This window comes from Scyliorhinus torazame, chromosome 6 (genome assembly GCF_047496885.1).
Source record: "Scyliorhinus torazame isolate Kashiwa2021f chromosome 6, sScyTor2.1, whole genome shotgun sequence".
NCBI classification, from domain to species: Eukaryota; Metazoa; Chordata; class Chondrichthyes; order Carcharhiniformes; family Scyliorhinidae; genus Scyliorhinus; species Scyliorhinus torazame.
This window is the reverse complement of record NC_092712.1, coordinates 241,891,302-243,044,734: the sequence shown is the minus strand read 5'-3', so window position 1 is coordinate 243,044,734 and position 1,153,433 is coordinate 241,891,302. Positions and strand designations below refer to the sequence as shown.

The window sequence follows — 1,153,433 nt, the reverse complement described above, 5'->3', positions numbered from 1 at the left end:
TGGGGAGCTGGATGAGGTGATGATGGGGAGCTGGATGAAATGTTGATGGGGTGTTGGATGTGGTGTTGATGGGGAGCAGGATGAGATGATGACCGGGAGCTGGACGAGGAGCTGATGGGGAGTGGATGAGGTGTTGATGGGGAGTGGATGAGGTGTTGATGGGGGCTTGATGAGGTTCTGATGGGGAGCTGGTTGAGGTGGTGATGGGGAGCTGGGTGAGGTGCTGATGGGGTGCTGGGTGATGTGCTGATGGGGACCTGGATGAGGTGATGATGGGGAGCTGGATGAGGTGATGATGGGGAGTTGGATGAGGTGTTGATGGGGAGCTGGATTAGATGTTGATGGGGAGCTGGATGAGGTGTTGATGGGGAGCTGGATGAGGTGATGATGGGGAGTTGGATGAGGTGTTGATGGGGATTTGGATGAGGTGTTGATGGGGGGCTGGATGAGGTGTTGATGGGGAGTGGATGAGGTGTTGATGGGGAGCTGGATGAGGTGTTGATGGGGAGTTGGATGAGGTGTTGATGGGGGGCTGGATGAGGTTTTGATGGGGAGTGGACGAGGTGTTGATGGGGAGCTGGATGAGGTGCTGTTGGGGAGCTGGATGAGGTGCTGATGGGGAGCTGGATGAGGTGCTGATGCCGAGCTGGATGAGGTGTTGATGGGGAGTTGGATGAGGTGTTGATGGGGAGCTGGATGTGGTGTTGATGGGGAGCTGGATGAGGAGATGATGGGGAGCTGGATGAGGTGATGATGGGGAGCTGGATGAGAAGCTGATGGGGAGCTGGATGAGGTGCTGATGCCGAGCTGGATGAGGTGTTGATGGGGAGCTGGATGAGGTGTTGATGGGGAGCTGGATGTGGTGTTGATGGGGAGCTGGATGAGGAGATGATGGGGAGCTGGATGAGGAGATGATGGGGAGCTGGATGAGGTGATGATGGGGAGCTGGATGAGAAGCTGATGGGGACCTGGATGAGGTGCTGATGGGGCGCTGGATGAGGAGTTGATGGGGAGCTGGATGAGGTGATCATGGGGAGCTGGATGAGATGTTGATGGGGTGTTGGATGTGGTGTTAATGGGGAGCAGGATGAGGGGCTGATGGGGAGCTGGATGAGATGATGACCGGGAGCTGGATGAGCTGCTGATGGGGAGCTGGATAAGATGTTGACGGGGAGTGGGGTGAGATGATGATCGGGAGCTGGACGAGGAGCTGATGGGGAGCTGGATGAGTTGCTGAAGGGGATCTGGATGAGATGCTGAAGGGGAGCTGGATGAGGTATTGATGGGGAGCTGGATGAGATGCTGATGGGGAGCTGGTGCGGGATTGATGGAGAACTGGATGAGGTGCTGATGGGGAGCTGGATGAGCTATTGATGGGGAGCTGGATGAGGTGCTGATGTGGACCTGGATGAGATGATGATGGGGAGCTGGTTGAGATGTTGACGGGGAGCTGGATTAGATGCTGATGGGGTGGTTGAAGAGATGCTGATGGGGTGGTTGAAGAGATGCTGGTGGGGAGCTCGATTAGATGTTGCTGGGGAGATTGACGAGATGTTGATAGGGAGCTGGATGAGGTGCTGACGGGGAGCTGGATGAGGAGCTGGATGAGAATCTGTTGGGCAGCTGCATGAGGTGCTTATGGGGAGCTGGATGAGGTGCTGATGTGGAGCTGGATGAGGTGATGATCGGGAGCTGGGTGTGGTGCTGAAGGGGAGCTGGATGAGGTGATGATCGAGAGCTGGATGAGGTGTTGATGGGGAGCTGGATGAGGTGCTGATGGGGAGCTGGATGAGGTGATGATCGGGAGCTGGACGAGGAGCTGATGGGGAGTGCATGAGGTGCTGATGGGGAGCTGGATGAGGTGCTGATGGGAGCTGGATGAGGTGATGATGGGGAGTCGGATGACGTGTTGATGGGGAGCTGGATGAGATGTTGATGGGGAGTTGGATGAGGTGTTGATGGGGAGCTGGATGAGGTGATGATGGGGAGTTGGATGAGGTGTTGATGGGGAGTGGATGAGGTGTTGATGGGGAGCTGGATGAGGTGCTGATTGGGAGCTGGATGAGGTGCTGATGGGAAGCTGGTTGAGGTGCTTGTGGGGAGCTGGATGAGGTGCTGATGGGGAGCTGGATGAGGAGTTGATGGAGAGCTGGTTGAGGTGTTGATGGGTAGCTGGGTGAGGTGATGATGGGGAGCTGGATGAGGTGATGATCGGGAGCTGGACGAGGAGCTGATGGGGAGTGGATGAGGTGCTGATGGGGAGCTGGATGAGGTGCTGATGGGGAGTTCGATGAGGTGTTGATGGGGAGCTGGATGAGGTGTTGATGGGGAGTTGGATGAGGTGATGATGGGGAGTTGGATGAGGTGTTGATGGGGAGCTGGATGAGATGATGATCGGGAGCTGGTCGAGGAGCTGATGGGGAGCTGGATGAGATGATGATCGGGAGCTGGACGAGGAGCTGATGGGGAGTGGATGAGGTGTTGATGGGGAGTGGATGAGGTGCTGATGGGGAACTGGATGAGGTGATGGGGAGCTGGATGAGGTGCTGATGGGGAGCTGGATGAGGTACTGACGGGGAGCTGGATGAGGAGTTGATGGGGAGCTGGTTGAGGTGTTGATGGGGAGCCGGGTGAGGTGATGATGGGGAGTGGATGAGGTGTTGATGGGGAGCTGGATGAGGTGCTGATGGGGAGCTGGATGAGAAGCTGATGGGGAGCTGGTTGAAGTGCTGATGGGGAGCTGTTTGATGTGTTGACGGGGATCTGGATTTGATGCTGATGGGGAGGTTGAAGAGATGCTGATGGGGGCTGGATGAGGTGCTGATGGGGGCTGGATGACGAGTTGATGGGGAGCTGGATGAGGTGTTGATGGGGAACTGGATAAGGTGCTGATGGGGAGCTGGATGAGATGCTGATGGGGAGCTGGATGAGATGCTGATGGGGAGCTGGATGAGGTGTTAATGGGGAGCTGGATGAGGTGATGATGGGGAGTTGGATGAGGTGTTGATGGGGAGCTGGATGAGATGATGATCAGGAGCTGGACGAGGAGCTGATGGGGAGTGGATTAGGTGTTGATGGGGAGTGGATGAGGTGTTGATGGGGAGCTGGATGAGGTGCTGATTGGGAGCTGGATGAGGTGCTGATGGGGAGCTGGTTGAGGTGTTGATGAGGTGCTGATGGGGAGCTGGATGAGGTGATGGGGAGCTGGATGATTTGATGATGGGGAGCTGGATGAGAAGCTGATGGGGAGCTGGATGAGGTGCTGACCGGGAGCTGGATGAGCTGCTGATGGGGAGCTGGATAAGATGTTGACAGGGAGTGGGGTGAGATGATGATCGGGGGCTGGACGAGGAGCTGATGGGGAGCTGGATGAGTTGCTGAAGGGGATCTGGATGAGATGCTGAAGGGGAGCTGGATGAGGTATTGATGGGGAGCTGGATGAGATGCTGATGGGGAGCTGGTGCGGGATTGATGGAGAACTGGATGAGGTGCTGATGGGGAGCTGGATGAGGTATTGATGGGGAGCTGGATGAGGTGCTGATGTGGACATGGATGAGATGATGATGGGGAGCTGGTTGAGATGTTGACGGGGAGCTGGATTAGATGCTGATGGGGTGGTTGAAGAGATGCTGATGGGGTGGTTGAAGAGATGCTGGTGGGGAGCTCGATTAGATGTTGCTGGGGAGATTGACGAGATGTTGATGGGGAGCTGGATGAGGTGCTGACGGGGAGCTGGATGAGATGCTGATGAGGAGCTGGATGAGAATCTGTTGGGCAGCTGCATGAGGTGCTTATGGGGAGCTGGATGAGGTGCTGATGTGGAGCTGGATGAGGTGATGATCGGGAGCTGGGTGAGGTGCTGAAGGGGAGCTGGATGAGGTGATGATCGAGAGCTGGATGAGGTGTTGATGGGGAGCTGGATGAGGTGCTGATGGGGAGCTGGATGAGGTGATGATCGGGAGCTGGACGAGGAGCTGATGGGGAGTGCATGAGGTGCTGATGGGGAGCTGGATGAGGTGCTGATGGGAGCTGGATGAGGTGATGATGGGGAGTCGGATGACGTGTTGATGGGGAGCTGGATGAGATGTTGATGGGGAGTTGGATGAGGTGTTGATGGGGAACTGGTTGAGGTGATGATGGGGAGTTGGATGAGGTGTTGATGGGGAGCTGGATGAGATGATGATCAGGAGCTGGACGAGGAGCTGATGGGGAGTGGATGAGGTGTTGATGGGGAGTGGATGAGGTGTTGATGGGGAGCTGGATGAGGTGCTGATTGGGAGCTGGATGAGGTGCTGATGGGAAGCTGGTTGAGGTGCTAGTGGGGAACTGGATGAGGTGTTGATGAGGTGCTGATGGGGAGCTGGATGAGGTGATGGGGAGCTGGATGAGGTGATGATGGGGAGCTGGATGAGAAGCTGATGGGGAGCTGGATGAGGTGCTGATGGGGAGCTGGATGAGGAGTTGATGGGGAGCTGGTTGAGGTGTTGATGGGTAGCTGGGTGAGGTGATGATGGGGAGCTGGATGAGGTGATGATCGGGAGCTGGACGAGGAGCTGATGGGGAGTGGATGAGGTGCTGATGGGGAGCTGGATGAGGTGCTGATGGGGAGTTGGATGAGGTGTTGATGGGGAGCTGGATGAGGTGTTGATGGGGAGTTGGATGAGGTGATGATGGGGAGTTGGATGAGGTGTTGATGGGGAGCTGAATGAGATGATGATCGGGAGCTGGTCGAGGAGCTGATGGGGAGCTGGATGAGATGATGATCGGGAGCTGGACGAGGAGCTGATGGGGAGTGGATGAGGTGTTGATGGGGAGTGGATGAGGTGCTGATGGGGAACTGGATGAGGTGATGGGGAGCTGGATGAGGTGCTGATGGGGAGCTGGATGAGGTACTGACGGGGAGCTGGATGAGGAGTTGATGGGGAGCTGGTTGAGGTGTTGATGGGGAGCCGGGTGAGGTGATGATGGGGTGCTGGATGATGTGCTGATGGGGACCTGGATGAGGTGATGATGGGGAGCTGGATGAGGTGATGATGGGGAGTTGGATGAGGTATTGATGGGGAGCTGGATTAGATGTTGATGGGGAGCTGGATGAGGTGTTGATGGGGAGCTGGATGAGGTGATGATGGGGAGTTGGATGAGGTGTTGATGGGGATTTGGATGAGGTGTTGATGGGGGGCTGGATGAGGTGTTGATGGGGAGTGGATGAGGTGTTGATGGGGAGCTGGATGAGGTGTTGATGGGGAGTTGGATGAGGTGTTGATGGGGGGCTGGATGAGGTTTTGATGGGGAGTGGACGAGGTGTTGATGGGGAGCTGGATGAGGTGCTGTTGGGGAGCTGGATGAGGTGCTGATGGGGAGCTGGATGAGGTGCTGATGCCGAGCTGGATGAGGTGTTGATGGGGAGCTGGATGAGGTGTTGATGGGGAGCTGGATGTGGTGTTGATGGGGAGCTGGATGAGGAGATGATGGGGAGCTGGATGAGGAGATGATGGGGAGCTGGATGAGGTGATGATGGGGAGCTGGATGAGAAACTGATGGGGACCTGGATGAGGTGCTGATGGGGCGCTGGATGAGGAGTTGATGGGGAGCTGGATGAGGTGATCATGGGGAGCTGGATGAGATGTTGATGGGGTGTTGGATGTGGTGTTAATGGGGAGCAGGATGAGGGGCTGATGGGGAGCTGGATAAGATGATGACCGGGAGCTGGATGAGCTGCTGATGGGGAGCTGGATAAGATGTTGACGGGGAGTGGGGTGAGATGATGATCGGGAGCTGGACGAGGAGCTGATGGGGAGCTGGATGAGTTGCTGAAGGGGATCTGGATGAGATGCTGAAGGGGAGCTGGATGAGGTATTGATGGGGAGCTGGATGAGATGCTGATGGGGAGCTGGTGCGGGATTGATGGAGAACTGGATGAGGTGCTGATGGGGAGCTGGATGAGCTATTGATGGGGAGCTGGATGAGGTGCTGATGTGGACCTGGATGAGATGATGATGGGGAGCTGGTGCGGGATTGATGGAGAACTGGATGAGGTGCTGATGGGGAGCTGGATGAGGTATTGATGGGGAGCTGGATGAGGTGCTGATGTGGACATCGATGAGATGTTGATGGGGAGCTGGTTGAGATGTTGACGGGGAGCTGGATTAGATGCTGATGGGGTGGTTGAAGAGATGCTGATGGGGTGGTTGAAGAGATGCTGGTGGGGAGCTCGATTAGATGTTGCTGGGGAGATTGACGAGATGTTGATAGGGAGCTGGATGAGGTGCTGACGGGGAGCTGGATGAGATGCTGATGAGGAGCTGGATGAGAATCTGTTGGGCAGCTGCATGAGGTGCTTATGGGGAGCTGGATGAGGTGCTGATGTGGAGCTGGATGAGGTGATGATCGGGAGCTGGGTGTGGTGCTGAAGGGGAGCTGGATGAGGTGATGATCGAGAGCTGGATGAGGTGTTGATGGGGAGCTGGATGAGGTGCTGATGGGGAGCTGGATGAGGTGATGATCGGGAGCTGGACGAGGAGCTGATGGGGAGTGCATGAGGTGCTGATGGGGAGCTGGATGAGGTGCTGATGGGAGCTGGATGAGGTGATGATGGGGAGCTGGATGAGGTGATGATGGGGAGTTGGATGAGGTGTTGATGGGGAGCTGGATCAGATGATGATCAGGAGCTGGACGAGGAGCTGATGGGGAGTGGATGAGGTGTTGATGGGGAGTGGATGAGGTGTTGATGGGGAGCTGGATGAGGTGCTGATTGGGAGCTGGATGAGGTGCTGATGGGAAGCTGGTTGAGGTGCTGGTGGGGAGCTGGATGAGGTGCTGATGGGGAGCTGGATGAGGAGTTGATGGGGAGCTGGTTGAGGTGTTGATGGGTAGCTGGGTGAGGTGATGATGGGGAGCTGGATGAGGTGATGATCGGGAGCTGGACGAGGAGCTGATGGGGAGTGGATGAGGTGCTGATGGGGAGCTGGATGAGGTGCTGATGGGGAGTTCGATGAGGTGTTGATGGGGAGCTGGATGAGGTGTTGATGGGGAGTTGGATGAGGTGATGATGGGGAGTTGGATGAGGTGTTGATGGGGAGCTGGATGAGATGATGATCGGGAGCTGGTCGAGGAGCTGATGGGGAGCTGGATGAGATGATGATCGGGAGCTGGACGAGGAGCTGATGGGGAGTGGATGAGGTGTTGATGGGGAGTGGATGAGGTGCTGATGGGGAACTGGATGAGGTGATGGGGAGCTGGGTGAGGTGCTGATGGGGAGCTGGATGAGGTACTGACGGGGAGCTGGATGAGGAGTTGATGGGGAGCTAGTTGAGGTGTTGATGGGGAGCCGGGTGAGGTGATGATGGGGAGTGGATGAGGTGTTGATGGGGAGCTGGATGAGGTGCTGATGGGGAGCTGGATGAGAAGCTGATGGGGAGCTGGTTGAAGTGCTGATGGGGAGCTGTTTGATGTGTTGACGGGGATCTGGATTCGATGCTGATGGGGAGGTTGAAGAGATGCTGATGGGGGCTGGATGAGGTGCTGATGGGGGCTGGATGACGAGTTGATGGGGAGCTGGATGAGGTGTTGATGGGGAACTGGATAAGGTGCTGATGGGGAGCTGGATGAGATGCTGATGGGGAGCTGGATGAGATGCTGATGGGGAGCTGGATGAGGTGTTGATGGGGAGCTGGATGAGGTGATGATGGGGAGTTGGATGAGGTGTTGATGGGGAGCTGGATGAGATGATGATCAGGAGCTGGACGAGGAGCTGATGGGGAGTGGATTAGGTGTTGATGGGGAGTGGATGAGGTGTTGATGGGGAGCTGGATGAGGTGCTGATTGGGAGCTGGATGAGGTGCTGATGGGGAGCTGGTTGAGGTGTTGATGAGGTGCTGATGGGGAGCTGGATGAGGTGATGGGGAGCTGGATGATTTGATGATGGGGAGCTGGATGAGAAGCTGATGGGGAGCTGGATGAGGTGCTGACCGGGAGCTGGATGAGCTGCTGATGGGGAGCTGGATAAGATGTTGACAGGGAGTGGGGTGAGATGATGATCGGGGGCTGGACGAGGAGCTGATGGGGAGCTGGATGAGTTGCTGAAGGGGATCTGGATGAGATGCTGAAGGGGAGCTGGATGAGGTATTGATGGGGAGCTGGATGAGATGCTGATGGGGAGCTGGTGCGGGATTGATGGAGAACTGGATGAGGTGCTGATGGGGAGCTGGATGAGGTATTGATGGGGAGCTGGATGAGGTGCTGATGTGGACATGGATGAGATGATGATGGGGAGCTGGTTGAGATGTTGACGGGGAGCTGGATTAGATGCTGATGGGGTGGTTGAAGAGATGCTGATGGGGTGGTTGAAGAGATGCTGGTGGGGAGCTCGATTAGATGTTGCTGGGGAGATTGACGAGATGTTGATGGGGAGCTGGATGAGGTGCTGACGGGGAGCTGGATGAGATGCTGATGAGGAGCTGGATGAGAATCTGTTGGGCAGCTGCATGAGGTGCTTATGGGGAGCAGGATGAGGTGATGATGGGGAGCTGGATGAGGTGATGATCGGGAGCTGGGTGAGGTGCTGAAGGGGAGCTGGATGAGGTGATGATCGAGAGCTGGATGAGGTGTTGATGGGGAGCTGGATGAGGTGCTGATGGGGAGCTGGATGAGGTGATGATCGGGAGCTGGACGAGGAGCTGATGGGGAGTGCATGAGGTGCTGATGGGGAGCTGGATGAGGTGCTGATGGGAGCTGGATGAGGTGATGATGGGGAGTCGGATGACGTGTTGATGGGGAGCTGGATGAGATGTTGATGGGGAGTTGGATGAGGTGTTGATGGGGAGCTGGTTGAGGTGATGATGGGGAGTTGGATGAGGTGTTGATGGGGAGCTGGATGAGATGATGATCAGGAGCTGGACGAGGAGCTGATGGGGAGTGGATGAGGTGTTGATGGGGAGTGGATGAGGTGTTGATGGGGAGCTGGATGAGGTGCTGATTGGGAGCTGGATGAGGTGCTGATGGGAAGCTGGTTGAGGTGCTAGTGGGGAACTAGATGAGGTGTTGATGAGGTGCTGATGGGGAGCTGGATGAGGTGATGGGGAGCTGGATGAGGTGATGATGGGGAGCTGGATGAGAAGCTGATGGGGAGCTGGATGAGGTGCTGATGGGGAGCTGGATGAGTGGTTGATGGGGAGCTGGTTGAGGTGTTGATGGGTAGCTGGGTGAGGTGATGATGGGGAGCTGGATGAGGTGATGATCGGGAGCTGGACGAGGAGCTGATGGGGAGTGGATGAGGTGCTGATGGGGAGCTGGATGAGGTGCTGATGGGGAGTTGGATGAGGTGTTGATGGGGAGCTGGATGAGGTGTTGATGGGGAGTTGGATGAGGTGATGATGGGGAGTTGGATGAGGTGTTGATGGGGAGCTGAATGAGATGATGATCGGGAGCTGGTCGAGGAGCTGATGGGGAGCTGGATGAGATGATGATCGGGAGCTGGACGAGGAGCTGATGGGGAGTGGATGAGGTGTTGATGGGGAGTGGATGAGGTGCTGATGGGGAACTGGATGAGCTGATGGGGAGCTGGATGAGGTGCTGATGGGGAGCTGGATGAGGTACTGACGGGGAGCTGGATGAGGAGTTGATGGGGAGCTGGTTGAGGTGTTGATGGGGAGCCGGGTGAGGTGATGATGGGGAGTGGATGAGGTGTTGATGGGGAGCTGGATGAGGTGCTGATGGGGAGCTGGATGAGAAGCTGATGGGGAGCTGGTTGAAGTGCTGATGGGGAGCTGTTTGAGGTGTTGACGGGGATCTGGATTCGATACTGATGGGGAGGTTGAAGAGATGCTGATGGGGGCTGGATGAGGTGCTGATGGGGGCTGGATGACGAGTTGATGGGGAGCTGGATGAGATGCTGATGGGGAGCTGGATGAGATGCTGATGGGGAGCTGGATGAGGTGTTGATGGGCAGCTGGATGACGTGATGATGGGGAGTTGGATGAGGTGTTGATGGGGAGCTGGTTGAGATGATGATCAGGAGCTGGACGAGGAGCTGATGGGGAGTGGATTAGGTGTTGATGGGGAGTGGATGAGGTGTTGATGGGGAGCTGGATGAGGTGCTGATTGGGAGCTGGATGAGGTGCTGATGGTGAGCTGGATGAGGTGATGATGGGGAGCTGGATGAGAAGCTGATGGGGAGCTGGATGAGGTGCTGATGGGGAGCTGGATGAGGAGTTGATGGGGAGCTGGTTGAGGTGTTGATGGGTAGCTGGGTGAGCTGATGATGGGGAGCTGGATGAGGTGATGTTCGGGAGCTGGACGAGGAGCTGATGGGGAGTGGATGAGGTGTTGATGGGGAGCTGGATGAGGTGCTGATGGGGAGTTGGATGAGGTGTTGATGGGGAGCTGGATGAGGTGTTGATGGGGAGTTGGATGAGGTGATGATGGGGAGTTGGATGAGGTGTTGATGGGGAGCTGGATGAGATGATGATCGGGAGCTGGTCGAGGAGCTGATGGGGAGTGGATGAGGTGTTGATGGGGAGTGGATGAGGTGCTGATGGGGAACTGGATGAGGTGATGGGGAGCTGGATGAGGTGCTGATGGGGAGCTGGATGAGGTACTGATGGGGAACTGGATGAGGTGATGGGGAGCTGGATGAGGAGGTGATGGGGAGATGGTTGAGGTCTTGATGGGGAGCCGGGTGAGGTGATGATGGGGAGTGGATGAGGTGTTGATGGGAAGCTGGATGAGGTGCTGATGGGGAGCTGGATGAGAAGCTGATGGGGAGCTGGTTGAAGTGCTGATGGGGAGCTGTTTGAGGTGTTGACGGGGATCTGGATTCGATGCTGATGGGGAGGTTGAAGAGATGCTGATGGGGGCTGGATGAGGTGCTGATGGGGGCTGGATGACGAGTTGATGGGGAGCTGGATGAGGTGTTGATGGGGAACTGGATAAGGTGCTGATGGGGAGCTGGATGAGATGCTGATGGGGAGCTGGATGAGATGCTGATGGGGAGCTGGATGAGATGCTGATGGGGAGCTGGATGAGATGCTGATGGCGAACTGGATAAGGTTCTGATGGGGAGCTGGATGAGATGCTGATGGGGAGCTGGATGAGATGCTGATGGGGAGCTGGATGAGCTGTTGATGGGGAGCTGGATGAGGAGTTGATGGGGAGCTGGTTGAGGTGTTGATGGGGAGCAGGATGAGGTGATGATGGGGAGCTGGATGAGGTGATGATGGGGAGCTGGATGAGATGCTGATGGGGAACTGGATAAGGTGCTGATGGGGAGCTGGATGAGATGCTGATGGGGAGCTGGACGAGGAGCTGATGGGGAGTGGATGAGGTGTTGATGGGGTGTGGATGAGGTGTTGATGGGGGCTTGATGTGGTGCTGAGGGGGAGCTGGTTGAGGTGTTGATGGGGAGCTGGATGAGGTGATGATGGGGAGCTGGATGAGATGTTGATGGGGAGTTGGATGAGGTGTTGATGGGGAGCAGGATGAGGTGCTGATGGGGAGCTGGATGTGATGATGATCGGGAGCTGGACGAGGAGCTGATGGGGAGTGGATGAGGTGTTGATGGGGAGCTGGATGAGATGTTGACGGGGAGCTGGATGAGATGCTGTTGGGGAGCTGGATGAACTGCTGATGGGGAGCTGGATAAGATGTTGACGGGGAGTGGGGTGAGATGATGATCGGGAGCTGGACGAGGGGCTGATGGGGAGCTGGATGAGTTGCTGAAGGGGATCTGGATGAGATGCTGAAGGGGGGCTGGATGAGGTATTGATGGGGATCTGGATGAGATGCTGATGGGGAGTTGGATGAGGTGTTGATGGGGAGCTGGATGAGGTGTTGATGGGGAGTTGGATGAGGTGATGATGGGGAGTTGGATGAGGTGTTGATGGGGAGCTGAATGAGATGATTATCGGGAGCTGGTCGAGGAGCTGATGGGGAGCTGGATGAGATGATGATCGGGAGCTGGACGAGGAGCTGATGGGGAGTGGATGAGGTGTTGATGGGGAGTGGATGAGGTGCTGATGGGGAACTGGATGAGGTGATGGGGAGCTGGATGAGGTGCTGATGGGGAGCTGGATGAGGTACTGACGGGGAGCTGGATGAGGAGTTGATGGGGAGCTGGTTGAGGTGTTGATGGGGAGCCGGGTGAGGTGATGATGGGGAGTGGATGAGGTGTTGATGGGGAGCTGGATGAGGTGCTGATGGGGAGCTGGATGAGAAGCTGATGGGGAGCTGGTTGAAGTGCTGATGGGGAGCTGTTTGAGGTGTTGACGGGGATCAGGATTCGATACTGATGGGGAGGTTGAAGAGATGCTGATGGAGGCTGGATGAGGTGCTGATGGGGGCTGGATGACGAGTTGATGGGGAGCTGGATGAGATGCTGATGGGGAGCTGGATGAGATGCTGATGGGGAGCTGGATGAGGTGTTGATGGGCAGCTGGATGACGTGATGATGGGGAGTTGGATGAGGTGTTGATGGGGAGCTGGATGAGATGATGATCAGGAGCTGGACGAGGAGCTGATGGGGAGTGGATTAGGTGTTGATGGGGAGTGGATGAGGTGTTGATGGGGAGCTGGATGAGGTGCTGATTGGGAGCTGGATGAGGTGCTGATGGTGAGCTGGATGAGGTGATGATGGGGAGCTGGATGAGAAGCTGATGGGGAGCTGGATGAGGTGCTGATGGGGAGCTGGATGAGGAGTTGATGGGGAGCTGGTTGAGGTGTTGATGGGTAGCTGGGTGAGGTGATGATGGGGAGCTGGATGAGGTGATGATCGGGAGCTGGACGAGGAGCTGATGGGGAGTGGATGCGGTGTTGATGGGGAGCTGGATGAGGTGCTGATGGGGAGTTGGATGAGGTGTTGATGGGGAGCTGGATGAGGTGTTGATGGGGAGTTGGATGAGGTGATGATGGGGAGTTGGATGAGGTGTTGATGGGGAGCTGGATGAGATGATGATCGGGAGCTGGTCGAGGAGCTGATGGGGAGTGGATGAGGTGTTGATGGGGAGTGGATGAGGTGCTGATGGGGAACTGGATGAGGTGATGGGGAGCTGGATGAGGTGCTGATGGGGAGCTGGATGAGGTACTGATGGGGAACTGGATGAGGTGATGGGGAGCTGGATGAGGAGTTGATGGGGAGCTGGTTGAGGTCTTGATGGGGAGCCGGGTGAGGTGATGATGGGGAGTGGATGAGGTGTTGATGGGGAGCTGGATGAGGTGCTGATGGGGAGCTGGATGAGAAGCTGATGGGGAGTTTGTTGAAGTGCTGATGGGGAGCTGTTTGAGGTGTTGACGGGGATCTGGATTCGATGCTGATGGGGAGGTTGAAGAGATGCTGATGGGGGCTGGATGAGGTGCTGATGGGGGCTGGATGACGAGTTGATGGGGAGCTGGATGAGGTGTTGATGGGGAACTGGATAAGGTGCTGATGGGGAGCTGGATGAGATGCTGATGGGGAGCTGGATGAGATGCTGATGGGGAGCTGGATGAGATGCTGATGGGGAGCTGGATGAGATGCTGATGGGGAACTGGATAAGGCGCTGATGGGGAGCTGGATGAGATGCTGATGGGGAGCTGGATGAGATGCTGATGGGGTGCTGGATGAGATGCTGATAGGGAGCTGGATGAGATGCTGATGGGGAACTGGATAAGGTGCTGATGGGGAGCTGGATGAGCTGTTGATGGGGAGCTGGATGAGGAGTTGATGGGGAGCTGGTTGAGGTGTTGATGGGGAGCAGGATGAGGTGATGATGGGGAGCTGGATGAGGTGATGATGGGGAGCTGGATGAGATGCTGATGGGGAACTGGATAAGGTGCTGATGGGGAGCTGGATGAGATGCTGATGGGGAGCTGGACGAGGAGCTGATGGGGAGTGGATGAGGTGTTGATGGGGTGTGGATGAGGTGTTGATGGGGAGCAGGATGAGGTGCTGATGGGGAGCTGGATGTGATGATGATCGGGAGCTGGACGAGGAGCTGATGGGGAGTGGATGAGGTGTTGATGGGGAGCTGGATGAGATGTTGACGGGGAGCTGGATGAGATGCTGTTGGGGAGCTGGATGAACTGCTGATGGGGAGCTGGATAAGATGTTGACGGGGAGTGGGGTGAGATGATGATCGGGAGCTGGACGAGGGGCTGATGGGGAGCTGGATGAGTTGCTGAAGGGGATCTGGATGAGATGCTGAAGGGGGGCTGGATGAGGTATTGATGGGGATCTGGATGAGATGCTGATGGGGAGCTGGTGCGGGATTGATGGAGAACTGGATGAGGTGCTGATGGGGAGCTGGATGAGGTATTGATGGGGAGCTGGATGAGGTGCTGATGTGGACCTGGATGAGATGATGATGGGGAGCTGGTTGAGATGTTGACGGGGAGCTGGATTAGATGCTGATGGGGTGGTTGAAGAGATGCTGATGGGGTGGTTGAAGAGATGCTGATGGGGAGTTCGATTCGATGTTGCTGGGGAGATTGACGAGATGTTGATGGGAAGCTGGATGAGGTGCTGATGGGGAGCTGGATGAGGTGCTGATGTGGAGCTGGATGAGGTGATGATCGGGAGCTGGATGAGGTGCTGATGGGGAGCTGGATGAGGTGATGATCGGGAGCTGGATTAGGTGCTGATGGCGAGCTGGATGAGGTGTTGATGGGGAGCAGGATGAGGTGATGATGGGGAGCTGGATGAGCTGATGATCGGGAGCTGGACGAGGAGCTGATGGGGAGTGGATGAGATGTTGATGGGGTGTGGATGAGGTGTTGATGGGGGCTTGATGTGGTGCTGAGGGGGAGCTGGTTGAGGTGTTGATGGGGAGCTGGATGAGGTGATGACGGGGAGCTGGATGAGATGTTGATGGGGAGTTGGATGGGGTGTTGATGCGGAGCTGGATGAGCAGCTGGTGGGGAGGTCTATGAGCTGCTGATGGGGATCTATATGATGTATTGAGGGGGAGCTGGATGAGATGCTGTTTGGAGCTGGATGTGCTGTTGATGGGGACCTGGATGAGATGTTGACGGGGAGCTGGATGAGATGTCGATGGGGCGCTGGATGAGATGTTGAAGGGGAGCTGGATGAGATGCTGTTGGGGAGCTGGATGAGCTGCTGATGGGGAGCTGGATAAGATGTTGACGGGAGTGGGGTGAGATGATGATCGGGAGCTGGACGAGGAGCTGATGGGGAGCTGGATGAGTTGCTGAAGGGGAGCTGGATGAGGTATTGATGGGGAGCTGGATGAGTTGCTGAAGGTGAGCTGGATGAGGTATTGATGGAGAACTGGATGAGGTGCTGATGGGGAGCTGGATGAGATGCTGAAGGGGAGCTGGATGAGGTATTGATGGGGAGCTGGTGCGGGATTGATGGAGAACTGGATGAGGTGCTGATGGGGAGCTGGATGAGGTATTGATGGGGAGCTGGATGAGGTGCTGATGTGGACCTGGATGAGATGATGATGGGGAGCTGGTTGAGATATTGACGGGGAGCTGGATTAGATGCTGATGGGGTGGTTGAAGAGATGCTGATGGGGTGGTTGAAGAGATGCTGGTGGGGAGATCGATTAGATGTTGCTGGGGAGATTGACGAGATGTTGATGGGGAGCTGGATGAGGTGCCGACGGGGAGCTGGATGAGATGCTGATGAGGAGCTGGATGAGAATCTGTTGGGCAGCTGCATGAGGTGCTTATGGGGAGCTGGATGAGGTGCTGATGTGGAGCTGGATAAGGTGATGATCGGGAGCTGGGTGAGGTGCTGATGGGGAGCTGGATGAGGTGATGATCGGGAGCTGGATGAGGTGTTGATGGGGAGCTGGATGAGGTACTGACGGGGAGCTGGATGAGGAGTTGATGGGGACCTGGATGAGGTGATGATGGGGAGCTGGATGAGGTGATGATGGGGAGTTGGATGAGGTATTGATGGGGAGCTGGATTAGATGTTGATGGGGAGCTGGATGAGGTGTTGATGGGGAGCTGGATGAGGTGATGATGGGGAGTTGGATGAGGTGTTGATGGGGATTTGGATGAGGTGCTGATGGGGAGCTGGATGAGGTACTGACGGGGAGCTGGATGAGGAGTTGATGGGGAGCTGGTTGAGGTGTTGATGGGGAGCCGGGTGAGGTGATGATGGGGTGCTGGATGATGTGCTGATGGGGACCTGGATGAGGTGATGATGGGGAGCTGGATGAGGTGATGATGGGGAGTTGGATGAGGTATTGATGGGGAGCTGGATTAGATGTTGATGGGGAGCTGGATGAGGTGTTGATGGGGAGCTGGATGAGGTGATGATGGGGAGTTGGATGAGGTGTTGATGGGGATTTGGATGAGGTGTTGATGGGGGGCTGGATGAGGTGTTGATGGGGAGTGGATGAGGTGTTGATGGGGAGCTGGATGAGGTGTTGATGGGGAGTTGGATGAGGTGTTGATGGGGGGCTGGATGAGGTTTTGATGGGGAGTGGACGAGGTGTTGATGGGGAGCTGGATGAGGTGCTGTTGGGGAGCTGGATGAGGTGCTGATGGGGAGCTGGATGAGGTGCTGATGCCGAGCTGGATGAGGTGTTGATGGGGAGCTGGATGAGGTGTTGATGGGGAGCTGGATGTGGTGTTGATGGGGAGCTGGATGAGGAGATGATGGGGAGCTGGATGAGGAGATGATGGGGAGCTGGATGAGGTGATGATGGGGAGCTGGATGAGAAGCTGATGGGGACCTGGATGAGGTGCTGATGGGGCGCTGGATGAGGAGTTGATGGGGAGCTGGATGAGGTGATCATGGGGAGCTGGATGAGATGTTGATGGGGAGCTGGATTAGATGTTGATGGGGAGCTGGATGAGGTGTTGATGGGGAGCTGGATGAGGTGATGATGGGGAGTTGGATGAGGTGTTGATGGGGATTTGGATGAGGTGTTGATGGGGGGCTGGATGAGGTGTTGATGGGGAGTGGATGAGGTGTTGATGGGGAGCTGGATGAGGTGTTGATGGGGAGTTGGATGAGGTGTTGATGGGGAGTGGATGAGGTGTTGATGGGGAGCTGGATGAGATGCTGATGGGGAACTGGATAAGGTGCTGATGGGGAGCTGGATGAGATGCTGATGGGGAGCTGGACGAGGAGCTGATGGGGAGTGGATGAGGTGTTGATGGGGTGTGGATGAGGTGTTGATGGGGAGCAGGATGAGGTGCTGATGGGGAGCTGGATGTGATGATGATCGGGAGCTGGACGAGGAGCTGATGGGGAGTGGATGAGGTGTTGATGGGGAGCTGGATGAGATGTTGACGGGGAGCTGGATGAGATGCTGTTGGGGAGCTGGATGAACTGCTGATGGGGAGCTGGATAAGATGTTGACGGGGAGTGGGGTGAGATGATGATCGGGAGCTGGACGAGGGGCTGATGGGGAGCTGGATGAGTTGCTGAAGGGGATCTGGATGAGATGCTGAAGGGGGGCTGGATGAGGTATTGATGGGGATCTGGATGAGATGCTGATGGGGAGCTGGTGCGGGATTGATGGAGAACTGGATGAGGTGCTGATGGGGAGCTGGATGAGGTATTGATGGGGAGCTGGATGAGGTGCTGATGTGGACCTGGATGAGATGATGATGGGGAGCTGGTTGAGATGTTGACGGGGAGCTGGATTAGATGCTGATGGGGTGGTTGAAGAGATGCTGATGGGGTGGTTGAAGAGATGCTGATGGGGAGTTCGATTCGATGTTGCTGGGGAGATTGACGAGATGTTGATGGGAAGCTGGATGAGGTGCTGATGGGGAGCTGGATGAGGTGCTGATGTGGAGCTGGATGAGGTGATGATCGGGAGCTGGATGAGGTGCTGATGGGGAGCTGGATGAGGTGATGATCGGGAGCTGGATTAGGTGCTGATGGCGAGCTGGATGAGGTGTTGATGGGGAGCAGGATGAGGTGATGATGGGGAGCTGGATGAGCTGATGATCGGGAGCTGGACGAGGAGCTGATGGGGAGTGGATGAGATGTTGATGGGGTGTGGATGAGGTGTTGATGGGGGCTTGATGTGGTGCTGAGGGGGAGCTGGTTGAGGTGTTGATGGGGAGCTGGATGAGGTGATGACGGGGAGCTGGATGAGATGTTGATGGGGAGTTGGATGGGGTGTTGATGCGGAGCTGGATGAGCAGCTGGTGGGGAGGTCTATGAGCTGCTGATGGGGATCTATATGATGTATTGAGGGGGAGCTGGATGAGATGCTGTTTGGAGCTGGATGTGCTGTTGATGGGGACCTGGATGAGATGTTGACGGGGAGCTGGATGAGATGTCGATGGGGCGCTGGATGAGATGTTGAAGGGGAGCTGGATGAGATGCTGTTGGGGAGCTGGATGAGCTGCTGATGGGGAGCTGGATAAGATGTTGACGGGAGTGGGGTGAGATGATGATCGGGAGCTGGACGAGGAGCTGATGGGGAGCTGGATGAGTTGCTGAAGGGGAGCTGGATGAGGTATTGATGGGGAGCTGGATGAGTTGCTGAAGGTGAGCTGGATGAGGTATTGATGGAGAACTGGATGAGGTGCTGATGGGGAGCTGGATGAGATGCTGAAGGGGAGCTGGATGAGGTATTGATGGGGAGCTGGTGCGGGATTGATGGAGAACTGGATGAGGTGCTGATGGGGAGCTGGATGAGGTATTGATGGGGAGCTGGATGAGGTGCTGATGTGGACCTGGATGAGATGATGATGGGGAGCTGGTTGAGATATTGACGGGGAGCTGGATTAGATGCTGATGGGGTGGTTGAAGAGATGCTGATGGGGTGGTTGAAGAGATGCTGGTGGGGAGATCGATTAGATGTTGCTGGGGAGATTGACGAGATGTTGATGGGGAGCTGGATGAGGTGCTTATGGGGAGCTGGATGAGGTGCTGATGTGGAGCTGGATAAGGTGATGATCGGGAGCTGGGTGAGGTGCTGATGGGGAGCTGGATGAGGTGATGATCGGGAGCTGGATGAGGTGTTGATGGGGAGCTGGATGAGGTACTGACGGGGAGCTGGATGAGGAGTTGATGGGGACCTGGATGAGGTGATGATGGGGAGCTGGATGAGGTGATGATGGGGAGTTGGATGAGGTATTGATGGGGAGCTGGATTAGATGTTGATGGGGAGCTGGATGAGGTGTTGATGGGGAGCTGGATGAGGTGATGATGGGGAGTTGGATGAGGTGTTGATGGGGATTTGGATGAGGTGCTGATGGGGAGCTGGATGAGGTACTGACGGGGAGCTGGATGAGGAGTTGATGGGGAGCTGGTTGAGGTGTTGATGGGGAGCCGGGTGAGGTGATGATGGGGTGCTGGATGATGTGCTGATGGGGACCTGGATGAGGTGATGATGGGGAGCTGGATGAGGTGATGATGGGGAGTTGGATGAGGTATTGATGGGGAGCTGGATTAGATGTTGATGGGGAGCTGGATGAGGTGTTGATGGGGAGCTGGATGAGGTGATGATGGGGAGTTGGATGAGGTGTTGATGGGGATTTGGATGAGGTGTTGATGGGGGGCTGGATGAGGTGTTGATGGGGAGTGGATGAGGTGTTGATGGGGAGCTGGATGAGGTGTTGATGGGGAGTTGGATGAGGTGTTGATGGGGGGCTGGATGAGGTTTTGATGGGGAGTGGACGAGGTGTTGATGGGGAGCTGGATGAGGTGCTGTTGGGGAGCTGGATGAGGTGCTGATGGGGAGCTGGATGAGGTGCTGATGCCGAGCTGGATGAGGTGTTGATGGGGAGCTGGATGAGGTGTTGATGGGGAGCTGGATGTGGTGTTGATGGGGAGCTGGATGAGGAGATGATGGGGAGCTGGATGAGGAGATGATGGGGAGCTGGATGAGGTGATGATGGGGAGCTGGATGAGAAGCTGATGGGGACCTGGATGAGGTGCTGATGGGGCGCTGGATGAGGAGTTGATGGGGAGCTGGATGAGGTGATCATGGGGAGCTGGATGAGATGTTGATGGGGTGTTGGATGTGGTGTTAATGGGGAGCAGGATGAGGGGCTGATGGGGAGCTGGATGAGATGATGACCGGGAGCTGGATGAGCTGCTGATGGGGAGCTGGATAAGATGTTGACGGGGAGTGGGGTGAGATGATGATCGGGAGCTGGACGAGGAGCTGATGGGGAGCTGGATGAGTTGCTGAAGGGGATCTGGATGAGATGCTGAAGGGGAGCTGGATGAGGTATTGATGGGGAGCTGGATGAGATGCTGATGGGGAGCTGGTGCGGGATTGATGGAGAACTGGATGAGGTGCTGATGGGGAGCTGGATGAGCTATTGATGGGGAGCTGGATGAGGTGCTGATGTGGACCTGGATGAGATGATGATGGGGAGCTGGTTGAGATGTTGACGGGGAGCTGGATTAGATGCTGATGGGGTGGTTGAAGAGATGCTGATGGGGTGGTTGAAGAGATGCTGGTGGGGAGCTCGATTAGATGTTGCTGGGGAGATTGACGAGATGTTGATAGGGAGCTGGATGAGGTGCTGACGGGGAGCTGGATGAGATGCTGATGAGGAGCTGGATGAGAATCTGTTGGGCAGCTGCATGAGGTGCTTATGGGGAGCTGGATGAGGTGCTGATGTGGAGCTGGATGAGGTGATGATCGGGAGCTGGGTGTGGTGCTGAAGGGGAGCTGGATGAGGTGATGATCGAGAGCTGGATGAGGTGTTGATGGGGAGCTGGATGAGGTGCTGATGGGGAGCTGGATGAGGTGATGATCGGGAGCTGGACGAGGAGCTGATGGGGAGTGCATGAGGTGCTGATGGGGAGCTGGATGAGGTGCTGATGGGAGCTGGATGAGGTGATGATGGGGAGTCGGATGACGTGTTGATGGGGAGCTGGATGAGATGTTGATGGGGAGTTGGATGAGGTGTTGATGGGGAGCTGGATGAGGTGATGATGGGGAGTTGGATGAGGTGTTGATGGGGAGCTGGATCAGATGATGATCAGGAGCTGGACGAGGAGCTGATGGGGAGTGGATGAGGTGTTGATGGGGAGTGGATGAGGTGTTGATGGGGAGCTGGATGAGGTGCTGATTGGGAGCTGGATGAGGTGCTGATGGGAAGCTGGTTGAGGTGCTGGTGGGGAGCTGGATGAGGTGCTGATGGGGAGCTGGATGAGGAGTTGATGGGGAGCTGGTTGAGGTGTTGATGGGTAGCTGGGTGAGGTGATGATGGGGAGCTGGATGAGGTGATGATCGGGAGCTGGACGAGGAGCTGATGGGGAGTGGATGAGGTGCTGATGGGGAGCTGGATGAGGTGCTGATGGGGAGTTCGATGAGGTGTTGATGGGGAGCTGGATGAGGTGTTGATGGGGAGTTGGATGAGGTGATGATGGGGAGTTGGATGAGGTGTTGATGGGGAGCTGGATGAGATGATGATCGGGAGCTGGTCGAGGAGCTGATGGGGAGCTGGATGAGATGATGATCGGGAGCTGGACGAGGAGCTGATGGGGAGTGGATGAGGTGTTGATGGGGAGTGGATGAGGTGCTGATGGGGAACTGGATGAGGTGATGGGGAGCTGGGTGAGGTGCTGATGGGGAGCTGGATGAGGTACTGACGGGGAGCTGGATGAGGAGTTGATGGGGAGCTAGTTGAGGTGTTGATGGGGAGCCGGGTGAGGTGATGATGGGGAGTGGATGAGGTGTTGATGGGGAGCTGGATGAGGTGCTGATGGGGAGCTGGATGAGAAGCTGATGGGGAGCTGGTTGAAGTGCTGATGGGGAGCTGTTTGATGTGTTGACGGGGATCTGGATTCGATGCTGATGGGGAGGTTGAAGAGATGCTGATGGGGGCTGGATGAGGTGCTGATGGGGGCTGGATGACGAGTTGATGGGGAGCTGGATGAGGTGTTGATGGGGAACTGGATAAGGTGCTGATGGGGAGCTGGATGAGATGCTGATGGGGAGCTGGATGAGATGCTGATGGGGAGCTGGATGAGGTGTTGATGGGGAGCTGGATGAGGTGATGATGGGGAGTTGGATGAGGTGTTGATGGGGAGCTGGATGAGATGATGATCAGGAGCTGGACGAGGAGCTGATGGGGAGTGGATTAGGTGTTGATGGGGAGTGGATGAGGTGTTGATGGGGAGCTGGATGAGGTGCTGATTGGGAGCTGGATGAGGTGCTGATGGGGAGCTGGTTGAGGTGTTGATGAGGTGCTGATGGGGAGCTGGATGAGGTGATGGGGAGCTGGATGATTTGATGATGGGGAGCTGGATGAGAAGCTGATGGGGAGCTGGATGAGGTGCTGACCGGGAGCTGGATGAGCTGCTGATGGGGAGCTGGATAAGATGTTGACAGGGAGTGGGGTGAGATGATGATCGGGGGCTGGACGAGGAGCTGATGGGGAGCTGGATGAGTTGCTGAAGGGGATCTGGATGAGATGCTGAAGGGGAGCTGGATGAGGTATTGATGGGGAGCTGGATGAGATGCTGATGGGGAGCTGGTGCGGGATTGATGGAGAACTGGATGAGGTGCTGATGGGGAGCTGGATGAGGTATTGATGGGGAGCTGGATGAGGTGCTGATGTGGACATGGATGAGATGATGATGGGGAGCTGGTTGAGATGTTGACGGGGAGCTGGATTAGATGCTGATGGGGTGGTTGAAGAGATGCTGATGGGGTGGTTGAAGAGATGCTGGTGGGGAGCTCGATTAGATGTTGCTGGGGAGATTGACGAGATGTTGATGGGGAGCTGGATGAGGTGCTGACGGGGAGCTGGATGAGATGCTGATGAGGAGCTGGATGAGAATCTGTTGGGCAGCTGCATGAGGTGCTTATGGGGAGCAGGATGAGGTGATGATGGGGAGCTGGATGAGGTGATGATCGGGAGCTGGGTGAGGTGCTGAAGGGGAGCTGGATGAGGTGATGATCGAGAGCTGGATGAGGTGTTGATGGGGAGCTGGATGAGGTGCTGATGGGGAGCTGGATGAGGTGATGATCGGGAGCTGGACGAGGAGCTGATGGGGAGTGCATGAGGTGCTGATGGGGAGCTGGATGAGGTGCTGATGGGAGCTGGATGAGGTGATGATGGGGAGTCGGATGACGTGTTGATGGGGAGCTGGATGAGATGTTGATGGGGAGTTGGATGAGGTGTTGATGGGGAGCTGGTTGAGGTGATGATGGGGAGTTGGATGAGGTGTTGATGGGGAGCTGGATGAGATGATGATCAGGAGCTGGACGAGGAGCTGATGGGGAGTGGATGAGGTGTTGATGGGGAGTGGATGAGGTGTTGATGGGGAGCTGGATGAGGTGCTGATTCGGAGCTGGATGAGGTGCTGATGGGAAGCTGGTTGAGGTGCTAGTGGTGAACTAGATGAGGTGTTGATGAGGTGCTGATGGGGAGCTGGATGAGGTGATGGGGAGCTGGATGAGGTGATGATGGGGAGCTGGATGAGAAGCTGATGGGGAGCTGGATGAGGTGCTGATGGGGAGCTGGATGAGTGGTTGATGGGGAGCTGGTTGAGGTGTTGATGGGTAGCTGGGTGAGGTGATGATGGGGAGCTGGATGAGGTGATGATCGGGAGCTGGACGAGGAGCTGATGGGGAGTGGATGAGGTGCTGATGGGGAGCTGGATGAGGTGCTGATGGGGAGTTGGATGAGGTGTTGATGGGGAGCTGGATGAGGTGTTGATGGGGAGTTGGATGAGGTGATGATGGGGAGTTGGATGAGGTGTTGATGGGGAGCTGAATGAGATGATGATCGGGAGCTGGTCGAGGAGCTGATGGGGAGCTGGATGAGATGATGATCGAGAGCTGGACGAGGAGCTGATGGGGAGTGGATGAGGTGTTGATGGGGAGTGGATGAGGTGCTGATGGGGAACTGGATGAGCTGATGGGGAGCTGGATGAGGTGCTGATGGGGAGCTGGATGAGGTACTGACGGGGAGCTGGATGAGGAGTTGATGGGGAGCTGGTTGAGGTGTTGATGGGGAGCCGGGTGAGGTGATGATGGGGAGTGGATGAGGTGTTGATGGGGAGCTGGATGAGGTGCTGATGGGGAGCTGGATGAGAAGCTGATGGGGAGCTGGTTGAAGTGCTGATGGGGAGCTGTCTGAGGTGTTGACGGGGATCTGGATTCGATACTGATGGGGAGGTTGAAGAGATGCTGATGGGGGCTGGATGAGGTGCTGATGGGGGCTGGATGACGAGTTGATGGGGAGCTGGATGAGATGCTGATGGGGAGCTGGATGAGATGCTGATGGGGAGCTGGATGAGGTGTTGATGGGCAGCTGGATGACGTGATGATGGGGAGTTGGATGAGGTGTTGATGGGGAGCTGGTTGAGATGATGATCAGGAGCTGGACGAGGAGCTGATGGGGAGTGGATTAGGTGTTGATGGGGAGTGGATGAGGTGTTGATGGGGAGCTGGATGAGGTGCTGATTGGGAGCTGGATGAGGTGCTGATGGTGAGCTGGATGAGGTGATGATGGGGAGCTGGATGAGAAGCTGATGGGGAGCTGGATGAGGTGCTGATGGGGAGCTGGATGAGGAGTTGATGGGGAGCTGGTTGAGGTGTTGATGGGTAGCTGGGTGAGCTGATGATGGGGAGCTGGATGAGGTGATGATCGGGAGCTGGACGAGGAGCTGATGGGGAGTGGATGAGGTGTTGATGGGGAGCTGGATGAGGTGCTGATGGGGAGTTGGATGAGGTGTTGATGGGGAGCTGGATGAGGTGTTGATGGGGAGTTGGATGAGGTGATGATGGGGAGTTGGATGAGGTGTTGATGGGGAGCTGGATGAGATGATGATCGGGAGCTGGTCGAGGAGCTGATGGGGAGTGGATGAGGTGTTGATGGGGAGTGGATGAGGTGCTGATGGGGAACTGGATGAGGTGATGGGGAGCTGGATGAGGTGCTGATGGGGAGCTGGATGAGGTACTGATGGGGAACTGGATGAGGTGATGGGGAGCTGGATGAGGAGGTGATGGGGAGATGGTTGAGGTCTTGATGGGGAGCCGGGTGAGGTGATGATGGGGAGTGGATGAGGTGTTGATGGGGAGCTGGATGAGGTGCTGATGGGGAGCTGGATGAGAAGCTGATGGGGAGCTGGTTGAAGTGCTGATGGGGAGCTGTTTGAGGTGTTGACGGGGATCTGGATTCGATGCTGATGGGGAGGTTGAAGAGATGCTGATGGGGGCTGGATGAGGTGCTGATGGGGGCTGGATGACGAGTTGATGGGGAGCTGGATGAGGTGTTGATGGGGAACTGGATAAGGTGCTGATGGGGAGCTGGATGAGATGCTGATGGGGAGCTGGATGAGATGCTGATGGGGAGCTGGATGAGATGCTGATGGGGAGCTGGATGAGATGCTGATGGCGAACTGGATAAGGTTCTGATGGGGAGCTGGATGAGATGCTGATGGGGAGCTGGATGAGATGCTGATGGGGAGCTGGATGAGCTGTTGATGGGGAGCTGGATGAGGAGTTGATGGGGAGCTGGTTGAGGTGTTGATGGGGAGCAGGATGAGGTGATGATGGGGAGCTGGATGAGGTGATGATGGGGAGCTGGATGAGATGCTGATGGGGAACTGGATAAGGTGCTGATGGGGAGCTGGATGAGATGCTGATGGGGAGCTGGACGAGGAGCTGATGGGGAGTGGATGAGGTGTTGATGGGGTGTGGATGAGGTGTTGATGGGGGCTTGATGTGGTGCTGAGGGGGAGCTGGTTGAGGTGTTGATGGGGAGCTGGATGAGGTGATGATGGGGAGCTGGATGAGATGTTGATGGGGAGTTGGATGAGGTGTTGATGGGGAGCAGGATGAGGTGCTGATGGGGAGCTGGATGTGATGATGATCGGGAGCTGGACGAGGAGCTGATGGGGAGTGGATGAGGTGTTGATGGGGAGCTGGATGAGATGTTGACGGGGAGCTGGATGAGATGCTGTTGGGGAGCTGGATGAACTGCTGATGGGGAGCTGGATAAGATGTTGACGGGGAGTGGGGTGAGATGATGATCGGGAGCTGGACGAGGGGCTGATGGGGAGCTGGATGAGTTGCTGAAGGGGATCTGGATGAGATGCTGAAGGGGGGCTGGATGAGGTATTGATGGGGATCTGGATGAGATGCTGATGGGGAGTTGGATGAGGTGTTGATGGGGAGCTGGATGAGGTGTTGATGGGGAGTTGGATGAGGTGATGATGGGGAGTTGGATGAGGTGTTGATGGGGAGCTGAATGAGATGATTATCGGGAGCTGGTCGAGGAGCTGATGGGGAGCTGGATGAGATGATGATCGGGAGCTGGACGAGGAGCTGATGGGGAGTGGATGAGGTGTTGATGGGGAGTGGATGAGGTGCTGATGGGGAACTGGATGAGGTGATGGGGAGCTGGATGAGGTGCTGATGGGGAGCTGGATGAGGTACTGACGGGGAGCTGGATGAGGAGTTGATGGGGAGCTGGTTGAGGTGTTGATGGGGAGCCGGGTGAGGTGATGATGGGGAGTGGATGAGGTGTTGATGGGGAGCTGGATGAGGTGCTGATGGGGAGCTGGGTGAGAAGCTGATGGGGAGCTGGTTGAAGTGCTGATGGGGAGCTGTTTGAGGTGTTGACGGGGATCAGGATTCGATACTGATGGGGAGGTTGAAGAGATGCTGATGGAGGCTGGATGAGGTGCTGATGGGGGCTGGATGACGAGTTGATGGGGAGCTGGATGAGATGCTGATGGGGAGCTGGATGAGATGCTGATGGGGAGCTGGATGAGGTGTTGATGGGCAGCTGGATGACGTGATGATGGGGAGTTGGATGAGGTGTTGATGGGGAGCTGGATGAGATGATGATCAGGAGCTGGACGAGGAGCTGATGGGGAGTGGATTAGGTGTTGATGGGGAGTGGATGAGGTGTTGATGGGGAGCTGGATGAGGTGCTGATTGGGAGCTGGATGAGGTGCTGATGGTGAGCTGGATGAGGTGATGATGGGGAGCTGGATGAGAAGCTGATGGGGAGCTGGATGAGGTGCTGATGGGGAGCTGGATGAGGAGTTGATGGGGAGCTGGTTGAGGTGTTGATGGGTAGCTGGGTGAGGTGATGATGGGGAGCTGGATGAGGTGATGATCGGGAGCTGGACGAGGAGCTGATGGGGAGTGGATGCGGTGTTGATGGGGAGCTGGATGAGGTGCTGATGGGGAGTTGGATGAGGTGTTGATGGGGAGCTGGATGAGGTGTTGATGGGGAGTTGGATGAGGTGATGATGGGGAGTTGGATGAGGTGATGATGGGGAGTTGGATGAGGTGTTGATGGGGAGCTGGATGAGATGATGATCGGGAGCTGGTCGAGGAGCTGATGGGGAGTGGATGAGGTGTTGATGGGGAGTGGATGAGGTGCTGATGGGGAACTGGATGAGGTGATGGGGAGCTGGATGAGGTGCTGATGGGGAGCTGGATGAGGTACTGATGGGGAACTGGATGAGGTGATGGGGAGCTGGATGAGGAGTTGATGGGGAGCTGGTTGAGGTCTTGATGGGGAGCCGGGTGAGGTGATGATGGGGAGTGGATGAGGTGTTGATGGGGAGCTGGATGAGGTGCTGATGGGGAGCTGGATGAGAAGCTGATGGGGAGTTTGTTGAAGTGCTGATGGGGAGCTGTTTGAGGTGTTGACGGGGATCTGGATTCGATGCTGATGGGGAGGTTGAAGAGATGCTGATGGGGGCTGGATGAGGTGCTGATGGGGGCTGGATGACGAGTTGATGGGGAGCTGGATGAGGTGTTGATGGGGAACTGGATAAGGTGCTGATGGGGAGCTGGATGAGATGCTGATGGGGAGCTGGATGAGATGCTGATGGGGAGCTGGATGAGATGCTGATGGGGAGCTGGATGAGATGCTGATGGGGAACTGGATAAGGCGCTGATGGGGAGCTGGATGAGATGCTGATGGGGAGCTGGATGAGATGCTGATGGGGTGCTGGATGAGATGCTGATGGGGAGCTGGATGAGATGCTGATGGGGAACTGGATAAGGTGCTGATGGGGAGCTGGATGAGCTGTTGATGGGGAGCTGGATGAGGAGTTGATGGGGAGCTGGTTGAGGTGTTGATGGGGAGCAGGATGAGGTGATGATGGGGAGCTGGATGAGGTGATGATGGGGAGCTGGATGAGATGCTGATGGGGAACTGGATAAGGTGCTGATGGGGAGCTGGATGAGATGCTGATGGGGAGCTGGACGAGGAGCTGATGGGGAGTGGATGAGGTGTTGATGGGGTGTGGATGAGGTGTTGATGGGGAGCAGGATGAGGTGCTGATGGGGAGCTGGATGTGATGATGATCGGGAGCTGGACGAGGAGCTGATGGGGAGTGGATGAGGTGTTGATGGGGAGCTGGATGAGATGTTGACGGGGAGCTGGATGAGATGCTGTTGGGGAGCTGGATGAACTGCTGATGGGGAGCTGGATAAGATGTTGACGGGGAGTGGGGTGAGATGATGATCGGGAGCTGGACGAGGGGCTGATGGGGAGCTGGATGAGTTGCTGAAGGGGATCTGGATGAGATGCTGAAGGGGGGCTGGATGAGGTATTGATGGGGATCTGGATGAGATGCTGATGGGGAGCTGGTGCGGGATTGATGGAGAACTGGATGAGGTGCTGATGGGGAGCTGGATGAGGTATTGATGGGGAGCTGGATGAGGTGCTGATGTGGACCTGGATGAGATGATGATGGGGAGCTGGTTGAGATGTTGACGGGGAGCTGGATTAGATGCTGATGGGGTGGTTGAAGAGATGCTGATGGGGTGGTTGAAGAGATGCTGATGGGGAGTTCGATTCGATGTTGCTGGGGAGATTGACGAGATGTTGATGGGAAGCTGGATGAGGTGCTGATGGGGAGCTGGATGAGGTGCTGATGTGGAGCTGGATGAGGTGATGATCGGGAGCTGGATGAGGTGCTGATGGGGAGCTGGATGAGGTGATGATCGGGAGCTGGATTAGGTGCTGATGGCGAGCTGGATGAGGTGTTGATGGGGAGCAGGATGAGGTGATGATGGGGAGCTGGATGAGCTGATGATCGGGAGCTGGACGAGGAGCTGATGGGGAGTGGATGAGATGTTGATGGGGTGTGGATGAGGTGTTGATGGGGGCTTGATGTGGTGCTGAGGGGGAGCTGGTTGAGGTGTTGATGGGGAGCTGGATGAGGTGATGACGGGGAGCTGGATGAGATGTTGATGGGGAGTTGGATGGGGTGTTGATGCGGAGCTGGATGAGCAGCTGGTGGGGAGGTCTATGAGCTGCTGATGGGGATCTATATGATGTATTGAGGGGGAGCTGGATGAGATGCTGTTTGGAGCTGGATGTGCTGTTGATGGGGACCTGGATGAGATGTTGACGGGGAGCTGGATGAGATGTCGATGGGGCGCTGGATGAGATGTCGATGGGGAGCTGGATGAGATGCTGTTGGGGAGCTGGATGAGCTGCTGATGGGGAGCTGGATAAGATGTTGACGGGAGTGGGGTGAGATGATGATCGGGAGCTGGACGAGGAGCTGATGGGGAGCTGGATGAGTTGCTGAAGGGGAGCTGGATGAGGTATTGATGGGGAGCTGGATGAGTTGCTGAAGGGGAGCTGGATGAGGTATTGATGGAGAACTGGATGAGGTGCTGATGGGGAGCTGGATGAGATGCTGAAGGGGAGCTGGATGAGGTATTGATGGGGAGCTGGTGCGGGATTGATGGAGAACTGGATGAGGTGCTGATGGGGAGCTGGATGAGGTATTGATGGGGAGCTGGATGAGGTGCTGATGTGGACCTGGATGAGATGATGATGGGGAGCTGGTTGAGATATTGACGGGGAGCTGGATTAGATGCTGATGGGGTGGTTGAAGAGATGCTGATGGGGTGGTTGAAGAGATGCTGGTGGGGAGATCGATTAGATGTTGCTGGGGAGATTGACGAGATGTTGATGGGGAGCTGGATGAGGTGCCGACGGGGAGCTGGATGAGATGCTGATGAGGAGCTGGATGAGAATCTGTTGGGCAGCTGCATGAGGTGCTTATGGGGAGCTGGATGAGGTGCTGATGTGGAGCTGGATAAGGTGATGATCGGGAGCTGGGTGAGGTGCTGATGGGGAGCTGGATGAGGTGATGATCGGGAGCTGGATGAGGTGTTGATGGGGAGCTGGATGAGGTGCTGATGGGGAGCTGGATGAGGTGATGATCGGGAGCTGGACGAGGAGCTGATGGGGAGTGGATGAGGTGCTGATGGGTAGCTGGATGAGGTGCTGATGGGGAGCTGGATGAGGTGATGATGGGGAGCTGGATGAGGTGATGATGGGGAGTTGGATGACGTGTTGATGGGGAGCTGGATGAGATGTTGATGGGGAGTTGGATGAGGTGTTGATGGGGAGCTGGATGAGATGATGATCAGGACCTGGACGAGGAGCTGATGGGGAGTGGATGAGGTGTTGATGGGGAGTGGATGAGGTGCTGATTGGGAGCTGGATGAGGTGCTGATGGGGAGCTGGTTGAGGTGCTGGTGGGGAACTGGATGAGGTGTTGATGAGGTGCTGATGGGGAGCTGGATGAGATGATGGGGAGCTGGATGAGGTGATGATGGGGAGCTGGATGAGAAGCTGATGGGGAGCTGGATGAGGTGCTGATGGGGAGCTGGATGAGGAGTTGATGGGGAGCTGGTTGAGGTGTTGATGGGGAGCTGGGTGAGGTGATGATGGGGAGCTGGATGAGGTGATGATCGGGAGCTGGACGAGGAGCTGATGGGGAGTGGATGAGGTGCTGATGGGGAGCTGGATGAGGTGCTGATGGGGAGTGGGATGAGGTGTTGATGGGAAGTTGGATGAGGTGTTGATGGGGAGCTGGATGAGGTGATGATGGGGAGTTGGATGAGGTGTTGATGGGGAGCTGGATGAGATGATGATCGGGAGCTGGACGAGGAGCTGATGGGGAGTGGATGAGGTGCTGATGGGGAACTGGATGAGGTGTTGATGGGGAGCTGGATGAGGTGCTGATGGGGAGCTGGATGAGGTGCTGATGGGGAGCTGGACGAGGAGCTGATGGGGAGTGGATGAGGTGCTGATGGGGAGCTGGATGAGGTGCTGATGGGGAGCTGGATGAGGTGATGATGGGGAGCTGGATGAGGTGATGATCGGGAGCTTTACGAGGAGCTGATGGGGAGTGGATGAGGTGCTGATGGGGAGCTGGATGAGGTGCTGATGGGGAGCTGGATGAGGTGATGATGGGGAGCTGGATGAGGTGATGATGGGGAGTTGGATGACGTGTTGATGGGGAGCTGGATGAGATGTTGATGGGGAGCTGGATGAGGTGATGATGGGGAGTTGGATGAGGTGTTGATGATGAGCTGGATGAGATGATGATCGGGAGCTGGACGAGGAGCTGATGGGGAGTGGATGAGGTGTTGATGGGGAGTGGATGAGGTGTCGATGGGGAGCTGGATGAGGTGCTGATTGGGAGCTGGATGAGGTGCTGATGGGGAGCTGGTTGAGGTGCTGCTGGGGAACTGGATGAGAAGCTGATGGGGAGTTGGATGAGGTGCTGATGGGGAGCTGGATGAGGAGTTGATGGGGAGCTGGTTGAGGTGTTGATGGGGAGCTGGATGAGGTGATGATGGGGAGCTGGATGAGGTGATGATGGGGAGTTGGATGATGTGTTGATGGGGAGTTGGATGATACGTTGATGGGGAGTTGGATGAGGTGTTGATGGGGAGCTGGATGAGGTGATGATGGGGAGTTGGATGAGGTGTTGATGGGGAGCTGGATGAGATGATGATCGGGAGCTGGACGAGGAGCTGATGGGGAGTGGATGAGGTGTTGATGGGGAGTGGATGAGGTGTTGATGGGGAGCTGGATGAGGTGCTGATTGGGAGCTGAATGAGGTGCTGATGGGGAGCTGGTTGAGGTGCTGATGGGGAGCTGGATGAGATGATGATCGGGAGCTGGATGAGGTGTTGATGGGGAGTTGGATGAGGTGTTGATGGGGAGCTGGATGAGGTGTTGATGGGGAGTTGGATGAGGTGTTGATGGGGAGCTGGGTGAGGTGATGATGGGGAGTTGGATGAGGTGTTGATGGGGAGCTGGATGAGATGATGATCGGGAACTGGACGAGGAGCTGATGGGGAGTGGATGAGGTCTTGATGGGGAGTGGATGAGGTGTTGATGGGGAGCTGGATGAGGTGCTGATGGGGAGCTGGATGAGGTGCTGATGGGGAGCTGGTTGAGGTGCTGATGGGAAACTGGATGAGGTGATGGGGAGCTGGATGAGGTGATGATGGGGAGCTGGATGAGAAGCTGATGGGGAGCTGGATGAGATGTTGATGGGGAGCAGGATGAGGTGATGATGGGGAGCTGGATGAGCTGATGATCGGGAGCTGGACGAGGAGCTGATGGGGAGTGGATGAGATGTTGATGGGGTGTGGATGAGGTGTTATTGGGGGCTTGATGTGGTGCTGAGGGGGAGCTGGTTGAGGTGTTGATGGGGAGCTGGATGAGGTGATGACGGGGAGCTGGATGAGATGTTGATGGGGAGTTGGATGGGGTGTTGATGCGGAGCTGGATGAGCAGCTGGTGGGGAGGTCTATGAGCTGCTGATGGGGATCTATATGATGTATTGAGGGGGAGCTGGATGAGATGCTGTTTGGAGCTGGATGTGCTGTTGATGGGGACCTGGATGAGATGTTGACGGGGAGCTGGATGAGATGTCGATGGGGCGCTGGATGAGATGTTGAAGGGGAGCTGGATGAGATGCTGTTGGGGAGCTGGATGAGCTGCTGATGGGGAGCTGGATAAGATGTTGACGGGAGTGGGGTGAGATGATGATCGGGAGCTGGACGAGGAGCTGATGGGGAGCTGGATGAGTTGCTGAAGGGGAGCTGGATGAGGTATTGATGGGGAGCTGGATGAGATGCTGATGGGGAGCTGGTGCGGGATTGATGGAGAACTGGATGAGGTGCTGATGGGGAGCTGGATGAGATGCTGAAGGGGAGCTGGATGAGGTATTGATGGGGAGCTGGTGCGGGATTGATGGAGAACTGGATGAGGTGCTGATGGGGAGCTGGATGAGGTATTGATGGGGAGCTGGATGAGGTGCTGATGTGGACCTGGATGAGATGATGATGGGGAGCTGGTTGAGATATTGACGGGGAGCTGGATTAGATGCTGATGGGGTGGTTGAAGAGATGCTGATGGGGTGGTTGAAGAGATGCTGGTGGGGAGATCGATTAGATGTTGCTGGGGAGATTGACGAGATGTTGATGGGGAGCTGGATGAGGTGCCGACGGGGAGCTGGATGAGATGCTGATGAGGAGCTGGATGAGAATCTGTTGGGCAGCTGCATGAGGTGCTTATGGGGAGCTGGATGAGGTGCTGATGTGGAGCTGGATAAGGTGATGATCGGGAGCTGGGTGAGGTGCTGATGGGGAGCTGGATGAGGTGATGATCGGGAGCTGGATGAGGTGTTGATGGGGAGCTGGATGAGGTGCTGATGGGGAGCTGGATGAGGTGATGATCGGGAGCTGGACGAGGAGCTGATGGGGAGTGGATGAGGTGCTGATGGGTAGCTGGATGAGGTGCTGATGGGGAGCTGGATGAGGTGATGATGGGGAGCTGGATGAGGTGATGATGGGGAGTTGGATGACGTGTTGATGGGGAGCTGGATGAGATGTTGATGGGGAGTTGGATGAGGTGTTGATGGGGAGCTGGATGAGATGATGATCAGGACCTGGACGAGGAGCTGATGGGGAGTGGATGAGGTGTTGATGGGGAGTGGATGAGGTGCTGATTGGGAGCTGGATGAGGTGCTGATGGGGAGCTGGTTGAGGTGCTGGTGGGGAACTGGATGAGGTGTTGATGAGGTGCTGATGGGGAGCTGGATGAGATGATGGGGAGCTGGATGAGGTGATGATGGGGAGCTGGATGAGAAGCTGATGGGGAGCTGGATGAGGTGCTGATGGGGAGCTGGATGAGGAGTTGATGGGGAGCTGGTTGAGGTGTTGATGGGGAGCTGGGTGAGGTGATGATGGGGAGCTGGATGAGGTGATGATCGGGAGCTGGACGAGGAGCTGATGGGGAGTGGATGAGGTGCTGATGGGGAGCTGGATGAGGTGCTGATGGGGAGTTGGATGAGGTGTTGATGGGAAGTTGGATGAGGTGTTGATGGGGAGCTGGATGAGGTGATGATGGGGAGTTGGATGAGGTGTTGATGGGGAGCTGGATGAGATGATGATCGGGAGCTGGACGAGGAGCTGATGGGGAGTGGATGAGGTGCTGATGGGGAACTGGATGAGGTGTTGATGGGGAGCTGGATGAGGTGCTGATGGGGAGCTGGATGAGGTGATGATCGGGAGCTGGACGAGGAGCTGATGGGGAGTGGATGAGGTGCTGATGGGGAGCTGGATGAGGTGCTGATGGGGAGCTGGATGAGGTGATGATGGGGAGCTGGATGAGGTGATGATGGGGAGTTGGATGACGTGTTGATGGGGAGCTGGATGAGATGTTGATGGGGAGCTGGATGAGGTGATGATGGGGAGTTGGATGAGGTGTTGATGATGAGCTGGATGAGATGATGATCGGGAGCTGGACGAGGAGCTGATGGGGAGTGGATGAGGTGTTGATGGGGAGTGGATGAGGTGTCGATGGGGAGCTGGATGAGGTGCTGATTGGGAGCTGGATGAGGTGCTGATGGGGAGCTGGTTGAGGTGCTGCTGGGGAACTGGATGAGAAGCTGATGGGGAGTTGGATGAGGTGCTGATGGGGAGCTGGATGAGGAGTTGATGGGGAGCTGGTTGAGGTGTTGATGGGGAGCTGGATGAGGTGATGATGGGGAGCTGGATGAGGTGATGATGGGGAGTTGGATGATGTGTTGATGGGGAGTTGGATGATATGTTGATGGGGAGTTGGATGAGGTGTTGATGGGGAGCTGGATGAGGTGATGATGGGGAGTTGGATGAGGTGTTGATGGGGAGCTGGATGAGATGATGATCGGGAGCTGGACGAGGAGCTGATGGGGAGTGGATGAGGTGTTGATGGGGAGTGGATGAGGTGTTGATGGGGAGCTGGATGAGGTGCTGATTGGGAGCTGAATGAGGTGCTGATGGGGAGCTGGTTTAGGTGCTGATGGGGAGCTGGATGAGATGATGATCGGGAGCTGGATGAGGTGTTGATGGGGAGTTGGATGAGGTGTTGATGGGGAGCTGGATGAGGTGTTGATGGGGAGTTGGATGAGGTGTTGATGGGGAGCTGGATGAGGTGATGATGGGGAGTTGGATGAGGTGTTGATGGGGAGCTGGATGAGATGATGATCGGGAGCTGGACGAGGAGCTGATGGGGAGTGGATGAGGTCTTGATGGGGAGTGGATGAGGTGTTGATGGGGAGCTGGATGAGGTGCTGATGGGGAGCTGGATGAGGTGCTGATGGGGAGCTGGTTGAGGTGCTGATGGGAAACTGGATGAGGTGATGGGGAGCTGGATGAGGTGATGATGGGGAGCTGGATGAGAAGCTGATGGGGAGCTGGATGAGATGTTGATGGGGAGCAGGATGAGGTGATGATGGGGAGCTGGATGAGCTGATGATCGGGAGCTGGACGAGGAGCTGATGGGGAATGGATGAGATGTTGATGGGGTGTGGATGAGGTGTTGATGGGGGCTTGATGTGGTGCTGAGGGGGAGCTGGTTGAGGTGTTGATGGGGAGCTGGATGAGGTGATGATGGGGAGCTGGATGAGATGTTGATGGGGAGTTGGATGGGGTGTTGATGGGGAGCTGGATGAGCAGCTGGTGGGGAGGTCTATGAGCTGCTGATGGGGATCTATATGATGTATTGAGGGGGAGCTGGATGAGATGCTGTTTGGAGCTGGATGTGCTGTTGATGGGGACCTGGATGAGATGTTGACTGGGAGCTGGATGAGATGTCGATGGGGCGCTGGATGAGATGTTGAAGGGGAGCTGGATGAGATGCTGTTGGGGAGCTGGATGAGCTGCTGATGGGGAGCTGGATAAGATGTTGACGGGAGTGGGGTGAGATGATGATCGGGAGCTGGACGAGGAGCTGATGGGGAGCTGGATGAGTTGCTGAAGGGGAGCTGGATGAGGTATTGATGGGGAGCTGGATGAGATGCTGATGGGGAGCTGGTGCGGGATTGATGGAGAACTGGATGAGGTGCTGATGGGGAGCTGGATGAGATGCTGAATGGGAGCTGGATGAGGTATTGATGGGGAGCTGGATGAGATGCTGATGGGGAGCTGGTGCGGGATTGATGGAGAACTGGATGAGGTGCTGATGGGGAGCTGGATGAGGTATTGATGGGGAGCTGGATGAGGTGCAGATGTGGACCTGGATGAGATGATGATGGGGAGCTGGTTGAGATGTTGACGGGGAGCTGGATTAGATGCTGATGGGGTGGTTGAAGAGATGCTGATGGGGTGGTTGAAGAGATGCTGGTGGGGAGATCGATTAGATGTTGCTGGGGAGATTGACGAGATGTTGATGGGGAGCTGGATGAGGTGCCGACGGGGAGCTGGATGAGATGCTGATGAGGAGCTGGATGAGAATCTGTTGGGCAGCTGCATGAGGTGCTTATGGGGAGCTGGATGAGGTGCTGATGTGGAGCTGGATAAGGTGATGATCGGGAGCTGGGTGAGGTGCTGATGGGGAGCTGGATGAGGTGATGATCGGGAGCTGGATGAGGTGTTGATGGGGAGCTGGATGAGGTGCTGATGGGGAGCTGGATGAGGTGATGATCGGGAGCTGGACGAGGAGCTGATGGGGAGTGGATGAGGTGCTGATGGGTAGCTGGATGAGGTGCTGATGGGGAGCTGGATGAGGTGATGATGGGAAGCTGGATGAGGTGATGATGGGGAGTTGGATGACGTGTTGATGGGGAGCTGGATGAGATGTTGATGGGGAGTTGGATGAGGTGTTGATGGGGAGCTGGATGAGATGATGATCAGGACCTGGACGAGGAGCTGATGGGGAGTGGATGAGGTGTTGATGGGGAGTGGATGAGGTGCTGATTGGGAGCTGGATGAGGTGCTGATGGGGAGCTGGTTGAGGGGCTGGTGGGGAACTGGATGAGGTGTTGATGAGGTGCTGATGGGGAGCTGGATGAGATGATGGGGAGCTGGATGAGGTGATGATGGGGAGCTGGATGAGAAGCTGATGGGGAGCTGGATGAGGTGCTGATGGGGAGCTGGATGAGGAGTTGATGGGGAGCTGGTTGAGGTGTTGATGGGGAGCTGGGTGAGGTGATGATGGGGAGCTGGATGAGGTGATGATCGGGAGCTGGACGAGGAGCTGATGGGGAGTGGATGAGGTGCTGATGGGGAGCTGGATGAGGTGCTGATGGGGAGTTGGATGAGGTGTTGATGGGAAGTTGGATGAGGTGTTGATGGGGAGCTGGATGAGGTGATGATGGGGAGTTGGATGAGGTGTTGATGGGGAGCTGGATGAGATGATGATCGGGAGCTGGACGAGGAGCTGATGGGGAGTGGATGAGGTGCTGATGGGGAACTGGATGAGGTGATGGGGAGCTGGATGAGGTGATGATGGGGTGCTGGATGAGAAGCTGATGGGGAGCTGGATGAGGTACTGATGGGGAGCTGGATGAGGAGTTGATGGGGAGCTGGTTGAGGTGTTGATGGGGAGCCGGGTGAGGTGATGATGGGGAGTGGATGAGGTGTTGATGGGGAGCTGGATGAGGTGCTGATGGGGAGCTGGATGAGAAGCTGATGGGGAGCTGGTTGAAGTGCTGATGGGGAGCTGGTTGAGGTGTTGACGGGGATCTGGATTAGATGCTGATGGGGAGGTGAAGAGATGCTGATGGGGGCTGGATGAGGTGCTGATGGGGGCTGGATGAGGTGCTGATGGGGAGCTGGATGAGGAGTTGATGGGGAGCTGGATGAGATGTTGATGGGGAGCTGGATGAGATGCTGATGGGGAGCTGGATGAGATGCTGATGGGGAACTGGATAAGGTGCTGATGGGGAGCTGGATGAGATGCTGATGGGGAGCTGGATGAGATGCTGATGGGGTGCTGGATGAGATGTAGATGGGGTGCTGGATGAGATGCTGATGGGGTGCTGGATGAGATGCTGATGGGGAGCTGGATGAGATGCTGATGGGGAGCTGGATGAGATGCTGATGGGGAGCTGGATGAGATGATGATCGGGAGCTGGACGAGGAGCTGATGGGGAGTGGATGAGGTGTTGATGGGGAGTGGATGAGGTGTTGATGGGGAGCTGGATGAGGTGCTGATTGGGAGCTGGATGAGGTGCTGATGGGGAGCTGGTTGAGGTGCTAGTGGGGAACTGGATGAGAAGCTGATGGGAAGCTGGATGAGGTGCTGATTGGGAGCTGGATGAGGTGCTGATGGGGAGCTGGTTGAGGTGTTGATGGGGAGCTGGATGAGGTGATGATGGGGAGCTGGATGAGGTGATGATGGGGAGTTGGATGACGTGTTGATGGGGAGCTGGATGATATGTTGATGGGGAGTTGGATGAGGTGTTGATGGGGAGCTGGATGAGGTGATGATGGGGAGTTGGATGAGGTGTTGATGGGGAGCTGGATGAGATGATGATCGGGAGCTTGACGAGGAGCTGATGGGGAGTGGATGAGGTGTTGATGGGGAGTGGATGAGGTGTTGATGGGGAGCTGGATGAGGTGCTGATTGGGAGCTGGATGAGGTGCTGATGGGGAGCTGGTTGAGGTGCTGATGGGGAACTGGTTGAGGTGATGGGGAGCTGGATGAGGTGATGATGGGGAGCTGGATGAGGTGATGATGGGGAGTTGGATGAGGTGTTGATGGGGAGCTGGATGAGATGATGATCGGGAGCTGGACGAGGTGCTGATGGGGAGCTGGATGAGGTGATGATCGGGAGCTGGATGAGGTGTTGATGGGGAGCTGGATGAGGTGCTGATGGGGAGCTGGATGAGGTGATGATCGGGAGCTGGACGAGGAGCTGATGGAGAGTGGATGAGGTGCTGATGGGTAGCTGGATGAGGTGCTGATGGGGAGCTGGATGAGGTGATGATGGGGAGCTGGATGAGGTGATGATGGGGAGTTGGATGACGTGTTGATGGGGAGCTGGATGAGATGTTGATGGGGAGTTGGATGAGGTGTTGATGGGGAGCTGGATGAGATGATGATCAGGACCTGGACGAGGAGCTGATGGGGAGTGGATGAGGTGTTGATGGGGAGTGGATGAGGTGCTGATTGGGAGCTGGATGAGGTGCTGATGGGGAGCTGGTTGAGGGGCTGGTGGGGAACTGGATGAGGTGTTGATGAGGTGCTGATGGGGCAGCTGGATGAGATGATGGGGAGCTGGATGAGGTGATGATGGGGAGCTGAATGAGAAGCTGATGGGGAGCTGGATGAGGTGCTGATGGGGAGCTGGATGAGGAGTGATGGGGAGCTGGTTGAGGTGTTGATGGGGAGCTGGGTGAGGTGATGATGGGGAGCTGGATGAGGTGATGATCGGGAGCTGGACGAGGAGCTGATGGGGAGTGGATGAGGTGCTGATGGGGTGCTGGATGAGGTGCTGATGGGGAGTTGGATGAGGTGTTGATGGGAAGTTGGATGAGGTGTTGATGGGGAGTGGATGAGGTGCTGATGGGGAACTGGATGAGGTGATGGGGAGCTGGATGAGGTGCTGATGGGGAGTTGGATGAGGTGTTGATGGGAAGTTGGATGAGGTGTTGATGGGGAGCTGGATGTGGTGATGATGGGGAGTTGGATGAGGAGCTGATGGGGAGTGGATGAGGTGCTGATGGGGAACTGGATGAGGTGATGGGGAGCTGGATGAGGTGATGATGGGGTGCTGGATGAAAAGCTGATGGGGAGCTGGATGAGGTACTGATGGGGAGCTGGATGAGGAGTTGATGGGGAGCTGGTTGAGGTGTTGATGGGGAGCCGGGTGAGGTGATGATGGGGAGTGGATGAGGTGTTGATGGGGAGCTGGATGAGGTGCTGATGGGGAGCTGGATGAGAAGCTGATGGGGAGCTGGTTGAAGTGCTGATGGGGAGCTGGTTGAGGTGTTGACGGGGATCTGGATTAGATGCTGATGGGGAGGTGAAGAGATGCTGATGGGGGCTGGATGAGGTGCTGATGGGGGCTGGATGAGGTGCTGATGGGGAGCTGGATGAGGTGTTGATGGGGAGATGGATGAGATGTTGATGGGGAGCTGGATGAGATGCTGATGGGGAGCTGGATGAGATGCTGATGGGGAACTGGATAAGGTGCTGATGGGGAGCTGGATGAGATGCTGATGGGGAGCTGGATGAGATGCTGATGGGGAGCTGGATGAGATGCTGATGGGGTGCTGGATGAGATGTAGATGGGGTGCTGGATGAGATGCTGATGGGGTGCTGGATGAGATGCTGATGGGGAGCTGGATGAGATGCTGATGGGGAGCTGGATGAGATGATGATCGGGAGCTGGACGAGGAGCTGATGGGGAGTGGATGAGGTGTTGATGGGGAGTGGATGAGGTGTTGATGGGGAGCTGGATGAGGTGCTGATTGGGAGCTGGATGAGGTGCTGATGGGGAGCTGGTTGAGGTGCTAGTGGGGAACTGGATGAGAAGCTGATGGGAAGCTGGATGAGGTGCTGATTGGGAGCTGGATGAGGTGCTGATGGGGAGCTGGTTGAGGTGTTGATGGGGAGCTGGATGAGGTGATGATGGGGAGCTGGATGAGGTGATGATGGGGAGTTGGATGACGTGTTGATGGGGAGCTGGATGATATGTTGATGGGGAGTTGGATGAGGTGTTGATGGGGAGCTGGATGAGGTGATGATGGGGAGTTGGATGAGGTGTTGATGGGGAGCTGGATGAGATGATGATCGGGAGCTTGACGAGGAGCTGATGGGGAGTGGATGAGGTGTTGATGGCGAGTGGATGAGGTGTTGATGGGGAGCTGGATGAGGTGCTGATTGGGAGCTGGATGAGGTGCTGATGGGGAGCTGGTTGAGGTGCTGATGGGGAACTGGTTGAGGTGATGGGGAGCTGGATGAGGTGATGATGGGGAGCTGGATGAGGTGATGATGGGGAGTTGGATGAGGTGTTGATGGGGAGCTGGATGAGATGATGATCGGGAGCTGGACGAGGAGCTGATGGGGAGTGGATGAGGTGTTGATGGGGAGTGGATGAGGTGTTTATGGGGAGCTGGATGAGGTGCTGATGGGGAGCTGGATGAGGTGCTGATGGGGAGCTGGTTGAGGTGCTGATGGGAAACTGGATGAGGTGATGGGGAGCTGGATGAGGTGATGATGGGGAGCTGGATGAGAAGCTGATGGGGAGCTGGATGAGATGTTGATGGGGAGCAGGATGAGGTGATGATGGGGAGCTGGATGAGCGGATGACCGGGAGCTGGACGAGGAGCTGATGGGGAGTGGATGAGATGTTGATGGGCTGTGGATGAGGTGTTGATGGGGGCTTGATGTGGTGCTGAGGGGGAGCTGGTTGAGGTGTTGATGGGGAGCTGGATGAGGTGATGATGGGGAGCTGGATGAGATGTTGATGGGGAGTTGGATGGGGTGTTGATGGGGAGCTGGATGAGCAGCTGGTGGGGAGCTCGATGAGCTGCTGATGGGGAGCTATATGATGTATTGAGGGGTTGCTGGATGAGATGCTGTTTGGAGCTGGATGTGCTGTTGATGGGGACCTGGATGAGATGTTGACGGGGAGCTGGATGAGATGTCGATGGGGAGCTGGATGAGATGTTGAAGGGGAGCTGGATGAGATGCTGTTGGGGAGCTGGATGAGCTGCTGATGGGGAGCTGGATAAGATGTTGGCGGGAGTGGGGTGAGATGATGATCGGGAGCTGGACGAGGAGCTGATGGGGAGCTGGATGAGTTGCTGAAGGGGATCTGGATGAGATGCTGAAGGGGAGCTGGATGAGGTACTGATGGGGAGCTGGATGAGGAGTTGATGGGGAGCTGGTTGAGGTGTTGATGGGGAGCTGGGTGAGGTGATGATGGGGAGCTGGATGAGGTGATGATCGGGAGCTGGACGAGGAGCTGATGGGGAGTGGATGAGGTGCTGATGGGGAGCTGGATGAGGTGCTGATGGGGAGTTGGATGAGGTGTTGATGGGAAGTTGGATGAGGTGTTGAATGGGAGCTGGATGAGGTGATGATGGGGAGGTGGATGAGGTGTTGATGGGGAGCTGGATGAGATGATGATCGGGAGCTGGACGAGGAGCTGATGGGGAGTGGATGAGGTGCTGATGGGGAACTGGATGAGGTGATGGGGAGCTGGATGAGGTGATGATGGGGTGCTGGATGAGAAGCTGATGGGGAGCTGGATGAGGTACTGATGGGGAGCTGGATGAGGAGTTGATGGGGAGCTGGTTGAGGTGTTGATGGGGAGCCGGGTGAGGTGATGATGGGGAGTGGATGAGGTGTTGATGGGGAGCTGGATGAGGTGCTGATGGGGAGCTGGATGAGAAGCTGATGGGGAGCTGGTTGAAGCGCTGATGGGGAGCTGGTTGAGGTGTTGACGGGGATCTGGATTAGATGCTGATGGGGAGGTGAAGAGATGCTGATGGGGGCTGGATGAGGTGCTGATGGGGGCTGGATGAGGTGCTGATGGGGAGCTGGATGAGGTGTTGATGGGGAGCTGGATGAGATGTTGATGGGGAGCTGGATGAGATGCTGATGGGGAGCTGGATGAGATGCTGATGGGGAACTGGATAAGGTGCTGATGGGGAGCTGGATGAGATGCTGATGGGGAGCTGGATGAGATGCTGATGGGGTGCTGGATGAGATGTAGATGGGGAGCTGGATGAGATGCTGATGGGGAGCTGGATGAGATGATGATCGGGAGCTGGACGAGGAGCTGATGGGGAGTGGATGAGGTGTTGATGGGGAGTGGATGAGGTGTTGATGGGGAGCTGGATGAGGTGCTGATTGGGAGCTGGATGAGGTGCTGATGGGGAGCTGGTTGAGGTGCTAGTGGGGAACTGGATGAGAAGCTGATGGGAAGCTGGATGAGGTGCTGATTGGGAGCTGGATGAGGTGCTGATGGGGAGCTGGTTGAGGTGTTGATGGGGAGCTGGATGAGGTGATGATGGGGAGCTGGATGAGGTGATGATGGGGAGTTGGATGACGTGTTGATGGGGAGCTGGATGATATGTTGATGGGGAGTTGGATGAGGTGTTGATGGGGAGCTGGATGAGGTGATGATGGGGAGTTGGATGAGGTGTTGATGGGGAGCTGGATGAGATGATGATCGGGAGCTTGACGAGGAGCTGATGGGGAGTGGATGAGGTGTTGATGGGGAGTGGATGAGGTGTTGATGGGGAGCTGGATGAGGTGCTGTTTGGGAGCTGGATGAGGTGCTGATGGGGAGCTGGTTGAGGTGCTGATGGGGAACTGGTTGAGGTGATGGGGAGCTGGATGAGGTGATGATGGGGAGCTGGATGAGGTGATGATGGGGAGTTGGATGAGGTGTTGATGGGGAGCTGGATGAGATGATGATCGGGAGCTGGACGAGGTGCTGATGGGGAGCTGGATGAGGTGATGATCGGGAGCTGGATGAGGTGTTGATGGGGAGCTGGATGAGGTGCTGATGGGGAGCTGGATGAGGTGATGATCGGGAGCTGGACGAGGAGCTGATGGAGAGTGGATGAGGTGCTGATGGGTAGCTGGATGAGGTGCTGATGGGGAGCTGGATGAGGTGATGATGGGGAGCTGGATGAGGTGATGATGGGGAGTTGGATGACGTGTTGATGGGGAGCTGGATGAGATGTTGATGGGGAGTTGGATGAGGTGTTGATGGGGAGCTGGATGAGATGATTATCAGGACCTGGACGAGGAGCTGATGGGGAGTGGATGAGGTGCTGATTGGGAGCTGGATGAGGTGCTGATGGGGAGCTGGTTGAGGGGCTGGTGGGGAACTGGATGAGGTGTTGATGAGGTGCTGATGGGGCAGCTGGATGAGATGATGGGGAGCTGGATGAGGTGATGATGGGGAGCTGGATGAGAAGCTGATGGGGAGCTGGATGAGGTGCTGATGGGGAGCTGGATGAGGAGTGATGGGGAGCTGGTTGAGGTGTTGATGGGGAGCTGGGTGAGGTGATGATGGGGAGCTGGATGAGGTGATGATCGGGAGCTGGACGAGGAGCTGATGGGGAGTGGATGAGGTGCTGATGGGGAGCTGGATGAGGTGCTGATGGGGAGTTGGATGAGGTGTTGATGGGAAGTTGGATGAGGTGTTGATGGGGAGCTGGATGTGGTGATGATGGGGAGTTGGATGAGGAGCTGATGGGGAGTGGATGAGGTGCTGATGGGGAACTGGATGAGGTGATGGGGAGCTGGATGAGGTGATGATGGGGTGCTGGATGAGAAGCTGATGGGGAGCTGGATGAGGTACTGATGGGGAGCTGGATGAGGAGTTAATGGGGAGCTGGTTGAGGTGTTGATGGGGAGCCGGGTGAGGTGATGATGGGGAGTGGATGAGGTGTTGATGGGGAGCTGGATGAGGTGCTGATGGGGAGCTGGATGAGAAGCTGATGGGGAGCTGGTTGAAGTGCTGATGGGGAGCTGGTTGAGGTGTTGACGGAGATCTGGATTAGATGCTGATGGGGAGGTGAAGAGATGCTGATGGGGGCTGGATGAGGTGCTGATGGGGGCTGGATGAGGTGCTGATGGGGAGCTGGATGAGGTGTTGATGGGGAGCTGGATGAGGTGTTGATGGGGAGCTGGATGAGATGTTGATGGGGAGCTGGATGAGATGCTGATGGGGAGCTGGATGAGATGCTGATGGGGAACTGGATAAGGTGCTGATGGGGAGCTGGATGAGATGCTGATGGGGAGCTGGATGAGATGCTGATGGGGAGCTGGATGAGATGCTGATGGGGAGCTGGATGAGATGCTGATGGGGTGCTGGATGAGATGTAGATGGGGAGCTGGATGAGATGCTGATGGGGAGCTGGATGAGATGATGATCGGGAGCTGGATGAGGAGCTGATGGGGAGTGGATGAGGTGTTGATGGGGAGTGGATGAGGTGTTGATGGGGAGCTGGATGAGGTGCTGATTGGGAGCTGGATGAGGTGCTGATGGGGAGCTGGTTGAGGTGCTAGTGGGGAACTGGATGAGAAGCTGATGGGAAGCTGGATGAGGTGCTGATTGGGAGCTGGATGAGGTGCTGATGGGGAGCTGGTTGAGGTGTTGATGGGGAGCTGGATGAGGTGATGATGGGGAGCTGGATGAGGTGATGATGGGGAGTTGGATGACGTGTTGATGGGGAGCTGGATGATATGTTGATGGGGAGTTGGATGAGGTGTTGATGGGGAGCTGGATGAGGTGATGATGGGGAGTTGGATGAGGTGTTGATGGGGAGCTGGATGAGATGATGATCGGGAGCTTGACGAGGAGCTGATGGGGAGTGGATGAGGTGTTGATGGGGAGTGGATGAGGTGTTGATGGGGAGCTGGATGAGGTGCTGATTGGGAGCTGGATGAGGTGCTGATGGGGAGCTGGTAGACGTGCTGATGGGGAACTGGTTGAGGTGATGGGGAGCTGGATGAGGTGATGATGGGGAGCTGGATGAGGTGATGATGGGGAGTTGGATGAGGTGTTGATGGGGAGCTGGATGAGATGATGATCGGGAGCTGGACGAGGAGCTGATGGGGTGTGGATGAGGTCTTGATGGGGAGTGGATGAGGTGTTTATGGGGAGCTGGATGAGGTGCTGATGGGGAGCTGGATGAGGTGCTGATGGGGAGCTGGTTGAGGTGCTGATGGGAAACTGGATGAGGTGATGGGGAGCTGGATGAGGTGATGATGGGGAGCTGGATGAGAAGCTGATGGGGAGCTGGATGAGATGTTGATGGGGAGCAGGATGAGGTAATGATGGGGAGCTGGATGAGCGGATGACCGGGAGCTGGACGAGGAGCTGATGGGGAGTGGATGAGATGTTGATGGGCTGTGGATGAGGTGTTGATGGGGGCTTGATGTGGTGCTGAGGGGGAGCTGGTTGAGGTGTTGATGGGGAGCTGGATGAGGTGATGATGGGGAGCTGGATGAGATGTTGATGGGGAGTTGGATGGGGTGTTGATGGGGAGCTGGATGAGCAGCTGGTGGGGAGCTCGATGAGCTGCTGATGGGGAGCTATATGATGTATTGAGGGGTTGCTGGATGAGATGCTGTTTGGAGCTGGATGTGCTGTTGATGGGGACCTGGATGAGATGTTGACGGGGAGCTGGATGAGATGTCGGTGGGGAGCTGGATGAGATGTTGAAGGGGAGCTGGATGAGATGCTGTTGGGGAGCTGGATGAGCTGCTGATGGGGAGCTGGATAAGATGTTGGCGGGAGTGGGGTGAGATGATGATCGGGAGCTGGACGAGGAGCTGATGGGGAGCTGGATGAGTTGCTGAAGGGGATCTGGATGAGATGCTGAAGGGGAGCTGGATGAGGTACTGATGGGGAGCTGGATGAGGAGTTGATGGGGAGCTGGTTGAGGTGTTGATGGGGAGCTGGGTGAGGTGATGATGGGGAGCTGGATGAGGTGATGATCGGGAGCTGGACGAGGAGCTGATGGGGAGTGGATGAGGTGCTGATGGGGAGCTGGATGAGGTGCTGATGGGGAGTTGGATGAGGTGTTGATGGGAAGTTGGATGAGGTGTTGATGGGGAGCTGGATGAGGTGATGATGGGGAGTTGGATGAGGTGTTGATGGGGAGCTGGATGAGATGATGATCGGGAGCTGGACGAGGAGCTGATGGGGAGTGGATGAGGTGCTGATGGGGAACTGGATGAGGTGATGGGGAGCTGGATGAGGTGATGATGGGGTGCTGGATGAGAAGCTGATGGGGAGCTGGATGAGGTACTGATGGGGAGCTGGATGAGGAGTTGATGGGGAGCTGGTTGAGGTGTTGATGGGGAGCCGGGTGAGGTGATGATGGGGAGTGGATGAGGTGTTGATGGGGAGCTGGATGAGGTGCTGATGGGGAGCTGGATGAGAAGCTGATGGGGAGCTGGTTGAAGCGCTGATGGGGAGCTGGTTGAGGTGTTGACGGGGATCTGGATTAGATGCTGATGGGGAGGTGAAGAGATGCTGATGGGGGCTGGATGAGGTGCTGATGGGGGCTGGATGAGGTGCTGATGGGGAGCTGGATGAGGTGTTGATGGGGAGCTGGATGAGATGTTGATGGGGAGCTGGATGAGATGCTGATGGGGAGCTGGATGAGATGCTGATGGGGAACTGGATAAGGTGCTGATGGGGAGCTGGATGAGATGCTGATGGGGAGCTGGATGAGATGCTGATGGGGTGCTGGATGAGATGTAGATGGGGAGCTGGATGAGATGCTGATGGGGAGCTGGATGAGATGATGATCGGGAGCTGGACGTGGAGCTGATGGGGAGTGGATGAGGTGTTGATGGGGAGTGGATGAGGTGTTGATGGGGAGCTGGATGAGGTGCTGATTGGGAGCTGGATGAGGTGCTGATGGGGAGCTGGTTGAGGTGCTAGTGGGGAACTGGATGAGAAGCTGATGGGAAGCTGGATGAGGTGCTGATTGGGAGCTGGATGAGGTGCTGATGGGGAGCTGGTTGAGGTGTTGATGGGGAGCTGGATGAGGTGATGATGGGGAGCTGGATGAGGTGATGATGGGGAGTTGGATGACGTGTTGATGGGGAGCTGGATGATATGTTGATGGGGAGTTGGATGAGGTGTTGATGGGGAGCTGGATGAGGTGATGATGGGGAGTTGGATGAGGTGTTGATGGGGAGCTGGATGAGATGATGATCGGGAGCTTGACGAGGAGCTGATGGGGAGTGGATGAGGTGTTGATGCGGAGTGGATGAGGTGTTGATGGGGAGCTGGATGAGGTGCTGTTTGGGAGCTGGATGAGGTGCTGATGGGGAGCTGGTTGAGGTGCTGATGGGGAACTGGTTGAGGTGATGGGGAGCTGGATGAGGTGATGATGGGGAGCTGGATGAGGTGATGATGGGGAGTTGGAAGAGGTGTTGATGGGGAGCTGGATGAGATGATGATCGGGAGCTGGACGAGGTGCTGATGGGGAGCTGGATGAGGTGATGATCGGGAGCTGGATGAGGTGTTGATGGGGAGCTGGATGAGGTGCTGATGGGGAGCTGGATGAGGTGATGATCGGGAGCTGGACGAGGAGCTGATGGAGAGTGGATGAGGTGCTGATGGGTAGCTGGATGAGGTGCTGATGGGGAGCTGGATGAGGTGATGATGGGGAGCTGGATGAGGTGATGATGGGGAGTTGGATGACGTGTTGATGGGGAGCTGGATGAGATGTTGATGGGGAGTTGGATGAGGTGTTGATGGGGAGCTGGATGAGATGATTATCAGGACCTGGACGAGGAGCTGATGGGGAGTGGATGAGGTGCTGATTGGGAGCTGGATGAGGTGCTGATGGGGAGCTGGTTGAGGGGCTGGTGGGGAACTGGATGAGGTGTTGATGAGGTGCTGATGGGGCAGCTGGATGAGATGATGGGGAGCTGGATGAGGTGATGATGGGGAGCTGGATGAGAAGCTGATGGGGAGCTGGATGAGGTGCTGATGGGGAGCTGGATGAGGAGTGATGGGGAGCTGGTTGAGGTGTTGATGGGGAGCTGGGTGAGGTGATGATGGGGAGCTGGATGAGGTGATGATCGGGAGCTGGACGAGGAGCTGATGGGGAGTGGATGAGGTGCTGATGGGGAGCTGGATGAGGTGCTGATGGGGAGTTGGATGAGGTGTTGATGGGAAGTTGGATGAGGTGTTGATGGGGAGCTGGATGTGGTGATGATGGGGAGTTGGATGAGGAGCTGATGGGGAGTGGATGAGGTGCTGATGGGGAACTGGATGAGGTGATGGGGAGCTGGATGAGGTGATGATGGGGTGCTGGATGAGAAGCTGATGGGGAGCTGGATGAGGTACTGATGGGGAGCTGGATGAGGAGTTGATGGGGAGCTGGTTGAGGTGTTGATGGGGAGCCGGGTGAGGTGATGATGGGGAGTGGATGAGGTGTTGATGGGGAGCTGGATGAGGTGCTGATGGGGAGCTGGATGAGAAGCTGATGGGGAGCTGGTTGAAGTGCTGATGGGGAGCTGGTTGAGGTGTTGACGGGGATCTGGATTAGATGCTGATGGGGAGGTGAAGAGATGCTGATGGGGGCTGGATGAGGTGCTGATGGGGGCTGGATGAGGTGCTGATGGGGAGCTGGATGAGGTGTTGATGGGGAGCTGGATGAGATATTGATGGGGAGCTGGATGAGATGCTGATGGGGAGCTGGATGAGATGCTGATGGGGAGCTGGATGAGATGCTGATGGGGAGCTGGATGAGATGCTGATGGGGAGCTGGATGAGATGCTGATGGGGTGCTGAATGAGATGGAGATGGGGTGCTGGATGAGATGCTGATGGGGTGCTGGATGAGATGCTGATGGGGAGCTGGATGAGATGCTGATGGGGAGCTGGATGAGATGCTGATGGGGAGCTGGATGAGATGATGATCGGGAGCTGGACGAGGAGCTGATGGGGAGTGGATGAGGTGTTGATGGGGAGTGGATGAGGTGTTGATGGGGAGCTGGATGAAGTGCTGATTGGGAGCTGGATGAGGTGCTGATGGGGAGCTGGTTGAGGTGCTAGTGGGGAACTGGATGAGAAGCTGATGGGAAGCTGGATGAGGTGCTGATTGGGAGCTGGATGAGGTGCTGATGGGGAGCTGGTTGAGGTGTTGATGGGGAGCTGGATGAGGTGATGATGGGGAGCTGGATGAGGTGATGATGGGGAGCTGGATGAGGTGCTGATTGGGAGCTGGATGAGGTGATGATGGGGAGCTGGATGAGGTGATGATGGGGAGCTGGATGAGGTGATGATGGGGAGTTGGATGAGGTGTTGATGGGGAGCTGGATGAGATGATGATCGGGAGCTAGACGAGGAGCTGATGGGGAGTGGATGAGGTGCTGATGGGGAGCTGGATGAGGTGCTGATGGGGAGCTGGTTGAGGTGCTGATGGGAAACTGGATGAGGTGATGGGGAGCTGGATGAGGTGATGATGGGGAGCTGGATGAGAAGCTGATGGGGAGCTGGATGAGATGTTGATGGGGAGCAGGATGAGGTGATGATGGGGAGCTGGATGAGCGGATGACCGGGAGCTGGACGAGGAGCTGATGGGGAGTGGATGAGATGTTGATGGGCTGTGGATGAGGTGTTGATGGGGGCTTGATGTGGTGCTGAGGGGGAGCTGGTTGAGGTGTTGATGGGGAGCTGGATGAGGTGATGATGGGGAGCTGGATGAGATGTTGATGGGGAGTTGGATGGGGTGTTGATGGGGAGCTGGATGAGCAGCTGGTGGGGAGCTCGATGAGCTGCTGATGGGGAGCTATATGATGTATTGAGGGGTTGCTGGATGAGATGCTGTTTGGAGCTGGATGTGCTGTTGATGGGGACCTGGATGAGATGTTGACGGGGAGCTGGATGAGATGTCGATGGGGAGCTGGATGAGATGTTGAAGGGGAGCTGGATGAGATGCTGTTGGGGAGCTGGATGAGCTGCTGATGGGGAGCTGGATAAGATGTTGGCGGGAGTGGGGTGAGATGATGATCGGGAGCTGGACGAGGAGCTGATGGGGAGCTGGATGAGTTGCTGAAGGGGATCTGGATGAGATGCTGAAGGGGAGCTGGATGAGGTATTGATGGGGAGCTGGATGAGATGCTGATGGGGAGCTGGTGCGGGATTGATGGAGAACTGGATGAGGTGCTGATGGGGAGCTGGATGAGGTATAGATGGGGAGCTGGATGAGGTGCTGATGTGGACCTGGATGAGATGATGATGGGGAGCTGGTTGAGATGTTGACGGGGAGCTGGATTAGATGCTGATGGGGTGGTTGAAGAGATGCTGATGGGGTGGTTGAAGAGATGCTGGTGGGGAGGTCGATTAGATGTTGCTGGGGAGATTGACGAGATGTTGATGGGGAGCTGGATGAGGTGCCGACGGGGAGCTGGATGAGATGCTGATGAGGAGCCGGATGAGAATCTGTTGGGCAGCTGCATGAGGTGCTTATGGGGAGCTGGATGAGGTGCTGATGTGGAGCTGGATGAGGTGATGATCGGGAGCTGGGTGAGGTGCTGATCGGGAGCTGGATGAGGTGATGATCGGGAGCTGGATGAGGTGTTGATGGGGAGCTGGATGAGGTGCTGATTGGGAGCTGGATGAGGTGATGATCGGGAGCTGGACGAGGAGCTGATGGGGAGTGGCTGAGGTGCTGATGGGGAGCTGGATGAGGTGCTGATGGGGAGCTGGATGAGGTGCTGATGGGGAGCTGGATGAGGTGATGATGGGGAGCTGGATGAGGTGATGATGGGGAGCTGGATAAGATGTTGACGGGAGTGGGGTGAGATGATGATCGGGAGCTGGACGAGGAGCTGATGGGCAGCTGGATGAGTTGCTGAAGGGGATCTGGATGAGATGCTGAAGGGGAGCTGGATGAGGTATTGATGGGGAGCTGGATGAGATGCTGATGGGGAGCTGGTGCGGGATTGATGGAGAACTGGATGAGGTGCTGATGGGGAGCTGGATGAGGTATTGATGGGGAGCTGGATGAGGTGCTGATGTGGACCTGGATGAGATGATGATGGGGAGCTGGTTGAGATGTTGACGGGGAGCTGGATTAGATGCTGATGGGGTGGTTGAAGAGATGCTGATGGGGTGGTTGAAGAGATGCTGGTGGGGAGATCGATTAGATGTTGCTGGGGAGATTGACGAGATGTTGATGGGGAGCTGGATGAGGTGCCGACGGGGAGCTGGATGAGATGCTGATGAGGAGCTGGATGAGAATCTGTTGGGCAGCTGCATGAGGTGCTTATGGGGAGCTGGATGAGGTGCTGATGTGGAGCTGGATGAGGTGATGATCGGGAGCTGGGTGAGGTGCTGATGGGGAGCTGGATGAGGTGATGATCGGGAGCTGGATGAGGTGTTGATGGGGAGCTGGATGAGGTGCTGATGGGGAGCTGGATGAGGTGATGATCGGGAGCTGGACGAGGAGCTGATGGGGAGTGGATGAGGTGCTGATGGGGAGCTGGATGAGGTGCTGATGGGGAGCTGGATGAGGTGCTGATGGGGAGCTGGATGAGGTGATGATGGGGAGCTGGATGAGGTGATGATGGGGAGTTGGATGACGTGTTGATGGGGAGCTGGATGAGATGTTGATGGGGAGTTGGATGAGGTGTTGATGGGGAGCTGGATGAGGTGATGATGGGGAGTTGGATGAGGTGTTGATGGGGAGCTGGATGAGATGATCAGGAGCTGGACGAGGAGCTGATGGGGAGTGGATGAGGTGTTGATGGGGAGCTGGATGAGGTGATGATGGGGAGTTGGATGAGGTGTTGATGGGGAGCTGGATGAGATGATGATCGGGAGCTGGACGAGGAGCTGATGGGGACTTGATGAAATGTTGATGGGGAGTGGATGAGGTGCTGATGGGGAACTGGATGAGGTGATGGGGAGCTGAATGAGGTGATGATGGGGAGCTGGATGAGAAGCTGATGGGGAGCTGGATGAGGTACTGATGGGGAGCTGGATGAGGAGTTGATGGGGAGCTGGTTGAGGTGTTGATGGGGAGCCGGGTGAGGTGATGATGGGGAGTGGATGAGGTGTTGATGGGGAGCTGGATGAGGGGCTGATGGGGAGCTGGATGAGAAGCTGATGGGGAGCTGGTTGAAGTGCTGATGGGGAGCTGGTTGAGGTGTTGACGGGGATCTGGATTAGATGCTGATGGGGAGGTTGAAGAGATGCTGATGGGGAGCCGGGTGAGGTGATGATGGGGAGTGGATGAGGTGTTGATGGGGAGCTGGATGAGGGGCTGATGGGGAGCTGGATGAGAAGTTGATGGGGAGCTGGTTGAAGTGCTGATGGGGAGCTGGTTGAGGTGTTGACGGGGATCTGGATTCGATGCTGATGGGGAGGTTGAAGAGATGCTGATGGGGGCTGGATGAGGTGCTGATGGGGGCTGGATGACGAGTTGATGGGGAGCTGGATGAGGTGTTGATGGGGAGCTGGATGAGATGCTGATGGGGAGCTGGATGAGATGCTGATGGGGAGCTGAATGAGATGCTGATGGGGAGCTGGATGAGATGCTGATGGGGAGCTGGATGAGATGCTGATGGGGAGCTGGATGAGATGCTGATGGGGAGCTGGATGAGATGCTGATGGGGAGCTGGATGAGATGTTGATGGGGAGCTGGATGAGATGTTGATGGGGAGCTGGATGAGATGCTGATGGGGAGCTGGATGAGATGCTGATGGGGTGCTGGATGAGATGCTGATGGGGAGCTGGATGAGATGCTGATGGGGAGCTGGATGAGATGCTGCTCTGTCACTGAAACATAAACATTCTGAGTCTGCATTTTTTTTCGGTCGCAGTGTTGTGACCTCATTTCCGGGAGATGGGCAGTTTCCGGTTGCGGTGTCCGGACGAGGAGCCTGTCTGGGTGAGTTGGTAGGCCGCGGGCGGACGGGTGCGTGTTATTGTGGCGGCACTGATGCCCCGGAATGTGCTGACAGTGGGGAGGTCGAAAAGATGCAAAGATAAGGCCGACCCCCCCCCCCCAAGACAGGCGCCGTCTCTCTCTCTCCCCCCCAAATAAAACAGCCACTCGCTCTTCCCTCCTCCCAGATAGGATCTGCACGCACACCCCCCTCGTCCGGACCGGACCATCATCGCCCCCCCCCCCCACCCCAAACAGCCCCTAAGACCCATCACACAACCCTAGATACGACCTGTCACACTCGCACCACCCCCCTCCCCAGACAGCACCCGTCATAGCCCCCCCCAAAACAGCCCCCCCCAAAACAGCCCCCCAAGGCCCATCACCACCGCCCCCCAGATAGAACCCATCACAGCCCAACCCCAAACAGCCACTCTTCCCCCAACCAACAAACCAATCCCCCCACCCCCATAGGACCTTTCTCACGCACCCACTCCGCCATAGCCCCCCCCCCCCCCCCCCCCCCGGGCAGGACCCATCACACCCAACTCCCCCCACATAGAACCTGTCACAAGCACCGCCCACCCCACCGATAGGATTTGTCAGACAACCCCCACCCCCAAACAGCCACTCCCCCACCCCCCAGATAGGACCTGTCACACACACACCACCCCCCCCCCAAATTAGGATCCGTCAACCCTCCCCCAAACAGCTACCCTCTTTCTCCCCCCCCCTCCCCCCAAGATAGGACCTGTCACATACACATGCACACACACACACCCAACAGATAGATCTTACAAAAATGAAAGTGGAGCTGGTTGGGGAGGAAAAAGGAATGTCTTTGATAGGGTGGAGGGCAGGAGACATTGAATGCCAAAAGGTTACATATGTGAAGCCACAGCAAGTTATGAAATGAAAATCGCTTATTGTCACAAGTAGGCTTCAAATGAAGTTACTGTGAAAAGCCCCTAGTCGCCACATTCCGGCGCCTGTTCGGGGAGGCTGGTCCAGGAATTGAACCGTGCTGCTGGCCTGCCTTGGTCTGCTTTCAAAGCCAGTGATTTAACCTTGTGCTAAACCAGCCCCTGCGACTTATAATGCGACAGGTAAGGAAACAAGGTGAGTCTTCAATGGCAGGATCCTAATTCTCCACCTCAAATGCCAGATGAAAGAAACCATAGAGAATGTGAGAAAAACTAAACCAACAACCATGGGGGCAGCGATTATGTTCTAAAATGATTAAATTTCATGTTGTTTCCAGAAGACATGGGGTGGGTTTAGCACAGCGGGCTAAATAGCTGGCTTGCAATGCAGAACGATGCCAGCAGCGCGGGTTCAATTCCCGTACCAGCCGCCCCGAACAGACACCGGGATGTGGCGACTAGGGGCTTTTCACAGTAACTTCACTGAAGCCTATTTGTGACAATAAGTGATTATTATTAAGACTGTACCGATAGCTGCTGTACCTTGAACTTGCCAGAGCTTCATTGCAATACGGTAGGGGCCAAGGACAGATCAGATTGGGTGCAAAGTTGATAATTAAAATGACAGGGAACTGAGACATGCTTGCAGACTGAATGGAGGTGTTCTGCATCTCGCAGTGCAGAGGAGACTATGTCATTACAGTCAAATACAATTTACTAAATTGGAAGAAGAACATGTAAATCACAAGGAGTACTTGGGACCTTGGACACTGAGAAGATAGTGATAAATAAGGCAGGTGTTGCATCTCCTGTGCCTTTATGGAAAGGTGCTTTAGCAAAGGGAAAAGTACTGGGGGTGACTGAGGAATGGCAAGGCTGTCTTAGAGGATATGGCCCCTTCAGAATGCTGCATGAGGAGGGAATATGAGTTTGGTGGTGGCATATTCGGGGATGGTCCATTGAATACGGAGACTGGTTGGGGGGGGGGGGGGAGATGATCACCCTAGCATGCTTCTGAGAGGGATGGAATGATGTCAGAACAGAAGTTCGGGAAATGGGTCGGACATGATTGAGTGCCCCGTCAACCGTGGTGGGGGGGAATTCTTGGTTGAGGAAGAAAGGAAGACCAGAAGCAGAAGATTGCATCATCTGAACAAACACAACTGAGACAGAGGTTGGGAGAATGAGATAGATCCTTACAGGGAGTAGAGTTTGAGGAAGTGTAGTCGAGGTTCTTGTGGGATTCAGTAGACCCATAAGGAATATTTGTCAATAGTCTATTCCCAGAAATTGAGACAGAAAAGTTGAGGAAGAGAAGAGTCATGAAGGTGAGGTGAGGGTAGAATTTGGAAGTTCAGGGTGAAAACATAAAACACCACCAAAACAATTATCCATGTAGAGGTGAGGGAGGTGCCTGAATAGGACTGGAAGAAAGAATTTTACACATTCTACGAAAAGGCAGGTGTAATGTGCTCATGCAAATGTCTGTAGTATTCATTTTATTTGGCGGAAGTGAGTGGAATGGAAGAAGTTGTTCAGGGATGACCAGCTCAACTGGCAGAGGAGGGAGGGTGGTGTGGATGAGAACTGGTTGGATCTCCATTCAAAGAAGCAAGAGAGCTGAGTGTGCTGGTGTAGGATGGAGATGCAGAGGGTTTGGATGCCCATGGTGAAAAGTAAACTGAGGAGTGTGCAAGGCTGTTGTAGAGGGTATGGTCCCTTCGGAATGCTGAAAGTCAGGAAATTGGAAACTGTTAAAGGTGTTGGAAGAGTCATAGCTGTAGGCGGGAAGAGGCTAGACAGGGTAGAAGTTGAGATGTCTGAAACTGCAGTCCTGTTGGTGGACTTTGGGAAGGAGGTAAAAGCAGGTAGTTTTGGACTGGAAGACTGAGGTTGGAGATTGTGGAGGGCAGATCTCCAGAGATGAGGGCAGTGATACTCCTGGAAACGATGGCTTGATGTTTGGTGTGGTATGAGGGAAAGTACGAGAAAGTGTCAGAGAGATTGACCTCGAGGTTGGTGCTCCAGACACAAGTGCAACCCTTGTCAGCAGATTTGATGATATTCCCGCCATCAATCCTCGAGAGCACCTGTGCATGGGTGAAAAAAATGAGTACTCCCAATCCCTCGGGCGCAGAAATCTCCACGGGTCAACCCCCAACTCTCTTATAAACGCCTTTGCACCCATCCCCATAACGGGGACATCGAGCGCGGCTGGGACCTGTCCACCCTCAGTTCCAGCGCTGTATTCCAACCCCCTCCCATTCCCCAAATCAACTCATTGGTATCCAGCTTCGAAATGGCAGCCTGTGTTTTCTTTATGAACCCCGCATTACCCCAAATTGGGGTCTTATACGCTAACAAACACCATCAACCTCCCTCTTGCACATCCGTTACAATCACGTACCTACCCCCCTGATTTGCCACCAACTTCTCCATCTGGAACCTCACTCGCTTGCCCACCAGAATCGCCACCCCCGAGCCCTGCTATCAAATCCTAAATGAACCACCTGGCTCACCCATCCCTTCCTAAGCCTCATCTGGTCCTTCACCCTCAGATGGGTCACTTGCAGCATCACCACACCAGCTTTCGAACTCTTCAAGTGCGGGAAAACCCTCACCCTCTTCGTCGGTCCCCCCAACCCTTGCACATTACCATTCTGACCAGGGGCCTCTCACCCTCCCCTGCCCTTCTATCCGCCATCACTACTACCTCAGGCCCCACCAACCCGGCAGGACCACCCCATCCTTTCGTCACTGCCAACCCCCATCTCCCAACCACTTCCTCTTGCAAACCAGTATCAATCTCCTCCAACCCCCTCCCCTCGATTCACACCTCCCAGGCGCATCGAAACTTGCCCAACCAGGCTCCAACGACCATGGCCTCTCCCCCACCACACTCCAATTCACTAGCTGACCTTCATTTGCTAGCACGATGTCCCCTACCAGAGCCCCATCCTCCTCCCAACATATACTTAATAACCCAGGTGTGGCATGTGCCTATGGCACTGAGGACCTGGGTTCGAATCCCGGCCGTGGTTACTGCCTGTGTGGAGTTTATACATTCTCCCCGTGACTGTGTGGGTTTCAACTTCACAACCCAAAGATGTGCAGATGAGGTGGATTTGCGACGCTAAATTGCCCCTTAATTGGAAAAGAAATAATTGGGTACTTTAAATTTATTTTTAAAAATTAACCCGAAGCCCCATGCCTGAGAACAGTTACACCTGGTAACTGTGGAAGCAGACTATGACCGCCCTTTGTGACTCATTTGTTTTCGGCTTTGGCCAGAGCGACCAATGGCCCCTGTCCAACCCCTAGAGGGAGGGCTCTCCATCCCCTCAGACAAGTCCACGATCCTCAAATTCTGTCTCCTTGACCTGTTTTCCAGGTCCTTCACTTTGGCTCTTAACCCTTTATTGACCTCCGCCACTCTCCGCAACTCCTCACCCACCGAGATGAACAAGTCGCTATGCTTCGACAAAGCCTCCTCCACCCACTTCATCTTCTCTCCATGCTCCGTGCACTCCATCTTCGTCTTCGGCAATGCCACCTTTATCAGGGCAAGTGTCTCCTCCACCCACTCTTTGAGCGAGGCCATCATCTCCTTCTGATGCACCTCTAAATGCTTGGCGAACAGCCTTTCAATCTCCCCCAAAACTACCTTGGTCAGAGTTTCAACTATAATGGGAGCTGCCCCACCTGACGAACCAGCACGTGTCATCATCCCTCCTGTTGGACTCACAACAGCACTCGCCGGTGGACTTTCGCTCGGCCCATTTCTTCCTTGACCTTTCTTCTGGAACTTCGCATTCCATCGATTACTTAGAACGTCTCTCACCAGCTCATCTAAAAAGTACCCCTGAGACGGGGCATAAAGATCAGAAAATCAAAGACTCTAGTAGGAGCCACCCAACGTAAGACTTCCACCTACATGTCGCCATCAGAAGTCCGTCAAGCTAATTCTCAAGTCTGGTCAGAATTTCTGATGCAAGCCTTGATTTAGTAGTAGCACTCGTGCCTTTGACGCATGATGTGTTCAAACCCCACTCCAGAGGCTTGAGCAGACATTGAGGGAGTGCTGCACTGATAGAAGCGCCATCTTTCAGATAAGACACTAAACATGGCACCATTATCCCTCTCGCTGTAACTCCTGATATTGGAAGATGGCCAGTCTGTACGTAAGCAGAACGCCAATGACATAATTCTGCTGCACCCAGCCTGCCAGCACACCTCTGCACATGCATGAAAAGCTTTTATATCTGTATGGACACACTGCCGACAATGAATATGTTTGGAAGTTTAGGTTTCGCCTGAAGAATAATAAAGCTATCTATTCCCTTAATATTTCCAAATTCCATTGTTGGGCCAGTCGAACTCAGTAACAAGGGAATGCCCTGCCATACTGTACACATCTCTGGCTCATGTATCACATTGTTGAGTCTCTCAGAGAGGATAAGCCTCGTCTCCTATGGTTACAACTCAGCCCGAAGGAGACCCTGCTTACACAGATGTTGGATTAAATCACAAGAACTTAAGTCAAGCAACAATGACACCGAGGGGTTTGCAAATTGTCCAGCTGATCAAGAATCATTAAACTACTTTGTGTGAAACACCCTTTATTTAATGACAGGACTTCAAACCTTTTATTAAATTTTGTGCTTAAATTGTACTTCCTAGTTTAAAAAGGGGGTTGGCTTTGATTGTTGCCTAAATGGAAGAAACCACAACTGATTATTTGAGTGGCGTCATTTTTGGTCCTGACCACTGCCGATACCGTCGCTCACTATAATGTATGGGAGCAACAGAATCACCCGACCTTGACAGCAAATGCAGCCTCCTCGGGTGGGTCTAAAACATTACATGTCATTTAAAAAAGCCAGTGATGTCTTCCAATGTCCTAATCAATATTTATCCCTCAGCCACCATCACGAGGACAGGTCGCAATGTTATAGCTCCTGATGTCCTCTGAAATGACTGATTCTGTCAAGTCTATTTAATTTTAATGATTGGAAAAGAGCCATATGGTCTAGTCTTTCTTCAAGACCAAGGCTATCTTTAGGATAGACATGTTACCTTCCAGTATTTCCCACATTTCACCTGTGTAAGTGTGTACATTATCATAGTTGTTACCTCTTATGAATTGCTTGGTTTGCTTGAAAATAATGAGTAAAATCTGAGCAACTGTTTCTTGCTTCTCTATTTCGATATGAGATTTAAGTCAGTTGACAGCGGTCTTATTTCAGAATTTGCTCTCAGATCATCTTTTCCCTCTTCTTGGATGATGAAGATGCAGAGGGCTGCCCTAACAGAGGGGTAGGGAAAGACCATTAGACCAGGTAAATCTCCTTTTTTGGCTGATCTAGGTTTCAGCTTGTTGGCTTCTCAATCATGTGGAGCAGGTTCTAGGGGCTGAATTTCCTACTCCTCCTCCCAGGGGGGGCGGGGTAAATTGGAACTGTATCTTCCCCCTTTCTACCTGTCCATAAACAGAAAGGTGTTTTTTAATTCTGATTTCCCCCTTCATAAATGGTGGCATATTTTCCTTAAATTTGGCATGTTCCAATCCTCTAATAATGAATTGCACAGCAAATCTGAGGTAAGATGAAAAAAAAGGGTTTGTTTATTTTTACACATACACTTTAGAGCCCTTTTATACTCTCACAATAAATGGGAGATAAGGGGAAAGGAAGGGGGTTCAGGGCACAAACCACAATAACAGACATCAGAAGTCAACAGGAATGTCCCTTCCAAGAGAGGTTGACTGATTGTAGAAGGCTCCATATTTCCAGGCCGAGACTTCCACATCGGGAGAATGTATGTAGAGTAAGTTAGTTTGGAGGCATGGATTTTCAATTTCAGCAGTTGGGACGTTTGATGAGAGCCAAAGTTCTTTCTGTTGCCAGCGATTTGATGGTAAACAGCACAGGCTGTTGCCTGCAGTTCTGTTCACATTGGAGGTCAGATGGGAACTGCTGGAATCTGGTTCCACTGACGATATTACAGTGCAGCTTGGGGGAGATCATGTGATGCACCACTTCAATGTTGGAGACTGGATGTCTATTCTCAAAGCTGGAATCCAGGTAAAAGCAAATTACTGCGATGCTGGAATCTGAAACAAAAACAGAAACCACTGGGCAATCTCAGGTCTGACAGCATCTGTGGAGAGAGAACAGAGCTAATGTTTCAAGTCTAGATGCTTCTTTGTCAAAGCTAGAGAGAACTGGAAATAGGATCAGATTTATAGTGTGGGAGGAGCGAGGAGCAGTGGGGCTCGATAGAGGGCCAGTGATGGATGGAGATTGACAAAGATGTCATGGACAGAAAGACAAAGGGAATGTAAATGGTGATGATCAAGGCTAAGAAGGGTGCTGATAGTGGCACATTAACAGATCAGGATTAACACAATGTGCCAAAGGACAATGAGGAACAGGGAACAGATGGCCCGGGTGGGATGGGAGGAGGAGGGACAATGGTGAGGGGAAAACAGATTGATGGAAAAAATATGAATTGATTAAAATAAAAATGGGGTGAAGGCAGAGGAGCGAGTTCACAGTTTGAAGTTGTTGAACTCAATGTCAAGTCCGGAAGGCTGTAATGTGCCGAATCGGAAGATGAGGTGCTGTTCCTCTAGTTTGCGCTGGGTTTTACTGGAGCATTGCAGCAGGCCAAGGACAGACATGTGGATATGAGAGCAGGATGGTGAGTTGCAATGGCAAGTGACAGGAAGGTCTGGGTTTTGCTTGCGGATGGACAAAAGCAGCCACCAGTCTGCATTTGGAGCAGCAAATGCAACAGTCCAGATTGTAGGACGTGCACACGAAGCACTGCCTCACCTGAAAAGAATGTTTAGGGCCTTGGATGGTGAGTAGGGAGGAGGTAAAGGGGCAGGTGTTACACCTGCGATTGCGTGGGAAGAAGGTGTGATGGAGGAGTGAACATGGGTATCCATGGTTTAGCACAGTGGACTAAACAGCTGGCTTGTAATGCAGAACAAGGCCAGCAGCAGGGTTCAATTCCCGTACCGGCCTCCCCGAACAGGCGCCGGAATGTGGCGACAAGGGGCTTTTCACAGTAACTTTATTGAAGCCTACTTGTGACAATAAGCGATTATTATTATTAACCTGGGGGGAACAGTTTCCTGCAGAATGCTGTTAGGTAGTATGGGGAAGCTGTTTTTGGTAATGGTATCATGCTGGAGTTGGCGGAACTGACGGAGGGGGATTCTTTGAATGCGGAGGCTGGTGGGGTGAAAGGTGAGGATAAGGGAGACTCTATCCTGTTTCTGGGAGGGAGGGGAAAGGGTGAGAGCAGCGGTGTGGGAGATGGGAAAGACATGGTTGAGAGCCCTGTTGATCATAGTGGGTGGGAGACCATTAAGGAAGAATGAAGACCATGGCAGCAGCACTGTTTTGGAAAGTGGCATCAGAACAGATAAAATGGAGGCGAAGAAACGGGGCAGCACGGTAGCCTTGTGGATAACACAATTGCTTCACAGCTCCAGGGTCCCAGGTTCGATTCCAGCTTGGGTCACTGTCTGTGCGGAGTCTGCACATCCTCCCCGTGTGTGCGTGGGTTTCCTCCGGGTGCTCCGGTTTCCTCCCACAGTCCAAAGATGTGCAGGTTAGGTGGATTGGCCATGCTAAATTGCCCTTAGTGTCCAAAATTGCCCTTAGTGTTGGTTGGGTTATGGGGATAGGGTGGCGGTGTTGGCCTTGGGTAGGGTGCTCTTTCCAAGAGCCGGTGCAGACTCGATGGGCCGAATGGCCTCCTTCTGCACTGTAAATTCTATGAAATTTAGATTCTATGAAACTGGGGGTATGGGATGGAGTCCTGAAAGGATGTGGTTTGTGAAGTGCTGTGTGAGTCGATGGGCTTGTAATGGACAGAATATCCCCAGAAATGGAGATAGGTCAAGGAAGTGAAGGGAAGTGTTGAGTATGGAACATGTAAGCCATGGGGTACGGGCCTCTGGCACAGAGTCTGTCCCTGTTGCTCAGAAGGGAAGGGGGGAGAGGAGCAGAGCATTAGTAATTGGGGACTCGATAGTCAGGGGCACAGATAGGAGATTTTGTGGGAGCGAGAGAGACTCACGTTTGGTATGTTGCCTCCCAGGTGCAAGGGTACGTGATGTCTCGGATCGTGTTTTCCGGGTCCTTAGGGGGGAGGGGGAGCAGCCCCAAGTCGTGGTCCACATTGGCACTAACGACATAGGTAGGAAAGCGAACAAGGATGTCAGGCAGGCTTTCAGGGAGCTAGGATGGAAGCTCAGAACGAGAACAAACAGAGTTGTTATCTCTGGGTTGTTGCCCGTGCCACGTGATAATGAGATGAGGAATAGGGAGAGAGAGCAATTAAACACGTGGCTACAGGGATGGTGCAGGCGGGAGGGATTCAGATTTCTGGATAACTGGGGCTCTTTCTGGGGAAGGTGGGACCTCTACAGACAGGATGGTCTACATCTGAACCTGAGGGGCACAAATATCCTGGGGGGGAGATTTGTTAGTGATCTTTGGGGGGGTTTAAACTAATGCAGCAGGGGCATGGGAACCCGGATTGTAGTTTTAGGGTATGAGAGATTGAGAGTATAGAGGTCAGGAGCACAGATTTGACTTTGCAGGAGGGGGCCAGTGTTCAGGTAGGTGGTTTGAAGTGTGTCTACTTCAATGCCAGGAGTATACAAAATAAGGTAGGGGAACTGGCAGCATGGGTTGGTACCTGGGACTTCGATGTTGTGGCCATTTCGGAGACATGGATAGAGCAGGGACAGGAATGGTTGTTGCAGGTTCCGGGGTTTAGGTGTTTTAGTAAGCTCAGAGAAGGAGGCAAAAGAAGGGGAGGTGTGGCGCTGCTAGTCAAGAACAGTATTACTGTGCCGGAGAGGATGCTAGATGGGGACTCTTCTTCCAAGGTAGTATGGGCTGAGGTTAGAAACCGGAAAGGAGAGGTCACCCTGTTGGGAGTTTTCTATAGGCCTCCAAATAGTTCTAGGGATGTAGAGGAAAGTATGGCGAAGAAGATTCTGGATAAGAGCGAAAGTAACAGGGTAGTTATTATGGGAGACTTTAACTTTCCAAATATTGACTGGAAAAGATATAGTTCGAGTACATTAGATGGGTCGTTTTTTGTACAATGTGTACAGGAGGGTTTCCTGACACAATATGTTGACAGGCCACATTGGATTTGGTTTTGGGTAATGAACCAGGCCAGGTGTTAGATTTGGAGGTAGGTGAGCACTTTGGGGACAGTGGCCACAATTCGGTGACGTTTACGTTAGTGATGGAAAGGGATACGTATACCCCGCAGGGCAAGAGTTCTAGCTGGGGGAAGGGCAATTATGATGCCATTAGACATGGCTTGGGGGGGGTAGGTTGGAGAAGTAGGCTGCAAGTGTTGGACACACTGGATATGTGGAGCTTGTTCAAGGAACAGCTACTGCGTGTTCTTGATAAGTACGTACCGGTCAGGCAGGGAGGAAGGCGTCGAGCGAGGGAACCATGGTTTACCAAAGAAGTGGAATCTCTTGATAAGAGGAAGAAGGAGGCCTATGTGAAGATGAGGTGTGAAGTTTCAGTTGGGGCGCTTGATAGTTACAAGGTAGCGTGGAAGGATCTAAAGAGAGAGCTACGACGAGCAAGGAGGGGACATGAGAAGTATTTGGCAGGAAGGATCAAGGAAAACCCAAAAGCTTTCTATAGGTATGTCAGGAATAAAAGAATGACTAGGGTAAGAGTAGGGCCAGTCAAGGACCGGGATGGGAAGTTGTGTGTGGAGTCTAAAGAGATAGGCGAGATACTAAATGAATATTTTTCGTCATTCACTCAGGAAAAAGGGAATGTTGTGGAGGAGAATGCCGAGACCCAGGCTAATAGAATAGATGGCATTGAGGTACGTAGGGAAGAGGTGTTGGCAATTCTGGACAGGCTGAAAATAGATAAGTCCCCGGGGCCTGATGGGATTTCTCCTAGGATTCTCTGGGAAGCCAGGGAAGAGATTGCTGAGCCTTTGGCTTTGATTTTTATGTCATCATTGGCTACAGGAATAGTGCCAGAGGACTGGAGGATAGCAAATGTGGTTCCTTTGTTCAAGAAGGGGAGTAGAGACAACCCCGGCAACTATAGACCGGTGAACCTCACGTCTGTTGTGGGTAATGTCTTGGAGGGGATTATAAGAGACAAGATTTATAATCATCTAGATAGGAATAATATGATTAGGGATAGTCAGCATGGCTTTGTGAAGGGTAGGTCATGCCTCACAAACCTTATCGAGTTCTTTGAGAAGGTGACTGAACAGGTAGACGAGGGTAGAGCTGTTGATGTGTATATGGATTTCAGTAAAGCGTTTGATAAGGTTCCCCACGGTAGGCTATTGCAGAAAATACGGAGGCTGGGGATTGAGGGTGATTTAGAGATGTGGATCAGAAATTGGCTAGCTGAAAGAAGACAGAGGGTGGTGGTTGATGGGAAATGTTCAGAATGGAGTTCAGTTACAAGTGGCGTACCACACGGATCTGTTCTGGGGCCGTTGCGGTTTGTCATTTTTATAGATGACCTAGAGGAGGGCGCAGAAGGGTGGGTGAGTAAATTTGCAGACGACACTAAAGTCGGTGGTGTTGTCGACAGTGCGGAAGGATGTTGCAGGTTACAGAGGGACATAGATAAGCTGCAGAGTTGGGCTGAGAGGTGGCAAATGGAGTTTAATGTAGAGAAGTGTGAGGTGAGTCACTTTGGAAGGAATGACAGGAATGCGGAATATTTGGCTAATGGTAAAATTCTTGGAAGTGTGGATGAGCAGAGGGATCTCGGTGTCCATGTGCATAGATCCTTGAAAGTTGCCACCCAGGGTTGTGAAGAAGGCCTATGGAGTGTTGGCCTTTATTGGTAGAGGGATTGAGTTCCGGAGTCATGAGGTCATGTTGCAGCTGTACAAAACTCTGGTACGGCCGCATTTGGAGTATTGCGTACAGTTCTGGTCACCTCATTATAGGAAGGACGTGGAAGCTTTGGAACGGGTGCAGAGGAGATTTACCAGGATGTTGCCTGGTATGGAGGGAAAATCTTATGAGGAAAGGCTGATGGACTTGAGGTTGTTTTCGTTAGAAGAAGGTTAAGAGGAGACTTAATAGAGGCATACAAACTGATCAGGGGGTTAGATAGGGTGGACAGTGAGAGCCTTCTCCCGCGGATGGAAATGGCTAGCACGAGGGGACGTAGCCTTAACCTGAGGGGTAATAGATATAGGACAGAGGTCAGAGGTAGGTTCTTTACGCAAAGAGTGGTGAGGCCGTGGAATGCCCTACCTGCAACAGTCGTGAACTCGCCAACATTGAGGGCATTTAAAACTTTATTGGATAAGCATATGGATGATAATGGCATAGTGTAGGTTAGATGGCTTTTGTTTTTTTGACTTCCCATGTCGGTGCAACATCGTGGGCCGAAGGGCCTGTACTGCGCTGTATCGTTCTATGTTCTATGTGAAAGTGATAGTGGAGTGGAAATTGAAAGTAAAATTAATAAAGCTTTCCAGCTCCAGGTGGAAACTGGCATTGATGTACTGATAGAGTTGTGGGGTGGGGCCGGCGTAGGACTGGAACAGGGAATGTTCAACATACCCATAAAGAGACAGGCAAAACTGGAACCAATCTAGGTTTTTAATTCTTCTCTTCTCGGACACATCTGGTTTCGGGTTGGCAAACAAGCTCTCTCATCAATACCATTGTGTTAGAACTGCTATTGCTTCGGTCAGTCGTACTATTAGGAGAGATTGAAGACCTGCGAAACCTTGCCTTTGTTCAAAGTAGGCTATAGCAGATTCATTGTCCACGTGGCCATTGTTACTTTTAACTGCGGCAAGGCAGGTGACCAGCTGGAGACATTTTGTCAGCTCAGCAATTGTCAATTTTGAAAACCACAGGAAAAAATGACTTTATAAAGCAGTCCAACAGATGAATGAATATATTTTCCTTTCACAATTTGACTGTACAACAGAGCAACTGTTCTCACTCATGAAAGGAATGGGTAACAGAGAGCGCAGATTTAAAGTAATTGGCAAAGGAGCAACGGTGACATGAGGAAACACATTAGTTAGGATCTGGAATGCACTGCCTGAACATGTGGTGGAGACAGCCAATTTTTGGATAAAATTGAATCGTAATCTGAAAAGATAAAATTTGCAGAGCTATAGGAAAAAGGCAGGGGAGTAGCACTCGATGAATTGTTCCTTCAGAGAGCCAGCATCAACACAATTGGCTGAATGACCTTATAGTCTATGATTTAATTTTTTTTGTGTTCTTCATTTATTCTCTTCAGTAATTAATGGAATGTAAGCCGTGAAGCTAGACTGTTCCGGGGAGTATTTGCAGCTCCATTACAGCTTTTGCAATCCATAACATTTTATTAACTTGCGTGACACAATGTTTAGCATTGCTGCCACACAGTGCCAGGGACCTGAGTTCAATTTCGACCTTGGGTGACTGTGGAGTTTGCATTTTCTCCCGTGCCTGCGTGGGTGTCCTCTGGATGCTCCGGTTTCTTCCCACAGTCCAAATATGTGCAGGTTAGGTAGATTGGCATGCTAAATTGCCCCTTAGTGTCTAAAGATGTGCAGGTTAGGTGGGGTTACGGGGATTGGGTGGTGGTGTGGGCTTAGGTCGGGTGCTCTTTCAGAGGATTGGTGCGGACTCGGTGGGCCGAATGGCCTCCTGCATTGAAGGAATTCTAGAGGTTGATTTCAGCAGGTGTTTTCAAAGGGCTTCTGTTGACTGTGCATAATTCATATGTAATAGCACTTCACAGCATGTTCTGAATAGCCTTTCAATCTCTATTATTTATCTTCATTCTTTAATTAAAGTCAGATGTTCTGAGAGGTTAATAAAATCTTCCAACCCCAATATGATTTATTCAACACTGCTGCCCAGTTTAGTAGATATTGGTGAGTTAGCCGATCTAAGCATGGCAGATCTGTTTGGATATTTATTTGGCTCTCTTTCTATATACTTTTAGCATGTTACATTTCCCACAAACGTGTTTTACAGTCCATTGTATTGCAGTAGACTGGATGATATTTCAAAGCTTCTGCGGCTTTCAGTAAGAAGCATTGGCCGCTACAGCAATTTATTTTTGAGACGAAATATGGCTGAAGATCCACAGAGAAACTTCCGTTCTCATTATTATGAAAAGGTTGGATTTCGTGGTGTTGAAGAGAAGAAATCCCTCGAGATTCTGCTGAAGGATGATCCATTAGGTAAACCTAAAACATATTCAATATACAGCTAATTTGGGTAATAAACAGAAAGTTCATCTGAGATTGCTGTCGGTGAAATATGTTGATTCTCCAAAGCCTGGTCCAATGAGTGATCAAACATAAATTTGACTTCTGAAGAATGGGGAAAGAATTTATGTACTTTTTTTATTTCCTGACCGATAAAAACATTTAAAATAATTTTGCGTTATTACAGTTTTTTATAAAGGCTCGTTCATTTGTTAAATAATTAACATAACAGCAAATTAATACTAGGTCCCCTCAGAACATCAAGATGCTGATTTTAGTTTCACTGAAGTGCTACGAGAGGGAGGATTCTGCTAGCATGTGGGAAAGTTGAGCATCCCTGATTTTAATTGCTCCACTATTGGGTGACCAATCCTTGTGCTCCCTAGATCCTAAGTCTGCTTCCAATTCTAAAGAGATCACGTCGTTTGGATTGCCTCAAGTTGACAGCATCTTGCACAAACTTGCGTAAATGTCTCTGTGGTTATACACCAGCTGCATATTAAAGGAGTGGAAAACCTTGGAGTTGACAAAGTACTCCTGGTTGTTTTGGAATGCTTGCATTGCCACACATATGCAGTCGATGATGCCTTGTACCAAGAACATGCTAGCTGAGTACCTCATTTTGACTTGTATAATCTGTAGCAATGTCGACATAAGCAGTTATCAGTCACATGTTTTATGCATTTGTGGACAGGAGCTAGAAGTTCCTGCAAACGTTTGTGGTGGAGCCCAGTGGTTGAAAATATTGATGGTGATAGTGACTGACCGTGATGGGTCAACACTAAGGCCAGCCGATTTTCTTCCAGGAAACTGCAGATGTCTGTCACCACCTGACATGGCATCTTGAGATCTGTCAAGGCTGTTGCTTCATGGATAGGATCGCCTGCATGCTGCAGCACTCTGTTGGTCCCCTCTCCTCTGTGCAGCTACAGGTCTGTGTGTAGCAGGTTTCTGCATTTCCTGATCCTGCTACTTGTCGAGAGACGGAGCGGAGATTTAAAAAGAACGGGTGCTGAGAATCAGAGTGGAGATGGAAAAAGAGCAAGAGCTGAGAGTCAGAGTGGAGATTTAAAAAGAGCGGGAGCTGAGAGTCAGAACAGAGATTTAAAAAGAGCGGGAGCTGAGAATCGAAGCGGAGATTTAAAAAGAGCGGGTGCTGAGAATCAGGGTGGAGATGTCAAAAGAGGGGCAGCTGAGAGTCAGAACGGAGATTTAAAACGAGCGGGAGCTGAGAATCAGAGAAGAGATTTAAAAAGAGCGGGAGCTGAGAGTCAGAGCGGAGATTTAAAAAGAACGGGTGCTGAGAATTAGCACAGACTTAAGAAGAGTGGGAGCTGAGAGTCAGCAGAGATTTAAAAAGAGCGGGAGCTGAGAGTCAGAGCGGAGATTTAAAAAGAGCAGGAGCTGAGAGTCAGCAGAGATTTAAAAAGAGCGGGAGATGAGAGTCAGCGGAGATTTAAAAAGCGGGAGCTGAGAGTCAGAGCGGAGATTTAAAAAGAGGAGGAGCTGAGTGGGACCCTCTAAGCAGAGGGCTGAGTTTGAAAAGCAATCCAGGAGTGACATCATAGGAAAATGTTAAGTAACTGGTATTTTGCGTGACCTAATCTAAGTTGCTTTCAGATTAAAAGTAAAAACAGAAATATTTTTACAAATTTGAAAGACTAAAAGTAGCTAGAAATTTAAAAAAAACAAAAATCTATTTAAATAAAATAGAGATGTTGGGCCAGGTGATGTGTTGCTCCTGCATGATGTGGGAGATGGTGGATCCATTGTGGTTTTCAGTGACCACATCTGTAGTAAGTGTTGGTTGCTTGAGGATCTCTGGCTCAGAGGTGATGAGCTGGATTCTGAGCTTCAGACGCTGCGCCATCTGGGAGGGGGAGAGGTACCTGGGCACTATATTCCTGGAGGCAGTCACACTCCTTAGACTAACTAACTTGAATTCGACCAGTGGTCAAGGACAGGATGGTATGGCTGCGTGTGAGACAGGTCGAGGGATCCAGAAGGTTGTAGGAGCCTCAGCCCTTCACGTTGTCCAACAGGTTCGAGGTTCTTTCTCCCTGTGTGGACAGGAACAGGGACTGCAGGGAGGATGAGCAAATTTTTAAAAAGTAAATTTAGACTACCCAATTATTTTTTTTTCCAATTAAGGGGCAATTTAACGTGGCCAATCCACCTATCCTGCACATCATTGGGTTGTGGGGACGAAACCTACGCAGACACGGGGAGAATGTGCAAAACTCCACATGGACAGTGACCCGGGGGTGGGATTGAACCTGGATGCTCAGCGCCGTGAGGCAGCAGTGCTAACCACTGCACCACCGTGCTGCCCTAGGATGAGCACTGTGGTTCAGGGAGTCATTCATGGGGGGGGGGCACAGAAAAGAAATGTAACCGTAATTGGGGATAGTATAGTTAGGGGCATAGACACGCTTCTCTGTGGCCAGGATCAAAAGTCCTGAAGGTTGTGTTTCCTGCCTGGAGCTCGGGTTCAGGATATCTCATCTGTGCTGCATAGGAAATTGGAGTGGGGGGGTAAAGATCCAGTTGTCGTGGTCCACATAGGTACCAACAACATAGGTAAAACAAGAATAGAGGTTCTGCTGAAGGAATATAAAATCCCTACAGTGCAGAATTTGATTTGATTTTATTTATTGTCAAATGTATTAGTATACAGTAAAAAGTATTGTTTCTTGCACGCTATGCAGACAACACATAGCGTACACATGGTAGGAAGGAGAGACTGCAGAATGTAATGTTACAGTCATAGATAGGGGGCGCGATTCTCCGCTCCCGCGCCGGTTTGGAGAATCGCCTGGCGCGCCATTTTTCCCTGCGACGCCGGTCCGACGCCCTCCCGCGATGCACCCAAGCGGCAGGAACGGCCCCGTCGAGTTCTGCACAGCGCAGGCCGGAGAATCGCCCGGGACACCTAAAATGGTGATTCTCCGCTACACCCGCTGTTCTCCTGCCCGATGGGCCGAGCGGCCTGCCCAAAAAGACGGCTTCCCACCGGCGCCATCCACACCTGGTCGCTGTCGGCGGGAACAGCGAGGGAACGCTGGGGGGGGGGCGGCCTGTGGGGGGGGGGGCGAGGGGGGTTCTTTCACCGGGGTTGCACTCAAAAGAGGTCTGGCCCGCGATCGGTGCCCACCGATCGGCGGGCCGGTCTCTCTGAAGGACCTCCTATCCTCCGCGCCCCGCAAGATCCATCCGACATCGTCTTGCGGGGCGGCCTCGGGGAGGACGGCAACCACGCATGTGTGGGTTGGTGCCAGCTGGCGCTGGCCAACCCGCGCATGCGCAGGTGACACCAGTTAGGCGGCTGATGACGCGGCGCCGCTTTTATGCGGCACCAATGCCCGGCGCGCGCTGATGACGCTGCTTTAGCGACCCCCCCCCCCCCACCGAGTTTCTCGCAGCCCCGTTCCTAGCCCATTTTTGGGCCCTGAATCGGTCGATATCGGGGCCGTTTCGTGCCGTCGTGAACCTCAACGGCGTGGGCACTTAGTCGCGGGAGTGGAGAATCGCACCCATGGTGTATAGAAAATATAAACTTAATATGAATTAGGTCCATTCAAAAGTCTGATGGTAGCGGGGACGAAGCTGTTCTTGAGTCAGTTGGTACGTGACCTTAAACTTTTGTATCTTTCCTAACGGAAGAAGGTGAAAGAGAGTATGTCCGGGGTGCGTGGGGTCGTTAATTATGCTGGCTGCCTTTCAGAGGCAGCGGGAATTGTAGACAGAGTCAATGGATCTGTCACACGCTGGCTTGCGTGCTGGATTGGGCTACATTCACGATCTTTTGTAGTTTCCTGTGGTCTTGGGCAGAACAGGATCCATACCAAGCTGTGATAGAACCAGAAAGAATGCTTTCTATGGTGCATCTGTAAAAGTTGGCGAGAGTCATAGCTGACATGCCAATGCCTGAGCCACAAGCTAATTCGCACAGGGTGAATAAGATTAAAGAGATAAATGCGTGACTCCAAGGTTGGTGTGGGAGAAATGGGTTTGAATTCATGGGACACTGGCACCAGTACTGGGGAAGGAGGGAGCTTCAACTGAAACAAGTTGGGACCAGAGTCCTGGTGAATCTGATAACTAGGGCTGTAGATAGAGCTTTAAATTAAATATTGAGGGAAGGTTCAGTAGTATGGAAAATTAGAAAATCAAAGTTAAAGGAGAAGGTGAGTGTGCAGGTTAATGATGAGGACTTTAAACAAGTTAAAGCCTCAGGAGAGGTTTCCAGAACAGGTAATAGAGCAGGGTGAGGGTAGGGTACAGAAAGCAGCAGGACTCCAACTTTAGGCACAGCAAAAAGGGGGGCAACTATGAGAAGGGGAGCAAACAATGCAGGACTGAGGGTATTGTACCTAAATGCGCGCAGTATACAGAACAAGGTAAATGAGCTGTTGTGAACATTGACATTGGCCAGTACGATGTGGGCATCAGAGACATGGCTGCAAGGGGATCAGGGCTGGGATCTAAATGTACAAGGATATGTGTCCTATCGAAAGGACAAGCAAATGGGGGGGTGGGGGGGGGATGCATTGTTAGTAATAAATGAACTTAAATCGACAGCAAGAAGTAATTTAGGGTCGGAAGGCATAGAATCAGTGTGAGTAGAGTTGAAGAATTGCAACGGTAAAACGGCCCTGATGGGAGTTATGTACAGGCCCCCAAGCAGTAGTCAGGATGTGGGCCAGAAAATAAATCAGGAAATAGAAAAGGCATAGAGGAAAGGCAATATTACAATAATTATGGGGAGGTTCAATATGAGGAAGTTCGACAAAGGACATGGCGGCACGGTAACACAGTGGTTAGCACAGTTGATTCACAGGGCCAGCGTGCCAGGTTCGATTCCCGGCTTGTGCGGAGTCTGCACATTCTCCCCGTGTCTGCGTGGGTTTCCTCCGGCTTCCTCTCACAAGTCCCGAAAGACGTACTGTTGGGTGAATTGGACATTCTGAATTCTTCCTCAATGTACCCAAACAGGCACCAGAGTGTGGCGACTAGGGGATTTTTGCAGTAACTTCATTGCAGTGTTAATGTAAGCCTAGTTGTGACAATAATAAAGATTATCTATTTAGATTTTCAGATGCCTTTGACAAGGTGCCCTACAGGAGGCTGCAAAAAAGATAAGAGCCCATGGCATTAGGGGCAAGGTACTGACATGGATAGAGGATTGGCTGACTGGCAGAAGGCAGAGAGTGGGGATAAAGGGGTCCTTTTCAGGATGGCAGCCAGTGACTAATGGTGTTCCGCAGGGGTCAGTGTTTGGACCACAACTTTTCACAATATACATTAAGGAACTGAGGGCATTGTTCTAAATTTTCAGATGATGATGTAGAGGGACAGGTTGTTCTCAAGAAGCAGAAATGCTGCAGAAGGACCTGGATAGGCTAGGAGAGTGGACAAAGACGTGGCAGATGGACTACAATGTAGAAAGGTATGAGGTTATGCACTTTGGTGGGAAGAATAGAGACATAGACTATTTTTTAAATGGGAAAAGGCTTTGCAAATTCACGATTCTCTTAAGGTTAACATGCAGGTTCAGTTGGCAGTTGGGAAAGCAAATGCAATGTTAGCATTCATGTCGAGAGGGCTAGAATACAAGAGCAGGGATGTACTGTCGAGGCTGTACAAGACTCTGGTCAGACCCCATTTGGCATATTGTGAGCAGTTCTGGGCCCTGTAACTAAGGAAGGATGTGCTGGTCTTGAAGAGGGTCCTGAGGAGGTTCATAAGAATAATCCCAGGAACGAAGGACTTGTCATACAAGGAGCGGTTGAGGATTCTGGGTTTCGAAGGATGAGGGGGGATTTCATTGAAACTGACAGAATACTGAGAGGCATAGGTAGAGTGAACGTGGAGAGGATGTGTCCACTAGTAGGAGAAACTAGAAACCGAGGGCACAGCCTCAGACTGAAGGGCCCATCCTTTAAAACAGAGATGAGGTGGAATTTCTTCAGCCAAAGGGTGGTGAATATGTGGAACTCATTGCCCAAGGAGGTCAAGTCACTGAGTGTCTTTAAGGCAGAGGTAGGTAGGTTCTTGATTAATAAGAGAATATGAGGTAATGCGGATGAAAAACATATCAGCCATGATTGAATGGCGGAGCCGGCTCGATGGACCGAGTGACTTAATTCTGTTCCTATGTCTTATGGTCTTTCTTTGAGGTCAAATCTAAGACAAGATATGCAGAATCCAACCTGATTCCCCAGCAGGTATTGAAACAACTGAGTATGAGCATCTTTGTCTGAAATTCTTTGAGACTTCTCGATTCTTGCTGAGTATTTTCACCAGCAAGATTCAGGAAGCTGGGGAAACCTATGGATCCTGATATTAAAATGAAAACAGCTCTAATTTAGTGATTAGCTTCTTGTGATAGCTAACATTCTGCAATTGAATGTGGAAGTCAGGATGGGCTATCTTCCTGGCACATAGAATCATGGAAGCAGTGCAGCAGGAGGCCAGCCGCCCCATCGAGTCTGCACCAACCTCTGAAAGAGCATCCTACCCAGGCCCCCGACTTATCCCCACAAGCCCGTAATCCCACCTAACCCGCACATCTTTGGACTGTGGGAGGAAACCCCCGCAGACACGGGGAGAATGTGCAAAATCCACAGAGACGTATCACCCAAGGTCAGAATTAAACCCGAACCCTGGCACTCCTCCACACTGAAATTCATCCCCAACAGTTAGCCACATTGAAACAAGACTAGCATACAGGCCAGTCCAAAGTGTTACTTGAGTTTCACAATTTGTCATGGTGATTGATCCATGTCTTATTTGTCTATTAATATGACTGCTGTAGTGCTATTCTCAAATTAAAACTGGTGGTAAAATGGCCTTATTTGTTACAATTGTTGAATTCATAGTATACTTGGAGCCTGTAGCACAGATTTTCTAGTCGTATTCTTTTTGGGAAATTCTTTTTTTTCACAATTCTGGTGATATTCTGTGTTTTTGTTGAGAGAATGAATAACCGCTTTAAACACATCAATTCTATTAAAGACAAAATATGATCGGTTATTTAAAAAAATTTTTTTTTTTGCAGATGTTGAGAAGCTCTGCACATTTGCTCAACGCTATCCTCTTCCCTCCATGTATCGCCTCCTTGTGTGGAAAGTATTGCTTGGTATGTATAAATTACCCTATAATTAAGCTTTTCAGTGCAAACCATGTCTATTGTGGATTGAAACCAAACCAGGAAGGCCCTTGCATATACACTGAATCTAGTTCTAGTATTTATAAGCTAACAGTAATTATTCCTTCTCGCCTCTTGTGCAGTTTCATTAAAGTTTCAAATATGTAACAATATGACCTTGCTGCAAAATTGTAAGCTATTTCATGCTCTTTGCAAACCAGCACATGAAACCAGATCATTACCTCGCACTTGAGTGGCACAAATGTTATTTGCTGCATATCAAATATGTAGCAAGCATGGATATTGTCTGGATCTTGCTGTATATGAACTTGGACTGCTTTAGGATCGGAGTTGTGAATAGCACTGAACATTGTGCAATCACCCTTGAACATTCCCCCCCACTTCTGACCTTATAATGGAGATGAAGCAGCTGAAGGTGGTTGGTCCAACGACAGACACTACCCTGAGGAACTCCTGTCATGATAGCCTCTGACTGAGATGTTTGACCTCCAACAACCACAACCGTCTTCCTTTGCGCTGGGTATGACTCCAAACAGCAGAGGTTTTCTCACTGATTTCTGTAGACTTCAATTTTTCTAGTACTGCTTCATGCCATACTCAGTCACAAGTTGCCTTAATGTCAAAGATAATCACTCTCCTCTCACCTATTGAGTTCAGTACTTCTGTCCATGTTTGCATCAAGGCTGCAATGAGATCAGGAGCTGAGTGGCCTTGACGGAACCCAAACAGTGTCAGTGAACAGATTATTGCTGTGCCAGTCAAGGGAGAAATGCTGGCAGGAACACTGGGAAAACTTCCCTTTCCATCCGAGGGGGGAGATAACATGATCCAAGGCAATGCTGCATCCAGTGCAGCACTCCCTCAGAACTGTAGTTCTTACATTAAGTAGGGCTTGAACCAACACGTTCCTGGCTGAGATGAAAGTGTTACCACTTAGCCAAAGCCAGCAAGTAACATTCATTGCTCAGCAACACCTCCCACTTTGATGGTGAGCAAATGAATGTGCAGTACATGTATTTATATTATGATAATGCTAGTCTCTATAGAGTTTTAAATATGAGATAAAATAAATCTGAATAAGATAATGTTAAGCAAGTTGCCTGGCAAACTTGACTCAGCTGTGGATCTTGGTGATTGAGATTTTTAAAAATTAGATCCTGTAATTCTCTAATTTCTTTAAAGGTATTCTTCCTCCTCACTATGAATCACACTCTACTGTGGCGACATTCAGAAAGGAGCAGTACCAGGATTTGTTGCAAGCATTGCAAGTTATTCGGTTTGTACAAGATTCCACCCCACAGGTTTGGGTTTATCTCCGAATGTACCAGTTGGAGTCTGGAACACTGCCACGTCGTCCATCTCATTCATTGGTCAGTCATGTTCAGCATTTTCTGTTTTTATTAGATCCTTGGCATTTGATTTACTAAACACCTAATACTTTTGGTTGTGATCACTTTGTTTTACAGAGCAGTACAATTTGTTTTGATTTGTTATTGAAGGATGTTCAAGTATAATGGTTAATGGCACTGAACTAGTAACCCAGAATTTGAGAGTTCAGATATCATCTGCAAGTTTTAAAATTGGATTCAGTAAAATCAGCTAGCTTTTGGACAAGCAATAGAAAAATGATACAAAAATTGCAGATATTTGTTGAACCTCCAACTTATTCACTAATGCCCTTTAGTGGAGGAAGTCTGCCATCACTACCTTGTCTACCTTATGTGATTGTTATGTCTCTTAGTGCTCTGTGAAGTGGCCCAACAAACATTATATGAGACGTTTCTACAAAGTAGAGTCCACTAACATCAGGCCAGCTGGGAAAGGTGTTATAAATGTACTTTCGCCAACTTCACCAACATCGTGATACTAAATCCACAAAATAAACTGGCTAATATTGTGATATCCTGATGTTATGGGTGACATGGTAGCACGGTGGTTAGCACAGTTGCTTCACAGCTCCAGGGTCCCAGGTTCGATTCCCACCTTGGGTCACTGTCTGTGCGGAGTCTGCACATTTTCCCCGTGTCTGTGTGGGTTTTCTCCCACAGTCCAAAGATGTGCAGGTTAGATGGATTAGCCATGCTAAATTGCCCTTAGTGTCCAAAAAGGTTAGGTGGGGTTACGGGGATAGGGTGGAGGTGTCAGCTTAGGTAGGGTTCTCTTTCCAGGGGCCGGTGCAGACTCGATGGGCCGAGTGGCCTCCTTCTGCACTGTAGATTCTATGATTCTTCTCCTGTCATCCTAGATTGCTAAAAATGTTACAAGTAAATTTCTTCACCTCAGGAACCAGAGGATGTGGTATTTATTGCGATAGCAGAAGCAATGGAAGAGATGGTGGAAAATGATGTTGATGCCTACTGGCTAGTCAAATGCTTTGTGAACCAATTCAATAATAAGTATGGTGATTCCGTGCCTCACTTGGTAAGTAACGTGGAAAACAATGTAATTGTTGAGGTGTCTGGCAGGGATTGACAAGAATGCAATAAAATGAGCAGCAGTGATTACAAATGATTATTAAGACTTTATCTTATGAGCATCCTCATACCGTTGCTTCTAATCCAGTCTAATACTATAAGGAGAATGTCACGGTATTGTCTGTTGGTGAACACTGTTTTGTTGTCTGAATAACTGAGCACCTGCTTAGAGTTTAGATGAATGAGAGATTATACTATTGAAACGGGCAGCACGGTAGCGTTGTGGGTAGCACAATTGCTTCACAGCTCCAGGGTCCCAGGTTCGATTCCGGCTTGGGTCACTGTGCGGAGTCTGCACATCCTCCCCGTGTGTGCGTGGGTTTCCTCCGGGTGCTCCGGTTTCCTCCCACAGTCCAAAGATGTGCAGGTTAGGTGGATTGGCCATGATAAATTGCCCTTAGTGTCCAAAATTGCCCTTAGTGTTGGGTGGGGTTACTGGGTTATGGGGATAGGGTGGCGGTGTTGACCTTGGGTAGGGTGCTCTTTCCAAGAGCCGGTGCAGACTCGATGGGCCGAATGGCCTCCTTCTGCACTGTAAATTCTATGAAACAAAGAAGATTCTGAGGGGACTTGTTACAATTCCAGACCAGACCCCTACAGTGGCTAGGAAACTATACCGAAACCCCAATATTTTAATTTATTTTGTAAGATGGTACAGAAAGAATACTTTGATCCAGGGGTGTTTGCACGAAAAAATAGGGATTTGGTATTTTTAAAAGAAAACTTTATTAACTTAAACTCACACCTGGAAATAGATTACAATTACCCCTTAAAAAATAGTACGAAATACCCTTAATTACTATCTCTATTCCCAATTAAACAACAAGAAAGGGGAAAAAAATACAGCTCTCCATCCATCCAGCATTCCAATGGCACAGAGTAATACTTGCTTTCCAGAACAGATTTGGGTCCTGTTGGAACCCCTTCAAAACACTGTTTCAACTGGTTAGTTTCAGCTTCCCCCCCACCCCCCCCCTGTCCTTGGACAAGTCTGCACTGTTTTAAATACTATTAATCTTTTTGAACTATCCTACTGTGAGAGTAAAATACCTTACTTGTGGACTCCTAGAACTATCAAATTCCTTGCCACTTTTGCTTTTCCAATCTTTCTCCTGCTTCCCTGTACAACCGAGCAAGCCAAGGATGTTGCTGTGGCTGCTTACCCAGAGGAACCATCACTTTCATCATTATTCAGAACGGAATGCTAGTTACAGAGTGAGATGAACTTTTGGGAACTATGGTTGTCTTTGACTGCCTGGTCTCTGTCTGCACATCCTTATGCTGCAGAATGACTACATTTATAAACATGCTGTGCACAAAACTCTCCACTTCATAGATGTACCACAGTAACTTCAGCTGCCATTCCTACTTTGAAGTCAAGAGTTCAAGCTGATGCAACTGACAACACATTCTGCACATCCAGGGAAGTGTTCTGGAGTTTCTGCATACAACAAACCACATACTCCACATATCTGAGCAGCCCCATCATGACTCCATAATAAAATAAAAAACAGAAGACTAAAATTACTAAAGACTCATCAGCTCCTCATCAACTGCATCTCTTGTGCCGAGATCATTTTGTTTTACAGAGTGATCAACTGAATTGGTGTTACTCAACTATAGTACTATTATCTAAAAACCTTAGTTTTTTATTTTCTGAATAGTTTAAAATCCTTTAATGTTCCTACCCTTGCTATTTCATTTTAACTCGCATAGGTTTGTTAATTAAAAAATGATTGTAAATTTATCAAATTGGTCGTAGTTGTATTCTACTTAATTGATCTAGTCTTGCTTTAAAGTCGTACAAACCAATAAGTAGGAGCAGGATGAGGCTATTCGGCACCTCAAGCCTGCTTTGCCATTCCATAAGATCATGGCAGATATGATTATGGCCTCATCGTTCTTACCCCTCTCTCCTTTGACTCCCTTGTCAATCAAGAATCTATCTAACTCAGCCTTTAACATATTCAATGACCCTGTCTCCACTACTCTCTTGTGAAGAGAGTTCCACAAATTTGCAATCCCCTGAGAGAAATAATTTTGCCTTGTCTCCATCTTAAATGGGCGGCTTCTTATTTATCAACTATGTCCTCCAGTCCTGTTCTCGCCCACAAGGGAAAACATCCTCTTAGAATCTAACCTGTTGAGTCCTCTTGGGATTTTAAATGTTTCAACAAGATCGTCGCCCATTCTCCTAAACTCCAGTGGATACAGACCCAGTCCTTCCAACGTTTCCTCATAGGATAACCTCCTCATCCCAGGAATCAGTCGAGTGAACCTTTATCGCTTGCCTCCTCAATAAACTAACTCCTGACACCACCGTCCTTCCAAATTGCCACCCCTGTCTTCAATCTTTCTAATCTCTCAAGTCCTTGACAATATTTTTTCTCCCATGTTTTTGCCCAACTTTCCTAGAACTTCATGTTTGAATCCCTCCAAACAGGTTTTGACCTCTGCCACAGTACCAAGACAGCTCTTCTCGGTCACAAATTACATTCAGTGTGACTGACAAAAGTAAACTATCACTCCTCATCCTTTTCAAATAGTCTGCAGCCTTTGTCACAGATGACTACACCATCCTACTGCAGCACTTTTCCACTATCATCCAGCTGGGTGGTTGTGCTGGTCCCTGGTCCCATTCGTATCTGTCTAGTCATAGCCAGAGTATCACTTGCAATGGCTTATCTAGCTGCTCCAAAACCGTAACTTTTCGTGTTCTCGAAAGAGCTGTCCTTCACCCCTCTTATTTCCCATCAAGTCTTTGGTGGCATCATCTCAAAGTGCGGTGTTAGTTTCCACATGTATACTGGCGAGACCAAGCTCTAACTCACTTCTACCTCATTCGATTACTGCTTATCCAACATCTGATATTGGATGAACAAAAATTTCCTTCAATTAAATATTCAAAAACTGAAGTTATTGCTTTTGGTTAGTTTCATACTTTGTTACCTGGCTGGCGAATTCACCCCTTTCCCTTGCGGTAGTCTGAGACTAAACGGGTCTATTCACGACCTTGGTGTCATGTTACCCTCAATGAGCTCCTCAGCAAGAATTTGTTCTATCATTTAGACTGCCTATTCCACCTTCAGAACATTTCCTGACTTCACTTGCCTCAGCTCATCTGCTGAAACCATTATTCTTACCTTTGTACCCTCAAAGTTTGACTTTCCCAATACACCTTGACTGGTCCCCCACATTCTATCCTCTAAACTTGCCCTCCAAAACTTTTCTGCCCATGTCTTAACCCTCAGCAAGCCTTGTTCAGCTATTATTCTTGCGCTTGCTGAATTACATTGGTTCCTAATCAAGCAACATTGTGCTTTTAAAATCCCATCCTTGTTCTCAAATTTCCCCATGGACTTGCCCCCCCCCCCCCCCTCCCCCTCCCCTTTATCGGTAATCTCTATCTCCCAAATCCTCTGCGATATCTACACTCCTCAAATTCAGCCACCGAGGCACTGAAGTTCTGAAATTCTCATTTGCTGCCCAACCCGCTCTGTGTGCTGTCTTGCTTTTTCCTTTAACCTATCTCACTAACCAAGCATTTGATCTGACCTATTGTCTCCTTCGATAATTCAGTGTTAAATTTATAATGCTCCTGTGAAGCATCTTGGGACATTTTATTACCTTAAGGTGCTCTGCAAATATAAGTTGACATTGCCATTAATTAGATTTTAAGAGGCCCACATTGCTTCTGACCATCCTTTTTTCTAATAGTGAAGCAGCAGTGCTTAACTCTCTTATCTATTTAGTTGTCACAGTTGTCTTTTTGTCAAAGAGCCAGGGACTCGGGTTTCATTCCCAGCTTGTGTCACTGTCTGTGCGGAGTCTGCCCGTTCTCCCAGTGTCTGCGTGGGTTTCCTCCGGTGCTCCGATTTCCTCCCACAAGTCCTGAAAAATGTGCTTGTTAGGTGAATTGGATATTCTGAATTCTCCCTCAGTGTACCCGAACAGGCGCCAGAATGTGGCAACTAGGGGATTTTCGCAGTAACTTCATTGCAGTGTTAATTACTTGTGTCAATAATAAAGATTATTATTATTATAACGCTATTTCTCTCCCGAGATGCTGAGTTTATCCAGCATTTTCTGTTTTTATTTACTAGAATCATAGAAGTTTACAGCATGGAAACAGGCCCTTCGGCCCAACCAGTCCATGCCGCCCAGCTTTTACCATTAAGCTAGTCCCAGTTGCCCGCACTTGGCCCATAACCCTCTATACCCATCTTACCCATGTAACTATCTAAATGCTTTATAGAATAATAATACTGTGTATTATATTTTAAAAACTCCTTCCCCTTTGCAAACTCCTTCCCCTTTGCACTGAACTCTCACTTGCAAACTCTTGAGCTTTGCACTTTGGTAACAATGGCCTCTATTCCACGATAACTCTGTGCAGTAGCAAATGCTGTTTACTTATATAGAGCTTATGACTTGCAGCCAAGTTAAAGCCGCTAATTCAGCATCCTACTCTGCAATTAACATCTATTCAGTTGGATACTTTCAGTTGTTGGCTGTTGAAAGGAAGTTTCTGTTAATGAGTAGCTTAACTAGTGTGCAGTTTACAGTTTTTAAAACTCTCAATCAAATTCTAGAATATTAAACTGAATAGTAAGAAATCTTACAACACCAGGTTAAAGTCCCAACAGGTTTATTTGGAATCACTAGCTTTCGGAGCGCAGCTCCTTCGTCAGGTGAGTGAAGAGATAGGTTACACAAAGACAGCATATAAAGGCAAAGTCAATGATACAAGATGAATGCCAGCTTGTGTAATACATATATATATATATATTAGAGTATATATTAATGAATAGAACTTAAACATGAAGCATGATTGTAAACTTTGCAGATGTCGCAAAAAATGACTGAAGAGGAAAGCTGTTGACTCCAGAATGATATCAATGGTCTGGCTCAGTGGACGGCAAAGTGGCAAATGGAATTCAATTCAGGCAAAGGTTTTGCTTTTGGGGAGGGCAAATAAAGCAAGGGACTACTCAATAAACTGAAGGATATTGAGAGGGGTAGAGGAAGTGAGAGACCTTTGGGTGTCTGCCCACAGGTCCCTGAAGGTGGCAGGGCAGCTGGTGAAGAAAACACATGGAATGTTTTATTTTCTTGGACGAGGTACTGAATACAAAAGAAGGGATGTAATGCTGGAGCTGTCTAAATTGGTGTTTCGGCTACAGCTGGAATTTTGTGTACAGTTCTGACCGTCCAGGAAGGGAAGGACACTTTCTCGGAAGCGGGTACAGAGACTGTTGCCAGGGCTTGAAAATTACAGCTATGAGGAAAGATTGGATAGGCTAGGGGTTTTCCTTCTTAGAACAGAGGAGCTAAGGGGTGAGCTAATTGAGTTGTACAAAATTGAAGGGTCTAGATAGGGTAGTCCGTTTCCCCGAGCTGACCGGTCAATTAGCAGATTTACGATGATTGGTAGAAGGATTAGAGGGAACATGAAAAATGTTTTCACCCAGAAGGTCATGGATGTTTGGAAATCGCTGCCCAAATTGATGTTTGAGGCTGGAACGCTCATTTTAAACGCACCTGGATCTGCACCTGAACTGCTGTGACATGCAAGCTACGGACCAGGCTGCTGGAAAGTGGGATTAAAATGACCAGCTAGTCTGTGTTTTCTCTGTTTTGGCTGGCATGGTCAAGATGGCAGAATGGCCTCTTTCTGTGCTGTACCTTATCGATGGTTCTGAATGCTCCATCGTGTGCTGGATTTCTGACTTTAATACCCTCTTTGCTGACAACTTGGTTCCATATTAGAATGAGCTGAATTCATTACATACTGCTATGAAAGTAACATTTTGAATACAAGTATATTGAGTAATGGCTCGTTGGAGATTCCTTTGATTATCTGCAATTTGCTCACTTCACTCTTTCATAGAGGAAATGGTTTACATATGAGGGGAAACTTTGTTCTTATTTTAAATGGTGTTTTGAAGAGAAATAATAAATTGAACAATGTTCCGAGTGTATTCTCCTTTAACCATACCATGAAATGATTAATAATTGAGAATTTGTATTTATCTTTAATCAATGGATCAGCCAAAGAGCCTTGAACATTACCTGAATCTGGAAGACAGCAAACTCCTCATCCACCTCAAGACAAGCTTGGCCATGAGTAAGCTCCCCTATGACTTGTGGTTCATGCATTGTTTTGCAGGCTGTTTGCCTGAAACCAGCGTTCAAAGGTAGGTATCCTGTTAATGTATCATAATTTATAATAAAATGAATATTGCCGTAAATAAGTGGGTTTCTCTTTAGAACAAAAGAACAAAGAAATGTACAGCACAGGAACAGGCCCTTCGGCCCTCCAAGCCCGTGCCGACCATGCTGCCCGACTAAACTACAATCTTCTACACTTCCTGGGTCCGTATCCCTCTATTCCCATCCTATTCATGTATTTGTCAAGATGCCCCTTAAATGTCACTATCGTCCCTGCTTCCACCACCACCTCCGGTAGCGAGTTCCAAGCACCCACTACCCTCTGCGTAAAAAACTTGCCTCATACATCTACTCTAAACCTTGCCCCTCTCACCTTAAACCTATGCCCCCTAGTAATTGACCCCTCTACCCCGGGGAAAAGCCTCTGACTATCCACTCTGTCTATGCCCCTCATAATTTTGTAGACCTCTATCAGGTCGCCCCTCAACCTCCTTCGTTCCAGTGAGAACAAACCGAGTTTATTCACCGCTCCTCATAGCTAATGCCCTCCATACCAGGCAACATTCTGGTAAATCTCTTCTGCACCCTCTCTAAAGCCTCCACATCTTTCTGGTAGTGTGGCGACCAGAATTGAACACTATACTCCAAGTGTGGCCTAACTAAGGTTCTATAACATGAGAAGATCCATGTGTTGCCTGTTGTCCCATTTGGAAGCAAATGGACGTATTAGTGAGAGGCAGCATGGTTTTGTGAAGGGGAGGTCGTGTCTCACTAACTTGATAGAGTTTTTCGAGGAGGTCACTAAGATGATTGATGCAGGTAGGGCAGTGGATGTTGTCCATATGGACTTCAGTAAGGCCTTTGACAAGGTCCCTCATGGTAGACTAGTACAAAAGGTGAAGTCACACGGGATCAGGGGTGAACTGGCAAGGTGGATACAGAACTGGCTAGGCCATAGAAGGCAGAGGGTAGCAATGGAGGGATGCTTTTCTAATTGGAGGGCTGTGACCAGTGGTGTTCCACAGGGATCAGTGCTGGGACCTTTGCTCTTTGTAGTATATATAAATGATTTGGAGGAAAATGTAACTGGTCTGATTAGTAAGTTTGCAGACGACACAAAGGTTGGTGGAATTGCGGATAGCGATGAGGACTGTCTGAGGATACAGCAGGATTTAGATTGTCTGGAGACTTGGGCGGAGAGATGGCAGATGGAGTTTAATCCGGACAAATGTGAGGTAATGCATTTTGGAAGGGCTAATGCAGGTAGGGAATATACAGTGAATGGTAGAACCCTCAAGAGTATTGAAAGTCAAAGAGATCTAGGAGTACAGGTCCACAGGTCATTGAAAGGGGCAACACAGGTGGAGAAGGTAGTCAAGAAGGCATACGGCATGCTTGCCTTCATTGGCCGGGGCATTGAGTATAAGAATTGGCAAGTCATGTTGCAGCTGTATAGAACCTTAGTTAGGCCACACTTGGAGTATAGTGTTCAATTCTGGTCGCCACACTACCAGAAGGATGTGGAGGCTTTAGAGAGGGTGCAGAAGAGATTTACCAGAATGTTGCCTGGTATGGAGGGCATAAGCTATGAGGAGCGATTGAATAAACTCGGTTTGTTCTCACTGGAACGAAGGAGGTTGAGGGGCGACCTGATAGAGGTATACAAAATTATGAGGGGCATAGACAGAGTGGATAGTCAGAGGCTTTTCCCCAGGGTAGAGGGGTCAATTACTAGGGGGCATAGGTTTAAGGTGAGAGGGGCAAGGTTTAGAGTAGATGTACGAGGCAAGTTTTTTACGCAGAGGGTAGTGGGTGCCTGGAACTCACTACCGGAGGAGGTAGTGGAAGCAGGGACGATAGGGACATTTAAGGGACATCTTGACAAATATATGAATAGGATGGGAATAGAAGGATACGGACCCAGGAAGTGTAGAAGATTGTAGTTTAGTCGGGCAGTATGGTCGGCACGGGCTTGGAGGGCCGAAGGGCCTGTTCCTGTGCTGTACATTTCTTTGTTTGTTCTTGTCATCCTATTCCTGAAAGATAGTATTCATAAACCAAGAAATTACTTTTTGACGTGCAACCACTGCTGTCAAGTGAAGTAGCCAGTTTTCACATAGCAAGATCCTGTAAGTAACCATACCAGTCGGTTCTTGTTGGTGACAATTATTGATCAGGGTCTCTGTTTTTAAAAGTTTTGTACAATCTTTTAATGCCTGCCTGAACTGACAGTGGGATCTATTTAATGTCTTAGTTGAAAGAAGGCATCTCTGACAATCCACCAGTCTTTTATAAACTATTTTGAAGTTGAGGTTAGGTGTCAAGTTTTGGAGTGTGGCATGTTCCTATAAACTCCTGGGTCAATTTTGGGTGATATATGTCCTTGGTAGTGAACTCAATTACATATCCATCAGTATGTGGTGTGAAACTCACTATTAGAACATAGAACATATCGTGCAGAAGGAGGTCATTCGGCACTGACCCACTTCAGCCCTCACTTCCACCCGATCCCTGTAACCCAATTACCCCTCCTAACCTTTTTGGATACTAAGGGCAATTTAGCATGGCTAATCCACCTAACCTGCACGTCTTTAGACTGTGGGAGGAAACCGGTGCACCCGGAGGAAACCCACGCAGACACAGGGAGAACGTGCAGACTCCGCACAGACTGTGACCCAAGCCGGGAATCGAACCTGGGACCCTTTCGCTGTGAAGCCACAGTGCTAACCACTGTGTATTGTCTTGTGAAAACTTGCTGGAATGGCTGAATGAAGTCAGGCAGGCAGAACCTGGGCTGACAAATGAAGAGTAAAAGAAAAAAAAAATTGTTATTGGAAAAGGAAAGGGTTGCTGCTTTTGTTCTTATGACATGGACTGTGCTGGTAACACTGAATGTAGTCCTTATGTGGGAGTCCTAAGACTGGTGAACTGCCTTCTGAATCACTACAATCCTGGAGCTGATGGTGCTTTCATGAAGTGTTCCAGGGTAATGAAAGCAAAATACTTCTGATGCTGGAAACCCAAAATTAAAACAGCAGATGCTAGAAAAACACGGCAGGTCTGGCAGCATCTGTGGAGAGAGAAACAGAGTTAACGTTTTGAGTCTGTATGACTTTTTAAATAAATTTAGAGGACGATGACTTACGAGAGAGACGAGAAGTGATGAAGTCGATTCAGGCTTTATTAAGCGAGACTTGTCCCAGCAGTTCAGCAACAGAATGAAGCGGCGGGGAGAAGCTCGGGTTCTTATACTCTGCCTTCAGGGCGGAGCCAGGAGTCAGCAGCCAACCAGGACCCGGGATCTGTCAGCCAATAGCATCACGGCTTCACAGTCCCACATGACCCCTAATACATACCACCACAAGTACCCAATTCATTGTTTCCAATTAAGGGGCAATTTAGCGTGGCTAATCCACCTAGCCTGCACATCTTGGGTTGTGGGGGCGAAACCCACGCAACCACGGGGAGAATGTGCAAACTCCACACCGACAGTGAGCCAGAGCCGGGATCGAACCTGGGACCTCGGCGCCGTGAGGCAGCAGTGCTAACCACTGTGCTGCCCCCTATTTTGATTCTGAGAACACACTGAAGGAGTGCCATTGTTATTTCCAAGTCAAGATAGAGTGTGATTAGAGGAGACTGGATGGTTGACGGTCATAAAACATAAACATGGAAACATAGAAAATACAGCACAGAACAGGCCCTTCGACTCACGATGTTGTGCCGAACTTTTGTCTGAGATTAAGAACAAATTAATCTACACCCATCATTCTACCGTAATCCATGTACCTATCCAATAGCCGCTTGAAGGTCCCTAATGTTTCTGACTCAACTACTTCCACAGGCAGTGCATTCCATGCCCCCACTACTCTGGGTAAAGAAGCTACCTCTGACATCCCCCCTATATCTTTCACCATTCACCTTAAATTTATATCCCCTTGTAATGGTTTGTTCTACCCGGGAAAAAAGTCTCTGACTGTCTATTCTATCTATTCCCCTGATCATCATCTAAACCTCTATCAAGTCTCCCCTCATCCTTCTCCGTTCTAATGAGAAAAGGCCTAGCACCCTCAACCTTTCCTCATAAGACACACTCTCCATTCCAGGCAACATCCTGGTAAATCTCCTTTGCACCTTTTCCAAAGCTTCCTAAAATGAGGCGAGCAGAACTGCACACAGTACTCCAAATGTGGCCTTACCAAGATTTTGTACAGCTGCATCATCACCTCACGGCTCTTAAATTCAATCCCTCTGCTAATGAACGCTAGCACACCATAGGCCTTCTTCACAGCTCTATCCACTTGAGTGGCAACTTTCAAAGATCTATGAACATAGACTCCAAGATCTCTCTGCTCCTCCACATTGCCAAGAACCCTACCGTTAACCTTGTATTCCGCATTCATATTTGTCCTTCCAAAATGGACAACCTCACACTTTTCAGGGTTAAACTCCATCTGCCACTTCTCAGCCCAGCTCTGCATCCTATCCATGTCTCTTTGCAACTGACAACAGCCCTCCTCACTATCCACAACTCCACCAATTTTCGTATCATCTGCAAATTTACTGACCCACCCTTCATCTCCCTCATCCAAATCATTAATGAAAATCACAAACAGCAGAGGACCCAGAACTGATCCCTGCGGTATGCCACTGTAACTGGGCTCCAGGCTGAATATTTGGCATCCACCACCACTCTCTGACTTCAATAAGACTTGTGAGGCAAGACCTACCCCTCACAAATCCGTGCTGACTATACCTAATCAAGCAGTGTCTTTCCAGATGCTCAGAAATCCTATCCCTCAGTACCCTTTCCATTACTTTGCCTACCACCGAAGTAAGACTAACTGGTCTGTAATTCCCAGGGTTATCCCTGTTCCCTTTTTTGAACAGGGGCATGACATTCACCACTCTCCAATCCCCTGGTACCACCCCTGTTGACAGTGAGGACGAAAAGATCATTGCCAACTGCTCTGCAATTTCATCTCTTGCTTGGATATATCCCGTCAGGCCCGGGGGACTTGTCTATCCTCAAGTTTTTCAAAATTCCCAACACATCTTCCTTCCTAACAAGTATCTCCTCGAGCTTGCCAGTCTGTTTCGCACTGTCCTCTCCGACAATATGGCCCCTCTCATTCGTAAATACTGAAGAAAAGTACTCGTTCAAGACCTCTCCTATCTCTTCAGACTCAATACACAATCTCCCACTACTGTCCTTGATCGGACCTACCCTCATTCCAGTCATTCTCATATTTCTCACATATGTGTAAAAGGCCTTGGGGTTTTCCTTGATCCTACCCGTCAAATATTTTTCATGCCCTCTCTTAGCTCTCCTCATCCCTTTCTTTAGTTCCCTCCTGGCTATCTTGTATCCCTCCGGCGCCCTGTCTGAACCTTGTTTACTCAGCCTTACATAAGTCTCTTTCTTCCTCTTAACAAGACATTCAACCTCTCTTGTCAACCATGGTTCCCTCACTCAACCATCTCTTCCCTGCCTGACAGGGACATACATATCAAGGACACATAGTATCTGTTCCTTGAACAAGTTCCACATTTCAATTGTGTCCTTCCCTGACAGCCTATATTCCCAACTTATGCACTTCAGTTCTTGTCTGACAGCATCGTATTTACCCTTCCTCCAATTGTAAACCTTGCCCTGTTGCACGCACCTATCCCTCTCCATTACTAAAGTGAAAGTCACAGAATTGTGGTCACTATCTCCAAAATGCTCCCCCACTAACATGGTCTTTCCATGATACTTTATAAAAATGTATTCATGGGATGTGAGCTTCACTACTCAGGCCAACATTTATTGTCCATGCCCACTTGCCCATGAGAAGGTGGCGGTTGAAGTCCATGGGGTGTAGATACACCCACATTTCGGCGGGGGGCTGGGGGGGGAGCTCCAGTATTTTGGCCGAGCAATAGTGAAGGAAAGGCGATAATTTTCCAAGTTAGGATGGTGAGTAGCTTGGAGGGGAGCTTCCAGATCGTGGTGTCCCCTTGTGTCTGCTGCCCTTGCCCTTCTAGATGGTAGCAGTTGTGGGTTTGGCAAGTTCTGCCTCAGGAGCCTTGGTGAGTTCCTGCAGTCCATCTTGTAGATCATAGACATGGCTATTCTGCATCGGTGGTGAAGGAATTGAATGTTTGTGCAAGGGGTGTCAATCAAGCAGGCTGTTTTGTTCTGGAAAGTGTCAAGCTTGTTGAGTGTTAGAACATAGAACGATACAGCGCAGTACAGGCCCTTCGGCCCACGATGTTGCACCGAAACAAAAGCCATCTAACCTACACTATGCCATTATCATCCATATGTTTATCCAATAAACTTTTAAATGCCCTCAATGTTGGCGAGTTCACTACTGTAGCCGGTAGGGCATTCCACGGCCTCACTACTCTTTGCGTAAAGAACCTACCTCTGACCTCTGTCCTATATCTATTACCCCTCAGTTTAAAGCTATGTCCCCTCGTGCCAGCCATTTCCATCCGCGGGAGAAGGCTCTCGCTGTCCACCCTATCCAACCCCCTGATCATTTTGTATGCCTCTATTAAGTCTCCTCTTAACCTTCTTCTCTCCAACGAAAACAACCTCAAGTCCATCAGCCTTTCCTCATAAGATTTTCCCTCCATACCAGGCAACAACCTGGTAAATCTCCTCTGCACCCGCTCCAAAGCCTCCACGTCCTTCCTATAATGCGGTGACCAGAACTGTACGCAATACTCCAAATGTGGCCGTACCAGAGTTCTGTACAGCTGCAACATATCCTCCTGACTCCGGAACTCAATCCCTCTACCAATAAAGGCCAACACTCCATAGGCCTTCTTCACAACCCTATCAACCTGGTTGGCAACTTTCAGGGATCTAGGTACATGGACACCTAGATCCCTCTGCTCATCCACACTTCCAAGAACTTTACCATTAGCCAAATATTCCGCATTCCTGTTATTCCTTCCAAAGTGAATCACCTCACACTTCTCTACATTAAACTCCATTTGCCACCTCTCAGCCCAGCTCTGCAGCTTATCTATATCCCTCTGTAACCTGCTACATCCTTCCACACTATCGACAACACCACCGACTTTAGTATCGTCTGCAAATTTACTCACCCACCCTTCTGCGCCTTCCTCTAGGTCATTGATAAAAATGACAAACAGCAACGGCCCCAGAACAGATCCTTGTGGTACTCCACTTGTAACTGAACTCCATTCTGAACATTTCCCATCAACCACCACCCTCTGTCTTCTTTCAGCTAGCCAATTTCTGATCCACATCTCTAAATCACCCTCAATCCCCAGCCTCCGTATTTTCTGCAATAACCTTATCAAACGCTTTGCTGAAATCCATATACACCACATCAACTGCTCTACCCTCGTCTACCTGTTCAGTCACCTTCTCAAAGAACTCGATAAGGTTTGTGAGGCATGACCTACCCTTCACAAAGCCATGCTGACTATCCCTAATCATATTATTCCTATCTAGATGATTATAAATCTTGTCTCTTATAATCCCCTCCAAGACTTTACCCACAACAGACTTGAGGCTCACCGGTCTATAGTTGCCGGGGTTGTCTCTACTCCCCTTCTTGAACACAGGAACCACATTTGCTATCCTCCAGTCCTCTGGCACTACTCCTGTAGCCGATGATGACATAAAAATCAAAGCCAAAGGTCCAGCAATCTCTTCCCTGGCCTCCCAGAGAATCCTAGGATAAATCCCATCAGGACCCGGGGACTTATCTATTTTCAGCCTGTCCAGAATTGCCAACACCTCTTCCCTACGTACCTCAATGCCATCTATTCTATTAGCCTGGGTCTCAGAATTCTCCTCCACAACATTCTCTTTTTCCTGAGTGAATACTGACGAAAAATATTCATTTAGTATCTCGCCTATCTCTTCAGACTCCACACACAACTTCCCATCCCTGTCCTTGACTGGTCCTACTCTTTCCCTAGTCATTCGCTTATTCCTGACATACCTGTAGAAAGCTTTTGGGTTTTCCTTGATCCTACCTGCCAAATACTTCTCATGTCCCCTCCTTGCTCGTCTTAGCTCTCTCTTTAGATCCTTCCTCGCTACCTTGTAACTATCCATCGCCCCAACTGAAACTTCACACCTCATCTTCACATAGGCCTCCTTCTTCCTCTTAACAAGAGATTCCACTTCTTTGGTAAACCACAGTTCCCTCGCTCGACGCCTTCCTCCCTGCCTGACCGGTACATACTTATCAAGAACACGCAGTAGCTGATCCTTGAACAAGCTCCACATATCCAGTGTGCCCAACACTTGCAGCCTACTTCTCCACCTTATCCCCCCCCAAGTCACGTCTAATGGCATCATAATTGCCCTTCCCCCAGCTATAACTCTTGCCCTGCAGTGTATACTTATCCCTTTCCATCATTAATGTAAACGTCACCGAATTGTGGTCACTGTCCCCAAAGTGCTCTCCTACCTCCAAATCCAACACCTGGCCTGGTTCATTACCCAAAACCAAATCCAACGTGGCCTCGCCTCTTGTTGGCCTGTCAACATATTGTGTCAGGAAACCCTTCTGCACACACTGTACAAAAAACGACCCATCTAATGTACTCGAACTATATCTTTTCCAGTCAATATTTGGAAAGTTAAAGTCTCCCATAATAACTACCCTGTTACTTTCGCTCTTATCCAGGATCATCCTCGCCATCCTTTCCTCTACATCCCTAGAACTATTTGGAGGCCTATAGAAGACTACCAACAGGGTGACCTCTCCTTTCATGTTTCTAACCTCAGCCCATACTACCTCGGAAGATGAGTCCCCATCTAGCATCCTCTCCGCCACCGTAATACTGCTCTTGACTAGCAGCGCCACACCTCCCCCTCTTTTGCCTCCTCTGAGCTTACTAAAACACCTAAACCCCGGAACCTGCAACATCCATTCCTGTCCCTGCTCTATCCATGTCTCCGAAATGGCCACAACATCGAAGTCCCAGGTACCAACCCATGCTGCCAGTTCCCCTACCTTATTTCGTATACTCCTGGCATTGAAGTAGACACACTTCAAACCACCTACCTGAACACTGGCCCCCTCCTGCGACGTCAAATCTGTGCTCCTGACCTCTATACTCTCATTCTCCCTTACCCTAAAACTACAATCCAGGTTCCCATGCCCCTGCTGCATTAGTTTAAACCCCCCCAAAGATCACTAACAAATCTCCCCCCCCCCCAGGATATTTGTGCCCCTCAGGTTCAGATGTAGACCATCCTGTCTGTAGAGGTCCTACCTTCCCCAGAAAGAGCCCCAGTTATCCAGAAATCTGAATCCCTCCCGCCTGCACCATCCCTGTAGCCACGTGTTTAATTGCTCTCTCTCCCTATTCCTCATCTCACTATCACGTGGCACGGGCAACAACCCAGAGATAACAACTCTGTTTGTTCTAGTTCTGAGCTTCCATCCTAGCTCCCTGAAAGCCTGCCTGACATCCTTGTCCCCTTTCCTACCTATGTCGTTAGTGCCAATGTGGACCACGACTTGGGGCTGCTCCCCCTCCCCCTAAGGACCCGGAAAACACGATCCGAGACATCACGCACCCTTGCACCTGGGAGGCAACATACCAAACGTGAGTCTCTCACGCTCCCACAAAATCTCCTATCTGTGCCCCTGACTATCGAGTCCGCAATTACTAATGCTCTGCTCCTCTCCCCCCTTCCCTTCTGAGCAACAGGGACAGACTCCGTGCCAGAGGCCCGTACCCCATGGCTTACCCCTGGTAAGTCGTCCCCCCCGCAAGTATCCAAAGCGGTATACTTGTTTCTCAGGGGAACGACCACAGGGGATCCCTGCACTGACTGCTTCTTCCCAGTCCCTCTTACAGTTACCCATCTATCTCCAATCTTTGGTGTAACTAATTCCCTGAAGCTGCTATCTATGACCCCCTCTGCCTCCCGAATGATCCGAAGTTCTTCCAACTCCAGCTCCAGTTCCCTAACTCGGTCTTGGAGGGGCTGGAGATGGCAGCACTTCCTGCAGGTAAAATCAGCAGGGACACTAACGGCATCCCTCCCCTCAAACATCCTGCAGGAGGAACATTGCACTCCCTTCCCTGCCATCCCTCTAACTTTCTACCAAGATCTGGCTAACAACTAAATTACATTTTTTTTAAAATAATAATAATAAAATATGGTACTTACCTCAGACCAATGGGTTTTATTATTAGGTTAGAGGAGGAGGGCGGGTGGGAGACACTACATGTGTAGTGTCTCGGGTTTCCTCTCCACCAGAATTTATTGGTGAGGGTCTTCCCAGAAGTCCGCGGGTCGAACTTCCTGTTCCCGCCTTAAACACTAAAAAAAATTTTTAAAACAGCAAAGAGGGACCGAAAACGGGACCAGGTAAGTGTTTACCGCTGAAATTGACTAGCCTGCCCTGTGAAGGTCTCCCAGAAATCACTAACGCACCACTCCCGCTGAAATCGACTGGCCTGCTCCTGCAAAGACAAGTGTTTTTAAAGGAGAAACTTACCTCCCAGAAATCACTTGCGCACTGCTCCCGCTGAAATTGACTAACCTGCTCCGCTCCCGCTGAAATCGACTGGCCTGCTCCTGCAAAGACAAGTGTTTTTAAAGGAGAAACTTACCTCCCAGAAATCACTTGCGCACTGCTCCCGCTGAAATTGACTAACCTGCTCCGCTCCCGCTGAAATCGACTGGCCTGCTCCTGCAAAGACAAGTGTTTTTAAAGGAGAAACTTACCTCCCAGAAATCACTTGCGCACTGCACCCGCTGAAATTGACTAACCTGCTCCGCTCCCGCTGAAATCGACTCAACTGTTGTTGGAGAGTTGAGCTGGATACTTTGGGAGAAAGCTGATTGAAATCCTCCATCCAGCATTCAGAACCAAAAGTGAAACTAAAATGAAACCTCGTGGCTCAGAGAAACATTCCAGAATCTTCAGCCAGAAATGTTTAGTGGATGATTAATCTCGGCCTCCTTGTGGTTCCCAGCATCACAGTTGCCAGTCTTCAGCCAATTTGACTCACTCCACGTAATATCAAGAAACGGTTGAAGCCACTGGATACTGAAAAGGCTATGGGCCCTGACAATGTTCCGGCAATTATACTGAAGACTTGCATTCCAGAATTTGCCATGCCCCTAGCCAAGCTCTTCGAGTACAGCTTCAACATTGGCATTTATCCGGCAATGTGGAAAATTGCTCAGATGTGTCCTGTACACAAAAGCAGGACAAATCAAACCCGACCAATTGAAGAAATGAAGGGGTTATCAATAGTGCTATTAAGTGGCACTTAATTAGCAATAACCAGCTCACTGACGCTCAGTATGGATTCCGCCAGGGTCACTCAGCTCCTGTTTTATGTTCTATAGTGTAGATGGGCTTTAGAGTGGTTTCACAGGTCGGCGCAACATCGAGGCCGAAGGGCCTGTACTGCGCTGTAATGTTCTATGACCTTATTTCAGCTTGGTTCAAACATGGAGAAAAGAGCTGGACTGGTGAGGTGAGGGTGACTACCCTTGACATTAAGACAGCATTGGAATGGGTGTTGCATCAAGCAGTCCTAACAAAACTAGAGTCAGTGGGAATCAATGGAAACTCTCCGCTGGTTGGAGTCACACCTAACACAAAGGAGTATGATTGTGGTTGTTGGAGGTCATTCATCTCGGCTCCAAGACATGATTATAGGAGTTCTTCAGGATAGGTTACTCGATCCACCCATCTTCAGTTCCTTCATCAATGACCTTCCTTCCATCATTTTTAAAAAATATATTTTTATTCTCCTTTTTCACATTTTCTCCCAAATTTACACCCACCAACAATAAACAATAGTCAGTAACGAATGTAATGTCAATCCACATATCAATAACAACGATCCCATCCTCTCACCAAACCCCAAACATTCGCCCGCATGTTCACATAAACAAATGACAAAAAGGAACCAGGAATCACCCATCGTCACCATTAACACACACAGCCCCCCTCCCCCCAATCCTCCCACCTACCCGCCCCAACTAATGTTCGATGTTATCCAGTTCTTGAAAGTGCATAATGAATAATGCCCATGAATTGTAGAACCCCTCCATCCTTCCCCTCAGTTCAAACTTAACCTTCTCAAGAGTCAAGAATTCCAACAGGACCCCCGCCACGCCAGGGCACAAGGTGGAGAGGAACAGAGGGACTTTGGTGTGCATGTACACCAGTCTCTTAAGGTAGCAGAGCAGGCGGATACAGTGGTTAAGAAGGCATATGGTATGCTTGCCTTATTAACTGAGGCATAGAGTTCAAGAGCAGTGTAATACGCTGGTTAGGCCACAGCTCAGAGTGTTGTGTGCAGTTCTGAAACCCACTTTATAGGAGGGATGTGATGGACTTGAAAGCGTGCAGAGAAGATTTACCAGGATGTTGCCTGGGCTGGGGAGTTTCGGCTATGAAGAGAGTTTGGATAGATGGGCTGTTTTCCTTGGAGCAGAGGAGACTGAGGGGGTATGTGATTGAGATGTATAAAATTATGAGGAACATAGTTAGAATAGACAGGAAGAAACTTTTCCCCTTGGTAGAGGGATCAATGACCAGGGGGTGTAGAATTAAGGTAAGGAGCTGGAGATTTAGAGGGGATGTGGGGGGAAAGCTTTTCACCCAGAAGATGGTGGGAGTTTGGAATTCACTTCCTCAGAAGGTGGTAGAGGCAGAAACCATTATAATATTTAAATATGTACTTGCAATGCCAAGGCAAACAAGGCTATGGGCCAAGTGCTCGAAAATTGGATAGAACAAAGAACAAAGAAAGGTACAGCGCAGGAACAGGCCCTTCAGCCCTCCAAGCCTGTGCCGACCATGATGCCCGAACTTAAAAAAAACTTTCTGCCCTTACTCGGTCCGTATACCTCTATTTCCTGCCTATTCATGTATCCATCCATATGCCTCTTAAATGCTGTTAATGTGTCTGCTTCCACCACATCCTCTGGCATCACGTTCCAGGTACCCACCACTCTCCTCGTGAAAACCTTACCCCGCACATCTCCCTTAAACTTTCCTCCTCTCACTTTGAACCTGTGCTCCCTTGTAATTGACACTTCCACCCTTGAAAAAAGTCTCTGACTGTCCACCCTGTCTATGCCTCTCATAATTTTGCAGACTTCTATCAGATCTGCCCTCAGCCTCCGTCTTTCCAGTGAAAACAATCCTAGTCTAATCAACCTCTCGTCATAGCCAACACCTCGAGACCAGGCAACATCCTGGTGAACCTTCTTTGCACTCTCTTCAAAGCTTCCACGTCCTGACAATGTGGTGACCAGAACTACATGCAATGCCCCAAATACGGCCGAACCAAGGTTTTATATAGCTGCAACATGATTTCCCAATTCCTGTATTCAATGCCCCGGTTGATGAAGGCAAGCATGCCATATGCCTTCTTAATCACCTTGGCCACCTGTGTGGCCACTTTTAGGGAACTGTGGATCTACACACCCAGATCACTCTGTGTGTTAATGTTCCTAAGTGTTTTGCCATTTACAGTATAATTCGTACCTAGATTTGATCCTCCAAAATTAAACTCCATCTGCCGTTTCTGTGCCCGAGTCTCCAATCCTTTTGAATCCTCGGACAATCTTTGTCACTATCAGCAACTCCACGAATCTTCGTGTCATCCTCAAACTTACTAATCAGACCATCCACATTTTCCTCCAGACCATTATATATTCTACAAACAACAGAGGTCCTAGCATTGATCCCTGCGGAAAACCACTAGCTACAGATCTCCATTCAGAAAAACACCCTTCCACCCCTCCTCTCTGTCTTCTGTAACCTAGCCAATTCTATAACCAAGCCAGATTAAAATGGCTAGATGGTTGTTTTTAACTGATGCAGACGGGATAGGCTGAAGGGCCTTTTCTGTGCTGTAGACCTCTATTACTCTAACCTCTCTTGACCAGAAAATGAAAAAGTGTGAAGCCTCATTTCTTCAACCCGTGAGTTGTTGCTGACAATATAAATATCAAATTTTAAAATGTGAAAGAAAAATATGTCTTCTGTCTCTCTTAATTCCCTCACTCTGAATCCAATCTATCCTTTCCTCTCTCTTTCTGCATCTGATTTGACATTGAATTTATCCACTCAATCATCCTCTTAGTCCTTTGTTTCTTTCTCAATCCTTACCATTCTTTGTGTCTGTTCTGCTTCAGAAATGGGTATTATGAATTCCTTTGCACAATCTGAAGATGAGCATAAAACCTTTCCTGTATCCTGGCCTGCTTTCCTGCCACAATCAACAGTACCAAAGATAGATTAACAGGTTAATTGCTATTTGTGAGTCATTGTATACAGTGCCACCTTGCATAATAATAATACTTCAAAAGTAATCATTTGTAAGTATGCTATGAGGCATTTCATTCGAGAAGGCACTATCAGTTCAAATATGGTTTATTTTGTCTGTGAAACCACACTTCTAGCATGATGATTTTTGATTTTCAGAGTTTGGGACAAAATCATAAGTGGATCCTGCAAAATCCTGGTCTTTGTAGCGTTGGAGATTTTATTAACTTTTAAAATGAAATTGATGGCGATGAATAAAGCAGAGAATATTGCCCAGTTCCTGCAAAATGTAAGTGTCACTCATCACAATGCTGCATTGTTGTGTTGGTAAAATTTCCCAAGTAAATTGCCTCCGTAGTCAACAAAAGTTGAATAATAACACACAATACCTCATCGAGTTTGAATGTTGCAAAGCGCTTTACATAATGGTGAGTTGTTCTACTGCATTTCTGGTGATGTTTCAGATTGTGCAATGTGGATTTTCAAAATGAGTTTTGCTATCGATTACTGTAACTGATTTTTGAGTACTTATCATAGAACATAGAACAATACAGAGCAGTACAGGCCCTTCGGCCCACGATGTTGCACCGAAACAAAAGCCATCTAACCTATACTATGCCATTATCATCCATATGTTTATCCAATAAACTTTTAAATGCCCTTAATGTTGGCGAGTTCACTACTGTAGCAGGTAGGGCATTCCACGGCCTCACTACTCTTTGCGTAAAGAACCTACCTCTGACCTCAGTCCTATATCTATTACCCCTCAGTTTAAAGTTATGTCCCCTCGTGCCAGCCATATCCATCCGCGGGAGAAGGCTCTCACTGTCCACCCTATCTAACCCCCTGATCATTTTGTATGCCTCTATTAAGTCTCCTCTTAACCACCTTCTCTCCAACGAAAACAACCTCAAGTCCATCAGCCTTTCCTCATAAGATTTTCCCTCCATACCAGGCAACATCCTGGTAAATCTCCTCTGCACCTGCTCCAAAGCCTCCACGTCCTTCCTATAATGCGGTGACCAGAACTGTACGCAATACTCCAAATGCGGCCGTACCAGAGTTCTGTACAGCTGCAACATGACCTCCCGACTCCGGAACTCAATCCCTCTACCAATAAAGGCCAACACTCCATAGGCCTTCTTCACAACCCTATCAACCTGGGTGGCAACTTTCAGGGATCTATGTACATGGACACCTAGATCCCTCTGCTCATCCACACTTTCAAGAACTTTACCATTAGCCAAATATTCCGCATTCCTGTTATTCCTTCCAAAGTGAATCACCTCACACTTCTCTACATTAAACTCCATTTGCCACCTCTCAGCCCAGCTCTGCAGCTTATCTATATCCCTCTGTAACCTGCTACATCCTTCCACACTATCGACAACACCACCGACTTTAGTATCGTCTGCAAATTTACTCACCCACCCTTCTGCGCCTTCCTCTAGGTCATTGATAAAAATGACAAACAGCAACGGCCCCAGAACAGATCCTTGTGGTACTCCACTTGTGACTGTACTCCATTCTGAACATTTCCCATCAACCACCACCCTCTGTCTTCTTTCAGCTAGCCAATTTCTGATCCACATCTCTAAATCACCCTCAATCCCCAGCCTCCGTATTTTTTGCAATAGCCTACCGTGAGGAACCTTATCAAACGCTTTGCTGAAATCCATATACACCACATCAACTGCTCTACCCTCGTCTACCTGTTCAGTCACCTTCTCAAAGAACTCGATAAGGTTTGTGAGGCATGACCTACCCTTCACAAAGCCATGCTGACTATCCCTGATCATATTATTCCTATCTAGATGATTATAAATCTCGTCTCTTATAATCCCCTCCAAGACTTTACCCACTACAGACGTGAGGCTCACCGGTCTATAGTTGCCGGGGTTGTCTCTGCTCCCCTTTTTGAACAAAGGGACCACATTTGCTATCCTCCAGTTCTCTGGCACTATTCCTGTAGCCAATGATGACATAAAAATCAAAGCCAATGGTCCAGCAATCTCTTCCCTGGCCTCCCAGAGAATCCTAGGATAAATCCCATCAGGTCCCGGGGACTTATCTATTTTCAGCCTGTCCAGAATTGCCAACACCTCTTCCCTACGTACCTCAATGCCATCTAATCTATTTACCTGGGTCTCAGCATTCTCCTCCACAACATTATCTTTTTCCTGAGTGAATACTGACGAAAAATATTCATTTAGTATCTCGCCTATCTCTTCAGACTCTACACACAACTTCCCATCCCTGTCCTTGACTGGTCCTACTCTTTCCCTAGTCATTCGCTTATTCCTGACATACCGATAGAAAGCTTTTGGGTTTTCCTTGATCCTTCCTGCCAAATACTTCTCATGTCCCCTCCTTGCTCGTCTTAGCTCTCTCTTTAGATCCTTCCTCGCTACCTTGTAACTATCCATCGCCCCAACTGAAACTTCACACCTCATCTTCACATAGGCCTCCTTCTTCCTCTTAACAAGAGATTCCACTTCTTTGGTAAACCACGGTTCCCTCGCTCGGCACCTTCCTCCCTGTCTGACCGGTACATACTTATCAAGAACACGCAGTAGCTGATCCTTGAACAAGCTCCACTTATCCAGTGTGTCCAACACTTGCAGCCTACTTCTCCACCTTATCCACCCCAAGTCACGTCTAATGGCATCATAATTTCCCTTCCCCCAGCTATAACTCTTGCCCTGTGGTGTATACTTATCCCTTTCCATCCTTAACGTAAACGTCACCGAATTGTGGTCACTGTCCCCAAAGTGCTCACCTACCTCCAAATCCAACACCTGGCCTGGTTCATTACCCAAAACCAAATCCAATGTGGCCTCGCCTCTTGTTGGCCTGTCAACATATTGTGTCAGGTAACCCTCCTGCACACACTGTACAAAAAACGACCCATCTAATGTACTCGAACTATATCTTTTCCAGTCAATATTTGGAAAGTTAAAGTCTCCCATAATAACACCCCTGTTACTTTCGCTCTTATCCAGGATCATCCTCGCCATCCTTTCCTCTACATCCCTAGAACTATTTGGAGGCCTATAGAAGACTCCCAACAGTGTGACCTCTCCTTTCATGTTTCTAACCTCAGCCCATACTACCTCGGAAGACGAGTCCCCATCTACCATCCTCTCCGCCACCGTAATACTGCTCTTGAATTGCAGCGCCACACCTCCCCCTCTTTTGCCTCCTTCTCTGAGCTTACTAAAACACCTAAACCCCGGAACCTGCAACATCCATTCCTGTCCCTGCTCTATCCATGTCTCCGAAATGGCCACAACATCGAAGTCCCAGGTACCAACCCATGCTGCCAGTTCCCCTACCTTATTTCGTATACTCCTGGCATTGAAGTAGACACACTTCAAACCACCTACCTGAGCACTGGCCCCCTCCTGCGACGTTAAATCTGAGCTCCTGACCTCTATACTCTCATTCTCCCTTACCCTAAAACTACAATCCAGGTTCCCATGCCCCTGCTGCATTTGTTTAAACCCCCCCAAAGAGCACTAACAAATCTCCCCCCCAGGATATTTGTGCCCCGCAGGTTCAGATGTAGACCATCCTGTCTGTAGAGGTCCCACCTTCCCCAGAAAGAGCCCCAGTTATCCAGAAATCTGAATCCCTCCCGCCTGCACCATCCCTGTTTAATTGCTCTCTCTCCCTATTCCTCATCTCACTATCACGTGGCACGGGCAACAACCCAGAGATAACAACTCTGTTTGTTCTAGTTGTGAGCTTCCATCCTACCTCCCTGAAAGCCTGCCTGACATCCTTATCCCCTTTCCTACCTATGTCGTTAGTGCCAATGTGGACCACGACTTGGGGCTGCTCCCCCTCCCCCTTAAGGACCCGGAAAACACGACCCGAGACATCACGTACCCTAGCACCTGGGAGGCAACATACCAAACGTGAGTCTCTCACGCTCCCACAAAATCTCCTATCTGTGCCCCTGACTATAGAGTCCCCAATTACTAATGCTCTGCTCCTCTCCCCCCTTCCCTTCTGAGCAACAGGGACAGACTCCGTGCCAGAGGCCCGTACCCCATGGCTTACCCCTGGTAAGTCCCCCCCCCCCCCCACAAGTATCCAAAGCGGTATACTTGTTTCTCAGGGGAACGACCGCAGGGGATCCCTGCACTGACTGTTTTTTCCCAGTCCCTCTTACAGTTACCCATCCATCTCCAATCTTTGGTGTAACTAATTCCCTGAAGCTGCTATCTATGACCCCCTCTGCCTCCCGAATGATCCGAAGTTCTTCCAACTCCAGCTCCAGTTCCGTAACTCGGTCTTGGAGGAGCTGGAGATGGCAGCACTTCCTGCAGGTAAAATCAGCAGGGACACTAACGGCATCCCTCACCTCAAACATCCTGCAGGAGGAACATTGCACTCCCTTCCCTGCCATTCCACTAACTTTCTACCAAGATCTGACCAACAACTAATTTAAATTTTTTTATATAAAAAAAAATAAAAAAATATTAATAACAATAATAAAATATGGTACTTACCTCACACCAATGGGTTTTATTATTAGGTTAGAGGAGGAGGGCGGGTGGGAAACACTACACGTGTAGTGTCTCGGGTTTCCTCGCCACCAGAATTTATTGGTGAGGGTCTTCACAGAAGTCCGCGGGTCGACTTCCTGTTCCCACCTTAAACACTAGAATTTTTAAAAAAAAATTTAAAGGAGAAAGGAGAAACTTACCTCCCAGAAATCACTTCCGCACTGCCCCCGCTGAAATGGACTAACCTGCTCCGCTCCTGCTGAAATCGACTTGGCCTGCAAGGTAAGTAAGTTAATCAGTACTTACCTCACCACAGGCAGCGACCTTTTAAACGGTCCCCTCTGCCTCGCAGCCCCCGCGCTTTTTCAAATTCCCGCGCTGTTTCTAAGGTCCCAGCTCTCACTCCCGAACTCAACAGCTGACCTGCAAGGTAAGTAAGTTAATCTGTACTTACCTCACCACAGGCAGCGACCTTTTAAACGGTCCCCTCTGCCTCGCAGCCCCCGCGCTTTTTCAAATTCCCATGCTGATTCTAAGGTCCCAGCTCTCACTCCCGAACTCAACAGCTGACCTGCAAGGTAAGTAAGTTAATCTGTACTACAGCATTGTTGTTTCCCCGCCAACATCAGTCCCTCAGTTCTGGTCCAGTTTCTCTTTTTGAATGAAGGTCCATGCTTCTTCCGACGTTTCAAAATAGTAATGTCTATCCTGGTGCGTGACCCATAATCGCGCCGGCTGCAACATCCCGAACTTCACTTCTTATGCAGCACCTCCTTGGCTCGATTGAAACTCGCCCTCCTTCTCGCCACCTCCGCACTCCAATCCTGATACACTCGTATCACCGCATTCTCCCCATCTGCTACTTCGTACCTCCTTGGCCCATCTCAGAACAACCTCTCTGTCATTGAAGCAGTGAAATCGCACGATCATCACCCTAGGTGGTTCTCCAGCCTTTGGTCTCCTCGCAGGGACCCGGTGGGCCCCTTCCACTTCCAAGGGGCCCCGAGGGGGCCTCAGCTCCCATTAGCGAGCGTAGCATCGTGCTCGCATAAGCCCCGCCGTCAGCTCCTTCCACTCGGGGAGACCCAGGATCCGGAGGTTCTTTCATAGAATCTACAGTGCAGAAGGAGGCCATTCGGCCCATCGAGTCTGCACCGGCTCTTGGAAAGAGCACACTACCCAAGGTCAACACCTCCACCCTATCCCCATAACCCAACAACCCCCCCCCCCCCAACACTAAGGGAAATTTTGGACACTAAAGGCAATTTATCATGGCCAATCCACCTAACCTGCACATCTTTGGATTGTGGGAGGAAACCGGAGCACCCGGAGGAAACCCACGCACACACTGGGAGGATGTGCAGACTCTGCACAGACAGTGACCCAAGCCGGAATCGAACCTGGGACCCTGGAGCTGTGAAGCAATTGTGCTATCCACAATGCTACCGTGCTGCCCTTTCTCCTTGATCTATTTTCCAGGACTTCAATTCAATTCTTTCAATGCACTTCTTATGGAGCGCCTCGTGCGTCTGCATTTTGACCGCTAGGCCCAGGATCTCGTCCTCGTTGTCCGTTACCATCTGCTCCACCACACGGAGCTCTATCTCCTGGGCCTTTTGTGTCTCTTTAAGCCCCTCGATTGCCTGTAGCATCGGGGCCAGCACCTCCTTTTTTAGCAGCTCCACACACCGTCTTAAAAATTCATCCTGGTCCGGTCCCCATGTTGCCTGGGCTCCCTCCGAAGCCAACTTGCTCCTTTCTTTCCTCTGCCGCTGCCCTCGAGGATTCTCCGAGATCTGGCCGCCGCCGATCTTTTTCTTTCCCACTGGGGGGGACTCCCTGTTGCTTCACCCCACACGGTTTCGTCAAAAAAAAAAAAATTCCCGTTGGGGCTCTTAAAGAGCCCGAAGGTCCGTCTAAGCTGGAGCCGCCGAAACGTGCGGCTTAGCTGGTCATCGCCGCAACCGGAAGTCCATGTCCTTACTCTTATGTTCAGGATGATTTGTCCCCAAATATCTTTGAAGTTTAGGAGTTACCATGGAAATGTTGGATAATAGGTGTGGTTCAGAGGAATCTTGGACTCCAGTGCACATTAATCCAAGGGGCATATAGCCTGTCATACCTGCTTATTTCCTGCCATCACGTCAGTTCTCGTGGGCAGTGAGCAGTACATCCCTAATTGTTCTGCAGTGATTGCTTGAAGTGGTCCATCTTCTTCACTTATTTTCCACTTCTTTGAGCCGCCCTCCTTCATCCACTGAACTATTGCTGAGTAGCATGCCTAGATAAAATAATCTTTATTATTGTCACAAGTAGGCTTACATTAACACCGCAATGAAGTTACTGTGAAAAGCCCCCAGTTGCCACACCAACGCCTGTTCGGGTACAGAGAGGGAGAATTCAGAATGTCTAATTCACCTAACAGCTCGTCTTTCGGGACTTGTGGGAGGAAACCCACGCAGACACGGGGAGAATGTGCAGACTCCACACAGACAGTGACCCAAGCGGGAATCGAACCAGGGACCCTGGTGCTGTGAAGCAACAATGCTAACCACAGTGCTACCCTGCCGCCCGCAGCAATGAGTGATAAACTACTATCTCACACAGTTAAGTACTCCGAGCCTGTGACCTCTGGAATTTGAAAGAGGCAAACACATCACAAATGGCCCCCTAACATTAACCCGTGGCTAAGCCAGCCTTCCATGGCCACTTAACCCCAGGAAGTAGTGCCCACTTTAGAAAACATTTCACTTCTGCCAGCAGGTAGAGAAAACATGAAAGAGTATTTGAGCCTGCTCTGATGTCACTGCCGCTCTTCACGCTGCTAATCACTGCTCAGGTTGCTGGTTTGATGCCCAATAATAAGCAGGATTCTTTGAAGTGTGGAGGAACAGAGGGATCTTGGGGTCCACGTACATAGATTCCTCAATTTGCCACTCAGGTTGATAGGGTTGTTAAGAAGGCGTATGGTGAGTTGGCTTTCATTAACAGGGGGATTGAGTTTAAGAGCCGCGAGGTTTTGCTGCAGCTTTATAAAACACTAGTTAGACCACACTTGGAATATTGTGTCCAGTTCTGGTCGCCTCATTATAGGAAAGATGTGGATGCTTTGGAGAGGGTGCAGAGGAGATTTACCAGAATGCTGCCTGGACTGGAGGGCATGTCTTATGAAGAAAGGTTGAGGGAAGAAGGAAGAGAGGTGATTTAATAGTGGTGTACAAGGTGATGAGAGGCATGATAGAGTGGATAGCCAGAGACGTTTCCCCAGGGTGGAAATGGCTGTCACGAGGGGATATATTTTTAAGGTTATTGGAGGAAGGTGTAGGGGAGATATCAGAGGTTGGTTCTTTACACAGAGAGTGGTGGGTGTGTGAAAGCGCGGCCAGCAGAGGTGGTGGAGTCAGAGTCATTAGGGACATTTAAGCGACTCTTAGACAGGCACATGGACAGCAAGCAGTAAATTGAAGGGGTGTAGGTTAGGTTGATCTGGGATTAGGATAAATGGCCGGCACAACATCGTGAGTCGAAGGACCTGTACTGTGTTGTACTGTTCTATGTTCTAACAGTGGAACTGAAAAAGTCAAATAGGCAAATCGGAACCTGGCCCCTCTCAGCCTTGGTGAATTGCTGCAATGGTGTAGATGGTGTACACTGTTGCCATTGTGGGCCAGTGGTGGAGGTGGTGTCAACTGTCGCAGCTACATTCATCCAGGCAAGGGGACAGCATTTCCCGAAAAACGTGCTTGTTAGGTGAATTGGGCATTCTGAATTCTCTCTGTGTACCTGAACAGGCGCCGGAGTGAGGCGACTAGGGGATTTTCACAGTACCTACATTGCAGTGTTAATATAAACTTATTTGTGACAATAATTAAGATTATTATTATTATTTCATCATATTCCTGACTTATGCCTTGTAGATGGTGGACAGGCTTTGGGGAGTCAGGAAGTTAGTTACGTGTCACAGGATTCCTAGACCTGCTCCTGTAACCACAGTATTTATATAGTTAGTCAATGTCTGGCCAATGGTAAGCCCCCCCCCCCCCCCCCCCCCAGGGTGTGATATTGGGGTATTCGGTGGTTGTGATGCCATTGAATGTTGATGGGCGATAGATGGTTAGATCCTCTTTTGTTGCCTAGCACTTGTGTGGCGTGAATGTTACTTACTTACCACTTGTCAGTCCAAACCTGGATATTTTCTGGGTCTTGCTGCATTTTGACATGGATTGCTTTGGTATCCGAGGAGTCGCAAACGGTGCTGAGCATTGTGCAGTTATCAGGAAACATCCCACTTCTGACGATGGAAGGAAGGGCATAAACTAAGATGACTGACAGGGACTTCCGGTGGCAGCCATAGAGGAGTAGGTCGCACATTTGAAAGCTCCCACCTGTGACGAACCTTTGCACCTTTTTCCCCTGGTTTTTTTTGGATTTTATGGGATAAATCGGTGAAGAGTGAGACAATGAGGAGAAATCCCCCTCTGGTGTATTCCCCTCTGGAGAATTGGACCAGAAGTGGCCGTGTGAGAAGACAAAGTCCTAAAAGGAAGACGCGAGCAGAGCCGCGGGAAAGCATGGCTGAGAGCAAGGGCCGCGGGGAGACGGCACAGTGGTCGACGGGGCAGCTGGTGGAGTTTTTCGAAGATTGCTTCGCCAAGCTGAGGAAGGACACGCTGGACCAGATTAAGGCTTTGATTTATCAAGTTGTGCAGAATCAAGAGACCCATGGAAGAGCGATCCAGGAGATGGAGAAAAAGGTGTCCGAGCACGAGGAATACATAACCATGCTGGAGACCAAGGTGGAGACGATGAACGATCGCCAGAAAAGAATGCAGGAGAAGCTGGAGGACCTGGAGAACAGGTCCAGGAGGCAGAATCTTAAAATTGTCAGCCTCCCTGGAGGCAGTGCGGGATCGGATGCGAGGGCTTATGTAACGGACATGTTGGAGAAGTTGATGGGGGCTGAGGCGTTCCCTCGGCCCCTGGAAGTGGATAGAGCGCACAGAGCCCTCGCGAAGAAGCCCCGAGCGAACGAGCCGCCGAGGGCGATGGTGGTACGCTTTCACCGATTCAGAATTTACAGAATTTACAGTGCAGAAGGAGGCCATTCGGCCCATCGAGTCTGCACCGGCTCTTGGAAAGAGCACCCTACCCAAGGTCCACACCTCCACCCTATCCCCATAACCCAGTAACCCCACCCTACACTAAGGGCAATTTTGGACACTATGGGCAATTTATCATGGCCAATCCACCTAACCTGCACATCTTTGGACTGTGGGAGGAAACCGGAGCACCCGGAGGAAACCCACGCACACACGGGGAGGATGTGCAGACTCCGCACAGACAGTGACCCAAGCCGGAATCGAACCTGGGACCCTGGAGCTGTGAAGCATTTGTGCTAACCACCATGCTACCGTGCTGCCCCACGATTCCTTGGCAAGGAACACATTCTGCGGTGGGCCAAGAAGGAACGGAGCAGCAAGTGGGAGAATTGTGAGCTGCGCATTTATCAGGACCTGGGTGCGGATTTGGCCAAGAGGCAAGCTGGGTTTCTTCGGGCAAAAACAGCCCTCTTTAAGAAGGGGTGAAGTTCGGGATGTTGTACTCAGCCTGTCTGTGGGTCACACATGAGGAACGGGACTTCTACTTCGAAACACCAGACGAAGTATGGACTTTTATTAAAGAAAAAAGGCTGGCGGCGAACTAAAAGACACGGAAGCCTTGGAAAGTACTGTGGTGGCGATTTGTTGTGCTGGGCTGTATAAGTAGTGTTATGTGTAATAAGGGGCTGTTTTGATGGCTAAAGTTAACTTTGTCTTGCAGGGAGCTGGTTAGAGGGGGGTGGTCTTTGGGGCTGGTTCTGTTTTTGTGTGGGTTTTCTTTCTCAAGTGGCTGTTTCTTCACTGTTTTTTCTGATGTTTGTTTACTGGGGAATGTGATGCTTTTAACATGTTTGTCCAAGTGGGGGGAGAAGGGAGAGAACAATGGGGAGATGGACTGTTTGGTGCCATGGGGCGCTATCAAGTCAGCATGGCTCAGCTGACCCACGGAAGCACACTGGGGGGCGAACAGGTGTTAAGTTGGAGGTTGACTTGGGGGATTGCTGTTGCTAGCGGGGGGGAGAGCTGCTTTGCTGACAGGGAAGGAACTGTTACTAGGGGACAAAGGGGAGGTCGGGAACTGTGAATGCCCGAGGGGGGGCGGGAGAAGGCAGACTGACCTAAAAAGTGTGATGGCTAGTCGGCAGGGTTGGTTGGGGGGGGGTGGGGGGGGGTGCCCAACCAGGTTGATTACATGGAACGTCAGAGGGTTGAATGGGTCAAGAGGGCTCGCGTGTTTGCGCATTTGAGGGGGCTGAAGGCAGACATGGCAATGCTACAAGAGACACCTAAAGGTTATAGACCAGACGAGATTGAGAAGGAGTGGGTTGGCCAAGAATTCCACTCTGGGCTGGGCTCAAAAACCAGGGGGTAGCTTCATCAATAAACTAGTGGCATTCGAGGCAGGGAGAATTGTGTCAGACAAGGGGGTTAAGTACATAATGGTGAGTGGGAAGCTGGAGGGGGTGCGGGTGGTACTCTTAAACATATATGCTCCGAATTGGGACAATGTGGAATTTATGAGGCAGGTGTTAGGTAAGATCCCAGACTTAGAGCCACATAACCTGATTATGGGAGGAGACTTTAACACAGCCATTGATCCGGAATTGGATCGGTCAAAATCCAGGACAGGGAGGAGGCCGGACGCGACAAAGGAATTGAAGGGGTTTATGGAACAGATGGGGGGAATAGACCCATGGAGGTTTGCACGGAGTTTTCTTTTTTCTCACATGTCCACAAGGTATACTCTCGCATTGACATTTTTGATCTGAGCAGGGCGCTAATACCGGGGGTGGTGGATACTGAGTACTCGGCAATCGCAGTGTCGGATCATGCCCCACATTGGGTGGATCTACGGGGTAGTGTGGAGAGAGGACAACCCCCGCTGTGGAGACTGGATGTGGGGTTGCTCGCGGACGAAGCGATCTGTCGGCGGGTTAACAAGTCCACCCAGGCGAGTCGGATGCTGGCGCATCAGCTAAGTAAGAGTGAGGCGGCGAGGGAGATTGGAGGAATCCGGAATATGGGGGGGGGGGGGAAATACGGTGCAGAGTGCGGTTAAAATAAATGAGGTATTTAGAGATTTCTATGGGGATCTGTACAAGTCAGAGCCCCCGGAGGGGGAGAGGGGATGCGGCGGTTCTTAGATCAACTGAGGTTCCCGAGGGTGGAAGAAGAGCTGGTTAAGGGATTGGGGAGCATGCAGGCGGGCAAGGCCCCGGGACCGGATGGGTTCCCGGTTGAATTTTATAGGAAGTATGTGGATCTGTTGGGCCCATTGCTGGTGAGAACCTTCAATGAGGCGAGGGAGGAAGGTACTCTGCCCCTGACAATGTCTTGGGCGCTGAACTCGCTGATTCTCAAGCGGAATTAGGACCCACTGCAGTGCGGTTCGTATAGGCCGATCTCGCTCCTTAATGTAGATGCCAAGTTGCTGGCGAAGGTCCTCACTACGAGGATTGAGGATTGTGTCCCGGGAGTGATACACGAGGACCAGACGGGGTTCGTGAAGGGCAGGCAGTTAAACGCGAATGTGCGGAGGATCCTGAACGTGATTATGATGCCCTCGGTGGGAGGGGAAGCGAAGGGGTGGCGGCTATGGACGCGGAGAAGGCCTTTGATCGGGTGGAGTGGGAGTACTTATGGGAAGTGCTTAGCAGGTTTGGGTTCGGGAAAGGGTTCATAGGGTGGGTCAGGTTGTTATACAGGACCCCGGTGGCGAGCGTGTCTACGAACCGGCGGAGATCGGAATATTTCAGATTGTACCGGGGCCGAGACAGGGGTGTCCCCTTTGCTGTTCGCGCTGGCAATTGAGCCGCTGGCCATGGCATTAAAGGAGTCTAGGAACTGGTTGGTTGGTCCGTGGAGGGATCACCGGGTGTTGTATGCTGATGACCTGTTGTTATATATTGCAGATCCAGTGGAGGGGATGGCGGAGGTCATGCGGATCCTTAGGGAGTTTGGGGACTTCTCGGGCTACAAGCTCAACGTGGGGAAGAGTGAGCTCTTTGTAGTGCAGGAAAGGGGGCCAGGAAAGGGGGCTAGAGGAGCTGCCATTGAAGAGGGCGGTGAGGAGCTTTCGGTACCTGGGTATCCAGGTAGCTAGGAGCTGGGTGCCCTGCATAAACTTAATTTGACATGGTTGGTGGACCAGATAGAGGAAGACTTTAGGATATGGGTTGTGTTGCTACTTTCCCTGGCGGGTAGGGTGCAGTCGGTCAAGATGACGGTCCTCCCGAGGTTCTGGTTCGTGTTCCAGTGCCTGCCCATCCTAATCCCCAAGGCTTTTTTCAAGCGGGTAAGCAGGAGTATTATGGGGTTTGTATGGGCGAGCAAGACCCCGAGGGTGAGGAGGGTGTTTCTGGAGCGCAGTCGGGACAGGGGCGGGCTGGCGCTGCCGAATCTGTGTGGTTATCATTGGGCAGCGAATGTGGCGATGATTCGTAAATGGGTAATGGAGGGAGAGGGGGAGGCGTGGAAGAGGCTAGAGGCGGCGTCTTGTGTGGGTACTAGCTTGGGGGCACTGGTGATGGCACCGTTGCCGCTACCGCCGATGCAGTACACCACGAGCCCAGTGGTGGCGGCGACATTGAAGATCTGGGGGCAGTGGAGGCGACATAGGGGTGAGGTGGGGGCCTCAATTTGGTCCCCGATACGGGATTATCATAGATTATCATAGAATTTACAGTGCAGAAGGAGGCCATTCGGCCCATCGAGTCTGCACCGGCTCTTGGAACGAGCACCCTACCCAAGGTCAACACCTCCACCCTATCCCCACAACCCAGCAACCCCACATAACACTAAGGGCAATTTTGGACACCAATGGCAATTTATCACAGCCAATCCACCTAACCTGCACATCTTTGGACTGTGGGAGGAAACCGGAGCACCCGGAGGAAACCCACGCACACACAGGGAGGACGTGCAGACTCCGCACAGACAGTGACCCAAGCCAGAATCGAACCTGGGACCCTGGAGCTGTGAAGCAATTGTGCTATCCACAATGCTACAGATAATCATAGGTTTGTGCCGGGCAGGATGGATGGGGGGTTCCTAAGTTGTCTTCGGGCAGGAATTAAAGGAATGGGGGACCTGTTCATAGATGGGACTTTTGCTAGCCTGGAGGAGAAATTTGGGTTGCCTCCCGGAAACGCTTTTAGATATATGCAAGTGAGGACGTTTGTGAGACGGCAGGTGAGGGAATTTCCGCTACTACCAGCACGAAAGATTCAGGACAGGGTGATTTCGGGTGTATGTGTTGGAGAAGGCAAGGTCTCGGCGATTTATCAGGAGCTGCAGGAAGTGGAGGAGGCCTCGGTGGAGGAGTTGAAGGGCAAGTGGGAGGAGGAGCTCGGGGAGGAGCTGGATGAGGGTCTGTGGGCTGATGCCCTGGGCAGGGTTAATTCCTCCTCCTCATGCGCCAGGCTCCGTCTAATACAGTTCAAAGTAGTACGTAGGGTGCATATGACAGGGGCGACGATGAGTAGGTTTTTTGGGGTGGAGGACAGATGTGTGAGATGTTCGGGGAGCCCAGCGAATCTCGCCCATATGTTCTGGACTTGCCCAGCGCTGGAGGGGTTCTGGGGGGGCTTTACAAGGGCTATGTCCAAAGTTGTGAACACCCGGGTCAAGCCGAGCTGGGGGCTGGCACTATTTGTGGTATCAGACGAGCCAGGAGTGCAGGAGCCGAAAACGGCTGGAGTTCTGGCCTTTGCGTCCCTGGTAGCCCGGCGGAGGATGGCAGGGTTCATTAAGTTGGAGAGGATAAAGTTTGCCTTGCGGGGTTCCGTGCAGGGGTTCTCCAGGCGGTGGCAACTGTTCCTAGACTTTCTCGCGGAACGCTAGGTGGAGGTCGAAACAGCAGCAACCCGGGGGGGGGGGGGGGGGCGGTTTGGTTTATGTTTTTGTTAAAAGGGGTCGTTTTCCCCACTTCTGTATTTATTGGTTAAATGGGGTTAATGTATCCTTGTTTGGTTTCCTATGTACAATTTTGTTTTTCTTTCTTTCTGGAGTGTTTTGTTGAAAATTTTGAATAAACATGTTTTTTTTTAAAAACATAGTCCATCCAGAACTACCTGGAAACAAATGATACAGGGGAGGTATCTGCTGCGACGGTTTGGGAAGCTTTGAAGGCAGTGGTCAGAGGGGAATTAATCTCGATACAAGCCCACAGAGAAAAGGCAGAATGGGCTGAGAGGGATAGGTTAGTGGAGGAGGTGGACAGGAAATACTCGGAGGCCCCGGACGCAGGCCTACTGAGGGAGCGGCGGAGGTTATAGGCGGAGTGTGGGCTGTTGACTACAGGGAAAGCAGTGGAACAGTTGAGGAAGGCAAGGGGGGCGATTTATGAGTACGGGGAAAAGGCAAGCAGAATGTTAGCGCACCAGCTCAGGAAAAGAGGCGGCCAGGGAGATAGGTAAAGTAAAGAGTAGAGGCGGGAATACTGTACTGGACCCAGCAGGGGTGAACGAGGTGTTCAAGGACTTTTACAGTAAATTATATGAGTCGGAACCCCCAGCTGGGGTGGAGGGGATGAGACAGTTTTTGTATCAGTTGAGGTTTCCGAGGGTAGATGAGGATCTGGTGGAAGGGCTGGGATCCCCAATTGAGATTGAGGAAATAATCGAGGGGCTGCAGGGCATGCAGTCGGGCAAGGCCCCGGGGCCTGACGGCTACCTGGTGGAATTCTATAAGAGGTTTTCAGAGATATTGAGCCCACTGTTGCTGAGGGCATTTAATGAAGCAAGAGAGAAGTCTGTCCACCCCCCAACAATGTCGCAGACCTCGATTTCATTGATCCTGAAACGGGAGAAGGATCCGGAGCAATGCGGGTCATACAGGCCAATTTCTCTACTGAAGAAAAACTGCTGGCTAAGATACTGGCCACGAGGATAGAGGACTGTGTCCCGGGTGTGATAGGGGAAGACCAGACGGAAATTGTAAAGGGCAGGCAACTCGAGGCCAATGTTTGAAGGCTTTTAAATGTGATTATGATGCCCTCAGAAGGAGAGTAGGTGGAGGTGGTGATAGCGATGGATGCGGAGAAAGCTTTTGATCGGGTGGAGTGGAATTACCTGTGGGAGGTGCTGGGAAGGTTTGGGTTTGGTGAGGGCTTTATTGACTGGGTTAGGTTGCTCTATCAGGCACCAGTAGCGAGTGTGCGTACAAATCGGCTGAGGCCAGGGTACTTTAAACTTCACCGAGGGACGATGCAAGGGTGCCCCCACTTCCCGTTACTGTTTTCTCTGGCCATAGAGCCATTGGCCATGGCGTTAAGAGCCTCTAGGAACTGGAAAGGGCTGGTTCGGCGGGGGGGGGGGGAGCACCGGGTCTCTCTTTACGCAGGTGACCTGCTCTTATTTATTTCAGCCCCGTTGGAGGGGATGGGGGAAGTAACGCGAATCCTGGGGGAATTTGGCAAGTATTCGGGGTATAAATTGAACATAGGGAAAAACGAGATGTTCGCGATCCAGGCAAGAGGACAGGAGAAGAGACTGGGAGAGCCGCCGCTTAGAATGGTAGGAAAGAGATTTCAGTATCTGGGAATCCAGTGGCCGGGAATGGGAGGCACTGCACAAGTTAAACCTATCCCGGTTGGTAGAACAAATGCAAGGGAACTTTAAGAGATGGGACATGCTCCCGCTGTCACTGGCGGCGAGGGTACAGACTGTGAAAATGACGGTCCTCTCCAGATTTCTGTTTGTCTTTCAGTGCCTCCCCTTCTTCATCCCAAAGGCCTTTTTCAAGCGGGTGAATAAGGTTATTTCGGGCTTCGTGTAAAACCCCGCGAGTGAAGAAAGTGTTGCTGGAGCGCAGTCGGGGGGGAGGGTGGGTTAGCGCTGCCGAACTTCTGCAACTACTATTGGGCGGCTAATATAGCCATGATTAGGAAGTGGGCCGTGAGGGGGGGGGGCGTCGGTGTGGGAGCGGATGGAGGCGGCATCATGCAAAGACACAACTTTGGGAGCACTGATAGCGGCACCTCTTCCGTTCTCGCTGGCCCGATACTCCACAAGTCCGGTGGTGGTGGCGGCTCTGAGAATCTGGGGGCAACGGAGGAGATATAAGAGAGTAGAGGGAGCATCGGTTTTTACCCCGATTTATAATAATCATCGGTTTGTACCGGATAGGCTGGATGGTTGGTTCCGGAGGCGGCAAAGGGCAGGAATTGGAAGGGGGATCTATTTATCGACGGGAGCTTCCCCAGCTTGAAAGACTTGGAGGATAAATTTAAATTGCCAGCAGGGAATGGGTGCGAGACTTCCTGAGAAAGCAGGTTCCGGCCTTTCCGCTGCTGCCGCCACGCGGGATACAGGATAGAGTAGTCTCCAGTACCTGGGTGGGAGAGGGGAAGGTATCGGATATTTACCAGGAGCTTTCGGAGGCGGAGGAAACTCCGGTGGACGACCTTAAGGGCAAGTGGGAGGACAAGCTAGGAGGAGAGATAGAGGGTGGTCTGTGGGCGGATGCCCTAAGCAGGGTTAATACATCCTCATCATGTGCCAGGCTTAGCCTGATACAATTTAAGCTAGTCCACATGACAGTGTCTAGGATGAGCAAGTTTTTCGGGGTAGAGGACAGGTGTGCAAGCCCAGCAAATCATGTTCACATGTTTTGGGCATGCCCGAAGCTTAGAGGGTTCTGGCAGGGTTTTGCTAAGGCAATGTCCACGGTACTAAAAACACGGGTGGTGCCGAGTCCGGAGGTAGCGATCTTTGAAGTGTCGGAAGAGCCGGGGGTTCAGGGGGTGAAAGAGGCTGACGTCTTGGCCTTTGCCTCCCTGGTAGCCCGGAGACGGATCTTGTTCATGTGGAGGGACTCAAAGTCCCCGAGTGTAGAGACCTGGGTTAGTGACATGGCTGGGTTTCTCAGTCTCGAGAAGATAGAGTTCGCCTTAAGAGGGTCAATGGTTGGGTTGATGAACAGCCGTTCTTCGACTTTCTCGGGGAAAATTAAAATGTCAGCAGAAGCAGAATTCCAAAGCGGGGGTGGGGGGGGAGAAAAAGAGGGCCGGACTGTTGTTTTATGGTTGGGGTGTGTGAAGATTGTGATGGGGCGGAAATGTTTATAATACCATGTTTATGTCATTGTTATTATTATAAAAACTTTCAAATACCTCAATAAAAATTTTTTTTTTTTAAACTAAGATGACTGACCTCCAATAACCACAACCATAGAACATAGAACATTACAGCGCAGTACAGGCCCTTCGGCCCTCGATGTTGCGCCGACCTGTGAAACCACTCTAAAACCCATCTACACTATTCCCTTATCGTCCATATGTCTATCCAATGACCATTTGAATTCCCTTAGTGTTGGCGAGTCCACTGTTGCAGGCAGGGCATTCCACGCCCTTACTACTCGCGGAGTAAAGAACCTACCTCTGACATCTGTCCTATATCTATCTCCCCTCAATTTAAAGCTATGACCCCTTGTGCTAGACATCACCATCCAAGGTAAAAGGCTCTCACTGTCCACCCTATCTAATCCTCTGATCATCTTGTATGCCTCAATTAAGTCACCTCTTAACCTTGTTCTCCCTAATGAAAACAGCCTCAAGTCCCTCAGCCTTCCCTCATATGATCTTCCCTCCATACCAGGCAACATTCAGGTAAATCTCCTCTGCACCCTTTCCAATGTTTCCACATCCTTCCTATAATGCGGCGACCAGAATTGCACGCAATACTCCAATTGCGGCCGCACCAGAGTTTTGTACAGCTGCAACATGACCTCATGGCTCCGAAACTCAATCCCTCTACCAATAAAAGCTAACACACCGTACGCCTTCTTAACAACCCTCTCAACCTGGGTGGCAACTTTCAGGGATCTATGTACATGGACACCGAGATCTCTCTGCTCATCCACATTACCAAGAATCTTACCATTAGCCCAGTACTCTGTCTTCCTGTTATTCCTTCCAAAATGAATCACCTCACACTTTTCTGCATTAAACTCCCATTTTCCACCTCTCAGCCCAGCTCTGCAGCTTATCTATGTCCCTCTGTAACTTGTAACATCCTTCCGCACTGTCCACAACTCCACCGACTTTAGTGTCATCTGCAAATTTACCCATCCATCCTTCTACGCCGTCCTCCAGGTCATTTATAAAAATGACAAACAGCAGTGGCCCCAAAACAGATCCTTGTGGTACACCACTAGTAACTGGACTCCAGGTTGAACATTTCCCATCATCCACCACCCTTTGTCTTCTTCCAGCTAGCCAATTTCTGATCCAAATTTCTAAATCACCCTGAATCCCATGCCTCCGGATTTTCTGCAGTAGCCTACCGTGGGGACCTTATCAAACGCTTTACTGAAATCCATATACACCACATCAACTGCTTTACCCTCATCCACCTGTTTGATCACCTTCTCAAAGAACTCAATAAGGTTTGTGAGACACGACCTACCCTTCACAAAACCGTGTTGATTATCTCTAATCAAATTATTCCTTTAGTGATGATTATACATCCTATCTCTTATAAACCTTTCCAAGACTTTGCCCACAACAGAAGTAAGGCTCACTGGTCTATAGTTACCGGGGTTGTCTCTACTCCCCTTCTTGAACAAGGGGACAACATTTGCTATCCTCCAGTCTTCTGGCACTATTCCTGTAGACAAAGATGACTTAACGATCAAAGCCAAAGGCTCAGCAATCTCCTCCCCAGCTTCCCAGAGAATCCTAGGATAAATCCCGTCCGGCCCAGGGGACTTATCTATTTTCACACTTTCCTACCATCTTCCTTTGTACTATCTTCTCCATGCATCCTCTCTACTGATTCCCACTGACTCCAGTTTTGCTAGGGCACCTTGATGCCATACTCAAGTCAAATGCTGTCTTGATGTCAAAGGCAGTCACTCTCAGCTCACCTTTGGGGTTCAGCTCTTCTGTTCATGCTTTAGCCAAAGCTATAATGCGGTCAGGAGCTGAGTGACCCTGGCAGAACCCAAACTGAGCGTCAGTGAGCAGGGTGTTGCTGAGCAAGTGCCACTTGAAAGTACTGTTAATGACCTCTTACATCATTTTGCTGATGATGGGGAGTAGACTGATGGGATAGTATTCGGCCAGGTTGGATTTGTCCTGCTTTCTGTGAACAGGCAATACTACATTGCCGGACAGATGGCACTGAAAGAGCTGTGCTTAGAACAGCTTGGCTAAGATCTCTGGAGCACAAATCTTTAGTGCTATTGCCGGAATATTATCCGAGCCCAAAGCCTTTGCAGTATCTAGTGCCTTCAGCTGTTTCTTGCTAACTGGTATGTGTGGTGCTGGGACCTCAGAAGGACGCTGAATTGGACTATCTAAAGATTGTTACAAATGCTTCATTCTTATTTTTGACGCTGATGTGCTGGTCTCCTCTATCATTAAGGATGAGGATATTTGTGGAGACTTCTCCTCCATATTCAGCCCCATCACTCTACTTCCATCAGCAAAGTGATGTAAAGTGTCCTCGACAGCACTATCGACAGCCGAATGCTATGCCGGGCAAAGCCTCCTTTGCAGCTGGCGGTTTCCTCACTGCTTTTTCTGTCCATTGTGCCACGCTACCTATTTTGGGGAAATTTCCATCCAATAGCTACAAAGATAAGTTGGAGCCTGGGAATTCTACGACAAGTGGCTCACCACCTGACTCCCAGAAGTCTGACCACCATCTATCTACATAACACAAGTGAGTGTGATGGAATACCTTCTACCCACCTGGATGAGTGCAGCTGCAGAAACACATCAAGTCGCTTGACACCATCCAGGACAAAGCAGCACACGCGATCGGCATCCCATCCACCACCTTAATCGTTCACTCCCTCCACTATTGATGCACAGTGGCAGTAGTGTATATCATCTATAAGGTACAGTGCTACCAAGGCTCCTTTGATAGCACCTTCAAAACCCACGATCTGTACCATCTGGAAGGACAAGTGAAGCAGATGGATAGGAATACCACCAGCGGCGAGTCATGCACTATCCTGAATTGGAAATACATTGCTGTTCACTTACTGTCACTGGGTCAAAATCTTGGAACCCTCTTTGGGTGTACCTGCACCATATAGACTGCAGCGGTACAAAAAGGCCACTACCTTGAGGACAATTCGAGATGGGCAATAAATGCTGGCCTAATTAGCAATCCCAATCATCCATGAATGAATTAGAAAAATGTGTGCTTTTTGTTTTTTTTAAATCATTGAAGTCTGTGCTAAACTAATGTGGCAGGGGGATGGGAACCCACCAGGTCGGAGAATCGCCGGGGGCTGGCATGAATCCCGCCCCCGCCGTGCCCCGAATTCTCCGCCACCAGAGATTCGGTGGGGGCAGGATTCGCGCCGCGCCAGTCGGCGGGTCCACCCCCGCGATTCTCCAGTCCGCGATGGGCCGAAGTCCCGTCGCTGTCAACCCACGCCAGCCGGCGTGGATTGAACCACCTTTCGAACGGCGGGACAAGGTGGCGCGGGCGGGCTCCGGGGTCTTGGTTTGGGGGGGGGGGGGCGCGGGGCGATCTGGCCCCGGGGGTGCCCCCACGGTGGCCTGGCCCGCGATCTGGGCCCACCGATCCGCGGGCGGGCCTGTGCCGTGGGGGCACTCTTTTCCTTCTGCCTTCGCCATGGTCTTCACTGTGGCGGAGGGGGAAGAGACCACTGCGCATGCGCGGGGCTGCTGTGAGCGGCCGCTGACGCTCCCGCGCATGCGTCGTACGGCAAAGTCATTTCCGCGCCAGCTGGCGGGGCGCCAAAGGCCTTTCCCGCCAGGCAGCGGGGCAGATATCATTCCGGCGCAGGCCTAGCCGTCCCCTCAAGATGCGGAGAATTCCGCACCTTTGGGGCGGCGCGATGCCGGACTGATTCGCGCAGGTTTTAGACGCGGTCGGCGGACTTCACGCCAATTGCGGACAATCCCGCCCCAGATTAGGAAGTTTCCCGCCCCAGATTAGGAAGTTAGAGGTCAGTAAAGAGACAGCAACTAAAGCCAGTAAGGTACTAGATAATAAATTCAATGTGACTAAGGGGAAGAATAGACAGGGAAGAGATGATGAACGCAAAGGGGCAGGTGGTCTGAGGTGCATTTGTTTCAATGCGAGAAGTGTAGCAGGTAAGGCAGATGAATTTAGGGCTTGGATTAGTACCTGGGAATATGATGTTTTGGTATTACTGAGAATTGGTTGAGGGAAGGGCAAGACTGGCAACTAAATATCCCAGGGTATGGATGCTTCAGGAGGGATAGAGAGGGAGGTAAAAGGAGTTGCATTACTGGTCAGAGATGATATCACAGCTGTGATTAAGGAGGGCAAGCTCGAGGATTCGAGCACTGAGGCAATATGGGTAGAGCTAAGAAATAGGAAGGGTGCAGTAACATTGTTGGGACTTTACTACAGGCCTCCCAAAAGCGAGCGTGAAGTAGAGATACAAATATGTAGACAGATTATAGAAAAATGTAGGATCAATAGGGTGGCCGTGATGGGAGATTTTAACTTCCCCAACATTGAATGGGACTCGTGTAGTGTTGGAGGCGTAGATGGAGCAGAATTTGTAAGGAGCATCCAGGAGAGATTTTTAGAGCAGTATGTAAATAGGCTAACTCGGGAAGGGGCCATACTGGACCTGGTATTGGGGAATGATCCTGGGCAGGTGGTTGAAGTTTCAGTCGGTGATTACTTTGGGAATAGCAATCACAATTCTGTAAGTTTTAGAATACTCATAGGCAAAGACGAGAGTGGTCCTAAAGGAAGAGTGCTAAATTGGGAAAAGGCCAAGTATAACAAAATTCGGCAGGAGCTAGGGAATGTGGATTGGGAGCAGCTCTTTTAAGGGTAAATCCACATTTGAAATGTGGGAGTCTTTTAAGGAAAGGTTAATTAGAGTGCAGGACAGACATGTCCCTTTGAAAATGAGGGATAGAAATGGCAAGATTAGGGAACCACGGATGACGGGTGGAATTGTGAGACTAGCTAAGATGAAAAAGGAAGCATACAGAAGATCTAGGCGACTTAAAACTGATGAAGCTTTGGAGGAATATCGGGAAAGTAGGACAAATCTCAAACTCGCAATAAAGAGGGCTAAAAGGGGTCATGAAATATCTTTGGCTGACAGGGTTAAGGAAAATCCCAAAGCAAGAGGGTAACTAGAGAAAGGATTGGCCCACTCAAAGACAAAAGAGGGAATTTAAACGTGGAGTCAGAGGAAATGGGTGAGATTCTTAATGAGTACTTTGCATCGGTATTCACCAAGGAGAGGGACATGACGGATGCTTGAGGCTAAGGATGGATGTTTAAATACTCTAGGTCAAGTCGGCATAAGGAAGGGGAAGTTTTGGGTATTCTATAAGGCATTAAGGTGGACAAGTCCCCAGGTCCGGATGGGATCTATCCCAGGTTACTGAGGGAAGCGAGGGACGAAATAGCTGGGGCCTTAACAGATATCTTTGCAGCATCCTTGAGCACGGGTGAGGTCTCAGACGGAGGACTGGAGAATTGCTAATGTTGACCCTCTGTTTAAGAAGGGTAGCCGGGATAATCCAGGGAATTATAGACCTGTGACCTTGACATCAGTGGTTGGCAAACTGTTGGAGAAGATACTGAGGGGTAGGATCTATTCACATTTGGAAGAAAATAGACTTATCAGTGATAGGCAGCATGGTTTTGTGCAGGGAAGGTCATGTCTTACAAACCTAATAGAATTCTTTGTGGAAGTGACTAAGTTAATTGATATGGGAAGGGCTGTAGATGTCATATATATTGACTTCAGTAAAGTGTTTGATAAAGTTTCCCATGGCAGGTTGATGGAAAAAGTGAAGTCATATGGGGTTCAGGGTGTACTAGCTAGATGGATAAAGAACTGGCTGGGCAACAGGAGACAGAGTAGTGGTGGAAGGGAGTGTCTCAAAATGGAGAAAGGTGACTAGTGATGTTCCACAGGGATCCGTGCTCGGACCACTGTTGTTTGTGATATACATAAATGATCTGGACGAAGGTATAGGTGGTCTGATTAGCAAGTTTGGTGGATTACTAAGATTGGTGGAGTTGCAGATAGCGAGGAGGACTGTCAGAGAATACAGCAAAATATAGATAGATTGGAGAGTTGGGCAGAGAAATGGCAGATGGAGTTCAATCCAGGCAAATGCGAGGTGATGCATTTTGGAAGATCTAATTCAAGAGCGGACTATACGGCCAATGGAAGGGTCCTGGGGAAAATTGATGTACAGAGAGATCTGGGAGTTCAGGTCCATTGTACCCTGAAGGTGGCAACGCAGGTCGATAGAGTGGTCAAGAAGGCATGCTTGCCTTCATCGGACGGGGTATTGAGTACAAGAGTCGGCAGGTCATGTTACAGTTGTATAGGACTTTGGTTAGGCCACATTTGGAATACTGCGTGCAGTTCTGGTCGCCACATTACCAGAAGGATGTGGATGCTTTAGAGAGGGTGCAGAGGAGGTTCACCAGGATCTTGCCTGGTATGGAGGGTGCTAGCTATGAAGAAAGGTTGAGTAGATTAGGATTGTTTTCGTTGGAAAGACGGAGGTTAAGGGGGGACCTGATTGAGGTCTATAAAATTATGAGAGGTATGGACAGGGTGGATAGCAACAAGCTTTTTCCAAGAGTGGGGGTGTCAATTACAAGGGGTCACGATTTCAAGGTGAGAGGGGGAAATAAGGGAGATGTGCGTGGGAAGTTTTGTACGCAGAGGGTGGTGGGTGCCTGGAACGCTTTGCCAGCAGAGGTGGTAGAGGTGGGCACGATAGCATCATTTAAGATGCATCTAGACAGATATATGAATGGGCGGGGAACAGAGAGAAGTAGACCCTTGGAAAATAGGTGACAGGTTTAGATAAAGGAATTGGATCAGCGCAGGCTGGGAGGGCCGCAGTGCCTGTTCCTGTGCTGTAATTTTCTTTGTTCTTTGTGCTGTTGTAATATCAAAGAAATAATTGGAAATTACTGAGCTAATTAATATTGTTTTGTTGCCTCATTATGACATTGCATTATTTGTCTGTTCCTTTAGATTCCACAGGAAAATACAGATGCCATCATCAGCAAGGCCATTGACTTATGGCACAAGCATGTTGGAACGCCTGTGCACTCTGTGTAATTAAAAATTGAATGAAATTGATGTACTGATGAATGTCTTCTATTTAATAATTTATTAAATAATTTTGCACAAAATTTGAGTATTTTATTTTCAGTGAACTGGGCAATGCTTTGGCAAAAGCAAAATACTGCAGATGTTGGACATCTGAAATAAAAGCACAAATTGCTTAAAATACCAAGCAGATTTTGCAGTATCTGTGGAGAGTGAAACAAGACGGCACGGTGACACAGTGGTTACACTGCTGCCTCACAGCGCCAAGGACCCGGGTTGAATTTCAGCCTTGGCTGACTGGCTGTGTGAGGTTTGCACGTTCTCCCTGTGTCTGCGTAGGTTTCCTCCCACAGTCCAAAGATGTGCAGGTTGGTGAATTGACCATGCTAAATTGCCCCTTTGTCTCCAGGGATGTGCAGGTTAGGTGGGTTACAGGAGTGTGCCAAGGATAGGGTGCTCTTTCAGAGGGTCGATGCAGACTCGATTGGCCGAATGGCCTCCTGCACTGTATGGATTCTGTGGATTTTTAGCACCTCCAGCAAACCACCTCCTTCTGCACTGTAGGAATTCTGTTCTATCGAAACAAGAGTTACAGGGCTTGAGGTGAGGGATGCCGTTAGTGTCCCTGCTGATTTTACCTGCAGGAAGTGCTGCCATCTCCAGCTCCTCCAAGACCGAGTTAGGGAGCTGGAGCTGGAGTTGGAAGAACTTCGGATCATTCGGGAGGCAGAGGGGGTCATAGATAGCAGCTTCAGGGAATTAGTTACACCAAAGATTGGAGATAGATGGGTAACTGTAAGAGGGACTGGGGAAAAGCAGTCAGTGCAGGGATCCCCTGCGGTCGTTCCCCTGAGAAACAAGTATACCGCTTTGGATACTTGTGGGGGGGACGACTTACCAGGGGTAAGCCATGGGGAACGGACGTCTGGCACGGAGTCTGTCCCTGTTGCTCAGACATCAACAGAGCAGGGACAGGAATGGATGTTGCAGGTTCCGGGGTTTAGGTGTTTTAGTAAGCTCAGAGAAGGAGGCAAAAGAGGGGGAGGTGTGGCGCTGCTAGTCAAGAGCAGTATTACGGTGGCGGAGAGGATGCTAGATGGGGAATCATCTTCCGAGGTAGTATGGGCTGAGGTTAGAAACATGAAAGGAGAGGTCACACTGTTGGGAGTCTTCTATAGGCCTCCAAATAGTTCTAGGGATGTAGAGGAAAGGATGGCGAGGATGATCCTGGATAAGAGCGAAAGTAACAGGGTAGTTATTATGGGAGACTTTAACTTTCCAAATATTGACTGGAAAAGATATAGTTTGAGTACATTAGATGGGTCGTTTTTTGTACAGTGTGTGCAGGAAGGTTTCCTGACACAATATGTTGACAGGCCAACAAGAGGCGAGGCCACGTTGGATTTGGTTTTGGGTAATGAACCAGGCCAGGTGTTGGATTTGGAGGTAGGAGAGCACTTTGGGGACAGTGACCACAATTCGGTGACGTTTACGTTAAGGATGATACACCGCAGTGCAAGAGTTATAGCTGGGGGAAGGGCAATTATGATGCCATTAGACGTGACTTGGGGGGGATAAGGTGGAGAAGTAGGCTGCAAGTGTTGGGCACACTGGATAAGTGGAGCTTGTTCAAGGATCAGCTACTGCGTGTTCTTGATAAGTATGTACCGGTCAGGCAGGGAGGAAGGCGTCGAGCGAGGGAACCGTGGTTTACCAAAGAAGTGGAATCTCTTGTTAAGAGGAAGAAGGAGGCCTATGTGAAGATGAGGTGTGACGTTTCAGTTGGGGCGATGGATAGTTACAAGGTAGCGAGGAAGGATCTAAAGAGAGAGCTAAGACGAGCAAGGAGAGGACATGAGAAGTATTTGGCAGGTAGGATCAAGGAAAACCCAAAAGCTTTCTATAGGTATGTCAGGAATAAGCGAATGACTAGGGAAAGAGTAGGACCAGTCAAGGACAGGGATGGGAAGTTGTGTGTGGAGTCTGAAGAGATAGGCGAGACACTAAATGAATATTTTTCGTCAGTATTCACTCAGGAAAAAGATGATGTTGTGGAGGAGAATGCTGAGACCCAGGCGAATAGAATAGATGGCATTGAGGTACGTAGGGAAGAGGTGTTGGCAATTCTGGGCAGGCTGAAAATAGATAAGTCCCCGGGTCCTGATGGGATTTATCCTAGGATTCTCTGGGAGGCCAGGGAAGAGATTGCTGGACCTTTGGCTTTGATTTTTATGTCATCATTGACTACAGGAATAGTGCCAGAGGACTGGAGGATAGCAAATGTGGTCCCTTTGTTCAAAAAGGGGAGCAGAGACAACCCCGGCAACTATAGACCGGTGAGCCTCACGTCTGTAGTGGGTAAAGTCTTGGAGGGGATTATAAGAGACAAGATTTATAATCATCTAGATAGGAATAATATGATCAGGGATAGTCAGCATGGCTTTGTGAAGGGTAGGTCATGCCTCACAAACCTTATCGAGTTCTTTGAGAAGGTGACTGAACAGGTAGATGAGGGTAGAGCAGTTGATGTGGTGTATATGGATTTCAGCAAAGCGTTTGCTAAGGTTCCCCATGGTAGGCTATTGCAGAAAATACGGAGGCTGGGGATTGAGGGTGATTTAGAGATGTGGATCAGAAATTGGCTAGCTGAAAGAAGACAGAGGGTGGTGGTTGTTGGGAAATGTTCAGAATGGAGTTCAGTTACAAGTGGAGTACCACAAGGATCTGTTCTGGGGCTGTTGCTGTTTGTCATTTTTATCAATGACCTAGAGGAGGGCGCAGAAGGGTGGGTGAGTAAATTTGCAGACGATACTAAAGTCGGTGGTGTTGTCGATAGTGTGGAAGGATGTAGCAGGTTACAGAGGGATATAGATAAGCTGCAGAGCTGGGCTGAGAGGTGGCAAATGGAGTTTAATGTAGAGAAGTGTGAGGTGATTCACTTTGGAAGGAATAATAGGAATGCGGAATATTTGGCTAATGGTAAAGTTCTTGGAAGTGTGGATGAGCAGAGGGATCTAGGTGTCCATGTACATAGATCCCTGAAAGTTGCCACCCAGGTTGATAGGGTTGTGAAGAAGGCCTATGGAGTGTTGGCCTTTATTGGTAGAGGGATTGAGTTCCGGAGTCAGGAGGTCATGTTGCAGCTGTACAGAACTCTGGTACGGCTGCATTTGGAGTATTGCGTACAGTTCTGGTCACCGCATTATAGGAAGGACGTGGAGGCTTTGGAGCGGGTGCAGAGGAGATTTACCAGGATGTTGCCTGGTATGGAGAGAAAATCTTATGAGGAAAGGCTGATGGACTTGAGGTTGTTTTCGTTGGAGAGAAGAAGGTTAAGAGGAGACTTAATAGGGGCATACAAAATGATCATGGGGTTGGATAGGGTGGACAGTGAGAGCCTTCTCCCGCGGATGGAAATGGCTGGCACGAGGGGACATAGCTTTAAACTGAGGGGTAATAGATATAGGACAGAGGTCAGAGGTAGGTTCTTTACGCAAAGAGTAGTGAGGCCGTGGAATGCCCTACCTGCTACAGTAGTGAACTCGCCAACATTGAGGGCATTTAAAAGTTTACTGGATAAACATATGGATGATAATGGCATAGTGTAGGTTAGATGGCTTTTGTTTCGGTGCAACATCGTGGGCCGAAGGGCCTGTACTGCGCTGTATCGTTCTATGTTCTATAAGGCTGAATTTCTGTTCCATGGAAGTGACATTTGAGGTGGTGGACCACATAATGGTGGGGGAAAATAGGGGTGAGCTGCGTGAGGGAAGTTCTCCAATGCCTCCATGGGCATTACCTGGTCTGCTGGCCACTTAGGGGCCAATTTGCCTTGGTAGTTTACTGCTGGAGTGGTCCTTGTCAAATATTAAGCCTGGCAGGCTATTGCAGGGTGCTATTGGAACCAGGTTGCTCAATGACCAAAGATGAAGCCGCATGGATGGAAAGGCTGCAAATGTGCTCAAAATCAATCCTGCAGAGGGGTTTCCCCTTCACCCCTATGCAGATACATTATCACTGGTGGCTGAGACCAGATTAACCAGGTTCAATTCACAACCATATTTTCAAAACCGTGTATAATTTGCATTGCATAATTCAGAAATTGCACCTCGATGAAACATGCAGCGGAAACTGCATCTGTTCGATTTGACCTGTCTGATTATGCTAAGTATTTGTTGAATGGACAATTTTCCAGACTTCCAGAAGTTCAGAGATGGTGCCAGAGGGCTGAAGGATTGCAAATGTTACACCCCTGTTCAAACAAGAGTTTAAAGAAAAGCTCAAGACTGCAAGTCGATCTGTTTAAATTTGGTGGTGGAGAAAAAAGTCTAGAAACAATAATTGAGGACAAAATTAATAGTCTGACTTAAATAATCAGTAACATTAATTATGATTCATGCCGAATGTCCTAGACACCACCTCTATCATCATCCCTTGGTACAGATGCACCAGAGATGGCGACGCAGTGGTATACAGTCAGGAGGGAGTTCCCCTGGAAGCCCTCAGGACCCCATGAAGTCTCAGTATCAGGCCAAACATTGGCAAGGAAACCTGGTTACCACCGACCATCCTCTCTCAGCTGATGAATCAGTACTCCAAGTTGCACACCATGTGCAGGAAGCACTTGACGGTGACGAGGGCACTGAATGTCCTCTGGGTGGGGCACTTCAATGTTCAGCACCAAGAATGGCTGCGTGAAACCACAACTGCATGTGTTGGCCTAGCCCTAAAGGACGTAGCTGCTAGTTAGGGTCCACGGCAGCAGGTGAGGGAACCAAGACGTAAAAAAACCTACTGATCTCATCCTCACCAATCTACCTATCACAGATGCATCTGTCCATGACAGTATTGGTTGGAATGGCCACCCGTGTCCTTGTGGGGACACATTTGAGGACATCCCCCATTGTGTTGTGTGGCACGATTACCATGCTAAATGGCATCGATTTCAACCTGTTCTACCAATTCAAAACTGGCACCCATGACATGCTGTGGGCCATCACAGTAAAACAGACAGGGAGGAGTTTGAAGCAGGTCAGGATCGCTGAAGCTGGGCAACACGGTGGCATAGTGGTTAGCACTGCTGCCTCACGGCGCCAAGGTCTCAGGTTCAATCACGGCCCTGGGTCGCTGTCCATGTGGAATTTGCACATTCTCCCCGTGTTTGCGTGGGTTTCACCCCCGCAACCCAAAGATGCAGGGGTAGTGGATTCGCCATGCTAAATTGTCCCTTAATTGGAAAAATGAATTGGGTACTCTAAATTTATTTTTAAAAATGGTTAATGAAGCTGACCGGGAGGAGTTTGAAGCAGGTTGGGATCACTGTGAAGAAGATTGTGAAGCACTGTGAATTCATAAATATATGAATAAGGTGGGAATGGAAGGATACGGACTCCGTAAGTGCAGACGGTTTTAGTTTAGGCAGGTACCATGGTCAGCGCAGTCTTGGAGGGGTGAAGGGCCTGTTCCTGTGCTGTATTGTTCTTTGTTCGTTGTTCTTAGACCGTGAGGAGTGTGAAGCAGGCCAGGATCACTGAAACAGACCGGGAGGATTGTGAAACGGGGCGGGATCACTGTGAAGCAGACCGGGAGGAATGTGAAACGGGTCAGGATCACTTAAGCAGATTGGGAAGAATGTGAAGCAGGTCATGATCACAGGTCAGTATCACTGCTCATGAGGCAGGTCAGGATCACTGTGATGCAGGCTGGGAGGAGTGCGAAGAAGGTCAGGATCACTGCGAAGCGGGCCAGGAGTGTGAAGCAGATCATAATCACAAAAGTGAGAATATAAAGAACAGTGACACCACATGAATCATGACTGAGTTTGTTGACAAATTTGTATTTTAGCTTTGTTTCCCTTTCTCCAAAATTAGGGAGTCGGTCTAAGGAACTGGATAAATAAATAATTCATTTTTTTTAAAAAGAGTTCAGTAAAATATTTCAATTAACCAGCCTAAAAGTAAGTAAAGTCACTATAGTCCCAGATGACCATGGGCTGCTTTCCCTTTGAGGGGGAGAACTGACCGGCGATGATTCAACATGAGGACCACTACCCCTCAGACAAACTGCAAGGTTGACAAGGTGGGCCTTCATGTATAGCCTCAGCCGGCACAGGAATTGAACCCAACCCTTTATGGCCTCACATATGCATCATCTGTCCAGCCAACTGAGCATAGGAATACACAATGAATGGAAGAAAGCTAGTAACTACAGAGGGACCTTGTGGTGCATGTCATAGATCCTTGAAGGTAGCAAGACAGGTAGGTAAGGTGGTTAAGAAGGCATATGGGACACTTGCCTTTATTAGCCGAGACATAGACTATAAGAGCAAGGACGTTATGAAGGAGTTGTATAAAATACTCATTAGGCCATAGCTAGAGGACTGTTGCAGTTCTGGATGCCATATTATAGGATAGATATGATTGCATTAGAGAAGGTGCAGAAGAGATTCACCAGGATGTTGCCTGGGTTGGTGCATTTCAGCTATGAAGAGAGGCTGGTGGCGGCCATGGATTGCTAGTTCTGCTTTCACCCGCCAGTGGAAACAACCTGCCCGCATCTATCCTATCTATTCCCTTCATAATCTTATCTGTTTCTATAAGATCCCCCCTCATCCTTCTAAATTGCAACGAGTACAGGCCCAGTCTACTCAACCTCTCCTCGTAATCCAACCCCTTCAGCTCTGGGATTAACCTAGTGAATCTCCTCTGCACACCCTCCAGTGCCAGTACGTCCTTTCTCAAGTAAGGAGACCAAAACTGAACACAATACTCCAGGTGTGGCCTCACTAACACCTTATACAATTGCAGTAGAACCTCCCTAGTCTTAAACTCCATCCCTCTAGCAATGAAGGACAAAATTCCATTTGCCTTCTTAATCACCTGTTGCACCTGAAAACCAACTTTTTGCGACTCATGCACTAGCACGCCCAGGTCTCTCTGCACAGCAGCATGTTTTAATATTTTATCATTTAAATAATAATCCCTTTTGCTGTTATTCCTACCAAAATGGATAACCTCACATTTGTCAACATTGTATTCCATCTGTCAGACCCTAGCCCATTCACTTAGCCTATCCAAATCCCTCTGCAGACTTCCAGTATCCTCTGCACTTTTTGCTTTATCACGTATCTTAGTGTTGTCTGCAAACTTGGACACATTGCCCTTGGTCCCCAACTCCAAATCATCTATGTAAATTGTGAACAGTTGTGGGCCCAACACTGATCCCTGAGGGACACCACTAGCTACTGATTGCCAACCAGAGAAACACCCATTAATCCCCACTCTTTGCTTTCTATTAATTAACCAATCCTCTATCCATGCTACTACTTTCCCCTTAATGCCATGCATCTTTATCTTATGCAACAACCTTTTGTGTGGCACCTTGTCAAAGGCTTTCTGGAAATCCAGATATACCACATCCATTGGCTCCCCGTTATCTACCGCACTGTTAATGTCCTCAAACAATTCCACTAAATTAGTTAGGCACAACCTGCCCTTTATGAACCCATGCTGCGTCTGCCCAATGGGACAATTTCCATCCAGATGCCTCGCTATTTCTTCCTTGATGATAGATTCCAGCATCTTCCCTACTACCGAAGTTAAGCTCACTGGCCTATAATTACCCGCTGGTGTGCCAGCATCAGGCTCGCCTTCTCCCCATACTCATACGTCGCCCCCTGCACTTTCCTCCACTGTGCCTCTGCCTTCCCTGTGGTCAACAGGTCGAATTCCGTCTGGAGACTTCGCCTCTCCCTAAGTAATCCCTCTTCAGGTGCCTCTGCATATCTCCTGTCCACCCTTAAAATCTCCCCACTAACCTCTCCCTTTCCGTGCCCTCTCTCTTCTCCCGATGAGCCCTGATGGAGATGAACTCTCCCCGACCACCGACTTCAGCGCCTCCCATACTACCCCCACCTGCACCTCCCCGTTGTCGTTGGCCTCCAAGTACCTTTCAATGCACCCCCTCACCCTCCCGCACACCGCCTCATCTGCCAGCAGTCCCACATCCAACCGCCACAACGGGCGTTGGTCCCTCTCCTCTCCCAACTCCAGTTCCACCCAGTGCGGGGCGTGATCTGAAATGGCTATGGCCGAATACTCCGTTCCCTCCACTTTCGGGATCAGCGCCCTGCCCAGAACAAAAAAATCTATCCGGGAGTAGGCTTTGTGCACGTGGGAGAAAAAAGAAAATTCCCTGGCCTGCGGCCTGGCAAACCTCCACGGATCCACTCCCCCCATCTGGTCCATAAACCCCCTAAGCACCTTGGCCGCAGCCGGCCTCTTTCCGGTCCTAGATCTGGAGCGATCCAGTGCTGGGTCCAACGCAGTGTTGAAATCCCCACCCATTATCAAGCTTCCTACCTCCAGGTCCGGAATGCGCCCCAACATATGCTTCATGAATCCAGCATCGTCCCAGTTCGGGGCGTATACATTTACCAATACCACGTCTGCCTTCAGTCCCTTTAAGTGCGCGAACACTTGGGCCCTCTTTACCGGCCCATTCAGGCCCCTCACATTCCACGTTGTCAGCCGGATTGCCCCCCCCCCTCTCCCCCCCCCCCCCCCCGGTCGACTAGCCATCACCTTTTCTAGGCCGGTCCCGTGCCCGCGCCGCCCTCACCCTCCAGTCCTCCAGACTGGGGACCCCCGCCCCGACCACCTCTTCTGTGTCCACTTCCCCCTCGGTCAGTGCAGCAGCAACCCTAATCCCCCCCCCCCCCCCACCCCGCTAGACCCGAGTCTAGCTCTTTTGCTCCCCCCATAACACTCCCGTAAGTCAGCTGACTCCTGCTGACCCCGGCTTCCCCCGCCATCCCATTGACCCCCCCCCCCCCGTGTGGGAATCTCCCCTCCCCAACAATCCGTGTGCGCTCCTCCACTCCCCCCCCCCGCCGTCCTTCGCTAGCGCGGGAAAAAGCCGCGCCTTCCTGAGCCTGCCCCGCCCCCTCTGGCGCAGCTCCTGTCGTGGCCTTATCTCATTTCCCCCATCCCCGAGCCTCCCCTCCCTCCAGCACCGGCGCCCACCTTCTCGCAAAGTCTTCTCACCCGATCCCTTTCCCCATCCCCATCCATCTCCCAACCCGTGGAACTTTCCTGCGCGTGATTAAAACCCGGTGTACAACAAACATCCAACATCCCCCCCATCTTGTTTTTCTTCCCTCGCTGCCCTCCAACGCCGCTTTTTTAGCCGTTCCACTTCTTGACCGTTCCATATACAGTGGAGGGGGACCTTCCTCTCACCTTCCTACACGGGACCTCTTTGAAAAATTCCCGTTGGGGATCCTCCGGAGAGCCCGAAAGTCCGTAATCGCGGGAGCTGCCGAAACGTGCGGCTTAGCTCCGCATCGCCGCAACCGGAAGTCTAGTATTGTGCAGTCATCAGCGAACATTTTCATTCTGATCTGATGATGGAAAGAAGGCTGTCGAAGCATCTGAAGGGGGTTGAGCTGAGGCCACTACCCGTGATGTCTTGGAGCTGAGATGACTGACCTCCAACCACCACAACCATCTTCCTTTGTGTCAGGTATAACTTCAAACAATAGAGAGATCTGTTCTGAGTACACAGATGCATTTAATGCCCTTCCCTGTTTGGTTTCCCAAGGTTATGATGGTAGATCATCTCCTTGCACTGCTGCAGTCATTTTGCAATAATGCCTTCACATTGCATTAGGTAAGGAATTCCAGGATATAAATTCAGTAATGATGAAGCTATATGTCGAAGTCAGGATGTTGTTTGATCCAGTGGACCCTGAGGTGATTTGTATTTCTGATATTGGGCTGGATTTAGTGGGGGCACGTGATGTGATTGTGGGAACGGTTGCATTTTTGCAAGATCTAGCTCTGCTCATCTTTTAATCCTTTACTTAATCCTTGTGCGCATGTCATGCTTGGTGATATGATCCTGATTGGAGTTTTGTGATGAGGATATTGTAAAGAATCTCGTGCGATTGAGGTGATTGGAGTTGGCTGGGGTGGGGCCCAGCTTGCAGTGGCATTGCTGCTGATGAGCGGGCCTGCACCTCAGCAGTTCAGTTGACATTGGCATGATGACCGCCTCCGAGAATGTTGTCCTGGATGATGATCTCGGCTCCGAGTTGCAGGTTTTTGGTGCTGACTGTGATGGAGGCACAGGAGAGAATCCGTGCATTTGATCTAGCATTTGCCTGGTAAGGGCCTGTCTTCGGTTCGTTGAGATCCTGTTACATGGTAGGTCGCATTTTCTGATGGATTCAGGAAGTGCCCGTGTGTCCGGTTTCTGGCAGGCAGTCAGAGGTGAGTTCCTGTCCGGGTGTGGCTATGCCGAGGTAGGTCGCACGTTCGGCAGCTCCCGCCAGGAACGGACTTTTGGGCTCTCCAGAGGGGCCCCAACGGCAATTGTTCGACGGCTTCCAGTGTGGGAAGTGTCATGATATTCAAACACACATCACAACACACACATCATGATAGACAGACCAACAGACCAATTAGCACACATAACACGACAACCAATCACAGACAAGAGCAGACACAGTATAAGACAAGAAACACGACACCTCCTGGTCAGTCCATCGGGAGACAGGACAAGGCCAGGACCTCATTAACAAGACGCTCACACTATCACCACGTGCTGAGTACCAAGTCAGATGTGTAAATAACTAGTTGGAATAAAACTGCGTTGTACCAATCGCAACCGTGTTGGTTCGTCTGTACCTCAAGAGCACCCAACACCACATGGTACCAGTGAGTGAATCGATACTTACCGGCAAATCTGCCATCCTGAGCCATGGACACCCACAACAAACCGCAGCCGTTGCAAGTCGCTGGGAACCTGGGCACCAATTGGAAGCTCTTCAAGCAGCGATTCGAACTGTTCATGCAAGCCAACGGAAAACAGGGCGCCTCGGACGAAACAAAGATTGCCATGCTCCTCACTACCGCAGGTCAGCACCCCATCGATGTATACAACTCCTTGGTGTTCACAGAAGGCGAGAACAAATCTAAATATGACACGGTCCTCCTCAAGCTCGACCAGCACTTCAACGTTGAGGTCAATGAAAGCTTGGAGAGGTTTATCTTTCAGCAGCGCCTGCAAGGTAAGGATGAGCTCTTTCAGTCCTTCCTCACGCACCTCCGCATACTCGCGCAGTCCTGTGGTTACGGCACCACCTCAGAGTCCATGATCCGGGACCAGATCGTTCTTGGCGTTGCCTCCAGGGGCCTACGCCAGCAGCTTCTAAAAATTAAAGGCCTGACCTTAGCATCTGCAGTTGAAGCCTGTGTCCTGCATGAGAATGCGACTAGCCGCTATGCCCAATTTCAGGCGACCGAATCGGCACGGAGGGGGTCCCAAGCGATCGAATCGGCAAGCCAGGCCGCCCACGAGGCCGAACGCATCCAGGCAATCGAGTTTCTCCCGGCCCGCTGCCCGGACGAGGGCGGCCGTTTCGCGCGCTTTTTGAGGCCTCTCGCGTTTGTGCGCGCCAAAACCTACGGCAACACTGAGGGGACGTGCTGCGCAGGCGCGCCTGACGCAAGACAGAACTGCGCATGCGCAGTGGCGTAACGAACGCCATGACGTCATGCCGTGCGGCAACTGTGGAGCTGGACATTTCAAAGGGCAATGTTCTGCAAAAACCCGACAATGCCTACGCTGTGGCAAGATGGGCCACTAAGCTGCCTACTGTCGAGCGGCTCAACCTGTGGATCTTCCACATCTCCGACAACCTCGCAGACACGTGCGGACCATTCAGCCTCCACATCACGACATCCAAACCGACGACACAGATGACCAAGACGCCTTCCGGGTTGCGGTCATTGATGTGAACCGGGTCAACACCATCAATCGGGCCGATGAATGGAGTGCCACCCTGACGGTCAACCGATCGCCGATCACTTTCCGCCTGGACACTGGCGCCTCCGGCAACCTCATAGCATGGTCAGCATTCTATGCCATGAAGGTCAGACCACCAATCCAGCTATCCCGGTGCAAGATGGTCGACAACAACGGGAACGTTATCCTGGCCATGGGATCCTGCCAGCTCCAGGTGACACACAAAACACACACGGCCACACTCTCGTTCGAGATAGTTGGCTCATCGAAGGACTCCCTGCTGGGCGCACAGGCATGTAAGGCTCTCCACCTTGTGCAATGAATTCTCTCTCTCTCTCCAGACGGCACGTCTGACTTCCCGGATGCAGAGTTCAACGCACAGCTCCAATCGCTCCTCGCCCACAACCAGGAGGCATTCGAAGACATGGGAACACTGCCATACACCTACCGAATTCGCCTAAAACCGGACGCCATTCCGGTCGTTCACGCACCTCGCAGGGTTCCTGCGCCACTTAAAGACCGCCTCAAGCTGCAGCTGCAGGATCTCCAGGACCAAGAGGTCCTATCCAGAGTCACGGAGCCCACGCCATGGGTCAGCTCCATGGTGTGTGTCAAGAAACCCTCTGGCGAGCTCCGCATCTGTATAGACCCCAAAGACCTCAATAATAACATTATGCGGGAACATTATCCCATACCCAAACAGGAGGAGATCACTAGTGAAATGGCCCAAGCGAAGATATTCACGAAACTGGATGCTTCTAAAGGATTTTGGCAGATCCAACTGGACCCGTCCAGCCGAAAGCTATGTACCTTCAACACCCCTTTCGGCAGATTCCGCTACAACCGGATGCCATTTGGCATCATCTCGGCATCCGAGGTCTTCCACAGAATCATGGAGCAGATGATGGAACGCATCGAAGGGGTGCGCGTATATGTGGACGATGTCATCATCTGGTCCACCACACCGCAGGAGCACATACATCGTCTCCAACGCGTTTTTGCCCACATACGGGAAAACGGCCTGCGCCTCAACCGAGCCAAGTGCGCCTTTGGCCAGACCGAATTGAAGTTCCTAGGGGACCATATCTCCCGGTCAGGGGTCCGTCCGGATGCAGACAAGGTGAGCGCCATCACAGCCATGCCAGAGCCGGCCGACAAGAAGGCTGTCCTACGCTTCCTTGGCATGGTCAACTTCCTAGGGAAATTCATTCCCAACCTTGCCTCCCACACAACAACTCTGCGCCACCTCGTCAAAAAATCTACAGAGTTCCAGTGGCAACACACACACCAGCTGGAATGGGAGGAGCTCAAACGCAAACTCACCACGGCACCAGTGTTGCCGTTCTTCGACACGTCTCGTCCCACCAAAATCTCAACTGATGCCAGCCAATCCGGCATTGGAGCAGTGCTCCTGCAGAGGGATGACACGTTGTCATGGGCCCCGGTTGCCTATGCGTCGCGGGTCATGACCCCCACGGAGCAGCGCTACGCGCAAATCGAAAAAGAATGCCTGAGCTTGCTAACCGGTTGAGACAAGTTCCACGATTACGTCTATGGTCTTCCGCGGTTCACGGTCGAAACTGACCACCGCCCCCTGGTCAGCATAATAAACAAGGACCTGAACGAGATGACCCCTCGCCTCCAGCGCATCCTACTTAAACTCAGGAGGTACGACTTCCAACTGGTCTACACTCCAGGGAAGGACCTCATCGTGACGGATGCCCTATCCAGAGCAGTGAGCACGCCGCCAGATGCGGAGGGGTTCGTATGTCAGGTCGAGGCACAGGTGGCCTTGACAGCGGCAAATCTGCCGGCTGACGACTCCAGTCTGTCCCGCATCCGCCGAGAGGCAGCAGCCGACCCCCTTTTACAGCGAGTGATGCGCCACATGACAGAAGGATGGCTCAAAGGGCAATGCCCGCAGTTCTATAATGTACGAGACGACCTAGCCATCATTGATGGGATCCTTCTGAAGCTGGACCGCATTGTGATTCCGCATAGTATGCGCCAGCTGGTTCTCGGTCAAATACACGAAGGCCACTTGGGGGTCGAGAAGTGCAGACGGAGGGCCCGAGAGACGGTATACTGGCCGGGCATCAGTGACGATATTGCCAACATGGTGATCAACTGTACAACCTGCCAAAGGTTTTAGCCGGCGCAACCTCCTGAGACGCTTCTGCCCCATGAGCTGGTGACGTCCCCCTGGGCGAAGGTGGGTGTCGACCTATTTCACGCGCTTGGCATGGACTAAGTTATCATAGTGGACCACTTCTCCAATTACCCAGAAGTCATACGCCTGCACGATCTGACGTCGTCTGCTGTCATCAGGGCCTGCAAAGATACCTTTGCTCGCCACGCCATTCCGATGACTGTCATGTCGGACAATGGACCCTGTTTTTCCAGCCAGGAATGGTCGTCCTTTGCGGCCTCGTATGGCTTCACACACGTGACGTCCAGCCCTCTGCATCCCCAGTCCAATGGAAAGGCGGAGAAGGGCGTTCACATTGCCAAGCGGCTCCTCTGCAAGGCTGCTGCTGCCGGGTCGGACTTCTACGTCGCCCTGCTGGCCTATCGCTCGGCCCCACTAGCCACGGGTCTCTCGCCAGCACAGCTGCTGATGGGTCGCGCCATCAGAACCACTGTGCCTTCCATCCTGGCACCAACAATAGACCATGCTCCGGTACTGCATAGGATGCAACTCCAGCGCGATCGCCAGAAGAGATCGTACGACACAAGGACAACTGATCGTCCCTTCCTGGCCCCTGGAGACAACGTCCGCATTCACCTACCAGACAGTGGCTGGTCAGCACCTGCCGAAGTTCTCCGACGCGTGGCTCCCCGCTCGTTCCTGGTACGCATGCCAGATGGATCCGTGCGTAGGCGCAATCGCCGAGCCCTTCGCCTACTTCCACGCTCGCAACGGAACCATACACAGACGCCGTGTCCTCCACTGGTTCCTGATAGCGACTTCGTGGAGCTGCCGTTTACCATGCCCCTTCTGTCGCCGCCCGTGGCCAGGCTCGCACCTCAGCCGGTGGTTCTCGACCCACCCTTGAGGCGGTCAACCCGAATTCATCGCCCACCTACTAGACTGGACTTATGAGACTGTTCACACGTCAAATTTTAGCAACTACTGTATTGTAACATGTCACTGTTTTATCGTTCCAGGCCTCGTTTGATCGGTCCAAATTTCAACGTTCTTCTTCTTTTGTTATGGTACAACCTCGTTAGCATGTCACACCTGACATCGCCCCTTGTATATAGTTACGCCACATGTACATGCTGTAAATATCACGCACACACACCTTTAGCTGCACTCAGGACACATTTATATTTATAACCACGTAGGCACATAATCTTGTAAAAAAAGGGGGGATGTCATGATATTCAAACACGCATCACAACACCCACATCATGCTAGACAGACCAACAGACCAATTAGCACACATAACACGACAGCCAATCACAGACAAGAGCAGACACAGTATAAGACAAGAAACACGACACCTCCTGGTCAGTCCATTGGGAGACAGGACAAGGCCAGGACCTCATTAACAAGACACTCACACAGTCACCACGTGCTGAGTACCAAGTCAGATGTGTAAATAACTAGTTGGAATAAAACTGCGTTGTACCAATCGCAACCGTGTTGGTTCGTCTGTACCTCAGAGCACCCAACACCACAGGAAGATGACAGCAAGGTCCCCCTGACATTATATGGATTGGACCAGGCGTGGAGCGGTTAAAAAAGTGATCTTGGGGCAGCAAAAAGTGCGAGGGAGGAAAAGCAAGATGGCGGCGGGTGGAGACCAAGCAGCGTGGGCGCAGTGGTCGCAGGAGCAGCAGGAGTTTCTTCAACGCTGCTTTGAGGAGCTGAAGACAGAAATGCTGGTGCCAATGAATGCGGCGATTGAGAAGCTTGTGGAGACCCAGAAGGCCCAAGGGGCGGCGATCCATGAGGTGCGGCAAAAAGCTTCGGAGAACGAGGATGAGATCTTGGGCCTGGCGGTGAAGGTGGAGGCACACAAGGCGCTGCATAAGAGGTGGGCGGAAAGATTCGAGGACTTGGAGAATAGGTCGAGGAGGAAGAATCTTCGGATTCTGGGTCTCCCTGAAGGAGTGGAGGGGCCCGATGCCGGGGCATATATGAGCACGATGATCAATTCGCTGATGGGCACGGGAGCTTTCCCGAGGCCCCTGGAGCTGGATGGGGCTCATCAGGTCCTGACAAGGAGACCCAAAGCCAACGAGCCGCCAAGGGCTGTAGTGGTGAGGTTCCACCGCTTTATGGACAGAGAGTGAGTCCTGAGATGGGCCAAAAAAGAGCGGAGCAGCAGGTGGGAGAACACGGAGATCCGAATTTACCAGGACTGGAGTGCAGAGGTGGCTAAGAAGAGGGCTGGTTTTAACCGGGCTAAGGCGGTGCTCCATCGGAAGGGGGTGAAGTTCGGGATGCTGCAGCCAGCGCGATTGTGGGTCACGTTCCAAGATCGGCACCACTATTTTGAAACGCCCGATGAGGCATGGAACTTTATACAGACTGAAAAGTTGGACTCAAATTGAGGGTTGGTCGTGGGGGGATGTTTACTGTGTTTATTGCAATTGGGGAATGTTCTCTGGGTTTGAGTGCTGGGTGGGGATGGGTGAATGGATTTGATGTGGGGGCTGTGGGAGAGTGTGGGCGTCGGTGTTGGAGGGGCAGGGCCCCACGGAGGAAGAGGGGGGGGGGTGGAGGCCCGGGGATGGGGAGTTGGGGTAAGACCACAAACAGGAGCTGCACCAGAGGGGGCGGGTCCGGCTCAGGAAAGCGCGGGCTTTTTCCCGCGTTAAGGGAAGGATGGGGGTGGGGCTGGGGGGGGGGGGGGGGCGGTGCTGGAGAGGAGCGCACACTGACTGCCAAGGGATGGGGGTATTCTCACACTGGAGGATCGATGGAATGGCGGGAGGCACCGGGGTCAGCAGGAGTCATCTGACTTACGGGAGTGTCATGGCTAGATGTGGATCTAGCGGGGGGAGAGGGAGGGGGGAACAGGGTTGCTGTTGCATTGGCCAAAAGGGAGCTGGAAGTAGGAGAGGTAGACGGGGCGGGGGTCCGCTGCCTGGGAGACTGGAGGGTGCGGGAGGCACAGGCAGGTGGCTGGCCTAGAAAAGGAGATGGCTAGTCGGCGGGGGGCCGGGGGGGGGGGGGGGGGGGGGGGGGGGGGAGTAGCCTCCCAATCCGGCTGATAACTTGGAATGTGAAGGGCCTGAACGGGCCGGTCAAGAGGGCCCGGGTGTTCGCGCACTTAAAGGGACTGAAGGCAGACGTGGTTATGCTCCAGGAGACACATCTGAAGGTGGCAGATCAGGTTAGGCTGAGAAAGGGATGGGTAGGGCAGGTCTTTCATTCAGGGCTGGATGCGAAGAACAGAGGGGTTGCAATACTGGTGGGGAAGCGGGTGTCGTTTGAGGCAATGAATATTGTAGTGGATAATGGAGGTTGATACGTGATGATGAGGGGTAGGTTGCAGGGGGTGCAGGTGGTACTGGTGAACGTATATGCCCCGAATTGGGATGATGCCAGATTTATGAAACGCATGCTTGGTCGGATTCCGTATCTGGAGGTAGGAAGCTTGATAATGGGGGGGGGACTTCAACACGGTGCTGGACCCAGCACTGGACCGCTATAGGTCGAGGACGGGTAAGAGGCCGGCTGCGGCCAAGGTGCTCGGGGTTTATGGACCAGATGGGGGGAGTGGATCCATGGAGGTTTGTCAGGCCGCAGGCCAGGGAATTTTCCTTCTTTTCCCACGTCCATAGAGCCTACTCCCAGATAGATTTTTTCATTTTGAGTAGGGCGCTAATCCCGAAACGCCCCGCATTGGAGTTGGGGGAGGAGAGGGACCAGCGCCCGCTGTGGCGCCTTGATGTGGGACTATTGGCAGATGAGGGGGTGTGCGGGCGGGTGCGGGGGTGCATTGAAAGATATTTGGAGGCCAACGACAACGGGGAGGTGCAGATGGGGGTAGTCTGGGAGGCGCTGAAGGCGGTGGTCAGGGGAGAGCTAATCTCCATTAGGGTCCACAGGGAGAAGAGAGAGGGGAGAAAGAGGTTGGTGGGGGAGATTTTACGGGTGGACAGGAGTTATGCATAGGCCCCCGAGGAGGGGCTACTCAGGGAGCGATGGAACCTCCAGACGGAGTTTGACCTGTTGACCACAGGGAAAGCAGAGGCACAGTGGAGGAAAGCGCAGGGGGCGACGTATGAGTATGGGGAGAAGACGAGTCGGATGCTGGCACACCAGCTTCGTAAGAGGGAGGCAGCGAGGGAGATTCGTGGAGTTCAGGTTAGAGGGGGGAATACGGTGCGGAGTGCAGTAATAATAAACAAAGTATTTAGGGACTTCTATGGGGATCTGTAGAGGTCTAGGCCCCAGCCGGGGGAGGAGGGGATGCGACGATTCTTAGATCAGCTGGGGTTCCCGAGGGTGGAGGAGGAGGAGGTGGCTGGTTTGGGGGCGCCGATTGGGCTGGAGGAGCTGGTTAAAGGATTGGGGAGCATGCAGGTGGGGAAGGCCCCAGGACCGGATGGGTTCCCAGTTGAATTCTATAGGAAATAAGTGGACCTGCTAGGCCTGTTGCTAGTGAGGACTTTCAATAAGGTGAGGGAGGGGGGGACCTTGCCCCCGACAATGTCTAGGGCGCTGATTTCTTTGATCCTGAAGCGGGATAAGGATCCACTGCAATGTGGGTCGTATAGACCGATCTCGCTCCTCAATGTTGACGCTAAGTTGCTGGCGAAGGTGCTGGCTACGATAATTGAGGACTGTGTCCCGGGGGTGATTCATGAGGACCAGACGGGATTTGTGAAGGGTAGGCAATTAAATACAAATGTGCGGAGGCTCCTCAATGTGATTATGATGGAGGGGGAAGCGGAGGTAGTGGCAGCTATGGACGCGGAGAAGGCCTTTGACCGGGTGGAGTGGGAGTATCTTTGGGAAGCGTTGCGGAGGTTTGGGTTCGGGGAGGGGTTCATCAGCTGGGTCAGGCTGCTATATAGAGCCCCGGTGGCGAGTGTGGTTATGAATCGGCGGAGGTCGGAGTATTTCGGCTGTACCGGGGGACGAGGCAGGTGTGCCCCCTGTCCCCCTTGTTGTTTGCACTGGCAATTGAGCCTCTGGCCATGGCACTAAGGGAGTCCAGGAAATGGAGGGGACTGGTCCGGGGGGGGAGAGGAACACCGGGTGTCGTTGTATGCTGACGACCTGTTGCTGTATGTGGCAGATCCAGTGGAGGGGATGGTGGCGGTCTTGCCAAACTAAGGGAGTTTGGGAACTTTTCGGGTATAAACTCAACGTAGGGAAGAGTGAGCTCTTTGTGGTGCATTCAGGGGACCAGAGAAGGGGGATAGACGAGCTACCGCTGAAGAGAGCGCAAAGGAGATTTTGGTACCTGAGGATCGGGGTAGCGAGGAGTTGGGGGGGCCCTGCACAAGCTCAATTTGACGCGGTTGGTGGAGCAGATGGAGGAGGATTTGAAAAGATGGGATATGCTGCCACTCTCACTAGCGGGTAGGGTGCAGTCGGTCAAAATGATGGTTCTCCCGAGGTTTCTCTTTGTGTTCCAGTGCCTTCCCATTATGATCCCCAAGGCCTTTTTCAAACGGGTAAGTAGGAGCATCATGGGTTTTGTGTGGGCGAATAAGACCCCAAGGGTGAAGTGAGTGTTTCTGGAGCGTAGCAGCGACAGGGGGGGGCTGGCGCTGCCGAATTTGTGCGACTATTATTGGGCAGCCAATGTGGCGATGATCCGTAAGTGGGTAATGGAGGGAGAGGGGGCGGCGTGGAAGAGGCTAGCGATGGCATCCTGTGTGGGCACGAGCCTGAGGGCGCTGGCGACGGCACCGCTGCCGCTCTCGCCAACAAGATACACCACGAGTCCGGTGGTGGCGGCGACGTTGAATATCTGGGGGCAGTGGAGAAGACACAGGGGCGAGGTGGGAGCCTCGGTTTGGTCCCCGATTCGGGAGAATCATCGGTTCATCCCGGGAAGGATGGATGGGGGGTTTCGGAGCTGGCATCGGGCAGGGATTAGAAGAATGGGGGACCTGATCATCGATGGGACGTTTGCGACCCTAGGGGCGCTGGAGGAGAAGTTTGGGTTACCCCTGGGAAACACTTTCAGGTACATGCAAGTGAGGGCGTTTGTGAGGCGGCAGGTGAGGGAATTCCTGCTGCTCCCGGCACAGGGGATTCAGGACAGGGTGATTTTGGGTGTATGGGTTGGAGAAGACAAAGTTTTGGCAATTTACCAGGAGCTGAAGGAAGAGGAGGAGGCCTCGGTGGAGGAGTTAAAGGGCAAGTGGGAGGAGGAGCTGGGGGAGGAGATAGATGAGGGTCTGTGGGCTGATGCCCTGAGTAGGGTTAATTCTTCCTCCTCTTGCGCCAGGCTCAGCCTAATACAGTTCAAAGTTACTCACAGAGTGCATATGACAGGGGCGAGGTTGATTAGGTTCTTTGGGGTGGAGGACAGATGTGGGAAGTGCTCGGGAAGCCCGGCAAATCACGTCCATATGTTCTGGTCGTGCCCGGCACTGGATGGGTTTTGGAGGGGTTTTGCGAGGACTATGTCCAAGGTGGTGAAAGCCCGGGTCAAGCCGAGCTGATGGTTGGCATTATTGGGGATAACGGACGAGCCGGGAGTGCAGGAGGCGAAAGAGGCCGGTATTCTGGCCTTTGCGTCCCTGGTAGCCCGGCGGAGGATTTTGCTATTATGGAAAGATACAAAGCCCCCTAGTGTGGAAGCTGGATCAATGACATGGCAGGGTTCATCTAGCTGGAGAGGATAAAGTTTGCCTTGCGAGGGTCTGTGCAAGGGTTCCTCAGGCGGTGGCAACCGTTCCTAGACTATCTCGCGGAGCGTTAGGAGGAGGTCAGCAGCAGCAACAGCCCGGGGGCGGGGGGGGGGGTTCTTTTGGGGGGGCGTTTGGGGTGGGTGGGGGGGCTTCCCTATTTGTGTTTTTAAATGTCATGTGGGGGGTTTTGTATATGGGGAAATCCAATGTATAATTTTTGTATAATTTTTGATTGTTGGGTTCTTGTTTATTTCATTTTGTTGGGGGGGGGGTTTGTTGAAAATCTGTTGAAAAATTTTGAATAAATATATATTTTTTAAAAAAGAGGTGAGTTCCTGACTGAGTTTGACAATTGGCTGCTATGCTTTAGTAATCCTGATTTGGAGGCTGGGCATATCAGTTTTGACGGAGCACAATGTATGTGGTCTTCAAGGCCTGTGGTCGGCTTGGCCTCCTGACTGCTGGCTTTATATCCTGTTAAGTGAAGGTGCTTTGCTTGTTGAAATCCTGAGAAGTGTTCAATGATCCTTTCATGATGTTGGCCTTTTCAAGCAACATGGATGGTGTTATTATCTTGTGTTATTCCCTTATGATGGTGCTGCTTATCATTTAGAATCATAGAATTTGATGACTTCCGGGTGCGGCGTGACCAGCGAAGTCGCACGTTTCGGCACCTCCCGTTTTAATGGACTTTTGGGCTCTTATCGGGAGCCCCAACGGCAATTTTTGAAGGCTAAACCCACTGTGAGGCGACATAGAAGGGAGTCCCCCCCCGGATGTGAATGGACAGAAGAGATAATAGTGCCAGATTGCGGAGGATCCTCTGGAGCAGCGGCAAAGAAGGGAAGAGAGAAGCAAGATGGCGGTGGAGGGAGGCCAGTTGGTATGGGGCCTGAACAGCAGGAGTTCCTCCGGCGATGTGTGGAGGAACTCAAGAAGGAGGTGCTGGCGCCGATGCTGCAGGCGAAGGAGGCGCAGAAGACCCAAGAGATGGAGCTCCGTGGAGTGAAGGCAAAAGCTGCCGAAAATGAGGACGAGATACAGGGCTTGGTGGTGAAGGCGGGAGACGCACGAGGCACTGCATAAGAGGTGTATGGAGAGACTGGAAGCCCTGGAAAATAGCTCAAGGAGGAAGAACTTAAGAATCTTGGTCTTCCCGACGGGGCAGATGGAGCCGACGTTGGGGCGTATGTGAGCATGATACGGGAGGCAGAGGGGGTCATAGATAGCAGCTTCAGGGAATTAGTTACACCAAAGATTGGAGATAGATGGGTAACTGTAAGAGGGGACTGGGAAGAAGCAGTCAGTGCAGGGATCCCCTGCGGTCGTTCCCCTGAGAAACAAGTATACCGCTTTGGATACTTGTGGGGGGGGGGACTTACCAGGGGTAAGCCATGGGGTACGGGCCTCTGGCATGGAGTCTGTCCCTGTTGCTCAGAAGGGAAGGGGGAGAGGAGCAGAGCATTAGCAATTGGGGACTCGATAGTCAGGGGCACAGATAGGAGATTTTGTGGGAGCGTGAGAGACTCACGTTTGGTATGTTGCCTCCCAGGTGCAAGGGTACGTGATGTCTCGGATCGTGTTTTCCGGGTCCTTAGGGGGGAGGGGGAGCAGCCCCAAGTCGTGGTCCACATTGGCACCAACGACATAGGTAGGAAAGGGGACAAGGATGTCAGGCAGGCTTTCAGGGAGCTAGGATGGAAGCTCAGAACTAGAACAAACAGAGTTGTTATCTCTGGGTTGTTGCCCGTGCCACGTGATAGTGAGATGAGGAATAGGGAGAGAGAGCAATTAAACACGTGGCTACAGGGATGGTGCAGGCAGGAGGATTCAGATTTCTGGATAACTGGGGCTCTTTCTGGGGAAGGTGGGACCTCTACAGACAGCATGGTCTACATCTGAACCTGAGGGGCACAAATATCCTGGGGGGGGAGATTTGTTAGTGCTCTTTGGGGGGGTTTAAACTAATGCAGCAGGGGCATGGGAACCTGGATTGTAGATTTAGGGTAAGGGAGAATGAGAGTATAGAGGTCAGGAGCACAGATTTGATGTCGCAGGAGGGGGCCAGTGTTCAGGTAGGTGGTTTGAAGTGTGTCTACTTCAATGCCAGGAGTATACGAAATAAGTAAGGGAACTGGCAGCATGGGTTGATACCTGGGACTTCGATGTTGTGGCCATTTCGGAGACATGGATAGAGCAGGGACAGGAATGGATGTTGCAGGTTCCGGGGTTTAGGTGTTTTAGTAAGCTCAGAGAAGGAGGCAAAAGAGGGGGAGGTGTGGCGCTGCAGGGAGGAAGGCGTCGAGCGAGGGAACCGTGGTTTACCAAGAAAGTGGAATCTCTTGTTAAGAGGAAGAAGGAGGCCTATGTGAAGATGAGGTGTGAAGTTTCAGTTGGGGCGATGGATAGTTACAAGGTAGCGAGGAATGATCTAAAGAGAGAGCTAAGACGAGGACATGAGAAGTATTTGGCAGGAAGGATCAAGGAAAACCCAAAAGCTTTCTATAGGTATGTCAGGAATTAGCGAATGACTAGGGAAAGAGTAGGACCAGTCAAGGACAGGGATGGGAAATTGTGTGTGGAGTCTGAAGAGATAGGCGAGATACTAAATGAATATTTTTCGTCAGTATTCACTCAGGAAAAAGATAATGTTGTGGGGGAGAATGCTGAGCCCCAGGCTAATAGAATAGATGGCATTGAGGTACGTAGGGAAGAGGTGTTGGCAATTCTGGAGAGGCTGAAAATAGATAAGTCCCCGGGACCTGATGGGATTTATCCTAGGATTCTCTGGGAGGCCAGGGAAGAGATTGCTGGACCTTTGGCTTTGATTTTTATGTCATCATTGGCTACAGGAATAGTGCCAGAGGACTGGAGGACAGCAAATGTGGTCCCTTTGTTCAAAAAGGGGAGCAGAGACAACCCCGGCAACTATAGACCGGTGAGCCTCACGTCTGTAGTGGGTAAAGTCTTGGAGGGGATTATAAGAGACAAGATTTATAATCATCTAGATAGGAATAATATGATCAGGGATAGTCAGCATGGTTTTGTGAAGGGTAGGTCATGCCTCACAAACCTTATTGAGTTCTTTGAGAAGGTGACTGAACAGGTAGATGAGGGTAGAGCAGTTGATGTGGTGTATATGGATTTCAGTAAAGCGTTTGATAAGGTTCCCACGGTAGGCTATTGCAGAAAATACGGAGGCTGGGGATTGAGGGTGATTTAGAGATGTGGATCAGAAATTGGCTAGCTGAAAAGAAGACAGAGGGTGGTGGTTGATGGGAAATGTTCAGAATGGAGTACAGTCACAAGTGGAGTACCACAAGGATCTGTTCTGGGGCCGTTTGCTGTTTGTCATTTTTATCAATGACCTAGAGGAAGGCGCAGAAGGGTGGGTGAGTAAATTTGCAGACGATACGAAAGTCGGTGGTGTTGTTGATAGTGTGGAAGGATGTAGCAGGTTACAGAGGGATATAGATAAGCTGCAGAGCTGGGCTGAGAGGTGGCAAATGGAGTTTAATGTAGAGAAGTGTGAGGTGAGTCACTTTGGAAGGAATAACAGGAATGCGGAATATTTGGCTAATGGTAAAGTTCTTGAAAGTGTGGATGAGCAGAGGGATCTAGGTGTCCATGTACACAGATCCCTGAAAGTTGCCACCCAGGTTGATAGGGTTGTGAAGAAGGCCTATGGAGTGTTGGCCTTTATTGGTAGAGGGATTGAGTTCCGGAGTCGGGAGGTCATGTTGCAGCTGTACAGAACTCTGGTACGGCCGCATTTGGAGTATTGCGTACAGTTCCGGTCACCGCATTATAGGAAGGACGTGGAGGCTTTGGAGCGGGTGCAGAGGAGATTTACCAGGATGTTGCCTGGTATGGAGGGAAATCTTATGAGGAAAGGCTGATGGACTTGAGGTTGTTTTCGTTGGAGAGAAGAAGGTTAAGAGGAGACTTAATAGAGGCATACAAAATGATCAGGGGGTTGAATAGGGTGGACAGTGAGAGCCTTCTCCCGCGGATGGAAATGGCTGGCACGAGGGGGACATAACTTTAAACTGAGGGGTAATAGATATAGGACAGAGGTCAGAGGTAGGTTCTTTACGCAAAGAGTAGTGAGGCCGTGGAATGCCCTACCTGCTACAGTAGTGAACTCGCCAACATTGAGGGCATTTAAAAGTTTATTGGATAAACATATGGATGATAATGGCATAGTGTAGGTTAGATGGCTTTTGTTTCGGTGCAACATCGTGGGCCGAAGGGCCTGTACTGCGCTGTATTGTTCTATGTTCTATGTTCTATGCTAGTCAAGAGCAGTATTACGGTGGCGGAGAGGATGCTAGATGGGGACTCATCTTCCGAGGTAGTATGGGTTGAGGTTAGAAACATGAAAGGAGAGGTCACCCTGTTGGGAATCTTCTATAGGCCTCCAAATAGTTCTAGGGATGTAGAGGAAAGGATGGCGAGGATGATCCTGGATAAGAGCGAAAGTAACAGGGTAGTTATTATGGGAGACTTTAACTTTCCAAATATTGACTGGAAAAGATATAGTTTGAGTACATTAGATGGGTCGTTTTTTTGTATAGTGTGTGCAGGAGGGTTTCCTGGCACAATAATGTTGACAGGCCAACAAGAGGCGAGGCCACGTTGGATTTGGTTTTGGGTAATGAACCAGGCCAGGTGTTGGATTTGGAGGTAGGAGAGCACTTTGGGGGACAGTGACCACAATTCGGTGACGTTTACGTTAATGATGGAAAGGGATAAGTATACACCGCAGGGCAAGAGTTATAGCTGGGGGAAGGGCAATTTATGATGCCATTAGACGTGACTTGGGGGGGATAAGGTGGAGAAGTAGGCTGCAAGTGTTGGGCACACTGGATAAGTGGGGGCTTGTTCAAGGATCAGCTACTGCGTGTTCTTGATAAGTATGTACCGGTCAGGCAGGGAGGAAGGCGGCTGAGCGAGGGAACCGTGGTTTACCCAAAGAAGTGGAATCTCTTGTTAAGAGGAAGAAGGAGGCCTATGTGAAGATGAGGTGTGAAGTTTCAGTTGGGGCGATGGATAGTTACAAGGTAGCGAGGAAGGATCTAAAGAGAGAGGTAAGACGAGCAAGGAGGGGACATGAGAAGTATTTGGCAGGTAGGATCAAGGAAAACCCAAAAGCTTTCTATAGGTATGTCAGGAATAAGCGAATGACGAGGGGAAAGAGTAGGACCAGTCAAGGACAGGGATGGGAAGTTGTGTGTGGAGTCTAAAGAGATAGGCGAGATACTAAATGAATATTTTTCGTCAGTATTCACTCAGGAAAAAGATAATGTTGTGGAGGAGAATGCTGAGACCCAGGCTAATAGAATAGATGGCATTGAGGTACGTAGGGAAGAGGTGTTGGCAATTCTGGACAGGCTGAAAATAGATAAGTCCCCGGGGTCCTGGTGGGATTTATCCTAGGATTCTCTGGGGAGGCCAGGGGAAGAGATTGCTGGACCTTTGGCTTTGATTTTTATGTTATCATTGGCTACAGGAATAGTGCCAGAGGACTGGAGGATAGCAAATGTGGTCCCTTTGTTCAAAAAGGGGAGCAGAGGACAACTCCGGCAACTATAGACCGGTTGAGCCTCACGGTCTGTAGTGGGTAAAGTCTGGGAGGGGATTATAAAAGACAAGGGGGCAAAATTCTCCGTTATCGGCGGAAAACTCCGCCGATCGGCGCAAAAAACGGCGCAAAATCCCACTTGCGTCACGTCATAAAAATGGGCCGATAGTCTGCGGCCCGAAATGGGCTAGCAGCGACGTAACGGGATCCGCGCTTGCGCAGTGGTTCACGCCGTGCAGCGTCATACGCGCTTGCACGGCGTGACGGCTCATAAGGCCGCGCAGCTCCCCCCCACCCCGACCGGAACAGCCGACCCGCAACACCCGACTTAATGGCTGGCCGTCGCTCAGCCCCGAGGTTCGAGTCACGCGATGTGGAGGCGCTCCTGGACGCGGTGGAGCAGAGGAGGGGACGCCCTGTATCCCGGGCACGGCCGCAGAGTTGCCCCACGCCACAGCCGGCGTCTGTGGAGGGAGGGTGGCAGAGGGCCGTCACCGCTGTGGCCCTAACACCACGGACAGGCACCCAGTGCCACAAGAAGGTGAACGACCTCGTCAGAGCAGGCAGGGTGAGCGTCCCCCATATCCCCCATATCCCCTCTCCCCCAAATCCCCCCCCTCCCCCATATCCCCCCTCCCCATATCCCCCCCCTCCCCCATATCCCCCATATCCCACCCTCCCCCCCATATCCCCCCCCCCCCATATCCCCCCCTCCCCCATATCCCCCCATATCCCCCCTCCCCCATATCCCCCATATCCCCCCTCCCCCATATCCCCCCCATCCCCCATATCCCCCCCTCCCCCATATCCCCCATATCCCCCCCTCCCCCATATCCCCCCCTCCCCATATCCCCCCATATCCCCCCCTCCCCATATCCCCCATATTCCCCCCCTCCCCCATATCCCCCCTCCCTCCCCCCATATCCCCCCCTCCCCCCATATCCCCCCCCTCCCCCATATCCCCCATATCCCCATATCCCCCCCCCCTCCCCCATATCCCCCATATCCCCAAGTGAAATCCAGCCCTAACCTTAACCTCTGCAATGCACGCGCAACCGATGGCGTGCATTCATATACCTGCCTAACACTGTTGCCTTTTACCTAACACTGTTGCCTTTTACCCCTGCCACCACCCCCCCCCCCCCCAGGAGAAGCGCGCACACAACAATAGGGAGCATGTGAGGACTGGAGGAGGGCCCGCTGATGAGAGGCCACTGACCGTACACGAGGAAAGGGCCCTGGAACTGGCTGGCGGACCTGAGGACCGGGAGGTTGCTGATGCAGAGGTCGGGGCCCCACGAGCAATGTGAGCCACCAACAGCCCGTCCCCATATCCCCCTCCCCTATATCCCCCTCTCCCGTATCACCTGATCACTGCCTGATGTCTAACCATGCATGCTTCATTGTGTATCGCAGGACCAAACGTCCAGGCACCCATCCCCGCAGATGCAGTCCGCCCGCAGGATGCCCCTCGGAGACCACGGGAGACGGAGAGACCCGCACCCTCCAGCATGCGACGCCCGCAGGATGCCCCTCGGAGACCACGGGAGACGGAGAGACCCGAACCCTCCAGCATGCGACGCCCGCAGGATGCCCCTCGGAGACCACGGGAGACGGAGAGACCCGAACCCTCCAGCATGCGACGCCCGCAGGATGCCCCTCGCACACCACGGGAGACGGAGAGACCTGGAGCAACAGGGAGACGACACCCCCGTCACGTGCGGGAGCGACCACCCAGCGATGAGGGGGGCAGCCACAGGCCCCCGTTACATCCGAGCCAGGACACCACTACCCAGGACACCACTACCCGGGACACCACTACCCGGGACACCACTACCCGGGACACCCCTACCCGGGACAGCACTACCCGGGACAGCACTACCCGGGACAGCACTACCCGGGACAGCACTACCCGGGACAGCACTACCCGGGTCAGCACTACCCGGGACAGCACTACCCGGGACACCCCTACCCGGGAAGACGAAATACCGACAGTGACTCAGAGTGGATGGGTGGAGACGAACCCCACCCCAAAGTGCCATGGACTCAGAGTGGGACGAAGAGCATGACACAACGCCACTGCTGTCACCAACACCCTCCACCATCGCAGAAACACTCACCTCGGTTGGGCACTTTAGTGATGAGGCGTCTGGTACACTCACTGGTGCGCACAACACAGCCGTCCCGGTACAGCAGGTGGAGGTAGGAGCAGCAGAGGGACCGGGCGGTCGGAGGGCAGCCCAGGCCAAGCGAACATCTGCCGCCCAGATGGATCCCGGGTTCCTGCAGTTACCACACCCACACATAGATCCGATGCAACCACCGACACGGAGACGAGCGAATAGGGTGACGGGTGGCTTGCGGCGGCTGCGGTCGCAGGTGGAGGAGTCCACCCGCGTCCAGGAGCTGGGAGTGGTCCCGGTCATGCGTGCCACCCAGGCTGACACCGCACGGGTGGCGTCCGCGGTGGAGGCAATGGGTGCGACGGTGTCAGACATGGGGAACGGTTTGCGAGGCCTGGGGCCCTTCCGTGCAGGCGGCGTCTGTGGCCCAGGAAATGGCTGCCCTCTCACAGGAGGCCATGAGCCAGTGCCAGCGCCAGATGGCAGAGGCGCTCAACGCCATAGCCCAGTCTCAGCAGGCCATGGCCCAGTCTCAGCAGGCCATCGCTGAGGGCATCGGCGCCAGTGGCCATGTGCGAGCTGGCGTCGCACTGTCGCAGACAGGGTTCGACAACCCCCTGGGCTCCATGGCTGCAAACCTGCAGACCCCTGTCGATACCAGCACGGGCCTCCAGGACTGGCAGCGCCAGATGTCGGGGGCGCGTCGGATGGCCAGTCCGTTCGCATCCCCCACCCATGTAGAGGCCTGGGGGCCATCGGGCACCCCGAGGGAGGAGGAGGTGGTGTGGTCCGTCCCGGCTCCCTCTGTAGGGGAGGTCCCGGTACACCGCGACACCTCGGACTCCCCCCCTTCCGTCCCAGGTGCATCGGGTGGGCAACGGGCAGGACAGGCTGGCAGCTCGCCATCCCAGTCGCCCGGGCCGCAGCCTGGCCCATCTAGGCCAGGACGCCCCAGGAAACGGCCGCCAAAGGATCCAGTGTCAGAGGGCAGGAATCACAGGAGTCCACCTCCAGTTCTGCTGTACCGTCTGGGGAACCACGTAGACGTAGTCAAAGGGCCCGTAAGGCCAAACAATTAGACACTGAGTAAGTTGGCACGGGTGCAGGGCACAGATGAGTTTTAGGCGCTAGGGCACGTGCATGAACTCCTTTGGTTATTAAAGTCAATGTTACACCTACCGAAGCTGCCTTTGTGCTCTGTCCAAAGTGTGCGGGGGTGTCATGTACGTTGAGCGCAAGTGTGTGTGTGAGGGGTGGTCTTACCTCAGCCCCAGGTGAGTCTGCCCCCTTCCCCCTGGGCCGCCATCAACATCCCCGGGCAGAGGACGGGACCGTGCGCTGCAGTGTCACAGCCGCATGCAGGGATGGTCCGGGTGGATGGTGGTACTGTGGCCATGGGTCAGACATAGTCCAACGATGTAGAGCTAGGAGCTCATCGGAGGCGGGTTGTCATCATTCTCCATGGCCTGCGATAGACACGCGTCCACCCGCAACTGGGTGAGCCCGGCCCGTTGTGCCGCCGGTGGATCGGCAATTGGGAGTGGGGGGGTGGTGTGCATGCGGGTGGGGTGTGTGGGGTTGGGGAGGGGGGTGAGGGTGCTGGGTGGGTGGATGGGTGGGGGGTGTGGGTGGTCGGCTGTTGTCATGGTGTGCGGTCTGTGGCCATACTACCCGATTCCCACGCCCATCTAGTCAGTGAAGCGGGCGTCTATCAGTCTGTCCCGTGCCCGCTGGGCCAGCCGGTAACGGTGGACAGCCACCCGTCTGTGTCTACCCCGTCTGCCCTGACCATTGCCCCCATCCCCCTCATCTGGGGAGGACTGGGCCTCTTCCTGCTGCTCCTCCACTCCGCCCTCCTCTGCCTGCGGCACATCGCCCCTCTGCTGGGCTATGTTGTGCAGGACGCAGCACACCACAATGATGCGGCCGACCCTATCTGACCGATACTGGAGGGCGCCCCCAGAGAGGTCCAGGCACCTGAAACGCATCTTCAGCACGCCAAAGCACCTCTCGATCACTCCCCTTGTCGCTACATGGGCATCATTGTAGCGGTTCTCCGCCTCATTGCGTGGCCTCCGTATAGGCGTCATCAGCCACGATCGCAATGGGTAGCCCCTGTCGCCCAGCAACCAGCCCCTCAGCCGGGGATGGCGTCCCTCGTACATGCCGGGGATGGATGACCGCGACAACACGAATGAGTCGTGTACACTGCCTGGGTGACGGGCGCAGACGTGCAGGATCATCATGCGGTGGTCGCAGACCACCTGTACGTTCATCGAATAGGTCCCCTTCCTATTAGTGAACACGGCCCTGTTATCTGCAGGTGGCCGCACGGCGACGTGCATCCCATCGATCGCGCCCTGGACCATGGGGAACCCGGCAACGGCAGAGAAGCCCACGGCCCGGGCATCTTGGCTGGCCCGGTCCACGGGGAAGCGGATGTAGCGGTGCGCCATGGCATAAAGGGCATCTGTCACTGCCCGGATGCACCGATGCACCGATGTCTGCGATATGCCGGACAGGTCCCCACTCGGTGCCTGGAATGACCCCGTTGCATAAAAGTTCAGGGCCACCGTAACCTTGACGGACACGGGGAGAGGGTGTCCCCCGCCAGTGCCACGCGGTGACAGGTGTGCCAGCAGGTGGCAGATGTGTGCCACGGTTTCCCGGCTCATCCGGAGTCTCCTCCTGCATTCCCGGTCCGTGAGGTCCTGGTATGACTGCCGGGGCCGGTACACACGGGGCCCTCGGGTGCCTCCGTTGCCGTGGGGCCGCGACGTCCTCCTCCCCCTCCTCGTCCTGTCGGTCAGGTGTCCCTCCAGCCTGGGCGGCTGCCGCCTGCCCCTCTGCGGCAGCCTGCGCCGCCTCTCTGGCACGCTCCTCCTCCTCCTCCTCCTCCTCATCCAGGGCAACATAGACATGAGCGGCTGCCACCACGGCGGCCAACATCGCTGGATGGTCTGAAAACATGACGGCCTGGTGGGGGGGAGGGGAACGACGACATGTCATCATTGCCCATATCCCCTCCTCCCCCCAGCCAGGTGGCATGGACCGCATGGGTCCAACTGTTGGAGGCTGGCACCTGGCCAGGTGGACCAACTCATTTGCCCTCCCATCACCCACCCCGGCACGGACCCCCTCCCCAACCCCCAACCTCCACCCCGGCACGGACCCCCTCCCCAACCCCCAACCTCCACCCCAGCACGGACCCCCCCCAACCTCCACCCCGGCACGGACCCCCTCCACAACCTCCACCCCAGCACGGACTCCCCCCCAACCTCCACCCCGGCACGGACCCCCTCCCCAACCCCCAACCTCCACCCCGGCACGGACCCCCCCCCCAACCTCCATCCCGGCACGGACCCCCTCCCCAACCCCCAACCTCCACCCCGGCACGGACCCCCCCCCAACCTCCACCCCAGCACGGACCCCCCCCCCCCAACCTCCACCCCGGCACGGACCCCCTCCCCAACCCCCAACCTCCACCCCAGCACGGACCCCCCCCCAACCTCCACCCCAGCACGAACCCCCCCCCCAACCTCCACCCCGGCACGGACCCCCTCCCCAACCCCCAACCTCCACCCCGGCACGGACCCCCTCCCCAACCCCCAACCTCCACCCCAGCACGGACCCCCCCCCAACCTCCAGCCCGGCACGGACCCCCTCCACAACCCCCAACCTCCACCCCGGCACGGACCCCCTCCCCAACCTCCACCCCGGCACGGACCCCCTCCCCAACCTCCACCCCGGCACGGACCCCCTCCCCAACCTCCACCCCGGCACGGACCCCCTCCCCAACCCCCAACCTCCACCCCAGCACGGACCCCCCCCCCCAACCTCCACCCCGGCACGGACCCCCTCCACAACCCCCAACCTCCACCCCGGCACGGACCCCCTCCCGGCACTCCCCCGGAGCCCAGCCTACTCTAACCACCCCCCCCCCCCCCCCCCCGCCGCACACACACACAAGCCGAGACACACCTCTCCTCAGGCAATCAGACTGCGGCCACGCCATTTCCTGCCCAGAGCCAACCCCCCAGGCCGTCACTCACCTCCTCGCTGGTCGGCGTGAGCCTGGAGCACCGGGTCACGCCGATGAAAAGGAGGTTTGATTCACGTCGACGTGAACGGTCATCACGTCGACGGGACTTCGGCCCATCCGGAAGGGAGAATATCGGCAGGCCGAAAATCGGCTGCCTTGCGCAGACCCGTGACATTCTCCGCGGCAGCGGCGCCATTAACGCCCCGCCGACTTTTCTCCCTTCGGAGACTTCGGCGGGGGCGGGGGCGGGATTCACGGCGGCCACGGCCATTCTCCGACCCGGCGGGGGTCGGAGAATGACGCCCCTGATTTATAATCATCTAGATAGGAATAATATGATCAGGGATAGTCAGCATGGCTTTGTGAAGGGTAGGTCATGCCTCACAAACCTTATCGAGTTCTTTGAGAAGGTGACTGAACAGGTAGACGAGGGTAGAGCAGTTGATGTGGTGTATATGGATTTGAGCAAAGCGTTTGATAAGGTTCCCCACGGTAGGCTATTGCAGAAAATACGGAGGCTGGGGATTGAGGGTGATTTAGAGATGTGGATCAGAAATTGGCTAGCTGAAAGAAGACAGAGGGTGGTGGTTGATGGGAAATGTTCAGAATGGAGTACAGTCACAAGTGGAGTACCACAAGGATCTGTTCTGGGGCCGTTGCTGTTTGTCATTTTTATCAATGACCTAGAGGAAGGCGCAGAAGGGTGGGTGAGTAAATTTGCAGACGATACTAAAGTCGGTGGTGTTGTCGATAGTGTGGAAGGATGTAGCAGGTTACAGAGGGATATAGATAAGCTGCAGAGCTGGGCTGAGAGGTGGCAAATGGAGTTTAATGTAGAGAAGTGTGAGGTGATTCACTTTGGAAGGAATAACAGGAATGTGGAATATTTGGCTAATGGTAAAGTTCTTGGAAGTGTGGATGAGCAGAGGGATCTAGGTGTCCATGTACATAGATCCCTGAAAGTTGCCACCCAGGTTGATCGGGTTGTGAAGAAGGCCTATGGAGTGTTGGCCTTTATTGGTAGAGGGATTGAGTTCCGGAGTCAGGAGGTCATGTTGCAGCTGTACAGAACTCTGGTACGGCCGCATTTGGAGTATTGCGTACAGTTCTGGTCACCTCATTATAGGAAGGACGTGGAAGCTTTGGAACGGGTGCAGAGGAGATTTACCAGGATGTTGCCTGGTATGGAGGGAAAATCTTATGAGGAAAGGCTGATGGACTTGAGGTTGTTTTCGTTAGAAGAAGGTTAAGAGGAGACTTAATAGAGGCATACAAAATGATCAGGGGGTTGGATAGGGTGGACAGTGAGAGCCTTCTCCTGCGGATGGAAATGGCTGGCACGAGGGGACATAGCTTTAAACTGACGGGTAATAGATATAGGACAGAGGTCAGAGGTAGGTTCTTTACGCAAAGAGTAGTGAGGCCGTGGAATGCCCTACCTGCTACAGTAGTGAACTCGCCAACATTGAGGGCATTTAAAAGTTTATTGGATAAACATATGGATGATAATGGCATAGTGTAGGTTAGATGGCTTTTGTTTCGGTGCAACATCGTGGGCCAAAGGGCCTGCACTGCGCTGTATCGTTCTATGTTCTATGCTCCATACCTTAATGGGAGCTGAGGCCCCGACGGGCCCCCTGGAAGTGGAGGGAGCGTATCGAGTCCTCGTGAGAAGACCAAAGGCAGGAGAAATACCTCGAGCAATAGTGGTGAGGTTCCACTGCTACAAGGACAGGGAGATGGTTCTGAGATGGGCGAAAAAGACACGGAGCAGCAGGTGGGAGAACGCGATGATCCGCGTGTATCAGGACTGGAGTGCGGAGGTGGCGAGAAGGAGGGCGAGTTTCAATCGGGCCAAGGCGGTGCTCCACACGAGGAAAGTGAAGTTCGGAATGTTGCAGCCGTCAAGACTGTGGGTTACATACCAGGGTAAACACCACTACTTCGAGACGGCAGAAGAGGAGTGGACATTTATTGAAGAGGAGAAGTTGGACTAGATTGGAGAAAGAGTGTTTGAAATGAAGTAGTGAGGTGGTGGTAAGGGACTGTGAATCAGATGGGGGAAAATTTTCTTTCCCCTCAAAGGGGGGGGGACACGAAGAAATGTGGGCGCCGGTGGGGAAGGGGAGGGGGAAGGAGAGAGGGAGCTGCGCCATCAGGGGCTGGGCCGAGAGGGAAGCGCGGGCTTTGTTCCCGCGCTATGGAAATTGTGGCGGGCGCAGGAAGGAGGGGGCCTCACATAATGGGAGGCTAAGGATAAACGGGGGAAGCCGAGGTCAGCCAGAGTTTGCTGACTTCCGGAAGCAATATGGGGGGAGCAACTAAGCTAGAGAGGGATCTAGCGGGGGGGGGGGGGGGTTATCTGGGTTGCTGCTGCTAAGGGGAAGGGGAGCTGTTACGGGATGGGATGGTCGGGACGGGAGGGCGCCGTCGGAGGGATAAGCGGGTGCGTGGGAACCGGGTGAGGAGCTGGTCTAGAAAAGGGTGTGGCTAGTCGACGAGGGCGGGTGATAAAGAGCCCCCCAACCCGGTTGATCACGTGGAACGTGAGAGGGTTGAACGGGCCAATTAAGAGGGCAAGGGTACTTGCGCACCTAAAGAAGCTAAAGGCAGACGTGGTTATGCTTCAGGAGACGCACCTGAAACTGGCGGATCAGGTCAGATTAAGAAAAGGATGGGTGGGACAGGTATTCCATTCGGGCTTGGATGCGAAAAATAGAGGGGTGGCAATACTGGTGGGGAAACGGGTATTGTTTGAGGCGAAGACCATAGTGGCGGACAGTGGGGGTAGATATGTGATGGTGAGTGGCAGATTGCAAGGTGAGGCGGTGGTGCTGGTGAATGTATATGCCCCGAACTGGGATGACGTGAACTTTATGAAGCGTATGTTGGGGCGCATCCCGGACCTAGAGATGGGAAAGTTGGTAATGGGGGGGGGACTTCAATACGGTGCTGGACCCAGGGCTGGACCGGTCCAGATCTAGGACCGGGAGGAGGCCGGCAGCGGCCAAGGTGCTTAAGGGCTTTATGGAGCAGATGGGAGGAGTGGATCCCTGGAGATTTACTAGGCAAGGAGTAAAGAGTTTTCCTTCTTCTCCCATGTCCACAAAGTGTACTCCCGGATAGACTTCTTTGTCCTGGGAAGGGCGCTGATCCCGAAGGTGGCAGGAACGGAGTATTCGGCTATAGCCATTTCAGATCATGCCCCGCATTGGGTAGATCTGGAAGTAGGAGAGGAAAAGGAACAGCGCCCACTCTAGAGATTAGATATGAGACTGTTAGCAGACGAAGGGGTATGTGTAAGGGTGAGGGGATGTATTGAAAGGTACCTAGAGATTAATGATGACGGAGAGGTCCAGGTGGGAGTGGTATGGGAGGCGCTGAAGGCGGTGGTTAGAGGGAAGCTGATCTCCATAAGATCCCATAAGGGGAAACAAGAGGGTAAAGAAAGGGAGAGATTGTTGAGGGAGATTTTGAGGGTGGATAGGCAATATGCGGAGGTTCCAGATGAAGGGCTATACAGGGAAAGACGGAGATTGCACACGGACTTTGACTTGTTGACCACGGGTAAGGCGGAGACACAATGGAGGAAGGCACAGGGAGTGCAGTATGAATATGGAGAGAAGGCGAGCCGGCTGCTGGCCCAACAACTTAGGAAGAGGGGGGCGGCGAGAGAGATCGGAGGGGTTAGAGACGAGGAGGGAAAGATGGAACGGGGAGCGGAGAGGGTGAACGGGGTGTTTAAGGTATTTTACGAGAGGCTATATATGGCTCAACCCCCGGAAGGGAAAGAGGGAATGATGCATTTCCTAGACCAGTAGGAGTTCCCGAAGGTTGAGGAACAGGAGATGACAGGACTAGGAGCGCAGATTGAGGTGGAGGAGGTGGTAAAAGGAATTGGGAACATGCAGGCAGGGAAGGCCCCGGGACCGGATGGGTTCCCGGTGGAGTTCTATAGGAAATACGTGGACCTGCTGGCCCCACTTCTGACGAGAACCTTTAATGAGGCTAGGGAAAGGGGGACACTACCCCCGACGATGTCGGAGGCGACGATATCGCTGATCCTGAAAAGAGACAAAGACCCGCTGCAGTGCGGGTCATACAGGCCTATCTCCCTCTTGAACGTAGATGCCAAGCTTTTGGCCAAGGTGATGTCGACGAGGATAGAGGACTGTGTCCCTGGGGTGGTGCATGATGATCAAACGGGGTTTGTTAAAGGGAGGCAATTGAATGCTAATATACGGAGGCTGCTGGGGGTGATGATGATGCCCCCACCGGAGGGGGAGGCGGAGATAGTGGTGGCGATGGATGCAGAGAAAGCATTTGATAGAGTGGAGTGGGGCTACCTGTGGGAAGTACTGAGGAGATTTGGATTTGGAGAGGGGTTCATTAGATGGGTTCAGCTCCTGTACAGGGCCCCGGTGGCAAGTGTGATTACAAATAGGCAACAATCTGACCACTTCCGACTATATAGGGGTACAAGACAGGGATGTCCCCTGTCCCCGTTACTGTTTGCGTTGGCAATTGAGCCACTGGCCATAGCGCTGAGGGGCTCTAGGAAGTGGAGAGCATCGGGTGTCATTATACGCGGATGATTTGTTGTTGTATGTCGCGGACCCAGTGGAGGGGATGCCTGAGATAATGCAGACACTCAGGGAGTTTGGAGAATTTTCAGGATATAAATTGAATATGGGGAAGAGTGAACTGTTTGTGATGCACCCCGGGGAACAGGGCAGGGGAATAGACGATTTACCGTTGAGGAGGGTAACAAGGGATTTCCGGTATTTAGGGATCCAGGTGGCCAGGAACTGGGGAACCTTGCATAAGCTTAACTTGGCACGGCTGGTAGAGCAGATGGAAGAGGACTTTAGGAGGTGGGACATGGTTAAAATGGTGGTCCTTCTGAGGTTTCTTTTTGTGTTCCAGTGCCTCCCTGTACTGATTACAAAGGCCTTTTTTAAGAAGGTGGACAAGAGTATTATGAGCTTTGTGGGGGCTGGAAAGACCCCAAGAGTAAAGAGGGGGTTCCTGCAGCGCAGTAGGGACAGAGGGGATCTGGCACTGCCAAGTCTAAGTGATTATTATTGGGCCGCCAACGTGTCAATGATATGTAAGTGGATGAGGGAAGGGGAAGGAGCGGCGTGGAAAAGACTGGAGATGGCGTCCTGTAGGGGAACTAGTCTAAAAGCACTGGCGACGGTGCCGTTACCGTTCTCCCCGAAAAAATACACCACAAACCCAGTGGTGGTGGCAACTCTGAAAATTTGGGGGCAATGGAGACGACATAAGGGAGTGACGGGTGCCTCAGTGTGGTCCCCGATAAGGAACAATCATAGGTTCGTCCCGGGAAGGATAGATGGGGGATTTAAATCTTGGCAGCGAGCAGGAATTGCGAAATTGAAGGACTTCTTAGACGGGACGTTCGCGAGTCTGGGAACACTGACAGAAAAATATGGGTTGCCACCTGGGAATGCATTTCGCTATATGCAAGTGAGGGCATTTGTGAGGCAACAGGTGAGGGAATTTCCGCAGCTCCCGGCGCAAGAGATCCAGGACAGAGTGATTTCGGGGGCATGGGTGGGTGATGGTCGGGTGTCAGATATATATAGGGAAATGAGAGACGAGGGGGAGACGATGGTAGAGGAGCTGAAGGGAAAATGGGAGGAGGAGCTGGGGGAAGAGATTGAGTAGGGGCTGTGGGCAGATGCCCTAAGTAGGGTAAACTCTTCGTCCTCATGTGCCAGGCTCAGACTGATACAATTCAAGGTTCTACACAGGGCACATATGACTGGAACAAGGCTGAGTAGATTTTTTGGAGTGGAGGATAGGTGCGGGAGATGCGCGGGAAGCCCGGCGAACCACACCCACATGTTTTGGTCATGTCCGGTATTGCATGGGTTCTGGGTGGGTGTGGCAAAAGTGATTTCAAAGGTGGTGGGGGTCCGGGTCGAACCAGGCTGGGGGTTGGCTATATTTGGGGTTGCAGATGAGCCGGGAGTGCAGGAGGCGAGAGAGGCCGATGTTTTGGCCTTTGCGTCCCTAGTAGCCCGGCGAAGGATTCTACTTATGTGGAAAGAAGCTATACCCCCGGGCGTGGAGGCCTGGATAAACGACATGGCAGGGTTCTTAAAATTGGAACGGATAAAGTACGCACTAAGGGGTTCGGCTCAGGGGTTCACCAGGCAGTGGCAACCATTCCTCGACTATCTCGCAGAGCGATAAGGGTAAATAGGAAAGGTAGCAGCGGGGTGGGGGGCTCATTTGGGTCCTCAGGGGTTTTATGTGTGTGTTTATATATTAGTTATTTATATTAGATGTTACAAAGTTACTTTTTTAGTTACTATTTCTGTTGTTTCTTATTTTGTTGTTGGCAGTTGCCGTTAATTAGTATATTTTTTTTTTTAAACGATCAATGTATATATTATTACAAAGTTGTAAAATGGGAAAATTTTGTTTGATCGAAAAACTTTAATAAAATATATTTTTTTAAAAAAAGAATCATAGAATTTATAGTGCAGAAGGAGGCCATTCAGCCTATCGAGTCTGCACGGACCATTCAAAAGAGCAATCTCCCTATGTCCACTCCCCCGTTCACCCTGCCCGTAAATTCTCCGTAACCCCATGACCCAATCCCTGGACACTAAGGGCAATTTAGCATGACCAATCCGCCTAACCAGCACATCTTTGGACTGTGGGAGGAAACCGGAGCACCCGGAGGAAACCCACGCAGACATGGGGAGAACGTGCAAACTCAACACACAGTCACCCGCGGCCGGAATTGAACCCGGATCCCTGGCGCTGTGAGGTGGCAGTGCTAACCACTGTGCCACCGTGTCGTTGTTGTGGTTTCTGCTGGTAAAGTGGGCAAGATGTGAGTACGAGAGTGAAGGTTACCTGTTATCCTGATGGAGCAAAAATCATCTTTAGTTGATTATGTGACAAGTGGTCTGTGCACAATTTTGCTCCTTTTTTTTATAGGCAGTCATCCTTATGGTTCTGAGAAGGGAGCGCATTTTGGATGCCCCTTATCTCATTCATAGTGAAGATGAGTGGAACCACAGCAGAGTGATGGGTGGATGGTTGATGTGGAGTTGGGGGGTAGGGTTAGTTCAGTCCTCACTGAGGTTGAGGATAGTTCCCCAGTTAGAGCTACCTGTATTGGATTTTTCTTCAGCTGTTTGTTTTTTTGATTTGCAGAATCTGTGCCTATCTCCGTTGATGACCTAGGCAGAGTATATATCCTGGGAAGGACTGAGTTCCTTCTGACTTTTCCTTGAACAAAGAACAATACAGCACAGGAACAGACCTTTCGGCCCTCGAAGCCTGTACTGGTCATGACACCAACCTTTGTCAAAACCCTCAGCCAGTGCAATAGTTATAGGGGATTCAATTGTAAGGGGAATAGACAGGCATTTCTGTGGCTGCAAACGAGACTCCAGGATGGCATATTACCTCCCTAGTGCTAGGGTCAAGGATGTCTTGGAGCGGGTACAGGACATTCTGGAGGGGGAGGGTGAACAACCAGTGGTCATGGTACACATCGGTACAAACGACAAAGGTAAAAAAAAAGGGATGAGGTCCTAAAAGCAGAATACAGGGAGCTAGGAAGGAAGTTAAGAAATCGGACCTCAAAGGTAGTGATCTCAGGATTGCTACCTATGCCACGGGCTAGTCAGAGTAGAAATATATTTGATGAATACGTGGCTGGAGAGATGGTGTCAGGGTGTGGGTTTCGGATTCCTGGGGCATTGGGACCGGTTCTGGGGGAGGTGGGACCTGGACGGGTTACACCTGGGCAGGACTGGAACTGATGTCCGAGGGGGGCTATTTGCTAGAGTGGTTGGGGAGGGTTTAAACTAATATGCCAGGGGGATGGGAACCTATGCAAGGAGTCAGAGAAAGAGGGAGCAAGGACAAAAGAAAAAGGTAGAAAAGTGGACAAGAAAAGTGATCGGTGGAGAAACCAAGGGCAAAATTCAAACAGGGCAATAGAGAAAAGCATAACAATGTGAAAAAAACAGACTTAAAGGCTCTGTGCCTTGATGTACGGAGCATTTGCAATAAAGTGGATGAACAGTGCGGAAGGATGTTGCAGGTTACAGAGGGACATAGATAAGTTGCAGAGCTGGGCTGAGAGGTGGCAAATGGAGTTTAATGTAGAGAAGTGTGAGATGATTCACTTTGGAAGGAATAACAGGAATGCGGAATATTTGGCTAATGGTAACATTCTTGGAAGTGTGGATGAGCAGAGGGATCTCGGTGTCCATGTACATAGATCCCTGAAAGTTGCCACCCAGGTTATCATAGATTATCATAGAATTTACAGTGCAGAACGAGGCCATTCGGCCCACGAGTCTGCACCGGCTCTTGGAAAGAGCACCCTACCCGAATATTTATTATATTATTATTTTTTATAAAAATTTAATTTAGTTGTTAGCCAGATCTTGGTAGAAAGTTAGAGGAATGGCAGGGAAGGGAGTGCAATGTTCCTCCTGCAGGATGTTTGAGGTGAGGGATGCCGTTAGTGTCCCTGCTGATTTTACCTGCAGGAAGTGCTGCCATCTCCAGCTCCTCCAAGACCGAGTTAGGGAACTGGAGCTGGAGTTGGAAGAACTTCGGATCATTCGGGAGGCAGAAGGGGTCATAGGGGTCATTGAATATAGGAGTTGGGACGTCTTGTTGAAGTTGTACAAGACATTGGTACGGCCACACTTGGAATACTGTGTGCAGTTCTGGTCACCCTATTATAGAAAGGATATTATTAAACTAGAAAGAGTGCAGAAAAGATTTACTAGGATGTTGCCGGGACTTGATGGTTTGAGTTATAAGGAGAGGCTGGATAGACTGGGACTTTTTTCCCTGGAGCGTAGGAGGCTTAGGGGTGATCTTATAGAGGTCTATAAAATAATGAGGGACATAGATAAGGTAGATAGTCAACATCTTTTCCCAAAGGTAGGGGAGTCTAAAACTAGAGGGCATAGGTTTAAGGTGAGAGGGGAGAGATTCAGAAGGGCCCAGAGGGGCAATTTCTTCACTCAGAGGGTAGTGAGTGTCTGGAATGGGCTGCCAGAGGTAGTAGTAGAAGCGGGTACAATTGTGTCTTTCAAAAAGCATTTAGATGGTTACATGGGTAAGATGGGTATAGAGGGTTATGGGCCAAGTGCGGGCAACTGGGACTAGCTTAATGGTAAAAAACTGGGCGGCATGCACTGGTTGGGCCGAAGGGCCTGTTTCCATGCTGTAAACTTCTATGATTCTATGATTCTATGATAGCAGCTTCAGGGGATTAGTTACACCAAAGATTGGAGATAGATGGGTAACTGTAAGAGGGACTGGGAAAAAGCAGTCAGTGCAGGGATCCCCTGCGGCCGTTCCCCTGAGTAACAAGTATACCGCTTTGGATACTTGTGGGGGGGGGGGACTTACCAGGGGTAAGCCATGGGGTACGGGCCTCTGGCACGGAGTCTGTCCCTGTTGCTCAGAAGGGAAGGGGGGAGAGGAGCAGAGCATTAGTAATTGGGGACTCGATAGTCAGGGGCACAGATAGGAGATTTTGTGGGAGCGAGAGAGACTCACGTTTGGTATGTTGCCTCCCAGGTGCAAGGGTACATGATGTCTCGGATCGTGTTTTCCGGGTCCTTAGGCGGGAGGGGGAGCAGCCCCAAGTCGTGGTCCACATTGGCACTAACGACATAGGTAGGAAAGGGGACAAGGATGTCAGGCAGGCTTTCAGGGAGCTAGGATGGAAGCTCAGAACTAGAACAAACAGAGTTGTTATCTCTGGGTTGTTGCCCGTGCCACGTGATAGTGAGATGAGGAATAGGGAGAGAGAGCATTTAAACACGTGGCTACAGGGATGGTGCAGGCGGGAGGGATTCAGATTTTTTGATAACTGGGGCTCTTTCTGGGGAAGGTGGGACCTCTACAGACAGGATGGTCTACATCTGAACCTGAGGGGCACAAATATCCTGGGGGGGAGATTTGTTAGTGCTCTTTGGGGGGGTTTAAACTAATGCAGCAGGGGCATGGGAACCTGGATTGTAGTTTTAGGGTAAGGGAGAATGAGAGTATAGAGGTCAGGAGCACAGATTTGACGTCGCAGGAGGGGGCCAGTGTTCAGGTAGGTGGTTTGAAGTGTGTCTACTTCAATGCCAGGAGTATACGAAACAAGGTAGGGGAACTGGCAGCATGGGTTGGTACCTGGGACTTTGATGTTGTGGCCATTTCGGAGACATGGATAGAGCAGGGACAGGAATGGATGTTGCAGGTTCCGGGGTTTAGGTGTTTTAGTAAGCTCAGAGAAGGAGGCAAAAGAGGGGGAGGTGTGGCGCTGCTAGTCAAGAGCAGTATTACGGTGGCGGAGAGGATGCTAGATGGGGACTCTTCTTCCGAGGTAGTATGGGCTGAAGTTAGAAACAGGAAAGGAGAGGTCACCCTGTTGGGAGTTTTTTATAGGCCTCCTAATAGTTCTAGGGATGTAGAGGAAAGGATGGCGAAGATGATTCTGGATATGAGCGAAAGTAACAGGGTAGTTATTATGGGAGACTTTAACTTTCCAAATATTGACTGGAAAAGATGTAGTTCGAGTACAATAGATGGGTCGTTTTTTGTACAGTGTGTGCAGGAGGGTTTCCTGAAACAATATGTTGACAGGCCAACAAGAGGCGAGGCCACGTTGGATTTGGTTTTGGGTAATGAACCAGGCCAGGTGTTGGATTTGGAGGTAGGAGAGCACTTTGGGGACAGTGACCACAATTCGGTGACGTTTACGTTAATGATGGAAAGGGATAAGTATACACCGCAGGGCAAGAGTTATAGCTGGGGGAAGGGCAATTATGATGCCATTAGACGTGACTTGGGGGGGATAAGGTGGAGAAGTAGGCTGCAAGTGTTGGGCACACTGGATAAGTGGGGCTTGTTCAGGGATCAGCTACTGCGTGTTCTTGATAAGTATGTACCGGTCAGACAGGGAGGAAGGCGTCGAGCGAGGGAACCGTGGTTTACCAAGGAAGTGGAATCTCTTGTTAAGAGGAAGAAGGAGGCCTATGTGAAGATGAAGTGTGAAGTTTCGGTTGGGGCGATGGATAGTTACAAGGTAGCGAGGAAGGATCTAAAGAGAGAGCTAAGACGAGCAAGGAGGGGACATGAGAAGTATTTGGCAGGAAGGATCAAGGAAAACCCAAAAGCTTTCTATAGGTATGTCAGGAATAAGCAAATGACTAGGGAAAGAGTAGGACCAGTCAAGGACAGGGATGGGAAATTGTGTGTGGAGTCTGAAGAGATAGGCGAGATACTAAATGAATATTTTTCGTCAGTATTCACTCAGGAAAAAGATAATGTTGTGGAGGAGAATGCTGAGCCCCAGGCTAATAGAATAGATGGCATTGAGGTACGTAGGGAAGAGGTGTTGGCAATTCTGGATAGGCTGAAAATAGATAAGTCCCCGGGACCTGATGGGATTTATCCTAGGATTCTCTGGGAGGCCAGGGAAGAGATTGCTGGACCTTTGGCTTTGATTTTTATGTCATCATTGGCTACAGGAATAGTGTCAGAGGACTGGAGGACAGCAAATGTGGTCCCTTTGTTCAAAAAGGGGAGCAGAGACAACCCCGGCAACTATAGACCGGTGAGCCTCACGTCTGTAGTGGGTAAAGTCTTGGAGGTGATTATAAGAGACAAGATTTATAATCATCTAGATAGGAATAATATGATCAGGGATAGTCAGCATGGCTTTGTGAAGGGTAGGTCATGCCTCACACACCTTATTGAGTTCTTTGAGAAGGTGACTGAACAGGTAGACGAGGGTAGAGCAGTTGATGTGGTGTATATGGATTTCAGCAAAGCGTTTGATAAGGTTCCCCACGGTAGGCTATTGCAAAAAATACGGAGGCTGGGGATTGAGGGTGATTTAGAGATGTGGATCAGAAATTGGCTAGCTGAAAGAAGACAGAGGGTGGTGGTTGATGGGAAATGTTCAGAATGGAGTACAGTCACAAGTGGAGTACCACAAGGATCTGTTCTGGGGCCGTTGCTGTTTGTCATTTTTATCAATGACCTAGAGGAAGGCGCAGAAGGGTGGGTGAGTAAATTTGAAGATGATACTAAAGTCGGTGGTGTTGTCGATAGTGTGGAAGGATGTAGCAGGTTACAGAGGGATATAGATAAGCTGCAGAGCTGGGCTGAGAGGTGGCAAATGGAGTTTAATGTAGAGAAGTGTGAGGTGATTCACTTTGGAAGGAATAACAGGAATGCGGAATATTTGGCTAATGGTAAAGTTCTTGAAAGTGTGGATGAGCAGAGGGATCTAGGTGTCCATGTACATAGATCCCTGAAAGTTGCCACCCAGGTTGATAGGGTTGTGAAGAAGGCCTATGGAGTGTTGGCCTTTATTGGTAGAGGGATTGAGTTCCGGAGTCATGAGGTCATGTTGCAGCTGTACAAAACTCTGGTGCGGCCGCATTTGGAATATTGCGTGCAATTCTGGTCACCTCATTAAAGGAAGGACGTGGAAGCTGTGGAACGGGTGCAGAGGAGATTTACCAGGATGTTGCCTGGTATGGAGGGAAATGGCTAGCACGAGGGGACATTAAACTTATGCATATGGATGATAATGGCATTGTTTGGCTTTTGTTTTTTGACGTCCCATGTTGGTGCAACATCGTGGGCCGAAGGGCCTGTACTGCGTTGTATCGTTCTATGTTCTATGTTCTAAGCCGACAATGGGGAACCTTATCAAACGCCTTACTAAAATCCATGTATACAACATCAACTGCTCTACCTTCATCTACACACTTAGTTACCTCCTCTAAGAATTCAATCAAATTTGTGAGGCAAGACTTATCCTTCACGAATCAGTGTTGACTATCCCGGATTAAGCTGTATCTTTCCAAATGGTCATAAATCCTATCCTTCAGGACCTTTTCCATTAACTTACTGACCACCGAAGTAAGACTAACCGGCCTATAATTACCAGGGTCATTCCTATTCCCTTTCTTGAACAGAGGAACAACATTTGCCACTCTCTAGTCCTCTGGCACTATCCCTGTGGACAGTGAGGACCCAAAGATCAAAGCCAAAGGCTCTGCAATCTCATCCCTTGCCTTCAAAAGAATCCTTGGATATATCCCATCTGGCCCAGGGGACTTGTTGACCCTAAGGCTTTTCAAAATTGCTAATACATCCTTCCTCAGAACATCTACCTCCTCCAGCCTACCCGCCTGTATCACACTCTCATCCTCAAAAAGATGGTCCCTCTCCTTGGTGAACACTGATGAAAAGTATTCATTCAACGCCTCTCCTATTTCTTCTGACTCCATGCACAAGTTCCCACTACTGTCCTTGACCGACCCTAACCTCACCCTGGTCATTCTTTTATTTCTCACATAAGAGTAAAAAGCCTTGGGGTGTTCCTTGATCCGACCCGCAAAGGGCCCCTCCTAGCTCTCCTGAGCCCTTTTTTAAGCTTATTCCTTGCTACCTTGGAACCCTCAAGCGACCCAACTGAACCTTGTTTTCTCATCCTTACATACGCTTCCTTTTTCCTCTTGACACGACATTCAACCTCTTTTGTGAACCATGGTTCCCTCACACAGCCATTTCCTCCCTGCCTGACAGGGACATACCTAGCAAGGACACACAGTATTTGTTCCTTGAACAAGCGCCACTTTTCATTTGTGCCTTTCCCTGACAGTTTCTGTTCCCATCTTATGCTCCCTAATTCTTGCCTAATCGCATCATAATTACCCCTCCCCCAATTATAAGCCTTGCCCTGTCATATGGCCCTATTCCTCTCCATTGCAATAGTGAAAGGCACCAAATTGTGGTCACTGTCTCCAAAGTGCTCTCCCACAAACAAATCTAACACTTGGCCCGGTTCATTACCCAGTGCCAAATCCAATGTGGCCCCACCTCTTGTCGGCCTATCCACATGTTGTGTCAGGAAACCCTCCTGCACACACTGTACAAAAACTGCCCCATCTGAACTGTTCGACCTATAGAGGTTCCAATCAATATTTGGAAAGTTAAAGTCACCCATGACAACTACCCTGAGACCTCCATATCTATCCATAATCTGTTGTGCAATTTCTTCCTCCACATCTATTTACTATTTGGGGGCCTATAGAAAACTCCTAACAACGTGACCGTTCCTTTCCTATTTCAAACTTCGGCCCATATTACCTCAGTAGGCAGATCCCCTTCGAACTGCCTTTCTGCAGCCGTTAAACTATCCTTGATTAACAATGCTACTCCTTCCCCTCTTTTACCCCCTTCCCTACTCTTACTGAAACATCTATACCCCGGAACTTCCAAAAGCCATTCCTGTCCCTGTTCTAACCATGTCTCCGTAATGGCCACAACATCGTAGTCCCAAGTACCAATCCACGCTCCAAGTTCGCCTACCTTATTCTGGATGCTCCTTGCATTGAAGTAGACACACTTCAACCCACCTTCCTGCCTGCCGGTACACTCCTGCGACCTTGATACCCTCCTCAGTACCTCACTACTCTCGACACTGGCTTCTGGACTACAGCTCGTTTTCCCATCCCCCTGACAAATTAGTTTAAACCCCCCCAAGAGCCGTAGCAAATTTCCCTCCCAGGATATTGGTGCCCCTCTGGTTCAGGTTCAAACCGTCCTGTCTGTACAGGTCCCACCTTCCCCAGAATGTGCTCCAATTATCCACGGAACTTAAACCCTCCCTCCTACACCATCCCTGCAGCCACGTGTTTATCTGCACTCTCTCCCTGTTCCTCAACTCGCTAGCACGTGGCACCGGCAACAAACCAGAGATGACAACATGGTTTGTCCTGGCTCTCAGCTTCCACCCTAGCTCCCTGAATTCCTATTTTAAATCCCCGTCCCTTCTCTTACCTATGTCATTGGTACCGATGTGTACCACGACTTGTGGCTGTTCACCCTCCCCCTTAAGGATTCAGAAAAATCCAAAATGGACTTCCAGTATCTTCTGCTACATGTGTATAGCATTTGTTGGCATGCATCATACGCCCAACCCCCACAGCCCCTCTCTCCACCCCCCCCCCCCCCCCTCCCACAACCCCCTTGGCAAGTACTGGGGCAGCAGCTCCGGTCGCTTGAGCTCCATGCTTGTAAATTGAAATGCCTACCCACATCCTCAGAGTAGCCATTGCGTCAGGTTCGCCTTTTTGAAAAGGAGTACTACACAATGTCCATATGACTTCCCATTGGGGAATCGGGTAATTCCCGAGGGTTGCTGCATTCAACTTCAACCTTGTTAATAAGATTCAAATGAATGCAAATTAGGGTTAATGATATTCTCGCCATTTTGGGGCATGATCCGGAATCAGGACTAAATAGGGTATATGCAGGATGTTCCCGATGTTGGGTGTGTCCAGAACCAGGGGTCACAGCCTGAGGATACAGGATAAACCACTTATGATAGAGATGAGTAGACATTTCGTCACCCAGAGAGTGGTGAGCCTGTGGAATTCATTACCACAGGAAGCAGCAGAGGCCAAAACATTGTGGGCGGAGAATCGTTTTTGACGCCGAAATCATGGCGGGCACCAGGTTCACACCAAATCACAATTGTCCAGTGCCTCAACAGTGATGTCAATGCGTCCCACTCCGTACGTACAGTGAATGCCGTTGGCTTAGCATTAGCAGGTCTGACCTGGTATTCTCTGGGGCCTCCACGATGCTCCGGCTCCGTTTGGGGAAATTCCCGACAGCGAGGTTCACTTGCGATTTTAAAAATCGGGAAACAGGCACCATGCTGATGAGGGAGACAGAGGAGGTAGGACATGCAGAGGCACGACCGTGGGCTGCCAGTCCTGACACTGACCAGGCTGGCTGCGGGTGGCAGTTTACCAGGGGACGGGCCATGGGGCTGGAGACCAGGCATGGATTGCCATTGCAGCGGCCCCCAAGGCCCTCAACTTGTTGTGCACCACACTGACCACCTATCTTGGCCCGTGGTCCTGCAGAGTGACACCAGGCATATGGGCACTCCCGACCCCACCCTCCGCTATACCATCCCTTCCCCCTCTAACCGGCCGCCACCCGCCGGCGGTGCATCACGCTACTCACCCAAGGGCAATTCTAGGACTTTACCCACAACAGTAGCTGCAGAGTGTACATTATACAAAAGCTGCAGAGTGTACAATATACAGCAGCTGCAGAGTGTATATTATACCGTAGCTGCAGAGTGTACAATATACAGCAGCTGCAGAGTGTATATTATACAACAGCTGCAGAGTGTACAATATACGGCATCTGCAGAGTGTACATTATACCGTAGCTGCAGAGTGTAAAATATACAGCAGCTGCTGAGTGTACAATATACAGCAGCTGCAGAGTGTACATTATACCGTAGCTGCAGAATGTACATTATACAGTAGCTGCAGGGTGTACAGTATGCAGTAGTTGCAGGGTGTACAATATACAGTAGCTGCAGAGTGTACAATATACAGTAGCTGCAGAGTGTACAATATACAGTAGCTCCAGAGTGTACAATATACAGGAGCTGCAGAGTGTACGTTATACCGTAGCTGCAGAATGTACATTATACAGTAGCTCCAGAGTGTACAATATACAGCAGCTCCAGTGTGTACAATATACAGCAGCTGCAGAGTGTACAATATACAGCATCTGCTGAGTGTACATTATACCGTAGCTGCAGAATGTACATTATACAGTAGCTGCAGGGTGTACAGTATGCAGTAGTTGCAGGGTGTACAATATACAGTAGCTGCAGAGTGTACAATATACAGTAGCTGCAGAGTGTACAATATACAGTAGCTCCAGAGTGTACAATATACAGGAGCTGCAGAGTGTACGTTATACCGTAGCTGCAGAATGTACATTATACAGTAGCTCCAGAGTGTACAATATACAGCAGCTCCAGTGTGTACAATATACAGCAGCTGCAGAGTGTACAATATACAGCATCTGCTGAGTGTACATTATACCGTAGCTGCAGAATGTACATTATACAGTAGCTGCAGGGTGTACAGTATGCAGTAGTTGCAGGGTGTACAATATACAGTAGCTGCAGAGTGTACAATATACAGTAGCTGCAGAGTGTACAATATACAGTAGCTCCAGAGTGTACAATATACAGGAGCTGCAGAGTGTACGTTATACCGTAGCTGCAGAATGTACAGTATACAGTAGCTCCAGAGTGTACAATATACAGCAGCTCCAGTGTGTACAATATACAGCAGCTGCAGAGTGTACATTATACCGTAGCTGCAGAATGCACATTATACAGTAGCTCCAGAGTGTACAATATACAGCAGCTCCAGAGTGTACAATATACAGCAGCTGCAGTGTACATTATACCGTAGCTGCAGAATGTACTTTATACAGTAGCTGCAGGGTGTACAGTATGCAGTAGCTGCAGAGTGTACAATATACAGGAGCTGCAGGGTGTACATTATACATTAGTTGCAGAGTGTACATAGATACACAGAAGATAGGAGCAGGAGGGGGCCTCTTGGCCCTTTGAGCCTGCTCCGCCATTCATCACGATCATGGCTGATCATCCAAATCACTAGCCTAATCCTGCTTTCTCCCTTTAACCTTTGATCTCATTCTACCCTAGTGCTTTATCTAGCCGCCTCTTGAATATATTCAATGTTTTAGCATCAACTACTTCCTGTGGTAATGAATTCCACAGGTTCACCACTCTTTGGGTGAAGAAATGTCTCATCATCTCTGTCCGAAATGGTTTACCCTAAATCCTTAGACTGTGACCACTGGTCTGGACACATCCACCATCGGGAACATCTTCCCTGCATCTGCCCTGTCTTGTCCTGTTAGAATTTTATAAGTCTTTATGAGATCCCCCTTCATTTTTCTGAACTCCAGTGAGAGCAAACCTAACTGAGTCAATCTCTCCTCGTATGACAGTCCCACCATCCCTGGAATCAGTCTGGTAAACCTTCGCTGCACTCCCTCGAGAGCAAGAACATCCTTCCTCAGAAAAGGAGACCAAAACTGCACACAATATTTTAGGTGTGGCCTCATCAAGGCCCTGTATAATTGCAGCAACATATCCCTGCTTCTGTTCTCAAAAACCTCTCGCAATGATGGCCAACATACCATTAGCCTTCTTTACCGCCTGCTGCACCTGCATGCTTACCTTCAGCGACTGGTGCACAAGGACACCCAGGTCCCGGTGCACACTCCCCTCCCACTATTAACAACCATTCAGGTAGAAATCTGCCTTCCTGTTTTTGCTTCCAAAGTGAATAACCTCACACTTATCCAAATTATACTGCATCTGCCATTGATTTGCCCACTCATGCAACCTTCCAGATCATGCTGTAGGATCCATGCATCCTCGTCACTGTTCACCCTCCCACCTAACTTGGTATCATCTGCAAACTTTGAGATGTTACATTTTGTTCCCTCATCCAAATCATTAATATATATTGTGAATAGCTGGGGTCCCAGCACCGATCCCTGTGGTACCCCACTAGTTACAGCCTGCCAATTTGAAAAGGACTGATTAATCCCTACTCTTTGTTTCCTCTCTGCCAACCAGTTTTATTCACCTCAATACACTTCCTCCAATCCCACGCGTTTTAATTTTGCACAATAATCTCTTATGCGGGACTTTGTCAAACACCTTCTGAAAGTCCAAATATACCACATCGACTGGCTCCCCCTTGTCAACTGTACTGGTTACATCTTCAAAGAATGCCAACAGATTTGTCAAGCATGATTTCCCCTTCATAAATCCATGCTGACTGACTGACCCTGCCACTGCTTCCTAAATGTTCTGCTATAAAGTTCTTGATAATGGATTCAAGAATTCTCCCCACTACCGATGTTAGGCTTACTGGTCTATAATTCCCTGCTTTCTTTCTACCTCCCTTTTTGAATATTGGAGTGACATTAGCTACCCTCCAATCTGCAGAGATTGTTCCAGAGTCTATAGAATTGCAGAAGATGCAATCCACTATTTCCAGAGCCACCTCCTTGGTTGCACTCTGGGATGCAGATTCTCAGGCCCTGGGATTTATCCGCCTTCAATACCAACAATTTTCCCAGCACCATTTCTCTACTAATGTTGATCTTCCTCAGTTCTTCCCTCTCACTAAACCTTTAATTCTCCAACATTTCTGGTATCTGATTTGTGCCCTCTTTTGTGAAGACAGAACCAAAGTATGTATTCAATTGCTCAGCCATTTATTTGTCCCTTATTATGCATTCCCCTGTTTATGTCTGTAGGGGGCCTACATTTCTCTTCACCAATCTCTTTCTCTTCACATATCTATGGAAACTCTTAGTGTCAGTCTTTATGTTCCCTGCAAGCTTCCTTTCGTACTGTACTTTCGCCCTCTTAATCAATCCCTTTGTCCTTCTTTGCTGAATTCTAAACTGCTCCCAATCCTTAGACCTATTACTTTTCTTGGCCAATCTGTGTGCTTCTTGTACAAGATTTACTGCAGCCAAAGCACCATTGACAACATCTTTCAAACCCTCTCCTTCCAACCTGGACGGACAAGTTCAGCAGACACACGGGAACACTGCTGTTTGCACACTGCCTCCAAATCTCACATCATCTTGTTACGACACCCTGGGAAAGCGCGCAGTTAGTTCCAGCTCCCTTCAGCCCAGGGTGGCAACATTAGTGAATTAATAAGTAATTCTGAAAACTTGTTGAGATTTTGGCCCGAGACTGCTCCAATGAGATGCAGACATCAGGGGCACGATTCTCCGACCCCCCCCCGCCGGGTCGGAGAATCGTCGGGGGCTGGCGTGATTCTCGCCCCCGCCGTGTCCCGAATTCTCCGCTACCAGAGAATCGGCGGGGGTGGGAATCGCGCCGCGCTGGTCGGCAGGCTCCCCCCCGGCGATTCTCCGGCCCGCGATGGGCCAAAGTCCCGCCGCTGTCAACCCTCGCCAGCCGGCGTGGATTGAACCACCTACCTTACCGGTGGGAGCAGACGGCGCGGGCGGGCTCCGGGGTCCTGGGGGGGGCATGGGGCGATCTGGCCCCAGAGGGTGCCCCCACGGTGGCCTGGCCCGCGATCAGGGCCCACCGATCGGCGGGCGGGCCTGTGCCATGGGGGCACTCTTTTTCTTCCGCCTTCGCCATGGTCTTCACTATGACGGAGGCGGAAGAGACCCCCTCCACTGTGCATGTGCGGGGATGACATGAGCAGCCTCTGACGCTCCCGAGCATGCGTCTTCCGGCGAAGTCCTTTCGGCGCCGGCTGGCGTGGCACGAAAGGCCTTTCCCGCCAGCCGGCGGGGCGGAAATCACTCCGGCGCGGGCCTAGCCCCTCAAGGTGAGGGCTTGGACCCTAAAGGTGCGGAGAATTCCACACCTTTGGGGCGGCGTGACGCCGGAGTGGTTCCCGCCACTCCATTATGCCGGATTCCCCCGCCCCGCCGGGTAGGGGAGAATCCCGGCCCAGATTTATAAGTAAAAATGTTAGCAAACTGTTTATTAATAACAAGTGGAAAAGATGAATATATGAAGAAATAACAGAAGAATTGTCTAACAATCTGTCTTATCCCAAAACCCTGTCCCACCATCCACCCAGACACACACAAAGACAGATACACAGGGCAGAAATGGGGGGCGGGGGGAAGGTTTAATATGAAAAATGGGATTAATAGGTATGAGATTGTCGCCAGCGATCTCCATAAGACCATAAGACATAGGATCAGAATTAGGCCACTCGGCCCATCGAGTCTGCTCCTCCATTCAATCATGGCTGATATGTTTCTCATCCCCAACCTCCTGCCTTCTCCTCATAATCCCTGATCCTCTTATTAATCCAGAACTATCTATCTCTGTCTTAAAGACACTCAGGGAATTGGCCTCCACAGCCTTCTGCGGCAAAGAGTTCCACAGATTCACCAATCTCTGGCTGTTTTAATGAATCGTCCCTTTAGTCTGAGATAGTATCCTCAGGTTCTAGTTTTTCCTACAAGTGGAAACATCCTCTCCACATCCACTCTATCCAGGCCTTGCAGTATCCTGTAAGTTTCAATAAGATCCCTCTCCTCCTTCTAAACTCCAACGACTACAGACCCAGAGTCATAGAATCATAGAATCATAGAAGTTTACAGCATGGAAACAGGCCCTTCGGCCCAACCAGTCCATGCCGCCCAGTTTTTTACCATTAAGCTAGTCCCAGTTGCCCGCACTTGGCCCATAACCCTCTATACCCATCTTACCCATGTAACCATCTAAATGCTTTTTGAAAGACACAATTGTACCCGCTTCTACTACTACCTCTGGCAGCCCATTCCAGACACTCACTACCCTCTGAGTGAAGAAATTGCCCCTCTGGGCCCTTCTGAATCTCTCCCCTCTCACCTTAAACCTATGCCCTCTAGTTTTAGACTCCCCTACCTTTGGGAAAAGATGTTGACTATCTACCTTATCTATGCCCCTCATTATTTTATAGACCTCTATAAGATCACCCCTAAGCCTCCTACGCTCCAGGGAAAAAAGTCCCAGTCTATCCAGCCTCTCCTTATAACTCAAACCATCAAGTCCCGGCAACATCCTAGTAAATCTTTTCTGCACTCTTTCTAGTTTAATAATATCCTTTCTATAATAGGGTGACCAGAACTGCACACAGTATTCCAAGTGTGGCCGTACCAATGTCTTGTACAACTTCAACAAGACGTCCCAACTCCTATATTCAATGTTCTGACCAATGAAACCAAGCATGCCGAATGCCTTCTTCACCACCCTGTCCACCTGCGACTCCACCTTCAAGGAGCTATGAACCTGTACTCCTAGATCTCTTTGTTCTATAACTCTCCCCAACGCCATACCATTAACTGAGTAGGTCCTGGCCTGATTCGATCTGCCAAAATGCATCACCTCACATTTATCTAAATTAAACTCCATCTGCCATTCGTCGGCCCACTGGCCTAATTGATCAAGATCCCGTTGCAATCCTAGATAACCTTCTTCACTATCCACTGTGCCACCAATCTTGGTGTCATCTGCAAACTTACTAACCATGCCTCCTAAATTCTCATCCAAATCATTAATATAAATCACAAATAACAGTGGACCCAGCACCGATCCCTGAGGCACACCACTGGTCACATGCCTCCAGTTTGAAAAACAACCCTCTACAACCACCCTCTGCCTTCTGTCGTCCAGCCAATTTTGAATCCAATTGGCAACCTCACCCTGGATCCCGTGAGCTTTAACCTTCTGCAACAACCTACCATGCGGTACCTTGTCAAAGGCTTTGCTAAAGTCCATGTAGACAACGTCTACTGCACTACCCTCATCTACCTTCTTGGTCACTCCCTCAAAAAACTCAATCAAATTTGTGAGACATGATTTTCCACGCACAAAGCCATGCTGACTGCCCCGAATCAGTCCTTGCCTTTCTAAATGCTTGTAGATCCTGTCTCTCAGAATACCTTCTAGCAACTTACCTACTACAGACGTTAGGCTCACCGGTCTGTAGTTCCCAGGCTTTTCCCTGCTGCCCTTCTTAAACAAGGGCACAACATTCGCCACTCTCCAATCTTCAGGCACCTCACCTGTGGCTGCCGATGATTCAAATATCTCGGTTAGGGGACCCGCAATTTCCTCCCTAGCCTCCCACAACATCCTGGGATACATTTCATCAGGTCCCGGGGATTTATCTACCTTGATGCGCTTTAAGACTTCCAGCACCTCCTCCTCTGTAATATGCACACTTCTCAAGACATCACTATTTATTTCCCTTAGTTTCCTAACATCCATGCCTTTCTCCACCGTGAATACCGATGAGAAATATTCATTCAGGATCTCACCCAACTCTTGTGGCTCTGCACATAGATGCCCTTGTTGATCCTTAAGAGGCCCTACTCTGTCCCTAGTTACTCTTTTCCCCTCAACCGTCCTCAAAAGATAAGCTCTTCATTCCAGGGATCATTCTTGAGAACCTCCTCTGGACCCTTTCCAAGGCCAGCATATGTTTCCTTAGATATGGGGGGCAAAAACTGCTCACAATGCTTCAAATGGGGTCTGACCAGAGCCTTATACAGCCTCAGAAGTACATCCCTGGTCTTGTATTCTAGCCCTCTCGACATGAATGCTAACATTGCATTTGCCTTCCCAACTGCCTACTGAACCTGCACGTTAACCTGAAGAGAATCGTGAGCAAGGACTCCCACATCGCTTTGTGCTTCTGATTTCCTGAGCATTTCCCCATTTAAAGAATAGTCTATGCCTCCATTCCTTCATCCAAAGTGCATAACCTCACACTTTTCCACATTGTATTCTATCTGCCACTTCATTGCCCACTCTCCTAGCCTGTCCAAATCCTTCTGCAGCCCACCTGCTTCCTCAATACTACCTGTCCCTCTACAGATCTTTGTATCATCTGCAAACTGACCAACAGTACCTTCAGTTCCTTCCTCCAGATCATTAATGTATATTGTGAAAAGTTGCGGTCCCAGCACAGACCCCTGAGGTACACCACTAGTCACCGGCTGCCATCCTGAAAAAGACCCCTTTATTCCCACTCTCTGCCTTCTGCCAGTCAGCCAATCCTCTATCCATGCCAGGATCTTACCCTTAACACCGTGGGCTCTTAACTTATTTAACAGCCTCCTATGTGGCACCTAATACTGAATCCAACCAGAACCTGCAGGCTGTAGAGTGCTCTCTCAACAGTGCGAGAGAGGGAGAGAGAGTTTTATAACGGACTCATGCCTGGATCTCTTCACAGAGGCACACACAAACATGGAACTCTTCAGAAGATCCTTACGGAACTTTCTGACTGACTTCACGAATCACAGGCCCCAACAGGAGCTGGCTACAAATTGTTCATTTCCCGCCTTGCTGTTTGCCAAATCTATCCAATTGACCTCACCAGTTCAACCACAAAAGCTAAAGGGGAAGTCTTGGCACGATCCATCATGATAGGGGGCTCCAACTCTGCCTAAAATCTGTAGTTTAAACAGAAATCCCAGATGGTGCAGCAATGTTGTAACAGCTAACCAGAAGACTGTAGATCAAAGCAGGCAGTAGGGCAGGATAAAAAGGGGAACACAGGACAGACAAAAGGTTTTACATCAGTATATTAACAATTTGACTTAGAATTACAATGCATATCCTTAATTGTAACTGGATCAAAATCATGTACCCTCTTCCTACCAGCACAGATGATTTACCCACACAACATGAATTGAAGTGGTTCATGAAGGAAATAACTGCTAGGCAATACATGCTGGGCTAGCTAGAGATGCAAATACCCCAGGATAAATTAAAAAGATGTAGGGCATGATCCAATGGCCATGCTGCACCCGAAAAGCAGCTCGCTGTGGTGCAGCGTGGCCAATAAAACCGGGAGATTCCGCTCCTGGGATCGACATGTCTCGCAACGCGTCATGATATCCATTGCGATTTCACGAGACATTGCGATGTAAATTCCACACATTGTGGGCGGGATCATCTTTTGGCAAATATGCACATTAGAGCGAGACAACTGGTCTCACTCTAATGCTCAGATTCCTGAGGTACCTTATCCTTTGGGATTTATCCCCTTCACCTCAGAGACCTTGAGTGAATGTCATTCAGCACTAGTCCCCACAAACAGAACGGCACTTGTAGAGGTCTCCCAGGGGGTCGGAGGCCACCAGCTACATGCCCTTTGGGCAGGGTGGTGCCCTGGCATTGCTAGTGCCATCTGGGCACCCTGTCAGTGCCTGCCTGACACTCTAGCAGTGCCAGGCTGGCATTGTTTACACGTGCGATCGGGCTGGGGGTGCCCTGTGTGGGTGTTTGGTGGAGTGCGGGCCGGGGCCCTCCCATAGTGCATTTGGGCTGGGGAGGGTCGGAGGTTGCTTCGGGGGCCTCAGAAATCGGAACCTCATTTAAAGATGGCATCCTGATCTCTCGCTAACTGTCCCGGTGAGTGGAGCTTCCCAGTGTACAAAACAGGGTCATGTGCGGCCTTGGCCGCACGTTCCCCGCTGAGGCCTGGGAGACTACTAATTAAAAGCAATTTGCAGATGTGGTTGACTGAGTTGTGGTCCCTGAAGCCAAATTTGATAAAATTACTGGCTCGATTCAACTCATTTGGAACTATGTTCCACTGCGAGCGGAGGGAAACACGTGGCGAAATGCGCTTGCTATAGGACCTGGTTCCCAATTAGTGAATCGAGCCCGTAATATTATCAAATTTGGCTTCAGGGTCCACAGTTCAGTAAACCACATGTGCAAATTGCTTTTAAGTAGTAATCTGCTTTCAGATGCTCATTTGGTATGGATGAATCATAGAATCATAGAAGTTTACAGCATGGAAACAGGCCCTTCGGCCCAACCAGTCCATGCCGCCCAGTTTTTACCATTAAGCTAGTCCCAGTTGCCCGCACTTGGCCCATAACCCTCTATACCCATCTTACCCATGTAACTATCTAAATGCTTTTTAAAAGACACAATTGTACCCGCCTCTACTACTACCACTGGCAGCACATTCCAGACACTCACTACCCTCTGAGTGAAGAAATTGCCCCTCTGGGCCCTTCTGAATAATCTCTCCCCTCTCACCTTAAACCTATGCCCTCTAGTTTTAGACTCCCCTACCTTTGGGAAAAGATGTTGACTATCTACCTTATCTATGCCCCTCATTATTTTATAGACCTCTATAAGATCACCCCTAAGCCTCCTACGCTTCAGGGGAAAAAGTCCCAGTCTATCCAGCCTCTCCTTATAACTCGAACCATCAAGTCCCGGTAACATCCTAGTAAATCTTTTCTGCACTCTTTCTAGTTTAATAATATCCTTTCTATAATAGGGTGACCAGAACTGCACACAGTATTCCAAGTGTGGCCGTACCAATGTCTTGTACAACTTCAACAAGACGTCCCAACTCCTGTATTCAATGTTCTGACCAATGAAACCAAGCATGCTGAATGCCTTCTTTACCACGCTGTCCACCTGCGACTCCACCTTCAAGGAGCTATGAACCTGTACTCCTAGATCTCTTTGTTCTATAGCTCTCCCCAACGCCATACCATTAACTGAGTATCTGGCCTGGCCTGATTCGATCTGCCAAAATGCATCACCTCACATTTATCTAAATTAAACTCCATCTGCCATTCGTCGGCCCACTGGCCTAATTGATCAAGATCCCGTTGCAATCCTAGATAACCTTCTTCATTATCCACTGTGCCACCAATCTTGGTGTCATCTGCAAACTTACTAACCATGCCTCCTAAATTCTCATCCAAATCATTAATATAAATCACAAATAACAGTGGACCCAGCACCGATCCCTGAGGCACACCACTGGTCACAGGCCTCCAGTTTGAAAAACAACCCTCTACAACCACCCTCTGTCTTCTGTCGTCAGCCAATTTTGAATCCAATTGGCAACCTCACCCTGGATCCCGTGAGCTTTAACCTTCTGCAACAACCTACCATGCGGTACCTTGTCAAAGGCTTTGCTAAAGTCCATGTAGACAACGTCTACTGCACTGCCCTCATCTACCTTCTTGGTCACCCCCTCAAAAAACTCAATCAAATTTGTGAGACATGATTTTCCACGCACAAAGCCATGCTGACTGCCCCGAATCAGTCCTTGCCTCTCTAAATGCTTGTAGATCCTGTCTCTCAGAATACCTTCTAGCAACTTACCTACTACAGACGTTAGGCTCACCGGTCTGTAGTTCCCAGGCTTTTCCCTGCTGCCCTTCTTAAACAAGGGCACAACATTCGCTACTCTCCATTCTTCAGGCACCTCACCTGTGGCTGCCGATGATTCAAATATCTCTGTTAGGGGACCCGCAATTTCCTGCCTAGCCTCCCACAACATCCTGGGATACATTTCATCAGGTCCCGGGGATTTATCTACCTTGATGCGCTTTAAGACTTCCAGCACCTCCTCCTCTATAATATGCACACTTCTCAAGACATCACTATTTATTTCCCTTAGTTTCCTAACATCCATGCCTTTCTCCACCGTGAATACCGATGAGAAATATTCATTCAGGATCTCACCCAACTCTTGTGGCTCTGCACATAGATGTCCTTGTTGATCCTTAAGAGGCCCTACTCTGTCCCTAGTTACTCTTTTTCCCTTCATGTATCTGTAGAAGCTCTTTGGATTCTCCTTTGCATTATTTGCCAAAGCAATTTCATGTCCCCTTTTTGCCCTCCTGATTTCCCTCTTAACTCTATTTCGACAATCTCTATACTCTTCAAGGGATCCACTTGATCCCAGTTGTTTATGTACGTCATATGCCTCCTTCTTCTTTTTGACCAGAGTCTCAATATCGCGAGTCATCCAGGGTTCCCTACTTCTACCAGCCTTACCCTTCACTCTAAAGGGAATGTGCTTACCCTGAACCCTGGTTAACACATTTTTAAAAGCCTCCCATTTACCAGCCATCCCTTTGCCTGCCAACAGTCTCCCCCAATCTACCTCTGAAAGTTCCTGTCTGATACCATCAAAATTGGCCTTGCCCCTATTAAGAATTTTAACTCTTGGGCCAGACCTATCATTCTCCATAGCTATCTTAAAACTAATGGAGTATGGTCACTTGTCCCAAAGTGATCCCTCACTAACACTTCTGTCACTTGCCCTTCCTTATTTCCCAAGACGAGGTCAAGTTTTGCCCCCTCTCTAGTCGGTCCATCCACATACTGAATGAGAAATTCCTCCTGAATACACTCAACAAATTTCCCTCCATCCAAGCCCCTAATGCTATGGCTGTCCCAGTCAATGTTGGGAAAGTTAAAGTCCCCTACTATTACCACCCTATTGCAGCTATCTGTAATCTCCTTACATATTTGCTCCTCAATTTCCCGCTGACTATTTGGGGGCCTGTAGTACAGTCCTATCAAGGTGATCTCTCCCTTCTTATTTTTCAGTTCCACCCATATAGACTCAGTGGGCGAACCCTCGGATATATCCCCTCTAAGTACTGCCGTGATGTTCTCCCTAATCAAAAACGCCACTCCCCCTCCTCTCTTACCTCCTGTTCTATCCTTTCTATAGCATCTGTACCCTGGAACATTGCGCTGCCAGTCCATGCCTTAGTGAAAATTAATATTAACTGTATATTGCCTGACTGTGATCAGGGTTATATGGTACCCCCAACATAAATTTTATTAAAACTTAGTGAGAATGACGGCAAACTAAAAGAAATATTGATATTGCACTTTTGACAACCTCAGACTTCCCAAAGTGCTTTCTAGTCAATAACACTAGTGTAAAGTAGAAAAGGTCACGTAGCAGGTTCCCGTAAACAACAGTGCAATATTGACCAATCTGATTTAGTGATGTTGGGAGAGGAATAAATATGACATCTCGGATAACCCTCATACAAAATAGTGCCATAGGATTTTTATGTCCACTTGAGAGAGCAGACAAGGCCTCAATGTAATATCTCACCCACAGGACTAATGCAGTGTACCCTCAGTATAGCACTGGACTGTCAGCCTTTACCTTTGTGCTCATGACTCAAGAATAGGGCTCAAACTCAGATTAATACTAAGACTGACTCACAGGCATCTTTTTTTAATTTATACTGTCAGGTGTCATATTTTACAATTTCCAAAGAAAATAGTTTAGACCATTTTAAATTTGATGCTGATTCCCTCAGCATTGACTATAACTTTAAACTGAGCAGGATTTTTTTTTACTTTGTAAAGATCTCCATATCAACCGCCAAGAGTTTAAAATAAACATTCTAATTTCTGTCACTATCGTACCTAAATGAAAAACCAACATTCCCTTGAAATTTGGCCAGAGGTTGAATTTTTATCAATGTATCTTGTTTATGGCAAGGATTTCCCGGTGTTTGAGCAGCTCCTGATTGAACACCATTTCCTATTTGTAATAACAACAGGAAGACATTTGCAGTGATAATATCTATTTTTAAATCATGTATTTATGTGGTTTTAGTTGAGAGTTTAATTCTGAAAGGACTGGATATTTGTTATCTTGCACCGATCAAAAATGTCTGGCAAGTGTTTGTTTTCCTTTTCCTGTTGACTTAAATTGACTGATAGACTTTGTTTGCCAAGAGTCCCACAGAAGCTATCCTCTCGACCCTACCCTTGTGACATATTCCCATCGTCGTATGAGCTATTGCAGTTCATACATTCTTTGCATAGCTTCAATATCTGTAACATGTGTCAAGGATTCAAAAGAAAATCCATGTCAAAAATAAGCCCAATATCTGATTTTCCTCTTCTCAATGATTTACACCATTTATTCTAGGTACTCGGTCTCACAAATTTGCTGACTGCAGAAAGAATGTTCTGCTGATTATCCCCTCAAAACAGTTCTTTACTGCCAGTCCTGACACGGTTCTCCCAAGTAGTCACCATTCCCTTTTGAAATGCTTTTAATTTCCTTCTTATTCGTAGGGAGACACCAAGATAATATTTATTTCATGAAGAAAGTTGAACAACTTCTGTTGATCTCGCCAAATGCAACCTCTTCCCGTGTATTAAACCCCACATCCTATCCCTCCCGCAAAATGCCCAGTGCATCTTTCCGTTAAAATTGGGTCTTAGTTTTCTGGTTATTTGCTAAAAATAATCACAACAGTTTACTATTTGTTCAGTATTCTATGATGCGTTTCACTGAAGGGGCTATAAAGGAGGGAATTACAGCAGTAGGAGAGGTAATAGGTTATTACAACAGCTGAGTTAAGACAGGAGGTACTAGACAAGTGAACCAAAGTTAAAGAGGACACTCAGATCTGGATGGATTCCACCTGCAAATAAGGCAATATTGCAAGTTGGATATGATACCAAATTTGGAGGTGTAACTAATAACTACGCCAAAACATAGAAAGATATAACCAGGCTTGCTGAATGGTTTGATAAATGGCAAAGTTAATTCAATATAGTCAAGAGGGATGTTTCATTTGATTGGAGGCCACTTATTTCTTGGAAGATATGGAACTAAATGGGGCAGAGGAGCAAAGAGATCTGGGAAAATTGCTACCACTTGTGGGCGAGTCAAAAAAAAGGGAGCATATATAAAAGATAGCCTCTAACAGATCAGATAATGAAGACCATAAGGTAGAATTAGGAACAGGAGTAGGCCATTCAGCCTTTCAAACCTGCTCTGTCATTTAAAAGATTATGGCTGATATAACACTTTTCCACACTAAAGTCCACCTTTCCTGCCTTATCTCCATAACCCTCGATTAGTCAACTGATTAAAAATCTACCGATCTCAGCCTTGAAAATGTTCAAGAACTCGGTCTCCACAGCTTTCCGGGGTAAAGAACTCCAAACATTCACCACTCTTTGAGAGAAGAAATTCTTTCTCAAATCAGTCTCAAATCAGTTTCCCTTTAATCTGCAACTATGCCCTCTGGTCCTTCACTCTCCCATGAGTGGAAACATCCTCCCAACATTTGAAATTAGGACCGATTTCCTAACATAGAGATTAGTGAAAATGTGGAACTCACTGCCACATGGAGTGGTTGAAGCAGAAAGTATTGGTGCAATAACAGGGAGACTGTTACAGAGTTGAGAGAGAAGGGATTAGAAGGAGATGTGGACACAATGGGAAGAGGTCATTGGGGTGGAAGTTCTCAAGGGTAATTAAGGATGGGCAATAAATGCTGGCCGACAATGAAGCCTACACCCATGAACAAATAACCAAAATGTAATAAAAATGTTCATTATGCTATCATACTCCACACAGCCCAACACATATTAGATCCAAACAGCTCCTTCCCAAATTTTAATAATTTTGCTTCAGTGGGAGCTCCACTGATGCCCACTATAACCTATCCTACTGCCATCAAAAATGAATACACAGAAACATTTGCTTCCTCTGCTCCCTTCTAAAAGTGGTATCAATCAGCATTAATTGAATGAATGGAAAATAAGAATAAACATTGGCATAGACTAACTGGGCTGAATGTCCTATTTCTGTGCTGTAGATTCTGTTTGTATAATTCCATAAAATTAATGCTGTAGTGACAGTATCTTTACGTGTATGGAGCTAGATTGAGCATGCTCAATTGTTACATTGTCAGCTGGACAGTATAAGTAAGCTCTCTTCAAGTACGTTGCTATGGTTACAGTTTTTTCTTGAATTTTAAAAGAAACATTTTAAATGTTTATTTAAGACAGCCTTGACCTCTCCTTGGAGGGATTTGGCTACTGTATTACAAATTCCCTGAACTGCATAAACAGCAAATGTACAGTAAACATAGTTCCACAAAAATATTTTTCAGATAACTAGTCCATACAGTACCAATTAATGCTGATTGATACCACTTTTAGAAGGAAGCAGAGGAAGCAAATGTTTCTGTGTATTCGTTTTTGATGGCAGTAGGATAGGTTATAGTGGGCATCAGTGGAGCTCCCACTGAAGCAAAATTATTAAAATTTGGGAAGGAGCTGTTTGGATCTAATATGTGCTGTGCTGTGTGGAGTATGATATCATAATGGACATTTTTACAAAATGTTGTTTATTTGTTCATGGGATGTGGACATCGCTGGCTAGCCCAGAATCTATTGCCCATCCCTAATTTCTCTTGAGAAGGTGGTGGTGAGGCAGAGCCTTGAACCGCTGTAGTCCATGTGGTGTAGGTACACCCACTGTGCTGTTAGGAAGGGAATTCAGGATTTTCATCCAGTGATAGTGAAGGAACGGCGATATATTTCCAAGTCAGGATGGTGAGGGCCTGGAGGGGAACTTCCAGGTGGTGTGGTTTCCTTGTGTCTTTTGGCAGTTAGATAGCAAACTGATTCATGCCTGGCATGAATCTCAATTTCAGCCTTTCCCGCTATTTAACCGGAGCACCCAGATCCACATCGTGTAAAACTTGGTGGTTAAATCGGGCCCACAATGTTAAAATGAACTTGAGGGTACATGTGTATCAATTATTGACTGTTATTGGGCAGTTTGAGAAAGTAGTTAATAAGACACATGGAATCCTTGGCTTTGTAAATAGAAGCATTGAGTATGGAAACAAGGAAGTTACAATGAACCTTTAAAAAACACTGGCCAGAATTCTCGACCATCGGGATTCTCTGTTCCCGCCGGCAACACTCCCCCGCCCATGGGTTTCCTGGCAGCGTGTAGTGGCGACAATGGGAAATCCTATTGACAAGCGGCAGGGACAGAGAACCCCGCCACCAGCAAATGGTGAGCCGTCGAGAATCACGTGGCTGGGGGACCGGAGAATCCAGCCCACTGGTTTGGCCTCAACTGGAGAATTGTGTCCCCTTCTGGGCACTAACTTTACACATGATGTGACGGCATCAGGGGTTGCAGAAAAGGTTTGTAAGAGTAGTTCTCGGGATGATGGACTTCAGTTAGACGGCTAGATTGGAGAAGTCGGGCTGTTCTCCTCAGAAAAGAGAAAGTTGACACCCAATTTGATAGAGTTATTCAAATTCATGAGGAGTTTGGACAGAGTAGATCGGGAGGAATTGTCCTCATTGGTGGACGACTTGAGAACCATTTTTCCAGAATACAGATGTTGATAGTGATTCTACATTTTTCTATCTACACCATCTGAAAAAATGATTTTTGTTTTTTTAATTTTCCCTATTACCATCACCTTTTGCCTTGCACTATAGCCCTTTTGTCACTTAATCTCTCCTGCCTTCCGCCCTATAACAAATCTTAACTTTCTACCTTTGACTCGGGCCTTTTTGTGTATCTGTACCTGCTTAGAATCTCTTGCATGTTCTTTCTGGTTTCGCACATTGGGCTAAACAGCTGGCTTCTAACGCAGAACAAGGCCAGCAGCGCGGGTTCAATTCCCGTAGCGGCCTCCCCGAACAGGCGCCGGAATGTGGCGACTAGGGGCTTTTCACAGTAACTTAATTGATGCCTACTTGTAACAATAAGTGATTATTATTATTATTCTGTTCTGGCAAAGGTTCATCAACCTGAAACATTAACATTAACTCTGATTTAATGGCCACATTGTGCTTAAGCGAGACCGCAACGACATTGTTAAAAAGCAGGAGAGGCCTAAAGCGTGAACTGCACCAGGCGCCGACCTGTTTGAGATCTAATCGGCTCACTCCCCTTGCTGAAATCAGGATTGTGCCGTAGCGTGGCGAGAAACCAATAATCACCACTTCAACCCAATCTCCTTACAATTAACGGGAGTCACCCGCCCAGCCCCCCGTAATCTAATGGCCTCCCCAGTCAGTGGTCACAGTGGTGCCGATTGGTACTCCTTTTTAAAAACATGAAACTGGCGGAGGAGCTGCTGCGAGGACTCGAGGAGGTGAGTATTCACTCACAGGCAAAGAGCCGGGGGGCCTGGGGTTTGATGACTCAGTGCTCAGATGGAGTGGGGGAGCATCCGGGGGGGCCAGCCTCGGTTGTGGTGGGCCGCCATGGAGGGTGGGAGGGGTAGGGGGAGGTCCGTCTATAGTCTTGGCTGGATCTAATCGCCCGTGGGTCCGCCTGCCACCCCTGGATCGTGTGTACCTGTTCCGGGGGCAACACTCACCCCATCCATTTGCCCCCCCGACCACCCAAACTCCCAGTCACCGTGAAGGCACCTCGCCGCATGGCTGAAGGCTAGTGCTAATACGGAATTGGCAATCGTAGTTAACTGAGCAACTCACATGGGTAGGCGTACCATGTAGCATGCAGGGGTTAGCACCTAGCATCATGAGCAGAATTACTGCCCAGACACGGTGCCTGAACACTGCAGGAAGCAACACTACGGATGCAGCGGCCAACATCCAAACATCCAGGAGCTGGGCCCCTGCATCGAGGACATTACATCGACCGGTGGGTGGATGAGTACACCGGGAGGGGACCAGCACCCGGTCCAGTTAACATTATGTGCAAGCGTTTAGGGTACAGGGTGTGGAGTCCTGTGAGCAGGGGCCCAACTGTGGCCGGGGGTTCGTGGGCAGGTATGCCAGGGGTGGGGGGAGCAATGGGAGGCTGGAGGGTCCCAGGGTGAAAGACATTGGTCATTGTCAGTCTATCAGGCTCTCCCAATTCTTTACAGATATTGAATGGCATGGATGATATTTTGGACCCGCAGAACTTTCCCTAGTGGTGCTGCTGGAAGCCAGGCGACCAGACACCAGAGAAGTTGGCGGCAGCAGTGTTGAGCGAGGCTTGAGGTGGCAGCCCATGTGCTGGGCACCGCTCCACTCCCTGAGGACCCGGATGCCCATCAGGCCAGAGAGGGACCCAGAGGGGGAGGCCTGTGAGGGCCCATGGTGTACAGATGTCGCTGCTCTTAAGAACAGATGATGGACATCATGTGCCGCAGGAGGCTCCACCTCAAGAAAGGGACAGTGTGGCGCCTCTGCCATGTCCTTGCGGACGTGGCACCACGTGGAGGAGGAGGAGGATACTGGTTCCGGTGGCCGTCAAGATCGCCACAACCCTGAACTTCTCCACCTCAGAAAAATTCCAGAGCTCGAGCGAGGACTTGTGCGGCATCTGAAATGAAATGAAAATCGCTTATTGTCACAAGTAGGCTTCAAGTGAAGTTATTGTGAAAAGCTCCTAGTCACCACATTCCGCCGCCTGTTCGGGGAGGCTGGTATGGGAATTGAACCGTGCTGCTGGCCTGCCTTGGTCTGCTTTAAAAGCCAGCGATTTAGCCCAGTGAGTGCTAAACCAGCCCCTTGTATCTCACAAGCTACAGCCCACAAGTGCATTCATGAAGTCACAGACGCCCTGTTTGCCTGGACAGCAAACTATATAAACTTTGACATAGACCAAGCCCAACAGGATGCCCAGGCAGAAGGATTCTTCGCCATCAACAGGATGCCCCAGGTCCAGGGGGTAATAGAAAGCACACATTTTGCCTTGCGCTTGCCGAGTCATCTGGGATTGCCCTACATCAACAAGAAGGGGTTCCACTCAAAGAACAAAGATCAATGAACATTACAACACAGGAACAGGCCCTTCGGCCCTCCAAGCCTGTACCGGTCATGATACCATCCTTGGCCAAAACCCTCAGCACTTCATTGTGCCGTATCCCTCTATACCCATCCTATCCATGTGTTTGTCAAGATGCCTTTTTAACACCGTTAATGTACCTGCTTCCACAACCTCCCCTGGCAACACATTCCATGCACTCAGCACCCTCTGCGTAAAAAACCTGCCTCGCACATCTCCTCTAAACTTTGCCCCGTGGACCTTAAACCTATGCCCCCTGGTGACTGACCCCTCCACCCTGGGAAAGAGTTCCTGCCCATCCACTCTATCCATGCCCCTCATAATCTTGTAGACCTCTATCAGGTCAGCTCTCAACCTCCGTCTTTCTAATGAAAACAGTCCGAGTCTATTCAGCCTCTCCACAGCCTCTCCTCTGCATCCTCTCCAAAGCCTGCACATCCTTCTGGTAGTGTGCCGATCAGAATTGTGCGCAATACTCCAAGTGCAGCCGTACCAAGGTTCTATACAACTGTAGCATGACTTGCCAGTTTTTATACTCTCAATGCCCCGTCCAATGAAGGCAAGCATTCCGTAAGCTTTCTTGACTACCTTGTCCACTTGTGTGGCCACCTTCAAAGACCTGTGAACCTGCATGCACTGATCTCTCTGACTTTCTATATTCCTAAGAGTTTTGCCATTTACAAAATATTTCCCCTCTATGTTACACCTACCAAAATGCATGACCTCACATTTGTCTGGATTAAACTCCATTTGCCATTTCTCTGCCCAAGTCTCCAACCTATCTATGTCCTGCTGCATCTTCCGACCATCTTTAACACTATCTGCCACTCCACCAACCTTGGTGTCATCCGTGAACTTACTAACCAGACCAGCTACATTTTCCTCCAAATAGTTTATGTATACCACAAATAAGAGAGGCCCAAGCACCGATCCCTGTCACATTTCCATTCAGAATAATACACTTCTACTGCTACCCTTTGCCTCTGTGACCGAGCCAGTTCTGTATCCACCTGACCACCTCACCACTGATTTGTACCAGTCTGCCTTGTCAAAGGCCTTACTGAAGTCCATGAAAACCACATCCACCGCCCCCCCCCCCCCCCCTCATCAATCATCTTTGTCACCTCCTCAAAAAACTTGATCAAGTTAGTGAGGCACGACCTCCCATTCACAAAGCCATGCTGTCTATCACTTATGAGTCCATTTGTTTCCAAATGGGTATAAATCCTGTCCCTGAGGATTCTCTCCAATAATTTACCTGCTACCGATGTACGGCTCACCTGCCTATAGTTTCCAGGATTATCAATGCTACCTTTTTTAAACAGCGTTACCACATTAGCTATTCTCCAGTCCTCTGGGATCTCACCTGTAGCCAATGAGGATACAAAGATGTCAGTCAAGGCCCCAGCAATTTCCTCCCTTGTTTCCCTCAGTATTCTGGGATAAATCCCATCCGGCCCAGCAGACTTATCTACCTTAATATCTTTTAAAAGACCCGGGGCTGGATTCTCCAATAATGGGGCTATGACCCACGGCAGCATAAAAACGCTGGCGTTTCACTCTGGACTTTCCTTCAGAAAGTCTTGGGCGATTCACTCACATGCGGTGGGCTAGCAGGAGTGCTCCTCACTGCTCTGGCTGCTGATACGGGGCCCCGCACTTCCGGTTGGGGGTCCGCGCATGCGCACGGCGGCGGCCTGCAGCAGCCGCGCCCGTGGGACATGGTGGACTCGGACGGCGGAGCCGCACCAAAAATGTACACCACTCCCCCCCCCCCCCCCTCGGAGATCGCATGCTCCCGCGGGTCCGCGTCGCCCGATTGCTCCCCAGGCATGCATGAGGCCCCCGCCGGTGATCAAACCCCCCGCCCCCACAAGGGCAGCCACGCACTGAGTCCGCAGCCGCCAGCCATCGTTCCCGACGCCCGATAGGTGGTTAGAACCATGCCATCGGGAATTCGGCCAGTCTCAGCGGAGAATCATGGGGGGGGGGCTTCTGTCAATGGTCCCCACCGAGGATGAGGACAAGGACAAGGATCACTGCATCCCCCCTCACCATCCTCCCCTCTCACCCCACCCCATCCGCGCATTGCCCACCCTCCCAGGGTCTGCGTAACATGACTCCAGGGTGATGGGACTGTGTCGGTACTGTCAGCAGGTCACTGTCGATGGCAGGGGTGTGATGATCACCTGCATGTGGTGTGCCTGGGGAATTTGGGAGTGTTGGGTGCGGGGCGGCAGGTGTTTCAGACCCTCATGTCTGGGGCGATGGGGCATGGGATTAGTGCTTAGCCCACATCGCAGACAAAAGTGCCAGTGGCATCCAACTGGTCGAGGTGCAGATATTTTAATGGGTTTCACAGAGTGTGCACCACTGCCCCATTCTCCAGATGGTGCCGCCCCCTTCCCCATCCCTCCCACCCCCACCCATCTCCCAAACGCACCTCTCCCACCTCTCCCCCAAATGCACACTCCTCCCCCCCTTACCCACGTCTTACTCACTTTCTCCCTCCCTTCCCAGTGCCCTCTCAGTGATCCATGACATGCTCTACCGCTGCATCTAGGTGTATCCTAGATTCACCTAGGGTGTGTCAGGTGTGGAGGCAGCCAGCTGCCTATCGCATCCCATGTCTTCAATGCCCTTGGCAGCCATCCTCTAGGGTCTCTAAGGCAGGCATTGTCAAACTCGTGGGCGCGACCAGCGGGTGTCGGGAGGGTCGCTGAGCCGTCCGTCTTGGCGCTCCCGATCGCGCAAATCTGCGCACAACAGCCGCAGCAGCCGGCTGTTAATAACGCCGGCTGTAAGCGGCCTTCAAAATGGCCGCGAACATGTAAAGAAAATGCGGCCGCACTGCACAAGCATGCCAGATCATCGGCGCGCATGCACACAGCTATGCGCATGTGCGCCGATGATCGGACACGCATGCGCAATGCGGCCGCTTTTTTTTTAAACAGTCGCAGCTTTTTGTTTTACAAGTTCGGGGAGATTTTTTTTCATTTATTTTATTCATTTTATTTTTATTTACAAGTTCGGGGGGGGTTTATTTGATAAAATTTTACAGGAAAAAATGCAGAACTTTGAGCAGATGGAGACTCCATACTTTCCGACAACGGAAGGCTTCACCTTCATCCAACAGGTTCTATTGGAGGAGCGTGTACGAGGGCCAAAGGGACACAAAACCATTTCCTCCATTTTTGTCAGCAGAAAACAAGGCAAGAGAAAATGGTGGGTCGGCCGGCGTGGGTCGTGAAGGTTGGCCTGTTGGTAAAAATGGGTCCCCGGAAAAAAAGTTTGAAGAACACTGCTCTAAGGCCTGAGGGCCCTGGCGCACTTGCCAATAGCTCATGTCCTGCTGTGCCGCACTGTACCAGGTGTTGACTGCGAGATGCTGCGTTGTCAAAGGGTGGAACTTGGGAGAGCTGGTGGCCGCCGTCGCCACACCGTGTTATAGGTCTTAGTTGGCATCCAGCCAACTTCCCGGTCGGTGCCCATAGGGCACTGGGTTCCACCTCGGGAAGGAGGGGCTGCTGGTTCGAGTGCGGGCTGACCCTGCGTCATCTAACTCTGCTCGCCCTAGTGGCTCCCTAATGTCTGTAGCATTGTGTCAACGCCTTCAGCGATGCTCCTCGGTAACTTGGACATGTTCTGCAGTGCCTCAGCAAACCCACCTGCGACTGGGAAAAGCTCTGAAGCGCATCGGTGATTCCAATCTGAGACTGGGCATGTCCCACAGCGCCTCATCATGGTCCACCTGGTAATGTGCCACGTCCCCCACAAGTCGAACATTCTACAGAGGTCATCAATCATGACCGTAACTGACTGAGCGCAACTTGGACACCTGCTGACTTTGAGTACCAGGCTCCCCACTGTGGTCGCCACCCTAGCAGTGCTGGCCTTGGTGCCACACATTACCATCCCCATCTCCTGTTGTGGACCTGTTGGAGGGTCACTGACATCGCCCTCTGAATATCACGGCCACACCCTGTCATCTGAATCAGCTCTGGGTAAACCTGCTCAAGAGGCTCAGCATCTGACTGGGACCCAGCTGGCTCCTGGGATCCAGCAGACCTCCAACTGCTGTCTCACCTGGGCGTTCCTGCCTCCACCTGATGTGCATCTGCAACTGTGTGGTGCTCATCAGAATGTGCTCCAGAAGCCTGTCCAGTACTGTTGCCCGCCGATGTGTGTGTCTCTCCGCTGATGTAGGATGGGGATGACATCTGTGCCACGACTATAATGGTTGCATCCTCAGAGCTCTCCTCCAAGGTAGTCTCCTGAGAGGCAGGGGGAGCCATCCCTGATGGGCCAGAGCCGTCGGCTGCAGGTCCTGCTGGAGAATGGATATATGGTGTGGGATTCTCTCAGCCCACGCCGGGCCGGAGAATGGTTGGGCCGGGCATGAATCGCCCGACGCGTCTGGTTTTCCGGTGAGCGCCCCGGCGATTCTGTGCCCCATGGATGGGCCGATCGGCCGCAAAAAAAATCGGAGTCCCGCCGGCGCCGCCACATGTGGTCTTACCCGGCGGGACCTTGGCGTGCATCCTTTCGGGGGCAACCTGGTGTGGGGGGGCCTGCCGATCGGTGGGCCGGCCTCTCGGACTGGGGGCCTCTTTTGCTCCGCGCCAGACCCTGTAGCTACGCCATGTTGCGTCGGGGCCGGCGCGGACAAGGAAGCCACCGCGCATGTGCGTAACCGTGCCGGTCGCAGTGTGCATGTACGTATTCGCGCCGGTTGCAGCGCGCATGCGCAGACCCGCGCCGCCCATTTAACGGCGGTATCGGCAGCTGGAGAGGCGTGGGTCGCTCCAGTGCCGTGCTGGCCTCCTGTAGGGCTCGGAATAGCTGATCCTAGGGGCCTGTTGATGCCGTCGTAAAACGCGACGGCGTTTACGACGGCGTCAACACTTAGCCTCAGGATCAAAAAATCCCGCCCATGGTCACTCTGTGTGTGGCATTAACAACTCATGTTTGATAGTTCATCTGGGTGGAGGCAGATGGACCCTTACCTCTGCACCGTGCGTTGATCTCCACGTTGGTGACCGATCTGTCCGCGGCCACCCCTTTAACCTTAAGGCCCGTTCCTTGTATGGGTGAGGACTCTGATGTCTGGCACCCCGCCGCCCATCTGGGCCCTCTCCCATCGGTTGTGGGCCATCTTCTCCTGTGGGGACACAGAGGGGGGTTACCCCGCGAGGGGGGCAGGGCTTGGGGGTTGTGGGCAGGGGCTTGGGGGGAGGGGGGGGGGAGTATGGGGGTAGGAGTATGGGGGGTGAGTATGTGGGCGGAGGCGGGGGGGGGGTTCAGGGTCCAGTTCAAACTCACCTGAGCAGCTTGGTGGAGGACGTTGCTCTTCTTGCAACATTGGGTGCCGGTCCTGCTGGTCACACACCCCAAGCTGACATCCGCTGCCACTTCCTTTGTTTAAGAGGGGTAGCAAGGATAATCCAGGAAATTACAGGCCAGTGAGCCTTATGTCAGTGATAGAGAAATTATTTTAAGAGGCTTCTTCGAGCTAGGATTTACTCCCATTTGGAAGCAAGTGGATGTATTGACGAGAGGCGTCATGGTTTTCTAAGGGGAGGTCATGGCTGGGATTCTCTGAGCCCGCGCCGGGTCGGAGAATTGGCGGTGACGCTGAAAATTCCCGCCACGCCGCTCCGACGCCGGGACTTGATTCTCCGGCGACCGGTTGGCACGCCGCCGGTCAGGGGCCGTTTCCCCAAGGTCGACCTACCAAATTCCCGTCGAGTTCCACCGGCATGGTTCCAACCTGGTAGCACCCGGCGGGAGCTCGGACCCGCGGCCGCAGTGGCCGTGCTGGTGGGGGCACGGGAGGGATCAGACTCGGGGGGGGCCTGCACGACGGCCAGGACCGCGATCAGGGCTACCGATCGGCGGGTGCGTGCGTGATCTGGAAGGGGCCAACCTTCTTCAGCGCAGGCCCGCTGTGTCGCTACGCCATGTTGCGTGGCGCAGGTGCGGAAACAGCCACCACACGCATGTGCGGACCCACGCCTCAGTGCAGGGCTGCGTATCACCGCCGGAGCAGTGCGCAGCACTCCGCCGCCGTGCTGGCCCCCTGAGGTCCACTGAATCACTGGGCCAAGAGGCCCGTTGACGCCGACGTGAAACACTCCGGTGTTTACGCCGGCGGCAACACTTGGCCGGGATTTTGGAGAATCCCTGCCCATGTCTCTCCAGCTTGAACAAGCTTTTTGAGGAAGGAGAAAGATGATTGATGAAGGTGGGGCAGTGGATGTTATCCACATGGACTTCAGTAAAGCCTTTGATGAGGCCCCTCAAGGCAGACTGGTACAAAAAGGTGAAGTTACATGGGATAAGAGGTGAGTGGCAAGATGGACACAGAACTGGCTTGGTCATAGAAGGTAGCAGTGGAAGGATGCTTTTCTGAATGGAGGGCAGTGACTAATGGTGGTTCCGCAGGGATCAATGCTGCACCTTTGCTGATGTAGTACATTTAATTGATTTGGAGAAAAATATAACTGGTCAGATTTGTAATTTTGCAGACGACACTAATTTTGGTGGAATTGTGGACAATGATGAGGAGTGTCAGAGGATACAGCAGGATATCGATCAGTTGGGTACTTGGGTGGAGAGATGGCAGATGGAGTTTAATCGGGACAAATATGAGGCAATGATTTTGGAAGGTCGAATACAGGTGGGAACTATACAGTAAATGGCAGAAATCTAATCGGTATTGACAGGCGTACTTCCGGTGGCGGCCATGAGGGAGTAGGTCACAAATTTGGTGGCTCCCGCTCGTGGTGGACTTTTTGGACCTATTCCCCCGTCTTTTTTTGGAATTTTGTTGAGGGGCCGGTGGTGGATGAGACTGTGAGGAGGAATCCCACCCAGTACATGGAGACACGGTACAGAAGTGGATGTAAGGGAAGGAAGAACCGAATCGAGCAGACACGTGCAGATTCTGCAGCAAAGGAAAGCATGGCAGATCTGCAGAGTACTGGCTCGGTGGCCCAATGGACACCGGACCAGCTGGTGGAGTTTATTCGGGAGAGTTTTGCCAAGCAAAAAAAGGAATACCTGGACCCGATCAAGGAGTCGATCACTCGGGTGGAGCAGAGACTGGAAGCCCAAGATCGGGAGTTCCAGAAGGTGGAGGAAATGGTGGCTGAGCATGAGGATCACCTAACTGCGATGGAGGTGCAGGTGGGGCTGATGAATGAGCAACAGAAAAGGCTGCAAGACAAGGTGGAGGACCTAGAGAATAGGTCCCGCCGGCAGAACTTGACGATCATTGGCCTCCCTGAGGGATGTGAGGGAACGGACGCAAGGGCTTATGTGGCGAATATGCTCGAGAAGTTAATGGGCGAGGGGTCGTTTTCTAGACCCCTGGAAGTGGACAGAGCATGCAGAACACTTGCGAGGTTGACGCGGGCGAATGAGCCACCGAGGGCGATGGTGATACGAATGCACAGATTCCTGGATAAGGAGCAGATTTTGCGTTGGGCCAAGCAGACATGAAGCACATCACCTCCATACTCCCTGATTCACTGCAATTCGCATACCGCCGCAACCGGTCCACAGCAGACTCCATTTCCCTATCCCTACACTCATCTCGACAGCAGCTTGACAACTAGGACTCCTACGTCAGACTCCTATTTATTGACTGGATCCTCGACTTTCTGACCCACAGACCACAATCAGTAAGAATGAACAATAACACCTCCTCCACAATAGTCCTCAATACCGGGGCCCCACAAGGCTGTGTACTTAGCCCCCTCCTCTACTCCCTGTACACACACGACTGCGTGGCAAAATTTGGTTCCAACACCATATACAAGTTTGCTCACGATACGACCATAGTGGGCCGGATCTCAAATAACGACGAGTCAGAATACAGGAGGGAGATAGAGAACCTAGTGGAGTGGTGCAGCGTCAGCAATCTCTCCCTCAATGCCAGCAAAACTAAAGAGCTGGTAATTGACTTCAGGAAGCAAAGTACTGTACACACACCTGTCAGCATCAACGGGGCCGAGGTGGAGATGGTTAGCAGTTTCAAATTCCTAGGGGTGCACATCATCAACAATCTGACCTGGTCCACCCACGTCGACGCTACCACCAAGAAAGCACAACAGCACTATATACTTCCTCAGGAAACTAAGGAAACTCGGCATGTCCCCATTAACTCTTACCAACTTTTACAGATGCACCATAGAAAGCATCCTATCTGGCTATCACAGCCTGGAATGGCAACTGCTCGGCCCAGGACCGCAAGAAATTTCAGAGAGTCGTGAACACCGCCCAGTCCATCACACGAACCTGCCTCCCATCCATTGACTCCATCTACACCTCCCGCTGCCTGGGGAAAGCGGGCAGCATAATAAAAGACCCCTCCCACCCGGCTTACTCACTCTTGCAACTTCTTCCATCGGGCAGGAGATACAAAAGTCTGAGAACACGCACGAACAGGCTCAAAAACAGCTTCTTCCCCGCTGTGACCAGACTCCTAAATCATAGAATTTGCAGTGCAGAAGGAGGCCATTCGGCCCATCGAGTCTTGCCTGGCTCTTGGAAAGAGCACCCCACCCAAGCCCACACCTCCATCCTATCCCCACAACCCAATAACCCAACCCAACACTAAGGGCAATTTTGGACACTAAGGGCAATTTAGCATGGCCAATCCACCTAACCTGCACATCTTTGGACTGTAGGAGGAAACCGGAGCACCCGGAGGAAACCCACGCACACACGGAGAGAACGTGCAGACTCCGCACAGTGACCCAAGCCGGGAATCGAACCTGGGATCTGGAGCTGTGAAGCAATTGTGCTAACCACTATGCTACCGTGCTGCCCTGCATGTCCCTCTTGTGGACTGACCTCATTAACACTACACCCCTGTCTGCTTCATCCGATGCTGGTGCTTATGTAGTTAGTTACATTGTGTATCTTGTGTTGCCCTATTATGTATTTTCTTTTATTCCCATTTCTTCCCATGTACTTAATGATCTGTTGAGCTGCTCGTAGAAAAATACTTCTCACTGTACCTCGGTACACACGACAATAAACAAATCCAATCCAGACACGGAGTTGTAAGTGGGATAATAACATTCTGCGCCTCTACCAAGATCTGGGTGCGGAGCTGGCCAAGAGAAGAGCGAGTTTCAACTGAGTGAAATCGATCCTTTTCAAGAGGAAGGTGAAGTTTGGTCTACTTTATCCAGCTCGTTTATGGGTCACCTATTTTACTTCGAGTCGCCGGATGAAGCAATAGACTTTGTGAAAAGCCTAGATAGAGACTGAGGTGACTGATCTTTCTGTATGGATTCTACTAAAATTGTTCTTACTTTTGCATTACATGAGAAATGCCTTTTGTAATGTTATTTTTGGGCTGTTGCTAAGTTTTGTGAGTTAACTTTATACTGGTGGGGGAAGGGTGGGTGAATCTTTGATTTTTTTGGGGGGATGTGTTTGGGTGGAAACGTGCTTTTCGAATGGGTATGTCCGAGCGGGGGAAGGGGGAGGGAACAACAGGAGGTAAGATGTCTGGTGCCATGGGGGGGGGGGGGGGGGAGAGAGAGTCACCAAGACAGCTGGGCGGAAGCGCAGTGGGGGGTGAGCAGATGTTTTGTTTGTTGAAGGGGGTTGCATTTATTGTGCTGTTAAGGGGGGGGGGGGGGTGTAGCCACTTAAAATGGCTAACTCCCAATTTAAAATAGAGAATGGCAAAGGCTGATGAGAACGTCAGCCAACAGGACAAAAACGAAAAGCTGCAGGTTGACTGTGTATTTACCTCTGGAAAGGCCAGACAAGATCGATACCAGCAACCATCAGCATAACAAAACACCAGCTATCTGCATACTAATGAGCAATCCCCGGGAACAATGAGCAACATTTAGAGACACAAAGCAAAACCAGACTCTTCGGCGCCAGCAGAATCCTGCACAAAAGGAGGTGAACGACCACCTCAAGACCGCCCATCGATCAGGGAACCGCTCCAGCATTGGAGAAAATCGAACCAAGTGATTGGGACAAAGTCCAATCACTTGGAACCAGGTACAGGTTCCGCCCCAAAAGGACTATAAGAATTGAGCCCCAAGTTCAAATCGCTCTCTTCCACCTCTTCTCCACCGCTTCTCCAGCTCTTCACTCTTCATCAGCTGGTCGAAACTGTAAGTCTTACTTCAACGCTCGCTACGAGATAGGCGCTCCTAGCTATCAATCTGTACCAACTTCGAATCCCACAGGCTCAGAACCCGAACGAAAGGCAATTTGTTTCCCTGACTGGGTGGGCCAGGTCCAAGTTAAGTATAGGCCTGTTAGTTGTAGAAGTAGCTTAAACGTAGAATTTGTGCATGAGTAGTGATTACTGTGTATAATAAATGTGCTTTGATTTAAATCTTACTAATCGGTGTATTGGATTATTGATCATTACTCGGACTTGAACCACGTGGCGGTATCATAAAGATACCTGGCGACTCAAGAGCAAGGGTGATAAAACAGAGCAATTAAACCAAGGAGAAAATTAGCAACAGGTGGTTGGGGAGAAATTGCTCTGCTGACAGGGGAGGGGTGGTTGCTTGGAGATAAATGGGAGGTCGGGGACGGAGGCTACCTGTGGGTGGGCCGGAGGCAGCGCGCGGCACGAGCTGGAGGTTGGCCTAGGAAGGGGGATGGTTGATTGGCGGGGGGAGGGTGAGAAGCCTCCCGATCAGGCTGATCACATGGAATGTCAGAGAGCTCAATGGGCTGGTTAAGAGGGCTCAGGTGTTCGCACATCTGGGGGGATTGAAGGCAGATGTGGTAATGCTACAGGACTGAGCAAGGGGTGGGTCGGGCAGGTATTTCACTCGGGGTTGGACTCTAAGAGTAGAGGGGTCGCAATCCTGATTAATAAGCGAGTGTCATTTGAGGCAGGGAGAATAGTTGCGGATGTAGGGCGTAGATATATCACGGTTAGCGGGAAGCTGGAACGGTTGCCGGTGCTGCTTGTGAATGTTTACACACCAAACTGGGATGATGTGGAGTTTGTAAGATGGATGTTAGGGAAGATCCCGGATCTGGATTCACATAAGCTGATCATGGGGGGGGGGGGGAGCTTCAATACGGTCATTGACCCAGGGCTGGACCGGTCGAGTTCAAGGACAGGCAGGGTGCCGGCAATGGCTAAGGAACTAAAGGGCTTCATGGAGCAGGTGGGTGGGGCAGACCCATGGAGGTTTGGATGGCCAAGAGCGAAGGAGTTCTCCTTCTCACATGTACATAAAGTATACTCCCGGATCCACTTTTTTATTTTGAACAGGGCTTTATTGGCGGGGTAGTTGACACCGAGTATTCGGCGATTGCTGTGTCACACCATGCCTCACATTGGGTGGACCTACAGGTGAGCAAGGAGGGTGGCCAGCACCCGCAATGGAGATTGGATGTGGGACTGTTAGCGGACGAGGGGGTTTGCGGGCGGGTGAGGGTATCCATCCAGAACTACCTGGAGATTAACGGTCTCAGCAGCAATGGTTTGGGACACACTAAGGCAGTGGTCAGAGGGGAGCTAATTTCGATTCCAACAGGAGGTATGCGGAGGCCCCGGAGATAAGATTACTGAAGGAATGACGGAGGCTGCAGGTAAAATTTGGCTTGTTATCTACGGGGAAGGCGGTGGAGCAGTTGAGGAATGCGAGGGGGGGGCGATATATGAGCATGGAGAGAAGGCCAGTAGAATGTTTGCACACCAGCTCAGGAAAAGGGAGGGAGCTGGGGAGAGTGTAGGACAGAGGAGGGAACAGAATCTTGGACCCAGCAGGGGTTAACAGGGTGTTTAAGGAGTTCTACAGCAAGCTATACGAGTCAGAACCACCAGCGGGAGTGGAAGGAATGAGGCAATTTCTGGGAGGGCTGGAGTTCCCGAAGATGGACGAAGGGTTGGTAGAAGGGCTAGGAGCCCCGATAGGGATTGCACAAATAGCAGGTGGACTGGAGACCATGTAGTCAGGCAAGGCGCTGGGACCAGATGGTTACTCAGTGGAGTTTTATTTTTATTTTTAAAATTTTGTTTTTTACAAATTTAGAGTACCCAAATCATTTTTTCCAATTAAGGGGAAATTTAGTGTGGCCAATCCACCTAGCCTGCACATCTTTGGGTTGTGGGGGCGAAACCCACGCAAACACGGGGAGGATGTGCAAACACCACACGGCCAGTGACCCAGAAGTGGGATTGAACCTGGGACCTCGGCACCATGAGGCTGCTGGGTTAACCCACTGCGCCACCGTGCTGCCCTCCCAGTGGAGTTTTATAAAATGTTCTCTGAGATGCTGGGCCCACTGTTGGTGAGGACGTTTAACGAGGCAAGGCAGCGCGGTGTTCATCCCCCGACAATGTCACAGGTGTCGATCTCACTGATCCTGAAGCGGGAGAAGGACCCTGAGCTATGCGGGTCTTACAGGCCGATCTCCCTGTTGAATGTTGATGCCAAACTGTTGGCGAAAATCTTGTCCTCAAGGATAGAAGACTGTCCCGGGGGTGATAGGGGAAGATCAGACGGGGTTCGTTAAGGGTAAGCAGCTAAGGCCAACGTTAGAAGGCTCTTGAATGTAATCATGACGCCCCCAGAGGGAAAGGAGGTGGAGGTAGTGGTTGCAATGGACACGGAGAAGGCCTTTGACCGGGTGGAATGGAACTATCTGTGGGAGGTGTTGGGGCGGTTTGGGTTTGGTTGGGGCTTAGTCGACTAGGTCAGGCTGCTGTACCAGGCTCTAGAGGCGATTGTTCAAACAAACAGGCTGACGTCGGGCTATTTCAGACTGCACTGGGAGACTAGGCAGGGATGCCCCCTCTCTCCGTTGCTGTTCGCTCTGGACATTGAGCCACTGGCTATGGCGCTCAGAGTTTCCAGGGGCTGGAAGGGGCTGGTGGGGTGGACACAGGGTCTCGTTATACGCCGATGACCTGCTCCTGTATGTTTCCGACCCGTTAGAGGGGATGGGAGAGATCATGTGGATTTTAGGGGAATTTGGCCGTTTTTCATAGTACAACTTGAACATGGGGAAAAGCGAGATGTTTGCGATCCAGGCAAGGGGGCAGGAGAGGAGACTGGGAGAGCTGCAGTTTAGAGTGGTGGGAGGAAGCTTCCGTTATTTAGGGATCCAGGTGGCATGAGACTGGGGGCTGTTACATAAACTAAACTTGACCCGGTTAGTGGAACAAATGAAAGAGGACTTCCGAAGGTGGGATATGCTCCCGTTATCACTGGCAGGGAGGGTACAGATAGTGAAAATGATGGCCCTCCCGAGATTCCTGTTTGTTTTTCAGTGCCACCCCATCTTTATCCCAAAGGCCTTTTTCAAGCGGGTAAATAAGGTGATCTCCGGTTTTGTTCGGGCGGGTAAAACCCTGCGAGTGAAGAAAGTGATGCTGGAGCGTGGCCGGAGGGAGGGTAGGCTGGCGCTGCCGAACTTTAGCAACTATTGCTGGGTGGCAAATATAACCATGATTAGGAAGTGGGTAGTGGGGGAAGGGTCGGTGTGGGAGCGAATAGAGGCAGCATCTTGTAAGGACACAAATTTAGGGGCATTGATCACAGCACCTCTGCCGTTCTTGCTGGCCCGGTACTCCTCAAGCCCGGTGGTAGTGGCAGCCCTGGGAGTCTGGGGACAGTGGAGGAAACATGTGAGAGCGGAGGCAGCATCGGTTTGGGCTCCAATATGCAGCAACCACGGTTTGCCCCAGGGAGACGAGATGGAGGGTTTTGGGGATGGCAGAGAGCAGGGACCGGGAGGATGGGAGATTTAGTTATAGATGGGAGCTTTCCCAGCCTGAGGGAGTTAGAGGAGAAGTTTGAGTTGACTGGAGGGAATGGGCTTAGACATCTGCAAATTCGGGACTTTTTGCAAAGGCAGGTTCCAACCTTCCCACTCCTACCGCCACGTGGGATACAAGATAGGGTAATTTCCAGAGTATGGGTGAGAGAGGGGAAGGTCTCAGATATCTTTAAAGGACTCATGGAGTCAGAGGAAACGCAGACAGAGGATCTAAAGCACAAATGGGAGGAGGAGTTAGGGATAAAGATAGAGGCAAGTCTCTGGGCGGATGCGTTAAGCAGGGTCAACACATCCACATCATGCACCAGGCTCAGCCTGATACAATTTAAGGTCGTTCACCGGGCACACATGACGGTGGCCTGGATGAGCAAGTTCTTTGGGATAGAAGACAGACGTGCAAGGTGCACGGGAGGGCCAGCGAACCATGTCCACATGTTTTGGGCATGTTCGAAGTTTAGGAGATTATGGAAGGGTTTGCAGACGTCATGTCCATGGTATTAAAAACAAGGGTGGCACCGAGTCCAGAAGTGGCGATTTTCGGAGTGTTGGAGGACCCGGGAGTCCAGGGGCCGACAGAGGCCGACATCTTGGCCTTTGCCTCTCTGGTAGCCTGGAGACGGATACTGTTAGCATGGAGGTAACCGAAGCCCCCGAAATCAGAGACCTGGGTCAATGACATGGCTGGCTTTCTCAGTCTTGAGAAAATCAAGTTTGCCCTAAGAGGGTCAATGCTAGGGTTCGCCCGAAGGTGGCAGCCTTTTGTCGACTTCTTCAGAGAAAATTAACTGTTAGCAGAAGGAGGGGGAGGGGGGGTGGTTAGTCTAGATGTCTGTTTTCAGAAGGTGGGACCTGTAAGGGAGGTAGAAGATCGTTGCACTATGTTTAGAGTTGTTTGTATATGGTTTACTGTTACTGTTATCAAATCACAAATGCCTTAATAAACTATTTTACAAAAAAAAAGATTATTGACAGGCAGAGGGATCTGGGTGTACAGGTCCACAGGTCACCGAAAGTGGCAACGCAGGTGGAGAAGGTAGTCAAGAAGGCATACGGAATGCTTGCCTTCATCAGCTGGGACACTGAGTGTAAAAATTGGCGAGTCATGCTGCAGCTGTGTAGAACCTTAGTTAGGTGACAGTTGGAATATAGGGGGCGATTCTCCGATATGGAGGCCAAGTGCTACGGCGCGAACAGGTCCCGGGCACAACCTACTCTGGCCCCTACAGGGGGCCAGCACGGCGCTGGAGCGGTTCACGCCGCTTCAGCGTCCTTACGCGGCGCCAAATGGGCACCGCGCCAACCTGTGCATGTGCAGTTGGGGCAGAAAAATTCTGTGCATGCGCAGTTGGGCCGTGCCATCCTGCGCATGCGCGGGGAACGTCTTATGCACACTGGCCCCTCACCAACATGGCGCCTGTGTTCTGGGGCCGCGCGTGGAAGGAGGTAGGCCCGTGGGGTGGAGAGGCCAGCCTGCCGATCGTTGGGCCCCGATCGTGGGCCAGACCCCATCGGAGGCCACCCCGGTGAAGGAGCCCCCCTCCCTCCCCCACAGGCCGCCCCCCCAACGTTCCCGCAGAGTTCCTACCGGCAGCGACCAGAGATGAACGGCACTGACGGGAACCTGTCATGTCGTAGCGGCCGCTCGACCCATCCGGGCCAGAGAATCGCCGCTCGCCGGTTCTCCGACTTTGGATTTCGGCGGCAGCGGTGCGCAAGGGCCTTCTGTGAGGTACGTTTTTACTTTAAAAACCCTTACCTTTGCAGGAGCAGCACTTTGGATTTCGGCGGGAGCGGTGCGCAAGGGTCTTCTGCGAGGTACGTTTTTACTTTAAAAACCCTTACCTTTGCAGGGGCAGATCTTTGGATTTCGGTGGGAGCGGTGCGCAGGGGCCTTCTGGGAGCTAAGTTTTTACTTTAAAAACCCTCACCTTTGCAGGAGCAGCACTTTGGATTTCTGCGGGAGCGGTGCGCAAGGGCCTTTTGTGAGGTACGTTTTTACTTTAAAAACACTTACCTGGTCCCGTTTCTGTTCTTTTCTGTTTTTTTTAATATAAGGCGGGAACCGGAAGTTCAACCCGCGGACTTCTGGGAAGGCCCCCCCCCCCAACCAATAAATTCTGGTGGAGAGGAAACCCGAGACACTACACGTGTAGTGTCTCCCACCCACCCTCCTCCTCTAACTTAATAATAAGACCCATTGGTGTGAGGTAAGTGCCGTATTATTATTATATTTTTAATATATTTTTTAAATTTATTTATTTATTAACCAGATCTTGGTTGGAGGTTAGAGGGATGGCAGGGAAGGTAGTGCAATGTTCCTCCTGCAGGAAGTTTGAGGTGAGGGATGCCGTTAGTGTCCCTGGTGATTTTACCTGCAGGAAGTGCAGCCATCTCCAGCTCCTCCAAGACTGAGTTAGGGAATTGGAGCTGGAGTTAGATCATTCGGGAGGCAGAGGGGGTCATAGATAGCAGCTTCAGGGAATTAGTTACACCAAAGATTGGAGATAGATGGGTAACTGTAAGAGGGACTGGGAAGAAGCAGTCAGTGCAGGGATCCCCTGCGGTCGTTCCCCTGAGTAACGAGTACACCGCTTTGGATACTTGTGGGGGGGGGGGACTTACCAGGGGTAAGCCATGGGGTACGGTCCTCTGGCACGGAGTCTGTCCCTGTTGCTCAGAAGGGAAGGGGGGAGAGGAGCAGAGCAATAGTAATTGGGGACTCGATAGTCAGGGGCACAGATAGGAGATTTTGTGGGAGCGAGAGAGACTCACGTTTGGTATGTTGCCTCCCAGGTGCAAGGGTACGTGATGTCTCGGATCGTGTTTTCCGGGTCCTTAAGGGGGAGGGGGAGCAGCCCCAAGTCGTGGTCCACATTGGCACTAACGGCATAGGTAGGAAAGGGGACAAGGATGTCAGGCAGGCTTTCAGGGAGCTAGGATGGAAGCTCAGAACGAGAACAAACAGAGTTGTTATCTCTGGGTTGTTGCCCGTGCCACGTGATAATGAGATGAGGAATAGGGAGAGAGAGCAATTAAACACGTGGCTACAGGGATGGTGCAGGCGGGAGGGATTCAGATTTCTGGATAACTGGGGCTCTTTCTGGGGAAGGTGGGACCTCTACAGACAGGATGGTCTACATCTGAACCTGAGGGGCACCAATATCCTGGGGGGGGAGATTTGTTAGTGCTCTTTGGGGGGGTTTAAACTAATACAGCAGGGGCATGGGAACCTGGATCGTAGTTTTAGGGTACGAGAGATTGAGAGTATAGAGGTCAGGAGCACAGAATTGACTTCGCAGGAGGGGGCCAGTGTTCAGGTAGGTGGTTTGAAGTGTGTCTACTTCAATGCCAGGAGTATACAAAATAAGGTAGGGGAACTGGCAGCATGGGTTGGTACCTGGGACTTCGATGTTGTGGCCATTTCGGAGACATGGATAGAGCAGGGTCAGGAATGGTTGTTGCAGGTTCCGGGGTTTAGGTGTTTCAGTAAGCTCAGAGAAGCAGGCAAAAGAGGGGGAGGTGTGGCGCTGCTAGTCAAAAACAGTATTACGGTGGCGGAGAGGATGCTAGATGGGGACTCTTCTTCCGAGGTAGTATGGGCTGAGGTTAGAAACAGGAAAGGAGAGGTCACCCTGTTGGGAGTTTTCTATCGGCCTCCAAATAGTTCTAGGGATGTAGAGGAAAGGATGGCGAAGTTGATTCTGGATAGGAGCGAAAGTAACAGGGTAGTTATTATGGGAGACTTTAACTTTCCAAATATTGACTGGAAAATATATAGTTCGAGTACATTAGATGGGTCGTTTTTTGTACAATGTGTGCAGGAGGGTTTCCTGACACAATATGTTGACAGGCCCACAAGAGGAGAGGCCACATTGGATTTGGTTTTGGGTAATGAACCAGGCCAGGTGTTAGATTTGGAGGTAGGTGAGCACTTTGGGGACAGTGACCACAATTCGGTGACGTTTACGTTAGTGATGGAAAGGGATAAGTATACCCCGCAGGGCAAGAGTTATAGCTGGGGGAAGGGCAATTATGATGCCATTAGACATGACTTGGGGGGGATAGGTTGGAGAAGTAGGCTGCAAGTGTTGGGCACACTGGATATGTGGAGCTGGTTTAAGGAACAGCTACTGAGGGTTCTTGATAAGTACGTACCGGTCAGGCAGGGAGGAAGGCGTCAAGCGAGGGAACCGTGGTTTACCAAAGAAGTGGAATCTCTTGTTAAGAGGAAGAAGGAGGCCTATGTGAAGATGAGGAGTGAAGTTTCAGTTGGGGCGCTTGATAGTTACAAGGTAGCGAGGAAGGATCTAAAGAGAGAGCTAAGACGAGCAAGGAGGGGACATGAGAAGTATTTGGCAGGTAGGATCAAGGAAAACCCAAAAGCTTTCTATAGGTATGTCAGGAATAAAAGAATGACTAGGGTAAGAGTAGGGCCAGTCAAGGACAGGGATGGGAAGTGGTGTGTGGAGTCTGAAGAGATAGGCGAGATACTAAACAAATATTTTTCATCAGTATTCACTCAGGAAAAAGATAATGTTGTGGAGGAGAATGCTGAGACCCAGGCTATTAGAATAGATGGCATTGAGGTACGTAGGGAAGAGGTGTTGGCAATTCTGGACAGGCTGAAAATAGATAAGTCCCCGGGGCCTGATGGGATTTATCCTAGGATTCTCTGGGAAGCCAGGGAAGAGATTGCTGGGCCTTTGGCTTTGATTTTTATGTCATCATTGGCTACAGGGATAGTGCCAGAGGACTGGAGGATAGCAAATGTGGTCCCTTTGTTCAAGAAGGGGAGTAGAGACAACCCCGGCAACTAAAGACCGGTGAGCCTCACGTCTGTTGTGGGTAAAGTCTTGGAGGGGATTATAAGAGACAAGATTTATAATCATCTAGATAGGAATAATATGATTAGGGATGGTCAGCATGGCTTTGTGAAGGGTACGTCATGCCTCACAAACCTTATCGAGTTCTTTGAGAAGGTGACTGAACAGGTAGACGAGGGTAGAGCAGTTGATGTGGTGTATATGGATTTCAGTAAAGCGTTTGATAAGGTTCCCCACGGTAGGCTATTGCAGAAAATACAGAGGCTGGGGATTGAGGGTGATTTAGAGATGTGGATCAGAAATTGGCTAGCTGAAAGAAGACAGAGGGTGGTGGTTGATGGGAAATGTTCAGAATGGAGTTCAGTTACAAGTGACGTACCACAAGGATCTGTTCTGGGGCCGTTTCTGTTTGTCATTTTTATCAATGACCTAGAGGAGGGCGCAGAAGGGTGGGTGAGTAAATTTGCAGACGACACTAAAGTTGGTGGTGTTGTCGACAGTGCGGAAGGATGTAGCAGGTTACAGAGGGACATAGATAAGCTGCAGAGCTGGGCTGAGAGGTGGCAAATGGAGTTTAATGTAGAGAAGTGTGAGGTGATTCACTTTGGAAGGAATAACAGGAATGTGGAATATTTGGCTCATGGTAAAGTTCTTGGAAGTGTGGATGAGCAGAGGGATCTAGGTGTCCATGTACATAGATCCCTGAAAGTTGCCACCCAGGTTGATAGGGTTGTGAAGAAGGCCTATGGTGTGTTGGCCTTTATTGGTAGAGGGATTGAGTTCCGGAGTCATGAGGTCATGTTGCAGCTGTACAAAACTCTGGTACGGCCGCATTTGGAGTATTGCGTACAGTTCTGGTCACCGCATTATAGGAAGGACGTGGAAGCTTTGGAGCGGGTGCAGGGGAGATTTACCAGGATGTTGCCTGGTATGGAGGGAAAATCTTATGAGGAAAGGCTGATGGACTTGAGGTTGTTTTCGTTAGAGAGAAGAAGGTTAAGAGGAGACTTAATAGAGGCATACAAAATGATCAGGGGGTTAGATAGGGTGGACAGTGAGAGCCTTCTCCCGCGGATGGGAATGGCTAGCACGAGGGGACTTAGCCTTAACCTGAGGGGTAATAGATATAGGACAGAGGTCAGAGGTAGGTTCTTTACGCAAAGAGTGGTGAGGCCGTGGAATGCCCTACCTGCAACAGTAGTGAACTCGCCAACATTGAGGGCATTTAAAAGTTTATTGGATAAGCATATGGATGATAATGGCATAGTGTAGGTTTTTGTTTTTTGACTTCCCATGTCGGTGCAACATTGTGGGCCGAAGGGCCTGTACTGCGCTGTATTGTTCTATGTTCTATGTTCTATGTTCCGAGCGGCCCGGTGCGAATCGAGCACCGCTGGTTTCCGGGGGGTGGGAGAATCGCGTGCGGGAGTCGGGGCGGCATGGCGCAATTCGCACGGCGCCCCAGCGATTCTCCCACCTGGCGTGGGGGGGGGGGTGAATAGCGCCCATAATATTCATTTCTAGGCGCCACACTCCCAGAAGAATGTGGAGACTTTGCAGAGTGTATAGAAGAGGTTTACCAGGGTGTTGCCTGGCATGGAGGGCATTAGCTATGAGGTGAGGTTGGATAAACTCGGTTTGTTTTCATTGGAATGATGCAGGTTGAGAGGTGACCTGATAGAGGTCTACAAAATTATGAGGGGCATGGACAGAGTGGATAGTCAGAGGCTTTTTCCCAGGGTGGAACAGTTAATTACAAGGGGACATAGGTTTAAGGTGCGAAGGGCAAAGTTTATAGGAGAAATGCGAGAGGTTTTTACAGCAGTAGGTGCCTGGAACTCGCTGCTTTGGGAGGTGGTGGAAGCAGGCACGATAATGACATTTAAGGGTACACACCCAATCTGAACAAATATATAAACAGGATCGGGAATAGAGGAATACAGACTTCGGAAGTGTAGACGGTTTTGGATACATGGGCAGCATGGTGGCGCAGGTTTGGAGGGCCGAAGGGCCTGTTCCTTTGCTGTACATTTCTTTGTCCTTTGTTCCTCCAGGGCAGTGGTGGCTGCCCTGTGGCTGACCCTCTTGGACTTTTGGGGGAACAGGGCATCCCGTTTGACCTCCATCATGTCCAACAGTCGTCCCAGACCAAAGCGTGGGTCTTGTCTCCTTGGCTGCATGTCTGTGAGTGGAGTGGGGTTGGCTGTGCAGGAGCGGTTTAAGTGCTACTTGTGGTGATATACATCACTGTTAGTACACAAAGGGTTAATGTACATACACTGCACCTAGCTAGACACTAGAGGGAACACCAGAGACATGACACACACGCAGTCAACCAATAGGTCAGTAAGATAGGACACGACCAACGGACAGTCACGATACACACAAGGGTGACACTACCACAGGAGGGCATTACACCAACCCATATATAAGGACACTACACACATGCTCAGTCTCTTTCCAGTGGAGACTCTCAGTGAGCACAGACACATGATTGACTGAACATCACTCCCACCGCGTGGATTGTAGCAGACTGGTGAGTCAGTCTGAGTAGCTATAGGAGGATTAACAGTAGCGTCGAATCCAAGTAGGAGAATTGTTAATAGTTTAATAAACGTGGTAAAGCTATCTCCAAGTCTGAACCTTCATTTGTCAGAGTACACATCAAGGAAGCAGCTTATGCGACGACAAGAGCATAACGAAACATGGTTCTAGGAGTGAACTGTTAAATCCATACAGTTTCAACTCAGTGAACGGTGACAACCAACAACAACAGCCAGGCAAGATGGTGTTCGAGATTCCGGTCCCACAGCAGCTCCAGTACCAAGGCAATCTCAGTGAAAACTGGCGTTGGTTCCGGCAGAGATTCGAGATCTACCTGGTAGCGTCCGCCCTAGATGGCGTGGCGGATGCAGAGAAAATAAAGCTTCTACTTACAATCACGGGTCCAGAAGCAGCTGAAATCGTCCAGACCTTCAAATACTTAAAGGGGCAAAACAAGAGCGGTTTCCAGGCAGTCCTGGACAAATTCCAAGAATTCTGCGAGGAACATACAAGAAGAAAAGGTAAAAGAGGTGCCAAAACTCACCGCGACGTAGGCTTGCATCAACGAACGGCAGTTTTGAATTGCAGCCATCTTGGAAACGGTGCTGCACATGCGCAGTTGCGCGAAGAGCGCACAGAACAGGAAAGTCTGTTTGCGCATGCGCGAGAAACCGCGCATGCTCAATTGAAAAGAAGGTCCTAAGTAAAGGAACAGCGATATGCACATGCGCAATCGCTTTTTACGCGCTACGTCACACGCGTCATGATGTCAGAGTTTCCGGACCACACCCATTTAAAGGAGAAATGTCCCAAAGCACAAAAAAAAATGTAAAGCCTCAAAACCAGATACTTTCACCTAGAACGACAGCACAATGCCTGAAATTCAACCAGTAGCTGAAAGTAACATCCGCGGAACCCTGCAACAAGCAGTTAGCACCATCCAAAGAGATGATACAGACCATGAAGTCTATGACTCAGACCTTGAATTCTTCTTTGGACATCGCAAGCCCAATGCCAGCTCCGACACAAAACGTGATGATATGGTCTTGGAAGGCAGCGACTCAGACAAAGCTTTCACCTTGGGAGGCTACCCCAGTACCAAATCCGAACCGCAACTAGACGTGTTGCACATTGACGACCCCGACGACGAGTTCTTCGGATTTGAGGATCTTCAGCCCAGCAGATACACCATCCCGACTCGTGACTGCAGGATTATGCTGCGGCCTGACACCAAGAAACAGAGCGGTACAAGCCCACAGAGAGCGGCCTGCTGCCCCACAGAGAGTGGTCCACGCACCACGAGGAGTCCCCGACTCCACACAGAGAGTGGTCCACACACCACAAAGGGTCCAAGCCTCCATAGCGAGCTCGTGGACAGACTCCATGATAGAAGCAACGCAAGACTCCACAGCGCAGTCCTTGCATGAACAAGAAGTGACTCGAGTGACACAAGCCTCCACAGCGAGCTCATGGACAGACTCCACGATAGAAGCAATGCAAGACTCCAGAGCACAGTCCTTGCATGAACAAGAAGTGATGACAGTTTCCACAGAGAGCAATGCACTATTCCACACAAGGAACGCTACAAGACTCCACAGAGGGAGTGACACAAGCCTCCACAGCGAGCTTGTGGACAGCCTCCACGATAGAAGCAATGCAAGACTCCAAAGCGCAGTCCTTGCATGAACAAAACCATGAGGGTCTGGCAACCTCCTTTGAGCAACCAGCAGCAGTCAATGCAAGTCTGCCACACTCAAGTGAACAACAAAAAGACTATGACAGTCTACCATGCTCCAGTGAACAAGAAGAAGACTCAGACAGTCTACCCAACTCAAGTGAATGACAAGAAGACACTGAGGATCTACCCACTGTATTTGAGACAAGTGACGACGACATTCATAGAACATAGAACATAGAAAATACAGCACAGAACAGGCCCTTCGGCCCACGATGTTGTGCCGAACCTTTGTCCTAGATTAATCATAGATTATCATTGAATTTACAGTGCAGAAGGAGGCCATTCGGCCCTTTGAGTCTGCACCAGCTCTTGGAAAGAGCACCCTACCCAAACTCAACACCTCCACCCAACACCAAGAGCAATTTGGACATTAAGGGCAATTTATCATTTGCCAATTCACCTAACCCGCACATCTTTGGACTGTGGGAGGAAACCGGAGCACCCGGAGGAAACCCACGCAGACACGGGGAGGACGTGCAGACTCTGCACTGACAGTGACCCAAGCCGGAATCGAACCTGGGACCCTGGAGCTGTGAAGCAATTGTGCTATCCACAATGCTACCGTGCTGCCCTTGAGAACAAATAAATCTACCCTATATCATTTTACCGTAATCCATGTACCTATCCAATAGCTGCTTGAAGGTCCCTAATGTTTCCGACTCAACTACTTCCAAAGGCAGTGCATTCCATGCCCCCACTACTCTCTGGGTAAAGAACCTACCTCTGATATCCCTCCTATATCTTCCACCTTTCACCTTAAATTTATGTCCCCTTGTAATGGTTTGTTCCACCCGGGGAAAAAGTCTCTGACTGTCTACTCTATCTATTCCCCTGATCATCTTATAAACCTCTATCAAGTCGCCCCTCATCCTTCTCCGTTCTAATGAGAAAAGGCCTAGCACCCTCAACCTTTCCTCGTAAGACCTACTCTCCATTCCAGGCAACATCCTGGTAAATCTTCTTTGCACCTTTTCCAAAGCTTCCACATCCTTCCTAAAATGAGGCGACCAAAACTGTACACAATACTCCAAATGTTGCCTTACCAAAGTTTTGTACAGCTGCATCATCACCTCACGGCTCTTAAATTCAATCCCTCTGTTAATGAACGCGAGCACACCATAGGCCTTCTTCACAGCTCTATCCACTTGAGTGGCAACTTTCAAAGATGTATGAACATAGACCCCAAGATCTCTCTGCTCCTCCACATTGCCAAGAACTCTACCGTTAACCCTGTATTCCGCATTCATATTTGTCCTTCCAAAATGGACAACCTCACACTTTTCAGGGTTAAACTCCATCTGCCACTTCTCAGCCCAGCTCTGCATCCTATCTATGTCTCTTTGCAGCCGACAACAGCCCACCTTACTATCCACAACTCCACCAATCTTCGTATCGTCTGCAAATTTACTGACCCACCCTTCAACTCCCTCATCCAAGTCATTAATGAAAATCACAAACAGCAGAGGACCCAGAACTGATCCCTGCGGTACGCCACTGGTAACTGGGATCCAGGCTGAATATTTGCCATCCACCACCACTCTCTGACTTCTATCGGTTAGCCAGTTCGTTGTCCAACTGGCCAAATTTCCCACTATCCATACCAGATGTGCGACGTGACAGACCTCAGCTAGAATGTACAGAGGCACTCGACAATCACAATGAGACTACTGGTGACTCCGGTGGCACAACGTTACTTCAAACCTCATTCGCTCGAGCCTATCCATGAGCAAATGCATTCCTGAATGTTTTGACTCCAGACGGGGAGCATCAAGAAATTTGGTTAGCGCAATTGCTTCACAGCTCCAGGGTCCCAGGTTCGATTCCCGGCTGGGTCACTGTCTGTGCGGAGTCTACACATTCTCCCCGTGTCTGCGTGGGTTTCCTCCGGGTGCTCCGGTTTCCTCCCACAGTCCAAAGATGTGCAGGTTAGGTGGATTGGCCATGCTAAATTGTCCTTAGTGTCCACAATTGCCCTTAGTGTTGGTTGAGTGGGGTTACTGGGTTATGGGTATAGGGTGGTGTGGGCTTGGGTAGGGTGCTCATTCTAAGAGCTGGTGCAGACTCGATGAGCCAATGGCCTCCTTCTGCACTGTAAATTCTATGGTAAATCTCAGCTGACTCAAGTGAACCTGCAGTGACTCCGGACGGGGTACATCAAGAAACAAAAGCTGAATCAGGTGAACCAGAAAGGGCTCCAGACGGGGAGCATTGACAAACCAAAACTGACTCAGGTGAAACAGACCAGACTCCAGACGGGGAGCACCCACAAGCCAAAGCTGATTCAAGTAAGCCAGACATGACTCCAGACGGGGAGCGCCGCAAACTCAGTGACGGCACGCTCAAGGAGACGGCAGATGCCACAAAGCATGCTGACACGAGTAACTGTGTGAAGGACTCGTATTATCCACAGAGTGTGGTCCTTGAGCGCAGCAAACATGACAACAAAACCAACCACCTCAAAAACAACATCAAAGACAATAAGAAGCGTACCAGAGGCAACAACGTCGACAACAAGCACGACAAAGACAACAACAATGGAACTACGACTGGTACGACATGGTACAACTCTGCCCATGAGGACACGGTTACTGCTCAGCTCAGTACAATGACATGCCATGGCAGGACGATGCATCTTACCAATTCACATTTGCTGCACCACCAACAGGCAACCTGGCTTTCAGGACAGATGCATCAAGAATTACCACCACAATCATCGAAAGAAAAATAAAAAGAGTCCAAATCCGACAACGAAGTGATTTGGCCACTTCTTGGTTCCTTCAGCACAGGGACACTGATGGCGTTTACAATGCAATGCCACCATCAACATCCCCCACTCTCCAACCAAATAAGAAAGCCACTGGGCCATAATAATTAATGAACTTTGGACTCATGCATATGATTTGGACTTATGGTTTAATGATCACTGTTATCATAACTTGTACAGAGTATCACTCATCTACCTAATTTGTTCAATTTTCTTTAACACTGTACAGAAAATATGTAACTCGAAAAAAGGGGGAATGTGGTGATATACATCACTAAGTACACAAAGGGTTAATGTACATACACTACACCTAGCTAGACACTAAAGGGAACACCAGAGACATGACACACAGGCAAAAGAACAAAGAACAAAGAAATGTACAGCACAGGAACAGGCTCTTCGGCCCTCCAAGCCCGTGCCGACCATGCTGCCCGACTAAACTACAATCTCCTACACTTCCTGGGACCGTATCCCTCCATTCCCATCCTATTCATGTATTTGTCAAGATGCCCCTTAAATGTCACTATTGTCCCTGCTTCCGCCACCTCCTCCGGTAGCGAGTTCCAGGCACCCACTACCCTCTGCGTAAAAAACTTGCCTCATACATCTACTCTAAACCTTGCCCCTCTCACCTTAAACCTATGCCCCCTAGTAATTGACCCCAGGGAAAAGCCTCTGACTATCCACTCTGTCTATGCCCCTCATAATTTTGTATACCTCTATCAGGTCTCCCCTCAACCTCCTTCGTTCCAGTGAGAACAAACCGAGTTTATTCAACCGCTCCTCATAGCTAATGCCCTCCATACCAGGCAACATTCTGGTAAATCTCTTCTGCACCCTCTCTAAAGCCTCCACATCCTCCTGGTAGTGTGGCGACCAGAATTGAACACTATACTCCAAGTGTGGCCTAACTAAGGTTCTATACAGCTGCAACATGACTTGCCAATTCTTATACTCAATGCCCCGGCCAATGAAGGAAAGCATGCCGTATGCCTTCTTGACTACCTTCTCCACCTGTGTTGCCCCTTTCAGTGACCTGTGGACCTGTACTCCTAGATCTCTTTGACTTTCAATACTCCTGAGGGTTCTACCATTCACTGTATATTCCCTACCTGCATTAGACCTTCCAAAATGCATTACCTCACATTTGTCCGGATTAAACTCCATCTGCCATCTCTCCACCCAAGTCTCCAAACAATCTAAATCCTGCTGTATCCTCGGACAGTCCTCATCGCTATCCGCAATTCCACCAACCTTTGTGTCGTCTGCAAACTTACTAATCAGACCAGTTAAATTTTCCTCCAAATCATTTATATATACTACAAACAGCAAAGGTCCAAGCACTGATCCCTGTGGAACACCACTGGTCACAGCCCTCCAATTAGAAAAGCATCCTTCCATTGCTACTCTCTGCCTTCTATCTGCCTTAGGGCAGCACAGTAGCATTGTGGATAGCATAATTGCTTCACAGCTCCAGGGTCCCAGGTTCGATTCCGGCTTGGGTCACTGTCTGTGTGGAGTCTGCACATCCTCCCCGTGTGTGCGTGGGTTTCCTCCGGGTGCTCCGGTTTCCTCCCACAGTCCAAAGATGTGCAGTTTAGGTGGATTGGCCATGGTAAATTGTCCTTTGTGTCCAAAATTGCCCTTAGTGTTGGGTGGGCTTACTGGGTTATGGGGATAGGGTGGAGGTGTTGACCTTGGGTAGGGTGCTCTTTCCAAGAGCTGGTGCAGACTCGATGGGCCGAATGGCCTCCTTCTGCACTGTAAATGCTATGATTATATGATTCTATGACCTAGCCAGTTCTGTATCCACCTTGCCAGCTCACCCCTGATCCCGTGTGACTTCACCTTTTGTACTAGTCTACTGTTTAAAAACCTCCTTACCTTGCAGGTCAGCTGGGAGCGGGAGAGAGAGAGAGCCGGGACATTGAAAACAGCGCGGGAGATTTAAAAAGCGCGGGAGCTGCGAGTCAGAGCGGAGAGTTTAAAAGTTCGCGGCCTGGGAGAGATAAGTACTGTTTAAAAACCTCCTTACCTTGCAGGTCAGCTGTTAGTTTCGGGAGATCAGTTTCGGGAGCAGGCCTATTGGCTGACTGTAAATCAGGAAGGATACAAAAGGTGTGGCTGAAGTGCCTTTAGAAAAGGAGTGCTGGAAGCAAACAGAGTGTATCTGAGTTTGGGTAAGGCTGAGTTCGGGTAAGAGGTGAGTGAGGGCTGTGTTTTTTGGAGTTTGGTGTTTGGGGTTGAGTTTCCAAAAAAAAACAACAATTAATTAAGTAAATTAATTAACTAGTTAAGGGAATTTGGTGCTCATCTTAAGGAGGTGCAGAGAAACAGACCTGTGAGGGAGTCTCGGGAGCAATTACATCACAGCCAGCAGGTAAGTGATTGGCTTGTGACTGGGAAGTGATTTTTCTCTCTTTGACTTTCTCTTAGCTGTGTAGTGTAGTTCAAATTTAACTTCAGGTTTAAGTCATGGCAGGAGAGCTCAGACCCGTGTCATGCTCCTCTTGTGAGATGTGGCAAGTCAGGGACCCTTCTGGTGTCCCTGACTCCTTGATCTGCAAGAAGTGTGTCCAACTGCAGATCCTGTTAGACTGCTTGACGGCTCTGGAGCTGCGGATGGATTCACTTTGGAGCATCCGCGATGCTGAGGAAGTTGTGGATAGCACATTCAGTGAGTTGGTCACACCGCAGATTAAAATTACTGAGGCAGATAGGGAATGGGTGACCAACAGACAGAGGAAGAGTAGGAAGGCAGTGCAGGGATCCCCTGCGGTCATCTCCCTCCAAAACAGATTTACCGTTTTGGAAACTGTTGGGGGAGATGGCTCACCAGGGGAAGGTGGCAGCAGCCAGGTTCATGGCACCGTGGCTGGCTCTGCTGCACAGAAGGGCGGGAAAAAGAGTGGCAGAGCTATAGTGATAGGGGATTCAATTGTAAGGGGAATAGACAGGCATTTCTGCGGACGCAAACGAGAATCCAGGTTGGTATGTTGCCTCCCTGGTGCAAGGGTCAAGGATGTCTCGGAGCGGCTGCAGGGCATTCTGGAGGGGGAGGGTGAACAGCCAGCTGTCATGGTGCATATAGGCACCAACGATATAGGTAGAAAACGGGATGAGGTCCTACAAGCTGAATTTAGGGAGTTAGGAGTTAAACTAAAAAGTAGGACCTCAAAGGTGCTAATCTCAGGATTGCTACCAGTGCCACGTGATAGTCAGAGTAGGAATGACAGGATAACTAGGATGAATACGTGGCTTGAGAGATGGTGCAAGAGGGAGGGTTTCAAATTCCTGGGACATTGGGACCAGTTCTGGGGGAGGTGGGACCTGTACAAATCGGACGGTCTGCATCTGGGTGGGACTGGAACCAATGTTCCCGGAGGTGTGTTTGCGAGTGCAGTTGGGGAGGGTTTAAACTAATGTGGCAGGGGGATGGGAACCGATGTAGGAAGTCAGTGGGGACGGAAACAAAAGGCAGGAAGGGAGAGTGTGTAAAGCATGACCAGAGAAAGCAGGGCAGAGAGCAAGGAAAGTCTACATTAAACTGCATTTATTTCAATGCAAGGGGCCTGACGGGCAAAGCGGATGAACTCAGGGCATGGATGGGCACATGGGACTGGGATATTATAGCTATGACTGAAACATGGCTAAGGGAGGGGCAGGACTGACAGCTCAATGTTCCAGGGTACAGATGCTATAGAAAGGATAGAACAGGAGGTAAGAGAGGAGGGGGAGTGGCGTTTTTGATTAGGGAGAACATCACGGCAGTACTTAGAGGGGATATATCCGAGGGTTCGCCCACTGAGTCTATATGGGTGGAACTGAAAAATAAGAAGGGAGAGATCACCTTGATAGGACTGTACTACAGGCCCCCAAATAGTCAGCGGGAAATTGAGGAGCAAATATGTAAGGAGATTACAGATAGCTGCAATAGGGTGGTAATAGTAGGGGACTTTAACTTTCCCAACATTGACTGGGACAGCCATAGCATTAGGGGCTTGGATGGAGGGAAATTTGTTGAGTGTATTCAGGAGGAATTTCTCATTCAGTATGTGGATGGACCGACTAGAGAGGGGGCAAAACTTGACCTCGTCTTGGGAAATAAGGAAGGGCAAGTGACAGAAGTGTTAGTGAGGGATCACTTTGGGACAAGTGACCATACTCCATTAGTTTTAAGATAGCTTTGGAGAATGATAGGTCTGGCCCAAGAGTTAAAATTCTTAATTGGGGCAAGGCCAATTTTGATGGTATCAGACAGGAACTTTCAGATTGGGGGAGACTGTTGGCAGGCAAAGGGATGGCTGGTAAATGGGAGGCTTTTAAAAATGTGTTAACCAGGGTTCAGGGTAAGCACATTCCCTTTAGAGTGAAGGGCAAGCTGGTAGAAGTAGGGAACCCTGGATGACTCGAGATATTGAGACTCTGGTCAAAAAGAAGAAGGAGGCATATGACGTACATAAACAACTGGGATCAAGTGGATCCCTTGAAGAGTATAGAGATTGTTGAAATAGAGTTAAGAGGGAAATCAGGAGGGCAAAAAGGGGACATGAAATTGCTTTGGCAAATAATGCAAAGGAGAATCCAAAGAGCTTCCACAGATACATAAAGGGAAAAAGAATAACTAGGGACAGAGTATGGCCTCTTAAGGATCAACAAGGACATCTATGTGCAGAGCCCCAAGAGTTGGGTGAGATCCTGAATGAATATTTCTCATCGGTATTCACGGTGGAGAAAGGCATGGATGTTAGGAAACTAAGGGAAATAAATAGTGATGTCTTGAGAAGTGTGCATATTACAGAGGAGGAGGTGCTGGAAGTCTTAAAGCGCATCAAGGTAGATAAATCCCCGGGACCTGATGAAATGTATCCCAGGATGTTGTGGGAGGCTAGGCAGGAAATTGCGGGTCCCCTAACAGAGATATTTGAATCATCGGCAGCCACAGGTGAGGTGCCTGAAGATTGGAGAGTGGCGAATGTTGTGCCCTTGTTTAAGAAGGGCAGCAGTAAAAGCCTGGGAACTACAGACCGGTGAGCCTAATGTCTGTAGTAGGTAAGTTGCTAAAAGGTATTCTGAGAGACAGGATCTACAAGCATTTAGAGAGGCAAGGACTGATTCGGGGCAGTCAGCATGGCTTTGTGCGTGGAAAATCATGTCTCACAAATTTGATTGAGTTTTTTGAGGGGGTGACCAAGAAGGTAGATGAGGGCAGTGCAGTAGACGTTGTCTACATGGACTTTAGCAAAGCCTTTGACAAGGTACCGCATGGTAGGTTGTTGCAGAAGGTTAAAGCTCACGGGATCCAGGGTGAGGTTGCCAATTGGATTCAAAATTGGCTGGACGACAGAAGGCAGAGGGTGGTTGTAGAGGGTTGTTTTTCAAACTGGAGGCCTGTGACCAGTGGTGTGCCTCAGGGATCGGTGCTGGGTCCACTGTTATTTGTGATTTATATTAATGATTTGGATGAGAATTTAGGAGGCATGGTTAGTAAGTTTGCAGATGACACCAAGATTGGTGGCACAGTGGATAGTGAAGAAGGTTATCTAGGATTGCAACGGGATCTTGATCAATTAGGCCAGTGGGCCGACGAATGGCAGATGGAATTTAATTTAGATAAATGTGAGGTGATGCATTTTGGCAGATCGAATCAGGCCAGGACCTACTCAGTTAATGGTATGGCGTTGGGGAGAATTATAGAGCAAAGAGATCTAGGGGTACAGGTTCATAGCTCCTTGAAGGTGGAGTCGCAGGTGGACAGGGTGGTGAAGAAGGCATTCGGCATGCTTGGTTTCATTGGTCAGAACATTGAATACAGGAGTTGGGACGTCTTGTTGAAGTTGTACAAGACATTGGTACGGCCACACTTGGAATACTGTGTGCAGTTCTGGTCACCCTATTATAGAAAGGATATTATTAAACTAGAAAGAGTGCAGAAAAGATTTACTAGGATGTTACCGGGACTTGATGGTTCGAGTTATAAGGAGAGGCTGGATAGACTGGGACTTTTTTCCCTGGAGCGTAGGAGGCTTAGGGGTGATCTTATAGAGGTCTATAAAATAATGAGGGGCATAGATAAGGTAGATAGTCAACATCTTTTCCCAAAGGTAGGGGAGTCTAAAACTAGAGGGCATAGGTTTAAGGTGAGAGGGGAGAGATTATTCAGAAGGGCCCAGAGGGGCAATTTCTTCACTCAGAGGGTAGTGAGTGTCTGGAATGTGCTGCCAGTGGTAGTAGTAGAGGCGGGTACAATTGTGTCTTTTAAAAAGCATTTAGATAGTTACATGGGTAAGATGGGTATAGAGAGTTATGGGCCAAGTGCGGGCAACTGGGACTAGCTTAATGGTAAAAACTGGGCGGCATGGACTGGTTGGGCCGAAGGGCCTGTTTCCATGCTGTAAACTTCTATGATTCTATGATTCTACCATGAGGGACCTTGTCAAAGGCCTTACTGAAGTTCATATAGAAACATCCACTGCCCTACCTGCATCAATCATCTTAGTGACCTCCTCGAAAAACTCTATCAAGTTAGTGAGACACGACCTCCCCTTCACAAAACCATGCTGCCTCTCACTAATTTGTCCATTTGCTTCCAAATGGGAGTAGATCCTGTCTCGAAGAATTCTCTCCAGTAATTTACCTACCACTGAAGTAAGGCTCACCGGCCTGTAGTTCCCTGGATTATCCTTGCTACCCTTCTTAAATAGAGGAACAACATTGGCTATTCTCCAGTCCTCTGGGACATCACCTGAAGACAGTGAGGATCCCAAGATTTCTGTCAAGGCCTCAGCAATTTCCTCTCCAGCCTCCTTCAGTATTCTGGGGCAGATCCCATCAGGCCCTGGGGACTTATCTACCTTAATATTTTTTAAGACACCCAACACCTCGTCTTTTTGGATCTCAATGTGACCCAGGCTATCTACACACCCTTCTCCAGACTCAACATCTACCAATTTCTTCTCTTTGGTGAATACTGATGCAAAGTATTCATTTAGTACCTCGCCCATTTCCTCTGGCTCCACACATAGATTCCCTTGCCTATCCTTCAGTGGGCCAACCCTTTCCCTGGCTACCCTCTTGCTTTTTATGTACGTGTAAAAAGACTTGGGATTTTCCTTAACCCTATTTGCCAATGACTTTTCGTGACCCGTTCTAGCCCTCCTGACTCCTTGCTTAAGTTCCTTCCTACTTTCCTTATATTCCACACAGGCTTCGTCTGTTCCCAGCCTTTTAGCCCTGACAAATGCCTCCTTTTTCTTTTTGACGAGGCCTACAATATCTCTCGTTATCCAAGGTTTCTGAAAATTGCCGTATTTATCCTTCTTCCTCACAGGAACATGCCGGTCCTGAATTCCTTTCAACTGCCACTTGAAAGCCTCCCACATGTCAGATGTTGATTTGCCCTCAAACATCCGCCCCCAATCTATGTTCTTCAGTTCCCGCCTAATATTGTTATAATTAGCCTTCCCCCAATTTAGCACATTCATCCTAGGTCCACTCTTATCCTTGTCCACCAGCACTTTAAAACTTACTGAATTGTGGTCACTGTTCCCGAAATTCTCTAAGTGAGTCCCAGTCACTCCCCCCTGAAACATTTAAATCCTGGAACGTTTGTTTAGCTGCCAATCCTGCCCTTCACTCAACCAGGTCTCTGTCATGGCAACAACATCATCGTTCGAAGTACTAATCCAAGCTCTAAGTTCATCTGCCTTACCCGTGCATTAAAACATATGCACTTCAGGCCACCAGACCCGCTGTGTTCAGCAACTTCTCCCTGTCTGCTCTGCCTCAGAGCCCTACTGTCCCTATTCCCTAGGTCTCCCTCAATGCTCTCACCTTCTGACCTATTGCTCCCATGCCCACCCTCCTGCCATACTGGTTTAAACCCTCCCGTGTGACACTAGCAAACCTCGCGGCCAGGATATTTATGCCACTCCAGTTTAGATGCAACCCGTCCTTCTTATATAGGTCACACCTGCCCCGGAAGAGCTCCCAGTGGTCCAGTTAACGGAAACCCTCCCTCCTACACCAGCTGTTTAGCCACGTGTTTAGCTGCTCTATCTTCCTATTTCTAGCCTCACTGGCATGTGGCACAGGGAGTAATCCCGAGATTACAACCCTAGAGGTCCTGTCTTTTAACTTTCTGCCTAGCTCCCTGAACTCCTGCTGCAGGACCTCATGCCCCTTCCTGCCTATGTCGTTGGTACCAATATGTACAGCGACCTCTGCCTGTTTGCCCTCCCCCTTCAGGATGCCCTCTACCCGTTCGGAGACATTCTGGACCCTGGCACCAGGGAGGCAACATACCATCCTGGAGTCTCTTTCACGTCCACAGAAGCGCCTATCTGTGCCCCTGACTATAGAGTCCCCTATTACTATTGCTCTTCTGCGCTTTGACCCTCCCTTCTGAACATCAGAGCCAGCCGTGGTGTCACTGCTCTGGCAGCTGCTGTTTTCCCCTGATAGGCTATCGCCCCCGACAGTATCCAAAGGGGTATATCTGTTCGAGAGGGGGACAACCACAGGGGATTCCTGCACTGACTGCCTGCCCTTTCTGGTGGTCACCAGAAAAGTTTTAAAATTAAAAGTTTTAAAAAAAAATTTATATATATTTTTTTTTAAAGTTACTGTTAACTATCTGTTTCCTAGCACTAGATTTCTAATATAAATGCGAAAGCTAAATATAGTACTCTCCGATCTCTGGCTTAGACATCCCTCTAAATTATAATTAAGTAATTATGTTTAATTAGTTACCAATGCTTAATTTTTTTAATTTAGTGTAGATTCCCAACCAACCACTCAGGTCACAGCTTTTCTGTTTCCCCCCGACACACACAATTTGAAAAAGGTATAAATGTAAAAATGAGTAAAAATCACTTACTTACCTTCTGAGGGTCTTAGATGTTCTCAGGTTCTCTCCCTGGCAGAGACTGCTCCTCCTCCTCCGAACGGCTCCCGAAACTAGGCTGCGATCTTTTAAAATCTCCGCTCTGACTCGCAGTTCCCGCGCTTTTTAAGTCAACTAACAGGTCAGTAAGATAGGACACGACCAATGGGCAGCCACGATACACACAGAGGTGACACTACCACAGGAGGGCATTACGCCAACCCATATAAAAGGACACATCACACATGCTCAGTCTCTTTCCAGTGGAGACTCAGTAAGTACAGACACAGGATTGATTTAACATCACTGCCACCACGTGAATTGTAGCAGACTGGTTAGTCAGTCTGAGTAGCCATAGAAGGATTAACAGTAGCGTTGAAGCCAATAGGGGAATTGTTAATAGTTTAATAAACGTGTTAAAGCTATCTCCAAGTCTGAACCTTCCTTTGTCAGAGTGCACATCAAGGAAGCAGCTTATACTACGACAAGAGCATAACAAAACACTACTGTCACTTGTTAGCGGTGTGCTGGTGAGCGTGATCCGGGTGAATCAGCTGGCGAACCATGATTTGTGGCATGAATCACATGGGGCTATGTCAAGTAGGCCAATTAATGTTTTATAGCAGTGCTGTCCTCGCTGGGCTAGGCATCGGGAAGCTCGCGGCATTTCCCACTCGCTCCCACACCTAGAAGCTTTTTCATTAAAGCTCTGATTCTCTCTCCACAGATACGGGCAGATCTGCTGAGTATTTCCAGTATTTTATGGGCAGAAGTTTACGAAGATGTGTGGGTACACACCCAATCCGAACTTGATTGAAATTGCAGAAGAATAGGTCAGGTATGCATCCAGACGTCATTGCGCCCTCACACAGTGTTACGGTCAGCAGGCGCATATGGAAGTTGGAAGTACACATACCAACAATTAAACAGGCAATTAAACCCATTCACAAGCCAATGGTGAGGAATTTTCCAGTGCCTGTGCAATTGTGCATTCAACACATGGGCAACAAGGATAGGCAGCCATCATCTTTTTCATTCCAGGGTGGGATAAAAGGGGAATAATGGCAGGGGGAGCAGTTAATAATAATATAATAATCTTTATGGATGCGCTCATTCAGGCACGATGTTTTCTTAAGTCAAAATTATTAATTAACATCTTACTAATGGGCACATGCTGTCACAGCAAAGATAAGTGTGGTAACATTTAACTGTGTGCTCCTTCAGACTACACGTATTTTCAGGCAGTCCCTATAGATTATCAAGTTACATGTACAACTTCAAACCGGCAGAGGGCTCAGTTATAGCTCAGTCTTGAAAATAAGCTAAAGCGCTTTTATGATGGTTTAAAACTCAGCTCGGCCTCCTTACCTTTTTGATTTTTCTCTTCCACAGTTTGTGTTTGTTTGTGAGTTTTTTTGAAAATAGGCGAAGCTACAGTTTAATTTGTCTTGATTTAACTCAGTCAATACAGCACGCCTTCTGAGCCGAGTGTTTTCCGTGGAGCACTGGGAGTGTGGTTGGCTTTGTTTGCCAGACAGCCTGACTCAATTAGCAATAAACCATGTGTTGGAATAAAATAAGCACTATTAAAAAAATGTACAAAGTGTACTTTGTTTTGAAGCAGAACCTTTGCCTCAATTGCCCAGAGTATTTTTAGCATTTTCAAAAATAGTTCAGGACAAAACTACAGATAGCCTTTTCAGCAATTTTGTTGTCACTTTTACTTGGCTCTGCTCAAATTACTTTGCATTCTACATATGCATTCTCAATGCAAACTACTTTATTTTGATCTTTTGAGAGAAAAAGAAGGAAGATATGTAAGACATAGATCAGAAGTTAAAGGTAGACAGGTATCTCTTCCCCTTTACATAAATACAACATGACCTATAGATCAAGAAGTGCTTACTTAAGCATCACCATGGCACAAGGAGTGGAAATAGGATAGGAAAGGCAGAAATCAGCTCCAGAGAAAGGCAAGCACAGTAAGACATGAATGTTTTCAAAAATAAACATTTCCATCACCCAATTCCTAATGGTGTAAGTCTACATAGAAATTAACTCTGATGCCTATGGATTCATAGTATTCACCAGTAAGTCCTAACAAAACCTATTCTCCTGTTCCACAAATATCTCCCAACACTATCTTTCTCCTTATGATCCAACACGATCACTCTCCTTGTTTTTAGCACATTACCTCTGTCGCTGTTTCCTTAGAGATGAAATTTTATGGTGCTTGGCTGATATAATGTCTTTGGAGCCTTCAAGCTGGAAGATGGGACTTGCATCAGGGTATTTGCTATCACAGAATCAGCATCTGGAAGAGATATATAGTAGCAAGAAGGTGCCAAGCCCAAATCTGAGCACTCTCATGTAAAGATATTGGAGAAGGCCTATAAGCAGTCCCATATTTTCCTTGAGCAGCAATCTGCAACTACACCTTACAGTTAACTTGTTCTGGGTGCAGTGTAAAATGTGCTACTAGTCATTGAGCAAAGATGTCAAATCAGGCCATGGGAAAAGGGACTATGACAGGTTAAATGGATGGCAGCAATATGGCAGGTGGGTAAATGTATACTTGCACTTGCAAAAAATAGGAATGATGTGGAGATGCCGGCGTTGGACTGGGGTGAGCACAGTACGAAGTCTTACAACACCAGGTTAAAGTCCAACAGGTTTGTTTCGGTGTCACTAGCTTTCGGAGCGCTGCTCCTTCCTCAGGTGAATGAAGAGGTCTGTTCCAGAAACACATATATAGACAAATTCAAAGATGCCAAACAATGCTTGGAATGCGATTAAATCTTTACAGATCCAGAGATGGGGTAACCCCAGGTTAAAGAGGTGTGAATTGTACCAAGCCAGGACAGTTGGTAGGATTTCGCAGGCCAGATGGTGGGGGATGAATGTAATGCGACATGAATCCCAGGTCCCGGTTGAGGCCGCACTCATGTGTGCGGAACTTGGCTATAAGTTTCAAGTCGGCGATTCTGCGTTGTCGCGGGTCCTGAAGGCCGCCTTGGAGAACACTTACCCGGAGATCAGAGGCTGAATGCCCTTGACTGCTGCAGTGTTCCCCGACTGGAAGGGAACATTCCTGCCTGGTGATTGTTGCGCGATGTCCGTTCATTCGTTGTCGCAGCGTCTGCATGGTCTCGCCAATGTACCATGCTTCGGGACATCCTTTCCTGCAGCGTATGAGGTAGACAACGTTGGCCAAGTCGCACGAGTATGTACCGCGTACCTGGTGGGTGGTGTTCTCACGTGTAATAGTGGTATCCATGTCGATGATCTGGCACGTCTTGCAGAGATTGCCATGACAGGGTTGTGTGGTGTCGAGGTCACTGTTCTGAAGACTGGGTAGTTTGCTGCAAACAATGGTTCGTTTGAGGTTGCGCGGTTGTTTGAAGGCAAGTAGTGGGGGTGTGGGGATGACCTTGGCAAGATGTTCATCGTCATCAATGACGTCTTGAAGGCTGTGAAGAAGATGACGTAGTTTCTCCGCTCCGGGGAAGTACTGGACGACGAAGGGTATTCTGTCGGATGTGTCCCATGTTTGTCTTCTGAGGAGGTCGGTCCGGTTTTTCGCTGTGGCGCGTTGGAACTGTCGATCGATGAGTCGAGTGCCATATCCCGTTCGTACGAGGGCATCTTTCAACGTCTGTAGATGTCTGTTACGCTCCTCCTCGTCTGAGCAGATCTTGTGTATACGGAGCGCTTGTCCATAGGGGATGGCTTCTTTAATGTGTTTAGGGTGGAAGCTGGAGAAGTGGAGCATCATGAGGTTATCCGTGGGTTTGCGGTAAAGCGAAGTGCTGAGGTGACCGTCCTTGATGGAGACAAGTGTGTCCAAGAATGCAACTGATTTTGGAGAGTAGTCCATGGTGAGTCTGATGGTTGGATGGAACTTATTAATGTCATTGTGTAGTCGTTTCAGTGATTCTTCGCCGTGGGTCCAAAGGAAAAAAATGTCATCGATGTATCTGGTGTATAACATCGGTTGAAGGTCCTGTGCGGTGAGTAGGTCCTGTTCAAACTTGTGCATGAAGATGTTGGCGTATTGGAGTGCGAATTTGGTCCCCATGGCTGTTCCGTGCGTCTGGATGAAGAACTTGTTGTCGAAGGTGAAGACATAAGTGTCATATCGGGCGTGATTTCACGGGTGCTCCCTGACGGCCGAGTCGGAGAGACTGCAGCTCATATTTAACGGCACTTAGTGCTGGAAATGATTCCCCACGAGCTTTACAGAAGAACTGGCTCTCCCGCCAGCTGATTCACTGGAACCGCGCCCGGCAGCTCCCCATTAACAATGGGGAGCAGCTCATGAAGGTTCCCTCCGAGCACACTCCAGTCAGCATGCAGCCATGCCATTACGTAAGACCTGCTCCACGCTTCGGGGACCTGACAGGCCAGGCTGCTGGACGCCATGGAGGCGAGATGGGACAGCGTGTTCCCCTGAGAGGGTTGGAGGACCAACAACAGGGCCGCCAATGCTGCCTGGGAGGCTGTGGCAGCGGCCGTCAGTTCGGGTTGCATGACGAGGAGGACCACTGTACAATGTCGGAAGAAGACCAATGACCTCCACCAGTCCACAAGGGTAAGTTAAGACCAGCCCCTTGGCATCAGTCCTGCCAACTACCCCCCTGACCTCTGCCACCCCTTAACAAGTCAGCAGTTGGCTCCGCACTCCCATCTCACACCACATCACCGCGCTTCTGCTCATCATACCCTGGCACCCACCGTCACAACCTCTCGATGCCCAGGAGTGGTGCCCACACATGCCATCGCAATAGACCCCTTCCCAATGCATCAAGCGTGCGGCTCACAATGCCCCCTCTCTGTCCCCGCAGTAGAAGTTGGCAGGAAAAGGCCCTAACAGCGGCGGTGTTCCGAACATCAGAGTCCTCATCCCTATGAGGAATGTGCCCTGGAGATTGCGAGGTTGTCCAAGGACAGAGCAGTCACTGACAGCGAGGGTGACCTGCGCCGCAGAGGTGAGGATCCATTGTCCCGTCATCCAGATGACCTGTCTCAATGAGTTGCCCATGTCAGACAAAATGATCCTTCCCTCTCACTGACCATATGTCCCCTCTCCCACAGGATCTCCAACTGATGGGGTCGGGTCATCCGGGGTCAGCCCCCCTCCCCCCAGGGTCACCCCCCCCTCCCCCTCCCCCACATCGCCCAAGAGAACGCCTTCGAAGAGAGTTGCGAGGAGACCCTAACCATTGAGACATCACAGCTGTCACACCCACCCTCCACCAGTGCAGTGCAGAGACACACACCTCGGTGGGCGACATAAGTGGTCAGGCTTTCGGGGCACAATCTGGTGAGCAGCACACAGTTGCTGATGCAGATCAGGTAGAGGCTGGAACATCCAAGGGAATCAGCAGTCGGAGGTCTGCTGGATCCCTGGACTCAGCTGAGACACAGTCAGATGCCGAGCCTATGGGTAAGGTTATCCCAAAGCTGATGCAGAACTTAGGGCACGGCCGTGACATTCAAGAAGGGACGGCAATGACACTCTGGCAAGTGCATAGCCAATTGAAGGAATCCCAAAGACTACAAGCACAGGAGATGGTGACGACAATATGTGGAAAGTCACACTGACAGTGTGACTTTGGGCAGCACGGTAGCACAAGTGATTAGCACTGTGGCTTCACAGCGCCAGGGTCCCAGGTTCGATTCCCTGCTGGGTCACTGTCTGTGCCGATTCTGCACGTTCTCCCCGTGTCTGCGTGGGTTTATCCGGGTGCTCCGGTTTCCTCCCACAGTCCAAAGACATGCAGATTAGGTGGATTGGCCATGATAAATTGCACTTAGAGACCAAAAACGGTCAGGAGGGGTTATTGGGTTATGGGGTGGAAGTGAGGGCTTAAGTGGGGTGGTGCAGACCCGATGGGCCGAATGGCCTCCTTCTGCACTGTATGTTCTATATTCAATGTTTTATCTCCACCTCGGCACCATTGATACAGACAGGGGTATGTATGATACTTTGCTTCCTGAAGTCAATGACCAGTTCCTTAATTTTGCTGACCTTGAGGGATAGATTGTTGTCGTTGCACCACACCACTAGATTCTTTCTCTCACCCCTGTACTCTGACTCATCATTGTTCGAGATCTGACCCACTACAGTCGTGTGTTGGAGCCAAAGGTTGCCACACAGTTGTATGTGAATAGGGAGTATAGTAGGGGGCAAAGTACGCAGCCTTGCAGGGCCCCAGTATTGAGGACTATTGTGGAGGAGATGTTGTTGTTTTTGTCATGTGAGAGTACCCTTTAAGAAATGGGTGTTTAAGAAATGTACCTTTAAGAAGTGTTTAGCTGCTCATGTTACTGGAGTGATGTCAGAGTGTGGGTGGAGCTGAGCTCAACTTCTGCTTTTTAGTTTCAGTGTGAGAAAGAGCTTGGGTGTGTCTTGTGTTTTTTCAGTGAGCTGCACTGCTGTTGATCTCTGCCATCCAAAGACTATCTATGGATCATTTGGAGAACTCAGAATTGTAAAAGGTCTCAATATTGAATGTAAACCTAATGTGCTCCTGTTTAAAGGTTTGTTAAGTCTTTTGGGTGTAAAAGGACAGCATACAGGTTACTTAGTGTTGTATTCTTTGGAGGGTGTATTTTATTTACTGGTTGCTCAGATAGTTAAAAAGGTTAACTTGAGTTCATAGAATAAACATTGTTTTGTTTTTAAAAACCACTGGTCCATTTTCTGCTATACCACACCTGTAGAGTGAGCCGTGTGCTCCCCATATAACAATCTATTAAAAGATGTGGGTCAGGTGAACTCCATGATACACTTTGGGTTTCTCTAAACCCTGGCCCATAACAATTGGGGGCTTGAGGGGGATAAAAGTATATCTATTGGATTGGCTTAGTAAACCTAAAGATAGTGAGGGGTGAGCATATTCTGTTTGCTTTACAGGTGTGGTATTTTAGTTTAAGTGGGGTGTGCGTTGTGGACAATGGCTCTTTCAGAGGCTCAGAAGTTTTAGGGGATGGAGACGGTCGCATGCAGTACCTTACGGACAGAGATTAAAAACAGACTTTTAGATTTGGCAAAAATATTGCAGTTAACATTGCCTGGCAAAATGAGAAAAGATGAGGGTGAACAGCCAGCTGTCGTGGTGCATATAGGCACCAACGATATAGGTAAAAAACGGGATGAGGTCCTACAAGCTGAAGTTAGGGAGTTAGGAGTTAAACTAAAAAGTAGGACCTCAAAGGTAGTAATCTCAGGATTGCTACCAGTGCCACGTGATAGTCAGAGTAGGAATGAGAGGATAGCTAGGATGAATACGTGGCTTGAGAGATGGTGCAAGAGGGAGGGTTTCAAATTCCTGGGACATTGGAACCGGTTCTGGGGGAGGTGGGACCTGTACAAATCGGACGGTCTGCATCTGAGTGGGTCCGGAACCAATGTTCTCGGGGGGGGTGTTTGCTAGTGCAGTTGGGGAGGGTTTAAACTAATGTGGCAGGGGGATGGGAACCGATGTAGGAAGTCAGTGGGGACGGAAACAAAAGGCAGGAAGGGAGAGTGTGTAAAGCATGACCAGAGAAAGCAGGGCAGAGAGCAAGGAAAGTCTACATTAAACTGCAGTCATTTCAATGCAAGGGGCCTGACGGGCAAAGCGGATGAACTCAGGGCATGGATGGGCACATGGGACTGGGATATTATAGCTATGACTGAAACATGGCTAAGGGAGGGGCAGGACTGGCAGCTCAATGTTCCGGGGTACAGATGCTATAGAAAGGATAGAACAGGAGGTAAGAGAGGAGGGGGAGTGGCGTTTTTGATTAGGGAGAACATCACGGCAGTACTTAGAGGGGATATATCCGAGGGTTCGCCCATTGAGTCTATATGGGTGGAAATGAAAAATAAGAAGGGAGCGATCACCTTGATAGGACTGTACTACAGGCCCCCAAATAGTCAGCAGGAAATTGAGGAGCAAATATGTAAGGAGAATACAGATAGCTGCAAGAAAAATAGGGTGGTAATAGTAGGGGACTTTAACTTTCCCAACATTGACTGGGACAGCCATAGCATTAGGGGCTTGGATGGAGGGAAATTTGTTGAGTGTCTTCAGGAGGAATTTCTCATTCAGTATGTGGATGGACCGACTAGAGAGGGGGCAAAACTTGACCTCGTCTTGGGAAATAAGGAAGGGCAAGTGACAGAAGTGTTAGTGAGGGATCACTTTGGGACAAGTGACCATAACTCCATTAGTTTTAAGATAGCTATGGAGAATGATAGGTCTGGCCCAAGAGTTAAAATTCTTAATTGGGGCAAGGCCAATTTTGATGGTATCAGACAGGAACTTTCAGAGGTAGATTGGGGGAGACTGTTGGCAGGCAAAGGGATGGCTGTTAAATGGGAGGCTTTTAAAAATGTGTTAACCAGGGTTCAGGGAAAGCACATTCCCTTTAGAGTGAAGGGCAAGGCTGGTAGAAGTAGGGAACCCTGGATGACTCAAGATATTGAGACTCTGGTCAAAAAGAAGGAGGCATATGAGGTACATAAACAACTGGGATCAAGTGGATCCCTTGAAGAGTATAGAGATTGTCGAAATAGAGTTAAGAGGGAAATCAGGAGGGCAAAAAGGGGACATGAAATTGCTTTGGCAAATAATGCAAAGGAGAATCCAAAGAGCTTCTACAGATACATAAAGGGAAAAAGAGTAACTAGGGACAGAGTAGGGCCTCTTAAGGATCAACAAGGACATCTATGTGCAGAGCCACAAGAGTTGGGTGAGATCCTGAATGAATATTTCTCATCGGTATTCACGGTGGAGAAAGGCATGGATGTTAGGAAACTAAGGGAAATAAATAGCAATGTCTTGAGAAGTGTGCATATTACAGAGGAGGAGGTGCTGGAAGTCTTAAAGCGCATCAAGGTAGATAAATCCCCGGGACCTGATGAAATGTATCCCAGGATGTTGTGGGAGGCTAGGGAGGAAATTGCGGGTCCCCTAACAGAGATATTTGAATCATCGGCAGCCACAGGTGAGGTGCCTGAAGATTGGAGAGTAGCGAATGTTGTGCCCTTGTTTAAGAAGGGCAGCAGGGAAAAGCCTGGGAACTACAGACCGGTGAGCCTAACGTCTGTAGTAGGTAAGTTGCTAAAAGGTATTCTGAGAGACAGGATGTACAAGCATTTAGAGAGGCAAGAACTGATTCGGGGCAGTCAGCATGGCTTTGTGCGTGGAAAATCATGTCTCTCAAATTTGATTGAGTCTTTTGAGGGGGTGACCAAGAAGGTAGATGAGGGCAGTGCAGTAGACGTTGTCTACATGGACTTTAGCAAAGCCTTTGACAAGGTACCGCATGGTAGGTTGTTGCAGAAGGTTAAAGCTCACGGGATCCAAGGTGAGGTTGCCAATTGGATTCAAAATTGGCTGGACGACAGAAGACAGAGAGGGTGGTTGTAGAGGGTAGTTTTTCAAACTGGAGGCCTGTGACCAGTGGTGTGCCTCAGGGATCGGTGCTGGGTCCACTGTTATTTGTGATTTATATTAATGATTTGGATGAAAATTTAGGAGGCATGGTTAGTAAGTTTGCAGATGACACCAAGATTGGTGGCACAGTGGATAGTGAAGAAGGTTATCTAGGATTGCAACGGGATCTTGATCAATTAGGCCAGTGAGCCGACGAATGGCAGATGGAGTTTAATTTAGATAAATGTGAGGTGATGCATTTTGGCAGATGGAATCAGGCCAGGACCTACTCAGTTAATGGTATGGCGTTGGGGAGAGTTATAGAACAAAGAGATCTAGGAGTACAGGTTCATAGCTCCTTGAAGGTGGAGTCGCAGGTGGACAGGGTGGTGAAGAAGGCATTCGGCATGCTTGGTTTCATTGGTCAGAACATTGAATACAGGAGTTGGGACGTCTTGTTGAAGTTGTACAAGACATTGGTACGGCCACACTTGGAATACTGTGTGCAGTTCTGGTCACCCTATTATAGAAAGGATATTATTAAACTAGAAAGAGTGCAGAAAAGAATTACTAGGATGTCACCGGGACTTGATGGTTTGAGTTATAAGGAGAGGCTGGATAGACTGGGACTTTTTTCCCTGGAGCGTAGGAGGCTTAGGGGTGATCTTATAGAGGTCTATAAAATAATGAGGGGCATAGATAAGGTAGATAGTCAACATCTTTTCCCAAAGGTAGGGGAGTCTAAAACTAGAGGGCATAGGTTTAAGGTGAGAGGGGAGAGATTCAGAAGGGCCCAGAGGGGCAATTTCTTCACTCAGAGGGTAGTGAGTGTCTGGAATGTGCTGCCAGAGGTAGTAGTAGAGGCGGGTACAATTGTGTCTTTTAAAAAGCATTTAGATAGTTACATGGGTAAGATGGGTATAGAGGGTTATGGGCCAAGTGCGGGCAACTGGGACTAGCTTAATGGTAAAAACTGGGTGGCATGGACTGGTTGGGCCGAAGGGCCTGTTTCCATGCTGTAAACGTCTATGATTCTATGAGGTAATTATGGCGGTGGCTAAGCATTTAAAGTTGCCTGTGATACAGTGTGACTCATTGGAAATGGCAAAGATCCAGTTGCAGATTAAGCAACTTGAACATGAAAAAGAATTAAAGCAGCTTGAATATGAAATGAGAGAAGAAAGAAACAAAGAAAGAATAGCCCTAGCACAACAAAAAGAAAGAGATAGAGAGGAAAGGGAAAAAGAGAGAGAGTTTGAATTTCAGAAAATGGCTATGAAACATAATAGTCAGTTAAAATTGGCAGGCATAAAGGGAAACGTAGAGTTGGATGATAGTGATGAGGATAGTGCGAAAGAGCATCAAAGTCGAAGGCTTGGTGGGGATCAATTTAAATATGTCCAAGCATTGCCACGGTTTGACGAGAAGGAAGTGGAAGCCTTTTTCATTTCATTTGAGAAGGTAGCTAAACAAATGAAATGGCCACAGGACATGTGGGTATTACTGATTCAAACAAAGCTGGTAGGTAGAGCTAGTGAAGGGTTTGCGTCACTACCGGAGGAGGTATCTGAGACGTATGAGGAGGTGAAAAAACCCATCTTAGATGCATATGAACGAGTGCATGAAGCCTACAGACAAAAGTTTAGAAATTTAAGGAAATAATTTGGTCAAACATACATGGAGTTTGAAAGGCTCAAACAGAGTAATTTTGATAGGTGGATAAGGGCTTTGAAAATAGACCAAACGTATGAAGCTCTCAGAGAAATTATAATTTTGGAGGACTTTAAAAATTCAATTCCTGATGCCGTGAGAACTCATGTGGAAGAACAGAGGGTTAAAACTGCGAGGATAGCAGCAAAAATGGCAGATGATTATGAATTAGTTCATAAATCAAAGCTTGGTTTCCGACATCAGTTTCAGCTTTTAAGGGATAGAAACTGGGAACAAAAGAAATACTCAGATTAAAAAAGAGGTGGGTGGAAAAGAATTGAAAAGTTTCAAATGTTTTCACTGTAATAAACTAGGCCATGTAAAGTCACAGTGTTCGTGGTTGAAGAAAACCACTGGGAAGGCTGATGTGGTAAAAAGTGGGGTTTGTTAGAGTGGCAGCAGCAGCAGCCAGAGCAGTGGCACCACGGCTGGCTCTGATGTTCAGAAGGGATGGTCAAAGCGCAGAAGAGCAATAGTAATAGGGGACTCTATAGTCAGGGGCACAGATAGGCGCTTCTGTGGACGTGAAAGAGACTCCCGGATGGTATGTTGCCTCCCTGGTGCCAGGATCCAGGATGTCTCCGAACGGGTAGAGGGCATCCTGAAGGGGGAGGGCAAACAGGCAGAGGTCGTTGTACATATTGGTACTAACGACATAGGCAGGAAGGGGCATGAGGTCCTGCAGCAGGAGTTCAGGGAGCGAGGCAGAAAGTTAAAAGACAGGACCTCTAGGGGTGTAATCTCAGGATTACTCCCTGTGCCACGTGCCAGTGAGGCTAGAAATAGGAAGATAGAGCAGCTAAACAGCTGGTGTAGGAGGGAGGGTTTCCGTTATCTGGACCACTGGGAGCTCTTCCGGGGCAGGTGTGACCTGAGGACGGGTTGCATCTAAACCGGAGAGGCATAAATATCCTGGCTGCGAGGTTTGCTAGTGTCACACGGGAGGGTTTAAACTAGTATGGCAGGGGGGTGGGCACGGGAGCAATAGGTCAGAAGGTGAGAGCATTGAGGGAGAACTAGGGAATAGGGACAGTGGGGCTCTGAGGCAGAGCAGACAGGGAGAAGTTGCTGAACACAGCGGGTCTGGTGGCCTGAAGTGCGTATGTTTTAATGCAAGAAGTATTACGGGTAAGGCAGATGAACTTAGAGCTTGGATTAGTACTTAGAACTATGATGTTATTGCCATTACAGAGACCTGGTTGAGGGAAGGGCAGGATTGGCAGCTAAACGTTCCAGGATTTAGATGTTTCAGGCGGGATAGAGGGGGATGTAAAAGGGGTGGCGGAATTGCGCTACTGGTTCGGGAGAATATCACAGCTGTACTACGCGAGGACACCTCAGAGAGAAGTGAGGCTATATGGGTAGAGATCAGGAATACGAAGGGTGCAGTCACAATGCTGGGGGTTTACTACAGGCCTCCCAACAGCCAGCGGGAGATAGAGGAACAGCTAGGTAGACAGATTTTGGAAATGAGTAAAAACAACAGGGTTGTGGTGATGGGAGACTTCAACTTCCCCAATATTGACTGGGACTCACTTAGTGCCAGGGGCTTAGACGGGGCAGAGTTTGTAAGGAGCATCCAGGAGGGCTTCTTGAAACAATATGTAGACAGTCCAACTAGGGAAGGTGCGGTACTGGACCTGGTATTGGGGAATGAGCCCGGCCAGGTGGTAGAAGTTTCAGTAGGGGAGAATTTCGGGAACAGTGACCACAATTCAGTAAGTTTTAAAGTGCTGGTGGACAAGGATAAGAGTGGTCACAGGATGAATGTGCTAAATTAGATAAGGGAACCATGGATGACGGATGGAATTGTGAGACTAGCTAAGATGAAAAAGGAAGCATACATAAGATCTAGGCGACTTAAATCTGATGAAGCTTTGGAGGAATAGAACATAGAACATAGAACAATACAGCACAGGACAGGCCCTTCGGCCCACGATGTTGCACCGAAACAAAAGCCATCTAACCTACACTATGCCATTATCATCCATATGTTTATCCAATAAACTTTTAAATGCCCTCAATGTTGGCGAGTTCACTACTGCAGCAGGTAGGGCATTCCACGGCCTCACTACTCTTTGCGTAAAGAACCTACCTCTGACCTCTGTCCTATATCTATTACCCCTCAGTTTAAAGTTATGTCCCCTCGTGCCAGCCATTTCTATCCGCGGGAGAAGGCTCTCACTGTCCACCCTATCCAACCCCCTGATCATTTTGTATGCCTTTATTAAGTCTCCTCTTAACCTTCTTCTCTCCAACGAAAACAACCTCAAGACGAGGGGGGGGGGGGTGAATGGCCCCCCAATCCAGCTGATCACGTGGAATGTGAGAGGCTTAAACGGGCCGATTAAGAGGGCACGGGTGTTTGCACACTGAAAGAGACTGAATATCGGGAAAATAGGACAAATCTCAAACGTGCAATAAAGACGGCTAAAAGGGGTCATGAAATATCTTTGGCTAACAGGGCAAGCACCACTACTTCAAGACGGCGGATGAGGCATGGACATTCATCCAAGAAGAGAAACTGGACTAGATTTGAGAGTTTGATGTTTGGAGAGAAGCAGCGAGGTGGTGGTACAGGAATGTAAAGTGGGGAAAGGGGAAAGGGGAGGGCTATTGTACAGCAATGTTGGACGGGGAATTTCTCTCCCCCCGATGGGGGGGGACACGAAGAAATGTGGGCACCGGTGGAAAAAGGGACAGGGAAGGGGAATGAGGGAACTGTACCATAGGGGGCGGGGCCTAGAGGAAAGCGCGGGTATTTTCCCGTGCTATGGAAATTATAGCGGGAAAACGGGCGCAGGAAGGAAGGGAGCCCCACGCGCAGGGAGGACAAAGAGTGTACGGGGGAAGCCGAGGTCAGCCAGAGGTAGCTGACTTCCGGAAGCAATATGGGGGGAGTAACCAAGCTAGAGGGGGATCTAGCAGGGAGGAGGGAGGGGGGGGGATTAACTGGGTTGCTGCTGCTGAGTGCAAGGGGAGCTGGTAAGAGATGAGGTGATCGGGGCGGGAAGGCGCTGCCTGGGGGACAGACGGGTGCGCGGGACCTGGACGGGGAGATGGCCTAAAAAAGGGGATGGCTAGTCGACGAGGGGGGGGGGGTGAATGGCCCCCCAATCCAGCTGATCACGTGGAATGTGAGAGGCTTAAACGGGCCGATTAAGAGGGCACGGGTGTTTGCGCACTTAAAGAGACTGAAGGCGGACGTAGTCATGCTCCAGGAGACGCACCTGAAGGTGGCGGATCAGGTTAGACTAAGAAAAGGATGGGTGGGACAGGTATTCCACTCAGGGTTGGACGCGAAAAACAGAGGGATGGCAATATTGGTGGGGAAACGTGTATCATTCGAGGCTAAGAATATAGTGGTGGACAGTGGGGGCAGATATGTGATGGCGAGTGGCAGACTGCAGGGAGAGGCGGTTGTGCTGGTGAATGTATATGCCCCGAACTGGGATGACACGGGATTCATGAAGCGAATGCTGGGACGTATCCCGGACCTTGAGGTGGGAAATTTGGTAATGGGGGGGGGATTTTAACACAGTGCTGTATCCAGGGCTAGACCGGTCCAGATCCAGGACCGGGAGAAGGCCGGCAGCGGCCAAGGTGCTTCAGGGATTTATGGAACAAATGGGGGGAGTGGATCCATGGAGATTCGCCAGGCCGATGGCTAAAGAGTTCTCTTTCTTCTCCCACGTCCATAAAGTATACTCCCGGATAGACTTTTTCATTTTGGGAAGGGCACTGATTCCGAAAGGGGGTGTATTGAGCGATACCTGGAGGTCAACGACGATGGGGAGGTTCAGGTGGGGGTAGTATGGGAAGCGCTGAAGGCGGTGGTTAGAGGAGAGCTGATCTCCATCAGAGCCCACAAGGGGAAACAAGAGGGCAAAGAAAGAGAGATTAGTGGGGGAAATTTTGAGGGTGGATAAAAAATATGCGGAGGCCCCAGACGAAGGGCTATACAGAGAAAGACGAAGACTACAGACGGAGTTTGACCTGCTGACCACGGGAAAGGCAGAGGCACAGTGGAGGAAGGCACAGGGGATGCAATATGAGTATGGGGAAAAGGCGAGCCGGCAGTTGGCCCACCAACTTCGGAAGAGGATGGCGGCGAGAGAGATCAGGGGAGTTAGGGACGAAACGGGAAATATGGAGCAGCGAGCAGGGAAAGTGAACGAGGTGTTCAAGACCTTTTATGAGAGGCTATATAAGTCCCAACCCCCAGGGGGAAAAGAAGGAATGTTACACTTTCTGGACCAGCTAAGGTTCCCGAAGGTGAAGGGGCAGGAGGTGGCAGGTCTGGGGGCACCAATCAAGGTGGATGAGGTGATTAAAGGACTGGGAAACATGCAGGCAGGGAAGGCCCCGGGACCAGACGAGTTTCTGGTGGAATTCTACAGGAAGTATATGGATCTGTTGGCCCCGCTCTTGGCGAGAACCTTTAATGAGGCTAAGGAAAGGGGGATGCTACCCCCGACAATGTCGGAGGCGACGATATCGCTAATCCTGAAACGAGACAAAGACCCGCTGCAATGCGGGCCATACAGGCCTATCTCACTCCTAAATGTAGATGCCAAACTGCTGGCAAAAGTGATGGCGACAAGGATAGAGGATTGCGTCCCAGGGGTGGTGCATGATGATCAGACAGGGTTTGTAAAGGGGAGACAACTGAATGTTAATGTACGAAGGTTGCTGGGGGTGATGATGACGCCCCCACCGGAGGGGGAGGCAGAGATAGTGGCGGCGATGGATGCAGAGAAGGCATTCGATAGGGTGGAGTGGGACTATCTGTGGGAGGTGCTGAAGAGGTTTGGGTTCGGTGAAGGGTTTATTAGATGGGTCAGACTCTTATATGGGGCCCCAGTGGCAAGCGTAGTCACAAACCGGCAAAGATCGGGGTATTTTCGGCTACATAGGGGTACAAGACAAGGGTGTCCACTGTCCCCGTTACTGTTCACGTTGGCAATTGAACCACTGGCCATAGCGCTGAGGGATTCTAAGAAGTGGAGGGGGGTGCTTAGAGGGGGAGAGGAGCACCGAGTGTCACTCTACGCAGATGATCTACTGCTATACGTTGCGGACCCGGTAGAGGGGATGCCAGAAGTAATGCAGATACTTAGGGAGTTTGGAGAGTTCTCGGGATACAAACTAAATATGGGGAAGAGCAAGCTTTTTGTAATGCACCCCGGGGAACAGGGAAGGGGAATAGATGCTCTACCGCTCAGGAGAGTGGAAAGGAACTTCCGATACCTGGGGATCCAGGTGGCCAGGAACTGGGGAACCTGCATAGACTTAACCTGACGCGACTGGTGGAGCAGATGGAGGAGGGCTTTAAGAGGTGGGATATGGTGCCGCTGTCACTGGCGGGCAGAGTGCAGGCAGTTAAAATGGTGGTTCTCCCGAGGTTTCTTTTCGTGTTTCAGTGCCTCCCCATTCTGATCACAAAGGCCTTTTTTTAAAAAAATAGACAGGAGCATTACGAGCTTTGTGTGGGCAGGAAAGACCCAGAGAGTAAAGAGGGGGTTCCTGCAGCGCAGTAGGGACAGAGGGGGACTGGCGCTGCCGAGTTTGAGCGACTACTATTGGGCCGCCAATGTGTCGATGGTCTGTCAGTAGATGAGGGAGAAAGAGGGAGCAGCATGGAAGAAGCTGGAGATGGCGTCCTGTACGGGAACGAGCCTAAAAGCGCTGGTGACGGCGCCGCTGCCATTCTTCCCGAAAAGGTACACCACAAACCCAGTGGTGGTGGCAACCTTGAGGATCTGGGGGCAGTGGAGGCGACACAGGGGAGTGACGGGTGCCTCGGTGTGGTCCCCGATAAGGAATAACCACAGGTTTGTCCCAGGGAGGATGGATGGGGGGGTTCCAGTGTTGGCAACGAGCAGGAATTAGGAAGCTGAGAGACCTGTTTATAGACGGCACGTTTGCAAGTCTGGGAGCGCTAGAAGAAAAATATAAGTTGCCCCCGGGGAACGCCTTCCGGTATATGCAAGTGAGGGCATTTGCGAGGCAACAGGTGAGGGAATTTCCGCAGCTCCCGACGCAGGGGATCCAAGATAGAGTGATTTCGGGGGCATGGGTTGGAGAGGGCAAAGTGTCCGAAATATACCGGGGGACGAGGGGGAGGCGATGATAGAGGAGCTGAAGGGAAAATGGGAAGAAGAGCTGGGGGAAGAGATCGAGGAAGGGCTATGGATGGATGCCCTAAGTAGGGTAAATTCGTCGTCCTCGTGTGCCAGGCTCAGCCTGATTCAATTTAAGGTCCTACATAGAGCACATATGACGGGAGCAAGACTGAGCAGGTTTTTCGGGGTGGAGGACAGGTGTGGGAGGTGCTCGGGAAGCTCGGCGAACCACACACACATGTTCTGGTTGTGTCCGGCACTGCATGAGTTCTGGGGGGGCGTGGCAAGTGTAATCTCAAATGTGGTGAAGGTCCGGGTCAAGCCAGGCTGGAGGTTAGCTATATTTGGGGTTGCAGAAGAGCCGGGAGTGCAGGAGGCGAAAGAGGCCGATATTTTGGCCTTTGCGTCCCTAGTAGCCCGGCGTAGGATTCTACTCATGTGGAAGGAAGCAAAACCCCCAGACGTGGAGGCCTGGATAAATACATTGGCAGGGTTCATAAGATTGGAACGAATCAAATTTGCGTTGAGAGGATCGGCTCAGGGGTTCTCCAGGCAGTGGCAACCGTTCCTTGACTATCTCGCGGAACGATAAGGAAAAGATAGAAATGACAGCAGCAGCAACCCAGGGGGGAGGGGGGGGGGGGGGAGAGGGGGAGGGGGGGAGCACTATTCTGTGTTTTTGCTATTTGTTTTTCTTTTTAGTTTTTGTTGTTAGTTCACTATATTATTTTAATAATGTTATTCACCAGTTAATGTATAATCCCTTGTGGAGTTGTAAAAACGGAAAAATGTTTGTTTGAAAAATTTTAATAAAATATATATATTTTTAAAAAGGCATTAAGGTGGACAAGTCCCCAGGTCCGGATGGGATCTATCGCAGGTTACCGAGGGAAGTGTAGCCACCTAAATTGGCCAACTCCCGATTTAAAAGGGCGAACGGCAAAGGCTCATGGGAAAGTCAGCCAACACAGGAAGAAACCAGCAGGTGCAGGTTTGCTGTGTATTTAACTCTGCAAAAGCCCAGACAGCATCGATACTAGCGACCATCAGCATAACAATGTAGCAGCCACCTACATACTGATGAGCAATCCCCGGGAACAATAGCAACATTTGGGACACTCAAAACTAAGCCAGACTCCCTGGCGCCAGCAGGAGCCAACACAAAAGAGGTTAACGGACACCTCATGACCGCCCATCTATCAGGGAACCGCTCCAGTATTGGAGAAATCAAACCAAGCAATTGGAACGAAGTCCAATCACCTAGAACCAGGTACAGGGTCTGCCCCGAAAGGCGGGAAGCCCCTGGGGACTATAAGAGTTAAGCCCCAAGTTCAACTCGCTCGCTTCGTCCTGCCCGGGTCACCCAGCAACGCGAACCAACCGTGACCGGTGCAGTGACCACCAAAAGAAGTAAGTCTTAATTCAATGCTCGCTACGAGATAGGCGCTCCTAGCTACCAATCGTACCAACTTCAAATCCCACAGACTCAGAGCCCGATTGAAAGGCCATTTGTTCCCCTGACATGGTGGGCCAGTCGGAAGTTAAGTATAGGCCTGTTAGTTGTAGAAGTAGCTTAGACGTAGAATTTGTGCATGAGTAGCGATTACTGTGTATAATAAATGTGCTTTGATTTGAATCTTACTAATCGGTGTATTGAGTTATTGATCATTACTTGGACTTGAACCTCATGGCAGTATCATAAAGATATCTGGCGACTCGAGAGCAAAGGTAATAAAACAGAGCAATTTTAGCAACATTATTTGGCGACTCCGCCGGGACCCGATCTAGAAGTGGCATAACCACTCCGGCACAACCCAGAATTTGAATTAGAGATCCAATTGGGAACAGAAAACCACAAGCGTTCAAGCAGTTCTGATCAATACTCATAATTCGGAAGTGTGTGTATGCATGCGTAACTAACAGGGCGATAAGGTAAAACTGATAGATTTTTTGTTGCGACAAAAATGTCGGCAGTTTGTATTTCGGAAAGTCGCGAAACCGTACCCGTATTTACAGCACCGCCTTAATACCCCTGTTCCAAATTTGAAGAGCAGCATTCGGATAGGAAAGATGGCAATGCAGGCAACGAGGAATTTGCGGTCACAGCGACCAGCAGCAGTAGAGTGGGACAATGTCCCATTTGGGAGGAAGAAATCAGGGAATATCTCAAAGGGAAAGGATGGCCCCTTTGGAGTGAATTCTGTGACAATGAGGAATCAGGCCCCGGGAGTATAGGACATACTTGGTGGGAGAACCTGAGCAAGATCCACAAGAAGAGCTTAGGAAAAGCTCGCAAGCCGATGGCAATCGTGTCCTGCTTGGCACAGTTGCGAGGCACAGAGAAGGTCGTTAGGACGCTCCGGAAAGAAGTAGAAGGCATACATCGAATGAGTAAGGTCGATGTAAGCGAGGTAGAAAGAGAGAACTTAAGAGTTAAGGAGGAAGTTGGCAGCAAAAGACGGAGAGAGCACACCAGTCTTGTCTGGCGCACTTAAGCAGCTTCCAGTCCCAGTATGAAAAGGCCTATCAGGACACGCAACGTGCAGTCCTGGTACGTGAAGAAACAGAGAAGCAGGTCGAAGCATTGCAGAGGCAGTGTGGTGACCTGAAGGCAGCCTTACGAGCACTCCATGCGGCCACCACAGAGCAAAGACAAAGCTCGCTAGACCACGCAAAGTGCCGGAAGCAAATTGCAGAGCTGCTTTCGGTTCAGAAAGGATTCCAGGAAAGCTTTGGAGCAAAATTAGATGAGGAAGACGGCCCTGATTGGGAAGAATTAAATGAAACAGCGCAGAGATATGTTCAGGGATCATGTGCAGAGGGAAAGCCACAAAAGAGAAAAGCACCCCAAACCCCACAGAGCAGATAGTTCAGGCTCCAATGAACCCTGTAACCATCCGCCGCACAGCCATATTGGACGATACGGAATTTTTGTATACTACCCCCTTAACAGTGATGCAATTACGGGACTCGTGCGATAAAATCAAACCGTTCCTCCCCACCTCAGACCCCCACCATTTCTTTGCCAGAGGAAAGCAGCAGGCGACCATGTATGGCCTGGATGAGCGAGAGCATGTAAAGCTCACGGTTTTGAGTCTGGACCCTTCAGTCGTAGCAGCCCTTCCCGACCCACAGAATGTAGGAGGAGGCACCCTTGCAGAGATGCATACCGTGGTCCTAGATGCCATCGGGTATAACCGGGGTGACCTAGTAGATGGCCTCAACAAATGCAGGCAAAAGAAAACCGAGCACACCACAGCGTTTGCTGGACGCCTGTGGATCCATAGCACATAGAACATACAGTGCAGAAGGAGGCCATTCGGCCCACCGACCCACTTAAACCCTCCTTCTGCACTGTATGTTCTATGTGCTATGTTCTATGACATAGAGCATGCCAGAAAAGATGGTGGGGGACCCCTCGGGGCGGGGGCCGGGGGGGGCTGGCCAGGCCAGGCCAGGGTACTGGGCCGGGGGGGGGGGGTAGCATCTGCGGGGCCTACAGTCCATCCTCCAATATTGTGCAAATCCATAAGAAGGGCAACTGCAACTGCTGCCTGTATGTCCTACCAAAAACTTCCAGGGCAGACACCCCCCCCCCCCCTCCCCCCCCGGTACTGGGGTAGCAGCGATCAGGGAACGGCTCCAGTATTGGAGAAATCGATCCAAGTGATCGGAACGTAGTCCAATCACTTGGAACCAGATAAGGGGTCCGCCCCGAACGGCGTGAAGCCCCTGGGGACTATAAAATAGAGTCCCCAAGTTCAATTCGGTCTTCTTGGCAGGGTCACTCAGCAGCGCGAACCAACCCTTGACAGTGACCTGCCTAGCTGCCGCAACAACCAAGTAAGTCTCCAGTCAACGCACGCTACGAGATAGGCGCTCCTAGCTACCAGTCCATACCAGCTTTTGAATCCTGTAGGCTCAGAATCGAACGAAAGGCCATTTGTTCCCCTGACCTGGTGGGCCAGTTCCGAAGCTAAGTATAGGCCTTTTAGTGATAGAGATAGTCTAGTAAGTAGCGTTTTATGCATGAGTAGTGATTGACTGTGCATAATAAATGTGTTTTGATTTGAATCTTACTAATTGGTGTGTCGAGTTATTGATCAGTACTTGAACTTGAACCTCGTGGCGGTATCATGAAGATACCTGGCGACTCTAGAGCAAAGGTTATAGAAACAGAGCAAATTAAGTAAAGACACAACGGGCAACGAATTAAGAGCGAACCAAAATTAGCAACAGGTTAAACCGCAAACCGATTCGTGCCCAGCACTAATCCCAATTTCAGCCTGTCATGCGATTTATCCAGCGTGCCCAGATCTGGGCTGGGCACAATGCAGCCATTAAATCGCAGCCTAAGTGTTGCTGCCGGGACTCAATTGCATGCGCTTCGCATTCCCATTTGGGGCACTATTTGGGAATCGAGTCAGGACATGCAAATAGGCCAGCACTTTGCCCTTGTGAATTTAGAGAATTCCCATTCCTGCCGTCGTCTCAATCACTCGAGCTGAAATTGGCGCTGAAGAATGGGCGGCACAGTGGTTAGCACTGTTGCTTCACAGCGCTAGGGTCCCAGGTTCGATTCCCGGCATGGGCCGCTGTCTGTGTGGCATCTGCACATTCTCCCCGTGTCTGCGTGGGTTTCCTCCCACAAGTCCGGTAAGACGTGCTGTTAGGTGAATTGGACATTCTGAATTCTCCCTCTGTGTACCTGAACAGGCTGGAATGTGGCGTCTAGGGGATTTTGACAGTAACTTCATTGCAGTTTTAATGTAAGCCTAATTATGACAATAACGATTATTATTATTATTAAGAGCCTTACAAGCTGGAGCTGTTTATAAGCACTCCACTCCTCACATGCTCACATTCCAGCCAAGAAGATGACACGAAGGAAACATGTCCCCAGGTTCTCGGAGTCAGAGCTCGAACAAATGCTGGACTCTGGGGGGGGGGGGGGGGGGGGGGAGGAGGGGGGGGGGGGGGGAGGAGAGGAGGGATACCCTCTTCACCAGGGTTGGCAGGAGACTCAAGCCCGCCATTGTTAACCTCCTGGGAGGAGGTGGCAGAGAGGTTGAATGCTGCCAGCCTCACCAGGAAGACTGAGACCCGGTGCGGGAAGATGATTGACCTCCTTAGTGCAGCCCGGGTGAGTCACCACCTCTGTGCCCCTGGCATCACCCCTGTCCCTCACTCCTCACATCACACCCTATTCTCCTAGAGGCCAACCAAAACCCACCTGCTTGTATCTCCCTTACATCTCACCCTGCACCAAATCCCAACACTTGTATTGTCCTCTTTAGCGAGGTGTCTTGCACAAACATTCCACCAGCTACAGACCGCCATAGAACTCAGCTCCATGCATCTCATCATGATCTTTACGTTTCCCCCTAGGACAAGGCAGCCCATAATCAAAGGGAGCACCTGAAAATCAGCATGGGCATCCTAGACCAACGGAGCAGATGACGATGGAGTTAGCAAGCAAGTTGGTAGAAAGGTCAGTCTCGAAAGCGGAGATCGGCAAGTGGCAACCAAGTGATCGTCCCATGCAAAATTATGTCCCTATAACAAGTGAGTCACCCCTCTCCCATAGACCACTCCTTCCCAAGGTCTCCCCATGTCTTTGGTCTTGCAGGATTACAAACAGATAAGGGAGGGCTGTCTGGGGTCACTGCCCCCCAGCACCAATCCAGGGAAGACACCGACTTCTCATCACTGCTGTCGCCTGCACTATCCATCATCACAGAGACTATCACCTCGGTAGGGCATTTTAGTAAAGAGGCTCCTAGATCACCTTCTAGTGCGCACTTCACACATGCTGCTGCACATCAGGTGGAGGTAGGGACTCACGAGGGAGCAGGTGTCCGATCCTAGGAAACAGCTGTATTCGGGACAGGTATAATCGCAACACTGGTAGAGATACAGGCTCAGTGTCACGATTGACAGGAGGGGCTTTCAGCAACATTTAAGCACCTGGAGAAGTCCAGCTACCTTCAGGCACAGTATATGGTGCCGACAATGCATGGTACCCAGGCCAACACTGAATGGGTGACATCCACAGAGGAAGGCTTGGAGCAAGAAGACAGAGCCATGGGTAAAGACTTCCAAGGCATGGGGCACATTGTGCAGTCGATGGCTGATGCGCAGGAGAGGGACGCTCAGTCACAGGCAGATATGTACCGGGCCCCCATGGACATTGTGATCAGACTCCAGAGCTTGGCCCAGTCACTAAGTGCCATGGCGTTGGGCATTGAGAGCATTGGCCGGGTGCGGACTGATCTTGACCAGTCACAGCGGGGGCATCGAGAGCATTGGCCCCCCCTGAGGGAGGATGAAGTGAAACGGCTCATGCCAGTGCCTCCAGCTGGAAAAGATACTGGGGTGGCTTTAGAACACAGACATTTAGAAAGTTACACACCACTTACGTTTGTATGAGTGTAGCACATAGGTGATAGTTAGGGATCAGGGCACAACAAGTTAGACAGACACCAGTGAACACTTTTCCACATTCTGACTTGCCTCTATCCTCTGTTAGGGGAGAATTTCACTTAGTGAAAGGTGTTAGGGATGAGCCAGGTGTAGAAGGTGTGCATGGTGGAGGGTGTGGGACATTGGAGGTTGGGTGGGGGGGGGGGGGGGTGGAGGTTGCAATGGACCAGGATCCCCATGACACTTGAATGCCCCACCTGTGTTCACCCTCAGTGAGAGGAGGCAGGGAACGGAGTCAGACGTGAGAGGCCACGTTGTTTACCAGTGACGACCCAGAATCGCTCACCATCTCAAGAAAACCCCTTTCCCCCCACTTAAAGGATATATGGGTCCATCATCTACAATGGCCAGCAGTCATGCAGGGTCACCCGAGCGGACAGTGGAAGGTGATCCTAAAGGCATAGAACATAGGACATTACAGCGCAGTACAGGCCCTTCGGCCCTCGATGTTGCGCCGACCTGTGAAACCACTCTAAAGCCCATCTACACTATTCCCTTATTGTCCATATGTCTATCCAATGACCATTTGAATGCCCTTAGTGTTGGCGAGTCCACTACTGTTGCAGGCAGGGCATTCCACGCCCTTACTACTCTCTGAGTAAAGAACCTACCTCTGACATCTGTCTTCTATCTATCTCTCCTCAATTTAAAGCTATGCCCCCTCGTGCTAGACATCACCATCCGAGGAAAAAGGCTCTCACTGTCCACCCTGTCCAATCCTCTGATCATCTTGTATGCCTCAATTAAGTCACCTCTTAACCTTCTTCTCTCTAATGAAAACAGCCTCAAGTCCCTCAGCCTTTCCTCATAAGATCTTCCCTCCATACCAGGCAACATTCTGGTAAATCTCCTCTGCACCCTTTCCAATGCTTCCACATCCTTCCTATAATGCGGCGACCAGAATTGCACGCAATACTCCAAATGCGGCCGCACCAGAGTTTTGTACAGCTGCAACATGACCTCATGGCTCCGAAACTCAATCCCTCTACCAATAAAAGCTAACACACCGTACGTCTTCTTAACAACACTCTCAACCTGGGTGGCAACTTTCAGGGATCTATGTACATGGACACCGAGATCTCTCTGCTCATCCACACTGCCAAGAATTTTACCATTAGCCCACTACTCTGTCTTCCTGATATTCCTTCCAAAATGAATCACCTCACACTTTTCTGCATTAAACTCCATTTGCCACCTCTCAGCCCAGCGCTGCAGCTTATCTATGTCCCTCTGTAACTTGTAACATTCTTCCGCACTGACCACAACTCCACCGACTTTAGTGTCATCTGCAAATTTACTAACCCATCCTTCTATGCCCTCCTCCAGGTCATTTATAAAAATGACAAACAGCAGTGGCCCCAAAACAGATCCTTGTGGTACACCGCTAGTAACTGAACTCCAGTCTGAACATTTCCCATCAACCACCACCCTTTGTCTTCTTCCAGCTAGCCAATTTCTGATCCAAACTGCTAAATCACCCTGAATCCCATGCCTCCGGATTTTCTGCAGTAGCCTACCGTGGGGAACCTTAGCAAACGCTTTACTGAAATCCATATACACCATATCAACTGCTTTACCCTCATCCACCTGTTTGGTCACTACAAATGTGAGGTAATGCATTTACAAATGTGAGGTAATGCATTTTGGAAGGTCTAATGTAGGTAGGGAATATACAGTGAATGGTAGAACCCTCAAGAGTATTGAAAGTCAAAGAGATCTAGGAGTACAGGTCCACAGGTCATTGAAAGGGGCAACACAGGTGGAGAAGGTAGTCAAGAAGGCATACGGCATGCTTGCCTTCATTGGCCGGGGCATTGAGTATAAGAATTGGCAAGTCATGTTGCAGCTGTATAGAACCTTAGTTAGGCCACACTTGGAGTATAGTGTTCAATTCTGGTCGCCACACTATCAGAAGGATGTGGAGGCTTTAGAGAGGGTGCAGAAGAGATTTACCAGAATGTTGCCTGGTATGGAGGGCATTAGCTATGAGGAGCGATTGAATAAACTTGGTTTGTTCTCACTGGAACGAAGGAGGTCGAGGGGAGACCTGATAGAGGTATATAAAATTATGAGGGGCATAGACAGAGTGGATAGTCAGAGGCTTTTCCCCAGGGTAGAGGGGTCAATTACTAGGGGACATAGGTTTAAGGTGAGAGGGGCAAGGTTTAGAGTAGATGTGCGAGGCAAGTTTTTTACGCAAAGGGTAGTGGGTGCCTGGAACTCGCTACCGGAGGAGGTAGTGGAAGCAGGGAAGATAGGGACATTTAAGGGGCATCTTGACAAATATATGAATAGGATGGGAATAGAAGGATACGGACCCAGGAAGTGTAGAAGATTGTAGTTTAGTGGGGCAGCATGGTCGGCACGGGCTTGGAGGGCCGAAGAGCCTGTTCCTGTGCTGTACATTTCTTTGTTCTTTGTTCTCAAAGAACTCAATAAGGTTTGTGAGGTACGACCTACCCTTCACAAAACCGTGTTGACTATCTCCAATCAAATTATTCCTTTCCAGATAATTATACATCCTATCTCTTATAAACCTTTCCAAGATTTTGCCCACAACAGAAGTAAGGCTCACTGGTCTATAGTTACCGGGGTTGTCTCTACTCCCCTTCTTGAACAAGGGGACAACATTTGCTATCCTCCAGTCTTCTGGCACTATTCCTGTAGACAAAGATGACTTAAAGATCAAAGCCAAAGGCTCAGCAATCTGCTCCCTAGCTTCCCAGAGAATCCTAGGATAAATCCCATCCGGCCCAGGGGATCTATCTATTTTCACACTTTCCAGAATTGCTCACACCTCCTCCTTATGAACCTCAAGCCCTTCTAGCCTAGTAGCCTGAATCTCAGTATTCTCCGCGACAACATTGTCTTTTTCCTGTGTGAATACTGACGAAAAATATTCATTTAGCACCTCTCCTATCTCCTCGGACTCCACGCACAACTTCCCACTACTGTCCTTGACTGGCCCTACTCTTACCCTCGTCATTCGTTTATTCCTGACATATCTATAGAAAGCTTTCGGGTTATCCTTGATCCTACCTGCCAAAGACTTCTCATGCCTCCTCCTGGCTCTTCTTAGCTCTCTCTTTAGGTCCTTCCTAGCTAACTTGTAACTCTTGAGCGCCCTAACTGAACCTTCATGTCTCATCTTTACATAAGCCTCCTTCTTCCTCTTGACAAGTGTTTCAACTGCTTTAGTAAACCACGGTTCCCTTGCTCGACCACTTCCTCCCTGCCTGACAGGTACATACTTATCATAGAATCATAGAAGTTTACAGCATGGAAACAGGCCCTTCGGCCCAACCAGTCCATGCCGCCCAGTTTTTACCATTAAGCTAGTCCCAGTTGCCCGCACTTGGCCCATAACCCTCCATACCCATCTTACCCATGTAACTATCTAAATGTTTTTTAAAAGACACAATTGTACCCGCCTCTACTACTACCTCTGGCAGCCCATTCCAGACACTCACTACCCTCTGAGTGAAGAAATTGCCCCTCTGGGCCCTTCTGAATCTCTCCCCTCTCACCTTAAACCTATGCCCTCTAGTTTTAGACTCCCCTACCTTTGGGAAAAGATGTTGACTATCTACCTTATCTATGCCCCTCATTATTTTATAGACCTCTATAAGATCACCCCTAAGCCTCCTACGCTCCAAGGAAAAAAGTCCCAGTCTATCCAGCCTCTCCTTATAACTCAAACCATCAAGTCCCGGCAACATCCTAGTAAATCTTTTCTGCACTCTTTCCAGTTTAATAATATCCTTCCTATAATAGGGTGACCAGAACTGCACACAGTATTCCAAGTGTGGCCGTACCAATGTCTTGTACAACTTCAACAAGACGTCCCAACTCCTGTATTCAATGTTCTGACCAATGAAACCAAGCATGCCGAATGCCTTCTTCACCACCCTGTCCACCTGCGACTCCACCTTCAAGGAGCTATGAACCTGTACTCCTAGATCTCTTTGTTCTATAACTCTCCCCAACGCCATACCATTAACTGAGTAGGTCCTGGCCTGATTCCATCTGCCAAAATGCATCACCTCACATTTATCTAAATTAAACTCCATCTGCCATTCGTCGGCTCACTGGCCTAATTGATCAAGATCCCGTTGCAATCCTAGATAACCTTCTTCACTATCCACTGTGCCACCAATCTTGGTGTCATCTGCAAACTTACTAACCATGCCTCCTAAATTTTCATCCAAATCATTAATATAAATCACAAATAACAGTGGACCCAGCACCGATCCCTGAGGCACACCACTGGTCACAGGCCTCCAGTTTGAAAAACAACCCTCTACAACCACCCTCTGCCTTCTGTCGTCCAGCCAATTTTGAATCCAATTGGCAACCTCACCCTGGATCCAGTGAGCTTTAACCTTCTGCAAAAACCTACCATGCGGTACCTTGTCAAAGGCTTTGCTAAAGTCCATGTAGACAACGTCTACTGCACTGCCCTCATCTACCTTCTTGGTCACCCCCTCAAAAAACTCAATCAAATTTGTGAAACATGATTTTCCACGCACAAAGCCATGCTGACTGCCCCGAATCCGTCCTTGCCTCTCTAAATGCTTGTAGATCCTGTCTCTCAGAATACCTTCTAGCAACTTACCTACTACAGACGTTAGGCTCACCGGTCTGTAGTTCCCAGGCTTTTCCCTGCTGCCCTTCTTAAACAAGGGCACAACATTCGCCACTCACCAATCTTCAGGCACCTCACCTGTGGCTGCCGATGATTCAAATATCTCTGTTAGGGGACCCGCAATTTCCTCCCTAGCCTCCCACAAAACCCTGGGATACATTTCATCAGGTCCCGGGGATTTATCTACCTTGATGCGCTTTAAGACTTCCAGCACCTCCTCCTCTGTAATATGCACACTTCTCAAGACATCACTATTTATTTCCCTTAGTTTCCTAACATCCATGCCTTTCTCCACCGTGAATACCGATGAGAAATATTCATTCAGGATCTCACCCAACTCTTGTGGCTCTGCACATAGATGCTCTTGTTGATCCTTAAGAGGCCCTACTCTGTCCCTAGTTACTCTTTTCCCCTTTATGTATTTGTAGAATCTCTTTGGATTCTCCCTTGCATTATTTGCCAAAGCAATTTCATGTCCCCTTTTTGCCCTCCTGATTTCCCTCTTAACTCTATTTCGACAATCTGTATACTCTTCAAGGGATCAATCTATATACTTATCAAGGACACTCAGTAGCCGTTCCTTGAACAAGCTCCACATTTCCATTGTGCCCATCCCCTGCAGTTTTCCTCTCCATCCGATGCATCCTAAGTCTTGCCTTATCGCATCATAATTGCCTTTCCCCCAGATATAACTCTTGCCCTGAGGTATATACCTATCCCTTTCCATCACTAAAGTAAACTTAATCGAATTGTGGTCACTATCACCAAAGTGCTCACCTACCTCCAAATCTAACACCTGTCCTGGTTCATTACCCAGTACCAAATCCAATATGGCCTCACCTCTCGATGGCCTATTTACATACTGTGTCAGGAAACCCTCCTGCACACATTGGACAAAAACAGACCCATCTAAAGTACTCAAACTGTAGCATTTCCAGTCAATATTTGAAAAGTTAAAGTTCCCCATAACAACTACCCTGTTGCTTTCGCTCCTACACAGAATCATCTTTGCAATCCTTTCCTTTACATCTCTGGAACTTTTCAGAGGCCTATAGAAAACCCCTAACAGGGTGACCTCTCCTTTTTTGTTTCTAACCTCAACCCACACTACCTCAGTAGACGGGTCCTCATCAAACATCCTTTCTGCCACCCTAATACTGTCCTTGACTAACAATGCCACCCCTCCCCCTCTTTTACCACTTTCCCTGAGCTTACTGAAATATCTAAACCCCGGCACCTGCAACAACCATTCCTGTCCCTGCTCTATCCATGTCTCCGAAATGGCCATAACATCGAAGTCCCATGTACCAACCCATGCCGCAAGTTCACTCACCTTATTCCGGATGCTCCTGGCATTGAAGAAGACACACTTTAAACCAGCTTCCTGCCTGCCGGTACACTCCTGCAACTTTGAAACCTTACTCATGACCTCACTACTCTCAACCTCCTGTATACTGGAGCTACAATTCAGGTTCCCAAGCCCCTGCTGAACTAGTTTAAACCCTCCCGAAGAGCATTCGCAAATTTCCCCCCCAGGATATTGGTACCCCTCTGGTCCAGGTGTAGACCATCCCGTTTGTAGAGGCCCCACCAACCCTAGAATGAGCCCTAATTATCCAGAAATCTGAAACCCTCCCTCCTGCACCATCCCTGTAGCCACGTGTTCAACTCCTTTCTCTCCCTATTCCTCGTCTCGCTATCACATGGCACGGGTAACAACCCAGAGATAATAACTCTGTTTGTCCTAGATCTAAGTTTCCACCCTAGCTCCCTGAATTCCTGTCTTCCATCCCTATCCCTTTTCCTACCTATGTTGTTGGTACCTATGTGGACCACGACTTGGGGCTGCTCCCCTTTCCCCTTAAGGATTCCGAAAACACGATCTGAGACATCACGCACCCTGGCACCTGGGAGGCAACCGTGAGTCTCTCTCGTTCCCACAGAATCTCCTATCTATCCCCCTAACTATGGAGTCTCCAATGACTAATGCTCTACTTCTCTCCCCCCTTCCCACCAGAGGCTCATCTGATAGCAACTTGACATCATCCTCCACACCGGATGATACTGCCAACCCAGGGCCAATATCCTGGGGTGATGCTACTAGGACCCTCGGAGGGGGAAGGGAGAGCTGGGGTTGTGGGACGGAGTGAAGGGAGTGGGGCAGGGAAGTTGGAGTGAAGGGAGGAAGGACAGGGAAGGTGGAGTGAAGGGAGGAGGGAATAAGAATAAGAGGTGATCTTAATGAAACAAAAGATACTGAAGGGACTTGATTGGGCGGATGCCAGGAGAATGCTTTGTGGAAGGGATTAAAACTAGGGACCAAAAGCCCCTCGTGAACAATGCCGAGAAACATATGGCTAATCAAGCGACTCGTGTTGAATAAGTGGCCTGAACAGGGAACGCACAACCGAGGCTGCACGTAACCCCAGTTTGTACAGTGGGGAGCTCCACTCTCCGGAACTCCCCGTTGTAGCGAAAGATCGGGATGCCATTTTTAAAAGGTGTCCTGATCTCCGAGGCCCCCAAAGCGATCCCTGACCTACCCCCAAAGTTGAATCCCAAAGCCTCCTGTACCTCGGGAACCTGCACATTACAGTGAGGCATTGCGAGCTGTATAGATCCCGGCAGCCGGATTTCCTGGCTTTGTAGCGGCCATGCTGCACCACAGCAAGCTGCTTCTCCGGTACAGCGTGGCCGTTGGATTGCGCCCTAGGGTTCAGAATTTATAAATAAGAGCAATTTCTCTTGAGACAGAGATTATGAGAAATCTTTTTCTCCCAAAAGGTCATTGTTGTGTGGAATTATCTTCCCCAGAAAGTGGTGAAGGCTAGCGGCGGGCTTCTCCAATCCCGCGGCAGAGTGTCCACACCCTCGTAAATGCCGTTGCATTTTACGAAGGCGTGAACGGGCCACACCCACGACTAATTCTGGCCCCTCCAGGGGGCCAGCACGGCGCTGGAGCGGTTCGCGCCGCTCCAGCTACAGATCCTGGCGCGAACTGTGCGCCGCGGGATCCGCGCATGCGCAGTTGCGCTGGCGCCAACGAGGACATGCGCAGTGGCACCGGTGCCAACGTGCACATGCGCAGTGGCCTCCTTCAAAGCGCGACCCCGACGCAACATGGCGCAGGACTACAGGGGCCGGCGCGTAGGAAAGGAGGCCGCCAGCCACAGAGGCCGGCCCACTGATTGGTGGGCCCCAATCGCAGGCCAGGTCACATCGGAGGCCCCCCAGGGTCGGACCCCCCCTGCCCCCCCAACGGCTGCCACCCGACCCTTACACGCCGAGGTCCCGCCGGCCCAGAGGAGGTTAGAATGGTGCCTGCGGGGCTTGGCTCTTTTCTTACGGCCACTTGGCCCATCCGGCCAGAGAATCGGTGTGCCGGCCACGTAGAGCAGCCCAAGTCCGGCGCCGCGCAAACCACGGAGGCGCCAATGGCACCGATTCTCTGCTCTGCGGAGAATCACGTACCGGCGGCATGCCACGATTCGTGCGGCCCGCCGGCGATTCTCCGACCCGGCGTGGGGTCGGAGAATCCTGCCCTAGGTCTTTGAATTAAAGTTAGACAGATTTTGTTAGGCAGGGGAGTAAAGGGTTATGGGAGGACAGATAGGAAAATGGAGCTGAGACCACAGCCAGATCAGCTGTGATCTTATTGAATGGTGGAGCAGACTTGAAGGGCCAAATGGCCTATTCCTGCTCCTATATTCTTATGTTACAATGTAGGATATGATGAGAAATGATAGGGTGACTTAACATATTGAAAGTTTTCGGTAGATCGGGGGAGCCAGTATGGATTTATATGGGTTGGTCATTTCTGACGAATTAGATTGAATATTTTGATGAAGTGACCAAAGTAGTGGGCAGTAAAATGTCTCTGGTAGCTATTTATATGACCTCCTCGAAGGCATCTGATGCTGTCTCTTACAAGAAAGTGATAATTAAAGTTGAAGTTCATGGAATTTAAAGCAAAATATTGACTTGATTTGGAAATTTATTGAATGGCAAGAGACAACAGGTAGGGATAATGAGCAGGTATTCTAATTGACAGAATGTGATGAGTACTATTCCGCAATGATTTCTGTTTTGGGGCCTCAGCTATTCAGCATACTTATTATCGAGTTAGATAATGGAATGGAAAACCACACATAAAAACAATACTGACAGCATGAAGTGTTGTAAGCCATGTGCCCGGAAGCATAAAACTGCAAAGATGTTGACAGATTGAGTGAATGGGAAAAACTGGCAAATGGATTTTGGTGTTGGCAAATGTGAGGTCATATACTTTAGGCCTAAAACATGTCGAGTTGGGTGCTTTCTAAATTGTGTAAAATTACTAACAGTGGTGGTCCAAAGAGACTTGGTTACCCGTGCATATAGATCATTAAAATGTCATAAACAGGTACACAATATATATTCAAAATGAATGTGAAACACTGACCTTTACTTCTGAAAGATTGAAAAACAAGAGGTCATGCTTCAACCAAGGGGCAGCACGGTAGCCTTGAGGATAGCACAATTGCTTCACAGCTCCAGGGTCCCAGGTTCGATTCCGGCTTGGGTCACTGTCTGTGCGGAGTCTGCACGTCCTCCCCGTGTGTGCGTGGGTTTCCTCCGGGTGCTCCGGTTTCCTCCCACAGTCCAAAGGGGTGTTAGGTGGATTGCCCATGATAAATTGCCCTTAGTGTCCAAAATTGCCCTTAGTGTTGGGTGGGGTTACTGGGTTATGGGGATAGGGTGGAGGTGTTGACTTTGGGTAGGGTGCTCTTTCCAAGAGCCGGTGCAGACTCGATGGGCCGAATGGCCTCCTTCTGCACTGTAAATTCTATGATAATCTATGAAACCCTGGTTAGGTCACACCTGAATACTGTAAGTGGGTTTGGTCACCACACCTTCGGAAGGATATATTGGCCTTGGACCAAGTGTGGTGTAGATTTGCCACAATGGCAAATGGTCTGCAGGAGTAAATTATGAGGACAGATTACAGAAACTAGGGTTAAAAAAGTTATGGGATTATTTATAATCATTGTATGATTACAGCACAGAAGGAGGAGGATTCGGCCCTTCTTGTCCATGCAAGTTCTCTGAAAGCAACTCAGCTTGTCCCATTCTCCTGTTCTTTCTTTGTAACCCTCAAATCTTTTTTCTTCAGATAATCATTCAGTGCCCTTTTGAAAGCCTCAATTGAATCTGTCTCCACCACACTCTCATGTCACCTTATGCCATTCTTTTATAAAATTCATTCATGGGATGTGATTGGGCCAGCATTTATTGCCCATCCCTAATTGCCTTTGAACTGAATGGCTGGCTTGCTAGGTCATTTAAGAATCAACATTGCCATGGATCTGGCAAGAACAGATAAGAATGACAGTTTTCCTTCCTGAAAGGATATTACTGGAACCAAATGGAATTTTATGACAGTGACTTCGCGGTCATCATTGAACTTTTGATTCCAGCTTTTTATTGATTTCAAATGTCACTATCTGCCATGGTGGGATTCAAACCCAGGTCCCCAGAGCATTACCGTGAATCTCTGGAATACTCGGTCAGTGACAATACCATTACACCACTGCCTTGCTCTGGTTCTAATCATTTCCGCCAATGGGAAGAGTTTTTCCCTATCTACTCTGTCCAGACCCCTGATGATTTCGAATTACTTTATTAATAATAATAATAATAATAATGTTTATTAGTGTCACAAGTAGGCTTACATTAACACTGCAATGAAGTTACTGTGAAAATCCCCGAGTCGCCATACTCCGGTACACTGAGGGAGAATTCAGAATGTCCACATTTCCTAACAGCACATCTAGCACAAGATAAAAAGGTAGGTTAGGTGTGTGATGTTACTTTTCACAAGAGGGTCATCAACATGTACAAAATATTATGGAGCATGTGGCACATCGATTGCCTAAAGTTCTTAAGAAAATAATTTAGAAAGTTACTAACAGAGGAGTATATTTCTCTCTCTCTCTCAAGTGATTGCATGACCAAGGAAATAGGCCAAACATATTGGTCTGCCTTCTCTTATCCAAGGGGTACAGCACCAGCTTCTGCAGCTTTTCTACACAACTGAAGTCCCTCATCCTTAGACTGACACTAGTTTATTTTTCTGAACCCTCTCTTAATGTTTTCACATCATTCCAAAAGTGTGGTGCCCAGAAGCAGGCAGTATACTCTAGTTGAGACCACATCGTGTTTTATAAAGATTCATCATGACCTTTGATAACGCTCCTTTGCCGTTCTCGCCGACCCGTTACTCCACAAGTCCGGCGGTGGTGGCGCCACTGCGGATCTGGGGACAGTGGAGGAGGTACAAGAAGGTGGAGGGAGCATCGGTCTGGTCCCCGATATGCAACAACCACAGGTTTGTCCCGGGTAGGATGGATGGTGGGTTCCAGAGCTGGCAGAGGGCAGGCATCAGAAGGATGGGAGATCTGTTCATAGACGGAAGCTTTCCCAGTTTGAAGGCGCTAGAGGACAGATTTAATCTGCCGCCAGGAAACGCCTTTAGATATCTGCAAGTACGAGCCTTCCTGAAAAAACAGGTAGTGGCCTTTCTGACATTGCCACCACTGAGGGTACAGGACAGGATGGTCTCTGGTACCTGGGTGGGGGAGGGGAAGGTGTCAGATATCTACCAGGAGCTACAGGAGGCGGAGGAAAGCCCGGTGGAGGAGCTCAAGGGCAAGTGGGAGGAGGAGCTAAGTGAGGAGTTGGAAGCGGGTCTGTGGGCAGAGGTCCTGGGCAGGGTTAATTCCTCCTCATCATGTGTGTGGTATTATAGGTATTACGGTACCTGATAGGCTAAAGCACCATTGGTGGAAACTGTATGCTTTCTATTGGTTAGAATGTATGATAGCTCCGTCCTGCTAGGCGGGGTATAAGAACCCGTGCCGCCCCAGCAGCCTTCATTCTGTACCGGAGCTGCTGGGGGAAACATCTAGCTTATTAAAGCCTTTAGTTGGACTACAACCTCGCTTTAGTGGTCATTGATCGTACATCAATGTGCAAGGCTCAGTCTAATTCAATTTAAGGTGGTCCACCGGGCACACATGACAGCAGCGAGACTGAGCAAGTTTTTTTGGGTAGAAGACAGTTGTATTAGGTGCAAGGGCAGCCCTGCAAACCAAGTCCACATGTTTTGGGCATGCCCGGAGCTTAGAGAGTTCTGGCAAGGGTTCGGGAGGGCAATGTCCAAGTGCTTAACACACGGGTGGTGCCGAGTCCAGAGATAGCGGTCTTTGGAGTGTCAGAAGACCCGGGAGTTCAAGGGGCGAAAGAGGCCGACATCTTGGCCTTTGCCTCCCTAGTAGCCCGGAGACGGATTTTATTGATGTGGAGAGACTGAAAGCCCCCGAGTGTAGAGACTTGGGTTAACGCCATAGCTGGGTTTCTCAGCCTCGAGAAAATAAAGTTTGCCTTAAGAGGGTCTACGCTAGGGTTCTCTCGGAGGTGCCAGCCGTTCGTCGACTTTCTTGGGGAAAATTAAAATGTCAGCAGCAGCAGCAATCCGTGGGGGTGGGGGGTGGGGTGAGTGCTTCATTGGGATGGTGTGGGAAGACTGAGTTGTGTGGGGTAATGTCTATTTAATTGTTATTGTATATTCTCTTTTTGCACTATGTTAATGTTCACTCTAGTTTGTTTTGTTATTATTGTTACTACTGTTTTATTATGAAAAATTCTGCAAAACCTTAATAAAAATACTTTAAAAAAAAGATTCATCATGACATCCTCCTTTATCGATTTTAAGCCTCTGTTTATAAAATTCAAGATCCCAGGTACCTTCTTAATCACTTTGTTATCCGGTAATTTAACGATTTGTGCATATGCACATCACAGTACCAGTAGGTCAGTGGACCCATAAGGGAACAAGTTTGGAGACCTTACAATGTTACAGTCTCCAGTTCTCATGATATAGATGTTACTCCCTTTCTGCCACTGCAGACAGTAGTTGTAAGATTTAATTGGAGACAAACATGGCCGTCCTTCCATTTGACTTCTCACAGCTCCCTTTTCCAAATATCATGGTTGTTTTCGGTTGATGAACCAAATACTGGTTTATTGTCTTATGACAGTCATCCTGAAGCGGTTAATGCAATTACTTTGTGTGTTTCAGAAAGACCCATTCAATTCAGGAATGTATTTTGGATGCTCTAAGGATATGCTTAGGTAATATGACTTTGTTTGCACTGAGTGCTGAATTTGGTGCATTTGAGTGCTATAGAAAGAGTTTGGTGACCGAGGGAGTTAGGTGAGGAGGGAGTAAGGTGCTCCTTTCATTTTGTTTCCGACATTTCCGCAAAGAGTGCGAAGAGAGCCAGGAGTTTACAGGAAGTGTAGCTGACTGGGAGCAGAGTCGGAGGGCGGAGATCTAGTTAGTCCACAGGGCAGCTATATTCTGTAAGGTAAGAGGGGATGGAGGCTAGGCCAGTTACATGCTCCTCCTGTAGGATGTGGGTGGTGAGGGATACCACCGGTGTCCCCGCTGACTATACCTGCGGGAAGTGCACCCGACTTCAGCTCCTCAAAGACCGTGTTAGGGAACTGGAGCTGAAGCTGGATGAACTTCGGATCATCCGGGAGGCAGAGGGGGTGATTGAGAAGAGTTACAGGGAGGTAACCACACCCAAGGTACAGGACAAGAATAGCTGGGTTACAGTCAGGGGAAAAAAACAAACAGGCAGACAGTGCAGGGATCCCTCGTGGCCGTTCCCCTTCAAAACAAGTATACCGTTTTGGATGCTGTTGGGGGGGATGATCTACCGGGGGAAGGCCCTAGCGGTCAGGTCTCTGGCACGGAGTCTGGCTCTGGGGCTCAGAAGGGAAGGGGGAGAATAGAAAAGCAATAGTTGTAGGAGATTCAATGGTTAGGGGAATAGATAGGAGATTCTGTGGTCGCGAGCGAGACTCCCGGAAGGTATGTTGCCTCCCAGGTGCCAGGGCCAGGGATGTCTCGGATTGTGTCTTCAGGATCCTTAAGGGGGAGGGTGAGCAGCCAGAAGTCGTGGTGCACATTGGTACCAACGACATAGGTAGGAAAAGGGGTGTGGAGGTAATAAACAAGTTTAGGGAGTTAGGCTGGAAGTTGAAAGCCAGGACAGACAGAGTTGTCATCTCTGGTTTGTTGCCGGTGCCACATGATAGCGAGGCTAGGAATAGGGAGAGAGTGCAGCTGAACACGTGGCTGCAGGAATGGTGTAGGAGGGAGGGCTTCAGGTATTTGGATAATTGGAGCGCATTCTGGGGAAGGTGGGACCTGTACAAGCAGGACGGGTTGCATCTGAACCCAGAGGGGCACCAATATCCTGGGAGGGAGGTTTTCTAGTACTCTTCGGGAGGGTTTAAACTAATTTGGCAGGGGAATGGGAACCGGATTTGTGGTCCAGCAACTAAGGTAGCCGATATTCAGGACGCCAAAGCATGTAATGAGGCAGTGGGGAAGGGAACACTGACAAAGGAGAGTATTTGCAGGCACGGAGATGGGTTGAAGTGTGTATACTTCAACGCAAGAAGCATCAGGAATAAGGTGGGTGAACTTAAGGCATGGATCGGTACTTGGGACTACGATGCGGTGGCCATCACGGAAACTTGGATAGAAGAGGGGCAGAAATGGTTGTTGGAGGTCCCTGGTTATAGATGTTTCAATAAGATTAGGGAGGGTGGTAAAAGAGGTGGGGGGGGGGTGGCATTATTAATTAGAGATCATATAACAGTTGCAGAAAGGCAGTTCGAGGAGTATCACCCTATTGAGGTAGTATGGGTTGAAGTCGAAATAGGAAAGGAGCAGTCACCTTGTTAGGAGTTTTCTATAGGCCCCCCAATAGTAACAGAGATGTGGAGGAACAGATTGGGAAACAGATTTTGGAAAGGTGCAGAAGTCATAGGGTAGTAGTCATGGGCGACTTTAACTTCCCAAATATTGAGTGGAAACTCTTTAGATCAAATAGTTTGGATGGGGTGGTGTTTGTGCAGTGTGTCCAAGAAGCTTTTCTAACACAGTACGTAGATTGTCCGACCAGAGGAGGGGCAATATTGGATTTAGTACTGGGTAATGAACCAGGGCATGTGATAGATTTGTTAGTGGGGGAGCATTTTGGAGATAGTGACCACAATTCTGTGACTTTCACTTTAGTAATGGAGAGGGATAGGTACGTGCAACAGGGCAAGGTTTACAATTGGGGGAAGGGTAAATACGATGTTGTCAGACAAGAATTGAAGTGCATAAGTTGGGAACATAGGCTGGCAGGGAAGGACACAAGTGAAATGTGGAACTTGTTCAAGGAACAGGTGCTACATGTCCTTGATATGTATGTCCCTGTCAGGCAGGGAAGAGATGGTCGAGTGAGGGAACCATGGTTGACAAGAGAGGTTGAATGTCTTGTTAAGAGGAAAAAGGTGACTTATGTAAGGCTGAGGAAACAAGGTTCAGACAGGGCATTGGAGGGATAAAAGATAGCCAGGAGGGAACTGAAGAAAGGGATTAGGAGAGCTAAGAGAGGGCATGAACAATCTTTGGCGGGTAGGATCAAGGAAAACCCCAAGGCCTTTTACACATATGTGAGAAATATGAGAATGACTAGAGCGAGGGTAGGTCCGATCAAGGACAGTAGCGGGAGATTGTGTATTGAGTCTGAAGAGATAGGAGAGGTCTTGAATGAGTACTTTTCTTCTGTATTTACAAATGAGAGGGGCGATATTGTTGGAGAGGACAGTGTGAAACAGATTGGTAAGCTCGAGGAAATACTTGTTAGGAAGGAAGATGTGTTGGGCATTTTGAAAAACTTGAGGATAGACAAGTCCCCCGGGCCTGACGGGATATATCCAAGGATTCTATGGGAAGCAAGAGATGAAATTGCAGAGCCGTTGGCAATGATCTTTTCGTCCTCACTGTCAACAGGGGTGGTACCAGGGGATTGGAGAGTGGCGAATGTTGTGCCCCTGTTCAAAAAAGGAACTAGGGATAACCCTGGGAATTACAGGCCAGTTAGTCTTACTTCGGTGGTAGGCAAAGTAATGGAAAGGGTACTGAAGGATAGGATTTCTGAGCATCTGGAAAGACACTGCTTGATTAGGGATAGTCAGCACGGATTTGTGAGGGGTAGGTCTTGCCTTACAAATCTTATTGAATTCTTTGAGGAGGTGACCAAGCATGTGGATGAAGGTAAAGCAGTGGATGTAGTGTACATGGATTTTAGTAAGGCATTTGATAAAGTTCCCCATGGTAGGCTTATGCAGAAAGTAAGGAGGCATGGGATAGTGGGAAATTTGGCCAGTTGGATAACGAACTGGCTAACCGATAGAAGTCAGAGCGTGGTGGTGGATGGCAAATATTCAGCCTGGATCCCAGTTACCAGTGGCGTACCGCAGGGATCAGTTCTGGGTCATCTGCTGTTTGTGATTATCATTAATGACTTGGATGAGGGAGTTGAAGGGTGGGTCAGTAAATTTGCAGACGATACGAAGATTGGTGGAGTTGTGGATAGTAAGGAGGGCTGTTGTCGGCTGCAAAGAGACATAGATAGGATGCAGAGCTGGGCTGAGAAGTGGCAGATGGAGTTTAACCCTGAAAAGTGTGAGGTTGTCCATTTTGGAAGGACAAATATGAATGCGGAATATAGGGTTAACGGTAGAGTTCTTGGCAATGTGGAGGAGCAGAGAGATCTTGGGGTCTATGTTCATACATCTTTGAAAGTTGCCACTCAAGTGGATAGAGCTGTGAAGAAGGCCTATGGTGTGCTCGCGTTCATTAACAGAGGGATTGAATTTAAGAGCCGTGAGGTGATGATGCAGCTGTACAAAACTTTGGTAAGGCCACATTTGGAGTACTGTGTACAGTTCTGGTCGCCTCATTTTAGGAAGGATGTGGAAGCTCTGGAAAAGGTGCAAAGAAGATTTACCAGGATGTTGCCTGGAATGGAGAGTAGGTCTTACGAGGAAAGGTTGAGGGTGCTAGGCCTTTTCTCATTAGAGCGGAGAAGGATGAGGGGCGACTTGATAGAGGTTTATAAGATGATCAGGGGAATAGATAGAGTAGACAGTCAGAGACTTTTTCCCTGGGTAGAACACACCATTACAAGGGGACATAAATTTAAGGTGAAAGGTGGAAGATATAGGAGGGATATCAGAGGTAGGTTCTTTACCCAGAGAGTAGTGGGGGCATGGAATGTACTGCCTGTGGAAGTAGTTGAGTCGGAAACATTAGGGACCTTCAAGCAGCTATTGGATAGGGACATGGATTACGGTAAAATGATATAGTGTAGATTTATTTGTTCTTAAGGGCAGCACGATAGCATTGTGGATAGCACAATTGCTTCACAGCTCCATGGTCCCAGGTTCGATTCCGGCTTGGGTCATTGTCTGTGCGGAGTCTGCACGTCCTCCCCGTGTCTGCGTGGGTTTCCTCCGGGTGCTCCGGTTTCCTCCCACAGTCCAAAGATGTGCGGGTTAGGTGAATTGGCCAATGATAAATTGCCCTTAATGTCCAAATTGCCCTTGATGTTGGGTGGAGGTGTTGAGTTTGGGTAGGGTGCTCTTTCCAAGAGCCAGTGCAGACTCAAAGGGCCGAATGGCCTCCTTCTGCACTGTAAATTCAATGATAATCTATGATTAATCTAGGACAAAGGTTCGGCACAACATCGTGGGCCGAAGGGCCTGTTCTGTGCTGTATTTTCTATGTTCTATGTTAATATATCTTAGTCTGGAATGTATATTTCTGTCATTGCAAGGCGACAACTCAGGTTTTAAGCCAGGTCATGACTTTCAGTAAGAAGCCTTACTTCATCAGATGAGCTACGCTCTGAAAGCAAGTGATTCCAAATAAAGCTGTTGGACTTTAACCTGGTTTTGTCAGACCTCTTACTTACCCACTCCAGTCCAATGCTGGCATCTCCACATCATGACTTTCAGTGGCCACCTTTTGCAGTCCATTAAAAAAAAAAGTCAGTTACAAAATATTCCGCATTGAGTGGTCATATGTTGAAACATATTAACTGGGCATGACATCTATCAACTCTTTCTGTTACCTCATCACTGTTGCTTCACAGCGCCAGGGTCTCAGGTTCGATTCCCGGTTTGGGCCACTGTCTGTGCAGAGTCTGCACATTCCTCCCCGAGTCCCCGTGGATTTCCTCCGGGTGCTCCGGTTTCCTCCCACAAGTCCCGAAAGACATGCTTGTTAGGTAATTTGGATATTCTGAATTCTTCCTTACTGTACCCGAACAGGCACCGTAGGGGATTTTTTGCAGTAACTTCACAAGCCTACTTGTGACAATAATAGTAAAGATTATTAGATTTAAAAACTCGATCAAGTCAATCACAATTTTTCCTGAACAAATCCATGTTGGCGTTCCTTAATTAATCCACATTTGTCCAAATGACTGCCTTCATCAAGAGAACCCTCTATAATATGCAAAATGGTTCACACCAGAATAACGTGGAATTTAAATATGCAAAAATAATCAGAATTTCCTTTCTCATTTCTCTTTAAATAAAATCTTGAATGACTGATCTTGCAATGACTGTCGCTATATAGTTAACTTAATGTGTTGTGTTATTTTAAACTGAACACAACTTCTGTGCCTCTATTTATAGATTACCGCTTACTTTGCAGTGGCTGTTAGACTATACAGCAGCATTTTCATGATCTGGTAAAACCTTGAAGTTTTAAAAATGGTCCTTTCGAGGCACGCTAATGTGCTTTATATTTAAATTTCTGAAGTGATGAGGAACCAACTTCCTTATATGGTTTAATGACGGGGAGAAGGGGCAGGGCTGGAGGAATAGGGTGGAGCTTTATTAGTCACTAGGGAGTGTAAGTCTATTGGGTTAGGTCAGAGGAGCAATACTGAACAGAGAAAAGTGCGTGTGTAGGACAAAGTTGATAAGTTTTATTAGAAGTTAAACTTTTTAATTCTGAAGAAGTTTGTGCTCCCTCCCCTTAATTTTAAGAGCACCGTACATTAAATAAACAGCCATGAACGTGTGCCTGTTTGAGAATCTCCTCGATTTAAGGAAACACTAAAACAAAGGATTCAGTGTGAATGTATGTTGATCTAAAGGCTGGTGGTAACGTGGAGTAACTCTGAAACCTGAGAAGTGGAATACCTCCTTTATTCATTGAACACATTATTAACCCATGGTTAGCCTGTTTTTTTTATTGGCATTAAACTTTTACAGGCTGGATTACAATTAAACAATGGACTACTACTTTGCGGAGGTGAGTAATACTATTTTTCTATGCTCATCTGTTTGATTAGTTTGACTACTTTTAGCTCTGCTTCTGTGATATGAAGGGAGTGGTAAGCAGCAACTGATTACGACCCCTGTAATACCGAAGAATGCGTGTCTTTAATGTTAACCAGGACATGGCTAGATTCCTGGCTTCTCACTGAGAGGTCTGGCATTTCCTTTCAAGAGCGACGGGCTTCCTGCGGGAGACACGGCACTTTTTCCAGATACAATGGTGATCTGGACAGAACAAGTCAGAGCTGTTACACGGAAATGTTGTGATAATCCTCCGCATCTAGTTGAAAACTTGCACTCAACTTTGCTTGAATAAGTTAGTTTAGGATTCTGGGCGATTTTAAATCTGTATTCCAAGTGCAGGTTAGTTGTACCTTTTGCTAAGTGGAATAATGAGCACACTGGCTGATTCCAGGTAACCATGTGCTTTTGTCCAGTGGTGGTGTTCCTGTATTTACAAACTAAAAATGGTCGCGGTTCTGTGGGTCACAGCTGCTTGTAGTCTCATTATTAGAAAACTCGTTGTTATGCAGTTGTTGTCGATGTAAAATAATGGTGTGGTCTCCATATGAGTTTTTATACTCACATGAATAATTGGTTTGTGTGCAGAAATTTGGGATGTTGGGTGAAAATAATTAGGAAGGTACAATATTTGGTGTGTGTATCTATAATATATAGGTACTACAAATATCCAAAGTAAAACTCTGGATGACCGTATTGAATTATTTTGTTATCCCCATTGACTAATTGCATTTAAAATTGGCTAAAACAAATGTTTGATATTGCAAACAGCTTTAAGATAGTCAAAAACAAAGATTGATGTAGTTACAATACGTGCCAAAGTATAACGTGAGTTTTAGTCCTTTCTGTCCCTCCGAATGCATTTTGAACTTTTAGTAGCTCTTTTGAACCTTTTATTAAGCACCGTGTTGATCAGGAAAATTTATGCTAATGATTTGACAGCACACTGAATCTATGCAGACAGGAGAATGGTGTTGGCTGGAGACAGACTGAAACTTGTTGCACCAGAACTGGCAAGGCTTTAATTTCCTGCTCCTGAACACATTAATCAGTCTCTCCCTTCTGTGTGTTAATAAGATCATTGACGGTGGTTTACTGAAACATTTGTTTGATCAGATGTTTTGAAATACATAAACTTTTCATAGCTATCCCTTTATAAACTGCTTTTGCTGTGCTAATTGTATTCAATTAGTTATTTTTAAAGTCCGAGATTTCATGGACCCCATATGGGTGGTGAGATGTAGAAACAGTCAGAATTTTGAACAGAATTAATCTCAATAACCCAAAAGTGCAATATCATTTAAAATCTCATTAGTGTTTACATTTATCCAGATCTTTCTATTCCTAGTTAAACATGTTCTGGTCACCACATTATAGGAAGGACGTGGAGGCTTTGGAATGGGTGCAGAGGAGATTTACCAGGATGTTGCCTGGTATGGAGGGAAAATCTTATGAGGAAAGGCTGATGGACTTGAGGTTGTTTTCGTTGGAGAGAAGAAGGTTAAGAGGAGACTTAATAGAGGCATACAAAATGATCAGGGGGTTAGATAGGGTGGACAGTGAGAGCCTTCTCCCGTGGATGGAAATGGCTGGCACGAGGGGACATAGCTTTAAACTGAGGGGTAATAGATATAGGACAGAGGTAGGTTCTTTACACAAAGAGTGGTGAGGCCGTGGAATGCCCTACCTGCAACAGTAGTGAACTCTCCAACATTGAGGGCATTTAAAAGTTTATTGGATAAGCATATGGATGATAATGGCATAGTGTAGGTTAGATGGCTTTTGTTTCGGTGCAACATCGTGGGCCGAAGGGGCTGTACTGCGCTGTATCGTTCTATGTTCTATGGGAGGGTTCAACTTTTACTGTGGACTTTAATCTTTAGAATATAATATTTAAAAAATTAATACAATTCAGATATTGCAATTACTCACTGCTTGTCTGCAGTTTCAATATAAAAAGGTAATTATGCTGACAATTAAATTGATATGAGTCACATTGTACAATAAAATGTTCATCAAATCACATTGCTTTTGCTTATTTATTGCATTAAAAGTTGATCAAGTTATTCTGCTTCCAAGTTTGCTATCACTTTCATGTTTGCTGTTGGCTGGGTTAAATCGCCAAGAGGCAGCATCATTATGGAGTCATGCCCTGATGAATACCCAAGTGGTAAGTTAAGAAGACCATCCCATAGTATTAGACTTGTATAACTCCAATGCAGTACCCAATTTAGAGAAAGAAATCTTCAGACAATTTGTTGCAACTGCTGAGTAATTTATATGTTTGGTGTATTTGAATGCTTTGAGGAGGTTGGCAATTCAACCCATGCTCTTTAAACATTAAAACCAGACAGGGGAGGAGCTCGGCACATATGGTGAATGCACTTTTATAGACTCTGACAGCTGGCAGTAAACTGCAGGCAAAAATAAAATGATGTTGGGGTGTTAGTGCAATTATTTTTAAAACAATCTCTCTCCTGTTCAACCAGAAAGCTATCCTTTTGGAATAGTTGTAATCACTACTTTTATTAATATTGGAATAGAAAAATCCTATTTTCAGAAACATTTTGGAGAAGATTTTTAACAGAAAATAAATGTTGACCTGCAGTTTGCATTTTTTTCTTTGATAATTGATTCTAATTTTTATATCTTTTATTTGCTAAGTGAAACCTGTACAATTGGACAGACTTGTCTTTATTTGCAGGTTGCTATGGCATTAATCAATGGCTAACAACAGTAAACTTCACAGCCTACTTCTGCTGATGACCTGTATATTTGTCAGCCAGCCATCTGCTGTTTGGTAAATCCCATGTAATCAAGTAATTGCATTCTTCACACATTTGTATACTCATTGAACCCAGTGCCATATCAATGCTTGAATGAGATATCTGAAAGCTGATTTTGCAAAATGTATTTGAAAAATGTACAATCAAATCATTAAAATTTGAAAAGGGCAGCATGGTAGCATTGTGGATAGCACAATTGCTTCACAGCTCCAGGGTCCAAGGTTCGATTCCGGCTTGGGTCACTGTCTGTGCGGAGTCTGCACATCCTCCACGTGTGTGCGTGGGTTTCCTCTGGGTGCTCCGGTTTCCTCCCACAGTCCAAAGATTTAAAGGTTAGGTGGATTGGCCATGATAAATTGCCCTTAGTGTCCAAAATTGCCCTTAGTGTTGGGTGGGGTTACTGGGTTATGGGGATAGGGTGGAGGTGTTGACCTTGGGTAGGGTGCTCTTCCCAAGAGCCGGTGCAGACTAGATGGGCCGGATGGCCTTCTGCACTGTAAATTGTATGTAAATTCTATGTAAATCCAAGATTTTCAGTCACCAGCACTAGTTCCACAATTTTCTTTGAGTGGCTTGGTTCCTTCAACACATGACTTCTTTAAATGTGTTTCTTCAAGGGGACAAGGGAACATTAGTGAAGGGATAAAATATGGTGATGATCTCTTGTTATATTTCATTCTGCTCCAAATTGTAAGTTTAAACTAATATTGTAAAAGAATTTAAGGTCAATATATCATGCTGTAACAGGTTAATAGGATTTCATTCCCATCTGGAGTATTTTTCACTTGTAATCCTTTTAATAATCATATGATCCTTTAGGAGCTATGTTTGATTACCTAATTTACAATGTGGGAAAATATGGCCCTTTCAGGTGGAACTTCAAATTTGGCATGATTGCAGAAAAATGCTAAATATATTACTACAGTAATATAAAATATTGTTTCTTGCCATGGCCTCTTTTATGTTTGATTAATAGTAAACTTTGCTCTCAGCTGGAGCTTTATTTCTCCAAATATTTATTTACTGCCAAGTTCCAGAAAACTACTTATGAGTAGATCTGTCAATCTATAAGTTAAGGATATGGAAATGATGGCTCTAGTTTCAATGGAAGTGGTATAGTTTGGTTTCCTCTATTGTTTTGGGCATTTAGTTGCGAACATCCTTGGTTCAGATTGGGGCATTTAGTTGCAAACATCCTTGGTTCAGAGTTGTACTAAAAGGTTCCTTGGATTCGATTTGAGAGAATATCTGCAATTTGCTCTCCATTTCTTATGATTAATTTTAGGGTTGGCAGTCTTACTTTTTGAAATTGTATTTCTTGGAAATTGTAATATTGGAAGATAATTTCCTTTTTATAAATTATGCTATTCTGTTTTCTCTCATTTTGCTTTCATGTATATTCTGGATTCTCCAGTTTTGCTTTGCCTATTACTGATATATTTTGTTCTCGTGCTCTTTCTTGGAAGTGGGACAAATAACATTTCCTAACACAGCCAGTGATTGCAAAAAAAAGGTTATCTAAACAAAGTATTTATCTTTATCGCAATTGTAACAGAATTTTGTATCTATGGCAAGGTCATAGATCTGAAACAGTAACTCTGTTTCCTCTCTCCATAAATGAGTGTTTCCAGCATTTTCAGTTTTATTTGTATGTATCGATTGTAATAAAATGAAGGTAAAATAAAACAGCACATGGAACGAAACTGGAATTAAACTACTCCAAATAAATTAGGCACCAAATCCCACAGAAATAGCTAGATATAAAACTGTAAATAAGCCAGGATAAGGCTGGAAGAACCAGATACAGAAGCTTGGCACACAACATTCTTTGGATGACCAACATCCAAGCTTTTCCCAATGGTGAGTCTGCTGTTACAGTGTGAGAACTGAAGCAAAACACTAAAACAAGGATTGGCTAAATAATTCTGAAATAAAGCTAAGTGATTTGTCATCCTCTGGTTTCCCCCATTCTGCATAATTATAAGAATGATGTATCAAATGAATGACTGGCTGTTGAATGGTGCTCTGCAGTCATATCCAGAAAATGAGCATCAGTGTCTATGCATTTTTCCTCTAAAAATTACTGCCTGCCTTGGCAAGATTGCAGGGAATATTACCCAATGATTATGAAATGAGTAAGTTGTGAACTATTTGACATCAGTTTTAAGCAGTATTTCGTTCAACTGTAATAATAAAATTAGTGACTTGAAATAAGAATGTTTTATCCAAGACTTGAATACTACTGAGATTATGCAAACATTTGATTTTATTATACTGCCTCTCTGATCAATGCTGGTATCATTTTGTTGCAGCATTAAGCACGTTACCTCCTCCTGCAGTACTTATTGTTCAAATATGCTTTCATATGACTGACCAAAGGACCACCAGGACTGATGGCCTGCCTTGATTCTTCTCCATTCCAGCTACCAGCAGGAGCAGAAAGTGTCCTGAGCCCAATATCAAGTCAGAGTCCAAGGAAGCACCATTCCTTTGTATCGTTTCCTTGTAAATGATAGTATCTGGCTCTGTATTATTTCTGAATTTGTGGTATTTTGCCAGTATTGCACTTTATATTAAATATTATGAAGACTGAAACCAATGGTTTTGGTCCCCACTCCAAACTTGGCTCCTGAGCTACTGGACACGATTGAACTAAATGGGAATAAAGTCCCATAGTGAGTGCGTTTAGCCGTGTGCTTCCCAGCACTCAGCACTTGCAGTGCTGAAAAACCCGCTATCTAATTTCACTCTGGTTAGATAGGTGAGTCTCAGTGGGGAACACGCGGCCAAGGCTGCACAGAGCCACATTGTCTGCACTGAGGAGCTCCGCTCGCCGAACCCCTCAGTGTAGCAAAAGATCGGGACTCCATTTTTAGATAGTCTCGTGAGATCGCGGTGTCTCCCAGTTTCTACCAGTCACTTTGCGGCGCGCTGCATCTCTGGCACAGCGTGGCCGTTCGATCGCGCCCACTAACTCCATCTCTCTCCCACTGAGATTAAACCAGTCAGTTTGCCATATTGGTGCCTCATTTGACCCCAAGAAGAGCTTCCAATTACATGTTTATTGCCATGACTAAGCCCAGCTATTTTGAGTTCTATAATGTCAGCCAACTTTGCTCCTTTCTCAGTTCATCTGTTGCTGAAGCCATCACACAGGAGGGAGACAGGAAACTACAGATCAGTTAGTGTAATAGCCACCATAGGAAAAATGCATCAGGAAAATATAATACATCATTGAGGAGTTTAGAAAATCTTAATGCAATCAGGTAGAGTCAACATAGCTTTGTGAAAGTGAAATCCTATTTGACTAATTCATTGCTTCCAATGTGATGAAGCGGAACCTGCGGATGTGCTGTATCAATTCCCAAAGGCATCTCACAGGGTGCCACATCAAAGATTACCGCATAAAATAGGAACTCGTGATGCAGGCAAAACATGGTAGCATGGTTCGAGAATTAGTTAACTAACAGGAAACAGTGGGGGATAAATGGAACACTCTTTCAGGTTGGTAAACTAACTAGTCGTATGCTGCAAGGATTAATACTGAGATTTCAACTATTTAGCATCTATGTCTATGGTTTGGAATGAAGGGATTGAATATCTGGTGGCTAAATTTGCTGATGACACAAAAATAGGTCAGAAAGTAAATTGTGAAAGAGGATATGAGTCTGCAAAGGGATATAGATAGATTAAATAAGTGGTCATAAATTTGGCACATGGAATATAATGTGGCAAAATGTGAACTTGTTCACATTGGGAAGAATAGACAAACAGTACACTGTTTCAATCGAGAGAGATTGCCGAACTCTTGTGGTATGGAGGGATCTGGATGTCCTGGTACATGAATCACAAAATGTTAGTATGTAGCTACAGCAAGTGATTAGAAAGTCAAATAGAATGTTGTAATTTATTGCAAGAGGAATGGAATATAAAAGTAACTTTTTTTATTACAGTTGTACAGAGCTCTGGTAAGACAATCTCCTGGGTGACTGTGTCCAGTTTTAGTCTCCTTATTTAAGATAGGATTATAATTGTGTTAGCTGCAGTTCAGAGAAGGTTCGCTCAACTGATTTCTGGAATGAAAGTGTCATCTTTTATGAGGAAAGTTTGAACAGGTTGGGCCTGTATTCATTAGTGTTTGGAAGAATGAGAGGTGATAATTTAAATATATAAAATCCTGAGGAGACTTGACTGAGTAGACTATAGAGTGGATATCTCCCCTATGGGAAAGACTAGAACTAGAGGGCACAGGGATCTTACACTTGAGACACAGATGAGGAGAACTATTTTCCTCTAATGGTTGTTGATCTGTGGAATTCTTTTCCCCAAGGAGCAGTGGAGGCTGGCTCATATAATTTATTCAAGGTTGAGTCAGATAGCTGAGTCAGAATTCTTCATTGACGAGGGAGTCAAAAGGTTATAGTTGGTAGACAAGTAAGTAGAGTTGAGGGCACAATTCGATCAGCTATGATCTTAATAAATGGCAGTGCAAGCTTGAAGGGCTGAATGGTCTACTGCTGCTTCTAAATTTGTTTGTTAAGCAACATTGATTAAACAGTATTTCAGTTAGCACTTCTCAATCTACTATTCCTGATAGGTGTTACGCCTCACGAGATCTTGTAAGATGTCGCGCTCGTTTAACTGCTGACCTAACAATGCTGATTCCGGATCTAACCAGCACCCAGGATCTACCAGCCTCACACGGAGACGCCAGCTGGAAGCCGTTTAGCACTGGTCTCTAGAAACTGGGACCAGGTGGAATGGCCGTGGGGGGTGAGGGGTTGTCTCCCAGGCAATCGGGGACTCTCGGGGGGAGGGGGGGGGGGCGGTCTGAGGCTCTCCCAGGCAACTGGCGAGCGCTGGGAATAGTGGTACCCTCACAGTGCCCTGCCTGTTTGAATTCGGGTGCAGGGGGCTCGTGGACCCTCAATGGGTGAGTTGGGGGTTCCGAGTATCATGTCAGGGGGGGGTTGGTGGTGGTCAAGAGATCGGGGCACCATTTGTGATCTCTTCCTGCATTGACGCGTTCTGTCAGTGCAGGAAATGTGATTGAGTGCAGCCTCAGCAGGGCGTTCCCAGCTGAGGCTTGAAAAACAAAAAGTGTATGCTGTTTGAGGTACCCTCAATAATGACGCTGAGAGTGTAAACGGTAAAGAAGGCTTTAATAGACTAAGAACTATGCTAGAGCTGAGACATGTGCTAACTGCTGCACAGCCCACAAGGCAGCCCCTTATATAGGGCTCACAGATGGGCAGAGCCAGAGGCGGAGTCCCCAGGGTTCCAAGCCCGGTCTTAAAGGGGACATCACCTTACATGATGACAAGGCAGTAACCGTTCTTCACATTCACCCCCTGCGTAAAAAAGAATCCGGCGGGGGTGAAGTGCCATCATAGGTCCATCCGTCTTGGTGGCCGGATCGTCCTCATCGACCTCCTCAGTTCGGGCGGTGGTGCGGCGGGCACGGGCGTCCCGGTTGAGGATACATCCGGGAGCACAGCGGTCAGAGCTTCAGTCCGGGTCGGGGCTGGGGAACTAGGCAGGGCCGGGGCGCGCGGTAGGTGTGTTGTAGGGGGCGCCGGGTCCTGCAGGGGAGCGGCGCGGGAAGGGGCGTCTGTAGTGGGGGATCCAGCGGGTGCCAGATCCCGGAGGGAAACCGTATCTTGCCTGCCGTCGGGGTACAGAACGTAGGCGTGGAGCAGTGGGACCTTTTCAACCAGGGGGTCCGTTTTATGGCTCCTTGTGTACCTCCGGAGAAGAACAGGTCCCGGAGCCATCAGCCAAGGTGGAAGTGAGACCCCGGAGGTAGACTTCCTGGGGAAGTCAATCAATCGGTTGTGAGGGGTCTCATTCGTGGCCGTGCAGAGGAGTGACCTAATGGAGTGTAGGGCATCGGGTAGGACCTCCTGCCAGCAGGTAGCTGGGAGACTTCTCGACCGCAGGGCCAGAAGGACAGCCTTCCACACTGTCACGTTCTCCCTCTCCACTTGCCCGTTTCCCCGCGGGTTATAACTGGTCGTTCTGCTCGAGGCGATGCCTTTGCTGAGCAGATACTGACGCAGTTCGTCGCTCATGAACGATGTACCCCGGTCGCTGTGGATATAAGCGGGGAAACCGAACAGAGTGAAGATGCTGTGCAGTGCCTTAATCACGGTGGCTGAGGTCATGTCGGGGCAGGGAATGGCGAATTGGAAACTGGAGAACTCATCGATAACGGTGAGGAAATAGGCATAACGATTGGTGGACGGGAGGGGCCCCTTGAAGTCCACGCTCAGTCGCTCAAAGGGACCCAAGGCCTTCACGAGCCGAACCTTGTCTGGCCGGTAGAAGTGCGGTTTGCACTCTGCACAGATCTGGCAGGCCCTGACCATGGCCTTGACCTCCTTGGTTGAGTAAGGTAGGTTGCAGAACTGGATAAAATGGACGAGCCGGGTAACCCCTGGGGGGCAGAGGTCATTGTGGATGGCATGCAGGCAGTCGTCCTGCACGTTGGCACATGTGCTGCGGGACAGGGCATCTGGGGGCTCGTTGAGCTCCCCTGGACGATACTTGATATCGTACGTGTAGGTGGAGAGTTCGATCCTCCACCTCACAATTTTATCATTTTTTATTTTGCCCCGTTGTGTGTTATTGAACATATAGGCGACTGACCGTGTGTCGGTGACGAGGGTAAACCTCCTACCGGCGAGGTAGTGTCTCCAGCGCCGCACAGCTTCCACAATGGCTTGTGCCTCCTTTTCGACTGCAGAATGTCGAACCTCGGAGGCGGTGAGGGTTCGGGAGAAGAACGCTACTGGTCTGCCTGCCTGATTGAGGGTAGCAGCCAGGGTGATGTCTGATGCATCGCTCTCTACCTGGAAAGGAATGGTTTTGTCCACTGCGTGCATAGCGGCCTTGATGATGTTAGCCTTGATGCGGTTGAAGGCCAATTGAGCCTCAGCCGAGAGGGGAAAAATGGTGGCCGAACTTTGTCCGTATACTTGGGGACCCACTGGGCGTAATAGGAGAAAAGCCCCAAGCACAGTTTGAGGGCCTTGAGGCTGCGGGGGAAGAGTGAGTTCCTTAGGGGCGCATGCGGTCGGGGTGGAGACACTACCTCGCCGGTAGGAGGTTTACCCTCGTCACCGACCAACGGTCAGTCGCCTATATGTTCGATAACACGCAACGGGGCAAAATAAAAAATGATAAAATTTTGAGGTGGAGGATCGAACTCTCCACCTACACGTACGATGTCAAGTATCGTCCAGGGGAGCTCAACGAGCCCCCAGAAGACCCCGTCTTCCACGACATAGCCGAGGATGGCTAGCCAGGTGGTCTGGAAAACGCATTTTTCCTCGTTTATAGGTCAGGTTAAGGCCTCGGGCGGTCTGGAGGAACTTTTTGAGGTTAGCGTCACGGTCCTGCTGGTCATGGCCGCAGATGGTGACGTTGTCCAAGTACGGGTATGTAGCCCGCAAACCGTACTGGTCCACCATTTGGTCCATCGCCCTTTGAAAGACGGAGACCCCATTTGTGACACTGAAGGGGACACTGAAGAAGTGGAAGAGCCGGCCGGCTGCTTCGAAGGCAGTATAGGGGCGGTCTTTTGGTCGGATGGGGAGCTGGTGGTAGGCGGATTTGAGGTCAACTGTGGAAAAGACTCGGTATTGGGCGATCCGATTTACCATTTCCGATGCGAGTCATCAAGCTGCGTAAATCGGTTTATGGTCTGGCTATAATCCACGACCATCCGTTTCTTCTCCCCGGACCGGACTACCACCACTTGCGTTCTCCAAGGGCTGTTGCTAGCCTCGATGACCCCCTCTCCCAGTAAACGCTGGATCTCTGACTTGATAAAAGTCATATCTTGGGCACTGTAGCGCCGGCTCCTGGTGGCGACTGGGAGTGAGGTTCGCGAATAGCGAGGGGGGTGCAACTTTCAGTGTCGCAAAGCAGCATACCGTGAGGGGGGCAAGGGTCCACCGAACTTCAGTTTCAGGCTTCGGTGGCTGCACTGGAAATCCAGTCCGAGCCGCAGGGGGGCACAGAGGTGAGGGAGGATATAAAATTTGAAACGGGTGTATTTGGCGCCCTGGATCGAGAGATCCGCAATACAGTACCCCTTGATTTGTACCGAGTGGGACCCAAATGCGAGGGCTATGGTTTGGGATGTGGGATGGGTGCGTAGGGAGCAGCGCCTTACCGTTTCAGGATGGATAAAGCTCTTGGTGCTCCTGGAGTCGAAGAGGCATGCAGTGTCGCGCCCGTTGACCTGGACCTGCATCAGAGTTCTGCAGGTGTTTTGGCCGAGTTTGGTCGAGGGTGATCGCACCCACGGGTGCGGGTAGTCCACGTCCTCAGCTGAGTCGGACTCGTAAAATGGCCGCCGCCGTCGGTCGCGCGTGTCGGGTCGAAGATGGCCGCCGACAAGATGGCCGCTCCCATGATTTGCACGAGGCTGATGATGCGTCAGAAGAGGACGTGTCGGGTCGGTGCGCAGCAGCATTGCAAGGCCTGCGGGCCTGAGAGCCTGATTTTCGGGCCGGCTGTTCTTTGTTTTTCTGGCCCCTGGGTCTGGCCAGGTAGACCCTCGCAAGAGAGTCAGACCCAGTCGCTGCAGATCGCGGAGCGGGCTGGGCAGCGTGGGCGTGTATGCTGGCCCTGTCCGCAGAAGTAGCACGGTGTGCCCCCATGGTGAGCGGGTCCCCGAGTGGCGCAGGCCTGTAATACGGCTGAGTCGGATGAAGTCCGGGGGGGCTCGCAGAGTCCACTGGGTACGTACCCAAGTAATGTCGGGCCACCTCCAGCGAGGAGGCGAGCGTTGGCGTGTCCTGGAGGTCTTTTGCCCCGTTTTCGAGTAGTCGCTGCCGGATGTAGGTCGAGCAGATGCCGGACACGAAAGCGTCTCTGATGTGCAGGTTCATATGGACTTCCCCTGTCACATCCTGATGGTCACAGTCCCTGGCAAGCGCGGTGAGTTTCTCAACTAATTTGTCTAGCGATTGCCCCGAGCGCTGCCGGCAGGAAGAGAGCAGATGCCTGGCATGTACCTCGTTGATGGGTTTGACAAACGGCTTGCTGAGTAACTCGACCGCCTCTTCATAAGTCGTCGCCTTTTCGAGCGTGGCGGAGATTCTGTGACTCACCCGGGCGTGGAGTAGGCTCAGCTTGCATGGCCCCAGGATGGAAATCTCTGCCGAGTCCAGGTAGGCCTCGAAGCACCGCAGCCAGTATTTAAAAATGTCCTTTGCCTCCAGTGTCTGTGCTTCCAGATTGAGCTTCTTTGGTTTTAGGCCTGCGTCCATCCTGATCTAGTTTAGTCTATTAAATTGAGGTACCCTCAATAATGACGCTGAGAGTGTAAACGGTAAAGAAGGCTTGAATAGACTAAGAACTATGCTAGAGCTGAGACATGTGCTAACTGCTGCACAGCCCACAAGGCAGCCCCCTTATATATGGCTCACAGATGGGCGGAGCCAGAGGCGGAGTCCCCAGGGTTCCTAGCCCGGTCTTAAAGGGGACATCACCTTACATGATGACAAGGCAGTAACCGTTCATCACACCATCAGATCGCAGTGCTGGGAACAACCCTGTGAATTCTGCCCAGAACGGACTCAGTTTTTGTTTACACTAGATGACGCCCACAGTATTTACCCGGAGCCCATCCAAAGTGATTCCTAGCTTCCGAGAGCTTGCCTCCTTTTCCGAATCCCAGAATTGACTTTTCATAGAATTTACAGTGCAGAAGGAGGCCATTCGGCCCATCGAGTCTGCACCGGCTCTTGGAAAGAGCACCCCACCCAAGGTCAACACCTCCACCCTATCCCCACAACCCTACCCAACACTAAGGGCAATTTTGGACACTAAGGGCAATTTATCACGGCCAATCCACCTAACCTGCACATCTTTGGACTGTGGGAGGAAACCGGAGCACCCGGAGGAAACCCCCACACACACACTGGGAGGATGTGCAGACTCCGCACAGACAGTGACCCAAGCCGGAATCGAACCTGGGACCCTGGAGCTGTGAAGCGATTGTGCTATCCACAATGCTACCGTTTGCCATGACATCCAAATTGGGAGATTCTTTCCTCTGGCCAAGCTAGGTGAATTTTGCAGTCTCATTTAAATCAGCACAAACTCAGCCTCTTCGATCTGATTGTGAGTTCCCACCCACATTCTGCATGGTGAACCAGAGAGACTTGCTGCTTCTCTTGGTGCCTCATCCTGCAGACTGATCTTGACTTGGACTTTGAATCCCTACGGTGCAGAAGGAGACTATTCGGCTCATCAAGTCTGCACCAGTTGGGGTGGCGCAGTGGATAGCACAGCTGCCTCACGGTGCCAAGGTCCCAGGTTCAGTAAATAGTTTTGAAAATGAGTTTATAATGGGCGCGATTCTCGGGAAAATATCTGGGTAGGGAGCGGGAATTGCTGTGACCTTCCCGGCGCTCGGCCCAGTGAGGCCGGCCATGCAATTCAACGTTTTATGCTCCACTTAACGAGACCTCGGGGGTTTCTCGTCACAAATAAAGGCTCACCAGCTGATTTGCCGGGACCGCGCTCGCCAGTCCCCCGCTAATAAGGCCGAGCAGCACTTCAGCTGCACTTGCTCAGCCAGCTCACAATAATGCCGGCGAGGAGACCAGCCCCAAGATTCTGGGACGCTGACCTCTGGAGGCTCCGAGACACAGTGGCGGCCAGGGGAGATGTCCTGTTTCCCCTGAGGGTCCAGGAGAGTCAGCCACAGGGCAGCCTGTGCTGCCTGGGATGAGATGGCAGCAATGTCAGCTCAGGGAGTATGACCAGGAGCACCACCACCACCACTGTGAACCACGTGTGGCTAATGCCGCCAACAATGCATGGCACCGAGGCCACACTGCAACAGTGGTGACCACAGTGGAAAGCCTAGTGCACAACGTCGGCATCATTAGTGAAGGTGTCCAAGGCATCGTGCAGGTGGTGTCAGCCATGGCTGAGGATGTCTGCAGAATGGCTGCTTTGCTGGAGGATATCGACCAGGCTGACATTGATAAGGTTCTGTTGGGCGTGTCCCGCAGAGGCGCTGCGAAGCTTGTCAGGGTAGCAGGTGGGCATTGCTGAGGCACTGCAGAGCATGGCCCACTCACTCAGGAGCATCGCCGAGGGCATAGACATGATGGTGCAGACAATGGGGAATCGCCAGGTCTGGCAAAGCCAGATGGAGGTTCAGCCGGGGCTTGAACCAGCTGCCCCTCCATCCCAAGATGAACCTCTGGGCCCTACGGGCACCAACCGGAAGGAGGGTACACTTGAGTGCCAACCCGGGCCCATCCCATGGAGTGGTGACAGTGGCCAACAGCTCCCCCGAATTCCACCTCTCTGATGAGGCTGTGTCTCAAAGTCAGCACACCGGACAGGGTGGCATGGCTGTGCCGCCGGCAAGTGCGACGGGGTCCTCCGGCCTCAGTACCCCCAGAGGACGCCCACCAGGAGCATCTAAGGCAAAGGGTCTGGCTTGCACCTCGGATGTGCATCCTGGGGAAACACCTAGATGTTGTGGTAGAGCTAGGAGGGTTAAGCACAATGAGGACACCAGGGGTGGGGTGAGGGGGGGGAACTGGAGAGTGGTGAAACACATTAAACACCTTTTTTGCACAACCAGTATGACGCCTCTAATACTTTCTTCTGCAGTGTGGGCTGACGTCCGAACCCTTTGCACATCTCTGCAGGCATCCACCCACGCTCCGGCCGTCGACATGTCCCCGGAACTGTGTCCCATCCCCTGGGTGTTCGGATGTTTGCTGTTGCATGTTTTGTGTTACCTCCCGCACAGTGTCCAGTCATCAAGGTGTGATTGGGATGCTGGGCAATGACTCCCACATACCACATGGCCTGCCCACGCCTGGGAACCACTTGGGATGCGTGAAGTGCTCACTTCACCATGATTGCCAATTCCCTCTCGGTAATAGCCTTCAGCCGCAAGGCCAGAGGCCTCGGCAGTTGGTGGGGGTTGTGGGTGGTCGTTGGGGCAGACAGGCAAGACAGGGGTTGCCCCTGGAACGGGTAAACGATCCAGTGGTTGGCATGGTGCCGTGAGCAGTTGCTTGCTGGTTGGCCCACCCGTGCAGAGGGCTCCCCAGCCAAGGGTCCATCACGCCCCTTACTTGCTGGGGTGGGCGCTGAATGACAGGAGGCCATTGGATGTGGGGTGACTCCCATTAATTGTATGGAAATGGGGCTTGCATGGTGATAACACTACGGTGAGATTCCGATTTCGCCTCTGGGAACGGGCCGGTTGCATCGCAAACTGTTGGCACCTGGCGCGGCTCTCGTTTTTGGCCCCTCCCGCTATTCACCAGCCTTGTTTCGCTTGAGCCGGAGAATCGCGCCCAATATGTAATTTTATTATTCTTGGGGGTGCAAAAGAGATTCACTAGGTTGGTTCCGGAGTCAAGAGGATTGGCTTATGAGGAGAGACTGAGTAAACTGGGACGATATTCATTGGAATTTAGAAGAATGAGGGGGGGGATCTTATAGAAACATAAAATTATGAAGGGAATAGTTAAGATGGCAGGGACATTGTTTCCACTGGCGGTGAAACTAGAACACGGGGGCATAGCCTTAAAATAAGAGGGAGCAGATTTAGGACTGAGTTTGAGGAGGAACCTTTTCACCCAAAGAGTTATAAATCTGTGGAATTCCCTGCCCAGTAAAGCAGTTGAGGTTACCTCATTGAATGTTTTTAAGGAAAAGATAGATTTTTGAACAGTAAAGGAATTGAGAGTTATGGTGAGTGGGGCTGAGTCCACAAAAGATCAGCCATGATCTTATTGAATCTTATTCGTGGAGCCAGTTGGCCTATTCCTGCTCCTAGTTCTTATGTTCTTATCCATTCATAAAAAGCGGGATCACTGGCACGGGCAGCACTTATTGTCCATTTCTAATGGCGCCGTTTTCTCCAATGGCACCAATGAAGAAACATCTGTCATGATAGGGAAAGAATTTGCAGGATTTTGATCCAGCAATAAAGAAGGAATGGTGCTATATTTCTGACTTGAAGATGGTGGTGTACCCAAGTGCTTGCTGCCGTTGACCTTCTGCGTGATGCAGTTATGGGTTTGCAAGCTGTTGATAAAGAAGCCTTGGGGAGTATCTTGCAGATGATGCACAGTGCTGCCACTGCACATTGGTAGTGGAGGAGGTGAATGTTTAAGTGGCGGATGGGGTGCCAATTGCACAAGTTGCTTAGTCCTGGATGGTGTTGACCTGCTGGAGCTGAACTCATCTAGGCAAGTGGAAAGTACTTAATTGAACCCTGCCTTGTGTTTTGTTGGTGGTGTTAAGACTTTGGGGAGCTAGCAAGTGAGTCACTCTCCACAGAAAACCCAGACTCTTGCTCTTGTAGCCAGATTATTTGCATAGCTAGTCCAGTTAGCTTTCTGGCCGGGGTGTTGATGGTGAGGGCTCTGATAATATGAATATCGAATCGTTGAATGTCAAGGGAGGAATTTGACCACTTCCAACAAAGGAAAGTATTTGCCTGGTACTTGTTGCCATGTGGAAATTGCTGGTATGGCCAGCATTTCCTACCATCCCTAATTGTCCTTGGGAAGATGGTGTCCAGCCATCCTGTTGAATACAACTGCGTGGTTTCAGAACGTAGTTAAAAGTCCACCACAGTGCTGTGGTCTGAGAGTTGCATATAGGCCAAATTAGGAAAGGATGGCAGAGTTCTTTCAATAATCAACATGAGTGAATTAAATGGTTTATCTGGCATTTTCATCATTTCCAGCTTTTTTTATTCTAGATACATCTTATTTTTAAAAAATTTGCATTTGTATAGCATTTTTCATGATCACCAAATGACTTGTTTTACAACCAGTGAAGTACTTTTGATATGTAGTTACTGTTGAAATGCAACAGCCAATTTCCACACAATAAACTCCCACTAAAATACCTGTGATAATGATCAGATAACCTGCTTTTCCAATGTTTTGATTAAGATACCAAGAATAACCCCTCTGCACTTCTTTAACATAGTGGCATGGGTATTTTATGTCTATCTTGGTTTAACATTGGTTTATCCAAAAGGCAACACTCCCTCAGTACTCCACTGTGGCTGTCGGCTTTGATTTGCATTCAGGTTCTTGATTGGGATTTGAACCCAGAAAGTTTTGACTCCGACAAGAGTACTACCAACTGAGCCATGACTGATAAATTTCCCAGTTGCCATGATGGAACGCATGTCTTTAGATTATCAGTATACTATATTAGCCCTGCTACAGTGCCCCATGAAAATATGTTGATTTTCCCCAAATAGTTTCATCAGGTGACTCTGATGATGCCCACAAGATTAACTGAATCTCAAGCAGCATATAAATAACCATTTATTATTATTATTATTATTAATAATAAAATGTCACCTATATCACAGTTCCTTCACTGTTGCTGGATCAAAATCCTGGAACTCTTTCCCGAACAGCACAGTGGGTTCACCTACTCCACATGCACTATAGCGGTACTAGAAGGCAGCTCACCACCACCTTCTCGAGGTCAATGGTCGGCATGGTAGCACAATGATTAGCAATGTGACTTCACAGAGTTAGAGACCTGGTTCGATTCCCGACTTGGGTCACTGTCTGTGCGGAGTCTGCATGTCCTCCCTGTGTCTGCGTGGAGTTCCTCTGGGTGCTCTGGTTTCCTCCCACAAGTCCTGAAAGAAGTGCTTGTCAGGTGAATTGGACATTCTGAATTCTCCCTCCATGTACCCGAACAGGCGCCATAGTGTGGCAACTAGGGGATTTTCGCAGTAACTTCATTGAAGTACTAATGTAAGCCTACTTGTGACACTAATAAAGGTTGTTATTATTAATTATTCATTGCAATGGGCCATAAATGTTGGCTGAGCCAGCAAAGCCCACATCCCCTGTATGAATTAAAAAAAATCTAAAATTCAGATTATTGCCTTAAACTTGATACCAGCTAAGTTTCAAGATTGTCATTTAATGTTTTTTTAAAATAATGCAGCTCTGCATATAAAGCATGATGAATTATAATTCCAGTATACTAATGAAATTTTGTCTATGCACTGAATTACAACTATTTTGTAGCTTCCCCCATCATTTGGACTATTCTGTTCCACTTGTATGATTTCACCAAGGTGCTTTAACTTAATGGCAACCAACAATTTTGGACCAGGATCTGTATTTAGTAGCTTATTGGGTGTCATTATAATGAAGGCTTTATTTCATAGAATTTACAGTGCAGAAGGAGGCCATTCGGCCCATCAAGTCTGCACTGGCTCTTGGAAAGAGCACCCGACCCAAGGTCAACACCTCCACCCTATCCCCATAACCCAGTAACCCCACCCAACACTAAGGGCAATTTATCATGGCCAGTCCACTTAACCAGCACACCTTTGGACTGTGGGAGGAAACCGGAGCACCCGGAGGAAACCCACGCACACACTGGGAGGATGTGCAGACTCCGCACAGACAGTGACCCAAGCCGGAATCGAACCTGGGACCCTGGAGCTGTGAAGCAATTATGCTATCCACAATGCTACCGTGCTACATATAAAGATTCATTTTTCCATTTTGATGACCATTGCAGTGTGGAATTATAGTCTGGCTGTGACTATGAAAGCCTTTGTCTTGCTTGGTAGCCTTAAGAAATACTAAATAATTAGCAATCAGCTTTTAAAAGTTATATTTAATAGTTCATAGTATTATTTTATTAAAAAAAATACTTGTTGTTTGATGGAGTAAATTGGAAATTGTGCTGTCTGCAAATAAAGCTGAATAAATATTTGAAACATTTTCAGGAGATGAGATGTTTTTGAGAAGTGTGAACATTTGAAAACTAAAGAAAAATCGCTAATGATATGAACTAGTATTACTTCAGTATGTGTGTGGTGAGATTTCTTCATAACTATTGTCACAAAAGTATGTGTCCTTATATTCCCAACATGTTCTTTCAAGTTATATGAATGATCTTATTTTCAGTAATCCATCATAACACCGGTGTATACAATTGCACTGTCTTAGCAAAAAATCTTTTGACTCTTCACACAATTATAACAGTGACATTTATTGTTCACTTTTTCTTCTGAAGACAACTGTTTATTGATGCGACCTGGCAGTTTATTGATAGACATCTATGTTTAGTTCGCAGGCCATTCGCAGCATATAAACATCTTAATAAGAGTCTGAATTGAACTTTTTTTCCTATGCAACAAAGCAAGCCTCTAATTCCATACTGAAAAGGCCATCAATATGGGAAAATAAATCTATCCTGTAGCCATTGGGTGTTTTTTAAGTGTCAGTTGGTAATACTCTCACCTTTTGAGACAGACGGTTGTGGGGTCAGGTCTCACTCAAAGGCTTGAGCACAAAATCAAACCGTCATTCCACTGCAGTAATGAGGGAGTATGCAAGAGCTAACAGCAATGACGTTAAAGTGAGATGTTGTCTGTTGTCCTCCATGCTTTTGTTTAATTCAAAAATAGATGCAATGCCTGGTTTCTTTTACTTGCAGAGGATAGGCCATTGAGCATGAATATATATGTAGCATCTAACAAGTGTAAATTACGAGCCTGACCAATGATTATACTAACAAACAATTTAAGACTGTTAGCACACTTTGGATTGTTCAGCAATTTCAAACCAGCAAAGAAAGGATGCGATCCACCAGATATTGAGACATACGGCCTACGTACCTGACATCAAGGCAACACTTAAATTCATATACAACATGACTCATTTGTATGGTAGGCATAACTTCTTTTTGGCTTGACGGCAGTTTCCTGTGAGTAGAAGATACCACCTGTGATGCTCCTATATAGTAGCAGTCGCTCAAGCTTTTGAGAAACCTTATCCTTCTAGGGTAATTTGATATAGACTGGGCACCTTTTTAGGCCATGAGTGTGTGCTGCAAAGTGATATCAGGGTAGTCATTATCCTACAGGATAGCTTTGAATCTTATTTTGGAGTCAGGTTTATACGATGGGTAAATGGTTCAGGCACTAATTACAACTGTTGCTTGAAACAACTGCTCCCACTGGTCTTTACATATAAATAGTACATTCTGATTTTACAATTGGTGATATTTTCTGTCCATTGTCTTTATCTACCCACACACAAAAACCTAAAGCCCTAATTATCCATTTTCTTTAAAATTCTTTGTATGTTGAGCACAAACTAACAGAGAGGTTTTTGATTTCTGGCGGGTTTTATTGGGAGTTTCCCACCAGCTCTGCCAGCATGTTCCCCACCATCATCTCACTGCACAGTCATTTTTCTGGGCCCTCGGGAGTTTCTCACTGATTTAGCTTACACTTAGAATTATTTTCATCACTGGGGAGCTGAACTTATTGGCCAGACCGACACCTCGGAGATTGGGTTGCCATTTTGAAAGGGTGCTCCGATCTCTTACATGTGCTTGTGGGTCCCCCACTCCCCTCACTATGGGCAATGCCATCCCCTACACATACGGGCATTACCCCCCCCCCCCCCCCCCCCCCCCCCCAAATTATGACACCCAGCTATGTGATCAAAGAAGAAAGAAAAGTACAGCACAGGAACAGGCCCTTCGGCCCTCCAAGCCTGCCATAGAACGTAGAACATACAGTGCAGAAGCAGGCCATTCAGCCCATCGAGTCTGCACCGACCCACTCAAGCCCTCACTGCCTCCCTATCCCCGTAACCCAATAACCCCTCCTAACCATTTTGGAGTAAGGGCAATTTATCATGGCCAATCCACCTAACCTGCACATCTTTGGACTGTGGGAGGAAACCCACGCAAACACTGGGAGAACGTGCAGACTCCTCACAGACAGTGACCCAGCGGGGAATTGAACCTGGGACCCTGGCGCTGTGAAGCCACAGTGCTATCCACTTGTGCTACCATGCTGCCTGTCTAACCTAAAAATCTTCTACACTTCCTGGGTCCGTATCCCTCTATTCCCATCCTATTCATGTATTTGTCAATATGCCCTTTAAATATCACCTATCGTCCCTGCTTCCACCACCTCCTCCGGCAGCGAGTTCCAGGCACCCACTACCCTCTTGTGTAAAAAAATCTTGCCTCGTACATCTCCTCTAAACCTTGCCCCTCGCACCTTAAACCTATATCCCCTAGTAATTGTCCCCTCTATCCTGGGAAAAAGCCTCTGACTATCCACTCTGTCTATGCCCCTCATAATTTTGTCGACCTTGATGTACCATCAATTGACGACAGACGAGGAGTCGGGAGAAAAACTGTGGCTTTAATCAGCTTAAAGACACCTGCTGGCAGTCGGTCCCAGAATGAGGGCAGGGCTGGAGGTTGGCCACCTTTATACATGAGCCCCACGGGAGGAGCCATAGGCAGAGCCACAGGCGGAGCCAGCAGGGACAAGCCCAGGCATGTAACAATATAGCAGTACAGTACAATACAGTGGTTAACCACATTCACCCCCTGTTTTTATAAAAAAAAAAAAAGAGTCCGGCGGTGGTGAACTGGACGAGTTGAGTTATAGATCGAGTCTGTCAGGGGCTTTGACTTTCCGCTGTGACCACCTCGGTGCCGGCTGTGGTGTGGATATTGGTGTTGGATGAGGTGTTGAGGCCTGCGTGTCCAGGAGCGTGTCGTCTTCTGCGTCTCTTAGTAGATGTGTAACAATGGGGGGAGACGGTGTAGGGTCAGGGGTAGTGGTGATGGTCACTGGGGAACCTGCGGGTGCCAAATCCCTAAGGGAGACTGTGTCCTCCCGCCCGTCATGGTGTGCCACGTAGGCATATTGGGGGTTAGCATGGAGGGGAAGGACCTTTTCAACCAGTGGATCCGACTTATGGCTCTTCGCAAGCTTCCGGAGGAGGACGGTCCCTGGGACCGTCAGCCAGAATGGGAGCGAGACCCCTGAGGTGGACTTCCTGGGGAATACAAACATCCTCTCTTGAGTGGTCACATTGGTGGCGGTACACAAGAGCGACCAGATGGAGTGGAGTGCATCGGGAAGGACCTCCTGCCAGCGGGAGACAGGGAGACTTCTAGACCGTAGGGCAAGAAGGACGGCCTTCCAGACCATCACGTTCTCCCTCTCCCCTGTCCGTTTCCCCGGGGGTTGAACCTGGTAGTCCTGCTTGAGGCGATGCCCTTGCTAAGCAGGAACTGACGCAGCTCATCACTCATGAAAGAGGAGCCCCGATTACTACGGATATAGGTGGGGAAACCGAACAAGGTGAAGAGGCCGTGCAGGGCCTTGATGACTGTGGCAGAGGTCATGTCAGGGCATGGTATGGCGAAAGGGAAACGCGAGTACTCATCAATGACGTTGAGGAAGTACACATTACGGTCAGTGGAGGGGAGGGGCCCTTTGAATTCGACACTGAGGTGTTCGAAGGGGCGGGAGGCCTTTACCAGGTATGCTCTGTCTGACCGATAGAAGCATGGTTTGCACTCCGCGCAGACCTGACAGTCCCTGGTCATGGTCCTGACCTCCTCGATGGAGTAAGGCAGGTTGCGGGCCTTGATGAAGTGGAAGAACCGGGTGACCCCTGGGTGACAGAGGTCATTGTGGAGGGCCCGAAGTCGGTCTACTTTTGCGCTGGCACATGTACCACGGGATAGGGCATCTGGGGGCTCTTTGAGCTTCCCATGTCGATACAAGATATCATAATTATAGGTGGAGAGTTCGATCCTCCACCTTAGGACCTTGTCATTCTTGATCTTGCCCCGCTGTGTGTTATTGAACATGAAGGCAACTGACCGTTGGTCAGTGAGGAGAGCGAATCGCCTACCGGCCAGGTAATGCCTCCAATGTCGCACAGTTTCCACAATGGCTTGGGCTTCCTTTTCGACGGAGGAGTGTCGAATTTCGGAGCCCTGGAGGGTACTGGAGAAGAAACCCATGGACCTAACCGCCTGGTTGAGGGTAGCGGCCCGGGCAAAGTCGGACGCGTCACTCTCCACCTGGAACGGGATGGACTCGTTTTAGCAATGTCTGCTTTGATGCAGTTGAAGGCCAGACGGGTCTCATCCGTCAGGGGGAAAAAGGGTGGATTTAATGAGTGGGCGGGCCTTGTCTGCATAATTGGGGACCCACTGGGCATAGTAGGAGGAGAACCCCAGGCATCTCTTCAGGGCCTTGGGGCAGTGGGGGAGGGTTGGGCCCTAGCACTCTGTTTTCCACAACGTAGCCAAGGATGGCTAGGTGGGTTGTGCGGAAAACGCATTTCTCCTTATTGTATGTGAGGTTAAGGAGCTTGGCAATGTGTAGGAAGTTTTGGAGGTTGTCGTCATGGTCCTGCTGGTCATAGCCGCAGATGGTGACATTATCCAGATACGGAAACGTGGCCCGCAGCCCGTACTGGTCAACCATTCGGTCCATCTCCCATTGGAAGACCGAGACCCCATTGGTGACGCCGAAGGGGACCCTGAGGAAGTGGTAGTGGCGGCCATCTGCCTCGAAGGCAGTGTATTGGCAGTCCTCTGGGCGGATGGGGAGCTGGTGGTACGCGGACTTCAAGTCGATGGTGGAGAAGACCCGGTACTGCGCAATCTGATTGACCATGTCAGATATGCGGGGAAGAGGGTACGCATCGAGTTGCATGTACTGGTTGATGGTCCGACTGTAGACGATGACCATCTGGTGCTTCTCCCCAGTTTTGACGACCACCACTTGGGCTCCCCAGGGGCTAGTACTGGCCTCTATGATCCCTTCCCGCAGGAGTCACTGGACCTCCGACCTGATAAAGGCCTTGTCCTGAGCACTGTATCGTCTGCTCCCAATGGCGACGGGTGTACAGTCCGGGGTGAGGTTGGCGAAGAGCGGGGGTGGGGCGACTCAAGGGTCACGAGGCTACATACGGTGAGGGGGCACTGGAAGTCAAGACCTAGTAGCTCAGCAGCGCAGAGTTGTTGGAGGACATAGAGTTTGAACCCTTTGAACTCAATGCCCTGTACTGTAAGGGTTGCAACACAGTATCCACGGAATGAGATTCGGAAGCCAGGGAGATTTTCTGGGTCACGGGTAAGATTGGGAGGGAGCAGCGCCGTACCGTATCTGGGTGAATAAAACTCTGTGCTCCCGGAGTCGAACAGACAGGTCGTCTTGTGACCGTTGATCCGGATTGGCATCATGGATTTGGCGAGGTGAGGCGGTCGAGACTGGTCGAGGGTGATGGAGGCAATCTTCGGAAGGTGGGCGGGCCGATTGGATGAGCAGGGGTTCCGGGAGGCGGCGGGGCGAATCAAAGATGGCGGCCCCCATGGGTCGCACGTGGCGGGTGGCGTCGAAGATGGTGGCCTCCACGGGTCGCACGTGGCGGGTGGTGTTGAAGAAGGCGGTCCCCACAAGTTACACGCAGCGCTGCTGGGCTTACAAACAGGTCGGGCCTGGCAGACTTTAGAGAAGTGGCTCTTCTTACCGCACCCGTTGCAGATCGCACTCCTCGCTGGGCAATGTTGCCTGGGGTGCTTACCCTGGCCACAGAAGCATTTTGGGCCTCCGGGATTGACAGTCTTGCGGCGCCCCAGGGTCGGGTGATGGCGGTGCCCACCCGTCCACGAGGGTGCCGCGTGGTCGGAGGTGTAGGCATCCAAGTTGCGGAAGGCCACTTCTAATGAGTCCGAAATCCGTACTGTTTCTTGGAGGTCGAGTGTGCCCCCTTTTTAACAGGCGCTGGCGGATGTAATTCGATTTTGTGCCTACGACATAGGCATCCCGGATCAGCAACTCCGTGTGCTCGGCAACCGATACCGCCTTACAACTGCTGTTCCGGCAGAGTACCCGCAATGCGCGCAGAAATTCGGCTTGCGATTCACCGGGGCGCTGTCGCCTTGTGGCAAGGAGATGCCTAGCATACACCTCGTTGACTCCCTTAACATACTGTCCTTTCAACAGCGCTATCGCATCCTTGTACGAGTCAGCGTCCCTGATGATAAGGAATACTTGTGGCTCACCCGTAAGTTGAGGATTCGCAGCTTGTGGGTGACGGCTACCGCGGAGGACTCGACATTCGATTCGAAGCAGCGTAGCCAGTGTTTAAACATAATAGTGGCGTTGGCTGCTTGGGGGTCCAGCTCCAGGCGATCAGGTTTTAGCGATGGATCTATCTAAAAATTTTAAGCTGATTAAATTGATGTACCATCAATTGACGACAGACGAGGAGTCGGGAGAAAAACTGTGGCTTTAATCAGTTTAAAGACACCTGCTGGCAGCTAGTCCCAGAATGAGGGCGGGGCTGGAGGTTGGCCACCTTTATACATGAGCCCTAGGGGAGGAGCCACAGGCGAAGCCAGCAGGGACAAGCCCAGGCATGTAGCAATACAACAGTACAATACAGTGGTTTACTACAGACCTCTATAAGGTCACCCCTCCACCTCTGTCGTTCCAGTGAGAACAAACCGAGTTTATTCAACCGCTCCTCATAGCTAATGCCCTCCATACCAGGCAACATTCTGGTAAATCTCGTACTGGTAGTATGGCGACCAGAATTGAACACTATACTCCAAGTGTGGCCTAACTAAGGTTCTATACAGCTGCAACATGACTTGCCAATTCTTATACTCAATGCCCCGGCCAATGAAGGCAAGCATGCCGTATGCCTTCTTGACTACCTTCTCCATCTGTGTTGCCCCTTTCAGTGACCTGGTGGACCTGTACACCTAGATCTCTCTGACTCTCAATACTCTTGAAGGTTCTACCATTCACTGTATAACTGATGGTTGAGGGCCCCCTTTCTCAGACCTTCCCCCCGCCCCGCCCCCCCCCCTCCCCCCACCCTTCATAACCCTCTCCTTTCATGTGCATGTCCCCCCTCCGGACCTGACACTTGGCAGTGCCACCTAGGCACCCTAGCAGTGCTCTTGCTTTGCAGTACCACCTGGGCACCTTTACAGTGCCAGGGTGGATGTGCCAAGGTGCCAACTGGGCAGTGACAAAAGTGCCCGTGTTGCAGGAGGGCACCCTGCACTGTCCCTGACCACCCTAGGGTCTCCGATGGCCTGGGCGACCCCCCCCCCCCCCCCACTCTCCAAGGCGTCATTCCACCTGGTCCATGTTGTGTGGATCAGTACTGACTGAACAGCGGCTGGCTGGGGACTGTAGGGAGGCTGTTGGATGCCAGGAGCTGGATAGATCCCGGCTGAGTGCGTCATAACAGGTTTAAAACTTATTTAGGCGTGCACGGTTTGGTCATGCCATTTGTGGGTGGGATCCTAATCGCCCTGCCTCATGAGGTCCGAGTAGATCTCGCGGGGCTGCCGGGAAGTCTGCTGGAGGCTTCTCCCAGAATCTACCGGTCATGTTGCGAGGTGGGCTGGCTGGATGGATACAGAACTGGCTTTGTTATAGAAGACAGAGTAGCGGTGGAAGGGTGTTTTTCTGAATGGAGATCTGTAGCTAGTGGTGTTCTGCAGGGATCAGTGCTGGGGCCTCTGTTGTTATATAAGGCAGCACGGTAGCATAGTGGGTAGCACAATTGCTTCACAGCTCCAGGGTCCCAGGTTCGATTCCTGGCTTGGGTCACTGTCTGTGCGGAGTCTGCACGTCCTCCCCGTGTGTGCGTGGGTTTCCTCCGGGTGCTCCGGTTTCCTCCCACAGTCCAAAGATGTGCAGGTTAGGTGGATTGGCCATGTTAAAATTGTCCTTAATGTCCAAAATTGCCCTTAGTGTTGGGTGTGATTACTGGGTTAAGGGGTTATGGGGATAGGGTGGAGGTGTGGGCTTCGGTAGGGTGCTCTTTCCAAGAGTCGGTGCAGACTCGATGGGCTGAATGGCCTCCTTCTGCACTGTAAATTCTATGAAATAATGGTCTGGAGGAAAATCTGGGTGGTCTGATTTGTAAAGTTTCTGGATGACAAGAAGATTGGTGGAGTTGCTGATAGTGCCGAGGAAATGAAATGAAAATCGCTTATTGTCACAAGTAGGCTTCAAATTAAGTTACTGTGAAAAGCCCCTAGTCGCCACATTCCGACGCCTGTTCGGGGAGGCTGGTACGGGAATTGTCAGAGGTTGCAACAGGATATAGATAGATTGGAGACTTGGGCACGGAAGTGGCATCCGGATAAATGCGAGGTGAGAGGTGGGTGCCCTGAACACGCTGTCAGAGGGTGTGGTGGAAGCAGGTACATTAGCAACAAGGGGCATCTGGATGGATACATAAATAGGGAGCAAATAGAGGGATACGGACGAGTAAGGGCAGAAGGTTTTTTTTTTAGTGAGAGCATCATGATCGGCATAGGTTTTTGAGGGCCGAAGGGAAAGTTCCTGTGCTGTACTTTGCTTTGTTCTTTGTCGTGCTCCCATTCTGACGCAGTGCGGCTGGTAGATCACGCATCACTTTAGTTTAACGTTTTTCAATTTTTAAGTTCTCTGTTCCTTTCTGATCTTTGATTATTTTGCTCCACTCTGCTTTCCAGCCATTTCTTTTTTTTAATATAAATTTAGAGTACCCAATTATTTTTTTCCAATTAAGGTGCAATTTAGCGTGGCCAATCCACCTACCCTTCACATCTTTGGTTTGTGGAGGTGAGACCCACGCCGACACAGGGAGAATATGCAAACTCCACCCGAACATTTGCACAATGACCCAGGACCAGGATCGAACCCAGATCCTCGGCGCCGTGAGGCAGCAGTGCTAACCACTGTGCCACCATGCCGGCAAGCCCCTGCTCTCCAGCCATTTCTCTTGCTGCTTTTGAATTTTCATTTTCCTGATTCCTCATGCCACCGCTCTTTAAAGCCCTGAATACTGCCCTAGCTATTGAACTCATTACTGAGACATAAAAATACTTTAAAAACTAAACGGTCTTCCTCTTGAGAGACTTCAGCTCCTCTTTATTTGAGGATACATGTTCTGATTTACACAAACAGCTGTCCCAAATCAGACTCTCCAAACTGTTCATCTCCCAGTTGCTCAATCTCCTCCCATGACAGTGTCCCATGGGATTCCTGAGGCTGCAACCCAGTGTTTAATTACTGGCACAAACTGGGCTTTCCAGTCATTCCGAGCAAAACTCCACAGCCCACCGGCTTTCCTTTTTCCCCCCCAAGTGCCAGCCTCATTGAGCTAACGCTGCTCCTTTGGGATTCTCTGAGCCCCAGCTCCCTGAGCAGCACTGATCTAATGGAAGCTTTTCAGGTGCTTGGAGCCGACCTACTTCATCTGCTCCTGACCCATTGACAACAACTGTTGCTTGGACAGATCTGTCCTGTTAACATTTCCCAACTATGTGCTGCCCTCTGAGGCTGGCTTGAATGCATTCAACTAGGAACATTCTGTACCTTAAAATATTACAATCTCCATCAATGGTACAAAGTTACCATGGCTTCACCTCTAAAACATAAACAAAGAAAACCCCAAAAATAAAGATTTCATCACAGTGGCCACTCCTACCAAGATTGACATTGACAGATGCATCTGCAACAGGTGATTGGTGAGGGTGCGGCCAAGTAGGTTCTTCCCTCTTGTTGGTTGCCTCATCACCTTCCCCAGATTCAGTCTAGCAGGACTTTGCCAGCTCAGTCAGTAAAGGTGTTGCTGAGCAACCCTTGGTGATGGACATTGAAGTCCCTCACCCAGTGTATATTCTGTGCCCTTACCAACCACCCTCTGTGCTTCTTCCAATTGGTGTTCAAGATGGAGGAGTATTGATTCATCAACTTGAGGGGTGGGGGGCTTGAGGCGGAAGGTGGTAATCAAGAGGGTTCCTTGCCATGTTTGACCTCCTTCATGGGATTGGAGTCAATATTAGCGATGCCCAGGGCAACTCCCGCCACGTACTGCCACCTCTGGTAGGTCTGTCCTGCCTTTGGGACAAGGCATACTCTGGGATGGTGATGGTAGTGCCTGGGATTTTGTAGGATAAATTAGTGTGTATCACTGTCAGGTTGTTGAATGATGTGTCTGTGGGACAGCTCTTCTGATTTTTGCAGGGTCTACAGCCTGGTTGTGCTTTTGTTGTTTCCAGTGTCTAGGATGATGCAGGATGGTCAGTCTGGTTTAATTCCTTTTTGACTTTGTAGCAGTTTAGTACAAGGATCGCTAGACCATTTCAGAGAGAAATTAAGAGTCAACAACATTGCTGTTGGTCTGGAAGCAATGACAGCTGATTTCCTTCCCGAAAGGACAATAGTGAACCAGATGGGCTTTTACGACAGTGATGTTTTCATAGTTGTCATTATTGGGATGGGCCTTCAATTCCCTACTCGTTACTTAATTGAATTTAAATCCCACCAGCTGTGTTGGTGGGATTTGAACCCTTGTCCCCAGAACCTGGGCCTCATCCAGCCCAGTGACATTACCACTCTCTCACCGCTTCCCTGTTGGATAATGGAAAGGGGAAGGTTCCTCCTGCACAATACCTCGGGTCCCCTAAGCTGCTCAATTTGTCTCTTCCCTCCCTTAACATTAAGCTTAACTAGCTAACCCATGGGTTGTGACTGCTTCCAGGGTCAGTGTCCAGGTAACTCTTCTCTCTCCCCAATTCCCTGACACACTGCAGTATCTGCATCATCAACTCCAGCTCAGCAACTCGGAGTTGAATTTCCTCCAGATGTAGACTGCAGCTGTCTGAGATCATGGCATACAAACACCACCTGTACTGACATCGCTATTTAATCTTGCTTATTTATTGAAGTTTAAAATTAGAAACACTAAAGACTCCAGTTCATGTTCTTTTATTCTGCACTGTTCCATGTTTCAAATCACCTTTTTGCTTCTTAACTTTTCATTAGTGTTTATTGGAACTGTTTAAGTTTGATATCCCTCTCCTAGATCTGATTAATAGAACAAAGAACAATACAGCAGAGGAACAGGCCCTTCGGTCCTCCAACCCTGTACCGGTCATGATACCACCCTTGGCCAATACCTTCAGCACTTCCTAGTGCCATATCCCTCTATACCCAGCCTATCCATGTATTTGTCAAGATGCCTTTTTAAAAAAATAAACTTAGAATACCCAATTCATTTTTTTTTCCTATTAAGGGGCAATTTAGCATAGCCAATCCACCTACCCTGCACATCTTTGGGTTGTGGGGGTGAAACCCACGCAAACACTGGGAGAATGTGCAAACTCCACACGGACAGTGACCCAGAGCCGGGATCGAACCTGGGACCTCAGTGCTGTGAGGCAGCAGGGCTAACCCACTGCGCTACTGTGCTGCCCTGTCAAGATGCCTTTTGAATGCCGTTAATGTATCTGCTTCCATAACCTCCCCTGGCAACGTGTTCCAGGCACTCGGCACTCTGTGTATTAAAAAAAAAACCTGCCTCACACATCTCCTCCAAACTTTGCCCCCTGGTGACTGACCCCTCCAGCCTGGGAAAGAGTGCCTGCCCAGCCACTCTATCCATGCCACACATAATCTTTTAGACTCTTGCAGACTCTAAGGTGCGAAATTGGCAGAAGGCTAACTACAACCAGATTAGACAGGATTTGGAGGCTGTTGTTTGGGAGAGGCTGTTTGAGGGTAAATCCACATTTGGCATGTGGGAGTCTTTTACAGAGCAGTTGATGGGAGTGCAGGAAAGGCATGTGCTGGTAAAAAGGAAGGTCAGGAAAGGTTGGATTCAGGACCCATGGATGGCCAGCGAATCTTGTCAAAAAGAAAAAAGATGCATACGAGAGGTAGACGCAACTAAAAATAGATGAAGCACTTGAGGAATACAAGGAAAGGAGAAAAGAGCTCAAGCCGAGAGTTAGGAGGGCAAAAAGGGGTCACGCAATGTCCTTGGCAGACAGAATTAAGGAAAATCCCAAGGCATTTTATGTTTATTAGGAACAAGAGGGTAACTAGAGAAAGAGTTGGTCCACTCCAGGACAAAGGAGGGCAATTATGCGTGGAATCAAAGGAAGTAGGTGAGATCCTTAATGAGTATTTTGCATCAGTATTCACAAAGGAGAGGGACACGTTGATTGGTGGTGTCTCAGAGGGATGTGTAAACACTTTAGAACAGGTCATTATTACGCGGGAGGAAGTGTTGGGAGTGTTAAGAAGCATTAAGGTAGACAAATCCCCAGGGCCAGATGGCATCTATCCCAGATTACTGAGGGAGACAAAAGATGAAATCTTTGTGTCCTCGTTGGCCACAGTTGAGATCCCAGAGAATTGGAGGATAGCCAATGTTGCACCGTTATTTAAGAAGGGTTGCAAGGATAACCCGGGTAACTATAGGCCAATGAGCTTGACGTCGGTGATGGTGAAATTGTTGGAAAAGATTCTCAGAGGTAGGATCTATGCACATTTGGAAGTGAATGGTCTTATTAGTGACCATCCCTGGTTTTGTTCAAGGGAAGTCATGTCTCACTAATTTAATTGAGTTTTTTAAAGCGGTGACAAAAATGATTGACGAGGGAAGGGCTGTTGAAGTTGCCCACATGGACTTTAGTAAAGCATTTGATAAGGTCCCTCATAAATCCCATGGGGTCAGGGGTGAACTAGCTGGATGGATTCAGAACTGGCACGGCCATGAAGATCGAGGGTAGCAGTGGAAGTTTGTTTTTCTGAATGAAGGTCTGTAACTAGTGGTGTTCCGCAGGGATCTCTGGACCTCTGCTCTTTGTGATATATATAAATGACTTGGAAGAAAACGTAGCGGGTCTGATTAGCAAGTCTGCGGATGATATTAAGATTGCAGGAGTTGCGGATAGTGATGCAGATTGTCAGAGAATACAACAGGAAATAGGCTGCCAAATTGGGCAGAGAAATGGCAGACGGAATTTAATCTGGACAAATGCGAGGTGATGCATTTTGATAGATCCAATTCAGGTGGGAGCTATAAAATAAATGGCAGACCCATCAGGAGTCTAGAGGCACAAAGAGATCTGGGTGTGAAGGTCCACAGATCCTTGAAGGTGGCAGCACAGGACGTCCGGTTGCGGCTATGCGGAGCTAAGTCGCACGTTCGGCAGCTCCTGCCAGAAACTGACTTTTGGGCTCTTTTTAGGGCCCCCAGCGGCATTTGTTCGACGGTTCCTAGTGTGGGAAGGTGATAGTAACATTTCCCCGGCACTGTATGGATTGGACCAGGAGTGGAGCGGTGAAAAAAGTAGTTTTGGAGCAGCGAAAAATGCGAGGGAGGAAAATCAAGATGGCGGCGGGTGGAGACCAGGCAGCATGGGCGCAGTGGTCACAGGAACAGCAGGAGTTTCTCCAGCGCTGCTTCACGGAATTGATGGCAGAGCTGTTGGAGCCGATGAAGACTTCGATAGACGAGCTGCTCGAGGCCCAAGAGGCGGCGATCCGGGAAGGGCGGCAAAAGGCCTCGGAGAATGAGGACAAGATCTTGGGCCTGGCGGTGAAGGTAGAGGTGCATGAGGCGATGCATAAGAAATGGCAGGAGAAGTCGGAGGACATGGAGAACCGGTCGAGGAGGAAGAACCTGCGAATTCTGGGTCTCCCGGAGGGAGTGGAGGGGTCTGATGTTGGAGCATACATGGTCACGATGCTGAACACGTTGATGGGCGCGGGGGCCTTCCCGGGGCCCCTGGAGCTGGAGGAGGCCCAAACTCAACGAGCCGCCGTGGGCGGTGCTGGTGCGGTTCCACCGCTTCGTGGACAGGGAATGTGTCCTAAGGTGGGCAAAGAAGGAGTGGAGCAGCAGGTGGGAGAATGCAGAGGTCCGGATATACCAGGACTGGAGCACGGAGGTGGCCAAGAAGAGGGCCGGGTACAATCGGGCTAAGGCGGCTCTGCATCGGAAGGGGGTGAAATTTGGAATTTTGTAGCCGGCGCGACTGTGGGTCACTTTCAAGGACCGCCACCACTACTTCGAGGTGCCGGAGGAGGGGTGGACCTTTATCCAAGCCGAAAGATTGGACTCGGATTGAGGGTCGGTTGCGAGGGGATGTCGAGAGGGGATTGATGTGATTGTTGTGTTTTGGGGGGATGTTCTGTTCTGTTTGGTACTGTTTTCTTTTTGGGTGCTGGTGGAGTAGGGTGAAATGGTTCGTAGTGGGGGTTTGGTGAGAGTGTGGGCATCGGTGTTTGGAAGAGGGGGCCCCATTGGGGGAGAGGGGAGGCCCGAGGTGGGGGAGCTGGGATCAGGCCGCGAAAGGGAGCTGCGCCTGAGGGGGCGGGGCCGGCTTGGTGGAAAGCGTGGGTTTTTCCTCCCGCGCTAGGGAAGGAAGAGGATGGGGTCAGGGGGGAGGGGTGGTGCTGGAGAGGAGCGCCCGCTGATGGACAGGAGGAGGGGGGGGGGGAGAAAGATTCTCACACTGGGGGGTTGATGGAGCGGCCGGGGCCAGCAGGAGTCCGCTGACTTATGGGAGTGCTATGGGGGGAGCAACGCAGCTAGGGGGTGACCTAGCTTTGGGGGGGGGGGGGGGGGAGAAGAGAGGGGAACTGGGTTGCTGCTTCATTGGCCAAAGGGGAGCTGGAGCCTGAAGAGAGAGTCGGGCGGCGGTCTACAGCTGGGGGAAACGGAGAGTGCGGGCATGCGGCTGGCCTAGAGAGGGAGATGGCTAATCGGCCCGGGGGGTGAAGGAAAGGAAGGGAAAGGAAAGTCCCCTGATCCGACTAATAACTTGGAATGTGAGAGGCCTGAACGGGCCGGTCAAGAGGGCCCGTGTGTTCGCGCATCTGAAGGGACTGAAGGCAGATGTGGCCATGCTCCAGGAGACTCATTTGAGGGTAGTAGACCAGGTTAGGCTGAGAAAGGGGTGGGTAGGGCAGGTTTTCCACTCTGGGTTGGACGCAAAGAATCGAGGGGTGGCGATTTTGGTGGGGAAGCGGTTGTCGTTTGAGGCGCTGAGCATCGTGGCAGACAATGGAGGTAGGTACGTGATGGTGAGCGGTAAGCTGCAGGGGGTCCTGGTGACTGTGTATGTCCCGAATTGGGACGATGCCGGATTTATGCGGCGCATGTTGGGCTGGATTCCGGACCTGGAGGCAGGGAGCTTGATAATGGGGGGGGGGGGGGACTTCATCACGGTACTGGATCCAGCATTGGACTGCTCTAGATTTAGGACGGGTAAGAGGCCGGCGGCCGCCAAGGTGTTGAGGGGATTTATGGACCAGATGGGAGGAGTGGACCCATGGAGGTTTGTTAGGCCGGGGGCCAGGAAATTCTCTTTCATTTCCCGCGTCCATAAAGCCTACTCCCGGATTGACTTCTTTGTTTTGAGCAGGGCGCTGATCCCGAGGCTGGAGGACACCGAGTATTCGGCCATAGCCATCTCAGACCATGCCCTGCACTGGGTGGAGCTGAGCTAGGAGAGGAGAGGGACCAGCGCTGCTGTGGCGCCTGGAGGTGGGTGTGCTGGCGGATGAGGTGGTGAGCGGGCGGATCCGCGGGTGCATTGAAAGATACCTAGAGGTGAACGATAATGGGGAGGTGCAGGTAGGGGTGGTCTGGGAGGCGCTGAAGGCGGTGATTAGGGGAGAGCTAATCTCCACTAGGGCCCACAAGGAGGGGAAGGAGAGGAGAGAGAGGGAGAGGTTGGTGGGGGAGATTTTAAGGGTAGATAGGAGGTGTGCAGAGGTCCCCGAGGAGGGACTACTCTAGGAGCGACGAAGCCTCCAGGCCGGGTTCGACCTGTTGACCACCAAGAAGGCAGAGGTGCAGTGGAGGAAGGCGCAAGGGGTGATGTATGAATACGGGGAGAAGGCTAACCGGATGCTGGCACACCAGCTTCGGAGTCGGGTGGCGACGAGGGAGATTGGGGGAGTTGGGGATAATGGGGGGAACATGGTGTGGAGTGCGGTGGGAATAAATGGGGTATTTCGAGACTTCTATGAGGGGCTGTATAGGTCTGAGCCCCCGACGGAGGAGGGGGGGATGCGCATTTTCGGGACCGGCTGAGGTTCTCGAGGGTAGAGGAGGGGCAGGTGGCAGGGCTTGGGGCACCGGTAGGGCTGGAGGAACTGACTAAGAGGCTGGGGAGTATGCAGGCGGGGAAGACACCGGGGCCAGATGGATTCCCGGTGGAATTTTACAGGAAGTATATGGACCTGTTGGGCCCACTACTAGTGAGGACTTTCAATGAGGTGAGGGAGGGGGGGGACCCTACCCCCGACGATGTCCAGGGCACTGATCTCGCTGATCTTGAAGCGGGACAAGGACCCTTTACAGTGTGGGTCGTATAGGCCAATCGCGCTCCTCAACGTGCTTGCAAAGCTGTTAGCGAAGGTGTTGGCTACCAGAATTGAGGACTGTGTTCCGGGTGTGATCCACGAGGACCAGACGGGTTTCGTGAAGGGAAGGCAGCTAAACACCAATGTGTGGAGGCTCCTAAATGTAATCATGATGCCTGCAGTGGAGGGGGAAGCGGTGATAGTGGCAGCTATGGATGCGGAGAAGGCCTTCGATAGGGTGGAGTGGGGGTACCTCTGGGAAGTGTTGAGGAGGTTCGGGTTCGGGAGGGGTTCGTTAGTTGGGTTAGGTTACTATCCGAAGCCCCGGTGGCGAGTGTGGCCACAAATCAGAGGAGGTCGGAATACTTTCGGCTGTACCGGGGGACGAGGCAGGGGTGCCCCCTATGCCCCCTGCTATTTGCGTTGGCAATTGAACCTTTGGCGATGGCTTTGAGGGAGTCCAGGTACTGGCGGGGGCTGGTGCGGGGGGTGGGGGGGGGGGGGGGGGAGGAACACCGGGTATCGCTGTATGCAGATGACCTGTATGTGGCGGACCCCGTGGGGGGAATGCCGGAGGTGATGCGGATCCTCGGAATTTGGAGACTTTTCCGGGTCTTTGCTCAACATGGGGAAGAGTGAGCTATTCGTGATACACCCAGGGGACCAGGGAAGGGGGATAGACGAGCTTCCACTGAAGAGGGCGGAAAGGAGTTTCTGGTACCTAGGGATCCAGGTGGCCAGGGGCTGGGGGGCCCTACACAAGCTCAACTTGACGAGGCTGGTGGAGGAGGAGTTTAAAAGGTGGGATATGCTGCCACACTCCATTGCGGGTAAGGTACAGTCGGTGAGGATGACGGTGCTCCCGAGGTTCCTTTTTATATTCCAGTGCCTCCCCATCCTGACCCCCAAGGCTTTTTTTAAGCGGGTCAGCAGGAGCATCATAGGGTTTGTATGGGCGAAAACGACTCCGAGGGTGAGAAGGGTGTTTCTGGAACGGAGTAGGGACAGAGGAGGGTTAGCGTTACCTTATCTGTGTGGGTATCACTGGGCTGCCAATGTGGCGATGATACGCAAGTGGGTAATGGAGTGGGAGGGGGCAGCATGGAAGAGGCTGGAGATGGTGTCCTGTGTGGGCACGAGCCTGAGAGCGCTGGTGACGGCATCGCTGCCGCTCCTGCCGACAAGGCACACCACGAGTCCAGTGGTGGTGGCGACCCTCAAAATTTGGGGGCAGTGGAGACGCCACAGGGTGGAGGCAGAGGCTTCGGTGTGGTCCCCGATCCGAGAGAACCATCGGTTTGTCCCGGGGAGAATGGATGGGGGGTTCCTGAGCTGGTACAGGTACAGAAGGATGGGGGACCTATTTATAGATGGGACGTTTGCAAGCCTTGGGGCGTTGGAGGAAACATTCGGGCTCGCCCCTGGAAATGCCTTCAGGTACATGCAGGTAAGGGCGTTTGTAAGATTGCAGGTGAGGGAATTTCCGCTGCTGCCAGCATGTAGGATCCAGGATAGGGTGCTCTCAGGTGTGTGGGTTGGAGAAGGCACGGTCTCGGCGATCTACCAGGAGATGCAGGAGGAGGAGGCTTTGGTGGAGGAGCTGAAAGGTAAATGGGAGGAGGAGCTGGGGGAGGAGCTAGATGAGGGTACGTGGGCGGAAGCCCTGGGTAGGGTTAATTCTTCCTCCTCTTGCGCCGGGCTTAGCCTGATACAATTTAAGGTTCTGCACAGGGCGCATATGACTGGGGCAAGGCTGAGTCGGTTTTTTGGAGTGGAGGACAGGTGTGTGAGGTGTTCGGGGAGCCCAGCGAATCATGCCCACATGTTCTGGGCGTGCCCAGCGCTGGATGGGTTCTGGAGGGGCTTTGCAAGGGCGGTGTCTAAGGTGGTAAACATCCGGGTTAAGCCGAGTTGCGGGCTCGCTCTATTTGGGGTGTCAGACGAGCCGGGAGTGCAGGAGGCGAAAGAGGCCGGTATTCTGGCCTTTGCATCCCTGGTAGCCCGGCGAAGGATTCTGCTACATTGGAAGGATGCGAGGCCCCCAAGCGTGGAAGCCTGGATCAGCAACATGGCAGGGTTCATTAAATTTGAGAGGGTAAAATTTGCCTTAAGAGGATCTGTGCAAGGGATCTTCAGGTGGTGGCAACCATTCCTAGACTTTCTAGTGGAGCGTTAGGAGGTGGTCAGCAGCAACCCAGGGGGGGGTACTTTGTGTTTACTCCTGTGTTTATTATCGTTTAGTGGGGGGCTTGTATATTGGGGGAATACGTGACATAGCTATAAGATGTTTATTTATGTGCTCTTTGTTTTTTCTTATTTCTGTTGAAAATATGTAAACATTTTTAATAAAAATATTTTTTTTTTTAAAAGAAGGTGGCAGCACAGGTGAAATGGTGGTAAAGGAAGCATATGGCATGCTTCCCTTCATAGGACGGGGTATTGAGTATAAAAGCTCGAAAATGATGTTACAGTTATATAGAACGTGTCCAATTATGGTCACCGCATTACCAGAAGGACGTGGAAGCTTTGGAGAGAGTACAGAAAAGGTTTACCAAGATGTTGCCTGGTATGGAGGGTGATAGCTGTGAGGAGGGATTGAATAAACTGGGATTGTTCTCCCTGGAGTGACAGAGGCTGAGGGGCAACCTGACAGAAGTTTTAAATTATTAGGGGTATAGATAGGGTGAACAGTTGGAGGCTTTTTCCCAGGGCGGAAATGACAATTACAAGGGGGCACAAGTTCAAAGTGAAAGGTTCAGTGGAGATGAGCGGGGACGTTTTTTCACACAGAGGGTGGTGGTGGCCTGGAATGCACTGCCAAGTGAGGTGGTTGAGGCAGATATGTTAGTGAACGTTAAGACTTATCTGGATATGCACATGAACAAATTGGGTATAGAAGGATACAGCCGGTTGGTCTAGATAGGACACGTGATCGGCACAGGCTTTGAGGGCTGAAGGGCCTGTTCCTGTGCTGTATTGTTCTTTTTTCTTGTTCTATCAGGTCACCCCTCAACATCCGTCATTCTAATGTAAACAGTCCGAGTCTATTCAGCCTCTCCGCGTAGCTAACGCCTTCCAGATCAGGCAACATCCTGATAAACCTCCTCTGCACCGTCTCCAAAGCCTCCACATGCTTCTAGTAGGGTGGCGACCAGAATTGGCACAATATTCCATGTACGGCCGAACCAAGGTTCTAGACAACTGTAGCATGACGTGCCAGTTTTTATACTCTATGCCCCGTCCAATGAAGGCAAGCATTCCGCATGCTTTCTTGACTACCTTGTCCACTTGTGTTGCCACTTTCAAATATCTGTGAGCCTGCATGCCCATGTCTCTCTGACTTTCTATATTCCAAAGCGTTTTGCCATTTACGGTATATTACCCCTCTCTGTTAGACCTACCAAAATGCATTACGTCACATTTGTGCAGGATGTTTGAGGTGAGGGATGCCGTTAGTGTCCCTGCTGATTTTACCTGCAGGAAGTGCTGCCATCTCCAGCTCCTCCAAGACCGAGTTAGGGAACTGGAGCTGGAGTTGGAAGAACTTCGGATCATTCGGGAGGCAGAGGGGGTCATAGATAGCAGCTTCAGGGAATTAGTTACACCAAAGATTGGAGATAGATGGGTAACTGTAAGAGGGACTGGGAAGAAGCAGTCAGTGCAGGGATCCCCTGCGGTCGTTCCCCTGAGAAACAAGTATACCGCTTTGGATACTTGTGGGGGGGGGGGACTTACCAGGGGTAAGCCATGGGGTACGGGCCTCTGGCACGGAGTCTGTCCCTGTTGCTCAGAAGGGAAGGGGGGAGAGGAGCAGAGCATTAGTAATTGGGGAGTCGATAGTCAGGGGCACAGATGGGAGATTTTGTGGGAGCGTGAGAGAATCCCGTTTGGTATGTTGCCTCCCAGGTGCAAGGGTACGTGATGTCTCGGATCGTGTTTTCCAGGTCCTTAAGGGGGAGGGGGAGCAGCCCCAAGTCGTGGTCCACATTGGCGCTAACGACATAGGTAGGAAAGGGGACAAGGATGTCAGGCAGGCTTTCAGGGAGCTCGGATGGAAGCTCAGAACTAGAACAAACAGAGTTGTTATCTCTGGGTTGTTGCCCGTGCCACGTGATAATGAGATGAGGAATAGGGAGAGAGAGCAATTAAACACGTGGCTACAGGGATGGTGCAGGCGGGAGGGATTCAGATTTCTGGATAACTGGGGCTCTTTCTGGGGAAGGTGGGACCTCTACAGACAGGATGGTCTACATCTGAACCTGCGGGGCACAAATATCCTGGGGGGGAGATTTGTTAGTGCTCTTTGGGGGGGTTTAAACTAATGCAGCAGGGGCATGGGAACCTGGATTGTAGTTTTAGGGTACGGGAGAATGAGAGTATAGAGGTCAGGAGCACAGATTTGATGCGCAGGAGGGGGCCAGTGTTCAGGTAGGTGGTTTGAAGTGTGTCTACTTCAATGCCAGGAGTATACGAAATAAGGTAGGGGAACTGGCAGCATGGGTTGGTACCTGGGACTTCGATGTTGTGGCCATTTCGGAGACATGGATAGAGCAGGGACAGGAATGGATGTTGCAGGTTCCGGGGTTTAGGTGTTTTAGTAAGCTCGGAGAAGGAGGCAAAAGAGGGGGAGGTGTGGCGCTGCTAGTCAAGAGCAGTATTACGGTGGCGGAGAGGATGCTAGATGGGGACTCCGCTTCCGAGGTAGTATGGGCTGAGGTTAGAAACCGGAAAGGAGAGGTCACCCTGTTGGGAGTTTTCTATAGGCCTCCAAATAGTTCTAGGGATGTAGAGGAAAGGATGGCGAGGATGATCCTGGATAAGAGCGAAAGTAACAGGGTAGTTATTATGGGAGACTTTAACTTTCCAAATATTGACTGGAAAAGATATAGTTCGAGTACATTAAATGGGTCGTTTTGTGTACAGTGTGTGCAGGAGGGTTTCCTGACACAATATGTTGACAGGTCAACAAGAGGCGAGGCCACGTTGGATTTGGTTTTGGGTAATGAACCTGGCCAGTTGTTGGATTTGGAGGTAGGAGAGCACTTTGGGGACAGTGACCACAATTCGGTGACGTTTACGTTAGTGATGGAAAGGGATAAGTATACACCGCAGGGCAAGAGTTATAGCTGGGGGAAGGGCAATTATGATTCCATTAGACGTGACTTGGGGGGGATAGGTTGGAGAAGTAGGCTGCAAGTGTTGGGCACACTGGATAAGTGGAGCTTGTTCAAGGATCAGCTACTGCGTGTTCTTGATAAGTACGTACCGGTCAGGCAGGGAGGAAGGCGTAGAGCGAGGGAACCGTGGTTTGCCAAAGAAGTGGAATCTCTTGTTAAGAGGAAGGAGGCGGCCTATGTGAAGATGAGGTGTGAAGTTTCAGTTGGGGCGATGGATAGTTACAAGGTAGCGAGGAAGGATCTAAAGAGAGAGCTAAGACGAGCAAGGAGGGGACATGAGAAGTATTTGGCAGGAAGGATCAAGGAAAACCCAAAAGCTTTCTATAGGTATGTCAGGAATAAGCGAATGACTAGGGTAAGAGTAGGACCAGTCAAGGACAGGGATGGGAACTTGTGTGTGGAGTCTGAAGAGATATGCGAGATACTAAATGAATATTTTTTGTCAGTATTCACTCAGGAAAAAGATAATGTTGTGGAGGAGAATGCTGAGACCCAGGCTATTAGAATAGATGGCATTGAGGTACGTAGGGAAGAGGTGTTGGCAATTCTGGACAGGCTGAAAATAGATAAGTCCCCGGGACCTGATGGGATTTATCCTAGGATTCTCTGGGAGGCCAGGGAAGAGATTGCTGCACCTTTGGCTTTGATTTTTATGTCATCATTGGCTACAGGAATAGTGCCAGAGGACTGGAGGATAGCAAATGTGGTCCCTTTGTTCAAAAAGGGGAGCAGAGACAACCCCGGCAACTATAGACTGGTGAGGCTCACGTCTGTAGTGGGTAAAGTCTTGGAGGGGATTATAAGAGACAAGATTTATAATCATCTAGATAGGAATAATATGATCAGGGATAGTCAGCATGGCTTTGTGAAGGGTAGGTCATGCCTCACAAACCTTATCGAGTTCTTTGAGAAGGTGACTGAACAGGTAGACGAGGGTAGAGCAGTTGATGTGGTGTATATGGATTTCAGTAAAGCGTTTGATAAGGTTCCCCACGGTAGGCTATTGCAGAAAATACGGAGGCTGGGGATTGAGGGTGATTTAGAGATGTGGATCAGAAATTGGCTAGCTGAAAGAAGACAGAGGGTGGTGGTTGATGGGAAATGTTCAGGATGGAGTTCAGTTACAAGTGGGGTACCACAAGGATCTGTTCTGGGGCCGTTGCTGTTTGTCATTTTTATCAATGACCTAGAGGAAGGCGCAGAAGGGTGGGTGAGTAAATTTGCAGACGACACTAAAGTCGGTGGTGTTGTCGACAGTGAGGAAGGATGTAGCAGGTTACAGAGGGACATAGATAAGCTGCAGAGCTGGGCTGAGAGGTGGCAAATGGAGTTTAATGTAGCGAAGTGTGAGGTGATTCACTTTGGAAGGAATAACAGGAATGCGGAATATTTGGCTAATGGTAAAGTTCTTGGAAGTGTGGATGAGCAGAATCCCTCTGCTCATCCACACTTCCAAGAACTTTACCATTAGCCAAATATTCCGCATGTACACCTATGTACATAGGTGTCCATGTACATCGATCCCTGAAAGTTGCCACCCAGCTTGATAGGGTTGTGAAGAAGCCTATGGAGTGTTGGCCTTTATTGGTAGAGGGATTGAGTTCCGGAGTCAGGAGGTCATGTTGCAGCTGTACAGAACTCTGGTACGGCCGCATTTGGAGTATTGCGTACGGTTCTGGTCACCGCATTATAGGAAGGACGTGGAGGCTTTGGAGCGGGTGCAGAGGAGATTTACCAGGATGTTGCCTGGTATGGAGGGAAAATCTTATGAGGAAAGGCTGATGGACTTGAGGTTGTTTTCGTTGGAGAGAAGAAGGTTAAGAGGAGACTTAATAGAGGCATACAAAATGATCAGGGGGTTAGATAGGGTGGACAGTGAGAGCCTTCTCCCGCGGATGGAAATGGCTGGCACGAGGGGACATAGCTTTAAACTGAGGGGTAATAGATATAGGACAGAGGTCAGAGGTAGGTTCTTTACGCAAAGAGTAGTGAGGCCGTGGAATGCCCTACCTGCAACAGTAGTGAACTCGCCAACATTGAGGGCATTTAAAAGTTTATTGGATAAACATATGCATGATAATGGCATAGTGTAGGTTAGATGGCTTTTGTTTCGGTGCAACATCGTGGGCCAAAGGGCCTGTACTGCGCTGTATCGTTCTATGTTCTATGTTCTATTTGTCTGGATTAACCTCCATTTGCCATTTCTCTGCTCAAGTTTTCAATTCATCTAATTCTATAAAAATTATACCCTTGATTTAGTTCTAAAATAAAATCATTTAGTTGTGTCTTTGGCTCCACCACTCTGATGTCACTTTTTCAGATTTAGATTGTTTTTATATCCTTCCTTGTGCTGCAGTGGATGCTGCTCGCAGCCCTTGTGATTTATGGCCTTGAATATTTTAGAATATGTTGCAGCTGTGTGTGCTACCTACAAATTAGACTGGCAGGGAACGGCTTCTCTCTTACTTGTTTTTCTTCAAACATTTGCTTCTTTTCTTCAAACATTTGCAATATCTTATGAATTGCAAAAGTATGCTTATTTTAAGACATGAGCAATAGTGCTTTTTGAGAAAACCACTCAACAGTGGTAACAGGCTAGCCACATGCAGGTCACATTTTCAGCAGTATAGCCAGGAGCTACCCTTAATGCTAAAATGTGAAACTGAAGTTGATACCTCACTCTGTCTTTTTAAGTTGATTTAAATAACTTTTTAAAATTTTAATTAAGTAACTTTTTAATTTCAATTAAATAACTAATGAATTTGTTGTCTGATCAAGCAAGATAAATACTCCGGGATAAAGCTAATTAAATAGTATACAGGAGATTGGCTATAATCCAACACAAAAACATCTTTCTAAAGTTTAATTTCAAAAGTTTAATTTAAAGGAATAAATCATGGCAGGACAGCTCCAAGGCATGGTCTGCTCCTCTTGCTCCATGTGGCAGGCTGGGGACAGTTCCAGTCCCTAGGGTCAGCATGTGTGCAGGAAGTTTCTCCGGTTACAGCTCCTGGAAGCTCGGGTTTCAGAGCTGGAGCGGCGGCTGGAGACACTGTGGAGCATCCGCGAGTTGGAGAGCATCGTGGATAGCACGTATAGAGAGGTGGTCAGACCGCCGGCTCAGACTCCGCAGGCAGGAAGGGAATGGGTGACCACCAGACAGAGCAAGAGAGCAAGGCAGGTAGTGGAATCTCCTGTGGCCATTCCCCTGCAGAACAGATATACCGCTTTGGATACTGTTGAGGGGAATGGCCTCTCAGGGGAAAATAGCAACAGCCAAACTCGTGGCACCACGGTTGGTTCTGCTGCAGAGGGGAGGGGTGATAAGTGTGACAGTGCAATAGTTATAGGGGATTCAATTGTAAGGGGAATAGACAGACGTTTCTGTGGCCACAAACGAGACTCCAGGATGGTATGTTGCCTCCCTGGTGCTCTGGTCAAGGATGTCTCGGAGCGGGTACAGGACATTCTGGAGGGGGAGGGTGAACAGCCAGTGGTCGTGGTACACATCGGTACAAACGACATAGGTAAAAAAAGGGATGAGGTCCTAAAAGCAGAATACAGGGAGCTAGGAAGGAAGTTAAGAAATCAGACCTCGAAGGTAGTGATCTCACGATTACTACCGGTGCCACGTGCTAGTCAGAGTAGAAATGACAAGATATATAGGATGAATACGTGACTGAAGGGATGGGGTCGGGGAGGGTTTCAGATTCCTGGGGCATTGGGACCAGTTCTGGGGAGGTGGGACCTGTACAAACTGGACGGGTTACACCTGGGCAGGATTGGAACTGATGTCCTAGGGGAGCTAGAGCGGTTGGGGAATGTTTAAACTAATGTGGCAGGGGGATGGGAACCAATGCAGGAAGTTGGAAGGGAGTAAAACAGGGACAGAAACAAAAGGCAGTAAGGGGGAATGTGTAAGGCAGAGAAGCCATAGTCAAAAATCAATAAGGGCGACAGTACAAGGTACAGTGACTTGAGGAGAGCTCAGTTAATTGGCCCAGTAATACTAAAAGGAATAAAACGGGAAGTAAAAACATAAATGTAAAGCGACGCGGCAGGTTATTACATGAAGATATGGGTTCAACGACAAAGAAAATTAGGAGAAAAGTTAAGAGGAAGAATAACTGAGGAGAGGTTACTGATCAAGGCGTTAAGATTCAAAACCGAGGTATAAAAAGTGTACTTTACCTGAATGCTCGTAGTATTCGGAATAAGATAAATGAATTGATGGCGCAAATCATCGTGAATGACTGTGATTTAGTGGCCATTACTGAAACATGGTTAAAGGATGGTCACGACTGGGAGTTAAATATCCAAGGGTATCAAACTATACGGAAGGACAGAGTGGATGGTGAGGGAGGTGGTGTAGCTCTGTTATTTAAGGATGACATCCAGGCAATAGTAAGGGATGACATCGGTGCTATGGAGGATAAGGTTGAATCCATTTGGGTGGAAATCAGGAATAGTAAGGAGGAGTCTATAGGCCACAAAATAGCAACATTATGGTGGGGCAGGCAATAAGCAAAGAAATAACGGATGCATGTAGAAATGGTACAGCAGTTATCATGGGGGATTTTAATCTACATGTCGATTGGTTTAACCAGGTCGGTCAAGGCAGCCTTGAAGAGAAGTTTATAGAATGTATCCGCGATAATTTCCTAGAACAGTATGTAATGGAACCTACGAGGGAACAAGCGGTCCCAGATCTGGTCCTGTGTAATGAGACGGGATTGATTCAGGATCTCATAGTTAGGGATCCTCTCGGAAGGAGCGATCACAATATGGTGGAATTTAAAATACAGATGGAGGGTGAGAAGGTAAAATCAAACACTAGTGTTTTGTGCTTCAACAAAGGAGATTACAATGGGACGAGAGAAGAGCTAGCTAAGGTAGACTGGGAGCAAAGACTTTACGGTGAAACAGTTGAAGAACAGTGGAGAACCTCCCAAGCGATTTTTCACAGTGCTCAGCAAAGGTTTATACCAACATAAAGGAAGGACATTAGAAAGAGGGAATATCGACCGTGGATATCTAAGGAAATAAGGGAGAGTGTCAAATTGAAGGCAAAAGCATAGAAAGTGGCAAAGATCAGTGGGAGACTAGAGGACTGGGAAATCTTTAGGGGGCAACAGAAAGCTACTAAAAAAGCTATAAAGAAGAGTAAGATAAATTATGAGAGTAAACTTGCTCAGAATATAAAAACAGATAGTAAAAGTTTCTACAAATACATAAAACAAAAAAGAGTGGCTAAGGTAAATATTGGCCCTTTAGAGGATGAGAAGGGAGATTTAATAATGGGAGATGAGGAAATGGCTGAGGAACTGAACAGGTTTTTTGGGTCTGTCTTCACAGGGGAAGACACAAATAACATGCCAGTGCCTGATGGAAATGAGGCTATGACAGGTGAGGACCTTGAGAGGATTGTTATCACTAAGGAGGTAGTGATGGGCAAGCTAATGGGGCTAAAGATAGACAAGTCTCCTGTCCCTGATGGAATGCATCCCAGAGTCCTAAAAGAGATGGCTAGGGAAATTGCAAATGCACTCGTGATAATTTACCAAATTTCACTAGACTCTGGGGTGGTCCCAGCGGATTGGAAATTAGCAAACGTGACACCACTGTTTTTAAAAAAAGGAGCTACGCAGAAAGCGGGTAATTATTGGCCAGTTAGCTTAACTTCGGTCGTAGGGAAGATGCTGGAATCTATCATCAAGGAAGAAATAACGAGGCATCTGGATGGAAATTGTCCCATTGGACAGACGCAGCATGGGTTCATAAAGGGCAGGGCGTACCTAACTAATTTAGTGGAATTTATTGAGGACATTACCAGTGCGGTAGATAATGGGGAGCCAATGGATGTGGTATATCTGGATTTCCAGAAAGCCTTTGACAAGGTGCCACACAAGGTTGCTGCATAAAATAAAGATGCATGGCATTAAGGGGAAAGTAGTAGCATGGATAGAGGATTGGTTAATTAATAGAAAGCAAAGAGTGGGGATTAATGGGTGTTTCTCTGGTTGGCAATCAGTAGCTAGTGGTGTCCCTCAGGGATCAGTGTTGGGCCCACAATTATTCACAATATACATAGATGATTTGGAGATTTTGGACCAAGTGCAATGTGTCCAAGTTTGCAGATGACACTAAGATAAGTGGTAAAGCAAAAAGTGCAGAGGATACTGGAAGTCTGCAGAGGGATTTGGATAGGCTAAGTGAATGGGCTAGGGTCTGGCAGATGGAATACAATGTTGACAAATGTGAGGTTATCCATTTTGGTAGGAATAACAGCAAAAGGGAGGTTGACTTCCGGTTGCGGCTATGCCTAGGTAGATCGCACGTTCGGCAGCTCCCGCTGGGAACGGACCTTTGGGCTCTTCAGAGGGGCCCCAATGGCAATTGTTCAACGGCTTCCAGTGTGGGAAGGTGACAGCAAGGTTCCCCCGACACTATATGGATTGGACCAGGAGTGGAGCGGTTTAAAAAAGTGATCCTGGTGCAGCAGAAAGTGCGAGGGAGGAAAAGCAAAATGGCGGCGGATGGCGACCAAGCGGCGTGGTCGCAGGAGCAGCAGGATTTTCTTAAACGCTGCTTTGACGAGCTGAGGGCAGAAATGCTGGCGCCAATGAAGGCGGCGATTGAGAAGCTTGTGGAGACCCAGAAGTCCCAAGGGGCGGCGATCCGGGAGGTGCGGCAAAAAGCTTCTGAGAACGAGGATGAGATCTTGGGCCTGGCGGTGAAGGTGGAGGCGCACAAGGCGCTGCACAAGAGGTGGGTGGAAAAATTTGAGGACCTGGAGAATGGGTCGAGGAGGAAGAATCTTCGGATTCTGGGTCTCCCTTAAGGAGTGGAGGGGCCCGATGCCGGGGCATATATGAGCACGATGCTCAATTCGCTGATGGGCACGGGAGCTTTCCCGAGGCCCCTGGAGCTGGATGGGGCTCATCGGGTCCTGGCAAGGAGACCCAAAGCCAACGAGCTGCCAAGGGCTGTAGTGGTGAGGTCCCACCGCTTTATGGACAGAGAGTGAGTCCTGAGATGGGCCAAAAAAGAGCGGAGCAGCAGGTGGGAGAACACGGAGATCCGAATTTACCAGGACTGGAGTGCGGAGGGGCTAAGAAGAGGGCTGGTTTTAACCGGGCTAAGGCGGTGCTCCATCAGAAGGGGATGAAGTTCGGGATGCTGCAGCCAGCGTGACTGTGGGTCACGTTCCAAGATCGGCACCACTATATGCCTGATGAGGCATGGAACTTTATCCAGACTGAAAAGTTGGACTCAAACTAAGGGTTTGTCGTGGGGGGATGTTTACTGCGTTTGGGGAATATTCTTTTTGTTTTGGTGATGGGTGGGGATGGGTGAATGGATTTGATGTGGGGGCTGTGGGAGAGTGTGGGCGTCGGTGTTGGAGGGGCAGGGCCCCGCGGAGCAAAAGGGGGGGGTGGAGGCCCGGGGATGGGGAGTTGGGGTAAGGCCACAAAAAGGAGCTGCGCCAGAGGGGGCGGCTCAGGAAAGCGCGTTGTCCCGCGTTAGGGAAGGATGGCGGCGGGGCTGTGGGGGAAGGGCGGTGCTGGAGAGGAGCGCACACTGACTGCCAAGGGCTGGGGGAATTATCACACTGGGGGGATCGATGGAATGGCGGGAGAGGCTGGGGTCAGCAGGAGTCAGCTGACTTACGGGTGTGTCATGGGGGGAGCAAAATGGCTATATGAGGATCTAGCGGGTGGGGGGGGGAACTGGGTTGCTGCTGCATTGGCCAAAGGGGAGCTGGAAGTAGGAGAGGTAGTCGGGGCGGGAGTCCGCCGCCTGGGGGACTGGAGGGTGCGGGAGGCGAGGGCACGTGGCTGGCCTAGAAAAGGAGATGGCTAGTCGGCGGGGGGGGCGAGTAGCCCCCCGATCCGGCTGATAACTTGGAATGTGAGGGGCCTGAACGGGTCGGTCAAATAGGCCCGGGTGTTGGCGCACTTAAAGGGACTGAAGGCAGACGTGGTTATGCTCCAGGAGACACATCTGAAGGTGGCAGATCAGGTTAGGCTGAGAAAGGGATGGGTAGGGCAGGTCTTTCATTCAGGGCTAGATGCGAAGAACAGAGGGGTTGCAATTCTGGTGGGGAAGCGGGTGTCGTTCGAGGCACTGAATATCGTAGCGGATAATGGAGGTCGATACGTGATGGTGAGTGGTAGGTTGCAGGGGGTGCGGGTGGTACTGGTGAACGTATATGCCCCGAATTCGGATGATGCCGGATTTATGAAACGCATGCTGGGTCGGACTCCGGATCTGGAGGTATGAAGCTTGATAATGGGGGGGGGGGATTTCAACACGGTGCTGGACCCAGCACTGGACCGTTCTGGGTCCAGGAAGGGTAAGAGGCCGGCTGCGGCCAAGGTGCTTAGGGGGTTTATGGACCAGATGGGGGGAGTGGATCCATGGAGGTTTGCCTGGCCGCTGGCCAGGGAATTTTCCTTCTTTTCCCACGTCCATAGAGCCTACTCCCGGATAGATTTTTTTCATTTTGAGTAGGGCGCTAATCCCGAAAGTGGAGGGAACGGAATATTCGGCCATTGCCATCTTGGACCACGCCCCGCATTGGGTGGAGCTGGAGTTGGGGGAGGAGAGGGACCAGCGCCCGCTGTGGCGCCTCGATGAGGGAATATGCGGGCGGGTGCGGGGATGTATTGAAAGATACTTGGGAGGCCAACGACAACGGGGAGATGCAGTTGGGGGTAGTCTGGGAGGCGTTGAAGGCGGTGGTCAGGGGAGAGCTAATCTCCATTAGGGCCCACAGGGAGAAGAGAGAGAGGAGGGAGAGGTTGGTGGGGGAGATTTTAAGGGTGAACAGAAGTTGTGCAGAGGCCCCCGAGGAGGGGCTCCTTAGTGAGCGACGGAACCTCCAGACGGAATTCGACCTGTTGACCACTGGGAAAGCAGAGGCACAGTGGAGGAAAGTGCAGGGGGCGGCGTATGAGTATGGGGAGAAGGCGCGTCGGATGCTGGCACACCAGCTTCGTAAGAGGGAGGCAGCGAGGGAGATTGGTGGAGTTAAGGGTAGAGGGGGGAATACGGTGCGGAGTGCGGTGGGACTAAAGGTATTTAGGGACTTCTATGGGGGTCTGAGCCCCCAGCGGGGGAGGAAGAGATGCGACGATTCCTAGATCAGCTGAGGTTCCCGAGGGTGGAGGAGGAAGAGGTGGCTGGTTTGGGGGTGCCGAATGGGCTGGAGGAGCTGGTTAAAGGATTGGGGAGCATGCAGGCGGGGATGGCCCCGGGGCTGGATGTGTTCCCGGTTGAATTTTATAGGAAATACGTGGACCTGCTGGGCCCGTTGCTAGTGAGGACTTTTAATAAGGCGAGGGAGGGGGGATCTTGCCCCCGACCATGTCCAGGGCACTGATTTCTTTGATCTTGAAGCGGGACAAGGATCCATTGCAATGTGGGTCGTATAGACCAATCTCGCTCATCAATGTTGACGCTAAGTTGCTGGCGAAGGTGCTGGCTACGAGAATTGAGGACTGTGTCCTGGGGGTGATTCATGAGGACCAGACGGGATATGTGAAGGGTAGGCAGCTAAATACAAATGTGTGGAGGCTCCTCAATGTGATTGTGATGCCCTCGGTGGAAGGGAAAGCGAAGGTAGTGGCAGCTATGGACGCGGAGAAGGCCTTTGATCGGGTGGAGTGGGGGTATCTTTGGGAAGTGTTGCGGAGGTTCGGGGAGGGGTTCATCAGTTAGGTCAGGCTGTTATATAGAGCCCCAGTGGCGAGTGTGGCTTCGAACCAGCGGAGGTCGGAGTACTTTCTGCTGTACCGGGGAACTGGCAATTGAGCCGCTGGCCATGGCACTGAGGGAGTCCAGGAAATGGAGGGGATTGGTCCGGGGGGGAGAGGAACACCGGGTGTCGTTGTATGCCGATGACCTGTTGTTGTATGTTGCGGATCCAGTGGAGGGGATGGCGGAGGTCATGCGGATCCTTGGGGAGTTTGGGGACTTTTCGGGGTATAAACTCAATGTAGGGAAGAGCGAGCTCTTTGTGGTGCATTCAGGGGACCGGGGAAAGGGGATAGACGAGCTACCGCTGAAGGGGGCGGAAAGGAGCTTTCGGTACCTAGGGATCCAAGTAGCTAGGAGTTGGGGGGCACTGCAGAAGCTCAATTTGATGCGGTTAGTGGAGCAGATGGAGGAGGATTTTAAAAGATGGGATATGCTGCCACTCTCACTAGCGGGTAGGGTGCAGTCAGTCAAAATGCAGTCCTCCCGAGGTTTCTCTTTGTGTTTCAGTGCCTTCCCATTTTGATCCCCAAGGCCTTTTTCAAACGGGTAAGCCAGAGCATCATGGGATTTGTGTGGGCGAATAAGACCCCGAGGGTGAAGAGTGTTTCTGGAGCGTAGCAGGGACAGGGAGGGCTGGCGCTGCCAAATTTGTGTGGCTATTATTGGGCAGCCAATGTGGCAATGATCCGTAAGTGGGTAATGGAGGGAGAGGGGGTGGCGTGGAAGAGGCTAGAGATGGCGTTCTGTGTGGGCACGAGCCTGAGGGCACTGGTGACGGCACCGCTGCCAGTCTCGTCGACAAGCTACACCACGAGTCCGGGGTGGCGGCGACGCTGAAGATTTGGGGGCAGTGGAGGCAACACAGGGACCAGGTGGGAGCCTCGGTTTGGTCCCCGATTAGGGAGAACCATCGGTTCATTCCGGGAAGGATGGATGGGGGGTTTCGGAGCTGGCATCGGGCAGGGATTAGAAGAATGGTGGAACCTGTTCATCGATGGGCTGTTTGCGAGCCTAGGGACGCTGGAGGAGAAGTTTGGGCTACCCCCAGGAAACGCTTTCAGGTACATGCAAGTGAGGGCGTTTGTGAGGCGGTAGGTGAGGGAATTCCCGCTGCTTCCGGCACGTGGGATTCAGGACAGGATGATTTCGGGTGTATGTGTTGGAGAAGGCAAGGTTTCGGCGATTTATCAGGAGCTGAAGGAAGAGGAGTGGGCCTCGGTGGAGGAGTTAAAGGGCAAGTGGGAGGAGGAGCTTGGGGAGGAGATAGATGAGGGTCTGTGGGCTGATTCCCTGAGTAGAGTTAATTCTTCCTCCTCTTGCGACAGGCTCAGCCTAATACAGTTCATAAGTTACTCACAGAGCGCATATGACAGGGGCGAGGTTGAGTAGGTTCTTTGGGATGGAGGACAGATGTGGGAGGTGCCCGGGGAGCCGAGCAAATCATGTCCATATGTTCTGGTCGTGCCCGGCGCTGGATGGGTTTTGGAGGGGTTATGCGAGGACTATGTCCAAGGTGGTGAATGCCCGGGTCAAGCCGAGCTGGGATTAGCATTATTTGGGGTATTGGACGAGCCGGGAGTGCAGGAGGCGAAAGAGGCCGGTATTCTGGCCTTTGCGTCCCTGGTAGCCCGGCGGAGGATTTTGCTACTATGGAAAGATGCGAAGCCCCCTAGTGTGGAAGCTTGGATCAATGAAATGGCAGGGTTCATCAAGCTAGAGAGGATAAAGTTTGCCTTGTGAGGGTCTGTGCAAGGGTTCCTCAGGCGGTGGCAACCCTTCCTAGACTATCTCGTGGAGCGTTAGGAGGAGGTCAGTAGCAGCAGCAGCCCAAGGGAGGGGGGGGGGGGTTCTTTTGGGGTGGCGTTTGGGTGAAGGTGTTTTTTTCCCCCCTATTTGTGTTTTTAAATGTTATATGGGGGGGGGGTTATTGTATAGGGGGGAAATCCAATATATAATTTCGGCTTGTTGTGTTCTTGTTTCTTTCTTCTTGTTGCGGGGGGCGGGGGGTTTTGTTGAAAATTTGTTGAAAAATTTGAATAAATATATATATTTTTTAAAAGACTAGGGGGGTTATGCTGCAATTGTATAAAGTGTTAGTGAGGCCACACCTGGAGTATTGTGTTCAGTATTGGTTTCCTGACTGAGAAAGGACGAACTGGCGCTGGAGGGTGTGCAGAGGAGATCCACTAGGTTAATCCCAGACCTAAAGGGGTTGGATTACGAGGAGAGGTTGAGTAGACTGGGACTGTACTCGTTGGAATTTCGAAATATGCGGAGGGATCTTATAGAAACATATAAAATTATGAAGGGAATAGATAGGATAGATATGGGCAGGTTGTTTCCACTGGCAGGTGAAAGCAGAATTACGGGACATAGCCTCAAAGTAAGGGGAAGTAGATTTAGGACTGAGTTTAGGAGGAATTTCTTCACCCAAAGGGTTGTGAATCTATGGAACTCCTTGCCCAGTGAAGCAGATGAGGCTCCTTCATTAAATGTTTTTAAGATAAAGGTAGATAGTTTTTTGAAGAATAAAAGGATTAAGGGTTATTGTGTTCGGGCCGGAAGGTGGAGCTGAGTCTACAAAAGATCAGCCATGATCTCATTGAATGGCGGAGCAGGCTCGAGGGGCCAGATGGCCTACTCCTGCTCCTAGTTCTTATGTTGTTCATCCACCCAGAGAGAAGAGAATATTATAGACTGGATCTAAGTGAAGGGAATCATCATGTGATATATTAACTTGTGGAAAAGGTCAAAAATTGCCATTTTGTATTAATGTTCAAACTTTAAATTTTTTAGAATAGCGTTTTTCAAACTCGGGCGTGTATCAGGAGGGTCATAGAGTGATCGATCGCGGCATTCCCAATCGTGGGAAGAAGTGTCCAATGGCCGCGAATGGCTTTTAAGGATGCCAGCCATGGGCATCCCTGATTGGCTGTGGTGTTCAAGGGGGCAAGGCAGCATGAGGCTGGGCTGTGCTGGTCACTGCGTGGTGGGGCGGGGACGTAGTGAGTGGCAGCCAGGTGGGCGTGCGATGCTATTGATGGAGGCTCCCACTTTGAACTCCACTCTGGTGCTTGTACTCTACCTGCTGCTCGGCTCCAGAAAGTGAGTCTCTGGATTTACAAATGAAAAATAAGGAGATGGAAGATGAATTAAACTAGTATTTTAACTCCTCCGCCTTTTCTCTGTAACCCCATAACCCCATCTAATCTTTGGACACTACGGGCAATTGATCATGATCAATCCACCTAACCATATCTTGGACTGTGGGAGGAAACCGGAGCACCCGGAGGAAACCAACGCAGACACGAGGAGAACATACAAACTTCACACGGTCAGCCGAGGCTGGATTGAGCCCGGGGTCCCTGTCGCTTGAGGCAGCAGTGCTAACCACTGTGCCACCTGGTTCATCAACAGTCACACACTCCTTTACCTTTCCCTATCACTGACCATTACGTTGTCTGCTTTTCCACAGTGAAAAATGATGCGGAGTCCTTGCGGTTTATATTCCCTCTGTTGTCATCCAACGGCAGTGATTGTCTTGCTTTGCTAATTTGAGGCTTCAATGTAAACAACAATCTTTGTGCAACTTTGACATGCAACAATACAGTCATGAGATTCCACTTTTCATCCCAAATTACATTCATAAAACATCCTTTATGAACAGATTCATCAGCTATCCACTTCAGTTGGCTAAAATCCCTTCATTAAAGGGTTGAAAACAGGGGTAAAAAGCACCAATTTGTTTGCCCCTCAAGGACAATTGAAATATCTCTGACAACTCTGATATCCCAGATGGCAGCTTTGAATACAATATTGACCCTTTGAATCACAGAATTGTTACAGCCAGAAGGAGGCCATTTGGTCCATTGTATCTATGCTGGTTTGCTGAGTGAACAATTTACCCCGTGCCCCTCCCCAGGGTCCTGCACACTCTTCATTATAAATATGTACAATTCCCTCATGATTGCCTCAGCTGAACTCGCTTCCACCACACTCTCAGGCAGCACATCCCAGGTCTGAACCACTCACTCCATTGAAAGGTTTTCTCCCTGTGTCTTTATGGGTTTCCTCTGGGTTGTCCGGTTTCCTCCCACTGTGCAGGTTAGGTAGATTGGCCTTGCTAGATTGCCCCTTAGTGTCCAAAAGATTAGGTGGTGTTACGGGGATGGGTGGAGGCGTAGGTTTAAGTAGGATGCTCTTTCCAAGAGCCGGTGCAGACGCGATAGACCGAATGGCCTCCTTCTGCACTGTAAATTCTATGTGTCTCAATTGCTACTTTTGCAAATGATCTTAAACCTGTGTCTTCTCATTATCGTTGCACCCATGGGAGCATTTGTTTCCCTATACACCTTGTCTGAAATCCATGATTTTGAATACGTCTATCCGATCTCCTCTCAACATTCTCTTCACTGAGGAAAACAGTCCTAACTTCTCCAATATATTTGCATAACTGAAATTCCTCATCCTTGGAACCAATTTTGTGAATCTTTTCTGCATTCTTTCAAATGCCTTCACATTTTTGGGATGCACCAGTGTGATACCCAGATCTGGATGGAGGCTGAGGCTGAACCAATCTTTCATACAAATTTAGCATAATCTCCTTGTTCTTGTATGCTATTAATAAAACCTAGGATACGGATTGCTTTATTAACCACACTGTGGTAGTCACCACTGTTTGTATAATATGTGTATTAGAGGTAATACGGTAAGGCTCCAGTACTACAGGTACGGGGGTAGATCCCTGCCTGTTGGCTCCGCCCAGTAGGCAGAGTATAAATGTGTGTGCTCACCGAGCTGCTGCCATTTCGGTAGCAGCTGCAGGAGGAAACACATCTCTGCTTAATAAAGCCTCGATTACTCTACACTCGTCTCGTCGTAATTGATAGTGCATTATACACTCTCAACCTAGAACATAGAACATAGAACATAGAACAATACAGCGCAGTACAGGCCCTTCGGCCCACGATGTTGCACCGAAACAAAAGCCATCTAACCTACACTATGCCATTATCATGCATATGTTTATCCAATAAACTTTTTAAATGCCCTCAATGTTGGCGAGTTCACTACTGTAGCAGGTAGGGCATTCCACGGCCTCACTACTCTTTGCGTAAAGAACCTACCTCTGACCTCTGTCCTATATCTATTACCCCTCAGTTTAAAGTTATGTCCCCTCGTGCCAGCCATTTCCATCCGCGGGAGAAGGCTCTCACTGTCCACCCTATCTAACCCCCTGATCATTTTGTATGCCTCTATTAAGTCTCCTCTTAACCTTCTTCTCTCCAACGAAAACAACCTCAAGTCCATCAGCCTTTCCTCATAAGATTTTCCCTCCATACCAGGCAACATCCTGGTAAATCTCCTCTGCACCCGCTCCAAAGCCTCCACGTCCTTCCTATAATGCGGTGACCAGAACTGTACGCAATACTCCAAATGCGGCCGTACCAGAGTTCTGTACAGCTGCAACATGACCTCCCGACTCCGGAACTCAATCCCTCTACCAATAAAGGCCAACACTCCATAGGCCTTCTTCACAACCCTATCAACCTGGGTGGCAACTTTCAGGGATCTATGTACTTGGACACCTAGATCCCTCTGCTCATCCACACTTTCAAGAACTTTACCATTAGCCAAATATTCCGCATTCCTGTTATTCCTTCCAAAGTGAATCACTTCACACTTCGCTACATTAAACTCCATTTGCCACCTCTCAGCCCAGCTCTGCAGCTTATCTATATCCCTCTGTAACATGCTACATCCTTCCACACGATCGACAACACCACCGACTTTAGTATCGTCTGCAAATTTACTCACCCACCCTTCTGCGCCTTCCTCTAGGTCATTGATAAAAATGACAAACAGCAACGGCCCCAGAACAGATCCTTGTGGTACTCCACTTGTGACTGTACTCCATTCTGAACATTTCCCATCAACCACCACCCTCTGTCTTCTTTCAGCTAGCCAATTTCTGATCCACATCTCTAAATCACCCTCAATCCCCAGCCTCCGTTTTTTCTGCAATAGTCTACCGTGGGGAACTTTATCAAACGATTTGCTGAAATCCATATACACCACATCAACTGCTCTACCCTCATCTACCTGTTCAGTCACCTTCTCAAAGAACTCAATAAGGTTTGTGAGGCATGACCTACCCTTCACACAGCCATGCTGACTATCCCTGATCATATTATTCCTATCTAGATGATTATAAATCTTGTCTCTTATAATCCCCTCCAAGACTACCCACTACAGACGTGAGGCTCACCGGTCTATAGTTGCCGGGGTTGTCTCTGCTCCCCTTTTTGAACAAAGGGACCACATTTGCTGTCCTCCAGTCCTCTGGCACTATTCCTGTAGCCAATGATGACATAAAAATCAAAGCCAAAGGTCCAGCAATCTCTTCCCTGGCCTCCCAGAGAATCCTAGGATAAATCCCATCAGGTCCCGGGGACTTATCTATTTTCAGCCTGTCCAGAATTGCCAACACCTCTTCCCTACGTACCTCAATGCCATCTATTCTATTAGCCTGGGGCTCAGCATTCTCCTCACAACATTATCTTTTTCCTGAGTGAATACTGATGAAAAATATTCATTTAGTATCTCGCCTATCTCTTCAGACTCCACACATAATTTCCCATCCCTGTCCTTGACTGGACCTACTCTTTCCCTAGTCATTCGCTTATTCCTGACATACCTATAGAAAGCTTTTGGGTTTTCCTTGATCCTTCCTGCCAAATACTTCTCATGTCCCCTCCTTGCTCGTCTTAGCTCTCTCTTTAGATCCTTCCTCGCTACCTTGTAACTATCCATCGCCCCAACTGAAACTTCACACCTCATCTTCACATAGGCCTCCTTCTTCCTCTTAACAAGAGATTCCACTTCCTTGGTAAACCACGGTTTCCTCGCTCGCCGCCTTCCTCCCTGCCTGACCGGTACATACTTATCAAGAACACGCAGTAGCTGATCCTTTAACAAGCCCCACTTATCCAGTGTGCCCAACACTTGCAGCCTTCTTCTCCACCTTATCCCCCCCAAGTCACGTCTAATGGCATCATAATTGCCCTTCCCCCAGCTATAACTCTTGCCCTGCGGTGTATACTTATCCCTTTCCATCATTAACGTAAACGTCACCGAATTGTGGTCACTGTCCCCAAAGTGCTCTCCTACCTCCAAATCCAACACCTGGCCTGGTTCATTACCCAAAACCAAATCCAACGTGGCCTCGCCTCTTGTTGGCCTGTCAACATATTGTTTCAGGAAACCCTCCTGCACACACTGTACAAAAAACGACCCATCTATTGTACTCAAACTATATCTTTTCCAGTCAATATTTGGAAAGTTAAAGTCTCCCATAATAACTACCCTGTTACTTTCGCTCTTATCCAGAATCATCTTCGCCATCCTTTCCTCTACATCCCTAGAACTATTAGGAGGCCTATAAAAAAACTCCCAACAGGGTGACCTCTCCTATCCTGTTTCTAACTTCAGCCCATACTACCTCGGAAGAAGAGTCCCCATCTAGCATCCTCTCCGCCACCGTAATACTGCTCTTGACTAGCAGCGCCACACCTCCCCCTCTTTTGCCTCCTTCTCTGAGCTTACTAAAACACCTAAACCCCGGAACCTGCAACATCCATTCCTGTCCCTGCTCTATCCATGTCTCCGAAATGGCCACAACATCGAAGTCCCAGGTACCAACCCATGCTGCCAGTTCCCCTACCTTGTTTCGTAAACTCCTGGCATTGAAGTAGACACACTTCAAACCACCTACCTGAACACTGGCCCCCTCCTGCGACGTCAAATCTGTGCTCCTGACCTCTATACTCTCGTTCTCCCTTACCCTACTCTCATTCTCCCTTACCCTAACTCTCATTCTCCCTTACCCTATTTCTCATTCTCCCTTACCCTCATCATACAGGGACTCATTGGGGCCCTATCAATGAGCGCAATGCCTGCATCTCTGCAGAGGCAGCATAGGTGGACCTGTACAACAGATGAAAGAACCTCCAAACTCTCACCAACCTCCTCAACTCTGGGCGGCCTTTCCTGTCCTGCCACTTTCAATTATTTATGTTTGCATCTTCCCTGCTGCTGCATCCACTTTGGGATTGTACCCCTTATTTTTCTTTGTTGTGTCCCCATGCTCTTCCCATCAAAATGAATCATTTCACAATTCTCTGCGTTGAATTTCATCTAATTTCTGCTCATTCCACCAATTTGTCTGTCCTTTTGAAGTTCTGCACCAGTCTCCTCACAGTTCCATGTTTCCAAGTTTTCCATCTTATGCAAATTTTGAAATTGTGCCCTGTACACCAAGGTAAGAGAGCACTAATGTATGTCAGGGAGAGCAAGGGTCCCAACACCGACCCTGGGGAACTCTACCAGGCACCTTGCGCCAGTCAGAAAACATCCAGTTACCACTGCTCTGTTTTCTATGACTCAGTTAATTACATATCCACGTCCCTACTGTCCCTTTTATTTCATCAGCTATAATTGTGCTGAGTCTCAGCTTTTCATTTAAATTAGACCTAATTAAACCCTGACTTGAGGCTGGAGGCATGAACGCTGGTGGAGTAAAGATGTTGCCTTGGGGGAGAGGCAGGCTGATCACCTCTCTACGGCAGTGAGAGTGTGGTGCTTTGCCTCATCATACAGGGACTCATTGGGGCCCTATCAATGAGCGCAATGCCTGCATCTCTGCAGAGGCAGCATAGGTGGACCTGTACAACAGATGAAAGAACCTCCAAACTCTCACCAACCTCCTCAACTCTGGGCTGCCTTTCCGGTGGGCTTACATGGGCCGGATGCAGCAAGTGTCACTGCCAGCCACCATTGTGCTACTTGCACAAATTGTGCGTATGCAGCTCCTTGTGTACTTCATGGATATTGCTGATCAAGTTCTGAACAGGCTAGTCCAGGCTGTAGAGTACATCAAGGGTACCTTTGCAGGAGCATATGCTGCTCATACGTACACTCCAGGTTATGCCACATGTGGCTCTCCACAAGGTTGCCCAATTTCTCATGGAAGAAGTTCATATGATTAAGCCCCTGAGACATGCTGAAGTTCATCACGGATTCCTCTACTCACAGTGTAGGAGCTTATAATGCCGTGGAACTCCATTGACGTGCACAGTTCTGCTGATGCCCCAAATTGTGACTCCGAAGCACTTGCTGGTTGCCTAGTGGAGTCTCCTCATAACTACCCTCTTTGCTGAAGGGGACTGTGCACAGATGTTCCTGACTGAGACACCACCTCGTAAACTCTAGTGCTGTGCTCTTCACCCAGTGCCACCGACTCTAAACGTGCGCACGAAGCCTCCGAAATGCCAGAATCTGCATTGGCAGAGTGTGGGCTAGTCTGAGGAGACATTCGTCCCTGGAGATCTGTTGCTCCTCCTCCTGCTAGTCAAGGGAAGACTTGGATTGGGGGAATGGGCAAAAGCCACTGGGATTGGGGTGAGACGCAGCAGGACGTAACGAGAGTAAGCCTGGGACATCAAGAGCACTGGACAAGGATGGCTCACATCGATGTGACCCTGTACACGGCATGATGTGAAACGACACATGGCTCAGGACCAGTGCCTTCAGCGACATCTCCTATATGCACCCGTGTTTGCTACCTCCTGCCATGCTCTTTTAGTGATACTTGGGACGGCTTTTTAAATCTTTTTATTGTCACAAGTAGGCTTACATCAACACTGTAATGAAGTTACTGTGAAAAGCCACTAGACGCCACATTCCGATGCCTGTTCCTGTCCGTATGGCACATCTGCTGTTACCTTCTAAACCAGGAGCTCCAGATCCTGGTCACAAGTTCTGGGAGCGACTCTTCCTGGCTATCAGCCGAGACTCTCTATGTGACATGGGAATGAACAAAGTACATGTACTCCATTATGGAGTCATTGAGGTTTACAGCATGGAAATAGGCCCTTCGGCCAAACATGTCCATGCCGCCCATTTTTACCACTAAGCTAGCCCCAATTGCCCGCATTTGGCCCATATCCCTCTATACCCATCTTTCCCATATAGCTGTCTAAATGCTGTTCAAAAGACAAAATTGTACCCGCCTCTGGCAGCTCGTTCCAGACACTCACCACCCTGGTGTGTAAAACATTAGCTGGCTCAGTTTCCAGGCTGGGCAAGGACTATCCAGTTGAGCACTGACTTACCTTGCTGGGGTTGTAGTGTGGTGACTGAATGGCTGCAACGTAGTTGTTTTGCATGCCAATATAGCATGGTCAGATACCGAGCACCCTTGTTCCTGCTCAACCCCTGCCCTGAGTGTGTGGGTCTGAGGGGAATAAGATTGTGCTTCTTGTATGTGGGTGATTGCATCCAAGATGTGAGGGATAGGGGTGAGCCAAAAGGTTAAGGGACTGAAAGCAGCATCTAGAGATCAACACCTGATCTCACTTAACGCAGAGCGTCAAAAGGTGTTGGAGCTGCAGCTGCCAGAGAGCAGCCATTTGCATGACATAGTCTTGTAAGGCTGTTCCATGATTGAGTACCAGGATTAAGTATATGCTGTGGCACATCCGAATAAGGAGTTCAGGTTGCCGAAAAGGAATTATAGTTCTAAGGAAAACTATGGCCCGTATTCCTAGTTCTTACTCATGTAACATGTCAGTAGTCTCCTCGGAAGAAACAGGTGGGGAGACACATCTTCCTTGCTTTCGCCAGCAGCAGTGGAGTCTGAGGCAGGACGTTATAAAGGCCCCTGGGATGCGATTTGTCTATGTCTGCATCTGGGCTTGTTTCTGCTTGCATCCAGCCAATCTCCTTCCTGACCCCACATCCTAGGAGCAATAATATAGTGGACGGGGCCTCTTAACGAAAATAGGTTCCTGTCTGGAGGAAACTATCAAAGACCTTTAGAGAATGCAGATGAATCATATTTCCTGTTTGCATTCGCAAGGCATTCAGACTGGGATGGGGAAACAGCATTAGGGAAATTTCCTAATATCCTGCTTCCCATTTCCTTGACAAACATCCGGCCATCAGCCTTTTTATTTTGTTTCTTTGCCGGTGATCGATTTCACTACCTTCATTTGTCGGTCACTATCAAAATACCATGGGTGGGATTCTCCCATTGACTGATGCCGGATTGGGCGGAGAATTGGTTCCGACACCAAAATCACAGCGGGCGCTGATTTCATGCCAAATTTCAATTCTCCATCGCATTGACAGCGGAGTCGATGCATTCCAGAACGCACATACAGTAAACGCTGTTGGCATACCATTAGTGGGCCCGACCCATTATTCTCCAGGGCCTCTGCAATTCTCCGCCTCCAGGGCCGAATTCCCGACAGTGAGGTTCACTTTTGCTTTTAAGAATTGTGAAACAGGCACCATAGCTGCTGAGGGAGAGAGCGGGGGCACTGAAAGTGTCCACCATCGCCATAGTTTTCTGACAGTTGCGCTGCTGGCCGGGGGCTTCTGCAAGGGCCGTGGGGGTCTAACGGGATGGGGGGGGGGGGGGTGGCGAGGAGGTGGACTGCGGGGTTTGAGTAGAGGGGCATGGAACACCATTGCCACAGCCTGCAAGGCAGCCATGCAGCTGAGCACATCTCTAACTGCCCACTGTGAACTTAGGGCCATGGTTCGTATGGGTGTCCCACCAGGCCACTCCCCTGGTGCCCTCTGGTTCCAGCAGACACATAAGCCGTATGGGCAGGCTGCAGTGTAACCAATGCCATCTAGTTGGCTGGGATGGTGTGTGAGGAGTGAAATGTGTATATGGGACTGCAGCTTGTCAGCCTCCTGAGTGTCAATCGCAAATCCGACACCATTTCTCATTGGAATCGATTGTGTTCCACTGGCGCTGGTGCTAGCCCCTCAACAATCGCTGAATCGGGGGCAGCACGGTGACACAGTGGTTAGCATTGCTGTCTCATGGCGCCGAGGTCCCAGGTTCGATTTCAGCCCTGGGTCACTGTCCGTGTGGAGTTTGCACATTCTCCCAGTGTTTGCGTGGGTTTCGTCCCCACAACCCAAAGCTGTGCAGGGTAGGTGGATTGGCCCCACTAAATTGCCCCTTAATTGGAAAAAATGAATTGGGATTGTCTAAATTTATAAAAATATCCAATCGCTGAATCTGTCCAAGTGTGGTGCCATTGTTGCTGTCAGAGAAGTCCACGAATCCTGCGCCAGCGTCAACAATTCATCTCCGGAACGGAGAATCCAGCCACGTAACTTTGTAGGGTTGACGAGCTTTTTTCTTAATATTTCACAATAGATGCTGTTGGGTTCTAGTTTAATGCCAAGGGCCATGCTATTCCACATATTGGACTACTATGGGATAATGTACATGAGGAATGTAATCAGTCAATTGCATTGCAGTTCCTTTGAAACCTCTCTTGCAAAATTGTGGTTTATGGTTTTTGAATTGCATATGGGTACCGCCCCTGTTTTCAGTTGTGGTTATCATGTGGCAATGGGCGTAGTTTAGGTTAGAGTTGTGACAAAATTACTTTGCTTATGGTTAGTGTTGCTGCTTGCACTGCAGAGAATCAAACTGAAGGTAAATTCAGTACTGACTGGAGTTAGTATTTATGCTGAGTTCTTGACTCTTGATCTTTCCCCTCAACATTTGGCCTCCATTTTTGTATGTAATATGATAACAGAACAATGTGTTAATCCTACCATTCTCTGCAAAAGAACCTATGGATGTAAATTCACTTTTGCCACCAGGAAGCAGTCAGTTAGTTACTCTGGTCTCTTGAATGAAAACACTGTTCTAAATAGCACTGGCATACAGGCTAAAAGTTTCCAAGTTTGGTTACCAGTTTATGTTGAGTTAGCCACTATTACAATGCATGCTTTGTTTTAAAAAAAACTTTTATGAATTTACTGGCCGGAACCCATTGATTGGATTGTAAAAAGACCTGAAGCAACATTCCAGTGGCATGAAACCACAGCTTTGAGATGGATGAATATGTCCATTACTGTACTCTATAAATTCCAAAGCAGTTAAGTGAAGCCAGCCTCTCTGGAAGAGCCCATCAGAGATCTTAGGTGACTGCAAATGAACCACATCTATTGGGATTGGCAGGACATCCAGACTGAAACGGGGAAACTAGCATTGAATGTCGTCACTTCGGGCAAACAACTTTAGCTGAGAGGGCAATTAATAACCTTAATCTAATCAAGTTACAACTGGAATGCAGCTACAACTAGTCATGGCCACATTTGGGTCACTGCTCGGTTGGAGGGAGAGGATCACATGACAGGTCAACTAACTCTTCAGACCAGAGAGAAAAGCAGAAAAGACACCTCTGTGCGGTTCTCAATCTTTCTCCAGCCACCCACCTTGCAAGTTTAAATCCAATCTTCTGTTTGACTGTACATGTGATGCACACAAAGATTTTGAATAACTTAACCCAGCACCTGCTGTCTCAGAAGAACAAAGGAACTGTTCATCTGCATCTTTAAACCGCTGAAAACAGGAGGACTGCCACGCCTTGCCTCGATCCACCAGAGTCAGCAAACTATAAAAACTGTATCACTTTAATCTTTATTGGACTTCAAAATATCACTTAATCTCTCCTCCCACTCTCACTTATTGGTGTTTGTGTGTGTGTATGTATGTATGTATGTATGTGTGTTGGAGCGTTTTGATTCTTAGACCGAGTTAAGTACAATAAATATTATTCTCCTTTACAGTCACAGCTGTAAACAGTTAAACATTCACTGATCAATGAAGTATATCCTTAAAGAAAGCTGTTATAGTCACAGGGAGAAGCGAAAGAGGGGAGCAATTCCATCTCTCTTCACATGATCACACACTACTCCATAGCTCAGTTAGAGCATTACAGCTGGCCTCCGAGGTTTTAACTATGAAGGGGAAAATACAAGTTTCTGTTCCTGCTCACAGAACTTCACATCTTTAAGATGTCCCAAAGTACTTCCCAATTTATTAAATACTTATGAAATACATTGCTTGTTTCGACATAAAATTATAGAATTTACAGTGCTGAAGGAAGCCATTTGGCCCAGCGAGTGTGTACTGGCCCTTGGAAAGAGCATCCTACTTAAGCCCACACCTCCACCCGATCCCTGTAACCCAAATACAGTTTGGAACCAGTTTATGCAGAAACCCAGTTCACAGGCCTTCCCCATTCACCAGAAAGATAGAGAATGGGAACCGGTGGAGAATGGAGAGGCCCCCAGGCAGCAGAACTAACCCCATCAGTCACATGTGAACTGATGCCTTAGCAATTGGTGCCCCTGATGCGTCAGCACACAGACCAGGGAGAGGCCTAGGTGGGCCAGCACGAGGAAAACATGACTTTGAAATCTGTTGCATTGTCGCAAAAATCCAACTGTTTGACCAGTGAGAAGGGGACCTGCAACCTGGTCTGGATTAACAGAAGACTGGTCTCTGTGGGACGAGAGAGAAAGAGAAAGCAGGACAAAAGAGATTTCGTATACTTCAAATCAGCTTGAATCTTGCCAAAGCCTCACAGACTCTTGACTTCATTACCTTTGAAGGAAGAGGGTAGCAGCAGTAAGCAAACATCATCACCTCCGAGTGCTCCTCCAAGTCGCACACTATCCTGACCTGCCTGACATCCAGCAGTGGGTGAACAGAAACCTCCTCCATCCAAACATTGGGAAAACTGAAGCCATTGTGTTCTAGAATTCTACAAATTCCATCGCCACCCTCTCCCTCTCCCTGGCTAAGGCTGAACTAGACTATTTACAACCTCCATGCCAGGTTGTACACCCCAGCTAAGCTTCCGACCACATCTCCACTTCAACACCAAGATCACCTTATTTCAACCTCAGTAGTAAAAACAGAAGATGATAGAAATACTCAGCAGCTCAGGCAGCATCTTACGAGAGAAAGAGAGTTAATGTTTCAGGTTCTGATAGCCCTTCATCAGGACGGAGGAAATATGGAAATGTAATAGGTGTGGAGGCAGTGAAATGCTGGGGGGAAGGAAGAACAAATAGGAATGATCCACCTCATAGAATTTACATTAAGCCCATTGAGTCTGCACTGGCTCTTGGAAAGAGCACCCTACCTCCACCCTAGCCCCGTAACCCAGTAGACCCACCTAACCTTTTTGGACATTTAGCATGGCCAATCCACCTCGCCTGTATATCTTTGGACTGTTGGAGGAAATCGGAACACCTGGAGGAGACCCACGTAGACACGGGGAGAAAGTCTCCACACAGACAGTCACCTGAGGTCGAAATTAAACCCGGGTCCCTGGCAGGAATTAAACCCAGGTCCCTGGCACAGAGGCAGCAGTGCTAACCACAGTGCTACCCCAAACTTCATAAGGTTTCAGTAAAGGTACTGATTTCCATTATTTTCTTGTGTGGTTTAGTATGTTTGTTTGTCCCAAGAATCATCTTAATTCTTCCTTTTGTTCTTGGAAAAGTGAAAGCTGGCAAAAAATTTGACAAACGGGTACAGGGAGCACAATTAATACCAGTCAGTTTCTCCTGATGCAGGTTGCACACAAATGTTGTGCTGTCTGCCCATTGAACTGATTGTAACGTGCAGTCAGCAAGCCAACAGCTGGGCTGGGGTAGGGAGGTCTTTCCTGCCACTGATGTTCAGCTGTGTGAGGATAAGAGTTGGTGCTGTGTTCAGGTTAAAAATAGCAATGCTAGCATCAAAGCAGTATTACTCCCTGATGTCAGAATTACCTTCTCTGCATACTTTCGCACATGTTGCCTGCACTTACATTAATGCCTTCACCAGGACTTCCGGTGACGGCCATGGAGGAGTAGGTCGCACATTTGATAGCTCCCGCCTATAACGGACATTTGGACCTTTTTCCACCGTTTTTTTCGGATTTTATGGGATAAATCAGTGAAGAGTGAGACAGTGAGGAGAAATCCTCCTCTGGTGTATGGAGAATTGGACCAGAAGTGGCCGTGAGAAGACAAAGTCCTATAAGAAAGTCGCGAGCAGAGCTGGAAATGCGAAAAGCATGGCAGAGAGCAAGGGCCGCAGGGAGACGGCACAGTGATCGACGAGCAACTGGTGAAGTTTTTCGAGGATTGCTTCGCCAAGCTGAAGAAGGACACGGTGGACCCGATTAAGGCTTCGATTGATCAAGTGGTTCAAAATCAGGAAACCCATGGAAGAGCGATCCAGGAGGTGGAACAAAAGTTGTCTGAGCATGAGGAGTATATAACTGTGCTGGAAAGCAAGGTGGGGATGATGAAATGCCGCCAGAAAAGAATGCAGGAGGACCTGGAGAATAAGTCCAGGAGGCAGAATCTCAGAATTGTTGGCCTCCCTGAAGGCAGTGAGGGATCGGATGCGAGGGCCTATGTGACGGACATTTTGGAGAAGTTGATGGGGGCTGGGGCGTTCCCTCGGCCCCTGGAATTGGACAGAGCGCACAGAGCCCCTGCGAGGAAGCCCAGAGCGAATGAGCCACCGAGGGCCATGGTGGTACGTTTTCACAGTTTCATGGACAAGGAACACGTTTTGCGATGGGCCAAGAAAGAACGGAGCAGCAAGTGAAAGAACTGTGAGTTGCGCATCTATCAGGACCTGGGAGTGGATTTGGCCAAGAGGCGAGCTGGGTTCAATCAAGCAAAATCGACCCTCTTTAAGAAGGGGGTGAAGTTTGGGATGTTGTACCCAGCCGATCTGTGGGTTACACATGAAGAACGGGACTTTTACTTTGAAACGCCAGACAAAGTATGGACCTTTATTAAAGAAATAAAGCTGAAGGCGAATTAAAAGACACTTAAGCCTTGGAGAAGTACTGTGGCAGCGATTTGTGGTGCTGGATTGTATGAATTTAAGTAGCTCGATGTGAAATAATGGGCTGTGTGGATGGTTTAAGGTTGCTCTGTCTTGCAGGGACCTTGTTTGAGGGGGGATGGGCAGGCAGGCAATCATTAGCAGTGCAGCTGTGTAAATAGAACTGCCAGTGTGGTACTGGCTAGGGAGGGAACCAATAGTGAACTGCTGGTACTATCCATATATTGTTGTAAATAAAGTTACTTTTTGTTTGACAAACTTGTGCTGGATTCTTCGTGGCCCTCACAAAAGTTAGGTTAAAGAATTTAAATATCCAAAGTAAGGCTTTATTTCATACCATTTCAAACTGGGAAGGCAGTTGGCACAATAAATATTTTTTCCATTCCTTTGGACGAGTGGAATGAATGTATTACATGGTTGTGGCAATTTCTAGCCTCATTTTATTTGTTTGCTGAGACTGAGTTGCATCCAAACCTCCTGAATTATTCGCTTACTGACTTTTTTTCTCACCCAGTATCCGGGCCACCTCTGTGTTTACTGTAGCTTTGGCAAAGTCCTCATCCTTGGTAAACAGCAGTGCAACATACTCATTTATTCCCTTAGCCATGCCTTCCATCTCCACTAGTAGATCTCCACTTTCCTCCCTAACTGCAATGCAGAACAATGCCAGCAGCGCGGGTTCGATTCCCGTACCGGCCTCCCCGAACAGGCGCCGGAATGTGGCGATTAGGAGCTTTTCACAGTAACTTCATTGAAGCCTACTTGTGCTATTATGATTATTATTATTAATCTGCTCCTCCTTTTACTGTTAACATGTTTGTAAAAGATCTTTGCAATCATTTTAATTTTATTTTACAAATAGTTACCCAGAAAAAATTGGAATTAAAATCTCTGGGTAACTATTATAATGTCCCAGACTGACCCCACCCTCCCCTCCCTTCAGGAGAAATCCACATGGATAAATGGGCACGGGTCTGGCAATCCAATGCTGATTGCTACACCAAGGAAGTTCCGGCTCATTGTACAGCCTCTTTTCCTGTATTAGTTCAGTTATTTTCTCCTCTGTACTTTTTTATGTTCTGCCTGAATTTTTACTCAGCTGCTACTCGTTATACACCCCGTTTTCTACTGCATCGAACGTCTTTGTCATCCAGAGCCTTCAAGCTGTCAGCTGTTTTTTATATTACCTCATTGCAGGCTGTCACTGATCTGTGTCCTTATCTACCCTCCCATTTGCCTTGAACTTGCCTGTGGGCAATTAACAGCAAGGCAGTTGGCCTATTTTGGAACTAGGTAAAGTCAACGCATCGCAATTGATAAAATGAGGCCCGTAGCCCAAATTCTGTTGTAACCTCATTGCCAATAGAAAGGCCATGAGCAGTGAGTTCTCAAATTGTGGTCTGAGGACTATTGCTGGTTTAGGAGGGTGTCCAGGTGATTGACAGGCTAGTCTAAAATGCAGGTCATTGACAGGACTACTGGCAAGGCCAGAACAAGACATCACGCAACCAGACCCGGTTCCACATGCAGCCTGTTATAAGCACGAACAACAAGATTGTTATTCTATAAGTAAGATTATATTAATGTTACAATAAATAACTAAGGTCAAATTCGGAGAAGTTGAAAACAAAGAGGAGTAACTGGCTAAACTTGAAGGCTGGTATGAGACTGAAGTACTCCAGCTTGGATCCAGGCATCACCTCAATGGTATCTCTTGAAATGGCATTATTCCCATTCATTCTGCCTAGTTTTTTTCCAGTGGAGAGTGAAGTGGGTAAATTAGGGCTGCTAGGTGGTCTGCAGAGTCTTTTGCCTGGCCAAAGGTGGTGTGTGGAGAAAATATTTGAGAATACTGATGAAGAGGAGGCCAGACTAATGGAGAAGGTGTACAAAATATGAAGCAATACGATGAATGCAATACAGCAGCATCCAAAAATAAGTATGGTCGGATGAAGGCTGGAGGAGGCCATTGAAATGGGGAACAAATCACTGGGAAGGAAAAATTGTAAAAAAAAAAAAAGAAATCTTGTCTATTGGTTTGTTCTTTGGGTCATAGATTATCATAGAATTTACAGTGCAGAAGGAGGCCATTCAGCCCATCGAGTCTGCACCAGCTCTTTGAAAGAGCACCCTACCCAAGGTCAACACCTCTATCCTATCCCCATAACCCAGTAACCCCACCCAACACTAAGGGCAATTTATCATGGCCAATCCACCTACCTGCACATCTTTGGACTGTGGGAGGAAACCGGAGCACCCAGAGGAAACCCACGCACACACTGAGAGGATGTGCAGACTCCGGACACAGACAGTGACCCAAGCTGGAATTGAACCTGGGACCCTGGAGCTGTGAAGCAATTGTGCTATCCACAATGCTACCGTGCTGCCCTGTCATTCAGTGCATCTGGATCTTTTGGTTTGTGGTCTTCCCAGGGAAAAACCAAGAATATGATTTGAACAGGAAACCCGACGTACACTTGAGGGATATAAACTTGCGGCACTAGCAGAATAGAACAAGGGGAGGGATTGACTAGATTGCTCTACAGAGAGCGGGCATGGTCTTGATGGGCCAACTGGCTCTATAGATTTGAAATTGGTCTCGTTGGCAAAATTGTATAGCAATGGAAAATTGAAGCTGTTTGCTGATTTGCAGTTGCCAGATTTGCATTCCTGACGAAAACACATTTCACTTTGAAGGACGTCAGCTTGGCTTGAATTATTCTGGTTTGCTTGTTATGCATCTCTTTAGCTAGCTGCACCATAATATGGTGACCTAGATTGGGTGGGGTAGGGTGTTCTCAGATACTCAAACTGTTCTGTTATGATATTTCAAGTGGGAAAACAATATGATTGTGACTCTGTTTATCCTTGTTCAGTTAATGTTTGTGTTTGGAATTACAACATTGTCACGTTGCTTTATTTTACCTGTATTTCATTCAAACATTAATTGGAAGCAGCAATACAAATTGTGTACAAAGCTTTTTGCTTCTTCGTGTATTGCAATCAGTGTGTGTTCTGTATTTCATCTTTCACTGGCTGTGGTGGCTGGCAAAAGCTCAAGTTAACTTGTAGCTGCCATTCCCTGTTGAGATATTCAGTAGCCCAGCATCTGGACTTTGATCCATCCTGGACACTTATAATTTGTATCGGGAAATTTTATTTGAATCTGTTTTACAAAAGTACCTCATAATTTTACAGCTTTTTGCTTGCAGCCAACATTCTGCTTTTCCTGGCCTAGAAGAGTTTCTAACAACATTCTAAAAATAAAATATCCCTTGGACAGTCCCGTGAATCCTGACAGCTTTTGGTGGCCACTTTGCAGTTCTCCTGATCCTGGGAGTTAACATTATGTTCTGGCTCTGATGCTGTCCTCATGCCACAACTTCTACATCTTAAGTAGGTCCCTGCTGAACTGGCCCCCATTTGGAATTCAGGCTGATCAGCTAAATGCTTTTAATGTCAGCTGCAACAGTCCTTTGTCAAATTGAGTTTAGGCAGTCTCTGCCCAGTTCCTGGTGAGAATGGTATCCTAGCACAAAAAGGAAATGATTGATCAGACAATGGAGTGAATTCTAACTCTAGTTCATGCAGTAGTAAATGCAATTGCCGACTGGCAAAGATAGGTAGGGTGAAGGTGTGCTTCTTGCAAGGTGCATGAAAATCCATGGAGTCATTTGCTCCTAAAAGAACAGCTTCAGCTGTTCAGCTTTCCCAACGTAACTGTACAGCTATACATAGCTGCTTAGCCAGGCAATTCATTATCCCATTTCCTATAGGAACATAGGAAATACGAGCAGGTGTAGATCATTCAGTCCTTTTGAGTCTGCTCTGCCATTCTAATTTGATCTCACCTACTTTAATGCCATTTCCCATACTATAACTTGGTATTTTATTTAATTTGCATCTCCAGTTGTCAAAATATTGTTGTGACTTATTCCAATCCATCACACTCATCCTTTCATTCCATTCATTATTGAAGTGCGTGTCCCTTTTTTTAATGGAGGTGTACTTTTGCTACCAACAGTTATACCTTCACAAAAGAGATAAGAATGAAGATGCCATTTTTGTCCCACCTTCTCTAATTCATCCATAAATAATTTATAGTTACTCCATCACAACTTTCAACTATTTCTTGAAATGATTTCAATATTTTTTTTGTCCCCAGTACCTCCCCATGCATTGGTCCCTCTGTATTTGTGTGAAAAAGAACTTTTGACATTGTCTCACAATTTTTATTTTACTATTTAAAATCTCCTGGTCCACTCTCCTGGCCCATGTACGTGAAATTGTTGACCATCATGTATATCTCAATATAAAATCCCAGCTCTTTCACCTCCTTTCAAAGCCGAGAAGCCCTACCTCTCTCAACATTTCTTCATAACCCAATGCAAAGAATCGGCCTCGATTTCTTTGAACGCCTTCAGAATGTTAAATGTTTGTGACTAAAACTGCACACCCGTGTTTAATCTGTGTTCTGATCAGCACATTGCACAATTTGTGCCTCCTTCCTCGAGTTTACATTACACTGTTTTGGCTATAAAGTTTAACACTCTTCTTATTTTGCTTTTTTATTTTAGCATGTTTATCGAACTCTTATTTATATCCATTTAATCTTTGCTATTCTAGAACCATTCATGGAGTTGCATAGAAATTCTAACACTGAAATGGGTTGTTTGGTCTAAAGTGCACATGTTGATGTTTATCTTCCACGTGAGTGGTAGAACATAGAACATAACAGCGCAGTACAGGCCCTTCGGCCCACGATGTTGCACCGAAACAAAAGCCATCTAACCTACACTATGCCATTATCATCCATATGTTTATCCAATAAACTTTTAAATGCCCTCAATGTTGGCGAGTTCACTACTGTAGCAGGTAGGGCATTCCACGGCCTCACTACTCTTTGCGTAAAGAGCCTACCTCTGACCTCTGTCCTATATCTATTACCCCTCAGTTTAAAGCTATGTCCCCTCATGCCAGCCATTTCCATCCGCGGGAGAAGGCTCTCACTGTCCACCCTATCCAACCCCCTGATCATTTTGTATGCCTCTATTAAGTCTCCTCTTAACATTCTTCTCTCCAACGAAAACAACCTCAAGTCCATCAGCCTTTCCTCATAAGATTTTCCAAAGCCTCCACGTCCTTCCGATAATGCGGTGACCAGAACTGTACGCAATACTCCAAATGAGGCCGTACCAGAGTTTTGTACAGCTGCAACATGACCTTATGACTCAAACTCAATCCCTCTACCAATAAAGGCCAACACTCCATAGGCCTTCTTCACAACCCTATCAACCTGGATGGCAACTTTCAGGGATCTATGTACATGGACACCTAGATCCCTCTGCTCATCCACACTTTCAAGAACTTTACCATTAGCCAAATATTCCGCATTCCTGTTATTCCTTCCAAAGTGAATCACCTCACACTTCTCTACATTAAACTCCATTTGCCACCTCTCAGCCCAGCTCTGCAGCTTATCTATATCCCTCTGTAACCTGCTACATCCTTCCATCATAATATTATGGATCTAGCTGGTCCCCATATCCCTTTATTCCACTTTCTTTCAATCACTTAGGAAATAAGAACATGAAAACTAGGAGCGGGACTAGATAATTCAACCTCTGGAGCGTGCTTCACCATTCCATATGATCATGGCTGAGCTCATCTCCACCTTCCTGCCTGCTCCACTTAACCCTTCATCCTTCTATTCATTAAAAACCTATCTATCTCCTCTATTAATTTGTTTGGTGTTCTGGGGTCCACTGCATTCTGGGGAGGCTCTGAGGACATTGGAGCCCCTGGGTGCTCGGGGACATGGCACTGTCAACCTGCCAGGTTGGTGGTGCCAAGGGGTGCTGCTAGATTGGCACTACCAGGGGTAATGATTGGTTGGCACTGAGAGGTGGGGCCTGAAACGGGGCGGGGGGGGGGGGGTGCATGATGTGAGGGGGCATTTAGTGACCCCATAACGGGTGTTGCTCACCTGGGGGTGGAATGGTCAATGGTGCTGCCGTTTGTGGGGAGGAGAGGGGTGCGGGGTGGCTGATGCTGGAGAGAAGGGATGGGGAGTCTGAACGGAGATACGCTGGGAGAGCTCCGATACCAAGGATCCGGGGGGGGGGGGTTAATGCCAGCGGGGAACCCCGCTGTAATCCTGCTTCCGGTCTGTAAAACAACAGCATCGCTCCATTAAGGCAATTTTGTGTCATGTTGCTACTTTTGTTCCATGAGCTCTAACTTGTCTCACCAACATAATATATCAAATGTCTTTTGGAAGTCCATTTTCGCCACAGAAACATATTATCCTCACCAACTCTGTTACCTCATCATTGGGCTCGAGCATGTAAGTTAAATACAATTTGCCCATAACAAATTCACACTGGCTTTCCTTAAACCACATTTGCTTAAATCATTATTAATTTTGTCCTGAATTATCACTTCTAAAAATTCCTCCCTACTAAAGATAAACTCACCTGGCCTATAGTCGCTAAGGCTTTCCTTTACACCCTTGTTCAAAGGAAGTGATGTAAGGTTTGCAATTCTCCAGTCCTCCGGCCATTACCCTTGTACCTAAGGAGGATTCAAAAATGATGGTCAGTGCCTCTGTAATTTCTGCCCTTCTCCCAGTATCCTTGGACAAATGTAATCAGATCTTGGTGAATTATTAATTTTTAAGTACAATCATTCTATCAATACCACTCCCGTCTCAATTTTCAAACCCATCGGGTGAAATTCTCCCAACGAGCTAATCTGGCGAGGACCAAAAAGTCAGAAACCTACAGGTGTAAGATTCCATTGCAATTCTCCCAGTGGTGACATAAATGGTATTTGCATTAACTTGGATCTCATGAATGCTCATTAAAACAGCTGCCCTCCGACATCGCGTCAGGCCTTTCAATCTTGCATCACGCCAGCAGGAGGTTATGTTGGCCCCAAACCCGATTGCCAATGAGTGGCATGCACATGGCAGTGCTCAGTTTGTCAGGGACTACGGGGTGAGTGTACCAACTTTCTGCCATATTGCTGTGCTACTTCTGATGTGCTGTACTCCATCTCTGTGCCCCACTAGTCTTCATAGACAGCACCACGCTGAACCAATGGGATCTCCTGTGTCACCAACTCACATCAGTACTGCACCTGGGATTGTGGAGTACAGGGGTGTCCTTGCTAAAGTACAAAAAGTGTTTATTGTGACCTATGCTGCCATCGCGAGATAGGCCCAAAGTTCAACTGGGGTGGAGTGTAAGGTGCCCCTCATGTGTGGCCTAATGAACACAAGGTGGGGCAATGAGGAATTAGGGCTGTGCGGGGTTGGGGTAAGGGTGACGGTACACAATGGCATACAGAGGTGCAAGGAGGTGGATGAAGACGCTAAAAATGGAAGACCGAGGGGAGGGACATACCACATCATTTACTGGAAGGGGATGCACGAAGACTCCAGATGCTGTGGGTAGAGGTCCAAGAGGGGAATGGATGTAGGTGATTGGCTCGGAGAGTGGGTGATTGAATCGAGGAACAAACTTCTTCATGAGGCTGCTATTTTTTTTTTTCTCTGGGTTCCGAACATCCTGCACAGTCTGGTGGAGACAGGTGGATTGGAGAGTTGGAGGGGAACTTGCAGGTGCATAATTTGGAATAGTATGTGCAGTTCTGGTCACCTCACTCTGGGAAGGATGTGGAAGCATTAGAAAGGGTGCAAAGGAGATTTACCAGGGTGCTGCCTGGTTTGGAGGGTAGGTCTAATGAGAAAAGGTTGAGGGAGCTAGGGCTTTTCTCTTTGGAGCGGAGGAGGATGAGAAGCAACTGAATAGAGGTTTATAAGATGCCGAAGGGGATAGATAGAGTGGACGTTCAGAGACTATTTCCTCGGGTGGATGTAACTGTTACAAGGGGGTATAACTATAAAGTTTAGGGTGGGAGATATAGGAGGGATGTCCGAGGTAGGTTCTTTACTCCGAGAGTGGTTAGGGTGTGGAATGGACTGCCTGCTGTGATAGTGGAGTTGGACACTTTAGGAACTTTCAAGCGGTTATTGGATAGGCACATGGAGCACAGCAGAATGACAGGAAGTGGGATAGCTTGATCTTGGTTTCGGACAAAGCTTGGCACAACATCGAGGGCCGAAGGGCCTATTCTGTGCTGTACTGTTCTATGTTCTAATTAACGAACTTCCAAGTGCAGAACCTGGTGCAGGCTCCTGCCATTCTGGTTGGTGGACCAGACAATGCCGGATCACTTGCACTGCATTTATTCACAAAATGGGACAATGCCGCCCATCAATTGTCTTTATCACATTGTCTTGGGCATATCAGCTTCCTTGTTAAAGACTGATTTACTACATCAGCTATGCCCCCTGTCGCCAAATGCAAATCCACTATTAGGTCCATAATCAGCCTCATTTCTCTGTTTACCAACTTTTTACTATTTATGTCATGTTCTGTGTGCTCTGCCTGAAGGCAGGACTTTGGCTCATTGACTACTGGTGCTTCAGCCTGACCTGTTCCCTTGGTAAGTTTTGTCAGTGGAGTCACTCTCAGGCAGGGCAAGGAGGCAGGTAAGTTGTCAACCACAGCCAGAATGGGAAATCAGAGGGAGACCGCCCTCCCACCCAGGCTTTGCCTTCTTCCAAACCCTTCCATCAGGCAGAAGATACAGAAGTCTGAAGTCCTGCACATCCATACATAGGAACAGCTTCCCCACAGTTACTATACTCCTCAACGACTCCCCCTCGGACTGATTTGTTCCCTGCAAGAACACTATTCATGACGCCTTATGCTGCTCTTGCTCATGTATTTGCTTTGTTTGGCCCCTTTTTCCGCACTGTAACCAATCACTGTTTGTCGATGTACCATTTGTCAACGTACTCTGTTGATTATTCTTTTTTTGTCTACTATGTACGTACTGTGTATGTTCCCTTGGTTGCAGAAAAATACTTTTCACTGTATTCCGGTACAATACAATTATGAGAGGTATGGACAGGGTGGACAGCAATAAGCTTTTTCCAAGAGTGGGGGTGTCAATTACAAGGGGTCACGATTTCAAGGTGAGGGGGAAAGTTTAAGAGAGATGTGCGTGGAAGGTTTTTTACGCAGAGGGTGGTGGGTGCCTGGAATGCCTTGCCAGCGGAGGTGGTAAAGGCGGGCACGACAGCATCATTTAAGATGCATCAAGACAGATATATGAACGGGCGGGGAACAGAGGGAAGTAGATCCTTGGAAAATAGAAGACAGGTTTAGATAAAGGATCTGGATCGGTGTGGGCTGGGAGGGCCGAAGGGCCTGTTCCTGTGCTGTAATTTTCTTTGTTCTTTCTTTGTTCTAATCAACCAAATCAATTGAACACGTGCTTTTGGAACCATTTTGAACCACTCATTTTTTTTTGAATAATATTTATTGTCTCAAGTAGGCTTACAATGTAGTTACTGTGAAAAGCCCCTAGTCGCCACATTCCTGTGCCTGTTCGGGTACTAGCCAACTATTTAGCCAACTGAGCTAACAAGCCCCTGTTACTATTTATGTCTACAGAAGAACATAGAACATAGAACATTACAGCGCAGCACAGGTCCTTCAGCCCTCGATATTGCGCCAACCTGTGAAACCAATCTAAAGTCCATCTACACTATTCCCTTATCATCAATATGTTTATCCAATGACCATTAAATGCCCTTAGTGTTGGCGAGTCCACGACTGTTGCAGGCAGGGCATTCCACGCCCTTACTACTCTGAGTCTTTACCTACCTCTGACATCTGTCCTATATCTATCTCCCCTCAATTTAAAGCTGTGTCCCCTCGTGCTAGCCATCACCATCTGAGGAAAAAGGCTTTCACTGTCCACCCTATCTAATCCTCTGATCATCTTGTATGCCTCAATTAAGTCACCTCTTAACCTTCTTCTCTCTAACGAAAACAGCCTCAAGTCCCTCAGCTTTTCCTCATAAGATCTTCCCTCCATACCTGGCAACATCCTGGTAAATCTCCTCTGCACCCTTTCCAATGCTTCCACATACTTCCTATAATATGACGACCAGAACTGCACGCAATACTCCAAATGTGGCCACACCAGAGTTTTGTACAGCTGTAACATGACCTCATGGCTCCGAAACTCAATCCCTCTACCAATAAAAGCTAACACACCGTACGCCTTCTTAACAACCCTATCAACCTGGGTGGCAACTTTCAGGGATCTATGTACATGGACACAGAGATCTCTCTGCTCATCCACACCACCAAAAATCTTACCATTAACCCAGTACTCTGTATTCCTGTTACTCCTTCCAAAATGAATCACCTCACACTTCTCTGCATTAAACTCCATTTGCCACCTCTCGGCACAGCCCTGCAGCTTATCTATGTCCCTCTGTAACCTGCAACATCCTTCCGCACTGTCCACAGCTCCACCGACTTTAGTGTCATCTGCAAATTTACTCACCCATCCTTCTACGCCCTCCTCAAGGTCATTTATAAAAATGACAAACCGCAGTGGCCCCAAAACAGACCCTTGTGGTACACTGAACTCCAGTCTGAACATTTCCCATCAACCACCATCCTCTATCTTCTTATAGCTAGCCAATTTCTGATCCAAACCGCTAAATCACCCTCAATCCCATACCTCCGTATTTTCTGCAGTAGCCTATCGTAGGGAACCTTATCAAACACTTTACTAAAATCCATATACACCACATCAACTGCTTTACCCTCGTCCACCTGTTTGGTCACTTTCTCAACGAACTCAGTAAGGTTTGTGAGGCATGACCTACCCTTCACAAACCGTGTTGACGATCCCTCATCAAATGATTCCTTTCTAGATGATTACAAATCCTATCTCTTATTCTTTCCAAGACTTTGCCCACAACAGAAGTAAGGCTCACTGGTCTCTAGTTACCGGGGTTGTCTCCACGCCCCTTCTTGAACAAGGAGACAACATTTGCTATCCTCCAGTCTTCTGGCATTATTCCTGTAGACAATGACGACATAAAGATAAAAGCCAAAGGCTCTGCAATCTCCTCCCTAGCTTCCCAGAGAATCCTAGGATAAATCCCATCCGGCCCAGGGGACTTATCTATTTTCACATGTTCCAGAATTGCTAACACCTCCTCCTTATGAACCTCAATCCCGTCTAGTCTAGTAGCCTGTATCTCAGTATTCTCCTCAACAACATTGTCTTTTTCCTGAGTGAATACTGACGAAAAATATTCATTGAGCGCCTCTCCTATCTCCTCGGCCTCCACGCACAACTTCCCACTACTGTCCTTGACTGGCCCTACTCTTACCCTAGTCATTTTGTTACTCCTGACATACCTATAGAAAGCTTTAGCGTTTTCCTTGATCCTACCTGCCAAAGACTTCTCATGTTCCCTCCTGGCTCTTCATAGCTCTCTCTTTAGGTCCTTCCTGGCTAACTTGTAACTCTGAAGCGCCCTAACTGAACCTTCACGTCTCATCTTTACATAAGCCTCCTTCCTCTTGACAAGTGATTCAACTACTTTAGTAAACCACGGTTCCCCCACTCGACCACTTCCTCCCTGCCTGACGTACATACTTATCAAGAACATGCAGTAGCTGTTCCTTGAACAAGCTCCACATTTCATTTGGTGCCCATTCCCTGCAGTTTCATTAGAAACCACTTTTATGTTTGCTGCCAGTCCTTTCTCATACATTCTCTTTGCTTCTTTAATTTGTTTATTCAATTCCCCTTTGAATTTTTATGTTGAGCCGGAGTCTAAATTGCATTATCTACCTGATATATGCATTTGGATTCTCCGCCGGCAGGATGCTTCGTTTTGCCGGCAGCCCGGGGGTTTCCTGACGGCATGGGGCTGCCACAAAATGAGAAACCCCATTGACCAACCGGCGTAATGGAGCATCCCGCCGGTGTGCTGAACCAGAAATGTGGCGCGTGGCCGGACAGAGAATCCAGCCCCTGTTATTTGCACCATTTTTCTTCCTCATCTTACATTTTTACATTCTATGGGGCTCTGGAAGTCTTCTATAGACATATAAATAGTAACAGGAGCCGATCAGCTCAGTTGGCTAGATGATTGTTTGCATAACTTTTCTCCTCTAGGAACTGTACCTGAACTATCTCCTCTTTTAAGGGTAGCCCATTGTTCAAAGAGTTTTTTTTCTTTGATTCCCCTTTACCTAGACTAGATCCGTTCTCACTCCATTGAAGTGTGTCCTTTGCCAATTAATTATTCTTGCTCTGGACCATAACCAACCTAAACCTGGTGGTACAATGATCACTGTCCCCAAAATGTGCCCCAACTGAACCTTGATACATCTGTCTCCACTCATTCCTAAGAAGCAGATCCACCAAGCCTCCTTTCTCATTGAACTGGAAATGCACTTGTGTAAAAATAAAATTCTTCTGGACACTCCAGGAATTATTGCCCTTCAAATGTCCTAGTTAGAATAATTGAAGTCCCTCATGATACCTACTCTCTAATTTTTTTACTTGCCTGTAATTTCCTCGAAAATTTGTTCCTCTGCATCTTTCTCACTAGTTGGCAGCCTGTAGAATACACCACACAATGTAATGGCACTTTTTACTGTTTCTGAGCTCTAATGAAATAGATTGTCCTTGATCCCTCTGGGACCTCTTCTCCGGAACAGTAATGCTCTCCTTAATCAATATTGACATGGTTCCTCTTTACAATTCTTTCCTACCTTTCCTGAATACCCTATATTTAGGAATACTTAATAGCAGTTATGTGCTTTGTGACTCTTGATTTCCATTATTATCACAACATCATATTTCCATGTGTCTACCTGAACCTGAAGCTCACTGTCCTTATTTATCACACTCCATGCATTCACGGTAATCTCACTTTGGAACCTTATTACATTTCCTGACACTCTGAACTCCTCTTATACTTTCCTCCTTTCTTATTTTAGTGTTTTTTAGTTCTCCCAATTTTCCGCACCTTAGTATTCCTCTCTTTACATCTTTGCTCCTTCCAACTTAGCTGAAACCCTCTCCAATAGAAGCAGAAAACCACCGTATAAGGAAATTGGACCCAATTCGACACAGGTGCAACCCTTCTGACCTGGAAAGGTCCCATCTCCCCCTGGACTGGAAGAAAGGCCTAGGAATCTAATCTTGGACCATCTCTTCAACCATGCATTTATCTGCTTTATGCTGCTATTTCAATAGTCACTTGTATGGGGCACCATACATGTCTTGTATGTAATCCAGACAGTACTGCCTCCGAGATCCTGCTTGCTGGTTGCCTCTACCCCGTTGAGTGCAGGATCATATTCTATTTATCTATGTTTTGGTACAGATGTGGACCATGACTGCCAGCTGTTCACCCTCTCTCCCTCCTTTCCTACAGTTCTCTGTAGCTTCTCAGTAACACCCTTGACACAGGCAACAGACCATCCTGAATTGTTGTCTGCAGCCACAGAAATGCCTGCCTAGTTCCCTAATAAATCAAATCTCTATGACTATTGCTTTTCCAACCTTCCTTGTGGCCCCTGAACAACTGAGCCAGCATGCTGTAATAGACATGGTCCCAGCTGCACATACTGAATACTAGTTTGGAGCGTGAGATGCATTCAGGGGGCTCCTGCACTATTTGCCTATTCCTTTCTGACTGCCTGGTGGTCATCCATTCCCCCTCTCCCTGCGTATTCTTAAGCTGTGGGGTGACCATATCGATCAACATGCTATCCACATAGATCTCCACCTCACAAATGAGCCACTGTGATTCCTTCTGCACTTTGAGCTATGAAACTAGGAGTTTGCGTTACTACAGTAGATGACTCTTCCTGCACATATGTTTATCCATCACACGAGAAGTGACTTGGAGTTCCCGCGTGGAACAGGATGTGCAGGTCTGAGCTGCCCTGCAGTGGCTCTATTTTTTTAGACCATAAAACGTAGTAAATTAGCTCACCAATCAGCTGCTAATCATCTACTGATGTCACTTTATAGGAAGGTTAACTGTAGAGGGGGGGGGGGGGGGGGGGGGGGCAGGAAGACACCCGACCAGGCTGATTACATGGAATGTCAGAGGGTTGAATGGGCCGGTCAAAAGGGCTCCCGTGTTTGCGCATTTGAGGGGGCTGAAGGCAGACGTGGCAATGCCACAAGAGACACACCTAAAGGTTACAGACCAGACGAGATTGAGAAAGTGGTGGGTTAGCCAAGTGTTCCACTCAGGGCTGGATTCAAAGAGCAGGGAGGGTAGCGATCTTCATCAATAAACTAGTGGCATTTGAGGCAGGGGGAATCGTGTCAGACAAGGGGGGTAGGTACATAATGGTGAGTGAGAAGCTGGAGGGGGTGCGGGTGGTGCTCGTGAACATATATGCTCTGAAGTGGGACGATGTGGAATTTGAGGAGGTTGTTCGGTACGATCCCAGACATAGAGTCACATAACCTGATTATGGGAGGAGATTTTAATACAGTCATTGATCCTGAATTGGACCAGTCAAAATCCAGGACAGGGAGGAGGCCGGCTGCGGCAAAGGAATTGAAGGGGTTTATGGAACAGATGGGGGGAATAGACCAATAGAGATTTGCATGGCCAAGGGCGAAGGAATTTTCTTTTTTTTCACATGTCCACAAGGTATACTCTCGCATCGACTTTTTTAATCTGAGCAGGGCGCTAATACCTGGTGGTGGATACTGAGTACTCGACAATCGCAGTGTCGGATCTTGCCCCACATTGGGTGGATCTACGGGTTAGTGTGGAGAGAGGACAACCCCGGCTGTGGAGACTGGATGTGGGGTTGCTAGCGGACAAAGCGATCTGTGGGCGGGTGAACAAGTCCATTCAGAACTACCTGGAAACAAATGATACGGGGGAGGTCTCTGCAGCGACGGTTTGGGAAGCTTTGAAGGCTGTGGGAAGAGGGGAATTAATCTCGATACGGGCCCACAAAGAAAAGGCAGAACGGGCTGAGAGTAACAGGTTATTGGAGGAGATACTGCAGGTGGACAGGAGATACTTGGAGCCCCGGACGCGGGGCTACTGAGGGAGCGGCGGAGGTTACAGGTTGGGCTGTTGACCACAGGGAAAGCAGTGGAACAGTTGAGGAAGGTAAAGGGGGCGATTTAGGAGTACGGAGAAAAGGCAAGCAGAATGTTGGCGCACCAGCTCAGGAAAAGAGAAGCGGCCAGGGAGATAGGTAAAGTAAAGCGTAGAGGCGAAATGCTGTCCTGGACCCAGCGGGGGTGAACGAGGTGTTTAAGGACTTTTATCGTAAATTATATGAGTCGGAACCCCCGGCTGGGGTTGAGGGGATGAGGCAGTTTTTGGATCTGAGGGTAGATGAGGATCTGGTGGAAGGGCTGGCAGCCCGAATTGACATAATAATCGAGGGGCTGGAGGGCATGGAGTTGGGCACGGCCCCGGGGCCTGACAGCTACCCAGTGGAATTCTATGAGAAGTTTTCAGAGATATTGAGCCCACTGCTGGTGAGGACATTTAATGAAGCAAGATAGAAGGGAGTCCGTCCCCCCCCCCCCCCCCCCCCCCCAAAACAATGTTGCAGGCCTCAATTTCATTGATCCTGAAACGGGAGAAGGATCCGGAGCAATGCGGGTCAGACGGGCCGATTTCTCGACTGAATGTGGAAGCCAAACTGCTGGCTAAGATACTGGCCACAAGGATAGAGGACTGTGTCACGCGGGTGATAGGGAAAGACCAGATGGGATTTGTAAAGGACAGGCAACTCGAGGCCAAATGTTCAAAGGCTTTTTTTTGTGAGGGCCACGAACAATCCAGCACGAGTTTTAAGGATACAAAGAAATAACATTTATTTACAATAACATATATATACAACAGCAGCAACATCCCTTGCTGCTCACTCCTTCCTGGCTGGTTCCAAACTGGCCAGCTTTATTTATGCAGGGAGTCTGCTAATGATTTCTCCGTCCCCCTCATTGGGGAAGCTCATACTCCCACAGGATTGTGGGATTGTTATTAGTCCCCAGCCAATGGTAAGCAGGCAGGTTATAACATCCCTCCCCTCCAAAGTCCAAGGAATCAACCAAAGACCCTGGCGAAGGAGGGCGTCAGACTCGTTTTGCCACAGGCCAGACACCATTTGAACGAGGCGCTGGATCGGGCGGCGTGTAACGAGACTGAGACCGGCGCTTCCGTGATGAATGGCGTAATGGTTGTACATCCACGGCCCGTGGGCTCCCCCTCTGAGGCGTCCTGTGTCTCCATCTCGGAGTGATAGTCTGCTGCCTCCGTCATCACGGCGTCTCTATCTCTATGTGGTTCTGCGCAGGCTTTGAGTGAGGCACGAGAGGAAGATTGTGAGGAATACTTTCCATTGTGTCTGGTCTCTGTGGCTGTAGAAATGAGCTCTGGGGGCGGGGAATCTTTGGAAGGGATAGTCTTCTGGACCGAATGTGGTCTACGTGTTTGTGCTGTAGACGACCCTGGGCTTGCATCTGGTATGAGATAGGGCCCATTTGGCGAAAGATTACGCCAGGGACCCATGCGGCACCACCAGCAAAATTCCGAACGAACACTGGGTAACCGGGCGCAAACTGCCGAATCGGCCAATGCCGAGAAAAACCATGTCCCTGCCGTTCTTGTGTGCGGCGTACTTTTGCGCCAATGTCCGGGGAAACCATGCTATGGTGGGTGCGAAGTCTCCGGCCCATTAGGAGTTCTGCGGGAGCTACCCCAGTCACCGCATGGGGGGTGGTCCTATACGAAAACAAAAAATGAGCCAGTCTCGTGTCCATTGACCCGGAAGACTGCTTCTTTAGGCCTCGTTTGAATGTCTGCACTGTGCGCTCCGCCAACCCATTTGAAGCCGGGTGGTAAGGGGCAGTGCGGATATGGCGTATGCCGTTCACCTTCATGAACCTCACAAACTCCTCACTTGTGAATGGAGTGCCATTGTCCGTGACCAGCACCTCGGGGAGGCCATGCGTACTGAAAGACAAACACATCTTCTCAATTGTTGCGCATGACGTTGTGCCTACCATCTTGTGCACCTCTAGCCATTTAGACTGGGCATCGATTAATAGAAGGAACATGGATCCTTGAAAAGGGCCGGCGAAATCCGCATGCAAGCGCGCCCAAGGCCGCCCTGGCCATTCCCGGTGATGTAGGGGCGCGGCCGGCGGAAGCTTCTGATGCTCCTGGCAAATGGAGCAGTTTTGGGCCACCTCCTCAATGTCGGTGTCGAGGCCTGGCCACCAGACATAACTCGGGGCCAACATTTTAATTTTGGGCACATCTGGATGCCCATTGTGCAAGTCTCTTAGTATCAGCTCCTGTCCTTTTTCCGGGGCAATCACACGCGTCCCCCACAAGAGGATGCCGTCTTCCACGCTGAATTCTGACAGCTTGGAGGAAAATGCCCGCAACTCGCCTGGGAGCGGTCTATGCTGCCCACCATACAGGACTATGTGCCGAACCTTTGACAGGACTGGCTCCGTCTGGGTCCACTCACGGATCTATGATGCCGTGACAGGCAAGGTGTCCATAAAATCTAGGGTTGCATCCACCTCACCGGTCGTGGGGGTCGACATGGGGCCGGTCGATAAAAGCAATCGGCTCAGTGCATCGGCATTCGCTATCTGGGTTCCTGGTTTGTGCACCAGAGAATACTCTTATGCGGCGAGCAACAAAGCCCAGCGCTGGATCCGTGCGGAAGCAATGGGCGGTATTGGCTTATCCTCTGAATATTCCCAGCAGAGGCTTATGATCAGTCACGATAGTGAAGTGGAGGCCATACATGTACTGGTGGAAACGTTTCACCGCAAAGACCACTGCCAGGCCCCCCTCCTCGATCTGAGTGTACTTTTTTTCCGCTGCAGTTAATGTGCGGGAGGCGAAAACTATCGGCCGCTCGGCCCCGTTCTCCATCTTGTGGGACAGGACGGCCCCAATACCATACGGGGATGCATCACATGTGACGAGCAAAAGCTTTCCAGGATCATAGTGGGTTAGTAACCCAGACGACGACAATTGTTGTTTTACCCGCCAGAAAGCGGTTTCTTGCGGCTGCACCCCAAACCCAGGTGTGGTTCTTCTTTAGCAGAAGATGCAACGGGGCCAGCGTAGTTGCCAGATTGGGGAGGAACTCCCCGTAATAGTTTACGAGGCCGAGAAAAGAACGAAGATGCAAAGTGTCAGTTGGGGCGGGAGCCTGTTGAATCGCACGCACCTTCTCTGCAATGGGGTGCAAACCTTCGCAGTCCACCCGATAACCCAGATAGACTACTTCCTTCACCTGAAAGACGCACTTTGTGCGACGTAAACTGACTCCAGCCTCCATAAAGCGTCTAAGGACAGCCTCCAGATTTTCCAAATGTCCCTGTGATTAAAACATCATCTAAATAGACAGCGACACGCGGTAAACCTCTCAAAATGCCCTCCATAAAACGTTGAAAAATAGCGCAGGCAGAGGATACTCCAAAGGGCAAACATGTATATTCATACAGGCCCCGGTGTGTATTAATCGTTACATATGGACGGGAGGCAGGGTCCAGCTCCAACTGTAGGTAGGCCTGACTCATGGCTAATTTTGTGAATGAGAATGAGAGTCCACCTGCAAGCTTCGCGTAGAGAGCCTCTATGCGATGCATTGGACATCGGTCAAGTCGGGAAGCCGTATTCACTAAGTTTATAGTTGCCGCACGAGCGAACTGTGGCATCTGGCTTCATTACAGGTGCAATTGGTGCTGCCCAGTCAGCGAAACAGATATGCCTGATAATACCCAAAGTCTCCAAACGAGTGTGCTCCCCTTCTACCTTCTCGAGCAAGGCGTAAGGCACCAGGCGCGCCCGGAAATTGCACGGCGTGGTTCCTGGTTCGACTTGGATACGGGCTATGGCCCCTTTTATTTTCCCCAAACCGGGCTGGAATACATCTGGGTATTGTCCGAGCACCTCCGTCAACCCTCCAGAAACTGTTTGGAGGATATGCTGCCACTTTAACCGCAAATAGCGCAACCAGTCCCAACAGGCTGGGCCCATGGCCGCATACAACGATAAGTGGGAAAGGCCCCTCCTGGTGTCCATAAACTACAGGGATCATCGTAGTTCCTGCAACGTCCAATGGTTCCCCCGTGTAGGTGGCCAACCTGGCCTGTGTGCCGGTTAATGTAAGGGTCTGTATACCCTGCTTGATGTGGTCGAATGTCCTCTGGGCGATCACGGAGATCGCTGCGCCAGTGTCCAACTCTATCTCAAGCGGATGACCATTTACCCGTACTGTCACCTTAATGGGGGCCACACGGGGAGCTGCCACACAATGCAGCTGCAGGCAGTCGTCCTCTGTCTCCACGTCCTCTGGAGTAGTCGCCGCAGGTTCATCCAAATGGAAGGTACGGCCCCTGGGCTGGTCCCAGTTTCGGTCGGAACGACGGCAACTCTGGCGCCCCCAGGACCAAGGCAAACACCTCCATTCCCTGTAGCTCCCACACTCCTCGTTCTGCACTCTCTCAGGACAATACTATTTGAATAGCCTGTTGAAAAGTCAATGTTGGCTCAGCTAACAACTTTCTCTGGGTGGGCGCATTGTTAATACCGCAAACCAAACGGTTGCGTAACATTTCTGACAAGGTCTCACTATAGTCACAGTACTCCGCAATCCTGCGTAGCCTGGATAGAAAATCGGCAAGGGATTCTCCTGGGGTCCTCTCAGCGGTGTTAAATCGGTAACGTTGGACTATCATGGACGGGGTTGGGTTAAAATGTTGCCCCACTAAGTTCACAAGTTCATCAAACGTTTTGGTGTCCGGCGCAGCTGGGTACGTAAGGCTCCTAATCACCCCAAACTTATGCGGGCTGCAGGCGGTGAGCAATATGACCACCTGGCGCTCGTTTTCGGTGATGTTGTTTGCCCGGAAATAGTCACGCATCCGTTGTGCGTACTGGTTCCAGCTTTCCAGCGCAGCATCAAAAACATCCAAACATCCGTACAGAGACATGGTGTAATAGAAAACAACTTCCAACCTGTATCCAACAAAAATCCAGGGAGGTGGCTTCAGCAGTGTAGACAGCTAGTCACTTTAAACCTCGTCGCCAGTTTTGTGAGGGCCACGAAGAATCTAGCATGAGTTTTAAGGATACAAAGAAATAACATTTATTTACAATAACATATATGTACAACAGCAACTTCCCTTGCTGCTCACTCCTTCCTGGCTGGTTCCAAACTGGCCAGCTAATGATTTCTCCGTCCCCCTCATTGGGGAAGCTCATACTCTCACAGGATTGTGGGATTGTTATGAGTCCCCAGCCAATGGTAAGTAGGCAGGTTATAAAAGCTTTTGAATGTTACTATGATGCCCTCTGAAAGAGTGGATGTGGTGGTAGCGATGGATGTGGAGAAGGCTTTTGATCAGGTGAAGTGGAATTACCTGTGGGAGGCGCTGGGAAGGTTTGGGTTTGGTGAGGGCTTTATTGACTGGGTTCGGTTGCTCTATCAGGCACCAGTAGCGAGTGTGCGTACGAACTGGCTGAGGTCGGGGTATTTTAAACTACAACGAGGGACGAGGCAAGGGTGCCCCCTCTCCCTGTTGCTGTTTGCTCTGGCCATAGAGCCATTGGCCATGGCGTTAAAAGCCTCTAGGAACTGGAAAGGGCTGGTTCGGTGGGGAGGGAGGGGGGGAGAGGGAGGGGGGAGGAGGACGGGGGGGAGAGGGAGGGGGGAGGGGGAGGTCTCGCTTTACGCAGATGACCTTGGTTGGGTGGGGTTACTGGGTTATGGGGATAGGGTGGGGGTGTGGGCTTGGGTAGGGTACTCTTTCCAAGAGCCGGTGCAGACTCGATGGGCCGAATGGCCTCCTTCTGTACTGTAAATCCTATGATTCTATGACCTACTCTTGTATATTTCAGACCCATTAAGGGGATGGGGGAAGTAATCCTGGGGGAATTTGGCAATTTTTCAGGGCATAAATTGAACATGGGGAAAAGTGAGATGTTCGCGATCCAGGCAAGAGGACCAGTTGCCAGAGAGAGAGAGCTGCCGCTTAGAATGGTAGGGAAGAGCTTTCGGTATCTGGGAATCCAGGTGGCGCAGGAATGGGAGGCACTGCACAAGTTAAACCTATCCCGGCTGGTAGAACAACTGGAAGGGGACTTTTAAGAGCTGGGACATGCTCCCGCTATCACTGGCGGGAGGGTACAGACCGTGAAAATGACGTTCTTCCCCAGATTTCTGTTTGTCTTACAGTGCCTCCCCAACTTCATCCCAAAGGCCTTTTTCAAGCAGGTGAATAAGATTATTTTGTGCTTTGTGTGGGCGGGTAAAACCCCGCAAGTGAAGAAAGTGTTGCTGGAGCGCAGTCGGGGAGAGGGTGGGTTGGCGCTGCTGAACTTCTGCAATTACTACTGGGCGGCTAATATAGCCATGATTAGGTAGTGGGGGAGGGGTCGGCATGGGAGCGGATGGAGGCGGCGTCATGCAAAGAAACCAGTTTGGGAGCACTGATAATGGCACCTCTTACGTTCTCGTCGGCCCGATACTGCACATGTCTGGTGGTGGTGGCGGCATTGAGAATCTGGGGGCAATGGAGGAGATAAAGGAGAGTGGAGGGAGCATCGGTTTAGACCCGGATTTATAAAAATCTTCGGTTTGTACCGGGTAGGCTGGATGGTGGGTTCTGGAGATAGATAGATGGCAAAGGGCAGGAATTAGAAGGATGGGGGTTCTATTTATAGATGGGAGCTTTCCCAGCTTTAAAGCCTTGGAGGATAAATTTGAATTGCCAGCAGGGAATGGATTTAGGTATTTGCAGGTGTGAGACTTCCTGAGAAAGCAGGTTCCGGCCTTTCCGCTGCTGCAGCCACGGGGGATATAGGACAGAGTAATCTCCAGTACCTGGGTAGGAGAGGGGAAGAAGGTATTGGATATTTACCAGGAGCTTTCGGAGGCGGAGGAAACTTCGGTGGGGAGCTTAAGGGCAAGTGGGAGGATGAGCTCGGAGGAAAGATAGAGGCGGGGCTATGGGTGGATGCCCTAAGCAGGGTTAATACATCCTCACCATGTGCCAGGCTTAGCCTGATGCAATTTAAGGTAGTCCACCAGGCACACATGACAGCGGCTAGGATGAGTAAGCTCTTTGGGTTTGAGGATATGTGTGCGAGGTGCGCGGGAAGCCCAGCAAATCATGTCCACATGTTTTGGACATGCCCGAAGCATGCACTTTTGGCAGGATTTTGCTGAGGCAATGTCCACAGTACTAAAAACAAGGATGGTGCCGAGTCCGGAGGTAGCGATCTTTGGAGTGTCGGAAGAGCCGGGCGTTCGGGGTGCGAAAGAGGCCGACGTCTTGGCCTTTGCCCCCCTGGTAGCTCGGAGACGGATCTTGTTAACGTGGCGGGTCACGAAGCCCCTAAGTGTAGAGACCTGGGTTAGTGACATGGCTGGGTTTCTCAGTCTCGAGAAGATAAAGTTCGCCTTAAGAGGATCAATGGTCGGGTTCCCCCGGAGGTGACAGCCGTTCGTCGACTTTCTCTGGGAAAATTAAGACAGTGAGGCTAGAACTAGGAAGATAGAGCAGCTAAACACGTGGCTAAACAGCTGGTGTAGGAGGGAGGGTTTCAGTTATCTGGACCACTGGGAGCTCTTCCGGGGCAGGTGTGACCTATACAAGAAGGACGGGTTGCATCTAAACTGGAGAGTCATAAATATCTCGGCCGCGGGGTTTGCTAGTGTCACATGGGAGGGTTTAAACTAGTATGGCAGGGGGTGGGTACCGGAGCAATAGGGCAGAAGGTGAAAAAATTGAGGGGGAACTAGGGAATAGGGCCAGCATAGCTCTGAGGAAGAGCAGACAGGGAGATGTCGCTGAAAACAGCGGGACTGGTGGCCTGAAGTACATATGTTTTAATGCAAGAAGGCAGATGTACTTATTACTTGGATTAGTACTTGAAACTATGATGTTGTTGCCATTACAGAGACCTGGTTGAGGGAAGGACAGGATTGGCAGCTAAACATTCCAGGATTTAGATGTTCCAGGCGGGATAGAGGGGATGTAAAAGGGGTGGAGGAGTTGAGCTACTGGTGAGGGAGAATATCACAGCTGTACTGTGGGAGGACACCTCAGAGGGCAGCAAAGCTATATGGGTAGAGATCAGGAATAAGAAAGGTGCTGTCACAATGTTGGGGGTTTACTAGAGGCCTCCCAACAGCCAGCGGGAGATAGAGGAGCAGATAGATAGACAGATTTTGGAAAGCAGTAAAAGCAACAGGGTTGTTGTGATGGGAGACTTTAACTTCCCCAATATTGACTGGGACTCGGTGCTAGAGGCTTGGACGGGGCAGAGTTTGTAAGGAGCATCCAGGTGAGAGCATTGAGGGAGAACTAGGGAATAGGGACAGTGTGGCTCTGAGGCAGAGCAGACATGGAGAAGTTGCTGAACACAGCGGGTCTGGTGGCCTGAAGTGCACATGTTTTAATGCACGAAGTATTACGGGTAAGGCAGATGAACTTAGAGCTTGGATTAGTACTTGGAACTATGATGTTGTTGTCATTACAGAGACCTGGTTGAGGGAAGGGCAGGCTTGGCAGCTAAACGTTCCAGCATTTAGATGTTTCAGGCGGGATAGAGGGGGATGTAAAAGGGGAGGCGGAGTTGCGCTACTGGTTCAGGAGAATATCACAGCTGTACTGCGGGAGGACACCTCAGAGGGCAGTGAGGCTATATGGGTAGAGATCAGGAATAAGAAGGGTGCAGTCACAATGTTGGGGGTTTACTACAGGCCTCCCAACAGCCAGCGGGAGATAGAGGAGCAGATAGGTAGACAGATTTTGGAAAAGAGTAAAAACAACAGGGTTGTGGTGATGGGAGAATTCAACTTCCCCAATATTGACTGGGACTCACTTAGTGCCAGGGGCTTAGACGGGGCGGAGTTTGTAAGGAGCATCCAGGAGGGCTTCTTAAAACAATATGTAGACAGTCCAACTAGGGAAGGGGCGGTACTGGACCTGATATTGGGGAATGAGCCCGGCCAGGTGGTAGATGTTTCAGTAGGGGAGCATTTCGGTAACAGTGACCACAATTCAGTAAGTTTTAAAGTACTGGTGGACAAGGATAAGAGTGGTCCTAGGATGAATGTGCTAAATTGGGGGAAGGCTAATTATAACAATATTAGGCGGGAACTGAAGAACATAGATTGGGGGCGGATGTTTGAGGGCAAATCAACATCTGACATGTGGGAGGCTTTCAAGTGGCAGTTGAAAGGAATTCAGGACCGGCATGTTCCTGTGAGGAAGAAGGATAAATACGGCAATTTTCGGGAACCTTGGATGACGAGAGATATTGTAGGCCTCGTCAAAAAGAAAAAGGAGGCATTTGTCAGGGCTAAAAGGCTGGGAACAGACGAAGCCTGCGTGGAATATCAGGAAAGTAGGAAGGAACTTAAGCAAGGAGTCAGGAGGGCTAGAAGGGGTCACGAAAAGTCATTGGCAAATAGGGTTAAGGAAAATCCCAAGGCTTTTTACACGTACATAAAAAGCAAGAGGGTAGCCAGGGAAAGGGTTGGCCCACTGAAGGATAGGGGAGGGAATCTATGTACGGAGACAGAGGAAATGGGTGAGGTATTAAATGAATACTTTCCATCAGTATTCACCAAAGAGAAGGAATTGGTGAATGTTGAGTCTGGAGAAGGGCGTGTAGACACCCTGGGTCCGATTGAGATCCAAAAAGAAGAGGTGTTGGGCGTCTTAAAAAATATTAAGGCGAGTCCCCAGGGCCTGATGGGATCGGCCCCAGAATACTGAAGGAGGCAAGAGAGGAAATTGCTAAGGCCTTGATAGAAATCTTGGGATCCTCACTGTCTTCAGGTGATGTCCAGGAGGACTGGAGAATAGCCAATGTTGTTCCTTTGTTCAGGAAGTGTAGCAAGAATAATCCAGGGAACAACAGGCAGGTGAGCCTTACGTCTGTGGTAGGGAAATTACTGGAGAGAATTCTTCGAGCCAGGGTCTACTCCCATTTGGAAGCAAGTGGACCTATTCGCAAGAGGCAACACGGTTTTGTGAAGGGGAGAGGTCGTGTCTCACTAACTTAAGAGTTTTTCGAGGAGGTCACAAAGATGATTGATGCAGGTAGGGCAGTGCATGTTGTCTATATGGACTTCAGTAAGGCTTTTGACAAGGTCCCTCGTGGCAGTCTGGTACAAAAGGTGAAGTCACGCGGGAGCTGGCAGGATGGATACAGAACTGGCTAGGTCATAGAAGGCAGAGTGTAGCAATGGAAGGGTGCTTTACTGATTGGAGGGCTGTGACTAGTGGTGTTCCGCAGGGATCAGTGCTGGGACCTTTGCTGTTCGTAGTATATATAAATGATCTGGAGTAAAATGTAACTTGTCTGATTAGTAAGTTTGTGGACGACACAAAGGTTGGTGGAATTGCGGATAGCGATGAGGACTGTCAGAGGATACAGCAGGATTTAGATCGTTTGGAGACTTGGGCGGAGAGATGGCAGATGGAGTTTAGTCTGGACAAATGAGAGGTAATGCATTTTGGAAAGTCTAATACAGGTAGGGAATATACAGTGAATGGTAGAACCCTCAATAGTATTGACAGTCAGGGAGATCTAGGTGTACAGGTCCACAGGTCACTGAAAGGGGCAACACAGGTAGAGAAGGTAGTCAAGAAGGCATACCGCATGCTTGCCTTCATTGGCCGGGGCATTGATTAGAAAAATATAGGCCACACTTGGAGTATAGTGTTCAATTCTGGTCGCCACACTACCAGAAGGATGTGGAGACTTAGGAGAGGGTGCAGAAGAGATTCACCAGGATGTTCCCTGGTATGGAGGGCATTAGCTATGAGGAGAGGTTGAATAAACTCGATTTGTTCTCACTGGAACGATGGAGGTTGAGGGGCGACCTGATGGAGGTCTACAAAATTATGAGGGGCATAGACAGAGTGGATAGTCAGAGAATTTTTGCCAGGGTAGAGGGGTCAATTACTAGGGGGCATAGGTTTATGGTGCGAAAGGCAAGGTTTAGAGGAGATTTATGAGGCAAGTTTCTTACACAGAGGGGTACCTGGAACTCGCTACCGGAGGAGGTGGTGGAAGCAGGGACGATAGTGACATTTAAGGGGCATCTTGACAAATACATGAATAGGATGGGAATAGAGGGATACGGACCCTGGAAGTGTAGAAGATTTTAGTTTAGATGGGCAGCATGGTCGGCGAAGGCTTGGACCTGTTCCTGTGCTGTACTTTTCTTTGTTCTTTGACCTAGCCATATAAACACTGTGGCTAGAGGCTAGGAAGCCTGCAGTGAGTAACTCACATCCTGACTATTCAAAGCCTGTTCCCCATCTACAAGCCTCAAGTCAGGAGTGTGATGGAATACCCGTCCTTTGCTCCAATAACACCCTAGAAGCTTTCCGCCATCCAGGACAAAGCAACTTGCTTGATTGGCATCCTTCCCATAAACATTCACTCCTTCCACCACCGATGCACAGTGGATTGCAAATGCATTGCAGGAACTCACCAAGGTTCCACGTAGGCAGCATCTACCGAACCCACAACCACTGAGGACAATGGAAGCAAATACATGCGAACACCACCACCTGGATGTTTCCCCCCCCCCCCCCCCCCCCCCCCCCCCCAAGTCACTCACCATCCTGACTTCCTTCACGGCTGCTGTCAGAGTACTGGAACTCCCTCATTAACAGCACTGTGGGTGTGCAGTTGTTCAACAAGGCAGCTCACCACCACGTCCTTCTCGAGAGCAGTTGGGGATGGGCAATGAATACTGGCCCAGCCAGCAAAGCCCACATCCCTTGAATGAATTTTAAAAAAGAGTACCACAGCCAAATGCAGGAATGAAACAGTCTTCAGTCGAAGAGATGCATTCTCAAGCCATTTAACGATTCCTGGAGTTATGTCCTTGCTTAGCTGGAGGCAGAGGAACCATTGGAACAGGTTTTACCTCAGCTGGCGAAATTAAGGAACTCCATCTGGAGACGGTCATTTGAAGCTGTTTTGTTAAATAGGGATATGGGAACTCATTGGAAGCTGGGAACAGTGGACTGTTTATTATAAGGACTGTAATTATGTGCAGAGTGCGGTTAAGTATAAAAGGATGATGATTCGCTCAGTAGTTTGAAGTATAAGTTGCTTACAAAAAGAGTTCAATGTTCAGTCAAAAGCCTTTGCATGTCGTTCTTTCAGCGAGTAACTGGAAACTTGAATCTCTTTTTAAAAGTGATCAATCTCTACAGAGACTGTAACATGTAGCATTGAATAATGTTCCTTTATTTTCCCAGGTATCAGCTTTTACTGGGCTCTCAGCAATGGTTTCTATTGGCTCGGTCGTATAGTTTAGTACGAGTTTGGCTGTCTTGTTGACCTTGGGTGTCTCATTTAGATCATAGTATGCTTGGCTTGTCCTGCACTAACGCTGCTGATCCCAGCCCCATGTTGAACCTGTGTTAAACTCAAGAGACTAACCCTAAATTACGTTTGTTCCCAATGCACCTGCCTTCCACTTAGATGAACAGTTCTGAAATATATTGGTATAGAATTTCTGCCTTGGGAGCAGTAGGCAACTTGGGTACACATTGCTGCTGTCGTAAATTGAAGGTGATATTCAAGTTTCTGCTAAATCAAGAATTTGCATAATCTCAAATGACACATCTGTGAATAATACATCGAGTCCCAGGCGGCATAATGTCACAGTAATTAGCACTGCTGCCTCACAGATGCAGGGTCCCGAGTTCAATTCCGGCCTTGGGTGAGTGTGTGGAGTTTGCACTTTCTCCCCGTGTTTGCATGGGTTTCCTCCGGGTGCTCCGGTTTCCTCCCAAGTCTAAAGATGTGCAGGTTAGGTGGATCGCCTATGTTAAAATTGCCCTTAGTGTCCAAAAGGTTAGGAGGGGTTACCGGGTTATGGGGATGGGGTGGAGACGTGGAGTTAAGTGGGGTGCTTTTTCCAATGGCTGGTGCAGACTCGATGGGCCAAATGTCCTTCTGCACTGTAAATTCTATGATTCTATCCCTAATTGCCCTTGAACTGAGTGGCTTGCTTGGCTTAGTTCCACAGTTAGTGTCCTAGGCCCAAACATCTTCAACTGCTTGATCAATTATCTTCCTTCCATCATAAGGTCACAATTGGGGATGTTTGTGGATGACTGCACAACGTTCATTCACGACTCCTCAGCTAATGAGGAGTCCATGCCCAAATGCAGCAAGAACTGAGCAATATCCAGGCTTGGGCTGACAAGTGGCAAGTTACATTCACTCCACACAAGGAGCAATGACCATCTGCTACAAGAGAAGATCTAACCACCGCCCCATGACATTCCATCGCTGAATCCCCACAATCAACATCCTGGGGGTTACCATTGACCAGGAACTGAACTGGACTGGCCATATTAATACTGTGGCTACCAGGGCAGATCAAAGGCTAGGAATCCTATGGTGAGTCACTCATCTCCTGACCCCCCCCCCTCCCCCCTCCCCCAAAGCCTGTCCCCCACCTGCAAGGGACAAGTCAGGAGTGTAATGGAATATTCTCCACTTACCTGGATGAATTCAGCTCCAACAACACTCAAGAAGCTCAACACCATCCAGGACAAAGATGACCGTTTCATTGCTTCCCCTTGCACAAACATTCAAACCCTCTACCACCGATGAACAGTGGTAGCTGTACGCACCATCTATGATGCATTGCAGTAACGCACCAAGATCCCTCAGACAGCACCTTCCAAACCCATGACCACTACCATCTAGAAGGGCAAGAGCAGCAGGTATCTGGGAACCCCACCAGCTGGAGGTTCCTCTCCAACTCACTCACCACCCTGACTTGGAAATATATTGCCGCTCCATCAATTGTCACTGGGGCAACATCCTGGAACTCCCTCCCTAACAGCACAAGGGACCTCAAGGACTGCAGCTGTTCAAGAAGGCAACTGACCACGACTTTCTGAAGGGCAACTATGGATAGTCAATGTTGGCCTCACCAGCGGCGTCCATGTCCTGTAAATGAATTTGTAAACAATATTTCAGAGGGAGGCAGTTAAGAGTCAACTGCATCGCTCTTGCGTCACATTTAGGCCAGACCAGGTAAGGACGGCAGATTTTCTTCCCTGAAGGATATTAGTGAACTAGGTGGGGTTTTACGACAATTCGCAATGGTTTCATGGTCATCATTATACTTTTCATTCCAGATTTTTATTGAATTCAAATTTCACCATCTACCATTGAAGATGTTGAATGTTTTTCACATTAAATGTGCTACACAAACGTACGTTATTGTCGAATTAGACTAGAAAAGCCAATGCAACCTCACAATGTTTTTACAGTGCAACAGGAGGACATTCAGCCCATCAAGTCTCTGCTGGATCTCAGAGTGCATGCTACCTAGTCTCACATCCCTGCCGTAGCCCTGTAACCTTGCACATTATTTTCCGTTAGTAATCCAATTCCCTTTTGAATATTTTGATTGAACCTGCCTCGCTCATCCTCTCAGGAAGTTCGTTCCAGACTCCAACCAACTGTTGGGCGAAAACATTTTTCCTCACATCACCATAAGACATAGGAGAGGAAGTAAGGCCACTTGGCCCATCGATTCCACTCCACCATTCAATCATGACTGATTTCACTTTAAGTCCTTGCCAATTATTTTGAATCTGTGCTGTCTAAGTCTTGATGCTCACTTGAGTGAGAACGGTTCTTATGATTTACCCTGTCCATACCACTCACTAAGAAGTCGTGGTGTTGCTCTGTTTCTCTGGTTATGAATATGGTGGTCAATATGGTCGCCTTCCTTAATCCTAATTATGTTTACTTTAGAGTCGCCATGTATCTTTCGATACCGCCACAAGGTTCAAACCCGAATACTGATCAAAGAGCCAATACACCAGTTAGTTAGTTCAAAGTCAATACTATTTATTTACACACACAGTAATATCTACTCGTGCACAAAGTATTACAAACTAAACTATCTCTAACGCTAACACCTATACTTAGCTTCAGGTGCCCACTCAGTCAGAGGAACAATAGCCGTTGTTCGGATCTGAGGTTGCTGGGTTTGAAGTGGTAAGGAGAATAGCTAAGGTCGTCCGCCTGGTAGCGAGCGTTGACCTTGGACATACTTGCTTCTGGTGCAGCTGGTGGACGGGTCTCTCCGCTTTGAGAGCCAAATCCAAGAGAGCGATTCTCTCGTGGGGGTTCCTTTTTATACCCGGAGGGGCTTTGCGTGCTTTTAGGCGGGCCTTAAACTTGGCCCCAATTAATTGGGCCGCTTCTCGATCACTGGTATTGATCTTGACCAATAAAGAGGTGGGTGCCCTGATGGCTGGGCGTGTCTTTGGTGGCCATTGGCCTGGCTTTGTTGGTGCTTTTGATTTGGGGAACTGGCGCCGGGATGTCTGGAGCAGTATCGGTTGCTTGAGTGTCTTTCCTTTGTTCCCGGAGATGGGCCATCAATATGTTAATTAACCGATAGTTTCAGCTCAGTCTGGGAGCTGTCTTTCCAATATGCATACAGGCTCCTGTGCCTGCTTGCTTTCCTAACATTGTCCACAGTTCCCTACAGTCTTTGCGAGCGTCCATTTTGTATTCTGGAAGTGGCCATCCCAGATGGCTAGAGTAGAACACCAGGTAAAGTCCAACAGGTTTGTTTCAAATCACTAGCTTTCGGAGCGCAGCTCCTTCCTCAGGATTCACCTGAGGAAGGAGCTGCGCTCCAAAAGTTAGTGATTCAAAACAAACCTATTGGGCTATAATCTGGTGTTATAAGACTTCTTACTGTGCCCACCCCAGTCCAGGATCTCCACGTCATGGATACCACTCAAGATCTTGACTATCTCTATCAAGACTCCTCTCAGCCTTGTTTTCTCTGAGGATAACATCCCAACCTCTCCAATCTATCCTCACAGCTACAGTTCTTCATCTCTGGAATCATTCTGTGTACTCTCTGCAATGTTTTCACATTCTTCCTGAATCATGGCACCCAGAACTGGATGCCATACTCCAGATGAGTATGTATCTTATAAAAGTTCTCAAGACCCCATATGATCTTTTGATTGCTTTTTTACCCTTATTTTCATACCCCCCACCTCACCCTTTGTCTTTGGTCCCTCCATATCTCTATAATCTCCTCCAGGACTACAACCCCCTGAAATACCTGCTTCCCTCCAATTCAGGCCTCGTGAGCACCGTTGTGCCTTCAGTTGCTGAGGCACTCTGCTCTAAGAATCCCCCGCAGCTCTCCGCCTCGTGAGACACTCCTTAAAGCTCTTTTTAAAAAGTATATATATATATTTATTAAAGTTTTTTTAACAACACAATTTTTTCCCCTTACAAACAATAACCCCCCCCCCCCCCCCCCCCCCGTAACAAAGTAACACAAAATCACACTGAGCCAGATACATACATGGCAAAAATTGTATATTTACATAGCTTTATACACTGGCTCTCACCCGCAGCTTTATACACTGGCTCTCACCCGCACGTGCCAGTTTCCCCCACCCCCACCCTCCCATGTTATCTCCTGCTCTTCCATCCCCTCAAACAATCTCTCGTCCATCCCCCCCCCCCAGGGTTGCTGCTGCTGCTGACCGACCTTCCTCTAATGCTCCGCGAGGTAGTCTAGGAACGGTTGCCACCGCTTGTAGAACCCCTGCGCAGACCCTCTCAAGGCAAACTTAATCCTCTCCAGCTTTATGAACCCAGCCATGTCGTTTATCCAGGCCTCCAGGCTAGGGGGCTTCGCCTCCTTCCACAATAGCAAGATCCTTCGCCGGGCTACTAGGGACGCAAAGGCCAGAATTCCGGCCTCTTTCGCCTCCTGCACTCCCGGCTCGTCCACTACTCCAAATATTGCTAGCCCCCAGCTTGGCTTGACCCGGACTTTCACCACCTGAGATATTGCTCCCGCCACTCCTCTCCAGAACCCCTCCAGTGCCAGGCATGACCAAAATATATGGACATGGTTCGCCGGACTCCCTGAACACCTTCCACATCTGTCCTCTACCCCAAAGAACCTACTCAACCTCGCCCCCGTCAAGTGCGCTCTGTGAACCACCTTAAATTGTATCAGGCTGAGCCTGGCACATGAGGAGGAGGAATTAACCCTACCCAGGGCATCAGCCCACAAACCTTCCTAGATCTCCTCCCCCAACTCCTCCTCCCATTTACCCTTTAACTCTTCTGCTAGCGCTTCCCCCTCTTCTTTCATCTCTTGGTGTATTGCCGAAACCTTGCCCTCCCCGACCCATACACCCGAGATCACCCTGTCTTGAATTTCCTGTGCCGGGAGTAACGGGAATTCCCTGACCTGTCGCCTCACAAAAGCCCTCACCTGCATATATCTAAATGCATTTCCCGGGGGTAACTCAAACTTCTCCTCCAGTGCCCCTAGGATTGCAAATGTCCCGTCAATGAACAGGTCCCCCATTCTTCTAATCCCCGCCCGATGCCAGCCCTGGAACCCCCCGTCCATCTTCCCCGGGACAAACCGGTGGTTACCCCTGATCGGGGACCACACCGATGCTCCCATTGCACCCCTATGCCGTCTCCACTGACCCCAGATTCTTAGCGTTGCCGCCACCACCGGGCTCGTGGTATACTTTGTCGGCGAGAGCGGCAGCGGTGCCGTACCCCGGGCTCGTTCCTTTACAGGATGCCATCTCCATCCTCTTCCATGCCGCCCCCTCTCCCTCCATAACCCACTTGCGGAACATCGCCACATTTGCTGCCCAGTAGTAGCTCCCTAGGTTTGGCAGAGCTAACCCTCCTCGGTCCCTATTGCATTCCAGGAACCCTCTCCTTACCCTCGGGGTCTTGTTTGCCCACACAAACTCCATAATACTCCTACCTACTCTCTTGAAAAAGCCCTTGGTGATCACGATGGGAAGGCACTGAAACACAAACAAAAACCTCGGAAGGACCACCATTTTGACCGACTGCACTCTACCCGCCAACGAGAGTGCCAACATGTCCCATCTTTTGAAGTCCACCTCCATTTGGTCCACCAACCTCGTCAGATTCAGTTTATGTAGGGCCCCCCAACTCCTGGCTATCTGGATCCCCAGATACCGAATGCTCCCCACCGCCCTCCTCAGCGGTAGGTCCCCTATCCCTCTTTCTTGGTCCCCTGCCTGTAATACAAAAAGCTCACTCTTCCCTACATTGAGCTTATAGCCTGAGAACTCCCCAAACTCCCTCAGAGTCTGCATGACCTCCACCATCCCCTCCATTGGGTCCGCCACGTACAGCAGCAGGTCATCCGCGTATAGTGACACCCGATGCTCTTCTCTCCCACGGACCACCCCCCTCCATTTATGAGACTCCCTAAGTGATATGGCCAAGGTTCCATCGCCAATGCAAACAACAGGGGAGACAGGGGGCACCCCTGCCTCGTTCCTCGGTACAGCCGAAAGTACTCCGACCTCCGCCGGTTCGTCACCACACTCGCCACCGGGGCGCCGTAAAGGAGCTTAACCCAGCTAATAAACCCTCCCCCGAACCCAAACCTACGCAACGCCTCCCAGAGGTACTCCCACTCTACTTGGTCAAAGGCCTTTTCCGCGTTCATATCTGCCACTATCTCCGCCTCTCCCTCCTCTGATGTCATCATTATCACGTTTAAGAGCCGCCGCACATTAGTATTTAATTGCCTGCCCTTTACGAATCCCGTCTGGTCCTCATGAATCACCCCCGGGACACAGTCCTCAATCCTCGTGGCCAGCACTTTTGCCAATAAATTAGCGTCCACATTGAGGAGCGAAATCGGCCTGTACGATCCACATTGCAGTGGGTCCTTGTCTCGCTTTAGAATCAAGGAAATTGTCGCCTCCGACATTGTCGGGGGCAGGGTCCCCTCCTCTCTTGCCTCGTTAAAGGTCCTCACTAGTAGCGGGGCCAACTGGTCCACATACTTTCTATAGAACTCCACCGGGAACCCGTCCGGCCCCGGGGCCTTCCCCGCCTGCACACTCCCCAAACCCTTACTCAGCTCCTCCAACCCGATTGGTGCCCCCAAACCAGCCGCCTCTTGCTCCTCCACCCTCGGGAACCTCAGTTGGTCTAGGAATCGTCTCATCCCCTCTCTCCACCCCCCCCCCCCCCCCCCCCCCCCCCCCCCTCACTGGGGGCTGGGATCTGTACAGCTCTTCATAGAAGGCCTTGAATACCTTGTTTATTTTTGTTGCACTCTGAACCGTGGCTCCCCTTCCATCTTTGATTCCCCCTATTTCCCTCGCTGCCATCCTCTTACGGAGCTGGTGTGCCAGCATCCGACTGGCCTTTTCCCCGTACTCGTAGGTCGCCCCCTGCGCCTTCCTCCACTGTGCCTCCACCTTCCCCGTGGTCAACAGGTCAAACTCCGTCTGGAGCCGTCGCCTTTCCCCAAGTAATCTTTCCGCCGGGGCCTCTGCGTATCTCCTGTCCACTCGCAAAATCTCCCCCACTAACCTTTCCCTTTCCATGCCCTCTGTCTTCTCCCTATGAGCCCTGATGGAGATTGGCTCTCCCCTGATCACCGCCTTCAACGCCTCCCATACCACCCCCACTCGCACCTCCCCGTTGTCGTTGGCCTCCAAGTACCTTTCGATACACCCCCTCAACCTCCCACACACCACCTCATCTGCCAGCAGTCCCACGTCCAGCCGCCACAGCGGGCGTTGGTCCCTCTCCTCTCCCAGCTCCAGTTCCACCCAGTGCGGGGCATGGTCCGAAACGGCTATGGCCGAATACTCCGTCCCCTCCACCCTCGGGATGAGCGCCCTGCCCAGAACAAAGAAATCTACCCGGGAGTAGGCCTTGTGCACGTGGGAAAAGAAAGAAAATTCCCTGGCCTGCGGTCTTGCAAACCTCCGTGGGTCCACTCCCCCCATCTGATCCATAAACCCCCTGAGCACCTTGGCCGCCGCTGGCCTCTTTCCCGTCCTTGATCTGGAACGTTCCAGTGCTGGGTCCAGCACTGTATTGAAGTCCCCTCCCATTATCAGTCCTCCTACCTCCAGGTCCGGAATGCGCCCCAACATGCGCTTCATGAATCCAGCATCATCCCAGTTCGGGGCGTATACATTTACCAACACCACCCACGTCCCTTGCAACCTACCACTCACCATCACATATTTCCCTCCATTATCCACTATGATAGTCTTGGCCTCAAATGACACATGCTTTCCCGCCAGAATTGCCCCCCCCCCCCCCCCCCCCCCCCCCCCCCCCCCCCCCCCCCCCCCAGCCGACTAGCCATCTCCTTTTCTGGGCCAATCCCGTGTCCGCGTCTCCCTCACCCTCCAGTCCCCCAGCCAGGGGACCTCCATCCCGACCACCTCTTCTGTGTCCCATCCCCTTTCGGCCAGTGCAGCAGCGACCCATCCCCCCCCTAGATCCCTGTCTAGCTTTTTTGCTCCCCCCATATCACTCCCGTAAGTCAGCTGACACCTGCTGACCCCGGCTTCCCCCGCCATCCCTTTGACCCCCCCCCCCCCCCGTGTGGGAGTCTCCCAATCAATATACGTTCCTTCGTTCCCCTTCCCACCTTTCTTCCCGCGCGCGGGAAAAGAACCCCGCGCTTTCCAAAGCCTGCCCCGCCCCCTCTGGCGCAGCTCCTATCGCGGCCTTGTCTCTCGCTCCCAGCCCATATAACATTTCCTGCGCGTGATTGACAACCATCATACTTCAACCCTCAAACACCCCTCACCCTCACAAACCCTCAATTAGAGTCCAACTTTTCAGTTGGTATAAAGGTCCACGCCTCTTTGGGCGTTTCGAAGTAGTGGTGTTGGCCATTATGTGTAACCCACAGTCGCACTGGCTGCAACATTCCAAATTTCACTCCTTTCCGATGCAGCACCGCTTTGGCCCGGTTGAAACCCGCTCTCCGCTTACCGACCTCCGTGCTCCAGTCCGGGTATATTCTGATCTCTGCATTGTCCCGCTTGCTGCTCCGCTCCTTCTTGGCCCATTTCAGGACCCTCTCTCTGTCCGTAAACCGGTGAAATCTCACCACCATCGCCCTTGGCGGCTCATTTGCCTTGGGCTTTCTCGCCAGCACCCGGTACGCCCCTTCCAGCTCCAGCAACCTCGGGGGGCCTCCGCGCCCATCAGCGCCCCGATCATTGTGCCCGCATATGCCGCGGCATCGGCCCCCTCCACTCCTTCTGGGAGACCCAGGATCCTCAGATTATTTCTCCTCGACCTGTTCTCCAGGTCTTCGAGTCTTCCCGCCCACGTCTTGTGTAGCGCCTCGTGCCGTTCCACTCTCACCGCCAGGCCCAAGAGCTCGTCCTCATTCTCACTCACTTTTTCCTGGATCTCCTGGATCTTCACCTCGTGGGCTTTCTGGGTTGCCCCAAGTCCTTCAATTATTGCCAACATAGGCGCCACCATCTCCTTACGCAGCTCCTCGAAGCAGCGCTTGGTAAATTCCTGCATCTCCTCTTTGTCCCCGGCCGCCGCTATTTTGCTTATTTTCCCTCTCTTCTCCCGCTGCTCCAATGCCACTTTTTTGGCCGTTTCGCTGTGAGTCCGGTCCATACAAGTTAGTAGGGGACCTCTCTCCTCTCTTCCCCACGGGTTGGCTGTAAAAAAAGTTCTGTTGGGGCTCCTCTAGCGAGCCCGAAAGTCCGTGTTCGCGGGAGCTGCCGAATCGTGCGGCTTAGCTCCGCATAGCCGCAACCGGAAGTCCCGTGTGGGCTCTTTACATTTTTTTTTGCTGTTGATTTAAAGGGGCTCAGAGGCATATTTTGTTTGGTAATACTCCTGTGAAGTGCAATGTTTTGGGAAGTTGTGTTACGTTCAAGGCACTATATGAATAAAGTTGTTGTATTGACTAAAATTTACAAGAAAAGCTGTTTTAAAGATACATTGCACATTCAATAAACTAGTGTATTTTTGGCCTGCACACCACTTTAATGAGTAATTTTTAAAAGTCACAACAATATTGAATTTGTGTAATTTCTCTTTGCAATGCTGTTACAAAAACATACTCTCAAATCTTTGATAAATGTAATAATTTTCTTTGCTGTTACCTGTTCTAGACTTGGCATAACAAGAGTCACTTTTTTCCCATGATAATTGATCGTTTTAGTATTTGGGAGTTCAAACATGTGATCAGGTTGGCTTCAGTTTAAACCACACAATTACTTCAAGAAGCAGACAGAGGCAGTACTTTGCACTGATGTAATGAGCACATGCTTCTGATTTCCCAAGTATGTGACTTGGAAATTCTCATGATTACTGACCCCTTTCAGCTTAGTTTAGTACCATAGCAATACGAATTAGGCATCAAACTGCTTTACGTTTTTTGTTTCCACTGAGTGCTGAATTTGGGTGCATTTGAGAGCTATAGTGAGCGTTTGGTGACTGAGGGAGTTAGGTGAGGAGGGAGCAAGTTGCTCCTTTCATTTCATTTCCTCAAAGATCGAGAAGGGAGCCGGGAGTTTACAGAGTGTGCAGCTGACTGGGAGCAGAGTCTGAGGGCGGAGTTCTGGTTGGTCCACAGGGCAGCTATCTTCTGTAAGGTAAGAGGGGATGGAGGCTCGGGTAGTTGCATGCTCCTCCTGTAGGATGTGGGTGGTGAGGGCTACCACCGGTGTCCCCGCTGACTACACCTGCGGGAAGTGCACCCAACTCCAGCTCCTCAGAGACTATGTTAGGGAACTGGAGCTGGATGAACTTCGGATCATCCGGGAGGCAGAGGGGGTGATAGAGAAGAGTTACAGGGTGGTAGCCACACCCAAGGTACAGGATAAGAGTAGCTGGGTTACAGTCAGGGGAAGGAAAATGAACGGGCAGACAGTGCAGGGATCCCTCGTGGCCGTTCCCCTTCAAAACAAGTATACCGTTTTGGATGCTGTTGCGGGGGGGAAGACGTCTCTGGCACTGAGTCTGGCTCTGTGGCTCAGAAGGGAACGGGGAGAATAGAAAAGCAATAGTGATGGGAGACTCCATGGTTAGGGGAATGAATAGGAGATTCTGTGGTCGCGAGCAAGACTCCCGGAAGGTATGTTGCCCCCCGGGCGCCAGAGCCAGGGATGTCTCTGATCGAGTCTACAGGATTCTTTTTTTTTTTTTTTTTTAAATAATTTTATTCAAAATTTTTCACAGATTATCACAACAGAAAAATAGACCCCCCCCACCCCTTTACACAAATAATAAAACAACAAGAACAAAAGTGCATAAATAAACCAATAAACGTTAAACACTAAACAATAGTGCATCCCCTACTAACTCTTCCCCCACCCCCCCTCCCGCCTGGGTTGCTGCTGCTGCTGACCATCTCCTAACGCTCCGCCAGGAAGTCTAGGAACGGCTGCCACCGCCTGAAGAACCCTTGCACAGATCCCCTTAAGGCAAATTTCACCTTTTCCAATTTAATAAACCCTGCCATGTCGTTAATCCAGGATTCCACGCTTAGGGGCCTCGCATTCTTCCACTGAAGCAGAATCCTTCGCCGGGCTACCAGGGATGCAAAGGCCAGAATACCGGTCTCTTTCGCCTCCTTCACTCCCGGCTCGTCCGACACCCCAAATATTGCGAGCCCCCAGCTAGGCCTAACCCTGGAATTCACTACCCTTGACACCGTCCTCGCTATGCCCCTCCAGAACTCCTCCAACGCTGGACAAGCCCAGAACATGTGGGTGTGGTTTGCTGGGCTCCCCGAACACCTCTCACATCTGTCCTCACTCCCAAAAAACTGGCTTAGCCTTGCCCCGGTCACGTGCAGCACTTTAAATTGTATCAGGCTGAGCCTCGCGCAAGAGGAGGAAGTGTTTACCCTTCCCAGGGCCTTCACCCACATACCCTCGTCGATCTCCTCCCCAGCTCCTCCTCCCACTTTTAGAACATAGAACATAGAACAATACAGCGCAGTACAGGCCCTTCGGCCCACGATGTTGCACCGAAACAAAAGCCATCTAACCTACACTATACCATTATCATCCATATGTTTATCCAATAAACTTTTAAATGCCCTCAATGTTGGCGAGTTCACTACTGTAGCAGGTAGGGCATTCCACGGCCTCACTACTCTTTGCGTAAAGAACCTACCCCTGACCTCTGTCCTATATCTATTACCCCTCAGTTTATGGCTATGTCCCCTCGTGCTAGCCATTTCCATCCGCGGGAGAAGGCTCTCACTGTCCACCCTATCTAACCCTCTGATCATTTTGTATGCCTCTATTAAGTCTCCTCTTAACCTTCTTCTCTCTAACGAAAACAACCTCAAGCCCATCAGCCTTTCCTCATAAGATTTTCCCTCCATACCAGGCAACATCCTGGTAAATCTCCTCTGCACCCGTTCCAAAGCCTCCACGTCCTTCCTATAATGCGGTGACCAGAACTGTACGCAATACTCCAAATGCGGCCGTACCAGAGTTCTGTACAGCTGCAACATGACCGCCTGACTCCGGAACTCAATCCCTCTACCAATAAAGGCCAACACTCCATAGGCCTTCTTCACCACCCTATCAACCTGGGTGGCAACTTTCAGGGATCTATGTACATGGACACCTAGATCCCTCTGCTCATCCACACTTTCAAGAACTTTTCCATTAGCCAAATATTCTACATTCCTGTTTTTCCTTCCAAAGTGAATCACCTCACACTTCTCTACATTAAACTCCATTTGCCACCTCTCAGCCCAGCACTGCAGCTTATCTATATCCCTCTGTAACCTGCTACTTCCTTCCACACTATCGACAACACCACCGACTTTAGTATCGTCTGCAAATTTACTCACCCACCCTTCTGCGCCTTCCTCTAGGTCATTGATAAAAATGACAAACAGCAACGGCCCCAGAACAGATCCTTGTGGTACTCCACTTGTGACAGAACTCCATTCTGAACATTTCCCATCAACCACCACCCTCTGTCTTCTTTCAGCTAGCCAATTTCTGATCCACATCTCTAAATCACCCTCAATCCCCAGCCTCCGTATTTTCAGCAATAGCCTACCGTGGGGAACCTTATCAAATGCTTTGCTGAAATCCATATACACCACATCATGATCTACCCTTCACAAAGCCATGCTGACTATCCCTGATCATATTATTCCTATCTAGATGATTATAAATCTTGTCTCTTATAATCCCCTCCAAGACTTTACCCACTACAGACGTGAGGCTCGCCGGTCTATAGTTGCCGGGGTTGTCTCTGCTCCCCTTTTTGAACAAAGGGGACCACATTTGCTATCCTCCAGTCCTCTGGCACTATTCCTGTATCCAATGATGACATAAAAATCAAAGCCAATGGTCCAGCAATCTCTTCCCTGGCCTCCCAGGGAATCCTAGGATAAATCCCATCAGGTCCCGGGGACTTATCTATTTTCAGCCTGTCCAGAATTGCCAACACCTCTTCCCTACGTACCTCAATGCCATCTAATCTATTTACCTGGAGCTCAGCATTCTCCTCCACAACATTATCTTTTTCCTGAGTGAATACTGACGACAAATATTCATTTAGTATCTCGCCTATCTCTTCAGACTCTACACACAACTTCCCATCCCTGTCCTTGACTGGTCCTACTCTGTCCCTAGTCATTCGCTTATTCCTGACATACCTATAGAAAGCTTTTGGGTTTTCCTTGATCCTTCCTGCCAAATACTTCTCATGTCCCCTCCTTGCTCGTCTTAGCTCTCTCTTTAGATCCTTCCTCGCTACCTTGTAACTATCCATCGCCCCAACTGAAACTTCACACCTCATCTTCACATAGGCCTCCTTCTTCCTCTTAACAAGAGATTCCACTTCTTTGGTAAACCACGGTTTCCTCGCTCGGCACCTTCCTCCCTGCCTGACCGGTACATACTTATCAAGAACACGCAGTAGCTGATCCTTGAACAAGCTCCACTTATCCAGTGTGTCCAACACTTGCAGCCTACTTCTCCACCTTATCCCCCCCAAGTCACGTCTAATGGCATCATAATTTCCCTTACCCCAGCTATAACTCTTGCCCTGCGGTGTATACTTATCCCTTTCCATCCTTAACGTAAACGTCACCGAATTGTGGTCACTGTCCCCAAAGTGCTCACCTACCTCCAAATCCAACACCTGGCCTGGTTCATTACCCAAAACCAAATCCAATGTGGCCTCGCCTCTTGTTGGCCGTCAACAAACTGTGTCAGGAAACCCTCCTGCACACACTGTACAAAAAACGACCCATCTAATGTACTCGAACTATATCTTTTCCAGTCAATATTTGGAAAGTTAAAGTCTCCCATAATAACTACCCTATTACTTTCGCTCTTATCCAGGATCATCCTCGCCATCCTTTCCTCTACATCCCTAGAACTATTTGGAGGCCTATAGAAAACTCCCAACAGGGTGACCTCTCCTTTCCTGTTTCTAACCTCAGCCCATACTACCTCGGAAGATGAGTCCCCATCTAGCATCCTCTCCGCCACCGTAATACTGCTCTTGACTAGCAGCGCCACACCTCCCCCTCTTTTGCCTCCTTCTCTGAGCTTACTAAAACACCTAAACCCCGGAACCTGCAACATCCATTCCTGTCCCTGCTCTATCCATGTCTCCGAAATGGCCACAACATCGAAGTCCCAGGTACCAACCCATGCTGCCAGTTCCCCTACCTTATTTCGTATACTCCTGGCATTGAAGTAGACACACTTCAAACCACCTACCTGAACACTGGCCCCCTCCTGCGACATCAAATCTGAGCTCCTGACCTCTATACTCCCATTCTCCCTTACCCTAAAACTACAATCCAGGTTCCCATGCCCCTGCTGCATTAGTTTAAACCCCCCCAAAGAGCACTAACAAATCTCCCCCCCAGGATATTTGTGCCCCGCAGGTTCAGATGTAGACCATCCTGTCTGTAGAGGTCCCACCTTCCCCAGAAAGAGCCCCAGTTATCCAGAAATCTGAATCCCTCCCGCCTGCACCATCCCTGCACCACTCCTCCGCCGAGGCCTCCTCCTCCTCCTCCTCCTGCATCACCTAATAAGTTGCCGAGATTCTACCGTCTCCAACCCACACCCCCGAAAGCACCTTGTCCTGGATCCTGCACGCCGGCAGCAGCGGAAACTCCACCACCTGTCGCCTAACCTTACCTGCATATATCTGAAAGCATTTCCAGGGAGAAGCACAAATTTCTCCTCCAGCTTCCCAAGGCTCGCAAACTTCCCGTCTATGAACAGGTCCCCCATCCTCCTAATACCTGCCCTGTGCCAACTCAGGAACCCCCAATCTATTTTCCCCGGGACAAACCAATGGTTCTCCCGTATCGGGGACCACACCGAAGCCCCCACCTCCCCCTGTGGCGTCTCCATTGCCCCCAGGTTTTGAGGGTCGCCACTACCACCGGGCTCGTGGTGTACCTCGTCGAGGAAGCGGCAGCGGTGCCGTCACCAGTGCCCCCAGGCTCGTGCCCACACAAGACGCCATCTCCAGCCTCTTCCACGTCACCCCCTCCCCGTCCATTACCCACTTACATATCATCACCACGTTGGCAGCCCAATAGTACCCACATACGTTTGGCAACACTAACCCCCCTCGTCCCTGCCCCTGCCCCTCGGGGTCTTCTTCGCCCATACAAACTCCATAGTACTCCTGTTAACCCGCTTAAAGAAAACCTTAGAGATCAGGATGGGGAGGCACTGAAACAAAAACAAAAACCTCGGGAGCACCGGCATTTTAACCGACTGCACCCTACCCGCCAGGGAGAGCAGCAGCATATCCCATCTTTTGAACTCCTCCTCCATTTGCTCCACCAGCCTCGTTAAGTTGAGCTTCTGCAGGGCCCCCCTGCTCCTAGCCACCTGAACCCCCAGGTGTCTAAAACTTCTTTCTGCCCTTTTTAGCGGAAGCTCACCAATCCCCCTTTCCTGGTCTCCCGGGTGCACCACGAACAGCTCGCTCTTCCCCATGTTGAGCTTATACCCGGAGAAATGTCTACAGGATTCTTAAGGGGGAGGGGGAGCAACCACAAGTCGTGGTGCACAAAGGCACCAACAACCTAGCTAAGTAAAGGGATGAGGATCTAAAAAGTGATTTGAGGGAGTTAGGTTGGAAGCTAAAGAGCAGGACAAGCAGAGTAGTGATCTCAGGATTGCTACCGGTGCCACGTGCAAGTGAGACACGGAACAGGGAGCGAGTGCAGCTGAACACTTGGGCTACAGGGCTGGTGTAGGAGGGAAGGCTTCAGATATGTGGATCATTGGGATATCTTCTGGGGAAGGTGGGACCTGTACATGAAGGACGGATTGCACCTAAACTGGAGGGGCACCAATATCCTGGGTGGGAGGTTTGCTAGAGCTCTTCAGGAGGGTTTAAACTAGTTTGGCGGGGGGATGGGAACCAGAGCTATAGATCAGAGGATAGGATAGCTGTTGACTAGGCAGAAATAGTATGCAGCGAGTCTGAGGAAGGATAGATAGTTGATGGGGCAAAGTTGCACTCAGTGGAATGGGTTAAAGTGTGTCTGTTTCAATGCAAAGAGTGTCAGGAATAAGAACAGAAGAACTAGGAGCAGGAGTAGGCCATCTGGCCCCTCGAGCCTGCTCCGCCATTCAATGAGATCATGGCTGATCTTTTGTGGACTCAGCTCCACTTTCCGGCCTGAACACCACAACCCTTAATCCCTTTATTCTTCAAAAAACTATCTATCTTTATCTTAAAAACGTTTAATGAAGGAGCCTCTACTGCTTCACTGGGCAAGGAATTCCATAGATTCACAACCCTTTGGGTAAAGAAGTTCCTCCTAAACTCAGTCCTAAATCTACTTCCCCTTATTTTGAGGCTATGCCCCCAAGTTCTGCTTTCACCCGCCAGTGGAAACAATCTGCCCGCATCTATCCTATCTATTCCCTTCATAATCTTATATGTTTCTATAAGACCCCCCCTCATCCTTCTAAATTCCAACGAGTACAGTCTCAGTCTACTCAAACTCTTCTCGTAATCCAACCCCTTCAGCTCTGGGATCAACCTCGTGAATCTCCTCTGCACACCCTCCAGCGCCAGTACGTCATTTCTCAAGTAAGGAGACGAAAACTGAACACAATACTCCATGTGGGCGTCACTAACACCTTATACAATTGCAGCATAACCTCCATGGTCTTAAACTGCATCCCTCTAGCAATGAAGGACAACATTCCATTTGCCTTCTTAATCACCTGTTGCAGTTGTAAACCAACTTTTTGCGACTCATGCACTAGCACACCCAGGTCTCTCTGCACAGCAGCATGTTTTAATATTTTATCATTTAAATAATAATCCCTTTTGCTGTTATTCCTACCAAAATGGATAGCCTCACATTTGTCAACATTGTATTCCATCTGCCAGACCCTAGCCCATTCATTTAACCTATCCAAATCCCTCTGCAGACTTCCAGTATCCTCTGCACTTTTTGCTTTACTACTCATCTTAGTGTCGTCTGCAAACTTGGACACAGCCCTTGGTCCCCAACTCCAAATCATCTATGTAAATTGTGAACAATTGTGGGCCCAACACTGATCCCTGAGGGACACCACTAGCTACTGATTGCCAACCAGAGAAACACCCATTAATCCCCACTCTTTGCTTTCTATTAATTAATCAATCCTCTATCCATGCTACTACTTTACCCTTAATGCCATGCATCTCTATCTTATGCAGCAACCTTTTGCGTGGCACCTTGTCAAAGGCTTTCTGGATTAGGGTTAGGGCTAGGGAGATAAGGGAGATGAACTTAGAGCATGGATCAGTACTTGGAACTACGATGTTGTGGCCATTATGGAGACATAGATTTCACAGGGGCAGGAATGGTTGTTAGATGTTCCGGGGTTAGATGTTTTCAGAAGAATAGGGAGGGAGGTAAAAGAGGATGGGGAGTGGCACTGTTAATTAGGGAGTGCACCACAGCTGCAGAAAAGGAAGTACCTAAGGAAGGTTTGTCTACTGAGTCAGTATGGGTGGAAGTCAGAATCAAGAAACGAGCAGTCACTTTATTGGGAGTTTTCTATAGACCCTCCAATAGCAGCAGAGAGATAGAGGAACAGATTTGGCGGCAGATCTTGGAAAGGTTCAGAAGTAAGAGAATTGTTGTCATGGGTGACTTCAGGTTCCCTAATATTGACTGGAACCTCCTTGTGCAAATGGTTTGGATGGAGCGTTATGTCAGGTGTGTACAGGAAGGATTCCTGACTCAATATATACATAGGCCGACTAGGGGGGAGGCCATATTGAACTTGGTGCTCGGCAACAAACCAGGCCAGGTGTCAGATGTCTCGATGGGAGAGCATTTTGGTGACAGTGACCACAACTCCTTGACCTTTACCATACAGTATGGGAAGGTATTTAATTGGGGGAGTGGAAATTATACTGCTATTAGACAGGAGCTGAGAAGCATACAGTGGGAACAATTGTTCTTGGGGAAATGCACAACAGTAATGTGGGGGTTGGTTAAGGAGCACTTGCTGCGAATGCTGAATAGTTTTGTCCCACTGAGACAAGGAAGGAATGGTAAGGTAAAGGAGTCTTGGATGACAACAGAAGTGGAGTTTCTAGTCAAGAGGAAGAAGGAAGCTTACGTAAGGTTGAGGAAGCAAGGATCTGACTCGGCTCTAGAGGGTTACAAGGTAACCAGGAAGGAATTCAAAACTGGAGTTAGGAGAGCTAGAAGGGGGCATGAAAAAGCTCTGGCAGAAAGGATTAGGGAAAACCCCAAGGCATTCTACACTTATGTGAGAAATAAAAGGATGATCAGAGTGAAGTAGGGCCTATCCGGGATAGTGGAGGGAACTTGTGCCTATAGTCTGAGGAGATGGGGGAGGCCCTAAATCAATACTTTGCTTCAGGATTCACTAGAGAGAGGGACCTTGTTGCTTATGAGAACAGTGTGAACCAGGTTCATAGACTCAAACAGGTTGATATTAAGAAGGAGGATGTGCTGGAAATTTTGAAAAGCATCAGCATAGATAAGTCCCTTGGGCCTGACGGGATTTACCCAAGGTTACTACCGGAAGCTAGGGAGGCGATTGCTGCGCCGTTGCCGATGATCTTTGCGTCCTCACTCTCCACTGGAGTAGTACCGGATGATTGGAGGGAGGAGACTGTTGTTCCCCTGTTCAAGAAAGGGAATAGGGAAATCCCTGGGAATTACAGACCCATCATTCTTACGTCTGTGGTGAGCAAAATATTGGATAGGATTCATGATTATTTAGAAAAACATAGTTTGATTAAAGATAGTCTGCATGGCTTTGTGAGGGGCAGGTCATGCCTCACAAGCCTCATTGAATTCTTTGAGGATGTGACGGGACACTTTGATGAAGGTCGGGCAGTGGATGTGGTGTACATGGATTTCAGTAAGGCATTTGATAAGGTTCCCCATGGTAGGCTCATTCAGAAAGTTAGGGGGCATGGGATACAGGGAAATTTGGCTGTCTGGATACAGAATTGGCTGGCCGAAAGAAGACAGCAAGTGATAGTGGATGGAAAGTATTCCGCCTGGAGGTCAGTGACCAGTGCTGTCCCGCAAGGATCTGTTCTGGGACCTCTGCTCTTTGTGGTTTTTATAAATGACTTGGATGAGGAAGTGGAAGGGTGGGTTAGTAAGTTTGCCAATGACACGAATGTTGGGGGAGTTGTAGATAGTGTTGAGGGTTGTTGCAGGTTACAACAGGAGATTGACAGGTTGCAGAGCTGGGCTGAGAAGTGGCAGATGGAGTTCAACCTAGATAAATGTGAAGTGATTCATTTTGGAAGGTCGAATTTGAATGCTGAATGCAGGGTTAAAGGCAGGATTCTTGGAAGTGTGGAGGAACAGAAGGATCTTGGATTTGACGTAAATAGATCCCTCAAAGTTGCCACCCAGGTTGATAAGGCTTTCATTAACAGGGGGATTGAGTTTAAGAGCTGCGAGGTTTTGCTGCAGCTTTATAAAACTCTAGTTAGACCACACTTGGAATATTGTGTCCCGTTCTGGTTGCCTCATTATAGGAACTATGTGGGTGCGTTGGAGAGGGTACAGAGGAGATTTACCAGGATGCTGCCTGGACTGGAGGGCATGTCTTATGAAGAAAGGTTGAGGGAGCTAGGGCTTTTCTCACTGGAGCGAAGAAGGCAGAGAGGTGACTTGATAGAGGTGTACAAGGTGATGAGAGCCATGGATAGAGTGGAGAGTCAGAGACTTTTCCCCAGGGTGGAAATGGCTGTCACGAGGGGACATAATTTTAAGGTGATTGGAGGAAGGTATAGGGGAGATGTCAGAGGTAGGTTCTTTACACAGAGAGTGGTGGGTGTGTGGAATGCACTGGCAGCTGAGGTGGTGGAGTCAGAGTCATTAGGGACATTTAAGCGACTCTTGGACAGCAGTAAATTGAAGGGTTGATCTTAGATTAGGATAAATGGTCGGCACAACATTGTGGGCTGAAGGGCCTGTACTGTTCTATGTTCTATGACATGTATTCAAGCATAAGGTTTTTTTTCCTTCAGCTCTTTTTTCTCTGAAAATCATCTTTGAATTCAGTAGAAAGATCTGATGGCATAGGATAATGAATTCAGAACCAATGGCAATAAAGGTTTATTTACAAAGGATACTGTATAGGAAACTGATACATTGTCTAACTGGCAGTTGGGTGTTTGTTTTCAAAATGTGCCCTTCAAAGTCTTATAAGCAAAGATATGCAAAAGATCAGGTTGTTTAAAAAGATATGACCGGGTGCTCAAGAGTCATGTACTTTCAAACATCAGTAGCCATTGGCTGTGAACAGCATTGCAGATTTACACTTCAAACTGTTTCCTCCAGCTAGTAAAGCTGATCAATGATTCATGACAGCTGCAGAAATGACCTTTGGACCAAAGGCTCTGTTTCCAAACTGTTAATTAGCTGCGACACATTCCAAACTATCCTGTGTTAATGAACAACTTTGTAATTGGAGAGCATGGGGGAAGCATACTTGTTTTGATGCTGGCCAGGATTAAAGGTTAGAGGTTACTGTACCACACTTGAGTGAACATGAATGAACATGTGTTTATATCATGTATAGTTTGTGCCAAACACCCTAAACTATGCGTGGGGAAAACAGTGGACTAATTTTGTAGCTTGCTATCAGGAGGAAAACTTAGGGGAAAGCATGTAAACCCCAATTTACATCACCCACAACACAACATTACAAAAAGCTCATATAACTTTCATACTAACTGGATCTTTTAAAGCAAATTGGCACAAAGGAATGGAAATATGGAGGCTTCTCCTCTCCTTCCACCACCACAAACCTGTAACTGGTGCATATTGTCAGCTGTGGTTCAGTGTCCTTGCCTCTGTGTCAGCATCTTGTGAATTGAAGACATTCTCCAGAGACTTGGGTACAGAATTCCAGGTTGATGCTAGAGTGCAGTACTTCCCTGTCTGAGGTGCCACCTTTTGCATGAGATGTAAGGCAGGGCTCCATCTGCCCCTCAGCTGGATGTGAAAGATACTATGGTACTACCTATGGGAGTTAGTGTGCATATAAACTGTCCTTTGGGACATCCTGAGGTCCTGAAAGGCACTATATAAATGCCAGTCTTTTTTAAAATTAGTAGCAATGGGACTCCAATGTTTCTGTAAACTGTAGGCTTTTATTTCTGACTTTTCTTGGCTTTTGTGATGGAAAAATTTTGTTTTAGAAAAATTAACATGTTCTGTCCAAGTGTAATAGAGAACAAAGAACAATACAGCACAGGAACAGGCGCTTTGGCCCTCCGGCCCTCCAAGCCTGTACCGGTTATACCACCCTTTGCTGAAACCCCCAGCACTTCCTTGTGCCGTATCCTTCTATACCCATCCTATCCATGTATTTGTCAAAATGCCTTTTGAACGCCATTAATGTATCTGTTCCAGTCACTCACCGCCCTCTGTGTAAAAAAAAAAAAAAAAAAAAAAAAAACCTGCCTCGCACGTCTCCTCTAAACTTTGCCCCCACGGAAAAGACATTGATAACAAAGCCTGCAATTTGATAAAGCTTTTGTACTGGCACTTGAATCACCAATAGTGGTAGCCTTTTCCTGTTATCTTAATGATCGAAATGTTTAATTTTAAAAATAAAAATGGTTAAGATAAATCTGACAAAGCCAGTGGCCGGAATTTGAGACACTGGTTGTTGTGATAACTTATAAAGAGCTGAAGAAAAACAGGTGTATTTTGGTATTTACTAACATCTTTCACTGTATTTATGTCAATATATTCTATTTGCGTAGTGAAAACAAAATAGACTGGTGGCGTTTTTGTTTAAATGCTTGTGTAGGATACTACAGCTTTATCCACACTGAGCATTGAGTCTACTGAAATTGTTCAAAGTACAATTTGATAAGGTTAGCACCACATTGATAAAACTAGGACTAATCAGCAACAATAATCCGAAACCCTTGCACGGTAGGACCGGAGCAATAGGAATATTTCAGCATTATGTCAAATTGTTATTATAATCCAATATGCTTTTGATGGTGATCAGAATTTCATCCTTTTGCTGGTTGCCAAGTTCTAACATTGGCAGTTTGCTCACAGCTCAATTTATAATGAAAGTGATTAATCGGAATTCATCTGAAGTTATCTGAACTTTTTATAATTTTGTGTTGTGGATTATGCATTGTATACCTTTTGTAGTGTGAATGTTTCTACTATTTAATTTCACTTCTATTGCCTTTTGAAAGACGTTTTAGAAAATGATTGAAGTGCTTCCAGTTAACCCATTTCTGTTTCAGTCATGGTTCAGTTGGTAACATCTGAATAAGAAGGTCCTGGATTCAAGCTTCACTCCCAAGACTTGGGTGCAGCAATTAAGGCTGTAGCTGTGTCAGTGCTGCCTGTCAGGGGTGTAGTCTTTTGGTTGAGATGTTAAACCTGAGCCCTGTCTGCTCTCAAGAGGACGTCAAAGATCATGGGATCTTTGACAGTATTTCAAAGACTTGGCCTTTCCTGGCTTTGCCCGCCCCCTCAGGAGAAAGTGGCAGCATTGGAGAGACTGGGGTTGTTTTCCTTGGAGCAGAGGAGACTGAGTGGGGGCATGATTGAGATGTATAAAATTATGAGGGGCAAAGCTAGGCGGCACGGTGGCATAGTTAGCACTGCTGCCTCACAGCAACAGGGCCCCGGGTTCAATTCCGACCATGGGTGACTGGCTGTGTGGAGTTGGTGCGTTCCCCCCACATGTGTGCATGGGTTTCCTCCGGGTGCTCCGGTTTCCTCCCACAGTCCAAAGATGGGCGGGTTAGGTAGATTGGCCATGATAATTTTCCCAATAGTGGCAGGGATGTACAGGTTAGGTTATGGGGTGTCCAGGGATGTGCAGGTTTGGTGATGGGGTGTCCAGGGATGTGCAGGTTTGGTGATGGGGTGTCCAGGGATGTGCAGGTTTGGTTATGGGGTGTCCAGGGATGTGCAGGTTTGGTTATGGGGTGTCCAGGGATAGGGTGAAGTGGACATGGGTAAAGTGCCCTTTTGATGCGTTGGTGTAGTTTTGATTGGCTGAATGGCCTCCTTCTGTACTGTAGGGATTTTATGATTCTATGAGATAGAGTAGACAGGAAGAAACATTTCCCCTTGGTGCGGGGATCAATGACCAAGAGGCATAGATTTAAAGTAAGTGGCGGGAGGTTTCTGGGGATGCGAGAAAAACATTTTTCAGCCAGAGGGTGGTGGGGGTTTGGAACTTACTGCCTGAAAGGGTTGTGGAGGCAGAGACCCTCATGACACTTGAGAAGTATTTAGATGTGCACTTGCAATGCCAAGGCATACAAAGCTATGGACGAAGTGCTGGGAAATGGATTAGAATACTTAGGTGGTTGTTTTTTTATTGGTGTAGACGCGATGGGCTGAAGGGCATTTCTGTGTTTTCGGACTCTATAACAGAGACAGGGGTCCTCTGCGCTTGCTGCCCCCCCCCAGAAAGAGGTTAGAAGCAGCCATAAGGACTGCCGAGTGCTGAAATGGGCTGTTCACAAATCCCTGGGACTTTATCCCAGTTGTAATGATTTTTTTCTTCTTTGTTCTTTCATGGGATGTGGACATCACTGGTATGGCAAGCATTTGTTCCCCTTCCCTAATTGCCCTTGAGCTAAGTGGATTGCTTGGCCATTTCAAAGGGCAACCACAATGCTAATGGTCTGGAGTCGCATATAGGACAGACCATGCTAGGACAGCAGATTTCCTTCCCTAAAGGACATTGATGGTTTCATGATCATCATTACTAAGACTAGCTTAAAATTCCATATTTATTAATTTAATTAAAAATTCTACCAACTGTCATAGTGGGTTTGAATCCATGTCCGCAGAGGATTATCCTGGCCTCTGAATTGTTAGTCCAGTGATATTAGTAGAGCAACCGCCTCCCTCAAGTAATGACTGCAATTAAGACAGCCCTCTAGCTCTCATTCCTCATGCCCGTTCAACCTAGACATACACTCCATGCCCATCATGATGCAGCTGGTTCAAGAAATGAATGGATGTCTGGGTTCTCAGCCAATCCTCATTATGTATTCTCGGTTGAGAGCCTAGACCTCCATTCGTCTGTTCGTAGAATCATAGAATCCCTACAGTGCAAGAGGAGGTCATTTGGCCCATCGAGTCTGCACTGACCCTCTGGAAAAAGCACCCTTCCTAGGTACGTACCCCCACCCTACCCTTGTAATCCCACCTAAACGTTTGGACATCTAAAGAGCAATTTAGCATGACCAATCCACCTAACCTGCACATTTTTGGACAGTGGGAGGAAACTGGAGAACCCGGTGGAAACCCACGCAGACACGAGGAGAATATACAAACTCCATACAGTCACCCAAGGTTGGAATCAAACCCAGGTCCCTGGTGCTGTGAGGCAGCAGTGCTAACCACTATGCCACTCTGCTGACCTTTTTGAAATGGGTGCACCCACAGGAAAGCATTGCTTGATTGGCAGTTCCTGTTCTGTGATCTATCCTGTCAATTTCACAATGTTTATTTACACAAGATAGAGGCTTCAAGTGCCTGCAATTCTGGTTGTAGTAAAAGAAGATTTTTGAAGAAAGTAAAAATGTTTTGAACACTTGACATTTTTCCAAAGCTCCTTCTCACACCCTATTGTTACTAGAGGTTCATTTTGTTCTGGGTGAATGGGCATGTAAGTGTCATAGCTTGGCTTGGAGGGTATAGGGGTGGGAGAGTATAGCTTGGTATTGAGGGTTTGTGGTACCATGGGAGGGTGCTGCAGACTATGGTTCACGGCCCCTCTGAGGTGCTGTGAGCCACAAGTCCTCCAAAAGCTGGACCCAGGCCCACCTTGATGAAAATTGCGGGAGACCAGGACATGCCTATCCCAGCTATGGAGCCTACCAGGTTAGGAGTTCACTGTGTGTGCTCATAATTCAATCATCACTGTTGTGAAAAGTGGGGACTCCAGGAATGGGGTAAGAAATCCCAGAATCTGGTCCTGGCCACCATTTTGCCACCTCCAGGGAGTTATCCCAACTCCATGTAAATCCAGTCATTATCTTGTCATTGACACATGCTTTCATGGGAGTTTGCTGTACCCAAAATATCTGCTATGTTTCCTATGTCATAAAAGTGACTATACTTCAAAAGAACTTCATTGTTTATGGCGGGCTTTGGAACCTCTTGTGAAAAGTGCTGTGCAAGTCTCTGCTTTTTCTTTTATTTGTTGACAGCTTTTTCAGAACAGGAATATAATGAACAATGAATGGTAGGTCGTGTCTGACTAATTTGGTAGAATTTTTTGAGGACGTTACCAGTGCAGTAGATAACGGGGAGCCAATGGATGTGGTATATCTGGATTTCCAGAAAGCTTTTGACAAGGTGCCACACAAAAGGTTGCTGCATAAACTAAAGTTGCATGGCATTGAGGGTAAAGTGGTAGCATGGGTAGAGGATTGGGTAACTAACAGAAAGCAAAGAGTGGGGATAAATGGGTGTTTCTCTGGTTGGAAACCTGTAACTAGTGGGGTCCCTCAAGGATCCGTGTTGGGCCTGCAGTTGTTCACAATTTACATAGCCGATTTGGAGTTGGGGACCAAGTGCAATGTGTCAAAGTTTGCAGACGACACTAAGATGAGTGGTAAAGCAAAAAGTGCAGAGGATACCGGAAGTCTGCAGAAGGATTTGGATAGGTTAGGTGAATGGGCTAGGGTCTGGCAGATGGAATTCAATGTTGCCAAGTGTGAGGCTATCCATTTTGGGAGGAATAACAGCAGAATGGATTATTATTTAAACGGTAAGATGTTAAAACATGCCGCTGTGCAGAGGGACCTGGGTGTGCTGGTGTACGAGTCGCAAAAAGTTGGTGTGCAGGTGCAACAGGTGATTAAGAAGGCGAATCGAGTTTTGTCTTTCATTGCTAGAGGGATGGAGTTCAAGACTAGGGAGGTTTTGCTGCAATTGTATAAGGTGTTGGTGAGGCCACATCTGGAGTATTGTGTTCAGTTTTGGTCGCCTTACCTGAGAAAGGATATATTGGCACTGGAGGGAGTGCAGAGGAGATTCACTAGGTTGATCCCAGAGTTGAGGGGATTAGATTATGACGAGAGGTTGAGTAGACTGGGACTGTACTCATTGGAGTTTAGAAGGATGCGGGGGGATCTTATTGAAACATATAAAATTATGAAGGGAATAGATAGGATAGATGCGGGCAGGTTGTTTCCACTGGTCGGGGACAGCAGAACCAGGGGGCATAGCCTCAAAATAAGGGGAAGTAGATTTAGGACTGAGTTTAGGAGGAACTTCTTCACCCAAAGGGTTGTGAATCTCTGGAATTCCTTGCCCAGCGAAGCAGTTGAGGCTCCTTCTTTAAACGTTTTTAAGAAAAAGATAGATACCTTTCTAAAGAATAAAGGGATTCGGGGATATGGTGTATGGGCCGGAGAGTGGAGCTGAGTCCACAAAGATCAGCCATGATCTCATTGAATGGCGGAGCAGGCTCGAGGGGCTAGATGGCCTACTCCTGTTCCTTGTTCTTATGTTCTTATGCAGTTCCAATTCAATTTTGCTCCCAGGAGTTCGAAATACAGATATCAGAACCTAAATCATTTTCTAATGGCACTGTTTTCCTCTTTTTCTCATTCATTAGTCTAAGCCTACTTGTATCAATAAAGATTATTAAGATTACTAAATAGGCATACTTTTTAGCCTGGACACTAGTGCTTGTGATCACCTTGAGCTCGAAGTGGCCACACGCTCAATTCCCGCAGCAATAGCTGAATTGTGGTCAGAAATGGATGTGTTGTAACTGACTTTTCTCAAATGGGGATCAGGGACGATGGTGAGAAATTGAGGTAGGTTTACAGCATAAATTAATCTGTCTTGTTAACGTGGCTCAATGAGATGCTCCACCCCAAACCCCATCCATTTACCATGACAGGAGACTAGTGTATATTACAATATTTAGTTTATATTACAATATTTAGTTTATGCTACTGATGATTTAACTCAAAATATCCTAATTGTAAATGTATCTGGAACAAATGCAGGCTTTTTTATCCTTAGATTTATTTTTCCTCTCCCTTGCTGTAGGGAACACTGGTCTGGTTACGAGAAAATGAACAACACCTTCCAAGTACCGTTTCAAGCTGTGGAGGCGGAGTGATCAACTTCATTACAAACTATGGTCAGGTGAGTGAAACTGGGCAAAGGTTTGACCTGGCTCTCTGAATCTTCAAAATATTAATAATGTAAATTTACCTCTCCTCGGCCATGGTTCTATCTGCCACTCGCTTTCACTGGGCATGAATGTCACGGCTGTGACCAGGGTCCAGATTATATCATCAGATTACAAACCTATCAATATTAATGAGGTCCTGAACACACATTTAAATTGGTGTTGGGCGAGAACACATTGGGAATGCAAATGGAAATATCTGCCATGACCCCAATGTGTTGTGGTCCGTCACCATTTTAATGTCCACTGCATTCCCACTAGGCAAGGAGTGTTAAATTTGGGCCTAGATTGCTGAAACTCTCCCTTCTTCTTTTAGTTTTGTGGTTAATGATCAGCAGTGTATATGTGATGATTTTAGCAGAATATCATACTGGACTGAGAACCTAAAAAGACAAATAAGATAATTGTCATAATATGCACATCATGAGGTAAAAGCAGGCAGTGACAGACACCCAGGTGAGCCAATCAACATACAGAACAGAACACGACCAATCACCAGACAGAACACCAGAGGGAGGCTTCCAACTATAAAACACACGGGGCATCAGCACTCCGCCTCTTTCCACTGGTGACAACTGTAGTGACAGGGTGTACAAATCATTCAACACCTTCTACACGTAGATCAGAGCTAGCCTGGTCTAGATAGTTAATGTTAGTTTACTTAGAGTAGTAGAGAGTCAACCCATAGGCAGCTGTGTGCTTCGATACTGAAGTTCAATAAATTTTATTGACCCAACACCTACGTTTGGTGTATGCTTAATTATTTAACTGCATCGTGTTGCAGTCCATGTTACCCCAGGGTGAATAACACAACAATAATGTGTCTGAAGGAACCTTTCTTCATGTTTCCCATCACATGTTGTCCCTCTGGATGTATTGAATAATAAAAACAGCTGATTGATAACTTGATGAGGCAGGGTCTTACCTCATCAAGCAGTCTCATTCGGGAGGGCAAAAGCAAATGACTGCAGAAAGTGGAAATCTGAGCGAAAAATAAAAGCTGCTGGTAATACTCATTAGATCAGGCAGTATATGTGGAGAGAAACCGAATTAATGTTTCAGGTCAAGGTGACCTTTTGTTCTTTGAGGGATTAGATGTCCATGGTGAAGAGGAAACAATGCTGATAACCATTGAAGTGTAGAGTCATGATGTTGAGAGGAAGAACTGAACAAGGGAAAATGTTAAAAATCGACGTAGGAAGAATTAAGTTCAGTGGTGCAAGAATAGACTGACAGTGCGTCAATCAGAACAGTCCCTTTGTGAATTCTGGGAAGGAGGTAGATGTGGGCAGGACAGAGTTGGGAAACTTGAGGTCGGAAGCTGTGGAGGGAAGATCTCCAGAGGAGCTGAGGTCAGTGGCAGACCTGGATACGATAGCTTGATGTTTAGTAGTGGGGTCATAGTCCAGGGGGAGGTAAGAGGAAGTATCAGAGACACTTGACTGAAAGGTCATCTCGACCTGAAACCACAGCTGTCTGACCTGATATTTGCAGCATTTTTTATTTTTGTCTCATTTTGTAGGGAGCTGAGAAATCCGTGCTGAATATAGAGATTTCCCTGAACTTAAATTGGTATTGAAATTGCTAATATGTTGTTAGTTGAAAGGGATTTCTAACCTTGTCCGCTAAGCGTTTTGGATTAATTTTATTTGATAGTTTACATACCGAGCCTGAATTCTCCTTTACGCCTGTTCGTGGGATCAGCTGAAAAAGACATTCAGCTCTGTGTTAGGTGTGACTGCTTGGCTCATAAACACCAAAAGCTAATTATTAATAGCCGTAATTTAGCTGTGACTGGCAACCAAACCCTGTGTTTTCTGAATGTCACGATTCTGCATTAGACTGTGCTTTCACTTTGGGTGAAACATGTATCTATCTCTCACGTCTGTAACAAATACCTATCTCTATTTTCTCAGTGTATTCAAAACAAACTTTAGAGATGAATGGTTAGAGGCAACAGCTTTACCTTTGCTGTGCCTTTGTGTAATGGCTTCAATACAAAATTGTATCTATAAAAGTCTAAGCAACAAAGAATGAATCTCTGGCAGAATTGAGTGTGGAAATGTGCATACAAGTGAGTGAGAGATTAGATGGTGCTTGTTAAATTTACACTATTTATGTTAATAAAAAATTAACATTGATGTCCTTGTCCAGCAATCATGAAGAGAATACTAATTGTATTTTCCCTTTGCAAAAATGTCAGCTGAGTGAAGTGGATGAAACTGCCCCAATGGCCTCCAGCAGTATCACTATGATCCATACGAGCTCTCTGACGTGTCTCAGTCTTCACCCTGATAATTATGCTTTTCAACCTACTTTGCCTTTCTTAACTTGTAACATTTTACTGCTTCATTCCACCCTTCTTTGAACAGCACAAAACAGCTCTTCTAGTCTTCACAGCCTGAATAAATTGAAACAGAGCCTTCTCACAAGGAAGCCAGAAAAGGAAAAGCAGCTACATCAAGAACTGCAGGCAAACAAACCAGTAACTCCAATTACAATGAAAGCAGGAACAATAATAGAAATGAAAAACAAGCAATGGAATAGTGACAAATGCAAACCCAAAACAGCGTGAGGAAACATAATAAAGAACAAAATCACAACACTTTGAACAGAGAAAAGTACAGCACAGGAATAGGCCCTCCAAGCCTGCGCCGACCATCCGTCTAACTTAAAACCTTCCACACATCCGGGATCTGTATCCCTCTATCCCCATCCTGTTCATGTATTTGTCAAGACGCCCCTTAAATGTCACTATCGTCCCTGCTTCCTCCACCTCCTCCGGCAGCGAGTTCCAGGCACCCACTACCCTCTGTGTAAAAAAAAAAAAAAAAAAAAAAAAAACTTGCTTCGCACATCCTCCTAAACATTGCCCCTCGCACTTCAAACCTATGTTACCTAGTAATTGATTCTTCCAACCTGGGACAAAAACTTCTGACTATCCACTCTGTCTATGCCCTCATAATTTTGTACACTTCTATCAGGTCGCGCCTCAACCTCTCTCGTTCCAGTGAGAACAAACCGATTTTATTCAATCTCTCCTCCTAGCTAATGCACTCCATACCAGGCAACATCCTGGTAAACCTCTTCTGTACCCTCTCCTCAAGTCCATCAGCCTTTCCTCATCAGATTTTCCCTCCATACCAGGCAACATCCTGGTAAATCTCCTCTGCACCCTCTCCAAAGCCTCCACGTCCTTCCGATAATGCGGTGACCAGAACTGTACGCAATACTCCAAATGAGGCCGTACCTCTGCCTCAGCGTCCCCTCTTTTGGCGCTTTCCCCTTGGAAAGCGCGCAAAATGGCCGCCCTAATCTGGGCTGTGGGCCGGGAGGTACTCGGTCGTCTGGACCCACTCCGCGGGGGGGGGGGGGTGGTGGGGGGGTGGTGTGGGGGTGTGGGGGGGGGGGGGTGGGGGGGGGGTGGGGGGGGGGGGGGCCCCGTGCTGCGCTGTTTTGGCCGCCTGGATATGGGAGTACCGGCTGGTCACGTTTTCATGGAGGACACAGGTCTCGATTGCAGTCGCCAGGGTGAGTTGTTTCACTTTAAGGAGCTGCTGGCGTAGGGTGTCTGACACAACCCCAAAAACTATCTGATCCCTTATCATGGAGTCGGAGGTGGGCCCGTAGCCGCAGGATTGCGCAAGGATGCGGAGGTGTGTTAGGTATGATTGAAAAGGTTTGTCCTTACCCTGCAGGCGCTGCTGAAATAGGTACCGTTCGAAGCACTCATTTACTTCCACGCTGAAGTGATCATCGAACTTGAGCAGCACCGTTTTGTATTTTGTTCTGTCCTCTCCTTCCGCGAATGCCAGGGAGTTAAAGATGTGGATGGTGTGTTGCCCTGCCGTGGAGAGGAGAAGGGCTATCTTCCTGGTGTCCGATGCATTCTCCCCGAATGTGGCCTCGAGGAATAGCTGGAAGCGCTGTTTGAAAATCTTCCAGTTTACACCTAGATTACCAGTGATTCGGAGCGGCTGCGGCGGGCTGATGCTTTCCATGGATCAGGATGGCGGATTGCTGAAATGGTGCAGGTAGGTCTCACAGTCGCTGGTCTGCGTCCACTCGTGGTATCATGCCGTGTTGGGTGTCCTGATACACAAATGAGCCAACATGGCTGCAGATGGTACAACTTGATTTTATTATGTTTACCAACAGATGCAACTAACTATAGACTTGGGTACGTTCGCTACCAGCTAACTTATGGACCTAGCCCTATCACTAATGTTGGTGAGGCACTCAGCACATGGTCTATGTCTGAGTGTCACGCTGCAAGCTCTGTGTCCCGAGCTGTCTCCCACCAGAACGAGCGGGAACTCTCGTGTTCCCCCTTTTATAGTGCGTGTGCTCTTACTAGTGATTGGCTGCGATGTTGTGTGTGTGCTGGTTGGTCCAAATGCCTGTCCATCAGTGTGTGTGTGATTGCACCATGATATGCTGATCTGGATATAGTGGTCAATCATCTCGGCTCCAGGATATCACTGAGTTCCTCAGGACAGTTGTCCTAGGCCCAACCATCTTCAGCTGCTTCATCAATGACCTCCCTTCCATCATAACATCAGAAGTTCGCTGATATTTTCACAATGTTCAGTACCATTCGCGACTCAGATACTGAAGCAGTCCACGTGCAAATGCAACAAGACCTGGACAATATCCAGGCTTGGGCTGACAAGTGGAGAATAACATTTGTACCACACAATTGCTAGGGAATGGCCATTTCCAGCAAGCGAGAATCTAACCATTGTCCCTTGCCATTCAGTGGCATTACCATTGCTGAATCGCCAACTATAGCATCCAGCGTCGACCAAGCTGGTTTCCGCAAGGACCGCAGCACAGGGGAGCAGGTACAGTGTTGTACTCCAACTCGGTAGCAGAATGCTGCGCCCCTGTTTGGTCAAGGTCATTGCACCCCGTACACACCACATCCATCCGAATACCACCAAGCACACCACACGCACTTGACATCCATCTGAATGCCACCACGCATGTCATTACTGGAATACTACAATCAACACCACTCTGTCCTGGCATATATCACTCCTCCACACATCTGCCGACTTGTAACAACCACCTGCCACTTCATGTTGATCTATTCTTCCATCAAGAAGGCCGATCTAAAAAAACGCTCCCACACAGGACTTCGACACAAATTCCACCTGGACAAATCCATGGGAATCATTGGACATGACAAACGAGTGCTCCAACACAACCCAACAGCTGCCTGATTTTAAACTTTTAAGGAAAGAGTGGTCCACCCTTGACAGGTTCAGGACGGGCCACGGCTCCAGCTTGGCCAAGTTCCACAGATGACGCATTAGTGCCAGCCCCCTCTGTTTCCTCTCTCTCACAGGCACAATGCATCACCTCATCGAAGAATGTCCAATCCACAGATTCAGTGTAGGTCTATCCACACTCAACACAGCAGCAACGGAAGAACCTGCTCGGCTTAGGGACTTTGCTAAATAAAATTTAAAAATAACATCCTGTGGGTTAACATTGACCAGAAACTGAACTGGACTAGCTATAGAAATACTGTGGTTACAGGATTAAGTAAAAGACTAGGAACCCTGTGGCAAGTAATTCACTTCCTGACTCCCCAAGGCCTGTCCACAATCTACAAGGAGAAGTGGCTGAAGTCCTATCTAGCTCAAAGGAATTTGGCTGTGAATGTTGAAGGTCAATCATTTCCCTGTTAGGGCATTGCTGCAGGAGTTCCTCAGGATGTGCTCGACCCAAACATCTTCAACTGCTTTGTGGATCTTTGTTTATTATTGCACAAGGTTCAGCACCAGTTGCGATTCCCCAGACACTGAAGCAGCCGGAGTCCATATGCAGCAAGACCTGGCCAACATTTCCGCTAGAGCTGATAAGTGGCAAGCAACATTTGTGCTCCCAAGTGCCAGACAATGATAGAGAGTATCTAACCATCTCCTTGGCATTCAATGACATTATGATCGCTGTATCTTCCACGATCAACGTAATTGACCAGAAACTGAACTGGACCAACCATATGTGGAAATAATGGCAGATAAAGGCTGGGCATCCTGTGGTGAGTAATTCATCTCCTGATTCCACAAAGCCTGTCCACCATCTACAAGGCACAAATCAGGAGTGTGATGGATATTCTCCACTTGTCTGGATGAGTGCAGCTCCAACAACACTCGAAGCTCTGCGGCATCCTGGACAAAAGCAGCCCATTTGACGACACCCCATCCACCACTTCAAACATTCACTCCCTCCACCACCAACGCACAGTTGCAACAATGCCACCTGAAATACCGTAGTATACAAGGCTTTAGACAAGTGCTGGAAAATAGGATTAGAATAGATAGGTGCCTGATACCCAGCGCAGGCACAATGTACTGAAGGGCCCCTTTCTGTGCTGTAGGACTCTATGACTCAAATGAGTTCCATCTACAAATGCACTACAGCAACTCAACAAGGCTCCTCCAACAGCAACTTCCAAACCCATGATCTCTGCCACCTGAGAGATGAGTAAAGCACATGCATGGGAACACTGTCACCTGGACGTTCTCCTCCAAGTCTCTCACCATCCTGACTTGGAAATATATTGCTTTTCCTTCACTTTTCAAAATTCATGGAACTGCACTATGGGTGTACCAATCCGCAGGGACTGCAGCGGTTCAAGAAGGCTGCTCACCACCATCTTCTCAATAAATGCTGGCCTAGCCAACCATGTCAACATTCCATGAAATAATTTTTTTTCAAAAACAGACAGTCGCTAATAAATCCTTTTAAGCATTCAGGCGAAACCTTTTTATTCTGTTGGTCAGAATGTGAAACTTGCTACCATGTACTGCAAATTACACGTCGTTACCATAAAATCCGTCCCGGGGGGGGCCTCCGAGGGGGTCTGGCCCACGATTGGGGCCCACTGATCGGCAGGCCGGCTTCTTCACCCCCCCCCCCCCCCCCCAGGGTCTAGTTTGTTGTGCGTCCAGCCCCAGAGCCCCCGCGCCATGTTGCGTTGGGGCCGGAGTGTTCAGTAAGACCACTGCGCATGCGCGGGTTGGCGCTGCCCCCAGTGCGCGCCAGGAAGTAAGGCTGGACCAGCGTGAACCACTCCAGCGCCGTGCTGGCCCACTGTGGGGGACAGAATCGCTACTGCCCGCGCCCGTTTCGCACCATCGTGAAATGCGACGGCGTTCACGACGGCGAGGACACTCTGTCCCGCGATCGGAGAATCACGCCTGTTGTTCTTTCAACTCCTAACTATTCAGTGCAACAAAACTGCCACTCTTGCCTCGTCTCCAGACCACTGCCATGTTGTTGACACAAAACTGTTCTCTTTGGTGGCCTAGCAATCCAATCAGTTGTATCTAACTGCTTCAAAAGCATCTCGTATGAATAAAACAGGATGGACTACTTGGGCACCAGGTCTGACAAAGGTAAACCCAACCTAGTCGACCCTGCAAGGTCCTTCTCAATATCGGGGAACTTAAGCCAAACTTGGAAGAGCTATTCTGGAGAGTAGTCCAGCTATCGGGTGGGGTTTTCCAGCCACCCTCACCATTAGGAGAACATGGTCCTGTCAGAAGTCAATAGAATTTTGATGGGGCTGCCGAACCTCCCATGGCAGATCCCACCATGATCAGCTGGAAAATCCTGGCCATAGTAACTGAACCATAATGCTTAGCCAAGGTCCCAGACTCCTCTATCATCACCCACATCACTGAGCAGAGCAAGGGTATGGAATGTTTTCTGAATTGGGGAATATCAGTCTTGATCATTGACATTGGTGTGGCATCGCCACAATTGACCAAATTGATCGCATGTTGAAGGACATATTTGTCACAGTGGGCTGGTGACAGGCAGTGAGAGAACCAAAATGAGGGTTATTGCCTCATAAAGCTATGTATGCGTTTGTGAAGAGAAAAATGTTGGTGAAGACAAATGTAGGTCCTTTACAGTCCGACATTGGGGAAATTATAATGGAAAATAAAGAAATAGTTGACCAACTAAATACGTTCTTTGGTTCTGTCTTCACAAAGGATAACACAAATAATGTACCAGAAATGTTGGGGATTAAGTGGGAGGAGGAGTTGGTGAGGAAAGTAGGTTGAACTCAATCTCAATCTCAGATTAAAGGGATGATCCTTTAACACTGAGATGAGGAGGAATTTCTTCAGCCAGAGGGTAGTGAACCTGTGGAACACTTTGCCGTAGAAGGCTGTGGAGGCCAAATCACTGAGTATCTTTAAGGCAGAGATAGATAGGTTCTTATCAGGGGTTATGGGGAGAAGGCAGGAGAATGGGGATGAGAAAAATATCAGCCATGATTGAATGGGGGAGCAGACTGGATGGGCTGAGTGGCCTAATTCTGCTTCTATGTCTTATGGTCCTCCTGCTCGAGGATGAGTTTGATTCAGTTCAAGGTGATGCGCAGGGTGGACATGACTTGGTCGAGGATGAGTGGGTTCTTCCAGGGGGTGACCGATGGGTGTGAGAAATGTAGGTGGGGCTGGTGAATCACACTTGCATGTTCTGGGGCTGCGAGAAACTGGAGAGCTTTTGGAAGGCCATGGTTGAGATATTATCCAGGATAGTGAGGTGGACGTAGGCTATGCTGGCGATCTTTGGGGTCTCAGAGGAGCCGGAGCTGCTGAAGGGGAAGGGGGCCGATGTCATGGTCTTCGCCTCTCTGATTGCCTGGCAAAAAGGATCCTGTTGAATTTGAGGTTGGATACGCCGCCGAGGGTGGCGGCCTGGCTGGGGAACCTGTACGACTTTCTCCGGCTGGAAAAGATCAAGTTCAAGTTGAGGGGGTCAGAAGAGGGTTTTGAGGTGCGGTGGAGGCCATTCATGATGTTATTTGAGGAGTTGTTCGTTGGGCGGGTGGAGGGATTAAAAGAGAAAAAACTACAAACTGTTGACTCTGCGTTGATGGACTATGTATTCTGTTGATGTGGTGTATGTTTGGAAGCAACAGTGGGTAGCTCCAGAGTCCCAGGTTCGATTCCCAGCTTGGGTCGCTGTCTGTGTGGAGTCTGCACATTCTCCCTGTGTCTGCGTGGGTTTCCTCCGGGTGCTCCGATTTCCCCTCTCGACTCCCGAAAAACGTGCTGTTGGATAATTTAGACATTCTGAATTCTCCCTCTGTGTATCCGAACAGGTGCCGGAATGTGGCGACTAGGGGCTTTTCACAGTAACTTCATTGCGTGTTAATGTAAGCCTACTTGTGACAATAAAGATTATTACTATTACAGAATGAAGGGTTGCTAATTTTTATTTCAAAAAGGAGGTAGAGAGAACACTGGGAATTTTAATCAAGTCAGTCTGACGTTGGTAGTGGGGAAAATGCTAGAGTCCATTATAAAATATGTAATAGCAGACACCATGGGAGGATTGGACAAATTCATCATGGATTTACGAAAGGGAAATCATGCTTGAAAAATTTCCTGGAATTCTTTGAGGATGTAACTAGTAGAGTTGATGAGGGGAGCCAGTGGATGTGGCTTATTTGGACCTTTAGAAGGCTTTCGCCAAAGTCCCATAAAGGAGATATAGTATGTAAAATTAAAACAAATGGGATTGGGATAGTGCATTGAGATGGATAGAAAACTGGTTGGCACACAGGAAATGAAGAGTAGGATTAAACGGGTCTTTTTCCAAATGACAGGCAGTGACTAGTGGGGTACCACAGGGATCGGTGCTAGCACCCGAGGTATTAACAATATATATATATTGATGATTTAGATGAGGGAACAAAATGTTTTAGCTCCAAATTTGCAGATGAGACAAAGCTGGGAAGGAGGGTGAGTTGTCAGGAGAATGCAGAGGTGTTTCAATGTGATTTTGCCAAGTTGAATGAGCATGGCAGATGCAGAATAATGTTGATAAATATGAGGTTAACCACTTTCGTAGCAAAAACAGGAAGATCGATTAGTATTTGAATGACTATAAATTAAGGGGAAGGGAATATACAACAGTCGCTGCATGGAGGTGCAGCAGGCAGTAAAGAAGGCCTTCGACGTTGGCCTTCACAGCGAGAGGATCGGAGTACAGGAGCAGGGATATCTTACTGCAATTATACAGATCCTTGATGAGAACACACCTGGAATATTGTGTGCACTTTTGGTCTCCTTAACTGAGGAAGGTAGTTCTTGCTATAGAGGGAGTGCAGCAAGAAATTTCCCAGATTGATTCTTGTGATGACGGGACTGACACATGAGGAAAAATTGAGTCAGTTAGGATTATATTCATTACCTCTCCCTGAGTTCCACACCTACTTCCTCATTCTCTTGGGTGAAGACAGATGTGAAGTATTTGTTCATCACCCGACCAATGTCCTCCGGCTCCACCCACAGATTGCCCTTTTGGTCCCTAATGGGTCCTACTCTTCCCCTGGTTATCCTCTTCCCAATAATACACTCATAGAATATCTTGGGATTTTCCCTACTTTTACCAGCCAGAGCTTTCTCATATCCCCTCTTTTTGCTCTCTTTAATTGCTTTCTTAAGCTCCATCCTGCACTTTCTGTACTCCACAAATGCCTTTGCTGATTTGCTCCCCTTATACTTGCTAAAAGGTTCTCTTTTCCTTCTCATCGTATCCTGAATGTCTCTGGTCATCCATGGTTCTCTGGGCTTGTTACTCCTTCCTATTACCCTGGAGGAACATATTAGGCCTGTAACATCCCCATTTCCTTTCTGAATGCTCCCCACTGCTCTTCTGTAGATTGACTCACAAGTAACTCTCTTTCCAGTCTAACTTGGCCAGATCCTGCCTTATTTCACTAAAATCACCTACCCCCCCCCAAATTCAAAACCTTTTTTTGCAACTTGTCTATTTCTTTGTCCATAACAAGCTTAAATTGCACCATGTTGTGGTCACTATCACCGAAATGCTCCGCCATCAACACATCAACCAACTGTCCGGCTTCATTCCACAGAATTAGGTCCAGCAATGCACTGTCCCTTGTTGGAACCTCTACACATTGAGCTAAAAGTTTCTTCTGTATACATTTTACTCCATCTAAGCCCTTAACATTATGACTGTCCCGCTTAATGTTGGGAAAGTCGAAATCGCCTAATATAATTACCCTGTTATTATTTTTACACACCTCCGCAAATTGTGCACATATTTGCTCCTCTATTTCCTGCAGACTATCTGGCGGTCTATAATAAACACCTAGCAATGTGGCTGCCCCTTTTTTATTCCTAAATTCTACCCACAAAGCTTCATTTGTTGACCCCTCCCAAGATATATTACCGTACTGCAGTAACCTGACTCCTGTGGGCGACATGGTAACACGGTGTTTAGCACTGTTGCTTCACAGCTCCAGGGTCCCAGGTTCGATTCGTGCTTGGGTCACTGTCTGTGCGGAGTCTGCATGTTTTTCCCATGTCTGCGTGGGTTTCCTCCGGGTGCTCCGGTTTCCTCCCACAAGTCCCGAAAGACGTGCTGTTAGCTGAATTGGATATTCTGAATTCTCCCTCAGTGTACATGAGGGACATTTGTGGGCAGCACGGTAGCATTGTGGATAGCACAATTGCTTCACAGCTCCAGGGTCCCAGGTTCGATTCCGGCTTGGGTCACTGTCTGTGCGGAGTCTGCACATCCTCCCCGTGTGTGCGTGGGTTTCCTCCGGGTGCTCCGGTTTCCTCCCACAGTCCAAAGATGTGCAGGTTAGGTGGATTGGCCATGATAAATTGCCCTTAGTGTCCAAAATTGCCCTTAGTGTTGAGTGGGGTTACTGGGTTGTGGGGATAGGGTGGGGGTGTTGACCTTGGGTAGGGTGCTCTTTCTAAGAGCCGGTGCAGACTCGATGGGCCGAATGGCCTCCTTCTGCACTGTAAATTCTATGACATGAACGGGCGCCGGAGTGTGCCGACTAGGGGATTTTCACAGTAACTTTGTTGCCGTGTTAATGTAAGCCTGCTTGTGACAATAATAAAGATTATTATAATGCAATGCCTCCTCCTCTTTTACCTCTCCTCTGTCTTGGGTGAAGATTCCATACCTGGAAATGTTAAGCTGCCAATTCACCCCCGCCACCCCTCCCAACCACGTCTCTGATGGGCACTATATCACAACTCTTATGTGTTAATCCTCGGCCTTAACACATCCGTTTTACCTGTAATACTCATTCAGGTACCTCCAGATAAGGAATTTTGTACGGGTGGCCTTCCCAACATTTCACAATGCACTGCGGGCGTTTCTGTTGAAAAGGCGCTGGCGGGGTCGGAAGAGGATATCTGGTATTTATGGGAGAATTGTGTCTTGAAGACCCTGACTTGAAGGATGGAGTGAAGGTGAAGTGGGAGAGGTAGCTGTGGCCTATAGTGGATGATGAGGTGTGGAGTGAAGCCCAGTGCAGGATGAGCTCCACATCATCTTGTGTGCGGTTTGGTCAAATCCAGTTAAAAGTGGAGCACAGGGCCTGCTGGCCCACCTGACCAAAATTCGTTTGAGTTTTTTTCTGGAGGCAGAAGACGGGTGCGAGCTGTGTTCTGGTGGGCCAGCTAATTACAGAATCATAGAATTTACAGCGCAGAAAGAGGCCATTCAGCCCATTGAGTCTGCACCGGCCCTTGGAAAGAGCACCCCATTAAGCCCACACCTCCACCCTATCCCCGTAACCCCACCTACCACTTTTTTTGAACACATGGGTAATTTAGCATAGCCAATCCACCTAACCTGCACAACTTTGGACTGTAGGAGGAAACCGGAGCACCTGGAGGAAACCCACGCAGGCACGGGGAGAAAGTGCAGACTGAGTTGGATGATCGGCCATGATCATTATGAATGGCAGAGCAGGCTCAAAGGGCCAAATGGCCTAATTTTCTGTTTCTAACATAACCTCGTTATCATCAATCTACCAGATGGAGCGGGTTTATAGTATGCAGGTGCGTTTGTCCATGCTGTGTTGGTAAGGATGACTACCACACAGTCCTTGTGGAGACGAGGTGTTGCTGATTTTGCCTTAGTTTAATTGCTCTGTTTTATCACCTTTGCTCTTGAGTCGCCAGGTATCTTTATGATACCGCCACGTGGTTCAAGTCCGAGTAATGATCAATAATCCAATACCGATTAGTAAGGTTTAAATCAAAGCACATTTATTGTACACCGTAATCGCTACTCCTTTACAAATTCTACGTCTAAGCTACTTCTACAGCTAACAGGCCTATACTTAACTTGGAACTGGCCCACCAGGTCAGGGAAACAAATGGCCTTTCGTTCGGGTTCTGAGCCTGCGGGATTCGAAGTTGGTACAGGTTGGTAGCTAGGAGCTATCTCGTAATGAGCGTTGAAGTAAGACTTACAGGTTCGATCGGCTGCTGAAGAGTGACGAGAGCTGGAAGAGAGAGCGCCTTGAACTTGGGGCTCAATTCTTATAGTCCCCAGGGGCTTCCTGCCTTTCGGGGCGGACCCTGTACCTGGTCCCAAGTGATTGGACTTTGTCCCAATCACTTGGTTCGATTTCTCCAATGCTGGAGCGGTTCCCTGATCAATGGGCGGTCTTGAGGTGGTCGTTCACCTCCTTTTGTGTAGGCTTCTGCTGGCGCCGAAGAGTCTGGTTTGGCTTTGTGTGTCTAAATGTTGTTGATTGTTCCCGGGGATTGCTCATTAGTATGCAGATGGCTGGTGTTTTGTTATGCTGATGGTTGCTGGTATCGATCTTGTCTGGCCTTTCCAGAGGTAAATACACAGCCAACCTGCAGCTGCTAGTTTGTGTCTTGTTGGCTGACTTTCCCATCAGCCTTTGCCGTTCGCCATTTTGAATCGGGAGTTGGCCATTTTAAGTGGCTACAGAGTGCCTAGATTTTTGCCGTGTCGTAGCGACTCCATACATTATCCAAAATGTTGCCGGGATCCCAACTACAGAAATTCCGCCCCCATTCCCAACAGATCCCATTATTGCCAGTAATGGGGCAAAACGGGCAGCATGGTAGCACAGTGGTTATCACAGTTGCTTCGCAGCTCCAGGCTCCCAAGTTTGATTCCCGGCTTGGTTCACTGTCTGTGCGGAGTCTGCACGTTTTCCTTATGTCTGCGTGGGTTTCCTCCGGGTGCTCCGGTTTCCTCCCACAGTCCAAAGATGTGCGGGTTAGGTGGATTGGCCATGATTAATTGTCCTTGGTGTCCAAAAAGGTTAGGTGGGGTTACTGGGTTATGGGGATAGGGTGGAGGCGAGGGGTTTAGTAGGGTGCTCTTTCCAAGGGCCAGTGCAGATGCTATGGGTCAAATGGCCTCCTTCTGGACTGTAAATTTTACAAAAACAATTCTATGTAAGAAGCACATGGAGAGAAACAAAACCCAGCATGGGGCCATTTGATCTGTGCTGGGTTAATCCAGATCTCTTTTTCACTGGTGTAAAGATCTTGGACGGGATTCTCCTGTCCGCAAGCTGTGTTTTCCAGCGCAGCCCGCCCCTGCCAGCAGCAGGATTTTCCATTCCCGCAGCCGGCCAATGGGTTTTTCCATTGTGGCCAACCCACGCCATCAGGAAACCCATGGGCGTGGGTGTGCTGCTGGCGGACAGGATGATCCTGCCGATGGAGAATTATGTTGCTTAGCTTGCAGGATGTAACTTATGATTTTTTTTTTTTTAGATTAGACATAAATACTTATAAAAGGCAGATAAGATCTGTGGAACTGCAAAGTAATTTAAGTCCTTGTTCATTAAATGTTGGGGGGAAAAACAGCCTGCTTGTGACTAAGTTTTAAACAAATGTTTCCTTTAGTTTAAACAGCTGTTGTTGACATAACCTAAAGGGCTATCATTATAGTATTATTGCTGCTTGACTGCTTCCACAATCTGTCGTTGTCATATTGGGGGCTGTAAGTTCATAGTTTGATTGACAACACAAATGGTTATTAGAGGATTAGCTGTTGGGGGGGGGGGGGAGCGTTAATAAAAAATAGATTTTTAAAATCAGGGAATATGTACGTGAGGGGGTTTAAATGTATTGAATGGGTTCTGATCAGTGAGAGTGTCCTTTTTGTGTGTAGCGAAGTCTGTAATAGTTATAGAAAACTTTATTTTTTCTTAGCACGACTCGAGGTTTTTCCATGGTGGATGCTGGGTGAATTGGCATGGAGGCTGTAAGGGCAAAGGGTAGTGGTTGAGAGGCATGAGTTGGTACTAAGTTGGCATAGGGGAAGGGCAGCATGTGGCGCAGTGGATAGCACTGGGACTGCGGCGCTGAGGACCCGGGTTTGGATCCCGGACCTGGGTCACTGTCTGTGTGGAGTTTCTCCCCATGTTTGCATGGGTTTCACCCCCACGACCCAAAGGTGTGCAGGTTAGGTGGATTGACCACGCTAAGTTGCCTCTTAATTGGAAAAAAATATAGAATTGGGTACTATGAATTTTTAAAAAAAGTTGGCATAGGGGCTATATTGAGCCATGGAAGATGGGAGGGGCATGGTGAGTAGGCATGGAAGGGGCCATTGGTGGTAGGTGGGGGGCATGTGTTGGCACGTGTTCGATGGGGTGTGAGGGGGTGTGAGTGGTGAGGGCTAGAGGTACTAATAATGAATAAAACAATTGGTATGTAGTCCCAGGGAACCAAGGCACCCCTTTTAACCAGCCCTCCTCAGCATTCGGCAGCCTCTGTGCCCGCCTGGAAATGTATCCGGGGCAGGCCCCCAACATACCACTCCCGACCAAAGGTTCCGCATTGGCAAGCATGCAGAGCTGGTACATTTCCCGACTTTTATACCTTGGGAGCGTAAATCCAGAACAAATTGTCCTTCACATTGAGGATAAAAGCAAATTGCTGCCGATGCTGGAAATCTGAAATAAAAACAGAAAATGCTGGATAAACACAACAGCATCTGTGGAGAGAGAAGTAGCATTAACGTTTCAAGGTGCTTCTCTCCCCACAGGTGCTGCCTGACCTGCTGAGCATATTTCACATTGAGGATGCCCTCTTTGGTCTGTCAGCAACCGCAGGATTGTGTTTCGTCAGGATCTGTAACCACATGTTTGGTATCGCCCTCATTCTGTGAACCAGTGGATGTAACTACAGCAGCTGCATGGTTCAAGAAGGTTCCTTGGGGAAGTTGGGAATGGACAATAAATAATACCCTAGCCAGCAACACCCATGTCCCATGATGAGGAATTTTAAAAATCAGTGAGCAGTGTAGAAGAGAATGCCAGGAACAGCACCAAGTCCATTGAAAAATGAGGTGGCAACCTTATGAAGCTAAAATACAGGATTACATGCCAAACAGTGGAATCAGCATACCAAAGGCAGAAGTTTAAGCGGTCCACAACCACGGGATCAGATAAAAGCTCTGCACTGCTGCCACATGTAGTTGGGAATGGTGATGGATAATTAACACCTAATGAAGCAGCCTCTACGAAAATCCCATCCTCAGTAATGGTAGAGCCCAGAGCATCAATCCAAAAGGATGAAGTATTTACAATTATTTTCAGCTAAAAGTGCCGAGGCAGATGTTGGTTTTCAGCCATTTGGAGTCACTCCACCTGATATCAGGAATCAGCTGGACTTGCCAGATGTGGAAATGCTGTAGGCCCCAATAACATTCGGGTAACAATATTGAAGATAGGTGCTCCAGAACACATTGTGACAATAGCCTACACATGATGGGCAGATTGGCCTCATTCTGTGCTGTTACTTTCTGTGATTTTATCATTTCCAGAATAGTACAAAGAAATTATCCTTTCATCCGATTCCTTTGGTGTCAGATGTTTGACATAGAAACATAGAACATTACAGCGCAGTACAGGCCCTTCAGCCCTCTATGTTGCGCCGACTGTGAAACCACTCTACAGCCCATTTACACTATTTCCTAATCGTCCATATGTCTATCCAATGACCATTTGAATAACCTTAGTGTTGGCGAGTCCACTACTGTTGCAGGCAGGGCATTCCACACCCGTACTACTCTCTGAGTAAAGAACCTACCTCTGACGTCTGTCTTATATCTATCTCCCCTCAATTTAATGCTATGTCCCCTCGTGCTAGACATCACCATCCGAGGAAAAAGGCTCTCACTGTTCACCCTATCCAATCCTCTGATCATCTTGTATGCCTCAATTAAGTCACCTCTTAACCTTCTTCTCTCTTAACGAAAACAGCCTCAAGTCCCTTAGCCTTTCCTCATAAGATCTTCCCTCCATACCAGGCAACGTTCTGGTAAATCTTCTGCACCCTTTCTAATGCTTCCACATCCTTCCTATAATGCGGTGACCAGAATTGCACGCAATACTCCAAATGCGGCCGCACCAGAGAGATGGTACAGCTGCAACATGACCTCATGGCTCCGAAACTCAATCCCTCTACCAATAAAAGCTAACACACCGTACGCCTTCTTAACAATCCTCTCCACCTGAGTGGCAACTTTCAGGGATCTATGTACATGGGCACCGAGATCTCTCTGCTCATCCACACTGACAAGAATCTTACCATTAGCCCAGTACTCTGTATTCCTGTTATTCCTTCCAAAATGAATCACCTCACACTTTTCTGCATTAAACTCCATTTGCCACCTCTCAGCCCAGCGCTGTCCCTCTGTAACTTGTACCAACTCCACCGACTTTAGTGTCATCTGCAAATTTACTCACCCATCCTCACCCACCACACCCTCCTCCAGGTCATTTATAAAAATGACAAACAGCAGTGGCCCCAAAACAGATCCTTGTGGTACACCACTAGTAACTGGACTCCAGTCTGAACACTTCCCATCAACCACCACCCTTTGTCTTCTTCCAGCTAGCCAATTTCTGATCCAAACTGCTAAATCTCCCTGAATCCCACGATTCTGTATTTTCTGCAGTAGCCTACTGTGGGGAACCTTATCAAACGCTTTACTGAAATCCATATACACCACATCAACTGCTTTACCCTCATCCACCTGTTTGGTCACCTTCTCAAAGAACTCAATAAGGTTTGTGAGGCGCGACCCACCCTTCACGAAACCGTGTTGACTATGTCTAATCAAATTATTCCTTTACAGATGATTACACACCCTATCTCTTATAAACCTTTCCAAGATTTTTCCCACAACAGAAGTAAGGCTCACTGGTCTATAGTTACCGGGGTTGTCTCTACTCCCCCTCTTGAACAAGGGGACAACATTTGCTATCCTCCAGTCTTCTGGCACTATTCTTGTTGACAAAGATGACTTAAAGATCAAAGCCAAAGGCTCAGCAATCTTCCCAAAGAATCCTAGGACAAATCCCATCCGGCCCAGGGGACTTATCTGTTTTCACCCTTTCCAGAATTGTTAACACCTCCTCCTTATGAACCTCAAGCCCTTTTAGTCTAGGAGCCTGAATCTCCGTATTCTCCTCGTCAACATTGTCTTTTTCCTGTGTGAATACTGACGAAAAATATTCATTTAGCACCTCTCCTATCTCCTCGGACTCCAAGCACAACTTCCCACTACTGTCCTTGATTGGCCCTACTCTTACCCGAGTCATTCTTTTATTCCTGATATATCTATCGAAAGCTTTAGGGTTATCCTTGATCCTACCTGTCAAAGACTTCTCATGTCCCCTCCTGGCTCTTCTTAGCTCTCTCTTTAGGTCCTTCCTAGCTAACTTGTAACTCTCGAGCGCCCTTACTGAACCTTCATGTCTCATCTTTACATAAGCCTCCTTCCTCTTGACAAGTGTTTTGACTGCCTTCGTAAACCACGGTTCCCTTGCTCGACCATTTCCTCCCTGTCTGTAATGACATTTCAGTGATCTTCTATATTGAACAAAGTGTGCGAATGAAGTATACACATGCAGGAACAGGACAACACCGTGACTTGTATCACGTAAATTATTCTACGTGTAATGGCTTGCAGCTGACGAGTAGTTTAACTTCCTATCCTATCAAATTGTCAGAACTAAACTTGAGCATCTAATTGGGCATTTTGAATCTTAACAAGAACAAGTTTGCTACCTGTTTATTATCTAGAAAAATGATTCCCAAAATATTTCACACAGGTTTAATAATGCACGTTAAAACATGATAGTGATTTGATTATCTGTTATTGACGCCAACAGTCAACTCTCAATCTTGAAAGAATTTCAAAACACGTTTTTTCCTGAATACGCAAGCCAGTTTTAGAACAAAGAACAATACAGCACAGGGACAGGCTCTTCGGCCCTCCAAGCCTGCGCCGACCATGGTACCGGCTTAAACTAAAACCACATGCACTTACGGAGCCCATATCCTTCCATTCCCACCCTATTAATATTTGTCTAGATGCCCCTTAAATGCCGCTATTGTACCTGCTCCCACCACCTCGTTCTTAGATTTCTAAATAAGGATGTAAATAACGGGATTATCGAGTGAATCAAATGTGCAACAATCGCCAGGCAGGAATGTTCCCTTCCAGTCGGGGAACATGACGGCCTCAACCGGGAGCTTGGATTCATGTCGCATTACATTCTTCTCCCACCATCTGGCCTGGGCCTGCGAAATTCTACCAACTGTCCTGGCTTGAGACAATTCACACCTCTTTTAACCTAGGGTTACCCCTATCTCTGGATTTGTAATTACCTGCAAATGCTTGCATTCAAAGCATTGTCTTGCATCTTTGACTTTGTCTATTTCTGGAACATACCTCTTCATTCACCTGAGGGAAGGAGCAGTGCTCCGAAAGCTAGTGATTTGAAATAAACCTGTTGGATTTTAACCTGGTGTTGTAAGACCTCTTACTGTTGCTCACCCCAGTCCAACGCCGGCATCTCCACATCATGGCTACCATTTACAGATTTAATTTCTGGTGAGTCTGTCTGAATCTTCATTCACATTAGTACCTAGAACAACTCCACTAGTTGCAACAGAGATAATAGTGTAGCTGCTCTTTTACAATGGAGCATCTCAGTTAATAGAAAACTAATACTTAACAGATGACTTGAAAAACGCAGAAGCATCTCAGACACTGTAGACAATGCTGTTCAGTGGCTACAGTAAAGTAATACAGTATATTAAATGGACTGGTTTAGCTCAGTTGGCTGGACCGCTGGTTTCAAGTCCCATACCAGTTGAGGTCACTCATGAAGGCCTTGCCTTCTCTACCTTGGCCCTTGCCTGAGGTGTGGTGATCCTCAGATTAAGCCACCGCCAGTCAGCTCTTCCCCTCAAAGAGGAAATCGGCCTATGGTCATCTGAGACTGTGGCAACTTTACTTTTTTACTTCACAGTAAAAGTGTTATTCACTACCAGAATTGGGACAGTTTGTGACTGTAAATAGGAAATCAGAAGCACAAAGGGATTTGATAGTCCTTGCTGGTTTAGTCGGCAATTAGGAAGGCAAATGCAATCTTAGCATTCATGTCAAGAGGGCTAGAATACAAGAGCAGGGATGTACTTCTGAGGTTGTATAAGGCTCTGGTCAGACCCCATTTGGGGTATTGTGAGCAGTTTTGGGGTCCATATCTAAGGATTATCTGGCTTTCAAAAGGGTCCAGAGGAGGTTCACAAGAATGACCCCTGGAATGAAGAGCTTGTTGTATGAGGAACGGTTGAGGACTCTGGATTCTGTACTTAAGAGTTCAGAAAGATGAGGGGGATCTTATTGAAACTTCCAGGATGCTGCGAGGCCTGGATAGAGTGGACATGGAGAGGATGTTTCCACTTGTAGGAAAAACTAGAACTAGAGGGCACAGTCTCAGACTGAATGGATGATCCTTTAAAACAGAGATGAGGAGGAATTTCTTCAGCCAGAGGGTGGTGAATCTGTGGAGCTCTTTGCCACAGAAGGCTGTGGAGGCCAAATCACTGAGTTTCTTTAAGACAGAGATAGATAGGTTCTTGATTAATAAGAGGATCAGGGGTTTTGGTGAAAAGGCAGGAGAGAAATAGCAGCCATACATAGAAGATAGGAGCAGGAGGAGGCCTTATGGCCCTTCGAGGCTGCTCCGCCATTCATCACGATCATGGCTGATCATGCAACTCAATAGCCTAACTGTGCTTTCTGCTCATAGCCTTTGGTCCCATTCTCCCCAAGTGCCATATCCAACTGCCTCTTGAATATATTCAAAGTTTTAGGATGGTTTAGCCATGATTGAATGCCGGAGCAGACTCGATGGGCCGAGTGGCCTAATTATGCTCCTAAGTCTTATGGTCTAAATAAATGTCAAATGTGAGTAACATTGTGAGATGTAGGCATAACTTATTTTGTATGGCATATTGTCTGTACATTATATTTATGTGGAAATATCTTGCTTATTTACGGGCAGAGGCATGAAAATAGTGTTAATGTCACAAGACTAGTTATCCAAAGGCCCAGGCCTGTGAGGACAAATGCTGTGGGGACATGGGGTTTGAATCTCATCACAGCAGCTGGTGGAATTTAAATTCAATTGATCAATCTGGAATTAAAAAGATAATGTCAGTAATAGTGACTGTCATAAAAACCCATCTAGTTCACTATTGTCCTTCAGGGAAGAAAAGTTGCTGTCCTGCATTTGACTCCAGACGCACAACAATGTGGCTGATTCTTACATGCCCTCTGAAATGGTCTAGCAAACCACTCTGTAATATAATACTGCAAAGTCTAAAGGAGTGAAACTAGACAGACCACCCAGCATCAACCTAGGCACCGGAAGTGACAACGCAAGCCCAGCCCTGTTGATGTAAAATCCTTCTTTCCTGTAAGCTTGTGCTAAAAGTTGGAGCTGTCTCACAGACTAGACGAGCATCAGACTGACTATTCATACTCATGGAATCATACCGAAAAATATCCCAGACACCACCATCACCAACCCTGGGTATGCCTTATCCCATTGACAGGACGGAATCACAAGAGGTGGTGGCACAATGGTATACACTTGAGAGGAAGTTGTCAACATAACTGGACACCATACAATTTCATGGCATCCGGTGAAACATGGACAAGGCAATCCGTTGCTGGTTACCACCTACTAATTACATGAATAAAAGAGCTGAACTCTGGAGGTGAGATGAGTGACTGCCCTTGACATCAAAGCAATATTTGACCAAGTATGGTGTCATGACATGCAGATAATGATATACAGACAGGCAGCTAATGAACACCGAGAACAGGGAATGACCAATGAGCAGGCAAGACACTCTGGTGGTATCTCACAAAAAAAGGCACTCTGCCTCTTTCCACTGATGAACATCTACAGAGTGAGTCCTGCAACTTTGGTGATATTGCTGACTCCATGATCAGAGACCACTCTGATCCTCAGAGAGCAGCTACTGAAAATCAAGCATATGACTCTGCCAGTCGCGATTGAAACATGCACAGTGCATGAGTATGCCAAAAATCGCTAAGCCCAGTACAAATTGGCTGAAAATGAGAAACTTGCCTCCCACGAGGCAGAGATTGTGCAGGCCATCGCCCGGATGCAGCGCCTCAGCATTGATGAAAGCGGCCATTTTGCGCGCTTTCCCCGGGGCCCCACACATGCGCGATGCGAACGGGATAACGAAGCGGCCGACACCCACACTACGCAGGTGCAGAAGTCTGCCGACTGCACTGGGCATGTGCGACGACGCGCGGAGTGTCAGGACGCCGACATCATGACGTGCTCGAACTGCGGCAATGCCCACTTAAAGAAACACTGCCCTGCAAGACGCAGGCGATGTTTAAACTACGGGAAGCCTGGACACTATGCAGCCTTGTGCAGGTCTGCACTACCAGTCGGGCCAGCACTCCCAATTCCGACGACGGCGCGTTCAGAGTTTGCAACAACGATAACAGGCTTCTGATCCTGGCAGCACAGTGGATCCAGAGGAAGAATGCCTGGACTCTGCCTACTGTGTGGGCATCATCACCAAATGTGAATATGCCACACCCAACTCATCACAAATTTAATCCATTCTCGCTGTGGATTCTGTGGACGAATGGCGTGCGGTGATGCAGGTCAACCACTGCTCCATCCAGTTTAAGCTGGACACAGGTGCTTCCTCTCATAAGCAGATTTCCAACGCATCAAGAAGCCCCCCAAGGTCCTTCCAGCAGCCTGCAGGCTCATGGACTACAACGGAAATGCCATCACGGCACTGGGATCCTGCCATCTACTTGTCTCCAACCGGAGCACCCATGCACGATTACGTTTTGAAATTGTCAAGCCAGACAGGGCATCCCTACTTGGCGCGCATGCCTGCAAGCAGCTGAACCTCGGGCAGCGGGTTTACACAACAACATCCTCCAATGTGGATCTTCAGGTCGGCATTGACGACATCCTCGCTCAGTATCCGAATGTGTTCGACGGGATGGGCATACAGCCATATCGATATTACGGTGTATATTACGCAGTATTACGGTGGCGGAGAGAATGCTAGATGGGGACTCTTCTTCCGAGGTAGTATGGGCTGAAGTTAGAAACAGGAAAGGAGAGGTCACCCTGTTGGGAGTTTTTTATAGGCCTCCTAATAGTTCTAGGGATGTAGAGGAAAGGATGGCGAGGATGATCCTGGATAAGAGCGAAAGTAATAGGGTAGTTATTATGGGAGACTTTAACTTTCCAAATATTGACTGGAAAAGATATAGTTCGAGTACATTAGATGGGTCGTTTTTTGTACAGTGTGTGCAGGAGGGTTTCCTGACACAGTTTGTTGACAGGCCAACAAGAGGCGAGGCCACGTTGGATTTGGTTTTGGGTAATGAACCAGGCCAGGTGTTGGATTTGGAGGTAGGAGAGCACTTTGGGGACAGTGACCACAATTCGGTGACGTTTACGTTAATGATGGAAAGGGATAAGTATACACCGCAGGGCAAGAGTTATAGCTGGGGGAAGGGCAATTATGATGCCATTAGACGTGACTTGGGGGGGATAAGGTGGAGAAGTAGGCTGCAAGTGTTGGGCACACTGGATAAGTGGGGCTTGTTCAAGGATCAGCTACTGCGTGTTCTTGATAAGTATGTACCGGTCAGACAGGGAGGAAGGCGTCGAGCGAGGGAACCGTGGTTTACCAAGGAAGTGGAATCTCTTGTTAAGAGGAAGAAGGAGGCCTATGTGAAGATGAAGTGTGAAGTTTCGGTTGGGGCGATGGATAGTTACAAGGTAGCGAGGAAGGATCTAAAGAGAGAGCTAAGACGAGCAAGGAGGGGACATGAGATGTATTTGGCAGGAAGGATCAAGGAAAACCCAAAAGCTTTCTATAGGTATGTCAGGAATAAGCGAATGACTAGGGAAAGAGTAGGACCAGTCAAGGACAGGGATGGGAAATTGTGTGTGGAGTCTGAAGAGATAGGCGAGATACTAAATGAATATTTTTCGTCAGTATTCACTCAGGAAAAAGATAATGTTGTGGAGGAGAATGCTGAGCCCCAGGCTAATAGAATAGATGGCATTGAGGTACGTAGGGAAGAGGTGTTGGCAATTCTGGACAGGCTGAAAATAGATAAGTCCCCGGGACCTGATGGGATTTATCCTAGGATTCTCTGGGAGGCCAGGGAAGAGATTGCTGGACCTTTGGCTTTGATTTTTATGTCATCATTGGCTACAGGAATAGTGCCAGAGGACTGGAGGACAGCAAATGTGGTCCCTTTGTTCAAAAAGGGGAGCAGAGACAACCCTGGCAACTATAGACCGGTGAGCCTCACGTCTGTAGTGGGTAAAGTCTTGGAGGGGATTATAAGAGACAAGATTTATAATCATCTAGATAGGAATAATATGATCAGGGATAGTCAGCATGGCTTTGTGAAGGGTAGGTCATGCCTCACAAACCTTATTGAGTTCTTTGAGAAGGTGACTGAACAGGTAGACGAGGGTAGAGCAGTTGATGTGGTGTATATGGATTTCAGCAAAGCGTTTGATAAGGTTCCCCACGGTAGGCTATTGCAAAAAATACGGAGGCTGGGGATTGAGGGTGATTTAGAGATGTGGATCAGAAATTGGCTAGCTGAAAGAAGACAGAGGGTGGTGGTTGATGGGAAATGTTCAGAATGGAGTAGTCACAAGTGGAGTACCACAAGGATCTGTTCTGGGGCCGTTGCTGTTTGTCATTTTTATCAATGACCTAGAGGAAGGCGCAGAAGGGTGGGTGAGTAAATTTGCAGACGATACTAAAGTCGGTGGTGTTGTCGATAGTGTGGAAGGATGTAGCAGGTTACAGAGGGATATAGATAAGATGCAGAGCTGGGCTGAGAGGTGGCAAATGGAGTTTAATGTAGAGAAGTGTGAGGTGATTCACTTTGGAAGGAATAACAGGAATGCGGAATATTTGGCTAATGGTAAAGTTCTTGAAAGTGTGGATGAGCAGAGGGATCTAGGTGTCCATGTACATAGATCCCTGAAAGTTGCCACCCAGGTTGATAGGGTTGTGAAGAAGGCCTATGGAGTGTTGGCCTTTATTGGTAGAGGGATTGAGTTCCGGAGTCGGGAGGTCATGTTGCAGCTGTACAGAACTCTGGTACGGCCGCATTTGGAGTATTGCGTACAGTTCTGGTCACCGCATTATAGGAAGGACGTGGAGGCTTTGGAGCGGGTGCAGAGGAGATTTACCAGGATGTTGCCTGGTATGGAGGGAAAATCTTATGAGGAAAGGCTGATGGACTTGAGGTTGTTTTCGTTGGAGAGAAGAAGGTTAAGAGGAGACTTAATAGAGGCATACAAAATGATCAGGGGGTTGGATAGGGTGGACAGTGAGAGCCTTCTCCCACGGATGGATATGGCTGGCACGAGGGGACATAACTTTAAACTGAGGGGTAATAGATATAGGACAGAGGTCAGAGGTAGGTTCTTTACGCAAAGAGTAGTGAGGCCGTGGAATGCCCTACCTGCTACAGTAGTGAACTCGCCAACATTGAGGGTATTTAAAAGTTTATTGGATAAACATATGGATGATAATGGCATAGTGTAGGTTAGATGGCTTTTGTTTCGGTGCAACATCGTGGGCCGAAGGGCCTGTACTGCGCTGTATTGTTCTATGTTCTATGATACAAGATTCTGCTACGACCTATGTCAAGCCAGTGGTCCACGCACCACGCCGGGTCCCGGCTCCGCTGAGGGAGCGCCTGAAGGCACAGTTCAAGGATCTTCAGCAACAGTGCATCATTTACAAGGTAACCGAACCGACTGACTGGGTCAGCTCGATGGTATATGTGTTAGAAAGCCTTCGGGAGACTTGCGCATCTGCATTGATCCCAAGGATCTCAATAAGAATATAATGCGTGAACACTACCCCATCCCGAAGCGGGACGAACTCACCAGTGAGATGGCACACGCACATTTTTCACCAAGTTAGATGCGTCACATGGATTTTGGCAAATCCAGATAGATGAGTCCAGCGGAAGTCTCTGCTCCTTCAACACACTGTTTGGCAGATACTGCTATAATCGCATGCCATTTGGCACTGTCTCGGCATCGGAGATCTTCCATCGCATCATGGAGCAGATGATGGAGGGCATTGGTGTGTACGTGGATGACATCATCATATGGTCCACGACCCCTGAAGAGCATGTGTCCCGTCTCCAGCAGGTATTCCGCCGTGTCCATGCCAATGGCCTGAAGCTGAACAGGTCCAAATGTTGCTTTGACATGTCGACACTCAAGTTCCTAGGTGACCAGATCTCTCAGCAGGGCGTGCGCCCGGACACAGACAAGGCCAGGGCCATTGAAGCCATGAAGGTCCCTGAAGACAAGAAGGCGGTGTTGCGCTTCCTGGGCATGGTCAATTTTCAGGGCAAGTTCATCCCAAGCTTGGTCTCCCACACCACGGCCCTACGAAAAAGTCCATTACCTTTTGAGTGGAAGGCAGCACATCAGGCAGAGTGGTGGAGCTGAAAGCCAAGCTCACCACTGCACCTGTCTTGACATTATTCGACACAGACAGGGAGACAAAGATCTCAACAGATGCGAGCCAGGATGGCATCGGTGCGGTGCTGCTTCAACGCGATGACACTTCATCCTAGGCCCCGGTAGCCTATGCATCGATGGTCATGACGCCCACCGAAACAAAGTATGCGCAAATCGAGAAGGAATGCCTGGCCCTTCTCACTGGCATTCTCAAGTTTCACGACTATGTCTACGGTCTGCCGACATTCACAGTCGAGACGGTTCACAAGCTCCTGGTCCACATTATCCACAAGGAGCTTAATGACATGATGCCTCGGTTGCAGCGCATCCTCCTCAAACTCAGAATGTACGAGTTTGACTTGGGGCGCGATTCTCCCAGCCCCGGGCTGGAGACTCACCGCAACCCCGCCACGCCGGCGCACGATTCTCCGAGGTGCGGAGATTCGGCGCCATTTGCGCCGGCGCGTTTGGCGCGCCGCCGGTCGCGTGCCGCTGTCCGTGGCGGGGCCGCCGATTCTCCGGCTCAGGTGGGCCGAGCGGCGCATGGAAAAAGCAGAGTCCTGCCGGCGCCGTTCATCCCTGGTCGCTGCCGGCGGGGTACTCTGCGCGAAGGGGCAGCCTGGGGGGGGTGGTGGCCTCCGTCTCCAGGGGGGAGCCTCCGGTCGGGTCTGGCCCGTGATCAGGGCCCACCAATCGGTGCGCCGGCCTCTTCTCTCCCCCGCCCCGGTCTACTTTGTTACGCGGCTGGCCCCTGAACCCCCACGCCATGTTGCGTCGGGGCCGGCACGATGAAGTCCCCCACGCATGCGGGGGACAGAATCTGTAGTCCGCACCCATTTCGCTCCATTGTGAATCGCGACGGCGGGAACACTTAGTCTCCATTTCGGAGAATCGCGCCCTCGGTGTACACACCTGGCAAGGAGCTCATCATCGCTGATGCATTGTCCCGCTCCATCACCTTGCCTAGTGAACCGCTGGAAATCATCCGGCAGATTGAATCACAGGTGAAACTGTGTGCTAGCACCCTCACGGCGTCTGATGAGAAGGGAAGATTCTGGAATCTATCATCAAGGAAGAAATAGCGAGGCATCGGGATGGAAATTGTACCATTGGGCAGATGCAGCATGGGTTCATAAAGGGCAGGTCGTGCCTAACTAATTTAGTGGAATTTTTTGGGGACATTTCCAGTGCGGTAGATAACGGGGAGCCAATGGATGTGGTATATCTGGATTTCCAGAAAGCCTTTGACAAGGTGCCACACAAGGTTGCTGCATAAAATAAAGATGCATGGCATTAAGGGGAAAGTAGTAGCATGGATAGAGGATTGGTTAATTAATAGAAAGCAAAGAGTGGGGATTAATGGGTGTTTCTCTGGTTGGCAATCAGTAGCTAGTGGTGTCCCTCGGGGATCAGTGTTGGGCCCACAATTGTTTACAATTTACATAGATGATTTGGAGTTGGGGACCAAGGGCAATGTGTCCAAGTTTGCAGACGACACTAAGATGAGTGGTAAAGCAAAAAGTGCAGAAGATACTGGAAGTCTGCAGAGGGATTTGGATAGGCTAAGTGAATGGGCTAGGGTTAGGGTTAGATGGAATACAATGTTGACAAATGTGAGGTTATCCATTTTGGTAGGAATAACAGCAAAGGGGATTTATTATTTAAATGATAAAATATTAAAACATGCTGCTGTGCAGAAAGACCTGGGTGTGCTAGTGCATGAGTCGCAAAAAGTTGATTTACAGGTGCAACAGGTGATTAAGAAGGAATTTTGTCCTTCATTGCGAGAGGGATGGAGTTTAAGACTAGGGAGGTTATGCTGAATCATAGAATCATAGAAGTTTACAGCATAGAAACAGGCCCTTCGGCCCAACCAGTCCATGCCGCCCAGTTTTTACCATTAAGCTAGTCCCAGTTGCCCGCACTTGGCCCATAACCCTCTATACCCATCTTACCCATGTAACTATCTAAATGCTTTTTAAAAGACACAATTGTACCCGCCTCTACTACTACCTCTGGCAGCCCATTCCAGACACTCACTACCCTCTGAGTGAAGAAATTGCCCCTCTGGGCCCTTCTGAATCTCTCCCCTCTCACCTTAAACCTATGCCCTCTAGTTTTAGACTCCCCTACCTTTGGGAAAAGATGTTGACTATCTACCTTATCTATGTCCCTCATTATTTTATAGACCTCTATAAGATCACCCCTAAGCCTCCTACGCTCCAGGGAAAAAAGTCCCAGTCTATCCAGCCTCTCCTTATAACTCAAACCATCAAGTCCCGGCAACATCCTAGTAAATCTTTTCTGCACTCTTTCTAGTTTAATAATATCCTTTCTATAATAGGGTGACCAGAACTGCACACAGTATTCCAAGTGTGGCCGTACCAATGTCTTGTACAACTTCAACAAGACGTCCCAACTCCTGTATTCAATGTTTTGACCAATGAAACCAAGCATGCAGAATGCCTTCTTCACCACCCTGTCCACCTGCGACTCCACCTTCAAGGAGCACCTGTACTCCTAGATCTCTTTGTTCTATAACTCTCCCCAACGCCATACCATTAACTGAGTAGGTACTGGCCTGATTCGATCTGCCAAAATGCATCACCTCACATTTATCTAAATTAAACTACCATCTGCCATTCGTCGGCCCACTGGCCTAATTGATCAAGATCCCGTTGCAATCCTAGATAACCTTCTTCACTATCCACTGTGCCACCAATCTTGGTGTCATCTGCAAACTTACTAACCATGCCTCCTAAATTCTCATCCAAATCATTAATATAAATCACAAATAACAGTGGACCCAGCACCGATCCCTGAGGCACACCACTGGTCACAGGCCTCCAGTTTGAAAAACAACCCTCTACAACCACCCTCTGCCTTCTGTCGTCCAGCCAATTTTGAATCCAATTGGCAACCTCACCCTGGATCCCGTGAGCTTTAACCTTCTGCAACAAGCTACCATGCGGTACCTTGTCAAAGGCTTTGCTAAAGTCCATGTAGACAACGTCTACTGCACTGTCCTCATCTACCTTCTTGGTCACCCCCTCAAAAAACTCAATCAAATTTGTGAGACATGATTTTCCACGCACAAAGCCATGCTGACTGCCCCGAATCAGTCCTTGCCTCTCTAAATGCTTGTAGATCCTGTCTCTCAGAATACCTTCTAGCAACTTACCTACTACAGACGTTAGGCTCACCGGTCTGTAGTTCCCAGGCTTTTCCCTGCTGCCCTTCTTAAACAAGGGCACAACATTCGCCACTCTCCAATCTTCAGGCACCTCACCTGTGGCTGCCGATGATTCAAATATCTCTGTTAGGGGACCCGCAATTTCCTCCCTAGCCTCCCACAACATCCTGGGATATATTTCATCAGGTCCCGGGGATTTATCTACCTTGATGCGCTTTAAGACTTCCAGCACCTCCTCCTCTGTAATATGCACACTTCTCAAGACATCACTATTTATTTCCCTTAGTTTCCTAACATCCATGCCTTTCTCCACCGTGAATACCGATGAGAAATATTCATTCAGGATCTCACCCAACTCTTGTGGCTCTGCACATAGATGTCCTTGTTGATCCTTAAGAGGCCCTACTCTGTCCCTAGTTACTCTTTTCCCCTTTATGTATCTGTAGAATCTCTTTGGATTCTCCCTTGCATTATTTGCCAAAGCAATTTCATGTCCCCTTTTTGCCCTCCTGGTTTCCCTCTTAACTCTATTTCGACAATCTCTATACTCTTCAAGGGATCCACTTGATCCCAGTTGCTTATGTATGTCATATGCCGCCTCCTTCTTTTTGACCAGAGTCTCAATATCTCGGGTCATCCAGGGTTCCCTACTTCTACCAGCCTTGCCCTTCACTCTAAAGGGAATGTGCTTACCCTGCACCCTGGTTAACACATTTTTAAAAGCCTCCCATTTACCAGTCGTCCCTTTGCCTGCCAACAGTCTCCCCCAATCTACCTCTGCAAGTTCCTGTCTGATACCATCAAAATTGGCCATGCCCCAATTAAGAATTTTAACTCTTGGGCCAGACCTATCATTCTCCATAGCTATCTTAAAACTAATGGAGTTATGGTCACTTGTCCCAAAGTGATCCCTCACTAGCACTTCCTTATTTCCCAAGACGAGGTCAAGTTTTGCCCCCTCTCTAGTCGGTCCATCCACATACTGAATGAGAAATTCCTCCTGAATACACTCAACAAATTTCCCTCCATCCAAGCCCCTAATGCTATGGCTGTCCCAGTCAATGTTGGGAAAGTTAAAGTCCCCTACTACTACCACCCTATTATTCTTGCAGCTATCTGTAATCTCCTGACATATTTGCTCCTCAATTTCCCGCTGACTATTTGGGGGCCTGTAGTACAGTCCTACCAAGGTGATCTCTCCCTTCTTATTTTTCAGTTCCACCCATATAGACTCAGTGGGCGAACCCTCGGATATATCCCCTCTAAGTACTGCCGTGATGTTCTCCCTAATCAAAAACGCCACTCCCCCTCCTCTCTTACCTCCTGTTCTATCCTTTCTATAGCATCTGTACCCCGGAACATTGAGCTGCCAGTCCTGCCCCTCCCTTAGCCATGTTTCAGTCATAGCTATAATATCCCAGTCCCATGTGCCCGTCCATGCCCTGAGTTCATCCGCTTTGCCCGTCAGGCCCCTTGCATTGAAATAAATGCAGTTTAATGTAGACCTTCCTGCAATTGTATAAGGTGTTAGTGAGGCCACACCTGGAGTATTGTATTCAGTTTTGGTCTCCTTACCTGAGAAAGGACGTATTGGCGCTGGAGGGTGTGCAGAGGAGATTCACTAGGTTAATCCCAGAGCTGAAGGGATTGGATTACGAGGAGAGGTTGAGTAGACTGGGACTGTACTCGTTGGAATTTAGAAGGATGAGGGGGGATCTTATAGAAACATATAAAATTATGAAAGGAAAAAATAGGATAGATGCGGGCAGGTTGTTTCCACTGGTGGGTGAAAGCAGAACTAAACAGGACTGAGTTTAGGAGGAACTTCTTTACCCAAAGGGTTGTGAATCTATGGAATTCCTTGCCCAGTGAAGCAGTAGAGGCTCATTCATTAAATGTTTTTAAGATAAAGATAGATAGTTTTTTGAAGAATAAAGGGATTAAGGGTTATGGTGTTCGGGCCGGAAAGTGGAGCTGACTCCACAGAAGATCAGCCATGATCTCATTGAATGGTGGAGCAGGCTCGAGGGGTCAGATGGCCTACTCCTGCTCCTAGTTCTTATGTTCTTATGTATCCGTGAGGAGACAGCCAAAGACTCCCTCTTGCAGCGTGTCATGCACCACCTCGCCAATGGCTGGCAGAAAGGGCAGTGCCCTCAATTTTACAATGTAAAGGACGACCTGACGGTGATTGATGGTATCCTCCTCAAGCTGGACCGGATTGTCATTCCGCTCAGTCTCCAGAGCTTGGTGCTCCGCCAAATCCATGAGGGTCACCTGGGCGTCGAGAAGTGCAGACGCAGAGCCAGGCGGGCTGTCCACTGGCCCAATGTAAGCCAGGACATCTCGAACATGGTCCTTAACTGTGCGACCTGTCAACGCTTCCAGCCAGCGCAGAGCAAGGAGACGCTCCAGCAGCATGAAATCAAGACCTCCCCATGGTCTCAAGGTTGGCATTGACCTCTTTCCTGTGAATGGTCGTGTTGATTATTGACTATTTCTCCAACTACCCTGAAGTCGTGAAGCTCTCAGACCTCACATCTCGGACCGTTATCAAGGCCTGTAAGAAGACGTTCTCCAGGCATGGTATCCCACTCACTGTCATGAGTGACAATGGCCCCCCGGGAAATGCCTTTAGATATATGCAGGTGAGGGCTTTTGTGAGGCGACAGGTGAGGGAATTCCCGTTGCTCCCGGCACAAGAAGTTCAAGATAGGGTGATCTCGGGTGTATGGGTCGGGGAGGGCAAGGTGTCGGAAATACACCAGGAGTTGAATGAAGAGGGGGAAGCGCTGGTAGAAGAGTTGACGGGTAAATGGGAGGAGGAGCTGGGGGAGGAGATCGAGGAAGGTCTGAGGGCTGATGCCCTAGGTAGGGTTAATTCCTCCTCCTCGTGTGCCAGGCTCAGCCTGATACAATTTAAGGTGGTCCACAGAGCGCACTTGATGGGGGCGAGGTTGAGTAGGTTCTTTGGGGTAGAGGACAGATGTGGAAGGTGCTCAGGGAGCCCGGCGAACCATGTCCATATGTTTTGGTCATGCCCGGCACTGGAGGGGTTCTGGAGAGGAGAGGCGGGAGCAATATCTCAGGTGGCGAAAGTCCGGGTCAAGCCAAGCTGGGGGCTAGCAATATTTGGAGTAGTGGACAAACCGGGAGTGCAGAAGGCGAAGGAGGCCGGCATTCTGGCCTTTGCGTCCCTAGTAGCCCGGCGAAGGATCTTGCTAATGTGGAAGGAGGCGAAGCCCCCCAGCCTGGAGGCCTGGATAAATGATATGGCTGGGTTCATAAAGTTGGAGAGGATTAAGTTTGCCTTGAGAGGGTCTGCGCAGGGGTTCTACAGGCGGTGGCAACCGTTCCTAGACTATCTCGAAGAGCGTTAGAGGAAGGTCGGTCAGCAGCAGCAACCTTGGGGGGGGGGGGGGGGGGACCTGCGGGGGGTGGTGGGGGGGACCTCCGGGGGGGGGGGGGGGGGGGGGAGGGGGGAACGGACTGCCTGGGAGGGTGGATGAGCAAGAGATAACATGAAGGGTTGGGGAAGCTGGCACGTACGGGTGAGGGCCAGTGTACAAAGCTGTGTAAATACATCATTTTGCCATGTATATATCTTGCTCTGCGCGATTTCTCGTTTTTTTTTTATTTTTGTTACGATGGGGGTGGGGGGGGGGGGGGGGGTTATTGTTTGTAAGGGAGAAAAATAGTGTTAAAAAACTTCAATAAATATATATTTTTTAAAAAATGAGTGACAATGGCCCGTGCTTCAACAGCCACGAGTGGTCGATGTTTGCCAAGTCATACCATTTCAACCATGTCACTTCCAGCCCACACTATCCGCAGTCCAATGGGAAGGTTGAAAAAGGGGTGCACATTGTGGAACAGCTCATCTGCAAGGCCGCGGATTCTGCTTCTGACATCTACCTCGCGCTGCTTGCGTACAGGGCGACCTCGCTGTCCACTGGCATGTCGCCGGCTCAACTCCTGATGAACAGGGACACTTCCAACCATACACTTGCCCAACCTGGATCACCTCCCGGTGCTGCAGAAGGTGCAGCAGCTCTGAAACCAACAAAAGCAGGGCTATGATGCTCATGCCAACGATTTTCCCATGTTATCCCCGTCAGGATCAAGATACCGGATGGTGGCTGGTCTGCTCCAGCTGTCGTTGTTCGACAGGCTGCGTCCCGCTCGTATGTTGTACGTATGGCTGATGGTTCTGTTGTGTGACGAAACAGACTGGGCATTGCACAAAATTGCCTTCCCTCACCGCTTTCTTCCCCGTTTCCGTCCGTTGTTTTGCCACCTCCTGATACCTCGAACTACGAGGCCACCAGTCAGGCTTCCATCCTGCCTATCAAGGCGTCGTTGTCCCCACCACCTTCTCTCCAGCGGTCGACAAGGATCAGACACAAGCCCCCAGAGACTGGACTTATGAACATTTGTTTTGTTTGCTATGTTCTGTTTTCTCACATTAGACAGCTGTCTTCACATGTAAATATGTTCACTTATGCCATCGCTTGTAAATATGTTACTATATGCCACCACATGTAAGTACGTTCCCATATGCCAACAAAACATTTAAAAAAAGAGATGTCATGATATGCAGACATGCAGATAATGATATACAGGCAGGCAGCTAATGAACACGGAGAACAGGACATGACCAATTAGCAGGCAGGACACTCAGGGGTGGTATCTCACTATAAAAGGCACGAGGCACTCGCACTCTACCTCTTTCCACTGATGAACATCTACAGAGTGAGTCAGGGTGTATTTACAGTATCACACCTCCAGCACGTGGCTAAGAGCTAGTCTGGTCAAGTCAGACAGAGTAACCACACTTAGGTTAGCAGAGAGTCAAACTCATAGATAACTGTGCTACTGGTTCAAAAAATCAGATTGAATGAACTCCAAGGTCTGGAGTATCTTTTGGTTAAAGCTGCATCCAGTTGCAGCCTGTGTTATCCCAGAGTACATAACACATCACATGGTAACAAGGAGCCCCAGCAAAACTGAAGTCACTGCGAATCGGGGGGAAACTGTCCACTGGTTGGAGACATACCCAACATTAAGGAACATGACTGACCTCCAGCAACCACAACCGTCTCATTCGTGGGACATTACTCCATGAACTCCAAAGAGAAATAGGCCCAACCATCTTTAGCTACTCCTCAATGACTCTCCCTCGATCATAAGATCAGGTGGGGATGATTGCTGATGACTGCACAATGTTCAAAACTATTTGCGACAACTCAAATACTGAAGCAGTCAGTATCCAAATGCAGCAAGACCTAGACACTATTCAGGCTTGTGCTGACAAGTGGCAAGTAACATTTGGACCACAGTAGTGCCAGGATGAACTGGATTAGCCATATAAATATTATGGCTATAGAAACAGGAATGTGGAGTGTATCTCATCCCCTGACTCCACAAACACTGTCCACAATCTAGAAGGCACAAGTCTTCTGATGGAATACTCCCCACTTGCCTGGATGAGTGCAGCTCCAACAACTCGAAGCTTGACACCATCCAAGACAAAGCAGCCCACTTAATTGGCATCTTATCCTCCACCTTAAACGTTCACTCCCTCTACCACTGACCCGCAGTTGCATCTACAAGATGTACTGCAGCAAATCAAAAGACTCCTTCAACAGCATCTTCCAAATCCGTGACCTTTACCACCTAGAAGGCAAAGGCAGCAGAACACTACCACCTGCAAATTCCCCTGCAAACAACACTGGATCCTGCCTTGGAACCATATCGCCGTTCCCTCACTGTCCCGAGGTCAAAAACCTTGAACTTCCTTCCTAGCAACACTTCCCAACTAGCCACATGGACTGCAGCGGTTCAAGAAGGCAGCTCGCCGCCACCATTCTCGAGGGCAATTAGGGAGGGATGGGCAATAATTGCTGGCCTAGCCAACAACGCTCACATCTCATGAATTAATTTTTAAAAATTGAACATCTCGTACAGCTATGAAGAAAGACATTTCGATGAACAGTGTAATCGCGTGGTTACTTTTATCAACAACAACAATTTCCAAGCTACCAAGTATCTGTGTCAAATGTTTTGGTTATTTTAAACTTTAGCTTTAATGCAAGCAATGGTGTAAGTGTTTGAGGAAGGAAGTCTTCTGTTTAATGTGGTTTGTAAATACTGTCCCTTCAGAGTGATATTGGAAATATCTCTGCATTTCTTGGTGTTCTCCGACAAAATGGCAAATCAAATTAAAAGGCCAATGTTATCAATATTCATAGAATAAAATCAAATTAAAAGTCCAATGTTATCAATATTCATAGAATAGTTATGGAACAGAAGAAGACAATTCGGCCAGTCCTGTCCATGCCAGATCTCTGAAAGAACTCATCTAGTCTCACTTGTCGCCTTTTCTCAGCCCTGCAAATCTTCCTCCTTCAGACAATTATCCAATTCCTTTTTTGAGGACCTTGACCAAATCTGCTTCCTCACACTTGAGCAGTCCATTCCAGATCCCAACCCCTCACTCCTTTTTAAAAAAAAAATGTTTTTCTTCATTTCTCTGTTGCTTTTTTAAAATTAGTTATCTTCAGTCAGAGTGTCCTGGCTCTGGTTTCTCCCCATGTCTCAGTCCAATCTGCTCATAATTTTGAATAACTCTATCAAATCTCCTCTTAATCTTCTCTACTCCAAGCAGAACCACTCCAGTTTCTGTAACACATCACACAACTGATGTTCCTCATGCCTGTAACCATTCTCGTGACTGCATTGTCTCTGATGCCTTCACAGCCTCACTTGTCAATAATAATGGGTGAGTAATATCTTTGAGTGGGGGAGGACAGCAGCAGCCCCTGATCCGCAAAAAGCAAACTCTAAATATTTACCCCCCTCTTACACCCCCTCCCCAACCTTTGAAGTAAGCCAGTAAAAGGTCAGGTTGTCAGCTCTTGCCTGGCTGCCCATACCAGGCATTTTGTGGCATGGGCAGGGTACAGAATATGGATCTTTGATTATCTATTTAAATATGTCTACGGGCAGTCGATTCTGGTGCCTGGCCACCCACCCTATCATGGGGGTGTGCTTGGGGGTAGGTGGGAAAGTGATGGGATCCACCTTATTTTATTCCCACCCCCGCCAGAAACGCATGCAGCAGGACTCATTAAATGCAAAATGCAGCCCAATGTTTCTACCTGAAACTGGGACCAGGCAGGCGTGCTGTTCATGAGTAAACTGCAACAAGCTATATCATGACAGAATGTGTCAGGTGACCGAATGGTCCAAGTATTGTTTTTATTCTTCTTTCTTACTGTTACCTGAAAGGCTTGAATTATCCCCGATTCAGGCAAAGGGTTGTTTTGTCATTAATCCAGCCTAAAGTGCATAATAAAGCATGCGACATCTGTTGAGCATTAGCTTGACAATGAAGTTGGAGCAGATGTTTCCTATGTCTGTATAGTGACCAACTGTTGCTGTTTCAAACACTGTTGTATTCATTGGCCTTGGCTTTTTTGGGTCTCAAACATTTGACCTGTAAGAACAGAAACAATTTGATGAGTTCTGGCTTTGAGGATGAACAACTATTGACCATCATTTTTTCTGTTTATTTCCATCATTTGTAATTCTCTTGAATCCAAATTATTTTGTACTAAGAAGTATGAATGTGGTGAGAATGTTGGTGAATTATGTCGGCATGTATATTTCAGCTAATTTCAAACTGACTAAACATTACTAATGATTAATTATTATTTTACGACTAAAATTCAGTGATACTTGTCAAACAGTTGTAGTAACTTGTGGTCCTTTTGAATACACCTTGTGCTTGCTTTTTAATTCTTTGATCAGAATGTATGTCAAATAATATGGACATGGAATTTAGCAACATCAGTAAAATTCTAGTTCTGATGCTATTCACTCATACCAAATGAGTTTGAAACTCTTTCAATAAAAAGCTGTAGAATCCCTACAGTGCAGAAGGCAGTCATTCGGCCCATTAAGTCTCCACCAACCCTCTGAAAGAGCACCCGACCTAGGCCCAATCCACCACCCTATCCCCATAACCCCATCTAGGGGCAATTTAGCATAGCCAATCCACCTAATCTGCACATTTTGGGACTGTAGGTGGAAACCGGAGCACCCGGAGGAAACTCATGCAGAGACCGGAAGAATGTGCAAAGTCTGCACAGTGACCCAAGCCAGGAATTGAACTCTGGTCCCTGGCACCTGTGATGCAGCAGTGCTAACCACTGTGCCACTGTACCACCTCCATGTATTTGGAGACATACTAATTTAAATTTGCCCTTTTCAGCTGGGCTTCTTGTGCACAACTGAACGCCTGATTTATTCATTAATTATTCATTTACTTCTGTTATCATAGAGTCATAGACGTTTACAGCATGAAAACAAGCCCTTTGGCCCAACTTGTCCTGCCGCCCAGTTTTTACCACTAAGCTAGTCCCCATTGCCTACATTTAGCCCATATCCCTCTATACCCAGCTTTCCCATATAACTAGCAATGCTTTTTAAAAGACAAAATTGTACGCGCCTCTACTACTGTCTCTGGCAGCTCGTTCCAGACACTCACTACTCTATGTGAAATAATTGCCCCTCTGGATCCTTTTGTATCTCTCCCCTCTCACCTTAAACCTATGCCCTCTAGTTTTAGACTCTCCCACCTTTGAGAAAGATGTTGACCATCTCCCTTATCTAGGCTCCTCATTATTTTAAAGACCTCTCTGAGACCACCCACGCTCCAGAGAAAAAAGTCCCAGTCTGTCCAACCTCTCCTTATAACTCAAACCATCAAGTCCCGGTAACATCCGAGTAAATCTTTTGTGCACTCTTTCTAGTTTAATAATATCCTTTCTAAAATAGAGTGACCAGAACTGTACACAGTATTCCAAGTGTGGCCTTACTAATGACTTGTATAACTTCAGCAAGACATCCCAACTCCTGTATTCAGTGTTCTGACCAATGAATCCAAGTATGCCAAATACTTTCTTCACCACTTGTGCCTCCACTTTCAGGGAGCTATGAAACTGTACTCCTAGATCTCTTTGTGCTATACTCTTCTACAACTATTCTTAGGCACAGAAACATCTATGTCATATACACACCCATTGAGGTCAATGTGGGTAAGATACTGACCTCTTCTGAATCATTTTGGCATGGTTTGCTGCTCCTGCAGCACTACTCTCATCTTTTCAATACTGCTGATGAGCTGTGCACAAAACAGTACAGCCAAGCAACGTGGCTGCCTGACCCCCGTAAAAGCAAGTGGTGCCAAATGATTTACTCTAATAATAGAAATGGGCTCCCAAGTCCTTTGCAAAGTCATCTGCAAGGAAGGTGCTGGACTCCTCCAAGCTGCAACATTGACCGCAGACTTGTCAATGCATCAAACATTTTGGTTTGCACATCCATCAATCCTCTGCAGCAGAACACATATGCAATCTTGCCCTCTGGTAAGCTGGAACCTGTGCTACCCTTCCCCAGTCCTGGCTGCAGGTTGATTGTTTCAAGTGTCTTACCATGTGCAGCTCCTGTCCTTAAATGAATGTTTAAAGGACCTTTTAAGAAAAAAAAAAATGATCTTGGGATATGAGCATTACTAGCAAGGCCATATTCATTGTCTTTCGCAATTGCCTTGAAGAATATTGTGGTGAGCTGCTGTCTTGAACTGCTATAGGTTAAGTAGGTACACCCACAGTGCTGTTAGGAAGGGAGTTCCAGAAATTTGGCACAGTGATGGTGAAGGAGAGAAGCTGTAGTTCCAAATCAGGATGGTGTGTGGCTTGGAGGAAAACTTGCCAGTCACTGGTGTTGCCATGTGACTGGTGCTTTGTTAGGGGTCGTGGGTTTGGAAGATGCTGACGAAGGAACCAGAGGTGAGTTGTATTCGCTGCCCTCCAATCTGTAGGAATCATTCCAGAGTCTAAAGAATTTTTAGGGCCACTTCCTTAAGTACTCTGGGATGAAGATTATCAGATCCTGGAGATTTATCCGCCTTCAAACTTATTAATTTCCCCAAACCATTTTTTTTACTAATACGAACTTCCCATAGCGCCTCACTGAAACTTGTGTTTCTCAAAACGCCCGGTACATTCTTCATGTCTTCCTTTGTGAAGCCAGCAGCAAAGTACAAATTTAGTTCTCAGCCATTTCTTTGCTCCCCATTATGAATTCCCCTGTTTCTGAATGTAAGGGGCCTGCATTATTTTTTATCAATCTTTTTCTCTTTACATATACAGAAACTTTTACAGTCAGTTTTTCTGTTCCCGCTAGCTTACTTTCATATTGCATTTTCACCAACTTAGTCAATCCCTTGGTCTGCTTTTGCTGAATTTTAAAATGTTCCCAGTCCTCTGGTCAATTGTTTTATCTTGCTAATTTGAATGCCTCTTAATTGAATCTAATACTATCTCTAATTTCCCGAGAAGCCATGGTTTGGCCACAGTTCCCTTTCTACTCTTAACGCCATTCACCCATTCATTCCTTGAATGCCTGCCATTGCCTGTCCACTGTTGTTCCTTTCAGTAATGCTTCCCAGTCTGTCATCATAGAATCCCTACAGTGCAGAAGGAGGCCATTCAGCCCATCGAGTCTCCACCAGCCTTTGCTCGGCTAGAGCCCCCTACCTAGGCCCAATCACCCGCTTCTATCCCCAGTAACCTTTGAGAAAAATAAGAATGGTCAACTCACCTAACCTGCATATCTTTGGATTGTGGGAGGAAACCAGTACCCAGAGGAAACCCACACAGACACTGGGAGAAAGTGCAAACTCCACATAGACAGTCAACCGAGATCGGAATTGAACCTGGGTCCCTGGCAGTAGTGCTAACCACTGTGCCACCATGCCGCCCATAGCCAAGCTCATGCCTCATGCCATCATAGTTGCCTTTACTGAGGTTCAGGACCCTGGTCACAGAATCAGCTACCTCACTATTCACCTTGATAAAGAATTCTACCATATTATGGTCACTCATCCCCAAGGGTTCTCTCGCAACTAGATTGCCAACTAATCTTTTTTCAATGCAGAACACCCAGTCCGAGATGGCCTGTTCCCTTGTCGGTTCCTAACGTATAACCATCCCGTACACACTGCAGAAATTCCTCCTGTATTGTACTGTGCCTAATTTAACTCGCCAATCTATATGCAGACTAAAGTCCCCCATAATCACAGACGTTCCTTTATTGAATGCATCTCTGATTTCCTGCCAATGCTATTCCCAACATTACCACTGCAGTTTGGTGGTCTGGACACCAACCCTATGAATGTTTTTTTCCCTTTGATGCTTACTTGACCCAGACAGGTTCCACATCATCTTTACTAATATCTTTCCCCATTATTGTATTATGATATCACTCCTGGAACGAATTGATCTTTCTTGCACCGCCTTAAAAACTTAAAATGTTATGGTTCTGGTCCAATCTCTTAGTTCCAGTTGGGAGCTAACCAGGCGTCTGTAAAAGCAGCAACACTCCTAATATTAAATGGATTTTTGAGCAAAAGAACTAGCATCACCTCTTGTTACGAACCCTTACAGAAGTTGTACTGCATCCATTTCTCCTACACTTCAGGGTATGAGCTACCCAGGTGACTAGGGGGCGGAGCTTCCTCCCAATTGGGGTGACATGTCCAAAAGATGAACTCTGACCTGGAAGCAGATCGAGGACGGTGACCCTGCAGGGAGTGGAGAGGAGTGATTACTGTATCTAGTGTGAGAATAAAAAGAGTTGTATCCTGTCACTCTGGCCTCTTGTGGGGTCTTTGCCTCCATCTACAACATAAGTATTTGTTGAATAACAACCTTTTAATTACAGTAAATGTATACATACAAGAAGTAGAAGACCTATCCATTTGTTTTGTATGTTTGTACCTATTTCGCAAAAACAAACCTTTGATGGTTTAATTCTTCAATGTCCTGTTTCTCAGGGCTTCTGTCAATGCTCTTAGGCGGTCAAAGGGTTCAGTGGCTGGAAAGGCTTGGGAAACTCTGCTCTAAAATTTCTTGTGACTGAATTCTCCTCGTAATATCCCTCTCTTTGACAAGATGCCCATTTTTGGCCTGATTGCACGCTTGTACCATGACATGAGACATTCTTATATGTTGTATAAATACAAATTGTTGTTTTTCCAGTGAGTACCTCTTGCTGAAAGCTGCATACGTATGGATGGCATACAAAGACAGGATATGACTCAGCTGTTACATAATCAGTGGTCAAATTCTCCACTGTTAGTGCTTACGTTTCTAGAGGACGTAGACAGGCTGGTGGAAAGGGCAAACCCAGGCAGCTGAATTTAATGCTGAGAGTGTGAAGTTACATATTCTGGTAGGAGGAATGCAGAGAGGCAATATAAGCTGAAAGGTACAATTCCAAAGGGGGTTCAGAAGCTGAGGGGTCAAGTGGCCCATGTGCAGAAATAATTGTGGCAGGGCAGGTTGAGAAAGCTGTTAATAACGCATATGGGATTTTGAGCTTTATAAATAGAGGCATCAAGTATAAAAGTAAGGGAATTGTGATAAACCTGTCTAAAAACTAGTTTGGCCTCAACTGCAATATTGTGTCGTGTTCAGGAAGGATGTGAAAATATTAAAGATTGTACAGAAAAGATTAATGAGAACGTTTCCAGGATGAGAAATATGTTTTGTGGCTAGATTGGAGAATCTGGGGCTGTTCTCATGAGAGAAGACGATTTGACAGAGGTATTCAAAATCATGAGGTGTTTGTACAGAGGAGATAGGGAGAAGCTGTTCCCATGAGCAGAAGGGTGGACAACCAGAGGATACCAATTTAAGATGAAGGTTAAAGTAAGGAATGGTAACCTGAGGAAATGTGTTTTTACCCAGTGAGTGGTTAGGATTTCCCACTGGTGTGGGGACATAGCCCCATTTTCAGAGAATCCTGCCCATGATTCCTGGCTTTAACATCCACAATCACCTTTTTCAACTCCTTGTGTGTGTCTGGAATACCTCCTGCATCCCTGTGGTTAGAAGATATTTTGTCTCCTTTACATCTCGTCCATCAGGAACCTGCATTGCAGTGTCCAAAAACCATGGAGCACCCTAATAGTCCATATTTCTGACTTTTAGTAATTATTTGTCGAACAACTTCCAGCATCCTGCTCTCACCACAGTGCATCTCCCTTTAACAGGTGCGGGTTGAAGTAATGGAGATGAACTCTGACTACCTGCTGAGGCTTGCAGCAATCAACAGCACAGTTGATGCTTGGTGCATGCAGAAATCATGCTCATCAGCATGCAGCAAAAGTTGGCATGCGGCCTGTATCACGCTGAACAGATATCACAGTTAATCATGCATCATGATCTGTGCCCCAATTGTTTGAGGGCTATCTAATTTAAATCCCATGATATTTTAGAAATGAAAGCAGGCAGTGGAGGGTTTGAAACTCAAATTTGTGTCAAACCGGGTAATAAAGTACCTCACTGTCCGGTTGAGCCTGAGCAAGTAATGAGGAAGGTGATAGGAGCAGGACTAAAAACTCTGGAACTCTGCTCATCGTCTACCACAGTTTGAAGGGATCAGTGAAATCCCCAGCAAAACAACACAAACTACATTTTTAAAAAACTGGGCATTTCACAATTTTGTGGTTTTTTTTTAACCAGTTACGATACATACTGGGAGAACTCCACAGAATTTGCAGGCTGGAATTTCACTGAATAGGATGGTTTTGGCTTTGAAATTTTGAGCATCAGTGATTTCAGTAAGCAAAGGTAAAATAAGACAAGCCAGAAAACAACTCCAGGGGAGGTGAGGTGGAAGAGTCATCTCCACTTTAGAAGCTGCTCCAAGCTGTTGATCATTAAATCGTTCATTACTGGCCTAGACATGTACTTTGACTAATACTGTTTTTTTTAAACTGGATGTCAGACAGGCATGACATCTAGGTGTGTGAAAGAAGATTACTGTTTAGTTCAGTGTCACATAGTAGATGAGTAACTCATCAAATAAGGTTTTTACCAGCTGTCATGACTGCGCACCATAACACTGGATAAATAGAGGATAGGTTTCTCTTGATGATGGAGAATATCTAAAGGCATTCCCGCAGGAAGTATGGGGAGTAAAACTGTCACTTTTAGTTTCTAATGTAGTTGGATTTTGAGTTATTTTCTTAGCTGTTTAGCTCGGAAGGTGTTTGAGAGTTCATTTCTATCGGGTTAGTAATTTGAATCTTTGCTACGAGAAATGTATACTTTCGGATGTTTCTCAGATCTATTGGGCTGTATACTCCGGCCGCCAGCAGCTGAGTTCCTGATGTAGCGAAGAATCCAGTGTCAGGGAAAAAATGTTTCCGATGATCAATCCCCCGCTGGCGACTGCATTGAGGTTCACTCTCCGCGTCCCTGGAAGAATGAAAATAGGCCAAAATGACCCTTTTCTATCCTATTAATGGGCTGGGCACCGGATTCTCCATGCCTCCATGATTCTCCACCTCTCTGAGCTGGGATTCAGGCGGGCATGGACTCCTACAAGTATTTCCCAGCGTGACTCTGATGCAGTCGACCTCCTGTGGGCGAAAGGGTATTTAAATATTCCCGTAACAGCCTCCCCGAACAGGCGCCGGAATGTGGCGACTAGGGGCTTTTCACAATAACTTCATTTGAAGCCTACTTGTGACAATAAGCGATTTTCATTTCATTTCATTCAAATATTTAGGGTAGATGTTCCCCAAATCCATCAGAGGGCCCCCTTCTCCCCCACAATACAAACCATGTGCACCCTGCATCCTCTCCGACCAGAGATCCCAATCCTGCTTTGAGCCTTACAGCAACGTTTATAAACATTTTTAAAAAATCTTTAGAGTACCCAATTCATTTTTTTCAATTAAGGGGCAATTTAGCGAAGAAAAAAAGTAAGCACGCCATTTATAGGTCCAGGCAGCAGGTGACCGAGGGGGTTGTCCGGCCAGACAGTCTGCCCCTCTTCCGTGGCTACATTCGCGGCTGAGTGTCCCTGGAAAGGGAGCATGCGGTGTCCTCGGACACCATCGAAGCCTTCCATGCCTGGTGGGCGCCCCAGGGGTTGGGGTGCTTTATTGAGCCCTTTAATTGCACTCTTATTTGATGTTTTAAGTTTCCATTGATATTTGTTATGTTCGGGCAGTGCCCCTAACAGGAGTGGCCCTTTTTTGCTTTGTCCCTCAGTTTGATTCCTTTCTTCTGTTTTGTTGGTGGATCTCAAAAGAGTGGCCAATCCACCGACCCTGCACAGCTTTGGACTCTGGGGGTGAAACCCACGCAAACACTGGGAGAATGTGCAAACTCCACACGGACAGTGACCCAGAGCTGGGACCGAACCTGGACCTCGGTGTCGTGAGGCAGCAGTGCTAACCACTGCACCACTGTGCTGCCCTATTTATAAACATTTAGAAGTGTTTTCACTTCCTCTTTTTTCCAGCAGAAAGCACTTAACCTGCTTTTGATGTGGTCAGAGGCTTTCAATAATAGCTAGATGTTTATAAACATTGTAGTTAGGTTCGCTGGTCATTGATTCCTCCACAAAGGGGAAACGTTTCTTTAGTCTTCTCTGCTCAAGGCCAACAACCTCGGTCTCGCTTCATAACTAAAACTCTCCAGCCCAGGCAACATCTGCACCCTTTCAAGTCTGTCACATCTTTCCTACAATGTGGATTCCAGAACTGCAGACAATACTCTAGCTGTAGCATAACCAGGGTTTTATATAGTTCCAAAATAACTTTCCTGCTATTAAACTCTATGCTTCAGCTAATAAAGGCTAGTATATAACATGCCTTCTTAACCACTGTATCCACCTGCCCTCTTACCTTAAGGGACCGGTGTACATGCACACCAAGTTCCCTCTAATCCTCGGTGCTGCCCAGGGTGCTGCCATTTATCATGTATTCCCTTGCATTGTTTGTCCTGCTCAAGTGCCTCACCTCACACTTATCTGGATTGAATTCCATTTTCTACTGATCAGTCCATCTCATCTGACCAGCCGGTCAATATCCTTCTGTAATCTAAGGCTATCCTCCTCATTATTTACCACTCCACAAATTTTCAGATCATCCGCGAACTTTCTGATCAACCCTCCTACATTCATGTCTAAATCATTTATATAATCCACAAACAGCAAGGGCCCAACACTGATAAACTCGCATCGTTTTCACTGGAACGATGGAGGTTGAGGAATGACCTGATAGAAGTGTACAAAATTATGAGTGGATAGTTGGATGCTTTTTCCCAGGGTGGAAAAGTCTATTACCAGGGGTCATACGTTGAAGGTGCGAGGGAGAAAGTTTAGAGGAGATGTGCAAGGCAAGTTTTTTTTTTTTTTTTTTTTTTGTTTTACATAGAGGGTGGTGAATCCCTGAACGTGCTGCCAGAGGAGGTGGTGGAAGCAGGTATAACAGCGATGTTAACAAATACATGAATAGGATGGGAATAGAGGGATACGGATCCCGGAAGTGCAGAAGGATTTAGTTTAGACATGATTAGGCATCATGATTGGCGCTGGCTTGGAGGGCCGAGGGGCCTGTTCCTGTGCTGTACTGTTTCTTTGTATCTTTGATCCCTGCGGCACCCCACTGGTCAGAGGCTTCAGGTCATAAAAACACCACTCGACCATCACCCTCTGCTTCCTCCCTCAGCCAATTCTGGATCCAATTTGCCAAATTTCCCTGAATCCCACGGGCTCTTACCTTTGCTATCAATCTCCCATGTGGGATCTTATCAAAAGCCTTGCTGAAGTCCAAGTAGACTACATCAAATGCATTGCTCTCACCTGGTCACCTCTTCAAAAAAATTCAATCAAGTTGGTCAGACATGACCTCCGCTTAACAAAGCCATGCTAACTGTTCTTGATTAATCCCAATCTCTCCAAATGCAGATTAATTCCGTCCCTCCAAATTGTTTCTGGTAGTTTTTCCACCACTTGAGGTTAGACTGACTGGCCAGTAGTTTCCTGGATTATCCCTTCTTGAATAATGGTACCACATTGGCTATCCTCCAATCCTCCGGCACCTCTCCTGTTACAGATTTACCTAAACGTATCTGCTCCCAGTCCATTCTGGCCAAACCATTTCCGATCTTACTAAAATCAGCCTTCTCCAGTTTAGAAATGTGATCTCAGGCCATCCTTGTTCTTTTCCATAACAATCTTGAATTTAACGGAGTTATGATCACTATCTGCAAAATGTTCCCCCACTGATGCTTCAACCACTTGCCCAGCTTTGTTACCTAAAATTAACTCCAGGACTGCCCCCTCTCTTCTACTTCCTGGCTTAAAAAGTTCTCCAAAGTGCATTTTAAGAATTTCGCTCCCTGTAAACCTTTCACATTATGAAATTGAAACCCCCCACTATCACTCCCCTATTACTTTTACACTTCTCCGAAATTTGCCTACATAGAACATAGAACATAGAACGATACAGCGCAGTACAGGCCCTTCGGCCCACGATGTTGCACCGACATGGGAAGTCAAAAAACAAAAGCCATCTAACCTACACTATGCCATTATCATCCATATGCTTATCCAATAAACTTTTAAATGCCCTCAATGTTGGCGAGTTCACTACTGTTGCAGGTAGGGCATTCCATGGCCTCACCACTCTTTGCGTAAAGAACCTACCTCTGACCTCTGTCCTATATCTATTACCCCTCAGTTTAAGGCTATGTCCCCTCGTGCTAGCCATTTCCATCCGCGGGAGAAGGCTCTCACTGTCCACCCTATCTAACCCCCAGATCATTTTGTATGCCTCTATTAAGTCTCTTAACCTTCTTCTCTCCAACAAAAACAACCTCAAGTCCATCCGCCTTTCCTCATAAGATTTTCCCTCCATACCAGGCAACATCCTGGTAAATCTCCTCTGCACCCGCTCCAAAGCTTCCACGTCCTTCCTATGATGCGGTGACCAGAACTATACGCAATACTCCAAATGCGGCCGTACCAGAGTTTTGTACAGCTGCAACATGACCTCATGACTCCGGAACTCAATCCCTCTACCAATAAAGGCCAACACTCCATAGGCCTTCTTCACAACCCTATCAACCTGGGTGGCAACTTTCAGGGATCTATGTATATGGACACCTAGATCCCTCTGCTCATCCACACTTCCAAGAACTTTACCATTAGCCAAATATTCCGCATTCCTGTTATTCCTTCCAAAGTGAATCACCTCACACTTCTCTACATTAAACTCCATTTGCCACCTCTCAGCCCAGCTCTGCATCTTATCTATATCCCTCTGTAACCTGCTACATCCTTCTGCACTGTTGACAACACCACCGACTTTAGTGTCGTCTGCAAATTTACTCACCCACCCTTCTGCGCCCTCCTCTAGGTCATTGATAAAAATGACAAACAGCAACGGCCCCAGAACCGATCCTTGTGGTACGCCACTTGTAACTGAACTCCATTCTGAACATTTCACATCAACCACCACCCTCTGTCTTCTTTCAGCTAGCCAATTTCTGATCCACATCCCTAAATCACCCTCAATCCCCAGCCTCCGTATTTTCTGCAATAGCCTGCCGTGGGGAACCTTATCAAACGCTTTACTGAAATCCATATACACCACATCAACTGCTCTACCCTCGTCTACCTGTTCAGTCAACTTCTCAAAGAACTCGATAAGGTTTGTGAGGCATGACCTACCCTTCACAAAGCCATGCTGACTATCCCTAATCATATTATTCCTATCTAGATGATTATGAATCTTGTCTCTTATAATCCCCTCCAAGACTTTACCCACAACAGACGTGAGGCTCACCGGTCTATAGTTGCCGGGGTTGTCTCTATCCCCCATCTTGAACAAAGGGACCACATTTGCTATCCTCCAGTCCTCTGGCACTATTCCTGTAGCCAATGATGACATAAAAATCAAAGCCAAAGGCTCAGCAATCTCTTCCCTGGCTTCCCAGAGAATCCTAGGATAAATCCCATCAGGCCCTGGGGATTTATCTATTTCAGCCTGTCCAGAATTGCCAACACCTCTTCCCTACGTACCTCAATGCCATCTATTCTAATAGCCTGGGTCTCAGCATTCTCCTCCACAACATTCTCTTTTTCCTGAGTGAATACTGACGAAAAATATTCATTTAGTATCTCGCCTATCTTATCATAGATCATAGTCTTATCATAGAATTTACAGTGGACTTCCGGGTGCGGCGATGACCAGCTGAGTCGCACGTTTCGGCAGCTCCCTGTGAAACGGACTTTTGGGCTCTTGATAGGAGCCCCAACGGCAATTTTGACGGCTAAAAACACTGTGCGGTAAACCAGAAGGGAATCCCCCCTGGATACGGATGGAAAAAGGAGGAGAGAGTGGCCAGATTGTAGTGGATCCTTTAGAACAGCGGCAAGGAAGGCAAGCAAAAACCAAGATGGCGTCGGAAGGTGGCAGTTTAACATGGGGCCCTGAACAACAAGAGTTCTTGAAATGCTGTGTGGAAGAGATCAAAAAGGAAATGAAGAAAGAGCTGTTGGCCCCAATACTACAGGCGATCGAAGGGCTAAAGGAGGAACAAAAGACCCAGGAGCGGGAGCTTCGGGTCGTGAAGGCAAAGGCAGCCGAGAATGAGGACGATATACAGGGCCTGGTGGTGAAGACGGAGACGCAGGAGGCACATCAGAAACGATGTGTGGAAAGGTTGGAGGCACTTGAAAACAACGCAAGGAGGAACAACCTGAGGATTCTTGGTCTTCCTGAAGGTGTGGAGGGAGCGGACGTCGGGGCATATGTGAGCACGATGCTGCACTCGTTAATGGGAGCGGAGGCCCCGGCGGGTCCGTTGGAGGTGGAGGGAGCATACCGAGTGATGGCGCGAGGACCGAGAGCAGGAGAAATTCCCAGAGCCATAGTGGTGAGATTCCTCCGTTTTAAGGATAGAGAAATGGTCCTTAGATGGGCGAAGAAAACTCGGAGCAGTAAATGGGAGAACGCGGTGATCCGCGTTTATCAAGACTGGAGTGCGGAGGTGGCGAGAAGGAGGGCGAGCTTTAATCGGGCCAAGGCGGTGCTTCATAAAAGAAGATAAAATTTGGAATGCTGCAACCGGCAAGACTGTGGGTCACATATCGAGGGAGGCACCACTACTTTGAGACGGCGGATGAAGCGTGGACTTTTATTGTGGAAGGAAAACTGGAATGAGCGGGTTATTAAAAAGAACGTTCGAACAAAGTGGTGGGGCGAATGTGGGGGGCAAAGAGGGGTTTTATGTACTAATCCTGCGATGTGGTAACTTTTCTCTCTCCCACAGGTGGTGATGGGGGGAGGAGGGGAGGTGGAGGAGATGGGGCGTTGGCCATTGGGGGCGGGGCAAAGGGAGAAGCGCGGGCTTGGTTCCCGCGCTATGATAATCATGGCGGGAATAGAGAAGCAGGAAGGAGGGTGCGTCGCACGGTGCGAGCCGAGGTCACGGGGGGAAGCCGAGGTCAGCCAGAGTTTGCTGACTTCTGGGAGCAACATGGGGGGAGTAATTACACTAGCGGGGGATCTAGCGGGGTGGGTGGGAGGGGGGAATTACTGGGTTGCTGCTGCTGGGGAGAGGGGGGAGCTTGTATGGGAGGGGATGGGCGGGAGGGCACCGCCTGGGGGAGATACAGCTGCGTGGGAACCGGGTGAGGAGCTGGAAAAAGGTGATGGCTAATCGACAAGGGGGGGGGGGGGGGGTAGGAAGCCTCCCAACTCGGCTGATCACGTGGAACATGAGAGGGCTGAACGGGCCGATAAAGAGGGCACGGGTACTCGCACACCTTAACCACATCTGCCTTAAGTTTCTTATGTTACAGGAAACGCACCTGAAACTGATAGACCAAGTTAGGCTACGCAAAGGATGGGTGGGGCAGGTGTTCCATTCGGGGCTAGATGCGAAAAACAGGGGGGTGGCTATATTAGTGGGGAAGCGGGTAATGTTCGAGGCAAAGACTATAGTGGCGGATAACGGGGGCAGATACGTGATGGTGAGTGGCAAACTACAGGGGGAGACGGTGGTTTTGGTAAACGTATATGCCCCGAACTGGGATGATGCCAATTTTATGAGGCGGATGCTAGGACGCATTCCGGACCTAGAGATGGGAAAGCTGATAATGGGGGGAGATTTTAATACGGTGTTGATAGGTCGAAGTCCAGGACTGGAAGGAGGCCGGCAGCAGCCAAGGTACTTAAAGATTTCATGGAGCAGATGGGAGGTGTAGACCCGTGGAGATTTAGCAGACCTAGGAGTAAGGAGTTCTTGTTTTTCTCCTATGTCCATAAAGTCTACTCGCGAATAGACTTTTTTGTGCTGGGTAGGGCATTGATCCCGAAGGTGAGGGGAACGGAGTATACGGCTATAGCCATTTCGGATCACGCTCCACACTGGGTGGACTTGGAGATAGGGGAGGAAACAGGAGGGCGTCCACCCTGGAGAATGGACATGGGACTAATGGCAGATGAGGGGGTGTGTCTAAGGGTGAGGGGGTGCATTGAAAAGTACTTGGAACTCAATGATAATGGGGAGGTCCAGGTGAGAGTGGTCTGGGAGGCGTTGAAGGCGGTGGTTAGAGGGGAGCTGATATCAAAAAGCGGTTGCTGCAAGAACTTTTGAGGGTGGACAGACAATATGCGGAAGCACCTGAGGAGGGACTGTACAGGGAAAGGCAAAGGCTACATGTAGAATTTGACTTGCTGACTACAGGCACTGCAGAGGCACAATGGAGGAAGGCACAGGGTGTACAGTACGAATATGGGGAGAAGGCGAGCAGGTTGCTGGCACACCAATTGAGGAAAAGGGGAGCAGCGAGGGAAATAGGGAGAGTGAGGGATGAGGAAGGAGAGATGGAGCGGTGAGCGGAGAGAGTGAATGGAGTGTTCAAGACATTTTATAAAAAATTATATGAAGCTCAACCCCCGGATGGGAGGGAGAGAATGATGGGCTTCTTGGATCGGCTGGAATTTCCCAAGGTGGAAGAGCAGGAAAGGGTGGGACTGGGAGCACAGATCGAGGTAGAAGAAGTGGTGAAAGGAATTAGGAGCATGCAGGCGGGAAAGGCCCCGGGACCGGATGGATTCCCAGTCGAATTCTATAGAAAATATGTGGACTTGCTCGCCCCGGTACTGACGAGGACCTTTAATGAGGCAAAGGAAAGGGGACAACTGCCCCCGACTATGTCTGAAGCAACGATATCGCTTCTCTTAAAGAAGGAAAAGGACCCGCTACAATGCGGGTCCTATAGACCTATTTCCCTCCTAAATGTAGATGCCAAGGTCCTGGCCAAGGTAATGGCAATGAGAATAGAGGAATGTGTCCCGGGGGTGGTCCACGAGGACCAAACTGGGTTTGTGAAGGGGAGACAGCTGAACACGAATATACGGAGGTTGTTAGGGGTAATGATGATGGCCCCACCAGAGGGAGAAACTGAGATAGTAGTGGCGATGGATGCCGAGAAAGCATTTGATAGAGTGGAGTGGGATTATTTGTGGGAGGTGATGAGAAGATTTGGTTTTGGAGAGGGGTATGTTAGATGGGTGCAGCTGTTGTATAGGGCCCCAGTGGCGAGCGTGGTCACGAATGGACGGGGATCGGCATATTTTCGGCTCCATAGAGGGACAAGGCAGGGATGCCCTCTGTCCCCATTATTGTTTGCACTGGCGATTGAGCCCCTGGCGATAGCGTTGAGGGGTTCCAAGAAGTGGAGGGGAGTACTTAGGGGAGGAGAAGAGCACCGGGTATCTTTGTATGCGGACGATTTGCTACTATACGTGGTGGACCCGGCGGAGGGGATGCCAGAAATAATGCGGATACTTGGGGAGTTTGGGGATTTTTCAGGGTATAAATTGAACATGGGGAAAAGTGAGTTGTTTGTGGTGCATCCAGGGGAGCAGAGTAGAGAAATAGAGGACCTACCGTTGAGGAAGGTAACAAGGGACTTTCGTTACCTGGGGATCCAGATAGCTAAGAATTGGGGCACATTGCATAGGTTAAATTTAACGCGGTTGGTGGAACAGATGGAGGAGGATTTCAAGAGATGGGATATGGTATCCCTGTCAATGGCGGGGAGGGTGCAGGCGGTTAAGATGGTGGTCCTCCCGAGATTCCTCTTTGTGTTTCAGTGCCTCCCGGTGGTGATCACAAAGGCTTTTTTTAAAAGGATTGAAAAGAGCATCATGGGTTTTGTGTGGGCCGGGAAGACCCCGAGAGTGAGGAAGGGATTCTTACAGCGTAGCAGGGATAGGGTGGGGCTGGCACTACCGAGCCTAAGTGAGTATTATTGGGCCGCTAATATTTCAATGGTGAGTAAGTGGATGGGAGAGGAGGAGGGAGCGGCGTGGAAGAGATTAGAGAGGGCGTCCTGTAGGGGGACTAGCCTACAGGCTATGGGTGACAGCCCCATTGCCGTTCTCACCGAGGAACTACACCACAAGCCCGGTGGTGGTGGCTACACTGAAGATTTGGGGACAGTGGAGACGGCATAGGGGAAAGACTGGAGCCTTGGGGGGGTCCCCGATAAGAAACAACCATAGGTTTGCCCCGGGGGGAATGGATGGGGGATATGGAATGTGGCAAAGAGCAGGAATAATGCAACTGAAAGATCTGTTTGTGGATGGGAAGTTCGCGAGTCTGGGAGCGCTGACCGAGAAATATGGGTTGCCCCAAGGGAATGCATTCAGGTATATGCAACTGAGGGCTTTTGCGAGGCAACAGGTGAGGGAATTCCCGCAGCTCCCGACACAAGAGGTGCAGGACAGAGTGATCTCAAAGACATGGGTGGGGGATGGTAAGGTGTCAGATATATATAGGGAAATGAGGGATGAAGGGGAGACTATGGTAGATGAACTAAAAGGGAAATGGGAAGAAGAGCTGGGGGAGGAGATCGAGGAGGGGCTGTGGGCAGATGCCCTAAGCAGGGTAAACTCGTCGTCCTCGTGTGCCAGGCTAAGCCTGATTCAGTTTAAGGTATTACACAGGGCACATATGACTGGAGCACGGCTCAGTAAATTTTTTTGGGTGGAGGATAGGTGTGCGAGGTGCTCGAGAAGCCCAGCGAATCATACCCATATGTTTTGGTCATGCCCGGCACTACAGGGGTTTTGGATGGGGGTGACAAAGGTGCTTTCAAAAGTAGTAGGAGTCCGGGTCGAACCAAGCTGGGGGTTGGCTATATTTGGGGTTGCACAAGAGCCGGGAGTGCAGGAGGCGAGAGAGGCCGATGTTTTGGCCTTTGCGTCCCTAGTAGCCCGGCGCAGGATATTGCTAATGTGGAAAGAAGCCAAGCCCCCGGGGGTGGAGACCTGGATAAATGACATGGCGGGGTTTATAAAGCTAGAGCGGATTAAGTTCGTCCTAAGGGGGTCGGCTCAAGGGTTCACCAGGCGGTGGCAACCGTTCGTCGAATACCTCGCAGAAAGATAGACGGAATGGGAAAAAGAAGGCAGCAGCAGCAGCCCAGGATCGGGGGGGGGGGGGGGGGGAGGAGGAACCAGAAGGACTCTCAGGGTTGTTAATATATACTGTATAGTATGTATAGGTCGTTGCTACAGATAATTATATATTGGACTGTTAAATTATATTTTTGGAGAGTGTTACTTGTGACAAGGCAGTTGCCAATTAGGGCTAGTTTTCATTTTTGTTATTTTTTATTTATTCATTTTTTTTATTTTTTATTTTTGTTTATAAAATAGGTCATTGTTATTTGTGTTGTTATAATATTGTGTAAAGGATGCACAATGTACTGTGTTGGTTGACCAAAAATTTTCAATAAAATATTTAATAAAAAAAAAAAGAATTTACAGTGCAGAAAGAGGCCATTCGGCCCATCGAGTCTACACCGGCTCTTGGAAAGAGCACCCCACCCAAGGTCAACACCTCCACCCTATCCCCACAACCCTACCCAACACTAAGGGCAATTTTGGACACTAAGGGCAATTTATCACGGCCAATCCACCTAACCTGCACATCTTTGGACTGTGGGAGGAAACCGGAGCACCCGGAGGAAACCCACGCACGCACTGGGAGGATGTGCAGACTCCGCACAGACAGTGACCCAGCAGGGAATCGAACCTGGGACCCTGGAGCTGTGAAGCAATTGTGCTATCCACTACGCTACCGTGCTGCCCCTATCTCTTCAGACTCCACACACAACTTCCCATCCCTGTCCTTGACTGGCCCTACTCTTACCCTAGTCATTCTTTTATTCCTGACATACCTATAGAAAGCTTTTGGGTTTTCCTTGATCCTACCTGCCAAATACTTCTCATGTCCCCTCCTTGCTCGTCTTAGCTCTCTCTTTAGATCCTTCCTCGCTACCTTGTAACTATCCATCGCCCCAACTGAAACTTCACACCTCATCTTCACATAGGCCTCCTTCTTCCTCTTAACAAGAGATTCCACTTCTTTGGTAAACCACGGTTCCCTCGCTCGACGCCTTCCTCCCTGCCTGACCGGTACGTACTTATCAAGAACACATAGATGCTCTTCTATTTCTCGCGGACTATTAGGGGGCCTATAGATCACTCCCAGCAATGTAATTGCTTCTGTTGGATTTTTAAGTTCTACCCACATGGCATCCGTTGAAGAGCCTTCTAAAATGATGTCCCTCCTTACTGCTATAATTGATTCTCTGATCAAAATTGCGACATCCCCTCCTCTTTTTCCTCCTTCCCTATCTCACCTGAAAATCCTGTATCCTGGGATATTGAGCTGCTAATCCTGCCCCTCTCTCAACCATGTCTCAGTGACAGCAATGAGATCATAACCCATGTTTTAATTTGTGCCCTCGACTCATCTGCCTTGTTCGTCAGACTCCTCACATTAAAATAAATACCATCCAGTCTTGCCAAACTGCCTTGTGACTTAACTGGTCTAGACATTCTATGCCTTCCTGACTCACTTGATGTCTCTTCTAACATTTTGGCTGTGCATGTATCCCTGCTGAACCTTCTCTCAGGATCCCAGCCTCCTGACAAGTTAGTTAAACACTCCCCAATAGCACTAGAAAACCTCCCTGCAAGGTAGCAGAGTCCATTCAAATGTTAAGGGAAATCAAAATAATCAATTCGGACATACGGCTACCTGGACGCTATCAATTACTGGCTACTAAAAACTATTTCTCTTTAAAATGAATAGAAGCCTTGCTGATCAAAGGATCTTATGGGATTTAAAGCCTTGTGATTTGGTTTCGGTTTTCTATGATGTCATAGCTGCTGCTTTCTAGACATCTATCTAAGGCACAGGTGAGTGAGAAGCAGTTATTTTTTTCACTGTTCCTGCTCTTTAGCTTACAGGCAGGGGTGGTTAACTGATTGGGGGAGGGTTTGTCTGATGTGGGGGTGGGGAGGGGGGTCACCCTCATGCATGCGTTCTGTAGTGGGAGCGGTTTGTAAGGGGGTGACCTAGGAATTCCCGTGGTGGGAATGCCCCTACTTGTAGGACGGAGGGGAATGGATTTGAGTTGTGGGGAGAGGGGAGTGGGACCAGCCACCGAACCCCGCTATTGGGACCCACGCTCAAAATGGCGGCCCAATAGCGGGGTTCATGGCGGAAACCCTTGCGATTCCCGCCATGCAGAAATTTGCATGGAAAGGGACAGTGAATCGTTCTGGGCGCCGCTACCAGTGCGAGCGCAAAACAGAAGTGGTTCAGCTCCGGTGGGAGAAAATAGTGTCCCGAATGGAGAATCCTGATTAAATGGCAGATTAAATAGTTAACACATCTTGTGTTCTTCATACACTAGATCAATTTGAATTAATTGGATTACTGAATGATATTTGCACATGTAATGTTCGAATTGCTTCCATTCACTGAGCATAGCAGGAGGCCTAACTGAAGTGGAACGGTTCTACTTTCTGATGTGGCACTTTTGGGCATTAACTTGACAAGTCAATTCTCCAGACAACTTGGGTAGGGAGTGACTTGACTTGTGAAGAGAATTAGACACTTCAGATACAAGAAAGGGTGGAAGGACGTAGAGGATGTGACCTATAGAGTCCATTCTGTGCGGGATTAACAGGGTCGATCGCAGCCCTTTGGTTTTTTTTAGTGACCTGGAATTTAGGGGCTGGTTTAGCTCACTGGGCTAAATCGCTGGCTTTTAAAGCAGACCAAGGCAGGCCAGCAGCACGGTTCAATTCCCATACCAGCCTCCCCGAACAGGCGCCGGAATGTGACGACTAGGGGCTTTTCACAGTAACTTCATTGAAGTCTACTCGTGACAATAAGCGATTTTCATTCATTTCATAATACGGAGATGTGTGAGCTGAAGCAGTTTGGCACTGTGGATAAGGACAGGCAATATCATCTGACAGAGTTCCAAAAAGTGGGAAAAGACAGAGGAACCTGGAAGTGCATGTGCACAGATCTTTTAGCAGGACAGATTGAGAGAATAATTAGCAAAGCATATGGGGCTTGAGAGCCTCATCCCACCATTGCTATTCAACTAGCATCTGGCAGAGACAGCAATACGTTGGCGACCCTCCAGGTAAACTCTGGTGGATATGTCTGCTGTGGGGAAGGGTTGCATCTGCTTGGCAGCCTGTGCTGGAGACATGGGTCATCATTAGTGAAGGCCCCCACCTGTCTTCCCACGCTGGGACTTCCCTGTCTGGCCCTGGTGACCCCACCACACTTACTTTTATTCCTGGGGGGTTCTATCACTGATCCTCTGCCTAGGCTGCATTGCTGTACCGGCAGTGGCTATTGCTTCATTGATGTTGTTGTTAAAGGGGATCTGTTGGCCTCTGATTAGCCAGGCTTGAGATCAGGCTATTTGCCCTGAAGATGACGAATGCCCCTCTCAGACCATTTTAAATGTCCAATTCACACTAAATTGGATCAGAAGAGTGCAGAAAGGCTGTTGGTGCGGTTATCACGGGCTCTGCAGCCATTGGCTGGGCCCACCACCACCACATTACATTCTGTCCCATGATTTTTACTAATAGACCTATTTTGCAAGTGCTCAAAATGTCAATAATGTGTGTCCAGCTATTGAATATATTTGTACGTATCCAAATTGGGAAGAGGCTGTGTTAACAGGTGAACATGGCAGCTCTTCCAGGTCATCGCAATCAAGCAGTCATGTGCTGATGGGTTAATGGAAATGTTTTAAAAATAAATTTAGAGTACCCAATTATTTTTTTCCAATTGAGGGGCAATTTAGAGGTCTCCCCGGTGTGTGACCCTCTCTCCCAGAAACGGGATCACTCCAGGTTCTTTTCCTAGATGTTACACCCAGTCCACGAAAGAAAAGAGGAAGTCCCAGTAGCTGCTGCTGTCCCCTGAGCAGGGTACTTCGGGGTCAGAGGGGACCCTGTGGGGCCTGTTCCACCCAGTACAATTTAGCACCTCGGGCTTGTTCAGTTTCTCAGGGGAGGGGTCAGCGATGTCGGCGCAACATCGAGGGCCGAAGGGCCTGTACTGTGCTGTAATGTTCTATGTTCGATGATCCCCTGCTTGTTAGGTTTGCTCCGCTGTCTTCGGGCACCTCTGCCACCATCTCGGACCTGTTTCCGGAGTTGTTTTCGGGGCCTTCCGGTGACCAAGTGGCGAAGGCAGAGCAGACATCCGCACTACCACTTCCCGCTGGCCCGGGACCCCAGGTGGAGCCTGAGGCGATCTCGCCTGTCGATGATCCCGGTAGTGGGATCAAGGCAAGCCCTGGGTTGCCCGCCACACTCAGTGTGGTGGAGGATTCGGGCCCAGAGGGCGACTGTCCGAAGGCTGTCAGCCGTCCAGTGTCAGGAGCGGAGGGTGCTCATCAGGCTCTCTGCAGTGGAGTGCAGGGCTCACTCGTGCCTGACACTGTGTCACCCCCTCTGGGGGACTCCCGGAATCTGGCACATCATAATTGAAGGCTCTTTTGTTTTTCTGCCGCCGTAGATTGTTCAGGCAGTGTCCGATTTGGCGCCCCCCCCCCCTCCTTTCCCTTCTGTTGGTACAGAGGCGAGGGTATCTGGTCTCTCCAGCGCGATGTTTAGTGCGTGTACTGTTTTTTTTTTAGTACATAGAACATAGAACATAGAAAATACAGCACAGAACAGGCCCTTCGGCCCACGATGTTGTGCCGAACCTTTGTCCTAGATTAATCATAGATTATCATTGAATTTACAGTGCAGAAGGAGGCCATTCGGCCCTTTGAATCTGCACCAGCTCTTGGAAAGAGCACCCTACCCAAACTCAACACCTCCACCCAACACCAAGGGCAATTTGGACATTAAGGGCAATTTATCATTGGCCAATTCACCTAACCCGCACATCTTTGGACTGTGGGAGGAAACCGGAGCACCCGGAGGAAACCCACGCAGACACGGGGAGGACGTGCAGACTCCGCACAGACAATGACCCAAGCCGGAATCGAACCTGGGACCATGGATCTGTGAAGCAATTGTGCTATCCACAATGCTACCGTGCTGCCCTTAAGAACAAATAAATCTACACTATATCATTTTCCCGTAATCCATGTACCTATCCAACAGCTGCTTGAAGGTCCCTAATGTTTCCGACTCAACTACTTCCACAGGCAGTGCATTCCATGCCCCCACTACTCTCTGGGTAAAGAACCTACCTCTGATATCCCTCCTATATCTTCCACCTTTCACCTTAAATTTATGTCCCCTTGTAATGGTTTGTTCCACCCGGGGAAAAAGTCTCTGACTGTCTACTCTATCTATTCCCCTGATCATCTTATAAACCTCTATCAAGTCGCCCCTCATCCTTCTCCGCTCTAATGAGAAAAGGCCTAGCACCCTCAACCTTTCCTCGTAAGACCTACTCTCCATTCCAGGCAACATCCTGGTAAATCTTCTTTGCACCTTTTCCAAAGCTTCCACATCCTTCCTAAAATGAGGCGACCAGAACTGTACACAGTACTCCAAATGTGGCCTTTCCAAAGTTTTGTACAGCTGCATCATTACCTCATGGCTCTTAAATTCAATCCCTCTGTTAATGAACGCGAGCACACCATAGGCCTTCTTCACAGCTCTATCCACTTGAGTGGCAACTTTCAAAGATGTATGAACATAGACCCCAAGGTCTCTCTGCTCCTCCACAATGCCAAGAACTCTACCGTTAACCCTGTATTCCGCATTCATATTTGTCCTTCCAAAATGGACAACCTCACACTTTTCAGGGTTAAACTCCATCTGCCACTTCTCAGCCCAGCTCTGCATCCTATCTATGTCTCTTTGCTGCCGACAACAGCCCTCCTTACTATCCACAACTCCACCAATCTTCGTATCGTCTGCAAATTTACTGACCCACCCTTCAACTCCCTCATCCAAGTCATTAATGAAAATCACAAACAGCAGAGGACCCAGAACAGCGGTACACCACTGGTAACTGGGATCCAGGCTGAATATTTGCCATCCACCACCACTCTCTGACTTCTATCGGTTAGCCAGTACAACTGTGTTGTGAACTGTTTTAATAATCAGAGTATCCTAACCCCCCCTCCCCATACGTTGGTACTGAGGGGAGGGTACCCTGTTTCTCCAACACAAAATTAGTGTTTGTCCCATTTGGCCTTGTATATATTTTTTACTGTTTTAATAAAAAGATATGGAAACCCACACAGACACAGGGAGAATGTGCAAACTCCACACAGACCAGTGTGGCCAGGATCGAACCCGAGTCCTCAGCGCCGTGGCAGTGTTTGCGTGTGTTTCGCCCCCACAACCCAAAAAATGTGCAGGCTAGGTGGATTGACCACGTTAAATTGCCCCTTAATTGGAAAAAAAAATGAATTGGGCACTCTAAATAAAAAAAAAAAGAATGTCTTTCTCGGATCATGCGATTTGCTGCGGACTGATACATTAATAATAATCTTTATTGTCACAAGTGGGCGTAACAGTCAATGAAGTTACTGTGAAAATCCCCTAGTTGCCACATTCCGGTACCTGTTCGGGTACACCGAGGGAGAATTCAAAATGTCTAATTCACCTAACTAGTATGTATTTCGGGACTTGTGGGAGGAAACCCACGCAGACATGGGGAGAACGTGCAGACTCCGCACAGGCAGTGACCCAAGCCAGCAATCGAACCTGGGTCACTGGTGCTGTGAAGCCACTGTGCTAACCACTGTGCTACCGTGCCGCTCTTTATTCGTTTGATGCCCAGATGCAGTGATGTGATGTGATGTGAGTGATGTGGCGTTCTGGATACTTGCGTAAGTGAATAAAGTTCCTAAATCATCTGCTTAATTATAGCCAGATACTCACCTGAATAGAGTTCCTGTTCGTGCGCTGACGTCTCTGCTATCCCCCAAGGATCTGTGATACCTACTTCCACCTTCATAACATTGTCCAACTCCACTCCTGCCTCGGCTCATCTGCTGCTGAAAACCTTCATCCATGCCTTTTTTCACTCTAGACTTGAACATTCCAATGATCTTTGAACTGGCCTCCAACATTCCACTCTCCATAAACTTGAGGTCATCCAAACTCTGTTTATCCTTATACTAAGTCTTGATTACCTATTAGCTCATGGAGCTGCATTGGTTCCTGATTAAACAATGTCTCAATTATAAAATTCTTACCCCTCTCTAACTTTAATCTCTTCCAGCTCCATAACCCTCCCACATGATCTCACACCTCACATCTCACACCTCTAATTCTGGCCTCTAATTCATCGCCAATTTTAATTGCTGCACCATTGATCGATGGCTGTGCCTTCAGCTACCAAAACTATTCCTTACCAAACCTCTCCACATTTCTTCCCTCCTTTAATATGTTCCTTAAAGTCTACTTTTGACCAAGCTTTTGATCATCTCTAATTTCTTCTCCTGTAATTGGTGCGTTCTCTGAAAGAAGGTTAAGAGGTGACTTAATTGAGGCATACAAGATGATTAGAGGATTGGATAGGGTGGACAGTGAGAGTCTTTTTCCTCGGATGGTGATGTCTAGCACGAGGGGGCACAGCTTTAAATTGAGGGGAGATAGATATGAGACAGATGTCAGAGGTAGGTTCTTTACTCAGATAGTAGTAAGGGCGTGGAATGCCCTGCCTGCAACAGTAGTGGACTCACCAACACTAAGGGCATTCAAATGGTCATTGGATAGACATATGGACGATAAGGGAATAGTGTAGATGTCCTTTAGAGTGGTTTCACAGGTCGGCGCAACATCGAGGGCCGAAGGGCCTGTACTGCGCTGTAATGTTCTATGTACTGTTGACAGTACACATTCTCAGAACTCAATAACGTTAGTGTTGTACATTCTCTGAACTTGCGAGGCGTTAGCAGTGTGCGTCCATTAAATTTTGTACTGTGCAGCCTTGGAACTCTGAGTCAGAACTGGGTGTTCACTGAACCAGGGCATATTATAGAGTTATTAACATCACAGATGAGGGCCATTCAGCCCATTGACCCCATGCTGGCTCTCTGTAGGAGCAATCCAATCAGTCCATCCCCTTACTAAATCCCCACATTTTGAACTCCTCAGCCGGGATTCACTGAAATCCCAGCCAAGTATTGACTCGCGCAGGTTTTGACCCCGGTGTCAACGGGCCTCCAGGCCCAGGCATTCACCCCTTCCTATGGGGCTAGTACGGCACCGGAGTACTGCGCTCTCAAAAGCTGGCGCGCCACGGCCGGTGCAGGTCCTCGTATTCGCGTGGGTTGCCGTCTCTGCGCAGGCCCTGGGCAATATGGTGGAGCCCTACAGGGGCCCGGCACGGAGTGTCAAAGCCCCCCCCCCTGGAATTAGCCGGCCCACCGATTGGTAGGCCCAGATCGTGGGCCTGGCCACCGTGGATCCCCCCCCCCCCCCCCCCCCCCCCCGAGTCGGATCCTCCTGCTCCCCCACCAGGACGGCTCCCATAGCCAGACTCCGAGGTCCCGCTGGGTAGGACCATGCGTAACCCACGCCGGCGGGACTTGGCGGGCACTCGACCCGTCAAGCGTGGAGAATCGCCAGGGGGGCGCTTTCAATGGCCCCCGACCTGCGCGGCAGCGACCCCGCAGGCACGATTTGCGGCGATTCTCCGGTTGCTGGAGAATCGCCCCCCCCCCCCCCCCCCCCCCCCCCCCCTGGCGATTTTCCGACCCGGCACGGGATCGGAGAATCCCGGCCCTGGTGTTTTGTCTTGTGCAGTCGCTGAACATGATAATTAGTATCTGATCTTTGAACTTGATCGTGTTAATGCTGTGTATTCTCTGAATTCAATATTATTAACACTACTTTCTCGGCATCCTGTTATAGAACAGAGAACAGTACAGCACAGAGCAGGCCCTTCGGCCCTTGATGTTGTGCCGAGCCTTGTCCAAAACCAAGATCAAGCTATCCCACTCCCTGTCATTCTGGTGTGCTCCATGTGCCTATCCAATAACCGCATAGAACATAGACTGCAAGTTTTGCTACTGTGCTTTCTCTCTACTCTTGAATCTTAGTGCTGTTCAGTATCTGAACTTTCAAGTATCAGCATATGTATTCTATGAACTCTAATGCACCAAGATCTCTTAACTCAAAAGCGGTCTATAGTCTGTAACATCAATATGAACGTATTTCATGAAATCAGAGAGTCTGCATTGTCCATTCTCTAAATTTTTGCGTATCAGTACTGTGCATTTTCTGAATTTGCAACTGTTAATGCTTTGCGTTCTATAAAATCTGGTGTGTTAGTGCTTTGCTTTCTCTGCACTCAAATGTTTGGGCTATGCCTTGTCTAAACTCTCACCTGATTACATTTTGTGGAGATCTGGCAGGATTATTTCTAATATTCTCTACGATCGCCTTATGATTCTTCATTATTTTATTAAATATGATAAAATCAAACAGAAATGCAAACATTCTTCTTTTAGAATTTGATGAGAATCAGTTGAAGAAAAGGTTGAACATTTACTGCTTAAACCCGAGGTGGAGAAATTATCCCAGATTTAACAAAATGCTGAAGAATGATTTTGGTGCTTCTGTGTCAATAAACTCTCTTGTGGCTGCTACATATACTGATAAGTAACACAAAGCTTAATTAATCTTCAAAGAATGTACCACATTCACAGCATCAAAACCGTTGACAAAGAATCCTCCAGACTCGAAACGTTAGCTCCCTTTTCTCTCCACAGATGCTTAGATTCATAGATTCATAGAATTTACAGTGCAGAAGAAGGCCATTCGGCCCATCGAGTCTGCACCGGCTCTTGGAAAGAGCACCCTTCCCAAGGTCCGCTCCTCCACCCTATCCTCATAACCCAGCAACCCCACCCAACACTATGGGCAATTTTGGACACTAAGGGCAATTTAGCATGGTCAATCCACCTAACCTGCACATCTTTGGACTGTGGGAGGAAACCGGAGCACCCGGAGGAAACCCACGCGCACACGGGGAGAACGTGCAGACTCCGCACAGACAGTGACCCAAGTCGGAATCGAACCTGGGACCCTGGAGCTGTGAAGCAATTGTGCTATCCACAATGCTACCGCGCTGCCCTTAGCTGTCAGACCTGCTGAGATTGTCCAGTATTTTCTGTTTTTTTCCGAATACCATTTACAGCTTTTTCAAAGGCCCCTAACTTTCCTAAATGATGCATAAGTATTCTCACTGATTTTATGTACAGAATATACTTTATTGTGTTTTATTAAAGGGCGGTTGAGCTGATCTAGTGACCTCTTGTGATCCGAATTGAAATGCCATACCTTTATGCCTTTAGCTTGTTTATTGCTTTAATCGCACCAAATGTGGACTGAGGTAATAAAAGCCATCTAATTCCTAAAGCTTTTTAGGAAATCAGCCGTCCTTATCCAGTCTGACCTAAATGTGACTCCAGACCAATGCAGTCGACTCTTAACTGTCCTCTGAAATGGCCTAGCGAACCACTCGATTGTATTGAAGAAAGGTGGCTTTATCAGCATGTTTGGGGCAATCAGGGATTTGTAATAAATGGTGGCCTTTCCAGCAACACTCAGCCCATGAATGAATTTAAAAGTACACAAATGGACGGAGATGAGATACAGATTATCCATAAAATCACTGAATTGGGTTACAAACTCGGGTGCTCAGAACAATAATCAAGAAACACAAAAAATAAGAGCCATTTGGCCCTTTGAGCCGGCACCGCCATTCATTATGATCATGGTTCATCATCCAAATCGGTAACAAGCTCCCGCTTTCCCACAGACCCTTTGATCCTTTAGCCCATGAGCTACATCTAACTCCTTCTTGAAAACGTACAGGACGGGATTCTCCGTCCCGCCGCACCCATTTTCTGGTGTGGCACGCCCCCCCACCGGCAGCGGGACTCCCGTCCTGGCAGCCGGCCAATGGGGTTTCCCTTTGTGGGCACCCCCCACGCTGTCGGGAAATCCGTGGGTGTGGGTGCGCTGCCGGCAAAACGGAGGATCCCGCTGACGGAGAATCCATCCCACAATGTTTTGTCCTCGACTACTTTCTGTGGCTGTGAATGCCACAGGATCAGCACTCACTGGGTCTCCCCCCCCCCCCCCCACTCTTAAGTTCCAGCGAATATAGTCCTAACTGACTCAATCTATCCTAATACGTCGGTCCCGCCATCCCAGGAATCAGTCTGGTAAACCTTTGCTGGCCTTGATTGGATGGTGGAACCATAAGTGGCAAATTAGGAGACTGCCTAAATTGCTGAGCAACTGGTGAGTGCAAGCTCAGAACTTGCTTTTTACCCCAAGGTCAGGGTCGTGACTCTCCTTGTAAAATTCAACCCTTGAGTCACAACTAAACCAATCTTTCATTAGGCCAAATGCAACCTTCTTTATTAGCGGCCAGAATTTACTGTGGTATACTGTGTTGATATTTAAAAATACTTCCTCTCTTCCTCTCCCAGCCCCAATTGTTAAAAACTGTGATTATAGTTTGATTTGTTTTAATCTGACAGGAACATATTCTTTTTGTCTGGGTTTATCTTGGTTCCTCCCGTGGCTTTGTTTTTAATTTACTGTAGGATCTAGTCACAATATATATGAGCCACCACATTTCTAATATCATCCTGCTAGGAAGGAGATACGTCAACAAAACAAATGCACTTGGGACTGTTAACATTGGGGGAAAACTAGTGGCTCATCGTTGGATGAAGTGCCAATTTGGGAGAACAGGATAATCTTTGAGAATAAACAGCGGTGAATTAAATGGCTGTTAATGTAATGATTTATACTAGTGATGATTCAGTGAAATCAGTCTTGTGGTATCGTGCTCATTTCCTGATCAATGTTTGCACTGGCTGCAATACTGATCATTAGTTGAAGCTTATTAATCCAGTATAATTATTGAAAACTGGGGAGGGTGAACTATATTCTGAAGTACTCCATTTTATTTCTAATGTAGTCTTCTGCCCATGTAACATGAATGTTGTAGCTAGACTAAAATTTCTGTTGTGACTGAACATTGTTAGTGGGTTTGAAGAAGAAGGAAAATTTATATAATATAGAATAATATATTATAATATAGAAAAATTGGATACCAGGCCAAAGAAGTAGATATTTAATGGAATCCAATGTGGGAAAATGTGTGATTGTTCATTTTGGAAGACCGAATGAGAAGGCGGATTATTATTTAAAAGGCGAGGGACTGCAGAAAGCTGTAACACTAAGGGACTGGGGGACCCTTGTTCATGTTACCCAGAAAGCTAGCATACAGGGTCAGAAGGTAATAGGGAAGGCAAATGGAAAATGGCAAAAAAAAAAAGTATTTTATTTCAAGGGGGCTGGGGCATAAAAGTAGAAAGGTGTTGCTGCAACTCGACAAGGTACTAGTGAGGCCCACATTTAGAATACAGTGTACAGTTTGACTTCCCTTATTTGATAAAAGATATATTATCATTGGAGGCAGTACAGAGGAGGTTTACTAGGAAGATCCCGGGTATGGAGGGACTGCCATGAAGCAAATTGGGTCTATACTCCTTGGAATTCAGAAAAATGAGAAGTAACCCCTTTTAGGGGGTTAGACAGGGTAAATGTTGGGGTGATTGGTTCTACTCTTACGAGTCTGTAGGGCCAGAGGGAATAGTCGCAGAATAAGTGGGTGCTCATTTAAGACTGATTTGAGGAAGAATTTCTTCTCTCCGTGAATTCTCCTTGGAATTCTTTGCCCCAGGAAGTTGTGGAGGTTGCGTCCTTGAACATTTTTCAACTGTAGGTGTTTAATCAGTCGGAGAATTGAGGGTTATGGAGATAAGACAGGAAAGTGGACTTAGTGAGTGTTATATCAGCCATAGAATCCCTACAGTGCAGAAGGAGGCCATTTGGCCCATCAAGTCTGCATCGACCCTCTGAAAGAGCACTCTAATGAGACCTAATCCCCTGCCCTAACCCCGCAACCCCACCTGGCCAATCCACCTACCCTGCACATCTTGGACTGTGGGAGGAAACTCACGCAGACATGGGGAGAAAGTGCAACTCCACACAGACAGTCACCCAAGATCGGAATCGAACTCCGTTCCCTTGTGCTGTGAGGCAGCTGTGCAAACCACTGTGCCACCGTGCCGATATTATTAAGTGGTCTTGTTAGGACAGGGAAGCAAAAACAGGCCCTGATATTAACACACATATAGGTTGGGATGCTGGTGGGGAATTATTGAATTGTTCTAATTATTTTTGCAAAGACAGTGGATTTCATGTTCAACCACTTCATTCCAAGGCCAGAGTCTTACTGACTGACGGTGTTGTGGTCACTTAAGTTGAATAATTGAATATAATTATCAAGCATTTTTTGGCATATCTGTCTGCAGCTTTTAATGCAACCACCTCATTAATCTGGGTTTGGCAACAATTGCATGGCAGTGAACATGGTGACGAGCTGCATAATGGAATCTCAACTCTGGTGTTCAAAGAGCCAAACCAGAGATGGAATTTACAGGAGCTTGGAATTGGAAGCAGCTGTGGAAGCTTGCCCTGTAAAGAAGCAGGATGATTAAAGGCTGCACCTCACTTCAACAATTCCTGGCTTGTTGTGTTTCTGGGGCTGTGAAGGGCTGGAGAAGGATACTCTTCCCCAGCAAAACAAGGAAGAAATCTGCTGATGATGCAAAGAAGGTGTGGCTGGAATTGACCAAGAGGTCAGCAGCAAAGGAATTGTGCCACACTTTTGAATTCAGTGTTAAGCGGCAATTTAACATGGCCAATCCACCTAACCTGCACATCTTTGGGTTGTGGGGGTGAAACCCACGCAAACATGGGGAGAATGTGCAAACTCCATACGGACAGTGACCCAGGGCCGGGTTCGAACCTGGGTCCTCAGCGCCGTAGGCAGCAGTGACAAACACTGTGCCACCATGCCGCCCATTCCAGCTGATGTTGTAACTGGACAGGAGGATCCTAGAATGGAACCCTGGCTCAAAAGACCATAGCTTTTGTTATTCGTTAATAAAACATGGAGGAACAGAGTCACAGGACCGCTTTACAATGAAACGTGTACCTTATCAAGTAGGCCTAAGTTTATAGTTTAGAGCCCAGTTCATTGGACTGATATCTCTTGGAACTTGAAAAAATATCTTATTGGAGTAGATGAAGAGCAGTATAGGCATCACAGTAAATGCTTTCTCACCATTGCAGAGGGCATAATAATCTCTTTAAAAATTGTATTTGTGCAGTGAAATTGTCGTTGTATGTTCATATTGGGCATTTTAAGCTATGCTGGCCCTCTAAATTAAGCCAAACATATCTACCTTCTAAGGTATAAGGCACATTAGATCCTCAACATTGTTTTTGTGGTAGTTTAAAAGATCTTTGGCTGGATTCACCATTTTCTGACACCGGAAGGATGAAGAACCCAGCATTGGGTAAAAAAAAAAGGCACCGATTCCATTCAGTGCTCCGCGGAGTCCCCCGCTGGTGACGGGATTTAGGTTCACGCCAGTGGGAGGATGCAAATGGATCATTTGACAAGGTCCCTCATGGATCATTAAGACCCATTTGCATCCTAGTAACGGGCTTGGCCCGTGTGATTCTCTGGGCCGGAACCACATGGGGGAGAATTGGTGCAGGTTTTAACAAATGTGGCCATGACACAGTGGATCTCCTGGTGGGCCAAGGGTGTCACTCCCAAAGACCATCGGAGGTCCGCCCCCCACACACACACAATCACAAGACCTGCCCAGGGCCTCCCATTTAGAGAGACCTGTAATTAGAGAGACCCGTAATTAGAGAGACCCCCACCAGAAACCCCCATAAGAGATCCCTGCCTGCAAACTAGAAAGCAGTCCAGACTGAGGCACTGAAATAAAATCACTGCTTGAATACTCACCTGGGCAGTACACCTGATGGATCAGGCAGAGGAAACAGCACCTGACAATTCCTGGAAAGAGAAAACTTGTCAGCTGGGTTTCAACTCCCTCAGATCTCTGATCTGCAAGTCTTTCATTCATTTCTTTCTGAAATTGCTTTTGCTAGACTGTGATTGACAGCTTCCACAAACATCTCGCTGTCTGCATGGTTTCATTCATCTCCCATCAGCTTGAGTGTATTTGAAGTAGCTGTGGTGATAGACATCACTAAGTACACAAAGGGTTAATGTAAATACACTACACCTAGCTAGACACTAAAGGGAACACCAGAGACATGACACACAGACAGTCAACCAATAGGTCAGTAAGATAGGGCACGACCAATGGGCATTCACGATACACACACAGGTGACACTACCACAAGGGGGCATTACACCAACCCACATATAAGGACACTGCACACATGATCTTCCTCTTTCCAGTGGAGACTCTCAGTGAGCACAAACACAGGGTTGATTGAAACACATCACTCGTACCACGTAGATTGTAGCAGACTGGTTAGTCAGTCTGAGTAGCTACAGCAGGGTTAACAGCAGCGTCGAATCCAAGTAGGAGAATTGTTAATAGTTTAATAAACGTGTTGAAGCTATTTCCAAGTCTGAACCTTCCTTTATCAGAGTGCACATCAAGGAAGCAGCTTATGCTACGTCAAGAGCATAACAAAAGATGGTACCAGTGAGTAACTGTTAAATCCATATAGTTTTAACTCAACGAACAGTGACAACCAGCAACGAAAGCCAGGCAAGATGATGTTCGGGATTCCGATTCCACAGCAGCTCCAGTACCAAGGCAATCTCAGTGAAAACTGGCGTTGGTTCCGGCAGAGATTTGAGATCTACCTGGTAGCGTCCGACCTAGATGGCGTGGCGGATGCAAAAAAAAATAAAGCTTCTACTTAACATCGTGGGTCCAGAAGCAGCTGAAATCGTTCAGACCTTCAAATACTTAAGGGGCAAAACAAGAGCGGTTTCCAGGCAGTCCTGGACAAATTCCAAGAATTCTGCGAGGAACATACAAGAAGAAAAGGTAAAAGAGGCGCCAAAACTTACCGCGAGGTAGGCTGGCAGCAACGAACGGCAGTTTTGAATTGCAGCCATCTTGGGAAATGTGCTGCACATGCGCAGTTGCGCGAAGAGCGCACAGAACAGGAAAGTCTGTTTGCGCATGCGCGAGAAACCGCGCATGCGCAATTGAAAAGAAGGCCAAGTAAAGGAACAGCAATATGTGCATGCGCAATTGCTTCCTACGCTCTGCGTCATGACGTCAGAGGCCCGGGACCACGCCCACATAAAGGGGAAATGTCCCAAAACATGAAAAAAAAATTTAAAGCCTCAAAACCAGATTCTTTCACCTGGAACGACAGCACAATGCCTGAAATTCGACCAGTAGCTGAACGTACCCTCCGCAGAACCCTGCAACAAGCAGTTAGCACCGCCCAAAGAGATGATACTGTCCTTGAAGACTACACCTCAGATCTTAAATTCTTCTTTGGACATCACGAGCCCAATGCCAGCTCCGACACAAAACGTGATAATATGGTCTTGGGAGACAACGACTCAGACAAACCTTTCACTTTGGGAGGCTACCCCAGTACCAAATCCGAACCGCAACTAGACGTGTTGCACTATGACGACCCCGACGACGAGTTCTTCGGATTTGAGGATATTAGCCCAGCAGATATGACATCCCGACTCGTGAGTGCAAGATTATGCTGCGGCCTGACGCCAAGAGACAGAGAGCGGTGCAAGCCCACAGAGAGCGGCCTGCTGCCACTCAGACAGTGGTCCACGCACCGCGAAGGGTCCCTACTCCACACAGAGTTGGCCATGCACTGCGAAGGGTCCCAGCCTCCACACAGAAAGTGATGAAAGACTCCACAGCGAGCTCGTGGACAAACTCCACGATAGAAGCAACGCAAGACTCCACAGCGCAGTCCTTGCATGAACAAGAAGTGACTCGAATGACACAAGCCTCCACAGCGAGCTCATGGACAGGCTCCACGATAGAAGCAACGCAAGACTCCACAGCGCAGTCCTTGCATGAACAAGAAGTGATGACAGTTTCCACAGAGAGACCAATGCACGATTCCACACAAGAAACGCTGCAAGACTCACAGAGGGAGTGACACAAGTCTCCACAGCGAGCTTGTGGACAGCCTCCATGATAGAAGCAGTGCAAGACTCCAAAGCGCAGTCCTTGCATGAACAAGACCATGAGGGTCTAGCAACCTCCTCTGAGCAACCAGCAGCAAACAATGCAAGTCTGCCACGCTCAAGTGAACAACAGAAAGGCTATGACAGTCTGCCACGCTCAAGTATATAGCAAGCAGACTATGACAGTCTACCACGCTCCAGTGAACAAGAAGAAGACTCTGACAGTCTACCTGACAGTCTACCACGCTCAAGTGTACAGCAAGCAGACTATGACAGTCCACCCAGATTATTTGAGCCACCTGAAGAAGACTCTGACAGTCTAGCCGGCTCAAGTGAACGACAAGAACACACTGAGGCTCTACCCACTGTATGTGCGACAAGTGACGACGGCATCCCACTTCCCATACCAGATGTGCAACGTGACAGACCTCAGCAAGTGTGTACAGAGGCACTCGACAAGCACAGTGAGACTACTGGTGACTCCGGTGACACCATGTTACTTCAAACCTCATCCGCTCGAGCCTCTCCAAAAGCAAATGCATTCTGATGTTTTGACTCCGGACGGGGATCATCACGAAACTTCAGAAGATTCAAGTGAACCTGAAAAGACTCCGGACGTGGAGCATCAAGAAACCTCCGAAGATGCCAGTGAACCTGAAATGACTCTGGATGGGGAGCATCGACAAGCCAAAACTGACTCGGGTCAACCAGACCAGATTCCAGACGGGGAGCACCCACAAGCCAAAGCTGATTCAAGTAAGCCGGACATGACTCCAGACGGGGAGTGCCACAAACTCAGTGACGGCACGCTCAAGGAGACAGCAGATGCTACAAAGCACGCCAACACGAGTAACTGTGTGAAGGACTCGTATTATCCACAGAGTGTGGTCCTTGAACGCAGCAAACACGGCAACAAAACCAACCCAACAACAACATCAAAGACAATAGCAAGAAGCGTACCAAAGGCAACAGCGTCGACAACAAGCACGACAAAAACAACACCAATGGAACTATGACTGGTACGACATGGTACAACTCTGCCCATAAGGGACACTGTTACTGCTCAGCTCAGTACAATGACATACCATGGCAGGACGATGCATCTTACCACTTCACGTTTGCTGCACTACCAACAGGCAACCTGGCTTTCAGGACGGTTGCCATCGAGAATTACCACCACAAGCATCGAAAGAAAAAAAAAGAGTCCAAATCAAACAATGAAGTGATGTAACCACTTCTTGGTTCCTTCAGCACAGGGACACTGATGGCGTTTACTATGCAATGCCACCATCAACATCACCAACCCACCATCCAAACAAGAAAGCCACTCAACCATAATAATTAGTGAACTTTGGACTCATGTATATGATTTGGGCTTCTTGTTTAATGATCACTGTTATCACAACGAGTACAGCGTATCACTCATCTACCTAGTTTGTTCAATTTTCTTTAACACTGTACAGAAAATATGTAACATGAAAAAAGGGGGGATGTGGTGATATACATCACTAAGTACACAAAGGGTTAATGTACATACACTACACCTAGCTAGACACTAAAGGGAACACCAGAGACATGACATACAGACAGTCAACCTATAGGCCAGTAAGATAGGGCACGACCAATGGGCATTCATGATACACACAGAGGTGACACTACCACAAGGGGGCATTACACCAACCCACATATAAGGACACTGCACACATGATCTTCCTCTTTCCAGTGGAGACTCTCGGTGAGCACAGACACAAGGTTGATTGAAACACATCACTCGTACCACGTAGATTGTAGCAGACTGGTTAGTCAGTCTGAGTAGCTATAGCAGGATTAACAGTAGCGTCGAATCGAAGTAGGAGAATTGTTAATAGTTTAATAAACGTGTTGAAGCTATCTCCAAGTCTGAACCTTCCTTTGTCAGAGTGCACATCAAGGAAGCAGCTTATGCTACGTCAAGAGCATAACAAAAGAGTAGCCAGCTGTGAAATTAGCCAGTCAAGTGGGCAGCACAGTAGCACAGTTGCTTCACAGCTCAATGGTCCCAGGTTTGATTCCTGCTTGGGTCACTGTCTGTGCGGAGTCTGCACGTTCTCCCCTTGTCTGCGTGGGTTTCCACCGGTGCTCTGGTTTCCACCCACAGTCCAAAGATGTGCAGGTTAGGTGGATTGGCCATGCTAAATTGCCCTTGGTGTCCAAAAAGGTTAGGTGGGGTTACTGGGTTATGGAGATCGGTTGGAAGTGTGCGCTTAAATGGGGTGCTCTTTCTAAGGGCTGGTGCAGACTCGATGGGCTGAATGGCCTCCTTCTGCACTGTAAATTCTATGATAACCTCTATAACCTTTAAGTGCCCTCACTTATTTTTCTCTGCAGAAAGCACTTAACTGTCCTTGACGTTGTCCAGGAGCTGTCCATAAGATGTTTATAAACATTGCATTAGTTGGGGGAGGGGGAGTGGGGTCACCCTCGCACTGTGGGGTGGGGAGGGGGGGCAGACCCAGCTGTCGGTCCTCATTATTAGATTGCCCATTCAAAATAGCGGCCCCAGCCCTTGTTTGCTCCATTTAGAAATGCACTTTCCATATACCTGATAGAAGATTCTGTTGCCATCCTAATGAACCAAACTAGTTTGCTGTCATTTTGATGTATGATTTTTTTTTTTTTAATTGACCAAAGAGTTCTTGATGCAGCCTGTAAAAGTCTAGCTTGTTATGATGCAATGTAGATGAAGGATGCTCTTCAGATAAGGTTTTTTTAAATTAAGAAAATAATGTACATTAATTGCAAGGTGAAGTACATGGATATAGAGGACAGGTGCTACATCCCAATTTCAAATATTCTACAATTGTACCTGTTTAATGTTGTACTGCCCGGTTTCAAATTTGAGTAAAAAAGGTAACAAAAACACTGGCTGGGGATTCCCGGCCCCACTGCGGGGGGTTTTGCAGAGGCAGGTTGCCATTGAACAAAGAATAAACAAAGAACAAAGAAATGTACAGCACAGGAACAGGCCCTTCGGCCCTCCAAGCCCGTGCCGACCATGCTGCCCGACTAAACTACAATCTTCTACACTTCCTGGGTCCGTATCCCTCTATTCCCATCCTATTCATGTATTTGTCAAGATGCCCCTTAAATGTCACTATCGTCCCTGCTTCCACCACCTCCTCCGGTAGCGAGTTCCAGGCACCCAGTACCCTCTGCGTAAAAAACTTGCCTCGTACATCTACTCTAAACCTTGCCCCTCTCACCTTAACCCTATGCCCCCTAGTAATTGACCACCCAATTGGTTGGCGGGTTTCCTGATGGCATAGCGAGTGAGCAGCGCAAAAGGCCATAGACATCTGCGATACCCGAGATCCCACCGCCGACTAATGGCGTATCACCTTTGCTGCTGGAAAACCCACCCAGGGATGTTGGGAAATCTCGGCCACTGTCTGTGCAACCTAATGTTATGGTAAGTGTTCCTCACTTTGGAACTTTGCAAAAGTTTTCTTCTGTGAAATATCTAATTGCAGTGCAAGTGCAACTTTTGCATCTACAAGGTTAAATTGTGGCGGTATGTCAATGTTAGGCATTTTGTGAAATGATAGTCATCTGAATTTAGTCAAGATTATCTAATTTACAATGTATAAAATCATAACCTAATTACAATGGTGTAATGTTAAGCTTTTCACAAGTACGCAGGCTACTTCTTTGGTCTTTAATCTCTCAGAATGCAGTAACCCCACACGTTTTCTTTACCTATGCCCCGGCTCTTGGCAATATTTGGGTAAAATCCATAAAAGGCGCTAAGTTATTTCTTCAATTGTAATTCAGTTGATCTCTATATTAGCAGAAGACTTGTCAAAACAGCACCTTACCAAGTCAGGACTTTATGCACAGTGGCACGCCCTGCAGAGGGAATCTGCAAGTTGTCACTTGATTTTCACAGTAACTTCATTGAAGCCCACTTGTGACAATAAACGATTATTATTATTGTTGATGATTCCATTTTTAAAATTTCCTCAAACTGTCCAAATTCCAAGAATCAATAAACCTTTCCTTTGTAAAATCCTAGAATATTTGACAAATATTATATTTTTGATAATCTTTGTTCTGTGAGTTTAAAAATGGCAGTGAAATTAATGAACATTATTACTGTCTACATGGACTGTTCACTGCCAGGAAGGTAATTCACTGAATCCTCCGAAAACGACATAAGATGGCTGATCATTTGCTGACAGAAATGTATAAAATTGAAATAGGACCCCCTTGTGAATCAAAAAAGAGAATTCCAAAGACGACAGGCCCAGAAAGAAACTAATTCTCCTCCTCTCCGTGTTAATAGGAGGTTGCTTATTTTTAAACTGTGTCCCCTAGTTCTCGATTCCCCAAGAGGAGAGAGTTGATCCTATAACCCTCCCCACCCAGAATTTTTGTTTCAGTAAGATCGCTTCTCATTTTTCTAAATTCCAGGAACGACAGACCCAATGTGTGCAACCTTTCCTCATAAAACCTTCATCCCAGGTATCAGCCCAGTCAGCCTTTTCTCAACTACTTCCAATGCAAGAGGCATTATCATAGAACATACAGTGCAGAAGGAGGCCATTCGGCCCTTCGAGTCTGCACCTACCCACTTCAGCCCTCACTTCCACCCTATCCTTGTAACCCAACAACCCCATCTAAACTTTTTGGTCACGAAGGGAAATTTAACATGGCCAATCCACTAACCTGTACGTCTTTGGACTGTGGGAGTATCCGGAGGAAACCCACGCAGACACGGGGAGAACGTGCAGACTCCGCACAGACAGTGACTCAGCAGGGAATCGAACCTGGAACCCTGGCGCTGTGAAGCCACAGTGCTAACCACTTGTGCTACCATGCTGCCCAATCAGCGGAAGACAGCATGGTTTTGTGAAGGGGAGGTTATATCTCACTACCTTGATTGGGTTTTTTGAGTAAGTGATGAAGATGATTGAAGATAGGGCAGTGGATGTTTTCTACATGGACTTCAGTCAGGTCTTTGATAAGGTCCTTCAAGACAGATGGGTACAGAAGGTGAAGTTACATGGGATCAGAGATGAGCTGGGTGCAGAACGGCTTCAGTCATCGAAGACAGAGGGTGACACTGGAAGGATCCTTTTCTGAATAGAGAGCTGTGACTAGTGGTGTACCACAGGAATCAGTGCTGGGACCATTGTTGTTTGCAGTATATATAAATGATTTGGAGGAAAATATAACTGGTCTGATTAGTAAGTTTGCAGATGACACAAAGCTTGGTGGAGTTGCAGATAGTGACTAGGATTGTCAGAGGGTACAGCAGGATATAGATCATTTGGAGACTTGGGCGGAGAAATTGCAGATGAAGTTTAATCCAGACAAATGTGAGATCATGCATTTTGGAAGGTCTAATACAGGTGGGAAGTATACAGTAAATGGCAGAACCTTTAGCAGCATTGACGGGCAGAGAGATCCGGGCGTACAGGTACAAGGGTCACTGAAAGTGGTAAGCAGGTGGAGAAGGTAGTCAAGAAGACATACAGCATGCTTGCCTTATCAGTCGGAGCAGCAAGTCATGCTACAGTTGTTTAGAACCTTAGTTAGGCCACACTAGGAATATTGCGTACAATTCTGGCCACCACACTACCAGAAGGATGTGGAGGCTCTGGAGAGGGTGCAGAAGAGGTTTACCAGATGTTGCCTGGTATGGAGAGCATTACCTACGAGGAGGGGTTGGATAAACTCTGATTGTTTTCACTGGAATTAATAGAGCCTGAGAGGAGACCTGATGGAAGTTTGCAAAATTATAAGTGCCATGGACAGAGTGGATAGTCAAAAGCTTTTTCCCAGGGTGGAAAAGTCAATTACTTGGGGACATGGGCTTAAAGTGCGAGGAGCAAAGTTTAGAGGAGATGAGTGAGGGAAGTTTTTTTACAGAGGGTGCTGAGCGCCTGAAACCCTCTGCCGGGGGAGCTGGTAGGAGCAGTTACGAGAGCAACATTTTTGAGGCATCTTGACACATACATGAATAGGATGGGAATAGATGGATATGGACCCTGGAAGTGCAGAAGTTTTTAGTTTAGGCAGGCATCATGATTGGCACAGGCTAGAGGGTCGAAGGGCCTGTTTCAGTGTTGGCCTGTTATTTGTTCTTTGTTCAAATCTATAATATCCCTCCAGCAAGTAGACCAAAACTGCATACAATTCTATTTGTGCGGTTCACCAGTGCCCGATATAGTTTTAGCAAAGACTTCCCTGCTTCTATATACCCTTTGCAATAAAGGTCAACATTCCATTTGGCTTTTTGACCTCTGCTTGATTTACAAGTAAGTCCAGATGAGACGGGAAAGTGGAGTTGAGACCGCAGTAAGATTAGCCATGATCTTGCAATGATAGAGCAAGTTCGAGGGACCGAATGGCCTGCACCTCTTAATTCTGCGGTCTTTGTGCCTGTCTCATTACTTGCTGTGCGTGATGCGTGATTCATGTATCAGGATACATAGATCTCTCTGTACCACTCCGTTTAAATAATACTGCTTTTATATTCTTCCTGCCAAAGTGGACAACAACACGTTATACTCCATCTGACAAATATTTGCCCAATCTTTTAACCTATCTACATCTGTTTGCAAACCCTTTGCATCCTCCTTGAAACTTGCTTTCTACTTTTTTTTGTATTGTCAGAAAATTTGAGTATCAGAATTTGGTCCCTTCATCTAAGTCTAGGTAAGTCTGTGTACAACCTTGGTTCTGTTTTAGTTTGATAAGTTTGAACAGTTAATACATATCAAACCTATTTTTCCATTTAATCATGTCAAAATATTAGAGAATAATGATGTATCTGGGTTGGAATATTAATCTGCAGGAGCAGGTTGGGGTGAAGAGCACAATGCACGGTAGCTACTCCAAACCTCTGACTTCCACAGTTCACTATATCCCAGGCAACATGTGAACAAGCCAGTTGGGAGAGTTGGGTGTTAATGTACCATCAATGACGACAGATGAGAGTCGGAAGAGTAAGCTGTGACTTTAATCAGCTAAAAGACACCTGCTGGCAGCCGGTCCCAGAATGAGGGCAGGGCTGGAGGTTAGCTACCTTTATACTTGAGCCTGAGGGGCGGAGCCAGCAGGGACAAACCCAGACATGTAAAAAATAGTAAGAACAGTAAGTACAATAAGTAAGAACAGTATGTACAATACAATACAGTGGTTCACCGTATTCACCCCCGTTTTTAAAAAAAAAAAAAGAGTCCGGCGGGGGTGAAGTGGACGGGCTGAATTAGAGATCGAGTCTGTCGGGGGCTTTGACCTTCCGCAGTGATCGCCCCAGTCCCGGCTGTGGTAAGGACACTGGTGTCGGATGAAGTGTTGAGGCCTGCGTATCCAGGAGCGTGTCGTCTTCCGGATAAGTAGCAACGGAGGGAGACGGTGTAGAGTCGTGAGTAGCAACGGAGGGAGACGGTGTCGAGTCGGGGGTAGCGGTGATGGTCGCTGGGGAACCTGCGGGTGCCAAGTCCCGAAGGGAGACTGTGTCCTCCTGCCCGCCATGGTGTGCCACGTAGGCATATTGGGGGTTAGCATTGAGGAGAAGGACCTGTTCGACCAGGGGATCGGACTTGTGACTCCTCGCATGCTTCCGGAGGAGGACGGGCCCTGGAACCGTCAGCCAGGATGGGAGCGAGACCCCTGAGGTGGACTTCCTGGGGAAGACAAACATCCTCTCATGAGGGGTCACATTGGTGACTGTACACAGGAGCGACTGGATGGAATGGAGCGCATCAGGAAGGACATCCTGCCAGCGGGAGACGGGGAGACTTTGTTCTCCCTCTCCATCTGTCCAACCGGGGGTTGTAGCTGGTTGTCCTGCTTGAGGCGATGCCCTTGCTAAGTAGGAACTGACTCAGCTCATCACTCATGAAGGAGGAACCCCGATCGCTATGGATATAAGTGGAGAAACCAAACAAGGTGAAGAGGCCGTGCAGGGTCTTGATGACTGTGGCAGAGGTCATGTCAGGACATGGGATGGCGAAAGGGAAATGTGAGTACTCATCAATGATGTTGAGATTAGTCGAGGGTGATGGAGGCAAACTTTGGAAGGTGGGTGGGCTGATCGAGGGTAGCGGAGGCCAGCGTATGATCTGGTGAGCAGGGGTTCCGGGAGGCGGCGGCGTGATTCCAAGATGGCGGCCCCCATGGGTCACACGTGGCGGGTGGGGTTGAAGATGGCTGCCCCCACGGGTCGCACGTGGCGGGTGGCGTCGAAGATGGCGGCCCGCACGGGTCGCACGTGGCGGATGACGAGGTAGAGGGGGGCGGTCCCCGCGGGCTACACGCAGCGCTGCTGGGTTTAGCTGGGTTGGGCCTGGCAGACTTTAGAGAAGTGGCCCTTCTTTCCGCACCCGTTGCAGATCGCGCTCCTCGCTGGGCAGCGTTGTCTGGGGTGTTTACCCTTGCCACAGAAGTAACATTTCTTGCACAGGCTTGCGGCGCCCCTGGGTCGGGTGATGGCGGCGCCCACAACGTCCACTTGCCTTGTGGTCGGAGGTGTAGGCATCCATTTTATTGTTGGCCACTTCCAACGAGTCCGAGAGTTGTTCTGTGTCTTGGAGGTCGAGTGTGCCCCCTTCTAGTAGGCCCTGGCGGATGTAATTAGATTTTATGCCTGCGATATAGGAGTCCCGGATCAGCAATTCGGTGTGCTTGACAGCCGATACTGCCTTACAACTGCTGTTCCGGCCGAGTACCCGCAAGGCTTACGATTCTCTGGAGCACTGTCGCCTCGTGGCAAGGAGATGTCTAGCGTACACCTCGTTGACTTCCTTAACATACTGCCCCTTCAACAGCGTTATCGCATCCTCGAACGAGGTAGCATCTCTGATAAGAAGGAAAACTTGCGGGCTCACCTGGGAGTTGAGGACTCGCTGCTTGTGGGCCTCCGCGACGGCGGCGGCAGAGGAATCAATGAAAGATTCGAAACAGCTTAGCCAGTGTTCAAACGTGGCAGTGGCATCGGCTGCTTTGGGGGGTCCAGCTCCAGGCGACCAGGCTCGAGTGATGGATTCATCTCAAAATTTTAGCTGATTAAATTGATGTACCATCAATTACGACAGACGAGAGTCGGAAGAGTAAACCGTGGCTTTAATCAGCTAAAAGACCTGCTGGCAGCCGGTCCCAGAATGAGGGCAGGGCTGGAGGCTAGCTACCTTTATACTTGAGCCCAAGGGGCGGAGCCAGCAGGGACAAACTCAGACACGTAACAAAGTAAGTACCATAAGTAAGAACAGTATGTACAATATAATACAGTGGTTCACCGCAGGTGTCAGTTTTGTTCTTTTGGAACTTAACTGAGTGCACAGGTTTCACGGGCTTCGCAAAGCTTACCAGTGAGAAGGGAGTCCGAATACAGCAGTAAGTGAGGGCACTGAAGTCATTCAGGCAAATTATGATGTTGAATTGTTTTCTTGCCTGATTGTGTGAAAAGTAACTGCTGAGGAGTTCCGAAAAGTAACCGAAGAGTTACTTTCACAACTTTGGAGGTTTGTATCACTTTGGAGCTCTGATTTTTGAGATTAGATGTCTCTTTGTACTGCTTTGCTTTGGACCTCAAATGATGACCAGCAGCATGAACAACATTAGCAGGTGTAGCAGGAAAAGATCCAGCAGCAGAGGAGCAGCAGCCTCCCTCTCACAAATCCACTGCTCCACAGGAGAGAGGAAATCAGCAGAGAGTTGCAGCTCACAGCCGGCCATCCCCACATACAGGTGTACAGGCAGAGGATATTGCAGATTCCTGGAAGAAGACCAGTTCCCCAGTGGTCATGCTCCACCAATGGTCATCAAAATCACCATTGCCGACTTCCGGTGGCAGCTATGAAGTCGCACATTTGGTGGCTCCCGCTCTGGGCGGACTTTTGGACCTTTTCCCCTGATTTTCACCCGGACTTGAATTGTAAATTGAATTGTAAAACTGATAACAGAGGCAATTGTGTACTGAATTCCCACATCAGTGCATGGAGAGAAGGACTAGAAGTGCTCGTAAAGGCAGAAACAGAAAGACCGAGAAGGCTTGGGCTGAAGCTGCAGTGGGAAAAAGCATGGCGGAGGACCGGACCTCTGGCTTGTCGACCCAGCGGTCAACGGAGCAGCTGATGCAAGTTATTCAGGAAGGCTTTGCCAAGCAAAAACGGGACTGCTTGGACCCGATAAAAGAGTCAATTGAGTGGCTGGAGCTTAGATTGGATGCCCAAGATTGGGCGATCCAGAAGGTAGAGAAGGCGCTGGCTGAGCAGGAGAAACACCAAACTGCGGTGGAGTTGGAGGTGGAGATGCTAAGCGACCAGCAGAAGAAACTCCTGGAGAAGGTGGAGGACCTAGAGAATAGGTCCCACTGGCAGAACATGAGAGTCGTTGGGCTCCCGGAGGGGTCCGAAGGAGCGGACGCTGGGGCATACATCGCTGGCATGTTTGAGAAGCTGCTGGGGGATGGGGCATTCTCCAAGCCCTTGGGAGCTGGAAAGGGCTCACAGAGCACTCGCGAGGAAGCCGCAAATGGGATACCCCCGAGGGCAATGGTGGTGAGATTCCGCAGGTACTTGGATAAGGAGCACATTCTACAGTGGGCCAAGCAGACACGGAGCTGTAAGTGGGACATCAATTTCCTGCTGGTCTACCAAGACCTGAGTGTGGAGGTGGCCAGGAGAAGAGCAGACTTCAACCTGATTAGGTCGATCCTTTTTAAGAAAAAGGTGAAGCTCGGACTGTTGTATCCGGCCCGTCTCTGTGTCACGCACGAGGAACAGCACTTTTATTTTGAGTCGCCTGAGGAATCGCTGGACTTCGTGAAAAGGAAAGGACTGGTGGTGGACTGAGAACTTTTGAACTTTGCTGCAATATTCTTGTTTTTGTTTTTTTGTTTTTCTGTTCTTTAAAAAAAAAAAAAAGTTTCTCGTTTTTCGTTTTGTGGAAGATATTTGTGATGCCTTTTGCATTGATTTGGGACCAGCGGTAGAGCTGAGTGAGTTAAGGTTTTGATTTGCACTGTTGGGGGTTAGAGGTGTGCTTGTTTAGATCTTGGTGTTTTTCTGTCAGGCAAATGTGTGGGGATTGTTTGATGTTGGAGTATGTTTGTATGAGCGATGGGGAGGGAACAATAGGTGGGAGACTATCCGTTGCCAGGAATGGGGGCCACCAAGCTGGCTGGGCAGGCTAGCTCACGGAAGCTTAGTGGGGGGTGTGCATATGTTCGGTTTATTAAAGGGGTTGGGTTACAGAGTGTTGTTACGGTCATGCTCGAAAACGGGCAGGGTGCCAGCAATGGCAAAGGGACTAAAAGGTTCATGGAGCAGATGGAGGGGGGGGTGGATCCATAGAGATTTGGGCAGCCAAGGGTGAAGGCGTTCTCCTTCTACTCGCGCGTGCACAAAGTGTACTCTCGGATTGATTTCTTTATTTTGAGCAAGGCCTTACTGGTAGGGGTGGTGGACACTGGGTACTCGGCGATCACAATCTCAGACCATGCTCCGCACTGGGTTGACCTACAGGTTAGTAGAGACAGTAACCAGCGCCCGCAATGGAGGTTAGATATGCGACCTTTGGCTGATGAAGGAGTGTGCCGGCGGTTGAGGAAATGTATTCCGAACTACCTGCAGGCCAGTGACACGGGGGAAATTTCAGTAGCGGTGATCTGGGAGGCATTGAAGGCGGTGGTCAGAGGGGAGCTGATCTCGATACGGGCCCATAAGGAGAAGGTGGACAGGGCAGAGACGGACCGGCTGGTAAAGGAGATACGACAGATCGATAGGAGGTATGCGGAGACCCCAGAGGCAGTGCTTTTAAGGGAACGGCAGAGGCTACAGGCGGAGTTCGGCTTGTTAACCACAGGGAGGGCGGTGGAGCAGCTGAGAAAGGCGAGGGGGGTGATCTATGAACATGGGGAGAAGGCCAGCAGAATGCTTGCACAGCAGCTTAGAAAGAGGGAGGCAGCCAGGGAGATAGGGAAAGTAAATGACGGAGATGTGAACCTGGTTGGAGATTCAGCAGGGGTGAATAAGGCGTTTAGGGATTTCTACAGTAGGCTGTTACAGGTCGGAACCCCTACGGGGCCGGAGGGGATGCAGCATTTCTTGGAGGGGCTGAATTTCCCAAAAGCTGGATGGGGAGCTGGTAGAACGGCTGGGGGCCCCGATCAGGTTGGAAGGGATAGTGGAGGGTCTGAAGGCCATGCAGTCGGGTATAGCCCCGGGGCCGTACGGGTACCTAGTGGAGTTTTATAAAACGTACTCTGGGATATTGGGGCCGATGTTGATGAGGGTGTTCAATGAGGCAAGGGAAAGAGGGGTGCTGCCCCCGACGATGTCACAGGCCACGATTTCGCTGATTCTGAAGCGGGACAAGAACCCGGAGCTGTGTGGGTCCTACAGGCCGATATGCCTGTTGAATGTGGATGTTAAATTGCTGGCCAGAATTTTATCCTCCAGGATTGAGGATTGTGTTCTGGATGTTATTGGGGAGGACTAGACGGGGTTTGTTAAGGGTAGGCAGCTGATGGCCAATGTAAGAAGGTTGTTAAACGTGATCATGATGCCCGCAGAAGGTAGGGAGGTGGAGGTAGTGATTGCAATGGCTGCAGAAAAAGCTTTTGATCGGGTAGAATGGGATTATCTGTGGGAGGTACTGGGACGGTTCGGATTTGGACGGGGCTTTATTTACTGGGTCAGGTTACTGTACCATGGTCCTGTGGCGGACGAATAGGACAACATCAGACTATTTTAGACTACACTGGGGGATGAGACAGGGATGCCCCCTCTCCCCAGTGTTGTTCGCTCTAGCCATAGAACCGTTGGCAATTGCTCGGAGAGCCTCAAGGGGCTGGTCCGGGGGGAGGTGGGGGGAGGAGGGGGGGAGCGGTGGAGCATAGAGTCTCGCTCTAGGCAGACAACCTGCTACTGTATGTATCGGACCCAATAGAGGGGATGGAAGAAATCATGAGGATTCTAGGGGAATTTGGCCGGATTACGGGGTATAAGCTAAATATGGACAAAAGTGAGATGTTTGCGGTCCAGGCGAGGGGACAGGAGAGGCGATTGGGGGAGCTGACGTTTAGATTAGTAGGGGGAAGCTTTAGGTAACTAGGCATTCAAGTGGCGCGGGAATGGTACCGGCTGCATAAATTAAATCTGGCCTGATTAATAGATTTTCGGAGATGGGACGCGTTTCCGTTGTCACTGGCTGGAGGGTGCAGGTGGTGAAGATGACGGTCCTCCCGAGATTCCTGTTTTGTATTTCAGTGTCTCCCAATCTTTACTCCGCGGTCCTTTTTTAAACTTGTCAATAAAGTGATCGCTGGCTTCGTTTGGGCGGGCAAGACCCCGCGAGTAAGTAAGGTAATGCTTGAGCGGAGTCAGGAAGAGGGCGGGCTGGCGCTGCCAAATTCTAGTAACTATTACTGGGCGGCGAATATAGCCACGATCAGGACGTGGGTGGGTGGGGACGGGTCGGTATGGGAGCGTATTGAGGCGGCTTCATACAAGGGCACCAGTTTGGGGGCGTTGATAACTGCGCCTCTGCCGTTCCCGCCGGCACGGAACACCACCAGCCCTGTGGTGGTGGCGGCCTTGAGAGTCTGGGGGCAATGGAGGAGACATGTGGGTTGGTTCCCAATCTGTAATAATCGCCGGTTTGCCCTGGGAAGTATGGATGGGGGGGTTCCGGATATGTTAGACAGCAGGGATTGAGAGGATGGGGGATATGTTTATGGAGGGGAGCTTTCCGAGTATGAGGGCGCTGGAGGAGAAGTTTGGGTTGGCGAGGGAAAATGAATTCAGGACTTCCTACGTAAACAGGTGTCAACTTTCCCGCTCCTACCGCTAAGGGCCCTGGAGACGCGGGGATTTTCACAGTAACTTCATTGCAATGTTAATGTAAGCCTACTTGTGACACAAATAAAGATTATTATTATAGACTATTCCTCCTATTTCTAACTTTTGTATGCTCACGCCCTGTGACAGCAGACCCTTCAAATCTCTTTGTGCTTGAAGCAGGCTACCAGCTGACAGCTTAGAGACTAGGGATACTTATTTAAGTCATGGCTGATGACACCCATGAAGAGCCCAACCAATAGGGGCCAGGCATGATGTGAGGAAAGCCATATGTCAGCCTGGGTGTCATTGAGCACACACCAGCACTTCAGCTTTCTGTACACATCTGGAGGCACCTTTGCAAACAGAGCACTTGGGGTGTGCAGAATATTCATGGTGTGCTTTTTGCATATCAGTGAAGTTTGGAAGGAGCAAGGCAGAGTCTCTTCAGGCAATTACAATGAAGAGGAGGTGAAGTGTGATGCGGCCAAAGCACCACAAACAGTCCACGTTGTTGCCCAGTATGCTCGTATTTTGCAAAGTTCAATTAGGTTCCACTGGTATTCCCATGTGACAGATACACTCTTTAATCTTGACAAAAAATGAATGGCCCTGTTCCACAGCTCACCCACAACATTGCATCAATTCTTCTCTCACTGTTGGAAGTGAAAAGGACACAAACAAAAATGGGTGACAAAGAATCAAAAAATATTTGTGGCTCCAAAGTTAAATAGAAACTCAGTATTTTTTCATACCTCTGTGCAATGACAAATTTAAAATGTTCCTCATCCCAGCACTTCCCTATAGTGGAATTTCAGTGGCCTCAGCTGAAATAGAGCGAATCTCTCTGGCAGCTGAAATGCTCTTCGTTGATGTTCTGTTGGTTTTTAAAGCCTGTGAGGGCCCTGCTGGGGAATACAGCTGGGGAGGACTGGGGTGGCACAGTAGCACAGTCATTAGCACAGTTGCTTCACAGATCCAGGGTCCCAGGTTTGATTCCTGGCTTCGGTCGCTGTCTGTACGGAGTCTGCACGTTCTCCTCGTGTCTGCATGGGTTTCCTCCGGGTGCTCCGGTTTCCTCCCATGGTCCAAAGATATGCAGGTTAGGTGGATTGGCCATGATAAATTGTCCTTCGTGTCCAAAAAGGTTAGGTGGGGTTACTGGGTTACAGGGATAGGGTGGAAGTGAGGGCTTAGTTAGGGTGCCCTTTCCAAGGGCCGGTGCAGACCCGATAGGCCAAATGGCCTCCTTCTACACTGTAAATTCTATGTCTACGCTGCCTGTATCATTGAAACATCGAGATGTGGCACAGCATGTGGTTTACGGAATAATGTGGGGACAAGAGAAGGAAAGGATGGTGCAATCAGTGAGAAGTAAAAATACTTTGAACCAACCGGGGCAGGTGTGACCTATATAAGAAGGACGGGTTGCATCTAAACTGGAGAGGCATAAATATCCTGGCCGGGTGGTTTGCTAGTGTCACACGGGAGGGTTTAAACTAGTACGGCAGGGGGATGGGCACGGGAGCAATAGGTCAGAAGGTGAGAGCATTGAGGGAGAACTAGGGAATAGGGACAGTGGGGCTCTGAGGCAGAGCAGACGGAGAAGTTGCTGAACACAGCGGGTCTGGTGGCCTGAAGTGCATATGTTTTAATGCAAGACGTATTACGGGTAAGGCAGATGAACTTAGAGCTTCGATTAGTACTTGGAACTATGATGTTGTTGCCATGACAGAGACCTGGTTGAGGGAAGGGCAGGATTGGCAGCTAAACGTTCCAGGATTTAGATGTTTCAGGCGGGATAGAGGGGGATGTAAAAGGGGTGGTGGAGTTGAGCTACTGGCTAGGGAGAATATCACAGCTGTACTGCGGGAGGACACCTCAGAGGGCAGTGAGGCTGTATGGGTAGAGATCAGGAATAAGAAGGGTGCAGTCACAATGTTGGGGGTTTACTACAGGCCTCCCAACAGCCAGCGGGAGATAGAGGAGCAGATAGGTAGACAGATTTTGGAAAAGAGTAAAAACAACAGGGTTGTGGTGATGGGAGACTTCAACTTCCCCAATATTGACTGGGACTCACTTAGTGCCAGGGGCTTAGACGGGGCGGAGTTTGTAAGGAGCATCCAGGAGGGCATCTTAAAACAATATGTGGACAGTCCAACTCGGGAAGGGGTGGTACTGGACCTGGTATTGGGGAATGAGCCCAGCCAGGTGGTAGATGTTCAGTAGGGGAGCATTTCGGGAACAGTGACCACTATTCAGTAAGTTTTAAAGTGCTGGTGGACAAGGATAAGAGTGGTCCTAGGATGAATGTGCTAAATTGGGGGAAGGCTAATTGGGGCAGCACGGTAGCATTGTGGATAGCACAATTGCTTCACAGCTCCAGGGTCCCAAGTTCGATTCCGGCTTGGGTCGCTGTCTGTGCGGAGTCTGTACATCCTCCCCGTGTGTGCGTGGGTTTCCACCAGGTGCTCCGGTTTCCTCCCACAGTCCAAAGATGTGCAGGTTAGGTGGATTGGCCATGATAAATTGCCCTTAGAGTCCAAAATTGCCCATAGTGTTCGGTGGGGTTACTGGGTTATGGGGATGGGGTGGAGGTGTTGACCTTGGGTAGGGTGCTCTTTCCAAGAGCCGGTGAAGACTCGCTGGGCCGAATGGCCTCCTTCTGCACTGTAAATTCTATGATAATCTATGATAACAATATTAGGCGGGAACTGAAGAACATAGATTGGGGGCGGATGTTTGAGGGCAAATCAACATCTGACATGTGGGAGGCTTTCAAGTGTCAGTTGAAAGGAATTCAGGACCGGCATGTTCCTGTGAGGAAGAAGGATAAATACGGCAATTTTCGGGAACCTTGGATGACGAGAGATATTGTAGGCCTCGTCAAAAAGAAAAAGGAGGCATTTGTCAGGGCTAAAAGGCTGGGAACAGACGAAGCCTGTGTGGAATATAAGGAAAGTAGGAAGGAACTTAAGCAAGGAGTCAGGAGGGCTAGAAGGGGTCACGAAAAGTCATTGGCAAATAGGGTTAAGGAAAATCCCAAGGCTTTTTACACGTACATAAAAAGCAAGAGGGTAGCCACGGAAAGGGTTGGCCCACTGAAGGATAGGCAAGGGAATCTATGTGTGAAGCCAGAGGAAATGGGCGAGGTACTAAATGAATACTTTGCATCAGTATTCACCAAAGAGAAGAAATTAGTTGATGTTGAGTCTGGAGAAGGGTGTGTAGATAGCCTGGGTCACATTGAGATCCAAAAAGACGAGGTGTTGGGTGTCTTAAAAAATATTAAGGTAGATAAGTCCCCAGGGCCTGATGGGATCTACCCCAGAATACTGAAGGAGGCTGGAGAGGAAATTGCTGAGGCCTTGACAGAAATCTTTGGATCCTCACTGTCTTCGGGTGATGTCCCGGAGGACTGGAGAATCCTCGGTTTAAGAAGGGTAGCAAGGATAATCCAGGGAACTACAGGCCGGTCCTCTACTCCCATTTGGAAGCAAATGGACGTATTAGTGAGAGGCAGCATGGTTTTGTGAAGGGGAGGTCGTGACTCACTAACTTGATAGAGTTTTTCGAGGAGGTCACTAAGATGATTGGTGCAGGTAGGGCAGTGGATGTTGTCTATATGGACTTCAGTAAGGCCTTTGACAAGGTCCCTCATGGTAGACTAGTACAAAAGGTGAAGTCACACAGGATCAGGGGTGAGTTGGCAAGGTGGATACAGAACTGGCTAGGTCATAGAAGGCAGAGAGTAGCAATGGAATGATGCTTTTCTAATTGGAGAGCTGTGACCAGTGGTGTTCCACAGGGATCAGTGCTGGGACCTTTGCTGTTTGTAGTATATATAAATGATTTGGAGGAAAATGTAACTGGTCTGATTAGTAAGTTTGCAGACGACACAAAGGTTGGTGGAATTGCGGATAGCGATGAGGACTGTCAGAGGATACAGCAGGATTTAGATTGTTTGGCGACTTGGGCGGAGAGATGGCAGATGGAGTTTAATCCGGACAAATGTGAGGTAATGCATTTTGGAAGGTCTAATGCAGGTAGGGAATATACAGTGAATGGTAGAACCCTCAAGAGTATTGAAAGTCAAAGAGATCTAGGAGTACAGGTCCACAGGTCACTGAAAGGGGCAACACAGGTGGAGAAGGTAGTCAAGAAGGCATACGGCATGCTTGCCTTCATTGGCCGGGGCATTGAGTATAAGAATTGGCAAGTCATGTTGCAGCTGTATAGAACCTTAGTTAAGCCACACTTGGAGTATAGTGTTCAATTCTGGTCGCCACACTACCAGAAGGATGTGGAGGCTTTAGAGAGGGTGCAGAAGAGATTTACCAGAATGTTGCCTGGTATGGAGGGCATTAGCTATGAGGAGCGGTTGAATCAACTCGGTTTGTTCTCACTGGAACGAAGGAGGTTGAGGGGCGACCTGATAGAGGTCTACAAAATTATGAGGGGCATAGACAGAGTGGATAGTCAGAGGCTTTTCCCTGGGGTAGAGGGGTCAATTACTAGGGGGCATAGGTTTAAGGTGAGAGGGGCAAGGTTTAGAGTAGATGTACGAGGCAAGTTTTTTACGCAGAGGGTAGTGGGTGCCTGGAACTCGCTACCGGAGGAGGTGGTGGAAGCAGGGACGATAGTGACATTTAAGGGGCATCTTGACAAATATATGAATAGGATGGGAATAGAAGGATACGGACCCAGGAAGTGTAGAAGATTGTAGTTTAGTCGGGCAGCATGGTCGGCACGGGCTTGGAGGGCCGAAGGGCCTGTTCCTGTGCTGTACATTTCTTTGTTCTTTGTTCAAGTTCCATTACCATAGAGTCATAGAGTTTTACAGCACAAAAAGAGACCCTTCAGCCCTTCGTGTCTGTGCTGGGCATCAAATACCTAACTAGTCTAATCCCATTTTCCTGCACTTAGTCCGAAGCCTTGCATTCTATGGCATATCAAATGCTCATCTAAATGGCCATTTACAACAAGGAACAGGGAAGGTTGCAAAGCAGAGTGGGAAAAATGGACAATGCGACATTCAAGTATGCTCAGAGCCTGAATGTAGATTTGCGAGTGAGGAATCCAGACGGCATCGAAACCCCAACCGATTAGCATTTTGATGGCCCATCTCCGCCAGTCAAAGGACTGATACTTGAGCGACCAATACAATCCCTGCCACTCCCTGTACTCAGGAAGCATAAACAACAGGGTCAATGACCACCTGGGACACGGCCAGCCATCAAGGCACCCGCCCCTTTATTGGTTCGAATCGAACACAGTGATCAGGAATCACCCAATTAGTGGGGTCCAAACTGAAGGACTGCCCATAAGAGCGCGAAACTCCCCAAGGATAAAAAGAGAGTCCACCATGTGTTCAGCCTCTCTTGGACCTGGCGCACCGGCAACGTCCACTTCCAAGTGCAGCACCACCAGAAGCAAGTTCAAGTTCAACACCCGCTACCAGACAGATGAGCCGAGCTGAGCAGCAGTTACTTCTACAGGCCCAGTAGATCCAGATTCGAACAAAGGCCACTGTTCCTCTGACCTAAGCCGGGTGCCTGAAGTTAAGTACAGGTTGTCATAGTCGATAGGTGTAGTTTAACTAGTAGTGTTTATGTTGCATGATTAATTGTGTCTGTAAATAAAGTACCCTTGACCTTGAACTAACTAACTGGTGTTTGGCTCTTTGATCGATAGCCGGTTGAACCTTGTGGTGGTATCATTTGATACCTGGCGACTCTGAGCAATATAATAATGATATCTAAAGAAAGGAGGGCAACCTCACTGACTGCCATATTTACAGTAGGTAAAAAAAAAGGCAACACTTCTTAACCATTGTAAGGGTTCCCTCCGCTACCACCTTCCCAGGGAATGAGTTCCAGATTCCCACCACACCCGGGTAAAAATGTTTTTCCCCAAATCCTCTTTAAACCTCCTGCCCTTATCATAAATATATGTCCCCTGGCTATTGGCCCCTCTACTCAGGGGAAAAGTCTCTTCCTATCTACCCTATCTATGTTCCTCATAATGTACATCTCAATCAGGTCCCTCCCCTGCCTTCTCTGCTCTAAGAAGAACCCGAGCCTAGCCAGCCTCTTCTCATAGCTGAAACGCTCCAGCCCAGGCAACATCCTGGTGGATCTCCTCTGCACCGTTTGTAGTGCAATCACATCCTTGCTTTTGTGTGGCAACCGGAACTGCACACTGGATTCTAGCTGTAGTCTTCTAAGCATTTTATACAGTTCCATCATAACCTTCTGCTCTTATATTCTGTGCCTCAGCTAATAAAGGCAAGTATCCCATACGCCATTTTAAAAAAAATTACTTTATCATAGTTACAAAGCCAGAACTCAAGAGTGTGGACAGGGGCAAACCCTTAATCCAGCTCCTTGCCTGCTCCAAAAACCAATTCCAATTGAATCCAATTCATGGTCTCCACAAGAGAGACATACCAGATCCAGGCATTACACCTGACCTCACACTCATCTTAGCCAAAAGGCCGAGAAGCGATCCGTGTGCCATCATAACCACCTTATCTACCTGTTCTCCTGCCTTCAGGGATTTTTGGACATGCACCCCAAATCCCTCTTGTCCTCTGTACTTTCTAGTATCCGGCAGTCCATTGTAGATTATTTTGTTTTGTTAGTCCTCCCAAAATTCATCACCTCACACTTTTGTTAAATTTCATTTGCTTCTGATCTGCTTATCTGACCAGCCCATCTATGTCATCCGATAATTAAGGCTTTACTCCTTGCTATTTACCACACCATCATCTGCAAACTTGCTAATCATCTAATCATGCCCCCCCCCCCCAATACACGTTTCAATCTAGGATCAATAATGTACAATACAAACAGCAGGGGACCCAGCACTGATCCCTATGGCACACCACTGGACACAGGCTTCCTGTCATAACTTTCAATCATCCCCTCCTCCCTGCCACCAAGCCAATTTTGGATCCATTTTGCCAAATTGATGTGGATCCCATGGGCTCTTGCCTTCTTGATCAGTCTCCCATGCGGGACCTTGTCAAAAACCTTACTGAAGTCCATGTAGACTACATCAACTGCACTGCCCTCATCTACACACCTAGTTACCTCCTCAAAGTTCAATAAAATTTGTGGGACACGATCTCCCCTGACAACGCCGTACTGACTATCCTTGATTAATCCTTGTCTCTCCAAGTGGTGAATAATTCTGTACCTTGGAATGTTTTCCAATAATTTCCCTACCACTGATGTCAGACTCACGGGCCTGTAATTACCTGTTTTTTTCCAGACTTCCCTTCTTGAATGTCCCATGACGTGTTAACCATTGTTGAAGGCCTACAATTGTTTAGTTGTTACATGCCATGCAGGTGGCCACTCTTTCCACAGACAAAGATATAATTGCAGAGTCCTGTAGCATCATGCCACTTGTGCTTCAGACCATCTCCTCCAGTCTCTCTGCAGTTGTGCACTGTGTGGATGGAATGCCTATCAGTTCATCCCATGTTCATTTCTGATGCTCCGCTTTATATGATGACCTCTGATGTTCGATATCTGTATCCAAACAGGCCGAGGTTGGAACTTGCGACATACTGTCTCCGTCTCCACCAGCTGCTCTTACTGATTGGTGATTGTGAAAGCCTAACTACCTTGTTTACCAGTCCCACTGAAATATGAGTATCTAAGCTGGTTGACTGCTGGCATTTCTTTATTTATTCTTTCATGGGATGTTGGTGTACTGGTAAGACCAGCTTTTATTGCCCATCCCCAATTGTCCTTGAATTGCCTGGTTTGCTAAGAGAGCAGCTAAGAATCAACCATATTGCTGTGGATAGGAGTCAAATGTAGGCTAGACCAATGGCAGATTTCCTTCCCTGAGGGGCATCAGTGAACCACATAAGTTTTTACAACAATCAGTTTCACTATTACTGAGATTAACTTTATATTCCTGATTTATTAATTTAAGTTAAATTCCACTAGCTGCTCTGGTGGGATCTGAACCCATGTCCCCAAACCAGTAGCCTGGGCCTCCTGGATTACTGGCCCAGCGTCATTACCACAATGCCACCATATCCCTATCCCCATTTGCTGCCATCAATAGCGAGTGTTGTATGAGCTGTAGCAGTCTGATATTTAGTTGTGGCATCAAGTAGAGGGGGAGGGGGGGTTCTCATCTCTAATGTGCCATCTCCGCTACAGCTTGCGAGTTATCTGGAAAGTCACCTCCAATTCTGGAGTTTGCACATTCTCCCTGTGTCTGCGTGGGTCTCACCCCCACAAACCAAAGATGTGCATTGGCCACACTAAATTGTCCCTTAAGATATTTTGTTCTTTTGACAATGAAACAAATGTGCACAGTAACACAGCCGTACTGTGGAAAATTGTGTTTTGTATTAGAGTTCTGGCTTAATATGGCATAAAATAAACATGGTACTGAGATTATAAGATGATAGTGAGTAACATTATATTTAAAAGAAACTAATAAGTTAGAGTTTTCAATTCGGCTACGCTCCCAAAGAGGCTTTAGGTATTTTTCAGGGACGGTAATGCTCCTATGAAACGTATATCTACTGCAGAGCAAAGCAAACCGCTACAGAAATGTCAAATAGTAAATAAAAACAGATGGACCACCCGGGATTGGCCTTGGCACCGGAAATGACTGGTGAAGCCAGTCCCGTCGAGCATGAAAAGTCCTCCTTACAAATATCAGGCAGTCTGTGATTTGGAGAGCTGTCCCAGAGATTAGACAAGCAACAACTCTACATTGTCTGTAAGGTATGATAATATGACGTGACTGTGTCCCGAACTCCTCCATCATCAGACCCACCAGATAGTACATAGAACATTACAGCGCAGTACAGGCCCTTCGGCCCTCGATGTTGCGCCGACCTGTGAAACATCTACACTATTCCCTTATCGTCCATATGTCTATCCAATGACCATTTGAATGCCCTTTAGTGTTGGTGAGTCCACTACTGTTGCAGGCAGGGCATTCCACGCCCTTACTACTATCTGAGTAAAGAACCTACCTCTGACATCTGTCTCATATCTATCTCCCCTCAATTTAAAGCTGTGCCCCCTCGTGCTAGACATCACCATCCGAGGAAAAAGACTCTCACTGTCCACCCTATCCAATCCTCTAATCATCTTGTATGCCTCAATTAAGTCACCTCTTAACCTTCTTTCAGAGAACGCACCAATTACAGGAGAAGAAATTAGAGATGATCAAAAGCTTGGTCAAAAGCAGACTTTAAGGAACATATTAAAGGAGGGAAGAAATGTGGAGAGGTTTGGTAAGGAATAGTTTTGGTAGCTGAAGGCACAGCCATCGATCAATGGTGCAGCAATTAAAATTGGCGATGAATTAGAGGCCAGAATTAGAGGTGTGAGATGTGAGGTGTGAGATCATGTGGAGGGTTATGGAGCTGGAAGAGATTAAAGTTAGAGAGGGGTAAGAATTTTATAATTGAGACATTGTTTAATCAGGAACCAATGCAGCTCCATGAGCTAATAGGTAATCAAGACTTAGTATAAGGATAAACAGAGTTTGGATGACCTCAAGTTTATGGAGAGTGGAATGTTGGAGGCCAGTTCAAAGATCATTGGAATGTTCAAGTCTAGAGTGAAAAAAGGCATGGATGAAGGTTTTCAGCAGCAGATGAGCCGAGGCAGGAGTGGAGTTGGACAATGTTATGAAGGTGGAAGTAGGTATCACAGATCCTTGGGGGATAGCAGAGATGTCAGCGCACGAACAGGAACTCTATTCAGGTGAGTATCTGGCTATAATTAAGCAGATGATTTAGAAACTTTATTCACTTACGCAAGTATCCAGAACGCCACATCACTCACTACTGCATCTGGGCATCAAACGAATAAAGAGCGGCACGGTAGCACAGTGGTTAGCACAGTGGCTTCACAGCACCAGTGACCCAGGTTCGATTGCTGGCTTGGGTCACTGCCTGTGCGGAGTCTGCACGTTCTCCCCATGTCTGCGTGGGTTTCCTCCGGGTGCTCCGGTTTCCTCCCACAAGTCCCGAAAGACATACTAGTTAGGTGAATTAGACATTTTGAATTCTCCCTCGGTGTACCCGAACAGGTACCGGAATGTGGCAACTAGGGGATTTTCACAGTAACTTCATTGACTGTTACGCCCACTTGTGACAATAAAGATTATTATTAATGTATCAGTCCGCAGCAAATCGCATGATCCAAGAAAGACATTCATTTTTTTTTTAATTTAGAGTGCCCAATTCATTTTTTTTTCCAATTAAGGGGCAATTTAACGTGGTCAATCCACCTAGCCTGCACATTTTTTGGGTTGTGGGGGCGAAACACACGCAAACACTGCCACGGCGCTGAGGACTCGGGTTCGATCCTGGCCCCGGGTCACTGTCTGTGTGGAGTTTGCACATTCTCCCTGTGTCTGTGTGGGTTTCCATATCTTTTTATTGTGGTGGCACTTTGGCATACATTTAGGAGGAAATTGTGTTGGGAATATCCAACATTGACTCCAAACCCCCATAGTCTCAGGACAAATATGGGCTGGGAAACCTCCTGCTGATTGTCACCTATTGCTGGGACAAGGCATACCAAATGATGGTGATGGAAGTGTCTGGACCATGTGCTGTAAAATGTAAGCAGCACTTGGGGGAGAGTGTGCGAGGAGATTGAAAACAATACAGAATGTGAAGGGAGAAATCTTGAGTGCTGGTTTGGAGCTCCTAAGGTGACATCCGGATTCAAAAGTGACACTGGGCAGCTGATTGGGTGAGTACGGTCAGGTAAGTATTTACTAATATTATTGCTTATAGTTTGTGAGGTCTTTATTTGTGGATTCGATATTCTGTATTGCCAGGGACAAAGGCCCTAGAGTAATTGATATTATTTGAATTTAAGTATCTTCCAAAAGGGGATGGCACCGTGGCAGATAAGTCATAAGTATGTTTGTAAATCGTGGTTTCGTCACCTTTCCCATATTATTTTTGCCCCAGACAGGAATGACACTGGATAGCCAATGGCAAACATTCAAAGAGTGCATGAGTGAACTGCAACAATTGTTCATTCTGGTCTGGGGCAAAAATAAAATGGGAAAGGTGGCCAAACCATGGCTTACAAGGGAAATTAGATGGAATACTAGTGCCAAGGAAGTGGCATGTAAATTGGCCAGGAAGAACAGCAGACCTGGAACTCTTGCCGTGCTCAAGCGAGAGCACAACGCGGCCGGAGAATCCCAGGAGAGCCCACCCGCATGCCTCCCGACAGCCTCTGCGCCTTGAGATTCACCGAAGTCCCATGAGATGTCGGAGTTGGAACTCCGCCCCAAATGGACGTGACCAAATGGCGCTACCTGAAATAGGTTTTAAACCTACTAATGACCTACCTGCATGGAATACACCGACCTCCCTTGATTCTCCGGCCTCCGCAGGGAGGCTGCAGCCAGGCACTGATCAGTGCTGGTCCCCCCAACGTGGACCAGGTAGGACGGCACCCGGGAGTTCTCCCTGGGTAGTCAGGGTAACTCCCTGGCCCTCTCCCTGGAATGCAGGCACCTTGGCACTGCCTAGCTCAATGCTTGGCACTGCTGCCCTTGCACTGCCAACGTGCCCGAATGACACTGCCAAGCTGGCAGGAGCACTGCGTGGCTGCCAGGGTAGCAGTGCAAGGGTGCCCAAGTGCCGGTGGGAAACTCCCCAGGGCCCCCCAAAAAAGACTAAGTGTCCTTTGACTAGCAGTGGGGAGCTGAAACTCCCTGAAAATCCCACCACAAGTTAACTTGAGGTTTTTTGGGAGAATTGTGTCCCTGGGGCTTGGGAACAGTTTAGAATTCGGCAAAAGAGGACAAAGGGATTGATTAAGAAAGGAAAAATGAAGTACCCGGATAAACTTGAGGGGAACATAAAAACCAGCTCTAAGTATGTGAAGAGAAAAAGATTGGTGAAGAGAAAAAGATTGGTGAAGATAAATGTAGGTAACCTACTGTCAGAAACGGGGGAATTTAAAATGGGAACAAAGAAACGGCTGACCAACTAAATACACACTTTAGTTCTGTCTTCACAAAGGAGGACACAGAAATGTTGGGAACGCAGGGTTTAGTGAGAGGGAGGAACTGAAGGAAATCAATATTAGTTGGGAAATGGTATTGGGGAAATTGAGATTCAAGGCGAATCAGTCTCCAGGGCCTGATAATCCATATCCCAGAGTACTGAAGGAAGTGGACCTAGAAATAATGGATGCATGGGTCATCATCTTCCAAGATTCTATAAATTCTAGAACAGTTCCTACAGATTGGAGGGTAGCTAATGTAATCCTAATATTTAAAAAGGCAGGTGGAGAGAAAAAGGGAAATTATAGACCAGTCAGCCTGATATAAGTAGTGGGGAAAATGCTCGAGTCCATTATAAAAGTTTTAATATCAGAGCACTTGGAAAACAATGGAAGGATTGGTCAGTGTCAGCATGGATTTACGATCTGGAAATCCTGTTTGACAAATCTACTGCCATTCTTTGAAGATATAAGTAGTAGACTTGATGAGGGGAGCCAGTGGATGTAGTTTATTTGGAATTTCAGAAGGATTTCCACAAGAGATTAATGTGTAAAATTAAAGCGTATGAGATTGGGGTTAATGTATTGAGATGGATAGGAAACGGGTTGGCAGACAGGAAACAAAACGTAGGAATGAACTTGTCTTTTTCCAAATGACAGGCAGTGACTAGTGGCATACCGCAGGGGTAAATGTTAGGACCCCAGCTATTCACAATACATATGAATGATTTAGATGAGGGAACTAAATTTAATATATTGAGATTTGCAGATGATACAAAACTGGGTGGGAGGGTGAGTTGTGAGGAGGATGCAGAGATGTTTCAGTGTTATTTGGACAAGTTGTGACTGAGCAAATGCGTGGCAGATGCAGTATAATGTGGATACATGTAAAGTTATACACTTTGGTAGCAAAAACAAGAAGGCAGATTATTATCTGAGAGGCTATAGATTGTGGAATGTGCAATGAGACCTGGGTGTGCTTGTACACCAGTCGCTGAAAGTAAACATGCAGGTGCAGCGGGCTGGGAAGGTGGCAGATGATGCATTGGTCTTCATAGCTCCATAGCGAAATAATTTGAGTACAGGAGCAGGCATGTCTTGCTGCAATTATGCAGGGCCTTGCTGAGACTACAGCTGGAATAATATGTGCAATTTGGCTCATGTGATCTGAGGAAGGATGCTTTTGCTTAGAGTGCAGCAAAGGTTTATCAGACTGATTCTAGGGATGGGCGGAGTGATGTATGAGGCGACATTTGAGTCGGTTAGGATTATATTCGATGGAGTTTAGAAGAATGAGGGGGGAATCTCGTAGAAAGCTATAAAATTCTAACAGGACTAGACAGGGTGGATCCAGGAAGGATGTTCCCGATGGCTGGGGGAGTCCAGAACCAGGGGTCACAGTCTGAGGATATGGGGTAGATCATTTGGACTGAGATGAGGGCAGCATGGTAGCACAAGTGATTAGCACTGTGGCTTCATAGCGCCAGGGTCCCAGGTTCGATTCCTTGCTGGGAATCTGCACGTTCTTCCCGTGTCTGCGTGGGTTTCCTCCGGGTGCTCCGGTTTTCTTCCACAGTCCAAAGATGTGCGGGTTAGGTGGATTGGCCATGATAAATTGCCCTTAGTGACCAAAAAAGATTAGGAGGGGTTACTGGGTTACGGGAATAGGGGGGAAGTGGGGGTTTAAGTGGGTCGGTGCAGACTCGATGGGCTGAATGGCCTCCTTCTGCACTGCATGTTCTATCTATCTATCTATCTATCTATCAGGAGGTCTGCATTTTCTCCCCATGTCTGCATGGGTTTCCTCCGGGGTGCTCCAGTTTCCTCCCACAAGTCCCGAAAGACGTGCTTGTTAGGTGAATTGGACATTCTGAATTCTCCCTCAGTGTACCTGAACAGGCGCCGGAATGTGGCGACCAGGGGATTTTCACAGTAACTTCATTGCAATGTTAATGTAAGCCTACTTGTGACACTAATAAAGATTATTATTATAATTTCTTCACCCAGACAGTGGTGAACCTGTGGAGTTTGCAACCACAGAAAGAGTTGAGGTCAAAATATTGTACGTTTTGAAGAAGAAGTTAGATATAGCTCATGGGGCTCAAGGCATCAAAGTATATGGGATGGAGGGAGGCAGGGAAGTGGGAAAATGTTACTGAGTTGGATGGGATGATCATCCATTGTCATAATGAGTGGTGGGGCAAGCTAAAGGGCTTAGATTCAGAATTGAGCTAGCAACTCAATACTGAGCATCCATGAAGCACTATGGACCGTTGTCAGCAGCAGCAGAATTGTAATCAGCCACAATCCGTAATTGCATGGCCCAGCATGTTGTTGTTAGGACACGCTGGGCAAGTGTGCGCAGTCAATTCCAGCTCTACTGATCCTGGAGTCACAACGTAAGTGAATGAACCAATGATTCTTATAAAAATTTCCAAAGTCTTTGGCCCTTGGCTGCCCAATAATTAAAGTCACCAGGTTTGTAAATGAAATCAAATTACTGTATATTTATAACTAGAACTACAATGAAATATGCAGCAAACACAGCTATTATCAACTCTTAACTCCCCACCTTATCTTGCCCCCACTATATAACAGTAGTGTGGTAATAGTAGGGGGTTTTAACTATTCCATATTAACTGGGGTAGTTTTAGTGTAAAGTGGGATTAAGCTGGGTGGCTGTTTTTTTGACTGACACTGATACAATGGGCCAAATGGCCTCTATCTGTGCTGTAAACGTTCTGTGATTCTATAATCCCATCGTCCTGCACATTGATTATGATATAGATGTGATCACTCTCCCCTTCTGATTTCTCAGAGTGAGCAAAAAAGTTGTTTCTAAAGCTCCTTGAACCCTGCAGAGTTGTCAGTCAATTCTGATTTGTATTGTTTTCTCTGATGTTGGAACCTAAATCACCAGACTGTTAATTAGGTAAGCCTTTTGTTAGATATAGTAATGAACAGGGCCTGGTCAGTTAGGTATCGTAAATAAACCATTAATCACAATGATATGAAAGGCTTAAAATTCTACACAAATAATCCCAGTTGTTTCTTAATCAGTTATCCAATTTTTATAATAACTGCCTGGATTCCTTGGTTTTGATGTTAAAATGATGTCAAGGCCTTGGGAAAGTGCAGAGAGGATTTTCCCCAGCATTATTCCAAGGATGAGGGATTTAAAGTTGAAAGGAGCGACTGAAGAAGCTGAGCTTGTTTAGGGATGACTAAATAGAGGTGTTTGAAATTGAGAGGTGTGTATAGACAATATCATAGAATCATAGAAACCCTGTAGTACAGGAGGCCATTTTGCCCATTGGGTCTGCATCCACCCTCTGAAAGAGCACCCTACATACGCCCTATCCCTGTAACCCTACCTAACCTGTGGACACTAATAGGCAATTTAGCATGGCCAATCCACCTTGAGTGGCTGCAGCTGCTCTGTTGCTCAGTTTGCTGCTGATTCCAGTGCTGGTGGCTGCTGAATTGCCTGGATGAAGGAGAAAGGAGAGAGGGAGGATGACATTTGTTGCTGCCTGGTTTATCTGAAGCTCACCGGATGTTACAGGGATCTGCAAGAGAGGGGAAGCATTCACAGGCGAAGGTTTGGCCTGGAGTGGATAGAGTTCCAGACTGGGACTGCATTGAAACACTGCCTGCCTGCATTTCCAAAGCCTGCAGCAGAAGGAGAGGAGGAGGGGCCGGGACTGTTTGCTGCCTGGTCCATCTACAGGGCCCTTGGAGCTGGGACTGTTTGCAGTTTTCTGCCTGTTTCATCTACAGAGCCCCAAGGGCCTGAGGCCTCCCAGCAAACAGGAGGTTGCTGCAACACTTGAAAGGGGACGAAGAGGAGAAGAAGGTGGTGCAGCTGGACTTTATTTAGTTTTCATCTGCTGATTACGCTGAGATGGGATAATATCCGTGGACTGTTTTGCTGAGCTGAAGACCCTGTCCCTCATACAGCCACCCGCTGCTGGATCGAAGACCTTTTGGGGGACCAGCCCGCAAGACTTTCCTCGTCACCGGCCTGTCCATTTGTGCCTTACCTTCCTGCTCCTCCCTACTCTTTCCTCCATTGTACTTGGGGGGCACCGTGGTCCATCCCCCTGTGCCCACCCTCCTATGCTTTCTCCCCCCTCCTCCCCTTCAGTTACTCTCTCCCTCCCCTTTCTCCACTATCGTCCACCACTGACCGGGATGGCAACAACGCCGCCTGCGCCAGTGGTGGGGTCCTCTATACGGGAGTAGTGGCCTCCACTCTCCACACTTTTCCTGGGGTTAGGTCACCATTCGCCTCATGACCCAAAAACGTGGGGTGAAGTGTTATGCCCACCCCACCATGTCAATCGTGGCCTGCGCCTGTGCCGTGGCCGAGGCCGTTGGTCCTTCGGCCATAGTTGCAACCTCAAAGGTGTATAGCAAAGCTGTCTTCCTTTTGAGAGCCGAGTGGGTGGTCCACCATGCCCTGGAAAAAGGGCTCACAGTGGGCGGGATCTACCCGGCGGTGGACCTGCTGGAGGTCATGAGAGTTATCCTCCCTAATGTCCTGCCTTTTATTCCCACGGAGCTCCTCCTCACCCATCTCCATCAACTGGGGGAGGTACGGTCTGGGGTGGTACCACTCCCGCTCGGCCTCAAAGACCCCACCCTCAAGCATATTTTCTCCATCCGCCGCCAGGTCTTTGTTTGCCTGGCCCGGGAGGAGGTCCTGGAAGGGGCTTTTGAGATCCCTTTTGGGGACAACACCTACCGCATATTCTGGTCAGCGGGTGGCGTGTGGTGCCACGCCTGAAAGAAGGTGGGGCATATTAGAAACAATTGCCCCACCTCTAAGGCTGCCGTGGATGGTGTTGCCGCCCCCTCAACTTCCACTTGCCTTGCAGCTAACCGGCATGGGAGGAGCCATGCCGGTGCCCACTGACCCCTCGGCTGCTGGCTTGGCGGTGAGGGGGCACCTGCGTGGCCGGAAGGCTATGCGCAGGACCAACAGGGCGATTCGCCAGCGGTCAGGTTTGGATCCCGGGACCCCGGGAGGAGCCTGAGGAGATCCCGCCTGTCTATGATCCCGGTGGCGGGATCAAAGCAGCCCCCGAGTTGGTGACGCCCGCCGCACTCGGTGTGGTGGAGGATTCAGGCCCGGAGGGTGACTGTCCGAAGGCTGTCAGCCGCCCAGTGTCTGGAGCAGAGGGTGCACATGAGGCTCTCTGCAGTGGGGTGCAGGGCTCACTCGTGCCTGACACTGTGTCGCCCCTCACCCCCTCTGGGGGACTCCCGGAATCTGGCACATCATAATTGAAGGTTCTTTTGTTTTTTGCCTCCGTAGATAGTTCAGGCAGTGTCCTATTTCCCCCCCCCCCCCCCCCCCCCCCACAACCTCCCCGCCAACACCCTGACTCCGTCCGTCCCCACCAAACTCCTTTCCCCTCTCTCCCCACCACCCCTTCCCTTCTGTTGGTACAGAGGTGAGGGTATCTGGTCTCTCCAGCGCATAGTTTAGTGCTTGTACCGGTTTTTTTTTTTGTTCAACTTGTGTTGTGAACTGTTTTAATAATCCGAGTATCCTAACCCCCCCTCCCCATACATTGGTACTGAGAGGAGGGTACCCTGTTTCTCCAACATAAAATTAGTGTTTGTACCATTTGGTCTTGTATATATTTTTTTACTGTTTTAATAAAAAGATATAGCCAATCCACCTAACCTGCACATCTTTGGATTGTGGGTGGAAACCGGAGCACCCGGAGGAAACCCACGCAGGGGAGAACGTGCAAACTCCGCACAGTCACCCAAGGTCGGAATTGAACCTGGGTCCCTGGTGCTGTGAGGCAGCAGTGCTAACCACCATGCCAGTGTGCAGCCCCTAGAAGAAACTATCTCCACTTTAAGGAGGCTTGATACCAAAGGACACAGATTCAAGATAATTGATTTCAGATCCAAAGGGCAAAGGAGAATTCTTTACACTGCGTGGTATGAACTGGAATAGATTACCAGAACCAGTGAAGGAAACTCATTCAATAGTAACTTTCAAAATAACATAACTGGAAAAGAAAAACGTGCACACCCTGGGGACTATGGCAAGCAATTGGACTAATTAGGTCATTCTTTTCATGAGCTGGCACAGGCACACGAGGTCAAATTGCCTCCTTCTGTTCAGCAAGATTCCAGATTTGAGAACAAAATACTGCCTGGCCTCGGAATTAATCCGTATCAGCTGAATCTAATTTTCTGGCAATTTCATAACTACCTTTTTTTAATAAAACAAGTCTCATAGAGGGATTTTAAACAATTGTACTGTGTATTTACCAAACAAACGAGATTAATTAGCCTGGGAATAGCCTTATCACCCTTTCACTTTGCACACATCCAAGCAATAGTAGTTTCTTTCCTTTGACAAGTGGACTTTCTATATCAGTATTTCTATAGTTGTCTGAAGGAAATGTGGAAATGCCACTATTCTCAGCCTGCATTCATTTGTGTTGTGGGTCCACCTGGCAGCACTGTCACCCTGGCAAATTCGGTGGTGTGAATACCTCTGAAATGGCATTGAGCCCAAGGGTTTCTTCCAGGCTGGCAGAATTATCACAATCACTACCTACAAATTTGGTACACTTTGGAATACAGCCTCAATTTGACACAAAGAAACTTGAGGGCACAATTCAACGGGAAAAAAATCTGTCCTTTGCTGGCTGCGTTTAGCAGGAGGTTTTTCAGCGGGGGGCTGCAAAGCACCAGAAAATACCCCACTATTCAACGTCACTCTGTTGTTTTTTTGGCCAGGGGGAATTTCTCTCCACTGAGGCCGCACTTGAGTCACTGCTGGCTCACTTTAAAAAATATATATATTTTATGAGGGTATTTGCAAGTTTTTATTATAATAACAATAACAGCGACATCAACATGGTACAATAAACATTTCCACCCCTATCCCAATCTTCACACACTCCAACCATAAAACAACAGTCCGGCCCTCTTTCCCCACGCCCCCCCCCTTTGGAATTCTGCCTCTGCTGACATTTCAATTTTCCCCTCCAGGTGAACCCGACCATTGACCCTCTTAAGGCAAACTTTATCTTCTCGAGACTGAGAAACCCAGCCATGTCACTAACCCAGATCTCTACACTCGGGGGGGCTTCGAGTCCCTCCACATTAACAAGATCCGTCTCCGGGCTACCAGGGAGGCAAAGGCCAAGACGTCGGCCTCTTTCACCCCCTGCACTCCCGGCTCTTCCGACACTCCAAAGATCGCCACCTCCGGACTCGGCACCACACGTGTTTTGAGTACAGTGGACATTGCCTTAGCGAAACCCTGCCAAAACCCTCTAAGCTTCGGGCATGCCCAAAACATGTGGACATGATTTGCCAGGCTTCCCGCACACCTGTCCTCTACCCCAAAAACTTGCTCATCTAGGCCACCATCATGTGTGCCCGGTGGACTACCTTGAATTGTATCAGGCTAAGCCAGGCACATGATGAGGATGTATTAACCCTACTTAGTGCATCCACCCACAGACCCGCCTCTATCTCTCCTCCTAGCCCGTCCTCCCACTTGCCCTTAAGCTCCTCTACCGGAGTTTCCTCCACCTCCAAATGTTCCTGGTAAATATCTGATACCTTCCCCTTCCCACCCAGGTACTGGAAACTACTCTATCCTGTATCCCTCGTGGCGGCAGAAAGGGAAGGCCGGAACCTGCTTTCTGAAGAAGTCTCGCACCTGCAAATACCTAAACCCATTCCCTGATGGCAATTCAAATTTATCCTCCCAAGGCTTTCAAGCTGGGGAAGCTCCTGTCTATAAATAGATCCCCCATCCTCCTAATTCTTGCCCTTTGCCATCTCCGGAACCCACCATCCAGCCTTCCCGGTACAAACCGATGGTTATTATAAATCGGGGTCCACACCGATGCTCCCTCCACTCTTTTATGTCTCCTCCATTGCCCCAGATTCTCAGATCCGCCACCACCACCGGACCTGTGGAGTATTGGGCCGGCAAGAACGGGAGAGGTGCGAAATCAGTGCTCCCAAACTTGGGTCTTTACGTGACGCCGCTTCCACTCCGCACACCGATCCCTCCCCCACTACCCACTTCCTAATCATGGCTATATTAGCCGCCCAGTAGTAATTACAAAAGTTCAGCAGCGCCAACCCCCCCTCCTCCCCCGACTGCACTCCAGCAACACTTTCTTCACTCGCGGGGTTTTACCCGCCCACACAAAGCCCGGAATAACCTTATTCACCCGCTTGGAAAAGGCCTTGGGGATGAAGATGGGGAGGCACTGAAAGACAAACAGCAATCTGGGGAGGACTGTCATTTTCACAGTCTGTACCCTCCCAGCCAGTGATAGTGGGAGCATGTCCCATCTCTTAAAATCCTCTTTCATTCGTTCTACGAGCCGGGATAGGTTTAACTTGTGCAATGCCTCCCATTCCCGGGCCATCTGGATTCCCAGATACCGAAAGCTCCTTCCTACCATTCTAAACGGCAGCTCTCCCAGTCTCTTCTCCTGTCCTCTTGCCTAGATCGCGAACATCTCGCTTTTCCCCATGTTCAATTTATACCCCGAAAAATTATCAAATTACCCGAGGATCCACATAACTTCCTCATCCCCTCCCATGGGTCTGAAATATACAAGAGCAGGTCATCTGCGTAAAGCGAGACCCGATGCTCCACCCCCCCGAACTAGCCCTTTCCAATTCCTGGAGGCTCTTAATGCCATGGCCCAATGGCTCTATGGCCAGAGCAAAACAGTAACGGGGAGAGGAAGCACTCTTGCCTCGTCCCTCGGTGTGGTTTAAAATACCCCGACCTCAGCCGGTTCATATGCACACTCGCTGCTGGTGCCTGATAGAGCAACCGCACCCAGTCAATGAAGCCCTCACCAAGCCCAAACCTTCCCAGCGCCTCCCACAGGTAATCCCACTCCACCCAATCAAAAGCCTTCTCCGCATCCATCGCTACCACCACCTCCATCTCCCCTCCTTCTAAGGGCGTCATAATAACATTTAAAAGCCTTCGAACATTGTCCTTGAGTGGCCTGCCCTATACAAATCCCGTCTGATCTTCCCCCTCTCACTCCCGGGACACAATCCTCTATCCTCGTGGCCAATATCTTAACCAGCAGATTGGCATCCATATTCAGTAGTGAAATTGGCCTGTCTGACCCATATTGCTCCGGATTCTTCTCCCGTTTCAGGATCAATGAAATTGAGGCCTGCGACATTGTTGGGGGGAGGACTGCCTTCTCTCTTGCTTCATTAAATGTCCTCACCAGTAGTGGGCTCAATATCTCTGAAAACTTCTTATAGAATTCCACCTGGTAGCTGCCTGATCCCGGGGCCTTGCCCGACTGCATGCCCTCCAGCCCCTCAATTATTTCCTCAATCTCAACTTCCACCAGATCCTCATCCACCCTCGGGAACCTCAACTGACCCAAAAACTGCCTCATCCCCTCCACCCCAACTGAGAGTTCCGACTCATATAATTTGCTGTAAAAGTCCTTAAACACCTCATTCACCCCCACTGGGTCCAGGACCGTAGTCCCACCCCTACTCTTTACTCTCCCTATCTCCCTGGCCACCTCCTTTTTTCTGAGTTGGTGCGCTAACATTCTGCTTGCCTTTTCCCTGTACTCATAAATTCCTCAGCTGTTCCACCGCTTTCCCTGTAGTCAACAGCCCAAACCCCGCCTGTACCCTCCGCCGCTCTCTCAGTAGCCCCGTGTCTGGGGCCTCCGAGTACATCCTGTCCACCTGGAGTATCTCCTCAACTAATCTATCGCTCTCAGCCCGTTCCGCCTTTTCTCTGTGGGCCCGTATCGAGATTAATTACTCTCTTACTACTACCTTCAAAGCTTCCCAAACCATTGCTGCAGAGACCTCCTCCGTATCATTTGTTTCCAGGTAGTTCTGGGCTTCGTCTGCTAACAACCCCACATCCAGCCTCCATAGCAGGCGTTGTCCTCTCTCCAAACTAACCCGTAGATCCACCCAACGTGGGGCATGATCCGACACTGCGATTGCCGAGTACTCCGTATCCACCACCCGCCCAGCTCAGAACAAAAAAGTCGATGCGAGAGTATACCTTGTGGACATGTGAGAAAAAAGAAAACCACATCGCCCTTGGCCGTGCAAACCTCCATGGGTCGACTCCCCCCACAAACCCCTTTAGTTCCTTTGCTGCAGCTGGCATCCTCCCTGTCCTGGATTTTGACTGGTCCAATTCCGGATCAATGACTGTATTAAAATCTCCCCCCATGCTCAAGTTATGCGGTTCTAAGTCTGGGATCTTACCTAACACCCGCCTCAGAACATAAGAACATAAGAACTAGGAGCAGGAGTAGGCCATCTGGCCCCTCGAGCCTGCTCCAACATTCAGTGAGATCATGACTGATCTTTTGTGGACTCAGCTCCACTTTCCGGCCCGAACACCATAACCCTTAATCCCTTTATTCTTCAAAAAACTATCTATCTTTATCTTAAAAACATTTAATGAAGGAGCCTCTACTGCTTCACTGGGCAAGGAATTCCATAGATTCACAACCCTTTGGGTGAAGAAGTTCCTCCTAAACTCAGTCCTAAATCTACTTCCCCTTATTTTGAGGCTATGCCCCCTAGTTCTGCTTTCACCCGCCAGTAGAAACAACCTGCCCGCATCAATCCTATCTATTCCCTTCATAATCTTATATGTTTCTATAAGACCCCCCCTCATCCTTCTAAATTCCAACGAGTACAGTCCCAGTCTACTCAACCTCTCCTCGTAATCCAACCCCTTCAGCTCTGGGATTAACCTAGTGAATCTCCTCTGCACACCCTCCAGTGCCAGTACGTCCTTTCTCAAGTAAGGAGACCAAAACTGAACACAATACTCCAGGTGTGGCCTCACTAACACCTTATACAATTGCAGCAGAACCTCCCTAGTCTTAAACTCCATCCCTCTAGCAATGAAGGACAAAATTCCATTTACCTTCTTAATCACCTGTTGCACCTGAAAACCAACTTTCTGCGACTCATGCACTAGCACACCCAGGTCTCTCTGCACAGCAGCATGTTTTAATATTTTATCATTTAAATAATAATCCCTTTTGCTGTTATTCCTACCAAAATGGATAACCTCACATTTGTCAACATTGTATTCCATCTGCCAGACCCTAGCCCATTCACTTAGCCTATCCAAATCCCTCTGCAGACTTCCAGTATCCTCTGCACTTTTTGCTTTACCACTTATCTTAGTGTCGTCTGCAAACTTGGACACATTGCCCTTGGTCCCCAACTCCAAATCATCTATGTAAATTGTGAACAGTTGTGGGCCCAACACTGATCCCTGAGGGACACCACTAGCTACTGATTGCCAACCAGAGAAACACCCATTAATCCCCACTCTTTGCTTTCTATTAATTAACCAATCCTCTATCCATGCTACTACTTTCCCCTTAAGGCCATGCATCTTTATCTTATGCAACAACCTTTTGTGTGGCACCTTGTCAAAGGCTTTCTGGAAATCCAGATATACCACATCCATTGGCTCCCCGTTATCTACCGCACTGTTAATGTCCTCAAAAAATTCCACTAAATTAGTTAGGCACGACCTGCCCTTTATGAACCCATGCTGCGTCTGTCCAATGGGACAATTTCCATCCAGATGCCTCGCTATTTCTTCCTTGATGATAGATTCCAGCATCTTCCCTACTACCGAAGTTAAGCTCACTAGCCTATAATTACCCGCTTTCTGCCTACCTCCTTTTTTAAACAGTGGTGTCACGTTTGCTAATTTCCAATCCGCCGGGACCACCCCAGAGTCTAGTGAATTTTGGTAAATTATCACTAGTGCATTTGCAATTTCCCTAGCCATCTCTTTTAGCACTCTGGGATGCATTCCATCAGGGCCAGGAGACTTGTCTACCTTTAGCCCCATTAGCTTGCCCATCACTACCTCCTTGGTGATATCAATCCTCTCAAGGTCCTCACCTGTCATAGCCTCATTTCCATCAGTCACTGGCATGTTATTTGTGTCTTCCACTGTGAAGACCGACCCAAAAAACCTGTTCAGTTCCTCAGCCATTTCCTCATCTCCCATTATTAAATCTCCCTTCTCATCCTCTAAAGGACCAATATTTACCTTAGCCACTCTTTTTTGTTTTATGTATTTGTAGAAACTTTTACTATCTGTTTTTATATTCTGAGCAAGTTTAATCTCATAATCTATCTTACTCTTCTTTATAGCTTTTTTAGTAGCTTTCTGTTGCCCCCTAAAGATTTCCCAGTCCTCTAGTCTCCCACTGATCTTTGCTACTTTGTATGTTTTTTCCTTCAATTTGATACTCTCCCTTATTTCCTTAGATATCCATGGTCGATTTTCCCTCTTTTTACCGTCCTTCCTTTTTGTTGGTATAAACCTTTGCTGGGCACTGTGAAAAATCACTTGGAAGTTTCTCCACTGTTCCTCAACTGTTTCACCATAAAGTCTTTGCTCCCAGTCTACCTTAGCTAGTTCTCCTCTCATCCCATTGTAATCTCCTTTGTTTAAGCACAAAACACTAGTGCACCCTCCATCTGTATTTTAAATTCCACCATATTGTGATCGCTCCTTCCGAGAGGATCCCTAACTATGAGATCCTGAATCAATCCTGTCTCATTACACAGGACCAGATCTAGGACCGCTTGTTCCTCGTAGGTTCCATTACATATTGTTCGAGGAAACTATCGCGGATACATTCTATAAACTCCTCCTCAAGGCTGCCTTGACCGACCTGGTTAAACCAATCAACATGTAGATTAAAATCCCCCATGATAACTGCTGTACCGTTTCTACATGCATCTGTTATTTCTTTGTTTATTGCCTGCCCCACCATAATGTTACTATTTGGTGGCCTATAGATTACTCCTATCAGTGACTTTTTCGCCTTACTATTCCTGATTTCCACCCAAATGGATTCAACCTTATCCTCCATAGCACCGATGTCATCCCTTACTGTTGCCCGGATGTCATCCTTAATTAACAGAGCTACACCACCTCCCTTACCACCCACTCTGTCCTTCCGAAAAGTTTGATCCCCTTGGATATTTAACTCCCAGTCGTCACCATCCTGTTTCAGTAATGGCCACTAAATCATAGTCATAAATTCCACATCGTCCCAATTTGGAGCATATATGTTCACGAGTGCCACCCGCACCCCCTCCAGCTTCCCACTCACCATTATGTACCTACACGACCATATGTCTGACACGATTCTCCCTGACTTGAATGTCGCTCATTTATTGATCAAGATCGCTACCCCCCTGGTCTTTGAGTCCAGCCCGGAGTGGAATACTTGGCCAACCCACCCCTTCCTCAATCTAGTCTGGTCTATAGCCTTTAGGTGTGTCTCTTGTAACATTGCCACGTCAGCTTTCTTGACCGGCCCATTCAACCCTCTAACATTCCATGTAATCAGTCTGGTCGGGGAGCAGTGTTTTTTCACTGATTTTTCTGATGTTTGTTTACTGGGGAATGTGATGCTTTGAATATGTTTGTCCAAGTGAGGAGAGAGGGGAGAGAACAATGGGAGGGGAGCTATCAAGTCAGCTTAGTCAGCTGACTCACAGAAGCACAGCGGGGGGCGAGCAGATGTTAAGCTGGAGCTTGAGATGGGAGGTGGGGTTTCTAGTGCTGTTACCAGGGGTGGGGGGGCGGTGGTGTGGGGGGGGGGGGGTGGGGTGGGGGGAGGAGAGGAGAGCTGCTTTGCTGACAGGAGAGGAACTGTTACTCGTGGACAAATGGGAGGTCGGGGGCGGCGAATGCCCGAGGGGGGGCTCGAGGAGGCCGGGGGCGCGTGCTGGAGGCTGGCCTAAAAAGGGTGATGGCTATTCGGCGGGGGGGGAGTTGAAACAACCGTCACAGAAAAAACAACCACAGAAACCACCCCGCCTCCAACCAGCTCCCTGCAAGACAAAGTTAACTTTAGCCATCGAAACAGCACATTATTGCACATAACACTACTTATTCAAACCAGCACAAAAGTGATTTGCAACAAATCGCCACTACAATACTCTCCAAGGATTCAGTGTCTTTAGTTCACCTCCGGTCTTTTTTCCTTGATGAAAGTCCATCCATCATCTGGTGTTTTGAAGTAAAAACCCGTTCCTTATATGTGACCCACAGATGGGCTGGGTACAACATCCTGAACTTCACCCCCTTCTTAAAGAGGGCCGTTTTTGCCCGATTAAACCCAGCCCAATCCGCGCCCAGGTCTTGATAAATGCGCAGCTCACAATTCTCCTACTTGCTGCTCCATTCTTTCTTGGCCCACCGCAGAACCTGTTTGTCCACGAATCGGTGTAAACATACCATCATCGCCTTCGGCGGCTCGTTCGCTCGGGGCTTCTTCGCGAGGGCTCTGTGCGCTCTATCCACTTCCAGGAGCCGAGGGAACGCCTCAGCCCCCATCAACCTTTCCAGCATGTTCGTCACATAGGCCCTCTCATCCGATCCCTCACTGCCTTCAGGGAGGCCGACAATTCTCAGATTCTGCCTCCTGGACCTGTTCTCCAGGTCCTCCAGCTTCTCCTGCATTCTTTTCTGGAGGTCATTCATCATCTCCACCTTGCTTTCCAGCACGGTATGTATTCCTTGTGCTCGGACACCTTTTTCTGCACCTCCGTGGGTTTCTTGATTCTGCACCACCTGATCAATCGAAGCCTTGATCGGGTCCAGCATGTCCTTCTTAAGCTTGGCGAAGCAATCTTCCAAAAACTTCACCAGCTGCTCCGTCGAACTGTGCCATCTCCCCGCGGTCCTTGCTCTCCGCCATGCTTTCCCGCGTTTCCAGCTCTGCTCGCGTCTTCCTTATAGGACTTTGTCTTCTCAAATGGCCACTTCTGGTCCAATTCTCCATACACTGGAGGGGGATTTCTCCTCATTGTCTCACTCTTCACTGATTTATCCAATAAATCTGGGAAAAAATGGGAGAAAAAGGTCCAAAATTCCTCACAGGCAGGAGCTATCAAATGTGCGACCTACTCCTTCATGGCAGGCACCGGAAGTCCTCCTGCTGGCTCATTTGTGAGGACGTGTGCTCTTTCCAAGGGCCGGTGCAGACTCAATGGGCTGGATAGCCTCCTTCTGCACTAAATTCTATGAAAAAAAATTCTATGATTCTATGACTCACAGATTGGGGCGCCATTTTGCCTGGCTGCCTCGATCGTTCTGCCTACCTTTCAGCTGCCATCCCCTGGTGCCCAGATGTCAGAAGGAATGCCAAGGTGCCATTCTGCACTGTCGCCGACCACCTGGATGCCTTTAGTGGCCTGGGAGATCCCCTCGGGTGCCATTAAGACTGGTCCACTTTGTGGAAACCAATACCAAATGGCATCCTGGCGAGGTCTCCCAGGTGTGGCCGTTAGGTTTCTGGTGCTGGGAGAATCCCACGAATGCATATGGCTCATTTTAATATGCAGGTCTGGATCACGCCCAGTGAATCCAGATCGTGATGTTTCATTAAATCCTGCGAGGCATTCCGAGTATCGTAAATGTCGCGAGAGGCCTTTGCGAGATTCAATGACCTCATCCCGTCGCCAAATCGGGCACGACGAGGCTGCTAACTCGCACCTTGAAACCTATTCTCAAAACATTTCGACTGCATTATAAATACAGGATTACTTCTCTTAATTTACAGTTTCGCAATAATATTCATTGAATTCTTCCGTTGCCAGTAACTAATCTGGTTTCTGTCGACCTTTGTCATTTTGTTTTGTCTTTAGACTACTCCCTGTGTCAGTTCAGCAGGGTAGAAGTGCTTTTTTATTTCCGACAAATTGGGCAATGCTTTGATTTTGTTTTTTCTAGCCAGTGCATTAGTTCATTGAACACAGTCTTATTGTACTGGTAGACCTGAGATTGCCCTCGGGCACAGAGGATGGCACATGATCTTTGCCCTCAGCAGTGTCACACTATTTTGTGTTTTAATTAGTTTAATGAAGAAGTCACCAGACAACTGGTTACTGGGAAGTCTTGAAAATCATATTTTAGCAGTGGTGGTTTTGAAATGTTTATACATGTTGCTGTAATGAGGATGTTAACATTGCATATTCTACTTCTAGTTACTTGAAGCAGTTACTTCTCAATTTTACTGTTACAAAAATTAAACCCCATCCTGAATTATCCCAGACAAACTTTGTCCCAAAATTCCAACAATGATTATTGCATGTGAAATGTCCAGGTATGAATGTCCCCTTGTAGTAATTCCTCACTCTCCTCTAGAAGATGCTGTGGTCCTTGGTCAATGTCTCCCCACTCAATCAGTTCACAATAGGGCATTGAACACTGGAAGACTGAAATCCATTCCCAACCTGAGCAATAGTGCCCAAAGGTGTGCAACCCCTACTTACTGGTTCTAAAAGATAATTACAATGACAATTAATCAGCATTTGTTTCCAGTGCTTGTAGTGATATCACTTTAAAAATAAATATTGGGTGCGATTTAACGGAAATGAAATAGAGTCCCATTTTGAGCGCGACTAGCCGGGTGTTTCCCAGCACTGGCAGCGCTGAGAACAACCCCGCTATTAAACGAGGATATCCAACCAAGGACACTATTGCTCAGTCCTCTCTTAGTCCCATTTCCTACAATAACGAGCTCCTATCGCCAGTGCTGGAAAAAAAATCAAGGTGCCATTTTTCAATGACATCCCAATGCCTTGAACCCCTCATCGCGACCTCCAGACCCCACAACTCCAATACAAGGGGTCATCGAGCCTCCCACCTCAAAAGGGCAGACACCCCCAGGCCCGATCCCTGGCACAGGCAAAATTCCAACCAGGCACCTTGGCACTGCCAACTTTGAACCTTGGCAGTGTCCCTGTCAGGTGTAGTGATGGCACCCAGGTAGAACTACCAGGATGCCCAGATGGAGTGCCAGGCTGGCAGTGTTAAGGTGCCCATATGACAGCAGTGCCAGGGTACCATTCCGCCCAGAGGCTGACCATCCAGGAACCTCCGATCACCTTGGGGACCCCCCTGAAAATGCCATTCCGCCGGACCCACGTTTTTGGAGACCAGTGCTAAATGGTGCCCGCCCGGGGTCTCCGAGGCGAGGGGTTTCAATCCTGGACACTTGGTAGATCTGGCTGTAAACGTTACTTTTTTTTTTTTAAATTTCCAATTAAGGGGCAATTTATCATGGTCAATCCACCTACCCTACACATCTTTTGGGTTGTGGGGGTGAGCCCCATGCAGACACGGGGAGAATGTGCAAACTCCACACGGACAGTGGCGCAGGGCTGGGATCGAACCCAGTTGCTCGACGCCATAAGACAGCTAATAACTGTTGGAATCTGGGGGGCTGGATTTTATGGTTTCCTCCCTACCCTTAAGCTGTCCACAATTATATAGGGGCGGGCTAGCTTAGGCCTCACGCTAGTGAGGCCATTAAGTGGTGGGAGAGTTCAGGAGCAGGAGGGGGAGCTAGGCAGAACAATTTGCTTGGACCCTGGCAGGAAGGTGTGAGATGGAGAAGTTGCGCTCTCAATGGCCCCCTTTCCATAACCGGCACCTTCCACTATGACGCGCCCCCCCCCCCCCCATGTCGCCAGGTCTGACTTCCAAGGTTGCTTTGTCGCCCTGGGCTTTGCCTCCCTCCCACCGCCGCACTTACCTGGTTCTGGGCTCCAGAATTAGGTTTTGGGGACTGCTGGTAATCCCAATCCTGGCCACCATTGTTACTGGCGATGCTAGGACTATGAAGCTGTGGGCTAAGCAGATTGGCTGGCAGCTCTTTGAGGTAGGACTTCCATCTGAGGGAGGGGAAACCCCACCACCTGAAAAATCCCATTGAAGGTCTTTAATATCCGCTTGAACTATGTGCAAGCAAAGAGTGGTGGCTGGGGGGAACAAATCCTGGCCTTGTCGGTGATGCAAACATCCCATGAAAGATAAAAAGATGGCACCTGCACAAAAGGCAGCACTCCGCATTGGACTGTTGGCCTAGACTTGTGTTCAGTTCTTCATGTTTCTTCATGGGGCAGTGCGGTGGCACAGATGTTAGCACTGCTGCTTCACTGTGTCAGGACCCGGGTTCAATTCCGGCCTTGGGTGACTATACGCTTTTTGCTATGTCTATGTGGGTTTCCTCCGGGCGTTCCGGTTTCCTCCCACAGTCCAAATATGTGCAGGTTAGGTGCATTGGCCATGCTAAAGTTGCGCCTTAGTGTCCAGGGATGGGCAGGTGGAAACCAGAATGTTAACTTAGAAGGTATAATAACTGAATATAAGAATTGGCAAGTCATGTTGCAGCTGTATAGAACCTTAGTTAGGCCACACTTGGAGTATAGTGTTCAATTCTGGTCGCCACACTACCAGAAGGATGTGGAGGCTTTAGAGAGAGTGCAGAAGAGATTTACCAGAATGTTGCCTGGTATGGAGGGCATTAGCTATGAAGAGCGGTTGAATAAACTCGGTTTGTTCTCACTGGAACGAAGGAGGTTGAGGGGCGACCTGATAGAGGTCTACAAAATTATGAGGGGCATAGACAGAGTGGATAGTCGGAGGCTTTTCCCCGGGGTAGAGGGGTCAAGGTTTAGAGTAGATGTACGAGGCAAGTTTTTTTACACAGAGGGTAGTGTGTGCCTGGAACTCGCTACCGGAGGAGGTGGTGGAAGCAGGGACGATAGTGACGTTTAAGGGGCATCTTGACAAATACATGAATAGAATGGTAATAGAGGGATACGGACCCAGGAAATGTAGAAGATTGTAGTTTAGTCGGGCAGCATGGTCGGCTGAAGGGCCTGTTCCTGTGCTGTACATTTCTTTGTTCTTTGAAAGGGAAATAGAGAACCAAAGTAAGAGAACAACATCACCCTCGGGCAGACCAAGAAAGGTGATGTGAGAAGGGAGGTGGTCAATGCAGTATTGAGGGTGTTGTACCTAAATGCGCGGAGTATACAGGACAAGGTAAGTTAACTTGTTGCGCACATTGAAATTGGTCAGTATGATGTTGTGGGCATCACAGAGACGTGGCTGCAAGGGGATCAGGGCTGGGATCTAAATATCCAAGAATTTGTGTCCTATTGAAAGGACAGGAATGGGCAAAGGGGGCGGGGTTGCATTGTTAGTTAAATCGATAGCAAGGAGCGATATAGGATCAGAAGGCACAGAATCTCTGCGGGTAGAGTTGAGGAATTGCAAAGGTAAAAAGGCCCTGATGTTATGTACAGGCCCCCTAGCAGTAGTCAGGATATGGGGCAGAAAATAAATCAGGAGATAGAAAAGGCATGTAAAAAAGGCAATATTACAATAATCATGGAGGACTTCAATATGCAGATGGACTGGGAAAATCAGGTTGGTATTCGATCCCAAGAAAAGGGAATTTGTGGAATGTCTAAGAGATGGTTTTTTGAATCCGCTTGCGACAGAACCTACTAGTGAACAGAGAATTCTGGATTTGGTGATGTGTCATGAGGCAGACTTGATTAGGGATCTTAAGGTGAAGGAAATCATAATATGACTGAATTTACCCTGCAGTTTGAGGGGGAGAAGCTGCAATCAGACATAATGGTATTGCAATTAAATAAGGGTAACCAGAAAGACATGAGGGAGGAGCTGGCCAGAGTTGATTGGAAAAGGAGACTAGCTGAGAAGACAGTGGAACAGCAATGGCAGGAGTTTTGGGGGGTTATTCGGGAGGCACAATAGAAATTCATCCCAAGGAGGAGGAAACAAGCTCAGGGGAGGACAAGGGCATCCATGGCTGATGAGGGAAGTCAAGGACAGCATAAAAGAAAAAGAAAAAGCATACAAAGTGGTGAGGATTAGTGGGTAGCCAGAGGATTGGGAAGCCTTTAAAAGCGAGCAGAGAACAACTAAAAGTGCTTTACTCCGGCATCGGCGCCCGTTCTGGGACCCCATCCTGCGGCCCACAGGAGGCTAGGACGGCGCTGGAGCGGCCTCCGCTGCCCCAGCTGCCGATCCCGGCCTGAACCTGGCGCTGCGGGCTCTGCGCATGCGCAGTGGCCTTCTTCCCCGCGGCGGCCCAGACGCCAAATGGCGCAGGGCTACAGGAGCCAGCGCGGAGGAAAGGAGGCCGGGGGGCAGAGAGGCCGGCCCGCCAATCGGTGGGCTCCGATCGCGGGCCAGGCCACTACGGAGGCGCCCCCCCTCCCCCCCACAGGCCGCACCTGGAGCCTTCACGCCGAGATCCCGCCGACTCAGAGGATGTTAGAATGGCGCCGGCGGGACTCCGTTTTTTGTTGACGGCCGCTCAGCCCATCCGGCTCAGGAAATCAGCGTGTTGGCCCATGCCAGAGTGTCGCCACATACCCTGACCGGCGCCGCATTGTGGAGAATTGTGTCCGGGCGTCGTGGCGCGGTGGCACCGCGCCGATTCTCCGACCCAGCAAGAGGGGGAGGGGGGAGGGGGGGGGTGGTTTGGAGAATTCCGCCCAATTGTAATGATCGTGGTTAAACAAACTTGAGTGTTTCTATTTCTCAGTGAAGAGGAGGTAGAAAATCCCTTAGGAACAAATTGTTTGCCCCACAGAGGTCACACTTTAATCTTCACAGATGATTTGACAGTTACTGGAAGGGAAAGCAAAGGCTTTGAATTGGTTCATTTAATTGTGCAGTGAAGTGAGTGGATTAGGGCCTGCACTGTGTTTATTTGCCAATTTTTCCTAGAGATTTGTAGTGAGGAAGCCACCGACAATCAGGCATATTTAATTATAAATATGAAAAAAGTCTAGACTAAATATATATGAACTGCAGATTTTAAAGAAACATAAATTATGTACAGATTGCTCTACTCAATTGTGTGAATTTGAAACGTGGATTGTATCCATGGAGTAAGCACAGTGGCATGTATTCACTTCACTGTTGTCTCCTTTAAAAATATACAAATTAGTAATCGGTTAAAATGTAGCTTCAGGAACGTGTTTCAACTTTCTGACACGCACCTTGCATATGTTCTAATATTGTCAAGGTGTCGTGTAGCACCGAATTGTTGCTTCACAGCTCCAGGGTCCCAGCTTCCCGCTTCAGTCACTGTCTGTGCGGAGTCGGTACGTTCTCCCCGTGTCTGCATGGGTTTCTTTCGGGTGCTCCGATTTCCTCCCACAGTCCAAAGATGTGCAGGTTCGGTGGATTGGCCATGATAAATTGCGTTTAGTGTCCAAAAAGGTTAGGTGGGGTTACTGGGTTACGGGGATAGGGTGGAAGCATGGGCTTAAGTAGGTGGCTCTTTCCCTGGGCTGCTGCAGACTCGATGGGCCAAATGGCCTCCTTCTGCACTGTAGGGATTCTATGATACGCCATTCGAGGTTCCGATCAATCCACAGTGCAGCACTACCAGTTCCTATTTTTGGGAAATCTTTTTTTTTCAGAAAAGTAATACAGGAAAAATTCAAAAGGGTTGCTGGCAAAGACCTAACATGAGTTACTCATTAGAAACCATTGATTAGAAGCAGTCAAATTTTGAAATTTAAATTAGTTACAGCAAACCTGCTATTTTGCATTCTGAATGTCATTCTCTGTGACAGGCCAAGGCATCATTCACTACTCCGTCTGGAACATTTGCCGGAGCTCCAATTGGGGGAAAAAAATCATTTTGCAAGGGTTTTAAAAAAACACTTTTTGATTTGTAAGTAATAATAATGACCACCTTTGTTTAAATGCTAAATTTGTCATTTGTTGAACAAGGGTACCTGTGGAGATAAATATGTTTAACTGTGCAAAAGAACAGCCACAGAGAGTTGCTTTTCAAGCAAATTGGGTTTGAATCCGGGCACCTGAGGTACACACATTATCTTAACAGTTTAATTATGCAGTTACTTCTGGACGCGATCTACCAGCTGCATCCCAGGTGTGGCGTAGCCGATAGATGCTGGGAGAGCCTTTTGTGAGATCTAACCAGACTTGTGAGGCGCAATGATCTGTGTCGCACGCAGTGTCGCAAGGCCCACTTAACTGGACTGCTTCCGGTTCTAACCGGCTCCCAGCATCTAATGATCTCCTCAGGGAGTCCCATGCTGGGCGCCGGCGAGTATTGGTCCGCATTTGCGTGGACCAGGTGGAACAGCACCTGGGGGTCTCCTAAGCGATTGGAGGCTCCTGGATGGCCAGGAACAGGGCAGGGTAGTAGGCTGGCTCTCCCCCTGGCACCTGGGCATCTTGACACAGCCAGGTGGGCACCTTGGCACAATTACCCTGGCACTGCTAACATGCCCAGGTGGCACTGCCAAGAGTCAGTGCCATGCCCATGAAAGGAGGGATGAGGGGGCTATAAAGGGTGGGGTGGGTGTGAAGGATGGGTATGAAGAGGCCTCAGGAAGGTTGGGTGGTTGAAGAGTGGGGTCCTGGAAGGGGGGGAGCCCAAAAGGGGGCGTGGAAAGGCCTGAATAGGGTGGGCCCTCAACGACCCCATCTTGGGGTGTCCTCACTTGGGGATGTGGAGCAATGCCCATGTGCGTGGGGGTGACATTGCCTGTGGATGGGGGTGTGTGGGGGTGACGATGCCAGTGGATGGGCGCTGTGAGGGACCACGAAGCTCACTTAGCGATCAGGGCACCTTTTAAAAATGGTGGCCTGATCTCTTGAGCCGGTCTAGCCAGAGAGTTCAGATCCCCAGTGATGAAAATAATTCTAAGAGTGGTCTAGCCTGGGGTGAAACTCCCCGAGCCTCAAAAAAGAGACTAAGTGTGGTTAGATAGCAGCAGGGAACTCGCCAACAGCAGGGGGGGGGGGGGGCTCCCAGCCGAATCTCACATGGATGTCACTTTCATGGATATAGTGTGAAGTCACCAATGGCACACCACTTTTTCTTAAACCACAACCATTTTTATTATAATAACCTTTATTGTCACAAGTAGGCTTACATTAACACTGCAATGAAGTTACTGTGAAAAGCCCTCAGCACAAGTAATTATCTTGAAATTGTCCATTTCAGTGTGGTCACTGCGCTGTGGACACTATTACCCAATATTATCCTTCCTTTTCTACGCTAGGTATTTCTGTTTTTATTTTATTCGTTCAAATATATTAGTTGTCAGCTTAGGCTGCAATCATCATATTTTGTTCATTCCTGAATTACATCAGTGTTATATTACCTCATGACCTTACAACATTTTGATAAGGCACAGTCCCCTGTTGGGGGCATTATATATGTCTTTGGGTGGGATTTACCGGCTGGTCACGCTGGCGGGAAATTCCGGTCTCACATCTGGGCACAGGTTTCCCGGCGACGAGCCGTGCAGTCGACTGGAAATCCCGTTGGGCGGGCTACCACCGCCACCGGAAAACATGCGATGGGGTGGTCGGTAAATCCCACCCTCTCCCCAACGAGTTTAGACACATGCAATTCTTGGTACAGCATTCTCAAAAAAGCACCTTTTGTCAGAAATTGTGGACACTGAAATCTGAAAAAAAAAACTGCTGAGGTAGGAAAGAGCAGATTAATTAATTACTGCGGATGCTGGAACCTGAAAACAAAAGAGAAAATGCTGGATAATCTCAGCAGGTCTGACAGGATCTGTAGGGAGAGAAAAGAGCTAACGTTTCGAATCCAGATGAACCTTTGTGAAAGCTCACAAAGTTCTCTCCCACAGATGCTGCCAGATCTGCTGAGATTTTCCAGCATTTTCTCAGATTAATTAATGTCTTATGTGTGAGCCTTCTGAAGGGGCCACATCTGAAAGGTTAACTTACCTGCATGTCTTCTCCACAGATATTCAAAGTGTCATTTTGTTGTTGCCATTCTGAATGAATTGCTGTATGTTTAGAGCTTTCTGTTTTCCTGTTAACGTTTATTCAATGAATCATACACACTTCACACAACATAACTCAAGTGGAAAAGTTTAATATCTGTTTTCAATCTATTCATGAGCGAGGTGGCTTGGCATTTGCAGTTTTGTGTTTGATTTTATTTTATTATGTCTTAATATGTTAGCATAATAGGACGGCACAATGGCACTGCTGCCTTGCCACGCCGAGGACCTGGGTTTCAGAATTTACAGTGTAGAAGGAGGCCATTCAGCCCATTAAGTCTGCACCGGCACTTGGAAAGAGCGCCCCACGCCTCCACCCTATCCCCTTTATCCCAGTAACCCCACCTAACCATTTTGGATACTAAGGGCAATTTTTAGCATGGCCAATCCACGTAACCTGCACATCTTTGGACTGTGGGAGGAAGCTGGAGCACCCGGAGAAAACCCACGCACATACGGGGAGAATGTACAGACTCCACACAGACAGTGACCCAAGCTGGGAATCAAACCTGGAACCCTGGAGCTGTGAAGCAACTGTGTTAACCACTATGCTACAGTGCTGCCCATCCCTGCCCCCGGGCCACAGTCTGTGTGGAGTTTGTACATTCTCCCCGTGTCTGCGTGGGTTTCACCCCAACAACCCAAAGATGGATTGGCCACATTAAATTGCCCCTTGGGAAAAAAAAATTTAAACTGAAAAAGAATTGTTGGTGTAACAGTGATGTAAAGCGGGTTCATTCGGAGTAAAGAGGGTTCATTAGGAGATGGATCTAAAATTGAAAGGAATGCAGACAGACAAATGTTTATACCGAGTGTTATTTGCTGAGGTAGACAAATATCCCCACCTCCCTTCCATCTATTCTACTGGCAGCTCAAAAAGGTGTTGTTTCTGAATAAACAAATATAAACTTGGGTTTTTTGGTAGCTGGAATAAACTTGGTAACGCAATCTGTGCTTTGAAGGGCCACTGGTTAATGTCACTCAATATCTCACACCAGTGAACAGTGTTTGTGTGGTGGAGATTCGACCCACTGTCATGTGAAAATTGCATAGAAATCCCCTTTGCCAGTGCAGGATTTGTATGTTATAAGTAGGCCTCTGTCTGAAGTTGGTGGGCAGCTGTGCTGAAATAAAAACAAAATACTGGAAAATTGGGCGTACTCTGCAGAGAATGGAAGGTAGAATTAATGGTTTTGGTAAGAGGTTATTACTCCAAACCACGTACAGGCTGGATGGGAATCACATCAAAGAGCAGAACTTCAAGGTGAAAGCAGAAGGTTATTTGCCCTGAAATGTGAAACCCCCTGCTTTCCTCTCTACACCATTGCTGTCTAACCTGCTGAGTGTTCCCAGCATTTGTTTTTATTTGATTTCCAGCATTTTGTGTAATTCCCGGCCTCCTGCAGCCAGCAGACATGGTGTGCGAGCAAACAGCTGGTAAAATCAGACTGCTCAGGTTTTTGGAGCCTTGTTTCTACCTGAAAGCAGAAATTAAAATCTTGCCTTCATGTAACTATTATCTAGTACCATTTACTGTGTAAATGAGCTCTCATGTTTTCTTACATTTATTAAAGGCGCAGCACAAATAATTTGCTCAAAACCTATGTCTAACTTTCCCCAGTTTTGATGGAATGTCACAGACATGAAACTTTGGGTCGGATTTTCTGTTTGAAGTTGGGACCTTGACATTCGGATTAGATGCAGATCCAGATCCCACATCGATTTCAGGAGAAGTACCTGGGTTTTGTAGGATTGAACAGTTAGTGGCTTGCTATCCAATTAAGGTTGTAGTTTGGGTTCTCAAACTTGGAGAGATAATAGGACCCTCTTAGATCTTTTAAAATATTTGAAATTCACAATGGTCATAGGTGCCGGACCACCATTGTAGAGGGGGAGCTTTCATGATAACATCTGGAAGACCTAGCATTAATACGCTACCAACTACTCGTGGGAGGTCAGTTGTTCCATGCCCAATCTGTCTTCTGGTAAATGGCTGGGAATTGGGACCATGGTGGGAATCAGCTAGGCGGCTGGTGTTGGGAAATTCCGTGTCTGCTCATCTCCATTCCAGTTGCATATTGCCACTAAAACCCTGCCACTAACTGCATTTTACTCTCCACATTTGCTACCTGACCTGTTGAATACTTCCTATATTTTCAGTTTTTATTTCCGATTTCTAGCATCCACAGTATTTTGGTTTTGTAGTAGTGTTTAATTCACTCCCATTTCCTTTCCGGGAATGCTCACCTTCAAGTTCTGCTTTTCTTTCTGATGGACTTGCATTTGTTTTCTTTGCTTTGTTCGCTTTTCTTCCTTTACATCTCCCTTTTTCTGCTTGACCAGATACCCCAGTCTTTTTTCAACCTCCACCCTTACATTTGCTCTGTTGCACTTCTAACTTTTCTCAGTTATGACAGATGAACATACAAGCAAGTTACAGGAGTCAAGCCTTTTCTGCCATTTATTAGGATAATGGCTGATTTGATAGCTATCACCCCCTTGCTTACCAAGAATCTATCCACCTCTGCTTTGAAAATATTCAGACTCTGCTTCCACTGCCTTTTCAGGAAGAGAGTTCCAAAAACCCTTGACCTTCTGAGAGAAAAAAATCTCCTCCACCTCCGTTTTAAATGGGTGGCCCCATTTTTAAACAGTGACCTCTAGTTCTGGATCCTCCCACAAGAGGAAACATCCTCGGGCAGCACGGTAGCACAAGTGATTAGCACTGTGGTTTCATAGCGCCAGGGTCCCAGGTTCGATTCCCTGCTGGGTCACTCTCTGTGCGGAGTCTGCACGTTCTCCCCGTGTCTGCGTGGATTTCCTCCGGGTGGTCCGGTTTCCTCCCACAGTCCAAAGGCGTGCAGGTTAGGTGGATTGGCCATGGTAAATTGCCCTTAGTGTACAAGAAATGTTAGGAGGGGTTATTGGGTTACGTGGATAGGGTGGAAGTGAGGGCTTAAGTGGGTCGGTGCAGATTCGATGGGCCGAATGGCCTCCTTCTGCACTGTATGTTCTTACATCCTTAAATAAATTGACCAGTAATGTACAGTACTCCATATGTGGTCTCACGAGTGCAGTAAAGTGCCTGATCAAAAGTTTTTAAAAAAATATAAACATTTTATGGTTTTATAACAGTAACAGAAGAAACTGTACATACAAATAGAAACATAGTGCAAACGCCGTCTTCCTCTCTCACAGGTCCCACGTTTTCTAGCCTCCTACTCTACATTAAACTACCCCCTCCCCCTTCCCTAAAGAAGTCGACGAACGGCTTCCACCTCCGAACGAGCCCTAGCATTGACCCTCAGGGCGAACTTGATTTTCTCCAAACAGAGAAAGCTAGCCTTTTCAGATAGCCACGTCTCCGACTTCGGGGGTTTGAGTCCCTCCAAACTAATAATATCCGTCTCCGGGCTACCAGGGAAGCGAAGGCCAGAACGTCTGCCTCTTTCTCCTCCTGGATTCCCGGGTCTTCCGACACTTTGAAAATCGCCACCTCTGGACTCGGTGTCACCCTTGTTTTCAACACTTTGGACATGACATCCGCAAACCCCTGCCAGAATCCTCTGAGCTTCGGGCATGTCCAGAACATATGGACATGGTTCGCTGGTCCTCCCGCACACCTATCTTCCACCCCCAAGAACCTGCTCATCCGGGCCACTGTCATGTGAGCCCGGTGAATGACCTTAAACTGTATCAGGCTGAGCCTGGGACATGTTATGGACGAATTGACTCTGCTCAACGCAGCCGCCCAGAGAGCATCCCCTAACTCCCCACCGAACTCCTCTTTCCATTTGTGTTTCAGCTCCTCGGTCTGTGTCTCCTCCGACCCCATAAGCTCCTTATAAATGCCCGAAAACCCTCCCTTCTCTCACCCACACTCTGGAGACTACCCTGTTGTGTATCCCCCTTGGTGGCAGGAGCGGGGGAAGTTGAGACCTGCCTGCGTAGGAAGTCTCGTGCCTGCAGGTACCTAAATTCATTCCTTCTCATCAGTTCAAATTTCACCTCCAGTTCCCTCAAGCTGGGAAAGCTCCCTTCTATAAACATATCGCCCATCCTCTCGATTCCTGCTCTCTGCCACCTCTGGAACACTTCATCTAGCATCCCCGGGGCAAACCGGTGATTATTGCAAATTGGGGGCCAGACTGATGCTCCCTCTGCTCCCACATGTCTCCTCCATTGCCCCCAGACACTCAGGGCCGCGGCAACCACGGGGCTGGTACAGTTACCCCCCCCCCCCCCCCCCCCCCCCCCCCCCCACACCTCCACCCCACCACCACCATCCACTTCCTAATCATGGCTATATTCGCCGCCCCAGTAATAATTACTAACGTTCAGGAGTGCCAGCCGGCTCCCCCGGCTGCGCTCCAACATCCCATTTTTAACTCGCGGGGTCTTACCCGCTCAAACAAAGCCCGAGATCGCCTTGTTGACCCGTTTAAAAAAGGACCGAGGAATAAAGATGGGGAGACACTGAAACACAAACAGGAATCTCGGGAGAACCGTCATTTTCACTGTCTGTACCCTCCCGACCAGTGACAACGGGAGCACGTCCCACCTCCGAAAATCCTCCTTCATTTGGTCTACTAGTCGGGCCAGATTGAGCTTGTGCAGCCGTTCCCATTCCTGTGCCACCTGGATGCCTAGGTACCAAAAGCTTCCCCCTACCACTCTAAATGGCAGCTCCCCTAATCGCCTCTCCTGCCCCCTTGCCTGGATCGCGAACATCTCGCTTTTCCCATGTTCAATTTATAACCCGAAAGCCGGCCAGAATCCCCATAATTTCTTCCATCCCTTCCAATGCGTCCGACACATAGGAGCAGATCGTCCGTGTATAGCGAGACTCTGTATTCCTCCCCTCCCCGGACCAGTCCCTTCCAGCCCTTTGAGGCTCTCAACGCAATTGGCAGCGGTTCTATGGCCAGTGCGAACAATAGCGGGGAGAAGGGGCATCGCTGCCTCGTTCCCCCGGTGCAGCCTAAAATAGCCCGATGTCAGCCTGTTCGTCCGAACACTCGCCACGGGCGCCTGATACAGCAGCCTGACCCATTCAATGAAGCCCCGTCCAAATCCAAACCGCCCCAATACCTCCCACAGATAATCCCATTCCACTCGGTCAAATGCCTTCTCTGTGTCCATTGCGACCACTACCTCTACGTCGGTAGAGGTAGAGGTAGTGGTAGAGGTACCCTCTACGAGGGTAGTGGGTGCCTGGAACTCACTACCGGAGGAGGTAGTGGAGGCAGGGACGATAGGGACATTTAAGGGGCATCTTGACAAATATATGAATAGGATGGGAATAGAAGGATACGGACCCAGGAAGTGTAGAAGATTGTAGTTTAGTCGGGCAGTATGGTCGGCACGGGCTTGGAGGGCCGAAGGGCCTGTTCCTGTGCTGTACATTTCTTTGTTCTTTGTTCTTTGTTCTTTGTCCCTACCCTTTAGGGGCATTATGATAACATTCAACAGCCTTCTTACGTTGGCCGCCAACTGCCCCCTCTTAACAAATCCCGTCTGGTCCTCCCCAATCGTGTCTGGGACGCAGTCCTCAATCCTTGAGGATGAGATCTTAGCCAACAATTTGGCATCTACATTTAGTAGGGAGATCGGTCTGTAGGACCGCATAACTCCGGGTCCTTATCCCGCTTCAGGATCAATGAGCTAATGGCCTGTGACATCATCGGGGGAAGCCCCCCTGTCTCCCTTGCCTCATCAAATGTCCACATCAGCAGTGGCCCCAGCATCCCAGAGAACTTTTTGTAAAACTCCACTGGGTACCCATCCGGTCCCGGGATTTACCCGACTGCATGGCCTTCAGCCCATCTGCTATCTCTTCCAACCGGATCGGGGCCCCCAGCCCTTCTACCAAGTCTTCATCCACCTTTGGGAACTTCAGCCCCCCTAAGAATTGCCTCATCCCCTCCGGCCCAGCTGGAGGTTCCGACTCATACAGCCTGCTGTAGAATTCCTCAAACGCCTTATTAACCGCTGCTGAATCTCCGAACCGGTTCCCATCTCTGTCCCTTACTTTCCCAATCTCCCTGACCGCCTCCCGCTTTCTAAGCTGCTGCGCAAGCATTCTACTGGCCTTCTCTCCATATTCCTAGATCGCCCCCCTCGCCTTCCTCAGCTGTTCTACTGCCTTCCATGTAGTTAACAAGCCAAACTCTGCCTGTAGTTCCCTTAGAAGCCCTACCTCTGGGGTCTCTGCATACTTCCTGTTGACCTGTAGTATTTCCTTTATCAGTCGGTCCGTCTCTGCCCTGTCTGCCTTCTCCCTGTGGGCCTGGATCAAGATCAGCTCCCCTCTAACCACCGCCTCCCAGACCACTGCAGCCGAAACTTCCCCCGTGTCATTGACTTCCAGATCGTTCTGGAAGTCAGCTGCCCACACACCACCTCATCAGCTAAAAGTCCCACGTCTAGCTTCCAGTGTGGGCGCTGGCTACTCTCCTTGCTCACCTGTAGGTCAACCCAGTTCGGGGCATGATCCGAGATCGTGATCGCTGAGTACTCAGTGTCCACTACCCCCGTCAGTAAAGCCCTGTTCAGGATAAAAAAGTCAATCCGGGAGTACACTTTATGCACATGTGAGTAGAAGGAGAACTCCTTCACTCTCGGCCGCCCAAATCTCCATGGCCCCCCCCCCCCCCATCTGCTCTATAAACCCCTTTAGCTCCATTGCTGGCACCCTGCCTGTCCTTGAGCTAGATCGGTCTAGCCCTGGGTTAATGACTCTGTTGATGTCCAGCTTATGCGAATCCAGGTCCGGGATTTTCCCCAACATCTTCCTTATGAACTCCACATCAACCCAATTCGGCATGTACACATTCATGAGTACCAGCAGCAGCCCCTCCAGCTTTCCACTGACCATTATGTACCGACCCCCCACGTCCGCAACTATTCTTCCCGCTTTGAATGACACTCGCTTATTAATCAGGATCGTGACCCCTCCAGTCTTAGAGTCCAGCCGCGAGTGAAAAACCTGTCCGACTCATCCCTTCCTTAATCTAATCTGATCAGTTACTCTAAGGTGTGTCTCCTGCAACGTTGCCACGTCCGCCTTCAGTCCCCTCAAATGCACGAACAGGCCCATTTAGCCCTCATGTTCAATGTGATCAGCCTGGTTGTGGGGCTTCTCGCCCCCTCCCCCTCCACCAATCAGCCATCCCTTTTCCTGGGCCAGTCTCCAGCCCGCGTGCCACGCATCCGCAGGCCCGCCCCCAGGCAGCCTCCGTCCCCGACCTCCCTATTGTCCCACAGCAAAAGTCCCTCCCCGTCAGCAGAACATTCCCCCCCCCCCCCCAGTAACAGCACTATACACACAGCCCCCTCCAACAAGCATACCATCTGCTCACCCCCCACTGCGTTTCCATGAGCTAGCCTGCCCAGCTAGCTTGGTGGCCCCCGTCCATGGCGCCAGATGTTTTCCCACCTATTGCTCCCCAACCCCCGCTCGGACACACATATGCAAACGTAAACAATTCCAACCCAATTGCCCAAAAGAAACGCGCAAAGAATATCAAAAAGATCAAACATCTAACATTCACACCTCCATCCCCCATCAGTGCAAATGCACATTTTAACACAAGCAGCTTGTCCGCAGACCCCAGCTCAATACAAAAGGCATTACAAGTGACATCCAAAGACGACAAACTTTTCCTTTTTTAAAAAAAATAACTGGAGAGAAGCGAACAAAAAAACACACAAGTACTGCAGCAAAGTTTAGTCCAAACACCTCAGTCCGATACCAGCCCTTTCCTTCTCGCGAAGTCCATCGCTTCCTCAGGCGACTCGAAGTAGAAATGTTGCTCTTCGTGCATAACCCAAAGATGGGCCGGGTACAGTAGTCCAAACTTTACCTTCTTCTTAAAAAGGGTTGATTTTATTTGGATGAACCCTGCTCTTCTCCTGGCCACGTCCGCTCAGAACCTGATATATACGCAGGACGCTGTTCTCCCATTTGCAGCTCCGCGTTTGCCTGGCCCACTGTAGAATGCACTCATTGTCCAGGTACCTGTGGAATCTCACCACCATTGCTCTCAGGGGGTCACCCACACGCAGCTTGCTCGCTAGCGCTCTGTCCACCTCCAAGGCTCGGGAGAACGTCCCCTCCCACAGTAGCTTTTCAAACATAGCCGCTATGTATGCCGCTGCCTCTGTTCCTTTGGATCCCTTCTTGAGACCCGCGATTCTCAGGTTCTGCCGGTTGGACCTGTTCTCTCTCGATCCTCCACCTTCTCCTGGAGCCTTTTCTATTAGTTTCACAACATTCCCACCTCCAACTCCACTGCAGCTTGGTGCTCCTCCTGCTCAGTCAATGTCTTCTCCACTTTCTGGATCGCCTGATCTTGAGCTTCCAGTCTGAGTTCCAGTCGTGCAATCGACTCCTTAATTGGGTCCAAGCATTCCTATTTCTGCTTGGCGAAGCCCTCCTGTATAAACTGCTCCATCGACCGCTGGGTCATCAAGGCAGAACTTATGTCCTCCGCCATGCTTTCTCCCGCTGCAGCCTCAGCCCAAGCCTTCTCCGTTCGCCTATTTCTTCCTTTGCGAGCACTCCTGGTCCGCTTCTCCATGCACTGATGTAGAATTCCTCTTCACAATTGCGTCCAACATCAATTTTCCACTTCAGATCCGACAAAAAATCGGGGAAAAAGGTCCAAAGTTCCGACCCGATCGGGAGCCACCAAATGTGCGACCTACTCCTTCATAGCCGCCACTGGAAGTCGCCTGATCAAAAATTAAGATACTGTTCCACGAACTTACCAGAGAATCCCTATAGTGCAGAAGGAGGCCATTTGGCCCATCGAGTCAGCACTGGCCTTCTGAAAGAGTATTCCACCCAAGCCCACTTCCCTGCCCTATTCCTATAACCCTTTAACCTAACCTACCAAATCCCTGGACACTAAGGGGCAAATTAGCATGACCGATCCACCTAACCTGCACATCTTTGGACTGAGGGAGGAAATCAGAGCACCCGGAGAAAACCAACGCAGACACTGGGAGAAAGTGCAAACTCCACACAGTCACCCAAGGCCAGAATTGAACCTGGGAGCCTGGCACTGTGAGGCAACAGTGCTAACCACTGTGCCACCGTGCTGCCCACAAATGTTGAAATTCATTGGAATAGTATAGAAGGCTGAAGTCCGAGTGGGAGTGGAGTGGCAAATTAAAATGACTGGTTGTTGGAAGATTTGGGCAATGCTTGTCAACTTAGTGCACTATAGTCACCCAATCTGTGATTTGTCTCCCCAGCATCGTGAAAACTTCATTATATAGTACTACTTTCAATTTTGTGTAGAAGTAAATCGCTATTTGATCTGGAAAGATTGTTTGGGGCTTTGGACGGTGAGAAGATAAATGTAACAACCCCCTTCTAGAGCAAGATATAACAGCAAGTGGTGTAACTGACATTCAGGACCTGCCAAAAATAATGTTTATGATGTTTGGAAACTGCAAATGATATTTAATATGCTAATATTTTTAAATGCACCTCCTATATGTTTCACAGTGCTTATAAGCCCATTTTACATTTACCTTTTGTTTTTGTGCTGGTTTCTAAACGATAAAATACCCGTGGTTGTGAACCAAAATCTCAGGGGCAGCAGAGGCAAGTGTTGATGTATTGTTGGAACATTGGGCCGGAATTCTGTGGAGCCGTGGAGATTCCGTAGACCTTGTGATGAATGTAGAAGTATCAGATTTATTCTATTTTAGGTATTTGATGCAGTAAGGGTTAAGCGCCTGGATTATTATGTGACTGCTGCAGTAAAATAAATCCTAGTTTGAAAGGCAACTAGGTTTTGTAGCCAGAGGTGCAATTAAAGCATCATAAAAAGTTTGGTCGGGGGAGGGGGGGGAGGTCGGGGAGGGGGGTGGTCGGGAGGGGGGGTGGAGGTCGGGGAGGGGGATGGTCGGGGGGGAAGGGGGCTGGAGGTCGGGGGGAAGGGGGCTGGAGGTCGGGGGAAGGGGGCTGGAGGTCGGGGGGAAGGGGGCTGGAGGTCGGGGGGAAGGGGGCTGGAGGTCGGGGGGAAGGGGGCTGGAGGTCGGGGGGAAGGGGGCTGGAGGTTGGGGGGGAAGGGGGCTGGAGGTCGGGGGGAAGGGGGCTGGAGGTCGGGGGGAAGGGGGCTGGAGGTCGGGGGAAGGGGGCTGGAGGTCGGGGGGAAGGGGGCTGGAGGTCGGGGGGAAGGGGGCTGGAGGTCGGGGGGGAAGGGGGCTGGAGGTCGGGGGGGAGGGGGGCTGGAGGTCGGGGGCGGGGGGCTGGAGGTCGGGGGAGGGGGGCTGGAGGTTGGGAGGCTGGAGGTCGGGGAGGGGGGGTGGAGGTCGGGTGGATGGAGGTCGGGGTCGGGGTGGGGGGTGGAGGTCAAAGTTGCGAGAAGCACTCTGGGGCCCTGCAAGCCCTGCAGGTTGGAGAATCACTCTGGACTTTCTTAAAGAAAGTTTAGAGTGAAATGCCAGCATTTAGACACTGGTGTGGGGACATAGCCCCATTTTTGGAGAATCCAGCCCAATATCTCCAAATTTGCAGATGACACAAAGTTGGGTGGAAGGATGAGCTGTGAGGAGGATGCAGAGATCCTTCATAGTGATTTTGACAAGTTGCGTCAGTGGGCAAATGCATGGAAGATGCAGTAAAATGTGGATAAATGTGAGGTTATCCACTTTGGTAGCAAAAACAGGAAAGCAGATTATTGTCTGAATGGCTGAACGGGTAGCATGGTGGCACAGTGGTCGCTCCAGGGTCCCAGGTTCAATTCCGGCCTCGTGTGACTGTGTGGACTTTGCATTTTCTCCCCGTGTCTGTGTGGGTTTCCTCCGGGTGCTCCGGTTTCCTCCCACAGTCCAAAGACGTGCAGAATAGATGGATTGGCCAAGATAAATTGGCCTTAATGACCAAAAAGGTTAGGAGGGGTTATTGGGTTACGGGGATAGGGTGGAAGTGAGGGCTTAAGTGGGTTGGTGCAGACTCGATGGGCTGAATGGCCTCCTGCACTGTATGTTCTATGTCCTCATACACTAGTCACTCAGGCAGGCAAGTGGTAACGAAGGCAAATAGTATGTTGGCCTTCATAGCGAGAGGATTCAAGTACAGGAGCAGGGATGTCTGACTACAATTATACAGGGCCTTGGTGAGACCACACCTGGAATAGTGTGTGTATTTTTGGTCTCCTTATCGGAGGAAAGATGTTTTGCTCTGGAGGGAGAGCAACGAAGGTTGACCAGACTGATTCCTGGGGCGGCGGGAGTGACGTATGAGGAGATTTTGAGTCGGTTAGGGTTATATTCGCTGGAGTTCAGAAGAATGAAGGCGACCTCATAGAAACCTAGAAACTTCTAACTGGACCACAGAGGGTAGATGCATGAAGGAGTTCCCGCTGGTGGGTGTGTCCAGAACCAGGGGTCACAGTCGAAGAGTATGGGGTGAACCATTTAGGACTGAGATTAGGAGAAATTTCTTCACCGAGAGAGTGGTGAGCCTGCACTATCACAGAAAGCAGTTGAGTATGTTTTCAAGAAGGAGTTAGATATAGCTCATGGGACTAAAGAGATCAAAAGACATGGAGGAAAGTCGAAACAGGTATCTGAGTTGGATGATCAGCCATGATCATATTGAATGGTGGAACAGGCTCGAAGGGCCAAATGGGCCTACTCCTCTATTTTATGTTTCTATAACTTATTTAGTGTTGCATACCAAGGCTTGAAATTCCTTAGATGTATGACCCTAACAATTCTATCGGGATAGTGCCTTCCAGTAGCTTTGACTATTGTCTCATGTCACGAAGTGCACATCATGGGTGCCCACTTGCATCCAAAGGCAATAAGAAGTGGAAGAATTCTCCTTCTCCTAGTTCTTTAATAGGAACTTTCAAGACTTGAGATCAAATGGCTTTTGTTTGGTTATGGATATTTAGGAGCCTGGAGCGTGCCAGGACAATCTGAGAGACTGAATGGCCTATTCTTGCTCCTGTGTTTCTCCAAGTACTAAATAGAAATTTGGCCTCCTCTGCGGAAGGTCCAAACACAAAGCTGATTTTCCACCGCTGAGACCAATACACTTCTTGGCATGCCAGATACCAAGCAACTGACAAGCTACTGAGATACCTGGGGAACAGGAAACCCCAGATAAACTAGTCTAGGCTTTGCTCTCTCTGACACCATAGACCTTGTAAAGGTTTGGTGAATTTTTTGCCATTACAAAATCCACTTAAGACAGTCTATTTTGCTCCAACCGATTTGTAAAACAAAATTACTTTTTTCTTCCAATTAAGGAGCAATTTAGTGTGGCCAATTGACCTACCCTACACATCTTTGGGTTGTGGGGGTGAGACCCATGCAGACGTGGGGAGAATGTGCCAACTCCACACGGTTAGTGATCCAGGGCTGGGATCGACCTCTGGTCCTCGGCGCTATGAGGCAGTAGCGCTAACCACTGCACTACCGTGCCGCCCTGCTCAAAGCGATTTTGATCTTGCTGAGTAAATTAACCAAGCTACGATCTATGGACATGAAAGTGCAATTTCAATTCTCAAAGCATCATTTCAAATGATGGAGAGGGCGGCACAATACTTCAAACTCATTAAAAATTACGTTAAATAAGTAATGTGAGATTAGGGGCGGCATGGTAGCTGAGTGGTGAGCACTGTTGCTTCACAGCACCAGGGTCCCAGGTTTTATTCCCGACTTGGGTCACTGTCTGTGCGGAGTCTGCACGTTCTCCCTGTGTCTGCGTGGGTTTCCTCCCACGAGGCCCGAAAGATGTGCTTGTTAGGTGAATTGGACTATCTGAATTCTCTCTCTGTGTACCTGAACAGGCGCTGGAATGTGGCGACTAGGGGATTTTCACAGTAACTTCATTGCAGTGTTAATGAAAGTCTACTTGTGACAATAAAGATTATTATTATTGCAGTTTCATTTAAAAATGACAAAAGCATCGAATGTTGAATGTAATTATGTACCCACCATGTTCACCCTTTTGATTTGTTTACATGTTAATTTTGTTTCTCTTTTTATTGAACAGGTGTACACTTACAAACTAAATGCTTTAACCAGGGAAAAAGTGCTGGCCATGCATCCGAGTAGTATTGAGGGCGTTGAGGATATGGCAACTTTGACAGATTTGCATGAAGGGGCAATCATGCATAATGTACACATGCGATATAACCAGGACAATATCTACGTAAGTTCAAAACAGCTGAGTGATGAGGAAATGTAATGATTGCTCTGCAGCATTGATGATAAAAGTTTTTGATTAATTATGTCAAACATTTAACGATCGACATGACATGTGTATGATGGGAATGAAATGAAGAAACTGGGTGGGGTAGGTTGTCTTGACCGCTCCTGGAAAACCATTCCACCTGAACAAGCTGGCTTGTTCCAAAATTGTTTGTCAAGTTAATACTTCAAAGAATTGTACTGTTTAAAAATTAAAAGAACTTGCATTTACCTAGTGCTTTTTCACAACCTCTGGAAATTAGTTTGTTATTTACAGCACAGAAAGAGGCCATTCAGCCCATTGTGTCTGCACCAGCTCCCAAATGAGCAACATAGCTAGTCCCATCCCCATCCCTATCCCCGTAGTTCTCTAAATTGATCACTTTCAAATATATATCCAGCTCTCTTTTGGAACCTCTCTCCCAGGCAACACATTCCAAACCCCAACAACTCTCTGAGTAAAGAAGTTTCTCCTCATCTAACTCCTTGCTCGCATGATGGCCATCTTGAAATTGTGACCCCTAGTCACTGACATACCAACTAGTGGAAACAGAACAATCTTCTTCACCCTGTCCAAATGTACAGAGTTTTGAACACCTCAATAACACCTTCATAATCTTCTCTGCTCCAAGGAGAACAAGCCCAATTTCTCCATTCTTTCCTTGTCTCTAAATGCCACATTCCTGGTATCATTCTAGTAAATCTCCTCTGCACTCTTTCCAGGGCTTTAACATCCTTCCTTAAATAAGGTTCCCAGAACTGAATACAATACTCCAAATGTAGTCTGAGTGTCAAAGTACTTTATTGGTTGTGAAATACTTTCGATCTGTAGTCATATAGGACATGTAATGGTGGCACAGTGGTTAGCACTGCTACCTCACAGCGCCAGGGACTCTGGTTCTGTTCCAGCCATCTGGTGACTGTCTGTGTGGAGTTTGCATATTCTCCCTGTATCTGTATGAGTTTCTTCCGGGTGCTTCAGTTTCCCCCCCATAGTCCAAAGATGTGCAGGTTAGGTTGATTGGCCTTGATCAATGTGCTGGGTTGCGGGGATAGAGCGAGCGAGTGGACCTAGGTGGAGTTCTCTTTTGGAGGTTTGGTGTGGACCTAATGGGCTGAATAGCCTCTTTCTGCACTGTAGGAATTCTATGGACAAGTGGCAGCAAGCTCCCCTGAGCAGCAATATGTCTGGAATGCATTGCCTGGGAGGGTGGTAGAGGTGGGTTACCTCACATCCTTTAGAAATTAGCACTTGGTACGTCATATCATTCAAGGCTATGGGCCAAGTGTCGCCAAATGTGTTTAGGGAGGCAGGTCATGTATCTTTTGTGTGTCAGTGCAGACTCAATGGTCCAACGGGCCTCTTCTGCACTGTATCATTCTGTGATTCTGTAAACCCCGAAGTCTCTCCCCATTTAGATAATAAGTTGCCTTTCCATTTTTCCGATCATAATAGATGACCTCACACTTGTCCACATTAAATTCAATCTGCCACATTTTGGCCCACTCACCTAACTTCTCTATATCGATTCGTGAGGTTCTTATTTCCTCATTGCAACTCACTGTCCCAAATCGGGAAAGATAAGATAGAAGCAGGGAGGTTGTTTTCACTGGCGGCTGAAACTAGAACTAGGGGCATAGCCTCAAAATAAAGGGGAGCAGATTTAGGACTGAGTTGAGGAGGAAATTCTTCACCCAAAGGGTTGTGAATCTCTGGAATTCCCTGCCCAGTGAAGCAGTTGAGGCTACCTTGTTGAATGTTTTTAACGCAAAGCTGGATAGATGTTTGAACAGTAAAGGAATTAAGGGAGTGAGCGGGTGGGTAAGTAGAGCTGAGTCCACAAAAGATCAGCCATGATCTTATTGAATGGCGGAGCAGGCTTGCGGGGCCAGATGGCCCACTCCTGCTCCTGGTTCTTATGTTCTATTTTAGTGTTATCTGCAAATTTGGCTATAGAACCTTGTATCCTTGTATCCAAGCCATTGATATAGATTTTAAATAGTTGGGGCCCAAGAACTGAACCCTGTGGCACCCCACTAGTTACATCTTGCCACGATTTTGGCTTCATGACCGATTTTCCCCCAATCGCCTTTTTGGTGTCGGCCGACGGAGAATCCCGTCCCAGGATAAGGATTTTTAAGTTGGTTATTGAGGGTTGACCAATTTAGTTGTGCAATAACCAGGACTACCGACAAGTAAAACCAAGTGCACAGCACGATGCACGCCTTTTGAATAAACACAAGTTTATGGTGGATGGGGAGAGACCGAGGCCATGGAGTTAGTTGCATTTAGAAATGATGAAAGCAAACTGACTGGAGTGAAGCGGAATGAGGTTACCTCTTTTTGGGAGCCTTACTTCTTCTGTTTGTTTGCTCCCTGATCACGTATCCATGCTTCATTTTCACTGTACACTGTGTCTCTGGAAAGTTAAATGATTTTTCAGCAATGTTATAATTAAAGTATGAATAAACCATAAACATTTTACATGGTTTCATTGTTACTAACTTTACATACTTAATTACAATGTAGTCATATCTGTCCCCATAATTTGAAACAGTGTGATCATTATCTTGTTACCCTTACTTTCAATATGTTTCCTTGAACATTTATAACACTTTAGTACTTTTCCAATCAAATTAGAGTGAGTTGCATTCAAAGAACACCAGACTAGTGACTAACTGCATTTTAACGCAGGAAATACAATATATCACAATGTTCTTTAAGTATCTGGTGACAGCCCTGTTTTCACAATTTTTGATTTTGATTAGCTAAATGGCAGGCGGACATGGAAAGGTTCTGAGAAATCCATGCGGGTAGAGTTTCTGCTTGCCTGATATTCTGTGCAGAAATTTCCTGTAGAGGGCCCCCCCCCCCCCCCCCCCCCCCCAATTCTTGGGCAAGTCCAGATACTTTGGGTGCATATTCGTAAGAGCCAAGGCTTGGGGATCTCGATTGTTATGTGAGTGCTGTTGAAGTTTAACCAGCTTGCTGCTGATTGTCAGTCCAGGCTTACTCAACCGTGTAAAGTCACTGGTTTGCAGAATGTTCTGGAATTAAGCAGAGAAAATGTAAGTGGAAAGTTTGCCCTTCCAAATATTAGTGGGTAAGGTGGCTGGCCAGTAGTGCGGACCAGCTTGTCTCGAGCATTGGATTTACCAGTTTGCCACAGAGAGTTGACGCGATTCAAGTTTTGTATATTTCGAGTCATCTTGGCTCTATCTTGCTTACCCATTCGTTGGTTATTGAAAGCTGACAAGTTGAAGGTTCAGTCATCATCACGTGGTGTATTAGAGTGAAAGCAGGTACGTCATGAATGGCATGGTGATCAGCACAATTCATCAGATCAGTTAGAAAAGGATAAAATAAATTCAACTTGGGCAAAATTAATCTGGCCAATAGCACTTTAATAGGGCCAAGCCTGTCTGGCTTTGGAAGGGTAGAAGTTGATCGGGATTTACATTGCTTTTTAAAAAAATATATATTTTATTCAAGATTTTTGGCCAAACATAACAGTACGTAGTGTTTCTTTTACACAACAATAAAGCAATATAAATAACAGTGGCCAGTTTTAAACAAATAAATAAATAATATATAAACAAAAACAAAATCAAAACTGAATGGCAACTGCCTTGTCCAAAATAAATACTCTCCAAAAATACAATCCAACAATCCAATATACAATTACCTATAACAAATACCTATACATATTATACATATACAATAACATCTCTGGGAGTCCGTCCGATTCCTCCTCCTCCTCCTCCTCCCCCCCCCCCCCCGGTTGCTGCTGTTGTCTACTTCTTTTCCATTCCCTCTATCTTTCTGTGAGGTAATCGACGAACGGTTGCCACCGCCTGGTGAACCCCTGAGCCGAACCCCTTAACACGAACTTAATCCGTTCTAACTTTATAAACCCTGCCATGTCATTTATCCAGGTCTTCACACCCGGGGGTTTGGCTTCCTTCCACATTAACAATATCCTGCGCTGGGCTACTAGGGACGCAAAGGCCAACACGTCAGCCTCTCTCGCCTCCTGCACTCCCGGCTCTTCTGCAACCCCAAATATAGCCAACCCCCAGCTTGGTTCGACCCGGACCCCCACCACCTTCGAAAGCACCTTTGCCACCCCCACCCAGAACCCCTGTAGTGCCGGGCATGACCAGAACATGTGGGTGTGATTCGCTGGGCTTCTCGAGCATCTCGCACACCTATCCTGTACTCCCAAAAATTTACAAAGCCGTGCTCCAGTCATATGCGCCCTGTGTAACACCTTAAATTGTATCAGGCTTAGCCTGGCACACGAGGACGATGAGTTTACCCTACGTAGGGCATCAGCCCACAGCCCCTCCTCAATCTCCTCCCCCAGTTCTTCCCATTTCCCTTTCAGCTCATCTACCATGATCTCCCCCTCGTCCCTCATTTCCCTGTATATGTCCGACACCTTACCATCCCCCACCCATGTCTCTGAGATCACTCTATCCTGCACCTCCTGCGTTGGGAGCTGCGGGAATTCCCTCACCTGTTGCCTCGCAAAAGCCCTCAATTGCATGTACCGAAATGCATTCCCTTGGGGCAACCCATATTTTTCCGTCAGCGCTCCCAGACTCGCAAACGTCCCATCTACAAACAGATCTCTCAGTTGTACTACCCCAGCTCTTTGCCGTCCCATCTACAAACAGATCTCTCAGTTGTACTACCCCAGCTCTTTGCCATGCTCCAAATCCCCCATCCATTCTCCCCGGAACGAACCTATGATTGTTTCTTATTGGGGACCGCACCGAAGCTCCCGTCCTTCCCCTATGCCGTCTCCACTGCCCCCAAATTTTCAATGTAGCCACCACCACCGGGCTTGTGTATTTCTTTGGTGAGAACGGCAACGGTGCCATCACCATTGCTTGTAGGCTAGTCCCCCTGCAGGACGCCCTCTCCAATCTCTTCCACGCCGCTCCCTCCCCTTCTCCCATCCACTTACACACCATTGAAACATTGGTGGCCCAGTAGTACTCACTTAGGCTCGGTAGTGCCAGCCCCCCCCCTGTCCCGACTACGCTGCAAGAATCCCCTCCTCACTCTCGGGGTCTTCCCAATCCACACACAACTCATAATACTCTTCCCGATTCTTTTGAAAAAAGCCTTCGTGATCACCACCGTGAGGCACAGAAACACAAAAAGGAATCTCGGGAGGACCACCATTTTAACCGCCTGCACTCTACCTGCCCATGACAGGGACACCATGTCCCATCTCTTAAAGTCCTCCTCCATCTGTTCCACCAACCGCGTTAAATTACCCCAATTCTTGGCTATCTGGATCCCCAAGTACCGGAAGCCCCTTGTTACCTTCCTCAACGGTACATCCTCTATCTCTCTGCTCTGCTCCCCTGGATGCACCACAAACAACTCACTTTTCCCCATGTTCAGTTTATACCCTGAAAAATCCCCAAACTCCCCAAGTATCCGCATTATCTCTGGCATCCCCTCCGCCGGGTCCGCCACATATAGCAACAAATCATCCGCATACAGAGATACCCGGTGTTCTCCCCCCCTGAGTACTCCCCTCCACTTCCTGGAACCCCTCAATGCTATGGCCAGGGGTTCAATCGCCAGTGCAAACAATAACGGGGACAGAGGACATCCCTGCCTCGTTCCTCTATGGAGCCGAAAATAGTCAGACCGCCTCCATTCGTGACCACGCTCGCCATCGGGGCCCTATACAGCAACTGTACCCACCTGATATACCCATCCCCAAAACCAAATCTCCTCAGCACCTCCCACAAATAATCCCACTCCACTCTATCAAATGCTTTCTTGGCATCCATCGCCACCACTATCTCCGCTTCCCCCTCTGGTGGGGGCATCATCATTACCCCTAGCAGCCTCCGTATATTTGTATTCAGCTGTCTCCCTTTCACAAACCCAGTTTGGTCCTCCTGAACCACCCCCGGGACACAATCCTCTATCCTCTTTGCCATTACCTTGGCCAAAATCTTAGCGTCCACATTCAGGAGGGAAATAGGCCTATAGGACCCGCATTGCAGCGGGTCTTTTTCCTTCTTTAGGAGGAGCGATATCGTTGCCTCTGGCATAGTCGGGGGCAGCTGCCCCCTTTCCCTCGCCTCATTAAAGGTTCTCATCAGTAGCGGGGCCAGCAAGTCCATATATTTCCTATAGAATTCAACTGGGAATCCGTCTGGTCCCGGGGCCTTCCCCGCCTGCATGCTCCCAATCCCTTTCACCACTTCCTCCGTCTCAATCAGTGCTTCCAGTCCCACCCTCTCCTGCTCCTCCACCTTAGGAAATTCCAGCTGATCCAGAAAGCACATCATTCTCTCCTTCCCATCCGGGGTCTGAGCTTCATATAATCTTTCGTAAAATGCCTTGAACACTCCATTCACTCTCTCCGCTCCCCGCTCCATCTCTCCCTCCTCATCTCTCCCTCCTCATCTCTCACACCCCCCGTCTCCCTTGCTGCTCCCTTTTTCCTCAGTTGGTGGGCCAGCAACCTGCTCGCCTTCTCCCCGTATTCGTACTGTACACCCTGTGCCTTCCTCCATTGTGCCTCTGCATTACCCGTAGTCAACAAGTCAAATTATACATGTAGCCTTTGCCTTTCCCTGTACAGTCCCTCCTCCGGTGCCTCCGCATATTGTCTGTCCACCCTCAGAAGTTCTTTCAACAACCGCTCCCTTTCCCTACCCTCCTGCTTTCCTTTATGTGCCCTAATAGATATCAACTCCCCTCTAACCACTGCCTTCAGCGCCTCCCAGACCACTCCCATCTGTACCTCCCCATTATCATTGAGTTCCAAGTACCTTTCAATACACCCCGTCACCCTTAAACACACACCCTCATCTGCCAATAATCCCATGTCCATTCTCCAGGGTGGACGCTGTTGTTTTTCTTCCCCTATCTCCAGGTCCACCCAATGTGGAGCATGATCCGAAATGGCTATAGCCGTGTACTCCGTCCCCGTCACCTTTGGGATCAGTGCCCTTCCCAAAACAAAAAAATCTATTCGTGAATAAACTTTGTGGACATAGGAGAAAAACGAAAACTCCTTACTCCTAGGTCTACTAAATCTCCAGGGGTCTACTCCTCCCATCTGCTCCATAAAGTCCTTAAGCACCCTAGCTGCAGCCGGCCTCCTTCCGGTCCTGGACCTCGATCTGTCCAGCTCTGGGTCCAGCACCGTATTAAAATCTCCACCCATTACCAACTTCCCCACTTCTAGGTCCGGGATTCGTCCTAACATACGCCTCATAAAGTTGGCATCATCCCAGTTCGGGGCATACACGTCCACTAATACCACCGCCTCCCCTTGCAATTTGCCACTCACCATCACGTATCTGCCCCCACTATCCGCCACTATAGTCTTTGCCTCAAACATTACCCGCTTCCCCACTAGTATGGCCACCCCCCTGTTTTTTGCATCTAGCCCCGAATGAAACACCTGCCCCACCCATCCTTTGCGTAGTCTGACCTGGTCTATCAGCTTCAGATGCGTCTCCTGAAGCATAACCACATCTGCCTTAAGTTTCTTTAGGTGTGCGAGTACCCGTGCCCTCTTAATCGGCCCGTTCAGCCCTCTCTCATTCCACGTGATCAACCGGGTTGGGGGCTCTTTACCCCCCCCCCCCCCGATGACTAGCCATCTCCTTTTTCAATCCAGCTCCTCACCCGGTTCCCACGTAGCCGTATCTCCCCCAAGCGGCGCCCCCCCGCCCCGACCACCCCCCCCATACCAGCTCCCCCTTCTCCCCAGCAGCAGCAACCCAGTTAACCCCCCCCCAGATCCCAAACTAGCGTAATTGCACCCCACATGTTGCTCCCAGAAGTCAGCAAACTCTGGCCGACCTCGGCTCACACTGTGCGAGGCCCCCTCCTTCCTGCTTCCCTGTTCCCGCCGTGATTACCATAGCGCAGGAACACTTCCCTTTTGGCCCCGCCCCCAATGGCCGGCGCCCTCAGCTCCTCATCCTCCCTCCCCCCCCTCCCCCACGACATGGGGAAGAGAGAAAAGTTACAGGGTCGCAGGATTAACAACTTGGGAAGTCATCTCTTCCCTCTTTTTCCCCCCCTTCATCCCACATATTCACCCCCCCACTTTGTCCCAAACGTTCTTTTTATGGCCTGCTCACTCCAGTTTCTCCTCGACATTAAATGTCCACGCCTCATCTGCCGTTTCGAAGTAGTGGTGTTTCCCTTGATGTGTGACCCACAGTCTTGCCGGTTGCAGCATTCCAAATTTAATCTTACGTTTGTGCAGCACCGCCTTGGCCCGATTAAAGCTTGCCCTCCTTTTCGCCACCTCCGCACTCCAATCTTGATATACGCGGATCACCGCGTTCTCCCACCTACTGCTCCGAGTTTTCTTTGCCCATCTGAGGACCATCTCTCTGTCCTTATATCGGAGAAATCTCACCACTATGGCTCGAGGAATTTCTCCAGCCCTCGGTCTTCGCGCCATAACTCGATAGGCTCCCTCCACCTCCAGCGGACCCGTCGGGGCCTCCGATCCCATTAACGAGTGCAGCATCGTGCTCACATATGCCCCGACGTCCGCCCCTTCTACAACTTCGGGAAGACCAAGAATCCTTAAATTCTTCCTCCTCGCATTATTCTCCAGCACCTCCAGCCTTTCCACACACCTTTTGTGTTGTGCCTCGTGCATCTCCGTTTTCACCACCAGGCCCTGTATGTCGTCCTCATTCTCAGCAGCCTTTGCCTTCACGACCCGAAGCTCCTGTTCCTGGGTCTTCTTCCACGCAACGCCGCAGGAACTCTTGTTGGTCAGGACCCCATATTAAACTGCCTCCTTCCGACGCCATCTTGCTTTGTGCCTGCCTTCCTGGCCGCTGCTCTAGAGGATCCACCGCAATCCGGCCACTTTCCTTTCTTTTTTCCATCTGTGTCCAGGGGGGATTCCCTTCTGGATTACCGCACAGTGTTTTTTACTGTTAAAATTGCCGTTGGGGCTCCTATCAAGAGCCCAAAAGTCCGTTCCACCGGGAGCTGCCGAAACGTGCGACCTAGCTGGTCATCGCCGCACCCGGAAGTCCGGGGGGATTTACATTGCTGACTGCCCTGCAGCAATGCCAGCTTTTTGGTGATAAATGTCTTTATTCGTGACCCATTTTAAATGGACTTGGCAAATAAAGCTGATTGGGTTGAAGTTAACATGCCACTTACAGCAGTGTTCAGCATTTTAAATCCAAATCCATCATCTGAGAAATATTGGCAGTTAGTACAGATTCTTAAACTTGTCTTCTTCACTGGATCTGTCCAATTTTATAACCCTGAGGAGCCTGGTGTTGTAGAAATAACGAGTGTTCAGTAGCAGACAGTCATGTCGTAGCTGGGGTATCAAGAGCACCGCCCGCTGCCTTGCAGAAAAGGCTAATGCAAACTTGTGCTTGGCAGCCAGTCAGCATTCGGGAATGCTCAATGGGGAGAGGAAGTTGTTGACAATTCACAAGAGGTAGGTTCATAGCCTTACAGCGTGGTACTAATTACAGCCATCTGCCTGGCGTCTAATCAAGCAAGTAAGCTTTCAAATCATCTAGCTTTTTGTACTAGTGTCTAACCAAGGCCTCAAAATCAGATGTTTGCGGTAGCAATCCTGGAAAAAGTTTTCAAAATCTTTCATACACTGAGGAATTCTGATCCATGATCTAATTGGGGAATTTGGCAGAACTCTGATTTTAAATGTAAAATGACTTGTTCAACAGCTGTGTTTCAAAATCTCCCATTTTAATAGACAATTATAAAATATTCTTAACCGTAAAATACATATTTTTAGCAACATTATAACCATGCTTCCTAAACTATTTTTCAATGTGATCCCATTTTAACATTGAAAATTCATGTGACCCCAGGTGCCAACAAAAATAAAACCACAAAAAGCAGGATAGTAACATTTAATACATAATTATAAAACATTCACTAATCATTGGTCAACATAAATAAATGATAGAAATTTTAAAATCTGTTTAAAATTTTTATTATTTTATGTACTCACCAGTCCATCACTTCACCTGAGCCGCCAGATTATGGATGTTGGCCAGAAAGAGCGGTTACTATTCACATTTGTATTTTCATTCACCATTACTTCCTTCCAGCAACATCACACCAAGGTTCCCTAAAGGCCATCTTGACTTTATTGATTTTAATGTGAGATTAATCTAATAGTTTTAAAATTTCCTGCTGATCTTCAAATGACACAAAATATTTTTATCCCAGATGCTGCAATTGCACAGTGGATTTGGCTACACACGTGTCTTTAAAATAAAATGGATTTAATTGACAAGATAAATAAATGCTCCCTTCCACACATGGAGAGTGGAATGCTTTTAAACAGGCATAGAAACATAACATGTAACTATTAAAACTCGGTGAGGATTCTCTCCTCACCCACCCCCCAACACGTGCACATTGTAATCATTCCCTCTCCTCCCTCACAAAATGTAATCAGCCCTCGTTTTCTCTCTTTTCCCCCCCTCCCAAACCTCCTACCATACACATCAACCAGCTAATGGTGGCCAGTGGGGTGGTGCAGCAGCTCTGACAGCCGAGTCCAAGCTGATGTACCACTGCAGCACTCCAGGTGACATTTTTAAATGTGTTGAAGAAGAAGAAAGAAATCCCCAAAACCAAGAGATGAGCAGGGCAAAGTTGGACATAGCTGGACTCAATGTGGGGGTCCAGACCTGGAGGAGGCAAGGGCCTTGCGACCCCAGTAGCTATTTCTGGTGTTGTGACCCCCTGTTTATGAACATTAGAAATATAGTAACATGGGAACAAAGGTAGGCCACTTAGCCCCTTGAGCTGTTGTACCATTCAGTGATATCACAGCTGATCTATAACCTATTGCCATATATTTAGTGGACAACTTGTTAACGTTTGTTACTTTCCAGGACAAATTCCTGTTCATGAATGACTTGGGGATAGAAATTGGAATATGAAACTTCAATTTTTGGGCCTAAAATGTTGAATATAAGAGCCCAATGCCTGTTAAAGATTTTTATTTCCCTGACCTGTTTTTGTATTCTTCAGAGGCCCCCAGCCAAAGCCAAGTGTTTAACAATTATTTTCCTAAAATGTCTTCCCCTCGAGTGTCACCCAATTCTACATTGGGTTTCAATGGCTCACTGAACTCCCATTCTGGTATTTACTTGAGGGCCACTGCAATGAATCTGTTGACAAAATGGGGGTGGATGCAAATGCCTGAAATCCACCCTGAGTTTGGGCCTGAAAGTGGGCACAAAATAATTTATGCCAGTTTGAAGTTTAGCATTAAAGCCATTGCTTCAACCACGACATTGGTGTGAAGTGGATCCACACTAAAAGGGTCTGAAGCAGCAGCAAGAACACATTGGCATTGTGTCCTTTCTATGACATCCATGTGATGAAGTTCCATGTGATGTCAGACCCAATTCAAACTCTCTGGAAGATTTCGGGCCAGTCCAGGAGTGGCTGACCCTCACTCAGATTTGCGTTCTTCCACCCATTTTAACAGGCCTGGCATGGAAATATAGGTAGGCTAAAAGACTTGCCTTGCCTTGGTTCCCATTCATTCATAAATATATTTGCCTGGTTTTTGGATATGCAATGAATGTTGTGCTGTATCGGGAAGGCCTCAAATGTATGTCAATGAATTTCAGGAGTATGTTGAAAAATGGAATGTATTTCCCCCATCCCCCTCATTCACCATCTACTACAAAAATGATGGAGGGTGGGAAACAGAAGTGGGATTTCGGGCCATGCCACGAGTCAACCATTTTATTTGCCATTCCGCTCCATCCCATTTGAGATGTGGGAAATGATGACCCTGTTATCAAAATTGTCCATATATATTTCTCACTTTATAGTGCATTAAGTAGTTAATTAAACAATGTCCTTCACCTTTGGTCCTGACAATAAAATTTGCATGTTGTTAACAAATGGGACATAAGATTTTAACATCTTCTCTGAGATAGATTGGGGTGAAGTTGACTTGGGCAGCAGTGCAAAATTGATTTGTAGCAAATCGACAGTTGGTTTTTCACCATGGTACTTTTTATTTTCTCCCGATTTGGAAAATATTGCCAACATTTCCAATTTCATAGTGGTAGTGAGATTATGATATGGGCCAGCAAAAAGATTTTGATTTATTGTTCTGTGCAATTCCGACAAAAGTATATCTGATGTGGTGAAGAATCGGCTAAATCGGCCCATTTAGCATTGTTGCAGTGGAGCAAATTCACTCCCATCATGTCTGATTCCTTGAATACTGCCTTGAATCGTTGGCCCAGATTATATACTAAAGATCTGGAGTAGCAATTGAATGCAACAATAATGTGACTTGGTGAAAGAGTCCCAAGACAGATACGTGTTATATAACCCTCTTGACTCATTAACAGTCGTCAGTACTTCATTCTTGTACGCTAGCTCAAAAATGCTACTTGTAGGTGCAACTCAAATTTGGAAGGCCAAAATAATTGTTCGTCTGGATATATTTTCATATTTTAAACTGTGCACAACATAAATGTCCGTCCACAGTTCTGCTTTTCCTAGATTCAAGCAACAATACAGGATCCCAATTTCGGCACTGATCCACAAATATACCTGGACAATTTTGTTTTGTTTGATTCAGGGACAAAAACAATATTAAATCACTTCAAAAAGATTATGGCCGGAATTCTCCTGCTGTTTACGATTCACTTTTCCCGCTGCTAGCACAGCCCCGCCCGAGAGTTTCCCAGTGGCGTGTGGTGATTCAATGGGAAATCCCATTGACATGAGGCGGGAAGATAGAATCCCGCCGCCAGCGAACGGCACGCCACTGAGAAACTCGTGGCTGGGGAAGCAGAGAATCCAGCCCTACACTTATCAGCAAAATCTTTAGTAAGGTTAGATCGAACCATGGCTTTTGAAAGTTTGCTCTTTGGGTTAGGTGACTGTTCAGGTAAGAAAATATAGTGATGAATAGAATGTTACCAAAGTTTTCTTGGGTAGGTGCTCAGAATTGTATCTAGTTGTTAATTATATTTCTTAAATGAGAATCTATCATAACTAATAAAAATGCCACCTAGAAACTTGACATTAATGCCCACTGATGCTTTGAAATTAAACATTTGACTACCTAGAGCAGGTAGACTGTGCTTTTGAAAATGTTTAACTCTGGCGACTTCTGCTAAAAGATAATTCAATTTGAATAGCTTTGCGGCCAACTGTCAAACTCCAACTTCTAATGCTTTATATAACTTGTACCCACTCAACTTGCATCCTCTTGTGGAAGTAATAAAAATAGCAGCAGTGAGGACTATCATGGATCTAGTTAGCTGTAATTTGCTTTCCTTTGTTGCACTGAGTATCCCATTCTTCTTTCTGGCTTTGTATTGTAAAGTTCACAGCAATTCTGTTTTTTCTGTTTCTAATTCAACAAGCATTTAATTATAATTTTTAAAGAGTCAGTTTTGAGGTACAAAGTTAATCTCTGTTATCTTTTCTAAGTCTTTGCATTATTCAACATTATTCTCCTGCTGCCACTATGGGCACAGTGTTATTTATAAAATCATGTCACAATGTGACTGCTTATATATCATATGAACAATAATGGACAGGAAAAGTCTCGCTGGTCCATCCAGCCATTTCCACACAAATCCGTGTGTAATGATATATAAACCGTCCACCCCATCATATGATCTCATGGGAGGGCCAGGTCAGTTTGAGGAAAACCATCAAATTTCACTCCAGCCCCCATTGGCGATCAAAACTGGGTCTAGAAGATCATGATTCCTCTCAATGCTTTGCAGTATCTATCTATTTTAGATCATGATTCCTCTCAATGCTTTGCAGTATCTATCTATTTTAAGAGACAACCTTCTTCCAAGCCAGAAATGGATCCAACTCCTGCTTGAAAGAATTCAGTAAATTGGTGTCCAGCACAGAAGCTGACAGAGGTCTATTATTCTCTTGGGAAAAAGAACATTTAGATATGACTTTATACAGCTTGAAATTGTGATCTTTAGTCCTTGCTAGCCTATTTATTTGGGACAAACTATAAACTCAAAACAATTTATTCCCTTCATCATCATATAAACCTCGATCACATCTGTAAAGTGCAGAGTTCTGGCTATTTCATCCTGTCTTGGTAACTAAGCTGTTTTGAACTGAAATTAGTCTGTTGCATATGAACATAAAAACATACAAACAGGCCCTTCAGCCCCTCAAGCCATTTAATAAGATTGCGGCTGATCTGATAGTGCTGTCAAATCTGCATCCCATTTACCTCGATAAACTATCGCCCCCTTGCTCAGAAATACTCTCTCCATCTCTGTCTTAAAATTGTTCAAAGACTCTGGGCGCGATTCTCCACTCCCGCGCCGTCGTGAACACCGTCGAGGTTCACGACGGCACGAAACGGCCCCGATCCCGACCGATTCAGGGCCCGAAAATGGGCTAGGATCGGGGCCGAGAGAACCTCGGGGGGGGGGGGGGGGGGGGGGGGGGCGCCTGTCACGAAGGCCGCGCGACGCCCAAATGACGCTGCGCTGCGTCGTAAATTGCACGATCCGCGCACAGAGGACCCGGAGGAGAACAGAGGAGATGGCTGAGCCCTGAAGAGCCGCACCGAGGTTCCGGGACACGGACCTGGACATCCTGGTGGAGCGGAGAAGGGGTACCCTCTGCCCAAGACGTGGGCATCGCCAGCCATCCAGCGCGGTGAGGCGCGGCTGGCGGGAGGTGGGCACCGCAGTCAGTGCTGTGGGGCAGACCCCCCGGACGGGGGAGCAGTGCCGCAAGAAGCTGCACGACCTCACCCGGGCTGCCAGGGTAAGTGCCATGAGGGTCCCCCCCCTCCCCCGGTTGGGAGTGTTGGGGGGGACTGGGGCATCAGGGGCGATGTTGGGTGTGTTTGGGGGGGGGGGGTCACGGTGCCCAACTATCTACTCGACCCACATGAGCCCCGGGACCACCCCTGGAGCGAAGCCATGGCGTGCTGTCTCCTGAACCAGCAACAATGTTGTCTATATCTGCATGCCCTGATGATACCCGCCTAATGGTGATGCTTTATCCAACTCCCCCCCCCCCCCCCCCCCCCCCCCCCAGGACAAGACAGCGCACAACCAGTGGGAGCGCATGAGAACCGGAGGGGGTTCTCCTGTCCTGCACCCCCTAACCGTTCACGAGCAGAGGGCCCTGGACCTCGCTGGGGGATCCGCCACCCGGGAGGTCGCGCCATGCCAGGTCGGAGGCGCAGAAGCAAGTGAGAGAACCCTGCATGTCCTCCACCCCCAACCCGTCATCGCCCCCCTCACACTCTGGCCACTGCACCCCCGATCCCACCCCCCCTCACACTCTGGCCACTGCAGCCCCGAACCCATCCCCCCTCACACTGTGCACCCACCACCACCATACACCCGGGCCACTGTGTCTAACGAACCCCGAATCTTTTATGTTCCCCAGGGCCATCCGCCGAACCTTCAGGGACGTCTCGCCCAGGAAGCAGCGCAAAGCCGCCCACCGCAACTGCACCCAGGGACGCACGGCAGAGGTTGGCAGTCGGTCGGACAGGAGGGCGAACACGGACCTGGACATCCTGGTGGAGCGGAGAAGGGGTACCCTCTGCCCAAGACGTGGGCATCGCCCACGGTCTGGGACACAGGACCGGAACGCTGAGACCACCGGGACAGACATTAGTCAGGGGCACAGGGTGACAGTCATGCCGAAGCCCACATCACGGCCACACACCCGCTGGATCGAACTCAAGACGACATGGCCCGCATGGAGCTTGCGCCGGGCCATGAGGGGGACCAGTACACACCAGACTTCTGGGCGGATGATGACCTCGAGCTTGCGGCACTGCTGTCTCCCACACCGTTCACCATCGCAGAGACACTCACCTCGGTTGGGCATATAAGTGATGAGTCTCCCGGGTCACTGTCTGGTGCGCAACCCACAGCCGAGCCGGTACAGCAGGTGGAGTTTGGAGCAACCGAGGGGCTGGACGGTCGGAGGGCAGCCCAGGCCCAGCAACCATCTGCCACCCAGACGGTTCCCGGGTTCGTGGATGTAATTGACCCACCCGGACAACCGATGCGTGTGGACATCCAGGGACAGTGAAAACAGCGTGAGAGGAGAGAAAGCCGGGACAGTGAAAACAGCGCGAGAGGAGAGACAGCTAGGACAGTGAAAACAGCGCGAGAGGAGAGAAAGCCGGGAGATTTAAAAAGCGCGGGAGATTTTAAAAGCGCGGGAGGAAAGAGAGCCGGGACATTGAAAACAGCGCGAGAGGAGAGAGCCGGGAGATTTGAAAAGCGCGGGAGCTGCGAGTTAGAGCGGAGATTTTAAAAGATCGCGGCCTAGTTTCGGGAGCCGTTCGGAGGAGGAGGAGCAGTCTCTGTCAGGGAGAGAACCTGAGAACATCTCAGACACTCAGAAGGTAAGTAAGTGATTTTTACTCATTTTTACTTTTATACCTTTTTCAAATTGTGTGTGTTGGGGGGAAACCAAAAATCTGTGACCTGAGTGGCTGGTTGGGAATCCACACTAAATTTAAAAAATTAAGCATTGGTAACTAATTAAATATAATTACTCCAATTATAATTTAGAGGGTATCTAAGCCAGAGATCGGAGAGTACTATATTTAGCTTTCGCATTTATATTCGAAATCTAGTGCGAGGAAACAGATAGTTAACAGTAACTTTTTTTTTTTAAAAATGTAATTTAAAAAAAAAAAAAAAACTTTTAATTTTAATTAATTGACGCAATGTCAGTTAGAGGGGTGCAGTGCTCTGACTGTGAGATGTGGCAGGTCCGGGAGGCTTCCAGCGTGGCTTCATCTGCAGAAAGTGCACCCAACTGGAGCTCCTCACAGACCGCATGGTTCGGTTGGAGCAGCAATTGGATGCACTTAGGAGCATGCAGGTGGCGGAAAGCGTCATAGATCGCAGTTATATAAATGTGGTCACACCCAAGGTGCAGGCAGAGAAATGGGTGACCACCAGAAAGGGCAGGCAGTCAGTGCAGGAATCCCCTGTGGTTGACCCCTCTCGAACAGGTATACCCCTTTGGATACTGTTGGGGGGGATAGCCTATCAGGGGAAAACAGCAGCAGCCAGAGCAGTGGCACCACGGCTGGCTCTGATGTTCAGAAGGGAGGGTCAAAGCGCAGAAGAGCAATAGTAATAGGGGACTCTATAGTCAGGGGCACAGATAGGCGCTTCTGTGGACGTGAAAGAGACTCCAGGCTGGTATGTTGCCTCCCTGGTGCCAGGGTCCAGGATGTCTCCGAAAGGGTAGAGGGCATCCTGAAGTGGGAGGGCAAACAGGCAGAGGTCGTTGTACATATTGGTACTAACGACATAGGCAGGAAGGGGCATGAGGTCCTGCAGCAGGAGTTCAGGGAGCTAGGCAGAAAGTTAAAAGACAGGGCCTCTATGGTTGCAATCTCGGGATTACTCCCTGTGCCACGTGCCAGTGAGGCTAGAAATAGGAAGATAGAGCAGCTAAACACGTGGCTAAACAGCTGGTGTAGGAGGGAGGGTTTCCGTTATCTGGACCACTGGGAGCTCTTCCGGGGCAGGTGTGACCTATATAAGAAGGACGGGTTGCATCTAAACTGGAGAGGCACAAATATGCTGGCCGCGAGGTTTGCTAGTGTCACACGGTTTAAACTAGTATGGCAGGGGGGTGGGCACGGGAGCAATAGGTCAGAAGGTGAGAGCATTGATGGAGAACTAGGGAATAGGGACAGTGGGGCTCTGAGGCAGAGCAGACAGGGAGAAGTTGCTGAACACAGCGGGTCTGGTGGCCTGAAGTTCATATGTTTTAATGCAAGAAGTATTACGGGTAAGGCAGATGAACTTAGAGCTTGGATTAGTACTTGGAACTATGATGTTGTTGCCATTACAGAGACCTGGTTGAGGGAAGGGCAGGATTGGCAGCTAAACGTTCCAGGATTTAGATGTTTCAGGCGGGATAGAGGGGGATGTAAAAGGGGTGGCGGAGTTGCGCTACTGGTTAGGGAGAATATCACAGCTGTACTGCGGGAGGACACCTCAGAGGGCAGTGAGGCTATATGGGTAGAGATCAGGAATAAGAAGGATGCAGTCACAATGTTGGGTGTTTACTACAGGCCTCCCAACAGCCAACGGGAGATAGAGGAGCAGATAGGTAGACTGATTTTGGAAAAGAGTAAAAACAACAGCGTTGTGGTGATGGGAGACTTCAACTTCCCCAATATTGACTGGGACTCACTTAGTGCCAGGGGCTTAGACGGGGCGGAGTTTGTAAGGAGCATCCAGGAGGGCTTCTTAAAATAATATGTGGACAGTCCAACTAGGGAAGGAGCAGTACTGGACCTGGTATTGAGGAATGAGCCTGGCCAGGTGGTAGATGTTTCAGTAGGGGAGCATTTCGGGAACAGTGATCACAATTCAGTAAGTTTTAAAGTGCTGGTGGACAAGGATAAGAGTGGTCCTAGGATGAATGTGCTAAATTGGGGGAAGGCTAATTATAACAAGATTAGGCGGGAACTGAAGAACATAGATTGGGGGCGGATGTTTGAGGGCAAATCAACATCTGACATGTGGGAGGCTTTCAAGTGTCAGTTGAAAGGAATTCAGGACCGGCATGTTCCTGTGAGGCAGAAGGATAAATACGGCAATTTTCGGGAACCTTGGATAACGAGAGATATTGTAGGCCTCGTCAAAAAGAAAAAGGAGGCATTTGTCAGGGCTAAAAGGCTGGGAACAGCCGAAGCCTGTGTGGAATATAAGGAAAGTAGGAAGGAACTTAAGCAAGGAGTCAGGAGGGCTAGAAGGGGTCACGAAAAGTCATTGGCAAATAGGGTTAAGGAAAATCCCAAGGCTTTTTACACGTACATAAAAAGCAAGAGTGTAGCCAGGGAAAGGGTTGGCCCACTGAAGGATAGGCAAGGGAATCTGTGTGGAGCCAGAGGAAATGGGCGAGGTACTAAATGAATACTTTGCATCAGTATTCACCAAAGAGAAGAAATTGGTTGATGTTGAGTCTGAAGGATGTGTAGATAGCCTGGGTCACATTGAGATCCAAAAAGACGAGGTGTTGGGTGTCTTAAAAAATATTACGGTAGATAAGTCCCCAGGGCCTGATGGGATCTACCCCAGAATACTAAAGGAGGCTGGAGAGGAAATTGCTGAGGACTTGACAGAAATCTTTGGATCCTCACTGTCTTCAGGTGATGTCCCGGAGGACTGGAGAATAGCCAATGTTGTTCCCCTGTTTAAGGAGGGTAGCAAGGATAATCCAGGGAACTACAGGCCGGTGAGCCTTACTTCAGTGGTAGGGAAATTACTGGAGAGAATTCTTCGAGACAGGATCTACTCCCATTTGGAAGCAAATGGACGTATTAGTGAGAGGCAGCATGGTTTTGTGAAGGGGAGGTCGTGTCTCACTAACTTGATAGAGTTTTTCGAGGAGGTCACTAAGATGATTGATGCAGGTAGGGCAGTGGATGTTGTCTATATGGACTTCAGTAAGGCCTTTGACAAGGTCCCTCATGGTAGACTAGTACAAAAGGTGAAGTCACACGGGATCAGGGGTGAGCTGGCAAGGTGGATACAGAACTGGCTAGGTCATAGAAGGCAGAGAGTAGCAATGGAAGGATGCTTTTCTAATTGGAGGGCTGTGACCAGTGGTGTTCCACAGGGATCAGTGCTGGGACCTTTGCTGTTTGTAGTATATATAAATGATTTGGAGGAAAATGTAACTGCTCTGATTAGTAAGTTTGCAGACGACACAAAGGTTGGTGGAATTGCAGATAGCGATGAGGACTGTCAGAGGATACAGCAGGATTTAGATTGTTTGGAGACGTGGGCGGAGAGATGGCAGATGGAGTTTAATCCGAACAAATGTGAGGTAATGCATTTTGGAAGGTCTAATGCAGGTAGGGAATATACAGTGAATGGTAGAACCCTCAAGAGTATTGAAAGTCAAAGAGATCTAGGAGTACAGGTCCACAGGTCATTGAAAGGGGCAACACAGGTGGAGAAGGTAGTCAAGAAGGCATACGGCATGCTTGCCTTCATTGGCCGGGGCATTGAGTATAAGAATTGGCAAGTCATGTTGCAGCTGTATAGAACCTTAGTTAGGCCACACTTGGAGTATAGTGTTCAATTCTGGTCGCCACACTACCAGAAGGATGTGGAGGCTTCAGAGAGGGTGCAGAAGAGATTTACCAGAATGTTGCCTGGTATGGAGGGCATTAGCTATGAGGAGCGGTTGAATAAACTCTGTTTGTTCTCACTGGAACGAAGGAGGTTGAGGGGAGACCTGATAGAGGTCTACAAAATTATGAGGGGCATAGACAGAGTGGATAGTCAGAGGCTTTTCCCCAGGGTAGAGGGGTCAATTACTAGGGGGCATAGGTTTAAGGTGAGAGGGGCAAGGTTTAGAGTAGATGTACGAGGCAAGTTTTTTACACCGAGGGTAGTGGGTGCCTGGAACTCGCTACCGGAGGAGGTGGTGGAAGCAGGGACGATAGTGACATTTAAGGGGCATCTTGACAAATACATGAATAGGATGGGAATAGAGGGATACGGACCCAGAAAGTGTAGAAGTTTGTAGTTTAGTCGGGCAGCATGGTCGGCATGGGCTTGGAGGGCTTCACGTGCACACGTCATCCATGGCCCAGGAGCGGGCTGCCCTCTCACAGGCAGCCATCTCACAGAGTCAACACGACATTACCGCCGCTCTCCGGGCCCTGGCTGAGTCTCACCATGCCATGGCCCGGTCCCAGCAAGCGATGGCACTGTCCCAGCAGTCGGTTGCGGAGAGCATTGACCGCCTGGCGCATGTGATGGATGGCGTCGCGCACTCGCAGGTCCAGATCGCACAGACCTTGGCAGGAATGTGGCACTCCCGTCTCGGCGAACATTCGGACCGTGGTCGATACCGCTGCAGGCCTCCAGGACTGGCAGCGCCAGCTGTCGGGGTTGCGACGGGGCATGTCTCCGAGCGCATCTCCGTCCCACAGTGAGGCCCGGCGGCCACCGGGCACCCCGAGGGAGGAGGAGGTTCTGGGGCCCGTCCTGATAGCTCCATCAAGGGACGTCCCGGTACACTCGGCCTCCCCCCGCTCCGTCCCTGCCGCATCTGGTGGGGAGCGGGCAGGTCAGGGTGGCACCACGCCATCCAGCACGCCCGCAGAGCAGCCTGGCCCATCGAAGCCGGGCCGCCCCAGGAAACGTGTGCCGACGGGGAGCCATGTCGAAGGGCGTGATTCACAGCAGTCCACCTCCACTCCTGCTGTACCATCTGGGAACACACCTAGACGTAGTGGTAGGCAAAGTCGTCAGGCACCTAAGAAGTTGGCACAGTCTAGTTGTAGTGGGTAGGGCACCTATGTTTACTACACGGATAAAAGCACTGTTAAATTTGACTTGTAAGACTGTGTGCTGTGTCCGGTGCCTGGGGGCTCGTGAGGGTGCCCGATTGGTGTAGTGGTATACGAGCCGTTCAAGGTCTGTTCCGGATGTGCTGACCCTCCCCCCCCCCCCCCCCCCCCCCCCCCCCCCCCCCCCCCCCTCCCATAATCGGACACCGTTGTCCTCGGTACACCGACGCCAGCCACCCCACGGGCATGTGGTGAAATATCCATCATGAAGGCTGTGACCACCGGAGTGCATGGTTCAGCCATAGCCATGAGTCAGACCTCGGCTTGCGAATCTGAGCACACAGCTCATCGCAGAGCGGGCTGTCATCATTCAACATGGCACTTATCACATCTGCTTACCCAATCATCAATCCCATAGTGCCGCAGTGGTGAGGTGATGTGGAATTGTTGCCGTGAACGCGGGGCGGGGAGGGAAGAGGTGAGGTGGTGGGCGCTGTGTGGTGCCCGTGTACAGGAGTGACGGTGCAAGTGGCAGTGTTCAGGGAATCCCACCTCCACAGTGCGTGAACTGTGCGGCCACCAACGCATCGCGTGCCCGCTGTCCGCGGCGGTGCCGTCGCGCAGCCTCCTGGGTGTAACGAGCAGCCGGGCAGTGTCTGCGTCCTGCCCCCCATCCCCCCACCCTGATGGGCCCCATCATCCTCATCCTCCTCTTCCCCATCCCCCTCGTTTGCGTTGGATCCGGTGCCGTCGGGTCCTCCCTCCGGCTCCTCCACCAGGTCATCTCCCCTCTGCATGGCAATGTTGTGCAGCGCACAGCAGATCACAACCATGCGACCGACCCTGTTGGGTTGGTACTGCAGGGCCCCTCTGATCCCCTAGGGAGGTTATGCTGCAATTGTATAAGGTGTTAGTGAGGCCACACCTGGAGTATTGTGTTCAGTTTTGGTCTCCTTACTTGAGAAAGGACGTACTGGCACTGGAGGGTGTGCAGAGGAGATTCACTAGGTTAATCCCAGAGCTGAAGGGGTTGGATTACGAGGAGAGGTTGAGTAGACTGGGACTGTACTCGTTGGAATTTAGAAGGATGAGGGGGGATCTTATAGAAACATATAAGATTATGAAGGGAATAGACAGGATAGATGCGGGCAGGTTGTTTCCACTGGCGGGTAAAAGCAGAACTAGGGGGCATAGCCTCAAAATAAGGGGAAGTAGATTTAGGACTGAGTTTAGGAGGAACTTCTTCACCCAAAGGGTTGTGAATCTATGGAATTCCTTGCCCAGTGAAGCAGTAGAGGCTCCTTCATTAAATGTTTTTAAGATAAAGATAGATAGTTTTTTGAAGAATTGAGGGATTAAGGGTTATGGTGTTCGGGCCGGAAAGTGGAGCTGAGTCCACAAAAGATCAGCCATGATCTCATTGAATGGTGGAGCAGGCTCGAGGGGCCAGATGGCCTACTCCTGCTCCTAGTTCTTATGTTCTAGTTCTTATGATCAGTCCAGGCATCTGAAGCGCATCTTCAGCAGCCCGAAGCACCGCTCCACTACACCCCTGGTTGCTGCATGTGCCTCGTTGTATAGGCTTTCCGCGTTGGTGTGAGGCCTCCATATTGGCGTCAGCAGCCATGACCTCAATGGATAGCCCTTGTCGCCCAGCAACCAGCCCCTCAGCCGGGGGGGGCATCCATCGAACATTGCGAAGATGAACGACTGTGCCAGAATGTAGGCGTCCTGCACACTGCCGGGGTACTTTGATCTTCATGTGGGGGTCGCACACCACCTGAATGTTCATGGAGTATGCGCCCTTTCTTTTCATGAACACTTCCCTGCTGTCTGCAGGCAGGCGCATGGGGACGTGCACACCATCGATGACACCCTGGACCATCGGTATCCCGGCCACCTTGGCGAATCCACGTGCCCGTGCTTCCTGCTGTGCTCGATCCTCGGGGAATTGAATGTACCTGTCTGCGATGGCGTACAAGGCGTCGGTGACGGCCCTGATGCACCTGTGGACCTATCCTGGATAGGTCCCCGCTCGGCGCCTGGAAGGAACCGGTCGCATAGAAGTTTAGGGCCACTGTCACCTTGACGGAGACTGGTATCGCGTGTCCTCCTCCCATTCCACGTGGTGCGAGGTGCGTCACGAGGTCGCATATATGTGCGACCGTCTCCCTGCTAAACCGTTGTCTCCTCCTGCATGTGATGTCTGTAAGGGCCTCGAACGACATTCTGTCACGGTACACCCTCGGCCTTGCTGGACGCCTGTGGCGCCCTGGCACCACCATCAGTGGATCCTCCTGCTCCTCCTCCTCCTCCTGCTCCCCCCAAGCACTTCCTCTGCATTCCTCGCCGTCTGGCGGTCAATGTTCCCCTCGGCATCCCCCTGTACATTCGGCTCCTGAGCGCCTGCGGCCTGCGCGGTGATGACGGGCCACTCCGCGGCCATCCCCTCTGCTGCAACCGCTGCATCTGCAGCCACTGTGGGCCGTCCGACTCTACGCTGCTGGATGGCAAACTCCAGAGCTACGGCTCCAACCACGGCAGTGAACATCGCTGTCTGGTTGGCATACATGGTGACCTGCAGGAGGGTGGTGGGGGGCAGAGAAATGACATGTTACACTGAGGTTCTTCCACACCTCGCCAGCCGGGTTGCATGGGATCCCTGTGTGCCCCGGTGGCCTGGTCGCGCTGCAGACACGCAGCCAGCCTAACACCTGGTCACTGTCTGCGCCCAACGGTCAGTTCACACCGTACTGCTCACCAGTGTGCCACTCTCCTGTGCCCATCAGCCACACGCACCCTGCGGCCGTGTCCTCGTCATCGTCCTGCCATATCAGGGCGGCTGACCTGTGGCATCCGCGGATGGACAATACCATCCACACTCTCCCTCACCCCCCCCCTCCCACCTGCACGCCGCTCCCTCATCCCCCCCCCTCCCACCTGCACGCTCACCCCCCCCCTCCCACCTGCACGCTCACCCCCCCCCTCCCACGTGCATGCTCTCCCACCCCCCCCCCCGTCTCCCACCTGCACCCTCCCCCACCCCCCCCCCCCACCCCCCCACCCCCCCCCCCCCCCACCCCTGCACACACTCCCGCACCCCCCCTTTGGCCGCAGCCTTCTCGGGTAAGCCGACCAGGCACTCCATGCACTGCGCAACAGTCTGCTCACCTCCTCCCAGCTCAGCGTCAGCCAGCACGACTGGCTGACGACTTTAAAAAGCAGGTGTGAATGACGATGCCGTGAACTGGGGTCACGCCGTCGGGACTTCGGCCCATTCGGGCCTGAGAATAGCAGGGTTGCCGGAGAATCACCGTTTTGGGTGTCTCAGGCGATTCTCCGGCCTGCGGCCCGCGAAACTCGACCAGGCCGTTCCCGCCGCTTGGGAATCCAGGCCGCGGGAGGGCGTCGGACCGGCGTCACGGGAAATTTTGGCGGCCCAAGTGATTCTTCCAACCGGCGCGGGAGTGGAGAATCGCGCCCCATGCTTCCACCACTTTTTCAAGAAGAGAGTTCCAGAGGCTCATTACTCTTTGAGAGTAAAATATTCACCTAATCTCTGTTTTAAATGGGTGACCCCTTATTTTTAAACATTGAACCCTAGTTCTAGATTTCTTTCCATAGCCTGCATATAACCCACCATATGAAGAAACCAAAGTTGGACACAGGATTCCAAATGAAGTTTGGTCAAGGTCTTTTACAGGGTTAACCTGGTATGCATCGTCTTACCAATTGTCTTGTGAATGCACCTCAAAACACTGCTTTCATTGCTTTCAGTTCGTGACATTTTAGCGGTCTCTGCACTTGAACATCCAGACCGTTTTCATTCACCATTTTTTACATGCTTTTCCCTAAAAGGTGTATAAATTTTGAATTTGCCTTGCCACATACATAACACCTGAACCATTTCAAATCAAGAGTCATTTACCAGTCCCGAGCCCAATCCTCAAGATTCACTTGAAATAGTAGGGCATTGTGCTGACACTCCAGTGATGTTAATATGACCTATTTCAACACTTGCATCTAAAACCAATTCCTGTGGTCTCCAAACCGATCCAAATTCATTTATACATACTTTCTGCCTATACCTTACCAATCTGTCCTCTGTCCAGCTCCGTATATTATAGCTAATACCAGATCTTGTACCACACCAAAACCTTTTTGGAATGTTTACAGTGTCCCTCACACAGTCAGCTTTTCTTGACATATAATCCAGCACTTGATGCAAAACAAATCTCATGTCATGCCAAAGGCAGCAAAGTTGGGAATCCCCATTTTCAAAAAAAAGGCGCCCTGACCTTGATTTCATAAAATGAACCCCCCCAACCCACATAGGTCATAGGGAGCCCACCCCCATACCTGATGGAGCTCCCTTGAAAAGGCCCAATGGCCATGCCAAAATGCAAAGGTACTGCTCGGGCAAGACCTATGTGCCCCCCCCCCCTCTGCAGGTTCCCTTTGCCTGGTTCACATTTTTAGAGACATGATATCATTGGCAAGGGGAGAGTTCCTAATGTGGCAGGACCAGACAGTGGGGCAGCTCACTAATTATATTCAAATGTATTTAAATGAGGTTCCTGAGCTTCCAGGTGGATGGGAACCTCATTACATCTGTGAGGGGCGGGGGATCAGAAAATGAGACCTCACTGGCGAGGTTTTCGCTTTCCAGCTCTTGTGGAATTTTGCGCCCGTGTCACCATTTTGCAGGGGCAAACCCCCCCCCCCCCCCCCGCCTCATTATCCTTTTTAGCATGTTCGGTGTCCCTATATTCCGTTGAGATCTTTCTGTTTGCTGATGTCAAACTAATGGGCCTATAATATACCAGATCCATCTTGTCACCTTTTTAAAAGATGGGGACACATTAGCCTCCTTCCACTATCTGGGATCCAGAATAGAGTAAGTTATTCAAAGTAAAGGTGGCTTTGCACAACATCACCCTGAGGATTCTTGGGTGGATATCATTCCTGTCTTGCTGTTCTATCCGCTTTCAGGTTCTAAATTTTATCGGAAACAATATATTGATCGATGTTAATGTTAGCTTTACTATTATAATCATCCTAACCATCGAGCGTTGCCTTTCAGGGTGGATGGTTTTGTGTATATAACAGAAGATAACCAGTTCTGCTTTTTGATTCATTTCTAGACCTACATTGGCTCCATCTTGGTGTCGGTGAATCCCTACAAACCAATTTCTGGACTTTATGATAAAGCCACTATGGAGCAATACAGCAATTATCATTTGGGAGAAGCAGCACCTCACATTTTTGCCATTGCAAATGAGTGTTATCGCTGCCTTTGGAAACGTAACGACAATCAATGTGTCCTCATAAGGTAAAATGCCACTATTTCAATGGAGTTGTCTTTTGCGTGGAGGTTCAATTTTTGGTTAAAAAGACTTGGTTAAATCCATCCCATTTGGATTCATATAAAGGCTTGACCTCTGCCTGGTTGTGTACCCATAAAGCCTTTGACATAGACACTTTTTTAATAGTACCATTGTATGAAATATAAATCTAATCAGCAGCAAATTGGAAACTTGACTTACAATGATATGGAAAATCATTTATTTTACGGCTGAATCAAATGAGCAAACATTTGGTTAAATTGGAGAGATGAAAGGATATCCAGGAATGATTTCAAGGAAGTATTCTTGTTGAGGAATTTAAATGGCATTGTTACAACACAAGCAAAGTTTGAATTGTTACCAGCAGTGATCAAAATCTCATTATTAGATTAATATTTCTAATGTGTGTATTTTGTTTTGCTTCTCAAAAAGCATTAGGTGTTGGTGCAGATGTTGACTTTGCTTCAAATCATGATATATGATGACATCTGTCCAAGGAAATTAATATATCTGCTACGTTGCAAGAAATAACCTGCCGTTAGCTTCCAAAAAATAGAAAGATTTACATTCGTATTACTCCTTATACTATCACAAGATGTCCTAAAACGGCGTGGTAGCACAGTGGTTAGCACTGTTGCTTCACTGCGGCAGGGCCCCGGGTTCGATTCTCGCTTGAGTCATTGTCTGTGCGGAGGCTGCACGTTCTCCCCATGTCTGCGTGGGTTTCCTCTGGGTGTTCCGGCTTCCCCCCATTAGTCCCGAAAGACGTGCTTGTTAGGGTGAATTGGACATTCTGAATTCTCCCTCTGTGTACCTGAACAGGTGCCGGAATGTGGCGACTAGGGAATTTTTACAGTGGTTTCATTGCAGTGTTCATGTAGAACATAGAACATAGAACGATACAGCGCAGTACAGGCCCTTCGGCCCACGATGTTGCACCGAAACAAAAGCCATCTAACCTACACTATGCCATTATCATCCATATGTTTATCCAATAAACTTTTAAATGCCCTCAATGTTGGCGAGTTCACTAATGTAGCAGGTAGCGCATTCCACGGCCTCACTACTCTTTGCGTAAAGAACCTACCTCTGACCTCTGTCCTATATCTATCACCCCTCAGTTTAAAGTTATGTCCCCTCGTGCCAGCCATTTCCATCCGCGGGAGAAGGCTCTCACTGTCCACCCTATCTAACCCCCTGATCATTTTGTATGCCTCTATTAAGTCTCCTCTTAACCTTCTTCTCTCCAACGAAAACAACCTCAAGTCCATCAGCCTTTCCTCATAAGATTTTCTCTCCATACCAGGCAACATCCTGGTAAATCTCCTCTGCACCCGCTCCAAAGCCTCCACGTCCTTCCTATAATACGGTGACCAGAACTGTACGCAATACTCCAAATGCGGCCGTACCAGAGTTCTGTACAGTTGCAACATGACCTCCTGACTCCGGAACTCAATCCCTCTACCAATAAAGGCCAACACTCCATAGGCCTTCTTCACAACCCTATCAACCTGGGTGGCAACTTTCAGGGATCTATGTACATGGACATCTAGATCGCTCTGCTCATCCACACTTCCAAGAACTTTACCATTAGCCAAATATTCCGCATTCCTGTTATTCCTTCCAAAGTGAATCACCTCACACTTCTCTACATTAAACTCCATTTGCCACCTCTCAGCCCAGCTCTGCAGCTTATCTATATCCCTCTGTAACCTGCTACATCCTTCCACACTATCGACAACGCCACCGACTTTAGTATCGTCTGCAAATTTACTCACCCACCCTTCTGCGCCTTCCTCTAGGTCATTGATAAAAATGACAAACAGCAACGGCCCCAGAACAGATCCTTGTGGTACTCCACTTGTAACTGAACTCCATTCTGAACATTTCTCATCAACCTCCACCCTCTGTCTTTCAGCGAGCCAATTTCTGATCCATATCTCTAAATCACCCTTCATCCCCAGCCTCCGTATTTTCTGCAATAGCCTACCGTGGGGAACCTTATCAAACGCTTTGCTGAAATCCATATACACCACATCAACTGCTCTACCCTCGTCTACCTGTTCAGTCACCTTCTCAAAGAACTCAATAAGGTTTGTGAGGCATGACCTACCCTTCACAAAGCCATGCTGACTATCCCTGATCATATTATTCCTATCTAGATGATTATAAATCTTGTCTCTTATAATCCCCTCCAAGACTTTACCCACTACAGACGTGAGGCTCACCGGTCTATAGTTGCCGGGGTTGTCTCTGCTCCCCTTTTTGAACAAAGGGACCACATTTGCTATCCTCCAGTCCTCTAGCACTATTCCTGTAGCCAATGATGACATAAAAATCAAAGCCAAAGGTCCAGCAATCACTTCCCTGGCCTCCCAGAGAATCCTAAGATAAATCCCATCAGGACCCGGGGACTTATCTATTTTCAGTCTGTCCAGAATTGCCAACACCTCTTCCCTACGTACCTCAATGCCATCGATTCTATTAGCCTGGGTCTCCGCATTCTCCTCCACAACATTATCTTTTTCCTGAGTGAATACTGACGAAAAATATTCATTTAGTATCTCGCCTATCTCTTCAGACTCCACAGACAACTTCCCATCCCTGTCCTTGACTGGTCCTACTCTTTCCCTAGTCATTCGCTTAGTCCTGACATACCTATAGAAAGCTTTTGGGTTTTCCTTGATCCTACCTGCCAAATACTTCTCATGTCCCCTCCTTGCTCGTCTTAGCTCTCTCTTTAGATCCTTCCTCGCTACCTTGTAACTATCCATCGCCCCAACTGAAACTTCACACCTCATCTTCACATAGGCCTCCTTCTTCCTCTTAACAAGAGATTCCACTTCTTTGGTAAACCACGGTTCCCTCGCTCAACGCCTTCCTCCCTGCCTGACCGGTACATACTTATCAAGAACACGCAGTAGCTGATCCTTGAACAAGCCCCACTTATCCAGTGTGCCCAACACTTGCAGCCTACTTCTCCACCTTATCCCCCCCAAGTCACGTCTAATGGCATCATAATTGCCCTTCCCCCAGCTATAACTCTTGCCCTGCGGTGTATACTTATCCCTTTCCATCATTAACGTAAACGTCACCGAATTGTGGTCACTGTCCCCAAAGTGCTCTCCTACCTCCAAATCCAACACCTGGCCTGGTTCATTACCCAAAACCAAATCCAACGTGGCCTCGCCTCTTGTTGGCCTGTCAACATATTGTGTCAGGAAACCCTCCTGCACACACTGTACAAAAAACGACCCATCTAATATACTCGAACTATATCTTTTCCAGTCAATATTTGGAAAGTTAAAGTCTCCCATAATAACTACCCTGTTACTTTCGCTCTTATCCAGGATCATCCTCGCCATCCTTTCCTCTACATCCCTAGAACTATTTGGAGGCCTATAGAAGACTCCCAACAGTGTGACCTCTCCTTTCATGTTTCTAACCTCAGCCCATACTACCTCGGAAGATGAGTCCCCATCTAGCATCCTCTCCGCCACCGTAATACTGCTCTTGACTCGCAGCGCCACACCTCCCCCTCTTTTGCCTCCTTCTCTGAGCTTACTAAAACACCTAAACCCGGAACCTGCAACATCCATTCCTGTCCCTGCTCTATCCATGTCTCCGAAATGGCCACAACATCGAAGTCCCAGGTACCAACCCATGCTGCCAGTTCCCCTACCTTATTTCGTATACTCCTGGCATTGAAGTAGACACACTTCAAACCACCTACCTGAACACTGGTCCCCTCCTGCGATGTCAAATCTGTGCTCCTGACCTCTGTACTCTCATTCTCCCTTACCCTAAAACTACAATCCAGGTTCCCATGCCCCTGCTACATTAGTTTAAACCCCCCCCAAAGAGCACTAACAAATCTCCCCCCCCAGGATATTTGTGCTCCTCAGGTTCAGATGTAGACCATCCTGTCTGTAGAGGTCCCACCTTCCCCAGAAAGAGCCCCAGTTATCCAGAAATCTGAATCCCTCCCGCCTGCACCATCCCTGTAGCCATGTGTTTAATTGCTCTCTCTCCCTATTCCTCATCTCACTATCACGTGGCACGGGCAACAACCCAGAGATAACAACTCTGTTTGTTCTAGTTCTGAGCTTCCATCCTAGCTCCCTGAAAGCCTGCCTGACATACTTATCCCCTTTCCTACCTAGGTCGTTAGTGCCAATGTGGACCACGACTTGGGGCTGCTCCCCCCTCCCCCTAAGGACCCGGAAAACACGATCCGAGACATCACGTACCCTTGCACCTGGGAGACAACATACCAAACGTGTGTCTCTCACGCTCCCACAAAATCTCCTATATGTGCCCCTGACTATCGAGTCCCCAATTACTAATGCTCTGCTCCTCTCCCCCCCCCCCCCCCCCCCTTCCCTTCTGAGCAACAGGGACAGACTCCGTGCCAGAGGCCCATACCCCATGGCTTACCCCTGGTAAGTCCCCCCCCCCCCCACAAGTATCCAAAGCGGTATACTTGTTACTCAGGGGAACGGCCGCAGGGGATCCCTGCACTGACTGCTTCTTCCCTGTCCCTCTTACAGTTACTCATGTATCTCCAATCTTTGGTGTAACTAATTCCCTGAAGCTGCTATCTATGACCCCCTCTGCCTCCCGAATGATCCGAAGTTCTTCCAACTCCAGCTCCAGTTCCCTAACTCGGTCTTGGAGGAGCTGGAGATGGCAGCACTTCCTGCAGGTAAAATCAGCAGGGACACTAACGGCATCCCTCACCTCAAACATCCTGCAGGAGGAACATTGCACTCCCTTCCCTGCCATCCCTCTAACTTTCTACCAAGATCTGGCTAACAACTAAATTAAATTTTTTAAAAAATAATAATAATAACAAAATATGGTACTTACCTCACACCAGTGGGTTTTATTATTAGGTTAGAGGAGGAGGGCGGGTGGGGGACACTGCACGTGTAGTGTCTCGGGTTTCCTCTCCACCAGAATTTATTGGTGAGGGTCTTCCCAGAAGTCCGCGGGTCGAACTTGGAAGTCTACTTGTGACAATAATAATTATTATTCTTATTATTGAAGCTCCATTGAATTGTAGTCACTGTTGTAATGTGGAAAACAAGCACCCAATTTGTGCAGATCAAGTTCTGAAAACCAGCATGTGATAATGACTGGACAAGGCAGTATTTGACCATGTGTGGTATTAAGGAGCCCAGACCAAATTGAAGATGGTGGGCAGGATTTTCCAGCATTTCCTGCCAGCGGGAGATACTGGTTCTGCTGAAGGTGAACCACGTGGTGGGTTCTGGTTCTGCTGAAGGTGAACCACGTGGTGGGTTCTGGTTCTGCTGAAGGTGAACCACGTGGTGGGTTCTGGTTCTGCTGAAGGTGAACCACGTGGTGGGGTCTGGTTCTGCTGAAGGTGAACCACGTGGTGGGTTCTGTTTCTGGTTCTGCTGAAGGTGAACCACGTGGTGGGTTCTGGTTCTGCTGAAGGTGAACCACGTGGTGGGTTCTGGTTCTGCTGAAGGTGAACCACGTGGTGGGGTCTGGTTCTGCTGAAGGTGAACCATGTGGTGGGGTCTGGTTCTGCTGAAGGTGAAACACGTGGTGGGGTCTGGTTCTGCTGAAGGTGAACCACGTGGTGGGTTCTGGTTCTGCTGAAGGTGAACCACGTGGTGGGGTCTGGTTCTGCTGAAGGTGAACCACGTGGTGGGGTCTGGTTCTGCTGAAGGTGAACCATGTGGTGGGGTCTGGTTCTGCTGAAGGTGAACCACGTGGTGGGGTCTGGTTCTGCTGAAGGTGAACCATGTGGTGGGGTCTGGTTCTGCTGAAGGTGAAACACGTGGTGGGGTCTGGTTCTGCTGAAGGTGAACCACGTGGTGGGTTCATTTGCAGTGGGGTGGGCGAGTCATACAAAACGGTGTTGACTTCTGCCAAAAGATCCCACCAGCAGCCAATGGTGAGCTACTTCCACTGACACCGCCAGAAAACATGTCGCAGCGGCATCTTAAAATCCCACTGGTGGTAAACAGAGGGAGAGCTCATCACTGGCTATAGACAAGCTATAGTAAAGAAAGATGGTTGTCATTAGCTGAATCCCAGAAGTTCTTCAGTGTCATCTGCTACGGATACTTAAGCAAATACAGATACTGTGCAGAGTCTGCACATTCTCCCCGTGTCTGCGTGGGTTTCCTCCGGGTGCTCTGGTTTCCTCCCACAATCCAAAGACGTGCAGGTTAGGTGGATTGGCCATGATAAATTGCCCTTCGTGACCAAAAAGGTTAGGAGGGGTTATTGGGTTACGGGGATAGGGTGGAAGTGAGGGCTGAAGTGAGAGCTTAAGTGGGTTGGTGCAGACCCGATGGGCCGAATGGCCTCCTGCACTATGTTCTATGTTCAAATGCGGTACTGGAAAGATGTTGAGGTTCGTTTTTTGGAAGGATAAAATCAAATGCTGTGAAAACCATCTAGCCTATCTTGGTAATCTTGACTTCTGAAAATGTAAGCCAACACTACTCTCGCCAACACTAAGGGCATTCAAATGGTCATTGGATAGACATATGAACGAAGGGCCTGTACTGCACTGTTATGTTCTATGTATGTATTGCTAAATGAGTTTCAGGTAGTTATGTAAATTCCAAGGATGAAACCGACTCATTAAAGATCAACCTCTGAACTTCGATGTGGCATCAGGTAATTGTATTACATCGGTGTTTAGATTTAAGCTAGTGTTATTGGTCGCCGATTTAAGCTAGTGCTATTGGTCGCCATGAGGTCCTCCCAAGGTCATCAGACCATGAATCATCAAAATCATAGAATTATCAAAATTTACAGTACTGAAGGAGGACATTTGGCCCATTATGTCTATGTTGGCCGACTAGTAGTCATACAGCCTATTCCTGCTTTCCAGCTCTGGTTTCAAATAAGTTACAGCACTTCAAAAACCAAAGAACAAAGAAAATTACAGCACAGGAACAGGCCCTTCGGCCCTCCCAGCCTGCGCCGATCCAGATCCTTTATCTAAACCTGTCGCCTATTTTCCAAGAATCTACTTCCCTTTGTTCCCCGCCCGTTCATATATCTGTCTAGATGCATCTTAAATGATGCTATTGTGCCCGTCTCCGCTGGCAAAGCGTTCCAGGCACCCACCACCCTCTGCGTAAAAAACTTTCCACGCACATCTCCCTTAAACTTTCCCCCCTCACCTTGAAATCGTGACCACTTGTAATTGACACCCCCACTCTTGGAAAAAGCTTGTTGCTATCCACCCTGTCCATACCTCTCATAATTTTGTAGACCTCAATCAGGTCCCCCCTCAACCTCCGTCTTTCCAACGAAAACAATCCTAATCTACTCAACCTTCATAGCTAGCATCCTCCATACCAGGCAACATCCTGGTGAACCTCCTCTGCACCCTCTCTAAAGCATCCACATCCTTCTGGTAATGTGGCGACCAGAACTGCACGCAGTATTCCAAATGTGGCCTAATCAAAGCCCTATACAACTGTAACATGACCTGCCGACTCTTGTACTCAATACCCCGTCCGATGAAGGCAACCATGCTGTATGCCTTGTTGACCACTCTATCGACCTGTGTTGCCACCTTCAGGGTACAATGGACCTGAACTCCGAGATCTCTCTGTACATCAATTTTCCCCAGGACTCTTCCATTGACCGTACAGTCCGCTCTTGAATTATATCTTCCAAAATGCATCACCTCGCATTTGCCTGGATTGAACTCCATCTGCCATTTCTCTGCCCAACTCTCCAATCTATTTATATTTTGCTGTATTCTCTGACAGTCCTCCTCGCTATCTGCAACTCCACCAATCTTAGTATCATCTGCAAACTTGCTAATCAGACCACCTATACCTTCGTCCAGATCATTTATGGATATCACAAACAACAGTGGTCCGAGCACGGATCCCTGTGGAACACCACTAGTCACCTTTCTCCATTTTGAGTCACTCCCTTCCACCACTACTCTCTGTCTCCTGTTGCCCAGCCAGTTCTTTATCCATCTAGCTAGTACACCCTGAACCCCATACGACTTAATTTTTTCCATCAACCTGCCATGGGAAACTTTATCAAACGTCTTACTGAAGTCCATGTATACGACATCTACAGCCCTTCCCTCATCAATTAACGTTGTCACTTCCTCAAAGAATTCTATTAGGTTTGTAAGACATGACCTTCCCTGCACAAAACCATGCTGCCTATCACTGATCAGTCTATCTTCTTCCAAATGTGAATAGATCCTATCCCTCAGTATCTTCTCCAACAGTTTGCCTACCACTGACATCAAGCTCACAGGTCTATAATTCCCTGGATTATCCCTGCTACCCTTCTTAAACAAAGGGATAACATTAGCAATTCTCCAGTCCTCCGGGACCTCACCCGTGCTCAAGGATGCTGCAAAGATTTCTGTTAAGGCCCCAGCTATTTCTTCCCTCGCTTCCCTCAGTAACCTGGGTTAGATCCCATCCGGACCTGGGGACTTGCCCACCTTAATGCCTTTTAGAATACCCAAAACTTCCCCCTTCCTTATGCCGACTTGACCTAGAGTATTTAAACATCCATCCTTAGTCTCAACATCCGTCATGTCCTTCTCCTTGGTGAATACCGATGCAAAGTACTCATTAAGAATCTCACCCATTTCCTCTGACTCCACGCATAAATTCCCTCTTTTGTCTGAGTGGGCCAATCCTTTCTCTAGTTACCCTCTTGCTCCTTGTATACGAATAAAAGGCTTTGGGATTTTCCTTAACCCTGTTAGCCAAACATATTTCATGACCCCTTTTAGCCTCCTTTATTGCGCGTTTGAGATTTGTCCTACTTTCCCGATATTCCTCCAAAGCTTCATCAGATTTAAGTCGCCTAGATCTTATGTATGCTTCCTTTTTCATCTTAGCTAGTCTCACAATTCCACCCGACATCCATGGTTCCCTAATCTTACCATTTCTATCCCTCATTTTCACAGGGACATGTCTGTCCTGCACTCTTACCAACCTTTCCTGAAAAGACTCCCACATTTCAAATGTGGATTTACCCTTAAAGAGCTGCTCCCAATCCACATTCCCTAGCTCCTGCCAAATTTTATTATACTTGGCCTTTCCCCAATTTAGCACTCTTTCTTTAGGACCACTCTCGTCTTTGTCCATGAGTATTCTAAAACTTACGGAATTGTGATCGCTATTCCCAAAGTAATCACCGACTGAAACTTTAACCACCTGGCCGGGATCATTCCCCAATACCAGGTCCAGTATGGCCCCTTCCTGAGTTGGACTATTTACATACTGCCCTAAAAAACTCTCCTGGATGCTCCTTACAAATTCTGCTCCATCTACGCCTCCAACACTACACGAGTCCCATTCAATGTTGGGGAAGTTAAAATCTCCCATCACAACCACCCTATTGCTACTACATTTTTCTATAATCTGTCTACATATTTGTACCTCTACTTCACGCTCGCTTTTGGGAGGCCTGTAGTAAAGTCCCAACAATGTTAGTGCACCCTTCCTATTTCTTAGCTCTACCCATATTGCCTCAGTGCTCGAATCCTCCATCATGCCCTCCTTAATCATAGTTGTGATATCATCTCTGACCAGTAATGCAACTCCTGCACCCCTTTTACCTCCCTCTCTATCCCTCCTGAAGCATCTATACCCTGGGATATTTAGTTGCCAGTCTTGCCCTTCCCTCAACCAAGTCTCCGTAATACCAATAACATCATATTCCCAGGTACTAATCCAAGCCCTAAGTTCATCTGCCTTACCTGCTACACTTCTCGCATTGAAACAAATGCACCTCAGACCACCTGTCCCTTTGCGTTCTTCATCTCTTCCCTGTCTACTCTTCCCCTTAGTCACATTGAGTTTATTATCTTGTACCTTACTGGCTTCAGTTGCTGCCTCTTTACTGACCTCTATCTTCCTAATCTGCTTCCCATCCCCCTGCCACATTAGTTTAAAACCTCCCCAACAGTGTTAGCAAAAGCACCCCCTAGCCAAGCACTTCTTAAATTTTAGGAGGGTTTTTACCTCTATTGCCATTTCATGCAGTGCGTCCCAGATCTCTAACCACCCTTTGGGTGAAAATAAAATTCCCCACGAATCCCCTCTTAAACCCACCAACCTCTTAGGTTGAATCCGTGACTCCTGGTCATGGGACTCTTCAATCACTCTACCGTGACTCTTCATAACATTGTACATTTCAATTTGGTCTTCCCTACACTTCCTCTATATCTAACCTAACCAATCTTTCCTTACAACTAAAATTCTACAGTTCAGATGCCATCCTTCTACATCTCCTCCATGCTCTCCAGTACAATTACATTTTCCTATCGTACAGTGATCAGAACTCTCAACAAAGAGGGAGAGAAGCATTTTAGGGTGCATGATAATCTTTGCTTTTCTGCCTTAGTTTACTGTACATTAGAATATGGGATTAGTATTTGCAATAGTTCATTACACCCTAAAACTGAAAATCCTGACAAAGTGATGATTGCTATGATTTCTTCAATAGTGAGTGGTTTTACTCATTGGACAGCATTGCCATTGAATTGGTTTGCAATATGTTTTACTTAAACAGCAATTTAATTTTCTAGCATATTATTTTTATAGTTGCTTTGATTGGAACAAACCATATGATATTTAGCGTCACTTTTCTGAGGGAAAGGTGCAGTTAATGAGAATATGTCAATTAATGAGAATACATCAAAGTTTGGCAAGTGCATAACTAAGTGAATTTTCTTCAATAGCTCGAGTAATATGATAAAATAAAGAAAGCATTATAGCATGAGAGGACCTAGAGGGTAGCTTTCAACTTCTAAAAGTTGTTATCAGAGAATCAAGCTAATGTATGCATGGGAATTTGGCAATTCATCTATAATTCCAATTTCAACAGTACTTACTAAGTAAAGCTGACATTGTCGGAGTACCTTAAAGTCAAACACTTAAATTGGACAAAATAATTGGAATAGTTATTTGTTTTTGCTGTTCAGATGGGTAAACAATACATGTTGTTTTCCATTTTTGCCTCTCTCCATGTATAAAAAAGATAAGAAGTTTTCATATTTATTTCAAGATGGAGTCTTGATAAATTCAGGTCTGGATCCAAATCCAGTTATAGGGTTTTTCTGCTCTGATATCCATCATTTCTAATGATGGGTTATTGCAAGACAGTCTGTTCAGATTGGAGTGCATTACTTACCTGTCATGTTAATATTGCTTCCTGGTTTGCCCAAGTAGGGTGTCGTTGTTAATGTCATTGGGAGCTATAAGATGGCCAGCAGCTGTCCATTTTATATCCATTCCATTTTCCTGGAATTTGCTTTTGCCATGGCACTAAACATTCCACTAAATATTTTTAAGTATGGCTTACAAGCAGATTTCTAAACAGCTCCTAGCTGATTGAGGAATTTTGCTAAGGTAAACATTAGAATGAAATTAAAATACTGTATAGAAATTAGGGACGTATGGATATTCAATTCCACAACTAAAATGGGTAGAGCTCAAGTTACACGAGTTGTTTATGTTGAAATGTTATGAGTTGCATTCCACACCCCACTCCTCCATAAGAAACTTTATGGGCGGGATTCTCCCGCAATCGACGGGGCGGGCCGTACCGGCGCCAAAGAGTGGCATGAATCACTTCGGCGTCGGGCCACCTGGAAGGTGCGGAATCCTCTGCACTTCCGGGTGCTAGGCTGGCGTTGGAGTGGTTGGCGCCATGCCAAACCGGTGCCAAAGGGCCTTCGCTGGCCGGCGCGAATTGGCGCATGCACAGGAGTGCCAGCATGTTCTGGTGCATGCGCAGAACTGCTGCCGTGATTCCTGTGCATACGCAGGGGGTTTCTTCTCGCGCCGGCCATCGTGGAGCCTTCCACACGCCGGCGCGGAGGGAAAGAGTGCCCCCACGGCAAAGGCCCGCCCACAGATCGTTGGGCCCCGATCGTGGGCAAGGCCACCATGCCCCCCCCCCCCCCCCTCCCCCGGGGCCGGATCCCTCCCGAGGACTCCGCAAGCCACCCTCAAAGCCAGGTCCCGCCGTCTAATCCACGCCGGCAGGACTGGCTGAAAACGGGCGGCCGCACGGCCCATCGGGGCTTGGAGAATCGCCGGGGGCGCCACTGCCAACGGCCCCCGATCGGCGCGACGTGATCCCCGCCCCTGCCCAAAAACCGGCGCCGGAGAATTTGCCAGCCAGCGGCGGGGCGGGATTCATGCCGCCCCCACCGGCGATTCTCCGACCCGGTTTCCTGGTCCTGATCTTGTAAAATGAATATGAAGTCACGGCTGTGCCTCTGATAGTTTTTAGCGGGATCAAATCACATGTACTGAGTAACTAAGAGGAAAAAAGAATGGGGAGGATGAAACATCATGAATGATTAGAACAAAAGAACGAAAAAAAGTACAGCACAGGAACAGGCCCTTTGGCCCTCCAAGCCTGTGCCGACCATGCTGCCCGTCTAAACTAAAATCTTCTACACTTCCTGGGTCTATATCTCTCTATTCCCATCCTATTCATGTATATGTCAAGGTGCCCCTTAAACATCACTATCGTCCCTGCTTCCACCACCTCCTCCGGTAGCGAGTTCCAGGCACCCACTACCCTTTGTGCAAAAAACTTGCCTCGTACATCTCCTCTAAACCTTGCCCCTCACACCTTAAATCTATGCCCACTAGTAATTGACCCTTCTACCCTGGGAAAAAGCCTTTGACTATCCACTCTGTCTATGCCCCTCATAATTTTGTCGACCTCGATCAGGTCATCCTTCAACCTCCGTCGTTCCAGTGAGAACAAACCGAGTTTATTCAGCCACTCCTCATAGCTAATGCCCTCCATACCAGGCAACATCCTGGTAAATCTCTTCTGCTCCCTCTCTAAAGCTTCCACATCCTTGTGGTAGTGTGACGACCAGAATTGAGCACTATACTCCAAGTGTGGCCTAACTAAGGTTCTATACAGCTGCAACATGACTTGCCAATTCTTATACTCAGTGCCCCGGCCAATGAAGGCAAGCATGCTGTATGCCTTCTTGACTACCTTCTCCACCTGTGTTGCCTCTTTCAGTGACCTGTGGACCGGAACACCTAGATCTCTCTGGCTTTCAATACTCTTGAGGGTTCTTGAGGGTTCTTGAGGGTTCTACTATTACCTGTATATTCCCTACCTGCATTTGACCTTCCAAAATGCATTACCTCACATTTGTTCGGTTAACTCCATCTGCCATCTCTCCGCCCAAGTCTCCAAACGTAAATCCTGTTGTATCCTCTTGACAGTCCTAATCGCTATCCGCAATTCCACCAACTTTTGTGTCGTCTGCAAACTTACTAATCAGACCAGTTACATTTTCCTCCAAATCATTCATATATACCTCGAACAGCAAAGGTCCCAGCACTGATCCCTGCGGATTAGATTGGGCCAGTAAGACCATTGATGGAAGACAGTTGTTAGCAATTATCTGGTGTGCTTGGACTGCCCTCTGTTAGATAAACAAATACAATATCTGACACTGCACATTTTTCAATCACCTTCTAGTTAGAACGTGCATTTTTAGTATGTTTAAAATTGATATAGAACATAGAACGATACAGTGCAGTACAGGCCCTTCGGCCCACGATGTTGCACCGACATGGGAAGTCAAAAAAACAAAAGCCATCTAACCTACACTATGCCATTATCATCCATATGCTTATCCAATAAACTTTTAAATGCCCTCAATGTTGGCGAGTTCACTACTGTTGCAGGTAGGGCCTCACCACTCTTTGCGTAAAGAACCTACCTCTGACCTCTGTCCTATATCTATTACCCCTCAGTTTAAGGCTATGTCCCCTCGTGCTAGCCATTTCCATCCGCGGGAAAAGGCTCTCACTGTCCACCCTATCTAACCCCCTGATCATTTTGTATGCCTTTATTAAGTCTCCTCTTAACCTTCTTCTCTCTAACGAAAACAACCTCAAGTCCATCAGCCTTTCCTCATAAGATTTTCCCTCCATACCAGGCAACATCCTGGTAAATCTCCTCTGCACCCGTTCCAAAGCTTCCACGTCCTTCCTATAATGAGGTGACCAGAACTGTACGTAATACTCCAAATGCGGCCGTACCAGAGTTTTGTACAGCTGCAACATGACCTCATGACTCTGGAACTCAATCCCTCTACCAATAAAGGCCAACACTCCATAGGCCTTCTTCACAACCCTATCAACCTGGGTGGCAAATTTCAGGGATCTATGTACATGGACACCTAGATCCCTCTGCTCATCCACACTTCCAAGAACTTCACCATTAGCCAAATATTCCGCATTCCTGTTATTCCTTCCAAAGTGAATCACCTCACACTTCTCTACATTAAACTCCATTTGCCACCTCTTAGCCCAGCTCTGCAGCTTATCTATATCCCTCTGTAACCTGCTACATCCTTCCGCACTGTCGACAACACCACCGACTTTAGTGTCGTCTGAACATTTACTCACCCACCCTCCTGCGCCCTCCTCTAGGTCGTTGATAAAAATGACAAACAGCAACGGCCCCAGAACAGATCCTTGTGGTATGCCACTTGTAACTGAACTCCATTCTGAACATTTCCCATCAACCACCACCCTCTGTCTTCTTTCAGCTAGCCAATTTCTGATCCACATCTCTAAATCACCCTCGATCCCCAGCCTCCGTATTTTCTGCAATAGCCTACCATGGGGAACCTTATCAAACGCTTTACTGAAATCCATATACACCACATCAACTGCTCTACCCTCGTCTACCTGTTCAGTCACCTTCCCAAAGAACTCGATAAGGTTTGTGAGGCATGACCTACCCTTCACAAAGCCATGCTGACTATCCCTAATCATATTATTCCTATCTAGATGATTATGAATCTTGTCTCTTATAATCCCCTCCAAGACTTTACCCACAACAGACGTGAGGCTCACCGGTCTATAGTTGCCGGGGTTGTCTCTACTCCCCTTCTTGAACAAAGGAACCACATTTGCTATCCTCCAGTCCTCTGGCACTATTCCTGTAGCCAATGATGGCATAAAAATCAAAGCCAAAGGCTCAGCAATCTCTTCCCTGGCTTCCCAGAGAATCCTAGGATAAATCCCATCGGGCCTCGGGGACTTATCTATTTTCAGCCTGTCCAGAATTGCCAACACCTCTTCCCTACGTACCTCAATGCCATCTATTCTAATAGCCTGGGTCTCAGCATTCTCCTCCACAACATTCTCTTTTTCCTGAGTGAATACTGAAGAAAAATATTCATTTAGTATCTCGCCTATCTCTTCAGACTCCACACACAACTTCCCATCCCTGTCCTTGACTGGCCCTACTCTTACACTAGTCATTCTTTTATTCCTGACGTACCTATAGAAAGGTTTTGGGCTTTCCTTGATCCTACCTGCCAAATACTTCTCATGTCCCCTCCTTGCTCGTCTTAGCTCTCTCTTTAGATCCTTCCTCGCTACCTTGTAACTATCAAACGCCCCAACTGAAACTTCACACCTCATCTTCACAAAGGCCTCCTTCTTCCTCTTAACAAGAGATTCCACTTCTTTGGTAAACCACGGTTCCCTCGCTCGACGCCTTCCTCCCTGCCTGACCGGTACGTACTTATCAAGAACATGCAGTCGCTGTTCCTTGAACAAGCTCCACATATCCAGTGTGCCCAACACTTGCAGCCTACTTCTCCAACCTACCCCTCCCAAGTCATGTCTAATGGCATCATAATTGCCCTTCCCCCAGCTATAACTCTTGCCCTGCGGGGTATACTTATCCCTTTCCATCACTAACGTAAACGTCACCGAATTGTGGTCACTGTCCCCAAAGTGCTCACCTACCTCCAAATCTAACAGCTGGCCTGGTTCGTTACCCAAAACCAAATCCAATGTGGCCTCGCCTCTTGTTGGCCTGTTAACATATTGTGTCAGGAAACCCTCCCGCACACATTGTACAAAAAACGACCCATCTAATGTACTCAAACTATATCTTTTCCAGTCAATATTTGGAAAGTTAAAGTCTCCCATAATAACTACCCTGTTACTTTTGCTCTTATCCAGAATCATCTTCGCCATCCTTTCCTCGACATCCCTAGAACTGTTTGGAGGCCTATAGAAAACTCCCAACAGGGTGACCTCTCCTTTCCTGTTTCTAACCTCAGCCCATACTCCCTCGAAAGAAGAGTCCCCATCTAGCATCCTCTCCGCCACCGTAATACTGTTCTTGACTAGCAGCGCCACACCTCCCCTTCTTTTGCCTCCTTCTCTGAGCTTACTAAAACACCTAAACCCCGGAACCTGCAACAACTATTCCTGTCCCTGCTCTATCCATGTCTCCGAAATGGCCACAACATCGAAGTCCCAGGTACCAACCCATGCTGCCAGTTCCCCTACCTTATTTCGTATACTCCTGGCATTGAAGTAGACACACTTCAAATCACCTACCTGAACACTGGCCCCCTCCTGCGAAGTCAAATCTGTGCTCCTGACCTTTATACTCTCAATCTCCCGTACCCTAAAACTACAATCCAGGTTCCCATGCCCCTGCTACATTAGTTTAAACCCCCCCAAAGAGCACTAAGAAATCTCCCCCCCCCAGGATATTGGTGCCCCTCAGGTTCAGATGTAGACCATCCTGTCTGTAGAGGTCCCACCTTCCCCAGAAAGAGCCCCAGTTATCCAGAAATCTAAATCCCTCCCGCCTGCACCAGTCCTGTAGCCACGTGTTTAATTGCTCTCTCTCCCTATTCCTCATCTCATTATCATGTGGCACGGGCAAGAACCCAGAGATAACAACTCTGTTTGTTCTAGTTCTGAGCTTCCATCCTAGCTCCCTGAAAGCCTGCCTGACATCCTTGTCCCCTTTCCTACCTGTCATTAGTCCCCCTCCCCCTTAAGGACCCGGAAAACACGATCCGAGACATCACGTACCCTTGCACCTGGGAGGCAACATACCAAACGTGAGTCTCTCTCGCTCCCACAAAATCTCCGATCTGTGCCCCTGACTATCGAGTCCCCAATTACTAATGCTCTGCTCCTCTCCCCCCTTCCCTTCTGAGCAACAGGGACAGACTCCGTGCCAGAGGCCCGTACCCCATGGCTTACCCCTGGTAAGTTCTCTCCCCCCCCCCCCCCCCCCACAAGTATCTAAAGCGGTATACTTGCTACTCAGGGGAACGACCACAGGGGGTCCCTGCACTGACTGCTTCTTCCCAGTCCCTCTTACAGTTACCCATCTATCTCCAATTTTTGGTGTAACTAATTCCCTGAAGCTGCTATCTATGACCCCCTCTGCCTCCCGAATGATCCGAAGTTCATCCAACTCCAGCTCCAGTTCCCTAACTGGGTCTTGGAGGAGCTGGGGATGGCTGCACTTCCTGCAGGTAAAATCAGCAGGGACACTAACGGCATCCCTCACCTCAAACATCCTGCAGGAGGAACATTGCACTCCCTTCCCTGCCATCCCTCTAACTTCCAACCAAGATCTGATTATATGTCAAGAAAAGCTGACTGTGTGAGGGACACTGTAAACATTCCAAAAAGGTTTTGGTGTGGTACAAGATGTGGTATTAGCTATAATATACGTAGCTGGACAGAGGACAGATTGGTAAGATACAGGCAGAAAGTATGTATAAATGAATTTGGATCGGTTTGGAGACCACAGCAGGCTTTCCCCAAGGTTCACAAACTGACTTCCCTGGTGGCGTTCCCACAGCCTTCAAGAACCCACCCCACCTTGGGGAAATGCCAAAGGACGTGAAACATGAATTTTCAGCAGATATTTAAATTGTGAACCAACCATCACTTTAAATGCATGTTGCGAGCTGCCACCTGTCCGTAGTCAGGAAAAATATTGTGTGGCAGGAATGGCCAAACAACTTTGAAAGTGCAGCCCTGCATGCCATTTCGACCTCCCGATGACGGTTTGCTCAGCACTGGGAGAGGAGAATCTGGTCCCTTTTGTGTGAAAATAGCAGTTAGCTTTCATTGACAAAAGTTTGTCTTACATTTTGTATCCTTGAGAAAAATTTAAATTTCTGCAATTATCAGGAAGTAATAGAAAATGTACCTTTGAACAGAATGTTGGATTTATTAAATTATTTGATTTTACAGTCATTGTTTTCCAAGAATAAGAGAGCATTCTTTTAAAGGCTTATTTCCCCCATTTTAATAATATCATCTCTCTGTTAAATGCAGTGTGGGTTTGACTGGGAAGCAAAGAAAAGCAAACTGGTTCAAGACATTCCTAACTGGATATATTTTTGTTATAAATTGGATGTGAAATGATCACTTATTTTGGGCACCCTTAGTGCATCGTGGAAACATAGCACAGCAAGGAAATGGCTAATGAGAAACAGATTTGTGCTCTCTGCACTGAGTTAAAAGGGTTTGCTCTCAACCTGGTAATGAGCATTATAAATAAAGGTTAAGACAGACTAATGCTAATGAAGGTGCAAGTGAAAGAATCACAAGTTATTAAGGATTGTAATCATAGAATCATAGAAGTTTACAGCATGGAAACAGGCTCTTCGGCCCAACCAGACCATGCCGCCCAGTTTTTACCATTAAGCTAGTCCCAGTTGCCCGCACTTGGCCCATAACCCTCTATACCCATCTTACCCATGTAACTATCTAAATGCTTTTTAAAAGACACAATTGTACCCGCCTCTACTACTACCTCTGGCAGCCCATTCCAGACACTCACTACCCTCTGAGTGAAGAAATTGCCCCTCTGGGCCCTTCTGAAACTCTCCCCTCTCATCTTAAACCTATGCCCTCTAGTTTTAGACTCCCCTACCTTTGGGAAAAATGTAGTGCTTTAGTCTAAAGATAGACATTCTCTGGTCTTGCAAGCCAAACATACTAAGTGGTTGAAGTTATTAATATGTTGCAGTGTTTTTTCCAATTTATTAAAGGAAAGGGTGATTCAGATTGTCGGAGAGAGATGAATAACAAGGTTTTGAGCCATAAATGTACTTTGGACAGCGGGGGATTATAGAAATGACAAATGAGCAACATTCCAACATTGCAAATGGTTATTGACTATGAAGACTGTCTATTGTTAGACAAATGCATTCAGATCATGACTGTTCTTGGCATGTTTATAGCAAAATGACAATCCTAACTTGAAATTAAATGGTTATTTTCACAAAAATATAATTCAGTGTATTAAAGATATGTCTCATGAATGTTACAAGAACTACAACATACTGGACTGTTGAACTTTATATACAATCTTTCTCTCTGGCAGTTTAAAGTGTGAATGTGTTGGCAATTAAAATGTGATTCATTTTTACACTGATATGTTGGCTTCTGATCCCTACAAATATCCAATTTAGAATTTGTCTCTTCATTTTCCTGAACCCCAGACAATATGAGCCTAATTTACTCAGCCTCTCCTCATAGGACAACATCATCCAAGAGACCAATTAAGTGATCCTTTGCTGAACTGCATCCAGTCACAGCATATCCTTTCAGAAATGCGGAAACCAAACCTGCCCAGTACACTGGATGCGGCCTCACAAAAACCCTACACAACTGTAGCAAAACTTCTGTAATCCAATTCCCTTGTAATAAAGGCCAACATGCAATTTGCCTTATTTATTGCTTGCTGCGTATTAACTTTCCACATTCCTTGTATGAACACATCTAAGTCTCTTGAATGTCAGCACTTACAAGGTTCTCATCTTTCTTTAAAAATAAATTCTGCTATTTTATTCTTGCAACCAAAGTGTATAACTTCACACTTCCCCATATTTTACCATCTTGTTTTCCACTCACTTAACCTGTCCATCTCCCTTTGCAACCTTTCTGTGTCCTCACCACAGCTTACCTTTCCATTTAGCTTGGAATCATCAGCAAACTTCGATAGATTACTCTCTCTCTCTCTCTCCAACTAAATCATTGATATACATTGTAAATAGCTGAGGCCCTGGCACTGTTCTTTGTGGCACTGCACTATTCACTGCCTGTCAACGTAAAAAAAAGCCCTGTTTTTTGCTTATTTTTTGTTTTCTAGCCATTAACCAATCCTTGATTTGTGCTCATATATTACCCCCAACTCCATGAATCCTTATCTTACCTATTAACCTGTTGTGCGGCACCTTATCAAATGCCTTTTGGAAATCAAGGTATGCTACATCTACTGGTTCCCGTTTATCTACACTATTAGTTACATCCAAAAGCTAATAAATTTGTCAAACAAGATTTCCTCATAATAAAACCATCTTGACTTAGACCATAAGACATAGGAGCGGAAGTAAGGCCATTCGGCCCATCGAGTCCACTCCACCATTCAATCATGGCTGATTTCAACTCCATTTACCCGCTCTCTCTCCATAGCCCTTAATTCCTCGAGAAATCAAGAATTTATCAACTTATGTCTTAAAGACACTCAACGTCCCGGCCTCCACCGCCCTCTGTGGCAATGAATTCAACAGACCCACCACTCTTTGGCTGAAGAAATTTCTCCTCATCTCTGTTCTAAAGTGACTCCCTTTTATTCTAAGGCTGTGCCCCCGGGTCCTAGTCTCCCCACCTAATGGAAACAACTTCCCTACATCCACCCTATCTAAGCCATTCATTATCTTGTAAGTTTCTATTAGATCTCCCCTCAACATCATAAACACCAATGAATATAATCCCAGGATCCTCAGACGTTCATCGTATGTTAGGCCTACCACTCCTGGGATCATCCGTGTGAATCTCCGCTGGACCCGCTCCAGTGCCAGTATGTCCTTCCTGAGGTGTGGGGCCCAAAATTGCTCACAGTATTTAAATGGGGCCTAACTAATGCTTTATAAAGCTTCAGAAGTACATCCCTGCTTTTATATTCCAAGCCTCTTGAGATGAATGACAACATTGCATTTGCTTTCTTAATTACGGACTCAACCTGCAAGTTTACCTTTAGAGAATCCTGGACTAGGACTCCCAAGTCCCTTTGCACTTCAGCATTATGAATTTTGTCACCGTTTAGAAAATAGTCCATGCCTCTATTCTTTTTTCCAAAGTGCAAGACCTCGCACTTGCCCACGTTGAATTTCATCAGCCATTTCTTGGACCACTCTCCTAAACTGTCTAAATCTTTCTGCAGCCTCCCCACCTCCTCAATACTACCTGCCCCTCCACCTATCTTTGTATCATTGGCAAACTTAGCCAGAATGCCCCCAGTCCCGTCATCTAGATCGTTAATATATAAAGAGAACAGCTGTAGCCCCAACACTGAACCTTGCGGGACACCACTCGTCACCGGTTGCCATTCCGAAAAAGAACCTTTTATCCCAACTCTCTGCCTTCTGCCTGACAGCCAATCGTCAATCCATGTTAGTACCTTGTCTCGAATACCATGGGCCCTTATTTTACTCAGCAGTCTCCCGTGAGGCACCTTATCAAAGGCCTTTTGGAAGTCAAGATAGATAACATCCATTGGCTCTCCTTGGTCTAACCTATTTGTTATCTCTTCAAAGAACTCGAACAGGTTTGTCAGGCACGACCTCCCCTTACTAAATCCATGCTGACTTGTCCTAATCCGACCCTGCACTTCCAAGAATTTAGAAATCTCATCCTTAACAATGGATTCTAGAATCTTGCCAACAACCGAGGTTAGGCTAATTGGCCTATAATTTTCCATCTTTTTCCTTGTTCCCTTCTTGAACAGGGGGGTTACAACAGCGATTTTCCAATCCTCTGGGACTTTCCCTGACTCCAGTGACTTTTGAAAGATCATAACTAACGCCGCCACTATTTCTTCAGCGATCTCCTTTAGAACTCTAGGATGTAGCCCATCTGGGCCTGGAGATTTATCAATTTTTAGACCTTTTAGTTTCTCTAGCACTTTCTCCTTTGTGATGGCTACCATATTCAACTCTGCCCCCTGACTCTCCGGAATTGTTGGGATATTACTCATGTCTTCTACTGTGAAGACTGACGCAAAGTACTTATTTAGTTCCTCAGCTATTTCCTTGTCTCCCATCACAAAATTACCAGCGTCATTTTGGAGCGGCCCAATGTCAACTTTTGCCTCCCGTTTGTTTTTAATGTATTTAAAGAAACTTTTACTATCATTCCTAATGTTACTGGCTAGCCTACCTTCATATTTGATCCACTCTTTCCTTATTTCTCTCTTTGTTATCCTCTGTTTGTTTTTGTAGCCTTCCCAATCTTCTGACTTCCCACTACTCTTTGCCACATTATAGGCTTTCCCTTTTGCTTTGATGCATTCCCTAACTTCCTTTGTCAGCCATGGCTGCCTAATCCCCCCTCTGATAACCTTTCTTTTCTTTGGGATGAACCTCTGTACTGTGTCCTCAATTACTCCCAGAAACTCCTGCCATTGCTGTTCTACTGTCTTTCCCACTAGGCTCTGCTCCCAGTCGATTTTCGTCAGTTCCTCCCTCATGCCCCTGTAGTTACCTTTATTTAACTGTAACACCTTTACATCTGATTCTACCTTCTTTCTTTCAAATTGGAGATTGAATTCTACCATATTATGATCACTGCCTCCTAAGTGCTCCCTTATTTTAAGATCTTTAATCAAGTCTGGCTCATTACATAACATAGCATTTAAAAGTTTATTGGATAAGCATATGGATAATAATGGCATAGTGTAGGTTAGATGGCTTTTGTTTCGGTGCAACATCGTGGGGCGAAGGGCCTGTACTGCGCTGTATCGTTCTATGTTCTATTTAACACTAAGTCCAGAATGGCCTGTTTCCTCGTGGGCTCCATCACAAGCTGAATTCCCTTTCCTTGGGTCCACTAGCAGCATTATTTACCCAGTCCACCTGCATATTGAAGTCCCCCATGATCACTGTGACCTTGCCTTTCTGACATGCACTTTCTATTTCGTGGTGCATTTTGTGCCCCCGGTCCTGACCACTGTTAGGAGGCCTGTACATAACTCCCATTATGTTTTTTTTGCCTTTGTGGTTCCTCAACTCTACCCACACAGACTCCACATCATCTGACCCTATGTCGTTTAGTGCTATTGATTTAATTTCATTCCTAATTAACAAGGCAACCCCGCCCCCTCTGCCCACCTCTCTGTCTTTTCGATAGGTTATGAATCCCTGGATGTTTAAATACCAGTCCTGAACCCCCTGCAACCATGTCTCTGTGATGCCTACCACATCATACCTGCCAGTCACAATCTGGGCCACAAGCTCATCTACCTTGTTCCGTACACTGCGCGCATTTAAATATAGCACCTTTAATTCTCTATTGACCGTCCCTTTTTGTTTTCTTAGTGTGGTGGACCTTGGTTTACTGAGCCTTTCCATACACTGTCATATTTTGTGGGATGGGGACTATCGTAACCACTCTTGAGTTTTGTCTGTTCGTGTTTTTTGTATTCCTAAGCAGCTACGCTCCCCATTGATTACTTCACCTCTTGGTTCCCTGACTCCCCCCCCCCCCCCCCCCCCCCCCCCCCCCCCCCCCCCCCCCCCCCCCCAATCTCTAGTTTAAAGTCCTATTGACCACCCTATTTACTCTTTTCGCCAGAACACTGGTCCCAGCTCGGTTCAGGTGGAGACCATCCCAACGGTATAGGTCCCCCCTGTCCCAAAACTGATGCCAGTGTCCCATGAAAAGGAACCCCTCATTCCCACACCACTCTTTCAGCCACGTGTTAACTTCCCTTATTCTTGCCTCCCTATGCCAATTTGCACGTGGCTCGGGCAGTAATCCGGAGATTATGACCATTGAGTACCTGTTTTTTAATTTGAATCCTAGCTCTTTATAATCTCTAAACAGGTCCTCTTGCCTAGACTTGCCTATGTTGTTGGTACCGACATGGACCACAACAACTGGATCCTCCCCCTCCCTCTCCAGTATCCTTTCAAGCCGGTCAGAGATGTCGCGCACCCTAGCACCGGGCAGGCAACATACCATGCGGGACTCTTTATCTTGCTCACAAAGGATACTATCTATCCCCTGATAATAGAATCCCCTACAACTACAACTTGCCTATTTACTCCCTCCCCTTGAATGGCCTGCTGAACTATGGTGCCTTGGTCAGCTGACTCATCCTTCCTGCAGCCCTGTTCGCCATCCACACAGGGAGCAAGTGCCTCATACCTGTTGGACAGAGTCAAGGGCTGAGGCTCCTGAGTTCCTGACTGCTGGTTCCCTTTACCTGCCTGACTTGCAGTCACACCCTGCTGTCCCTGGCCACTGGCAGGATTTAAACTACTTACTCTGACAGGTGTGACTGCCTCCTGAAACACAGTGTCCAGGTAAGTCTCCCCCTCCCGGATGTGCCTCAGTGTTTGAAGCTCAGGCTCCAGCTCATCAACTCTGAGCTGGAGCTCTTCGAGCAGCCAACACTTACTGCAGATGTGGTCGCTGCAGCTCGCAATGGGATCTGCCAGCTCCCACATCAAGCAGCTCAAGCACATCACCTGACCAGCCATCACTAATTAATTAATTAGTTTAATTTAAGTTTATGGTGGGGGCAGCTTCAGCCAATCAGACACTAATCTACACTGCACTTTTAACTGAAAAACAGCACAATTAGATGAACCACTTACCTTTCCTGGTTACCTCACTGCACCAAACTACCAAATTCTCACTGTCTGTATCTCTCTCACTCAGGATGTGTCTCCTTGACCTGCGCAATGCTAATAATATAATATAATAATGCTAATAATAATAATATAATATGGCACTTACCTCACACCAATGGATCTTATTATTAGGTTAGAGGAGGAGGGTGGGTGGGAGACACTACACGTGTAGTGTCTCTGGTTACCTCTCCACCAGAATTTATTGGTTGGGGGGGGAGCCTTCCCAGAGGTCGAACTTCTGGTTCCCGCCTTATATTTAAAAAAAAAACAGAAAAGAAAAACAGAAACGGGACCAGGTAAGTGTTTTTAAAGTAGAAACGTACCTCCCAGAAATCCCTTGCGCACCGCTCCCGCCGAAATCCAAAGGCCTGCTCCTGTAAAGGTAAGTTGATATAATCATGTCCTGTGTTTCTAATGTCATTGTAAAGACTTCCTCAATAATAGATTCAAGCTTTTTCCCAACAACTGATGTTAGGCTAAACTGGTCTATCGTTCACTTTTCTCTCTCCATCCTTTCTTAAAGCGATGTAGCATTTGCCAACTTCCAATTTTGGACACCATTCCCAATCAAAGGAATTTTGGAAAATCATAGCCAGCATGTCCACTATCCCTGCAGCTATATCTTTTGGAACCCTAGGGCATATACCTGGGCCACTTGTTTTCTTTTTAAAAAAAAATATATTTTATTGACATTTTTCAAACAGAGATTTTCCATTTTTACAACATAATAAAGAAATATGCATTAAACGTTATTTAAATAATATATTAAACAAACAACAAATGAAAAAAGAGATAAACAAAAAGCAAATTTCAACAACTGGCAAAAAACAAAAACACAGGATAATACCCCCCCCCCCTCCCCCCCGGGTTGCTGCTGCTGTCCTTTCTGTTTTTCCATTATCGTTCCGCGAGATAGTCAAGGAACGGTTGCCACCTCCTGGTGAACCCCTGAGCCGATCCTCTTAACGCATATTTTATTCGCTCCAGTCTTATGAACCCTGCCATGTCGTTTATCCAGGCCTCCAAGCCCGGGGGCTTCGCTTCTTTCCACATAAGTAGAATCCTACGCCGGGCTACTAGGGACGCAAAGGCCAGAACGTTGGCCTCTTTCGCCTCCTGCACTCCCGGTTCTTCTGCAACCTCAAATATAGCTAACCCCCAGTTTGGTTTGACCCGGACCCCCACCACCTTTGAGACCACTCTTGCCACACCCTCCCAGAACCCATGCAGTGCCGGACACGACCAGAACATGTGGTTGTGGTTCACCGAGCTTCCCGAGCACCTCCCACACCTATCCTCCACCCCAAAAAACCTGCTCAGTCTTGCTCCCGTCATATGCGCCCTGTGTAGAACCTTAAATTGAATCAGGCTAAGCCTGGCACATGAGGAGGAGGAATTTACCCTGCTTAGGGCATCTGCCCACAGCCCCTCCTCAATCTCTTCCCCCAGCTCCTCTTCCCATTTTCCCTTCAGCTCCTCTACCATCGTCTCCCCCTCGTCTCTCATCTCCCTGTATATTTCCGACACTTTACCTTCTCCGACCCATGCCCCCGAAATCACTCTATCCTGGATCCCTTGCGTCGGGAGTTGCGGAAATTCCCTCACCTGTTGCCTCGTAAATGCCCTCACTTGCATGTATTGGAAAGCATTCCCTGGTGGCAACTTATATTTTTCTTCCAGAACTCGCAAACGTCCCGTCCACAAACAGGTCCTTCAGCTTCCTAATTCCTGCTCGCTGCCAACATTGAAATCCTCCCCGGGACGAACCTGTGGTTATTCCTTATCGGGGACCACACCGAGGCACCGGTCACTCCCCTGTGTCGTCTCCACTGCCCCCAGATCTTCAAGGTCGCCACCACCACTGGGTTTGTGGTGTCCCTTTTCGGGGAGAACGGCAGCGGCGCCGTCGCCAGCGCTTTCAGGCTTGTTCCCTTACAGGACGCCATCTCCAGCCTTTTCCACGCCGCACCTTCCTCTTCCCTCATCCACTTACGGACCATCGACACATTGGCGGCCCAATAGTAGTCACTCAGACTCGGCAGTGCCAATCCCCCTCTGTCCCTACTGCGCTGCAAGAACCCCCTCTTTACCCTCGGGGTCTTTCCCGCCCATACAAAGCTCGTAATGCTCCTATCTATTTTTTAAAAAAAGGCCTCAGTAATCAGGATTGGGAGGCACTGAAACACGAAAAGAAACCTCGGGAGGACCACCATCTTGACCGCCTGTACTCTGCCCGCCAATGACAGGGGCACCATATCCCACCTCTTAAAGTTCTCCTCCATCTGCTCTACCAGTCGCGTCAGGTTAAGTTTGTGTAGGGTTCCCCAGTTCCTGGCCACCTGAATCCCCAGGTATCGAAAATTCCCTGTCACTCTCCTCAGCGGCAAAGCATCTATCCCCCTGCCCTGTTCCCCGAGGTGCATCACAAAAAGTTCGCTCTTTCCCATATTTAATTTATATCCCGAGAACTCTCCAAACTCCCCGAGTATCTGCATTACCTCTGGCATCCCCTCTACTGGGTCCGCCACATATAACAGTAAATCGTCTGCATATAGTGACACTCGATGTTCCTCTCCCCCTCGAAGCACCCCCCTCCACTTAGAGTCCATCAGCGCTATGGCCAATGGCTCAATTGCCAACGCGAACAGTAACGGGGACAGGGGGCACCCCTGTCTTGTACCCCTATGTAATCGGAAGTCTATATTTGCCTATTTGTAACAACGCTTGCCACCGGGGCCCCGTATAGGAGTCTAACCCATCTAAAGAACCCCTCCCCGAACCCAAATCTCTCCAGCACCTCCCACAAATAGTCCCACTCCACTCTATCGAATGCCTTCTCTGCATCCATCGCCACCACAATCTCTGCCTCCCCCTCCGGTGGGGGCATCATCATCACCCCCAGAAACCTTCGTATATTGCCGTTCAAGTGTCTCCCTTTAACAAACCCTGTCTGGTCGTCATGTACCACCCCTGGGACGCACTCCTCTATCCTTGTCGCCAACACTTTGGCCAGCAGTTTGGCGTCTACGTTTAGGAGGGAGATGGGCCTGTATGACCCGCACTGCAGCGGGTCTTTGTCTCGTTTCAGAATTAACGATATCGTCACCTCCGACATTGTCGGGGGCAGTGTCCCCCTTTCCTTAGCCTCATTGAAGGTTATCGCCAGAAGCGGGGCCAGCAGGTCCCTATACTTCCTGTAAAATTCCACCGGGAACCCATCTGGTCCCGGGGCCTTCCCTGCTTGCATATTCCCAATTCCTTTGATCACCTCCTCCACCTCAATCTGCGCCCCAAGACCTGCCACCTCCTGCTCCTCCACCCTCGGGAACTCCAGCTGGTCCAAAAAGTGTATCATTCCCTCTTTCCCCTCCGGGGGTTGGGACTTATACAGCCTCTCATAAAATGTCTTGAACACCTCGTTCACTTTCCCTGCTCTCTGCTCCATCTTTCTCGTTTCGTCCCTAACTCCTCTGATCTCTCTCGCCGCCCCCCTCTTTCGAAGTTGTTGGGCCAGCAGCCGGCTCGCCTTTTCCCCATATTCATATTGTATTCCCTGTGCCTTCCTCCACTGCGTCTCCACCTTTCCCGTGGTCAGCAGGTCAAACTCCGTCTGTAGTCTTCGTCTTTCCCTGTATAGCCCTTCATCTGGGGCCTCCGCATACTGCCTATCCACCCTCAGAATTTCCCCAACCAATCTCTCTCTTTCTTTACCCTCTTGTTTCCCCTTGTGGGCTCTAATGGAAATCAGCTCTCCTCTAACCACCGCCTTCAGCGCTTCCCATACTCTCCCCACCTGGACCTCCCCACCATCATTGACCTCCAGGTATCTTTCGATGCATCCCCTCACCCTTCCGCATGCCCCCTCCTCCGCCAGTAGTCCCATGTCTAATCTCCAAAGTGGGCGCTGCTCCTTTTCCTCTCCTAGATCCAGATCCACCCAATGTGGGGCGTGATCTGAAACGGCTATAGCCGAGTACTCCGTTCCTGCCACTTTCGGGATCAGCGCCCTTCCCAAGACAAAAAGTCTATCCGGGAGTATACTTTATGGACGTGGGAGAAGAAGGAAAACTCTTTCCCCATCGGACTAGCAAATCTCCACGGATCTACCCCTCCCATCTGCTCCATAAATCCCTTAAGCACCTTGGCCGCTGCCGGCCTTCTCCCGGTCCTGGATCTGGACCGGTCCAGCACTGTGTTAAAATCCCCCCCAATTACCAAGCTTCCCGCCTCCAGGTCCGGGATACATCCCAGCATTCGCTTCATGAATCCCGTGTCATCCCAGTTCGGGGCATATACGTTCACCAGCACCACCGCCTCACCTTGCAATCTGCCACTCGCCATCACGTACCTGCCCCCACTATCCACCACTATGGTCTTAGCCTCGAACGATACCCATTTCCCCACCAGTATTGCCACCCCTCTGTTTTTCGCATCTAACCCTGAGTGGAATACCTGTCCCACCCATCCTTTCCTCAGTCTAACCTGATCCGCCAATTTCAGGTGCGTCTCCTGGAGCATAACCACGTCCGCCTTCAGTCTCTAAGTGCGCTAACACCTTTGCCCTCTTAATCGGCCCATTTAAACCTCTCACATTCCACGTAATCAGCCGGGTTGGGGGGCCATTTACCCCCCCCCCCCCTCATCGACTAGCCATCCCCTTTTTTAAGCCAGCTCCTCACCCAGGTCCCACACACCCGTCTGTCCCCCAGACGGCGCCCTCCCGCCCCGATCACCTCGTTTCCCCCCCCCCGCTAGATTCCCCTCTAGCTTGATTGCTCCCCCCATATTGCTTCCGGGAGTCAGCTAACTCTGGCTGACCTCGGCTTCCCCCGTTTATCCTTTGACCTCCCTGTGTGTGAGGCCCCCTTTCCTTCCTGCGCCCTTTTTCCCGCCTCAATTTCCATAGTGCGGGAAAAAAAAGCGCTTCCCTCTCGGCCCCGCCCCTAATGGCGCAGTTCCCTCATTCCCCTTCCCTGTCCCCTTTTCCACCGGCGCCCACATTTCTTCGTGTCCCCCCCCTCAGGGGGAGGGGGAGTAAAAATTCCCCATCCAACATTCTTACCTATTAGCCCTCCCCTCTCCCCACTTTACATTTCTGTGCCACCACCTCGCTACCTCTCTCCAGACATCAATTTCTCAAGTCAAGTCCAATTTCTCTTCCTGAATGAATGTCCATGCCTCCTCCGCCGTCTCGAAGTAGTGGTGTTTGCCCTGGTGTGTGACCCACAATCTTGCTGGCTTCAGCACCCCAAATTTGACTTTCTTCCTATGGAGCACCGATTGAAGCTCGCCCTCCTTCTCGCCACCTCCGCACTCTAATCTTGATATACTCGTATCACCGCGTTCTCCCACTTGCTGCTCCGTGTCCTCTTAGCCCAACTCAGGACCATCTCCCTGTCCCTGTAGCGATGGAACCTCACCACTATTGCTCGTGGTGTTTCCCCTGCCTTTGGTCTTCTCACGAGGACCCGGTACGCTCCCTCCACTTCCAGGGGGCCCGTTGGGGCCTCAGCTCCCATTAGAGTATGGAGCATCGTACTCACATACGCCCCAGCATCAGCCCCCTCTGTCCCTTCAGGGAGACCTAAAATCCTTAGATTCTTCCTCCTCGAGCTGTTCTCTAGGGCTTCCAGCCTTTCTATGCACCTCTTATGTAGTGCCTCGTGCGTCTCCGTTTTTACCACCAGGCCCTGTATCTCGTCTTTGTTCTCTGCTGCCTTTGCCTTCACTCCACGGAGTTCCATCGCCTGGACCTTTTGTGTTTCCTTCAATCCCTCGATTGCCAGTAACATCGGCGCCAGCACCTCTTTCTTGAGCTCCTCCACGCATCGTCGGAGGAACTCCTGCTGTTCCGACCCCCATAACATCTGGGCTCCCTCGGCCGCCATCTTGCTTCTCCCTTCTCTTCCCTGCCGCTGCTCCAGAGGATCCTCCGCAATCTGGACACTGCTGTCACTCCTTTCCATCCACACCCGGGGGGACTTCTTCCTTTGTCACCTCACACTGGGTTTGGCCGTAAAAAATTTCCGTTGGGGCTCCCAATAAGAGCCCAAAAGTCCGTTGAAACGGGAGGTGCCGAAACGTGCGGCTTAGCTGGTCATCGCTGCAACCGGAAGTCGGCCACTTGTTTTCTTGATGTGTGCAGTAATAAATTGCATTAAATATCAAATTTAACAATATAGATTCTGTAGATGTGTATTTCTGAGTTCTCCTAATTTTCCATCATTAATTTGGTGGAAGAACCATGGTTAATCTGGTTTCTCTGGACCTTCTGAAGACCTTTCACCAAAGTTATGCTGAATCTTACTTCTGTATATAAAGTAGTTTTTACATTGATATCTGTTAAGTAATAGCATTTGACCTTTTTTCTTCCTGGATCAGGGAGACAGTTTTAATAGGCTTAAGGTTTGGAGTACAACAATGACCAAAAAAGACACATGTTGATAAAGCTTTTTGTCTTGCACTCCTCAGGACAATTCACAAGAGTCAAGTGTAAAGGAAACCAAGTTATACCAACTTGATGGATACAGAACTGGCTAAGTCATAGAAGGCAGAGAGTAGCAATGGAAGGGTGCTTTTCTAATTGGAGGGCTGTGACTAGTGGTGTTCCGCAGGGATCAGTGCTGGGACCTTTGCTGTTCGTAGTATATGTAAATGATTTGGAGGAAAATGTAACTGGTCTGATTAGTAAGTTTTTAGACTACACAAAGGTTGGTGGAATTGCGGATAGCGATGAGGACTATCAAGAGGATACAGCAGGATTTAGATTGTTTGGAGACTTGGGCGGAGAGATGGCAGATGGAGTTTAATCTGGACAAATGTGAGGTAATGCATTTTGGAAGGTCTAATGCAGGTAGAGAATATACAGAAAGTGGTAGAACCCTCAAGAGTATTGAAAGTCAGAGAGACCTAGGTGTACATGTCGACAGGTCACTGAAAGGGGCAACACAGGTGGAGAAGTAGTCAAGAAGGCATACGGCATGCTTGCCTTCATTGGCCGGGGCATTGAGTATAAGGATTGGCAAGTCATGTTGCAGCTGTATAGAACCTTCGTTAGGCCACACTTGTTCAATTCTGGTCGCCACACTACCAGAAGGATGTGGAGGCTTTAGAGAGGGTGCAGAAGAGATTTGCCAGGATGTTGCCGAGTATGGAGGGCATTGGCGGTTGAATAAACTCTGTTTGTTCTCACTGGAACGACGGAGGTTGAGGGGTGACCTGATAGAGGTCTACAAAATTATGAGGGGCATAGGCAGAGTGGATAGTCAGAGGCTTTTTCCCAGGGTAGAGGGGTCAATTACTAGGGGCATAGGTTTAAGGTGCGAGAGGCAAGGTTTAGTGTAGATGTACGAGGCAAGTTTTTTTAGACAGAGGGTAGTGGGTGCCTGGAACTCGCTGCCGGAGGAGGTGGTGGAAGCAGGGACAATAGTGACATTTAAGGGGCATCTTGACAAATACATGAATAGGATGGGAATAAAGGGATACGGATCCAGGAAGTGTAGAAGATTTTAGTTGAGACGGCCGAAGGGCCTGTTCCTGTGCTGTACTTCTCTTTGTTCTTTGTTCTTGCATGAGGAGAGTGCTGGCAAGTGGACTCTGATTGGTAGAGATGTTGCCATGGAGAATGCACCAGTTAACTGATGACTGACGGTTAACTGCCAAGCTCTGTTTAAATTAAAAGTAGGCAGGACTTCTGGTGGCAGCTTTTCCAGAGACACTTTTTGCTGGTCCCTCAGCCTCAGAATCTCCACATCTGCCACCGTTTGAAAGTCAGCCTGCTCCTCCACTGACTTCTCCAATTGCTGGAGCTGCCGGAGTAGGTCGCACGTTTGGTGGCTCCCGTTTCGGTCGGACTTTTGGACCTATTCCCCCGACTTTTTTGCGCTTTTGAGCGCGGAACTGGAAAGCAATAGTACTCAGGCACAGGACCCATGCAGAATTGTATGGACCTAAGAAGCCGGAGAGACCATAAACAGCAGAACAAGTGGTCGAGTAAGGGCACAGTGGAGGCTGTGAGAGGGACCAGCATGGCAGGTGTGCAGAGCAAGGCGGCGACAGCCCAGCCCACAATGGAGCAGCTGCTGCAGACGATGCAGGAGGGCTTTTTGGCTCTGAAGCGTGACAACTTGGAGCCGCTAAAGAAGTCGATTGACCAGATGGAAAAAAGGCTGGATGATCATGCTGAGAAGCTCCAGCAGTTGGAGAAGTCAGTGGAGGAGCAGGCTGACTTTCAAACGGTGGCAGATGTGGAGATTCTGAGGTTGAGGGACCAGCAAAAAGTGTCTCTGGAAAGGCTGGAGGACCTGGACAACAGATCTCGTCGGCAGAACGTGAGAATCGTGGGCCTCCCGGAGGGGGCAGAGGGGCTGGATGCTGCCGCGTTTGTGGAGGGTATGTTTCAGAAGTTGCTGGGGAACGAGGTGTTCCAACGCCCGCCAGTGGTGGACAGGGCACACAGAGTGCAGGTGAGGCAGCCGTGACAAGGGGGTCCCCCACGAGCGATGGTGGTATGCTTTCACAGGTGCCTGGACAAGAAACGGGTGCTGCAATGGGCAAAGAGCACACAAAGCTGTACTTGGGACATTACCACCCTGCGTGTTTACCAAGATTTGAGCGCTGAGGTGGCCAGGAGGAGGGGAGGCTACAGGCAGATGAAGGAGATACTGTATAAAAACACGGTGAAATTCAGGCTGTTTTTTTCGGCACGTCTGTGGGTAATGTATGAGGGTCAACACCACTATTTCGAGGAACCCGAAGAGGCGATGGACTTCGTTAAGAAACAAGGGCTGGCCCTGAGCTGAGGACGTTTGGACTCATGTCAGAACTTTTAAGTATATGTCGTGTCTCTCCCGTTTTGAAAATTGCCTGCATGTTGGGGTCCGCTTTTGTTCTTTTTTTCCACCTTTTTAGGGTGTTGGAAGGTGGTAGAGATGCGTTTTTTTTTTTTTTTTGCGTGGTTTACCTGAATGTTTCCTTTTTGTGTTCTTTGATTAGTTGGAGTTTGGCTGGGGGGAAAATAATAAAGAAAACAGTTAAGAGTTGGGTTAAGATGGATGCTTCAGGGGAACTTTGTGCAATCTTTTTCTGTGTCTGTATGGGAAGGACTGAGAGTGCCTGTTATTTCTTATCTCTTTTTTTTCTTGTTTAACTTGAATTGTGTTATGTGGGGGTTGTTTATGACTTGTGCAGAGTGTTTGCTTAAGTAGGGCTGATCTGTGGAAGTGGTATGGATGGGTCGGGGGACGGGCGACTGGGAACAATGGGTGGGAGATGCACTGGCGCCGAGGCTGGGAGCCCCAGGCTAGCTGAGTGGGGCTAGTCAATGGAACCGGAGGTGGGGAGTGTGCATATAGTTAGATTAGAGCAGGGTTAGGTGATAGGATGGTGTTGCTAGGGGGGGAGGGGGGGGGGGGGGGAGTTGTTCTGCTAACGGGGATGGAAACTGGACATGTCAACAGAGAGGAGATCATATTTTGTTGTTTTATTAAAACTACTAGATATGTGCAGAAATATTAAATGTGAAGAAGCAAAGAGATTTTTTATTTGGTTATAGATTGGATTGGATTGGATTGGATTTGTTTATTGTCACGTGTACCGAGGTACAGTGAAAAGTATTTTTCTGCGAGCAGTTCAACAGATCATTAAGTACATGAGAAGAAAAGGAAATAAAAGAAAATACATAATCGGGCAACACAACATATACAATGTAACTACAAAAGCACTGGCATCGGATGAAGCATACAGGGTGTAGTGATCATAGGTGGAGCCGGGCCAGATGAAGTGCGACACATGACTGGGGGGCTGGCCAAGGAAAGGGGATGGCTGATCGGCAAAGTTCAGCCATCCCTCCCAGCCAAGCTGATCACCGGAATGTTAGAGGGTTAAACGGGCCAGTGAAGAGGGCGCGTGTGTTTGCACATCTGTGGGTTCTGAAGGTGGACATAGCCGTGCTGCAGGAGACGCACCTGAAAGTGGCAGACCAGATTAGGTTAAGGAAGGGCTGGGTCAGCCAGGTCTTTCATTCGGGGCTTGATTATAAGACGAGAGGGGCTGCGATCCTGATTAATAAATGGGTACAATTTGAGGCGGAGGGCACAGTCGTGGATGGGGGTGGCAGGTTTGTTATGGTGAGGGGTAAGCTCGAAGGGGTGAGAGTAGTCCTGGTTAGTGTGTATGCCCCTAATTGGGACGATGTGGATTTTATTAGGACGATGCTGGGGAAGATCCCCGACTTGGACTCGCGTAAGCTGATCATGGGTGGGGACTTTAAGACAGTCCTGGACCCGAGCCTGGACCGGTCATGTTCAAGAACGGGCAGGTTGCCAGCGATGGCAAAGGAACTGAGAGGGTTCATGGAGCAAACGGGGGGAGCAGGTCCGGTGAGATTTAGCCGGCCGACGGCGCGGGAGTTTTCGACTACTCCCACATCCATAAGGTGTATTCCCACTACTTTGTTGTGAGTAGGGCCCTGATGGCCGGAATGGTGGGGGCAGGATATTTGGCAATTGCCATATCGGACCATGCTCCGCACTGGGTAGACTTGCTTAGAAAGGTAAAAGGCGTGATTTATGAGCATGGGGAGAAGGCTAGTAGAATGCTTGTGTAACAACTAAGGAAGAGGGAAGCGGCTAGGGACATAGGGAGGGTAGTGGATGGGGAGGGGAATCTAGTGGGTGACCCGACAGGGCTGAACAAGGTCTTTAGGGACTTTTATAGGAAACTGTACACTTCGGAACCCCCCCGGAGGACCGGGGGGGGGGGGGGGGATTCCTGGATGGACTGACCGTCCCAAGAGTGGGGAGGGGGTTGGTGGACGGATTGGGGGCCCTAGTCAGGATCGCAGAGGTATTGGGAGGCCTGAAGGTCATGCAATCGGGTAAAGCCCCGGGGCCGGACAGGTATCCGGTGGAGCTTTACAAAGAATTTGCCGGGATAGTGGGGCCAGTGCTGGTCAGGGTTTTTAACGAGGCAAGAGACGGACTGAGTTTACCCCCGACGATGTCGCAGGCCACCATCTCGCCTATTCTGAAACAGGATAAGGACCCGGAGGCTTGTGGGTCATACAGGCCGATCTTTTTGATCAATGTGGACGCTAATTTACTGGCCAAGATCTTGGTGACTAGAATTGAGGACTGTGTACCGGGTATAATTGGGGAGGACCAAACCGGGTTTGTAAAGGGAAGCAACTGGTGGCCAGCCTAAGAAGGCTGCTTAACGTAATTATGATGCCCCCGGAGAGTAGGGAGGTAGAGATAGTGGTAGCCATGGATGCTGAAAGGCGTTTGACCGGGTCAAGTGGGATTATCTGTGGGAGGTACTAGGACGGTTCGGGTTCATTGACTGGGTTAGGCTATTATATCGGGCCCCGGAGGCGAGTGTAAGGATGAACAGGACAACATCAGACTATTTTAGACTGCACCGTGGGACAAGACAGGGCTGCCCTCTCTCCCCACTGCTGTTTGCGCTGGCTATAGAGCCACTGGAAATTGCACTGAGAGCTTCTAGGGGCTGGTCCGGGGGGGGCGGGGCAGTGGAACATAGAGTCTCGTTATGCGTGGATGATCTGCTGTTGTATGTATCGGACCCAATGCTGGGGATGGACGGTATCATGGCAACCTTGAGGGAATTTGGCCGGTTCTCCGGATACAAACTGAACATGGCTAAGAGCGAGTTGTTTGTAATTCAGGCGAAGGGGCAGGAGAGCAGGCTGAAGTGGTTGCCGTTCAGGCTAGTGGGGGAGAGTTTCCGATATTTGGGGATTCAGGTGGCACGGAACTGGGGCAAGTTGCATAAGCTCAACTTGTCCCGACTGGTGGAACGAGTGAGGGAGGAGGTCCGGAGGTGGGATGCGCTCCCGCTGTCATTGGCGGGGAGGGTGCAGACTGTTAAGATGACGATTCTCCCGCGGTTCTTGTTTATTTTTCAGTGTCTCCCCATCTTTATCCTGCGGTCCTTTCTTTAAGAGGCTGAATAAAATTATTCTGGGATTTGTATGGGTGGGGAAGTCCCCGCGGGTGAAGAGGGTGATGCTTGAAAGGAACAGAGGAGAAGGGGGGCTGGCGTTGCCGAACTTCAGCAACTATTACTGGGCGGCCAACATAGCGATGACGAGGAAATGGATGGTGGGTGTGGGGTCGGTTTGGGAGCGGATGGAGGCTGCTTCATGCAGGGGCATAGCTTAGCAGCCCTGGTCACGGCGCCTCTGCCGCTTCCGCCGGCACGGTACTCCACCAGCCCGATAGTGGTGGCGGCTCTTCGGATCTGGGGCCAGTGGAGGAGGCATGTAGGGGAGGTAAGAGCATCGGTGTGGACCCCAATCTGCGGCAACCACCGATTTTCCCTGGGGAACATGGACGGGGGGTATCAACTGTGGAGGAGGGCAGGGATTGTGAGGGTGGGGGGATCTGTTCCTGGAAGGGAGCTTTCCGAGCATGAGGGCGCTGGAGGAGAAGTTTGGGCTGGTGAGGGGGAACGAATTTAGATACTTAAAGGTGCGGGATTTTGTACGCAGACTGGTGCCGTCCTTCCCACGTCTCCCGCTGAAGGGGAGGCAGGACAGGGTAGTTTCTAGGGGAGAGGTGGGAGAGGGTAGGGTCTCCGACGTCTACAAGGAACTAATGGGAGTTGAGGATATGCAGACCAAGGACCTGAAGCTTAAGTGTGAAGACTGCGAACCCAACTGATAATCTTAAATTAGCTGGCAACATAATTCTTAACATACTCTGGATAGCTTTGTTCAGCAAAAGCTGTCCAATCTCAGAATCACATGTTAGGCACTGTGTTATGAGCTTTGCAAACTCAAGCTGAGTCAAATGACTAGCTTTACCTGTTGCTCAAACATTTGAGATACCTTGCTGTTCCAGGGTAGTCTGAGGGTAAACTAGGCGCTGTTTGTGGGTTTATGTGATATACCGCGTGCAATAATCTGATCATGTTAGCCATTGTATGGCAGGGTGGCTTTGATGCACCCTATTGGAGCATCCAGCTCACATAGGCCCTTTTTACGATGTTGCCGACAAGGCAATGAGCAAATTTCTCAAGTTGCTGTGAACGCTTTCGATATTAGGAATGTTAGATTTTGACTTCAGTGTTGTATAGTGCTCCACCGAGTGCTGAGATAACATGAACACACTCAACATAATTGCTGGACAGCATGCGAGGATAAAGATTTACTTTTGGAATGAGTTTATTAAAGTATGCAGGAAATATAACTTGTACATATTTTCATCTTTTACAGGCTTATTTTATCCCACATTTTAGTGAAAATAAGATAACCTATTCTCATTATTTTAAATGAGCCAACAGTATTAGAGGGTTTGTTGATTTTCTATTTAGCATTGTGTATCATCTATATTGGTGAATGATCACTCCGTCTGAGGCAGTGTGAAAGGAGGTGCTCCAGAAACAGGAGCACTACCACTTTTCTTCTCTGTCTCTGGGAATGGACGTTGATGGTGGGAGATGGGGGGGGAGGCTTATAATCTAGTTGCAGACATTCTTGCCCACACCCCTCCTGTGGACATATCCCCAGCATTAGGGAAAGGTATGTGGTTGAGCATCATAGCAACACTAGTGACCTCTTAACCCATCTTCAAATCTGAACATTACATGTTTTAGTGTCAAAACTGTGCAGATTTGTTCCAGAATATAAACTTAGCAGATTGGCTCAACAGGATCTGGAGATGGTTCTGCATGTTTTAGGACTGACTCATGAGGATGCTTACTGCCTCATGCAAATGGGCTGCACTTGTTTTGTGCAAATTTAAACAATCTCCCATCCATTTACTGGCCATCAACATGGAAATTAAAGTAAACTATTGCGGATGCTGGAAATCGTGGATGTCAGTGGGGCAACAGTGGTGACTGTCCCAATATAAATTTTTCAATGAATACATTCCAGCCCAGAGGTGAGCAGCCAACAATTAACACCACAGCCTATAGTCCATTTTTCCTATTTTGCTGCTGTTATTGTTCAAGTATGTTATTTTACACTAGATGGCAGTAAAGCAACAAGTGCTGCTTTAATTCTCCTGATGTTAACATCACCTAAGATGCTATTTTTGTTTTGAACGCGAGAAACTTGAAAATGAAAAATTCTCTTACTTGACGAATTATTTATGTTGCTATGTAAATAAACTGAAATAATCAGATCTTTTTCGTTCATGGGATGTGGGCATTACTGGCTGGGCCAGCATTTGTTGCCCAGCCCTGATTATCCTTGAACTGAGTGGCTTGCTAGCCTACTTCAGAGCTCATTTAAAAGTCAACCGCATTGCTGTGGACTTGGAGTCACATGTAGGCCAGATAAGGATGGCAGATTTCCTTCCCTAAAGGATATTAGTTTTTCATGACAATGGTTTCATGATCACCATTAGACATTTAATTCCAGATTGTTATTGAATTCAAATGTCACCATCTGCCATGGTGGGATTCGAACCCAGATCCCCAGAGCATTGCCCCTAGGGCTCTGGATTACTAGTCTAGTGAAAATACCACTGCGCCACCACCTCCCCTACAAAGTGTATTTTAACCAGTACCAAATAATATGCATTCGGGAGTGTTTTTAATTTATCACTTCGGATTTCTCCAATCACTCTGGCTCAAATAGTCTCTGAGGACGTGATCTAACTTTGAAAGGTAAATGGTGAAATTCTCCATCTCGCGATGTTGCAAACGCGAACTGGGAACGGGCGGAGAATTGGGTGTCAGGCCAAGATTGAGGTCCTGCCAATTCATGCACCATGCTCCGGACCCTCGCTGGTGTCGATTATGAAGTTTAGGGGAAAGTAGAAGCATGGATAGAGGATTGGTTAATTAATAGAAAGCAAAGAGTGGGGATTAATGGGTGTTTCTCTGGTTGGCAATCAGTAGCTAGTGGTGTCCCTCAGGGATCAGTGTTGGGCCCACAACTGTTCACAATTTACATAGATGATTTGGAGTTAGACCATAAGACCATAAGACATAGGAGCGGAAGTAAGGCCATTCGGCCCATCGAGTCCACTCCACCATTCAATCATGGCTGATTTCAACTCCATTTACCCGCTCTCTCTCCATAGCCTTTAATTCCTCGAGAAATCAAGAATTTATCATTTCTGTCTTAAAGACACTCAACGTCCTGGCCTCCACCGCCCTCTTTGGCAATGAATTCCACAGACCCACCACTCTCTGGCTGAAGAAATTTCTCCTCATCTCTGTTCTAAAGTGACTCCCTTTTCTTCTCAGGCTGTGCCCCCGGGTACTCGTCTCCCCTGCTAATGGAAACAACTTCCCGACATCCACCCTATCTAAGCCATTCATTATCTTGTAAGTTTCTATTAGATCTCCCCTCAACCTCCTAAACTCCAATGAATATAATCCCAGGATCCTCAGACGTTCATCGTATGTTAGGCCTACCACTCCTGGGATCATCCGTGTGAATCTCCGCTGGACCCGCTCCAGTGCCAGTATGTCCTTCCTGAGGTGTGGGGCCCAAAATTGCTCACAGTATTCTAAATGGGGCCTAACTAATGCTTTATAAAGCTTCAGAAGTACATCCCTGCTTTTATACTCCAAGCCTCTTGAGATGAATGACAACATTGCATTTGCTTTCTTAATTACGGACTCAACCTGCAAGTTTACCTTTAGAGAATCCTGGACTAGGACTCCCAAGTCCCTTTGCACTTCAGCATTATGAATTTTGTCACCGTTTAGAAAATAGTCCATGCCTCTATTCTTTTTTCCAAAGTGCACGACCTCGCACTTGCCCACGTTGAATTTCATCAGCCGTTTCTTGGACCACTCCTAAACTGTCTAAATCTTTCTGCAGCCTCCCCACCTCCTCCATACTACCTGCCCCTCCACCTATCTTTGTATCATCGGCAAACTTAGCCAGAATGCCCCCAGTCCCGTCATCTAGATCGTTAATATATAAAGAGAACAGCTGTGGCCCCAACACTGAACCCTGCGGGACACCACTTGTCACCGGTTGCCATTCCGAAAAAGAACCTTTTATCCCAACTCTCTGCCTTCTGCCTGACAGCCAATCGTCAATCCATGTTAGTACCTTGCCTCGAATACCATGGGCCCTTATTTTACTCAGCAGTCTCCCGTGAGGCACCTTATCAAAGGCCTTTTGGAAGTCAAGATAGATAACATCCATTGGCTCTCCTTGGTCTAACCTATTTGTTATCTCTTCAAAGAACTCGAACAGGTTTGTCAGGCACGACCTCCCCTTACTAAATCCATGCTGACTTGTCCTAATCCGACCCGGCACTTCCAAGAATTTAGAAATCTCATCCTTAACAATGGATTCTAGAATCTTTCCACCAACCGAGGTTAGGCTAATTGGCCTATAATTTTCCATCTTTTTCCTTGTTCCCTTCTTGAACAGGGGGGTTACTTGTACTTGCAAAGTACTTATATAGTTCCTCAGCTATTTCCTTGTCTCCCATCACAAAATTACCAGCGTCGTTTTAAAGCGGCCCAATGTCAACTTTTGCCTCCTGTTTGTTTTTAATGTATTTAAAGAAACTTTTACTATCATTCCTAATGTTACTGGCTAGCCTACCTTCATATTTGATCCTCTCTTTCCTTATTTCTCTCTTTGTTATCCTCTGTTTGTTTTTGTAGCCTTCCCAATCTTCTGACTTCCCACTACTCTTTGCCACATTATAGGCTTTCTCTTTTACTTTGATGCATTCCCTAACTTCCTTTGTCAGCCATGGCTGCCTAATCCCCCCTCTGATAACCTTTCTTTTCTTTGGGATGAACCTCTGTACTGTGTCCTCAATTACTCCCAGAAACTCCTGCTATTGCTGTTTTACTGTCTTTCCCGCTAGGCTCTGCTCCCAGTCGATTTTCATCAGTTCCTCCCTCATGCCCCTGTAGTTTCCTTTATTTAACTGTAACACCTTTACATCTGATTCTACCTTCTTTCAAATTGGAGATTGAATTCTACCATATTATGATCACTGCCTCCTAAGTGCTCCCTTACTTTAAGATCTTTAATCAAGTCTGGCTCATTACATAACACTAAGTCCAGAATGGCCTGTTCCCTTGTGGGCTCCATCACAAGCTGTTCCAAAAAGCCCTCCTGTAAACATTCAATGAATTCCCTTTCCTTGGGTCCACTGGCAGCATTATTTGCCCAGTCCACCTGCATATTGAAGTCCCCCATGATCACTGTGACCTTGCCTTTCTGACATGCACTTTCTATTTCGTGGTGCATTTTGTGCCCCCGGTCCTGGCCACTGTTAGGAGGCCTGTACATAACTCCCATTATGTTTTTTTTGCCTTTGTGGTTCCTCAACTCCACCCACACAGACTCCACATCATCTGACCCTATGTCATTTAGTGCTATTGATTTAATTTCATTCCTAATTAGCAAGGCAACCCCGCCCCCTCTGCCCACCTCTCTGTCTTTTCGATAGGTTGTCAATCCCTGGATGTTTAAATGCCAGTCCTGAACCCCCTGCAACCATGTCTCTGTGATGCCTACCACATCATACCTGCCAGTCACAATCTGGGCCACAAGCTTATCGACCTTGTTCCATACACTGCGCGCATTTAAATATAGCACCTTTAATTCTCTATTGACCGTCCCTTTTTGTTTTCTTAGTGTGGTGGACCTTGGTTTACTGAGCCTTTCCATACACTGTGTCATATTTTGTGGGATGGGGACTATCGTAACCTCTCCTGAGTTTTGTCTTTTCGTGCTTTTTTGTATTCCTAAGCAGCTACGCTTCCCACTGATTACTTCACCTCTTGGTTCCCTGACTTTCCCTTCCCCCCCAATCTTTAGTTTAAAGTCCTATTGACCACCCTATTTATTCTTTTCGCCAGAACACTGGTCCCAGCTCGGTTCAGGTGGAGACCATCCCAACGGTATAGGTCCCCCCTGTCCCAAAACTGATGCCTGTGTCCCATGAAAATGAACCCCTCTTTCCCACACCACTCTTTCAACCACGTGTTAACTTCCCTGATTCTTGCCTCCCTATGCCAATTTGCACGTGGCTCGGGCAGTAATCGGGAGATTATGACCCGTGAGGACCTGTTTTTTAATTTGAATCCTAGCTCTTTGTTGGGGACAAAGGGCAATGTGTCAAAGTTTGCAGACGACACTAAGATAAGTGGTAAAGCAAAAAGTGCAGAGGATACTGGAAGTCTGCAGAGGGATTTGGATAGGCTAAGTGAATGGGCTAGGGTCTGGCAGATGGAATACAATGTTGACAAATGTGAGGTTATCCATTTTGGTAGGAATAACCGCAAAAGGGATTATTATTTAAGTGATAAAATATTAAAACATGCTGCTGTGCAGAGTCCTGGGTGTGCGAGTGCATGAGTCCCAAAAAGTTGGTTTACAGGTGCAACAGGTGACTAAGAAGGCAAATGGAATTTTGTCCTTCATTGCTAGAGGGATGGAGTTTAAGACTAGGGAGGTTCTGCTGCAATTGTATAAGGTGTTAGTGAGGCCACACCTGGAGTATTGTGTTCAGTTTTGGTCTCCTTACTTGAGAAAGGACGTACTGGCACTGGAGGGTGTGCAGAGGAGATTCACAAGGTTAATCCCAGGGCTGAAGGGGTTGGATTACGAGGAGAGGTTGAGTAGACTGGGACTGTACTCGTTGGAATTTAGAAGAATGAGGGGGGATCTTCTAGAAACATATAAGATTATGAAAGGAATAGATAGGATAGATGCGGGCAGGTTGTTTCCACTGGCGGGTGAAAGCAGAACTAGGGGGCATAGCCTCAAAATAAGGGGAAGTAGATTTAGGACTGAGTTTAGGAGGAACTTCTTCACCCAAAGGGTTGTGAATCTATGGAACTCCTTGCCCAGTGAAGCAGTAGAGGCTCATTCATTAAATGTTTTTAAGATAAAGATAGTTTTTTGAAGAATAAAGGGATTAAGGGTTATGGTGTTCGGGCCGGAAAGTGGAGCTGAGTCCACAAAAGATCAGCCATGATCTCATTGAATGGTGGAGTAGGCTCGAGGGGCCAGATGGCCTACTCCTGCTCCTAGTTCTTATGTTCTTTTGTTTGTATCTATGCCAGTGGTGGCACAGAAAAGCAGCATTTACATGTGATTAGTGGGTTGGACTCCGTATGCTCCGTTCCTCTCAGGCGGGAGTCACGTGGGTGAAATGAAAAATGAAAATCGCTTATTGTCACAAGTAGGCTTCAATAAAGTTACTGTGAAAAGCACCTTGTCGCAACATTCCGGCGCCTGTTCGGGGAGGAATTGAACCGTGCCGCTGGCCTTCCTTGGCCTGCTTTAAAAGCTAGCTATTTAGCCCAGTGTGCTAAACCAGCCCCCCTAAACCAGGGTGTGAATTACTAGAAGTATTTACAAACGTGGACAGGATGCCATGGCTGTGGAGGGAGAGCAGGAGGCTAAGAAAACACTGAAAAACTCTTGAAAACTGTTGGACTTGCTGGGGGTGACTGTCCGGGCCAGGGGCAGTAATGGGGAGTGATTTGGTGCCAAGTCTGTGGACCTGGGGTGTCCCCTTCGGGATCGGGTGGCCTGGCTCAGATTGCCATTGCTGCAGTCTGTCTTTTGCATGCACCCCTTTGGTTCTACTTGCAGGCTCCTGTCTGCTCACGCAGCTGGGTGCTGTCTGTGTCCTTTAAATGCTCAGAAGGCCTCTGCTCAACTGGGAGCCCACCCAGGTCACCCCTCTGGGCACCCTCACACTCCAGCTGTATCATCAAGGGCCAAACTCAAACAGCGGCCCAGCAGTTGATGGCACTCCTCAGGAGTGCTGCCCCACTGCAGAGGAAGCAGGAGATCAGCAGAGCTCACCCAAACCAGGAGGACACCTGCACCGCAGCTTTTGGAGCCCTCCCTGGTTCTCTGGCCCTCTCAGGGCAGGTGCCTCACCATTTGACCCCCACCCCTCTGGATCACCAGCTGTCTCTTCCTGGTGAGACTGGCAGCACTCACTGCCTCTGCCTCTATCTCCAGGCAGTGTTCAGGAGGGCAAGCATGAATCTGTTGCTCACGCTGGGGAAGAGGATGTCCCTCTGCTCCTCACTGGCATGGACCTCCAGGGGCAGGTCTTCTCTGAACCATCTTGATGGCTGCAGTGAGTGTGTGCTAAGTGGAGCGCTTAAATAGCAGCTCCAGCTGCTAGGATCTTTGGCTCTAACTCCAGTCCCAGCAGTTTGAACGCCCACTCGGCCGGGAATTTCTTCGAATTTGCGCTAGCAGCGTGCTGGGCCATTAGCATGTTCTGAATTGCTCCAGAAATAGCGCCCCCAACGTGAAAGCGAACCGCACGCAATTCAGTCCCAAAACTTTGGCCGGAATTCTACAGCCGTTGTGATTCACCTTTCCCGCCAACAGCACACATTTCACAGAATCACAGCATAATACACTGCACTGTAAATTCTATAAAGAGGCACTTTGGCCCATCGAATCTGCACCAACGCATGAAAAATACCTGACCTGCCTCCCTAATCAGATTTTCCAGTACCTGGCCCATAGCCTTAAATGTTGTAACGTGCCAAGTGATCATCCAGGTACTTTTTAAAGGATGTGAGGCATCCTGCCTCTACCACCCTCCCAGGCAGTGCCCGCCAGACAGTCACCAGCCTCTGGGTAAAAGAGTTTTTCCTCAAATCCCCCCTAAATGACCTGCCCCTCATCTTAAAACTTGTGTCCCCTGCTTGTGGGTTTCCTGGTGGGAAGGGTGGTTTCACAGGGCAATCCCATTGACAATCAGCAGGAAGATGGGATCCCGCCACCAGCGAACGCCGCGTGGCCGAGAAACACGCGGCTGGCGGACCAGAGAATCCCGCTCATAGTTTCCCGAAAGGTGAATTCTGCCCAAAAGTTATAGTTGGACTGAAATTGTCATTTCACTGTTTAAGCATTTAAATTTTACACCATCGTTCCCATTGTGTTTTACTGAAGCTGCAGCAGCAGCAAGGAAGCCTCTAAAACGTGCCTCCGATATTGAGCAGTGGTATTTTGTTGTTTTATTAAAACTACTAGATATGTGCAGAAATATTAAATGTGAAGAAGCAAAGAGATTTTTTATTTGGTTATAGATTGGATTGGATTGGATTGGATTTGTTTATTGTCACGTGTACCGAGGTACAGTGAAAAGTATTTTTCTGCGAGCAGTTCAACAGATCATTAAGTACATGAGAAGAAAAGGAAATAAAAGAAAATACATAATCGGGCAACACAACATATACAATGTAACTACAAAAGCACTGGCATCGGATGAAGCATACAGGGTGTAGTGTTAATGAAATCAGTCCATAAGAGGGTCATTTCGGAGTCTGGTGACAGAGGGGAAGAAGCTGTTTTTGAGTCTGTTCATGCGTGTTCTCAGACTTCTGTATCTCCTGCCCGATGGAAGAAGTTGGAAGAGTGAGTAAGCCGGGTGGGAGGGATCTTTGATTATACTGCCCGCTTTCCCCAGGCAGCGGGAGGTGTAGATGGAGTCAATGGATGGGAGGCAGGTTTGTGTGATGGACTGGGCGGTGTTCACGACTCTCTGAAGTTTCTTGCGGTCCTGGGCCGAGCAGTTGCCATACCAGGCTGTGATGCAGCCCAATAGGATGCTTTCTATGGTGCATCTGTAAAAGTTGGTAAGAGTCAATGTGGACATGCCGAATTTCCTTAGTTTCCTGAGGAAGTATAGGCGCTGTTGTGCTTTCTTGGTGGTAGCGTCGACGTGGGTGGACCAGGACAGATTTTTGGAGATGTGCACCCCTAGGAATTTGAAACTCTAACCATCTCCACCTCGACCCCGTTGATGCTGACAGGGGTGTGTTCAGTACTTTGCTTCCTGAAGTCAATTACCAGCTCTTTAGTTTTGCTGGCATTGAGGGAAAGATTGTTGTCGCTACACCACTCCACTAGGTTCTCTATCTCCCTCCTGTATTCGGACTCATCGTTATTCGAGATCCGGCCCACTATGGTCGTATCGTCAACAAACTTGTAGATGGAGTTGGAACCAAGTTTTGCCACGCAGTCGTGTGTGTACCGGGAGTAGAGTAGGGGGCTAAGTACGCAGCCTTGCCGGGCGCCGGTGTTGAGGACTATTGTGGAGGAGGTGGTGTTGTTCATTCTTACTGATTGTGGTCTGTTGGTCAGAAAATCGAGGATCCAGTTGCAGAGTGGGGAGCCAAGTCCTAGGTTTTGGAGCTTTGATATGAGCTTGGCTGGGATTATGGTGTTGAAGGCGGAGCTGTAGTCAATAAATTGTGTTTGGTCCAAGGCTTTTTCTTACAGGGATATAGAAAGTTTATTTTTTGAGTAGCTGACAAATAGTTTTGTGCACACAAAAGCAATCATAAACTGCTTTCTGATCAGGGGTCTTTGTTCTGCAACAACTTGAAGCTTGCAAACACAACAAACTAAAGTTCAGAAAATGCAGGGTTTGTTTTGTGGATTGAGGTGATGCATGCAGTTTAGGGTTGGCTAACTGAATTAAATGGAGCATTTTTGAAATAACGTCAGCTTCCAAATTCCAGTCTGTTCTTTTTCCTGAGTGTGATGAGCAGCATATCCTCCATGAGCATCATATTACCCTAAAATGAAGTAAATGCAAAGTAAATGGATAGTCAGAGGCTTTTCCCCAGGGTAGAGGGGTCAATTATTAGGGGGTTTAAGGTGAGAGGGGCAAGGTTTAGAGTAGATGTACGAGGCAATTTTTTTACGCAGAGGGTAGTGGGTGCCTAGAACTCGCTACCGGAGGAGGTGGTGGAAGCAGGGACGATAGTGACATTTAAGGGGCATCTTGACAAATACATGAATAGGATGGGAATAGAGGGATACGGTCCCAGGAAGTGTAGAAGATTGTAGTTTAGTCGGGCAGCATGGTCGGCACGGGCTTGGAGGGCCGAAGGGCCTGTTCCTGTGCTGTACATTTAGAACATAGAACATAGAACAATACAGCGCAGTACAGGCCCTTCGGCCCACGATGTTGCACCGAAACAAAAGCCATCTAACCTACACTATGACATTATCATCCATATGTTTATCCAATAAACTTTTAAATGCCCTCAATATTGGCGAGTTCACTACTGTAGCAGGTAGGGCATTCCACGGCCTCACTACTCTTTGCGGAAAGAACCTACCTCTGACCTCTGTCCTATATCTATTACCCCTCAGTTTAAAGCTATGTCCCCTCGTGCCAGCCATTTCCATCCGCGGGAGAAGGCTCTCACTGTCCACCCTATCTAACCCCCTGATCATTTTGTATGCCTCTATTAAGTCTCCTCTTAACCACCTTCTCTCCAACGAAAACAACCTCAAGTCCATCAGCCTTTCCTCATAAGATTTTCCCTCCATACCAGGCAACATCCTGGTAAATCTCCTCTGCACCCGCTCCAAAGCCTCCACGTCCTTCCTATAATGCGGTGACCAGAACTGTACGCAATACTCCAAATGCGGCCGAACCAGAGTTCTGTACAGCTGCAACATGACCTCCCGATTCCCGAACTCAATCCCTCTACCAATAAAGGCCAACACTCCATAGACCCTCTTCACAACCCTATCAACCTGGGTGGCAACTTTCAGGGATCTATGTACATGGACACCGAGATCCCTCTGCTCATCCACACTTTCAAGAACTTTACCATTAGCCAAATATTCCGCATTCCTGTTATTCCTTCCAAAGTGAATCACCTCACACTTCTCTACATTAAACTCCATTTGCCACCTCTCAGCCCAGCTCTGCAGCTTATCTATATCCCTCTGTAACCTGCTACATCCTTCCACACTATTGACAACACCACCGACTTTAGTATCGTCTGCAAATTTACTCACCCACCCTTCTGCGCCTTCCTCTAGGTCATTGATAAAAATGACAAACAGCAACGGCCCCAGAACAGATCCTTGTGGTACTCCACTTGTGACTGTACTCCATTCTGAACATTTCCCATCAACCACCACCCTCTGTCTTCTTTCAGCTAGCCAATTTCTGATCCACATCTCTAAATCACCCTCAATCCCCAGCCTCCGTATTTTCTGCAATAGCCTACCGTGGGGAACCTTATCAAACGCTTTGCTGAAGTCCATATACACCACATCAACTGCTCTACCCTCATCTACCTGTTCAGTCACCTTCTCAAAGAACTCGATAAGGTTTGTGAGGCATGACCTACCCTTCACAAAGCCATGCTGACTATCCCTGATCATATTATTCCGATCTAGATGATTATAAATCTTGCCTCTTATAATCCCCTCCAAGACTTTACCCACTACAGACGTGAGGCTCACCGGTCTATAGTTGCCGGGGTTGTCTCTGCTCCCCTTTTTGAACAAAGGGACCACATTCGCTGTCCTCCAGTCCTCTGGCACTATTCCTGTAGCCAATGATGACATAAAAAGCAAAGCCAAATGTCCAGCAATCTCTTCCCTGGCCTCCCAGAGAATCCTAGGATAAATCCCATCAGCTCCCGGGGACTTATCTATTTTCAGCCTGTCCAGAATTGCCAACACCTCTTCCCTACGCACCTCAATGCCATCTATTCTATTAGCCTGCGGCTCAGCATTCTCCTCCACAACATTATCTTTTTCCTGAGTGAATACTGACGAAAAATATTCATTTAGTATCTCGCCTATCTCTTCAGACTCCACACACAATTTCCCATCCCTGTCCTTGACTGGTCCTACTCTTTCCCTAGTCATTCGCTTATTCCTGACATACCTATAGAAAGCTTTTGGGTTTTCCTTGATCCTTCCTGCCAAATACTTCTCATGTCCCCTCCTTGCTCGTCTTAGCTCTCTCTTTAGATCCTTCCTCGCTACCTTGTAACTATCCATCGCCCCAACTGAAACTTCACACCTCATCTTCACATAGGCCTCCTTCTTCCTCTTAACAAGAGATTCCACTTCCTTGGTAAACCACGGTTCCCTCGCTCGACGCCTTCCTCCCTGCCTGACGGTACATACTTATCAAGAACACGCAGTAGCTGATCCTTGAACAAGCCCCACTTATCCAGTGTGCCCAACACTTGCAGCCTACTTCTCCACCTTATCCCCTCCAAGTCACGTCTAATGGCATCATAATTGCCCTTCCCCCAGCTATAACTCTTGCCCTGCGGTGTATACTTATCCCTTTCCATCATTAACGTAAACGTCACCGAATTGTGGTCACTGTCCCCAAAGTGCTCTCCTACCTCCAAATCCAACACCTGGCCTGGTTCATTACCCAAAACCAAATCCAACGTGGCCTCGCCTCTTGTTGGCCTGTCAACATATTGTTTCAGGAAACCCTCCTGCACACACTGTACAAAAAAACGACCCATCTATTGTACTCGAACTATATCTTTTCCAGTCAATATTTGGAAAGTTAAAGTCTCCCATAATAACTACCCTGTTACTTTCGCTCTTAACCAGAATCATCTTCGCCATCCTTTCCCCTACATCCCTAGAACTATTAGGAGGCCTATAAAAAAAACTCCCAACAGGGTGTCCTCCCCTTTCCTGTTTCTAACTTCAGCCCACACTACCTCGGAAGAAGAGTCCCCATCTAGCATCCTCTCTGCCACCGTAATACTGCTCTTGACTAGCAGCGCCACACCTCCCCCTCTTTTGCCTCCTTCTCTGAGCTTACTGAAACACCTAAACCCCGGAACCTGCAACATCCATTCCTGTCCCTGCTCTATCCATGTCTCCGAAATGGCCACAACATCGAAGTCCCAGGTACCAACCCATGCTGCCAGTTCCCCTACCTTGTTTCGTATACTCCTGGCATTGAAGTAGACACACTTCAAACCACTTACCTGAACACTGGCCCCCTCCTGCAACGTCAAATCTGTGCTCCTGACCTCTATACTCTCATTCTCCCTTACCCTAAAACTACAATCCAGGTTCCCATGCCCCTGCTGCATTAGTTTAAACCCCCCCAAAGAGCACTAACAAATCTCCCCCCCAGGATATTTGTGCCCCTCAGGTTCAGATGTAGACCATCCTGTCTGTAGAGGTCCCACCTTCCCCAGAAAGAGCCCCAGTTATCCAGAAATCTGAATCCCTCCCGCCTGCACCATCCCTTTGTTTGTTCTTTGTTCTTTGTTTGTTCTTCCGAAATTCCTTGGAGCTGCATGCCATTGTGATTCAACTGGGCCAGGATGAAGAATGTGAAGGCTGCTTGTTCAACATCCAATACTGAATAGGTAGAAATTTCTTCCAGTTAAACATTGAGAAGATGAAAGCAATTGGTCCAGATTTCCCATTCCAATGCAGACGACACAAAGGTTGGTGGAATTGCGGATAGCGATGAGGACTGTCAGAGGATACAGCAGGATTTAGATTGTTTGGCGACTTGGGCGGAGAGATGGCAGATGGAGTTTAATCCGGACAAATGTGAGGTGATGCATTTTGGAAGGTCTAATGCAGGTAGGGAATATACAGTGAATGGTAGAACCCTCAAGAGTATTGAAAGTCAAAGAGATCTAGGAGTACAGGTCCACAGGTCACTGAAAGGGGCAACACAGGTGGAGAAGGTAGTCAAGAAGGCACACGGCATGCTTGCCTTCATTGGCCGGGGCATTGAGTATAAGAATTGGCAAGTCATGTTGCAGCTGTATAGAACCTTAGTGAGGCCATACTTGGAGTATAGTGTTCAATTCTGGTCACCACACTACCAGAAGGATGTGGAGGCTTTAGTGAGGGAGCAGAAGAGATTTACCAGAATGTTGCCTGGTATGGAGGGCATTAGCTATGAGGAGCGGTTGAATAAACTCGGTTTGTTCTCACTGGAACGAAGGAGGTTGAGGGGCAACCTGATAGAGGTCTACAAAATTATGAGGGGCATAGACAGAGTGGATAGTCAGAGGCTTTTCCCCGGGGTAGAGGGATCAATTACTAGGGGGCATAGGTTTAAGGTGAGAGGGGCAAGGTTTAGAGTAGATGTACGAGGCAGGTTTTTTACGCAGAGGGTAGTGGGTGCCTGGAACACTCAACCGGAGGAGGTGGTGGAAGAAGGGACGATAGTGACATTTAAGGGGCATCTTGACAAATACATGAATAGGATGGGAATAGAGGGATACGGACCCAGGAAGTGTAGAAGATTGTAGTTTAGTCGGGCAGCATGGTCGGCACGGGCTTGGAGGGCCGAAGGGCCTGTTCCTGTGCTGTAAATTTCTTTGTTCTTTGTTCAATGTGTGGTAAACCCATGTCAGGCAGAGGGAAAAAGGGACAGGGAAACTAGAATTCCCAAAATTGTCACTGGATTCCCACTGGTCATTAATTTATTTAGTGTGGGATAGGTGGCGGGTTGCAACGCACACCGATGAAAACTGACTTTGGGACTTGGGAAAGATTCAGCGAGATGAGTGAAACCCATGTGAACCACATCATGTTACTGGGTTCACAAAACTTGCTCTGGAGTCAGGAACATTTGGACAGATAAGTTAAAAGTTGTTGTCAATTTTGCATATAATTTAATGGTGCGTGCAAAGTTAAGTATGGTTTTACTAGTGATTAGTGACCAGTCTTTGTTTAGAAAAGGTAAATGACCATTAAATTGAGCAGCATTGTGAAAGTATTCAGATCATTTTGAGTAAATTATACATCGGATAAAGTCCTATTCTCTATTCAGCAGCACTGAGGTTTGTTCAGGTTTTAATGTATCATTTGGGACCTGTGCTTTAATCCTTACATTGATTCATAGTCCTCTATTAAGCCTTTGAAGCAATGGAACAGGTGATCATCAGTTCATGCTATTTCAAAAAGCATTAAGGTCTTCAGCGCAGATATGCCAGGCTGTTCCATTGCTTCAAAGATTTTAATGTATTCAGCTCTGGAGCTATTATTGGCACAGCTGTTGCCGGAAACCAATTCTGAATGTTTTACTGTGTTCCAAAACCCACTAATGAAGTGGAATTTAATGCCCTGCCCTGAGACAGGTTTCAAGGCAGAGGGAGTCTTTGATCGGGTGGGAGAGTGCCAATTGGGGACCCTGCCACATTTCTTCTATTCTCTGTTCTTGGACAACCTTCCCACCCTTCCCAGCCTACCACCAATTAAGACCCTTAATACTCTTCTTTTTTTTTTTTATAAAAAAAAATTTTTTTTAAGAGTACACAATTATTTCTTTTTTCCAATTAAGGAGCAATTTAGCATGGCCAATCCACCTAACCTGCACATCTTTGGGTTGTGGGGGTGAGACCCACGCAGACAAGTGTAGAATGTGCAAACTCCACACGGACAGTGACCCAGAGCAGGGATTTGAACCCGGGTTCTCAGCGTTGTAGGCATCAGTGCTAACCACTGCGCCACGTGCAGCCCCTATTAATACTCTTTTAAGGGCCTCATCCTATTGCTGCTTTTATTCAACCAATGGCGGGAGAGCAGACCTTCTATGGTTGGGAGCTCAAAACGTGAAACCCTGTTGAGTTTGCTTGTGGGTATTCTTGGCAGAGAAGGGGATCCCTCCTTGTAAGCAATTGGTGCCTGATTGATGGACCTGACATCAGAAATGTGGGGATGCTGGTAGCCCTTGCTGCTAACCCCCACTTCTCCCTCTCCTGTGACTTTCACCCCACCCTCACTCACCTGTGGCCGGGCACTGCCTGCAATTGATAGCAAGGACTCCACCAGTCCCAATCCCTCCCACCCCATTTCTCCCAATATCAACATCACTGCCCATCCCAGGCCCTCCACCAGTCCCAATCCCTCCTACCCTATTTCTCCCAACCCCAGCCCTTGCCGCATGTTCACCATACCCTCTGACCTTCCCCTCTCTGAGACTGAGTGTGCTGTTCTCAGCAAAGGACTCCGCTTTGTACCTTTACATCCGCACCTCAATGAATTCCGGGCTCGACATGATGTTGAACTCTTCTTTCGCCGCCTTCGTCTCCGTGCCCACTTCTTTGGGCAAGAATCCTCTCCCCGTTCCACTGATCCTTTCATGTGCCTCCAAGTGGACCCACCCCGCCGGGAGGCCTGCCCTTGATCTTTTCATTGAGAACTGTCGACGGGACGTTGGCCCTCTTAATTTTTCTGCCCCCCTCACCCATTCCAACCTCTCTCCTTCTGAACATTCTGCTCTTCACTCCGTCAAGTCTGACCTCGACTTGTCATCAAACCTGCCGACAAAGGGGGTACTGTTGTCATCTGGCGCAAAGACCTCTACCTCGCAGAGGCTGAGCGCCAACTCTCAGATACTCCCCCTGCACCATGACCAGACCACTGAACATCAAGCCATTATCTCCTCTTCCGGCCTGATCATCGCATTCAACAACTTCAGATGATCAGCGCGACCCCACCTCGACCCATTTGTTTTCATTTCATTTTAACTGTCTTTTACCATTTCTTTCTTTCTTAATATATATTTAATTCCCCTCCCAATCTTATCCACCTTTCCTTCACCTGTCTCCTCTTTGCTTCCCCCTTACCCTCCCCCCACATCTACAGTTCATACTCTGACGTTAGTTTCCCTGCTGTTTGGCCTTTCACATCTTTTGTCCTCTCTGGGGACTGCATTAGCACTCTTTCCCCTTGGTTTCTGTGGCCATTAGCATCTGGTTTCCCTGGGTTTCTGTGGCTATGACTCATCTTTCATTCTCACTCCACAGTATAAATATTTCCCACTTTCTCTGTCTGTTAGCTTTGACAAAGAGTCATCGGACTCGAAACGTTAGCTCTTTTCTCTCCCGACAGATGCTGCCAGACTTGCTGAGATTTTCCAGCGTTTTCTCTTTCGCTGCAATTGATAGCTGTCAGCTTCTGATTGATGGAGGGCAGGATTTCTACCCCTGGTGTCCTTGGAAGATCTAGTTAGTGCCTGATTGCTTCTTAATATGGCAGACTTTCCCCAAAGGAGATGATGCAATGATCTTGCAATCATAAAGAGAGCACTGTTACCTGGATTAAGTACCACCCATGAATTGAGCTTAATAGTTGTTGGTGATACAGCTGTGAGCATTATTTTGTTTAACAGTTTTATCTGCAGTTAATAATGTTTTAGAATGGGCATTTGTTTATTTTCACAATTTCATGAGCATCTCAAAGACTTCCCAACGTGATTATAGAGTTAAAGAGTTCTGCCCATAGTGGATACTGGATGAATGGGTATGGAAGTTATGAAGGGAGCATTTGGGGTATCTGCAGAGGCATGTGGGAGGGTAGAGGGGTGATGACTAGGGTGCGAAATACTAATGTACAGAACATATCTCAATGGATGGAGGTGGGTCTTCTAACTTGTCCACCATCGCATCCACACAGATCTGTTCCTGCCTCAGGCTTGCTTCCAGAGGCAGCGGCTCCAATTCTAGTCTGCCTCTGCCATCCCATCAGGAAGATGGCATGGGCAGGCTCAGTCAGACAGAAGGCAGGATTGTGTAATGGCCCAATTCGTTCGCAATTCTCCCCGCCTTCCCTCCACCCGACTACTGTCTGAGACTGAATCAGACTTGCTGTGTGCTTGAGCTTGAAATTACCTTATGACCACTCATTCTATCTACTTTGCAACACTGGCAAACTCTGCCCTCTCTCAGCTCTTTTGTTAAAATCCTGCTTTATCTCTAGACTTGACTATTCCAATGCTTTCTTTGCTCACCTACCTACTTTAAACTTGGGGTCACTTTGACCTCTGCTGCCTGTGCCCTTTCTTATCTCAAGTACTTTTCATTCACCATCGCTATGCTCATTAACCTACATTGGCTCCTGCCTTAGCAGTGGCTCGTTTTCGAACTAGCATCCACGTTTTCAAATTCCTCCATGACCTTTTCCCTCCCTATCTCTAACTTTCTGCTGATATCTTTTAGAAAATATTTTATTGAAGCATTTGTAATTTTCACAATTTAACATGTTGACATTTCTAAAGCAACCGCGAGGGTCGACGCTCAGAATACCCCCTAAAAGAACAACAAACATTAAACCACGTCCCCCACTTCTCCCTCCCAATTACCCGTATACTGAGCCCCCTGTCCTTATTTAGCATTACCATGCCTCCTGTTTTCTTTCCCTTTCCCCCCTTACTGCTGACGTTCAATCTTTGAACTGCTACCAACTCTGGGCGAATCCCTGTATTGATCACAATGCTGATATCTACACTGGTCTCTAGAACATCCCTAATATTATTTGCCCCATCCTAGATGGCCACTTCATTGACTGTCAGGGCTCTAATCTGAAATTTCTTCCCTAAACCTCCCACTTTCCCTTTTTTCCTTGTAAGATACTATTGGATTTCTGGCCTAACACCTCGAATACCTTTCAATGTGGCACAGTGCCAAATTGTACTTTATATAATGCTCTATTGGGATGTTATATTACAGTAAAGATGCTACATAAATATTAGTTGTTGAAGAAACGGATGTTGGGATTGCATGTTTCTTGACCAGAAGCGTAATTGGACCAGCCATATAAATACTGTCTAGAATTGAAATTGAAATATGGTAATGGATACCGACATCCCAGCAAATCTTTATTTTATTCTCTCGCAGGGTGTGGGTGTCACTGGACAGGACTCCATTTGTTACCCATTCTTAATTGCCCTTGAGAAGGTGCTGGTGAGTTGCCTTCCTGAACTGTTGCAGTGCATGTAGGTACATCCACAATGCTGTTAAGGAGAGAGTTTCAGTTTTTTTGACCCAGCGTCAGTGAAGGAACCGAGATATATTTCCAAGTCCGAATCGTGTGTAGCTCAAGCGGGCTACTTTGTGCTGGATGGTGTCAAACTTCTTGAGTCTTGTTGGAGTTGCACTCATCCAGGCAAGTGGGGAATATTTCATCTCGCTCCTGACTTGTGCCTTGTAGATGGCAGACAGTCTTTGGGGAGTCAGGAAGTGAGTTACTTGCCTCTGATCTGCTCTTGTAGCTACAGTATTTATGTGGCTGGTCCAATGAAGTTTCTGGTCAATGATAATTATAACCCCCAAGATGTTGTATGTGTGGAATTCAACAGTCGCAATGTGATAGGGGATAATTCCAATGACAGTGGGAGTGAAGTAGGCCGAACATATTACAGAGTGACAGTTTATTGGGCATTATTGTCACATTGTCATTGTTTTATGTTAACTTTAATATTGTTCTCCTCTCAGTGGAGAAAGTGGTGCTGGAAAAACAGAAAGCACAAAACTCATCCTGAAGTATATATCCGCAATGAGCCAACATTCCCTTGATCCAACAGCAAAGGAAAACATCTCCAATGTTGAACAGGCTATTTTGGAAAGCAGGTAAAATGTTAATTATTGAAATGGTATTGGTTTGTACATGCAAACTAAATTTAATCAAGAGTTTGGACAGTACCTTAGCAAATCCTAATGTTGTGCTTTGCCTTTGGCCTTTTCTTCAGCCAGGTGGAACAATTTGTCCAGAAACAGAGATTTCTCATGTCATTGGCCCTGGCACTGCTGGTGCCCAGATCGCATTGCCTGGATGTCAGCCTGGCACTGCATGAATGTCAGCTGGCATGGGCACTACCAGGGTGCTAGGTTGGCACTGCCGAGGTGCTAAGCTAGCATTTTTTTGCATCAGGCCGACCCCCGTTTGGGGGCTGTGCCGGGGACCGTGCTTTTGGGCTGGGGGGGTCGGTCGGGGATTACTTTGGGGGGGGGGGGCAGCCTTATTTTTAAATGGGGTCCTGATTGCTCGCAACACTGAGGAGTTCCGGCGAGCAGAGCTCCCCACTGTACAAAACAGGGCTACGTGTGGTCTCACCTGAGCTTTCCCCGCTGAGGCCCCTTGTATACACTGTGAGTCGCGTTGTATTGTCATCTATTTCGTGGCGCTGGGAAACTCGCGGCTAAATGTGCTCGCTATGGGACTTTGTTCCCATTTAGTTGAATCGAGCCCATTTAGCTGAATTGAGCCTGAAGCATGGACAAAATACTGGTGTGGATCTCACCGAAAAAGCCAGCAAGAAACACCCAAAATGACACTTAGAAATGTTTCCCTTCAATTGCACCTAGATTTCACCAGTCGTTTGAAATGATTACATTTCGCATTCACAGTTTACTGATTTGTGCTAATCGGTGCATAGACACTCTTGACTTCATGTACTTCAGATATTTTAAGTTTGGGATTTTTTTTGTTTATTTTTTGTAAATGTTTTATTAAGACATATATGATTTTTAACAGCAATTTTCAAGAAGAAAAATACCCCAAAAGAACAGATAACACCCACCCAGCCAAAATGCCGTACATACACAGTTCCCCAGTCCTCCTTTCTCACTAACTATTGCCCACCTCAACCAGCCCCCCATTCGTCCCTCTTTCCCCTTTACCCACCCCCTTCTATCTGCTGACATTTTCAGCTTAATTTTCCCCAAACAAGTTCCCCAAACGGCTGCCAACTCCGGACGAACCCTAGCATCGATCCTCTCAGGGCGAACTTGATCTTCTCAAGCCTCAGAAACCCGGCCATGTCACTGACCCATACCCCCGATTTGGGGGATTCTGAGTCCCTCCACGCTAATAAGATCCATCTCCGGGCTACCAGGGAGGTAAAGGCCAACATATCAGTCTCTCTTGCCCCCTGGACTCCCGGGTCTTCCAACACGCCAAAAATCGCCACCTCTGGACTCGGAACCACCCGTACCTTTAATACTCTGGACATGACATCGGCAAATTCTTGCCAGACTCCCCTAAGCTTCGGACATGCCCAAAATATGTGGACATGATTTCCGGGACCTCCCGCACACCGGCCACACCTATCCTTCATCCCTTCAAAGAACCTGCTCATAGGGCCACAGTCATAAGCCCCCTGTGAACCACCTTGAATTGTATCAGGCTAAGCCTGGCACACGACGAGGACGCATTAACTCTACTCAGGACATCTTCCCACAGTTCCACCTCTAATTCCTTGCCCAACTCTTCCTCCTATTTTCGCTTGACCTCCCTATCAGGGTTCCCTCCCATTCCATGAGTTCTTTATAAATTTCTGAGACCTTCCCCTCCCCCACTCCCGTTTTCGACACTACCTTATCCTGTATCCCCTGGGGTGGTAGGTACAGATAGGTCGAATCCTGCCTCAGTGCAAAGTCCCTCGCCTGCAGGTAGCGGAACCCATTCCCACCTGGCAGCTCAAACACCTCCTCCAAGCACGGAACACTGCCGTCAATAAACAGGTCCCCAAACCGCTCGATCCCAGCTCGCTGCCACCTCCAAAACCCCCCATCCAGTGCAAACCGGTGGCTGCCACAATAGATGTCCATACCGACGCCCCCTCCACTCCCATGTGTTTTTGTTTTGTTTTGTTTTTATTCTAAAAGGATAGGATTAAAAGCAAACAATTATTCTGTGTATCATTGTTTTATGTAGCATCAGTCAGAATTTTCATTCGACTGAATTCAAATCTGTCTTTGAATCAACAGCCCCATCATGGAAGCATTTGGTAATGCGAAGACCATCTACAACAACAACTCCAGTCGATTTGGGAAGTTCATTCAGCTGAACTTCTGTCAAAAAGGCAATATTCAGGGAGGCAAAATCATAGATTGTATCCTTTAATTTAAATGGCTTTGAAAGACTTCCACAAAATGTTTTAATGACATGCCCACTTTTGAGGTCAAATGACTGTTTATTTTGTGAAAACACTTAGAAAATATAAGAACAATGAAAAAGTGTAGAACTGCCAAAATAAAATGTGGCCCATTCCAAGAAGATTGAGAATCCAGCTTGTGTTTATATGAGATGGTGTCTGTCTGAAGGGATTGTTTTCCTAAATGTTTCTGAAATGCTATTAATCTTAGTTTTTTCATATTTAATTTAATAAAATTCAATTTTTGAGCTTGTACAATAAAAGAGCTGCACTGTAAATTATTTTCTTTGACAGATGTCTTCAAATAAAGATTTATTAGAAAAGGTAAAGACAATTCATGATTGAAGCACATGACCGTCATCATTGCTTTACTTGCAGTTTTAATTTTCCTAGTTTAAAAAAAATGTTAATCTTTTGCTCCATGGTCAAGATTCAGAAATTGAAATGTTTCTTTTATTCTTTTGTAGAATCGTGTAGTCAGGCAGAATCCAGGAGAGAGGAATTATCACATTTTTTATGCGTTGCTGGCTGGTACAGATAAAGAGCAGAAAGGTGGGCGATGAACCAACTCTTTGTAAACAGAGTTTAAAGGGAGGTGTAATCAGTCATTAAAGTGATACGGAAGCTTTTGTACACGATGCCTTCCTCCAGCTTGTCTTAACCACTGTGACACAGTTGATTACCACTGATACCTGTGCAGTTGCAAAACTAATGTGTTGGCATGGATAGAGTTTTGATTTTGACCATTTCTCAGCTTTTCTATAGGGAACAAGGATGGAAGATGAAATAATGGCGTCAATTCCCCAGTTTTGCACTCTCAGTTAGGAGCCATATTTGAAGGGTGTGAACATCAGCAAATTGACACTGTGGTGTTATAGCTCTTTCTTCAATTGCACTCTTTCAAATATCGCTGGCAACATGAAATAAACAGATTGTTGAGCATAAACCAAGTTTTCAAATTGCTTTGGCCTGTTTTCTTCATGGAATGGTTTTGCTTCTTTCAGATAAAGTGTGTTCTTTTTGAGTTTTATAAAAAGTGAAAAAAGCTAGATGAAAGATGCTTAACGGAAGTCGTTTTCCTGAGAGACAAAATATAAACACTTCATAACATGCCAAAAGCTCCTTGTATCCATTGTGTTGGGAGGTTTTTTGGTCCTGACTGTAGGAGTTTTTATGTGGAAATAAGCAAAGGCAGTCAAGCTTTTAAACAGGGTTTGTGAAAGATTTAGGTAAACTTATGGTGCGAATCTCCAGCCACGTTGTGCTCTTGCTTGAGCGCAACACGACCAGAGAATGCCAGGAAAGTCCTCCAGCAAGTCCTCCATCAGGGCAAAACAGCAGCAGCCAGAGCAGTGGCACCATGGCTGGCTCTGATGTTCAGAAGGGAGGGTCAAAGCGCAGAAGAGCAATAGTAATAGGGGACTCTATAGTCAGGGGCACAGATAGGCGCTTCTGTGGACGTGAAAGAGACTCCAGGATGGTATGTTGCCTCCCTGGTGCCAGGGTCCAGGATGTCTCCGAACGGGTAGAGGACATCCTGAAGGGGGAGGGCAAACAGGCAGAGGTCGTTGTACATATTGGTACTAACGACATAGGCAGGAAGGGGCATGAGGTCCTGCAGCAGGAGTCCAGGGAGCTAGGCAGAAAGTTAAAAGACAGGACCTCTAGGGTTGTAATCTCGGGATTACTCCCTGTGCCACATGCCAGTGAGGCTAGAAATAGGAAGATAGAGCAGCTAAACACGTGGCTAAACAGCTGGTGTAGGAGGGAGGGTTTCCGTTATCTGGACCACTGGGGAGCTCTTCCGGGGCAGGTGTGACCTATATAAGAAGGACGGGTTGCATCTAAACTGGAGAGGCATAAATATCCTGGCCGTGAAGTTTGCTAGTGTCACACAGGAGGGTTTAAACTAATATGGCAGGGGGGTGGGCATGGGAGCAATAGGTCAGAAGGCGAGAGCTTTGAGGGAGAACTAGGGAATAGGGACAGTGGGGCTCTGAGGCAGAGCAGACAGGGAGAAGTTGCTGAACACAGCGGGTCTGGTGGCCTGAAGTGCATATGTTTTAATGCAAGAAGTATTACGGGTAAGGCAGATGAACTTAGAGCTTGGATTAGTACTTGGAACTATGATGTTGTTGCCATTACAGAGACCTGGTTGAGGGAAGGGCAGGATTGGCAGCTAAACGTTCCAGGATTTAGATGTTTCAGGCGGGATAGAGGGGGATGTAAAAGGGGTGGCGGAGTTTCGCTACTGGTTAGGGAGAATATCACAGCTGTACTGCGGGAGGACACCTCAGAGGGCAGTGAGGCTATATGGGTAGAGATCAGGAATAAGAAGGGTGCAGTCACAATGTTGGGGGTTTACTACAGGCCTCCCAACAGCCAGCGGGAGATAGAGGAGCAGATAGGTAGACAGATTTTGGAAAAGAGTAAAAACAACAGGGCTGTGGTGATGGGAGACTTCAACTTCCCCAATATTGACTGGGACTCACTTAGTGCCAGGGGCTTAGACGGGGCGGAGTTTGTAAGGAGCATCCAGGAGGGCTTCTTAAAACAATATGTGGACAGTCCAACTAGGGAAGGGGCGGTACTGGACCTGGTATTGGGGAATGAGCCTGGCCAGGTGGTAGATGTTTCAGTAGGGGAGCATTTCGGGAACAGTGACCACAATTCAGTAAGTTTTAAAGTGCTGGTGGACAAGGATAAGAGTGGTCCTAGGATGAATGTGCTAAATTGGGGGAAGGCTAATTATAACAATATTAGGCGGGAACTGAAGAACCTAGATTGGGGGCGGATGTTTGAGGGCAAATCAACATCTGACATGTGGGAGGCTTTCAAGTGTCAGTTGACAGGAATTCAGGACCGGCATGTTCCTGTGAGGAAGAAGGATAAATACGGCAATTTTCGGGAACCTTGGATAACGAGAGATATTGTAGGCCTCGTCAAAAAGAAAAAGGAGGCATTTGTCAGGGCTAAAAGGCTGGGAACAGATGAAGCCTGTGTGGAATATAAGGAAAGAGGGCTAGAAAGGGTCACGAAAAGTCATTGGCAAATAGGGTTAAGGAAAGTCCCAAGGCTTTTTACACGTACATAAAAAGCAAGAGGGTAGCCAGGTAAAGGGTTGGCCCACTGAAGGATAGGCAAGGGAATCTATGTGTGGAGCCAGAGGAAATGGGCGAGGTACTAAATGAATACTTTGCATCAGTATTCACCAAAGAGAAGAAATTGGTAGATGTTGAGTCTGGAGAAGGGTGTTTAGATAGCCTGGGTCACATTGAGATCCAAAAAGACGAGGTGTTGGGTGTCTTAAAAAATATTAAGGTAGATATGTCCCCAGGGCCTGATGGGATCTACCCCAGAATACTGAAGGAGGCTGGAGAGGAAATTGCTGAGGCCTTGACAGAAATCTTTGGATCCTCACTGTCTTCAGGTGATGCCCCGGAGGACTGGAGAATAGCCAATGTTGTTCCTCTGTTTAAGAGTAGCAAGGATAATCCCGGGAACTACAGGCCGGTGAGCCTTACTTCAGTGGTAGGGAAATTACTGGAGAGAATTCTTCGAGACAGGATCTACTCCCATTTGGAAGCAAATGTACGTATTAGTGAGAGGCAGCATGGTTTTGTGAAGGGGAGGTCGTGTCTCACTAACTTGATAGAGTTTTTCGAGGAGGTCACTAAGATGATTGATGCAGGTAGGGCAGTGGATGTTGTCTATATGGACTTCAGTAAGGCCTTTGACAAGGTCCCTCATGGTAGACTAGTACAAAAGGTGAAGTCACACGGGATCAGGGGTGAGCTGGCAAGGTGGATTCAGAACTGCCTAGGTCATAGAAGGCAGAGAGTAGCAATGGAAGGATGCTTTTCTAATTGGAGGTCTGTGACCAGTGGTGTTCCACAGGGATCAGTTCTGGGACCTTTGCTGTTTGTAGTATATATAAATGGTTTGGAGGAAAATGTAACTGGTCTGATTAGTAAGTTTGCAGACGATGCAAAGGTTGGTGGAATTGCGGATAGCGATGAGGACTGTCAGAGGATACAGCAGGATTTAGATTGTTTGGAGACTTGGGCGGAGAGATGGCAGATGGAGTTTAATCCGGACAAATGTGAGGTAATGCATTTTGGAAGGTCTAATGCAGGTAGGGTATATACAGTGAATGGTAGAACCCTCAAGAATATTGAAAGTCAAAGAGATCTAGGAGTACAGGTCCACAGGTCATTGAAAGGGGCAACACAGGTGGAGAAGGTAGTCAAGAAGGCATACGACATGCTTGCCTTCATTGGCCGGGGCATTGAGTATAAGAATTGGCAAGTCATGTTGCAGCTGTATAGAACCTTAGTTAGGCCACACTTGGAGTATAGTGTTCAATTCTGGTCGCCACACTACCAGAAGGATGTGGAGGCTTTAGAGAGGGTGCAGAAGAGATTTACCAGAATGTTGCCTGGTATGGAGGGCATTAGCTATGAGGAGCGGTTGAATAAACTCGGTTTGTTCTCACTGGAACGAAGGAGGTTGAGGGGAGACCTGATAGAGGTCTACAAAATTATGAGGGGCATAGACAGAGTGGATAGTCAGAGGCTTTTCCCCAGGGTAGAGGGGTCAATTACTAGGGGGCATAGGTTTAAGGTGAGAGGGGCAAGGTTTAGAGTAGATGTACGAGGCAAGTTTTTTACGCAGAGGGTAGTGGGTGCCTGGAACTCGCTACCGGAGGAGGTGGTGGAAGCAGGGACGATAGTGACATTTAAGGGGCATCTTGACAAATACATGAATAGGATGGGAATAGAGGGATACGGACCCAGGAAGTGTAGAAGATTGTAGTTTAGTGGGGCAGCATGGTCGGCACGGGCTTGGAGGGCCGAAGGGCCTGTTCCCGGGCTGTACATTTCTTTGTTCTTTGTTTAAGCCTCCCTCTAGGCTCCGCGACACCCGGGATTCTCCGACGCCCATGAGACGTCCGAGTCCGAACCCCATCCCAAATGGGAGGGACCGAATGACACTCGTGGAAGTATGTCGTCAATCTACTTACGATCTACCTGTGCAGGATCCAGCGGCCTCCCTCGATTTTTCGGCCTCCCCAGAGAGGCTGCTGTCGAGCGCTAATCAGCACTGGTCCACACAAACGTGGATGAGGTGGAATGGCACCTGGGGGTTCTCCATGGCCACCGGAGATCCCAGGGTGGTCAGGTTAAGTTCAGGGTGCCCCCCTGGCCCTTCCCCTGGAACGTGGGCACCTTGGCACTGCCCAGCTGGCACCTTGGCATTGACACTGCCAATGTGCCTAGAAGGCATTGCTAAGCCAGCAGGAGCACTGCCTGGTTGCCAGGGTGACCATGCAAGGGTTATTGAGTGCCAGGCTGGCACTACTAAGGGTAAATCTTAAAGAAACCCCTGGCATCCATGCAAAGCATAGCTAAACACAAAAACACAGACGCTGCTGTCATATACTGGTCCCCCCATGGCGGGGCATATGGTTCCGATCCTCACTGATAGTTCACGCATTGACAGACTTGTGCTTCTGAAAGTTTGGATTAATACAAACATAGGAGCAGAAATGGGCCAATAAGCCCCTGGCGCCTGCTCCGCCATTCAATAAGGTCATGGCTGATTTGTTTGTATTTTGCATTCCACATTCCTATCTACCCCCAATAACCTTTGATCCCTTTACCTAACAAGAATCTACCTCTACTTTAAAAACATTCGGTGACCCAGCCTCTACTGCCATCTGAGACAGAGTTCCAAAATCACACAACCCTCTGAGGAATAAAAACACAACCTGGATTAGAATTTTATGACCCCCCAGGGCAGGTTAGCAGATGGATGGGGATAAAATTGGGCATCACGGCAGAGGGACCATGGACATTGTCTGCCTGCCCCCCTGCAATTTTACCAGCTAATTTGAGGTCCTGAAATAGTCGCTTCAGGGCCCAGTCCTTTCTTCGCTGCCATGGATTTCCACAGATTCGTCCAGCTCACCAATACCACAGATCCCAGTAGAGTATGACGTGCAGGATCAAAAGCCCAATTTGTAAACATTTCCTCTGACAAATTATATAACCGCTCTGGGAAACTGTAATTAAGGTGAACAGATAAAGACATTTCTTTACAGTTGGGAGCAGAATTTTAAACCATCTTGTTGAAGTTAGTAAGCTGTCCCCCTGTTGTGGAGACTTATGGAACATTTTATTGTAACTATATTGGTGCAGACATAATGGGCGAAGTGGTCTCTTTCTGCACTCTTGCAATTCTGCGGTTGAGTTGTTTGATTTGAGATGCCTGATCATGATTGTGGTTGTACATTCACTTTATTGTGAAATAAAATGTCAGACGTTGTTTATTCTGTCCAGGAGACCATTGGTTCATGACCCAGTTCCAGACTTGAGCACGTAATCCATGCTGGTATATCAATGCAGTAACGGCAGAATACTGAACTGTCAAATCTGCCATCCTTCAGACCAAGGCCCCATCTGCCCCCTCAGGTGGAAATAAAATATTCTGTGGAACCATTCAAAGAACATAACATAAGAGCTAGGAGCAGGAGTACGCCATCTGGCCCCTCGAGCCTGCTCCACCATTCAATGAGATCATGCCTGATCTTTTGTGGACTCAGCTCCACTTTCCGGCCCGAACACCATAACCCTTAATCCCTTTATTCTTCAAAAAACTATCTATCTTTATCTTAAAAACATTTAATGAAGGAGCCTCAACTGCTTCACTTGGCACGGAATTCCATAGATTCACAACCCTTTGGGTGAAGAAGTTCCTCCTAAGCTCTGTCCTAAATCTTCTTCCCCTTATTTTGAGACTATGCCCCCTAGTTCTGCTTTCACCCGCCAGTGGAAACAACGTGCCCGCATCTATCCTATCTATTCCCTTCATAATTTTATATGTTTCTATAAGATTCCCCCCCGCATCCTTCTAAATTCCAATGAGTACAGTCCCAGTCTTCTCAACCTCTCCTCGTAATCCAACGCCTTCAGCTCTGGGATTAACCTAGTGAATCTCCTCTGCACACCCTCCTGTGCCAGTACGTCCTTTCTCGGGTAAGGAGACCAAAACTGAACACAATACTCCAGGTGTGGCCTCACTAACACCTTATACAATTGCAGCATAACCTCACTAGTCTTAAACTCCATCCCTCTAGCAATGGAGGACAAAATTCCATTTGCCTTCTTAATCGCCTGTTGCACCTGTAAACCAACTTTTTGCGACTCATGCACTAGCACACCCAGGTCTCTCTGCACAGCAGCATGTTTTAATATTTTATCATTTAAAGAATAATCCCTTTTGCTGTTATTCCTACCAAAATGGATAATCTCACATTTGTCAACATTGTATTCCATCTGCCAAAGGAGAGTTACCTGAACTGCCCAGGCCTATGTTTATTCCTCAGCCAACATCACCAGAAATAAATTAGTTGATCATTTATCACACTGCTGTTGTGGGATCTGCTATGCACGGATTGCCTGCATTGCAGCTGTGACTACACCTCCAATGTACAACTTCGACTGTGAAGCACTTTGTGGCATTCTGAGGTCACGAAAGGCACAATATAAATGTTTCATAAATTTTAGGGTTTTTTTTCTAGCTCTTGCTCTCTTTTCAGCAACATAGCAACAGAGTCATTAGGATGGCATGGTGGCGCAGTGGTTAGCACTGCTTCATCACAGCGCCAGGTACCCAGGTTCAATTCTGGCCTCAGGTGACTGTCTGGAGTTTTCACTTTCTCCCCGTGTCTATGTGGGTTTCTTCTGGGTGCTCCAGCTTCCTCCCACAGTCCAAAGATGTGCAGGTTAGGTGGATTGGACATGATAAATTGCCCCTTAGTGTCCAGGGATGTACAAGTTAGGTTGATTGGCCATGATCAATGTGTAGGGATTCTATGGATTCTCAGTTATAAAAACATTAGAGCCTGTTTCACATTCAATAAAATCATGGTTGACATATGACCTATACTAGCCTCTACTCCATACCCCAGGGCCTGATCGAAAGGTCTCGTCACACCCGAATCGGTGACGTGACGATGCTGTTAAATCCACCGAAAGGCCTAACGAGATCTCTCGAGACATCGCAGTTTGCCTCATGTCTGTGTCGGAGTATTCCGAGGCGCGTGTGGGAAGACCTCGCTGTGATGCCATTTAGCACTGGTTCCCACAAATGGTGGAGCAGGCATAATGCCACTTGTTTTGGGGGGGGGGGGGTCTCAGGCAATTGGCGGCCCCCGGGTAATCGGGCTCGGAGCAGGGTGACACCCTGGCACTACAGGTGCCACCTGGGCATCTTGGCACTGCCACAGTGCCAGGCTGTTAATTTGTCATTTGTGCTCAACTGCTGATTAGCCCTTATACGACATTTAGTTTTTCTTTTCATTTCACACCAATTAGTTCACTGATACTTGAAGCAGGGATGTTTCTTTAATTTTCCAGTAATATCGGAGGCCATTTGAACTTGCATGCTGTGGTAGTTGGTATTAGAGGTATTACGGTACCCTGTAATGCTGTAAGACCATTGGTGAAGGAGGTACTGTTTTCATTGGTTTAGCCTGCCTGCTGGTTCCGCCCAGTAAGGCGGAGTATAAGAGCCCGTATCTCCCCAGCAGCTGCCCTCTGTACCTGCGCTGCTGGGGGAAACATCTAGTGTAATAAAGCCTTCAATTGTCTCCAATCTCGCTTCTGGAGTTATTGATCGAGCACCAATTCATTACACTAGATTTTAAAGAATGGAGCTCCGAATCAAGCCGGTGTGTTTACAACTCAGCCCCCACGTGGCAAACTCAGCAGCAATCTTCAAGCACTGGCTGGCATGTTTCAATGGAAATCTCAGGACGGCTACAATTACAGAAAATTACAGGACCAGAAAATGCAAGTTCTGCACTCGAGGGTGAGCCCAGAGATCTACACTCTCATTGAGGATGTGGACGATTTCAAGGCCGCAATGAATCTACTGAAAAGACACTATATTCGCCCTGTAAACCAGGTCTACGCCCGACATCTACTAACGACGAGGCGACAAATCCCTGGGGAATCGCTGAAGGAGTTCTACCGTGCGCTCCTGGTGTTGGGGAGGAACTGTAACTGCCCGCAAGATTCGGCCAGCGACCACACAGAACATTTGATCCGGGACGATTGCTGGAGAAAGAGACACTAGGCCTCAAGGAGGCATGGGCCCTTGCTAGCTCCCTAGATGTGGCCTCCCGAAACGCCCGCGCTTACGTCCCCGACCGCGTGGCAGCCCCTTGGGCAGCGTGGAACCCCCCCCGCGACTGACTCCGATGCATCCCCCCACAAGCCTGTGCTGCGAGACTGCCAGGCAACCCCAGGGGCCCCTGCTGCTATTTTGCAGGCAAGCCAAGCACCCCCGACAGCGCTGTCCAGCCCGCTCATCCCTCTGCAAAGGATGCGGCAAAAAGGGCCACTTTGTGGAGGTATGCCAGGCCCGGGCGGTCGCTGCGGTCTCCGGAGGCGAACCAGGACCGCCACCACAACCCTCTCCACGGGCCACATGTGGCCAGTGGGAGCCGCCATCTTCCTCCTTCAGGGCCACGTGTGGCCTCCGGGCGCCGCCATCTTGTCTCTCGGACACCACGTGTGATGGATGGGCGCCGCCACCTTGAGCACCCCCAGCCATGTGCGACAAGTGGGCGCCGCCATCTTGGCTGGACTCTCAGGACCCCGACTCGGATAACCACACACCGCCCGAGGAGAACATCCAACTTCTGCCAGAACTAGGCTCGGTGACCCTGGACCAGTCTCGGCCCCGAACACTCTCGACTGCAACGACGACCATGCTCATCAATGGGCATGAAACATCCTGCCTGATCGACTCTGGGAGCACGGAGAGCTTCATACGACCCAACATGGTAAGGAGCTGTTCTCTCCCCGTTCACCCAGTTAACCAAAAAATCTCCCTGGCCTCCAGGTCTCATTCAGTGGAGATCAAGGGGTTCTGCATAGCAAACCTCAGGGTCCAGGGAAGGGAGTCCTTCCCCAACTCTGCGCTGCCACACTCCTGGGGTTAGATTTTCAATGCAACCTACAAAGCTTAACCTTTAAATTCGGCGACCCCCCCTCACTGTCTGCAGCCTCGCGACCCTCAAGGTTGATCCGCCTTCCCTGTTTGCGAACCTCACCCCGGTGCAAATCCGTCGCCACCAGGAGCAGATGGCACAGTGCCCAGGATCGGACCTTTTTTAGGTCGGAGGTCCAGCGATTACTGAGGGAAGGTGTCATTGAGGCTAGCAACAGTCCCTGGAGAGCTCAAGTAGTGGTTGTAAAGACCGGGGAGAATCATAGGATGGTCATCGATTATAGCCAGACCATCAACAGGTATACGCAGCTTGACGTGTACCCTCTACCCCGCCTATCTGATCTGGTCAACAGGATCGCACATTTTCCGCGGTGGATCTAAAGTCTGCCTACCACTAGCTCCCCATCCACCCTAGTGACCGCAAATACGCTGCTTTCGAAGCAGATGGGCGGCTCTACCACTTCCTAAGGGTTCCCTTCGGTGTCACTAATGGAGTCTCAGTCTTCCAACGAGAGATGGACCGAATAGTTGACCGGTATGGTTTGCGGGCCATGTTTCCGTACCTCGATAATGTCACCATCTGCGGCCACGACCAGCAGGACCACGATACCAACCTCCGAAAATTCCTCCATACCGCAAAAATCCTTAATCTCACATATAACAAGGATAAATGCGTGTTCAGCACCGACCGTGAAGCCATCCTCGGCTACGTAGTGCATGATGGAGTTATAGGCCCAGACCCTGAACGCATGCACCCCCTCATGGAATTCCCCCTCCCTCACAGCTCCAAGGCCCTGAAACGCTGCCTGGGATTTTTCTCTTATGCCCAGTGCGTCCCCAACTATGCGGACAAGGCCCGCCCGCTAATCCAATCCACTGTTGTTCCCCTGTCGACAGAGGCCCGCCAGGCCTTCAGCCGCCTCAAAGCGGACATCGCAAAGGCCACGATGCACGCCATCGACGAGTCCCTCCCCTTCCAAGTCTAGAGCGACGCGTCCGACGTAGCTCTGGCGGCCACCCTCAACCAAGCGGGCAGACCCGTGGCCGCCTCTCACACACCCTCCATGCTTCAGAAATCCGCCCAGGCCATAGCAGAAGCTGTGCGGCATTGGAGGCATTACCTGGCTGGCAGGAGATTCACTCTCCTCGCTGACCAATTGTCGGTGGCCTTCATGTGCGACAATGCACAGCGGGGCAAGATAAAAAAACGACAAGATCTTACGGTGGAGGATCGAACTCTCCACCTACAACTATGAGATCTTATATCGTCCCGGGAAGCTAAACGAGCCTCCTGATGCCCTATCCCGCGGCACATGTGCCAAAGCACAAGTGGACCGCCTCCACGAGGACCTCTGCCACCCGGGGTTCACTCGATTCTTCCATTTCATTAAAACCCGCAACCAGCCCTACTCCATTGAGGAGGTCAGGACAGCCACCAGGAACTGCCAAATCTGCACGGAGTGCAAGCCGCACTTCTACAGGCCAGAGAAAGCGCACCTGATAAAGGCTTCCCGTTCCTTTGAACACCTCAGTATGGACTTCAAAGGGCCCCTCCCCTCCACCGACCGCAACACGTGCTTCCTGAACGTGATTGTCGAGTACTCCCGGTTCCCATTCGCCATTCCCTGCCCCGACATGACCACAGCCACCGTCATAAAAGCCCTCCACAGTATCTTTACGCTGTTCGGTTTCCCCGCCTACATACACATCGATAGGGGGTCTTTCTTTATGAGCGACGAACTGCGTCAATTCCTGCTCAGCAAGGGCATTGCCTCGAGCAGGACGACCAGTCACAACCCCCAGGGAAACTGACCGGTAGAGAGGGAGATTGGAACAGTCTGGAAGACCATCCTACTGTCCCTACAGTCCAGGAATCTCCCAGTCTCCCGCTGGCAGGAGGTCCTCCCGGATGCCCTTCACTCCATCCGGTCACTGCTGTGTACCACGAACAACCAAACACCTCACGAACGTCTCCTTGTCTTTCCTAGGAAGTCTTTCTCCGAGACCTCGGTCCCAACCTGGCTGGCAGCTCCTGGACCGATACTGCTCCGCAAACACGTGCAGGCGCACAAGTCGGACCCATTGGTCGAGAGGGTCCATCTCCTCCACGCTAACCCTCAGTACGCCTACGTGGCGTACTGAGGGTTAGCCCACTGGATCCCCACACACACCCCCACCACCAATCCCACCCTTCCACCGGCGCACCCTACAGCCGCCCCCTTCCCAGGTGGATCGGTCCTCCCACCGGTCCCGTCTAGGGCTGATGAAGAAGCCGGAGGCACGCTCACGGAGCCACAGATGCCCGAGCCGGCGCCTGCATCACCACCGAAGCTACGACGATCGCAGAGGATGACCAGGGCCCCCGATCGACTCATTGCTTCATTCTGAACTGTAAATAAATTTTGTAAATAGTTGCGATGTAACGTGGCAAAACCACTGTGCTGATGTATACCGGGTACCTCCATAACCTTAACTTCGACCACTGTGTAATGCGAGACCACCACCCCCGCCGGACTCTTTTATTTTAACAGGGGGTGAATGTGATAGTGGGTATTAGAGGTATTATGGTACCCTGTAATGCTGTAAGACCATTGGTGTAGGAGGTACTGTTTTCATTGGTTAAGCTTGCCTGCTGGTTCCGCCGAGTAAGGCGGAGTATAAGAGCCCGTGTCTCCCCAGCAGCTGCCTTCTGTACTTGCGCTGCTGGGGGAAACATCTAGTGTAATAAAGCCTTCAATTGCCTCCAGTCTCGCTTCTGGAGTTATTGATTGAGCATCACATGCAAAATATTATAGTTATGGAGAACACTACTAAATCACAAATTGAAAGATGATTTTAATGCTTTGCAAATAAAGAAATCCTCGGTACCATCCGGAAATAAATACATTCAAATTTTTCATTCTGCAGAGATGTGTTATTTATCCGAAGCAGAGAATTACTATTACTTGAGACAGTCTGGTTGTATTGCGGATAGTACAATTGATGACCAACAGACCTTTCAGGAAGTCATGGTAAGATGTTGAAGATTCTTGGTGGAACACTGTACATTTCTTGATGACCATTCTTGGTTAGTTTACTGCAGAGTAATAAAAGTTCAATTTATTACCACAGCAGTTTTAAAAAAAATTCTTTCATTGGATGGCAGCATCAGTGGAAAGCCTGGAATTAGTTGCCCATTCCTCCGTGCTCTTGAGAAGGTGATGATGAGCAGCCTTCTTGGAGTGCTGCAGTTCATCTAGCTTCGGTACACCCATAGTGAGAGGAAGGGAAATTATCGTTGGAGTTCCAAACTGTATTTTTATCCGACTACCCTCTCAGCAAGTTTTTGTGTTGTTCCCTTAAGGCTGAGTGTCATTCAAGTTTATTGTTGTGCACCTATGGTCTGTGTTTTTCAATAGTAGCTGAGGTTGTTTTTAAGAATTTAAAGACTAACCTTTATTATTTTTTGCCACACCTGCTTAATCAGTGTTCCAATACAGTACAGGCAATTCATTTTTCTCAGTTTTAAAAGATTTATTGCATGATGAGATTTTTTTTTTTTAAAGTACACTTGTCCTAAATCTTTTTTTATTAGTTTTTGACATTGTTTGCTTTCAAGCATAGTTGTGATTCTGAAGCATGAGGCTCGTGCAACCGTAGAAGATGGGCATGAATGTTGATTCACACTATAACATAGCCCTTTCTCTTTTACTATTCTCTTCATTTTTAATGAAGCTGAATGTTAAACATGTGATTTTTTTTCTTTTTATGGAGATCCAATACATCAAATATTCAACTCCAACCGATTGACCTTTCATCAACCTAGTTCTGAATCCTAGAAATACATACAATAAGGGGCGCAACAGCTGGTCCAACATTTACTGTGCAAACCTCCCTTTCCAATTTTGACCCCGTGCAGATGCTCCACCATGACTTTCAGCTTGATCAGTTGGCTCTATAGGACCACAAAGTTGCTATGGCGCAGAAGGAAGCCATTTGGCCCATTGTGTCTGCAGTGGCTCTCCAAATGAGCATCATAACTTTGTGTCATTCCCCTGCATTTTCCCTGTAGCCATCCACACATTGTTTCTATTTAAGTGATCATCTAATGTCCTCTTGAATGCCTCGATTGAACCTGCCTCCACCATATTAACAGGCAGTGCACTGGTTACCACAAATCCAGATCCGAACAACTCATTCTGTGTTTTTTCTGACATTATTTGCTTCTTTTGCCAATCACTCTAAATCTGTGCCCTCTTGTTCTTGATCCTTTCACAAAGGGGAATGATTTCTCCTTACCTACACTGTTCAGCAGCATCATGATTTTGAACACCTCTATCAAACCTCCTCTGAGTCTCTCCAAGGAGAACAGTCCCAACCTCTCCAATCTATCCTCATAGCTGGAGTTTCTCATCCCGGAACCATTCTTGTAAACTTCTTCTGCACTCTCTCCAATCCATTCTTCTGATATTGTGATGCCCAAAACTGTACACAATACTCCAGGGCATAACCTTCTTGCTCTTGTAATTCGTACCTTTATTAATGAAGCCGCGAATACTGTGTGCGTTGTTAACTGCTCTCTCCACCTCTCCTGCCATTTTCAATGATCTATGTATATAGATACACCCAGGTCCCTCTGCTCCTGCACCCCTATAAGAATTTTATCACTTATTTTATGTTGATGCTCCATGTTCCTCCTACCAAAATTTATCACTTCGCACTTCTCTGCATTGTACTTCATCTGTCATCTATATGCCCACTCCACCAACTTGTCTATATCATTTTGAAGTTCTACGCTGTCTTCTTCACAGTTTACATTACTTGCAAGTTTTGTGTCATCCAGAAACTTTGAAATTGTCCTTCTAGCTGATAGTGAGCACCTAGTGAATGACCTCAAGCACAGACCTCATTTCTATCTGTGTAAAAAGACAAAATCTATGGCACCACCAGAATGGCGATTAGAGCATCTTCAGACATCATTGTTGCATGGTCACATGTTAGATATGTCACCTCTTGGATCATCTATCTAGAAAACCTGACCACATCCAACTGTTTTCAACACAACTACTCTACTCACAAGACCATGCCATGTTTTGGTCATTTATGTGAATGCTTTTACAACATCAGTCCTAAAATTGAAGATTGTGGGAACATTGAAGAAGATAGTTCAGAAAGGTTTGAAATGGTCTGATCATCTGCCCTGGAGAGAGCGAATTATGGTGAGGCAAGTGATGGGAGTGCCAGGAAGAAGGAGAAAAGCAAGGCCTAAGACCAGATGAAAAGATGCAGTGGCAAGAGATTTACAGCAGCAGTGTTGGAAGAAGAATGGGCAGGTGGCAGTGGTTAGCACTGCTGCCTCACAGGGCCAGGGACCTGGGTTCAATTCCAACCTTGGGTGACTGTGGAGTTTGCACTTTCTCTGCGCGGGTTTCCCCCAGGTGCTCCGGTTTCCTCCCACAGTCCATAGAAGTGCAGGTTAGGTGGATTGGCAATGGTAAATTGCCCCGTAGTTTCCAAAGATGTGCAGGTTAGGTGGGGTTACAGGGATAGGGAGGGGGAGTGGGCCTAGGTATGGTGCTCTTTTAGCAGGTGCAGTCTCAATATACCGAATGGCGGCCTCCTGCATTGTTGGGATTCTATAGGAGACAGAGAAGAGTGATTAACAAGCATGTTGGTGATCCCAAGTAAAATGGGCAAAGCTGAAAGAAGAGAGAGTGCGAAGAAATTGAGTAATTAACATACAAAGACGATCATATAATTTCTTATCATTTCATTTTTTGTCCTTGTAATAAATTAATTTGTGGTACAGAATCACATGTCTGCGACTACATGAATACCACATAGTGAGGTAGATTAGACAATATTTAGGATGTAATTATGAAACTGCTGTGTAAAATATACATATTTGCTAACGCTGAATTGTTTAAACGCAATTTGTTTGATTTGCATATTTATTTTAATGACTTGTGACTGCGCCACATTCCAGACTGCCATGAGAGTCATGAAGTTTAGTACTGAAGAGACTCTCGACGTACTGAAGCTACTCGCTGGTGTCTTACATCTCGGCAATGTTGAATTTGTAGTTGCTGGAGGGGCGCAGGTTTCATCAAAAATTGGTAAGAGAAAAAGGAAATGTCAGCTGTGCTGATGGTGTGTCACAAATGTTTCAGAAACATAGATCATCTATATTGTGAAAAAGCTTGTGCAGTGAATTTTGTATTACAATTTAAAGAGTTTGGAAGAGTCTGTAGAAATATTCTGAAATACAATACTTCATTCATGCAGTGTCATTTATGGCTGAACAGGCGGATTACTTTTAATAAAGAGTATAATATTGAATATATAAAATATAACATTGTTACAATACACTTACTACTTTATGGGAAGATGGTGCGGTAGCGGTATTGTCACAATAGCGGTACTGGACTCACAATCCAGAGACCCAAGGTCTGTAGTCCCAGGTTCAAATCCCACCATGGTAGATGGTGAAATTTCAATTCAATAAAAATCTGGAATTAAAAGTAGAATGATGACCATGAAACCATCGCTGATTGTCGTAAAAACCCATCCGGTTCACTAATATCCTTCAGGGAAAGATATCTGTTGTCCTTACCTGGTCTGGCCTACACAGCGATGCGGTTGACTCTTAACTGCCTCCCTCTGAAATGGCCTAGCAAGCCACTCCATTCAAGGACAATTAGGGATGAGCAACAAATGCTGGCCCAGCCAGCGATGCCCACACTCCAAGAAGGAATAGAAACAATACATCACATACAATATTTAATATATTTTAATATATAATGTTTAATATATTATATTATATAATATATTATATATTATATGCTCATTCTTCCAGCGGAACAGGCAGAGAGGGGAGCGATTTTCTGGTAAGGAGAGCTGAAGGTAAGCTGAATTTTTGGTTTTAACTTATTTTTTCGGAGTTGTTTTTCTTTCAGAGCATCAGGAAACCGGAAGTCGTCCGTAGGGAGATCTGGGAAGGTTTGTAGTACCTGTATATAAGTTGGGCGGTTCCTAAACCCGAGACACTACACTTGTAGTGTCCTCCAGCCTTCCGCCTCCTCTAACCTAAGGGGTTGAGTGAATATCAGGTAAGCTCTTTCTTTCTTTTTCTTGTTTTATCCGCAAGTTATCTAGAGGGGATGGCAGGGACGGCAGTGCAATGTTCCTCCTGCAGAATGTTTGAGGTGAGGTACACTGTCAGTGTCCCTGCTGATTTCACCTGTGGGAAGTGCACCCATCTCCAGCTCCTCAAAAACCGCGTTAAGGAACTGGAGCTGGAGTTGGATGAACTTCGGATCATTCGGGAGGCAGAGGTGGTCATAGATAGAAGCTTCAGGGATGTAGTTACTCCGAAGAATGAAGATAGATGGGTGACGGTGAGAGGGGCTGGGAGGAAGCAGTCAGTACAGGGATCCCCTGTGGTCGTTCCCCTTAGTAACAAGTATGCCGCTTTGGATACTGGTGGGGGGGGGGGGAGGAACGTACCAGGGGTAAGCCATAGGGTACAGGTCTCTGGCACAGAGTGTCCCTGTTGCTCAGAAGGGAAGGGGGCAGAGAAGTAGAGCATTAGTCATTGGGGACTCCATAGTTAGGGGGACAGATAGGAGATTCTGTGGGAACGAGAGTGACTCGCGTTGGTGTGTTGCCTCCCAGGTGCCAGAGTCCATGATGTCTCGGATCGTGTTTCCGGATCCTTAAGGAGGAGGGGGAGCAACCCCAAGTCGTGGTCCACATAGGCACCAATGACATAGGTAGGAAAAGGGATGGGGATGTAAGGCAGGTATTCAGGGAGCTAGGGTGGAAACTTAGATCTAGGACAAACAGAGTTATTATCTCTGGGTTGTTACCCGTGCCACGTGATAGCGAGACGAGGAATAGGGAGAGAGCGGAGTTGAACACGTGGCTACAGGGATGGTGCAGGAGGGAGGGATTCAGATACCTGGATAATTGGGGCTCATTCTGGGGTAGGTGGGACCTCTACAAATGGGATGATCTACACCCGAACCAGAGGGGTACCAATATCCTGGGGGGGGGGAAATTTGCTAATGCTCTTCGGGAGGGTTTAAACTAATTCAGCAAGGGGATGGGAACCTCAATTGTAGTTCCAGTGTACAGGAGGTTGAGAGTAGTGAGGTCATAAGTAAGGTTTCAAGGTTGCAGGAGTGTACCAGCAGGCAGGAAGGTGGTTTGAAGTGTGTCTACTTCAACGCCAGAAGTATCCGGAATAAGGTGGGTGAACTTGCAGCATGGGTTGGTACCTGGGACTTCGATGTTGTGGCCATTTCGGAGTCATGGATAGAGCAGGGACAGGAATGGTTGTTGCAGGTTCCGGGGTTTCGATGTTTCAGTAAGCTCGGGTAAGGTGGTAAAAGAGGGGGCGGGGTGTGGCATTGTTAGTCAAGGACAGTATTACGGTGGCAGAAAGGACGTTTGATGAGGACTCCTCTGCTGAGTTAGTATGGGCTGAGTTTAGAAACCGGAAAGGAGAAGTGACCCTGATGGGAGTTTGCTATAGTCCTCCGAAAAGTTCCAGAGATGTAGAGGAAAGGATTGCAAAGATGATTCTGGGCAGGAGCGAAAGTAACAGGGTAGTTGTTATGGGGGACTTTACGGGCAGCACGGTAGCATTGTGGATGGCACAATTGCTTCACAGCTTCAGGGTCCCAGGTACGATTCCGGCTTGGGTCACTGTCTGTGCGGAGTCTGCACATCCTCCCCGTGTGTGCGTGGGTTTCCTCCGGGTCCTCCGGTTTCCTCCCACAGTCCAAAGATGTGCAGGTTAGGTGGATTGGCCATGATAAATTGCTCTTATTGTCCAAAATTGCCCTTAGTGTTGGGTGGGGTTACTGGGTTATGGGGATAGGGTGGAGGTATTGACCTTGGGTAGGGTGCTCTTTCCAAGAGCCGGTGCAGACTCGATGGGCCGACTGGCCTCCTTCTGCACTGTAAATTCTATGATAATCTATGATAACTTTCCAAATATTGACTGGAAACACTATAGTTCGAGGACTCTGAAAACAGCGCGAGAGGTGAGTGAGCCAGGACTCTGAAAACAGCGCGGGAGCTAAGGGAGCCGGGACAGTGAAAACAGCGCGGGAGCTGAGTGAGCCGGGACTCTGAAAACAGCGCGGGAGCTGAGTGAGCCGGGACAGTGGAAACAGCGCGAGAGCTGAGTGAGCCGGGACAGTGAAAACAGCGCGGGAGCTGAGTGAGCCGGGACAGTGAAAACAGCGCGGGAAGTGAGGGAGCTGGGACATTGAAAACAGCGCGGGAGCTGAGGGAGCCGGGACTCTGAAAACAGCGCGGGAGCTGAGTGAGCCGGGACTCTGAAAACAGCGCGGGAGCTGAGTGAGCCGGGACTCTGAAAACAGCGCAGGTGCTGAGGGAGCCGGGACTCTGAAAACAGCGCGGGAGCTGAGGGAGCCGGGACTTTGAAAACAGCGCGAGAGGTGAGTGAGCCGGGACATTGAAAACAGCGCGGGTGCTGAGGGAGCCGGGACTCTGAAAACAGCGCGGGAGCTGAGGGAGCCGGGACTTTGAAAACAGCGCGAGAGGTGAGTGAGCCGGGACATTGAAAACAGCGCGGGAGCTGAGGGAGCCGGGACTCTGAAAACAGCGCGGGAGCTGAGGGAGCCAGGACTCTGAAAACAGCGCGGGAGCTGAGGGAGCCAGGACTTTGAAAACAGCGCGGGAGCTGAGGGAGCCAGGACTTTGAAAACAGCGCGGGAGCTGAGGGAGCCGGGACTCTGAAAACAGCGCGGGAGCTGAGGGAGCCAGGACTCTGAAAACAGCGCGGGAGCTGAAGGAGCCAGGACTTTGAAAACAGCGCCGGAGCTGAGGGAGCCGGGACTCTGAAAACAGCGCGGGAGCTGAGGGAGCCAGGACTTTGAAAACAGCGCGGGTGCTGAGGGAGCCGGGGCAGCGCGGGAGCTGCGAGTCGGAGCGGAGATTTTAAAAGATCGCGGCCTAGTTTCGGGAGCCGTTCGGAGGAGGAGGAACAGTCTCTGTCGGGGAGAGAACCTGAGAACATCTAAGACACTCAGAGGGTAAGAAGGTAAGTAAGTGATTTTTACTCATTTTTACTTTTATACCTTTTTCAAATTGTGTGTGTCGGGGGGAAACTGAAGTGACATCACCGAAAAGCTGTGGCCTGAGTGGCTGGTTGGGAATCTACACTAAATTAAAAAAAATTAAGCATTGGTAACCAATTAAACATAATTACTTAACTATACTTGAGAGGGATATCTAAGCCAGAAATCGGAGAGTACTATATTTAGCTTTCGTATTTCTATTAGAAATCTAGTGCTAGGAAACAGATAGTTAACAGTAACTTTGAATTAAAAAAAATATATATATATTTTTTTAAATTTAAATTTAAATTTTAATTAATTGACGCAATGTCAGTTAGAGGGGTGCAGTGCTCTGACTGTGAGATGTGGCAGGTCCGGGAGGCTTCCAGCGTCCCGGATGGCTTCATCTGCAGAAAGTGCACCCAACTGGAGCTCCTCACAGACCGCATGGTTCGGTTGGAGCAGCAATTGGATGCACTTAGGAGCATGCAGGTGGCGGAAAGCGTCATAGATCGCAGTTATGTAAATGTGGTCACACCCAAGGTGCAGGCAGAGAAATGGGTGACCACCAGAAAGGGCAGGCAGTCAGTGCAGGAATCCACTGTGGTTGCCCCCCTCTCGAACAGGTATACCCCTTTGGATACTGTCGGGGGGGATAGCCTATCAGGGGAAAACAGCAGCAGCCAGAGCAGTGACACCAGGGCTGGCTCTGATGTTCAGAAGGGAGGGTCAAAGCGCAGAAGAGTAATAGTAATAGGGGACTCTATAGTCAGGGGCACAGATAGGCGTTTCTGTGGACGTGAAAGAGACTCCAGGATGGTATGTTGCCTCCTGGTGCCAGGGTCCAGGACGTCTCCGAACGGGTAGAGGGCATCCTGAAGGGGGAGGGCAAACAGGCAGAGGTTGTTGTACATATTGGTACGAACGACATAGGCAGGAAGGGGCATGAGGTCCTGCAGCAGGAGTTCAGGGAGCTAGGCAGAAAGTTAAAAGACAGTACCTCGAGGGTTGTAATCTCGGGATTACTCCCTGTGCCACGTGCCAGTGAGGCTAGAAATAGGAAGTTAGAGCAGCTAAACACGTGGCTAAACAGCTGGTGTAGGAGGGAGGGTTTCCGTTATCTGGACCACTGGGAGCTCTTCCGGGGCAGGTGTGACCTGTGTAAGAAGGACGGGTTGCATCTAAACCGGAGAGGCATAAATATCCTGGCCGCGAGGTTTGCTAGTGTCACACCGGAGGGTTTAAACTAGTATGGCAGGGGGGTGGGCACGGGAGCAGTAGGTCAGAAGGTGAGAGCATTGAGGGAGAACTAGGGAATAGGGACAGTGTGGCTCTGAGGCAGAGCAGACAGGGAGAAGTTGCTGAACACAGCGGGTCTGGTGGCCTGAAGTGCATATGTTTTAATGCAAGAAGTATTACGGGTAAGGCAGATGAACTTAGAGCTTGGATTAGTACTTGGAACTATGATGTTGTTGCCATTACAGAGACCTGGTTGAGGGAAGGGCAGGATTGGCAGCTAAACGTTCCAGGATTTAGATGTTTCAGGCGGGATAGAGGGGGATGTAAAAGGGGAGGCGGAGTTGCGCTACTGGTTCGGGAGAATATCACAGCTGTACTGTGGGAGGACACCTCAGAGGGCAGTGAGGCTATATGGGTAGAGATCGGGAATAAGAAGGGTGCAGTCACAATGTTGGGGGTTTACTACAGGCCTCCCAACAGCCAGCGGGAGATAGAGGAGCAGATAGGTAGACAGATTTTGGAAAAGAGTAAAAACAACAGGGTTGTGGTGATGGGAGACTTCAACTTCCCCAATATTGACTGGGACTCACTTCGTGCCAGGGGCTTAGACGGGGTGGAGTTTGTAAGGAGCATCCAGGAGGGCTTCTTAAAACAATATGTGGACAGTCCAACTAGGGAAGTGGCGGTACTGGACCTGGTATTGGGGAATGAGCCCGGCCAGGTGGTAGATGTTTCAGTAGGGGAGCATTTCGGTAACAGTGACCACAATTCAGTAAGTTTTCAAGTACTGGTGGACAAGGATAAGAGTGGTCCTAGGATGAATGTGCTAAATTGGGGGAAGGCTAATTATAACAATATTGGGCGGGAACTTAAGAACATAGATTGGGGGCGGATGTTTGAGGGCAAATCAACATCTGACATGTGGGAGGCTTTTAAGTGGCAGTTGAAAGGAATTCAGGACCGGCATGTTCCTGTGAGGAAGAAGGATAAATACGGCAATTTTCGGGAACCTTGGATGACGAGAGAATTTGTAGGCCTCGTCAAAAAGAAAAAGGAGGCATTTGTCAGGGCTAAAAGGCTGCGAACAGTCTAAGCCTGCGTGGAATATAAGGAAAGTAGGAAGGAACTTAAGCAAGCAGTCAGGAGGGCTAGAAGGGGTCACGAAAAGTCATTGGCAAATAGGGTTAAGGAAAATCCCAAGGCTTTTTACACGTACATTAAAAGCAAGAGGGTAGCCAGGGAAAGGGTTGGCCCACTGAAGGATAGGCAAGGGAATCTATGTGTGGAGCCAGAGGAAATGGGCGAGGTACTAAATGAATACTTTGCATCAGTATTCACCAAAGAGAACAAATTGGTAGATGTTGAGTCTGGAAAAGGGTGTGTAGATAGCCTGGGTCACATTGAGATCCAAAAAGACGAGGTGTTGGGTGTCTTAAAAAATATTAAGGTAGATAAGTCCCCAGGGCCTGATGGGATCTACCCCAGAATACTGAAGGAGGCTGGAGAGGAAATTGCTGAGGCCTTGACAGAAATCTTTGGATCCTCACTGTCTTCAGGGGATGTCCCAGAGGACTGGAGAATAGCCAATGTTGTTCCTCTGTTTAAGAAGGGTAGCAAGGATAATCCCGGGAACTACAGGCCGGTGAGCCTTACTTCGGTGGTAGGGAAATTACTGGAGAGAATTCTTCGAGACAGGATCTACTCCCATTTGGAAGCAAATGGACGTATTAGTGAGAGGCAGCACGGTTTTGTGAAGGGAAGGTCGTGTCTCTAGTGACACTTGATCGAGTTTTTCGAGGAGGTCACTAAGATGATTGATGCAGGTAGGGCAGTGGATGTGGTCTATATGGACTTCAGTAAGGCCTTTGACAAGGTCCCTCATGGTAGACTAGTACAAAAGGTGAAGTCACACGGGATCAGGGGTGAGCTGGCAAGGTGGATTCAGAACTGCCTAGGTCATAGAAGGCAGAGAGTAGCAATGGAAGGATGCTTTTCTAATTGGAGGTCTGTGACCAGTGGTGTTCCACAGGGATCAGTGCTGGGACCTTTGCTCTTTGCAGTATATATAAATGATTTGGATGAAAATGTAACTGGTCTGATTAGTAAGTTTGCAGACGACACAAATGTTGGTGGAATTGCGGATAGCGATGAGGACTGTCGGAGGATACAGCAGGATTTAGATTGTTTGGAGACTTGGGCGGAGAGATGGCAGATGGAGTTTAATCCGGACAAATGTGAGGTAATGCATTTTGGAAGGTCTAATGCAGGTAGGAATATACAGTGAATGGTAGAACCCTCAAGAGTATTGAAAGTCAAAGAGATCTAGGAGTACAGGTCCACAGGTCATTGAAAGGGGCAACACGGGTGGAGAAGGTAGTCAAGAAGGCATACGACATGCTTGCCTTCATTGGCCGGGGCATTGAGTATAAGAATTGGCAAGTCATGTTGCAGCTGTATAGAATCTTAGTTAGGCCACACTTGGAGTATAGTGTTCAATTCTGGTCACCACACTACCAGAAGGATGTGGAGGCTTTAGAGAGGGTGCAGAAGAGATTTACCAGAATGTTGCCTGGTATGGAGGGCATTAGCTATGAGGAGCGGTTGAATAAACTCGGTTTGTTCTCACTGGAACGAAGGAGGTTGAGGGGAGACCTGATAGAGGTATACAAAATTATGAGGGGCATAGACAGAGTGGATAGTCAGAGGCTTTTCCCCAGGGTAGAGGGGTCAATTACTAGGGGGCATAGGTTTAAGGTGAGAGGGGCAAGGTTTAGAGTAGATGTACGAGGCAAGTTTTTTACGCAGAGGGTAGTGGGTGCCTGGAACTCACTACCGGAGGAGGTGGTGGAAGCAGGGACGATAGTGACATTTAAGGGGCATCTTGACAAATACATGAATAGGATGGGAATAGAGGGATACGGACGCAGGAAGTGTAGAAGATTGTAGTTTAGTCGCGCAGCATGGTCGGCACGGGCTTGGAGGGCCGAAGGGCCTGTTCCTGTGCTGTACATTTCTTTGTACTTTAAATGGGTCAGTTTTTGTCCCATGTGTGCAAGAGGGTTTCCTGACACACTATGTAGATAGGCCAACAATAGAGCCGGTGCAGACTCAAAGGGCCGAATGGCCTCCTTCTGCACTGTAAATTCAATGATAATCTATGATTAATCTAGGACAAAGGTTCGGCACAACATCGTGGGCCGAAGGGCCTCTTCTGTGCTGTATTTTCTATGTTCTATGTTTAACAAGAGGTGAGGCCACATTGGATTTGGTACTGGGTAATGAACCAGACCAGGTGTTAGATCTGGAGGTAGGTGAGCACTTTGGTGATAGTGACCACAATTTGGTTACATTTACTTTAGCGATGGAAAAGGATAGGTATATACCGCAGGGCAAGAGTTATTTCTGGGGGAAAGGCAATTATGATGCGATTAGGCAAGACTTAGGATGCATAGGATGAGGAAGGAAACTGCAGGGGATGGGCAAAATTGAAATGTGGAGCTTGTTCAAGGAACAGCTACTGCGTGTCCTTGATAACTATGTACCTGTCAGGCAGCGAGGGAAGCGTGGTTTGCTAAAGTAGTTGAATCACTTGTCAAGAGGAAGAAGGAGGCTTATGTAAAGATAAGATGTGAAGGTTCAGTTAGGGCGCTTGAGAGTTACAAGTTAGCCAGGAAGGACCTAAAGGGGGAGCTAAGAAGAGCCAGGAAGGGACATGAGAAGTCTTTGGCAGGTAGGATCAAGGAAAACCCTAAAGCTTTCTATAGGTATGTCAGGAATAAAAGAATGACTAGGACAGTAGTGGGAAGTTGTGCGTGGAGTGTGAGGAGATAGGAGAGGTGCGAAATGAATATTTTTCGTCAGTATTCACACAGGAAAAAGACAATGTTGTTGAGGAGAATACTGAGATACAGGCTACTAGACTAGACGGGATTGAGGTTCATAAGGAGGAGGTGTTAGCAATTCTGGAAAGTGTGAAAATAAATAAGTCCCCTGGGCTGGATGGGATTTATCCTAGGATTCTCTGGGAAGCTAGGGAGGAGATTGCTGAGCCTTTTGCTTTGATCTTTATGTCATCATTGTCTACAGGAATAGTGCCAGAAGATGGAGGATAGCAAATGTTGTCCCCTTGTTCAAGAAGGGGAGTGGAGTCAACCCCGGTAGCTATAGACCAGTGAGCCTTACTTCTGTTGTGGGCAAAGTCTTGGAAAGGATTATAAGAGATAGGATTTATCATCATCTAGAAAGGAATAATTTGGTTAGGGATAGTCAACACGGTTTTGTGAAGGGTAGGTCGTGCCTCACAAACCTTATCGAGTTCTTTGAGAAGGTGACCAAACAGGTGGATGAGGGTAAAGCAGTTGATGTGGTGTATATGGATTTCAGTAAAGCATTTGATTAGGTTCCCCATGGTAGGCTATTGCAGAAAATACAGAGGCATGGGATTGAGGGTGATTTAGCGATTTGGATCAGAAATTGGCTAGCTGGAAGAAGACAGAGGGTGGTGGTTGATGGGAAATGTTCAGCCTGGAGTTCAGTTACTAGTGGTGTACCACAAGGATCTGTTTTGGGGCCACTGCTGTTTGTCATTTTTATAAATGACCTGGAGGAGGGCGTTGAAGGATGGGTGAGTAAATTTGCGGATGACACTAAAGTCGGTGGAGTTGTGGACAGTGCAGAAGGATGTTGCAGGTTACAGAGGGACATGGATAAGCTGCAGAGCTTATGAGAGATGGCAAATGGAGTTTAATGCAGAAAAGTGTGAGGTGATTCATTTTGGAAGGATTAACAGGAATACAGAGTACTGGGCTAATGGTAAGATTCTTGGAAGTGTGGATGAGCAGAGAGATCTCGGTGTCCATGTGCATAGATTCCTGAAAGTTGCCACCCAGGTTGAGAGGGTTGTCAAGAAGGCATACGGTGTGTTAGGTTTTATTGGTAAAGGGATTGAGTTTCGGAGCCATGAGGTCATGTTGCAGCTGTACAAACCTTTGGTGCGGCCGCATTTGGAGTATTGCGTGCAGTTCTGGTCGCCGCATTATAGGAAGGATGTGGAAGTATTGGAAAGAGTGCAGAGGAGATTTACCAGGATGTTGCCTGGTATGGAGGGAAGATCTTATGAGGAAAGGCTGAGGGACCTGAGGCTGTTTTCGTTAGAGAGAAGAAGGTTAAGAGGTTAGAGAGAAGAAGGTTAATTGGGGCATACAAGATGATCAGGGGATTGGATAGGGTGGACAGTGAGTGCCTTTTTCCTAAGATGGTGATGTCTAGCACGAGGGGACATAGCTTTAAATTGAGGGGAGATAGATATAGAACAGATGTCAGAGGTAGGTTCTTTACTCAGAGAGTAGTAAGGGCGTGGAATGCCCTGCCTGCAACAGTAGTGGACTCGCCAACGTTAAGGGCATTTAAATGGTCATTGGATAAACATATGGATGATAATGGAATAGTGTAGATGGGCTTTAAATTGGTTTCACAGGTCAGCGTAACATCGAGGGCCGAAGTGCCTGTACTGCGCTGTAATGTTCTATGTAAATTTAATATATAACCCAAATGTTTCTGAACAAGATAATTGTGACAGTGTTTAACTGTATATTCTAATTGATTATAGATGAGGCAAAATAAATGACCTTAAAACCTGGCAAACTAAGAAATGCATAAAAACAATTAATTGAACTTGGTTTCCTTTCAGCATTGGAGAGCGCAGCAGAGTTGCTTGGGCTGGATACCATGCAGCTCACAGAAGTGCTGACGCACCGGTCGATGATTCTCAGGGGTGAGGAGATCAGCACACCACTCACAGTAGAGCAGGTAAGAATACAAAAGGCCTTGATGTCATAATGGATTAACTAAATCGATCAATCCGTAAAACCTTGTTACAAATTTGCCCTTGACCAGTGTTATGCCACATTTTAGCAGATAACCAATCAGCAGTAACCAAGGAAGTAAAGCAGACACAACAAGCAGAAACACAAAAATAAAAACAAAATACTGCGGATGCTGGAAATCTGAAATAAAAACAGAAAATGCTGCCAAGGCTCAGCAGGCCTGACAGCATCTGTGGAGAGAAAATCCCTTAATAGTACAAAAAACACGGGTACATTTTGGATGTTATTTAATGGGATCTGTAAATGAAGAAAAGGTGGCAGGCACAGCGACTTAATTGATGAAAGCCCAAAATCTAATTTTTTCCAATGTTGGGTTGAATTTGTGAAATAAATTGGACGCTGTGTCAGAGGTGGAAGCAGCCAATGATGATGGGAATCTCTTTACTAAACATTTTCACTTCACAGATTCTCATTAATTGAGAGGCACACCAAATTTAAGTCCTACCTTGAGCCACTGGCGCACTGGAAACTCTTACCGTCTGTTTCCCTATGGCCTAAAGGTGGCGTGCACCAGGTATGGTTGTTCAATCTTTGGATATGAGATGAGGTTTTGTCTTTGTCTAACTCAGGGGAGGGCACAAGGGAAGGTGGAGATCCAGTAGCAGCAAGTATGAGGGAGGTGGAGAGTGTGGCGCTTGAGTCCTCAAATTGTGCAGCGATTGGGCTGACAAGAGGGTGAGGCTGGTGCTCGGGTCCTCCAGTGACAGTATAGCATGGCAAGGACAGGTTTGGGCATGGGAGGGAAAATAGGTGGCCCCAGGAAACCAGGCTGCTCAGAAACCTTTACTTTGCAGGGAATTCAGGTTGTTGTGTGCGATGGGATAAGTTCTGAATGGGAGGGTCATGCATTCACTTTGGTCAACTGCAACTGCTCCAAAAATGAAGGCCTTGTCAATGGAGCTGCTCTTCTTCGAGGTCTTTTTGCAATCTCAGGTAATGGAGGAGAGGATTCGCTAGAGGAGGATCGTAATTGCACACACAGGCCACAAGATTATGTGCTGGTACCGGCTAAAGGGGAGGGAGGTCAGAGACTATCTTACTCATAGAAGAACATTGGTGTATCAGCAGATGTTCAGAGTGCGCACTCACTACCACCAGATAGTTGCGAGGCAATGTCAGAGATTGGTAACTGCCAGGAGCCAGTTATGACTTGCTACGCGCCCCACAATAAGACCTGCAGCCCTGTGTCTTTGGAGGGAACTCTCTACCAGTTGTCTTCCAGGTAATTGTGACCTGTGGCTCATTTCTGGGCTCCATGGAGGATATGTCACAATCATAGTTCGACATTCTTCACCTCACACCACCGATAGCAGAGTTGCCGCTGAGGCGGAGAATTCAGTGGTTGTGAAAAAAATGGGATCAAAGCCCTTTTCCGATGCTCCAGCTCCCCGCTCGCATCAAGGCTAAGGTTCATGCCATTTAGCGGGCGGGATGTCATATTTTCCGGGCCCTCATGATTCTGGACCTCTGGGCCGGGAATCACGTGGGCGAGAATCACCACGGGTCTTGACAAGCATGGCCCTGACATGGTGTATCTTGCAGTGGGCCTATGGGGTCAAGACCTATTTGCATCTTCCAGCTGGCGTGGGGCTCGAACCTCAATCCTGCTGCCATTGGGGGGCTGGAGCAATGAAAACGGGTCGGCGGTGATCCTGTTTTCTTCACTAACATGGGGTTCCCCGCCTCACCAGGAAGTCCACTATATCTACTACTTCAAAAATTCACATTGAGGTTTCCAATTAGCCACATGTGATTAGTAGTTAACATATTAAACACACGTTAGCGCAGTGGTTGGTACTTCTGCCTCACCCTGCTGAGGACCAGGGTTTAATCCCGGCCCCGGGCCTCTATCCGCGTGGAGTTTGCATATTCTCCCCATGTCTGCGTGGGTTTCACCCCGACAACCCAAAGATGTGCTGAATTGGCCACGCTAAATTGTCCCTTAATTAGAATTAGCAGTTTGCAGATTTTTTTCCTTGTAAACATGGACATAATAGATTTCATACAAAGAGTATTTTCCTGATTAAATATAGACAAGGTCAATTATTTAGTTGGCTGATGAGGAGAGAAAATTAATCAGGTGGAGTGCACTTTCCTTTTTAAAAATAAACACTTTCAAACTCTATAAATGCTACCATTATTGAGACAAGTTTTCAAACACAGTTTTCACCAGATGTATCAGTGATATCTTTTGGCAATCCAGCAGTACGGAGTCATCCTGAAGCTTTCAGTTTGCCATCTGCTAATATTCACTTCAAAACTGAAAGACATTTGTTATCTGTGCAAGATCTGTCTCTTCAAATATCTTTAGTTTATTGTTAGATAATTGCTTCCCGGCTGGGTCACTGTCTGTGCGGAGTCTGCACGTTCTCCCTGTGTCTGCGTGGGTTTCCTCCGGGTTCTCCGGTTTCTTCCCATTGTCCAAAGATGTGCGGGTTAGGTGGATTGGCCATGCTAAATTGCCCTTATTGTCGAAAAAATGTTAAGTGGGGGTTACTGGGTTAAGGGGATGGACTAGATATGTGGGCTTCAGTGGGGTGCTCTTTGTGGGGACTGGTGCAGACTCGATGGGCCAAATTTCCTCCTTCTGCACTATAAATTCTATGATTCTATCCTTTGATGAATAGAATAAATTAATGATTGCTCGAAAAAAGTTATTAATTTGGTAAAGAGGAAGGGAGATGTAGAGCGCGATTCAGTGGCCTCATTGCACTTGAATGAGAGCACGATGAAGCCGGTAAATAGCGGGAGAGGCCTAACCAAGAACCATGCCGGGCACCAAATCATTCACGATGCAACCAACCCGCTTCCATAGGCAAAATCAGGATCCCGCTGTAGCATGCAGAGAAACCAAGACCTATTTCCATAAAATTAACGGGAGCCACTCCATATCCAACAGCCTCCTGTGATCCAGCCGTCTCCCCAGCCGGTGCTAATTAGGCTCTTTTTAAAAAAATGTGAACCTGGTGGATGGGCTGCAAACCTGTTGGACCTGGTGTTGTAAGACCTCTTACTGTACCCAGTCCAATGCCGGCATCTCCACCTCCTGAAAGTGAGCAGGAAGTATGTCAGGTACTGTGGTGTCATGGGCGATGTGCATGACATAGCTCAGTAGCTGACAATCTGTGGAAGCAGTCTGATGTGGGTGTGAAGCTTGCAGCAGTGCTGTGTCCGTGAGGGTGACGTGAAGCTATGAATGCGAAGTACGAGTCATGATTGATCCGGGTTGTTGGTAGATGAGTAATGGGAATGTGGTGCACTGGGCAGTGTGGGAGACCAGTAGTGTGGTTGGTGACATCTGAAGATGCATTCACTAATTTTGAAATATTTTTTGTCATTGTACCTCAAGACTGTACTGCTCGCATTGATCTACATGGCTGTTTGTTTGGTCAGCCTATTTGCAAATGGAGGGTCCTTCCTGCTCTTGTTGATTGCTGCTTTGGAGAACCTTGGAACACATTCTGTGCCACGTTGTTCCATTCCTGCGTATTTCAATGTCAAACTGACTTTGACAAACTGAATTACTTCCAGAACCTGCTTCAGCCAAAGTTCACGGGGGCGATGCTCCAATATGGAGCCCACGTGTTCACACCGTCGTGAACGTCGTCGCGTTTCACGATGGCACGAACTGGGCCCGGGTACGACAGAGCACGGCACTGGAGCAGTTAACGCCGCTCCAGCCCCCTTTCGCGGCGACAAATGGGCGCCGCGCCAACCTGCGCATGCGCGGGGGACTTTTTAGGGCGCCGACCCCAACTCAACATGGTGTCGGTGTTCAGGGGCCGGCCACGCAGGAAAGTAGGCCCGGGGGGGGAAAGAGACCGGCTCGCCGATTGGTGAGCCCCGATCGTGGGCCAGACCCCATCAGAGGCTCCCCCGGTCAAGGAGCCCCTCTCCCCGGGACTCTGTCGTATCGGCGCAGCCGCTCATCCGGGCCGGAGAATCGGCGGCCCGCGGCCCGCGGCCGGCGCGCGCCAAACACGCCGGCGCAAATGGCGGTAAATCTCCACACCTCGGAGAATCGCGCACCAGCGTCGGGGCGCGGTTGCGGCGATTCTCCGGCCCGGTGCGGGGCTCGGAGAATCGCCCCCCACTTTTATTTTGAGGAGTTCTTTATGTACTGTCAACCAACTGGATCTTCTGCTACCCTTCTGATTTGCAGCTGCTGGTCAGCAGCAGGCTTAGTGATTGCTGCACAATGTAATCATTTAAATTAATAGTCAGCATGAAGTTTGCCTGTGGACCTGCACTGGGAGCAATGGATGCAGGTTAATGGTGCCCAATTATGGCTGCATCCTTTTATCACATTTAATTTGTGCTCTAGAATGCAGTAAAATGGAATGTAAATGATATTGCCTTCTCCACAGGCAGTAGATTCCAGAGATTCAATGGCCATGGCACTTTACTCCCAATGTTTTGCATGGATCATTAGAAAAATCAACAATAGAATAAAAGGAAAGGAGGACTTCAAATCTGCGGGTGTCCTTGATATATTTGGATTTGAAAACTTTGAGGTACAGTGAATAAAAGTTTATATTTATTCACAACACTCACGAGAATTATTTCTTCACTTTCTCTTATTCTTTTCCTTTATCTTTTTCTATCTGGCTTGCTTTCATGCTCACTGTCATTCACTCTTTCTCTACTTCTCTGTGTTTTCTCTTTATTTCTTATTAATTTGTATTTGATGACTGCACATTTGTCAATAGGTAAACCGGTTTGAGCAATTCAATATCAATTATGCAAATGAAAAACTTCAGGAATATTTCAACAAGCACATATTTTCTTTGGAACAGCTGGAATACAACAGGTAAACAACATATTATTCGCACTTTGAAGATAAATAATTATAGTTGAACTGCAACTCTAGGCTGGATTTACTTTTACTCTGAAAACACCTCAGTGTGAGGCTGTGTCCTGATGGATACCCGTTGGAATTTAATGTGTTCAATTGTCTCCCCAGGTGAACTTCTATTTTTGCATTAATGCAAACTAAAAATACACACTAAAAATCAATGTAGCAATGACAGTATTGTTTCAGAATATTATTAGTTTGTAGAAAAGTTAGACTCCGCAATGTATTCTATTATTCCACCCACCATTTTAATCACTTATATCAGGCTTCATTTTTGTCTTAATTTTTTCATTGCTCTGATGTACCCTGAACCTTTTTTTTAAATTAAAAAAAATTTGGAACCGAGCCACCTAATAATTTGGAGAGAATTGCTCAAAAATTGGCTAATGGAGAATGACACTGGCAATGTAAGTTGTAAGAGTTCAGCAGCTAATAGTGTCTTTTAATAATCTTGCAGCATTGTTAGTAACTTAAGGCTTGCAGTTATAATCAGCCCTATAAAAAAATCAGAAACCTTGTATGTTTGGATGTATTTCATTGATCAAGATTTATCTTTCATTAGAGACGGATTGGTCTGGGAAGACATTGATTGGATGGACAATGGGGAATGTTTAGATCTCATCGAAAAGGTACCTTCTTTATTTTATTGACCTCACTGCAATAGAGTCGATAGATACAAGAACAACTTCAGTGAGTCCAGTATCCTGTAGAGGAACCACACTAGGTGGGAGTTTGAGTTGGAAATTGAACTGTAAATTAATTAAAATGGTTCAAAAAGTGTTTGGACTTGGAATTATGCACAATGCAGATGGCTAATTCATTACAGATACTGTAGTTATGAGAGGCTGTATGCTGGGAGCACAGAATCATTAAACTTATCCCAACAACCTGATGTTCCAATCATCTCGGAAGGCACCATTCCCTTATTCTATAACTTGTGGGCTGTCTAACAAGCCTTGGCTATAAGGTGTCATGTGTCATCAAAGCACTCATTAATAGTCAATTATTCAAAACATTTTGATTTAACCACACTGAAAAAATGTTACTTCACTATCTCCTAGTTGGATTGTAAAGTCCTGTCCTGATCTGTTGCTGCTAGTGACGTTCTAATTTGTTATAAACCACATGCATCATTGGGAGATCAGCAGTACGGAACACAGGTGAACGTGTGTGAGACGAAGAAATCAGAGTAGATCTCAGGTTTCTGCAAATATCTAAGCATCCTCCAGTGACTAATCAGAGCCAGCTTGACTGAGGACAGTTCTAGTTTCACTCTGTAGTTAAGTTCTGCATCGGAAGCTTAAAGTTTGTGATGCTGAATTATATTAAGAGTATATCAGCGATACTTCTGCTCTTTGATATTTACAAGGATGTACATTTCTTCTCATGAAAGGCACTATATAAATGCAAATCTGTCTTTCTTCAGCAAAGGCTATAAAGTCTTACCACTGTGTGTCCAATGTGCATGGCTCATGCACCAAGGGAAATGACAGGCATGCGACCCACCATTTTCTGCCCATTCAATTTAGTAGTGGGAAAATCTTGGGTTGTTGAAAATTGTATGCACTCCTGGCTACAGAGGCTTCACACGTGTATGCACACTTGCAACTCTGGCCTCTCTTTCTTCTGAGTTGATAAAATTCAGATGGATAAACAGGTAAAATTGGAAAAAGAGCTCAAATTTTGGAACATATAGAGAATCTGAACTTCACCAGTGTCACATTTTCCAAATGAAGTCTTCACATCTGGCAAAGGAGGTCCTCCTTCAGAGAGGACGGCCCGACGATCGGTGGGCACCGATCGCGGGCCACCCCACATTTGAGGTACCCTCCCGGTGCAGGATCCCCCCAGCGTTCGCACGCTGTTCCCGACGGCAGCGACCAGGTGTGGACGGCGCCGGGGGGGAACCCACCATTTTGGCCTGGCTGCTCGGCCCATCTGGGCCTGAGAATAGCGGGGGGGCCTGAGAATAGCGGGGGTGCCGGAGAATCGCCATTTTGGGTGTCTCCGGCGATTCTCCGGCCTGCGGCCCGCGGAACTCGACCGGGCCATTCCCGCCAGTTGGGAGAATCGCGGGAGGGCATCGGACCGGTGTCCCGGGAAATTTTGGTGGCCCAGGCGGTTCTCCCAACCAGCGCGGGAGTGGAGAATCTCGCCCAGGGGGTTGGGTGGATGGGAGTTGAAAAATGTTAAAATCTCAAGCCTGTCCAGGAGGCAGGTTATTGAAAGTTTTCGAAGGAGACTACTTGCCTTCACTTCAAGATATTTTTAACTCGTGGGGGTTCTGGATTTATGGCAGTTAAACAAGACAGGAAGGGCTGAGTCCAGAAGGAAAGGACGTTGAACCGCACTGTTTCTGGGCAAGAGGAACAGGCGTGCTATCCCAGATCTCTAATCATGCCCCTTTAGAGACCTCTGTAACTCCTAAATACTCTACCCTCCTGTCCACGTCTGGCTCAGCCATCACCTTCGCTCCCCGCCCCAATCTACAACTCTCCCATATCTTTCAATCTATCTGCTGTCAGACCGAAGACCTGTTGAGAACATTTATAAGTGTCCTGTAGTTCTTTTCAGCAGGGCCTCCAGGAAAACGGGCCTTTTGGGCTTCCCACCCAGAATCCTCCTGCATAGACCCACCTGCACCACATCGGGCCTTCATGGCCCAAAACAAATATCAAGGGCACACATTTTGCTTCTTTCCTGATACTAACACATTGATTTTATGTTGTTGTTTACTGTTAAATAAGGAATTAGGAAGCGTTTGGAGCAATGCAGGTTAAGAAGCACCTAAAATATAAGCGCTACAGCAGCACCACTGGCAAGAGTTAGCATTTACAAGCTGAAGGGCGGGATTTACCGACCAATCTGCTGCGTGTTTTTGGTGGTGGGGGCGGCCCGCCATCGGGGTTTCCTGACCCTGCCGTTGTCAGCAGGAGTTCCCGGTGATTGCACCCTCCATCGTTGGGAAACCCGTGTGTGGGACCGGAATATCCTGCCGGCATGAACAGCCGGTAGATCGTGCTTGACAAGTTCACTGAGGCAGTTTCCTTCACATGAAGGCTCTGCCTTCTCAACCCTGCCCGTTGCCTGAGGTGTGGTTGATCCTCAGGTTAAACCACCATCAGTCAGCTCTCCCCCTCAAAGGGAAAGCAGCCTATGGTCACCTGGGACTATGGCGACTTTACCTTTACATGTGAATTGATGCACTACTAAATGTGACAAGAAATGTAGTGTTGCAGTCATGTATGCAGCCATAAATTCTAGTAATGCACTAAAGAGATTATGACCTTTTAATGGATTCATTCGCCATAACATGTTCAAAGTTTCAAACTTTATTGTCATCATGGTCTATATGGTCCGAAGGACCTGTAATGCTATGAATTCGTAATCTGTAAACCGATAAAGGCCGTTCATTTAATTACACCATATTTGTTCCAACTGAACATATATTACAAGTTATGTACATGAGCAGCATCGAACTGTTTGATCTATTGACAGTTTGGAAATGCAACTGAAGATTTTATTCTGTTTATTCAAAAAATAGCAATTTTAGTTTAGACTTTATTTTGGTCTTCTGATTGATTAACTGGGGGAGAGAAAAATGTAGCTGTGAGTTTGCCAAAATAGTCCGATGACTTTTTTGTTTAGAATTCCAAACGTATCTGTTTTTCATCACATAGGACTTGTTATGTGTAAAGCTTAAATTACTACTGAAGCTTAATGTAATTCTTTTTTCTGTAGAAAATGGGTATTCTAGCCCTGATCAACGAGGAGAGTCATTTTCCAAAGGGCACGGATAGCACCTTGCTGGCAAAATTGCACAGTCAGCATTCGGTAGGTGTTATGCTGAAAAATATATATCAATTAAGTTAATTGATGACCATTTGTGTTCACTAATGTTGTGGTTTGTTAGAATCCGTCAATTACATTGCATAGGATCCAAATTGCACCTTGCTACTATTAGTTCTGAGTGGGGCTTACCTGATTGGGGAATGGCAAGCATTGGCAGAATTTTGTGAGCAAGGATGGGGAAATTTGGATGGTTGGTGCCATGTAATTTATTCAGTTCTGATTTTGATTAAAACTGCCAGTAGACATGCATCACTAATGCAACTGGTGGCCTTCAGCAGGCCTGCTGATATTTCTGATGTTTGGGTGGAAGACCTAGCATTAAGGCCATAAAAAACAGGCATAAATCACAAAGCAGCTTAAAGTTTCAATTTATAATGCATTACTTTACTAATCCTTTCGATGCAATATCATTTTGTCTCACACATAATTCGTGTTCCCTTTTACTGCCTGTGCTCTATATTTTTGTATTAACTAATTCCAGCAGCAAGGTTTTTGTGAGTTTTAACATAAAGAAGATTATATATTATTTCATACTTAACCCTGGGTTGACTCATCCCCCCCAAAAATGTCTCACACAAATATTAGATGAAGGTCAATCAATATGATTACAACTTATAATTATCTCAGAAAATGTAATGGCAGGCCTGTAGTTTCTGAGATGACGTTTATGCTTCAGTTGAAGTGAAGGTCTTGTAAAGCAGTGGATTCTCAGTAAGCTGCGTAGCTTAGCTGCTTGTAGTTGAATTTACAGAAGGCTAGTTCTCAGGTGAACTCAAAGTTGGAACAGGTTCGGGGAGGTATTTAAGATCTCTCATTTTCAGGATATTGATATTTATTAGCTTGGTTGCTTGGATGACTTGCAGCTAAATTAATATGTTGCTAATGAAAGACTCTGCAAGAACTTTTTGCTAGATTTCTAAGGCAGACAATGCAATGGCTTCCTCATGTGGTTTCCATAAGTTCAAAGTCATTTTCCAAATAAGGTGGGTGATTATACATCCTGTGTTGTGAATTTCACATCTTGGGAGGAGGCAGTCAAAGTGTTTTTCTACCTGACAAAACCCATTCAATTTGAAATTACTCTTTTGAATTAGTTTTAGGATAAGGCATTGAGTCTTGTTCCTTCTTGAGACAGATAAGTGGTTACAATGCACAAGAACTGTTCGGTGATCCATGGGCTGCAGTACGATTCCGGACCAGACCTCAACCCAGTTGCTAGGATACCGGACAGAAACCCTGGTTGGGCCCCATGTTCTGCCCAGCCTGCCCTACTCTGCAACGTCTTCGTTGGACGAGGTATGCCTATGCCATAATATCGCCGCTCTGCTGCGCAATGTTGTGGAGGATGCAGCAGGCCAGCACGATATGGGAGAGCCTCCAGAGCGGTCCAGGCGCCTGAATCATGCCTTCAGCATGCAAATGTACCACTCAATTATGCCTTTTGGCGCTGGATGGGCATCCGGAGCCCCAGACTGCGTACGTCTGAGGCCTCCAAATAGGCGTTGTCAGCCACGACCGCCTAAGAGCCAACCCTTCAACCGGGGGGAGCACCTTGAATGTGTCGGGCATTGTCGAGTGTGCCAGGACAAAGGTGCTGTGCACGTTGCCTGGATAGCAGGCATGGACAGCACAATGTACATCCAGTTATCACAGCTGCACATTGAAGGAGTGGAATCCCTTCCGATTGATGAAGGGCACTCACTCATGCAGCGGTGCCATAGGCATGCCCCCTGGACCTGGGGCATGCCAGCGATGGCAGCAAATCCTGCTGCTTAGGCAAGCTGGTGGGCTCGGTCTACACCGAAGGCAATGTATTGTGCCACCTGCCCATAACGGGTTATCCGTTGTGGCGGAGTGCATCTTTGCACGGAGGTCTGGGACATCCCAGAGAGGTCCCCACTCGGCGCATGGAAGGGCCCTGTGGCATAGATGTTCTGGGTGACTGTCACCTTTACGGCCACCAGGAACGAATGTCCTCCCCCATTCCCCCGTGGTTCCAGATGCACCATGATCTGGCACAGAGGTCGCATGGGCTCCCAGCTCAGCCGCAGTCAGCGGTGGCACGCCCAGTCCAGCAGGTCTTGGCACGACAAGCGCTGCCGGTATAGACGGGACCTGATGCGACGCCTTCTTCCCACTTCCTCGGCCTGTTGGGCAGCCGGCTCTCCATCCTTACCAACTGGCTCCTGCTCCTCTGGGGCAGATTTCTCTTCTGCAGGGTTCTCCCGAAGCAGCTCTTTCTTGTGCAGCCTCAGTGCAACCGGCAGAACTATGGCGGCTAGGTAGATGCCAACCACACCCGGCTGTACTCCGAACTTAATTTTGTACAGGGGGTAAAGGGCAGACATGTTAGCATGCTGAGTATCCTCGTGTCCAACCAGGTCCGATGGGCTACAGGGTGGCCCTGGCCTGCACGGCGGCCTCCGCCCCCACATTTCCCCTCCCGCCCCCCCCCGAACCTATTCCTTAAGCAACACACTCCTGCCCCAACTGGTGCCCGTCATTGGTGGGTCTTCTGCCCCTCAACCTGTCTCTGCCAGCGTTATGCTCCGCGGCTCCTGTCTGGTTCTGCAGTGTGCCATGGGTCCTGGGTGTAACGCATGAATTGTGCCTACCTGTCTGGGGGCAGGATGGATGGTCGCAGGTGCACAGTGGGCAGGTGGGGCTTTGTGACGGCTGGTGGTCCTGCAGGGTGGGCTGGCTGATGGTGCCACTGGTGGGGCATCCGCCCTGGGGGGGTGATGTGCCAGGGAGGATAGCAGGGCTGGGGTACATGCGTCCATTGTTCAGGGTGTGCTCTGCTCCCTCCCTTCTGCTGTCCCACACTCCTGCAGTGGGACAGCATCTCGGGTTGGTGTATCAAAGGGTGCCAGAACCTGGTGAGCCACTGGGTGCGCTGGTCCACGCACATCACGTTTGGTGGGTTGGCTGGGGTCTTGAGGTTCCTGAGGGGTGTTCTGGAGAAGCAGTGACGCGCACACGGCGGTGGACAGGGTGGGCAGTCAGTGCAGTGCAGCCAGGTGGCAGTGGTTGCCGGGTAAAGGGGGGACACCTGAACACAAGGCCCATCTCCTGGTCGCTTCCCGGTACTTCCTCTGGCCCTGGCAGTTGCCCCCCAGCCAGCAGCAAAACTGTCAGCCCACTGTTGCACCTTTGGAAACTTTTCTTATCTCCTCTGTCTCACCGTCAGTAGCCATGGCTTCGACGTCAGTTCTGCCTGGCGGAGGCGGAACATCGCGGGAGGTTGGAGACGACTGGGTCGGGCCCATTAATGATATGCTAACGGTTGATACTGTATAATTTGCATGCCAGCAAGCATTCATGCTGCTATTGATGCGGCAGAGGGTGGCCATTCGCTGGGCACCCGGCAAGGAGCTCGATTTTTGGTTAATGCACTAATCTTCGCCCAACCGCGATTCCGGCGTCGCTGGATGGAGAATCCTATCCATGGTATAGTAAAACAACCTTTATTACTAATGTAGTTTTACTACTTTAACATCATAAAGATAAATAGTTTTTAATTACCAGTTAACCAGTGCTTAACAACACAATGAAACAGTTCTTAGCACTATCTTTATCTCCCCTCAAACAAAACCATTCTCAAGTCACAATACACTTTTAAATACAGTTAGCAGACTCAGGAATGCTTGAGAAAGTGATATCCTTCAGGAACCAGCTGCAGATTCTTGCCTGGCTCAACTTATTGTTTAAACGGCCAGGCTTTGAAATTGCTCTTACCTTTTTAACAGGAAATACTTTAACTCACTGTCATGAAATCAGCTCCTTCTGGCCTGTCCCCAGCCAAATCTCTAACTGAACTGTTTTGAAAAAAACTGCTAGTCTGTCCACAGACCGATTTAACTTCACTGTATTGAGAGCAGTTGCTTCTCTGGATGCATTCCAATCTGAACCTAAACTTTTAAACTGCAGAAGCTGCTTCAGCCCTAGCTTCTCCCATTAACTACATCATCTTACTAAAACTAAACACTCTGGACTGGATTCTCCGCCTCGCGCCACCAGTGGAAGAGTTCCTGATGTGGCAGAGAATACAGCATTGGGGAGAAAATGGGATCAGCAGTAGGCACCGACTCGTTTCCAATGCTCCGGTCCCCCGCTGGACTCTGGATCGAGGTTCATGCCCCGCACCAGTTACCAGGCTGGGCAACATAATCTCTGGGCCCGCGGGATTCTCCAGTCCTCTGGGCTGGGAATCACATGAGAGTGAATTACTGCTGGTATGACAAGCATGTATTTGACACTGTGGGCCAAGGGGGTAACACTTTAAGGGAGCTGCCTGCAGAGCGAAATTGGAAGGCCCCCTAATTAAAGACCCCCCACAGACACCCCCTAAATAAAGAGATCCCCCACAGAGACACTTGTAATGTAGAGATTTCCCCCTCCCCCGAGACCTTCTAAATAAAGAGATCCCCAAAATAAAAAGACTCCCCCCCCCCCCCCCGCAAGAGACCCCCTACCGTGGGCAACATGGTAGCACAGTGGGTAGCACTGTTGCTTCACAGCTCCAGGGTCCCAGGTTCGATTCCTGGCTTGGGCCACTGTCTGTGTGGAGCCAGCACCTTCTCCCCGTGTCTGCGTGGGTTTCTGCCCATAAGCCCCGAAAGACGTGCTGTCAGGTGAATTGGACATTCTGAATTCTCCTTCTGTGTATCCGAACAGGCGCCGGAACGTGACGACTAGGGGCATTTCACAGTAACTTCATTGCAGTGTTAATGTAAGCCTACTTGTGACAATAAAGATCACTACTAAATAAGGAGACCCCAGAAGAGAGACACCTGTCTGGAAGCTAAAGAGCAGTCCAGAAAGAGGAAGTGAAAAATGTCACTGCTTTGAAACTCAGCTGGGCAATACACCTGACAGCACATACTCAGGAAGCACCACCTGTCAATTCCTGGAAAGAGGAAACCAGTCAGCTAGATTTAAACCCCCTATGATCTGCAAGCCATTCTTTCATTTCTTTGATATTGATTTTACAAGGCTGTGATTGACAGCTTCCACACACACACAGCTGGCTACATTGTTCCATTCATCTCCCTTCATTGTTGAATGACTTTGAAATGGTCAGCTAGAAACTAACAGCACGTAACTCTATTTGAAATGGTCAATCAAAGCTGTCAATCAAAGATGTTTATAAACATTGTGGTTAGTTTCTCAACTTGGGAATCTCCCTAGGGAATCCCTTGTAATCCTCGGCGTGCAGAAATTTGTATGGCTAAGGATTGGGAATCACTTGAGAGTGCAAATTAAGTGCATTTCATCTCCGGCTGGAGAACATAGTCTCCCAAATGGAGAAACTTGCCCAATGTCTCCAATTATCTACTCCCCAAGGAACCCTCTTAATATGAACAAAAGTCCACTAGCCTACACTTTTACGATGCTTTAATTGCACACTGTCTCCAGAAAGCCCAGCTGTTTTTCAAACAGGATTTTTGAAAACACTACTGCAGCAGTCATACACACACTATCTCAGGCTTTTAACCCCTAATGCAACAAATACATATAATACAATATACCTGAAATTCCTACATTCATCACAGCAGCCATCACTCTGCAACCTTTTGTGGTCAGTTTAAAATATAAAAGTTAGTTATAGTTCAGAATATACTGGATCATGACACTTAATAAAGTTTTAATGTATTGAATTGTATTGGTAATTTAAATCACATTAGATTTTGTTTTGCAGGTTTGGTTGCATTACACTAAATTTTTTCAATGTTTCGGTGCAACTTCAAGATTGCAGTTCCTCTCATTTTTAAGTCTCTCCTCGCCCCAACACTTAACCATGTCAGTCTTGACCTGGACCATGGAAATCCAACAGAGATTGATGATTGTAAATAGGGAGGTGTCCATTTTTTTTTACCATAGAATTGCTGCAATGCGGAAAAAGGCCATTCGGCCCATCGAGTCTATACCGATCCTTTGAAAGAGCACTCTATCCCCACTCCCCTGCCCTTTCCCCATAACCCCATAAACCTGCACATTTTTGGGCACAAAGGGCAATTTATCATGACCAATCCATCTTCCCTGTACATCTTTGGACTGTGGGAGGAAATCAGAGCATTCGGAGGAAACCCATGCAGACATGGGGAGAACGTGCAAACTCCACACAGTCACCCAAGACCAGAATTGAACCCGGGTCCCTGGTGCTGTGAGGCAGCAGTGCTAACCATTGTGCCGCCTCTTGAGCTCTGTCTTCTGATTAAAGAATTAATCAAGCGCTTGGTTCCTTTTTGTTTCATCCGTTGGTTTATCAAAGTGCACATAAAAAAAACATGCTCTTGTTTTTAAACGTTCACAGTAATATTGTTTGAACTATCTTTGTCACCTTTCTGAATGTGGTTTGTAGAGTACAGTTCCATCACAGCAGGTAAATGGCATGAAATAAGCAGATTCTAACTGTACAATATTTGTTGCTTTTGATTTGATGTGGTCAAATTGTATTTGTTGTCCTGTGCCACGAGAAACAAGTTATTTAAAACTCTTTGTTCACAAACATATGATTGTAGTCCTATATTTAGCTTGGGATAGGAATGAACCATAAGGAATAAGCAAATTGTTAACAGAATAGTTCTGATCAATCCACAGTGTTTTAATTTGTCACTGTTCCAACAATGAGAGCAACTTGTATAGTACCTGTAACGTAATCAAATGTCCCAAGGTGCTTCATGGTAGCATTATAAAACTAAATATGACATGAGCTTCAGAAGGAGAAATTACATCAGATCAAAAGATTGGTCAATGAAGTAGATTTTAAAGTATGTCTTTGTGGTGAATGTATTATACCAATAATCCACCACTGTATCAGTACCATGCTTTGCCTTTGTATTTGCATCTATGCTATGTTGCTGCCCTTGTGGGCTCCACCTATGGGCCATTGAATGGCATCATCCATAGTGGAACATGTTGGGACAAGTATGGGCTCCGCCCATGGCTCCTCCCCTTGGGGGGGGGGGGGGGTAAAGAGCAGTCGACCTGTAGATGGCGCACAGTATTGTTTCAGTCGCAGGCAGGCACTGTTCTAAGTTGATTAAAGCCACGGTTCACCTGTACACTTGTCTCGAGTGAATTGATGGTTGCATCAATTTAATCAACTTAAACGCAACAATGGAATCGGCCCTCAAGCCTGACCGACTGGAACTCGATCCGCAGGGCGCAGAGGCGAAAGATATTTTTTGCACTGGCTTCGATGCTTCAAGGCTTATCTCGCAGCCGCCTCCACGCCTTCCGTCACTGACGAACAGAAGCTGAGCCTCCTCCACACACGGGTGAGCCATCGAACCTCTGTTCAACTCGACGAAGGCTCCTCCTATACGGATGCCCTCGCGAAGCTCAAACGCCTCTATGTACGGCCCGTGAACGAGGTCTACGCGCGACACATCCTCACCACTCGCTGCCAGCGTCCCGGGGAGTCGCTAGATGACTACCTACGCGACCTCAAAGCCCTCGCACGCAACTGCAATTACCAAGCCGTTACGGCCACTCAGTATATGGAACTCGCCATCCGCGACGTCTACGTGGCGGGAGTCCGGTCTAGCTACGTGCGACAGTGCCGACTCGAAAAGGGGGCCTGGGCCTGGATGAAACGGTAAAGTTAGCCGCCTCTCTGGAAGTAGGCCGTCATCTGCTACGATGCTCGACGCGTACGATCAACATGGGCAGCCATCGCGGAGCCGCCCCAGCACCTCCGACCACGCCGACTACCCGTAACTCAGCACGGCCACCCTGGACCAGTCGCGACCCAAGCACCTCCAGAGCTCCATGATGACCGTCCAGGTAAATGGGCACGAGACACCTTGCCTCTTTGACTCCGGGAGCACAGAGAGCTTCATTCACCCGGACTTGGTAAGATGCTGCTCGCTCCCAATTTTCCCGGCGCACCAAACTGTCTCCCTCGCCTCTGGGTCGCACCCGGTGCAAATCCAAGGGTACACTACCGCAACCCTAGCAATACAGGGCGCCGAGTACGAAAATGTTAAATTATATGTGCTCCCAGACCTCTGCGCTCCTCTCCTATTGGGACTAGATTTCCAATGCAACCTTAAGAGCCTAACCCTGAAGTTCGGGGAGCCCCTGCCCCCACTCACCATATGCAACCTCGCGACCCTAAAAGTCGACCCTCCCTCACTCTTCGCGAACCAGTCGCCACCAGAAACAGGCGGTATAGTATACAGGACAGGACTTTTATCAGGTCCGAGGTCCTGAATCTCTTGCGGGAGGGAGTCATTGAGACCAGCAATAGCCCCTGGAGAGCTCAGGTGGTGGTCATCAAGACCGGGGAAAAGTTCCGGATGGTTGTTGATTACAGCCAAACCATAAACCGGTACACTGAACTCGATGTGTACCCCCTTCCCCGGATTGCAGACATGGTAAACCAGATCGCACACTATCGGGTGTTCTCCACAGTGGATCTGAAGTCTGCATACCACCAGCTCCCAATCCGCCCAGAGGACCGCCACTACACGGCTTTTAAGGCAGACGGCCGCCTTTTCCACTTCCTCTGGGTCCCCTTTGGCATTACGAATGGGGTTTTGGTGTTCCAAAGAACAATGGACCGAATGGTGGACCAGTACGGGCTGCGGGCTACATTTCCGTACTTGGGACAATGTCACCATCTGCGGCCATGGTCAGCAGGACCACGACGCCAACCTCCAGTGATTTCTCCAAACCGCTCAAACCCTCAATCTCACCTACAACAAGGAGAAATGCGATTTCCGCACAACCAGACTAGCCATCCTTGGCTACGTCATGGAGAACGGGGTCCTAGAACCCGACCCTGACCATATGCGCCCCCTCCTGCAACTCCCCCTCCCTCACTGCCCCAAGGCCCTGAAGAGGTGCCTCGGGTTCTTCTCATATTATGCCCAGCGGGTCCCCAACTATGCGGACAAAGCCCGCCCACTAATCAAGGCCACCATCTTTCCACTGGCAACTGAGGCCCGCCAGGCCTTCAGCTGCGTCAAGGGGGACATCGCCAAAGCCGCGATGCATGCGGTGGACGAGTCCGTTCCCTTCCAGGTGGAGAGCAACGCATCAGAGGTTGCTCTCGCCGCTACCCTCAATCAAGCAGGCAGACCGGTAGCGTTTGTTTCGCGCACCCTCACCACCTCTGAAATTCGACACTCCTCGGTCGAAAAAGAAGCCCAAGCCATCGTGGAAGCCGTACGGCACTGGATGCACTACCTCGCTGGTAGGAGGTTCACCCTTGTCACCGACCAACGATCGGTAGCCTTCATGTTCGACAATACGCAGCGGGGCAAAATCAAGAACGATAAGATCTTGAGGTGGAGGATCGAACTCTCCACCTACAACTATGATATAGTATATCGTTCTGGGAAGCTCAACAAGCCCCCTAATGCCCTGCCCCGCAGCACATGCGCCAGCGCGCAAGATGACCGACTACGGGGTATCCACGATGACCTCTGCCACCCGGGTGTCACCCGGCTTATCCACTATATCAAGGCCCGCAACCTGCCCTACTCCACCGAGGAGGTCAGAGCCATGACCAGGGACTGCCAAATCTGCGCGGAGTGCAAGCCGCACTTCTATCGACCAAATAAGGCCTACCTGGTAAAGGCATCCTGGCCCTTTTAGCGCCTCAGTATCGATTTCAAAGAGCCCCTCCCCTCCAGTAACCGCAATACATATTTCCTCAATATTATTGATCAGTTTTCCCGCTTCCCCTTTGCAATCCCTTGCTCCGATATGACCACGTCCACCGTCATTAAAGCCCTACATAGTGTCTTCACCCTGTTTGGTTTCCCCAATTATGTCCACAGTTACCGGGGCTCGTCGTTCATGAGCGACGAACTGCGTCAGTACCTGCTCGGTAAGGGCATCGCCTCGAGCAGGGCTCTCAGTTATAACCTGAGGGGAAACGGGCAGGTGGAGAGGGAGAACGCGACGGTCTGGAAGACCGTCCTACTGACCCCGTGGTCCAGGAATCTCCCAGTTTCTCACTGGCAGGAGGTCCTCCCCGATGCGCTCCACTCTATTAGGTCCCTACTTTGCAAGGCAACAAGCGAGACCCCTCATGACCGCCTATTTGTTTTCCCTAGGAGATCCACCTCAGGGGCCTCGCTTCCACCCTGGCTGAAGACACCGGGGCCAGTCCTACTCAGAAACCACGTCAAGAGCCATAAGGCCGATCCTCTGGTAGAGAGGGTCCAGCCCCCTAGTACGCTTAAATCGAACACCCTGATGGCCGACAGGATACGGTCTCCCTCCAGGACCTGGCGCCTGCCAGTTCCACCACCGCCACCCCTCCACTATATCCCGCCCGCCATACCCCCTTCACCGGTCCACAGGAATGAAGCTCCAGAAGAGACACTCCCGGAGTCCACGTCTGTGCCCACCAGCACCCCCACTACCGATGCCAGTACGGATGAGCTCGCCACCCGGGCCAGCAGCAACGCAGAGCTTTATGTTCAGTGATCACGGCGCATGGATCAACCCGTCACCCCTGCCGGACTTCATATTTTTTAACAGGGAGTGAAAGTGGTGAATGTATTATACCAATAATCCACCACTGTGTCAGTACCATGTTTGCCTTTTATTTGCATCTATTGCTCTTTTTTATCACCTTTGCTCTTGAGTCGCCAGGTACCTTTATGATACCGCCACGTGGTTCAAGTCTGAGTAATAATCAATAATCCAATACACCGATTAGTAAGATTTAAATCAAAGCACATTTATTATACACAGTAATCACTACTCATGCATACATTCTACGTCTAAGCTACTTCTACAACTAACAGGCCTATACTTAACTTGGAACTGGCCCACCAGGTCAGGGAAATAAATGGCCTTTCGTTCGGGTTCTGAGCCTGCGGGATTCAAAGTTGGTACAGATTGATAGCTAGGAGCGCCTATCTCGTAGCGAGCGTTGAAGTAAGACTTAGAGGTTCGATCGGCTGCTGAAGAGTGACGAGAGCTGGAATAGCTGGAAGCAAGCCGAAGAAGAAGAGCGAAGAGAGCGACTTGAACATGGGGCTCAATTTTTATAGTCCCCAGGGGCTTCCCGCCTTTCGGGGCGGACCTTGTACCTGGTCCCAAGTGATTGGGCTTTTTCCCAATCACTTGGTTCGATTTTCTCCAATGCTGGAGCAGTTCCCTGATCGATGGGCGGTCTTGAGGTGGTCGTTCACCTCCTTTTGTGTAGGCTTCTGCTGGCGCCGAAGAGTCTGGTTTGGCTTTGTGTGTCTAAATGTTGCTGATTGTTCCCGGGGATTGCTCATTAGTATGCAGATGGTTGTTATTTGGTTATGCTGATGGTTGATGGTATCGATCTTGTCTGGCCTATCCAGAGGTAAATACACAGCCAACCTGCAGCTGCTCGTTTGTGTCGTGTTGGCTGACTTTCCCATCAGCCTTTGCCGTTCGCCATTTTGAATCGGGAGTTGGCCATTTTAAGTGGCTACATACCAATAATCCACCACTTTATCAGTACCATGCTTTGCCTTTGTATTTGCATCTGTGCTATGTTGTTGCACCTGTGGGCTCCACCTTTGGGCCATTGTATGGCATCATCCATAGGGGAACATGTTGGGACATGTATGGGCTCCGTCCATGGCTCCTCCCCTTGAGGGGGGTATAAAGAGCAGTCGACCTGTAGGCGGCGCACAATATTGTGTCACTCGCTGGTAGGCACTGTTCTAAGTTGATTAAAGCCACTGTTCACCTTTACTCTTGTCTCGAGTGAATTGATGGTCGCATCAGTCTTTAAGAAGGAAAGCAAGCGGGAGAGCCAAAGAGGTGTGGGGGTGGAATTTCACAGCTTTGGGGCCTAGGTAACTCTAGGCGTGGCCACCAATGGTGGAGTAATTAAAATCAAGGATACTAAAGGAGATGGAAGTATTTGAGTGTGAACACCTTGGAAGATTTGTGGGGTTGGAGAAGATTACAGAGATGGGGAGAGGCAAGACCATGGAGGGATCTGAAAATGAGAACGAGAATATTAAGATCAATATGTCGCTTGAGCTGCAGCCAATGTTGATCACCAAGTTCACAGTTGAACATTGAAAGTAAGGATACAGGCAGGAGAGTTTACCTCAAATGTATGGAGGGTCGGAAATGGGAGTGCAGCCAGGAGTGCATTGGAATAATCACATCTGCAGATAACAAAGGCATGAATGAGGGTGTCAGTAGTAGATCAGCTGGGGTGGGATGAAATTCGAAGATGTTAATAGGGTGGCATGATAGCACAGTGGTTAGCACTGTTGCTTCACAGTGCCAGGGACCCGGGTTCGAGCTTGGGTTACTGTGTGTGGAGTCTGCGCGTTCTCCCCGTGTATGCGTGGGTCTCCTTTGGCTGCTCCAGTTTCCTCAAGTCCCGAAAGACGTGCTGTTAGGTGAATTTGACGTTCTGAATTCTCCCTCTGTGTACCCGAACAGGCGCCGGAATATGGCTTCTAGGGGATTTTCACAGTAACTTCATTGCCCTTGTGACACGAGTGAAGATTATTATTAATGCAAGTGGAAAAAAATGGGCTTGGTGATGGTGGAGATATGTGGTCAGCAGCACATCTCTGGGTCAAAAACAACCCCAAGATTGCAAACAGCCTGCTTTAGTCTCGGAGGTTGTGAAAGAAAGAAATGGGAGCACCTTGAGGAGTGAGGAGCAAAGACATTGATTCTACTCTTCCAATGATTAATTGGAACATTGAATTCCATTTGTAACTGAACCTGTATTGCATTTTTTCCTAGAACAATCCCTTCTATGTGAAGCCCAGAGTCAATGACCATTATTTTGGAGTGAAACACTATGCTGGAGAGGTATTTATGCTGTATTTCATCTAATTTCATTTTTAATTACCTTCAATAGCATTTTACTGTGACTATTAGTAATTACCTGAGGGAAACATTCTTTACAGTTTTGTTTCGTTATCCTTTCTCTTCTTCATTATAAACAGACTGTTCTTTTCCATCCTAAGGTTTTATATCATGTAAAGGGAATTCTAGAGAAGAACAGAGACACATTCAGACATGATGTATTGAACCTGTTGCGTGAAAGCAGGTATTAACTTTGAATCAAATGTATTTTATAGTTACTTTGGGGTAGAGGGAGGATGAGATGAGAATAAGCTCAACCCTGTCACGGATTTTGTTTGGGTGTAGTGGTTGGGTAGGGATAATGTTGTGTGGAGTGGAATAATTAACAGTAAAATAAACTATAGCAGGGATTTTGTTTGGGTGCAGTGGTGAGGTAGGGATAGTGTTGTGTGGAGAGGAATAATTAACAGTAAAGTAAACCAAATCAGGGATTTTGTTCCTTCATGAGTGCATTAATGGGCATTATTTTCATTGCAGCCAGATTCTAAAATAGTTTTAACCTTTTGAGTTAAGGAAACCACAGTGAAACAGTCTGCTGATGAACAGTCTCATTTCTATTCACTATTTCATTGTAGCAGAGGAGGCCTTCGACCTGTGAAGTCTGTTCCGGCTCTCTGCAAGAGAAATCCAGCAAGCTTTCCTCTACCCTGTAGTCTAGTAATTGTTTCCATTTCCAATCCTCATGAAAGCTTCATAGTTATTGGAAATCTTTGTCCATCAGCCTTTCAGGCAATGCATTCCAGATTGTAACCATTCAGTACATACAGGGTATTTTTCCACATTGTCTTTGGTTTGTTTGCCAGTTTGGGATTTTGGTGCTGGGGGAAGCAGGCCTATGGCTGTACTTTGGGTTAGTAGCAGACCAGCTGCACGGGTGTAGCAAAATGGAGTAGACAGGTTACGGACAGGGTGTTCTATACACACTTGGACAGTGTAGAGGGTGGTCACTTTCTGGCATTGTGGGAGCATAAGAGAAGGGATTAAGGCTTCCAGGTGTAATAGGGAGTGCAAGGAAAGCAGTAACTGTGACTCAGATTTTGGGTCTCGTGGCAATGAGGATCAACATCCTGAGCAGGAGAGGTAGAGGAGAGGGAAAGGGGCAAGAAGACAAAGGAGGACATCGCTAGCTGGACATGTCAGAATCAGTGCTTCAGGAAATTATACCAACCCAGGCAGATGGCGACTGAGATGCCTTCATTGTGGAAGACCTCATACCTGACAGTGCTGCTTGCCATTCCCTGCCAGTATATGTCAACGGTCATTCACTGTGGCCTTGGAATGAGCCAAAGGAGAAGAAATTCAAGATCTTGGTGCCACCAAGATCTTAAATTTCTTCGCAAAGGGATGTCCCTGAATGCATTCATGATGTCCTTGAATCCCTGTTCCAGAGACCTGGGAAGTACGTTCAATTCCAGACTCACAGGCACAAAAGGCAGTATTTTCACCACTATCACTGGATTTCTGCAGGTGCAGGACATTATCAGTTATGCCTCTATGACTATTCAGGCAATGAGTGAACTGCCAATTAAATTCATGAACAGGAAGGAAATCTACTCCCTCAGATGGTTTGCTGCTATAACATGTGCTTCCTGCATATGTGTTCTCAATTTCCTGATAGCCGCTGTGACCCTTTCAATGTCAGGCAGTCCAGGATTCAGCAGCATTTTGTTCCCACTGCAAACTCTGTGGATGATTGATCCTTTGAAGATGGTTACTGACCCCTTTATGTGACCCCATGATAGAGTCATAAGAGTGCTGCAACAGAAGCCAGCTGATCAGGAGGACCACCATCGAGCAGGACACTTGGCTTCTGAAGATCTGGTTCTGGTGCCTGGATCGGTCTGGGGATGCCTCGCATTATGCTTCTGTAAAGGCCCCCCACATTGTGGTGGTCTGGTGGGTTCACCATATCATGGCCTATCAGAGAGATGTGTACCTTGAGAAAAGTGAGGCCCTGGAATGAGACAGCTCATCAGATGAAGAGGAGGAGCAGCATGTGGGAAGGGGTTAGAGGAGGGAGAGGAGGAACACCGAGGTGCCTCAGCTGCACAGGGAGGTGGCACAATAATAAGGACTTTGTCAGGTTAGCATAAATTCCAGTGCAGGCTAATACCTCCTCTGTGATATCTTAGTCAAAATTATTTATATTTGGAACTGCTTCCATTAGATTCCAACATACCATGAACAAATAGTGAAACAATTTAGAAACCATGTGACAACCAACTGGAGCTGATTTCCATTCAGAACAGGGTTATTGTGGCTGTGATCATCCGATCCAATCAATTGAAGTATATGTATTCCTCATCATTGGCATTGATTTATTTTCATGATTTCAGACTGGATTTCATCTATGACTTATTTGAGCATGCATCTAGCCAGAACAATGAAGACACACTTAAATCTGGATCCAAACATCGGAAGCCAACTGTAAGCTCACAGTTCAAGGTCAGCATTATCCCTTTCAGTGTTTGAATTGCTGGATTTTTTAACATAATACATAATGTTATAGCTGCTATTTAGTCATTCTTCTGAATCATTGGATATTAATAGTGCCAGCCTGTCAAAATGCCATTTAACCCTTGAGGTGAGCTGCGGATATTCGGAATGACCTCGTCGCGCCTGCCTCGGTGACGTGATGAGGCCATTAAATCTCACGAGAGCTCTCTTGCGAGATTTGCGACACTCTGAATGTCTCTCGAGATCTAACGGGATCTCCTGAGACATCACGATCTGGATCTCGCCCTCGCTGAGACTTCGTCTGTGAGGTCGTCAAGCAATCTTTAACTATTGTGGATTGCTATAATGGACAGTACGAAGTCTTACAACACTAGGTTAAAGTCCAACAGGTTTGTTTCGATGTCACTAGCTTTCGGAGCGCTGCTCCTTCCTCAGGTGAATGAAGAGGTCTGTTCCAGAAACATATATATAGACAAATTCAAAGATGCCAAACAATGCTTGGAATGCGACCATTAGCAGGTGATTAAATCGTTACAGATCCAGAGATGGGGTAACCCCAGGTTAAAGAGGTGTGAATTGTGTCAAGCCAGGACAGTTGGTAGGATTTTGCAGGCCAGATGGCGGGGGATGAATGTAATGCGACATGAAGCCCAGGTCCCGGTTGAGTCCGCACTCATGTGTGCGGAACTTGGCTATAAGTTTCTGCTCGGCGATTCTGCGTTGTCGCGCGTCCTGAAGGCCGCCTTGGAGAACGTTTACCCGGAGATCAGAGGCTGAATGCCCTTGACTGCTGAGGTGTTCCCCGACTGGAAGGGAACATTCCTGCCTGGTGATTGTCGCGCGATGTCCGTTCATTCTATAATGGAGCAACTGCAAAAACTTTCAGGACTGAGCCCTGTCCCTGGTTATATACTGAAGGTCACTTTAACTCCCTTTGGCTATGAGTAGCGTCTAGCTTCACAGCTGAAGGCTATTGCTGATGAAGAATTTGCGTTGTTAGTTGTGAGAGCACTTCACAGCTGCAGGTTGTGTTTGCTGCTTGCTCCTGCTGGTGGCTGCAGATGCCTGGAGGCTGCTGTTGCTGTTTCCTTCCTTTTCTACAGCAGGAAGGAAGGACAATTATTTCTCAGATACCTGGGTCCTGGCGTCAGAACCATAGCAGCCAACAATAAAACACACGAGCTGGGCTTCAGCACTGGAGATATCCTCGCGATCAAGTGGTAAGTGTGGATCAAAGCATCTGAGCACAGTCTCCCGAATGTTCCCGGCAGGGGTTTAGTGTCTGGAGCCTCCTGATGTGGCCGAGGATGAGTGCGCAGAGCAAGGTTTGCCAGCACAACTGGCTTGCTGTAGAGGGGCGGAACATGTAAGGGTGGGTGAGCCTGGGGTATTTGAGGGCCCTGGGGTCTATCTCCTTCTCCAATTCATTACAGATATAACAATATGGCTGGTGTGTTAGTCCCGGTGAGACTGTCAAAGAACAAAGAAAAGTACAGCACAGGAACAGGCCCTTTGGCCCTCCAAGCCTGCGCTGACCATGCTGCCCGTCTAAACTAAAATCTTCTACACTTCTGGGGTCCGTATCCCTCTATTCCCATCCTATTCACGTATTTGTCAAGATGCCCCTTAAACATCACTATCGACCCCGCTTCCACCACCTCCTCCGGCAACGAGTTCCAGGCCCCCACTGATGCACAATCAATTACACAAAGAGGAGAGTGACATTTAAGGGGCATCTTGACAAATACAGCAGCATGGTCGGCACGGGCTTAGAGGGCCGAAGGGCCTGTTCCTGTGCTGTACATTTCTTTGTTCTTTGTTTGAGAGTTGAATGCAACTGAGGCTTTATTACACTAAGATGTGTGGCCTGCAGCAGCTGGCAAAATGGCTGCTGTATGGGGAGCACATTTATTTATACTCCGTCTACTGGGCAGAGCCAGCAGGCAGGGACCTACCCCCGTACCTGTAGTACAGGGCCTTACCACAAATCACCTAATATATACATCACTGGTGACTACCACATTCACCCCCTGTTAAAATTGAGTCCGGCGGGGCTGGTGGAGAACTATATACAAGTACATGTTTTAACTACAGAGAAAAAATGGAGTCCCGATCAAGTTACAGGTTCAGTCGGTCCAGAGCTTTGATCTGGGAGTGCCGCAGTGGTGCTGGCGGTTCCGGTGTCGGTCTGGTCCTCGGTGACTCTGGGAGCGTGCCGAAATCCTCGTCATCCTCGGGCGTGGGCAGGGGGAGGACGGATTGTCCTGGGGCGGCGGCTGCGGTGGGATGCGCCGGGGAAGGGGGTTGGCGCTGGGTCGGAGGGGTGTGTGTGTGTGGAACCAGCTGGTGCCAGGTCCATGAGGGAGACAGTATCTTGGCGGCCGTCGGGGTACACTCTGAAGGCGTACTGCGTGTTGGCGTGGAGTAGCTGTACCCTTTTAACCAAAGGGTCCGCCTTGTGGAGTCGTACATGCTTACAGAGGAGTACGGGTCCTGGAGCTGCAAGCCAAGTCGGGAGCGACACCCGGAGGTGGACTTCCTGGGGAAGGCAAAGAGACGTTCATGGGGTGTGTCATTAGTCGCAGTGTATAGGAGCGACTGAATGGTGTGCAGTGCGTCGGGGAGGACCTCCTGCCAGCGGGTGGCCGGGAGATTTCTGGACCGCAGGGCCAGCTGGACGGCCCTCCAGACCGTTCCATTCTCCCTCTTCACCTGCCCATTTCCCCAGGGGTTATAGCTGGTCGTCCTGCTCGAGGCGATACCCTTGTTGAGCAGGAACTGACGCAGCTCATCGCTCATGAATGAGGATCCCCTGTCGCTGTGGACGTAGGCGGGGAACCCGAACAGAGCGAAGATGGTGTTGAGGGCTTTGATGATGGTGGCAGACGTCACATCAGGGCATGGGATGGCGAAGGGGAATCTGGAGTACTTATCGACCACACTGAGGAAGTACGTGTTACCGTCGGTGGAGGGGAGAGGCCCTTTGAAGTCCACACTGAGGCGTTCAAAGGGGCGGGAGGCCTTCATCAGGCGCGCATGGTCTGGCTGGTAGAAGTGCGGTTTGCACTCCGCACAGACCTGGCAGTCTCTGGTGATTGCCCTGACTTCCTCAACGGAGTAGGGCCGATTGCGGGCCTTGATGAAGTGGTTCAAACGTGTGACTCCCGAGTGACAAAGGTTGTCATGCAGAGTCCCGAGTCGGTCCACCTGTGCGCTGGCACATGTACCTTAGGATAGGGCATCGGGGAGCTCGTTGAGCTTACCGGGGCGATACAAAATCTCGTAGTTGTAGGTGGAGAGCTCGATCCTCCACCAAGATTTTATCGTTTTTGATCTTGCCCCGCTGTGTGTTGTTAAACATGAAAGCTGCCAACCGTTGGTCAGTGAGGAGAGTGAATCTCCTGCCGGCCAGGTGCCTCCAATGCCGCACAGCTTCAACGATGGCTTGGGCCTCGGAGGAGTGCCGAATTTCGGAGGCATGAAGGGTTCGTGAAAAGAATGCCACGGGCCTGCCTGCCTGGTTGAGGGTGGCGGCCAGAGCGACGTCTGATGAATCGCTCTCGACTTGGAAGGGGAGCGTCTCGTCGACTGCGTGCATCACGGCCTTGGCAATGTCGGCCTTAATACGGTTGAAGGCCTGGTGAGCCTCGGCCGTTAGGGGAAAAAGAGTGAATTGGATGAGTGGGCGGGCCTTGTCCGCATAATTTGGGACCCCACTGGGCATAGTAAGAAAAGAACCCCAGGCAACGTTTGAGGGCCTTGGGGCAGTGGGGGAGGGGGAGTTCCATGACGGGGCGCATGCGATTAGGATCGGGACCCAGAACGTAGCCGAGGATGGCTAAGCGGTTCCTGCTGAACACACACTTCTCCTTGTTGTAAGTGATGTTGAGGAGAGTGGCGGTGTGGAGAAATTTGGCACGGTTGGCGTCATGGTTCTGTTGATCGTGGCTGCAGATGGTGACATTGTCAAGGTACGGGAAAGTGGCCTGCAGCCCATACCGGTTACATTCGGTCCATTTCCCACTGGAAAACCGAGACGCCGTTGGTGACGCCGAAAGGAACCCTGAGAAAGTGGTGGGGAGCTGGTGGTAGGCGGACTTAAGGTCCACAGTTGAGAAGACCCGGTACTGTGCAATCTGATTGACCATATCAGATATGCGAGGGAGGGGGTACGCGTACAGGTGCGTGTACCTATTGATGGTTCGGCTGTAGTCCACGACCATTCTGTGTTTCTCCCCAGTTGTCACCACTAACACTTGGGCTCTCCAGGGGCTGTTGCTGGCACCGATGATGCCTTCCCGAAGCAGTCGCTGGACTTCGGACCTGATGAAGGTCCTGTCCTGGGCGCTGTACCGTCTGCTCCTGGTGGCGACGGGTTTGCAATCTGGGGTTAAGTTTGCAAATAGGGAAGGTGGGTCGACCTTTAGGGTTACGTGGCTGCACACAGTAAGGGGTGGTAGGGGCCTGCCGAATTTCAAAGTTAGGCTCTCCAGGCCGAGTAGTAAGGCAGCGCAGAGGTTGGCGAGGGTGCAGAGGCGGAAGCCGGTAAAGTCTGGACAGTGAGAGTGGCTATGCAGTATCCCCGGGCACACCGCCGCAAAGTGCCCCTTCTTGCCGCAGGCCTTGCAAAGGGCGCTCCGGGCCGGGCAGCGTTGTCGGGTGTTTTGGCTGCCCACAGAAGTAACATTTGGGGCCCCCGGGGTTGGTTGGCTGCTGCGCGGTACAGGCGTGGGATTGGCTGAGTGGGGTCCCCGATGGGGCGGCCGTCTGCTGAGTCCACAATGCGTAGGAGGGGTGGGTCGCGCGGCTGGGGGTGTAGGCCTGGATGTTGCGCGAGGCGACCGTCAGCGAGAGCGCAAGCGTTTTGGTTGCCGCGAGGTTGAGCGAGTAGCCCCTTCTAAAAGGCGTTGGCGGATGTAATCTGACTCTATCCCCATAACAGAAGCGTCCCTCATAAGCAAGTTCGAGTGTTCAGTGGCCGTGACAGCCTGACAGTCACAGTCTCTGACTAGGAGAATTAGAGCACGCAAGAAGTCTTCTACTGATTCACCAGGGAGTTGACTGCGCATGGAGAGGATGTGTCTGGCGTAAAGCGAGCGTAGTTTTCTTTCAGTAGCGCCATGGCTTCATCGTAGTTCGGCGCATCCTGGAGAAGCGGAAAGACGCTGGAGCGCAACCGTGTGTAGAGGATCTGAATCTTCTGAGCTTCCGGAATTGGATCTGGTGCAGACCTGATGTAAGCTTCGAAACAGGCTAGCCAATGTTCAAAGTCCTTTTTGGCGTTGCCTGATTGCGGATCCAGCTGCAGGCGATCTGGCTTGATGCAGAGGTCCATCTTCTGAAAACTTTAGTGTAATAAATTGATGCACGATCAATTACACAAAGACGAGAGTTGAATGCAACTGAGGCTTTATTACACTAAGATGCCACGTGCCAGTGAGGCTAGAAATAGGAAGATAGAGCAGACAAACACGTAGCTAAACAGCTGGTGTAGGAGGGAGGGTTCCTGTTATCTGGACCACTGGGAGCTCTTCCGGGGCAGGTGTGACCTGGATAAGATGGACGGGTTGCATCTAAACCGGAGAGGCATAAATATCCTGGCCGCGAGGTTTGCTAGTGTCACACTGGAGGGTTTAAACTAGTATGGCAGGGGGGTGGGCACGGGAGCAATAGGTCAGAAGGTGAGAGCATTGAGGGAGAACTAGGGAATAGGGACAGTGTGGCTCTGAGGCAGAGCAGACTGGGAGAAGTTGCTGAACACAGCGGGTCTGGTGGCCTGAAGTGCATATGTTTTAATGCAAGGAGCATTACGGGTAAGGCAGATGAACTTAGAGCTTGGATTACTACTTGGAACTATGATGTTGTTGCCATTACAGAGACCTGGTTGAGGGAAGGGCAGGATTGGCAGCTAAACGTTCCAGGATTTAGATGTTTCAGGCGGGATAGAGGGGGATGTAAAAGGGGAGGCGGAGTTGCGCTACTTGTTCGGGAGAGTATCACGGCTATACAGCGAGAGGACACCTCAGAGGGCAGTGAGGCTATATGGGTAGAGATCAGGAATAAGAAGGGTGCAGTCACAATGTTGGGGGTATACTACAGGCCTCCCAACAGCCAGCAGGAGATAGAAGAGCAGATAGGTAGACAGATTTTGGAAAAGAGTAAAAACAACAGGGTTGTGGTGATGGGAGACTTCAACTTCCCCAATATTGACTGGGACTCACTTAGTGCCAGGGGCTTAGACAGGGCAGAGTTTGTAAGGAGCATCCAGGAGGGCTTCTTAAAACAATATGTAAACAGTCCAACTAGGGAAGGGGCGGTACTGGACCTGGTATTGGGGAATGAGCCCGGCCAGGTGGTAGATGTTTCAGTAGGGGAGCATTTCGGTAACAGTGACCACAATTCAGTAAGTTTTGAAGTACTGGTGGACAAGGATAAGAGTGGTCCGAGGATGAATGTGCTAAATTGGGGGAAGGCTAATTATAACAATATTAGGCGGGAACTGAAGAACATAGATTGGGGGCGGATGTTTGAGGGCAAATCAACATCTGACATGTGGGAGGCTTTCAAGTGTCAGTTGAAAGGAATACAGGACCGGCATGTTCCTGTGAGGAAGAAAGATAAATACGGCAATTTTCGGGAACCTTGGATGACGAGTGATATTTTAGGCCTCGTCAAAAAGAAAAAGGAGGCATTTGTCAGGGCTAAAAGGCTGGGAACAGACGAAGCCTGTGTGGCATATAAGGAAAGTAGGAAGGAACTTAAGCAAGGAGTCAGGAGGGCTAGAAGGGGTCATGAAAAGTCATTGGCAAATAGGGTTAAGGAAAATCCCAAGGCTTTTTACACGTACATAAAAAGCAAGAGGGTAGCCAGGGAAAGGGTTGGTCCACTGAAGGATAGGCAAGGGAATCTATGTGTGGAGCCAGAGGAAATGGGCGAGGTACTAAATGAATACTTTGCATCAGTATTCACCAAAGAGAAGGAATTGGTAGATGTTGAGTCTGGTGAAGGGGGTGTAGATAGCCCCCTTCCAGAATCATTGTGATCCAAAAAGACGAGGTGTTGGATGTCTTAACAAATATTAAGGTAGATAAGTCCCCAGGGCCGGATGGGATCTACCCCAGAATACTGAAGGAGGCTGGAGAGGAAATTGCTGAGGCCTTGACAGAAATCTTTGGATCCTCGCTGTCTTCAGGGGATGTCCCGGAGGACTGGAGAATAGCCAATGTTGTTCCTCTGTTTAAGAAGGGTGGCAGGGATAATCCCGGGAACTACAGGCCGGTGAGCCTTACTTCAGTGGTAGGGAAATTACTGGAGAGAATTCTTCGAGACAGGATCGACTCCCATTTGGAAGCAAATGGACGTATTAGTGAGAGGCAGCACGGTTTTGTGAAGGGGAGGTCGCGTCTCACTAACTTGATAGAGTTTTTCGAGGAGGTCACTAAGATGATTGATGCAGGTAGGGCAGTAGATGTTGTCTATATGGACTTCAGTAAGGCCTTTGACAAGGTCCCTCATGGTAGACTAGTACAAAAGGTGAAGTCACACGGGATCAGGGGTGAACTGGCAAGGTGGATACAGAACTGGCTAGGCCATAGAAGGCAGAGGGTAGCAATGGAGGGATGCTTTTCTAATTGGAGGGCTGTGACCAGTGGTGTTCCACAGGGATCAGTGCTGGGACCTTTGCTCTTTGTAGTATATATAAATGATTTGGAGGAAAATGTAACTGGTCTGATTAATAAGTTTGCAGACGACACAAAGGTTGGTGGAATTGCGGATAGCGATGAGGACTGTCTGAGGATACAGCAGGATTTAGATTGTCTGGAGACTTGGGCGGAGAGATGGCAGATGGAGTTTAACCTGGACAAATGTGAGGTAATGCATTTTGGAAGGGCTAATGCAGGTAGGGAATATACAGTGAATGGTAGAACCCTCAAGAGTATTGAAAGTCAAAGAGATCGAGGAGTACAGGTCCACAGATCACTGAAAGGGGCTACACAGGTGGAGAAGGTAGTCAAGAAGGCATACGGCATGCTTGCCTTCATTGGCCGGGGCATTGAGTATAAGAATTGGCAAGTCATGTTGCAGCTGTATAGAACCTTAGTTAGGCCACACTTGGAGTATAGTGTTCAATTCTGGTCGCCACACTACCAGAAGGATGTGGAGGCTTTAGAGAGGGTGCAGAAGAGATTTACCAGAATGTTGCCTGGTATGGAGGGCATAAGCTATGAGGAGCGATTGAATAAACTCGGTTTGTTCTCACTGGAACGAAGGAGGTTGAGGGGCGACCTGATAGAGGTATACAAAATTATGAGGGGCATAGACAGAGTGGACAGTCAGAGGCTTTTCCCCAGGGTAGAGGGGTCAATTACTAGGGGACATAGGTTTAAGGTGAGAGGGGCAAAGTTTAGAGTAGATGTACGAGGCAAGTTTTTTACGCAGAGGGTAGTGGGTGCCTGGAACTCACTACCGGAGGAGGTAGTGGAAGCAGGGACGATAGTGACATTTAAGGGGCATCTTGACAAATATATGAATAGGATGGGAATAGAAGGATACGGACCCAGGAAGTGTAGAAGATTGTAGTTTAGTCGGGCAGTATGGTCGGCACGGGCTTGGAGGGCCGAAGGGCCTGTTCCTGTGCTGTACATTTCTTTGTTCTTTGTTCTTATGTGTGGCCTCCTACAGCAGCTGGCTAAATGGCTGCTGTATGGGGAGCACACATATTTATACTCTGCCTACTGGGCGGAGCCAGCAGGCAGGGAACTACCCCTGTACCTGTAGTACAGGGCCTTACCACAAATCACCTAATATATACATCAGTCTTGACTACCGCACCCACTACCCTCTGTGTAAAAGAACTTACCTCGTACATATGCTCTAAACCTTGCTCCTCGCACCCTAAACCTATGCCCCATAGTAATTGACCCCTCTACCCTGGGAAAAAGTCTCTGACTATCTGCTCTGTCTGTACCCCTCATAATTTTGTAGACCTCTATCAGGTCGGCCCTCAAACTCCTTCATTCCACTGAGGACAAACCAAGTTTATTCAACCCCTCCTCATAGCTAATGCCCTCCATACCAGGCAACATTCTTGTAAATCTCTTCTGCACCCTCTCTAAAGCCTCCACATCCTTCTGGTAGTGTGGCAACCAGATTAAGTGTGGCCTAATTAAGGTTCTATATAGCTGCAACATGACTAGCCAATTTTTATACTCAATGCCCCGGCCTTCTTGACTACCTTCTCCACCTGTGTTGCCCCTTTCAGTGACCTGTGGACCTGTACTCCTAGATCTCTTTGACTTTCAATACTCTTGAGGGTTCGACAATTCACTGTATATTCCCTACCTGCATTAGACCTTCCAAAATTCCTGACCTCACATTTGTCCAGATTAAACTCCATCTGCCATCTCTCCGTCCAAGTCTCCAGACGATCTAAATCCTGCTGTATCCTCTGACAGCTCTCATCGCTATCCGCAATTCCACCAACCTTTGTGACATTCGCAAACTTACTGATCAGACCAGTTACATTTTCCTCCAAATCTTTTATATGTACTATGAACAGCAATGTACACTGTCCTTGCGGTGCTGGTGGCAGGCCAGGCGGCCAGACGCCAGAGAAGGCCGCTGTAGCGCCAATGCAGGCTGGAGGTGGCACCCCACATGCAGGGGGATGCCACACACACTGAAGATACAGCCACCCATCAGATCGAGGAGGAACCCAGACGGTGAGAAGGAGGACACCTGGTCCCGGTGGCTTGAAGGTCACCTGAACATTTATGCAACCGGTTCATTCCCGGGCTCGAGCAGGGATTTGTGCGACATTTTGCAAGCTACAGCCCACAAATGCATCTTTGAGGTCACAGATGCCCTGCTATCTAGGCAGTAGATTATATTAACTTTGACCTGGACCAACCCCACCCGGATGCCCGGAAAGCAGGATTTTCCTCTATCGATGAATGCCCCAGGTCCAGGGGGTAATTGATGGCAGCGGGGCATCAGGGAGTGCCCTTCATTAACAGGCAGGGGTAGCACCCCGTGAATGTTCAACTCGTGTGTGACCACCACCTCCGGATCATGCACCTGTGTACACGCACCCAGGGCACATGTGTGACAGCGACACGCTGGGACACTCTGAGACCCCTGGCATCTTCAAGGACCACTCCAGGATGACGGGTTTGCTCTTGAGGGATAAGGGGTACTGACTTAGGTCCTGGCTGATGATACTAGTGCAGAGGCCCGGGACCAAGGTGGACACCTAGAACATAGAACATTACAGCGCAGTACAGGCCCTTCAGCCCTCGATGTTGCACTGACCTGTGAAACCACTCTAAAGCCCATCTACACTATTCCATTATCATCCATATGTTTATCCAATGACCATTTGAATGCCCTTAGTGTTGGCGAGTCCACTACTGTTGCAGGCAGGGCATTCCACGCCCTTACTACTCTCTGAGTAAAGAACCTACCTCTGACATCTGTTCTATATCTATCTCCCCTCAATTTAAATCTATGTCCCCTCGTGCTAGACATCACCATCCGAGGAAAAAGGCTCTCACTGTCCACCCTATCCAATCCTCTGATCATCTTGTATACCTCGATGAAGTCACCTCTTAACCTTCTTCTCTCTAACGAAAACAGCCTCAAGTCCCTCAGCCTTTCCTCATAAGATCTTCCCTCCATACCAGGCAACATTCTGGTAAATCTCCTCTGCACCCTTTCCAATGCTTCCACATCCTTCCTATAATGCGGCGACCAGAATTGCACGCAATACTCCAAATGCGGCCGCACCAGAGCTTTGTACAGCTGCAACATGACCTCATGGCTCCGAAACTCAATCTCTCTACCAATAAAAGCTAACACACCGGACGCCTTGTTAACAACCCTCACAACCTGGGTGCCAACTTTCAGGGATCTATGTACATGGACACTGAGATCTCTCTGCTCATCCACACTGCCAAGAATCTTACCATTAGCCCAGTACTCTGTCTTCCTGTTATTCCTTCTAAAATGAATCACCTCACATTTTTCTGCATTAAACTCCATTTGCCACCTCTCAGCCCAGCGCTGCAGCTTATCTATGTCCCTCTGTAACTTGTAACATCCTTCCGCACTGTCCACAACTCCACCGACTTTAGTGTCATCTGCAAATTTACTCACCCATCCTTCTATGCCCTCCTCCAGGTCATTTATAAAAATGACAAACCACAGTGGCCCCAAAACAGATCCTTGTGGTACACCACTAGTAACTGGACTCCAGTCTGAACATTTCCCATCAATCACCACTCTTTGTCTTCTTCCAGCTAGCCAATTTCTGATCCAAACTGCTAAATCACCCTGAATCCCATGCCTCCGTATTTTCTGCGTTAGCCTACTTATCAAATGCTTTACTGAAATCCATATACACCACATCAACTGCTTTACCCTCATCCATCTGTTTGGTCATCTTCTCAAAGAACTCAATAAGGTTTGTGAGGCACGACCTACCCTTCACAAAACCGTGTTGACTATCTCTAATCAAATTATTCCTTTCCAGATGATTATACATCCTATCTCTTATAAACCTTTCCAAGATTTTGCCCACAACAGAAGTAAGGCTCACTGGTCTATAGTTACCGGGGTTGTCTCTACTTCCCTCCTTGAACAGGGGGACAACATTTACTCTCCTCCAGTCTTCTGGCACTATTCCTATAGACAAAGATGACTTAAAGATCAAAGCCAAAGGCACAGCAATCTCCTCCCTTGCTTCCCAGAGAATCCTAGGATTAATCCCATCCGGCCCAGGGGACTTATCTATTTTCACACTTTCCAGAATTGCTAACTCCTCTTCCTTATGAACCTCAAGCCCTTCTAATCTAGTAGCCTGAATCTCAGTATTCTCCTCGACAACACTCTCTTTTTCCTGTGTGAATATTCCTGACGAAAAATATTCATTCAGCACCTCTCCTATCTCCTCGGACTGCACGCACAACTTCCCATTACTGTCCTTGACTGGCCCTACTCATACCCTAGTCATTCTTTTATTCCTGACACATCTATAGAAAGCTTTAGGGTTATCCTTGATCCTACCTGCCAAAGACTTCTCATGTCCCCTCCTGGCTCTTCTTAGCTCTCTCTTTAGGTCCTTCCTAGCTAACTTGTAACTCTCGAGCGCCCTAACTGAACCTTCATGTCTCATCTTTACATAAGCCTCCTTCTTCCTCTTGTAAAGTGTTTCGACTGCTTTAGTAAACCACAGTTCCCTTGCTCGACCACGTCCTCCCTGCCTGACAGGTACATACTTATCAAGGACATGCAGTGGCTGTTCCTTGAACAAGCTCCACATTTCCATTGTGCCCATCCCCTGCAGTTTTCCTCTCCATCCGATGCATCCTAAGTCTTGCCTCATCGCATCATAATTGCCTTTCCCCCAGATATAACTCTTGCCCTGCGGTATATACCTATCCCTTTCCATCACTAAAGTAAACGTAATCGAATTGTTGTCACTATCACCAAAGTGCTCACCTACCTCCAAATCTAACACCTATCCTGGTTCATTACCCAGTACCAAATCCAAAATGGCCTCGCCTCTCGTTGGCCTATCTACATACTGTGACAGGAAACCCTCCTGCACACATTGGACAAAAACGTGCCCATCTAAAGTACTCGAACTATAGCTTTTCCAGTCAATATTTGGAAAGTTAAAGTCCCCCATAACAACTACCCTGTTGCTTTCGCTCCTATCCAGAATCATCTTTGCAATCCTTTCCTCTACATCTCTGGAACTTTTCGGAGGCCTATAGAAAACCCCTAACAGGGTGATCTCTCGTTTCCTGTTTCTAACCTCAGCCCATACTACCTCAGACGAGTCCTCATCAAACGTCCTTTCTGCCATCGTAATACTGTCCTTGACGAACAATGCCACCCCTCCCCCTCTTTTACCACCTTCCCTGAGCTTACTGAAATATCTAAACCCCGGCACCTGCAACAACCATTCCTGTCCCTGTCTCCGAAATGGCCACAACATCGAAGTCCCAGGTACCAACCCATGCCGCAAGTTCACCCACCTTATTCCAGATGCTCCTGGCATTGAAGAAGACACACTTTAAACCACCTTCCTGCCTGCCGGTACACTCCTGCAACTTTGAACTTACTCAAGACCTCACTACTCTCAACCTCCTGTATATTGGAGCTACAATTCAGGTTCCCAAGCCCCTGCTGAACTAGTTTAACCCTCCCGAAGAGCATTCGCAAATTTCCCCCCCAGGATATTGGTACCCCTCTTGTCCAGGTGTAGACCATCCCGTTTGTAGAGGTCCCACCGACCCCAGAATGAGCACCAATTATCCAGTAATCTGAAACCCTCCCTCCTGTAGCCACATGTTCAACTCCTCTCTCTCCCTATTCCTTGTCTCGCTAGCACGTGGAAGGGTAACAATCCAGAGATAATAACTCTGTCCTAGATCTAAGTTTCCATCCTAGCTCCCTGAATTCCTGCCTTACATCCCTATCACTTTTCCTACCTATGTCGTTGGTACCTATGTGGACCACGACTTGGGGCTGCTACCCCTCCCCCTCACCTGCTATAACAAGGCCCATGTTGCCACCCGTGTTGTCATTGGTGCATCGGACTACTTAAAATTTGGTTCCGATGCCTGAACCGCTGTGGTGGTGTGTCGTACACCCCCACCAAAGGGGGTCTCCCTTTGTGGTGGTCTGCTGTGCCCTCCACGACCTGGCACAGCAGTGGGAGGACATGCTTGAGGAGGCGGGATATGAGGCCTCGTCAGATGAGGAGGAGCTGGACCAGGAGGGAATGGTAGACGCACCCGGGGACCCGCAGGTGGAGCTAGAAGATGGAAGATGGGTGGCAGCGAGGGTCCAGCATGCCCAAAAGACCAGGGTTACCCTCACCCTTACCAACCTCTCCTAGGTTGAGACTTCGTCTGTCAGCTGACCACCCTCCCCCGCCGTATCCCCTCTCCCCCCCAGTCACCTTCTTCCTCTCCATCTCCCCCCTGCCCCGTCCAACTACCCAGTTCCACCCTTCCAGGGTCTGTATAACATCAGCCCAGGGTGATGGGCACTGTTTGCGGGTCAATATCCAAGGCAGGACAGTGATGATAACTCGCTATGAGGTTAGCTCTGGTGCTCCTCAGTTTGTGCCAAAGTCTGACTCCTGTCTTTCTGCTGACAGCGCGCTCACCCATCCTCTGAAAAGGGTCTGCATCAGGGGAGTTTGATCTTGGACCACTGCTCCCATGGGGGAATGGGGGAGCGGAGGGCGACGGGGGGTAGGGGTGCAAACAGGTCCGCTGTGAAGATTAATGTGACAGAGGCTGCACATGTATCAGGTGTGACATGTGAAATGGACATTTCCACTTCCCCTAGTTTGACATAGTGACCCCCCCCCCCCCTGCCTCCCGCCACACCTCCCGGTGCCTCCCAGTGCCAACTCCGTGATCCTGTCTCCTGCTCTTTCCTTGTCTAGTTCTATGTCTATGCATGTCCCCAGGGTGCAGTTCAGAGGTGGAGATAGCCTGCTGCTTTCCATTCCCTATGGCCTTTTAAGGCACTTGGGAGACATCCTCTAGAGGGCCTGGAGCCAGAGGGCCCCACCCCACTTGTTGGTGTGACTGGCACCGTCATGAGATCCAGCTGAGTCCTGGGATCCAGTAGACCTCCGACTGCTGACTTCCTTGGATGTTCATGTCTTCACCTGATGTGCATCAGCAACTGCGTGGTGCTCACCTAATGGTGTCCCAGAAGCCTGCCCACTAATGTCGTCCACCAAGGTGTGTGTATCTGTGCTGGTGGAAAGTGAGGTGATAGCTGTGGTGCCTCGATGGTGGTCTCTTTTGGAGCTCTCCTCAGAGGTGATCTCTAGGGAGTCCGGATGGCCCGGCCCGATCAGATGGAGATCCTGTGAGACAATGGACATGTGGTCAGTTCGAGGGAAGAATAATTTTGTCTGACATGAACAACTCACTTGAGACCGGTCATCTGGGTGAAGGGACAGTTGATCCTCACCACAGGCCAACCATGCTGTTGGTGACTGGTCTCTCCTCGGACAACCCCACGATTTCTATGGCCTGTTCCTCATGTGGTGAGAACTCTGATCTCTGGCACCCTCAGTCTTAGCCCTTTCCCACTTATTATGGGCCATCTTCTCCTGTGGGGACAAAAAGAGGGCATTGTGAACCGCATGCTTGATGGATCAGGGGGGTCTATAGCAGGCAGCATGTGTGGGCACCGCAGCTGGACATAAAGGGATTGTGCTGGTGAATGCCTGAAGATTGGATGCGGGGAGGATGTAGATGTCAGCCAGTGATTTGTGGGGTTTGGGAATTTGAGGGCTGGCAGGTGGAACTGATGGCAGGAGAGATGTGGTAACTTACCCTTGCAGCTCGGTGGAGGTCGTTGGTCTTCTTCTGACACTTGACGCTGGTCCTCCTGGTCATACTGCCCGCACTGACAGCCCCCCCACCCCCCAGGTGGCATTGGTGGCACTGCTGCTGGTCTTCCAACCCCTGAGGGGAACAGGATGCCCCATTCTTCATTCAGTGAGTCGAGAAGCATATCCAGGTTGACATTCCCAAAGCGTGGAGCAGGTTTGCATGCTGCCATGCTAATGTGTTGACTGGGAGTGAGTGGAGGGGGAGCATTTAAAAGCAGCTCCCCGTGTTAGTGGCGAGATGCCGAGACGCGAGTCCGACGATTCATACGGGGAGGGAGCCAGTAATGGGGAGAAGCTCATAAGGGCTAATTTCCTGTGTTAAGTGCTGTTAGATACAGCCACAATCCCGGCAATGTGGCCGTTGAGAAACATTCAGTCAATCATACCCTTAGAAATGTTTTCGTTAAATCACGCCCTTGATCTGAATCCAGTGAGAATCTCTAAATTTACAGGTCAGAATTTGATGACTTAGAAAGCTGCTTCAACCTGAGACCTGAACAGGTAAAACCTGTCAGAAACTGCAGCCAGAGCAATAGTGTCCCCCCAGGGCTCACTAGGAAATTTTGGGTCTTCCTTCCATGTTATCCCACCTCACCAACCTGTCTTCTGTCCCAAAGTATTTAACCTGTGCCAGGAAACGCCCAGCCTCAGTTTTATTGGTCGGGCAACTTCTTCCTGACGATCTGCAACCCATTTGCATCAAGAAGTCGGCAAGCAAAATGTCTTTCAATTGACTGAACTTCCCACTTACCATTCCCAGCTGGGCAAGCCACGCATTTTACTGTGTTCCTGCCTGTGAATTAGAATCAAGGTCACAGTGCAGTATTTTGGAGGGAATAAATTTTAATACAAATGCACAGTACTTAAAGGTGTTTGCAGCACCCTTTTCCAAGGAAACGCATAGCAGAGTTTAAGGTTTCTTTCATGATCAGCTTTGTGAAATCTGCAAGTCATAATTAGTTTCTGTTTCAATTTTTTTCAGAACTCTCTTCATTCATTAATGGCAACACTAAGCATGTCAAATCCATTCTTTGTCCGCTGCATCAAACCCAATATCCAGAAGGTAAGCTTCAATTGAATGTGATCCCAACCAGTATATGAGAGCCCCGAGTTAGCACATGTATTATAACTTCTAATAGGTTCCTTGAAACATTTAACACACTAGTCCTCCCTTAGAACTAGAGTTTTCATCGCCCTTACCATTATTTAATTGATTTTTTAAAAATGTTTTTATTGGCTTTTCAGTTTTATATACATTGCATTTTGTGTTTGTTATTGTACAGTACATAAGATTTTCTTCTATTTACAATTTGTCACTGTCTGTCTCGGTGCGCTGTCCTCCTCCCCCCCCTTCCCCCAACACCCCTTGAATACCCTCCCTGCTCATTTGTGGGGGGAGGGGGTGCCCCCCTCTACTTCGATTCTTCCCCTCTTCCCCCTTCTTTCTTGTGAGTTTCCGCAGCGCCACTTTGTGCCCTTATCAATATTGAATAAATGAATTTGAATCAGCTAGTCTATAGTGAAGAGACTGGCTTCCCTTGGCATCAAAGTGTCGCTATAAAATTTAAGTCAATGGAATTCCTGGGGGAAAGCTCTCCACTGGTTGGAGTCATCACTTGCAAAAGGTAGATGTTTTGTGGTTGATGCAGGCCAATCATTTCAACCCAGGACATCACTGTTGCAGAGTTCCTCAGGATGTTCACTGATATTTGCACTGTGTACTGTACCATTTGCAAGTCTTCAGATAATGAAGCAGTCCATTCCCCCATGCAGCAAGACTTAGGCAGATGTGGCGAGATACATTCACGCACACAAGTGCCTAGACAATAACCATCTCCCAACAAGTGAGAATCTAACCACCTCTCCTTGACATTTACCATATTACTGAATCCCTAACTATCAACATACCATTGACCAGACATGTAACTGGATCAGCCACATAATTACTGAAATTACAAGCAAAGGTCAGAGGCTGGGATTATTGCCGAGAGTAACTCACCTCCTGACTCAGAACCTGTCCACTGCCTACAAAGCACAAGTCAGGACCATAAGACCATAAGACATAGGAACAGAATTAGGCCACTTGGCCCATTGAGTCTACTCCGCCATTCAATCATGGCTGATATTTTCTCACCCCATTCTCCTGCCTTCTCCCCATAACCCCTGATCCCCTTATTAATCAAGAATCTATCTATCTCTGTCTTAAAGACACTCAGTGAATTGGCCTCCACACCTTCTGCGGCAAAGGAGTGTCATGGAATACTCCCACTTGCTTGGCTGAGTGCAGCTCCAACAATACTCGAGATGCTCGACACCATCCAGGACAAAGCAACTGTTTGATCTACAAGTCATCTATTCACTGGTGCACAGTAGCAGCAGTGGCTGGGAGTTTCAGGTCCCCAGCAATGTGTTTTCCACCAGTGGGATCTTCTCATCCCGCCAAAGTCCATGGCCATTTACGCTGCTCGCCAGCCACGCCACCAGGGAACCCACCTCGGGGGGCCTAGAAGATCCTATCGGCGAGAAAGGCCGGAAAATTCTCGTCAGTTTGTTTCACCTACAAGATTCAATACTGTAACTTGCTAAGGCTCCTTCAATAGCATCTTCTAAACTGATAATCTCTACCTCCCAGAAGAACAAGGGCAACATATGCATGGAACTGCAACATCTGCATGTTTCGCACGAAACCACAAACTAGCTGATTTGGAATTTTATTGTTATTCCTTTGATGTCTCTGGGTGAATATTCTAGAATTCCCTTCCTAACACCACTCTGGACAGACTGCAGTGGTTCCAGAAGACAGCACACCATCGCTTTCTGTCAGGCAATTGGAATGGGTCATAAATGCTGGCCTAATCAGTGGCGCTGATGTTTCATGCAAGTATATTAGCCTATGCTTCAGAGCATTATATTTTGTGAGCTTTATATTTAAAAAAAATATATATATTTTATTGAAAATTTTTGGTCAACCATCACAGTACATTGTGTATCCTTCACACAATAATATAACAGTATAAATAACAATGACCTGTTTTATAAACAAAGAATAAATAATATAAAACAAAAACGAAAACTAAAACTAAATGGCAACTGCCTTGTCTCAGATAAACACTCTCCAAAAATATGATTTAACAGTCCAATATACAATTATTGATAGCAACGACCTATACATATTATACATATATATATATATTAATAACCCTGAGACTCCTTCTGGTTCCTCCCCCACCCCCCTTCTTCTTTTCTATTCCCTCTATCTTTCTGTGAGGTATTCGACGAACGGTTGCCACCGCCTGGTGAACCCTTGAGCCGATCCCCTTAGGACGAACTTAATCCGTTCCAGCTTTATAAACCCTGCCATGTCATTTATCCAGGTCTCCACCCCCGGGGGCTTGGCTTCCTTCCACATCAACAGTATCCTGCGCCGGGCTACTAGGGATGCAAAGGCCAAAACATCGGCCTCTCTCGCCTCCTGCACTCCCGGCTCTTGTGCAACCCCAAATATAGCCAACCCCCAGCTTGGTTCGACCTGGACCCCAACTACTTTCGAAAGCACCTTTGTCACCCCCACCCAGAACCCCTGTAGTGCCGGACATGACCAGAACATGTGGGTGTGATTCGCTGGGCTTCTCGAGCATCTCGCACACCTATCCTCTACCCCCAAAAATTTACTGAGCCGTGCTCCAGTCATATGCGCCCTGTGTAACACTTTAAATTGAATCAGGCTTAGCCTGGCACACGAGGACGATGAGTTTACCCTACTTAGGGCATCCGCCCACAGCACCTCCTCAATCTCCTCCCCAGCTCTTCTTCCCATTTCCCTTTCAGCTCATCTACCATAATCTCCCCCTCGTCCCTCATTTCCCTATATATATCTGACACCTTACCGTCCCCCACCCATGTCTTTGAGATTACTCTGTCCTGCACCTCATGCGTCGGGAGCTGCGGGAATTCCCTCACCTGCTGCCTCGCAAAAGCCCTCAGTTGCATATATCGGAATGCATTCCCTTGGGGCAACCCATATTTCTCGGTCAGCGCTCCCAGACTTGCGAACTTCCCATCTACAAACAGATCTTGCAGTTGCGTTACTCCTGCTCTTTGCCATATTCCAAATCCCCCATCCATTCTCCCCGGGGCAAACCTGTGGTTATTTCTTATCGGGGACCCCACCAAGGCTCCCGTCTTTCCCCTATGCCGTCTCCACTGTCCCCAAATTTTCAAAGTCGCCACCACCACCGGGCTTGTGGTGTATTTCTTCGGTGAGAACGTCAATGGGGCCGTCACCATAGCTTGTAGGCTAGTCCCCCGACAGGACGCCCTCTCCAATCTCTTCCACGCCGCTCCCTCCTCTTCTCCCATCCACTTACTCACCATTGAGATATTGGCGGCCCAGTAGTACTCACTTAGGCTCGGTAGTGCCAGCCCCCCCCTATCCCTACTACGCTGTAAGAATCCCTTCCTCACTCTCGGGGTCTTCCCGGCCCACACAAAACACATGATACTCTTTTCGATCCTTTTGAAAAAAGCCTTCGTGATCACCACCGGGAGGCACTGAAACACAAAGAGGAATCTCGGGAGGACTACCATTTTAACCGCCTGCACCCTCCCTGCCAGTGACAGGGATACCATGTCCCATCTCTTGAAGTCCTCCTCCATTTGTTCCACCAATCGCGTTAAATTTAACCTATGCAATGTACCCCAATTCTTAGCTATCTGGATCCCCAAGTAACGAAAGTCCCTTGTTACCTTCCTCAGCGGAAAGTCCTCTATTTCTCTGCTCTGCCCCCCTGGATGCACCACAAACAACTCACTTTTCCCCATGTTCAGTTTATATCCTGAGAATTCTCCAAACTCCCGAAGTGTCCGCATTATCTCTGGCATCCCCTCCGCCGGGTCCGCTACATATAACAAATCATCCGCATACAGAGATACCCGGTGTTCTTCTCCTCCTCTAAGTATTCCCCTCCACTTCTTGGAACCCCTCAATGCTATTGCCAGGGGCTCAATCGCCAGTGCAAACAGTAATGGGGACAGAGGGCATCCCTGCCTTGTCCCTCTATGGAGCCGAAAGTATGCAGATCCCCGTCCATTCGTGACCACACTCGCCACTGGGGCCCTATACAACAGCTGCACCCATCCAACATACTCATCTCCAAAACCAAATCTCCTCAGCACCTCCCACAAATAATCCCACTCCACTCTATCAAATGCTTTCTCGGCATCCATCTATCTCCGCTTCCCCCTCTGGTGGGGGCATCATCATTACCCCTAGCAGCCTCCGTATATTCGTATTCAGCTGTCTCCCCTTCACAAACCCGGTTTGGTCCTCATGGACCACCCTCGGGGCACAATCCTCTATCCTCATTGCCATTACCTTGGCCAGAATCTTAGCGTCTACATTTAGGAGGGAAATAGGTCTATAGGACCCGCATTGCAGCGGGTCCTTTTCCTTCTTTAGGAGAAGCGATATCGTTGCCTCAGACATAGTCGGGGGCAGCTGTCCCCTTTCCTTTGCCTCATTAAAGGTCCTCATCAGTAGCGGGGCGAGCAAGTCCACATATTTCCTGTAAAATTCAACTGGGAATCCATCCGGTCCCGGAGCCTTCCCCGCCTGCATGCTCCTAATTCCTTTCACTACTTCCTCTATGTCAATCTGTGCTCCCAGTCCCACCCTTTCCTGCTCCTCCACCTTGGGAAATTCCAGCCGGTCCATAAAGCCCATCATTCTCTCCCTCCCATCCGGGGGTTGAGCTTCGTATAATTTTTTATAAAATGTCTTGAACACTCCATTCACTCTCTCCGCTCCCCGCTCCATCTCTCCTTCCTCATCCCTCACTCCCCCTATTTCCCTCGCTGCTCCCCTCTTCCTCAATTGGTGGGCCAGCAACCTGCTCACCTTCTCCCCATATTCGTACTGTACACCCTGTGCCTTCCTCCACTGTGCCTCTGCAGTACCCGTTGTCAGCAAGTCAAATTCTACGTGTAGCCTTTGCCTTTCCCTGTACAGTCCCTCCTCAGGTGCCTCCGCATATTGCCTGTCCACCCTCAGAAGTTCTTGCAGCAACCGCTCCCGTTCCCTACTCTCCTGCTTTCCTTTATGTGCCCTTATTGATATCAGCTCCCCTCTAACCACTGCTTTCAGCGCCTCCCAGACCACTCCCACCTGGACCTCCCCATTATCATTGAGTTCCAAGTACTTTTCAATGCACCCCCTCACCCTTAGACACACCCCCTCATCTGCCATTAGTCCCATGTCCATTCTCCAGGGTGGGCGCCCTTCTGTTTCCTCCCCTATCTCCAAGTCCACCCAATGTGGAGCGTGATCCGAAATGGCTATAGCCGTATACTCCGTTCCCCTCACCTTCGGGATCAACGCCCTTCCCAAAACAAAAAAGTCTATTCGCGAATAGACTTTGTGGACATAGGAGAAAAACGAAAACTCCTTACTCCTGGGTCTGCTAAATCTCCACGGGTCTACTCCTCCCATCTGCTCCATAAAATCTTTAAGCACCTTGGCTGCTGCCGGCCTCCTTCCAGTCCTGGACCTCGACCTGTCCAGCCCTGGTTCCAACACCGTATTGAAATCTCCCCCCATTACCAACTTTCCCACCTCTAGGTCCGGGATGCGTCCTAGCATACGCCTCATAAAATTGGCATCATCCCAGTTCGGGGCATATACGTTTACCAAAACCACCGTCTCCCCCTGTAGTTTGCCACTCACCATCACGTATCTGCCCCCGCTATCCGCCACTATAGTCTTTGCCTCAAACATTACCCGCTTCCCCACTAATATAGCCACCCCCCTGTTTTTCGCATCTAGTCCCGAATGGAACACCTGCCCCACCCAACCTTTGCGTAGTCTCACCTGGTCTATCAGTTTCAAGTGCGTTTCCTGTAACATTACCACGTCTGCCTTAAGTTTCTTAAGGTGTGCGAGTACCTGTGCCCTCTTTATCGGCCCGTTCAGCCCTCTCACATTCCACGTGATCAGCCGGGTTGGGGGGCTTTTCTCTCCCCCCCCCCCCATTGTCGATTAGCCATCCCCTTTTTCCAGCTCCTCACCCGGTTCCACGCAGCTGTGTCCCCCTCAGGCGTTGCCCCCCCGCCCATCCCACCCCATACCAGCTCCCCCCTCTCCCCAGCAGCAGCAGCCCAATAATTCCCCCCCCCCCCCCCCCCGCTAAATCCCCCACTAGCGTAGTTACACCCCCCATGTTGCTCCCAGAAGTCAGCAAACTCTGGCCCACCTCGGCTTCCCCCCGTGACCTCGGCTCGCACCGTGCAACGCCCCCTCCTTCCTGCTTCCCTATTCCCCCCATGATTAAGCCCGCGCTTCCCCCTTGGCCCCGCCCCCAATGGCCAACACCCCATCTCTTCCACCTCCTTTCCTCCCCCCACCACCTGTGGAAGAGAGAAAAGTTACTACATCGCAGGATTAACAACATAAAACTCCTCTTTTTGCCCCCCATACTCGCCCCACCACTTTGTTTCAAACTTTCTTTTTTTAATAACCCGCTCATTCCAATTTTTCTTCCACGATAAAAGTCCACGCCTCATCCGCCGTCTCAAAGTAGTGGTGCCTCCCTTGATATGTGACCCACAGTCTTGCCGGCTGCAGCATTCCGAATTTTATCATCTTTTTGTGAAGCACCGCCTTGGCCCGATTAAAGCTCGCCCTCCTTCTCGCCACCTCCGCACTCCAGTCTTGGTATATGCGGATCACCACGTTCTCCCACTTACTGCTCCGAGTTTTCTTTGTCCATCTGAGGACCATCTCGCTGTCCTTAAAACGGAGGAATCTCACCACTATGGCTCTAGGAATTTCTCCTGCTCTCGGTCCTCGTGCCATCACTCGGTATGCTCCCTCCACCTCCAGCGGACCCGCCGGGGCCTCCGCTTCCATCAACGAGTGCAGCATCGTGCTCACATATGCCCGACGTCCGCTCCCTCTGCACCTTCAGGAAGACCAAGAATCCTTAGGTTGTTCCTCCTCGCGTTGTTCTCCAGCGCCTCCAGCCTTTCCACACATCGTTTATGGTGTGCCTCGTGCATCTCCGTCTTCACCACCAGGCCCTGTATGTCGTCCTCATTCTCGGCAGCCTTTGCCTTCACGACCCGAAGCTCACGCTCCTGGGTCTTTTGCTCTTCCTTTAGCCCTTCGATCGCCTGTAATATCGGGGCCAACAGCTCCTTCTTCAATTCCTTTTTGAGTTCTTCCATGCAGCGTTTCAAAAACTCATGTTGTTCAGGGCCCCATATTAAACTGCCACCTTCCGACGCCATCTTGGTTTTTGCTTGCCTTCCTTGCCGCTGCTCTAAAGGATCCACTGCAATCCGGCCACCTTCCTCTCCTTTTTTTAATCCGTATCCAGGGGGGATTCAATTCTGGTTCACCGCACAGTACTTTTAGCCATTAAAATTGCCGTTGGGGCTCTTATTAAGAGCCCAAAAGTCCGTTCCACCGGGAGCTGCCGAAACGTGCGACTCAGCTGGTCATCGCCGCACCCGGAAGTCGTGAGCTTTATATTTTTAACATCTCCTGAGAAACTTTACTGGTTAATTGCATGTTACAACTTTATGAAAGTTGTCTACTTGGTATCACTTCATTTTGTTGGCCAGTTGCATTTTAATACCCAAGGAAAACCCAAAAGCTTTCTATAGGTATGTCAGGAATAAGCAAATGACTAGGGAAAGAGTAGGACCAGTCAAGGACAGGGATGGGAAGTTGTGTGTGGAGTCTGAAGAGATAGGAGAGATACTAAATGAATATTTTTCGTCAGTATTCACTCAGGAAAAAGATAATGTTGTGGAGGAGAATGCTGAGACCCAGGCTATTAGAATAGATGGCATTGAGGTACGTAGGGAAGAGGTGTTGGCAATTCTGGACAGGCTGAAAATAGATAAGTCCCCGGGGCCTGATGGGATTTATCCTAGGATTCTCTGGGAGGCCAGGGAAGAGATTGCTGGACCTTTGGCTTTGATTTTTATGTCATCATTGGCTACAGGAATAGTGCCAGAGGACTGGAGGATAGCAAATGTGGTCCCTTTGTTCAAAAAGGGGAGCAGAGACAACCCCGGCAACTATAGACCGGTGAGCCTCACGTCTGTAGTGGGTAAAGTCTTGGAGGGGATTATAAGAGACAAGATTTATAATCATCTAGATAGGAATAATATGATCAGGGATAGTCAGCATGGCTTTGTGAAGGGTAGGTCATGCCTCACAAACCTTATTGAGTTCTTTGAGAAGGTGACTGAACAGGTAGACGAGGGTAGAGCAGTTGATGTGGTGTATATGGATTTCAGTAAAGCATTTGATAAGGTTCCCCACGGTAGGCTATTGCAGAAAATATGGAGGCTGGGGATTGAGGGAGATTTAGAGATGTGGATCAGAAATTGGCTAGCTGAAAGAGGACAGAGGGTGGTGGTTGATGGGAAATGTTCAGAATGGAGTTCAGTTACAAGTGGCGTACCACAAGGATCTGTTCTGGGGCCGTTGCTATTTGTCATTTTTATCAATGACCTAGAGGAAGGCGCAAAAGGGTGGGTGAGTAAATTTGCAGACGATACTAAAGTCGGTGGTGTTGTCGACAGTGTGGAAGGATGTAGCAGGTTACAGAGGGTTATAGATAAGCTGCAGAGCTGGGCTGAGAGGTGGCAAATGGAGTTTAATGTAGGGAAGTGTGAGGTGATTCACTTTGGAAAGAATAACAGGAATGCGGAATATTTGGCTAATGGTAAAGTTCTTGGAAGTGTGGATGAGCAGAGGGATCTAGGTGTCCATGTACATAGATCCCTGAAAGTTGCCACCCAGGTTGATAGGGTTGTGAAGAAGGCCTATGGAGTGTTGGCCTTTATTGGTAGAGGGATTGAGTTCCGGAGTCAGGAGGTCATGTTGCAGCTGTACAGAACTCTGGTACGGCCACATTTGGAGTATTGCGTACAGTTCTGGTCACCGCATTATAGGAAGGACGTGGAGGCTTTGGAGCGGGTGCAGAGGAGATTTACCAGGATGTTGCCTGGTATGGAGGGAAAATCTTATGAGGAAAGGCTGATGGACTTGAGGTTGTTTTCGTTGGAGAGAGGAAGGTTAAGAGGAGACTTAATAGAGGCTTACAAAATTATCAGGGGGTTAGATAGGGTGGACAGTGAGAGCCTTCTCCCGCGGATGGAAATGGCTGGCACGAGGGGACATAGCTTTAAACTGAGGGGTAATAGATATAGGACAGAGGTCAGAGGTAGGTTCTTTACGCAAAGAGTAGTGAGGCCGTGGAATGCCCTACCTGCAACAGTAGTGAATTCGCCAACATTGAGGGCATTTAAAAGTTTATTGGATAAACATGGATGATAATGGCATAGTGTAGGTTAGATGGCTTTTGTTTCGGTGCAACATCGTGGGCCGAAGGGCCTGTACTGCGCTGTATCGTTCTATGTCTATGTTCTATGATCTTTTCTTCCAGATTGAATGTTAACTGTAATTTAATCAAATATTTGTATCCAATTAAAGAAAATAGTTAGAAAATGTGCATAAATATCTGCATTGTCACAGCTGTATAAAAATTAACAGAATAATTTCAGGCAAAATTCCTGCACTGTAAATTGCAGATCAGAAATTCGATTAACGATTAAAGTATTAATCCTTTCTTCGAACTTGACAGGCTTTGCATAGTCAGCACTTATCTCAAGTTTCCAGTATCTGTGATTTTCTTTCGAATAATTCCCCAAAATCAATAATTTGAAAAACATCAAATCAATAGGCCTGTGCTTCGGGCATTTCCCTTTATTGATAGTTATTTATCCACATAATCATATGAGTATAAAAGTTTTCCACACAAAACAGCAAACAAACAGGTTGGCTTTGAGGACATTTTCTTGTGGTGTCAGACCATAGAAAGTTAATTGGACCCAAATATGCTGAACTGTTTGGGGATGAATTGGCACCAACTACACTACGTCACTCAAACTCTTTCCCTCACTATCTCAAATATACAAAGAACATTCTGCAAAAATGTTTACTTCGATCTCTGCTCAACAGGCGCCATCTGAACCCAGTGAGACTCTATAAACATAAGAAATAGAACAAGAACAGGTTTTACCATTCATTGATTCTGCATCAGCATTCAATAAAATCATTCTGAACTTCTACCTCAACTCTGAGTTCTCAGCCTATCCCTTTGATAGGAACAAGTATAGCCCACTTACCCTTGAGCCCGTTTGGTCATTCACTGAGATCATGCCTGATTTGCAACCCAACACCACAGAGCTAGCTTTTTGATTGAAAAACTCAATCAGTCTCATTCATTAAAATAATCAATGACTGCGAGTCCACAATATTCAGGGGCAAGAGAATTCCAAAGATTCACAACACTCATTTCTGCATCTCAATCCTGAATTACCGACCCCTCATCCTAACTCTGATTCCAAGTTCTAGACTCTATACCCAGGTCGAAACAACCTTGCAACATTACCCCGCTAATCCCTCAAAGATGTTTATACGTTTCAATTAGATCACATTTTATTCTTCTAAACTCCAAGAAATTTAGGCATAACCTACTCAAACTCTACTCGCAGGGCATCCCTCACATGCCAAGAAGTAGTCTAGTGAACCATTAATGCATTGCTTCCAAGGACAAGTGCATCCTTCCTTAAATAAGGAGACCAAAATAACATCTTTCACAAGGCATGGTCCCAACAAAGTCATATAAAAGTGAGGCAAAACGTTCTTACTCTTGAACTTCAATCGCCTTGCACTAAACATTATTATACCATCTCTCCCCACCCTCCATGCCCCCTCATATTTCCCATGCCCCCTCCAAGCTAATTTTTCCAGTATCGACTATGGACAGAACATATGAGCCCTATATAACAATGGAAAGTCTTTGAGATGCTAATGGGACAGTCAGAGTAAATTAAGTCATTCAAAAACACTAATACCATTTGCTGCTCATAACACTGTCAATAAAAACATGACTCCTGCTGAACTAAATCCACTGTGGGGACTTGGAGTTCAGCCAATCATTCATAATGGGATTTCAACAAAACACAAACTTTATTGTATATTGAACCAAACTAAACAAAGCAAATATGACTCGGTTCTCACAATCATTCAGAGTTTACCGAATGTTTTTAAATTAATCAAGCTCAAAAATCTCTCTCTGGATTGGCATTACGGCAAGGATTGCAGATAATACATCTCTGGTTCTTGTAGCTGTTTTATAGCTCTACCTCTTTTATTCTGACTTTATTAAACAAATGTGCCAATTCTTGAGGTTCTAACAATGTCTAAAGCCTAGCATTTTAATTACGTTACCGTAACAACTTTACTCTTCCCCAAACTGAAAATTACCTCTAAAATGTTAATTTGAACTATAAAATAGATACTTGCAATAAGTGAACAAATGGCTATCTGTTCCACTGCTTCAAGATGCTGACCAGATGACCGGACTAAATACATTAAAGTCTTTTGTAGAAGTGGTATAAAGAATGGTCATCGACTTTACTTCTTCAAAAACTGAACAGATGGCTGCACTGCGAAGCAATGAAAAGATAAAAGCACAGGGTCCAAATGACACATCTCAATACTGTTGAATGCAGAATGAGCACTTTATCCAGTGAATTATAAACTATAATGCACTTTCACAATGTTGGTGAATTTGATATTCACTTACTGTTTAAGAATAAATCCCTATCATCAGTCATTGTATTAAAAGCATAATTAAATTATCATACAACATTGAATTCTGAAATATGAAGTTATCAACAACTTTTAAACTTACCTGTCAAAATGTTCCTGACCCAGAAAAGGCTTCCACCATGGTTCACGATTTCTCCAAGTTTAAATGGCTCATACTGGCTTCAGAAATGCATGCACTCTCCTCTTCCTCCCCACCCCCGCTCTTCTCTCTCTCTCTCTCTCTCTCTCTCTCACTCTTCCCCCCCCCCCCCCCCCAATAAATACACACACTGAAAATTTCCAACTCCATGAAATACAGCATTGAGCTAGGCAGCAACATGGATGGTCACGACCCATTGGAATGGAAAGCTATTAATGGTGACCATGAAATTACCGATCGTAGCAACATGAAGCAACAAAGAACAATACAGCACAGGAACAGGCCCTTTGGCCCTCCAAGCCTATGCCTATCATGTGCCTATCTAGACCAACCACCTGCCTATCCAGATAAGTCTTAAAGGTCGCTAACGTATCTGCCTCAACCACCTTACTTGGCAGTGCATTCCAGGCCACCACCACCCTCTGTGTAAAAAAACTTCCCCCGCACCTCTCCACTGAACCTTTCCCCCCTCACTGTGAACTTGTGCCCCCTTATAATTGTCACTTCCGCCCTGGGAAAAAGCCTCCAACTGTTCACTCTATCTATACCCATAATAATTTCCCATAATAATTCTCTCGGGAGAACAATCCCAGTTTATTAAATCTCACTTCATAGCTAATACCCTCCATACCAGGCAACATCCTGGTAAACCTTTTATCTATAAAATTATATTTTTAAAACTCTCAACTTGTCCTGCAAACTTGAATGATTTTGCACATATACATACAGGTCCCTCTACTCCTGCCCCTCCCTTGTCCATGGAATCTCTTCCAGCTGCATGACCCTCCCAGCTGTCTGCATGTATGCAAGTATGGTCTTTTGAGTATCCCTGATGCCCATTCATTGGTGGCTGTTCCTCCAGATGCCTCACCCCAAAGCTCTGAGATTCATTCCATACGTCTCTCTGCCTCTATCTCTCTTTCACCTCCTTTAAGACACCACTCTTTAACCAAGCTTTTGGTCACTTGACCCCATATTTCTAAATTAAGCTCAGTGTGCTTTATTGTTTTATTGTGCTGAAGCTCCTTCTGTTGTTTCATTATATTGAATGGCCAGATGGATAGAAGTTGTTTTTTATTGAATACCTGTATTTAGAATATTAGATACAGTCCTGGTCACCACAATAGAAAAACATTTTATTGTAATATTACAGTAGAGAAGGAGGCCCTTCAGCCCGTCGAGTCTGCACCGACCCTCCGAAAGAGCACCATACCTAGGCCCACGCCTGTACCCTATCCCCATAACCCAGTCATCCCACATAACGTCATAGTCTTATGATAAGATATAGCAAGTTTAAACCGAGTTGAGGAGAAACCACTTCTCCCAAAGGGTTGTGAATCTGTGAAATTCGCTACCCAGAGTGGGTTCTAGGACAGTGAGTAAATTTAAGGAGGCGTTAGACAGATTTTTAATTGGTAATGGGTTGAAGGGTTATAGAGAACGGGCAGGACGGTGGCGGTAAATCCAGGATGAGAGTAGCCATGATCGAATGGTGGAGCCACTGGGCCCATTGAACTAATTCTACTTCTATATCTCATGAACATATGAACCTCTTGGGCACGAAGGGGCAGTTGAGCATGGCCAATCCACCTATCTACACATCTTTGGACTATGGAAGGAAACTGGAGCACCCAGAGGAAACCTATGCAGACACGGGGAAAACGTGCAAACTCCACACAGGCAGTCACCCAAGGCCAGATTCACCCCCGGTTTCTGATGCTGTCAGGCAGTAGTGCTACCCCCTGTACTACTGTGCTGCCCCAATTATATTGCAGCTACTGAAAAAATAAAAAGGACCAGAATGATCATGGGGAAGCCAGACCAAGATTGAGGAGTAATTATGTAAATGAGGCATGTTTTCATTTGAAAGTTGAAATATGATTGCTGTTCTTGGGTTTCCAAATTGACTAGATAATATAGAACATGATAAAGCAGTTTTGTCTTGTAAAGCAATTTCATCTTGTCAAGCGCAGTAAAACCAGAGGACACTGACTATGCTTGATGGGATATTGAATTTGAAATAATTTGCAGACGCATTGGGTCAGGTTTTCAATGTGGGCATGGGAACCCAAAACCCTGGTGCATTTCCGTGGCCGAAGCAGTGTCACTTGCACAACAAACATTTTGAATGTACATGGCTTAATTGGCCAGATGGTAGATTCAGTACTCAATTAGAGGCACAAGACTCCCTCTAAGTGGTGGATGGTGCCTTCTGATGACAGCAGAAAAGGCATGTGGCAGCCATGTTGGGGACTATAACTGTCCTGTGGATTTGAGCAGGCAGCTGCCCAGAAGTGAAAGGAGGAGGGCAGTGGCTTTGAATGACAAGTGTTCCAGCCCCACTTGAGCTGGCATCACACCATTGAAATTAACAAATAATTCTTGGAAAATAACCGAAGTCTTTGGTCTTTGGCTGCCCAATAACTACAGTCACCAGGTTTGTAAATTTAAACACATTTTTTTATTGGTTAATTATTATTCTAATTCCTAACCCCACCCCTCTTTAACTCTCCCAACTATATAAATATATATATATATACACACACACAGATAAACAAATACAGAGGGGAAAAGAAGGGTGTAAATTTAATGATGAAAATAAAAGGATGAGAAGTGTTTTTGTTTCAGATGGTCGTCTTCCAGTACACCTTTCTTCAGTCTAGGCTTTCAATTCAAGGTTTTTGCTTTCAGTCTGTAATGGTTTTCACTATCCAGGTCTCAAGAACATCTCTGCAAGTTCAGAAATCAGCAGTAGGCAGCATTTCTGGAGAAAGAGAGATAGGCAGACACTCTCAGTTTCTTCTCTGAGCGTCCAGAGTCCGACTGTCACTTTCTGTGTCCTCTGAAAACCATCCCACTCGGATAGGACCCAATCACCACCTGTTGCTGGGCAGAATATGGCCTTTGGCCAATTCATTGGCCGCCAGCAAGCCAATCGAACCGAATCTCTCCGATCTCTCGGGTGCCAAAAAGCCTGAGTTCTGCTGTTCAAAGCTAGCACAGCGTCCTACTTTGCAACTTTTGAGTTCCTCTCTTCCTCTGCTCGACTTAAAGGTACATATCCATTAAATATCCATAGATAAAAATAATAACCATAAATTAAAAGTAATGGGAAATAAGGGAATCAACAGGAAGGCCCCTTACATATGGTAGTGCCAGTGCTTGTGCTGCCACTAATTGTCTCCCAGATTTGTTGAACAAGGCTCCTGCAGAGAAAGTTGGGCCCCGCAGCCACCCCCATTAGTGGTGCACTGTCTTGCATAAGACCAGTTGGGATTGCCTGAAATATTTAAATTTCTATGCTCCACATTGGTCTTTTAACAAACTCCCTGAGGAGCTTAAGGAGCTGTTAATTGGTGTTGGGCATGTTTCTCTTTGAAAATCTGAAACTGCCCTGGAGGCTTTGGGATCCCGAGTCAACATAGAGGACCACAATTTTGAAAGGTCATCCGCTGCTGTCGCCCCACTCTGCCAGCTATTGAAAAAAATGATCCATTATTTCAGTAAATGAGTCAATAAAACAGGCTCCCGAGAGATGGAAGCACATAGCAATGATAGTCGTTCACATGAAAATTCAATAGAATTGTTTCAGAAAATAATATTTTTATATAATTATGACCCTTGGGGGGGAACCATAAACCAAAAGAACCAAATTTACCCCTTTTGAAGAAATTATTGAACAAAATTTCATTTTTAGTGACTTAATTTGGCACAAATCAGTATCAGTCGGTGGAATCTTACCAGAATTTGGCAAAATGTCAGGCTCAGACAGAAAACTAGCATCTAACTCTGCAGCTGCATAGACCAGTTTTCTCAAGGAATCCTGAACCTCTTTGCCAGACTGCTCCTCCACCCCCGACAATCCTCGTTGGCAAACAACCCCCCACACTCATCAACCCCACGGGACTCATGGCAGTGCCAACCAGGCAGCCTGCCTGAGTATAAGCCTCTTCCCCACTTTCCCATGGGCTATACTTACCTATGCGCCCCTCAGGGATCCCCTCGACTGCCTCACGCCTGGCCAGATCTGTTGTAAACCTCGTCGACGTTAATATTTAGTGAGGGGTGACCATTTGGCAGGGGGGCTTCTAATAGCGTGGAAATATATTAACGTATTAAAACGAGGTTCCCTTTGTGACATTGCCAGCGCAGGGCTAGAAAAATCGGGAAAATGTAATCTCTCCGGCGAAAATCGTGGGCGAGATTCTCCGACCACCCACCGGGTCGGAGAATCGCCGGGGGCTGGCGTGAATCCTGCCCTCGCCGGTTGCCGAATTCTCCACCACCGGATATTCGGTGGGGCGGGAATCGCGGCGCGCCGGTTGGCGGGCCACCCCCCCGCGATTCTCCGGCCAGGATGGGCCGAAGTCCTGCCGCTAAAATGCCTGTCCCGCCGGCGTAGATTGAACCACCTACCTTACCGGCGGTGCGGGCGGGCTCCGGGGTCCTGGGGGGGGCGCGGGGTGATCTGGCCCCGGGGGGGTGCCCCCACGGTGGCCGGGCCCGCGATCGGGGCCCACCGATCCGCGGGCGGGCCTGTGCCGTGGGGGCACTCTTTCCCTTCCGCCTTCGCCATGGCCTCCACCATAGATTATCATAGAATTTACAGTGCAGAAGGAGGCCATTCGGCCCATCGAGTCTGCACCGGCTCTTGGAAAGAGCACCCTACCCAAGGTCAAAAACTCCGCCCTATCCCCATAACCCAGTAACCCCATCCAACACTAAGGGCAATTTTGGACACTAAGGGCAATTTATCATGGCCAATCCACCTAACCCGCACATCTTTGGACTGTGGGAGGAAACCGGAGCACCCGGAGGAAACCCACGCACACACTGGGAGGATGTGCAGACTCCGCACAGACAGTGACCCAAGCCGGAATCGAACCTGGGACCCTGGAGCTGTGAAGCAATTGTGCTATCCACAAGGCTACTGTGCTGCCATGGCGGAGGCGGAAGAGACTCTCTCCACTGCGCATGCGCGGGAATGCTGTCAGCGGTTGCTCCCGCTCCCGCGCATGCGCCGCCCGGAGATGTCATTTCCGCGCCAGCTGGCGGGGCACCAAAGGCCTTTTCCGCCAGCTGGCGGGGTGGAAATTCGTCCGGCGCCGGCCTAGTCCCTTATCGTTGGGGCTCGGCCCCCAAAGATGCCGAGCATTCCGCACCTTTGGGGCGGCACGATGCCCGACTGATTTGCGCCATTCGGCCCATCGAGTCTGCACCGGCTCTTGGAAAGAGCACCCTACCCAAGGTCAACACCTCCACCCAACACTAAGGGCAATTTTGGACACGAAGGGCAATTTATCATGGCCAATCCACCTAACCTGCACATCTTTGGACTGTGGGAGGAAACCGGAGCACCTGGAGGAAACCCACGCACACACGGGGAGGATGTGCAGACTCCGCACAGACAGTGACCCAAGCCGGAATCGAACCTGGGACCCTGGAGCTGTGAAGCAATTGTGCTATCCACAAGGCTACTGTGCTGCCATGGCGGAGGCGGAAGAGACTCTCTCCACTGCGCATGCGCGGGAATGCTGTCAGCGGTTGCTCCCGCTCCCGCGCATGCGCCACCCGGAGATGTCATTTCCGTGCCAGCTGGCGGGGCACCAAAGGCCTTTTCCGCCAGCTGGCGGGGTGGAAATTCGTCCGGCGCCGGCCTAGTCCCTTATGGTTGGGGCTCGGCCCCCAAAGATGCCGAGCATTCCGCACCTTTGGGGCGGCACGATGCCCGACTGATTTGCGCCATTCGGCCCATCGAGTCTGCACCGGCTCTTGGAAAGAGCACCCTACCCAAGGTCAAAAACTCCGCCCTATCCCCATAACCCAGTAACCCCATCCAACACTAAGGGCAATTTTGGACACTAAGGGCAATTTATCATGGCCAATCCACCTAACCCGCACATCTTTGGACTGTGGGAGGAAACCGGAGCACCCGGAGGAAACCCACGCACACACTGGGAGTTGGCGGACTGCCAGTTGGCGGACATCACGCTGGTTCCGGAGAATTTCGCCCCATATTTCCCAATTCCTGTGATATTTTCCACCTGTGCTGCCAATCCCGCAGATGCAAGTGCGAGCTCAAGATTGCAGACAATGTAATTTGAACATTAATTATATAAGCAAAGACAGTCAGTATGGACAATACATTACAAATTGAACAGCACATACAACAACCATAGATCTTGTGAATATTTTAGACAGTACATGCTGTTTTTATGGCATCAATTTCAGCTTCACAGTTCTTCCAAGCTCCAATCTTCCTCGGGCAGAATTTCAGTCAATTTCCTTCAAGTACTTAGCCAATTCTTTGCAATCATTAGGTTCCATCTGTTCAATCTTCCACACAATGGCACACTTATTTGCAGCACCTTCTGTAGCAGTTCTATGCATATTTTCTGGGCACTCAAAATGCTAGCTTGCTGACTCGGCTTGTGAACCACCCCTTGTTTCCAGCCCTTCCCTTTCCCCTCTGTCTCTCCACCACACAGCCACTGTGACGTAACCTCTTTCCTATTAGAACATAGAACATAGAAAAATACAGCACAGAACAGGCCCTGCGGCCCACAATGTTGTGCCGAACCTTTGTCCTAGATTAATCATAGATTATCATCGAATTTACAGTGCAGAAGGAGGCCATTCGGCCCATTGAGTCTGCACCGACTCTTGGAAAGAGCACCCTACCGAAGGTCAACACCTCCACCCTATCCCCATAACCCAGTAACCCCATCCAACACTAAGGGCAATTTTGGACACTAAGGGCAATTTATCAGGGCCAATCCACCTCACCTGCACATCTTTGGACTGTGGGAGGAAACCGGAGCACCCGGAGGAAACCCACGCACACACGGGGAGGATGTGCAGACTCCACACAGACCGTGACCCAAGCCGGAATTGAACCTGGGACCCTGAAGCTGTGAAGCAATTGTGCTATCCACGATGCTACCGTGCTGCCCTTAAGAACAAATCAATCTACACTACATCATTCTACCGTAATCCATGTACCCATCCAATAGCTGCTTGAAGGTCCCTAATGTTTCTGACTCAACTCCTTCCACAGGCAGTGTATTCATGCCCCCACTACTCTCTGGGTAAAGAACCTACCACTGACATCCCCCCTATATCTTCCACCATTCACCTTAAATTTATGTCCCCTTGTAATGGTTTGTTCCACCCGGGGAAAAAATCTCTGACTGTCTACTCTATCTATTCCCCTGATCATCTTATAAACCTCTATCAAGTCGCCCCTCATCCTTCTCCGTTCTAATGAGAAAAGGCCTAGCACCCTCAACCTTTCCTCGTAAGACCTACTCTCCATTCCAGGCAACATCCTGGTAAATCTTCTTTGCACCATTTCCAAAGCTTCCACATCCTTCCTAAAATGAGGCGACCAGAACTGTACCCAGTACTCCAAATGTGGCCTTACCAAAGATTTGTACAGCTGCATCATCACCTCACGGCTCTTAAATTCAATCCCTCTGTTAATGAACGTTAGCACACCATAGGCCTTCTTCACAGCTCTATCCACTTGAGTGGCAACTTTCAAAGATGTATGAACATAGACCCCAAGATCTCTCTGCTCCTCCACATTGCCAAGAACTCTACCGTTAACCCTGTATTCCGCATTCATATCTGTCCTTCCAAAATGGACAACCTCACACTTTTTAGGGTTAAACTCCATCTGCCACTTCTCAGCCCAGCTCTGCATCCTATCTATGTCTCTTTGCAGCCGACAACAGCCCTCCTCACTATCCACAACTCCACCAATCTTCGTATCGTCTGCAAATTTACTGACCCACCCTTCAACTCCCTCATCCAAGTCATTAATGAAAATCACAAACAGCAGAGGACCCAGAACTGATCCCTGCAGCACACCACTGGTAACTGGGATCCAGGCTGAATATTTGCCATCCACCACCACTCTCTGACTTCTATCGGTTAGCCAGTTCGTTATCCAACTGGCCAAATTTCCCACTATCCCATGCCTCCTTACTTTCTGCAGAAGTCTACCATGGGGAACCTTATCAAATGCCTTACTAAAATCCATGTACACTACATCCACTGCTTTACCTTCATCCACATGCTTGGTCACCTCCTCAAAGAATTCAATAAGACTTGTAAGGCAAGACTTACTCCTCACAAATCCGTGCTGACTATTCCTAATCAAGCAGTATCTTTCCAGATGCTCAGAAATCCTATCCTTCAGTACCCTTTCCATTACTTTGCCTACCACCGAAGTAAGACTAACTGGCCTGTAATTCCCAGGATTATCCCTAGTCCCTTTTTTGAACAGGGGCACGACATTCGCCACTCTCCAATCCCCTGGTACCACCCCTGTTGACCGTGAGGACGAAAAGATCATTGCCAACGGCTCTGCAATTTCATCTCTTGCTTCCCATAGAATCCTTGGATATATCCCGTCAGGCCCGGGGGACTTGTCTATCCTCAGGTTTTTCAAAATGCCCAACACATCTTCCTTCCTAACAAGTATTTCCTCGAGCTTACCAGTCTGTTTCACACTGTCCTCTCCAACAATATGGCCCCTCTCATTTGTAAATACAGAAGAAAAGTACTCGTTCAAGACCTCCTATCTCTTCAGACTCAATACACAATCTCCCGCTACTGTCCTTGATCGGACCTACCCTCGCTCTAGTCATTCTCATATTTCTCACATGTGTAAAAGGCTTTGGGGTTTTCCTTGATCCTACCCGCCAAAGATTGTTCATGCCCTCTCTTAGCTCTCCTAATCCCTTCCTTCAGTTCCCTCCTGGCTATCTTGTATCCCTCCAGCGCCCTGTCTGAACCTTGTTTCCTCAGCCTTACACAAGTCTCCTTTTTCCTCTTAACAAGACATTCAACCTCTCTTGTCAACCATGGTTCCCTCACTCGACCATCTCTTCCCTGCCTGACAGGGACATACATATCAAGGACACGTAGTACCTGTTCCTTGAGCAAGTTCCACATTTCACTTGTGTCCTTCCCTGACAGCCTATGTTCCCAACTTATGCACTTCAATTCTTGTCTGACAACATCGTATTTACCCTTCCCCCAATTGTAAACCTTGCCCTGTTGCACGCACCTATCCCTCTCCATTACTAAAGTGAAAGTCACAGAATTGTGGTCACTATCTCCAAAATGCTCCCCCACTAACAAATCTATCACTTGCCCTGGTTCATTACCAAGTACCAAATCCAATATTGCCTCCCCTCTGGTCGGACAATCTACATACTGTGTTAGAAAAGCTTCCTGGACACACTGCACAAACACCACCCCATCCAAACTATTTGATCTAAAGAGTTTCCACTCAATGTTTAGGAAGTTAAAGTCACCCATGACTACGACCCTGGGACTTCTGCACCTTTCCAAAATCTGATTCCCAATCTGTTCCTCCACATCTCTGCTACTATTGGGGGGCCTATAGAAAACTCCTAACAAGGTGACTGCTTCTTTCCTATTTCTGACTTCAACCCATACTACCTCAGTAGGCAGATACTCCTCGAACTGCCTTTCTGCAGCTGTTATACTATCTCTAATTAACAATGCCACCTCCCCCCCCCCTCTTTTACTACCCTCCCTAATCTTATTGAAACATCTATAACCAGGGACCTCCAACAACCATTTCTGCCCCTCTTCTATCCAGGTATCCGTGATGGCCACCACATCGTAGTCCCAAGTACCGATCCATGCCTTAAGTTCACCCACCTTATTCCTGATGCTTCTTGCGTTGAAGTATACACACTTCAACCCCTCTCCGTGCCTGCAAGTACTCTCCTTTGTCAGTGTTCCCTTCCCCACTGCCTCACTACACGCTTTGGCGTCCTGAATATCGGCTAGCTTAGTTGCTGGACTACAAATCCGGTTCCCATTCCCCAGCCAAATTAGTTTAAACCCTCCCGAAGAGTACTAGAAAACCTCCCTCCCAGGATATTGGTGCCCCTCTGGTTCAGATGCAACCCGTCCTGCTTGTACAGGTCCCACCTTCCCCAGAATGCGCTCCAATTATCCAAATACCTGAAGCCCTCCCTCCTACACCATTCCTGCAGCCACATGTTCAGCTGCACTCTCTCCGTATTCCTAGCCTCGCTATCACGTGGCACCGGCAACAAACCAGAGATGACAACTCTGTCTGTCCTGGCTTTTAACTTCCAGCCTAACTCCCTAAACTCAGTTATTACCTCCACACCCCTTTTCCTACCTATGTCGTTGGTACCAATGTGCACCACGACCTCTGGCTGCTCCCCCTCCCCCTTAAGGATCCTGAAGACACGGTCCGAGACATCCCTGGCCCTGGCACCCGGGAGGCAACATACCTTCCGGGAGTCTCGCTCGCGACCACAGAATCTCCTATCTATTCCCCTAACCATTGAATCTCCTACAACTATTGCTTTTCTATTCTCCCCCCTTCCCTTCTGAGCCCCAGAGCCAGACACAGTGCCAGAGACCTGGCCGCTAGGGCCTTCCCCCGGTAGGTCATCCCCCCCAACAGCATCCAAAATGGTATACTTGTTTTGAAGGGGAACGGCCACGCGGGATCCCTGCACTGTTTGCCTGTTTGTTTTCTTTCCCCTAACTGTAACCCAGCTACTCTTGTCCTGTACCTTGGGTGTGGTTACCTCCCTGTAACTCTTCTCTATCACCCCCTCTGCCTCCCGGATGATCCGGAGTTCATCCAGCTTCAGCTCCAGTTCCCTAACACGGTCTTTGAGGAGCTGGAGTTGGGTGCACTTCGCGCAGGTATAGTCCGCGGGGACACCGGTGGTATCCCTCACCACCCACATCCTACAGGAGGAGCATGCAACTGGCCTAGCCTCCATCCCCTCTTACCTTACAGAATATAGCTGCCCTGTGGACCAACTGGACCTCCGCCCTCCGACTCTGCTCCCAGTCAGCTGTATTCTCTGTAAACTCCTGGCTCCCTTCTCGCTCTTTGCGGAAATGTAGGAAACAAAATGAAAGGCGCGTCTTACTCCCTCCTCACCTAACTCCCTCAGTCACCAAACTCTCACTATAGCACTCAAATTCACCAAATTCAGCACTCCCTCAGTCACCAAACTCTCAATGTAGTACTCAAATGCACCAAATTCAGCACTCCGTGCAAACACAGTCTGCACTGTAGGGGATCACTTTTATACTGTGAATCTAGCCTCTGAAAACTGGCCTAATCCAATTAACTAATTAACAAGCTCCAGCTGCAAGTACCTACAAGTAGAAACTTTGTTTAAAGCTGATTGAAAATTCACCTTCTTCTAAACTAAACAGCAACTTTTAAGTTAATTAACTAAATAAAAGAAAGACTATACTTCAGATAAAAATGAAGCCTTATACTCCCTCGGTCACCAAACTCTCACTATAGCACTCAAATGCACTAAATTCGGCACTCAGTGCAATATTAACATATTGGTATTGCTTCCACGTGAAGAGGTACGAGGCCACACAGACCAATATTTTTTACTATCTAAAAATTATGATTCATCCTTTTTAATTGATACAAACTCTTAAAATTCCTTTGCAAACATTTCTAAAAAAAAAAAGTTCCAAATTCCCAAAACGTTTTAAAGGAATTGGAAATTCTCACCACTGTTACTCCATCTGCGTCAATATGCTAGGGAAGAACAGGTGACTTTCGGTCTATGGTTCTCCATGCTTTCCACTATTGGAGTTTTTCTTCACCACCTATCTGGGTGGGTTGTAAACTAATTGATAATGATTGCCTAGTCATAACGCCATTGTTCCATTGTTATTCTATCTTGCAGCGATCAAAATAATTGAAAGTGAATGAGATGAACCTTTGAATTGCTAGATATACGCAACACCAATGGTCCTAGGGCAGCACGGCAGCATAGTGGTTAGCACAGTTGCTTCACAGCTCCAGGGTCCCAGGTTCGATTCCCGGCTTGGGTCACCGTCTGTGTGGAGTCTGCACGTTCTCCCTGTGTGTGCGTGGGTTTCCTCCAGGTGCTCCGGTTTCCTCCCACAGTCCAAAGGTGTGCAGGTTAGATGGATTGGCCATGATAAATTGCCCTTATTGTCCAAAACGGTTAGGTGGGGTTACTGGGTTACGGGGATAAAGGGGATAGGGTGGAGGCATGGGGCTTAAGAAGGGTGCTCTTTCCAAGGGCCGGTGCAGACTCAATGGGCTGAACGGCCTCTTTCTGCACCGTAAATTCTATGATTCCAGTCTAAAGTACTTTATTTTCTTCGCAGACATTTTCCTGAAAATATTATGATGTGGAATACAATGCACCATTGAATTCATAGAAACTTGAGACAATATTCTAAAAGTACCTTCAATTTGACATCACTCCGTGCAGATTTAGAGCATTATAAATGAATCATGTTTTGTCCTTCCTCCCCATGAGATAAACTGGTCTTCTTTTCCTTCTCATATTCTTTAAGTCACACACTAATATTTGGTCGTCCTCGGCTTAAGCTATATTGCATTTCCAGTCACCTTCCAGGAAATGATTTATTATCTCGTTGCTGCTTATGGAGTATGGAAATTAACCAACAGTTACACTGGGGTCGTAGTCACTGGTGCCATCCAGAGCTGACCCATTAATGATGGCAGGTTCAGTTGGAGGACATGAAATTTGCATGGACCAAATGGGCACAAGTGTCACCGCAGGCACATCTTTCTGTCCCGTATAGTCAGGAACCTGCATCATTTGGGATGGATTGATGCCCATGCTGAGTACCCTCTTTGCCCCTTGAGTAAGGGGGCTGATCGGTTTTAGAAAAAAATCTTCAGGGACCCAGGATAACGCTTTGGCCTGGAATCCATTAGTGGAGCGAACATTTGCCCATCTGAAATTTAGTACGAGCAATTAAGAAACTGTTGGAAATGGCAGAACCCCAAACAATGGGATTTCTCACCGCAGCATGGTAGCACAGTGGTTAACACAGTGGCTTCACAGCGCCAGGATCCCAGGTTCGATTCCCGGCTTGGGTTACTGTCTGTGCGGAGTCTGCACGTTCTCCCCGTGTCTGCGTGGGTTTCCTCCGGGTGCTTCGGCTCCCTCCCTCAGTATAAAGATGTGCAGGTAGGTGGATTGGCCATGCTAAATTGCCCTTATTGTCCAAAAAAAAAGATTAGGTGGGGTTACTGGATCACGGGGATAGAGTGGAGGCATGGGCTTGGGTGGGGTGCTCTTTCCAAGGGCCGGTGGAGACTCAATGGGCCGCATGGCCTCCTTCTGCACTGTAAGTTCTATGATTCTATCATTCTGGCAATGAGTCAGTGAGTGATAGAACATAGAACATAGAACAATACAGCGCAGTACAGGCCCTTCGGCCCATGATGTTGCACCGAAACAAAAGCCATCTAACCTACACTATGCCATTATCATCCATATGTTTATCCAATAAACTTTTAAATGCCCTCATGATCCCACCACCTCCTCCCGTTCTGCCTCCCGAGGAATTTCTACCCCAGCGTATTAATTTCAGGATTTTGTTGTGTCATTCTCTGGTATTGAAATTGATACAAAGAACAATGTATTTTTTTACAAAACATTTTATTGAGGTATTTCTTTGGCGTTGTAACAGCAGCAATATAAACAATGTACATAAAAATATTAACATAGTGCAAATACCGCCTCCCTCTCCCACAGGTCCCACCATTACTTAACCCCCAAATTTACACTAGCCTAACCCCCCCCCCCCCTTATGCTGATGATTAATTCTCTGCGAAGAAGGCAATGACTGGTTGCCACTTCCGGGCGAACCCTAACAGTGACCCTCTCAAGGCGAACTTAATTTTCTCCAGGCAGAGAAAGCCAGCCATGTCCGATAGCCAGGTCTCTGATTTCGGGGGCTTCGAGTCCCTCCATGCTAGTAATATCCGCCTCCGGGCTACCAGGCAAGCAAAGGCCAGAACATCTGTCTCTTTCTCCTCCTGGATTCCCAGATCCTCCGATACCCTGAAAATCGCCACCGCTGGACTCAATGCCACCCTTATATTTAATACCTTGGACATGAAGTCAGCAAACCCCTGCCAAAATCCCCTCAGCTTTGGACATGCCCAGAACATGTGGACATGGTTCGCTGGTCCTCCCGTACATTTTGCGCACTTATCTTCCACCCCTAAGAATCTGCTCATCCGGGCCACTATCATGTGAGCTTGGTGCACGACCTTAAATTGGATCAGGCTGAGCCTGGCACATGTTGCGGTCGCGTTGACTCTACTCAACGCGTCCGCCTAAAGGCTCTCCTCTATCTCTCCCTCCAGCTCCTCCTCCCACTTTTGCTTCAGCTCCTCGGCCTGCGTCTCCTCCGATCCCATAAGCTCCTTATATATGTCGGAAACGCTTCCCTCTCCTATCCATCCTCTAGAAACCACCCTATCCTGAATCCCCCTTAGTGGCAGGGGTGGGAAGGTTGGCACCTGTCTACGCAAAAAGTCCCGCGCCTGCAGATATCAAAATTTGTTTCCCCCCCCGCCAGTGTAAACTTCTCCTCCAGCGCCCTCGTACTCGGAAAGCTCCCCTCTATAAATAAGGCCCCCATCCTCTCAATCCCCGCTCTCCGCCAAATTCGTAACCCCCCGTCCATCCTCCCTGGGGCAAACCGGTGATTATCGCAGATTGGGGACCAGACCGATGCCCCCTCTGCTCCCACGTCTCCTCCACTGCCCCCAGACTCTCAGGGCCGCCACCACCACTGGACTGGTGGAGTACCGCGCTGGCGGGAACGGCAAAGGCATCATTACCATCGCCCCCAGACTTGTGCTCTTACAAGAAGCCGCCTCCATACTCTCTTTCCCCCCCCCCCCCCCTCTCCAACCAGCCACTTCCTAATCATGGCTATATTAGCCGCCCAGTAATTAATGCTGAAATTCGGCAGCGCCAGCCCACCCTTCCCCCCGACTCCGCTCGAGCATTGCCCTCTTCACTCAAGGGGACTTGCCCCCCACACAAAGCCCGCAATAACTTTATTGACCCGCTTAAAAAAGGACCACGGGATGAAGATGGGGAGACATTGGAAAACGAATGGGAATCTCGGGAAGACCGTCATTTTTACCGTTTGAACTCTGCCTGCCAGAGACAACGGGAGCGCATCCCATCTCTGGAAATCCTCCTTCACCTGCTCCACCAGCAGGGCCAAGTTCAATTTATGTAGCCGGTCCCAATCCCGCGCTACCTGGATACTCAAGTATCTGAAATTGTCCCCTGCCACTCTGAACGGCAGTTCCCCCAGTCGCCTCTCCTGACCCCTCGCCTGGACCACAAACATCTCGCTCTTCCCCATATTAAGCTTATACCCCGAAAACTGACTGAATTCCCCTAAAATTCCCATAATTTCTTCCATCCCCTCCATTGGATCTGAAACATACAGTTCGTCCTCATACAGCGAGTCTCCGCATCCACCACGACCACTACCTCCACCTCCCAACTCTCCGGGGGCATCATGATCACGTTTAACAGCCTTCTTACATTGGCCACCAGCTGCCTGCCCTTAACGAACCCAGTCTGATCCTCCACAATAACATCCGGTAGACAGTCCTCAATCCTGGAGGCCAACAGTTTGGTGTCTACGTTCAACGGAGAAATCGGCCTGTAAGACCCACATAGCTCCGGGTTCTTGTCCCGTTTCAGGATAAGCGTAATCGTGGCCTGTGACATCGCCTGGGGCGGAACCCCAATTTCCCAGCCTCGTTAAACACCTTCAACAGCACCGGTCCCAATATCCCGGAGAACCTTTTATAGAACTCAACTGGGTACCCATCCGGTCCCGGGGCCTTACCCGACTGCATGGCCTTCAAGCCCTCCACTTACTCTTCCAACCCGATCGGGGCCCCCAGCCCTTCTACCAGCTCCCCGTCCACCTTCGGGAAAGTCAGCCCCTCCATGAAGTGCCTCATCCCCTCCGGCCCTGCAGGAGGTTCCGACCTGTACAACCTGTTGTAAAAGTCCCGGAAGGCCTTACTCACCCCTGCCGAGTCACCAAATAAGTTCCCATCCCATCAATAACTTTCCCTATTTCTCCAGCTGCTGTGCAAGCATCTTGATGGCCTTCGTATATCGTGCTCGTATATCGCCCCCCTCGCCTTTCTGAGCTGTTCCACTGCCCTCCCTGTGGTTAACAAGCCAAATTCCGCCAGTAGCCTCCGACGTTCCCTTAAAAGCCCGCCTCTGGAGTCTCAGCGTACCTCCTGTCAACTTATAGAATCTCTTTTACCAGTTGGTCCGTCTCTGCCCTGTCCGTCCTGTCCCTGTGAGCCCGGATCGAAATCAGCTCTCCTCTCACCACTCCCTTCAGCGCTTCCCAGACCACCGCTGCTGAGAGCTCCCCTGTATCATTCACCCGCAGGTAATTCAGCATGCAATTCCTCAGCCTCTCGCACACTGCTTTGTCCGCCAATAGCCCTACATCCAACCTCCATTGCGGGCTAACCTGCAGGTCAACCCAGTGCGGAGCATGGTCCGAGATCGTAATCGCCGAATTAGTCCACCACCCCTGCCAGTAAGGCCCTACCCAAGACTAAAAAGAAAACTCCTTCGGCCTCGGCTGCCTAAATCTCCATGGATCCACCACCACCCCCCCCGCCCCATCTGCTCCATGAACCCTTTGCTGGCACCCTGCCGTTAGATCAATGTATTTTTGATGATAAATAGTGTTGCAGTTCCAACTTTTGCTGATGCGTGACCCCTAAACATGGTAAATCTGGTGGAATGGAATAGGACATGTAACATTTTTTTCAAATGTTATTGTGCTGAGGTACGCATACTGAAGGGGCCAGGCTGTGATAAAAGTGCAACTTGTAGATTGCTTTATTTTTTCATTTTGTGCGCTTAAAAATTAAATTATGCTTTCCATTTTTGTTTCCTGAATGAAATTAAGAGAGCACCAGATCTACTGTTTTTCATGATATAACATAAATGAGGCCAAAGCTGCAGACCAAAAGAATGTTTTCCTTGTTCTTTTGAATTTCTAGTCATCAGAAATGCTAATGATCACATAAATTAAATTGCTCTTTCCTTTGTTTCCTTGGAAACTGGAGAGAGAAAGCTATGCAGGCACCTGACAATAGCTTCATTGGAAAGTGAAATGCAACAGAGCAGAAGAGTCCATTCATTCATTGTGTGTGTGTGTGTGTATTTGTGTGTGTGTGTGTAAATGCGCATAGTTCATTGCAGAACCTTGAGCTCACCACTCCTTTTTTTTAAACTGCCCAAGATAACATTTTCAGAAATTATTTGACACTTAAAATTAAGTGTTTATACTGACAGTATGAAGTTTGAGGGATTCAAACCCAATGACGGCCTGTTAGAAAAGGTCACCAGTTATCGTTGAGACAGTCCACGCTGACTTCCTTTCAGCAGGACAGGGAATGAAATGAAGACGACCCAGCTAAGATATGGTGCAAAAGAGCTGAAATACGAGCCCCTGGTGGATTTTTAGAACCGATTTGTAGTGCGGTTACTTTATAGACAGCGAATACTGAGGAAGTGAAGGTATGTGTGCACTGCTGCTATACAAAATGCATCTTAATTTTTTAGAAATAATGTGAAATGTTAGCTTCGTTTGAGAAAGGTGTGGTGGTGTGTAGGAGCTTGGCAGAATTGACGTTTTATTGCCTCCTGTTAGCCAATTTGAAGATAAGTTATACCTGTTGATGTAACTTCATATTTGGTCAAGGCACTGCAGTTCTGACATTGCTCATGTATCTTTCCAAAATTCTTAATTTCTACAATGTCATAAATAATGTACAAAATACTTCATCCTAGATACATTGACTAAATGCTTCCTTTGCTACGAGCTTTCCCTTTCTAATCTGCATAATATAAAATGGTTTTTTAAAAATTCTCTGTAACCACAGAAACAATAAAATGTTCAGTTAAAGAAGAAGTACATTTGAGGCGTCAACTTTTCATTACTGGTACATTTGAGTGTCAAAGTTTGATTAAACATTTGAAGATTTTGTTTCAACTCTTGTTTCTATGGCCAGGGAAAAGGCTAATTTTGTCAAGTGGCCTAAGGCATATTTCTGAAATAAGTTGGAAAAATTAAAGCTCAATAGGAAACAATTTTATCTAGCTTTAATGAATGGATTTATTCTCCATGTTTGCTTTGTTTATTTTTCTCCTTGCCCAGCTTTCTCTTGTGCTGTGGTAAAATTCCATGGCAGTGGCTACCCTCTGGCAATTTGCCATTTCAAGTTAGACTGCACAATAAGTAACAATGTGCTAATAGACAATAGTAGTCATTATAACTTTAAGCAACTGTCACCTATCAAGTTTGCATGTAAACTTCCAGCAAAAATCACTGAATAGCAATCAGGAGTAGGGAGCTGCATGAGTTGTGTCTTTGTTATTCTCTCACAGTGGAAAATGAGGCCAATTATAATGACTTCATAGCAAGCTCAGAGATCAAGCCTGGGCCCTGTTGTCTCATTGTGACAGAGAACTGCAAAGCTATCCACCCAACAATAGGGGAGGTACATGCATACTGGTCTATTTAACATATTGAAAATCTATCTTTAGGCACACAAACATCTAAATTAAGACTGAGGGGTGGCGCAGTGGGTTAGCATTGCGGCCTCACGGTGCCGAGGTCCTAGGTTCGATGCCAGCTCTGGGTCACTGTCCGTGTAGAGTTTGCACATTCCCCCCGTGTTTGGGTGGGTTTCGCCCCCACAACCCAAAGATGTGCAGAGTAGGTGGATTGGCCATGCTAAATTGCCCCTTAATTGGAAAAAATGAATTGGGTACACTAAATTTTCAAAAATAACTAAGACTGAGGGCATGATTCTCCCAAAAGGGAACAATGTCCTTTAGTGAGTGTGTTTAGCCGCGTGTTTCCCGGTATTCGCAGTACCAAGAAACACATGGCAATTCAACGCGACTCGCGTTGAATATGGGGTAACGCAAGGCCGAAGCCACACATGGCGCTGTTTTTTATAATGGGCGCTCCGCTCGCCGCATTGTCCCATTGTAGCGATAGATCGAAATGCCATTTTTAAATGGTGTCCCAATCTCCGAGGCCCCCAAAGCAATCCTCCCCCCTCTCCCCCCCCCCCCCCCCCCCCCCCCCCCCCCCCGCACCCCACCAAGCCTGAACGCAATATGGGAGGGTCCCCAGCCCGATTGTGCGTGTGCAGAAAATGCAGTGCCACCCTAGCACCCAGGTGGTACATTCACGGTGCCAGGCTGGCACTGTCAGGGTGCCGAAGTGGCACCAGCAGTGCCAGTGCACCACCCTGCCCAAAGGGCATACAGCTGGAGGCCTCCAATCCCCTTGGAGACCCCTATTTGTGGGGACCACTGCTGAATGGCACTCGCCAGAGGTCTCTGAGGCAAAGGGGCTGAATTCAAAGCCTCAGGTACATCGGGAATCTGCACATTAGAGTGAGGCCTTGCTCTAATATGCAGATTTGCTGAAATGTGATCCGCCCCATTGTGGCCAGGATTCACATTGCAACGTCTCACACGATTGCTTTGAATCTCGCAAGGCGTTGTGAACCGGTAGATCCCGGGAGTGGAGTCTCCTGACTTTCAATGGCCACAGTGTGCTGTGGTGCGTTGCTTTTCGGGCGCAGCGTGGCCGTTGGATTGCGCCCTGTATCTCATTTTGAGCAGTGCTTTGATGGGGAGATGAAAAACAATCTCATTCCCATAAATTATATGAAATGATACTGTAATTCGGAGCAATCGTATGTTACCTGGTTTCGTTCTTGACTGAGCATTTGATATAGAACATGGAATATAGAACGATACAGCGCAGTACAGGCCCTTCGGCCCACGATGTTGCACCGAAACAAAAGCCATCTAACCTACACTATGCCATTATCATCCAGGTGCTTATCCAATAAACTTTTAAATGCCCTCAATGTTGGCGAGTTCACTACTGTTGCAGGTAGGGCATTCCACGGCCTCGCCACTCTTTGCGTAAAGAACCTACCTCTGACCTCTGTCCTATATCTATTACCCCTCAGTTTAAAGCTATGTCCCCTCGTGCTAGCCATTTCCATCCACGGGAGAAGGCTCTCACTGTCCACTCTATCTAACCCCCTGATCATTTTGTATGCCTCTATTAAGTCTCCTCTTAACCTTCTTATCTCTAACGAAAACAACCTCAAGTCCATCAGCCTTTCCTCATAAGATTTTCCCTCCATACCAGGCAACATCCTTGTAAATCTCCTCTGCACCCGCTCCAAAGCTTCCACGTCCTTCCTATAATGCGGTGACCAGAACTGTACGCAATACTCCAAATGCGGCTGTACCAGAGTTTTGTACAGCTGCAACATGACCTCGACGACTCCGGAACTCAATCCCTCTACCAATAAAGGCCAACACTCCATAGGCCTTCTTCACAACCCTATCAACCTGGGTGGCAACTTTCAGGGATCTATGTACATGGACACCTAGATCCCTCTGCTCATCCACACTTCCAAGAACTTTACCATTAGCCAAATATTCCGCATTCCTGTTATTCCTTCCAAAGTGAATCACCTCACACTTCTCTACATTAAACTCATTTGCCACCTCTCAGCCCAGCTCTGCAGCTTATCTATGTCCCTCTGTAACCTGCTACATCCTTCTGCACTGTCAACAACACCACCGACTTTAGTGTCATCTGCAAATTTACTCACCCACCCTTCTGCGCCTTCCTCTAGGTTGTTGATAAAAATGACAAACAGCAACGGCCCCAGAAAGATCCTTGTGGTACTCCACTTGTAACTGAACTCCATTCTGAACATTTTCCATCAACCACCACCCTCTGTCTTCTTTCAGCTAGCCAATTTCTGATCCACATCTCTAAATCACCCTCAATCTCCAGCCTCCGTATTTTCTGCAATAGCCTACCGTGGGGAACCTTATCAAACGCTTTACTGAAATCCATATACACCACATCAACTGCTCTACCCTCGTCTACCTGTTCAGTCACCTTCTCAAAGAACTCGATAAGGTTTGTGAGGCATGACCTACCCTTCACAAAGCCATGCTGACTATCCCTGATCATATTATTCCTATCTAGATGATTATAAATCTCGTCTCTTATAATCCCCTCCAAGACTTTACCCACAACAGACGTGAGGCTCACTGGTCTATAGTTGCCGGGGTTGTCTCTACTCCCCTTTTTGAACAAAGGGACCACATTTGCTATCCTCCAGTCCTCTGGCACTATTCCTGTAGCCAATGATGACATAAAAATCAAAGCCAAAGGCCCAGCAATCTCTTCCCTGGCTTCCCAGAGAATCCTAGGATAAATCCCATCAGGCCCCGGGGACTTATCTATTTTCAGCCTGTCCAGAATTGCCAACTCCTCTTCCCTACGTACCTCAATGCCATCTATTCTAATAGCCTGGGTCTCCGCATTCTCCTCCACAACATTATCTTTTTCCTGAGTGAATACTGACGAAAAATATTCATTTAGTATCTCTCCTATCTCTTCAGACTCCACACACAACTTCCCATCCCTGTCCTTGACTGACCCTACTCTTACCCTAGTCATTCTTTTATTCCTGACATACCTGTAGAAAGCTTTTGGGTTTTCCTTGATCCTACCTGCCAAATACTTCTCATGTCCCCTCCTTGCTCGTCTTAGCTCTCTCTTTAGATCCTTCCTCGCTACCTTGTAACTATCAATCGCCCCAACTGAAACTTCACACCTCATCTTCACATAGGCCTCACATAGGCCTCCTAACATTCTTCCTCTTAACAAGAGATTCCACTTCTTTGGTAAACCACGGTTCCCTCACTCGACGTCTTCCTCCCTGCCTGACCGGTACGTACTTATCAAGAACACGCAGTAGCTGTTCCTTGAACAAGCTCCACTTATCCAGTGTGCCCAACACTTGCAGCCTACTTCTCCAACCTATCCCCCCCCCCACCAAGTCATGTCTAATGGCATCATAATTGCCCTTCCCCCAGCTATAACTCTTGCCCTGCGGTGTATACTTATCCCTTTCCATCACTAACGTAAACGTCACCGAATTATGGTCACTGTCCCCAAAGTGCTCTCCTACCTGCAAATCCAACACCTGGCCTGGTTCATTACCCAAAACCAAATCCAACGTGGCCTCGCCTCTTGTTGGCCTGTCAACATATTGTGTCAGGAAACCCTCCTGCACACATTGTACAAAAAACGACCCATCTAATGTACTCAAACTATATCTTTCCCAGTCAATATTTGGAAAGTTAAAGTCTCCCATAATAACTACCCTGTTACTTTCGCTCTTATCCAGAATCATCTTCGCCATCCTTTCCTCTACATCCCTAGAACTATTTGGAGGCCTATAGAAAACTCCCAACAGGGTGACCTCTCCTTTCTTGTTTCTAACCTCAGCCCATACTACCTCGGAAGAAGAGTCCCCATCTAGCATCCTCTCCGCCACCGTAATACTGCTCTTGACTAGCAGTGCCACACCTCCCCCTCTTTTGCCTCCTTCTCTGAGCTTACTAAAACACCTAAACCCCGGAACCTGCAACATCCATTCCTGTCCCTGCTCTATCCATGTCTCCAAAATGGCCACAACATCGAAGTCCCAGGTACCAACCCATGCTGCCAGTTCCCCTACCTTATTTCGTATACTCCTGGCATTGAAGTAGATACACTTCAAACCACCTACCTGAACACTGGCCCCCTCCTGCGAAGTCCAATCTGTGCTCCTGACCTCTATACTCCCATTCTCCCGTACCCTAAAACTACAATCCAGGTTCCCATGCCCCTGCTGCATTAGTTTAAACCCCCCCAAAGAGCACATATAAATGGAATTGTAATTTCAGATCATGCAATACCCCTTTGTGGGTAGAAGAGATGCTTTTATAGTTGCATGAAGGCATTTTTAAAAACTACTGACCAAAGAACCAACCCTACACTAGACTGTCCTTGTAAACTGGCAGGCTTATGATTTGGTCTTATGATTCGGGACAAGTGGTTGTGACTGCGAGCGAGGCAGATAATGGGAGTGAGAAGGTAGAAGTGGAGGAGCCTCCGCCCTTAGATTTATCCAACAGGTTTGACGGTTTTGCAGCCTGTGTGGATGAGGGCAGGGGCTGCAGGGTAGATGAGCGAACTGCCCGTGACATTGTGGTATAGAAAGCCATTGAAATGGGGAATAATTGGGAATATTGTGGTTGTAAGGGACAGTATAGTTTGGATGATCAACACCGTTCTCTATAGCTGAAAGCCCAAGTCTAGAAGGCTTGTTGCCTGCCTATTGCCAGGGTTGGGGACGTCTGTTCGAAGCTAGAGAGGAACTTGCAGGGGGAGGATCCAGTTGTCATGGTCCACGTGGATAACAGTGACATAGAGGGGACTGGGAATGACGCTGTGCTTGGGGATCATGAGCAGCTCGGTACAGATTTAACAATTAGAACCATGTCTGGATTACTACCCGAGTCATTAGTGAATTGGCATAGGGTAGAGTAAATAAGATTGAAGTTGAATGTGTGGCTCAAAGATGGGTTTTGATTCATGGGGAATTGGCACCAGTACTCGGGAAAGGAGAAGCCATACTGTTGGGAGAGTCTTCACCTGAGCCGTGCTGAGTCTGGTGTTCTGGAAAGTCCTAGAAGTAGTGCGAGACAGAGCGTATGCATTTATAAGTGTACAAGCAGATAAGGACAGATTTTGCAAAATGCAGAAAAGGCAGAGTTAAAAGCTTGAGATATGAATCCATGTGGCACTCAAAACAAAATGGATGAATTGATAGCACAAATAGAGATAAATATGCATGGCCTCATAGTCATTTCAGAGACATGGTTGCAAGGTGAGACACCCCTCCCAATTTTGGCACAAGCCCCCAGACATTAGTAAGGAGAACTTTGCAGGGTCAACTGGGCCCGGGTTTGCCGTTGTCATTTCAGGTACCTCGGTCGATGCGGGTGGTCCATCTAGTTTCATTCTTTTATCAAATGTTTGTAGCAGTTTGATACAACTGAATGGTTTGGTAACCCACAACAGAGAGCACACAAGAGTCAACCACATTCCTGCGGATCTGGCGTCACATGTTGGATGACAGATTTTCTTGCCTAAAGGACAATAGTGAACCAGATGGGTTTTTATGACAATCGACAATTGAACTTTAAATTCCAATGTTTTATTCAATTCAAATTCTACCATCTGCCATGGCAGTATTCAAACTGGGTCCCCAGAGCAACCGCTCCTCATAGCTAATGCCCTCCATACCAGGCAACATTCTGGTAAATCTCTTCTGCACCCTCTCTAAAGCCTCCACATCCTTCTGGTAGTGTGGCGACCAGAATTGAACACTATACTCCAAGTGTGGCCTAACTAAGGTTCTATACAGCTGCAACATGACTTGCCAATTCTTATACTCAATGCCCCGGCCAATGAAGGCAAGCATGCCGTATGCCTTCTTGACTACCTTCTCCACCTGTGTTGCCCCTTTCAGTGACCTGTGGACCTGTACTCCTAAATCTCTTTGACTGTCAATACTCTTGAGGGTTCTACCATTCATTGTATATTCCCTACCTGCATTAGACCTTCCAAAATGCATTACCTCACATTTGTCCGGATTAAACTCCATCTGCCATCTCTCCGCCCAAGTCGCCAAACAATCTAAATCCTGCTGTATCCTCTGACAGTCCTCATCGCTATCCGCAATTCCACCAACCTTTGTGTCGTCTGCAAACTTACTAATCAGACCAGTTACATTTTCCTCAATCATTTATATATGCTACAAACAGCAACAGTCCCAGCACTGATCCCTGTGGAACACCACTGGTCACAGCCCTCCAATTAGAAAAGCATCCTTCCATTGCTACTCTCTGCCTTCTATGACCTAGCCAGTTCTGTATCCACCTTGCCAGCTCACCCCTGATCCCGTGTGACTTCACCTTTTGTACTAATCTACCATGAGGGACCTTGTCAAATGCCTTATTGAAGTCCATATAAACAACATCCACTGCCCTACCTGCATCAATCATCTTAGTGACCTCCTCGAAAAACTCTATCAAGTTAGTGAGACACGACCTCCCCTTCACAAATCCATGCTGCCTCTCACTAATACGTCCATTTGCTTCCAAATGGGAGTAGATCCTGTCTCGAAGAATTCTCTCCAGTAATTTCCCTACCACCGAAGTAAGGCTCACCGGCCTGTAGTTCCCTGGATATCCTTGCTACCCTTCTTAAACAGAGGAACAACATTGGCTATTCTCCAGTCCTCCGGGACATCACCTGAAGACAGTGAGGATCCAAAGATTTCTGTCAAGGCCTCAGCAATTTCCTCTCCAGCCTCCTTCAGTATTCTGGGGTAGATCCCATCAGGCCCTGGGGACCTATCTACCTTAATATTTTTTAAGACACCCAACACCTCGTCTTTTTGGATCTCAATGTGACCCAGGCTATCTACACACCCTTCTCCAGACTCAACATCTACCAATTTCTTCTCTTTGGTGAATACTGATGCAAAGTATTCATTTAGTACCTCGCCCATTTCCTCTGGCTCCACACATAGATTCCCTTGCCTATCCTTCAGTGGGCCAACTCTTTCCCTAGCTACCCTCTTGCTTTTTATGTACGTGTAAAAATCCTTGGGATTTTCCTTAACCCTATTTGCCAATGACTTTTCGTGACGCCTTCTAGCCCTCCTGACTCCTTGCTTAAGTTCCTTCCTACTTTCCTTATATTCCACACAGGCTTCGTCTGTTCCCAGCCTTTTAGCCCTGACAAATGCCTCCTTTTTCTTTTTGACGAGGCCTACAATATCTCTCGTTATCCAAGGTTCCCGAAAATTGCCGTATTTATCCTTCTTCCTCACAGGAACATGCCGGTCCTGAATTCCTTTCAACTGACACTTGAAAGCCTCCCACATGTCAGATGTTGATTTGCCCTCAAACATCCGCCCCCAATCTCTGTTCTTCAGTTCCCGCCTAATATTGTTTTAATTAGCCTTCCCCCAATTTAGCACATTCATCCTCGGACCACTCTTATCCTTGTCCACCAGCACTTTAAAACTTACTGAATTGTGGTCACTTCTGAGAGCTCCTTAACTTCTTGGAATAGTCCTGATGATTTTTAAAGTTGACCTAAACCAGCAGTGCAAGGAGAAGGGGAACTCTTGGGTCAGTTAGAGATTTGCATCCAGCCTGAGGTAGAACTGTATGGTAGGTAGTTTTTCCATGTTCATATTTTAATTATTGCCCTTCAGTTGGATTTGGCAAAATCCAGACCTTGAACTCAGCAGAATGTGGATTTGGTGCTAAAACCCAATTTTCTGCAGAATATATAACGTGCACAATTGGTTATGATGCCCAATATTGCATTCTTCAAAATATGTCCCTGACTGTTCAATGGGATCAGATCCTATTGAGTATAATAGTATATATCAGTTGAACATAATCTGTAACCTTTGAGTTCCATAACTTGTTTCCTGCTCAGTTAGTATTTTAGTCACAAATCATCTGTATCTGCTAACATGTTCTTCCAGATACACATTCTGATGTCCAAATATATTTATGAATTGCAAAGACAAATAAATAAAGGAAACTCTTTGAAGTTGACAATTTGGCATAAAAGATTGTGTGGCCTGCACATAATTCTCCCTTCCCCACCTCCAAACTTATGACCAGTGCAGGTGTCTGCTTTTATCGTTTCCTTAAGGGTCACAGCAGAGTGTAAGAATAGAGAAATGGCCATTTTATTTGGAATTAGAAGGAATTTCTTCAGTCAAGTGTTGTCAATCTTTGGAATGTTCTATCCCAGACAGCTGAGTATGTTCAAGGGGCGATCAATAGATTTTATTGGACTCTAAGGAAATGGTAAAAAGGCAGGAGAGTGGAGTTGAAGTCGACTATGACCTTATTAAATGGCACTTAGGCTTGAGGGACCAGCTTACTCCTGCAGCACGGTAGCACAGTGGTTAGGACAGTTGCATCACAGCTAAAGGGTCCCAAGTTCGATTCCCGGCTTGGGTCACTGTCTGTGCGGAGTCTGCACGTTCTCCTCGTGTCTGCGTGGGTTTCCTCCAGGTGCTCCGGTTTCCTCCCACAGTCAAAAGATGTGCAGGTTAGGTGGATTGGTCATGCCAAATTGCCCTTAATGTCCAAAAAGGTGGGGTTACTGGGTTACGGGTGTGGGCTTCAGTGGGGTGCTATTTATGGGGGCCGGTGCAGACTCGATGGGCCAAATGGCCTTCTGTACTGTAAATTCTATGATCCTGTAAATTCTTTGTTATGTTCTTTTAGCATTCAATAAACTGAAACTAAATACGATATTTGTAGCCTTTTATTTGCTTTTGTTCTCCACTGATCCAGTACTAATTTACTATGGTGCTTGGGGATAAGAACAGAATAGAAATATGGACTCCTCTCTTATTTGTTAATGCACTTTTCGATAATACAGACTAGCTTGTAGAAATGGGTCTTATTTTGTGTGTTTTCAAATGGGATTCATTGATCAAAACATAAAAACTTTGCAGACAAAGTCTTAAAAATGATATTTTTCTCAAGGTGTATCTCTTCAGAAACATCTCTAGCCTTGAAAATGTCACGGGTTAATTGAAAAAATTGGTTCATGAGCAATATCCTGTTTAGGTTCCATTTTTCCATATCGAATCACTTAGTTTCAGTGCACCTGCCTGGTAAAAGTAATAGTCTTACCTTCCTGTTTGGTCTACCCAAAATTGATACAATCTTTTGATGTTCTTATAGCAATTATTGCATTTTATGCACTTCTAGTATACATGACAAACACTTCACACCAATACATTTTTGAAATTTATATAATCATGGAGATCTGGATTATGATTGGAATTGAAATGTGTTTGCATATTATACTAGAGCAGATCACTGTTTGGTATGCTCGCTATGAGAATATGTGTCAGCCAAATCCCACTCGCGCACACTCTCTCTCTTTTCTCTCTCTCCCTTAAACTAGTGTGAAGACTACTGTTGACTTGTCTCAGTCGGTGACTTGTCGAAGCTCAGCCTTTCAGTGGGTCAATATTGGTCACTGCTGCACTTGTTGTAGTCCACTGGCCCCCTCAATACGTGGCACTAATTATCCTCAGCATGGAAAATGTTGCCATAGAAACTAGTCACTAAAGTGCTAGACGGATTTTGGCATTGTTCAGTTTATCTGCAGCTCTGTATAAGGTCAGGGTAGTTCAGTAAAATCTCGAAAGGGAAAGGACCATCGAATGATAGATGCTCGGGCTGCAACATGGTAAGGTTTTAGGTTTGTTTTATAAAGTCAGGAGATTTTCACAATTTTATTTGCAAATTCTGTCAATGGTTCATTTATTTAAACAAGATTTATTGGTACAGTAAGATCCTATACAATGCATGTTATTTTGGCTCTTCCCTTCTAATTGCAGTTGATTCAAACTTCAGACATTACATTAAACCTGTCTTTAAACTATTTCAATGATGGAAAGTAGATATCTAGTATTGAGTTGCTGGACTCTCGGTCAAGCTAGTTGGGTTTCCACGGTCCTGAATTTCTTCCAAACGAATGAATGAAATGGTGGATGTCAAGAAGCAAAGCAGTCTATTTTTCGGTGATGCTTGGGTGGAAAAAGAGAAAGAGGGAGGTAGATAAAGGCACTGCCCAGTTCATCCTGTTGGTAAAAACGTCTTCTGATGGGTTGCTGCAATGCGTCATTGATGATAGCTGTGGAAATCGGCATCCAAACCATCGTGCTATTTTTGCGAATGCAATTTATGGATGGTGTTCCAATGTATGCATGGTAAAATGAATAACCCTGTCAGATTGTTAGAAGACTGTGCACTTCATTTTGTAATTGAGTTCAGATTTCATATTGTGCTAATTGTAACTAAATGGAAATTCAAGGATGATGCTATCCCCCAGCTATTGACCAAAGTACATGAGTTTACACCTTTGACTTTGGGTGCCAGAAGATGGATCAGAAAATTCACTATTTCTGTACAATGGAGATTAAATGCACATTAACAACCAGATTATCAATGTGAATGTAATGTTGCCCAAAATCTTATGAAAAAATCTCAGATTTGTTGTTTATTGTATTTTGTCTGCAAGGTGTTGTTGAACTACATGAGCTCTCATTATGCTTTCAGGCTTATTTTGTACTTTATCTTCCCAATGATACATCTATTGACATAGAAATGAGTTTTTCTCTCGGGCACTGTGTGCGCACAGAAAAGCTTTGGACAAAGTCCTGTTTTCCTGGGTCAGTCACTTGTGACAAGGGGATTCAAGTCCATTGTTTGTCTGATTGATTGGTCAATGAATAATGAAATGTGAATAGGAAACAGAAGGAAGAATGATGGATAAGTGGCTGTCAAACAGTGTAGAGAAAAAAAAAATTAAATTGGGAATTATGAACATTTGCAAATGTAAAAGCTACAGTTTTTGTCAGCATAAACAAGACCTTGGGGCTTTATTGCACAATTTCAAACATCTTCAATTCATATTTCGAAAGCTGATATTAAATATCTAACTTCTTTGAAGAATCTTTAATCTACCACAAATGACTTGTGCATTTTAAAGGGATAAATGCCATCCCATTGGCAAGTTTTATACATCCTACTTTTGTTTGCTTCTATATCTGCTCTGGATTAAACTTTTTCAAAGTTAATTATCTGAATTTACTTAAAAAAAATTTTTTTTAAAGAAATTTAGAGTATTTAATTTTTTCCTAATTAAGGGGCAATTTAGCGTGGCAATCAACCTAACCTGCACATCTTTTGGGTTGTGGGGGTGAAACCCACGCAGACATGAGGAGAATGTGCAAACTCCACACAGACAGTGACCCAGGGCCAGGATTCGAACCCGGATCCTAAGCAGCGCAGTCCAAGTGCTAACCACTGTGCCACATGCCGCCCTTGAATTTACTTTTAACATCTTTACAAAACATTAAATTCTGATTGAAACCAAGTATCGTTGTGCTGAAGAATTTGGAAATGCAGTAACATTCTAATCCCCTCCTTCATGGAATGTCAGGATAGATAAGATGAATGCGTGGCTCGAGAGATGGTGCAAGAGGGAGGGATTCAAATTCCTGGGGCATTGGAACCGGTTCTGGGGGAGGTGGGAGCAGTACAAACCGGACGGTCTGCACCTGGGCAGGACTGGAACCGATTTCCTAGGGGGATGTCCTAGGGTGTTTGCTAGAGCTGTTGGGGAGGGTTTAAACTAATGTGGCAGGGGGAATGGGATCCAATGTAGGAAGTCGGAGGGAAGTAAAACGGGGCCAGAAACAAAAAGCAGTAAGAGGGAAAGTGTAAGGCAGAGAAGCCATAGTCAAAAATCAAAAAGGGCCACAGTACAGGGAACAGTGACTGAGGAGAGTGTGAAAAGGGAGGTGGCCAATGCAGGATTGAGAGTGTTGTACCTAAATGAGCGCAGTGTACAGAACAAGGTAAATTAGCTTGTTGCGCACATTGAAATTGGCCGGTACAATGTTGTGGGCATCGCAGAGACGTGGCTGCCAGGGGATCAGGACTGGGATCTAAATATCCAAGGATACATGTCCTATCGAAAGGACAGGCAGATGGGCAAAGGAGGCGGGGTTGCATTGTTAGTAAGGAATGAAGTTAAATCGATAGCAAGGAGCGATATAGGATCAGAAGGCATATAATCTCTGTGGGTAGAGTTGAGGAATCGCAAAGGTAAAAAGACCCTGATGGGTGTTATGTACAAGTTTCCTAGCAGTAGTCGGGATGTGGGGCAGAAAATAAATCAGGAGATAGAAAAGGCATGTAAAAAAGGCAATATTACAACAATCATGGGGGACTTCAATATGCAGGTGGACTGGGGAAATCAGGTTGGTAGTGGATCCCAAGAAATGGAATTTGTGGAATGTCTAAGAGATGGGTTTTTGGAGCAGCTTGTGACAGAGCCTACTAGGGAACTGGCAATTCTGGATTTGGTAATGTGTAATAAGGCAGACTTGATTAGGGAACCTAAGGTGAAGGAACCCTTCGGGAGCAGTGACCACAATATGATTGAATTTACCCTGCAGTTTGAGAGGGAGAAGCTGCAATCAGATGTAACAGTATTACAATTAAATAAGGGTAGCTACAAAGACATGGGGGAGGAGCTGGCCAGAGTTGATTGGAGAAAGAGCCTAGCAGGGAAGACAGTGGAACAGCAATGGCAGGAGTTTTTGGGGGTTATTAGGGAGGCACAACAGAAATTCATCCCAAGGAGGAGGAAACATGTTAAGGGGAGGACAAGGCATCATGGCTGATGAGGGATGTCAAGGAGAGCATAAAGGGTAAGGAAAAAGCATACAAAGTGGCAAGGATTAGTGGGAAACCAGAGGATTGAGAAGCCTTTAAAAGCGAGCAAAGGACAACTAAAACAGCAATAAGGGGGGAGAAGATAAAGTACGAGTGCAAGCTAGCTAGTAATATAAAGGAAGCTAGGAAGAGATTTTTTTCAATATATAAAAGGTAAGAGAGAGGCAAAAATAGACATTGGACCACTAGAAAATGTGGCTGGAGAAGTAATAATAGGAAACATAGAAGTGGCAGGTGAACTGAATAGTTACTTTGCATCAGTCTTCACGGAAGACACCAGTGGGATGCCAGAGCTCCAGGAGAACCAGGGGACAGAGGTGAGTGCAGTGACCATTACTAAGGAGAAGGTTCTGGGGAAACTGAAAGGTCTGAAGGTGGATAAGTCACCTGGACCGGATGGACTACACTCCAGGGTCCTAAAAGAGATAGCTGAGGAAATCGTGGAGGCATTAGTGATGATCTTCCAGGAAGCACTGGAGGCAAGAAGGGTCCCAGAGGACTGGAAGGTGGCTAATGTAACACCACTGTTTAAGAAGGGAGGGTGGCAATTATCAGCTGGTTAACCTGACTTCGGTCATTGGTAAGATTTTAGAGTCTGTTATTAAAGATGAGATCGCGAAGCACTTGGAAGTGCATGGTAAAATAGGACTGAGTCAGCATGGCTTTGTCAAAGGGAGGTCGTGTCTGAAAAATCAGTTAAAGTTCTTTGAGGAGGTAACAAGCAAGTTGGACAAAGGAGAATCAGTGGATGTGATTTATTTTAATTTCCATAAGGCCTTTGACAAAGTGCCGCAGGGAGACTGTTAAATAAATTAAAGGCCCATGGTGTTAAGGATAAGATCCTGATATGGATAGAGGATTCACTGACTGGCAGAAGGCAAAGAGTGGGGATAAAGGGGTCTTTTTCAGGATGGCAGCCAGTGACTCGTGGTGGGCCTCAAGGGTCTGTGCTGGGACCACAACTTTTCATAATATACATTAATGATCAGGAAGAAGGTACTGAAGGCACTGTTGCTACGTTTGCAGATGACACAAAGATCTGTAGAGGGACAGGTAGTATTGAGGAAGCAAGGGGGCTGCAGAAGGACTTGGACAAGCTAGGAGAGTGGGTAATGAAGTGGCAAATGAAATACAATGTGGAAAAGTGTGAGGTTATGCACTTTGGAAGGAGGAATCTGGGCATGGACTATTTTCTAAATGGGGAAATGCTTCGGAAAGCAGAAGCACAAAGGGACTTGGGAGTCCTTGTTCACGATTCTCTTAAGGATAATGTGTAGGTTCAGTTAAGAGGGTAAGCATTCATGTCAAGAGGGCTAGAATACAAGATCAGGGATGTACCTCTGAGGCTGCATAAGGCTCTGGTCAGACTCCATTTGGAATATTGTGAGCAGTTTTGGGCCCCATATCTAAGGAAGGATGTGCTGGCCTTGGAAAGGGTCCAGAGGGGGTTCACAAGAATGACCCCTGGAATGAAGAACTTGTCGTATGAGGAATGTTTAAGGACTCTGGGTCTGTACTCGTTGGAGCTTAGAAGGATGAGAGGGGATGTTATTGAAATGTACAAGATACTGTGAGGCCTGGATAGAGTGGACGTGGAGAGGATGTTTCCACTTGTAGGAAAAACCAGAACCAGAGGACACCATCTCAGATTAAAGGGACGATCCTTTAAAACAGAACAAAGTCTTACAACACCAGGTTAAAGTCCAACAGGTTTGTTTCGATGTCACTAGCTTTCGGAGCGCTGCTCCTTCCTCAGGTGAATGAAGAGGTCTGTTCCAGAAACACATATATAGACAAATTCAAAGATGCCAAACAATGCTAGGAATGTGAGCATTAGCAGGTGATTAAACCTTTACAGATCCAGAGATGGGGTAACCCCAGGTTAAAGAGGTGTGAATTGTCTCAAGCCAGGACAGTTGGTAGGATTTTGCAGGCCAGATGGTGGGGGATGAATGTAATGCGACATGAATCCCAGGTCCCGGTTGAGGCCGCACTCGTGTGCGGAACTTGGCTATAAGTTTCTGCTCGGCGATTCTGCGTTGTCGCGGGTCCTGAAGGCCGCCTTGGAGAACGCTTACCCGGAGATCAGAGGCTGAATGCTGAAGTGTTCCCCGACTGGAAGGGAACATTCCTGCCTGGTGATTGTTGCGCGATGTCCGTTCATTCGTTGTCGCAGCGTCTGCATGGTCTCGCCAACGGCATCTCCACATCATGGCTACCATCGACACCTTTAAAACAGAGATGAGGAGAAATTCTTTCAGCCAGAGGGTGGTCAGTCTGTGGAACTTTTTGCCACAGAAGGCTGTGGAGGCCAATTCACTGAGTGTCTTTAAGGCAGAGATAGATAGTTCTTGGTTAATAAGGGGATCAGGGGTTATGGGGAGAAGGCAGGAAATGGGGATGAGAAAAATATCAACCATGATTGAATGGCGGAGCAGACTCGATGGGCCAAGTGGCCTAATTCTGCTCCTATGTCTTATGGTCTTTATATACAATGAAATGTTCTCTAATTTCAAGACCATATACTGTCCTTCATACTGTGATTGGCTGAGGAAGTAAAAAAGCTTTACTAGCTGATTGACTTCAAATGACAGGAGAATGATGCACATTTGTTATTTCCTATTGCTGTAAGCGTTACTGTGCTATCTCTGCTGCCAAATATGCTAATCCTCTGTTCTCACTTTCTCTCCGTTAAGATGCCAGATCAATTCGACCAAACAGTTGTACTAAATCAGCTGAGATATTCAGGAATGTTGGAAACTGTGAAAATACGACGAGCTGGATTCCCAGTCAGGAGGCAGTTCAGTAACTTCTGTGCAAGGTATTTTTTTGTAATTCAAGATTATACAATATTGTTTTTTTATTATAATATTTTTAGTGTCACAAGTAGACAATGAAGTTACTGTGAAAATCCTCGAGTTGCCACATTCTGGGGCCTGTTTGGGTTCACTGAGGGAGAATTCAGAATGTCCAATTCACCTAACAAGCACGTCTTTCAGGACTTGTGGGAGGAAACCGGAGCACCCGCAGAAAACCCACGCAGACACGGGGAGAACGTGCAGACTCCGCACAGACTGACCCAAGCCGGGAATCGAACCCGGGTCCCTGGCACTGTGAAACTACAGTGCTAACCACGGCTACCGTACCACCCTTAGATCATCTTGTGCGCAGTAATCACCCTGAAATAAAAATGGAGACAGCGCTTTTTGGGGATCTTTCCTAATTTGCCAACTGTGTTAAAATGAAAGCATGTGCTTTAAAAAAGAGATCCCTGTACTCCAAATACACTTCCTTCTGGATCAAAAGCTTGAGAGGTGAGTGTTGTGGAAGATCGTCGGTTTAGTGAAGGGTAGGTCGTGCCTCACAAACCTTATTGAGCTCTTTGAGAAGGTGACCAAACAGGTGGATGAGGGTAAAGCAGTTGATGTGGTGTATATGGATTTCAGTAAAGCGTTTGATAAGGTTCCCCATGGTAGGCTACTGCAGAAAATACAGAGGCATGGGATTCAGGGTGATTTAGCAGTTTGGATCAGAAATTGGCTAGCTGGAAGAAGACAAAGAGTGGTGGTTGATGGGAAATGATCAGACTGGAGTCCAGTTACTAGTGGTGTACCACAAGGATCTGTTTTGGGGCCACTGCTGTATGTCATTTTTACAAATGACCTGGAGGAGGGCGTAGAAGGATGGGTGAGTAAATTTGCAGATGACACTAAAGTCGGTGGAGTTGTGGACAGTGCAGAAGGATGTTACAAGTTCCAGAGGGACATAGATAAGCTGCAAGTGCTGGGCTGAGAGGTGGCAATTGGAGTTTAATGCAGAAAAGTGTGAGATGATTCATTTTGGAAGGAATAACAGGAAGACAGAGTACTGGGCAAATGGTAAGATTCTTGGCAGTGTGGATGAGCAGAGAGATCTCGGTGTCCATGTACATAGATCCCTGAAAGTTGCCACCCAGGTTGAGAGGGTTGTTAGAAGGCGTACGATGTGTTTGCTTTTATTGGTAGAGGGCTTGAGTTTCGGAGCCATGAGGTCATGTTGCAGCTGTACAAAACTCTGGTGCGGCCGCATTTTGAGTATTACGTGCAATTCTGGTTGCCACATTATAAGAAGGATGTGGAAGCATTGGAAAGGGTGCAGAGGAGATTTACCAGAATGTTGCCTGGTATGGAGGGAAGATCTTATGAGGAAAGGCTGAGGGACTTGAGGCTGTTTTCGTTAGAGAGAAGGTTAAGAGGTGACTTAATTGAGGCATACCAGATGATCAGAGGATTGGATAGGGTGGACAGTGAGAGCCTTTTTCCTCGGATGGTGATGTCTAGCACGAGGGGACATAGCTTTAAATTGAGGGAAGATAGATATAAGACAGATGTCAGAGGTAGGTTCTTTACTCGGAGAGTAGTAAGGGCGTGGAATGCCCTGCCTGCAACAGTAGTGGACTCGCCAACGCTAAGGGCATTCAAATGGTCGTTGGATAGACATATGGACGATAAGGGAATAGTGTAGATGGGCTTTAGAGTGGTTTCACAGGTTGGCGCAACATCGAGGGCTGAAGGGCCTGTACTGCGCTGTTATGTTCTATGATTTAATTATGTTTATTGTAAGTCCACCAACAAAGGTTAACCATCAGCAAAGGTCATAAATTGGCAGGACAGTTCACATGTGATTTGAGACCTCTAAAAGGACCAATTCTATAGTCACAGGCCCTGCAAGCACAACATTCTTGTGGAAGTTGTGGAAATTTAGATGTGTGCGTGTGTGGAATAATAATGGGATCTGCTGTTTTCAAAGTTTATTTCCTTCAAGTGTGTATCCAATTTCCTTTTGAAATCATTCATTGGGCACGATTTAAAGGAAGCATTTTGAAGTGTCATTTTGGCACGATTGGTGGGGGTTTCTTGATGACCTCATCGGCACGATCGCAGTCCGTTTTTTTTTCCAATCAAGGGGCAATTTCGCATGGCCAATCCACTACCCTGCACATCATTAGGTGGTGGGGTTGACACCCACGGAGACATGGGGAGAATGTGCAAACTCCACACAGACAATGACTCGGGGCTGAGATCGAACCTGGGGCCTCAGCACCGTGAGGCAGAAGTACTAACCATTGTGCCGCCCCTAGCAGTCCATATTTAGCAGAACTTAGTGTCTGAAATGAGCCCAAAAGAGCGTCTCACCATTACTGCTGTCTCGCCGTCTGATTCGCCAGACTTGCGCCTCAACCAAAAGAGTGAAAGAGCATCCCTCTCCAGCACTGGCAGCAGGTCAACTTGCATCCTCCCTTTTCCTTACTCCAGGCCACAGAAGCACGAAGCAGCAGCAAATACATAACCTTCAGACACTTGCGGCTACCAGCATGTGTAATCAGCAAACACACCTTGCAGCTCCACTTCAGAATATTTTGTTTATTAAATGGTTAACAATACCGTTACACAAAACGATAAAAACAAACTACTTAACAGTCCATATATCACACCAAGTGATAGTTTAAGTGAATGGGCTAGGGTCTGGCAGATGGAATACAATGTTGACAAATGTGAGGTTATCCATTTTGGTAGGAATAACAGCAAAAGGGATTATTATTTAAATGATAAAATATTAAAACATGCTGCTGTGCAGGGTGTGCTAGTGCATGAGTCGCAGAAAGTTGGTTTACAGGTGTAACAGATGATTAAGAAGGCAAATAGACTTTTGTCCTCCATTGCTACAGGGATGGAGTTTCAGGCGAGGGAGGTTATGCTACAATTGTATAAGGTGTTAATGAGGCCACACCAGGAGTATTGTGTTCAGTTTATGGTCTCCTTACCTGAGAAAGGATTTACTGGCGCTGGATGGTGTGCAGAGAAGATTCACTAGGTTAATCCCAGAGTTGAGGGGGTTGGATTACGAGGAGAGGTTGAGTAAACTGGGACTGTACTTGTTGTAATTTAGAAGGATGCAGGGGGATCTTATAGAAACATATAAAATTCTGAAGGCAATAGATAGGTTGTTTCCACTGGTGGGTGAAAGCAGAACTAGGGAGCATGGCCTCAAAATACGGGGAAATAGATTTAGGATTGGATTGGATTTGTTTATTGTCATGTGTACCGAGGTACAGTGAAAAGTATTTTTCTGCGAGCAGATCATTAAGTACATGGGAAGAAAAGAAAATATATAATAGGGCAACACAAGATGAGCTTAGGAGGACTTTTGGACCTTTTTCCTCTTTTTCTTTTTTTTTCCCGGATTTTATTGGATAAATCAGTGAAGAGTGAGACAGTGAGGAGAAATCCCCCTCCGGTGTTTGGAGAATTGGACCAGAAGTGGCCGAGTGAGAAGACAAAGTCCGATAAGGGAGAGGCGAGCAGAGCCGGCAACGCGGAAAAGCATGACAGAGAGCAAGGAGATGGCACAGTGGTCGACGGGGCAGCTGGTGGAGTTTTTTTAAAGATTGCTTCGCCAAGCCGAAGAAGGACACGCTGGACCCGATTAAGGCTTCGATTTATCAAGTTGTGCAGAATCAAGAGACCCATGGGAGAGCAATCCAGGAGGTGGAGAAAAAGGTGTCCGAGAACGAGTAGTGCACAACGTGCTGGAGACCAAGGTGGAGATGATGAACGACCGCCAGAAAAGAATGCAGGAGAAGCTGGAGGACCTGGAGAACAGGTCCAGGAGGCAGAATCTTAGAATTGGCAGCCTCCCTGATGCAGTGAGGGATCGGATGCGAGGACTTATGACTTATGTGACGGACGTATTGGAGAAGTTGATGGGGGTTGAGGCGTTCCCTCGGGCCCTGGAAGTGAATAGAGTGCACGGAGCCCTCACGAAGAAGCCCCGAGCGAACGAGCCGCTGAGGGCCATGGTGGTACGCTTTCAGATTCCTGGACAAGGAACATGTTCTGCGGTGGGCCAAGAAGGAACGGAGCAGCAAGTGGGAGAATTGTGAGCTATGCATTTATCAGGACATGGGTGCGGATTTGGCCAAGAGGCGAGCTGGGTGTAATTGGGAAAACATGGCCCTCTTTAAGAAGAGGGTGAAGTTTTGGATGCTGTACCCAGCCCGTCTGTGGGTCACACATGAGGAACGGGACTTCTCCGTCAACACCAGACGAAGTATGGACTTTTATGAAAGAAAAGAGGCTGGAGGCAAATTAAAAGATACTGAAGCCTTCATAGAATTTACAGTGCAGAAGGAGGCCATTCGGCCCATCGAGTCTGCACCGGCTCTTGGAAAGAGCACCCTACCCAAGGTCAACACCGCCACCCTATCCCCATAACCCAGTAACCCCACCCAACACTAAGGGCAATTTTGGACACTAAGGGCAATTTATCGTGGCCAATCCACCTAACCTGCACATCTTTGGACTGTGGGAGGAAACCGGAGCACCCGGAGGAAACCCACGCACACACGGAGAGGATGTGCAGACTCCGCACAGACAGTGACCCAAGCCGGAATCGAACCTGGGACCCTGGAGCTGTGAAGCAATTGTGCTATCCACAAGGCTACCGTGCTGCCCCACAGTTCCCCATAGGGCTGCCTTGGAGAGTACTGTGGTGGCGATTTGTTGTGCTGGGCTGTATAAGTATAAGCAGTGCTGTGTGTAATAAGGGGCTGTTTGGATGGCTAAAGGTAACTTTGTCTTGCAGGGAGCTGGTTAGAGGGGGGATGGTCTTTGGGGTTGGTTCTGTGTTTGTGTGTTTTCTTTTTCTAAAGTGGCTGTTTCTTCACTGTATTTTTTACTTATCTTTGTTTACTGTGGAATGTGATGCTTTTAATATGTTTGTCCAAGTGGGGGGGAAGAGGGGAAAGAACAATGGGGAGACGGGCTGCTTGGTGCCAGGGGCGAGCGCTATCAAGTCAGCATGGATCAGCTGATTCTCGGAAGCGCAGTGGGGGGGCAAGCAGATGTTAAGCTGGAGCTTGACTTGGGGGGTTGGGTTTCTAGTGTTGTTGCTAGGGAGAGAGGGTGGAGCTGCTTTGCTGACAGGGCAGGAACTGTTACTGGGGGACAAATGGTAGGTCGGGAACGGCGAATGCCCGAGTGGGGGGGCTCGAAGAGGCGGAGGGCGCAAGCTAGAGGTTGGCCTAAAAAGGGTGATGGCTAGTCGGGGGGTGGGGGGGGGGGGGGTGGGGGGGGGGGGGGGGGGGAGAGAAGCCCGCTGACCAGACTGATTACATGGAACGTCATAGGGCTGAATGGGCTGGTCAAGAGAGTCTGCATTCTAAACGTATATTAGCCTGAACAATCCAGGATCCAGATCTGCACCTTCACCAAAAATAAATCAGTTCTTCCGCGAGCCATATCCTGTGGGTCAATGATGTCTCGGAACGGCTGCAGGACATTCTGGAGGGGGAGGGTGAACAACCAGCTGTCGTGGTGCAATACAGGCACCAACACTACAGGTAAAAACGTGGTGAGGCCCTACAAACTGAATTTAGGGAATTAGGTGTTAACTTAAAAAGTAGGACCTCAAAGATAGTAATCTGAGGATTGCTACCAGTCCCACGTGCTAGTCAGAGTAGGAACGTCAGGATAGGTCAGATGAATACGTGGCTTGAGAGATGGTACAAGAGGAAGGGATTCAAATTCCTGGGACAATGGAACCGGTTCTGGGAGAGGTGGGACCAGTACAAACCAAACTGTCTGCACCTAGGCAGGACTGGGACCAATGTCCAAGGAGCAGTGTTTGCTCATGCTGTTTGGAAGGGTTTAAATTAATGTGGCAGGGGGATGGGAACCGATGCAGGAAGTCGGAGGGAAGTAAAGCGGGGACAGAAATAAAAGGCATTAAGGGAAAAAGTGAAAGGCAGAGAAACCAAAGTCAAAAATCAAAAAGGGCTACTGTACAGAGACTGGAGAACTTGGTGAATGGGTCCAAGCTAAGAGAAATAATACACAGGGAGTGAATACAAAACGTGACTGGACAGATGGTCTGAGAAAGCAGGGCAGAGAGCAAGGGAAGTCGAGATTAAACTGTATTTATTTCAATACAAGAGGCCTGACGAGCAAGGCAGATGAACTCAGGACATGGATGGGTACATGGAACTGGGATATTATAGCCATAACTCAAACATGGCTAAGGGAGGGGCAGGACTGGCAGTTAATGTTCCAGGGTACAGATGTTATAGGAAATATAGAGCAGAAGGTAAGAGAGGAGGGGGAGTTGCGTTTTTGATTAAGGGGAATCAAAGTACTGAGAGGGGATGTTTCTGAGGGTTCGCCAACTGAGTTTATATGGGTCGAACTGAAAAATAAGAAGGGAGAGATCACTTTGATAGGATTGTACTACAGGCCCCAATAGTTGAGGAGCAAATATGTAAGGAGAATACAGAGAGTTGCAAGAAAAATAAGATGATAATAGTTGGGGACTTAACTTTCCCAACATTGACTGGGACAGCCATGGCATTAGGGACATGGATGGAGAGTGTATTCAGGATGAATTTCTCATTCAGTATGTGGATGGCCCGACTAAAGAGGGGGCAAAACTTGACCTCCTCTTGGGAAATAAGGAAGGGCAGGTGATAGAAGTGTAGTGAGGGATCACTTTGGGACCAGTGAACATAATTCCATTAGTTTTAAGCTAGCTATGGAGAATGATGGGTCTGGCCCAAAAGTTAAAATTCTAAATTGGGGCAAGGCCAATTTTGATGGTTTTAGACAGGCACTTTCAAAAGTTGATTCGGGGAGTCTGTTGGCAGGCAAAGGGATGGCTAGGAGGCTTTCAAAAGTGTGTTAACCAGGATTCAGGGTAAGCACATTCTTTTTAGAGTGAAGTACAAGGCTGGTAGAAGTTGGGAATATTGGATGACTCTGGTTACTGAGACTCTGATCAAAAAGAAGAAGGAGACATATAACATGCATAGGCAGCTGGGATCAAGTGGGTCCCTTGAAGAGTTTCGGGCTTGTCGGAGTAGAGTTAAAAGAGAAATCAGGAGGGTAAAAAGGGGACAAGAGATAACTTTGGCAGAGAAGGCAAAGGAGAACCCAAAGAGCTTCTACAAATACATAAAGAGCAAAAGAGTAACTAGGGAGTGGGTAGGGCCTCTTAAGGATCTACGAGGCTGACTGAGGAGAATTAGGGAGGCAGAGTCAGTTATAGATAGAAGCTACAGGGATGTAGTTACTCCTAAGAATGAAGGTACCTGGGTGATGTTTAAAAGGAGGGGGAAGAAGCAGTCAGTGCAGGGATTTATTAGGACGCTGCTGGGACTTGATAGTTTCAAGGAGGATGAGAGGTGACTTAATTGAGGTGTATAAGATGATGAGAGGGATAGATAGAGTGGACATTCAGAGTCTATCCAGCCTCTCCTTATGACTCAAACTATCAGTGACTTTTTCCTCGGTTGGTTGTAGCTGTTACAAGGGGCCATAACTATAAGGTTAATGGTGGAAGATATAGGAGGGATGTCAGAGGTAGGTCCTTTACTCAGAGAGTGGTTGGGGCGTGGAATGCACTCCCAGCTATGGTAATAGAGTCGGACACTTTAGGAACTTTCAAGCGGTTATTGGATAGGCATATGGAGTGCACTAGAATGATTGGGAGTAGGTTGATTTGATCTTAGTTTCAGACTAGTTTGGCACAACATCGTGGGCCGAAGGACCTGTACTGTGCTGTACAGTTCTATGTTCTAAGGCCATCTAAGTGTGGATCCACAAAAGATGGGGGAGATCCTAAATGAATATTTCTCATCGGTATTTACTGTCGGGAACTTGGGGAAATTAATGCTGATGTCTTGAGGAGTGTACATATTATAGAGGAGGTGCTGGAAGTCTTAAAGCAGATCAAGATAGATAAATCCCCAGGATCTGATGAAATGTATCCCAGGATGTTGTGGGAGGCGGGGGAGGAAATTGCGGGTCCCCTAGCAGAGATTTGATTCGTCAACAGCCATAAGTGAGGTGCCTGAAGATTGGAGGGTAGCAAATGTTGTGTCTTTGTTTAAGAAGGAGTGCAGTGTAAAGCTTGGGAACTATAGAACAGTGAGCCTAACGTCTGTGGTGGGTAAGTTGTCAGAAGGTATTCTGAGAGACTGGATCTATAGGCATTAAGAGAGATAAGGACTGATTAGGGACAGTCAGCCTGGCTTTGTAAGTGGAAAATCATGTCCCACGAATTTGATTGAGTTTTTTGAAGGGATAACCAAGAAGATAGATGAGGGTAGTGCAGTGGGTATTGTCTGCATGGACTTTAGCAAGGCCTTTGACAAGGTACCTCATGGTAGGTTGTTGCATAAGGTTGAATGTCACGGGATACAGGGTGAGGTAGCTAAATGGATACAAAATTGGCTTGACAACGGAAGACAAGGAAGGGGTGGTTATAGAGGGTTGTTTTATCAAACTGGAGGCCTGTGACCAGCGGTGTGCCTCAGGGATCAGTGCTGGACCCAATGTTATTTTTATTCATGATTTGGATGAGAATTTAGGAGGCATGGTTAGTAAGTTTGCAGATGACACTAAGATTGGTGACATAGTGGACAGTGAAGAAGGTTATCTAGGATCAGAAGGGGATCTTGATCAATTGGGCCAGTGGGCCGATGAATGGCAGATGGAGGTTAATTTAGATAAATGTGACTTGATGTATTTTGGTAGATTGAATCGGGGCAGGACCTACTCAGTTAATAGTAGGGAGTTGGGGAGAGTTATAGAACAAAGAGATCTAGGAATACTTGCTCCTTGAATGTGGAGTGGCAGGTGGACGGGTTGTTGAAGAAGGCATTCGGCACGCTTGGTTTCATTGATCAGAACATTGAATCTAGGACGTGGGACGTCTTGCTGACGTTGTACAAGACATTAGTAAGGCCACACTTGGAATACTGTGTACAGTTCTGGTCACTCTATTATAGAAAGGATATTAAACTAGAAAGAGTGCAGAAAAGATTTATTGGGACGCTACCGGGACTTGATAGTTTGAGTGATAAGGAGAGGCTGGATAGACTGGAATTTTTTTTCCCTGGAGTGTAGGAGGATTGGGGGTTATCTTGTAGAGGTCTATAAAATAATGAGGGGCATAGATAAGGTAGATGGTCCACATCTTTTCCCAAAGGTAGGGGAATTTAAAACTAGATCCATAGGTTTACGGTGAGACGGGAGATATACAAAAGGGTCCAGAGGGTGGTCAGTGTCTGGAACGAGCTGCCAGAGGCAGTAGTAGAGGCGGATACAATTTTGTCTTTTAAAGAGCATTTCGACATTTATATGGGTAAGATGGGTATAGAGGGATATGGGCCAAATGCGGCCAATTGGGGCTAGCTTCGTGGTAAAAACTGGGCGGCATGGACAGGTTGGGCCATTCACTGGGTGGTGGGATTCTCTCTTCCTGCCACTTGTCAATGGAATTTCCCATTGAAGTCACCCCACACCGCCAGCAAACTCATGGGTGGGAAAAGAGAATCCTGACGGCCAGCAAATTCCAGCCCAATTGTTTACAGACTAGCAGAGGTGAAAACTTTACCTTTGTTCATCTCAGCAGCAAAATATCTCCGAAGAGGTCTGGACTCTACCAAGGGTCCTCTATAACTTTGATGGGAATGCTGGAAAATAGTATATACAGCCATCTATCCCATTTCTCTCCAGCAACTGTAGTAGTTACAGTGAATGATCAAGAGTCAGTCTCCTGTGGAAGTTCCAAGCAACAGTCTTTAACATATCAGTGAAAATGTAAGGCATTTGTAGAAAAAAAAAATGAATGACTTGTTGGTTTCTTTCCTCAGATATAAAGTCTTGATGCGGAACCTTTCCCTACCTGATGATCTAAGAGGACAGTGTGCTGCATTACTTTATTGCTATGACAACACTAATACAGACTGGCAGTTGGGTAAAACAAAGGTAAATTGGTTTAGAAACATGTTTTTCCCTGTGAATTATGTTCTGACATCTAGTTAACATCAGGAAAATAAATCTGTCTTTAATGTTCAAAAATTATTGGTACGATACTTTTCAAGCAAACCCCATCCTCACCGACATATTTTGCCTACTAACATAGGGGCGTGATTTACTGGCCTTGTCATGTTCGTCTTGGCCACGCGACGAGGCCGTTGAATCTCACGAGAGGCCTCTCATGAGATTTGCAATGCTTGAGACGTCTCACGAGATTCAGCCGAACCTCGCAAGACGCCGCGATCTGGATCTCGCCCTCACTGGGCGAAACCCAGATGTGCATCTTCTAATGAGCTGACATTTAAATATGTCTGCACCAGATTCTTCCGGTACACGGGAACGAACGGCCTCCCCAGTAAGACCTCAACCAGGCGCCATTTAGTACTGGCCCACACAAATTTGAACGAGGCATAATGGTACATGGGGGATGGGTCAGGGCAAGGTTGCCCCCTGACCCTCCCTCTGGCATCTGGAAAACTTGGCACTGCCACCCTGGCACTGCAAGGGTACGCGGTTGGCAGTACTCGGGTGGCGAAGGGTTGAGGCCTGAAGTGGGCCCATGCCCACGAAAGGAGGGATGAGGGTTGTTATAAAGGGTGGGGGGGGGGGTGTAGGGTATATATGAAGGGACCTCATAAGGGTTAGGGGGATGGAGGTAACCGTGGGGATTCTAAAGGCAGGGGTGCGAAAAAAGGGATGAGGAAGCCTGTAAAGGGGGCGGGCCCTCAGCCACCCCATAGCAGGGTGTCGTCACTTGTGGGGAGGGGGGGGGGGGGGGTAAATGTTCACCTGTGCGGCAGGTTACATTGTCCGTGGGTGGGGGTGTAGAGTACCCTCAATCTCACTTACTTGAGGCACCCTTTCAAAATCTTTGAGGAGCAGGTCTCGTCGGTGAGTTCAGCTCCTCAATGATGAAAACATTTGCATGTTTGGTCTTAGAACCATAGATGGGGAGGGGGATGGAGGTAACCGTGGGGATTCTAAAGGCAGGGGTGCGAAAAAAGGGATGAGGAAGCCTGTAAAGGGGGCGGGCCCTCAGCCACCCCATAGCAGGGTGTCGTCACTTGTGGGGAGGGGGGGGGGGGTAAATGTTCACCTGTGCGGCAGGTTACATTGTCCGTGGGTGGGGGTGTAGAGTACCCTCAATCTCACTTACTTGAGGCACCCTTTCAAAATCTTTGAGGAGCAGGTCTCGTCGGTGAGTTCAGCTCCTCAATGGCGAAAACATTTGCATGTTTGGTCTTAGAACCATAGATAAGTTACAGCACAGATGGAGGCCATTCAGCCCATCTTGTTCATGCCAGCCCAAGGACATCCAGGTGCTCTTTCTAATCCCACCTTCCTGCACTTAAAGGTGAAGATTCATGTACTTTTTACAAAGAGTTTAGGGTCTCTGCCTCCACCAACTCGGGCAGCGAATTCCAGACTCCCACTACCCTCTGCGAAAAGAGCTTCTTCCTCATGTCACCTCGACACCTTCTGCCACTTATCTTGAATCTATGGCCCCTGGTTCTAGAAGTCTCCACAAAGGGAAACAATTTCATCCTGCCCACTCTATCTCTTCCCCTCATAATTTTGTTCACCTCAATTAAGTCCCCCCTCAGCCTTCCTTTGTTCCAAGGAAATAACCCCAACCTATCCAATCTCTCCACGTAACTATACGTTTCTGGCCCTTGCAAGATTCTTGACCGGGGAGAAACACCCAAAGTCCCCCAAAATGACTACATTTGGTTGAAGAGCGGTGTGGATCTCCCCCGAAAAGCCAGCGAGAACCAACCTGCGAAAGTCACCCAAAATGACACTTCAAAATTGTTTGGTTGAATTCCACCCACAGACTTCCTTTTCTGCTTAATAATTTACATATTGACCCACATTGAAATCTGACGTAGCTAAAATGATCTGTAGACTTTGCCTTCTCATTTCACTAAATTTAAAAACAAATAATTGGTTTATCACCCAAAACATGTTCATGTCGTTTTCTCAACCTAACGCATTAGGCACATGTTCACTGCATAATTTCAAACACAGGAATCAACATTGTTTCAGAGAAATTTGCTGACATTTGACATTTATCCTATTATTCATTTTAATAAATATTGACAAGCCTGAGAAAGCTGGATAGTCAAATGTATTTGTGTTCCATGCCAGTGTGCCAATGTCAAGCTCAGCTCACAACAGTTGTTAAATGCTCGGCTTTGTGGATAAACACAGATCTTGGTGATTAACAGAACAATACAGTCAAGGAAGGAGTGAGTTCTTTTCCCAGTACATGCTGTTGGTTGAATTTGGTATAGTTTGCTTCGCTGCGAGTTTTGGAGAGAAATGTTAAAAGCCATGGTTCCTGCTTAAAACACATGCGTGGAGATGAATTATAAAATCAGAGAAACGCGCAGCACAGAAAAGTGATCATTCAGGCTGTCATGTCTCTTTGAAAGAGCTTGGACTGGATTCTCCGGTGGTGGGATGCTCCATTTTGCCAGAAGTCCGGGGGTTTCCCAACGGCGTGGAAACCCCACAACGGGAAACCCCATTGACCATTCGGCATAACGGAGCATCCTGCCGGCGTGCTGAACCAGAAATGTGGCCTCCAGCCCCTTATTTCCCACATCCCACTTTTGTCTGAAACTAAGTTCCTTATCCTCAAGTATCCAAGTTACTCAGCTGTGATGCTAGCTATGAACCTGCTTACACTTATTCTTCAAACTCTTATGCTTCTGTGAGACGTGGGAGGATAACTGCCTCATTATAAGTTCATATCTTCTAGGCAGAGGGGGAGAAAACACTTTCAATCCTCAGTAATCTTTCAATGTTCTACATATTGGAATATCTTCATCAAATTTCAAAGTGTACATTTTAAAATTAACCCTAGATATCTTCTTGGCTTTCAGCCAATCAGATTTGTGTCAGTGAACTGGTAAACCGATCAAAATGTTTAGATGTAAGTTGGCTAATATTGTGTTATAAGACGATAACTGAGAGACCCCAACTCATTTTTAATCATTTGAAACACAAATGTATCTTTACCTGAGATTTTTTAAATACTTTAAATGTATATATTATGAAATTCAAGAGTGTAACAGAAAATGACCATTATTCCCTGATAGGAATGCCTTTTGATCAGTAGAGAGTTATTTGTCTTACATATATTCTACTCTGCACAGGTTTTCATACGGGAGTCTCTTGAACACAAGCTGGAGAAACAACGTGAAGTTGAGGTTTGCAAAGCAGCCATGATGATACAGGCTCATGTCCTCGGCTATCTGGCAAGGTAAGCATGAAGATTTTGAATGTTACAAAAAGGTTTATTTATTAATATTTGTCTGAATTTGTTTACTTTCTATTCGTAACTAAGTGCATGTTCTAACCAGATGAAACGGAGTAACTTGTTTGACCATTTATTATATTGTAAGATGGGAATCAACTTATCAAGGTTCAATTATATCATTCTTCATAGAATCATAGAATTTACAGTGCAGAAGGAGGCCATTCAGCCCATTGAGTCTGCACCGGCAGCTGGAAAGAGCAACCTACTTAAGCCCACACCTCCACCCTATCCCAGTAACCTGCCTAACCTTTTTGGATACTAAGGGGCAATTTTTAGCATAGCCAATCTACCTAACTTGCACACCTTTGGACTGTGGGAGGAAACAGGAGCACCCGGAGGAAACCCACGCAGGCACGGGAAGAAAGTGCAAACTCCACACAGACATCTGCCCGAAGCCGGAATTGAACCTGTGACCCTGGAACTATGAGGCAGCAGTGCTATTCACTGTGCCACCATACCGCCCCATATGTAAAGTTAAAGCGTATGGGATTACAGGTAGTGTCTTGAGATGGAAAGAAAGCTGGCGAGCAAATAGGAAGCAAAAATTGTATTAACTTTGTGGTACCGCAGGGATCTGTGCTAGGACCCCAACTGTTCACATTATATATTAATGATTTAGGCGAGGGAATTATATGTATTATCTCCAAATTTGTAGATGATACAAAGTTGGGTGGGAGGGTGAGCTGTGAGGAGGATGCAGAGTTGCTTCAGAGGAATTTGGACAGGCTGAGTGACTGGGCACACGTATGGCAGATGAAATATAATGTGGATAATTATGAGGTTACTTGCTTCGGAAACAAAAATAGGAAGGCAGATTATTATTTGAATGGGTGTAAATTGAGTGAGGTGGATACTCAGCGAGACCTTGGTGTCCTTGTGCATCACTCACTGAAAGTAAGCGTGTAGGTACAGCAGAGAGTACAGAAGGTTTGTTGGCCTTCATAGTGAGTCGATTCCAGTATAGGAATAGAGATGTTTTACTGCAATAGTAAACACCAGATTGGTGCGGCCACATCTGGAGTATTGTGTGCAGTTTTAGTGTCCTTATCTGAGTAAGGATGTTCTTTTTTTAAAAATTTATTTACAGGATGTGGGCATCACTGGTTAGGCCAGCATTTATTGCCCATCCCTAGTTTCCCTTCAGAAGGTGGTGATGAGTTGCCTTCTTGAACCGCTGCAGTCCTTGAGGTGCAGGTACACCAACTGTGCTAATAGGGAAGGAGTTCCAAGATGTTGCCACAGTGACATTGATGGAGCGGCGATATATTTACAAGTCAGGGTGGTGAGTGACTTGGAGGGGAACCTCCAGGCGATGGGGTTCCCAGGTATCTGCTGCTGTTGTCCTTCTAGATGGTAGTGGTCGTGGGTTTGGAAGGTGCTGTCTAAGGAACCTTGATGAGTTACTGCAGTGCATCTTGTAAATGGTACACAGCTGCCACTGTTCGTCAGTGGTGGAGAGTTTGAATGTTTGTGGAAGGAGGAGCAATCAAGCAGGCTGCTTTGTCCTGGATAAAGTCGAGCTTCTTGAGCATTGTTGGAGCTGCACTCATCTGGGCAAGTGGAGTATTTAATTATACTCCTGACATGTGCCTTGTGGACAGGCTTTGGGGGTCAGGAGGTGAGTTACTCCAAACCTATATCCAGTAACTTCTGTCTAGAATTCTTTTTAGAAAATAAATTTGTGGACTAGTGTGTTCTCATGTTATTTAAGCAAAAGGTTTTCTCACTCCAAACAGGAAACAGTACAAAAAGATTCTTGACATGGTTATCATAATTCAGAAAAATTATCGAGCTTTCTTCTGGAGAAAGAGATTTCACCACATGCGGAATTCCACAATAATATTACAGACACGCCGACGAGGTCAGCTGGCACGCAGACACTATAAACAACTACTTGAAAATAAAAGATGGGAAGATGAGGTGCAGAGAAAGAAAGACCAGGAAGAAAGGTCTGTATCTTAATGCATGTCTTCTTGCCCCCAGCAACCATCAAATTAATTTTTCTTTACTTTCAAAAATGCCATTTTAAAAGGAAAAGTAGTGAAATTTCAGTGTATGATGGTCATTGCTTCCTGATGATTAAGGTAACTTTTGTTTCAATTGCAAGTATTTGTAGTTTGTTGAATACTGCCACCGCAGTTGGTGAGGCTGATAAATGAATCCTTTGTGAAATTTATCATTGACATGGTGATGTATATTTAAACATTAGTTTCTTATATTCCTTATATTTATTGTAATTCATTATGGGATGTGGGCGTCGCTGGCTAGGTCAGCATTTATTGCCCATCCCTAGTTGCCTTTCAGCAGGTGGTGGTGAGCTGCCTTCTTGAACCGCTGAAGTCCATGTGTTGTAGGTACACCCACTACTGTTAGGGAGGGAGTTCTGGGATTTTGACCCAGCGACAGTGAAGGAACGGTATATATTTCCAAGCCGGGATGGTGAGTGACTTGGCGGGGAAACTCCTGGCGGTGGTGTTCCCAGCTGCCTGTATACATGATTTGGAAGCTGGTTTTCCTGATCGCTCGCCAACTAGTTACGAAAGTGTGTGCTCATGTTATTTAAGCAAAAGGTTTTCTCACCCCAAACAGGAAACATGAAGTCATGAAGACATTTTTTGCGAAGTTCTGTTGCCTCGCACTGGCATTTTCAGTGCAATGAATGTTGATTTGGTTCTAAAATGGTGTCTGCAGCACATGTGCACACATCTGATGCTGCCTGTGCTGGATGCTAATTTGGTGAGGATGTTTGCACAGATGCAGGGTACATGTGGCAGACGTAAGCAGAGTAACCACATTGGTTAGCAGGTTAGAAGGGTAGCAGGGATAATCCAGGGAATTATAGACCTGTGAGCTTGACGTCAGTGGTAGTCAAACTGTTGGAGAAGATACTGACGGATAGGATCTATTCACATTTGGAAGAAAATAGGCTTATCAGTGATAGGCAGCATGGTTTTGTTCAGGGAAGGTCATGTCTTACAAACCTAATTGAATTCTTTGAGGAAGTGACTAAGTTAATTGATGAGGGAAGGGCTTTAGATGTCATATACATGGACTTCAGTAAGGCGTTTGATAAAGTTTCCCATGGCAGGTTGATGGAAAAAGTGAAGTCGTATGGGGTTCAGCGTGTATTAGCTAGATGGATAAAGGACTGGCTGGGCAACAGGAGACCGAGAGTAGTGGTGGAAGGGGATGTCTCAAAATGGAGAAAGGTGACTAGTGGTGTTCCACAGGGATCTGTGCTTGGACCATTGTTATTTGTGATATACATAAATGATCTGGACGAAGGTATAGGTGGTCTGATTAGCAAGTTTGCAAATGATACTAAGATTGGTGGAGTTGCAGATGGCGAGGAGGACTGTCAGAGAGTACAGCAAAATATAGAAAGATTGGAGAGTTGGGCAGAGAAATGGCAAATGGAGTTCAATCCAGGCAAATGCGAGGTGATGCATTTTGGAAGATATAATTCAAGAGCGGACTATACGGTCAATGGAAGAGCCCTGGGGAAAATTGATGTACAGAGAGATCTGGGAGTTCAGGTCCATTGTACCCTGAAGGTGGCAACGCAGGTCGATAGAGTGGTCAAAAAGGCATACAGCATGCTTGCCTTCATCGGACGGGGTTTTGGGTACAAGAGTCGGCAGGTCATGTTACAGTTGTATAGGACTTTGGTTGGGCCACATTTGGAATACTGCGTGCAGTTCTGGTCGCCACATTACCAGAAGGATGTGGATGCTTCAGAGAGGGTGCAGAGGAGGTTCACCAGGATGTTGCCTGATATGGAGGGTGCTGGCTATGAAGAAAGGTTGAGTAGGTTAGGATTGTTTTCTTTGGAAAGATGGAGGTTGAGGGGGGACCTGATTGAGGTACACAAATTTATGAGAGTTATGGACAGGGTGGATAGCAACAAGCTTTTTCCAAGAGTGGGGGTGTGAATTACAAGGGGTCACGATTTCAAGGTGAGAGGGGGAAAGTTTAAGGGTTGTGCGAGGAAAGTTTTTTATGCAGAGGGTGGTGGGTGCCTGGAACGCTTTGCCAGCGGAGGTGGTAGAGGCGGGCACGATAGCATCATTTAAGATGCATCTAGACAGATGTATGAACGGGCGGGGAACAGAGGGAAGTAGATCCTTGGAAAATAGAAGACCGGTTTAAATAAAGGATCTGGATCGGCGCAGGCTGGGAGGGCTGAAGGACCTGTTCCTGTGCTGTAATTTTCTTTGTTCTTGTTATTTGTGTTGTCTTTCACCATGTAACAGAGGTTTGATGCTAGTTCTGTGATTTGGATCCTCCATTCCCAACTAATGCCCTATCTTAATCTTAAACAGCTGAACATGTGTTCAGCAGCAGGAAAGATCCCCCACCAATGCTAATAAAAAGGGTCACCAGTTACATTCTGGTTAGTTACTGATTAGTATATGCTGGCTGTTGCTGAGGTAATAGTGGTATTTGTTGGTTTGTACTGTTAGTTGTGCTCTAATTCACTTGCGCTGGAGGACTTAATCCTGACTTCAAAGCATTGGACCCAGGCCATTTAATCCTACAGACGATATTAGTTTGTATCCCTCTTGTTTGCAATATGATAACGAGCATGAGAAATACACACGCCTTAAAGAGGGAGGAGGATGGTATAGAGAGCAGACCTTGGTATATAGAGCACACCTCACAAGGGCGAGGATGAACTGGCTCTTTGAGGGGGTAGAAGATGTGTGTGAACATTGGGGGGGTGGGTGGGGTTTAGGGTAATTTCTAAAGTGGTGTACGTGAAACTGGACCCGGGCCCTCGGGAGGCCATGTTGGGGTGTCGGACCAGCCGGGCTTGGAAACGGGTGCGGAGGCAGATGTTATAGCCTTCGCCTCATTGGTCGCTCGAAGGGGTGGAAATCAACCTCTCCATCCTGTGCCCTAGCCTGGCGGGGGGACATGCTGGAATTCTTGACTGAGGGAAAGGATCATGAACTGAGGGGAAGGATGGGGAGATTCTACAATTAATGGGTGTTATTCATTATGCACTTTCGAGAATTGGATTACATCGAACATTAGGGGGGTGGAGGTTGGGAGAGTTCATGTGTTAATGGTGACTATGGGTGACTCTTGATTCCTTTTTGTTATTTGTTTATGTTAACAAGCTTTCTAATGTTTGGGGGTTTGGTGGGAGGATGGGATTGCTGTTATTGATATGGGGATTGACATTACATTCGTTACTGATTATTGTTTATTGTTGGGTGTAAATTTGGGAGAAAATGTGAAAAAGGAGGAGGAGAAAAATATTTTTTTTTAAAAGAGGGAGGAGGAGGGGAGGAACAAATGGTCTCAGCAGGATGCCACGTGTCCTCAAGGGTCAATTGTTCCACCTCAAACAAAGCAAGGAACAGAAGATGGTTTCACTTCACGAAAGAGGTGCTGACTGAAATCTGTCAGCTGCTGCAGTAATTGCCCAGATAAACAAAAAAATAATAAACGGAATCGGGTTTTAATAGGAGGATGCGAGAGCTTCCGTGTTCAAATCCTGGACAAGCCCCCAATTTATGTTATGACACCCTGGGTTAGGGCACGGTAAGTTTCAGCCCCCCTTGATGCGGAGTCGCAACATAAGTGAATTAACAAATAATTCTTATCAGCTTGCCGAGATTGTTGGCCCGAGACTAATCAAATGACTTACAGACACCAGATTTGTAAATAAAAACACAATAACTGTTTAGTTACAAGAAAAGAGTTAAAACATGCAATAATTAAACTAAATAATGACCTGCTAATCTACCTCCCCCTTCAACCGTCCCACCCTCTACCCAAACACTCAAAGACGGGCGCACACCAAGGAAGGGAAAGGGGTAAAATCATAAGAATTAAAATATGAGAGTCAGTGAGATGTGTTCTCAATGCTGATGTTGAAAGTCTTTGTAGTCGGCTATCCTCTCGCAGGTTTAACTGGCTGTAGAGCGAGAGATAAACTGCCTTTTCAAGCTTATTAATCCAAAGAAGTATTCACCAGCAGAGAAAGATATATAAACTGCCTCTTCAAACAAATGTGCTTTGCTCTACGAAATGGAGTCTGTTTGAGCTCTGCAGAACATTCCGCAGCATCATCCCTGGGCCAAATAGCACAATAGAGCATAGATATGGTTGACCTCTTTTCCCAAAGGTAGAGGAGTCCAGAACTAGAGGGCAGAGGTTGAAGGTGAGAGGGGAGAGAAACAAAAGAGACCAGAGTGGAAATTTCTTCACACAGAGGGTGGTGAGCATCTGGAACGGACTGCCCGAGCCAGTGGTCGTGGCGGGTCCGTTTTTGTCTTTTAAAAAGCAGTTAGACAGTTACATGTGCAGGGTGGGTATGGAGGGATATGGGCCAAATGTGGGCAAATGGGACTAGCTTAGTGATAGAAACTGGGCGGCATGGATAAGCTGGGCCGAAGGGCCTGTTTCATAGAACATAGAACGATACAGCTCAGTACAGGCCCTTCGGCCCACGATGTTGCACCGAAACAAAAGCCATCTAACCTACACTATGCCATTATCATCCATATGTTTATCCAATAAACCTTTAAATGCCCTCAATGTTGGCGAGTTCACTACTGTTGCAGGTAGGGCATTCCACGGCCTCACTACTCTTTGCGTAAAGAACCTACCTCTGACCTCTGTCCTATATCTATTGCCCCTCAGTTTAAAGCTATGTCCCCCTCGTGCTAGCCATTTCCATCCGCGGGAGAAGGTTCTCACTGTCCACCCTATCTAACCCCCTGATCATTTTGTATGCCTCTATTAAGTCTCCTCTTAACCTTCTTCTCTCCAACAAAAACAACCTCAAGTCCATCAGCCTTTCCTCATAAGATTTTCCCTCCATACCAGGCAACATCCTGGTAAATCTCCTCTGCACCCGCTCCAAAGCCTCCACGTCCTTCCTATAATGCGGTGACCAGAACTGTACGCAATACTCCAAATGCGGCCGCACCAGAGAGCTGCAACATGACCTCCCGACTCCGGAACTCAATCCCTCTACCAATAAAGGCCAACACTCCATAGGCCTTCTTCACAACCCTATCAACCTGGGTGGCAACTTTCAGGGATCTATGTACATGGACACCTAGATCCCTCTGCTCATCCACACTGCCAAGAACTTTACCATTAGCCAAATATTCCGCATTCCTGTTATTCCTTCCAAAGTGAATCACCTCACACTTCTCTACATTAAACTCCATTTGCCACCTCTCAGCCCAGCTCTGCAGCTTATCTATATCCCTCTGTAACCTGCTACATCCTTCCACACTGTCGACAACACCACCGACTTTAATGTCATCTGCAAATTTACTCACCCACCCCTCTGCGCCTTCCTCTAGGTCATTGATAAAAATGACAAACCGCAACGGCCCCAGAACAGATCCTTGTGGTACGCCACTTGTAACTGAACTCCATTCTGAACATTTCCCATCAACCACCACCCTCTGTCTTCTTTCAGCTAGCCAATTTCTGATCCACATCTCTAAATCTCCCTCAATCCCCAGCCTCCGTATTTTCTGCAATAGCCTACCGTGGGGAACCTTATCAAACGCTTTCCTGAAATCCATATACACCACATCAACTGCTCTACCCTTGTCTACCTGTTCAGTCACCTTCTGAAAGAACTCGATAAGGTTTATGAGGCATGACCTACCCTTCACAAAGCCATGCTGACTATCCCTGATCATATTATTCCTATCTAGATGATTATAAATCTTGTCTCTTATAATCCCCTCCAAGACTTTACCCACTATAGATGTTGTAAACATCGATGACTCTATGAACTCATCAGGGGTACCCTGAGGTCAGACCAAATAGCACATCTGCTGATTTAAAAAATAAATAAAAGGGAATCAGGTTTAAATAGGAGGATCCTTATATTGCCTACTATGTGGTTATGAACCTGTAACTTTTGTTGTAATGTAGACACAATTTGAAACCCAGGTGCTTACTAAGAGAATAATGTCACAAGCTTACATGTTTTAAACAAAAAGAACTTTTACCATACAAGAGTCAACAAAGTACAGTCAAGAGGTATCCAGAATTAACATGAGGTAATCATGAATTAACAGGCAAACCGTGGTTGAACACGCCATGCACTTCACGTGGTAGACACAACCAAAACAGGTGCTCGGAATTTCTCAGCAATCCACCTCTGTCAGCGATCACCGAGTCACAAAACTCCTTTAAACTTTGTTTCCTAGTATTGGGATTTCAGCTCCTCTCCTTCAATTTCCTGCATCAGCAGCTCCAGCTCAACCTGTGAGCCCTCTTGCTACTTCTGCCTACAATAAGTTATGAAGACAACTGGACTTGGCTTAGACTGTCCCAACAACTGCTAACCTCCCAGCTGCTCAATCATTTCATTTGAGACTGGGTCCCATTCTATTTACCAGGCTGCACTCCAGGGTCTATTCTCGGGCACAGACTGAGCTCCTAATCTGCACTGCTGCCAATGACTGAGTCAGACAGGCTTGAAACTGTGGGCAGCACGGTAGCATTGTGGATAGCACAATTGCTTCACAGCTCCAGGGTCCCAGGTTCGATTCCGGCTTGGGTCACTGTCTGTGCGGAGTCTGCACATCCTCCCCGTGTGTGCGTGGGTTTCCTCCAGGTGCTCCGGTTTCCTCCCACAGTCCAAAGATGTGCAGGTTAGGTGGATTGGCCATGATAAATTGCCCTTAGTGTCCAAAATTGCCCTTAGTGTTGGGTGGGGTTACTGGGTTATGGGGATAGGGTGGAGGTGTTGACCTTGGGTGTAGGGTGCCTTTCCAAGAGCCGGTGCAGACTCGATGGGCTGAATGGCCTCCTTCTGCACTGTAAATTCTATGATAATCTATGAAACGCAAACTCTTTCTCTTTCCACAGATGCTGCCAGCCCTGAGTTTTTTCAGCATTTTCTGTTTTTATCTGAGCCGAAAGCTCGTCTTTTACCTCAAAAGCAGGTTTATTCTTAAGAGTGACAAGGTCTCTCAGTTCCTTTCATGCCCCACTCTTGAGCCAATGCTAATCACCTAACAATGCAATTTGGCTTCAGAATGTAATTTCTGATACAATGACAAACCTTGTTGCCACCAGGTATACAGCAAGCAGCTGAGGAGTAAGCAACCAACAAAACCCGACAAGTCCAACGACAGTACCAGTTCAACCCAATTCATCATTCACAGGCAGCCTGGTGACACAGTGGTTAGCACTGCTTCTTCACAGTGCCAGGGACCGGGTTACTTTCCGGCCTTGGGTGACTGGAGTTTGCACTTTGTCCCTGTGTCTGCGTGGGTTTCCTCCGGGTGCTCTGGTTTCCTCCCACAGTCCAAAGATATAGATGTGCAGGTTAGATGGATTGGCCATGCTAAATTACCTCTTGGTACCCAAAGATGAGCAGGTTTGGTGGGTTATGGGGATAGGGTCGTGCGTGGGCCTAGGTATAGTGCTCTTTCATTGAGATGGTGTGGCGCAGACCCGATGGGCCGAATGGCCTCCTCCTGCACTGTAGGTATTCTATGGTTCAACAACTTCCACACCCTGCCTTCCCTCTGTTAGTGATCATCGTAATACCTTTCGGTCAGAATAAAATGTCACCGCTGAAGACATGGCTACCTGGAGATAATGGAGAACCAGGAGCACAGGTGACTCTGCCTCTGGTTAGCTGTGGCATCTGTGTTACCCTTATCCCCGGTCCTGGCTGCATGCCATTCTATTCCCGGTGACTCGTCACACGCAGACTCCACCTCCTAAATATCTTCTAAAGTCTGTGTAGTCTTAGCATCTAACTAGTGGCTGAGTCTAAAGGCAAGTGATGATGTTTCTTCATCATTACTGTCTTGTGGCTCTTCCAACTCCTTCTGTTCTGCTATTGCCTGGTCAGGTGGCAGTTCCCGGGTATCTGAAAACCAAAGGCACAGTGCAAGGTTATACATGTGGAGGGGGGTGGTATATGGTTGGTAGTTGCATGCTTACATCATGTGCAACTTGTAAATCAGAAGGGAATGTGGAATGAGAGGAAAGTGTGAAGCGAGGAGGAGGATTAGTTATGAACAGATCGGCATTTTTTTAAAAATATATTTTTATTTTCCTCCTTTTGCATATTTTCATCCAAATCTAAACCCACCAACAATCAACAATAACAAATACAATGTCAATCCCCTGGTCAACAGTCCCCTTCTCCCACCAACCCCCAAACAGCCCCCAACATTTTAAATACAAACATAAAAGAAAAGGAATCAGGGGCGAAATTCTCCAGAAATGGCGCGATGTCCGCCGACTGGCGTCCAAAACGGCGCAAATCAGTCGGGCATCGCGCCGACCCAACCTTAAGGGGCTAGGCCCGCGCTGGACGAATTTCCGCCCCGCCAGCTGGCGGAAAAGGCCTTTGGTGCCCTGCCAGCTGGCGCGGAAATGACATCTCCGGGCAGCGCATGCACGGGAGCGTCAGCAGCCGCTGACGGCATTCCCGTGCATGCGCAGTGGAGGGAGTCTCTTCCGCCTCCGCCATGGTGGAGACCATGGCGAAGGCGGAAGGGAAAGAGTGCCCCCACAGCACAGGCCTGCCCGCGGATTGGTGGGCCCCGATCGCTGGCCAGGCCACCGTGGTGGCACCCCCCGGGGCCAGATCGCCCCGCGCCCCCCCCCCAAGGACCCCGGAGCCTGCCCGTGCCACCTTGTCCCGCCGGTAAGGTAGGTGGTTTAATCTACGCCGGCGGGACAGGCATTTTAGCGGCGCGACTTCGGCCCATCCGGGCCGGAGAATCGCGGGGGGGGGGGCCGCCAACCGGCGCGGCGCGATTCCCGCCCCCGCCGAATGTCTTGTGGTGGAGAAATCGGCAACCGGCGGGGGGGTGGTCGGAGAATCTCGCCCCAGGATTCCACCCATACATAGTCAATGTAAGTCCCGTAATGTTCGATGTCATCCAATTCTTGAAAGTGCATTATAAACAAAGCCCATGAATTGTAGAACCCTTGAATCCTTCCCCTCAACTCAAACTTCACCTTCTCGAGTTTCAAAAACTCCAACAGATCCCCCGCCACCTCAGGGTGGAGAAACTGACCTCCACCCCAACAGGATCCGCCTTTGGGCAATCAGCGAGGTGAAGGCTAAACCATTTGCCTCTGTACCTGCTTCCAACCCCGGCCGATCCGATATCCCGAATATGGCCTCCAGAGGACCTGGCTCAAATCTCACATGTACCATCTTCGAAACTACCCTGAAGACCTCACTCCAATACCCTTCCAGCTTTGGGCAGGACCAAAACATATGAACGAGGTTTATGCCCCACCCCCGCAACACTCACAAACACCCTCTAACCCCTCAAAGAGTTAGCTCATCTCGCCTTTGTGAGGTGTGCTCTATATACCACCTTCAGTTGTATCAGCCCCAACCTCGCGCACAAAGTTGAGGCAATCACCCTCCGGAGCACCTCACACCACAACCCCTCCTGCATACCCTCTCCCACCCCCTCTTCCCACTTTGCCTTAATCCCCTCCAGCGGTGCCTTCTCTTCCACAGAATCGCATAAACCAGCATCTTTGATGGTTTTCGCCCCAGAGCTGCCCACATGACCATTACATTGATGGGGAGCACCATCCCACACACAGGATTAAAGACATGCAACCATGCCTGTTCCTCACCAGTTAGGTGCTGCTTTCTTGTGCTGTGAGAGAGAAACAAGTGTATGTCAGTGTGGTACAATGTGTTTGGGTGGATGTCAGTGCGTCCATGCTGTGAGAAGTAGACCAAGACCGTAGTAAATGGATGAGGGTGAAGTTGAGCTTTGGACATGAGGTATGAACTGTGATTGCTAGAGATTATAGTTGGGTTAGTGAGGAGCATAGAGTATTGAGAAGTGGCCCATTGCCTTTCCGAGTTTGCCTGGAGGACTTCCTGGGCTCTTGTAGGTAAAAGGTTCTCTCTCCTCCAGTCCAACTCCTGTACCAGTGCCACACCTGAAAAACATGGGAACATGCAATCTGTGCTGTTGTGCCATATCTCCGTGTCTTCCCCAGCCACTTTCTACATCTGCTCCAGCCAAAATGCCCCTCCCCTTTAAGAGGTGTAGGCTAGCTTTGTACCAATTTGGGACTTTACATTTTGCACTATACTATCATATTGCTATCATAAGTTAGCAGGCAGTTTGAAGTAAGCATGCTGCTTGCATCTGAAGGAATAATTAAAAGGTTAATTATGCATCACAATCATTTTCGAATGCTCGCCAATTTTGCCTTTAATGTTCCATCCATTTTATTAAATTGACACAAAATCAAGGTTTTGGGCAACGACCTATCAGCCAACAAGCATCATACTCAATATTTAAATGTATTATTAATACATTGTTTCATTTTGAAATGTCTTTTACAGGGAACTACAAAAACGAGAAGCAGAACTCCTCGTGCAGCAGGTAATACATAATCTGTTACTTCATTTTGTCTGACCAAGTTCGAAAAATTAGCTTCGTTTTTCTCAGATCTTTTAACATGCTAAACTTGGGAGTAATTGTATCTTATTAATGTACCTTTTTCCTATATTCCTATATTTACCTTTTGAAAGTTTTTCAATTGAACCTTGTTTTTCAAGCTGGCTTTGCTGAAGTTCTAGGACAAAACAGCAAAGATAAATTAAAAGCGTTGTGTGTGCCTTTTGAAAGCACAATGCATATAAGACCTTAATTGTATTTCTGTCAAGTATTTGTGATCAAATTAATACATGTTTTTAAAATCTGGGAGAGGTGTCATCTCCCAACCTGCCTATGTTGATCCAATTATTTATATAAAATCAAATTTCTCAGCTTTAGTTCAAGGTTTTCTATTGTAGGACTTGTATTTAATTTTTTCCCCTGCCTTCCATACACTTATATCAATACAACCTATTTTTCTGTTCTAATTAAAGACATCTGCAATTAAAATAGAGTTCCTTTTAACTTGAGTAGTGATGAGTATCATTGGATTTCATAACCTAACATTCTCTTAGAAGTTTCAAAAATTCATATCACATTGAATATATTTTTCATACACTTCTGAACAGTGCAATTTATAACACAAACATGCTGGAAAATGGCATGAAGCAGTAACATACCGAAAATGTGCATCTATACTCAGTAATGCAAACTAGTCCCAGTCTATAATTGAACCCCTGGTTCTTGTTGATATTCTGTGCTGTGGAAAAAATGGAACACCATTCCATCAATGGCTTTGTCAACATTGGATTCAAACTTTCCATTGTTCTCCTTCTGAGTTCTGCCCTCTACATTCCAGCTCTTCCCGAATTCCTGACCTGCATTCCATCCTGTACACATCTTGTCAACCTCCACCCGTTTCTTATTTCTCGCTGTATTGATTTTGAAATTATTGTCTTCATCCCCAACTCATTTCTGTGCCTCCATTCTTAGGCAATCTCTTCCATTCATGCCCTTGACTCTTTTTTTTTTAAATATGTTTGTTCAAATTTTTCCAACAAAATTTTTTAACAAACCAGCCCCCCACCCATAACAAAAAGAAGAAAAAACACAAACACCACAATCAAAAATAATAAACTACTTATACATTGGGTTTCTCCCGCATATATTAACCGCCCCATATGACATTCAAGAGTACCCTTGGGGAAACCCCCACCCACCCAAATACCCCCCCCCCCCCCCCCCCCCCCGGCGCAAGAGGAGGAAGAATTAACCCTACTCAGGGCATCAGCCCACAGACCCTCATCAATCCCCTCCCCAAGCTCCTCCTCCCACTTGCCCTTTAGCTCCTCTACCGAAACCTCCTCCTCTTCTTTCGTCTCTTGATAGATCGCCCAAACTTTGCCTTCTCCGACCCATACACCCGAAATCACCCTGTCCTGAATCCTCTGTGCCGGGAGCAACGGGAATTCCCTTATCTGCCACCTCACAAATGCCCTCACTTGCATATGCCTGAACGCATATCCCGGGGGTAACCCAAACATCTCCAGCGCCCCGAGGCTCGCAAACGTCCCGTCTATAAACAGGTCCCCCATTCTTCTGATCCCTGCCAGATGCCAGCTCCGAAACCCCCCATCCAGCCTTCCCGGGACGAACCGATGGTTCTCCCGAATCGGGGACCAAACTGAGGCTCCCATCTCACCCCTATGCCGTCTCCACTGCCCCCAGATCTTCAACGTTGCCGCCACCACCGGACTCGTGGTGTACCTTGTCAGCGAGAGCGGCAGCGGTGCCATCACCAGCGCCCTCAGGCTCATGCCCCTGCAGGACACCATCTCCAACCTCTTCCACGCCGCCCCCTCTCCCTCTATTACCCACTTACGGATCATCGCCACGTTGGCTGCCCAATAGTAGCCGCACAGATTCGGCAGCGCCAGCCCTTCCATGTCCCTGCTACGCTCCAGAAACATCCTCTTTACCCTCGGAGTCTTATTTGCCCACACAAAACCCATGATGCTCCGACCTACCCGTTTAAAAAAGGCCTTGGTAATCACAATGGGAAGGCACTGGAACACAAAGAGAAACCTCGGGAGGACCATCATTTTAACCGACTGTACCCTGCCCGCTAGCGGGAGTGGCAGCACATCCCATCTTTTATAATCCTCCTCGATCTGCTCCACCAACTGCGTCAAATTGAGCTTGTGCAGGGCCCCCCAGCTCCCAGCCACCTGGATCCCCAAGTACCGAAAGTTCCTGTCCGCCCTCTTCAATGGTAGGTCGTCTATCCCCCTTCCCTGGTCCCCTGGATGCACCACAAAGAGCTCATTTTTCCCTACGTTGAGCTTATAGCCCGAGAAGTCCCCAAACTCCCTTAGGATCACCATGACCTCCACCATCCCCTCCACTGGATCTGCCACATACAGCGACACCCGATGTTCCTCTCTTCCCCCCCCCCCCCCCCCCCCGGACCAACCCCCTCTCTTTCCTGGATTCCCTTAGTGCCATGGCCAAAGGCTCAATTGCCAATGCAAACAACAAGGGGGACAGGGGGCACCCCTGCCTCGTCCCCCGGTACAGCCGAAAGTGCTCCGACCTCCGCCGATTCGTAGCCACACTCGCCACCGGGGCTCTATATAGGAGCCTGAACCAACTGATAAACCCCTCCCGAACCCAAACCTCCGCAGCACTTCCCAAAGATACTCCCACTCCACCCGGTCGAAGGCCCTCTCCGCGATCATAGCTGCCACTACCTCCGCCTCTCCCTCCACCGATGGCATCATAATCACGTTGAGGAGCCTCCGCACATTTGTGTTCAGCTGCCTGCCCTTTACAAATCCCATCTGGTCCTCATGAATCACCCCAGGGACACAGTCCTCAATTCTCGTCCACATTGAGGAGCGAGATCGGTCTATACGACCCACGTTGCAGCGGGTCCTTCTCCCGCTTCAGAATCAACGGGATCAGCGCCCCGGACATTGTCGGGGGCAGGGTCCCCCTTTCCCTTGCCTCATTGAAAGTTCTCACTAACAACGGGCCTAGCAGGTCCACATATTTCCTATAAAACTCGACCGGGAACCCATCTGGCCCCAGGGCCTTCCCCGCCTGCATGTTCCCCAATCCTTTAACCAGCTCCTCCAACCCAATTGGTGCCCCTAAACCAGCCACCTCCTGCTCCTCCACCCTCGGGAACCTCAGTTGATCCAAAAATCGTTGCATCCCCTCTTGTTTCGCTGGGGGCTCAGATCTGTACAGCTCCTCATAGAAGTCCTTAAATACCTCATTTACTCTCACCGCACTCCGCACCGTATTCCCCCTGCTATCCTTAACTCCACACATCTCCCTCGCTGCCACCCTCTTACGGAGCTGGTGTGCCAGCATCCGGCTCACCTTCTCCCCATACTCGTACGTCGCCCCCTGTGCTTTCCTCCACTGTGCCACTGCTTTCCCTGTGGTCAACAGGTCAAACTCCGTCTGGAGGCTTCGCCGCTCCCGAAGTAGTCCCTCCTCGGGGGGCCTCTGCATATCTCCTGTCCACCCTTAAGATCTCCCCCACCAACCTCTCCCTCTCCCTGCCCTCTCTCTTCTCCCTGTGGGCCCTAATGGAGATCAACTCTCCCCTGACCATGCCTTCACCGCCTCCCAGACGACCCCCACCTGTACCTCTCTGTTGTCATTGGCCTCCAAGTATCTGCAACCTACCGCTCACCATCACATATCGACCCCCATTATCCACTACAGTATTCTTGGCCTCAAACGACACCCGCTTCCCCACCAGTATTGCAACCCTTCTGTTCTTCGCATCCAGCCCTGAATGGAATACCTGCCCTATCCATCCCTTTCTCAACCTGACCTGGTCTGCCACCTTCAAATGTGTCTCCTGAAGCATGACCACGTCTGCCTTCAGTCCCTTCAAGTGCGCAAACACTTGGGCCCTCTTAACCGGCCCATTCAGGCCCCTCACATTCCAAGTTATCAGCCGGATTGGGGGGCTTCTCACCCCCCCCCCCCCCCCCCCCCCCCCCGCCGACTAGCCATCTCCTTTTCTAGGCCAGTCAAGTGCCCGCGCCTCCCGTACCCTCCAGTCCCCCAGACAGCGGATCCCCGCCCCGACCTCCTATTTCCAGTTCCCCATTGGCCAATGCAGCAGCAACCCTATACCCCTCCCCCTGCTAAAACCGTATCTAGCTCTTTTGCTCCCCCATAACACTCCCGTAAGTCAGCTGACCCCGGCGCCTCCCGCCTTCCAATCGACCCCCCCAGTGTGGGAATCCCCCCTTCCCCTCCGCCCTAGCAGTCAGTGTGCGCTCCTCCGACCCCCGCCCCGCCCCCCCCCCCCCCGCCGTCCTTCCCTAGCGCGGGAAAAAGCCCGCGCTTTCCTGAGCCGGCCCCGCCCCCTCTGGCGCAGCTCCTTTTGCGGCCTTATCTCAAATCCCCCATCCCCGGGCCTCCCCTCCCTCCAACACCGGCGCCCACACTCTCCCACAGTCTCCCCATCAAATCCCTTCATCCATCCCCATCCAGCAACCAACCAAGGGAACATTCCCTACACGTAGTTAAAACCATATATACAGCAAACATCCCCCCCACAACAACAAACCCTCAATTTGAGTCCAACTTTTCAGTCTGTATAAAGCTCCAAGCCTCCTCAGGCGTTTCGAAGTAGTGGTGCCGATCTTGAAATGTGACCCACAATCGCGCTGGCTGCAGCATACCGAACTTCACCTCCTTCCGATGGAGCACCGCCTTGGCCCGATTAAAGCCAGCCCTCTTCTTGGCCACCTCTGCACTCCAGTCCTGGTAGATTCGGATCTCCGTGTTCTCCCACCTGCTGCTCTGCTCTTTCTTGGCCCATCTCAGGACACACTCTCTATCCATAAAACGGTGAAACCTCACCACTACATCCCTTGGCGGCTAGTTGGCCTTGGGACTCCTTGCCAGGACCCTATGAGCCCCATCTAGCTCCAGGGGCCTTGGGAAAACTCCCGCGCCCATCAGCGAATTGAGCATCGTGCTCACATATGCCCCCCGGTATCTGGTCCCTTAACTCCTTCAGGGAAACCCAGAAACCGAAGATTCTTCCTTCTCGACCAATTCCCCAGGTCCTCAAATCTTTCCGCCCACCTCTTATGCAGCGCCTCGTGGCCCTCCACCCTCACCGTCAGGCCCAGGATCTCATCCTCGTTCTCCAAGGCTTTCTGCCACACCTCCCGGATCGCCGCCCTCTGGGTCTCCACTAGCTTCTCAATCGCCGCCTTCGTTGGCGCCAGCATTTCTGTCTTCAGCTCCTCAAAGCAGCGTTTAAGAAACTCCTGCTGCGACCACTGCGCCCATGTTCCTTGGTCTCCACCCGCCGCCATCTTGCTTTTTCTCCCTCTCCCTTTTCGCTGCTGCAAGATCTCTTTATTCACCGCTCCACTCCTGGTCCAATCCATATACTGTCGGGGGGGACCTTGCTGTCACCTTCCCACACTGGAAGCCATCGAACAAGTGCCGTTGGGGCCCCTCTAGAGAGCCCTAAAGTCCGATCCCGGCGGGAGCTGTCGAACGTGCGACCTATTCGGGTATGGCCGCAACCGGAAGTCCGCCCTTGACTCTTCTAACTACAATTCACTGTGCATCCTGCATTCCCCATACATTCTTATTTGGAGTATTCAGTCATCTTTGACCACATGCTCCCAAAGCTGCTTCATCTTTTCCCATATTCAAAAAAATCAAATCCATTTTTAAACCTACCTCTTCAACAGCACCTATAAATGAACAAGATAAAAATAGGAGCAGTATTTGACCATATAGCTTTGCTATTCACTAAGATGATGGCTAAATGTTTACGTCAACTGGTTCCCTACCTTATCCCCATATGCCGTGTTTTCCTGAATGCCTAAAAATCTATAAATCTCAGTCTTAAATGTATTCTCACCTGAGCATCCACAGTCTTCTGAGGGAGCAAATTCCTAAGATTCACCATCCTCTGCGTAAAGAAATTCACAAAATCACAGAATTGTTATGTGCAGAAATAGGCCACTTGGCCCATTTATGTCTGCACCGGCTCTTCAAACAAGCATCATGACTTAGTGCCATCCCCCTGCCTTTCCCTGTACCTATGTGCAATGCTTCTATTAAAGTAATCATCTAATATCTCTTGAATGGCTCGATTGAACCTGCCTCCACCACACTTCCAGACAGTGCATTCCAGGACCAAACCATTTGTTGTGTGAAAAGGTTTTTTCTCACATCACATTCACTTCTTTTACAAATCACCTTAAATCTGTGCCCTCTCATTCTTTTGCAAGCAGGAACAGTTTGTCCCTATCCACTCTGCCCAGTCCCCTCATGATTTTAAGCATCACCATCAAATCTCCTTGCAGCCTTCTTCTTTCCAAGGAGAAGAGATTCAATCTCTCCAATCTCTCCTCATAACAGCAGTCTCGGGCGGCACAGTGGTTAACACTGCTGCCTCATAGCACCAGGAGCCAGGTTCGATTCCGGCCTTGGGTGCCTGTGTGGAATTTGCATATTCTCCCGTGTCTGTGTGAGTTTCCCCCAGGTAATCCGGTTTCCTCCCACAGTTCAAAAATATGCAGGTTAGGTGGGGTTACAGGGATGGGGGAGGGGGGGGGTGGGGGGGGGGGGTGGCTGGTATAGAACATAGAAAATACAGCACAGAACAGGCCTTTCGGCCCACGGTGTTGTGCCGAACCTTTGTCCTAGATTAATCATAGATTATCATTGAATTTACAGTGCAGAAGGAGGCCATTCGGCCCTTTGAGTCTGCACCGGCTCTTGGAAAGAGCACCCTACCCAAACTCAACACCTCCACCCAACACCAAGGACAATTTTGAACACTAAGTGCAATTTATCATGGCCAATCCACCTAACCTGCACATCTTTGGACTGTGGGAGTAAACCGGAGCACCCGGAGGAAACCCACGCACACACGGGGAGGATGTGCAGACTCCGCACAGACAGTGACCCAAGCCGGAATCGAACCTGGACCGCAGGGGATCCCTGCACTGACTGTTTTTTCCCAGTCCCTCTTACAGTTACCCACCTATCTCCAATCTTTGGTGTAACTAATTCCCTGAAGCTGCTATCTATGACCCCTTCTGCCTCCCGAATGATCCGAAGTTCTTCCAACTCCAGCTCCAGTTCCCTAACTCGGTCTTGGAGGAGCTGGAGATGGCAGCACTTCCTGCAGGTAAAATCAGCAGGGACACTAACTGCATCCCTCACCTCAAACATCCTGCAGGAGGAACATTGCACTCCCTTCCCTGCCATTCCTCTAACTTTCTACCAAGATCTGGCTAAAAAATAATAATAATATAATAAAATATGGTACTTACCTCAGACCAATGGGTTTTATTATTAGGTTAGAGGAGGAGGGCGGGTGGGAGACACTACACGTGTAGTGTCTCGGGTTTCCTCTCCACCAGAATTTATTGGGGAGGGTCTTCCCAGACGTCCGCGGGTCGACTTCCTGTTCCCGCCTAAAAAACTAATTTAAAATAAAAAAAAAAGAAAAATTCTCAGCTCCTGCTGAAATTGACTAACCAGCCAGCTGTTCTCACGCCGCCGAAATCGACTGGCCTGCCCCTGCAAAGACAAGTGCTTTTAAAGGTTGACTTACCTCCCAGCAACCTCCTTCCGCAATGCTCCCGCTGAAACTGACTCACCACTCACCAGCTGTTCTCCCGCCGAAATCGACTGGCCTGCCCCTGCAAAGACAAGTGCTTTTAAAGGTTGACTTACCTCCTTGGGAAGAACCAACTCATACGGGTTCTTGTTAAGTGGGCTCAATGTACCACTTTTAGTTGCGTCAGGCTGAGCCTTTCGCACGTGGAGGTGGAGTTGACCCTATGCAGTGCTTCCCTCCAGAGTCCCCACCCGATTTCGATCCCCAGGTCCTCCTCCCACTTCATTCTTGTTGCGTCCAGTACGGTGTCGGGCCCTTCTACCAGTCAGTCATACATGTCGCTACAGTTTCCTTTCTCTGGTATGCTTGCGTCCAGTAACTCTTCCAGTAATGTCTGTCGTGGCGGTTGTGGGTATGTCCTTGTCTCCTTTCGTAGGAAGTTTTTTAGTTGCAGGTACCTTAGCTCGTTCCCCCTGGCTAGCTGGAATTTCTCTGTCAGTTCGCCCAGTGTAGTGACCCTGCCATCAGTGTATAGGTCCCTGACTGTCAGTGTCCCTCCGTCCTGTCCCCATCTTTTGAAGGTGGCATCAGTCAGCGCTGGTGTAAACCTATGGTTGTTGCAGATGGGAGCTTTACCCGACATTTTGGTCAGGCCAAATTGCTGCCGTAGTTGGTTCCAAGACGGGAGGGTGGCTTTCACCACCGGGCTGCTGGAGTGTTTTTTGGGTGGGGATGGGAGTGCTGCCATGGCGAGAGCCCGGAGGGAGGTCCCCCTGCAGAAGGCCTCCTCCGCACGCACCCACTCGGCTTCTGGCTCCTTGATCCATCCCCTTACACGCTCGGCCGTCGCCGCCCAGTGGTAGAATTGTAGGTTTGGGAGGGCTAGCCTCCCCTGGATTTAGTTTTTTGTAAGACCATCTTTGAGAGGTACCTGGGCAGCACGTTCATTTTGATCGTCTGGACTCTCCCCGCGAGGGAGAGTGGGAGTGTGTTCCATCTTTGCAGGTCCTTTTTTACTTCCTCTGTCAGACTGGTGAGGTTCCATTTGTGGATCCCTTTCCAGTCATGGGCTATTTGGATCCCCAGGTAGCGGAATTTGTGTCGGCCCTCTTCCCTCTACTGCCACCTTTATGCACATATACACCCAGGTTACTATGCTTCTGCGTCACCTTCAGAATTTTACCCTTATTTTATGTTGTCTCTCATGTTCTTCCTACCAAAATGCATCACCTCACACTTCACTGCATAGAATTTCATTTGCCATCAATCTGTCCACTCCAACAACCTGCCTATGTCCTTTTGAAATTCTACGCTCTCCTTCTCATTTTACAATACTTACAAGTTTTGTATCATCCACAAACTTTGAAACAGAACAGCAAGATCAGGATCATTAAAAAACAAGGGTCCCGAAACCAAGCTCAGAGGAACACCACAATAGACTGGAGCTGCTCGAGGAGGATGAATCTGCAGCCCCAGAGGAACAGCGGTGAGGATGGAGAGACGGCACCCAACAGGCCGAGGAAGAGGTGCAAAGGAAGCGCTGCATGAGGCCTTGTGTACCGGCAGCGCCTGTCATTTGAGGACCTGCCAGACTAGGCATGCTGAGCAGGAGGACACTGGGAGCATGGGGAGGATACCCGCTCCCGGTGGCCGTCAAGGTGACAGTCGTCCTGAACTATTATGTCACAAGGACTGCCCGGAATCTCAGAGTTCGGAGCACAGGTGCATCACAGAGGCCCTATATGTCCAGTCGGCACAATACATTCATTTCAATGTGGACCGAGCCCACCAGGATGCCCGGGTAGCGGGGTTAACCGCCATCGACAGAATGCCACAGGTCCAGGCGATGATCGACGGGATGCATCTTGCCCTACGAGAACCTGCAGATGACAGGCTGCTCTACACAAACCAAAAGAGGTTCCTCTCGATGAACATGCTGTTGGTGCGTGACCATCAGATGTGCATCATGCATGTCTGTGCCTGATACCCGGCAGTGTGCCCTTCATCCTGGCACACTCGATGATTCCCGACCTTGTCGAAATGCTCCCCCGGCTGGCGGGGTTGGCTCCTGGGCGACAGGGGTTATTCACTGTGGCTGATGACGCCTATCCGGAGGCCACAGACCAACGTGGAGACAAGCTACAACAGCGCCCATGCAGTGACCAGGGACATGATCAAGCGATGCTTCGGCATCCTGAAGATGCAGTTCAGGTGCCTGGACTGCTCTAGAAGGGTCCTCCTGTATGGCGCTGGGAACCTGCTGCGTCCTCCACAATAGAACACAGAACATAGAACGATACAGCGCAGTACAGGCCCTTCGGCCCATGATGTTGCACCGAAACAAAAGCCATCTAACCTACACTATGCCATTATCATCCATATGCTTATCCAATAAACTTTTAAATGCCCTCAATGTTGGCGAGTTCACTACTGTTGCAGGTAGGGCATTCCACGGCCTCACCACTCTTTGCGTAAAGAACCTACCTCTGACCTCTGTCCTATATCTATTACCCCTCAGTTTAAAGCTATGTCTCCTCGTGCCAGCCATTTCCATCCACGGGAGAAGGCTCTCACTGTCCACCCTATCTAACCCCCTGATCATTTTGTATGCCTCTATTAAGTCTCCTCTTAACCTTCTTATCTCCAACAAAAACAACCTCAAGTCCATCAGCCTTTCCTCATAAGATTTTCCCTCCATACCAGGCAACATCCTGGTAAATCTCCTCTGCACCCGCTCCAAAGCCTCCACGTCCTTCCTAAAATGCGGTGACCAGAACTGTACGCAATACTCCAAATGCGGCCGTACCAGAGTTTTGTACAGCTGCAACATGACCTCATGACTCCGGAACTCAATCCCTCTACCAATAAAGGCCAACACTCCATAGGCCTTCTTCACAACCCTATCAACCTGGGTGGCAGCTTTCAGGGATCTATGTACATGGACACCTAGATCCCTCTGCTCATCCACACTTCCAAGAACTTTACCATCAGCCAAATATTCCGCATTCCTGTTATTCCTTCCAAAGTGAATCACCTCACACTTCTCTACATTAAACTCCATTTGCCACCTCTCAGCCCAGCTCTGCAGCTTATCTATGTCCCTCTGTAACCTGCTACATCCTTCCACACTGTCGGCAACACCACCGACTTTAGTGTCGTCTGCAAATTTACTCACCCACCCTTCTGCCCTCCTCTAGGTCATTGATAAAAATGACAAGCAGCATCGGCCCCAGAATAGATCCTTGTGGTACGCCACTTGTAACTGAACTCCATTCTGAACATTTCCCATCAACCACCACCCTCTGTCTTCTTTCAGCTAGCCAATTTCTGATCCACATCTCTAAATCACCCTCAATCCCCAGACTCTGTATTTTCTGCAATAGCCTACCGTGGGGAACCTTATCAAACGCTTTACTGAAATCCATATACACCACAGCAACTGCTCTACCCTCGTCTACCTGTTCAGTCACATTCTCAAAGAACTCAATAAAAGTATTTGGAGTATTGCGTCCAGTTCTGGTCACCGCATTATAGGAAGGACGTGGAGGCTTTGGAGCGGGTGCAGAGGAGATTTACCAGGATGTTGCCTGGTATGGAGGGAAAATCTTATGAGGAAAGGCTGATGGACTTGAGGTTGTTTTCGTTGGAGAGAAGAAGGTTAAGAGGAGACTTAATAGAGGCATACAAAATGATCAGGGGGTTGGATAGGGTGGACAGTGAGAGCCTTCTCCCGCGGATGGATATGGCTGGCACGAGGGGACATAACTTTAAACTGAGGGGTAATAGATATAGGACAGAGGTCAGAGGTAGGTTCTTTACGCAAAGAGTAGTGAGGCCGTGGAATGCCCTACCTGCTACAGTAGTGAACTCGCCAACATTGAGGGCATTTAAAAGTTTATTGGATAAACATATGGATGATAATGGCATAGTGTAGGTTGGATGGCTTTTGTTTCGGTGCAACATCGTGGGCCGAAGGGCCTGTACTGCGCTGTATTGTTCTATGTTCTAATAAGGTTTGTGAGGCATGACCTACCCTTCACAAAGCCATGCTGACTATCCCTGATCATATTATTCCTATCTAGATGATTATAAATCTTGTCTCTTATAATCCCCTCCAAGACTTTACCCACTACAGACGTGAGGCTCACCGGTCTATAGTTGCCGGGGTTGTCTCTACTCCCCTTTTTGAACAAAGGAACCACATTTGCTTTCCTCCAGTCCTCTGGCACTATTCCTGTAGCCAATGATGACATAAAAATCAAAGCCAAAGGCCTCCCAGAGAATCCTAGGATAAATCCCATCAGGCCCCGGGGACTTATCTATTTTCAGCCTGTCCAGAATTGCCAACACCTCTTCCCTACGTTCCTCAATGCCATCTATTCTAATAGTCTGGGTCTCAGCATTCTCCCCCACAACATTATCTTTTTCCTGAGTGAATACTGACGAAAAATATTCATTTAGTATCTCTCCTATCTCTTCAGACTCCACACACAACTTCCCATCCCTGACCTTGACTGGCCCTACTCTTACCCTAGTCATTCGCTTATTCCTGGCACACGTATAGAAAGCTTTTGGGTTTTCCTTGAGAAGTATTTGGCAGGTAGGATCATATCCCCTCCTTGCTCGTCTTAGCTCTCTCTTTAGATCCTTCCTCGCTACCTTGTAACTATCAATCGCCCCAACTGAAACTTCACACCTCATCTTCACATAGGCCTCCTTCTTCCTCTTAACAAGAGATTCCACTTCTTTGGTAAACCACGGTTCCCTCGCTCGACGTCCTTCTCCCTGCCTGACCGGTACGTACTTATCAAGAACACGCAGTAGCTGTTCCTTGAACAAGCTCCACTTATCCAGTGTGCCCAACACTTGCAGTCTACTTCTCCAACCTATCCCCCCCAAGTCACGTCTAATGGCATCATAATTGCCCTTCCCCCAGCTATAACTCTTGCCCTGCGGTGTATACTTATCCCTTTCCATCACTAACGTAAACGTCACCGAATTGTGGTCACTGTCCCCAAAGTGCTCTCCTACCTCCAAATCCAACACCTGGCCTGGTTCATTACCCAAAACCAAATCCAACGTGGCCTCGCCTCTTGTTGGCCTGTCAACATATTGTGTCAGGAAACCCTCCTGCACACATTGTACAAAAAACGACCCATCTAATGAACTCGAACTATATTTTTTCCAGTCAATATTTGGAAAGTTAAAGTCTCCCATAATAACTACCCTGTTACTTTCGCTCTTATCCAGGATCATCCTCGCCATCCTTTCCTCTACATCCCTCGAACTATTTGGAGGCCTATAGAAAACTCCCAACAGGGTGACCTCTCCTTTCCTGTTTCTAACCTCAGCCGATACTACCTCGGAAGATGAGTCCCCATCGAGCATCCTCTCCGCCACCATAATACTGCTCGTGACTAGCAGCGCCACACCTCCCCCTCTTTTGCCTCCTTCTCCGAGCTTACTAAAACACCTAAACCCCGGAACCTGCAACATCCATTCCTGTCCCTGCTCTATCCATGCCTCCGAATTGTGGTCATTGTCCCCAAAGTGCTCTCCTACCTCCAAATCCAACACCTGGCCTGGTTCATTACCCAAAACCAAACCCAACGTGGCCTCGCCTCTTGTTCGCCTGTCAACATATTGTGTCAGGAAACCCTCCTGCACACACTGTACAAAAAACGACCCATCTAATGTACTCGAACTATATCTTTTCCAGTCAATATTTGGAAAGTTAAAGTCTCCCATAATAACTACCCTGTTACTTTCGCTCTCATCCAGGATCATCCTCACCATCCTTTCCTCTACATCCCTGGAACTATTTGGAGGTCTATAGAAAACTCCCAACAGGGTGACCTCTCCTTTCTTGTTTCTAACCTCAGCCCATACTACCTCGGAAGAAGAGTCCCCATCTAGCATCCTCTCTGCCACCGTAATACTGCTCTTGACTAGCAGCGCCACACCTCCCCCTCTTTTGCCTCCTTCTCCGAGCTTACTAAAACACCTAAACCCCGGAACCTGCAACATCCATTCCTGTCCCTGCTCTATCCATGTCTCCGAAATGGCCACAACATCAAAGTCCCAGGTACCAACCCATGCTGCCAGTTCCCCTACCTTATTTCGTATACTCCTGGCATTGAAGTAGACACACTTCAAACCACCTACCTGAACACTGGCCCCCTCCTGCGACGTCAAATCTGTGCTCCTGACCTCTATACTCTCATTCTCCCGTACCTTAAAACTACAATCCAGCTTCCCATGCCCCTGCAGCATTAGTTTAAACCCCCCCAAAGAGCACTAACAAATCTCCCCCCCAGGATATTTGTGCCCCTCGGGTTCAGATGTAGATCATCCTGTCTGTAGAGGTCCCACCTTCCCCAGAAAGAGACCCAGTTATCCAGAAATCTGAATCCCTCCCGCCTGCACCATCCCTGTAGCCACGGGTTTAATTGCACTCTCTCTCCCTATTCCTCATCTCATTATCACGTGGCACGGGCAACAACCCAGAGATAACAACTCTGTTTGTTCTAGTTCTGAGCTTCCATCCTAGCTCCCTGAAAGCCTGCCTGACATCCTTGTCCCCTTTCCTACCTATGTCATTAGTCCCCCTCCCCCTAAGGACCCGGAAAACACGATCCGAGACATCACGTACCCTTGCACCTGGGAGGCAACATACCAAACGTGAGTCTCTCTCGCTCCCACAAAATCTCCTATCTGTGCCCCTGACTATCGAGTCCCCAATTACTAATGCTCTGCTCCTCTCCCCCCTTCCCTTCTGAGCAACAGGGACAGACTCCGTGCCAGAGGCCCGTACCCCATGGCTTACCCCTGGTAAGTCCCCCCCCCACCACAAGTATCCAAATCGGTATACTTGTTACTCAGGGGAACGACCGCAGGGGATCCCTGCACTGACTGCTTCTTCCCAGTCCCTCTTACAGTTACCCATCTATCTCCAATCTTTGGTGTAACTAATTCCCTGAAGCTGCTATCTATGACCCCCTCTGCCTCCCAAATGATCCGAAGTTCTTCCAACTCCAGTTCCCGAACTCGGTCTTGGAGGAGCTGGAGATGGCTGCACTTCCTGCAGGTAAAATCAACAGGGACACTAATGGCATCCCTCACCTCAAACATCCTACAGGAGGAACATTGCACTCCCTTCCCTGCCATCCCTCTAACTTTCAACCAAGATCAGGCTAACAAATTATTTTTTTTAAATAAAAAATTATAATAATATAATATGGTACTTACCTTTTATTATTAGGTTAGAGGAGGAGGGCGGGTGGGAGACACTATACGTGTAGTGTCTCGGGTTTCCTCTCCACCAGAATTTATTGGTGAGGGGAGGGGGGGGAAACCTTCCCAGAAGTCCGCGGGGCGAACTTCCGGTTCCCGCCTTTAAAAAAAATTTTTTTTTTTAAAAATACAACAGCAAAGCGGAACAGAAACGGGACCAGGTAAGTGTTTCAAACCTAAATACTCACCCACCGGCAGCCCCTGCGCTCCGCTCCTGCCGAAACTCCAAGTGATTGCTCCTCGATGTCGCACAGCAGAGGGGCGAAGTGCTGGAGGAGGATGAACGGCGGTACTCATCCATTGAGGACGATGCGGGGGAGGACATGGGGCACGGAAGGCTGCACAACGTGTGCGCCAGGGCCAACGTGCACGGGTTGCTTCGATCACCGACTAGGAGGCGTGACAGGCCAGAGGTACAGACACCGCATTTCTCCCCCCCCCCTCCGGGCCTTCAAACCCCCGTGATGCATATCTGTTGCACTGTGGGGTGCGGGCCCTGGGTTGCCAGTAACAGTGGGTCCATGAGATGGAGGATGATGACGACCCGCTTTGCGCTGAGCTCTGGTGCTCCACATCGTTTGACTGTGTCTAACTCCTGCTCGTGGTGGCACTTTCCGCCATCCGCCTGGGTGATCCCTGCATGCAAGCTGGCCATTCCATCACACGGTACCATTGATTCCTGGAAGTTGGGGCGGGCACCGGGCGGTTTGGCATGAGTGGTGCTAGCGTGAGTTGTGACGGGATGGGTGTGGAACATTGGAGCGGTAAGCGCTGGCTGAACCGCGGTCCCCAAGCCAAGCCCACCTGCAATGTCTGCCCTTTGCAGCCAGACCAGTCACCCCACCCCGCACACTCTTCTGACAGAGCACCGAGGCAGGTTGAACATTGTGCGCAGATTTTTAATGTGAAATCAAAAATACAGATCTAGCTCCTATAACTAAACGCTGCCCTGCACCCGTGCCAACTTAACTGGGGTGTCATTCTCCGACCCCCCGCCGGGTCGGAGAATCGCCGGGGGCTGGCGTGAATCCCGCTCCCGCCGGTTGCCGAAATCTCCGGCACCGGAGATTCGGCGGGGGCGGGAATCGCACCGCGCCGGTTGGCGTGCCCCCCGCTCGATTCTCTGGCCCGGATGGGCCGAAGTCCCGCCGATAAATTGCCTGTCCCACCGGCGCGGATTAAACCACCTTTTGAACGGCGGGACAAGGCGGCGTGGGCGGGCTCCGGGGTCCTGGGGGGGGCGCGGGGCGATCTGGCCCCGGGGGGTGCCCCCACGGTGGCCTGGCCCGCGATCGGGGCCCACCGATCCGCGGGTGGGCCTGTGCCGTGGGGGCACTCTTTCCCTTCCGCCTCCGCCACGGTCTCCACCATGGCGGAGGCGGAAGAGACTCCCTCCACTGCGCATGCGTGGGAAACTGTCAGCAGCCGCTGACGCTCCCGCGCATGCACCGCCCCGAGATGTCATTTCCGCGCCAGCTGGCGGGGCAACAAAGGCCGTTTCCGCCAGCTGGCGGAGTGGAAATTCTTCCAGCGTCTGCCTAGCCCCTCGATGTTGGGGCTCGGGCCCCAAAGATGCGGATCATTCCGGACCTTTGGGGCGGCGCGATGCCCGTCTGATTGGTGCCGTTTTGGGCGCCAGTCGGCAGACATGGCGCTGTTTCAGGAGAATTTTGCCCCAGGTGTCTAATTTTCTGGCCTTTCGGGCACAAACACTACACCTAGGTGGTTCCCCAGACGGTACAGCAAGAATGGAGGCTGCATGGTGTGATTCCCGCCCAGCGACCTGGGTCCCCTGTGGCAGCCGTTTTCTGGGCTGACCGGCCTGGATGGGCCCGGCTGCCGCTCAGGTGTTCCAGGTGGCATGGTGCTGTTCTGTTCTGCCCTCTGCCCATCAGATACACCAGGAAAGGGAAAGGGAGAGGGGGAGTTCGAAGTGCTGCGGTATTCTGGCACCTCCCCTGCGGGAGTCACCGGCACAGACCCCATCAGCACCTCCTCCCTCACGGTGCCCGATGGCCCCTGGACTACTCCATGGGATGGGGTGTGAGCGGAGTTGACCGCTAAGGCTCTCCTGCCACCTGGTGCTGCCAGTCCTGGAGGCCTACTACCGTCTCAGCCATGGTCTGCATGCTTGTTGCCATGGAACGTAGGGAGTGGACCACATCTGTCTGGGACTACGCCACATCACGCTGCAACATTGCCACCACCTTCTGGGTCTGTGCCACATCAGCAAGTGACTGCGTCATCTCCCTCTAGGACTGGGCCACCCTGCTCCAGTGTCTGCGCCACGCTGGCCAACGCCTGGTCTCAGCCATGGCCCTCTGTGACTGGGCCACGTTGAGGAGCGCCGGTGCAAAATCCAGGTGGCTCTGGTTGTGTTATGTACTCTGAGATAACACAGGCTCCAACTCGATGAAGCTTTGACCAAAACATACTGCAGACTTTGAAGTAAGTTCAATGTGACTTATTGAACCATTAGCACAGTTCTCTGAGTTCGACTCTCCTGCTAATCTTGCTATAGTAACTCAGTCTAACTAACCAGTCTGCTCTAAGCCATGTGGTGGGTGTGATGCTTCTGATCTGCCCCTGTCCTACTCTCTAAGTGCCGCCTGTGGGAAGAGACAGAGCATGTGTGCCCTGTCCTTATATATGGGTTGGGTAATGACCCCTTGTGGTAGTGTCACCTCTGGGTGTCTTGACTGCCCATTGGTCGTGGCCTATTCTATGTGTTCATTAGCTGTATGTCTGCATGTCATGACATCTCTGGTGCTCCCTCTAGTGATTACTTAGTCGTAGTGTATTTACATTAACCCCTTGTGTATTTACGGTGATGCATATCACCACATCCCTCCCCTTTTTTCATGTTACATATTTTCTGTACAGTGTTAAAGAAAAATTGAACAAAAACAGGTAAATAATTGATGACATGTACAAGTTACGTTAACTGTGATGACTATACAAGATCAAAGAATAGTTGTGATGACATTGAGGATTATACAATACCAAACAATAGTTATGATGACGTTGAGGATTATAAAATACCAAATAATAATTATGAGTCCAAAGTTCATGAATTTACACGGTCGAGTGGCTTTCTTGTGATGTTATGGAAGTGTCGATGTTGTCATTCCCTTGTGAACGCCATCAGTGTCCTGGTGTTATGTAACCAAGAAGTCATCAGTGGTGTTCAAATGGTCAAATCACTTCATTGTCTGAGGTGACTCTTTTTTTTTATGCTTGTGGCAGCAATTCTTGATGACATCTTTCCTGAAAGCTGGTTTGCTTGTCCGTAGTGTAGCAAACGTGAATTGGTAAGATGCGTTGACATGCCATGGTATGTTTGCACTCTCGCCATTGTTCTGAGCTGTGCAGTAACATTGTCCTTCATGGGCAGAGTTGTACCCTGTCGTACCAGTTGTTGTACTATTATTATTGACGTGCTTGTTGTTGTGTTTGTTGCCTCTGGTACGCTTCTTTTTGTTGTCTTTGTTGTTGTTTTTGTAGGTTTTGTTGTTGTGTTTGTCGCGCTCAATGACCACACCGAGTGGAGAATTCGAGTCCTTCACAAAGTTACTTGTGTCGGTGTCCTTTGTGGCATCTACTGTTTCATTGAGCATGCCGTCTCTGATTCCTCGGCGCTCCCCGTCTGGAGTCATGTCCGGTTCACTTGAATCATCTTTGGCTTGCCGATGCTCCCCGTCTGGAGCCCTTTCTGGTTCACCTGAATCCCCTTTGGTTTCTTGATGCTCCCCGTCTGGAGTCATTTCAGGTTCTTATGGAGAGGCTCGAGTAGATGAGGTTTGAATTAACGTGGTGTCACTGGAGTCACTAGTAGCCTCACTTTGATTGTCGAGTGCCTCTGTACATACTAGCTGAGATCTGTCAGTCTCGCTGAGATGTCGCACATCTTGTATGGGAATTGTGAAGCCTTTGTCACTTGTCGCACATACAGTGGGTAGACCTTCAGGGTCTTCTTGTCGGTTAGATGAGCTGGGTAGACGGTCAGAGTCTTATTCTGGTGGCTCAAATAATCTGGGTAGACTGTCATAGTCTTTTTGTTGTTCACATGAGCGTTGGAGACTGTCATAATCGTGTTGCTGTGCAATTGAGCGTGGCAGTCTTTCATTGTCTGCTGTTGGTTGCTCAGATAAGGTTGCTAGACCTTCATGGTCTTGTTCATGCAAGGACTGCGCTCTGGAGTCTTGCATTGCTTCCATCCTGGAGTCTGTCAATGAGCTCGCTGTGGAGGCTTGTATCGCGCTCTCTGTGGAGTCGGGGACTCTTCGTGGTGCGTGGACCACCCTCTGTGTGGAGTCGGGGACTCTTCGTGGTGCGTGGACCACCCTCTGTGTGGAGTCGGGGACTCTTCGTGGTGCGTGGACCACTTTCCGTGTGGCACCAGGCCGCTCTCTGTCGGCTTGTACCACTCTCTGTCTCTTGGCGTCAGGCCGCAGCAGCATCCTGTATTCATGGGTCGGGATGTCGCCTATGCTGGGCTGAGTATCCTCAAATCCGAAGAACTCGTCCATGACTGTGTCGGATGCTTCAATTTACAACACATCTCGTTGCGGTTCGGATTTGGTACTGAGGTCGCCACGTCCAATGATGAAATCATCGTCTGAGCCGTAGTCTTCAAGGACTAAATCATCTCTTAGGGCGGTGCTAATTGCTTGTTGCAGGGTTCTGCAGTGGTTACTTTCAGCTACTGGTCGAGGTTCAGGCATTGTGCTGTCGTTCCAGGTGAAAGGATTGTGTTTTCTGGCTTTAAATTTTTTTTCACTATTTTCGGACATTTCCCCTTTAAGTGGGCGCAGTCTGGGGCCTCTGACGTCATGACGCTTGTCACGTAGAGCGTAGGAATGGATTGCGCATGCGCAGGTCGCTTTTCCTTCACTGTGCGCTCTTTTCACAACTGCGCATGCAAAACACTTTCGCCAGTTTGCGTCTTCTCAGGAACTGCGTATGTACGGCTCTTTGCGCAAGGTGGCTGCCAATCAAAATTGCCCTTTGTTGTAAGCCTACCTTTGCCTCATGGTGAGTATAGGTGCCAGTTTTACGATTTCTGTTGTGTTCACCTCACAGTAGTTTTCAAACTTGTCCAGGACTGTCTGGAAGTCTCTCTTGTCCTGCCCTTTGGAGTGCTTGAAGGAATTAAAGATTTCTGTTGCACTTTCACACGCAATGGTGAGTAGAAGATCTATCTTCTCAGCATCGGCCACGCCATCTAGGTCGGATGCTACCATGTAAATCTCAAATCTCTGCTTGAATGCGCGCCAGTTGGCACTGAGATTGCCGTGTTACCTGAGCTGCTGAGGAACCGGAATCTCGATCATCTTGCCTGGGTGCTGTTGCTGGTTGTCACGGATCTTGCGGAGTTGAATTATGTGGATTCAACAGGCACTACTGGTACCATGTTGTGTTATGTACTCTGGGCTAACACAGGCTGCAACTCGATGCAGCTTTGACCAAAACATACTCCAGACTTTGAAGTAAGTTCAATGTGATTTATTGAACCATTAACACAGTTCTCTGAGTTTGACTTTCCTGCTAATCTTGCTATAGTAACTCAGTCTAACTGGCCAGTCTTCTCTAAGCCACGTGGTGGGTGTGATGCTTCTGATCTGCCCGTGTCCTACTCTCTAAGTGTCGCCTGTGGAAAGAGACAGAGCATGTGTGCCCTATCCTTGTATATGGGTTGTGTAATGCCCCCTTGTGGTAGTGTCACCTCTGGGTGTCTTGACTGCCCATTGGTCGTGTCCTATTCTATGTGTTCATTAGCTGTATGTCTGCATACCATGACATCTCTGGTGCTCCCTCTAGTGATTACTTAGTCGTAGTGTATTTACATTAACCCCTTCTGTATTTACAGTGATGCATATCACCACAGCTCTGGCACATGGCTGCCTGTGAGATGGCAGCCATGTCCTGGGCCTCTACCACCGCCTACACAGATTGTCTCAGATCTTGGACATGCTGATCCATAACCGAAACCCTCGCCCCCAAGGCCTCCACCAAGGACGCCACCCGTGTGCATAACCAATGCCGGCTGGCAGCCTCCTTTCCGAGCTGGGGCGCAAGGTTGCCCGTCTCTCCTCCACGGTCTCTCGCAGGGTCTCAAGCTCAGTGTCCATAAAACGGGGTGCCATTCTCCTCGCTGTCACCTTGTTGGCCGGGATGGTGTTTGTGGGGAGTGAAGTGTTTCTGCGTCTACAGCTTAAGACCTGCTGAGATTTTCCAGCATTTTCTCTTTTGGTTGTGTCGATAGCTTGTCGGCCTCCTGAGTGTCAATCACGAATCTGGTGAATCACGCACCATTTCTCATTGGAATCGATTGCGTTCAAGTCGTGCCGGTGCTGACCGGTCATTCAATCAGTCCAGGTGCGGCGCCAGTTTTGCTGTCATAGAACTCCGTGAATCCTGCCACAGGGTCAACGCTTACTCTCAGGAACGGAGATTTCCGCCGCATGTACACCACATCAACAGCATGACCCTCATCGCCACTTTCTGTTATCTCCTCAAAAAACTCCAGCAAGTTGGTTGAACCTGATTTTGTAAATCCATGCTCAGGCATCCAAATCAATCCACATTTTTCAACTGACTATTAATTCTATCTTGACTAATTGTTTCTTCAAGCTTGCCCACTACTGGTGTTAAACTGATGGGTTTGCAATTGCTGGGGCTATCGTTCCAACCATTTTTGAATAAGGGCTTAACATTTGCAATTCTCCACTCCTTTGGCACCTTCCCTGAGTGTAGAGAAGACCAAAAGTTATTGACCAGAGACCCTACAATTTCCATTCTCATTTTCCTTCAATAACCTTGGATGCATCTTGTCCGGACCCAGTGCCTTGTCAACTTTCAGTACCAATAGTTTATTTAACACTTCCACCTAGTCAATTTTGAGCCCTTCTAGGGCCAGAATTTCCTTGACTTGTCACCATGTTCTGGATGACATCTTCCTCCTTGGTAAAGACTGATGAAAAGTATTTATTGAATACCTCAGCCATGCCCCCAGCCTCCATGTGTAAATCCCCTTTAATATCCCGAATCAGCCTTCCTCCTTTTACCACCTTTTCACTATTTATATGCCCATAGAAGACTTTTGGATTCCCCTTTGTTGGGTGCCAGTCTTTTCTCATGATCCCTCTTTGCTTCTCTAACGAGCTTTTTCCACCTCGCCTCTGAACCTTCCATACTCCTCTTGGTTCTCAACTCTATTTTCTACCTGACACCTGGCAGAAGCCCACTTTTTCTTCCCTATCCTAATTTCCAGGTTCTTTTTCATCCAAGGGTTTCTGGATTTGTTTATCCTCACTTTCCCTTTTATGGGAATATGCCTTGACTGTGTCCAGATGATTTCTGTTTTGAAAGTAGCCCATTGTTCAGCTGCAGCTTTTCGTGCCAACCTTCTATTCCAGTCTAACAGACCGAGCTCCGTTCTTGCCCCATTGAAAAATGTTCCATCATTATCACTTTATCTTCTTGGCCCAGCTCATTTCCAAGAACCAGGTCCAACAGTGCATCCTTTCTTGTTGGACTGGGCACATCCTTCTGTAGAAAGGTTTCCTGGACACAATCTAAGAACGCTTACCTCTCTCCGCCCTTTACACAACCACTGTCCCAGTCTTCATTTGGGTAATTAAAATCCCCATTAAAACTACTCGATAATGTTTGCGTCTCCTTGTAATTTCCCTGTAGAATTGTTCTTCTACATCCTTCCCCCTAGTTGGTGGCCTATAGATCGCACCGAGCAATGAGATTGCACCATTTTTGTTCCTTACCTCTCGGGAAATAGATTCTGTCCTTGAATCCTCTGAGACTGCCTCCTTCTCCAGCACTACAATGCTCTGCATAACCAATGCTGTCACCCCTCCCCCTTTCCTTCCTTTCCTATCTGTTCTGAATACATTGTACCCAGGAATATTTAACACCCAATCTTGTTCTTCCTTGAGCCAGGTCTCTGTTATCACCACAACATCATAATTCCACAATGTAATCTCCACCTATAACTCCCCAATCTTATTTATTATACTTTGTGCATTCACATATATGTACAGTAATGCTGATTTAGACATCATTACTTTCTCTTTTACCCCGACTGCATTTATTAACTTACTATTTTCTGTACTGGTGCTTACTGGCCCTCCCAGTATTTTTGTGCAACCCGGAATACTCTGTAATATTTCCTCTTGGTTCTTACACCCCTGCTGAGTTAGTTTACAGCCGCGCCCCCCCCCCCCCCCACCCCCCCACCCCCCACCCCCACCCCTACCTGATAGCAGTAGCAAACTGCCCCAGTTGGAACTCAATTCCAGTTCTGTTCACGTGCAACTCATTCAGTTTGTACAGGTGTCATCTCCCCCAGAGTCAGTCACACTGTCCCGGGAATCTAAAACCCTTCCCCCTGCACCATCTTTCAGCCATGCATTCATCTGCCTTCTCCTTTTTCTGTACTCGCTATCATTATGTTCACATGGCACTGGGAGTAATCCAGGGATTACTATCTTTGAGTTTCTGTTTGCTAATTTACTGCCTTTTGTTCCCCAAATTCTAATTGCAGGGCCCCATCCTCCTTCCTACCTAAATCATTGGTACCAATGTGGACCACAACCTCTGTCTGTTCACCCCCACACCAGAACAATGTCCCGCAGCTGCTCTTTTTTGCCTTATTTCAGTCCATAGTGTTCAACCCCTTATAAGACTAGGACACCTAGTTCTAGACTCTCCCAAGAGGAACAGCCTCTAGTTATACCCTGTCGAACCCTTGAAGAATTTGATACATTGCAATATGATTACCTCTTATTCTTCTAGAATCGAAGAGGCCCATTCTCCTCAGAGACAGCTATTTTATCCCTGAACAATGCTTTTGTAAGTAAACTTTATTCTTCCATGGGTAAGGAGACCTTAACCGTACACCAGGGATGTTCTCACCAAGAGTCCATGTAATTGCAGCAGGACTTCCTTACTCTTCCACTCCAACCCCCTTACAATAAAAGCTAACCTGGCATTTGCCTTCCTAATTGCTCACTGTATCTATGAAAATAATCTTTTGTGGGAAATCGTGAGATGTTTGACTTCTCATCATTTTAATGTTTTAATTTATTTAACCAGACATTTATATTTATAATTAATTTTGACTTCACAGGCTGAGGAAGCCCAGGTGCGACAAGAGCAAGCAACCATCCTGGAGGTTCAGAAGAAAGCAATACAAAATATCCAACTAAAAAAACAAGAGAACAGGCAAGTGGAGGAGATACTACGACTTGAGAAAGAAATTGAAGAGCTTCAGCGTCAGAAGGAACAGCATGAATCAACACTCACCGAAAGGTCCCTTATACAACTCCAGCAACTCCGCGATGAAGAGTTAATGCGACTGGAAGATGAAGCATGCAAAGCAGCTCAGGAGTTTCTGGAATCCCTAAACTTCGATGAAATTGATGAGTGTGTCCGCAATATCGAACGGTCTCTTTCCCGCGATAGCAGATACGAGTTGCATACCTCAACTGTACCAGACTCTGCTCTAAAGCCTACCTTTAATTTTAGCCAACCTTACCCTGAAGAAGAGGAAGATGAGGGCTTTGATGCCGATGATGATGCATTTAAGGACTCCCCAAATCCTAGTGAGCATGGCCATTTTGATCAGCGAACTAGTGGAATCCGGACAAGTGATGATTCTTCTGAAGAAGACCCGTACATGAATGATGCAGTGGTGCCTGTAATTGCAAGTGAAGAGAGTACTGCTCTGGCTATCACTGCTCCAGATCCAATAAACCACACCAAAGTAACGAGCAATGACTCTACCTATTGCATACCTGAACAGGGAGATAGTGGACAGGAAAACCCCGTTGAGCTAATTCCTCCAGATGATGAATCTGACTGTGATCAGGATGATTATGAAGATGGAGCCATTGCATCTGGCAGCAGTGTAGCCTTCTCAAATCCTTGCAGCAGCCAGTGGTCACCGGACTATCCATATCGTTATTCCGTGGAGACCTACAATAGTTCTGGAGCATATAGATTAAGCTCAGAAGGGCCACAATCATCCGTGAGTAATTTGTGTCCTTTTCAAGTGGTGAATAAGATCAATTTGCTATCAATCAATAAAAACAGCAACCTATTTTTGAAAAGATGTGGAGATGCCAGCGCTGGACTGGGGTGGGCACAATAAGAAGTCTCAACACCAGGTTAAAGTCCGACAGGTTTATTTGAAATCACGAGCAGTGTGAGTGGAGTGGGGGATAATCACAGATAATCAAGATGTGAATTGTCTCCAGCCAGGACAGTTAGTAGGATTCTGCAAATCCGGCAGTATGGTGGGGGTTACATGTAATGTGACATGAACCTGAGATCCATGTTGAGGCTGTCCTCGGCCTATATATGCTGGGTTTGTGAACCTGCCTCCACTTCACCTGGTGAAGAAGCAGCGCTCCGAAAGCTTGTGATTTCAAAATTTGTTGGACTTTAACCTGGTGAGAACAAAGAACAATACAGCACAGGCACAGTACCTCCGGCCCTCCAAGCCTGTACCGATCATGATACCAACCTTGGCCAAAACCCTCAGTATTTCCTTGTGCCATATCCCTCTGTACCCATCTTTTCATGTGTTCGTCAAGATGCCTTTTGAACGCCGTTAATGTATCTGCTTCCACAACCTCCCCTGGCAAAGCGTTCCAGGCACTCACCATCCTCTGCGTAAAAAACCTGACTCGCACATCTTCTCTAAACTTTGTCCCATGGACCTTAAACTTGTGCCCTCTGGTGACTGACCACTCCACCCTAGGAAAGAGTGCCTGCCCATCCATAAGACCATCCACTCTATTCATTCCCCTCATAATCTTGTTGACCTCTATTTGGTCACCCCTCAACCTCAGTCTTTCGAATGAAAACAGTCGGAATCTATTCAGTCTCTCTGCATAGCTAGCACCCTCCAGACCAGGCAACATCCTGGTAAACCTCCTCTGCGCCTTCCGCAAAGTTCTTTTCTTTGGTGAACACTGATGCAAAGTACTCATTTAGTACCTCACCCATTTCCTCTGGCTCAACACATAGATTCCCCCCCACTGCCCTTAAGTGGCCCAATCCTTTCCTTGGCCACCCTCTTTCTTTTTACATATGAATAAAAAGCTTTGGGATTCACCTTGCCAAGGACCTTTCATGACCCCTCCTAGCCCTCCTAATTTTCCACTTCAGTACCTTCCTAATTTCTTTATACTCCTCAAGGGCTTTGACTGCCCCCGCCCTTCTAGACCATGCAAATGTCTCCTTTTTCTTTTTGACGAGGTTCACAATATCTCTCGTTACCTAAGGCTCCCTAAACTGCCCATACTTATCCTTCGTTCTCTCAGGAACGTGACTTTCCTGAATCCGAATCAACTGTCATTTGAAAGATTCCCACATGTCCGATGTTGATTTATCCTCCAACAGCTGCACCCAATCCAAATTCTTTAATCCTGTATTATGTTATCGTAATTTGCCTTTCCCCAATTCAACACCTTAGTTCGAGGGTTACCCTCATCCCTATCCAAAGGTACCCTAAAACTTACAGAATTGTGATCACTACTCCCAAAATGTTCCCCTACTGAAACCTCAACCACCTGTCCAGACTCATTCCCCAATACCAGATCCAGTACTGCTCCTTCCCTAGTTGGACTATCTACATATTGCATCAAGAAGACTTCCTGGATACACGTTACAAACTCTGCCACATTCAAGCCCCGAGCACTAAGTGAGTCCCAGTCAATATAGGGGAAACTAAAATCCCCACAACTACCACAACAACCCTGTTACGTTTGCAGCTACCCAAAATATCTGTACCTATCTGCTGCTCTATCTCTCGCTGGCAGTTGGGGGGCCTGTAATAAATGGCCAACATTGTGATTGCCCCCATCCTGTTCCTCAGCCCTACCCAGATTGCCTCATTGCCTGATCCCTTCGAGGTGTCCTCCCGCAGTCCAGCTATAATATTCTCCTTGGTCAGTAATGCTACTCCCCCACCCCTTTTACTTCCCCCTCTATCTCTCCTGAAGCATCTATATCCTCCAACGTTCAGCTGCCAATCCTGCCCTTCCTTTAATCACATTGCTGTGATAGCCACAGTATCATAATTCCAAGTACTAATAAATGCTCTAAGTTCATCTGCCTTCATTGCTATACTTCTGACGTTGAAACAAACACATTTTAAACCACTGCGTTTGAGCAGACAGATGTTGTTCTCTTATTTTTGGTCTCTATTTCCTCTTCAGTTATTACACCTTCTAAGCTAGTGCTCTGGTTCCTACATTCCTCCATACTAGTTCAAATCCTCCCGAGTGACTGTAGCAAACCTCCCAGCCAGGATATTGGTGCCCTTCCAGTTTAGATGTAACCTGTCCTTGTACAGGTCACACCTGCCCCGGAAGAGATCCCAGTGGTCCAGAAATCTGAAACCCTCTCTCTTTCACCACCAGTTTAGCCACGTATTTAGCTGCAATATCCTCCTATTTCTAGCTTAAATGGCACATGGCACAGGGAATAATCCTGAGATTACAACCCTAGAGGTCCTGTTTTTTAGCTTACTGCCTAACTCCCTGACATCCTTCTGCTGGATATCATCACTCTTCTGCCTATGTCGTTAGTACCTGTGTGTACTATGACCTCAGGCTGTTCACCCTCCCCCTACAGTATGTCCTGTGTTCGTTCAGAGACATCCTTTGCCCTGGCATCAGGGAGGCAACATCCTGGAGTCACTTTCACGTTCACAGACGCGCCTATCTGTGCCCCTTACTATACAGTCCCCTGTGACTATCGCTCTCCTGCACTTTGCCCTCCCCTGCTGAGCAACAGAGCCAGTTTTGGTGCCACTGTTCTGGCTGCTTTGTTTTCCCCTGATAGGCTATCCCCCCAACAGCATCCAAAACAGTTAGAGAGTGGGACAGCCACAGGCAATTCCTGTGCTGACTGCTTGTCCTTTCTAGCGGTCACCCATTTGTCTCCCGGCACCTTGGGTGTGCCCACTTCTCTGTAACTCCTATCTATGATGCTTTCCGCCACCTGAATGCTCCTAAGTGCATCCAACTGCTGGTTCAACCGAACCACGCAGTCTGTGACGAGCTGCCATTGGGTACACTTCCTGCAGACGTAGTTGACCGGAACACTGGAAGCGTCTCGGATCTCCCACATCTCACAGTTAAAGCACTGCACCCCACTGAGTGACATTTAAGCACTAGTTAATTAATTCAAAATAAATACTTAAATCATTATTAGATTAAGTTACAATTAACTTTCTGGTCCCTGGCATTAGATTTTTTACTGTAAAATTAAATACTAAATGGCAGATACTTATAGAAATGGCAGATGGAGTTTAATCCGGACAAGTGTGAGGTAATGCACTTTGGAAGGTCCAATGCATGTAAGAATTACACGATAAATTATAGAACTCTTAGAGTACTAAATGATAGAGTACTGACAGGCAGAGAGATCTGGGTGTGCATGTCCACTGATCACTGAAAGTGGCAACGCATGTGAATAAGGTGGTCAAAGAGGCATATGGCATGCTGGCCTTCATCGGTCGGGGCATTGAATATAAAAATTGGCAAGTCATGTTGCAGCTGTACAGGACCTTAGTTAGGTCTCATTTGGAATATTGTGTACAATTCTGGTCGCCACACTACCAGAAGGATGTGGATGCTTTGGAGAGGGTACAGAAGTGGTTTACGAGGATGGTGCCTGGTCTGGAGGGCATTAGCTATGAGGAGAGGTTAGATAAACTCGGTCTGTTCTCACTGCAACAACAGAGGTTGAGAGCCGACCTGATCGAAGTCTACAAGATTATGAGTGGCATGGACAGAGTGGATAGACAGATGCTCTTTCCTCGAGTAGGAGAGTCAAGTACTAGGGGACATAGTTTTAAAGTGCGTGGGGAAAAGTTTAGAACAGATGTGCGAGGCAGGTTTTTTAGACAGGGGTTGATAAATGTATGGAATGCACTGCCTGGGGAGGTTGTGGGAGCAGATACGATAGGGCATTTAATGGACATCTAGACAAATCTATGAATAGGGTGGGAATGGAAGGATACAGACTCCGTAAAGACCAGACAGTTTTAGTTTAGGCAGGTACCGGTCGGCGCAGGCTTGGCGGGCTGAAGGGTCTATTCCTGTGCTGTATTGTTCTTAAATACTCATCTTTGTCCTACGGTTTAGTTACTCCTCTACCTAGTTATGTACTTAGTTTTAATTAGTTTTTTAAATATTTTGTTTTCAAATTTAACACAGATTTCCTACCAGCCAATCAGGTCACAGCTTTACTGTGACATCACTTCTGGGGGGTTTTCCCCACAATTTGAAAACACAAAGACAGACACAAACACCACTTACCTTCCCAGACTGACTCCGGATATCCCCCGCTCAGACACACAGACACAAACACCACTTACCTTCCCAGACTGACTCCGGATATCCCCCGCTCAGACACACAGACACAAACACCACTTACCTTCCCAGACTGACTCCGGATATCCCCCGGTCAGACACACAGACACAAACACCACTTACCTTCCCAGACTGACTCCGGATTTCTCCCGCACAGACACTACTTACCTTCCCAGACTGACTCCGGATATCCCCCACTCAGACACACAGACACAAACACCACTTACCTTCCCAGACTGACTCCGGATATCCCCCGCTCAGAGACACAGACACAAACACCACTTACAGTCCCAGACGGCCTCCGGATTTCCCCCGCTCAGAGACACAAACACCACTTGTCTTGCCAGACTGACTCCGGATTTCCCCCGCTCAGACACACAGACACAAACACCACTTGCCTTCCCAGACTGACTCCGGTTTCCCCCGCTCAGACACACAGACACAAACACCACATACCTTCCCAGACTGACTGGATTTCCCCACTCAGACACACAGACAAACACCACTTACCTTCCCAGACTGACTCCGGATATCCCCCGCTCAGAGACACAAACACAAACACCATTTACCTTCCCAGACTGACTCCGGATTTCCCCTGCTCAGAGACACAGATACAAACACCACTTACCTTCCCAGACTGCACTCTGGATTTCTCCTACTCAGCACAGCTACGCTCCCGATACGAACGACTTCCCTGCCTTGCCTGTTGTCAGATTTTTTAAAAATTCTTGACTGTATCACCATAAGACATAGAAGCAGAATTCGGCCACCCGGCCCATCGAGTCTGCTCCGCCATTCAATCATGGCTGGTATTTTTCTCATCACCATTCCTCTGCCTTTTCCCCATAGCCCCTGATCCCCTTATTTTTTATTTATTTATTTTGAAAGGCGTTGAGTTTTAATTCGGTCTGTAGTGTACAAGGCACCAATGGTCAACACTATCAATGCATGATTAGACTTCCACTTTTGAGGATGAAATGTTTTGGCAGTGACATTATTTACTCGTGTAGTTGCTTCTCAAAATATTGTTGTAGAATAATTTCCACTTCCTTCTCAGAGTAATCCTTCACTTGGAGGTTGGTTCCATTTTCCGCCCCTCGGATCATTGCGGAGAGAAAGTGGTTTGATGATGTTCTGAACAGACACAAAATCTTCTTGTTCATGTGCATAGCCCTTCCAATTTCATAATCAACACCCAAGGAAGGTTGGGTGACTTCTGCCACTATTACATCAGCCTCCTCCAGCCACTTCAAATCCCGATCATGGATATATTTATCTTCACCCTTCGCTCCATCCTCACCTTTCACAGTTAAATCCGGGCAGCCGATGTGCTCTGTAAAAACTGTTCCAAATTTCTTCAAGTAGTCGATAATCCGGGAGTAAATGTGGACATCCTGCCTCCCCCGATACTCCCACAGAAATAAATGGCCAGTTTCATCCCGCCCGCCCCGCTTTCAGCCCGCGAGCGCACCACCCAAACCCCGGGCTGCTGTCCTAGCCCGCGCAAACCGCTGTCCCCGCGCCTGCCCCTGATCCCCTTATTAATCAAGAAACTATCTATCTCTGTCTTAAAGACACTCAGTGATTTGGCCTCCACAGCCTTCTGCGGCAAAGAGTTCCACAGATTCACCACCCTCTCGCTGAAGAAATTCCTCTGTTTTAAAGGATCGTCCCTTTAGTCTGAAATTCTGTCCTCTGGTTCTAGTTTTTCCTAAAGGTGGAAACATCCTCTCCACGTAGACTCTATCCAGGCTTCGCAGTATCCTGTAAGTTTCAATAAGATCCCCCACATCCTTCGAATCTCCAACGAGTACAGACCCAGAGTCCTCAACCGGTCCTCATACGATAAGCTGTTCATTCCAGGGATCATTCTTGTGAACCTCCTCTGGACCCTTTCCAAGGCCAGCACATCCTTCCTTAAAAAGGGGGTCCAAAACCGCTCACAATACTCCAAATGTGGTCTGACCAGAGCCTTATACAGCCTCAGAGGTACATCCCTGGCTTTGTATTCTAGCCCTCTTGACATGAATGCTAACATTGCATTTGCCTTCTTCTTCTGAGGGCCACAAATAATCCAGCACGAGTTGAAGAATAGAAAGAGATAACATTTATTTACAATAACATATATCTACACAACAACAGCAGCAGCAACTCCCTTGCTGCTCACTCCTCTCTAGCTGGTTCCAAACTGGCCAGCTCTATTTATGCAGGGAATCCGCTCATGATTTCTCCAACCCCCCCCGCCTTCATTGGGGAAGCTCATACTCCCTAAGGATTGTGGTATTGCCATTAGTCCCCAGCCAGTGGTAAGCAGGCAGGTTATTTTACATAGATTTACATAGAAATTACAGTGCAGAAGGAGGCCATTCGGCCCATCGAGTCTGCACCGACCCACATTAATCCCTCACTTCCACCTTCTCCCCGCAACCCAATAACTCCTCCCAACCCTTATGGACACTACGGGTAATTTAGCATGGCCAATCCACCTAACCTGCACGTCTTTGGACTGTGGGAGGAAACCGGAGCACCCGGAGGAAACCCACGCGGACACGGGGAGAACGTGCAAACTCCACACAGACAGTGACCCAGAGGGGAATCGAACCTGGGACCCTGGCGCTGTGAAGCCACAGTGCTAATCACTTGTGCTACCGTGCTGCCCACAAACATCCCATTATAACATCCCATTCCCCCCCCCACACATACACACACACACACACACACACACACACACACACACACACACACACACACACACACACAAAGTCCAAGGAATCCACCGAAGACCCTGGCGAAGGAGGGCGTCGGACTCGTTTTGCCGCAGGCCGGACACCATTTACACGAGGTGCTGGATCGGGCGGCGTGTAACGAGCCGGAGAACGGCGCTTCGGTGATGAACGGCATAACGGTTGTACATCCACAGCCCGTGGGCCCGATGACTCCCCCTCTGAGGCATCCTGTGTCTCCGTCACGTCCTCATCGCCGTTTTGTGAGGGCCACGAAGAATCCAGCACGAGTTGAAGGATATAAAGAAATGACATTTATTTACAATAACACACATATACAACCGTAGCAGCAACTCCCTTGCTGCTCACCCCTCTCCAGCTGGTTCCAAACTGGCCAACTCTATTTATGCAGGGAATCTGCTTTTGATTTCTCCGCTCCCCTCATTGGGGAAGCTCATACTCCCTAAGGATTATGGTATTGCCATTAGTCCCCAGCCAGTGGTAAGCAGGCAGGTTATAACACCTTCCTAACTGCCGACTGAACCTGCACATTAACCTTAAGATAATCGTGAACAAGGACTCGCAAGTCCCTTTGTGCTTCTGATTTCCTAAGCATTTCCCCATTTAGAAAATAGTCTATGCCTAAATTCCTCCTTCCAAAGTGCATAACCTCACACATTGTATTCTATCTGCCACTTCTTTGCCCACTCTCCTAGCCTGACCAAATCCTTCTCCGCCCCCTTGCTTCCTCAATACTACCTGTCCCTCTACAGATCTTTGTATCATCTGCAAACTTAGCAACAGTGCCTTCAGTTCCTTCTTCCAGATCGTTAATGTATACTGTGAAAAGCTCTGGTTACAGCATAGAGCCACCACCTGGAGGTTCCCCTCCACGTCACTCACCACCCTGACTTGGAAATATATCACAGTTAAGTGGGCTGCTTTGCCTGGGTGGTGTCAAGCTTCTTGAGTGTTGTTGGAGCTGTACTCATCCAGGCAAGTGGAGAGTATTCCATAAGGACAAAAGTGGGAAGTTGTGCTTGGAGTCCGAAGAGATAGGAGAGGTGCTAAATGAATATTTTTCGTCAGTATTCACACAGGAAAAAGACAATGTTGTCGAGGAGAATACGGAGATTCAGGCTACTAGACTAGAAGGGCTTGAGGTTCATAAGGAGGAGGTGTTAACAATTCTGGAAAGGGTGAAAATAGATAAGTCCCCTGGACCGGATGGGATTTATCCTAGGGTTATTATCTCTGGGAAGCTAGGGAGGAGATTGCTGAGCCTTTGGCTTTGATCTTTAAGTCATCTTTGTCTACAGGAATAGTGCCAGAAGACTGGAGGATAGCAAATGTTGTCCTCTTGTTCAAGAAGGGAAGTAGAGACAACCCCAGTAACTATAAACCAGTGAGCCTTACTTCTGTTGTGGGCAAAATCTTGCAAAGGTTTATAAGAGATAGGGTGTATAATCATCTGGAAAGGAATAATTTGATTAGACATAGTCAACACGGTTTCGTGAAGGGTGAGGCACTCACAAACCTTATTGAGTTCTTTGAGAAGGTGACCAAACAGGTGGATGAGGGTAAAGCAGTTGATGTGGTGTATATGGATTTCAGTAAAGTGTTTGATAAGGTTCCCCACGGTAGGCTACTGCAGAAAATACGGAAGCATGGGATTCAGGGAGATTTAGCAGTTTGGATCAGAAATTGGCTAGCTGGAAGAAGACAAAGGGTGGTGGTTGATGGGAAATGTTCAGACTGGAGTCCAGTTACTAGTGGTGTACCACAAGGACCTGTTTTGGGGCCACTGCTGTTTGTCATTTTTATAAATGACCTGGAGGAGGGCGTTGAAGGATGGGTGAGTAAATTTGCAGATGACACTAAAGTCGGTGGAGTTGTGGACAGTGCGGAAGGATGTTGTAAGTTACAGAGGGACATAGATAAGCTGAAGTGCTGGGCTGAGAGGTGGCAAATGGAGTTTAATGCAGAAAAGTGTGAGGTGATTCATTTTGGAAGGAATAACAGGAAGACAGAGTACTGGGCTAATGGTAAGATTCTTGGCAGTGTGGATGAGCAGAGAGATCTCGGTGTCCATGTACATAGATCCCTGAAAGTTGCCACTCCGGTTGAGAGGGTTGTTAAGAAGGCTTTTATTGGTAGAGGGATTGAGTTTCGGAGCCATGAGGTCATGTTGCAGCTGTACAAAACTCTGGTGCGGCCGTATTTGGAGTATTGCATGCAATTCTGGTCGCCGCATTATAGGAAGGATGTGGACGCATTGGAAAGGGCGCAGAGGAGATTTAACAGAATGTTGCCTGGTATGTAGGGAAGATCGTATGAGGAAAGGCTGAGGGACTTGAGGCTGTTTTCATTAGAGAGAAGAAGGTTAAGAGGTGACTTAATTGAGGCATACAAGATGATCAGAGGATTGGATAGGGTGGACAGTGAGAGCCTTTTTCCTCGGATGGTGATGTCTAGCACGAGGGGACATAGCTTTAAATTGAGGGGTGATAGATATAAGACAGATGTCAGAGGTAGGTTCTTTACTCAGAGAGTAGTAAGGTTGTGGAATGCCCTGCCTGCAACAGTGGACTCGCCAACACTAAGGGAATTCAAATGGTCATTGGATAGACATATGGACGATAAGGTAGATGGGCTTTAGAGTGGTTTCACAGGTCTGCGCAACATCGAGGGCCGAAGGGCCTGTACTGCGCTGTAATGTTCTATGTTCTATAACACTCCTGACTTGTGCGTTGAAGATGGTCAACAGGCTTTGGGGGGTCCGGAGTTGAGATACTTGCTGTAGGATTCATAGCCTTTGACCTGCCCTGGTAGCCACAGTATTGATGTGGCTAGTCCAGTTCAGTTTTAGTGCAACACCGTCAGAGGGTCAGTACTGTGGGAGTGGCACTGCTATGGTGCCAGGCTGGCAGTGCCCAGATGCCTGGGTGTCAGTGAGTGTGCAATGTTAACACCCTCCCCCGAGTCTGACCACCCAGGGGCCTCCGATGGCATGGGAGACCACCCATTCCACTACCTCTTCTCTCCCCCCCCCCCCCCTTCCTCCCCCCCTCAGGTGCTGTCACACCTGGTGCACGTTTGTGTGGACCAGTGCTGAACAACGCCATGGCCAAGTCTCCCAGGCATGGGCATTCAATCCCTGGCCTTGGTAGAGTCCGGCGCAGACCTATTTGAATGAGCCTCACCCAGTGAGGGCAAGGTCCAGATCACGATGCCTCGCGCGATCTCGTTCACGAGATTTAACGGCCTCGTCTTGGAGTTATCTTTCATAAACATGCACAAATTATTTTAAAAATTTAAAAAATGTTGGCATTATCTATTATTTACAATTTATTTTCCCTCGCTATAGTTTGAAGAGAGTGACGATGATTTGGATTCAAGATTTGACACCGATGAAGAGCTGGCTTACCGACGAGACTCTGTTTACAGTTGTGTCAGTCTGCCATATTTTCACAGTTTCCTGTATATGAAAGGTAAGAACAAATTTATCAGAAGTATAACATAAACATAAACCTATTGCAACTGCCTAAGCAAACTTCTGAGCTAGTCATCTGCTGTTTTCATCAATCCCAAGGGATTAAAAATTAGGAAGTTAAGCTGCTTACATCTAGCTTGGCTCAGACATGGAATCCAGTCCCACTCCATAGTCTTAAACACACAAATCCCAATTTTAACTCAGTGGTGGCAGAGGTCAGTTGGAGCCAGACTTGCCAACATTAGACTCTTATTAAAATGGTTAAGTCCAGCTCCCACTTGAGCACAGCAGGAGCTGACTGGTGGGAGTGGAGTCAGCATAGTAGAAGCTGCCCAACGGAACAGATTCTGGCAGTTAGATAACTGGATCGGAGTGACTCTCATGGTACTGAGAAAGTGTTGGAATGTCAGAGGTGCAGCTTAGGATAAGCTGTTCTACCAAGGTCTTGTCTGCACTCTCGGATAAATGTTAAAGACCCCATTTAACAATTTGAAGAAGAGCAGAGATGTTCTTAACCTAGGCAACATCATTAAAACAAACCAGAATGTTATTTATCATTGCTGTTTCCAGATCTTCATTAATTCAAATCGGCTTCCGTATTTCAATAGATTGTAACAGCAACCATAAAATTATTGAAATGCTTTTGAAGAGAAGGGTCAGTTGGTAACAATCTCAAGTCAGAGCCAGAAGGTTGTGGATTCAAGTCCTGTTCTTTATCACAAAAATTGAGACTGACACTGTAATGCAGTGATACACAGTTTGTGGTGTTAAAGCAAGACCCAACACGTCCCCTCACGTGTATGTAAAAGACCACATGGCATACCTCAAAGAAGAGCAGTGGAAATATCTCTGGGAGAATTCCTTGAATCAGCATTATTAAAACAGATTTTCTGGTCATTATCACATTGGTGTTCATGTGACTTTGCTACATGGTGATTGGATCTACATTGCAGCAGTGACTACACTTTTCTGAAGTATTTGTTTTGCCGTAAAGCACTTTGGCACTATATAAATGCAAGTTTTTTCTGGGGCTGTTCTGAAGATGTGAATCATAAAATGGTTCCAACACAGAAGGCAGCCGTTCAGCTGTCAAGAGCAGTTCATCTTGTGTCACTGCCCCTGCAATTCCCTGTCGTCATGCAAAGAGCTTTTTCTTCAGATAATCCAATTTCCTTGTGGAAATCGTGATTGAATCTGTCTTCCCCACAACAGGCAGTACATTCCAGATCCTAACTAGTCGCTGCAAAATTTCTTTTCCTTATGTAACCACAGCTGCTTTTGCCAATCACCTTAAATCAGTGTCCTCTGGTTCTCAAACCTTCCACCAAGATAAAGAGTTTCTCCTTGTCAAATCTGTGTAGACCCCTTGATTTTTCATATCGCAATCAAATTGCTTGTTAATCGTCTTTTCTCCAAGGGGAATAGGCCCAGCTTTTCAATCTGTCGACATAACTGAAATTCCTCAATCCTAGAACCATTCATGTGAGTCTTTTCTGCACTCTCTCAAATGTCTTCACATCCTTCTTCAAGTGTGGCGCCCAGAATTTAACACAGCTTGGGCAGACAAGTGGCAACTACCATTTGTGCCAGGCAACAAGAGAGGATCGAAACATTGCTCCTTCACATTCAGTGACATTACCATCGCTGAATCCCCAACTATCAACATATTGACTAGAAACTGTACTGGACTAACCATATAAATACTGTGGCTACAAGAGCAGATCAGAGGTTAAGAATCCTGCGGCGAGTAATTTGCTTCCTGACACGCCAGAGCCTGTCCACCATCTGCAAGGCACAAGTCAGCAATGTAATGGAACACTCTCCATTTGGCTGGATGAGTGCAGCTCCAACAACACCACATCCACAAATATTCACTCGCTCCACCACTTTCAGCAATGTATACCAGCTACAAACAAACAAAGAACAAAGAAATGTACAGCACAGGAACAGGCCCTTCGGCCCTCCAAGCTCGTGCCAACCATGCTGCCGGACTAAACTACAATCTTTTACACTTCCTGGGTCCGTATCCCTCTATTCCCATCCTATTCATGTATTTGTCAAGATGCCCCTTAAATGTCACTATCGTCCCTGCTTCCACCACCTCCTCCGGTAGCGAGTTCCAGGCACCCACTACCCTCTGCGTAAAAAACTTGCCTCGTACATCTACTCTAAACCTTGCCCCTAGCACCTTAAACCTATGCCCCCGAGTAATTGACCCCTCTACCCTGGTGAAAAGCCTCTGACTATCCACTCTGTCTATGCCCCTCATAATTTTGTAGACCTCTATCAGGCCTCCCCTCAACCTCCTTTGTTCCAGTGAGAACAAACCGAGTTGATTCAACCGCTCCTCATAGCTAATGCCCTCCATACCAGGCAACATTCTGGTAAGTCTCTTCTGCACCCTCTCTAAAGCCTCCACATCCTTCTGGTAGCGTGGCGACCAGAATTGAACACTACACCCCAAGTGTGGCCTAACTAAGGTTCTATACAGCTGCAACATGACTTGCCAATTCTTATACTCAATGCCCCGGCCAATGAAGGCAAGCATGTCGTATGCCTCCTTGACTACCTTCTCCACCTGTGTTGCCCCTTTCAATGACCTGTGGACCTGTACTCCTAGATCTCTTTGACTTTCAATACTCTTGAGGGTTCTACCATTCACTGTATATTCCCTACCTGCATTAGACCTTCCAAAATGCATTACCTCACATTTGTCCGGATTAAACTCCATCGGCCATCTCTCCGCCCAAGTCTCCAAACAATCTAAATCCTGCTGTATCCTCTGACAGTCCTCATCGCTATCCGCAATTCCACCAACCTTTGTGTCGTCTGCAAACTTACTAATCAGACCAGTTACATTTTCCTCCAAATCATTTATATATACTACAAAGAGCAAAGGTCCCAGCACTGATCCCTGTGGAACACCACTGGTCACAGCCCTTCAATTAGAAAAGCATCCTTCCATTGCTACTCTCTGCCTTCTATGACCTAGCCAGTTCTGTATCCACCTTGCCTGCTCACCCCTGATCCGTGTGACTTCACCTTTTGTACTAGTCTACCATGAGGGACCTTGTCAAAGGCCTTACTGAAGTCCATATAGACAACATCCACTGCCCTAACTGTAGCAACTCTGTAAGGCTCCTTAGACAGCACCTTCTAAATCCATGACCACAACATTTAGAAGGACAAGGGTGGCAGATGCAAGTGAACAGCACCGCCTAGAAGTTCCATCAAAGCCACACACCATCCTGACTTGGAACAACATCGCCGTTCGTTCACTGTCTCTGGGTCAAAATGTTAGAACTCCCTTCTTAATAGCACCATGGTGTACTTACACCACACAGACTGCAGCAGTTCAAGAAGGCAGCTCACCACCCCCTTCTGAAGGGAAATTAAGGGTGGGCAATAAATGGTGGCCTAGCCAGTGACACCCACATTTCATGATTGAATTAGGAAAATACTTTGGTTGAGGTTAACCCTTGTTTTACATGGTTTCACCATAAATCCCTTCCTTTTTTATTTCTGTGTTGATAAAGCTCTGGAGCCCTTGTGTTTTACTAATGACATTCTCAACCTAACCTGCCACCTTTAATGATTTGTGCACATATATCCCTAGGTCCACCTACTTCTGCACTCGCTTTCGAATTGTATCCATTATTAGAACATAGGACGATACAGCGCAGTACAGGCCCTTCGGCCCACGATGTTGCACCGAAACAAAAGCCATCTAACCTACACTATGCCATTATCATCCATATGTTTATCCAATAAACTTTTAAATGCCCTCAATGTTGGCGAGTTCACTACTGTTGCAGGTAGGGCATTCCACGGCCTCACTACTCTTTGCGTAAAGAACCTACCTCTAACCTCTGTCCTATATCTATTACCCCTCAGTTTAAAGCTATGTCTCCTTGTGCCAGCCATTTCCATCCACGGGAGAAGGCTCTCACTGTCCACCCTATCTAACCCCCTGATCATTTTGTATGCCTCTATTAAGTCTCCTCTTAACCTTCTTCTCTCCAACGAAAACAACCTCAAGTCCATCAGCCTTTCCTCATAAGATTTTCCCTCCTTACCAGGCAACATCCTGGTAAATCTCCTCTGCACCCGCTCCAAAGCCTCCACGTCCTTCCGATAATGCGGTGACCAGAACTGTACGCAATACTCCAAATGCGGCCGCACCAGAGTTTTGTACAGCTGCAACATGCCCTCCTGACTCCGGAACTCAATCCCTCTACCAATAAAGGCCAACACTCCATAGGCCTTCTTCACAACCCTATCAACCTGGGTGGCAACTTTCAGGGATCTATGTACATGGACACCTAGATCCCTCTGCTCATCCACACTTCCAAGAACTTCACCATTAGCCAAATAGTCCGCATTCCTGTTATTCCTTCCAAAGTGAATCACCTCACACTTCTCTACATTAAATTCCATTTGCCACCTCTCAGCCCAGCTCTGCAGCTTATCTATATCCCTCTGTAACCTGCTACATCGTTCCACACTGTCGACAACACCACCGACTTTAGTGTCGTCTGCAAATTTACTCACCCACCCCTCTGCGCCATCCTCTAGGTCATTGATAAAAATGACAAACAGCAACGGCCCCAGAACTGATCCTTGTGGTACGCCACTTGTAACTGAACTCCATTCTGAACATTTCCCATCAACCACCACCCTCTGTCTTCTTTCAGCTAGCCAATTTCTGATCCACATCTCTAAATCTCCCTCAATCCCCAGCCTCCGTATTTTCTGCAATAGCCTACCGTGGGGAACCTTATCAAACGCTTTACTAAAATCCATATACACCACATCAACTGCTCTACCCTCGTCTACCTGTTCAGTCACCTTCTCAAAGAACTCAATAAGGTTTGTGAGGCATGACCTACCCTTCACAAAGCCATGCTGACTATCCCTGATCATATTATTCCTGTCTAGATGATTATGAATCTTGTCTCTTATAATCCCCTCCAAGACTTTACCCACTACAGACGTGAGGCTCACCGGTCTATAGTTGCCGGGGTTGTCTCTGCTCCCCTTTTTGAACAAAGGGACCACATTTGCTATCCTCCAGTCCTCTAGCACTATTCCTGTAGCCAATGATGACATAAAAATCAAAGCCAAAGGTCCAGCAATCTCTACCCTGGCCTCCCAGCGAATCCTAGGATAAATCCCATCAGGCCCCGGGGACTTATCTATTTTCAGCCTGTCCAGAATTGCCAACACCTCTTCCCTACGTACCTCAATGCCATCTATTCTAATAGCCTGGGTCTCAGCATTCTCCTCCACAGCATTATCTTTTTCCTGAGTGAATACTGACGAAAAATATTCATTTAGTATCTCTCCTATCTCTTCAGACTCCACACACAACTTCCCATCCCTGTCCTTGACTGGTCCTACTCTTTCCCTAGTCATTCGCTTATTCCTGACATACCTATAGAAAGCTTTTGGGTTTTCCTTGATCCTACCTGCCAAATACTTCTCATGTCCCCTCCTTGCTCGTCTTAGCTCTCTCTTTAGATCCTTCCTCGCTACCTTATAACTATCCATCGCCCAACTGAAACTTCACACCTCATCTTCACATAGGCCTCCTTCTTCCTCTTAACAAGAGATTCCACTTCTTTGGTAAACCACGGTTCCCTCGCTCTACGCCTTCCTCCCTGCCTGACCGGTACATACATATCAAGAACACGCAGTAGCTGATCCTTGAACAAGCTCCACTTATCCCGTGTGCCCAACACTTGCAGCCTACTTCGCCAACCTATCCCCCCCAAGTCACGTCTAATGGCATCATAATTGCCCTTCCCCCAGCTATAACTCTTGCCCTGCGGTGTATACTTATCCCTTTCCATCACTAACGTAAACGTCACCGAATTGTGGTCACTGTCCCCAAAGTGCTCTCCTACCTCCAAATCCAACACCTGGCCTGGTTCATTACCCAAAACCAAATCCAACGTGGCCTCGCCTCTTGTTGGCCTGTCAACATATTGTGTCAGGAAACCCTCCTGCACACACTGTACAAAAAACGACCCATCTAATGTACTCGAACTATATCTTTTCCAGTCAATATTTGGAAAGTTAAAGTCTCCCATAACAACTACCCTGTTACTTTCGCTCTTATCCAGTATCATCCTCGCCATCCTTTCCTCTACATCCCTAGAACTATTTGGAGGCCTATAGAAAACTCCCAACAGGGTGACCTTTCCTGTTTCTAACCTCAGCCCATACTACCTCGGAAGATGAGTCACCATCTAGCATCCTCTCCGCCACCGTAATACTGCTCTTGACTAGTAGCGCCACACCTCCCCCTCTTTTGCCTCCTTCTCTGAGCTTACTAAAACACCTAAACCCCGGAACCTGCAACATCCATTCCTGTCCCTGCTCTATCCATGTCTCCGAAATGGCCACAACATCAAAGTCCCAGGTACCAACCCATGCTGCCAGTTCCCCTACCTTATTTCGTATACTCCTGGCATTGAAGTAGACACACTTCAAACCACCTACCTGAACACTGGCCCCCTCCTGCGACGTCAAATCTGTGCTCCTGACCTTTATACTCTCATTCTCCCTTACCCTAAAACTACAATCCAGGTTCCCATGCCCCTGCTGCATTAGTTTAAACCCCCCACAAAGGATATTTGTGCCCCTCAGGTTCAGATGTAGACCATCCTGTCTGTAGAGGTCCCACCTTCCCCAGAAAGAGCCCCAGTTATCCAGAAATCTGAATCCCACCCACCTGCACCATCCCTGTAGCCACGTGTTTAATTGCTCTCTCTCCCTATTCCTCATCTCACTATAACGTGGCACGGGCAACAACCCAGAGATACCAACTCTGTTTGTTCTAGTTCTGAGCTTCCATCCTAGCTCCCTGAAAGCCTGCCTGACATCCTTGTCCCCTTTCCTACCTATGTCGTTAGTGCCAATGTGGACCACGACTTGGGGTTGCTCCCCCTCCCCCTTAAGGATCCGGAAAACACGATCCGAGACATCACGTACCCTTGCACCTGGGAGGCAACATACCAAACGTGAGTCTCTCACGCTCCCACAAAATCTCCTATCTGTGCCCCTGACTATCGAGTCCCCAATTACTAATGCTCTGCTCCTCTCCCCCCTTCCCTTCTGAGCAACAGGGACAGACTCCGTGCCAGAGGCCCGTACCCCATGGCTTACCCCTGGTAAGTCGTCCCCCCCACAAGTATCCAAAGCGGTATACTTGTTTCTCAGGGGAACGACCGCAGGGGATCCCTGCACTGACTGCTTCCTCCCAGTCCCTCTTACAGTTACCCATCTATCTCCAATCTTTGGTGTAACTAATTCCCTGAAGCTGCTATCTATGACCCCCTCTGCCTCCCGAATGATCCGAAGTTCTTCCAACTCCAGCTCCAGTTCCCTAACTCGGTCTTGGAGGAGCTGGAGATGGCAGCACTTCCTGCAGGTAAAATCAGCAGGGACACTAACGGCATCCCTCACCTCAAACATCCTGCAGGAGGAACATTGCACTCCCTTCCCTGCCATCCCTCTAACTTTCTACCAAGGTCTGGCTAGCAACTAAATTAAATTTTAAAAAATAAAATAATAATAATAATACTATATGGTACTTACCTCACACCAATGGGTTTTATTAGTAGGTTAGAGGAGGAGGGCGGGTGGGAGACACTACATGTGTCTAACACTCAAATTAAAAAAATTATTGTATATTGTCTGTGCTTATTCTTCACACTGAATCACTTTACCCTGCTCTGCATTCAATTTCATTTGCCTCTGGTCCATCCATTCTACCAACCTGTCTATCGCCTTTTGAAGTTTAACAACTATCCTCACGGTTCACAACACTGCCAAGTTTTGTGTCGTCCACAATCTTGAAATTATGCCTCTATACAAAAGTCTAGGTCTTAATATGTATCAAAAAAACACTGAATTCTGGAGAACCCAACAATATACCTTCCTCTGATCTGTAAAAACTACTCTACTTTCTGTCACTTGGCTAATCTCATATCTGTCCTGCTACTTATTTTTAACCCATGAGCTCAAACTTTGCTGACAAACCTGTTATGTGGCACTTACCATGTACACCACATTGACAGCCTTGCCTTCACCCAGCCTCCCATTACCTCATGACTATTTCAGGCAAGTTAGTTGAACACAATTTTCCCTTAATAAATTTATGCTGGCTTTCCTTATTTAATCTGCATTTGCCCAAGTGACTGCTTATTTTGTCCCACATTATTCTTTCTAAAAGCTTCTCCACCAGTTGGAGTTGAATCTACTGACCTGCAGCTGGGGGACTTCTTGCATCTAAGGAGAATCATGAACTTATGGCCACTGCCTCTGCAATATTCACCTTACTGCCTTAGTGTCCTTAGATGCAACCTTTCAGGTCCTGGTAATATTACCAGCTTTAGGTACAGCCAGCCTATCTAGTACCTCCTTTATCAGCTTATATCTGATCCAGTGTCTCAACTATTTTCTCTTTCATTAGGACTTGGGCACCATCTTCATCCTTGGCAAAGATGGATGCAAAGCACTCATTTATTAGCTGAACCTTGCCAACTGCCTCCATGTAGGAATCCCCATTTACATCCATAATCAGCACCACTCCTCACCACCCCCGCCCAGCCCCCCTCTGAATGCCTGTAAAAGACTTTATTCTCTTTTATGTAAGCTGTCAGTCTCTAAGATCACAAGTTCATAAGAAATAAGTGCAAGAGTAAACCATTTGGCCCATCAAGCTGCTCCTCATTCAATAAGATCATGGCTGATCTCATTGTGACCTGAACTCCACATTCATGTCTGCCCTCGATAATCTTTGACTACATGCTATGGCTAGAACACATCATCTGCCCTGTCATCTTCATTTTGTTTTATTTAACTAATTAGGTTTCTTATTCAGAAATATTACTTAGCAATTTTCTGTATTTTTTAAATTCATTCATGGGATGTGGGCATTGCTGGCTGAGCCAGCATTTGCTGGTTTACTCCTAATTTAGGTCAACTCCTTCACAAAGACACTCAACTTTTGTGCATTTATTTCTTAGGAGGCCTGATGAATACGTGGAAACGCCGATGGTGTGTTTTAAAGGATGAAACATTCATGTGGTTCCGTTCAAAACAAGAAGCCTTGAAGCTGGGATGGTTGCACAAGAAAGGTGGCGGCACATCAACTTTATCAAGACGCAACTGGAAAAGGCGCTGGTTTGTTCTGAGAGAAAGCAAACTAATGTATTTTGAGAATGACAGTGAAGAAAAGTTAAAAGGAACCATCGATATCAGATCTGCGAGGTAATCTTCACTTTAATGAAGTCACGTTGTTCAAGCTGCTTGGTAATAATGTACAGCAACTGACCTTGTTTTTCTGTACAGGCATTGTGTTAAAACAATTCTGTGATTCTGTTTTCATTATTAGGGAGATTATTGATGACACTGGCAAAGAGAATGGCATTAATATAATAATAGAAGATCGCATCTTCTACCTTATTGCTGAGACAGCGGAAGATGCCAGGTAATTGTTTTGTTGTTAGATTCAATTAGAATTGATCAACTGTTTTATTTATTCATTCATGGTATGTGAGTGTTATTGGCAATGCCAGCATTTATTCTCCATCACTAAGTGCCCTTGAAAAGGTGGTGATGAGCTGTCGTCTTGAAATGCAGCAGTCTATGTAGTCTGGGTATACCCACGGTGCTGTTGAGGAGGAATTTCCAGGGTTTTGACCTAGTGACAGTGAAGGCATGCCATATAACTCCAAGCAGAAGCAGTGTTGTTCTCTGTAAACCAAAGGAATTTGATAAAAGCTTGGATACTGTATCCAAATGCCCAGAAAGTCCCCACCGGGCAGGAGGGTAAGGTCCTGTTTTCTCAACTCTCAAATGAACAAAAAACAGCCTCAAAGACACTCTGAAGCTGTGCTTGAAGAACAGAAATAATGACTCGGAGGAGCTTGCTACCAATCGTTCAAAGCAGCAACAACTTGTCCATCAAGCAGCACTATGCCCAAGGATCTGCAGAGTGAGAATCCGGTTAAGTCACTTGAAGACCCCTGACAGAAACTCGAGATCGTGAATAGATGTTATCCTCGAATCCTGCCACCACCAACAAGGACAAGATTACAACAGGTTTGAATAAAGTGTACAAGGAAAATCTGTTCCTGCTGATTGATAGTACAAGGACAGGGGGCACGGATTTAAGATTTTGGACAAGAAATGCAGAAGTAATGTGAGAAAAACGTTTCCCATATTGGGTGTTAATAGTAGTTGCACAAAATCAAAAGTTTGCAAGACCCCCAGATCCCACAGTTAAGGTCCATTGGTTGGCTGGGTGAGAGCATTAGCACAACTGTGGGGAATGTGCACTGTATATATGCAGAGTAGGCAGATTCTGATATCAGTCAGCAGATACTGGGGCTGGTTTAGCACACTGGGCTAAATAGCTAGCTTTTAAAGCAGACCAAGGCAGGTCAGCAGCAGGGTTCAATTCCCGTACCAGCCTCCCCGAACAGGCACCGGAATGTGGCGACTAGGGGCTTTTCACAGTAACTTCATTGAAGCCTACTTGTGACAATAGGCGATTTTAATTTTAATTTCATTCAGATAACACTGATTTGATGCCAGTGCAGCCATTCCTGACCTTGCAGCTGAAACTAACGTCTGGAAGGAGTACTGTTCCACATTCAGAAGGCATGAAATGTTAACTGTTTCTCTCCAGAGACTCTGCCTGATCTGCTGGATATTTACAGCATTTTATCTTTCGATTTAAAAGTTTGCATAAACATCACAATCCGGTCCCAGTTTTGGGGCGATCCAATTTGGCCCCCTAAACATAATCCTTGACACAGTGGTGGGCACTCTCGCCTTATTCCAGATCTTGAGCCAGACTGATATTATGGTGCCATACTGTGGGCTACTTCTTGGAGGAGCCATTTTGATGTGATGTGCGCCCACTCAGCTGCACATAAAGTTCTATGGCATTATTCTCCCAAAACATACGGATTGGCAAGCAAAAGTAATTGGAAATATGTTAGCATGTATTTGTCACTGAATTGAATGGGCCAAAGTATTTCTTTCAAACTTTTTGTGACTTAGAATATGACGAGTCAACAAATGGCTGATGCACAAGATTTGAGAATGTGTCTTTTTTTGAGGAAAGCGGTTTCATGGCAAAAAGCTTGTCTAACTGTAGCCGGGATACTCCGGCCTGGAGCCTAAGTGCTGGCACTATTTGTGCATGGGGAAGAGCACACTTTGGGCAGACGACCTGATACAGACGTCTGGTGTTGGCCCCAGCCCACAATGCAATTCCTGCCCCCCCATCCCCTGATGAGAAATTGGGGCATTTTCCCACCCCCGACCACCACGGGAATCGTAGGTTCCCCCCTTTCCCCCAAAGCACGCACGCATGAGGGTGACCCGACCACCCCCCCCCCCTTAGAAGAGGACCCCTATCAGAGGAACCCCCCCCCCTCCCCAATAACTTATTTTTCTCTTCTGAAAGCTCTTACCTCCTATTGATGTGGTGAGGAGCTGTCAATCATAGCAAGAGTGTTTATTAACATTGTGGTAGCATAAAAGCAGGGTAATTGAGATGCATTCAAGCGAGAAGGGAAAGGAAAATAATCAAACACCCTAAGCAGCTGTGTAGGAACCAGGAAAACTGTCAATAACTGGCAAGTGAAAGGTATTGCTGTGTGAAATTGAATGGATGATTTGCATTTCAAAGGCTGGCGAGGGATTTGAAGCCTTTTCAAGTGTACTTGGCTTTCAAGGAAGCATCTGACACCTGTAACAGCTGCTGCTTAGGGAAGGTAAAGTGAAAAAACAATGATTTCTCACTCTACTGCCTTGCCTGCTGTTCAGCTTTCCGGCAGAGGTGACTGATGGGGGTCTCTAATGGAGGGGTTGGTGGTGGAGAGGGGGTCAGGGCATTCTCATGTGTGCTGCTGTGGTGGAGGAGGGTGGAGAGGGCCTTCCAAAGCACTTTGGGTGGCCACCTAGGTTATGCACTAACCCCCTTGACCCACCTTGGGGTCCACCGTGTCAGGGTCACACTTGGGCAAACCTGCACCAAAGCCCACCCGTAGAATCTCCCACTGTTGGGGTCGGTACATAACCGTGCTGGTGGGAGGAGGGGGCGGCGTGGTGGATGCATTGGGCTTCCAGTCTATGAATCAAATCGAAATGGATGCACCGGGGCGGTAAACCTGTTTTTTCCCTTGACACTCCATTTTCCGCCCAATCAGGAATCCCGATTGGAGTGGCGTTGAGTGGAGAATTCCAGCCTGTGTGTATAATTTTAGAACCAATTTTTTAAAAACCTAAAGAAGTTATATACGCTAGAGCAAAAACTGCTTTTAGGTATCATTGTTACATCTCTTTCACTACTTGTATTGCAGCCAGTGGTTTAGCATCCTCAGCCAAGTTCGAGGATCAACTGAGCAAGAGATTAGAGAAATGCATGATGAGCAAGCAAACCCACAAAATGCAGTGGTGAGTTCTCTGTTCTTCTCTGTCATTGATGGGAAAAAGGATTTTGTTTTGGCAGTGTTTGTTAAAAGGATAGGTGATTTAGCACAAAGGAGTTGGGCTAGATTCTCCATCCGCATGATCCTCCATGTCGCTGGCAGCGCACTCACCCCCGCAGATTTCCTGACGGCGTGGGGGTGCCCACAATGGGAAATGCCATTGGATGGTGGGACAGAGGATCCCGCTGCCGGCGGGGGAGCGCCGCACCAGAAAATGTGTGCGGCTGGACGGAGAATCCCGCCCGTTACCTTTCTATCCACTACTTCACATTGTATTTGTAAAATACTGCACTATCACTTTAAAGAGCAGAACATTCACTTGTCCCTTTATTTAGTAATGACATCAGTCTACTTGTGAAGATTGCCTTTGGTTCGTTTTTGTAAGCCAAATTGTGGATCTGATCTAAAAGAACACAAGCTTAATTTCATTATGACTCCGCAGCGGGCAAGTGATGAGAGGATTCCCTAAGCGTCTTGAAGGTTCTTTCACACTCCTTTGCAAGAGCATGGAAAGTTTATAGAATCATAGATTAATGACAGCACAGAAGAAGTCCATTTGGCCTGTCATGTCTATGCTGTTCTCTGCAGGAACAATTCACCTATTGCCACTGCCCCATCTATTCCCATAGCCCTGCCAACTTTCCTTTTAAAATAATGATCAAATTCCCTTTTGAATGCCATGATTGAATTTGTCTCCACCTTGCAATCCACACTCTAGCCACTTGCTGCATAAAAAAGGTTTTCTTCATGCCATCATTTGCCAATTAACGTAAATTTCTTTCCTCTGGTTCTCAATCCTTCCATTAATGGGAACAATGTCTCTTTACCTACCATGTCAACATCCCTCATGATTTTGAATATCTTTATCAAATCACTTCTCAACCGTCCCTTCTCCAAGGCCAATGGTGCGAACGTCTCCAATCTTTCTACGTAACTGAAGTTCCTTATCTTGGGAACATTCTCATGAATCTTTTCTGTCACTTCTCTGATACCTTCTTGTCCTTCCTAAAGTGTGGTGTCCAGAATACTTCAGTTGAGGCTGAACCAACGTTTTATACAGGATTATCATAAATTCCACTTTCTATACACTTTGTGAATTGTTCTCTCAACTACCCGGCAACCTTCAATGATTTGTGCACAGGCCGGCACCCCCTTTAGAACTGTACCCTTTATTTTTCATTGTCTCTCCATTTTCTTTTTCCCAAAATGAATCAAATCACACTTGGCAGAATTAAATTTCAGCTGCCGCTTGCCTGCCCAGTTCGCCAACCCATCTTATGTCCTTTCAAGTTTAACACTATTCTCTGTTATTTCCTGTCACTCGGCCAATTTTATCTCCATGTTACTACTGTGCCCTTTATTCCATGAGTTGCAACTTTGCTGACAAATCTGTTGTGCGACACTTATCAAATGCTTTTTGGAAGTCCATGTACAATACATTTAGTACCACTACCCTCATCAATCTCTGATGCCTCATCATAAACCCACACAACAGAGTTAAACACAACCTTCCCTTAACAAATCCATGCTGGCTTTCCTTAATTAACCTGCATTTGGCCAAGTGACTATTAATTTTGTCTTAAATCAACATTTCTAAAAGTTTCCACCACCAAGGTTAGACTGTAGTCGCTGGGATTATCTTGAAACCCTTTTGAGAACAAGGGTGCAACATTTACAGTTCTCCAAACCTCTGGCACTATCTCTCTATCCAAGGAGGATTGGAGAATTATGGCCAATTCCTCAATTTCTGTCCTCACTTCCCAGAGTATTCTTGGGTGCATCTCATCCGATGCTGGTGTCTTAACAAATTTAAGTACAGTAGAACGATCCAATACCTCTTCCGTATCAATTTTAAGGAAATCAAATGCCTGAACTACATCCGCTTGCACTGTGACCTGAGCAACATATTCTTCCTTGGTAAAGACAGAGGCTTTTTAGAGGCTATTTATTTGGTACCTCAACTATTCCCCATGCCGCCTTCTGTCAATCCCCGTTTTGCTTCCTAATTGACTTCACTCCTCTTACCATCCTTGGCTAAGAGGGAATCTGCTAAATTTGAATCTGTGTCTGTGTTAAATGTGAATCTGTGTTAAATTACTAGTTATAAATAACTGGTTAGTCAACAATTAATTAATTAATTAGAGTTAGAAATGGAGTTTAGTGCGATGCAATGCTTCAATTGTCAGGTGTGGGACATCTGTGACGCCGCAGGCTTTCTGGACAACTACATCTGCAAGAAGTCCACCCAATTGCAGCTCCTCACAGACTACATGGATCGGTTGGAGAGGCAGTTGGATGCATTTAGAAACATGCAGGCGGCGGAGAGCGTCATAGGCAGGGGTTTTAGAGTCACACCCAAAGAGCAGGCAGATAGATGAGTGGCCACTAAAAGGGGCAGGCAGTCAGTGCAGAAATCCTCTGTGGCTGTCCCCTCCATATACCATCTTGGATACTGTTGTGGGGGAGAGCTCAGCAGGGGAAAAAAACAGAAGCCAGAACAGTGGCACTACAACTGGCTCTTGTTGCTCAGCTAGGGAAGGCAAAGTGCAAGAGAGCGATAGTTACAGGGGACTCTATAGTAAGGGCACAGATAGGCGCTTCTGTGGACGTAAAAGAGACTCCAGGATGGCATGTTGCCTCCCTTGTGCCAGCGTCAAGGATGTCTCTGAAGGTACTAACGACATAGGCAGGAAGAGTGATGAGATCCTGCAGAAGGAGTTCAGGGAGTTAGGCTGTAAGCTAAAAAGCAGGACCTCTAGGGTTGTATTCTCAGAATTACTCCCTGTGCCACGTGGCAGTGAGGCTAGAAATAGGAGGATAGTGCAGTTAAACTACTGGTGGTGTAGGAGGGATGGTTTCAGATTTCTGGACCATTGGGATCTCTTTCAGGGTAGGTGTGACCTGTACAAGATGGACGGGTTGCATCTAAACTGGAGGGGCACCAATATCCTGGCTGGGAGGTTTGCTCGAGTCACTCGGGAGAATTTAAACTAGTATGGCAGGGGAGCGGGAACCAAAATGTGAGCTTAGAAGGTGTAACAACTGAAGGGGAAATAGAGAACAAAAATAAGAGAACAACATCACCCTGTCTGCTCAAGGGCAATTGTCTGAATTGCATTTGTTTCAATGCCAGATGTATATTAGGTAAGGCTGATGAACTTAGAGCACTGATTAGTACTTGGAACTATGATGTTGTGGCTATCACATAAACGTGGTTCAAGGAAGGTCGGGATTGGTAGCTGAACGTTGAAGGATATAGATGCTTCAGGAGAGATAGAGGGGGTGGAGCAGATGGTGGAGGATTTCAAAAGATGGGATGTGCTGCCACTCTCGCTAGTGGGCAGTGTACAGTCGGTTAAAATGATGGTCCTCCCGAGGTTTCCCTTTGTGTTCCAGTGCCTTCCCATTATGATTACCAAGGCCTTTTTTAAATGGGTAGGTAGGAGCATCATGGGTTTCGTGTGGGCAAATAAGACCCCGAGGGTAAAGAGGGTGTTTCTGGAGCGTAGCAGGGACAGGGAAGGCTGGCGCTGCCGAATCTGTGCGGCTACTATTGGGCAGCTAACGTGGTGATGATCCGTAAGTGGGTAATAGAGGGAGAGGGGGCGGCGTGGAAGAGGTTGGAGATGGCGTCCTGCAGGGGCACGAGCCTGAGAGCGCTGGTGACGGCACCGCTGCCGCTTCCGCCGACAATGTACACCACGAGTCCGATGGTGGCGGCAACGTTGAAGATCTGGGGCAGTGGAGACGGCATAGGGGCGAGGTGGGAGCCTCGGTGTGGTCCCCGATTCAGGAGAACCATCGGTTCGTCCCGGGAAGGATGGATGGGGAGTTTCGGAGCTGGCATCGGGCAGGGAATAGAAGAATGGGGGACCTGTTTATAGATGGGATGTTTGCGAGCCTAGGGGCGCTGGAGGAGAAGTTTGGGTTACCCCCGGGAAATGCGTTCAGGTATATGCAAGTGAGGGCGTTTGCGAGGCGGCAGGTGAGGGAATTCCCATTGCTCCCGGCACAGGGGATTCAGGACAGGGTGATTTTGTGTGTATAGGTCGGAGAAGGCAAAGTTTCGGCGATCTATCAAAAGATGAAAGAAGAGGAGGAGGCCTCGGTAGAGGAGTTAAAGGGCAAATAGGAGGAGGAGCTTGGGGAGGAGATAGATGAGGGTCTGTGGGCTGATGCCCTGAGTAAGGTTAACTCCTCTTCCTCTTGCGCCAGGCTCAGCTTAATACAATTTAAGGTTATTCATAGAGCGCATATGACAGGGGCGAGGTTGAGTAGGTTCTTTGGGATGGAGGACAGGTGTGAGAGATGCTCGGGAAGCCCGGCGAATCACGTCCACATGTTCTGGCCGTGCCCGGCACTGGATGGGTTCTGGAGGGGTTTCGCGAGGACTATGTCCAAGGTGGTGAAAGTCCAGGTCAAGCTGAGCTGGGGGTTGGCACTATTTGGGGTAACGGATGAGCCGGGAGTGCAGGAGGCGAAAGAGGCCGGTATCCTGGCCTTTGCGTCCCTGGTAGCCTGGCGGAGGATCTTGCTATTATGGAAGGACGCGAAGCCCCCCCAGTGTGGAAGCCTGGATAAGCGACATGGCAGGGTTCATTAAGCTGGAGAGGATAAAGTTTGCCTTGAGAGGGTCTGTGCAGGGGTTCTTCAGGTGGTGGCAACCGTTCCTAGACTATCTTGCGGAGCGTTAGGAGGAGATCAGCAGCAGCAGCAACCCAAGGGTGGGGAGGGGGGGTCTCTTTCGAGGGGGGTATTTGGGTGGGTGGGGGGGGGCTTCCCCAAGGGTACCTTTGAATGTCATTTGGGGGGTTGCTATATACGGGGGAAACCCAATGTATAAGTTTTGAATTATTTTCGATTGTTGTTGTTTGTGTTCTTTTTTCTTTTTGTTACGGGGGGGGGGGGGGTTTGTTAAAATTTTGTTGGAAAATCCGAATAAACATTTTTTTTTAAAAAGGAGAGATAGAGGGGGATGTAAAAGGGGTGGGGGAGTAGCATTACTTTAAGGAAAATATTATAGCCGTACTGCGGGAGGACACATCGGAGGGCTCATACAATCTGATTGCCAATGAGGCAATCTGGGTAGAGCTCAGGAACAGGAAGGGGGCAATCACAATATTGGGGGTTTATTACAGGCCCCCCAACTGCCAGCGAGAGATAGACGAGCAGATAGACAGATTTTGGATAGGTGCAAAAGTAACAGGTTGTTGTGGTAGGGGATTTTAACTTCCCCAATATTGACTGGGACTCACGTAGTGCTGGGGGCTTGGATGGGGCAAAGTTTATAAGGCGTATCAGGAAAGCTTCTTGATGCAATATGTAGATAGTCTAACTGGGGAAGGGGCAGTACTGGATCTGGTATTGGGGAATGAGCCTGGACAGGTGGCTGAGGTTTCAGTAGGGGAACATTTTGGGAGTAGTGACCATAATTCCGTAAGTTTTAGGGTTCTTCTGGACAGGGATGAGGGTAATCCTCGTGATAAGGTGCTAAACTGAGGAAAGGCAAATTACGATAACATTAGACAGCAATTGAAGAATTTGGATTGGGTGTGGCTGTTGGAGGATAACTCAACATCAGACATGTGGGAGTCTTTCAAGTTGATTCGGATTCAGGAAAGTCACGTTCCTGCGAGAACGAAGGATAAGTATGAAAGGTTTAGGGAGCCTTGGATAACGAGGGATATTGTGAACCTCATCAAATTGTGGCTGTTGTACGGTCTAGAAGGGTGGGAATAGTCAAAACCCTTGAGTATAAAGAAAGTAGGAAGGTATTTAGGCGGGAAATTAGGAGGACTAGGGGGGGTCATGAAAAGTCCTTGGCAAGGAGGATTAAGATGAATCCCAAAGCTTTTTATTCAAATGTAAAAAGCAATAGGGTGGCCAGGAAAAGGATTGGACCACTTAAGGACAGTGGGGAGAGGGACAGTGGGGAGAATCTATGTGTTGAGCCGGAGGAAATGGGTGAGGTACTAAATGAATACTTTGCATCAGTATTCACCAAAGAAAAGGGGCTGGTTTCTCCGGTCTTTAGAATCATAGAAGAATCATAGAAGTTTACAGCATGGAAACAGGCCCTTCGGCCCAACCAGTCCATGCCGCCCAGTTTTTTACCATTAAGCTAGTCCCAGTTGCCCGCACTTGGCCCATAACCCTCTATACCCATCTTACCCATGTAACCATCTAAATGCTTTTTGAAAGACACAATTGTACCCGCTTCTACTACTACCTCTGGCAGCCCATTCCAGACACTCACTACCCTCTGAGTGAAGAAATTGCCCCTCTGGGCCCTTCTGAATCTCTCCCCTCTTACCTTAAACCTATGCCCTCTAGTTTTAGACTCCCCTACCTTTGGGAAAAGATGTTGACTATCTACCTTATCTATGCCCCTCATTATTTTATAGACCTCTATAAGATCACCCCTAAGCCTCCTACGCTCCAGGGAAAAAAGTCCCAGTCTATCCAGCCTCTCCTTATAACTCAAACCATCAAGTCCCGGCAACATCCTAGTAAATCTTTTCTGCACTCTTTCTAGTTTAATAATATCCTTTCTATAATAGGGTGACCAGAACTGCACACAGTATTCCAAGTGTGGCCGTACCAATGTCTTGTACAACTTCAACAAGACGTCCCAACTCCTATATTCAATGTTCTGACCAATGAAACCAAGCATGCCGAATGCCTTCTTCACCACCCTGTCCACCTGCGACTCCACCTTCAAGGAGCTATGAACCTGTACTCCTAGATCTCTTTGTTCTATAACTCTCCCCAACGCCATACCATTAACTGAGTAGGTCCTGGCCTGATTCGATCTGCCAAAATGCATCACCTCACATTTATCTAAATTAAACTCCATCTGCCATTCGTCGGCCCACTGGCCTAATTGATCAAGATCCCGTTGCAATCCTTTGATGCGGAAATCACGTTCGGCAAACGGGTGGAGAATCCAAGTTTATGAAAGAATATTGGGCGCCGATGCTTTCGCGATGCTCCGCCCCTTTCAAAGCGGCGTATTCGGAGAGTACGCCGCGCCACGTATCGACGGCCTCGGGACATTGCCTGAGGCCCGCCCCCCCCCCCCCGATGCTCCGTCCCCGACCAGCCGAGTTCCCAACGGCGTGGGCCTCTCATGGTCTCACCTGTTGGGGACTAGGCGTGGTGGCTTTGGACTCAGTCGAGCACCGCCACAGTCGGGGGAGGGCCGATCTGTGGGCAGTGGGGGACATTATTTGGGGCTGGGGGCATTGTCGGGAGGTGGTCCAGGGCGCGCAAGACGGCGTGGGGACATAGCCCCAGAATCGGAGAATTCAGCCCAAGGACTTGGTGGAAGATGATTCTTAGGTGGGGTGTGTGGTAGTCTGGGACATGTTGACATCAAAAAGGAGGAGGTATTGGGTCTTTTAAAAGATATTAAGGTAGATATGTCTCCTGGGCCGGATGGGATTTACCTCAGAATACTGAGGGAAACAAGGGATGAAATTGCTGGGGCCTTGACTGACATCTTTATATCCTCATTGGCTACAGGTCAGGTCCCAGAGGACTGGAGAATAGCGAATGTGGTACCGCTGTTTAAGAAAGTAGCAGGGATAATCCAGGAAACCATAGGATGGTGAACTTCACGTCGGTAGTAGGTGAATTATTGGAGGGAATTCTCAGGGACAGGATTTATACCCATTTGGAAACAAATGGACTCATTATCGATAGACAGCATGGTTTTGTGAAGGGGAGGTCGTGCCTCACTAACTTGATCAAATTTTTTGAGGAGGTGACAAAGATGATTGATGAGGTTGGATGTTGTTTACATGGACTTCAGTAAAGCCTTTGACAAGGTGCCTCATGGCAGTCTGGTACAAAAGGTGAAGTCACACGGGATCAGAGGTGAGGTGGTAAGATGGATACAGAACTGGCTCGGTCACAGATGGCAAAGGGTAGCAGTAGATGGGAAGGTTTTGACTAGTGGTGTTCCACAGGGATCTGTGTTGGAGCCTCTGTTGTTTGTGGTATACATAAACGATTTGGAGGAAAATGTAGCTGGTCTGGTTAGTAAGTTCGCGGATGACACCAAGGTTGATGGAGTGGCAAATAGTGTTGAAGATTGTCAGAGGATATAGATAGGTTGGAGACTTGGGACAGAGAAATGGCAAATGGAGTTTAATCCAGGCAAATGATGTGGGCAGCACGGTAGCACAAGTGATTAGCACTGTGGCTTCACAGCGCCAGGGTCCCAGGTTCGATTCCCCGCTGGGTCACTGTCTGTGCGGAGTTTGCACGTTCTCCCAGTGTCCGCGTGGGTTTCCTCCGGGTGCTCCGGTTTCCTCCCACAGTCCAAAGACGTGCAGGTTAGGTGGATTGGCCATGCTAAATTACCCGTAGTGTCCATAAGGGTTGAGAGGGGTTATTGGGTTGCGGGGATAAGGTGGAAGTGAGGGATTAATGTGGGTCGGTGCAGACTCGATGGGCCGAATGGCCTCCTTCTGCACTGTATGTTCTATGTAATCTATGTATGTAAATGTGAGGTAATGCATTTTGGTATGTCTAACATAGGAGGGGAGGACTTCCGGTGGCGTTTGCGAGCGGGTCGGCCGCATCGAGAGGAGCTCCCACCAATGGCCACCATTTGCGGCGCTTTCGGGGGTTTCCCTGATTCCTCGCTCTCTTCCCCCCCCGATTATTGTCGGCCTTTGGGGCCGTCCCGGGCGTCAAGCGGGGCCAGTTTGAAAACCGGCGAGGAACCCCGCATGGGTGTCGGGCGGTTGGGGCCGAGGCGTCGGGCCCAGTCCGCGCGGAGGTCGGAGTAGCAGGGGCGGAGACAAACGGAGGTCGAGGTGGCAGGCCCGAAGCCAGGGCTCGATGTAGGTGAGATGTCCCACATCGAGTGGCTCCTGCCTAGAATGTTGTAAGAAGACTGAAGTCCGGCCCCATTGGAATTCTTGAGGAATACGAAAAAGAAGAGAAAGAAGTTTTAAAGAAACGTTGTGAAAGTTTTTTTTCTTTTTTTGAAGGAAGAATTTTTTGGTTTTTCTATTTAAAAAAAAAAAAAAAAGGACGGAAAGAAGGGGGGAAAAAAAGGAAAAATAATAAGTCGTTAAAGAATGCGAAAAGCAGTATTGAAGAAGGCAGGAAACGTGGGTTCGCAATTGAATGAGATGACCAGCAAAACCGCTGACAAGATGGCGGATGCCGGACCGCATGGTGGGGCTGCACTACTTAAGGTGGAGAAGATGACCGAGGTGATGGCTGTGGAGCTGGAAAAGCAGTTTGGGGGGCACATGGAGGCTTTGAGGAAGGAGATGGCGGTTGCATTGAAGTCATTGGTGGAGGAGATAATCGCCCCGGTGAGGGTAGCTGTGGCAAAGACATCGGCCGAGGTGAGAGAGCAGGGTGAGAAGATGAAGGAAGTGGAGGAGGCTGTGTCGCAGCACAGCAACCAGCTCACCTCGATGGGGGACGAGCTGCGGAGGGCGTGGAGGTCAACAGAGGACTCCGGGCAAAGCTCAAGGACTTGGAAAACCACTCGAGGCGGCACAATCTGAGAATTGTGGGCTTGCCCGAAGGGACAGAGGGCCCAAGGCCAACAGAGTACTTCGCTAAGAAGTTGGCGGAGTTGATGGGGGAGGGTGAGAACCCCTCCCGGTACGAGCTGGACCGAGCTCAACGGTCATTAAGGCCGAAGCCTTTTTTCTTTCTCTGGGACTGGGTGGGAGGGGACGGTATACCTTGGCGCCACCCGCGCTAGCTAACTAAAGTCGGCTAGTGAACGGAGGTGAGAGGAGGGCTGCGGACATTGGAGCCTGGTTAGTAGATTTTGATGGGCCTATGAGGCGAGCAAGGCGGGGGGCAGGGATTGATGCTGGGAGATGTTTTTTCGAGAGGAAATGTAGGGGAAGTTTTTGAAAGGGGGGGAGGGGTTCGGTGTTAATAATGGATAGGGGCGGGTCAGGCTCATGGGGCAGGGCCCGGTGGTACAATGATGGTGGATAAGAAGTGTGGGGGGGGGGGTGAGAGACCCCCAGTTAGGATAATCACGTGGAACGTGAGCGGGTTAGGAGGTCCAGTCAAGGGTGCTTGCGCATCTTAAAAGTTTGAAAGCCGATGTAGCAATGCTGCAGGAGACTCACTTGAGGGTGAAGGACCAGGTGAGACTTAAAAGGGCTGGGTTAGTCAGGTGTTTCACTCTGGATTTGAGGAAGGGCTCGAGAGGTAGCGGAAATGGTCAGCAAAAGAGTACGCTTCCAGATGGAGAAGATGGCAGATCAGGGGGGTAGATATGTGATTGTGACAGGGGCGCTGGAGGGGAGGTTAGTTGCGCTGTTAAGTGTATACGGTCCCAATTGGGACGATGTGGGATTTGCAAAGAAGGTGTTTGGGGCCATCCCCGACATGGACACACACAAACTGATAGTGGGGGGGGGACTGGAACTTGGTGCAGGAGCCAAGGTAGGACAGGTCACGGACGCGCTCGCTGGTCTCATCAGGGGGGGCGAAGGCATTGGCTGGGCTAATGGTGGAAATGGGAGGGGTGGACCCTTGGAGGTTTCTGCACCTGAGAGAACGGGAGTACTCGTTTTTCTCAGCAGTCCATAAGGTATTCTCACGGATCGACTTTTTCGTTCTGGGGAAGGTTTTGCTGGCTGGGGGAGTCGGAATACTCGGCATTTGCAGTGTCAGATCATGCTCCGCATTGGGTGGATATGGTACTGGAGAAGGGGGTAGTGCAGAAGCCGGGGTGGAAATTAGATGTGGGACTTTTGGGGGACCAAGTGTTCTGTGACAAAATTGAAAAGAAAATTGAGGAATATGTAGGTTTCAACTGTATGGGTGAGGTGTCGAAGGCAGTTGTCTGGGAGACTCTAAAGGCGGTGGTGAGGGGTGAGGTAATTTTGTTTAAGGCGAGGGTGGACATAGAGGAGAGGTTGGGCTGGGAGAGGGTAATAGATGAGATGTTGGAGGTTGATAGGAGTTATGCAGAAGATGGGGACCCAGCGAAGCTGGAAAGGAGGAAGGAACTACAGGCGAGTTTCGACCGACTGTCCACCAGGAAGGCAGTGCGCCAACTGAGACGAGCAAGGGGTGCAGTTTACGAACATGGAGATAAGGCGGGGTTCGTGAGCAGGCCACGGCCTGTTAGCAGGTCAGCTCCGGAGGGAGGCAGCGGCAAGGGAAATTGTTCAGGTGAGGGACAGGGTAGGGAAGTTGGTGGTGGCCCCGGATCTGATTAACAAGGTCTTTGAGGAATTTTATGAGGTTGTACAGGTCAGAGCTGCCTGGGGGAGACCGGGAGATGCAGGATTTTCCAGATGGGTTGGAGTACCCAAGGTTAGGGGAGGGGGACAGGGCTACATTAGAAGGAGCGATAGTGGAGCAGAATAAAGGATGCGATTGGGAGGATGCAGTCGGGGAAGGTGGCAGGGCCGGATGGGTTTCCGGTGGAATATTATAAAAAATTCAAGGATAAGCTGGCACCCCTGATGGTGGGGATGTTTGAAGAGGCGATAGGGAAGGGGGTGTTGCCACAAACTTTGGGGCAGGCATCGATTTCCCTGTTGCTAAAAAAAAGATAAGGACCCGACAGAGTGTGGGTCGTATAGGCCCACATCACTTCTGAATGTGGACGCAAAATTATTGGCGAAGGTACTGGCGGGTAGGCTGGAGGAGTGCCCCCCGAAGGTGATAGGTGAAGATCAGACGGGGTTCGTGAGAGGAAGGCAGCTCTTTTCAAACGTTAGAAGGGTATTGAACGTTGTTGTGGCACTGGCGGAGGGGAAGGAAACAGAGGTGGTTGTGGCATTGGACGTCGAGAAGGCGTTTGACCGGGTAGAATCGGGGTACTTGATGGCAGTTCTGGAGTGGTTTCGGATTGGACCAAGATTTGTGAACTGGGTAAAGCTTCTATGTAAGGAGCCGAGGGCGAGTGTCCGCACAAACATCAGCTCGAGATACTTTTCTCTCCACCGTGGGTCTAGGCAGGGATGTCCTATGTCCCCCCTCCTGTTTGCACTCGTGATTAAGCCATTGGCCATCGCATTAAGAAGTTCAGGGGTATGGAAAGGAATAGTGCGGGGGTGGATAGAGTATAGGGTGTCCTTAAATGCCGATGACTTGCTGTTATACGTGTCGGAACCGAGTGTGTCAATAGGGGGAATATTGGAGCTGCTTTGAGTGTTTGGGTCTTTCTCTGGGTACAAACTAAATCCAGACAAGAGTGAGTATTTGTGGTGTCTCGGCCGGGTGTGGGGGCAGGGGTGGGGGGGGGGGCTGTCATTCCGTAGGGCAGGGACAACTTTAGGTACCTGGGGGTGCAGGTTGCCTGGGAGTGGGGGGGGGGGGGGGGCCGGTGGGCTCTGCAGGTACAACATTTCTAATTTGGTGGGGAGAGTGAAGGCAAGGTGGGATGTCACTCTGTCACTGGCGGGTCAGGTACAGGCGGTTAAAATGAACGTGTTGCCGCAATTTCTGTTTATTTTTCAATGCCTGCTGATTTTCCTGCCAAAGGCTTTTTTCAGAGAGATTGAGGGAAGAATTACGTCGTTCATATGGGGAGGGAAGGTGGCCAGAGTTAGAAAGGTGCTGCTACAGAGGGGAAGGCAGGCAGGGGGTTTGGGTCTTCCGAACCTGATGTATTACTACTGGGTGGCGAATGTGGAGAAGGTGCGGAGCTGGGTCAGAAGGTTTGATTCCCAGTGGGTCAGAATGGAGGAGAGTTTGTGCAGGGGGTCAGGATTGAAAGCACTAGCAACAGCGCCGCACCCGATAGCCCCGGGGAAGTACTCGGGGAGTCTGGTAATAATAGCTTCATTGAGAATTTGGAGGCAGTTTCGCCAACGCTTCGGGTTGGGGGCAGGCAGTTTCGCCAACACTTCGGGTTGGGGACAAGGTCAAGGGAAATGCTGATTCGGGGGAACCACAGATTTGAGCCAGGGAAGTGGGATGGAAATTCTCGGAAATGGGAGGAGAAGGGGATTAAGACACTAAAAAATTTGTTTCTAGGGGTCGGTTTGCAGGATTGAAGGAGCTGGAAGCGAAGTGTGGGCTGGAGCAGGGGGAAATGTTTACATACATGCAGGTTCAAGATTTTGCCAGAAAGCAGTGTTTCTAACTTTTGGTTGGTTCAATTGGCTCTGTTTTATAACCTTTGCTCTAGAGTCGGCAGATATCCTTATGATACCGCCACGAGGTTCAAGTTCAAGTAATGATCAATAACTCAACACACCAATTAGTAAGATTCAAATCAAAACACATTTATTATACACAGTAAATCACTACTCATGCATAAACTCTGCTTTCTAGGCTATTTCTATAACTAACATGCCTATACTTAGCTTCGGACTGGCCCACCAGGTCAGGGGAACAAATGGCCTTTCATTCAGGTCCTGAGTCTGCGGGATTCAAAAGCTGGTATAGACTGGTAGCTCGGAGCGCCTATCTCGTAGCAAGCGTTGACTTGAGACTTACTTGCTTGGAGGCAATAAGATAGGTCACTGTCAAGGGTTGGTTCAAGTTGCTAAGTGACCCTGCCAAATAAGGATGATTTGAACTTGGGGGCTTTACTTTATAGTCCCCAGGGGCTTCCCGCCCTTCGGGGCGGACCCCGTACCTGGTTCCAAGTGATTGGACTACTTTCCGATCACTTGGATCGATTTCTCCAATACTGGAGTTGTTCCCTGATCGCTAGGTGGTCCCTAAATGTCCGTTGGCCTTCCTTTGTCTTGGCTCCTGCTGGCGCCGAGGAGTCTGGCTTGGCTTTATTTACCTTAACTGTTGCCATTGTGCCTGGGAATCGCCCATTACTATGTAGATGGCTGCTACATTACTATGTAGATGGCTGCTACATTACTATGCAGATGGCTGCTGGTTTCAGTGCACGTTCCAATATACATGATTTCTGTATTTGCTAGTCTTTGCCTGTGTTGGCTGAATTACCCTTCAGCCTTTGCGGTTCTCCATTTTAAGTTGGGAAGTGGCCAACTCAGGTGGCTACAGGAGATACAGAGCTTCCCGGTGGAGCCGGCTTCCACATTGCTGGAGGAGGTGCTGATGACAGCGGGACTGGAGAAGGGGGTAGTGTCGACGGTTTACGGAGCTATTTTGGAAGAGGAGAAGGCACCACTGGAAGGGATCAAAGCAAAGTGGGAGGAAGAGTTGGGAGAGGATATGGAGGAGGGGTTCTGGTGTTAGGTGCTCCGGAGAGTGAACGCCTCCACCTCATGCGCGAGGTTGGGGCTGATACAGCTGAAGGTGGTTTACAGACCACACCTCATGAGGGCGAGGATGAGCCGATTCTTTGAAGGAGTAGAAGATGTGTGTGAACGTTGTGGGGGGGGGGGGGGGGGGTAATTTCTAAAGTGTTGCACGTGAAATTGGACCCGGGCTCCCAGGAGGCCATATTCGGGGTGTCGGACCAGCCAGGGTTAGAAACGGGTGCAGAGGCAGATGTTGTAGCCTTCGCCTCGTTGATCGCCTGACGGCGGATCCTGATAGGTTGGAGAGCAACCTCTCCAGCCTGTGCCCTGGCGTGGCGGAGGGACCTGTTGGAATTCTTGACTCTTGAGAAGGTTAAGTTTGAACTGAGGGGAAGGATTGAGGGGTTCTACAATTCATGGGCATTTCAATTATGCACTTTCAAGAACTGGATAACATCGAACATTAGTTGGGGCGGGTGGGTGGGAGGATTGGGGGGAGGGATGCTGTGTGTGTTAATGGTGACGATGGGTGATCCCTGATTCCTTTTTGTCATTTGTTTGTGTGAACATGTGGGCTAATGTTTGGGGTTTGGTGGGAGGATGGGATCGTTGTTATTGATATGGGGATTGACATATTTATTACTGATGATTGTTTATTGTTGGTGGGTGTAAATCTGGGAGAAAATGTGAAAAAGGAGGAGAATAAAAAATATTTTTTTTAAAAAATAACATAGGAGGGGAAATATACAGTAAATGGCAAAACTCTTCGGAATATAGAAAGTCAGGCAGATCTGGCCGTACAGGTCCACACGTCTTTGAAAGTGGCAACACAAGTGGACAGGGCAGTCAAGAAAGCATATGGAATGCTTTCCTTCATTGGATGGGGCATAGAAATTGGCAAGTCATGCTACAGTTGCATAGAACCTTGGTAAGGCCGCACTTGGAATATTGTGCACACTTCTGGTCGCCACACTACCAGAAGGATGTGAAGGCTTTGGAGAGGTTGCAGAGGAGGTTTACATAGATACATAGAACATACAGTGCAGAAGGAGGCCATTCGGCCCATCGGGCCTGCTGTAGTATAAAGAGTCAAAGGTTCTGCTCCTTTTCCACAAACACCTTTATTTTACTTTAACAGACTCTGCACAAAACTCTATCATCACATCACCTGACACAAAGGCCACCTGAAGCCTCTTTACATATCCGTGTCAAATATTGGATACTTAACATAAATGAGACAACTAATTGGAATGTCTCTTAACCCATGACTTAACCCTTCCTTGGAGAAAAAAAATAATTAGGTGAAAACAAAATTACAAGAAACTCAAAAACACACGCAATTTCCCCCCTTTTTCTTTCATTTTTGGAAGAAAAAAACCAGTCACAGAAACATTCATTAACAATATCCAAAAGTTTCTGTGAGCTAGCCCCTCTTTTTGTAAGACAGTCTGACAATTGATAGCTACTGTCAACCCATTTAATGTTTGCTACGTACCCTCTGTCCGACATCTGCTTCGAACTTGGCGATGTCTATCCTTAACCTTTTTTCATTGACACTTTTTGTAGAGTGCACTTTGGGATCATTCATTTTTGTACTCCACTCTAAGACATCAAAACTCACGTCTAGTCTAGTCTCTCTACCTAACCAATTCAGTTGAAATGAAAAATGAAAATCACTTATTGTCACAAGTAGGCTTCAAATGAAGTTACTGTGAAAAGCCCCTAGTTGCCACATTCCGACGCCTGTTCGGGGAGGCTGGTACGGGAATTGAACCGTGCTGCTGGCTTGCCTTGGTCTGCTTTCAAAGCCAGCGATTTAGCCCTGTGCTAAACCAGCCCAATTAAACTTTGCAGTTGCACTTTTTCCATCTTTGAAACCATTGCGTGTTTTGTGAAACCTGGCCACGGCTAATTGCTATTGGGCTGATGCTTTCCAAATAAGATTGCTGACGTAAAGTTGCCCCTAACTTAGTCTGTCCGATTTCCAGTCCAGTATATTTAAATGCACCGGAAGCCTGACTTCATACCCTGAATTCTTTCCTCAAATCCGAGATTATAATAGCTTCGAAATCACTAGTCCCACCCCACAAAAAATCATCGACATGCATCATAAAGATGCCAGAAAGATTTCCTTTATAGTGCCAGTAAAACATTGCCGGATCTGCTTTCAACGGGCAACAACCTAACTTTAACAAAACTGACCAAACTGAAAAATATCAGACTCTAGACGCATCATTTATCCATATGCACATTGGTTGAACTTCCAGAATACCCCTTCTGCGTTAGCTGCCTCTTTAGGAGGACGGAGAAAAATGTCTCTCTGGAGCTGATGCCCCTGCAAGAAGGCAGCTTTTATATCTATAGATTTGCATTCCCATGCCTTTGTGGCTAATAGAGCCAAGAAGATCTTTAGAATAACCTTTCCTGCCGTAGGTGAATCTACCCTTAAATCCTGATCTTCTAAGTTTTCTTCAAATCCCCTCGCCACAAGCCTGGCCTTTGCCTTATAAGTTCCATCCGGAAGAACCTTTTCCGTGCAAATCCATCTGTGGGATAGTCCCCTATCCGGTACTTCCGTGCATACCCCAAATTCACTCCAACTATGCAGTTCTTGCTGTTTGGCATCTTTGATAACTTTTTCATCTAACTTACTGGAAGCCAGCAAAATCTCATGTGCAGGTGGGCTTCTAATCCTATTAGTATTCGTAGTCTTACTCATGTTCCGAGACCTTGATAAACTACGTCCCCTCTGCCGCCTGGAATTTTGCCGGTGGGCCCATTCCTGTCCCTATCCATTTTTCCACGATTTGATCCAGAATAACTCTCTTTTCTTTACTTCGTACAATCGTTGATTGACTAAATCTGGTTGCTAAATCTACAAATTGCAAAATAAATATATTATTGGCTTTATCCCAGATCTTAAGGTCCATGGCCACAATGTCGTTAAAATCCCTGGCCAAAGGTAGGGTTACTATCGGTCGTGCTGGTGTCCTTCTGTACTTCCTACAAACCTCACAGCGATCACTAACCTGTTCTATTAGCTTAGTATAGTTTGCATCCCTTACCCCTGCATCCATTAATAAATTTTTCAGCTTCCAAGGAGACTGATGCGCAAATTGCCGATGCAGTTTTAATACAACAAGCTAAAGTCCCATTTTCAATTGCCATTCACACATCCATAACAACTGTACTTGAAATATTATTTGTCAGTAATGGAATACAATAGTGTCACAACTGTGTAAATTGAAAGTCCACCGTCTTTCCCAAAACGGTTGCCTTATCCTGTTCCATATCCAGTTTCATGTGTGCTTTCTTCATCGACGGTCTGCTCAGAAGCAAAGGTATCTCACTTGATACAACATCCGTGCTAATGAAATGATTCCCTCCACCAATATTGCAAGGGATCACCACTCTTTTCAGTGACTTCAGAGTATTATCATCCTAAACCTGAAACTTGTGGAACTTTCAAATTCCTTAACCATGTTACGATTTTCAGCATTCAAAGATTCCAGGTGAGATTTTAACCAATCAATTCCACACACAGTAGATGTGCAGCCACTGTCCAATGCAGCACATTGAAAGATTCTGCAACCAACACCTCCATTACCGGCGTAAAACTGCTTGTTAATAGGACAGTTCCTTCTTTCTGGTCACTATCTTTTTCCATTTCTGACTCTTCTATGTCATGTGTTGCTTCAAACACTTTATTATAACGTGTTGGACAGTTGAAAGCATAATGGTATTGAGAGTCACATCAAAAACATTGATTTATCATGCCCCGTGCATTTCTGGAGTTCATCTTCCTATTGTAGGTTCTAACTGGGTTTCTGTCTTCATAATTTCCGGGTCCCGATCTCCTTCTTGGAACCTGTTTGTAGCCGTACGATTTCGCCATCCTGTTAGTAGTGTATCTTCCATATTCTGCTTTATTGCAGAATATTTGGGTCATCAGATCCATCGGAATCGAATGTTTCCCCAGAAACCTTTTTAAAGCTTCTGTCATCTGCTCGAATAAGGTTGAATAAGGTATCCTTATCCGCAAACTGAACTCCGGTCAAAACCAGGAGCCTATCCATGTTGCTCACTCTAGCAGAGTCAAGTAATTTAAAGGCCAACACAGACTGTGGAAATTCCAGGTTGTGTTTCTGCAGCCTTTTATATAATCTGCCAAATTCCATTATATAGTCTTCAATGGCGAAATCCTCTATTTTCCGGAACCTATCAAAATCCGACCATGCTTCTTACGCACTTAACAAGTCATCCTTCTTCTGAGTCTAACTCTTCCAATTCCAGCTCAGAAAACACTTTGCTCTGGATTTCACTGTCATAAGGTAGAGAAAGAGCCAATGCCATAACTTGTTTTCTCTTTCCCAAGGCAGTTACCTTAGTCCACATAACTACTGCACTTCTCCATTGGTCGTACGATCCCCTTTCAGAAAATAAGGGTTGTCATAGCCAGCCATCTTTATCCTAGGTTCAGCCATATATCTTTGTTTTGTTTTTTTTTCTTCTCACTCACTCCTTGGTTTGGTCTAGAAAAGTTGTATCTTTCATCCCTTCACATATGCACAGCAACCATCCTCTGCTACCTTTGTTATACGTTTAGCTGCTGTTGTACAAAGAGTCAAAGGTTCTGCTCCTTTTCCACAAACACCTTTAATTTACTTCAACAGACTCTGCACAAAACTCTAACATCACATCACCTGACACAAAGGCTACCTGAAGCCCCTTTACATATCAGTGTCAATTATTGGATACTTAACATAAATGAGACAACTAATTGAAATGTCTCTTAACCCATTACTTAACACTAATCACTGTGCCACCGCATCCTACTAATTATGGTTACTCTGGATCTCCTTGCCAGCATAAACCTTATGATACAATGGTTACTGTCTCTTAAATGTTCTTGTCCAGACACTTGTTCCATTGTCCTAACTCATTCCCAAGAACAAAGTCCAGATGTGTTTCCGTTCTCATTGGACAGGAAACACACTGAGGTCGAAAATTCTGCTGAAGGTGGGGTGTGATCTTCCCAAAAGGAAACAAAGTCCCTGAGCGAGCGTTTTTTGCCGCATGTTTACTGGAACTCGCAGTGCCGAGAAACACATGGGTATACAACGCACCTCGTGTTGAATAAGGGGCCTAAACGGGGAATTTGCTGTCAAGGCAGCACATGGCCCCGTTTTTCACAACAGAGCGCTCTGACCGCTGGAACTTATTTGAGAAATAGGAGAGATTGAAGGATAGATCTTGGACACTAAAGGTAAAAATGCAGGAGCAGGAAGCAAAGTCAATGCAACTGATTTCTTGGTTACGATTAGAATTGAAGCAAATCAGAAGGATTGTGATGTGGTCAATTATGTCAAACGCTGCAGACAAGTCAGGAAGGATTAGGAGGGAACATTTACCTTTGTCATATTCACATAGGATGTAATTTGTGACTTTGGTGAGAGCTATTCCATTAATGTAACATGGAGAAAAATCTGATTTGAGGGATTCGAACAGAGTTTCAGAAAATATCGGAATAGATTGGGGAGGTGACAGCACATTCAAGGACTTTGGAGAGGAAAGAAAAGTTGGTGATGTGACAGTTTGGAAGGATGGTGGAGTCATCTCCATCTTAAATGGTAGACTTAATAGAATCCCGACAGTACAACTCATCGAGTCTGCACCGACCCTTCGAAATACCACCCTACCTATGCCCAATCCTCTGACCCCACCAGAAGAGGCAATTTAGCATGACCAATCCACCTGACCTGCACATCTTTGGACTGTGGGAGGAAACCGAAGCACCCGGAGGAAACTCACACACACACGGGAGAATGTGCAAACTCCACACAGACAATCGCCCGAGGTCGGAATCAAACCCGTGTCCCTGGCGCTGTGAGGCAGCAGTGCTAAACACTGTGCCACCGTGCCATCTCTGGAGAGAGAAACAAAGTTAATGTTTTGAGTCCAATATTATTGTTCTTCGGAACCTTTATGTGGCACCTTATCGAATGTCTTTGAAAATCCAAATACATGACATCTACTTTTCATCTTTGTCCAGCCTGCTTATTACATCCTCAACAATCATACAATCCCTATAGTGCAGAAGGAGGCCATTCGGACCATCAAGTCTGAACTAACCCTCCGAAAGAGCACCCTACCAATGCCCATTCCCCCACCTTAACCATGTAACCCCATAACCCCACCTAACCTTTTGACATTAAGGGGCAATTTATCACGGCCAATCCATCTACCTTATGCATCTTTGGACTGTGGGAGGAAACTGGAGCACCCGGAGGAAATCCACACAGACACGAGGAGAAAGTGCAAACTCCACAGAGACAGTCACCCAAGGCAGGAATTGACCTGGGTCCCAGGCACTGTGAGCCAGCAGTGCTAGCTGTTTCACTAGCAGAGCCACTGTGCCGCCCCTAATAAATTTGTCAAAAATTATTTCCCTTTCCCAAAACCATGTTGACCCTGACTAATTGCAGAACATTTAGAAAATCAAAATACAAAAACATCCTTAATAATAAGTTTCCACATTTTCCCAGTGGCAGATGTTAGACTAACATGCCTTCAGTTTCACCCCCTCCCCATGGCCCATGTTGCTGGGGGCCAGGAGGGGTAATTGGATGATCAGGTTTGTGGGAATAGGATCAAAGGAACGCGAGGTGAACCTCATGGATAAATGGAGCTCCGAGAATGAAGATTTTGATGAAAATTGTGAAAATATTTAAATCTAAGGTTATAAATCTTTGTTCAGAATGTTCATATCCAAGGCCAGATGTTGCCCATTTATATGAAAACAAATTATTTTTTTCTAGGGTACATTGGATGTAGGTATGATCGACTCGGTCTGTGCTTCTGATTGTCCTGACAGGTAATTGTTTGATGCCCTTTCCTAACAAATTTCAGACACTCCTTGATTTGAGTTTCCAGGACTGTCATTGAGCAGAATCTTTGTGTCTTTGAAAGAATGATTCCACAAGCAACTAAGGCGAGTCCTGACCCTGGTGGTCTGAGAATCCCAACTGCCTGCATGCCCTTCCTGGAGTCAGCCAATTAAGAGGCCACTATCGGGATTACAGTCCAATTAGGTACAGTGGGTGGTACCCATGAATGGGAGAGCCAATGGAAGCACCCAAGACAGCCAGTAGAGATGGGCGCTGCCAATATAGGAGGAAGAGAGCAGAGGTGCCTTTTGCACTTGTAAATAAGTGTGGCCACAGCTGCCAGACCTGTCACTGTGGATGGGAAACCTGATAGCCTTCCACTGGGCATGGCTGAGCAGTCCATCCTGATCAGGCACCCTGTAGCCCACTGAGTAACCCTACCAGTAGCAAGGGCACCACCACCTGAATATCTCTTGCCATCATGATTGTCCCCACGATGTAGGGACCCAGTGGTCCCAGCCTGATTCGCTCTGGTGGTTACAAGCCCATTTATCTTCACTTCAGTCCTCCTTATTAGCTCCTGCTCTGTGGCTTGCTGCAGACCCAAGAGTGGCCACTGATCCCGATGGCACTGATAGGACTGGAGAGCTGCCGGCTTTCTGGTCAACAGCTCTTGGAGGCAGGACATCTTCCTTCAGAGGGGCGGAATCCATGACTGGAAGCAATTAACATCCTGCTCAACGTAAAATATGGTTGTGGCTCCCATGGCCGGCAGAGGTGGGGCAACAGCTCACCTAAAACCACAGAATGGAAAATGAAACCCAGCTGTTAAACCATTGTCATTTCTCTGTCACGTGTCTTTTGCATTGGTTTATTGGTAGATTTCTCATATGTCAACTAATCTTAGTTTCATCATTGTAATCAGACTTGAAAGACAGTGGGAATTTGAACAATTTTCAGTTGAACCAAAGATGTGTAAGCTTCATTATATGGAGACAAATTAATTTCTGTGTTTTTAAGGTGTATTTCGGAAAACTATCATAAATGTGGATTTCTGAATTTGAAAATGTCTATTGACAAGGAGGGCGATGAAAAGATTTGGTTCCATGGACTAGCAAAGTGGAAATAACTATATTTCTGTAACACCAGAACATTCTATATAATCTATCCAAAATATCATCAAACATAACCAGTGAATCTTCATTATAGACCCAACTCATTCGTGATTATTACTGCAAATCGCATCTTGCACTGCAATGCAGATACACCAGAGGAGATGCATCACTGGATAACATTACTGCAAAGGGTCAAGGGAGACACAAGAGTGGAAGGTCAGGAGTTCATTGTCAGAGGTAAGAATGTGCCCAACTAAGATCTTATAAGAAAGCAATGATTTATCTTGCTCTCTGTTATGACCCCCTTGGAGGCCAAGAACTGTGCTTCATTCGATTTCCCCTTTACACAGCTGAGTATGAATTCCCCTGGTAATTGGGGGTGGGGTTTCTCTGTAACACGGGAAATCCATACAGTGTAAAAACCCTGACCTGGGTGCCGGTCAGGGAGCGTGGCCCTTCGGGCAGAGTCGTCGTAGTTTAATTATTTTGTGTGTACCATAATAAACCAGTTGTTTGAGGGGCATGCACAGAGTGGATAGTCAGAAGCTTTTGCCCAGGGTGGAAGAGTCGATTACTAGGGGACATAGGGTTAAAGTGCGAGGGGGCAAAGTTTAGAGGAGATGTGCGAGAAGGTGCAAGGGGCAAAGTTTAGAGGAGATGTGCGAGGGAAGTTTTTTTATACAGAGGATAGTGGGTGCCTGGAACTCGCTGCTGGTGGAGGTGGTGGAAGCAGGTACAATAGTGACCTTTAAGAGGCATCTTGACAAATACAAGAATAGGATTGGAATTGAGGGATACGGATCCCGGAAGTGTAGAAGGTTTTAGTTTAGACGGGCATCATGGTCGGCGCAGGTTTGGAGGGCCGAAGGACCTGTTCCTGTGCTGTACTTTTCTTTGTTCATTTCTACTTTACCGTGTGTTTCTGTTGTCTCTCCCAATAGAGTTCTACACTCTTGAGAATTAAATTTGCACTTTATTTTAATCTGATTTTACTTTGCCATTTCGAACTGCATTAAATGGCAGTACTATAACCATAAGATATGCTTTCTAGATGTGCTTACAGTGTCTGATGCAATTCTATTCAAACATAAAGTTCATTACAACACTTTTCTGCAAAAATCTAAAAACTATTTTAACTTCTGAAGTAATGTGAAACTATTTGGAAGCCTTGTTCGTGCAAAATTAATTTTTAAAGATTCGGGGCCGGATTCTCCGTCCCGCCAGCCCCGTTTTCCGCAGGGCACGCCCCCGCCGACAGCGGGGTTCTCCATTCCTGCAGTCGGCCAATGGGGTTTCCCATTGTGGCCATCCTACGCCGTCGGGAAACTCGCTGGCATGGATGCGCTGTCGGCAGACTGGACGATCCCTCCGAAGGGCAGCATGGTAGCACAGTGGTTAGCACTATGACTTCACAGCAATCCCAGGCTCGATTCCCAGCTTGGGTCACTGTCTGTGTGGAGTCTGAACGTTCTCCCCATGTTTACATGGGTTTCCTCCGGGTGCTCCGGTTTCCTCCCACAAGTCCTGAAAGACGTGCTGTTAGGTAATTTGCACATTCTGAATTCTCCCTTTGCAGTGTTAACGTAAGCCTACTTGTGACAATAAAGATCGTTATGACAGACAATTCCGCTGTAGATTTTAAGTAAACTTAAAAACTCCATTTCAATTTGCAACCCATGCAGATGTGTGCAGCCAATATACTTGTATTCAGAGCCAAGCTGCCACAAGAAATCTGACTGAACAAATTATTGGCATTTTGAAGCATTGCCTGGGTTGCTCTGGAGGAGCTCTGCACTACTTCACAAATTTGGATTTGTGGTGGTATATTGCATGCTACACATAGAAACATAGAAAATAGGATCAGGAGGAGGCCATTCAGCCCCTCTAGCCTGATCCACTATTCATTATGATCATGGCTGATCAACCAACTCAATAGTCTAATCGGGCTTTCCCCATATCCTTTGATCCCCTTTGCCATTAGTGCTATATCTAACTGCTTCTTGAAAACATACAATATTTTAGCCTCAACTACTTCCCCTGGTTACGAATTCCGGAGAAGACCACTCTCCGGGTGAAGAAATATTTTCTCATCTCAGCCTTAAATGGTCTACCCTGTATCCTCGGACTGTGATCCCTGGTTCTGGACACCCACCATCAGGATCAGCCTTCCTGCAATTATCTTTTCTAGTCCTGTTAGAATTTTATAAGTATTTATGAAATCCCCCCTCATTCTTCTGATCTCCAGCGAATATAATCCTAACTGTTTCAACTTCTCCTTATACATCAGTTCTGCCATCCCAGGAATCAGTCTGGTAAACTTTGCTGCACTCCCTCTAGAGCAAGAACATCCTTCCTCAGATAAGGAGACCAAAATAACACACAGTATTACAGGTGTGGCCTCACCAAGGCTCTGTATAATAATACGGGAGTTGGGACGTCTTGTTGAAGTTGTACATGACGTTGGTACGGCCACACTTGGAATACTGTGTGCAGTTCTGGTCACCCTATTATAGAAAGGATATTATTAAACTGGAAAGAGTGCAGAAAAGATTTACTAGGATGTTGCCGGGACTTGATGGTTTGAGTTATAAGGAGAGGCTGGATAGACTGGGACTTTTTTCCCTGGAGCGTAGGAGGCTTAGGGGTGATCTTATAGAGGTCTATAAAATAATGAGGGGCATAGATAAGGTAGATAGTCAACACCTTTTCCCAAAGGTAGGGGAGTCTAAAACTAGAGGGCATAGGTTTAAGGTGAGAGGGGAGAGATTCAGAAGGGCCCAGAGGGGCAATTTCTTCACTCAGAGGGTAGTGAGTGTCTGGAATGGGCTGCCAGAGGTAATAGTAGAGGCGGGTACAATTGTGTCTTTTAAAAAGCATTTAGATAGTTACATGGGTAAGATGGGTATAGAGGGTTATGGGCCAAGTGCGGGCAACTGGGACTAGCTTAATGGTAAAAGCTGGGCGGCATGGACTGGTTGGGCCGAAGGGCCTGTTTCCATGCTGTAAACTTCTATGATTCTATGATTCTAATTGCAGCAAGACATCCCTACTCCTGTACTTGAATCCTCTCGCTGTGAAGGCCAATATGCTATTTGTCGTCTTTACTGCAGGAACTGTTCCAGAGTCGATAGAATCCTGGAAAATGACCACCAATGCATCTACTATTTCTAGAACCACTTGCTTAAGTACTCTGGGATGTAGATTATCAGGCCCGGGGGATTTATCAGCCTTCAATCCCATCACTTTCCCCATCACCATTTCTCTACTAATATTGACCTCCTTCAGCCCCCCCCCTCATTAAACCCAGCATTCCCCAACATTTCTGTGACCTCATTTGTGAAGACAGAACCAAAGTATGTGTTTAGTTGCTCAGCCATTTCTTTGTCACCTATTATACATTCCCCTGTTTCTGACTGTAAGGGACACACATTTGTCTTCACCAATCTTTTTATCTTTACGTACCTATACACAGCATTGCCATCAAGAGGAAACAACCCTCGCCACCATCTATTAAGTGAGAAACTGAGTAGGAGGATGAGGAAACAGAAGAGGAAGGGAGGCTGCAACCTAGACAGACACTTTCTGCCTGGGTTGAAGTTATAATTCAACTGGAGTACCAGTAAGCTTGACCCCGATTCCCCATTCACCAACAGTCCCACACTCCCCACTGTCTTTCTTGTCACTGTTAGATGTTTAGCTGCTGTCGTATAAAGAGTCAAAGGTTCTGCTCCTTTTCCACAAACACCTTTATTTTATTTTAACAGACTCTGCACAAAACTCTATCATCACATCACCTGACACAAAGGCCACCTGAAGCCCCTATACATATCAGTGTCAATTATTGGATACTTAACATAAATGAGACAACTAATTGGAATGTCTCTTAACCCATTACTTAACAGCCTCCGCTTCCTTCGAGAAAAAAAAAATTAGGTGAAAACAAAATTACAAGAAACTCAAAAACACACACGCAATTTGCCCCCTTTTTTTTCATTTTTGGAAGAAGAAAAAAAAAACAGTTACAGAAACAGGCGCCCTTCATTAACAATATCCAAATGTTTCTGTGAACTAGCCCCTCCTTTTGTAAAACAGTCTGACAATTGATGGCTACTGTCGACGCATTTAATTTTTGCTATTTCCCCTCTGTCCAACGTCTGATTCAAACTTGCGATGTCTATCGCTAACCTTTTTTCATTGACACTTTTTGTAGAGTGCACGTTTTCCCACAGGGATTTATTGTCAATGTGACATTCAATAGGTATATTACCCAAATCCCCTAATCCCAAAATTTCTGTCAATATCTGAGATATATAAACGGCCATATCCACCGCCTCCACAAGGCTTAACATCTCAGCAGCCAAAGTGCTTTTGGCCACTCTCCTTATTTTCTTTGTTTCCCACACAAGAGGGCAACATTTACCATTGTTCGCCAAAAGGAAAATTATAAAACCTCCTGCGCTTGAAACCTCATCACATAAATTTGAATAGGATGCATCACTATAAATTATGAATTTCAGGTGCCTACGGTCACCTAAAACCGAGAACCTCAAAACACACTCCTGCATTTTTAGTTTGGCCAACGCTTTATTTGCTCTTATTATGTCTTCCACTTTGGGATCATTCATTTTTGTACTCAACTCTAAGACATCAAAACTCACATCCGGTCTAGTCTGTCTACCTAACCAATTAAACTTTCCAGTTGCTCTTTTCCCATCTTTGAAACCATTGCGCCTCTTAGTGAAACTCGGCCACGACTAATTGCTATTGGGCTGATGCTTTCCAAATAAGATTGCTGACGTAAAGTTGCCCCTATCTTAATCTGTCCAGTTTCCAGCCCAATATACTTAAATGCACCGGAAGCCTGACTTCCAACCCTGAATTCTTTCCTCAAACCAGAGATTACAATAGCTTTGAAATCACTAGTCCCACCCCACAAAAAATCATCGACATGCATCATAAAGATGCCAGAAAGATTTCCTTTATAATGCCAGTAAAACATTGCCGGATCAGCTTTCAACTGGCAACAGCCTAACTTTAACAAAACTGACTTTACCAGGCTTTAGTCACATCATTTAATCTATATACACATTTGTTCAACTTCCAGAATACCCCTTCTGCGTTAGCTGCCTCTTTAGGAGGATGGAGAAAAATGTCTCTCTCGAGCTGATGCCCCTGCAAAAAGGCAGCTTTTATAGCTATAGATTTGCATTCCCATGCCTTTGTGGCGAATAGAGCCAAGAAGATCTTTAAAATAAGCTTTCCTGCCGTAGGTGAATCTACCCTTAAATCCTGATCTTCTAAGTTTTCTTCAAATCCCCTCGCCACAAACCTGGCCTTTGCCTTATAAGTTCCATCCGGAAGAACCTTTTCCATGCAAATCCATCTGTGGGATAGAGCTCTATGTCCCCTATGCGGTACTTCCGTGTATACCCCAAATTCACTCCAACTATGCAGTTCTTGATGTTTGGCATCTTTGATAACTTTTTCATCTAATTTATTGGAAGTCACTAAAATCTCACGTGCATGTGGGCTTCTATTCCTATTAGTATTCGTAGTCTTTCATGTTCCGAGACTTTGATAAACTACGTGCCCTCTCCCGCCTGGTATCTCGTTCTGTACCGCTCCTGCTTGTGATCTTGCCCTTCTGCTGTGGGATGTTCTTTCAATAGTTCTCGACCTTTTCCTGCGGACATGTTCACTATCCGATGTACTATCTGAACTGGCACTGCGTTTCTGTGCCCTCAATTTTTGAACTTTGTGTTCCCAAACCATTGTCTTGACTCCCTCCCCTGAATGATGTACATTCAACCAATGTTTATACTTTCCATTGGCCTTCCCTGCTCTACTAATAACAGTTGCATCCTTCCATTGACTAAACCCTTCAGGCAAGTATGTCACTTTTGTACCAACTTTTGGCAATTGTCCTTTCGGAACAATGGCCTGTTCTAATTCATCAGAAGCATTGTGTTCCTCCACAGAAACCGTGTCTATATCAGTTAACTGGTCCTCATAGTTCTGTAACACGTGCATACCAGATGACCCTGGTTCCTTGTCATGTCTGTCTGTTCTGTCTAAATTTGAAAATTTGTAACCTGTACCCATTATCCTTGATGAATGTACCCTGAACAGTTTGATTGCCATGTTGCAAAATAATTGTTTTGCCACCTATGCCTGTGATCTTCCCTGGGCATTTCCATTCATTAAAATTGTCTCTCTTATAGTATACTATGTCTCCTTGCTGAAATACGGTATTTGATGGCCGTACTTTATGCCTTAAAGCTCTGCGAATTCTTTCAGAGACATCTGCTTCCAAAAAAGCTTTTCTACTGCTATGTAATGCATTTAAATGCTCAGCAAAGGCAGAGCTAATTGTAGTCCCTTCCCAAGCTGGAGGCTGGTCATCCAAAATGGACAGAATTTTAGGATTTCTACCAAACACTACTTGATAGGGACTATAGCCCCCAACCATCTGCAATGAACTCTTTGCATGTACCGCCCATGCTAAAGCTAAATTTTGCTTGCAATTCGGTCGATCTGCCAAAATTTTCCGGAGCAGGTCATCGATTACAGCATGGTTTCTTTCACGCACACCATTACTAAATGGGCTTTCTGCAGCCGTATTCATAACTGTGATATTCACGTTTTCACACATATCCGTAAACCCTTCATTAGCAAATTTTCCCCCATTGTCTGTAAGGAATTTTGCCAGTGGGCCCATTCCTGTCCCTATCCATTTTTCCACGGTTTGATCCAGAATTACTCTCTTTTCCTTACTTCGTACAATCGTTGATTGGCTAAATCTGGTTGCTAAATCTACAAAATGCGAAATAAATATATTATTGGCTTTATCCCAGATCTTAAGGTCCATGGCCAAAGGTAGGGTTACTATCGGTCGTGCTGGTGTCCTTCTGTACTTCCTACAAACTTCACAGCGATCACTAACCTGTTCTATCAGTTTCGTATAGTCTTCATCCCTTACCCCTGCATCCTTTAATACATTTTTCAGCCTCCGAGGAGACGGATGCACAAATTGCCTATGGAGTTTTAATACAGCAAGCTTTTTATCAGCTAAAGTCCCATTTTCAACTGCCATTAACACACCCTTAACAACTGTACTTGAAGTATTATTTGGCAGTATGGAATACAATAGTGTCACGACTGTGTAAATTGAAAGTCCACCGTCTTCCCAAAAACGGTTGCCTTATCCTGTTCCATATCCAGTTTCATGTGTGCTTTCTTCATTGACGGTCTGCTCAGAAGCAAAGGTATGTCACTTGATACAACATCCGTGCTAATGAAATGATTCACTCCGCCAATATTGCAAGGGATCACCACTCTTTTCAGTGACTTCAGAGTATTATCATCCCCAAAAGTGAAACTTGTGAAACTTTCAAATTCCTTAACCTTGTTACGATTTTCAGCGCTCAAGGAGTCCAGGTAACATTTTAACCAGTCAATTCTGTACACAGTAGATGTGCAGCCACTGTCCAATACAGCACAATTGAAGGATTCTGCAACCAACACCTCATTACCGGCGTAAAACTGCTTGTTAATAGGGCAGTGCCTTCTTTCTGGTTACTATCTTTTTCCGCTTCTGACTCTTCTATGTCATGTGTCGCTTCAAACACTATTATAACGTGTTGGACAGTTGAAAGCATAATGGTATTGAGAGTCACAAAGAAAACATTGATTTATCATGCCCCGTGCATTTCTGAGGTTCATCTTCCTATAAATTCATAGAATTTACAGTGCAGAAGGAGGCCATTCGGCCCATCGAGTGCTAAAGAGCACCCTACTGAAGCCCAGAACTCCACCCTATCCACATAACCCCATAATCCAATAACCCCACCCAACACTAAGGGGAATTTTGGACACTAAGGGCAATTTAGCATGGCCAATCCACTTGACCTGCACATCTTTGGACTGTGGGAGGAAACCGGAGCACCCGGAGGAAACCCACGCACACACGGGGAGAACGTGCAGACTCCGCACAGACAGTGACCCAAACTGGGAATCAAACCTGGGACCCTGGAGCTGTGAAGCAATTGTGCTAAACACTATGCTACCATGCTGCCCCCTATTGTAGGTTCTAACTGGGTTTCTGTCTTCATAATTTCCGGATCCCCATCTCCTTCTATAGTCTTGGAACCTGTCCGTAGCCGTGCAATTTCGCCATCCTGTTAGTAGTGTATCTTCCATATTCTGCTTTATTGCAGGCTGACCTATTTGGGTCATCAGAGCCATCGGAATCGAATATTCCCCCAGAAACTTTTTTAAAGCTTCTGTCATTTGTTCGAATAAGGTATCCTTATCCACAAACTGAACTCCTGTCAAAACCAGGAGCCTATCCATGTTGCTCACTCTAGCACAGTCAAGTAATTTAAAAGCCAACACAGACTGTGGAAATTCCAGGTTGTGTTTCTGCAGCCTTTTATATAGTCTGCCAAATTCCATTATCTAGTCTTCAATGGCAAAATCCTCTATTTTCCGGAACCTATCAAAATCCGACCATGCTTCATATGCACTTAACAAGTCATCCTTTTTATAAATCTTATCCATATAACTTAATAGAATCTCCAGACCTTCTTCTGAGTCTAACTCTTCCAATTCCAACTCAGAAAACAATTTGCTTTGGATTTTACTGTCATAAGTTAGAGAAAGAGTCAATGCCATACCTTGGGCGGGATTCTCCGAAATGGAGGCAGAGTGTACGCGCCGTCGTGAACGCCGTCGAGGTTCACGACGGCGCGCAACGGTCCCTATCCCGACCGATTCAGGGCTCGATAATGGGCTAGGAGCGGTGCTGCGTCATTTACACGCGCCAGGCCTTGGCGCCGCGTAAAGGCGGTGCCGCATACATGACGCGGCCGGCGCCGCATAACAGGCGTCACCCGCACATGCGTGGTTGCCGTCCTCTCCGAGTCTGCCCCGCAAGAAGATGTCAGGCGGATCTTGCGGGGCTGCGGAAGAAAGGAGGTCCTCCTTTAGAGAGGACGGCCCGATGATTGGTGGGCACCGATCGCGGGCCAGACCCCAGACCCCAGACCCGGGGGGGGGTGCAGGATTCCCCCTTCCCCCTCCAGCAGGCCACCCCCCCAGCGTTCCTGCGCTGTTCCCGCCGGCAGCGACCAGGTGTGGGCGGCGCCAGACGGAACCCGCCGTTTTGGGCTGGCCGCTCAGCCCATCCGGGCCTGAGAATAGCAGGGGTGCCGGAGAATCGCCATTTTGGGTGTCTCGGGCGATTCTCCGGCCTGCTCCGCGGGGAACTCGGCGGGGCCGCTTGGGAGAATCACAGGAGGGTGTCGGACCGGCGTCGCGGGAAAATCTGGCGACCCAGGCGATTCTCCCAACCGGCGCGGGAGTGGAGAATCGCGCCCCTTGTTTTCTCTTTCCCAAGGCAGTTCCCATCGTCCACATAACTCCTGCACTTCTCCATTGGTCGTACGATCCCCTTTCAGAAGATATGGGGGGATAGTCATATCCGGCCATCTTTATTCTAGGTTCAGCAATATATCCTTTTTTTTCTCACTCACTCCTTGGTTTAGTCTGGAAAATTTGTATCTTTCAACTCTTCACATTTGCACAGCAACCATTCTCTGCTACCATTCTGTTAGATGTTGAGCTGCTGTAGTTAAAGAGTGAAAGGTTCTGCTCCTTTTCCACAAACACCTTTATTTTACTTTAACAGACTCTGCACAAAACTCTATCATCACATCACCTGACACAAAGGCCACCTGAAGCCTCTTTACATATCAGTGTCAATTATTGGATACTTAACATAAATGAGACAACGAATTGGAATGTCTCTTAACCCATTACTTAACAGTCACTGCGCATAACGTTGTCCTTTTGGCTACAATACAAAAAGATATCCTGAGAGATGGGAACGTGTTCATATCTGATGGAGCTACTGCCATTCCTGGGGGATTAGAATTTAAGAATATAACAATCAGGACATAGTGGACCAGAGGGCCCCTTTTCTGCAGCTTGAAATTTTTTTCCACATTATGAACCCCACAGTCACATTTTGTGGCATTTGCAAACGTCTGAATCATGCTCCCTACATTTAAGGCTAAGGGCAGGATTCTCCGGCCGCATCCGCCTGACGACTGGAGAATCCTTCCCGAGGTTAATGGACTTTCCATGGTCTGCGTCCCACCCGTGGCAATCTTGTGGCAGGCAGGGCTGAAGAATCCAGCCCTAAGTCATTGATATAACACAGAAAGCAAGTGACCTAGCACAAACGCCTGTGCTGGAAGCAGCCTTCCAGCCACAAAGGTATTCGTCAACCATTAACCTTTTTGCTTCCTGATTTTGAACCAATTTTGGACCCAACCTACCATTTTCTCTTGGATTCTCATGAGCTTTTCATTTTCTGATGGCCTGGTATGTAGGAGCTGGCTGTTTTCTGCTCAAAACGTTCAGCCAAGTAAGTCAGACACTACCTCCCTTAATAAATCCATGTTGACTGTCCTTACTGGACCTAAATGAGGTTTCATATAGTTCCTCACAATTGTTTTCAATAATTTAACCACCAACGACATTCGGCTGACTGGCCTGTACTTTTCGATCTACCCTTTTTTCTCTTTCTCCCTTATTAAAAATGTTCCAATTTTAGAAATACTTCAGTCCTCACGCACCATGATAGCCAGAGAGGATTGGAAAATGATGGGCAGAACCTCTGTTACATAGAACAGTACAGCACAGTAAAGGCCCTTTGGCCCACGATGTTGTGCCGACCGTTTATCCTAATCTAAGATCAACCTAACCTACAGCCCTTCAATTTACTGCTGTCCATGTGCTTGTCCAAGAGTCACTTAAATGCCCCTAATGCCTCTGACTCCGCCACCTCTGCTGGCAGTGCATTCCATGCACCCACCAGTCTCTGTGTAAAGAACCTACCTCTGGCATCTCCCCTATACCTTCCTCCAATCACCTTAAAATTATGTCCCCTCGTGACAGCCATTTCCACCCTGGGGAAAAATATCTGGCGATCCACTCTATCCATGTCTCTCATCACCTTGTACACCTCAATGAAGTCACCTCTCTTCCTTCTTCGCACCACTGAGAAAAGCTCTTGCTCCCTCAACCTTTCTTCATAAGACATGCCCTCCAGTCCAGGCAGCATCCTGGTAAATCTCCTCTGCACCCTCTCCAAAGCATCCACATCCTTCCTATAATGAGGCGACCAGAACTGGACACACTATTCCAAGTGTGGTCTAACCAGGGTTTTATAAAGCTGCAGCAAAACATCACGGCTCTTAAACTCAATCCACCTGTTAATGAAAGCCGACACACCATATGCCTTCTTAACAACCCTATCAACCTGGGTGGTAACTTTGAGGGATCTATGTACTTGGACCCAAAATTTCCTCTGTTCCTCCACACTTCCAAGAATCCTGCCTTTAACCCTGTATTTAGCATTAAATTCGACCTTCCAAAATCAATCATTTCACATTTATCTAGGTTGAACTCCATCTGCCACTTCTCAGCCTAGCTCTGCATCCTATCAATGTTCTGTCGTAACCTGCAACAGCCCTCGACACTATCTACAACTCCACCAACCTTTGTGTCATCGGCAAACTTATTAACCCACCTTTCTACTTCCTCATCCAAGTCATTTATAAAAACATACAAAGAGCAGAGATCCCAGAACAGATCTCTGTGGGACACCACTGGTCATCGACCTCCAAGCAGAATACTTTCCATCCACTACCACTCGCTGTCTCCTTTCGGCCAGCCAATTCTGTATCAAGACAGCCAAATTTCCCTGAATCCCATGCCCCCTAACTTTCTGAATGAGCCTACCATGGGGAGCCTTATCAAATTATTTACTGAAATCCATATACACTACATCCACTGCCCGACCTTCATCAATGTGTCTCATCACATCCTCAAATAATTCAATGAGGCTTGTGAGGCACCTGCCCCTCACAAGCCCCATGCTGACTTTAATCAAACTATGTTTTTCTAAATAATCATCAATCTTATCTCTCAGGATCCTTTCCAGTATTTTGCTCACCACAGGCATGAGACTGATGGGTCTGTAATTCCCAGGGATTTCCCTATTCCCTTTCCTGAACAGGGGAACAACATTTGCCTCCCTCAAATCATCCGGTACTACTCCAGTGGAGAGTGAGGACGCAAAGATCATCGCCAACGGCGCAGCAATCTCCTCCCTTGCTTCCCGTGGGAACCTTGGGTATATCCCCTGTGGCCCAGGGGACTTAACAATCCTGATGCTTTTCAAAATTTCCAGCACATCCTCCTTCTTAATATCAACCAGTCCGAGCCTATTGACCTGGCTCACACTGTTCTCACGAGCAACAAGGTTCCTCTCTCTTGTGAATACTAAAGCAAAATATTCATTTAGGGTCTCACCTACCTCCTCAGACTCTAGGCACAAGTTCCCTCCATTATCTCTGATCGGCTCTACTCTCACTCTGATCATCCTCTTATTTCTCACATAAGTGTAGAATGCCTTGGGGTTTTCCCTAATCCTTTCTGCCAGAGCTTTTTCATGCCCCCTTCTAGCTCTCCTAACTCCAGTTTTGAATTCCTTCCTGGTTACCTTGTAACCCTCTAGAGCCGAGTCAGAGCCTTGCTTCTTCAACCTTACGTGAACTTCCTTCTTCCTCTTGACAAGAATCTCCACTTCTGTTGTCATCCAAGTCGCCTTTACCTTACCATTCCTTCCTTTTCTCAATGGGACAAAACTATCCAGCACTCGCAGCAAGTGCTCCTTAACCAACCCCCACATTACTGTTGTGCATCTGTTCCCAATTTATGCTGCTCAGCTCCTGTCTAATAGCAGTATAATTTCCCCTCCCCCAATTAAATACCTCCCCATACTGTCTGTTTCTATCCCTCTCCATGACCATGGTAAAGGTCAAGGAGTTGTGGTCACTGACATCGAAATGCTCCCCCATCGAGACATCTGACACCTGGCCTGGTTTGTTGCCAAGCATAAAATCCAATATGGCCTCCCCCTATTCGGCCTATCTACATATTGAGTCAGGAATCCTTCCTGGACACACCGGACAAATCTGCTCCATCAAAACCATTTGCAGTAAGGACGTTCCAGTCAATATTAGGGAAGTTGAAGTTACCCATGACAACAACTTTCTTCTGCACCTTTCCAAGATCATTATTTCGTCCCTTGCTTCTCTTTTTTTTTGAAGTCTGTTTATTGGAATTTTTCAATTTTGACACAACGAGAAGGCTGGGAGAGAGAGCTCCCCACCTCCAAAACCACAGAGATAGTCACAAAAAATGGATTTGGCCACACACAAGCCAACAAAAATCAATATCTGTTTGTCCATGCCGCCAAGACCCACCTTCCAACACTAACACCACTAGCCCACAAGAGTATCTTAAATTAAGAGGAATATAGCTAACGCCCCTGACACCTCACCAAGTCTGAAGAAAAGTGAGGAAGAAGGAGAACAAGAGCTGTCCGAACTAACCCCTTGAATCCACCATATTACGACACGACAAAGACTGACCAACCAACCGCCATGTGGGCCCATCTAACTCTCAAGGACAAAGACTGGGCCCTACCTTCAGACCTATCTCGAGTCAAAATCTTTCTGCATGTGGAACACCCACATCGGGACCCCCCCCCCCCCCCCAACCACGACAAGGAGGTGCCACTGCCCGATTAGCCACAGGATAATGACCGCGACACCGGGCCAGGCCGAGAGCAGCGCCACCACAAGAATCAAAATGTGAAAGAACTCACCCCTAGAACTACCATGACCACTCCCCACACCCTTTGGCTTTGCTCATCCTCCCCTCAAGGATATACTAAGATAAAGAAACTGTGCACGAAGCTCACAATCAATATTCAGCTTACTATGATAAAACATTATTAATTTAGACAATTAATGGTGCAGGACATTACCACCAAAGAGTCCGCTTACCTGCAAGCAGGAAAAATGACAACATTAACAGCCAACAACATGATTACCAGGGAGTAAAGTCCAGGATAACCATTCAGGAACGAGGCAAACATAGAACATAGAAAATACAGCACAGAACAGGCCCTGCGGCCCACGATGTTGTGCCGAACCTTTGTCCTAGATTAATCATAGATTATCATTGAATTTACAGTGCAGAAGGAGGCCATTCGGCCCTTTTAGTCTGCACCGGCTCCTGGAAAGAGCACCCTACCCAAACACAACACCTCCACCCAACACCAAGGGCAATTTGGACATTAAGGGCAATTTATCATTGGCCAATTCACCTAACCTGCACATCTTTGGACTGTGGGAGGAAACCGGAGCACCCGGAGGAAACCCACGCAGACACGGGGAGGACGTGCAGACTCCGCACAGACAGTGACCCAAGCCGGAATCGAACCTGGGACCCTGGAGCTGTGAAGCATTGTGCTATCCACAATGCTACCGTGCTGCCCTTAAGAACAAATAAATCTACACTATATCATTTTACCGTAATCCATGTACCTATCCAATAGCTGCTTGAAGGTCCCTAATGTTTCCGACTCAATTACTTCCACAGGCAGTGCATTCCATGCCCCCACTACTCTCTGGGTAAAGAACCTACCTCTGATATCGCTCCTATATCTTCCACCTTTCACCTTAAATTTATGTCCCCTTGTAATAGTTTGTTCCACCCGGGGAAAAAGTCTCTGACTGTCTACTCTATCTATTCCCCTGATCATCTTATAAACCTCTATCAAGTCGCCCCTCATCCTTCTCCGTTCTAATGAGAAAAGGCCTAGCACCCTCAACCTTTCCTCGTAAGACCTACTCTCCATTCCAGGCAGCATCCTGATAAATCTTCTTTGCACCTTTTCCAAAGCTTCCACATCCTTCATAAAATGAGGCGACCAGAACTGTACACAGTACTCCAAATGTGGCCGTACCAAAGTTTTGTACAGCTGCATCATCACCTCACGGCTCTTAAATTCAATCCCTCTGTTAATGAACATTGAATATAGGAGTTGGGACGTCTTGTTGAAGTTGTACAAGACATTGGTACGGCCACACTTGGAATACTGTGTGCAGTTCTGGTCACCCTATTATAGAAAGGATATTATTAAACTAGAAAGAGTGCAGAAAAGATTTACTAGGATGTTGTCGGGACTTGATGGTTTGAGTTATAAGGAGAGGCTGGATAGACTGGGACTTTTTTCCCTGGAGCGTAGGAGGCTATGGGGTGATCTTATAGAGGTCTATAAAATAATGAGGGGCATAGATAAGGTAGATAGTCAACATCTTTTCCCAAAGGTAGGGGAGTCTAAAACTAGAGGGCATAGGTTTAAGGTGAGAGGGGAGAGATTCAGAAGGGCCCAGAGGGGCAATTTCTTCACTCAGAGGGTAGTGAGTGTCTGGAATGGGCTGCCAGAGGTAGTAGTAGAAGCGGGTACAATTGTGTCTTTCAAAAAGCATTTAGATGGTTACATGGGTAAGATGGGTATAGAGGGTTATGGGCCAAGTGCGGGCAACTGGGACTAGCTTAATGGTAAAAAACTGGGCGGCATGGACTGGTTGGGCCGAAGGGCCTGTTTCCATGCTGTAAACTTCTATGATTCTATGAACGCGAGCACACCATAGGCCTTCTTCACAGCTCTATCCACTTGAGTGGCAACTTTCAAAGATGTATGAACATAGACCCCAAGACCTCTCTGCTCCTTCACATTGCCAAGAACTCTACCGTTAACCCTGTATTCCGCATTCATATTTGTCCTTCCAAAATGGACAACCTCACACTTTTCAGGGTTAAACTCCATCTGCCACTTCTCAGCCCAGCTCTGCATCCTATCTATGTCTCTTTGCAGCCGACAACAGCCCTCCTCACTATCCACAACTCCACCAATCATCGTATCGTCTGCAAATTTACTGACCCACCCTTCAACTCCCTCATCCAAGTCATTAATGAAAATCACAAACAGCAGGGGACCCAGAACTGATCCCTGCGGTACGCCACTGGTAACTGGGATCCAGGCTGAATATTTACCATCCACCACCACTCTCTGACTTCTATCGGTTAGCCAGTTCGTTATCCAACTGGCCAAATTTCCCACTATCCCATGCCTCCTTACTTTCTGCATAAGCCTACCATGGGGAACCTTATCAAATGCCTTACTAAAATCCATGTACACTACATCCACTGCTTTACCTTCATCCACATGCTTGGTCACCTCCTCAAAGAATTCAATAAGACTTGTAAGGCAAGACCTACCCCTCACAAATCCGTGCTGACTATCCCTAATCAAGCAGTGTCTTTCCAGATGCTCAGAAATCCTATCCTTCAGTACCCTTTCCATTACTTTGCCTACCACCGAAGTAAGACTAACTGGCCTGTAATTCCCAGGGTTATCCCTAGTCCCTTTTTTGAACAGGGGCACGACATTCGCCACTCTCCAATCCCCTGGTACCACCCCTGTTGACAGTGAGGACGAAAAGATCATTGCCAACGGCTCTGCAATTTCATCTCTTGCTTCCCATAGAATCCTTGGATATATCCCGTCAGGCCCGGGGGACTTGTCTATCCTCAAGTTTTTCAAAATGCCCAACACATCTTCCTTCCGAACAAGTATTTCCTCGAGCTTACCAATCTGTTTCACACTGTCCTCTCCAACAATATCGCCCCTCTCATTTGTAAATACAGAAGAAAAGTACTCGTTCAAGACCTCTCCTATCTCTTCAGACTCAATACACAATCTCCCGCTACTGTCCTTGATCGGACCTACCCTCGCTCTAGTCATTCTCATATTTCTCACATACGTGTAAAAGGCCTTGGGGTTTTCCTTGATCCTACCTGCCAAAGATTGTTCATGCCCTCTCTTAGCTCTCCTAATCCCTTTCTTCAGTTCCCTCCTGGCTATCTTGTATCCCTCCAATGCCCTGTCTGAACCTTGTTTCCTCAGCCTTACATAAGTCTCCTTTTTCCTCTTAACAAGACATTCAACCTCTCTTGTCAACCATGGTTCCCTCACTCGACCATCTCTTCCCTGCCTGACAGGGACATACATATCAAGGACACGTAGCACCTGTTCCTTGAACAAGTTCCACATTTCACTTGTGTCCTTCCCTGCCAGCCTATGTTCCCAACTTATGCATTTCAATTCTTGTCTGACAACATCGTATTTACCCTTCCCCCAATTGTAAACCTTGCCCTGTTGCACGTACCTATCCCTCTCCATTACTAAAGTGAAAGTCACAGAATTGTGGTCACTATCTCCAAAATGCTCCCCCACTAACAAATCTATCACTTGCCCTGGTTCATTACCCAGTACTAAATCCAATATTGCCCCTCCTCTGGTCGGACAATCTACATACTGTGTTAGAAAAGCTTCCTGGACACACTGCACAAACACCACCCCATCCAAACTATTTGATCTAAAGAGTTTCCACTCAATATTTGGGAAGTTAAAGTCGCCCATGACTACTACCCTATGACTTCTGCACCTTTCCAAAATCTGTTTCCCAATCTGTTCCTCCACATCTCTGCTACTATTGGGGGGCCTATAGAAAACTCCTAACATCCGGATAAAGACCCACTGACACATGAAGAAAGTAGGCAGTCAGGATAAAGCAGGATCTTAAACAGGGGCACACTTCAGAATCTTACAAGAATTCCATCGATCAGAACAAAAACCTCATTACTTCCAAAATGCCGACTTGACCAAGCCAAGGCGGTCATCAACCTAGGCTCCCGCAGTGGGTGATGGCCTGATCTGCTCAGGAAACCCTCACCCCTCTCGACCAACACCAGGAACAGGACACCACACAACCAGAGGTTGGAAGGCCAGAGAGGATTAAATGTGTTCCGTAGAATCTGAGCTCCCACGCTCCAGATTGAGATTCCTGCAACATGGCAGCCAGTTCTCAAACTCGGCTGGGAACCTCCTCATCATCTCACCGAAGACACCAGATTCAGCAAGTCTCCTCACTGGCTCCCCCTCGTCCTCATCCAAACTCCTCAGGGTGAAAGTTATGCCATGCAACCAGACCTCAACTGTGCAGAGGTGGGTTTCCACCAAGAACAAGGGCGGTACAGTAGCACAGTGGTTAGCACTGTTGTTTCACTGCTCCAGGGTAGCAGGTTCGGTTCCCAGCTTGAGTCACTGCCTGTGTGGAGTCTGCACGTTCTCCCTGTGTCTGCGTGGGTTTCCTCCAGGTGCTCCGGTTTCCTCCCACAGTCCAAATATGGGCAGGTTAGGTGAACTGGCCATGCTAAATTGCCCTTAGTGTCCAAAAAGGTTAGGTTGGGTTACGGGGACAGGGTGAAGGTGAGGGCAAACACGATGGACTGAATGGCCTCTTTCTGCACTGTAAATTCTATAAATGCTCTCTCTGTCACAAAAACCTCCCCGTGCATCGCCGTTGCCTCCATAAAACATCTCTCAACTCCTGAAACTGGGCTTCGACATCCCTCACTGTGGAGCCAAGCCATTCAAACAGATTAGTTTCATCTCTAGCATCCGTCATCCACAGGTGAACACCGTACTATCAGGACGGGAATCCTCCCAAATGTAGCTGCGCCATGAAAGGAAGGGCCCTACCCAACCCTTCCAGCTGCCACAAATCAACAGGGATCAAAGCCATTCAACTCGGCACAATAAAGCTGAAACATCAACTACTCTTAGTACATTGCATTAACTAGGTAGACCAAGAAAAGACAAAAAAGATGTGCACAAGATTAAAAATAAAGATTGAAAGATGAGCAGAGCCTGGGCTCGCAAAAATGCAGTTGCTCCCTTGCTTACATCATGCGATTTCCTCTCTTTGCTTCTCTTAATCATCTGGCCTGGAAACCTGTCTTCAAAATATTTTCAAAGCTACTAAGTCCCTCAAAATGTCCTCTTTCACTGTCTTTCTCCCCTCCAGTATTTCACATTCTTCCTTAACTGTAATGCCTGCATCATCAGTCTCTTTTGTGAAGATGTACACAAAGGGCAGAATTTACAGGCCCCTCTGCTGGCAGGAAGTGAGACAGACGTGACCCAGAAATACCTGCCCATTGTATGCTGGTTTTTTGTTGCCATTCCCTGTACCTGCAAACTTTGAGGAGCCAAGGTTGAGAGGCCAGCAGGGCGTTCTGCCTTCACAAGGCAGGTAGCTGATTAGGCGCCATAAGATTTTCATTAAAGTCAATTACATTTTCCTGTCGGCCTCCAGTTTCCTGTAGCAATGGGGGTCTTTTTAGTTGCAAGGCACATGGAGGCAGGCCCAGAGGTCCTCACTCTTTGCCTGAGGGCAAGTGCAACTCCACATGCTTCTCTGTAGAAGGGCGTGAGTATAAGAATCATTTTAAAATTAATTCTTTGAAAACATTGGTGAGAACCTTTTTTCGTGGTCTGCCTCCATGTTGAAGCACCTTCTCTGTTACTTTCCTGCCATCACCACTAACTACTCATCTCAAGCTGGAAGGCTTAACCTTACATTTTCAACACCCCATCCACTGTCCCTAATTGGACAGGGAATGAGTCTCCTCGCCAACTAAGTAGGCAACTCTAAAAACCACGAGTTACTGTATCACACCGCATCAGAGAACTCCAGCCAATAGTATTCTTTAAGAACCATGGCCACAACTACTGCCTCCACTCATATGTTACCTATTTTGAATCATATATTTTTATCTGATAGGCTGCTTTCTTTCCTCTTGCTATTTATGTATTAACAAAACCTTTTGGATTTCTTTGACTTTACTTGCCAATATCTTTTTATCAAAAAACAAAGAAAATTCCAGCACAGGAACAGGCCCTATGGCCCTCCAAGCCTGCACCGAATGAATTCCCCTCAATGAATTCCTAATTTTTCAAATTTTATCTCCACTCTTCCTGTACCGCCTCAAGGCTTTCTGCAGTAATGAGTCCCTATTATCTGACATAAGTTTGCCTCTTTTTACCTTACCCTACCCTGTGTGCTCCATGAAATTAGGAGCCTATGGATTTGAGAGTCACACCCTCTGAGCCCTCAATATCTCCTCCTTGAATGCCTTCCACTGTTCTGACACTGATTTATCTTCAATGAACTGTTTCCCGCCCACTGTTGCCAAAGCACATCTCAGTTCAGTAAAATTTATCTTTCCCTAATTGAGAACTTTTTTTCGTGGTCTGTCTTCATCCTTTTCCACAACTGCCTTAAATCTAATTGAATTACCACCAAAATGTTCTCCCATTAATACTCCTTTCATCTGCCCCAGCTTCATTCCCTGAAGATAAGACTTGTGCAGTACAGTATTGGCATTAAAAAAGCAATGACTCTTCCTATTCACATAACATAAGAGACTAGATTATCCGTTCGGGAGACGTCTGGCGGCTCGTCGCCCTCCCACCCAAAAGGCAAATCCTCCTCCCCCACATGGGGATTGCTAGATCACACCCCTACAGAACGTAAACACAAGGGTGACCCAGCAGACACCCTCTCCCATAGCAGAGACCCCCCCCCCCCCATAGCAGACAGCAGTCCAGACAGAAAGAGTGAAAAAAATCACTGCATTTTCACTCACTTGTCTCTTACACCTGCTGCCTCAGGCAGATGTCTTGGAATCAGCAGCTGTAACTTAAAGAAAGCAAAAACCATATCACAAGGCTTTAAATTCCCTCAGGCCCTTTGATCTGAAAGGCTTCTCTTCACTTCAAAGAGAAATAGTTTTTAGTCTGTAATTGACAGCTTCCAGACAGCCAGATGTCTGAATTGTTTGTTTATTTCCATTCATACTTGAATGGATCTCAAGTAGCCTGCTGTGAAACGAACCAGAATGTTTATAAACATCCAGCTATGATTGACAGCTCATAACCACATCAAAAGCAGTTAAGTGCTTTCTGATGAGAAAAAAAAGTGCAAGCACTAAACTTCTAAATGTTTATAAACATTGTGGTTAGTTTCACACCAGACTACTTGACCCATTTACATCCTCCCATTGGTGCGGGGTGTAAACCGTCATCCTGCTGCCAGCGGAGCTTCAGAAACTCGTTATTTCCCCAACGATTCATTGTCTGCTGTATCAGGAACTCCGCTACCAGCGGCAGGTGGTGAAGAATCCAGCCGAAAATGTTTAATTCATCTAAGTTATGTATAACTAGAACAAAGAAAATTACAGCACAGGAACAGGCCCTTCGGCCCTCCCAGCCTGCGCCAATCCAGATCCTTTCTCTAAACCTGTCTTCTATTTTCCATCCTTTTCCACAACAGAGGATCTACTTCCCTGTGTTCCCTGCCCATTCATATATCTGTCTAGATGCATATTAAATGATGCTATCGTGCCCGTCTCTACCACCTCTGCTGGCAAAGCGTTCCAGGCACCCACCACCCTCTGCGTAAAAACCTTTCCACGCACATCGCCCTTAAACTTTCCCCCTCTCACCTTGAAATCGTGACCCCTTGTAATTGACCTAGGTTCGATAGCAGAGTGGTGCAGCGGAAGCATGCTGGGCCCATAAATGACCTATTTGTGTTCATTGATGGTTGCGTACCAAAACAAGATACCAAGTAGAAAATTGGCTTGTTAGAAATTAAAGGAAAATTTAAAAAATCAAAGACACAAAGGTTTATAACTGGTTAACATCATAAAGAGTACTTTTTGGTGAGGTGCTTGCCATCTTTGAAAGCAGTTGTGATCACAATTTTCCCCTTTTGTGATCGAAAGGTTGTTGATCCTTAAGGACTTTAGTGATTATTGTTCCTAAAGGCTAGGCACTGTACTTACTCCAAAGATGTGCAGTTTAGGTGGATTGGCCATGCAAAATTGCCCCGTAGTGTCGAAAGGTGGAGTCAGAGGGTTAGGGTGGGGATGTGGGCCTGGGTAGAGTGCTCAGATGACACTAAAGTCGGTGGAGTTGTGGACAGTGCGGAAGGATGTTACAAGTTACATAGATAAGCTGCAGCGCTGGGGTGAGAGATGACAGGTGAGAGGTGAGAGAGTTTAATGCAGAAAAGTGTGAGGTGATTCATTTTGGAAGGAATAACAGGAAGACAGAGTACTGGGCTAATGGTAAGATTCTTGGCAGTGTGGATGAGCAGAGAGATCTCGGTGTCCATGTACATAGATCCCTGAAAGTTGCCACCCAGGTTGAGAGGGCTGTTAAGAAGTCGTACGGTGTGTTAGCTTTTATTGGTAGAGGGATTGAGTTTTGGAAGCATGAGGTCATGTTGCAGCTGTACAAAACTCTGGTGTGGCCGCATTTGGAGTATTGCGTGCAATTCTGGTTGCTGCATTATAGGAAGGGTGTGGAAGCATTGGAAAGGGTGCAGAGGAGATTTACCAGAATGTTGCCTGGTATGGAGGGAAGATCTTATGAGGGAAGGCTGAGGGACTTGAGGCTGTTTTCGTTAGAGAGAAGAAGGTTAAGAGGTGACTTAATTGAGGCATACAAGATGATCAGAGGATTGGATAGGGTGGACAGTGAGAGCCTTTTTCCTCGGATGGTGATGTCTAGCACGAGGGGACATAGCTTTAAATTGAGGGGAGATAGATATAGGACAGATGTCAGAGGTAGGTTCTTTACTCGGAGAGTAGTAAGGGCATGGAATGCCCTGCCTGCAACAGTAGTGGACTCGCCAACACTAAGGGCATTCAAATGGTCATTGGATAGACACATGGACGATAAGGGAATAGTGTAGATGGGCTTTAGAGTGGTTTCACAGGGCGGCGCAACATCGAGGGCCGAAGGGCCTGTACTGCGCTGTAATGTTCTATGTTCTTCCAGAGTGGCCTACTTCTGCAATGTCGGGATTCTATAATAGTTTGTATCTCATTCTATGAAATTATAAAACTGTTTTCTTGTGCTTGGTAAGGATGGCTACATAAAGAGGTAAAGAATGGTGGCAAATCAATTCCTTTGAAATTGAAGAAGCGTTGGTTTGTACTGACCTATAACTCGTTGGACTACTACAAGAGTTCGGAGAGGAACATAGCCAAGCTGGGAACGCTGGTACTGAATAGTCTCTGTTCTGTTGTGCAGCCTGATGAAAAGATTTTCAAAGAAATCGGTAGGCAACTATTCCCCCTTATCATTCCTAAAGTGAACTTGATGAATTATTTTTATTATGTCCATTTTCATTAAATTTGTTTTTAGAAGGGTGATATTTTAAGAGGGGAGTCAGTTAGCTCAGTTCGCTGGATGGTTGGTGTGTGGTTCTAAATAACGGGACCAGCATAGGTTCAATTCCTGTTCTGGCTGAGGTAGACTGGGATCTGCCTCCTCACCATGCCTCAGAGTCGAAAGCAATGGCAGAATACCACTGACAAAAACTGCCAAGGAAACAGCACAGGATAAAACATCAGACAATGAGCCAAGGACTTCCTTTCGGTGTTGAGCACACATGAATGACTGACATTTTAAGTACTGTGGTTGGGTCCATGTCAACACATTATGCCTTGTGAAATCTTAAATCACATATATGATAACACAATTAACAATGTCGCAAGGTTATGCATTTATATGAGTACACTAAATAATGACATATTTGTTATTTACCATAGCTTTAATCATCGTAGGCACAGCAGTATATTACATGTATGACAATGGTTAATTTTAACCTAACTTAACTATCGGTGAACCCAAGGAGTCAGATTCACCACACCTAGCCTCGGTTGGCTTCAAGGGACAGTAACATCTGGTGGGATGTAAAACTAAATTGAACCCAATCCTGTCATTTTTCCATGGCTGGATTTGGTTATCATTTCTCCCAGTGTCTCAGCATTGGATTGGTACTGCTTGATGGTGCTTACCCCAGTGTATCCAAATAACATCAAATGTGGCCCGTGCCGAGCATCAGGTTATCATAAAATAAGTTTATATCTGGTGCCAAATTGTCATCTGGGTGAGAATGCATTTTTCAATGTGGGAATGGCCACATTTTGATTTTTCTTTTGAGGAAATCTGATTTTTTTTTTCTGAATTCTGACCCCATACCTTCTCTGGCCTTTTTGTGAGTCAAAGAACAAAGAACAAATAACAAAGAAAAGTACAGCATAAGAACAGGCCCTTCGGCCCTCCAAGCCTGCGCCGACCATGCTGCCCATCTAAACTAAAATCTTCTACACTTCCGGGGTCCGTATCCCTGCATTCCCATCCTATTCATGTATTTGTCAAAATGCCCCTTAAATGTCACTATCGTCCCTGCTTCCACCACCTCCGCAGCGAGTTTCAGGCACCCACTACCCTCTGTGTAAAAAAAACTTTCCTTGCACATCTCCTCTAAACCTTGCCCCTAGCACCTTAAACCTATGCCCCCGAGGAATTGACCCCTCTACCCTGGGAAAAAGTCTCTGACCATCCACTCTGTCTATGCCCCTCATAATTTTGTAGACCTCTAGCAGGTCGCCCCTCAACCTTCTTCGTTCCAGTGAGAACAAACCAAGTTTATTCAACCTCTCCTCATAGCTAATGCCCTCCATACCAGGCAACATCCTGGTAAATCTCTTCTGCACCCTCTCTAAAGCCTCCACATCCTTCTGGTAGTGTGGCGACCAGAATTGAACACTATACTCCAAGTGTGGCCTAACTAAGGTTCTATACAGCTGCAACATGACTTGCCAATTTTTATACTCAATGCCCCGGCCAATAAAGGCAAGCATGCCATATGCCTTCTTGACTACCTTCTCCACCTGTGTTGCCCCTTTCAGTGACCTGTGGACCTGTACACCAAGATCTCTCTGACTGTCAATACTCTTGAGGGTTCTACCATTCACTGTATTCTCCCTACCTGGATTAGACCTTCCAAAATGCATCACCTCACATTTGTCCGAATTAAACTCCATCTGCCATCTCTCCGTCCAAGTCTCCAAATGATCTAAATCCGGCTGTATCCTCTGACAGTCCTCATCGCTATCCGCAATTCCACCAACCTTTGTGTCATCCGCAAACTTACTAATCAGACCAGTTACATTTTCCTCCAGATCATTTATATATACTACGAACAGCAACGGTCCCAGCACTGACCCCTGCGGAACACCACTAGTCACAGCCCTCCAATCAGAAAAGCACCCTTCCATTGCTACTCTCTGCCTTCTATGACCTAATCAGTTCTGTATCCATCTTGCCAGCTCACCTCTGATCCAAAGTGACTTCACCTTTTGTACCAGTCTGTCATGAGGGACCTTGTCAAAGGCCTTACTGAAGTCCATATAGACAACATCCACTGCCCTACCTGCATCAATCATCTTCGTGACCTCCTCGAAAAACTCTATCAAGTGAGTGAGACACGACCTCCCCTTCACAAAACCGTGCTGCCTCTCGCTAATACGAGCCCTTGCTTCCTCTCGCTAGTACGAGCCCTTGCTTCCAAATGTTTCGAAGAATTCTCTCCAGTAATTTCCCTACCATTGATGTAAGGCTCACCGGCCTGTAGTTCCCTGGATTATCCTTGCTACCATTCTTAAACAAAGGAACAACATTGGCTATTCTCCAGTACTCCGGGACATCACCTGAAGACAGTGAGGATCTAAAGATTTCTGTCAAGGCCTCAGCAATTTCCTCTCTTGCCTCCTTCAGTATTCTGGGGTAGATCCCATCAGGCCCTGGGGACTTATCCACCTTAATATTTTTCAAGACGCCCAACACCTTGTCTTTTTGGATCTCAATGTGACCCAGGCTATCTACACACCCTTCACCAGACTCAACATCCACTAATTCCTTCTCTTTGGTGTATACTGATGCAAAGTATTCATTTAGTACCTCGCCCATTTCCTCTGGCTCCACACATTGATTCCCTCCCCTATCCTTCTGTGGGCCAGCCCTTTCCTTGGCTACCCTATTGCTTTTTATGTACTTGTAAAAAGCCTTGGGATTTTCCTTAACCCTATTTGCCAATGACTTTTCGTGACCCCTTTTAGCTCTCATGACTCCTTGCTTAAGTTCCTTCTGACTTTCCTTATATTCCACACAGGCTTTGTCTGTTCCCAGCCTTCCAGCCCTGACAAATGCCTCCTTTTTCTTTTTGGTGAGGCCTACAATATCCCTCGTTGTCGCGAAATTTGCTATATTTATCCTTCTTCCTCACTGGAACATGCCGGTCTTGAATTCCTTTCAACTGACATTTGAAAGCCTCCCACATGTCAGATGTTGATTTGCCCTCAAACATCCGCCCTCAATCTATGTTCTTCAGTTCCCGCCTGATATTGTTATAATTAGGCTTCCCCCAATTTAGTACATTCACCCGAGGACCACTCTTATCCTTGTCTACCAGCACTTTAAAACTTACTGAATTGTGGTCACTGTTCCCGAAATGCTCCCCGACTGAAACTTCTACCACCTGGCCGGGCTCATTCCCCAATACCAGGTCCAGTACCGCCCCTTCCCTAGTTGGACTATCTACATAATGTTTTAAGAAGCCCTCCTGGATGCTCCTTACACCATACATTGAGACCCAGTCAATATTGGGGAAGTTTTTTTTTTTAAATATGTTTTTATTAAGAATTTTTCAACAATATTTTCCACCTTACAAACAAACACCCCCCCCCCCCCCCCGCCCTGTAACAAAAAAAAGAAAGAGAATTTGCGTGGCAAGACATGAACATGGCAAATCAATAAGATACAGAACTTTGTACATTGGATTCATCCCGTACATGTCAGTTTCCGGATCATTCATGTGTTTTCTTGCTCAAATGCCCCCCAAAGAAACCCCCCTTCCCCCCCCCCCCCCCCCGATGAACGATGTCCCCCCCTCCACCCCTCTCCCCCCCCCCTCCCCCCCCCCCCCTCCCCCCCCCGGGCTGCTGCTGCTGTCCGACCTTCATCTAACACTCCGCGAGATGGTCTAGGAACGGTTGCCACCGCCTGTAGAACCCTTGCGCAGACCCTCTCAAGGCAAACTTTATCCTTTCCACCTTGATAAACCCAGCCATATCATTTATCCAGGCCTCCACGCAGGGGGGCTTCGCCTCCTTCCACATTAGCAAGATCCTTCGCCGGGCTACTAGGGACGCAAAGGCCAGAATGCCGATCTCTTTCGCCTCCTGCACTCCCGGCTCGTCCACTACTCCAAATTGTGCTAGCCCCCAGCTTGGCTTGACCCGGACTTTCACCAACTTAGATACTGTTCCCGCAACTCCCCTCCAGAACCCCTCCAGTGCCGGGCATGACCAAAACAGATGGACATGGTTCGCCGGACGTCCTGAGCACCTCCCACATCTGTCCTCCACCCCAAAGAACCTACTCAGCCTCGCCCACGTCATATGGACTCTACGAACCACCTTAAATTGTATCAGGCTAAGCCTGGCACACGAGGAAAAGGAATTAACCCTACTTAGGGCATCAGCCCATAGCCCCTCCTCAATCTCCTCCCCCAACTCGTCCTCCCATTTACCCTTCAGCTCCTCTACAAAGCCTCCCCCTCTTCTTTCATCTCCTGGTATATCGCCGACACCTTGCCCTCTCCAACCCATACGCCCGAAATCACCCTATCTTGAACCCCCTATGCCGGGAGTAGCAGAAATTCCCTCACCTGCCGCCTCACAAACGCCCTCACCTGCATGTACCTGAAAGCGCTTCCCAGGGGGAGCCCAAACTTCTCCTCCAGCGCCCCTAAGCTCGCAAACGTCCCGTCAATGAACAGGTCCCCCAATCTTCTAATCCCTGCCTGATGCCAGCTCTGAAACCCCCCATCCATCCTTCCTGGGACAAACCGATGGTTGTCTCTGATCGGGGCCCACACCGAGGCTCCCATCGCTCCCCTATGTCGTCTCCACTGCCCCCAGATCTTTAGCGTTGCCGCCACCACCGGGCTCGTGGTGTACCTTGCCGGCGAAAGCGGCAGTGGTGCCGTCACCAGCGCCCCCAGGCTCGTTCCTTTGCAGGACGCCATCTCTAACCTATTCCACGCCGCCCCCTCTCCCTCCATCACCCACTTACGAATCATTGCCACGTTGGCTGCCCAATAGTAACCACCCAAATTCGGCAGCGCCAACCCTCCTCTATCTCTGCTACGCTCCAGGAACCCCCTCCTTACAAAGAACAAACAAAGAACAAAGAAATGTACAGCACAGGAACAGGCCCTTCGGCCCTCCAAGCCCGTGCCGACCATACTGCCCGACTAAACTACAATCTTCTACACTTCCTGGGTCCGTATCCTTCTATTCCCATCCTATTCATATATTTGTCAAGATGCCCCTTAAATGTCCCTATCGTCCCTGCCTCCACTACCTCCTCCGGTAGTGAGTTCCAGGCACCCACTACCCTCTGCGTAAAAAGACCCTTGGGGTCTTGCTCGCCCACACAAATCCCATGATGTTCCTGCTTACCCTCTTTAAGAAGGCCTTAGTAATCACAATTGGGAGGCATTGGAATACAAAAAGAAACCTCGGGAGGACCACCATTTGAACAAACTGTACCCTACCCGCCAGTGAGAGTGGCAACATGTCCCACCTTTTAAAATCCTCCTCCATCTGTTCCACCAGCCGCGTCAAATTAAGTTTGTGCAGTGCCTCCTAGCTACCTGAATCCCCAAGTATCGAAAGCTCCTTTCCACCCTCCTCAATGGTAGGTCGTCTATCCCTCTTCCCTGGTCCCCCGGCTGGATCACAAAGAGCTCACTCTTTCCCACATTGAACTTATAGCCCGAAAAGTCTCCAAACTCCCGTAGGATCTGCATTACCTCAACCATCCCCTCCACTGGATCCGTCACATACAGCAACAGGTCGTCTGCGTACAGCGACACTCTATGTTCCTGTCCCCCTCGAACCACCCCCTTCCATTTCCCCGACTCCCTTAACGCCCTGGCCAAAGGTTCAATTGCTAATGCGAACAGCAGAGGGGACAGGGGGCACCCCTGCCTCGTCCCACGATACAGCTGGAAATACTACGACCTCCGCCGGTTCGTGACCACACTCGCCACCGGGGCTTTATACAGGAGCTTAACCCAACTAATAAACCCTCCCCCGAGCCCAAACCTCAACACTTCCAAGAGATACTCCCACTCAACTCGGTCAAAGGCCTTCTCCGCGTCCATGGCTGTCACTATCTCCGCTTCTCCCTCCACCGATGGCATCATTATCACATTTAGGAGCCTTCGCACATTAGTGTTTAACTGCCTACCCTTTACGAATCCCGTCTGGTCCTCGTGACTCACCCCCTCGTGACTCACAGTCCTCAATCCTCATGGCCAACAGTTTTGCCAGCAACTTAGCATCTACGTTAAGGAGCGAGATCGGTCTATACGACCCACATTGCAGTGGGTCCTTATCCCGCTTCAAGATCAAAGAGATCGTCACCTCCAACATTGTTGGGGGCAGGGCCCCCAGGTCCTTACCAGCAACGGTGCTAACAGGTCGACATATTTCCTATAAAATTTCACCAGGAACCCATCCGGCACCGGGGCCTTCCCTGCCTGCATGTTCCCCAGTCCTTTGACCAGCTCCTCCACCCCAACCGGCGCCCCCCAAACCAGCCACCTCCACCCTTGGGAACCTTAATTGGTCCAAGAATCGCCGCATCCCCTCTTTTCCCCCTGGGGGCTGGGACCTATACAGCTCCTCGTAAAAGGCCTTAAAAGCCTCATTCACTTTCCCCGCACTCCGCGCCGTAGTTCCCCTGCCATCTTTGATTCCGGCTATTTCCCTCGCTGCCATCCTCTTACGGAGCTGATGTGCCAGTATCCGACTCGCCTTCTCCCCTTATTCATATATCGCCCCCTGTGCCTTCCTCCACTGTGCCTCTGCCTTCCCTGTGGACAACAGGTCAAACTCCGTCTGGAGACTTCGTCTCTCCCTGAGTAGTCCCTCATCTGGAGCCTCTGCATAGCTCCTGTCCACCCTTAGAATCTCCCCCACTACCCTCTCCCTTTCCCTGCCCCCTCTCTTCACCCAATGAGCCCTGATGGAGATTAACTCTCCCCTGACCACCGCCTTCAGTGCCTCCCATACTACTCCCACCTGCACCTCCCTGTTGTCGTTGGCCTCCAGATACCTTTCGGTACACGCCCGCACCCTCCCGCACACTTCCTCGTCTGCCAGCAGTCCCACATCCAACCTCCACAACGGGCGTTGGTCCCTCTCCTCCACCCAGCTCTAGCTCCACCCAAATCGGTGCATGGTCTGAAATGGTTATGGCCGAATACTCCGTTCCCTCCACTTTCGGGATCAATGCCCTGCCCAGAACACAAAAATCTATCCGGGAGTAGGCCTTATGGACGTGGGAGAAGAAATAAAATTCTCTGGCCAAAGGCCTGGCAAATCTCCACGGATCTACTTTCCCCCCCCCCCCCCCCATCTGGTCCATGAACCCCCGAAGCACCCCGTCCTAGATCTGGCGCGATCTAATGCTGGGTCCAGCACCGTATTAAAATCCCCCCCCCCCATTATCAAGCTCCCTACCTCGAGGTCTGGGTTACGCCCCAACATCCGTTTCATGAATCCAGCATCGTCCCAGTTCGGGGCATATACATTCACCAGTACCACCTCTGTCCCCTGCAACCTACCACTCACCATCACGTATCTGCCTCCCTTGTCCGCTACTATGTTCTTGGCCTCAAACAACACCCGCTTTCCCACCAGTATTGCCACCCCTCTATTCTTCGCATCCAGCCCCGAATGGAACACTTGTCCTACCCATCCCTTCCTTAACCCGGCCTGATCTGCCACCTTCAGATGTGTCTCCTGAAGCATGGCCATGTCTGCCTTCAGTCCCTTTAGGTGCACGAACACTCGGGCCCTCTTAACAGGCCCATTTAGGCCTCTCACATTCCACGTGATCAGCCGGATTGGGGGGTTACCTCCTCTCTTTCCCCCCCCACCCCGCCGACTAGCCATCTCCTATCTTAGGCCAGTCCCGTGCTCGCGCCTCCCGCACCCTCCAGTCCCCCAGGCGGGGAACCCCCGTCCCGACCACCTCTTCCAATTTAAGTTCCCCCTCGGAAAGTGCAGCAGCAACCCTAAAATCACCCGCCCGCCCCCCGCGCTGCATCTACATCTAGCTCTTTTGCTCCCCCATATGACTTCCGTGAGTCAGCTGACTTCTGCTGACCCCGGCTTCCCCCGCCTTCCCGTTGATCCCCCCGTGTGGGAGTCTCTCCTCCTCCTTACCTTCCTCCATCTACCCCCCTTTTTGGCGCGGGAAAAAGCCCGCGCTTTCCTGAACCAGCCCACCCCCTGTGGCGCAGCTCCTGTTGCGGCCCTTATCCCAGTTCCCTCATCCCCGAGTCTCACCTCCCTCCAGCACCAACGGCCACGTACCCCAACACCATCATCTCGTCTACAGAAAAGAAAAAAGGGAAATTTTAGGAATTTTAACCAGAACTCTACCCCATCCCCATCCATCATCCCAAAGTATTCTTTGCCCATAATATACAACCGACATCTCCCACCGCAACCACATCCCCTCCCGCAACCACATCCCCTCAGTTCGAGTCCAGTTTTTCCGTCTGAATAAAGGTCCAAGCCTCTTCTGGCGTTTCAAAATAATGGTGTCTGTCCTGATAAGTGACCCACAGTTGCGCAGGCTGCAGCATGCCGAACCTGACTCTTTTTTTATGCAGCACCGCCTTGGTCCGGTTGAAGCCAGCTCTCCTCCTTGCCACCTCCGCGCTCCAATCCTGGTAAACTCGGACCACCACGTTCTCCCATCTACTGCTCCGCACCTTCTTGGCCCATCTCAGCACACTTTCTTTGTCCAAGAAGCGATGGAACCTTGCCACTATCGCCCTTGGCATCTCATCGGCCTTGGGTCTCCTCGCCAGGACCCGGTGGGCCCCTTCCAGCTTCAGGGGGCTCGGAGAGGCCTCCGCACCTATCAGGGAATGGAGCATCGTACTCACGTACGCCCCGGCATCAGCTCCCTCCACTCCTTCGGGAAGACCCAGAATCCGGAGGTTCTTCATCCTTGACCTGTTCTCCAGGACATCAATTCTCTCGGTCCCCCTCCTGTGCACCGCCTCGTGCGCCTCCATTTTTACCGCCAGGCCCAGGATCTCGTCCTCGTTGGTATTCACTTTATCATTCACCTCGCGAAGCTCCACCGCCTGGGTCTTCTGGGTCTCCTTCAGCCCCTCGATCGCCAACAGCATCGGCGCCAGCACCTCCTTTTTCAGCTCCTCCACACATCGCTTCAGGAACTCCTGCTGGTCTGGCCCCCACGCTGCTCGCTCTCCGCCCTCCGCCATGTTGCTTTTTTCCCCTCGTTTTGGTCTCTGCTCCAGGGCCTCTTTTCTCGTCGTTCCACCGCTGATCTCGGCCATAAATCATAAGGGGGGACCTTACTGCACCTTCCCACACGGGATTAATTCAAAAAAGCTCCGTTGGGGCTCCTCTGGAGAGCCCGAACGTCCGTTGACGCGGGAGCTGCCGAAACGTGCGGCTTAGCTCCGCATCGCCGCAACGGGAAGTCAATATTGGGGAAGTTAAAGTCTCCCATCACAACAACCCTGTTGCTTTTACTCCTTTCCAAAATCTGTCTACCTATCTGCTCCTCTATCTGCTCCTCTACATCCCGCTGGCTGTTGGGTGGCTTGTAGTAAACCCCCAACATTGTGACTGCACCCTTCTTATTCCTGATCTCTACCCATATACCCTCGCTGCCCTCTGAGGTGTCCTCCCGCAGTACAGCTGTGATATTATCCCTAACCAGTAGCACAACTCCTCCACACCTTTTACCTCTGCCTCTATCCCGCCTGAAACATCTAAATCCTGGATGTTTAGCTGCCAATCCTGTCCTTCCCTCAACCAGGTCTCTGTAATGGCAACAACATCACAGTTCCAAGTACTAATCCAAGCTCTAAGTTCATCTGCCTTACCCGTAATACTTCTTGCATTAAAACATATGCACGTCAGGCCACCAGTTCCGTTGTTTTCAGCAACATCTCCCTGTCGCCTTTCCTCAGAGCCAAGATGGCCCTACTTCCCCCTCAATTTTTTCACCTTCTGACCTATTGCTCCGGTGCCCACCCCCCTACCATACTAGTTTAAACCCTCCCGTGTGACACTAGCAAACCTCGCGGCCAGGATATTTATGCCTCTCCAGTTTAGATGCAACCTGTCCTTATACAGGTCACACCTGCCCCGGAAGAGCTCCCAGTGGTCCAGATAGCTGAAACCCACCCTCCTACATCAGCTGTTTAGCCACATGTTTAGCTGCTCTATCTTCCTATTTCTAGCCTCACTGGCACGTGGCACAGGGAGTAATCTCGATATTACAACCCTTGAGGTCCTGTCTTTTAACTTTCTGCCTAGCTCCCTGAACTCCTGCTGCAGGTCTTCATCCCCCTTCCTGCCTATGTCGTTAGTACCAATATGTACCAAGACCTCTGCCTGTTTGCCCTTCCCCTTCAGGATGCCCGCTACCCATTCTGAGGCATCCTGGACCCTGGCACCAAGGAGGCAACATACCATCCTGGAGTCTCTTTCACGTCCACAGAAGCGCCTATCTGTGCCCCTGACTATAGAGTCCCCTATTACTATTGCTCTTCTGCACTCTGACCTCCCTGCTGAACATCAGAGCCAGCCGTGGTGCCACTGCTCTGGCTGCTGCTGTTTTCCTCTGATAGGCTATTCACCCGACAGTATCCAAAGGGGTATATCTGTTTGAGAGGGGGACAACCACGGGATTCCTGCACTGCCTGCCCCTTCTGGTGGTCACCCATTTCTCTGCCTGCACCTTGGGCGTGACCACATTTATACAACTGCTATCTTTGACTCTTTCCGCCACCTGCATGCTCCTAAGTGCATCCAACTGCTACTCCAACCGAACCATGCGGCCTGTGAGGAGCTCCAGATGGGTGCACTTTCTGCAGATTAAGCCATCCGGGATGCTGGAAGCCGGAAGGACCTGCCACATCTCACAGTCAGAGCACTGCACCCCTCTAATTGACGTTGCGTTAATTAATTAGTAAATTAAATTTAAAACATTTTTTTTTAAGTTACTGTTAATTACATGTTTCCTAGCACTAGATTTCTACTATAAATGTAGAAGCTAAATACTGTACTCTCCGATCTCTGGCTTAGATACCCCTCTAAATTATGACTAAGTAATTAATTATGTTTAATTAGTTAAACAATATTTAATTTTTAAATTTAGTGCAGATTCACTATCAGCCAATCAGGTCACAGCTTTCCTGTGACGTCACTTTTCAGCCCCCCCCCCCCCCCCCCCCCCCCCCAGTCGGATCACTCAGAATAGCAGAATATCTATCACTTAACTGTTGCCAAGCTCTCTCTCGCTCCTGAAAATGAAGGCCACTGGAACCTGGAGGTAAGATTTTATATCACCTACCTTCCCAGGATGCTCCCTGGTTTTCTCTCTGCTTCCCGGAATGCACTCTGGATCTCTCCCTGCTAATTACCAGTTACAAAGCCAAATGAAGGAAGCAGAACAAAAAGGGAAACAGCACCTCCTCCACTCCGTGCCGAATTACCACACTGCTTATATTACCAAGTTCCAATTCCCACCCTGGCTGTGTCTCACTCACTCAGGATGTGTCCCCTTCACCTGCGCAAAGCTTACTGAGTGCACGTTGTATCTGTCTTTTATACAGAACTCAGCTAAACAAGATGAGTCACACTATTTCAGTTTCAAACAGAAGAATACAATGTACACCCTTGTGCCACTAAACAGGCCTCAGATGACTGACAGCAATTAGGGTGGGGGCAGCTTCGGCCAATCAGACACTGAGCTAGACACTGACCTTTTAACTGAAAAATAGTTTTGAAGATTTGAATTCACCACTTACCTCTTTAATTACCACACTGCCCAAATTACCAGTTCCAATTCCCACTCTGGCTGTGTCTCACTCACTCAGGCTGTGTCTCCTTCACCTGCGCAAAGCCTAGTCGGAATGCCTAGGGTGGAAACTTGTTGAGGCAACGGGTCTCGCCTGCAAACCGGAGAACAAGCAAGAGATTCACACTCCTCCTTTCTGAAGGCCACTGATCCACATGCCAGTCAGTCAGTGGCGAGGCCAACAAGAGCAGTGGGCCTTCTCCTCAAATCAAGACCCTGGGGGCAATGAGAGGCCAATTGTTCTTGTGAGCCACAGTGCCACTGGGGAGGCCTTGGCTGAAGCTGGAATCCCAGGATCTCGGAGCAACTCAGGCCACAGGGTGGGGATGGGTTTCTCAGAGTGGGGGTTGCAAAGAGAGGGTTGCTCTCAGTGGAGCCCTTCCTTCCAGATACCCAGAGCCCCAATCAGGCACATATGCCTTTTTATGAGACACACAAACAGAACCCCGTCCCCCTTTTAGCTGTTGTGGATTAATATGACTAGTGACCAGATGAGACTCTTAAGTAGCAATCAGGTGGCCTCTTAAGGGCCTCAATTGGTGGTGAGGGAGGAAGGTCAAACATGAGCCTTCCCATCTAGAACTTAATTCTGATGGAGTCAGGAAGGTGGCACCTCTGAGTGAACCAGCAGAAAATTCCACCCCTCGTGTGCAAAATGCAAAATGTTCCCCATTTTTAATTGGAGGTGAAAATCAGATTTCCTCCCACACAACACTTTCATCTGATGGTACAGGGTTTTGGACACCTATTGAAAGCTTCCCAGGTTTGAGAGTTTGCGAAGAATAATTCTGAATTATGAGTGTAAATGTTTTGACAGCTTTAAATATCACTACTTGAGCTGTATTGTACATAGGAACAGTAGTCGGCCATTCAGCCCATCAAGCCTGTTCCACTATTTAATAAGATAATGGCTGATTGGACAGTTCAGTGCCTTTTACACCCACTATCCCCATAACCCTTTACGTTATTGTTAATCTGAAATGTATCACTAAATGGATATCTGTCCTGTAAGGGGAGCTTGGAGCTTTTGCAATGACAACTATTCCACAATGAATGCTCGGCTGGGTTTCAAAGGCTTCAGCTTAGCAGCTGGTCTTATTGATCCAAGAACTGTTGAAACTTTTATGATCTTAAAATAACAGAATGTGCCTTGAACGTTGTTCCTTGTTGGTTTACAAATACTTAAAAGATTACAACTCTTTTTTTTAAATCCGGTATCAATGATAGTGAGTTTGAATTGAGGGTTTTGTTAGATTGTTAGCAGTTTAAGTCTTTTTTCAATTATTTTAAAAGCATTCTCATTGCTGTTGCATTGCTCCTGAGAGCTTACATAGTGCATACGGGATGAGTGATTGTGGAGGATACATGGGGGCTATAAACTTGGCATGGGAAATATAAGGTGGCATGGATTGTGGGTGGATAGAAGGTGTGAGAGTTGAGATTTAAAGTGCCTTTAGAACATAAGGACATAAGAACTAGGAGCAGGAGTAGGCCATCTGGCCCCTCGAGCCTGCTCCACCATTCAATGAGATCATGGCTGATCTTTTGTGGACTCAGCTCCACTTTCCGGCTCGAACACCATAACCCTTAATCCCTTTATTCTTAAAAACGTTTAAAGAAGGAGCCTCAACTGCTTCACTGGGCAAGGAATTCCAGAGATTCACAACCCTTTGGGGGAAGACGTTTGTCCTAAACTCAGTCCTAAATCTACTTCCCCTTATTTTGAGGCTATGCCTCCTAGTTCTGCTTTCACCCGCCAGTGGAAACAACCTGCCCGCATCTATCCTATCTATTCCCTTCATAATCTTATATGTTTCTATAAGATCCCCCCTCATCGTTCTAAATTCCAACAAGTACAGTCCCAGTCTACTCAACCTCTCCTCGTAATCCAACCCCTTCAGCTCTGGGATTTACCTAGTGAATCTCCTCTGCACACCCTCCAGTGCCAGTACGTCCTTTCTCAAGTAAGGAGACCAAAACTGAACACAATACTCCAGGTGTGGCCTCACTAACACCTTATACAGTTGCAGCAGAACCTCCCTAGTCTTAAACTGCATCCCTCTAGCAATGAAGGACAACATTCCATTTGCCTTCTTAATCACCTGTTGCAGTTGTAAACCAACTTTTTGCGACTCATGCACTAGCACACCCAGGTCTCTCTGCACAGCAGCATGTTTTAATATTTTATCATTTAAATAATAATCCGTTTTGCTGTTATTCCTACCAAAATGGATAATCTCACATTTGTCAACATTGTATTCCATCTGCCAGACCCTAGCCCATTCACTTAGCCTATCCAAATCCCTCTGCAGACTTCCAGTATCCTCTGCACATTTTGCTTTATCACTTATCTTAATGTCGTCTGCAAACTTGGACACATTGCCCAACTCCAAATCATCTCTGTAAATTGTGAACCAACACTGATCCCTGAGGGACACCACTAGCTACTGATTGCCAACCAGAGAAACACCCATTAATCCCCACTCTTTGCTTTCTATTAATTAACCAGTCCTCTATCCATGCTACTACTTTCCCCTTAATGCCATGCATCTTTATCTTATGCAGTAACCTTTTGTGTGGCACCTTGTCAAAGGCTTTCTGGAAATCCAGATATACCACATCCATTGGCTCCCCATTATCTACCCCATTGTTAATGTCCTCAAAAAATTCCACTAAATTAGTCAGGCACGACCTGCCCTTTATGAACCCATGCTGCGTCTGCCCAATGGGACAATTTCCATCCAGATGCCTCACTATTTCTTCCTCGTTGATAGATTTCAGCATCTTCCCTACTACCGAAGTTAAGCTCACTGGCCTATAATTACCCGCTTTCTGCCTACCTCCTTTTTTAAACCGTGGTGTCACATTTGCTAATTTCCAATCCGCCAGGACCACCCCAGAGTCTAGTGAATTTTGGTAAATTATCACGGGTGCATTTGCAATTTCCCTAGCCATCTCTTTTACCGCCGGGACCATCCCAGAGTCTAGTGAATTTTGGTAAATTATCACTAGTGCATTTGCAATTTCCCTAGCCATGTCTTTTAGCACTCTGGGGTGCATTCCATCAGGTCCAGGAGACTTGTCTACCTTTAGCCCCATTAGCTTGCCCATCACTACCTCCTTGGTGATAACAATCCTCTCAAGGTCCTCACCTGTCATAGCCTCATTTCCATCAGTCACTGGCATGCTATTTGTGTCTTCCACTGTGAAGACCGACCCAAAAAACCTGTTCAGTCACTCCGCCATTTCCTCATCTCCCATTATTAAATCTCCCTTCTCATCCTCTAAAGGACCAATATTTACCTTAGCCACTCTTTTTTGTTTTATGTATTTGTAGAAACTTTTACGATCCATTTTTATATTCTGAGCAAGTTTACTCTCATAATCAATCTTACTCTTCTTTATAGCTTTTTTAGTAGCTTTCTGTTGCCCCCTAAAGATTTCCCAGTCCTCTAGTCTCCCACTGATCTTTGCTACTTTGTATGTTTTTTCCTTCAATTTGATACTGTCCCTTATTTCCTTAGATATCCACGGTCGATTTTCCCTCTTTTTACCGTCCCTCCTTTTTGTTGGTATAAACCTTTGCTGGGCACTGTGAAAAATCACTTGGAAGTTTCTCCACTGTTCCTCAACTGTTTCACCATAATGTGGAGATGCCGGCGTTGGACTGGGGTGAGCACAGCACGAAGTCTTACAACACCACGTTAAAGTCCAACAGGTTTGTTTCGATGTCACTAGCTTTCGGAGCGCTGCTCCTTCCTCAGATTCACCTGAGGAAGGAGCAGCGCTCCGAAAGCTAGTGACATCGAAACAAACCTGTTGGACTTTAACCTGGTGTTGTAAGACTTCGTACTGGTTTCACCATAAAGTCTTTGCTCCCAGTCTACCTTAGCTAGTTCTTCTCTCATCCCATTGTAATCTCCTTTGTTGAAGCACAAAACACTAGTGCTTGATTTTACCTTCTCACCCTCCATCTGTATTTTAAATTCCACCATATTGTGATCGCTCCTTCCGAGAGGATCCCTAACTATGAGATCCTGAATCAATCCTGTCTCATTACACAGGACCAGATCTAGGACCGCTTGTTCCTCGTAGGTTCCATTACAGTTCGAGGAAACTATCGCGGATACATTCTATAAACTCCTCCTCAAGGCTGCCTTGACCGACCTGGTTAAACCAATCAACATGTAGATTAAAATCCCCCATGATAACTGCTGTACCGTTTCTACATGCATCTGTTATTTCTTTGTTTATTGCCTGCCCCACCATAATGTTACTATTTGGTGGCCTATAGATTACTCCTATCAGTGACTTTTTCGCCTTACTGTTCCTGATTTCCACCCAAATGGATTCAACCTTATCCTCCATAGCACCGATGTCATCCGTTACTGTTGCCCAGATGTCATCCTTAATTAACAGAGCTACACCACCTCCCTTACCAACCACTCTGTCCTTCCGAAAAGTTTGATACCCTCGGATATGTAACTCCTAGTCGTGACCATCCTTGATGCATGTTTCAGTAATGGCCACTAAATCATAGTCATTCACGATGATTTGCGCCATCAACTCATTTACCTCATTCCGAATACTACGTGCATTCAGGTAAAGTACACTTATGTTGGTTTTTTTTACCTCTGTTCTGAATTTTAACGCCTCGATCAGTAACCTCTCCTAAGTTATATTTCCTCTTAACCTTTCTCCTCATTTTCCTTGTCGTCGAACCCACATCTTCCTGTAACAACCTGCCGCGCCGCTTACCATTAATGTTTTCACTTCCCGTTTTATTCCTTTTAGTATTCCTGGTCCTATTCACTGAGCTCCCCTCAGTCACTGTACCTTGTACTGTCGCCCTTTTTGATTTTTGACTGTGGCTTCTCTGCCTTACACTTTCTCCCTTACTGCCTTTTGTTTCTGTCCCTGTTTTACTACCTTCCAACTTCCTGCATCGGTTCCCATCCCCCTGCCACATTAGTTTAAAATCTCCCCAACAGCTCTAGCAAACATCCCCTAGGACATCGGTTCCAGTCCTGCCCAGATGCAGACCGTCCGGTTTGTACTGGTCCCACCTCCCCCAGAACCGGTTCCAATGTCCCAGGAATTTGAATCCCTCCCTCTTGCACCATCTCTCGAGCCACGCATTCATCCTATCTATCCTGACATTCCTACTCTGACGAGCCCGTGGCACTGGTAGCAATCCTGAGATTACTACCTTTGAGGTCCTACTTTTTAGTTTAACTCCTAACTCCCTAAATTCAGCTTGTAGGACCTCGTCCCGTTTTTTACCTATATCGTTGGTGCCTATGTGCACCACGACAGCTGTCTGTTCACCCTCTTTCCCCCCATTCCTCCCCCCCCCCCCCCAGAATGTCGTGCAACCGCTCCGAGACAACCTTGACCCTTGCACCAGGGAGGCAACATACCATGCTGGTGTTTCAATTGCGTCCGCAGAACCGCCTGTCTATTCCCCTTACAATTGAGTCCCCTATCACTATAGCCCTGCCATTCTTCTTCCTGCCCAGCTTTAAATGATGTTGGCTGCTCAACTGTTATGTTAGAGGACCAAGATCTCTAGCCAGCCCACCTCTACATCACCACTCCTCATGTATTCCATCGTGTCTCGCAAAATACACTATGAACCCAATCCTTGTTTGAAGACAAAAATCCATTGGAAAGTCATACATGGTCGCATTTTACAAGCCACAAGATGTGGAGGTCAGGTTTTCCCAAGCCCTGACAAATCCTGGCTTACACAGAAATTCACAGCCAATGGGTGCAATCTAGCAGCCCCGATAGCCACGGGTGCAAATCCTGTAATGGTCGTTAAATATCACGAGCAACCAGAGATGAATATGCACAGGCAAGATCTCAGTTTGAGATCTTAGCCGCTGCCCCACCGCCGATGATGTTTCAATAAATTTACATATACATTCTAGGTTTGACGCCGTATTGTCTGCCCATAGAACATAGAACATTACAGCGCAGTACAGGACCTTCGGCCCTCGATGTTGCGCCGACCTGTGAAACCATTCTTCAGCCCATCTACACTATTCCCTTATTGTCCATATGTCCTTAGTGTTGGCGAGTCCACTACTGTTGCAGGCAGGGCATTCCACACCCTTACTACTCTCTGAGTAAAGAACCTACCTCTGACGTCTGTCTTATATCTATCTCCCCTCAATTTAAAGCTATGTCCCCTTGTGCTAGACATCACCATCCGAGGAAAAAGGCTCTCACTGTCCACCCTATCCAATCCTCTGATGCCTCATGCCTCAATTAAGTCACCTCTTAACCTTCTTCTCTCTAACGAAAACAGCCTCAAGGTACTCAGCCTTTCCTCATAAGATCTTCCCTCCATACCAGGCAACATTCTGGTAAATCTCCTCTGCACCCTTTCCAATGCTTCCACATCCTTCCTATAATGCGGCGACCAGAATTGCACGCAATACTCCAAATGCGGCCGCACCAGAGTGTTGTATAGCTGCAACATGACCTCATGGCTCCTAAAATCAATCCCTCTACCAATAAAAGCTAACACACCGTACGCCTTCTTAACAACCCTCTCAACCTGGGTGGCAACTTTCAGGGATCTATGTACATGGACACCGAGATCTCTCTGCTCATCCACACTGCCAAGAATCTTACCATTAGCACAGTACTCTGTCTTCCTGTTATTCCTTCCAAAATGAATCACCTCGCATTTTTCTGCATTAAACTCCATTTGCCACCTCTCAGCCCAGCGCTGCAGCTTATCTATGTCCCTCTGTAACTTGTAACATCCTTCTACACTGTCCACAACTCCACCGACTTCAGTGTCATCTGCAAATTTACTCACCCATCCTTCTACGCCCTCCACCAGGTCATTTATAAAAATGACAAACAGCAGTGGCCCCAAAACAGATCCTTGTGGTACACCACTAGTAACTGGACTCCAGTCTGAACGTTTCCCATCAACCACCACCCTTTGTCTTCTTCCAGCTAGCCAATTTCTGATCCAAACTGCTAAATCACCCTGAATCCCATGCCTCTGTATTTTCTGCAGTAGCCTACCATGGGGAACCTTATCAAACGCTTTACTGAAATCCATATACACCACATCAACTGCTTTACCCTCATCCACCTGTTTGGTCACCTTCTCAAAGAACTCTATAAGGTTTGTGAGGCATGACCTACCCTTCACAAAACCGTGTTGACTATCTCTAATCAAATTATTCCTTTCCAGATGATTATACATCCTATCTCTTATAAACCTTTCCAAGACTTTTCCCACAACAGAAGTAAGGCTCACTGGTCTATAGTACCGGGGTTATCTCTACTCCCCTTCTTGAACAAGGGGACAACATTTGCTATCCTCCAGTCTTCTGGCACTATTCCTGTAGACAAAGATGACTTAAAGATCAAGGCCAAAGGCTCAGCAATCTCCTCCCTAGCTTCCCAGAGAATCCTGGGATAAATCCCATCCGGCCCAGGTGACTTATCTATTTTCACACTTTCCAGAATTGCTAACAACTCCTCCTTATGAACCTCCAGCCCTTCTAGTCTATTAGCCTGAATCTCAGTATTCTCCTCGATAACATTGTCTTTTTCCTGTGTGAATACTGATGAAAAATATTCATTTAGCACCTCTCCTATCTCCTCGGACTCCAAGCACAACTTCCCACTACTGTCCTTGACTGGCCCTACTCTTACCCTAGTCATTCTTTTATTCCTGACATATCTATAGAAAGCTTTAGGGTTATCCTTGATCCTACCTGCCAAAGACGTCTCATGTCCCCTCCTGGCTCTTCTTAGCTCTCTCTTTAGGTCCTCCCGAGCTAACTTGTAACTCTCGAGCGCCCTAACTGAACCTTCATGTCTCATCTTTACATAAGTCTCCTTCTTCCTCTTGACAAGTGTTTCGGCTGCTTTAGTAAACCACGGTTCCCTCACTCGACCACTTCTTCCCTGCCTGACAGGTACATACTTATCAAGGACACGCAGTAGCTGTTCCTTGAACAAGCTCCACATTTCCATTGTGCCCATCCCCTGCAGTTTTACTCTCCATCCGATGTGTTCTAAGTCTTGCCTCATCGCATCATAATTGCCTTTCCCCCAGATATAACTCTTGCCCTGCGGTATATACCTATCCCTTTCCATCACTAAAGTAAACGTAATCGAATTGTGGTCACTATCACCAAAGTGCTCACCTACCTCCAAATCTAACACCTGTCCTGGTTCATTACCCAGTACCAAATCCAATATGGCCTCTCCTCTCGTTGGCCTATCTACATACTGTGTCAGGAAACCCTCCTGCACACATTGGACAAAAACGGACCCATCTAATGTACTCGAACTATAGCGTTTCCAGTCAATATTTGGAAAGTTAAAGTCCCCCATAACATCTGCCCTGTTGCTTTCGCTCCTATCCAGAATCATCTTTGCAATCCTCTCCTCTACATCTCTGGAACTTTTCGGAGGCTTATAGAAAACCCCTAACAGGGTGACCTCTCCTTTCCTGTTTCTACCCTCAGCCCATACTACCTCAGTAGACGAGTCCTCATCAAACGTCTTTTCTGCCACTGTAATACTGTCCTTAACTAACAATGCCACCCCTCCCCCCTTTTACCACCTTCCCTGAGCTTACTGAAATATCTAAATCCCGGCACCTGCAACAACCATTCCTGTCCCTGCTCAAACATGTCTCCGAAATGGCCACAACATCGAAGTCCCAGGTACCAACCCATGCCGCAAGTTCACCCACCTTATTCCGGATGCTCCTGGCATTGAAGAAGACACACTTTAAACCACCTTCCTGCCTGCCGGTACACTCCTGCAACTTTGAAACCTTACTCATGACCTCACTATTCTCAACCTCCTGTATACTGGAGCTGCAATTCAGGTTCCCAAGCCCCTGCTGAACTAGTTTAAACCCTCCGAAGAGCATTAGCAAATTTCCCCCCGAGAATATTGGTACCACTCTGGTCCAGGTGCAGACCATCCCGTTTGTAGAGGTCCCACCGACCCCAGAATGAGCCCCAATTATCCAGAAATCTGAAACCCTCCCTCCTGCACCATCCCTGTAGCCACGTGTTCAACTCCCCTCTCTCCCTATTCCTCGTCTCGCTATCACGTGGCATGATGTTTCATTCTCTCCCGCTGCCGCAACTCACTACTGATTTTCAAAAAGTGAAAAGCAGTTGTGGTGACCACGTCAAGGGCAGGGAGGTGACTCTAGTCCCCAAGGGTTGAGGGACATGCCTGGGCATTGCCCCTGGCACTGGCAGTGGGCAATGCCCAGTGGCTACCCCCCTCAATTGTCAGGAGAGGCGTATTATTATCCACCACTGGGGGCACGGTGCCTGTGGAGCAGCATGTCTGTGGTGCTTTGGCCCCACCCTGCCAGCTGACTGTGTAATCCTCACAGGCACAATGTTAAAGTGCTGTTAAATCGGGCAAGAAAAGGCGCCTGTGAAGCCGGCAAGTTTCACACCGCTTTTGTCGTCTGATCCATCATTCCATGCAATTTTTGGGAAGATTGTACCCAATACCTTGTATAATAGAGTGCTTTTGAATCAGTTAATTCAAACACTCTCATGTCCACAACATTTGAGGCGTTGCTATTTCTCACATGATTTCCTTTGTTGCAATTCGAGTAAAACCATAATTAGTTTCATTACTGCACATTTCCTATTTTTAATAATATTTATTTGTTGATTGACAGGTTATTGGAATGTGACCATATATGGTCGTAAACATTGCTATCATCTTTTCACAAAACTTCTGAATGAGGCGACGAGGTGGGCAAATGCCGTTCAAAGTGTTATCGACACCAAAGCACCCATCGATACACCCACACAGCAACTTATTCAAGACATCAAGGTAAAGAAACACGTGAAACATTGAATGTAATAAAATATGAATGTTACAAATTCAAATGCCTTATTCGGAGTATAATATATTACACAGTTGAAAATAAGTAAAAGTAACAGAAATAACTATGCATCATATTAAGTTATAGCATTTTACATGCTGACATATATAATACAATCATGGTATATTGTTCACTAATCTCGATTTAAAAAACAAATATGTAAACAGATTATGGAAAGATGTAGGAGCAACAGGGTGGTGGTGATAGGAGATTTTAATTTTCCCAACATTGACTGGGATACACTTAGTGTCAGAGGTCTAGATGGAGCAGAATTTGTAAGGAGCATCCAGGAGGGTTTTCTAGAGCAGTATGTAAATAGTCCAACTCGGAAGGGGCCATACTGGACCTGGTGTTGCGGAATGATCCCGGCCAGGTGGTTGAAGTTTCAGTCGGGGTTATTTTGGGAATAGTGATCACAATTCCGTAAGTTTTAGAATACTCATGGACAAAGACGAGAGTGGTACTAAAGGAAGAGTACTAAATTGGGGGAAGGCCAACTATACCAAAATTCGGCAGGAGCTGGGGAATGTGGATTGGGAGCAGCTGTTTGAAGGTAAATCCACATTTGATATGTGGGAGGCTTTTAAAGAGAGGTTGATTAGAGTGCAGGACAGACATGTCCCTGTGAAAATGAGGGATGGAAATGGCAAGATTAGGGAACCATGGATGACAGGTGAAATTGTGAGACCAGCTAAGTGGAAAAAGGAAGCATACATAAGGTCTAGGTGACTGAAGAAAGACGAAGCTTTGGAAGAATATCGGGATTGTATGACCAATCTGAAACGAGGAATCAAGAGGGGTCATGAAATGTCTTTAGCAAACAGGGTTAAGGAAAATCCCAAAGCCTTTTATCCATATATAAGGAGCAAGAGGGTAACTAGAGAAAGGGTTGGCCCACTCAAGGACAAAGGAGGAAAGTTATGCGTGGAGTCAGAGAAAATGGGTGAGATTCTTAACGAGTACTTTGCATCGGTATTCACCGAGGAGAGGGACATGACGGATGTTGAGGTTAGGGATAGATGTTTGATTACTCTAGGTCAAGTCGGCATAAGGAGGGAGAATGTGTTGGGTATTCTAAAAGGCATTAAGGTGGACAAGTCCCCAGGTCCGGATGGGATCTATCCCAGGATACTGATGGAAGTGAGAGAGGAAATAGCTGGAGCCTTAACAGATATCTTTGCAGCATCCTTTAACACGGGTGAGATACCAGAGGACTGGAGAATTGGTAATGTTGTCTCCTTGTTTAAGAAGGGTAGCAGGGATAATCCAGGTAATTATAGACCGGTGAGCCTTACGTCAGTGGTAGGCAAACTGCTGGAGAAGATACTGGGGGATAGGATCTATTCACATTTGGAAGAAAATAGACTTATCAGTGATAGGCAACATGGTTTTGTGCAGGGAAGGTCATGTCTTACCAACTTAATAGAATTCTTTGAGAAAGTGACAAAGTTGATTGATGAGGGAAGGGCTGTAGATGTCATATACATGGACTTCAGTAAGGCATTTGATAAGGTTCCCCATGGTAGGCTGATGGAGAAAGTGAAGTATCATGGGGTCCAGGATGTACTAACTAGATGGATAAAGAACTGGCTGGGCAACAGGAAACAGAGTAGTAGTAGTGGAAGAGAGTTTCTCAAAATGGAGAACTGTGACCAGTGGTGTTCCACAGGGATCCGTGCTGGGACCATTGTTGTTTGCGATATATATAAATGATCTGGAGGAAGGTATAGGTGGTCTGATTAGCAAGTTTCCAGATGACACTAAGATTGGTGGAGTAGCAGATAGTGAAGGGGACTGTCAGAGAATACAGCAGAATGTAGATAGATTGGAGAGTTGGGCGGAGAAATGGCAGATGGAGTACAATCCGGGCAAATGCGAGCTGATGTATTTTGGAAGATCCAATTCAAGAGCGAACTATACGGTAAATAAAAAAGCCCTGGGGAAAATTGATGTACAGAGAGATCTGGGTGTTCAGGTCCATTGTACCCTGAAGGTGGCTGCGCAGGTCGATAGAGTGGTCAAGAAGGCATACGGCATGCTTTCCTTCATCGGAAGGGGTATTGAGTACAAGAGTTGGCAGGTCATGTTACAGTTGTATAAGACTTTGGTTCTGGTCGCCACATTACCAAAAGGATGTGAATGCTTTGGAGAAGGTGCAGAGGAGGTTCACCAGGATGTTGCCTGGTATGGAGGGCACTAGCTATGAAGAGAGGTTGAGTAGATTAGGATAATTTTCATTAGAAAGACGGAGGTTGAGGGGGTCCTCATTGAGGTCTACAGAAGCATGAGAGGTATAGACAGGGGGGATAGCAAGAAGCTTTTTCCCAGAGTGGGGTCTCCATTTCCAGGGGTCATGAGTTCAAGGTGAGAGGGGAAAAGTTTAAGCTAGATATGCGTGGAAAGCTCTTTACGCAGAGGGTGGTGGGTGCCTGGAACGCATTGCCGGCAGAGGTGGTAGAGGCGGGCACAATAGCGTAATTTAAGATGTATCTAGACAGATATATGAATGGGTGGAGAACAGAGGGATACAGATCCTTAGAAAATAGTTTTAGATAGAGGATCGGCGCAGGCTTAGAGGGCCGACGGGCCTGTTCCTGTGCTGTAATTTTTCTTTGTTCTTTGTAAAAACTGTTTCCTCTCGTTACATTCTCTTTAAAGACTAATTCCAGCCACAAAGAATACATCCGATTTCAGATGCATGGTGAGGCCTCTGGAACTGATTTTTCAAAATGTTTTCATCCATGGAATGTAGGCCCCACTGGTTAGACCAACATTTATTGCCTATTTCTAATTGCTTTCACCGCCACCTTGAACTGCTACAGTCCACATACTGTAGGTTCACCCACAGTGCTGTTCGGGAGTGAGTTCTAGGATTTTGACCCAGCGACAGTGAAGGAATGGTGATGTATTTCCAAGTTGTGATGGTGAGTGGCTGGGAGAGGAACTTGCAGGTGATGGTGTTCCCAGGTATCTGCTGCCCTTATCCCTCTAGGTGGTAGAGTTGTGGGTGTGGAAGATGCTGCTGAAGAAGCTTTGGTTAGTTGCTGTTGTACATATTGTAGATGGTACACACTGCTGTCACTGTGCGTCGGTGGTGAAGATTGTTAATGGTTAACATGGTGAATGGAGCTAATAAAACGGGCTGCTTTGTCCTGGATGATGTCGAGCTTCTTGAATGTTGTTGGAGCTGCAAGTCCAACAACTCTTCCAGGCAAGTGGAGAGTATTTCATTACACTCCTGACTTGTGTCTTATAAATGGTGGACAGGCTTTGCGGAATCAGCAGGTGAGTTACTCGCCACAGGATTCCTACCATCTGTCCTGCTCTTGTAGCTGCAGTATTTATACGGCTAGTCCGGCTCAGTTTCTGGTCAACAGTAACCCTCAGGATGTTGATAATGGGGGATTCAGCAATGGTAATGTCATTGAATATCATGGAGAGATGGTTGGATTCTCTCTTGTTGGAGTTGATCAGTGCCTAGCACTTGTGTGGCATAAATATTACCTGCGATTTGTCAGCTCAAGCCTGGATATTGTCCAGGTCTTGCTGCATTTGAGGTCATCAGTGGATATCCTCACTTCTGGCCTTATAATGGAGGGAAGATCAATTGATAAAGCAGATGAAGATGATTGGACTTAGGACCTGAGGAAGTCCTCCAGTGATTAGCCACCTTTGGTCATTCTTCTTCACTTTCATCTTGCTAATTTCCTGAAGGTGGGGTTATGTTTTGATATTGTTGCTTCCCTTCTGGGAGGGGTTCGTATCCTTGTGCTGTTTCCCCACAGGACTGGCTATGTTATGATAATGCTGTTTCTTCACTTTACGAGGTGTGTTTCCATAGTGCTATTTCCCCACTCGGCTGGTATGTTTCAATAGTGTTTCTACAGGACTGGGTGTCTTTCCATAGTGCTTTCTGCACCACGGGTCTGTGGTGGTTCTTCGTTTAATTTTGAACACTAAGGGCAATTTAGCATGGCCAATCCACGTATTCTGCAAATCTTTGGACTGTGGGAGGAAACCGGAGCACCCGGAGGAAACCCACGCAGACACAGGGAGAACGTGAAAACTCCACACAGACAGTGACCAAAGCCAGGAATCGAACCTGGGACCCTGGAGCTGTGAAGCAACACTGCTAACCACTGTGCTACCGTGCCGCCCACTTTTGATCTGCCATTCCCAAGGAAAATGATGCTACAGGAGTCAGGGAAAGAGAAAGTAGTTGAGATACTGGATGGGCTAAAATTGATAAAAACAAAGTATTAGATAGGCTGTGAACCAAGCCGGGAATCGAACCTGGGACCCTGGAGCTGTGAAGCAATTGTGCTATCCACAATGCTATCGTGCTGCCTCTTTTGAAACCATTTTTGCAATCCTTTCCTCTACATCTCTGGAACATTTCGGAAGTCTATAGAAAACCCCTTGTTGAATCCCAAATTTCTTTATCCGTCAGTCTGGCCTCAATAAAAGTCGAGATGGATTTGCAAGTATAACAATAGTTATTTTATTCAGCTTGCAAGCTACCTAGTCCACAGTGATACAGATAACATGTTGCTCTCTGCAGCCCCGGGACTAAGTGAATGTCCCAGACAAAGAGATCAGTACTGATACATTCAAATGGCATCAAGTTTCACATACTCGACACCCATAGGTCATCCTATGTCCCTCCTGACTTGTTTGATCTATTCTGATTGGCTCACTTCCAATCCCTTTCTCCGGCCCCTATCAATTCAGCATCACTCTCATAGACACACCTCTTCCTGCTTTTTTCCATGCGGTCTAAAATCCTTTGTCTCTACTTGCCAGAATCAAAGTGGCTTATTTCTACATTACATTAACTAATATCTCTAAAGTAACTATTTTATATCACATTCGTCACCCTAACAGGGTGACCTCTCCTTTCCTGTTTCTAACCTCAGCCCATACTACCTCAGTAGACGGGTCCTCATCAAACGTCCTTTCTGCCACCGTAATACTGTCCTTGACTAACAAAGCCACCCCTCCCCCTCTTTTACCACCTTCACTGAGCTTACTGAAATATCTAAACCCCGGCACCTGCAACAACCATTCCTGTCCCTGCTCTATCCATGACTCCGAAATGGCCGTAACATCGAAGTCCCAGGTACCAACCCATGCCGCGAGTTCACCCACCTTATTCCGGATGCTCCTGGCATTGAAGAAGACACACTTTAAACCACCTTCCTGCCTGCCGGTACACTCCTGCAACTTTGAAACCTTACTCATGACCTCACTACTCTCAACCTCCTGTATACTGGAGCTACAATTCAGGTTCCCAAGCCCCTGCTGAACTAGTTTAAACCCTCCCGAAGAGCATTAACAAATTTCCCCCCCCAGGATATTGGTACCCCTCTGGTCCAGGTGTAGACCATCACGTTTGTAGAGGTCCCACCGACCCCAGAATGAGCCCCAATTATCCAGAAATCTGAAACCCTCCCTCCTGCACCATCCCTGTAGCCACGTGTTCAACTCCTCTCTTTCCCTATTCCTCTCTCGTTATCACATGGCACGGGTAACAACCGAGAGATAATAACTCTGTTTGTCCTCGATCTAAGTTTCCACCCTAACTCCCTGAATTCCTGCCTTACATCCCTATCCCTTTTCCTACCTATGTTGTTGGTACCTATGTGGACCACGACTTGGGGCTGCTACCCCTCCCCCTTAAGGATCCCGAAAACACGATCTGAAACATCACGTACCCTGGCACCTGGGAGGCAACACACCAACCGCGAGTCCCTCTCGTTCCCATAGAATCTCCTATCTATCCCCCTAACTATGGAGCCTCCAATGACTAATGCTCTACTCCTCTCCCCCCTTCTGGGAGGGGGGGGGGGGGAGAGGGCGAACAGCCAGCTGTCGTGGTGCACATAGGCACCAACGATATAGGTAAAAAACGGGACGAGGTCCTACAAGCTGAATTTAGGCAGCTAGGAGTTAAACTAAAAAGTAGGACCTCAAAGGTAGGAATCTCAGGATTGCTACCAGTGCCACGAGCTAGTCAGAGTAGGAATGTCAGGATAGAGGATGAATGCGTGGCTCAAGAGATGGTGCAAGAGGGAGGGATTCAAATTCCTGGGACATTGGAACCGGTTCTGGGGGAGGTGGGACCTGTACAAACCGGACGGTCTGTACCTGGGCAGGACTGAAACCGATGTCCTAGGGGGTGTTTGCTAGAGCTGTTGGGGAGAGTTTAAACTAATGTGGCAGGGGGATGGGAACCGATGCAGGAAGTTGGAAGGTAGTAAAACAGGGACAGAAATAAAACGCAGTAAGGGGGAAAGTGTAAGGCAGAGAAGCCATAGTCAAAAATCAAAAAGGGCGACAGTACAAGGTACAGTGACTGAGGGGAGCTCAGTGAATAGGACCAGGAATACAAAAAGGAATAAAACGGGAAGTGAAAACATTAATGGTAAGTGACGCGGCAGGTTGTTACATGAAGATATGGGTTCAACGACAAGGAAAATTAGGAGAAAGGTTAAGAGGAAATATAACTTGGGAGAGGTTACTGATCGAGGCGTTAAGATTCAGAACAGAGGTTAAAAAAAAACAACATAAGTGTACTTTACCTGAATGCACGTAGTATTCGGAATGAGGTAAATGAGTTGATGGCGCAAATCACCGTGAATGACTATGATTTAGTGGCCATTACTGAAACATGCGTCAAGGATGGTCACGACTGGGAGTTAAATATCCGAGGGTATCAAACTTTTCAGAAGGACAGAGTGGATGGTAAGGGAGGTGGTGTAGCTCTGTTATTTAAGGATGACATCCAGGCAACAGTAAGGGATGACATCGGTGCTATGGAGGATAAGGTTGAATCCATTTGGGTGGAAATCAGGAATAGTAAGGCGAAAAAGTCACTGATTGGAGTAGTCTATAGGCCACCAAATAGTAACATTATGGTGGGGCAGGCAATAAACAAAGAAATAACTGATGCATGTAGAAATGGTACAGCAGTTATCATGGGGGATATAAATCTACATGTCGATTGGTTTAACCAGGTCGGTCAAGGCAGCTTTGAGGAGGAGTTTATAGAATGTATCCGCGATAGTTTCCTAGAACTGTATGTAATGGAACCTACGAGGGAAAAAGCGGTCCTAGATCTGGTCCTGTGTAATGAAACAGGATTGATTGAGGATCTCATAGTTTTGGGATCCTCTCGGAAGGAGCGATCACAGGAAACTTCCAAGTGATTTTTCACAGTGCTCAGCAAAGGTTTATACAACAAAAAGGAAGGACGGTAAAAAGAGGGAAAATCGACCGTGGATATCGAAGGATATAAGGGAGAGTATCAAATTGAAGGAAAAAGCATACAAAGTGCAAGATTAGTGGGAGACTAGAGGACTGGGAAATCTTTAGGGGGCAACAGAAAGCTACTAAAAAAGCTATAAAGAAGAGTAAGATAGATTATGAGAGTAAACTTGCTCAGAATATAAAAACAGATAGTAAAAGTTTCTACAAATACATAAAACAAAAAAAGAGTGGCTAAGGTAAATATTGGTCCTGTAGAGGATGAGAAGGGAGATTTAATAATGGGAGATGAGGAAATGGCTGAGGAACTGAACAGGTTTTTTGGGTCGGTCTTCACAGTGGATGACACAAATAACATGCCAGTGACTGATGGAAATGAGGCTATGACAGGTGAGGACCTTGAGAGGATTGTTATCACCAAGGAGGTAGTGATGGGCAAGCTAATGGGACTAAAGGTAGACAAGTCTCCTGGACCTGATGGAATGCATCACAGAGTGCTAAAAGAGATGGCTAGGGAAATTGCAAATGCACTCGTGATAATTTACCAAAATTCACTAGACTCTGGGGTGGTCACGGCGGACTGGAAATTAGCAAACGTGACACCACTGTTTAAAAAAGGAGGTAGGCAGAAAGCGGGTAATTATAGGCCAGTGAGCTTAACTTCGGTAGTAGTGAAGATGCTGGCATCTATCATCAAGGAAGAAATAGCGAGGCACCTGGATGGAAATTGTCCCATTGGGCAGACACAGCATGGGTTCATAAAGGGCAGGTCGTGCCTGACTAATTTAGTGGAATTGTTTGAGGACATTAACAGTGCGGTAGATAACGGGGAGCCAATGGATGTGGTATATCTGGATTTCCAGAAAGCCTTTGACAAGGTGCCACACAAAAGGTTGTTGCATAAGATAAAGATACATGGCATTAAGGGGAAAGTTGTAGCATGGATAGAGGATTGGTTAATTAATAGAAACCAAAGAGTGGGGATTAATGGGTGTTTCTCTGGTTGGCAATCAGTAGCTAGTGGTGTCCCCTCAGGGATCAGTGTTGGGCCCAAAACTGTTCACAATTTACATAGATGATTTGGAGTTGGAGACCAAGGGCAATGTGTCCAGGTTTGCTAAGATAAGTGGTAAAGCAAAAAGTGCAGAGGATACTGGAAGTCTGCAGAGGGATTTGGATAGGCTAAGTGAATGGGCTAGGGTCTGGCAGATGGAATACAATGTTGACAAATGTGAGGTTATCCATTTTGGTAGGAATAACAGCAAAAGGGATTATTATTTAAACGATAAAATATTGAAACATGCTGCTGTGCAGAGAGACCTGGGTGTGCTAGTGCATGAGTCGCAAAAAGTTGGTTTACAGGTGCAACAGGTGATTAAGAAGGCAAATGGAATTTTGTCCTTCATTGCTAGAGGGATGGAGTTTAAGACTAGGGAGGTTCTGCTGCAATTGTATAAGGTGTTAGTGAGGCCACACCTGGAGTATTGTGTTCAGTTTTGGTCTCCTTACTTGAGAAAGGACGTACTGGCACTGGAGGGTGTGCAGAGGAGATTCACTAGGTTAATCCCAGAGCTGAAGGGGTTGGATTACGAGGAGAGGTTGAGTAGACTGGGACTGTACTCGTTGGAATTTAGAAGGATGAGGGGGGATCTTATAGAAACATATGATTATGAAGGGAATAGATAGGATAGATGCGGGCAGGTTGTTTCCACTGGCGGGTGAAAGCAGAACTAGGGGGCATAGCCTCAAAATAAGGGGAAGTAGATTTAGGAGGAACTTCTTCACCCAAAGGGTTGTGAATCTATGGAATTCCTTGCCCAGTGAAGCAGTAGAGGCTCCGTCATTAAATGTTTTTAAGATAAAGATAGATAGTTTTTTGAAGAATTAAGGGTTATGGTGTTCGGGCCGGAAAGTGGAGCTGAGTCCACAAAAGATCAGCCATGATCTCATTGAATGGTGGAGCAGGCTCGAGGGGCCAGATGGCCTACTCCTGCTCCTAGTTCTTATGTTCATCCCTTCTGAGCGACAGGGACAGACTCTGTGCCAGAGACCTGTACCCCATGGTTTACCCCTGGTAAGTCGTCCCCCCCCCCAACAGTATCCAAAGCGGTATACTTGTTACTAAGGGGAACGACCACAGGTCCCCCTGTACTGACTGCTTCCTCCCAGCCCCTCTCACCGTCACCCATCTATCTTTATTCTTTGGGTAACTACATCCCTAAAGCTTCTATCTATGACTACCTCTGCCTCCCGAATGATCCAAAGTTCCTCCAGCTCCAGTTCCTAACGCGGTTTCTGAGGAGCTGGAGATGGGTGCACTTCCCACAGATGAAATCAGCAGGGACACTGACGGCGTCCCTCACCTCAAATATTCTGCAGGAGGAACATTGCACTGCCTTCCCTGCCCTCTAGATTAAAAAAAGAAAAAGAAAGTAAGAGCTTACCTGTTATTCACTCCCCTTCTCAGCAAGCACTCACTCAGCAACCTCTGCGCCCCACACGATAACACCCGAGGGAAAATAAAAGAAAAATGACTTACCAGTCACCAGCCAGTCCCTTACCTGCAGGCTGTGACGTCACGGTTCAAATTCTTTCAACTTCTACCTGCCCTCGAGCCTTCCTCTTGATCTTTACAGCGGTTGTTTTTTTATTTGGTTAGAGGAGGGGGTATGGAGGGAAACACTGAAGAAGTGTTTTGGGTTTAAGTGTCACTTGACAACAGTTCCTCCACAAACCACTTTCAAGTTAGGGTGAGCACACGGACGTATGCAAATTTCCACCGCAACAGCCAACCAGCAGTTCTGCCCTCTGCTGGATGCTTGTCTTCACTTGAACAGCTAGGGTCTATTGCTGAGGTACACCTTTCTGTTAGGGTGAGCACACGGACGTATGCAAATTTCCCCCGCAACAGCCAATCAGCACCTCTGCTCTACTGCCCTCTGCTGGATTACTCCAGATGTGGTCTAACCGGAGGTTTTTATAACTGTAACATAACTACCAGGGGCACTTTCAGGATGCTAGACTGGCAGTGCACAGGTGCCAGGTTACCCATGCCAAAGGTCGGGCCCAGGGGTGCCCTGCCCTTGAGAGTTGGGGTGAGGGAGGAGTTCGGGGACCCCCTAAGAGGTAAAGTGGGAGGTGGGGTCCGAAGGACACAGTGTGGTGTCCGAGGGGGGGGCCCAGAGATTAAATGGCGCCCTGATCTCGAGAAGCTCGTCAGTGCAGGGAATGAGGTAAGTGCAGATTCAGTGGGGCGTTTCCGACCGAAAATGACCGAGTCCCGTTTGATAGCGGGGTCGTTCTGAAGGACCCCACTATACGCACCCAAAACTGATTTTTGGCTGTTGAACCGTGCCTATGGTTAATCATGTTAGAAACCTAAGTTTCTGGGAACTGGAGAAAGATATTTAATGTGTTTGTATTGTGTACGTTAGGAAAATTGGTTAAATATTGAAGTTGTGGAACAAATCTACAAAAGGAATCCAATTCTACGTTATACACATCATCCTCTGCACTCCCCACTTCTTCCACTACCATACGGAGACATCAATTTAAATTGTGAGTAAGGAAAACTTATTACATAGCTTACAAAAATTTGCATTTCTATAGCATCCAAAATGTTTGTTTTTCACGAGCAGATCAAACAAAATGTAACGCCAAACCACGTCACATTAGGACTGGTGACCAAAAGCTTGGTCAATGAGGTAAGTTCAAGGAACATCTTAAAGAGGAGAGAAAGGGAGAGATGTGAAGAGGCTTAAAGAGGAAATTAGAGACCTTGGGGACTCGGCATTGGAAGGCATGCATGACCACCGATGATGGAAGAATGCAAATTATGAAGAATGCTCAAGAATTATAGGATCATAGAATGGTTATCCTACAAAATAAGGCTGTTCAGCACGTGAGGTCCATGCCAGCTCTGTGCAAGAAGAGTTCTGTCCGTCCCACTACCCCATCCTTTCTCTGTGTCTTAAGCATCGAATTATAGATTCTACGGCATGGAGACACAGGCCCTTTGGCACAAAATGGTCCATGCCAACCAAAAGGCCCATTTAAGCTCACCCCATTTGCCTGCATTTGGCCCACATCGCCATAAACCTTTCCTATCCATGTATCTGTCCAAATTCCCTCTAAATGTTGTCAATGTCCCTGTCTCAGCCTCTTCCTCCGGTAGCTCTTTCCACATACGTACCACCCTCTGTGTGAAAAAAGTTGATCCTCAGGTTCCCATTAATTCTTTCCCCTCTTAACTTAAACCTATGCTCTCTAGTTCTCCTTTCCCCAACTCTGGGGGAAAAAGACAGTGCATTCACCCTATCCATGCCTCTCATGATCTTATTCACCTCTATAAGATCACCCCTCAGTCTCCTACGCTCCAAAGAAAAAAGTCTTAGCCTATCCAACCTCTCCCTGTAACTCAGTCCCTTGAGTCCTGGCAACATCCTTGTAAATCTCTTCTGCACTCTCTCCAGTTTAATAACATCTTTCCCATAACAAGGCGACCAAAACTGAACACTATACTCCAGGTGCAACCTCACCAATGTCCTGTACAACTGCAACATAACTTCCCAACTTCTATACTCAATGCCCTTTTTTATTTTCAGATGCTTATCCAATTCCCTTGAAAGCTGCACTTGAATCTGTCTCCACAACTGTCTCGGGCAGAACATTCCAAATGCTAACCACTTGCTGCATAAAAGAAGCTTTCATTCTTTTGCCATTCACTTTCAATCCATGTCCTTTGGTTTTAGGCTCCCTCTGCTGATGGGAATAGCTTATGATTTTGAACATCTCTCTCAAATCTCTTCCCAGGAGTCCAGCCCCAGCTTCTCCAAACTATTGTGTACAATCTATCTTTGTAACTGAAATCCCCAATTCCTGGGACGATTCTTGGGACATTTCTTCACCTCTCTAATACTTTCACGTGCTTTCCAAATGTAGTGCCTAGAATAGGATGCACAACTCCAGTTGAGGCTGAACCACTGTTTTATAAAGGTTCAGCATAACGCCCTTTCTTTGATGCCTTACTGCTCTGTTTACAGAACCCTGAGATCCTGTATACTTTATTAACTGCTTTCTCAACCTATCCTGACATTTTAAATGATTATGTAGCCCTGATCCTTGTGCTCCACTTTAGAATTGTATTTTTTATTTCACATTGCCTCCTTTTGTTCTCCCCACTAAAACGTATCACTTCATACTTTTCTGCATTAAATTTAATCTCCCGCATGTCACGCATGACCAAACCCAGTAAATGAAGCCCTGCCAAACCCAAACTGTCCCAGGACCTCCCACAAATAATTCCATTCCACCCGGTCAAAGGCCTTCTCCACATCCATAGCGACCACCCACCTCCGCCGCCCTCCCCCCTCGGAGGGCATCATGATTACATTCAGGAGCCTTCTACCATTGGTCATTAGCTGCCTGCCTTTGACAAACCCCGTTTGGTCTTCCCCTATCACCCCCGGAACACAGTCCTCTAACCTCGAGGCTAGAATTTTGGCCAGCAATTTGAAATACACATTCAGTAGGGAGATTGGTCTGTATGACCCACATTGCTCTGGGTCCTTCCCCCGCTTCAGGATCAATGAGATCGAAGCCTGTGACATTGTTGGGGGAAGAACACCCCGCTGCCTTGCGCCATTAAATGCCCTCACCAGCAGCGGGCCCAGCATCCCAGAAAGCTTCCACAGGGTAGCCGTCCGGTCCCGGGGCCTTACCCGACTGCATGGCCTCCAATCCCTCTACTACTTCTACAATCCCGATCGGGCCTCCCAATCCCTCCACCAACCCTTCCTCCACCTTCGGAAACTTCAACCCTTCCAAAAGCTGACTCATCCCCTCCATCCCACTGCGGGGCTCCGACTCATACAGCCGACTGTAAAATTCCTTGAGCACCCCGTTCACCCCCGCTGGTTCCAGGACCGTGTTCCCCCCTCTGTCCTTCATTCTTCCTATCTCCCTGGCTGCCTCCCTTTTCCTGAACACTTATGCTAGCAGCCTACTGGCCTTCTCACCATACTCTTATATCGCCCCTCCCGCCTTCCTCAACTGCCCCACCGCCTTCCCTGTGGATATCAGACCAAACTCCATCTGCAGCTTCTGCGGCTCCTTCAACAACCCCGCCTCAGAATACCTTCTGTCCACCTGGAGTATCTCCCTAAACAACCTATCTGTCTCTGCCCGTTCCACCTTCTCCCCATGAGCCTGTATCAAAATTAGCTCCCCCCTAATCACTACCTTCAGCGCTTCACATACCGTTGCTGCCGAAACTTCCCCCGTGTCATTTATCTCCAAATAATTCTGGATAGCCTGCCTCACCTGCCCGCACACCTACTCATCCGCTAACAGTCCTCCATCCAATCTCCATTGCCGGCGCTGACCTTGCTCACCCATAGGTCCACCCAGTGTGGGGCATGGTCTGACACAACAATCGCCAAATACTCGGCATCCACCACCCCCACCAGCAAAGTCCTGTTCAAAATGAAAAAATCATTCTGGGAGTACACTTTGTGTACATGGGAGAAAAAAGAAAACTCCATCGCTCTTGGCTGTCCAAACCTCCACGGATCTACCCACCCCACCCACATCTGTTCCATAAACCCTTTTAGTTCCTTCGCCACGGCTGGCACCCTCCCTGTCTTTGAACTCGACCGATCCAACCTCGGATTATTGACCGTATTAATGTCGCCCACCATGATCGACTTCTGCGAGTCCAGGTCCGAACCTTGCTCAACACCCGCCCCATAAACTCTGCATCGTCCCAATTTGGTGCGCAAATATTCACTACCCCCTGAGACCGCCACTATGCTACCTACCTCAAATGATACCTGCTTATTGATCAAGATTGCTAACCCCTAGTTTTAGAGTCTAGCCCCGAATGGAATACCTGCCCAACCCACCTCTTCCTCAGCCTAGTCTGATCCACTACCCTCAGATGTGTCTCCTATAGCATTGCCACATCCGCCTTCAAACTCTTCAAATGCGTGAACACGTGAGCCCTCTTGACCAGCTCATTCAGCCCTCTCATGTTCCATGTGAGCAGCATGGTCGGGGGGGGCAACCCGCCCTCGCCCCCTGCCGATCAACCATCACCCTTCTTCAGCCAGCCTCCAGCTCGCATCCCAATCCTCCTCAGGCCCGCTCGTCATCGACCTCCAATTTGTCTCCAAGCGGCAGTTCCTCCCTGTCAGCAGAACAATTTCTCCCTCTCTCCCCCATAACAAAATGGCAATCCTAACCCCCCACAACAAGCTGATCAACTGCTCGCCCCCCACTGCGCTTCCGTGAGCTAGCCCGCCCAGCTAGCCCTGTATCCCCACCCATGGCACCAAACATCCCACCCCCCATGGATCTCCTCCTCCTCCAACCCCGCCCCCCCCACCCCCGCTCGACTTAGATATGCAAAACATAGCACTCCCCAACAAACACAAAGAAGAAAATTCCACCCACCATCCCCCATTAAGAACAAAGTTAACCCGCATACAAAACTGACCAACGGCCCAAAAAATTGATAGGGCAGCACGGTAGCATTGTGGATAGTACAATTGCTGCACAGCTCCAGGGTCCCAGGTTCGATTCTAGCTTGGGTCACTGTCTGTGCGGAGTCTGCACATCCTCCCCGTGTGTGCGTGAGTTTCCTCCGGGTGCTCCGGTTTCCTCCCACAGTCCAAAGATGTGCAGGTTAGGTGGATTGGTTAAATTGCCCATAGTGTCCAAAATTGCCCTTAGTGTTGGGTGGGGTTATGGGGATAGGGTGGAGGTGTTGACCTTGGGTAGGGTGCTCTTTCCAAGAGCCGGTACAGACTTGATGGGCCGAATGGCCTCCTTCTGCACTGTAAATTCTATGATAATGTATGAAAAAACAATACTTAAAAAACCCAAAGAGAAAAGAAATTTAACAGCATAGGTACTTGCCTCCAAGTACAATGTCCTCCATCACCTGCCTTAACAAAGTTCATTGCCTCATCCGACGATCAAAATAAAGTTTTTGACCCTCGCAAGTGGCCCACAAACGAGCTGGGTACAACATGCCGAACTTCACCCCCTTCTTGAAGAGGGCTGATTTAACTTTATTGAAGCTCGTCCTTTTTTTGGTCAGTTCCGCACCCAAATCCTGGTAAATACGCAGCTCGCTATCTTCCCATTTGCAGCTCCTCGCCTGCCTGGCCCACCTCAAGATCTGTTCCTTGTCCAGGAACCGGTGCATTCATACCACCATCGCCCTCGGTGGCTCATTCATCCGCGGCTTCCTCACCAGCACTCTATGCGCCCTGTCCACCTCCAAGGGTCAAGTAAACGCACCTTCCCCCAGCAGCTTCTCGAACATACGCGCCACATATAGAACATAAACCATTACAGCGCAGTACAGGCCCTTCAGCCCTCGATGTTGCGCCGACCTGTGAAACCACTCTAAAGCCTATCTACACTATTCCCTTATCGTCCATATGTCTATCCAATGACCATTTGAATGCCCTTAGTGTTGGCGAGTCCACCACTGTTGCAGGCAGGGCATTCCACGCCCTTACTACTCTCTGAGTAAAGAACCTACCTCTGACATCTGTCCTATATCTATCTCCCCTCAATTTAAAGGTATGTCCCCTCATGCTGGACATCACCATCCGAGGAAAAAGGCTCTCACTGTTCACCCTATCCAATCCTCTGATCAACTTGTATGCCTCAATTAAGTCACCTCTTAATCTTCTCTCTAACGAAAATAGCCTCAAGTCGCTCAGCCTTTCCTCATAAGATCTTTCCTCCATACCAGGCAACATTCTGGTAAATCTTCTCTGCACCCTTTCCAATGCATTCACATCCTTCCTATAATGCGCCGAGCAGAACTGCAAATGCGGCCGCACCAGAGTTTTGTACAGCTGCAACATGACCTCATGGCTCCAAAACTCAATCCCTCTACCAATAAAAGTTAACAAAAAGTTAACACACCGTTCGCCTTCTTAACAACCCTCTCAACCTGGGTGGCAACATTCAGGCATCTATGTACATGGACACCGAGATCTCTCTGCTCATCCACAATGCCAAGAATCTTACCGTTAGCCCATTACTCTGTCTTCCTGTTATTCCTTCCAAAATGAATCACCTCACACTTTTCTGCATTAAACTCCATTTGCCACCTCTCAGCCCAGCTCTGCAGCTTATCTATGTCCCTCTGTAACTTGTAACATCCTTCTGCACTGTCCACAACTCCACCGACTTTAGTGTCATCTGCAAATTTACTCACCCATCCTTCTACGCCTTCCTCCAGGTCATTTATAAACATGACAAACAGCAGTGGCCCCAAAACAGATCCTTGTGGTACACCACTAGTAACTGGACTCCAGTCTGAACATTTCCTATCAACCACCACCCTTTGTCTTCTTCCAGCTAGCCAATTTTTGATCCAAACTGCTAAATCACCCTGAATCCCATGCCTCCGTATTTTCTGCAGTAGCCTACCATGGGGAACCTTATCAAACGCTTTACTGAAATTCATATACACCACATCAACTGCTTTACCCTCATCCACCTGTTTGGTCACCTTCTCAAATAACCCAATAAGGTTTGTAAGGCACGACCTACCCTTCACAAAACCGTGTTGACTATCTCTAATCAAATTATTCCTTTCCAGATGATTATACATCCTATCTCTTATAAACCTTTCCAAGATTTTGCCCACAACAGAGGTAAGGCTCACTGGTCTATAGTTACCGGGGTTGGCTCTACTCCCCTTCTTGAACAAGGGGACAACATTTGCTATCCTCCAGTCTTCTGGCACGATTCCTGTAGACAAAGATGACTTAACGATCAAAGCCAAAGGCTCAGCAATTTCCTCCCTAGCTTCCCAGAGAATCCGAAGATAAATACCATCCGGCCCAGGGGACTTATCTATTTTCACACTTTCCAGAATTGCTAACACCTCCTCCTTATTAACCTCAAGCCCTTCTAGTCTAGTAGCCTGAATCGCAGTATTCTCCTCAACAACATTGTCTTTTTCCTGTGTGAAAACTGACGAAAAATATTAATTTAGCACGTCTCCTATCTCCTCGGACTCCAAGCACAACTTCCCGCGACTGTCCTTGACTGGCATCTGGCCCTACTCCTACCCTAGTCATTTGTTTATTCCTGACATATCTATAAAAGGATTTAGGGTTATCCTTGGTCCAACCTGCCAAAGTCTTCTCATGCCCCCTCCTGGCTCTTCTTTGCTCACTCTTTAGGTCCTTCCTAGCTAACTTGTAACTCTCGAGCGCCCTAACTGAACCTTCATGTCTCATCTTTACATAAGCCTCCTTCTTCTTCTTGACAAGTGTTTCGACTGCTTTAGTAAACCACTGTTCCCTTGCTCGACCACTTCCTGCCTGCCTAACAGGTACATATTTATCAAGGACACGCAGTAGCTGTTCCTTGAACAAGCTCCACATTTCCATTGTGCCCATCCCCTGCAGTTTTCCTCGCCATCCGATGCATCCTACGTCTTGCCTCATTGCATCATAATTGCCTTTCCCCCAGATATAACTCTTGCCCTGCGGCATATACCTATCCCTTTCCATCACTAAAGTAAACGTAATCGAATTGTGGTCACTATCACCAAAGTGCTCACCTACCTCCAAATCTAACACCTGTCCTGGTTCATTACCCAGTACCAAATCCAATATGGCCTCGCCTCTCAAAGAACAAAGAAATGTACAGCACAGGAACAGGCCCTTCGGCCCTCCAAGCCCGTGCCGACCATGCTGCCCGACTAAACTACAATCTTCTACACTTCCTGGGTCCGTATCCCTCTATTCCCATCCTATTCATGTATTTGTCAAGATGCCTCTTAAATGTCACTATCGTCCCTGCTTCCACCACCTCGTCCGGTAGCGATTTCCAGGCACCCACTACCCTCTGCGTAAAAAACTTGCCTCGTACATCTACTCTAAACCTTGCCCCTCTCACCTTAAACCTATGCCCCCTAGTAATTGACCCCTCAACCCCGGGGAAAAGCCTCTGACTATCCACTCTGTCTATGCCCCTCATAATTTTGTAGACCTCTATCAGGTTGCCCCTCAACCTCCTTCGTTCCAGTGAGAACAAACCGAGTTTATTCAACCGCTCCTCATAGCTAATGCCCTCCATACCAGGCAACATTCTGGTAAATCTCTTCTGCACCCTCTCTAAAGCCTTCACATCCTTCTGGTAGTGTGGCGACCAGAATTGAACACTATACTCCAAGTGTGGCCTAACTAAGGTTCTATACAGCTGCAACATGATTTGCCAATTCTTATACTCAATGCCCCAGCCAATGAAGGCAAGCATGTCGTATGCCTTCTTGACTACCTTCTCCACCTGTGTTGCCCGTTTCAGTGACCTGTGGACCTGTACTCCTAGATCTCTTTGACTTTCAATACTCTTGAGGGTTCTACCATTCACTGTATATTCCCTACCTGCATTAGACCTTCTAAAATGCATTACCTCACATTTGTCCGGATTAAACTCCATCTGCCATCTCTCCGCCCAAGTCTCCAAACAATCTAAATCCTGCTGTATCCTCTGACAGTCCTCATCGCTATCCGCAATTCCACCAACCTTTGTGTCGTCTGCAAACTTACTAATCAGACCAGTTACATTTTCCTCCAAATCATTTATATATACTACAAACAGCAAAGGTCCCAGCACTGATCCCTGTGGAACACCACTGGTCACAGCCCTCCAATTAGAAAAGCATCCTTCCATGGCTACTCTCTGCCTTCTATGACCTAGCCAGTTCTGTATCCACCTTGCCAGCTCACCCCTGATCCCGTGTGACTTCACCTTTTGTACTAGTCTACCATGAGGGACCTTGTCAAAGGCCTTACTGAAGTTCATATAGACAACATCCACTGCCCTACCTGCATCAATCATCTTAGTGACCTGCTCGAAAAACTCTATCAAGTTAGTGAGACACGACCTCCCCTTCACAAAACCATGCTGCCTCTCACTAATACGTCCATTTGCTTCCAAATGGGAGTAGATCCTGTCTTGAAGAATTCTCTCCAGTAATTTCCCTACCACTGAAGTAAGGCTCACCGGCCTGTAGTTCCCTGGATTATCCTTGCTACCCTTCTTAAACAGAGGAACAACATTGGCTATTCTCCAGTCCTCCGGGACATCACCTGAAGACAGTGAGAATCCAAAGATTTCTGTCAAGGCCTCAGCAATTTCCTCTCCAGCCTCCTTCAGTATTCTGGGGTAGATCCCATCAGGCCCTGGGGACTTATCTACCTTAATATTTTTTAAGAAACCCAACACCTCGTCTTTTTGGATCTCAATGTGACCCAGGCTAGCTACACACCCTTCTCCAGACTCAACATCTACCAATTTCTTCTCTATGGTGAATACTGATGCAAAGTATTCATTTAGTACCTCGCCCATTTCCTCTGGCTCCACACATAGATTCCCTTGCCTATCCTTCAGTGGGCCAACCCTTTCCCTGGCTACCCTCTTGCTTTTTATGTACGTGTAAAAAGCCTTGGGACTTTCCTTAACCCTATTTGCCAATGACTTTTCGTGACCCCGTCTAGCCCTCCTGACTCCTTGCTTAAGTTCCTTCCTACTTTCCTGATATTCCACACAGGCTTCGTCTGTTCCCAGCCTTTTAGCCCTGACAAATGCCTCCTTTTTCTTTTTGACGAGGCCTACAATATCTCTCGTTATCCAAGGTTCCCGAAAATTGCCGTATTTATCCTTCTTTCAGATAGGAACATGCCGGTCCTGAATTCCTTTCAACTGACACTTGAAAGCCTACCACATGTCAGATGTTGATTTGCCCTCAAACATCCGCCCCCAATCTATGTTCTTCAGTTCCCGCCTAATATTGTTATAATTAGCCTTCCCCCAATTTAGCACATTCATCCTAGGACTGCTCTTATCCTTGTCCACCAGCACTTTAAAACTTACTAAATTGTGGTCACTGTTCCCGAAATGCTCCCCTACTGAAACATCTACCACCTGGCCGGGCTCATTCCCCAATACCAGGTCCAGTACCGCCCCTTCCCTAGTTGGACTGTCCACATATTGTTTTAAGAAGCCCTCCTGGATGCTCCTTACAAACTCCGCCCCGTCTAAGCCCCTGGCACTCAGTGAGTCCCAGTCAATATTGGGGAAGTTGAAGTCTCCCATCACCACAACCCTGTTGTTTTTACTCTTTTCCAAAATCTGTCTACCTATCTGCCCCTCTATCTCCCGCTGGCTGTTGGGAGGCCTGTAGTAAACCCCCAACATTGAGACTGCACCCTTCTTATTCCTGATCTCTACCCATTATAACCTCACTGCCCTCTGAGATGTCCTCCCGCAGTATAGCTGTGATATTCTCCCTAACCAGTAGCGCAACACCGCCATCCCTTTTACATCCCCCTCTATCCGCCTGAAACATCTAAATCCTGGAACGTTTAGCTGCCAATCCTGCCCTTCCCTCAACCAGGTCTCTGTAAAGGCAACAACATCATAGTTCCAAGTACTAATCCAAGCTCTAAGTTCATCTGCCCTACCCGTAATACTTCTTGCATTAAAATATTTGCACTTCAGGCCACCAGACCCGCTGTGTTCAGCAACTTCTCCTCGTCTGCTCTGCCTCAGAGCCCCACTGTCCCTATTCCCTAGTTCTCCCTCAATGCCCTCACCTTCTGACCTATTGCTCCCATGCCGACCCCCTGCCATACTAGTTTAAACCCTCCTGTGTGTCACTAGCAAACCTTGCGGCCAGGATATTTATGCCTCTCCAGTTTAGATGCAACCCGTCCTTCTTATACAGGTCACACTTGCCCCGGAAGAGCTCCCAGTGGTCCAGATAACGGAAACCCTCCCTCCTACATCAGCTGTTTAGCCACGTGTTTAGCTGCTCTATCTTCCTATTTCTAGCCTCACTGGCACGTGGCACAGGGAGTAATCCCGAGATTACAACCCTAGAGGTCCTGTCTTTTAACTTTCTGCCTAGCTCCCTGAACTCCTGCTGCAGGACCTCATGCCCCTTCCTGCCTATGTCGTTAGTACCAATATGTACAACGACCTCTGCCTGTTTGCCCTCCCCCTTCAGGATGCCCTCTACCCGTTCGGAGACATCCTGGACCCTGGCACCAGGGAGGCAACATACCATCCTGGAGTCTCTTTCACATCCACAGAAGCGCCTATCTGTGCCCCTGACTATAGAGTCCCCTATTACTATTGCTCTTCTGCGCTTTGACCCTCCCTTCTGAACATCAGAGCCAGCCGTGGTGCCACTGCTCTGGCTGCTGCTGTTTTCCCCTGATAGGCTATCCCCCCCGACAGTATCTAAAGGGGTATACCTGTTCGAGAGGGGGACAACCACAGGGGATTCCTGCACTGACTGCCTGCCCTTTCTGGGGGTCACCCATTTCTCTGCCTGCACCTTGGGTGTGACCACATTTATATAACTGCGGTCTATGACGTTTTCCGCCACCTGCATGCTCCTAAGTGCATCCAATTGCTGCTCCAACTGAACCATGCGGTCTGTGAGGAGCTCCAGTTGGGTGCACCTTCTGCAGATGAAGCCCTCCGGGACGCTGGAAGCCTCCCGGACCTGCCACATCTCACAGTCAGAGCACTGCACCCCTCTAACTGACATTGCGTCAATTAATTAAAATTAAAAAGTTTTTTTTTAAAAATTTATATATATATATATTTTTTTTAAGTTACTGTTAACTATCTGTTTCCTAGCACTAGATTTCTAATATAAATGCGAAAGCTAAATATAGTACTCTCGGATCTCTGGCTTAGATACCCCTCTAAATTATAATTAAGTAATTATGTTTAATTAGTTACCAATGCTTAATTTTTTTTCATTTGGTGTAGATTCCCAACCAGCCACTCGGGTCACTGCTTTTCTGTGATGTCACTTCAGTTCCCCCCCGACACACACAATTTTAAAAAGATATAAAAGTAAAAATGAGTAAAAATCACTTACTTACCTTCTGAGTGTCTTAGATGTTCTCAGGTTCTCTCCCTGACAGAGACTGCTCCTCCTCCTCCGAACGGTTCCCGAAACTAGGCCGCGATCTTTTAAAATCTCCGCACTGACTCGCAGCTCCCGCGCTTTTTAAGTCTCCCGGCTCTCTCTCCTCTCGCGCTGTTTTCAATGTCCTGGCTCTCTTTCCTCCCGCGCTTTTTAAAATCTCCCGCGCTCTTTAAATCTCCCGGCTTTCTCTCCTCTCGCGCTGCTTTCACTGTCTCGGCTGTCTCTCCTCGCGCGCTGTTTTCAATGTCCCGGCTCGCTCTCCTCCCGCGCTGTTTTCACTGTCCCGGCTGTCTCTCCTCCCGCGCTGTTTTCACTGTCCCGGTTCTCTCTCCTCTCGCGCTGTTTTCAACGTGCCGGCTGTCTCTCCTCCCGCGCTGTTTTCACTGTCCCGTCTCTCTCTCCTCTCGCGCTGTTTTCAATGTGTTGGCTGTCTCTCCTCCCGCGCTGTTTTCACTGTCCCGGCTGTCTCACCTCTCGTGCTGTTTTCAATGTGCCGGCAGTCCCTCCTCCCGCGCTGTTTTCAATGTCCCGGCTCTCTCCCCTCTCGGGCTGTTTTCAATGTGCCGGCTGTCTCACCTCTGGCTCTGTTTTCACTCTCCCGGCTGCCTCTCCTCCCGCGCTGTTTTCAATGGCTGTGTCAGGAAACCCTCCTGCACACATTGGACAAAAACAGACCCATCTAAAGTACTCGAACTATCGCGTTTCCAGTCAATATTTGGAAAGTTAAAGTCCCCCATAACAACTACCCTGTTGCTTTCGCTCCTATCCAGAATCATCTTTGCAATCCTTTCCTCTACATCTCTAGAACTTTTCGGAGGCCTATAGAAAACCCCTAACAGGGTGACCTCTCCTTTCCTGTCTCTAACCTCAGCCCATACTACCTCAGTAGACGAGTCCTCATCAAACATCCTTTCTGCCACCATAATACTGTCCTTGACTAACAAAGCCACCCCTCCCCCTCTTTTACCACCTTCACTGAGCTTACTGAAATATCTAAACCCCGGCACCTGCAACAACCATTCCTGTCCCTGCTCTATCCATGTCTCCGAAATGGCCATAACATCGAAGTCCCAGGTACCAACCCATGCCACGAATTCACCCACCTTATTCCGGGTGCTCCTGGCATTGAAGAAGACACACTTTAAACCACCTTCCTGCCTGCCGGTATACTCCTGCAACTTTGAAACCTTACTCATGACCTCACTACTCTCAACCTCCTGTATACTGGAGCTACAATTAAGGTTCCCAAGCCCCTGCTGAACTAGTTTAAACCCTCCCGAAGAGCATTAGCAAATTTCCCCCCCAAGATATTGGTACCCCTCTGGTCCAGGTGTAGACCATCCCGTTTGTAGAGGCCCCACCGACCCCAGAATGAGCCCCAATTATCCAGAAATCTGAAACCTTCCCCCCCTGCACCATCCCTGTAGCCACGTGTTCAACTCCTCTCTCTCCCTATTCCTCGTCTCACTATCACATGGCACGGGTAACAACCCAGAGATAATAACTCTGTCCTAGATCTAAGTTTCTACCCTAACTCCCTGAATTCCTGCCTTACATCCCTATCCCTTTTCCTACCTATGTCGTTGGTACCTATGTGGGCTGCTCCCCCTCCCCCTTAAGGATCCCGAAAACACGATCCGAGACATCACGCACCTTGGCACCTGGGAGGCAACACACCAACCGCGAGTCTCTCTCGTTCCCACAGAATCTCCTATCTATCCCCCTAACTATGGAGTCTCCAATGACTAATGCTCTACTCCTCTCCCCCCTTCCCTTCTGAGCAACAGGGACAGACTCCGTGCCAGAGACCTGTACCCCATGGCTTACCCCTGGTAAATTTCCCCCCCCCCCTCCCCCAATAGTATCCAAAGCGGTATACTTGTTACTAAGGGGAACGACCACAGGGGATCCCTGTACTGACTGCTTCCTCCCAGACCCTCTCACCGTCACCCATCTATCTTTATTCTTCGGAGTAACAACATCCCTGAAGCTTCTATCCATGACCACCTCTGCCTCCCGAATGATCCGAAGTTCATCCAGCTCCAGTTCCTAATGCGGTTTCTGAGGAGCTGGAGATGGGTGCACTTCCCACAGATGAAATCAGCAGGGACACTGACGGCGTCCCTCACCTCAAACATTCTGCAGGAGGAACATTGCACTACCTTCTCTGCCTTCCCCGCTAGATAAAAAAAGAAAAAGAAAGAAAGAGCTTACCTGTTATTCACTCCCCTTCTCAGCAAGCACTCACTGACACTGACGGCGTCCCTCACCTCAAACATTCTGCAGGAGGAACATTGCACTACCTTCTCTGCCTTCCCCGCTAGATAAAAAAAGAAAAAGAAAGAAAGAGCTTACCTGTTATTCACTCCCCTTCTCAGCAAGCACTCACTCAGCAACCCCTGCGCCCCGCACGATAACACCAGCCAATGAACTTATTGTTTTGCTGTGATGTCACTCCTGAATTGTTTTTTAATTTCAGCCTGCTGTCCAGAGGTGTCCCTCTCAGCTCCCGCTCTTTTTAAATCTCCGCGACTCTCCGCTCCCGCTCTTCTCAAATCTCCGTTCCGACTCGCAGCTCCCGCTCTTTTTAAATCTCCGCTCTGACTCTCAGCTCCCGCGCTTTTTAAATCTCTGCCCCTGTGTCCGATCCCTTGCTGCCTTCCGGGAGGCCAACGATCCTCAGGTTCTGCCTGCGCGATCTGTTCTTCAGATCCTCCACTTTCTCTTGCAGCCTTTTCTGGTGGTCCTTCATCAGCCCCATCTCCACCGCCATCGTGGTTAGCTGGTCCTCGTGCTCAGCCACAGCCTCTTCCACCTTTTGGATCACTTGTCCCTGAGCTTCCAATCTTTGCTTCACCCGGTCAATTCCCACCTTAATCGGGTCCAGGTACTCTTGTCCTTTGCTTAGCAAAGCTCTCCTGAAGGAATTCCACCAGCTGCTCTGTTGACCACTGGGCCGGCAATCCCAGTCCCTGAGCCTCCGCCATGTTTTCCTGTGCTGTACACTCCACTCCCTTCTTTGCACAATGATCTCTCCTTTTCAAAGCACTTCTGGTCCACGAATCCATAAACTGGCGAGGGATTCTTCACCTTTATCTCACCAGTCTCCTATTTTACCGATCAAATTCCCCATAAGCCGGGGAAAAGGTCCCAAAGGTTCACCATGAGCGGGAGCTACCAAATAAGCGACCACTCACTCCATGGCCGCCACCGGAAGTCAACTCGATCCTCTTTTACCCAGAATTAACTTTAAGGTATATGTAATTCAAATTGCACTAAAGGAGGATGACTTTCCAATTTTTAGTGTTGATGTGGAGCTTCACCTACTAATTAATGTGCTAAAATTGCTGGCAATGCATCCACAATCTTCTATCTGTTTATTTTAATATCAAGGAAATTGAGGAGTCTCCTCAGTGTACTCTGACCCATTCAATTCTCGAATAATAATAATAATCTTTATTGTCACAAGTGGGCTTACATTAACACTGCAATGTAGTTACTGTGAAAAACCCCTAGTCACCACATTCTGACGCCTGTTCGGGTACACAGAGGGAGAATTCAGAATGTCCAAATTAACTAATCGCACGTCTTTCAGACTTGTGAGAGGAAACCGGAGCACCCGGAGGAAACCCATGCAGACACAGAGAACGTGCAGACTCCGCACAGACAGTGACCCAAGTCGGGGAATTGAACCCGGGTCCCTGGCACTGTGAAGCACCAGTGCTAACCACTGTGCTACTGTGCCGCCCATATCCACTTTATCTAGATTTCTAGTGCAAAGGGATACAGACCTAAAAACATTTCTCCATGACCTTGGGCCTTAAAATTAGCAGAGAGTGTGTATATTTCCCTTTACAAATATATTTGTGGCTAAGATCTCCACTGTTACCTATACTGGCTTCAACAAAATCAACTCTATTTCTGATTTGTTTTCTAGTGTTGAAAGAAAAAGGCTACACCACTCTACAGGATGAGGCCATCAAGCTCTTCAATTCTCTACACCAAATGGAATCTGTTTCCGATCCGATTCCCATCATAAAAGATATTCTGCTGACTGGGCAAGATCTGCGACCTCTACGGGATGAGCTCTACTGTCAACTTGTCAAACAGACAAACAAAGTGCCTCAGCCAGGGAGTCAGTGTAACTTGCGTTGTTGGCAATTACTTGCCTGCATGAGTTGTACATTTGTGCCAAGCCGCTCTATCCTGAGATACCTCAAATTCCACCTCAAAAGGTACAATCCATATTATCAATTTAGTTGCCTAAAATAAGAACATAATAAATGAAGCAAGAGCTGGTGTATGCCATATGATTCCTCAGCCATGTTTCACCATTCAATAAGATCATGGCTGATCTGATCTTTGCCTTCACTCCACTTTCTTGCCTCTTGCCCAAAATTTGTACCTCCCCGATAGTTCAAAAATCTGTCTGTCTCAGCCTTGAGTATGTTCAATGAATCACAGAAATGTTACAGCACAGAAGGAGGCCATTTAGCCCATCATATCTGCACCAACTCTCCAAATGAGCAATTTCCTTAGCATTCTTCCACCTTCTCCCCATAACCTGCACAGTTTTCCATTTGAAATAACAGTCTAATTCCCTTTTGAATGCTCCAATTAAACCTGCCGCCACTATACTCTTAGGCAGTGCATTCCAAATCCTAACCACTTGCTGCATGAAAATATTTCTTTCCTCCTTATCACTTTCTCTCCTTTTGAAAATTAATTTAATCGGTGCTCTCTGGTTCTTGATTTTCGTCACAAGCGGGAACAGTTTCTCCATATCTAATCTGCCCAGATTCCTCATGATTTGGAATACCTCTATCAAAGTTTCTTTCAGCCTTTTTCAAAGGAAAACAAACTTAACCTCTCTAATGTATCTTCGAACAAAAGATCCTTACCCCTTGGACTGACCACCAATATTTATTACAAACCCATCGACACCTCCAGTTACCTTGACAACAGGTCCTTACATCCTGCTTACTGTAAAGACTCCATCCTGTTCTCCCAGTTTCTCCACCTCCACGACACCTGTTCCAATGATGCCACCTTTGAAAACAGCGCTTCTGACATGTCTTTTCCCTCAACCAAGGATTTCCCCCCTATGTTGACAGGGCACTCAACCGTGTCCAGCCCATCTCTGACACCTCTGCCCTCGCCACTTCTCCGCTCTCCCAAACCATGACAGGGTCCCTCTTGGGCTCACTTTTCACCCCACCAGCCTCCACATTCAAATGATCATCTTCCGCCATTTCCACCAACTCCAGCATGATGCCACCATTAAACACGTCTTTCCCTCACCCCCATCCCTGCCAGCATTCTGCAGGGACCACTCCATCCATGACACCCTGGTCCACTCCTCCATCACCCTGAATCCTTCAACTCCTTCCATGGCCCGCTCCCCTGAAATTGCAGAAGGTGAAACACCTCCTTTACCTCCTCCCTCCTCACTACCCAAGGGCCCAAACATTCCTTTCAGATGAAGCAGCATTTCACCTGCACCACCTCCACCTTGGCTGACTATAATTGCTGCTCCCACCCCAGTCTCCTCTATACTGGGGAGACAGAACACAGACTGGTGTTCAAACTGGAGGAACATCACATCATCTTCTGATGAGGCACCTTAAAGCTTTCTGAACTCAACATTGCGTTCAACAAGTTTAGACAGTAAACTTTCCCTCCATTGTAACCCCACCTCCCCCTTTTGTTGTTTGTTATCAATCATTTTTCAGCTCCCTGGCCTGCTGTCCCTGACTGTTCGGTTGCTCCCATTAACATATTGTTGCGATCTCTCCTATTGCCACCATTAGCACTCTTCATCCCTTAATGGCACCATTAACACTCCCCTTGGTCATCTGTTCATAACAAATGTGCTTATATCTCCTTTTCCCTGGCCTTCTGTTCTGCTCCACCTCTTCCACCTGCTTTCCAAATATAGAATTCTGTATATTTCCACCTTTCTTCAGTCAGTTCTGTACAATCGTTATTTAGACTGAAAACATTGGGTTTCCCTTCACAGATGCTACCAGACCTCTGCTGATTTTATCCAGCATTTTCTGTTTTTAATCCTTATCCCTAAAATTGTTCTTGTGAATATGTTCTGCACTCTCTCCAATGCCTTGATATCCTTATAAAAATAATAATAATATTTATCAGTGTCACAAGTAGGCTTACATTAACACTGCAATGAAGTTACTGTGAAAATCCCCTAGTCACCACACTCCGGCACCTGTTCGGGTACACAGAGGGAGAATTCAGAATGTCCAATTACCTACCATGCATGTTTTTTGGGATTTGTGTGAGGAAACCAGAGCACCCGAAGGAGACCCACACAGACACGGGGAAAACGTGCAAACTCCGCACAGACAGTGACCCAAGTCGAGAATCGAACCTGAGTCCCTGGCATTGTGAAGCAACAGTGCCAAGACCTGAATGCAGAGGGTGGCACAATGGTTAACGCTGCTGTCTCACAGCTCCAGGGTCCCTCGGGTGACTGTCTTTTGGAGTTTGCACTTTCTCCCCCGTGTCTGCGTGGGTTTCCTCCGGGTGCTCTGGTTTCTTCCCACAGTCCAAGGATGTGCAGAGTTATTGGCCAGGTTAGTTGGGGTTACTGGGTTACGGGAATAGGGCTTAAGTAAGGTGCTCTTTCGAAGGGCTGGTACAAACTCGATGGACCGAATGGCCTTCTTCTGCACTGTAAATTCTATGATACAAAGAAGGAGGTGCTGGAAGTCTTTTTTTTTTAAATATTTTTATTGAAGCATTTACAAAAAAATTTATAACAATAACTAACAAAACAATAATAACATAAACATCAACATGGTAAAGTAGACATTTCCCACCCAACCCCTTCTGTACATCCCTTAACCATATTGCACCTACCCGTTCCCCCCTCCCCCCTCCCCTTCAGAATGCTGCTTCTGCTGACATTTTCATTTTCCCCGAGAAAGCCGACGAACGGCTGCCACCTCCAAGAGAATCCCAGCATTGATCCCCTCAACGCAAACTTTATTTTCTCCAGCTTGAGAAACCCAGCCATGTCACTGACCCAAGTCGCCACACTCAGGGGTTTCGAGTCCCTCCACATTAAAAGGATCCATCTCCGGGCTAGCAGGGAGGCAAAGGCCAAAACGTTGGCCTCTTTCACTCCCTGAACTCCCAGGTCTTCTGACACTCCAAAGATCGCCACCTCTGGACTCTGCACTACCCGCGTACCTAGCACCTTGGATATTGCCTTGGCAAACCCCTGCCAGAATCCTCCAAGCTTCGGGCATGCCCAAAACATGTGGACATGGTTTGCTGGGCTTCCCGCACATCTCGCACATCTATCTTCTACCCCGAAAAACTTGCTCATCCTCGCCGCCGTCATGTGTGCCCGGTGTACTACCTCCTCACCTAGCTCCTCCTCCCACTTGCCCTTCAATTCCTCCACCGGGGCCTCCTCCGCCTCCAACAACTCCTGATAGATATCTGACATTACTCTGTCCTGTATCCCCTGTAGCGGGATCAGCGGGAAAGCCACCACCTCTTTCCTCAGAAAGTCCCGGACTTGTAAATATCTGAAACCATTCCCCGGCGGCAACTTGAACTTGTCCTCCAGCGCCTTCAGACTGGGAAAACTCCCATCTATGAATAGATCTCCCATCCTCCTAATTCCTGCTCTCTGCCAACTTCGGAACCTGCCATCTATCCTGCCCGGCGCGAACCTGTGGTTATTGCAAATAGGGGTCCAGACTGACGCACCCTCCACCTCCTCCATTGCCCCCAGATCCCCAATGCCGCCACCACCACCGGGCTAGTGGAGTACTGGGCCGGCGCGAACGGCAGAGGTGCCGTTACCAGTGCTCCCAAACTGGTGCCTTTGCATGACGCCGCCTCCATCCGCTCCCATGCCGACCCCTCCCCCATTACCCACTTCCTAATCATCGCTATATTCGCCGCCCAGTAGTAGTTGTAGACGTTCGGCAAGGCCAACCCACCCTCCCCCCGACTGCGCTCCAACAACATTTTCTTCACCCAGGGTTTTATTCGCCCATACAAAACCCAAAATAATCTTGTTTACCCGCTTGAAAAAGACCTTCGGGGTGAAGATGGGGAGGCACTGGAAGAGAAACAAAAATCTGGGGAGCATCGTCATTTTCACGGTCTGAACCCTTCCCGCCAGCGATAGCGGGAGCATATCCCATCTTTTAAAGTCCCCCTCCATTTGCTCCACCAGCCAGGTTAGGCTGGGCCTAACAGGCATTAGTGTAATGCCTCCCATTTCCGAGCCACCTGTATTCACAGGTAGTGAAAGCTCCTCTCTACCATCCTGAGTGGCAGCTCCTTCAGTCTCCTCTCCTGCACCCTTGCCTGGATCACGAACAATTCACTTTTTCCCATGTTCAATTTGTACCCCGAGAACCTGCCAAATTCCCCCAAGATCTGCATAACCTCCCCCATCCCCTCCACCGGGCCCAAGATGGACAAGAGCAGATCGTCCGCGTACAGCGAAACCCTCCCCAAACCCAAACCTTCCCAGCATCTCCCAAAGATACTCCCACTCCACCCGATCAAAAGCCTTCTCCGCATATATCGCAACCACCACCTCCGCCTCCTCTCCTTCTGAGGGCGTCATAATTACATTCAAAAGCCTCCGAACGTTGGCATTGAGCTGTCTACCCTTAATAAATCCGGTTTTGTCCCCCCCTATCACCCCCGGGACACAGTCTTCTATCCTAGTGGCCAAAACCTTAGCCAGCAGCTTGGCATCTACGTTCAAAAGCGAGATCGGCCTATATGACCCACATTGCTCCGGGTCCTTTTCTCGTTTAAGGATGAGCGAAATCGAGGCCTGCGACATCGTTGGGGGGAGGATTCCCCTCTCTTTAGCCTCATTGAAGGTCCTTGAGGTGCTGGAAGTTTTAAAGCGCTTCAAGGTAGATAAATCCCCGGGACCTGATGAAATGTATCCCAGGGCATTGTGGGAGGCTAGGGAGGTTATTGCGGATACCCTAGCAGAGATATTTGAATCATCGACAGCCACAGGAGAGGTGCCTAAAGATTGGAGGGTAGCAGATGTTGTGCCTTTGTTTAAGCAGAGAAAAGCCTGGGAATTACACACCGGTGAGCCTAATGTCTGTTGTGGGTATGTTGTTAAAAGGTATTCTGAGAGACAGGATCTACAGGCATTTAGAGAGGCAAGGACTGTTAGCATGGCTTTGTGCGTGGAATATCATGTCTCACGAATTTGTTTGAGTTTTTTGAAGGGGTAACCAAGAAGGTAAATGAGGGCAGTGCAGTCGACGTTGTCTACATGGACTTTAGCAGGGCCTTTGACAAGGTACTGCATGTAGGGTGTTGCATAAGGTTAAATCCCACGGGATCTAGGGTGAGATAGCCAATTGGATACAGAATTGGCTTGATGACAGAAGATTGGTCAGAGGGTGGTGATTGTTTTTCAAACTGGAGGCCTCTGACCAGCGGCGTGCCGCAGGGATCAGTGCTGGGTCCACTGTTATTTGTGATTTATATTAATGATTTGGATGAGAATTTAGGAGGCATGGTTAGTAAGTTTGCAGATGAACCTTAGTTAGGCCACACTTGGAGTATAGTGTTCAATTCTGGTCGCCACACTACCAGAAGGATGTGGAGGCTTTAGAGAGGGTGCAGAAGAGATTTACCAGAATGTTGCCTGGTATGGAGGGCATAAGCTATGAGGAGCGATTGAATAAACTCGGTTTGTTCTCACTGGAACGAAGGAGGTTGAGGGGCGACCTGATAGAGGTATACAAAATTATGAGGGGCATAGACAGAGTGGATAGTCAGAGGCTTTTCCCCAGGGTAGAGGGGTCAATTACTAGGGGGCATAGGTTTAAGGTGAGAGGGGCAAAGTTTAGAGTAGATGTACGAGGCAAGTTTTTTACGCAGAGGGTAGTGGGTGCCTGGAACTCACTACCGGAGGAGGTAGTGGAGGCAGGGACGATAGGGACATTTAAGGGGCATCTTGACAAATATATGAATAGGATGGGAATAGAAGGATACGGACCCAGGAAGTGTAGAAGATTGTAGTTTAGTCGGGCAGTATGGTCGGCACGGGCTTGGAGGGCCGAAGGGCCTGTTCCTGTGCTGTACATTTCTTTGTTCTTTGTTCTTTGTTTGTTTTATGACACCAAAATTGGAGGCATAGTGGACAGTGAAGAAGGTTATCTAGGATTGCAAAGGGATCTTGATCAATTGTCTGTGCTGGGACCACAACTTTTCAGAATATACATTAATGATCTGGAAGAAGGAACTGAAGGCACTGTTAAAATGAAATGAAAATCGCTTATTGTCACAAGTAGGCTTCAAATGAAGTTGCTGTGAAAAGCCCCTAGTTGCCACATTCCGACGCCTGTTCAGGGAGGCCGGTACGGGAATTGAACCTTGCTGCTGGCCTGCCTTGGTCTGCTTTAAAAGCCAGCTCTTTAGCCCTGTGCTAATTTTGCAGATGATACAAAGATCTGTAGAGGGACAGGTAGTATTGAGGAAGCAAGGGGGCTGCAGAAGGATTTGGACAGGCTAGGAGAGTGGGTAATGAAGTGGCAGATGAAATACAATGAAAAAAAGTGTGAAGTTATGCACTTTGGAAGGAGGAATTTAGGCATAGACTATTTTCTAAATGGGGAAATGCTTAGGAAATCAGAAGCACAAAGGGACTTGGGAGTCCTTGTTCACGATTCTCTCAAGGTTAATGTACAGGTTCAGTCGGCAGTTAGGAAGGAAAGTACTTTTCACTGTACTTCGGTACATGTGACAATAAATCAAATCAAATCAAACCAAATGCAATGTTAGCAGTCATGTCAAGAAGGCTAGAATACAAGACCAGGGATGTACTACTGAGGCTGTATAAGGCTCTGGTCAGACCCCATTTGGAGTATTGTGAGCAGTTTTGGGCCCCAGATACTTAAAACCGAGATGAAGAGGAATCTCTTCAGCCAGAGGGTGGTGAATGTGTGGAACTCTTTGCCACAGAAGACTGTGGAGGCCAAATCATTGAGTATCTTTAAGACAGATAGATAGGTTCTTGATTAATAAGGCGATCAGGGGTTATGGGGAGAAGGCAGGAGAATGGGGATGTTTAGCACTGGGCTAAATCGCTGGCTTTGAAAGCAGGCCAAGGCAGGCCAGCAGCACAGTTCAATTCCCGTACCAGCCTCCCCGAACAGGCGCCGGAATGTGGCGACTAGGGGCTTTTCACAGTAACTTCATTTGAAGCCTACTTGTGACAATAAGCGATTTACATTCATTTTCATTTCATGAGACACATATCAGCCATGATTGAATGGCGGAGCAGGCTCGATGGGCCGAGTGGTCTAATTCTGCTCCTACGTCTTATGGTCTAATTGGGCCAGTGGGCTGATGAATTGCAGATGGAATTTAATTTTGTTTAAATGAGAGGTGATGTATTTTGGTAAATCGAATTGGGGCAGGACCTACTCAGTTAATGGTAGTGTGTTGGGGAGAGTTATAGCACAAAAGAGATCTAGGAGTGCCAGTTCATAGCTCCTTGAAAGTGGAGTCACAGGTAGACAGGCTGGTGAAGAAGGCATTCGGCAAGCTTGGTTTCATTGGTCAGAACATTGAATACAGGAGTTGTGAATCTTGTTGAAGTTGTACATTAGTACGACCACACTTGGAATACTGTGTACAGTTCTGGTCACCCTATTATAGAAAGGATATTATTCAACTAGAAAGAGTACAGAAAAGATTTACTAGGCTGCTACGGGGACTTGATGGTTTGAGTTATAAGGAGAGGTGGAGAGACTGAGACTTTTTTCCCTGGAGTGTAGGAGGCTTTGGGGTGATTTTATAGAGGTCTATAAAATAATGAGGGGCATAGATAAGGTAGATGGCCAACATCTTTTCTCAAAGGTAGGGGAGTCTAAAACTAGAGGGCATAGGTTTAAGGTGAGAGGGGAGGTACAAAAAGGGTCCAGGGGGGCAATTTTTTCACACAGCAGGTGTTGAATGTTTGGAACGAGCTGCCCAAGGCAGTAGTAGAGGCGTGTACAATTTTGTCCTTTAAAAAGCATTTGGACAGTTGTATGGGTAAGATGGGTATAGAGGCCACAAACTGGGCGGCATGGACAAGTTGGGCCGAAGGGCCTGTTTCCATGCTGTAAACCTCTGACTGACTTTATGAGGGGGAGCCAGTGGATGTGTCCTATTTAGACTTTCAGAAGGCTTTTGACAAAGTCCTGCATAAGAGATTAGTGTGTAAAATTGAAATTAAAGTGCATGGGATTAGGGTAGTGTATTGAGATGGATAGAAAACTGGTTGGCAGACAGGAAACAAAGAGTAGGAATTAACGGGTCTTTTTCAGATTGGCAGGCAGTGACTAGTGGGTACCGCAGGGATCGGTGCTCGGACCCCAGCTGTTCACAATATATATTCATGATTTAGATGAGGGAACAAAATATAATATCTCCAAAATTTCAGATGGCAGAAAGGTACAAGGGAGGGTGAGCTGTGAGGAGGATGTGGAAATCCTTCATTGTAATTTGGACAAGTTGAATGAGTGGGAAAATTAATGACAGATGCAATGTAATTTGGATAAATGTGAGGTTATCCACTTTGGTAGCAAAAATGAGAAAGCAGACTATTGTCTGAATGGCCATAAATTAGGAGACTGGAACATGCAACAAGACCTGTGTTCTTGTACACCAGTCACTGAAGGTAAGCATGCAGGTACAGCAGGTAATAAAGAAGACAAATGATATGCTGGGCTTTATAGCGAGAGGATTAGAGTACAGGAACAGGGATGTTTTGCTGCAATTACACAGAGCCTTGGTGAGGCCACACCTGGAATATTATGTGCAGTTTAGGTCTCCTTATCTGAGGAAGGATGGTCCTGGGATGGCGGGACTGATGTGTGAGGAGAGATTGAATCGGTTAGGATCGTATTCGCTGGAGTTCAGAACGATGAGGGGGGGCGTCCGAGAAACCTATAAATTCTAACAGGATTAGATAGGGTAGATGCAAGAAGAATGTTCCCGATGGTGGAGGCCTTCAGAACCAAGGATCACAGTCTGAGGATACGGGGTAGACCATTTAGGACAGAGATGAGGAGAGATTTCTTCACCCAGAGAATGGTGAGCCTCCAGAATTCATTACCACAGGAAGTAGTTGAGGCCAAAACATTGTATGTTTTCAAGAAGCAGTTGGATGTAGCACTTAGGGCGAAAAGGATGTAAGGAAATAGGGGAAAGCGGGATTAGGCTATTGAGTTGGATGATCAGCCATGATCATAATGAATTGTAAAGCAGGCTCGAAGGGCTGAATGGCCCACCAAACTCCCAAACAGCAGCCCGCATGTTAACATAAATAACAAAAGGAATGAAAAATCACCCATAGTCACTATTAACACATACAGCCCCCCCCCCCCCCCCCCCCCCCCCACAATGTTCGATGTAATCCAATTCTCGAAAGTGCATAATGAATAACGTCCATGAATTGTCAAACCCCTTCATCCTTCCCCTCAGTTCAAACTTGACCTTTGTCAACAATTCCAACAGGTCCCCCCGCCACGCCAGGACACAGGATGGAGAGGTTGATCTCCATCCCAACAGGATCCACCTTTGGGTGATCAACAAGGCGAAAGCTACAACATTTGCCTCCGCACCCGTTTTCAACCCCGGCTGGTCTGACACTCCGAATATGGTCTCCCGAGGGCCTGGGTCCAGTTTCACGTGCACAACTTTATAGATTACCCTAAAAACCTCCTTCCAGTAATCCTCCAGTTTTGGACAGGACCAAAACATATGAACGTGGTTTGTGGGGGCCCCCCCGCAACGTTCACACACATCTTCTACCCCCTCAAAGAGCCGGCTCATCCTCGTCCTTGAAAGGTGTGCTCTATATACCACCTTCAGCTGGATCAGCACCAAACTTGCGCACGAGGTGGAGACGTTCACCCTCCGGAGCACCTCATACCAGAACCCCTCCTCCCAGAACCCCTCCTCCATATCCTCTCCCAATTCTTCCTCCCACTTTGCTTTGATCCCTTCCGACGGTGCCGCCTCCTCTTCCAAAATAGCCCCGTAAACTGCCGACACTACCCCCTTCTCCAGCCCCCCTGTCGTCAGCACCTCCTCCAGCAATGTGGAGGCCGGCTCTACCGGGAAGCTCCTTTCTGGCAAAGCCTCAAACCTGCATGTATTAAATATTTCCTCCTGCTCTCGCTGGCTATAGAGCCACTGGCAATTGCTCTGAGGGCCTCAAGGGGCTGGTTGGTGGAGGGGGGGGGGGGGGGGGGGGTGGAGCACAGAGTCTCGCTATATGCGGACGACCTTCTGTAAGTTTCAGATCCTATTGAGGGGATGGAAGAAATCATGGGAATTTTAGGGGAATTCGGCCGGTTTTTAGGGTATAAGCTTAATGTGGGGAAGAGCGAGTTGTTTGCGGTCCAGGCGAGGGGCAGGGGAGGCGACTGGGGGAATTGCCGTTTAGATTGGTAGGGGACGGTTTCAGGTACCTAGGTATCCAAGTGGCTACATAAATTGAACTTGGCCCGGTTGGTGGATCAGATGAAAGATGATTTCCGGAGATGGGATGCGCTCCTGTTGTCTCTAGCTGGTAGAGTCCAGATGGTGAAAATGACGGTCCTCCCGAGATTCCTGTTTGTATTTCAATGTCTCCCCATCTTCATTCCGCGGTCCTTTTTTAAGCGGGTCAATAAAGTTGTAGCGGGCTTTGTATGGGGGGGGGCAAGTCCCCGCAAGTGAGGAGGGTAATGCTGGAGCGGAGTCGGGGAGAGGGAGAGCTGGCGCTGCCGAACTTTAGCAATTATTACTGGCCGGCTAACCTGATTAGGAAGTGGCTGGTTGGGGGGGGTCGGCATGGGTGCATATGAAGGCGGCTTCTTGCAAAAGCACAAGTTTGGGGGCGCTGGTAACTGCACCTCTGCTGTTCCCGCCGGCGCAGTACTCCACCAGCCCCGTGGTGGTGGCGGCCTTGAGAGTCTGGGGGCAGTGGAGGAGACATGTGGGAGCAGAGGGAGCATCGGTCTGGTCCCCAATCTGCGATAATCACCGGTTTGCCCAGGGGAGGATGGATGGGAGGTTCCGAATATGGCGGAGAGCGGGGATTGAGAGGATGGGGGACTTGTTTATAGAGGGGAGCTTTCTGAATATGAGGGCGCTGGAGGAGAAGTTTGCATTGGTGGGGGGAAACAAATTTCGATATCTGCAGGTGTGGGACTTTCTGCATAGACAGGTACCGACCTTCCCACTCCTGCAGCTAAGGGGGATTCAGGACAGGGTAGTTTCCAGAGGATGGATAGGTGAGGGGAACGTTTCTGACATTTACAAGGAACTTGTGGGATCAGAGGAGACGAGACGCAGACTGAGGAGCTGAAGCGAAAGTGGGAGGAGGAGCTGGGGGGAGAGATAGAGGAGGGCCTTTGGATGGACGCGTTAAGTAGAGTCAACGCGACCAGGACGTGTGTCAGACTCGGCCTGATTCAATTCAAGATCGTTCACCGGGCTCACATGACAGTGGCCCAGATGAGCAGATTCTTTGGGGTGGAAAATAAGTGCGCAAAATGTGCTGGAGGACCAGTGAACCATGTCCACATGTTCTGGGCATGTCCAAAGCTGAGGGGATTTTGGCAGGGGTTTGCTGACGTCATGTCCATGGTATTAAAAACAAGGGTGGCGTTGAGTCCAGAGGTGGCGATTTTCAGGGTGTCGCAGGATCCAGGAATCCGCAGACGTTCTGGCCTTTGCTTCCCTGGTAGCCCGGAGGCGGATATTACTAGCATGGAGGGACTCAAGGCCCCCGAAGTCGGAGACCTGGCTATCGGACATCGGAGCTGTCTCTATCTGGAGAAAATTAAGTTTGCCTTGAGAGGGTCACTGTTAGGGTTCACCCGGAGGTGGCAACCATTCATCGACTTCTTCGCGGAGAATTCATCGTCAGCAGAGTGGGGAGGGAGGGAGTTAGGTTAGTGTAGATTTGAGGGTTAATTAATGGTGGGACCTGTTGGGGAAGGACGTGGTATTTGCACTATGTTTATATTTTCATGTACATTGTTTATATTGCTGCTGTTACAATGCCAAAAAATACCTCAATAAAATGTTTATTAAAAAAAGAAATACATCCCCCCCGCCCCAGAGATGAGAAGGAATTTCTTCAGCCAGAGGGTGGTGAATCTGTGGAACTCTTTGCCGCAGAAGGCTGTGGAGGACAATTCACTGAGTATCTTTAAGACAGATAGAAAGGTTCTTGATTAATTAGGGATTAGGGGTTATGGGGAGAAGGCAGCAGAATGGGGATGAGAAAATATCAGCCATGATTGAATGACGGAGCAGACTCGATGGGCCGAGTGGCCCAATTCTGCTCCTATGTTTTATGGTCTTATAGACCCCAAGAAACACATCTTTTAGTGTCCTAATTCCTTTCTCCTCCCATCTCCGAAAATTTCCATCCCACTTCCCTGGCTCAAATCTATGCTTCCCCCGAATTGGCATTTCCCTTGAACCTGCCCCCAACCCAAAGTGCTGGCAAAACTGCCTCCAAATTCTCAACGATGCTATTACGACTGCACTCCCTGAGTATTTCCCCGGGGAGCGGTGCTGTTGCTAGCGCCTTCAATCCCGACCCCCTGCACAAACTCTCCTCCATTCTGACCCACTGGGAATCAACCCCTCTGACCCAGCTCCGTACCTTCTCCACATTCGTCGCCCAATAATAATACATCAGGTTCAGAAGACCCAAATCCCCTGCCTGCCTCCCTCTCTGTAGCAACACCTTTCTAATTCTGGCCACTTTCCCTCCCCATATGAACGAGATAATCATCCCTTCAATCTCTCAAAAAAAAGATGTCTTTGGCAGGAAAATCGGCAGGCATTGGAAAATAAACAGGAATCGCGGCAACACATTAATTTTAACCGCCTGTACCCAACCCGCCAGTGACAGAGGGAGACCATCCCACCTTGCCAGATCAGCTTTCACCCTCCCCACCAAACTATAAATGTTGTACCGACGGAGCCCTACCCAATCCCAAGCAACCTGCACACCCCGGTATCTAAAATGAGTCCCTGCCCGACTGAATGGCTGCCCCCCCACCCCCGACCGAGACACCACAAAATATTCACTTTTGTCTAGATTTAATTTGTACCTCGAAAGACCCAAACACCCGAAGCAGCCCCAGTATTCCCCCGATTGACACACTCGTTCCGACAGGTATAACAACAAGTCATCGGCATGTAAGGACACCCTATGCTCTAACCCCCCCGCGCACTATCCCTTTCCATACCCCCGAACTTCTTAACGCGATGGCCAACGGCTCAATCGCGAGTGCAACCAGCAAGGGGGGGGGGACATAGGACATCCCTGCCTAGTCCCAGGATGGAGAGAAAAGTATTCTGAACTGATGTTATAACCACCTCTGTTTCCTTCCCCTCCGCCAGTGCCATAACAACGTTCAATACCTTCCTAATGTTCGAAAAGAGCTGCCTCCCTCTCACAAATCCCGTCTGATCCTCACCTATCACCTTCGGGAGGCATTCCTCCAGCCTACCTGCGAATACCTTCGCCAATATCTTTGCGTCCACATTAAAGGTGATATGGCTATACGACCCACATTCCGTCGGATACTTATCTTTTTTAAGCAACAGGGAAATCGATGCCTGCCCCAAAGTTTGTGGTAACCCCCCTTCTCTATTGCCACCATCAGCGGTACCAGCTCATCCTTTAATTTTTTATAATATTCCACTGGAAACCCATCCAGCCCTGCATCCTCCCAATCGTGACATTTATCTCCTGCTCCACTATCGTCCCTTCTAATGTAGCCTGTCCCCCTCCCCTAACCTCGGGTACTTCAGCCCATCTAGAAATTCCTGCATCTCCCGGTCTCCGCCAGGTTGCTCTGACTTGTACAACCTCTCATAAAATTCCTAAAGACCTTGTTAATCTGATCTGGAGCTACCACCAACTTCCCTGTCCTGCACCTGGACAATTTCCCTTGCCACCGCCTCCCTCAGAAGCTGACCCACCAACATACCCGCCTTCTCTGGCTGGCTGGAGAGGAAATTGCTGAGGCCTTGACAGAAATCTTTGGATCCTCGCTGTCTTCAGGGGATGTCCCGGAGGACTGGAGAATAGCCAATGTTGTTCCTCTGTTTAAGAAGGGTAGCAAGGATAATCCCGGGAACTACAGGCCGGTGAGCCTTACTTCAGTGGTAGGGAAATTACTGGAGAGAATTCTTCGAGACAGGATCTACTCCCATTTGGAAGCAAATGGACGTATTAGTGAGAGGCAGCACGGTTTTGTGAAGGGGAGGTCATGTCTCACTAACTTGATAGAGTTTTTCGAGGAGGTCGCTAAGATGATTGATGCAGGTAGGGCAGTGGATGTTGTCTATATGGACTTCAGTAAGGCCTTTGACAAGGTCCCTCATGGTAGACTAGTACAAAAGGTGAAGTCACACGGGATCAGGGGTGAGCTGGCAAGGTGGATACAGAACTGGCTAGGCCATAGAAGGCAGAGAGTAGCAATGGAAGGATGCTTTTCTAATTGGAGGGCTGTGACCAGTGGTGTTCCACAGGGATCAGTGCTGGGACCTTTGCTCTTTGTAGTATATATAAATGATTTGGAGGAAAATGTAACTGGTCTGATTAGTAAGTTTGCAGACGACACAAAGGTTGGTGGAATTGCGGATAGCGATGAGGACTGTCTGAGGATACAGCAGGATTATGAGGGGCATAGACAGAGTGGATAGTCAGAGGCTTTTCCCCAGGGTAGAGGGGTCAATTACTAGGGGGCATAGGTTTAAGGTGAGAGGGGCAAGGTTTAGAGTAGATGTACGAGGCAAGTTTTTTATGCAGTGGGTAGTGGGTGCCTGGAACTCGCTACCGGAGGAGGTGGTGGAAGCAGGGACGATAGTGACATTTAAGGGGCATCTTGACAAATACATGAATAGGATGGGAATAGAGGGATACGGACCCAGGAAGTGTAGAAGATTGTAGTTTAGTCGGGCAGCATGGTCGGCACGGGCTTGGAGGGCCGAAGGGCCTGTTCCTGTGCTGTACATTTCTTTGTTCTTTGTTCTCTCCATGCTCGTAAACTGCACCCCTTGCTCGCCTCAGTTGGCGCACCACCTTCCTGATAGATAGTCAGTCAAAGCTCGCCTGTAGCTCCTTCCCTTTTTCCAAGTTCGTTGGGTTCCCATCTTCGGCATAATCCTATCTACCTCCAACATCTCATCTAACCACCCTCTGACTCTCCATCCTCTCCTCTTTATCCACCCTAGCCTTAAACAAGATCACCTCACCCCTCACCACCGCCTTTGGAGCCTCCCAGACAACTACTCCGACACCTCAGCCATGCAGTTGAAACCTACATATTCCCCGATTACTTTTTCAATTTCATCACAGAACCCTCGGTCCCCCACATGGGTCTCTGTACCACCCCCTTCTCCAATACCATATCCGCCCAATGCAGACCATGATCTGATATTGCAATTGCCAAGCCCCCCCCCCCCCACTGTCAGTTTGTGTGAGTCCAAGTCGGGGATGGCCCCACACACCTCTGCGAATCCCACATCGTCCCAACTGGGACCATCTGCACTTACCAGTGCCACCAGCCTCCCCTCCAGTGTCCCTGTCACAATCATATATCTACCCCCCTGATCTGCAACCACCTTCTCCATCTGGAACCGTACCCTTTTGCTGACCATTACCGCTACCCCTCGAGCACTTCTGTCAAATCGAGAGTGCAACACCTGGCTAACCCAGCCCTTTTTAAGTCTCAACTGGTCCATCACCCTCAAGTGAGTCTCCTGCAGCATGGGTACATCGGCCTTCAAACTTTTTTTAATGAACATTTTATTGAGGTATTTTTGGTATAGTAACAACAATAAAATAAACATTATACATGAAACCATAAACATAGTGCAAAAGCCATTTACCTCTTGTACAGGTCCCACCCTTATTGACCCCCTACTCGAATCTAAACTACTCCCGCCCCCCCCCCCCCCCCCCCAAATCTGCTGACGATTAATTTCCCGCAAAGAAGTCGACGAGCAGTTGCCACCTCCGGGTGAACCCTAACAGTGACCCTCTCAAGGCGAACTTGATTTTTTCCAAACAGAGAAAGCTAGCCATGTCCGATAGCCAGGTCTCCGACTTCGGGGGCTTTGAGTCCCTCCATGCTAATAGTATCCGTCTCCGGGCTACCAGGGACGCAAAGGCCAGAACGTCTGCCTCTTTCTCCTCCTGGATTCCCGGGTCTTCCAACACCCCGAAAATCGCCACCTCTGGACTCAGCGCCACCCTTGTTTTTAACACCATGGACATGACATCCGCAAACCCCTGCCAAAATCCCCTAAGCTTCGGACATGCCCAGAACATGTGGACATGGTTCGCCGGTCCTCCCGCACATTTTGCGCACCCCAAAGAATCTGCTCATCCAGGCCACTGTCATGTGAGCCCGGTGAACAACCTTAAATTGTAGCAGGCTGAGCCTGGCACATGTTGCAGACGTGTTGACTCTACTCATAGTCCACCCATAGACCATCTCCTCGGTCTGCGTCTCCTCCGACCCCATAAGCTCCTTATAAATGTCCGAGATGCTCCCTTCTCCTACCCACCCTCTGGAAACTACCCTATACTGAATCCCCCTTAGCGGTAGGAGCGGGAAGGTTGACACCTGTTTACGAAGGAAGTCCCGCACCTGCAGATACCTGAATTTGTTTCCTCTCGCCAACCCAAACTTTTCCTCCAATGCCCTCATACTCGGAAAGCTCCCCTCTATAAACATATCCCCCATTCTCTCAATCCCCGCTCTCCGCCATAAACTGGAGATTATCACAGATTGGGGCCCAGACCGATGCTCCCACTCCTCCCACATGCCGCCTCCACTGGCCTCAAACTCTCAGGGCCGCCACCCCCACTGGACTGGTGGAGTACCGTGCCAGTGGGAACGGCAGAGGCACAGTTACCAACGCCCCCAAACTGGTGCCCTTACATGAAGCCGCCTCCATACGCACCCAAGCCGACTCCTCCCCCACCACCCACTTCCTGATCATGGCTATATTAGCCGCCCAGTAATAGTTGCTAAAATTTGGCAGCGCCCTCTCCCTGACTCCGCTCAACCATTACCTTCCTTACTCGCGGGGTCTTGCCCGCCTAGACAAAGCCCATGATCACTCTGTTGACCCGCATAAAAAAGGACCGCGGAATAAAGATGGGGAAACACTGAAATACAAATAGGCATCTCGGGAGGACCGTCATCTTCACCGTTTGCACCCTCCCAGCCAGAGACAACGGAAGCGTGCCCATCTCCGAACATCATCCTTCATTTGGTCCATCAGCCGTGCCAGATTCAATTTATGCAGCAGGTCCCATTCCCGCACCACTTGGATGCCTAGGTACCTAAAGCTTCCCTTTACTAACCTAAATGGCAACTCTCCCAGTCGCCTCTCCTGTTCCCTCGCCTGGACCACAAACATCTCACTCTACCCATATTAAGCTTATACCCCGAAAACCATCCAAATTCCCCTATAGTCCTCATGATTTCCTCCATCCCCTCTATTGGGTCCGAAACGTACAGAAGCAGGTCATCCGCATGGAGCAAAACCCTGTGCTCCCCCCCCCCCCCGGACCAGTCCTCTCCAGCCTCTCGAGGTTCTCTGAGCAATTGCCAACAGTTCTCTAGCCAGCGCAAACAACAGTGGGGAGAGGGGGCATCTCTATCTCGTCCCCCGGTGCAGTCTAAAATAGTCCGATGTTGTCCTATTTGTCCGTACACTTGCCACAGGACCCTGATGCAGTAACCTGACCCAGTCAATAAAGCCCTGCCCGAATCCAAACCGTCCCATTCTACCCGATCAAAAGCCTTTTCTGCATCCATTGTGATCACTACCTCCACCTCCCTACCTTCCGGGGGCATCATGATCACATTTAACAGCCTTCTTACATTGGCCACCAAATGCCTGCCCTTAACAAACCCCGTCTGATCCTCCCCAATAACGTCCAGAACACAATCCTCGATCCTGGAGGACAAGAGTTTGGCCAGCAACTTGGCATCTATATTCAACAGGGAGATTGGCCTATAGGACCCACACAGCTCCGGGTTCTTGTCCCGCTTAAGAATCAGCGAAATCATTGCCTGTGACATCGTCGGGGGCAACACACCTCTTTCCCTTGCCTCATTGAACATCCGCAACAACACCGGCCCCAATATCCCCGAGAACATTTTATAAAACTCCACTGGGTACCCGTCCGGACCCGGGGCGCTACCCGTCTGCATGGCCTTCAAACTTTTAAGATTCGCAAGCACCCTTGACACTTGACTGGACAAAACAAAGAACAAAGAAAAGTACAGCAGCGGAACAGGCCCTTCAGCCCTCCAAGTCTATGCCGACCATGCTGCCCGTCTAAACTACAATCTTCTACACTTCCTGGGTCCGTATCCCTCTATTCCCATCCTATTCATGTATTTGTCAAGATGCCCCTTAAATGTCACTAATGTCCCTGCTTCCACCACTACCTCCAGCAGCGAGATCCAGGCACCCACTACCCCCTGTGTAAAAAAACTTGCCTCGTACATCTCCTCTAAACCTTGCCCCTCGCACCTTAAACCTCTGCCCCCTAGTAATTGACCCCTCTACCCTGTGAAAAAGCCTCTGACTACCCACTCTGTCTATGCTCCTCAATTTTGTAGACATCTATCAGATTGCCCCTCAACCTCCGTTGTTCCAGTGAGAACAAACCAAGTTTATTCAACTGCTCCTCTTAGCTAATGCCCTCCATACCAGGCAACATCCTGGTAAATCTCTTCTGCACCCTCTCTAAGGCCTCCACATCCTTCTGGTAGTGTGGCAACCAGAATTGCACACTATACTCCAAGTGTAGTCAAACTAAGGCTCTATACAGCTGCAACATGACTTGCTAATTCTCAGAGCCCCGGCCAATGAAGGCAAGCATGCCGTATGCCTTCTTGACTACCTTCTCCACCTGTGTTGCCCCTTTCAGTGACCTGTGGACCTGTACACCAAGATCTCTATGACTGTCAATACTCTTGAGGGTTCTACTATTCACTGTATATTTCCTACCTGCATTAGACCTTCCAAAATGCATTACCTCAGATTTGACCGGATTAAACTCCATCTGACATCTCTCCGTCCAAGTCGCCAAACAATCGAAATCCTGCTGTATCCTCCGACAGTCCTCATCGCTATCCGCAATTCCACCAACCTTTGTGCCGTCTGCAAACTTACTAATCAGACCAGTTACATTCTCCTCCAAATCATTTATATATTCTACGAACAGAAAAGGTCCCAGCACTGATCCCTGCGGAACACCCACGGGACCTCCCAACCTTCTCAGGTTCCACGTGACTATCCTAACTGGGGGTCTCTCACCCACTTCTTATCCACCATCATCATACCATCGGGCCCTGCTCCATGAGCCTGATCTTTGCCATTATCAACATCGAACCCCCCCCCCCCAAGAATCTCCCACTGCACTTCCTCTCGAAAAAATCGCACCCAGCATCGACCCTCTTTCACCTCTCTCACCCCCCCCCCCCCCCCCCCCACCCCGCTTGCTCGCCTCGTAGACCTATCGAAACCTGCTAACCAGGCTCCAATATCCGCAGCCCTCGTCTCACCTCACCTACGTTCAATAGCCGAATTTAGTTAGCTCGCGCGGATGCCGCCCCCCCCCCCCCCCCCCCCGCAAGGCATACCGTCCCTCCCACCCAGTCCCAGAAGAATAGAAAAACAATCTAACCCATACAATTCAATGAAATAACATATAAACGTCGCAACAAAAAAATGTCAATCAAACCAAACAAAAACTTCAACTCTAACAATGTGAAGTCAAGTAAGTTACAATACAGGTTAATGAAAAGAAAGTTATAACATTTATACATTTTCCAGCTCCCCAGTCACAGGCCACGATGTCTCTTCTAGCTCCACTCCTCACTTCTGTCCCAAGCCTTCTGCCTTCAGGAACACCTCACCTGCCTCCACCATTTCAAAATAAAAACCTTTGGTGTTGTACGTCACCCTCAGCTTTGCCGGGTATACCATAGCAAATCGCAGTCACTTGTTGTACAGTGTCGCCTTCACTCGGCTGAACGCCGCTCGTCTCTTCGCCAACTCCACTGTCAAGTTCTGGTAAATCCGACCTCTAGCACCAGCCCACTGCACCTCCCGCTTCTGCTTCGCCCACTTAACAGCTTCTCCTTCAAGAGGTATTTCTAGAAGCAGATAGTTACTGCTCTTGGCTGCTCATTTACTTTGGGTTTCGGCCTTAACGACCGATGAGCTCGGTCCAGTTCATACCGGGAGGGGCCTTCACCCTCCCCCATCACCTCCGCCAGCATCTTAGCGAAGTACTCTGTTAGCCTCGAGCCCTGTGCCCCTTAGGGCATGCCCACAATTCTCAGATTGTGCCGCCTCAAGCGGTTCTTCAAGTCCTCGAGCTTTGCTCGGAGTCCTCTGTTGACCTCCACCACCCTCCAGAGCTTGTCCCCCATCGAGGTGAGCTGGTCGCTGTGCTGCAACATGGCCTTCTCCACTTCCTATATCTTTTCACCTTGTTCTCTCACCTCAGCCGATGTCTTTGCCACAGCTACCCTCACCGGGGCGATTGCCTCCTCCACCAATGATTTCAGTGCGACCGCCATCTCCGTCCTCAACGCCTCCAGGTGCCTCGCAAACCACTTCTCCAGCTCCACAGCCATCACCTCGGTCACCTTTTCCACTGTAAGTAGTGCGGCCCCACCATGCGGCCCGGCATCCGCCATCTTGTCAGTGCTTTTGCTGGTCCTGTCGTTTGACGGCGAACCCGCGATTCCCCCCTTCTTCCCAGCTGCTTTTCGCATTCTTTAAAGACTTATTATTTTTTCTTTCTTTCTTCAATCCTAAAATAAATAAATAATATTTTTTTTAAATCACTTCCCCCGGGACCAGACTTCAAACTTTTCAAACATCTATTTTCAGCGGGAGCCACCCAATGTGCTACTCCCCCTCTACATGCCGCATCCTGGATTTGGGCCTGCCGCCTCGACTGCCTCGCCTCATGTTAAGCTCTGCCCCTCCCGCTCACTTCGGGTTCGATGCCTCGCCGCCGGACACTCCCGCGGGGCTCCTCACCGGCTCCAAACCGGCCCGACCTGGCGCCCGTTCCTCAGGCCCCAAAGGCTGAAGAAATTCAGGATAGAAAAAAGAAGGGGGAATAAACAATGAGAAATAGCACATCCCAGGGGAGCCTCTTCTTGACGCGGCTGCTCCACTCGCGAGCGCCACCGGACGTCCCCGTACATCTGTTCTTGTACCTTCTTCCACATACATGCTATAAACATCCAGAAATTTATCAGGGTCTGAAACCTGCGCACATCAGGCAGCACAATTGGCAGACCAAAAGTGGATGCGCTCTGTGTTTCTGAATGTGATCAGACCCAGACTGCGATTTCACCCTGGCTAGCCGAGCAAAGTTAGGGTGGGCATATCCAGCGAGCTACCTGAGCATAGTTGCTGTGGAGCTGCCGCAGGAATCTGCCAGAAGTGACCAGTGCGTGATCCAGCTTTAGCTAAGGCGTCGGCCTTGCAATTCCCGGGTGGGGAGGTGTGGTGATGGCTCTTTACTTTAATGATGCCTTTTGTGCGGCCGATGGCTGTCTTAAGAATATGTTTCAGGAGAGGGGCAGATGTTAGGGGTTTTCCGTCGGCGGATACAAAACCTCGAGATTCCCACAGGAGAAGGAATTCTGTTAGACTGTTGCAGACATTGTATGTCCGCAGACGTTGGAAAGGAGTCTGGGTGGTCAATTACATAAGCTATGGCTGCCAGTCCTGCGGCCTGCGAACCCAAGTGGCCGGGTAATTTTAAAGATACCTCTTTAGTGGGCGTCCCTGTGAATCCTCCATGTAAATCCCGCATCCTGTGATTCTTACTCAATCCTCAACAGTGGAGGAGCCATCTACATAGATCCTTACTGTGTCCCTTATGTCTTGGGAACTTTGCGTCTCACCGTTTACACATGGTTGTAATGATTTGGGAACAAAGGGTCCTGTGGGATGTGTGGCTGCAATTATCTGTTAATTGTGTGGGGTCCCTGCATATTGGAGATTGTCTGCTAAGAATGTGTGTGTCTTGGTGCGTTTTACAGAAATATCCCTGCTTTGTAATAAGAGTGTCCAGCGAGCTGCTCTGATCTGGCTAACTGAACCATAGAACATAGAAAAATACAGCACAGAACTGGCCCTTCGGCCCACGATGTTGTGCCGAACCTTTGTCCTAGATTAATCATAGATTATCATAGAATTTACAGTGCGGAAGGAGGCCATTCGGCCCACTGAGTCTGCACCAGCTCTTGGAAAGAGCACCCTACCCAAGGTCAACACCTCCACCCAACACTAAGGGCAATTTTGGACACGAAGGGCAATTTATCATGGCCAATCCATCTAACCTGCACATCTTTGGACTGTGGGAGGAAATCGGAGCACCCGGAGGAAACCCACGCAGACACGGGGAGGATGTGCAGACTCCGCACAGACAGTGACCCAAGCCGGAATGGAACATGGGACCCTGGAGCTGTGAAGCAATTGTGCTATCCCCAATGCTACCGTGCTGCCCTTAAGAACAAATAAAACTACACTATATCATTTTACCGTAATCCATGTACCTATCCAATAGCTGCTTGAAGGTCCCTAATGTTTCCGACTCAAATACTTCCACAGGCAGTGCATTCCATGCCCCCACTACTCTCTGGGTAAGGAACCTACCTCTGACATCCCCCCTATATCTTCCACCATTCACCTTAAATTTATGTCCCCTTGTAATGCTTTGTTCCACCTGGGGAAAAAGTCTCTGACTGTCTACTCTATCTATTCCCCTGATCATCTTATAAACCTCTATCAAGTCGCCCCTCATCCTTCTCCGTTCTAATGAGAAAAGGCCTAGCACCTCAACCTTTCCTCGTAAGACCTACTCTCCATTCCAGGCAACATCCTGGTAAATCTCCTTTGCATCTTTTTCAAAGCTTCCACATCCTTCCTAAAATGAGGCGACAAGAACTGTACACAGTACTCCAAATGCGGCCTTACCAAAGTTTTGTACAGCTGCATCATCACCTCACGACTTTTAAATTCAATCCCTCTGTTAATGAATGCTAGCACACCTTCTTCACAGCTCTATCCACTTGAGTGGCAACTTTCAAAGATGTATGAACATAGACCCCAAGATCTCTCTGCTCCTCCACATTGCCAAGAACTCTACCGTTAACCCTGTATTCCGCATTCATATTTGTCCTTCCAAAATGGACAACCTCACACTTTTCGGGGCTAAACTCCATCTGCCACTTCTCAGCCCAGCTCTGCATCCTATCTATGTCTCTTTGCAGCCGACAACAGCCCTCCTCACTATCCACAACTCCACCAATCTTCGTATTGTCTGCAAATTTACTGAACCACCCTTCAACTCCCTCATCCAAGTCATTAATGAAAATCACAAACAGCAGAGGACACAGAACTGATCCCTGCGGTACGCCACTGGTAACTGGTATCCAGGCTGAATATTTGCCATCCACCACCACTCTCTGACTTCTATCGGTTAGCCAGTTTGTTATCCAACTGGCCAAATTTCCCACTATCCCATGCCTCCTTACTTTCTGCATAAGCCTACCATGGGGAACCTTATCAAATGCCTTACTAAAATCCATGTACACTACATCCACTGCTTTACCTTCATCCACATGCTTGGTCACCTCCTCAAAGAATTCAATAAGATTTGTAAGGCAAGACTTACCCCTCACAAATCCGTGCTGACTATCCCTAATCAAGCAGTGTCTTTCTCGATGCTCAGTAATCCTATCCTTCAGTACTCTTTCCATTACTTTGAACAAAGAACAAAGAAATGTACAGCACAGGAACAGGCCCTTCCGCCCTCCAAGCCCGTGCCGACCATGCTGCCCAACTAAACTACAATCTTCTACACTTCCTGGGTCCATATCCCTCTATTCCCATCCTATTCATGTATTTGTCAAGATGCCCCTTAAATGTCACTAATGTCCCTGCTTCCACCACTACCTCCAGCAGCGAGATCCAGGCACCCACTACCCTCTGCGTAAAAAACTTGCCTCGTACATCTACTCTAAACCTTGCCCCTCTCACCTTAAACCTATGCCCCCTAGTAATTGACCCCTCTACCCTGGGGAAAAGCTTCTGACTATCCACTCTGTCTATGCCCCACATAATTTTGTATACCTCTATCAGGTCTCCCCTCAACCTCCTTCGTTCCAGTGAGAACAAACCAAGTTTATTCAACCGCTCCTCATAGCTAATGCCCTCCATACCAGGCAACATTCTGGTAAATCTCTTCTGCACCCTCTCTAAAGCCTCCACATCCTTCTGGTAGTGTGGCGACCAGAATTGAACACTATACTCCAAGTGTGGCCTAACTAAGGTTCTATACAGCTGCAACATGACTTGCCAATTCTTATACTCAACGCCCCGGCCAATGAAGGCAAGCATGCCGTATGCCTTCTTGACTACCTTCTCCACCTGTGTTGCCCCTTTCAATGACCTGTGGACCTGTACTCCTAGATCTCTTTGACTTTCAATACTCTTGAGGGTTCTACCATTCACTGTATATTCCCTACCTGCATTAGACCTTCCAAAATGCATTACCTCACATTTGTCCGGATTAAACTCCATCTGCCATCTCTCCGCCCAAGTCTCCAAACAATCTAAATCCTGCTGTATCCTCAGACAGTCCTCATCGCTATCCGCAATTCCACCAACCTTTGTGTCGTCTGCAAACTTACTAATCAGACCAGTTACATTTTCCTCCAAATCATTTATATATACTACAAAGAGCAAAGGTCCCAGCACTGATCCCTGTGGAACACCACTGGTCACAGCCCTCCAATTAGAAAAGCATCCTTCCATTGCTACTCTCTGCCTTCTATGGCCTAGCCAGTTCTGTATCCACCTTGCCAGCTCACCCCTGATCCCGTGTGACTTCACCTTTTGTACTAGTCTACCATGAGGGACCTTGTCAAAGGCCTTACTGAAGTCCATATAGACAACATCCACTGCCCTACCTGCATCAATCATCTTAGTGACCTCCTCGAAAAACTCTATCAAGTTAGTGAGACACGACCTCTCCTTCACAAAACCGTGCTGCCTCTCACTAATACGTCCATTTGCTTCCAAATGGGAGTAGATCATGTCTCGAAGAATTCTCTCCAGTAATTTCCCTACCACTGAAGTAAGGCTCACCGGCCTGTAGTTCCCGGGATTATCCTTTCTACCCTTCTTAAACAGAGGAACAACATTGGCTATTCTCCAGTCCTCCGGGACATCCCCTGAAGACAGCGAGGATCCAAAGATTTCTGTCAAGGCCTCAGCAATTTCCTCTCCAGCCTCCTTCAGTATTCTGGGGTAGATCCCATCAGGCCCTGGGGACTTATCTACCTTAATATTTTTTAAGACACCCAACACCTCGTCTTTTTGGATCTCAATGTGACCCAGGCTATCCACACACCCTTCTCCAGACTCGACATCTACCAATTTCTTCTCTTTGGTGAATACTGATGCAAAGTATTCATTTAGTACCTCGCCCATTTCCTCTGGCTCCACACATAGATTCCCTTGCCTATCCTTCAGTAGGCCAACCCTTTCCCTGGCTACCCTCTTGCTTTTTATGTACGTGTAAAAAGCCTTGGGATTTTCCTTAACCCTATTTGCCAATGACTTTTCGTGACCCCTTCTAGCCCTCCTGACTCCTTGCTTAAGTTCCTTCCTACTTTCCTTATATTCCACGCAGGCTTCGTCTGTTCCCAGCCTTTTAGCCCTGACAAATGCCTCCTTTTTCTTTTTGACGAGGCCTACAATATCTCTCGTCATCCAAGGTTCCCGAAAATTGCCGTATTTATCCTTCTTCCTCACAGGAACATGCCGGTCATGAATTCCTTTCAACTGCCACTTGAAAGCCTCCCACATGTCAGATGTTGATTTGCCCTCAAACATCCGCCCCCAATCTATGTTCTTCAGTTCCCGCCTAATATTGTTATAATTAGCCTTCCCCCAATTTAGCACATTCATCCTAGGACCACTCTTATCCTTGTCCACCAGTACTTTAAAACTTACTGAATTGTGGTCACTGTTACCGAAATTCTCCCCTACTGAAACATCTACCACCTGGATGGGCTCATTCCCCAATACCAGGTCCAGTACCGCCCCTTCCCTAGTTGGACTGTCTACATATTGTTTTAAGAAGCCCTCCTGGATGCTCCTTACAAACTCCGCCCCGTCTAAGCCCCTGGCACTAAGTTAGTCCCAGTCAATATTGGGGAAGTTGAAGTCTCCCATCACCACAACCCTGTTGTTTTTACTCTTTTCCAAAGTCTGTCTACCTATCTGCTCCTCTATCTCCTGCTGGCTGTTGGGAGGCCTGTAGTAAACCCCCCACATTGTGACTGCACCCTTCTTATTCCTGATCTCTACCCATATAGCCTCACTGCCCTCTGAGGTGTCCTTATATTCCACGCAGGCTTCGTCTGTTCCCAGCCTTTTAGCCCTGACAAATGCCTACCACTGAAGTAAGAATAACTGGCCTGTAATTCCCAGGGTTATCCCTAGTCCCTTTTTTGAACAGGGGCACGACATTCGCCACTCTCCAATCCCCTGGTATCACCCCTGTTGACAGTGAGGACGAAAAGATAATTGCCAACGGCTCTGCAATTTCATAGAATCCTTGGATATATCCCGTCGAGCCCGGGGCACTTGTCTATCCTCAAGTTTTTCAAAATGTCCAACACATCTTCCTTCCTAACAAGTATTTCCTCGAGCTTACCAGTCTGTTTCACACTGTCCTCTCCAACAATATGGCCCCTCTCATTTGTAAATGCAGAAGAAAAGTACTCGTTCAAGACCTCTCCTATCTCTTCAGACTCAATACACAATCTCCCGCTACTGTCCTTGATCGGACGTACCCTCGCTCTCGTCATTCTCATATTTCTCACATGTGTAAAAGGCATATTCCTTGATCCTACCCGCCAAAGATTGTTCATGCCCTCTCTTAGCTCTCCTAATCCCTTTCTTCAGTTCCTCCTGGCTATCTTGTATCCCTCCAGCGCCCTGTCTGAACCTTGTTTCCTCAGTCTTACATAAGTCTCCTTTTTCCTCTTAACAAGACATTCAACCTCTCTTGTCAACCTGACAGGGACATTCATATCAAGAACGTAGTACCTGTTCCTTGAACAAGTTCCACATTTCACTTGTGTCCTTCCCTGCCAGCCTATGTTCCCAACTTATGCACTTCAATTCTTGTCTGACAACATCGTATTTACCCTTCCCCCAATTGTAAACCTTGCCCTGTTGCACGCACCTATCCCTCTCCATTACTAAAGTGAAAGTCACAGAATTGTGGTCACTATGTCCAAAATGCTCCCCGACTAACAAATCTATCACTTGCCCTGGTTCATTACCAAGTACCAAATCCAATATTGCCTCCCCTCTGGTCGGACAATCTACATACTGTGTTAGAAAAGCTTCCTGGACACACTGCACAAACATCACCCCATCCAAACTATTTGATCTAAAGAGTTTCCACTCAATGTTTGGAAAGTTGAAGTCACCCATGACTACTACCCTGTGACTTCTGCAGCTTTCCAAAATCTGTTTCCCAATCTGTTCCTCCACATCTCTGCTACTATTGGGGGGCCTATAGAAAACTCCTAACAAGGTGACTGCTCCTTTCCTATTTCTGACTTCAACCCATACTACTTCAGTAGGCAGATACTCCTCGAACTGCCTTTCTGCAGCTGTTACACTATCTCTAATTAACAATGCCAACCCCCCACCTCTTTTACCACTCTCCCTAATCTTATTGAAACATCTATAACCAGGGACCTCCAACAACCATTTCTGCCCCTCTTCTATCCAAGTTTCTGTGATGGCCACCACATCGTAGTCCCAAGTACCGATCCATGCCTTAAGTTCACCCACCTTATTCCTGATGCTTCTTGCGTTGAAGTATACACACTTCAACCCATCTCCGTGCCTGCAAGTACTCTCCTTTGTCAGTGTTCCCTTCCCCACTGCCTCACTACACGCTTTGGCATCCTTTAGTTTGCCGTCTAACAACAGTTGGGTGGGGGTGTGCTCGGTTAATATCGTGACTGGGTTGAGGCCTGTAATGTAGGCAAAGTACTGGACTGCCCAAAAGACTGCAAGCAAGTGTCATTCACAGGCAGAAAATCCTTGTTCCACGGGGTCTAAAACTCTAGAGGCATAGGCTACCGGGCCTAATCGGTCGTGGCGTCTTGTAGGAGCACTGCTGATAGGGTTCGGCCGATAGTTGCTACTTCTATGGCGTAGGGCAAGTCGGGGTCGGGGACTTGTAAAGCGGGAGCTGTACCTAGGGCGAGTTTTAAATCGTCTATGGCATCTGTATGCTGTGGAAGCCAATTCCATGGGGTGTTCTTGTTCAGAAGCTCTTGAGAGTGGGGCGGCCTTGGTGGCAAAACCGTCTATATATTTTCTGCAGTATCCCACTAAACCTAAAAATGAGAAGAGTACACTTACATTATCGGACAGGGGCAAGTTCACGATGGAGTCAATTCGTTTTTGTTCAATTTCACGTTTGCCGCGTGTAATAGTGGTACCTAAATAAATGACCTTTTCCCTCAATATCTGTGCCTTTTTGGGGTTTACCTTACACCCGATGGACTGGAGCAGGGTTAGTAATTCGGCCAATAGAACCACGTGCTCTTCCCTGGTGTCGGTTTGCAGGAGCAAGTCGTATACATACTGAATTAGGCATTCGGGGCGGGAGAATTTGGAAAGACCAGCAGCTAGCTGTCTGTGGAAAATGGAGGGGCAATTATGGAAACCTTGGGGGAGACACGTCCATGTGTCCTGTTGGCCTTGAAAAGTAAATGCGAATTTATACTGGCAAGAGCGATTTTGGGGAAAGGACCAAAAATCATTGCTGATATCCAGCACGGTGAAATACTTTGCTTGCACTCCCTGTTTAAGCATGGTCGCGGGACTCGTGGCAACGGTGGGTGCTGTTAAACGGGTAACTTTGTTCAGTTCGCGGTAGTCAATGGTGAGTCGCCGTGAACCGTCTGGTTTCTTTACGGGCCAAATCGGGGCATTATTAGTGGAAGCTACGGGTCGAATCACTCCTTGCTTTAACAGACTGTTAATTACCTTTAAACGTTCGCCCTCAGCCTGCTGTGGAAACCCATACTGTTTCTGTGGTTTGGGGTCGGGACCTGAGATCATAATCGTACCTGGAATGTGCCCGCAGTCGTGCTTGTGTTGGGCAAACGCACCTTTGTGTGTGGCTAATACCCGTCTAATGGTGTTGTCTGTGCTAATTGCCGAAGGGTTAAACCAATAGACCCCTACTGAGCAAATCCTGTTTTCGTAATCTCCGACCGAGTGGCGGGGACTCTAGCTGTCTTGGACATTGCCAAACACACTTGTTTATGGGGTCAAAGGAGAGGTTATGTGAGTTCATATAGTCTATGCCTAGGATGTGTTCCGCAGTCTGGAGGAGGTCAACTAGAACAACAGGGTGGGTAGTGGTTACGTTTCCTATTTGGACAGATATAGGGGCTGTGATGTATCCCTCTTGCATGTGGCCTATGAATCCACCGAGTGTGACGGTATCTGTGGTGGGCCAGGGTGTTTTTTGGAGTAGGTTTGCGGAGTTTAGTGTGGTTCAGGATCCTCCTGTGTCCCAAATAAAATCAACTGCTTGTACCCGGACTGTGCCTGTGACTACCGGTCTTCCTACGTTGTCCCAGCGCGTGTCGCAGTCCCATGTTGGTGACACTGGACACCGTCAATCTGGGGAGTTATAAGCGAGGTTGTCTGAACGGGCGTTTACGTTATGCATGGGGCGAGCGTTGCCTTCTAACTGTCGCGGCTGACAATCGTGGTCTGGCCTATTGTTTCTGGGTGGGGAGTTGGGCTGTTGGGGCCGTTGGTGGTGTGGGGGATTTTGTCCGCAATCGCGGGCAAAATGTCCTACTTGTCCACAAGTGTAACATGGACCTCGTGGTGTGTGGGCTGGGGCATGTGCTCTGGGGTACTGTTCTCGGGGGAAATGTTCCTCTCTTCTGCCCTCATTTATCCATGCGGGTTCCTGGTTAGTTCTGACTGGGTACATTGTGGCTTCTACTGCGTTCTGGTCCATCTGATCCTGAAGTGATTGTTCCCATGCCCTGGATAGGCGTCTAAGTACCCAAATCTCATTATGCGTGATATCTGCCGGGTCATAATTCGTGCAAGCCCTTTTACCTGCTTCAGTGGCATGTGAAACTAAGGTACGGGACCATTTAGTGGTGTCTTCCTCATCGAGGTGAGCACGGTCTAAGTTTCCGTACACTGCCTTGAAATGTATCCAGAGGCAACCAGCAAAGGCGATCGGATGTTCCATTTCTTTTGCCTACATTTATTTAGACCCTCTATCGGATCCCCTTTGTTGTATCCGATCGCATCTAATATTGCAGCCTTCATTTACTCTAGGGTTCCTCCTCCTACGTTTTGGGGGTCTGGCAAAACTGACCTTACCGACTGGCTGAGGCTTATTACCATCAATTTAACTTCCTCCCTCTCATCTAATCCGTACATAACCTTTTGTTGGCGCACCTCCTCAAAGAAGCTCTGCGGGTCTGCGGTGGACTGAAATTGAATAATTTTACTGCAAGCGTCCCTTAACTGGGTTACCGAAAGTGGGGTGATGTAGGTGATATCTGGATCTGTCTGATCCCTTATCCTTCTTTCTGTGTTAACCGGATTCATGGGTGTCGGGGCAGCTTTGGGAGTTGAATCGACCGGTGCTGCCGGTGCCTTTCTTTTTGGGATGCGTGGCGGCTGCTTTTGACTTTCTGTTCCTTTAACATACATTTGCGCGTTTCAGTTAACTCTTCCCAGTCTGCCATCTCTTCCTCATCTGTCTCGTCTGTCCCGAAGGTACACATTAAAACCATTCTGAACTGAAAGTAACGACTGGAGCTTATCTATCTTCCGCTGGCATTTAACGTGGTCAACGGTGCTCTGCCTTTGTTCTTTAGTGGACTGATGGAGCGCCTGTAAATTGGCGAATTTCTTTGTTAACTGGGTGACCTGGTGTTCAGTCTCCTCTCTTACCAAGACTGCGTGCTGTGTGTCTTGATAGGCCTTGTCGTACTGAGTCTGGAAGATGTTAACGTGTACTATGCAAGACTGGTGGGCGCTTTTAACATCAGCGATTTCCCTGTCTTTAGCGGCTAACTTCTCCTGGAGTTCCTCAATTATTTTCTCACTTTCTTTACTGTTTCCCTCATTCACTTCTTCCTTCTCTACTAACTGTCTGCGGAGCGTCTCGACGACCTCCTCGGTGCCTCGCAACTGTGCCAAGCAGCACACTATTGCCATTGGCTTTCTAAACTTTGCTGCGTTTTTCTTATATATCTCACAAAGATTCTCCCACCAAGTCTGTCCTATCTTTCCTGGACCTGTCTCGGTGTTTGCACAAAAATTCGACCCCTTTAAATACTGTCTCAACACATCCTCCCATATGGGGCACTGCTCTGATTTGTCAACTATTGTAACCTCGGATTGCTGCTGTGGGTTCATCAACTTCTCTATCATCTGCGCTGCCATCTCTTTTCTACTTAAAATTGAAGTAGTCGATCGAACAACAGGTACGGCTTACGGCTATATTCCAGTTCACAATCCCTCTAGATTTGCATGCAAGTCTGACGAGTTTACCTTACCCTTCCCTGTTAGTTACGCATGTGGTTAGTGCACATTTCCGAAATTCAGTTATTTGGTCGATATGAAACTGACTCTTGTGGTTCGTTCTCTTTCTCCAATTTAATTCAAAGTTGTGGGATCTCTCGGAGTAACAAAGTCACTTCTAATCGAGGTCCCGTCAGAGTCGCCAATAAATGTTGCCTTCTTTACTTTGGGGTGAACCACAAGCTGTTTCTTATATCGACCAAATGACCACACAACCAATATGTTAGCTCAAAAACACAGTTTATTAATAGCACAAGACTTGTATCTCTATGCAATAACACGCACGGCTCCGTACTAAACTACACCTAAAGATTAAGATGACCTTTACTTAACTTCGAGTGACTGGCACTGTGCGAGATAAGGCCTTTATCCGGGTCCAAGTGGTCGGTTTGGAAGTGGTTGGGTTTGTCTCAGCTAGGCTCGTCCTTCAGGAATGGTCGCGGGTCCTTGAACTTGGTTGTTCTGCTGCAGTTGGTCGCGCACAGGCCGATCCCAAAAGAGACCGATCTCTAGTGCGCAGGGCTTTTTATCTTTCGTCTCTTTCGCGCCCTTTTGGGTGGTTCTTACTCCAGGTCCAATGGATCGATAGAGTTTTCGATCACCCTCATCGATCTCAGCCAGTTAGGGGGCGGATACCTCGATAGCTGGGCGGGTCCTAGCCATCATTGTCCCAGGCACGTAGGCCTTTCCAAATAAGGGGGGGTGGCGTCGGTTAGTCTGCTACTGTTGTAACTCCTTGATTCAAACTCTATTGTCCTGGGGGAAATGGTGATCAACTCTTGATGGATACAAGTTTCAGGCAAGTCTGGTTTCTTTGCACAATACACAGAGGCTGTGTACCTGTCTGTGTCCCAAATTGACCACAATTCCCATGGTCCTTTGCAGGTGGCCATTTTACACGGCTGCAATATGAGTAATATTATAATATCTTGTCTTAAATATATTTTTGAATTGGACGTACTTAGAAGTTGAGCTGATTGACATATTTCAATTGTAGATATGTTTACAGCTCGCATCCATGCTGACACCTGCACAAGATTGCTCCACTGTTAACAATTTGAATTTGTTACTAGGATACGAGACCAATTTCCAGGAGAATTGGAGAAGTATGCAGTATTTATAACTGAATCACTAAAGAAAACTAAAACCAGGGAGTATGTGCCTTCTCGGGAAGAAATAATAGCCTTGATCAACAGACAAGAAATGACCTCTACAGTTTATTGCCATGGAGGAGGTTCCTGCAAAATCACAATTAATTCTCACACGACTGCAGGCGAGGTAAGATTTCACAACAGAAGTGAGCTTGTCAAGTTCAATCTTTTTGTGCTGTGGTCCAACGTTGTCCTAAATGGTTTCGAACATAATGAACGTTGGTAGGATGATGTGCATTATGTGTGAATCTTGGCTGTTGTGGTAAGAGTGTTCCTGCCGGCTATACAATGTAAAAATGAGCCCAGCACAAAATGCTCTGGTCTAAACCACATAGTAGATGAAGGTAGGGAGACTCGCCACCACATTGGCAGTTGGAAGAAATAAAAATGCAAAATTCAAAATAATAGACTAAGAAAGAAAACTTTATTTTTTGTTATTACAGGTTGTTGAGAAGTTGATTCGTGGACTGGCCATGGAGGACAGCAAAAATATGTTTGCTCTCTTTGAACATAAGGGTGCTGTTGATAAAGCAATTGAAAGCAGAACAGTCGTCGCTGATATTTTGGCAAAATTTGATAAGTAAGTGCAAGTCCCTTTTCCTCCTGATTCTCCTGTTGTATCATAATTTATTTCTGATTTCCTTTGCTTTATGTCAAAGTAGCTTTCATTGCAATCAGTTTGTTATTGGAATGTAGTAATTCATTAATCCTATAATATGTTGTTTCAACTGGTACTGCACTGCAAAGCTTTAGACATGTCCAGATTGCCTACATCGTGAAGGAGCCATTATACAAGGCAGAAAGTCCCTTAGTCCCAATATTTACAAGGGCAGTGTGGGGGTTTTAACTCCATTGTTTATATGTTCTCTTTTAAAAGCCCAATTCCCTGCCTGTTGGCAAGGAATTCTCCAGAAACAAACTTCAGCCCAAAAGCAAGCAAGTTCCGTGGTCAATGGGGATAGGAATTATGGGCTGTATACACCATAGTTTGGAGGCTCTGAGGCAATGTTCGATCTAACTGAACAGCCTACCTATTCAAATGCATGAGCACTTTAATTTTTTTTAAACAGCAATATTTAAGTGGTCCAACTTGTGGCACAGAAACGGCCAAGTTGCTTAGAAGTAACAATTGGTCTGAGGTTGGTTTCTGACGTCTTAAAACTTAATTCGCAATTGGCCTGAACCAACCCCCTAAAATTACTCTGTGGAGCATATTCAGTCATAAAGTACTGATATAGTTCACGTTCTCACTTGGATTGCAATGTGACAGGCATAACTGTAATTGAACAATGGACTGCCTTTAAAGAGGAGTTAGGTCGGGTACAATCAAATTACAATCCCACAAGAGGAAAAGGCAAGGTACTTTTCATAGAATCATAGAATTTACAGTGGAGAAGGAGGCCATTCGGCTCATCGAGTCTGCACCGGCCCTTAGAACGAGCACCGTACCTAAGCCCACACCACCACCCCATCCCCGCAACCCCACCAAACCTTTTTGGACACTAAGGGCAAATTAGCATGGCCAATCCACCTAACCTGCACATCTTTGGACTGTGGGAGGAAACTGGAGCACCCGGAGGAAACCCACGCAGACACAGGGAGAACTCCACACAGACAGTGACCGAAGCCAGGAATCGAACCTGGGACCCTGGAGCTGTGAAGCAACACTGCTAACCACTGTGCTACCGTGCCGCCCACTTTTGATCTGCCATTCCCAAGGAAAATGATGCTACTGGAGTCAGGGAAAGAGAAAGTAGTTGAGATACTGGATGGGCTAAAATTGATAAAAACAAAGTATTAGATAGGCTGGTTATACTTGAAGTCGATCAGTCACCAGGATGAGATCAGATGCATCGGAGGATATTGAAGGGAAGAATAAGTCCAGCAACTACAGCCCAGTCAGTTAACCTCAGTGGTGGGGAAACGTTTAGAAACAATAATCAGAAATAAAATTAACAGTCATATGGAAAATAGTGATTAATCAAGGATTGGCAAGGAATTCTCCAGAAACAAACTTCAGCCCTAAAGCAAGCAAGTTCCGTGGTCAATGGGGATAGAAATTATGGGCTGTATGCACCATAGTTTGGAGGCTCTGAGGCCATCAGGATTTTTTAAGAGTACATCAAACTAATTTGATTGAGTTTTTGATGAGGTAACAGATAGAATTTATGCAGGTAATACAACTATGTGGTGTACATGGACTTCCAAATGGTGTTTAATAAAGTGCAACATAATATGCTTGTCAATGAAGTCCTTGGAATAAAAGGAACAGTGGCAGCAGGGACATGAAGTTGCCAGAGAGAAAGGTTTATTTTCAGATTGGAAGGTCTGGTTCCCCAGGGATCAATGTTAGGACAACAGCTGTTTTGATCCATATTAAAGGCCTAGATTTAAGTGTGCATGACACAATTTCAAAATTTGCAGTGCACACAAAACATGTGGGTGGCACAATGGTTAGCACTGCCTCATAGCGCCAGGGACCTGGGTTCGATTCCGACCTCGGGAAACTGTCTGTGTGGAGTTTGCATGTTCTCCCTGTGTCAACATGGGTTTCCTCCGGATGCTCAGGTTTCTTCCCACATTTCTAAGATGTGCAGGTTAGGTGGTTGGCCATGATAAGCTGACCCTTAGGATAGGTTGCAGGAATAGGGGGCGGGATTCTCCCAGCTCGGGCCAGGCCGGAAAATCCCCGTAACCAGGCCACGCCGCCCCGACGCAGGCACACGATTCTCCGCAGAGCGGAGAATTGGCGCCGGCATGTTTGGCGCGGCGCCGGTCGCGGGCCACTGTACACAGTCGGGTCGCCGATTCTCCGGGCCGGATGGGCCGAACGGCCGCTCTAAAAAGGCTAAGTCCCGCCGGCGCCGTCCAAACCTGGTCGCAGCTGGCGGAAACTCCGCGCGCAGGGTCGTGGGGCGGCCTGTCGGAGGGGGAGGGGGGCTCCGATGAGGCCTGGCCCACGATCGAGCCCACCAATCGGCAGGTCGGTCTCTCGTTACCCGGGCCTATTTTTTTAAGCGCCGGCCCCTGAACTCCCGCGCCATGTTGCGTCGGGGCCGGCGCGTTGAGGGAGGCCACTGCGCATGTTGGCACCGGCACCGCTGCGCATGTCCTTGTTGACGCCGGCGCCATTCCGCATGCGAGGATCCTGTGGCGCACAGTTCGCGCCGGGATGGGAGGCTGGAGCGGCGTGAATCGCTCCAGCGCCGTGCCAGGACCCTGTAGGGGCCAAAACCGTTACTCCCAGCAGCCCGTTCACGGCGTCGTGAAATGTGGTGGCGTTTCCGACGGCGTGAACACTCTGCCGCCGAATGGGAGAATCCCGCCCAGGATAGGGTGTGGTAGTATGCATTAGGGGTAATGTGGGACTGTGAAGCCGTGATGTCATTGGCTGACAGAACCCGGGTCCTGGTTGGCTGTTGACCTCTAGCTCCGCCCTGAAGGCAGAGTATAAGAACCTGGAGTTCTCCCCCGCAGGCCAGTCAGCTACTGAACTGCGGGGAACAAGTCACGCTTAATAAAGCCTCATCGACTTCATCGCTATTCGTCTCTCGTGAGTCTTTGTGCGCTACAATTTATTAAGCGTGACTTGTTCCCCGCAGTTTGTGGTAGTATGCATTAGGGGTCATGTGGGACTGTGAAGCCGTGATGTCATTGGCTGACAGATCCCGGGTCCTGGTTGGCTGTTGACCTCTAGCTCCGCCCTGAAGGCGGAGTATAAGAACCTGGAGTTCTCCCCCGCAGGCCAGTCAGCTACTGAACTGCGGGGAACAAGTCACGCTTAATAAAGCCTCATCGACTTCATCTCTATTCGTCTCTCGTGAGTCTTTGTGCGCTACAATTTATTAAGCGTGACTTGTTCCCCGCAGTTTACCACCATACGAAGCACCACCCCGCCGGGTTCATTTTTAACAAGGGGTGAATGTGGTAGTATGCATTAGGGGTCATGTGGGACTGTGAAGCCGTGATGTAATTGGCTGACAGATCCCGGGTCCTGGTTGGCCGTTGACCTCTAGCTCCGCCCTGAAGGCGGAGTATAAGAACCTGGAGTTCTCCCCCGCAGGCCAGTCAGCTACTGAACTGCGGGGAACAAGTCACGCTTAATAAAGCCTCATCGACTTCATCGCTATTCGTCTCTCGTGAGTCTTTGTGCGCTACATAGGGGAATTGGACCTAGGTCGTGTGGTTGTTCAAAGGGTTGGTGCAGACTTGATGAGCCGAATGGCCTCCTTCTGCACTGTATGGACTCTATTCTATTCTATGTACACCATAAGAAGAAGAAGAATAAATCCCAAGAGGGCACAGACAGGTTGGTGGAATATCTGGACATGCGCCACCCAAAATGGCGATTCTCCGGCGCCCCCGCTATTCTCAGGCCCGGATGGGCCGAGCGGCCTGCCCAAAACGGCGGGACCCCCCCGGCGCCGTCCACACCTGGTCGCTGCCGTCGGGAACAGCGCGGGAACGCTGGGGGGGCGGCTTGCGGGGGGGGGGGGGGAATCCTGCACCGGGGGGTACCTCAAATGTGGCATGGCCCGCGATTGGTGCCCACCGATCGTCGGACCGTCCTCTCTGAAGGAGGACCTCCTTCGTTCCGCAGCCCCACAAGATCCGTCCGCCATCTTCTTGCGGGACAGACTCAGAGAGGACGGCAACCACGGATGCGCGGGTGACGCCAGTTATGCGGCGCCGGCCGCGTCATTTATGCGGCGCCGCATAACCAAGGCCTGGCGCGTGTAGGTGACATGGCCCCGTTGTCGGGGCCTGAATCGGTCGGGATCGGGGCCGTTTCGCTCCGTCATGAACCTCGACGGCGTTCACAATGGCATGTGCACTTCGGCGCGGGAGTGGAGAATCCCGCCCATTATGTCTGGCAGAATTAACATTTCAGCTCAAGGACCTTTCTTCAGAACTGAAGAAAGATAGAAATTTAATAAGCTTTTAGCAAGGGAAAGAGGGTGTGGGAGGAAGAACAAAAGTGACTTTGATAGGGTGCAGGTTAACAAAGGATTTCAAGATACAAAAGGCAATGAGAGCAGGACTGGTTGTCCATTGACAGACTTTGGAGTAATATCTGTTCTTTCAGTTCCAGTGCTTCGATACTTACCGGGAATCTCCGTTTGGGAGGCTATGGGCACAATCAAACCAAAAAAAAATCAGCGTCCAGTGCCGGGACTGGCGCCACGATCTAAAGGCTCTCTGTTGCCATATCAGTCCCTGGCTGGGAACGCCCTATGATCTCTCACCAGAGGTGAATTGGAACTGGATGCTCTGAAGCAATTATCTATCCCTCGCTATGCAAATTCATGCATGGCGAGGAATAGGAGGGATTCCCGTGTGAATCTTGCTATCAGACAGCCATTTTGAGCAGGCGGCCCAATAACGAGGTCCTGTGGCTGACTACTCTCTGCATCGCAAAGCAGCCCTCACCTCCCCTCTGCATCGCGATTCAGCCCCTCTCCACCAGATTTTCTGGGGCCCCTCCTTCTCCCAAGTAAGGGGGTTACACGATCCACCCTCCCAAAAACCCTTAACTAAAGGGACCCCACCCCAAAGAGACCCCCTGCCGAAAGGAACCCCTCCCCAATGTACTCCCCAGAAAGGAGGCCCCTGTATGGAAGCTAGCGTGCAGTCCAGACAGGGGCAGCGTAATAAAACTACTGTTGTAACATTCACTGGGCATACACCTGCTGGCTCAGACAGAGGAAGCACCATGTGTCCATTTTCCAGAGAAAAGCATTGACCTGTGTTTAAATCCCTCAGATCATTTATCTGCAAGCCATTCATTAATTTATCTTACTGGACTATGATTGACAGCTTCCACAAACACAGTTGTTAGCCTTGCTTCTTTCATCACCCTTCATGGATTAGTAACTTTGAATTACTGTAACCACAATGTTTACAAACATCAATCACTTCAAAGAGAGATTTTCCAGCTCAGGACTTCAAAATCACGCAAGCCTGAAGGAGGGTGATTGGAATGATTGGGGGAGGTCTCTTTAGTTATGGGGTCTCTTTGAAGGGGGGGGGGTCCCTTTAGGCAGGACATCTCTGTGGGGGTCTCTTTCATTAATGGGTTTCTGGGGGGATCCCAGGAGGGTCCCCCTCTTCAGGGGGTCTGGTGGGCATCTCCCTATATAGGGGACCTCTTTGAGGGGGGGGGTCATGCATTGTGGGGGGTCATGCATTGTGGGGGCAACTCCCTGAGGGGGACACCCCCTTGGGCCATGGTGAGGTCCACCATGTCAGGTACATGTTGTGAACAGGTATATGTTGTGAATCCCGCCCATGTGATTCCCAGCCCAGAAGAGCGGAAAAGTCATGTGGGCCCAGAATCTCTGGTGCCGGGCCCGCTAAGTGGAAGCAAATGAGTCATTAGCATTCTCCTGCTTGTGCATGGCACAAACCCCAATCCCAATCCCGGGCAGCCGGAGCATAGAGTTTGATCCGCCGCCCGGCACAAACCTCTGTTTCAACCGGACACCCGATTCTCCGCCCAACTGTGATCCACGTTGCCACGTCGTGGGGCGGAGTATCCAAGCCACTATGTTGTAATGTTTTCACTGCAGTGATGGATTATTGAGCTCTGTCTTGCAAAGGTAATTTGACCATTATATTCACTAGCACTTTTTAGAGTCACAGAGGTCTACAGCACAGAAAAGGCTCTTTGGCCTATCGCATATGCGCCAGTCAAAAACAACCACCTAGGTACTTCCGGTGGCGACCATGGAGTGAGTGGTCGCATATTTGGTGGCTCCCGCTCATGGTGGACATTTTGGACTATTTCCCCAATTTGCGGTGGAGCTGAGTGATGGTATAAGGAGGTGGAAGAAGAGAGTTTCCCACCGGTTTATGGATTTGTGGACCAGAAGTGGTCTAAAAAGGAGAGTGCGTTCGTTGAAAACTGGTTTGGAGCCTGCGACACGCAGGAGGGTCAGGGCCCGAGTCTGTCGTACCAGTGGTCTGCACGAGACGTTTGCCCAGCATAGGAAGGAGTATCTGGAGGACCTGGCCAGGGTGGTGGATCCTATAAGGGCGTAGATCGACCACATGGAACTGAGGTTAGAAGCCCAGGGCCAGGCGATCCAGAAGGTGAAAGAGGCGATGGGCGAGCACGATGAGCAGCTTGCCGCGATGGCGGCGGAGATTGGGCTGATGAGAGATCATCAGAAGAGGCTGCAGGACAAAGTGGAGGATGTAGGGAATAGATCGCGCAGGCAGAATTTAAGGATCATCGGCCTGCCGGAAAACAGCGAGGGTACGGATGCCGGTGCATATGTGACATGAATGTTTGAGAAGTCGCTGGGTTAAGGAGCGTTTGCTCGGCCCTTGGAAGTGGACAGGGCGCACAGGCCGCTTATGAGGAAGCCGCAGAGAAACAAGCCGGCGAGGGTGGTACGAATGCACCGTTTCCTGGATAAGGAACAGATTCTGAGGTGGGCCAGGCAGACAAGGCGCTGCACATGGGAAGGCAGCGAGCTGCGTGTCTAACAGGACCTGGGTGCGGAGCTGGCCAAAAGAAGGGCGAGCTTCAATAAGGTGAAGTTGGCCCTCTTTAAGAAAGGGGTGAAGTTTGGCATGTTGTACCCAGCGCGTTTGTGGGTCACGTACGAGGACCAGGAACTTTACTTTGGATCGCCAGAGGAGGCAAGGAACTTTATCAGGGACAAAGGCCTGGCAGGAGACCGAGGACAGCGAACTTTGGAGCGAGTGTTTATGTTTTTTAAATTTTGTTAAACTTTTCTTCTGGTTTGTATGAACCACTTCATGTTTGGGGCAACTGCTCAGTTTTGTTGTGTGGGTTTTGTTCTTAATGGGTGATGGTGGGTTGATAATTTTTTCTTTGTGTTTGTTGGGGATTGTAATGTTTGTATAGAGAGGTTGGTTGGTCGGGGTGGGGGGTAATCAGTGGGGGGGGTAGGATGCTAGGCGCCAGGCTAGCTGGGCGGGCTAGCTCACGGGAGCGCAGTGGGGGGTTGAACATGTGATAAGTTTGTTCTTGGGGGTTGGGATTGTTATTTTACTACGGGGTTGGGGGGGGGGGGGAGAGAGAGAGTGGGGGTAGAAGTCCGCCGACAGGGGAGGGATTGAAGAATGGATGAGGGTCGATGACGGCGAGCGCCCGAGGACGGGCCTGAGGAGGCACGGGCCGGGGGGCTGGCCGAGGAAGGGTTATGGTTGATCGGCACGCGGGTGGTGGTGAGGGGGTCGGGGGGGTCCCCCTGACCAGGCTGATCACATGGAATGTGATCCAGCATGGCTGGGGAATCGGTGATTGCTGCAGATGGGGGCCATAAGGGAACTTTTGGTTATCCCCATAAGACCATAAGACATAGGAGTGGATGTAAGGCCATTCGGCCCATCGAGTCCACTCCACCATTCAATCATGGCTGATTTTAACTCCATTTACCCGCTCTCTCTCCATAGCCCTTAATTCCTCGAGAAATCAAGAATTTATCAACTTCTGTCTTAAAGACACTCAATGTCCCGGCCACCACCGACACAGATTGGGTACAAATGGAGGAGGCATCCTGTAAAGGAACAACCCTCCGGGCCCTGGCCACAGCAGCACTCCCATCCTCCTCAACAAGATACACAACGAGCCCAGTGGTAGCGGCCACGCTGAGAACGTGGAACCAATTGAGACAGCACTTCAGGATTCAGTCCCTCCTGTGGCTTCGAGACATAGAGGAGCAGGTCATCTGCATAGAGTGAGACTCTGTGCTCTCTGTCTCCTCTCCGGATTCCCTTCCAGCTTTTTGCATCCCGCAGGGCTATCACCAGGGGTTCAATCGCTGGCGCGAACAAGAGTGGGGACAGGGAGCAGCCCTGTCTTGTTCCTCTCTGGAGCTGGAAGTATTCAGAACTGGTGGTGTTAGTTCAGACACTCGCTTTGAGAGTGTTGTACAGGAGCCTCACCCAGGCGGTGAATCCCGCTCCTAGCCCAAACTGTTCCAGTACCTCGAGGAGGTAGCTCCATTCGACTCTGTCAAAGGCCTTTTCTGAGTCCAGGGAGACGATCACCTCTGGTGTTCTCTCCCCGGGTGGGGTCATTATCGCATTCAGCAGCTGCCTGATGTTCGCTGTGAGCTGCCTACCCTTGACAAAGCCCGTTTGGTCCTCTGCGACCACTTCTGGTGCGCAGCCCTCCAGCCTTTTGGCCAGGAGCGTTGCGAGTATTTTCGCATGCACGTATCAGCAGTGAAATGGGTCTGTATGATCCACATTCCATCAGGTCTTTATCATTTTTGGGTATCAGTGCGATTGTGGCCTGCGCTAGTGTGGGGGGCAGGGTGCCCCTGCCAGTGAGTCCGCTAACATGTTCCATAGGTGTGGGGCCAGGACTGGTGCAAATGTTTTGTAGAAGTCCACCGGGAACCCATCGGGTCTCGGTGCCTTCCCCGCCTGCATGAAGCTGATGCTCTCCATGATTTCTCCCAGGTCTATTGGTGCTTCCAGCTCCCTCCCCTCTGTCTTCCCCCACCACTGGTAGTTCCAGTCTGTCTAGGAACTGTTTCATTCCCCCATCCCCATCGGGGGGCTCGGAGGTGTACAGTCTCCGGTAGAGGGTCTCAAACGCCCGATTGACCTCCTTTGGCTCTGTTCCCAGTCTGCCTTTGCTGTCCTTAACCTGCACTATTTCCCTCGTGGCTGCCTGCTTTCTCAGCTGGTGAGCCAATAGGCGGCCAGCCTTGTCTCCGTGTTCGTAGAAGGTCCCCCGTGTCTAGTGGAGTTGGTACACTGCTTTCCTAGTGGGTAGCAGGTTAAAGTCCATTTGCAGCTTTTCCCTCTCTGCCAGCAGCTCTACGGTCGGGGCCTCCGAGTATTTTCTATCGACTTCCAGAATGGAGTCTACTAGCTGTTGCCTGGCCACCCTCTCTTCCCTATCTCTACTTGCCTTGTAGGCTAATATCTCTCCTCTGATCACGGCCTTCAGTACCTCCCAAAACGTGGAAGGTGAGACCTCCTTGTTTTGGTTATTACTAACGTAATCGCCTATGGCCTGCGATATGTTTTGGCAGAAAGCCTTGTCGGCCAGGAGGTCCGTGTCCAGCCTCCACGTGGGGTGCTGGGCCCGGCCTGTCTCCAACCTCACATCCATATAATGTGGAGCATGGTCGGAGATAACGATCGCGGAGTAGTCCGTTCCCGTGATCCTGGAATCACCAATTTCCCCACTGCAAAGAAGTCGATCCGGGTGTATACCTTGTGCACCTGCGAAAAGAACGAGAACTCCTTTTCTCCCGGGTGCAGGAACCTCCATGGGTCCACCGTCCTCATCTGTTCCATGAAGGCCCCTAGCTCCCTAGTCATGCCAGATGTTTTCCCCATTCTGGGGTTTGATCGGTCGGTCAATGGGTCCAGCACGTAGTTAAAGTCGCCCCCCATAATCAGTCAGTGTGTGTCAAGGTCGGGGATTTCCGCCATGGTCTTCTTTATGAATTCTGAGTCATCCCAGTTGGGAGCGTACACATTTACCAGTGCGACAGGTGCCCCTTCCAGGACACCGCTGACCATGACGTATCTACCCCCTGTTGCTAACTTGAGTCGCCAGGTATCTTTATGATACCGCCGCGTGGTTCAAGTCCGAGTAATGATCAGTATTCCAATACACCGCTTAGTAAGAATTAAATCAAAGCACATTTATTATACACAATCACTACTCATGTACAAATTCTACGTCTAAGCTACTCCCCTGAGCGGGGCGCCGCGGCCCTCCTTCCTTCCTGTCCTCCCGTGCTGGCCCTCCTCGTTCGTACGGTGGCCCTCCTCCCAGTATTCGCCCACTTCTGGCCCTGTTTCACCTTTCACCTACTGGCCAATGTCTCGCCCTCCCGTTTGCTTTCCTCACCCCCATTTCCCTCGCTCCACTCGCCCCCTCCCCCCATTGCATTGAGAGAGGAGACAAGCTCTGAAACAAGACAGCACAGTCCCGCGCAAGGCATAACACACGTGCACAATTCATGAGTCCATTGTCCTTGTTTGCGGTCTGTCCTCCGCTCTTTGTTCTGGTTTTCCCTTCCTTTCCCGTCCCCATGTCTTTCATTGCTGGTTGCAGGTGCTCCTCCCCCAGCTTGTTCGCTCTAACAAACTCATCAGCCACACCGCTAGGGTGTTAAAATACAGCTCTTTATCCTCAAATGTTACCCTGAGTTTGGCCGGGAAATAACATCCCAAATTTTACCTTGCTTTTGTGCAATGCTGATTACGCCTTATTGAATTCAGCCCTTTTTTTGGCCACGTCCGCCCCAATGTCCTGGTACAGCCTTCCCGCTTGCTCTGTTTCGTTTGCCGGGCCCACTTCAGGATTCTCTCCCGGTCTTGGAACTGGTGCAGCTTCGCAATAATTGCTCTGGGCTGGGGAGCGACCTGTGCACCCTGTCTATTTCCGGTGGGTTTGGGAATACCTCCTTTCGCACTAGCTAGCCCATCATTTGGGTGATGTAGTCTGTTGTGTCTCTTCCCTCTATCCCCTCTGGCAGACCCACAGTTTTACCGTTCTGCTGTCTGGACCTATTTTCCTATTCCTCCACTTTCCCTCTTAGGGTCCTCTGGGCCGTTACTAACCTTTTGACCTCGGCTTCTAGAGTTATCACCCTGTCGCTCTGGTCCGAGGCGGCCCTCTCCAACTCCAGAATCATTTTTTACTGCGCCTTCACTTCCCTTTCCAGGCCTTCGATGGTCTGCCGCATTTTGCGTCGTCTCCTTCATCATTGCTTGGAGCTCCGACCAGAGCGCCTCCTTTATGCTGGTCGCTGCGTCCTGCTCACGCGCCGCTGCTTGGTCCGCCATCATTTTCCCTTTCAGGCTCGCCTGTACCTCCGTCTCGTCCTGTGGGGCCGCCTGCCTGTGCGTCCGCCGCTCATGCGCCTTCCCCTCGCTGCTGCTGATGCTTGCGTCTCACTGTCCCTTCACCTTGGTGTTTTACTTTGCTCAAGCCATCTGTCTGTCTCTCTTTCTTTCCCCACTGCTGTTCCTTATGCTGGGGTTGCTCTCACTTCCCCTGCTCCTCTGCTCTCGCTGGGTCTGCCTCGGGCTTTGGGTTTCCCTTTTGTTTTGTTGGGGTGGGGGGTTGTGGTTGGTTACCTTCCTCGCTTCCTTCCTTTCTCTCTTTCTTTGTCTCTTTATTAATTTATTTACTTTTATTTTTCCCCCTTCTCCTTCTCTTTTTTTTCCCCCTTCCTTCTCACTGAGTCAGGAGGGTTTGGGGGAGCGGTTTCCTGGTGCAGATCAGAGTCCCTCTTTGTCTCATGCTCACCACGTGGTCGCTGCCGGTCCGTTGCGGGGGGGTGATGCACATCTTCCCCCTACAGAGCTCTACCGGAAGTCTCCGGTGCTGGCCCTACCAAACTTCAGGAACTATTATTGGGCGGCAAATATAGCAATGATCAGGAAGTGGGTAGTAGGGGAGGGGTCGATATGGGAGCGGATGGAGGTGGCATCATGTAAGGGCACAAGTTTATCTCTGGTTGTCATCTCTGGTTTGTTGCCGGTGCCATGTGATAGCGAGGCTAGGCATAGGGAGAGAGTGCAGTTGAACACGTGGCTGCAGAAATGGTGTAGGGGGGAGGGCTTCAGGTATTTGGATAATTGGAGTGCATTCTGGGGAAGGTGGGACCTGTACAAGCAGGACAGGTTGCATCTGAACCAGAGGGGCACCAATATCCTGGGAGGGAGGTTTTCTAGTACTCTTCGGGAGGGTTTAAACTAATTTGGCTGGAGAATGGGAACCGGATTTGTAGTCCAGCAACTAAGGTAGCCGATATTCAGGAAGCCAAAACATGTAGTGAGGCAGTGGGGAAGGGAACACTGACAAAGGAAAGTACTTGCAGGCACGGTGATGAGTTGAAGTGTGTATACTTCAATGCAAGAAGCATCAGGAATAAGGTGGGTGAACTTAAGGCATGGATCGGTACTTGAGACTACGATGTGGTGGCCATCAGAGAAACTTGGATAGAAGAGGGGCAGAAATGGTTGTTGGAGGTCCCTGGTTATAGATGTTTCAATAAGATTAGGGAGGGTGGTAAAAGAGGTGGAGGGTTGGCATTGTTAATCAGAGATAGTATAACAGTGTCAGAAAGGCAGTTCAAGGAGTATCTGCCTACTGAGGTAGTATGGGTTGAAGTCAGAAATAGGAAAGGAGCAGTCACCTTGTTAGGAGTTTTCTATAGGCCCCCCAATAGTAGCAGAGATGTGGAGGAACAGATTGGGAAACAGATTTTGGAAAGGTGCAGAAGTCACAGGGTAGTAGTCATGGGTGACTTCAACTTATCATAGAATTTACAGTGCAGAAGTAGGCCTTTCGGCCCATCGAGGCAACTTCCCAAACATTGAGTGGAAACTCTTTAGATCAAATAGTTTGGATGGGGTGGCGTTTGTGCAGTGTGTCCAGGAAGCTTTTCTAACACAGTATGTAGATTGTCCGACCAGAGGGGAGGCTATATTGGATTTGGTACTTGGGAATGAACCAGGGCAAGTGATAGATTTGTTAGTGCGGGAGCATTTTGGAGATAGTGACCACAATTCTGTGACTTTCACTTTAGTAATGGAGAAGGATAGGTGCGTGCAATAGGGCAAGGTTTACAATTGGGGGAAGGGTAAATACGATGTTGTCAGACAGGAATTGAAGTGCATAAGTTGGGAACATAGGCTGTCAGGGAAGGACACAAGTGAAATGTGGAACTTGTTCAAGGAACAGGTACTATTGTGTCCTTGATATGTATGTCCCTGTAAGGCAGGGAACAGATGGTCGAGTGAGGGAACCATGGTTGACAAGAGAGGTTGAATGTCTTGTTAAGAGGAAAAAGGAGACTTATGTAAGGCTGAGGAAACAAGGTTCAGACAGGGCGCTGGAGGGATACAAGATAGCCAGGAGGAACTGAAGAAAGGGATTGGGAGAGCTAAGAGAGGGCATGAACAATCTTTAGTGGGTAGGATCAAGGAAAACCCCAAGGCCTTTTACACATAGGTGAGAAATATGAGAATGACTAGAGCGAGGGTAGGTCCGATCAAGGACAGTAGCGGGAGATTGTGTATTGAGTCTGAAGAGATAGGAGAGGTCTTGAACGAGTACTTTTCTTCTGTATTTACAAATGAGAGGGGCCATATTGTTGGAGAGGACAGTGTGAAACAGACTGGTAAGCTCGAGGAAATACTTGTTAGGAAGGAAGATGTGTTGGGCATGTTGAAAAACTTGAGGATAGACAAGTCCCCCGGGCCTCACGGGATATATCCAAGAATTCTATGGGAAGCAAGAGATGAAATTGCAGAGCCGTTGGCAACGATCTTTTCGTCCTCACTGTCAACAGGGGCGGTAATGGGCATTGGAGAGTGGCGAATGTCGTGCCCCTGTTCAAAAAAGGGACCAGGGATAACCCTGGGAATTACTGGCCAGTTAGTCTTACTTCGGTGGTAGGCAAAGTAACAAAAAGGGTACTGAAGGATAGGATTTCTGAGCATCTGGAAAGTCACTGCTTGATTAGGGATAGTCAGCACGGATTTGTGAGGGGTAGGTCTTGCCTTATAAGTCTTATTGAATTCTTTGAGGAGGTGACCAAGCATGTGGATGAAGGTAAAGCAGTGGATGTAGTGTACATGGATTTTAGTAAGGCATTTCTTAAGGTTCCCCATGGTAGGCTTATGCAGAAAGTAAGGAGGCATGGGATAGTGGGAAATTTGGCCAGTTGGATAACAAACTGGCTAACCGATAGAAGTCAGAGAGTGGTGGTGGATGGCAAATATTCAGCCTGTATCCCAGTTACCAGTGGCGTACCGCAGGGATCAGTTCTGGGTCCTCTGCTGTTTGTTATTTTCATTAATGACGTGGATGAGGGAGTTGAAGGGTGGGTCAGTAAATTTGCAGACGATACAAAGATTGGTGGAGTTGTGGATAGTGAGGAGGGCTGTTGTCGGCTGCATAGATAGGATGCAGAGCTGGGCTGAGAAGTGACATAGAACATAGAACATAGAACAATACAGCGCAGTACAGGCCCTTCGGCCCACGATGTTGCACCGAAACAAAAGCCATCTAACCTACACTATGCCATTATCATCCATATGTTTATCCAATAAACTTTTAAATGCCCTCAATGTTGGCGAGTTCACTACTGTAGCAGGTAGGGCATTCCACGGCCTCACTACTCTTTGCGTAAAGAACCTACCTCTGACCTCTGTCCTATATCTATTACCCCTCAGTTTAAAGTTATGTCCCCTCGTGCCAGCCATATCCATCCGCGGGAGAAGGCTCTCACTGTCCACCCTATCCAACCCCCTGATCATTTTGTATGCCTCTATTAAGTCTCCTCTTAACCTTCTTCTCTCCAACGAAAACAACCTCAAGTCCGTCAGCCTTTCCTCATAAGATTTTCCCTCCATACCAGGCAACATCCTGGTAAATCTCCTCTGCACCCGCTCCAAAGCCTCCACGTCCTTCCTATAATGCGGTGACCAGAACTGTACGCAATACTCCAAATGCGGCCGGACCAGAGTTCTGTACAGCTGCAACATGACCTCCCGACTCCGGAACTCAATCCCTCTACCAATAAAGGCCAACACTCCATAGGCCTTCTTCACAACCCTATCAACCTGGGTGGCAACTTTCAGGGATCTATGTACATGGACACCTAGATCCCTCTGCTCAGCCACACTTTCAAGAACTTTACCATTAGCCAAATATTCCGCATTCCTGTTATTCCTTCCAAAGTGAATCACCTCACACTTCTCTACATTAAACTCCATTTGCCACCTCTCAGCCCAGCTCTGCAGCTTATCTATATCCCTCTGTAACCTGCTACATCCTTCCACACTATCGACAACACCACCGACTTTAGTATCATCTGCAAATTTACTCACCCACCCTTCTGTGCCTTCCTCTAGGTCATTGATAAAAATGACAAACAGCAACGGCCCCAGAACAGATCCTTGTGGTACTCCACTTGTGACTGTACTCCATTCTGAACATTTCCCATCAACCAGATGGAGTTTAACCCTGAAAAGTGTGAGGTTGCCCATTTTGGAAGGACAAATATGAATGCGGAATACAGGGTTAACGGTAAAGTTATTGGCAATGTGGAGGAGCAGAGAGATTTTGGGGTCTATGTTCATACATCTTTGAAAGGTGCCACTCAAGTGGATAGAGCTGTGAAGAAGGCCTATGGTGTGCTAGCGTTCATTGATGGAGGGATTAAAGAGCCGAGGTGATGATGCAGCTGTACAAAACTTTGGTAAGGCCACATTTGGAGTACTGTGTACAGTTCTGGTCGCCTCATTTTAGGAAGGATGTGGAAGCTTTGAAATAGGTGCAAAGGAGATTTACCAGGATGTTGCCTGGAATGGAGAGTAGGTCTTACGAGGAAAGGTCGAGGGTGCTAGGCCTTTTCTCATTAGAACGGAGAAGGATGAGGGGCGACTTGATAAGATGATCAGGGGAATAGATAGACAGTCAGAGACTTTTTCTCCGGGTGGAACAAACCATTACAAGGGGACATAAATTTAAGGTGAATGGTGGAAGATATAGGGGGATGTCAGAGGTAGGTTCTTTACCCAGAGAATAGTGAGGGCATTGAATGCACTGCCTGTGGAAGTAGTTGAGTCGGAAACATTAGGGCCTTCAAGCAGCTATTGGATAGGTACATGGATTACGGTAGAATGCTATAGTGTAGATTAGTTTGTTTCGACATATTTGCACCTATCGCCCCAGGGGATACAGGACAAGGTAGTTTAGAAAACGGGAGAGGAGAGGATCTTGGAAATTTATAAAGAGCTCATGGAGTGGGAGGGAACCCAGCTAGCGGAAGTAAAGCGTAAATGGGAGGAAGAGTTGGGCAAGGAACTGGAGGCGGGTTTGTAGGAGGATGCTCTGAGTAGAGTCAACGCGTCTTCGTTGTGTGCCAGGCTCAGCCTGATCAAATTTAAGATGGTCCACCAGGCGCAAGAATCGAACCTGGGATCCTGGAGCTGTGAAGCAACTGTGTGTTTAAGTGGCTTGTTCTGATTGCTATGACAATTATAGATGCTTGGCTGAGTTTCAAAAGTTCACAACTACTTATCAGTAGTAGGCTGTAGAGACACTCTAATTGATACCTTTTAGCAGGTTATTAAAGGATTTACTGTCTTTAATGTGGATAGTGAAATCGATTTTTTTTTTACAACAGATTGAGTTCTTATGGGGATTTAATCTACTTTTTGATTGGCTTTTATGAAAACGAGTTTTTTCCAAAATGCTGTGAGAAAGATAATATTCTTAGAAGTTTATTTTGAAATGAAATGAAATGAAAATCGCTTATTGTCACAAGTAGGCTTCAAATGAAGTTACTGTGAAAAGCCCCTAGTCACCACACTCCGGCGCCTGTTCGATGAGGCTGTTACGGGAATTGAACCGTGCTGCTGGCCTGCCTTGGTCTGCTTTCAAAGCCAGCGATTTAGCCCTGTGCTAAACAGCCCCTGCCACTTTTAATCCACTTTAAAGACTTGCTGACGCCTTCCCATAGTGGTTACTCGATGAGTGGCTATGGAGAATATAGGGGGGTGTGGAGGTGACATGGGAATGGATGGGGGAACCTGAAGAGGCATGTGGTGGCATGGGAGATCTAAAAAGGTCATATGAGGTGGTATGGGTCATCAGATGGGACATGGAACTTGGGCGGAAGATGTGCTGGTATCAGTGTTTGAGGGCCTGATGTTAATCATTAAAACAGCCTGTGTCCCAGTAAATGGAGATGACCATTCTAGCCTGCTGGCCTGGCCATCTGCCCACCGCGTGACTTGACTCTATCTCACCCCGTGCCCATCTCCCCAGAGCAAAAATACTGTGTCCTTAAAATGGTCTGTTGGTTTTGTTTCATCAGCAAAAAATTAGCTCCTTTTCTCTCTCAACAGATGCTACCAAACCTTCTGAGCATTTCCTATTTTTACTTCAGATTCACCGTATTCACATTATTTTGTTTTTGTTTTCCTGCCTGAACGTGTAGTGGAGGGCAGATTCTATTGTGGCTTTCAAAAGGGAATTGGATAATTATCTGAAGTGAAAGGATTTGCAGGGCTACGGAGAAAAGGCAGGCCAGTGGGACTAGCTGAATTGCTCTCTGAGAGCTGCCACACACACAACGAGCCAAATTGCTTCCTTTTTGTTAACCATTTTATGATTCTGTGATTTAGGAGGTTAGTATCCGTTTCGTGACTTATTCAAGCCTCAACTAGAATACAATGGAGCCCAAATTCCACAGCTTTGTCTCACTGTAACTTTGAAGGGAAAATGCACTGTTGGATCTCTGTTGTTTCTGGTAGTTTTCTCCAATGGAAATTACTGTAGTGGAAGCTGCTGATGGGTCCTTAAGCCAATAGTTCTCATCCTGAGCCTATAGGAGATCCAGTGGAGTCCTGTGTGTTGGATGAATGTCAGACATACTGGCCTTCACAATGGTGACTGTAGAGCCTAAGCAGCCTTTCACCAATAAATAGACAGCACGGTTTGGTGGGTGATCGAGAGGAACCTGAAGTAACGTATGCATCCACCTGAGCTATGCAAGTTAGAGACCTCCCACTGACCCCATACTCATGCAAGGTTAGCATTTGGGTTGTGTTTCCACTGGTTAACTTTGGGACAGAATTGCAACTGTGCTCCTCCAAACAGCATTTTTTTCTTTCTTCAGATTATTCTCATAGACTGTTGAATAATTGTACTCACTTTATTTTGTACCCAGAACTGCTGCCACTTCAGAAGACGATAACTCATGGAAGTTCTACTTCAAACTCTACTGTTTCCTTGACACTGATAATGTACCAAAAGACAGTGTGGAATTTGCCTTCATGTTTGAGCAGGTATGGTTGAAAAGCTAAAATGTTAAATTAACAGAAAAGTTTTTTTTTTAAATTGAAAGTTTGATGCCTAAAATGTTAAATGACTCCAAGAATGTGTAACAATTCTATTTTTTTAGTTTATTTTTATGGCATAAGGGTGTTGCTAGTTAGGTCAGCACTTATAGCCCATCCCTAATTTTCCTTGAGAAGGTGGTGAATCCCTGCAGTCCATGAGGTTTGCACCCACAATGCTGTTCGGAAGGTATGTCCAGGATTTTGACCCAGCGTCAGTGAAGGGATAACGATATATTAATACAATAGAAATTGATATAATTGTTTACTAATTAACTATTATGGGTATGTGTGGTGTGCTTTTCATGAACAGATATACGGCGCGATTCAACCAAATAATTTCGAAGTGTCATTTTGGGCGAGTTTGGCTGGATGTTTCTCGCTGGCTTGTTGGGTGAGATCCACACCACTGTTCAACCACTTGTCATTTTTTGGGGCCTTGGAAGCTTGTCTCCGGTTTAGCTCGCACTTAGGAATGTTTTCATCACTGGGGAACTGAACACGCTGGCCAGAGCGGCTCCTCAGAGGTCGGGACACCATTTGAAATGGTGCCCCGATCTCTAAATGAGCTTGAGGACCCCCACACCCCCATCCATGGGCAATGACAATCACCACATACACGAGCATTACCTCATTACCCCCCCCAAGAGGACACCCCACTATGGGGTCGCTGAGTGTTCCCCCTCCTTTTCAGGCCTTCCCACTCCTCCTTTCTGCCCCCCCTTTCCTTCACACTCCCCCTCACACCCCACATTCATGGACATGGAGTCCCTCAGGGCCAATCCCTTGTCAGTGTCACTCTGGCAGTGCCCCTGCCAACCTGGCAGGGCCCCTGCCAACCTGGCAGTGCCAACCAGTCACTCTTGGCAGTGCCACAGTGGCCGTGTGCCAGAGGGAGAGCCGGGACCACCCTGCCCAGTCACCGACCGTACAGGCGTCTCCAAATGCCCGCCCCTCCCCCCGGTGCCGTTACACCTGGTCCATGTTAGTGTGGATCAGTACTAAATGACACCCGGTCCAGGACTTGGTTGGGAGGCCATTAGTCCCCGGGCACTGAAAGACCTATTCCAGGCGCAGACATATTTAAGTGAGCCGAATGATTAATTTAAATATGTATATCTGGATCTCTCCCTGTAAGAGCAAGATTCAGATTGCGACATCTCGCGAGGTTTGGATGAATCTCGCGAGACATCTCTAGCATCTTGTGAGATTCAACGGCCTCGTCGCGTTACCAAGTCAGGTGCGACGAGGCCGGTAAATTGCAGCCATAGAAAATAATTCAAAAGACTAATGGAATTCTATCCAGAATCATGGACAGCAAGGGATTGGAAGTCATGCTTCAACTATATGGAACACCGGTTCGGGCACAGGCTGGATATTAAAACGACGGTTCACAATTTAAGAATAAGAAATCTCCCTTTTAAGACCGAGATGAAGGTAAGTTTTTCTTTGAGGCCAATAGTACGTGGAATTCCATTCCCCTGAAAGCAGTGGAGGCTAGGTTGAATTTATTCAAGACTGAGTTAAACAGATTTTTGATAGACAAAGGCGACCAGGGTTATGTGGAGGTAAACAGGAAAGTGGAATTGAGATCGCAACCAGGGCAGCCATGATTTTATTGAATGGCAGAGATTGCTCCAAGTGCTAAATGGCCTACTCCTGCTGCTTGTTCCTATATTCACATCTGGAGTACTGTGCAAAGATCTGGGCATCATACCTTAGGCATGAAAACAGAGACACTGTTTCAAGTCCATATGGCTCTTCCATAGAATACAATACATGCAATCCCTATAGTACAGAAGGAGGCCATTCAGCCCATTAAGCCTGCACCACCCTGCCAAGAGAACTTTACCTAGGCCCACTCCTCCGCCCTATCCCTGTAACCCCACGCATTGATCATGGTCAATCCACCTAACCTGCACACCTTTGGACTGGGAAGAAAACAAAACATCTGAAGGAAACCCATGCAGACACAGGGAGAAAGTGAAAACTCCACGCAGTCACCCAAGACTGAAATTGAACCCGGGTCCCTGGCACTGTGATGCAGCAGTGCTAACTACTGTGCCACCTTTCTTCAGAACCAAAGAGAGGGCAAAATGTGTTGGATTATATACAGTATTAGATCATTGGTCATAGAATTTACACTGCATGAGGCCATTCGGCCCATTGAGTCTGCACCGTCCCTTGGAAAGAGCACCCTACATACGCCCACATCTCCACCCTATCCCAGTAACCCCACCTAATCCTTTTGGACACTAAAGGCAATTTATCATGGCCAATCCACCTAACCTGCTCATCTTTGGACTGTGGTAGGAAACCGGAGCACCCGTAGGAAACCTCTGCAGACACGGGGAGAACGTGGAGACTCCGCACTGACAGTGACCCAAGCCGGGAATTGAACCTGGGACCCTGGAGCTGTGTGGCATTATTGTGTTATGGGCCAGGGTTTAGAGAACCCCAAAATGTATCATGGAGTTCACCTGACCCACAACTTTTAATAGATTGTGGTATGGGGAGCACACGGCCCATCCTACAGGTGTGCTACAGCAGAAAAGGAAACTTATTTTTTAAAGCAAAACAATGTTCTATGAACTCAAATTAACCTTTTTAAAACATACAGTGAACATCCATTAATTCAAATACAACCCCCAAAGAATACAACACTAAGTAATCCTCAATAACTTCCCAAACAACATCCAGAAGCCAAAAGAAACACCTTTTAACAGAAGCACATCAGGTTTCCATTCACTACTGAAAACATTTATAATTCTGAATTCACCAAGTGATCAAGAGATAGTCTTTTCATAGCAGAGAGAATAGCAGTACACCTGCTTGGTCTGGCTTCAGCTCCAACACTGAAAAAACGAAACCAAAGAAACACAGACACACCCAAGCTTTTCTCAAGTGAAACTAAAAAGCAGAGCCAGAGCTCAGCTCCACCCACACTCTGACATCACTGCAGTAACCTGAGCAGCCAAACATTTCTTATCGCGACATTCTCATGACAATTGTCACTGGTAGGCTTCAATGAAGTTACTGTGAAAAACCCCTAGGCTTAGATATTGCAATACAGAGTACAATTTCAAAATTTGCCATTTATACCAAATTTGGAGGAGTGGCAGACAGTGAAGACAATACCAATCGACTACAACAGATGAACAGAATGCCAAAACAAGCGGCTGATACCATTTAATACCAAGAGTTGTGAAGTGATTCCTTTTGGCAAAAGGGGGAGGTAATATATACTTAATGGCACAATTCTAGAGCAAGAGCAGAGATAGAGGGTGCGATCCAAATGCCCCACGGTGAATGAAAGTCAGCTCGGCGCAGCGTGGCCGATAAAAGCTGGGAGACCTCACTCCTGGGCTCTACCCGGCTCACAACGCCTTGCGAGATCTAACATGATGTCACGAGACGTTGCGATGTAAATCCCGCCCATTGTGGGTGGGATCACTTTTTGGCAAATCTGGATACTAAAGCAAATCAGCTAGTCTCACTCTGATATGTAGATTTTTGAGGTACCTGAGACATTGGGATCTATCCCCTGCACAAATGGGACCAGACAGAACGGTACTCATGGGGGTCGTCCAGGGAATCGGAGGCCCCCAGCTGCATGCCCCTTGGGCAGGGTGGTACTCTAGCACACGCAATCGGGCCCTGGGTACCCTGCGTGAGTGTTGTGGGTGATTGTGGGAGTGGGTGGCTGGGTACCCTCCCATAGTGCGTTCTGGTCGGGAGGGTCCAGGGGTCACTTTGGAGGCCTCTGAGATCGGGACACCATTTAAAAATGGTGTCCCGATCTCATGCTACACTGGGGAGTTCAAGACAAACCGAGCTCCTCGGTGTACAAAATGGGGTTGTGTGCAGTCTTGGCTGTACATTCCCCGCTGCGGCCCCTTATACAATGCGACTTGCGTTGTATAGCATGTATTTCTTGGTGCTGCAAGCGCTGAGAAACACACGGCTGAACACGCTCGCTATGGGACTTTGTTTCCAATTAGTTGAATCGTGCCCAGAGGCATCTGGGGGCCGATCTTTTAAGCTGGCAGGAAATATTGAGACAATAATCAGCAGTTATGCTGAACCTGTATAAAGTTCTGGTTAGGCCACAACAGCAGTATTGCATCTAGTTCTGGTCATTACACTTTGAGAAGGATATGAGGCAATTTACCAGACTGGTTTCAGGGATTAGAGGTTTTAGCTAATGGTTAGTTTGGTGAAACTGGGGTTATTCTCCTTGGAGCAAAGAAGATTGAGGAGAGATAATAGGCAACGAAAAACTGTTCCCATGAACTAATGGTACAAGGATTGTCATGTGGGTGTACCTTTAAGAAATGGGTGTTTATAAATGGGTATGTATATAAATATCTGTAGTGAGAGTACCTTTAAAAAATGGGTGTTTACTACTGCAGTGATGTCAGAGAGTGGGTGGAGCTGGGCTGCCTATCAGCTTTTTACTTTCGTTTTAGGCTGTTTGCTGCAGGGTGTGTTTTAGTTTTGTTTTCACTGTGGGAGCTGAAGCCAGACAGAGCAGCTGTACTGTTGATCTGTCTGCCATGAAAAGACTATCACTTGATCGTTTGGTGAATTCAGAATTATAAATGTTTTCAGTAGTGACTTTAACCTGATGTGCTTCTGGTAAAAGGTGATTTTTTTTTTGTAAGTCTTCTGGATGTTAAAAGGAAAGCTTAAAGGATTACTTAGTGTTGTATTCTTTGGGGGTTGTATTTGAATTAATGGTTACGAAGATGTTCACTATGTTTTACAAAGGTTAACTTGAGTTCATAGAATAAACATTGTTTTGCTTTAAAAAATACTTTTCTATTTCTGCTCTACCACACCTGTAGAGTGGGCCGTGTGCTCCCCATACAACAATCTATTAAAAGTTGTGGGTCAGGTGAACTCCATGATACACTTTGGGGTTCTCTAAACCCTGGGCCATAACAGGATAATAGGACACCAATTAAAGGTTTTGAGCAAGAGATGAAGGGGAGATGTGAGGGAATACTTTTTCTGCAACAAGTAATAATAACCTGAAACTCATTGCCTTCAAGAGCAGTGGAAACAGAGATGATGGATAGAATTCTCCCATCTGGGACTCAGTCCGATGATGGGTCAGGAACGTGGGGTGTTTCCCACTGCATAGGCTGGGGGGAAACCGTGCCAGATCTTCTGGCCCCGACCTCATTAATTATGCAACGTGTATTCTGCGCCGTAGTCCGTGGTGGCCAGACGTGATGGCGTGAATCCTGCCATCTTATCTGGCTGCCATATTGCAAAGGTGCCCAACATCGCCGACCCACCAGTGAAGAACGAATATGGGTCTCCCGAAATTAAAGATAGAGCTCCAGAAATACCCTGACGCTGGAAGATGGATCTCTTGAAAAAGATGATGGATCTCCAGGAATACATTTAGCTAGAACATGGATCTCCTAGATTAAACTGAATCTGAAAGATCCACCTGTAGCTGCTCCCCCCAGCCACTGTTGTGGTGTTCCGGGGCCCAAGATTTCTGGCAGCCTCCATCCCAAATTATGGAGGCAGCCCCATGCATTGTTCAGGTGAGTCCAAAGTTCTGCATGCAACGTTGTTCCAGAAGTGTTTGGGCTGATGTGTTTTCCCACTGGCATCGTGGAGAATCTGGACTGGGGAGACGTTAGGCCTTCATCTGCATCTCATTTGCAGGATGCAAATCCGTTTCAAGCCACCCCCCAGCAGGTTTCCCGATCTGTCATGGCAGGCACCTATGGGAAATTTGGGTGTGAAACCGATTTTTGGGCTCCCACTGAATTCTCATGCCCCCTGGCCCCAGTTGGCCAGGTTGGCCATGGGAGAATTTCACCTGATAAATAATTTCAAAAGAAAATTGGATGGGGCTTTTGAGGGAAAAACCTTACAAACCTGCAGGATAGAACAGAGCAATGGGATTGACTGGATTTCTCGACAAACAGCCGGCATCGACTCTGTTTGAAGGTGTCTTTGGCTTTTGTGTGAATGCACGTATTTACTGTGCATGCACCATTTTCCCTGTCAATTGGGTGTGTGGCCTAATAGCTGCGTTTAGTGGCTCTGCAGTGGCAGAGGGCACACTTCCTTTTGTGGGATGTTTAAAAAAAAAAAAAAAATCCACATCCTGGCATATTTTATATGGTATCTCATTACTGCTCGATCGTCTTTGGATTTACTTTCTGTTAGTTTGCGATGTCCTTGTGATTTCCCCGTGTAAGGAGCAAATAGCAGATTCATGCAATGAACTAATGTCACTCCAAGTAAGTCACACTGGCATTCTGAACTTCCTTGAATAAATCAATGGGCATGTGTATCACTCATGAGAAGCAGTTTGAGAGTGCCGCATACTTTCTGTAAAGCAGTCCTTCAGTGACTGGGTGAAACTTGCAAAAGAGGAAAGTTGTGCCATAATTTATGATTAGCCAGTCCTCCTGTCAATCATATATAAAATTATGATGCTTTAAAGAAGCATTCCACTTTTTACATTGAAGAATGATAAATTCTCTCAGGTGCTCCTAAAATTTCCCTCAACCATTCCCTTGGCATTATTAAACTGGCAAGTTCCTTCTTCATTCAGAATGCAGGGGTTTTCATTTTTAAATGTGCTCTGCTCCTTAGCTGGAGGTGAAACCACACTAAATGTGACAACCACACACCAAGCTCGACAGCCATGAGCCCACAGGAGATGATGAAATGTTGAACAGTTTCTTCTAATTGACAAATGTGTTTCTCTACAAGAACATCTTATAAGAAAACAATGTACTTTTATAATATTTCATTTGAATATTTAAGATTATGCTTTGATCAATTCATGCACATTACAGATTTTGTTTTACATTTTTATTTTATTTTGTTTATTTTGACCATTAGGCCCATGAGGCTGTTATTCATGGCCACTATCCTGCCCCTGAAGAAACTCTTCAGTATTTTGCTGCTTTGCGTCTTCAGTTCCTGCAGGGAGACTGCACCTCACATGTTACTGTACCAGAAATGGAAGAAGTATTCCCAGTGGAGAGATTAAAGGCACGAATCACACAATCAACCAGGACCATTGCTCATTCTGGTGACCGGAATGACAAAAAGCGATCAAGCTTCTTGGAAGGAACATTGAGACGGAGTTTCCGAGGTGGCTCTGTCAGTAGGATGAAATCTGAGGATGAACAGATGATTGACATGTGGGTTAAGGAGGAGATTTCATCAGCTAGAACCAGTATTATTGATAAGTGGAAAAAGATGCAAGGAATGTCCCAAGAACAGGTCATGGTCAAATACATGGCTCTGGTCAAAGATTGGCCTGGATATGGCTCAACTCTATTTCCCGTAGAGGTAAGTGCAAACAATTGACACTTTGGCAACAATCTAACCAAATTGCAATAGAATTCCCTGTCGAGCACGTTTAGCTCACAGCGCTGAGACAGCATGCTATCTGATGGGACTTTGTTGCGATCTGCGGCCTCAGCAGGGAACGTCCGCTGAGGCCACACTTAGTTCCGTTTCCTGCACTGAGGAATTCCACTCCACAGAACTTCTCAGTGCAGATCGACTCAGGGACCGCCATGCTACCCGCCACCCCCCACAAAGCTCCAACTCACCTATAAGGGGGCCCTCGGGGCTCATGTACCCCATTTCACATGGGCACTCAGGCCTGATCGCTGGTGTGGGAAAAATGCCAGTCTGGCACCCTGGCAGTGCTATCTGTGCACCTTGGGAGTCCCAGGCTGGCGTCCAGGTAGTGCTGCTAAAGTGTCCAGATGGTGCCACCCTTCCCAAAGGGCAACCACCTCAGGGCCTCCAAATTATTATGATTTATTCAGTGTAAAGCATGAAACAAGTCTGCCATTGGTGAATTATAACTTATTCATTTTTGTACCTTTTTTCACACTTTGGTCAGGTAACTTAAAAGAACCCTATCTTTTCTGGAATTCCGGAGAGAGGAATAATAGATTTATCTTTTTTTTTGCAGTGCAAAGAAGGTGGTTTCCCGCAGGAACTCTGGCTGGGAGTCTGTGCTGAATCAGTCTCTGTGTACAAGCGCAGAGAGGCCAAGCCACTGGAGACATTCCCATATGAAAGCATCCGGTCATTTGGAGCTCCTCAGTCAACCATGTATAAAATTGTGGTGGATGAAAGGGAGTTGCTATTTGACACATTGGAAGTAAGCAAATCTGGAATGAACTAAATTGATGGCTTGTTATTGTATTTGCAGATATTGTTTAAGGAGGTTTTGGTGGTTAACTGGGTTGTTTTACACAGTGGTTGTTTTTACTTTATATGGTAATATGTTTTTGTGGTTGTTTTTACTTTATATGGTAATATAAAGAAAAGTACAGCACAGGAACAGGCCCTTTGGCCCTCCAAGCCTGTGACGACCATGATGCCCTAACTTTAAAAAAAACTGCCCTTACTGCCGGTGTCCCTCTATTTCCTCCCGATTCATGTATCCATCCCACCACTCTCTGTGTGAAAAATGTACACTGCACATCTCCCTTAAACTTTCCCCCTCTCACCTTGAACAAGCACATCCCTTGTAATTGACACTTCCACCCTTGGAAAAAGCCTCTGACTCTCCACCCTGACTGTGCCTCTCAATTTTGTAGACCTCTATTAGGTCACCCCTCAGTCTCCGTCTTTCCAGTGAAAACAATCCTAGATTATCAACCTCTCCTCATAGCCAACGCCCTCGAGACCAGGCAACATCCTGGTGAACCTTCTTTGCACTCTCTCCAAAGCTTCCACTTCCTTCTGATAATGTGGTGACCAGAACTGCACACAATACTCCAAATGTGGCCGAACCAAGGTTTTATATAGCTGCAACATGATTTCCCAATTCCTGTATTCAATGCCCCGGATGATGAATGCAAGCATGCCATGTGCCTTTTTAATCACCTTGGCCATTTTTCGGGAACTGTGCACCTGCATGTGCAGATCCCTCTGTAAATTAATGTTCCTAAGGGTTCTGCCATTTACAGGTTTTTTTTAAAATTGTTTTTATTAAAGCTTTTTTCAACCAGAATTTTTACATAACAGAAAAATAAACGCAAAATATTTAACAAAACTAGTTGGCTGTTATCATTATATAAAATGCAAATATACATTAAATAGACAATTCCACCCCCCCCCCCCCCCCCCCCCCAGTTGCTTCTGCTGCTGACATTTTACAGCTCCCCTAGAAAGTCAAGGAAAGGTTGCCACCGCCTGGAGAACCCCAGCAAGGACTCTCTCAAGGCAAACGTTATTCGTTCCAAGCTGGGGAACCCAGCCATATCACTAGCCCAGGTCTCTACACCCGGGGGTTTTGAGTCCCTCCACATTAACAAGATCCGTCTCCCTGCTACCAGGGAGGCAAAGGCCAACACCTCGGCCTCTTTCGCTTCCTGCACCCCCGGATCCTCCGACACCCCAAATATCGCTATTGTTGGACTCCACTTCACCCGCGTGTCCAAAATCCTGGACATAGCCCTTGCAAAACCCTGCCAGAATTCTTTAAGCGTCAGGCATGCCCAAAACATATGGACATGGTTCGCCGGACACCCTGCACATCGCGCGCACCTGTCCTCCACCCCAAAGAGCTTGCTCATTCTCGCCGTGGTCATGTGAGCCCGGTGCAGCACCTTAAACTGAATCTGGCACATGATGCAGACGAATTCACCCTGCCCAGGGCATCAGCCCACAGGCCCTCATCTAACACCTCGCCTAGCTCCTCCTCCCATTTGCCCTTCAGCTCCTCCACTGAGGCTTCCTCCGCCTCCTGCAGCTCCTGATATATCTCCGACACCTTCCCCTCTCCTACCCAGATGCCAGACACTACCCTGTCCTGTATCCTTCGAGAGGGTAGCAGCGGAAATGTCCCCACCTGTTTTTTGAGAAAGTCCCGGACCTGGAGGTATGTGAAAGCATTTCCCGGGGCAGCCAAACTTCTCCTCCAGCGCCTTCAAGCTAGGGAAAGTCTCCTCTATAAACAGGTCTCCCATCCATCTAATGCCTGCCCTATACCAGCCTTGAAACCTCCCATCTATCTTGCCCGGAGCAAATCTATGGTTGTTCCGTATCGGGGTCCTTCCTGTGCCTCCTTCACTGACCTCAGACCCTCAGTGCCGCCGTCATCACCGGGCTTGTGGTATATCGTGCAGGCGAGAACGGCAGCGGTGTCATTACTAGTGCCTCTAGGCTGGTGCCTTTGCATGACGCCACCTCTAGCAGTCCCCACGCCGACCCCTCCTCCATTACCCATATCCTAATCATGGCCACATTAGCCGCCCAATAGTAGCTACAGACATTTGGCAGTACTCACCCCCTCCTCCCCGGCCACGCTCCAAGAACAGCCTTTTGACTGCTCGCGGGTTTTGTTTGCCCTCACAAATCCCGTGATAATCCTGTTCACCCGCTTAAAGAAGGATTTGGGGATGAAAATGGGGAGGCACTGAAAAAGGAACAGGAATCTGGGAAGAACCGTCATCTTCACAGTCTGCACTCTTCCCGCCAGGGAAAGAGGGAGCATGTCCCACCTTTTAAAGTCTCCCTCCATCTACTCTACAAGCCGAGATAAATTGAGCCTGTGTATGGCATCCCAGTTCCTAGCCACCTGTATACCTAAATAACGAAAGCTCCTCTCCACCATCTTGAGCGGGAGCTCCCCCAGTCTCTCCTCCTGACCTCTAGCGTGGATTACAAACAGCTCACTTTTCCCCACATTCAACTTGTACCCCAAGAAGCTCCCAAAGTCCCCCAGGATCCGCATGATCTCCCCCATCCCCTCTAGCGGGTCTGAAATATACAAATAGCAGGTCATCCGCATAGAGGGAAACCCAGTGCTCTCCCACCCCCCAGACCAGCCCCCTCCAGTTCCTCGAAGTCCTCGGCACTATGGCCAACGGCTCAATTGCCAGGGCAAATAGTAACGGGGATAGGGGGCACCCCTGCCTCGTCCCTCGGTGCAACCTGAAATACTCCGACCTCAGCCGGTTCGTGGACACACTCGCTACGGGGGCCTGATACAGTAGCTTGACCCACCCTATGAATCCCTCCCCGAATCCAAACCTACCTAACGCTTCCCACAGGTACTCCCACTCCACCCTGTCAAAGGCCTTCTCTGCATCGATTGCAGCCACTACTTCTGCATCCCCTCCCTCCAAGGGCATCATTATAATATTCAGGAACCTCCTCACATTTGTGTTCAGTTGCCTGTCCCTGACGAAACCCGTCTGGTCCTCCTCGATCACTCCCGGGACGCAGTCCTCTATTTTGGTAGCCAGAATTTTTGCCAGCAATTTGGCATCTACATTCAGGAGCAATATCAGCCTGTAGGACCCACATTGAAGCGGATCCTTCTCCCTCTTCAAAATGAGCGAGATCAATGCCTGCGACATCGTCAGGGGGAGGGTTCTTCTCTCCTTTGCCTTGTTAAAGGTTCTTAGCAGGAGCGGGCTCAGTAGCTCCGAGAACTTCTTATAAAATTCTACAGGGAAGCCGTCCGGACCCGGGGCCTTGCCCAACTGCATACTTGCCAGTCCCTTAACTATCTCCTCCAACTCCATCGGGGCCCCCAGTCCCTCCACCCGAACCTCGTCCACCCTTGGGAACCTCAATCGATCCATAAATTGCTTCATCCCTTCCCCACCCCTCAGGGGTTCTGACTCGTACAGCTTCCCATAAAACTCCTTGAAGACTTCATTGATCCTCTCTGGGCTCAACACCGTATTACCTTCCTTATCCCTCATTTCCCCGATCTCCCTGGCCGCCTCTCTCCTGCGAAGTTGGTGCGCCAGCATCCTACTTGCTTTCTCCCCATACTCGTAGACTGCCCCTTTCACTTTCCTCAACTGTGCCTCCGCCTTCCCTGTGGTCAGCAAATCGAACTCCGCCTGTAATCTCTGGCGTTTCTTTAGTAGCCCCCCTCGGGGGCCTCCGCGTACTTCCTGTCTACCCGAAGCATCTCTCGCACCAGCCTCTCCCTCTCCGCCCTCTCCCTCTTCTCTCTGTGGGACCTAATAGAGATTTACTCCCCTCTGTTGACCGCCTTCATAGCCTCCCAAACCGCTGCTGCTGTTACCTCCCCTGTGTCATTCGTTATCACATAGTTCTGAATGCTCCTCCTTATCGCCATCACACCTCATCCGCCAGCAGCCCCACATCCAGTCACCAGAGAGGGCGCTGCCCTCGCTCCGACTCAGTCGCAGGTCCACCCAGTGCGGGGCATGGTCCGAGACCGCAATGGCCGAATACTCAACCCCCTCCACCCTCGGGATTAACGCCCTGCTCAACACAAAAAAGTCAATCCGCGAGTAGACTTTATGGACTTGGGAGAAAAAGGAGACCTCCTTCGCCCTTGGCTGCGCGAATCTCCACGGGTCCACGCCCCCCATCTGATCCATGAACTCCCACAGGGCCCTGGTCGCCGCCGGTCTCTTTCCCGACCTTGACTTAGACCAGTCCAACGGCGGATCCAAGACCGTATTAAAGTCCTCCCCCATGATCAAGTCACTTGACTCCAAGTCCGGGATTTTACCCAACATGCGCCTCATGAATTCCGCATCATCCCAGTTCGGGGCATACACGTTCACCAACACCACCCGGGCCCCCTGTAGCTTGCCACTCACCATTATGTACCTGCCCCCGTTATCCGCCACGGGTTTTGCACTGAGTGCTGAATTTGGTGCTTTTTGAGTGCGATAGTGAGAGTTTGGTGACCGAGGGAGTTAGGTGAGGAGGGAGTAAGGCGTTCCTTTCATTTTGTTTCCGACATTTCCGCAAAGAGTGCGAAGAGAGCCAGGAGTTTACAGAAAGTGTAGCTGACTGGGAGCAGGGTCGGAGGGCGGAGATCTAGTTAGTCCACACAGCAGCTATATTCTTTAAGGTAAGAGGGGATGGAGGCTAGGCCAGTTACATGCTCCTCCTGTAGGATGTGGGTGGTGAGGGATACCACCGGTGTCCCCACTGACTATACCTGCGGGAAGTGCACCCAACTTCAGCTCCTCAAAGACCGTGTTAGGGAACTGGAGCTGAAGCTGGATGAACTTCGGATCATCCGGGAGGCAGAGGGGGTGATTGAGAAGAGTTACAGGGAGGTAACCACACCCAAGGTACAGGACAAGAATAGCTGGGTTACAGTCAGGGGGAAAAAAACAAACAGGCAGACAGTGCAGGGATCCCTCGTGGCCGTTCCCCCTCAAAACAAGTATACCGTTTTGGATGCTGTTGGGGGGATGACCTACCGGGGGAAGGGCCTAGCGGTCAGGTCTCTGGCACGGAGTCTGGCTCTGGGGCTCAGAAGGGAAGGGGGAGAATAGAAAAGCAATAGTTGTAGGAGATTCAATGGTTAGGGGAATAGATAGGAGATTCTGTGGTCGCGAGCGAGACTCCCGGAAGGTATGTTGCCTCCCGGGTGCCAGGGCCAGGGATGTCTCGGATCGTGTCTTCAGGATCCTTAAGGGGGAGGGGGAGCAGCCAGAAGTCGTGGTGCACATTGGTACCAACGACATAGGTAGGAAAAGGGGTGTGGAGGTAATAAACAAGTTTAGGGAGTAAGGCTGGAAGTTGAAAGCAAGGACAGACAGAGTTGTCATCTCTGGTTTGTTGCCGGTGCCACGTGATAGCGAGGCTAGGAATAGGGAGAGAGTGCAGTTGAACACGTGGCTGCAGGAATGGTGTAGGAGGGAGGGTTTCAGGTATTTGGATAATTGGAGCGCATTCTGGGGAAGGTGGGACCTGTACAAGCAGGACGGGTTGCATCTGAACCAGAGGGGCACCAATATCCTGGGAGGGAGGTTTGCTAGTACTCTTCGGGAGGGTTTAAACTAATTTGGCTGGGGAATGGGAACCGGATTTGTAGTCCAGCAACTAAGGTAGCCGATATTCAGGACGCCAAAGCATGTAATGAGGCAGTGGGGAAGGGAACACTGACAAAGGAGAGTATTTGCAGGCACGGAGATGGGTTGAAGTGTGTATACTTCAACGCAAGAAGCATCAGGAATAAGGTGGGTGAACTTAAGGCATGGATCGGTACTTGGGACTACGATGTGGTGGCCATCACGGAAACTTGGATAGAAGAGGGGCAGAAATGGTTGTTGGAGGTCCCTGGTTATAGATGTTTCAATAAGATTAGGGAGGGTGGTAAAAGAGGTGGGGTGGTGGCATTATTAATTAGAGATAGTATAACAGCTGCAGAAAGGCAGTTCGAGGAGTATCACCCTATTGAGGTAGTATGGGTTGAAGTCAGAAATAGGAAAGGAGCAGTCACCTTGTTAGGAGTTTTCTATAGGCCCCCCAATAGTAACAGAGATGTGGAGGAACAGATTGGGAAACAGATTTTGGAAAGGTGCAGAAGTCATAGGGTAGTAGTCATGGGCGACTTTAACTTCCCAAATATTGAGTGGAAACTCTTTAGATCAAATAGTTTGGATGGGGTGGTGTTTGTGCAGTGTGTCCAGGAAGCTTTTCTAACACAGTATGTAGATTGTCCGACCAGAGGAGGGGCAATATTGGATTTAGTACTGGGTAATGAACCAGGGCAAGTGATAGATTTGTTAGTGGGGGAGCATTTTGGAGATAGTGACCACAATTCTGTGACTTTCACTTTAGTAATGGAGAGGGATAGGTACGTGCAACAGGGCAAGGTTTACAATTGGGGGAAGGGTAAATACGATGTTGTCAGACAAGAATTGAAGTGCATAAGTTGGGAACATAGGCTGGCAGGGAAGGACTGGCAGTGAAATGTGGAACTTGTTCAAGGAACAGGTGCTACGTGTCCTTGATATGTATGTCCCTGTCAGGTAGGGAAGAGATGGTCGAGTGAGGGAACCATGGTTGACAAGAGAGGTTGAATGTCTTGTTAAGAGGAAAAAGGTGACTTATGTAAGGCTGAGGAAACAAGGTTCAGACAGGGCATTGGAGGGATACAAGATAGCCAGGAGGGAACTGAAGAAAGGGATTAGGAGAGCTAAGAGGGGGCATGAACAATCTTTGGCGGGTAGGATCAAGGAAAACCCCAAGGCCTTTTACACATATGTGAGAAATATGAGAATGACTAGAGCGAGGGTAGGTCCGATCAAGGACAGTAGCGGGAGATTGTGTATTGAGTCTGAAGAGATAGGAGAGGTCTTGAATGAGTATTTTTCTTCTGTATTTACAAATGAGAGGGGCGATATTGTTGGAGAGGACAGTGTGAAACAGATTGGTAAGCTCAAGGAAATACTTGTCAGGAAGGAAGATGTGTTGGGCATTTTGAAAAACTTGAGGATAGACAAGTCCCCCGGGCCTGACGGGATATATCCAAGGATTCTATGGGAAGCAAGAGATGAAATTGCAGAGCCGTTGGCAATGATCTTTTCGTCCTCACTGTCAACAGGGGTGGTACCAGGGGATTGGAGAGTGGCGAATGTCGTGCCCCTGTTCAAAAAAGGAACTAGGGATAACCCTGGGAATTACAGACCAGTTAGTCTTACTTCGGTGGTAGGCAAAGTAATGGAAAGGGTACTGAAGGATAGGATTTCTGAGCATCTGGAAAGACACTGCTTGATTAGGGATAGTCAGCACGGATTTGTGAGGGGTAGGTCTTGCCTTACAAATCTTATTGAATTCTTTGAGGAGGTGACCAAGCATGTGGATGAAGGTAAAGCAGTGGATGTAGTGTACATGGATTTTAGTAAGGCATTTGATAAAGTTCCCCATGGTAGGCTTATGCAGAAAGTAAGGAGGCATGGGATAGTGGGAAATTTGGCCAGTTGGATAACGAACTGGCTAACCGATAGAAGTCAGAGAGTGGTGGTGGATGGCAAATATTCAGCCTGGATCCCAGTTACCAGTGGCGTACCGCAGGGATCAGTTCTGGGTCCTCTGCTGTTTGTGATTTTCATTAATGACTTGGATGAGGGAGTTGAAGGGTGGGTCAGTAAATTTGCATACGATATGAAGATTGGTGGAGTTGTGGATAGTAAGGAGGGCTGTTGTCGGCTGCATAGAGACATAGATGGGATGCAGAGCTGGGCTGAGAAGTGGCAGATGGAGTTTAACCCTGAAAAGTGTGAGGTTGTCCATTTTGGAAGGACAAATATGAATGCGGAATATAGGGTTAACGGTAGAGTTCTTGGCAATGTGGAGGAGCAGAGAGATCTTGGGGTCTATGTTCATACATCTTTGAAAGTTGCCACTCAAGTGGATAGAGCTGTGAAGAAGGCCTATGGTGTGCTCGCGTTCATTAACAGAGGGATTGAATTTAAGAGCCGTGAGGTGATGATGCAGCTGTACAAAACTTTGGTACGGCCACATTTGGAGCACTGTGTACAGTTCTGGTCGCCTCATTTTAGGAAGGATGTGGAAGCTCTGGAAAAGGTGCAAAGAAGATTTACCAGGATGTTGCCTGGAATGGAGAGTAGGTCTTACGAGGAAAGGTTGAGGGTGCTAGGCCTTTTCTCATTAGAGCGGAGAAGGATGAGGGGCGACTTGATAGAGGTTTATAAGATGATCAGGGGAATAGATAGAGTAGACAGTCAGAGACTTTTTCCCAGGGTGGAACACACCATTACAAGGGGACATAAATTTAAGGTGAAAGGTGGAAGATATAGGAGGAATATCAGAGGTAGGTTCTTTACCCAGAGAGTAGTGGGGGCATGGAATGCACTGCCTGTGGAAGTAGTTGAGTCGGAAACATTAGGGACCTTCAAGCAGCTATTGGATAGGTACATGGATGACGGTAAAATGATATAGTGTAGATTTATTTGTTCTTAAGGGCAGCACGGTAGCATTGTGGATAGCACAATTGCTTCACAGCTCCATGGTCCCAGGTTCGATTCCGGCTTGGGTCATTGTCTGTGCGGAGTCTGCACATCCTCCCCGTGTCTGCGTGGGTTTCCTCCGGGTGCTCCGGTTTCCTCCCACAGTCCAAAGATGTGCGGGTTAGGTGAATTGGCCAATGATAAATTGCCCTTAATGTCCAAATTGCCCTTGATGTTGGGTGGAGGTGTTGAGTTTGGGTATGGTGCTCTTTCCAAGAGCCGGTGCAGACTCAAAGGGCCAAATGGCCTCCTTCTGCACTGTAAATTCAATGATAATCTATGATTAATCTAGGACAAAGGTTCGGCACAACATTGTGGGCCGAAGGGCCTGTTCTGTGCTGTATTTTCTATGTTCTATGATGCTCCCTGCCTCAAACGCCACCCATTTACTAACCAGAATTGCCAACCCTCTGGTCTTTGAGTCTAGCCCCGAGTGGAACACCTGGCCCACCCATCCCCCCCTTAACCTCGTTTGGTCAGCGAGTTTTAAGTGCGTCCCCTGCAGCATGGCCACGTCCGCCTTCAACCCCTTTAAATGCGAGAACACGCGGAACCTCTTGACCGGCCCGTTCAGGCCGCTCACATTCCACGTGATCGGCCTGGACGGGGGGTTGACCCACCCCCCCCGCCGACTAGCCATCTCCCTTTTTTAGCCAGCCACGTGCCCACGTCCCCCGCTCGCTCCAGCCCTCCCGCCGGAGGCCCCCCAACCCGACTCTCCATCCGTACCCAACAGTTGGCTCACCTTCAGTCAGAAAAGCATCACCATTTCCCCCCCAGCCCCCAATCCCAACCCCCCATGCCAAGCACCCGCTTAGCACTGATTTCCGCCCCATTGCATTTCCGTAAGTCAGCGGACCCCGGCTGCTCCCGCCTCTATCTCCAAACCTACTATTGTCTCCTCCTTCGGGCCCCCAACCCCCCCTCCCCCATAGGGTAAGAGGGCAAGTGCCACCCGGATCCTTCCCGTGCGCCGGACCACACAACCCGGGCGTTACCCTGCCCCCTGAAACAAAGAAAACAGGAAAAGAAAAGCAAACAAACTTAAATTCTACTAACTATCTTACACCAGGCCAACAACTGGTTGCACATCTCCGCCAGCGCGTTTCACCAATGTGCAGCTGCCCCTTAGTTGAAGTACAGCTTTTCGTGCTTCATGAATGTCCACGCCTCATCCGGCGTATCAAAATAGTGGTGCCTGTCCTGGTACGTTACCCAAAGTCTCGCTGGATGCAGGAGCCCGAACTTCACCCCTTTGCTGTGGAGGGCCGCCTTAGCCCAGTTGAAACCTGCACACCTCCTCGCCAGTTCAGCTCCCAAGTCCTGGTATATGTGAATCTCGCCATTCTCCCACTTACTGCTCCGCTCCTTCTTTGCCCAATGCAGGGCAAAACGGTGTAAAGCGGTGGAACCTTATCACCATCACCCTCGGTGGTTCGTTCGCCCTCGGCCTCCTCGCGAGGACTCTATGCGCCCCGTCCAGTTCCAATAGCCGTGGGAAGGCCACCGTGCCCATCAGCGTCCCCAGCATTGCAGTCATATACGTGCTCACGTCCGCCCCCTCCGCACCTTCAGAGAGGCCCAGGATCCGCAGGTTGTGACTCCGAGACCTATATTCGAGGTCATCCAGCCTCTCCTGCCATCTCTTGTGTAGGGCCTCATGCGCTTCCACCCTGACCGCCAGGCCAAGGATATCATCCTCATTCTCAGATACCTTCCTCTCCACCTCTTTGATCGCCTTCATAGATAGAAGCTTCAGGGATGTAGTTACTCCGAAGAATAAAGATAGATGGGTGACGGTGAGAGGGGCTGGGAGGAAGCAGTCAGTACAGGGATCCCCTGTGGTCGTTCCCCATAGCAACAAGTATACTGCTTTGGATACTGTTGGGGGGGCGACGGCTTACCAGGGGTAAGCCATGGGGTACAGGTCTCTGGCACAGAGTCTGTCCCTATTGCTCAGAAGGGAAGGGGGGAGAGGAGTAGAGCATTAGTCATTGGAGACTCCATAGTTAGGGGGATAGATAGGAGATTCTGTGGGAACGAGAGAGACTCGTGGTTGGTGTGTTGCCTCCCAGGTGCCAGGGTGCGTGATGCCTCGGATCGTGTTTTTGGGATCCTTAAGGGGGAGAGGGAAGCAGCCCCAAGTCATGGTCCACATAGATACCAATGATATAATTAGGAAAAGGGATAGGGATGTCAGCAGGAATTCAGGGAGCTAGGGTGGAAACTTAGATCTAGGACAAACAGAGTTATTATCTCTGGGTTGTTACCCGTGCCACGTGATAGCGAGACGAGGAATAGGGAGAGAGAGGAATTGAACACGTGGCTACAGGGATGGTGCAGGAGGGAGGGTTTCAGATTTCTGGATAATTGGGGCTCATTCTGGAGTCAGTGGGACCTCTACAAATGGGATGGTCTACACCTGGACGAGAGGGGTACCAATATCCTGGGGGGGAAATTTGCGAATGCTCTTCGGGAGGGTTTAAACTAGTTCAGCAGAGACTTAGGAATCTGAATTGTAGCTCCAGTATACAGGAGGTTGAGAGTAGTGAGGTCATGAGTAAGGTTTCAAAGTTGCAGGAGTGTACCGGCAGGCAGGAAGGTGGTTTAAAGTATGTCTTCTTCAATGCCAGGAGCATCCAGAATAAAGTGGGTGAACTTGCAGCATGGGTTGGTACCTGGGACTTCGATGTTGTGGCCATTTCGGAGACATGGATAGAGCAGGGACAGGAATGGTTGTTGCAGGTGCTGGGGTTTAGATATTTCATTAAGCTCAGGGAAGGTAGTAAAAAAGGGGGAGGGGTGGCATTGTTCGTCAAGGACAGTATTACGGTGGCAGAAAGGACGTTTGATGAGGACTCATCTACTGAGGGAGTACGGGCTGAGGTTAGAAACAGGAAAGGAGAGGTCATCCTGTTGGGGTTTTCTATAGGCCTCCGAAAAGTTCCAGAGATGTAGAGGAAAGGATTGCAAAGATGATTCTGGATAGGAGCGGAAGCAACAGGGTAGTTGTTATGGGGGACTTTAACTTTCCAAATATTGACTGGAAACGCTATAGTTCGAGTACTTTAGATGGGTCTGTTTTTGTCCAATGTGTGCAGGAGGGTTTCCTGACACAGTATGTAGATAGGCCAACGAAAGGCGAGGCCATATTGGATTTGGTACTGGGTAATGAACCAGGACAGGTGTTAGATTTGGAAGTAGGTGAACACTTTGGTGATAGTGACCACAATTCGATTAAGTTTACTTTAGTGATGGAAATGGATAGGTATATACCGCAGGGCAAGAGTTGTATCTGGGGGAAAGGCAATTATGATGCGATGAGACAAGACTTGGGATGCATCGGATGGAGAGGAAACCTGCAGGGGATGGGCACAATGGAAATGTGGAGCTTGTTCAAGGAACAGCTACTGCGTGTCCTTGATAAGTATGTACCTGTCAGGTAGGGAGGAAGTGGTCGAGCAAGGGAACCGTGGCTTACTAAAGCAGTCGAAACACTTGTCAAGAGGAAGAAGGAGGCTTATGTAAAGATGAGACATGAAGGTTCAGTTAGGGCGCTCGAGAGTTACAAGTTAGCTCGGAAGGACCTAAAGAGAGAGCTAAGAAGAGCCAGGAGGGGACATGAGAAGTCTTTGGCAGGTAGGATCAAGGATAACCCTAAAGCTTTCTATAGATATGTCAGGAATAAACGAATGACTAGGGTAAGAGTAGGGCCAGTCAAGGACAGTAGTGGGAAGATGTGCTTGGAGTCCGAGGAGATAGGAGAGGTGCTAAATGAATATTTTTCGTCAGTATTCACACAGGAAAAATACAATGTTGTCGAGGAGAATACTGAAATTCAGGCTACTAGACGAGGCTTGAGGTTCATAGGGAGGAGGTGTTAGCAGTTCTGGAAAGTGTGAAAATAGATAAGTCCCCTGGGCTGGATGGGATTTATCATTGGATTCTCTGGGAAGCTAGGGAGGAGATTGCTAAGCCTTTGTCTTTGATCTTTAAGTCATCTTTGTCTATAGGAATAGTGCCAGAAGACTGGAGGATAGCAAATGTTGTCCCCTTGTTCAAGAAGGGGAGTAGAGACAACCCCAGTAACTATAGACCAGTGAGCCTTACTTCTGTTGTGGGCAAAATCTTGGTAAGGTTTATAAGAGATAGGATGTATAATCACCTGGAAAGGAATAATTTGATTAGAGATAGTCAACACGGTTTTGTGAAGGGTAGGTCGTGCCTCACAAACCTTATTGAGTTCTTTGAGAAGGTGACCAAACAGGTGGATAAGGGTAAAGCAGTTGATGTGGTGTATATGGATTTCAGTAAAGCGTTTGATAAGGTTCCCCACGGTAGGCTACTGCAGAAAATACAGAGTCATGTGATTCAGGGGGATTTAGCAGTTTGGATCAGAAATTGGCTAGCTGGAAGAAGACAAAGGGTGGTGGTTGATGGCAAATGTTCAGACTGGAGTCCAGTTACTAGTGGTGTACCACAAGGATCTGTTTTGGGGCCACTGCTGTTTGTCATTTTTATAAATGACCTGGAGGAAGGCGTAGAAGGATGGGTGAGTAAATTTGCAGATGACACTAAAGTCGGTGGAGTTGTGGACATTGTGGAAGGATGTTACAAGTTACAGAGGGACATAGATAAGCTGCAGTGCCGGGCTGAGAGGTGGCAAATGGAGTTTAATGCAGAAAAGTGTGAGGTGATTCATTTTGGAAGGAATAACAGGAAGACAGAGTACTGGGCTAATGGTAAGATTCTTGGCAGTGTGGATGAGCAGAGAGATCTCGGTGTCCATGTACATAGATCCCTGAAAGTTACCACCCAGGTTGAGAGGGCTGTTAAGCAGGCGTACGTTGTATTAGCTTTTATTGGTAGAGGGATTGAGTTTTGGAGCCATGAGGTCATGTTGCAGCTGTTCAAAACTCTGGTGCGGCCGCATTTGGAGTATTGCGTGCAATTCTGGTCGCCGCATTATAGGAAGGATGTGGAAGCATTGGAAAGGGTGCAGAGGAGATTTACCAGAATGTTGCCTGGTATGGAGGGAAGATCTTATGAGGGAAGGCTGAGGGACTTGAGGCTGTTTTCATTAGAGAGAAGAAGGTTAAGAGGTGACTTAATTGAGGCATACAAGATGATCAGAGGATTGGATAGGGTGGACAGTGAGAGCCTTTTTCCTCAGATGGTGATGTCTAGCACGAGGGGACATAGCTTTAAATTGAGGAGAGATAGATAGAAGACAGATGTCAGAGGTAGGTTCTTTACTCAGAGAGTAGTAAGGGCGTGGAATGCCCTGCCTGCAACAGTAGTGGACTCGCCAACACTAAGGGCATTCAAATGGTCATTGGATCGACATATGGACGATAAGGGAATAGTGTAGATGGGCTTTAGAGTGGTTTCACAGGTCGGCGCAACATCGAGGGCCGAAGGGCCTGTACTGCACTGTTATGTTCTATGTTCTGTACCCTCTGAACCTCCACCATCTTTTCCATGGAGGCCTTCATAGGGGCCAGCATCTCCGTCTTCAGCTCTGCGAAGCAGCTCCTCAGAAAGTCTTGCTGCTCTCTCGACCACTGGGCCCACGCTTCTTGGTCCATGCCGGCCGTCATTTTTGTCCTCCCGGACCCGTTCCTCTCTCTTCCCCGCAATCGCTCGTGTAACCCCACTCTTGGTTCCCTCCATACAGCAGTGGGATAGATCCCATCCTTCCTCTGGGACTTGTCTACCTTAGTGCAATTTAGGATACTCAACGCTTCCTTCTTTGATATATTGATGTTCCCAAGAGAGTTTACATACCGATCCCTGACCTCAACATCCGTCATGTCCTTCTCCCTGGTGAATACCAATACAAAGTACTCATTGAGGATTTCACCCACTTCCTGTGGTTCCATGCATAACTTCCCTCCATTGTCCTTAAGTGGACCTACTCTTTCTCTTGCTACCCTCTTGCTCCTAATGTATGCATAAAAAGCCTTGTGGTTCTCCTTCACCATGTCTACTGAAGACATTTAGGAGGGCCCCTTTTAGCCCTCCTAATTCCGCGTTTAAGTTCCTTCCTACTTTCACTGTACTCCTCAAGGGCTTTGTCAGTTTTTAGATGCCTAGTGTGCTTCCTTTTTCCTTTTGACTAAGCTTCCAATCTCTCTTGTCATCCATGGTTCCCTAATCCTGCCATTTCTATCCTTTATTTTTGAGGGAACATGCCTGTCTTGCACTTTAATCAACTGGCTTTTAAAAGCCTCCCACATGTCAGATGTGGATTTGCTCTCAAATAACCGCTCCCAGTCCACATTCCCCCAGTTCCTGTCTTAATTTGGATGCAATTGGCCCCTCGCCTAATTAAGCACCCTCACCCGCCGGCCACTCTTGTCCTTTTCCATGACTACCCTAAATCTTATGGTATTATGATCGCTGAGCCCAAAATGCTCCCCCACTGAAACATCAATCACCTGACCTGGCTCATTCCCCATTACCAAGTCTAGTATGGCCCCTCCCTGGTTGGATTGTCAACATACTGTATCATAAGGACCTCCTGGACACATCTAACAATCCAAGCCCCTGGCTGTAAGGGACTTCCAGTCAATATGGGGGAAGGTAAAATTGCCCATCACAAACTACCCTGCATTTTTCACCTTTTCAGTATCTGACTACACAACCGCTCCTCTGTGTCCTGCGGGCTGTTGGGAGGTCTATAGTACACTCCCAACATTGTGATTTCACCCTCCACCCATAATGCCTTCCTGCAAATTCCTTCCTCCAATGTGTCCTCCCTCAACACAGCTGTGATCTGCTCCCTAATCAGCAATGCAACTTCCCCACGTCTTTTTTGTTTCCCCTTCTGTCCCGTCTAAAACAACAATATCCCGGAATGTTAAGCTACCAGTCCTGTCCCTCCTTTTTTAAAAACTTTTTTTTAAATTTGGTATACCCAATTCATTTTTTCCAATTCAGGGGCAGTTTAGCATGGCCAATCCACCTACCCTGCATATCTTTGGGTTGTGGGGGCGAAAGCCACGCAAACACACGGAGAATGTACAAACTCCACACGGACAGTGCCCCAGAGCCCGGATCGAACCTGGGACCTTGGTGCCGTGAGGCAGCAGTGCTAACCGGTGTGCCACCATGCTGCCCCTGTCCCTCCTTTAATCATGTCTCTGTATAGTTCCATGCCATAATGCAGGCTCTCAGTTCATCTGTTTTGCCTGTTATACTTCTTGCATTAAAGCAAGCGCACTCCCGACATACAGTCTCGCTGAGCCCTGCGGCTTCCCTCTGCCTGCTCTTATTCTGCGTCATGTTTATCTCAGTCTCATCTTTTTCCCCAGCCTCTACACTTACTGGCCTACTGTTCCGGTTCCCACCCCCCTGCCACAGCAGGTTAAACCCTCCCGAACAGGACTTGCCAAGATATTGGTACCCCTCCAGTTCAGGTGCAACCTGTCCTTATTGTACAGGTCCCACCTTCCCTAGAACATATACGAGTGATCCTATATCTAAAGCCCTCCTTCCTACACCAGCTCTTTAGCTACGTGTTCAATTGTACTATCTCCCTGTTCCAAGCCTTGCTAGCATGTGGTACGGGGAGTAATCCTGAGATTACTACCCTGGAGGTCCTGCTTTTTAGCTCCTGATCTAACTCCCTGAATTGTCTTTGCAGGAACTCTTCCCTCTTCCTGCCTATGTCATTAGTACCAATGTGGACAATGACATCTGTCTGTTTACCCTCCTTTTTCAGAATGCCTTGTAGCCGTTTAGAGACATCCAGAACCCTGACACCAGGGAGGCAACACACCATCCTCGAGTCCCATTTGCGGCCACAGACAATCCTGTCTTTCTGTGTCTTTCTGTCAGGCACACCCTGACTTTCAAGTCTCCTACTACTATCATGTACTTGGACTTAGCCCGACCCTGCTCTACAGCAGAACCAGTTGTGGTGCCACAGGCCTGGCTGCTGCTGGTATCTTCCCCTGAGAGGGTATCCCCCACCCCAACAGTATCCAAAATAGTATACCTGCTTGTGAGGGTAATAGCCACAGGAGGCTCTTGCCTTACCTGCCTGCCTCTCCTGCCAGTTACCCATCTGCCTGTCTGAACTTGTCGTGTGACCACCTCCCTGAAGCTAGTGGCTGCCACCTGTGTGCTCCGCAATGAGTCCATGTACTCCAACCGAACCACGTGGTCTGTGAGGAGCTGCAGCTGGTCACACTTTCTGCAGACATAGACGTCTGGGATGCTGGAAAGCTCCCTGATCTCCCACATGAAGTAAATGATCATGGCATAGGCAAGACATTTTTCAGGATTTTGAGCTGGTAACATGCAAATTTGTGTTGGTTCGAGCTGCACTACGTAGTGAAAAAAATTAAAGCATAGAAAACGAATGTTATGAAAGCTGCTCACACAAAGGCAAAGGTGGAGGGAGGAAAAACAAGGTGACCATACTGGACCTGGATGCACTAATATTCACCCCTAGGAACGCTCTTTGCCATTTTACGAGTTCCAGAGTTTGTCAAATTCATCAGACATTTAACCCAGCTTATTGTTCCACAACTCGGGAACCAAAATCCAGCCTATGACTTTATCTTAATATTTAGCCCAGCTGAGACCACTTTCGCAGAGACAAGTTTAGGGGAGGTGGCGAAAGAGAAAATGCTGGAAAATCTCAGCAGGTCTGGCAGCATCTGTAGGGAGAGAAAGGAGCTAACGTTTCGAGTCCAATGACTCTTTGTCAAAGCTAACAGACAGAGAAAGTGGGAAATATTTATACTGTGGAGTGAGAATGAAAGATGAGTCATAGCCACAGAAACCCAGGGAAACTGGGTGCTAATAGCCACAGAAACCAAGGGAAAAGAGTGCTAATGCAGTCCCCAGAGAGGACAAAAGATGTGAAAGGCCAAACATCAGAGAAATTAACATCAGAGGATGAACTGTAGATATTGGGAGGGGGGGAAGCAAAGGGGAGAAAGGTTAAGGAAAGGTGGGTAAGATTGGACGGGGGAATTAAATATATATTAAGAAAGAAAGAAATGGTAAAAGACAGTTAAAATGAAATGGGATGAACACAAATGGGTCGAGGTGGGGTAGAGCTGATCATCTGAAGTTGTTGAATTTGATGTTCAGGCCGGAAGGCTGTGCCTAACCGGAAGACGAGATGTTGTTCCTCCAGTTTGCGTTGAGCTTCACTGGAACATTGCAGCAGGCCAAGAACAGACGCGTGGGCATGTGAGCAGGGTCTTGTGTTAAAATGGCAAGCAACAGGAACGTCAGGGTCCTGAATGCACACAGACCGAAGATGCTCAGCATGATACTTTCATGTCCATTTCCAAGCAGGAATCAGCCTTCGCCTGATGGACCGGGCGCTTGGCACGGAAGGGACGTCAATGCTGCTGAATGGGCATCATGTAGCGTGGGTTCCCACTTCTGATGTCCAAATACTCCTGCTGAACTCTCCCCTAAATCCTAACTTTGTAGAACACCGGTCCTGTTCTCTCCAGCTCCACCTGGGAGCCAAAGTGCCTCGTCTCCAAAGTTGCAAGCATAGACCCCGTCCCCTGAGTGATGCTACCGCCATGGAGTCCTCTGGTCATGGTGTCACTTCTGCACCTCCTGCTGAGGTTCAGAAATGTGAGACTGGCTCAGAACATAAAAGCAGATAGTAAAAGCTTCTACAAATATATAAGACAAAAAAGAGTGGCTAAGGTAAATATTGGTCCTTTGGAAGATGAGAAGGGAGATTTAATAATAGGAGATGGGGAATTGGCTGAGAAGCTGAACAGGTTTTTTGGATCAGTCTTCACATTGGAGGACACAAATAACATGCCAGTGACTGATAGAAATAAAGATATGATAGGTGTGGACCTTGAGATGATTGTAATCACTAAGGAGGCAGTATTGGGCAAGCTAATGGGGCTAAAGGTAGACAAGTCTCCTGGCCCTGATGGGATGCATCCCAGAGTGTTAAAAGAGATGGCTAGGGAAATTGTAAACGCACTAGTGATAATTTATCAAAATTCACTAGACTCTGGGGTGGTCCCAGAGGATTGGAAAGTAGCAAACGTGACACCACTGTTTAAAAAGGGAGGTCGGCAGAAAGCGGGTAATGATAGGTCGGTAAGCTTAACTTCGGTTGTAGGGAAAATGCTGGAATCTTATCTTTAAGGAGGAAATAGCGGGGCACCTGGAGGGAAATTGTCCCATTGGACAGACGCAGCATGGGTTCACAAAGGGTAGGTTGTGTCTGACTAATTTGGTAGAATTTTTTGAGGACGTCACCAGTGCAGTAGATAACGGGGAGCCAATGGATGTGGTATATCTGGATTTCCAGAAAGCTTTTGACAAGGTGCCACACAAAAGGTTGTTGCATAAGAGAAAGATGCATGGCATTAAGGGGAAAGTAGTAGCATGGATCGAGGATTGGTTAATTAATAGAAAGCAAAAGAGTGGGGATTAATGGGTGTTTCTCTGGTTGGCAATCAGTAGCTAGTGGTGTCCCTCAGGGATCAGTGTTGGGCCCACAACTGTTCACAATTTACATAGACGATTTGGAGTTGGGGACCAAGTGCAATGTGTCAAAGTTTGCAGACGACACTAAGATGAGTGGTAAAGCAAAAAGTGCAGAGGATACCGGAAGTCTGCAGAAGGATTTGGATAGGTTAGGTGAATGGGCTAGGGTCTGGCAGATGGAATTCAATGTTGCCAAGTGTGAGGCTATCCATATTGGGAGGAATAACAGCAGAATGGATTATTATTTAAACGGTAAGATGTTAAAACATGCTGCTGTGCAGAGGGACCTGGGTGTGCTGGTGCACGAGTCGCAAAAAGTTGGTGTGCAGGTGCAACAGGTGATTAAGAAGGCTAATCGGGTTTTGTCTTTCGTTGCTAGAGGGATGGAGTTCAAGACGAGGGAGGTTATGCTGCAATTGTATAAGGTGTTGGTGAGGCCGCATCTGGAGCATTGTGTTCAGTTTTGGTCTCCTTACCTGAGAAAGGACATATTGGCACTGGAGGGAGTGCAGAGGAGATTCACTAGGTTGATCCCAGAGTTGAGGGGATTAGATTATGACGAGAGGTTGAGTAGACTGGGACTGTACTCATTGGAGTTTAGAAGGATGCGGGGGGATCTTATTGAAACATATAAAATTATGAAGGGAATAGATAGGATAGATGCGGGCAGGTTGTTTCCACTGGTCGGGGACAGCAGAACCAGGGGGCATAGCCTCAAAATAAGGGGAAGTAGATTTAGGACTGAGTTTAGGAGGAACTTCTTCACCCAAAGGGTTGTGAATCTCTGGAATTCCTTGCCCAGTGAAGCAGTTGAGGCTCCTTCTTTAAACGTTTTAAAGAAAAAGATAGATACCTTTCTAAAGAATAAAGGGATTCGGGGATATGGTGTACGGGCCGGAGAGTGGAGCTGAGTCCACAAAGATCAGCCATGATCTCATTAAATGGCGGAGCAGGCTCGAGGGGCCAGATGGCCTACTCCTGTTCCTAGTTCTTATGTTCTTATGACTCAATCATATTCTAAGCCTACTGCCCATCAGCAACGCTGCAGGGGAACCCCCGTTGTCACATGTGGGGACATAGGCAATCGGTTGTTAAAGAGGAACTATGCCTGTTGTGTGTTCATGAAACCCGTGGCTTGCCTTTTTATGCCCCTATTAAAAATCTGGACAGCCCTTTTTGCGAGGCCGGTCGATGAGAGATGATACGGGGCAGTTCTCATATGATGGATGCCGTTCGGTTTCACAAACGGGGGCGAACTCCTCACTCGTGCAGGGTGTCCCATTATCTGTCACCAGGATCTCCGGGATCCCTTAAGTACTGAATGAGCACCTCAGCTTTCTACAGTGGTCCAGGACGTCGTTGAGGCCACCATGTATATGTCAAACCACTTTGACTAGGCGCCCACGAAGATGAGGAACATGGACCCCATTAGAGGCCCTGCGAAGTCCGCATGCAATTGCACCCATGGACATCCTGGCCATTCTCACAGGTGAAGGGAGGCGCTGGCGGGAGCTTCTGAAGCTCCTGGCATGTCGGGAAGCTGCACACGACCCTCTCGATGTCCCCATCGTGCTGGGCCACCAGAGGGAACTATGATCCAGCATCTTCGTCTTAGAGGTACCCGGATGACCACTGTGTAGGTTCTTCAGCAGGGACTCCTCACCCTGTGGTGGGATGACTACACGGGCTCCCCACAATATGAAACCGTCCTCCATGCTGAGCTTCGAGAGCTACTGGGCGCATTCTGCTGCTCAAAAGCACATGGTTGAGTTTTGACAGTCTGGGATCCTGCTGTGTCCATGCTCGCACCTGAGTAGCCATCACTGGCAAAGTATCCATAAAATTAAGAGTTGCAACCACTTCATCTGCCACTGGCAGGGATGGGGAACTCATGGGCAATGGTAGACGACTTGAGAGAGTTGACATGGGCAATCTGGATACTGGATGGTGTTGAAACAAATTTTCATATGCGACGAACAGAAGCATCCAATACTGAATTCTAGCCAATGCGATGCGTGGAATTCCCTCATCTTCCCCATAAAGGCTGGGCAGGAGCTTCTGATCAGTCACAATAAACATATTGCTGGAATTTCTTGTGCCTCCCATAAACATATTGCTGGAATTTCTTGACTCCAAATATTACCGCCAAGCCCTCTTTTGATTTGAGAGTATCGTCATTCTGGGTCCGCCAGGGTCCTCGAGGCAAACGCAATGGGGCATTCCGTGCCGTCGTTCCATCTGTGGGCCAGCACCGCGCCAATGCCGTAGGGGGAGGCATTGCATGTTAGGATTAGCGGCCGAGTTGGATCATAGTGAGTGAGGAGCTGTATGGTCGACAGATGCTCTTTTACTCCAGAGAATGCCTTGCCTTGTGAGGTACCCCAGAACCACGTCTGGCCCTTCTTCAATAATGAGGAATGGAACCAATAAGGTGGCCAGGTTGGCAATGAACTTTCCATTAATAATTTACCAGGCCTTGAAACGACCGGAGTTCATTTGGCATTCGGTGTTTTTCGGTATCAGCCCCAAACCTTGTCCTCCACTGGGTGTCGGCCATCCCTGTCTACTGAGTAAGCCACCACTCTAGTGCGGAACATATACTTGCTCCTCTTTAGCTGAGTGCTCACTTGGGAAAACTTCATGCAGGTTGTCCTCTTTCTCCATGGCACCTGTGATGGGCACACCACAAGATCGGTGTTTTTCAAACTTTTTTCCAGGGACCCACTTTTGCCAGCCGACTGACCTTCGTGACACGCATCACGTCTGATTACTTTTACTGCTAAAGGGGAAGCTTCTGGATCTTCATGTTCTTACTTGAATCAGGTTCACAGGAGGAGAGGGCAATGCACACATCAGGTGCAGACTTCAGCCAGTTCCTTTGTGCCCTCTGCATCTTTATGCGAATGGTAATCCAACCTCGCACATGTGGGTCATCGTGAAGGGAATAGCAACAAAATGCCTGTTTCACTCAGCACTGGATACTCCTGGGAGATGCTACACCAGTATGCTGACAGTCACATGGGCTCTTGCCGCGCTTCTAATATGGCATTACAGGTCAGCTACTGCCTGCAGCGTAGTCTTTTAATTTGGAATCAGCTCTAAGTTAATAACTGACCTTGGGGTCTCAACCTTAAATGGAATTTTTCACCCACCACTTCTCTTTCAAAATCTGAAACTTCTCTCATTTGCCAGTACTTCTCTGCATATAACACACATGGGTTTTTCATCCTGGTTTGCATTGGCACAATTAACAAAGCCATACCTCAAGAAATCATCTTTATAAAAGCAAATTTCTACGGATGCTGGAATCTGAAACCAAAGAGAAAATGCTGGAAAATTTTAAGCAGGTCTGGCAGCATCTGTAGGGAGAGAAAAGAGTTAACGTTTCAAGTCCAGGCGACCCTTTGTCAAAGCTTTGACAAAGGGTCATCTGAAATCATCTTTATACTGCTTTGTTCACAATTTTAGTTTCTTCTTAGTAGACTGTTCACCAGAGGCCTCGGAGCTCTGTATACAGCTCACACTAACACTGCTTTGTCTTGCCGTCAATTCTAAGCAGCTCACACTAGGACTGTTTTGTCCTGCCATGGATTCTCCTGCGCAGCTCTCCAGCAGATTCAATTGTGATTTCCTAACCTGTTTGTGTCTTTGGCCCGCTCTTCCTTATCACAGAACTATCCATCTTCAGTTCTTCTCGCAGCTCGGAAATGGAGGAATCTCTCCCCCGTCATTTTGCGTCAAAAGCACGACCATACTGCCGCCTCTTCTAGTAGGAATGCATCATTCGCATTTAAAAGCCAGCATTCTTAAAAGCCGGTCACAGCGGTTGGGCGCTTCTCCCACGATCGGGAACACCGCGACCGATTCCTCTGTGACCTTCCCGATACCCACCCGATGCCTTCACGAACCGCAGTTTGAAAAAACCCTGATCTAGGTAGACAGCCGCCTTCAGCAGACCCTGCAGGATGCTTTCCATTACACACTGGAAAATCACCAGGGCAGATGAGACCCCAAATGGGAGGCGGATGCATTCAAATAACCCCTATGTGTATTTATAGTCGCAAATTTTCTGGATGCTGGATCTAGCTCCATTTGTAAATGACTGATTCACCTGGAGACTGTATTGCCATGTTAAACCTATACCGCTGCATGATAACTGAAGGTTTAGGGTCATAATGTTCAGTTACCAATGCAACCAGTTCGTCAAACGATTTGGAGTTTGGTGTGGCCAAGTAAGTGAGACTCTTTATAATACCAAACGTCGAGGCCCCACAGGAGGTCAGGAGAATGACTTTCTGATGGTCTTCCCCCAAATTACCGTTAGCCGAGAAGACGTATCTTGTATGTTCAGTAAACTAGCTCCAGTTTTCCAAGCCTGCATCAAAGTATCACCAACACATTGTGTTGGTAATCGTCCAGAGGGGCTAGGCGGCTCCACAAACAAGTCCGGAGTCTCCTTTGGTCTCATCGCCGTTTAATAACTTGAGGAAACCACTAGTAGTGGAATAAGGATATGTTGAACTATGTACAATACTCTGCCCACTGCAGTAACTCTCTCCTAATCCAGTTCTTGTTGGAACAACCAGCAACTCTGGGCCTTGCTTGGGCGGCTTTTATGTGTAGGTCTTCATTGAGCTCCAGCTGGGTGGCCTCCACCCGCTACCTGGGAAGCTCGTGGTCCACGAGTCCCATGGGGAGATCAACAATGATTTTCCTGTGGTCTTCATATGTTGTGACACAGATGAAACCCTATGTGACTATGCCAAAGGTAAACTTTCACTCCCCACCCTTTTCAATCACTCCGCAAACTTTGTCATGGTTGACCACACCCTCCTCCTCCAAGGCCCCTCCACTGTCGTCCAGCTGGGTGGAACTACTCTCACCAGGTTTCCCCTCTAATCGTAGCCAGGGAATCACTGCAATGGTTTCTCAAGCTGCTCTCACACGGTTACTTCTGATGTCCTCTTATTTTTCATCTTCATGCGGCCCCTCAGTTACATCATTAGAAGACACAGCTTTAGTTTTTAAATATATGCTGACAGCATCCACCTCTACCTCAGAATCATCAGTCGCAACTCCTCCACTGTTGGTAAATTATCAGAGTGCTAGACCAGTAAAGCAGAAATTTCCTCCAATTAAGTATTGGGAAGACTGAAGCCATTGTTTTGGTTCCCCGATCCAAACTTTATTTCCTAGCTACCAGCAGCATCCCTCTTCACAACCTTGGTGTCATATTTAATCCCAAACTGAGCTTCCAATCTCATATCCGCAGCATCACAAAGGCTCCATTTCCCACCTCAGTGATAATGCCAGACTTCAGCAGCAGATGAGCAGAGATAAAGTTCATTCATATCTTTGTTATCTCTCGGCTCAACTGTTCAAATACATTCTTGGCTGGTTCCCCACATTCTATCTTCCAAACCTCTGCAGCCCGTGTCTTAACTCACAGCAAGTCCCATTCCCCTATCATCATCACCTACATTGGTTCTCAGTTTAGCAAAGTCTTGATTTGAAAGCTTTCACCCTTGTTTCCAGTCCCTCCATGGCTATACCCTTCCATATTCCTCCAACACCTCAACCCTCCTCTCATTCTGCTCACTTGTACATTCCGAGCGCTCCACCATTGGTGGCTGTGCCTCGGCCCTAAGCTCTGGAACTCCCTACTTAAATCTCTCTGTCTCTCCACATTGCTTTCCTCCTTGAAGGCAATCCTTAAAACCTACCAGAACCAGGGGTCACAGTCTGAGGATTCAGGGTAAACCATTTTGGACAGAGATGAGGAGACATTTCTTCACCAAAGAGTGGTGAGCCTGTGGAATTCATTACCACAGGAGGTAGTTGATGCTAAAACTTTGAATATATTCAAGAGGCGGCTAGGTATAGCACTTGGGGAGAATGGGATCAAAGGCAATTGGGAAAAAGCAGGATTAGGCTATTGAGTTGGATGATCAGCCATGGTCGTGATGAATGGCGGAGCAGGCTCGTATGGCCAAAAGGCCTCCTGCTCCTATCTTCTATATATGTATACCTTCTTTTATAATGCTCCTATACAGCATAATGGGACATTTCATTACATTAAACATACTCTATAAATATAAGTTATTGTTTACAACTGGTGTGATGAGGAGCCAGAAGTATTTTCAGAATTAACAATGTGTGTAAAAAATGGAGATACGAAGGGCAGGATTTTCCATGCAATCCGCCACATGTTTGGCAGCGGCAGAGACTAGGCCGCCATTGGCCAATGTTGTCAACGGAGTTTCCTCTTGAATGCACCCCTTTCTGTCAGGAAACCCGCGATGGAGGTGCACCATTGGCGGGACCAGAAGGTCCCACTGGCGTGAATGCCCAGAAAATTCCAGTGATTTACTCTGTTTCTCTCTCCGCAGATGCTGCCAGACCGGCTGAGTTTTTCCAGCATTTTCAGTTTTTACCATATATTATTATAAAATATAAGAGAGTTGGAGAGAAAATAGTTTTAAATCTATGCCTTCAACGGGTTTTTAATTGCACTTTTTGTTCCACAGGTAGTGGAGCTTGCCAAACTCATGAAAGCTTATATCAGCATGATTGTGAAAAAGCGGTACAGTACTTCATGTTCAACAAGCAATCAGAGCAATCCGTGCAGCAGCAGGTGAAATCAGTTCTACCAATCAAGTTCATTCAATGAATTGTTTCCAATCCTATTCCTTTGACCTTCAATCACAGACTTTTTCATTGAAAGTACTCAATACAAGCCATATAGTGGAGTATAATAGCAAATTCTTTTGAGGCCAACAAGCATTCATCCTGCAACATGAGAAATCTTCAACAAGGACTTTAAATTCCACGAGTATTATATTTTTGTGATAATTCCTCAGGCCCTCAAGCCTTACATCAGTGCTAATACCTTATGCCTTAACATGCACTACTATCTTTAAGTGCCTTACAGTAAAAACCCACCTTGCCATTAAAGGGCTGCTTTAAACGACGTGTGCTGGAATGAAGAAAACAGGGTTGGAGGGCAAGCAGCTTTAAATATTAAACTGTTTGAGTGTTAAGTGGTTAAAAGTGTCTCTTGTGTGTTAGATTTATCCTTCAGGCTATCATATATTCAATCTGACTTTGCCTGAGGAATAAAGATGACATATGGAGCAACTTCTAGCTAAAATTGTTAGCTATTTTTGTGCACTAAAATAATACCTTGTCCTGAGAACAATGGGTGTGAATAATTGGAATGCTGCTGGCAGCCTTCCTAAAGGACTACAGTGTAAATGTTGGTCTGTATTTCACAGCATTATTTTACTAAGAGAAATTTAATGTGCAATGTGGTATACAGTGTATGTCTACATTTTTCTTGGTAACAAATTTAGTTAGTACTTTGATCCGGACTATTATTTTTAATTAAGCATTTGCTCTTGAACTAATGCAAATTTTCTGATTTGTTTAATTGGATATAAATGAATTTTGGGCTACATTCATACTGCAGTATGTCACACATGTAATGGCTAGCTCAGCCTTCCATTTCAACCAGATGTTCTCAGATGCTGTAGCTAACCTAAATAAAATATTTGTACAGTTGCATACAAGTTTATATGTTAAAATTAAAGATATAATATACTGCATAAAGGACAAATAGAGGATATGTTTGTCTTTTATGCTTTTTTGTCAAATACTATGAACAATGATCCATATGGGTCTGTTACAACAGGAGCAACAACTGAATTCACCTAGCCCCTTTAACCTAAATAAACATCACAAGATGCTTGATGGCAGGGAGGGGGGGGGGGGGCGGGGAATAGTGCCTTGTCAAAGAATTAGGAGAGGTACCCAAAAGCTTGATGAACGGAGAGGTAGGTTTTACAGCAGGTCTTCAAAGATGATAGAAGTGGAGAGGTTCACGGAGGGAACCGCAGACATTGTGGACCCAGATGGCTGAAAATTTGGCTTTTAATGGTAGAGCAATGGGAAAGATAAGTCATAGAAATTTACAGCATGAAAAGAGGCCCTTCGACCCAACCTGTCCATGCTGCACAGTTTTTACCACTAAGCTATTGCCTGCATTTGGCCCATAACCCTCTATACCCAGCTTTCCCATATAGCTGTCTAAATGCTTTTTAAAAGACAAAATTGTATCCGCCTCTACTACTGCCTCTGGCAGCTCGTTCCAGACACACACCATCCTAAGAAGTTAGAGTCAGAGAAGCAAGAGAGTTGGTGGGATTTGCACTGCCTTCATCAAATGTAATTCGATTTGACAATGACGTTTACTCAGGATTGTGGATTTCTGCCATTGCTCTTCACATTACCAAACCAGTTGATTCCCAACCACAGATCTTTTCACATGGAGCTGGACACCCCACAAGGTAGTGGAATCTGGAGTGCAGGATTTGCTCTTTTCTTTCCTCTTCTACTGCTGCTCTGCCACATCATTAAGGTGTTTGGATTTGAAGCACAATGTAACAACTTACCGCCGTTTTGAACAATTGGTAGCATGCTCCTCCCAGTCAATAATCTCAATGCTATCATGCTTGAAGGAGAGCTTCAGATTATCTTTGAAGCCTTTTCTTTATTTCCCCTTACCCGTAACGTTGGTCAGCAGTTTTGCATCCAAAAGTAGAAAAAGACTAACAAGAATAGATCAGCTGATCCATAGAACCTGTTCCAATCAGTCATTTTAAACAAAGCACCGTGATCCAATTGTTCTGTGAAGAAATAATAAACAGATTTTAAAAAGACCAATTAAGGGAAAAATAGTTTCTAATCTGGTATGGGATTTAGGTGTGAAAAAAGAAGAATACAGTAAGCCTTTGGTGGATTTACATATAAGGATGAGAATTTTAAATTTGTGCTATTGGGTGACTCTTCTCCCATCTACTTCAGCGAGATAGGGAATGATGGATGAGCAGGATTGGTACACTTTGACCAGGGGTAAATTGAGTCCTGAGAGCAGGAGGCAGAGTGTGGCTCTGGCTGAGAAGTGGAATAGTCTTGATCATCATCCCTTTTCATGGCCCACTGTATTTACTGTATTCCAGTTCAGGTTGAACGATCAACACGGAGCTTTGCTCAACTGTGCAGGCAACTGGTCTGGGCCAGCATGCACCTGGTGATTCTCCATGTTGATCGCTATGCTTTCGGTGGAAGTGGATTGCAACACAAATACCTGTGACACTGGGCCAGATTTTGAGAGTGGACAAGGGTCAAGAGACATTTTAAAAATGTCAGGCGGAACCCATTTCCAGGATTCCCTCAACTCTATTCTCATCGCTCCCAATTTTCCGTGGCATGGGATAAGGCTGCAGGTTGTGAATGGGGAATTTACACTCCTGATCTGGCCAGCATCATTGACAGGAGTTGATATCTCCAAGCCCCCTGCAATTTCCGTGGAGTCAGGCCACCTTCTCCATCATGCGTGATTTGTGGCCCCCTCTGAGGAGCGATGAACCATAGTCTGGATTTGGAAAGCTTTTGAAAAGTGAGAGCAAAAGTCTTATCAATGCCTCCAAGCCCCTTCAATTATAACTGAGTGCCAAGTCATGCCCCTCACCCACCCCCAAGGTCCCTTATAGCTCTGATCCAACTAATGCCACACCACACACTCCCATGGCATCTGATAGCCCCCATGCCATCACAATGCCAACTTGTTCCCTCCACCAACTCCCAATGGCCCCCTCGTACCTTCCAAACTAACTTGTGGACCTTCCATGCATATTCACCCAGTATACTCTGTATAGAACCAATGGACCCAATAGTACAGAATCAATTAACCCTACAGAAATAGTGGTTTATTTGAAACTCTCTGAACAACACCCACTGGTAACTTTTTGAATAAGATTATTCTTTGAGAGTTTGCACTCTCAGCCAAACATGCATATTGAGGGTTGGCTGAGAGCCCATACTCTCATAGGAATTATAGAATTCTTACAGTGCAAAAGGAGGCCAATCGGCCCATCGTGTCTGCACCGACCCTCTGAAAGAGAACCCTACCTAGCCCCACTCCCCTGCCCTATCCCTGTAACTCACCTAACTTGCACATCTTTTGGACCCTAATTTAGCATGGCTGATCCACCTAACCCTCACACCTTTGGACTGTGGGAGGAAACAAGAGCACATGGAGCAAACCCACACAGGCAGTCACCCAAGGAAAGAATTGAATCTGGGTCCCTGGCGCTATGAGGCAGCAATGCTAACCTCTGTGTAAGAATAAACTCTGTTTAAACAGCTGGTGAAAAGTGGACTTTGTATGCTTGATAACTATGTGAGTTTATAATAAGCTATTATTTTCTTTGTCAGTGGCTCAATGTTTATTTGCACAAGGTTAAGAGCTGTCACGTGCTTAAATCTTCTGTTACTGATAATTCAAAAATCTGGCTGATTGACACTTTTATAGGGTTGTAGAAACACCAGTTTTTCTTCAAAACTTTATAAATGGGTGTTTGTAAGTACTCCATCTAAGTCATTGTTACTATAGGCTTCAGCGGTTCTATACAGACTGTATACTGGGAGAATGGATATTGAAGGGCAATGAGTTGGCATGGATGATACGAGAGGCCATTGGGGATCAACAGGGGCATGATTCGGCATTGAATTGGCATGGGGCTATAAAGGGCCATTTGGGTGGCGTGGGCAAAAAGAGCCATTTGGGTGGGTGAAGGGTATGAGTAAACATGGAGGTGACATGAGGGATGAGTGGGCAGATTATCATAGAATTTACAGTGCAGAAGGAGGCCATTCGGCCCATCGAGTCTGCACCGGCTCTTGGAAAGAGCACCCTACCCAAGGTCAACACCGCCACCCTATCCCCATAAGGGCAATTTTGGACACTAAGGGCAATTTATCATGGCCAATCCACCTAACCTGCACATCTTTGGACTGTGGGAGGAAACCGGAGCACCCGGAGGAAACCCACGCACACACGGGGAGGATGTGCAGACTCTGCACAGACAGTGACCCAAGCCGGAATTGAACCTGGGACCCTGGAGCTGTGAAGCAATTGTGCTATCCACAAGGCTACCGTGCTGCCCCCAATGATGATTTGTATGTGAGGGCTAGAGAGTCTAAAATGTGTGCAACCTTGTGGCCACCACTGACATATGTTCATACACATCGGGCTCCACTCCATTCCCCACCTGCTTCCTGGACTGAAAATAGTGGGTAAAGGAGCTCTGTATTCCACAGGAAATTTCCTGACTTCCTATCCACCTCAGTAGCAAAATCTTGCCCATTATGTTGCATTATGACTCCTCCAATATCTCTCCAAGTGTGTGCAATGCATCTAGATTTGCTAACAGAAGCGCACACACTGGGTATAACTGTTCCACAAGTTCCCTTTTTGTGAATGGCCCTCGAGACTCATCATCTACATCCAACTGCGCAGAGATTGGAGTGTCCTGCATGCTCCCATGGTGTCTGTCCATTGCTGTCTCTGTCTCCGAAGTGATGTGTGCCTCAACATGTGACCGTCTTTAACTATCTCTACTCCAGTTCCCATTGATTGGATTGGATTTGTTTATTGTCACGTGTACTGAGGTACAGTGAAAAGTATTTTTCTGCGAGCAGCTCAACAAATCATTAAGTACATGAAAAGAAAAGGAAATAAAAGAAAATGCATAATAGGGCACCATAAGATACCCAATGTAACTACATAACACCAGCATCGGGTGAAGCATACAGGAGTGTAGTGTTAATGAGGTCAGTCCATAAGAGGGTCATTTAGCACTCTGATAACAGTGGGGAAGATGCTGTTTTTGAGTCTGTTCGTGCATGTTCTCAGACTTTTATATCTCCTGCCCGATGGAAGAAGTTAGAAGTGTGAGTAAGCCAGGTGGGAGGGATCTTTGATTATGCTGCCCGTTTCCCCAGGCAGCGGGGGGCGTAGATGGAGTCAATAGATGGGAGGCAGGTTTGTGTGATGGACTGGGCTGTGTTCACGACTCTCTGAAGTTTCTTGCGGTCTTGAGCCAAGCAGTTGCCATAACAGGCTGTGATGCAGCCAGATAGGATGCTTTCTATGGTGCACCTGTTGGTAAAGTTAATGTGGACATGCCGAATTTCCTTAGTTTCCAGAGGAAGTATAGGCATTGTTGTGCTTTCTTGGTGGTAGCGTCGATGTGGGTGGACCAGGACAGATTTTTGGAGATGTGTACCCCTAGGAATTTGAAACTGCTAACCATCTCCACCTCGGTCTTGTTGATGCAGACAGGGGTGTGTACAGTATTTTGCTTTCTGAAGCCAATGACCAGCTCTTTAGTTTTGCTGGCATTGTGGGATAGATTGTTGTCACTGCACCACTCCACTAGGTTCTCAATCTCCCTCCTGTATTCTGACTCGTCGTTATTCAAGATCCAACCCACGATGGTCGTATCGTCAGCAAACTTGTAGATGGGAGTTGGAACCAAATTTTGCCACGCAAAATTTGCCACCTGTGTGTGTACAGGGAGTATAGTAGGGGCTAAGTACACAGCCTTGCTGGGCCCCGGTATTGAGGACTATTGTGGAGGAGGTTGTTGTTTATTCTTACTGATTATGGTCTTTGGGTTAGAAAGTTGAGGATCCAGTTGCAGAGTGAGAAGCCAAGTCCTAGGTTTTGAAGCTTTGATATGAGCTTGGCTGGGATTATGGTATTGAAGGCAGAGCTGTAGTCAATAAATAGGGAGTCTGATATAGGAGTCCTTGTTGTCGAGATGCTCTAGGGATGAGTGTTGTGCCAGGGAGATGGCATCTGCTGTGGACTGGTTGCGGCGGTATGCGAGTTCCAGTGGATCACGGCGTTCCGGGAGTATGGAGGTGATGCACTTCATGATCAACCTCTTGAAGCACTTCATTACGAATGAAGTCAGGGCCACCAGACGGTAGTCATTGAGGCACGTTTACTGGTTCTTCTTTGGCACCGGTATGATGGTAGTCTTCTTGAAGCAGGTGGGGACCTCGGAGCGGAGTAGGGACAGGCTAAAGATGTCCGCGAACACATCTGCCAGCTGGTCCGCGCAGGCTCTGAGTGCATGACCAGGGATCCTGTCCAGACCCGTCGCCTTCTGAGGTGTCTGTATCAGTGATGGTGGAAGAATTTGCATCAGTCATGCAACAGTGCATCCTCAAGAGTGCTCACCTTCCTCTGCGGACTTCTGGTCCTTCATCGTCAATTTCTCATCTACCTTTGAAGGACCTGTGGGAGATCAGAGTTGAATTAGTACCGATATATGGAACGTTGACAGGCTGGATTCTCCATTCCGGAGACTTGTTGACGCCAGCGCAGGATTCGTGGAGTTTCATGACAGCAAAACTAGCGCCTCACCTGAACTGATTCAGCGATTGTTGAGGGGCTAGCACCGGCGCCACATGGAACACCAAATCGATTCCAATGAGAAACTGTGCTAGATTCGCGATTTGATACTCGGGCGGCTGACAAGCTGCAGCCTCATATACACATTGCAATCCCCACAAACGCACATCCCAGCCAACAAGTGGCATTAGTTGCGCTGGAGCATGGCCCATCCCGCTAATGGGTCAGCCGGGGCCAGAGGGCGGGGACAGCCATACGTCCTGTGGCCCTAAGTTCACAGTGGGCAGTCAGCAGCATGCATAGCTGCATGGCTGACTTGCAGGCCGCGAATGGTGTTCTGTGCCCGTCCACCGCGACCCCACAGCCCACCTCCTGGCCGCCACCCCCTCCCCACTACGCCACCCGGCCCTGGCAAAAGCCCCCCGGCCAGCGGCACAACTGTCAGAAAACTGTGACGATGTTCGACATTTTTCCCCTCTCCCTCATTCATCAGCCATGACACCGATTTCATAGAATTTACAGTGCAGAAGGAGGCCATTCAGCTCATCGAGTCTGCACCGGCTCTTGGAAAGAGCACCTTATCCAAGCTCACACCTCCACCCTATCCCCATAACCCAGTAACCCCACCCAACATTAAGGGCAATTTTGGACACTATGGGCAATTTATCATGGCCAATCCACCTAACCGGCACATCTTTGACTGTGGGAGGAAACCGGAGCACCCGGAGGAAACCCACGCACACACGGGGAGAACGTGCAGACTCCGCACAGACAGCGATCCAAGCCGGGAATCGAACCTGGGACCCTGGAGCTGTGAAGCAATTGTGCTAACCACTATGCTACCGTGCTGCCCATGATTTTTAAAAGCACCAGTGAACCACGCTGTCGGGAATTCGGCCCACCGGAGGCAGAGAATCGCGGAGGCCCCAGAGAAAACCGAGTCAGGCCTGCTAATGATATGCAAACAGTGTTTACTGTACGTGCGTTCCGGAAAGCATTGACACTGCTGTCGAGGTGATGGAGAATTGCGATTTGGCATCAAATCGGCGCCCACCACGATTATGGCGTCGGGACCGATTCTTCACCCAGAGACTCCCGCATATCAGATGACAGAAAACTTGGAAATATTGTCAACGGTTCGGAGCATAGAGATAGACTTCAAGAGGATATAGACTGATTGATCAGGTATACATGTGGTAGATAAATTTTAACTGTAAAAAGGTACAAAATTATGCATTTTGGTAAGAAGAACAAGGAGAGACAATATAAACTAAACGGGGTGGAGAAACTGACATTGGTGTATTTGTGCATTAATAGTTTATGATGGCAAGGCAGTTTGAGAAGGTGATTAATACGGTATACAATATCTTGAGTTTTATAAATTAAAGCATGCAGCATAAAAGCAAGCAAGCTCACTCTCCACTGGAGTAGTGCTGGATGATTAGAGGGAGGCGAATGGTGTTCCCCTGTTCAAGAAAGGGAATAGGGATATCCCTGGGAATTACAGACCCATCAGTCTTGCGTCTGTGGTGAGCAAAATTAAGGCTTCAATTGATCAAGTTGTGCAGAATCAAGAGACCCACGGAAGAGCGATCCAGGAGGTAGCGAAAATGGTGTCTGAGCTCGAGGAATACATAACCGTGCTGGAGACCAAGGTGGAGATGATGAACGACCACCACAAATGAATGCAGGAGAAACTGGAGAACAGGTCCAGGAGGCAGAATCTTAGAATTCATAGATTATCGTAGAATTTACAGTGCAGAAGGAGGCCATTCAGCTCATCGAGTCTGCACCGGCTCTTGGAAAAAGCACCCTACCCAAGCCCACACGTCCACCCTATCCCCATAACCCAGTAACCCCACCCAACACTAAGGGCAATTTTGGACACTAAGGGCAATTTATCATGGCCAATCCACCTAACCTGCACATCTTTGGACTGCGTGAGGAAACCGGAGCACCCGGAGGAATCCACGCACACACGGACACGGAGGATGTGCAGACTCCGCACAGACAGTGACCCAAGCCGGAATAGAACCTGAGGCCCTGGAGCTGTGAAGCAATTGTGCTATCCACAATGCTACCGTGTTGCCTCCCTGAAGGCAGTGAGGGATCGGATGCGAGGTCTTATGTGACGGACATGTTGGAGAAGTTGATGGGGGCTGAGGTGTTCCCTCGGCCCCTGGAAGTGGATAGAGCGCACGGAGCCCTCGCGAAGAAGCCCCGAGCGAACGAGCCGCCGAGGGCGATGGTGGTACGCTTTCACTGATTCCTGGACAAGGAACACGTTCTGCGGTGGGCCAAGAAGGAACGGAGCAGCAAGTGGGAGACTTGTGAGCTGCGCATTTATCAGGACCTGGGCGCAGACGTGGCCAAGAGGCGAGCTGGGTTTAATCAGGCAAAAACTTCCCTCTTTAAGAAGGGGGTGATGTTCGGGATGTTGTACCCAGCCCGTCTGTGGGTCACACATGGAAAACGGGACTTCTACTTCGAAACACCAGACGAAGTATGGACTTTTATCAAAGAAAAAAGACTGGAAGTGAACTAAAAGACACTGAAGCCTTGGATAGTACTGTGGTGGCGATTTGTTGTGTTGGGTTGTGTAAGTAGTGTTATGTGCAATAAGGGGCTGTTTTGATGCCTAACGTTAACATTGTCTTAGAGGGAGCAGGTTGGGGGGGGGGGGGGGGGGGTGGTTCTGGGGCTGTTTTTTCTTCTTCTTCTATGGTTGTTTTTGCACTGTTTTTTCTGATGTTTGTTAACTGGGGAATGTGATGCTTTGAAAATATTTGTCAAAGTGGGGGGAGAGGGGAGAGAACAATGGGGAGACAGACTGCTTGAGCCATGGGCGGGCGCTATTGACGAATATGATATAAAATAATTATTTTAGAGATATTAGTTACTGTAATGTAGAGATAGGCCAGTCTCATTCTGGTGAGTTCACAGACAAAGGATTTCAGAACACATGGCAAAGTAAGGAGGAGGTGTGTCCAGCTACTGAGGGGAAAAGGATGTAATAGGGGGCCAGAGGAAGGGTTTGGAAGTGAGCCAATTAGGATGTATGGCCAGGTCAGGAGGGGTATAGGATGACCTATGGGAATCGTGTATGTGAAACTTGATGCCATTTGAATGTATCAGTAGAGATTCCTTTGTCCTACAGACTCACTCGATTCCGGGGGTGCAGAAAGCAGGATGTGTTCTGTACCACTGTGAATTGAGACAGACTTGCAAGTCAAATAAAATAACTAATGCTATACCTGCAAATCCATCTCGACTTTTATTGAGGCCAGACTGACTGGTAAAGAAAATTATGTTTTGTCATTTGGTGCCTGAAACCCGAAATTTCTCAAGACGGTTCTGACCAACCGCGAAATCAGAATTAGACTGATTATGAACAGGGAGAGTGGGGAATAGGGCCCACGATGTACAGCTGGAAAATGACCGTGCATTGATTTTTCCCCTCTTCTTATCGTCTGATTAGTCTGGTCACTCGCGGTTGGTACGGAAAGATCGTCTCGACGAAATCAAAGGTCAGTCTGGGGATTAGAAATTTAATTGATGGGATTTCATATTGTTGATTCGGCTTGGGTTAGGTTTTGGGTTGATGCAACATCTAAACAGAGATGATTCAATTCCATGTGTGAGTTCTGATTCGGCTTGGGTTAGGTTTTGGGTTGATGCAACATCTAAACAGAGATGATTCAATTCCATGTGTGAGTTCTGATTCGGCTTGGGTTAGGTTTTGGGTTGATGCAACATCTAAACAAAGATGATTCAATTCTATATGTGAGTGTTTTGAATAACTGATGTGACCTCAGGATGAGGGTTCAGTTCAATGAGTGATTTTAAATCTGAAGATGATTCAATTCCATGTGTGAGTGTTTTAAATCTATAGTTGATTAAGCTAAAATTGTACCCTTGGACTGTAGTGGCGAAAAACGCAGTTTTGAGGACTAGTTGAGATTATGGGGAATTGCTTGGATAACACAAATGATCCCGGCATGCCACTGCAAATATTATGCGATATTTATCCGGATAAAGCAAAAGATTTCAGGAAAATGTCAGCAACGTTAAGGAGCAAATTGGGTGATGAATGGCCACTAGGGGGCACCAAAGACCTTGACATTATTAAGAAAATTCAGGGACACATCTGGAAAAAGAGTCAAAGTATGAAAGCAAAAGAATTAATTGGATTATGGAGACAATATTGTCAAGAGGAAAGAGATAAGATCATGTTATCAAGTTGGCAGGACAATGCCCTTAAAATGGGAATTCCAATTAGTGAAGGGGGTAACCAAAAAACATTACAGGTCTTGAAAAAGGAATGTGCATTCAAAAAACGCGCAAGTAAAAACGGGGAAGGCTCGGGTCAAACAAAAGATGGGCTACGTAGTTCAATGGCTGGCCTTGAATTGACAGAATATGACTAATTGGACGATTTGATTATGTCGGCAAGGGTTCCGACTGCACCTGTAGCATTGTCTGCACTAATTCCAGAACCACCAGAATATAATAATTTATATCCAGTCACTGCTCCCCAGATTCAAATCATGCCAGTCACTCCAGCCCTTTTGGTTGATAGCGTGGGTCCTAATTTACCAACTTCACGATCTAAGAGGGAAGAGGAGCTCTGTTCCACAAGCCCAGTTAGCTCTAGGACCCGATCTCGGACAGCGAGAGAAGGGCCTGATCCTAACCAGAAACAATCAAGCATACAACCTAAATCCCTTCAGACCGATAAGGGGGAACAGCAAACTCCGAGAACAAAGGGAGAGGAAAGGGATGGTTCTGAAAAGAAAGAGCTCCCTCTAGTGACAGGGAGGGACGTCGAAGTCTTGGAAGAGCCAGAGGAAATAGCTAGAGTGCCCCCTGGTGAGACTCGGAGACAGTTGCCGATTAGGAAGATACCAAACCCTGACGCTGTGACGGCCGGGGTCCAGCCCACGATAGACGTTTATTTCCCATGGAGACCCAGTGAAATGATGGCTATTATGGCTACAATCCCAGATCAAAAAAAATCTCCCGCTGCTTTTGTGGATTCCCTGAGAACTACCATCTCAATTTATCAAGCTGATTCTAGGGACCTCTGGGCCCTAGTCAAGCAGGTTTTAACCCCAGCAGAGTACCGCAATTATCTTAATCACTTGAATTATGCTAGCCATGCCGCACTTCAGCAAGCCCATGCGTTGGACGACAATAGACGGACACAAATCCTGAATGCGTTGAATAGCACATTTCAAAAGCCCATAAATATTTCTGCTATCTTAGACCTCAAACCTAAAAAGATTGAAGAGCCAGAGGAATTTCTGGAACGTTTTAATGAAATCTACCGTGGGCAGTCAGGCGACTTGCCATATCAAAATGGTCAGAATTCCCCTCAATATTGTGCTATGTTAAATGCATTGCCTACCACCTTCCGTGGCTACTGCTGTGAAATGTAATAACATGAATTGGACAGAGAACGACCTTTCCCAGATGGCAAGGGCAGTCAGATTTTATTGGAAGGATGGTGTAGGCCAGGAAGGAGGCTCAGTTACAAAGGTTAAGACTGAGTATGTAATTAAAAAGGATGATCTGAGACCCCAACAAGCGGCAGAAACGGTAGCTTACCAGCTGGAACCCCAATATTGTGACTTTGGGTGGGTGGATCAGCGAGGGGGAGGATATCAAACCCACCCAAATGGACCCTCAGCTCCTCTTTATGGCCCACCATAAGCACCAACAGCTTTACAACCGCCGCCCCCTCTGAGGAACCATTGGTCTACTGGGAGAAGAGGACGGGGCAGATATAGAGGGAACAATTCATGTTTTAATTGCGGCTGTGCAGATCACTGGCAACAGGAATGCCCCTTTAAAAGACAGGCAGCAGAAGGAGACTACTTCAAAGGAGGGGGTACCCACCAAGGGGAGGACAGACGAGATACACTGACTTCTCCCAGGCAAACCCTTTCCCAACACAGGATTGACTAGCTAATTTAGTCATAAGGACTCTCCAATCGGACAGGGAACCTATTATCTCTCTGCAGATAGGAGAAAAACATCACTCATTTGTAATCGACACTGGAGCAGCCATGTCTTCGGTGCAATCAGAACTTCGACTACCACTATCCGACCACACCCAGCATTTGTCGGGGTTCCAAGGACAGGTGTGTGAGTATCCTATTTCTGAACCTGTGACAGTCACTTACGAGAATAAGTCTGCAGATCATCAGTTTGTAGTGACTACTGGATTGGACTGTAACTTGTTGGCCCGAGATTTACTGTGTATCTTCCAGCTACAGCTAGAGTGCGGAGACGAAGGAGTAACGGTTCAATCATGGAGGATGAGACAACAGTGCTATATTTCTATCACTCCCCAGTGGTGGACGTTAGACAGTGAACATTCACTGCATCACGTTACCCTGGCCTATGACAGAACCGGACAAAACAGGGAGTTGGAGGACAAATACCGGCCATTAATTGGGACCGAATGGCCAGTCAAAGTTACAGCCACAGTCATGGGAAAAGAAGGTACAGCCGATTTTGTTACAATACCACCACATTTATGGCCACTGTCCGCTTCGGTAAGCCCTCATATTACACGTCAGGTCCACGACCAGTACCATGCCAGGGATCTGGGGCCTATGGTAAGGGGGGCAGTGGATCATTCAGATCCAACAGAGTACACTCTTCAAGTCACGCCAGACGGCACTGCCATAAAATATTTTGAGGTCCCTGAAACGATTAACACTCGACTGCAGCATCACCGGGGACATGATGTTTTGGAATATGTCAATCCACAGGTCTGGGCGGAATACCCATCACAAGTGGGAAAGACAAATGTTACACCTATTAAGGTAACGATTAAGGACCATGTAAAGCTGCCTTCCATTCGGCAACACCCCCTGAAATCCCAAGCTGCCCCGTCTATAGACAAATTAATCCGAGAGCTGTTGCAACAGGGAATTTTGGTCCCTTGCCAATCAGAATGTAACACCCCCATACTTGCTGTGCCTAAACCAGCCAAGCCAGGCCAGTACCGATTAGTACAGGATTTAAGTTCAATCAATGCCATCGCACAGCCGTTACATGCTCTCACTCTCCAACAGGATATTACGGTGTATAGCTCCCACTCGGTCATCGCACGACTGAGGCAACTGCAGACTCAGCATCTTACTGCAGCTCGTCAGAATAGGTATGAGATATACCTTTTGAACAATCCACGTCTGACATTTAAACACTGTACCATTATCAATCCAGCCTGTTTTCTTAGTGGTCCCCCTGCCCATGAAGACGCACCTGGCCACGACTGTTTAGCCTTGATTCAGGAAACTACCACAATAAGGGACGATTTGAGTGATATTTCGTCAGAACAACCTGACATGATTATGTGTGGTCAAATATCCCACCGGGGTTTAGTTAATGACCTACTGCAGGCCCTCCTTATGCCCGCGCAGATTTCCATCATTAAATGCGCGTCCCACACAAACGGTAAGACCCCAGTTGACGTTGGTAATGAACGAGCAGATTCAGCAAGTGATGGTGCCTAAAATGTTAAGTCAGACTAAACGATCTACTATAAATATGTCTGCTTCTGACAAGCCAATGCCAACCATCCAAGACGTCATAAGGTTACAGGAGGACGCTCCTGAGAGTGATAAACAAATGTGGAAACGGTTAGGTTGTACATATGATTCTGTTTCCTCTTTATGGACCACGCCAGCACATCAGACTTGTATGTCTGATGTACTGGCTTTATGGGTCACTGAATGTGTACACTTTGCAACTCATTGTGGGGCTCGGGGGACTAGTGATTTGTTGCTGGACACTTGGTGGCACCCTAAAATGCAGGGGTTGGCTCAGAATATCAGCACTCGGTGTTTGATTTGTCAGCAATATAACACCGGCAAATGTATCCCTTGTGGTATGGGGCAAACCCCGTTGCCCAATGGTCCCTTTGAGACGCTCCAAATGGATTACATTGAGTTGGAAAGATGTCAATGTTATAAATATGTTTTGGTCATTGTGGATGTGTTCAGCAGATGGTTTGAGGCGTATCCGACTATCGATAATAAAGCTGCTACTGTGGTTAAAGTTCTGATGCGGGAAATCATTCCCCGGTACAGAATACCAGCTCAGTTGAGTTCTGATAACGGGCCTCATTTTCTTGGACAGATTAACCTGCCTCCCTTCCCCAGTGCTATTTTACAGGTGTGGAGCATGATGGGGTGGCTACGCACCGCCTGTGTGATCTTCGGCCTCACCTCGCTTGGAGCGTCATCGGCGACGGACATGGAAAAGGGAAATATTATCTACATTTGTAACCCCAACCAAACTACAAGGACATTTTGTTTATGCAGAGGTGATGTTCTTCGCTGCCCCATATACGAGGACATGGTATCGACTCATGAAAGGTCATCAGGTTGAGGGAAAATGCAGGACTCATGAAGCAATTGCACCGGTCCCGGCGATGGGAAGGAAACATTACATGGACATTGCCTTGTTTTTGGAGTACATGTAAATTTGATTTTGGATGTGTTAAGATTGGTGCGATAAAGGTAACATCAGACCGTCAGGAGAGAGTAGGAAGAGGTTGTGAGAGAGAGAGGGGGACTAGAGAAACGACGGAGCGTGTGAGAAGGGAAGTACAACTAGAACGTAGGTTATCAGGAGATGCACTTAATTTAGTTAAAGGCCAAACTGAGGAAAACCCGGGTAGTATGAATCTCTTCTATCAGATTTACCACCGCTTGTATGGCCAGGGACGGGTTGTCTGCTACCCGAACCCCGCAGCGGTGTCTAGGTTATTTTCTGTTTCACCGCTTTGGGGCACTCCCCAAACGATGGTTTATTGTCAGCATTCCGAGCCACCGCCCGAGCAAATCACGCTTCCTTACGATCCGGGTTCAGCACCACTGGCTATTTGCCTTCCCCTTCCTCGGGATAATTCCCACTCACAGTATGATAGGCTGCAACGGTGGAGGGCGTACATACCTAGCCACTTCACTCCCAATCGGGATTCCTGGTCGTACGAGAATTGTTTCAGAAGTGAAGGATACGGCTGTTTGCTGGTAGAGGTGGAAACGAATATAACATGTCTGTTCCCCACCTGTACGGACAGGAGCTGTCATATCACCCAGGCGTCTGGCCAATGCGTTTGTTATAACACCACCTGCGTTCCATTGAACGCCGGCCTCCAGCTCCTTTGTGGCTGGGCGAATGTCTCTCATATCACTGTTGGGACTAGAGCTTTCCGCATTGCTCGGCGGCCCGAATGGGCGTTTCAAAGCTGGATAAACTGGGCTACTGGGGGATCCCTGCGCAATCGATATACTGATTGTGATGCTAGCCTGCACACGGAACAAGGATACTACTTTTTATTTAATGGCACAGCGACCAATGTTTTGTCACCCCCATTTCCCCGCCAAATTGCTATTGGGACTCTAGTCCCTACCACAGTCCCCTGCCCCTCGGCGTGGATGCTGCATACTCAGTTAACCCGCCGGGCAGTTTCAGCTGAATTCTGCGAGAACTGGAAAAAAACTCAGGTTCTCGCACCCAACCAGGGCCACTCAGCCGGGTGGGGGAATTCTGAGCGTCTTGTAGCTGCGGTTTTTTGCAATGCAGAACCGGTATGCTCTTGACTATCGTCTGGTCCAAGAGGGTGGGGCATGCGCCATAGTACAGGGCAAGTGTATCATGGCAGTTCAAGACTTAACCGCTAACATCACTGAATTTATGGATCGCATACGGGATCACCTGGACGGAATGCAGGATCTTGGCTCTTGGGGTAACTGGGGATTTGGAAGTTGGAAGGACTGGTTGATAAATATGGCCATGTATTTAGCAGTGGCTATTGGCTGCATCTTTGTGGGCCCAGCCATCCTTAAATGCGTGATGGGTAGAATGCGGGGTGCACTGGAACAGATAGACGCCCCAAGAATCTTGGTTGTTAAAATCCACGAGAGTGCAGCGGATGAAGGGGGCTACTACAGGAATTGGAAATGCAGCAACAGATCTTTTTAGATGAGGGACCGTAGCTATGGATTGAATAGTTCGGTTATCATGGAATGATAAAAGGAGGGAATGACGAATGTGATATAAAATAATTGTTTTAGAGATATTAGTTACTGTAATGTAGAGATAGGCCAGTCTCATTCTGGTGAGTTCACAGACAAAGGATTTCAGAACGCATGGCAAAGTAAGGAGGAGGTGTGTCCAGCTACGGAGGGGAAAAGGATGCTGGGTAATAGGGGGCCAGAGGAAGGGATTGGAAGTGAGCCAATTAGGATGTATGGCCAGGTCAGGAGGGGTATAGGATGACCTATGGGAATCGTGTATGTGAAACCTGATGCCATTTGAATGTATCAGTAGAGATTCCTTTGTCCTACAGACTCACTCGATTCCGGGGGTGCAGAAAGCAGGATGTGTTCTGTACCACTGTGAATTGAGACAGACTTGCAAGTCAAATAAAATAACTAATGCTATACCTGCAGATCCATCTCGACTTTTATTGAGGCCAGACTGACGGGTAAAGAAAATTATGTTTTGTCACTATCAAGTCAACTTGGGTCAGCTGACTCACGGAAGCACAGTTGGGGGTGAGCAGATGTTAAGCTGGAGGTTGACTTGGGGGATTGGGTTTCTAGTGCTGTTGCTGGGGGGGGGGGGGGGGGGGCGGGGGGAGTGGCTGCTTTGCTGACAGGGGAGGAACTGTTAGTCGGGGACAAAGATGAGGTCGGGACTGTGAATGCCCAAGGGGGCTCGAGGAGGCTGGGGGCGCGAGCTGGAGGCTGGCCTAAAAAGTGTGATGGCTAGTTGGCAGGTTGGGGGAGTGGGGGGACAGGAGGGAAGCCCCCCGATAAGGCTGATCACATGGAATGTTAGAGGGTTGAATGGGCTGGTCAAGAGGGCTCGCGTATTTGCGCATTTGAGGGGGCTGAACGCGGACGTGGCAATGCTACAAGAGACACACCTAAAGGTTATAGAGCAAACTAGATTGAGAAAGGGGTGGGTTGGCCAAGTATTCCATTCAGGGCTGGACTCAACGACCAGGGGGGGTAGCGATCTTGATCAATAAATTAATGGCATTTGAGGCAGGGAGAATTGCGGCAGACAAAGGGGGTAGGTACATAATGGTGAGTGGGAAGCTGGAGGGGATGCGGGTGGTACTCGTGAACATATATGCTCCAAATTGGGACGATGTGGAATTTATGAGGCGGGTGTTCGGTAAGCTCCCACACTTAGAATCACAAACTTGATTATGGGAGGAGATTTTAATACAGTCATTGATCTGGAATCCAAGACGGGGAGGGTGCCAGCAAAGGAATTGAAGGGGTTTATGGAACAGAGGAGGGGGGAGTAGACCCATGGAGATTTGCACAGCCAAGGGCGAAGGAGTTTTCTTTATTTCCCCATGTCCACAAGGTATACTCTCGCATTGACATTTTTGATCTGAGCAGGGCGCTAATACCGGGGGTGGTGGATACTGAGTACTCGGCAATCGCAGTGTCGGATCTTGCCCCACATTGAGTGGATCTACGGGTTAGTGTGGAGAGAGGACAACCCCGGCTGTGGAGGCTGGATGTGGGGTTGCTAGCGGACAAAGCGATCTGTGGGCGGGTGAACAAGTCCATTCAGAACTACCTGGAAACAAATGATACGGGGGAGGTCTCTGCAGCGACGGTTTGGGAAGCTTTGAAGGCAGTGGTAAGAGAGTAATTAATCTCGATACGGGCCCACAGAGAAACGGCGGAACAGGCTGAGAGGGATAGATTACTTGAGGAGATACTCCAGGTGGACAGGAGATACTCGGAGGCCCTGGACGCAGGGCTACTGAGGGTGCGGCGGAGGTTACAGGTGGAGTTTGGGCTGTTGACTACAGGGAAAGAGGTGGAACAGTTGAGGAAGGCAAGGGGGGCGATTTATGAGTACAGGGAAAAGGCAAGCAGAATGTTAGCGCACCAGCTCAGGAAAAGAGGCGGCCAGGGAGATAGGTAAAGTAAAGAGTAGAGGCGGGAATACTGTACTGGACCCAGCAGGGGTGAACGAGGTGTTCAAGGACTTTTACAGTAAATTATATGAGTCGGAACCCCCAGCGGGGGTGGAGGGGATGAGGCAGTTTTTGGATCAGTTGAGGTTCCCGAGGGTTGATGAGGATCTGGTGGAAGGGCTGGGAGCCCCAATTGAGATTGAGGAAATAATCGAGGGGCTGCAGGGCATGCAGTCGGGCAAGGCCCCGGGGCCTGACGGTTACCCGGTGGAATTCCATAAGATGTTTTCAGAGATATTGAGCCCACTGCTGGTGAGGATATTTAATGAAGCACGAGAGAAGGGAGTCCTCCCCCCAACAATGTCGCAGGCCTCGATTTCATTGATCCTGAAACGGGAGAAGGATCCGGAGCAATGCGGGTCATACAGGCCAATTTCTCTGCTGAATGTGGACGCCATACTGCTGGCTAAGATACTGGCCACAAGGATAGAGGACTGTGTCCCGGGGGTGATAGTGGAAGACCAGATGGGATTTGTAAAGGGCAGGCAACTCGGCCAATGTTCGAAGGCTGTTAAATGTTATTATGATGCCCTCGGAAGGAAGGGAGGTGGAGATAATGGTAGCGATGGATGCGGAGAAGGCTTCCATTCGGGTGGAGTGGGAATACCTGTGGGAGGTGTTGGGAAGATTTGGGTTTGGTGAGGCCTTCATTGACTGGGTGTGATTGCTCTATCAGGCACCAGTAGCGAGTGTGCCTACAAACCGGCTGAGGTCGGGGTATTTTAAACTACACCGAGGGACGAGGCAAGAGGGCCCCCTCTCACCGTTGCTGTTTTCTCTGGCCATAGAGCCATTGGCCATGGTGTTAAGAGCCTCTAGGAACTGGAAAGGACTGGTTTGGGGGGGACGGTGGAGCACCGGGTCTCTCTTTACGCAGATGACCTGTTCTTGTATATTTCAGATCCGTTGGAGGGGATGGGAGAAATTATGTGAATCCTGGGCGAATTTGGAAATTTTTCGGGATATAAATTGAACATGGGGAAAAGCGAGGTGTTCGTGATCCAGGCAAGAGGACAGGAGAAGAGACTGGGAGAGCTGCCACTTAGAATGGTAGGGAAGAGCTTTCGATATCTGGGAATCCAGGTGGCCCGGGAGTGGGATGCACTGCACAGGTTAAACCTATCCTGGCTTGTAGAACAAATGAAAGGGGACTTTAAGAGCTGGGACATGCTCCCGCTGTCACTGGCGGGGAGAGTACAGACCGTGAAAATGACGGTCCTCCCCAGATTTCTGTTTGTCTTTCAATGCCTCCCCATCTTCATCCCAAATGCCTTTTTCATGCGGGTGAATAAGGTTATTTCGGGCTTTGTGTGGGCGGGTAAAACCCCGCGAGTGAAGAAAGTTGCTGGAGCGCAGTCGGGGGGAGGGTGGGTTGGCGCTGCCGAACTTCTGCAACGACTACTGGGCGGCTAATATAGCCATGATTAGGAAGTGGGTAGTGGGGGAGGGGTCGTTGTGGGAGCAGATGGAGGCAGCGTCATGTAAAGACACAACTTTGGGAGCACTGATAACGGCACCTCTTCCGTTCTCGCCGACCCGATACTCCACAAGTCCGGTGATAGTGACGGCTTTGAGAATCTGTGGGCAATGGAGGAGATAAAGGAGAGTGGAGGGAGCATCGGTTTCGACCCCGATTTATAATAATCTTCGGTTTGTACCGGGTAGGCTGGATGGTGGATTCCGGAGTTGGCAAAGGGCAGGAATTAGAAGGATGGGGGATCTATTTATAGACTGGAGCTTCCGCAGCTTTAAAGCCTTGGAGGATAAATTTGAATTGCCATCAGGGAATGGGTTTAGGTATTTGCAGGTGCGAGACTTCCTGAGAAAGCAGGTTCCGGCCTTTCCGCTGCTGCCGCCATGGGGGAAACAGGATAGAGTAGTCTCCAGTACCTGGGTGGGAGAGGGGAAGGTATCAGATATTTACCAGGAGCTTTCGGAGGTGGAGGAAACTCCGGTGGAGGAGCTCAAGGGCAAGTGGGAGGACGGGTTAGGAGGAAAGATAGAGGCGGGTCTGTGGGCGGATGCCCTTAGCAGGGTTAATACATCCTCATCATGTGCCAGGCTTGGCCTGATACAATTTAAGGTAGTCCACCAGGCACACATGACAATGGCTCGGTTGAGCAAGTTTTTCGGGGTAGAGGACAGGTGTGCGAGGTGCGCGGGAAGCCCAGCAAATCATGTCCACATGTTTTGGGCATGCCCGAAGCTTAGAGGGTTTTGGCAGGGTTTCACTAAGACGATGTCCACGGTGCTAAAAACACAGGTGGTGCCGAGTCCGGAGGTAGCGATCTTTGGAGTGTCGGAAGAGCCGGGAGTTCAGGGGCCGAAAGAGGCCGACGTCTTGGCCTTTGCCTCCCTGGTAGCCCGGAGACGGATCTTATTAATGTGGAGGGACTCGAAGCCCCCGAGTGCAGAGACCTGGGTTAGTGACATGGCTGGGTTTCTCAGTCTCGAGAAAATAAAGTTCGCCTTAAGAGGGTCAATGGTCGGTTTCACCCGGAGGTGGCAGCCGTTTATCGACTTTCTCAGGGAAAATTAAAATGTCAGCAGATGCAGTATTCCAAGGGGGGGGTGGGCGGCCAGATTGTTGTTTTATAGTTCGGGTGTGTGAAGATTGGGATGGCGGTGAAAATGTTTATTATACCATGTTTATGTCATTGTTATTGTTATTATAAAAACTTGCAAATACCCTAATAAAAAAAATTTGTTTTTAAAGAAGGCGAATGGTGTGTTAGCTTTCATTAACAGGGGGATTGAGTTTAAGAGCCACGAGGTTTTGCTGCAGCTTTATAAAACCCTAGTTAGACCACAATGGAATATTGTGTCCAGTTCTGGTCGCCTCATTATAGGAAGGATGTGGATGCTTTGGAGAGGGTGCAGAGGAGATTTACCAGGATGCTGCCTGGACTGGAGGGCATGTCTTATGAAGAAAGGTTGAGGGAGCTAGGGCTTTTCTCACTGGAGCGAAGAAGGAAAAGAGGTGACTTGATAGAGGTATACAAGGTGATGAGAGGCGTGGATAGCAAGAGACTTTTTCCCAGGCTGGAAATGGCTGTCACGAGGAGACATAATTTTAAGGTGATTGGGGGAAGGTCTAGGGGAGATGTCAGAGGTAGGTTCTTTGCACAGAGAGTGGTGGGTGCATGGAATGCACTGGCAGCAGAGGTGGTGGAGTCTGAGTCAGTAGGGACATTTAAGCGACTCTTGGACAGGCACATGGACAGCAGTAAATTGAAGGGGTATCGGTTAAGTTGATCGTAGATTAGGATAAATGGTCGGCACAACATCGTGGGCCGAAGGGCCTGTACTGTTCTATGTTCTATATTCTATGATGAACTTCCATAAAACAATGGTTCAGCCCCAACTAGAGTATTGTATTCAATTCTGCCAACCACATTTTAGGAAAGAAGTGAAGGCTTTAGAAACGGTACAGAAAATATTTATGGGAATGGTTCCAGGAATGAAGAGTTTCAGTTGTGCAGTGAGATTGGAGGAGATTTTTGGGAGGAGATTTGATGGAGGTGTTGCTGCAGCATCGAGAACCAGCAGGAACAGATTTTTCTTTTCCCAATTAAGGGGCAATTTAACATGGCCAATCCACCTAGCCTTTTTAAAAAATAAATTTAGAGTACCCAATATATTTTTTCCAACTAAGGGGCAATTTAGCGTGGCCAATCCACCTACCCTGCACATCTTTGGGTTGTGGGGGTGAAACCCACGCAAACACGGAGAGAATGTGCAAACTCCACACGGACAGTGACCCAGAGCTGAGATCGAACCTGGGATCTCGGCACCGTGAGGCAGCAGGCTAACCCACTGCGCCACCGTGCTGCCTTCAATCCATCTATCCTGCACATCTTTGGGTTGTAAGGGTGTGACCCACGCAGACACTGGGAGAATGTACAAACTCCACACAGGCACTGACCTGGGGCCGGATTTGTACCCGACTCCTCGCCGCCATAAGGCAGCAGTGCTAACCACTGCGCCACCATGCCGACCCGGGGAAACAGATTTAAAATGATTGGCAAAACAATCAAAGGCAAGATGAGGAAAAATCTTGCACAACAAATGGTTATGATATGGAATGCACTGTTTGAGAAGGTGGTGGTTCAATTGAGCTTCCAAAGAGGAAATTAGATAAGCACCTGAAGAGAAAAATTTCAGGACAATGGGGAAAAGGTGGGGAACTGGGACTTGCTGAGTTATTCAAGTTGGCTTGATAGGCCAAGTAGCTCCATTCTGTGCTGCGATGCTGAGCTTTTCTCTGTATACATGGGCCTGACATGCCACTGTAGCAGCAGAAGTGGAGTGGAGCAGACTATTAAGTCAGCCGACGGCTGATAACAGACAAGGACCCTATACCAAATTGCAGAGTGAGTTGGGGTGAGCCACCAACATCTGCAAGGCCATCTCCTCAGTACCTACCCTCTTCCATCCTTCACCTGCAGCCTTGGATCAAAGAAAACGTTGGCAGAAAGCTGCGAGAGTAGCCATTTGCTGGAACATGAAACATAATCAATCTTCTTTGATCAATTATTTGGTAAACCTCTGCAACTATTCTGAAGGCCTGAATGAGTTTTGTGCAGCTGTTAGATGATGAGCCTTCCACTGAGACGTTCTAAAGGTGTTCTGGGCAGGATTCCCAAGTTGTCTAGGAACTTTTTCACCTGTGATCCTTCCACCCCTGCTTGTGGAGGAAATGGCACTTTATGAAATGTGAGATAGAGGGCGTGATTCTCCGGCCTCGTTGCACTCTCGCTCGAGAGTAATGAGGCCGGTGAATAGCAGGAGAGACCGAAGACGAGAACTGCGCCAGGAGCCAAACACTTTGCAATGCAAACGGCCCACTCCCGTCGGCAAAATCGGGATCTCGCCTTAGCGTGGCGAGAAACCAATTATCACCACTTAAGCCCTATTTCCATACAGTTAACGAGAGCAACCCCATATCCAATGGCCTTCCGTCATTCCGCGGCCTCCCCGGCAAGTGGTCATGCTGGGGACGATCAGTATTCCTTTTGAAAAATGTGAACCTGGCAAAAGGGCTTCGGTGGGGAGTCGAGGGGGTGAGTAGCATTATTTGCTCACGGGCAAAGAGCCCGAGGGTGCTGGACTTGCCACCCCAGTGAGTGGTGGAGTTTGGGGGACCCTCGGCTGGGTTTGGCTGACCCTCCGCAGGGGTGGGCCGCATTGGGGGGGGTGCTGGAGGGGGCAACTGCTCGCGGCACTATCATGTCAACACCTGGAGAGTGTGTACCCATTCCAGGGGCAACCCGTCTGCCCCACCGATCGCCTATAGCCACCACAGACTGCTGAGGCCTCTGGCTGAGAGGCTAAATGCTATTGCTAATCGGGAATTGACAATTGTGGTTAAGAGAGCACTTTAATCAAACCAAGTGGATTCCTGCGGGTGGGAGGGCCATGTAGCATGTGAAGCTCATTGTCTACCATCCCAATCATTTGATAAGGTTCCCCATGGTAGGCTTCTGCAGAAAGTAAGGAGGCATGGGATAGTGGGAAATTTGGCCAGTTAGATAACGAACTGGCTAACCAATAGAAGTCAGAGAGTGGTGGTGGATGGCAAATATTCAGCCTGATCCCAGTTACCAGTGGTGTAACGCAGGGATCAGTTCTGGGTCCTCTGCTGTTTGTGATTTTCATTAATGACTTGGATGAGGGAGTTGAAGGGTGGGTCAGTAAATTTGCAGACGATACGAAGATTGGTGGAGTTGTGGATAGTGAGGAGGGCTGTTGTCGGCTGCATAGATAGGATGCAGAGCTGGGCTCAGAAGTGGCAGATGGAGTTTAAACCTGAAAAGTGTGAGGTTGTCCATTTTGGAAGGACAAATATGAATGCGGAATACAGGGTTAACGGTAGAGTTCTTGGCAATGTGGAGGAGCAGAGAGATCTTGGGGTCTATGTTCATACATCTTTGAAAGTTGCCACTCAAGTGGATAGAGTTGTGAAGAAGGCCTATGGTGTGCTCGCGTTCATTAACAGAGGGATTGAATTTAAGAGCCGTGAGGTGATGATGCAGCTGTACAAAACTTTGGTAAGGCCACATTTGGAGTACTGTGTACAGTTCTGGTCGCCTCATTTTATGAAGGATGTGGAAGCTTTGTAAAAGGTGCAAAGGAGATTTACCAGGATGTTGTCTGGAATGGAGAGTAGGTCTTGCGAGGAAAGGTTGAGGGTGCTAGGCCTTTTCTCATTAGGCATGATGTGGAGATGCCGGCGTTGGACTGGGGTGAGCACAGTACGAAGTCTTACAACACCAGGTTAAAGTCCAACAGGTTTGTTTCGATGTCACTAGCTTTCGGAGCGCTGCTCCTTCCTCAGGTGAATGCAGAGGTCTGTTCCAGAAACACATATATAGACAAATTCAAAGATGCCAAACAATGCTAGGAATGCGAGCATTAGCAGGTGATTAAATCTTTACAGATCCAGAGATGGGGTAACCCCAGGTTAAAGAGGTGTGAATTGTGTCAAGCCAGGACAGTTGGTAGGATTTCGCAGGCCAGTTGGTGGGGGATGAATGTAATGTGACATGAATCCCAGGTCCCGGTTGAGGCCGCACTCGTGTGCGGAACTTGGCTATAAGTTTCTGCTCGGCGATTCTGCGTTGTTGCGCGTCCTGAAGGCCGCCTTGGAGAACGCTTACCCGGAGATCAGAGGCTGAATGCCCTTGACTGCTGAAGTGTTCCCCGACTGGAAGGGAACATTCCTGCCTGGTGATTGTTGCGCGATGTCCGTTCATTCGTTGTCGCAGCGTCTGCATGGTCTCGCCAATGTACCACGCTTCGGGACATCCTTTCCTGCAGCGTATGAGGTAGACAACGTTGGCCGAGTCGCACGAGTATGTACCGCGTACCTGGTGGGTGGTGTTCTCACGTGTAATAGTGGTACATTCACCTGAGGAAGGAGCAGCGCTCCGAAAGCCAGTGACATCGAAACAAACCTGTTGGACTTTAACCTGGTGTTGTAAGACTTCGTACTGTGCTCACCCCAGTCCAACACCGGCATCTCCACATCATAAAAATCAAAGCCAAAGGTCCAACAATCTCTTCCCTGGCCTCCCAGAGAATCCTAGGATAAATCCCATCAGGACCCGGGGACTTATCTATTTTCAGCCTGTCCAGAATTGCCAACACCTCTTCCCTACGTACCTCAATGCCATCTATTCTATTAGCCTGGGTCTCAGCATTCTCCTCCACAACATTATCTTTTTCCTGAGTGAATACTGATGAAAAATATTCATTTAGTATCTCGCCTATCTCTTCAGACTCCACACACATCTTCCCATCCCTGTCCTTGACTGGTCCTACTCTTTCCCTAGTCATTCGCTTATTCCTGACATACCTATAGAAAGCTTTTGGGTTTTCCTTGATCCTACCTGCCAAATACTTCTCATGTCCCCTCCTTGCTTGTCTTAGCTCTCTCTTTAGATCCTTCCTCGCTACCTTGTAACTATCCATCGCCCCAACTGAAACTTCACACCTCATCTTCACATAGGCCTCCTTCTTCCTCTTAACAAGAGATTCCACTTCTTTGGTAAACCACGGTTCCCTCGCTCGACGCCTTCCTCCCTGCCTGACCGGTACATACTTATCAAGAACACGCAGTAGCTGATCCTTGAACAAGCTCCACTTATCCAGTGTGCCCAACACTTGCAGCCTACTTCTCCACCTTATCCCCCCCAAGTCACGTCTAATGGCATCATAATTGCCCTTCCCCCAGCTATAACTCTTGCCCTGCGGTGTATACTTATCCCTTTCCATCATTAGTTTGCACTGAGTGCTGAATTTGGTGCTTTTTGAGTGCTATAGTAAGAGTTTGGTGACCGAGGGAGTTAGGTGAGGAGGGAGTTTTGTTTCCTACATTTCCGCAAAGAGTGCGAAGAGAGCCAGGAGTTTACAGAAAGTGTAGCTGACTGGGAGCAGAGTCGGAGGGCGGAGATCTAGTGAGTCCACAGGGCAGCTATATTCTGTCAGGTAAGAAGGGATGGAGGCTAGGCCAGTTGCATGCTCCTCCTGTAGGATGTGGGTGGTGAGGGATACCACCGGTGTCCCCGCTGACTATACCTGCGGGATGTGCACCCAACTTCAGCTCCTCAAAGACCGTGTTAGGGAACTGGAGCTGAAGCTGGATGAACTTCGGATCATCCGGGAGGCAGAGGGGGTGATTGAGAAGAGTTACAAGGAGGTAACCACACCCAAGGTACAGGAGAAGAATAGCTGGGTTACAGTCAGGGGGAAAAAAACAAACAGGCAGACAGTGCAGGGATCCCTCGTGGCCGTTCCCCTTCAAAACAAGTATACCGTTTTGGATGCTGTTGGGGGGGATGACCTACCGGGGGAAGGCCCTAGCGGCCAGGTCTCTGGCACTGAGTCTAACCCTGGGGCTCAGAAGGGAAGGGGGGAGAATAGAAAAGCAATAGTTGTAGGAGATTCAATGGTTAGGGGAATAGATTCTGTGGTCGCGAGCGAGACTCCCGGAAGGTATGTTGCCTCCCGGGTGCCAGGGCCAGGGATGTCTCGGATCGTGTCTTCAGGATCCTTAAGGGGGAGGGGGAGCAGCCAGAAGTCGTGGTGCACATTGGTACCAACGACATAGGTAGGAAAAGGGGTGTGGAGGTAATAAACAAGTTTAGGGAGTTAGGCTGGAAGTTAAAAGCCAGGACAGACAGAGTTGTCATCTCTGGTTTGTTGCCGGTGCCACGTGATAGCGAGGCTAGGAATAGGGAGAGAGTGCAGTTGAACACGTGGCTGCAGGAATGGTGTAGGAGGGAGGGCTTCAGGTATTTGGATAATTGGAGCGCATTCTGGGGAAGGTGGGACCTGTACAAGCAGGACGGGTTGCATCTGAACCAGAGGGGCACCAATATCCTGGGAGGGAGGTTTTCTAGTACTCTTCGGGAGGGTTTAAACTAATTTGGCAGGGGAATGGGAACCGGATTTGTAGTCCAGCAACTAAGGTAGCCGATATTCAGGACGCCAAAGCGTGTAGTGAGGCAGTGGGGAAGGGAACACTGACAAAGGAGAGTACTTGCAGGCACGGAGATGGGTTGAAGTGTGTATACTTCAACGCAAGAAGCATCAGGAATAAGGTGGGTGAACTTAAGGCATGGGACTACGATGTGGTGGCCATCACGGAAACTTGGATAGAAGAGGGGCAGAAATGGTTGTTGGAGGTCCCTGGTTATAGATGTTTCAATAAGATTAGGGAGGGTGGTAAAAGAGGTGGGGGTTGGCATTATTAATTAGAGATAGTATAACAGCTGCAGAAAGGCAGTTCGAGGAGTATCACCCTATTGAGGTAGTATAGGTTGAAGTCAGAAATAGGAAAGGAGCAGTCACCTTGTTAGGAGTTTCCTATAGGCCCCCCAATAGTAGCAGAGATGTGGAGGAACAGATTGGGAAACAGATTTTGGAAAGGTGCAGAAGTCATAGGGTAGTCGTCACGGGCGACTTTAACTTCCCAAATATTGAGTGGAAACTCTTTAGATCAAATAGTTTGGATGGGGTGGTGTTTGTGCAGTGTGTCCAGGAAGCTTTTCTAACACAGTATGTAGATTGTCCGACCAGAGGAGGTGCAATATTGGATTTAGTACTGGGTAATGAACCAGGGCAAGTGATAGATTTGTTAGTGGGGGAGCATTTTGGAGATCGTGACCACAATTCTGTGACTTTCACTTTAGTAATGGAGAGGGATAGGTACGTGCAACAGGGCAAGGTTTACAATTGGGGGAAGGGTAAATACGATGTTGTCAGACAAGAATTGAAATGCATAAGTTGGGAACATAGGCTGTCAGGGAAGGACACAAGTGAAATGTGGAACTTGTTCAAGGAACAGGTGCTACGTGTCCTTGATATGTATGTCCCTGTCAGGCAGGGAAGAGATGGTCGAGTGAGGGAACCATGGTTGACAAGAGAGGTTGAATGTCTTGTTAAGAGGAAAAAGGAGACTTATGTAAGGCTGAGGAAACAAGGTTCAGACAGGGCATTGGAGGGATACAAGATAGCCAGGAGGGAACTGAAGAAAGGGATTAGGAGAGCTAAGAGAGGGCATGAACAATCTTTGGCAGGTAGGATCAAGGAAAACCCCAAGGCCTTTTACACATATGTGAGAAATATGAGAATGACTAGAGCGAGGGTAGGTCCGATCAAGGACAGTAGCGGGAGATTGTGTATTGAGTCTGAAGAGATAGGAGAGGTCTTGAACGAGTACTTTTCTTCTGTATTTACAAATGAGAGGGGCGATATTGTTGGAGAGGACAGTGTGAAACAGATTGGTAAGCTCGAGGAAATACTTGTTCGGAACGAAGATGTGTTGGGCATTTTGAAAAACTTGAGGATAGACAAGTCCCCCGGGCCTGACGGGATATATCCAAGGATTCTATGGGAAGCAAGAGATGAAATTGCAGAGCCGTTGGCAATGATCTTTTCGTCCTCACTGTCAACAGGGGTGGTACCAGGGGATTGGAGAGTGGCGAATGCCGTGCCCCTGTTCAAAAAAGGGACTCGGGATAACCCTGGGAATTACAGGCCAGTTAGTCTTACTTCGGTGGTAGGCAAAGTAATGGAAAGGGTACTGAAGGATAGGATTTCTGAGCATCTGGAAAGACACTGCTTGATTAGGGATAGTCAGCACGGATTTGTGAGGGGTAGGTCTTGCCTTACAAGTCTTATTGAATTCTTTGAGGAGGTGACCAAGCATGTGGATGAAGGTAAAGCAGTGGATGTAGTGTACATGGATTTTAGTAAGGCATTTGATAAGGTTCCCCATGGTAGGCTTATGCAGAAAGTAAGGAGGCATGGGATAGTGGGAAATTTGGCCAGTTGGATAACGAACTGGCTAACCGATAGAAGTCAGAGAGTGGTGGTGGATGGTAAATATTCAGCCTGGATCCCAGTTACCAGTGGCGTACCGCAGGGATCAGTTCTGGGTCCCCTGCTGTTTGTGATTTTCATTAATGACTTGGATGAGGGAGTTGAAGGGTGGGTCAGTAAATTTGCAGACGATACGAAGGTTGGTGGAGTTGTGGATAGTGAGGAGGGCTGTTGTCGGCTGCAAAGAGACATAGATAGGATGCAGAGCTGGGCTGAGAAGTGGCAGATGGAGTTTAACCCTGAAAAGTATGAGGTTGTCCATTTTGGAAGGACAAATATGAATGCGGAATACAGGGTTAACGGTAGAGTTCTTGGCAATGTGAAGGAGCAGAGAGATCTTGGGGTCTATGTTCATACATCTTTGAAAGTTGCCACTCAAGTGGATAGAGTTGTGAAGAAGGCCTATGGTGTGCTCGCGTTCATTAACAGAGGGATTGAATTTAAGAGCCGTGAGGTGATGATGCAGCTGTACAAAACTTTGGTAAGGCCACATTTGGAGTACTGTGTACAGTTCTGGTCGCCTCATTTTAGGAAGGATGTGGAAGCTTTGGAAAAGGTGCAAAGAAGATTTATCAGGATGCTGCCTGGAATGGAGAGTAGGTCTTACGAGGAAAGGTTGAGGGTGCTAGGTCTTTTCTCATTAGAACGGAGAAGGATGAGGGGCGACTTGATAGAGGTTTATAAGGTGATCAGGGGAATAGATAGAGTAGACAGTCAGAGACTTTTTCCCCGGGTGGAACAAACCATTACAAGGGGACATAAATTTAAGTGAAAGGTGGAAGATATAGGAGCGATATCAGAGGTAGGTTCTTTACCCAGAGAGTAGTGGGGGCATGGAATGCACTGCCTGTGGAAGTAGTTGAGTCGGAAACATTAGGGACCTTCAAGCAGCTATTGGATAGGTACATGGATTACAGTAAAATGATATAGTGTAGATTTATTTGTTCTTAAGGGCAGCACGGTAGCATTGTGGATAGCACAATGCTTCACAGCTCCAGGGTCCCAGGTTCGATTCCGGCTTGGGTCACTGTCTGTGCGGAGTCTGCACGTCCTCCCCGTGTCTGCGTGGGTTTCCTCCGGGTGCTCCGGTTTCCTCCCACAGTCCAAAGATGTGCAGGTTAGGTGAATTGGCCAATGATAAATTGCCCTTAATGTCCAAATTGCCCTTGGTGTTGGGTGGAGGTGTTGAGTTTGGGTAGGGTGCTCTTTCCAGGAGCCGGTGCAGACTCAAAGGGCCGAATGGCCTCCTTCTGCACTGTAAATTCAATGATAATCTATGATTAATCTAGGACAAAGGTTCGGCACAACATCGTGGGCCGAAGGGCCTGTTCTGTGCTGTATTTTCTATGTTCTATGTAACGTAAACGTCACCGAATTGTGGTCACTGTCCCCAAAGTGCTCTCCTACCTCCAAATCCAACACCTGGCCTGGTTCATTACCCAAAACCAAATCCAACGTGGCCTCGCCTCTTGTTGGCCTGTACAAAAAACGACCCATCTAATGTACTCGAACTGTGCTGTATTTTCTATGTTCAATCACATCTTGATGCCTGGGCAGTGCTTGAATACTGGGAGGCCACACCACACACTTAATCAGCCAACATCCGAACACACACGGGATGGGACTTAGCTCTGGAGACATGTATATGGCCGGAGGGTGGGTGAGTGCCACGGGGAGGGGGGGATGTCTGGAGAGCTGGGCCTTGGTTTGGAGGTCGGCCCGCATTGAGGAAGAAAGTGACAGAGTCATCGCACAAGGATGTTTATTATGTGTAACAATTCATCACTCTTCCGATGGTTCCGTTCCACCTGGTGCCTTCCATGATCCTCGATGTGCTTGGTCTTCCTAGCCCTACCACTACGTTTAGATGTCTTCCCAGGATGCCATCTGAGGTGGAGGCAGACATCTGCTTACCATATTCTGTGGCCTTTGATGCTCCTGGCTGGTGTCCTCTGGGGGCTCTGAGGCCGGAGGTCTCCGGCTCACTTGTCGGCGCCATATAAACAACCTTGTCGCCCTGTCCCATGTGCTGGCTATGTGACATTGCCTCATCAGAGGGGTGGAGCTCGGGGGAGCTGGTGACCACCGTCGCCACCCCATGGGACGGGTCTGGGTTGGCACCCAGCGCCTTTTCCTCCTGCTCGGTGGCCATAGGGCCTTGAGGTTCACCTTGGGATGGGGAGGCAGCTGGTTCGAGCCCCGGCTGCCCCTGCATCATCTGGTTCTGTCAGCCCTGGCGGTTCCCCATGGTCCGCACCATCATGTCAACACCCTCAGCGATGTTCCTCAGTGACTGGCACATGCTCTGTAGCACCTCGGCAATGCCACCTGCGACTGGGACAAGCTCCGCAGCGCCTCAGCCATGCCCATCTGAGAGCGGGGCATGTCGCGCAGCATCCAATCAAGGTCGGCCTGGTACTTGGTGACATCCCCCAGTGAGTCGGACATTCTGACGAGACCCTCAGCCATGGCCGCCATCGACTGCACGACGCAGTCACTCATGGACACCTTCACTCATGGTGCCGACATCGTGCACCAGGCTCTCCACTGCGGTCGCCACCCGAGCCGTGTTGGCGGCATCTCCTTCACCCGTAGTTTCTGGGACTCCTCTGAGTAACTGGACTTGTTGGAGTGTTGGTCACATCTCCCTCGGAATGTCCCGGCTGCTTCCTAATGTCTCCATCTATTCCGGGCTGTTCCACAGGCTCAGCATCAGGCTGGGACCCAGCTAGGTCCTGGGATCCAACAGACCTCTGACTGCTGTCTCACCTGGGGGTTCTTGCCTCAACCTGATTTACATCAGCAGCAGTGTGGTGCTCACCAGATTATGCCCCAGAAACCTGGACACTAACATGTCCCACCGAGGTGTATCTGTGCTGGTGTAGGGTGGGGATGACAGTTGTGATGCCTTGATTGTGTCTTCCTCAGAGCTCTTCTCCGAGCTGGTCTCATGGGAGACTGGAGAAGGGCAGCCCAGGAAGAGCCGGCACCGTCGGCTGGAGGACCTGCGGGAGAATGGACATGTGGTCAGTGGGAGGGATGGGTCTGTCAGTAATGCAATAACAACTCATGTTTGACAAGTCTTTGACTGGGGCACAGTGGTTGCCAGCCTCCGCGTTGGTGACCACTCTGTCCTCAGCCACCCCAGTCACCTCCGGGGCACGCTCCTCGAAGGTGGTGAGGATTCCTATGTCCAGCAGATCACCACCAGTCTGGGTGCTCTCCCGGCGATTGTGGGAGAGCTTTTCCTGAGGAGACACAAAGAGGGCATCATTAACCACACGCATGGCTCACAGTGGTGGTGCTGGTGGGAGGGTTGTTGAAGTGAGAGGGGGTGTGGGGGAGGGGTGTTGAAGTGAGGAGGGGTGGGGGAGGGGGAGTGTTGAAGTGAGATGGGTTGGGGGAGGGGTGTTGAAGTAAGAGGGGGTGGAGGGATGGTTGGGGGTCGCATGGAGAGTTCGGGGGTGGATGCTCGCGTGGGGGCAGAAAGGTTTCGGGTGGGGGTGGCGGTTTCGGTCTTTATTCACTCGTGCTGCCTTGTGTATGTCATTGGATTCTTTCTGGCACTGGATGCCAGTCTTCCTGGTCACACTCTCGTGCTCACAGGCGCCACCACGTCATCCCAAGCAGCATTGGCTGCCCTATGGCTGATCCTCTGGGATCCACTGGGGAACAGGACATCCCTCCTGGCCTCCACTGCATCTAGTGGCCTCCACTGCATCTAGCACCCTCCACAGGTCTGTGCCCCTGAATCTTCAGGCCGGTCTCCTCTGTGTCATTGTTGCCAGTTTGCTGGGGTTGGCTGACCAATTGCTGAAGTGCTGCTTGACCTTGTTAGCGAGGGGCTGGCTAGTGCGGTGGTGGCGTATCAGCTGGCGAGCCTTCATTTGTGGCGAGAAGCCCATGAGGCCTCATTAAGCGGACCAATAAATGTTGAATTGCATTACCGGCCTCGCTGGGCCGAGCGCCGGGAAGGTCGCGGCAATTCCCGCTCGTTACCACACTTAGAAATCTTTCAGCAGAATCACGCCCAGAATCTCAGAAGAATCTTGATCAATTAGGCCAGTGGGCCGACGAATGGCAGATGGAGTTTAATTTAGATAAATGTGAGGTGATGCATTTTGGCAGATCGAATCAGGCCAGGACCTACTCAGTTAATGGTATGGCGTTGGGGAGAGTTGTAGAACAAAGAGATCTAGGAGTACAGGTTCATAGCTCCTTGAAGGTGGAGTCGCAGGTGGACAGGGTGGTGAAGAAGGCATTCGGCATGCTTGGTTTCATTGGTCAGAACATTGAATACAGGAGTTGGGACGTCTTGTTGAAGTTGTACAAGACACTGGTACGGCCACACTTGGAATACTGTGTGCAGTTCTGGTCACCCTATTATAGGAAGGATATTATTAAACTGGAAAGAGTGCAGAAAAGATTTACTAGGATGTTGCCGGGACTTGATGGTTTGAGTTATAAGGAGAGGCTGGATAGACTGGGACTTTTTTCCTTGGAGCGTAGGAGGCTTAGGGGTGATGTTATAGAGGTCTATAAAATAATGAGGGGCATAGATAAGGTAGATAGTCAACATCTTTTCCCAAAGGTAGGGGAGTCTAAAACTAGAGGGCATAGGTTTAAGGTGAGAGGGGAGAGATTCAGAAGGGCCCAGAGGGGCAATTTCTTCACTCAGAGGGTAGTGAGTGTCTGGAATGGGCTGCCAGAGGTAGTAGTAGAGGCGGGTACAATTGTGTCTTTTAAAAAAACATTTAGATAGTTACATGGGTAAGATGGGTATAGAGGGTTATGGGCCAAGTGCGGGCAACTGGGACTCGCTTAATGGTAAAAACTGGGCGGCATGGACTGGTTGGGCCGAAGGGCCTGTTTCCATGCTGTAAACTTCTATGATTCTATGATTCTAAGTAACATCAGTTGTCCCTGATCCAGACGTTTACTTGGGTTCCAATCTGGATCAGGTCAGAATTTTAGGGCAAAAGGCTTTTAAACGTTTGCTGATTTACACTGTGACTCCTGCAACAGTTTCGAAGCGTGCCTCATTTTCTAATTGGCATGATCTCAAACAAATAATGGGTGCGATTCTTCCCCAACATTTCTAAGTTAATTTGTGGAGGGTTTTTCGGCGAGTTTCCAGCCGGCTCTGTCCCAGAGCTCTCCAACATTATTCAATGACACTTAGTCACTTTTTTGGGCCCTGGGGAATTTCTCACCGGTTTAGCGCACATGTAGAATTTTTTTTTTAGCACTGGGGAGCTGAACTCAGAGATCGGGCTGCCATTTTGTAAGGGTGCCCCAAGATATGAGGCGTGAGTTGGCCTTGATAGATTGGGGAGAGCTACTTAAAGGGATGACAGTGGATAGGCAATGGCAAACATTCAAGGAACGCATGGGGTAACTGCAGCAACTGTTATTCCTGTCTGGCACAAAAGCAAAGGGGGTAAGAGGGCCAATCCATGGCTTACAAAGGAAATTAGAAAAAGTATCCAATCCAAGGAAGAAGCATACAGATTGGACAAGAAAAATAATAAGCCTGAGGGTTGGGAGCAGTTTAGAATTCAGCAAAGAAGGAGCAAGGTACTGATTAAGAAGGGGAAAATACAGTACGAAAGTAAGTTGGCAGGGAACATAAAGACTGACACTGAGTTTCTATAGATATTGTTATAACCTGCCTGCTTACCACTGGCTGGGGACAATCCCACAATCCTTAGGGGGTATGAGCTTCCCCAATGAGAGGGGCAGAGAAATCATTAGCAGGTCCCTGCATAAATAAAGCTGGCCAGTATGGAACCAGCAAGGGAGTTGCTGTTGTGTATATATATATATATATATATATATCTGTTATTGGAAATAAATGTTATTTCTTTCTATTCTACAACTCGTGCTGGATTCTTCATGGCCCTCACAAAAGATATGTAAAGAGAGAGAGATTGGTAAAGACAAATGTAGGCCCCCTACAGACAGAAACAGGAGAATGTGTAATAAGGGACAATGAAGTGGCTCAGCAATTGAATACATACTTTGGTTCTGTCTTCACAAAAGAGGGCACAAATCAGCTACCAGAAATGTTGGAGAATGAAAGGTTTAGTGAGAGGGAAGAACTGAGGGAGATCAACATTAATAGAGAAATGGTGCTGGGAAAATTGATGGGATTGAAGGCAGATAAATCCCCAGGGCCTAACAATCTGCATCCCAGAGTGCTTAAGGAGGTGGCTCTGCAAATAGTGGATGCATTGGTGGTCATCTTCCGGGATTCTATAGACTCTGGAACAGTCCCTGCAGATTGGAGGCGAGCTCACGTCACTCCGATATTCAAAAAGGGAGGTAGAGAGAAAACAGGGAATTATAGACCAGTAAGCCTAACATCGGTAGTGGGGAAAATTCTTGAATCTATTATCAAAGACTTTATCGCAGAACATTTAAAAAGCAGTGGCAGGATCAGTCAGAGTCAGCATGGATTTATGAAGCGAAAATCATGCTTGACAAATCTGTTGGAATTCTTTGAAGAGGTAACTAGTACAGTTGACAAGGGGGAGCCAGTCAATGTGGTATATTTGGACTTTCAGAAGGCGTTTGACAAAGTCCCGCATAAGAGATTATTGTGCAAGATTAAAGCGCATGGGATTGGGGGAAATGTATTGAGGTGGATAGAAAATTGGTTGGCAGAGAGGAAACAAAGAGTAGGTATTAATGGGTCCTTTTCAAATTGGCAGGCAGTAACTAGTGGGGTGCTAGAGGGATTGGTGCTGGGGCCCTAGCTATTCACAATATATATTAATGATTTGGATGAAGGAACAAAATATAACATCACAAAGTTTGCAGATGATACCAAGTTAGGTGAGAGGGTGAACTGTGATGAGGAAGCAGAGATCTTACAGCATGATCTGGACAGGTTGGGCGAGTTGGCAAATCAATGGCAGATGCAGTATAATTTGCATAAGTGTAAGGTTATTCACTTTGGAAGCAAAAACAGGAAGGCAGATTCCTACCTGCATGGTTGTAAATTGGGAGAGGGGAGTGTGCAGCGGGACCTGGGTGTCCTTGTGCACCAGTTGCTGAAGGTAAACATGCAGGTGCAGCAGGCGGTAAAGAAGGCTCATGGTGTGTTGGCCTTCATTGCGAGAGGTTTCGAGTATAGCAGCAGGGGTGTCTTGCTGCAATTATACAGGGCCTTGGTGAGGCCACACCTGGAGTATTGTGTGCAGTTTTGGTCTCCTTTTCTGAGGAAGGATGTTCTTGCTCTTGAGGGAGTGCAGCGAAGGTTTACCAGACTGATTCCAGGCTGTCATCTGAGGAGAGATTTACTAGGTTAGGTTTGATCTCACTGGAGTTCAGAAGAATGAGGGGGAATCTCATAGAGACTTATAAAATTCTAACAGGACCAGACAGGGCAGATGCAGGGAAGATGTTCCCGATGGTGAGTGGGTCCAGAACCAGAGGTCACAGTCTGAGGATTCAGGGTAAACCATTTCGGACAGAGATGAGGAGACATTTCTTCACCCAAAGAGTGGTGAGCCTGTGGAATTCATTGCCACAGGAAATAGTTGATGCTAAAACATTGGATATATACAAGAGGCAGCATTTGGGGTGAATGGGATCAAGGGTTATGGGGAGAAAGCAGGATTAGGATATTGAGTTGGATGATCAGCCATGATCGTGATGAATGGCGGAGCAGGCTCGAAGGGCCAAAAGGCTTCCGCCTGCTCCTAGCTTCTATGAATCTATGTAAGCCCCCTTACAGCTCCCCCTTACCGCACCCCCTCCCTTCCAAGACTGCTACACGTCACACCCCCCAACTTCTCAGAGGCCGCTACCCTGCACACCACCACCATTCACAGACCCCCCCCCCCCCCCCCATCTTCTCATGAGCATGGCCCCCTCGGACCCTGACCCTTGGCAGTGACACCCGGGTACCGTTGCACCCAGGAAGTGCCACCCGAGCACCTTGGCAGTGCCTGGTTGGCTGTGCCAAGGTGCTATCTGGGCAGTGCCAAGATGCCCATGTTCCAGGGGGAGGGCCAGGGAGCCACCCTGCACTGACCCTGGCCTTGCAGGGGTCTTCCCCTTCAGTTCTGTTACGTCTGGTCAGAAAATCATGCTGCTGTTTCAAAGCCATCCATGTCTAGAAAAAAAACTGCCGCATGATGAGCAGCTCCGTCCAATATACAATAAACTCCTTTAAAGTTGATAGTCATTTGGGGTGCTATTCTCCGCAAAGATTTCTAAGTGTTGTGGCAAGCGTGAGTTGCCACGAGCTTCCCGGTGCTCGGCCCAGCGATTCAAGGTTAATTGGTCCACTTAACGCGGCTTCACGGGTTTCTCGCCGCAAATAAAGGCTCGCCAGCTGATTTGCCGGGACCACACGTCCCTGCTAACAATGTCAAGCAGCACTTAAGTTGCACTTGCTGAGCCAACCCCAGCCCGCTCACAACAATGGCGCTGAGGAGACCAGCCCAAAGATTCGGGGACATTGAACTGCGAAGTCTCCTAGACGCAGTGGAGGCCAGAAGGGATGTCCTGTTCCCCTGAAGGTCTCGGAGGGTGAGCCATAGGGCAGCCAGTGCTGCCTAGGAAGAGCTCAGAGAGTGTGACCAGGAGGACAGGCCTTCAGTGCTGAAAAAAGGTCAACGATCTACACCAGGTGAGTAGACACCAATGTCCCGCACCCCACCCCCCCAGGGGAGCATCCAGCCCCCCAACTCTCCATGAGACCCCAATTTACCCTTCTCACCACTGTGAACCACACGTGTGGTTAACGATGCCCCTCTGTGTCTCCTCAAGAAAGGCTCTCCCATAATCCCGAGGCTAGACAGCAGTCGGAGGGCTGTTGGAGCCCAGGATCAGCTGGGTTTCAGTCTGATGCTGAGCCTGTGGTACAGAGGTAGCCGGAGCTGATCAAGATGGAAGGGTACGGCCAGAACATTCAGAGGGAGATGTCAATGTCGCTCCAGCAGATCCATAGCCGATTGGAGGAGTCCCAGATGCTATGGGCGGAGGAGATGTCACCGGCAACGCGTGCCACTGAGGCCAACACTGTTAGGGTAGCGACCGCAGCGGAGAACCTGTTGCATGACGTTGGCAGCAAGAGTGAAGGTGTCCAAGGCGTTGCGTAGTCAGTGCCGGCCATAGCGGAGGGTCTCGGCAGAATGTCCGATTCGCTGGGGGATGTCACCCAGTACCAGCTGACCTAGATGAGGTTCTGCGAACATGTCCCGCTCTCAGATGGGAATGGCTGAGGCGCTGCGGAGCTTGTCCCAGTTGCAGGTGGGCATGGCTGATGCGCTGTAGAGAATGCCCCAGTCACTGAAGAGCATCGCTGAGGATGTCAACACAATGGTACGGTCCATGGGGAACTGCCAGGGCTGGCAGAACCAGATGATGCAGGAGCAGCTGGGGCTCGAACCAACTGCCCCTCCATCCCAAGGTGAACCCCAGAGCCCTATGGGCACCGACCAGGAGGAGGGGACACTGAGTGGCAACCCAGACCCATCCAACGGAGTGGGGATGATGGCCACCAGCTCCCCCGAGTTCCGCCCCTCTGATGAGACTGCGTCTCGAGGTCAGTGCACGGGACAGGCGGCACAGCTGTGCATGTTCCGTCAACAAGTGAGCCGGGGCCCTCCGGCCCCAGAGCCCCCAGGGGACGGCTGCCAGGGACATTGAAGGTCACGGGACGAGGTAAACAGCTGACTGCCTCCAGTTCAGATGTGCATTCTGGGGAAACACCTAGATGTAGTGGTAGAGCTAGGAGGGCCAGGCACATTACGTTTGAGGGCACCGGTGGGGGCTTGGGGATAGGTAAGTAGGGGGCAGGAGGGATAGGGGTTGGGGGGTGGGGGAGGCACCATCTGGAGTGGGGTAATGTACAGCACATTAAACACCTTTTTGCACATCCATTATGACGCCTCTGTCACTGCTTTCTGCAATTCAGGCTGACCTCCGGACCCTTTGCCCATCTTTCCAGGCATCCCCCCCCCCCTTCACTCCCCATGGCGCTCACCCACCCTCCGGACGTGGGCATGTCCCCAAAGCATGTCCGAACCCCTGGGTGTTAGGGTGTTGTCTGTATGTGGTGTTCCCTCCCTCATTGTTCAAGCACAGTGTCTAGGCATCAGGGTGTGATTTAATGGTAGACAATAACCCCCACATGCTGCATGGCCCGCCCGCTCACCCACGGGAATCCACGTTGCATGTGTCATGTGCTTACTTAATTCCCTGTTAGCAATACCCTTCGGCTGCACAGCCTGAAGCCTCAGCAGTCGGTGGGGATTATGTTGTGTCATTGGGGCAGATGGGCAGGGACGCGAGTTGCCCCCGGAACGGGTACTCATGATCCAGGGGTTGGCATGGTGCCCCCCCTCCCCAGCGCCTCACCCATCCCTGCCGAGGGTCCCTCACTCCCCACCGAGCACTGGAATGGCAAGCCCAGCACCCCCCGAGCTCTTTTCCTGTGAGCAAAGATGGCTACTCACCTCTTGGCTCCCCACCGAAGCCCTTACACCAAGTTCAAGTTTTTCAAAAGGAGTATTAATCAGCACCAGCGTGAACACTTGTTGGGGAGGCCGCTGAATGACGGGAGGCTGTTGGATATGGGGTGGCTCTCGTTAATTGTACCGAAATAGGGCTTAAATGGTGATAATTGGTTTCTTGCCGTGCTATGGTGAGATCCCGACTTCAGTTTGCATCGCAAACTATTTGGCGCCTGACGCAGTTCTTGTTTTTGGCGCCTCCCGCTATTCACTGGCCTCATTTCGCATGAGCAAAAGCGTAACACGTGGGCAGCACGGTAGCACAAGTGGATAGCAATGTGGCTTCACAGCGCCAAGGTCCCAGGTTCGATTCCCCGCTGGGTCACTGTCTGTGCGGAGTCTGCACGTTCTCCCCGTGTCTGCGTGGGTTTCCTCCAGGTGCTCGGGTTTCCTCCCACAGTCCAAAGACGTGCAGGTTAGGTGGATTGGCCATGATAAATTGCCCTTAGTGACCAAAAAGGTTAGATGGGGTTATTGGGTTACGGGGATAGGGTGGAAGTAAGGGCTTAACTGGGTCAGTGCAGACTCGATGGGCCGAATGGCCTCCTGCACTGTATGCTCAATGTTCTATGTAACGAGGCCGGAGAATCACGCCGTAAATTCAATTACGAGTGCCTTTCTATTATTAATATGAAAAGTTTTGCAAATCTTCATCAGTGCTAAATTATGCTTACTATCAATGTAAAATCTGTTTTCTTGAAACCTACTTTTTATTCCTAATTTATTTCCTCACAAACTCACCAAAGACAGCTGTGTCATAATATACACCAGTATATCATGGTGCAGATACTCTGATGGACACACAGCAGGACCAATCAACACCACAGCCAATCACCAGTTAGAGCACACGCACCATAAAGACAGGGGGCATCAGAGTTCCCGCTCATTCGAGATGCAGCCTCCTAGTAGGACAGAGCTTGCAGCACAGATCTTCACCATGTGCTGAGTGCATAGACTGGTTAGGACAAGGCATAGGTCTTTAGTTTAATCTAATATCGTGTTAACCCACAGTGAAAGTATGTTCAACAGTTTCTGACTTAATAAAATAGTGTTGCACTATTAAGTGTTGGTGGCCTGTATGTGTTCCACGGATCCCGAGCACCCAACACATCATGATACCAGGAGTTAAGGAATATTAGAACTTCTTAGACCTACCTGCAAGTGATCTGCCTTCCACCAGCATACCGTCATCCTGCAAAATGGACAGCGTCCGCCCGCCACCACCACTCCGCATCACCGGTAACCTAGGGGTCAACTGGAAGCTATTCAAACAACGCTTCCAGCTCGACCTTGAAGCCACAGACCGGGAGGATGCCTCGGACACCAGGAAGATCGCTCTCTTCCTATCCACGGCCGGGGACCATGCCATCCACATTTTCAATTCTCTCACCTTTGCGGATGATGAAGATAAAACAAAGTTCAAGACGGTCCTCCTCAAGTTTGACACTCACTGCAGCATAGAGGTGAATGAAAGTTTCGAGCGCTATGTATTTCAACAGCGTTTGCAGGGTAAGGATGAACCTTTCCAGTCCTTTCAAACCCACCTCCGCATCCTTGCACAGTCCTGTAGCTACAGGCCCACCTCCGACTCCATGATACGTGACCAGATCGTTTTCGTGTTCAGTCGGACCCCCTACGCCAGCAGCTCCTCAAGGTAAAGCAACTCACCCTAGTGACCGCCATCGAGACCTGCGTGCTACATGAAAACGCCACCAGTCGGTATTCCCACATCCAAGCGGCTGAAATGGCGCGGCAAGGTCCCCATGAGGCGGAACGGGTTCAAGCAATCGTGCAACTCCAGGGCCTCAGCCTGGATGAGGGCGGCCATTTCGCGTGCTTTTTGCGGACTCCCGCGCTTGTGCGCGCCAAACGAGGAGACGGCGACGTCGACGAACGTAATGCGCAGGCGCGCACCACGAACGACCGCACCGCGCATGCTCAGTGGCACAGCGAACGTACTGACGCTACGACGTGCGGCAACTGTGGCTCCGCCCATTTAAAACGGCAATGTCCTGCCAAATCCCGACAATGCCTGGCCACTATGCTGCTTTATGCAGAGCAGCTCAGCCTGCCAACTCATATCGCTTCAGCCAGCCTCGCAGGAATGTCCGGGCCATTCAACCCACGGTCAATGAGTCCGATGCGGACCTGCTACGCAACAGTGACACCGAGGACCCGAAGATGCCTTTGTAACGGTATCGTTACAAAAAATAGGGTGTCCTCGAAGCAAAGAATCCAGCATCTATCGGTATACATCATCGATCCAGACAATGAGTGGTGTGCCACCCTGACGGTCAACCAGTCCCAAATACGATTCCGCCTGGACACTGGTGCCTCCGCCAATCTCTGGCCTCCAAAGCCTTTGTGTCAAACCAGCCATCCTTCCATCAGCCTGGCAGCTATTAGAACAAAGAACAAAGAAATGTACAGCACAGGAACAGGCCCTTCGGCCCTCCAAGCCCGTGCCGACCATGCTGCCCGACTAAACTACAATCTTCTACACTTCCTGGGTCCGTATCCCTCTATTCCCATCCTATTCATGTATTTGTCAAGATGCCCCTTAAATGTCACTATCGTCCCTGCTTCCACCACCTCCTCCGGTAACAAGTTCCAGGCACCCACTACCCTCTGCGTAAAAAACTTGCCTCGTACATCTACTCTAAACCTTGCCCCTCTCACCTTAAACCTATGCCCCCTAGTAATTGACTCCTCTACCCCAGGGAAAAGCCTCTCTGTCTATGCCCCTCATAATTTTGCAGACCTCTATCAGGTCACCCCTCAACCTCCTTCGTTCCAGTGAGAACAAACCGAGTTTATTCAACCGCTCCTCACAGCTAATGCCCTCCATACCAGGCAGCATTCTGGTAAATCTCTTCTGCACCCTCTCTAAAGCCTCCACATCCTTCTGGTAATGTGGCGACCAGAATTGAACACTATACTCCAAGTGTGGCCGAACACGTTCAATACAGCTGCAACATGACTTGCCAATTCTTATACTCAATGCCCCGGCCAATGAAGGCAAGCACGCCGTATGCCTTCTTGACTACCTTCTCCACCTGTGTTGCCCCTTTCAGTGACCTGTAGACCTGTACTCCTAGATCTCTTTGACTTTCAATACTCTTGAGGGATCTACCATTCACTGTATATTCCCTACCTGCATTAGACCTTCCAAAATGCATTACCTCACATTTGTCTGGATTAAACTCCATCTGCCATCTCTCCGCCCAAGTCTCCAAACAATCTAAATCCTGCTGTATCCTCTGACAGTCCTCATCGCTATCCGCAATTCCACCAACCTTGGTGTCGTCTGCAAACTTACTAATCAGACCAGTTACATTTTCCTCCAAATCATTTATATATACTACAAACAGCAAAGGTCCCAGCACTGATCCCTGTGGAACACCACTGGTCACAGCCCTCCAATTAGAAAAGCATCCTTCCATTGCTACTCTCTGCCTTCTATGACCTAGCCAGTTCTGTATCCACCTTGCCAGCTCACCCCTGATCCCGTGTGACTTCACCTTTTGTACTAGCCTACCATGAGGGACCTTGTCAAAGGCCTTACTGAAGTCCATATAGACAACATCCACTGCCCTACCTGCATCAATCATCTTTGTGACCTCCTCGAAAAACTCTATCAAGTTAGTGAGACACGACCTCCCCTTCACAAAACCATGCTGCCTCTCACTAATACGTCCATTTGCTTCCAAATGGGAGTAGATCCTGTCTTGAAGAATTCTCTCCAGTAATTTCCCTACCACTGAAGTAAGGCTCACCGGCCTGTAGTTCCCGGGATTATCCTTGCTACCCTTCTTAAACAGAGGAACAACATTGGCTATTCTCCAGTCCTCCGGGACATCACCTGAAGACAGTGAGGATCCAAAGATTTCTGTCAAGGCCTCAGCAATTTCCTCTCCAGCCTCCTTCAGTATTCTGGGGTAGATCCCATCAGGCCCTGGGGACTTATCTACCTTAATATTTTTTAAGACACCCAACACCTCGTCTTTTTGGATCTCAATGTGACCCAGGCTATCTACACACCCTTCTCCAGACTCAACATCTACCAATTTCTTCTCTTTGGTGAATACTGATGCAAAGTATTCATTTAGTAACTCGCCTATTTCCTCTGGCTCCACACATAGATTCCCTTGCCTATCCTTCAGTGGGCCAACCCTTTCCCTGGCTACCCTCTTGCTTTTTATGTACATGTAAAAAGCCTTGGGATTTTCCTTAGCCCTATTTGCCAGTGACCCCTTCTAGCCCTCCTGACTCCTTGCTTAAGTTCCTTCCTACTTTCCTTATATTCCACACAGGCTTCGTCTGTTCCCAGCCTTTTAGCCCTGACAAATGCCTCCTTTTTCTTTTTGACGAGGCCACAATATCTCTCGTTATCCAAGGTTCCCGAAAATTGCCATATTTATCCTTCTTCCTCACAGGAACATGCCGGTCCTGAATTCCTTTCAACTGACACTTGAAAGCCTCCCACATGTCAGATGTTGATTTGCCCTCAAACATCCGCCCCCAATCTGTGTTCTTCAGTTCCCGCCTAATATTGTTATAAATAGCCTTCCCCCAATTTAGCACATTCATCCTAGGACCACTATTATCCTTGTCCACCAGCACTTTAAAACTTACTGAATTGTGGTCACTGTTCCCGAAATGCTCCCGACTGAAACTTCTACCACCTGGCCGGGCTCATTCCCCATTATCAGGTCCAGTACCACCCCTTCCCTAGTTGGACTGTCCACATATTGTTTTAAGAAGCCCTCCTGGATGCTCCTTACAAACTCCGCCCCGGCTGTAGAAGCCAAGTATTTCAAATACAACTAGTATAGGTAAAAGATAGCTGTTTAAGCATAAATGTTGAGCCCCAGTTTTTTAATACCCACTTATACAGCATAATTCACTTTTACTGAAGTCCATTGTTCTGGCAAATGCATATTTTCAAGAAACAGTGTGACATTAAAAAAAGCACAGTTGCAAGATAATTTGACACTGTCTTGTGCTAATTGTCAAGGACAGGGACTGGATACACAGCACCATTGTTCACAATGCAGATAACAGCTAGGTCAGAAAAGCTGATGTTGCACATTGAAGATGGACGGCTTGCCATCAAATCAAATGTGTTTGAGTCTAACCCAAACCAATTAGGATTATATTGGGGTGTAATTAGATGACTTAAGACAGATATGAAAGTGTATAACTAAAAAGTTTTTCCCCGCCATTTTGGGTTTAGTTTTTTAAGTTTTGTCTTTCTGTTAGTTTAGTCAGTTTTTGCCTTTGATTCTAGTCTCCATTTTAGAGATGTCTTTTGGGGGTTGTCAGTTTAACAGTCTGTGTCAGTGATGTTAGTCCACTTTTGACTTTGAGTTTGAGTTTAGCTGAAGATTAGCTTTCTCTCTCTCTTCATGTTTCATTGCCAGACTTTGACCTTTAAAAAGTTACTTTCGAGCTGTCTGCCTAAGCAAAGAAAGATAATGTCTGTAATTCTCTGAAAGCTTCGAATTGTCTACGAATTGCCTTTTAAATGACTTTCAAATTGTAATCAAGCGACTACAAATAAAACAATTCTTTTTGGCACCTGAGGAGTTTATACTGCAAATTTCTGCTGAGTTCCAGTATTCGCAAAGTGCTACTGATAACCGAATAGCAGAGATGATATAAATTCCTTCAACTATACACAGTCGAATAATACAAGGAATCAAACTACTTAACACAGTCTAGAAATATTACAAATCTTATAACTTGTCGTATTGCGCCAGGACTTGATTCATCAACTAAGCTTCCCCCAAACTTGGCGTGGTTCGACAGGTTAAGATCTCATAATTTAAAGTTTCCTTTAATTGGCGTAGTCGGCAGTCAGGGGGGGAGTACTGAACGACCTTCGGAGGCCCAGGTGACGACGGAAAGCTTCGAAGATAATCGGAGGAGGTCGGGAACCTTCGGGAAGCTTCGAAGATAATCGGAGGAGGTCGGGAACCTTCGGGAAGCTTCGGAGATAATCGGAGGAGGCCCAGAAGACAGCCGGAACCCACGGCTAGACTGGGGTAAGAAATATCTTTTTCACCCATTAAAAGTCTTAAAGCCGCATCAATCAGTACTTCGACCCTTGAAAAGAACATTTTTTATAGACTGTTAAATAAATCAAGTGCCAGTCGGTCGGTCAAACTATCAGACGTGACTGGAAGATGAGTCACTGCAGTAACTAAAATAAAACGTCAGTCAGCGATCAAGAAAAGTTATGGCTGATCCTAATCAAAGTGTAGATTCAGAGCCTTTAGCAGACAGAAAATTACTCCCCACTACATCCAAGGGGGGTGCTGGAATACCAGATGTTTCTGTTGAAGATATGTTGGGGGATTGTAGATCTTTCACTCGTAGACATTTTAACCTATGTGAAACCTCAAAAAAAATTGAATCAAAGTATGATATCCCCAGAGGACAGTGGTCCTTCAATAATATCAAGAGAGCATGGGGAAAATGCACACGATTACACGGTGCAGAACGTGTAAAATGGTCCCTGGTAATTATGGGACAGATACACAGTCAGCAAGAGATCATTGTTAAAAATAAAAGTGATCATCAGCTTCAGTCCACTAAAGACCAACTAAGTGCTGTTCTTGAAGATTTGCAAGATGCAAAATCCAAACTTGAGCATTATGATGAAATTAGAACAGATTTGCAAAATAAAACCTCTGAACTCCAGCAGTTAAATGTTCAAATCGCAGAATTTCAAAATCAAGTTTTTGAAGTGGAGTCAGAATTCCAAAATCAAGTTTTTAAAATGGAGTCAAAATACCAACAGCTGCAATTAAATACTGAACGAAGTGATGATGAGTATAGGTCGACTAAAAGGCAATTAATTACAGTTGTTGAAGAATTGCAAGATGCAAAATCCAAACTTGAAACAGATTTGCAAGATGCAAAATCCAAACTTGAGCATTCTGATGAAATTAAAACAGATTTGCAAGATGCAAAATCCAAACTTGAAACAGAATTGCAAGTTGCAAAATCCAAACTTGAGCATTATGATGAAATTAAAACAGAATTGCAAGTTGCAAAATCCAAACTTGAAACAGAATTGCAAGTTGCAAAATCCAAACTTGAGCATTATGATGAAATTAGAACAGATTTGCAAAACAAAACCTCTGAACTCCAGCAATTTCAAATCCAAGTTTTTAAAGTGGAGTCAAAATACCAACAGTTGCAATTAACTACTGAGCGAAGCGATGATGAGTATAGGTCCACTAAAAAACAATTAATTACAGTTGTTGAAGAATTGCAAGATGCAAAATCCAAACTTGAAACAGATTTGCAAGATGCAAAATCCAAACTTGAGCATTCTGATGAAATTAAAACAGAATTGCAAGATGCAAAATCCAAACTTGAAACAGATTTGCAAGATGCAAAATCCAAACTTGAGCATTCTGATGAAATTAAAACAGAATTGCAAGATGCAAAATCCAAACTTGAGCATTATGATGAAATTAAAACAGATTTGCAAGTTGCAAAATCCAAACTTGAGCATTATGATGAAATTAAAACAGATTTGCAAGATGCAAAATCCAAACTTGAAACAGAATTGCAAGATACAAAATCCAAACTTGAATATTATGATGAAATTAAAACAGATTTGCAAGTTGCAAAATCCAAACTTGAGCATTATGATGAAATTAAAACAGAATTGCAAGATGCAAAATCCAAACTTGAAACAGAACTGCAAGATGCAAAATCCAAAGTTGAGCATTCTGATGAAATTAAAACAGGTTTGCAAGTTGCAAAATCCAAACTTGAGCATTATGATGAAATTAAAACAGATTTACGAGTTGCAAAATCCAAACTTGAGCATCATGATGAAATTAAAACAGATTTGCAAAACAAAACCTCTGAACTCCAGCAGTTATCTTTTCAAATAACAGAATTCCAAAATCAAGTCTTTGAAGTGGAGTCAAAATACCGACAATTGCAATTAAAAACTGAGCGAATTGAACTTGAAAATTGCAAGTTAGTGAAAGAAAGATGTGTTTTAGAAAGAAATATAACCAGCGTGAATGAACATTGTAAATCTTTAACAAACATGCTTTCTGTACAAAAGATTGAACAAACTCAGAAAGCAGTCCAAACCACCCACCTAGTGGCACAATCGGCAATTGCACAGCCGAGATCAATTGTTAAAAATAAATCATTTTCTCTGTCGGATGAATCAGACGAAGATAGTGTTCCTACAATACAAAATACTAAAGCAATTCGACTAGCCCCTTTAAAACGCAAACGGGTTAGAGTTGGAAGCAAAAAAATAGAAGAAGATGGTGAAACTATCACTAGAAACATATTTGACCACCAATGGGTTCATGAACAAATTGATCCTTCTAAAATTGACGAATGGTCCAAGGGTCTTCCACACCCTAAAAAGGGTGGTATGACCACATGGGATGGAATTCACAGATTACAAGCCATTTACAGTCTCCACCCACTTGATGGAGTACAAATTCTGACTATCATGCTAGGTACTCGTATAAGTTCAACCCTTAGAAATGAAGTAGAAGTTGCCCTTGGAGACGATTTGCAAAATTTAGAAGCTGGTTGGCTAACAATCAAGAATTGGCTATTAAAATTCCGTCCCCCGAGGACCAATTGGTCTAAGATCACAGCTTGCATTCAAAAAAATGATGAAGATATTCAGGATTTTGAGGAAAGATTTTTACATACTTGGATGGAATATTCAGGGATGACACTCGACCAGGAAAATGACACATGGGATGCAAGCACTTTAAGTCCATTAAAAACGGCTTTTATAGCCGGTGTTAAACCTGGAATTTCTGCTGCCTTGAATTTGGTTTTACCAGCTTGGGCCACAGCTGGCACATACCGAGACATAGTTGACCGATGCATTCAGATAGATCGTGGTTTGCACAATCAGGCAACTTTTAACACTGCAGCTGCTCAAATGCAGCCTATTGCTCAAATCCAGCCCATGTTACCTGCTGCTCCAGCGGCGGCTGTTGCAGCACCTGCAGGAATATCAGCACTAACTACAATTTCACCACCAGCGCTAGAGCAAACATGTACCCTTGCTCCATTAAAATCACGTAAGGAAATACCACAATGTCTTTTCTGTGGTAGAGTAGGACACTGGATGGCAAAATGCTATCAAAAACAACGGATGGATTCGAGAGATGATAATGAAGTAGACAATGTTCACTACAATACATTTCCACCTCATGGTCAACCATGTAACACGTACCAACAAGACACACCCAGTTTGGCTTCTGGTCAGCAACACTGGCTAAGCAACTACAACCATGGTTTGCTTTTACAGTTAATCAACAACAGTATCATAATAGCCCAACTGTTTACCACATGGCTTTACAGAATCATCTCAGGCAACTGCCTGTTCGGCCTTCCACCATTATCCAATATGAAGATGATGTTCTGATAACCTCTATCAATAAAGATGATCATGACAAAGATTTACGGATGGTCTTGAACCACCTCAGTACTAACAGTCACAAAGCTAGCTTTCACGAAGCACAAATTGCCCAGAAAGATGTTTACTTTGGTCAGAAAATTTCCAAAGGCAAAAGGGAACTTACTCAGAACAGAACAATTGCCATCAAAGCAGCTAAAGAACCCTCAACTGTACAGGAAGTCAGATCTTTCTTGGGCCTCTGTAATTTTAACAGAAATTGGATTGATTCTTATACTCAGTTATGTCAGCCATTAAATGATCTTTTAAAAGGAAACAGAAAATCTAAAGATCAAGTTAAACTCAATTCAGAACAAAAACAATCATTTCTGAATTTGAAAAAGGTCTTGTGTTCGGCACCAGCCTTAGGTATTCCAAACAACTGAAAACCTTTTACCATGTTTGTTCATGAAAGAGATGGTTACATGACTGCAGTTCTAGCTCAAGAACATGGTGATCAGTTAAGACCAGTTGGGTACTATTCCCTTAAACTTGACAATGTGGCACAAGCATTTGGCAGTTGTTTACGAGCCATGGAAGCCACATGTCGAGCTGTAATGATGACATCAGGCCTTGTTCTAGACCAAAAATTAATCATTAAATGTCCACACTCAGTCCATTCTCTACTATCCATGAACAGAGTGTCACAAGTTACATCAGCGAGATGGACTAGGTGGCCAGCAGTACTGGAAGCTCCCAACCTATATTTTCACAAAGCTAGTCCTATAAACCCATCATCCTTGCTCCCGCTTCCCGAGGAACAAAAGGGAGGGGAGGGAGAAGGGCATGACTGTGTGAAAATAATAGAGGAAATGGAAGAAGTACGCTTAGTAGAAGAAGAGCCACTACAGAACCCAGATTTAATCCTATTCACTGATGGTTCCTCTTTTAAAAGACCACAATCATTTTTGTCAATTGCCCAAATTGGATGGCTTTGTATTTCTTCTTTTTTGATGTGTCTAATGGACCAGGTGATTTTTCCATTATTGAAATTGAGTGAAGAATTTAGTTGTGATAAGATGTCCATACCTAGAAGTGCTTGTGTTACCGGACCTACCCATATTGATGTCATCAGTTGATGTGGTCCAAATTCTAAAAGCAATGGTTTAGTCTTCCGAAGAGTGACCGAGCCTCCTCCTGCAGCAAAAGCTTCAATTTTTTCTACAGTTAGGGGAAAGAAAGCAGCACTCTGTTTAGTAACACAGGTAAGTTCAGCTCCAGTGTCAAATAAAAAATCGATATAAATGCCTCCCACTCTTAATGAAATATATAGTCCATCATTTTTTTGTTCCACAAGTGCATGTAGAGAGAAATGGAGAGAATCATCAAGAGTGGGTTCTAGTAGTTTTTTGAATTATCATACAGAGAACTTCTTTGAGCTGGAGGACAGCTGTTTAACATTTCATTCACAGCATTATCATCATCGTATAGATTCCTACGTGGGTACAGCTCGTCCCTACGTGGGTACGGTTCCTCCCTACGTGGGTACAGCTCGTCCCTACGTGGGTACGGTTCCTCCCTACGTGGGTACGGCTGGGAGGGTCTAGAATCCCTGTACGCAAGTCTTTTATTGACAAGGGTATCAGAAAAGCTGGGTGGGCAGTCACAAGCCCATACGAAGTATTAGCTGAAGGAAGCTTGCCCCCAGGTACATCAGCTCAGCAGGCCGAATTAAAGGCACTAACAGAAGCATGTCATGTGGCAAGAGATAAAACTGCTAACATCTATACTGACTCCAGATATGGTTTTGGAGTAGCACATGATTTTGGCCATCTGTGGAGAAAAAGAGGATTTTTCACAACGGCAGGTACACCTATCCGAAATGGACAGGAAGTACAAAATCTTCTAGAAGCTATGGTTTTACCAAAAGAAGTATCAGTTCTAAAATGCAAAGCCCATACTCATGGAGACTCTATGGAAGCAAGAGGAAATGCTCTTGCTGACCAAGCAGCAAGGGAAGCTGCCTCCCTTTGTGCCTCTCAGTGGCATCAGGAATCCAGTCACATTTACAAATTGGGAGTAACTACCTTATTACATGATTTACGTGAAATGCAGAATGATTGTACAAAGGAAGAAAAATGGACATGGTTAGAATCAGGTATTCAACCAGGTGATGATGATGACATTTGGAGAGAAGTTCAAACTTGTAAACCAGTTGCACCACAATCGCTAATGCCTTTTTTAGCTCAACAAATTCATTCATGGGGACACATATCACCTCAACAAATGATGGATCGATTCCATAGAAGTTGGTGTGGTAAAGGATTCAAAAAACATGCACAATTGGTAGCAAACCGCTGTGTAACCTGTCAAAAGAATAATTTGGGACCCATAACATCAATGCCTCAATTAAGAGCTCCTGCTCCTGCAGGTCCATTCCAGGATATACAGGTAGATTACATCAGCCTTCCTAAATGTCAAAAGTACAATGACGTCCTTGTAATAGTGGATAAATTCTCCAGATGGGTGGAAGCTGCTCCAGCTAGAAGAGGGACAGCTGCCCATACAGCCAAAGTGCTATGCAAAGACTTTATCCCTAGATGGGGAGTTCCAGCTAGCATTGACTCAGACAATGGATCCCACTTCACAGGTGCTGTTTGTAAGGAAGTCTGTAAACTACTAAACATTAACTGGAATTTACACTGTCCTTATCATCCACAATCATCGGGACAAGTGGAACGTATGAATCGAACTTTGAAAGAAAGACTGTCTAAATACAGCCAGGAAGGCATGAACTGGGTCCAAGCTTTGCCAATAGTGTTATGCAGTATTAGAGCTACACCAAACAGAACAACAGGCTTGAGTCCATTTGAAATCATCACAGGCAGACCAATGTCTCTGCCAGGAACTATTGACTTGCGGAAAGCAGACTGTCATTTAATGAGTGATGCTTTGTTGTCTTACTGTCAAGATCTAACAAATGCAGTTAGCTCTGCTTCTCAACAGGTGCTAGCTGCGTGGGGAGATCCTCCAGAAGGTGGGCACGACCTGGTGCCAGGTGAAGAAGTGTACGTTAAAAAGCTGCAAAAGGAACCCTTAGGATCAAAGTGGGAAGGTCCTTTCGTAATCCTTCTCACCACCCAATCCGCTGTGAAGTTAAAAGGAAAGAAAAGTTGGATTCACGCATCACACGTGAAGCGCGCGTACAAGTAAAATGTTTGCCGCAATTTTAATTTTCAGTTATTTGATTGGCTTTGTGAACGTTGTATCAGAACTGAATAAGAACACATTCCTTTACACATCTACGATATATGCTAAAAACTTTAATATTTCTAATTGTTGGGTATGCATTGCAAGCCCAACTAACTCAGGGGAGGGTATTCCCTTTCTAACTATTCCCTTTAATGCTTCAGAAACGGCAGAATGGTACATCTATCAAAGTGTCCCTCACTCTGTGGTGATCCGTTCTGGAGCATATTCATGTGAAAAAGGGAGGTTCCAGGTTCGCATCCAAAAATATATTAAACTATGGAAATCTGCAGGTTATCCACTAAATACCTTTTTAGGATGGCACCAACTTAAATATAACCCTAACCAAAAACCTCAACATCTCAACCTCCCAACTAATGGTAAACAAAACGGATCAATTTGCTTCATGAGTAAGAACCCTAAAGGGATACAAATGGGTAATAGTATTTGTACTAATTATGTAGATGTTAACACAGCTTATAAATGTACAAACGATCTCTTACAAAGAGTTCTGCGGTCCTCAAAGATAACAGGCATACCTAATCTCAAAAATAATAAAACATTCGAAGACCGATGGTTCTTAGAAAATATTTACTTATATTCTGCTTATAATGGAACTTATTTTATTTGTGGTAATAAAGCATATCCTTGGCTCCCAACATCCTGGTCAGGATCTTGCTATTTAGGATACATTGTACCGGCTATTCGTCATGTGATTAATCTTCCTCATGCTTCAGAAGCAGTTGCTCGAAGGAACAAACGTTCCATTTTCTTAAAAGATGCAATTTTTGATAGAATGATTCCATTCTATCAGGAAATGAGGATGGAGAATAAATTGAATAAAATAACAACCATCATACAAAACGTAGCCGATTACACCGCCACTGCCCTAGATAAAATTTCTGACGAAATGCGAGCAATTAGAACCGTGGTATTACAAAATCGAATGGCACTTGACTATGTGCTAGCTGAAAAAGGTGGCACCTGCGCCCTGATTGGTGCAGAGTGTTGCACTTTCATTCCCGATAACTCGAAAGAAGTTAAAGATTTGGCATTACATATCCAAAACGAAATCAAAAAACTTGATCCACCCCAATTTATCTCTCTCTGGGATAAAATTTGTGGGTGGCTTGGACCTACTGGAATGTCCACAATAAGAATAATCTCATTCTCCTGTGTAGCTGTATTCACCATTTACATAACATACCAATGTGCTAAGTGCATAAAAAACCTATTCGCTAAACGCAGGGGACCAACTATTAGAATGATTCAAACTAACCCAACGGTACCCGTAATTGATGAACTTGAGCTGAAATACTATTATTGAAATATTACTGATCAATCAACTATTTGACTATTATTAACATATTGTATAATTTATTAATACTGAATCAGTAGGATCAAATTTGATTAATTTATTAATTATAATAATTATTTTGACTGTATTATTAACATTGTATAATTTATTAATACTGAATCAGTAGGGTCAAATTTGATTAATCTATTAATTATAATAATTATTTTGAAATGCCTGTTGCAATGTTAATTCCATTTTATTGTTTAAAACTGCAATGATTCTTTGCGCTTTTACCTATCCTATCGCATTAATGATGTATTTTCTGATATATCTCAATTTTTCGATTTATCAAAGGGCCGACTGTAGAAGCCAAGTATTTCAAATACAACTAGTATAGGTAAAAGATAGCTGTTTAAGCATAAATGTTGAGCCCCAGTTTTTTAATACCCACTTATACAGCATAATTCACTTTTACTGAAGTCCATTGTTCTGGCAAATGCATATTTTCAAGAAACAGTGTGACATTAAAAAAAGCACAGTTGCAAGATAATTTGACACTGTCTTGTGCTAATTGTCAAGGACAGGGACTGGATACACAGCACCATTGTTCACAATGCAGATAACAGCTAGGTCAGAAAAGCTGATGTTGCACATTGAAGATGGACGGCTTGCCATCAAATCAAATGTGTTTGAGTCTAACCCAAACCAATTAGGATTATATTGGGGTGTAATTAGATGACTTAAGACAGATATGAAAGTGTATAACTAAAAAGTTTTTCCCCGCCATTTTGGGTTTAGTTTTTTAAGTTTTGTCTTTCTGTTAGTTTAGTCAGTTTTTGCCTTTGATTCTAGTCTCCATTTTAGAGATGTCTTTTGGGGGTTGTCAGTTTAACAGTCTGTGTCAGTGATGTTAGTCCACTTTTGACTTTGAGTTTGAGTTTAGCTGAAGATTAGCTTTCTCTCTCTCTTCATGTTTCATTGCCAGACTTTGACCTTTAAAAAGTTACTTTCGAGCTGTCTGCCTAAGCAAAGAAAGATAATGTCTGTAATTCTCTGAAAGCTTCGAATTGTCTACGAATTGCCTTTTAAATGACTTTCAAATTGTAATCAAGCGACTACAAATAAAACAATTCTTTTTGGCACCTGAGGAGTTTATACTGCAAATTTCTGCTGAGTTCCAGTATTCGCAAAGTGCTACTGATAACCGAATAGCAGAGATGATATAAATTCCTTCAACTATACACAGTCGAATAATACAAGGAATCAAACTACTTAACACAGTCTAGAAATATTACAAATCTTATAACTTGTCGTATTGCGCCAGGACTTGATTCATCAACTAAGCTTCCCCCAAACTTGGCGTGGTTCGACAGGTTAAGATCTCATAATTTAAAGTTTCCTTTACCGTCTAAGCCCCTGGCACTAAGTGAGTCCCAGTCAATATTGGGGAAGTTGAAGTCTCCCATCACCACAACCCTGTTGTTTTTACTCTTTTCCAAAATCTTGTCTACCTATCTGCTCTTCTATCTCCCGCTGGCTGTTGGGAGGCCTGTAGTAAACCCCCAACATTGTGACTGCACCCTTCTTATTCCTGATCTCTACCCATATAGCCTCACTGCCCTCTGAGGTGTCCTCCCGCAGTACAGCTGTGATATTCTCCCTAACCAGTAGCGCAACTCCGCCACCCCTTTTACATCCCCCTCTATCCCGCCTGAAACATCTAAATCCTGGAACGTTTAGCTGCCAATCCTGCCCTTCCCTCAACCAGGTCTCTGTAATGGCAACAACATCATAGTTCCAAGTACTAATCCAAGCTCTAAGTTCATCTGCCTTACCCGTAATACTTCTTCCATTAAAACATATGCACTTCAGGCCACCAGACCCGCTGTGTTCAGCAACTTCTCCCTGTCTGCTCTGCCTCAGAGCCCCACTGTCCCTATTCCCTAGTTCTCCCTCAATGCTTCTGACCTATTGCTCCCATGCCCACCCCCCTGCCATACTAGTTTAAACCCTCGCGTGTGACACTAGCAAACCTCGCGGCCAGGATATTTATGCCTCTCCAGTTTAGATGCAACCCGTCCTTCTTATATAGGTCACACTTGCCCCGGAAGAGCTCCCAGTGGTCCAGATAACGGAAACCCTCCCTCCTACACCAGCTGTTTAGCCACGTGTTTAGCTGCTCTATCTTCCTACTTCTAGCCTCACTGGCACGTGGCACAGGGAGTAACCCTGAGATTATAACCCTAGAGGTCCTGTCTTTTAACTTTCTGCCTAGCTCCCTGAACTCCTGCTGCAGGACCTCATGCCCCTTCCTGCCTATGTCGTTAGTACCAATATGTACAATGACCTCTGCCTGTTTGCCCTCCCCCTTCAGGATGCCCTCTACCCGTTCGGAGACATCCTGGACCCTGGCACCAGGGAGGCAACATACCATCCTGGAGTCTCTTTCACATCCACAGAAGCGCCTATCTGTGCCCCTGACTATAGAGTCCCCTATTACTATTGCTCTTCTGCGCTTTGACCCTTCTGAACATCAGAGCCAGCCGTGGTGCCACTGCTCTGGCTGCTGCTGTTGTTTTCCCCTGATAGGCTATCCCCCCGACAGTATCCAAAGTGGTATACCTGTTCGAGAGGGGGACAACCACAGGGGATTCCTGCACTGACTGCCTGCCCTTTCTGGTGGTCACCCATTTCTCTGCCTGCACCTTGGGTGTGACCACATTTATATAACTGCGATCTATGACGCTTTCCGCCACCTGCATGCTCCTAAGTGCATCCAATTGCTGCTCCAACCGAACCATGCGGTATGTGAGGAGCTCCAGTTGGGTGCACTTTCTGCAGATGAAGCCATCCAGGATGCTGGAAGCCTCCCGGACCTGCCACATCTCACAGTCAGAGCACTGCACCCCTTTAACTGACATTGCGTCAATTAATTAAAATTAAAAGTTTTTTTAAAAAATTATATATATATTTTTTTAAAGTTACTGTTAACTATCTGTTTCCTAGCACTAGATTTCTAATATAAATGCGAAAGCTAAATATAGTACTCTCCGATCTCTGGCTTAGTTACCCCTCTAAATTATAATTAAGTAATTCTGTTTAATTGAAATAAAATTAAAAATGAAAAAATGAAATGAAATGAAATGAAAAAAAAAAAAAATTAGTTACCAATGCTTAATTTTTTAAATTTAGTGTAGATTCCCAACCAGCCACTCAGGTCACAGCTTTTCTGTGATGTCACTTCAGTTTCCCCCCGACACACACAATTTGAAAAAGGTATAAAAGTAAAAATGAGTAAAATTCACTTACTTACCGTCTTACCTTCTGAGTGTCTTAGATGTTCTCAGGTTCTCTCCCTGACAGAGACTGCTCCTCCTCCTCCGAACGGCTCCCGAAACTAGGCCGCGATCTTTTAAAATCTCCGCTCTGACTCGCAGCTCCTGCGCTTTTTAAATCTCCCGGCTCCCTCTCCTCTCGCGCTGTTTTCAATGTCCCAGCTCTCTTTCCTCCCGCGCTTTTTAAATCTCTCGCGCTTTTTAAATCTCCCGGCTCTCTCTCCTCCCGCGCTTTTTAAATCTCCCGGCTTTCTCTCCACTCGCGCTGTTTTCAATGTCCCGGCTTTCTCTCCTCCCGCGCTTTTTAAATCTCCCGCTCTCTCCACTCGCGCTGTTTTCAATGTCTCGGCTTTCTCTCCTCCCGCGCTTTTTAAATCTCCCGCTCTCTCCACACGCGCTGTTTTCAATGTCCAATATTAGTTTACAATGGCAATGCCATTGCTGCCAGCGGCTCGTGCCAACTTGAAGTGACGCACAGGTCACACAAAGCCATCCTACCCTTTGAAATCATGGGCTCCTCGAAAGCCTCCCTGCTTGGCGCGCAGGCATGCAAGCTGTTGAATCTAGTTCAGAGAGTTCACTCTCTCTCTCCTGCTGACACGTTTGCCTTTCAGGACACCGACTTCAGGGCGCAACTCGATGCCATTATCAACCTGCACCACAACGTCTTCGAGGGCATGGGCACGCTCCCATACACCTACAAGATCTTATGCAAACAGAATGCCTTCCATCATTTGTTCCATAATCCTATGGAACTCTTCTGAAGCAGATATGCCACGCCTGTGGTGCATGCACCTCGCAGGGTCCCAGCACCCCTTGAGGACCGCCTCAAGCAGCAGCTGCAGGACCTCCAGAACCAAGGAGTGATTTCCAAAGTCATGGAACCAACTGACTGGGTCAGTTCTATGGTATGTGTAAAAAAGCCTTCCGGCGAATTGAGAATTTGCATTGATCCCAAGGATCTAAATCGCAATATCACGAGGGAGCATTATCCAATTCCCAAGCGCGAAGAGCTCACATGTGAGATGGCTCGCACCAAACTCGACGCCTCAAAGGGATTCTGGCAAATCCAGCTCGACAAATCCAGCAGGAAACTGCACATTTAATACCCCCTTTGGCAGATATTGTTACAACAGGATGCCGTTTGCGATCATATCTGCTTCAGAATTGTTCCATAGGATTATGGAACAAATGATGGAAGGCATTGAAGGTGTTCGCGTCTACGTCTAATCATTTGGTCCACCAGCCCGCAGGAGCATGTTAGTCGCCTTCAGCGCGTATTCAAACGTATACGTGAGCATGGCCTCCGCCTCAAGAGGGCCAAATGCTCTTTTGGTCAGAGGGAACTCAAGTTCCTCGGGGACCACATCTCGCAATTGGGTGTGCAGCCGGATGCGAACAAGGTAGCTGCTATCACAGTTACGAAAACACCAGAGGACAAGAAGGCGGTCCTCCGATTTCTGGGCATGGTCAATTTTTTCGGGAAATTTATCCCCAACCTCACCTCTCATACCACGGCTCTCAGAAACCTGGTCAGGAAGACGACAGACTTCCAGTGGCTCCCTGCCGACGAGCGTGAATGGAGAGAAATCAAAACAAAACTGACCATGGCCCCGGTCTTAACTTTCTTTGATCCAGCAAAGGAGACCAAAGTTTTGACCGATGCTAGCCAATCCGGCATTGGGGCAGTGCTCCTTTAACGTGATGAGCCCTCATCATGGGCCCCCGTTGCATATGCGTCATGGGCCACGACCCCCACGGAGCAGTGCTATGCGCAGATAGAAAAGGAGTGCCTGGGCCTTCTGACCGGTGTGGCTAAGTTTCACGATTATGTCTACGGACTTCCTCAATTCACTGTCGAGACCGACTATCACCCCCTGGTCAATATAATACAGAAAGACTTGAATGACATGACGCTTCGCCTCCAGCGTATTCTTCTCAAGCTCCGGCGATATGACTTCCAGTTGGTATACACCCCAGACAAAGACCTCATCATTGCTGACGCTCTCTCCAGGGCAGTCAGCACTCCATGTGACCCAGCGGGATTTGTCTGCCAGGTTGACGCCCATGTGGCATTCGCGGCCTCCAATCTACCTGCCACGGATGAACGCTGTGGTAGTATGCATTAGGGGTCATGTGGGACTGTGAAGCCGTGATGTCATTGGCTGACAGATCCCGGGTCCTGGTTGGCTGTTGATCTCTAGCTCCGCCCTGAAGGCGGAGTATAAGAACCAGGAGTTCTCCCCCGCAGGCCAGTCTGTTGCTGAACTGCGGGGAACAAGTCACGCTTAATCAAACCTCATCAACTTCATCTCTATTCGTCTCTCGTGAGTCTTTGTGCGCTACAATTTATTAAGCGTGCTTAAAGGACTATGGAGCTCAGGATCATCCCGGAATGCCTGAGGATCAGCCCCCACGCAGTGAACTCAGCAGCAGTTTTTAAACACTGGCAGACCTGTTTCGAAGCATACCTCCGAACGGCCCCCGGCCGGGTCACAGAAGACCAGAAACTACAGGTCCTGCACTCGAGGGTAAGCCCGGAAATTTACCCTCTCATAGAAGACGCAGAGGATTTCCAGACGGCATTCGCAGCACTAAAGAGCATCTATGTTCGCCCAGTGAACCAGATCTACGCACACTACCAACTCGCAACGAGACGGCAAAATCCCGGAGAATCGCTAGACGAATTCTACGCCGCGCTGCTAATTTTGGGACGGGCCTGCAGCTGCCCGCCGGTAAACGCGATTGAACACACGGACATGTTAATTCGCGATGCGTTCGTGGCTGGTATGAACTCTCCCCAAATCCGCCAAAGACTTTTAGAAAAAGAGTCGCTAGGACTCTCAGAGGCACGGGCCCTTGCAGCCTCACTAGATGTGGCCGCGCGAAACGCCCGCGCGTACGGCCCCGACCGCGCGGCAGCCCCTTGGGCTCCGTGGACCCCCGTCGCGACAAACCCCCCCCCCACCCCACAGGCTTGCGCGGTTCAGACGCCAAGTCGTCCCGGGGGAGCCCGCTGCTATTTCTGCGGCCAGGCGAAACACCCCCGGCAGCGCTGCCCGGCCCGCGCAGCGATTTGCAAGAGCTGCGGGAAAAAGGGCCATTTCGCGGCTGTGTGCCGGTCCCGGGAGGTCGCCGCTGTCCCCGGAGAAGAAGGAGTCCTGCGCGTTTCTAACGCTCCCCAAACCCCCCAGCGCCCCATGTGCGACCCGCAGGCGCCGCCATTTTGGGTCCCGGCCACCACGAGGGGAGGAGGGGCGCCGCCATCTTGGGACCCCCAGCCCTGTGCGACGCATGGGGGCGGCCATTTTGTCCACCCCCGCCGCCATCTTGTGACCCCCCAGCCATGTGCGATGCATGGGGGCGGCCATTTTGTTCATCTTGGACGGCAACAATGGACCCCAGCATCGACGGCTCCACGGGGTTCGAGGAAGACGCTGAAGCACTACGACCACGTCTGGCCTCAATGACACTGGACCAAGCACGGCCCCGGACGCTCCAGACGACGACAACAACGGTGCTGATCAACGGGCACGAGACACCATGCCTGGTCGACTCCGGGAGCACAGAAAGCTTCATCCACCCCGACACGGTAAGACACTGTTTTTTGACCATCCGTCCCAGTGCGCAAAAGATTTCCCTAGCTGCAGGATCCCACTCCGTACAGATCAAAGGCTTCTGCATAGTGACCCTAACGGTGCAAGGGAGGGAGTTTAAAAACTACAGGCTCTACGTCCTTCCCCAACTCTGCGCGCCCACATTACTGGGATTAGACTTCCAGTGCAATCTGCAGAGCCTAACCTTCCAATTCGGCGGCCCAATACCCCCACTCACTATCTGCGGCCTCGCAACCCTCAAGGTTGAGCCCCCATCCTTGTTTGCAAACCTCACCCCGGATTGCAAACCCGTCGCCACTAGGAGCAGACGGTACAGCGTCCAGGACCGGACATTCATTCGGTCCGAAGTCCAGCGGCTACTGAAGGAAGGCATAATCCAGGCCAGCAATAGTCCCTGGAGAGCACAGGTGGTAGTAGTAAAGACAGGGAGAAGCAAAGGATGGTCATAGACTAGAGCCAGACCATCAACAGGTACACACAGCTAGATGCGTAACCTCTCCCCCGCATATCCGACATGGTCAATCGGATTGCCCAATATAAGGTCTTCTCCACCGTGGACCTCAAGTCCGCCTACCATCAGCTCCCCATCCGCCCAAGTGACCGCAAGTACACAGCCTTCGAGGCAGACGGGCGATTATACCACTTCCTAAGGGTCCCATTTGGCGTCACAAACGGGGTCTCGGTCTTCCAACGAGAGATGGACCGAATGGTTGATCAACACGGGTTGCAGGCCACGTTCCCGTATCTCGACAACGTAACCATCTGCGGCCACGATCAGCAGGACCACGACGCCAACCTCCAAAAATTCCTCCAGACCGCTAAAGCCTTGAACCTCACATACAACAAGGACAAGTGCGTTTTTAGCACAAACCGGCTAGCCATCTTGGGATATGTAGTGCGCAATGGGATAATAGGCCCCGACCCCGAACGTATGCGCCCCCTCATGGAATTTCTCCTCCCTCACTGCTCAAAAGCCCTAAAACGCTGCCTGGGGTTCTTTTCATATTACGCCCAGTGGGTCCCCCAGTACGCAGACAAGGCCCGCCCCCTAATACAGACCACGACCTTCCCTCTGTCGACAGAGGCTTGCCAGGCCTTCAGCCGCATCAAAGCGGATATCGCAAAGGCCACGATGCGCGCCATCGACGAGTCCCTCCCCTTCCAGGTCGAGAGCGACCCCTCCGTTGTAGCTCTAGCGGCCACCCTTAACCAAGCGGGCAGACCCGTGGCCTTTTTCTCCCGAACCCTCCACGCCTCAGAAATCCGCCACTCCTCAGTGGAAAAGGAAGCCCAAGCCATAGTGGAAGCTGTGCGACATTGGAGGCATTACCTGGCCAGCAGGAGATTCACTCTCCTCACTGACCAACGGTCAGTAGCTTTCATGTTCGATAATGCACAGCGGGGCAAAATTAAAAATGACAAGATCTTAAGGTGGAGGATCGAGCTCTCCACCTTCAACTATGAGATCTTGTACCGTCCCGGAAAGCTGAACGAGCCGTCCGATGCCCTATCCCGCGGCACATGTGCCAACGCACAAATTAACCGTCTCCAAACCCTCCATGAGGACCTCTGCCACCCGGGGGTCACTCGGTTCTACCATTTTATAAAGTCCCGCAACCTCCCCTACTCCGTGGAGGAGGTCCGTACAGTCACAAGGAACTGCCACATCTGCGCAGAGTGCAAACCGCATTTTTTTCAGGCCGGATAGTGCGCACCTGATCAAGGCCTCCCGTCCCTTTGAACGCCTCAGTCTGGATTTCAAAGGGCCCCTCCCCTCCACCAACCGCAACACATACTTCCTGAACGTGGTGGACGAGTACTCCCGTTTCCCCTTCGCCATCCCCTGCCCTGACATGACAGCGGCCACAGTCATTAAAGCCCTTAACACCATATTCACACTGTTCGGTTGCCCCGCATACGTCCATAGCGACAGGGGGTCCTCCTTCATGAGTGACGAGCTGCGCCAGTTCCTGCTCAGCAAGGGTATAGCCTCGAGCAGGACGACCAGCTACAACCCCCGGGGGAACGGGCAAGTAGAGAGGGAGAACGGCACGGTCTGGAAGACCGTCCTACTGGCCCTACGGTCCAGAGATTTCCCAGTTTCACGGTGGCAGGAGGTCCTCCCGGACGCCCTCCACTCCATCCGGTCGCTACTGTGTACCGCCACTAACCAAACGCCTCATGAGCGCCTCCTTGTCTTCCCCAGGAAGTCCTCCTCTGGAACGTCGCTGCCGACCTGGCTGGCGGCCCCAGGACCCATCTTGCTCCGGAAACATGTGCGGGCGCACAAGTCAGACCCGTTGGTCGAGAGGGTTCACCTCCTCCACGCGAACCCGCAGTACGCCTACGTGGAGTACCCCGACGGCCGACAGGACACGGTCTCCCTGCGAGATCTGGCGCCCGCCGGCAACACGCACACCCCCTCGACACCAATCACCCCCTCCCTGCCACCGGCGCACCCCGCGACAGCCCCCTTCCCGGGAGGATCGGTCCTCCTCCCAGGTCCGACCAGAAGTGAAGCTGAAGCAGAAACCGTAAAGCTCCCGGAGACGACAACACTGGAATAAGCACCACCACCACCGGGGCTGAGGCGATCGACAAGGACGACCAGACCGCCCGACCGACTCGTGGCATCGGTGTAACACTAGAATGTTGTGGACTTTAACGAGAATTTTTTTTCCTTTTTTTTCCCTCTTACGAATACTGTAAATAGTTCAAAACAAAAAACCCTGTACATAGCCCAGTGTAGGGCACTGTGATGACATGCAAAAGTGTTTTTCCTCCCAGGACCAGCCTTGTAAACTCCTACCACCATGCGAAGCACCACCCCGCCGGGTTCATTTTTAACAAGGGGTGAATGTGGTAGTATGCATTAGGGGTCATGTGGGACTGTGAAGCCGTGATGTCATTGGCTGACAGATCCCGGGTCCTGGTTGGCTGTTGATCTCTAGCTCCGCCCTGAAGGCGGAGTATAAGAACCAGGAGTTCTCACCCGCAGGCCAGTCTGTTGCTGAACTGCGGGGAACAAGTCACGCTTAATAAAGCCTCATCGACTTAATCTCTATTCGTCTCTCGTGAGTCTTTGTGCGCTACAAACGCCTCGTCCAAATTCGCCGCAAGACGGCTGCTGACCCTTTGCTACAGCGTGTCATGCGCCACCTAACAGACGGGTGGCTCAGGGGCCAATGCCCTCAGTTCTGTAATGGCAGAGATGATCTGGCGGTAGTAGACTGGGTTCTTCTAAAACTGGACCGCATTGTCATCCCGCATAGCATGCGCCAGCTTGTCCTGGACCAACTACATGAGGGCCACCTTGGCATGGAAAAGTGCCGCCGACGGGCCCGAGGGACAGTGTACTGGCCTGGCATTAATGAGGACATAGCCAACACAGTGCTCAACTGCCCCACTTGGCAGCGCTTCCAGCCGGCCCAACCACATGAGACCCTGCAACCCCATGAGTTGGTCACGTCACCATGGACCAAAGTGGGCATCGATCTGTTCCACGCGCTGGGTAGAGACTCTGTCCTGATCGTGGATTACTTTTCGAATTACCCGGAGGTGATATGGTTGCATGACATCACCTCGTCTGCAGTCATTCGTGCATGTAAAGAAACATTTGCTCGACACGGCATCCCGCTCATGGTTATGTAGGACAATGACCCCTGCTTCGCCAGCCAGGAATTGTCCAACTTTGCCAGGCGGTACAATTTTGCCCATGTGACATGCAGTCCCCTGTACCCCCAATCCAACGGCAAAGCGGAGAAGCGAGTACATATAGTCAAACGGCTCCTCTGCAAGGCTGCCGATGCTGGGTCCGATGTCTACCTCGCCTTGCTGGCCTATCGCTCTGCCCCGTTGCTCATGGGTCGTACCCTGAGGACGACGGTGCCGTCCATTCATGTCCAAGACCTCGACCACGTTCCGGTCCTTCGCCGGATGCAGCTGTCTCGTGCACAGCACAAGGCTCATGACTCCCGTGCAGCTGATCTCCCTGCTCTGGCTCCAGAGGACATCGTCCGCATCCATCTTCCGGATGGTGGCTGGTCTGTAACCGCTGTTGTCCTTCGGCAGGTGGCCCCCTGCTCGTTCCTGGTTTGTCTACCGGATGGCTCCATTCTGCACCGCAATCATCTCGTTCCACGCTCGTTACGTGATCCTCCACTGTCGCCTCGCCCTCCTGCTGACCCCGCCACGGACTATGCAGAAATCCCTGTCACTCTGCATCCCCCTGACTCTGACGCAGTCCAGCCCGCTCCTGAACCGGCGGCTCTCGACCCACCCTTGAGGCGGTCAACCAGAATTCATCGCCCACCTCAGATATTTAATTTATGAACTTTACGGATTTATAGACTTTCTGAATTGTTTTGTTGCTTTGTTTGATCGTTTCCCTGGTTTGTACATAGTGTTGATCTCGTTATTCTTGTTGCATACTGCTTCTCTGCACCAGGCACCTTCCCATGTAAATAGCTTAGTTCTCATGTACGTAGTCCTGTAAATATGTCTTCGCACCCCACACGTAGTTAGGAACATTTTCACCATACATTATTTATTGCTACACACATACATTCTTTTATAAAAGGGGGGATGTCATAATATACACCAGTATATCATGGTGCAGATACACACACACTGATGGACACACAGCGGGACCAATCAACACACACAACACCGCAGCCAATCATCAGTTAGAGCACACGCACTATAAAGACAGGGGGCATCAGAGTTCCCGCTAATTCGGGTTGCAGCCTCCTAGTAGGACAGAGCTTACAGCACAGGTCCGCACCATGTGCTGAGTGCATAGACTGGTTAGGACAAGGCAAGACACAATCCAATCCCCTCCACCCCAGCCGGGAGTTCCGACTCCTATAATTTACTACAGAAGTCCTTAAACACCTCATTCACCCCCACTGGGTCCAGGACAGTATTCTATTCTTTACTTTACCTGTCTCCCTGGCCGCCTCCCTTGTCCTGAGCTGGTGCGCCAACATTCTGCTTGCCTTTTCCCTGTACTCATAAATTGCCCCCCTTGCCTTCCTCAACTGTTCCATCGCTTTCCCTGGAGTCAACAGCCCAAACTCCGCCTGTAACCTCCGCCGCTCCCCCAGTAGCTCCTCATCCGGGGCCTCCGAGTATCTCCTGTCCACCTGGAGTATCTCCTCCACTAACCTGTCCCCCTCAGCCCATTCCGCCTTTGCTTCGTGGGCCCGTATTGAGATTAATTACCGTCTGACCACTGCCTTCAAAGTTTCCCAAACCGTCACTGCAGAGACCTCCCCCGTATCATTTGTTTCCAGGTAGTTCTGGATAGACTTGTTCACCCGCCCACAGATCACATCGTCCATTAACAACCCCACATCCAGTCTCCACAGCGGGGGTTGTCCTCTCTCCACACTAACCCGTAGATCCACCCAATGCGGGGCATGATCCGACACTGCGATTGCCGAGTACTCAGTATCCACCACCCCCGGTATTAGCGCCTTGCTTAGAACAAAAACGTCGATGCGAGAGTATACCTTGTGGACATGTGAGAAAAAAGAAAACTCCTTCGTCCTCGGCCGTGCAAACCTTCATGGGTCTATTCCCCCCATCTGTTCCATAAACCCCTTCAATTCCTTTCCCGTGGCCGGCCTCCTCCCTGTCCTGGATTTTGACTGGTCCAATTCTGGATCAATGACTGTATTGAAGTCCCCTCCCATGATCAGGTTATGTGACTCTAAGTCTGGGATCTTACCTAACACCCGCCTCGTAAATTCCACATCATCCCAATTCAGAGCATATATGTTCATGAGTACCACCCGCACCCCCTCCAGCTTCCCACTCACCATTATGTACCTACCCCCCTTGTCTGACATGATTCTCGAATGCCACTTGTTTATTGATAAAGATCGCTACCCCCATGGTCTTTGAGTCCATCCCTGAGTGGAATACTTGGCCAACTCACCTCTTTCTCAATCTCATCTGGTCTGTCACCTTTAGGTGTCTCTTGTAGCATTGCAACGTCCGCCTTCAGCCCCCTCAAATGTGCAAATATGCGAGCCCTCTTGACCGGCCCATTGAAACCTCTGACGTTCCATGTAATCAGCCTGGTCGGGGGGCTTCTCCCCCACTCCTCACTCCGCCAACTAGCCATCACACTTTTTAGGCCAGCCTCTAGCTCGCCTCTGCCTCCTCGAGCCCCCCCTCGGACATTTGCCGTTCCCGACCTCCCATTTGTCCCCGAGTAACAGTCCCTCCCCTGTCAGCAAAGCAGCTCCCCCTCCCCCACTCTTCCTCCCCGCCCTAGCAACAGCACTAGAAACCTAACCCCACAAGTCAAACTCCAACTTGCTCGCCCCCCACTGTGCTTCCGTGAGTCATCTGACCCAGGCAGACTGTCTCCCCATTGTTCTCTCCCATCTCCCCCCACTTGGACAAACATATTAAAAGCATCACATTCCCCAGTAAACAAACATCAGAAAAAACAGTGAAGAAACAGCCACTTTAGAAAAAAAACACTCAAAAACAGAACCATCCCCAAAGACCATCCCCCCTCTAACTAGCTCCATGCAAGACAAAGTTAACTTTAGCCATCTAAACAGCCCCTTATTACACATAACACTACTTATACAGCCCAGCACAACAAATCACCACCACAGTACTCTCCAAGGTTTCACTGTCTTTTAGTTCGCCTCCAGCCTTTTTTCTTTGATAAAAGTCCATACTTCATCTGGTGTTTCAAAGTAGAAGTCCCGTTCCTCATGTGTGACCCACAGACAGGCTGAGTACAACATCCCGAACTTTACCCCTTCTTCACGGTTTTTGCCCGATTAGGCCAAGTCTGTGCCCAGGTCCTGATAAATGCGCAGCTGACAATTCTCCCACTTGCTGCTCCGTTCCTTCTTGGCCCACCGCAGAACGTGTTCCTTGTCCAGGAATCGGTGAAAGTGTACCACCATCGCCCTCGGAGGCTCGTTCGCTCGGGGCTTCTTCGCGAGGGCTCCGTGCGCTCTATCCACTTACAAGGGCCGAGGGAACACCTCAGCCCCCATCAACTTCTCCAACATGTCCGTCACATAAGCCCTCTCATCCGATCCCTCACTGCCTTCAGGGAGGCTGACAATTCTAAGATTCTGCCTCCTGGACCTGTTCTCCAGGTCCTCCAGCTTCTCCTGCATTCTTTTCTTGTGGTCGTTCATCATCTCCACCTTGGTCTCCAGCACGGTTATGTATTCCTCGAGCTCGGACACCTTTTTCTCCACCTCCTGGATCGCTCTTCCGTGGGCCTTTTGATTTTGATCAATTGAAGCCTTAATCGGGTCCAGCGTGTCCTTCTTCAGCTTGGCTAAGCAATCTTCAAAAAAACTTCACCAGCTGCTCCGTCGACCACTGTGCCGTCTCCCCGCTCCCCTTGCTCTCCACCATGCTTTCCCGCGTTACCAGCTCTGCTCGCGACTTCCTTATCGGACTTTGTCTTCTCACATGGCCACTTCTGGTCCAATTCTCCATACACTGGAGAAGGATTTCTCCTCACTGTCTCACTCTTCGCCGATTTATCCCCTAAAATCCAGAAAAAAACAGGGGAAAAAGTTCCAAAAGTCCGTCACAGGCAGGAGCTATCAAATGTGCAACCTATTCCTCCATGGCCGCCACCGGAAGTTTTTCTATTGGAAGCAATTCTGAGACTCAGAATTAATTTGCATTTGGAGAGGCAGGGATTAATCAAGAACAGTAAATTGATTTTGTAAGGGGAGGTCATGTCTGAACAACTTAATTGAGGTTTTCGAAGAGATGACCAGGTGGCCCAGGAGGGTGCAGATAGGCTGGTCAGATGGGCTGATCAGTGGTAAATAGAATTCAATCCAGATACGTGTGAGGTGATGCACTTGGGCAGGACAAACAAGGCAAGGAAATACATGGTAAATGGCAGGACGCTGGAAAGCACAGAGGATCAGAGGGATCTTGTTGTGCATGGACAACAGTCCCTTAAGTTATCAGAGCAGAGGGCAGAATGGTGGCACAGTGGATAGCACTGCTGCCTCACGGCACCGAGATCCCAGGTTCGATCCCAGCTCTGGGTCACTGTCCGTGTGGAGTTTGCACATTCTCCCCATGCCTGCATGGGTTTTGCCCCCACAACCCAAAAAGATGTGCAGCTAGGTTGATTGGCCATGCTAAATTTCCCCATAATTAGAAAAAATGAATTGGGTGTCATAATATACACCAGTATATCATGGTGCAGACACACACTGATGGACACACAGTGGGACCAATCAACACACACAACACCGCAGCCAATCACCAGTGAGAGCACACGCATTATAAAGACAGGGGACATTAGAGTTCCCGCTCATTCGAGTAGCAGCTAGCTCGGAGCACATAGCTCACAGCCTGCAACACAAACATTCACCATGTGCTGAGTGCTTCAACTGGTTAGGACAAGGCAAAGGTCTTTAGTTAAAGCTGGTATCGTATTTACCCACAGTTCAAGTATGTTTAAATTGTTAACCTTTCAATAAAATAGTGTTGTACTACTTCAAGTGTTGGTGACCTGTATGTGATCCAGAACACCCAACACATCATGATACCAGGAGTGGTTGCATACTAGCACTTCTTAGACCTACCTGCAAGTGATCTGCCTTCAGCCAGCATTCCGTCATTCTGCAACATGGATAACATCAGCCCGCCGCCGCCGCTCCACATCGCGGGCAACCTCGGGGCCAACTGGAAGATTTTCCAACAGCACTTCCAGCTCTACCTCGAAGACACGGACAGGGAAGGCACCTCGGACACCAGAAAGATTGCTCTTATCCCCTCCATGGCTGGGGACCATGCCATCCATATTTTCAACTCTCTCACCTTTGCAGATGACGAAGACAAGACGAAGTTCAAGATGGTTCTCCTCAAATTTGACACTCACTGCAGCGTAGAGGTGAGTGAAAGTTTTGAACGTGACGTGTTCCAACAGCGTTTGCAGGGTAAGGACGAACCTTTCCAATCCTTTTTAACGCACCTCCGCATCCTTGCGCAATCTTGCAGCTACGGGCCCACGTCCGACTCCATGAAATGAAAAAAATGAAAATCGCTTATTGTCACAAGTAGGCTTCAAATGAAGTTACTGTGAAAAGCCCCTAGTCGCCACATTCCGGCGCCTGTTCGGGGAGGCTGTTACAGAAATTGAACCGTGCTGCTGGCCTGCTTTGGTCTGCTTTCAAAGCCAGCGATTTAGCCCTGTGCTAAACAGCCCCTGATACGCGACCAGATCGTTTTTGGTGTTCAGTCGGACCCCCTACGTCAGCAGCTCCTCAAAGTAAATATATCATGGTGCAGACACACACTGATGGACACACAGTGGGACCAATCAACATACACAACACCACAGCCAATCACCAGTGAGAGCACATGCACTATAAAGACTTGGGACATCAGAGTTCCCGCTCATTCAAGTAGCAGCTAGCTAGGAGCACAGAGCTCACAACCTGCAACACAGACATTCACCATGTGCTGAGTGCATCAACTGGTTAGGACAAGGCAAAGGTCTTTAGTTAAAGCTGGTATCGTATTTACCCACAGTTCAAGTATGTTTAAATTGTTAACCTTTTCATAAAATAGTGTTGCACTACTTCAAGTGTTGGTGACCTGGATGTGATCCAGAACACCCAACACATCACTTCATTGGGTACTCTAAATTTTTTTTAAAAGTTAGCAGAGCACATGGATGCTTTGCCTTTATTAGCCGAAGCATAGAGTTAAGAACAGGGAGGCTATGCCGGAACTGTATAAAACGTTGGTTAGGCCACAACAAGAGTATTTTGAGCAGTTCTGGAATCCATATTATATGAGGGATGTGAGAGCATTGGCGAGGGTGCAGAGGAGATTAATCAGGGTGTTGCCTGGGCTGGAGAGTGTTAGTTATGTTGAGATATTGGATAGATTTGGATTGTTTTCCTTGGAGCAGAGGAGACTGAGGGGGGGGACATGATTCAGATGTATAAAATTATGAGGGGCATAGATAGACAGAAACAAATTCTTCCCCTTGGTGGAGGGGGTCAATGACCAGCAGGCATAGGTTTAAGGTATGAGGCAGGAGGTTTCGAGGGGATGTGAGGAAACATGTTTTTTACCCAGAGGGTGGTGGGAGTCTGGAACTTACTGCCTGGAAGAATGGTGGAGGCAAAGACCCTCATAACATTTCAGAAGTATTTAGATGTGCACTTATGATCCCAGGGCATACAAGGCTATGGGCCAAGTGCTGGAAAATGGGATTAGAATAGTTAGATGGTTGGTTTTTTTTTTTTTTTTAATTTGTTTTGTATTTTTAAATAAATTTAGTGCCCAATTCAATTCTTCCAGTTAAGGGGCAATTTAGCATGGCCAATCTACCTAGCCTGCACATCTTTGGGTTGTGGGGGTGAAACCCACGCAAACACGGGGAGAATGTGCAAACTCCACACGTACAGTGACCCAGAGCCGGGATCGAACTTGGGACCTCGGCGCCGTGAGGCAGCAATGCTAACCACTGTGCCACCGTGCTGCCCTAGATGGTTGTTTTTGACTTGCACAGATGCGATGGGTCGAAGGACCTTTTCGTGCTGTATGACTCTACGGGCGTAGTTCTCCAGCCTCTTTGCGCTCTCGCTCGATCGATGCGAGGCAGGGAAAAGTGCGAGAGGCGGAAAATTAGAACCGTTCCGGGCCAAATCGTTTGCGATGCAACCGGCCTTGGGGATATCGAGGCTGGCGGTGGGGGGGGGGGGGGGGCCAGCAGGGCAGTTGGGGTGGAGGGGTGGGGTGGACATGCGAGGGTCCACCCTGCCAACCCTTGTACAGTGTGTTACTGTTCTGGGGGCAACCCTAACCTCTACCTGTCTGCCCCACTGACCAGCTATAACTCCCACTGACCACGGCAGCCTCTGGCCGTATGACTGAACGCTATTGCTAAAGTGGATTCCCGTGGGTGGGCGGGCTATGTAGCATGTGCGGCTCATTTCCTAGCATACCAATCACGCCTTGATGCCTGGACACTGTGCTTGAACACTGCGGGAGGCAGCACAACAGACGCAGCAGCCAACCTTCGATCACCATGGGGATGGGCTCCAGCCTTGGTAACATGTCCGCGGCCGGGTTTGCATGGGCAGGCGTGTCGGGTGGGGGGTGGGTGTGGGGGAATGTCTGGGGGGATGGGCATGGGACTGGTAGTCGGCCCACTCATGGAACAAAGAGCAAGAAGCATCATACTGGTTGTGTTGAGGGTATTTAAATTTTCCTTGTCTTATTCTCTATCCTCATGGTGCCGCCCCACTGTGTGGTGCTCATCGGATTGTGTCCCAGAAGCCTGACCACTAATGTTTCCCACTGAGGTGCATGCATTTGCACTGGTGGAGAGTGGGGATGACAGCTGTGTCTGATCGAGTGTGGCATTCTTGGAGGTCTCCTCCAAGGTGGTGTCTTAACTTTATTGCCAAGGTGATTGGGGCACCCTGGATGGGCTGGCGCTGTCAACTTGAGGACCTGCGGGAGAATGAACACATGGTCAGTGGGAGTGATGGGTCAGTCTCTATGGCAATAATAACTCCTGTTTGACAGTCCATCCGCGTGGGGCCCAGTGGTTCCTCACTTCTGTGGCGTGTGCCAACCTCCCATTGGTGACATGTTGTGGCGAGGCTTGGGGGGGGGGTGTCTGATCGTGTTGGGGGGCACAAAGGTTCTTGTGGGGTGGGGGGGGGATGGGGGCTGGTGCCAACTCATCCGTGCTGCCCAGTGTGGGTCGTTGACTTCCTTGTGGCACTGGATGCCAGAGCTTATGGCCACTGCCACTTGGTCCCAGACGGCACTGGCTGCCCTGTGGCTCACCCTCCGGGTGGCAAGTGCGGTTCTGGCGAATCGGCTGGCGAGCCTTGAATTATGGCATGAAGCCTTTGGGGCCTTGTTAATTGGACCAATTGACATTGAATCATGTTCCCAGCCTCGCCGGGCCAAGTGCCGGGAAGCTCGCGGCAATTCCCGCTCGCTGCCACACTTAGAAAACTTTCTGGAGATTTATTAGCCAAGATCTAAGTGGATACGCCTTATCCCCAAAGAGCCAACCAGTCATCTTTGGGTGTCTCTCAAAGACTTCTGGGATCTCCGACTACCCAGAATGTAGCTGTTGTGCACTCTCCCTGGGAAGCGTGTACACATGTGTATGATCTTGAGGTGGTGGTTGCACGTTCAGGGAGTGGAACCCCTTCCTGTTATAGAAGGATGCTCCCACACCACCTGGTACGTGCAAGGCGAGATGCCTGCCATCCATTACCCCCTGGACCTGGGACATCATAATAATACTCTTTATAGTCACAAGTAGGCCCGGGCATCTTAATGTCAATTAAAAAATGTATATATTTTTATTCTCCTCCTTTTTCACATTTATCATATTTACAACAAATAATTAACAATAACAACAAATACAATGGCAATCCCCGAGCCAACAATCCTCTCATCCCACCCATCCTCAAACAGCTCCCAACATTTTGAATACAAAACACCAATGAAAAAGAAACATCATTAATTGATACATTCCAAACCCCCCCATCATGTTCGATGTCATCCAATTCATGAAATTGCATGATGAACAAGGCTCATGAATTGTAGAACCCTTCTATCTTCCCCTCAACTCGAACTTTACTTTATTGAGCATTAAGAGATCCAGCAGGTTCCCCCGCCACGCCGAGAAGCCGACCTCCACCCCAACAGAATCCGCCTTTGGGCGATCAGTGAGGAGAAAGCGAAGACGTTTGCCTCTGCACCCCCTTCCAACCCCAGCCGATCCGATACCCCGAAGAAGGTTGTGCAGTGCTGGTCCGAGGAGACAGAAGAACTCTTACGTGACTGCTTAGAGACAGTGGACTGGTCCATATTTAAGAACTCAGCGACCAACTTAAATGAGTATGCCACCACCGTCACAGACTTCATCAGCAAATGTGTGGACGACTGCGTGCCAAAGAAAGCAGTACGTGCATTCCCCAACCGGAAACCATGGCTCAATCGCGAGATTGACTCCCTACTGAAGAACAGATCTGAGGCGTTCAAGGCAGACGACCCTGACCTATACAAGAAATCCAGGTACAACCTCCGCAAAGCCATCTGGAATGCCAAGAGAGAATATCAAACCAAGTTAGAGTCACAGACAGACTCTCGGCGGTTGTCGCAAGGACTAAACAACATAACGGGCTACAAAGCGAAGCCGAACAGTATCTCTGGCAGCAGCGCACCACTCCCCGATGAACTCAATGCATTCTATGCTCGGTTCGAGCAGGTAACCAACAATCCGCTGGCGAATGCCCCAGCAGCCCATAATTCACCCATACCCACCATCACAGCTTCCGAAGTCAGATTGGCCTTCCTGAAAGTGAACCCTCGGAAGGCGACGGGCCCAGACGGGATCCCTGGTCGTGCACTCAGAGCCTGCGCGGACCAGCTGGCAGAGGTATTCACGGACATCTTTAACCTGTCCCTACTCCACTCCAAGGTCCCCACCTGCTTCAAGAAGACCACCATCATACCGGTACCAAAGAAGAACCAGGCAACGTGCCTCAATGACTACCGACCAGTGGCCCTGACTTCAGTCGTAATGAAGTGCTTCGAGAGGTTGATCATGAAGCGCATCACCTCCATACTCCCAGAACTCCTTGATCCACTGCAATTCGCATACCGCAGCAACTGGTCCACATCAGACACCATTTCCCTAGCCTTACACTCATCCCTAGAGCATCTCGAAAACAAGGACTCCTACATCAGACTCCTATTTATTGACTACAGCTCTGCCTTCAATACCATAATCCCAGCCAAGCTCATATCAAAGCTTCAAAACCTAGGACTTGGCTCCCCACTCTGCAACTGGATCCTCGATTTTCTAACCAACAGACCACAATCAGTAAGAATGAACAACAACGCCTCCTCCACAATAGTCCTCAACACCGGCGCCCCGCAAGGCTGCGTACTTAGCCCCCTACTCTACTCCCTGTACACACACGACTGCGTGGCAAAACTTGGTTCCAACTCCATCTACAAGTTTGCTGACGATACGACCATAGCGGGCCGGATCTCGAATAACGATGAGTCCCAATACAGGAGGGAGATAGAGAACCTAGTGGAGTGGTGTAGCGACAACAATCTCTCCCTCAATGCCAGCAAAACTAAAGAGCTGGTAATTGACTTCAGGAAGCAAAGTACTGTACACACCCCTGTCAGCATCAATGGCACCGGAAGCGGGTAGCCTCCTTGGCCACGTGGTGCCAAGTCCGCAAAGACATGGCACAGGTGCCGCATGTCCCCTTGTTGAGTCAGAGCCTCCTGTGGCACATGCTGTTCCACATCTCCAAGTGACCAGCGATGCCTGTACACCTTGGGCCGTCGCCAGCCTCCGCCTCTGGGTCGGTCCCTGGCTTAATGGGTGGCCGGATCCTCAAGGTGTAGGCTGGGCCCTGCATATGGGCTGCCGCCTCGAGTCTCTGTCGACGCTGCTGCCGCCGCCTTCTCCAATATCTGGCCACCTGGACTGGTGCAAAGCAGATGCTGCAGGGTCCACAATATCATCCATTCTGCGATATCTGTAAGGAATTGGAGAGGGTGAAAGACCAACAATCAGTTATGGCTTCCACCTCTGTACCCTCAAATTCCCCATGACTCCCCATCCTTACATTCTCTGCCATCTCTCAGGATGTTATCCAATGAGTCGGTTGTGGTGGGATTGAGCCAACACAGTCATTGGGGGTTAAAGTGATATTCACCATGTTACCATGGGGTGTTCATGGGGCGGACAGACAGCAGCTGTGGCTCCTCCTCTAATGCATATACATTATCTGGGAGAGGGGGGTCGCAGTTGGCATGTCACACCCACGGGCGCTGAGCCCTATGCCCACAGCCCCGCACCGATGGCGGCCTATCCCCTGAATGGACCTGTCCCCCCTCACGTGGGCTCTTTGCGCTCCACCCCGGCCGTGCCTCCGGATTGATTGTCCGATTTCCAAGATGGTGACTCGCCCTCTCCGATCCCCATTGCAGCCATTTCGCCAGCTTCACGTTTTTAAATAGGTGTGCTAAAGGGCACCCTAGTGACTGATCGCTGGGGAGGTGGTTAGATCACAGGAGTCTGTTAGATAGGTGGTTCTTCCCATTAATAGAATGGATATTGTCCTTAATTGGTGATTATTGGTTTCTCGGCAGGATCCAGTACTCGCCAACGGGAACGGGCCAGTTAGTTCGGATTGTTAGCCTCTCACCTTCTCGATCATAGATAAGGTCTCAGTCCAGTTGAATGAATATAAAGCAATGTTTATTTCTTTAAGAACTCATTTTGGTACATTCACACAAAATTAAATCGAAAACGTTTTCCTGCGAGCCCTTGTCCTTGAGACACCAACTACTGAAAGCAAAAATTTCAAGATAAAAGTGACTCCAGATTTACAAAATTAACAGTCATTTCAACAAAAGGCCTTAAAATGTTTACGAATGCTTCAAGAATTCTCTGACGGCTAAAATTCCTCTCTAATCAGTCAAACGGATCACATATTTAAGGGAATCCTTATCTGGGTTTAGCTCCTTACTTAGTTTCATTGGTTCTAATTCTCAGCTGATTCATTCAGGAAAGTGTCAGTCACTTAACAGGCGATCGGTTAATTAGACATTAATCAATTACTCCAAATTAATTATCTTTCCCACGACTCTTGTCCCACGCCCAAACTCCTTACGCCACATCTGGTCTCAGTTACGAGATTGTTTCAAACTTGTTGAACGTACCCTCATCAGTAAGAGTACTTGCAGTACATTATTCGGAACATTATTCTGCCCGGGTATGGGCAGCACGGTAGCATTGTGGATAGCACAATTGCTTCACCGCTCCAGGGTTCCAGGTTCGATTCCAGCTTGGGTCACTGTCTGTGCGGAGTCTGCACATCCTCCCCATGTGTGCGTGGGTTTCCTCCCGGTGCTCCAGTTTCCTCCCACAGTCCAAAGATGCGCAGGTAAGGTGGATTGGCCATGCTAAATTGCCCTTAGTGTCCAAAATTGCCCTTAGTGTTGGGTGGGGTTATTGGGCTATGGGGATAGGGTGGAGGTGTGGACCTTGGGTAGGGTGCTCTTTCCAAGAGCCGGTGCAGAGTCGATGGGCCGAATGGCCTCCTTCTGCACTGTAAATTCTATGAAACATTTGAGACAGTCATGGACAGTATTCAAAACATTAGCCAATTTTATAACTTACTCATATTTCTACAAATTCAATAATTTTCAAGAATCATTTTATTTTCCAGTATATTTTAAAGGACTCCTCTCTATAATTGTTGAATCCAACAGGTACCTAGCGCTGTTCCCAATTTTGGACTCTCTTGCAACCTAATAGGCTCACTCGGATTCGCGCCTGGCGCGATGCAGCCGTTAGATCATGCCTACAATGTTGTGGCTATAGCAGAGGCGTGGCTTAAAGAAGGGCAGAACGTAAAATATTCCTGGACACACAGTGTTCAGGAAAGGAAGGAAATTGGAAGGGGTGGTGATATTGATTGAGGAGAATATTGGAGCTGGAGAATGTGGAAGTCGCAAAGGGGTCAAGGACCCCAATTTGGCTAGGACAAAGGAACAAAAATGATTGAATTACATTACTCAGTGTAGTCTGAAGGCCACCAACAAGTGGGAAAGATGTAGAGGAACAAATTTGCAAGGAAATTACTGAGTGCACAAATTATAGAATAATTATAGGCGGGGCCATTTGTGGCATTAAAGAGTGAATTGGATTATTATCTGAAAAAGAAGAATGTGCAGGGTTATGGGAAGAAGGGGGGGGGGAATAGTGGCACGAGGTGAATTCCTCATTTGTAGAATGAAGAGAAGACACGACGGGCCTTCTGTGCTGTAATAATTCAGCAATTCTGTGACACTTGGATATTAATTATCCAAATATAGATTGGGATAGTAGTAGTGTAAAGGGAAGAGAGGATCAAGAGTTCCTAGAGCGTGCACAGAATTTTTGCTCCATCAGTTGTAGAAAATTCAATCCAACTGCAAAGGGAACAACTGCTAAACCTGGTTCTTGGGAATGAGGTGAGCCAAGTGAATCAAGTGTCAGTAGGAGAACATTTAAGGGGCAGTGATCATTGTATCAACTTACAGATTAGGTTGGCTATGGAAAAGGACAAAGATCAAACCAGAGTAAGAATAATTAATTGGGGGACAGCCAACTTCAATGGTGTAAGAGTGGATCTGGGCCAGATAAGTTCAAAGGTCAGCTGGAAAAATGGTCCCAAGCAATTGGCTAGCTTCAAAGAAAAGTATTTTGCCAGGAAGAAATGGTTATGGCAAACAAATCCAAAGTTCCCTGGACGACGAGGAACACAGAGAGTCAGACGAATAGGAAAAAGTGTGCTAATGACAGAAGGGCCGGTACAGACTCGATGGGCCGAATAGCCTCCTTCTGCACTGAAGGGATTCTATGATTCTAATTCCATCTTGAAATTACACAAGGTTTTGGCCTCAACTCCTTTTCGTGGTAGTGAATTCCACACATTCACCACTCTGGTTGAAGAAATTTCTCCTCACCTCATCCCCTTATCCTCAAAATACATCCTCTAGTTATGGACACCCCCACCATCGGGGATATTCTTTCTGAATCTACCCTGTCTAATCTTGTTAGAATTTTGTACGTTTCTATGAGATCCCCTCTCACTAAACTCCAATGAATATAGACCTAACCGATTTAGTCTCTCCTCCTAGACAATCCCATCATCACAGGAATCTGCCTGGTAAACCTTCGCTGCACTCCCTCAATAGCAACATGAACACAACTGCAAGGCTCTCCTGCCTTGTTACAATTTTCTCGAACATGCGCTATCTGACCCCATGAAGTATAGAGTGTACCATATTATATCCAATATAATATTATATCAAATACTGGAGTCCACAACTACAATCACCCTATTATCATGACAACCCCCTCTTTCCACCCCCCCCCCCCACATATGATCCAAACTGTTAAGCACCGAAGCAATAAGAAGAAGATAATTTCCCACCGATCTCTGGCTGCTTCGCCAACTTCACAGACATTTTGGGTGGAAGATTCTTGCTGAAGGAGCAATTTAAAGTAGATACAATGTTTTCGTAGCTCACAATGCTGTTGGCTGTCCATGGGAAGACCAAACAAAGATTGGTTGATCACTTTGCCGAACCTTGCTGAACACAAGTGACATGGTGGCACAGTGGTTATCACTACTGCCTCACAGTGCCAGGGACCCGGTTTCAATACCGACCTTGGAGTTTGCACGTTCTCCCCATGTCTGTGTGGGTTTCCTCTGGGTGTTCCGTTTTCCTCCCACAGTCCAAAGATGTACGAGTTAGGTGGATTGGCCATAATAAATTGCCCCTAGGCAGGGTTACGGGGCTAGGGTGGAAGTTTGGGCCTAGGTAGGGTGCCCTTTCAGAGAGTCGGTGCAGACTCAATGGGCCGAATGGCCTCCTTTTTCACTGTAGGCATTCTATGATTCTATATATCTGTTCAGTTCATGAGCATGATCCCATGTTTCCACAGCCATTTCTCATCTTGCTCTCATGCTGACCTCCCTGTTCTCTGCTACTGCAGTATTCCAATGAAGATCAATTCAAGATCAAGGAACAACATCTCAAGTGCCTGCGGAATATTCCCCACGCTTTCTGTTGTTATTCCATTTCATGTGTGATGTGAGAGTGGGTGTTTATAAATGGGTGTTTATAAATGGGTGTGTATATAAATATCTGTAGTGATAGTACCTTTAAGAAATGGGTGTTTATTACTGCGCTGATATCAGAGAGTGGGTGGAGCTGGGCTGTCTGTCAGCTTTTTACTTTCGCTTTAGGCTTTTTGCTGCAGGGTGGGTTTGGTTTCATTTTAGTTTTTGAGGAGCTGCAATCACAGCCGGATGTGTATGAATCTCCTCAAGCTTATGAGTGGTCATTTGCTGATTTCAACGTGGTAACTGTTCCTAGTAGTGAAGTTAAGCCTGATGTCTTTCTGTTAAAAGGTGTTTTTAAGTCTTATGGATGTTAAAAGGAAAGTAAGAATTACTTAGTGTTGTATTCTTTGAGGGTTGTATTTGAATTGATGATTGATAAGATGTTCACTGTATGTTTTAAAAAGGTTAACTTGATTTCATAGAATAAATATTGTTTTGCTTTAAAAAATACTTTTCCCATTTCTGCTGTATCACACCTGTAGAGTGGGCCGTGTGCTCCCCATACCACAATCTAGTAAAGGTTGTGGGTCAGGTGAACTCCACGATACACTTTGGGGTTCTCTAAACCCTGGCCCATAATAAATTGGGGGCTCGTCTGGGATAAAAGTCTATCTATTGGATTGGCTTAGTGAACTTAAAGACAGTGAGGGGTGAGCATATTGTGGTTGTTTTTCAGGTGTGGTATTCCAGTTTAAGTGGGGAATGTGTTGTGGACAATGGCTCTTTCAGAGGCTCTGAAGTTTTTGGGGTTGGAGACGGTCACACGCAGTACCTTAAGGACAAAGACTCAAAGCAGACTGTTAGATTTGGCAAAAACATTGCAGTTTACATTACCTGACAAAATGCGAAAAGACGAGGTCATTATGGCGGTGACTATAAAGTTGCCTGAGATGCAGTTTGACTCATTGGAAATGCCAAAATTCAGTTACAAATTAAACAAATGGAACATGAGAAAGAATTAAAGCAGCTTGAAAATGAAATAGAGGAAAAAGAAAGAGAGAGAGCGGAAAAAGAAAGAGGAAGAGATAGAGAGGAAAGAGAGAGAGAGAGGAAAAAGAAAAGGAGAGAGAAGAAAGGAGAAAAGAAAGAATAGCCCTAGCTGAACAAAAAGAAAGAGAAAGGGAGATACAGATCAGGGAAAAAGATAAAGAGAGAGAGTTTGAACTTCAGAAAATGGCCATGAATCATGACGATCAGTTAAAATTGGCAGACGTAAAGGGAAACATACAGTTTGATGATAGTGATGAGTATAGTGAGAAAGAGCGTCAAAGTCGAAGGCCTGGTGTGGATCTATTTAAATATGTCCAACATTGCCAAGGTTTGACGAGAAGGAAGTAGAAGCCTTTTTCATTTCATTTGAGAAGGTAGCTAAACAAATGAAATGGCCACAGGACATGTGGGTATTACTGATTCAAACAAAGCTGGTAGGTAAGGGCTAGTGAAGTGTTTGCATCACTACTGGAGGAGGTATCTGGGACACATGAGGAGTTGAAAAAACCCATCTTAGATGAATATGAACTAGTGCCTGAAGCTGACAGACAAAGGTTTAGAAATTTACGGAAAGAATTTGGTCAAACCTACATGGTAATGTTACAAGAGTAATTTTGATAGGTGGATAAGGGTTTTGAAAATAGACCAAACGTATGAAGCTCTCAGAGAAATTATACTTTTGGAGGAGTTTAAAAATTAAATTCCTGATGTAGTTGAGAACTCATGTGGAAGAGCAGAGGGTTAAAACTGTGAGGTTCGCAGCAGAAATGGCAGATGATTATGAATTAGTTCATGAATCAAAGCTTGGTTTCCAACATCAGTTTCAGCCTGTGAGGGATAGAAACTGGGGACATGAGAAATACTCATGTGGTAAAGGTAAAGGTGATCTGATGGGAGATAATAAGGAGAGTGTACCTCAGACTAAAAAAGAAATCCAGGAGGGTGGAAAAGAAATGAAAAAGTTTCAAATGTTTTCACTGTAATAAACTAGGCCATGTAAAGTCACAGTGTTGGTGGTTGAAGAAAAGCACTGGGAAGGCTGATGTGGTAAAACAGGATAAGACTGTGGGGTTTGTTAAAGAGGTAAAGGAAAGCCCAAGTGAAGTGATGGAGGAGCAAAAGATTGTACAGCCTGATCAAGAGGCGATTGATAAGAAGGTGCCAGATGTCTTTAAAGAATTTACTTGTGTGGATAAAGTTTACACATGTGTATCAAGAGGAACAGGTAAAGAAGTCACAATTTTAAGAGATACGGGAGCTAGTCAATCTTTAATGATAAGAGATGAGGAGTTATGTAGTTTGGGAAGAATATTGCCAGAAAAGGTGGTAATATGTGGAATTCAGGGTTAGAGGAGTAGTGTTCCATTATATAAGGTAAGGTTGGAACGTCCATTGAAGAGTGATGAAGTGGTAGTAGGAGTAATAGAGACACTATCTTGTCCAGGAATACTGTTTATCTTGGGTAATGGTGTAGCTGGATCACAGCTGGGAGTGATGCCTACTGTGATTGATAAGCCAGTGGAAAATCAGACAACTGAAGTGTTGAAGGACGAATATCCTGGGATTTTTCCGGATTGTGTAGTAACAAGGTCGCAAAGTCACAGGTTAAGACAAGAGGAGAAATCAAAGAGTGAAGATGAAGTTGAAGTGCAATTATCAGAAACGATTTTTGATCAGATGGTTGAAAAAGAACAAGAACAGGTGGAGGATGAGACGGATATTTTTAGTTCAGGAAAATTGGCCGAGTTACAACAAAAAGATATAGGAATAAAATGGATGTATCAGAAAGCATACACAGAAGAGGAATCTGCGTGTATACCAGAGTGTTATTACCGTAAAAGTGATGTCTTGATGAGAAAATGCAGACCTTTACATATACAGGCTGATGAAAAGTGGGCAGAAGTTCATCAAGTAGTATTGCCGGTAGGATATAGAAAGGAGGTGTTGCGAGTTGCACATGAGGTACCAGTGGGAGGTCATTTGGGAATAAGGAAAACTCAGGCTAAAATACAAAAACATTTTTATTGGCCTGAACTACATAAAGATGCAGTTAAATTCTGTCAATCATGTCACACATGTCAAGTGACAGGGAAACCTCAAGCAGTGATAAAACCACCACCCTTACTACCCATTCCAGCATTTGAGGAACCTTTTACAAGGGTCCTAATTGATTGCGTAGGACCGCTTCCTAAAACGAAAAGTGGGAATCAATATCTTTTGACAATAATGGATGTGTCTACTAGATTCCCAGAGGCCATTCCAGTGTGTAGTATTGCAGCTAAGAGGATTGTGAAGGAGTTACTGAAATTCTTTACTAGATATGGACTACCCACAGAAATACAATCGGATCAAGGATCAAATTTTACCTCAAGGTTATTCAAAGAAGTTATGGATAGCTTACGAATAAAACAATTTAAATCAACTGCGTACCATCCAGAATCGCAGGGAATATTAGAAAGGCGGCATCAGACATTAAAGACAATGTTGAGGGCTTATTGTCAAGATTATCCAGAGGATTGGGATAAAGGAATTCCATTCATACTGTTTGTAATTAGGGATGCACTAATGAGTAAACCAAATTTAGTCCTTATGAACAAATTTTTGGTCATGAGGTAAGATTGATTAAGGAAAAATTGGTGAGTGAGAAATCGGAAAATACATTATTGGATTACGTGTCAAACTTTAGGGAACGATTAAATAGAGCAGGTGAATTGGCTAGACAACATTTAAAAGTTGCACAAAATGTGATGAAACGGGTCACGGTTAAGAAATCCAAAGTTTGTAGTTTTGCCAGTGGAGATAAAGTTTTAGTATTGTTACCAGTGGTAGGTGAACCTTTAAAAGCTAGGTTTTGTGGACCTTATCAGATTGAAAAGAAATGAATTGAGGTGAATTATGTGGTAAAAACGCCAGATGGAAGGAAGACTCACCGAGTGTGCCATGTGAATATGCTTAAAAGGTACTTTGAAAGGGAAGGAGAGAAAAAGGAGGAGGTTTTAATGATTCTAACTCAAAGTGACGAACCAAATCCAGATGACTGTGAATTTGACATTCCTCAAATCAAATTGGAAAACGAGGATGTTCTTAAAAATTGGGATAAATTGTTGAGTTTCCTTCCAGAGGAAAAAAACAAACTGACCTGAAAGAGTTATTGATATCACATGGGCAAGTTTGTAGAGATAAATTGGGAAGTACTAAAATTGCTATACATGATGTAGATGTGGGAAATGCTGTTCCAATCACAACATCCATATAGACTTAACCCTTTAAAATTGGCACAGGTTAACAAAGAGATTGAGAGTATGCTTAAAAATGGCATAATTGCAGTGGGTTGCAGCCAATGGAGCTCACCCATAGTGATGGTACCTAAACCAGACGGTACCCAACGGCTGTGTGTGGACTATAGAAAGGTTAATGCAGTTATAAGAATGGACTCTTATCCTATCCCACGTTTGGAGATTGCATTGAGAAAGTGGGACAATCAGATTTTATTTCCAAACTGGATTTACTTAAAAGTTACTGGCAGGTACCTTTATCCGAAAGGGTGAAGGAGATTTCAGCTTTTGTGACTCCAGATGGTATATACCAATTCAAAGTTATGCCATTTGGCATGAAAAACGCCCCAGCCACATTTCAAAGGTTAACTAACAAAATTGTTTCAGGATTACCCAATTGTGTGGTATACATCGATAATCTGGTAATTTTCAGCCAGACGTGGAAAGAACATTTAAAACACCTGATGGAGTTATTCGATCGACTTCAGGAGGCGGGTTTGGTGATAAACCTAGCCAAAAGTGAATTTGGAAAAGCCCAAGTCACTTTCCTTGAGGAGTTTCCGATACCCTCGAGACAAAGGGAAATAATGTGATTTCTTGGCATGAGTGGATTTGATCGAACATTTGTGAAAACGTTTTGTAGCGGGATTGCTTCACTGAAGGACCTGCTGAAGAAATGTAAAAAATTTCAATGGACAGCGGAGTTTCAACGGGCATTTGATTGCCCGAAAGCTGTGATAACCAATGCTCCTGTGTTGGAGAATTACAAGGGTATCTGTGATCAGATTGAACTGTTGGTGAGAACATTCTGTCTCTCACATTATATTCAATTCTGTTCTCACATTATATGACTGTGGGACATGTTGGTGGGAAATCCTGCTGTTTGCATTATACAACTAATTGTTGCAAATTGTAGCTAACTTCGCAGCCCGATGTGCTTTCTGTGTCTGATACTGAGGACGGTCCTGTGTGCAAAACAAATGACTCATCGCCAGGTGCTGACCCAGAGACAATGAACTATTCACAAACTTTGCCCAAGGTCTAAATGCCTTAAGATAACCCTGTTCTGCCCGGCTAACTACGAGCTGGCAAATTAACAACAACAGGAAGAGGCTATAGATTACAACCTAATAACCATTTATGGCATGGACTGAGATAATAGAGGACTAATTAGGACTAATTAGTTGCCTGTAATGATTGTGACGTGAATAAAGGCGATTGGCTGTATGTAAATGAGATTACAAGCTGATTTTGCTTTGAATCTGTATATTAACCCATGTGAGCCTTAGCTCAAGTGAGATAAGGTGCTGTCAAAGACTTATGGCGTCTCAGCCGTTGTCTCCCAAAATTCTGACAGAATAAACTGCTTTTTTTAGCTTATACTCAGGCCTTCGTGTGAATATTTTCACCTCTTACATTTGGCGTAGTCGGCAGGATGTTGCTGAGCTGGACGCCATTCGAGCCGGTGGACAAGTCGAGTAGTCAAACCTTTGACCACCAGAAATTAGAGTCACACGGCGAGACGGCGAAGCAACGTCCAACAAATCTGATATCAAAGCCAAGTGAGTAAAATACTCAGTTTAAAATTTCTTTTTTTGGTTTTGTTTTGTTGGTCCGCTGTACCATTTCTTTAGTACTAAGTGGCTGCTCAAGGAACAATGCTGAGCCTGAATTAAGGCGGCAATTGAGCTCTCACGTGACGGCCAGAGTTAGTTGGGAATCCGAGACACACAGACTGTTGAGTGAATAACGGGTTGCGAAATTTATCGTGACACAGTGCCAAGCGACAGGACCTCCACCCTATGGGAGTGGACAATAGGTAAAGCCTCTGAGCACAGTCACCTAGTCACACTGGATATGCGGGTGATAGAGATGACACGGTTAACACATCATGGAAAAGAGAGGCATTAGGCTGCTTTTCTGGGGTCCCCCGGGGATCCATGAGTCTGGCGTTCGGGTAAGAGCAAAATACTCTGGCACAAAAAAACACAATGATCAAAGATGGGTGGGATCCCGTGCAGCCCCTGTAGCACAGAGAAAATGGTGAGATACACAGAAGTGAGATCAGACAAATAAAGCAGGAGTCATCTTAGTTCACCAGTTAGAAGAACAAATGACAGAAATTAAGCCTTCACACCGTTTGGAAAACAGGCTAGTTTAAAGGAATTGAGCTCTCACTCCTTTAAGCATAGCAATAAAATGAGTAAGGATAGCAGCAGTACAGATTGTGCAAACTGGCAAAGAATCATAGAAAACTGCTGCAAATACGGCTATGGACTGTCCTGGGATGTCTCAAGGAGAGGGGAAAGAAACAGGCTCCATGGAAATAGACATTTAGATTAACTAAAAGTTTAGACACGTTGAAAGGGAAAGAAAGGAAAAAGAAAGAAAAATCAAATAAAGTAAAGTCCAGAAGATCAGAAAAGGGCTGAAACACTCAATCAGCTTTTTGTTCAGAAATATCTGAGGATGACAAATCCCCTCTCAAAACGAAAAAAAAATGGGGAGTAAAGTCAATACAAGATTAAGGTTAGAAACTTAACAATGGATTCTTGTCTAAAATAACTTCAGATCGTTTCAAGCCGTCCAGATAAACCCGGCAGTAATTCAATTCATTTGAAGCAACAAAAAAAACATCCAGTAATATCTCTTTCAAACACTGGTTAAATAGTGAGCATTGAAAATTGAATTCAGTTTAAAGAACAAGAAAGACATTTGAGTAACATTAAAGGAAAGAATAAATAATTTGTACAAAAATTTAACTATTTCAGCAAGCAGGTCATCTGCACAAAGAAATATACATCTCTAAGAATAGCTAATGCCTATAAAATTAATCAATGGAAATTGACTTAAATGGAATAACACAGATAAAGTTTTCTGATGAAGGAGAATGGAAGATTTTGTTCAGTATTTTAATTAAGCGATTGTGAAATTGCTGTCTCTTAACTCTGATATTTGCGACCTGTGAGAATATGTGTGTGTTTGGTCTGTGAATGTTAATATCTCTCTGCTAAGATTTATCTTTTGAAAAAGTAACCTTGGGTTTATAATCTGGAATTTTAGAATAGGCTCCAGAAGGATTGTTACCTAACTTATTTTGGTGTCGCCTGACATTGTGATTTAAAGATCATAGCTTGAGTGTAGTTAACACATTTTTCTTTTCAAAGGCTATCATTGACAGTTCCAGGGTAATTTTGATACACACAGAATTTTAATCAGGGTACAAAATCATGTATGTAAGAATAAGAAAATATTAGTTTTATCGTGTTCATTGGAAGTTAGGATAGTTGAAATACATATGACACATGACCAAGCCACTGTTTCATTAGTTCAGGGTTAAGACTTCCCTGACACAACGCAGATGTTTTAATTCTGAGATTGCAGAATTAAGTGTAAAGGAGAGATGGGTAAATAAAATATGTCCATGATCATGTTTCTTGTTTAAACAAAAGAAGGGTGGTGACAAAATGACGTCTGGTAGAGAACCAAAATACAGCGCAAAATTGGTTCAGTCATATATTCAATAACTTATTGCGTTTGATATTTTAAAATAAATGTTTAAAATTAGCTTGGAACTTAAAACTTCAGACAATGTGGAAGCTGGTTTTTAAAAGGAAAACACACAACTCTGATTGAAAGCAAATCAATATTCCAAAAAACACATTGTTGTGAGACACTTGATAACAGGAACTTGGCAGCAATCCAACTTTTACTCCACCCCCTTTTCAAACCAGCAGAGAATTGACTCGTGCTGGGTTTGCCCCTGTCCACACTCTGAGCTCTGGCTTTGTAATTCTGATAAAGTAATAAAAAGACAAAACAGCTGAAGATGTATTTTTAATTGGAACTTACAAATCTTAAGTTTTGAATTGTCAGATATATTCAGATTAGTTAACCCACTCTGTCCCATGCAGAATGGATCGTTGGTGTTAGAACAGTGCAGAACTTTACAAGTAACTACAAGTGCCACGATATTTGCAGTATCTTGAGGAATTTGAGACAGTTGAGATATTGTAAACTGGCTAATTAACCAGGCAAATGCACGTCAAGGTCGGGTTCAAACGCAACAGAATTAGGAAAATAGATATGAAAAGGTTGGAATATATATAAGAACTACTTACCCCTGAATAACACACGTGTTCGGCCCATACAGGAAAAGCTTTATACGGACAACATCTAACACCTGGTGACGACCAGGACACTTTTCCACTTTTCTTTTACATTTTTAGGTTAAAAATTCAAGAAAGGCTGGAACGACAGCAGAAGCTGTGGGGGCTTGTGATGGCTCTTGAGATCTCAGAACAACTACAAGCACTTCAAAGCGCAGGCAACATCCTGGTAAATCTCCTTTGCACCTTATCCAAAGCTTACACATCCTTCCTAAAATGAGGCGACCAGAACTGTACACAGTACTCCAAATGTGGCCTTACCAAAGTTTTGTACAGCTGCATCATCACCTCACGGCTCTTAAATTGAATCCCTCTGTTAATGAACAATAGCACACCATAGGCCTTCTTCACAGCTCTATCCACTTGAGTGGCAACTTTCAAAGATGTATGAACATAGACCCCAAGATCTCTCTGCTCCTCCACATTGCCAAGAACTCTACCGTTAACCCTGTATTCCGCATTCATATTTGTTTTTCCAAAATGGACAACCTCACACTTTACAAGATTAAACTCCATCTGCCACTTCTCAGCCCAGCTCTGCATCCTATCTATGTCTCTTTGCAGCCGACAACAGCTTTCCTCACTATCCACAACTCCACCAACCTTCGTATCGTCTGCAAATTTACTGACCCACCCTTCAACTCCCTCATCCAAGTCATTAATGAAAATCACAAACAGCAGAGGACCCAGAACTGATCCCTGCGGTACGCCACTGGTAACTGGGATCCAGGCTGAATATTTGCCATCCACCACCACTCTGGTGCTGACTATCCCTAATCCAGATGCTCAGAAATCCTATCCTTCAGTACCCTTTCCATGACTTTGCCCACCACCGAAGTAAGACTAACTGGCCTGTAATTCCCAGGGTTATCCCTATCCCTTTTTTGAACAGGGGCACAACATTCTAGACTATTCTCTATCACTAAAAGGCCTATACTTAGCTTCGGAATTGGCCCACCAGGTCAGGGGAACAAATGGCCTTTCGTTTGATCTGAGTCTGCAGGATTCAAAAGCTGGTATGGACTGGTAGCTAGGAGCGCCTATCTCGTAGCGTACGTTGACTGGAGACTTACTTGGTTGATGTGGCAGCTTAGACAGTTCACTCTCAAGGATTGATTCGAGTTGCTGAGTGACCCTGCCAAGAAGGACGAATAGAACTTGGGGACTCTATTTTATAGTCCCCAGGGGCTTCACGCCCCTTTGGGGCGGACCCCGTACTTGGTTCCAAGTGATTGGACTAAGTTCTGATCACTTGGATCGATTTCTCCAACACTGGAGCTGTTCCTTGATCACCGGGCGGTCCCTCTGAGTGTCCGTTGGCCTTCCTTTGTCTTGGCTCCTGCTGGCGCCGAGGAGTCTGGCTTGGCCTTATTCACCTTACATGTTTCAATTGTACCCGGGTTTTGTGAGGGCCACGAAGAATCCAGCACGAGTTTTAAGAATACAAAGTAACAACATTTATTTACAATAACATACATATATATATATATATATATACACACACAACAGCAGCAGCAACTTCCTTTGCTGCACACTCCTTCCTGCTGGTTCCAAACTGGCCAGCTTTATTTATACATGGAGTTTACTAATGGTTTCTCCGCCCCCCTCATTGGGGAAGCTCATACACCCACAGAATTGTGGGATTGTCATTAGTCCCCAGCCAATGGTAAGCAGGCAGGTTATAACATCCCTCCCCCTCAAAGTCCAAGGAATCCACCGAAGACCCTGGCAAAGGAGGGCGTCGGACTCGTTTTGCCGCAGGCCGGACACCATTTGCACGCGGCGCTGGATCAGGCGGCGTATAACGAGACGGAGACTGGCGCTTCCGTGATGAATGGCGTAACGGTTGTACATCCACGGCCTGTGGGCCTGAGGATTCTCCCTCTGATGCGTCCTGTGTCTCCATCTCGGAGTCAGAGTCTGCTGCCTCTGTCATCTCGGCGTCTCTATCTCCGCGCGGTTCTGTAACGACCTGCGCAGGCTTTGAGTGAGGCACCAGAGGAAGATTGTGAGGACTACCTTCCATTGTCTCTGGTCTCTGTGGCTGTAACAATGAGCTCCGGGAGCGGGGAATCTTTGGAAGGGATAGTCTTCTGGACCGAACGTGGTCTACATGTTTGCGCTGGAGATGACTCTGGGCTTGCACCTGGTAAGATACAGGGCCCGTTTGGTGAAAGATTACGCCAGGAACCCACTGGGCACCACCAGCAAAATTCCGAACGAACACTGGGTCACCGGGCACAAACTGCCGAATCGGCCAATGCCGAGAAAGACCCTGTCCCTGCCGTTCTTGTGTGCGGCGTACTTTTGCGCCAATGCCCGGGAAAACCATACTAAGGCGGGTGCGAAGTCTCCGGCCCATTAGGAGTTCTGCGGGAGCTACCCCAGTCACCGCATGGGGGGTGGTCCTGTACGAAAACAAAAAGCGAGCCAGTCTCGTGTCCATTGATCCGGAAGACTGCTTCTTTAGGCCTCGTTTGAATGGCTGCACTGCCAACCCATTTGAAGCCGGGTGGTAAGGGGCAGTGCGGATATGGCGTATGCCGTTCACCTTCATGAACCTCGCAAACTGCTCACTCGTGAATGGAGTGCCGTTATCCATGACCAGCACCTCAGGGAGGCCATGCGTACTAAAAGACAAACACATCTTCTCAATTGTTGCGCCGGACGTTGTGCCCAGCATCTTATGCACCTCTAGCCATTTAGACTGGGCGTCGATTAATAGAAGGAACATGGATCCTTGAAAAGGGCCTGTGAAATCCGCATGCCCAGTGATGTAGGGGGAAGCATGCCGGCGGAAGCTTCTGATGCTCCTGGCAAATGGAGCAGTTTTGGGCCAGCAGTGTAGACCGCTGTTCACGTTAACCCTCGTCGCCAGTTTTGTGAGGGCCACGAAGAATCCAGCACGAGTTTTAAGGATACAACGTAATAACATTTATTTACAATAACATATATATATAACAGCAGCAGCAACTTCCCTTGCTGCACACTCCTTCCTGCTGGTTCCAAACTGGCCAGCTTTATTTATACATGGAGTTTATTAATGATTTCTCCGCCCCCCCCTCATTGGGGAAGCCCATACTCCCACAGGATTGTGGGATTGTCATTAATCCCCAGCCAATGGTAAGCAGGCAGGTTATAACACCGGGGATCGCTCATTAGTATGCAGATGGCTGTGAGTTGCAGTGCTGTCTGGCTTTTTGCAAGTTCTAATACATAGGATTTTTGCACTTGCTAGTTTTTTGCCTGTGTTGGCTGAATTTCCCTGTAGTCTTTGCGGACCTCCATTTTAAGTCAGGAAGTGGCCAACCCAGGTGGCTACACTACTTACCCCTGAATAACACACGTGTTCGACCCATACAGGAAAAGCTTTATACAGACAAGATCTAACACCTGATGACGACCAGGACACTTTTCCTTTAAATTTTTAGGTTCAACATTCAAGAAAGGCTGGAACGATAGCAGCAGCTGTGGGGACTTGTGATGGCTCTTGAGATCTCAGAACAATTACAAGCACATAAGAGCACAGGAACATCACTGATTTCACAACGGACACAGGATGAACATAGCTATATGAACTATGGTGCTTTATATAATTTTATTGATGGGATGTGCATCCCAGCAGCCAGAAACTGGAACAATGAAATAATTTATTTTAATGCGTGGCTGCAGCTACATTTGGGGAAAGACAGCAGATGCGTATACAAATTGTGTCTGTACTTCTCGCGCGTTCAGGTATTGTTTATAATATTAAATAAATATGTACAGTGTTTTAAGTAAGGTTTTTATGAAGCAGGCTGCCGATGACACGGGTGCCACTAGGTTTTGAGGGCATGACAACCTACACAGGGTTAGAAGAGGCATTATCAATGATGCAATGACATGACTTAACACAGAAACTTCTATGGTAAAGTCACTGGACATACAAAGGTGAAATGCGAAGGTGAAACAACTTACAGGAATAAGGAAAAACATATAGGGAAAGCAGAGAAAGGTCTAGCCAGCTTGGGGGAAGAGGGCCTGGATATACAATTGAATAGGACAACAGTGTTAGGGACACACACTAAGACAATCAACATTAATTAACAAACTCATCGACCAAGAAAGGGAGACATTCGGAAGGCTCTGACAGGGGCAGCTGAGCCATAACCTTGATCTGATCTAAAGGGGGGAGGTACCTAATTGAATAGTCAGCCCACAACTGGCTAAGCTAGCCAAATGACAAGGGACGCTGGAGAACCATACTCTGAAGGGAGTAACCAGAGCAATCACTTGGAGTTTCAGCGGGAGCGGAGTGCAGAGGCTGCTGGTGGGTGAGTATTGAAGTTTAAAATAATTTACCTTACAGGAGCAGCTCTTGGAGTTTCAGCGGGAGCGGAGTGCGGGGGCTGCTGGTGGGTGAGTATTTAAGTAAACACTTACCTGGTCCCGTTTCTGTTCCTCTTTGCTGTTGTATTTTTTTTTAAAGTTTATTTTTTAAGGCGGGACCAGGAAGTTCGACCCGAGGACTTCTGGGAAGCGGCGTGCAGGGGCTGCCGGTAGGTGAGTATTTAGGTTCAAAATAACTTACCTTGCAGGAGCATTCACTTGGAGTTTCAGCGGGAGCGGAGTGCAGAGGCTGCTGGTGGGTGACTATTGAAGTTTAAAATAATTTACCTTACAGGAGTAGCTCTTGGAGTTTCAGCGGGAGCGGAGTGCGGGGGCTGCTGGTGGGTGAGTATTTAAGTAAACACTTACCTGGTCCCGTTTCTGTTCCTCTTTGCTGTTGTATTTTTTTTAAGTTTATTTTTTAAGGCGGGAACAGGAAGTTCGACCCGAGGACTTCTGGGAAGGTTTCCCCTCCCTCCACTCACCAATAAATTCTGGTGCAGAGGAAACCCGAGACACTACACGTGTAGTGTCTCCCACCCGCCCTCCTCCTCTAACCTAATAATAAAACCCATTGGTGTGAGGTAAGTGCCATATTTTATTATATTTAAAACATTTATTTTTTATTTATTTATTAGCCAGATCTTGGTTGAAAGTTAGAGGGATGGCAGGGAAGGGAGTGCAATGTTCCTCCTGCAGGATGTTTGAGGTGAGGGATGCCGTTTGTGTCCCTGCTGATTTTACCTGCAGGAAGTGCAGCCATCTCCAGCTCCTCCAAGACCGAGTTAGGGAACTGGAGCTGGAGTTGGAAGAACTTCGGATCATTCGGGAGGCAGAGGGGATCATAGATAGCAGCTTCAGGGAATTAGTTACACCAAAGATTGGAGATAGATGGGTAACTGTAAGAGGGACTGGGAAGAAGCAGTCAGTGCAGGGATCCCCTGCGGTCGTTCCCCTGAGAAACAAGTATACCGCTTTGGATACTTGTGGGGGGGGAGGGGGCTTACCAGGGGTAAACCATGTGGTACGGGCCTCTGGCACGGAGTCTGTCCCTGTTGCTCAGAAGGGATGAGGGGAGAGGAGCAGAGCATTAGTAATTGGGGACTCAACAGTCAGGGGCACAGATAGGAGATTTTGTGGGAGCGAGAGAGACTCACATTTGGTATGTTGCCTCCCAGGTGCAAGGGTACGTGATGTCTCGGATCGTGTTTTCCGGGTCCTTAAGGGGGAGGGGGAGCAGCCCCAAGTCGTGGTCCACATTGGCACTAACGACATAGGTAGGAAAGGGGACAAGGAGGTCAGGCAGGCTTTCAGGGAGCTAGGATGGAAGCTCCGAACTAGAACAAACAGAGTTGTTATCTCTGGGTTGTTGCCCGTGCCACGTGATAATGAGATGAGGAATAGGGAGAGAGAGCAATTAAACACGTGGCTACAGGGATGGTGCAGGCGGGAGGGATTCAGATTTCTGGATAACTGGGGCTCTTTCTGGGGAAGGTGGGACCTCTACAGACAGGATGGTCTACATCTGAACCTGAGGGGCACAAATATCCTGGGGGGGAGATTTGTTAGTGCTCTCTGGGGGGTTTTAAACTAATGCAGCAGGGGCATGGGAACCTGGATTGTAGTTTTAGGGTACGGGAGAATGCGAGCATAGAGGTCAGGAGCACAAATTTGACGTCGCAGGAGGGGGCCAGTGTTCAGGTGGGTGATTTGAAGTGTGTCTACTTCAATGCCAGGAGTATACGAAATAAGGTAGGGGAACTGGCAGCATGGGTTGGTACCTGGGACTTCGATGTTGTGGCCATTTCGGAGACATGGATAGAGCAGGGACAGGAATGGATGTTGCAGGTTCCGGGGTTTAGGTGTTTTAGTAAGCTCAGGGAAGGAGGCAAAAGAGGGGGAGGTGTGGCGCTGCTAGTCAAGAGCAGTATTACGGTGGCGGAGAGGGTGCTAGATGGGGACTCATCTTCCGAGGTAGTATGGGCTGAGGTTTGAAACAGGAAAGGAGAGGTCACCCTGTTGGGAGTTTTCTATAGGCCTCCAAATAGTTCTAGGGATGTAGAGGAAAGGATGGCGAGGATGATCCTGGATAAGAGCGAAAGTAACAGGGTAGTTATTATGGGAGACTTTAACTTTCCAAATATTGACTGGAAAATATATAGTTTGAGTACATTAGATGGGTCGTGTTTTGTACAGTGTGTGCAGGAGGGTTTCCTGACACAATATGTTGACAGGCCAACAAGAGGCGAGGCCATGTTGGATTTGGTTTTGGGTAATGAACCAGGCCAGGTGTTGGATTTGGAGGTCGGAGAGGTAGGAGGGGACAGTGACCACAATTCGGTGACGTTTACGTTAGTGATGGAAAGGGATAAGTATACACCGCAGGGCAAGAGTTATAGCTGGGGGAAGGGCAATTACGATGCCATTAGACGTGACTTGGGGGGGATAGGTTGGAGAAGTAGGCTGCAAGTGTTGGGCACACTGGATAAGTGGAGCTTGTTCAAGGAACAGCTACTGCGTGTTCTTGATAAGTACGTACCGGTCAGGCAGGGAGGAAGGCGTAGAGCAAGGGAACCGTGGTTTACCAGAGAAGTGGAATCTCTTGTTAAGAGGAAGAAGGAGGCCTATGTGAAGATGAGGTGTGAAGTTTCAGTTGGGGCGATGGATAGTTACAAGGTAGCGAGGAAGGATCTAAAGAGAGAGCTAAGACGAGCAAGGAAGGGACATGAGAAGTATTTGGCAGGTAGGATCAAGGAAAACCCAAAAGCTTTCTATAGGAATGTCAGGAACAAGCGAATGACTAGGGTAAGAGTAGGACCAGTCAAGGACAGGGATGGGAAGTTTTGTGTGGAGTCTGAAGAGATGGGGGAGATACTAAATGAATATTTTTTGTCAGTATTCACTCAGGAAAAAGATAAGTCCCCGGGGCCTGATGGGATTTATCCTAGGATTCTCTGGGAGCCAGGGAAGAGATTGCTGGGCCTTTGGCTTTGATTTTTATGTCATCATTGGCTACAGGAATAGTGCCAGAGGACTGGAGGATATCAAATGTGGTCCCTTTGTTCAAAAAGGGGAGCAGAGACAACCCCGGCAACTATAGACCGGTGAGCCTCACGTCTGTAGTGGGTAAAGTCTTGGAGGGGATTATAAGAGACAAGATTTATAATCATCTAGATAGGAATAATATGATCAGGGATAGTCAGCATGGCTTTGTGAAGGGTAGGTCATGCCTCACAAACCTTATCGAGTTCTTTGAGAAGGTGACTGAACAGGTAGACGAGGGTAGAGCAGTTGATGTGGTGTATATGGATTTCAGTAAAGCGTTTGATAAGGTTCCCCACGGTAGGCTATTGCAGAAAATACGGAGGCTGGGGATTGAGGGTGATTTAGAGATGTGGATCAGAAATTGGCTAGCTGAAAGAAGACAGAGGGTGGTGGTTGATGGGAAATGTTCAGAATGGAGTTCAGTTACAAGTGGCGTACCACAAGGATCTGTTCTGGGGCCGTTGCTGTTTGTCATTTTTATCAATGACCTAGAGGAAGGCGCAGAAGGGTGGGTAAGTAAATTTGCAGACGACACTAAAGTCGGTGGTGTTGTCGACAGTGTGGAAGGATGTAGCAGGTTACAGAGGGGCATAGATAAGCTGCAGTGCTGGGCTGAGAAGTGGCAAATGGAGTTTAATGTAGAGAAGTGTGAGGTGATTCACTTTGGAAGGAATAACAGGAATGCGGAATATTTGGCTAATGGTAAAGTTCTTGGAAGTGTGGATGAGCAGAGGGATCTAGGTGTCCATGTCCATAGATCCCTGAAAGTTGCCACCCATGTTGATAGGGTTGTGAAGAAGGCCTATGGAGTGTTGGCCTTTATTGGTAGAGGGATTGAGTTCCGGAGTCAGGAGGTCATGTTGCAGCTGTACAAAACTCTGGTACGGCCGCATTTGGAGTATTGTGTACAGTTCTGGTCACCGCATTATTGGAAGGATGTGGAGGCTTTGGAGCGGGTACAGAGGAGATTTACCAGGATGTTGCCTGGTATGGAGGGAAAATCTTATGAGGAAAGGCTGATGGACTTGAGGTTGTTTTCGTTAGAGAGAAGAAGGTTAAGAGGAGACTTAATAGAGGCATACAAAATGATCAGGGGGTTACATAGGGTGGACAGTGAGAGCCTTCTCCCGCGGATGGAAATGGCTAGCACGAGGGGACATAGCTTTAAACTGAGGGTTAATAGATATAGAACAGAGGTCAGAGGTAGGTTCTTTACGCAAAGAATGGTGAGGCCGTGGAATGCCCTACCTGCAACAGTAGTGAACTCGCCAACATTGAGGGCATTTAAAAGTTTATTGGATAAGCATATGGATGATAATGGCATAGTGTAGGTTAGATGGCTTTTGTTTCGGTGCAACATCGTGGGCCGAAGGGCCTGTACTGCGCTGTATCGTTCTGTGTTCTTTGTATACTTAGTGATCCCCGACTGCACAATGGACGAGATGACGGGGGTACAGATGGTCCTGATGATCCCTATCATCACACCGGACTCAGGGCCATACCCTCACAACCAACTGGAGGACATTGGAATTGTACAGGCTAACACCTCCCTCAGATACTATCTCATCGAGACCTCTGCCATACACAGGGATAATATATGGGATCTCCCTCACGTTACCCCCACCCAGTGGGACAGGGAGAGTTGGACGAATGTGGGTTAATCAGAACTTATGGTTGTGTCTTAGAGATTAAACCTGCCCTCATGCATTTTAAGTTTACGGGGAAAAGGAAATGCTGCTTCTCCGCCACCGTAACCTCCTATCGCTATAACTTTTGTACCCCTTAGGCCCACCACTATAGGTATAGCAAGGATCATTTGAGTTAGGAATAGAAATAGCCAGAGATGGTCCCACATCTTGCAGAAACTCTGGGGGAACGAATACCCAAGATCGGTCAATTAGTTAAGCTTTACCACCAGTTAACAAAAAAATCCATGCTTGACAAAAAAGCACACAGACACACACACAGGACCTACTTCAGAGTGAAAGTTAGTGGCAGAGAGTGTGGGACTGTTAGATGAGCTTACTTGAAAACTGCTATGAATAACATCATTTAATGACAGACAGCAGAGATAGGGAGGCAGGAATAATTGATATCAAGATATTAAATGTGACATACATGATTTGTTTGAGGGATGATCTTTGAATCACATGCACGGTATACATACGGAACATCTGGGAGGTTACATACCCCAAAGGCCGTATATCTTTGGTACACACCCTGCAGCCCTCCTATCATTTCATTGTGGTCAGTTGGAGTTCTGTAAACATATTCTATGACCAAAAGGGAGAAGTGTTGCAGGCCATTTTCTGATACTGGACTATGATATAAATTATAGGTGGCCCTGTCACTACATTTGTGCTCCTATATTACTTTTGAATGGTTCTGATGAGACAAAAAGTACTCATTGGCTTAGATGCCAGTTTAGAAGAAGCAATTTGTAGAAATAGATAGTGTATACACAATGTTTGTTAATATCAGACAGGACACAAAATGGCTGTTAGCTATTAAAGCAATACTAAAGACACAAAATGGCCGAACTAGCCACATTAGAACATAGAACATAGAACAATACAGCGCAGTACAGGCCCTTCGGCCCACGATGTTGCACCGAAACAAAAGCCATCTAACCTACACTATGCCATTATCATCCATATGTTTATCCAATAAACTTTTAAATGCCCTCAATGTTGGCGAGTTCACTACTGTAGCAGGTAGGACATTCCACGGCCTCACTACTCTTTGCGTAAAGAACCTACCTCTGACCTCTGTCCTATATCTATCACCCCTCAGTTTAAAGTTATGTCCCCTCGTGCCAGCCATTTCCATCCGCGGGAGAAGGCTCTCACTGTCCACCCTATCCAACCCCCTGATCATTTTGTATGCCTCTATTAAGTCTCCTCTTAACCTTCTTCTCTCCAACGAAAACAACCTCAAGTCCATCGGCCTTTCCTCATAAGATTTTCCCTCCATACCAGGCAACATCCTGGTAAATCTCCTCTGCACCCGCTCCAAAGCCTCCACGTCCTTCCTATAATGCGGTGACCAGAACTGTACGCAATACTCCAAATGCGGCCGTACCAGAGTTCTGTACAGCTGCAACATGACCTCCCGACTCCGGAACTCAATCCCTCTACCAATAAAGGCCAACACTCCATAGGCCTTCTTCACAACCCTATCAACCTGGGTGGCAACTTTCAGGGATCTATGTACATGGACACCTAGATCCCTCTGCTCATCCACACTTCCAAGAACTTTACCATTAGCCAAATATTCCGCATTCCTGTTATTCCTTCCAAAGTGAATCACCTCACACTTCTCTACATTAAACTCCATTTGCCACCTCTCAGCCCAGCTCTGCAGCTTATCTATATCCCTCTGTAACCTGCTACATCCTTCCACACTATCGACAACACCACCGACTTTAGTATCGTCTGCAAATTTACTCACCCACCCTTCTGCGCCTTCCTCTAGGTCATTGATAAAAATGACAAACAGCAACGGCCCCAGAACAGATCCTTGTGGTACTCCACTTGTGACTGTACTCCATTCTGAACATTTCCCATCAACCACCACCCTCTGTCTTCTTTCAGCTAGCCAATTTCTGATCCACATCTCTAAATCACCCTCAATCCCCAGCCTCCGTATTTTCTGCAATAGCCTACCGTGGGGAACCTTATCAAACGCTTTGCTGAAATCCATATACACATCAACTGCTCTACCCTCATCTACCTGTTCAGTCACCTTCTCAAAGAACTCAATAAGGTTTGTGAGGCATGACCTACCCTTCACAAAGCCATGTTGACTATCCCTGATCATATTATTCCTATCTAGATGATTATAAATCTTGTCTCTTATAATCCCCTCCAAGACTTTACCCACTACAGACGTGAGGCTCACCGGTCTATAGTTGCCGGGGTTGTATCTGCTCCCCTTTTTGAACAAAGGGACCACATTTGCTGTCCTCCAGTCCTCTGGCACTATTCCTGTAGCCAATGATGACATAAAAATCAAAGCCAAAGGCCCAGCAATCTCATCCCTGGCCTCCCAGAGAATCCTAGGATAAATCCCATCAGGTCCCGGGGACTTATCTATTTTCAGCCTGTCCAGAATTGCCAACACCTCTTCCCTACGTACCTCAATGCCATCTATTCTATTAGCCTGGGGCTCATCATTCTCCTCCACAACATTATCTTTTTCCTGAGTGAATACTGACGAAAAATATTCATTTAGTATCTCGCCTATCTCTTCAGACTCCACACACAATTTCCCATCCCTGTCCTTGACTGGTCCTACTCTTTCCCTAGTCATTCGCTTATTCCTGACATACCTATAGAAAGCTTTTGGGTTTTCCTTGATCCTTCCTGCCAAATGCTTCTCATGTCCCCTCCTTGCTCGTCTTAGCTCTCTCTTTAGATCCTTCCTCGCTACCTTGTAACTATCCATCGCCCCAACTGAAACTTCACACCTCATCTTCACATAGGCCTCCTTCTTCCTCTTAACAAGAGATTCCACTTCCTTGGTAAACCACGGTTCCCTCGCTCGACGCCTTCCTCGCTGCCTGACCGGTACATACTTATCAAGAACACGCAGTAGCTGATCCTTGAACAAGCCCCACTTATCCAGTGTGCCCAACACTTGCAGCCTACTTCTCCACCTTATCCCCCCCCCAAGTCACGTCTAATGGCATCATAATTGCCCTTCCCCCAGCTATAACTCTTGCCCTGTGGTGTATACTTATCCCTTTCCATCATTAACGTAAACGTCACCGAATTGTGGTCACTGTCCCCAAAGTGCTCTCCTACCTCCAAATCCAACACCTGGCCTGGTTCATTACCCGAAACCAAATCCAATGTGGCCTCGCCTCTTGTTGGCCTGTCAACATATTGTTTCAGGAAACCCTCCTGCACACACTGTACAAAAAACGACCCATCTATTGTAGTCGAACTATATCTTTTCCAGTCAATATTTGGAAAGTTAAAGTCTCCCATAATAACTACCCTGTTACTTTCGCTCTTATCCAGAATCATCTTCGCCATCCTTTCCTCTACATCCCTAGAACTATTAGGAGGCCTATAAAAAACTCCCAACAGGGTGACCTCTCCTTTCCTGTTTCTAACTTCAGCCCATACTACCTCGGAAGAAGAGTCCCCATCTAGCATCCTCTCCGCCACCGTAATACTGCTCTTGACTAGCAGCGCCACACCTCCCCCTCTTTTGCCTCCTTCTCTGAGCTTACTAAAACACCTAAACCCCGGAACCTGCAACATCCATTCCTGTCCCTGCTCTATCCATGTCTCCGAAATGGCCACAACATCGAAGTTCCAGGTACCAGCCCATGCTGCCAGTTCCCCTACCTTGTTTCGTATACTCCTGGCATTGAAGTAGACACACTTCAAACCACCTACCTGAACACTGGCCCCCTCCTGCGACGTCAAATCTGTGCTCCTGACCTCTATACTCTCATTCTCCCTTACCCTAAAACTACAATCCAGGTTCCCATGCCCCTGCTGCAAATAAGAATATATGTAAATAAGAATACAACTAATTCTGCCCCTTGAATCTGTATATTAACCCGTGTGAGCCTTAGCTCAAGTGAGAAAAGGTGCTGTCAATAGGCTGTGGAGCCTCAGGCCATTTCTCCCAGAATTCTGATGTAATAAACTGCTTTTTTTTACTTATACTCAGGCTTTCATGTGAATATTTTCACCTCTAACATTGTATTTGGACTTTTCCTTTTTCATCTGCAATTGTGCTGAGACATGTGGGAGTGGGATGTACAGGATTGTGTGACTCCTTTGCTGGGCCCCTGCTGGGCAGAAGACCTTGTCCTCCCACCCACTAAAGGAGTGGTTGCTGTGTTAAGGCAGAGGCAGAACAGATAACATCCATGGACTGTTTTGCTGGGCCCCTACCGGCCCACCCACCCGCTGCTGAACAGAAGACCTTTTTGGGAGGCCACACCTGCAAGAAGGTGGGGCATGTTAGAAAAATTTGTCCACCCCTAAGGCTGCTGCAACCACCAAGTCAGCCGCAGCTGGTGCCACCTTCGACTGGTCCTGTACTGCTCCCCTGTTGAGGGGGGGTGGGGCCGTGCCAGCACCTATTGACACCTCGGCTGCCAGCGTGGAGGTGAGGGAGCACATGCGCAGCCGGCAGGCGCAGAAGAAGACGCAAAGGATGGTTAGACAGCAGTCAGGTCCAGATACCCCTAATCCAGTGAGCATGAAGGACCCAGTCAGTGCCCCGAATACCGGCTCGGATGCTACCGTTACATCTCGCCCCACCGTCACCCAGCAAAATCCCCAGCCCGTTGATGTTTCGTCATTGGATGTTGGGCCTGGTAGCGTTTCTGCACAGGCTCCTGAGGGTGGCGGCAGGAGGTGCGAACCCCAAACTGAAGGGTGCTTTGCCTCAGCCATAAATTCGGGGGCAGAGCATCAAGAACAGAGGAGACATCGAGATTGCCTCCAGAGGTCTCCCTGGTTCGTGGATGCCTCCCCTGTAAAGGGATTCACTCCATTTTTTTCCTCCAGCCCCGGTGAGACGTGGATGACGCCCTGATTCATTCCCCTCGACATCATGCCCAGCCCATGAAGGAAAAGAGGAAAGGGAATGGCGAGGAAAACCTATACGCTGTCGCTGACCCCCCTGAGCAGGGTGCTTCAGGGCAGGGGCCGGACGGGACCCCAGAGAGCTCGTTCAACCCAGTGCAATTTAGAACCCTGGACTCGTTCAATTTTTCAATGCTGGAGAGCAGCGTCAGCTCCCTGCTTCTTGGGTTCTTGGCAGGTAGTGGTTGGGAAGGTCCCCTTCCCCCTCTGTCCCAACCACTGTCTCTGGGTGCCTCAGCCACCATCCCGGAGCTGTTTCCAGAGTTGTTCCTGGGAGTTTCCAGTGACCGAGCATTGGGGACGGAGCAACGATCTGCTCCATCACCTCCCTCTGGCCGGGGAACTCGGGAGGAGTTTGAGAGGAACACGTCTGTCGAAGATCCTGGTGGTGGGATCGAGGCAGGCCCAGGGATAGTTGGTGGACCCATGCCCTCCGCCACAGTCAATGCGGCGGAGGACTCTGGCCCGAAGGGTAACTGCCCGGACGAAGTCACTGCTCGGTGGCAGGCCTAGAAGGTGCATTTGAGGTTCTTTGCAGTGGGGTGCAGGGCTCACTTGTGGCCGACACTGGCTCGCCCCTCATCCCACCTGGGGGACTCTGGGAATCTACCACATTATAATTTCAGCATTTTTTTTTAGGTAGGGCCCCCTACCCCCATCCCACTCCCCGTCAACCCTTCCCCCCCCTTTGCTTTGTCCCTCATTTTCTTTCCTTCCGTTTGCTTCATGACCTTCCCATACATTTGAAACTAGCTGCAAGTGGTGATTGCTGTTCATCGCTGTTGGTGGCCACGGACGCTTGTGATGTGTTGGGTATGCCGGGTCTGCGAGGACTGCATTTACTGCAGCAACGAGAGAGACAGGCCTCCAACACTTGAAGAAATGCAACTCTATTTTATTGAACTCTTAACTATCATACAGACTTTAACTGTGGGTTGACACTATGCTGACTTGACTGGAGACCTGAGGCTAACCTGACCAGACTATCTTCCTACCACATGGTGTATGTTCTAGTTGCTGCTCACGGGCGCTGACTGCCTCAGAGGCTGGATCCCAAGAGAGCGGGAAAATGAGTGCCCTCTGGCTTTATAGTGGTCGTGTCCTGTCTGGTGATTGGCTGCTGTGTTCTGTGTGTTCACTGGTCATCCTGTGTGTCCATCACTGCCTGTCTGTGCACCATCATATACCTGTGTGTATATTATGACAGCTTGCAGGCTGAGTGTGTGTTTACTGTCACTTCTTCTGGTGCTATGGCCTGGAGAAAGGATTGGATCGAGGTGGACTGACCTGATAATGATGATGGAGCGGACTGACCTGACTGCGCAATACGGCGGGGGGTGTTGGAGGAGTGTTTTGCCAATTTTTGCTGTCTTTATTGTGCTGCTGCCGGTCCGATGTCCTCGCCCTGGAGGTCGAGGGTTCATTGCCCCTCCTCTGGTTCTGTAACCTGGAGCGAGGAAAGGGTGGCTGTGTGATGTCTTGCCACTGACGTTGGCACAGTGGCAAAGATATCAGGTCTCTCCTCCAGTGCAACCTGCCTCGTGTGACTATCCGGTGTGTTTTTTTCATTCCTGGGACTGGCCGGGAACTGCAGGACTGGGGGGGGGAGGTGGAGAACGCGGCTGATTGGTTCGAATGGACACCTTTGTTCAACACCTATTTGGTTTTCTTTGTATAACTGCACTATTGTGAATTGTAATGTTTACCATTTAATAAACAAAATATTCCCAAGTGGCTGCAGGTGGTGTATTCTGTGCACTCCTTCTTTTGGCTGCAAAAGTACCTGAAAGCCATGTTTCTGGTTGCTGCTGCCCCTTTTGCTTCTGTGACCTTCAGTGAGGCAAGGCTGGCCTACTACCGGATTGTAGATGGGGGAGGAGTGCTTTTTTCACCCCCTCTGCTATGCTCTGTGTTGGTGTGGCTTCAGGTAATGATTGTTCCTGCCTTGAGAGTCTGCTGCTTGGGGCTGTCAGCGGAGAAAGAGAGGAGGACTGACTTGAGTGCTACTGTACCTACCTGGGAATGTGTCTGCTTGCTGTGGAGATGATTTTTGCAGGTCAAGCAGATTTTCTTTGGTGCATGCTAGGATAATTTCTAGGAGTTAAAATGGGTGAGAACAAGAGAGACAGAGTGGGAAAGCGGGGGAGAGAAACAGACAGAATGAGAAAGGGGTAAGAGAAAGAGACAGAATGGGAAATTGGGGGGAAGAGGAGAGAGACAGAATGCAAAAGTGGGGGGGGGGGGGGGGGGTAGAGACAGACAGAATGGGAAAAAGAAAGAGAGAGAGAGAGAGAGAATGGGAAAGGAAAAGAGAAAAGATTTAATATAATCTTTATTGTCACATTATTGTTACATTAACACTGCAATGTAGTTACTGTGAAAAGCCCCGAGTCGCCACATTCCGGCGCCTGTTCGGGTACACAGAGGGAGAATTCAGAATGTCCAAATTACCTAACAGCACGTCTTTCAGGACTTGTGGGAGAAAACCGGAGCACCCGGAGGAAACCCACGGAGGCACAGGGAGAACGTGCAGACTCCGCACATACAGTGACCCAAGCTGGGAATCGAACCTGGGACCCTGGCACTGTGAAGCAACAATGCTCACCAATGTCCTACCATGCCGCCCTACCCGGCTGTTCAAGCCAACGGGATATTCCAGTCCCAAGCCGGCACACAGGCTTCCCGCTGATGGTTAGTGCAGTCACCACGAAATCCCGCTAACAACGGTGGGTGGGTAATCCCGCTGGCGTGCTGCCTCTGGTAGGGAACTCCTGCCCAGAATGGGAAAGGGAGAGAGACAGAATGGGAAAGGGAAAGGGAGAGAGACCGAATGGGAAAGGGAGAAAGACAGAATGGGAAAGGGAGAGAGACAGAATAGGAAAGGAAGAGAGACAGAATGGGAAAGGGAGACAGACAGAATGGAAAGGGAGAGAGACAGAATGGGAAAGGGAAAGGGAGAGAAACAGAATGGGAAAGGGAGAGAGACAGAATAGGAAAGGGAGAGAGACAGAATGGGAAAGGGAGAGAGACAGAATGGGAAAGGGAGAGAGACAGAATGGGAAAGGGAGACAGACAAATGGGAAAGGGAGAGAGACAGAATGGGAAAGGGAGAGAGACAGAATGGGAAAGGGAGAAAGACAGAATGGGAAAGGGAGAGAGACAGAATAGGAAAGGGAGAGAGACAGAATGGGAAAGGGAGACAGACAGAATGAGAAAGGGAGAGAGACAGAATGGGAAAGGGAAAGGGAGAGAAACAGAATGGGAAAGGGAGAGAGACAGAATGGGAAAGGGAGAGAGACAGAATGGGAAAGGGAGAGAGACAGAATAGGAAAGGGAGACAGACAAATGGGAAAGGGAGAGAGACAGAATGGGAAAGGGAAACCGACAGAATGGGAAAGGGAGAGAGACAGAATGGGAAAGGGAGAGAGAGACAGAACGGGAATGGCAGAGAGACAGATAGAATGGGTATGGGAGAGAGAGACAGAATGGGAATGGGAATAGGAGGGTCAGACAGAATGGGAGTGAGAGACGGACAGAATGGGAATGGGAGTGAGAGACAGACAGAATGGGAATGGGAGAGGGAGCCAGACAGAATGGGAATGGGAGAGAGAGGGACAAAATGGAAATGGGAGAGAAAGACAGACAAAATGGGAATGGAACAGAGAGACAGACAGAATGGGAATGGGAGAGAGAGACAGACAGAATGGGAATGGGAGAGAGAGACAGACATAATAGGAAAGGGAGTGAGAGACCAACAGAATGGGCAAGGGAGTGAGAGACAGAATGGGAATGGGAGAGGGAGACAGACGGAATGTGGAAAGAGAGAGAGATAGACAGTTTGGGGAATGGGAAAGAGGGAGAGAGAGAGGGACAGAATGGGAGAGAGAGAGCGACAGATGGGAATAGAAGAGAGAGAGCCAAAATAGTAATGGGAGAGAGGGAGAGTGAGAGACACAGAATTGGAGAGAGAAACACAGAATGGAAATGGGGGAGAGAGAGATAGAATGGGAATGGGAGAGAGAGCGACAAAATGGGAATGGGAGAGAGAGCGACAGAATGGGAATGGGAGGGAGAGCGACAGAATGGGAATGGGAGAGAGAGTGAGAGAATGGGAATGGGAGAGAGTGACAGAATGGGAATGGGAGAGAGAGAGATAGAATGGGAATGGGAGAGAGAGCGACAGAATGGGAATGGGAGAGAGAGTGACAGAATGGTAATGGGAGAGAGAGCGACAGAATGGGAAAGGGAATGAGAGAAAGACAGAAGGGGCAAGGGAGTGAGAAAAAGAGAGAATGGGAAAGGGAGGAAGAAACAGAATGTGAAAGGGAGAGAGAGACAGAATGGGAATGGGAAAGGGGGAGAGAGACAGAATGGGAATGGGAAAGGGAGATCGAGACTGAATGGGAATGGGAGAATGAGAGAGCCAGTATGGGAATGGGAGAGAGGGAATGAGAAGGACAGAATGGGAATGGGAGCGAGAGGGACAGAATAGGAGAGAGAGAGACAGAATGGGAATGGGCGAGAGATATAGACAAAATGGGAAAGGAAGTGAGATACAGACAGAATGGTAATGGGTGAAAGACAGACAGAACGGGAATGGGGAAGGGAGGGAGAGAGAGTGGGAAAGGGAGTGAGAGAGAGATGGATTGGGATGGAGAGGCAGACAGAATGGAAATGGGAGAGAGACAGACAGAAGAGGAATGGGAAAAGGGGGGAGAAACAGAATAGAAGAGGGAGAGAGAGACAGAATGGGAGAGACAGAAGCAGAATGGGAAAGGGAGGGAGGGACAGAATGGGAGGAAGAGAGAGACCGAATGGTAATGGGAGAGAGAGGGACAGAATGGGAATGGGAGAGAGGGACTGAATGGGAGTGGGCGATAGGCAGAGCGAGACGGGCAGAATGGGTGAGAGAGAGAGACAGAATTGGAAAGGAAGAGGGAGACAGACAAATGGGAAAGGGAGAGAGAGACAGGGTGGGAATGGTAGGGAGAGAGAGGGGGGGGGGGTATAGAATGGGGGAGAGAGAGCGAAAGATGGGAATGGGAGAGCAAGAGACAGAATGGCAATGGTAGAGAGGGAAGATAGAGGGAATGAAAACGGGAGCCAGACAGAATGGGAATGGACAAATGAGAGAGCCAGAATGGGAATGGGAGAGAAGGAGAGTGATGGAATGGGAGTGAGAGATAGACAGAATGGGAATGCGAGTGCGGGAGAGACAGAATGGGAATGAGAGAGAGGGAAGAGAGAGGGAATTAAAAAGTGAGACAGACAAAATGGGAGATAAAGACAGACAGAATGGGAATGGGAGAGAGAGAGAGAGAGACAAATTGGGAGAAGGAGAGAGACAGAATGGGAGAAGGAGAGAAACAGAATGGGAGAAGGTGAGAGACGGAATTGGAGAGGGAGGGAGACAGAATGGGAGAGGGAGAGAGAAAGAATGGGTGAGGGAGAGAGACAGCATGGGAATGGGAATGAGAGACAGACTGGGCATGGGAGTGAGAGACAGACAGAATGGGAATGGGAGTGAGAGACAGACAGACTCGGAATGGGAGTGAGAGACAGAAAGGCTGGGAATGGGAGTGCGAGACAGACAGGCTTGGAATGGGAGAGAGAGACAGACAGGCTTGGAATGGGAGAGAGAGACAGACAGGCTGGGAATGGGAGTGAGAGACAGACAGAATGGAAATGGGAGTGAGAGACAGACAGAATGGAAATGGGAGTGAGAGACAGACCGACTGGGAATGGGAGTGAGAGACAGACAGAATGGGAATGGGAGAGAGAGGGACAAAATGGAAATGGGAGAGAAAGACCGACAGAATGGGAATGGGAGAGAGAGACACACAGAATGGGAATGGGAGAGAGAGACAGAAAGAATGGGAATGGGAATGAGAGACAGACAGACTGGGAATGGGAGTGAGAGACAGACAGGCTGTGAATGGGAGTGAGAGACAGACAGGCTGGGAATGGGAGTGAGAGACAGACAGAATGGGAATGGGAGTGAGAGACAGACAGACTGGGAATGGGAGTGAGAGACAGACAGAATGGGAATGGGAGAGAGAGACAGACAGAATTGGAATGGGAGAGAGAGACAGACAGAATGGGAATGTGAATGAGAGACAGACAGACTGGGAATGGGAGTGAGAGACAGACAGGCTGTGAATGGGAGTGAGAGACAGAGGCTGGGAATGGGCGTGAGAGACAGACACAATGGGAATGGGAGTGAGAGACAGACAGACTGGGGATATTAGTGAGAGTCAGACAGGCTGGGAATGGGAGTGAGAGACAGAAAGAATTGGAATGGGAGTGCGAGACAGACAGAATGGAAATGGGAGTGAGAGACAGACAGAATGGGAATGGGAGAGAGAGACAGACAGAATTGGAATGGGAGAGAGAGACAGACAGAATGGGAATGTGAATGAGAGACAGACAGACTGGGAATGGGAGTGAGAGACAGACAGGCTGTGAATGGGAGTGAGAGACAGAGGCTGGGAATGAGCGTGAGAGACAGACAGAATGGGAATGGGAGTGAGAGACAGACAGACTGGGAATATTAGTGAGAGTCAGACAGGCTGGGAATGGGAGTGAGAGACAGAAAGAATTGGAATGGGAGAGAGAGACAGACAGAATGGAAATGGGAGTGAGAGACAGACAGACTGGGAATGGGAGTGAGAGACAGACAGAATGGGAATGTGAATGAGAGACAGACAGACTGGGAATGGGAGTGAGAGACAGACAGGCTGTGAATGGGAGTGAGAGACAGAGGCTGGGAATGGGCGTGAGAGACAGACAGAATGGGAATGGGAGTGAGAGACAGACAGACTGGGAATGGGAGCGAGAGACAGACAGGCTCGGAATGGGAGTGAGAGACAGACAGACTGGGAATATTAGTGAGAGTCAGACAGGCTGGGAATGGGGGTGAGAGACAGAAAGAATTGGAATGGGAGTGCGAGACAGACAGAATGGAAATGGGAGTGAGAGACAGACAGACTGGGAATGGGAGTGAGAGACAGACCGACTGGGAATGGGAGTGAGAGACAGACAAAATGGGAATGGGAGAGAGAGGGACAAAATGGAAATGGGAGAGAAAGACCGACAGAATGGGAATGGGAGAGCGAGACAGACAGAATGGGAATGGGAATGAGAGACAGGCAGACTGGGAATGGGAGTGAGAGACAGACAGAATGGGAATGGGAGTGAGAGACAGACAGGCTGGGAATGGGCATGAGAGACAGACACAATGGGAATGGGAGTGAGAGACAGACAGACTGGGAATGGGAGTGAGAGACAGACAGAATGGGAATGGGAGAGAGAGGGACAAAATGGAAATGGGAGAGAAAGACAGACAGAATGGGAATGGGAGAGAGAGACAGACAGAATGGGAATGGGCATGAGAGACAGACACAATGGGAATGGGAGTGAGAGACAGACAGACTGGGAATGGGAGTGAGAGACAGACAGAATGGGAATGGGAGAGAGAGGGACAAAATGGAAATGGGAGAGAAAGACAGACAGAATGGGAATGGGAGAGAGAGACAGACAGAATGGGAATGGGAGAGAGAGACAGACAGAATGGGAATGTGAATGAGAGACAGACAGACTGGGAATGGGAGTGAGAGACAGAGGCTGGGAATGGGCGTGAGAGACAGACAGAATGGGAATGGGAGTGAGAGACAGACAGACTGGGAATGGGAGCGAGAGACAGACAGGCTCGGAATGGGAGTGAGAGACAGACAGACTGGGAATATTAGTGAGAGTCAGACAGGCTGGGAATGGGAGTGAGAGACAGAAAGAATTGGAATGGGAGTGCGAGACAGACAGAATGGAAATGGGAGTGAGAGACAGACAGACTGGGAATGGGAGTGAGAGACAGACCGACTGGGAATGGGAGTGAGAGACAAACAGAATGGGAATGGGAGAGAGAGGGACAAAATGGAAATGGGAGAGAAAGACCGACAGAATGGGAATGGGAGAGAGAGACACACAGAATGGGAATGGGAGAGAGAGACAGACAGAATGGGAATGGGAATGAGAGACAGACAGACTGGAAATGGGAGTGAGAGACAGACAGGCTGTGAATGGGAGTGAGAGACAGACAGGCTGGGAATGGGCATGAGAGACAGACACAATGGGAATGGGAGTGAGAGACAGACAGACTGGGAATGGGAGTGAGAGACAGACAGAATGGGAATGGGAGAGAGAGGGACAAAATGGAAATGGGAGAGAAAGACAGACAGAATGGGAATGGGAGAGAGAGACAGACAGAATGGGAATGGGAGAGAGAGACAGACAGAATGGGAATGTGAATGAGAGACAGACAGACTGGGAATGGGAGTGAGAGACAGACAGGCTGTGAATGGGAGTGAGAGACAGAGGCTGGGAATGGGCGTGAGAGACAGACAGAATGGGAATGGGAGTGAGAGACAGACAGACTGGGAATGGGAGCGAGAGACAGACAGGCTCGGAATGGGAGTGAGAGACAGACAGAATGGGAGTGAGAGACAGACAGACTGGGAATATTAGTGAGAGTCAGACAGGCTGGGAATGGGAGTGAGAGACAGAAAGAATTGGAATGGGAGTGCGAGACAGACAGAATGGGAGTGAGAGACAGACAGAATGGAAATGGGAGAGAGACAAAATGCAAATGGGAGAGAAAGACAGACTGAATGGAAATGGGGGAGAGAGACAGACAGAAAACCATTTTGGGGAGGGTTTAAACTAATGTGCCAGGGGGATGGGAACCGATGTAGTGGGGACAGAAACAAAAGGCAGGAAGGGAGAGTGTGTAAAGCATGACCAGAGAAAGCTGGGCAGAGAGCAAGGAAGGTCTACATTAAACTGCATTTATTTCAATGCAAGGGGCCTGACGGGCAAAGCGGATGAACTCAGGGCATGGACGGGCACATGGGACTGGGATATTATAGCTATGACTGAAACATGGCTAAGGGAGGGGCAGGACTGGCAGCTCAATGTTCCGGGGTACAGATGCTATAGAAAGGATAGAACAGGAGGTAAGAGAGGAGGGGGAGTGGCGTTTTTGATTAGGGAGAACATCACGGCAGTACTTAGAGGGGATATATCCGAGGGTTCGCCCACTGAGTCTATATGGGTGGAACTGAAAAATAAGAAGGGAGAGATCACCTTGGTAGGACTGTACTACAGGCCCCCAAATAGTCAGCGGGAAATTGAGGAGCAAATATGTCAGGAGATTACAGATAGCTGCAAGACAAAGGGACGGCTGGTAAATGGGAGGCTTTTAAAAATGTGTTAACCAGGGTGCAGGGTAAGCACATTCCCTTTAGAGTGAAGGGCAAGGCTGGTAGAAGTAGGGAACCCTGGATGACTCGAGATATTGAGACTCTGGTCAAAAAGAAGAAGGAGGCATATGACGTACATAAGCAACTGGGATCAAGTAGATCCCTTGAAGAGTATAGAGATTGTCGAAATAGAGTTAAGAGGGAAATCAGGAGGGCAAAAAGGGGACATGAAATTGCTTTGGCAAATAATGCAAGGGAGAATCCAAAGAGATTCTACAGATACATAAAGGGGAAAAGAGTAACTAGGGACAGAGTAGGGCCTCTTAAGGATCAACAAGGGCATCTATGTGCAGAGCCACAAGAGTTGGGTGAGATCCTGAATGAATATTTCTCATCGGTATTCACGGTGGAGAAAGGCATGGATGTTAGGAAACTAAGGGAAATAAATAGTGATGTCTTGAGAAGTGTGCATATTACAGAGGAGGAGGTGCTGGAAGTCTTAAAGCGCATCAAGGTAGATAAATCCCCGGGACCTGATGAAATGTATCCCAGGATGTTGTGGGAGGCTAGGGAGGAAATTGCGGGTCCCCTAACCGAGATATTTGAATCATCGACAGCCACAGGTGAGGTGCCTGAAGATTGGAGAGTGGCGAATGTTGTGCCCTTGTTTAAGAAGGGCAGCAGGGAAAAGCCTGGGAACTACAGACCGGTGAGCCTAACGTCTGTAGTAGGTAAGTTGCTAGAAGGTATTCTGAGAGACAGGATCTACAAGCATTTAGAGAGGCAAGGACTGATTCGGGGCAGTCAGCATGGCTTTGTGCGTGGAAAATCATGTCTCACAAATTTGATTGAGTTTTTTGAGGGAGTGACCAAGAAGGTAGATGAGGGTAGTGCAGTAGACGTTGTCTACATGGACTTTAGCAAAGCCTTTGACAAGGTACCGCATGGTAGGTTGTTGCAGAAGGTTAAAGCTCACGGGATCCAGGGTGAGGTTGCCAATTGGATTCAAAATTGGCTGGACGACAGAAGGCAGAGGGTGGTTGTAGAGGGTTGTTTTTCAAACTGGAGGCCTGTGACCAGTGGTGTGCCTCAGGGATCGGTGCTGGGTCCACTGTTATTTGTGATTTATATTAATGATTTGGATGAGAATTTAGGAGGCATGGTTAGTAAGTTTGCAGATGACACCAAGATTGGTGGCACAGTGGATAGTGAAGAAGGTTATCTAGGATTCCAACGGGATCTTGATCAATTAGGTCAGTGGGCCGACGAATGGCAGATGGAGTTTAATTTAGATAAATGTGAGGTGATGCATTTTGGCAGATCGAATCAGGCCAGGACCTACTCAGTTAATGGTATGGCGTTGGGGAGAGTTATAGAACAAAGAGATCTAGGAGTACAGGTTCATAGCTCCTTGAAGGTGGAGTCGCAGGTGGACAGGGTGGTGAAGAAGGCATTCGGCATGCTTGGTTTCATTGGTCAGAACATTGAATATAGGAGTTGGGACGTCTTGTTGAAGTTGTACAAGACATTGGTACGGCCACACTTGGAATACTGTGTGCAGTTCTGGTCACCCTATTATAGAAAGGATATTATTAAACTAGAAAGAGTGCAGAAAAGATTTACTAGGATGTTGCCGGGACTTGATGGTTTGAGTTATAAGGAGAGGCTGGATAGACTGGGACTTTTTTCCCTGGAGCGTAGGAGGCTTAGGGGTGATCTTATAGAGGTCTATAAAATAATGAGGGGCATAGATAAGGTAGATAGTCAACATCTTTTCCCAAAGGTAGGGGAGTCTAAAACTAGAGGGCATAAGTTTAAGGTGAGAGGGGAGAGATTCAGAAGGGCCCAGAGGGGCAATTTCTTCACTCAGAGGGTAGTGAGTGTCTGGAATGGGCTGCCAGAGGTAGTAGTAGAAGCGGGTACAATTGTGTCTTTCAAAAAGCATTTAGATGGTTACATGGGTAAGATGGGTATAGAGGGTTATGGGCCAAGTGCGGGCAACTAGGACTAGCTTAATGGTAAAAAACTGGGCGGCATGGACTGGTTGGGCCGAAGGGCCTGTTTCCATGCTGTAAACTTCTATGATGATTCTATGAATGGGAATGGGAGAGAGAGACAGACATAATAGGAAAGGGAGTGAGAGACCAACAGAATGGGAATGGTAATGAGATCCAGACAGACTGGGAATGGCAGTGAGAGACAGACAGACTGGGAATGGGAGTGAGAGACAGACAGAATGGGAATGGGAGTGAGAGACAGACAGAATGGGAATGGGAGAGGGAGCCAGACAGAATGGGAATGGGAGAGAGAGGGACAAAATGGAAATGGGAGAGAAAGACAGACAAAATGGGAATGGAACAGAGAGACAGACAGACCGGGAATGGGAGTGAGAGACAGACTGGCTGGGAATGGGAGTGAGAGACAGACAGAATGTGAATGGAAATGAGAGACATACAGAATGGGAGAGGGAGACAGACAGAATGTGGAAAGAGAGGGAGATAGACAGATTGGGAATGGGAAAGAGGGAGAGAGAGAGGGACTGAATGGGGGGGATAGAGAGACAGATGGGAATGGGAGAGAGAGAGCCAAAAAGGTCATGGGAGAGAGGGAGAGAGAGAGCAACAGAACTGGAGAGAGAAACACAGAATGGGAATGGGAGAGAGAGAGATAGAATGGGAATGGGAGAGGGAGCGACAGAATGGGAATGGGAGAGAGAGCGACAGAATGGGAAAGGGAATGAGAAAAACCAGAAGGGGCAATGGAGTGAGAAAAAGACAGAATGGGAAAGGGAGGAAGAAACAGAATGGGAAAGGGAGTGTGAGATGGAATGGGAAAGGGAGAGAGAGACAGAATGGGAATGGGAGAGAGGGAAGAGAGAGGGAATGAAAACGGGAGCCAGACAGAATGGGAGACAAAGACAGACAGAATGGGAATGGGAGAGAGAGAGAGAGCGACAGATTGGGAGAAGTACTCAGACAGAATGGGAGGAGAGAGACAAAATGGGAGAAGGTGAGAGACGGAATGGGAGAGGGAGGGAGACAGAATGGGAGAGGGAGGGAGACAGAATGGGAGAGGAAGAGAGAAAGAATGGGAGAGGGAGAGAGACAGAATGGGAGTGAGAGACAGAAAGAATTGGAATGGGAGTGCGAGACAGACAGGCTGGGAGTGAGAGACAGACAGAATGGGAATGGGAGTGAGAGACAGACCGACTTGGAATGAGAGTGAGAGACAGACAGAGTGGGAATGGGAGGGGGAGACAGACAGAATGGGAATGGGGAGAGAGAGGGACAAAATGGAAATGGGAGAGAAAGACAGACAGAATGGGAATGGGAGAGAAAGACACACACAATGGGAATGGGAATGAGAGACAGCCAGACTGGGAATGAGAGTGAGAGACAGACAGACTGGGAATGGGAGTGAGAGACAGACAGGGTGGGAATGGGCGTGAGAGACAGACAGAATGGGAATGGGAGTGAGAGACAGACAGACTGGGAATGGGAGTGAGAGACAGACAGAATGGAAATGGGAGAGAGGGAGAGCGTGAGGGACAAAATGGGAATGGGAAATAGAGACAACAGAATGTGAATGGGAATGAGGGAGAGAGAGAGGGACAGAATGAGAGAGAGAGAGAGACAAATGGGAATGGGAGAGAGAGAGGCAAAATTGTCATGGGAGAGAGGGAGAGGGACAGAATTGGAGAGAAACACAAAATGGGAATGGGAGAGAGATAGAATGGGAGAGAGAGCGACAGGATGGGATTGGGAGAGAGAGCGACAGAATGGGAAAGGGATTGAGAGCAAGACAGAAGGGGCAAGGGAGTGAGAAAAAGAGAGAATGGGAATGGGAAAGGGAGGAAGAAACAGAATGGGAAAGGGAGGGAGAGACGGAATGGGAAAGGTAGAGAGAGACAGAATGGGAAATGGAGAGAGAGAGACAGAATAAGAATGGGAAAGGGAGATAGAGACAGAATGGGAATGGGAGAATGAGAGAGCCAGAATGGGAATGGGAGAGAGGGAAAGAGAAGGACAGAATGGGAATGGGAGCGAGAGGGACAGAATGGGAATGGGAGAGAGAGGGGCAGACTGGGAATGGGTGAAAGACAGAACGGGAATGGGGAGGGGAGGGAGAGACAGAATGGGAAAGGGAGTGAGAGAGAGATGGATTGGGATGGAGAGGCAGACAGAATGGAAATGGGAGAGAGACAGACAGAAGAGGAATGGGAAAAGGAGGTAGAAACAGAATTGAAGAGGGAGAGAGAGACAGAATGGGAGAGACAGAGAAGCAGAATGGGAAAGGGAGGGAGGGACAGAATGGGAGGAAGAGAGAGACAGAATGGTAATGGGAGAGAGAGGGACAGAATGGGAATGGGAGAGAGGGACTGAATGGGAGTGGGCGATAGGCAGAGAGAGACGGGCAGAATGGGAGAGAGAGAGACAGAATTGTAAAGGAAGAGGGAGACAGACAAATGGGAAAGGGAGAGAGAGAAAGGGTGGGAATGGTAGGGAGAGAGAGAGAGGGGTATAGAATGGGGGAGAGAGAGCGAAAGATGGGAACGGGAGAGAGAGACAGAATGGGAGAGAGGGAAGCTAGAGGGAATCGAAACGGGAGCCAGACAGAATGGGAATGGACAAATGAGAGAGCCAGAATGGGAATGGGAGAGAGGGAGAGAGACAGAATGGGAGTGAGAGATAGACAGAATGGGAATGCGAGTGCAGGAGAGACAGAATGGGAATGAGAGAGAGGGAAGAGAGAGGGAATTAAAAAGGGAGATAGACAAAATGGGAGACAAAGACAGACAGAATGGGAATGGGAGAGAGAGAGAGTCAAATTGGGAGAAGGAGAGAGACAGAATGGGAGAAGGAGAGAGACAAAATGGGAGAAGGTTAGAGATGGAATGGGAGAGGGAGAGAGAAAGAATGGGAGAGGGAGAGAGACATAATGGGAATGGGAGTGAAAGACAGACAGGATGGGAATGGGAGTGAGAGACAGACAGTCTGGGAATGGGAGTGAGAGACAGACAGAATGGGAATGGGAGTGAGAGACAGACAGACTGGGAACGGGAGTGAGAGACAGACAGAATGGGAATGGGAGTGAGAGACAGACAGACTGGGAATGGGAGTGAGAGACAGAAAGGCTGGGAATGGGAGTGCGAGACAGACAGACTGGGAATGGGAGTGAGAGACAGACAGAATGGAAATGGGAGAGAGGGAGAGTGGGAGGGACAAAATGGGAATGGGAAAGAGAGACAGACAGAATGTGAATGGGAATGAGAGACAGGCGGAATGGGAATGGGAGAGGGAGACAGACGGAATGTGGAAAGAGAGAGAGATAGACAGATTGGGAATGCGAAAGAGGGAGAGAGAGAGGGACAGAATGGGAGAGAGAGAGACATAGATGGGAATGGGAGAGAGAGAGCCAAAATTGTCAAGGGAGAGAGGGAGAGGGAGAGGGACAGAATTGGAGAGAGAAAAACAGAATGGGAAAGGGAGATAGAGACTGAATGGGAATGGGAGAATGAGAGAGCCAGAATGGGAATGAGAGAGAGGGAAAGAGAAGGACAGAATGGGAATGGGAGCGAGAGGGACAGAATGGGAATGGGAGAGAGAGAGGCAGACTGGGAATGGGAGAGAGATATAGACAAAATGGGATAGAGAGTGAGATAGAGACAGAATGGGAATGGGTGAAAGACAGACAGAACGGGAATGGGGAGGGGAGGGAGAGACAGAATGGGAAAGGGAGTGAGAGAGAGATGGATTGGGATGGAGAGGCAGACAGAATGGAAATGGGAGAGAGACAGACAGAAGAGGAATGGGAAAAGGAGGGAGAAACAGAATGGAAGAGGGAGAGAGAGACAGAATGGGAGAGACAGAGAAGCAGATTGGGAAAGGGAGGGAGGGACAGAATGGGAGGAAGAGAGAGACAGAATGGTAATGGGAGAGAGGGACAGAATGGGAATAGGAATGGGAGAAAGGGACTGAATGGGAGTGGGCGATAGGCAGAGAGAGACGGGCAGAATGGGAGAGAGAGAGCCACAGAATTGGAAAGGGAGAGGGAGACAGACAAATGGGATTGGGAGAGAGTGACAGGGTGGGAATGGTAGGGAGGGAGAGAGGGGTATAGAATGGGGGAGAGAGAGCGAAAGATGGGAATGGGAGAGAGAGACAGAATGGGAATGGGAGAGAGGGAAGATAGAGGGAATCGAAACAGGAGCCAGACAGAATGGGAATGGACAAATGAGAGAGCCAGAATGGGAATGGGAGAGCGGGAGAGAGACGGAATGGGAGTGAGAGATAGACAGAATTGGAATGCGAGTGCGGGAGAGTCAGAATGGGAATGAGAGAGAGGGAAGAGAGAGGGAATTAAAAAGGGAGAGAGACAAAATGGGAGACAAAGACAGACGGAATGGGAATGGGAGAGAGAGAGAGAGACAAATTGGGAGAAGGAGAGAGACAGAATGGGAGAAGGAGAGAGACAAAATGGGAGAAGGCGAGAGATGGAATGGGAGAGGGAGGGAGGCAGAATGGGAATGGGAGTGAGAGACAGACAGACTGGGAATGGGAGTGAGAGACAGACAGTCTGGGATTGGGAGTGAGAGACAGACAGACTGGGAATGGGAATGAGAGACAGACAGACTGGGAATGGGAGAGAGATATAGACAAAATGGGATAGAGAGTGAGATAGAGACAGAATGGGAATGGGTGAAAGACAGACAGAACGGGAATGGGGAGGGGAGGGAGAGACAGAATGGGAAAGGGAGTGAGAGAGAGATGGATTGGGATGGAGAGGCAGACAGAATGGAAATGGGAGAGAGACAGACAGAAGAGGAATGGGAAAAGGAGGGAGAAACAGAATGGAAGAGGGAGAGAGAGACAGAATGGGAGAGACAGAGAAGCAGATTGGGAAAGGGAGGGAGGGACAGAATGGGAGGAAGAGAGAGACAGAATGGTAATGGGAGAGAGGGACAGAATGGGAATAGGAATGGGAGAAAGGGACTGAATGGGAGTGGGCGATAGGCAGAGAGAGACGGGCAGAATGGGAGAGAGAGAGCCACAGAATTGGAAAGGGAGAGGGAGACAGACAAATGGGATTGGGAGAGAGTGACAGGGTGGGAATGGTAGGGAGGGAGAGAGGGGTATAGAATGGGGGAGAGAGAGCGAAAGATGGGAATGGGAGAGAGAGACAGAATGGGAATGGGAGAGAGGGAAGATAGAGGGAATCGAAACAGGAGCCAGACAGAATGGGAATGGACAAATGAGAGAGCCAGAATGGGAATGGGAGAGCGGGAGAGAGACGGAATGGGAGTGAGAGATAGACAGAATTGGAATGCGAGTGCGGGAGAGTCAGAATGGGAATGAGAGAGAGGGAAGAGAGAGGGAATTAAAAAGGGAGAGAGACAAAATGGGAGACAAAGACAGACGGAATGGGAATGGGAGAGAGAGAGAGAGACAAATTGGGAGAAGGAGAGAGACAGAATGGGAGAAGGAGAGAGACAAAATGGGAGAAGGCGAGAGATGGAATGGGAGAGGGAGGGAGGCAGAATGGGAATGGGAGTGAGAGACAGACAGACTGGGAATGGGAGTGAGAGACAGACAGTCTGGGATTGGGAGTGAGAGACAGACAGACTGGGAATGGGAATGAGAGACAGACAGACTGGGAATGGGAGTGAGAGACAGACAGAATGGGGATGGGAGTGAGAGACAGACAGAATGGGAATGGGAGTGAGAGACAGACAGACTGGGAATGGGAGTGAGAGACAGACAGACTGGGAATGGGAGTGAGAGACAGACAGAATGGGAATGGGGGTGCGAGACAAACAGACTGGGAATGGGAGTGAGAGACAGGCAGAATGGAAATGGGAGTGAGAGACAGACAGAATGGGAGAGGGAGGGCCAAAATGGAAATGTGAGAGAAAGACAGACAGAAAGGGAATGAGAGAGAGAGACAGACAGACTGGGAATGGGAGAGAAAGACAGACATAATAGGAAAGGGAGTGAGAGACCAACAGAATGGGAAAGGGAGTGAGAGACAGAATGGGAACTGGAGCTGGAGTTGGAAGAACTTCGGATCATTCGGGAGGCAGAAGGGGTCATAGATAGCAGCTTCAGGGAATTAGTTACACCAAAGATTGGAGATAGGTGGGTAACTGTAAGAGGGACTGGGAAAAAGCAGTCAGTGCAGGGATCCCCTGCGGTCGTTCCCCTGAGAAACAAGTATACCGCTTTGGATACTTGTGGGGACGATGACTTACCAGGGGTAAGCCATGGGGTACGGGACTCTGGCACGGAGTCTGTCCCTGTTGCTCAGAAGGGAAGGGGGGAGAGGAGCAGAGCATTAGTAATTGGGGACTCTATAGTCAGGGGCACAGATAGGAGATTTTGTGGGAGCGTGAGAGACTCACGTTTGGTATGTTGCCTCCCAGGTGCAAGGGTACGTGATGTCTCGGATCGTGTTTTCCGGAACCTTGGGGGGGAGGGGGAGCAGCCCCAAGTCGTGGTCCACATTGGCACTAACGAAAAGGTAAGAAAGGGGACAAGGATGTCAGGCAGGCTTTCAGGGAGCTTGGATGGAAGCTCAGAACTAGAAAAAACAGAGTTGTTATCTCTGGGTTGTTGCCCGTGCCACGTTATAGTGAGATGAGGAATAGGGAGAGAGAGCATTTAAACACGTGGCTACAGGGATGGTGCAGGCGGGAGGGATTCAGATTTCTGGATAACTGGGGCTCTTTCTGGGGAAGGTGGGACCTCTACAGACAGGATGGTCTACATCTGAACCTGAGGGGCACAAATATCCGGGGGGGGAGATTTGTTAGTGCTCTTTGGGGGGGTTTAAACTAATGCAGCAGGGGCATGGGAACCTGGATTGTAGTTTTAGGGTAAGGGAGAATGAGAGTATAGAGGTCAGGAGCACAGATTTGACGTCGCAGGAGGGGGTTCAGGTAGGTGGTTTGAAGTGTGTCTACTTCAATGCCAGGAGTATACGAAACAAGGTAGGGGAACTGGCAGCATGGGTTGGTACCTGGGACTTCGATGTTGTGGCCATTTCGGAGACATGGATAGAGCAGGGACAGGAATGGATGTTGCAGGTTCCGGGGTTTAGGTGTTTTAGTAAGCTCAGGGAAGGAGGCAAAAGAGGGGGAGGTGTGGCGCTGCTAGTCAAGAGCAGTATTACGGTGGCGGAGAGGGTGCTAGATGGGGACTCATCTTCCGAGGTAGTATGGGCTGAGGTTAGAAACAGGAAAGGAGAGGTCACCCTGTTGGGAGTTTTCTATAGGCCTCCAAATAGTTCTAGGGATGTAGAGGAAAGGATGGCGAGGATGATCCTGGATAAGAGCGAAAGTAACAGGGTAGTTATTATGGGAGACTTTAACTTTCCAAATATTGACTGGAAAATATATAGTTTGAGTACATTAGATGGGTCGTGTTTTGTACAGTGTGTGCAGGAGGGTTTCCTGACAAAATGTGTTGACAGGCCAACAAGAGGCGAGGCCATGTTGGATTTGGTTTTGGGTAATGAACCAGGCCAGGTGTTGGATTTGGAGGTAGGAGGGGACAGTGACCACAATTCGGTGACGTTTACGTTAGTGATGGAAAGGGATAAGTATACACCGCAGGGCAAGAGTTATAGCTGGGGGAAGGGCAATTATGATGCCATTAGACGTGACTTGGGGGGGATAGGTTGGAGAAGTAGGCTGCAAGTGTTGGGCATACTGGATAAGTGGAGCTTGTTCAAGGAACAGCTACTGCGTGTTCTTGATAAGTACGTACCGGTCAGGCAGGGAGGAAGGCGTAGAGCAAGGGAACCGTGGTTTACCAGAGAAGTGGAATCTCTTGTTAAGAGGAAGAAGGAGGCCTATGTGAAGATGAGGTGTGACGTTTCAGTTGGGGCGATGGATAGTTACAAGGTAGCGAGGAAGGATCTAAAGAGAGAGCTAAGACGAGCAAGGAGGGGACATGAGAAGTATTTGGCAGGTAGGATCAAGGAAAACCCAAAAGCTTTCTATAGGAATGTCAGGAACAAGCGAATGACTAGGGTAAGAGTAGGACCAGTCAAGGACAGGGATGGGAGGTTGTGTGTGGAGTCTGAAGAGATGGGGGAGATACTAAATGAATATTTTTCGTCAGTATTCACTCAGGAAAAAGATAATGTTGTGGAGGAGAATGCTGAGCCCCAGGCTAATAGAGTAGATGGCATTGAGGTATGGGAAAGGGAGATAGAGAGACAGAATGGGAATGGGAGAATGAGAGAGCCAGAATGGGAATGGGAGAGAGGGAAAGAGAGAGACAGAATGGGAATGGGAGGGAGAGGGACAGAATGGGAATGGGAGAGAGAGAGACAGTATGGGAATGGGAGAGAGGTATAGACAAAATGGGCAAGGGGGTGAGATACAGACAGAATGGGAATGGGTGAAAGACTGAAAGAACGGGAATGGGAAAGGGAGGTAGAGACAGAATGGGAAAGGGAGTGAGAGAGAGATGGATTGGGATGGCGAGGCAGACAGAATGGAAATGGGAGAGAGACAGACAGAAGAGGAATGGGAAAAGGAGGGTGAATCAGAATGGAAAAGGGAGAGAGAGACAGAATGGGAGACAGAGAAGCAGAATGGGAAAGGGAGGGAGGGACAGAATGGGAGAAAGAGAGAGACAGAATGGTAATGGGAATGGGATAGAGGGACTGAATGGGAGTGGGCGATAGGCAGAGAGCGATGGGCAGAATGGGAGAGAGAGAGAGACAGAATTGGAAAGGGAGAGGGAGACAGACAAATGGAAAGGGAGAGAGAGACAAGGTGGGAATGGTAGAGAGAGAGAGAGAGGGGTATAGAATGGGAGAGAGAGAGAAAGATGGGAATGGGAGAGAGAGAGACAGAATGGGAATGGGAGCGAGGGAAGAGAGAGTGAGGTACCCTCAATAACGAAGCTTAGAGATTAAACTGTAAAGAAGGCTTTTTTCGACTCAGAACTATGTTAGAGCTGAGACAAGTGCTGACTGCTACACATCCCATGAGGCAGCCCTCTATATATGGCTCACAGATGGGCAGAGCCAGAGGCGGAGTCCCCAGGGTTCCAAGCCCGGTCTTAAAGGGGACATCACCTTACATGATGATAAGGCAGTAACCGTTCATCACATTCACCCCCTGTTTAAAAAGAGTCCGGCGGGGGTGAAGTGCCATCATAGATCCATCCGTCTCGGTGGCCGGATCGTCCTCAGCGACCTCCTCAATTCGGGCGGTGGTGCAGCGGGCACGAACGTCCCGGTTGAGGGCACATCCGGGAGCACAGCGGTCGGAGCTTTGGTCCGGGTCGGGGCAGGGGGACTAGGCAGGGCCGGGGGTAGTGGTGCCGGCACCGGCGGGTTGTGTAAAGGGGGAGTGCAAGGGGGGTAGGTGCTCACAACCTATCGGTAGGGCCGGAAGGGGGTGTGTTGTTGGGGGCGCCGGGTCCTGCAGGGGAGCGGTGCGGGAAGGGGCGTCTGTGGTGGGGGATCCAGCGGGTGCCAGATCCCGGAGGGAAACCGTATCTTGCCTCCCGTCGGGGTACTCAACGTAGGCGTAACTGGGGTTGGCGTGGAGCAGCCGGACCCTTTCGACCAGGGGGTCCGTTTTATGGCTCCTCGCGTGCCTCCGGAGAAGAACAGGTCCCGGAGCCTTCAGCCAAGGTGGAAGCGAGACCCCGGAGGTAGACTTCCTGGGGAAGACAAACAATCGGTTGTGAGGGGTCTCATTCGTGGCCGTGCAGAGGAGTGACCTAATGGAGTGTAGGGCATTGGGTTGGACCTCCTGCCAACGGGTGGTTGGGAGACTTCTCGACCGCAGGGCCAGAAGGACAGCCTTTCATACTGTCGCGTTCTCCCTCTCCACCTACCCGTTTCCCCGCGGGTTATAACTGGTTCTGCTCGAGGCGATGCCTTTGCTGAGCAGATACTGACGCAGTTCATTGCTCATGAACGATGTACCCCGGTCGCTGTGGATATAAGCAGGGAAACCAAACAGGGTGAAGATACTGTGCAGTGCCTTAATCACAGTGGCTGAGGTCATGCCGGGGCAGGGAATGGCGAATGGGAAATGGGAGAACTCATCGATCACGGTGAGGAAATAGGCATAACGATTGGTGGACGGGAGGGGCCCCTTGAAGTCCATGCTCAGTCGCTCAAAGGGACCCGAGGCCTTCACGAGCCGAACCTTGTCTGGCCGATAGAAGTGCGGTTTGCACTCCGCACAGACTTGGCAGGCCCTGACCATGGCCTTGACCTCCTTGGTTGAGTAAAGTAGGTTGCGGGACTTGACAAAATGGACGAGCCGGGTAACCCCCGGGTGGCAGAGGTCATTGTGGATGGCTTGCAGGCGGTCCTCCTGCGTGTTGGCGCATGTGCCGCGGGACAGGGCATCTGGGGGCTCGTTGAGCTCCCCTGGACGATACTTGATATCGTACGAGTAGGTGGAGAGTTCGATCCTCCGCCTCAAAATTTTATCATTTTTTATTTTGCCCCGTTGTGTGTTATCAAACATATAGGCGACTGAGCGTTGGTCGGTGACGAGGGTAAACCTCCTACCGGTGAGGTAGTGTCTCCAGCGCCGCACAGCCTCCACAATGGCTTGTGCCTTCTTTTCGACTGCAGAGTGTCGAACCTCCGAGGCGGTGAGGGTTCGGGAGAAGAACGCTAATGGTCTGCCTTCCTGATTGAGGGTAGCAGCCAGGGCGATGTCTGATGCATCGCTCTCTACCTGGAAAGGGATGGTTTTGTCCACTGCATGCATAGCTGCTTTGATGATGCCGGCCTTGATGTGGTTAAAGGCCAATTGAGCCTCAGCCGAGAGGGGGAAAATGGTGGTCTTTAGGAGTGGGCGGGCTTTGACCGCATACTTGGGGACCCACTGGGCGTAATAGGAGAAAAGCCCCAAGCACCGTTTGAGGGCCTTGAGGCTGCGGGGGTGAGGGAGTTCCTTAAGGGGGAGCATGCGGTCGGGGTCGGGAGCTAGTACCCCGTCATCCACGACATAGCCGAGGATGGCCAGCCGGGTGGTGTGGAAAACGCATTTGCCCTCGTTATAGGTCAGGTTAAGGCCTCGGGCGGTCTGGAGGAACTTTTTGAGGTTAGCGTCATGGTCCTGCTGGTCATGGCCGCAGATGGTGACATTGTCCAAGTACGGGTATGTAGCCCGCAAACCATACTGGTCCACCATTTGGTCCATCGCCCTTTGAAAGACGGAGACCCCATTTGTGACACCGAAGAGACCCTGAGGAAGTGGAAGAGCCGGCCGGCTGCTTCGAAGGCAGTATAGGGGCGGTCTTTTGGTCGGATGGGGAGCTGGTGGTAGGCGGATTTAAGGTCGACCGTGGAAAAGACTCGGTATTGGGCGATCCGATTTACCATTTCCGCGATGCGAGGAAGTGGGTACGCATCAAGCTGCGTGAATCGGTTTATGGTCTGGCTATAATCCACGACCATCCGTTTCTTCTCCCCGGACCGGACTACCACCACTTGCGCTCTCCAAGGGCTGTTGCTAGCCTCGATGACCCCCTCTCCCAGTAAACGCTGGACCTCTGACTTGGTAAAAGCCATATCTTGGGCACTGTAGCGTCGGCTCCTGGTGGCGACGGGCTTACAGTTGGGAGTGAGGTTCGCGAATAGCGAGGGGAGTGCGACTTTCAGTGTCGCAAGGCAGCATACCGTGAGGGGGGCAAGGGTCCGCCGAACTTCAGTGTCAGGCTTCGGTGGCTGCACTGGAAATCCAGTCTGAGCAGCAGGGGGGCACAGGTGAGGGAGGATATAAAATTTGAAACGGGTGTATTTGGCGCCCTGGATCGAGAGATCCGCAATGCAGTACCCCTTGATTTGCCCCGAGTGGGACCCAGATGCGAGGGCTATGGTTTGGGATGCGGAATGGGTGCGTAGGGAGCAGCGCCTTACCGTTTCAGGGTGGATAAAGGTCTCTGTGCTCCCGGAGTCGAAGAGGCATGTAGTGTCGCGCCCGTTGACCTGGACCTGCATCATGGAGTTCTGCAGGTGTTTTGGCCGGGTTTGGTCGAGGCTGATCGCACCCACTCGCGGATAGTCGGAGTCCTCAGCCGAGTCGGACTCGTAAAATGGCCGCCGCCATCGGTCGCACGTGTCGGGTCGAGAAGATGGCCACCGACAAGATGGCCGCTCCCATGATTCACACGAGGCTGATGACGCTTCAGAAGGGGGCGTGTCGGGTCAGTGCGCAGCAGCATTGCGAGGCCTGAGGGCCTGAGAGCCTGATTTTCGGCCCAGCTGTTCTTTGTTTTTCTGGCCCCTGGGTCTGGCCAGGCAGACCCTCGCAAAATGCCCTTTCTTCCCGCAGTCGCTGCAGATCGCGGAGCGGGCTGGGCAGTGTGGGCGTGGGTGCTGGCCCTGTCCGCAGAAGTAGCATGGTGTGCCCCCATGGTGAGCGGGTCGCCGAGTGGCGCAGGCCTGTAATACGGCTGAGTCGGACGAAGTCCGGGGGGGCTCGCAGAGTCCACGGGGTACGTACCCAAGTTATGTCGGGCCACCTCCAGCGAGGAGGCGAGCGTTAGCGTGTCTTGGAGGTCATTTGCCCCGTTTTCGAGCAGCCGCTGCCAAATGTAAGTCGAGCGGATGCCGGACACGAAAGCGTCTCTGATGTGCAGGTTCATATGGACTTCCCCTGTCACATCCTGATGGTCACAGTCCCTCAACAAACTCGTCTAGCGATTCCCCCGAGCGCTGCCGGCAGGTAGAGAGCAGATGCCTGGCGTGTACCTCGTTGATGGGTTCGACAAACGGCTTGCGGAGTAACTCGACTGCCTCATCATAAGTCGTCGCCTTTTCGAGCGTGACGGAGATTCTGTGACTCACCCTGGCGTGGAGTAGACGCAGCTTGCGTGGCCCCAGGATGGGAGTCTCTGCGGAGTCCAGGTAGGCCTCGAAGCACCGCAGCCAGTGTTAAAAAATTTCCTTCACCTCCGGTGTTTGTGCTTCCAGATTGAGCTTCTCTGATTTTAGGCCTGCGTCCATCCTGAATCTAGTTTAGTCTAATAAATTGAGGTACCCTCAATAACGAAGCTTAGAGATTAAACTGTAAAGAATGCTTTATTACACTAAGAACTATGTTAGAGCTGAGACAAGTGCTGACTGCTACACAGCCCATGAGGCAGCCCTTTATATATGGCTCACAGATGGGCGGAGCCAGAGGCGGAGTCCCCAGGGTTCCAAGCCCGGTCTTAAAGGGGACATCACCTTACATGATGAACAGGCAGTAACCGTTCATCACAGAGTGGGAATGAAAAAGGGAGACCGACAGAATGGGAGACGGAGACATACAGAATGGGAATGGGCAAATGAGAGAGCCAGAATGGGAATGGGAGAGAGGGAGAGAGACGGAATGGGAGCGAGAGATAGACAGAATGGGAATGAGAGAGAGGGAATGAAAAAGGGAGACAGACAGAATGGGAGACGAAGGCAGACAGAATAGGAATGGGAGAGAGAGTGGGACAGAATGGGAGAGGGAGAGAGACAGAATGGGAATGGGAGTGAGAGACAGACAGAATGGGAATGGGAGTGAGAGACAGACAGACTGGGAATGGGAGTGAGAGACAGACAGAATGGGAATGGGAGTGAGAGACAGACAGACTGGGAATGGGAGTGAGAGATAGAGAGGCTGGGAATGGGAGTGAGAGAAAGACAGACTGGAATGGGAGTGAGAGACAGACAGAATGGGAATGGGAGTGAGAGACAGACAGAATGGGAATGGGAGTGAGAGACAGACAGACTGGGAATGGGAGTGAGAGATAGAGAGGCTGGGAATGGGAGTGAGAGAAAGACAGACTGGAATGGGAGTGAGAGACAGACAGAATGGGAATGGGAGAGGGGGACAGCCAGAATGGGAATGGGAGAGGGAGACAGACAGAATGGGAAAGGGAGAGAGAGACAGGGTGGGAATGGTAGAGAGGGAGGGAGAGGGAGACAGAATGGGGGAGAGAGAGAGAGACAGATGGGAATGGGAGAGAGAGAGCCAGAATAGGAATGGGAGAGCGGGAGTGAGAGAGGGGATAAAAAAGAGAGAGAGACAGAATGGGAGATGTAGACAGACAGAATAGGAATGGGAGAAGGAGAGAGCCGGAATGGGAGAGAGGGAGAGAGAGAGGGACTGAATGGGAGATAGAGACAGAATGGGAATGGGAAAGAGAGAGACAGATGGGAAAGGGAGTGAGAAACAGACTGAATGGGATTGGGAAAGGGAGGGAGAGACAGAATTTGAATGGGAAAGGGAGACAAAAAGAATGGGAATGGGAGAATGAGAGAGCCAGAATGGGAATTGGAGAGAGGGGAAAAGAGAGAGGGACAGAATGGGACTGGGAGAGAGAGGGACAGAATGGGACTGGGTGAGAGCGGGACAGAATGGGACTGGGAGAGAGAGACAGAATGGGATTGGGAGAAGGAGACAGAATGGGAAATGGAGAGAGAGACAGAATGGGAAATGGAGAGAGAGACAGAATGGGAAATGGATCGAGTGAGACAGAATGGGAAATGGAGACCATGATGTGGCGATGCCCTCGTACGAACGGGATTTGGCGCTCGATTCATCGATCGACAGTTCCAACGTGCCACAGCAAAAAAACGCACCGATCTCCTCAGAAGACAAACACGGGACACAACCGACAGAGTACCCTTCGTCGTCCAGTACTTTCCCGGAGCGGAGAAACTACAACATCATCTTCGCAGCCTTCAACACGTCATCGATGAAGATGAACATCTTGCCAAGGTCATCCCCACACCCCCACTACCTGCCTTCAAACAACCGCGCAACCTCAAACGAACCATTGTTTGCAGCAAACTACCCAGCCTGCAGAACAGCGACCACGACACCACACAACCCTGTCATGGTAATCTCTGCAAGATGTGCCAGATCATCAACATGGATACCACCATTACACGTGAGAACACCATCCACCAGGTACGCGATACAGACTCCTGTGACTCGGACAACGTTGTCTACTTCATACGCTGCAGGAAAGGATGTCCCGAAGCGTAGTACATTGGCGAGACCATGCAGACGCTGCGACAACGAATGAACGGACATCACGCGACAATCACCAAGCAGGAATGTTCCCTTCCAGTCGCGGAACACTTCAGCAGTCAAGGGCATTCAGCCTTTGATCTCCGGGTTAGCGTTCTTCAAGGCGGCCTTCAGGACGCGCGACAACGCAGAATCGCCGAGCAGAAACTTATAGCCAAGTTCCGCACACATGAGTGCGGCCTCAACCGGGACCTGGGATTCATGTCGCATTACATTCACCCCCCACCATCTGGCCTGGGCTTGCGAACTCCTACCAACTGTCCTGGCTTGAGACAATTGACACCTCTTTAACCTGGGGTTACCCCTATCTCTGGATCTGTAAAGACTTAATTACCTGTAAATGCCCGCATTCTAAGCATTGTCTGGCATCTTTGAATTTGTCTATATATATGTTTCTGGAACCTACCTCTTCATTCACCTGAGGAAGGAGCAGCGCTCCGAAAGCTAGTGTTTGAAACAAACCTGTTGGACTTTAACCTGGTGTTGTAAGACTTCTTACTGGGAAATGGAGAGAGAGAGACGGAATGGGAAGGGAGAGACAGATGGGAATGGGAGTGAGAAACAGACAGGATGGGAATGGGGAAGGGAGGGAGGGTCAGAATGAGAAAGGGAATAGGAGAGAGAGACCAACAGAATGGGAATGGGACAGAGAGACCAACAGAATGGGAACGGGAGTGAGAGACAGACAGAATGGGAATGGGAGAGGGAGACAATGGGAAAGTGAGGGAGGGACCTAATGGGAGAGGGAGACAGACAGGAATGAGGGCGAGAGACAGACACAGACTGGAAATGGGAGAGAGAAACAGACAGCATGGGTGTGAGAGACAGACAGAATGGGAATGTGAGAGGGAAACAGACAGAATGGGAATGTGAGAATAAGATAGCCAGAATGGGAATAGGAGAGTGGGAGAGGGACATAATTGCAATGGGAGAGAGGGAGACAGAATTGGAATGGGGAAGGGAGGGAGATACAGAATGGGAAAGACAGGGAGAGACAGAATGGGAAAAGGACGGAGAGACAGAATGGGTATGGGAGAGGGAGAGAGACAGAATGGGAGTCGGAGAAAGACAGAATGGTTGAGACAGAGGCAGACAGAATGGGAAAGGGAGAGAGAGACAGACAGACAATGGCAATGGGTGAGAGCGAGAGAGAGAATGGGAAAGGGAGACAGAGAGAGAGAGAGAGAAAGGGACAGGGAGACAGAGAGAGAGAGAGAGAATGACTGAATTTGGGAAAGGGAGGGAGGAAGAGAGAAAATGGGAATAGGAGAGAGAGAGAGAGACAGGACGGGAGAGGGTGAGAGATGGAATGAGAGAGGGAGACAGACAGAATGGGAATGGGAGAATGTGATAGCCAGAATGGGACTGGGGGAGAGAGAGAGAGAGGGACAGAATGGGAGAAATAGAAAGAGACAGACTGTGAATAGGGGAGAGAGAGAAATGGAATGGGAGTGAGAGACAGACAGAATGGGAATGGGATTGAGATACAGACAGAATGGGAATGGGAGTGAGAAACAGACAGAATGGGAATGGGAGTGTGAAACAGACAGAATGGGAATGGGAATGAGAGACAGACAGAGGAATTGGAAAAGGAGGGAGAAATAGAATGGGAATGGGAGAGGGAGATAGACAGAATGGGAGAGAGCGACAGAATGGGAATGGTAGAGGGAGAAAGCCGGAATAGGAATGGAAGAGGGAGCGAGAGAGGCAGAATGGTAGAGAGAGAGGGGCAGAATGGGAGAAAGAGAGAAACCGAATGGGAATGGGACAGAGAAACAGATAGAATGGGAAAGGGAGTGATAGACAGACATAATGAGAATGGGAGAGTGACAGACAGAATGGGAATGGAAAAGTGAGGGAGAGACAGAATGGGAAAGAAAGTGAGAGTGACACAGAATGGGAGAGGGAGAGACCAACAGAGTGGGAATGGGAGTGAGAGAATGATAGAATGGGAATGGGAAGGAGAGAGCCAGAATGGGAATGGGAGAATGAGAGAGACAGAATGGGAATGGGAGAGGGAGAGAGACAGAATGGAATTGGAGAGGGAGAGAGCCAGAATGGGAAAGGGAGAGAGAGAGACAGAATGGGAATGGGAGTGAGAGACAGATAGAATGGGAATTGGAGAGAGGGAGAGACAGAATGGGAATAGCAAAGGGATGGAGATACGGAATGGGAGAGGAAGACCGACAGAATGGGAATGGGAGTGACAGACAGACCAAATGGGAGAGAGAGATAGGTAGAATGGGAATGGACAAAGGGAGAGACAGAATGGGAGTAGGAAAGGGATGGAGAGGCAGAATGGGAGAGAGAGACAGACAAAATGGGAATGGGAGAATGAGAGAGCCAGAATAGGAATGGGAGAGAGGGAGCGAGCGAGGGACAGAATGGGAGAGACAGAATGGGGATGAGAGAGAGAAACAGACAGAATGGGAATGAGAGAGAGAAACGGACAGAATGGGAATGGGAGAGAAACAGTCAGAATGGGAAAGGGAAAGGACGTGGAGACAGAATGGGAATGGTAGAGGGAGAGAGACAGAATGGGAATGGGAGAGGGAGACAGAAAGAATGGGAATGGGAGAATGAGAGAGACATAATGGGAATGGGCGAGAGAGAATGGGAATGGGAGAGAGAGAGAGTGGGAATGGGAGAGAGAGAGACAAATTGGCAATGGGAGTGACATACAGACAGAATGGGAGTGAAAGACCAACAGGATGGGAATGGGAGAGACGGAGAGACAGAATGGGAATGGGAGAATGAGAGAGGCAGAATGGGAATGGGAGGATGAGAGAGCCAGAAAGGAATAGTAGAGAGGTAGAGAGAGAGGGACAGAATTGGAGAGAGAGGGAATTGGAGAGAGAGGGACAGAATTAGAATGGGAGAGAGAGAGAGAGGGACAGAATAAGAAAGGGAGTGAGAAGGACAGAATGAGAAAGGGAGAGAGAGAGACCGTATGGGAAAGGGTGTGAGAAGCAGGCAAATTTGGAAATGGGAGAGAGAAAGTCAGAATAGGAATGGGAAAGGGAGAGAGACAGAATTGGAATGGGAGAGATGCAGAGAGAGATGGACAGAATGGGAGAGAGAGAGAGAGATGGAATGGGAGAGGGAGACAGACTGAATGGGAAAGGGAGAGAGAGACAGGATGGGAATGGTAGAGTGGGGAGAGAGAGGGGGACAGAATGGGAGAGAGAGAGAGAGAAAGATGGGAATGGGAGAGAGACAGCCAGAATGGGAATGGGAGAGAGAGAGAGGGAATGAAAAAGGGAGAGAGACAGAATGGGGACGGAGACAGACAGAATGGGAATGGGAGAATTAGAGAGCCAGAATGGGAATGGGAGAGAGACCGAATGGGATTGAGAGATAGACAGAATGGAATGGGAGAGCGGGAGAGACAGAATGGGAATGATAGAGAGGGAGAGACAGAATTGCATTGGGAGAGGGAGACAGCCAGGATGGGAATGGGAGAGGGAGAGAGACACAATTTGAGAGGGAGAGAGACACAATTTGAGAGGGAGAGAGACACAATGGGAGAGGGAGAGAGACACAATGGGAGAGGGAGAGAGACACAATGTGAGAGGGAGAGAGACACAATGGGGGAGGGAGAGAGACAGAGACAGATTGGGAATGGAGGAGAGGGAGAGACAGAATGGGAATGGGAGAGGGGACGGACAGAATTGGAATGGGAGAATAAGAATGCCAGAATGGGAATGGGATGGGAGAGAGGGGCAGAATTTGGAAAGAGAGAGAGACAGAATGGGAAAGGGTGAGAGACAGAAAGGGAGAGAGAAACAGACAGAATGGGAATGAGAGACAGACAGAGGAATTGGAAAAGGATGGAGAAATAGAATGGGAATGGGAGAGGGAGAGAGACAGAATGGGAGAGAGAGACAGAATGGGAATGGTAGAGGGAGAAAGCTGGAATAGGAATGGGAGAGGGAGCGAGAGAGGCAGAATGGGAGAGAGAGAGGGGAAGAATGGGAGAAAGAGAGAAACAGAATGGGAATGGGACAGAGAGACAGATAGAATGGGAAAGGGAGTGAGAGACAGACAGAATGGGAATGGAAAAGGGAGGGTGAGACAGAATGGGAAAGAAAGTGAGAGAGACACAGAATGGGAGAGGGAGAGACCAACAGAGTGGGAATGGGAGTGAGAGAATGATAGAATGGGAATGGGAGAGAGAGAGCCAGAATGGGAATGGGAGAGGGAGAGAGACAGAATGGAATTGGAGAGGGAGAGAGCCAGAATGGGAAAGGGAGAGAGAGAGACAGAATGGGAATGGGAGTGAGAGACAGATAGAATGGGAATTGGAGAGAGGGAGAGACAGAATGGGAATAGCAAAGGGATGGAGATTGAAAACAGCACGGGAGGTGAGTGAGCCGGGATATTGAAAACAGCGTGAGTGGAGAGAGAGTCGGGACAGTGAAAACAGTGCGAGTGGAGAGAGAGTCGGGACATTGAAAACAGCGCGGGAGGTGAGTGAGCCGGGACATTGAAAACAGCGCGAGAGGAGAGTGAGCCGGGACATTGAAAACAGCACGGGAGGAGAGTGAGCCGGGACATTGAAAACAGCGCGAGAGGAGAGTCAGCCGGGACAGTGAAAACAGCACGGGAGGAGAGTGAGCCGGGACATAGAAAACAGTGCGGGAGGTGAGTGAGCCGGGACAGTGAAAACAACGCGAGAGGAGAGTGAGCCGGGACAGTGAAAACAGCGCGAGAGGAGAGTCAGCCGGGACAGTGAAAACAGCACGGGAGGAGAGTGAGCCGGGACATAGAAAACAGCGCGGGAGGTGAGTGAGCCGGGACAGTGAAAACAGCGCGAGAGGAGACTGAGCAGGGACAGTGAAAACAGCGCGAAAGGAGAGAGAGCCGGGAGATTTAAAAAGCACGGGAGGAGAGAGAGCCGGGACATTGAAAACAGCACGAGAGGTGAGTGACCCGGGACATTGAAAACAGCGCAGGAGATTTAAAAAGCGCAGGAGCTGCGAGTCAGAGCTGAGATTTAAAAAGATTTTAAATCTAGTTTCGGGAGCCGTTCGGAGGAGGAGGAGCAGTCTCTGTCAGGGAGAGAACCTGAGAACATCTAAGACCCTCAGAAGGTAAGTAAGTGAATTTTACTCATTTTCACTTTTATACCTTTTTCAAATTGTGTGTGTCGGGGGGAAACTGAAGTGACATCACAGAAAAGCTGTGACCTGAGTGGCTGGTTGGGAATCTACACTAAATTTAAAAAATTAAGCATTGGTAACTAATTAAACATAATTACTTAATTATAATTTAGAGGGGTATCTAAGCCAGAGATCGGAGAGTACTATATTTAGCTTTCGCTTTTATATTAGTAATCTAGTGCTAGGAAACAGATAGTTAACAGTAACTTTGAAAAAAAATTTAAAATATATTTTTAAAAAAATTTTTAAACTTTTAATTTTAATTAATTGACGCAATGTCAGTTAGAGGGGTGCAGTGCTCTGACTGTGAGATGTGGCAGGTCCGGGAGGCTTCCAGCGTCCCGGATGACTTCATCTGCAGAAAGTGCACCCAACTGGAGCTCCTCACAGACCGCATGGTTTGGTTGGAGCAGCAATTGGATGCACTTAGGAGCATGCAGGTGGCGGAAAGCGTCATAGATCGCAGTTATCTAAATGTGGTCACACCCAAGGTGCAGGCAGAGAAATGGGTGACCACCAGAAAGGGCAGGCAGTCAGTGCAGGAATCCCCTGTGGTTGTCCCCCTCTCGAACAGGTATACCCCTTTGGATACTGTCGGGGGGGATAGCCTATCAGGGGAAAACAGCAGCAGCCAGAGCAGAGGCACCACGGCTGGCTCTGATGTTCAGAAGGGAGGGCCAAAGCGCAGAAGAGCAATAGTAGTAGGGGACTCTATAGTCAGGGGCACAGATAGGCACTTCTGTGGACGTGAAAGAGACTCCAGGATGGTATGTTGCCTCCCTGGTGCCAGGGTCCAGGATGTCTCTGAACGGGTAGAGGGCATCCTGAAGGGGGAGGGCAAACAGGCAGAGGTCGTTGTACATATTGGTACTAACGACATAGGCAGGATGGGGCATGAGGTCCTGCAGCAGGAGTTCAGGGAGCTAGGCAGAAAGTTAAAAGACAGGACCTCGAGGGTTGTAATCTCAGGATTACTCCCTGTGCCACGTGCCAGTGAGGCTAGAAATAGGAAGATAGAGCAGCTAAACACGTGGCTAAACAGCTGGTGTAGGAGGGAGGGTTTCCATTATCTGGACCACTGGGAGCTCTTCCGAGGCAGGTGTGACCTATATAAGAAGGACGGGTTGCATTTAAACCGAAGAGACATAAATATCCTGGCCGCGAGGTTTGCTAGTGTCACACGGGAGGGTTTAAACTAGTATGGCAGGGGGGTGGGCACGGGAGCAATAGGTCAGAAGGTGAGAGCATTGAGGGAGAACTAGGGAATAGGGACAGTGGGGCTCTGAGGCAGAGCAGACAGGGAGAAGTTGCTGAACACAGCGGGTCTGATGGCCTGAAGTGTATATGTTTTAATGCAAGAAGTATTACGGGTAAGGCAGATGAACTTAGAGCTTGGATTAGTACTTGGAACTATGATGTTGTTGCCATTACAGAGACCTGGTTCAGGGAAGGGCAGGATTGGCAGCTAAACGTTCCAGGATTTAGATGTTTCAGGCGGGATAGAGGGGGATGTAAAAGGGGAGGCGGAGTTGCGCTACTGGTTAGGGAGAATATCACAGCTGTACTGCGGGACGACACCTCAGAGGGCAGTGAGGCTATATGGGTAGAGATCAGGAATAAGAAGGGTGCAGTCACAATGTTGGGGGTTTACTACAGGCCTCCCAACAGCCAGCGGGAGATAGAGGAGCAGATAGGTAGACAGATTTTGGAAAAGAGTAAAAACGACAGGGTTGTGGTGATAGGAGACTTCAAGTTCCCTAATATTGACTGGGACTCACTTAGTGCCAGGGGCTTAGACGGGGCGGAGTTTGTAAGGAGCATCCAGGAGGGCTTCTTAAAACAATATGTAGACAGTCCAACTAGGCAAGGGGCGGTACTGGACCTGATATTGGGGAATGAGCCCGGCCTGATGGTAGATGTTTCAGTAGGGGAACATTTCGGTAACAGTGACCACAATTCAGTCAGTTTTAAAGTACTGGTGGACAAGGATAAGAGTGGTCCTAGGATGAATGTGCTGAATTGGGGGTAGGCTAATTATAACAATATTAGGTGGGAACTGAAGAACATAGATTGGGGGCGGATGTTTGAGGGCAAATCAACATCTGACATGTGGGAGGCTTTCAAGTGTCAGTTGAAAGGAATTCAGGACCGGCATGTTCCTGTGAGGAAGAAGGATAAATATGGCAATTTTCGGGAACCTTGGATAACGAGAGATATTGTAGGCCTCTTCAAAAAGAAAAAGGAGGCATTTGTCAGGGCTAAAAGGCTGGGAACAGACTAAGCCTGCGTGGAATATAAGGAAAGTAGGAAGGAACTTAAGCAAGGAGTCAGGAGGGCTAGAAGGGGTCACAAAAAGTCATTGGCAAATAGGGTTAAGGAAAATCCCAAGGCTTTTTACACGTACATAAAAAGCAAGAGGGTAGCCAGGGAAAGGGTTGGCCCACTGAAGGATAGGCAAGGGAATCTATGTGTGGAGCCAGAGGAAATGGGCGAGGTACTAAATGAATACTTTGCATCAGTATTCACCAAAGAGAAGAAATTGGTAGATGCTGAGTCTGGAGAAGGGTGTGTAGATAGCCTGGGTCACATTGAGATCCAAAAAGACGAGGTGTTGGGTGTCTTAAAAAATATTAAGGTAGATAAGTCCCCAGGGCCTGATAGGATCTACCCCAGAAGGAGGCTGGAGAGAAAATGCTGAGGCCTTGACAGAAATCTTTGGATCGTCACTGTCTTCAGGTGATGTCCCGGAGGACTGGAGAATAGCCAATGTTGTTCCTCTGTTGAAGAAGGGTAGCAAGGATAATCCAGGGGACTACAGGCCGGTGAGCCTTACTTCAGTGGTAGGGAAATTACTGGAGAGAATTCTTCGAGACAGGATCTACTCCCATTTGGAAGCAAATGGACGTATTAGTGAGAGGCAGCATGGTTTTGTGAAGGGGAGGTCGTGTCTCACTAACTTGATAGAGTTTTTCGAGGAGGTCACTAAGATGATTGATGCAGGTAGGGCAGTGGATGTTGTCTATATGGACTTCAGTAAGGCCTTTGACAAGGTCCCTCATGGTAGACTAGTACAAAAGGTGAAGTCACACGGGATCAAAGCTGGCAAGGTGGATACAGAACTGGCTAGGTCATAGAAGGCAGAGAGTAGCAATGGAAGGATGCTTTTCTAATTGGAGGGCTGTGACCAGTGGTGTTCCACAGGGATCAGTGCTGGGACCTTTGCTGTTTGTAGTATATATATAAATGATTTGGAGGAAAATGTAACTGGTCTGATTAGTAAGTTTGCAGACGACACAAAGGTTGGTGGATTTGCGGATAGTGATGAGGACTGTCAGAGGATACAGCAGGATTTAGATTGTTTGGAGACTTGGGCGGAGAGATGGCAGATGGAGTTTAATCCGGACAAATGTGAGGTAATGCATTTTGGAAGGTCTAATGCAGGTAGGGAATATACAGTGAATGGTAGAACCCTCAAGAGCATTGAAAGTCAAAGAGATCTAGGAGTACAGGAGTGGACCACAGGACCACAGGACAAAGGGGCAACACAGGTGAAGAAGGTAGTCAAGAAGGCATACGGCATGCTTGCCTTCATTGGCCGGGGCATTGAGTATAAGAATTGGCAAGTCATGTTGCAGCTGTATAGAACCTTAGTTAGGCCACACTTGGAGTATAGTGTTCAATTCTGGTCGCCACACTGCCAGAAGGATGTGGAGGCTTTAGAGAGGGTGCAGAAGAGATTTACCAGAATGTTGCCTGGTATGGAGGGCATTAGCTATGAGGAGCGGTTGAATAAACTCGGTTTGTTCTCACTGGAACGAAGGAGGTTGAGGGGCGACCTGATAGAGGTCTACAAAACTATGAGGGGCATAGACAGAGTGGATAGTCAGAGGCTTTTCCTCGGGGTAGAGGAGTCAATTACTAGGGGGCATAGGTTTAAGGTGAGAGGGGCAAGGTTTAGAGTAGATGTACGAGGCAGGTTTTTTACGCAGAGGGTAGTGGGTGCCTGGAGCTCGCTACCGGAGGGGGTGGTGGAAGCAGGGACGATAGTGACATTTAAGGGGCATCTTGACAAATACATGAATAGGATGGGAATAGAGGGATACGGACCCAGGAAGTGTAGAAGATTGTAGTTTAGTCGGGCAGCATGGTCGGCATGGGCTTGGAGGGCCAAAGGGCCTGTTCCTGTCCTGTACATTTCTTTGTTCTTTGTTGAGATACGGAATGGGAATGGGAGTGACAGACAGACCAAATGGGAGAGACAGGTAGAATGGGAATGGACAAAGGGAGAGACAGAATGGGAATAGGAAGGGGATGGAGAGGCAGAATGGGAATGGGAGAGAGAGACCGACAGAATGGGAATGGGAGAATGAGAGAGCCAGAATAGGAATGGGAGAGAGGGAGCGAGCGAGGGACAGAATGGGAGAGATAGAGACAGAATGGGAATTGGAGAGAGAGAGACAGAATGGGGGTGAGAGAGTGAAACAGACATAATGGGAATGAGAGAGAGAAACGGACAGAATGGGAATGGGAGAGAAACAGTCAGAGGCAGACAGAATAGGAATGGAAAAGGGAGGGAGAGACAGAATGGGAATGGAAAAGGGAGGGGGAGACAGAACGGGAATGGGGAGGGGCGGGAGAGACAGAATGGGAAAGAAAGTGAGAGAGACACAGAATGGGAGAGGGAGAGACCAACAGAATGGGAATGGGAGTGAGAGAATTATAGAAAGGGAATGGGAGAGAGAGAGACAGAATGGGAATGGGAGAGAGAGAGCCAGAATGGGAATGGGTGAGAGAGAGCCAGATTGGGAGAGAGCGAGCCAGAATGGGAATGGGAGCAGGGGAGACACAGATTGGGAATGGGAGTGAGAGAGAGAGACAGATTGGGAATGGGAGTGAGAGAGAGAGACAGATTGGGAATGGAAGTGAGAGAGAGAGACAGATTGGGAATGGGAGAGGGAGAGACAGAATGGAATTGATGAAGGAGAGAGCCAGAATGGGAAAGGGAGGTAGAAAGACAGAATGGGAATGGGAGTGAGAGACAGATAGAATGGGAATTGGAGAGAGGGAGAGACAGAATGGGAATAGCAAAGGGATGGAGATACGGAATGGGAGAGGAAGACCGACAGAATGGGAGTGACAGACCGAATGGGAGAGAGAGACAGATAGGATGGGAATGAAGAAAGGGAGAGACAGAATGGGAATAGGAAAGGAATGGAGAGACAGAATGGAATGAGAGAGGGAGACCGACAGAATGGGAATGGGAGAATGAGAGAGCCAGAATAGGAATGGGAGAGAGGGAACGAGCGAGGGACAGAATGGGAGAGATAGAGACAGAATGGGAATTGGAGAGAGAGACAGAATGGGGATGAGAGAGAGAAACAGTCAGAACAGGAATGAGAGAGAGAAACAGACAGAATAGGAATGAGAGAGAGAAACAGACAGAATGGGAATGGGAAAGAAACAGTCAGAATGGGAAAGGGAATGGACGGAGAGACAGAATGGGAATGGTAGAGGGAGAGAAACAGAATGGGAATGGATTGGATTGGATTGGATTGGATTTGTTTATTGTCACGTGTACCGAGGTACAGTGAAAAGTATTTTTCTGCGAGCAGCTCAACAGATCATTAAGTACATGAGAAGAAAAGGGAATAAAAGAAAATACATAATAGGGCAACACAACATATATAATGTAACTACATAAGCACTTACATCGGATGAAGCATACAGGGTGTAGTGTTAATGAAATCAGTCCATAAGAGGGTCATTTAGGAGTCTGGTGACAGTGGGGAAGAAGCTGTTTTTGAGTCTGTTCGTGCGTGTTCTCAGACTTCTGTATCTCCTGCCCGATGGAAGAAGTTGGGAGAGTGAGTAAGCCGGGTGGGCGGGATCTTTGATTATACTGCCCGCTTTCCCCAGGCAGCGGGAGGTGTAGATGGAGTCAATGGATGGGTGGCAGGTTCGTGTGATGGACTGGGCGGTGTTCACGACTCTCTGAAGTTTCTTGCGGTCCTCGGCCGAGCAGTTGCCATACCAGGCTGTGATGCAGCCTAGTAGGATGCTTTCTATGGTGCATCTGTAAAAGTTGGTAAGAGTCAATGTGGACATGCCGAATTTCCTTAGTTTCCTGAGGAAGTATAGGCGCTGTTGTGCTTTCCTGGTGGTAGCGTCAACGTGGGTGGATCAGGACAGATTTTTGGAGATGTGCACCCCTAGGAATTTGAAACTGCTAACCATCTCCACCTCGGCCCCGTTGATGCTGACAGGGGTGTGTACAGTACTTTGCTTCCTGAAGTCAATTACCAGCTCTTTAGTTTTGCTGGCATTGAGGGAGAGATTGTTGCCGCTACACCACTCCACTAGTTTCTCTATCTCCCTCCTGTATTCGGACTCATCGTTATTCGAGATCCGGCCCACTATGGTCGTATCATCAGCAAACTTGTAGATGGAGTTTTGCCACGCAGTCGTGTGTGTACAGGGAGTAGAGTAGGGGGCTAAGTACGCAGCCTTGCGGGGCGCCGGTGTTGAGGACTATTGTGGAGGAGGTGTTGTTGTGAGAGAAGGAGAGACTGAAATAGAATGGGAGAGAGGGAGAGACAGAATGAGAATGGGAGAGGGAGACGGAAAGAATGGGAATGGGAGAATGAGAGAGACAGAATGGGAATGGGAGAGAGACAAAATGGCAATGGGAGTGAGAGACAGACAGAATGGGAGTGAAAGACAAACAGAATGGGAGAGACGGAGAGACAGAATGGGAATGGGAGAATGAGAGAGCCAGAATGGGAATGGGAAAGAGGGAGAGAGAGTGGGACAGAAGAGGAGAGCGATAGAGAGAGAGACAGGATGGGAATGTAAGAGAGAGGGACAGAATTGGAATGGGAGAGAGAGAGAGAGGGACAGTATGAGAAAGAGAGAGACCGAATGGGAAAGGGTGTGAGAAGCAGGCAAATTTGGGAATGGGAGAGAGAAAGTCAGAATAGGAATGGGAAAGGGAGAGAGACAGAATTGGAATGGGAGAGATGCAGAGAGAGATGGACTTAATGGGAGAGAGAGAGATGGAATGGGAGAGGGAGACAGACTGAATGGGAAAGGGAGAGAGAGACAGGGTGGGAATGGTAGAGTGTGGGAGAGAGAGGGGGACAAAATGGGAGCGAGAGAGAGAAAGATGGGAATGGGAGAGAGAGTGCCAGAATGGGAATGGGAGAGAGAGAGAGGGAATGAAAAAGGGAGAGAGACAGAATGAAGACAGAGACAGACGGAATGGGAATGGGAGAATTAGAGAGCCAGAATGGGACTGGGAGAGAGACATAATGGGATTGAGGGATAGACAGAATGGGAATGGGAGAGCGGGAGAGACAGAATGGGAATGATGGAGAGGGAGAGACAGAATTGCAATGGGAGAGGGAGACAGCCAGAATGGGAATGGGAGAGGGAGAGAGACACAATGGGAGAGGGAGAGAGACACAATGGGAGAGGGAGAGAGACACAATGGGAGATGGAGAGAGACACAATGTGAGAGGGAGAGAGACACAATGTGAGAGGGAGAGAGACACAATGGGAGAGGGAGAGAGACACAATGGGAGAGGGAGAGAGGCAGAAACAGACAGGGAATGGGGGAGAGAGAGAGACAGAATGGGAATGGGAGAGGGTGACGGACAGAATTGGAATGGGAGAATAAGAATGCCAGAATGGTAATGGGAGAGGAGAGGGAGAGAGGGGCAGAATGGGAGAGAGAGAGAGACAAAATACGAAAGGGTGAGAGACGGAAAGGGAGAGAGAGACAGACAGAATGAGACTGGGAGAATGAGATAGCCAGAATGGGACTGGGGGAGATTGAGAGGGAGGGACAGAATGGGAGAAATAGAAAGAGACAGACTGTGAATGGAAGCGAGTGAGAAACAGAATGGGAGTGAGAGACAGTCAGAATGGGAATGGGAGTGAGATACAGACAGAATGGGAATGGGAGTGAGAGACAGACAGAATGGGAATGGGAGTGAGAGACAACAGAAGGTGAATGGGAAAAGGAGGGGAATGGGAGAGACAGAGAGACAGAATGGGAGAGACAGAGAGGCAGAATGGGAATGGGAAAGGGAGGGAGAGACAGAAGGGGAGAGAGAGAGACAGAATGGGAATGGTAGAGGGAGAGAGCTGGAATGGGAATGGGAGAGGGAGACAGACAGAATGGGAATGGGAGAATGAGAAAGCCAGAATTGAAATGGGAGAGAGGGAGAGAGAGAGAGGCTGAATGGGAGAAAGAGAGAAACAGAATGGGAATGGGACAGATGGACAGGTAGAATGGGAAAGGGAGTGAGAGATAGACAGAATGGGAGAGAGACAGACAGAATGGGAATGGAAAAGGGAGGGAGAGACAGAATGGGAATGGAAAAGGGAGGAAGAGACAGAATGAGAATGGGGAAGGGAGGGGGAGACAGAATGGGAAAGAAAGTGAGAGAGACACAGAATGGGAGAGGGAGAGACCAACAGTATGGGAATGGGAGTGAGAGAATGATGGAATGGGAATGGGAGAGAGAGAGACAGAATGGGAGAGAGAGAGCCAGAATGGGAATGGGAGAGAGAGAGCAGAATGGGAATGGGAGAGAGAGAGCCAGAATGGGAGTGAGAGAGAGAGACAGATTAGGAATGGGAGTGAGAGAGAGAGGCAGATTTGGAATGGGAGTGAGAGATAGAGTCAGAATGGGAGAGGGAGAGACAGAATGGGACTGGGAGAGGGAGAGAGACAGAATGGAATTGGAGAGGGAGAGAGCCAGAATGAGAAAGGGAGAGAGAGAGACAGAATGGGAATGGGAGTGAGAGACAGATAGAATGGGAATTGGAGAGAGGGAGAGACAAAATGGGAATAGCAAAGGGATGGAGATACGGAATGGGAGAGGAAGACCGACAGAATGGGAATGGGAGTGACAGACAGACCGAATGGGAGAGAGAGATGATAGAATGGGAATGGAGAAAGGGTGAGACAGAATGGGAATAGGAAAGGGATGGAGAGACAGACTGGGAATGAGAGAGGGAGACCGACAGAATGGGAGAATGAGAGAGCCAGAATAGGAATGGGAGAGAGGGAGCGAGCGAGGGACAAAATGGGAGAGATAGAGACAGAATGGGAATTGGAGAGAGAGAGAGACAGAATGGGGATGAGAGAAAGAAACAGACAGAATGGGAGTGAGAGAGAGAAACAGTCAGAATGGGAAAGGGAATGGACAGAGAGATAGAATGGGAATGGTAGAGGGAGAGAGACAGAATGGGAATGGGAGAGAAGAAGAGACTGAAATGGAATGTGAGAGAGGGAGAGACAGAATCAGAATGGGAGAGGATGATGAAAAGAATGGGAATGGGAGAATGAGAGAGACAGAATGGGAGAGAGATGAGACAGAATGGCAATGGGAGTGAGAGACAGACAGAATGGGAATGGGAGAATGAGAGAGACAGAATGGGGGAGAGAGAGAGACAGAATGGCAATGGGAGTGAGAGACAGACAGAATGGGAATGGGAGAGATGGAGAGACAGAATGGGAATGGGAGAATGAAAGAGCCAGAATGGGAATGGGAGAGAGGGACAGAAGAGGAGAGAGAGACAGAAGAGGAGAGAGAGAGAGAGATAGGATGGGAATTAGAGAGAGAGGGGGACAGAATTGGAATGAGAGAGAGAGGGGGACAGAATAAGAAAGGGAGAGAGAGACCGTATGGGAAAGGGTGTGAGAAGCAGGCAAATTTGGGAATGGGAGAGAGAAAGTCAGAATAGGAATGGGAAAGGGAGAGAGACAGAATTGGAATGGGAGAGATGCAGAGAGAGATGGACAGAATGGGAGAGAAAGAAAGATGGAATGGGAGAGGGATGGTGTGTTGGGTGTTCTGGATCCGTGGAACACATGCAGGCCACCAACAATTAAAATAGTGCAACACTATTTTTTTAAGTTAGAAACTGTTGAACATACTTTCACTGTGGGTTAACACGATGTTAGATTAAACTAAAGACCTATACCTGTCCTAACCAGTCTATGCATTCAGCACATGGTGAAGATCTGTGCTGTAAGCTGTAAGCTCTGTCCTTCTGAGAGGCTGCATCCGGAATGAAGGGGAACTCTGATGGCCTCTGTCTATATAGTGAGTGTGCTCTAGCTGGTGATTGGCTGCGGTTTTGCTGTGTGTCCATCAGTGTGTGTGTCTGCACCATGATATACTGGTGTGTATTATGACAAGGGAGACAGACTGAATGGGAAAGGGAGAAAGAGACAGGGTGGGAAGGGTAGAGTGGGAGAGAGAGGGGGACAGAATGGGGGAGAGAGAGAGAGAAAGATAGGAATGGGCGAGAGACAGCCAGAATGGGAATGGGAGAGAGAGAGCCAGAATGGGAATGGGAGAATTAGAGAGCCAGGAATGGGAAAGAGAGGGAGTGAGAGAGAGGGAATGGGAAAAGGAGGAAGCAAGAGAGAGGTAATGGGAATGGGCAGGTGAGAGAGAATGGGAAGGGGTGGGAGAGAGAGAGAATGGGAAACGGAGATAAAGAGACAATGGGAAAGGGAGAGAGAGAGACAGAGAGAGAATGGGAAAGGGAGAGCGAGAGAGTGAATGGGAAATAGAGAGTGGGAATGGGAAATTGAGAAAGAGAATGGGAAATGGAGAGAGAATGGGAAAGGAAGGGAGAGAGAGAATGGGAATGGGAAGTGGAGGGAGAGAAGGGAAGTGGGAAAGGGGGGTAGAGAGAGAGAGGGAATGGGAAAGGAGGGAGAAGGAGAGAAGGAATGGGAAAGGACAGGTGAGATAGAATGGGGAGGGAGAGAGAGAGAGCGAATGGGAAAGGGAATGAGAGAGAGAGGGAAATTGAATGGGAGGGAGATAGAGACTGTGAATTGTAAATGGAGAGAGTGAATGGAAATGGGAAATGGAGAGAGAGAATGCAAAATGGAGCGAGAGACTGTGAATCGGAAATGGAGAGATCATGGGAAAGGAAAGGAGAGAGATAGAATGGGAAAGGGAGAGAGAGAGACAATGGGAAAGGGAGAGAGAAAGAGAGATATAGGGAGAGAATGGAAAGGGAGAGCGAGAGAGTGACTGGGAAAGGGAGAGCGAGTGAGAGACTGGGAAATGGAGGGAGATAGAGAATGGGAAAGGTAAAGTGAGGGAGAATGGGAAAGGCTGAGTGAGTGAGCAAAAGAGAATGGGAAATGGAGAGGAAGAATGGGAGTGGGAAATGGAGCAAGAGACTGTGAATAGGAAAGAAAGAGAGTGAATGGGTAATAGAGAGAGAATGGGAATGGGATGTGGAGGGAGAGAAGGGGAATGGGGGGAAAGAGAGAGAGGTAATGGGGAAAAGAGGGAGCAAGAGAGAGGGAATGGGAAAGTGCAGGTGAGAGAATGGGAAGGAGAGGGAGAGAGAGCGAATGGGAAAGTGAGGGAGAGAGAGAGCGGGAAATTGAATGGGAGATGGAGAGAGACTATGAATGGGAAATAAAGAGAGAGAGTGGGAAATAGAGAGAGAGACTGTGAATGGGAAATGGAGAGATAATAGGAAAGGAGAGAGATAGAATTGGAATGGGAAGGTGTGGGAGAGAAAGGGAATGGGAAAGAGAGATATAGAGAGAATGGGAAAGAGGGGAAAGAGAGAGAATGGGAAAGGGAGGGAGAGAATGAGATCGGGATGGAGAGTGAATAGGATACGGAGATGGAGAATTGGAAATGGAGGGAGAGAGAGAGGATGGGAAAGGAAGCGAGATAGAGAATGGAAAAGGTAGAGTGAGGGAGAGTGGGAAAGGGAGAGCGAGTGAGCAAGAGAGATAGGAATTGGGAGTGGGAAATGGGAGAATGGGAGAGGGAAATGGAGAGAGAGGCTGTGAATGGGAAATAGAGAGAGTAAATGGGAAATAGAGATGGAGAGAGAATGGAAATGGGAGAGAGGTAGAAAGAGAGATAGAAAGAGAGAAAGAGAAAGAGAGAAAGAAAGAGACGGAGAGAGGGAGAGAGAAAAGAATGGGAAGTGGAGAGAGACTATGAATGGAACATGGAGGGAGAATGGGAAAGGGAGAGAGAGAGGGAGAATGGGAATGGGAAGTGGAGGGAGAGAAGGGGAATGGGAAAGGGAGGGAGAGAGAGACAGTGAATGGGAAATGGAGAGATAATAGGAAAGGAGAGAGATAGAATGGGAATGGGAAGGGGTGAGAGAGTAAGGGAATGAAATAAAAATCGCTTCAAATAGGCTTCAAATAAAGTTACTGTGAAAAGCCCCTAGTCGCCACATGCCGGCGCCTGTTCGGGGAGGCTGGTACGGGAATTGAACCGTGCTGCTGGCCTGCCTTGGTCTGCTTTAAAAGCCAGCTCTTTAGCCCTGTGTTAAACCAGCCCCTATGGGAAAGGGAGATAGCAAGAGAATGGGAAAGTGAGTTAGAGTATGAGATAGGGATGGAGAGAGAATGGGATACGGAGATGGAGAATTGGAAATGGAGGTAGAGAGAGAGGATGGGAAAGGAAGCGAGATAGAGAATGTAAAAGGTAGAGCGAGGGAGAGTGGGAGAGGGAGAACGAGTGAGCAAGAGAGATAGGAAATGGGAGAATGGGAGTGGGAAATGGAGAGAGAGAGAGACTGTGAATGGGAAATAGAGAGAGTAAATGGGAAATAGAGAGAGAGAGAGAGAATGGAAATGGGAGAGAGATAGAAAGAGAGATAGAATGAGAGAGAGAAAGAGATGGAGAGAGGGAGAGAGAAAAGAATGGGAAATGGAGAGAGACTATGAATGGAACATGGAGAGAGAATGGGAAAGGGAGAGAGAGGGAGAATGGGAATGGAAAGTGGAGGGAGAGAATGGGAAATGGAGAGAGACTACGAAAGGAAGGGAGAGAGAGGGAATGGAAAAGAAAGGAAGAGAGAGAGAAATTGAATGTGAGGGCAAGAGAGACTGTGAATGAAAGGGAGAGCACGGGAGACAGGGAAAGGGAGGGAGAGAATGGGATAGGGATGGAGAGAGAATAGGAATGGGAAATGGAGAGAGAGAGAATGGGAATGGGAAATGGAGAGAGAGAATGCGACATGGAGAGAGACTATGAATGTGAAATGGACAGAGAATGGGAAAGGAAAGTAGAGAGATAGAATGGGAATGGGAAGGGGTGGGAGAGAGGGAGTGGGAAAGGGAGATAGAGAGACAATTGGAAAGGGAGAGAGAGAATGGGAAATGGAGAGAGAGAGAGAGAAATATAGAGAGAATGGGAAAGGGAGAACGAGAGAGAGAATGGGACAGGGAGAGCACGAGAGAGAATGGGAAAGGGAGAGCGAGAGAGAGAATGGGAAAGGGAGAGCGGGAGAGCGAATGGGAAAGGGAGAGAGAGACTATGAATTGGAAATAGAGAGAGAGAATGGGAATGGGAAATGGAGAGAGAGAATGCGAAATGGAGAGAGAGACAGTGAATGGGAAATGGAGAGATAATAGGAAAGGAGAGAGATGGAATGGGAAGGGGTGAGAGAGTAAGGGAACGAAATGAAAATCGCTTCAAGTAGGCTTCAAATAAAGTTACTGTGAAAAGCCCCTAGTCGCCACATGCCGGCGCCTGTTCGGGGAGGCTGGTACGGGAATTGAACCGTGCTGCTGCCTGCCTTGGTCTGCTTTAAAAGCCAGCTCTTTAGCTCTGTGTTAAACCAGCCCCTATGGGAAAGGGAGATAGAGAGAGAATGGGAAAGGGAGTTAGAGTATAAGATAGGGATGGAGAGAGAATGGGATATGGAGATGGAGAATTGGAAATGGAGGGAGAGAGAAAGGATGGGAAAGGAAGCAAGATAGAGAATGTAAAAGGTAGAGTGAGGGAGAGTGGGAAAGGGAGAGCGAGTGAGCAAGAGAGATAGGAAATGGGAGTGGGAAATGGGAGAATGGGAGTGGGAAATGGAGAGAGAGAGACTGTGAATGGGAAATAGTGAGAGTAAATGGGAAATGGAGAGAGAGAATGGAAATGGGAGAGAGATAGAGAGAAAGATAGAATGAGAGAGAGAGAGAGAGAGGAGAGAGAGAGAGAGAAAAGAATGGGAAATGGAGAGAGACTATGAATGGAACATGGAGAGAGAATGGGAAAGGGAGGGAGAATGGGAATGAGAAGTGGAGGGAGAGAAGGGGAATGGGAAAGAGAGGGAGAGAGACTGGGAAAGGGAGGGAGGGAGAGAGACTGGGAAAGGGAAGGAGAGAGAATGGGAATGGGAAATGGAGAGAGAGAGAATGGGAATGGGAAAGGGAGACAGAATGCGAAATGGAGAGAGACAATGAATGTGAAATGGACAGAGAATGGGAAAGGAAAGCAGAGAGATAGAATGGGAATGGGAAGGGGTGGGAGAGAGGGAGTGGGAAAGGGAGATAGAGAGACAATTGGAAAGGGAGAGAGAGAATGGAAATGGGAAATGGAGAGAGAGAATGCAAAATGGAGAGAGAGACTGTGATTGGGAAACGGAGAGATAATGGGAAAGGAAAGGAGAGAGATAGAATGGGAAAGGAAGAGCAAGAGAGAATGGGAAAGGGACAGAGAGAGTGACTGAATGGGAAAGGGAGAGAGAGGGAGAATGGGAATGGAAAGTGGAGGGAGAGAATGGGAAATGGAGAGAGACTACGAAAGGAAGGGAGAGAGAGGGAATGGAAAAGAAAGGAAGAGAGAGAGAAATTGAATGTGAGGGCAAGAGAGACTGTGAATGAAAGGGAGAGCACGGGAGACAGGGAAAGGGAGGGAGAGAATGGGATAGGGATGGAGAGAGAATAGGAATGGGAAATGGAGAGAGAGAGAATGGGAATGGGAAATGGAGAGAGAGAATGCGACATGGAGAGAGACTATGAATGTGAAATGGACAGAGAATGGGAAAGGAAAGGAGAGAGATAGAATGGGAATGGGAAGGGGTGGGAGAGAGGGAGTGGGAAAGGGAGATAGAGAGACAATTGGAAAGGGAGAGAGAGAATGGGAAATGGAGAGAGAGAGAGAGAGAAATATAGAGAGAATGGGAAAGGGAGAACGAGAGAGAGAATGGGACAGGGAGAGCATGAGAGAGAATGGGAAAGGGAGAGCGAGAGAGAGAATGGGAAAGGGAGAGCGGGAGAGCGAATGGGAAAGGGAGAGAGAGACTATGAATTGGAAATAGAGAGAGAGAATGGGAATGGGAAATGGAGAGAGAGAATGCGAAATGGAGAGAGAGACAGTGAATGGGAAATGGAGAGATAATAGGAAAGGAGAGAGATGGAATGGGAAGGGGTGAGAGAGTAAGGGAACGAAATGAAAATCGCTTCAAGTAGGCTTCAAATAAAGTTACTGTGAAAAGCCCCTAGTCGCCACATGCCGGCGCCTGTTCGGGGAGGCTGGTACGGGAATTGAACCGTGCTGCTGCCTGCCTTGGTCTGCTTTAAAAGCCAGCTCTTTAGCTCTGTGTTAAACCAGCCCCTATGGGAAAGGGAGATAGAGAGAGAATGGGAAAGGGAGTTAGAGTATAAGACAGGGATGGAGAGAGAATGGGATATGGAGATGGAGAATTGGAAATGGAGGGAGAGAGAAAGGATGGGAAAGGAAGCAAGATAGAGAATGTAAAAGGTAGAGTGAGGGAGAGTGGGAAAGGGAGAGCGAGTGAGCAAGAGAGATAGGAAATGGGAGTGGGAAATGGGAGAATGGGAGTGGGAAATGGAGAGAGAGAGACTGTGAATGGGAAATAGTGAGAGTAAATGGGAAATGGAGAGAGAGAATGGAAATGGGAGAGAGATAGAGAGAAAGATAGAATGAGAGAGAGAGAGAGAGAGGAGAGAGAGAGAGAGAGAAAAGAATGGGAAATGGAGAGAGACTATGAATGGAACATGGAGAGAGAATGGGAAAGGGAGGGAGAATGGGAATGAGAAGTGGAGGGAGAGAAGGGTAATGGGAAAGAGAGGGAGAGAGACTGGGAAAGGGAGGGAGGGAGAGAGGCTGGGAAAGGGAAGGAGAGAGAATGGGAATGGGAAATGGAGAGAGAGAGAATGGGAATGGGAAAGGGAGACAGAATGCGAAATGGAGAGAGACAATGAATGTGAAATGGACAGAGAATGGGAAAGGAAAGCAGAGAGATAGAATGGGAATGGGAAGGGGTGGGAGAGAGGGAGTGGGAAAGGGAGATAGAGAGACAATTGGAAAGGGAGAGAGAGAATGGAAATGGGAAATGGAGAGAGAGAATGCAAAATGGAGAGAGAGACTGTGATTGGGAAACGGAGAGATAATGGGAAAGGAAAGGAAGAGCAAGAGAGAATGGGAAAGGGACAGAGAGAGTGACTGAATGGGAAAGGGAGAGAAAGAGGGAATGGGAAAGGGAGGGAGAGAGAGAATGGGAAAGGAAGAGTGAGGGAGAATGGGAAAGGCAGAGTGAGTGTGCAGACGCGAATGGGAAATAGAGAGGAAGAATGAGAGTGGGAAATTTAGAAAGTGACTGTGAATGGGAAAGAGAGAAACTGAATGGAAAATAGAGAGAAAATGGTAAAGGAAGGGGGAGAGAATGGATAATAGGGGGAGAGAGAGGGCATGGAAAAGGGAAGGAGAGGGAATGGAAAAGGGAGAGCAAGAGAGATTGGGAAAGGGAGTGAGAGAGAGAATGTGAAAGGGAGAGAGGGAATGAGAGAGGGATGGAGAGAGATTGGGAAAGGGAGATGGAGAATGGGAAATGGAGGGAGAGAGAGAATGGGAAAGGAAGTGAGAGAGAGAAAGAGAAAGGTAGTGTGAGGGAGAATGGGAAGGGAGAGCTAGTGATCAAGAGATTGGGAAATGGAGAGGGAGAATGGGAGTGGGAAATGGAGAAAGAGACTGTGAAAGGGAAAGAAAGAGAGTAAATGGAAAATAGAGAGTGAGAATGGGAATGGAAAATGAAGAAAGAGAATTGGAAATGGAGAGAGAATGCGAAAGAAAGGGCGAGAGAGAATGGGAATGGGAGGGAGAGAGAGGGAATGGAAAAGGGTGAGAGAGAGAAGGAAATTGAATGGGTGGGTGGGAGAAAATGGAAAGGGGAGAGCACGGGAGACTCGGAAAGGGAGGGAGAGAGAGAATGGAATAGGGATGGAGACAGAGAGAATGGGAATGGGAAATGGAGGGGGAATGGGAAATGGAGAGAGAATGGGACTGGAAAGCAGAGAGATAGAATGGGAAGGGGTAGGAGAGAGGGAATGGGAAAGGGAGATTATAGAGACAATGGAAAAGGGAGAGAGAAGGGGGAATGGAGAGAGAGAGAGAGATATAGTGAGAGAATGGAAATGGGAGAGCGAGAGAAAATTGGAAAGGAACAGAGAGAGAGAAGGAATGGGAAAGGGAGAGAGGGAGGGGGAAAGGGAAAGGGAGGGAGAGAGAGAATGGGAAAGGTAGAGAGAGGGAGAATGGGAAAGAAAGAGAGAGGAAGAATGGGACAGGCATGGGAGTGAGCAAAAGAGAATGGGAAATAAAGAGAGAGAATGGGAAATGGAGAAAGTGAATGGGAAATGGAGAGAAAATTGGAAAGGGAGAGAGGGGGAATGGGAATGGGAAGTGGAGGGAGAGAAGGGGAATGGGGGGGAGAGAGAGAGACTGAATAGGAAAGGGGCAGAGAGTGAGAGACAAAGGGAAAGGGAGAGCGAATGGGGAAGGGAGAGCGAGTGAGAGAATGGGAAAGAGAGAGCGAGAGAGAGAATGGGAAAGGGAAAGGGACAGAGAGAGGGATGGAATGGGGAAGGGAGAGAGAGAGGGGATGGGAAAGGGAGGGAGAGAGACCGGGAAAGGGAGGGAGGGAGAGAGACTGGGAAAGGGAAGGAGAGAGAGAATGCGAAAGGTAAAGAGGGAAATGGGAAAGGCAGAATGAGTGAGCAAAAGAGAATAGGAAATGGAGAGGAAAAATGGCAGTTGGAAATGGAGAAAGAAACTGTGAATGGGAAAGAGAGAGAGTGAATGGGAAATAGAGAGAAAATGGGAATGGGAAATGGAGGAAGAGAATGGGAAATGGAGAGAGAATAAGAAAGGAAGGGTGAGAGAGGGAATGGAAAAGAAAGAAAGAGAGAGGGAAAGCAAGAGAGAACGAAAGGGAGAGCACGGGAGACAGGGAAAGGGAGGGAGAGAATGGGATAGGGATGGAGAGAGAATGGGAAAGAAAGATGGAGAATGGGATGGGAGGGAGAGAGAGAATGGGATAGGGATGGAGAGGGAATGGGAAATGGAGAGAGAGAGAATGGGAATGGGAAATGGAGAGAGAGAATGCGAAATGGAGAGAGAGACTATGAATGTGAAATGGACAGAGAATGGGAAACGAAAGGAGAGAGATAGAATGGGAATGGGAAGGGGTGGGATGGGAGAGAGGGAGTGGGAAAGGGAGATAGAGGGACAATTGGAAAGGGAGAGAGAGAATGGGAAATGGAGAGAGAGCGTGAGAGAAATATAGAGAGAATGGGAAATGGAGAACGAGAGAGAGAATGGGACATAGAGAGCACGAGAGAGAGTGGGAAAGGGAGAGCACGAGAGAGAATGGGAAAGGGAGAGCGAGAGAGAGAATGGGAAAGGGAGAGCGAGAGAGCGAATGGGAAAGGGAGAGAGAGACTATGAATTGGAAATAGAGAGAGAGAATGGGAATGGAAAATAGAGAGAGAGAATGCAAAATGGAGAGAGAGACAGTGAATGGGAAATGGAGAGATAATAGGAAAGGAGAGGGATAGAATGGGAATGGGAAGGGGTGAGAGTGTAAGGGAATGAAATGAAAATCGCTTCAAATAGGCTTCAAATAAAGTTACTGTGAAAAGCCCCTAGTCGCCACATGCCGGCGCCTGTTCGGGGAGGCTGGTACGGGAATTGAGCCGTGCTGCTGGCCTGCCTTGGTCTGCCTTAAAAGCCAGCTCTTTAGCCCTGTGTTAAACCAGCCCCTATGGGAAAGGGAGATAGCAAGAGAATGGGAAAGGGAGTTAGAGTATGAGATAGGGATGGAGAGAGAATGGGATACGGAGATGGAGAATTGGAAATGGAGGTAGAGAGAGAGGATGGGAAAGGAAGCGAGATTGAGAATGTAAAAGGTAGAGTGAGGGAGAGTGGGAAAGGGAGAACGAGTGAGCAAGAGAGATAGGAAATGGGAGTGGGAAATGGGAGAATGGGAGTGGGAAATGGAGAGAGAGAGACTGTGAATGGGAAATAGAGAGAGTAAATGGGAAATGGAGAGAGAGAGAGAGAATGGAAATGGGAGAGAGATAGAAAGACAGATAGAATGAGAGAGAGAAAGAGAACGAGATGGAGAGAGGGAGAGAGAAAAGAATGGGAAATGGAGAGAGACTATGAATGGAACATGGAGAGAGAATGGGAAAGGGAGAGAGAGGGAGAATGGGAATGGAAAGTGGAGGGAGAGAATGGGAAATGGAGAGAGAATACGAAAGGAAGGGAGAGAGAGGGAATGGAAAAGAAAGGAAGAGAGAGAGAAATTGAATGTGAGGGCAAGAGAGAAATTGAATGTGAGGGCAAGAGAGAATGAAAGGGAGAGCACGGGAGACAGGGAAAGGGAGGGAAAGAATGGGATAGGGATGCAGGGGATGGGCACAATGAAAATGTGGCGCTTGTTGAAATGAAAAAATGAAAATGAAATGAAAATCGCTTATTGTCACAAGTAGGCTTGAAATGAAGTTACTGTGAAAAGCCCCTAGTCGCCACATTCCGGCGCCTGTTCGGGGAGGCTGGTACGGGAATTGAACCGTGCTGCTGGCCTGCCTTGGTCTGCTTTCAAAGCCAGCGATTTAGCCCTGTGCTTGTTCAAGGAACAGCTACTGCGTGTCCTTGATAAGTATGTACCTGTCAGGCAGGGAGGAAGTGGTCGAGTGAGGGAACCGTGGTTTACTAAAGTCAAGAGGAAGAAGGAGACTTATGTAAAGATGAGACATGAAGGTTCAGTTAGGGCGCTCGAGAGTTACAAGTTAGCTAGGAAGGACCTAAAGAGAGAGCTAAGAAGCGCCAGGAGGGGACATGAGAAGTCTTTGGCAGGTAGGATCAAGGATAACCCTCAAGCTTTCTATAGATATGTCAGGAATAAAAGAATGACTAGGGTAAGAGTAGGGCCAGTCAAGGACAGTAATGGGAAGTTGTGCTTGGAGTCCGAGGAGATAGGAGAAGTGCTAAATGAGTATTTTTCATCAGTATTCACACAGGAAAAAGACAGTGTTTTCGAGGAGAATACTGAGATTCAGGCTACTAGACTAGAAGGGCTTGAGGTTCATAAGGAGGAGGTGTTAGCAATTCTGGAAAGTGTGAAAATAGATAAGTCTCCTGGGCCGGATGGGATTTATCCTAGGATTCTCTGGGAAGCTAGGGAGGAGATTGCTGAGCCTCTGGCCTTGATCTTTAAGTCATCATTGTCTACAGGAACAGTGCCAGAAGACTGGAGGATAGCAAATGTTGTCCCCTTGTTCAAGAAGGGGAGTAGAGATAACCCCAATAACTATAGACCAGTGAGCCTTACTTCTGTTGTGGGAAAAATCTTGGAAAGGTTTATAAGAGATAGGGTGTATAATCATCTGGAAAGGAATAAGTTGATTAGAGATAGTCAACATGGTTTTGTGAAGGGTAGGTCGTGCCTCACAAACCTTATAGAGTTCTTTGAGAAGGTGACCAAACAGGTGGATGAGGGCAAAGCAGTTGATGTAGTGTATATGGATTTCAGTAAAGTGTTTGATAAGGTTCCCCATGGTAGGCTACTGCAGAAAATACGGAGGCATGGGATTCAGGGTGATTTAGCAGTTTGGATCAGAAATTGGCTAGCTGGAAGAAGACAAAGGGTGGTGGTTGATGGGAAATGTTCAGAATGGAGTTCAGTTACAAGTGGAGTACCACAAGGATCTGTTCTGGGGCCGTTGCTGTTTGTCATTTTTATCAATGACCTAGAGGAAGGCGCAGAAGGGTGGGTGAGTAAATTTGCAGACGATACTAAAGTCGGTGGTGTTGTCGATAGTGTGGAAGGATGTAGCAGGTTACAGAGGGATATAGATAAGCTGCAGAGCTGGGCTGAGAGGTGGCAAATGGAGTTTAATGTAGAGAAGTGTGAGGTGATTCACTTTGGAAGTAATAACAGGAATGCAGAATATTTGGCTAATGGTAAAGTTCTTGGAAGTGTGGATGAGCAGAGGGATCTAGGTGTCCATGTACATAGATCCCTGAAAGTTGCCATCCAGGTTGATAGGGTTGTGAAGAAGGCCTATGGAGTGTTGGCCTTTATTGGTAGAGGGATTGAGTTCCGGAGTCATGAGGTCATGTTGCAGCTGTACAAAACTCTGGTATGGCCGCATTTGGAGTATTGCGTACAGTTCTGGTCACCGCATTATAGGAAGGACGTGGAGGCTTTGGAGCGGGTGCAGAGGAGATTTACCAGGATGTTGCCTGGTATGGAGGGAAAATCTTGTGAGGAAAGGCTGATGGACTTGAGGTTGTTTTCGTTGGAGAGAAGAAGGTTAAGAGGAGACTTAATAGAGGCATACAAAATGATCAGGGGGTAAGATAGGGTGGACAGTGAGAGCCTTCTCCCGCGGATGGAAATGGCTGGCACGAGGGGACATAGCTTTAAACTGAGGGGTATTAGATATAGGACAGAGGTCAGAGGTAGGTTCTTTACGCAAAGAGTAGTGAGGTCGTGGAATGCCCTACTTGCTACAGTAGTGAACTCGCCAACATTGAGGGCATTTAAAAGTTTATTGGATAAACATATGGTTGATAATGGCATAGTGTAGGTTAGATGGCTTTTGTTTCGGTGCAACATCGTGGGCCGAAGGGCCTGTACTGCGCTGTATCGTTCTATGTTCTATGTTCTAGTGCGGAAGGATGTTACAAGTTACAGAGGGACATAGATAAGCTGCAGCGCTGGGCTGAGAGGTGGCAAATGGAGTTTAATGCAGAAAAGTGCAAGGTGATTCATTTTGGAAGGAATAACAGGAAGACAGAGTACTGGGCTAATGGTAAGATTCTTGGCAGTGTAGATGAGCAGAGAGATCTCGGTGTCCATGTACATAGATCCCTGAAAGTTGCCACCCAGGTTGAGAGGGTTGTTAAGATGGCGTACGGTGTGTTAGCTTTTATTGGTAGAGGGATTGAGTTTAGAAGCCATGAGGTCATGTTGCAGCTATACAACACTCTGGTGCGGCCGCATTTGGAATATTGCGTGCAATTCTGGTCGCCGCATTATAGGAAGGATGTGGAAGCATTGGAAAGGGTGCAGAGGAGATTTACCAGAATGTTGCCTGGTATGGAGGGAAGATCTTATGAGGAAAGGCTGAGGGACTTGAGGCTGTTTTCGTTAGAGAGAAGAAGGTTAAGAGGTGACTTAATTGAGGCATACAAGATGATCAGAGGATTGGATAGGGTGGACAGTGAGAGCCTTTTTCCTCGGATGGTGATGTCTAGCACGAGGGGACATAGCTTTAAATTGAGGGGAGATAGATATAAGACAGATGTCAGAGGTAGGTTCTTTACTCAGAGAGTAGTAAGGGCGTGGAATGCCCTGCCTGCAACAGTAGTGGACTCACCAACACTAAGGACATTCAAATGCTCATTGGATAGACATATGGACAATAAGGGAATAGTGTAGATGGGCTTTAGACTGGTTTCACAGGTCGGCGCAACATCGAGGGCCGAAGGGCCTGTACTGCGCTGTAATGTTCTATGTTCTATGATAGATTATGAATGCGAAATGGAGAGAGAATGGGAAAGGAAACGAGAGAGGTAGAATGGGAATGGGAAGGGGCGGGAGAGAGGGATTGGGAAAGGGCCATATAGAGACAATGGAAATGGGAGAGAGAGAATGGGAAATGGAGAGAGAGATATAGTGAGAGAATGGAAATGGGAGTGCGAGAGAAAATGGGAAAGGGAGAGAGGGAGGGGGAAATGGAAAGGGAGGGAGCGAGAGAATGGGAAAGGGAGGGAAAGAGAGAGGAAGAATGGGACAGGCAGAGTGAGCAAAAGAGAATGGGAAATAGAGAGAGAGAATGGGAAATAGAGAAAGAGAATGGGAAATGTAGAGAGAATTGGAAAGGAAGGGAGAGCGAGAGATTGGGAATGGGAAGTGGAGGGAGAGACGGGGAATGGGGGGGAGAGAGAGAGGGGAATGGGAAAAAGTGGGAGCAAGAGAGAAGGAATGGGAAAGGGCAGGTGAAATAGAATGGGGAGGGAGAGAGAGTGTGAATGGGAAGGCGAGCGAGAGTGAGTGGGATATTGAATGGGAGGGAGATAGAGACTGTGAATTGAAAATAAAGAGAGAGCATGGGAAATGGAGAGAGAGAATTCGAAATGGAGAGAGACTGTGAATGGAAAATGGAGAGATAATGAGAAAGGAAAGGAGAGAGATAGAATGGGAAGGGGTGGGAGAGAGAGGGAATGAGAAAGGGAGAACGAGAGAGAGAATGGGAAAAGGAGAGTGAGAGCGAGAATGGGATACGGAAAGCGAGAGAGATTGAGAAAGGGACAGAGACAGGGAGGGAATGGGAAAGGGAGAGATAGAGAATGGGAAAGGTGGAGTGAGGGAGTATGGGAAAGGGATTGACAAAGCGAGACATAATGGGGAGAGGGAAGAAGAGCAACCCAGAAAGAAAGTGCAAGACAGAATGGGAAAAGAAGAGAAAGAGTGAGACAGAATGCGAAAGGTAGGGAGAGAGAGACTAGGAAAGAGAGAGAGAGAGATATTGGGAATGGGAGAAGGATGGAGAGATTGGGAAAGGGTGAGGGATGGAGAGAATGAGAAAGGGAGAGAGAGAATGGGAAAGGGAGAGAGAGAGGGAGAGAGAATGGGACGGGGAGGGATGGAGAGTGGGAAAGGGGGAGAGTGAGAGAAGGAATGGGAAAGAGAGAGACTGAATCGGAAAGGGGGAGAGAGAGAGAGGGAGAGACGAAATAGGAAAGGAGAGAGAGAGAGACTGAATAGGAAAGGGGGAGAGAGTGAGGGACAGAATGGGAAAGGGGAGGGAGAGAGGGAGATTGGGAAAGGGGGAGAGAGAGAGAAACAGAATGGGAAAGGGTGAGAGAGAGAGACGGAATGGAAAAGGGAGATAAAGAGGGAATGTGAATGGGAGAGAGAGAATGGGGAAGATAGAGAGAGGAAGAATGGGAAAGGCAGAGTGAGTGAGCAAAGGAGAATGGGAAATAGAGAGAGAGAATGGGAATAGGAAATGGAGAAAGAGAATGGGAAATGGAGAGAGAATTGGAAAGGAAGGGAGAGAGAGAATGGGAATGGGAAGTGGAGGGAGAGAAGGGGAATGGGGGGAGAGAGAGAGGGGGAATGGGAAAAAGTGGGAGCAAGAGAGAAGGAATGGGAAAGTGCGGGTGAGATAGAATGGGGAGGGAGAGAGAGTGCGAATGGGAAAGCGAGGTAGAGAGAGAGAGGGAAATTAAATGGGAAGGAGATAGAGACTTGGAAATAGAGAGCGAGAATGCAATGGGAAATGGAGAGAGAGAATGCAAAATGGAGAGAGAGACTGTGAATTAAAAATGGAGAGATAATGGGGAAGGAAAGGAGAGAGATAGAATGGGAAGGAGCTGGAGAGAGAGACAATGGGAAAGGGAGAGAGAGAATGGGAAATGGAGATAGAGAGAGATAGAGAGAGAATGGGGAAGAGAGAGCGAGAGAGGAAAGGGAAAGGGAGCGTGAGGGAGAGAATGGGAAAGGGAGAGCGAGAGAGAGAATTGGAAAGGGAGAGTAAGAGTGAGAATGGGAAAGGGACAGAGAGAGGGAGGGAATGGGGCAGGGAGAGAGAGGGGATGGGAAAGGGTGGGAGAGAGACTTGGAAAGGGAGGGAGAGAGAGACTGGAAAAGGGAAGGAGAGAGAGAATGTCAAAGGTAGAGAGAGGGAAAATGGGAAAGGCAGAGTGAGTGAGCAAAAGGGAATGGGAAATGGAGAGGGAAAATGGGAGTTGGAAGTGGAGAAAGAGACTGTGAATGGGAAAGAGAGAAAGTGAATAAGAAATAGAGAGAAAATGGGAATGGGAAATGGAGAAAGAGACTATGAAATGGAGAGAGAATGAGAAATGAAGGGTGAGAGGAAATGGAAAAGAATGGAAGTGAGAGGGAAATTGAATGTGAGGGCAAGAGAGAATGATAAGGGTGAGCACGGGAGGCAGGGAAAGGGAGGGGGAGAATGGGATAGGGATGGAGAGAGAATGGGAAAGGGAGATGGAGAATGGGAAAGGGAGGGAGAAAGAGAATGGGATAGGGATGGAGAGAGAATGGGAATGGGAAATGGAGAGAGAGAGAGAATGGGAATGAGAAATGGAGAGAGAGAATGCGAAATGGGGAGAGAGACTATGAATATGAAATGGAGAGACAATGGGAAAGGAAAGGAGAGATGGAATGGGAAGGGGTCGGAGAGAGGGAGTGGGAAAGGGAGATAGAGAGAGAATTGGAAAGGGAGAGAGCGATTGGGAAATGGAGAGAGAGAGAGAAATAGATAGAATGGGAAAGGGAGAGCGAGAGAGGGAATGGGAAAGGGAGAGCGAGAGAGAGAATGGGAAAGGGAGAGCGAGAGTGAGAATGGGATAGGGACAGAGAGAGGGAGGGAATGGGAAATGGAGAGAGCGAGGGGATGGGAAAGGGAGGGAGAGAGAGACTGGGAAAGGGAGGGAGATAGAAAATGGGAAAGGTAGAGAGAGGGAGAATGGGAAAGGCAGAGTAAGTGAACAAAAGAGAATGGGAAATGGAGAGGAAAATTGGGAGTGGGAAATGGAGCAAGAGACTGTGAATGGGAAAGAAAGAGAGTGAATGGGAAATAGAGATAGAAAGAGAGAGAGAGAAAAGAATGGGAAATGGAGAGAGACTATGAATGGAACATGGAGAGAGAATGGGAAAGGGAGAGAGATAGGGAAAATGGGAATGGGAAGTGGGGGGAGAGAAGGATAATGGGGGAGAGAGAGGGGGGGGAATGGGAAAAAGTGGGAGCAAGAGAGAAGGAATGGGAAAGGGTGGGTGATATAGAATGGGGAGGGGGAGAGAGTTTAAATGGGAAAGCGAGGAATAGAGAGAAGGGGAAATTGAATGTGAGGGAGATAGAGACTGTGAATTGGAAATAGAGAGAGAGAATAGGAATGGTAAATGGAGGGAGAATGCAAAATGGAGAGAGAGACTGTGAATGGAAAATGGAGAGATAATGGGAAAGGAAAGGAGAGAGATAGAATGGGAAGAGGTGGGAGAGAAAGGGGGTGGGAAGGGGTGGGAGAGAGAGGGGGTGGGAAGGGGTGGGAGAGAGGTGTATTGGGAAAGGGAGATAGAGTGACAATGGGAAAGGGAGAGCGAGAAAGCGAAAGGGAGGGCGAGTGAGAGAATGGGAAAGGGAGAGTGAGAATGGGAACGGGACAGAGAGAGGATGGGAATGGGGAAGGGAGAGAGAGAGGGGATTGGAAAGGGAGGGAGACTGAGACTGGGAAAGGGAAGGAGAGAAGGAATGCGAAAGGTAGAGAGAGGGAAAATGGGAAAGGCTGAGTGAGTGAGCAAAAGAGAATGGGAAATGGAGAGGGAGAATGGGAGTGAGAAATGGAGAAAGAGACTGGGAAAGGGACAGAGAGTTGGGAATGGGAAATGGAGAGAGAGAGGGGAATGGAAAGGGAGGGAGAGAGAGACTGGGAAAAGAGGGAGATAGAGAATGGGAAAGGTAGAGAGAGGGAGAATGCGAAAGGCAGAGTGAGTGAGAATGGGAAATGGAGAGGAAGAATGGGAGTGGGAAATGGAGCAAGAGACTGTGAATGGGAAACAGAGCGAGAGAATGGGAATGAGAGACAGAAAGAGAGAGAGAGAGAGACGGAGAGAGAGAGAGAGAAAAAAGAATGGGAAATGGAGAGAGACTATGAATGGAACATGGAGAGAGAATTGGAAAGGGAGAGAGATAGGTAGAATGGGAATGGGAAGTGGAGGGAGAGAAGAGGAATGGGAAAGAGAAGTAGAGAGAGAGGGAATGGGAAAAGAAGGGAGCAAGGGAGTGGGAATGGGAACGGGCAGGTGAGAGAGAATGGGAAGGGGTGGGAGAGAGAGAATGGGAAAGGGAGATAGAGATACAATGGGAAAGGGAGAGAGAGAATGGGAGATGGAGAGAGAGAGATAGAGAGAGAATGGGAAAGGGAGAGCGAGAGAGTGGATGGGAAATAGAGAGAGAGAGAGAGAATGGGAATGAGAAATGGAGAAAGAGAATGGGAAAGGAAGGGAGAGGGACAATGGGAATGGGAAGTGGAGGGAGAGAAGGGGAATGGGAAGGGGGGGAGACAGAGAGAGGGAATGGAAAAATGAGGGAGCAAGAGAGAAGAAATGGGAAAGGACGGGTGAGTTAGAATGGGGAGGGAGAGAGAGAGCGAATGGGAAAGGGAATGAGAGGGAAGTTGAATGGGAGGGAAATGGAGACTGGGAATTGGAAATAGAGTGAGAGAATGGAAAAGGGAAATGGAGAGAGAGAATGCGAAATGGAGAGAGACTATGAATGGGAAATGGAGAGATAATGGGAAAGGAAAGGAGAGAGATAGAATGGGAAGGGGTGGGATAGAGAGGGAATGGGAAATGTAGATAGGGAAAGAATGGGAAAGGGAGAGCGAGAGAGGAAATGGGAAAGTGAGAGAGAGAATGGGAATGGGAGAGCGAGAGAGAAAATGGAAAAGGGAGAGCAAGTGAGAGTGGGAAAGGGACGAGAGAATGATGAATGGGAAAGGGAGAGAGAGAGGGAATGGGAAAAGGAGGGAGAGAGAGAATGGGAAAGGTAGATGAGGGAGGATGGGAAAGGCAGAGCGAGTGAGCAAAAGCGAATGGGAAATGGAGAGGAAGAATGGGAGTGGGAAATGGAGAAAGTGACTGTGAATGGGAAAGAGAGAAAGTAAATGGGAAATATAGAGAGAATGGTAAAGGAAGGGAGAGAGAATGGGTAATGGAGGGTGAGAGAGCGAATGGGAAAAGGGAGGGAAATTGAATGAGAGGGTGAGATAGAATGGAAAAGGGAGAGCAATAGAGACTGGGAAAGGGAGTGAGAGAGAGAATGTGAAATGGAGAGAGATAATGGGAGAGGGATGGAGAGAGAATGGGAAAGGGAGATGGAGAATGGCAAATGGAGGGAGAGAGAGAGAATGGGAAAGGAAGGCAGAGAGAGAAAGGGAAAGGTAGAGTGAGGGCGGATGGGAAAGGGTGAGCTAGTGCGCAAGAGAGAATGGGAATGGGAAATGGAGAAAGATAATGGGAAATGGAGAGAGAATGAGAAAGGAAGGGAGAGAGAGAGAATGGGAGGGTGAGGGAGAATGGAAAAGGGAGAGCACGGGAGACTCGGAAAGGGAGGGAGAGAGAGAATGGGATAGGGATGGAGAGAGAGAATGGGCATGTGAAATGGAGAGAGAGAATGCGAAATGGAGAGAGAAACTATGAATGCGAAATGGAGAGAGAATGAAAAACGAAAGGAGAGAGATAGAATGGGAAATGGAGAGAGAGAGAGAGATAGTGAGAGAATGGAAATGGGAGAGCGAGAGAAAATGGGAAAGGAACAGAGAGAGGGAAGGAATGGGAAAGGGAGAGCTGGAGGGATTGGGAAAGGGAGAGAGAGAGAGAATGGGAAAGGGAGTGAGAGAGTGAATGGGAAAGATAGAGAGAAGAGGAATGGGAAAGGCAGAGTGAGTGAACAAAGGAGAATAGGAAATAGAGGGAGAGAATAGGAATGGGAAATGGAGAGAGAATTGGAAAGGAAGGGAGAGAGAGGGAATGGGAAGTGAACTGGGGGGGAGAGATAGAGGGGGAATGGGAAAAAGTAGGAGCAAGAGAGAAGGAATGGGAAAGGGCGGGTGAGATAGAATGGGGAGGGAGAGAGAGTGCAAATGGGAACGCGAGGGAGAGAGAGAGGGAAATTGAATGGGAGGGAGTTCATGGGCGCGATTCTCCGATCGCAGCACAGAGTGTCCGCGCCGTCGTGAACCCCCGTTGCGTTTCACGACGGCGTGAAATGGGCATGTGCACTAGCAATTCTAGCCCCCATAGGGTTCACGCCGCTCCAGCCTCACGTCCTGGCACGCACTGCTCTCTGCTCCTCGGAGAATCACCTGCCGGCATCGGACCGGCGCCGCGGAAAAAAATGGCGCAAACAGCGATTCTCCCATATGGCGCGGCGTGGGAGAATCCCGCCCAGAGACTGTGAATTGGAAATAGAGAGAGATAATGGGAATGGGAAATGGAGGGAGAGAATGCGAAATGGAGAGAGAGACTGTCAATGGAAAATTGAGAGATAATGGGAAAGGAAAGGAGAGATAGAATGGGAAGGGGTGGGAGGGAGAGAGAATGGAAAGGGGTGGGAGAGAGAGTGAATGGGAAAGGGAGAGAGAGAGAATTAGAAAGGGGGAGCAAGAGAGAGAATGGGAAAGGGAGAGAGAACGAGACAGAATGGGAAAGAGAGAGAGAACGAGACAGAATGGGAAATAGGGAGAGAGAAAGACAGATTTGGAAAGGGAGAGAGAGACACAGCGAGACAGAATGGGAGAGAGGGAGGAAGAGCAAGTGAGCAAGAAAGAGCGAGACAGAATGGGAAAAGGAGATAAAGAGTGAGACAGATTGGTAAAGGGGAAGAAAGAGCGAGCGAGACAGAAAGGGAGAGGGAGAGAGAGAGTGAGCGAGACCGAATGGGAAAGGGAGAGAGAGACACAGCGAGACAGAATGGGAGAGAGGGAGGAAGAGCAAGTAAGCAAGAAAGAGCAGTACAGAATGGGAAAGGGAGAGAGAGCGAGGCAGAATGGGAATGGGGAGAGAAAAAGAGGCAAAATGAGAAAGGAATGTGTTGTGTTATGTACACTGGTCTAACACTGGCTGCAACTGGATGTAGTTTAGATCAGATAGATACTCCAGACCTTGAAGTTAGTTCAGTCAGGTTTATTGAACTAATAGCACAGTTAGCACAGTTCTCTGTGAGTTCGACTCTCTGCTAACTTAAGTGTGGTTACTTTGTCTGACTGAACCAGACTAGCTCTTAGCCACGTGCTGGAGGTGTGAGATTGTAACAACGCGAGCAAGATAGAATGGGAAAGAGAGAGCGAACAAGACAGAATGGGAAAGGGAGAGCGGGCAAGACAGAATGGGAAAGGGAGAGAGAGCGAGACAGGATGGGGAAGGGAGAGAGACAGAATGGGAAGGGAGAGCGAGCAAGACACAATGGGAAAGGGAGAGAGAGACAGATTGGGAAAGGGGAAGAGAGTGAGCAATACAGAATGGGAGAGGGAGAGAGAGTGAGCGAAACAGAATTGGAAAGGGTGAGGATGTTTTGGGTGCTCTGGATCCGTGGAACACATACAGGCCACCAACACTTAAAATAGTGCAACACTATTTTATTAAGTTAGAAACCGTTGAACATACTTTCACTGTGCACTAGTCTATGCACTCAGCACATGGTGAGGACCTGTGCTGTAAGCTCTGTTCTTGTAGGAGGCTGCACCCAGAATGAGCGGGAACTCTGATGCCCCCTGTCCTTACAGTGAGTGTGCTGTAACTGGTGATTGGCTGCGGTGTTGTGTGTTGATTGGTCTGCTCCAATCTTGCTCGCGTTGTTACAATCTCACACCTCCAGCACGTGGCTAAGAGCTAGTCTGGTTCAGTCAGACAAAGTAACCACACTTAAGTTAGCAGAGAGTCGAACTCACAGAGAACTGTGCTAACTGTGCTATTAGTTCAATAAACCTGATTGAACTAACTTCAAGGTCTGGAGTATCTATCTGATCTAAACTACATCCAGTTGCAGCCAGTGTTAGACCAGTGTACATAACACGACACATTCCTTTCTCATTTTGCCTCTTTTTCTCTCCCCATTCCCATTCTGCCTCGCTCTCTCTCCCTTTCCCATTCAGTACTGCTCTTTCTTGCTCGCTTGCCATGGGCCGCTCCAAAATGACGCTGGTAATTTTGTGATGGGAGACAAGGAAATAGCTGAGGAACTAAAGAAGTACTTTGCGTCAGTCTTCACAGTAGAAGATATGAGTAATATCCCAACAATTCCGGAGAGTCAGGGGGCAGAGTTGAATATGGTAGCCATCACAAAGGAGAAAGTGCTAGAGAAACTAAGAGGTCTAAAAATTGATAAATCTCCGGGCCCAGATGGACTACATCCTAGAGTTCTAAAGGAGATAGCTGAAGAAATAGTGGAGGCGTTAGTTATGATCTTTCAAAAGTCTCTGGAGTCAGGGAAAGTCCCAGAGGATTGGAAAATCGCTGTTGTAACCCCCCTGTTCAAGAAGGGAACAAGAAAAAAGATGGAAAATTATAGGCCAATTAGCCTAATCTCGGTTGTTGGCAAGATTCTAGAATCCATTGTTAAGGATGAGATTTCTAAATTCTTGGAAGTGCAGGGTCAGATTAGGACAAGTCAGCATGGATTTAGTAAGGGGAGGTCGTGCCTGACAAACCTGTTAGAGTTCTTTGAAGAGATAACAAATAGGTTAGACCAAGGAGAGCCAATGGATGTTATCTATCTTGACTTCCAAAAGGCCTTTGATAAGGTGCCTCACGGGAGACTGCTGAGTAAAATAAGGGCCCATGGTATTCGAGGCAAGGTACTAACATGGATTGACGATTGGCTGTCAGGCAGAAGGCAGAGAGTTGGGATAAAAGGTTCTTTTTCGGAATGGCAACCGGTGACGAGTGGTGTCCCGCAGGGTTCAGTGTTGGGGCCACAGCTGTTCTCTTTATATATTAACGATCTAGATGACGGGACTGGGGGCATTCTGGCTAAGTTTGCCGATGATACAAAGATAGGTGGAGGGGCAGGTAGTATGGAGGAGGTGGGGAGGCTGCAGAAAGATTTAGACAGTTTAGGAGAGTGGTCCAAGAAATGGCTGATGAAATTCAACGTGGGCAAGTGCGAGGTCTTGCACTTTGGAAAAAAGAATAGAGGCATGGACTATTTTCTAAACGGTGACAAAATTCATAATGCTGAAGTGCAAAGGGACTTGGGAGTCCTAGTCCAGGATTCTCTAAAGGTAAACTTGCAGGTTGAGTCCGTAATTAAGAAAGCAAATGCAATGTTGTCATTCATCTCAAGAGGCTTGGAATATAAAAGCAGGGATGTACTTCTGAAGCTTTATAAAGCATTAGTTAGGCCCCATTTAGAATACTGTAAGCAATTTTGGGCCCCACACCTCAGGAAGGACATACTGGCACTGGAGAGGGTCCAGCAGAGATTCACACGGATGATCCCAGGAATGGTAGGCCTAACATACGATGAACGTCTGAGGATCCTGGGATTATATTCATTGGAGTTTAGGAGGTTGAGGGGAGATCTAATAGAAACTTACAAGATAATGAATGGCTTAGATAGGGTGGATGTAGGGAAGTTGTTTCCATTAGCAGGGGAGACTAGGACCTGGGGGCACAGCCTTAGAATAAAAGGGAGTCACTTTAGAACAGAGATGAGGAGAAATTTCTTCAGCCAGAGAGTGGTGGGTCTGTGGAATTAATTGCCACAGAGGGCGGTGGAGGCCGGGACGTTGAGTGTCTTTAAGACAGAAGTTGATAAATTCTTGATTTCTCGAGGAATTAAGGGCTATGGAGAGAGAGCGGGTAAATGGAGTTGAAATCAGCCATGATTGAATGGTGGAGTGGACTCGATGGGCCGAATGGCCTTACTATGTATGGCTCCTATGTCTTATGGTCTTGCTGTGCGTCCATCAGTATGTGTGTATCTACACCATGAGATACTGCAGGAAGTGCCAAGACCGAGTTAGGGAACTGGAGCTGGAGTTGGAAGAACTTTGGATCATTCGGGAGGCAGAGGGGATCATAGATAGCAGCTTCAGGGAATTAGTTACACCAAAGATTGGAGATAGATGGCAAACTGTAAGAGGGACTGGGAAGAAGCAGTCAGTGCAGGGATCCCCTGCGGTCGTTCCCCTGAGAAACAAGTATACCGCTTTGGATACTTGTGTGGGGGGGGGACTTACCAGGGGTAAGCCATGGGGTACGGGCCTCTGGCATGGAGTCTGTCCCTGTTGCTCAGAAGGGAAGGGGGGAGAGGAGCAGAGCATTAGTAATTGGGGACTCGATAGTCAGGGGCACAGATAGGAGATTTTGTGGGAGCGTGAGAGACTCACGTTTGGTATGTTGCCTCCCAGGTGCAAGGGTACGTGATGTCTCGGATCGTGTTTTCCGGGTCCTTAGGGGGAGGGGGAGCAGCCCCAAGTCGTGGTCCACATTGGCACTAATGACATAGGTAGGAAAGGGGACAAGGATGTCAGGCAGGCTTTCAGGGAGATAGGATGGAAGCTCAGAACTAGAACAAACAGAGTTGTTATTTCTGGGTTGTTGCCCGCGCCACGTGATAATGAGATGAGGAATAGGGAGAGAGAGCAATTAAACACGTGGCTACAGGGATGGTGCAGGCGGGAGGGATTCAGATTTCTGGATAACTGGGGCTCTTTCTGGGGAAGGTAGGACCTCTACAGACAGGATGGTCTACATCTGGACCTGAGGGGCACAAATATCCTGGGGGGGAGATTTGTTAGTGCTCTCTGGGGGGGTTTAAACTAATGCAGTAGGGGCATGGGAACCTGGATTGTAGTTTTAGGGTACGGGAGAATGAGAGTATAGAGGTCAGGAGCACAGATTTGATGTCGCAGGAGGGGGCCAGTGTGCAGGTAGGTGGTTTGAAGTGTGTCTACTTCAATGCCAGGAGTATACGAAATAAGGTAGGGGAACTGGCAGCATGGGTTGGTACCTGGGACTTCGATGTTGTGGCCATTTCGGAGACATGGATAGAGCAGGGACAGGAATGGATGTTGCAGGTTCCGGGGTTTAGGTGTTTTAGTAAGCTCAGAGAAGGAGGCAAAAGAGGGGGAGGTGTGGCGCTGCTAGTCAAGAGCAGTATTATGGTGGCGGAGAGGATGCTAGATGGGGACTCATCTTCCGTGGTAGTATGGACTGAGGTTAGAAACCGGGAAGGAGAGGTCACCCTGTTGGGAGTTTTCTATAGGCCTCCAAATAGTTCTAGGGATGTAGAGGAAAGGATGGCGAGGATGATCCTGGACAAGAGCGAAAGTAACAGGGTAGTTATTATGGGAGACTTTAACTTTCCAAATATTGACTGGAAAAGATCTGGGGCGTCATTCTCCAACCCCCCAGAGGGTCGGAGAATGGCCGTTGGCCGCCGTGAATCCCGCCCCCGCCGGTTACCGAAGTCTCCGAAGGGAGAAAAGTCGGCGGGGCGTTAATGTCGCCGCTGCCGCGGAGAATGTCACGGGTCTGCGCAAGGCAGCCGATTTTCGGCCTGCCGATATTCTCCCTTCCGGATGGGCCGAAGTCCCGTCGACGTGATGACCGTTCACGTCGACGTAAATTAAACCTCCTTTTCATCGGCGTGACCCGGTGCTCCAGGCTCACGCCGACCAGCGTGGAGGTGAGTGACGGCCTGGGGGGTTGGCTCTGGGCAGGCAATGGCGTGGCCGCAGTCTGAATGCGTGAGGAGAGGTGTGTCTCGGGTTGTGTGTGTATGTGTGCGGCGGGGGGGGGGGGCGGGTGGTTAGAGTAGGCTGGGCTCCGGGGGAGTGCCGGGAGGGGGTCCGTGCCGGGGTGGAGGTTGGGGGGGGGGGTCCGTGCCAGGGTGGAGGTTGGGGGGGGGTCCGTGCCGGGGTGGAGGTTGGGGGGGGTCCGTGCCGGGGTGGAGGTTGGGGGGGGGTCCGTGCTGGGGTGGAGGTTGGGGGGGGGGGTCCGTGCCGGGGTGGAGGTTGGGGGGGGGGGTCCGTGCCGGGGTGGAGGTTGTGGGTTGGGGGGTGGTCCGTGCTGGGGTGGAGGTTGGGGGGGGGGTCCGTGCCGGGGTGGAGGTTGGTGGGGGGTCCGTGCTGGGGTGGAGGTTGGTGGGGGGGTCCGTGCTGGGGTGGAGGTTGGGGGGGGGTCCGTGCGGGGATGGAGGTTGGGGGGGGTCCGTGCCGGGGTGGAGGTTGGGGGGGGGTCCGTGCTGGGGTGGAGGTTGGGGGGGGTCCGTGGTGGGGTGGAGGTTGGGGGGGGTCCGTGCCGTGCCGGGGTGGAGGTTGGGGGGGGGTCCGTGCCGTGCCGGGGTGGAGGTTGGGGGTTTGGGGGGGTCCGTGCTTGGGTGGAGGTTGGGGGGGGGTCCATGCTGGGGTGGAGGTTGGGGGGTTCCGTGCTGGGGTGGAGGTTGGGGGGGGTCCGTGCTGGGGTGGAGGTTGGGGGGGGGGTCCGTGCCGTGCCGGGGTGGAGGTTGGGGGTTGGGGGGGGTCCGTGCTGGGGTGGAGGTTGGGGGGGGGGGGGTCCGTGCCGGGGTGGAGGTTGGGGGGGGGGGTCCGTGCTGGGGTGGAGGTTGGGGGGGGGTCCGTGCCGGGATGGAGGTTGGGGGGGGTCCGTGCCGTGCCGGGGTGGAGGTTGGGGGTCGGGGGGGGGTCCGTGCTGGGGTGGAGGTTGGGGGGGGGTCCGTGCCGGGGTGGAGGTTGGGGGGGGGGTCCGTGCTGGGGTGGAGGTTGGGGGGGGGGTCCGTGCTGGGGTGGAGGTTGGGGGGGGGTCCGTGCCGGGGTGGAGGTTGGGGGTTGGGGGGTGGTCCGTGCTGGGGTGGAGGTTGGGGGGGGTCCGTGGTGGGGTGGAGGTTGGGGGGGGGTCCGTGCCGTGCCGGGGTGGAGGTTGGGGGGGGGTCCGTGCCGTGCCGGGATGGAGGTTGGGGGTTTGGGGGGGGTCCGTGCTTGGGTGGAGTTTGGGGGGGGGTCCGTGCCGGGGTGGAGGTTGGGGGGGGGGTCCATGCTGGGGTGGAGGTTAGGGGGGTTCCGTGCTGGGGTGGAGGTTGGGGGGGGTCCGTGCTGGGGTGGAGGTTGGGGGGGGGGTCCGTGCCGTGCCGGGGTGGAGGTTGGGGGTTGGGGGGGGTCCGTGCTGGGGTGGAGGTTGGGGGGGGGGGTGTCCGTGCCGGGGTGGAGGTTGGGGGGGGGTCCGTGCTGGGGTGGAGGTTGGGGGGGGGTCCGTGCTGGGATGGAGGTTGGGGGGGGTCCGTGCCGTGCCGGGGTGGAGGTTGGGGGTCGGGGGGGGTGTTCGTGCTGGGGTGGAGGTTGGGGGGGGGGGTCCGTGCCGGGGTGGAGGTTGGGGGGGGGGTCCGTGCCGTGCCGGGGTGGAGGTTGGGGGGGGGTCCGTGCCGTGCCGGGGTGGAGGTTGGGGGGGGTCCATGCTTGGGTGGAGGTTGGGGGGGGGGGTCCGTGCCGGGGTGGAGGTTGGGGGGGGGTCGTTCCGGGGTGGAGGTTGGGGGGGGGTCCGTGCTGGGGTGGAGGTTGGGGGGTGGTCCGTGCTGGGGTGGAGGTTGGGGGGGGGGGGGGTCCGTGCCGGGGTGGAGGTTGGTGGGGGGTCCGTGCTGGGGTGGAGGTTGGTGGGGGGGTCCGTGCTGGGGTGGAGGTTGGGGGGGGGTCCGTGCTGGGGTGGAGGTTGGGGGGGGGGGTCCGTGCCGAGGAGGGGGATGGGAGGGCAAGTGAGTTGGTCCACCTGGCCAGCCTCCAACAGTTGGACCCATGCGGTCCATGCCACCTGGCTGGGGGGAGGAGGGGATATGGGCAATGATGACATGTCGTCGTTCCCCTCCCCCCCACCAGGCCGTCATGTTTTCAGATCATCCAGCGATGTTGGCCGCCATGGTGGCAGCCGCTCATGTCTATGTTGCCCTGGATGAGGAGGAGGAGGAGGAGGAGGAGCGTGCCAGAGAGGCGGCGCAGGCTGCCGCAGAGGGGCAGGCGGCGCAGGCTGCCGCAGAGGGGCAGGCGGCAGCCGCCCAGGCTGGAGGGACACCTGACCGACAGCACGAGGAGGGGGAGGAGGACGTCGCGGTCCCACGGCAGCGGAGGCACCCGAGGGCGCCCCGTGTGTACCGGCCCCGGCAGTCATACCAGGACCTCACGGACCGGGAATGCAGGAGGAGACTCCGGATGAGCCGGGAAACCGTGGCACACATCTGCCACCTGCTGGCACACCTGTCACCACGTGGCACTGGCGGGGGACACCCTCTCCCCGTGTCCATCAAGGTTACGGTGGCCCTGAACTTTTATGCAACGGGGTCATTCCAGGCACCGAGTGGGGACCTGTCCGGCATATCGCAGACATCGGTGCACCGGTGCATCCGGGCAGTGACAGATGCCCTATATGCCATGGCGCACCGCTACATCTGGTTCCCCGTGGACCGGGCCAGCCAAGATGCCCGGGCCGTGGGCTTCTCTGCCGTGGCCGGGTTCCCCATGGTCCAGGGCGCGATCGATGGGACGCACGTCGCCGTGCGGCCACCTGCAGATAACAGGGCCATGTTCACTAATAGGAAGGGGACCTATTCGATGAACGTACAGGTGGTCTGCGACCACCGCATGATGATCCTGCACGTCTGCGCCCGTCACCCAGGCAGTGTACACGTCTCATTCGTCTTGTCGCGGTCATCCATCCCCGGCATGTACGAGGGACGCCATCCCCGGCTGAGGGGCTGGTTGCTGGGCGACAGGGGCTACCCATTGCGATCGTGGCTGATGACGCCTATACAGAGGCCACGCAATGAGGCGGAGAACCGCTACAATGATGCCCATGTAGCGACAAGGGGAGTGATCGAGAGGTGCTTTGGCGTGCTGAAGATGCGTTTCAGGTGCCTGGACCTCTCTGGGGGCGCCCTCCAGTATCGTTCAGATAGGGTCGGCCGCATCATTGTGGTGTGCTGCGTCCTGCACAACATAGCCCAGCAGAGGGGCGATGTGCCGCAGGCAGAGGAGGGCGGAGTGGAGGAGCAGCAGGAAGAGGCCCAGTCCTCCCCAGATGAGGGGGATGGGGGCAATGGTTAGGGCAAACGGGGTAGACACAGGCGGGTGGCTGTCCACCGTTACCGGCTGGCCCAGCGGGCACAGGACAGACTGATAGAGGCCCGCTTCACTGACTAGATGGGCGTGGGAATCGGGTAGTATGGCCACAGACCGCACACCATGGCAACAGCCGACCACCCACACCCCCCACCCATCCACCCACCCAGCACCCTCACCCCCCTCCACAACCCCACCCACCCCACCCGCATGCACCCCCCCCCCCCCCCCCCCCCATTGCCGATCCACCTGCGGCACAACGGGCTGGGCTCTCACAGTTGCGGGTGGACGCGTGTCTATCGTAGGCCATGGAGGATGATGACAACCCGCCCTGCGATGAGCTCCTGGCTCTACATCGCTGGACTATGTCTGACCCATGGCCACAGTACCACCATCCACCCGGACCATCCCTGCATGCGGCTGTGACACTGCAGCGCACGGTCCCGTCCTCTGCCCGGGGGATGTTGATGGCGGCCCAGGGGGAAGGGGGCAGACTCACCTGGGGCTGAGGTAAGACCACCACTCACACACACACTTGCGCTCAACATACATGACAGCCCCGCACACTTTGGACAGAGCACAAAGACAGCTTCGGTAGGTGTAACGTTGACTTTAATAACCAAAGGAGTTCATGCACGTGCCCTAGCCTCTAAAACTCATCTGTGCCCTGCACCCGTGCCAACTTACTCAGTGTCTAATTGTTTGGCCTTACGGGCCCTTTGACTACGTCTACGTGGTTCCCCAGACGGTACAGCAGAACTGGAGGTGGACTCCTGTGATTCCTGCCCTCTGACACTGGATCCCTTTGGCGGCCGTTTCCTGGGGCGTCCTGGCCTAGATGGGCCAGGCTGCGGCCCGGGCGACTGGGATGGCGAGCTGCCAGCCTGTCCTGCCCGTTGCCCACCCGATGCACCTGGGACGGAAGGGGGGGAGTCCGAGGTGTCGCGGTGTACCGGGACCTCCCCTACAGAGGGAGCCGGGACGGACCACACCACCTCCTCCTCCCTCGGGGTGCCCGATGGCCCCCAGGCCTCTACATGGGTGGGGGATGCGAACGGACTGGCCATCCGATGCCACCCCGACATCTGGCGCTGCCAGTCCTGGAGGCCCGTGCTGGTATCGACAGGGGTCTGCAGGTTTGCAGCCATGGAGCCCAGGGGGTTGGCAAACCCTGTCTGTGACAGTGCGACGCCGGCTCGCACATGGCCACTGGCGCCGATGCCCTCAGCGATGGCCTGCAGAGACTGGGCCATGGCCTGCAGAGACTGGGCCATGGCCTGCTGAGACTGGGCTATGGCGTTGAGCGCCTCTGCCATCTGGCGCTGGCACTGGCTCATGGCCTCCTGTGAGAGGGCAGCCATTTCCTGGGCCACAGACGCCGCCTGCACGGAAGGCCCCAGGCCTCGCAAACCGTTCCCCATGTCTGACACCGTCACACCCATTGCCTCCACCGCGGACGCCACCCGTGCGGTGTCGGCCTGGGTGGCACGCATGACCAGCACCACTCCCAGCTCCTGGACGCGGGTGGACTCCACCTGCGACCGCAGCCGCGGCAAGCCGCCCGTCACCCTCTTCGCTCGTCTCCGGGTCGGTGGTTGCATCGGATCTATGTGTGGGTGTGGTAACTGCAGGAACCCGGGATCCATCTGGGCGGCAGATGTTCACTTGGGCTGGGCTGCCCTCCGACCGCCCGGTCCCTCTGCTGCTCCTACCTCCACCTGCTGTACCGGGACGGCTGTGTTGTGCGCACCAGTGAGTGTACCAGACGCCTCATCACTAAAGTGCCCAACCGTGGTGAGTGTTTCTGCGATGGTGGAGGGTGTTGGTGACAGCAGTGGCGTTGTGTCGTGCTCTTCGTCCCACTCTGAGTCCATGGCACTTTGGGGTGGGGGTTCGTCTCCACCCATCCACTCTGAGTCACTGTCCGGTATTTCGTCTTCCTGGGTAGTGGTGTCCCGGGTAGTGGTGTCCCGGGTAGTGGTGTCCCGGGTAGTGGTGTCCCGGGTAGTGGTGTCCTGGCTCGGATGTGACGGGGGCCTGTGGCTGCCCCCCTCGTCGCTGGGTGGTCGCTCCCGCACGTGACGGGGGTGTCGTCTCCCTGTTGCTCCAGGTCTCTCCGTCTCCCGTGGTGTGCGAGGGGCATCCTGCGGGCATCGCATGCTGGAGGGTGCGGGTCTCTCCGTCTCCTGTGGTCTCCGAGGGGCATCCTGCGGGCGTCGCATGCTGGAGGGTGCGGGTCTCTCCGTCTCCTGTGGTCTCCGAGGGGCATCCTGCGGGCGGTCTGCATCTGCGGGGATGGGTGCCTGGACGTTTGGTCCTGCGATACACAATGAAGCATGCATGGTTAGACATCAGGCAGTGATCAGGTGATACGGGGGAGGGGGATATAGGGGAGGGGGGATATGGGGACGGGCTGTCGGTGGCTCACTCGCTAGTACGCCCCCGACCTCTGCATCAGCAACCTCCCGGTCCTCAGGTCCGCCAGCCAGTTCCAGGGCCCTTTCCTCGTGTACGGTCAGTGGCCTCTCATCAGCAAGCCCTCCTCCAGTCCTCACATGCTCCCTATTGTTGTGTGCGCGCTTCTCCTGTGGGGGGGGGGCAGGGGTAAAAGGCAGGTATATGAATGCACGCCATCGGTTGCGCGTGCATTGCAGAGGTTAAGGTTAGGGCTGGATTCACTTGGGGATATGGGGGAGGGGGGATATGGGGGAGGGGCGATATGGGGGAGGGGGGATATGGGGGATATGGGGGAGGGGGGATATGGGGGAGGGGGGATATGGGGGAGGGGGGGAAATGGGGGAGGGGGGGAAATGGGGGAGGGGGGGATATGGGGGAGGGGGGGAAATGGGGGAGGGGGGAAATGGGGGAGGGGGGGATATGGGGGAGGGGGGGATATGGGGGAGGGGGGATATGGGGGAGGGGGGGATATGGGGGAGGGGGGGATATGGGAGAGGGGGGGATATGGGGGAGGCTCACCCTGCCTGCTCTGACGAGGTCGTTCACCTTCTTGTGGCACTGGGTGCCTGTCCGTGGTGTCAGGGCCACAGCGGTGACGGCCTCTGCCACTTCCCTCCACAGACGCCGGCTGTGGCGTGGGGCAACTCTGCGGCCGTGCCCGGGATACAGGGCATCCCTCCTCTGCTCCACCGCGTCCAGGAGCGCCTCCACATCGCGTGACTCGAACCTCGGGGCTGAGCGACGGCCAGCCATCCAGTCGGGTGTTGCGGTCGGGTATTCCGGTCGGGTGGGGGGGAGCAGCGCGGCCTTATGAGCCGTCACGCCGTGCAGCGCGTTTGACGCTGCACGGCGTGAACCACTGCGCAGGCGCGGATCCCGTTACGTCGCTGCTAGCCCATTTCGGGCCGGAGACTATCGACCCATTTTTCCGACGTGACGCAAGTCGGATTTGCGCCGTTTTTTGCGCCGATCGGCGGACTTTCCGCCGATAACGGAGAATTTCGCCCATAGTTCGAGTACATTAGATGGGTTGTTTTTTGTACAGTATGTGCAGGAGGGTTTCCTGACACAATATGTTGACAGGCCAACAAGAGGAGAGGCCACATTGGATTTGGTTTTGGGTAATGAACCTGGCCAGGTGTTGGATTTGGAGGTAGGAGAGCACTTTGGGGACAGTGACCACAATTCGGTGACGTTTACGCTAGTGATGGAAAGGGATAATTATACACCGCAGGGCAAGAGTTATAGCTGGGGGAAGGGCAATTATGATGCCATTAGATGTGACTTGGGGGGGATAGGTTGGAGAAGTAGGCTGCAAGTGTTGGGCACACTGGATATGTGGAGCTTGTTCAAGGAACAGCTACTGCGTGTTCTTGATAAGTACGTACCGGTCAGGCAGGGAGGAAGGCTTAGAGCGAGGGAACTGTGGTTTACCAAAGAAGTGGAATCTCTTGTTAAGAGGAAGAAGGAGGCCTATGTGAAGATGAGGTGTGAAGTTTCAGTTGGGGCGATGGATAGTTACAAGGTAGCGAGGAATGATCTAAAGAGAGAGCTAAGACGAGCAAGGAGGGGACATGAGAAGTATTTGGCAGGAAGGATCAAGGAAAACCCAAAAGCTTTCTATAGGTATGTCAGGAATAAGCGAATGACTAGGCTAAGAGTAGGACCAGTCAAGGACAGGGATGGGAAGTTGTGTGTGGAGTCTGAAGAGATAGGCGAGATACTAAACGAATATTTTTCGTCAGTATTCACTCAGGAAAAAGATAATGTTGTGGAGGAGAATGCTGAGACCCAGGCTATTAGAATAGATGGCATTGAGGTACGTAGGGAAGAGGTGTTGGCAATTCTGGACAGGCTGAAAATAGATAATCCCCGGGGCCTGATGGGATTTATCCTAAGATTCTCTGGGAGCCCAGGGAAGAGATTGCTGGACCTTTGGCTTTGTTTTTTATGTCATCATTGGCTACAGGAATAGTGCCAGAGTACTGGGGAATAGCAAATGTGGTCCCTTTGTTCAAAAAGGGGAGCAGAGACAACCCCGGCAACTATAGACTGGTGAGGCTCACGTCTGTAGTGGGTAAAGTCTTGGAGGGGATTATAAGAGATTTATAATCATCTAGATAGGAATAATATGATCAGGGATAGTCAGCATGGCTTTGTAAAGGGTAGGTCATGCCTCACAAACCTTATCGAGTTCTTTGAGAAGGTACTGAACAGGTAGACAAGGGTAGAGCAGTTGATGTGGTGTATATGGATTTCAGTAAAGCGTTTGATAAGGTTCCCCACGGTAGGCTATTGCAGAAAATACGGAGGCTGGTGATTGAGGGTGATTTAGAGATGTGGATCAGAAATTGGCTAGCTGAAAGAAGACAGAGGGTGGTGGTTGATGGGAAATGTTCAGGATGGAGTTCAGTTACAAGTGGGGTACCACAAGGATCTGTTCTGGGGCCGTTGCTGTTTGTCATTTTTATCAATGACCTAGAGGAAGGCGCAGAAGGGTGGGTGAGTAAATTTGCAGACGACACTAAAGTCGGTGGTGTTGTCGACAGTGAGGAAGGATGTAGCAGGTTACAGAGGGACATAGATAAGCTGCAGAGCTGGGCTGAGAGGTGGCAAATGGAGTTTAATGTAGAGAAGTGTGAGGTGACTCACTTTGGAAGGAATAACAGGAATGTGGAATATTTGGCTAATGGTAAAGTTCTTGGAAGTGTGGATGAGCAGAGGTGTCCATGTACATAAATCCCTGAAAGTTGCCACCCAGGTTGATAGGGTTGTGAAGAAGGCCTATGGAGTGTTGGCCTTTATTGGTAGAGGGATTGAGTTCCGGAGTTAGGAGGTCATGTTGCAGCTGTATGAAACTCTGGTACGGCCGCATTTGGAGTATTGCGTACAGTTCTGGTCACCGCATTATAGGAAGGACGTGGAAGCTTTGGAGTGGGTGCAGAGGAGATTTATCAGAATGTTGCCTGGTATGGAGGGAAAATCTTGTGAGGAAATGCTCTTGCACTTGAGGTTGTTTTCGTTGGAGAGAAGAAGGTTAAGAGGAGACTTAATAGAGGCATACAAAATGATCAGGGGGTTAGATAGGGTGGACAGTGAGAGCCTTCTCCCGCGGATGGAAATGGCTGGCACGAGGGGACATAGCCTTAAACTGAGGGGTAATAGATATAGGTCAAAGAACAAAGAAATGTACAGCACAGGAACAGGCCCTTCGGCCCTCCAAGCCCGTGCCATACTGCCCGACTAAACTACAATCTTCTACACTTCCTGGGTCCGTATCCTTCTATTCCCATCCTATTCATATATTTGTCAAGATGCCCCTTAAATGTCCCTATCATCCCTGCTTCCACTACCTCCTCCGGTAGTGAGTTCCAGGCACCCACTACCTTCTGCGTAAAAAACTTGCCTCGTACATCTACTCTAAACCTTGCCCCTCTCACCTTAAACCTATGCCCCCTAGTAATTGACCCCTCTACCCTGGGGAAAAGCCTCTGACTATCCACTCTGTCTATGCCCCTCATAATTTTGTATACCTCTATCAGGTCTCCCCTCAACCTCCTTCGTTCCAGTGAGAACAAACCGAGTTAATTCAATCGCTCCTCATAGCTTATGCCCTCCAGACCAGGCAACATTCTGGTAAATCTCTTCTGCACCCTCTCTAAAGCCTCCACATCCTTCTGGTAGTGTGGCGACCAGAATTGAACACTATACTCCAAGTGTGGCCTAACTAAGGTTCTATACAGCTGCAACATGACTTGCCAATTCTTATACTCAATGCCCCGGCCAATGAAGGCAAGCATGCCGTATGCCTTCTTGACTACCTTCTCCACCTGTGTTGCCCCTTTCAATGACCTGTGGACCTGTACTCCTAGATCTCTTTGACTTTCAATACTCTTGAGGGTTCTACCATTCACTGTATATTCCCTACCTGCATTAGCCCTTCCAAAATGCATTACCTCACATTTGTCCGGATTAAACTCCATCTGCCATCTCTCCGCCCAAGTCTCCAGACAATCTAAATCCTGCTGTATCCTCAGACAGTCCTCATCGCTATCCGCAATTCCACCAACCTTTGTGTCGTCTGCAAACTTACTAATCAGACCAGTTACATTTTCCTCCAAATCATTTATATATACTACAAAGAGCAAAGGTCCCAGCACTGATCCCTGTGGAACACCACTGGTCACAGCCCTCCAATTAGAAAAGGTCAGAGGTAGGTTCTTTACGCAAAGAGTGGTGAGGCCGTGGAATGCCCTACCTGCAATAGTAGTGAACTCGCCAACATTGAGGGCATTTAAAAGTTTATTGGATAAGCATATGGATGATAATGGCATAGTGTAGGTTAGATGGCTTTTGTTTCGGTGCAACATCGTGGGCCGAAGGGCCTGTACTGCGCTGTATCGTTCTATGTTCTATGGTGTATATCATGACAGGTGAGAGAGCGAGACGGAATGGAAAAGGGAGGGAGAGAGAGAGAAAAAGAGTGAGACAGAATGGGAAAGGGAGAGGGAGCGAGACGGAATGGGAAAGGGAGGGAGAGAGAGAGCGAGTGAGATAGAATGGGAAATAGGGAGAGAGCAAGACAGATTTGGAAAGGGCGAGAGAGACACAGTGAGACAGAATGGGAGAGGAGGAAGAAGTGCAAGCGAGCAAGAAAGAAAAAGACAGCATGTGAAAGGGGAGAGGAAGAATGGGAAAGTGTGAGAGAGAGAATGGGAAAGAGATAGAGTGAGCAAGACAGAATTTGAAAGGAAGAGCAAGAGAGCACACGAGACAGAATGGGAAAGGGATTGAAAGAGAGGCAGAATGGGTGGGAAAGGGGAGAGAGTATGGGGAAGGGGTGAGAGAGAAAGCGAGAGAGAATGGGAAAGAGTGAAAGACAGCGAGACAGAATGGGAGAGGGATAGGGGGGAGACAGAATGGGGAGAGAGAGAGGCAGAATGGGAAAGGGAGAAAGACAGGATGGGAGAGAGAGAGAGAGCAAGACAGAATGGGAAAGGGAGAGAGTGAGAGAGAGTATGACAGACTGGGAAAGAGAGAGAGCGAGTGAGACAAAATGGGAAGGGAGAGAGAGTGAGCGAGACAGAATGGGAGAGAGAGAATGGGAAAGGGAGAGAGACAGGTTGGGAAATAATAATAATAATCTTTATTATTGTCACACGTAGGCTCACATTAACACTGCCAAGAAGCTACTGTGAAAATCCCTTAGACCCCACACTACAGCGCCTCGGGTACACTGTGTTGGGTACTCTGCTACACAGACGAACCAACACGGTTGCGAATGGTACAACGCAGTTTTATTTCAAACATCTATTTACACTGGTAAACTGTTTACTGAGGTTCGATCATGACCCTTGATTCTGTGGACCTATTCCTAATTCTATCTTGTAGTGGCACTCAGCACATGGTGGATGTCTGAGTGGCTTGTAATGAGCTCTGTGCCCTGAGCCGTCTCCTCTTCGAGTTCCCAGGAAGTGTCGTGTTCCCTGTTTTGTACTGTGTATGCTCTTGTCTGTGATTGGCTGTCGTGTTGTGTGTGTTGATTGGTCCGTTGATCTGTCCATCAGTACGTATGTATGTATGTGCTATGATGATTTTCTCATTAGAACGGAGAAGGATGAGGGGCGACTTGATAGAGGTTTATAAGATGATCAGGGGATTAGATAGAGTAGACAGTCAGAGACTTTTTCCCCGGGTGGAACAAACCATTACAAGGGGACATAAATTTAAGGTGAAAGGTGGAAGATATAGGAGGGATATCAGAGGTAGGTTCTTTACCCAGAGAGTAGTGGGGGCATGGAATGCACTGCCTGTGGAAGTAGTTGAGTCGGAAACATTAGGGACCTTCAAGCAGCTATTGGATAGGTACATGGATTACGGTTAAATGATATAGTGTAGATTTATTTGTTCTCAAGGGCAGCACGGTAGCATTGTGGATAGCACAATTGCTTCACAGCTCCAGGGTCCCAGGTTCGATTCCGGCTTGGGTCACTGACTGTGCGGAGTCTGCATGTCCTCCCCGTGTCTGCGTGGGTTTCCTCCGGGTGCTCCGGTTTCCTCCCACAATCCAAAGATGTGCAGGTTAGGTGAATTGGCCAATGATAAATTGCCCTTAATGTCCAAATTGCCCTTGGTGTTGGGTGAAGGTGTTGAGTTTGGGTAGGGTGCTCTTTCCAAGAGCCGGTGCAGACT

At 48.6% G+C, this 1,153,433-nt stretch overlaps 3 protein-coding genes and 1 long non-coding RNA gene across 11 annotated transcripts; 3 read left to right on the top strand and 1 right to left on the bottom strand.

Annotated features, from left to right (window-relative positions):
• The first annotated feature begins 53,269 nt into the window (after nt 1–53,269).
• tbc1d7 (TBC1 domain family, member 7) lies at nt 53,270–122,399 on the top strand. 8 transcript variants are annotated; one of them, XM_072509541.1, is made up of 8 exons: nt 53,270–53,341; nt 67,295–67,503; nt 74,591–74,671; nt 75,884–76,071; nt 76,985–77,122; nt 83,227–83,372; nt 97,800–97,929; nt 122,239–122,399. In XM_072509541.1, exons 2-8 carry the CDS (start codon nt 67,392–67,394, stop codon nt 122,323–122,325), a joined length of 882 nt encoding a protein of 293 aa, XP_072365642.1. In that variant the 5' UTR covers nt 53,270–53,341; nt 67,295–67,391; the 3' UTR covers nt 122,326–122,399. The 8 variants fall into 8 exon arrangements, with proteins under 8 accessions (XP_072365642.1, XP_072365646.1, XP_072365644.1 ...); XM_072509545.1 differs by having other exon boundaries at nt 53,302–53,341; nt 67,310–67,503; XM_072509543.1 differs by lacking the exon at nt 53,270–53,341 and adding an exon at nt 54,322–54,457.
• Nucleotides 122,400–258,158: 135,759 nt separating this feature from the next.
• Nucleotides 258,159–266,225, bottom strand: LOC140425795 (uncharacterized). The gene is made up of 4 exons (XR_011948011.1): nt 266,093–266,225; nt 265,513–265,750; nt 265,354–265,403; nt 258,159–258,296 (listed from the first exon to the last, which is right to left on the bottom strand). It is a non-coding gene; the product is annotated as an uncharacterized lncRNA (long non-coding RNA).
• Nucleotides 266,226–266,304: 79 nt separating this feature from the next.
• Nucleotides 266,305–607,530, top strand: LOC140425357 (unconventional myosin-X-like). Its single transcript, XM_072509538.1, has 6 exons — nt 266,305–266,705; nt 387,613–387,711; nt 521,567–521,725; nt 548,264–548,451; nt 604,977–605,111; nt 607,251–607,530. The coding sequence occupies exons 1-6, from the start codon at nt 266,685–266,687 to the stop codon at nt 607,384–607,386; spliced, it is 738 nt and encodes a 245-aa protein (XP_072365639.1). The 5' UTR covers nt 266,305–266,684; the 3' UTR covers nt 607,387–607,530.
• Nucleotides 607,531–607,584: 54 nt separating this feature from the next.
• On the top strand, nt 607,585–974,411 carry myo10 (myosin X). The gene is made up of 35 exons (XM_072509536.1): nt 607,585–607,741; nt 607,885–607,969; nt 620,345–620,448; nt 623,403–623,532; nt 634,436–634,554; nt 638,999–639,145; nt 639,341–639,441; nt 640,049–640,115; nt 643,228–643,320; nt 656,059–656,127; nt 656,286–656,368; nt 658,521–658,629; nt 675,054–675,134; nt 720,785–720,909; nt 730,777–730,891; nt 734,104–734,210; nt 736,004–736,216; nt 746,608–746,647; nt 770,710–771,609; nt 782,060–782,183; nt 791,221–791,464; nt 791,589–791,684; nt 794,572–794,665; nt 815,699–815,754; nt 816,977–817,119; nt 839,652–839,846; nt 861,264–861,421; nt 872,174–872,297; nt 887,666–887,963; nt 920,580–920,784; nt 921,101–921,237; nt 939,359–939,476; nt 946,407–946,862; nt 947,500–947,691; nt 973,324–974,411. The coding sequence occupies exons 1-35, from the start codon at nt 607,712–607,714 to the stop codon at nt 973,432–973,434; spliced, it is 5,469 nt and encodes a 1,822-aa protein (XP_072365637.1). The 5' UTR covers nt 607,585–607,711; the 3' UTR covers nt 973,435–974,411.
• Nucleotides 974,412–1,153,433: the final 179,022 nt, after the last annotated feature.

Excerpts from the sequence above, each read along its gene's own strand:
- tbc1d7 (XM_072509540.1), top strand. The coding sequence starts at position 59,057 with ATGGGAGCAACAGAATCACCCGACCTTGACAGCAAATGCAGCCTCCTC. Across the intron at positions 74,672-75,883 it reads TGTGTGGAAAGTATTGCTTG|GTATTCTTCCTCCTCACTAT; the intron begins GTATGTATAAAT and ends ATTTCTTTAAAG. Across the intron at positions 97,930-122,238 it reads TTGCCCAGTTCCTGCAAAAT|ATTCCACAGGAAAATACAGA; the intron begins GTAAGTGTCACT and ends CTGTTCCTTTAG.
- LOC140425357 (XM_072509538.1), top strand. The coding sequence starts at position 266,685 with ATGGACTACTACTTTGCGGAG. Across the intron at positions 548,452-604,976 it reads AATCAATGTGTCCTCATAAG|TGGAGAAAGTGGTGCTGGAA; the intron begins GTAAAATGCCAC and ends TTCTCCTCTCAG. Across the intron at positions 605,112-607,250 it reads CAGGCTATTTTGGAAAGCAG|CCCCATCATGGAAGCATTTG; the intron begins GTAAAATGTTAA and ends TTGAATCAACAG.
- myo10 (XM_072509536.1), top strand. The coding sequence starts at position 607,712 with ATGTCTTCAAATAAAGATTTATTAGAAAAG. Across the intron at positions 720,910-730,776 it reads TTCAGTAACTTCTGTGCAAG|ATATAAAGTCTTGATGCGGA; the intron begins GTATTTTTTTGT and ends TTCTTTCCTCAG. Across the intron at positions 734,211-736,003 it reads GTCCTCGGCTATCTGGCAAG|GAAACAGTACAAAAAGATTC; the intron begins GTAAGCATGAAG and ends CACTCCAAACAG.